General features: G+C 37.9%; 20 protein-coding genes and 3 pseudogenes across 45 annotated transcripts; 12 read left to right on the top strand and 11 right to left on the bottom strand.

Moving 5' to 3' along the window:
* Nucleotides 1-5,824: 5,824 nt before the first annotated feature.
* Nucleotides 5,825-27,894, top strand: LOC137288199 (glutathionyl-hydroquinone reductase YqjG-like). The gene is made up of 8 exons (XM_067820640.1): nt 5,825-6,045; nt 10,465-10,643; nt 11,585-11,657; nt 13,253-13,451; nt 24,861-24,954; nt 25,599-25,715; nt 25,997-26,113; nt 26,858-27,894. The coding sequence occupies exons 1-8, from the start codon at nt 5,928-5,930 to the stop codon at nt 26,951-26,953; spliced, it is 993 nt and encodes a 330-aa protein (XP_067676741.1). The 5' UTR covers nt 5,825-5,927; the 3' UTR covers nt 26,954-27,894.
* Nucleotides 27,619-33,962, bottom strand: LOC137288198 (protein DGCR6-like). The gene is made up of 5 exons (XM_067820638.1): nt 33,576-33,962; nt 33,050-33,199; nt 29,913-30,073; nt 29,494-29,600; nt 27,619-29,199 (listed from the first exon to the last, which is right to left on the bottom strand). The coding sequence occupies exons 2-5, from the start codon at nt 33,160-33,162 to the stop codon at nt 28,987-28,989; spliced, it is 594 nt and encodes a 197-aa protein (XP_067676739.1). The 5' UTR covers nt 33,163-33,199; nt 33,576-33,962; the 3' UTR covers nt 27,619-28,986.
* An 8,333-nt stretch (nt 33,963-42,295) lies between these two features.
* Nucleotides 42,296-59,762, bottom strand: LOC137287303 (glutathionyl-hydroquinone reductase YqjG-like). Its single transcript, XM_067819540.1, has 8 exons — nt 59,352-59,762; nt 54,095-54,273; nt 53,338-53,410; nt 50,446-50,644; nt 45,960-46,053; nt 45,392-45,508; nt 43,987-44,103; nt 42,296-43,466 (listed from the first exon to the last, which is right to left on the bottom strand). The coding sequence occupies exons 1-8, from the start codon at nt 59,545-59,547 to the stop codon at nt 43,371-43,373; spliced, it is 1,071 nt and encodes a 356-aa protein (XP_067675641.1). The 5' UTR covers nt 59,548-59,762; the 3' UTR covers nt 42,296-43,370.
* A 10,317-nt stretch (nt 59,763-70,079) lies between these two features.
* Nucleotides 70,080-94,799, top strand: LOC137288197 (uncharacterized). Its single transcript, XM_067820637.1, has 6 exons — nt 70,080-70,512; nt 83,613-83,692; nt 90,820-90,876; nt 91,159-91,259; nt 91,749-91,878; nt 92,807-94,799. The coding sequence occupies exons 1-6, from the start codon at nt 70,128-70,130 to the stop codon at nt 93,056-93,058; spliced, it is 1,005 nt and encodes a 334-aa protein (XP_067676738.1). The 5' UTR covers nt 70,080-70,127; the 3' UTR covers nt 93,059-94,799.
* Nucleotides 94,800-104,879: 10,080 nt separating this feature from the next.
* Nucleotides 104,880-123,128, bottom strand: LOC137287507 (5'-nucleotidase domain-containing protein 1-like). The gene is made up of 12 exons (XM_067819845.1): nt 122,753-123,128; nt 121,906-121,997; nt 120,373-120,444; nt 119,725-119,837; nt 119,209-119,291; nt 118,105-118,204; nt 116,998-117,172; nt 116,217-116,305; nt 115,110-115,228; nt 112,869-113,042; nt 112,332-112,503; nt 104,880-109,258 (listed from the first exon to the last, which is right to left on the bottom strand). The coding sequence occupies exons 1-12, from the start codon at nt 123,020-123,022 to the stop codon at nt 109,167-109,169; spliced, it is 1,551 nt and encodes a 516-aa protein (XP_067675946.1). The 5' UTR covers nt 123,023-123,128; the 3' UTR covers nt 104,880-109,166.
* A 1,436-nt stretch (nt 123,129-124,564) lies between these two features.
* Nucleotides 124,565-132,086, top strand: LOC137287629 (MLX-interacting protein-like). The gene is made up of 7 exons (XM_067820008.1): nt 124,565-124,779; nt 126,015-126,209; nt 126,650-126,740; nt 126,879-126,978; nt 128,063-128,183; nt 128,802-128,934; nt 129,798-132,086. The coding sequence occupies exons 1-7, from the start codon at nt 124,672-124,674 to the stop codon at nt 130,010-130,012; spliced, it is 963 nt and encodes a 320-aa protein (XP_067676109.1). The 5' UTR covers nt 124,565-124,671; the 3' UTR covers nt 130,013-132,086.
* Nucleotides 132,087-170,812: 38,726 nt separating this feature from the next.
* LOC137286976 (carbohydrate-responsive element-binding protein-like) lies at nt 170,813-176,103 on the top strand. Of its 2 annotated transcripts, none has more exons than XM_067819040.1 (7): nt 170,813-170,978; nt 171,828-172,121; nt 172,658-172,736; nt 172,880-172,979; nt 174,274-174,403; nt 174,628-174,757; nt 175,005-176,100. In XM_067819040.1, exons 1-7 carry the CDS (start codon nt 170,886-170,888, stop codon nt 175,109-175,111), a joined length of 933 nt encoding a protein of 310 aa, XP_067675141.1. In that variant the 5' UTR covers nt 170,813-170,885; the 3' UTR covers nt 175,112-176,100. The 2 variants fall into 2 exon arrangements, with proteins under 2 accessions (XP_067675141.1, XP_067675142.1); XM_067819041.1 differs by lacking the exon at nt 170,813-170,978 and adding an exon at nt 171,450-171,580 and having other exon boundaries at nt 175,005-176,103.
* Nucleotides 176,104-207,947: 31,844 nt separating this feature from the next.
* LOC137286794 (carbohydrate-responsive element-binding protein-like) lies at nt 207,948-216,946 on the top strand. Its single transcript, XM_067818793.1, has 7 exons — nt 207,948-208,512; nt 211,029-211,247; nt 211,402-211,495; nt 212,322-212,421; nt 214,041-214,164; nt 214,797-214,926; nt 215,306-216,946. Exons 1-7 carry the CDS (start codon nt 208,216-208,218, stop codon nt 215,425-215,427), a joined length of 1,086 nt encoding a protein of 361 aa, XP_067674894.1. The 5' UTR covers nt 207,948-208,215; the 3' UTR covers nt 215,428-216,946.
* Nucleotides 216,947-221,648: 4,702 nt separating this feature from the next.
* LOC137287312 (DDB1- and CUL4-associated factor 6-like) lies at nt 221,649-237,383 on the top strand. Its single transcript, XM_067819551.1, has 17 exons — nt 221,649-221,839; nt 222,990-223,051; nt 223,404-223,496; nt 224,115-224,192; nt 224,805-224,909; nt 227,292-227,405; nt 228,116-228,251; nt 228,339-228,496; nt 229,024-229,068; nt 229,557-229,710; nt 230,053-231,690; nt 232,070-232,214; nt 233,369-233,516; nt 234,204-234,360; nt 234,769-234,857; nt 235,190-235,298; nt 235,753-237,383. Exons 1-17 carry the CDS (start codon nt 221,770-221,772, stop codon nt 235,809-235,811), a joined length of 3,360 nt encoding a protein of 1,119 aa, XP_067675652.1. The 5' UTR covers nt 221,649-221,769; the 3' UTR covers nt 235,812-237,383.
* Nucleotides 237,384-245,223: 7,840 nt separating this feature from the next.
* On the bottom strand, nt 245,224-263,565 carry LOC137288200 (large ribosomal subunit protein uL23m-like). Its single transcript, XM_067820641.1, has 5 exons — nt 263,509-263,565; nt 260,292-260,441; nt 251,826-251,908; nt 247,141-247,217; nt 245,224-245,662 (listed from the first exon to the last, which is right to left on the bottom strand). Exons 1-5 carry the CDS (start codon nt 263,541-263,543, stop codon nt 245,507-245,509), a joined length of 501 nt encoding a protein of 166 aa, XP_067676742.1. The 5' UTR covers nt 263,544-263,565; the 3' UTR covers nt 245,224-245,506.
* LOC137288195 (protein starmaker-like) lies at nt 254,637-276,812 on the top strand. Of its 3 annotated transcripts, none has more exons than XM_067820631.1 (7): nt 254,637-255,217; nt 265,469-266,225; nt 267,390-267,872; nt 268,183-268,341; nt 268,820-268,896; nt 269,816-270,067; nt 271,393-271,466. In XM_067820631.1, the coding sequence occupies exons 1-7, from the start codon at nt 255,107-255,109 to the stop codon at nt 271,429-271,431; spliced, it is 1,878 nt and encodes a 625-aa protein (XP_067676732.1). In that variant the 5' UTR covers nt 254,637-255,106; the 3' UTR covers nt 271,432-271,466. The 3 variants fall into 3 exon arrangements, with proteins under 3 accessions (XP_067676732.1, XP_067676734.1, XP_067676733.1); XM_067820633.1 differs by lacking the exon at nt 254,637-255,217 and adding an exon at nt 263,583-263,627 and having other exon boundaries at nt 271,393-274,266; XM_067820632.1 differs by lacking the exon at nt 254,637-255,217 and adding an exon at nt 263,604-263,851 and having other exon boundaries at nt 271,393-276,812.
* Nucleotides 276,813-278,548: 1,736 nt separating this feature from the next.
* Nucleotides 278,549-280,025, bottom strand: LOC137286683 (alpha-1A adrenergic receptor-like). Its single transcript, XM_067818660.1, has one exon. The coding sequence runs from the start codon at nt 280,023-280,025 to the stop codon at nt 278,985-278,987; it is 1,041 nt and encodes a 346-aa protein (XP_067674761.1). The 3' UTR covers nt 278,549-278,984.
* Nucleotides 280,026-287,999: 7,974 nt separating this feature from the next.
* LOC137288196 (xaa-Arg dipeptidase-like) lies at nt 288,000-305,075 on the bottom strand. Of its 3 annotated transcripts, XM_067820636.1 has the most exons (8): nt 304,928-305,063; nt 304,448-304,527; nt 302,886-303,272; nt 302,526-302,674; nt 301,936-302,078; nt 301,205-301,359; nt 300,554-300,797; nt 288,000-289,620 (listed from the first exon to the last, which is right to left on the bottom strand). In XM_067820636.1, the coding sequence occupies exons 3-8, from the start codon at nt 303,252-303,254 to the stop codon at nt 289,472-289,474; spliced, it is 1,209 nt and encodes a 402-aa protein (XP_067676737.1). In that variant the 5' UTR covers nt 303,255-303,272; nt 304,448-304,527; nt 304,928-305,063; the 3' UTR covers nt 288,000-289,471. The 3 variants fall into 3 exon arrangements, with proteins under 3 accessions (XP_067676737.1, XP_067676736.1, XP_067676735.1); XM_067820635.1 differs by lacking the exon at nt 304,448-304,527 and having other exon boundaries at nt 304,976-305,075; XM_067820634.1 differs by lacking the exon at nt 304,448-304,527 and having other exon boundaries at nt 304,928-305,057.
* A 2,909-nt stretch (nt 305,076-307,984) lies between these two features.
* LOC137288194 (uncharacterized) lies at nt 307,985-315,474 on the top strand. 2 transcript variants are annotated; one of them, XM_067820629.1, is made up of 6 exons: nt 308,026-308,057; nt 310,512-310,583; nt 312,576-312,740; nt 313,306-313,370; nt 313,552-313,839; nt 314,173-315,474. In XM_067820629.1, exons 3-6 carry the CDS (start codon nt 312,642-312,644, stop codon nt 314,807-314,809), a joined length of 1,089 nt encoding a protein of 362 aa, XP_067676730.1. In that variant the 5' UTR covers nt 308,026-308,057; nt 310,512-310,583; nt 312,576-312,641; the 3' UTR covers nt 314,810-315,474. The 2 variants fall into 2 exon arrangements, with proteins under 2 accessions (XP_067676729.1, XP_067676730.1); XM_067820628.1 differs by lacking the exon at nt 310,512-310,583 and having other exon boundaries at nt 307,985-308,057.
* A 6,203-nt stretch (nt 315,475-321,677) lies between these two features.
* LOC137287435 (transcription factor E2F8-like) lies at nt 321,678-332,181 on the bottom strand. The gene is made up of 11 exons (XM_067819705.1): nt 331,954-332,181; nt 329,595-330,168; nt 329,078-329,157; nt 328,608-328,738; nt 328,321-328,444; nt 327,812-327,964; nt 327,146-327,289; nt 326,896-326,967; nt 326,530-326,610; nt 325,438-325,608; nt 321,678-324,972 (listed from the first exon to the last, which is right to left on the bottom strand). The coding sequence occupies exons 2-11, from the start codon at nt 330,164-330,166 to the stop codon at nt 323,519-323,521; spliced, it is 2,982 nt and encodes a 993-aa protein (XP_067675806.1). The 5' UTR covers nt 330,167-330,168; nt 331,954-332,181; the 3' UTR covers nt 321,678-323,518.
* Nucleotides 332,182-448,657: 116,476 nt separating this feature from the next.
* On the top strand, nt 448,658-963,593 carry LOC137288102 (neuron navigator 3-like). 17 transcript variants are annotated; one of them, XM_067820495.1, is made up of 31 exons: nt 448,658-450,384; nt 715,121-715,238; nt 743,422-743,474; nt 784,562-784,634; nt 792,295-792,520; nt 807,622-807,818; nt 845,908-848,362; nt 885,173-886,173; nt 887,392-887,451; nt 888,815-888,867; nt 889,499-889,522; nt 889,966-890,040; nt 890,800-890,829; nt 944,106-944,189; nt 945,764-945,793; nt 948,314-948,452; nt 949,956-950,107; nt 952,220-952,401; nt 952,769-952,916; nt 953,692-953,848; nt 954,589-954,692; nt 955,068-955,157; nt 955,489-955,582; nt 956,235-956,309; nt 956,719-956,890; nt 957,131-957,346; nt 958,039-958,110; nt 958,580-958,776; nt 959,135-959,253; nt 959,395-959,616; nt 960,143-963,593. In XM_067820495.1, the coding sequence occupies exons 1-31, from the start codon at nt 450,274-450,276 to the stop codon at nt 960,275-960,277; spliced, it is 6,864 nt and encodes a 2,287-aa protein (XP_067676596.1). In that variant the 5' UTR covers nt 448,658-450,273; the 3' UTR covers nt 960,278-963,593. The 17 variants fall into 17 exon arrangements, with proteins under 17 accessions (XP_067676596.1, XP_067676594.1, XP_067676584.1 ...); XM_067820493.1 differs by having other exon boundaries at nt 885,173-886,395; XM_067820483.1 differs by having other exon boundaries at nt 885,173-886,914; nt 948,314-948,428.
* An 8,552-nt stretch (nt 963,594-972,145) lies between these two features.
* LOC137288009 (toll-like receptor 4) lies at nt 972,146-974,604 on the bottom strand (annotated as a pseudogene).
* Nucleotides 974,605-1,020,013: 45,409 nt separating this feature from the next.
* Nucleotides 1,020,014-1,022,520, top strand: LOC137287533 (toll-like receptor 4; annotated as a pseudogene).
* LOC137287531 (toll-like receptor 4) lies at nt 1,020,029-1,036,207 on the top strand. Of its 3 annotated transcripts, none has more exons than XM_067819881.1 (3): nt 1,020,029-1,020,104; nt 1,030,362-1,030,482; nt 1,033,117-1,036,207. In XM_067819881.1, the coding sequence occupies exon 3, from the start codon at nt 1,033,122-1,033,124 to the stop codon at nt 1,035,582-1,035,584; it is 2,463 nt and encodes an 820-aa protein (XP_067675982.1). In that variant the 5' UTR covers nt 1,020,029-1,020,104; nt 1,030,362-1,030,482; nt 1,033,117-1,033,121; the 3' UTR covers nt 1,035,585-1,036,207. The 3 variants fall into 3 exon arrangements, with proteins under 3 accessions (XP_067675982.1, XP_067675983.1, XP_067675981.1); XM_067819882.1 differs by lacking the exon at nt 1,020,029-1,020,104 and adding an exon at nt 1,029,935-1,030,155 and having other exon boundaries at nt 1,030,370-1,030,482; XM_067819880.1 differs by lacking the exon at nt 1,020,029-1,020,104 and adding an exon at nt 1,029,935-1,030,155.
* An 8,690-nt stretch (nt 1,036,208-1,044,897) lies between these two features.
* LOC137287534 (uncharacterized) lies at nt 1,044,898-1,047,183 on the bottom strand (annotated as a pseudogene).
* A 23-nt stretch (nt 1,047,184-1,047,206) lies between these two features.
* Nucleotides 1,047,207-1,048,783, bottom strand: LOC137288008 (uncharacterized). Its single transcript, XM_067820369.1, has 3 exons — nt 1,048,102-1,048,783; nt 1,047,253-1,047,980; nt 1,047,207-1,047,215 (listed from the first exon to the last, which is right to left on the bottom strand). Exons 1-3 carry the CDS (start codon nt 1,048,781-1,048,783, stop codon nt 1,047,207-1,047,209), a joined length of 1,419 nt encoding a protein of 472 aa, XP_067676470.1.
* A 17,621-nt stretch (nt 1,048,784-1,066,404) lies between these two features.
* LOC137287532 (toll-like receptor 4) lies at nt 1,066,405-1,068,867 on the top strand. The gene has a single exon (XM_067819883.1). The coding sequence runs from the start codon at nt 1,066,405-1,066,407 to the stop codon at nt 1,068,865-1,068,867; it is 2,463 nt and encodes an 820-aa protein (XP_067675984.1).
* A 12,622-nt stretch (nt 1,068,868-1,081,489) lies between these two features.
* Nucleotides 1,081,490-1,123,055, bottom strand: LOC137288120 (multidrug resistance-associated protein 1-like). Of its 2 annotated transcripts, XM_067820516.1 has the most exons (31): nt 1,122,896-1,123,055; nt 1,122,187-1,122,260; nt 1,111,048-1,111,224; nt 1,108,180-1,108,311; nt 1,107,586-1,107,714; nt 1,106,875-1,106,991; nt 1,105,827-1,105,882; nt 1,104,797-1,104,937; nt 1,102,938-1,103,213; nt 1,102,220-1,102,397; nt 1,101,388-1,101,708; nt 1,100,383-1,100,520; nt 1,099,852-1,099,998; nt 1,098,794-1,098,878; nt 1,098,054-1,098,120; nt 1,097,752-1,097,878; nt 1,097,073-1,097,249; nt 1,096,664-1,096,831; nt 1,096,070-1,096,268; nt 1,094,826-1,094,934; nt 1,094,398-1,094,554; nt 1,089,770-1,090,004; nt 1,088,528-1,088,838; nt 1,087,658-1,087,857; nt 1,086,608-1,086,734; nt 1,086,048-1,086,149; nt 1,085,557-1,085,703; nt 1,085,017-1,085,175; nt 1,084,597-1,084,763; nt 1,083,031-1,083,225; nt 1,081,490-1,082,890 (listed from the first exon to the last, which is right to left on the bottom strand). In XM_067820516.1, the coding sequence occupies exons 2-31, from the start codon at nt 1,122,217-1,122,219 to the stop codon at nt 1,082,779-1,082,781; spliced, it is 4,689 nt and encodes a 1,562-aa protein (XP_067676617.1). In that variant the 5' UTR covers nt 1,122,220-1,122,260; nt 1,122,896-1,123,055; the 3' UTR covers nt 1,081,490-1,082,778. The 2 variants fall into 2 exon arrangements, with proteins under 2 accessions (XP_067676617.1, XP_067676618.1); XM_067820517.1 differs by lacking the exon at nt 1,085,557-1,085,703 and having other exon boundaries at nt 1,122,896-1,123,021.
* Nucleotides 1,123,056-1,128,286: the final 5,231 nt, after the last annotated feature.

Below are 1,128,286 nucleotides of genomic sequence, written 5' to 3'. Positions count from 1 at the left end.
GGCAAGTCTAGATTTCCTTAGCTCCTGGAAATAAATAAAGTCTCAATGCTCCATTTCATTATGTTATTTTTTGTTTGAACCCTTTTTCATTAAAATACGTTGATTTCGGAGACTAGTTATTAGTCTAGGATTTCTCCTGTCCCAGCCTGAACTAACTGTTGAAAAGTCAGAGCACAACTGTCTGTATCCAACACTTCTGGCCATGGATATACTGATCACATGTCTAATTCCCACGTATAGTGACCAAGTCAAGTTTCACAGATCCACACACGATGCTGGAACGTCCACCAAAGGCAGAAGTTGTTGGAGTGTTTCATACAGCAAATAATTTATTTCATTGCCTCCAAACTTTCAAACGTCTGTATGGTACATCACCAGACCTATGTATTCGTTACATTTAGTCCTCAGTGTTAGCATTGCCATGGTAAACACCAAGCCAAATATGCTCACTGGTGATGATCGCTCAGTAGAGGATGTTTTAAGACCTTTCTAGAGTGTTACCTGACTGTCCTTATAGGTTTCCAGACTGTTCTGAAAGAGACCTGGCGAAATGGTAACCAGTGGTGCTTAGAACAGTGCTTGTGGCAAATGGCTGTCACGGAGTGAGCGTCAATAGTGCCCTACCTACCCACATGATCTGACATCATCCTCTGCACTCCTGAACATTGATAATGCTTTACCTCTTTCGTTTACTGTATTTTCAAGCCAAACGACTGACAACAGTGTACTGGTAAACACATATAAGATGATCCACAACCTGACAAATGACCCCAATTTGCACACTTGGGAACGCCCCACAGAACGATCCACTTGAAACAAGAGGGAGACAGGTTGTCTGATAAATATCGAGAAGTTCATTTTCCCTGTGCGTTTCACGCATGAATTGTTATAGCACACTCGATTTGGGAACCAGGTACAATCCCAACAAATTGAATCAACGCAATATACTGAGCAAATATGTTTAGGACCACCGATCCATTTCACGAAGCAAATGACATTTTCCTGGGTTTATTTTAACAATATTGTTGCATATCTAAAATGCTTGTCAATGCCCAATCATCAATTTGTCTTCATCTTAACTAAAGGTTAGCGTGGAATATCAGTATCTTATGCCTGAAATTGCAGTCTTATCATTCGAAGGAATATGCGGTGTTGGTTTCATGTCACGGTTAGCATGTATTGCACGTGCATAATCGTCAAGCTACCTGTAGCAGCTAAGTGTACTCGCCCAATTCGTTGTACCGCCTCTCTTGTCACAAATGCGTTTAGTGCGCAGGATCATCTAATATGTGTCTAGCAGTAGTGGACATTCATTTCCCAACCAGTTGATATAAAGAACATACTGGAGTTACGCATTCCAATAATTTGCAATGTGATCATCTTCTTCGTACTATAGTGGCAAAAACAATGATTGTACTTTTAAAAACTCATAATACAGATCAAATACCAACCTGTGGCATGTGCACTACCAGGAAGTGTGAAATTTTATGGGTTTGCTTTTGAACATGATCCACAAGGTGTAAAACTTGCAATAATTTTTTAAATGAATATTATTATACATTAGTGGTTCTGTTAGCAGTGAATATATTTAGAGATGCTTAACTTTTTATTCAGGTGTATATGTTCAAAGTCTAGTCAGGTAAATGATGGCTGATGTATAATGAATGCTGTCATGGTATAATGACACACAGTCAGATTACAGGTGGTTCCAATTTCAGCTTGCTGATAAAAATTAAAAGAAAATTATATATGAACAGATATGTAGAATCTGAACCCCCACATTTTCTAATACATGTTGGTTAGACTTTAGAATCCACTCCAATCAAGGAGTCGTCATAGGGTAGTTTATCATAGTGTAACTGTATTATTTCATAAACACTATCTTCTATGGCCCTTTCATGACAATCAAAAGCAGAGAAGGTTGGAGTTAAAAGTATTCCAGAGGATTGGAATCTGGAAAAATCATCTGCAAATTGTTTGGGGGCAATGTTTTATGCCATTTATGGTGTTCCAATCATGAAATTGTTGAAAATTGTCTCAGCCACATGAACCTGTGAACTGAGTTGACTTCTTCAGTCCTGCTGATCCCAGAAGCAATCCTAGTATGATCCTTAAGATGAAAACAAGATGAAGCAAATTTTACATCAATATTTAATTTTATATCGAAAGAGATATTACCATGACCAAATATCACTGTCAACTTTACAAAACAACAGCTGTCTTTAAACACAAGGAACCTTGAAGTCTAAATCTGAACAGGTTCAACGTGAAACCAACAAAGAAATATCATATAATTGACTATTGTATTCAATGATTAACAGCAAAGTTGGTGAGTCTAGTTTTACACTGCACGCAGCAATATTCCAGCTATATACAGCAAAGTAATTTCAATGTCAGTTCACAACAGTGGCTGTTCGAAACAAACTAGCAGTGGAAATAGCAATAGTCAGTCATATAAATATTCAGCTTGACAGTAACAGTGCCCAATATTTTTAAGAAATGACAAGGCAGGGGTTAAAGAATGACCTTAAAACATCTGCTCATCTTCATTTAAAGAGATATGTAGGAGGTATGAATATTTATATCTGGGAAATGTTTGAACTATTTTGGATTAACCTATGAATTACACATAGCATCAACATTCCATGTTTGTGTGATACTTCACCAAGTACTAAAACATTGTAACAATGAACCATGTCTCCATGAGTTTTGAATAATACATGGGTCTTGGAAAACTCTGGGGTAGAGAATATTTGACCTGCAGGAGATGTATCACGAGTTTACAGTTCATCAGCTTTGTTCAGTGACAACATAAACATCCTTCATTAAATCAACAATAGATATATTCAGATGAATGGATGATAGGGTGACTATTGCTGGGGAACACCTACTGCGACAGTGATAATCTGTTGTACCATATTACTGATACCAATAGTCTATTGTGACCAACTATTGCAATAGTTTTGTTGCCTTTGAATTGTCTCATTTGAATTCATTTCCCAAATGAATGCATAGTCTACATGAAATATAAACAAGGTCAGGTAGTTCCAGTCTCTTTTAATAACTGACTAGGAACTTGAAATCCAGATGATGTAAATAGTTAAATCATGAACTCAGTGAAGCTCCAAATCTCCACCCAAAGATCCTATATTTATTAACAGATTTTATATTTATTAACAGATGTCAATTACTAAATTATTGATTGTCGCATTGGAGACTGGACAATTGCAACCCATAAAACTATCATTATAACCCTAAAAGATGACATACATGTGGCTCATATACACATGAAGTGCTCCACTGCACCAAAGGTCCAGCACTCCAAAGTAAAGACTTGGCAAGGTAAGTCTCAGCAGAGTGATTCAGATTCAGTAATGAATCCCAATGACAAGCACTACATAATATTCTCATCAGCATCGGATATCTGTGTAACATGACTGACTTCCAACAGCAGCACTGGGGATCCTGAAAGAGCTGAACTCACTCCAGCCAAGAAGTTAGAAAAAGGAGAAGGTAAATCAAACCAGCTTACTAGAAGTGCATCCTGAACACATTATCTTCCTCCATCAGCTCCACCATGATGTCCCCCAAGTCAAGAGTTCATAAGCAAGGACACTTCTCCGGAAGGCAGAAAAGCCCCAAAAGGGAGAAGCAGTAATCAGTGTCACAGGCTACCTCAATGAAATGTCCTCATCAGCATCTAATATTGGGTTAACCAGAAACCATAACTATATTATATGGTCTCTAGTTTAACATGGTCAACACCCACAAGCAGTACTGGGTTCCTGAAAGACCTGAACTCGCCCAGACCAGCTTACTACCTCTCATGGACACATCAGTTTCAGATCTGGCACCCTCTGACAACTCTTTCGTGTCAGGGTGTTATGCATCATTAACTTCAACTTGGTCTTTATAAACGTACAAGAACGTCCTACAAAGTGAAATCTGCACCCTCTAGATGGCAACTTCTGCAAGATTTTAGAGTTAACTTTTATTACTCAAACGCCAGATGCAGTGTCCTCGCCTTTAACTTGTTTAAAGCCTCTCTGAGAAATACATCCGTCATTTCTTGAACAACTAGCTTCAGACCTGATAGATGTGTTCAAGCAACCAGATGTGGATGTCCATTTCCCAGTAGTAGAAATTGTGTCTGAGATCTGGCTGGCAAACAGGAGTGACGATGGCGGTTTACAGCCTCAAGGCGAGAAAACATGTAAACTAATGCTGGGCCAGGCTTGGGTCAGTCTCAGCAGGGATACTCTACAACTCTATATAGGCTCCCTGGTTTCAGGCAGCAGACGATGTCATACATGATGTCATACATGTGCGTAGGAGCATGACGAGGCACACGTTACAGATGGTAAAGAAAGCAAGCGAGTGACCCATCCCTGTTGTAGATTATCCCTGATGAAACTGACCATGGAGTCTATATAGAGGGGGAGAAGAAACTCCTCGAAAAGCCGCTGAACGTTTGTCTCGGGATGTAACCAGTGTGGGCAATATGGTGGCAGCGTAGTGTTTAAGATTGAGCCCGGTTTATTTTCAACAGCTGATTAAGTTCGCTGAGTGTTGTAACAACTGAAATCTAACGTGTAGAAGATAGGTTAACTATTTTTCACTTCAGTTTAAGTCAAATGATTGGGATTTGTGTCCGTATGCGGACAGTAGATTTGTAGTAAAGTTCTGTTATAGCTCACTGGGTTCTATTCTCGATTCACCGCGCAGATAGACTAAATTGTGCCGATAAAAAATTCTTTCACACATTCGTTTAATTTTTAGAAGGAGAACAGACCTTTGGTTGATGCAAGTAATAGTGACAGTTTCATGACTTAAAAAATTGTTAGGGTGTAAATGAGGTGTGTGAAAAATATGACATTTCGCCATTGAAATGTTATACGCCGTTGTTTGAGTATTCCTAGTTACTTCCTCAAAAACATCTTTCACATACACCTTTAATTCTTATGAGGGGAATATACTATCAGGTGAAATGTGTTTGCAAGTAATAGTGATAGTTCCATAATCTAAAGCAAAATGTTAAGGTGTATTTGAGGTGTGAGAAAAATATGACATATTGCCGATCTGATCTGATTCGCCATTGATGCTTGAGGGTTATAGTTCCATAACTTTTTCTTTCTTTCTTGTTGATCTTATTATTTGACAAAACTGGAAAGGTGTTTTAGAACGCTTTGTGGGAATTTTGCACTTTATTTTTAAGGGCAGTGTGACAGTGTCAGTTAACATTTTGTTAATGTTCATTCCGCACATGCAATAAGATATCTGAATTAATTATGAACGTAAACAAAACTTTTCAAAGTAGATTTTTAAAAAGGACAGCTGATGTTAACACGTGTTCTCGCGATACTTTTGCGTACTTCAACATGTTTCGGGAGGGAAGGCCGCGATGTATCATTTATTCTTTCATTCATTCACATATGTATTTCATTCTTTTATTCTTTTTGCTTTATTTCGTCCATTCATTCACGTAATTCTTGCTCTTAATTCTTACTATAATTCATTCAATGTTAAATTCCGACTGATACAATAAACTGGCTGAAGTTCTGTTAAACCAGGGATAATCTACAACGTATATACTCTATATAGTCTCCTTGGTAAAACACAACTGAAGTTGCGCTGGGAACGAGCCAAGTCACTGTGTGCGTTGAAGCATGACGAGGCACACGTTAATTCATACAAATGGTAAAGAAAGCAAGCGAGTGACCTATCCCTGTTGTATAGTATCCCTGCTACAACCAAAGACGTCTTTGCTGCAACTTATTGACGTCTTTGCTCCTACTATACGGAAAAGGGCGATATTTCCCGAGTGCAGGAGTCAGGTATTTCGGCACGAAGCCGGAGATCGACGATCACCCTACAGTAGCGGTCGAAGTTGTGCTTGGAGAGGAAATTACACTTGTCATAATACGAAAATGAGCTCAAGTGGGAATGCAGCAAGTGACAGTAAGGTGACTGACTCGGTGAATACGTCAACAAACGTGAAGGGAGAGTTTGTCAGGAAAGAATCTGCTTTCAGGAATGTTGTAACAGGTAAGACTAAGAGACAGTGCCGGGACTCTGACACCTAGACTTGATGCAGTTGTGTTTGCTTACAATCCGATTCAAGAAAATTTTCGTCCCAATAATTTAAAGACATGCTCAGCCAAAACAATGAACTCTTCTACACCCACAATACTGTAGCTCTGTAGCTAACATCGTTATTAAATTATAAATTACATCTCTTGAAAAAAACTTACAGTGAAAACAAGTTGCTTCAAAGACCTCCATATATATGTATGGGTCAGTCTGTACATGAAACATCTGAGAGTATACTCGACAGAATAGTATTTCATACAATCTCAAAGATCTTGCACTCTTCCAAAACTGTGTGATTCTGACCAAAGTTGATATGTATATATGTATTCATTTCTGTTTTCAGTATCAAAATGTGATTAAACTGAAAGTAGTATCATGGCCTTTGTGATACTGTTTTATTAAAGGATTTGACCCATATACTCGCACTAATGACCAAAGTTTAGTTACTTATCATCAGTTTCTCGCATGTTCATTTGGAGTGATATAAATATTGTCAGAAGAATGAAGTTTAACAGGTGATAAATTCTGTGTATTTACAGCTGTATGCCCAGCACATGAAGTATATTCAGAGCACATCCAGTAGGCTTTGTGTCTGGACTAAATCAGATATGAAGTATGGGATTGTGCATGATAGTTGCAGCATTAACACTATGACAGCATGCTAAATATTTTTCAACATTATTTCAATAACTGTGCAGGTAGTTCCTGTTAATTTTAATTTCTAAATTGAACTGAGTAATGTCAAGACAAACGTGATTTCACATATATAGACGAATTGACATTTATGTCTGTAATGGACAATCAACACATACTCTTAATAATTACATAGTTACAGAACACAGGTACCCTAATCAAATACCATTGTAACGTGTTGTGTGGAAAATGTCAGCAAAATAAAGCTGACAGATAAACAGTGTCTTCTTTTGGGTCATGAACAGATAATTATATAACAGGCCAGGCATAATAGGTATTCTCTGATTCATACCAACTTCCACCCACTGCTTGTTGCCGTTCAAAGAACACAGACTTCAGCTGGCAAACAGAATGATGATCAATGAGCTGGTTTGGAGCAGTCACTGTATGGCAGGCTGTTTTTGTCTGGTGCAGCAATTAAGGTTATTACCTATGGTTATTATCTAAGCAAAGAAAACGAAATAATTATATATGTCAATGTCTTTATTGTTGACATCCATTGATCTTGCTTTTCTTATGGTTTCCACTTCCAAATGTCCTTCAAAGATTTGATCAGTAAGAATTCATCATCAGGGAACTGGATAATTTTGTTACCCATATCAAAGTAATACTTATAGTCTACAATGTCGAGAAAAAATGAATTTTTGAAAGGGATGGAGCAAAGGCAGTTTACAGGTCTTCTCAATCGAGATAAAACTATAAAATTCTTTCTTAAAGAAGTTGTTCATTCAAAACATTTGTCCTTATCTAAAAATATTGTAGCGTCCACATACATTGTTGTTCCGTATACAGGATGTTTCGCATCAACAGACACTGTTAACACATTTGTTACAGATTTCCAGTTTCGTATGAAACATTTTTGTAAATGTAGCTCAATTACAAAACTGTTTTGATTGTTAAGCAAGTCTAGCAAATAATGACTCATCAGTTTTTAAGGCAGTTTGAGTAAAAACCGGTTCAGAAAGAGCCTTACATCAAACAGATAAGAAATGGTGTCCTGGGGCTTTATAGCTGAAAGGATTTGTTAGTATTCCAGACAGCAGCTCGTGGCAGGCAAAATGGTTTTTGTTACATTTCACTCTTTTACACGCTATAGACCATGAGGTATTTTAAAAGGCATGCATTGCTATAATATAGAACTAAGCATTTATCTATGCCCTTCATTCATTGGTTTATCAGTGAAGTATAACACCCATAGCATCTTGAGAAGGTTGTGTTGTAGAATGGAGGATTTCATACTGACATTAGCTGAAGCCTGGGTCCTGGATACACTACTGAATTAATGGAAGAAGAAGAAGAGGAATAGTTTATTTAAGTGTCAAGCGATACACGCATTAGACACAATTTAGAATACCATAAAAAATCACCTGGAAAACTTGGGCCTGTATGACACTAATTGTCTTAAAATGTCCATGTAAAAGCACTGTACTAAAAGGTAATAATATACATGAGCAAATGAACACATTTTAGGTCACATTTTGAGTGAGTCTAACTTCAGACATATTTGTAATTAAAGCGGCGACAGAGTGATTAAGGTTTGGTTGTTTCATTAGAAATACAAGTTGATCCTAAAATTTTGATCTAAAGAAAAAGTGTGATTCCAAAGCAGGCTTCTTACAGCTGAGTATAAACGGCATGTTGTCAAAATATGAACCTCGTCTTCAATGACGTTAGAATTACCAAACTTCCAAACAGTTCTCAAAGGGATTTTAGGTTCTATGAAACGATCAGTCTCGATTTCTAAGGGGAGTGTGCCACTTCTAAATTTGGCTAGATAGCTACAGTGTACTCTGTCATTAAGTAATTTCACATAGGTCGCAATACAAAAAGCAGTTTTGTAGTGACGGTTCATCCTAAACTTACTAGAACAGGATTACCATTGTTACTACACAATAGCCTGATGATGTTACCATTGTTACTACACAATAGCCTGATGATGTTACCATTGTTACTACACAATAGCCTGATGATGTTACCATTGTTACTACACAATAGCCTGATGATATTACCATTGTTACTACACAATAGCCTGATGATGTTACCATTGTTACTACACAATAGCCTGATGATGTTACCATTGTTACTACACAATAGCCTGATGATGTTATCATTGTTACTACACAATAGCCTGATGATGTTACCATTGTTACTACACAATAGCCTGATGATGTTACCATTTTTACTACACAATAGCCTGATGATGTTACCATTGTTACTACACAATAGCCTGATGATGTTACCATTGCTACTACACAATAGCCTGATGATATTATCATTGTTACTACACAATAGCCTGATGATATTATCATTGCTGAGTGGTACTTACAGTTATGTTGGGTTTCTAATTAGAACATTCTATATGTAGGGATGGTAGTGGATAATTGATTCCTGGATTTTTGTTCTGCCAAGTGTCTTTTTTGTGTTATATGCCCTTACAATATGCCCCCAAATTCTACCCAGATTACCAGTAGACTTTCACTTTGTTTTTCACATAAAATCCTATTCTGATATCTTGAAAGTAATTTGACCATTAACAGTGAGACAGGATTGCAGGTTGATACTTTAGCATATGTCCTGCCATCGCACATCAACCGTATTCTACCATAACCTCACCAACCCTCACCCTATTTTAGCACAGTCTCACCCTGGCATAACCTCACCCCATTCTAGCATAGCCTCACCCTGGAATACCCTCATCCCATCCTAGCACAACATGGCCTAACCTCACCCCATTCTAGCATAGCCTCACCCTTGCATATCCTCATCCCATCCCAGCATACATGGCCTAACCTCACCCCATTCTAGCATAGCCTCACCCTGACATTCCCTCATCCCATCCTAGTATAACATGGCCTAACCTCACCCCATTCTAGCATAGCCTCACCCTGGAATACCCTCATCCCATCCTAGCACAACATGGCCTAACCTCACCCCATTCTAGCATAGCCTCACCCTTGCATATCCTCATCCCATCCCAGCATAACATGGCCTAACCTCACCCCATTCTAGCATAGCCTCACCCTGGCATTCCCTCATCCCATCCTAGTATAACATGGCCTAACCTCACCCCATTCTAGCATAGCCTCACCCTTGCATATCCTCATCCCATCCCAGCATAACATGGCCTAACCTCACCCCATTCTAGCATAGCCTCACCCTGGCATTCCCTCATCCCATCCTAGTATAACATGGCCTAACCTCACCCCATTCTAGCATAGCCTCACCCTGGAATACCCTCATCCCATCCTAGCACAACATGGCCTAACCTCACCCCATTCTAGCATAGCCTCACCCTTGCATGTCCTCATCCCATCATAGCATAACATGGCCTAACCTCACCCCATTCTAGCATAGCCTCACCCTGGCATTCCCTCATCCCATCCTAGTATAACATGGCCTAACCTCACCCCATTCTAGCATAGCCTCACCCTTGCATACCCTCATCCCATCCTAGCATAACATGGCCTAACCTCACCCTATTCTAGCACAGCCTCACTCCATCCCATTCAAACCCCATTCTACTCCAGCATATCCCATCAACTACCCCCTCATCCCATCCTAACATACCCCATCTAACACCACCTCATCCCATCCTAACATACCCCATCTAACACCACCTCATCCCATCTTATTATCCCAGCTAGTCCTGATGCTATGACACCATCTGGTCACTACTTTCAGCTGATGGATCAAGTGGATTTAAGGCAGAGTCCAACCGCTACCATCTGTATGTGTCCCTAGCATGTCCATGGGCCCACCGCACACTAATACTTCGTACACTCAAGGGGCTGGAAGATGCCATCTCGTACACCGTTGTGGATTGGCTTATGGAAGAGGGCGGATGGAAATTCACTGATGAGGTTTGGTGATGAAAATGTTTACATATTCTTAATTACTGAGGAAGACGATAATGTCATGCTTACTCATGTTGACTGACAATAACTTGTCTTGTTTCTCTTGAAGAAAGTTGAAAATATTTAAATTGTTGGATATGCAAAAAGTGTGTGCCATCAACCGGGTGTCATTAGACACAGACCAGATAGTTTTATGTTTTTAAGTGAACATATATGAAATGACAGGTGTAATCTGAGTGATGAGTGAGACAGATATAGATGAAATGTAATGCATAGAAGGAAAGGTGAAAAGTGGACTTTCGTATTCAGTTAGCTTCCTTGCCATAGGAAGATGAACATGATCTTACTGCAATACTCTGATGATAATAACAAAGGCTGGATGTATATAGTAATGAATTCTGCCCATCCAGAGACATTTTTCTTTAACCAATAACTTGAAAACTATTATTTGAATTACTTCTAATATAAGCTGGCAATCACCATACTTATCTATTGAAAAGGTACAGTGCAGAGGGGTTGTTTTTTACATTTTTAAGTTATCAAGAATTAACAAAAATTTCATCTCTTGAATAAAAAAAAGTTACCAATAATTTTACAATCATTAAATGGATTGTTTCTGATCTGGGTTATTGCTTCTTTGTTGTTTATCAAACAGATGCATTGTAAGGTTTGATATTGTTGTTGTATTTTTGAATAATAATTATTAATTGCTATTTAACAGGCATTTGACATCACATTCAGATGGGGTGGGGGGTGTGAGAGAAGGGGAGGGAGAGGGTGTTAGTGAGCCTTGCTCACATTTTTGCTTGTTTCTCCTTGTTCCTCGATTGTCTGTTGAAACGTAACTATTTTTCTCAATCATGCACTAACTGGCTTAACACTACTTCATGTGTGTATTGTTATTATTACCATGACCATGTCACATGACATCATGTGTTTGTTTTCAGAGGCCAGGATGTACACTTGACACACTGAACGGAGCCAGTTACCTGAGGGAAATCTACTTGAAAGTTGATCCAGGTAATTTGTTGTCAGAATTTGTTTGGAAGAGGTTTTTGCAATTTTTCCATGCCTGGCGTGAAGTGGCCTACATACAGAAGGCCAGACCAATTCTATATCTTGTTTTATGGATTTTTGTCCTCTGGAAACCTGAAGGCAGGCAGGAAAAAAATAAAATTTCCAATCAAAGAAATATTCTTTCTAAATACACAAAGTATTTTCCTTTTGGCAATTTATGAAGTGAATATGGGTAAAAAAACAACTTAAAAAGTATTTTCTTATAAGTTTACAATTTTAACCAGTAAAAACATTACTGGCTAGCGACCATTTTAAGGAGGTTTTTAATGATTTGGTTTTAACGATTTGTCTTGATGATAGATCAGCTATTCACCGATGTTTTCTGCTTGTTTACAGTTGCCAATCGTGTTTCTCCGAAACGCGGTTAACAGGAAGCGCGGTAGTGTAGATTATGTTTTCCCAACAACTGACAAGACCAGTTATCACCATTTCTGAATTTGTTGTTATTCATCTAATTTGACATAAAACCATGGTGTTTCAAACCTTGAGATATTGAATAAATTTCATCATTGTAATTTGTTTTAAGAAAGAATTAAAAGACCAAAACTCCCTCTTATTGTGGATGTTGACGGATATTGAATTAAGCGGATGGGAAAACGGAGATGTCACTGTGGGGCTGAACTTATCAAACTGGACATTTTGAGTAGTTGTTTGCAATTTTGGCAGTGAAAAAATAAAGGTGAAAATTGACAGTAATATTTTGTCAGTATCATCTGCATGGCATCTGTCAAGTCCATAAAATGGAGATGGAAAATTGGGTCAATTCAAAGTTAAGTGATTGAATGGGTATGATCAGACAATTAAAATCTGCACTGAACTGAATTGTCAAGTCATTAATTCACAACACAGCCTGGATGATTTTCATTCAATACTCATCGTTTATGAAATTTCATCTCAGCACACATACCCCGACATGTTTCGGTCTCTTCTTCCGAGGGATTCATATTTGTAACATCTACAACATAAAATTCTCACAGTAATTTTAACTCTTGTAACCTATCGTTTTTTGGATGTGTCAATGTGTGAAATACTGTGGAAGTACAAGTAGAGCTGTCTGCACAAGCGCTACAACCAGGTGTTGGTGAAAATTAGTATGCAGCGATAACTGGTCGCTAGCCAGTAGGATTTTATTTTTTGAGCGGGGAAAATTAATTTTTTATTTTTGTTCTTATTCTGGAAAAAATACGACAGGCAGATCCGTAAAACAAGAAATAAAATTGGTCTGGCCTAATGTAGAGGAGAAATGTAAAAGACAACGCTTACGTAAGAAGCATCCATAAAATCTGTGAAGAATCCATGTCAATACATGTACATTCTTCTCATTCATACTAAGTGGCTGGGTTCCAAAGAATGTTCGCTTCCACTGTGTTCATCTGATTGACAGTTATATTGAGAACTGCAACCTGTTTTTTGTATTAATATCATGATATCTAACAGTGGGTTGGCATTGTGTAATGGAACGTCTAAGAAGTGGTCCAGTTATCAGAGCATTATTCATGTTGCTGAATGGTTGGTTACTGACAACAACATTGTTACAGAATACCAAGGGAGATTCACAGTACCTGTCCTGTGGGACAAACAGACAAAGACAGTCGTCAACAATGAGTCCAGTGAGATTATCAGAATGTTCAACACAGAGTTCAATGCATTCTGTGAGACGCCTGAACAGCGGGAGCTGAACTTCTACCCAGCTGAACTGCAGGCAGCCATTGATGGTGTCAATGAATGGGTGTATCCGTGAGTAAAAATTTTCTTATGTTACCATGGTTACTCAGACACATTTGGTACACCTATGGTGTTGAGATGCTAAGGGGTTGGTGGGGTAGCTTTATTGTTGAGTGTTCATTCTTCTCCCCAGACATAGGTTCAAATCCCCAAATAAGAAAGTCTTGTGTCCCCGGATTTGGTTTACTGTGATATTGCTATGAATGACACATGTTTTGGGAGCAGTATTTATGCCATATGTCAGTGAAGCCTTGAAGTACATTCACATGCCTAAACCAGGGCTCCTGATTAAAAAAAAACATGCATGATATGGTAGGAAATAGGTTAGAAAACAGCAGGTACACATGGTCTTAGAATCATTTAGAGACATATTTATCTGAAAAAGTATTGTATTATTGTTTATTAAATTCTTTACACAAGAGTAGCGATGTTGTGGTGCATATATGGATCGCAACACAAAATTACGCCATTAAATTCCATTCATTACTCTAAATGTACTTTCAAGGTCTTCCAGTACTCCTATACTGGAAAAATACAGAGTACATACTCTGGAGCCCTGGCACTGGTGAGATGCTAAGGGGTCTGTAGGGTAGCTTTGTTGTTGAGTGTTATTCATTTCACCAAAGACTTGAGTTCAGATAAAGCCATTTTCTCGTGTTCCTCGACATGATATTGCTGGGATATCGCTTAGAGTAGAATCGCGAACAAGATTTAAGCATTATGTCAATGAAGCTTTGAAGTACAAGGCGACTCTGCTTGTTGTAAGAGGCGACTAACAGGATGGGGTTGTCAGGCTCACTGACTTGGTTACATTGGTTCCCAATAGCACAGATTGATGCTCATGATCACTGGATTGTCTGGTCCAGACTTAATTATTTCCAGACCGCCGCAATATATCTGGAATATTGTTGAGTGTGGCGTAAAACTACACTCACTCACTCACTTGAAGTATGCTCACTTGCCTAAACTAAGCCCTCAAACTTAATGATATATATCCTTTGTCTGTGTCTGTGTGAGAGCATGTGAGCTGACTAAGGGGTGGGAGTACTAGCCTAGTGGTTAAACTCGCCACATCTCTACATAGGTACAGTGTGTGAAGTCCAATTCTGGTGTACCCCGCTATGATTTTGCTGGAATATTGCTAAATGCGACATAAAACTCACTCACTCACTCACAGCTTGACTGATCTTATCATTGTACAACTTACTACCATTCTACTAGTAGTTGTCATGCTCTGGTTCAAACATAGTGAGTTTAGTTTTACGCCACACTGAACAAAATTTCATCTATATGGTGGCTATAATTAATTGAGTCTGGACCAGACAATGTAGTGATCAACAGCACGAGCATTGATCTGTGCAACTGGGATATGATATGTCAACCAAGTCAGTGGAAGTCGCGGTGGCTGAGCGGGCTAGGCAGCTGACTTTGTGTGCTGGCGACTAGGTGCCTGACTCTGAGGGTGCGGGTTCGAATCCCGGGTGGGAGTCAACTGAAAAAAGTAGTGGAAGTCGCGGTGGCTGAGCAGGCTAGACGGCTGACTTTGTGTGCTGGCGATTAGGTGCCTGACTCTGAGGGTGCGGGTTCGAATCCCGGATGGGACTCAACCGAAAAAAGTACTAGAATTAGTACTTTACTATGAAAGTGAAATCCCAAATATGACATATGTTACATTTGACCACTTTCTAAATGGCATCGTGTAATCAAGTCAGTGAGTCTGCCGACCCAATCTCTTTAGTATCCTGTTACGACAAGCACATTACTGAAGATCAATTCTAACCTGGATCTGCTCGAGTGTTTCAAACCCACATGGTTGTGGAATAATGTGACCTTTCTGAAGTTACACAACACTAGATTTCTTCCCATAGACTTCTTAAGCAATCTTATATATTTTTTTTTCAATCATTCAGACTTACAACAGCCATCCCGTGTACACATGGGTACAGCCTGGCCTTTAAACTGCAATGTTAACAAACACAAATTCTAGGTAACTTATCCTGTTCATTTTCCGAGCACAGGTAGCTGATCACTTCAAACCTAGTTGCTCACCAAATGTCACTCTGCACACACAGTGAGCAGAAGTCAAGCTGCTAAAAGGACAGCCCTAAATACTTAAAATTTTGGTCAGGTTTAATTACTAGATGGATGGGCTTTTAACATGTTGACTGCCTATCACAGGTATACTAGGAGTATCAATTCTGGTCAAATTGAGTTATCTCTCAACTCCTGTCCTTCTTTGTTACAACCAGGAGACAATTGCTTCTTGTGCCTGTTTGCCAACATGTGAAACTTGTTTTGAAAGACCACTGATATAGCTACAATATAACTCATAGTGGCAAGTACCACCAGAATTGGTACTGTGAGTATACTCATGGTGGCAGTCATCTGTCAAATTTCTCTATCTCCTCAGATGTTAACATACAGTTCTCGCATAGGCAGCATGTGATTCTGATTCAGTGTTCTCGAACCTCTGAGGGATATTCATAAAGGAAGATAACTTTCAAGTGTATGATACTCCTATCATGTCATTAATGTTTTTGAAGTTTATTCTGATGTGTAGATCACAGATCTATCTAGCGTGATCTGCAGGGAGACGTTTGTCATGTAATAATTTTATGTTTGTTTTTTAGTGATTTTAGTGTGATATGTCTTATGCATGATTATAAGAATTGCCATCTTTTTAATCTTATCGAAGTGTCCTAAAGTCACTATATCTTGAGCATAAGTCAAGAGATGCTGTGCTTGGGGGTTTATGTCCAGGGCCGTTTTAATGCTCCAAGGCTGACAGATTCATGCCAGTGTATTTTATGTTCCTGGTCAGATAGAGGACAGACATACTATGGAAACAAATGGAGAGCTAAGGCAGCATAAAAAAATAAATGTTTCTCAGGCACATTTTTTTCAAAAGTGACAAGGATGGTAGGACTTTATTTTTATTTTCAGATAGGATTTGCTAAGTGACAAGGGAAGAATACATATATTTTTTTTTTCTCTCAGAAATGCAGCTTGGAAAGTTAAGCCTGTGTTAATGAGTTGTAGATTCAGTCACACTCGTTCTTACAGAAACTCATTCTTAAGTGGACAAATGCATGATTGGGATGCTGCCAAGCCAAAATCTTTTTTAATGGCAATAAAAAATTATAACACTCTCAAAAAAAAGTGATGTGCTGATGCCTGAGAAACATTTCACTTTTTTATTTAGCCTAAGGTACCTGTGAGTTCGATGGTGAAAGAAACTTTGGAACTATAAGAGCAGCAATCTAAAACTCATTTTTAGTCAACATTATATCGTATTTGTCAAAGTAGAATGCAGACATTCTGACATATATTACTAGTATTAATACTCTTCTACAACAGTATTTACATCACGTTTTTTTCAGTGTTGCAAGATTTACAACAAACACGTAAAGCCACAATGTGTGTTAAAAATCACCATCGGAATCATATCTCACATCCTAATATGGATGTTTACAGAAAGAAACTATTTCATTGAATAAAGACCTAAATTTATTCATGATAATGTAAATTAAAAATATGCAACAAGGGACCTTGAAACACTGGTTTAAGGATAATGAAGATATAATTTGTATAACTAGTATTGCAGTATTCTGAGATTCAGGCACCCACACTGTGATATGTATTGTGACACATTCAGAACTTAAGTGTTTGACAGTGAGTGACTCTAATTGTGCATTGTATTTTCTATATTATAAGCCCCTGTATAGAACAATATTTTCTGGATAGACTGTTCGGGTTAACACAGACAGCTGTGTTTTTCACACAAGATACAGTAATTGGCATGCATGTTTTTCACACTCATATTCTGATCTACTTAATTTTAAAAAGTACCTTTACACAGCAGCATAAAAAAAGGAGTAAATTTTGAAATGATTCCGGACTGCCATGAACATTTCACATGCAAAAGATGTAGACTGCACATTTATAATTAATTTTCTGCACTCACTTGTAGAAAGCCTACTGTGAACATTCGGATAAAAACTTGTGTCATGAGTGCTATTTTTCGATACAATTTGTTGTACTGTTTTCAATCGGGACAGCAGTACAAGAGACTGTATCGAAATGTTGCCCTCACAAAATAAAGAAGTTGTTATCCATAAACTATTGTTCTAACTTCTAAAATGCCAAACAAATTATGAGCCCCTGAACCATTTTGTGATAACAGCAATCTCAAAATTTGTTTGTATAGTCAAGGATTCAATTTTTGTGTGTATACAATCTATAGTATCATGCTATGACATTTTGTCATTGAATTACAAAGGAAAACATTTTTTTGTAAATGAAAGTTTGTGTAGATTTTTATATAAACCTTAAAGAAAATCACAAAAACTTTGTATATTTTCTTTACCCTGTTCTCAGAAAAGATGTTGCAAAACATATTGTTTGAAAAGCATATTGTAATGTACCAGTACTGGTAACACCAAGCAGTTCTGTATTATTCATTATCAGTTATGTAAACACTGAATCTACATAAAAACAAAATAGAACTCTTTGATTGATGTAACCGTAGTGATGACAGCTGTCATCCTTTAGCTGGTTGGTACAGAGAGTCCACTAAATGACAGGGAACAGAATTTCAAAGAAGTTTAAGGATTGGTCCAATATTGGAAGAAACCATTATCCAAGGTATGTCAGGTATGGGTGCAGATCTAGGTGAAGTGACCTCTTAGAAAGAAAGAAGTCACCCAGTTGTGAAGCATTGACCTGTAAACAGGATGGAACAGTCCACTTCGCTGGCCATTATCCTACCAGGATATGAATTACAGATTGAAGTAGACTGCTCCTTGTGATAAATGCAGAATGTGTAGATTATCTGCGTTGCCTTTATTAATGTATGAATATTGGAGAAAAGCTAAGCTTATCTTGAGAGGCAGGTGTGCTGGTCTGAATGACAAAAAAAGCCTTGCAGCTGATTGTTCAGATGTTCCAACATGACCTCCCATGACAGGCTCTCAGATCTTGGTGTAGAGGGGGAAACTATGTCATCATCAGTAAAATACTGTAGTCGCTAGCGACCAGTTATCGCCATTTTAAAGTGGTTTTTAACTAGTTGCTCCATTATTTCTTAACAGAATGAAATAAAATTTGTCTTGGTGATAGATCAGCTATTCACAGATGTTTTCTGCTTGTTTACAATTGCCAATCGTGTTTCTTTGAAACGCAGTCAACAGCGAACCCTGTAGTGTATATTGTGCTTTCGCAACAAATATCGACACCAATTATCGCCATTTCTGATTTTTGTTTATGTCATTCACCTAATTTGACATAAACTTGGTAATAAAACTACTGTGTTTCAAACCTTGACAGACTGAAGAAATTTCAAAGAACAAAACTCACTCTCACTGTGAATGTTGACGGATGCTAATATAAACTGATGGGAATGTGGAGATGTCGCCGCTGGGTTGAACTTATGAAAGTTGACATTTCGAGTAGTAGTTTGCAATTTTCACAATGTTTGTTTTCTCGAGGAAAAACGAAAAGATGAAGGTGAAATTGGCAGTTATATCTTGTCAGTATCGTCTGCATTATATCTGTCGAGTCCATAAAACGGAGATGGAAATTTGGGTCAATTCAAACTTAGGTGATTGAGTGTTGGCATGGTAGGTATGATCAGACAAATTAAAATCTGCACTTTGTATAGACTGAATTGTCAAGTCATAGATTCACAACACAGCCTGGATGATTTTCATTCAATTCTCATTGTTTATGAAATTTCAAGTCAACGCACGAATGGTCACGTGACATCCCCCCGACATGTTTGGGTCTCATCTTCCGAATGATTCATGATGACCATTGTAACACATTTTTTTTGGACGTGTCAATGTGTGAAATACTACAAGTAAACAAGTAAAGCTGTCTGCACAAGCGTTACTAGCCAGTAGTGATGGCCACTAAGGCCATATATAAAAATATTCTTGTTTCTCATTACTGCCCAACCCAAACATTCGACCTGACCTCAAGATTTAAAACAATATTTTACACAGGAGAAAATGCAGCTTAGACTTTTTCACACTTTTAAGATTTTCTGTCAGAGAAAAGGCATTACTTTCCACAGAAATCAAAGGGTTTGGGTCATAATATAAAATATGATGTAAAACTAAAATCTGTCCAACCCATATTTTTTTAAAAAAGCGGTGAGAAACAGAAATATTTGAATATGCGACCCAATCACTCACTGAAAACAATGAAAACTGAATTTGAGCAACTAGCATGGATACTTTATTAGTAATTTTATGAGCAAGAAGTTAAAACAGACAGGTGCAGTTAGAAGTACTTGATGAAGGTGTTACGAAGAGTCCACTGAATGACAGGGGACACAAGTTGGAGGAAGTTTAAGGTGTTCAGTATTCAGGATTGGCCCAATGCTAAAAGGACCATTGTCCCGTAACCGTATGTTGGGCATGGGTGCATATCTAGGTGAAGTGATCTGGTCAAAATACAGACGTCACCTAGTTAACAGTAGGCTGTAAAGAGGATGGGACAGTCCACTTTTTTGGTGATTAATATATCCTACCACACATTAATCATAAACACAAGAAACTGAACATGCAAAGTTTGTCTGTGCAATGCAGTAGCTAGGCGGTTGGGAGAATATGGGACTGGGACTGTTGTGGTTCAGGGACTGTGAGACAGACAAGCCCTGTCCATCCTAGTATCTGCTTACCAAGAAACATTTGACTTTCCTGACAGCAACATTAGAATCTGTGTCAAAATGTCACCTTTCACAGTATAAAGGAGTTTTATGTCCATAAAATTATCATTATTCTTCAGCCGTTAAACAGTAGCCTGTTCATGGTTGCAGAAAAGTTTCGTGTGAGCTTATCAGCCATCTGTCCATGTTCAGTTCAGTACAACACAGGAGTGATTTCATGGGTTAATGACTCTTATGTCAGCATTTTAAACATATTTTATGTTGTTATCTTTCTATTTTTAAGAAAACATTCCATTCATTGACATGGAGTCTTCTGTTTGAGTTGTAGGGCTTTTTATCGTTAAATTTTATGATGATATATTATTATATTATTATAATTTAGGATATATTGCTCTGTAAAATGTTTTAAGTTCAGAGATAAGATATTAGTCTATCTTTGTGAGTTCCCATGTTTTTAAGAATGTGAGACTGGATATCTGTAGGATTCTTTATCAAACATGTTGAAGGTTGTTCAGAGTATTATCGCAGTGAAAATTGTAATCGTAGATTCAGTGATCATCCTGTCCATGAGTTAAGAAATGAAATACGAGCAAAAGAAATTTTTACAAGTTGTTTACACATCATGCTGATGTACTACCATAAAGTCATGTCTTAGTGGTTATATGTACTGTATGTAGTGCTAATATCTGTCATTGATTATATCATCCCTGATGTCACAAGCTCTGTTGATGTAACAGTAGTAATGATGTTGTTCTTAAATTGTTAGGAAGAGTCCACTGAGTGAAAGGGGACTGAAGTTTGAATAAATCTTAAATTTGATAGTTTCTCTCAGGATTAGTCCAATACTGGAAGAAACCACTCTCATTCACAATTAAGATTTGCCCACCTACATTTGCACCTACAGCTGACATACTTTGGTGACCAGTCAGAAATATATAAGTCACCGAGTTCTCAAGTTTATGGCTGTAAACAGGATGGAACAGTCCACTTTGTTGGCCATTATCCTACCAGGAAGTGAATCATTTATTAAAATGGACTCTTCCTTGTGATAAATGACATACAACATGAAGGCAACCTCTCACTAGAATTGTTTTTAACAGAAAATGCACTGCTCTTAGTTATTGTATTATATATTCCATATCACTGTTGTAGTTGTATGTGGCAATTGTAAGTCGTTGTTGATTATTATACAATGGCGCTGATGACATTCAGGGAACTATGGTGATTATCATTATAGTTTGGTGGGGAATTATTCTAATACTGTGGTATTATGAAATGATTATAATCATAGTGCCATGGTGATGTTAAGAATCATGCTTTTCTCTGGTGTAGTTAATTATCATAATACAATGATAATCATGATAATACCATAGTGGTGGTGAGAATCATAAATTATTATTATCAATATCATATGTGTTAATTTTAATTCCACTATATATGTTAATCTGAAAATCATTGTAGTGAAGTCATGACAATATATTCACATCAGGTGCTTTTAGAAGAAATGAACAGTGTGTTAAAATTTAAACTAATACTTTCTTATTATTTCCTGAAATTTACAAACATACCAATCCACCATAAAATGAACTCCATCTCACAAGGTTGAAGAAGAAACACAGATTTGTTATCCATAAGAAGGTTATAACACGGACTGTTCATCTACGCCCACAATATCTATCTCTTGAACAAATCACATCATCCTGCTTGTCATGTTACTACCACACAGCTCATCAGAGAGTACTACTACAAGTGCTATTTCTGTCCCTGAGACCTGCTACACAGCTAGGTCAGGTGACCTTCACAGAGTAGGTAAATAGGTCCCTGAAGAGCTGCAGACACAGACACCAATGGTCAGTGCAACATGTACTGTTAGCTGTCAGTGACCCAGGTCACCATGGGCTCAGTACAGGCCCAGTTCATGTTGAGTGCACCTGCCCTCTTCTACCATGACAAACCAGTGCAGCAGTTCCACAGACCGTTGACCTGTGTATGTTCCCAGGGGTGTGAAGCACTGCCTGCAGACATTCATGGCCACAAGGTCATGTAGAAGTCATACCATGGGTTCAATGAAACTGCCCCAGGACAGGCTGACACTTTTTCAGTTCAAAGAGGTCACAAGAAGAGCCAAATGGGGAATGAGAAATCAAGTACAGGCATCCTGCTCCCCCTATGTTGTAGTGGACTGTTCTAGTCACTGTTGTTTATCATGTACAATATTGTGTAGTGTGTGGGAGAGTCTATGTGAGGATGTAATAATACTTGGAAGAGTCTAATGATTGACAGCTATTGTTATGGTGACATATGACATTTCAACAGAAATCATGTGTAGATCTGTCTGAGAAATGATTCCGTTACTGATGACGTAAGATTGAAATCACAAGTGTGTTTAAAAGGTACCCAGCTGGTACTTCTTCAACACTGAATTAAAATTTACCCAGGCCTCCATTTCAATGCCAGGGGTGTTTTCTCAACAATGAATAATCACCTTGCTGCTATTGATAATTAACACAGGTCATGTATTGAAAAGTATGTTTACAGTGTAGAAACAGAGAGTGTGATTATTCATCCAGGATATCTTTTCAATACGTGGCCCAGGTTAATTTTCAGTAGCAATCAGGTGATTATTCAGTGTTGAAAAAAAAGACCCTTGGCATTAAAAATTGAGTCTGGGTATTAATTCAGTGTTGAAAAAGTACCTGCTGGGTACCTTTTCAATGTGGATATGCATTAAGTCTTACAGCGGATAATGAAGAATGGCAGAATATGGACCCCTGAAAATGTTAGAAAAAAAGATTATCTATTGTTTGGAATATCTGAAAACATCTGGAAACTTATAAAATCATTGATTAAGTTGTAGAAGTGTTTTGACACCCTCTTACAAAATTAATTAATTAGAATCTGTTTATTCTTAGTAACAAACATGAATCCTAAACGTGAGTATTAATGTTATAATGAAAACCTAAGTAAATGCATTCAAGTCCATGACATTACACCGTGACATGTTTACTGCTTCAATGGATTGTTTGACGTGATGATAATACAGTGTCTTGGTGTACGTGATTGTATTACTCTGTCATGGATGAATTGTTTGAAGTGATGATAATGCAGTGTCTCGGTGTACGTGATTGTATTACTCTGTCATGGATGGATTGTTTGACGTGATGATATTGCAGTGTCTCGGTGTACATGATTGTATTACTCTGTCATGGATGAATTGTTTGACGTGATGATATTGCAGTGTCTCGGTGTACATGATTGTATTACTCTGTCATGGATGGATTTTTTGACGTGATGGTAATACAGTGTCTCAGTGTACGTGATTGTATTACTCTGTCATGGATGAATTGTTTGAAGTGATGATAATGCAGTGTCTCGGTGTACGTGATTGTATTACTCTGTCATGGATGGATTGTTTGACGTGATGATATTGCAGTGTCTCGGTGTATGTGATTGTATTACTCTGTCATGGATGGATTGTTTGACGTGATGATATTGCAGTGTCTTGGTGTACGTGATTGTATTACTCTGTCATGGATGGATTGTTTGACATGATGATAATGCAGTGTCTCGGTATATTCCTTTTGTGAAAGCAGATGCCTGAATTTTATAGAAAATGAATATCATGTACTATTTATTTGTTATGCCTGTAATACACTTAGAACGAAATACATCATACAGTTCACTAAAAAAAACCACTTACCCTGTAGAATGTTTTGAATCTTTTACAAAGCATGAATGATGCTGTTATCTACAATTTTGGCCTATATTTATACTATGTACAGAAATTTATAATTTATAAATTGTCTATATTTATAAACCCCAGGACACCAGACAGTGTTTTGCGCACTCACTGAATATGTCAGTCTGAGTGTATTGTGGATGAAGGCCTCTCTACTGAAAACATACTGTCTGTCTTAAATGTTGGAAGGACCAGTGTTTAAGGAATGTGGCAAAAGTACACACACACGCATGCACGTATATATGCGCGCATGCACATGCATGCATGCATGCACACGCACACACACACACCTGTCTACCTGCATCACAGGAGGATTATGAGATGAAAGTCAGTGTTGTGCATATACTTACCATTTAAGGGAAACGTGCATGCTAATCTAGCAACTTAGTCAAAAAATCACAACTCACAATGTGTTAGGGTTAAATGTTGGCATTTCCACCTGTTATGCCTAATGCATAATTACCTTGGGTCCACTCATTGAGACAAGCATGACTTTTGACAAGAAAAGCCATGTTCAGTGTTAAGGTTTAGTTACACACTTTGAACTCGTACAGGCCATAGGTTAAACCAAGTATATTCCACTAATCAATTATGTATTGACTTGTTAATGGAAGACGGTATCCAGGCAAAGAGTCTTTATACCTGGCAGGCGGTACAATCTGAAATTGGGGCAGTGGGGTAGCCCAGTGGTCAAAGCGTTTGCTTGTCAGGCCAAAGACCCATGTTTGATTCTGCACATGGGTATAATGTGTGAAGCCTATTTTTGGTGTCCCCCTGCTGTGATATTGCTGGAATATTGCTAAAAGCATCATAAAACTGAACTTACTCCCTCCTTCTGAAATTACTAGCAACCAGTAATGTACGTGAGAGGTTTGTGAGGATTCTCACAGGTGTCAGTATTCATGAACTAGTAAGTCCTAAAGAAGCTTCAACATGGGGCTATGGTGTGAGGAAATCAGTTATGCAGATACTAGTTTCACTGTTATGAACTCTGACCTATTCCATGTTGCAGCCAGATCAACAATGGTGTCTACCGCTGTGGGTTTGCCAGGAGCCAAGAGGCATATGACAGTGCCATCACAGAACTCTTCCAGGGACTTGACCGAGTAAGATAAAGTCACAAGTAATTAGTGGATAAAGCTTCTGATTGTCTGAAGTGTATGATCAGAAGACTGATTCTTCAATATGTATGCTTGTGAGACAAACATGATGATCATAAGGCTTATTCTCCAGCATATGTGATTGTAAGACAGATTCCCTAACATGGATAATCTTAAGACAGATTCCCTAGCATGGACAATCGTAAGACATTCTCTAACAAGGACGATCGTAAGACTTACTCTCCAACATATATGATTATAAAACAGATTCTCTAACATGGATGATGATGACTTAAGACAGATTCACAAACATAGATGATCATAAGACTTATTTTCTAACATGGATGATGATGAGACTTAATCTCCAACATATATGATTGTAAACCAGATTCTCTAACATAAAATGATTGTAAGACTGATTCTGTAACATGGATGATCGTAAGACTTGCTCTCTAACATGGATGATAGTAAGACTTACTCTCTTACATGGATGATCATAAGACTTACTCTCTAACATGGATGATCATAAGACTTTCTCTCTAACATGGACGATCGTAACACTTACTCTCTATCATGGGCGATCATAAGACTTTCTCTCTAACATGGACGATCGTAAGATACACTCTAACATAATATACTTTGTGTGTCAGGCTGAAGAGATTCTCAGCAAACAGCGCTATTTGACAGGGAGTCGGGTCACAGAGGCAGACATCAGGCTGTTCACAACCCTTGTCAGGTTTGACAATGTCTACCACACACATTTCAAGGTAAAGATTCAACTGTCAAGTTGGAATGGTTTAACACCATCTTAAAGTTTGTCCATTTACTAAAGGGACACAATCCTTGAACCAAATAAAATATTTTTCATAATATGCTTAAGAACTGCTAGTTTCAGGAATGAACATTTTTTTTTTGACAAGTCAAAGGATTTTGCAGCTGATACTGAAATTAGTTACCAGTAACTGACAGGAAAAAAAGAATTCATGGAAACAAACTCACATTTGTGCAGATGTGTACACATGTAAGTGAAACAAACACTTTGTTTCAGTGTAACCGACGTCAGATTGTGGACTACCCCAACCTGTGGGGATACACCCAAGACCTGTACCAGCTCCCTGGGGTGGCAGCCACTGTCAACATGGAGCATATCATGAAACACTACTACGTGAGTACACCTGTGGAACACACCTGTCAGGTATTGCTGTACCTGCAGAGTATGCCTGTAAGATATACCCATAAGATACCTGTAAGATTTACCCATGCCGTCTATATCACACCTGTAAGATGTAAACAAAGGATACCTCTAAAATACAACTGTACAACACACAGGTAACAGTACAATGGAGTACACCTGTGCGGTATGACCATGGGATACCTTTAACTGTACAGCACACCTGTAGAGTCTAACAATCTGATATACTCCTACATCTGCACAGGACAACCGTAAGGTATACCCATAAGTTAAAGGGTAAAGATAGCTGAAAACTGCCTAGTGAATGCGTGATATGTATAATTAGTGTTCTGTAAACTGTAACATCATTGTCATGCTGCTACGTCATTGGCTGATCTGGAAGACAACATTACCTCAGCAAGAATCTGCATTTGGGAAGTTGTAAGACACAACAGCATGAGTAACTTGCTCAAAAGGAAAAACTAATACATTTTCCTTTAAACCTCTTTTCATTGTTTGATAGAATAGTATGTGATTCTATCTATAGTAAAGGTTGATACGCCATGGATATATATATTTGCATCCAGAACAATACAATTTACACAAACCCCCCTTTCTTGTTGTAATGAAAAGAAAAACAGTTAAATATTCAGAATATCCACCTGATATTCTCATCACAGTGACTCTGTAACCATTGTAACAAGTAGAAAAGTTTCTGTCATATATTTCTTTTTTCAGAAAAGCCACACATCTATCAACCCCTTTGGCATCGTCCCTGTTGGTCCACAACCAGACTTCACAGCACCCCATAACAGAGCCAGATTGTCAGCCTAGATGTCACATGTTCTTAAACAGGACCACGAGAACTAGAACAGTTGTGATGTTTGAAGGAGAACTACACTCAACTGACACAATGCACATGGCATTCTCATATTTTCGACCAAGAGGTCACAGCCCTGTATTATTTCTCAAAGTTTGTTTGTTGTTAACAGTCCCAACACTCAGTCTAATTTAGCCAAGACTGTCAGTTTAGATTTCTGACATAGTTCACAAAGAATTAATAGCACTGAGATTGTTCTCAACAGGTGTATTTCAATTCATATATACATGTACTAATATACAGTGGAAGCTGTCAAAACCGGCATCTGCCCAATCTGGCAAGTTGTCAACACTGGCACAAAATCTAAGGCCCATCCGTGCTTGAACATTTATCAATAGCTCTACAATCCAGCACATTATCTTAACTGGATTTCTTGAGTCCCAGTGAGTGCCCGTTTAAAAAGCCTTAACTTCCACTGTACTGGTATATTCTATTGGGTAGCCTAGTGTTTAAAGCGTTTATTCATTACACCTAAGGCCTGGGTTCAATTCCCCACATGAATACAATACGTGGGGCCAATTTTTCATGTCCCGTGCCGTAACATTGCTGGAATATTCTACTCACTCACTCACTCACTCTGTGAAAGAGAAAATGTATTTCACATATAAAGGAGATTATATTTTGCGCATATTAGTTTTATATCTTTTTTTTTTACATATAAATCAAGCATGTATGACTCATTTATATATTGGACGGTCTGATACCAGGATGCTACAAATGAAACACTTTTTGTTTTTTGTAGCTTGTTTTCTGTGTCTAGAATATACATGTATTTGATGTTGTTTGTTACATATGGCTCCGTTATGACGTATTAACAGTATGAAGCCAATGTTGAAAAAACATACATGTATATGTACATGTCAGCTTCCTTTCAAAATAAACACTTTTCAACATACTGTGAACCCATTTCTTATATTTCATAAAATGTTTTAGTATCGGTGCATTTATAAGCTATCTTGATTGCAGCAATAAAAGGTCGACTCACTGAACAAGACAAGCAAACCACAGAAGTGTCCACAGGGGAATGTTCAGATCTAATCTTGTTATGAATAGGTTTCAACCCAAACAAATATGTTACTTATTTGCATAGGTACACTGCTTTCAAAATGTTTTGTATTATGAACCTAGGAACAGTAAACGACAAACATATTTCACATCAAGCACTCATTCTTATATCTTTTCTTTTTGGTTTTAAGAAAATAACATTGAATGTCACAGAGTAATGATATATTTGAATCTTATTGTCATGATACATGAGAACATGGGGTGAAACATTTTCTTCCATGACCAGGTCTAACTGCATTGCTCGCTGTCCACTTCTCAGCTGACCCAAGCAATGAAGCTGATAGTGTAGTGTAGTTGTATTGTAGATCTAATCACAATGCACTTGTGGTGCATCTTCTATATTGCAGACATCAATTCCATTACGGTTTTTCATTGTGGTGTTAACAAAAACATAAAGATACTGTTCATCAGACACCCACAATGTCTCAGCTTTCATCAGTATGTCCTTTTGATAGTCAGTAATTCTTTCCCCAAGACCTATTCAAATAGGCTTTGATCAATTGTTGGTTTTGAAGAACTGACTAACTTGGCTGACATTAGATAACTGGTCTATTCTGATGTGGCTTTTTCATGGTAACGTCATCTGTCAACTGTCCCTGTACATACATTCTTTTGTGGTTAACCTCAGTTAAGCCTCCACACAGGAAATGGTTGTTTTAATGTTTTCAAGGATGAACACTGCAGAGTGAAGCACATATACATCTCCTTGCACCCAGTTCCAGACACAGTTCCAGAATAAGTTTCCAGCATAATCCTGGTGGCCTGTACATAACAGACTCTTAGCAAGACAAACCTACACTTGACATCAGGGGCAACAATCCACAGGAATGCTGCACCTTGACAGAGGTCAGGTCACTCAATACATCCATGAGATTGTCACTGGTCAGGTCCACTTCACTGACAAGAACAGGATACCAGTGTCTCAACACAGAGGAATATTCATCCGACTGAGTCTGAGGATGAACTCAAGCAGGTACATCTGAAGCCGGATCTCTTGACGGTTGTTGGTCACAAAGAATCCTGGGACTCCTGCTTTCTCCAACATCACCTGCTGGTCCATAACCTTCTGGTCAAGGTCAAGGATGACCTTCATGTCCTTCTTCTTCAACTCCTCATCACAGCGTTTGGTCATAGTCTGAATCAATGCAATACAAGGATTGAAGAACTAAAACCTACAACGTAATTTTGCCCCCAAAAGTACTGTTTGGCTAAGTATGTCCTTTCTCTCTACCTCAAAGCTACGACTGCTAAGTATTGTCCTTCCTTTCTACCACATGGATAATGCTGCTAGGTACAGTCACTCCGTTCTTCCTCAAGGCTAATGCTGCTAAGTTCTGTCCTTCCTTTCTACCTCAAAGCTACCACTGCTAAGTGCCATCCTTCCTGTCTACCTCTACGCTATGGCTGCAAATAGTTGAGACATACTTACCTCCAACTCCCGCTGGATCTGAGACTGGACCAGTGGAAGGTTGTGGGGCTTGGTCTGACATGACTGCAGCATCTCCTTATGTTTCTTCTGCATCTCGTGACGCTGAGCTTCAAACAACAGTCAATCAAAATCTTGAGCATTTCTGTTACACATGAAGTACTGGGACATCTCATGACAGTGCTTTTCAAAGGGAGGGTAAGCAAAAGGACATGAAACTTGCACATGAATATCAACAAAATTACATAGATATCATGTTATGGCTCTTGGTGAGGGTCTGAAAAAGTCACATTCCACACAAATGTTTAAGAAAATATACCCAGTGAAAGGTTGATTGCACAATGGTTTTAAGTCCGATTATGGCACACAACCCTCTCCCATTTGTTTTACAAGATACAGTGACGGTATGAACAGTCACCTACCCTTGTGTTCACTGCTGAGCTTTGATCTCTGATTGAAGAGGCTCTTCTCTTCCAGATGCTGCACCTCCTCCAGACTCCGTACAATCTCAAACACTGTCCCATCCAGCAGGGCATTGGCCAGACCAGACAGCAGGTCATAGGGCAGACGCTGCTGAAACTTCCTACAACAACAACGCTCAAACTATAATGTGCTTCCTACAACACAGGGCCCATTTCACAAAATGCTTGTAAGCCTAAGATCTCATAACTTTTTTTGTATAGATTGAACTTCCTATATTTATAGGAGGTTTGAATGCCATGAGGAAAGTTATGAGATCCCAGGCTTACAAGAGTTTCGTGAAATGATGCCCTGATATACTCATGAAGTTTTCTTGCTACCATATCCGTAAAATTAACTACATACTAAAATGACACAAAATGATTTCTTCTCTAAATATTGTTTAAAGTGAAATGTCATGGACAGTCATCCATGTTACTCAACATAGCCTACAGTCCACTTTGTTGGTCCTATCCAGTCAAGATACTGTTCATGGAGTGTTGGTTTCAGGAGAGCAGAAGCTTGGTAAATGTCTCGCTCTTCAGGTTATCTCCCTTGGTGCTTCATTGTTGATTGGTGTAATTAGTTGTTGAATGTTACCACTCATGGAGCTTTATCAATAATCCAAGATCAGTCATCCATCAATAATCAACTGTAATCATAAGCCCCACCACAAAACTCATGTGGGCAACAACGGGATGGAGTAGTAAATGGAACTGGCACCAAGAAATACCATGATCAACATGATTAAGGAAACTTCCTGTTGAGACACATGCACATTTGTGTGGTTTAGTTTGCAGTTTAACGAGTCAGGAAACGGCATTTGTTGTTTATGTCTTCATTTAATAAACATAACGATAAACATGAAATAATACACTCTCTAAACTTTAATTTGATGCTTCAGTTTTTATGAATATCAATTAGTCTCCCAAGCTCATCGAAAATAGCTGATGCACTCAGGATCAATTGACTGATCGATTATTCCAGGAACAGTGCTTGATTGTTTTACTGGTGTATTTAGTATGTTGAGCCAAAGTCAAGTTGCGCTGCTTTTATTGCAATAAATAGATGTTTTATTTAGGAGTTTACCCACTCAATAACTGACTTGCACCTGGTACAAATTAGACAAATAATTAGGGTGCACTTTGTAGCATTGGTTTGAACAGAGCACTAAATCGTGCCTAGAGTACCTATGCATTCAATGATTCATAAGCACTAAACAATGGCGTGAGTCTGTTTTGCTATTTAGCAGGTATCCAAGGAAGTCATGACCACAAAGAAATATATCTATGGCAATAAATCAAGCACAAGAATATGCAACTGAACACAAACATACTGTACACACTCATAATCGGATGACTAATATGGTCTTAGTTACATGGGAAAAGACTTGAAACAAAAATTTTCCATGTTAAGTAGTCTTGCATTGTACATCAGTATATCCAGTGTATGAAATAACGTCTGCCTGGCGGCCCGCTACTTGCGGGCTTACAACTTCATTGTATAGCCAGCCCTGTGGGCCAATCCATTTTCCATGTCTGTGGGTGATAATTTGAAAATAGTTTACAATCGTGGTAGTTAGACGATGTCTGTGTGTATAGTTCATGATCCAGGTTCCCTAAGTATTGGAAGGAATTATGGCAAATTTGAAGGAAATGCATCTCAAATGTAAACTAACGCAGCCCACTCACGAAACAATTGCAGTGATATCGGTAGTTTAGCGGTAATAACAGAAACATGACGCCCCTATCGGAAACAATGTAGGTAATACATGTACTTGAAACAAGATCTGCCATCTTTGGTGATTTCTCGGCTCAGTTCCGTGATTTGTCGGTCGCGTCCTGAAACACACACATCAAAACATGGCGTCACTGGAAGGAGCACCCGTCTCGGTGAGTTTTGTTTTTAGTTTCTACTATTTTCATTTTCAAAATTATTCATCTTTGACCACCTGTGTTGAATGCGTGTAGGTGTCGGAGCTATAAATTATGTTTTTAGGAAAAGATTGTCACTGCAAAAGAGCATCATATGTCATGCCACTGGAGGTTGTTTACATCTGAACATAGGAAGCATCCAGAGGCATGACTTATGAGTCATGATGCTCTTTTGCAGTGACAATCTTTGCTCATACCTACGCATTCAACACAGGTGGTCAAAGATGGATAATTATGAAAATGAAAACTTTAGAAACTAAAAACAAAACTCACCGAGACGGGTGCTCCTTCCAGTGATGCCATGTTTTGATGTGTGTGTTTCAGGACGCGACTGACAAATCACGGAATTGAGCCGAGAAATCTCCAAAGATGGCCGATCTTGTTTCTAGTATTACCGACATTGTTTCCGATAGGGGCATTGTCTTTCTATTATTACCGCTAAACTACCGATATCGCTGCAGTTGTTCACGAGTGGGCTGCGTTTGTTTACATTTGAGATGCAATTCATTCAAATTTGCCATAATTCCTTCCATTACTTAGGGTGGCCTGTGAATCCGAACTTTCAATCAAACCGAACCTTCCACAGATCAGTCTATCCTTTTATCTAAGACTAAACATGATTGGTCTAAAGAATGCTTTCAGAGACCAAGTCAGTTTTGCTGAATTTGCTGTTGCACATTTTCACTTCTCACAAGGAGAGTTACAAATCCCCTGTGCTAATTGCATGAATAACATGTAGAGACCATTCTTGCCTAGGTTACGGACCAATCTGATTTGCCTGTTAAAAAAATGTCTCATTCACATGGTAGTGACACTAAATGAATCAACAGGGACCACCAAGTTATGCTTTGTAAAATTTGCTTTTGCCTATGTTTAAGTTTACCTCATTATAAGTAATTCTTTGATAAGAGCATTTTAACACCTTGGTTACACTTTCACAGGGCCAGCAACATTTTTCAGTTATCAGTACAGTGGGCTTCCGGTTTTTTTTCAGGAGTTTCATACACTGATATCTTGTGCTCTGTATGATTTTTGCACCTCAGCTCTATGGCATGGATGCCTCAAATGCAAAACTAAACTTGTCACTTAGTTACATGGGTAAATATATAGCTCTAGATCTTGTTTTGTTCACAGTTAAATATTAGTGTGGTTCAAGAATATCTTACATGGGCAGCTCTCTGGCCATATTCTGCAGTTCACTGTTGAGGAGGTAGTGATTCTTCTGACGCTGTTCTTTGAGGGATTGATCATCACTGGATTGAGTATCCCCTGAATTCATTGTGCAGCATTCAAGTACAATCACCAGTGTAGAACAGCTGAAGATGGGATCACAGACTTTTACAACTCACATGAAATGTCAGTAAACATGCTTGCAGATGAAAATTGAGTTATAAATATGCCAGTGAGATAATAACATGACCTACGTAAAAACTGAAAAAACAAAACATCAAGCACATGAAAATACAGTTTGCAGTTGTTGATGTGCCATTGCCAAAACAAAGTGTCAATCATATATCTGGTTTGCATCTCTATTTGACCAAACATCCTACATTCACTGTAGGTTGGAGATTCTACTGCACCAATCCAGTAAGCATAATATGGGGGTAGAGACTGAGATATCTAACATTTTGAACATGGTTATGACATCAGTGTGGCTTATACTATAGTTATAATCTAATCAAATATACATACCGTCATAAAATACTGCCAACAGGATACAGGTCAGCAATTCCAACCCTGTTCTCCAAGTAAGGTTGAGTCGCCTCTTCGCAATCTTCTAGCTTCACTCGAATTATATAACACTAATGACGTCCTGTCAACAAAATAAACTAGATCCCCTGGCAAAATCACAACAGTCGATCGAAAACTGAACAATCGTAACTTTACCTCACTTCACACAAATCTGGTGGGCATTTTGGCATTGGAGTGTGCCTAGGTAAAGGTCAATACACTGTAAATAAAGAAAATTAGTTGTAGCGCCACAGTTATATTTGTTATATTTATTATATTCTTTTACCAGAGAGACACCACAATTACGTTCAAGATAAGGGAAACAACTCTGCTTAACGCGGAACTCCTGACAGTAGCATGCCAGTAAAACGCAGTTGTAAGTTTTGCAGTGCACTTTAACTGGTGCATAGCGAACTTACTGTTGTTATGTATACGTATTTGGTGAATGGACCTTCTTGGTTCATGTGCTACCACGATTTCAGTGCTGTTCATATCATTGTTTCACACTACATTGAATTCGAAATTATTAGCAATTAAGATAAACAATCCCGATACATAAAGCGAGGAAATGTCCCCATGGAAACACAATTACCAGAAATTTCTGAGAATGTGGCCCCACGATTTAGAAAATGGTCCCATTTCTTTAATAGCTAGTTGACCCGAAGATGGACCAGAGCAACTCTAGCCGAAACCTGAGAGTATATACTGTCGGTCCATGGCCTCAGGCTTAATCAACACAGCTCTCCTAAATGTTGATTCCCTCGACTATTCACAACACACATACCCCAATGCAAGAAAGACCTGTCATCGTGTTCGTCTAGATACTCGTTACCATACAGAGGAATTTTCTGGGGCGGCTTTAAAAAGTTGAATAACTTGGGTTCAATCCCGTTCAAAATGTTCAATACTGATTAAAATATGTCCAAACAAAGCAAGAGGAATTGCGAGACCCCAAAACGCTTGACGAGAACAACAGAAACAAACTGGCGTAAGACAGAGGATTCGTGATTGAGCACAAAGTGTTGAAGACCACTAGAGGCTTATTTTATGTCCTCTTACTTACCACTCGAGAGAAACATTGTAACTCTAATTCCATCTCGATTTTTTCATGATCTGTTGAGAGAAGAGCAAATGGAGTTCTAACGGGGCATGCCAAGACGCCATACCTGGCTACGCTCTCATTCAATATATGTTATATTTGGGATTACTCTTTCTTAGTGAAGTACAAATTCTTGCACTTTATATTACAACTCTCTACCTGTCCTTTATATTTCTAGGAGATGTATGTATCCAGAATCTTAATCGACGTGCTTTTGTCTGTGACCACTGTTGTCCATTTCAATGGAAAACACGCACTGGCACTAAGATGACATAATCCACCACAATTTAATTGAAAGGTACGTGGAGGTTACCAAAATCAACATTTCTTTAGTGAAGTTTTGGTGTCGAATATGAAGAAAATCTACAGAATGGTTCCTGGGATATCTTGTTGGCAAGCTTTATATGCAGGTTAACCTGCTGAAATCTTCAAAGTGTCGTCGTGGCCTTGTGAAGGTGACTCAAAGCTACTGAACCCTCCGTCTTTTCTAAATGAAGGAAGAAAATATGAGGAGAATCTAGAGAATCGTTCTTGAGATATCTCGCTGACTAGCTTAACATGCAGGTTAACCTGCTGAAATCTTTAAAGTGTCGTCATGACCTTGAAGATTACGTGACGGTGACCCAAAATGACTGAGCCCTACGCTTTCTGTAGAGTCCGTCCGAGTCAGAAACAGACCGATGAAATGCAAATTGTATCATTGTACATAACTGCCACATAAATATAAATAGTACACATGTTTATCATTTACTAATACCCAACAGCATCCTTTTGTGTGAGATGTTTTTGAGTATTTAAGTATTTCATTTAAAAATAGGAGTACACCCCACTCCTTGCAAGAAACGTTACGAACGCTTTAGTGACTTTTATGTAATACAGATGTTGTCAACCGACAACTTTGCTGAAATGTTGCACATCTTTGCGTGTGCGCACTTGCGCATGAATTTATTTTCATCTGTGAATTCCTAAGTTAATATTGACATATACCGTCCGATTCATCAAAGGTTTCAGGAAAGCATAAGAGATTCAACATCCCACAATGCACAGGCAACTGGGGTGCCTTTAACAGCTGAGACACTCAGGCCAAGTCTCAAGAATGATGCAAAACGACAACCTGAATATAAGGCTGACGATAGTCTGTGGAAACCAATGTTTTCATAATACTGCAGGTTCGTTAAAGCAGCTGTCGAGCAAATTAAACAACGCTCAAGTTTCATATACATGTATATGATGTGGTGAGTGAAGGATTATCAGTTACGCCAGAGAACGTCTGCACTTAAGTTGTGGTGCTAAATTCTAAAGGTGCTCCCTTTTTTCGAGATTAACATAAGCAGGTTAACTAAAAGCAAGAGGGCAACTAATCGCTTCATGTGCAGGGAAGCGTTATAAAATGTTATGACTTTGGTCTTTGGTCTCTTGGTGTTTATAGAAACATATGGTGGCGAAACTGCATGCACTGCTTCTGCTAATAAAGTACAATAATTAGTAACTGGAGGTAATACATGTGGTCGCTACATTAATCTGTATTGCCGTTTCACGCTGTTGGGGCCCCTTGCACGCCACAACGTGACAACAACATATACAGTGTTCCCAGAAATTATTGAGAAAATCTTTGTTTTTTTCTAATGATGCTAAGATTGGAAAAAGGGCTTTCACTATGCACTAAGCATACTAAATAAGGGAGACAACTCTTGAAGGGTTAGAAGGCAGCTCATTACGTCAAGAGTTATCTCCCTTGTCTGAGCAGACGGCTTCCTGTGTTGACGTGGCAAAATTTACAGCAAGAGAGAAAAGAAAGCTCATTCTAGATGATTTTGAAAGGGGTGAGGCTGATGCTAAAGTGTTAGCTTGTAGACATGGTATTCCTCTGTCTACAGTATACAGAACTTTGAAGAATATTCAAACAGGAACCGGGATAGAGCACAAAGCAGGGGCAGGTCGGCCTAGGAAATTCAGTGTTGTGGATCGCCGAAGACTTGGGCAGATTGTGAGTAGGGGCAAATTGAAAAGTGTTGAGAACATCAGAAATGAAATGATTAGCAGAGGAAGTCCTCAGGTATGCAATGAAACAGTTAGGCAGGAATTACAGAGACTTAATTGGGTGAAAAAACGTAGAATTCCCTCGCCGTTGATGAAAGATGCACAAAAGGAAAAACGTTTAAACTGGTGTCGGGCTCATGAAAATCAAGATTGGGATAATGTTTTCTTTTCGGATGAAAGTTCTGTTTGGCTTTTCCCTAATTGTGTGAAAATTTGGACCAAAGATACTGTCAAACCTATCTACCAGCGACCAAAACATAGCCCGAAGTTTCACATGTGGGGTGGCATATCGGCTCACGGAGTGACGCCATTGTGTGTTTTCACGGGAAACTTGACAAAAGAAAGATACGTTGACATTCTAAATGGTCACCTTCTTCCGACAGCACAAACATTGTATGAAGATGATTGGATTTTCCAGCATGATAATGACCCAAAACACACTGCGCGCTACACAAAACAGTGGTTGTCGGGTGAAAATGTTCAAGTTTTAGACTGGCCCAGTTACATCCCTGTCCTAAACCCAATTGAGAATGTGTGGGGAGTCATGAAGGACAGAATAAACCAAAAGGGACTGAGAAATATTGAAGATATGAAGGCCGAGGTGGTCCAATATTGGGATACCCTGTCACACGATTACCTATAAACTTTGATGGGTAGTGTGCCTAGGCGTATTCAGGCATGCATTGCTGAGCGAGGAGGTCTAACAAAATACTAAAACAAGACCGAGACTGTAAAAGGATGATGTTTTAACATGTTTATGTAAGTAAAACGCCAGAAGTTAATAAACGTAATGAGTTACATGACGCAACATGATTCTCAATAATTTCTGGGAATACTATACCCCCCCAAAAAGATATAATAAATTCTTAACAATAATAGGTATTATTTAAAAGTGTCTTCTTTCTTTTGAAAGTCATATCCGTTTGTGGTGACTTGCCGGGAGTGATTTACTGAGCGCGCCTGTTTAATGGAGTTTGAACGTGTTAAAGAAATGAGCACCTGTGTAGCAGGCACGGTTTAAAACTGTTGCACGTAAAGCGGCACGTTCCGTAGTGATCTCCCCTTCAGTAGATGGCGCTGAAGAAAATGCTGCGTGGAGGTCTTTTCGCGGACGTCTGGCGTCCTCAGGAGAACTACGCAGTTGCAATGTGAGACTAAATCTAGGGTCAGCGGGACCTGTATGATGTTGTGAATTTCCGTGAATATATGCTTCATATCTGCTTAATTTGTTTTTGTAGTTCAGTTGGAAATTTGCCTGTAAATGTGTAGTTCAGCAGAAAGGTTTTACGCTTGACTGAAAAGAGTCCACACAAACTGTTTCAGTTGAAACCAAGAGGTGTCAAGAAGTTTAACACTGAAGTATAAAGTTAATGAAAAATATTCACAGTTAAGGGATGTGTTCAGGTTTATATTTCTAGTTGTTTCTCTGCACCCAGCAAAATTTAGCTTCTTGACTAGATCTAGGTGATACCGCAGGCTAGCTTGTCGCATGGCACTATGGGTAGGAGGGTTCAACAGCTAATCTACAGATGGACACATTGATCATCTCTCTACGTATCTGTACGATGACAGTAAAAACAGTGACTACGCTAGTAATCATGACTAACCATGCCGCTTATCAGAGGCATGAGTTGCAAAGATTCTAACCAGGCGTTCTGTACTTGAAGTGAATCTTACATACGTTCCAATCAGGTCACATGCTTACTAAAATAACATGTCTCTCAAATATCAACAGTGTAACACGTCTGATTTGTGTGCAGTGTTTCACCCATAAAATCGAACAATTTACAGTGACAATAGGCATGTATTTGTCCTTCATCATGTGATAAAACATCATTAGCATGTTGAAGGTTGCATTTAAACTTTGTAGGTGCCTTTGCCTCTATTGAAGAGCACTTGATGATTGTTGAACCCTATTAATATATGGTTCCATTTTTCAGGACAGCCTTTAAATGTGATCAAATGAGAGAAAAAGGACAAACTGGACCAGTCCCTGCACCTCACACACTATGCTGCTCCAGATAGGCCCGCTTAGCATCTCCCAGAAGTTGCGGAGTGAGGAATATCTGCATCTGCCAGATTCAGCAACATCAGATATTGTCACAGACCGTCTCCTGAAAGATGGTTGTTGAGACAAGTTGCTTCTCATCAATGATGTTACTAGAACCACTGCACTGGCAACAATGGCAATGAATGTGGCACTTTGTGCCTGAGTATTTTGTTCAACTCACAGATCTGTTGTGAGTGGCAAAATACTGATGAAACAATTATGCCTTGAATCCTGTCAATACAACTTCCCATCAACGTAGGTGGCACCTAAAACTTTCTTGACATGGCTGTCAACCATTCATCTTCCAGCAGGATTCTGCAACAAGGCCAAGCTTTGCCAGCATCCTGGTCTTTGAAAACCCTCCCCATCGCATTCCCCAAAAGTCTTTGATTTTTAAAAATATAATATGACAGATACCTAAAAGGACATGATGATGAGTAAATAGATTTGTTCAAATTTAGTACTTGATCTTGAAAATACATATAACATCATGGTATCAACTTTCATATTTTCTTATACTTATTCTTATAGCCTTACAAACACTCTCCACAACATCCTACAAATAATAAGATAATATGACAAGTACGTACAGACATAAGAGATATATTCTCTCCTTCACTTAAAAACAAACCTACATAATATTATGTCATCTTTCATTTCTACTTATTTTTGTTCAGATAAGGCTTATTTTGCCTCATTGTCTAATAATATTAGCAAGGTAGGAAAGCATTTTGTTTGATAATGCTTGTACCTTGCAAATCTTGCCTTCCATGGTTATTTGGACTTGCTTCCTCTGCCCTGCAAAGGGTGGTGCCTCTGAGACAGTCTTCCATTATATCACTTGACATCACCAGCAGGAACAACTGCACGGACAACAATGGCAATGACTGTGTATGTAGGTGTGCCAGCGTGTTTTGATTGGAAAGCAGTCACATATCTACTCTGGTTAACAGCCAGAAACATTTCCTTGATTGACCAACTGGGGACATCGACTTGAACTTCTGGTTGGGTCTGACTGCCACATGCAGTATTAGGTCAACACATACTTTAGGGAAGAAACCCCAGAAGATCCACTTCCCATCAACGTTAGTGGTGCCTAAAACATCCTTGGTATGGCTGTCAACAACCATTCACCCTCCAGGAGGATTCTGCAGCAAGGCCAAGCTGCTGCCATCAAGGGTAATAATGGCATTCAGACAGTCCTGGGCATTGAAAACCCTCCTCATGGCATCCTCAAACAATCTTTGATCATAAAAAGAATATAAGAAATACTTACAGACATAAGTTGTTACCTTCTCATCTTACGTTAAACCACCACTATTAAATAAACATTGTATTTGATGTTAACATTTAGTGGACTATTTATTGAGAAATGATGAATAGCCAAGAAAGATAAGTTTACTTATTTACTTTGTGAAATTTAATAGCTACATTTCAGCCAAGATGACATGATATCTAACTTAATTGGCAGTTTGAAACTGTAAACAGAAATTCTCTAGTAGCCCACAGACAAGTAAGATACCATTATTTGATTGTCCGGTTCTTGGGATTTATTAACTCCTGACTATTTTTTGTGAGAAGTATTTGTTTCTTTCACAGATTCTTACTTATGCATTCCATTCAAATTCAATAAAGGTACATTATGTTGTTTGCATGGTTCTCCTATTAATGGTGTCCACTACCATTGTGAAAGGACCATTAAAGTTATAGTTTGAGAATATGTCTATTAATTTATGTTGAATGCAGTGAAATGTGTATGCACAATATGATAATTAGATGCAGAGGTGTAAAATACAGAGCAATTGTATTTCATCAGTTTCAATTTAGTATTCTTATTCAGTGATAATTACTCATCCCTGTGGTAGTAACCAGAATGTTTTGGAACGGATGTCTTTAGAAATGTCAGCTGTTGGCTTTCTTTTCAGACCAATACATTTTTCAGCATAACCTCCAAACATGTTTATTGTTTTTTATATCCATACAAGGGTTTTTTTTGTTGCCACACTCAGTAATTTTCAATCTATTTGAAGGCTGTCTGTAAATAAAGTCTGGTCCAAACCACTGATTGACTTGGACACTGACTTGCACAATATTGGGGGACTACGACATCTCTAGTAATGATATTTTGTTAAATTATAAGTACTGACATAATCAATACCAGCAGTTGAGTGACTGTGTTTGTATTGTCTAATTCATGTCACTCTCATAGAAATAAATGTTTTAATCATTGTTTATAGTTAGTTTGGTTAATCCAAATAAATTATACACAATATGCGTCTTAAAAGAGAAAAAACAACTTAACATGGTAATTTGTAGGAAACATGATTATTTGGATGAGGGAGGTGAATTAGGGTTTAAATACCAGCATGCATTTGTGTGTACTCGTACAGGTGTGAGGTCATATGCATACAGTTAAAGATGGATGTATTCAAGTATACTGATGCATAGCAATCCAGTCCTGGGTTTATAACCCTTACGCCAATTGCCAGCCATCTTTTAACATCATTTCATATGACCAAGACAAGTAAGCATACATACACTCCAGTGTGAAATTTTCTCAGAAGGAATGGAATTATTGCCTATACTGAAATGTATTATTTTTAGATAGGTTGGCAATGATATGGATGAAGTATGACCTGCTAAAATATCACATGAGTCACAAGGGATTGAAATGCAACACTTTCACTTTCAGTGACCACAACAAAATTGACTATATTTTCATAGGGCACAGCAGGGGGTGGGGGTGGGGGGGGGTGGGGGGGGCAACCTGTCTGGTGAATTCGTTTTGACAGTACTAAAAGTTTGTAGCAAGTATTATAATCAATCAGGATATGTCCCAACAGTTAAGTAATTTTGGAACCTTTTACTGATCTGTTGACCAACAACAACAAAGGTCTGCTCGATGGAAGTATGAGAAATGTTTCTAATTAAGAACTGGAATAAACCTTTCTGGAAGTTGTAAATGCATGGAAAAGGCAAGGACTTAGACAAGCATTCTGATTTCTGTATCATGAAAACAAACTTGGACTATAATGTTCAAATCAAACTACAATTCAGTCCATGCTGTTATACTGTTATTAGTGCATCCAGTTTTGTAAGTGTAGTGGCATCTACACCTGAAGGAAAGCACAATCACATGTCCTTTACTTAGACTTCTCAGTCATTATACATTTCTCAGTCATATCATGCAAATTTTGAAATAGTAAATAATGATCTATCCATTCATTGACACACTGATAAAATACCAATTATAAAAACACCAATATCCCTAACTTGTTTCGTCCATTATATCTCTATTCATTGAACCAGTGCAACGATTTTCACTTTGAAAAATATCCAATATGAGTACAAGAACAGGGTTTTATATTTGGAAAATCGTTTCTTTTAAAACCTGAATCAACAAGTCTCCGTCCTATCTGAATGATACACATTACTGTCTCAAACTGATGCACCAAGTAGTTTGTAAGAAGAATCACAAATAATCTTGTCAACTAGATGTGAAAAATCCTTTTATTCAGGATACCATTTTCCTATTTTTTAACATGACATTTACAATTTCAACAACCTGAACAAAATCTGTCCCATGAAAGATTTCAGTTTACTCTGGCCTCCATAAGTATTACCAATCACTGCAGTACAGCTGGAATATTGCTGAGTGTCTTGTAAACCTAAACTCAATCTCGTTCATGGTGACCAGTACCAGTTTCCCTTGGGTTTATATATCCAGCCAACTTATGTTGTTAAGTCACAAAAGTGTATTTTCTGTAATTTGTAATTATTGGGTCACAATGTTTAGAGTTTTGAGTGAGTTATTATTGGCCACATTTCGTATCACTGTAACAGTTAGTATTTAGCGACACACCTTTAAGGTAGCACTTTAGAGTTGCCTCCATTTGGTGTATTTTAACTGTATCTAAACACGAGGCTTATTGTAAAGGTTCCATACTTCGCTAGAATGCTCAAGAATCAGTGACTGTGTATATATAAGACTGGTTGTGTTGACGTACTCACAGAGACTTACACATGGACTAATACAAGTGTGTGTTGTGTCACCATTCAACCTACCTACATCTGTCTGCCTCTTCGTCAAGCGTGACCTACATCCAAGATCACTTGTGAATAATTTAGTAGAACTGTTTCTCACTCTCAAGCCAAGACATAGGTGAATTGATATCATATTTGTGACATATTTGTGACCCATTACTTTAGGTTTGACTTTAGGTTTCAGACTTGTCTGTGTTATATTTTGCTGGTTCTGGGGGGATTTCATGTAACTTTTGTCACGGCAAATTATTAACACATATGAATATATATGAATATATGGTGTATCCAAGTATGAATATACTCCAAAATATTATGTTCCTTTTAATGAGAAAGAAGCGTCTATCAGTACTAAATGCCATTAAGTGACTTCAAAATCTGTTCCTGGATTGTTGACTAATACGGTGCAGTAATGCCTTTGTGGAACACCTGAGAATCCTAGACTGATTGTCTGTGTGAAACCAGTCTGAATATAGTGACTGTCAAACATCAGAATTGTGTTGTGCTCCCTTGAACATCTGACAACCTAAGCTGATAGTCTGGCTCTGTCATGGGGGGCTGTGAAGTCTGGACGAGGACCAACAGGAACAATGCCAAAGGGGTTGAAAGTCTTGTGGCTTCCCTGAACGAAAAAAAAAATGTCAGAAACTTGACCCTACTTGCTGTAACTATGGTTACACAGACACCTTGTACACTTGAACATATTTGCACATTTTTGCGATTCTTTTTTATTGTAGAGCTCAAAACAAGACCAACCTATTTTCATGGATGTCAGAATTTGTTAACATTACCATGTTTTAATGTAATGATGACACTTACAGACCTGCACTATATCCAACAGGTACATCCCATGTTGTAACTTACATGTGTGCACCACAGGTATCTCACGGGTATGCACTACAGGTATCCTACATGTGTGTCCCATTTTGGAACTTAAGGTGTGCACTATAAGTATCTTACAGGTGCATCACATTTGCAACTTCAGGTGCACACAAAAGGTATGTTACAGGTGCATCCTATGCTGCAACTTAATGCTGTGCACTACTGGTATCCTACAGGTGCGTCCTATGTAGCAACTTACATTTATGTTCCACAATCATCCTATACGTGTATTTTACTTGTACACACTAAGATGTACTTACATAGTAGTGCTTCATGATATGCTCCATGTTGACAGTGGCTGCCACCCCTGGGAGCTGGTACAGGTCTCGGGTGTATCCCCACAGGTTTGGGTAGTTCACAATCTGACGTCGGTTACACTGAAACAAAGTGTTTGTTTTGGAGGGTTTCAACTTATGTACACACATCTGCATGCGTGAGTCAATTTTGTTTTGTTTTTTAAAAAAATGAAACAAATGTATGGTCCCAGAAATTGTTTTAAAAAATAATTAGGCTTTCCTCCTACAAAAGTTACACTCTAACAAGGAATTGTTTTGCTGAAAAATTTTAGGATGCTGTTTCTCATTAACAACTTGTCTCCACACAAGCTCCCATCAGAAATAACATAAGCAATGCAGATGTACAAGAACCCGAGCAGAGATAACATAAGCAATGAAGATAATTTATGTCTTTGAAAACTGATGAATTATAAAATACTAGTCAGGACAGTAAAATTTTCCTAGCCTTAGCTTTTGGAAATAGTCATGGTGCTTGGTGATAACCTTAGAAACACATCGGGTCAGCCAATGAGAATACAGAACTACTTTCACAATACAAATAACGAGTCTGATGAAGTGTTACTCATTAAAATGGAAAACAATGAGTGAAGTAGTCATTTCGTCATTTGTCCTTGTATTTGTGGATACTGTGATTTTCAGAGGCTCCAAACTGGAATGAATGTTTACCTTTTAGGAAAATATTTTCAAGCCCATGGAAAATCTCTTACTGACTTTCATAACATAATATAACATAACATAATTTCATCACAATCATTTGATTCTAATCAATGTTAAAAAACAGTACTGACAGTAAGTTGCAACATACAATGATGTAGTGTGACTGTATGAATATAATATGAAATGAAGATGAATAATTTTTGTACCAAATCAACATTCTATGGTAATGGTTACGTAATAAAAAATTCCTGCCACAAATATTTCTCTTTTCAATAGTGCCTATATCCATTGTTCGGTGGGGTGGAGGGGTAGCCTAGTGGTAAAAATGTGGCTTGTCATGCCAAAGACTTGGGTTCGATTCTCCACATGGGTACAATGTGCTAAGCACATTTCTGGTGTCCCCTTCCATGATATTGCTGGAATACTGTTAAAGGCAGCACAAAACCGTATCCACTCGACATATCCATTGTTCGATTATGCCATGCAAGCCAAAGCATCTTACAATTACAAAAATGACAGAAAAAAACAGTTTACATAACTGCTGCACTTGGTCTTATGAATTATGGCTGAAATATGTCACAAATGACATCACAAGTGTAAAAGATAACCTCATGATCAGTTCACAGATTTGCTATCACTATGAAGTATAATGATAGAAGCTATTCACCTCTTAACATATTTATTTTGTCTTGCTGTGAAGGTATATCTTTACCTTGAAATGTGTGTGGTAGACATTGTCAAACCTAACAAGGCTTGTGAACAGCCTGATGTCTGCCTCTGTGACCTGACTCCCTGTCAAGTAGCGCTGTTTGCTGAGAATCTCTTCAGCCTGACACAAAGTATATCATGTTACAGAATAAGTCTTACGATCATCCATGTTACAGAATAAGTCTTATGATCACCCATGTTACAGAATAAGTCTTACAACCATCCATGTTAGAGAATAAGTTTTACGATCATCCATGATAAGTCTAACGAAAGATTATTCTTAAAGTGTTTAATGTTGTTTTACATTTATGAAATATTCATTCGGTAGAATTATGTTTTAAAAAATATAATAACATCAGGTTTACTGATTTTGTTATCTCCTATGATAACTAACTCCATACATGATGAAAACCTAATTCCATGCATTTACAGACCATCCCCAAACAACACACTGAATGCTTGTACAGGTTGCTATGGACCTGTGATAACTTTGAATATCTGAAGGTGTAAAACAAATAATTAAATTGGAATGGCCTGTGTACTTCTTTAAAGCTCAACGTGTCCATTCTTACACGGTCTAGTCCCTGGAAGACTTCATTGATGGTATTGTCATATGCCCCCTGACTACGGGCAAATCCACAGCGGTAGACTCCATTGTTGATCTGTCTGCAACATCGAATAGGTCAGAGGTCATGACAGTGACACTGGTATCTGCATGCAGTGAGACCCCCAATATCCGGACACATTCAGGTTTGCATAAATCATCCAGATAACTGAATATCTGGATATCTTGATTTTTGTCCTCCAGCCTTTGTTGTTGATACGGTTTGGAGCATAGACTTATTGGTTAAAATCACCTCCAAAACAGCATGTTTGTTCACTCAAGTGTCATATAGGCCTACTCATCACCACCAATACCCTGCCGATTGATCATTACTCCGGATTAACAGACCTTGTCTCATGTCATGGACACTCATGCTTCACTTCACATGGTCAGTAGCAGATGAAAGCTTCGTATGGATAAGTGAGTCAATTTTGTGTTGATTTAGTGGGTTTGTTTGTGAAATTTACCGTCCACATGCAAAGACCAAATATTCATTATAGACAGTCACTTTTATAGCGTAAGATATTGTTTTTTAGGAGAAAGGAACAGAAGGTGAGGATTCCGGATCTTTGTGGTCCGGATATCTGGAGTCTCACTGTATATGCATTACCATTATTCCCCTTGGGACTTGTTGATATGTTTATTTAGCACTCACCTGTTTCCATTAATATTCACAACTGTAAGTGACATTACGATGGTCACATGTGGTTCATTTACATGACAGGCGGTGGGGTAGCCTAGTGGTTAAAGTGTTCACTCATCACACTCATGACCCACAAGTGCCCACTAGGGTACAAAGTGTGAAGCCCATTTCTGGTGTCCCCCACTGTGATATTGCTGGAATAACGCTAAAAGCAGCAGAAACTCCATATCACTCACTCAGAGACTCAAGCGGACACTCACTTGTTCATTTAACTGGTTCCTACAGGGTTGTAACGTGTAATTCCTACATATTTTGAACAACTGTTGAATTTTCTATAATATTCCCAAACTATTTATAGAGTTACAAGGGGATACCAAAAAATTCTTATTATCTCCATGAATTTATTGAGAAATTATGTTGCAAATTATAAGGTAACATCAGTACTCCTTATCTATTTAAAGGACCAGAAACTACTTACTTCACTTTCTATCTTCTGGTAGTAGATCCTAAACTTGAGTAACCTGATGCTTGCAGAAGATTGAGTCATGCAGCATTATCAATTTTTTGCAATTGACGGGTTGCACTGCCTGACAGAGTCAAGAGGAGCTGAAATCAGTTTACGGTGAAGACAGCCCACCTTATAATACTGTTGTAAGATGGAAAACGACAAGCCAAGCTGTGGACTCCATTTCCATGACATCAGTAAGGTCATTGATGAGACTGAGTGTTGGTTTTCCATGAAATTAGGGGGGTTATTAAGCGGTCTGCACAAGGTCAAGAAATGTAGGGAGAAATGTGTCAATCTGGATGGTGAATATGTTGAGAAGTCTTAAGGACAAGAAATCAAAATAAAGTTTCTACCCTGAAAACGTCTTGGTGTTAATTAGGACTTTTTGATTCCCCCTCATATAGATGGGGATATTCCAAATGGATATTCCAAAATAATTCTACTTAATATAGTAAGCAAATTAAGATTTGACTGTAAACTGCATTATGCAAAACAACATGCTCCATCTTCTATGTATTAGTAAGAAATTACCAATAAAATCCCAGCAGCTAAACATGAATTGATGCTGTAATGCAGTAAACAAGCCAGGTAATTGAAGCGCTGCTAGATTTTGTGACCAGTGTTTTCAAGCTTTTTTGTTCCTAAATTCACAGTATTTTCATTCAGGGATGGGATCAAAGGAAGTAAATGTCATTACAATCACATAGTCCGTCATTTCAGTTTTTCAGTTCACGCAGCAAAAAGGGAGTGTCGATGTTGATGCCAGTAATGAATAGTTGTTGTGAAAAATGTATAAAGTTATCAAAGGTCTGTACATGTGCATGGATAATGAATGAGTGAGTGAGTGAGTTTAGTTTTACGCCGCACTCAGCAATATTCCAGATATATGGCAGTGGTCTGTAAATAAAATAGTCTGGACCACACAATCCAGTGATCAGCAACATGAGCATCGATCTGCGCAGTTGGGAACCGATGACATGTCAACCAAGTCAGCGAGCCTGACCACCTGATCCCATAAGTCGCCTCTTACGACAAGCATAGTCGCCTTTTGTGGCAAGCATGGGTTGCTGAAGGCCTATTCTACCCTGGGACCTTCACGGGTCTCATGGATAATGAAAGTAATGTTAATGTAAATATCATGAATCTCAACATTTTGTTCATATTGTCTACAAACACATGATTTGTCAATAAACATAGGGTGTCCTGAGAGGCAGGTGTTCAAATGTATATTTTTAAAAGCCACCTGCAGTGACATTAAGAAAGTAACATGTCCTGACTAACTTTCCACTTACCCTGATTTTTATGTTATAATCATGATGATGACATTATGAACGAATAAATCAACATGGTATTTGATGGTAATGTTTACTGGACTATTTATCGTAAAGTGATAAATAGCCAAGAAAGATAACCATACTTTATTGTCATTGTGAAATTTAATAACTACATTTTGAGCAGATATGAAATGAAATCGATGTTTGTTTGCAGTTTGAAACTGTAAGCGGAAATTATCTAGTAGTCCATGGAGATACCATTATTTGATTGCCCGAAATGAAAACTGACTTGTCCTGGGCATCAGGCAATGGGATTTTTTAACCCCTGGGTACAACTCACACTTAACAAGTTTCATACATCAGAAGTTGGTCTGATATGCATGTTCACACCATAAAATATTTTACATGCAAAACAAATGTATACAACTAGTTGTACGATGTGAAAGACCCCAAGCAAGAAACAACAACACTACTACTGAATACACACCCAAAAAAATTAATAAAATCTAATGGCTCTGCTTCACATTAAACATTTGCTTGATTAGTCCAAATAATCACAGACAATGAGAAAGCTATTTCTCTCAGGAGATGTAAACAATTCAGAAGAGAAGTGGCCAGTAGGATGCCTGTAACACGGAATAGTCCACTTTCATCATATCCTGGCAGGATAATGGCCAACTATGTGGACTGTTCCTTATATCCTGTTTAAAGGCCATCACTTGAGAACTCGGTGACATCTCTCTGACAGGGCACTTAACCTACATCTGCATCCATACCTGAAATACCTTGTCTAATGGTTTCTTCCAAACTTGGACGAATCCTTGAACACATTAAAATCTTCAAACTTCTCTCCCCTATTATTCAGTGGACTCTTCCTAGCAGTTTAAGAATGACTTCATTACTATAGTTTGTTCAATGACTTCCTTGTCTCATCAACTTTTATTTTTAACTTAGCCAATTATAATGTAAGTGAGTATATAATTCCACTTTTAGAAATTCAAATTTCATGAATTAATCACACACTTAATATCACATGTTCACACTATATGGATCAAAGTTTATGTAACTAGATTAAGTACAGGGTCAAGGTGATTAGAACACAGATGAGCAAATCAACAACAGGAAGATCAGTAATGGTTTGCCTGCACATTTGCTTTCCTGCACATTTTAATTACATTAACTATGCAACACAAATAACCACCAAAATAATACAGACAGTGACACACTTTGTAATTGTTTCCTTAATTCAAATCAGGAACCAGTCATATGCACTAGAAGTCAACCAATACACAGTGTTCACATGCCCACATCAAAGGGTAGTTTCCACTGGCTGGAGAACCTGCTTGTCTTCAGTTGAAATTTCCACTGCACATATTATCGTTGTCAAGAGCAAAGTGTTTGCAGCTAAAAATTTCATCTCATTCACGGAATGTTATCACTATATTTGTGGATGAAATAATGCACTAATTAAGAAACAGGACAATTAAATAAACAGGAATTGGTAATTCAAAATTAGACAGCTTTGAACATGTAAATTTTTCACATTTATACACCATGCTCCCATGGAAAACACATTGTTCAAGTGTGATGTTAGTTAACAAGCTTTTCTAGTAAAAAGTACTTCCGGTGTCTGCTTGGTTTGTGTCAAAGACTTGATTCTAATCAGGGTCAACGTGGCTAAATGTTTGGTGTCTGGATTAGCCATTTTCATGTCATGATTCTTAGAGGTGGTGTAATCACACCCCCAACCAATATCTTTTACCATGTTAAGTATATTTCCAAAAATTATTTATTGTTCAATATTGTCTTCCTAGTCTATTTTAGAATGAAATAGTGCTTTTTGCATTGCTGTAAACAAATTATTCTCCTCAATTTATAGCTGCAAAAATCTCTCTATAAAGTGGTTCATAGTTAGCTGAATAAAGGAACACAACTCCCCATAGCTACTTGCAGTATTTCAGACCATTTGACACAAGTGCCTCCAACTTCGTCAGTGTAACCATGTTAGAAAGAAAAACGTTTCACTCACGGGTACACCCATTCGTTGATTTCATTAATGGCTGTCTGCAGTTCAGTTGGGTAGAAGTTCAGCTCCCGCTGTTCAGGCGTCTTACAGAATGCATTGAACTCTGTGTTGAACATTCTGATAATCTCGCTGGACTCATTGTTGACGATTGTCTTTGACTGTTTGTCCCACAAAACAGGTACTGTAATTCTCCCTGAGTATTCTGAAAGCACTGGCTACATTAGCATTTCTGCTTTCACATATGGAGTTGGTAAAATCAGAACAGTGGTCGCATCTGACTAGAGAACAAGATTGGTGATCATGTGGCAAGAGTAAATATAGTCTGATAGTTACAACACTTAGTCTATCTGGGCCCTAATTCCATATTAAAGCAATTACTGAAGATATGAACAAAATCTTTCATTAATACATAATAATAAATCTGCATTTATAATGTGCACAATCCAGACATATAAGCCTACTCAAGACGCAAGGGGGTTGTGTAAAGACAAATGTCTGGAAGTGATCACTGGATTTAAAAGTCACTATGATACTTGGAGAACATGTGGGTCTTCATTCTTGATTTGAAATTCTCAAAGGTTGGAAACAGTTCTAACTGTGGTGGAAGTGAGTTCCAGAGGATTAGGAACTTGGAGGAGATTGTCATCACTTACGTACTGGAATGTAGGGAGTCATGAGTACAGATAGATAGCCAGGACTGATGTTATGGAGGCATAGGTAGGTGATAAAGAAAAGCTTGAACTCTATTCTAGCTTTCACTGGCAACCAGTGGAGGTCCCTGAGCACTGGTGTCATATGCACGTCTTGATGTTCGTGTGAAGACCAGTGCGGCAAAATTTTGCAACACCTGTAGCTTAGATAGCAGCTTTCCACTGATGCCCTGAAGCAAACAGTTGCAGTAGTCTAGTTGTGATGTTATTTGACCATGGATGAGTACCTTTGCTGCTTCTGCAGTTATTAAGTGTCCAGTGTTGTTGATGGACTGGAGATGATAGTAACAGTTTTGACTGATATGGGTAAACAGTTTCTCCATGGAAAGGTATGAGTCCAGATATGCTCCCACATCTTTAAGGCTGTCACTGTTTCCGTATCTGCTCTCATGATGGATTGTTCTTCTACTGGTCAACTGTTGCTTAGTGCCGATCAGCATCACCTCTGTTCTTCCTCCATTCTGTTTCAGCTCATTTACTGTCATCCATGGCTCATTTGTTGCTGTACAATGAGCTATGTGGTGAAAAGACTCCTGAAGGTTCTTGAGTTTGAATTTGTCCATCATCTGTGTATCATCAGCAAATGGATGGTGAAGAAGCTTGAAGCGCTGGATGATGTTAGCCAGATTAACTGTATACAGCATGAAGGAAGCGTTGGATGATGTTAGCCAGATTAACTGTATACAGCATGAATGAAGCGTTGGATGATGTTAGCCAGATTAACTGTATACAGCATGAAGTGTATCAGACCTAAAACACATCCTTGTGGAACGCTACAGTGCTGGTGGACAAAATGTTATTTTTCATTACCGATGATAATTGCTTGTCTACAATAAAAAATCAAGTAGGATGAAAATCCCCTGTGGCAGTTACCACGGGATGCCAGATTCAACCCAAAGACAGCTTAGGAGAACTTCATGGTCGATGGTATGAAATGCTGCTGACAGATCGAGCATGACAAGGGAGACCATAAAGCCACAAAATCCAGTGCAGATGGCAGGTCACTGAAGTCATGTATCAGAGCAGTTTCAGTGCTGTAATGTTGGTGGTATGCAGACTGGAACTTGACAAGGATAGCACTGACAGACAGATGGACCTTTAGCCTGCTGTTAACAGCTCTTTCAAGTAGCTTGGATAAGAAGCAAACGTTGGACACAGATCTGAAGTTCTTATGGTCAATGCGATCCAAGTCAGGCTTTTGAATGGGAGGTCTCACAACTGCATGTTTCAAGTGAGAAGAAAGTATTCCAGATTCCTGGCTCATGTTGACAATCTCTGTTTCAACAGGAAGCAGCTGATCTAGTAGCTGCAGGAGAATCACTGTTGGGATCCGGTCAAGGTCCCGCATTGCAAGCTTGGAAACAGTTATGAGGTCCGAAATATCCTTAGAAGGGAATGGTTGAAAGTATTTTCAGCATGAATTGTCTTACAAGATCAACATGTATGGACTATGACTGTCATTCTAAAGATGCTATTATCAAAGCTATCAAACTCGAGTTTTGAAATTTGGCTGGTGCAGCTCTGTTCTTGTCATAGGCTGCACCTGGTGCAAGTTGGACAGCAATCTTTGAATTCAGCCCTGCATACTCTCTTGGAAATATTAAGACCATGCAATTGTTACCAACTGTTTTGTCGATTACAACATGTAACAAGTGACCTGTACCTTGAAAAAATGTGTGAATTAAAAACAAAAGCAAAAACGAAAGCTATCAAACTCTTCTTTGAGGCAGTCCCTATCTTTTTCTTTGTATTGACAATGCTATATAAATGCTATATCACAAATCTAAGGCCTCACAAGATCTCTGATATAAAAGTCACAGTGCATATTGGATGATTATTATCAAACTGGCATTGCAAGAAAAGTGTTGCCTTGTATTAGTACATAGGCATTTTAGGAATGCTTCTTTCATGATAGTTGTCTAAAATTTGCCTTTACCCATTTTGCCTTTACTCTCTTGTCAAGTTCAGTCTTATTGACACCAGGCCCCAATTTCTCAGGACAAAATTTTAAAATGAGTTTGACAATTTGAAACAGAATTTTCACCTCATTTACTGACAGTTTTAGATAAAGAGACCCAAACAACTTAAGTAATTTGAACTGATCCCTGAGGATTTAGTAAAAGTAACTTTCCATGCCAGTTTGTAAACCATATCAATTACAAAAATGACCTAAAATCTACACTACCTGGATCAGCCTTCAAGTAGATTTCCCTCAGGTAACTGGCTCCGTTCAGCGTGTCAAGTGTACATCCTGGCTTCTGTAAACAAACACATGATAGAGCTGTTGTCATGAGACATGGTTATGACGATGTTGGAGCCAGTGTCTACTGGATGCATGAAAGCAGTAATTTCTAATTGGGTTTCAGTTTAAGTAATAATCATGTCCGTCCTAACCAGGTGCTCTTCATTTTTATTGTGAATTTTATGAGATTTTAACATGTCAATTGAATGCCATGGGACATGTTAAATAACTATTTTCCATCTATCTCACTGGGTGTTCTGTATAGGCACTTAATGCACTGGGAATATACTTTTACAATGCCAGTGTAATGTTTACCAATAAAATAGCTATGGACAGAGGGTCTGTTTACAATATATTGTAGTATTGTATTACTATGTTTTCTAGTAAATCAATGAATGAGCAAAATGTCTGTCTTTCAACATATATTGAGCATAATCAAAGGCAGTTGTGTTTGTGTTTGCTAGGACATGTTTTTGTGAAAGAACACTTTAATGGAATTATCGTTATCTACATTCATAAAGTACACCATGGGGAGACAACCACGGTAAGCAGGTAACAATAATGAACATCACAATAAGTAACAGCTTCTCGCAAGTTTTATGAATCCATGTGAATTTGGGACTAAATCTGGACAGAACAAACACTAACAACACAGAAACACTCAAATTTTGCAGAATTTGAAAACATTTCATCGCCAAACCTCATCAGTGAATTTCCAACCACCATCTCCTAGAAACCAATCCACAACGGAGTAAGAGATGGCATCTTCCAGCCCCTTGAGTGTACGAAATATTAGGGTGCGGTGGGCCCATGGACATGCAAGGGACACGTACAGGTGGTAGCGGTTGGACTCTGCCTTAAATCCACTTGATCCATCAGCTGAAAGTAGTGACCATCTAGAGTTCTTATCACTACATTCTCCAGTTCGACAGGTAAGACTTGGGGTGGTGTGGTAAGGCTAGTACAAGTAAGATGAAATCAAAAAAGCTTGTATGAGGTGTCATGTATAGGAGAAAACACGCCTCCAAGGTTTTGGTAGACAATGTAAAACCGGAAGGGGAGGGATTTCCCGACCCCAATGGTTTTACATTGTGTACCAAAAACAAGGAGGAGTATTTTCTCTAACACATATACCATCAGTGATAGGTAATTACATTGTAGATGATCTTGTAGTGACAGTAATTACGAGTAGATATTTTAACCCTGCCACCTTTGACAGCCTGGTGGCCATGTGGTAGAGCTTCTGCCTGCAGATCTGACATCTCAGGTTCCAATCCCGATGGGAAAACATTTGTATTGTGAGCTTAACCTTGAATGATATTTTTCAATTGATTTCAAACACTCATGTATCATTTGAATTCTGTCTGGTCAAGATTTAGGGTGTTGTGACATATGCATGGGATGGTTAGGGCGGGGTGATGTATGTTCGGGGTAGTTAGGGTGTTGTGATATATGCTTGGGGTGGTTAGGGTGGGATGATGTATGCTAGTGGTGGTTAGGGTGGTGTAATGCTTGTTAGCTTAGGATGGTGTATGTCAGGGGTGGTAAAGGTAGGATGATGTATGTTAGTGGTGGTTAAGGTGTTGTGATATGTGCTTTTGGTGGTTAGGGTGCTGTGATGTATGTTAGTGGTGGTTAGGGTGTTGTGATATATGCTTGGGGTGGTTGGGGTGGTTGGGGTGGTTGGGGTGGTTAGGGTGGGATGATGTATGCTAGTGGTGGTTAGGGTGGTGTAATGCTTGTTAGCTTAGGATGGTGTATGTCAGGGGTGGTAAAGGTAGGATGATGTATGTTAGTGGTGGTTAAGGTGTTGTGATATGTGCTTTTGGTGGTTAGGGTGCTGTGATGTATGTTAGTGGTGGTTAGGGTGTTGTGATATATGCTTGGGGTGGTTAGGGCGGGTTGATGAATGTTAGGGTGTTGTGATATATGCTTGGGGTGGTTAGGGCGGGGTGATGTATGTTAGGGGAGGTTAGGGTAGGAGTGATGAAGGCCTGGAGTGGTTAGGATGGGGTGATATATGCTTGGGATGGTTAGGGCTATATGATGTATGTTGGTGGTGGTTATGGTGGTGTAATGAATGTTAGGGCTTATTAGCTTAGGGTGGTGTATGTCAGGGGTGGTAAAGGTAGGGTGATGTATATTAGTGGTGGTTAGGGTGTTGTGATATATGCTTGGGGTGGTTAGGGCGGGGTGATGTATGTTAGTGGTGGTTAGGGTGTTGTGATATATGCTTGGGGTGGTTAGGGTGGGATGATGTATGTCAGTGGTGGTTAGGGCAGGGTGATGTATGTTAGTGGTGGTTAGGGTGTTGTGATATATGCTTGGGATGGTTAGGGTGGGATGATGTATGTTAGTGGTGGTTAGGGCGGGGTGATGTATGTTAGTGGTGGTTAGGGTGGTGTAATGCTTGTTAGCTTAGGATGGTGTATGTCAGGGGTGGTAAAGGTAGGATGATGTATGTTAGTGGTGGTTAAGGTGTTGTGATATGTGCTTTTGGTGGTTAGGGTGCTGTGATGTATGTTAGTGGTGGTTAGGGTGTTGTGATATATGCTTGGGGTGGTTAGGGCGGGTTGATGAATGTTAGGGTGTTGTGATATATGCTTGGGGTGGTTAGGGCGGGGTGATGTATGTTAGGGGAGGTTAGGGTAGGAGTGATGAAGGCCTGGAGTGGTTAGGATGGGGTGATATATGCTTGGGATGGTTAGGGCTATATGATGTATGTTGGTGGTGGTTATGGTGGTGTAATGAATGTTAGGGCTTATTAGCTTAGGGTGGTGTATGTCAGGGGTGGTAAAGGTAGGGTGATGTATATTAGTGGTGGTTAGGGTGTTGTGATATATGCTTGGGGTGGTTAGGGCGGGGTGATGTATGTTAGTGGTGGTTAGGGTGTTGTGATATATGCTTGGGGTGGTTAGGGTGGGATGATGTATGTCAGTGGTGGTTAGGGCAGGGTGATGTATGTTAGTGGTGGTTAGGGTGTTGTGATATATGCTTGGGATGGTTAGGGTGGGATGATGTATGTTAGTGGTGGTTAGGGCGGGGTGATGTATGTTAGTGGTGGTTAGGGTGTTGTGATATATGCTTGGGGTGGTTAGGGCTATATGATGTATGTTGGTGGTGGTTATGGTGGTGTAATGAATGTTAGGGCTTATTAGCTTAGGGTGGTGTATGTCAGGGGTGGTAAAGGTAGGGTGATGTATATTAGTGGTGGGTAGGGTGTTGTGATATATGCTTGGGGTGGTTAGGGCGGGGTGATGTATGTTAGTGGTGGTTAGGGTGTTGTGATATATGCTTGGGGTGGTTAGGGTGGGATGATGTATGTTAGTGGTGGTTAGGGCAGGGTGATGTATATTAGTGGTGGGTAGGGTGTTGTGATATATGCTTGGGGTGGTTAGGGCAGGGTGATGTATGTTAGTGGTGGTTAGGGTGTTGTGATATATGCTTGGGGTGGTTAGGGTGGGATGATGTATGTTAGTGGTGGTTAGGGCAGGGTGATGTATGTTAGTGGTGGTTAGGGTGTTGTGATATATGCTTGGGGTGGTTAGGGTGGGGTGATGTGTGTTAGTGGTGGTTAGGGTGGTGTAATGAATGTTATGGCTTGTTAGCTTAGGCTGGTGTATGTCAGGGGTGGTAAAGGTAGGGTGATGTATGTTAGCGGTGGTTAGGGTGGGAGTGATGAAGGCCAGGGGTGGCTAGGATGGGGTGTTATATGCCAGGGATTGATAATGGTGCCAGTGATGTATGCCACTGGTGGTTAGGGCAGGATGATGTATGTTAGGGCCGGTTAGGGTGGTGCAATGTATGTTAGGGGTTGTTAGCTTAGGGTGTTGAATGTCAGGGGTGGTAAAGGTGGGGTAACATGTGCTAGGAATGATTAGGGATGGAATGATGTATGCCAGGGATAGTTTGGGTGGGGGTGATGTATGTTACGGCAGGGTGATGTATGTTACGGCAGGGTGATGTGTGCAGGGATAGTTTCGGTGGTGGTGATGTATGTTACGGCAGGGTGATGTATGTACGGCAGGGTGATGTGTGCAGGGATAGTTTGGGTGGTGGTGATGTATGTTACGGCAGGGTGATGTATGTTAGGGCAGGGTGATGTGTGCAGGGATAGTTTGGGTGGGGGTGATGTATGTTACGGCAGGGTGATGTATGTTACGGCAGGGTGATGTGTGCAGGGATAGTTTGGGTGGGGGTGATGTATGCTACGGCAGGGTGATGTGTGCAGGGATAGTTTGGGTGGGGGTGATGTATGTTACGGCAGGGTGATGTATGTTACGGCAGGGTGATGTGTGCAGGGATAGTTTGGGTGGGGGTGATGTATGTTACGGCAGGGTGATGTATGTCAGGGCAGGGTGATGTGTGCAGGGATAGTTTGGGTGGGGGTGATGTATGTTACGGCAGAGTGATGTATGTTGGCAGGGTGATGTGTGCAGGGGTGGTTAGGGTGGGGTGATGTATGTTACGGCAGGGTGATGTATGTTAGGGCAGGGTGATGTGTGCAGGGGTGGTTAGGGTGGGGTGATGTATGTTAGAGGTGGTTAGGGTGGGGTGATATCTGCCAAGAGTGGTTAGGGTTGGGTGGTGCATGCCAAGGGTGGTTAGGGTTGTGGTGATGTATGTTAGGGCAGGGTGATGTATGTTAGGTAGTAGTGATATGCTAAGGGTGTGAAGGTGTAGGTTACAGCAGGGTGATGTATGTTACAGCAGGGTGATGTATATTACAGTAGGGTGATGTATGTTACAGCAGGGTGATGTATGCTAGGGGTGTGATAGTGGGTGTGATGTATGATAGAGTTGGCTGGTGTATCCTAGGGGTATGAGGGTGGGTGTGATGTGTGTGTGTATGGTAGGGGTGTAAGGGTGGGGGTGATGTATGATAGGGGAGGGTGATGTATGTTAGGGTGTGGTGATGTATGCCAGGGGTGTGAGGGTGGGGAGTGATGTATGTTAGATAAGGTGGTGTATGCTAGGGGTGTGAGGGAGGGGTGTGACAACCAGTACGCCACTTTCATTTATATCAGAAAAGCGTTTACAAAACTGTTGTCATAGTCACAGCACACAATTACTGTAGCTGGGATCTGTTTAATGCTTGGCTGGTCCTGGCACAATGTTTCCTTGACGTGCCCTACACGTGGTTCACTTGATGCGCTCCAGATAACACCTAGCTGAAAATGCGCTGACTCATCCCTTGCAAGACTTGCTTTTCAGCACAACACTTACTGTATTGGTGACTTATCAGCCAACCTTAAATATATTCATCAGGAACTGCTGGCTTGTTACTTATCCATTGTTTATAAGTTTAATGTATATTAAATGGTCATAATTAAGAGTATTTCGGTCAATTCCTCTGTGTTAATAAAATATCATGACAGCCATCATATTGCTATTCTATCACATTACATGCTTAGAATTAAATACATACAGGTATGCTTATGGATGAGTTAACTCAGGTGAGAGCCATTGCATGTTTGCATGGACACTTCCAAACTATAACCAAAATGGGAATATTTGTTATCTGAATGTAAATAATAACTTCCAATAGTTTACAATTCAACTGTACGGTTTTTGTTTTTATAAAGTTGTGTTTTTAAAGCAGAATTAACAAACAGCTTTTGAGTAAGCAAACAGAACACAGTGTTTTCCTCCTCAGTGAAAACCATGCACGCACGCACGCACGCACACACACACACCTCGACATGTCATTGTTACCTGACATATCATTGTTGCGACAGATGTTATGCAATGAACATCAGTTATAAGTACTTCCATTCCGTTGAATATCACCTAGACTAACGTCAGCTACAGGTGTTGTGTATTAGGATGGGTGGATGTCCGGCCAGCATGTCCATGAAATAATCTGGCATAGATGAACATCACATATTGTAGTCAAATGACTTAAACATGAACGACGCCGAAGCAAGTCTAGGCGCAACCTGCATTTTGTTTCTCACCTGTAACAGTCTTCCTGAAAACAGATTGTTTCCGGACATACTCTCCTTTCTCATTTATTGACGACTTCCACGAGCCAATCACCTTGTTGTCACTTGCGTCTCTGCCACCTGAGCTCATCTTTGCAAGTAGTGTGACAGATAGTCGCCAAAGGGCAGCTTCGGGAATAGCCCTCAGCGTAATCGTTGATCCCCGCATTTATCCGTAAACTTACCGACTGTGAACGAAATATTCCCGAATGTTTCCGTATAACCAGAGCAGCCCCAAACATGCACATCATAATACTGTTGTCTTTGAAAGTACTGCACGGAGCACACGATTCATGAAAATGCACATTGGACACATGTTTTCTTCCCCCTGTGGGCATGTTAACCATAATCGGATACTAAGCAATACATGTAGTTTTGTCTACTGATATCATGAACTTGGCGTAAATAGCAGAACGGCGCCTCGTTGGGGGCGGGGTTCATTGACATTGTATATGCATGCAACTCCTTAAAAAATAATCACCATACAAATGGTTAAGTATGTTTGTTTATATTATAAAATAGTTGAAATAAAGCAGTGATAGTGAAATAAATGTCTAGACAGGGAACTAAAAAACAGCTGATCGAACGGTGTTCGAACTCTGGGCACAGCATGCATCACATTATGAGGTCATATCATTGTTGGCGCTACAGATTCTCGGCGGAGAGTTTGGTGGTTGCCGTGGCAACGAGTAATATTTTTTTTCCCACTTACTACATTTCTGAGAAGAGTGACACGGAAATCGTGTTAAAGTTATTGACCAATGAAATTTTACGAATTTTACATGAAGGTAGGATACAACTGCGTATATCGACTTCGCCTTTGATACAGTCTGGTGCACTCGCTGTCTGCTCAAGATTTTGTGTGTTGTATGATCGGGACATCCCCGTTTTTCCTTTTCTAATCAAACAAACAGTTGGGACTTTATTAACAAGGTTCTTCAAGTATTTAACTTTGGTCCTATACTTCGAAATTGGATTAAAAAACTCTTTCAGCGTAATAGCTGTAGTGCTACAGTTTTACCGGGTTCTTTGTCAAACTCCTTTTCTTTACGGATGCCGTCGAGGAGATCCAGCAGCGTTTTTCATATCTCTTGCTACTTGTATCCAGATATTGGCTATTGCAGTCAAATCTAATAAGACCATCAGTGATATTACCATAAAAGATATGAAATATCTCATCTTCCAAAACACAGACGATATGAATTTCACTTCAGATGGATCTGAACGAGTGCTGTAATGCCTAATTCATATCATTACAACATTTGTTATAGTCTCTGGACTAAATCTATACAGTGATAAAACACATACACCTCTTCGCCTGTTCAAAGAGCCATTCAATATCCTGGGGAATAATTCTTTCAACATTTAATCATTTAAAAGAAATGATCACGTTAAATTCGAACCGCAGTTTTAAAGAATTAGAAAAAAATATTATTCTGGTGGTCAAATAAATTCCTAACTTTGATGAGTAGATAAACGATAATTGAAACTCAATTTATACCCCTTCATACACACGTGATTATCGACCTCACTAATCCACCTTCAGGTTTGTTTATTTGTTTCCAACGCTTAAATAACATACTTTTTACGTTTATTTGGGGCGGGAAGAGCGATAAAATTTAAAGAAAAATGTTGATATACGACTACTGTAAGGGTGGCTTAAGAATGATGGATGTTGTATCTTTCTGTAAGTAAATGAAAAGCAGATGGATAATGAAATCACTGCCTTCAAAAGGGTTGTTGTATGTTAAGCATTTGAGACATTATCACCTTTCGGGTGACATTAATCTATTCTGCTTTCAAGTGGAAAAAAATAAAATGCTACACGCAAAAATATATTAAAAACATTTTTTGAAAAATGTTGTTTCATGCTGTGCATGTATCCATTCTAAAAATAATGAAAGTGTTGATGATTTAGCCAGCTACGTCTTCATTCTGTACCTTTTGTCGTTAACGTGTTGCCGTTGTCTCGTGGTTAATAAAAGGTGTGATATATGCCATGAAGGGCATTGTTTCGAACAATGGTGAATTATTGCAAGTCGTTTGATGCGCTTAAAAATGACACGGTCGGTTTAAACTAAATTTTCGCGTGCTGAATTTCTGAAATAGAGTCAGGAATTTTCAGTGTAAACTGATTCATCGAATAGTTAAATTAAGACATTTCTACTTAAGATTGGTATCAATGATAATAATGTCTGTACCCTCTGCAATATTGAAACAGAAACTTTAGAATATTTATTCGATTTATATGAAAAACAAAACACTTTCTTTATACACTTGTTGAATGCTATCCATACAAAATGATTGTAATCTAAATGCATGTATAAATGTTGTACATTTCCTGCTGAGGGACCGACCAGCAAGCCGTCTTGGGTAACCATTTTTTGTCATTATCAAGAAATATATATATATAAACAAAACAAAATACGACTTTTCTGAATAAAATATCAACCAACTTATATCCTGTGTCTATCTTTCTCCCTTCCCGTACCTCCTATCGTCGGTCTACTCCCATTTGTGAGACTTCCCAATTGTGAGAATTCCCAGTCGTGAGACTTACCAGCAACAGCCATTTTATTCCATAAAATCACATCAAAACATTGAACAAAGTCCAGTTTTGATAAAATTTGTAACTTTACAGTTATTAAGAATGAAAGTGGTGTCTGGGGACATTTAGTGCTGGGCGGTATAATATAATGTGGAGTACATCGCAGACGGATGATGTATATCTGTTACACCTTTCAGTTCCGTAACAACGTCCTGTTTCAGTAGGAAACCTATGGTTTGAAATTCTAAATTAAGTTAACCAGAGTCTATAGTAATAAGGTAAATGTAACAAATAAGTTCCTAAAAAATTCAAATGATACGCTATGCTTGACACGTGATAACAGTGGGACTTTGAAGAATACACATTGTACATGGTATTTTATCAGAGTCACGTGGACCAATCAAAACTCGACATTCTTACATGAGGCTAGATAAACCACTATAAAACATGGTATTTAATTTGTCGCTACAACATAATATTTGGTCCAGTTTGATATAATTCTTACATTTACGGATATACTGATGGGGTATCTACCTAATTCACCGTAAATGATAAAATCTGACTGGAGTAACTTTCATAATTTATACAAATGTATTTGTCAACCCTTTGTTCTTTTCGATCACCATTATATGACAGCAAGTACCGTCGACCATACACTTGATAATATATTACATATTTCTGTATCCGTTAATGTTCTTCATTGAAAACAATAAATGCTCTTCAACAAAGTCTTCAGCTTCAGTCTTCCTCATTAATGAACTATTCCTCCTGTGGGTACTCTTCAGCAACAGGACTGTTCCCACTTTCATGGTAGGGATGGTGGCAGCACCCCCTATATGCACTGAACCATTAATTAATGTGTCTCATAACTGGGAGTTCTCACAAACGGGATGACACCCCTTTCGTCAGCACATCGAAGTTCGCGGAAATCAACCGATCAAACAATTATATTTCCAGTAAGTTCTCAGACTAGCCAGTCTAGTGACTGAGATCACATGATATACTTTCAGAGGATATAGGGATATCATCTACCACCTGATTCTTAAATGATAGTAAATGGGAATATTTTGTGGATCATGTCACTTCCAGTAATAGGAAATGGGAATATTTTGTGGATCATGTCACTTCCAGTAATAGGAAATGGGAATATTTTGTGGATCATGTCACTTCCGGTAATAGGAAATGGGAATATTTTGTGGATCATGTCACTTCCGGTAATAGGAAATGGGAATATTTTGTGGATCATGTCACTTCCAGTAATAGGAAATGGGAATATTTTGTGGATCATGTCACTTCCGGTAATAGGAAATGGGAATATTTTGTGGATCATGTCACTTCCGGTAATAGGAAATGGGAATATTTTGTGGATCATGTCACTTCCAGTAATAGGAAATGGGAATATTTTGTGGATCATGTCACTTCCAGTAATAGGAAATGAGAATATTTTGTGGATCATGTCACTTCCAGCAATAGGAAATGAGAATATTTTGTGGATCATGTCACTTCCAGTAATAGGAAATGGGAATATTTTGTGGATCATGTCACTTCCAGTAATAGGAAATGGTTCCTTCATTAAATAGGAACTAACATCCTTTTTGATACTAATGGCTGTGTACTCTGGTTTTGGATAATGACACTTGTGGTTTATTAGGCAGTTCCTGACTTTACTAGAACTTTGAAGAAATATAAATGGTGTAGGTTCCATTGCAAAATTTATCTTTACTGATCACATCACCTGAGGTTTGAAGTGTTTATGCTGCTAGTCGGATGCTTTTCGAATGGAAGCAGCTAATGGGAGTAGTTTAGCTAGTTTAAGGATGCTCCCCTATGTCAAATATAGAACATCAGTGCTAAGAACACCCAATCTTGATTATCATGAAAAATACTTTCATCTGGTGCAAAGGGAAAATTGATGTGACAATAAACTGGAAATGGGCGGTGAACGTGTCCTGGCACCTGCCATTCATCGGTGGTCAAGCTGGTGTAAAATCGACCTAATATCCATATCATTTCTAGATTCATTACTGAAACTCTACACTCAAACTGATAATGGTTACTAGTAATTGCTTGTTTTGAATAAAGACCAATAAAACTAATAACTGCTTCTGTTTCAGTGGCTATTTAATCGGTTTAAATATTTAATCAGCAAATGATATGCCAGGTTCTACAAATCTTAAACCTGTTCAGAAGTTTGGTTCCATCAACGAAGTAAATAAAATGCTCCCTAAAATGTACAACTTTGTATTGTTCCTGCAAGGGGGAGTAATTCTAGCGATCAACCGCCTCATCCGACACCTGTCATAATATGACGTTATGTAACTGCTGGGTTAGACCATCTTCATAAATCGATTGTTCAATGGTTGTTGCAGAAATGGGGTGTTACAGAAATGATATTGTTACTGGAAAAAATAAGATTGTTATACACTTTATCATGATTATGCATTGCCCACATCCAGGTCCCTGACGAGTTGTAATGGATATAAACTGTTTGTAAACAATAAGGAGACGTACCATCATTTAGACACCTTCTATAGGTCGGCGTCATATGTGCGATGCATTGGTAAGCGTAATATTTTCTGGAGAAAATAAGTTCAGGATATTGTTTTTTAATGACTGATATTTTATCAGTGTGCCAATAAATAAATACATTATTCAAAATTTCAAACCTTATATGTATATATACGTAACTATTTTTGTCCCGTATATGAAACAAAAAGGATGCATTGTGTCTACAAAGGAGCTGACAACATGCAGTCTTACGTGATGTGGTTAAAGCGGCCGTAAAATCGTCCTCTCCACGTTTCGTTTTTCACAAGGTGTCTCAATTCTTTGCAGTACATGTTAATATCTACTAGTATCGCCAGATATATCTGAATCATGGAGGTACTTGACAATGCAGGGGAATGAAGATCACATGCAGGCTGCGAGAAACACCACACCAGTGTACCACTTGTACCCATGTTTGTACAAGTCCGAGGGTGTTACACAGACTTCGTGTCAAAATACTTAAGACGGAATTATGATATGGTTTATTACCCCAATATTTCATTCATAGCTAACCGAGGCTGCCCATTTCAGTCCGCCAGAAGCCATGGTATGATTATTTGGTACGCGGTGTTCCAGTTTCTTAATTGCAGAGAGTGACAGATTATAGTATATGTCCACGTATGGTTATAAAATCTGTATGTAAAAGCATAGTCCAGGCTATGTCATGACTTATAAGTTCTTAAATCGGGTACCAAGATGCTTAGAGAAGCGGTGGCACTTTCATTTCACGAGGGTATTCGGACGGGAAGGACTCTGACCAAGCTTCTCTTATTGTTGACAAATCGACCACGTGTCCATTTGGACGAGCAGCTATCCCATCTCCTTCAGTCATCGGCCAAATTCGACAGGTTGACGGACGGACTAATCTTTCGTCCATGACGACAATCAAAGGATTTATCATTACGTCGGTGTGAGCGCTGCTTTTCTAAGTTAATCCTTTGTATGGGGTTGAGAAACTGCAGTGGCAAATATTTGATGTCACTCATACGTTATGAATTTAATTCCAAACTATGTTAAGTATTTATCCTGTACAACACATCCAGGAGGTCACAAAGATGCACGATGACACCGTCAGTTTTTCGACAGGGCTTCATTGTGAAAGACACTACTTTGGGAATATCTTTGGGTTCGAGTATATTCTGACTAACGAGTTCCAAAGAAATTATAATGATAGATTTTTCAACAAAATCTACTTCCACATTGAAACACGTTTTCCAACGATGCTTGAGGGACATTATCATAGACTCCGGGAAGTATTCTCTTTGTTGCCCCAAACGTTCACCACTGCTGATGTCACATCGTCGAAATATGAACTTGCTAAAGCTTCCTTCACGTTCGGAAACAGATGGAACAAGCTCAAGGTTCGCATGCACAAAGCGACTTTAGCGCGAGTGTAATGTTAACTCCCATAATTTGACAAAGGCTTACGATTGTTGTAGCGCTAAGATGGTTTTGTGCAAGGAGAATAAAGAGGCGTTGAAGGAATTATACCGAAGGCACAATGTGAAACAATGTCATGGCCGATGGAAGAGAACACCCTTTCGCTGCTTAGTGTTAATGTCATCCCGTAATTGCCCACAGAGTGTAGCACCAATAATTGTCTTGCATTTCGTGAAGATGTCCCACGACGACTACATAGTCCTCTCCATCCTAGGTCAAGGAAACCTTCTAGTCTTCCTCAGAAGTGGTGAAACAACATGTCAGAATCAGCAGCTCGCATCCCATATCAAAGAAACTATGACCCTATGGTTTTCTTTAGTGGAGGTGAAAGAACCTGACTGAATCACTGCTCGTCATCCCTTATCAAGTACACTACGACCTTATGGTTTTCTTTAGTGCTGGTGCAAGAACCTGACTGAATCACTCCCATATCAAGGACACTATAACTCTTCCAGTCTTCTTCAGTGCTGGTGCTAGAACCTGACTGAATCACTCCCATACCAAGGACACTATAACTCTTCCAGTCTTCTTCAGTGCTGGTGCTAGAACCTGACTGAATCACTCCCATATCAAGGACACTATAACTCTTCCAGTCTTCTTCAGTGCTGGTGCTAGAACCTGACTGAATCACTCCCATACCAAGGACACTATAACTCTTCCAGTCTTCTTTAGTGCTGGTGCAAGAACCTGACTGAATCACTCCCATACCAAGGACACTATAACTCTTCCAGTCTCCTTTAGTGCTGGTGCAAGAACCTGACTGAATCACTCCCATACCAAGGACACTGTAACTCTTTCAGTCTTCTTCAGTGCTAGTGCAAGAACCTGACTGAATCACTCCCATACCAAGGACACTATAACTCTTCCAGTCTTCTTCAGTGCTGGTGCTAGAACCTGACTGAATCACTCCCATATTAAGGACACTATATCTCTTCCAGTCTTCGTTACAGGTGGTCAGGACCAGTCTGAATCAGCTGCTATCAGAGCCATGTTATCTCGAGACGTACGTTGTTCGTATTTGATGTAAAGTTGTCCACTGCGAAAGCTACAGCAATAATGGAATGCACGGTCCTTGCAAACACCCACTGAACCAACATGACGTTCAGGCATTCGCCAGAAGGTCTTCGACATATATCATCGATTCCCTTGGCGAGTCATACCAAAATCATAAAAAAAATCCCACCTGTTGTATTTTATGGGATTTTGTCGAAAAATGGTGAAAGAATATGTGCGTCCCTGACATTTCAAAAATAAAGTCAGCCATATATTCATCTTTTTATTTTACATCCATTGTTCCTCACGTGATCACAAGGTACGTTTGAAAGTATCTAGAACGGTTTTATTGACCTTTTATGAAGTGTACAAAACATCGTGCGACATTTTAAATGTCACGAGAACTGGAACATCATTTCGATTGCTCACTTGAAATATAAATAATAAAGGAAACTGATAACAGAGAACATTAGAAGATTGTTCGTTGTGAATTACGTTGGCGACGGGACGCACATGGCAATCATGGTTTATGCATAAACTTGTGCGAGTTGATGTGGTAGCCTAGTGGTTAGTGAAGACCCGGGTTCGACTCCAGACGTGGGTACAATGTGTGAAGCCTGTTTCTGGTGTCCCCGTCGTGACGTTGCTGGAACACTGCTAAAGGCGACGTAAGACTATACCTACTCATTATCATGAATGCTTGGTAAAGAATATGGCCACAAAGCACGTTATGAATTAAATAATGCATAATATATAAAGCTTATTGGTATTTTGGCCCTGGTTATGAAATCAACATTCTCGTTTTGTGTTTTTCTTTTTTGCTTTTTGTTGTTGTTTGTTGTTGTTTTTTGTTGGTTTTGTTTTTTTGGTTTATTTGTTTTATTTTCGTTTTCTTTTCTGTTTCAAAATAGGTTTTCATAGCAACTAAGTACATGTACACAAGTGCCTGCCTCAAGATAGAGACTTCAGCTATGCATTTGGGCTTTCACTTTGCCACAAAGATTGATGGTACCAACAAGGTACCGTGCTGGCATGTTATTGTCTTCTACCATAGTGAAACACACATAAACAACATATGATGAAGACGCTGACACTTGATCTGAGCATATAAAATATAACAGCCGGTTTATGGATGAGATATTACTATGTGGGGTTAAACAAAAAATACAAATTTTGTAGGTAATGTGAATACAAATGCCATTTAGAAAGTGATCAAATGTTAAATGTAGGATAATATGTTCGAAATTATAATCATTTTGAGAACAGATGATAAAGAGGAATTGATAAACAGTCATGCATAACCTGAACAGAGGGGTCAATCATCTGAGTCGCATTTTGCCTCAAACACATGAGCCTGAGACACCTAAGATCGGTAAATTTATGAATATTACGAATGACAAGGACAATAGATGGATGACATAAAGTCGTCATTGTGTCGCCAATAGCCGGCAGCAATGCTGTAGTCGACGCCTTGCGTAACGTTGGTAGTTACAGGCATACGTTCCTTATGTAATTGTAGCCGTGAGAGCGTCCGAGTGGAGCTGGACAGGGGTCATCGATATTCTCACACGGCGACTCCGACTCGTCTATCACGGGGATCACACAAGTTTATCTTTAGGTATTTTCACCTGCCATAAACATCGGCACCAGATCAACAGTTCTGAGAGACTATAGTCTGTTTCAATCTGCAGATTTTACCTGATCCTTGTGATACAGTGTATGGTGCGCGCTTTCGCACGTGCATGTGTGCGTGTGTAACAAATATGAATATATTTATTTAAATATATAAATATATTTATTTCATTTCATCGATCGATTCTCTGGCGGCTATAACTGTACTACACTCAATAAGGACAACCATATGTTGTCATATTTTTGGCTCCACATCTCCAACAGCACGAAAGCGGTCATATGAAAACTGGCTCCAATATTGATAAAGAAAACGTAGATTTTTCTCTCCTAATTTCCTATAAATCGTAAATTTATATGCTTTTGAACTAGTTTCTTTTTCATTTTAGTGCGTTGATGGACTCTCTTTGTTCCGGAATCAATATTTGAATACCCGTAGAAGAACGGAGACCAAGCTGACCTTTTTTCTGAGTTTTCAAGAGTGAAATAGCTCTGTCACAACGAGGCATAAAATTCAGCAATGGCTAGGACGATTCATGCAAGAAAACGTTTTATTTATTTTACGATGGAATGAAAAATGAAAATTCTGGTGGATGGAAGATGGGAAATACAGACAGGATGATGAAATGTAATCAGTGTTACTACTGTTATTGGTTGATGCACTATGTTTTCACTTTTACGACATGTGTCTCATGTCATCAGTAAATTTACGAGTTTATAATTCCACGACTGTCAGACTCAACCAACACACGTTTGTTCACCAGTGTAACATCACTGCCCTGTATTCTGAGTGTCGGCACGGGTCATCAGCGATGGACGATGTCATTTCTTCTGACATGTATCTCATCTATATGTATACTTGATTTCAGAAGTTTAGACTCACTAGTGTAAATGTATACTTACTTCAGGAAACTGTTCTAAACTAGATTTTGCAAAACATTCCATTCTCATTAAAGGTTTACTCATGAACTGATGTAGCGTTGAAAAGATTATTGTCATGAATTCAATAAATGATAAAAATCAATGAAAACTGGCTAATTCTTAACAAAACCTTGCATCAACACCCAGCTGTCCACATGCACGATATTTACACATGATTCTCAGAAATGTGATGCATGATCCTCGTGTGATTGATCTGCATAAAGTTTACAGTTGGTTCCCTCAGGTTCGCAGAGAAATCAATCATGGATGTAACCACATACATATATACATAACATATACTGTTTTAAGTGAGTCTACACTTGTGAAAGCCTACATCTATTCACCAAATAAGCTTCTAAATCAATAGGAAGATAAACACGGGCATATTTTGTAAAACCAAAACCCACGTACGTTATCATCTCACATAATTCAACATATCATGTAAATTTCCACGAAATAAACACGCTGGGGTCACAGTACCACAAACATAATTCTCTCGGTATCAACCGATACTTCAGAAGTTCTAACCTAAATTTCTACAGAAACACGACAATCAATACTCCTGGGAAGGCTTCAGAATGGACCCGTACCACGAGGGAGAAATGACGGACAGGATCACAATCCGATTATATTGGGATAACCGAAAAACAATCAATTACGACGGTCACAAAATGTCAGGGGGAACGTTTGCAAGGTGGGGAAAGTCTGGCACAGTTCAAGAACAGACCGTTTGGCGCGTGAAGTACTGCAAACTCACCGAAAGTGAGACTTGGGAAAGTGAAACGAACCATACCGAGGCTCTCGACGAAAACCGGATCTTGGCCGAACGCTGGGCTACATATAAACCGCGCGAGCTCGAGTCAGACAGTGAGTGTTGTGCGCGGGACAAGCCAAAGACAGTGACCCTAAACTATACCAAGATGGAAGGGCAGCAGAGCAAGAAACAGAACGATGAAGAAATCAGACAGCAAGTGCTTGCTGACGATGCTAAGAAGGATATTTCGGTGTACTTGAGTGTGGCCATTGCAACTGTAGCCGTCACTACGGCGTTTCTTGGTAAGACGATTCTTTACGATTTATGAGTTTTGTAAAGAAATTTCCTCAGCAATTGAACGATTATGTTTTTATTGTCAAAATGCGATTTATATTGAAACTAAAATGTCATGTAAGTGAATATTTAGACCACTGTCAAAAAAATAAAAAATAAATAAACAAAAAAACAAAACAAAACAAAAAACAAAAAAACCCAAAACAAACAAACAAAAACATAAAGTGTTTTACGAATTCTGTATTCTGTATTCATGACGTAAAACAAAACTTTGAAAAAGATTTATCAATATGAAGTACTCTGATGAAGTAGCTGTCTGTGTGAAACGTAAATTCGCGTAACATTTCCCGTTTCTTTGGGCTGCTAAGGATATCAGACCATGTTATTTTTTATGTATGTCGTTTCACACTGATTAAGCTCAAGTTAACGTTACTCCAAAGTTCTAGTGAACATTCAGCGAGGCCTTCTTAAAGAATTTTTGACTGAACACATTTCCTTGTATAAAAATACAAGCAGTGTATGTGCAACATGCTTTCGCATAACATAACCCATATCTGGCGGTGGTTTGGAATTGACTGTTTTCAGCCTTGTTTAATGAAACAAAACCAGTTATGGCTAATAATAAATAAACATTTACAAATTCGCTTTGACGTAGACAGATGCTAGACAAGAGATGGGGCTATTACAACCTGTCACCACGCCCTGCTCCTGTCAGAAACGGGCGTGCTTCACCTAAATATTCCTGTGCCCCCACATAGAGTGGCATTAAGTACTAACCAGTTGCATCTATGACACGAGATATTTTGGTATTTTATGGACTTATTTTTAGCCCTTTATACCTCAATCCGAGCTATTTTTGTACATTTATGACAACTCACATAAGACACTCTTTTCAAATGTCAAAAAAATGTTGACAAGACACAAATATTTGCATATCTGACTGGATTATTTATGTGCCGTTTTCATAATGATTAAACGTACGTCAGCCTCAGAGTTCTAGTGACCATTCAGCGACGTCCCTTTCAAAGCAAGTATTTTTGACCGTACACATTTCGAAATATTACATTACTGTAGGTCCTAGTCTATTACCCTCTTCTTAGTGCATTTTGTCTTGGCGATCTGGTAATAGTACGAATAATCAGATGGATGAAAATGAGAAAAATCATGTCTTCATTTTATCTTAGAGGATAATTTATCTTAGAGAACGTATCTGATTTTGTGAAACTAAATTTGTTTTTAGCCATATATTTTGACTGGTTTGGGAGAATATTGTTAAGTAATCAGCTCGACCCGTCTGTACAGAAGACAGTTTGTGTCAAGCCTTACGAAGTGCTGCGCAAACATGATTTTGGGTTGAAATGTTTCACTCATTGTCAGATCCATGTGGTGGACATCACACACACCGCGACTGCCGGGACACGTGTAGTCACCCCTTTTCAGCCTCCCTTGTCACATGACATTCTGTTGCCCTTGACAACAAACATATTACTTCTGAGCGCCTTTTGTCAAATGTCTATAGCATTATTTATTTATTGCATCTCAACGTCTTTTGTCAAAGGTGTATAGCAGATGACGTTTGCAGACTGTTGTCTCTGATTGTCCGATTTTGGATTGACTTATGTAACAGGCCACGTGCTGATGCCTTTACTCATTGGTAGCTATGGTCATTTAAAGCATTCTGCGAGAGGGGTGTTCTTTCGGAGAAATCGATAATTCTTGTATCGGTTTTCCGTATTTGCTCTGAAAGAGTCGGGGCTGTCCTGTGTATTCCGCTACCTACATCTACTCACACAGTCGAATACAACGAACTATGGGCGTGTGGGGTTCTTTGACATTTTCGGAAGAGTTTGCACTCACACTCAGAAATCATGAGTTTGTCTTCTGCGAATTTTCGTTTTTACTTTGTCATTTTGAAAATTAGTTATGCTAAGTTGTTCGTGCCATACTCTTGCTAACGCCCCTGGGCGTCTTCTTCATGCGTGCGCACATGAAATATGACCTCATGAAAGCCACCGATCTCTATGATTGACGTTTGGTGTCCAACGTGTTGTCATTATCGCACACTGACAATACATCACGTCACCTGGTGGACCTACTTTCTCAAATTAACACCTCGGGCTCGGACAATTAGTCAATCCCTCAGGTTATATGTATTTGAACAAGCGTACATTCACAGTGATCACACTCGATCGGGGCCATGCTATGAGGTACTTGTGCCCTTGTGGTGGAAACAGGTTAGTTGATTGTGAAACGTTAAGTCATCTGAAGGTAGATCTTTTGTTTCCAGCGTACATTGAGTCAAATATGTAAGTCCGACCCTGTCCTGTGCTGAACAACACACATCTAAAAGTTCGTAGAGGTTCCGGAGGCCTGCTGGTCTGCACATAAGTACACTGTGAACGCTATGTCGAAGCGTAGCGCAGAATACCTCCGGAACCAGGATGACATTCATGTTCGGTGCAATCGCGTGCCATGCCTGTATGGCAAGTACGAAAATAGTACATTGCGTAATGCTACAGTTCCGTTGGTACTGTGATAATATGCGGTTTAACGCACTCTCCCCGTTGTCACGTTCCCTACAAATACAATATGGCCGCCATAGTCAGCTGTGTTTGAGCATAACGTGGATAACGTGCTTGTTCCGCGTGACGACAGGTCAAACACTTTTTTTCAGTACACTGCCGGATCTACGGACAGCAAATTCATGACTGTGAAGTCTATTTTTTACCTTCACTAATTGAAAAAATAACTCTTTCAAATAGGCTCATACAATAGTGTTTGAGTGAATATTATTTTACGCTGCTCTATCACTCCTTGTATTCCGGCGTATCAAATTAACATGTAATCCCATTCAGTGTTTCTGAGACACATTGAAAACATGTTGTTTGACTCGCGTTGATATTCCGTTAAGAGAGTCTCTCTCTCTCTCTGTCTCACACACACATACACACACACTCTCTCACTCTCTCTCTCTCTCTCACACACACACACACACACACACACCTCTTGATAGGTAGACAAGAGCCATTCAGCCGAATAAAACCTGTAAATCATTATATCGCTAAAGTTGGTGCATGAGTCGGCTTTTATGCCGCAGTAAGCGAGCCTGAAGAAAGAGCAAAAACACTTTATTACGGTACCTACCCCATGAAGAGTACCTACCCCAAGTTAACGACAAGTAGATTCGCGTATGTGTCTTTGCACTTCCAAACTGCCTGCGGGCGTCACGTGATGTCATGGCGGCCAAATGCTGTTCATCAAGTTTGTCTCGTCATATATTTCCCTCAGTCTACAGTCTAGAATCATCTCGTTGTAGTACAAGCCTCACCTCATTTAGGTCCAGCACAAGACTAACATTCCAGGGGCAGTGGGAATAAAGGCTTTCCAAATATTAATACATTTTCTAGATATATACTGGACAAAAATAGTTGGAGATATATGTATATTTTGAAATAATGAATGATTTTTTATTCACTGATTCACAGATGAATTATTAAATATAGCCGTACCAATATCTATCCCAAACGTATTATTAACAATATATTATTCAGAGTAGGAAGCTACTGTTGACGCGCACAAAAATTCCTCAAAGGGTGTAACATTATTTTATCCTTTAGTTAATTTACAGCACTGTTCTGTATGGTGATATTGATCATTAACATGATAATGATATTTTTCTGTTTCTGTGTCCAGATATCTCAAGTTATTATTTCTGTCCTGTATTATTCACCTCATTGTGTCATTCTATAAATCAGCGTTGTCGTTTATGACCTTGCCATAAAGAATTTGGTGACCTTCATTTGACATTGAGGATATTACGTAGGCGTGATACATATTAATGAAGTCCACTGTTATAACAGCTAAAGGACTTACTTTGTTAAAGATAAAAGATACTTTGTTAAAGGTAAAAGAAACGATTTTTTAAAAAGGAGTACGAGTTTGATTTGATAATGTCTCCATTTCGCTTTGACCTTCGTACCGCTGGTTTTAGTGATATTAGGATGATTTACAAGTCATTGACCCTGTCTGTAAAGTATTTTTGCGAAACATCGTGCGTCTCTAAGTAACCCAGTGACAACTTAACATGTATAAACCTTATTCACTCAGTGATTCGGTTTATTTCTGGGGTACTTTAGCACAGTTTATGACACAATAACACTTATATGTACGAGTTGTCTGGGTGGTTTCTGGCACGTGACGTTTTGAGGGGGGTCATAAGTGACACGTTGATGTAGGGGAACGAGAGGGACTATAGCTTTATGCTGCTACTGACAATATTAACAATATCACAACTCGGGACACAGGTCATGTTTTTTCTTTGTTGGGAATGGAACTCCGACCAAACACCCAGCTTCCCAAACATCCCATGTTTTAAAATGTGTGCATGGGTTTTCATCTGGTTTACACTGCATTGTAGTCATATGCCATACACAACGCCGTACATCGACTTGAATCTTTGTGCTGGCCATGGTTTTATCAAACCCCGATTTTAACGATTAAAGCCACACTGACTACCAGGCACATTCGTATGAGGTGGATACAGTACTTTTCTTACAATTGGGCTTTGTGTATTGAGGGATTCATCATATTGTGCCAATAATTAAAGTGAACATGTTGTAGGATGGTGTCCCTTTTTAAAAATATGGCTTTTTGAATTCATCTGCGATGGAAAGTGACTATTCTCAACATATAACCATAACCCTCCTCGCCAGTCCCCATACACGTGGACTCACTACAAATCAAATTGATATTACCCAAGCGATCTCTTCTCTAAAGTTCACCTGCCTTTAAACACCCACTACTAAAAGTTTCAAAACTGCACTATTTATTTCCAAGCAAACTATACAGAGTCCCATCTTTGTGTGAAAGTCTGACACAAATTTCTCCTCACAACGTCAACAGAACTGATGTCGCGTTAGATGTGACTGGTTTATGACACCCCTGAACGCCGCACATGACGGAGCTGTCACGTGCGTTTTGTCACTACAAGAGCTTCCATTGTTGAAGAATTCAAAGAGCAAGTAATATGAGAAAAGTTTGCAGTGTTAGTCATTAATTTTCAACTAGACGGGTGAGTAGCAGGGATTGAATGTGTGGGATTTAAAACTGTGTCGGTTTACTTGATACGTCTCCCGCCTCGAGGGTTTAAAAGAAGGTTTAAATTCCTTTTCAGTTATAAACTAGAACTCTTGATCTAATAATAACAATCTGAAATGTTCTGAAATCAGGTCTTGAATATCCATGTACGTGCATGGCAGGAACTGAATACATATCACGGACACAACTGCATCTGAACTGACTGTAAAACACTGCTGAGACGTCTTTTTAGTCTGTGCAGGAATAGAAAAAAGTATGGTTGCACAATATATAACCTTTGTTTCTATCCATAAATATAAGCAATATTTAGCTGGGAGTAAACATAAAGCTTATCTTGAAAATTAAAGAGTTCAAGAATAAAATATTGCCCTAACGACGTCATATACTATTAGGTATTATGCTAGTACACATGCCTGCAAGTGCACTTATATTTATGCATCCTCACAATAGCGTAAAACAGCCTTCAGATTTCCTTGACAAATATGTCTATGTTTGGATTTATCGGACTAATGTCTGCTCACCTTACGTAACGGTGAAGAACAAAGACGTCGTTGACGTGGGATCACTATTTACACAATTAGACCTTCGGGCGTTACTGCGTTATGCCCGACATATTCCAATTCGGTGTTAAGCTCACATACGCTTAAGCAGTAGCATTCCAATTTGGGGCTTGTTTGCTTGTTTTTCAATTTGATTGACGTTTATTTGTAGTTTCGTCAAGCTGTGTTGATAAAAGATGGATTATGAAGTAGCTATGTTTTAACGTGGTATAGCCTCAGGCCGCGCTGTAATGACACATTGGTTTGGAACCCTGTCGGCAGAGTCTTCATTTTTTTACGTCACGATTTTAATGTATGTTCTTTCAGTATAAGGTTCTTCTTCTCAAGACTGAAAAAAGAACCCAAACACATCTTTACAATCGCATTTGCAATGCTAAACGATTATACTGTGGCTCATTTCTATTTGTTTCTATTTCTGATCGTATTTCAGAATGAAGATTTTTATGGATATCAACTTCTTTATGAGAGAACACAACGTTTCGGAGTTAATGCTTACTCCTTCATCAGGTGATTGAGAAAGGGATACAGAGGTGTATTTATATGTACAGGTAAAACAATAACAAAGTAACAAGTGGAATGAGTTAACGAAAGCTAGTATAAACAAGCACTGATAGGAAGCCGATAGTTAAGATAACAATGATGGAAGCCAATGGTAATGCATTACAGTTGATTGGATATGTTTGCATAACATGATTGGGGATAAGGATGGAAGCCAATGGTGATACATTACGCATGATAGGATGATGTACATAACACACGATAGGGGGTGAGCATGTTTACATGAGGGTTGGTGATGTACAAACACAAGTATGTACTCGGGTAGATAGGCTATACATGAATTACATAGATAGAATGTACACAGGTAGATGAGATTAATTTATCAATAAGTCCCAGGCACTTGGTAGGTACACTCCTTGGTCGCGGTTGATGGCTGGTTTCTGTCTCCGGATCTCGATGGCCTCTTGCAGTTTCCTTTGGCGCCAGTTGTTGTTGTTGGTAGATAGTATCCTAGTGTCCTCCCATCGAATTGAGTGTTCAGGGTTCTTGAGACCAATCAACACCAGAATGAAGGAACATCAGACCTCAGTCAGGAAACTCGACCAGAAATCGGCCATCTCTGAACACATTCTCAAGAACCCTGAACACTCAATTCGATGGGAGGACACTAGGATACTATCTACCAACAACAACAACTGGCGCCAAAGGAAACTGCAAGAGGCCATCGAGATCCGGAGACAGAAACCAGCCATCAACCGCGACCAAGGAGTGTACCTACCAAGTGCCTGGGACTTATTGATAAATTAATCTCATCTACCTGTGTACATTCTATCTATGTAATTCATGTATAGCCTATCTACCCGAGTACATACTTGTGTTTGTACATCACCAACCCTCATGTAAACATGCTCACCCCCTATCGTGTGTTATGTACATCATCCTATCATGCGTAATGTATCACCATTGGCTTCCATCCTTATCCCCAATCATGTTATGCAAACATATCCAATCAACTGTAATGCATTACCATTGGCTTCCATCATTGTTATCTTAACTATCGGCTTCCTATCAGTGCTTGTTTATACTAGCTTTCGTTAACTCATTCCACTTGTTACTTTGTTATTGTTTTACCTGTACATATAAATACACCTCTGTATCCCTTTCTCAATCACCTGATGAAGGAGTAAGCATTAACTCCGAAACGTTGTGTTCTCTCATAAAGAAGTTGATATCCATAAAAATCTTCATTCTTATGTATTTTCACTTCTAAATGACATTCAAAGACTTGATCGTATTTCGTAAATATTTGACATTCCTAAATGAACAGTGGACATCAGCAAATATAGGCTCCGGAACTCCGGAAAAGTATGACAGTTCTGTAAATGAAGATCATTTGAAGATTTATACCAGTATCTCATAGTGTGTCCCCATTTAGGCTATCAATGAAGGAACTCCCGAGGTGCCCCCGTTATCTGTGTTGGTCATTTCGATATTTTGGGCTCCGTTCCCCGAGATCTTAGCCCTGATTGTCGTAAGTCTATGTCAGAGCATGGGCGTTACGATCGTCTTAACGCAAAGATCGCTTTCAGGCCCTGGGTTGAAAGTAAATATAGTTCGATCTACTTATAGGGTTCTTTGATATGATCTTATCGACGCGACTTCTTACCCTGTAGGTTAACCGATAAGGCCAGTCATCGACGCTGCCATACTGGACATAATGCCCTTTGTTTACGTCACATTATCTGGGTCTGCCGCAGGAATGTTGTACAGTGGGGGTCAGTGATATAGACTGGTATCTGGGTCACACAATCTACTGGTCACTTCGTAATGATCAATCGAAATACTTGATACCTCAAGTCATCATGGGGAGGGTTTGTGGTCGTGTTTCACGACTGAGTTGTAGAGAGGCTGCTGATAGTCTTCGTTATGGATGGGATGTGTGGTGAGGTTGTCGTGAAAGTTTGTCAAGCTAGTCCCCAATGTCATAATATGGTGTATGTGTTGATGAACATGAGATGTGGCTTGTGTGGAGAACGTTACAATGTCACAAAAACATTGTACAAATGCATTGTACAAATACACAGAAACCTATAGGAGAAAAGTGACCGGCACATTGTAAGTTATTACAACGTTAATTGACTGAAAACAATGGCCATAGAAACCCTGCAAAACACAACAAGGATATCAGTACCACATACATCATCAAAAGATGATTTCTTTTTTGGTTTATTTTTAAAAAAAAACCATGAACCATCGTTTATACTTACTTCGCCAAAACTCTGCAAGCTTATGAAATACATCCTGCATATACCTTTTCTTGATTATTTTAATTACGCCATCATGACACATAGAAGTATGTGCCCTTCAGCCGTGCAGGTGATGTAGGAACAGGTGCTTTGCTTTCTGAAGATTTTAACTTTCCGATGATATGTTTATACGAAGTAACCGGGTATATAGCGTTCATTCCGTCTGGTGACAAATGTGTTAGATGGTTTTGTCCTAAGCATACCTCTTAAAGTTTATAAGCTAGGTTCACCAAACTTCACATGTTCATCATTTTGTGGGTTTTTATTGTTTCCATGGAAAAGACTTGGTGCAATATATGCAAATAAAGGTGTACATGGCAATACTATTATCTAAAATCTATATAAAGTTTAGTAGATTCAAGGAGAAAGTTTTGTGAGCTGCTGATCCATGTCACATCAATGACAGTCATTTCCATGTTTCCATGTTTCCATGCTGTGCTCACTTCCATACTTGTACCTGTCCTCGTGACCTAATGTGCTCCTTGACGGGGACAGACACATGATCCTTATAGTGCGTATTTCCTCACACATCCTAGTATTGCGAACTTTACTTCACAGACAGCAAACGCTTAACTCCATTTTGCTCCAAACAGCTGCACCTTGTTCTTTTCTGGTTATGTTGCTTATACGTTCATTCATATTTCTTTCAAGTTGTTTGTCTGTATTTAATAACAGAAAAGTTCATTTTGGAGATTGTTCAGATTTTGCCTATTATAATATTCAGTTAATGACCAGTCCAGTAAAAGCTTTGGGGAATCTCCTCCAAACTACCACATCCAGAATGTGCCCACACCTGTGGCATAAACTGTGTAGTTGTAATGTCACATGACCGCATGTTTTACATACATGTAATAAATCTTTTCCCGAACAATAACCCTCCAAGAAGGGCATTATGTCAAGCAAGGTCAAACAGGACATGTCGCCTTTCTGCTCCCCACACTGATGTCCCCGTTTCTTGCTCCAGGGTTCAGCCATGCTTCAGAGCTTGGGCAAAGACACTGTGGGCGTCTACAACCGCCCAGCGCGTGTACAGTACCTCGCTACTGATGTCTCCAGTGATTAATGGTTCTTGACTACTTGAAAGTATATTCTCCCACTGATATAAGGCCAGTTTAAATAATTCCCTGTTATGGAAATAGAGTCCATAAGTTCAAGGGGATCAGAAACTGCACATCACATAGGTCACGCAAAGCCAAATGTTTCCTGTTGATTTCAATAGTAACGTTATGTAGTCTTAAAATATAACCAGGTCATTAACAGCCAATAAATGTACATGTATGCACAGTACGGCAATTTAGCCACAGAAAGAACACACATTTTGACTGAGTTTCCAATTCTTCTTCCGAGCTCAGGACGTTGAACATACATCATGCATATACCAGTTCCGGACCAAATGTTACCCACTTGAAACTATCTCTGCACACATCCAACATACGTCTTTGTGTTAAAACAGACAGGATTAAATATGGAACAATGTGGTGAGTTTTAATTACAGGGGGGTCTACCCAAATACACTACACAAAATACCCGAGCACGGCTGTCTGCACTGAAGGCTACGAAACGTGTTTGTTAAGCTGCAGAATCTGTTTTGGCATAGTATAACTTTCGACAAGTGCATATATATATTTTTAAAATTGTCAAAACATTAAGTGTTGACCCATAATCTGATATTGCATCACATCACAGCTTTGTTGCATAACAAGAAAATGACATCATCCACTCGAACATAACTGAAAGTGTTTGTTGAAACCTTATTGCTGATAATGTAAGGTTCGAGTGTTTACCACTCATCAGCTGGAGTCGGGTATTCCCGCTTCTCTTCTCTGTTGCTTGTAGGGTATTTTCTAATTTGTCCCCAACAGATGATTTTGTAACAAGGTCTACTATTATTATACTCTGAATACTTCACATCTGAATGTGGTATCATGCCATTATTCATTGCAACCTTGCACATGTTAACGATTGTCATAGTGATATAGTCCTTGCTATAATAGTACTAAGATACTAAAGTCAGTTTCAGAAATGGGTGATCTTGAAACTAGGACCTTAGACAAAGACGTCAGTGTTCAGGGACAGATTATTCAATAAGAAAGCGGGGTGATATTGCTTGAAGCAATACTCCGTCAAGAAGGCCATTCACCTCTGCCTGATGGCCAGAATGAAGTATGGGTCATGCCCTCGACACAGTACCTTAAAGTATCATTCTTTGAAAATGATTTGAAATCTCTGGTTTATCTGTGTTAACCTGTCGTGTGGAAAGTATCAAAGAATGTCCGTATTCATATTCAACTGAACTTCTTAAATTAAATTCATTTCTTGGTACATGGTGATGTAATTTTCAATTGGTACAATATGGTACTGCGCTGTTTCCTCTGTTACAATATGTACTAAAATACATAATTATCTGAACGAAATAATATTAGTGGTCAAAATATTTAATTTTCATCTTTTTGTGGTTTTATTTCACCCAGCCATAAGGCTGTCGGTGTAAAAAATCAAACTTAGCGTGTGTATATGTATATATATAATGTGTGTGTGTGTGTGTGTGTGTGTGTGTGTGTGTGTGTGTGTGTGTGTGTGTGTGTGTGAGTGTGTGTGTGTGTGTGTGTGTGTGTGTGTGTGTGTGTGTGTGTGTGTGTGTGTGTGTGTGTGTGTGTGTGTGTATTGGACAGTCGCAGGGTTATACAGGTTGCTTTCTGGAACGGCAACTAAGAATGACTTGCATATACATTGACCCCATTTTATTTTTATATCGTTAACACCGTGCTTCATAACGACGCTCGCGAACAGGCCACGAAGAGTTTGTAGGCGCACACACTGACGTGTCTTGCTGTAGTCTCTGCACACGATTTAAAACCGCTGTCGTATATCACAGAAATGCCAAAATTAAAACATTTTTTTAATCTCTTCCCACCGAACGCATAATTTAACACAAATATGCAAACCAACGAGTTTCCTTTTAGTATTCCTTCGACCTCCATTTAAAGATTTTTAGGAAAAGAACCTAATCTAAAACAAAAGGAAAGAGTAAGACAGTGTTGCCAATGGCCGACTCTTTGTGTACGAACAGAACACGCATGAACAGCAAGGCTCACACCCCACGTTAAGCCTCCTTTCTCAAAGCACTAAGGTGATGGTAAGCCAGCAAGATAACCATAGTGCAGTGTTAAAGAATAGGAGTCAAGGCTAACCTTAGTAAAGTTTTCTTCGTGAAAGGCGCCCCTGGGCTTTACTTACTCCGGGATACTGTAATAACGTTATAGTGACCTAATTCCAGGGGAGACAACTGTCAGATGAAGACAAATAGTTTGAAAGAAAACGTGTGTTTGAGCGTGCTGAAGGCAAGGAATGTAGCCACAGGCTGCGATAAGAAGATTCCATACTAGCCTCAGTGGTGATGGGGATTGATTATTACTTGAAGTGTGTTTGGTTGACTTTTACCTGGATTTCAATGGCTTGGGGTGGTACAGTATACAGATAATATTGTTTACAAAGGTCATTATTGTTGTCAAACACTTTCTTGACTAAAGGTAATGAAAACAAGGGGTTTCACTCCGATGTTATCACCGATAGATGAGAGAATATTTTTTTTATTTGTCGTTTCTGTTTAGTAAGAGGGACAGGCGTCAGAAGAACTCCTCTCAGTGAATCCCGAGCAGAGTGAGTGAGTGGATGAGTTTAGTTTTTTGCCGCTTTTAGTATTAATCCATTAACTGCGCGGCTCCCCACGGCCCGGACTGGAGCGGTACTCACCGTGCAACAATGTGTTATGCTAATGAGAAAAAAAGAGCAAGTATCGTGGCATGGACCGACATTTGTAATATTGGTTGCTGAGACTGTGCCTACAACTATTCGACATGCTGCACCGTTCCCATCCATCATCTGATTATGCGAGTCGACTGGATACAACGCCATGTCCAGCGGCTCTGTACACGGGGGAGCGGGGAGTGATGGCTGGGTTAGAGGAGAACGTCCCATGAGGTTTATATAAGATATATTGGTTATGGGATTTAGATTAAATTATTATTTTTATATTTTATTGATTCTTGTAATGTTTGGAGGGGGATTCAATTACGGTCTGCAGCCTGGTGGCTGATGTATCTGAGTGTGCAGGCTGCATTTTGTACCGAGGGGATCTCAGGGCGGGTGAGTGGGTTGGTGCATTTTATGCATGGTCTTTTCAGAGATGCGATGTTAATCACATCAGAACATTTAATGAGCTATCAACAGAGACTAGTAGTTTGATACTGGGATGGCAATTTCAGAACTGACATAGTTCCTGCTTCTTTTATTTAGGGAGACTGTCCATTTGTTGTAAAGCGAGGGGGTAGGAGTGAAGGGTCAAAGGCAAAGTAACAGTCGTTTTATATGTTGAGGCATTTAAATCTGCCTTCGTCGGGGTCATGGAATAGCAGTATGGAGATTACTAACCGTCGGTCTGTAGATAGTCGAACCAGCTTCGAGACGAGCTGATAAGACAACGCTACAGAACTGAAGGAAATATTAAACCAAAAGATTTTGAGTAATATTCTTGTATACCGGAGATGTCCCAGCCTGTACGTTTCAGAAATACTCATTTTCAGATATATTCAAATAATTATTGCAAGAGGTGTACACATCCTAACGGCCATCAATTTGGTGTTTCAGGTACTGGGTCTGTGATCGTCCTCCGCACGCTAGTTCGGTACCGGCCGGAGATCGGAGGTTACTGGATGTCATGTATTCCGGTGAGTACCCCGCTATAGCGCACGAACCGAATCATAACGTGAATATGTTCATCTGTCGCCGTTAGTCAGCGGCAAAATACGTTAAAGTGTTGATCTCATGTCAGTATACTAGGAGTGAATAAGTTAGTGAAACGATGCTTCCAGCAGTGTTTATTTAATAAGGAGTTTCGGGAAAAATTTGAGAGCCAAATTTGAGGAATGTCCCAGTCTAAGTAAACTTAGTCTCAGTGTATTTCATTTCACTCCACCACTGAGTCTAACAAAACCTAGTAGGAGGTCGCGTCAGGTAACCTTTGAGCGACTTATAACCGTCCAATCAAACGCGAGACGGTTAAATAGATTTTACCAATCAAACAACGGCTACTATTTAGGGATCGGAGGGACTTTCAAAATATTCAGGTCACCAACACAGTTCTCTCCACAAATAAAAATCTGCATATAACACAGTTATTTCACCAGCTGTATATACGCTTTGGGGTTTCTGTTGACATGGTTACCATTAGCTAATATTTCCGCAAGATGACATCCTTGAATATTGCCAAAAACACTATTTTCAGCAACTGTTTACTCACCGTTGTCATGGTTGTAACGTGCGCCGTGTGCATCACCCGGAAGCGAGCGTACGCTAAATAGCATTCGGAATCGTTCGGATACGAACCTTTTCGAGATAAAAAGTTCAAAAGGTATGTGTGAATGTTCACTTTCGCGATTTGGTAAGCTGTGTTCTGATTGGTCAGTCTCAAAGGTTACCTGACGCGACCTCCTATAAGGTTTCGTTAGACTCGGTGGTGGAGTGTAACGAATGAGTGAGTGAGTGAGTGAGTGAGTTTTAGTTTAACGCCGCACTCAGCAATATTCCAGCTATATGGCGGCGGTCTGTAAATAATCGAGTCTGGACCAGACAATCCAGTGATCAACAACATGAGCATCGATCTGCGTAATTGGGAACCGATGACATGTGTCAACCAAGTCAGCGAGTCTGACCACCCGATCCCGTTAGTCGCCTCTTACGACAAGCTGAGTCGCCTGTTATGGCAAGCATGGGTTGCTGAAGGCCTATTCTACCCCGGGACCTTCACGGGTCGGAGTGTAACGAAAAGTACTGAGGATACGTTTACTTAGACCGAGGAAGGTCCTAGAATGTAACACTTGTTTAACAATGAAGTGCCAGGGGAATTACCGTAGTTATGACTCGATATTCTGAAATCTGATCCGACAGCCATCCAATTCTGGTGCAACCGTGCTGACATACCAAGGATTATGATCTGTGCAATCTTGGATTTGAACCCAAGACATGCTGGTCTCTGCAGTTAGTTTGTTAGCAATAGTCCTCATGGATCACGACATGGGACACAGAAAATGTGCTTCACGCACTGTACCTATATGAGAAATAAGCTCCGCAGTTTGAGGAGCGAACATCTTATCCACAACGCTACCCAGCGCCCCTCACTACACCCGAGTTACAAACACTGGTCACCCTCACTACACCCGAGTTACAAACACTGGTCACCCTCAGTACACCCGAGTTACAAACACTGGTCACCCTCACTACACCCGAGTTACAAACACTGGTCACCCCCTTTACAGCCGAGTTACAAACACTGGTCACCCACACTACAGCCGAGTTTCTAAAACTGCTCACCCACGCTGTGGTGGGGACTTGTACCACTATATAACGTCACGATTTCGGGAGTACTAGACCCACAAAGGCCGATTTGCAAGCCTGCTTAAAATAAAAGTATCCTTGTTCTAGTTTTGTTGATTGCTGTATAGACAGTATTCCCAGCTTGCCCCTGATTATTCATCTTGGCAGTTTTCGGTCCGTCATGCGGTATTTGTGTTCATGTGTTGATCGGCTTTGATGGCAGCAAGGGTGTTGGGACCGCTGTAGTCTATGTGCCGCCCCAGTCATTGAGCAGTAAATATCTATATATAATTGTGATTAAATTCACCGGAATGCCTTCTGTGGGTTGGGCGTATTCAACTACTGTATTGTGTAACGCTCGATGTTCATACATTGGAGTACACTCACTGTACTTATGGAGATGCCTACTTTGCACTGACGAGCAACAAATGCAATGACTTTTCATTGATTGATCTATATTCTGTCTTAGATACAAACAGGAGGGACTCTACCATACAGAAATAATCGGATTCATTTCCAAACATTGTGCAGCGTCAAAAGAAGCATTTACGTAGGCTTTGTCTGTTTACAACAGTTACTGTACGTATGATGTTTACAAAGTACAGATATGTACAGTCATGGTAGTTCAGGAAGTATACGAGTATCATATGAGTATTCAAACACAACAGTTAAAGGTTCGACATACGCTTATTCATGTTGTAACAGTTATTTTGTACTTTGTGAAGACCTTTCACACGGTCTTCAGCTGTATGTTTCATTCAGCCCCGTGCTATTGTGTCATCCCTCCTGTGCCCACCATGTCAAAGAAGACAGGAGGTGTCAGGTTGGAGCACGTTCTGGTCCTGAATCAAGGATCTGTCACCTGGCGGATATCAAACATGGCGGATTGGGAAGTACGGTTAACAGTGTAAAGGTTTAGAAAAGTCAGTTGAAAATATCTTTTTCAGTTTCCTTTATTTTGAGAAACGGTGATAAACAAAAGACAATTGCATTTATGTGTGTCGCACATAGCATTTGGTCTCTTCTTCCTTAGAGATCAAAGGAACCTAGCTACAATGGAGATATCTACGTATGTCATTTACGGAAAATGCCGAGGTGTGACGAGACCTGCTGTCTGTGTGCTTGTCATGTCGGACATCCTGGAAGTGTCACCGCCTCCATGACAGCATGACGAGGGACGGCGTGTACAGCAATGTAAGCAGTGTCCAGCTGATGTCAACCATTGTAGAGAGCACTGTTGAATAACAGAGAATAACCTCAAGCAGGAGGTATCGATATCGTCGCTTTTAATACAGGGCAATATACGTCACCCCACCCACATATCCCCTGTCATGTCACCTGTTGTAGACAACGCAGACCGGTGACCATGGCAACGCAGATATGATTTTATCACTCCGGCCCTACAACAGTCGGACATTAAGCCACAAGTTTCTCCAACTGTCAGGCTACAACTAAACCAAAACACTCGGGTGTTTTTATTCGGATGTGTGTTACATACGTATCTAAAGGAAAGATTCCGTGTATCTCAGAGTTAAAACCGGGGATAAATATGCATGAATAATGACAAAGGACGGTGACTGTCCTTAAACGCTATGGCTCCTTCGCATCATCTATAAATGGACTCATTGTCCGTATTATTTCTATTTCCTTCGTGTTAGAAATTGGGAGCTAGGTCACCTGATATTCTGGTCAGAATTATTATCTTATGGGAATTTGTTTTTGGCTGATCGATTCCTAGTTATAAAAATGTGTTAATTGTCATAAGCGGTATAAACCATGTGACCTGCTCGTTGGTCTGTGCACGTGTATTCATCTAAGAATCAGCAGCATGATGAATATATCCTGTAATACGTCTTTTGATGGGCATGTTACGACTTTAATACCGTCGTTTCATTCCGAGGCTCATGAATGCGCGTTCCTATGACACTGGTCCAAACAGGATCATTAACGCGCATGTTTATTATCTTCTCTAAGATAATGACAGAAAGCTGATTAATAGCGCTGTAATAGTGTCCCTGTTTGAAATCTCCGACATCTTCAGGCAGTGGGCGCCATCCCGCTGCCACAAGTTGGCTTAGGGCTAGGCTTGTCTTGTCTTGTCTCGTACAGCTGCTCGAGTGATACCTCAAGGCTGGAGGATCACTGTAACATGTGACATAAATTGTCAAATTGAAACCCATAGTTGTACATGATACTTGCGTTAAAAGTATGTTCATTTAGGACGTAAAACAATCGTGCAGGAGAGTTAGCTCTAGAATTCAGCGCCAGATGACTCTCTCGAAGACATGGCAAGGGCAGAAGTAACGTTTCGTATCGATTTCACGTATTTTAACCTGTCATATCCATTGGAATGACTTCCATGTTGAATATATTCCCGGTTTGAACTTCGTTATTGTGGACGTTGTTGTGTCGTTTGACCATCTTGGCAAACGCTCATATCATTCTCTAAAGTTGACACTAGTATGAGAGCGGCCATTGCAAGCATCCTGTGACATTTGTACATGAATGTATGTCACAAATGGTTTGCCAATATAGTGATTTCCTTTGAAAACAAGGGAGATGTGTGGTATTGCTTACATATATCTTGTGACTACAGAGAAAACTGCATGATGCTTTTGTATCATTATATATCGTTTTGTCTCCACACCCCCAACAGCTATTGGTGGGAAAGGTCCCGATCAATTAACCTTTATTAAATTGTTTCGTTACAGTTAGGGAAGGGGTAATATAAGGGTCTGTAAAATAAGAATACGATAATATTTAGCACTATCCCGGCACACCAAGACGTTTTTTGTTTGTTTGGGTTTTTTTTTACATCACTTGACAATCCGGCCAACAAGCCATCCTCCCCTCCCCATCCATCGTCTTGAATCTATTCTCCAGTCTCCGGAGCCATCTCTGCTACAAACTCACTGTACTCGGGAAAAACCGGCCGGTTTTCACCACCGGGGTAACCTACGATTCAGATCTGACACTTTATATGTCCGAGTCGTCTGTATGTTAGAGCGGTGTCCTCTGACAGTCAGGTGATATTGCCTGGGGGATAACGTCAGCGCCTGTCACGTGTAACGCCATTATTCACCCTTACATCACATGGTAAACCAAGGTGACACCAAGGAAGAAGACTGGTATATCACATGGACCCTCCACTAGTATACTTATATACACTTATATTGTGGACATTCATTTTTTTAATACATTTCATGCAATAACTTACAGTTACTGTTGATTTCACTATGCATTGTCAATGACAGTGGATTCAAACTGTGGCTTTGGGTAAGACTCGAGTGTGTCAAGTCAGTTGGGTGACGCCAATATCAATGTAGTACAGAAGAGGTTATACTAACACTTCTGTGTTTTTCTGGACCTGGGTCTCTATAAAGCGTCTGTTATAACGAAGAGTGTTTGCATTACTAACGCCGTTTTGATTTACATACCATAAAAATATGACATATAACCATGGGTATATGGTAGCGGTGTTTTATTGTTGTCGTGTCTCCAGCCAGTAGGGGTGTATACACATGATTGTATAGACCAGGCATGTCACATATACGACTGCTAGAAATAATTATATAGACCAGGCATGTCACATATACGACTGCTAGAAATAATTATATAGACCAGGCATGTCACATATACGACTGCTAGAAATACTGGCTGTGTCTAGCTTCCAGACACTCCCCCCCTACAGCTACCCCCCGCCCACCAATGTTGCGTAGTTAAATCTGAATGTTATAGATATGTTTTGTAACTTATGAGTTTGGTATAAGTTCGGAGGATAAATACAAATTACTTTAATTATAAAGTTAGGTTTCTCTTCTTGTCCTGTGAACAACACAGACATGTGTTGTCCTTTAAATATTTTGTATTTTAAATCGATGCACCGAAATAGAATAGGTATGGATGAGCGAATTCTGTTTCACGCCGAGGTGAGCTATATTCATTCATTCATTTTTTCTCTTTCTTTCTTCCTTTCTTTTATGGGTAGATATGCATTTTTGGATGGAATTTCTTGGGCAAAATGTCAGTGTTGGACGTTTGCTATATTGAGGCAAAGGGGGAATCCCATGACACCGAAAACCTGGATTTAATACGCACATGGGTACATCTGTGAAGCTACACAGTCATGTTACTAAAATGCGGCATAACTCAGTTTACTTGAACACGTTTACTGCACAAAATGGAAAACTTGGAAACACACTGGACACGATGTATTAACTACCCAATCTGTATCAAGTCCATCTCCTCTTGTCACGCTGGCGTCTATAGGTACAATACCTCTGTGTGATGTTTTAAATCGCCCGTCGGCGTCGTACATGACAAGGCTGATGCTGTTATTCACATTACACAAGTAGGAATTAGACAGCTGAGAACTGATGGCGGGTCTCATGACTCACTAAAAACACAACGTGACGTTTCTGTGGAGCGTGGCGTTTGTCTTCCTATTGAGTCTGCCATTTAATAGAGCAACGACTTCAACTTCTGGTTGTTAACTTCCATATGTATATGCTATGGATATGTGTATTTCACGTTACCACACGTGTAAGTCGCTGATTCGATAGTTTTCTCTTTCGCAATAACCTGTTATGTAACATTGATTGCATACATGTTCGTAAACATTACTGTTATACCATTGCTATTTAGATCAGGCATATTCTACTGCAGTTTTCTATTCTCTCTGTAGTAGCTTGTTTTGATGAAAAGTATGGATTTTCACATTCTCTTCCTACAGCGGTTACTCTTGTCATATCTTCCTGCGTTACGTTGGAAGATTTGACAAGACAATGAAAGTTTCAAACGACCCTTCATAGACCTACGTTGTTGTACTTTTTTCGTCTCTCATTTACTCTTATGAAACAGGGTTTGTTTTACTTTGAACAGCTATAAACATGTTCAACTGGAGAACAGATTGCAGGTTTACATGTCGGCACTCTTATGTGCGCATTGTTTAACGTTAATAGCTCCACAAACGCGAAGACATATTGAAATTAAGTTATATATAGATGAATACGATGGTTGCTGACCTATCTGCACACATGACACAGACGGCTTTCGGAGATATCCGGTTCAGTCTTATCGTCTGTACTAGCAAACTTCTAACGGGAGGGCGGTGGGGCACCTTAATGGTTAACCCGTTCTCTCCTTCCGCTGGACACCCGGGTTCGATTCCCCACATGGGCACAATGTGTAATGTCCATTTCTGGTGTCCCTTGCCGTGATATTGCTGGAATACTACTAAAAAGTGCGAAACCTACACACTCACTCGCTTTAACAGGCGCCATCGAGCGGTATTCATAGTCTGAAAGACCTAGGTAACTCTTGTTCTAAATACGTCATTATGAAAGTACCTCTCTGCATCGTGTTATCACTGAAAGTAAGGACGTATGCGCAGACAAAACCAGTGACTGCGAAAAGAAGACGATAATAGGTTCATATGCCTACCTCTATTTCCATAAACGTACAACTCATCGTTCCATTTCAGTTCATATTCCCGGGCGTGTCAGGAACGGCAGTTGCGTTCAAGCGCCACAGAACAGCAGTAAGTTTTAATTGCAAGATTGCACAAGTGCTATGCTTAGAATACATTACATCTCCTCGCTCATTAAAGTGAAAACAGTGAAGTATTGAACATCCTTTTGTCCTTAAGATACACACCGACTATCCGTATGGATAGGGTTGTAATTGTTCGAACAGAAGCACGGATTGGCTCTTAATTGGTGGGAATAGTAGTTGGAGGTGACATGGAAGTTAAATTTGCATGTGACACCCTTTTCCAATCAAACTTTAAAGATAATTCCTCAAATACTTGTCGCGTTTTCAGCTCTCCATCCACGTAGGCATCATGGTTATCGCGATGCTGGCGGGCGGCAGTTGCTATGGTTACTCCATTGAAACGGTTTATTTCGATAATGAAAACTGCACGTAAGTATCAGGAAATATTCGGACAGTCACTGAACCTCAGCTATAGAATAACTTGACGTGAATAGACGTTTAGCATACCAGCTGCTAACACAATGTACCAGTAGGTTCAGTTGTAATGGTTGTTGTTTCGGATTCAACACTACTTCCTGGTAAGGTTTTAATAGAAGTTACTGGTACATGTTGATATATGTTGCTGGTGCAACGTTCCCAGCTGAAGCTGCAGGTGTAACTGTAGTCTGTGGTACTGCCTCTGTAGTAGGAGCTGGTCCACTGTGCCAAGTAGTTATATATATTAGTACCTGGTAAGTGTTAATTGCAGGTGTTGTAAAGGGTAAAATTGTAAAAAGAATGGCTGGTTAGAAAATGATATTTTACAATATAGTAAAATGAACAGCATGGTCAAAGACAATATTTGCTAGCATTGTATGCCAAGACGAAGTATAGTTAATATGCATTGTGTGTTTAATGTCATGTTGTTTGTGGTTGCAGCGACATATACCGTATAGGTGCCTGTGACCGCCCTCCACTGCTCTTCATGCACTTGGCATCAGGAGGAGCAGCCACTGCCTTCAGCATCCTTGGTGTCTTCATGTCCCTGTGTGCCTGCGGCAGTGTTAGCGTGAGTCACCTTACATACAGTTTAATTGGGTGTCAGTCACATGTTACATACAGTTTAACAAGGTGTCAGTCCCATGTTACATTCAGTTTATCAAGGTGTCAGTCCCATGTTACATTCAGTTTATCAAGGTGTCAGTCACATGTTACATACAGTTTAACAAGGTGTCAGTCACGTTACATACAGTTTAACAGGGTGTCAGTCACGTTACATACAGTTTATCGGGGTGACAGTCACATGTTACACTTTAACAAGGTGTCAGCGTAAGTCCTATGGTGCATACAGTTCAACAGGGTGTCAGTTACATGTTACAGACAGTTTACCAAGGTGTCAGTCCCATGTTACATTCAGTTTGTCAAGGTGTCAGTCACATGTTACATACAGTTTAACAGGGTGTCAGTCACATGTTGCATAGAGTTTAACAAAGTTTCAGTCACATGTTACATACAGTTTAACAAGGTGTCAGCCACGTTACATACAGTTTAACAGTGTGTCAGTCACATCTTACACTTTAACAAGGTGTCAGCGTAAGTCCTATGGTGCATACAGTTCAACAGGGTGTCAGTTACATGTTACAGACAGTTTAACAAGGTGTCAGTCACATGTTACATACAGTTTAACAATGTGTCTGCGCAAGCCACATGTTGCACACAGTATAGCAAGGTGTAAACGTAAGTCACATGTTACATACAGTTTAACAGGAGTGAAGTATTGCCAGAGATTGAATGTTTTCAGCTGGGTATGTCATGGCCGATATGAACAATGTTATTCAACTGCCTCTGAATTGTAAATTTTCGCTTTTATACCTTGCAATGATCGATTATAAACAGATTTACTAGATTAAACACTTACTGTTCAAATAAACAAGGTGACGCACATGTTTGTTATACAATTCAGCCCACACTGATGTGGATATATCCACGGTTTTCAGAAAACCTACGCCAGAAGAGCCCATGAGAAAGAACTAGAGTCCCAGAAAGAGGCTGAGGCACAGCGACAGAAGGCGATTCAAGCTAAGAAGCAACACTTCACGTATACCCCTGCAATCACAACTGTCTCAGAGAAAACCCCCATCGGAAATGACATCATTATGCCTGCATCCAATGGCGTGAGCGTTGTGCCGGTTACTGCGGACTCAAATGAAACCAAGCAACCAGTATTGGACGATGTCACGAGGCTTTGAACGAAAAGTGTGAAAGTTGATATAACAGATGTGTATACTTAGCTTGACAACATCAAGCAAAACTCCGTTCTTCGTGGGTGTCTCCCGTGAAAACATATTTAGTCCAGATTTGTGATTCTCATTCTTGTGGTAACCGACGTGTTGATTTTATAAAGTGCAAGCGTGGACGTTGGGGGGCGTTTCCGGATTTTCAAACCACAGAATCTTAATTATCTATGTGAAGTTCTCCAATACCTGATTACAACATGCAGCATTGTAACACGGCCCCTTCACCCAGATCTTGATTCAGAAGACAACACAGTTTACCAAACCATTGAACGGTATATAGGATGCTAGGCTAAAGTTAGTGACTATTAGTTCCAAGTGTACGCAAGACTGATTCATAACATTCAAACTTCATTTCATTTCCCCGCTCAAACCAACGATGTCTATCAAAACTTTCCAGCAGTCAGCGGTTGCCATGTTATAACAGAATCATCTACACCAACATGAAATGGGCACCACCAACCAGCGCTGTGCTACAAGTTCAAAAGTTAAATAGACTCATGTACATATATAAACTCAGCTCAACGAAATAATTCCAATTTCCATAACTGATTTTCGAAATTCTATTCGACAGACTTGTTGTATTATCAGTCTGGGTGATGGAAATGTCTTTTTACGGTAGGTGTCCCAAATTACAACATGTGTCACTTCCAGTAGACGAGGAGATCCCTCATTCTGTACATAATTCCTTTACTTGTATTAATTATATTTGTTATTGATAATGCCTTTTATATACCCCGTACATGGCAGGTTTAATTTCTATTCCTCGCTTTAATACGAATTGCCATTATTACATGTCGATCCAACTAAAGCCCAGAACCTAAAACCCGGGATCAGAGCATTAAGAACATGAAATAACAAGATGGGTATTTAGGAAAAATATAGTATACATTATAATTGATTTAACATTGAGACCATGACTGAGATTATATTTGAATGGAAAATGTGCATATATATATATACATGGATAAGAAAATATAGCCAGACGTAAATAAATATATTTTGTTAGATACTGTCATTTTCTCTTCAGTCATTTTTTTTATCATTTATCATAATGCACATATCACTGAAGGCCAGAACAGTCTATTTTGCGTAAGTGGGGCCCCTCTGGCCCGACTCGGATTTCTTTTATACCTTTGGTCTGATTACCTATCGGTTTCAAACTGTTTTGTTTAATCATATCATACCATACCATACACAAGAGTAGTTGTGATAAATGTTCACGTAACAAATCAGGTTCACTACTTCAACCGTCCTTCGATCGACTATTGCCGACGATCTGCCGAATGACCAACCTCGTCATACATTCGGAACGTCTGGAGCTTTTCATGACTCGCTGTTGATCCGTGCACGCATATTCATTTGAACTGAGAGAAGTATTGAACCTTCTTCACAATGAAACTTCCTGGCTTGAAAATGTACAGCATTTACGCAGATTTACGTTTATATTTTCTGCAAATGCATTCTGGAGCATTTACTGAGGACACAAAATTAGATCTCAGACCTTTAGAACACACCACGCTGATCTTTGAGGTTCTCGTTTTACAGCATACGTATACTAGTAATCGAGTTCAGGAATGAATATATTGTTTAAAATGACAGCACGGGTGACAATGCGTTATATCTAGCGATGTTTACTTTCGTATTTGAAATGTTTGAGCATTGTTCAGTTTCGGAAATAAATTTGTAAATAAAATACCGTCGATCGTTATCCTTGCAACAACAGACTGCCTGCTGGCAACTGTAGATCTACTTGCAAATGTTTGCGGATCAGGAATACAAGACCAAGTCACTACTGAAGGTCGCGATGCTGTAAGGACGGGCAAACTGTACCGCTGCGTATCAGAGAGAAAAAGCGGCCAGTCTTCCTGTATGCTGGTCATTTTCACTTTGTTGCGCAGCCCTATTTGCGCTACAGTTTGCCTGTGCTGTAAGCAGCAGCTTGGTACCAACTGGTTCACGCCAAGCGGTTAAATCCACAGTGCAGCATTACATCCCCCACATCCGCTGATCATCAGCTCGAATCCCAGATTGTGATTCTTTCAAAAATAAGCAGGGTGTCTCTTTTGTTTTTTAACCAGCGCACAGCCAGCTCCACCGTGTCTCTTCCTACGCCCAAATTGACCGCTGTAATAAGTAGTTATCTAACTGAATATTGTCCAGAGCCGTGTAAACCAAAGTCGTCACTTGAGACACTGCAAACTGAACAAAACACCAAATAAATACCCTACACCCTTCAGTATGATTACACTGTACATCTTGTGGAACTGTGATCCCGACAAGTGCTCGCTCCACTTACAGTGCATTTATGATGGTAAACGGTTATAAATTTCATAGAGATACTGACGCAACAAGCATTAAGTGACAATAAACTTGCGGCAATAAAAATCCGTGCTTGGTGATATGGAATACATAACTTGACTACTATCAGTAAACAAGCTTGTGACCATCTAAGGCCCCGTTAGGATTGAGGGGGAAAATGGTGCCTAGCACCCAAAACTGGTTCAGGGTACATGGTCACCATTTGGAGAGAGTTCAGGCTCTGACTGAGTATGGTTTGACGCCGCCTTTAGCAATATTCCAGCAATATCACGGCGGGGGCACCAGAAATGGGCTTCACACATTGTACTCGAACCCAGGAATTCGGCGTGGTGAGCGAACGCTTTAACTAGCAGGCTACCCCACCGCCCCAGATGGCTTGAGACGATCCTCAAGATATCAGTCACAGCGTTATTGGGCCCAGGCTCGATTACTGATCACGTCAATATGTCTTAACCATTTCGAATATTACTGTTGTGGATATAGGAGTTTAACAACAAACGCACTCTCATATCACCAACGTGTACGGAGAAAGTATGCGCAAGTAACGCTTGTAAATCTAGAAACCTCTTCTTATTGGGTTGTCTGAGACATCTGTGAATAATTAATTTTGGATGGTAGTGATTTCAAAAACTCCCATCCGGTATCAAATCTCTCTTTCTTTCAAAAGTTGTGGAAATGTCTGTTAGTATTAGGCTCAAGGAACACTTGGACAATGATAACCTATTAGGCAAGCATCTGTCTGCATACTGACAATGTCATAGTACTGAAACAACTTTAGAACCAGTTACCGACGAGTTGAGACGGAATGTAGATGGAGACGACATAGTAACATTGGTCCTTGTAGACCTCTCCTAAGCATTTGGTACCATAGACCACAACATCCTTTTAAATCTGCTGAAATCACAGGATGGACTTGACGAAGTGTTGAAATGTATGCGTTCCTGTCTCTGTGACAGAGGGCAATGTGTAACGATAGGGAAAGATAGGTCTGACAACATTGTTCTAAAGCATGGAGTACCACAGAGATCTGTTGTTCCTTCTGTTTACTGCTCATGTTGCATCACATCAGTTGACAACATGTCGCATCATTCTTACGCAAATGACACCCAACTCCTCAAGAAGATACCACTGCGAAATCTAAGCCAGTCACTTTAAGAACTCACAAACTGCACAAAGGAAATAAAGGTCCTGGGTGATAACTCAAAGACACGAAGACTGGGGCACTCCTGGTAGAAACAAGTCACCAAATATCAAGATTTCCCTCTAAAGGTGTTACCATTGCCGATGGATTTGTTCCTGCAAGCTCATATGTCAAAGATCTAGGCACATACTTCGATACATCAATGGAAACACAGGTGAACAATATCTGTTAGACTTGATATTTTCAACCCCGCTCCATCAGCAACATCCGTCAATATCTTACAGCAGAAGCCACCAATGCCTTAGTCCAGGCGCTTGTGATTTCAAGGCTCGACTACTGCAACAGCTACAGACGCTGCAGAACTCGGCCGCGCGTATCATCAGCCGAATTCCCAAACATATATAGCCACGTCACATCTTTATTTATAAACGCAACACTACACCCTTATAAAGACAATAAGAGACTACAAAATCATCTGCTTGACCTACAAACCCTCACGATCTTCCTCACCCTTGTCTCTCTGACTTGCTAAACCATTTGCTCAAACAAACGCTGCCTTCGATCATCTAATCAAGAGCTTCTGTTTGTGTCAAACTTCAGGCTTAAACCTTTTGGAAACCGGACTTCATATGCAGCCCCTACGTTGTGGCACTCACTCCAATACATCTGCAAGTTTCCAAGAGCTTTGCCACATTAAAGTCAGGACTCAAAACATACCTGTTTTCAATGTGCTATTAGAAACAATATTTGAAACCTGTACATATTGGTGTATAAATGTCGGAGGCTCTTTTAATCTGTGTTTGTTACGCCTTGAGCACATCTACTGACGTGGAAAAGGCGCACAAAGAAATCTACAGTGATGATGATAATTAACGATGGTTCCGAGGTATGTTCCGACTGATTTCGACCCGTGAAGGTCCCGAGGTAGAATAAGCCTTCAGCCACCCATGCTTGTGTTACAACAGCTGGGTTGCTGTACTCGTATGTGAACACATAAGCCTCAACCCTTATTGGGGAGTGAAACATTCTTCTTTATTCCACGTGTATGTATATCTGACACAAAAAACACTCACTCTCCTCTCTTTTTCCGGAGTTTTCTCCCTTTTTGTACATCATAAAAAACGGAAAAGTAACATACTTAACCGAGCAAAACCCATGTACTGGTAAGAAACTCTTGACGGGTTCACTTACCCGTCACATCACTCTCCCCCTAATGAAAGGATTTGTGATTAACCAAAATTTAATAATAGGTCGGAAGTATGATACCAATCTAACAACAGTGCAGGGCCCTTGCACTAGTGTGAGATAAGTAGGACACTTAAAGCTTTACAGATCAAACATGCTGAATTATCGATGAAATGTTGTGAAATATCTAACTGAATGCAATGGATGTATCAATCGCCTTCATAAAGAATATGTGACACATGTAAGAAACTAAACTATATAGGTGAGATAAACTTCAAGTATGCATACAATGCAATGTCAAGATGATTAATACTGGATATTGAGCAAATATATAGTATAATAATAATACTGTTTAACTGAGTACTAGTAGATAGTGTTTGTTTCGAAGGAAGCAAACCGACTAGAAAAAACAATATATCAAATTCTATACCATACACTGCATAAGTAACCAGAATCATGATAGATGCATAGGTAACTAACAGAGTATAACATGATCAAATATTTACCAAATTGTTCACAACTGCAGTATTTCACAAGGGTTCATGATCAGTCCCTGTGGTCCAGTGAAACATATACAATGTTGAAATTGGCATTTGAATGCACCATCATTTTCGTGGTAAAGTCAGAAACCAGTAAAAAAAAATGGTTAAACATATTCAAAATACCATTCATTGGCTTTGTGTTTCCGAAAGGGAAACTGATTCTTCATTATTAGTCATGTGTTTCGAATTCTATTCATGATTCACATTTCAGTGCTGTCGTGAAACTAATGTCACAATGATAACATTAGAACTAGCATGAAAAACAACAATTGAATAACATAACACAATATTTGCACTAACACTGGTAACTAATTTGAAGGAATTATCAAGGTAACACTACAAATGGCTTCTGGAATTAACAGTTAACGACTATTTCTCTGCTTATTACACACGTTTACTTCCCAAACGATTACTTAGTTCAGCGTTACTGTTTACGCTGGCTTCTTCTATCTGTTCTTAGTTGAGAGTGGATGGAATTCACCATTTTCTGGCAGAGGTCACGGTGTTCAACATGTTCACAGGGACTTGTTCTGGGGGTTTGGCCTTCAAGGACATGATAAGATCCAGCATGGTTGATAGGGTTTGGTCCTGTTTGTTTACCTGTTCTTCTAACTTTCTCAGTTTAATTGAGCTCTGGTCCTGTGGGTTGCTGTTTCCCCCATAAGCGATGGATTCGGCTGCTATTCTAGCCGATTGGATGGCTGCTTGACATGTTGTGGGTTGTTGTTGGATTACAAATGTTCGTAAATGTGGCAAGAGGCCCCTTACAAAAATGCGCATCTTTTCATCGTCTGGTTTAGCCAGTGTGCTGCATTTGTTTTCAATGGCATTTATATAGTCTTCCAGAGGCTCACACTCCCCCATAACCCTTTCAAATAATTGCTTTTCAATTAACCACGGTTGTTGAGAACTCTTGAAATGTGTGATAAACCGATGGTACAATGCTTTTCTATTTTTCTTGTCCTCCTCGGACAGGGTTTTGAACCACTGGACTGCCCTCCCATCCAGCATGAGACGGAAAACATTCGGTGTATCAGTATCCGATAAGCGGGACAGTTGGCGCCATGCCTCGAATTTCTCCAACCAAAGTTCGGGGTCCTCAGAAACATCACCAGTGAAACAATGAGGTTTCAAGTTACCGACCCCAGAAAATGGCTTAGATGGTTTGACAGTTTCAAAGTCATCGTCACTAATTTCTTGATGTTTTGATTTCTTGGGCGGCATGGTTGGCAAAATGGCGGCGAACAAAGATACACAAGGCAATGGAAAGTTTACTCACATAAACAGATGGATTGAATGTCCTTCATACTGCAATTATCGGGATCATTAGCATCTCCACCATATATGTTACAGCTGGGTTGCTGTACTCGTATGTGAACACATAAGCCTCAACCCTTATTGGGGAGTGAAACATTCTTCTTTATTCCACGTGTATGTATATCTGACACAAAAAACACTCACTCTCCTCTCTTTTTCCGGAGTTTTCTCCCTTTTTGTACATCATAAAAAACGGAAAAGTAACATACTTAACCGAGCAAAACCCATGTACTGGTAAGAAACTCTTGACGGGTTCACTTACCCGTCACACTTGCCATAAAAGGCGACTAATGGGATCGAGTGGTCAGTCTTGCTGACTTGGTTGACACACGTCATCGGTTCCCAAATGTGCAGATTGATGTTCATGTTGTTGATCACTGGACTGTCTGGTCCAGACTCGATTATTTACAGACCGCCGCCATATAGCTGGAATATTGCTGAGTGCGGCGTAAAACTAAACTCACTCACTCCGACTGATTTCACAAATTACCTCCATTTTTGGAAAGGGACCAATTTCTGGTAGTTTCTACTGTTATTTTTCAATGTTAACGTCGCTATAAACGTTAGGCAAGCCCGTGTGATAAAACTAGTTCATCAACACACCACGGAGAACCAATCATGTTAAGTGATCCAAACAATGGTTGAGGACGTGCCGTTCTCACGTGTATAGCGCCTGTTACAGTGTGTGTGTGCCATTCACTAAGCTGGTTAACATGGGGATGTTTGCATAGAGGAACAGAAACACTTACTTTGATCTGAAAAGCACCTGCCGTGTGCGGGATGAGGCGCCGAGGTATCGGACGGGTAGATTTAGCACGTTTATATGTATGTATTGGTGGATGAAGATATCATGTCGGAAGCATTTCAACAGACGTGAAGAGGTTCTTCTCAAGTGTACACTTACAACATATAATTCACCTAATTATCTTCACATATTCTAGCGCCTGGATGTATTAAGCAGTTTGTCCAAATATACTACAAATAGAAAATATGGGAACACTCTGAAATCAAACTCTGACTCACAGAGTCCCTACTTAAACACAGTCCCTGTGTCATTTTTACTGTAAGGCAAACTTTTTACGTGCTTAATAGGTACTTCAAATGACATGTTAGAGCATGCAGTGAAGCAACTGACTGAATATTCGATGAGTATAGGTAAAATGAAACATTGTCAAAAACAGCGAAAGACATGGGTTCTGAAACACACCTCCACCATGTTTGATTCTAACACAACAACTTAGTGCATGTGGAAGACAAATTTCAAATGCACCAAAAGCCAATGAGGAACTGCCTAATACCATATAACGTGACCCGCGGACTTTGTTGAAAGGTAAGCCCGCCTCACGAGAGATGATGGCTTACTTTTCAATAATGTCCACTGATCATGTTATATAACTTATAACCCGATCGAATATATATTATTTAGATATAATGTCAGAATTTGGTATTCACTCATGAAATCATCTGGGGTGAAACTGGCAGCAGACGCCTGGCCTTGCACGCGTAACCGTCTTCAAAACAAGTAATAGTGCAAAGTTCCAGGACAGAGGGTCATTATATACGTTATTTTCCGAGGAAGCGAGATTGAGGGATATGACGAGAAACAGTGTACCCAGAGAACACTAGAGTGCGTCACTGTTGGTTTATAAATTCATATAAATAAAGGACAGTAACTGACACTGACTCTACTGCAAGTGCACTGAAACCACACAAATTCCTAAATAAACCCACTTGTTCGTTCAGGATTTACGACTTCCACTTGTGGAAGAAGGAATGTGGAAGTGTGGTGGGGATGGGGTGAGGTGGGGGTGGGGTGGTGCTCCATGGAGATCTTGGCTCCCTGTGCAGCTCTTGAAAGGAGAGGGCGTTCCATGCCCTGGCACTAGCGCACACGGAGCACGCGACCCGACAGTGTCAACTGTAATGCAATGTGATGGGTCTAAGAAACCCTTTACATTAATTGTTGGTTTCTACGAGTTGTGGGGAAGGGGGTCAGTTCACGTTATGGCTTTAACATGCGGTCACCGATTTGGTACTATTGTCTACATAGAGCAGTTGCTTGCTGAAATTTATGTTCACTTGTGGCATGAAAGCTGAAATTTGGCAAAGGCATAACGGCTCTTAATCATAAACAGGCAGGAAGCAACAGTTTTGGCAATTGCATCCAACTTTTTGGAGCAGAAATGAAAAAAAGATGTTTTGGATAATATTTTTTAGAAAATTTAGAAGACATTAACGACCTTAAGTCTTAAATTCAGAATGATTATGTGAATCAAATGGAAATCCTAACTTAAAGATAATTAATTAGCATACTTCGGCAGTACCTCGAGGATGTTACTCACTGCTCAAGTTACTGTTCACATTGTCGAACAGCTACATTTACACCGCCCATTGCGGTAGGCCTTGCATCAATTTTTGATAGGCTCTCCGCACCAGTTCTCTGGTGAATGGAAGGTGCAGATTGTTGAAGAAGAGCAAACATTCATGGAATCATATCTGACACAGATTCAAGGCACATCTTGTAATTTCCCTCACGCTGTGAGTGCAAGAATTTGAGGAAGAGCATTTCAAGTCTTCAGTATCCAGAAGCAAAACTGTGGAGATAGGTTCATCCATTCCTCTCGCAGATCATCAAATGAGAGTGTGTCTTCAGGTTCAGCAAGGAAGTCCCAGAAGGCTTTCTATTGCAAATGCCAGGGTGCAGCTACAGCAACTTGATGAGCCCACTGACATCTGGATACATGTGATTGTTTTTCATATGCAGAGGCCCTTCCTTCTGTTGTCACATTGGGGCTGTTGAGAACTGATGTCCACCCACATGTGTGTAACCAGTCTCCTAAGACTTCCAGAAAAGTCATCTCTATGTGAAGTTCGCTCATCAAAACAACAAACGTGTCTTCTCTATATACTTTTGGCCATGTCAAGTGAATCTTCTTTGCTAGTTCCAGAGGTGGTTGATCAACAGTAGACACAGGTATTTGCCCCTGATTTTGATTACATTCATGACATGCTGCTGGAGAATGAGCAGTGTCCCTAAATAAAGGCAGCATACCAGTGGCAGCTGGTGGACATGGAGTTGATGGTATCTTGTCTGCAAAGTAAGCTGACCAGGAAATGTTGACTTTCGTGTGTATTTGTCCACTGTTCAATAGCAAAGAAACTTTTTCAAGCTACTCTTTCTGTTCCAAATCAATGTCACCTGTTGATGTTATCTGTATTGCTCCATATAGTTAGATGGTAATGGTTTGTTGCTTGGAAAGTTGGCTGGTGCTATATTAGTGTATGATACAGGCAGTGGTGCAGTCTTCCTTGATTTCAAATTGACTTCTGGTAGATGGTGAAACTCTCTATCCAATCCAGGGTTCTGGTGAATGATATGATTTGTAAGAGACAAGGCAATGCCATGAAATGCTGTCTTTGCAAAAGTTGATTATAGGTTGTGATTTATGCTGTCAAAATCACCAGTTGTGAAAACAACTTTACGCTGAGATGGGGAAACAACTCTTGCTTCTCATATCCTGCAATCACCTGGTTTGCAAGGTTCGTTGACAGGTGTAAAACGCTGTCATAGGATACACACATGCCCCCTTCAAGGAGAATATCCTCCAAGCCTCGTTTCAGAGTTTTAGTTTGAATGTGAAGTCCCAAGTGCAGGCTGTTGAGAAATGGAGGATGTGGCTTCTGAGATACCTGCTGTATTATCCTTTTCACCTTGGAAGCAAGTACAACCAAGTATCATTTGTATGAGAGTCAATTGTGTCAATGGTCCTTGATGAGAACGACTTGGTTTCAATCGGTTTGCTGACATATCTGACTCTGAATAAATTGTGAAAATGACTCTTCTAATAATTTAGCTTCCCGCTTGGCAGTCACAACTTCGCTGTCTGAACTTTCATCTGATCTTTATTCTGACAACAAAGTATCACCAATGTTAAAGGAAACGAGTACATGTATACCTTTCTTATGTGAGTGCTTCCAGGCTATCTATGTCAGCAGGAAAAGCGTATTTCAGCCTGGAGGTATTAAGAGTTCTGTTATCACGAAGCTGCTGGAGTCTTCTTGTAAACAATTTCACAATGTCTGCCAACTTCAAACCTGAATTTGCCTCATATCTGTGTCCTTCTACGTATGAAATTATTTCTGCAAAATTCATTTAATATGGTGTTGTTTTGGCTCTCATGAATGATCTGTATTTTGTATGCAGATCTGTGTAGAAATGATTATCATACACAACATCAAGTGCAATTAAATAACCTGCAGATAATTTGCATATCGGCTTTCCATCCTGACGTTCATGAGCCATCAAACAAATGTTAGAATCAAATGTCATAGTTTGAGCCACAGGGTCATTACTGTCTGTTGGTAAGTCACAAAAGAAACACACAGATTTGTTATAACTGTGGACTGTGTCAGTGGTTAATTCATTTTCATTTTTAGAAGTATCTAAGCATATTATCAGCTTCTTTTTCACAAGTGTTGTTGGCAGATGTTCATTTTCCACTAATTTATGTACTATGCGACCAATTTGTTTGCAACAGGTGTAATAATAGGTGGTAAGCCTGTATGACTGCAGTATGTGATAAATTAATACATTTCACAAGATAATTAACCCTTATTCACTCATAAATACATCCCAAAACATGGAAAAAATTCATTTAAATTCCATGCAGAAAACACAAAAGGGAGGTCACTCTTGTGTTCATGTCCATGAAGGGAGGTAACAATCATGTGAAGGGGTTAAGCGTGAGAAAATGGTGATTTTTATGATCATTATCTTTAGAATACTATAGGCCACCCATGTGCAAAATATGAGCTTTCTTGTCCCCACCTATCAATTTGGTAAAAATATGTTTACCCAATAGATTTTGGGTTAATGACTAAATGCTTTAATTGGTTTGTTGTTTAACTCCATTTCAATAGAAAATGGATTAAAATGAAGTGTGCAGTCACAAGAGAGAGGAACAACTCACTCACCCCCATCCCATCCCACTTCTCAAACAGCTGTATCTGACTCTGTGTTTACTGCTACAAAAGAGCAAAACTATATCTAAAGTCAATTCTGAAGTGATCACTGGTAAATTGTGATCACTTGTCAACTGTTAGGACTCGGATGCAAACTCCTGGATCCCTCCTGATACTCCAGAGGAGATTGTGAGGTCACAATGTCCGCCAATCACGATATGGATCCAAAAGCAGTCTTGACCTCGGAGGCAAGATAGCGCTTCATAAACATATGCAAAAACATGTGGTAAAATAAACATACAAAACGTTTCTTTGTCTAAAACTGGTTTATTTCATTTAAATGCATCCACTAATGACCATATAAACATGTTACACATTTGATTGTTATCAGGGAAATATCCCAAATGCCCATTACTAGGATGAAAATCAGTCCCAGCCCACAAAAGATATCCAAGGCTGTATCAGTCAGGGTATTATTAGGGTATTGGTCTGTGTTTCTACAACCTGGAAAACTATTCACACCAGTAGACATGCTTGGTTAATTTTCCTCCCAGTTTTACATCACAGCTGCAAAGCAGATTACATTTGAGTGTCTTAAGCATTTCCTCTAATAAGGTCTCTCATAAGCACAATAGGTGTCTGTGTCTGTGCAGGTGTAGGTGTGCGCACCTGTGCGTTCATGTGTGCGTGCATGCATGCGTAAAGCAACTGTTTAAGAAATAATCCCCTCATTTCCAATAAGCACTGGGTCTGTTGACAAGTATACGCATATTAGAGGAAACACTCCCTGTCAACTTGGAAGCCAAGTTCAAGATTACAAAACATTTCCTGCTTATCATTAATGTCCAAAATCTAAATATTTGTTACCTGTTAATTTTAATCACTGATCAAATGTATAAGCACTCAGTGACCCAATGGATCCATGATGCAAACAGAGTGGTCATTCAAATGAGTTGTTTGCAAAAAATGCACCTAGCCAGAGTATAGGTGTGATAGGTGTTTGTAACGAAAGAGTCTGAACCAGACAAACCAGCGATTGAAATCATAAGCATTCATCATCACAACATAGATGTGAATACCATTCAAAATAAAAACATAAAATAGTCATACTGGCTAAGAAAATATCCATATCGCTTAACAGGATATTCTAACAACACTTTATATTTAAAGTCAAGTCAAGTCAAGTTAAAGTGTAGACTGCCAGAGCTAACACATTTACACATTAATGTTCTGTAGCAATAGTTTCCGAAAATCAGTATGTGAAAAAGGGGAATTTGAACAGGGTTGCTTTGTTCAATTTGTGAAATAATTATTTATATCCATGCTTTGAATAGTAATCAATATATTCAAAAACATTTACCACAAATACATTGATATAAAAAAAGGAAATGTACCAAACATAGTAATCACCTAGTGAGGATAGCAGACGACATATATGGTCTCTGACGATATGTATATTTTATTGCCCTTTTCTTCAGCAAAATAATAAAGCTTAACAAAAAAACATTGACTAAATATACAATTATTATAAATATACACCCTCTCCATGACGTGTCAATTTCTCTCCTGACAAATCAGCACTAGCAGTGGATAATGTTTCGTATTCCACTTGAAAACACTATGTTTTGAGACTCAAATATAACTACATTTACCTCACCTGAAGCCATATAATGGGTGATCTCTTTATTGCAAGGGATGATAACTCTCATTTTAAAATGATACAAGTGATGGTCTCTGCCTGAAGTGAATCACATGATATTTCCTAAATAATAATGGTGGATTCAGCACACCTACACAAACAGTCGGAATGAATGAGTGAGTGAGTTTGGTTTTATACCATAGAATTCTGTATTGTGTCCATGACAACAGCTGGTACAATGACAAGGATACATTACAGCAATGCCAAGAGATCAATGATGTGACCTTGACCATGCTGAGTGTTACTTCCTTCTTGAGCTCACCAGCTGTCCCATGCAAATAAGCTGCCTAATACAATCAACCATGTGGAAGGACAAAGTCAATTTAAAGAAGCAGCTTGGCAAGTTCAGGCAGACTTAAGGATGTGGTAATATTATCATTATAAACTATCCGTTTTTCAAGTATCCACGAATCGGACCACGATACAAGAAAAACAGCAGTGTGTGTGACATCTTGGCTCACTTGACAACAGATACCTCTGCATGCTTATATGGCTGAAATCTTTACATTACATAATAAGAAAAAATTCAGTGTCATACAAGCACCATTTGACATGTAGATATACATTTCCATCATCAATAGAAATGCATGTCAAGTTAAAAAAAAAAATCATTTTTTTTTTAATAGATCTGAGAATGAATTAATTATAAATTAAAGTAACACCTCTTATACATACAAACAGGGAACAAATGCAGTCTAAGTAAACTTAGTCTCAGCGTATTTCATTACACTCCACCAGTGAGTCTAATAAAACCTAGTAGAAGGTCGTGTCAGGTAACCTGTGAGCGATCAATGACCGTCCAATCAAACGCGAGATGGTTAAATAGATTTAACCAATCAGACAACAGCTACTATTTAGGGATTGGAGGGACTCTCAAAATATTCAGGTCACTGACACAGATCTCTCCACAAACAAAAATCTGCATAAAACACAGTTATTTGACCTGCAGTATATACGCTTTGGGGTTTCTGTTGACATGGTTACCATTAGCTAATATTTCCGCAAGATGACATCTTTGAATATTGCCAAAAACACTACTTTCAGCGACTGTTTACTAACCATTGTCAGCATATGCTAAATAGCATTCAGGATCGTTTGGGTACAAACCTTCTTGAGATAAAAAGGTCAAAAGGTATGTGCGAATGTCCACTTTCACGATTTGGTAAACTGTTCTGATTGGTCAATCTCAAAGGTTACCTGATGCGACCTCCCATAAGGTTTTGTTAGACTCAGTAGTGGAGTGTAATGAAAAGTACTGAGGATAAGTTTACTTAGACTGGGAACAAATGAAGGCGTATACATTAAATACACATCAATGAACAAATCACCCATACAATCACCGTCATTAACTTCCTAGTGGGTGAACCACTAACCTGCAAGATCGTCCTGACAGGGCACTGACGACCAGCAAAATACTTCCATTAAATTGTGTCTCATAGATAAGACGACCCCGTTCTACAGGCAGCTTTTTTTGGTCCTCAAAAGTCGGCTTATACATACTGTAATATACGGTACATATTAACCAGGTATCACTGATTCAGTGTGTATCAATGGCCAAACAATACAAAACTCATATTGTGGCACTGAAGGTTTGGTGTCTGACAAAACGACGAGTATAAAACACACATACTACGTAACTTTTGATAAGAAGTGAGAAAGTTATTTTTCAGGCATCACTCAACAGTATTCCTGAGCATTAATCTATGCAACTGAGAAACAATGATATGTTTCAACGAAGTCAGCGAACCTAATGTTAGTCGCCTCTTACGACAAGCATGGGTTACTGAAGATCAATTCTAATGTGGATCTTCACTGGCCTTGTGATAAGGATGATCGATTTCATCATGTATAAAAATATACAACACTGATATTGAGAATAATTTTTGTGTTTCATCAAAAGAAGTAAAATATGGGTATCAAAAGTGGAAAACTATTTTACACCTTAGTTTTCCCATAAAATGTGAAAAAGCAATACCTGATATAAAAGTATGTAATATTTGCAATATTGACTGCCATCACCTGCATGATGGGATGTTGAGGTAAACAGTTTGTAAGTAACATGACATATTACTTGCTCACATGTATATATGATAAATGCAGTGCTTCCCTCAAAAAACCCAAAGTGTCTATTACAAACTTGGATGCCTTAAACTTGCTTCATTATAAAACTGAATTATACAACAAACACTTCATGCCTTTCCATTATATTTTCAGGTGAGGGGAACTGAAAGTTTGTAAAAATAACATTCTTTACACAGCAAAAGAAATACATTTTGCACCATTTTAAGCATAAAACCATAACATCTGGATTAAAATAAGGACACAAACAGAACTTAAACACTGTATACACAGGTCCTCGTGTCTTTACGGGGATTAAATATTTTTTTAAAAATACATACAAATCTGAGAAAAATGTCAAAAACAATATGTTTTTAATCATTAATCCTTGCAAAAACATGAAGGCCTCTGTACATTGCTTCAAAATTAACTATGGATTGAGACCATTTCACATACCGGAACTGCTCTAGTGAAATGAGGCAAAGTTCCTCTATGCTATTTTAATATTTGTTTCAATTTTTCTAAATCGGAAAACCATCTCATTTACCCCTGAGAAAAAGATGTTGTGCATCTTCAGGGTTGATATTGCTGGCAAATCAACAACATGTGAATCCATTGCTGATCGACACTCATTGGAATACATGCTACTATCTGAAGATTCAGAGTGATGGTTTAGCACGTATTTGTCAATTCTGGTTGGAGATGAGCCAACAAGCAGGGTATTTGAGGTGTAAGTGGTATCAGATGACGATGGTGAAGATCAGTGGCTCTGTTCACCAGCTATATGAGGCTACATTAAGACTGATACCTGTTGTGTGTCAAGGGTTCTTCAGTTTGTCAAAGCAAGGATGCTGGTTTGCCAGGATGGAAGCCCTGGGTAGAGCCACTCTTGGCGCCGAAGGTTTCAAACTTGTGGCCCAGTGGCACTCCTGGAGATGAAGTTGGATGATATTGTAATGAGAATCTGTTATATATGTCTTCCCTCAAGTGAATATCAAATATATTTATCTTTCTTAAAATGCTGTTTTCATCCTTTTTGAATATATATTATGTTATATTTGCCATTCTGTTTACCTGAGACACAATTTATGTCTCTGTTTAAGCTGCGCTAAACTGGCAACAAAGGGTGTTACCTAGCAAATATGGCCAAAGATAAGTTGAATTTTAAGTGGCCGATGAAGGTCTGGGATGGAAGAGGTCTTCACCAACCCATAGTTGCCACAAAAGGCGACCACGCTTGTAAGAGGTGACTAATGGGATCAGGGGGTTAGGCACACTGACTTAGTTGAAATATTGGTTCCCAGTGGTGTATGTTAATGCTCATACTGTTGATCACTGGATTGTCTGGTCCACCATTATTTTACAATGAGTGAGTGAGTTTAGTATTATGCCACACTCAGCAATATTCTAGCTATATGGCAGCGGTCTGTAAATAATCGAGTCTGGACCAGACAATCCAGTGATCAACAACATGAGCATTGATCTGCTCAACTGGGCACCGATGACGTGTCAACCAAATCAGCGAGCCTGACCACCCGATCCCATTAGTCGCCTCTTATGACAAGCATAGTCGCCTTTAATGGCAAGCATGGGTTGCTGAAAGCCTATTCTCCCACAGGACCTTTACAGGTCCGTTTATTTATAGACCACATCCATATAGCTGGAACATTGCTGAGTGCCGCATAAAACTAAACTCTCTCACTCACTGAATTTCAAGCACCAAAACAAAGATGGGGGTTGCCTTATCTACAGGTGAAAAAATGACATTGTATTGCTTCTGGTGAATGCTTCTCGTGAATGAAAAAGAGCAGCTAACTTTGTCAGTGAAGACATCAAATGTACAATTAAACATCACAATATATAATCAAATATGTTTTCAGTTTTAATTTGTTTTTTCTGGGTACTGTATTATATGTAAGGTTTAAATGAGTGAGTGAGTGAGTGAGTTAGTTTAGTTTTATGTCGCTTTTAGCAGAATTCCAGCAATATCATGGCAGGAGACACCAGAATGGGCTTCACATATCATACCCATGTGGGGAATCGAACCCTGGTCTTCGGCATGACAAGCAGACATGCAAGGTTTAAGACTACCATGTGTATTATGTGCCACGGCAGCAGGGAATGTGGCTTTAAATGAATATGCCATGTCATCATTATGGGCCATGGCGGTTGGGAATGTGGCCTTAAATGAATATGCCATGTCATCATTATGGGCCATGGCGGCAGGGAATGTGGCCTTAAATGAATATGCCATGTCATCATTATGGGCCATGGCGGCAGGGAATGTGGCCTTAAATGAATATGCCATGTCATCATTATGGGCCATGGCGGCAGGGAATGTGGCCTTAAATGAATATGCCATGTCATCATTATGGGCCATGGCGGCAGGGAATGTGGCCTTAAATGAATATGCCATGTCATCATTATGGGCCATGGCGGCAGGGAATGTAGCCTTAAATGAATATGCCATGTCATCATTATGGGCCATGGCGGTTGGGAATGTGGCCTTAAATGAATATGCCATGTCATCATTATGGGCCATGGCGGCAGGGAATGTGGCCTTAAATGAATATGCCATGTCATCATTATGGGCCATGGCGGCAGGGAATGTGGCCTTAAATGAATATGCCATGTCATCATTATGGGCCATGGCGGCAGGGAATGTGGCCTTAAATGAATATGCCATGTCATCATTATGGGCCATGGCGGCAGGGAATGTAGCCTTAAATGAATATGCCATGTCATCATTATGGGCCATGGCGGTTGGGAATGTGGCCTTAAATGAATATGCCATGTCATCATTATGGGCCATGGCGGCAGGGAATGTAGCCTTAAATGAATATGCCATGTCATCATTATGGGCCATGGCGGTTGGGAATGTGGCCTTAAATGAATATGCCATGTCATCATTATGGGCCATGGCGGCAGGGAATGTGGCCTTAAATGAATATGCCATGTCATCATTATGGGCCATGGCGGCAGGGAATGTGGCCTTAAATGAATATGCCATGTCATCATTATGGGCCATGGCGGCAGGGAATGTGGCCTTAAATGAATATGCCACGTCAGCACAATGTGAATGAAGTTATTCATATTTGATGGACTTTCGCATTGATATTCAGTCGAACTTTTTAGAACATGGAAGATGATTTTATTAAGATGTAAAACTTTGTAACTGTTCCCACTGCTACTTGCTTTTTGTAATTGTACCTAATGTAAAATATAGTTGGTCTACCAGTATGAAAATGTGTGATTTCTCTTGCAAAGTATGGAGACTATTCTTGATCCACTCACATATACACTTGAGTGAGTGAGTGAGTGAGTGAGTTTAGTTTTACGCAGCTTTAATGCCACTTTGAGCAGTATTGTGAGTTTACTGCCACTTTGACCCATATTGTGCATGAGGTTACTGCCACTTTGAACAATATTGTGAGTTTACTGCCACTTCGAGCAGTACTGTGAGTGAGTTTCCTGCCAGTTTCACCTATATTGTGCATGAGTTTACTGCCACTTTGAGGAATATTGTGAGTGAGTTTACTGCCATTTTGAGCATTATGTGTGACTGAAATTAGACACTGCTTTAGCTGTGGTGCTGACCAACAATCAACCAATAATCACAGATTTCTGGCACATGAAAAGGGAGGCAACTCTGGACAGCAAATTGTGTCACCTTGCATAAGTGCACCACTAATTCCCTGAGAACTTATAAGGTCAAACCCAAATACACTATGTAGTATATCCATCACACAAAAGTTTACATTCATCATGCATGTGGTGGTATGTGGTTATGATGATTTTAAGGGGGAGTCACCCATTTTGTTAGTAGTTACGGGTGGGTAGGGGATAGTTAATTTTGTACATGACAAGCAGGGGATGTCACTTACTTCATACAAAGTTTTGCCATGAAGAGTCATATATTATGAACAGGTCCTTACATTCAAAATCATTATTTTCAAAACTTCTGGACCAGTAAATTGAAAAGAAATGAGAATCTTAACACACCTGCCAGGTACTCCAGACTGGGGACAGTGATGTCGCTGTACTGGCTGATGATGCTCCCCCAGAGAGTGTTCATGGCCTTGTTGGACACCTCCTCTGGACCATGGTACAGGAACGGTCCCCATACGTCGGAGATCAAGTACTCTGTTTCCTCATGGGTCACTAGAGAGCTATGCTGAATTGTAAGCAGACTCTGTCAGTTATTCCTTCCTGTATTGGGAACTTATAATAACATGTTGCATCCATTCACAGAACAAATGAGAATTAATGGGAAATATATAATGACAGACAGACGTTGAACACCACAAGCATTCCTGGAAAATGTTGAGATTCTCAGAATCTAAATGTTAACATCTGAACATCTGATATCAGCGATATTTACAGACTACAAACAGGATCCGTATTTACCTCTATCACTGGACATACAAATGATATACGGAATCTGTATTCACCTCTAACTCGGGACATACAGATGATATACAGGATCTGTATTCACCTCTATCCCTAGATACACAGGTTACATACAGGATCTGAATTTACCTCTATTCCTCGTCGCCTTTTCTTTTGTGACGGCTCATCGTCTTGTTGTACAGTTCCGTCATCACATGCATATCCCTCAGCGTCCATTTCCTCCAGAAGTAGAACAGTGTCCCAGTCTGCATACATCTTAGATGGAAAACAGTCAGCGCAGATGTTGTCTCCAAAATATACAATCTGAAAACAATAACCTTTTTAAACAATATGTGCAAACCTTCACAGCAAACAGCACTAAACAAAGAAAAAAGGGTCCATTCCTAACACGTTCCTGGTCTTTTGGGTAGGCTGAGAATGCTTCACTGCTGTAGTTTTCTACATGATTCACCAACTGACTCACCAGTGCTGACCTAAACCCTACAATCCTATATTCTGGAGGGAAAAACAGTTGACTATTGTATTAGGAGCCTTGACAGAACAGTTTGTTTAAAGGTCACATGCAACCAAAAAATCAACTATAATTAAAACACAATTATCACTTATTCATGACATATTATATACATTGCTGCTTGTTAAAAACAAATAAACAAAATTATAAGTGTACAATCACGATTCAAAAGTGCAATATTTTCTACTTGGGCTTACTTCCCTCGAGATGAAGCCCTCAGGAGACCTAACCTAGTCATAGCTGGTGGGGTGCACTCAAGTGTAACGACGGCTTCCAACTGGCTGGTTCATTTGCTGATACGTCGAGGGTTCATTGTATGTACAGAAAGATGATCCGTTTGATGGGCATTTTAGAAGTATGGTGAGCCACAGGAAAGTAGGATTCTTTATGGATAACAACTTCATTTATTGTATGTGATGTGCCATTTCAGTATGGATTCATATACCATTGTCAAACAAAATCATATAGACTAGAAGAACATATATAGTGATGTTGGGTTTGGAAAATACATGTTCTCTGAATTTGTGTTCAATCAAATCAAAAATTATCTCAGTAGAGATGGTGAACTGGAAACTGTCATCCGTCCAAGTATAAAGCAGGACTTGAAACTGACAAGAGTTTGCACCAGTTTCCGTCAGATCCAGTCATCCGGGAAAAATGTATGTAGTTTGTTTGCAACCCACGGGCATAAAAACATGTCATGTGTTCAAGTATCACACCTGCCTAATTACATAAGAGATTAGAATCAGATGCTTGAGTCATAAATCAATTTATTTTGTTTATGGCGTATTGCCTTACAGGCATTAAGTTCAAACTGCATGTCGTCAATGATTGAAGCTGTGTATTGCATATTGTCTTTAGCAGACAGGCAGACAGGCAGACAGACATATAGGTGTCAATAAACCAGACATTGAGCTTTCTCTGTGATAGAGACTGCTTACCACAATCAACAAGTGTTTTTATGTAACGAGTAGATTATTTACTTGTTTGTGTACACAACCAAGGTTAGACTACTGCTCTTGATGATCTCTTACTCCAGGCATTCATACTGTTTCAAGCTCCGTGAACTTATTCACTGCGCATGCGTTATGGGCACAGCACAGCTGTTGAAACCACTTTTTCCCCCCAGCGCTGGGGGAAATTTTGTAAATCATTTGAACTCTGATTCACGGGCTTTTTGTTCATTGTTTTTTTCTCAACTTTATAGTTTGAATTGGCATTTTTGATGATTTGTTTTGGTAAGTGCAAATGTAGAATTTGCAAAGTTGTGTTTTACGGTGCATGTGACCTTTAAGTTCTGTAGATTGATGTAAACATTTCACCTGACAAGCCCCTAAGACCTCACAATCACCACACACTCAATACCAATAATCTCAAATGTATATGAACTATGTTCAATTTGTACTTTTAAATTTAGGAAAGCAATTTTTCAGAAAGTAGTAAAGTTTGGGATGAAGCAGAGAAAATGATGTAGAATGGGATCAGAACCATTTCAACTGTCAAAACAATCATCGTAACTGTTGAGCTTTTCAAAAGTGAATCATTATTATTCTTTTCATCAAGCCCTAATTATTAAACACCACTTTAAACATTTTTTGGAATGTGTAACATAATCAGGTGTTCATTGCTAGGACATCAGCTTATACAAGGTTTAAAGTGGACTGAATATTTCACCACTAACCTAGCTTTGGAAATCATCATCCACAGCATGTGTGCATCACTTTAAAAACAACTTTTAAAAAACTCACAGTGTGTTCTGTTGACAACTTAATCTGTGTGAAAGAAGCATTTTAACAAATGAACATGAATAGTGCTTAAACGTTCTCAAGTGATGGTTCAAGGGAAGTAACAAAAAAAACCTTTGGATTGTCTTTTCCTGTCAGTGAGGCTATAAACTTTGTGAGCTCTTTATCATTGCCACGGTAATAGAAACCACCCCTTTTCAGATCTGTTGTTGGTTCCTTTACAGAGTGTTTTTCTGTAATATATCAAAATAAAAAATGTAGTTAAGTTTGGCATTAAGGCATGAAAGACTAGATCATACACATCCTCAATAATCTCCACTATACCCTGGTTGCATCTACGACTTGGCCTGATGATTTTATTACCTCCCTGATTGACTTTTTATCCAATCCTCAAAGCAATCTTAGTGTTATGACAGTCGTAACTCTCATACTTTAAAACAGACTTACAACTGTCATAACGCTACAGTCGTATTGGGGAATGAGACCCAGGTGTCTACACTGGGAATCTGAACAAACCAATCACAACCTACTTTCGCTTTTTAAATTATCTAACCAATTAAACTTGCCAACACCAAAGATACATAGGTACTCTGAAAGAGATATAAGGAGTTCTTGCATATATTTGTTTAAAGTTTTGGACCTGTCTGCATGATTTCCCCCCAAATCTGACCTGCACTGCAAACAAACCTTCGCAGCTGCAACCACTGTCTTTGTTGACACTGACAAGCTCTGTTGTAGTAGTAGCTTAGCTGATTGGCTGCTGTGAGAATGCACAGTCAGCAAAGGGAGGTAATAAAGTTATCGGGCTGAAGCGTATATGCATTCAGTGTATAGTGAAGACTTATCATATTGATATTGAGGATGGATCGTACACTACTTTAAGTAATGGATAATACACCTTTCATCACTTCGATTATTGCAAGGTGAGTCTGTATGGTTCGACTTCAATTTAAGTCATATTCCACAGCATGAGATAAGATACCATGTGCATGGCGCATTGATCAAACGGGATCAAACATGGGTTTGACGCATGATGAGTGAATATCACAACCACTACAACTACGCTGTCTAACTACTAGGCAGTCCAAACATGGCTGTTCATTATACATCCACTCAAGGCTGTTCAACATATACTGACATCATTACATCATTAAGGAGTTGCGGACAATCATACTAATCTTCAGTTACTAATGCTTCATCAACAAACACATGATTTCTTACCTATTCTTTGGAAAGCATGCCCCTCAGTGAAGAAAGAAGGTTTCCTTGCATAGAACATGTTGATGTCGAAATAGGATTCCCAGTCATCACTGTAATACAGAGGACACTTACAGGACTGAATCAACATCAATATGTCCTCCAAATATGACAACAGTTCTCAAGGTAGGGAAATTTCATAGTCCCTGTCCTGTCCCATACTGATATTTTACTTCAGTACATTCCCTTTTCATTGAATTATATTTCATAGTTTCCAGTGAAAATATGGTTTTAACTACAAATAGTTTCCTTTGTTTCCTAGGTCTTATCCTAGAACAGTTTCCAGTAGACAGTGGGGCTTACATTAGAATAGTTTCCACTAGACAATGGGTCTTATCCTTGAACAGTTTCCACTACACAGTGAGTCTTACCCTTGAACAGCTTCCACTAGATAGTAGGTCTTACAATAAAACAGTTTCCACTAGACACTGGGTCTAACCCAAGATTAGTTTTCAATGGACAGTGAGTCTTCCCCTAAAATAGTTTCCACAAGGCAGTAGGTCTTACCCTAGAATAGATTCAGGTAGACAGTGGGTCTTACCCAAGATTAGTTTTCAGTAGACAGCAGGTTTAATCCTAGACTAGTTTCCACAAGACAGTATGTCACAACCTCAAACAATTTCCACTAGACAGTAGGTCTTACCCTAGAATAGTTTCCACAAGACAGTAGGTCTTACCCTAGAATAGTTTCCAGTAGACAGTAGGTCTTACCCTAGAATAGTTTCCAGTAGACAGTGGGTCTTACCCTAGAATAGTTTCCAGTAGACAGGATCCAAAGTCAGAGAAGGAGCTTGTGAGGAGGAAGACACATTTGTTGTCCTGCTTCAGAGATCGCAGCCACCTCTTTATGTCTTCACTACATTTCTCAACATACTTGTGTGGATTTTTCTTTATAGCTGGGAAGAATCCTCCTGTTTCTACTGGAGAATAATGAAATGGATGCAAGAAAAAATATGCAGAAACTGTTTCAGGCCAATTACGTCATTTTGTATTAAAACATCCAGTTTGTCCGGACAACAGTTCAACATGTTTCAAAAGCTTGATGAGAAATCCTTCTTCATTGAAACAAGTCATGCTTTAAAACTTTAAGAAAACTCATATTTCTTTACCTGTCCTGTACTTTCTGTCATTGTAAATACAACAGGAAAATGAAGACTGTTCACAAGTACAACAGAGATATACAATTCATTAATGAAAACTTGTTAGAATGAAATACAGGGCCAATACTCAGTTATCTCCCTTGGACCTTTAGCATAATGTATGGGGAGCTTTCTCATCACAAATAAAGGTCCGCTATACCTTTATACATACACTGATAATAATTACATGAAAAATACTTGCTTTGCCACCTTCATCCAAAAACGATTTCTCATGTTATTCAGGCAAGCAAACAGTGGAGTTCCTATCCACAAGTGTCAAACCTAGTTTTGGGGACAACTTTGAAAGCAAGACACAGGCAGAATATGGAGATGAAGTAGGGTGAGGGTTATCGTCTCACTGAAGAATATTTCGCTCATATGAAGATGTGCATGCATCTGTATGTGTGGCTGCTTGTACTAGCCCAGACTTCAGCTGGTTTTATAGTGTCAGCTCATTGAGATACTATGATAGAGTTCAGCATGAATAACCCACCCAGACACATAGTACTGACTCAAGACCAACCAGTCTTTGTTGTACCCATTAATGCCGAGAGCCAGGCAACAAGTACCATATTTCAATGTCTTTTGGGTTGACACAAAAAGGGATCAATCCCACAACCATCTGCTCTCCGGGCAGGTGCACTAACCACTGCACCAAGGAGGCAGATCACACTGACAGCAACAGACACACAGAGTATATGGTAGATATTTACATGCAAAGTTGTGATATGTATATATGTGCACTAGTGAATCTAATACATCGCCCCAGATCCGGCTGTAGTCTATCTTGTCAGCAGATTTGGAGTCCTTCATCTGGAAAGTAGAATAGTATTAAGGTAAGCTACAAGTTCAAGAAATCTATTCTACTTCACACATGACCCTGTTAACTCCCAAAAGTGAGTGAGTGAGTGAGTGAGTGAGTGAGTGAGTGAGGTTTAATGCCACACTGTATCTTTCAGGTATATCATCTTAGGGAAGAAGTGACACAAATGATCCAAATTCTGTGATGATAAACCAAAGGTCGCAATCAGCACAAACCCACTATTATACATCCACACTGAAGTCATTTTAGTTTCCAAGGCCTTGGTCTGAGCTCCTGCCAACCTTTGCTCGCTTTGCTTGCATGTAGGAAGACTGGTCATTTTCTCTATGCTGCGCAACCCATTTTGCACTACAGTTTGCCTGTGCCCAGATAAATGACAACCCCATTTCACCTGACCCGACCCAGATAACTGACCACCCCATTTCATCTGACCTGACCCAGATAACTGACCACCCCATTTCATCTGACCCAACCCAGATAACTGACCACCCCATTTCATCTGACCCAACCCAGATAACTGACCACCCCATTTCATCTGACCTGACCCAGATAACTGACCACCCCATTTCACCTGACCTGGCCCAGATAACTGACTAGCCCATTTCACCTCACCGGACCCGACCCAGACAAATGACCAACCCCAATCATCTGACATGACCCAGTTATCCGACTGCCCCATTTCACCTGAGCTGACCCAATTACCTGACCAGCCCATTTCACCCCAACTGTCCTAGTCACCTGACCTAGTCACCTGACCTGACCCAGTTACCTGAATGCCTCACTTTACCTGGCCTGACTCAGTTATCTGACAATCCTATTTCACCTGACCTGACCCAGCTACCTTGCCAGTCTATTTCACCTCATCTGACCCAGTTACCTGACCAGCCCATTTCACCAAATACATGACCCAGTTATGTGATGGCCTCATTCCACCTGACTATTCACAAACTTAATCATAGGAATTCAAGTGAACACAAAAGAATCTGGGCCTCACCTTTTTGTCTTCGATGTCAATAATTCTTGCCATGGCAACAAGGCCTGGAGTGTCAAAGTAGTTCTCAAAGAAACGAAAAGTTGCTGAAAATACAACATAAAATACATCAATAATTGTGGCAGAGTTTGTCCTAGAAAAGTGTTACAGCAGCCTATCCTAAATAAACACACACAAAATCTCAGTGAATCCCTAGGCTACCCGTCTGCCCTTAGAAAGGTTTGTTAGTAATCAGCTGTTTTGTAATGACAGAATCTTTATGTTCTTGAGTTCAGTATCAGTATAAATCACAACACTGTTTCACAGATTCTCAGAAAGGTTGAAATTTTGGAGTCAGTTTCACCTAAACCAGACATTAGCTTAATGTGGAATGAAAGACTGAAGGAATGCAGGCTGCGGATGCCACATCAGTGAAATTCACATACAGGAGCATATATATGTCTGACCCTGGAGGCATAACTCTGTACAGCAAGCATACTCTTGATGATTTAACGTTATTCTCAACAACGTTCAACTCACTATTAGAGTTTTTAACTGTCTGTTTCACAGTGTCTGCATGTTTCCAGATCTGATCCTCTCCGTAGGATGCCTGTATCTCAGCTGTCTTCAGAGCCCTTGTTCCATGAGTAGCTCTGAAACAACATGCTTCATCTATCACAAACAATCCATTTACAGATTTACAGACCTTCCAGACTTCACAGGAATACTGGTGTTCCATAACAAACATTTAGAGTTCAGTTCATACCATGAAGTTAAGAAAAAGTCTGCTGCAGTCTGTTTGGTTGAAAATCCATGTTTACTACGCCAAAAAGAGCATTTTGTGTCATCATATTTTGGTTAGCACAAATCATTAACCATTCAAAATGACTTCATGATACTACTATACATGTCAGATATTCTCTCAAATAGTGACTTCTACAAAACGTGAATTATTCAATTTTATGCATTTTATGCTCCACCAACTGCTGTTCAGATGAGGCCTGGAACTTTGTCCCTTTAATGTAGAAAGATACTGACAGTAACAAAACATACAAGACAACGTAACTAGTTTTTGCAGTAATTAGTAGTCTTCCGACATTGAGGGTTAACATGATAATTCTATTTATCTCAAACTGATTTCTCACCCACAGGTGTGTAAGAAATGCACTCATATGTTTTAAAAATTACCGTAAAATCTTGCCATCATCTGCGGTTTTGAGTATATGTCCCTTCTCGATGTCCAGAAAGAGACCTTTGCATCTGAAAAACACAGAAAGGAACATGAGGAGGAGATAGTTTGTGAGTGAGAATGTTTTTGTACCACTGTCAGCAATATTCCAGCAGCATCACGGCAGGTGACACCAGACATGCGCTTCACACATTGTACAAATGTAGAGAATTGAACCCATTCAAAGTGACCAGCTAACGCTGTAGCTGCTAGGCTAGCGCACTGTCCTGCAGACAAGGATGACAACAAAAGGAGACGCTGAGGACCTGATAACAAGGGGATCAAAAGAATATGGGCAGATTACATGTGAGGGGAGATAATGTGTTAATGCACTTTAATGTTGCACTCCTATGTGACGATGTGCATGTGTATGTGTGGCTACTTGTACTTGCCCATACTAAAGGTGGTTATGTAGTGCAAGCTCACTGAGATACAGACTGCAAGTCAGTGAGTGACATTTAACAAACTGGGACACCAGCAATATTGTTGTACGGGACCCTGGAAATGAGCTTCACACTTTGTATCCATGTGAAGAAACAAACTCTGAGATTTCATAAGGTAAGCATCAGATGATAAGTAAAACATGGTAAGGAGATAAGCAAAATATAAAGAGGAGACAATAATTAGAACATAATGAGATGATAAGGAGATAATATACAGGACATAAGTAAGGTAAAGGTAAGGTAAGACATGGTAAGGAGATAAGCAAAACATAAAGAGGAGACAATAACTAGAACATCAGGAGATAATATAGAGGAAGAAAGTAAAGGTAAGGTAAAACATGGTAAGGAGATAAGCAAATCATAAAGAGGAGACAATAACTAGAACATAATGAGATGATAAGGAGATAATATAGAGGACATAAGTAAAGTAAAGGTAAGGAAAAACATGGTAAGGAAATGGCAAAACATAAAGAGGAGACAATAACTAGAACATAATGAGATAAGGAGGTAATATAGAGGACATAAGTGAAACATAATCCTGATATATAGAACATAAAGAGGACATGAAGAGAAGAACAGATGTACCACGGAAATTAGCACAACTGCAGTTTCACATTGTTAACACATTATTGTTTTTCATTTCCCAAACAAATATAAAAGTCATCTGTCTGCCTGTCAACTTTGGTGAACAAATATTGCACAGTTTTCAAAGTCAGTTCCAGAAACAACACCTCAGACAGCTGGACAGACTGTGTCCAACTTAATAGATTCCACTACCAGTGTTTGCATTAACACAGAAACAGGAGTTTTTCACACACAAAAAAATAATAAAACCATGCAAAATATATTTTGTGCGAGTGTTTTTGACACATAAATTCTGATCTACATAATTTTAAAAAGCACCTTAAAACTGTGGGGGTACTGAAAATTTCACACACAAAAGATTTGGTCTACATATTTATAATTATATTTCTGCGCGCACTCATACAAAACCTACCGCGATCACTGACTACAATACTGGGTATTCTCACGTGTATCTCTCATACTCACATAAACTCCTTGTACTTGAATAGGTCAGACTTGATGGAAGCGTCATAGCCTTTCTCCTCAACCAGGAAATCAGTTATACACTTGTATGACAGCTGGAAAATGATACAAAACTTAAATGGATGCATTAGGTTGCATAATAGGCACACACTTTTGAAAACAAGTTATGTGGTAGAAACAGATTACATATTTTTTCCAACCAAAATTATCATTAGATTTAAAAAGCAAATAACTTTTTCCTGACTGGATCTGTGGTCCGTCATGTGTGAAAAATGTCTTCTTAGAAATTAAAATTATCTAAACTTCAGCAATTTCCAAATTTTATTTTCAACATGATTTGCTTATTTTGATTATTTGTTATAGTTAAAGTCAGTACTGTATCATAATACATAAACAGGTGAGCTGACAAGTGTAAAATTGGCCATGTCTTAGATAATTCACAAAATTATCATAAAAACGTGAGTAACTTGTGAATTTCTATCTACAAACAAGACTTAGAATGATTAGAAACAAAACATATTTTGGTAGTATATATCCGAATATGCTATTGCTTATATCTTCGATTGATACCATCTGAGACCATGTAATAGATGGTCTCTGCTACCATATGTCTTTGATGAACATGGAACACATAGATAGATATATCTACATCATGATAATCGTCAAACATGATCATGACAAGTATTATTGTATATATATATATATTGTGTTTCATTTAATAAATGAAACTTATGGCACACTGATATAATTATAGTCACGTCTGAAGCATCTTAAGCGGCTGATTTTGTGGATTTTGAATCTATACGTTCAAATAAATCGAAACGCATCAGCAGCTGATCACAGTTCTCACATTGAACACTTCCACCAGTCTGTATTTCGCCAAAGTGTGATCCAGATCGAAACCGTAGGCATCGTAATCAGCCAGACAAACAGTGCTTGGATGACCCGTGCTCATTGTGCGTCTCTGCGCTGCAGTTGTCAATATCCGCGCTGCACTGTGCACGTGTTGGGTATTGTTGTTGAGCTGACCTTGCCGGGAGCGTGTGGTCACTGAAGTCCTAAGCGAGAGGCAACAGTTCTCTTTTATCCTACATCTGGAGAAACATCGTATAATAAACATTCAAGATTCTCCTCGTAAACTAAATATTTATTTTGTTTTAGAAGTTATGTAATAGCACTTCGATCTAAACATTCGGCAAGACACGACAGCTTTCGCCGCAATAAAAGGGAGATAAGCGCCCTCCTAAATTTGGGGCTTGCCGCTAAATAAGATTCAAACCGTGAACATGTATACTTCTCCATAATTGAGTGATCAGAGATCTCTTGCATTGCTCCAAGTCGTGAAACAGAACATTATTCCTAATCAACTGTAAGCATGCCACACTTTTTCACTGGCTGGAACCTTGGCATGTTAATGGTCCTTATCCTGTTTTTAATTCCCTATACATTAAGCGCGCGCGCGTTGGCTTGTATTATGAGCATGTGTGCACTACTGTCAACAAGGCAATTAACAAGTTTCAGTGACACCATTTCTTAATTTTGGAGCATGAGCTATCCTCCACTTTCCTCATGCGGTAACTCAATACAAACAGAGCATGTCAATAATTTGTACCGGTCCGTGTGTGTTTCATTAACACTAAACCACATTTTCGGATACCACATTATTTCACATATCTTGAAGACCTATTAATTATGTGATTACAACGCGCTTCACCTTTAAAGGCATTTTGTTTATTGGTGCATTCATCTAGTTTGGTGAAGGTATGTCTCACTTGAATAACGATACTGTTACCTGTTTCTTTTGGCCAATACTACTTGTTTTAGGGTCCTAGATTAGTGGAGCGGGATAATCCTCTACAGCAAAAGGTGCACTTTTTATGTTGTCCCCTGTGATATCTGCCCACCTGTGGTATTTAGTCATTGCGTTGTATGATCCTGTAAACCCAGAGTTAATGAAGCAGTTAAGCGTGATAATCCCCTACAACAAACGATGCTGGGTCAAACTAGATATTCATGAACTAGAGACAAGACCAAATGATTTGATCCATGGAGTTTTAATATAGATATGTCGTTATACAATTAAAATGAAATTAACACAGCAGGAACATAAACATGCACGAACAGAACGATAAGTTACCATGGAAATTGTCTGTCAGCACAATAGGTGCAGGATAAGAAGCGAGATAGTTGCAGTTTTTCACAAATCCGCCGAGGTTAAAATAGTGTTTATTATGTAAATCCCGAATGCACACATGCATTGTGATGGACGGCGAGGATGCACATACGTTGGTTGTTCCCTCATTTGGATCTGAACACGTAAACATAACCCAGAACCTCCAACCTGCATGGACTTAAAGAGGACAGCGTTGCTGGACAAGTACATTTGTTGTGGGCTATATACATATTTTCTCGGTGTGTATATATTCATATTCACGTACTATGGATCCATGGCCTTTCAATGTCGAGAATGTACTGTACTTGTTACAGGCATTACTTCATATCATATATGCAGTCCTCACATTGCCTTGACGTTCAAGAACAATCTAGCGTCCGGGCACACAGGCAGGTTTGCCTCATACTTTTGTTCTGCTTTGTCGAATTCCCCGCGCAAACATTTATTTGCATTGATTTGTTTACGTTTGAACAAATCACGTGGCGTTCTATAAATAGCACGGTCTCAGCGCAACATACACACACAGACAGCGGTGTCACAGACTGCCTGTTATTTTGAAGTAAAAAACAGGAAAAGTTGTGTTTTACGAACGCTCAATGCAACAAATGCTGTTACCCCAAGAGTTTGATGTTTCTGTCTCGGAGGGAGACTTCACACTCACCTGCCTTGACGTTCTGGATGTGGACTATTTCGATTCACTGCAGGTATTAACATGATGGATTATTTCTTAACAATAACAACCACCAAGGATTTTGAACCAAGTCTTATAATATATTTATATTTGGTGTTGAAATAGTTGTTTTATGTTTACTCAGAATATTTACTGTTGTGCAATATATAAACATTGTATGTGGGTATTTATAGTTGTAAATATGTTTAATTTAGAACCACGAGTGAATCATCGTCTACTGCAGAGTGACTGATTCAGTCATATTAGTTGTTATCCTCGTTTCACGTTTATAACTGTATGGGTAGTATATATTGTGTGAATGTGGATTGTCGTTTTGGTGGGAGTATGTCGGTATAGTTGTATTTGAAAAAATGCAATTCGTACTTCTTGATCACAAGGAAGAATGGCCTTCCTTGGATGCAGTAGTTTTCCGATAATTTTCCCAGGAAGGGGTTGAACTTTGTGGGATTTTCCGAAGGAACTATAAATAGAACTGACGTAGCAGTAAACTGTCAAAGTTGCTCGTGTAATTCCGGGTGTTCACGTAAATGTGCGATTGAGTTAATCGTATTAACTGGGTTCCGTCCCTTTGATCGACTGAAATTACTAATGTAGCACAGCGTACCAAAGCATACACTTGATCGACGATTGTTCATATTGATCACCGCTCGGCATTTTCCGCTGCCGAGCGGTTCGTTTACCACGTGACATCAATATTTATGTCAACACAGCGTAAACCCACGTACCGTAACAGTATTATATCGTCTGCCAAACAAGTGTGATGTGCTTGACCATGAGTTAGGGTTCTTTCTTTCATTTAATTAAAGCATATATTTTTATTCCGTAAATGCAAAACGTCCCGGTTGAATGGCTTTTGCATATATGCATGCTTGTCATGTCAAGTCGGAAACAAACCAGTTTCGAGAAATTTGATTCAAATTGTTCTTTTACTGATACCAATATGTCAGTGACAGCAGTAGCATAGGCGGATGGCGAGGGGTGCAGGTGCGCGCGTATGTGTGTGTGTGTGTGTGTGTGAGAGAGAGAGAGAGAGAGAGAGAGAGAGAGAGAGAGTTGGGGGGACCGATGTCTGGTCCAGATAGACTTTATTATTTATAGACACATGTAGACCACAGCTACTGAACGTGGCCTTAAACTAAACTAGCCCACTCAGAAGTCATAGACAGGCATCATTCAGCTGGAAATGTGCAGTGCGATGTTAAACTAAATCAAACACTATGATTCAATAATTTCATCACTCTTTTCCAGCCTTCTCCGGGTTCAAACTCATGCATACAGTCCTTCATAAGAGATATCTGCCAACAAGCGGCGTCACAGCAAACGGCCGTTGATGCCACTGATGTGTCTAAAGAGGTACCAAAAGAACACACAAATGGGAGAGTGCCACGTCATAGAAAAAATTCACACATCAAAGCTGAGAAAAAAAGACGGAAGAAAATCCATGTGAGCAATAATTCTTAGATTCATTTCCATATAAAAAAACGTTTCCTTGTTAATCTGATATGCATTATTGTATGTCACAAAAGTCTGACACTTCTTTAAATATATTGGTTACGAACATGCGCCTTTTATTCATTTTGTACTACATGTTTGGAACATACAACTTTTGTAATGTTCTCAACAATATTTCGCGTTGCACTTTAGTCTGCCGACCGAGTTGCCCGCAGTGTTTTTGTGCACTAGCATGACCAGGGACATCAGCAAGTTTCAAGGCAGCGATAGCCCAGTCTTACGTCACTACCTTGAGTGAAAAAGGAATATCACATATATCAGATATGAACGGAGGAAACTTCACTGTGCCCGAGGTCTTTCAAGAAAATACAAGTAGGCGGTCGGTTGAGCAAAAATAATGGATTCTTTATTATAAGTTTTTTTGTCTCTAGGAGCAGCTCCGCATGCTCCATGACTACGTTCCGGCACTGGCGCCGAACAAGAATGCCAAGAGACTGAGTGAACTAGAATCACTTGAAGAAAGTAAGTAAACACTAACTGTTCTCGCTCGTTACCTCGGTGCATGTGCACATTCTAGGTCGGGCATGTCATTTTTTTTCTATACATGTGAATACACGAATCTTATGACATATGTTCATGGTGTCGTCCCGAATATTTTAGCTGGAAAATATATTAAAGAGAAGAAGGTCCGCCATGACACTCGCAAGGACGAGATAGAGAAACTAAAACGGGAAAGAGAACACCTGAAAATGGATCTGAAGTGAGTATCGGTATTTGACTAAAATAAACGTCATCCCTACTTTCTCGCACGGCTCTTGACAAGTATTCTTTTCATTGATGAAAATTTGATCACCAAGAATTGAACCATGAATTGAAAAATTCCACTTGTCTTTTACAACATACATTTCCTCACGTACAATTAGACGGAGTTGTTTCCCTTGTTTTTCACATCTGTCCAAACATGTGCCGTAGCCGTGATTCTCTTGTCCAGTACAGCTGCAACTAGACATGTTCCTATCATTTAATAATTTTAGACTCACTGATGAGTCATTACACCAGTTTCTCTCTTCCACTCAATACTGGTACAATTCTGTGCTCCATGTTGCATAATTGTACAATATAAGGTGCCTCTTATACAGAGAAAATCATAGTCTACTGAAAGGAGCAAAGTCTGTCTAGATACGAATTAACAAGCAACATGTGAGTGAAGTAAAGTGATAACCAACTATAACACTGCTAATCATTATGTAATATCAGTCTGTCTGACAATGAGTTTGACCCACCAGAGTACATCTCACACATCTCGGCCATCATATACAGCTCGTTCAGGAATGGCCGGTTGGCATTGTCACGTGACCACTTGGCGCTGTATACTTTGGTAACTCAAACATAGTAGAGGTATCCTTTAATGGAAGCTGTGAATACTACTTACACGTCGTCTTTTAATGTGTCGACGATTTAACGAATACCTGTACAATCAGGGCCCCTTATCACAACAGTCTCGCAAGGCTACGATCCCGTAACTTTTCGCGCAGCATTCGTACCCCCTATATTACAGTATAGAAGCACAGGCAAACTGTAGCACAAATGGGGTTGCGCAGCATAGAGAATGTGACAAGTCTTCTTATATGCGAGCGAAGCGAGCAAAGGTTGGCAACGTACTTTCCTCGCTTCGGTTCGACAAATATTTTTCATGTCAAAATATCTCGGCGTAAATGTACAAATACTTATGATGCAACTCACTGACCAATGCCAAAACGGCGACATTTCAAACTACCAGTGTATTCATTTTCCCCCATAATGTCGTCTTGCAGTCATCCCGTGGATCTTGATCACTGTTTCAGCACATTCCAAGCTGCGCTTCCTTCTTCGGGGTTAAAGACGGACACCCATCACCAGTCAGTTCTTGACCGTTACGACGCATACTCACACCGGAAGTTCGCCGATACCTGGCACTACGGTCTTGTATCCTTGTTTACAATAGCAGCCATCGGTGTTTTAGCCAGGCAGCTTTGCTGTGGACATTTCACAGCCATAGAACCACTCTCTTTCAGTCAGACATACATTCTGTGAATATGCGTTAGTCTAAGATTGGTCTAAATTCAGACCTTGTCATTAATCTTTTTCAGTCGACCCGACTCGACTAGTTTAGGAATCATGAATATTCGAATGGATATCACGTAAGGTGCAATCCTAGCTATTGGCCGTCTAAGTTCTGACGAATGTTTCTTTCATTCTGTGGACAATTATTTTACCGCCGAATAAGATTTGTCGTTCGATGAAGGTTTTCAGAGGCTATCCGTCAGTTGGGACAGTAAGTGGTGTCACCATGGGCGAGATGTACACCTGTGCATTATTCATTGCAACAGAGTGTATGCCTCCTGTCAGTTATACAGTAATTCAGCCATAGGTCATTCCCTTAACTGCTGTTTTACTGCTAAATTGTCGAACGTCTTAATGCGCGCATGTACATAAAACTGATGGGTTAAGAATTTGGGTAATGTACGCAATACGCATGTTAGCTGCACCTGCGAGTTTATGGATGGTACTGCGGTGACATATAGCTCCTTAACAGCTTCAAAGTTTGATCGGATTGTAGGCAGGCAGCTTGCAGACTCGTACGTGGGGCAGACGAACACCAGCACGGCGGAGCCCTACATACAGAACCTGATGAAGTGGACTGGAACCTGCCTTACACTCACCAATCTCCGACCAGGTGATACCATCTTCGCGTGTACACACCTTTCACCTCCCACCTTTAGCAACGATCCCTTGTCTGATCACAACGTATAAAGTTGCATCTTTCAGGCGTCCCTGAGACACGTGGGCGTGTTTCCAAGTCCAAATTCACCTTGCTTATGTCTCGAGTTTTAGGGGTGGTGGAGTAGCCTAGTGGTTATTGCGTTCTCTCGTCGCGCTGAAGACCAGGGTTCGATTCTCCACGAGAACGGTGTGTGAATCCTATTTCGGTTGTCTCCCGTCGTGTTATTGACGGAATATTGAAGAGGTGGAATAGGCCCATACAGCCTCAGAAGAATTCCACACAACAAACCTGATCTTGTCCTTTTCAAAAAAAAGTCAGTGTATTTATTAAATCAAATGATATTGAATTTTCAGTCCCTTTTGACAGCAACGTGATTGGCAGCTTTCAGTAAAGCATGTTATGCGGTCCTCGCCCTTGAAATGTCTCGCTTGCATCCCAAGTACACTGCCGCTGGCTCCCTACTTTTCCCAGTGTCCTTGGTTTGGTACCTCCTGATCTCATGTCGCAGAACCGAAGAGTGATTCTCCACTGTTACCAGAGCTGTTGTTTCATTCTTGGTCATACAATGTGATGCTGTGTTTCCATATTCATAAAAAGCCTGGGCCTAGATTTTTCGAAGCTCTCTTAGCGCTAAGACAATCGTAAGTTAATGTTAATGTAAATATATGGCGCTTGCGACTATCTTAGCGTTAAAAGAGCTTACAAAATCTAGACCCTTACTGCGCCTGGACCACGCAGCCTCTCTCATGTTATATAATTAGATATTAAGGGGACACAGCATGACATGTTTTACACCTTACGACATTGTATTGCAGTGGTGATCTCCGGTCTCCGGAATGTGTCTGTAAACACAAGCATGTTGGTGAACCCAGCGGCTGTCAAGCAAGAACTTGCCCTCTCCATGCAAAAGAGTGTGTCCTCAACAGTAACTGCGGCGGCAATCACGTCAACGGTGACTACAGCTGTTCCAGCGTCTGCGGCTGCACCAACTACACCAACCACGTCAGCTTCGTGCACTCCATCATCATGACCTTGGGTTGCGGAGTGGGCGTAGCTTAGTTACCACGGTTACATACGTTAGATTCGCCGATGTAGGGAGGTGTTTATTGACATGTATTGATAGCGTTTGAGAATTAAGGGTCGTGCCAATATAGGCGTCATTATTTCCAGTCATTCGCATTTAGCACAAGTTTGTGACTTAACATGCACGCAGCGCAGCAATAAGTTGAAGTCTCTAAACTTCCATTCCACCACGTACCTTCAGAGCAGTGATCATGAGGACCTTTCATAACATCGTTCTCCAATTTCCAAGCTTGTTAATATTTTTCGATGTTTTCTGCGTAATATGAACATGTTTGAAACCACGAATAGCCCATTCACTGATAAATCGTTGTGGAACGTGTGCTACAGAAAACTACAAAAGTGCACCTACCTGTAAATACCGGTCGAGATCGTCATGTTTGGCTTGCCTTTGTATGTTTATGTTGTATTTAGAAAGGCTACCGTCATATCGGCGTTGACATCTTTATACACTTGTTTATGTTATGTATTTATGTGTGGCAAGGCGCAGAGTAGTACTCACCCCACTCACTGTAGTACTAGTTGCAGATGACACAATGTTGAATTATTCACAGTGTTAGTACGCCCATTTACAGCCTAACACAAAACATAACCGGTCTCCATTTTGTTTTGGTAGGGTGGGGTGGGGGCTTGTTGTTTATTTGTCTCTTCTTTCCATTTTGTTCTGTAATCCGGAAACCTCACCAAAGGTTTGTTGTTTTTAAGAAACGAACATCTGTATTTTCAGATATAAATTGTCAAGAAAACCTAACAGTTTACGATTATATCAAAATTGTTTGATATATTGGTGGTCTGTCAAAATATCTACGATTAACGAGTCTCAGAAGTACGAGGGGGTCAGTGCAATAAGATGTCGAATAGCGTCACAGGCTGGAGATGGTTTGTCTGGTAACACGAACATCTTCTTGTGTCTCTCCAGCTTCCAGGTTTGCTTCCGACATCTTCACTGTTTGACACTATACACAGTCACAATTGGATCTGTCGCATGGATTCGATTCATGGCATTTTCTTATAGGTACCCACAGAGTCTATCAGCATGGCAAGGAAACCACAACTGCGCGTCCATTTCTTGAGCCATGCGTTTTGACGGTATACTTGCAACGCCGCCCAAACGTTGACGTTAAAATGGTAGTGGTTCACTTTCATACAGACTTTCTCAATGACCATTTGCTTTGTGCTCCTCTACCCAGCCTACGTAGGTATCTTTACAGCCTTAAGCACTACTGCTGTACTTACCTACGTCAAAGAACCTTTTTGAACAGTAAGTACTATGTTCAGGTAAAATTATATCACAAGACTCTTTATATATGACGTCATACTCAAGTGTCAGGTTCACATACACACGCATACGCACACTCCACACCAAAAATGGTAAGCATAGACCAGTTGTATTTCTTGTTTTTCGGATTTTTGTTCTCTGAAAACCTAAAGGCAGGCGGGGAAAAATAGAATTAAAATTTCCAAAGTAACATTCCATCTAAATGTATTTTATTTTTGGCAATAGGGGTTAAAAAAAACAACCTATAAAGTATTTTCTTGTGAGTTTACATTCTCAACACATAAACATTAGGATTTTATTTTTTGAGCGGAGAAATTAATTTTTAATTTTTTTTCTTATTCTTGAAAACTTACGGCAGGCGGATCCGTGAAACAAGCAATACAATTGGTCTGGCCTAATGGGGAATATGTTTTGTAAATAGGGGGAAATAATTGATTTTGTTCAGTTATTGTAAAAATTCCCCTATTAGCAAGTTCTGAAACCAAATGAGGCAAACATGTGCTAGTTTAGAATACTTACATTCTTATGACTCATTTGCTAAAACAAAAAAAATATTTAGGGTGATTCTTCAAACATTAACCATTGTATATTTGTGTGTATATATATATATATATATGTTATAACAAAGCAGGAAGGGTGGACCCCACCTAACCACTCAAGTCTTGTCGCTGGTGTCGAGCGATCACTTTTTGCAAGTTGTATTGTGCAGTGTTGTCGAATAAACCAATACTTGTTTTAAGTTTCACTCGTGTTTTCTATTTCAGTCATAGCAATAATGGTTGAAAAGACTTTAAATCATTTCACTGTTTTCTACAAATATGTGCATACACAGATCCTTCAACAACAACAACAACAAAATAAAACAAAACCAATGATTTATTTACAAAAAAATATCTCCCATGGTTTATACAACATGTGACAACATGGGAAGACAATGAATTCTTTTCGGACCGGATGTACACAGAGAACACCTGAAAGTACACATTTTCACACTGACCTACCCAAACCACGGGTCTCCATTACTCACTCTCCGGGTTTGAACTGGTCCTATGCAACGAATGCTTGTCCTTTAAGACGACTAACGGGGTCAGGTGGTCAGTCTTGGTTAACACATGCCTGGTGTCCCAGTTGTGTGGATTGAGGGTCGTGCTGTTAATCACCCGACCCGTTAGTCGTAATTCTAACACGGATCTTCAAGGCACTGTGATGAGTGTTGACAAACAAACATGATGTGCGCAGATAATCATACCATTTTCAAAAACATGTTTCAGATACCGAAAAGCAATGTCTGGCAGTGGTATAGCATTGAAGTCAGGGCACATATGAATATAGAGGTTGCGAAAGTTAACGAGGATAACTGTTCTAGCAGTATCATTGTCTCCATCTTGAGTGCATACATGTATTGTTGGATGGTAAATAGCAAGTATTTGAAATACACACTCGGACCGCTGAAAACAATGTTTATTCCTATTGCAGGATAGTTAGCATCCCCAAACGCACTTGGGTTGTAATTTCTACATTTGTTATCCGTAATTTCTATGTGAACTAATACATTTAATAGCCTAAAATTTATAACGTACAATTTCTGATAACTTACTTTGCAATACAGGAAAATATTTAGAGCAGATGCGATCAAACTGCTTAAATACACAAAACATTTATCTAATACAATAACCAACACCCGTTACGCTCATGTTAATCTTTTTGAGTTCGCCATTACGTTTCAAAGACCTTTTCCTGGTGTCCTCGAAGTCGGCCATCATCCGAAACACAACAAGCACTGGCGAGTAGACATCCGTCGGCGACATCCTCGTCATGCGATGGGCGACCAGTGGCATATTCAGACAGCGTGTCTGATCTAGGCCGAGCTTCTCGTGGATGAACTGCCGGACTTGGTGAGTCACATCTACACCAGGTGCTTCCTCTATTCCGTGAAACACCAGTCGAAACCTCTCGTTTATGCTGTTGACTGCCGAGATGAACCGCCGCACACCATCCGCGCCCGCGCCACTGTCAGCCATGTCACCCTGTCCCCGACGTTCAGCCGCTACTTCCACAATTTTCTCCACCTTTGCCAGCCTGCTGTTAATGTTTCCCACCTCTGTTGTCAGTCTGTCCAGTTTATCGACTATCCCCGATTGAGCGCTCAGTACCTGAGACAACATTGCTCGCAGCTGTTGATTATCCCCCTCGGACGCCATCTTGGATCGTAGATACATGAAATCTGTTTACTGTGACTTAGAACTGAATGGGCACTTTCCCGCTTGTACAGCCGTCAGTCAGTGTAAACAGTCTGCCTCACAGTCGCCGAACCACATTATTTTACCTACCAGCTAGCCCTCCCTACCGTGCTAAAGCCCTAAATGATGCAAGTCTATATTTCTGCAGGTTACGGATCTCTCTCACCTCAATGGGCTTCGTTAAATGGGTTTAATTTGTTACCATCAAAACTATATACACAGTATGCTTTATGTATGGCGTACAGACACGTGTTGCACTGGTTAATCTACAGGCAGCATCGGGTAGGGCTACTTCAGACACCACCTGGATCCGCACTCACAGCGTTCACCGTAAAACCTCAAATACAATTTGAACTAATACTTTGAGAATCGGCTACATGTACATACGTTTCAGCAGTAATTTTAGGACATTTCTTTATAGATATGACACCGCTACCGCAGCACACACAAGGTTTGTAGGTTGTCTAATTACGTTGGTTATCAAAACTTTCTGCAGAAAAAATACTGATGTGAAATAGATTTCCAGTAACACTTACTTAAACAAAACATGTATAGTAAGTTTGATGATCAATTTATGCAAATTAGTGTACGCTCATTTCAGTACCGTAGATTACAATGACAGTACCGCTGGTTACATAGTTCATGGTCTTCAGTGGCATTATTAGTAAGATAATTCTCTGCCACGTACTTGCCACAACTATACTGGACACAAATAGTTAGGGATATGCGTAAATTTGGAAATTATTAATAATAATCTATTTATTCATTGACACACTGGTGAAATATCAATTACATATATACCAATATCCCTAACATTCTTTGTCCAGTATAGTTCTAGGCAAAGTCTTGGTTTAGAAGGAATTGTAAAATGCTTCAACATTAATCAGATTGAGTACAGTTGCTCTCAATAATGGTTCTAACTCCAAACTGGGGCATGCAAGGGTAACTATGCCCTTGACGGGTTCCAGTTTTTGACTCTTTGTCAATCTTTGGTTGTGACTGAAAGATGGTGGTGGGGTAGCCTTGAGGTCAAAGCGTGGATCATCACGCCGAAGACTCTGGTTCGATTCCCCACATGAGCATAATGTGAGAAACCCATTTCTGGTGACCTCCGACGTGATATCCCAGCTAGATTCACAGTTAACGTTGCCTCAGACACGAGTCCTTTTAAGATGGTCATCCCACTCCATGTCGTAATTGATGACATCATCCATGTAAGCCTCGACACGATCAAGGCCTGATGTGACATTGTTGACGAGTCTCTGGAATGTCGCTGGAGCGTTCTTCAGACCAAACGGCATCACCTTGTATTGATACAGTCCATCTGGTGTAGCGAATGCTGATATTTTCTTTGCATGGTCTGTAAGTGGAATGGGCCAGAAGCCCTTCAGTAAGTCAAACATACTTTAGTTATATACTTGGCTTGACCAATGCGATCAATGCAATTGTCCACTCTCGGAATAGGATACGAATCAGTTCGTGAGAGCGCATTGACAGCTTTCATGTCAGCACAGCAGCACCAACTACCTCCACTCTTCAGCACAAGAACACATGGGGAACTCCAAGGACTGTCACTGGGTTCAATAATGTCATTGTCCACCATGTATTTCACCTTTTTCCGAAGAATTTCATGCTTCACTGGATTCATCCAATAAGGGTGTTGTTTTACAGGCACAGCATCACCTACATCTATATCATGACTAACAACATCAGTTGGACCAGACACATCAGGAAATAAGTGAGAGAACTCATGAATCAAATCTAACATCTGAACTTTCTCCTCAGGGGATAAATGTGATAGTTTTTCATCAAGGTGAGCTAACACATCAGAATTTCTCAATTTTGGTGAAACATTATCACTAAGATTATCAAACTTCACATTGCTAACACAATCATCAATGTTGACAACATTTTCACAATTGTCTTTAGTACAATCAATAACTGGGGAGAGTGTGGCAATACAATTGACATGTTTGCTTCCTAACCTATCATGATATTTCTTAATCATGTTGATATGACAAAATCTCTTTTGTTTACGACGACCAGGCGTCAGGACGACATAGTCTGTGTCCCTAACCTTTTTGTCAACAACATATGGACCTTGATATCTTGCGCTCAGTGGCTGACCAGGAATGGGGAGCAAAACTAACACTTTCTCACCACAAGAAAAATGTCTCTCTTTTGATTTTCTGTCACAGTTAGCTCATTTTTTCTTGTGAAAATTTCAAGTTCCTTCTTGTCAACTCACTTGCTTTTAATAGTCTGTCCCTAAATGTAGACACATAATCTAAGAGATTGATCTCACGTCTAACATTGAGCCATTGTTTTTTACGTGTTTTAGTGGCCCACGCACAGTGTGGCCAAACACAAGCTCAAAACTTTCCTGAACTGACTCTTTGACAGCAAACAACAACAAATGCACAACCTCATCCCAATCTTTCTCTGTCTCAAAACAATAAGTCCTGATCATATTTCATCGAATTGATCAAGTTTGATGAATCCTCTCTAAAGCTCCCTGTGACTCTGGATGGTAAGCACTAGACTTATCTTGCTTAATACCTAACTGGTACATAGCTTGTTGAAACACCTGAGACATAAAATTTGAGCCCTGATCAAACTGAACAACATCTGGCAAACCAACTAAGGTGAAAAACTTGATCGAAGCCTTGACAATCACAGGAGCAATAATCCTACGAAGCGGAATTGCTTCAGGAAATCTGGTAGAAGCACACATGATTGTGAGTAAATACTGATTACCAGACTTAGTCTTAGGTAGAGGACCAACACAATCAACAATAACTCTACTGAAAGGTTCCTCAAAAGTCGGTACAGCTTTCAAGAGAGCGGAAGGAATTTTCTGATTTGGTTTTCCAACAATTTGGCATGCATGACAGGTCTTACAAAATTCAGCCCCATCTTGTCTCACACTGGGCCAAAAGAAATGTGCCCAAATTGTCTCACAAGTCTTGTTTACACTCAAATGACCTGCCATGGGACTTTCATGTGCCAATGAAAGTACATGTTTTCGAAATAATTTCAAAATAATTTAGGTACCACAGTTTGATGGTACAATTTCCATTCATCCTCCGCAGGAACATCCGGCGATCTATATTTCCTCATCAGAACACCATCCTTGTAGTAATAACAAACTGGAACCTTGCTAACGTCCTCAAAAGAAACAGCCTTACTAGCTAACTTCTGCACTTCAACATCCTCACCCTGTGCACTAATAAGCTGCTCTCTGGAAAGAACATGTTCACCATCTGACAAACTATCTGACTTATCAAGAAGTCCTGAAGAGCTACTACTCTCTGAAGATAAGTCCTCTGTCTCTACCTCACACAAAGAATGATCCATGAATGTACCTGACAAATCATAAATGGTATCATTCTTTCGACATTGAACGAGTTTCTGCACAAGAAGGAAAAATACCTGGAAATTCATCCTCCAACTTTTTTGTACTAACTGAACTCTCCAGCGAAACAATGACAAATGGATCAGCGCCAACATTAGCCCCCATAAGATCACTACCGATCAACAAATCGACATCCAGAACTGGGAGAGAGTCAAGAACACCAACTTTCACCTCACCTGAAATCAGATCTGAAGTCGAATTCACAAAATGGAGAGAAGCAGAAGAATTGCCACCTATACCCTTAAGCAAAACATCTGAGTTAGCTGAAGACTCATCAGAAAAAGGCAAAATATCCTTCAAAATCAGAGATTGAAGAGCTCCAATATCCCTCAAGATAATAAGGGGCCGTGGGGTAGAATTATCTCCCAAAAGTGACACAGAACCCTTATAAACAAAGAGCAAAAACTCCTTCCGAACTACAGAATGTGGTGACTTACTCTCACAAACAAAACTCTCCTCAGAACCACCTGAAAAGAAAGGCTTAGGTGCGATGGACACAAAAGCATTTGGACAACCTGTAGCCTGATTTCTAAACTGGAGTTTGTAACATGCAGACACCAAATGACCTGGCTTCTTACAATACGCACAAACAGGATCAGAATCACTGGTAGTCTTAGGCTTAGACTGAAAAGTATGTGACTGCTTGCCACTAGAATATGAACCTGTTCTAACACTGTTGCATAATAATACATAATTTGAACGTTCTTTCAAATTTGTTCTGTTTTGCTGGTTCACAGGGGGATTTCTTACATCGTTTGTCACGGTAAATCCTTAACCGTAACACTAATGAAACAATATTAACAATATCTGAACAACAATAAACCTTTCAGACTATCTTTGAAAATTCCCGAAAAGGGAAATTAAGGTGAAGTTTGTGTATCGTTGCTTTTTAAACTATGTTGCAGCTTTTTCGCTAATTCCCATTCAAACACAAATTTGCTGTTCTTATAAGTTCCATAAGGCACATAAGAAGGAAATATTCTTCTGAATGATGCATCCTTATCAATCAGTTTCAAATAACCATTACAGTGTTTAATGTTTGTTAATAACACTTTGGCATCTTAACTCTATGTGAAACACTCTTTTCATTTTTTAATGAGTAATTGACCTCACACAGGCCCTGCAACAGCACACTTTAGTGACATACGCAAGACATTACGCCGTTCTTGCTCTTTACACAACGAATTGAGAGAATAGTGATGACAGTAATTAACCCACTCCTCGTGAGTTTTGGGGCACCTGAGTGATGGCATTGAAGACCTCTGGTTAGAACTTGCAGATTGCACTAACTTCAACTCTGAAGTTGTACTGTAGACTTGCATAAGAATTACCAGTGGCTAGGAAGCAATTCAAGATGAGAGGTTAACTTCTCTACAAACTCTTGGAACAAGTCGGGGGAAAGTTTTAATTAACGTCTGAGCCTCTTATGGCAAAGCATGTCCCCGCTAGAACATAGTGAGTACCATATCGTTCACTATATGTAAAGAACACCCCACCAATGCTTGACCTGGACTTAAAGAAGTCGTACGACAGCGTGCCATTGCGCGACGATACGCACCATTTTTGGTCACGCATTCATGCGTACTATCTAGATTACACTCACTGCCGTGACTAATTGCGCGTCATTGAGGTGGCGAAATTCGTGCAAGTGTCATGGTTGCACAACCCTATATTAATTGTGACCACAGAAACAGCATGGTCGAAGGGAGGTAACTTGTGTCGACATATGACAGTTTGGGAAGTATTCAAGATAAAGGCATCTCTTTAAATGCCCAGCTCATGAAAAACCAAAGAAGAGTTCTTAACAAACACAATAACATTCTGCAAAATTCACCAAAGTTGTAGGCTACACATATTCTTGGGGTGGGAGTGCCACTGATTTTGTACATAAAACGGAATTATTGATTATTTATTTATATCCCCTTTTCACATTGTACACACTTTCCAATATAGATCATCTTCTCTAACCGTAAATTACGGTGGAATGTCAATAATCCTCATGAGCGAATACAGGTCTCAAATAAAGACACCATCTTACAAACCAAACTGGGGTGATGTCTTGTGGCGGCGACGGTAGCAGTAGTACAAGTGTCGTTTGGGAGCGGTTTCCAAGTGATAAAGAAATATCAGAGTTACCTCCCTTTAACCAACATTTGGCTGTGGTTTGCTGTCACTCAGAACTGTCAAGATATTTTCTACTTAATTTCTCCGAAAGTATAAAGGATAGTCAAAACATGCATTTTATTTTCTCTACTGGGATTTTGCTTCAAGTGTTGCATCACTACCTCCATCTAGTACGTAGTCATCGTGTCGGGTAGCTCCGAAGGCCATGACCGTTAACCCCAGCAACACTAAGATGAAAGCAATCACCCATCGTACTGCCGAATTTGACACCAAATGACACCTAACAAAGCACTGGGAAGGAGATCAACAGGGTTTGGTTGTCCATAACTCGGTGACTTGTCCCAGTTTCAAGACTAGGGAACAGCCATTATTTAACACTGACTATATAACGCCTACTCTTTTAATATACAAAGAGTTGATAGAAATACATGAGTCTTTTTCACACTCTTGTCACCCGCCGATGGTTCTCAGTTAGAACCGCTCCCTAGTAGCCAGGCTGCGACAATCTGTGATTAGAGGCGAGTAAATAGAACGGATTGTTAGGCTTCATTGGATGTGAATCGTTGCCCAGCATATCAATCACTGGTTTGTCTGGACCAGCCAGATAACAGTGTTTGTAGATCGCCGTGATAAAACAACAACCATTTACTCAGTAGTTAAGATGCAATACCGAAACAAAACTTTGACGTGTCCATGACACCCATGAACTTGTAAGCTCGTGTGTACTTTACATGGCTGCGGCTAAAAGATATCGCTGTGTATTTTGTGAGTCACCTTGTCAATGTGTACTTTGTTCATGTCAATTAATGGACATGTAGGATGTGAACCCAAAGATGTAAACCTCGGTGGCTATGAACATGTCTTATCATGACTGAGCGGCTTCTCAAGGGTACAGAATGGACACATTTTTACATTACGTCACTTCACTTAAATTTATTACCAAGCGATAACGGAGTCTCTGCTTCCTGTGGAGTTGCAGCATAGCTTTCCTAAACGCTTATTGTCAGTAAGTCGTGTTGTCGTATTATTTGTTGTCGAAACCGTATACCGTAGTCCCTCCAAAGATGCATTCAACCTCGAGGCGCAAATAGAAGACATTTGCCCTCTTAAGAGTCTGATGTACAAAACCACCATAACATATGTTGGTTAATCATAATCACAAAGTTTACAATACCGATTAGCTAGGCTCGGAATGTCTTACGAAATTAACTAATTTTCACTCTCTTTCTCAGTTTTAATGTTCTGTTTCTGAAATGCAAGTGAAAGTGCTTTATTTAATCAATGTAATCCATTTGAGCACGTATCTAAATATTTATTCAGCACGTATCCAAGTATTTATACAGCATGTATCCAAGTATTTATACTGCATATCTCCAAGTATTCATACAATATGTATCCAAGTATTTATACAGCATGTCTCCAAGTATTTACACAACATGTATCCAAATATTTATACAATATGTATCCAAGTATTTATACAACATGTATCCAAGTATTTATACAACATGTATCCAAGTATTTATACAGCATGTCGGAACCAAGAAATTGAATGTAGATGACTTTGACTGTGACAGGGTCCGTTATCGTGGCGTATCTCCCAAACGCAACATCCAATGACAATGGAATTTCGCATAATGCATGCCCAGCACGTGCTACACGTGCGTACAGAAGTTAACTCCTGTAAATGTACTGGAGAAGTCGCAATCACTAATGCAATAGAGATTGACACTTACTGACAGAAATGCCTCCGAGGCAGTATCTCGGTGAAGCAACAAAATGGAGAATTGTGGGAATGATAGAAGGGGGGACATCATTATGTGAAGTTGCCCGGTAGATGGGTAAATCAAGAAGTGTAATTTCACGCCTGTGGGATAAGTACCGTCAAACGGGTGGGGTTGCAACGAGACCTGGGCGTGGTAGACCAAAATGAACGACACCACGACAGGATCGTCTCATTACGTTAATTGCTCTACGCGATAGGTTTAAATCGGCCCCTGCCATCAATAGAGAATTCCGCACACTCGCTGGAAGACGCATTTCAACCTCAACCGTTAAAAACCGACTCTGTCAAGCTCGTCTGAAAGCAAGACGGCCTTTTAAGGGTGTCACCCTTTCAGCTCACCATAAACGCCAAAAATTGGCATGGGCTAGGCAGCATCAGGGACGGGCTATGCGCCACTGGCGTTACACCATGTTCTCTGATGAGTCAAGGTTTTGCCTACGATTCACAGATGGCAGAAAACGTTGTTGGCGTCGGAGCGGGGAGCGATATGCCAGAGCAGCAATTCTTGACCATGATCGATATGGAGGTGGTAGTGTCATGGTGTAGTGTGGGATTACACAAGACAGACGATCACATTTGGTCATCATTAGCGGAGCCATGACTGGTGAGCGATACGTTGACCAAATATTGCGTCCTGTTGTGGCTCCATTGGCTAGAGTTATCGGCCGAAACTTTGTATTCCAAGATGATAATGCCAGACCACATCGGGCCCGAATTGTCTCCGCATATCTCCGACAAGAAGGTATCCAGACATTGGACTGGCCCCCTAAGTCCCCAGACCTGTCCCCAACTGAACATCTCTGGGACGTCCTTGGTCGAATGGTGTACGCCAGGGACCCAGGACCCGCCAGCCTGGCCCAGCTTGGTGCAGCTCTCCAAGAGGAATGGCGGGCAATACCACGGGCAACCATCCGGAAATTGATTAACAGCATGCCATCAAGGTGCCGTGAATGTGTTGCCCAACATGGTGGACACACCAGATATTGAACTTGACGCCTAAAATTGATTTAGTGGATATTTAAAGCAGTTTTAAATTCGCTATTATTTCATTAGTTCCCTTATTTCTTGTCGGTAGTATATTTATACAACACGTATCCAAGTATTATACAACACATATCCAAGTAGTTATAAACACATATCTAGTAGTTATACAAAACTTATCCAAGTATTAAAAGAGCACGCATTCGTGTGTCAAAAGACCACATATATATGTATACTGAGTCAAAAAAGAAACTTCATTAACTTTCTTCAGGGCACCCTAAAAGAACAAGAGATGGTAAGATAGTTAAATTGTTATTATTTCAATGCTGAGATCTGTGTGATGTACTCGATACACTGACAGTCCCACAATTAGTTCCATTAGGCTACACCGCCGTTCCAAAATATGGGTATACAGAATGTCAAGTCACACGAATATATATTCGAAATTTCTCAGTTCAGTATTGTGCATTGCCGCCCCGCGCATTCACCACTGCCAAACACCGTCCCTCATCGACTGCCTGATGTTTGTGAACACGTGATTGGGAATTCTGTGCCATTGTTCTTGCAAGGCAGCGCCAAGTTCCTGCAATTTCTGAGGTTGGGTCCTTAAGACCACGAATTAAGCATTCTCCCAAGTGCATCCCAAACGTGTTCTATTGGGTTAAGGTCGGGGGACCTCGATGGCCAGTATATGACGTTGATTCCAGCGTTTTGGACATTTCTTGTCAACATCGCTGTATTCGGCCAAGCATTATCATGCTGGAACTGTAGACCTGGGCCATGAGCCGCCATGGAAGGAACGAGTTCAGGGGTGAGCACCTGGTCGCGGTAATTATAAGCAGCAGCTGTGAGGTTCCACGGATGACCAGAAGTCGGGAATGGTTGTTCCCACAGAAAGCACCCCACACCATGCAACTTCCGTCCCCGAATCTGTCAACTTCCTGTATACCCGCTCACGACGTCGTCTCCAGACTCTATGCCTGCCGTCCGTGAATCTGAGGGTAAACATGGATTCATCGCCAAAGACGACTCGATTCCAGTCTCTCTGGGTCCATCAGCGGTGACGTTGGGCCCACAGCAGACGATGACGTTGATGAAACGGCGTCAATATTGGTCCGCGACACGGACGTCGAGAATGAAGATTGGCAGCCCGCAACCGATTTCAAATGGTCAGTGAGGACAGCCGACCTCTAAACATCTCAGCCCTGGTTCGTGTAGCCGGCAGAAATCTGTCACGCAGGTGACGTAGGACGATTTGACGGTCTTCTGCTCGTAACGTCACACGTGGACGACCTGACCTTGGCGATCAGAAGTGGTGCCAGTTAGTTGTAGACGCCCTCGCGACGTCAATAACTGATCTTCCCGCTTGCAACATGCCAACGGCACGTTGCACATTTGACAATCGTGGCATTTAAAGTATCGTTACAACTGTGGTTCAAAAGTGTTTTTTTCAATTCTTGAGGCCAATGCAAACACGTGCAAATGAAGAAGAACTCGTGATCGACTGCAAGTGCAAAACCTGAATTGGCACTAACGAATGGATAGGTTTGAGTGGGTTTTGCTAACGTTCTTCTAGAGTCGAAAGATAGGGATCCCATTTCGGAGAAATCATCAGAGAAAAATTGTTCATTTTTTTAAAAAAAACTTCATTTTGTGACGTTTCTTTTTTGATTCAGTATATGTAGCTCGTATCCGAATAGATTCATAGAACACGCATTCATGTTTTGATGGAGCAGATATTTACATTACAACTATCCGAGTATTTGTCGAACACATATTTATATAGCAACTATCCGAGTATTTGTCGAACACATATTTATATAGCAACTATCCGAGTATTTGTCGAATACATATTTATATAGCACATATCCAACTATTCTTGTAGCACGCATTTATAAAGCGCGTATTTATAAAGCACGTATTCATGTGTTAAAAGAGCGCATATTTCTGTAGCACGTGTCCAGGTATTTATGTAGCGCATTATCAATACTGAACACATTTCGCTGTCCTGTCTCCTGGTGGCATTGTTGACAACGCACATATTCTTGTCAGAATATATATTAAGGGTTTTTTTCCGAAACGGAGAGAAAAATAAATGCATTACACAAAACAAATCTATTACGTGATAAGCCATATGGGCTGGGCGAAAAGAATTAATAAAGCTGTACAGGGTCTTTCATACAGACTACACTAAAGAAAAGTACTTTACGACTGCCGCAGGTCCATGTTAAAGTACTTGAGTTGTAACCGTCTTGGCGTTATATGGTCCTACCTCCTCCCTAGGTCGGCAAGTCCGACACTGTATTGTTCGTCAAGGTCTATGGGCACCTACAAAGGAGGATGAAACGGGTGACCTGTGGGGGAACTTTGACTGTCCATCAAAATGACGGATGAGAGAGTCCGAGACCCAGTCATGGCTAAGGTTTCAGGCTCCCCGAAAGAATTCGTGTCGATTCGGATTGTAAGATCTGTGCGAGAAAACAAAAGTGTACAAAAATAACGCTACAGAACCCCGCTATACCTTCCATAGTAACGCATACAGACCCTGGAGCAAATACTTCAATCTAGACCATGCAGTACCATAATGACTGGTAAGTGTAGGTCACTGCTGTTTCAAGGTCTGTACAAATGCTGAATTCAAGCGAGGACAATGAACATGAAGACATGAGGACAACATGTGCCTGGGAGGTTTTTTTTCATATATTAAATACGTTTGTTTAAAGGTCACATGCACCCAAAATATCAAACATAATTAAAACATAATTATCACTCATTCATGACATCTAATATACATTGCTCCTTGATAAAAAACAAATAAACAAAATTATAAGCGTACAATCGCGATTCAAAAGTGCAATATTTTGTACTTGGGCTTACTTCCCTCGAAACGAAGCCCTCGGGAGACCGAACCCAGTCAAAGCGGATGGCTGTGCACTCAAGGGTAACGACGACGACTTCCGATTAGCTGGTTCATTTGCTGATACGCTGAGGACTCATTGTGTGCACAGAAAGATGATCTGTTTGATGGGCCTTTCATAAGTATGGCTAGTCAGAAGAAAGTAAGATTCTTTATGGATAACAACTTCTTTTATTGTACTTGATGCATCGTTTCAGTATGGATTCATATACCGTTGTCAAGCAAAATCATTTACAGAGATGGTGAACTACTGGAAAGTGTCATTCGTCCTAGTACAAAGCAGGACTTGAAACTGACAAGAGTTTGCACCAGTTTCCGTCAAATCCAGTTATCTTAAAAAATGGCTGTAGTTTGTTTGCAACCCACAGACATAAACTTGTCATATGTACAAATATCACACCTGCCAAATTACGTAATGTGGCAGAGACTGGACTCGGGTGCACGAGTCATAAATCAATTTATTTTGTTTATGGCTTATAGCCTGATAGGTGTTAAGTTCAGATTGTGTGTGGTCAGTGATTGAAGCTGTCTATTGTACATTGTATATTGTCGTTAGCAGACAGGCAGACATATACAGGTGTCAATAAACCAGGGCCCGCTTGCACAGAGCAATCTTAGTTACAATCAATCTTAGGCCCCTACAATCAACTTTACAATCACCATACAATTGCCCTAATCCACTTGCACAAAGACGATCTTAAGACATCATGGATTTAAGATCGCGATCTTAATTAAGATCGAACTCTTCAACGTTGGACGTAGAAATTTCTTAAACTCCTGTCTACAGTTGTCTTCAAGTGCGCATAGCATGCAGCGCAAATACAACGTGGAACTGGTTACTGCACACAGATGACATTCCTTCTTTAATCGCACCTTCCAGATTTTTCATGACAACAAATATAAAAAAAAAAAATAAAAAAAAGAAAAACCCAAACAACCCCAACCCACAAATCTTTGAAGTAAATAATAACGTTGAAGGAAGCGATAACGTAGAAGGTAACATGTATAATCACTCGTACCTCAAGGGTTATTCTCTATTTTTTCTACATTCTAATTTTTTTATGAACTAAACATGTGATACTGCAACCACAGAAACATCATGTTTTATGCAAATACTGAAATACAAACAAATACATTAACAGATTGGGTCTTGAGTTATTGACCTAATAATCATGAAATTAAAAGATAACACATAAATAAAATTTCCTTATGACATAACACCTAAATGTACCATGATTTGCCAGTGACTGTCAGTTGAACATAGTTTGGCATCGATGTTATTTGGATTAAAATCCCATATATATCCCATAAGCATTAGATTTGTAAAGATATGAAAGTGTGACATGACTGTGGGAGTGTTTCTTGATAATTGGTTTTTCGCTTTGTTAAAAAAAAATCACATACCCTAGCTAGTGTATTTTTCCGTTTGAAAAATACTTGTATTATATTTAAAATACATAGATTAAAACTCTTGTCTCTCGTCAGATTCAATTTTTACAAGTAGAAAAAAACATAATTTTGTACGTTATCCAACTGTAGATTATTTCAATGATAAACTAAGACAAAATCATTAACCGAAAAGAAATATGTGGATATCTGTTCTGTCACTACAGAACATGCATTGTATTTGGGCATGGCAGATTTTAGGCAACGGCATAATCTACAAAGGGAAACCACTCCCATCTTGCATAAAAACTAAAATTAGCTGCCCTTGAGTTATTGAAAAGGTCATGGCCACTGCTAATCGCATGCAGACCCCTTTCGTTAGATCTACTATCCTTTCTTTGTTTATCAAAAAGGTATGGTGTTCATACTTTTCCCAACACTGAACCGGGTGAGAATTGTACTCTATGATATCGACTCGATAATGATGTTGTTCACTACCGCAAATAACGATATTTCTGACGTTAAATCGATGTTGCATTCTCTGTGTCGCTAAAGTGTCAAGGCGAATCATACAGTTTTATGCAATATGAAAGCAATCCCCAAACGTAGAGCTAATTATTTGCGTGAAATTGACACCAACTTGGACGCCATTTTGCTACTGACTACAATGATCTTAGCTCCTTACAATTGGTTCCGACCAATTGTAAGTTTTGATTGTAACTTACAATGATCTTAGCCTACAATCGCTTTGTGCAAGTGGATGGCGATTGTAGCCGAAGCCTAAGATCGCGATCTTAAGGATTTACAATAAATGTAGCTCTAAGATCGTTTTGTGCAAGTGGGCCCAGATATTGAGCTTTCCCTCAGAGGCCGCTTACTACAATCATCAAGGTTTTTTTTATGTAACGAGTAGATTATCTACTTGTTTGTGTACACAACCAAGGTTAGACTACTGCTCATGACCTCATACTGTTTCAAGCTCCGCGAACCTATTCACTGCGCATGAGTTATGGGCGCAGCGCCGCACAGCTGTTGAAACCAGTTTTTCCCCCAGCGCTGGGGGGAATTTAGTGAATCGTTTGAACTCCGATTTCGCGGGCTTTTTTTTCATCGCGTTTTTTTTCAACTTTATAGACTGAATTGGCACTTTTCATGATTTGTTTCGGTAAGTACATACCTAAAGGTATCAGAATCTGCAAAGTTGTGTTTTACGTTTCATGTGACCTTTAAAAATATGTTCATTTCAGAAACCAGATGTTATTATGTAGTGACTAGTGTTAATAGAGATAATAATATAATATAATTAATAATTTTCATTCCAAAAGCGCACATAAACGCCGAGATTAAAATGAATATCAGCACATGTCCTCGCATTTATATTGACTGAATCAGAGTGGGATGGTAAGCCTGGTGATATGGCTGATCGAGTAAATCCTTCAGTGAAGCAGGCCCGTGAAGGTCCCGGGGTAGAATAGCTTTTCAGCAACCTATGCTTGCCACAAAAGGCGACTTTACCTGTGGTGAGAGGCAACTAACGGGATCGGGTGGTCAGGCTTGCTGACTTGGTTGACACACGTCATCGGTTCCCAGTTGCGCAGATCGATGCTCATGTTGTTGAATACAGGATTGTATATAATGACAACACAAATGTCTGCCTATTGTCATTATGCAAAGTATCATTTATGTTGCTTTTTGTACATGGTCCGATGGCCTACAAATTGAATTAACTTCTTCTTCTTGTCTTCTTCCGGGATTGTCTGGTTAAGATTCGATTATTTACAGATAGCCGTCATATCGCTGGAAGGTTGCCGTGTGCCGCGTAAAACTGAACTCACTCACTCACTTCAGTAATGCATCAGCGAAACAGCTCACTGGATCGGTTATCAAAGACATCATTATGATCGCCTAGTGAATGTCGAAAAGGCAATATTTCTGTCGGCAACAGTTCATGTACATTTGGACAAATTCAAAGATTCTGTTCATCACTTTGATTATTTCTTTGATATTAGACTAAGATTTGAAGCCGAACGGAAAGTTCTATTTCCTACCTCAACCATTGATTATAATGGAATCAGTGATGCTCTTTCCTAAAATAGATTATTTTGGGGAGTCCATTCCCTGTATTCGCTGCGAACAGGCGCATCCCCAGGTGTACGAGAAAGCAGATAGTCGTGGGTTCAAGTCCCAGGCTAGCTTTTCTCTATTGTAACGCTACGAACTTCTTAAGCGTATTACTAACACATTGGCTACGATCAAAATTGAAAATTCCTTGAAATACGATCAGATTATGTGTTCAGTCAACTCTATGTTTGTGATCGTGAGTTTTACCAAAGGGCTAAAGGTTATAATAGCCATCTGCACCACTCGAGACATTCGTCCCACGCGAGCTGTCACTCAAAGATATATATATTTGACACACTGATCAAGGTCGAGCTGCCAACCCAACATCCTCAGGTATGACTGGGTATCATTCTTATAGCAATCCTCCAATTGTATATGAGTAGTTGTTGTACTGGGGCACAAGGAGGTGGAGATAAAGTGAAATATATCTCTGGCACCCTCCTAGGACGAATATGTGTTATCTTGAACCGCATTGTGCATTATCATTGGAACGCAATCTGGACAAGAGCAGGGGAGATAAAATTAGACATAAGCACATATTAAAGCTCCATTGTTCGCCAGGAGGCAATCGTATTACACACGCACACACGCACACACGCACACACGCACTCAAGCACTTTTCAGTAAAACTGTGATATATATATTGCACTTATGTAGATCGTAGTCATTCGGTATCATTCGGTATCATTCGGAGTTTTCTGTTTCCTTCACTATACCTCGACCGCCACAGAAATGTTGTTTGTGAAAAGTACGTTGGAGCAACGTGTAAAGCCATTTACAAAATAGTGTCCACTTGTGCCGTCCCAACTGACCCGTGGGTCGGCTACCAACAGTTATTCTGGCATGAACTGTAATTATTCGGAGCTAAACGGCTATAGAGTAACGTGGCTCTTGGATTGAGGTGAACCACATACAATACTATTACACGGGAGTTAATATAATAGTGCCTGAAATCAAGATGTCGTACGTGGAAAAACGGTCCACAAATGATAATCATAATGTTGAGTGATAAGTAGTCCAGAGACTTTCTTCATTTCTTCATTTCCGGAGACTTTCTTTCACATATTCTGGACTTGCACCATTCCTCTGTTCTAATACGGTCATATTTCGCGGTTCTCATAAAATCCCCTAGCGGCAAAAAATGGCAGCAGACTTATTTCCCTTTTTTTCTGTCCAATCAGAACACGTGTTACATTGACCTACATTCAACTTCACAAATGCAAGCAATGTGGATAAACAAATATGACATGACTGAGTTCTGTCTAGAAGAAACATTTGAGTATCGCGCTCGGGAAGAGGTTCTAGTTTTCACGATGCATCCGGAAATTACCGAGATCTTGCGAACGATCACTTTTGAAACAAGGTCGCTGATTGCACTACTAAATCTGATTGCCTCCAATCACGAGTCTTGAACACTTGCACCATGAAAGGGTCGTATTAGAACAGAGGTTACGTAGGAAGATACACAAGTAACCAATGTGGGAAGAGAATGGACTTGCATTTGCAAGGACAATAAATTTGTTAAGGGTCTGTATATATTCTACAAGAGAGGATTAACTGTGGTTTCACTATATAGTAGGTCTACACTTTCAGCTTAAGGTATATTTTCCAGAGTTGTTGAGGCCGCGTTTCGATATACAAAACGGAGGTATCAGAATATAAAATGAAGACTGACACACGATACTTTGTAAGCCAACCCAACATCATCATGGCGGCCCTTGTATCGGCTGAGCGTATAGGATTGTCTGTTTTTCATTGGCTGAAATCTGAATTAGAGTGTTGTAATTTGATTAACTGGGACAGTGATGTCTAAACTGGAGAATTTCGCCATGCGCGACCACAGGGTTTACGAAAAGCAAAGGGCAGTCTGTAATCTCAAGGTAGCATCCTTTCCCTAAGTGCTATTGCATCCTTAATTCGTCTGACAGAGTGGGAGGATCTCGTCCGGTAACCGAGCTGTTCACCCCGGCGACTGTTATATATGCAGCAGCATTGTTTCGGTAACGTCACGGCACACTCTACTATATATACCTAGAGCTCCATACGGCCAGCTAGCATGGTACGTTATGCTTTATATCATTTATGGCACCCATTTTCAGTCTTCAGTAACCCAATAAAACAGTCCCAGTCCCAGTTGTAGACTCAGTAAAGTGAATAAGCTCCAGGTGTGTGAAAAGACTAATTTACAGGGCTCATTCCGGGAAAAAAAATGAAAAACGTTTTTCAAGTTGATTTCAAGAATACTTGTCCTCATTTCACACAGAATGCATTATGTTTAAAAGCACTGAGTAACGACAGAAAGTAATTTAACACACAAAAATGTTCGATCTCATTTTCGATCATGAATCTAAAATTATTTTTACTATTAATATATATTTTTTTGTCTCCCCTTTGAGCACCGGATGGATGGGCGGATGAACGAACTCCGAACTCGATACTGTGTACGTCTATTCCCCCATTGAGGTATTTTTAGATAACTTATACCTTTGACTACAAGTACAACTTTCGTTTTCTTGTAAATCACTCTGTAAACACTTTACAATGACATACAGAACCTAGTAACTAGTTTGTCAAATGTAAATACAAATAGAAACCCTGTAGACCTATACAGACGCTAGTTTGTCTGTGTCGCTGTCTACGCCAAGTATCAGTCAATGTCAGAACTAAGACATTCCAACATTCCAGACACAATAGTGTAAGCTGAGCAGGGGGTCGAGACAACAGGACCAGACAAATGATACTCCTTGCCAGTATTAGCATAAAGATGGGGCCCAGTTGAAACTGCACGACAGCCCTACACGTTAGACTAGCTGCCGGGCGTAAAACATGAGACTATTTTGCACGCCATACAGGTTACAGTGTAACAACCAATAGGGCAATATAACATGAGTTAAAGGCAGGGACTAAGAGAAAAAACAATTAAGTAGATTATTTTATGCGGAATAGACTTAACGACTGTCAGGGGGTTTGTACGCCACCACCCGAATACTAAATCAAAAACTGATATGGGTAATAGAAATAATTACCAATTCGTGACAGAGAATGACAGATATTATCTTTCCCCTTCGTTATATTAATAATGTAATTGATATAACTCGGGAAAGATAATCTCTCAACTGTTTGTTGTTGTCTTAGTATTGTATTGTCTAACAGACGTCATGGAATATTGCTGGGGGTAGTGTTAATCAAACAGGCGGCTGGGCATCAAAGGGGACCACGTGTTTCTGAAAGGGTCATTTTATTCATACAAACATAACATTAAAAAACAGGGGTATCATCGTGAATTAGGTAGTCAAAAATAGAAATTAATGCCCTTCAAAGACCCTCACAACGACGCTTAGCATTGGTAAATTGAGTTTTGGTTCCCTGACATACACAGTCTAAGTAAACTTATCCTCAGTACTTTTCGTTACACTCCTCCACTGAGTCTAACAAAACCTTATGGGAGGCCGCGTCAGGTAACCTTTGAGATTGACCAATCAGAACACAGCTTACCAAATCGCGAAAGTGCACATTCACACATGCCTCTTGAACTTTTTATCTCGAAATGGTTCGTACCCGAACGATTCCGAATGTTATTTAGCGTACGCTCGCTTCCGGGTGATGCACACGACGTACATACAACCATGACAACGGTGAGTAAACAGTCGCCGAAAATAGTGTTTTTGGCAATATTCAAGGATGTTATCTTGCGGAAATATTAGCTGATGGCAACCATGTCAACAGAAACCCCAAAGCGTATATACTGCAGGTTAAATAACTGTGTTATATGCAGATTTTTGTTTGTGGAGAGATCTGTGTCAGTGGCCTGAATGTTTTGAAAGTCCCTCCGATCCCTAAATAGTAGCCGTTTTCTGATTGGTTAAATCTGTTTAACCATCTCGCGTTTGATTGGACGGTCATTGGTCGATCAAAGGTTACCTGACGCAACCTTCTACTAGGTTTTGTTAGACTCAGTGGTGGAGTGGAACGAAATACACTCAGACTAAGTTTACTTAGACTGCTGACATACACGTCATCGTATCTACACTGCGTACAGTAGTGCTAATGATGTTGATCACTGGATTATCTGGTGCAGATTCGATCATTTACAGACAGCCCACATGCACCCTTGGTGAGTGAGGCGTTCAACGACAAACAAAAGTATAGTTTCATTCGGACGTACTTCGCTTTGAACACGGATGATCGCCGTCAAGTGTTTCGCCGAGATATCCTTCATGCAAGTATAACACAACGTGAATAATACGCATACTGCAAAGGCAAGGACCCCTTTCCTTGCGGAGTGACACGGCTGGGCTTACGTTCTAACCTCTGTCACTAGCAAGGGCGACTACTTAATTGTAAACATGGAAAGTATATATTTGAATTTAGCGAAAACGCAACATGTTCTAATAGTTTGGGCACTACCGAGTCTTGTCTTAAAACAGGAGCAAAAACACTGAAGTCAGTGTGAAGAGAGGCTTGACCGATATCTATAAGCCAAAGCTTGTAAATTACGGAAATTTCCGAAAGGTGACGAATAAATCATTCGCAAGTACTTTTAGGACCTGGCCTTACCACTCGACCCGTTTCGTTTGTCCCGGAGTCCCACAGGTGTTACCTGAACACAGGGCGTCTTCCAGTTGAAACAGGGTTACACTCACCCAGGGAGCCTATATAACGATTGTAGATTATCCCTGACTCACCTTACGTCCAGAGAGTCAAGCCTCCCAACACCCCCTTTTTCTGATATGATCCAATGTTTTCATAACTAATTAATAACAAAGATCCATCGAATGCATTTTACCACTCCAAAATCAGGAATTCGACTGATCACTACGCGACCCATTCACCGTTGTCAACTTTTGTTTCCGAAAATTTCAAGCAGTTACTTGAAACAAAACAGTGCGGATTTCAAAAGCATGTTTGATTACGTGCTTGTCCAGTGCTTTTTGATAGTGTTCGGATGTCAGGTATAAAGACTGTGAGTCAATCATGTGTGCCGTTTTATACGTGAAAAAGTTAAAAGTTGGTGCGTGTTGTTGCCGTGTCTGGCGTTAGGCATAAAGGGAACACAACAAGCACCGCTGGGCTCGGAGTCAGCATGCAAAGCATCTCCAATCAAACAATGTTTTGTAGAATCGGTGACCAATCAAACAACGTTTTGTAGAATCGGTGACCAATCAAACAACGTTTTGTAGAATCGGTGACCAATCAAACAACGTTTTGTAGAATCGGTGACCAATCAAACAACGTTTTGTAGAATCGGTGACCAATCAAACAACGTTTTGTAGAATCGGTGACCAATCAAACAACGTTTTGTAGAATCGGTGTCTTGACACTCACGCCGCTCAGGCAATATTTGTTAGTCCACGCTCGATTATAAACCCTTGCGGCGTTAAACAGTATTCATGCACACGCACACGCACACGCACACGCACACGCACACACACACACACACACACGCACACGCATTCCATACACACAACAGTGTACAAAAACGTCTGCACATGCACCTCTTCGTAATCGGTAATTTTCAATTGCATGTTACGAACCCGGTCGTGCCTTGAAGGGTGCAGCTCAATAAGCGAGTGAGTGAGTGAGTGTTGAGATTTAAAGTGATATCGTGACTAAAGTGAGGTTCCTGTAAAGTCAGTGTGTCACGTGGTATGGTGGCAGTCTCGGTGTCGTGTTAAGAACCGATCATTTGGTATTTCAGATCAACTAGTTAGTTGGTTAGTTAGATAAAATGTCGACTATCGATACATAATCCCTGGGTTAACATCTAGCTGTGTGTTACAACCCTCTGTCCGGGTTGTATATCTCCACCCCAACCAAAGGGTTCTTACAATCTCCATTGACCCATCGCACACCAGCCAGTACCTCTCCAAAATGACCTCTCTGTGAGCTAACACTTCCACTGTGCCTCGGCTGCATTTGTTTTTATGGTTGTTGACAAAATACTTTAAAATAAGAATTAATATATTGCATAGTATAACGTACAAAAATAAATGAACAGATTTCTGTGGATAATATTGCCATCTCGAAAGATCTTCCCCAGCAGTGGCAGAATGTCATGTTTGAAAGTAGAAGGGACACGTATGTATTTGATAAGGACAAAATTTATGGAAGAACAATTTCTTTACACAGTTTCGATGCAGATTCTTATGGCTTGACAACGACACAAGGACACAAGAATCTATATGGAAACGTCGTTCCCCCTCAGTAAAGATGTTGTTCATGCATAAAGTTTGTCCGTCTCTGATTCACCAACTTCTAAACATGCCACTCAAAGAATTTATTTATTTATTTATTTATTTATTTATTTATTTATTTATTTATTTATTTATTTATTTATTTATTTATTTATTAAACATCATTTTTTATTATTTTGTAAAAAAAAGTTTTTTTTCTATTAACACTGTGGGGGAGTAGGTCTTGTCATGATCATGATCCAGACTAAATGCGCGGCTTTAGGAACAACCTTGTCTTATAGGTTGTCATAATTTAGAATGGCCCTATCTGATTTCCTCTCCTCTGATATATACGTGTATGTGTAATAGCTTCCTGGTACAACAGATGTAAATATGTTGATTATAACCTGTATTGCACGAGTATATATTTACTGGGGATATTCATTTACCTGGAATTCACGCTATGTGTCCATACAAAGACACAACAACACAACGACTTAGCTCTGTCACGCATGATGTGCTTGAAATGTAAACCCGTGCATGGAAAATACCGCGATCGTTTCACTCGTGGTACAGCAAATGACGTATTTACTCTCGTGTTTACATAACAGTAAATGAAATGATTTGCTATTGTGTATCGCTGGCCACAAAAAATGCGTCGTATACTCGGAGGAGTTCAGGGTAAACAGAAGTGATTTTAACAATGCAATGCTCGTGGTATAAACGTGACCCAGAATAAATAAAGAAGATAATTTTCTGTATATATGTTACAGTCAATATCTACAATCAGGCAGTGTGTATGATGACTGAATTAATCAGTCAATGTGTACATTGCCTAACGAGCCCAGTCATTGTGTACATTGCCTGATTAATTAATTATTGTACACATTGCCTGATTAATTAATTATTGTACACATTGACTGATTAATTAATTATTGTACACATTGATCGTTTAACAGGGATCATCCAGATGACGATGTTTATTCGTTAGAGTACTGTGGCCTCTCATGAATGTTTATAGTTGAGATTAGTTGAGGAGATGAGATTACCACAGGTTTCATTCTGTGATCACATAGAAGCCACATAAACTTTTTTTAATGCAGTAATGTTTATCTTTCAGAGTGCTGTGGCTTCATATAATGAGGTTATGTTTATAACTGACATTAGCTGAGAAATCTTGTTGAATATAATAATACATGTGTAGTTCTTTCATCACATGGAAGTCTTTTGATGAAGTCCTGGTAACTAATCCAATTGTTCTTGGAGTACAGGCTTCACATGCTGAACATTCTATAAAACGGAAAATTCTCAGTACCCTTCACAGTCACTCTGGTCACTCTATCATCATGGAGTCGCCATTTCGTGAGTAGCTCTTGACCAGGAGACAGTCTGATGCACAGTCAATTTTGCTGACTAAGGAAGAGTACTTCAGTTTGATAGAGGAAGTAAAGGTTGCATCAGTGGCTGAGAAGAAGACATTTCGCCAGTATTACATTCTTGGGAGGTATGAGATCTTACAGTGTGGTGACATTGAGAAGTTAATCAAAAAGAGAACATCAGAGTCTGCAGTAACTTATTTCACTCACATTGATGAGATGTTTGACATTATAAAACGTGCCCACATATCTACTGGTCATGGTGGTAGGGCAAAATGGCGAAAGCGTTAGTGAATGTCACACGTGAAGCTATTGAGTTATTCAAGTCCCTTCGCGTGGAGTGTCAAAAGAAGAGAAAACGAGTTACCACAAAAGGTGTAGTTGTGAAACCTATAGTATCCAAAGATTATTTCTCCCGTGGACAGGTGGACCTCGTGGACATACAGTCAATGGCCATTGGATCACATAGGTGGATTATGGTATATCAAGGCCACTTTACTAAATTCTGTGGGCTGCGTCCGCTCACCTCCAAACGTGCATGTGAGGTGGCACATCAAGTCATGGACATCTTCCTTGCCTCGTCAGCATCCCCGACAACATCAGCTGAGACCTCGTCAGCATCCCCGACAGCATCAACACAAGACACATTGCCTGACGCTCAGCATCTTGAGCTACAACATGCCAACATCATGTCATGTCGGAAAAGAGCTGCTGATGGTATTCTAACGCTGAGAGAATGATCAAGCCAGTCGTATAATCAATGTTGCTACTAACCCTGGAGACAATGTGACTGTCCCCCATTCCCATGGTTGATCGAGGAAAATGTGACCCACGCAACGTTATGGGCGTGGTTCTAGACAGAGATGAAGATGACATGTACAAGATCGGTGTGCAGGCAGGTGTCCTGAAAGGACGATATTCACGAAGTCAGTTTGACCTTTGCCCCCAGACACTTTACACTGACAGCCATGATGACATTTCCACACAGAAAGAAATCGGACTAGGACTAGCAGTCCAAATGTGGTGGACAATGTTATACAAGGTGTAACTGCTCCCAAAGTGGGAAACAGTGTGCCACAAATAAGTGTAAATGTTACAAGCCTCAACTGCCATACCATATATTGTTACTGATTATTATGTACCTGTTACCATGATTGTTTTCCATCAGAAGCATTTTCATGTGTTTGTGTATGTTGTGAAATAAATTTATTTTATCATTGATATTAGTCGTTTTAGTTTTAGTCAACGAGGCCACTTGAACAGAACCAGTCAATCTTCATAAGAAACCACAGTGCTCTAATGAATAAACATTATTAAGTTAAAAGAAGCCTATGCCATCACAGAATGAAACCTGTATTAATCTCGCCATCAGTCAATGTGTATAGTAATTAATTAATCAGGCAATGTACACAATGCCTGAAAATTTTAGGCAATGTACACAATGACTGAGCTTGATAGACAATGTACACATTGACTGTACACATTGCCTGATTGTAGACATTGACTGTAACATACACAACTTCTGCATTCTGTGAAAGCCGACATTAAATCACGACTTACTTGCCTATGACATTAGAATCTTTGCCGAAACGTCGCCTTTCACTGAATACAGAAGTTGTATATGCATAAAAGAATCATAATTCTTCATCACATCAACTTCTAAAATGTGTGTGTGGACTTTTCAAAGGCAATGGATTCACATAATTATGCGAGATATCTGAACGATCTGTCTTCCCCCGTGAGCAGGCATCGTCAACTACCTGGGGCAAGTTGACATGCTTCATAGCTTGTACTGTGAATACCGGAATACCTTCACATTTGGTTCTGTGTGACATTTTATGTTTTGAAATAATAATGTAATGAATGTAATGAATGTAATGAATGTTTGCATATTTTAACATAAAACCCATTTGGACTTTGGCCTTTAAATGTTTATGAAAGATGACTCGTCACTATTTGGCTCGAACAATGTAAAGCCCATGTCAGCTCAGCTCATATGATCCAGAATTTCACGTTTGACTTTGTTGCAATGCAGCGATGTCAGATGAATCTAAATGTTCATAACGAATAACGTTCCTTGAAAAATACGGAACGAAAACACATTTCACTATCAGAACAGACAGTCGGACATAGATATATATGCATACGACGTCTTGGGCCCTTATTCTCCAAACTTTCGTAGCCCTAAGAATTCGTAACTTTGATCGTAGCCAATGTGTTAAGAATGGACTTACGAAGTTCGTAAGGTTACGAACGTTTCGAGAATAGCCTGGCAGGACACCGGAAAGAACACAGTAAACCGAATTTGATATTTAAATGTATGAACGTAAACAAAACGTTCAGAGAACAAAACGCGGAGGTTCAAAGCACACCTTGTCTTAAAAGACCATGGAATAAACAGTTCTTGTTTGTAAACGTTTAACCACATGGAAGAGTCTGCTTTACTGTCATATTGGCCTTGGTAGTTTATTGTCAAGTGCCGTCATCAAGTAAGGAAGCTCGTTGAAGACTGTTGTCAAAATTAGGCTAGAGCAAGAGATGGGGAGACTGCAACGAATGGGCTTCAGTAACTCCAGTGTTTTTTCTTCAGACTGGATGACACCTAAAATTGTGTTGGTTTACGTATTCAAAATACACGATTCTGCTACAAATATATAGGATCACACCTCAGTGTTGCATACAGTCTGTAAGCAACTCCAGTCTATAAATGATATAACAACGTGCAGTTTCTTATCAGCAGCAACCTACGTGACGATGTCACAGTCCCATATACGTAATCTAAAACTTTATTGGACAGAAAGACTGTTTGATTTCATAATAACAAATATCAATACCATTTATATTCAATTCGACGTGTCTCTTAAACAACATATTATTCAATGCAATGCAACTCGACAAGCGGCAACAAGAACAATATTTCTAACAAGTATTTGCCACTGATGTGGCAATGCCCCCTGCCGCTAAAGAAGAATGAAATATCACGTTACCATAACTTAGGGACAAAGTGTCGTGCCAACATTGAAATCAATTTTAAGGTCATCCCAATCAACCGATATCTGCGTAATCATCCAGTGTGGGCTATCACCAAATTTGAAGACACTGGGTACAACAGTGCATGAGATATCAGGTTAACAAGAGTTTGAAAAATGGTCAAAGAGTCGTGGTGACCTTGAAGATTTGGTGAAGGTTAACCGACTCGACTGGTGTCGGCCTAATTCCCCAATGTTCGCTGTCACCAAATTTGAAAACACTGGATGCAACAGTTCAGGAGATATCCTTCAACAAGAGTCTAAAAGAGTGGCCGAAGAGTCAGTATGACCTTGAAGATAAAAGTCACCCAAATCGACTGGTGTCTGCGTAATCCCCCAATGTAGCCAGTCTCCATATTTGAAGACAATGGGTACAACAGTTCCTGAGATATCGCGTTAACAAGATTCGGGACGTACGTTGCGGTGGGGCACAATAACAGAAGAGGACAAGAGGTCATCAATATCCCCGCGATGGCAAAATATTCTTCAGTTAGATGTAAACTAGCTATAGCTGTCAAATGTTTTGACGTGTTCATAGCAGAGTGGAAGGAAAGAGATGAAAGATCTTCATGTTCTGCTCCGGAAAAAGAGCATTACCACCAATTTCAATTAAAGTCAAACTTGTTGCCATGGAAATGAAAAAAAAAAAATTATTCAGATATCCAAAACTACCAAAAGGCGCCTGTTCACCATCAAGTCCATCAATATGCCAAGTTTAGTGAAGAAATAGAGATCGGTTTTTAAAGTTCTGCTCCGGAAAAGACAAATGTGCAAAATGTGCTTTGCGAGTGATAAAATTACATGTGTTTGTACCTTTTGCATTATGGCCTATCGTTCCAGATATTGTTACCGGAAAATAGGAAGCGACTCGGTACAACTCACTACAGCACTCTGTCAAAATCGATAATGTTATCGATTGCTATACGAGATTTTGTCCACGAAGAGGACATGTTCGGATGATGCTCAGTGCACAGTATGATCAACAGGGAATACGCCCACTGACAACGCAATTGATCGTCAGCATGCGTGATCATGGATGGACTGGTTTTCCTGTATTAGTGCACTTGCGCTCATCGCTACACATAAAATAAAGAGGCGATGGGCAGGGCACCAGTCTTTGATCATAATCTTACAGTCCTCTACATACACGTGGGAACACGTTGATCCTTCAGCCTGAGGCGTGACAACTTGATGAGCACAACGTGATCAATGCGGTTTTGTCATAACTTCGGATCCGAATATAACATGAAGCCGCAAATCGAATTTTCTTTACTGTTTATCGCGATCAAATCATTCCAAATAGCATCTGTTGATACGATCGGAATAAATAACGGAACGGCTGTATGCTTTCCGTGTGTTTGATAACGGAAGCACGTGTGTGATTCCGCGAGTACATGGAATTAAACGATCGTAATGTTGTTTAGAAACAACGTTCAGATCTGTCACAACGTGTCATATCCTGTTGAGGTTCGCCGTTTTTCCAAATATACCAAGTACGCGCTATCAAGTATTTTATGCCATTCATGTTAACGAAGAGGTTTCGGGTTTTTAAGTCATCAATGTCTGTACCATAGCTCGATGGGATATTTACCTGATGGCACTTTCTAATCGCTGGTCACAATAAACATCACCGCAAACCACTAGCACACTATAATTCTTTGCCCATGGGTAGATTTTCGAAGATCCCAGTATGACGTTCACGTCGACCTGACCCGTCAGAAAACAAAGTGAAGTGACGACATATCCGCCTTCGGTCAACACAGGGTCAGACTGACCCTCTTTAGCACAGACGAATGTGTAATTCAGATAAACAACTGACCTTGCGGTTTGGTAAAAGCCCATGTCGCGTTAACATGGCTTATCTGCGTTTGACAGTATGTATGTTTCCAGAGTGCAGCATCCGTGACTCTGCCGTCCCTGGACACGAGGGCATGTGTGCATTGGATGTTTATTGGCTTTCTTCACCAGGTGTACGAGTCATCCAGTAATAGTTTAAAGGTTGTTTCTATAATCGTTTGGGTCGTTTTCGTTTGACAATTCGATAGAAGTATCGGGTTTTCATACTGGGATACCCGAATCCACATTTGCTTGTGGGTTTGGAAATACTTTTGTCCACTGATCCACACCGCGTTCGTAACGTTACGACCTGTCGTAACTCTGTAGTTTATCATAGACTTACGAATGTCGTAGCGCAACGAACATTTTGTGGATCGGGGCCAGGCGACATGGTCATATTTTACATTATCTTCCGTTACTTCCGTCACCTACGGTTATCCTACACCCACTCGAGTTATGTTCCGGAAACGAAGCCCACCCCTCCCATTAGACTAAGTCCAAAACGTTTCCATGGAAACCAAGAAAATTAAAAATGCCAAAAATCTGTAATTTGCAAAAGGTACAACCTTAGCTTCAGTTTGTTATATCTGTAATTTTGGTCTAAAAACATTGAACGGTTTTTGAGTTATGTTCCTTAAACAAAATTATTACGAACGGACAGATAGAAAGACGAGACGACGACTATACGGGAAAAGTAAGTGACAACAAAATCATATACACCCGCAACACAGCTTATTACAGGAGCTAGTAACACGCGCGTGAACGCACATGCACATGAACAGGCACGCGCGCGCGCGCACACACACACACACTTAACTAACTAACTTAAAACTATGTTACGAGAGTGTTTTCTGTAATTTGTATTATTATTGATTCAGTGAAAGTTACTATTGGGTCACAATATTAAGAAGTTTGAGTGATAATTATTACGGGTCACATTTCGTATCACTCTAATAGTGTCCCAAAGCGAGCTGAATTCGACGTTCTGGTGATTTCGACGATTGCATTGCTAGCGCTACATCGAGGAAGTACGTGCGCGATCGGAGTGCACAAACAGTTTCATCGGTAGGGCGAATGATCAGTTCCTGTCGTGAAACGTTTTATTGACAATTGAAATCAAGAAATTAAGTTATGTAAAGAGCAATTAAACAACAATATTATTTACCCTCGATCGTTAATACCACTTCAGATGCAAAATCAATTGCCTATATAACAAAACATAGCGAGCAAAATTCAACAACATCAGTCGTCTGCAAGTGACAGTTTATGTACGAAACAGGAAGCCACGTGATCAAAACACTCCCTCGCAGTGCGGAGGGAAAAGTATGGCGCACCGTCGAAAACACTTACAAAAATACCCGGATGTGACAAGCGACTGCAGTTTCGCCGATGCGATGTGAAAATGCTATTTTTGTTGGAAACACATGAAACTTTTTTGTGAAGTAGATGAATATACCTTTATCACTCAACGTTAGCAAAATCAACACTTAAAATGATATTAAGGATAAAATATACGTTTTTGTCTTATACCGTCGAAAACCCCTAACACTGGGATATTTACCGGCACGCCTTTTGAGGTAGCGCTTTAGAGTTGCCTCCCTGTAGGCGCTCTTCTGCACATGAGTTGTGTGTTGACTGTTGGTAAACAAGAAGCTGAACGAGAAAGTTCTAAGTTAATGGCGATGTGGTGGCTCAGTGCTCGAACGTTCAAGAATCTGTGATGTTGTGTTGACAACTCACACACTGACTTACAGTTATACAGAGTAATGCTGGAGTTGTGTCATCATTCAGCCTAGCTACATATGTCTGTCTGCCTCTTCGCCAACGTTCGACCTACGTTAAAGAAAGCTCGCTGTGAAAGATTTAGTAGAACTGTTTCTTAATGAAAACCAAGACTTTGATGAGTTGATATTATATTTGTGACCCATTACTTTAGATTTGACTCAGTAGCATTGTACTAGAAACCTCCATTGTGGATTGTTTTTTCTTGCTGTTTGACTGCTCAATACGCAATACTGAATGTATTAGACTTGACTGTGTTGTTTATTTGCTGGATCTAAGGGACATTCTTTTACCTTTTGTAACGGCAAATTATCAACCGTACCAAATAGAGAAATATAGAAAGCATAATTCTTATATTTGATGAACATATACATCATCAGACAAGCGGAACATGAACAGGTTTCACACAGATGAAAAAATATATATAATCTGCAAGTAATCTTATGTTACAGACGTAATAATGGAAGACATAAAAGTATTCGTCTTCTACAGCTGACTTGCAGAGGCGAATCCTTGGTGGTATGAATGACTGCCGAGCTCTTTTGTCCCTGTACGTAAGTAACTCGTGTAAGATGAGCTGACTGAGCGCTTCCATAATTATCCTCCTTACAGAATTACATTCGTTTCCTTGCTTTGTAAAAATCGAGTGACAAAAATTACCACTTTGGAGGATTTTTTTATCGAAAATGAACTATATACTGTGAGCGAGAGTGTAAAATTTTGTCTCTGTTTTCAGGAGGAATATTTCGCGTAACTGGGACAATGTGCCCTCGCAACAAATCGATTTGTCAAGATATTCATAATTCTCTACATGAATGTATTCTAGGTGAGTGTCAGATACATATTCAAACAAACACAATGTTGCGCAACAATCGTCAACAACCTGCCACTATGAAACGTTCTTTAGTTTTTGACGTAGGAGCTTAAAGGTAATGTATGTCCCTGTTTGATACAAGTCAGTGTCAAGTAAAATGGAATTACATTTACATCATACATGTATTAGTATCATACGATATCTCTGATGTAATGTGATTGGACTGAAAGGCTTTAAAGTGTAATATCGCAGTCCCCATGGCAACCACTGTGCACATGGCATTTGCATGAACAACCCAAGGTCAGTGGAGTCCATGCTTGGATAGGTAAACGTCCCGAACTCTTATAACCCTTTGGGGGCATTTTAGGATTATCTAGCCCTTGACACAAACAAACAAAAGGCTTATTTATGCGGGATGTATATTAATTTGAAACATCAGATAACAACGTTAAACAAAGGTTGCTCCAGTTTTCCGAAAATGGATATATATTCCATATGATAGGGCACCAGTTACCAACCCACGAAAGGGCAACGATTAGATAAACGTAGACTTGATTTGGATTCGAATATATTGGATTGGCTGTCAGTACGATTAGAAAACTAGCTCTGGCACTGTGAGAGATGACCTTTTCCTTTTGAAGGTACAGGGTGGTCGATATATCAAAACGTGCAATAAACAGCATTGGTTACTTCTGGAGTTTTAAAAAGAAGGGAAAAAATACTCATGTAATCCCAGATCATTTCTCACATGTACACTAGTACTGATATGTCAGGTCGTTCAGGAGGGCGAAAAACGTATGACTCAATCATGCCAAATTCAGTTTAAAAGTTTGCCCGATATAAATGATGACAACCCTCCTTCCTTTACATCTTTATAAAGACGGGAGTTTGTTGAAACGTCGACCACGACAAAGCAATAGTCATGTGTGAATTGTTCAAATAAGAAATATTTGAATCAACAACGCGGTGAAAAACAAGCATCTGTCTGAAGGGAGACGGTAAGCTTAGGCCTGCATAAATACAATCATTGCAAATATTTCATTTGAATATTTGCTGATGAAAACCGCTTCCACGAACGTGTCTAGTTATTGGCATACACCTACATACAAATGTAGCAAAAGCAAATTTCTTGTCACTTTTCATGGGTATGTTGTATACTCCATACATACTACATTTAATACTCCAGGTTGTTATCATTTAATTTGGTTTAATTCATTTACCAGATTTCAAATTTCTGAATTACTGACTAATTAATGCACCGAAAAATGACCCAAATATGTACATTCAAAGTTAAGATTCTAACATACCCACCAGCAGTTTGTGTACATATATACTGACAGTTGACATAAAATAGGGGGTTTTATTTAAATAAAAATTAGGAAATTTTCGTTTAGTGCTGTTTAGCCAGTACATTTCACTGTTATTTTAACATGAATTTCACATAGATCTAAATGTATTTTCAACTGAGAATCAAAACTACAAGGATCGATTCTTCAGCTCGTTCAACATGCCTCTGAGTTTATTAAGTTGGTGTAATAAGGGCACCGTTGGTGTAGGTGTTTAGCTGACTGGTGCAGCATATGTCTTTAATATCACAACTACTGTTTAGTTTGTAACATGATGCCACCTTCGTGTGTTGCACTTCAGCAACCCATGCTTGCCATAAAAGGCGACTATGCTTGTCGTAAGAGGCGACTAACGGGATCGAGTGGTCAGGCTCGCTGACTTGGTTGACACATGTCATCGGGTCCCAATTGCGCAGATCGATGCTCATGATGTTGATCACTGGATTGTCTGGTCCAGACTCGATTATTTACAGACCGCCGCCATATAGCTGGAATATTGCTGAGTGCGGCGTAAAACTAAACTCACTCACTCACTCACTCGTGTGTTGCAGCCATGAAATAGTGGTGTTATTCCTGATATAAACCACAGGCTACGGGTTGTGAGGTCAATATCTTTATTCCGTAGTGGAGACACTCTGTAACAGTAATCAGTCATTTTACTATATACATATGTAGTATATACATACATATATGTAACCTCCTTACACACACACACACACACACACACACACACACACACACACACACACACACACATATATATATACACACACACATATATATATATACACACACACACACATATATATACATATATATATATGTGCTAAAAGCATATCTGATGAACATATGACGTCATAACATCTCATGGACGTATGGCTTCTTATATGCCTAAACGTGTCTGAGTAACGTCTTCATAGACACTTAAGTAAGTAATGTACGTGTATAATATCATCTGAGCAATATGGCATAAATACTATCATTATTATTAAATGTGACATTTCACGTGGCATATCATGATGCAGACTGCATATACACACCTACCCTGTGGGTGACACGGGAACGTGTTAAAAGCACCCAGCAGTCGAGCAACAGCACGTGCAAGAACCGTACGTGAAATAAGACACACTGATCAGGTGTATGTCCACGAGACGATCCATAAAATAATACCTTTACACCTACATACATGTATATACATACTTGAAACTACCACCGTGGTGTTACCAACAAGATACAGAATTGACGAAACAGATCATTCTTACATCAAAGCATTTACTAACAAGATCTATAAGCCAGCCTATTGACAAAACATATAGGAAAACCAATCATACGCACATTCATACATGCAAAATAGCAGACTGTGTAAATATTTACATTAGATTTATCCTGAACATACTTATGCCTATATTATTCAATTATTTATATCACAGTTTAAATTGCTACGTATATATCAATTACAAATGTGTAATTACCAACCTATAATCAAATGTCAACCTTGTAAACAGTTCTCATGTGTGGTACAGTGTTGTGCATATCAGTAGTAGGAACATGGCGGGAAGAGGTATGTTTGCTGGAAAGCTGAGTCTGGGCTATTGTTAACACAACCGAAGACAATGACGTAACAATAAATCGACCCTTAAATAAACAATGAACCAGTATATGATAAAATGTTAAGAATGATAAAGAAGAAGTTGACATCCATAACGTTTTGTCTTATATATTAGAATACCAACTTCTAAATGAATCTCAAGAACCTCACAATGAACTGCACAGTTAAACTAAGACCAGATACAGCTGAACTGGCAACTTATTGTAAAGAATATAATGTAAAAGGAAATCTGTGGGACCACGAAAAACCTGAGCTATAATTAGAATCGTTAGTTATAAATTTAAGTACACAATATACAATCCCAGAATTGTTTTGTATCCCCAAAGGGAGTTAACTCTCCCACCAAGAGTAATGATTCCAATGGCTCTTCCTATCCACAAGCTGTATCATCAAAAACTGTCATCATCAAATGACAGCAACATATCGGCTTATTGAGATTAACACCATCGCGATTTTATCCTATTTTGATATCTAACCTGTTAGCGAGCCATTTTAACGTCGGTTCTATAATACTTCGTATTCCACTAACCCCTGCGTGTCAGCTGCATGGAGGTGGATGGGGAAATCCCACGGGGATGAAACCTCCTCACCACTTCAGTGAAAGCCCCTACCCAGGAAGTAGCACTTTCACTTTAAAACGCAGTAAACTGTCTACTCGTGCACCTGCTGACTGCGTTTTAGTAGTTTCGTTTCTCTGAGTTCTTCATTTGAATAATTTCATTAGCAAATCATTAGTTCAGTCATTATAAATATCTTGGTTCGCTGTTTGTATGACAAGACAGTTTTAAACGGGGATAACAGAATGCATAAGAAGAGGTATAGGGAGGTGCTTACGTTGAGTATACCATTCACAACTCATTTTCGCTTATTATCAAACCGATTATACTCGGCAACACAAACCATGCAGCCGTTTCGGACCTGTCAAGTTGTCTGTATGATTTCCTAAATATCTTAGTCGCACTGCGAACAAAACCTCTGCAGCTACGATCGCTATCTGATGACAACGGCAAGCTCGGTTTTAAGGCGGCTCAACTGATTGGCTACTTCGAGAAGTACAGAGCTAGCAAAGGGAGGTAATAAAATTATCGGCCGCCCGTAGATGCATCAGTGGTATAGAGGAGACTTATAGGAACGCATACCCTGGAGATATCGAGGGTGTGGAGATCTTAGAATGGGATCATTTTACAGGTTTTTATATTTATTCTCAGGAAAAAGATTGCCGTTAGAGGCTGACGCAAGACGCCACCAAAGACTACACATTGAGGAACGCTGGAAACATTATTTAAGTATCAGCAAGTCATATATTTTGATGACACACATTGCTGGACATGTCCAAAGCAGAGGACTGTATAACTATTATTCTCTTCAAACAAACCGAATGCCGAGATGTTGATTTATTGGTTTAGTGAGGGGTGGCAATAAAGTACCTACAGTACATGTGTTCATTTTCGGAGAACATATCTTTCTCCATGTCCCTCTACACAGACAGGGGAGGTCACCTCGGCAGAGCGGGTAAACAGGTCCAAAGTGAGATGTGAAAACATACAGCGCTTAGCATCAGCTGTGCTCGCACCCATTCGGGCCATGTCAAAACATAGATTACAGAACAGTCTCGTTTCCTGTTTACTGGTTTCCGTCCTATTGCGCATTTAAGTGCGATAACCAGTCCAGAAGTTTCACGCTAATTCATTTAACTGGATACATGAATATTAATCTGTATGATTTGATAAATCTAAGCACTTGTTTATTACCTTCGTACAGCGTGTTCTGTCGTACAGCGAGCTCTGAAAAACTTAAACCTGGAAATCGTGGAAATCTCGAAACGAGGCTCTGCCGCTTGAAAGGTTTGTCGATCTGGTACGGAATATATAGACTATCAATTAGATTAACTACACTGAATAAGCGTAAAAAACACATAATAGGTGTAACCAGTGAGACACATGCATTGTGAAATGTTTACGACCTCATCAAACAGGGGCGTTTTGTGATTTCTTAGTTAAGGTGTGCTGCATAAAACTCGAGATATAATATAGAAATACGGTGTTCTTAAAGTTTAAAACTAAAATTCATTTTTAAATACTATTATCTTATGAAACAAGGCATTGGAATTCCGTGTAACCAGAGTTGTCCGTGGCGTCTATTTTCACATTTACCAAGAAATTTCGGATCGACTGAAAAGTAGGTCACTGTTTGAATAGGTTAATGATACTCATGTTTCTGTGTGTTGTTTGAAGTTCGCTGACGGAGAATATTGCTTATCAATCAAAACTTCAGGGCTATCCAACTGTCGTTTCACACGTACATGGAGAGCTGAAATGGATTTGCAGCAACCTATCAAGCAACGTACACATTAAACATGACTTCACGAAATGCACGTGTGTTTCTTTCATGTCACCCTCTTTAAAATCGTCAACGCGACATTGCACAGTCCCGCCATATCATCCCATTTGCTAGGAGCCCTTGCAAGTCTAGATTAGCTTATCTGCTCAGGGACGTTTTAAGCACCAGATTAATGTTACTCCACTGACAGCTATAAATAACTGTTAGGAACGTTTATATAATGTGGGTAGGTGGGTGAGTAGAGGAGGCAACATATGGGCAGTGTGAGGGTCTGTACTGTTGTTTTCGCGCTATGCAAATATGTCTATTAGAAAAATTTATTTTGAACACAGATAAATGGGATCACGAAAATTGGTTGGCATAGCAACGTATCAAGGAGCAGAAAAGCCGCGATGACCTTGGAATTGAACGCTCGCCCTCGGTAAACCTGAAAGCCTCGGGAACGTTTTTCGCATGATTGACAATTGTCTGTCTGCTTGATACCACGATCACGTTTTAACAGCACAGTAAAATCCCCATGTTATGTAAATCGTATACGAAACACTGAATGTGTGCTAGTCCAGGTCGATAAAATTGTATTGAACAATCATTGCACTAAAATTCATATCAGGGTCAAAGTAATGATATATGGGACTGGTGATAAGGAAACTGAGTAGCGTCAGTTGACCATACGGGGGCTTGATGAACCCGCCGCGACCACAGCTACAGACAGCTACAGTCATGACCTTGTGGGTAAACAGTATATCTCACCTTGACAGCTTTCCCAACTAAACCAGTCCAATCCAGTTCGGTCGCAATGGTCGCCATTTTGCACCTCGTGTCCACATAAACAACCAAATGATACATTAAACAAAACGTTTATTAAATATACTTGTCAGTTGTTTGAAATACGATTGTTTAAATATCACAACAATGTACTCAAACATAAATACAGAACCCTGAATTTGGTTAGAAGCACACAGACGCCATTGCCTCTAACACTCCCCGAGTCTGTGTGACAAACAAATGTATAGATATATAAAAAAAAACCAAAGAATAAGCAAACCACGCTTGTACAATTGTTTGTAGGAAAAGGTGTTTTACAAGTAGAATGTAAATTTTAGCAAGCTCATCAACAGTTCTAGTCAAGTGTCTGTTTGAACTCAAATCACGGATAATTCTATATTACTTATTAACTGAAAGTAACTACAATTATAGAGAAAATGAAAATGTATTTATGATTAATAAATATAACTGTAAAATTCCAGCAATGGGTAACCATGAACGGGAGTGACGATATGACGACACTGTTACCACACCAGGTACAAAAGTTTGAACAAATACTGAAATGTTTGAACATTTATGTGGACAAATACGAAATGTTGAAATGAAATCTACAAGAACAACACAATGTATAAAATATTAATAACACTAGCCTTGTCCTATTTACATAAACACGGGTATTTCTAGAATTACCCCGCACTGCTTCAGACAGGCCTGATTTATATTATATATGTATATCAGTCTGTGTATGGGAACATTCGAATCAGCTCATACTGATCTCCAGACATTAAAGACAGTGGTGAATATAGGACAAACTACAAAAAAAATGTATAGTTGTATCAAGGGAACAAAATGGCGGATACGAAACTACCGCTGGCATACACACACAGTAATGCTATCTGCAAACTAAATAGTGTAAACAACTATCCTGCACATGCCATAATCTTCTAAACTAGCTGTCTGATGGCAAAACGTATTATTATTTGGCTAAACAACCATATATAAAAAACATGAACAGTATGTAAATGCAAGCTAATAATAGTGACGATCAATAATGACATCACTCTTCTTGTGGAAGAAGGCAAACATTTAATCTGAACCATGTCAGTGTAAATTCTTACAAAATCATCTTTTCAACAAGGGTGTACATAAATAAAACGCAATTTGTCAAATGACTTAATAGATTATAAAGTTAACTTCTCAATAAAATCCAGTTCTACCTAGGTGTTACCAGATGACTTCTTCCCGGTTTTACTATTCTTATTTTTATTTAAATGCATTTTTTATTTTTCACATTAATACTCACCTGAAACCTTAATTATTTTAGCATATTCAATCCGTCTGGAAATGTGTTGTCCAAACATGAAAGCGCCAGATGCTAAAAATAGATCACCGCGCGGTGCATTCTGGGACGTGGTATAAAAGGCAACTCTCCCGCCGACAGCCATACAGTCAATGGTGGACAGCCGTACAGAGAACTTTTTGAATAGACAATAGTAGAAATACAGGAATGCTTGCTGTTGAGTCTGGGGTGTGGGCCGCCTTTCTCAACCAGTCGGATCTAGATCTGACAACTTACATCAATCCACAGACTGACTGCCAGGTACGTATTTCCAATTATTCCATGAAAAATCACTTTTCTTCGGTCTGTTGTTAGGACTCCCGTGCGCGGAGTCGGATCGGAATTTCGCGACAATTTCTGACAGCGTAAACGTACGCGATTGTTTGGTATATGTTAACGGAACGCGTAGCGAAATGCGACAACTATTATTCCAGCAAAGCTTAGATTCTCAACAAGCTCAGAAAAACCGACTTTGTGAGCCTCGTACTACAAGACTCGTCAGTAACTCTTTGCCCGCTTCGAACTGCAGCTCGCCGTAAAAGTTTCTCGGTGATGGAACCTCTGCTTTTATACGCGTAAGTGCTCGATCATTGACGTCACACGGAGCTCAGGACCAATCGGAGCGCTCTGTTGGAGGTCACATGGCCTTGCCAAGCGCAGGCACGTGGGCTCTTTGGTCACGTGGTACAGAATCATGAGTGATATTTTTGTATAACGTACCAGGATATTTGCATATTTGTTTGGAAAGAAGCCAAGACTGATTTTCTGTTCGATTTCTGGTTGCATTACATGCAACGACTCAGTTGGATGTCAAATAAATGTCAGCATCGCACTCTTGGTGGATTATGATGTTAGCAAATCAAGTATGGATTATTTGTGCTCTGTTTACAGATATTCAATCATGCAACATCCTCTTTTACAAAAACACCCCAACTCTTTTTGGGTGGTGGGGTGATATATCCCGTCCCCATTTTCTAATACGCCACAGCGTTAAATTATTATCTTTATCGGTGGTATTTTACTTATATTTCTTTAATTGTTTTTGCGAGTGACTGGTTTCTTACTCCGCAGACTTCTTCTGAGTATTAGACATTTTGTTTCTGTTTCCAGAACACCCTGTTCCCAAAGACTCTGATCGATGAGCCATACCAGGACCTGTCTGTCGATGCTGTAGATGATCTACTGCGATCACTATCGGGGGACAGCGCCTCAACCCCACCCCCAAGTGAAAGCGATGTCCTCTTACCAGAGGAACCGTCGACAATAATCCCCACCCCTGTGTTTGATTCCACCCCTCCATCCACCCCTAAGCCTCAAGACGAGCCTAAGGAGGAAAACCTTGTACCCCGTCACAAGAGACCAGCCCATAAGCGAGCGGAGGTGAAGCGTCGTGGGAAGATAAAGGTAATTATTTGTCTTGTTGCGCATCTAAGCAATCAGTTTGGGTGGGTGGAGGTTACTATTACACATTTTGTAATTTAATTTAATACTTCTATTTCATTATTTAATAATTTATTTATTTATTTACCAGTGTGTGTGTGTGTGTGTGTGTGTGTGTGTGTGTGTGTGTGTGTGTGTGTGAGAGAGAACAATAGATCTACCGAATATGACTGCACGTTTGATAGCTTGTATCTGCACAGTGCTGCGGTAAATGAACTTTTGTGCACGTCCCAGGATAAATATCCACCGACAGCAGTTGTACCCATTTCTGCTTGTACCCGTAAACCGTTTGTAGTGCCTACTCCATCCATTATATTACGTATTTCGTTCATTGTCATTTTTAGGAACTTTAATATTTCCTCCGATTTTATCACTTTGATGCAGCTCGTTTGATTATCTCCAATGTTTGGAATGAAAGCAGTGTTGATATTGTACGAGACAGAAGGCGCTAAGAGTTGTCTCCCTTGTTTAACATTTTTGCCATTTTCTTATTTCTGCAGACCAACTTAGATGACCTCCGTGATCTTCTCCCTCCAATCCACAATCAACGGAAAAGCGAGTCGCTCATTCTGTCAAGAGGTAAGTTTCATTTTGTTATTCCTGACGTAATCCCCTGACTTATAATTTGGATCCTACTAACAGGATAGGGCGAAGCGTGCTTAAGACCAGTTGTTAGCGAGTGTGTTCGGTTGAGTATTCTGACTCCTCTCCCACTCTTGTAGCGGCTGACCATTGTCGCCAGTTGAAGGCCGAGAGAGCTCGCGTCGAGGAGGAGAAGTCGAAACTTCGCGCGGAGATAACCGCCTTGACAGCTGAGATTGAGTAAGTGTCATCATGCATGTCCCAAACCATGGCGTTCTCTTTCAGAGCCCAGACGCTGGACTGGCTACTTGCTTCTGACGAAAAAGGAAAGCTCCCTATTTCGTCAAGGGCAGGTAGCCATGTCTATCTGACGAAGGTGAGTGATGTTTGAGAACAATGAAACTAGGACAAACTGATAAAAATTATTGGCTTTTAAAATAGTTTCAACTAGTTACAATCTTTGTTTTGGGGTTGTTGTTTTTTGGGGGGTTCAGAAACATATTTAGAGTCGTTTCACCATAAAGCAGACCCGTGAAGGTCCCGGGGTAGAATAGGCCTTCAGCAACCCATGCTTGCCATAAAAGGTGACTCAGCTTGTCGTAAGAGGCGACTAACGGGATCGGGTGGTCAGGCTCGCTGACTTGGTTGACGCGTGTCATCGGTTCCCAATTGCGCAGATCGATGCTCATGTTGTTGATCACTGGATTGTCTGGTCCAGACTCGATTATTTACAGACCGCCGCCATATAGCTGGAATATTGCTGAGTGCGGCGTAAAACTAAACTCACTCACTCACTCACTCGTGTGTTGCAGCCATGAAATAGTGGTGTTATTCCTGATATAAACCACAGGCTACGGGTTGTGAGGTCAATATCTTTATAAACTCGTGTGTTGCAGCCATGAAATAGTGGTGTTATTCCTGATATAAACCACAGGCTACGGGTTGTGAGGTCAATATCTTTATTCCGTAGTGGAGACACTCTGTAACAGTAATCAGTCATTTTACTATATACATATGTATATGAGTTTATTAAGTTGGTGTAATAAGGGCACCGTTGGTGTAGGTGTTTAGCTGACTGGTGCAGCATATGTCTTTAATATCACAACTACTGTTTAGTTTGTAACATGATGCCACCTTCGTGTGTTGCACTTCAGCAACCCATGCTTGCCATAAAAGGCGACTATGCTTGTCGTAAGAGGCGACTAACGGGATCGAGTGGTCAGGCTCGCTGACTTGGTTGACACATGTCATCGGGTCCCAATTGCGCAGATCGATGCTCATGATGTTGATCACTGGATTGTCTGGTCCAGACTCGATTATTTACAGACCGCCGCCATATAGCTGTAATATTGCTGAGTGCGGCGTAAAACTAAACTCACTCACTCACTCACCATAAAGCATCTCTATTTGACCGGTAAGTATTATGATGTCAGTACAGCTGTATCAGACATAGCATTTGTATGTATGTATGTATCTTGATATTCTTGATGCCAATTTGTACATGCTAGTCATGTTCTTGACTTCTGTGTTACAGCTCGTTCCAAAAGGACCTTCCGGCAATGGGATTGAAGGCTGATGGTGTTACCGTCAAGACGAAGTCAATGGATAATATGTATAAAGCATACATTGAGGAGCGCACGAAGGGAAACTGGAAATTCTGGATTGTATCCTTCTCAAACGAAATGCACTTATAAAACACTATATTGACTATGTCTGATCAGTTCCTTGTTCCTTCGTTTTGCTCCTTATATATATTTTACTTTGTTCACACTCTGCTTTCACAAAATTTACTTTTGATAAACATAGGAAGATCTTACATTGGTAAAGAATCATGATTTTCAAGCAGAGAATCATATTTTGTAGGATTTGTTTCCTTAACCCAACGTAGTTCAGTTTCATGATGCGGCCGTTATTTGAGACTTACACGACCGGTGTGTCCACTTCAACCATTGAGTCCTTCCTGTCATCCGTCCGCCAGTGGACAGATGAGACCCTTGGACTCGCCAATCTCAGATCTGGTAGGTACACATTCTGTTATCGTTTTTCATGTAAACTAAACAAATTCTGTACTTCCATCACCTCCCCACCGGTATTCCAATTCTTCCTATTTTCACTATGTAACTTCGTCCCGGGTTTAAACATATTTTTCATTTCGATGTTGCACTTTTTGATATTAACGGCAACGCCGAAAGGCGATGTCATTGATATATTGTCTAAATAAGAGAGTATATACGTACATTTTAATGTTTGTTCATATTATTTCAGTGATAACACGTGGTGTTCTACGTGTCAGCAAAGAAACCAGCATACTTACAAAACCAGGGTCGCTCCAACAGGAAGCTGTTCAGTCAACTGAGAGCTCCATTTCATAGTATCATTCTTTCTCGAGACACTTCTCGAGAACTGTAAATACTAATTTACATGTAATTGTATCGTAAGGACTTCGAGAGGCAGCAAATACTCAAGTCATATTCTCACCACATCGCCCATCATTGTGTCATACAGAATCACAAAAACGCATTTAAACACCGAGACTCTTGCCGTATTTCATGCAGTGTTTTGTGTCACCCAGCCCGGTAATGTCACCCGGTTCTAGAGTTAGTTGTACAAATTGATGGATTTTACCGTCTCCTTTCTGAAAGGAAATTTGTTAATTTTGAGGAAAGCTATTTCTTCCAGTGATCATATCACATGGGTATGCGTCCAGGCAAATTCTCGCATGAACCTTTAAATGATTTTTAAATGCAGAGACATGTTCTGGCATGTTATCCTGATAAAAGATAGATTTTTTGGCAGTAAATATTACCATCTATTTTTAGATGTGTAAGCCAGTAGTCCAATCTCTGAGAGGTTGGAAATGGATAGGAGCACACATATTGGTATATTATAAATGTGTGTGTGTAACCTGTAAATACTCAAGTCTCGTGGATATTCAGAGTCAAGAAACTACATTGTCTTTAATCCCAAATGAATATTCTTTATATTCAAAGGTTTAAAATATATTTTTCAGATTTTATCAGTTAAGACATAAAGTAGTAATCGTATGTTTTCTTTTTTAAGAATTCATTTTAATAAATTGTATATTATTCGTAAGATGATTGCTTACATAACAAAGAATATTTTTATAGCCCCATGACAAGACCTTTAGAGACATGCCTGTTAATATTTTTGAGTGTCATGAAGTGATACTAGATATCGAAACACTGCTCAGCCTGGATGATTGGTGAGCGTTTTGTACCTGAACATTTGTAACGTTACAAGGACGAGAAAGCTTTAATGTTGTGTTGTATATCTGATGTACAGTGTTAATGTGTATTACTAGTCTGTTTGTCTGAATAAAGACAAGTAATCAAATTAAGAAGAATTTTCGTATTCAATTAGATTATATTTTTTCTGTCTGAAGTCGTTAAGCTACTGTAAGTAGCATTTGGAAATGTGCAAGACGTTGGCATGTAAAATGTTTTCAGGGTACCTGATACCAGAAACTGCATTTGGACATCATGAAAGACGGTGACATGTAAAGTACATACAGAGTACGAAGTGCCAGATACCAGAACCCATCTTGGAAAACTGGCCGGATCATATAATTATGCGGGATTTAACGTCGCCGTACGCTAGTTGTTAGACATGTACATAGTTTAGTGGGTGGCGTGTCGTCGACATCTCAGCGGTTTGATCCCCGGCGGCATGAAACGGTGGAACTTAATCTACTTGGCCGAGAGGGAATACTGCATGAGTGACCTGCTCGGCGTCAGTGTTTGATTCCGACTGGGGAATTCACATGCTTCTGTTCAATGTAGCATGGTATATCAGGCTAGAAGTGTGAAAACGGAAGTCATGATAAGCACACACGTGCATGCATTGTGGTCAGAATACATAAACGCAATAGTGCATTTCTTCGCACACATGCGTATGCAAGCACACACGTGCATGCATTGTGGTCAGAATACATAAACGCAATAGTGCATTTCTTCTCACCACACCTCACCTCAGCTACTCAGAAGGAGTATGGTTGTGCGTTTCCGAGGCTCCCTGTCCAGACTCGATTACCTGAAGGCCACCATAGCGACATGGCAGAAATGTTTAACAGCAGGCCACACTTTAGGACCACTGTAATTAGAAGAGTCATCTAGCTATTAACAACTGGACAGTTACTTATTTCCTGGTGTACACATGATCCTGTGTGTGCTTGACAAGACAACTCCCAATGTCTTCGTTTCCTCATGAGGTTCCTCTTCTTCATATGAATAAACTCGTATTCCAGCCAAGGCCTACATCGTCGAGCACACCTTGGTATAGTCCGAAATAGTCTAGTTATATGCTGGACTAGAGGTTCCTCAAGATTTTTCTTGGGACTCGAGCAGACCTACCATACAAACGGGGAATAAATCATCAAAACTGAACTCATATATACCAAAATGTGAACAAAAATCACCCAAATAGGAAAATAAATTTCCAAAACTGCAACTATATCCTCTAAAACCGAAACAAACGCTCTGCAACGGAAAACTAAACAAGTGAGTGAAGCACCTGCACATCAACTAACGGGGTGCTACGGAGTATTACTGTATAGGAGATTGTAGGAGGCGATGACATCGTGATATCGGTTATAATTACGTTAGATAACTCTTAATTGTTTATGTCTAGTTGACACAATATTTTGATTGTGTATATGTTTTGTGTATATGGGCCAAGGGCCTTCATACATAATAAAAAATCTTTGACTTTGACGAGGGGGCAGACAAGAATGGCATAGTGACGTCAATATAGTGTGGCGTATTGCACAAAAAGTGGCGGCGCCTTTGATCCTTCGTCGAATCGTCTTTGAAGCGGATGTATATATGTATGATACGCAAGCACATGGACAGTACATGTTGACACAAGTTTCTCATTACAAAAAGGCAAAAAAGGAAAAAATGTGTGATAAGTGATAATGGTTTTACGCCGTGTTTATCACTATTCCAGCAATGTCACGACGGGCGACACCAGAAATTATCCAGGCTACCCAATCACCCCTGAAGCATGAAGAGAAAGATACTCGAATCATGCAGAAACTGCTTATTAGACTAAAACATACCAGTGAAAGTATTTAGGCGAACCTTTCTATCCACATCTAAACATAGCCCAGTATTGCTCTGGTGGAGGGTCAAGGACGTAGTATTGTATCATCGTTTCCATATTTTCGTGATTTATGCTGATCGATTGAGCTGCGACTGTTCACTTGCATGTCCTGTCAATGACTCCACAGCCGTCATAAAAGATTTGTGAGTTTTGGACAAAAACATATGTACGACTTTACTGTGTATTACCTATCTACAAAAGGTGTAAATTAAAGGCTGCATCGGAACACGGTTCGGTGAGAGATTGAGCCCAGTCTACCAAGTGTTTCCGGTGCCTTAAGTGGTATAGGGGAATGTGATATCTTGATAAAGGGGCACAGGATCTCATGACTTACATCAGGGTTCTCTGAATGACTTCGATAATGCATCGGGGCTGTCGTGATGCGTCACCGGTCTAATACATATGTAGTCTTCGTCTGTTCTGATAAACGTACATGCGAACCGACAGTCCAGACTTCCCTTTGATTTCGGCTGTCATCGTACAGACAGCTGTTTAATGAACAACTTACAAAGCCGATAGTATTCCACGCTATTATACATTAATAATGTTATAATATACGTTAATAATGTTATAATGATCGTATTATTCATTTGTATAGCGCCCATTTCCAATGTAGCACTGCTCAAAAGTGATGAATTATTACCCCGGATAACCCATGCTGCCTGTGAGGCGCTAGAAGGTTATAGTCACATGAGTTTCCAAACGGGTACCCGTATTCTGCTGGATGAACAGGAGCAAATATGAACGAACTCTCCTGCCTAAGGTGGGACCACATGCACCACAGGTGCTTCAATGCAGGACAGGAACTCTCACAGGTCAAGCTACCAAACACGGTTACCCATCCAAGATTCTCCGTGCCAACGTTGCTTAAAGGTCACATGCAACGTAAAACACAACCTTGCAGATTCTGATACCTTTCGGTATGCTACACTAACCGAAAAAGCTCATAACAAATGCCAATTTAACCTATAAAGTTGAAAAAACCGCGATGAAGAAAATGCCCGCGAAATCGCGAGTTCAAACGATTCATTAATTTCCCCACCAACGCTGAGGGGAAAGTGGTTTCAACAGCTATGCTGCGTTGCACTCATAACGGATGCGCAGTGAATAGGTTCGTTAACCCTAGAACAAAATATTGCATTTTTGATTTGCGATGATACGGTTATAATTTGGTTATTTGGTTTGTTTAATCAGCAATGCATTTTATATATTAGGAATAAGTGACAAGAGAGTTTAATTATGTTTAATTTTTTATTACATGTGACCTTTAACTTCAACTGATTCGTGACCACACACAACACATTTATCATACCCCACCGAGTTGAACAAAAATGTATACTGGACTGGACATTTAAACATAGACAATTTTCATAGAAACAAACTATACCGTTTACATTTAAAAGCTTCAGTGAGAAGAAAGATTCAAGTTCTAGTTAAATCTAGACTTACTTCATTTTGGAGCTTTAGTTATGCATAAATGACTGGGTAGAAGGGAAAACAATGCGGTTCAGGGACTATGCGACAGACTAGAACGTGCTTCAAGATAGAAAGAATGGGCTCGCACTATAAATCATCACTAAGTTTCGTTAAATCACGTTCACAAATCATATAATCCCACGCGCGAGACGTTTTGCACACGGAGAAGAACATACGTAATTATATACAGTTAGCTAAGAACCCAAATGCCCATTTCCACATAATGCTTAGTGGACCTTTATCAACTTTCATGCATAAGGTTGATAAACACAAACACGTGTTGTAGGCGTGCTTTCCACTTTCGTCTGAATCTCTTGCTTTAGAACATAAAGAGTCTACCTTCATATGTGAACCTCACCCTTTTCAAGGGGATTCAATGGTGGTGATATACAATGTTTGCTAGAGTTTGGACAAGCCAACTACAGGTCTCTATTTTTATTTCGGAACCTGTAGTGTACAATTCAAGGGAGGTCACTCTGCCAAGGTAACCTCTTGATAGTAAAAAATATGAACACATGGAGGTAGCAGGCACTGATCTAGATGTTCCCGAAACATGTCATTTTATACCATGACAGGACTTCATAGGAATGTAAGTATGAAATCACGATCCTTGCACATTTTTCATTGACTAATTCTTGCTAATCAGGTGATGTAAATATCCAGTTTGATCGAAACACGTGTGATTGGCATTGAATACATGAGTGTTGCGCTAGTGATTGTCAGTCAATGTAACCGATAACACAGCTTTGAGGACCGAACATAATTTTGATCATAATTAGAAAATTGTATAATACGGTATCTAGATTTAGGTTTGAACGAGAGTACGACGTGGATATTGCCCACCGGCGTTTGATGCTGAAATTAGGTCGAGGGCTCAGTATTTCCGCAAAGCATATATTACATAATTCTTGGTTACGGGATCGAAGTACATACATACGTTACAGAATGCATTATTTAACACTGTGACAGCTTTTTCAGACTTTCCCAAACTGGTTTCATTAACAATTGTATGACAGGCAGGAAAGGATGTTTAACCAAAAGATGTACCATTGATGAACTGTGTAGACTTTGCTTGGTGTTGGGTATAACCAGGGAGCCTATATAGAGGGGAAGAAGAAACTCCTCGAAAAGCCGCTGAACGTATGTCTCGGGTGGTTACGTAACCAGTGGAGCCAATATGGTGGCAGCATAGTATTTAAGATTCAGTCCGGTTTTTTTCAACAGCTGATTAAGTTCGTTGAGTGTTGTAACAACTGAAATCCTACATGTAGAAGATAGCTTAACTATTTTGTCACTTCAGTTTAAGTTAAATAATTGGTATTTGTGTCCGTATTAGGACAGTAGATTTGTAGTAAAGTTTCAAGTTGGTAAGTTATAGCTCACTGGCTTCTATTCTCGATTCACCGCGAAGATAGACTAAACTGTGCCAATAAAAAAAGTGTTAGGGTGCAATTGAGGTGTGTGAAAAATATGACATTTCGCCATTGAAATGCTATACGCCGTTCTTTGAGTATTCCTAGTTACTTCCTCAAAAACATCTTTCACATACACCTTTAATTCATATGAGGGGAATATAGTATCAGGTGAAATGTGTTTGCAAGTAATAGTGATAGTTTCATAATCTAAAAAAGAATGTTAGGGTGTATTTGAGGTGTGTGAAAAATATGACATACTGCCGATCTGCTCATATTCGCCATTGATGCTTGAGGGTTATAGTTCCATAACTTCTTTCTTTCTTGTTGATCTTGAAAACTGGAAAGGTGTTTTAGAACGCTTTGTGAGAGTTTTACACTTTATTTCTTAGGGCAGTGTGACAGTGTCAGTTAACATTTTGTTAATGTCCTTTACATTCCCCACATGCAGTAAGCATGAATTATTAATGTAAACAAAAATGTTTCAAAGTAGATTTTTTTAAAAGGACAGCTGATGTTAACACATGTTCTCGCGATATTTTTGCGTTCTTTAACATGTTTTGGGATTGAAGGCCGCAGTGTATCATTTATCCTTTCATTCATTTACACATGTACTTGTTGCTTTTATTGTTTTTCTTTATTTCGTTGATTCATTCACATAATTCTTGCTCTTAATTCTTACTATAATGAATTAATTCATTCATTCATTGTAAAATTTCGACTGATACAATAAACTGACTGAAGTTCTGTTAAACCAGGGATATATACTCTGTATAGTCTCCCTGGTTAAACACAACTGAAGTTGCGGTGGGGACGAGCCACGTCATTGTGTGCGTTGGAGCATGACGAGTCACACGTTAATTAGTACAAATGGTAAAGAAAGCAAGCGAGTGACCTATCCCTGTTGTAGAGTATCCCTGGTATAACCGAACGTTCAAGATTTGATAGCATCTTACAAGCTTAACTGCAGTACGAATATGACAATGTGGAGTGATGCCACATTGAAACAACGACGTAATATACAATATCAAGTGTCCAGGGAAGAAATTTGATATAAAGCATGATATATGAACTTGCATGTATGAAACATGCATTTTCGATGGGTATATATTCAGATAATTATTTGAAAAAATTGTAAATAGTGTTGTAACTGAATAACAGTTGTCATAATGTATTTGTGGTTTATTCACAAAACAAAACTCACAGTTGTTTAAAATATTCAAAGTGACGTATTGACTTTGTTATATCGATTGACGTAAATGTCTTTACAAGTTACGCTGAACACCTGAAAGAGGATTTTGTCCAAACCTGGCAGGTTGTTATAAGTATGACGTTTGTAAATAACAATCCAGCACAAAGACAGACTCTGAGTAAAGGGTCAAGCATATTAGCTTTAGGGTGTTTCGGTGTCTATACATTGCATAGTGGTGATCATTGTTACTGGCTAGTGTCAGCCTATCAAGATATATAACACTGACGTGTACGCGCAGCTGAAGCGTGGTCGCCGAGTCATTTGGATCCCGGGTATCTGAATACCCTATCCGTACCCCCTTCACCTTGGCCGCTTCCTTCATATATCAAACTGTGTAGCCAATATTATGAAAAAAAGCCCGGTCTTCTAAATGACTGTTGCTAAAAACGTTGGGCAAGCCCTGAATACTATCAAAATAATATAGTTTTGCACCTATCGGGCTTACACGGAAAAAAACCACTTGCAACGCGCCTGGCTATATAAAGCAAACTACACGGCACACTTGAAATCAAGTGTTAGGGCAATCGCATAAGACTGAACTCACCTCCCTTCCATTGAAGAGATATTAATTAGTCTAAAGATGGATCCAAAACGTTCAAATATTTTTTTTCTAAAACGAAAGCATAAATGAATTTATACTTTCGAATATAAATTCTGACAGGTGATGTTTCTGTGTCTGACATAGATGACGTTGAATTCCTTCTACAGGTATAATATACATTAATTTATACTTCTGAATATAAATTATGACGAGTGATGTTTCAGGATACATGAGCAAGAGATGACGAATTTCATATTTATACAAGGACAAGCAGGGATAAAAGAACACTTGAGAAATGATTTACACTTTGTGTGAGGTCATTTGAATATGAAGCTCGACTCAGGCATTCGTCGGACTGTTGTCACTCTATAAACTCATACAAAATGAAAGTCAAATGTTACAGTTTTAACACGTGTTATACCTCGATGAATGTAGTTTCAGTCAGTACACGTGACTCGGCGCTTACAGTGACAGCCATGCTGTTGGCTTGACGCATTGTTCCCTTGTGGGGACTCGAACCCATGTCTTCAGCTTGAAGCAGTGAGCGATGTGATCACGTGGTTACCCAACACCCAGTTCCAGACATGCTGTTGACATCCTAGGTGTTTACTTAAAGAGTGTCTCCAATGTTTCGATGTACATGTATTTAGCAAGAAATTTTTAAGCATGCATTTGTTGTGGAAGCAGGCGCGACTGTCAATCGCTATGTGAGATCCTATTTCACTGAAATACTTCCTGCAGTCAGTTGGTGTCAGTCCTTCATAAACGGGTATTTTGTGACTGAGTTTAGCAAACAATTTGTACATTGTCTCCGTTATTTTACAAAATGACTAATATAAGATATTGATTGTTACATGTAGTTATTGTTTCACAGATATTGTGTGACAAGTCACTGGATTTGTTCTATTCCTTTTAAGCTATTAAGAAAAAACAATCAACGAATTTTGATGCGATGTTTAAAAATGCATTTCGCAGAAATGCATACAGAAAGGACGAGTATACAAATTCCCAACGCTGAGATAGAACGTGGTATTTAACACTGTGTAATGCCTTATATGAGTATATCTTACATAGGTCACACCCGCAATACGTAGTTTCCAGTTAGCTAGTCCTGGATATGTTTAGCTGAATTTATCTGTGGATTAAAAAATGGTTGGAGAATATATCTAGATTCCTCTCCGTGGTGAAATATAGAGTGTCTTGAAAAATATATGTTTACTCTCAAGGTGTGTAAACCTCAGGGGTGTGTACTTTGTGTTCAGATTCACTCAGTAAACTTATCAACTACGTAATGACATAGAGTGAGTGAATCAAGAAATATTTCTGATGGAAATTTTATTGTGCTTTTTTTTTTTTTTTTTTTTTTATTTATATGTTTTTTTACATTTTTGTTCTTGTGTGTTTGATTGTTTGGGGGTATTTTGGAGGTTTTGTAGGGGGTGGGGTAAGTGGTTGATGTTTTTGTTTTGTTTGTTTTGTTGAGTTTTTTTTTTTACACATATTAATTTAAGAAAAATCAACGATGGATATTTCGGTTACAATCGTAGAAACACGATTTTCAACTTTCATAGACAATCCATGACATGAAGACCAAAACTTATAAAAGCCGCCGATATTGCACTTCATTAGGACCTCTTAATTATGACAGAGTAATGTCTCATTCTGGAGAGCATGAAAAGGATTTTTGAATCTGCTTAAATAATGAGGATTTTGAAGATGACGATAATAATTTTGTGAGGGTCAATTTTTTATGTCTGCAAAACCAAGCAATGCTTTTCTTTTTGTTTATTTAACATTGATTGGAGTTTTCTGATTTAGCCAGATTTCTAGTTTTGGCCAGACATGATTAACGGTGCTGCAAGACCAGAATGTGTGATCAAGTGCCTCAATGTCGCCCAGGCAACAGGTGCATTTTGAATTATCTATATTATCTATATCTCTAACAACATTTCATTTGTCGGTAAGATGTGATGTTATATTCCATATTAGAACCACTGTAGTTTCCTGCCATTGGTACATGTAAATGGCATTTTGTAATAATTGTTCCAGTCACCGGATAAATCTTCGTTGTTTAAAATAGTTCCCATTTTTCACAATGTGCATGTTTGTGGTAACTTCTGACAATAATGTTCTGAAAAAAAACTTGTGTCTCCTTTGCATGCTCAAGGAGCTGATTACTATTTACAGGTAAAATTGGGTTGTGTATTTTGACAAAGTCCTAGAATCTTTGTTAAGAGTTTTCAAATTTAGTTACTGATCTAATGAGATCTGTAAGTGTTAGAAAATCAGCGTTCAGATTCAAATGTTTTACAAAGTTTCCAAAGCAGTATATATTGTTTACGTCAAGTAAATCGTGCATGTATTGTTATTTACGTCAGGTAAATCGTTGATACATCAGACTCTTTGTCAAACAAGTGTTTAAAAAAGACTGGTGAATCAAGATAACATTCACTTTGATGTTGGTTCAGTCGGTGGTATGTTGGTACAATGATAAAGCTGTTGTAAATGTTTTGTGAAACTTGGAATCAATTTTATGTGAATATATAAATTTCTGTTATAACGATGCATCATGTAGTACAAATGATTTTGAGTGGTACGACTTCATCTTGTTCAAAGCTCAGTGAATTCCTTCTCATAAATGAATTTGTTCCACCCCAGCCAAACAATCCGTGCCCCTAACACAGTGCAATGCCAAACAACATGTTACAAACAAAAGGTATTTATTATTTAGTTATGGTATTTTATGTGTTCGGTCTAATGTCAATCAATTATGTATGGGAAATATTGAGTGTAGAATATCATAGTGTATGTGAAGGTGCATGTGCAACCTATTTGTATCAGCTCTTGGCTGCTGCCACGCATGTCACCATATAGATCCACTGACTATCCACGGCAATTGTGTATTTTAGGGAAGCATAGAAGGGCCACGGTGATGTTTTTCAGTCTCATTCTCACCTACGTAGGCAGGGATTGGGAAAGAGAACTTTGTCAATGGGCCATTCTCAGGATTATTAGCCATTTTCTGAATTTAGAATGGGCCATGGCCCTTGCATGAATAATAAACTTCAAAATTCTTTTATTCTAACGTGCAAAATGGCCCACGTCCCCTGCCTTTCCCAATCCTTGCGTAGGAGATACTATCACCTATGTAGGACTTAATATATCCCACGTAAGACTTAGAATCCCCTACGTAAGACATAGAATATCCTTCGTAGGACTACGTATCTCCTACGTAGGACCTAGTATCTCCTACGTAGGACCTAGTATGTCCTACCTAGGAAATAATATCTCGTGCGCTGTACTTAATATCGCCTGTAGCAGATGATCCATAAATGTTAATACACGTTAATCTCAAATGGTCGACTTAAATCCCCTGACACGCAAACAATCTCCTGTTTTACTGTTTCAGTCATGTGTCAACTAAGTATTGCACAATACAGCCATGTGTTCAATTAATTGTTGCAAAGTACTGTCACATGTTGGACTGATTGTTATACTTTAATACTCTGCGCTAAATTTGCTCTGCTGTTTTGCATTTGCAGTTAGTTCACAGTTATATGTTGCTCCAGTTTGCTCCACTTTACTGTTATGCTTTTATTTTAGAGGTCGTTGCACATGAGTCATAATCTGAGCGCAGAGCAAACGTGTCTTAGACTATCGGCGGAAATCTATGCGTATTTATGTTTATACTTACGAGGGGATATAAAAAAAGTAGTGACCCCAACTATCTTCTTGATCTCCAATGTTTGTAAAGTTTCCATTTAACTGTGAAGGGATCATTAGCAGAGCTATATGCAAAGTTTCACATTTGTGGGTAATGTGACACATGAGAAATGATGTCATCACAACTCATTAGGGTATAACATTTGTAAAATAATTGCAGAAATGAAAACGATATGTCGTTTGGTACCTCTCGGGTTATGGTATATCCTCAGATACTATCATATAAATATATCCAGAATCGTATTGACTGTATTCCCGTCATAATCAACAACCAAAGATTTGGAATGCTTGATGTAGATTTAGACAGATTTTCTACGGGCACCCTCACTTCGATCTTTCACAAGCATTGTGTCCAGATGTTCAAGCTGGCATTGTTTACAGTATATTGGGATCTGACACTTGTGATTATTCAGTATTTAGATTAAACCCTTGTCATCTTGTATGAATAGTGGAGACATTAGAATCAGTCTTGTCCTTATGGTGAAGTCATCTGGAAGGGGTAGTCCGACAGCTAGTGTCTTTATACGGTTTGGGGATTGACTATTGAGCTTTAGGTTGCACAATCTCTCGCTCATTCTCTCTCTCTCTCTCTCTCCACACACACACACACACACATATACACACAAACATGTGTGTATATATATGTGTATGTGTATATATATATATATATATATATATGTGTGTGTGTGTGTGTGTGTGTGGAGAGAGAGAGAGAGAGAGAATGAGCGAGAGATTGTGCAACCTAAAGCTCAATAGTCAATCCCCAAACCGTATAAATCCCCTCTTTAGTATATACTACTTATATATGATATGATATGACATGAGATATGATATGATATGATATGATATGATTGCCCAAGAAGGGAATTTGTCTTGTGTTATAGGCGTTGGAATTACAACAATACATATATCCATTACAAACACATTACAAAACGAATAACATCAGTGACCAGGGATTGACTTGGGCCGCGATATCACGATTTTCTCGCACTAGTTGTTTTAAACTAAAGTCGCACTCAAATCTACCTGCAGCGATTTAAAATCGCACCCTGCTCACCTGTATGATAGGAAGTTTATAAATCTGTTTTACTGAGAAAGGATTTGTCGTTATTGTGTCCTGTCAAAGATATTCCCGTAGCTTTCTACCTATTTTTAATCTTCGAAACATAACTTCTGGTATGGAACATCGAACATCGTCACACAGTGCTGCACAGAATGAGCTGCGCTGAAAGGAGTATGGCAAACTCTGAACTTCGCAGTACTGTGTTGTTTATGCACAGTGCGACGGTGTACAGAGTTCGCATTCGGAAGTTGTGTTCTGCAACGTCACACAAAGGGCGGCTACTAACGAAACCATCTTATTCGATATTAAAATCTTTAAATTCTTAAAGACTACGAAAGAAAACGAAGAAACAACTTGACCGACTCATTTAAGTTGTAGTCATATTACGTGAAAAATATGATAAAAATAACTTTCATATTTATAAACAGTAAGATTAGTCCTTTCAACTGGTGTATGATATGCAGTAGCAATGATAATTTATAAGTTCATATTTTCTCTTGATAAACATAAACTTCATCTATGACCTCAGAGCTGCTAGTTGGCAGTATATGCCTCTGGTTGACTGATGTTGAAAGAGTCGCTGACCTTGATGACAACCAGAATGCAGACACCAATGGTGAGGCTAGTAGATCTACAGACTTTTAATTCATTGCAATTCAGGATTGCTTGACTTGAAATTGATTTTGACAATGTCTTATTTGTCTCATTTTCTATTTCTTCTGAACGATCATGATCAGTTAAATCTCATAAGATTTGAAAAAATCTCATGCTTTTGATCCCATGTGAGATTTTATCTCACATGTTTTCTGAGCCAGGTTTATCCCTGCAGTGACACTAGTTGACATGCTCTCACAGATCACAAAGAACAATCAACAGTGGGTAAAATGATTTAAAGTACGTTATAACATGACAGAATATGTTTTTCAATCAATCAATTTATATTTCGGTAATAGGGGCCATAGGCCCAGAGTACAAACAATATACGTTTTATTGTGGTGATGGTACAGGTAGTCATTCAAGCAGGTACATTGTCGAGCAGTAGTGGTTATAAACTGACATTATGATGGTACAAAAGATAACCCTCTTACATTGGGGAAGTTGCAACAATGTATAAGAGTTAGGTATAAGTTATAAGAGTTAGGTGCACTATTCTGAAAAAGAGCTTGATGTATAACTTTAATGCAGTATGCTCTAGAAAGGCGTGATGATTCATGAAAAGTATTATGTGTTTATATACATAAATAAGCACAAAGTTTTATAAAAGTTAGAAATCAACAAATTGAACTATACCAGCAGTAGGTAGACAAGATGTTATGCGAACTGCGATTGAGTTATCTCCCTTGCTTCAGGTGTTGCGGTACTTGTCTCCCAACTGATGCCTTAAATATGTATTCTGCTAATAATGGCTGGTTTTCGCACATTATGATGTGAATAAGCTTCCTTTCATTGCAGTGATAATGAGTACATTGCTTTTGGACATAGTCAAACAATACTTGCACACTCTCTCTCTAGTAATTCCTGACCACCTCCCTGCTTCAGCAACGAGATCATGATTTGTACATCTGAATCTGATTAGAGCTGTTCTGTATCTGTCTGTTCTCACTACACTTAAATACAGCTCCATTTCAAATGAAATTTTGTAGTGACAATAAAGAGATAACTTAGTGCTTTCTTTCATGAATGAAATGTGTTTTTTGTAAGGATTAAACGAATGCAAAGGAAAGGGATAAAGCTGGGCCTAGATTTCCGAAGCTCTCTTAGCGCTAAGGTAGTCTTAAGTGCCTCACATTAACATTAACTTACGACTATTTTAGCGCTAAAAGAGCTTCGAAATTCCAGGCCCTGGACATTAAAAAAATATAGGAATAAAGTACAATGTCTAACAATTTAAGAGTAGCACTGGATACGTAACAAACACATAAAACACAGTCAATAATACTAAGTATAACAAAAAGTACTTCCGTTTGTTTAAAATAACAGTGCTGCATAGTATAAATAAGTCGGTGGCTCTCTTTGTCCTGAAGCGGGGAATTTGATAGCGACGTCAAGAAGGAAGAAGTTCATATTCTAATGAAAGAGGTTCGAATCTGAACAAATTTTGAATGCTATGTTTCTGACTTGCCGCTGGTCTAAATATGTCATGTCCTCGAAGCTATGCCCACAAGTTAATTATTAGCCAACAAAATAATTCACTAGTCCGTAATTGAAATGTAGAAGAAATTAAGCAAAAGATAACAAAAAGTTAAAAGATTTTTTATTTGACAATAATCTTCCATGATTTAAAAGTTTAATAGCGTCTTGTAACTCAACAAGTCGGAGAAAGTGATATATTAAAAAAAAATAGCCCCATGAAAACTCACTAGTGAGTCAGTCTTTGGAGATTTACTGGCCAGACTGGATTTTTACAGGCCACGGGCGAGCAGGATACTGATTATTTTTCGCACACTGTCTTCAAGTCGTCAAAGATCACATTGTACTTTCATCAGATTTGGAAGAATTTTTGGCGGTTCAAAACTCCTGATATCCTGCGATGTATCATGTCGACTTAGTGAAGTGTATGACGTAGTCAAGCATGATTACACATGTATTTGTACTAACAGACATAATTTCATGTGTAAAATCAGGGTAAATTCATAATCTATGACGTGTATTAGCCAACTTCTGTTTGTGAAAACTGTAAATATCCAGGAGCTGTAAATATCTAGGAACTGTGAAAGAGAACTGTAAGTATCTAGGAACTGTAAAAATGAACTGTAAATATACAGGAACTGCAAAAATGAACTATAAATATCTAGGAACTGTAAAATTGAACTGTAAATATCTAGGAACTGTAAAAATGAACTTTAAATATCTAGGTACGGTAAAGATCAACTGTAAATACCTATAGGAACTGCAAAAATGAACTTTAAATATCTAGGAACTGTAAAAATTAACTGTAAATATCCAGGAAATGTAAAAATGAACTTTAAACATCTAGGTACTGTAAAGATCAATTGTAAATACATAGGAACTGCAAAAATATCTAGGAACTGTAAAAATGAACTGTAAATATCTAGGAACTGTAACAAGAGTCATCAGAAGATCATCATGTTTGAAAGGACAAATCATCTGAGAGTTACTTGATGGTTTTTTAGGGTAAGTTTGAATCGTTTCCATGGAAGTCATGAAAAATATAAATGCCATATATCTGTAAACAGCAAAACACACAACATCAACTTCTGTCTCATATATCTGCCAAGATCTGTTGAAAGATATGAAATGGTGCTCCGAAAGTTGTGCCTCGGAAACGACGCCAATCCCTCCACTTTGATACTAAGTCTGATTTTTTTCCATGGAAACCAGGAAAAATAAAAATGCCAAATCTTTGAAAATAGCAAAAGGCACCACTTTGTGGTCTGTCTTACATATCTGCCAAGTTTTGCTGAAAAATATTAAATAGAAACGAGGCCCATCGCTCCATTTTGAGATTGTCAGATTCGCTTGCAAGGAAAACGGGAAAATAATAAATCACAAAAATCTGTAAATAGCAAAGGGCGCCACTTTATGTTCTGCCTCACATATCTGATAAGTTTTGCTGAAAGATATTAAGAAGTTTTTGAGTTGTGCTCCGGAAACGAAGCCCATCCCACCATTTTGAGACAAAGTCCTAATTGTTTCCAATGAAACCCAGAAAAAGATAAATCACAAAAAAAACTGTAAATAGCAAAAGGCACCACTTTCGGGTGTTCCACACATATCTACCAAGGTTTTGCTGACACAAACGCAACGAAACACACCTCTCACTTTCAAGACCGAAACAATTCCATGCAAACCGAGAAAATAATAAATCACAAATACCTGTAAATAGCAAAATCACCACTTGGGGTCTGCCACACATATCTACAGAGTTTTGCTGACAGATATTAATAAGTTTTTGAATTGTGCTCCGGAAACGAAACACACCTCTCGCTTTTGAAACTAAGTCCGAAACATTTCCATGGAAACCAAGAAGATAATAAATCACAAAAACCTGCAAATAGCAAAAGGCACTATTTTGGGTTCCGACTGGTATATCTACCAAATTTTGCAGAAACGAAGCCCACCCCAACATTTGACTAAGACTAAAACGCTTCATGGGAAAACAACAACAAAATACAAATGCCAAAAATCTGTAAATAGCAAATGGCACAATCACAGGTTCAGATTATTATATCTATCAACTTTGGTCTAAAATATTGAAAGTTTTTTAGTTATGCTCCGGAAACAAAATGATTACGGATGGACGGATGGACGGACGGACAGAGGAGGCGTCGACTATATCCCCCGCATTACGTGCCGTGGGATAAAAATGAACTGAAAATACCGAGGAACTGTAAAAATGAACTGTAAGTATCTAGGAACTGTAAAAATGAACTGTAAGTATCTAGGAACTGCAAAAATGAACTGTAAATACCCAGGAACTGTGAAAGAGAACTGTAAGTATCTAGGAACTGCAAAAATGAACTGTAAATATCTAGGTACTGTAAAAATGAACTGTAAATACCTAGGAACTGTGAAAGAGAACTGTAAGTATCTAGGAACTGCAAAAATGAACTGTAAATATCTAGATACTGTAAAAATGAACTGTAAATACCTAGGAACTGTGAAAGAGAACTGTAAGTATCTAGGAACTGTAAAAATGAACTGTAAATACCTAGGAACTGTGAAAGAGAACTGTAAGTATCTAGGAACTGTAAAAATGAACTGTAAATATACAGGAACTGTGAATATGAACTGTAAATATCAAGGGACAGTAAAAATGAAACGATGCCTTGGCAAGATAAACAAAACGGTTTTGTGTCAACAAAAGCTCAATGGTGCATATAGGGGACATTTCTAATGCCTCTGCTATGTAAATATATGCAGTGTATAAGTGGACAAAATGTTAAGTAGACTTAGATTCGATGAAAGTAACATTTTAAAAATATATTAATCATCACATTATATTAATCACCACTTAGCAAAAGTTATTAACAGTAATTTCTTTACTTATATTCCATCAGACACATATTAAGCGAATTTTTTTTCTGGGAAAGACACGTTTCGCGAATTACTTAATGTAACACGGAACTGTTTCCATGTTCCTATTTGCACTGTGTCTTCACTTCAGACGGGTATGAGCTTGTGAATAGTGCATGAGTAACTGTGTGTTGGACGGACACACTACCACTACACACTCTCTGCCGCCCGCCCCCAGGTGGCGCCTTAAATGACAACAAAAGTCACTCATATCTACTCCACGTGTACGTATGTTAATTAGTTACACCTGGAAGACAATATGTGGAGCGTTCCTTTATACATAACACATGGGATGAATCACAATTTTTCAGTATCGTGTTCTAAAACAAAGACACGGTTTATCTGAGTCTTTCGCATAACTAATGTTTCTCTGCCCTGGCATAGCAAATGAACTTAAATATATAGAAATATAATATATTTTAAAATATAAGGTAATATACAATCGGTGGTTCTTAACATCTTTTGCAGTATGTAATATATGTGAGTCCTGATACATTAAAATGTACAGGAAAGCTCCGTTAATGTAAGTGGAAAGTATAGTGTATGACAAGCATATCATACATAAGGAAGCCAGCTGTAGAGTATTGTGTATGACAAGCATATCATACATAAGGAAGCCAGCTGTAGAGTATAGTGTATGACAAGCATATCATACATAAGGAAGCCAGCTGTAGAGTATAGTGTATGACAAGCATATCATACATAAGGAAGCCAGCTGTAGAGTATAGTGTATGACAAGCATATCATACATAAGGAAGCCAGCTGTAGAGTATTGTGTATGACAAGCATATCATACATAAGGAAGCCAGCTGTAGAGTATTGTGTATGACAAGCATATCATACATAAGGAAGCCAGCTGTAGAGTATTGTGTATGACAAGCATATCATACATAAGGAAGCCAGCTGTAGAGTATTGTGTATGACAAGCATATCATACATAAGGAAGCCAGCTGTAGAGTACAGTTTTAAAAAATGGATTTGACCACAGGTGGAAGATATTATTTAGGTTTGTCATTTAATCAAACTATACATCATTATTAGAATTTACTAAGGCGGAGTGAAAATGCCGACAGACCGTAAATCCTCAGTTACAGACATTATAGCATGCATCGGCATGGAATAATATTCACCATCAAACATCGGTGTATACCTGCTGGTGAGCTCTGGTCTGTTGTTTTCGTTGTTAGAAATTTCGTCCTTGCGCTACAAATTCTTAATAATGTGACCACGTTTTGAGCGTCCTCTGCAAAAGTGGACTAAAACCCCAGGCTTCATTGAGAACATAGTATATCAGCTTATAATCACGACAAACCGCGAACCCCTCACCATGTAGATATTTAACGAACGCTTCAAACAGAATGAAGGGGGAGGGGGGAGAGGGGGCTGAATCACTGAGTCAATGAGCATGCACTAAAACCGCCATGAACTACCAACGATTATAAATGGCCATGTTTTGAATGTAACATAGGAAGCACACGTTATACGTTGCCTTAGAATTTACATACTTTATGGTGTTATGTTTTGCCTTTACAGAATCTGATTGACATCATTTATACCAACACGATTCTACCTGAGTATCAGAGTTGATCTTCACTATTTAGTGTTTTCTCTGTTTCAATGATCTCAAAAGGTAGGAGGGACTCCGTTTCCGGAGCTTAACTCGAAAAACTTTCAATATTTTCCAACTATACTTAGCATATATAACAAACGATCCCGAAGTGGTGCCTTTTGCTGTTAGGTGTTCGCTGTTTTGTTGTTGTTGTTGTTGTTGTTTCATGATTTCCATGGAAACGACTTGTGCTTAGTCTAAAACAAATCAAGTTGGACTCTAAGTGACTGTCAGATTACTCGTTTGTTTGCTTTTGAAATTAAGGGAACCGGAGTTATTTGTCATATTCGGATTATTCTTGTGTTCGGTTCTCACTTTTTCGTATGGTCTCTACCCTTAGTGAGATGAACACCTCGGCATGCTTGCTATATGTCAGCTTGTCTGCCTCCGAGAGAAGGAAAGGGTTCTCAACTAGATTTGAGTGGTCAGAATATATATATCACTGTCGTAAACGATAGATCCTTCGAGAAACCCACAAGAACTGGCATGCATCAATATGAGGTTCGAACTCACGATTAGCGGATGTTGACATTGGCGATGAAAGTTGACCCGCACAGCGACACAGACCATTTCACTTTCAGTGCCTGTGACCACGAAATATCACCTTTCTTATGGAAGGCGTTCGCATTCAAGGGAGGTAATTCTTTCTGGCATGTGTCTGGTCATAGAGCAGAATACAACGTTCAGTATAAATATGAAAACAAAGTCACATTGGTTGTTCGATGTCATGACACGTACTTGATGAATGAGGCATTACTATTACCTGAACTAATTTTATGCAACCATTTGTGTAGTTTGCCCCAATACTCTCATTTACCCGTAAACTGAAGGCGAGAAACTATTTTGTCATGAGAAGCGTCTATGTACAATCAAGGGAGTTAACTCTGGCTGCCGCGTTAAAACTTACTGTCCGTTTTGTAACATCGGCAAGGAGAGTACAACATTACTTTGTACAATAACTAGTGAGGGGCCCGGGAACCAGGATGCAGTACTGGTTCCGCCACGTTTGACTTTAAACAGAATAGGGTTCCAGTACCCTGGTATCTTCCCATTATGGCAAATGTCACTACTGCCAATATGACTACTCCCATTTTTTCTACTCGTGAATATATACATAATGGAGAACGCCTATACTTAAAAATACACTGTACCGGTATAGCTAATTACTCGCAGTCATGCCACATATGTCATATTTGGGATTTCACTTTCTCAGTAAAGTACAAATTCTAGTACTTTTTCGGTTGAGTCCCATGCGGGATTCGAACCCGCACCCTCAGAGTCAGGCACCTAATCGCCAGCACACAAAGTCAGCCGCCCAGCCCGCTCAGCCACCGCGATTTCCAAGAAATGAAAGTCGGACAGCTGGTAGTCTAGGGTGCAGGTTCGAATCCCGGATGGGACTCAACCAAAAAAGTACTAGAATTTGTACTTTACTGAGAAAGTGAAATCCCAAATATGACATATGATGCATTTGACCACTTTCTAAATGGCATCGTGTAATCTTTACTCGCAGTTAGTCTACTCTTTCAAATAAACGCATTATGTTGACTCCCAAGGACTGCCCATATTTGAATCATTAGATGCTAAGTGAATCAAGGATCTTGTGATCGATCGTTCATTGTTTGTCTTGGTATTTCATATTCGGATTAATATCTTGTATATTTATAGCATGGATTGTCTGTTTTGAAGAATTGGACATAATCTGTCTATATTCGAACCCAAGCAAAGATCATCCCCGAACTTTGATAAAGGTACGGATAATCATCATACTTTACTTCTCTACTCGGCTTTTCAGTTATAGGAATGCAAATCATAACGTTCTAATTGTCACATTTATCAACAAGCATGTAAGACCCATTCATGGAGATTTTGTGCTAGCTGTGGCTCGTGTTCAGAAAGCAGAGTTTGTTGTTTCTCAGAGAAGAATGTCGATAGAAGCTGAATAAATCTGGTAATCTGACTGACTTCCGGAAGTGTGTCAATCCAAGATGTCGAAACATCTTGTCAACTCTGACTCATATTAAAGCGGACAGAAACCTACCACTGAGGATGACCAGATTCAAAAGGTCAATAGCACGATCCCTTTCAGCAAGTGTCAAGAATGTCTCATCTCCAGGTGCGGTTTCAAACAGGTTAACTGAACGGCGAAGGAATGTGGAAACGGTGCATGTGTGTTATCTTCCACCATCCAAGTTTATAAAATAACCATTGAAAGCCTCGTGAAAATGAAGAATGACAATTCAATTGTTTAAAATGAATATTGCCCCAAACTTTGGTTCGGATATTTACAGGGCGCTACATATAGTTCGAATATTGTTTTATTCTGTTTGAAACTTGTAACTTATAATTTAGGAAAGTCGGTAACATATTTAATTATGATAGGGATATGTGAAAGCTGAGTTTTAAAATACCAAACAATTATTTTTAGATAATTAATATGTATTCCCATTGTGTAGTTTACCGAGTGATTTCTGTTAAAGCACTGTCAGTTCAAATACCACGATGAGTGTTGAACAGATAAGATGCGTTACATAAGAGAGGGAATTACGTCAACTACATCACTAATCAATCTAAGCGTACGGCACCGAGTATGACTGACTGAGGGTTTACGATACTCTCGGCAGAGGCACAATATCTGTTCAGCGACTGTTTCCCTCAAGTCAATTTTGATGATGATTGTCATGATGACGATGATTATAAGAGATAGAAAGAGACCGAAGTTCACGGAAAGAAAAACAATAACTCAAAGAGATTTATCCTTACAACGAGTATGTATTAGACCAGAGACCATATACCGATGGTATATATGGTCTCTGATTAAACTGAGAAAAGCCGACTACAAATCTACCCTTCCACTAACTGGCAAGAGACTAACATCTTGGTTGCCAATGTTCACGATTGGAAATAGTAGAATCCATCAACATCTGGAGATTAACTCCAGAGATTACTAGTAATAGAGATTATACCTCCCAAGTGCCTGGAACCGCACCACAATCGCCTCTATTTTCACTTAACCATAGCTCTATATTACTTTGTTGAGTTCACATCTCCTTATCATCATTGTTCGTGTCAACTGGCTCTACCTGATCCCAATTAATCTGATCCCAATTCATCAGTTCGTTTTGATCTGTCCTCATTGAATGATTGTATGTACATCTCTGGCGTCCAATAAATCAGGTATACATATGGTGTCTACACCTGTTTCTAGTCACCTGAAGAAGGGACAAGAAATAGCCCAGAAACCCCGTGTTAAACAATAAAGAAGTTGCCATCCATGTGCTCGTCTTATGAACTTACATGCTTTTTATGCACAAAACATTTATCCCAAACCCCCAACACACGGAAACAAAATGTCTTACGTTCACCATTTCCCCACCATGAATATCTACCAACCAATAACCATACTTTCAAATAAACGGACAGGTTGTGTCCCTAAATGTTGAGCTGAATAGCACGTGGGCTGGTCCACAGTAATAAGTGCACCATCACTCAACAGTTATGGTTCGTCACGCCTTCTCAGCATATGGCGGGAAAAAGCGAGACTTTATGCGAAATATGGGCACAGCATGTTCCATGCAGCTTCCACAAGTGACCTGAGAAAGGCCACGTGTCTGTCACTGTAGTTTGGGGACAATTCATACAACACGTGATTCTTGGCGTTAAGGGATAAACGTTGCTTCGCGTAGAGAGTAAACAGTTTAGTCACTGTGCCTTTGGAGTGGGTTTACTCAGTGTATAGGGTCATCACGGAATAAAATTATATACACCTATTTAGACTTTTGAACAACATTTCACTGGTTTTGTATACATGCACGGATATTACACCGTGTTACAAGCAGTCGAGTATACTCCACAACGTTCGGTAAACACCATTATTCAATGCACTGTAATAATTACTAGAATGTTTTCACTAAACTGAGCCCCGTACGGTTCTGTTTGCAACTCACTGACTAAAAATATTCTTCTTAAAATCAGAATGTTGCCTGATTCAAAACATGTGTCATTATATCATTTAAAACTTGGATCTTTTTAAATAGGTACGGTTATCGAATTTAGATTTCATGTCTCTGGAAATCACGTGAGTACGTCACACGAGAACGTACATGTGCATGTGTGTTGGTACGTATCGCGTGTCGAGAGATAGTGTATTAGTTTAGCCTTCGTTTTCCGGAATCGGCTGATAGCAGCCAAAGTCACCAATGGGAGACCGAAACTGGCAAGGCTTATCGCATTTCTAGGCATTGAAAAGACCAAAATATGAATATTTAGAAAATCCTGTTTCCACAGAAATGAGATTTACGTAATGGAGGACTGCTACTATTAACAGTGGCTTGGTCGTATGACTTACACTAAATGGTAACTGTCGAGCAGATGAATCGTGGTGCTATGAAACGACTCAAGTAAGCAGATACTGCTTAAAATACCTGACGCAAGAGCAGATTAAGATCATTTTATTGAATGAAGATATTTATGTTTGCTTTTGAAAATCTGCACAGAAAGCAACGTGATCAAGTCCTTAAAGTGAACACACATATAACCTATATTTATAACCAGTCGTGTTTTGTAATAATGTCATGATGGAGTCGATAGACTTTAGTGAAGTCACCTGTCATGGAACATGACATCTAGTACTTGGGAGTGGTGTCCGTCTGCAAGCACTACCGTATCATGAGGGCTCAAAACTAATGAGAATGAAGATCTGAACATTAAACATTCGACACTCTATGTCAATCATTCAGATATTCGGGTTTCTTTTGGATTTCAGTATAGTAAGATTGAGGTACTAGCTCTTGGTTAAGAGCTAATGGAACCATGGGCGGATCCAGGAATTCTGAAAGGAGGGGGTTCGAACCCCCTGAACACATGCACGCACGCACCATTTGCTTCCCCAAATCTTCGTCCAAATAGGAAGTCAGATGGGGAGGGGTATAGTGGACAAAGTGAAGCCAAGGAGTGTTAATCCAGGTGTGGCTGATGTGGTTACAGCGGCGGCATGTAACAAGTAAGTGAGAGACCCAAGTGGGAGGGGGCCTTATTGGTAGTTTGTACAAGGATGAAGTGGGCAGCAATGATAATGAATTATCCTTGGTCACGGTTGATAGCTGGTCGGCTTCTTCTGATGTCTATGGTCTCTTGCAATTTCCTTTGCTGCCAGTTGCTGTTGTTGACAGGGCCTTGGTGGCTTCCCATATGATGGTATGGTCCTGGTTCTTGCTGATGTGTTCGGAAACAGCAGGTTTAAGGTCAAGTTTGTTGACGGATGCCTGATGTTCTTTCAATCTGGTGTTGAGGGGCCTAAGGGTTTCGCCGATGTATGTGTCACATGATTGGGTATGGAGCTACTGGTGCCTCTGCCGTTGGCGTGTAGGAGGGTTTTGATGGTCTTGTTGCATCTATGTTGGCTTTGTTTTTAACTAGTCGGGAGATCTGATGGCTGACAGGACCAAGATAGGGAATGGTGATCCTGATGGGTGATGAGGCAGCTTTGAATTTAGGTTTTGATAGTCTTGTTGATGATTCTAGAGACTAGGTGTGCAGGGTAACCATTGATGGAGGTGAAGGTGTCCCTAAGGTTGTCCAGTTCTTCGTTGATAGCATCGGGGTGGCAGATGGCATTGACACGTCTCGTGAGCGTTGCAATGATGGCTTGTTTTATCTTGGGATAGTGGCATGTGTTGTAATGGATGTACTAGTCTGTGTGAGTGGGCTTACGGTAAACAGAGGTCGTGAGTCCGTTTTCTGTATTTTGGAGGGACACATCCAGAAAGGGTAAGTGTTGATTTGCTTCTGGTTTCCATGGTGAACTGGATTCTTCGGTGCTGCGCATTTAGGTGATTTAGAAGGTCTGGGGGATCGTCCTGGGGGACTATGATGTTAAACGTGTCATCCACTTTCCTGTACCAACAAAGGGGTGTGAATGGTGCAGTTGAGACGGATGATTCTTCGAATGATGTCCTGAATATTTCGGTGATGAGTGGCAATATAGGTGATCCCATAGGTAGTCCACGTATTTGCTTGTAGATTTTGTCGTTAAATGTGAAGTAGGAGATGTCAAAGCAGCTTGCAGTGAGGCTGATTCTGCTGTCTATGGTGAGTGAGGTGTGTAGGTCGTCAGTTCTGGTCTGGAGCTTGTATCGGAGGATGTCTAGGGCTTCTTGTAGATGGATGTTCGTGAAGAGACCGATGACGTCATAGCTGGCCATGGTGCCTATGAGGTTGGTTTCCTTTAATAGTTTGACAAATGTTGAAGGGTCACTGATGAAGGATTTGCCATCTTTACCTATGGGGGCTAAGAGTCTGGAGAGGAATTGGGCAGTGTTATAGAAGGCGGATCAAACTAGTATTCTGGCTTTATGGGGATTCTTGTGGATCTTAATAGATTCTTATGGATCCTTTGAGGGTTGCAGCAGTTATCCGTGAAAGGGGACGATACACCAAATACTGATGTCACCATTACTGTTGGCGTAGGTTTGAACAGTGTACGTTGGACCACAGGCATTGTCCGTTTGACCATAGTTTTGGACATGACTATTGATAACGTTTTAGTACCCCATATGACCGTCAATAAATTACAACGAAAGTAGCAGCAGTGTTGGTAGCTGATGGATTGACACTTTAGAAATTATGACCATGTGTTTGGTTTCCATATCATGAATGACCAGTGTGTTGTGTTAAACACAATCCTATTGCATGACAATGGGTAGTGCTTAATTAATGCATGTGTATATAACGAGAAGGAGTCCTGAGACTTTCTTCATTTTCCTGAAGCTATGGAAATCTAGACTTGCCACATGTTCTGGACTTGTGTGGGTTTTCTTGAATATATTTGCTACAGGGTCTGGATGTCATATTACAGAAACGATACCAAAAATTCAGTCAGTCATTTTATTGGAGTAGCAACAATAGCAAGACACTGTGTAAATGAAGGAATGAAGTCCAAGTTGATTTTTGGTATAGTGTCGTTTGCCCGTTAGTTTATTACTATAATAACCAATCGGTCTATAACGTCCGATCAGCTGATGTCAGCAGGGCATATTACAGTTCAGAGACAATTAGCAACATGCCAGCTGAGAGAAAGACAGCGTAATGCAAAATGTGCATATGTATGAAGTAAGGCTTCAGTATACCGGGTTCCTTCCGCCATCTTTGAAAGCAAGCGAGTTTACTTAAGGTTGGGGTTAGGGTAAGGCTTAGTGTTAGGATTAGGGCTAAGGTGACGTGACACTAAACAATATGGCTGGTAGGTACTCGGTATTCTTGTTAGTGTTAGGGTTAGGGTGACGTGACACTAAACAATATGGCTGGTAGGTATCCGGTATTCTTGTTAGGGTAAGGGTTAGGGTAAGGTTTAGGGTTAGGGTGACGTGACACTAAACAATATGGCTGGTAGGTATTCGGTATTCTTGTTACGGTAAGGGTTAGGGTGACGTGACACTAAACAACATGACTGGTAGGTATCCGGTATTCTTGTTAGGGTAAGGGTTAGGGTTAGGGTTAGGGTGACGTGACACTAAACAATATGGCTGGTAGGTATTCGGTATTCTTGTTACGGTAAGGGTTAGGGTTAGGGTGACGTGACACTAAACAATATGGCTTGTAGGTATTCGGTATTCTTGTTACGGTAAGGGTTAGGGTTAGGGTGACGTGAAACTAAACAATATGGCTGGTAGGTATTCGGTATTCCGGTTAGGGTTAGGGTTAGGGTGACGTGAAACTAAACAATTTGGCTTGTAGGTATTCGGTATTCCGGTTAGGGTTAGGGTTAGGGTTAGGGTAAGGGTTAGGGTAAGGTTTAGGGTGAGGGTGACGTGACACTAAACAATATGGCTGGTAGGTATTCGGTATTCCTGTCACGGTAAGGGTTAGGGTTAGGGTGACGTGACACTAAACAATATGGCTGGTAGGTATTCGGTATTCTTGTTAGGATTAGGGTTAGGGTGACGTGAAACTAAACAATATGGCTTGTAGGTATTCGGTATTCCGGTTAGGGTTAGGGTAAGGGTTAGGGTAAGGTTTAGGGTTAGGGTGACGTGACACTAAACAATATGGCTGTTAGGTATTCGGTATTCCGGTTAGGATTAGGGTTAGGGTAAGGTTTAGGGTGACGTGACACTAAACAATGTGGCTGGTAGGTATCCGGTATTCTGGTTAGGTAAAGGGTCGGAGTTAGGGTGACGTGACACTATAGTATATGACCGGTAGGTATCCGGTATTCTGTTGGTGTACCGTATCCTCGCTTATCCATGTATATATTGAGATGTAATGGATGACCAGAAGCAAACTGTCTCTTTGTTGTCTCTCTTTCTGCCAAATAATCGGTGTTATTGTTGCTCTGATTACGTTGTCATCCATCTGCAATTTGGAAGAACAACCAACCTTCCTTAATTCAAAGTTTCGTGATCTATATATGACATGTTCATTTTTCAGAAGTGTTAGTAGTCACGGTGTACCATTAATCCACTCCAGATATTTGCTATTTTTTAAAAAGTAATTATGTTTGATAGTATGAGTGATGATCATTATAAACGGAAATGTAATTCTAAAAGATATTTTGAACAAGTTCGTGCATGAAGGAAAATCAAGTCAGCGGTGTTAGTACCTACGCCGAAACGTCGCACTCCCAGCGATATAGAAGGTGACCATCTACAGAACTTGCTTTTTCCTTTATCCTTACAAGTTCTAGAATGCCTCTCAAAGAAAAGGTCCCGTATACCTATTAAACAGCCCGATTAAAATGGACCATGTATTGTCATCTAGCCAAGACACACTGATACCGTACGTTCACTGCGACCAACCATGCGTGTTCTTGTGACGATACACGAGTGAAGCTCAACGGAATGCACAGCATCAACTGCAGTGCGTCGTATGCAGTGGGCCACTATCAGCTTGAAGTTCGCTGTGGAGATATCCTATCATGTCTGCCAACACATACTAGTATACGTACTCATAGGGGCCGGCTTGGGAGACTTTATCAACATAAGACATACACTCACATGCACTGCCAGAAATAAAGTTACCGAAAACATATGTCTGATAATCTAAAGTAAATATATGATTAATAATAAAAACAACAATACTCAAATGGAGACGAGAAGTTGCTTCATTTCTGAGCTGAGACAGTGTAGACTTGTAGACCTAATCCTTCCAGACTCGAGTTCGACAATGGGGACGACAGAAGATAAGATATTCCTGTCAGGTATGCAGGTGACTCCAATCTCCGCCCCACCTTCATGTTCTAGTTGAAATGATTGGCCAAGAAGTCAAACTTGCAAAGTTTATATTCAAAGATTTAAAAAGTACTATTGTTTACTTTGTTTCTTTGACTTGTTTTAAACCCACGACGATCTAAATACTTGTATTGTTTGTTTTGTTTATTGTGTTTTTGTTTTATTTTGTTTTTATTTTTGAAGGTTGAAAGATAATCTAATTTTGCCTGAATACTGTTGTTTTTTTTGGGGGGGGGTTTGGTTTTTTTTGTTTTTTTTATATCGAATGCACCGTAATAATGATGATCTCCACAGAGTGCAGTTTGAGTGATGCCTATGTTTGAATTACCAAGGGCGGGCACACATGAACACACGCACGGGGTTTATTTGACATCATCATTGAAAAACAAGACGAAGAACTGCTGTTGCTGTCATTAACCAAATGCACAGTCGTTATACAGTAGTCTCGGAGAGTTGTCGGGTGGGTGACCGTGGTCGACAGCAGCTTTGCTCATGACAGTTTGTCGTGATTCAGGCCCCGTTTCACAAAGCTCTCGTAAACCTGGGGTCCTGGCCCGCACTGTAACACATGTGGTGTCTCTTTGGACAAGTGACCTCAAAATATACCTCTGTTCACCAGCAGTGTGTGGGTACCCGCGAGAATGAGATTGTCTTGCTCCTTTAAACCTTCTAGGACTTGGTTGAATAGATAACCAGGAGGGTTATCTGGTTGAACCACCCCTTTCATCTTACATGGCCTGTTTATACTCCCGGGTTGAATTACCCCGTTTTATCTCACATCCCTGGCTAAACCACCCCTGTCATCTTACGTGGCCTGTTTATGCACCCTGGTTGAAGGCTTGGAAGTAGGCAAAGTAATGTGGTTCAGGGACTGTGAGACAGACTACAGTCACTCGTACTGAGTACATTGAGCGTTTTTAGTGTGGAAGTCATAAATCTGGTAATTAACCCATACATCTATCCGACTGTAGGTGTCACTTTACACAATGAGCCGACACGTTTATTCGGTCTCTGGGGAAACTGTACCTTGCCATACACTGTACACGTTCACATAGCCTTGCTCCAAGGCTGAACTGCATGCTAAACCCAGGGGTGAACAATAGTTTTCTATAATTTGGAGTGCAATTCTAGATACACGGACAGTACAAGCTATGGACGCCAGTTAGAGGGACATTGTGTTATTATTATGTATATTTAGGAATTACATCTACTTTGGAGAAATGAGTAAGGCTAATCATCACATTAATCTAGGGTTTCTTCAATCACACGCTAGTAGCGGTGGAGTCTGGGGTATAGCGTAGCGTTTACGATGTTTGTACATATACAATGGCGTCCATGCACATGTTGTGTGTACTGTACCTGACTTTTCCCCCAGTGCCATTCTAGCCTTGAAACCAAGGCTATGCTGAATGACAAGTCCAAAATGTAACGTATGTTATATTTGAAAAACGCGCTCTTGAACCATGTGCAGATTATAGAACTACTGTTGTGTTGAGTCTCAACTGGTAAGGCTTCCATGTTGTCGGAACCTATGAACCTGTCCATGAATGAGTGAAACTTCTATCTGTCTATCTGCTCCAAAACTGTGCTGAATATGCGACTCAGTGAGTTTACTTTTACGCCGCTTTTAGAAACATTCCAACAATATCATGGCGGGAGACACAGGCAACGGGCGTTAAACTGTGTTATTCCACATTTGTGTAGGTGTAGAAATTCTACCAGTCTAGCCTTGTAACAAGACTGTACTGAATGACATATCCATGAATAGGTAATGATTCTACCAGTCTAGCCTTGTAACAAGACTGTACTGAATGACATATCCATGGATAGGTAAGGATTTACCAGTCTAGCCTTGCAACAAGACTGTACTGAATGACATATCCATGGATAGGTAATGATTCTACCAGTCTAACCTTGCAACAAGACTGTACTGAATGACATATCCACGGATAGGTAATGATTCTACCAGTCTAACCTTGCAACAAGACTGTACTGAATGACACATCCAAGGAAGTGACATATCCATGGATAGGTAATGATTCTACCAGTCTAGCCTTGTAACAAGACTGTACTGAATGACATATCTATGGATAGGTAAGGATTTACCAGTCTAGCCTTGCAACAAGACTGTACTGAATGACATATCCATGGATAGGTAATGATTCTACCAGTCTAGCCTTGTAACAAGACTGTACTGAATGACAAATTCATGGATAGGTAATGATTCTACCAGTCTAGCCTTGCAACAAGACTGTACTGAATGACATATCCAAGGAAGTGACATATCCATGGATAGGTAATCATTCTACCAGTCTAGCCTTGTAACAAGACTGTACTGAATGACATATCTATGGATAGGTAATGATTCTACCAGTCTAGCCTTGCAACAAGACTGTGCTGAATGACATATCCATGGATAGGTAATGATTCTACCAGTCTAGCCTTGTAACAAGACTGTACTGAATGACATATCCATGGATAGGTAATGATTCTACCAGTCTAGCCTTGTAACAAGACTGTACTGAATGACACATCCATGGATAGGTAAGGATTCTACCAGTCTAGCCTTGTAACAAGACTGTACTGAATGACATATCCAAGGATAGGTAATGATTCTACCAGTCTAGCCTTGTAACAAGACTGTACTGACTGACAAAACCATGGATAGGTAATGATTCTACCAGTCTAGCCTTGTAACAAGACTATACTGAATGACATATCCATGGATAGTTAATGATTCTACCAGTCTAGCCTTGCAACAAGACTGTACTGAATGACATATCCATAGATAGGTAATGATTCTACCAGTCAAACCTTGCAACAAGACTGTACTGAATGACATATCCACGGATAGGTAATGATTCTACCAGTCTAGCCTTGCAACAAGACTGTACCGAATGACATATCCATGGATAGGTAATGATTCTACCAGTCTAGCCTTGTAACAAGACTGTACTGAATGACATATCCATGGATAGGTAATGATTCTACCAGTCTAGCATTGCAACAAGACTGTACTGAATGACATAACCATGGATAGGTAATGATTCTACCAGTCAAACCTTGCAACAAGATTGTACTGAATGACATAACCATGGATAGGTAATGATTCTACCAGTCTAGCATTGCAACAAGACTGTACTGAATGACATAACCATGGATAGGTAATGATTCTACCAGTCAAACCTTGCAACAAGATTGTACTGAATGACATAACCATGGATAGGTAATGATTCTACCAGTCTAGCATTGCAACAAGACTGTACTGAATGACATATCCACGGATAGGTAATGATTCTACCAGTCTAGCCTTGTAACAAGACTGTACTGACTGACATATCCATGGATAGGTAATGATTCTACCAGTCTAGCCTTGTAACAAGACTGTACTGAATGACATATCCATGGATAGGTAAGGATTTACCAGTCTAGCCTTGCAACAAGACTGTACTGAATGACATATCCATGGATAGGTAATGATTCTGCCAGTCTAGCCTTGCAACAAGACTGTACTGAATGACATATCCATGGATAGTTAATGATTCTACCAGTCTAGCCTTGCAACAAGACTGTACTGAATGACATATCCATAGATAGGTAATGATTCTACCAGTCAAACCTTGCAACAAGACTGTACTGAATGACATATCCACGGATAGGTAATGATTCTACCAGTCTAGCCTTGTAACAAGACTGTACCGAATGACATATCTATGGATAGGTAATGATTCTACCAGTCTAGCCTTGCAACAAGACTGTACTGAATAACATATCCATGGATAGGTAATGATTCTACCAGTCTAGCCTTGCAACAAGACTGTACTGAATGACATATCCATGGATAGGTAATGATTCTACCAGTCTAGCCTTTTAACAAGACTGTACTGAATGACATATCCATGGATAGGTAATGATTCTACCAGTCAAACCTTGCAACAAGACTGTACTGAATGACATATCCATGGATAGGTAATGATTCTACCAGTCTAGCCTTGCAACAAGATTGCACTGAATGACATATCCATGGATGTGTAGTAAATGTGATTGTATTGAGTAAATACGCAAATTTAAGGAAGCGCGTACTTCACGGGATCATCTTACTCGTAATATTTATGATCCAAAGTCATGATTCATGCACTGTAAGATACCATGCCGCACTTTGACATAGCGTATTTCATTAATGACGTGACCGAGGCAAGGTAACAACAAGTACAATAGCTGGTATGACACGACAGAAGATCGAATGACCAGACCACCATCGGCTCGGTCTGGCGTTGTTCTGGGTAACACTCATACCTTTCTGAACAGGTTTGCCTTCCTCGATCTGACAAGGTAACCATTCTAACAAAGAATAAAATGGAATAAACAATAACAATAAAAAACAAAGACATATATGTTGTACCTATAGGAATCAAGCATCTGATTTTCAGGGACGATTTTGGTCTTTTAATAAATAAAATTTCCCGAACTGTATTCTTTTGACGCTTATTTTAGGCAAAGGTACAAACAAAGGAAAGGTGGCGTCATTTTAAAAAAGCAAAAACATCAAACGTCATCAAACGGTCATTAAATGTATGATTTGCAAGTACACGTCATGCCAAGTATAAATAAATCATACTAATTTAACATATGGTCGACGGCCGGTTTCCACGTGTTCAAGTATTACTTCTGCTTACACGACAAAAATAACCCCACAATAGCCTCACACAGAGATGCATATCAGGCTTGCGGTTATTTTCACAACTTGAACCAATCCATGACGTGGATCACGCGTGGATGGGTGTTGCTTCACATACCGTCACATATACCTGTGACAATACTCTCGGTTAATCGACCGAGGCAATCATGGGTGATTTCCCGACTTCTCATCAGTGACGAGCCTCTGCACACGTGATGTATCGAGGCGGGCGCATGTGAATCAGGCTTTCAAAGCACGCCGTTATAAAACCGGGACGGGCTTGTTCGTCAAGTTCTTAGCCACAATCTCATTCGAAGAGAACAGACGTAATATAGCTATGGCTTTCAAAGGCGAAATCAAAATCATAGTGCAAGTGACATCAACTAAATTTATGTTGCCAGCCAGAGTGACTCGGACACATAGAACTATCCCAACCACGTTTTCTAAAACATGCCGTTCGGATGTGATCGGCGCTGGAGTTGAACGATTGAGACACGAAGCGATAGAGGGAAATGTAAGTCCCTGTAAGCGAAGTCGTAAAGCCAGAGCATTCCCGAAACGTCTTGGCAGTCATAAGAGGGATCCTAGGAAAATATGGTTGCAAAAACATCGTGATGAAATATCAAACGAGAAGGTAAGGGGATATTTGTTTTTCCGCAATATCACGTGATATCCTCTTAAGTCATGTGACCTAGCATGAGTGAACACATTTCAGATGTGGCGTAGCAACGGGTTTTGTAGTTTTGAAAGAATGAATGCACAGTTTCTTGTGTCGAGCTCGTACAGTTGCAAATGATTCGCAATAATTTAATAAAATCAAATTGCATATATGTACGTGTGTTCACATGTACGACTACGCATACACAGATAATACGTTCATAAAATGTAAATTTTGCCAGTTCTGCTAACTGATAGGTTTTCTCGGTTTCTTTAAGAAGTGTTAGTCAAGTCTTGATCCTCTTAATCTCTCGGAATACGTTTCTTGTAGAGATATTTCAATACTCGTCTGTAATTTATTTCCAAGGGAACTCGCGACCAATTCCTTCGTATGATATTCAAGACATAAAATATTGAACATTTTCACAGTCAGATAGTGACGTCATATAACACCCGGTGGTTGAGATGACGCTGCCACGTGAAAAATGACGTCATTCTCTGATTTCCTGTTGGGGAATAAAACTTTATTCAACTCAAATCTGCTTTGACACGCGTGTGATATTCGTAAACCTTGTCTAAGTATAATGTACCATTTCTGTGATCTATACACATCTACAATGTCCATTCGTCACCAGACATGTAAATGAATCCTGCTTGTGTCAACAGGTTTCTGTTGGACATAGATCTACATATATATGACTGAGGTTTATTTCATGGCTCCCTATACAGAGACAGTGACCGAGTTCCTTCTAACGTTGTTGTTATATCAGATATCCCAGGAGCGCAGGTTTTCTGAAATAACATATACGTGGTCGCCTCTTGCGACCCGAACCTTGTCGGTAAAGGAGAGCAATGCTCTGAAGGTGAAACTACAAAAAGTTTTTTACAGAGATTCCCTGGCTGGATATCAACATGCAGCGTTACAGGGAATTTACTGGGGAATATATTGGAGGTTGGACGGAAAGTAGGATTATATATGTTTTGATTCTATGCTCTCAGAATTTGGGATTAAATTGAAATCAAAATAGCTGTTTGATAAATATTTGTTGATGAGGACATAACTACAATCAATGGCAAGTCAACAATGAACATCTTGTTTTTGTATTACCTGTGATTGTTTACATCACATTTGACATTTGAATGCATGCAATGAAAAAAGAAGAATTTTATATCTTCATATTTTCCTGAAATAATGCATTTTCGTCGTTTGTATCCTTTTCCCCAGTTCCCGTTCTCCAACATGTGCCACCCCCACCCCCACCACACACACAGTCGAAGTTCTTGCCATGTGTCAGAGTATAAGTTCATTGTTGCAATATTTGTATTCCGTAATTCACATACCTTGACATTTGATCATCCCTTAATAGAAGGTCTCTGATATTACGATAACATTCTCAATGAACCGATACAACGGCTTTTGAATAAGGCGATGCATTGTGGGATATGACATAATGCCCACAAGTGAACGCAACTGTCAGTATTACAAGTAATACGCAGAGGCAGAATGTCGAATCCTCACAACACCACTGATTTTATGTGGCCTACACCGGAGGATGATTTTCTCAATTTTGGTGACGAGTTTTTAGGAATGTTACAGGTACGCCGTTTGGAATTCACCCGTTATATGCTCAATATTTGTATTGGTTTTCTGTTGTACCGCTTTGTTTTAACATTAATGCCAGCATATATGATTGTGTCAAGGTGATTAGCTATTTGCAGGGTTGTGTCAATTATTGATAACGTTTACCAGGAACTAGGTTTTATTGAGTTTTTTTTAATGGCGTTGATATACATCATTCACTGAATTAACTGACAGATTGTGTGAATATACGCACGTGGTATTGATTCCATGCCCTTTTGTGCCAACCAATGATTGAAGGAGACACACAGCCGCCAGCCAATCAATTGGCATCATGGTTGGGGCGTCGGGTATGCAGTGAAGCCAGAAAGAGCACGTGACAGAGTTTCCGTTTGCATATAGTGAAGCACTTTCAAATTCGTGATAAATGTGAAAGAGAAACTCTCTGAATATTTCAGTCTGATGATGGATACAATGAGGCTCGTTCGTAACTACCTTTTACTACCCGAACAGGTCCATAACACTTTCCAGTCACATATTTACAGATACCTGATGTTCTTAAACTGAAGGAATTATGTATACCTTTGTTTTGTATTTGAATATTTAAGTGTTTTGTATGATTCGTTTTAGAACTGTGTACTATACTTCTTGCCATCTTTATTGATCTGTTTTTATTGTTTGTGTTCAACGAACATACACGCTGTTGGTGTCAGGTTTCAAGGTCATTGACTTTTCAAGCTGTACACGCTGTTGGTGTCAGGTTTTCACTAAACAACATGCATACCAAAGGTTCAACAAAATAGTTAATTCAAGGCGTTTTCTGTCATCCAGAAGTTGAGTCGAGACGATACCTTTTCCAGACTTATATATAAATTTCAAAAAATTTAGATTAATCAGATTTGTTTTCATTACAGTTACAACCAGAATCAACTGCCGCACACCCGTTGTTTTCTGTTCCACCGTTACCAGAATTCGAATGTCCCGCTGGTTCTAGTCCCACCCCGCCGCCGCATGTACCCTCCAACAGCCCCGTGTCACCAACCCCCAGGGGTGGGAGGCCCGTCAATCCCGTCCCCCGCCATAAGAGGTCTTCTCATATTAACGCTGAGTACCGACGGAGAAATAAGATACAGGTACGGTTTAGAAGCAACATTTACCCACAGTAAAATAGTTACTCTATATTTTAAAGTTAATTATCACAATTTACATATAAGCACGTAGATGTACTTACACATCTATATATACTTGTATTTACCTATATTGTCGTCATTATGTTTTCAATTTCAGACGGGGTTTGAAACGTTGAGAGAATTGGTGCCTTCCCTCGCAGACGATAAAAACGTCTCAACCAAAGAAAGTAAATCCACAAAGTTGCACAAAGGTATTTATCTTTTCTTTTCATGTGTATCAATGTGTGATGGGCGATGTGATACCCACACAAAACCAGATTCGATTCCATTCTGGGAAATTTTGCACGGAATTCTGGAATTGGTCCCTCCAGATGGGAAGGCCGCCATTGCAGCCACGTGTGGCACTTGGAGGACCGGGTGGTCATATTTATTGACGTGGTTGACAAATGTCATCGTATCCCAGTTGTGTAGATCGATTTTTATGCTATAGATCACTGGCTTGTGTGGCTCAGACCTGATTATTAACAAATCGCCACCATATAGTTGGAATACTGCTCGATGGCGGTTTGTTAATACAACAACAAACCATAGCAACCACAAACAACCAGTGTCTGGGGTTCAGTGCCAGCCAGGCGTTGTTGTTGTTGTTGTTGCTGCTGCTGCTGTAGAACAGGAACACGAACGCCAACATTTAATTACTTGACTATACTTGCTCTCAGTGAACGCATTCTTCGTAAGCCCTGAAGCTGTCGGAGTTGGTCTGATATCGGCATAATTCCTCCCTGCCTTGTTACACGTACTCAGGGAAAGAAATCCTGTTACAACTATGCTAACCAATATCGTATTTTATACAACATCTGTGGAGGCTATTCAACTAAAGTTGTTGTATTGTGTACAGGATTAACAGAGACATTACCATTTCATCTTACCGGGTACCCATTCGCTGCTGCTTAAAAGACGACAGATTAGTGATAGTAATAGACATCAAGTGGTGTACTTTAACTGGTTTTATGTAGTATACGTGACGTTTGGCCTGTATTGATAAATATTTACTGAAGTCATTATTTTTCATTGAAGCTGCAGACCATGTTCGTGGGCTCAGGTTTGATCTGAAGAGTCAACAAGAGGAGCTACAAGCGCTCAGACAGGAAATAGCTGACTTGAACTCACAAATCCAGTAGGTGTAGTTTTCTTTGAACTGTTGAACTATTATGCCTAATTATGAGCTATTGTACTTTTGTACTTAACTTTTTACACACACCCCCACCCCCACCCCCACCCCCACCCCCACCCCCCCCACACACACACACCCGTCACTTAATCCCGGGAAGGGATATAGTCAACGCCTCGTCTGTTTTTCCGTCCGTCCGTATTCTTTATGTTTCCAGAGCATAACTAAGAAACCGTTCACTATCTTTAGACCAAACTTGATAGATATAATAATCTTAACGTATTGCTATTTACAGTGGTTTGGCTTTTTCTTTTCTTCTTTTTTCTTTCTTTTTTAAAATTTTTAAAAATATTTTTATTATTTTTATTATTTTTATTATTATTTATTTATTTATTATTATTTTTTTTTTTCAAAGGAACATTTTGGTGTTAGTCTAATGGAGGAGTGGGCTTCGTTTCCGGAGCAGAACTCAAAATCCGTTCTTTATTTTTCTTCAGAACTTGGTAGATATACCAATCAGAAGCTAAAATGGTGCCTTTTGCTAGTAACATGTTTTTGTGATTTCTTAGTTCCTCGGTTTCCATTGAAACGATTCAGGCTTTGTCTCAAAAGTGAGAGCTGTGTTTCATTTCCGGAGCACATCTACAAAACTCTCTGATATGTGTCAGCAAAACTTGGTAGATCCCAACGTGGTACCTTTTGCTATTTACAGGTTTTTGCGATTTATAATTTTCTGTTTCCATGGAAACGTTTCGGGGATGGAGGGATGGGCTTCGTTTCCGGAGCACAACTCAAAAGCTTCTAAATATCGTGCTGCAAAAATTGGCAGATATGTAGGGGAGACCCTAAAGTGGTGCTTTTTTGCTATTTACAAAGATTTGGCATTTTTATTTTTCCCGGTTTCCATGGAAACAATTCAGAGTTAGTCTCAAAATGGAGGGATTGGCGTCGTTTCTGGAGCAAAACTCGAAAACTATTTCATATCTTTCAACAGATCTTGGCAGATATATGAGACAGAAGTTGAAATTGTGCCTTTTGGTGCATGGATATATGGCATTTATATTTTTCATGACGTCCATGGAAATCAAACTTAATCTAAGAAAACATCAACTGTCAGATGATTTGTCATTTCAATTATGTGGGGACCAGGGAATAGATCTGTGTCATCTTGTTTGTATTAGTTCAGCATAGTTTTGTGTTATTTAAAGCCTCACTCTTCGCTCGTCACGCCGAAGACCCGGGTTCGATTCCCCACATGGGTACAATGTGTGAGGCCCATTTTATGGTGTCCCCCGCCGTGATGGAATATTGCTAAATACGGCGTAAAACCAAACTCACTCACTCACTCACTTTAAAGCCTCACTCGACATATATTGGACTGCGGTCCGTAAATAATCTGTAAACACTCCAGTGATTAACTTTATGGCCATGGGCCACCATGACATGTATCAGTCATTGATGATAACCACTCAGTGAATCACTTCTTACAAGTATTGGTGTAGCTCAGATGTTTAGGGACTGTTGCAGTGCAGTCAGTGTACATCAATTATTACCCCCAGTTGTCCTCTCAGTGTGTCTAGTTGTTCAGCTGGGTCCTGAGCTTATGAATTTGTTCTTGTTTCCAGGACGTTTCACCAACAACTTCCGGCCACGGGTATTGCGGTTGTTGAAAAGCCGCCATGTCGAATGGAAAACATGTTCAGAGATTATCTCAAGTCAAGAACGCAAGAAAACTGGAAGTTCTGGATTGTATCCTTTCACTGAAACGTGTCGCCTTGCCTACTATATACTATATACTATATACTATATACTATATACTATATACTATATACAATATAGAAAGGCATTTGTTTCGTGTAAGCCCTTTAGATAGTACCGCCAGTGGGTAGGTAGTCTTGACTGTTTGCCCAACCTCTATAGCTAAAAAGACGTGTAAGCCCAGGTTTTTTGTTAATGGTAGCTACACCCCTGGTTAGTGTTTTCCGCTTCCTGTTTCAAAGATGATATTTCAAGGAGAGATGGGATACGACGTCAAGAATAGTAGTTTTGAATTGTTTTACACCATGCATGGGAGTGTTCGAGTGTAATCGCGAGGTAATTAGCCTACACTAGTATTTGGGACTCTATCCATCAGATATTATATGCATTAACATACTTGTGTATAAGTTTCTCAACCCTACTCTGTACTTCACTTGCTTATTGGTGGCATTTAAACCTACTCCAATCCTAATTGTACGTTGTTCCCCCATATATGTCTTAAACTTATGTATACTGCAACTTCTTAACGCCTCTCAAAGAAGTTATTGGGGACACAGTTCATCAGCAGTTAGCGTGAGTATTTTAGTTAATGAAAGCAATATATTCTCCTTAACCAGTGACAGTTTAGTGTCATACTTCGCCCACTGTTTGAATCCTACACCCGGGTAGTGACGAGCGTCACCCCTTCTTCCTTCCTCCAGACCGTGCGCGACTGGGCACACGAAAATCTCACCCTCGTCAATCTCCGGCCATGTGAGTACCTACTTCAAAATATCGTATCTTGTTTTCTAGTTCTACCAGAAGACTCTTGGTGGATGATAATGACTCACGTCTCCATTTCATCGTGATAAATACCCGATCTTCACCCAAAGACTTCCAGATTACTATCATCATCCGCCATATTAGTAAATCACTGGGTTCCATTCAGCCAGCTTAGTCGCGGTTTTTTTTCCTCAGAATTTGTCTCTTAATTTGATTGGTAATCTGGTTGCAGCGTCATGTCGGTCTGGCCAGGTATCCATCTAAATAATATACTAGACTGGCTTGAGGGTGTTTTTTTTGTTTACCTAATACATGTAATTCCTTTTCAGTTGTTTTTCACATATCTATATTTAGACTGATCTTTTTCCAGGTGTCTTATCGGCACTGCGGCACATAAGCCTTAATTCTTGCATTCTCACGGAACCAGAAAAACTCCCCGAAGAAGCACCACAAAGAGTCAACGAAATGTTTCGGGAGAAATCCTCTCAGTAGTCAGACAAGAATTGTGTCTTGACAGTAGTTCTCTCCACAAGTCTTTCAATGGCGGCCAGAGTGAGACCCCGGCAGGTCACGGAGTTGTCACACACATCATTATTATCTATGTTCTTGATAATGAGACATTTTACTGACTTCCACGACACAATGGTTAACAAATGGGAACAAATGGCACAACGAAGTGGTTTTGTTCCGTCCCCTGTGCAGGAGTCCTCTAATAATTGTCCAACGCTTAACCAGTCACGGAAGAACTAGAGTGATCAAGAACAGGATTCTCATGTTCCTGCACATAGAATTGCATTGTGCGCAGACAATCAGTGTGTGAACAGCGGCCTCTACAATGGAACTGAACCAACGCTTATACACGCCTCTGAATGATAGAGTCACAGGCATCAGATCATAGAATAACTGGTTTGGGGCCATACTGATCTCGGGCCATATAATGATTGATCTTGGGCCATATAATGACTGATCTTGGCACATAGATTATCTTGGCCTGCTTGCACTAAGAGATCTTGGCGCAATGACTATCCAAAGCCTATATTGGAGAGTGGCAGTTACAATCATTGTAGCGCCAAGATCACTTTGTGCAAGTGGGCCTGATCCTAAGGCCATAGTCACTAGTCTTGGGCTATAGGATCACTGGTTTGGGGCTATAGGATCACTGGTCTTTGGCCACAGGTTCCGGTATCTTGGGCCATGTGATAACTGTTCATGGGCCACAGAATGACTGAACTCAAAGAAATTGTTACCGTTGTTCCTTGTCATGTCGTGATTGTCATACCTTGCATCACGACCGCCAGTGTACCCTTGCCTCAAGAAAATAAGTGCTGGGCATAGTTGTGAATACATTAGTTTTGTTACATGAAACCCAAGTTTAGCCTTTTTGTTTTGATCCATCTGTCTGCGATACCCGTGTACGTGTGAGCAAGAAAATCGGCTGGACGTCAGTCAGTTCGTGTCTGTGCTGGATCATGCTGGACATTGGTCTATGAACGCCCGGCGGCGCTTGTGCATACTACCTACCTAGCAGTTATATAGTTACAAGCAGCTACGTTCACCCCACCCGACGTGGTAAAACTGAAGTATTGTTTAGCTGCGTCAGTCAGAAGCCACTCTCGCCATCAGGTACAGTTATTCCGCATCGCCATAAATGTGTGCGATAGTGCCCAAATCTTTATTATGACTCGCTATGCTAATGGGTTAGTATTATTATTCACGACACTGATTGAATTCTTTCGATACCGGTGCTGATAACTACCATGCTATTTATACCCAGATGTTGGTTATACGTGTAAGGTCGGAATGTAAAACAACATAGTGACGCTTGGTACTAAGTGCTAACTTTGAACAGATTGCCTAATTTTGCGATGATGTGGGGTTTTTATTATGTCGTCATTTATTGTTTTACATATGTACATAATACTTCATGTCAATCACAAATCACTTACAGTGTCATATGTTAATTATTTATATTTTTTGTTGATGAAAAACAATAAATTGATGTGAGATTTTCCACTCGTTGTCCTGGTCTGTCCGACTGCCTCCGTGGTGTACTGGTTTGAGAGGAAGATTGCGGGTTCGGTCCTCGGTCGCGTTATACCAAAATACATTAAAATATGGCTCTCGGCATACAAAGACTGATCGGCTCCGAATCAGTATAACGTGTCTCAGTAGAGAATTCATGCTTAACTGCAGGATGGTATCTCAGTGAGCTAACACTATAAAACCATCCTAAATCTGGAATAGTATACAAGCAGCCACTCAGGGCACACGCATTCAGCGAATCACACGAGCGAAATATTATTAGTACGACGTTTAACCCCACCCCACCCCACCCCACCCCACCCCACCCCACCCCACCCCACCCCACCCCACCCCACCCCACCTCACCTCACCTCACCTCACCTCACCTCACCTCACCTCACCTCACCTCACCTCACCTCGAATGCAAACATGGCGTTCGTCACTACTCGGCCCTTCCCGTAACTTGATTGGATCACGAATGATTTCCGAAAAGACACCTGTAGTTGGTCACCAGTCAGAAAGATAAACATTATCATGGGTGTGGAGTAGGTGGGAGGAGGGGGCTTTCCTTGTCAAGGTTGTTTTGTTCCAGGCTGGTTGTAAATGTGTCCGTAACTTTGGAAGTTTATGATATTTGGTTCTGGTTTCTTAGGAACGTTAAGTATTCGTGCGGTCGACACTTCTGTATTTGATGGTTCTGTATTTGATACTTACTTGTCAAGAGTTATCGTCTTCTCTTGAGAGATATAAGCTTTTAGTGCCATGCAACAATCCGTCTCACCGAGTACCCCTGTACTGAACATGTTCGACCTACATTGAGATAGGAACCCACCTATAGTATAGCTGGCCATAGCTGGTGAGTCATCATTACTGAAATTCCCATAGGCTTTCATGTTAATTGACTCTTGCAAGATTAATTTAGCTTCGGTCGAACTGCTTTCAGTACTTATCTACCCGCTGGGAAATCACCCTAACCACACACACGTAATTTCCATTCATTTTAAGAAAACTATAACTGACGACTCAGTGCAAGATAGGTGGGCTTTTGCCACAATGGGTCGCGCGTTAATAAAGGGACCCGATTCCCACAGGAAGTCGACAACTACAAGACGTTCTTGTTCCTTTTATTCTTTTATATGTACAAAGTAAGAGTTTGTAACATTTTAGAAATATTTCACTTCCAGTTCCACTGTCCTTGATGTCTGCGGAGTAGATTAAAATCAAACATGTCCAACTACTGTACATAGACATTAGGGACCTTTCAGCGAAATATATGCATGATATTATTCATTAACAAAACACTTTCCGAAGAGGGTGGGTACGCTTAAATAAAACTGCATGATTGTGTGACCTTGTTGCCAAATGGTATCTCAACGTTCCTGAGACAAGTGACATGTGATAAGGTTAAATAAAAAGTGACATGCTTCTCGGGCATCGGTGTGTCACATTTGGCCTTTATAAGAATCTGAAGAGTGAATCTACAGCTCCTAAACACGTGGTAAACTTTCTGAGCTGTATTTCTGAGAGAGAAAAATATATTGTGTTCCTCCCTCGTCACTTTTTTTATGAAATTATTTTTTAAGTCTTACCGTCCTCGTCACTTTTGAAACAAATGCCTTCGAGAAACATTTAAGTTTTGTAATGTAGCCTAACACATGATGTGAAACCATAAATAAAACAATTGGCACTTCTCGGTAAGTTCTATAAAAGCCATTGCTTTGTCCATTCAAAAAACAACAGATCTGTATTCCCATTCGAACATCACTATTTTCAAAGAAGGGGACTTGCTTGGGCCTATAGTGTTCAAAGTTATTAATGCTAAGGACACAGACATACAGACCTTGACACAAATATATCCAAGATCGTCCACGTAATTCTAGATTCCTAATTCCACGTAAAGTCTAGATTTCCGTCTGAAAATGAAGAAAGTCTCAGGGCAGCTTTTCATTATTTTTCATTTTTTTTCATTTTTTTTAACTATCAACTTTTTTCTTAAAAATATGTCCATTTCAGAGAGTAAATGTTGGTAGTCTAAGAAAGGTCGGTAAACACACTAATAGAATGCCTAACGCGATATAACCGGATATTTAGTAGGACAACCGCGTAATAGCAGGGAGGTCAATTGTGACAGAACAAAGAGACCTAGATGTCCACAACTGACTGATAAGACAACACAATGGGTACAATCTTTGCACACATAGTCATTGTTATTATTATGAACACCATAGTTTGTTGACGATTTTATCCCCGCCTCGTTCGTCTGTCTGTGTGTCCGTAATCAGTTTGTTTCCGGCGCATAACTCAAAAACCGTTAAATATTTTGAGACCAAAATTGGTAGATAGAACAAACTGATCATAATGTTGTACCTTTGCTATTTGCAGATTTTTGGCATTTTATATTTCTGTGATTCCGTGGAACATTTTGGACTTAGTATAAAGGAAGGGGTGGACTTCGTTTCCGGAGCATAACTCAAAAAGCGTTCAGTACTCTCTCTCTCTCTTTCTCTTTCTCTCTCTCTCTCTCTCTCGTACACACACACTCACTTTCTCGCTCTCTCTTTCTCTCTCACTCTTTCTCTCTCTCTCTTTCTCTCTCTCACTCTTTCTTCTCACTCCCCTCTCACTCTCGTTCTCACTCTCACTCTCTCTCTCACTCTCTCTATATGCGACGCTTCTGGTAGATGCTGACACCGTTATTTGTCAAGCAAAAGATGAAATATGTCTTTCTCTGCTCACTGCTATATAATTAAGTATAGTTGAGTGAGTGAGTGAGTGAATGAGTATAGTAGTTTTGGCATTACACTGGCGAGTCCGCGATTCACTCAAAGTACTCATTCCCTTCAAGGGTTTTTGGTGTATAGCTGGGCTTGAGGTTATGTGTGCCGGATCACGATGATGGCCCGGGTTCGATTCCTATTTACAACAGTTTACAACACGTGCCATCCATTTCCTAGGCACCTTGCCTTAACATAGCTGGAATACTGGCAAAGGCTGCATAAAACCAAACTAACATATTTACTCTTAGGTTCACGCTCCACATGCATGAGAAACAGGTGCGCGACTGATGATTATTTGATTATTTTTAACCGAGAAGACGATTACTGAGCATGGAACGATTACTTCTCGATAAGGTGGTACAAAGTCAACATGATATACTTTGTTCACATGTCCAACCTGATGATAAATTTAATTCTTTTACCATCTTGCACCAAGTTTATCTTAGGCTCACGATAGCAAATTGTGACATTGTGTGGATGTTGACGGTAGTCACCTTGTTAGCTAGGCTGGAGTTTAAGGTCGTGTCAAGCATCATCACGAATAGTCCCAGTCTTCGACCATATCACCAACTGACGAGGTCATCCAATTTTAAGGTTAACCTGACACGCTGGCCCTTATGAATAACCGGTTTTTGAATTGTTGATACACATTTTTAAATATGTGTAAACTTGAAAAGACAAAAACAAAAAAAAACCCAAAAAAAACCCAACTGCACCTTCATTGTCTTTTCTTTTAGAGGTTTCAGTATGTTTTCCTACGTATGTCTTTTCTTGTAGAGGTTTCAGTATGTTTTCCTACGTATGTCTTTTCTTGTAGAGGTTTCAGTATGTTTTCCTACGTATGTCTTTTCTTGTAGAGGTTTCACTATGTTTTCCTACGTATGTCTTTTCTTGTAGAGGTTTCACTATGTTTTCCTACGTATGTCTTTTCTTGTAGAGGTTTCACTATGTTTTCCTACGTATGTCTTTTCTTGTAGAGGTTTCACTATGTTTTCCTACGTATGTGGCCATATTATATGAGGCATATGAAACCACTCTTTCTGTTGCAAATAACACGAACTTACTGTTTACGTAAATTTAATTTCGTGTCAGGTAAATTATAGCCCTGGTGAGTCGTCACGCCCAAGAACCGTGTTCAATTACCCCACATGGTGTGTGAGGCCCATTTCCAATGTCCCCACAGTGATAATTCGGGAATATTGCAAAAGGCGGCGTAATAACCAACTCACTCACTCATAAGTTTTCCATGGCCGCTGATTTTTCCTCACCAGACATACATTGGTAGTTGGTTGTAGGTTTACCTATCATGATGTGTTCCCTCGACGGTGTCATCCCTTTTACGAAACATCCCCGTTATATATTTGTATAATAATTTATATGCTCATGTATTTATGATCTGTTAATTGTTAAAACATAAGTAAAGTTTTGGTAGGTTTCCTTGTTTAAAAGCAAAGAGAACTTGAATGGTGAATATAACATGCTTTTGTTTACATATACAGAGATTATGGAATGTAAAAGGTACGCTGTCGCACTCTGGTTAATTTGAAACATTTTGTCTCTATTGTGAGGACGACAATGTCCCTTCAAAAACCATTTGGCATTCGACAAACCACCAAACATTGCTGAAGTAAGGGAAATCATCCACTGACATCCAGTTTACTGTCTTTGATAGAAGCGTCATAAAATGTTTGCTGTGCCAATTTGCAATAAAGCTTGTAAATTAATTTCTTATTTCCGCGGTTCCCTCTAAATATGTGTGTCGTCGGTAAATAATTTACACATACAAAACCATAAGTCTAGTCTGCGAGAGAATTTATTTGAATTCATGTTGCTTGTATAAAGATGTTTGGTAAAATTGCTAACAGTGGAACGAGGATTCTGGTTTTGGCAGAGTTACCCGCCCTTGATAATTTCCTCAAAATGGCTGCCGCTATGTTTTCATTTGGAATCTTTGGCTAACAAAAGAACTTGACCTTTTACTGCTCAGTTAGGAGAGATAGGGATATCAAGTCAGCTTCTGATAATTTCGGCTGGAATGTTTCCATCACTGCAGAGAAGACCATATGGATTTGAACCAAGAGCAAAACTCTACGACGTCGCAAGAGGTTTGGCGAAATTGACATTTCCCCTAAATAGGGTATCTGCGCGTTCGATCAGCTGATCGTGGCATCTTTTAACATTCAAGTTTGCAGTAGTAATATTAAGTTGATATGAAAGACTATTTAGTAACTAATTTAACATGATATATTTCGTGTGATTGTTAATCCTAGCTACAAGCAATATTTGCGGTGTTAGAATATGTTCCCTATTTGATATTTGACATTTGTTTACCTTTGTTGGTGCCTCGTCCCATGGGTAAATGTTGGAGGTTGCCAGTGACGTGTTATCTTATAGGCCTTTGAAATGCCAAGTACCATGCTCGCGCCAAAGTTGAGAATGGTGTTTATGATATCTACATCTATGTGGACATAGCAATGTTGTAATGTGGATATCAGTTTACAGAGAATTATCATCTAGATTTTGATAACACTTTGGACAGATTTTGAATGCTGAATCCACATTCATGATTTATGATATTTAGGGGGTGTCATCTTCATCAAGCTTAACCTCAGGAGACACCTATCCTGTATATTTGTTATTCACCAGGCTCAATGAAATACTGTTCTTGAGACATTAATCCTGTCCAAGAATTGCTGAAATATGTCAGATACAAATGCAATATTTACATCTGAAGGATGTCTGCTTTTTGGTACAGTATTTAGCTGTTTTAAGTTTGCGTTTATAATTTATGTTTGATTTATTTCAACATTGAAGAAGGAAGGGTGGGAGGGTGTTGTGCTGAACATTATTTTATTATCCAGTTATACACTGTACTGTAGAGATGATACACACTCGGACTCAGACAGGGAAATTACACAAAGTGTTGACAGATTTGCACAACTAAATTATTAGCATTTATCATTTAATTTCATTAATGATCTAACTACAAACTGAATGAGCATCATGATGCACATATTTATAATGTTCGTCGAAGACAAAGACATAGTTTTTACAGGTCAAGTTGTAATTTCTGGAGTGAAGGTGTAAGTATCTTCTCATTCATCAGGCCATATTTCCTGAAGTGGCATTTCTTCATAAACGCACAGTTCCAGGACATAACCCAACAATGTCGCAGTGAAACAATGTCTTTAACTGATAATATGATTTGATCTTCAGTTGAAAATGTCTGTTACATAATTTTTGGTATTTCCACAGGGAGTCGAGAATTCATCCAAAGACTGAAGTTGGACAGAAGACTAGAAGTTCACAGTGGATGTGTAAGTGTTCATATAAACAACAGGTCCCTGCTCCACAAAGAAGTCATAGCACTAAGAACTTAATATAGTCATTGCAATACAACTGCTTTGTGAAACAAGTCTTACATTCAAAATAAAATGAACATGACAAGGTTTCCAATTTTTACTTTTTGTCAAGCAGTGTCAGATCACATAGCGGCCCATCCCGATCACCAAATCAACTGGACTGACTACACCATCCTCTCAAAGAACCAATCAGACTTTACCAAAAGGAAAATAACTGAAGCAATCAACATCAAAAGATACCGACCATTTTAAATGTTGTTGAACTGTTATTGCTTGATTTATATATAATTTGCTTGCTTTGTTTCAGGTTAATACAATTTGTTGGAATGACCAGGGTCAATATCTCCTCTCTGGGTCAGATGACCAGCATCTTGTCATCACCAACCCCTTCACACAGAGGGTGAGATAAGTGGTGTACTCAACATGACCTTGGTGCTGCCACTGTTGTAGATCTATGTTGTTGTTTGGATGTTACAATCATTGCAGGGCTAAATTGTTTCGTTTAAGTGGACCGAGTGCTGTAACCTTGGTAACCTTGACAGTGAGGGTCCTGATCCACAACATGTTCATAATGGTCCTGAGTGATTGTCCTGACTGACTGTGCCAACTGATTGTCCTGACTGATTGTGCCAACTGATTGGCCTGACTGATTGTGCCAACTGATTGGCCTGACTGATTGTGCCGACTGATTGGCCTGACTGATTGGCATGACTTAATCTGTCTACCACTGGTCTGTGTGGTTAACGCGCCATTACTTGACATCTGTCTGTGACATTGAAGTCTCAGCCAAAAAAGCGCTTACTCACTTGTTTTATTGTGTTTATAGACACGTGATGCCAGAAAACAATATGTTTTACAAATATATGTATATAATAAGGAAATGGGAAAATATCATGAATGACTGATTCTGACAATAAACACCAAATCCATGAGATATCTTTTGATCTAATGCATAGATTGTTTTCTTTAAGTTTTGTTGTGTAGTTACTTATGGTTGTCTATTTGTTCTGTATTTCAGACGGTGGTATCTATACGATCAGGCCATAGATCTAACATTTTCAGTGCCAAATTCCTCCCCAACTCCAGGGACCGACATGTGAGTATTGCATGTAGTGTGTATCACTACTAACGGAATCACACAGAGTAGAAGGTCAGATTGTATCACCAGTTGCACCAAACCAAAAGACATTATAGGATTGCAATTGTTCATGCCCTGTCTGGAGTTTGACAGTAAGGGAATAAAGCAAGGGCTGCTTGACTCGATGTCATCAAACTGTGTCTGTATTCACATAAACTGCAACATGGTATCTCAGTAGGGGAGACCTCTAAATCTGTAAAAACAGATTTGTACAGGCAGTCACACAAATCTGTTGCTTTTATATCATGTACAGAAGTGAAATATTCTTGAAAATATTGAACCCATTTCAGTTTCTCATCTATGTATGACTGAGCATCCTTATACCCAGCTGATTGTGTCCCTGTACATTGACAGCATGGACTCATGGTTTCAGTCACTGGTGTGACTGGACTTGTTACAGTGCTGTGATGTAGGCAGAATATTGATGATCTCAGCTTAAGAGCATCTGCTAACTAGATCACTGAAAGTGAAACATGACTGAAACAATACCACAATCCCATGGATGCGTGACAGGTTTGATATCTGTTTGCATTTATCTTAGGAATGAATGATGCTTGTGTATGTTCCCAGGTGGTGTCCTGCTCTGGTGTTGGGAGAGTATTCTTTACTGAGGTGGACCGAGAGGACACGTATGGGAAGAACCGCTTCGACTGTCACAATGGAACCACATATGAGGTCAGTTCAGTGACCTTTACAGATTGTGATGTCACAAATGCCACTTTGATTTGGAGTCAGGAGGGTCAAAGGGCCTTTATCATTACATCAACTGATCCTGCCTAGATGTACTGGTGCAAAGTTCTGTCCATGTATTAGCATTGTGTATTGCATCAGGCTACGGTCAAGGGGAGATAATGTGAGATAAACTCCAGACAAAGACTGTAACAGCTGACTTTTATCAGGCAAGATGATAGAGACTAGACTAGAATATGTGTAGAGTTTGCCAAGTTTTGCCGTTTCTATTGTTCAAATATAAATGAAGTAACACTTTCAAACTCTTTTATGACATGTCATCTATTTCAAACTTTTCATTGTATGAGGCACTATGAATCACGAGATATTTTCTTTACCATGCTTACCACTTTCATTTGTTCTTCCTGAATAATGAAGGATCTGGCTGGGATTACTTGGCACTCATGTTGTACAGAACAGCTTTATCAATCATTTCTTCCCCAGTATTTTATTCTTTTGATCTAGCATTAATGATCATGATGATAGCCCTAATCACAAACCAATATTGTCTGAATGTAGTAATCATGACCTTTTGACCTGCAATGTAAATGGCCTCTGGAAGGTAGGGCCTGTTTTCCTTTAATATCATTTTGATAAATTTTGTGAAAATCTGTCATATATCAAAGAAATGTTGCAGAATACATCATATCATAGTACTCATGGCTTTAGTACATTTCCGATCTGCATGTCAGTATTAGGATAATGATAACATCTTTGTTTGTGAGGTATTTCTCTATTCAGCAGAGGACTGAGATACATTTGATAGGTACTTTGTGTTGGTTCAAACATTTGATAGGTACATTATGTTGGTTCAAACATTTGATAGGTACTTTATGTTGGTTCAAACATTTGATATGTACATTATGTTGGTTCAAACATTTGATAGGTACTTTATGTTGGTTCAAACTTTTGATAGGTACTTTATGTTGGTTCAAACATTTGATATGTACATTATGTTAGCACAAACATTTGATAGGTACTTTATGTTGGTTCAAACATTTGATATGTACATTATGTTGGTTCAAACATTTGATAGGTACTTTATGTTGGTTCAAACATTTGATGGGTACTTTTTGTTGGTTCAAACATTTGATGTGTACATTATGTTGGTTCAAACATTTGATAGGTACATTATGTTGGTTCAAACATTTGATAGGTACATTATGTTGGTTCAAACATTTGATATGTACATTATGTTGGTTCAAACATTTGATAGGTACTTTATGTTGGTTCAAACATTTGATAGGTACTTTATGTTGGTTCAAACATTTGATAGGTACTTTATGTTAGTTCAAACATTTGATAGGTACTTTATGTTGGTTCAAACATTTGATATGTACATTATGTTGGTTCAAACATTTGATAGGTACTTTATGTTGGTTCAAACATATGATAAGTACATTATGTTGGTTCAAACATATGATAGGTACATTATGTTGGTTCAAACATTTGATAGGTACTTTATGTTGGTTCAAACATTTGATATGTACATTATGTTAGCACAAACATTTGATAGGTACTTTATGTTGGTTCAAACATTTGATATGTACATTATGTTGGTTCAAACATTTGATAGGTACTTTATGTTGGTTCAAACATTTGATAGGTACATTATGTTGGTTCAAACATTTGATGTGTACATTATGTTGGTTCAAACATTTGATAGGTACATTATGTTGGTTCAAACATTTGATAGGTACATTATGTTTGTTCAAACATTTGATAGGTACATTATGTTGGTTCAAACATTTGATAGGTACTTTATGTTGGTTCAAACATTTGATGTGTACATTATGTTAGCACAAACATTTAACAGATATGTTATGTTAGTAAAACGTTTGATGGATACGTTATCATAGCACAAACATTTGAGTTTGGGTTTGGACATTAAGACTAAACAGATATGACTAAAAATATACCAGGGAGACGGCTTTCATTTGGATGAGAATCCAGTAATTGCAAGCCAAGAGCCCCTAGTCCATGGTCTGATTTACAGGTAATATATCAGATTGAAAAGACATCTTTGATTTCTTCAGTGACCAGAAGATATCTCAGGTGTAACTTATGTTATATTTGGAATTAGAATCAATCAATAAACATGATAAAAGTACAAGCACCCATATTTTAATCAGAAAGTGTTATCTCAAATATATTATGTGTTTAAATTTGACCACTTTCTAAGTGGCATAGTGTATTCATCTGGGATGTTGGTGGACAGAATAACATATATATGAAGGGTAGGCAGGTACACATTTAATAACAACGTTTCTGCTCTTCAGTTGGGACAGATCATGAGTGTGACAAAGTGAGATGTTTTGTTTTGTCCAGGTGATGGTGGTGCCGAACGAGGCGGCCACCTTCTTGACATGTGGTGAAGATGGCACTGTGCGGTGGTTCGACCTCCGCATGAAGACAAGCTGCAGCAAGGAAAGCTGTAAAGATGTGGGTCCTTAAATGAAACTTTTAATGTCCAGTTGCACCTGTAAATGTAAAAACATAGAGTGTTTGTCTTTTCAGCAAGAACTATTTACATCACGTCATAATTTTAAACAAGACTCTACATAAGGGCAAGCAGGTACAAACACATGACGTGTCTTTCAGGTCAAATAACAGGGGTGGATCCAGAAGTGGGGTGTGACCACCAACCCACCTTCTGCCTCAAAAAAACCCAAATTCCCAGAGGAGCATTTCCCCCTAACCTTTGGACTTCATGATTTATGTGCACCCCCATCTCAAATATCCAGTATCCGCTCCTGAAGAACAATGTGGGTTTTAATTCAGTTCTGTGCTTGTTTGGAAGTATACCAATACAATCATCCTCTCGCTTCAAGGGTGGTGGAGTAGCCTAGAGGTTATAACATTTGCGCATCACACTGAAGACCCGGATGTGGCGTTAAGCAATTTTCACTCACTCGGAAGACCTGGGTCCCATTCCCCACGCATTCATTGGGTACAATGCGTCAAAACCCATTTCTGGTGTCCCACAGTAATTTTGCTGGAATATTGCTAAAAGCATTGTAGAACCATACTCTCTCTCTCTCTCTTTCTCTCTCTTTTTCTCTCTCTCACTCATTCTTGCGTTAGAACAGCCTTATAACCTTCTTTAACCATTTTTTTTAGTTTTGTTCAATTTAAATGGTCTCTGGTTGCAGGATATCCTAATCAACTGTAAGCAGGCAGTTACCTCCCTTGCTGTTGATCCTGTTATTCCATACCACCTAGCAGTGGCTTGTTCCGACAGTTCTGTCCGAGTGTTTGACAGGAGAATGATGGGAACCAGAGCATCTGGTATGTAGAACGTAACACTTCTCACTTTCCAACAGTATATTGGTTAGCTTAGATGAAACAGCAGCTGAAGTGATATGTTTGTTTCAGGGAACTATACTGGCCGTGGTATAACAGGGATGATCTGTCGCTTCATGGCCCCACTAGAACACAAGGCATACCGCATCACGTCCCTGAACTACAGCCCCGCTGGTCATGACATCCTGGTTAGCTACTCCTCCGAGAACATCTACCTGTTCAGCACACAGGTAGGCATGACACATAAATATAAGAATTTAAGAATTGTTAATTTAAAAAGATGGGGGATTGTTCAATGTTTGTTGTTGTCCAGTTTTCAAGCACATGTTATGTGCATAATGTGTGATTATTAATATCCAAGATATGGAATCCATGGTTTGGTCATGGTCAAGGGGAGATAACTGTGAACAACTTAAACACATTTCAGATATCAGAACTAAAGGAGATGTAATTGGTGTCCTGGAGTCTCATGATTATGAGATATTTACAATAAAGATGATAGCACACTCATCAGCAGCATTCTGTTTGAAATGTCTGCATGTGAATCCGTTTAGTCTCAAACGGGGTGAGAGAGAGGATGTACCAGCCATGCATTGTCAGTAGTGATCATCAGTGCTAAACCAATGTTCACAGGGATATTTTTATCATTTCAAACAAAATTGACTGTCCAAAGTATGAGTATTGAGTTCAACTGAATGAGTATCACTGTCAGTGTGTCACTATAGTAGTAGTTCAGTTCTATCAATGTATTCCACAGGATGAGAGGAGGAGACAGGAGCTGTCCAAACTGGCGTCTGCTCAGGTAAAACATCATCATCATACACTTCACAAGCCTCATCCATCCTGTCACAATCTATGGGAATTTGGGATTAGATAGTGCTGGGTGTAGGAAATGGATTGATCAATTGTTTGGTGATTTGGCTTTTTAAATCATGTCTTATCATACTGTCTGAGGGGTTCTGTGATTTGCACTGCTGTCACCAGTATTTCACCCATATTCAGTACACACCCATCTTACAATGTCTGTAGGTATGCACAGATGGTTGAGGGGTGGTGGCATAGTCAAGTGGTTTGGTTAAACTATTCACTCATCATGCCAAAGACACAGGTTCGATTCCCCTTTTGGGCACAATGTATGAGCCCATTTCTGTTGTTCCCCATCATGATATTGCTGGAATTTTGCTAAAAGCGGCATATAATGTAACTCACAGAGGTTTGAGAAGCACAGCATATGCAAAAGGCATTATTGCTACAGGTCAAAATTATCCAGTCTACTTTCTGTCCTCTCAGGGTGATTCGTCAGCCTCAGGAGGCATGTCTGAGTCCACTTCAAGTGACACAACGAGCCGCCAGCCTCCCATCAAGAGGCTGAGACTGAGAGGAGACTGGTCAGACACAGGACCCAACGCCAGGCCGGAGAGGGAAAGGATACAGGATGAGACTGGTACAGAGTTATTCCCCCTAGGTCTTCACCAAGGGCAAGGTTGCATGTAGTATCATAATAAACATTTCACATTATCATTTTAGTGGCTTTATTGTTCACAGCTGAATTGTTGATAAAGTTCAATCTTTCTGATGGGACATACTCACATGAAATTGATGTATGTCATTCACTGCTGTCATTGCACATGAAGATTCAGTAATCAGTGCTTGTAGTAAGAAGCAGCTGATTGCCTCTTGCTCTGACTTACATTTCACATATAAATAAATTGATGCTCATGATGTTAATCATTGGCTTGTCTGGTTTCGATTTGATTATTTACTATAATGTTGCTTTTATTTGCAGGTCGTCAAAGTCCACATGCCACGCTCATGCAGAGGATGTCCGAGATGCTAACAAGGTGGTTGGATGGAACATTGAGAAACAGTGATGACGATCAGGCAGAAGGGGGACAGGAAGCAGGTCAAAGTCAACCATTGGAGGGTCAAGTTCAGCCAGGAATGTCAAGGTCACAGCAAGGTGAAGGACAGGCAGCTGAATCAACTGTGTCAGGGGCACAAGAAAGTAGTGATGGGGAATCTCTGTCTGTGTCCCAGGCAGGAGAAAGTGAAAGAGTGTCCTCTCAGAGTGTTTCCTCGTCAGGCCCTCTAGAAGTGAATACTTCCTCAAGGACTAATTCAGGTGTGGAGGGAGCCTCTGGGGGTGAGAGTGAGGAACTTGTTTCAAGAAAACCATCTTCTAGTCAAGAAAGCTGCCCTAGTATCCCAGATCTCATAGACTCTTCTGTAAAAGTGAGGCCAAAGCGTTTAAACAGTGTTGAGGAGTCGAGTACAACCAGCATGTACTCTAGTCCTAGCACTGACGAACCCATGTCCACTCCTTCAGAGAGGTCGTCATCCACAACAGATACCCTTTCTTCTTCAGTCAGGTCTGGTTCTTCAGCAGGGATTGAACCAGACAGGTCTTCAGGAGGGGCAGATGTTGATTCTAAAATATTTCGGAGAAGCTCAGACTGTGATCCGGCATCTCTGTCTTCCAAATCTGAATCCATGACAGCTGAGTTGAAGGAACAAGCAGAAGAAGAATCCAACTCCCAAGCAGTGAAGTGTGACTCCTCCAGTGTAGTTTCAGACTGTTCAAGCAAACAAACAGACCTCACATCTCAGTCTCATGCCACTACCAGGCAGCAAACACTAAGTGCAATACCCACCAATAGTCTTTCATCGACAAGGCAATCTGACAGTGACCACATTTCGGGGTCTGGAGTTCCCCCATCCGTCCAGACTCTCCTTGAACCTGTCATAAGCCTTCAGTATTCTAGCCAGGGAATGGCAGCCAGTACCATTCGTGTGGGATTTGCCCCATTTGATAGGCTGAGCACTGGAGAGTCAGCCATTACTCGACAAACAGGGGGAGATAACTATGGGAGCTCACCAGTCGAATCAGGGGCTGATAACTCTCAAGATGCTATAGATGCTACAGTATTAGAAGTTACCTCAACAATTCGTGATGAACTGAAAACCTCTTCTGAAGCAGAATCAAGAATAGATCTTGATGACTCTAGTTCTTCATCCTTAAACAAACAAGTGGAAGCAATGGAAATCGACCCATCCTCCCGAAATACCAGATCTGATATTACAGAAGTACCTCATGAGGATGATATCTCAAACACACAGTCGCTACTCCCGGAACTTGATCGCAGGTCTGTAGAGCGACAACACCAGGCTGAGGCAGCTGAATCTTCAGAGGTGCCAACCGAGACTGCAGCAGATGGGGCTTGTGCTGGGGAAGGCAGAGCTGACTCACAGGGTAAAGTTGGGAGTAAATCTGGGTCAGAGGATAAGGATGAGAGCAGCGGTAACCAGGATGTGGACTGTGGAGGGAGTGAGGAGATGGTCACCTACACGGAGAGTGAGAGTGGTGAGGACAGGCAGGGATCCGACAGGACGGAGCATTTGGAATCTGCAGGCAGGCAGCCAGCAGGTAGGGTGGAACACTAGTAGGAATGGTGGTCTGAGACGGTATCAGACAGGTGGGGCTGTCAGCATGGTCAAGCCATGAGGAGTGTCAGGCAATAAGGTGTGGTAGAATAGAGAGGGATGTCAGGAGGGCAGGGGTGGTAGACTGGTAGTAATAGTAGACAGATAGGGGTATCAAGCAGGTATGGGTTGTAGACCTGTGTTGTTGGGAGGCTGGTTACGTAGAGACAGGAAGTGTGGGTACATGATCAGTTTGAAAATATGTATGAAGATATCATGGATGCATAACCTTGAAAAACCATTAGTGTTCAACCATTAGTGAAAAGGTTTTTTTTTTCAGTAATAAGGCCATGCTCTAGTATCAATGGTTCTGTTTTTGGCAGTCGGTCGTGGTGGGTCAGCATCTGGCCGAGGTCAGCAAAGAAGCGGGTCACGGGAAGATGACTGGTTACACCTGGACTCCAGCAGCGAGGAGGATGACATTCACCCCCGACCCTACCCCAACAGGAGCAGAGCCAGGTTACTCAGGTACATCAGCTCAATACTCACTCGGTCAAGATATATTCAACATCAAGAGATTGAAATTAACATGGAGTAGGTTATGTTGAATTACTGTATGGAGAAAACCTTGGACAGATTTAAGTTGAGACAAGAGTGTAGACAAAGCCAAGACTTTGAGCAAGCTGAGACATGACTATAGACAAAGCCAAGGATATTTTAGAATTGAGATAAGATTATAGGCAAGCCAAGTATATATTCAAATTGAGATGAGAGAATAGACAAAGCCAAGAAAACATTCAAGTCAAGATGGAATATTGACAGAGCTACAATAGCAGTAGATTCAAGTTGAGGCAGATAGATTTTATGGAATATAGACAGAGTTTGGGTGCAGATATGGATACCCACAAAGGTCAGTTTTCACACAAACAGTTGAAACCCACATGAACTGGTAAGGTCCTGAAAATCTTAGAATAGTTTAGGTCCAAATGTGGAATTAGATCCTTCATTGACAGGTGTTTAGCATGTCTAGTGGACACACCTTTACACTACAAACAACAGCAGGTGCACATTTGGGCAATGAATGCACTCTTGTTTGGAACTGGTTGAAATCTCACAATTGATAATCGGATCATTACCAATGAGCAGTCATCGAAAAAGCTTGGTTGGCATCATGTTTCAGATTTTTCTTTTCAGGTTGTTATTGCAGATATGTATGATATGGTTGTCTGTTAATTTTTTCTTTTATTTTGAAACAATGCAAATTGCATTTGCAAATTTCACATCCTATGTAAATTGATGCAAGATCACAGATATGTCATGAACTTTCTTGAGTCTTCAAGAAATATTGTCATGCCTTTTCAGTAAGTGAAGTGAGTTTTTTTAATAATTAAACATGTTTTCAACCATGAACAACTTTTTAGATATGTTCCATCATCAAGCGTTTGAAATGGTGGTTCAAAAATTGTTTATGATCAATTGTGCAAAAATGTGATAGATTGCTTGGTCAATCTTCCATTATTTCAATTATTCAGAACACCACTAGCATTGCACCCCTTACAGAAAAATGTGAGAATATTAGATTGGATAGAGTTAGATACAATGGGATGGAGCTAGGACCAGTAGTGGTGTGTCCACCTACAGCTCATGGAAAGAAAGGTTCTCACAGATATTGTGTGTTGTAGAGACGATGATGAGCGTCACTTTGCTGCGCTGCGTCTACAGACAGCATATCGGAAAAGGCAGGAGGAGAAGGAACAACAGGAGATGAAGCATGTCTTCCAGCCCAAGACCAAGATAAAGTTCCGTGGACACAGAAACGCTAGAACAATGGTACTGCTTTCTCTGTTCAATCTAATGTGGAAGTGTCTAACACATATTTCATCCACAGGCTTTTCTATGTAGTTGTTTACAGATGTGTCCTAATCAGTTGCCTTCATCAGTTGATGCTGATGTAACTTTTGTTCAGTATATTGCTGGATGTTGTTGGAGCCTGTCAGTTTAATGGGACGAAATAAATGTCAACCTGTTAAAGTGCAGTGCAGAGTATTTACTGTGTCAGATTTTCTATGTTCTGTAGTTCTATTTACAGCTGTGATTGCTTTTCACTCTTTGTGAAATTTAACAGTGGCCAAAGAGTATATACAGGGTATTTGAATAGTTATTTATAACATTCAGGGGCGGTGGGATAGCCTAATGGTTAAAGTGTCCATCTGTCACACTGAAGACGTGGGTTTAATATGTGAAGCCCGTGGCTGATGTTCCCGCCATGATATGCTATATATTGCTAAAAGCAATGTTAAACAATATGCACAGGCTAAAGCTGTTCAACTTGTTAAAGTTCAGTTCCAAGTTCTTTTATCTATTGAGGGTTAGCGCAATAGGGAAACAAAGGTAAGTATGATTGTAATCTTCCCTTCTGTTGATTATGAATTCCACTCAAATCTTTAACTTGAAAGCACTTGGGGAACGTGTAGATGATTGGAGGGCTGCTATTTAATCTTACTGGTTTCCTTACAGATCAAGGAAGCCAACTTCTGGGGTGAAGACTTTGTGATGAGTGGGTCTGACTGTGGACACATATTTGTGTGGGACCGACACACATCAGCTCTGGTGATGCTCCTGGAGGCAGATCGCCATGTTGTCAACTGCTTGCAGCCTCATCCTTATGACCCAAGTATGTTATCATATTGTTAAGACATTGAGAAAAATTCATAAACAAAACAGGAATATTCTCATGCAAGTGAACGTGCCATCATTCTCTTGAGGTTACTTACGTCATTATGCATGTGTTCAGGATTCGTGATTGAATGCAATCCGATTTAGTTGTGCAGTCGGAGACGTTTCAAAACTGACCACTTGCAAGGCCTCGGTAATATGCTTAGGGAAAACTAAAACCTGTTCCCTTGTGCAATGTGCAAACATGTCTTCTAGAAGTCAGTCATGTAATGGCAGGTTAGCAGAATCTTCATCACCCTCATTGACAACCTACGGTCTGTAGGAAGAGAATGACTTGCCATATGATTTTTTCCTTTTTCACTCTGAGGTTCCTTTGGTAATATCTCACTGTTCTGTTTCTTCCAAGTTCTGGCATCAAGTGGAATAGACTATGATGTGAAGGTTTGGTCCCCAATGGAAACGGAGCCAGCATTTGATGAGGAGAAGGCTCATGAGGTACGGAATCATCCTTGAAACCATCAGATAATGTTTACAACTGCATTTTTCCATGGATTACACATCTGTGAAAAGTAAATACAGACATTTCTTTCTTTGAGCATGATCGTGCAGGATGTTTTGGATTAAGGCAGAAAGCGACAATCTAATCTTGACCTTGTTTGTCTTGGTTTCATATGAAGATTATTTTCTCTTGTCCACCACGAAATAGTTGGTGATTCACATAATGGATGTGCAGACCTTTCTATGCTGTTATTTATGCTTCTCAAAGAGGTGAAAGGAACCTGATGCTTTCAACAGCTAGCCTGTCATGAAAAATGTTCTTGTAACAGATCCAGAGACGAAATGAGATCATGCTGGAGGAGACACGAGACACCATCACCGTTCCAGCTGCATTCATGCTCCGTGTTTTAGCCTCTCTGAACCAGATCCGAGCAGGAGGTCAGTTCCAACATTTACTCAGGACAAACAGTACTTCATCTTACAAAATGTACAGTTTTGGAGCTTCATTGTAACTGTTCCAATTACCTACGCTTTGATCTGTTAGCAAGACTCCTTGTTGCTGGAACATTGCTAAAAGTGGCATAAAACCAAGCTCTTTCACTCACTCACTCACTCAATAAATCAGTGAGTCAGTCAGTCAGTCAGTCAATCACACACTTAAACTATTCACATGAGACTTACAAGATTTCATTATTTTTATAATGATAATAGAAACAATTGTATTGAATAAGTCCAGGTTCTGACTGTACTGGTCTAAATAAATACCAAAGTACTCCATGAACATCTGCAGTCTGTAGTCTGAAATTATCTGCTTTTTGTTTGTTGGTATTGTGTATACAGTTCCACTCAGTAAATATTCCATCGTTCAAGAATTAAACTTTTTTGGTTGCAGGAAACAGGGGAGGTAACCGCGATGCTGCTAACAGAGAGAGTTCAAGTGACAGTGATTAGACATTGAGCTGCCTCTTTTATTCAACAACAGGCAACACTCTCAAACAAATATTCCTGATACTCTGTTTCTCTTTTATCATTTCTTTTCCATCATATTTATTTCTTCCTACGAGAGCCTCTTCCAGAGTAGCATGGCCTCATTTTTATTGGAGGACATAATGTTGCCAAAATCATATTTCATCATTTTCATTCTAATTTTGTGTAAATATACTAAACAACTAAGATACACATCAGTCATCAACTGTTTGTCAGTTGGTTTACATGAAAAAAGTGACATTCTCTCAAAGGAACAAGAAATGGTGAATATTGATAATTAAACATCAGTGATAATGTGATGGACGATTTGCTTGACTGGCAGATCATTTGTGACATCAAATGAGTTTCACAACAGACCAGGGGCCCGTTTCACAAAATGCTTGCAGCATAAGATCTCGTAAGTTTTCTCGTAACCATTGTACCTCCTATACTGTAACACAGGAGCTATGGATGCTACAAGAAAAGTTACGAGATCTTAGGCTTACGAGAGTTTCGTGAAATGGACCCCAGGACTGCTCATATGTCACTCATAATGGAATGTTTCCGTCTCAGACTGTCAGCCCCCTTTTGATCTTGTGAACTGGACTCATGGACTGAAATTATAATCTGGTTTAGACAATGGTCCTGAAATATTTACTTGATGGTAAAGTTATGAAGTATTTAGATACTGTAGTGTTAGTCCGTACTATCAGACATCAGAAAAAAGTTATCTTTTGTTTTTGCAAGTGTTATAATGCTGATAATGTTTGAATGAAATTATCTCCGTGTCAAACTAAGGTCAAACATTTTCAGAAAGAAAATAATGGTTTGCGCTGAAATTGACTCTATGTCAATCTGAGACTGTTATTATTTAAACAGAAGGTATGTAGATATGTTTGCAAAATATGTTAAACTGTTATAGGATGTATATAAGATTATAAAGTTTTAAAGGTTTCAAGGTGAATGTGTTCAAGACGTTCATTGCATGCTCCTCTCAGTGCTTAAAACGTTGAAGTCACAGTAGACTTTGTGACTTCAGTGTAACTTGACTGTATCTTTTTCTTGATACGCAATATTATTGTAACGCAAATAATGACTAGGACAGTATGATCTCCACAAGTTGTGCAATAGGGAAACCATATAAGTGCATGACACCTACTTCCGAAATATGTAATGTGTGCAGACAGATGTTCGTATCCCGTAAGTGTCTTGGACTAGTATAGTCTGTATATAATGAAGAGTTGTATTGTTACTTTCAATTATTTTAAACTTTGTTACTGTTTTCATCAAAGAACAAATTCTTTCCAAGAGAAGTATAAAACTGTTTGTCATGAAACTTGGAGGTACTACTAATCATAGAGAATGTTGTAAGGATATCTCCTAGCCTTAGTGAACCATACCACATACAATTTTTCACTGGATCCCTACTGTTAAATTGGGCTTGATCATGTTCTGTAGTTTATCATTGACATGGTTGTCTGGTCTTACAATATCAATGACTTGGTTGTGTGGTCTTTCAGTATCAATGACATGGTTGTCTGGTCTTACAGTATCAATGAGTTGGTTGTCAGGTCTTACAATATCGATGACTTGGTTGTCTGGTCTTACAATATCGATGACTTGGTTGTCTGGTCTTACAATATCGATGACTTGGTTGTCTGGTCTTGCAGTATCGATGACTTGGTTGTCTGGTCTTCCAGTATCGAAGACTTGGTTGTCTGGTCTTACAATATCGATGACTGTCAGGTCTTACAATATTGATGACTTGGTTGTCTGGTCTTTCAGTATCAATGACATGGTTGTCTTGTCTTACAATATCGATGACTTGGTTGTCTGGTCTTACAATATTGATGACTTGGTTGTCTGGTCTTACAATATCGATGACTTGGTTGTCTGGTCTTACAATATCGATGACTGTCAGGTCTTACAATATTGATGACTTGGTTGTCTGGTCTTTCAGTATCAATGAGTTGGTTGTCAGGTCTTACAATATCGATGACTTGGTTGTCTGGTCTTACAATATCGATGACTTGGTTGTCTGGTCTTACAATATCGATGACTTGGTTGTCTGGTCTTGCAGTATCGATGACTTGGTTGTCTGGTCTTCCAGTATCGAAGACTTGGTTGTCTGGTCTTACAATATCGATGACTGTCAGGTCTTACAATATTGATGACTTGGTTGTCTGGTCTTTCAGTATCAATGACATGGTTGTCTTGTCTTACAATATCGATGACTTGGTTGTCTGGTCTTACAATATTGATGACTTGGTTGTCTGGTCTTACAATATCGATGACTTGGTTGTCTGGTCTTACAATATCGATGACTGTCAGGTCTTACAATATTGATGACTTGGTTGTCTGGTCTTTCAGTATCAATGACATGGTTGTCTGGTCTTACAATATCGATGACTTGGTTGTCTGGTCTTACAATATTGATGACTTGGTTGTCTGGTCTTACAATATCAATGACTTGGTTGTCTGGTCTTCCAGTATCGATGACTATTTGTCTGGTCTTACAATATCGATGACTGTCAGGTCTTACAATATTGATGACTTGGTTGTCTGGTCTTTCAGTATCAATGACATGGTTGTCTGGTCTTACAATATCGATGACTTGGTTGTCTGGTCTTACAATATTAATGACTTGGTTGTGTGGTCTTACAATATCGATGACTTGGTTGTCTGGTCTTGCAGTATCAATGACTTGGTTGTCTGGTCTTACAGTATCGATGACTTGGTTGACTGGTCTTGCAGTATCGATGACTTGGTTGTCTGGTCTTACAATATTGATGACTTGGTTGTCTGGTCTTGCAGCATCGATGACTTGGTTGTCTGGTCTTATATTATTGATGACTTGGTTGTCTGGTCTTACAATATCGATGACTGTCAGGTCTTACAATATTGATGACTTGGTTGTCTGGTCTTTCAGTATCAATGACATGGTTGTCTGGTCTTACAATATCGATGACTTGGTTGTCTGGTCTTACAATATTGATGACTTGGTTGTCTGGTCTTACAATATCGATGACTTGGTTGTCTGGTCTTCCAGTATCGATGACTATTTGTCTGGTCTTACAATATTGATGACTGTCAGGTCTTACAATATTGATGACTTGGTTGTCTGGTCTTACAATATTAATGACTTGGTTGTCTGGTCTTGCAGTATCAATGACTTGGTTGTCTGGTCTTACAGTATCGATGACTTGGTTGACTGGTCTTGCAGTATCGATGACTTGGTTGTCTGGTCTTACAATATTGATGACTTGGTTGTCTGGTCTTGCAGCATCGATGACTTGGTTGTCTGGTCTTATATTATTGATGACTTGGTTGTCTGGTCTTACAATATTGATAACTTGGTTGTCTGATCTTTCAGTATAGATGACTTGGTTGTCTGGTCTTACAATGTCAATGACTTGGTTGTCTGGTCGTACAATATTGATGACTTGGTTGTCTGGTCCAGCCTCAAAGTTTTGCAGTCTGACACTGTTTCAACATTGCTGAGTGCGGTATAAAGATGTGTAAACTGAGGTTTAGGCACTACATCATCAGTTTGACATACTTGAAACATTATACACTTCTTGAAGGTGAAATAAACACTAAGGCAGTAATTGGTGGCCACACTGTGTACATTATGCTGTGTTGCAAGATACTTTTGCAATAGGTATCATAGTTTCAGATGAAGTGTTAGGTAATAGACAAGGTGTTGTTGTGTGGAATATTTGCATATATCCTCATATTAATACTGCATGATTAGGTTAGCTATGTAATCATAATAATCCCCTATTGGTACAGTATCAAGTTAATTACACTGTAGGGTTTATGACAAAATTGGAATGTTATTTTGAAATAGGGATTGCCAAAATGTATAGTAATTGTATCTTGCAGTTTATTTGATGAAATGACTCTCAAGCTTTAAATGTCCAAGAAAAGGTGCTTAAATTAAAGTTATGAAAAGGTTTCTCCTCAGCTCCTTCTAGCCAATCAGGTTGCTAGGTTTGTATTTCCTCATAAGGTAGTATGGCAGCAAACTTAACAGGGATAGGTAATTCTTAAGTGAAAATCAGCACCATCGTCATGTTTCAATGGATTTTCAAAGATTTATTTTGATCCCCTTAGAAGCCAGTTGTTCACAAGCAATGTTTTCATTTCCTTCTAATTTCTGTTGTTTTAGAGATGGATTGTTCACATGACATATTCTTAATATTATCAGGAAAATAATACCCTATGTGGATTAGTGTCTGTTTATAATGTAGTCATTGTTATTTATGTTTCAACAGTGTGATATTATTTTTTATAGGTTTGACAACAGAATCAATTGCCTTATATTAGTTACTTGGTTAGATTGTTACAGTTTGTTTTGACCTTATATTTCTTGTTTCCTGAAAGTTACTGACTTCTGACAAAGGTACATCTGGAAGTACGTTGTGACTTTCTAAGGTGTTATGTACAGTGGGTGGGATTAAACTCAACATTTCATTAAATCAGTTAATATACGAGGGCTGGCTGAAAAGTTCTAAGCCTCACTGTGAAAAAAAGTTACAAAGTCCACGTTTGTAATTTATTTTTCTACACAGTCCCCTTCCAAGTTCACACACTTTCGCCAGCGATGCTGCAAGGCCCAAATCCCGGTCAGGAAGAAATCTTCTTCAGCTACCCTAAAAAAATCAGTCACAGCGGAAATGACGTCATCATTACTTGCAAAATGGCGACCGGCGAGTTCCTTTTTCATTTTGGGGAACAGGTGGAAGTCAGAAGGAGCCAAATCAGGTGAATAAGGAGGATGGTCAATGAGTTCAAAGCCACAATCGCGGATTGTTGACTTGGCTTTCTTCGGAGCTGGTGAATCAGGATGCTTCCACTGTTTTGACTGTAGTTTTGTTTCTGGTTGAAAGTGATGTATCCAGGTCTCATCCATGGTTACAAATCGTGCCACAAAATCATCAGGATCTGCTTCAGAACGACACAAATTGTCAAGGGACGTCTGGAACCTGACACGTTTCTGTTCTGCTGTCAAGAGCTTTGGCACCCATCTTGCAGAAACTTTAGTCATTCTTAATTCGTTGGTGATAATATGCTCAACCCTCTCATGAGAGATGCCCACTACACTAGCAATATGTCGAGTAGTCAATCATCAATCATCCATCAACATATGGAGCACTCGCATGATGTTTTCTGGAGTGGTTGCTGTTGAAGGCCTTCTTGAGCGTGGGTCATCATCAAGGCTTTGTCTGCCACGCTTAAATTCTGCAGCCCACTTCTTTACTGTGGAAAATGAAGGAGCATCATCACCTAGAGTGGAGACCATGTCAGCATGTATCTGTGTTGGGGACATCCCTTTCTTTTGCAAGTACTTGATGACTGCCCTGTATTCAGTTTTGTCCATTTCTGATGATTTCAGAGGGTAGGTTTACCAAAAGAGCTGTAGTTGAGATAAAACTATTAGTATGTTTGTAGTTCTTGTGTCTATGATTCACTAAATGATTGTCCTCATTGGTGGCAAACACCTGTCTCTACCTGGTGGGGAAAAACCACTCAGGCTGAGAACTTTTCAGCCAACCCTCGTACCTATAAGCCTGTCTCAGAGAAGACCTGGGGACACCTCCGCAACAGATTGTGTCAAGTGAGCTTTCTTGTCCAGCAGCCAGCTACACTCCTCAGACGGGAGTGAAGCATTCAGACCAGCATATCCGATTTCTGTATCTTGAAAAAGAAGCAGGTCTTCTAATTCCTATCCGGCAAATTGGGTATCCAACATATTCTTGTGGACATTCTACAGACCAGGTTGTTTCTGAGCTGTATGGCAAGATACTCCTAAGAAAGAGTACCATATAGAAATAATGGTGGCTCTCTGGGGTTCATGAATGCTACACAAATCAAAATTTCACAATTGAGATGGCTAAGAAACAACAAATTCATTGTTAAAATTAGACGAAATAAGTTTACTTAGAGTTCCCTTGATTCAACCTCCTATGCAGGTGCCCCTTCGTGCTTCATGCAGTTCGTAGCAAAACCAAAGACAAAGATCTGATTATTAGGAGCTTGCAGACTGCCATAAAAGTTCAACACTACCTTCATTGGTGAAGTTGACATGTAAAAAACAAGTCTGTATCTTACAAACAGGAATTCTAGTTACCAAATGCATTTACAATGACAGTTCGATCAAATCAGCTGATGTCATCATAGTTCATAGTCCATTATCATAGTTTCAAAAACACTTTTCATTTTTGTAAATGCAAAATGTATTTCAAAATGGAGATTTTGCTTTTGTGATGTATTAAATATGCCCATATTTATTGCCTTGAATTACAATGATACAGCTTACAATCATTGTTAGACCCAGAGGAGAGTCTTTCAGTTAGCGTTTCCGTGGAGTTTGGGATTATCCTTGGTATTTATTTTTGTAGATTTCTAATCTGTCTATGGAAAGATGTCAGCTCTGTAGTGTGTATCAACAGAATGTGTGTGGCAGGTGAAGATGAGGTCGAGAACATGAACTGTTGTAGTTTGATATTAGCCACACATAAAACAAACTTCAGTGGGTTATGTTTGAAATCAGGCATACGGTACAAGATTCATTATTATTGATGATCAGGGATTTATCTAGAATTTTTAGTCGAGTGTCCAATGCAGCATATTTGTAAAAGGGATGTATCTTTTCCAAAATTTGGAAACAAGTTCAAACTGAGATGTACATTTGACCTTGTTTCATTTGCAAAAATAAAAAAATATTACAGCTTGAATTAAAAGATTGGATTTGTGAGAAAAATTTGGCCTGCAAAAACACCTTGATAAGTAGAGAATCTCACCCAAGCGTCTACTGAGATCAAATATATCAGCATGAGTTGATAAAGTAACTAATATGTGAGGTGTGCCAAAGATATCGTTACCTTTATCAGTGAGTGTTGATATAATTGATATCAGTAGACACGAGGGTGAGATTTTATTTATCATCCAAAATCATTCTTCATTAGTTTTCAGTGAAAAAAGTATGTTTCTGAACACAGCACTGCCATTAGATTTGCATTGCAGTGATGTCATAGCATTTTGTCATCAATTTCATGATGTCATAGCATTGTCAGAGCATTGTGCAAAATCTACTTCCAAAACAATATCTCCTTGGAGATGTCATCTGATCTCATGCAAGTGATATCTCCTGTGGAACACAGTTTTGGATGATAAATCCCTGTGCACAGTGTTGATCCAAAAAATGTATACTTCTAGATCATTGAAGAGATGTTTCACATTGCAGCAATAACAAGAATGGGCAGGTTCCAGTGCTTAATATATCTAAAGATCCAGTTGGCGTTGCTTTTGAATCTTACAAGTGCTTGTCTATTCTGTTGTCAGCTCAAGAATCCTACAGTTTGAATGGTTCAGATGCCTTTGGCAGAAGTCGCATGATTGACACCAAAATTGTAGAATATGGGTGGAAGGCAAATAAATGGTTTGATCTTACTTGATATCAAATTTATTCTCTGAAATGGAGTTGTTTGTTAACTCTGAACAGAAATCAGTTATCATGTGTCAGAAAAGGGCAAAAGGAAAACAAAAATATTTGACAGAAGTGTTCAACAGCCAAACAATTTAAAAATTTTATGATGATGATACACCACAGATCTGTATTGAGGGACTGCAATAGGTCTCTGAAAGTATGTGATTAATGTCTCAGTTTTCCTTTTTAATGGAACATTATGTATCTAGGTTTGACCTCATCTTCAGCTATCCCAGCACGTGAAGCACAGTGGTGACAACTAGGACAATAACTGAAGACAGTACTGGCAACTGTCATGTGTAGGGTCCTTTTGTACATTATTTATTTTGTAAATATACGGTGATTTTATGCAAAATAAAACATTTGGTTTATGCATGAGACAGATGCTACATCATGAGCCGAATAATACCAGCTATTTTTGTGTGATAATGTTGATGACATTAAATAAACATTATGAAAGTCAACTGTGTTGTCATGTGGGAGCATTATCTTTTCTTACTTCTATGCCCTTACTAGTTGACATTCTTTCCTCCTACATAGTCAGTACTTCACAAGTGTTCTTCACTTCGTGAAGCCTGTGATAATTCATATTAGAACTGGTCTTCAGCAACCCATGCAAACAAGAGGCAACTGATGTGCTCGGTGCTGACTTGAAGACATATCATTGCATCCCAGTTGGATAGACTGGTGGTCAAAGTGTTGATCACTAGATTGTCTTTCACACTCGATTAGAGCAGACATGTTGCTAAGTCAATCCACTGCAGCGTTAAACAACAAACAAATCAATCTGTGGATACATATTGAACTTTGTGATAGTGTCATTGTCTTAACGACAGCCCGGTTCCAGCAACAGGGAAACACTGCACACAGGAAAAAGCACCCTGATAACATTGGCAATATTCCTCACACAACATATGCCTCTCTTTTGTCATCCACATTACTCCAGTGCCAAGGAACGGTAATGTCCATACTCAGATTGTGCAGGCACCAGATGCCTAAGATTTGTACCTGACCTCATCAATCAGCCTTCAGAAAAGACATAATTCAACATAGCTATGTATGCATGGTTGATGGAGGGACATAAGGTGTACAAAACAGTAAAGACTGACAATGTTTCACCCTCATCTGACATGCTTGTTGCATCTGTCAGCTTCTAAACCAAGGTATTCCACAAGCTAAGACAGAATATCTTGTCTCTGCCAGCTTCACTGTTCACTCCATCGTCAGGTCACTGCATTTTGGAATATCAGTAGTTACAGACTTTTTGTGGCAATTTGGCTTTTATACTCCAATATCTGTGTTTCTGGAGTTGTATATGTTGCTAGCTTGACACTTTAAAAAAGCAATGGTTCAATAACAGTTATGTTATCACTAACTTGAACCGCTATCTTACAAAGCTGAGAAGACACCTGTAGAGAAACCATGTAAGTATGAACCTGCAAGAGTTCATCTGGGCACTGTTGTATCAGAAGAGTTTTAATACCAATCATTTAATAACCATTGCATGCATATAAGATTTGTCTGCATCAAGATCTCCTTTCTATAAAGGGCAATGGGCTAGCCAAGTCATCAAAGCATTGGCTCATCATGTCAAAGGTATGAAGTCGATTGAAGCCCATTTCTTGCATAAAACCTCACTCACTCACTCACTCACTCACTCACTCACTCACTCACTCACTCACTCACTCACTCACTCACTCACTCACTCACTCACTCACTCACTCACTCACTCACTCACTCACTCACTCACTCACTCACTCACTCACCCACCCACCCACCCACCCACCCACCCACCCACCCACCAAGACTTTGTTACTTTGAAAAGAAGATATTTTGCTGTGGCTAAACCTGAAATTATTAAGATGAAGCCGCCAAGCTTGACTGTAAAGAACACCACCACCATTGCACTGTTTACAGAATGTATTATTTACATGAATGATAAATGCAGGAGACAAGATCAAGAGTACCTACTGCAAACATTTGAAACAAGCACCTGGCAATGAGCCAAGTCAACACATGAATGTCCAGCTAGTCTGTTGGATCTCAACCAAGCATTCAGTCCTGAGATAGGAGCCATTTGCAGCTCAGTTCTGGCCATCTGAACCTTATGATTGCAGGACAGATCACTCTCCAGTCACTACACAGCCATCTATAAATGCACATACACACACGGATTCGGTTCATGTTGTTATCTGAACCACGGGGGTAAACTGGTTCTGTCCCAGTACTTCCGCTGTTCTACTTCTTGGTCCCGTTTCGTCTTTTTGAATTCATCCACTTCTTTCTCAGTCGGAGGCTTTGAATCGACAAAGAGATCTGGGAACTCAAATGTGTAGCCATCTCCCTGTAAGAGACAAAATTAGGGCTAACTGTAAACCGAGCAAACAACAAGTTTCTTCACTTGTTCATTTGCCCGAGTGGGATAAAGGAATATGCACAATTTGTAAACGCACAAACCAACTTGAAGGAATATGCACCATTTTTTAATGCACAAAATTACTTTAAAAACTGAATACTGATACCTCCATCTGGAATGGAGTCCATTATCCTCTGAGAGAACTTCTACATTCACTATACAAAAACTGATAGAATCATTATTATTTTTCTGGATATATATTTGTCAGGATTCAAACCCACACTGTTGGACTAAGACACCTAATCGCCAGCACACAAAGTCAGCCGCCCAACCCAATCAGTCACCCCAACTTCCGTGGTTAGGCGAATGACTTTGTGTGCTGATGCTTAAGTCCCTGACTCTGACGTTGTGAGTTTGAATCCTGGAATGGACTCAACCCAACAAAAGTACAAGAATCTCTACTTTACTGACAAAGTGAAATTCCAAATGTAGCAAATATTTTTTATCCCCAATATATTCACGATCCCTACTTGTTCTTGTTCAGTACTTATAAATCAGTTTTGTCTGTCAGAAAAAGATAAAGATATCAACATCAAAAGAACAGCAGCAAATAAATGTCAAGCACCCACCAAAGTTGAGATAATGTAATTAAATTATCCCCTATCCAACTCTATTTAACACAAAGGAATACCATGGAATCACATGCAAGATCACTGTAAAGATGTCCCTTATAGGATACCAAGGATACAGATGGTAACAAAGGCCATCACTCCTCCCACTGGTCAGCCATACAAACAATGGAAGTGTAATTACAACTCTCAGGACAACAATGGGCTTGATGACAACACACTACTTAGCTCCAGCGCTAAAACACCACAACCAAAATGGCCTTGACTGGAACGCCCATCATTGTCTTGATAATGTGTAAGATATGTCTACCATTAGGAAGATCATAGTTGTGACTTGTGTGCAGCCTCTATCATGTCTATTGCACTTTTTAACATTGATAATAACCAGATCATGGGATGGCTTCATTCCTGGTTGTATTTAACATGTTTGGTGCCTGTTTAGGCATTTCAACCATGGAAACATGACAATACTGACATTACTTCTAGTTGTGACATGTTATATATGCACCATGTTACACAGCTTGATAGACAGTGTAGATGTTGACCCACACTGGTGATCTACGCAATAGGTTTTAGTCTGTAAAAATATGGCTAGTTAGAGAAATAGAAAACAAAATCAAGAACTTTTAGATTGTTTTGTTTTTCAAAACTGTATATGAATATATATGAATATGATGCAAGAATAACTGAAGCTTGTCCGTTTGTGAAACCTATTGTAACTTACAGCATACACAGCTAAAGCATATTCCATGTTTTTATGCTTTATTTATGCACTAAAGAAGTCAGTGTAAACCAGTCATCTCTAAGTCTGGTATAACTTGTAGTATCTTCACTCACCAGCTGTACATATGCTACCTTAGTGTCCTCCTCCCGAGCTACAACAGTGCCCTTGGATGGGTGCTTGATGTCCTCTCCTATAGTACAAGAAAACAACAGCCTTTATGGACAGATGACACACGCCTCTGCAATATATGTCGGATATTTCGCTGCGGTGTGGACACACAGTGGCTCATCAGGTGAGGAGAAAAACCCAGCACATCACACTATCATATATTCTTGGTACAAAACAAAAAATTTGGATATAAAAGAGGCAACAGCTGAGGATCAGGTTGTTTCAATGTGACCTTGCTGTCTGTAGGATTATGCTATCAGCCCTTGGTGAATGTATGATTAAGCTATCAACACCCTGGTGAAAGTATGTTCATGCTATTACTACCCTGGTGAATTTATGTTCATGCTATCAACCCTTCAGTGAATGTATGTTCATGCTACCACCCCCTGGTGAATGTATGTTCATGCGATCAACCCTTCAGTGAATGTATGTTCATGCTACAAACCCTTCAGTGAATGTATGTTCATGCTATCAACACCCTGGTGAATGTATGTTCATGCTATCAAGCCTTCAGTGAATGTATATTCAAGCTACCAACCCCTGGTGAATGTATATTCATGCTATCAACCACCCAGTGAATGTATTATTATGCTATCAAACCCTCATGATTGTATGTTCATACTGTCTATACCTTGTGAATGTTTGTTCATGCTATCAACCCCTGGATAAATGTATGATTATACTATCACCCCTCTGTGAATGTATGTTCATGCTATCAACTCCCTGATGAATGTATGATTATCCTATCAAAACCCTAGTGAATGTGTTCATACTATGAGCACCCTGATGGTTGTATGTTTCATACAATCAAACCCTCGGTGAATTTATGTGCATTCATGCTATCAACTTGCAAATGACTATATGTTTCATGCTATCAACCCCTGGTAACTGAATGTTCATGGTATGAACTCCCTGGTGACCATATGTTTATGGTGTTCAAGTGCCTAACCTGTTGGTTGTCTGACACAGGCTTGTAGCTGGAATATTGCTAATAAACATTTATTTTAATTAGGGTGTCTCAGCAGGGTAAACTAACACATGAAAACAGCACCTGTTGAGGTTATATACTCATTAAGGTGCACACAAGTAAGGCCAAGTGAGCACTACTTTCAGTGTTCACAAACAAGCATGATGGCTTCACCCATGACCCCTGACAATCATGTCCAAGTTCACCATACAGAATCTTCAGAAACTACAGGTAATTGTTGCAATCATAACAGTAGTCACAGACACTGAGAACAGTGCCCAAGAAGGACATAGTCGTTTTACAACACTTGGCAACTGAGAATGTAAGGGATCTGTTTCCATGTCTGTGCTGGTACACCCTGAAGCTTCATGCCTGACAAACCAAAAGAACCTGTCAGTATATGGTTTATTTATCCTCCATAGGCAAGAGAAATATTGTTGAGAATACAAACAGTGCATGCTATAAATATTGAATATGTAGTAAGATTGCAACACTGATGTTATCTACAGCTTGGCTTGAATTAATATTTATGTCATTTGAACTTATTTATCATCAAGGCTTTTAGACGTCAGCTGGGGCAATGGAAGTGTCTACACAGTGTCTGTCACAGACATTTCAACAAAGGACACCCTCTCACTGCAGTTTAGTTTGTAGTTTGGTGTGCATGAAGCAAACACTACACAAGGTGATGTTCTGACAGATAGTACAGATAATCCATGAAGTCTATGGGTCCACTGTTTGCTAGGGTGCACCACAGATTGTCCCTGATGTCGATGGGGTAGTCACAGGCAGTCATGATGTGGATCAGTGGATCCACGTACAAGAGGCCGCACCTGTCACATAGTATCACATCAAGGTATGCATCTTTGTAGGCGGAACACATCTTGATAAGGAATGAACAGCTGTTCTTGAAGATGGTGTCGATTTTATGTCCAAGCTGGATGCACAATTAGACTTGGGTGGATTTGGGAAAAGAGTGAAAGTTCACATCACTAGATATCGTGTGTGTCCATGCTGCAGTATCGTAAGATCTCACTTCTTTCTTGATGATCCTCTTCCAGAAACTATAGGTTGGAAAATGTCCAGTACTGATGTAATTATCAGCAGATTGTTGGAGTGAATTCTTCTGAAGTAATCTGTAAATGTCTGGTATAAATCCTTTTGCATCTGATGTGACTCTGATGGTATTGGAGCATCCTAGAGGTAAGTATGGGTGGAGTTGTTGATTCACTGTTATCATTTTCCCAAAGAATATCAGTTTCTTGGTGTCTATGTAAGCTTCATGTGGTTGGAGACCAAGCAAGCAACAAGACAGGTTCGGGTTCATCTTGAGAGATCCTGGATGCACTTAACGTGTCTAAAGAAACGGTCACTACGGTAAGTCTCAGGCTCATGTGAGTCATTATCCAAAAGTTTTTGCGATAAAGTCTTCTCTAGAAATATTGCTGACATTTCCATCAGTACATAACAAAATGTTAGGAACTCACGGCTTGCTGGTTCTGAGTGTACCTCCATTACTCTGTGTTGCTAGTTAAAAGTGTACCTCCATTACTCCGTCTTGCTGGTTTAGGGTGTACCTCCATTACCCTGCTGCTGGTTCAGAGTGTTCCTCCATTATTCTGTGTTGATGGCCAAATGTTTTGGTGTGTATAGAGAAAAGTGGAAGGAGAGTAATGAAAGGTTTTTAAAGTTCTGTTCCTGAAAGGAGCACAACACCAATTTCAGTCTCTGCCAAACTTGTTACCATGGAAACTATTTTATTCAGAATACCCAACAAACTACCAAAAGGCACACCATCAAATCATCAACCAAAAGCCTTGCAGGGGATAATATCAGATGCCATCAAACATATGTGACAAATCATGATTTTATATTTTCAAACTCAATGACACCACCACTCAGCAATTTCTTCCAGATAAATGTCTCTATTCCCTGACAAATAACATAAAGTGAATCCTCATGTTCATAATCTAGAACATATTGACTAGAATCTGATGTTTATACAACCCATTCTCTGCAGCAGTGTGTATTGTCCTGTATGTATTGTTGCAAGTCTTCATCAATGTTGAACTCACTGAGAGCTCATCACCTGTGACCACACAACCAGTGATTGCACTTTCTCCTGCCACTTAGATCAATACACCAGTTCCAGGTGAACCTGACCATCCTTCACCCACTTAGGTCCCAGCTCATAGTGAATTATACAAGGTATTGACCAAACTGGACTCGCTGCCATCCTTACATAACCAGCCATTGATTGGCTAACAGGCCCACTGATGCAGAGTGCCAGAACACAGGGCAAGGTGGTCTGAACGGCATCAGGTGGGCTTTTATTAAATGGTCTATATTTATGGTGATTCCATTTAGTGAAATTTGAGCATCTGTTTTTGTCCAAAACCTAGTGACAAACATTGGAATAAATGTGTACACTATGCTACGCTACACTACCCTACTAGATACATGTATTTGTATAGCGCCAATATCCAGTTGGTTCAACTCCTCAAGGATGCTTTGTTTTTTCCTCAATCATTGGATGTCCATCACAACAGCATATAGTATTTTCAATCTTAACTCCTTGGGGATCATACAACTCTTACAGCCTACCAGGCGCACCAAGTTAATGTGGCTTTCCCATCCTAACGAGGTACCCAATCACAGCTGGGTGGACTGGGACAGATAGTCACAGTACTTTGTCCATGTTTACTGTATGTTGCTGTACTCGCAACTAGGTGTTTGCATGTGCACTAGGGGTTGAGACAACTCTGAGAGAGTCTGCACACAAGGTTGACTCCAAGGTTTTTCACACACAATCACAGGTGGACTCAATCCCGGCACTTGCAAGCTTGCTGGATTAGTAGCCTGGTGCCTTAGACAGCTTACCCACCGCTCCCCCAAATGTTTTTAGTAACAAAGAAAGATAAAAAAAAAGGCTGGATCAGGCTAACCAGAGACAATATACTGGGGCGGCAGTTATTCTGAAGGCTGGCTTCACACATTGTACCCATGTGGGGAATCGAACTCAGGGTTTCAATGTGATGAGCAAATGCTGTAACCACTAAGCTAACACAACTCGCCTGAAATGATGAGTGATGACTACCTGAGACAGAACAGAGCTTTAAGGAAGTTAATTTTGAAAAGTACTGTAGAACATGATGCTCCAATGACACTATCGCTAATGTTACTTGGAAGTCCAATATGACTTCTCAATAGAATGAACACCTTTCAAACTTTTACTGATCAGTCAAAACCTTTTCAGTTATCAGTAACTTGTGTCTGTTTCTCTGATCTCTCTTTAACATTCCTACACCTTTCTATTCCTTCTTAACATGTATGAAACTAAAAAAGCATGTATGAAAATATTAGGGAACAGGTATTTTCATTTGGATAACCTGAAATGAATAACCCCTAATCCCTTTCACATATGTGAATAAAAAATGTTTAAATCAATCATATGCTCCACTGCATCATTGTGCACCACACCTATCACCACAGAGAGAAACTTTATCCACAAGACGCCTTATGTCTTGATAAAACTGCAAGCAGCAGGCCTCAGTAGACAAATGACATCTAATTTATCAAGATGAATTGTGGCATGCAAAACACTTTTCATCTCAACTTTGAGCTATTGTGTTCATGGGCTTACACTAAGTGAACTCGACTCACCTTGTTTGACTGCTGTTCTAACACACATCACGGGGACGTTGTAGATCTTTTCCAGGTACTGTTTGATGTCCAATATACTCATCCTGAAAAGCCCCAGAACAACTGATGTCATCAGATTATCTCACAACAAAAGAAAAGGACAAATAAACATCTCCCTGAAATAGTACAGCCCGTTGGGATCTGACCCGTTTTCTCATGTATCCCATCCCATGTAAGCATTATCTGCCTTCTGTAGTATGACACTGTTTACTGAGCATTCTTACACAGACAGACCATAACAATATAGGTCTTAGATTTTCAAAGCTCTCTTAGCACTAAGTGTGTGACACAATGTGTGAAGCCTATTTATGTTGAGTGATATTGCTGGAATATTGCTGGAATATTGCTGGAATATTGCTGGAATATTGCTAAAAGCAGCGTAAAACTACACCCACTCACTATGTTGGGAATGATTCCCTTTGGTTTATAGATGGGCATTTCAGACTGCTAATAAAGCACACAATGTAAAACTTTGTCCATAAATAGTGACTTTCCTCTTCATTTTATTCAATACAATGCATTTTTACCTACCTGACTTAAGAAAACAACTTGTCCTGTCTAATTTTCCACCTTGATTTTTATGACATAATCATGATGTATTTGATGTTAATGTTTAGTGGACTATTCACTGAGAAGAGATAAATAGCCAAAAAAGATAACTCTGCTTTATTATCATTGCAAAATTTAAAAGCTACATTTTGAGAAGATTTGAAATGAAATCTAAGTTTATTTGCAGTTTGAAACCGTAAGCAGAAATTATCTAGTAGCCCACTTACAAGTAGGATACCATAATTTGATTACTTGTCCCAGGCATCAGGTATTGAGATTTTTTAACCCCTGAACATGATTACGCATGGATTTGTGTGCATGTGTGGATGTGCTAATTAATACCAGTGGTCGGTAAAGTAATAGCATTTGAAATTGTGAGCAATGATATGAGCGCTGAGTCTCTCTAGTAGATGCACTGAGTGAGTGAGTGAGTGAGTGAGTTTAGTTTTACGCCGCACTCAGCAATATTCCAGCTATATGGCGGCGGTCTGTAAATAATCGAGTCTGAACCAGACTATCCACTGATCAACAACATGAGCATCCATCTGCACAATTGGGAACTGATGACATGTGTCAACCAAGTCAGCAAGCCTGACCACCCGATCCCGTTAGTCGCCTCTTACGACAAGCTGAATCGCCTTTTATGGCAAGCATGGGTTGCTGAAGGCCTATTCTACCCCAGGACCTTCACGGGTCAGATTCACCTCATACCACCTGCTTACTGGAGACTGGGAACTTCCATTCCTTTGTCAGTTAGGAAGCAGTGAAAGTAGATATATTCCTCCATTTAAAGGAAACTCACACTCATTCAGTTCTTTCACCCAACCAATCTCATACTCCAGCTGCTAAAGAATAAATATTTTTCGCAATATAGATGCTAATAAAGTATAAATAGTATTTTATTGTCAGTGTTAATTCAATCAGTGAACTGATCCATAAACATCAATGCTACCAGAGAAGGCAAAATAGCATCTATTCTTCTAATAACTGAATGTAAGATGGAAGCCCAATGTATTCCAGGGACACCAAGACAATGATTCTCTCATACTGCAACCTGACCCCCAGTTCCCATTACATACCTGATGAGCTTCCTACTTTGTTAACAAATTACCTGACTAGGTGTTAATGACTCCTTCATTGTTGCACCTGAGCTGCTAATGAATAGTACTAGTACTAGCAGTACTAAACTTAGCTCCTAATAACAACTCTCATTGGTTGTCTTATGCGCAAATCAGAGATCGATACACTGTCATCCATCATTATAAAACAGAAGGTAACGTAACACTGGAAAAAACTTCTGTTAGTACTGTGAGGATCAAGCAATAGCATCTAGATTGTGGAGAAAGCAAAATGGATTTCATGAAAAATGTGATAAAGGATTTTGGAAGGGCTCTTTTCCTAAGAAGAGTGTTTACTTAAGCCAAAAATTTCATTAATTTAAACATTAACATCTAATCTGGCACCAAAGCAAGTAAAAACTTGTCTTACTGTTTAATTATCCACCCAACAAATATTTTCAGTAATTATCAAGAAACAGTTTAAAAAGCAAGTTCTAAAACCCGTATTCGCAGTTTAGTTTCCAACGTTTCCAACATTTCCAACAAATCTCACAGCCCAATCCTTGTCCTGTGCAGTCAGTGAACATGATGCACCAGTAATGTATATGAATAATGTTTTGAGCTTAATTCACCAAGAGAACTTCAATTCCTATGTTATACAAGATTAATTTTCCTAGACAAATGGTGATGATACAGTCCATTTTATCTGTGCCTTCAAAAGCAGTGTTCATCAAACATGACAAAGATGCCAAACAAAACCCCTGACCATATTAACTGTTATGATAACATTTGGATTGAATTAGCTTGCCACCATTAACCACAGCCAAACAGCCTGGAGGTAAAACTAAGTTACATTCAAGTCCACACCCAAATCATACTGAACAATTGTAAACTGCCCTACTTAAAACAGTCAGACATTTGTCAGTATATACCATCAGCTGAACAGGCACCTCCGTGACTAGTTACGTCATAAGATGCATGATATTAATTCTGATACTCCTAGGCATGTAACAGATACGAAGTTAATTGCATGGAAGTCTTTCTCCGTGGTTTCATTTCCTCAAATCAAGACACAATGACGTGTGATAATTGGATTTCATTACTAATCCGAATCTAACACCAGCTGAACTAAACCTTCAGTTCCAACCTCACGAAATGGAGATCCTGGCATTCATGCAATACTTCTGTACCTTTAACTATGGAGAGGTCAGAATAAGGGCAGAGAACTCCCATCACCAATCAATGGTCAGAGCATGTGGCAAAACTCCATTACATAAGCCCAAACTGCCCAGTAATGTAATTACATAGCAGTCAGGGGATTATATCAGCTTGAATAGGTTATCACTAAAACTGGGATCGTGCGGAACACAAAGAAACTGTATGTCCAAGGCATGATAATTTGTGTCAATTTCTCCAACATGGTATTTTCCAGGGTGATGACCTGAACTGGCCGGAATCACTGGCACTGACACTGGCACTAAAAGTCGGTTAATTTTGCGGACACCTACAGGTATGGACATTACAAGTGCCGTCAACGAACATTACAGACAAAAGTAAAACGTATCTGGATTTGTCCAAGTGGTGTTGGATTCAGAGTTTGCATTTTCTTTGACTTGTCTGGATATTACTGTCACGATGGATCGAAGGAGGCTGACAATGATGAATGAAGATGCATCACGAAATCGAAGTCAGACAGTGGCTACATCCCAGAACAAGCATTACACAATGGTCATCAACTACAAGAAGGTAATGTTAAATGACAAATGTCTAGGATAAAAAACTAAGGATCTCTCTTAATGAAGATATATTCCTTTAAACAATGAACCATTAATCACCATTCCTTAAAGCCGAGGTTTGTTACTAACCAGTATACACTAGTTTCGTTTCACGAGCTTCATTAACAGTGAGATATTCTTTTAAGCTAAGGGTCGTTATTTACCATGAAACATTTCTTTCAAGTGAGAACCATAATTAACAATGATACATTCTTATAACCTTTGTCTTTGATAACCATGACATATTTCTTTCATACTGATGCTGAACTGGAACACTTTTGTAAATTTATATCTCAAGATATAAATCATGTCGAAGAGTAGACAATATCAAGATCACATCAGTTATAAATAGCTACTGTGACATATATGCTGATGTAACTTAGTTTTTTGACAAGCTAACTGAAAACTGACCAGATGTGTTTGCTAAACTTACATAAACTTATTGTAAAGTTAGCTGTGATCATAGCCATATTTGTGTTTAAATCAATTTAAATTTAGCTGGGTTCTCAAATATTTGTATGAAAGTGACAGTGATCAAAATCATAGTAGCAAGATTAAAATTAGTCACTGATGGCTGAAGCACGCTTTCAGAAACCCTGTAATTTTCTAGGACAAATACCTTTGTCAGTGTTTCTCATACCAAGCACATCAATCCACACATAAACATGCTTTCCTTTTTAACTAGTCAAACATGGAGAACAAGCAAATTAATATATCTCATTAACAGTCTGACTTAATGTGACAGGGAAGCACAAATTAAAATTGAGATCATGAATTTCAGTAAACTGATGGACACAAACATTAAGGATTACAAATGGTTCAGTATCTAGGTTACACAATTATCTATGCAACTGGCACATTTACAATAAATTACATTTCCACCCTTGCCTAGTGGCAGGTAAACATGTTAGGGTTTTCATCTTAGTCATGATGACTTGGAATTCTTCCACATGTAACCATAACAACACAAGTTACTACAACAAAATTAACAACCAGATGAAGTAACTGAAATACATGATGACTTCACATAGTTAACGTCCAGCTCTGCTTGTTCACAGTCATGTAGACATGAGTGAGCAATGAAGTGGAAGCTAAGTATAGGCCTAACTCAATACCAAGCTGTCATCACCAGAAATACTTACTCCAGGTATGGGTGTGGCATCTCACAGGTACTGTCACTAGTGTCAGCTATCAACAACATAACACTATCATACTGAGGAAAGACTAGGTTGTACAGGAAATATATGAATTAACCAACTAATTTGAATATATGAATTAACCAACTAATTTGAATAATATATCTGGCTGAACAGTGATATAATGAAAGCACTATATTCATAGGATGTGTATACTTTTCCTGCATATTTTGTAGTAAAGAAATATACAAATATTAAGATGATATACAGATTAAACCAACCCACGCTGAAACTAAAATCAAATAAAAATATTCACACAACTTTATTTTCTATGAAACGACAAAGTTACAAAACAAAACTCACAAACTGTAGTAGCTGCTACCTGCTTAAATAATGTTAGTCCAAATGTACTGCGTAAAGACTCCTGTATATACTGTACATTGTTCATCAGTTGATTGTATATTCATTCATACTGCACATTGAAAATTCATTGATATTATTTTCCTGAATGTTCTACATGTTGTAGTGACACATTCGTCAAAGGACAGGGAAGTTAGGGAAGGACACCAGAAACATACAGGTGCTGAGTCATGCTGCACCCAGTGCACAAACTAGAGCAACATATTTCAGATAACCACAGTGCGATGACAAATTACATATATTCTTCTGAACTCTGAAGAGGTACTCATGTACCTGTGGTTGACATAGGATCTCTATAAATCAATGGTTAAATAGGTGGATGGTTTTCTTGAGATAAGCCATAATACTATTAATAGAAAGACTGGGGCAAGGAAGTAACACATCAGCATACAGACAAGGCTAGACTTCTCAGTGATATATTGTATATTCCAAGGAGGTCGTTCCTCGATGTAGATACTTCCTCATAATCTCATTGTTATTTGAGGCAGGAATCATCATGGGTTTCTGGGATAGGTTTGGGAAACTGGATATATAAATAGCTCTCTTCATGATAAATGTCTACAGACCTAGGTGGAACAACTACATATCTAATGTTACTCCAGGTATATAAATAAATGTTACACATAGGAACAGGATTGAAAGATATCGTGATAAGCTCATTCAACAGACATGATCGCTGATACCACAAAGGTACTGTTCTCTTCAATATCTCAGTTACCATGGTTTTAAGACTCCTAAAGCAGGGCTCCAGATAAGGAATATATCAGTGTATGTATAGATAAAAAATATGCACGATACAGTAGGAAAAAAATCAGTAACCGTATCAGTTACGCACCACAGCAATGCTGTACCATCTTAGAATCATTTATAGATGCATTTATCTGAAAAAGTTTTGCTTTATTGCTTATTGATGTGTTTACGCAAGAGTAGCAATGTTGTGGTGCATATGTGAAACGAAACACAAGATTACTTACACGCCATTAAATTCCTTTCAGTACTCTAAATTTTCCCAGTACTCTTATATTGAAAAAATAAGGCGTACATACTCCTCATGTTGAAAACATTTCTGGAGCCCTGGTAAAGGATGAAGTATGTTGGCATCCTATTTTCAAACTTGAAGTAACTACTGAACACAAACATTTACAACACAAACTGATCATTCTAAAATCAGGTCAGCATCAAGTTAAATGCACTGTCTACTGTACGGGTTTTGTATTATAGCATAAAATCAAACAAAGATAAATTGGGGTCTGAAATTGAAATACTTCATAATACTTATAAACTGCATAAAATAAAAATATCACCAGTGAACTCTCATCTAATTGTAATTTATTCTATCCAAACAACAAATCATTTCATGTGCACTTCAAGTTTATAAGAAAAATACAATAATAAATATTTGATAGCAAACAGTAAATATCTGTGAAACTCATTCTGAAATGAATTCTATCTCAAATCAACAAAATATTTTCTTCACAGTTGTGTTCTGTAAACAATTTCGCATGCCAGACTTCCCAGTCCTTGATATACACTACAACACCATGTCCAGCCCTCCCTTATAGATGTACAAGCATTCTGATGGACATTTTGACTGAACAAGGTTAAGCTGTATGTAATGAAATAACCAAATACTTGTGAGTCTGCTCCCAATGTTGTTGCCAGCTCTTAAGCCACACTGAACAATTCTTCAAGCATGTAACACCCTCTCTAGAGTCATAAGCTTCAGCTTGAGGGATTTAGCATTCATAACAGGCTTAGGTAAATATCAGCTCGGGGGTCACTACTCATGGCTATTACTACTAGTCACTGGTCAGTGCTGTGACTCATACACTGACTGCATGAGGAACATGGACACAGACAGAAACCTGTCTAAACAGTGCTAGTTTGTTACTAAACATTTAGTCTGGAATAGAGTGTGGTCCTTAGACCTCTGATGTCACCATATGTACATGGATGACATAATTAACGATTCATATAAAAATAAATCTTTCATCTTGCCAAGACAGTGGTTCTGAGTTGTATACATCCAGCAGTAGCTGTATTCATATGTACATGGATGACAAGATATTTCTCTCTAATAATACAAAAAGTAGTTCTGAATAATGTTTACCTATTCATTGACAGAGGTATATTTACACTTTGATAAATGTGAAATCAACTCTTAAGGGCCTATGCTTTCAACAACACTACTTGTATTGTTACACATGTACAAATTACTACAATGCCTTTCTAGCATTTAATAGAACCAGTAAATTCAGGATGGAAATTTGCTCTGATGTTGACAGAAATCCCAGAATAGTCTGTTTCTACTGTATACAAGCTACAATGTGTATGTTTGATGAATGTTTGATGTCCGTTTGTCCTGTAATACTAACAGTACTTTAGATTGTTTTTGGCATCACCAGGTCACACCCTTGTCCTATAAATGTGTTAAACCTGAATCAAGTAGGCATGCCACAATAAATATCACTATCAGATCACAGATGAATGTCTTCATTAACACTGCCTTTGGTGGTAACGTCCACAGTACTTTTGCAACATTCCCATCAATGACAACAAAACAATTACATAATACATTACATCTATCATAAGTCAGATGAATACAACAATACACAGGAAAAATTCACTCACAGATGATGCACAAGAACAGCACTTAATCACAACCATTTATGAATATCACCACCACTGTTTAAAAACAACGCTTCAACTTTGTCTCTAAATTTGCAAAATGTTTCAGTGAAGTGTCTTAGCCATCCTAAGAGTTACTATATTATCTATCTGTACTATTTCCTAGTTTCACATTGTGCAATTCTAGAACTCTCTTTATCATCTAGGTCACAAGCATTACAGGAAAAACCAGATCATTGTACCACCTGTGGATTTACGACTTTCAGATGTATCTCTAACTGAACTCTGGCAGAATGGTTAACAACATCTTCATTGACTGCTGCATATTTTACATCGGTGCCAAAAGTGCCACCATTTTCATTCCTTACCTATGAGATGATGGAAGCAACAACAGCAAGTAGAAACCTAAGCTGTTCTACTGTTGGTGTGAAATATACTAATGATGCACTTCTGTAAAACGTGATAGGCCCATGTACATATATTAGTGAAATCCCCACAGTTGGGTCATGTCAAACCAGCATAACCAGTCTGATTACAACTTACACATAGCACGTCACAGACTAAAGTCTGTCAAACTGACCCTCAAACAAACATACCCCATGCTGCCTATGAAACTGTAGAATGTGTGGCAAGTTGAGATTAAAGACCAGATGTTAGTGTAATGGATGGACCAAGAAAGAGACAGTCAAACAAATACACAATTCCAAATGTGACAGCAAATCAAGAGGACCTAAGAACCACAGAAATTTCTCTAAGTGGGAACATACATATGTATGTCAACATTTCTCGACACAGGTTTATTGTTCGTAGGTTAACTCAGTGTGTCCTACTGATAACAAGACTTCATGAAAACTGACTTACTGTGGATGCACTTCAAATTGTGCTAGGTGTGGGGGTGTCTTCCGTTCTGGATTGATGAGCTTCATCCAGAACTGAGGCAGAAACACTCTATGCTGAGGGTTTCCTTTCCAATAAACAGGCGTCCGAGGAATGCGCCTCTTCCATAATGGTCTACAACAAGAAGTCATATCCTTATATACAGCAATCAAAATGATATTTTTTTCAAAAATGAGCAACTAGATGGAGAAGATAATATCTATTTATACTGTCTTATTTTATTTCTTTGGACGATTATTAATCTATATTAGTAAACCTGATTCAAACATATCACTTGACTTATTTATTTAACATTTTAGAAGTTGGTGAGGCAATTACAAAGCCTATGGTTAACAACTTCTTGTTTATTGCATAGAGCAACTTCACAGACCGAACACTGTATCATGCCTATGTAAGCAGGATGTATAGCGCAGTATGTTAACATATATAGAAATCCACTAAAAACTTGTAGTATAGTAAGATTACTTTCAACAAAAATTTAGGCAGCTGTAATGAGGCAATTTTAAGGGTTGCAAAATGATTGTTTGGGATTCAAATGCTTTTCATGTGAATTAACGCTACCATTCAAATGTAAATGAGCAGTATTATATTTACCTCACAACTGCTGTTTATAGGATGTTTTTACTACAAATGTGACTAGTGTTTTGCTTGTAAATGTAATTATCAGATTATGTCATAGGCAAATGATGACTACCACTACTGTTTAATCAACATGTACAAACACCCTAGCCACTCTTAATGCTGAATGTCACGAAAAGCACACAAAAATCTATTACACCATTGTATACTCTGATACATTTATGTTGAGATAATAATGCCCAGGTACCTTTCTGCAAACAGAAATGTACCCTAGCCTAAGTAAATGCACAGAATCGGACTTTAGCACGATGTATTTCTGCATCACAATGAGCTTTAACCAGTTTTTTGAAAGCATACATTTATCCCTGCCTGTCAACCCACAGAAAAATTCAACATGGCAGTGCATGTTCATCAGGAAAAACTACAGAACTATCTTCTGCTTTCAGTTGTAAAATATCAGACAATCAATTTCTCTACGGTATAACATTCCCTGTACTCTGTTTTACAGAAAATGTAAAGTCTTTCTTATCCTGGCTGTACAGAGTGGGGGTAACATACTTCAAGCTACCCAAGCTTTTTTAACTTTTGGATGTCTTAAAAGGGCTGTTTCCAAATCATTCCCACTAACAGCTGTCATAAGGTAAATGAACATAGGAAATGTCATCATCTTCTTGAACCCTCATACTTTTATACAAGCTCCATACTCATTTGCATTAAAATACAAAGTGAATACTCTGCAATGCAGTGAAAGAACTAAAAATCTGGCGATACGGAACAACAACAGAGTCAACACTAAGCGATTTCTGTTTCGGCCTGAGAAAAGTGGACTTGCTTGCTGTTTAGGGTACCAGGTGCATTTCTGTACATTTACTTTGACAAGGGTACATTTCTGTATGCAGAAAGGTACCTGAATCCAGTTTGTATCCTGTGTAGACACTCATGAAATTAAAAATTTGGGGTAAACTGCACTTTACGGGTCCCCGGAAGTGTACGTGACAGACATGCGCAGAAGCCATATTTACATCGAAGCGAGCACTAACGCTGACGCCATTTTTTGTTTACTCCGGCGAGTAACTGCCGCTGTTTTATGGCCTTGTTTGACCTATTAAATTACCTTTGGGTTATAATCGAGAATCAGCTCAAGACCTTCATTCGTCAACATTATTTTAGGGTCAGTATTATGTCATGGTATTGCCAATTGCAGTGTTTATTCATTTTTTAAGATAACGATACAATTTCCCAGTGCTAACCGAATGTACAATTTTTTTGCAATCTCATATTTCAACAGAATGGGGGGTTTTAGGGGGGCAGGTACCCCCCTACATTATTTTTACATATTACTTATCATTTCTTTTCTATTCCTAATAAACAAAAAGAGGTAAGTTTATTTGATGTCTAATATCAAAACGCTTCACTTACATTACAAGAACAAACCTCCGCTTGCATTAAATTTATCCGAATCCTGAACACCATTTTCTTTATTTTCAATTTAAATCATTAAAGTATGCATGGTTTTTTGGGGGGTCAAACGCACAGCGGATAAACGCAAGAAATGTTACAAAAGGATCATCAAAACAACGTAAATATTTTTACCTCACGATGAACTATCAAACAATCCTTTCGCAGTTCCATACCTGGGCAGGGACGCTTTCACCACTTTAGACGTACTCTCAGTTTTATTTGTGCACACACCATTCTCTGCATTCACAAATTCCCTACTATGATTTACTGTCGCATGCACATATCTCATCTCATTCAAGTTGTGGCATTCCTAGTAACCCACTACCTTATTTGGAACATTCGACACGTGCGTCCACATTTGACCAATCAGAGAAAAGGAACGTCATGAGGATTTCCCTTTGATTACTAACGACTGGATTAATGTTTTGGAGTATTACTAAAATTCGTGTTTAAAACTCTCGTCTTTCAGACGAGATTAATGTTTTGGAGTATTACTAAAATTCGTGTTTAAAACTCTCGTCTTTCAGACGAGATTAATGTTTTGGAGTATTACTAAAATTCGTGTTTAAAACTCTCGTCTTTCAGACGAAGTTTTAAACTAAACTTTTGCCAGTAAACACGAAAATGACCTCTAAATTCGTCTAAAATGCCTCCTAACGGAGATCAGCCCGCTCTCGCGTGCTTTTCTTATATATATGACGCGCTCGCGCCGAAGGCGCGTTCACGTTACTATAGAATACATTCTACTTCCGGGTGACTGCCGAAGGCAGGGACCCGTAAACTGCAGGTGTCCCAAAATTTGTTTGATTTGACTATGTAATCACGTTACACACTTCAATCGGTCGATGAAAAAGAATATTAAAGCATGTTAAAAACTTTCAGAAAAAAATAGAAAGATCTTTTGTTGTCCATCCATATATACGTGACGCAATACACGTATGTGATTGAGCCTGAAAGAGAACTCCGCGTGATACTAGCCTAATGTTAGTGTCATCACGTGCAACATTATCTATAGTTACCAAGCCCGGCAACAGTCATACTCTCGTTTATTGTCCAATCATTTGGGCAAATTACGTATCGGAAAGTCAGTTTGCTATTAATAGACTAAAAGAAGAAAATGAGTGTTGTTTTATTCACTTACATTAATCGACCAACCCCTCTTGTGGACGCCGCCATTTTGGGTTTCCGTTCTGGAGGTAAATAAGTTCCTAGGTGAAGGTCACATGTCATTTCCTGATTTAGAAGGGTTTCCCCCGTTATGTGAGTCACGACGTAGATTTATATATATTTTGAATGATGATTATCATGACGATGATGGCATTATATGTTGTCGCCAATTTAGTTCTAGTCTGATAGAAGATTGCGAGGAAAGGACTCAGTTAATGCATTTGAAATTATTATTTAATGAGTCAATAATGAGCAAAAATCTCTTGACCAGAGTTGTAGATGTTTAATCATCACTGACCACTGAATGATTGACACCGGTAAGGTTGTAACAGAGGGCTAGTTTGCTGTAATTGACTCTTATGCCTTTGACAGTTCTCTGTTATAATTCAACAAAATACACGTCCCATGAGCCTATGTATCTGAAATTCCATGTAAAATAATGTCTGTGGTGATTACCTGTATCAGTCCAATAATTAAGAAGAGTGTGTCTTCACTATTTGATTTTATAAATAAGGGTTACTATGAGAAAACTTTAGAACGGAGCTACAGAGATCCAAAATGGTTGTGAAGATCAGTATTTTTTATCATATTTTCATTCACCCAGATATATTTGATATATCAATATAACATTCTGTGTAACAAGAATAGAAACCAGTGTAAGCATAAACTACGGATGTAGAATATACATGATCTATTTCTTAGCTTTAGAGAGACCTGTTTTGTAATATAATATTGGTATGGATTTTATGATTTGAACTAATGTTATAGTAACTTTAATCTTAATCTAGAGGTTTGGTTAGATTTATTATCCTGAAATGTGAAGAATATCTTCATATGCATGAATAAAATTTAACCCAGCTGTCAGGCAGGTGATGTTTCCAATCTTGTGGAGCTGTATGGCATTTACTGGTGATATTGAAGGCACTTTTACCGTCAATAATGGAGGAACTTTGCTGGCAGTGTTGCAGGTTTCATCAAAAGTATTACCATATTATTTACCCTAGTACACAATATTATTTCTGTGACTATGTTTATAATTATTGTTTATCTGCTTCTCCAACTGTTTGGGTTAATGATTCATGAAAAGAATTAAGTCTTTTTGTGAGAGTTGACAAAGAATTTGAGTTTGTCAGTCATATCTGGAAAACAAGCAGTTGAATTAGTGTAACGAAATGCAATCACTGTAAAGAAGTTCAAATGACTTTGATGGGCATTGTTCTTGATTTGAAATACAATCAACAAAAGTAGAGAGTAAAGGGGTGCAGAACGAGGAGTGTGTTATTTACGTAATATTTGAGTGCTAGAATTGTTCAGTATTCCATATTTTAAATTTGATTCAAGTCATTTAAGCAGAACTAGATGCAACTGAGAGAACTAATATTTGTTTGGCTAAATAAAAAAAGTGAAATATTTCCCGGGCATTGGCGCGTCACTTTTATTCGTGCGCATGACATTTTTTTTATTGCCATTTGAAAAAAATAATTTTGACTTGGCCACATCCCGATCATCCATGTGTTAAATACAAGAATGAGTGTCTGTAAGAACGAGTGTCACTGATTCTACAACTCATTAACACATGCTAAATCTCCCAAGCTGTATTTCTGAGAGAGAAAAATAAAAATGTGTTCTTCCCGTGTCATTTCTTTTTTCTATCACAATTTGTTTAAAAGACCTACCACCCTCATCTTTTTTTAAAAAATGTGCGTGAGAAACATTTAGTTTCTTTTATGCAGCCTTACCATTCTAGTTTCAGTCTTATGCATAACTAATGTCTAAAGCAGGACCCCATTTGTCCAAGCTCCACCATTGTGCAGATCCAGAATTATGTTTGTGTTATTAGATTACAGAAATACTTTGTTCTTTTTTCATTTGACAGTGCAAAAAGAAAATGATTTGAATCATCCATTTCAGTGTTACTTCGTGTGTATTTGTAGGAAAAAAGACACAGAATGTCAGATCACAGTCATCGCCACACAAAACCCACAAGTGAGGAGGTGTACCAGGATGCCAAGAGAATCCTGGAAGAATACCTGAAGAGGAAGTTGAAGGACACAGAACCCAATCACTCGAAGTATGGCAGGAGTGAGAGCTACAAGGCTGCTTCAAAGGCAGGTGAAGACGAAGATGAAAACCAAGATGACTTGCATGGTTCTCGGAACGGTATTGGACGCTCTAAAACCATGCCTTCTAGTTTTAAAGTAGAAAAGGACTCACAAAACAAGAATAAAAAAGCAAACAAAAACATCAGTCATGAGTATTCATCCCCTGACACCGATTTGGATGAACCACATGATGATAGTTCCCATCAGCGAAAAAAGAAAAGCTTTTTTAAACGAGCCACGGAAAGATTAATGCATGCAATCCATCGAGACCGTAGATCTGGAGATGATGATGTAAATATTCATGAGTCAAAAGACAAAAGGAAGAAGATTAAACGAAAGAATAAAAAGGAAGTGCACGATTCACCTGATATGAACACTTCGCATGAGAAAAACACTCACATACATATTGATTCACACATATCATCTACCAGTGATCGGCGTGCTAAAGGTGACACTTTGGATATTCCAGATGATAAATCTTCTCATCATGACAGCCATTCATCCTCTTCTAGAAGAAATTCAGCAGGGAAAAAAATCCTTGATTCCATAAGAAAGTCTTTCAGGAAGTCCAAGAGGAGTAATATAACAGGTGTGCAAATATTCTGCTTCACAAGTATTATATATTTCTTGTCAAAAGGAATTACAGACCTGTACCACATTCTTGTTGTTGAAGCCGTACTAATTACGAACAATTTGGTCACATTGTTTTGTTACTTTGGAGATGGTGCTGTAGCCTAGTGGTTAAAGCATTCGATCATCATGCCGAAGACCAGAGTTGGATTCCCCGGACAGGATTAATGTGTGAAGCCCATTTCTTTTGTCCCCTGCTGTGATAGTGCTGGAATATTGCTAAAAGCTGTATAAAACCATGCTCACCACTTGTTTCTGTGTTGTTATGCTAGTAGTGTTGTTGATGGGTGCTCATTCTATCAACCATTGGTTTGTTTAGCCTTGATCATGATGTGATCCTTCACTGACTGCCCTGATGTAGGTCAAATATAGTCAGCTGGGTGCACCAGGATATTTTGTCACAGTGTATTTACTTCAGGTAAAATATTTTCAGAGAAACTTTTGGTGCACACATCTTCCTAAAGCAGGAGAGTAAAAACTTGTTGACTTTGCATAACTATAAAAATAATGTCACTGTAAATTTGACAGACACTGTTCTGACAATAGCAGCAACCATGTTATCAGAACCATGATTTTGTAAAATGTTCTGTGTTTGGACTGTCAATATTTGGCATATAGATAGATGATAGTTCCCAGCAAATGGCAAGTGGATTTGGTATCAGCTAGTGGACACACTTGTCCTAGGATTGGGTGAGTGAGTTTGGTTTTACACTGCTTTTAGCAATATTCCAGTAGTATCACATCAGGGGACACCAAAAGTGGGCTTCACATATTATACCCATCTGGAGAATCGAAGCCAGACCTTCGGTTAGATGAATGAACACTTTATCCACCACCACCTTGCCCCAGGAATATGGATATTCTCTGAAACCTAAAGAATAGATTATTTATTTCTTTATTCAGATTTGTGCACATTCTAGCATGCACAATGTGTCTGTTTGTTATATTTGTTGACATGCATCAGTCAATATGGTGAAAGGTTGAGATCATGGTGAGATTCTTTTCGACACTTTTTTAAATCTCAGAATGTGTTTACATGTCCGATTTACTAAATGATACTTTCAGCATCTGTTTAACAATGATAACAAGTATCATGGCTCTAAGACACCTATCTCTTCACCAGAATCAAAATCTGCAGAACCAGTAGATTCCAGTGAACGAGAGCGGTCCTACTCACGGAGCATCTCAACACCTGACAGAAACCTGGCAGCAGAGGGAGGTCATAGGTCAAGAAGCAGTTCCAAAACACCAGAACAAAAAGACAAGAAAGCTCATGGCCTCAAGCATGGAGACTCTGCAGGTCAGCGACAAAGGACTGATATTTTGGTATCGCAGAGTACAGATCACTCAGCACCAAGGACAATTCATGTTTATGGTGGCCATGTTGACAAAGGTTTATTTCCAAATTTGGCACCTCCAAATCCACCATCATCTGTTGAAGGTGCAGTAATTGAATCCAGTGTTGACATAGATCGGAAATATGTGACCATCGCCGATGATGGATTATTGGAGTGTCATGTGACTACACACTCCCATGAAAGGGTGAAGATTCTCCCACAAACATCTATTGAAATAGATGGCAGCGTGGGCCCACAAGATGAAACGGGTGAGAATCCGTCCAAATAGCTGCTTCCTGTACACAGGGTTTGAAACATGTTTGCAAATTAAAGTGTCACTATCATAGTTATAGTGGAAGTTGAAGGCAAAGTGACACGATCTTCGTAACGTGAGATAGTATTTGTTAGTGTGACAACATGATAATGAACTGAGGGACACACACAGTGATGACTTTGTATCAGCAATATATATGTGTGTAGAAAATCATATCGATGTGAACTATTTTTCATGGGTTTAGCCTCATGTGGTTACTAGTTTGGAACTGAACAGAAGTGTCAGCTAATGAAATGTCATTTCAGACGATGTTGACTCTCCGACTGACTCAACCGCTGACAAAGATGAGGCTATAGACAAGATTGTGAAGAAGCTGATAGAGATTGGTGACAACTTGTCATCTGAGAGTGAGTCTCATCGGTCACAAGAAGCAGAGGGTGCTGTAGGGGGCACTCCAGGCAGAGGTGAGGCTTTTGTCAGACTTTTTGTCTTTAGTGTGAAGCCCAACTTTTGGGGGACGACATGTTTCTAGTCAAGGGGTTCATTTTTTAATAAAAGTGAAATAAAAGGTACCCAAAAACGTACGTGATTAAGAAAAGTTGCCTGTCAGATGTTTGATGAACTGAGACATACATGTTGTTGGAGTGTTGTAAACTCTCTTCAGCTGCTTCTTTCAAAATAGTGACAAATATTCTAGACCTGCTAGGCTGTATTTTGTCATGAAGCTGAACTGTATTAGGTAATTAATATGATCACATTTGTAATAATTAATGAAATTGCACAAGGATTCTAACGTGATTTAATGTGAATATCAGCAAAATGCTTGTAACCAAACACATACATGCTCCCAAAGATCACTTAATTGTGTTCCATCCTGTAGTTTGTATGTGTACCTTGCCCAGTTATTTAGTGTGTCACTATGTGTGTTGTCAATGGTTACAGGAGATATCAGACTGTCAACACTAGAGCGACAGATACTGGAGTGCTTGAGGGAGGGAGGAGACCGGATGTCCCACAATGTGAGTATCCCAGCAACATGACTCCCCATGGCAACACAGATACAACAGTTCCACAGGAAACCACACTAATCTTCTAGCAACATGTCTCCCCACAGGATCACTGACACAAAAGGTCTTCACTACACCAAGCTTGTCTCCTAGCAACATGACACCCCACAGAATCACTGATACAACAGTTCCCCAGTAAGCCATGTTACATCACAGATACAACATGTCCTCATAACCCAAGCTTGTCTCCAAGCACCATGACGCCACACAGGGTCACAGATACAACAGGTACCCAGTAACCCGTGCTAGTCTCCTGGCAGCATAACACTTCACAGGGTCACAGATACAACAGGTACCCAGTAACCCATGCTAGTCTCCTAGCAGCATAACACTTCACAGGATCACAGATACAACAGTTTCCCAGTACCCCATGCTAGTCTCCTAGCAGCATAACACTTCACAGGATCACAGATACAACAGTTTCCCAGTACCCCATGCTAGTCTCCTAGCAGCATAACACTTCACAGGATCACAGATACAACAGTTTCCCAGTACCCCATGCTAGTCTCCCAGCAGCATAACACTTCACAGGATCACAGATACAACAGTTTCCCAGTACCCCATGCTAGTCTCCTAGCAGCATAACACTTCACAGGATCACAGATACAACAGTTTCCCAGTACCCCATGCTAGTCTCCTAGCAGCATAACACTTCACAGGATCATAGATACAACAGGTCCCTAGTAAGCCACGTTAGTCTCCTAGCAACATGACTCATCATCACAGGATCATAGATACAACAGGTACCCAGTAACCCACGCTATACACCCTATGTATACCCGATGTGCTATGTACATACATGTATATGACCTACTATATGTAGAACGTATAAGTGTGTATTTCTGAAAGCAAACTTTGCACATTTCTCTAGATTGAAGAGCATGCTAATGAATTCATCGATGGTGCAGTCAGGGAGACAGTGTATCAGAAGTTTTGTACAACGCTACGGCAGTCAGTAGGCGATGAAGTCAACTGGAACCAGATGGCGCTGGTGTTCCATGCTACAAAGAGTGCACTGAAGGTGGCAGGGGTAGGAAGCAAGATGGCTAACCAGCTGAAGGACCTGACACTGACGTATGTGACAGACAAATGCGCGTCTTGGATAGTGGACCAGGGAGGATGGGTAAGACTCGAAACGTTCATGTGCGTCCTGAGTGCAGTGGGGTAGACGAATGGTTAAAGCGTTACACCAAGGACCAGGCTTCGATTCCCCACATGGCTACAATGCATGAAGCCCATATCAGGTGTTCTTGGTGTGATATCGCTGGAATATTGGTAAAAGTGGTGTAAACCTAAACTCACTCACTCAGTCATTTGCATTTTCTCTCAGAGATTTGTCCAGGATTCTAAAATGTGTCCCTATTGGCAGATTGGGGGAAAATATATTCATTTTCTTCAAAACAGAACTTCTTTAAAAGATTAGATCCTAGTGAAATCAAAGGTATTTTCACATAGAGTCTCTGAATTTCTTCAGTGCAATAGGCAAACCAAAGCTTTAGAATTTCCTCCTGTTCTCTGGTCTTGTTTTCCATTAAATAAAAATTACCTCTACATAACCATAAAATGACTTCTTTTAAAATCAATTGGGAAGTGAATGATTCCAGTTTCATAATTATCAATGGTCTTCTCTGCAGACTTGGTGTCTGAGGTATAGATGAATCCTCATACAGATTTTAGAAAAGTTTTCTGTTTTCATTTATCTTGTATATGTTTTGCGCAGGACCTCCATTTTATCACATACTCCTGACTCTTCCATAAAATGCTTTATCATATTATCAAATGTGTGCCACATACTTGCAGTGCTTCTAGTCTGTTTCGGGCAATTTTTCCAGGCTATGAATTACCATCAACACACATTTTACCAGCACTTCAATAAGTTGTTGGTCTTGGCAACAACTACATATTATCTAACAACAATCTGCACTACCACATAACACATATTCAAAGACATTGTCGAGAACCAGTATGATGTCCTAAACACAGATGGAGGCACAGTTAAAGGGGCATAACTGTCTGTTGCCGGAGCCTTGAACACTGTACATTTGAAATTTCGAACAATAACATAGGTTTTGTATGTCTTGCAACATTGCATTCCATAATGTTGTTTTGTCATCAGTGACTATTACAACTAAATTTTGGTCTATTTTTGGCCAGAGGCAAGACATTCATTAATGCCCAGGTTCCATAGCACTAACATACTGGACAATATAAGCTAGGGATATTGGTATTTTTTATGATTGCTATTTCAGTGTGTCAGTTAATAAATAGATCATTATTCATAATTTCAAAATTTACACATATCCCTAAATATTTTTTGTCCAGTATTATATTACAGTCCATGACTTCATGAAATCAAAATCATCAAATGCAAGAAATTATATTAAGTAGTAGTAGTAGCAGCAGCAGCAGTATCTGATGTGTATTAATTTACTCTATTCTTTGTTTCAGGAAAGTATTGTTAGTGATAGCGATTCAGAGCTTGATTGAGAAAGGAACAGTTTCCATGGCAACAGATCTCTGGCTTTATATCTCTCTGGGAGTCACTGCAGCTTTGATGTACAGTCACCATTCCCAATGGCATCGGTCCTTCTGACAGACATTTCAGAGGCCAACATGGTCCGTAATGTGAATCATCTGTTTTTCCAATCTCATTAAAATCAGATGTCTTTCCTTCTGTATACTTGTATGCATCAAATCAGATGGGATCAGAGTTGCCTTTTACCGCTCAGTATGAATAAAACATGCCTGGATTCAAATCACCTTTCTAAAATAGTAGGACTTCAGTTCTTTTCTATATCAGTGCAGAATCTAAACATAAAACAACTCTCAGTGTACAAATAATTTGATAGGTTGTGCATAATGCTTTTTTTTTTGCTTATGCTGACAATAGGGAATCCTTAAAGCAGTTTAGATATGTAAAAATTCACCTGACACATCATCCCATAGAAGTGTGCTCCAATCCTCACAGCTGTTTGGCCATGTAGAAATTCACCTGATACATCCTCCTATAGACTGTGACATGTCTCCAATCTTCATTGTCATGTGAAATATCTGATTTTAATGAGATTGTTATAATTCATCAACACCTGCCTGATTTGTTTGTGAAATGTAATTGTGTTGTATTTGTCTCCATGCACTGGAATAATCATCTGGGCCCGTTTTTTTCAAAACTCTTTTAATCAGCCATTATCTTTTAACCAGCCGTTAAGTACATTTAACTGACTGTTGATTAAGAACACCCTCCTTTGATTCAGGAATTGTTAGTACATGAATATGTGGAGTAAGTAATGAGAATGATTCTGAATGGTCAGTGTATTGTTATATGTTTTATCATTTCATTCTGGGAAGCCAGAAGGAGTTAACCGGCAGTTAAGATAACTGGTCCCTGCAGAATATCAAATAAACAATTTTAACTTGTTCCTGAATCATCATGAAAGAATTTACTTCCCAGCAGAAATGATAACATTAATCACCAATATGTTTGTTTAATGTTGAAACTATTTTTCATGTGTAAATAGTTTTGTTTTCACAGATGGTTTTGCTATTTGCGTCTGCACAGGACATTGCAGTGATAATAATGACAATGGTTGTGGGAAGGGAATTAGGTTCATGCTGCTTGTTTTGGCTCGACAAGCTAGAAACAAAAAGGGTTAGGGCTAAAACAACTGCTTGGATACCTGGCAGAATTTGAGAATAATTTGAAGTCAAAGTGTCTGCTCATCACACTGAAGACCCGGGTTTGATTCCCTGGTACAATGTGTGAAGCCTATTTCTGGTGTCCTCCGGTATGATGTTGCTGGAATATTGCTAAAAGTAGCGTGAAAAAACATACTCACTCCAAATGAGGATGATGTCAGTTGGACGCAGGTAGTTTTTGACACTATGATCAAATAATGAAATGCTGACTGCTGTCTTACTTCGTTATGCATCAAAATGGAAATATTGTCTGTATGTTCCGTTTGGTATTGTAAGCTGTTAAGAAATCAATAGATACAAATCAAATTTATGTAATCACTGAACGTGTTTACATGATTAAGAGTATTGATGTTTTTGACTGACTTAAGTGTAGAAAATGTTTAAGAAAAAGATACAGTACTGTGAATCATGTACCTTATGCCCCCAAATAATGCAAGTGATGACACCCAGCCTAGAACATACAAAATCAATGCAAATACTCCTGTCTCTGACGACAGATACCATCATCCGGCTGACGATTTTTTTTTTAAAGTAGCACATGTATACCATTTATATGTATGCATTTAGCACTAAATAAGAATGTCTATTGAGAACTCTACTGAAAGATACATGTTATAGTTTGCAGTAGGTGTTACGTTTTAGGGGACTATATAATTCATTTGGGGCTGGGATAGAGACATTTGTGTGAAGACTGTATCATGTAGTTTTGATACATTTTGGCATCCTACCCACTCACACCATACATGTACCCATTCCCCTTCCCCCTTCGCATCTTACTTCACCCACGCCCTTCCTCTCGGGCATGTGCACATACACACCCTTATATTAATATAATGATTATTAATGCACAGTCCATTTATATGATGATGAACTCTGATAAATGTGGTGCATTGCTTTGTCAATGAAAACTAGTTTTACTGGCATTTTTCCCATTTCATGTACCTTCATGCCCTATGGTAGTTATATCGAAAGTATGAAGGATTTGACAGTTTAATATTACATTATTATTACTACCATTTGTGGGTGCCACTCGTTGTGTTTTGTGGAGGATTTCTATGATTAAAACTATGAAATCTTATGAAATTTGCTCATTGTTGATTATGTGATTTAGTTATATTTTTATAGATGATTGTTTTATATAATTTTTGATAATGTTTTTCTAGTATGGAGTGAAAATATGTAGATATTGCACCTTGTCTGTGATCAGCTATTCAGTCAGTCCACACAAAGTCCATATGTATTTAGGTCATCACGTTTTGTGAATATTGTATTTAAGATAAGATAATGAGAATTTTAGGAGGTAACTCAAAAAGGAGTTAACAAAATTAGATATTACCAATCAATAGTGACAACTTTTGGGGGGTTAGGTTCAGTGTATTTTTGTTTCAAACTCTTGATGTTACCATAAAACATTGCAATATGTAGTAATACCATATTCTATCAAATAAACAGCTAGTGATATACAGACATTTTGTGTTATAATCAAAAGTCTCTCGTCATGAATAGGTACTGTTTAGAAGTACAATACATTTTGTTTGAACTCAACAGCATTCATCCCCCTTTCCTAAATGATTTTCTCTCAATCAGTTATTTTCTATGTCAACAAAACATTCCTACTTAAAAAAATGAAAATCTGTTTACAAATGATTTTTCATGTTAACAAATGTTCCACTGTGGTGACATTTTAAAAACATATTGTATGTTAATGTATGTTTCTCTGTGTTAACATGTGAGTCAAAATGTTAACAAGTGATTCAAAGTGTTGACAAATGGACTGATTTGTTCTTTCATTCACAGTGTGTAAACACAATATGTAAACACCCTCAGAAACACAGTTTCATGCATCTTTTCTTTAAGTTCAACAGTCAAAGCTCAGTTTTTGAAAATAAATCTGCATGTCAGCCAGCAGAAATAACAAGAAAGAAAATAATACTCAGTAAGATCTGCATACAATAGTTATGAAAGTCTGAATACATCACATTGTTGTATTCATGCATGGCTATACAGAACATGTGGTAATCCTGGAAGTTTTCACAATGTGTGATATAAGTACATTAGTATGGATAATTTCAATAAGTAGGGCTTTCTCAGCCAAGTTCCACATTGTAAAGAGAGCATTTAGGTCTTAATTACATGCCATTAAAACAGAGTAATCATCTGAGCACCAAAAAAACTGACATGAAAAAGTCGGTTACCAATGCTTGTCATGAGAAATGGGATTTCTGGTGTGCCCCTCTGTGATATTGCTGGAATACGGCTAAAAGCGATGTACAACCCAACTCAATAACTCACCTGTATAGTATTCAAAGTGGTATTAAACAGAACATACTTGCTCTTGTTGGTGTATAGTGCAAGTTTAACATATTGGAAGGAGAAACAATATCAGATATTAACAATGAATTACATCACATATTTAACATTGTAATGTTTTTTATTTGTGCCTTGTGGAGATCTATAAAAATATATAAATTCCTACTTATGCAATTTTTATGTAATTTTTTAAAAACATTTTGTTTGATTTTTCTACTGAATGTACTGAAAGTTAATTCATATGCTATTTTTATTTTACCTTATGACCATTCTAAGCAAGAGGATTTAACTTTAGTGAATGGACTTAACCAAGAGAAATAATTATACGTTTGTTCTGATGTAAAACCAAGCCATGACATTTTGTAGATGATGTAGGTTCTGTTGAACTTTTCATTAGTTTATGTTGAAGTGTTGAAATGATCAAAGGTTATTACTAACATAACACAAGGTGGAGTATTTTTAGTTTTGTGATTATCACCACATCATGCGTAATATTGTGTCAGTATTTTATTGACATTGGCAGTGTGATGTCGCACTGAGATCTTGCACAAAATACAAAAATCATGATGCATGTCAAGTTTGTGTACGTTCTTTGAAGAATGATTATGTGGTAACGTATGTATGAATGACTTGTGTATGAAAAGTGCTTTGAATGTTTTTATTATTGACACAGCTGGTTGTGAATGTACATGCTGTGGCTAAAGGTGTTTGAGTGAGGGAACAGTCACCTTATACAGCTCAGCAGTTGCTAAGGTTAGCAGGAATCGTAATATTACAACAGCTAAAGGCCATCATTCTTAGCTCCACATTAGATCCAATTTCAAAATGTAGTAGGTTATTCTTCTGATTCAATGCCTGCATATCTGGTATGGACTGCATGAAAGAACAAAGTTGTTTACAAAACATTCAATGAAGTAGCAACATTTGTTTACAGATGCAAAATAGTTTATATGTTTTTGTATTGTTAGACAAAAAATATATTGTGGCAACTCCAAGACTTTGGTAAAGCACTTAGAGTGTTCATCCTTGGAGGAGTGATTTTTTTTTACAGAAATAAGTGTAAAATTAACAGAGCAACTTTTAAGCTGTAGTCAAAGTATTGTGCACATTACAAAATGTTTTCTGTATGTCTTTTCAATTGTTTCACGTATGAGGTTGCGCTGTTCTGTGACATCATGAACGCTGAAACAGTGTGATGTCATGTCACTCCAACTCAATCAGCTTTGAGAACTGCACTCATGTACTGGGGAGCATAAACAATATTGTGACCTGCTATTGTAAAATGAATTTTTCAAAATGATATGAATTTCATATTCTAGCCTCTTGACATAGAAATTATGTACTTTGCTCATATACACCATTGAGAAACAATATTGGATTTACACGATTGATAAAATTGAAATTATAACGCCAAGGATGTAACATAATGAGGAGAAAATAATTAAAATGTGACAATGGATTTGGAAGTGTTCCATCTGTATGGATATGTATTACTTTTTCTCATATGCATTGACATTGGTTAGTGGTACCCGCGCAAATTGGAATATCCCCTACTTTTTAATGCTATATTTGTATTTTATAGAAATTAGTTGTTCAAGCTTGGAATAAATGTGTCACTTGTATATGGACATTATTTTTTAAGAATATTTTAACAATGAATCAGATCATTTCAGTAGGAATTGTAATAATGTAGAGGAAGGAATATTGGAACAATGTGATTATGATGAGAATCCCTGTTGCTTGGGTGCTTGTGATCTGTAACTGGTGTTGATTGTCAGTGTGTCAGAGGCGTGTACATGTCAGTCTGTCTGGCCTGACACTAATTGAACTACATGTTGGAATAAACCTTGTTTTGAAACATTGGAACTTTTTATATTCGTCAGCTCAGGTTGCCACTGACCTGCAATCACACAACAATCATCAAAGTCAAAGTCCCGTTCACTGTCAACTATCAACACCTACTGCTTGACAAGATGAGCAACGACCTGACAAATGACCCAATATGCATATATGGGAACGCCCTCCAGAACATTCCATTTGAAACATGAGGGAAACAGGTTGTCGCCTAAATATTGAAAAGTTCAGTTTCCTCGTGCGAATCGTGGTTTGATTGTTATATCATACTACTACTGATTTAAAAGTATTACAAACGCTTTGCAACCATGTCTTTTCGTTCCATAAAAACGTTACGATTTGACTGCGTGTTTCGCCCCCTAAACCGCATGTCTTTCAGATTTTTTCGAAAACTTTCCTTTGAACCCTCATATTTAGAGTAGGCAGTTGCTTTTGTACTCCATACAAACCTGGTACAAATTGACGGACTGCACACTGGTCAAAATCATCAAGTTTGTGCTTGAAAGTTTTGGGTTTGCGCAACTTGTTGGGACTAATGAAAGTAGGCCTGCTCGCACCCCTATCACCTTCCGCTTTAATGCGTTTTAAAGTTGCCTTTGAAAAACCAGTAGCAAGGCTACTTTTTGAAATAGCGTCTGCTAAATCCCTTGCCTGAGAATGAACAATTCGCTTCCCTAACCTGGACTTGTTTACTAAAATGAAATCTGCAAACTCTCAAAAATTGACTCGCGTCGTGATGGGGTCTTGCTCAACTAAATCGCTCTACGAGACGCGGGTTAACAGTAGCGGTATTGATTTCACGCCACGGTCAGTATGTATTGCACGTGCTTAATCTACCTGTAGCACGCAAGTGTATTCGTCCAGATTACTTGCCGCGCCTGTTTGTCACAAACACGTTCACTGCGCTGGCTCATCTAATACTTCTCAAGCAGTAGTTGTCATGACAATAGTGCAGCATTTCTTAATGGGTGTAGACACGTCACTACATTCCTGTCTGTTGTGTTATGGGTATGAATTATTCCTTTTGCACTTGATTGTGTAGTCACACGAGTCACACTTTAATTCAGAAAAAGTGTTACAGGGATCAATGCAAATCAATTTCAGGAAGAGCAAGTGTCGTATGACAGAAAAAACTCAACATGGTTCCGTGTTGAAACATATTTCAACTTCTTGTACTGTATTGCAGAGAGACGTACGAGAGAGAGGGAGAGAGAGAGAGACAGAGACAGAGAGAGACGGTAGTCCAGATCACGTGTACACCTCTGTACCTCTGACGCTGGCACGTCATCCATGACTTCTGTTAATGGATGACGAATATTTTTAAGATACGTAATTTCAAGGTACTGACAAGTTCACGTACAAGGTGACCATTTGGATTTTTGTTTCTTTCATCAGGACAGAAATCGAAATGTTAACACACCAGCGTGTTGTCCATAGTTTTGGTCGCGGTGAGCTAACGGTTGATTGATTGGTGTGTCTATAAACTCATCATAGTTACTGCTGTCCGGGATTAGAAAACGTAGCGATGGACATGTTTGGAGTAGGGCGTTGCTTGACTTGACATGACCCAGTTCGAGGGGCTTCAGAATAAATTAGGTCGCGTGTCACGTTGTAGAAACCAGTAAACTAGGCTTTGATGATGACCTTTTTGTTGCATACAAAATATTTCTGTACACATTGTTCCCAAATGTGTTAAACGGAAGTTACATTTCATTTTACACCACGACTATTTATAACACACGCCTTTAATACAACGTCCAAACACTGACAAGCTTGCCGTTTCATCGACAACAGAATAACATTCGTATGGGGCAATATGAAAACGACTTTTGAAGAACAAAATATGCGAAGGGCCTAGACTGACACACCACTGTCTGTGAACACTTAACTTGTTTAGTCTGACGTACACATTACAAGTACCTATACCTTCATTTCATTTCTGTTTACACTGGATGACTGTGAACTGATTCTCAGCCCAATCTTAGCCTCCTGGGGAATATACTATCCACATGACCACAATTCCATCTGATCCTGCAGGCTATCCATACATTTCCGGGTTGACAAAGTCTGTTATTCAACTGCAAACAGTTATTACTCGAACAGATGGTGTTTTTAACAATTTCACAAACCATACTTCTGATAAGACTTGACAAATGACATTTAAAGAACGTCCAGCGTCACTATTCATCAGAACTGTTCGTTCGCTGAATGGTCGCCTGGCTGTTCAACGATATGTTTGTGGTTGAGCGGGGCATATCCCCGTCTCTCTCACGGAAGCAGGTGGCGGGTAATAGAATGACCTTGACCTCGTGTCGGAAGGCTTCGTAGACGGAGGAGTAGATGAGGACGTTCATGAAACTGTTACTGTTTGCCAGCCACAGAAACGCAAACTGGAGCTCCTTCGGGGTATGGATGCTGGGGTCAAAGGCAGACATTATTACTGATGCAGAGTACGGTCCCCAACACAGAAAGAACATCCCCGCAGTGATGCTGAGAATCTTGACAGCCTTCACGTCTCTCCTGGTTCGTTGGCTGGAACTTCCGACAGTCCCAAACCCTGATGTTTTGACCCTCCTCACTATATTGACTGTTGTGAATAGGATTATAGTTCCAGACAAACACGGAATCGCCATTCCAGTGATGATGCAAAACAGGGGGTACTCCCAGTATAGACCGCACATGCCCTCATTGAAACTGAACCTGTAGTAAATGAAGTCTTGTTTGGTAAAGATGACAGACGAGAAGGTCGCAATCGCAAGCACCCAACATGACGCCAGTCCAAAGTAGCATCTTCTGCTTGTTACAAGCGACGGGTAGTGCAGGGGTTTCATGAGAGCAATGTACCGGTCAATGCTCACGATTGAAAGACTCCATATTGACACAGTAACCGAGGTTCCATGCGTTACGCCGGCTATTTGGCACCACACGTGTCCGTACGGCCAGTAGCCCAGGACTGCGGACAGAACACACGGAGCACACGTCAGCAGACCCACAGACAAGTCAGCAACACTCAAGTTAGTCAGACACAGTTTGGAAATGTGAGGTATGGTCCTGGTTCTCCGGAGGATGATTATGTTGAGAATATTGGACGTAATCACAAAGAATGACACTGATAAGATTACGGGAGTTCGAATCCAAACTGAAACAGGGAAACCTTCTTGAACGAAACACATTCCTCCAGTGACATTCTTCAAGTCGGTTACTGTTACTCTGTCCCCCATCATTGACCACGAACACTAATGTTCCTTAATCAGCTAGAATCAAACAGTCTCCAGACAGCAGATCCGACACCAAACACACATCACGTGGTGTCAACTGTTCAGCTTCCTGTTGAATATGACCCGAACAGATAATTACAAACGGGCTCTTAATCCATTGGAGATGTGCGATTGGAAGTCTTTCTTGCAGATAATTAACTTCTTTGGGTACTAATCTTTAGAACTAATTACGGTATACTCTGTGTATCCACACAAAATCCTTTCTCTGCGATATCAGTTAGATGTATTTCAAACAAGCCTAAAACCAGCTTCTTTGTAGGAATTAAGAAGGATGGAGGTCTTTCCCGAGACAGGCAAATAGACATTAAACAGACATCGGGTTTTCTGGCATCAGTAATTCATGCCGGGATGGCAACAGGAAAATCGGTTTTCAGCTGAAACGTAATATTGTGCCTTCGAATAGGGTTCAGATAATTCACAAAACTGATCAGTTTGAAATAAAGTCGGCGAAAATCCGTGGATCCGGGTAAAGTTGCCTTCCCAGTTCGTGGTCCATATTGTTCATTTCAAAGCGAAGAAATGACAAGTTTAAAAAATGACGTTTTACCTAGTCTTTGGAAGTGTGATTTGATATCAAACCGCATGTATAACTCATTTTCACATAGTTACATATAAGGTCACAGGCAAAATAATATTGTTCATATGGAGGAGAGTTCAGTAGATTTAAAGATAAAACGTCAACCTGAATTATTCCATATAGGTAATTTACATTTCGAAGGTATCTGTATACACACAGCTTCACCGCTTTTTCAGTTCGCGTCCTTTCTGTGAAACCAGAAATGAGCCGGCTTTGGTTTTCTTCACACGGTCTCCATTATCCAGGCCGTCGTGAAATCAGAACTTCTCAGGTTTCAGATTCTCCAGGAAAGAATAATTACTGTCCGCACTCTGTATCTCTCTGCTCAAAATAATCATTATTTTTGTACATGAACAACAAATCTACCAAGACACTTAATTTAAAACCTGCATACTTTAATTCCACGTTCCCCATCCGTAAACACTTTCTGCCCTGATGTTGAATAGTTTCGCTGAAAGCTCGTGTGTAGGGAATGGTCCGGTAACATGAATTGTCAACAAATAAATGTATTATATGCAAACCAGCATGGATTTTTCACTTCTGTTGACATTATTGTCTCATCACGCACTTCAACTGTCCAGTGTCAACAGAATTATATTATATTTTATCAATCTTCACGGCATGGAATCCGCTTAATCACACAGTCAGCATTCATGGAAATGCACCAGTAGTCAAATTATGATGATGTTTATGCAACAAATTCAGTTGACGTTCATTTCCTTAATATCCAGTGAGTCGAATACTTGTTGGTAGAAGGAACGGTCTTTTCTTTTACAGTCTTTCAGAAAGTCTTTACGGACTGTTCATCAATTCTCACAGTAATATACATTACACACTGTCGAGACGTTCTGTTTCAAACCAGTCATTAGCGTTGTAGAATAATAAACACATGTAAAAAACTCTGTAACTGTCGAGGGATCACCCCAATCACACGACGCACAGTGAGCAAGGGTGTGTATGTACCGCTCCAGTATGTCACATGATGTGACTGGCGATTACCTCCGGTGGCCAATGACGTTGTGTGGTTTCACGAACTCCTACAGCTTAGGTATCACTAATGGCAGCCGTGACATATCGGGAACGCTTGTGCGTATAATGGTTGCTTGGTTCATTCTGGACAAACACCTCTTAGATACAAAAACAAAATAATCGACTCCAATAATCTGTTTCCCACCCTGTTTAATAGTGTCTGTATGTCGAGGAATATACTCCCCCGGACATCTGTTGCACTGTTTTGAAACCAGTTGTTTTCCGGCAGTGCGGACATGTCGTTGGATCACTTACGGTTTTTTTGGTATTGATACAATTTCGTTCTGAATGATTGTATTTCGTAGGAGACATAGCCTTTGTTACATAATTCATGAAAATGTATTTGGCACGGTATGTCCCTAAACCCCGATTACATTTTGTTTGATTATATTCTCGGTTACTTCAATTGAACAAACGTGTCTTCAACACTATCAGGGGTCTGTTATGTTGCGTTGTTATTAGAGGAAATAAACCGCACTCGCCAACAAGATTCAGCTGGGCCATAATCCAGCACGGCAGTGAGCCACTAGTCTGGTACACTTGCTTACTAATAACATATATTATTCACTTTGATATAGAAGAGAAGGATATTGAAATAATCACGTTTACTGCCAACCAGGGAGACACTGAGTGATATACCGTCTGGACTATGTATGGTAAATTGGACATTTAAAATACGATCGCCTCAGTGGACATGTAATGGAGGGGAACTGAGAGATTATCAACCGATTTATGTATCATCATACATATTTTACACAAGCATCAAAACGCCTTACATATTCATAACAATTATCTGTCAAAAGCAGAGATGATTGTGTATTATAAAGCAAAGATGATTGTGTATTTGATGTCATAATATCAAATATTAGCGTCAAAACCTTTCTCATACTCACATGAAATCATTGCAAAAATAGAAATCCACTATAAACCTCCGGCCACATCATACATTACAAACTGAGAATACTGCGTTTAAAGACAAGGCGAGCACATCCTGCACTATCGAAGCTTACATTACAAACACGTGCAAAGGTAAGTCCATGTTCACCTGAAACAACGCGGGAACACATTGCTAAACTCAAGTTAGTCCGGACCTCAGAAATCAGTGGCTTGTATAACAATTTTAGGTAAACGATTGACATGTCGCTGTATGTGTTTATCATGGAAAGTGCCATTGGAGCAGTATACGCAAATATATTCGCGAAAGTTTGGTATAAGTAGGAAGGCAGAATGATTCATTAAAATAAGAAACATGTTCATGATATAGTTGGACTCGAAAATAAGAAAGATTAGATGAAAACATACTCTGTTGTACGATTCTGACTATAGCAAAATAATGTGTTGATGAATATCTGTCGGTGAAAGCATAGTGTATTTTTACAAATGTGATGGTCACTGACGGGGTTGCTTCGCGTTCACTACGGGGCAAAGCATCTAAACATCCGATAAAGTAGACATTTGAAAATTACAATCCAGTGACTAACAACATGAGCATCGATCTACGCAATTGGGAACCGATGACATGTGTCAACCAGCGATCCCGTTAGTCGCCTCTTACGACAAGCATAGTCGCCTTTTATAGCATGCATGGGTTGGTTGCTGAAGGCCTATTCTACCCCGGGACCTTCACGGGTCACTTACATGAAAGAAGAACCACAGAAATGGTAAAGAGAAATATGGTTTCGGTAACATATATATATGCAGTTGATTTCATCACAAAATGCCAGGTGCGAGATTAAAAACGCTGCCATAAAAAACACAAGGGTAACACGTTAAAGCCCCCTTGTGACCTTGAAATGAAGGTCAAGGTCACAAAATCTGACCAGCACCTGTTTCATACTGTGATGAACCTAGGTACCAAATGTGCAAAGAATGAAGGCAACCGTTCTTCACTTATTCCATTTCGTACGTACGGACGGAGACTAATACTACTTCCCCGGGTTCGCGCTAAACGCGCGGCGGGGTATAGCTATATATTGATTACTGTGGTGAATAACAACATGTGTGCAAGTCTCAATAAGACCTTAAGACCGTATCAGGGGAACAATTAGTCAGTAACAATGGATATTAAATCGAAATTCATCGCGTTTACCCAGTCGTCCTTTCAATCAGTGAGATTAACATTAAGTAGAGATTGGAGGAACTACTCCAGCTACGTTCTCCCTATGTGTTATCGTATTGAAAAGGGCGAGACCCATGTTGTCATTAATGTTGTCATTGATATTCCTACCAGTGTTGGTCAATCGCTTGCATTTAACATCGTAAATATTTGAATTTACCAAGCCGCACCTAAACGTTTTCTTGCTATGGAAACTAATAGAAACCTGATGTAATACTGTTGCAGGTTGCGTTCACAGATGTTTACCCATGCTTAAATTTCACTTGACGAGTTACGACCCTCATTTCAAACTACATAACATTGGGATTTCCTCCAACAGATGAGGGGTACTCCGTGAATACTATGCAAACTGGTGTTAAACAAAACTCTCTTATGTGTTGCAAATATCTTATTTCAGGCGTTCGGGTCTTGACTCTCAGTGACCTCATGCAGTCATACAGTTTTCACTGCTATCCTGATAAGACCTATTTCATGGATTCTGGTCGATAGTGGTTTCTGTGGAGATAATATCTGTGAAGAGCCAAGTCAAAATAGGCATTCAGCAACCTATGCGTGTCGTAAGACAGGCCCGCTGACGTGGTTGACACAAGTCACTTTATCCCAATTGCTTAGATTGATGCTCATGCTCAGACCGCCACCATACAGCTGGCATATGGCATTGACGTGTTCGTGTATCCCTCGCCATCAGCATGTTCGTCCACAGAGACATGTCGTAGCGTCATCTTTTCAACAATAGTTGAGGTAATGGAGAAGTAAACGCAATGGTTTTCTTCTCCGGCCCATTCAAATAATTTAAACGGTAATGTTTCTATGTTTTCAGTGAACATATCGTCAGTTTACAACAAACGAGTGAAAAAAATGGCGTAGCTGGTTTGTGTCAATGGTCAGTTTGGTCTTACACAATGTGCCCTTGTTGGAAATCAAACCATGGTACTTGACGAGCCAAAGGTCTTCCTAGTTCCCCAATTGTTATGAAGGTTTTTCACGGTCTAGATCTTTTCTTGGGCGATGTTTGGTTTTTACACCGCTTAAAAGTGTGTCCCCCTGAAGCATGTTAAGTGAGAAAGTCCAAATAGTCTCATACGATTACTATTTTGGTTACACCCACAAGCACGATATGGTGCTGTCAAAACATGAAACATAATCAAACCCAAACCATAGGATCAATACTTAGAGTGAGTCTAAGAACATTACTCCCATAACATCACTGTCATAATTCCTGTAATTTGGATATACACGCTCAAAACTAATATCTGGATTTTCGAAGCTCTGTTATGATAGTCGTAATTTAGCGTTAATTCAGTGCTATGAGAGCTTCGAAAATCTAGGCCCATGGCCTCCTTTTACAAAGCACTAATGTGATCGCAAGTCATTAAGGTAACCTTAGTGCAATATACAAAAATGGAAGTTAATGTTAACCTTAGTAAAGCGTGCTTCGTGAAAGGAGCCTCAGATTTTTAACAGAGATCCTCTTCACTGGAAACTACACACACAACTAGTAACCAGTTATGAAGTTAATACCACAAAAAATACCACCGCCAGCCAGCATCTAGCCCTTATTGAGCATATACACGCAGAAATTCTCACTTCTTTCCTTACCAGGGGTAGCTGAAAGGGCAAGAGTGTGGGTGTTATTTCTGATGCAAAGAGTTGTCATTCTTTGAATAATTGACAATAATTCTTACGAATCGCCTTCCTCTCTCAGAATGCCGGACTGACACTGTTCTTCCTTTCGCTCTGATCTGAAGACCTACATCTACAGATCTGCCTATTCCAAATGATTCCTATCACTATGCAACGTTCTTCCACGGATACTCTACAACACAGAGCCCCTGTATCGGCTCCCTGGTTCTTCCTATGTTTTATGAACTTCCTTCTCCCGCATCAACGACTTTTCACCCGCTCCTATCGCGCTAACAGTAAGCTCTACTTTCCTCTCTGTCAAAATGCGCTAACACAAACGCCGAGAAAAAGTGTACTGATGATCAGAGATCATGGGTGGGTACCTATACCACCGTAGAAGTGCGGAAAGTAGTTCGAGAACTGGGTTATGTGGTCAGGCGTTTCTACTCTGCCTGGCACTTTTCCCAATTCAAGGTTTACGACCCCGACAATGCCGGAACAATGGGATAGTCGAGGGGTACGTCAACAACGTCTACAAACTGAAACAAGAAGCCAGCGTCTACCCTTCCAAATGCGTGATGGAGGTTAGCCTGCGTCATTTCGCCGAGGAAGTTTTCCGAAAGGAAGGAGTTTGTATGGTTCCCCGATAGACATCCTGCTATAAGTCTCTGCCTCTAAGAGGCGTGAGCATGTCGCTGGTAACAATAAAACATTCGATGTATACACAGTAGTAATAGTAGCCTGCATACCATCATGACTCAACAGCCGAACGACTGGGTGGGTAAGAACTCGGACGATATGTTCCAGATCAGCCCTTCGACACAGCATGGGTTCCTCCTCCTCCTCCTCCTCCTCCTCCAAACCACCAACCCCATAGCTCCAACCACAACCTCGCCCACCACATAAAAGATGCCTCACCGACCACGGCAGACCGAGGCAACAGCATCGCCGACAACGGAGAACAACCCAGCAACAACAAAGACAATCACCACCACCACCTCCAAAAAACAACAATGCCACCACTGCCCCCAAACTTCACCAACATAGCGAAAACCCACCCACCAAAACTACCACCACAACGACCATCCATGCATCACCCCCAAACTTAAAGGGAGTGAGGAAGCCCTTAAAAGAAGAAAAAGAAGAGAAAAAACGATGACGACAAGGAGCACAATGGCATAACAACCACTAGAAACAAATGATTGCACCCTCTTCTACGAATATAGGTATTCAAGAACATCGAGATGATGGAGAAGAAGAAACAACCATTGAACACAACGCTGAATTACAGAGGCTCGTTGTCGAGCTGATGGTAGCGACAACAGTCACAGGTGAAAAAGTGCATCCTAACGAAAAAAATAGACAAACGGGTATCACCGTCCCTTCACGAAGTGTTCAACGCAGTGTTCAGGTGTACTCCCTAAAGAAGCGACACCATGCAAGTCGATACACACGTGTCTCCACCCCTTTTATAAACAGCCTGTGCAGTAGAGAGAGAGAGAGAGAGAGAGAGAGACAGAGAGAGACACTGCATTGTCACCACCTGAGCCCCTTACAAACATGGCTGGCTATGGCGCACCCGAACAGGAACTGTAAGCAGACAGAACTCATTTCCTAGCAGGTAAAACCGCATTCATAAAACACATTGAAAACGATATCAACAGTCCGTGGCATACCTTGCTACAAAAATTACCAGACATCATAGTGAGTGAGTGACTGAGTTTAGAGACTCAGCATTATTCCAGCCATATGGCGGCGGTCGGTAAATAATTGAGTCCGGACCATAAAATCCAGTGACCAACAACATGAGCATCGATCTGCGCAAACGCGAACCAATGACGTTTCAACCAAGTCACCGAGTCGGACATCCCAATCCTGTTAGTCGCCTCTTACGACATGCATAGTCTACGACATGCATGGGTTGCTGAAGGCCTATTCTACCCCGGGACCTTCACGGGTCCACAACTCAGATGAAAAGAAGATATTGAAGCATGCACAGTAAAGAGCTGTGTGAAGCTCCGTGTGTCTTCATGGCCCAGGAATTCACCTAGTATAGGAGACTTGGTGGCACCACCTTGCCAGATGTTGTAATCTTGCTGTTGTAATCTTGAGATGATTCTATGCTCATCTCAGGTTTGGGGAACACAGTGTTCCAAGCCCTCCATTGCTGTAACATGGAGCTAAGGGTTAAGGATATACCCAGCCTAACATGATTTGCTGCATGCAAAACTGAAGATGGAGGAAACATTATATAGGCCTACTTATGACCACTAATATCCAGACCTTGTCTTGTGTCAAAACACAAAAACATGTGCTTCACTTCACACCAACAACGGTAGATCAAACAAGTCAATTTTGTGTTGATTCTCTCTCTCACTCACTCTCTCTCTCTCACACATGCACACATCAAAGAAGTAATAGAGGGAGAGAACTCTTAAGAATATTAGCTTTCTTGCATGCCTGAGGAAATGCAACTACTTGCAGCTCTACTTAATTTGACATACTCTAAATACAACCATAGTTCTTACAATACTTCATAGTTTCTTCTATGGAGAAAATTTGTCAAAACAAATGAGTGAAATATGTTTATTCCACAGTATATCAGGGTCTAACATGTCTGACACTCTTAATATTGCTATGTCCTGTTTTAATCTCCACTTCCAAGACCAGAGAACTATCGTAACTCTCATCTTTAACACTGACTTAAGCCACCCAAGTGATAATGTCAATAGTATACATATATATATGCTATGTAGGGTATACATACCCCACAAGTTACATTTCCAGTTAATAAATAAAAGTTAAAGATAAAACATCAAGATATATACATTTATCACCTTCCTGTCTTTCACCATTCTATGAATTCATTACATAAACAGTTTAGACTTAACAACTGACTATCAATATATTTTGCATTTATGAGGTATTTATTGTGGAGCAGAATCATGTTAAGTAAATTTCACAGATTTGGAAATCATGAAAAATACATTCATCATAATAACTTAACACACTGTTTATTGTATCACCACACACAAATTATATAAAATCAGTGAAATCATTCAAGGCAGCAATGCATCACAACAAAGCAAAAACAGCTTGCTCAGCAACACAAACACCAGAGACTCAAATGTAACATATGATACGAAGTGTAATCCCAAATATGTTACAATATCCTGTTTGATAAAGGTATCTACTTACACAATACACTATAAAATAAACATTTGCTGACATTAAGCTCAGATCTTTGAAGGGCATTTAGAAGTGGAATACGAAAGAAAAGCAACATTTATAGATGTCAACTTCTTCATTATGAATAATATGACCTTTTGGCGCATATACTAGCTCCTTCTTCAGGACCTGATGACGTTTTATTCACAATAAAGAAGTTGACATCCATCAAAGTTGCTTTTCTAATATTAAGCTCTTTTCCACACCAAGCTTATTTGTCCAAGAAGACACTGTGTGACAATCACAGGTGAAGTAATATCACCATCCAAATAGTAACAAAGTACAGTAGTTCATCACAAACATACAGGTGATCTGACCCCTGCATGTAGTAATCTCAAGCTATGAGAAAAAGGCTGTTGAATGCTGGACATAGTGAAACAGATTAAACAAAACCATGTTGTTTAATGGGTGTGTTTGATGAAAAAATCTTTGGATGGCACCTGGAGGTGATAACATAACAGGGAACATTTACAAGATGTCCACTGCTTAAATTCAAGGCACACAATTATTTAGGGTATACTCCATTTTTTTTACATGGAGTAAGATCATAAAAAGAGTGAAAACGTACTCCAAAATTTTCTGCTCCTTATATTGAAGGTCACATCTGGGAATTTACCCTGTCGTGATCCCAGGAATAACATTCTTACGGTAACAAAAGTGCATGTACAGTGTTACAGAATTAAGGAAATTTTTTATACAAGTGACACTTCCTCCTGCAAGTACTGAGGCCACACCACCATCCGTTCTTCTGCACATAGGGCCACACTAACTCCACAGATCATCTTGTTCCTTCTCCAAGAGATGAGGTTACTGACCCTACACAACAAGCTGTTCCTCTTTCTGAAGATCTAGCTGGAACTGTCCCTGTATCTGGGGTATCAGGTCCGGGTTTAGAAACAGGTCGATGACCGTCATAGCTAGAGCTTTCCCCACAGACAGTGTGTAGCCCTGTGCTTCCCCCTTCCCTGCTCGGGATAAACATCATGTCAGTACAATGTTGAACTAGTATAGCTGAACTGACATCATCTCAATTTACATTCAGTACACATATTTCATATTTCTTATATACTGAAATTAAATGTTGATTCGATTATGAAGTAATTTTCTGAATATAATAGATATTTTATACTTATCCTGACATATGCTTGTTATGCTTATCTCCTCCCTCTATGTGAAGATAGTGGAACACCTGAAATCCCTCAAATTTCCTTGTATTAAAAGCGGATGTACAATACATTCAATACCAGGAATCCCAGGTATAGTATTGGTATAGTATTGGGATTCCTGGTAGAGTATTGAGGTTTCTATATGGACATTTTTTTGTAAGTATAGTACATACTCAGAAACCTATACCACCCAAAAGAGACTTATCTTCGGAGGACATCCAAGAAATATGCTCCCTTCACAGTGTGGTCACTCCAGGCAATGTTAAAAAACGCTTCGGTATAGGATCCACAAGGCTGTACGAGATATGAAGAGAACATGATGTCTTGCCCACTGACAAGAAAGCCCCAAATCCAACCTTCGACCTTCGACCATCTTGCCCGCTATTGAGACACCTCCAAATCCAATGATCCAGGACTTCTACGATCATATGTGGAAGATTGAGACTCGTTCGGAGCAAAACACGAAGACAGTGTCAGCTCTTGTGAAGCAAAAAGGATTATTGTTGTCGGCTCGAGCAGAGCAAACAACGAACATGTTGGTCGATATCTTGTCTAAGCTGGACAAGGAAGAACTCCAAGAGGTAATGGAAGTTGAGGTGAATATAGAAGACATTGAGGAGGAACAAGAACAGGTCCTTTATGATATACAGGAAATTGGGCGGATGGTAGAATCAACCAAAAATTTTGTATTTTGTGGCCAAACAAGATGATTCACAGTTCGTGCACCCCATACACAAACAGGACGATGTGAAGAAGGAAATGCCTTCCAGGGACCCCTTCCACTTGAACTAAAATGTATGCACCTCGAACTACAAACGATGTATGTTTTTCATTAGCATGCATTTCAGACTACATAGCAATGTATGTTTTTCGTCTGCATGCACCTGCAACTCAAACTACAAACGATGTATATTTTTTGTTTGCATCCAGTCCTTGTAGAAAAAAAATATCAAGGGAGTGACTTGTATTTTTCATTCCCCCCAAGGTCTGGAACCAGCAACTCAACTCCTCTGTTGTCTTTCCTTCTTGAAATAGGTGATCAACATATTTTCCTGAGCCTACACAGAAATGATTCATTCACCAACCGTAAACATTCTATCCCGCCAAAGTCCCGAATTGTTTCTTGTATATTTTACCCGTAAACTGGAAATGTTTCCCCACTTGATGAATTAAGAATCAACAACAGTCTCTTCTTACCTTCATATTTAGCCACAGCAAAATTTGTGCATGTATAGTCTCCTTCTGGAGTCTCAGAAGCTTTTTCATGTTTACTACATGGTGGTGCTGCTACTTCCAGTAGTTTTGGTCCACCATAGTTCGGTAATTAGTTCATAATAATTTTATATGATCTTAAATCCCCCTGCTGGTTCTGTTTCCCCTGCTATTAACCGTAAAAAACATTGATCGTTCTTACACATACAAGGACTTGCTAATTTCTTAGTGAGCAATGTGTATCGTAAAGCCCACCTAAGGCAGTCATTACCTTATATATTCTCTATATTGTGAAATAACCATCTATTAGTATCTGTTTAGGAACCTCAAGGGGGAGGCGTTCCTTAGGTGTGCAGTCTATGTCTTTATTTTTCCATTAAACACATTTCATGCTTCTGATGCAGTGATCAATTGCACCACACTTACAAGATGAGTTGTCACCATCAAAGATTGGAGGGGGCTTTCAGTTATTGAGGCAGTCAGTGCCTCTGTTACGTCTATCATAGGGGGACCCCCCTGGAGAGTCTGAGAGTATAATTCGTAGTTTTCCTCCAGCTGGTTGAAATTTGTTTGGTTGGTAGAGGTGAACGAAATCAATTATTTCCCCGTTTTTTACAAACTCCTTGCAGACTTGTAAATAGTGTTCTAGAAATTGTTTAGGAATCTGGTATCGCTCGTAAAAGGTTTAGCCATGATCACTCCATGATTTGTTTCTCTCGATCAGAAAGAAATACAAATGGGACATCTACTATTTCTTCTAATTTTTCAGAATCCTGAGGTTTACGGATTTTCATATATCTAGATTGTGATATATCATATTTTTTCTTTGATTCTGGAACGGACAAATTATCTGATCTGATCTCAGCATAAGCTTCACGTGATAGTTTGGTTCAGGGCATTTTATACTATGTACCTATTATCATTTTAGTTGGAGGTACACTTTGCGCCGGGGGTTAACCATAGCATTGAAATATTTAGGGAGTCAATGGTACATAGTTTGCTATATCCATGTTAATCTTATCAACAGCCCAGCCAGAGCCTTTATTAGTGTAACATTTTAGTGTTTCTCGGATTTTTTCTAATGACTGGCCAATAGTATCTGGGTGTGATGCAACTTCCTGAAGTAAACGTTGTTATCCCATTCGCCTGTTGTTGGGGGGCACTCCACATAGAACAATGTGAGTGGGTCACTTTGGAGTGGTTGAATGGTTATAAAACATTCAAGTGAAGATTAAAGTGCCTTTATTGTGGTACAACTGCAAATTTGGCAGAATTACTCACCTCTGTAAATTTATATGTGGACGTTTTTTTGCAGATGAAAAGTGGTCGTATGAGGCATATAGGTGTGGGGGTACTTTTGGCTCTCCCTGCAAATTTGCAGGCAATTTGGCTCTGCGTCCCAGAACCCCCATTGTCTCTACTACTAGACACCTGATGAGTGGGTGAGTGAAACTAAGTGCCTCTGTGGAACTGTTAGTTGTTGTGTGACAACAAGTGGCCCAAACTGGTCATGCTAGTGATGTCCTCCGTGGCAATGTATTTGATTTCAAAAAGCAGCCCTCCATTATAGATGTTAGTGAGCTGTTTCCATGAACAGCAAGTGTCAGTGCCAAAGCTCTCACTTCGTGGGGGTTGGAAGTTCTCGGAAGTTTGAGTCCTGCTGCTTTGTAGGCCCTCAGTATCCCTACTATGATAGTGTTGCAGGATACTTCTGTTGATGTCTCAATAGATAGTGGGATGAATAGGCAGTTGAACTTTTGTCTCCTTGACTTAGTTCACAGAAGATATATTTTAAATGCTCTGACTGGGCATAATGACAAAGCCTGGGTATCATGTAGCCCAAGGACGGTCAATAATGCGGGGATGTGGAATTGTCATACCAGCTGTCTTGGCAGTTCATCACAGGCCTTTGGTGCGCAATCTCATAACGACTGGTGTCGAATCGTGTACGACTGAAGTCAAGAGCATGTATTTCTTCAGCACTTTCGTCAGCTTGACGCCAGTTATCCTGGTGATGACAGAGCTGGGTGTTGCTAAGTAGGTCAATAGTGTAGAACCTTTAAATCCACGTAGTTAACATAAGTAGTCCGCTACTTGGAGATGTTTGACTTTCATTGCAGTGAAGCCCTTCCACTTTGTGCATGTCTCAAATCCCATCCACTTATCGTCGTAGGAGTGACTTGGTCTATGTACAGCTAAGGTGTGTGGATGGACAAGTACGTTCTTCCATTCTGGTAGCCTCAGTAATGGATGTCCTTATTACTCGATAAGTCATGGAAACCTTTTTCTCCCTGGCCAGTAGGCACAACTAAAGTCAGTTGCATTGTCGTGTATTTTATCTTACCAATGACCTCCGGTAGTACGACCGGAGGCGAGAAAGCAAAAGCATTCATTCATTCACATGAGATGCTGAGAGCAACTGCTGCCCCTGGAAATGGAGATACAAATGTTGGTATCTGCTGAACTTGGCAGCCAATATACAAATGTTGGTATCTGCTGAACTTGGCAGCCAATATACAAATGTTGGTATCTGCTGAACTTGGCAGCCAATATACAAATGTTGGTATCTGCTGAACTTGGCAGCCAATATACAAATGTTGGTATCTGCTGAACTAGGCAGCCAATATACAAATGTTGGTATCTGCTGAACTTGGCAGCCAATATACAAATGTTGGTATCTGCTGAACTTGGCAGCCAATATACAAATGTTGGTATCTGCTGAACTTGGCAGCCAATATACAAATGTTGGTATCTGCTGAACTTGGCAGCCAATATACAAATGTTGGTATCTGCTGAACTAGGCAGCCAATATACAAATGTTGGTATCTGCTGAACTAGGCAGCCAATATACAAATGTTGGTATCTGCTGAACTTGGCAGCCAATATACAAATGTTGGTATCTGCTGAACTAGGCAGCCAATATACAAATGTTGGTATCTGCTGAACTTGGCAGCCAATATACAAATGTTGGTATCTGCTGAACTTGGCAGCCAATATACAAATGTTGGTATCTGCTGAACTAGGCAGCCAATATACAAATGTTGGTATCTGCTGAACTTGGCAGCCAATATACAAATGTTGGTATCTGCTGAACTTGGCAGCCAATATACAAATGTTGGTATCTGCTGAACTTGGCAGCCAATATACAAATGTTGGTATCTGCTGAACTAGGCAGCCAATATACAAATGTTGGTATCTGCTGAACTAGGCAGTCAATATACAAATGTTGGTATCTGCTGAACTTGGCAGCCAATATACAAATGTTGGTATCTGCTGAACTTGGCAGCCAATATACAAATGTTGGTATCTGCTGAACTTGGCAGCCAATATACAAATGTTGGTATCTGCTGAACTTGGCAGCCAATATACAAATGTTGGTATCTGCTGAACTTGGCAGCCAATATACAAATGTTGGTATCTGCTGAACTTGGCAGCCAATATACAAATGTTGGTATCTGCTGAACTTGGCAGCCAATATACAAATGTTGGTATCTGCTGAACTTGGCAGCCAATATACAAATGTTGGTATCTGCTGAACTTGGCAGCCAATATACAAATGTTGGTATCTGCTGAACTTGGCAGCCAATATACAAATGTTGGTATCTGCTGAACTAGGCAGCCAATATACAAATGTTGGTATCTGCTGAACTTGGCAGCCAATATACAAATGTTGGTATCTGCTGAACTTGGCAGCCAATATACAAATGTTGGTATCTGCTGAACTTGGCAGCCAATATACAAATGTTGGTATCTGCTGAACTAGGCAGCCAATATACAAATGTTGGTATCTGCTGAACTTGGCAGCCAATATACAAATGTTGGTATCTGCTGAACTAGGCAGCCAATATACAAATGTTGGTATCTGCTGAACTAGGCAGCCAATATACAAATGTTGGTATCTGCTGAACTTGGCAGCCAATATACAAATGTTGGTATCTGCTGAACTTGGCAGCCAATATACAAATGTTGGTATCTGCTGAACTTGGCAGCCAATATACAAATGTTGGTATCTGCTGAACTAGGCAGCCAATATACAAATGTTGGTATCTGCTGAACTTGGCAGCCAATATACAAATGTTGGTATCTGCTGAACTTGGCAGCCAATATACAAATGTTGGTATCTGCTGAACTTGGCAGCCAATATACAAATGTTGGTATCTGCTGAACTTGGCAGCCAATATACAAATGTTGGTATCTGCTGAACTTGGCAGCCAATATACAAATGTTGGTATCTGCTGAACTTGGCAGCCAATATACAAATGTTGGTATCTGCTGAACTTGGCAGCAAATAGGACTATTTGTGGTGATCCTAATGTCTGACTGATGAGTCGAAATGCCTCTTGATGTATCCACTCTGTTGTAGATGGTTATAATGGAAGCTGAAAGCTGTAGCAGCCTGTGAGAACATACTGACCCTTTCTTGTTTATGTAGAACACTACTGTGGAGTTGTCGGTGTGGACCATCAGTAGTCTATTCCTCAATGCAGACGACCATCGTCATACTGCATTGATTACAGCTTTCATCTCCTGGTGGTTGACATTCAGAGTGTGTTCGCTGCTCACCAAAATTCCTGCTGCGACCTCGTTGTCCAGGTGGGCACAGGTGACTGCTGTATGAAATAAGTCTGCAACATTGTAATGGGCTTAGTTGTAGTCTTTCCCTTCTGGTCAAATGCTGTGCTGAGGTAAGCAGACCGAGTAAATACTGCCACTGTTAAAGTGGTAACAGAGAGAGTAGAACATGCAGTATCATGGCTTGAATCTTGTCTCGACACTTTTGTGTTGGGAAGATTTTCCTTCCTGGAATGCAGAACTTGCGTCAGATTCAACTCTGACTTCATCAATCTTCCAGTAATGCAATACGCCATGTGCACCATGCTCGTTGCTACAGGAATGTTTCAGTCAGCTGAATATTCATGAAGACAGTTAGTGAGGTAGTACAAACAGGTATACACTTCATCTATCATAAAGATGTTGGTACCAGAATTGATTTGTCTTCAGATTGTCAACACTGTAAGTTGTGAGCAAGCTGTCCTCCATGTGAAGTCTATTTACAGCTGACTGGCTGCTGTTATGGTGAAAAATTTGCCATGAGAAAAGGTATAAGAAATCCCCTATGAACCCAAAAAAATACCAGAAACACTGACAAGTCTAAAATTTTCAATATTATGTATTGAGCAGACAGCAAGATACAATGATTCACAATAGAGGTTTCTAATACAATGCAACTAAGTCAAATCTAAAGTAATGGGTCACAAATATAATATCAGCTCACCAAACTCTTGGTTTTCAGTGAGAAACATATCTATGAAATCTTTCACTGTGAGCCGTCTTGGCTGTAGGTCAAGCTGTATGAAGAGGCAGACAGATCTAGGACAAATGATGACAACTCCAGTAAATCTGTGTGTGGTCAACACAGCAACCAGCACTGATACACAGTCACTGATTCTTGAGCATACCAGCAAAGTATGGAACCTTCACGATCGGCTAGTGTTTACACACCAAAGGGAGGCAACTCTAAAGTGCTACCTTAAAGGCGTGCTGCTAAAACAATGTTACTGTGATACGAAATGTGACCCATTATAACTATCACTCAAAACTCTAAACATTGTGACATAATAATAACTATAACTTAATCAATAACAATACAAATTACAGGAAACAGCCTCTTGTAACACTTCCGCAGCAGAACTGTCATATGTTGCTGCAGGCCTCCAAATAATTAATGTTGAATCTGCTGTTAGAAGACCTCTTTGCCTCGTGAAGACAATCAAATGCCGCTGTAGACTGCTATCTGGGTTGTAAATGAAAACTTTCCAACATTGAAAGGGTTGTTTACATCTGTAGACGACTTCCTGACACACGACCATTGGCCACATTAAGCACGGGGTGTTGTCTTTTGAGGACCAGTGAGATTGCACATGTGACGTCACTGGTGTTCCAGCAAAAAAAAGATCATCGCGAAATGCTTTCGGTGATTCCCCTCACAAGCTTTTGGGCTTGTCTGAACTTCACTGTTCAGCTTGTCCCACAGATACACGAATGAGCATGTGCATAGATGACTCAGAAAAAGCATGTGATAAGATCATCATATCCCCTTCAAAGTTCAAATCCTCTGGCTTCAAACTGCAAGCGTTGGTATGCAGATTCTGCATGCGTTGGTCTAGCTGAATAGTCTGCATGTATGCATGCGAGCTCCTGTGGAGAATGTAGATCTGTCTTCAATGGTGATGATGACATGTATCTGAAGCCGTAGCCTCATGAAGCATCCGTGGAACCCTTCTTGCTGAAGTGCTGAAGGTGCTAATGTACAATCGCCAAGTCAATTGTTTAGTAAATCTCCAAGTGTTGAACTACAGGATGTCTTAATGCTGATACATCACAGTATGACAACCCATTGATAAGTTGTCCGTACAGCCCATGGTGATGATCTTCGTGATCGAGTGTGTTCACACGATGAATCCTCTCCATCCGACAGAGCTACAGTAGTTGAACAGTGGTCGAACCGTAACGCAAGATGACTGTAGTAGACTACTGTAGATTCGCAGAAGATGTATCCGATGTGTATTCACTTCCAATGAAGAGGAAGAACGAAGACAGAGTCTCCGAAGAATGGGAGATGCTGACGACAAATGCTTGCCGCTGTAGCGGAATCCATGAGTGTGGGCACCATGCGAGTGGATGGAAGGTGCTTCATCAAAACTGCGTCGTGATGATACAGCCAACAGTGATGACTTCCGTGAACGGGAGCATGAATATGATGCATCCTCTTCATCCGATGGACCAAATGCAGTTGATGAACTGTCACGCAGGGCGACTGTAGCTGTAACTGAACACTGATGTTTCTGCTCTGCTTCAAAACAGCAAACCATTAGATTCATCTCCTGTTGATTGTAGATGATGAGGATGTCTGTGTAGAAAGTAGACTCTCTGAAGGTTGCAGTGTTGTTGTAGATATAGCTGATGAAGGTCTAGTAGACGCTGAACAGTGATCAGGAGTGCTGTACCTCAGGGAGTAGTAGTGGAAGTTTGTCATAGATCTGACATTTGTCAGGTGGGAAGGACATTGTAGAAGATGTTGTTTCAGTAACAATCGATTAGTTGAAGACTTGGTCTTAAATGACAACTTCAACTTCTTAGGTTGAGATGATCCCTATTCTGACGATGTCTTCTTCTGAGATCTAGACGACATCTTGTTGGCATCACGACCATGCCCCCAGGTCAAAACATGGTTTCTAGACTTGAGAGAGCCTATGTTGTTTGTACTTAGCGCACCTCTGGACAGTACATAAATATAAAGCAAAATCTGTACCAGGTAAATTCTTGCAAAGTTCATCGCAAACGGTGGAAGAACAAATAGATTTGCATAAAGGACATAATATATGCAGGTCAACCGCCAACAGCCATAACTTACAGTGGGATCACGATTTCATCAACTAAAAGTTGAAGAAAACATGCCCAAATCACTTGGAAAATACATATTTCAAGAATAATTACACACCATGACAATGATAAATACAGTATAAAAAAACAAATATGACACAATTTAGTTTAAAGGACCGAAAAAAAGGAAAACTTATCGCCATATCGAGACTCAAAGTGCATCCAACCATCCTTGCCGGGTGATGAAGGAGTGAGTGACAACCATGGCTGGTCATTGGTGGGAAAGGGAGGCTTCCGGTGGGTGAGTGTATTCTAAGTCCACTTCAAATGGAAGTGAATTTCAAGGGATTTCAAGTGTTCTACTATCTTCACATACAGAGAGGAGACAAACATAATAAACATCTGTCTGGATAGGGAAAAATTTGGAATTATACAGGACAAATATTATGGAGAACAACTTCTTGATTTTTTAAAAGAAAAAGAAAACAAGAAGTTGTTATTCATAAGATTTGTCTTGCATTAATTACTACACCAACTTCTCTTTGAAGAATCATATTTTGGAATTAATAAATAAATGGAATGAACCACAACAGAAAGCAGATTAGATTAACACACTGTATGAAAAATACTTCGATACTTGTATATTTGAAAAAGATAAAGTGAACTTAAACAAAAGCATGGTAGGAGGGGATGCATGGGATTCGCATGATGTGATAGCTGTCCCGAGTGATGAATCCATCATCTTCCAGAACAGTCCAACATGTTTTGGAGCAACTGTCCCTCCCTAGAGAGCAAATAATTTATTTCATGTCTGCCTGGTTCACTTTGTGAAATGGGCTCTTATTCTCAAAAACGTTCCTACTGCTTTTAACAATATAACAGTTCAGGGCAAAAGTGTGCTTTATTACACTATACATGGTGGTAGAGCAAACTGTATTTCTTTTCTAAGATGCCATATTTAATCATTTCTAAGCCTAATTTCAAATAAGCTATGGCAGAAAACAAACGACGGTGTCTGTGACCTAAATTAAGAATCCTTGCACAGGGCTAACTGATGTGCTGTTCTTTTGACGTGTCAGCCCCCTACGTTAAGACAAAGGTTACTAGAAAAACAAATGATGAACAGTTTGGTGAAGGTTTATGTTTGGGTTCAATATATTTTCTCCAGATCATTTTAATTACATCTGTGATTCTCTTAAACCATACAAGGCAATATGACTGTCTCATTTCTACTACCACCAATAGTTTAGATCAGTACTTTCAGCTGAAGTTGACATTCCACGATTACATTGTGCGAATGTAAACTTTGCAAAACATTACTGTGTAGAACATTTTATCCGTCGGAAAACATAAACGTAAGGTTTCAACCAGTGATGTTAGCTGTGTGATGCAACTGCAAACCAAGAAACGGGATGCGACAAGGCAGTTTACTGTGGGAGACGGTATGGGGCTATGGCAGCTGACATCCATCGTGACATCGGTTACATTGTGATGTAATGCAAAAAAGTTTGATTACAAGGGGGTGGACTGGAATGGCGCAGTGATGTAAACACATTGTGACGTAATGCAAAAAGTGCACATTATCGTCTGATAAAGTATTGTCGGCGCCTTTGATCTTTCAATTGACCTCAACATGTTTTGGAGCAACTGTCCCTCTCTAGAGAGCAGATAATATATTTCATGGTCTACATCGTCTGCCTGGTTCACTTTGTGAACTGGGCTCTTATTCTCAAAACGTTTATAGCCCTGAGACTTCTGAACTTTAATCGTAGCCAATGGGTCAAAAATGGGCTTAAGAAGTTTGAAGGGCTACAAAGATTTTGAAAATTGATAGCCGGGTGATGTTTTGAACATGGTGACCACAGTGGGGTACTGACTTAGTGAGTCCTTCAACAAACAACTTTAACAATGAACACGCTCACAACAAACTGACACCATAATAATATCAGTCATGAAGTAGTCTCAGTAATCTACATTTAGTTGACCCTTTGAGTTTATTAGATTTACTGCATTCTAAAGGCTTAGAAAACTATGAGTCTTTGATTTGCAGTTGATCAGGACAACAGGAAGTGTGATGCCTATTCATGTATGGTTGCTTAAATATATTCATATTTTCATGAGCAATATATTTGGGTACCTGCAGCCTTGGCAAAGTCTGCTGAGTGTCCACTGGCTGTTGTCCCAAAGTGGAACTTGGGGTGTATACTGGGTACAACATGCGACACATTGCCCATATCTGTTGAGCCTCCCTGCTTGGCAATCTTAGCAGGGTCTTGTTCAAACTGGATTCCAACTTGAACACCATTAGTTTCATACAGAGCTGCTAGGATATTGTTGCTCATCAGAGCTGAGTACGGTTTTTCATCAAACTGACACTCCACCTGGTGACAGGAAAAGAGTTTGAAAGAAGATCGTAAGCATCATGATCTGACAAAACAGGACTGTGACTAATTCCCATCTCTGTCAAATGAAGGAAAAAAAAGAACTTAGATTCCTTACTCCAGATTCTGGACTGAAAGGATCAATTGATCATGTATCTAACAGTCCTTATTCCTAATCAACTGTATAAATACTCTTCTCACACATTCAGTACGAACCTAGGAAAATCAGGGTTAGAATTATTAAGGGTCAACCTTAAATACTGTGTACAGAAACCCTCCACGCTACTATTAAAAGCACTTTGGAGGCCATTATCAGGGATCAGTCTTCATAATTTCCTTTCGTACCCAACAACAAATACTTAAGTGACATTTGGTAGCTGTCCAGTTGTGACTCATTAAGCACTCACTGTACATCCTGTGGCTTGAGCAGCTCCATGTACACACGCCTCAAACTTGGTTTTAAGGATGGCTAGTTCAGGGTCCGTGGGAGCCCTGATCATGTATTGCAGCTCTGTTAATTCAGGTATGATGTTTGGCTTGGCACCCCCATTTGAAATAACACCTAACATAGAAAACATAATGTACTTAGTTATGAAAGTTCAACAATAATATAATTAAACTCATTTATGGCAGCAACTGAATATTAAATTACATGCACATTAACATATAGGCAAATGATTGTTGATTCAAATAAATGTATTTGTTTGCTTCATGTAGCAATATTCCATCCATTATTACAGTTCTGTAAATGATCAACTCTGGGCCAGACAAACAAGTGGCTGATAGTATGAACACATATTCTAACAGACAATGACCTTGGTGAGTTCTTCCAACCAGCACAGGACACTGGTGACTCGCCACTAAAGTTGATATACATCCTCTACAGATTCAGGCCTTGCAATTTGGAAAAACTACACAAGCCAGGAATATTCTCATTCAGCCCTGGACTGAAAATAAGTTACCTCCCTTACTCTTACATTTGATTGTTCAGTAAAATGTTAAAGAAGATCAAGGGTAGACAAGTCACAAGAACACCTGGAATTAATGTGTATGTGTTTGTTTACCAAAATACAATCCCCACAGATATAAATGATGGCTTTTGCACAGATGATCATTTTAATCATTTTCATGTCTGTACCATGGATCCTCCAGGTCGGTTTGATCTGCTGCCTCAGACAGGAGATATTCTGGTAGCAGAGAACGGCAGCATCGAGGGCATTCACTCCATTCCAGGGGAAGCTTGCTGCATGAGAAGCTCGGCCTCGGAACCTAATTGTAGCTCTGAAGGAGAAACATCAGTGAAATGTAATTCTTGTTTGGATTATTGTACATTTTCATCACACAAGAGAGGAAGGTTCAGGATTTATCTAAGGCTATAAGCTTAGTGCCCATAGCAATTGAATATTTATATCATTCATGTTTTTTGTATATGCTGGTATTTTCTGATGATGAGTGGAAAAATATTTCGGCTTTTAATCAAGTACTACAGGACTCCAATGTATACTTTTGTGAAACAAATAAACACAGGTATGGCAGGTGATAAAAACAGAAATATTATCAGGACAATGGTTCACTTCCGAAAACAAAGTGACCTCATAACTGTGATAAAAGCATTCAACCAACCATGAAAAAAGGGTTCTAAATAAGATACTGTAAATGAAGCTCGGTCATAGTGAAAAGGGGACAAGAGGTATTATGTGTATGATACAATTTTTCAAGTCTACTCACTGATTCATTGCTACCATGACGGGCCTGGGAAGATTGCACTGGGACGGGTGTGCCATCATGGCCACATCCACATCACTAAAGGCCCCCGCTCGGATTAGGTCAACCTTGCCTCCCCCACCCTCCTCAGCAGGTGTACCCAACACAGTCAGCTGTGTAACAAGTACAACACAATGATCAGTCACATCTACAACAAAGGGTTGCCTCCCTTACACCAGCAACCCCCATTCTCTAGTTGACTGTCCAAAGATAATCTGACACTTTTGCATGAATCCAAAGATTCTATTACATCAAAAATGTGTGATGTATAATTTACAACTTAACTTCCTTCACATTCATAAAACTTTCCCTTATATTCCATGCCTTGCCAAGGGGTTTTCCACACGCCTCCATTGCCGCCTTGGCACCAAGAGCTGTGGCCACGCCCACCTCTGCAATCAGGTTGTGTCCACAAGCATGGCCTAGACCAGGTAGGGCATCATATTCACACAGCACTGCAATATTAGGACCCCCATTGTCATTACTTCCATGGGTTGCCTTGAAGGCGGTAGCAACCTTGAAGCTCCTTTCCACAACAAACCCATACTTCTCCAGCAGACATGTAAGAACCTCATGAGCATGGAATTCTTCAAAGTTTAGTTCTGGATTGTCATAAATTTCTTTGCTGAGGGCTTTGAGATCTAGACTGGCAGCATCAATCGCTCTGCAGGCAGTTGACTTTAGCTCTTCCATGATGGCAGCCTCAAAAAGCTATGGAAGAAAGATGTTGTCAAATTGAAGACTGAAGTATGACAGTTATGAACAAACTAATCCTGAATGTACATCAGCAGTGACACTATTGATGGTATAAACATTTCATACTGTTCATACAATGAGGGGAAACACTGAAAACAACTTGAGGATTTTCCTTAAATTAATATTTCAAACTGTTCCCAAGCTCAAGATCCATTCTTCCCAATTCTGAAATTCAATATGATTTATGTCATATCCAGAAAGTATGAAAGTTAGTGAGTTAAGGTTGATGCCACCTTTCACATGACGGGGACGCTTGAAGAGGTCTACACACATTGTACCAACGAGCATTTTAATCAAAGCCAATCCTTTGTTGAGATAAGCATCCATTGCAACCACTAATTATAAGCCACCCCACCAGTTATCTTCCCAAAAGACACACCTCCCAAAAGACAGACCACTTAAAACAACACATTTTAAGGTTGGGTGCATAAGACTTAATTAACCTGTATACTGGTGTCTCCAATTCTCACGGTACTTACGGATATCAGCTGAAAAAATAATACAAACGGTTCTTTTCGTATGTATGCCTGTGGTTTTTAAATGAAGAGATTCTCCCTTTAACATCTGCATCTATCGACTGCTTGATCCATCAGGTGTATCATCACACATGAGCTCGATGAAAAACTTTTCGAGGCGCCTCCCATTCTCATGGCATAACGAGAAAGTAACATTATTAGGTATAAAGAAGGGGAATCTTATCAGTAAGGGCGGGGAAAAGTTATGACTTTTCACTGCTGGCTACAACCCATGAATATTCGTTACATTCCAAAAATTTTATCATTCACAGACTTGGGCCACTTCCTAGTTACTGGCCAATGACGTAAACAACTGCTAAATATCATGCATCGGCTATCTTGGCAGAAAATACGTTTACTACGAGAATAGGAAACCCACGAGAGTAGGAGATGGCCCTATACCCTTGATAATAATGGTATGTGGCCTGATAAAACAGACATTAGGTATTAACCAGAGTTTTATTAATCCATGAAATGAATTATGGTTCTTACATTAGGGCATACTGCACTCATTTCATACCTAGACACATAACAGAAATCGACTACAAAGGCCAATAACAGAGACTTGTCACGTATGTCAGTCAATCCCAAATTTTCAACTGTTTGAATACATACGGTGCTCCGATTCAGTATTTTGATGCTGGGATATAAGTTTGGATTTCACTTCGACTTGTAATACGACCTCTCTTCTTCCTCTAAAAGAAATTCATGACAACAAGGTAGCCTAGTCTATAGTTCAGCAAGCTAAACGTCGTGTTCCTGCCAAGGCATACACCGACAGGCAGGAACACGACGTTTAGCTTGCTGAACTACCTAGTCTAGAATGTCCTGTAAGTCACGTTTGCACGTGACAATTCAAGTCCAAATCATAGACTTTCACTGGTTGTCTGCAAAACTGCGGTGAGTTTCAAGTATCAGATGACTATGTGTTTTCAATTCGACGGGTGATGTTCCTTTAGGGTGAGCAGTTGCATTGCAGCCAGTATCATAGAATATGACAATATTAATTGATTCAGGCCTTCAGGTCCCTCTTTTAAAAGCTTGGCACTAAATTTCAATTCAACGCTAACGCGTTGGGCTTTAAATGACATTTACCGGTCTTAAATCAACAGATAAAGGACCGCAAAAATGAAAATAGAATGCCTTTATCTCCTAATTTCAAAGTCGTAGGATAAAACATTATTCCACTTTGGATAGCGCTATCGCTGTGAGGATCTGTTCCAAGGGAGGTAACTCTAAAGATAACCATATGCTGTTGTCATCACAGAGGTGTGCCAGCAGTGGGATCGAGCCACAGGATTAGATCTTAGTGTCAATGAGGCCAGGGATAACATACAGTTGGTCCCAGAGTGCAGGGTGAAAAGTTCCATCCATGTACAGTGTGTTCACAACGTTGAGAAGCCTGAGCCGATCATTTGTTGCAAAACACAGGATTCTGTCTTCTTTGCTACCATCAACACATAGAAAAGGCTGTCGATCTGTTGTCTGCTTGAAGATGTCTGGACGATTGACATCAGCAAGAGCCCTGGGAAGTGGAGGCATGGTCTTCCTTCTCTGCTTGTACAGGCCACTCTTCATGGTGTGGAAGGAGGGAATGGCAGCAGCCTGTTGAACATCAGGCTAAGCTAATCCTTCGTTATAGATTTTCTGGGTGGGAGTTGTCTCGGCCTGGACTTTCTGACGTAGTGCGCTTGTAAACTTCAAGGCAGCCTGGTCTTCTGGAGGATGATTATATACTGGTTACGGACAAACTGTCCAACTGTGGTATATTCGCCTAGACAACCACCTTGTACACACTTCCAGTGTCCACATGTCAGGTGCCGGTTATTCAGCCTGTACATGTAGCCATCTAACAGAGTGCTGCTCACCTTCCTGCTGCCCACGTGTAGTACTCTACCTTCTTTGGATTCGCCATGATTTGAACCAAACTATGCAGAAGTCCCATCCTATTTCAACATGTTTCCTTCTCAAACTTACTCAGTACAAACTCTATTGCGTGCTAAACAGAAGTAATTAAATTGTTTTACATATATAGTTCCTGTTGAGAAAGATAGGCAAATCGTATTGAAAACAATCGAAAGGGATACATAAAGTACGACGTGTGCTGATATCATAGGATAATCTATGATAGGGAGCTTTCATAGTGTAAACAGGTTAAACTCATTAGGGTGGAAGTGACCACTTGTGTGCAGGAAAGCGTATCACTGCTACTCACCTGAACCAACATACTCCGTAGCTATTATTGCTAGTAGGTATTTGTCACTTTAGGCATGAAGAGACCTAACCGTCTGGACAGAACCCTCTGTGTGTACGTGAAAGAAAAGTGTTGTTGAACCGTTAGATTTTGTATCAATTTTATACGCATTTGCAAGCAGACAAATTGCAAATGTTTGAGTTGTGGGGATTTATTTTGCGTTGGCCTGAGGTTCAGAACAACTTACCTATACAACAGTTTACAAGAGTCAATTCAAGCTCTCATAAAATCACCAAGACGGGGCAACCTGTGTCGGAATTCCAGACGAGTGGAAACGAGAGAGACCGTCTCTGTGAATAACAACTTCTTTGTTTGACAACAGTACTTCTCCGAAAACATTCTCCCTGATACTCATTTCCCCCTAACCTATATGTCACCTTCATGATTAAGGTGCACTCATCCACCCATGCAGCGGTGCAAAACCTGTGTCGTAACCCACCAAATATTATTACAAGTTGTTCTCCGTAAAGTTGATCAATATTGTTTGTCCCAAATTCTAAAATGCCTCTCACAGAAGCGTGGATTGTTATACGTCATGCTGTCATGACACCTGAGGACAGCAATCACAAAGGTGTACTTACTTCAATTAAATATATTTAGAAAGAAGCAGAACGCGTTTCTTGTCCTCAGAAATATACATGAAACAGAACGCTTAGCTATCTTGGAATATTAACCCACAAGTCAAGGAAATGTCCGAAGAAAACTCTTTGAGTAGGTCAGTGTGAGATGTGACTGACATATAACGGGGATCTGAAAACCCCTTTACCTCACCATTTTACCATGGTACTGCGATCAGAGGGGCATTGTGGTTAAAGCGCTCCTTTGACACGCCGAAGCGCCGGGGTTGATCCCACATTGTTTCAACGTGGGAAGTCCGTTTCCTGTGTCCCCCTCTGTGATACTGATGCAGTATTACTAAAAGCGGCAAAAAAATAAACGCAGACATACGCTTTTGCTAATCGATCAGAGATCGACAACCCATTCGATTACATGGCTATCATTCATTTGGTTCTGTTACCTCAAAGATATGTTCTTGTACATATCAGCCTTCCGTATGTACCTTGAATCTGATATTTCCTTGTTAAAGAGGGGGGATTTGGCTTTGCTACATTGTACAAGTCGTTTTGTTTCGTACCTTAACATCTGTTCACGAATGACAATTTGTGTCAGCGACTATGAGTCTTGAACACGTATTAACAAATGTGCCGATTATATGTAATACATGCCATACGTTTGACATTTCCATTGAAAGGAATAAAATATTATGTGCATTATAACTGCTAAAGCTAGTAATTATTAAGCATACGCCTCAGCGAAACAGGTTATAATAGCGATTTCGCCCAGTGCATTTGAGCACGCATTATATGTCGTTGTACTTTTCGTACATTGATGTTGCAAATTACGATGTATGACGCTGTCGTAGTTGCTGTCAGTGTACACGTGTTCTTGTGTTGTCAGAATGTTGAAACTAATTGAATGAACTGCCAGCAAAATATTCAGCCGCGATATAATCAGATTTAAAACCTATCTCAAATTGCTATCAAATCTAGATTCCATTACATAATCTTCAAGGCAAAGGCCATGTCTTGTTCATAGATTTACATTCCATGTATCAAATGCTTTTGATCTCTACTATAGCCGGTAGGTGTTTACATAAAATCTCCACGACCCGATAAACTCTATTGTGTCTTTTTTGTCACAATTGTCTGCAACATATGCAACGTCCATTGATCTACATACAGCGTGTGGCGGGTGCCATTTATGATAACGGCATCTGTGACAAACGATACACAGTCGTCAGGTGAACAGCTCGCACGTGCAAACAAATCCCTTGAAATCGGCACCTTTTTTGTACAAATTGAAATCCAACAAAGATCACGGACTGTTGCTCGAACAAAGCCACCACGCCACCTGGTGTGAAAATTACACGTATCATGTGGTTCGCTTGAACGCTCAAAGAGATAATGACGTGTAAGTAACCGGTGCCTGTCCAGAATGGGTTTATTTATATCATTAAGTGAAATTGTTGTGTTTTGTGCGGATATACTTAAGGATCTACTTCTACTTCTGGATCAGTGATGAATTATTGTGACTTGGAAATGGTTTATGTGTATATGATTTTGTTATTAACACATTTGAATGACTACTACATGTATTTAGTCTGATTTGATGTGTCCCTGCGCTTATGTTTTAGTGGCAGGTTATCAAGGTTCATGGCTTTTGTCCAAATGACTTGTCTTTTGCACAATAAAGAAACATGCAGGTATTTATGTTTAATATGGCAAGGTGGCATTGTTAGACATAACACATTCAAGTACTATAGAAGTGTTGGTGATTTCACCCCCTTGATGATTAATGGTAAAACACAACATTGTCTGGACGTTAGTCTCGGAACTGTTAAGTCCGCCTCACAGACCCTGGGCCTAGATTTTCGAAGCTCTCTTAGCGCTAAGATAGTCGGAAGTTAATGTTAATGTATGACACTTACGATTATCTTAACGCTAAAAGAGCCTCTAAAATCTAGGCCCTGAACCTCATTATTATCGTGTCTGCCTAGTCCTCTCTGCTAAAGCCCTAAATGAAGCTAGACTAGACTCTAGACTTCCTCAGGCTCAACCTTCCTTATCACTGGGTCTCCTTATCAATATGGAAGGGAATGTTTAACAAATCTATATACACCAAAAGACTAAGCGTTAATCTAGTGAACTGTCCGTGGATACTGGTGAATTTGTGTTTCCATGACAATGAAATCTATAATGTAAATCACATGAACAATACAACCATTCAACCTGTGACTCACTATCACGACAATCTCTCCGACATATGAAATCGATGCAACTGAAATTTGTAATTAATACGTTAACATATACTGAACAACAAAAGAAACGAAACACTGTTAATTGCATTCTCTTCCCACAGAGGTTACTCGTATCATATCTTCCCACGTTACGTAGGAAGATATGACAGGAGTAACCTCTGTGGGAAGAGAATGTGTAAATTGTTAAGTTATTTTTTATGTTAAATTTATAAATATGAACATAAACACGAACGCTTACTATTATGAAATTTGATGTTTTTGTAACTTGCGTCTCTTTTGCTGTTATTCTATATTTTTAGTATATTAGTATATTATGGTATAGTTTAAGATACACAGAAATTAAATTGCCATATATCTTTACTGAGATCACTCGAGTGTAATATGAGAAATGTAAGTGTGTGTATGACATGAGCAACATCTGTGGTAGGTGTTCAACTACACACATATTTTCCAGCATTATGACGTGGTCTGTAAAAAGACGACCGGACAATGCAGTAATAAACATCGGGAACACATGTCTACACACAATTGGATACGATGATTAAGTAAGCGAGGCTGACGACTGTCCTGGATCGCCACTTATAACAAGCATTTCTTCACGGATGTGAATCTGGTTGAAACTGTGTAATCCATTCATGTTTGTGTGAAAAACATACCAGGCCACCCGCAAGGAAAACTTGTTTGTCTGTGTAGGTACACATTAACATGGTTGAAAGAAAAAAGAACAACCAAGTTAGCAGTAACTGTACGCATGTCCGTAGAAACTGCTAAAGTACATTATGGAAACCTTCACCCATAGGGCACCTGATTTACAAAAAATGCCGCTGTCGCTATTGTCATCGAACTCAAATATTACTGTGTGCGCTTAGACTTGTTATTTTTATACATGATCATAAGTGTTTGGAAAAAAATGTATATTCTGTAATACCATCATGAAAACTGTACAACCTTCCGTGCAAACCATCCTGCCATCTGATGTATTTATTTGTACCTCTGAAGTCGAACATCACTCCCTGAACGTAATAAACGTTCTTGTTCCGTTCAAGGGCAAAATAACAACAAAGCCAACATAAAATGTTCTATATGCAAAACATTTTGTGGAATCCCATTAGATATGATAACTGTTTATACGTATCATGATCTCATTTAGAACCGTACATAGTTTCTGTATTGTGAAACTGTTGCTAAATGTCCAGACCAGCACACGTTTATAAGTACTAGGCATGTGTTCGTTAACCACGTGCAGATTACGTCATGTGACTGTCTCAGACACGGCTCGTAATCATCTCCGGATGAGACAAGCACATTACGACGCCTGAAATGTACATAAGCATGATTGGATAAACCTTTGAAGTGGACAGCTTATCGTCCCTCCTGCCAAGCTTGAAATTGCTAATGATAATTTTCATGTTGCTGTAAAATGAGTACAAATAGACACAGACATTAATTTACCCGGCTAGTATTCCCAAGTACATGTAAGTGTTATCACACGCGTGAGGAAGGTTCATTATCACTGCCACCAAGATATTTAAAAACAAATACTGATGGTATAGAAATAAACTTCATATTTGAAGAAATTAAGTCAACACGATATTTTTGATCCCCAGAAGAAAAAATAATTGTCGAAGATCATCCACAATGCTGGGCTGGGATACTTGAAGATTGTGAAGTTTGGACGGGTAAAATAATTAGCATCCGATATTGCAACTGTTTGGTTCAAATCGTAGTATGGATTGAAGTTGCATGCATTCTCGTGTGAATTCGGTTCAGTGTGCGAAATAGTTTCCACATTTGGCTAGCCGATCAGGCTAGGTATGCCTGACAGTTACTAGTGTATTAAACACTTCATTAGCCCGAAATTTGAATGTTGACACGGGTTTCATAATTTAGCTGTCAATATAATGAACGTGTTTGTCAGTCCATAATCTTGAATGGTTTAAAAGTGTGTAATAACGTAACAAGTCGAGAAAGGAGAAAGTGATATATCTACAAAATGGAAATTCACTAGCCAATCGGGCTAGTGACTGTGCATATCTGCTGGTCCGACTTCATTTTTACTAGCCCTGGGCAAGGGGGTCGGTGGCTATTTCTCACACTGAATTCGTTTGCAAGAATTCTGTTTGACGGCGACACTCGATGTCACTGAGACAATGGCAAGTTTGGTCCACATTCCACAGTCGTACTTCCGGAGATGTAGAAATTAAGTGGTTTTCCCTGCGTGCCCGTAAATTCTGTTACTTATCACGACTAGCAGTGAGTAGATCCTTGTTCCTGCTCTACACCCCTCGAACCAGGGATAATCTACAACTCTATATTCTCTATAGTTTCCCTGCTCGAACTAAGCAATTTTAGCGTTACGACGTCTGTGTAAAATATGTCTGGTACGACTACCAGAGCGCCGAGAAAGGTTTGTATCAAATCGAGATGAATATTTCTAGAGAGTAGACAACAAACGTTTGTGGTGAGATGCACCGATGTCTCAGACTTAGGAGATAATTTTGACGTTTTTAAAAATGTATTTGTAACATATTGTCTCATCTGAACTCATCCAGATATTATTAATACGTGTACATTTTGTGATAATTATCCCCAAAGGCAAACGGAGTTTAAGGAAGACGCTTTCAGAAATACAACAGTTGTTTTGACATTGACTTTATTCAGTGAAATACAAGTGTATTCCACTATAATTTCTCGTTATATTTCTCAATCATTTGGGCATTTCAATGCATAATGAATATAGCTCGCTGTATATTATGATACAATTTTCACATAAAGTAACACTGAGAGATGTCAGTGTACATTGTTTTGTCTGGGAAAATAATAATGGGGTGTTGTACATTTATATATAGATTTTTTTTGTCTTGCGTAACGGAAGATAATAGTAATGCTGAAGTATCTGGGACGTGTAGTCTGTTTTCAAACAGAAACACCTTGCCAGGTAAAAAATACAGCGACCAAACTTCCTGACTGCATAGTAAGAATGAAGGTGGAGTATTCTACTTCAGCAAACATATCGTCACTGTTACATTGCGAGTTGTGTGTTTATCGACAATAATGTAAGTGCAAAACATCTGCAGGGGTAGATTTAAAAATGCCCCGATGCAGCTATGGATCTGGCTGTATATATTTCTCTCCCTGCTCTAATCACTTAAATGTATTCTTATTGGAGCATTCGCTCATACCGAGTTAGACATTCTGCATGAGTGTCCCCCGCCGTGGAAAGCAGCGTAAAACCATATTCATTTTGTACTCTTTTCTCCTCATTTAGTTTTAACAAACTTCGTCATCTTTAGGTTGTCTAAGTAACATCAAAACTACATGCAAAATGTAAAAGCGGTCACACCTGTTTGAATCGGCAAACAAACTCTCTATTTCGCATTGATTGGGAACAGTACAAATTCCCTGCTGTTGAAATTCTAGTTTTTGGAAGAAACAGGGAATTAGATAAAAGACTTTTCATATATCTGTTATTATTTATTAAATGATCAGGAAATGATATTTGTGCAAAGGAGGTCGTAACTAGCGTGCACTTAAGTTAGACTGACAACATTGTGTGATAAGTGCTCGTGGCACCGTCAGCTACCACTGTCGCTGTATTGAGTATCTCATAGTGACTCCCTCTGATTGGTTGTATCTTGTGACGTCACATGATTGTTGCCTTGTGTTCAAAGAGCGGGAGGTTCGATTACAAGCCAGCTGGAACGGATATCGACACTGCCAAAGCTTCTGTTGGGACAATGGCGAATAAGGTTCACATTCCACGGTCGTACTTTCGAAGACTTCGGAAGTGGTGTTCTCGACAAGCCAGGAGATTATGCTGCATATCTCGAGTTGCGGTATGTTTCACAATTTCTAGCTACTGTACTAATCTCCCGTCTCATCTACCCCCCCCCCACCCCACCCCCGCCCCCACTCCTAGATCTTCCAGTGTTAATATATTCTTTTCGGTGAAAGTTGTCATAAAGTTGTTTGCATGATATTGAATGGAGTCTCAAAGATGAGACAAATTTTCACCGCGGTTTACTGAGCCTGGTTTCTCCATTATTCAACGACGTTACGAGGCTATATGTCACCTGCCGCGTGCGAAAAAGCAGTAAAGTAGGCAGTGGTTGTGGTTAAAGGCTTGACTACGACGAGGAGATTGTCTGCTAGCAATGCTACAGGAAACAGTATATGTGGAGAGCATTTTTTCCTGCATACGTACCAGAAACAACCTTGCAAAGTGTTTGAACTCCAAGGTACCACACCTTGTTACCGGGTTGAGAATGAAATAAAAAAAAAGTGGTTGTCGTGGTATCTATTCAAGAACTCTTACGCGGTTAAATGTTTATACTGGCACAAGGGAAAGAGACAGAAGTAGTCGTGCTTGGTAACTGATGCCATGTGATAATTAAATTGCAGGTTGACCAGGACTACCATTACAAGGAGACACAGAGAAAAGAAATTCCCACAATCTCACAGAATGGGTAAGGCGATATATGCTACATAAGTATAGTCTTACTACATATAACTGATAAAGTTCGTGTTGCCATTCACTTTTTCCTGTTTTGGTTACATTGTGTTACTCCATGTAGGAACAATAAGATCTTCTTGCATTAAATGTTGATTTATACTTTGGACCGAGTTGTTTCTCTCTCTATTTTGAAGGTTACAAAAGCCATTCCTGGACTTAAAGAGCTTTCTTACCCCGACCCCAGAAGACTACAGCACATACCCTGGAGCTACTGTTTGTGGGTGTGGTACTCCGACTGGGGAACATCCTCTCGGCCCTTCAAGATCTGCCCAGGCAGCCCAGACTACCCAAAAACTCGCACCCACGTGCAGTCTGTCATGTACAGAGGTCACGGACAATGGGGAAGTGTCTGGTCAGCCTGAATGCAGATACTCCGTCCACGGACACTTCCACCAAGGTCATATTCCAGAAGTATGGAACCCGTAAGTAAACCGTGTCATATACATACACATAGACTAACAGCTAGTCTCTGAAATGAACATAACTTACTGAAAAAACGTTCATAGTGAAAAAAAAAAATTAATATAATGAAATGGAGCCCTGAGACTTTCTTCATTTTCAGAAGCTAAGGAAATCTAGACTTGCCACATTTTCTAGACTTGCATGGGCTTTATTGGATATATATGCTTCAGGGTCTGTACGACAGACTAACATACACACGAACATTACAGTAAATGAAAGGTTTTGTATTTGAGCACAATTTTGAAATTCAGCTTAAGTTTCTTCTTTGAAAAACTTGGTTTCTTTTCATTCAGATCAAGTCATCCAGGCACCCAGTGCACCTCGGTGGCATTGTCCGCTATCGTTGCCAGTGCAGTTGTCCCCGCCGGTCTGTGGACTCCAGCTACACTGGACGGAGTCCTCGTGATGGGCGACCGTCTCCATGACGCCATCCTCGGCACCCTGGGAAGCTGGGCTCCTCCCAGCAAACATCTGGCAGCAGATGAGATGTTGGAGGAACCTGAAGACTCCCAGTTGAGATGGCCAGTCCGGTGTAGTCGAGTCTGCGAGATCCAAGGACTTCTGTACCCTTGCAGCATGTACACGAACACCCTAAGGAGTCAGTTGACATGGGAATGGATGCCGGGCCAACCCCTGAGGGAGTTCGGAGATGCTGTGAGGAGGATGTTCAACGCACAGGACTGCCAGGGTGCCATTATTACCCTTGACGGCAGAAGCTCGGCCTTGCTGCAGAATCCTGCTGGCGGTTGGTTGGTTGTCGACAGCCATGCCAAGGATGTATTGGGTGTCGCTGACGTTGACGGGAAGTCGACTCTTCTGAGGTTTCCTTCCCTGAGTCACGTGGTGGCCTACTACAATGGTATGGCTGTAAGACCCACCCAGTATTCGTTGACAGGGTTCAAGGTCGAGCCGATGTCAGAAGGGGGATAATCACCCCAGCAGTATCCTCCCCCTGGCGTTTGAGTGGACTGCCACCAGGAGGTGCATTCTCGACGCAAGTTCTGCGCGGTGTTGCGACAGTATGCATGTTCAGGCTACAATAGCAGACTAATGGCGTCCTCACAAGACACGAGGCCATGACCCAGGGCACAGTTCGCTTCCCCAAACGGCCATACGACACTGACATCATGCAACAATTCTCCCCTTTGAAGGACTGAGAAAAGAAGTGTGATCCAGCCCTGAAGCAATATGTACCGTACAGTTTGGACTCTGCTGGACGAGAAGCATCCAAGGTTACAATAAACTATCCAACCCAGGCCTCATTCTGTAGTAGTGCCATAGAGACACAAACAGATCATAGCTAGTAGGTACTGTCTTAAAAAGTGTTGTCAAACTGACTGCATGCTAGGTCTGGTTGAGATGAGATCACTGCAACCGCACCAGTCAAAAATGTAAAACAAAAGCGAAAAAATATGATCGTTTATCTGCGTTACTCGTTATTTTATCGGTTACTGTTTAGTTTTATTGTGTATAAATTAATATTTATTACAATAAATACAATGTTTATTTGATTATTCTGTATATAAGTAAAACTAACTGCTTCTTAACTTGATACACAATGCATGTATATGCGAATAAAATATCGTTACAGATGATCCTTTGTGTTTTTTATTTGTTGTTTATGAACATAATGCTGCAGAGGAGACTGGTCCTTATATAGAAACAGGTTACAGACAAATCCTGCAGAAGAGACTGATTGTTACCTAGATCCAGGTTACAGGCACATGCTGCTAAGGAGATCGGATGTTATATAGATACAGGCTACAGACACATGCTGCAGAGGAGATCGGATGTTATATAGATACATGCTGCAGAGGAGATCGGATGTTATATAGATACAGGCTGCAGAGGAGATCGGATGTTATCTAGATACAGGTTACAGACACATGGGATGCTGTAACAGGTTGTTATAGATACATGTTGCAAATGCGGCAATGGAGAATGGTTGTTACCTAGATACAGGTTACAGACACATGCAGTATACAAATGCTTTATGTTCTCCATCATTCCGGACCCATATATCCTGCGCCAGTAAACAAACCTTGACCATCCCCTGAGGATAAACTACACCATTGTGCTAAACCAAGCAATCTATACAGCATAAGGGACGTAATACATGCCATATGCGTGACAGGTAACATTGTAATAAACGTGCCATGGTCACTGTTGTCTTATTAATGGGACTTGAACGTGGTATTGAAATAACCCGCTGGCGTTTAGTGATTGTCCACATTTCAAGTAGATCAGTGCGTACAAGGAAAGGCACTATATGAACGTTCGCAGGAAGAGACTTCTCTTGTCAGTTCAAAGCCAGAGGCGGTGCTAAATAGAATGGCTATGTACAAATGCACAAATAGAAACATTGTGTATTCATCGTGACTTTAATATGATACTTTTGTGTAGTTATTACAAGTGACCCATTTTAACCACGACATATAAGCCATGTTAATTATGTAAAGAATGCAGTTGTCTTAATTTATGAATTGTCTGAATTTGATTGTATCCCCTATCCCTTTCCCCCTCCCCTAACCTTTTACATATCCTGGATCCGCCCATGGATCTATACGTTTTAAGTTCTACCTAAGGTATTACGTGTGCTAGTTTTATTATGTAATTCCTGTAGGAGTTAAGAGATACTATCTGTGCCCATCTCCATCGCTCGTCTTGACTCACGTTCTTTCAAATGTGAGCAATCAAATGGGTTTAGTCTGTGCATGGTTTGAGAGAGCACTTTTCCATTCGCATCAATAAATGAGGGAAAACTCGACATGGCTCCTGTAAGCTTGCATTTAAGTCTTATTTCGAAACATGAAAACTTCGTTATTACCAAGAACAACCTATTCTTTTGGTTGCAATGCTGAAAATTAAAAACAACAAAAGTATTTTGAAAATGTTCATTAAGACGACATCCATTCACATGTGTGACATATAGGAACATCTCATCTTAAAGTGTCAACACTTCATTCAGTTACGAATTTTATAACTATTTTACTGATTTACTAGTATTGTAATCGGTTTTGAAAACTCAGTGCCATTTAGAAAGTATTCTAATGTAACGTGTTGTATTTATCACTACAATTTCTCAGTATATGAAAGTGTGGAAGGCTGAGGTAGCTGGCTTCTTGTGGTGGCGATTAGGTGCATGACTGAGGGTGCTGGTACCAAGTGGAACTCAACCAACAAAGGAACAAGAATCTGTACTCTACCGATAAAGTGTAATCCCAAATATAACATATGTTGTAATCGGTTCTATGCTCATTTTTGTGTTGTAAAACTTTCCTATTATCATCGCTGAATTCAGAATAACAAACAAAGAAGCTGTGCTTGTTATTTTGTAACCCAGATATGAGAGCATGTTGCGTATATACCTATAGTGGGAACTATTAAGCATGATATAAAATGTGCACATTCACCAAACAAGAGTGGGTCGATGCCATCTATGTAACCCCTACTGGACTTGCGAGCACGTACTATTTTGACGATGAAGACTGAACTTTAAAGTCAAGAACACGCGAACTTGAAATGTACTACGTATTTTAAGACTAGTTACAGTTCATAAAGTTAGACACATTGAGAAAGAGCGTATAGTGTCATGCTTATGGAAAACTTTTTAGTCACCACAGAAATCACAGAGCATAAATGTAAAAAGTTAACCCAAACACCGACACACTAAAGTATTTAATCAGGTTATCCAGAAACAGGACCATTCACTATCCACTGATCAGTTCGAGTATGCATTTTAGGTCTGCAATGGAAGGAAGCGTGAAAATGGACAATGTCTTAGAATCTCTCCATTTTGATCCAGGTTGACATGATGTCAAGGTAATGAGGGAGTTTAGTTTTACGTCGTAATCCGCAATATTCCAGTTATATGGCGGCAATCTGTAAATATTCGAAGCTAGACCAGACAATTCACACAATGGGCTTCGATCTGCGCAAATGGAACCGATGACACGTGTCAACCAAGACCACGAGCCTGGCCTCCCGATCCCGTTAGGCGCCTCTGACGACAAGCATAGTTGCCTGTTATGGCAAGTATGGGTTGCTGAAGACCTGTCCTACCCTGGATCTTCACGAACCGTCAAGGTATTTAGGTAGAAATGGTCGATATTATTCTGACTTTGCAAAAAATACACAATTTCGTGACTTTTTCAGTGGCATCATTATCCAATTATACATATTCACTCAAGTGGATCATTATTCCATCACAGTGAAGAATCCTGAATGCTGGTATTCAATACGTATTCTATAGTATCCATTGTTCATGGTATGAGATCAACCACCTCAAGGTCGAAATAATTCAATTTTGTAAAGACATGCAGATTACAACTTTAATCCCGATTAAAGATATAATACCCATTGGTTGCTCCTGAATTTCGTTCGTTCCAGCAGTAAGGGTCCCGCCTCCATTCACCCCTTCAACTAGGATTAGTGATAGACGCGCATAGAACGGGGTGTAATCTGCTCCAGTGCACGAGGATCACAACCGAAGGGACACACCAACAATAGGCTCTCGCATTAAGTGTCGGTCAGTCTCCTGGCGGTAAAATGGCCACAGATTGCAGTCATAGTCATACAAGCGTTTAAATATTGACCGGCGAGTAGTATTGGCATGCTTAGAATTTCCAAAGTCCAAATTGTTTTACTGTTCGAACCTTTTTTGTCACTCAGTTCCAGTAATGGTATTTCTTCACACGCACATATTCGGAGTGAGTGAGGTTAGTTTTACTTAGCTCTAACTAATATTTCAGGAGTATGGCGGAGGACACCAGACACCTTGTACCCATGTGGGGAATCAAGCCCAGGTCCTCGGCGTGACGAGCGAACACTTCAACCACTAGACTCCGTGTTCAAAGCATGTTGTAAGTCGACATACAAGGATTCGAGATACTCATTCTACTCATGTTATAGACCAACTAACAAAGGCACCGCGTTTTTCTCAAACTATTTTTGACGTTATTTTATGGTCCAAAACGAATAAATAAAACGCAAAACTTAATGTGGACTTTTATTCATTAACTGATCCATACGGATTCCATTCACCAACATCTCTATATTTATTCTGTAATTGCTACACATATCAACAAAAGTCCCCACACAAGTTTGGGGAACTTTAACTTTTCCCATTAATTTCGGTCACCTATACACAATAAAGGAGCTGTTTCAAGTATCTGTTTGCAGTACTGGGTTTAGTATTTGCCTTTTGTCAGGCACAGCGTCAGCTCAGTACAGAACGCCATTGTGGAGTTATAACCTTGGTTTCTTTCTGCTTGTATAGCAAGGTCGCCAGCTTTCCAGAAGTAGTTAAAGTGGACCCACGCCGTGGGAATGACCAAGAGTAACCGGCCGTATGTGTCCCCAACAATACTGTCGCCAGTAAAACCTGTGACCACTCTGGGAATTTATGGCCACTTTGAAAATGAGTGTTAAAAAGTGAACTGTCTGTTAGTGCAAAAAGCAACACAACAAATTGGTCCCTTAACAAATTTCATGCTTGAAACAACGCTCCCTGAAACATTTTTTAAAACTTGGCTTTCAGTGTTTCGATTTGTAATGAAGTATTCCCCTGATTCCACAAAACCAAATGTTCCCGGAACTAAACAACCGGTTTTTAACTGACCTTTCAGGAGGGTGTGTTAACGTGAAGTCGCTTCATGTCTGCTTGAACGTAAGCTCTTGTTGGGATTTCACGCTAATGTGAGAACACCATATGAAATTAACGCTTACGTGAAATATATATATATATATATATATATATATATATATATATATATATATATATATATATATATATATATATATAGGGCGTCATACTTGGACATTAGATACGAGTTGATACGCCATGTACAACAATGAAGGAAGTGAGTGTCACACACAGTGACATATACTAGTATATGTTTTAGTGACAAGTGTATCTGAATTTTGGGTTATGCCACAGTCCCGTGACGCTCTTAACACTAAAACTTTAATCACCGAAAAATAAAACTCAAACAATTCGTGGATCAGCGGATTACCAAAGTGCAATTTCGTCTATGAAACAATTCGTGATTACGCAACCCTTTTGTAAATCTGAATCGCACAACTGCTCCGCCACTACACCAATGTTTAAAGGCACTTCAAAACAGCTTCTTGTTCGTCCGTTTAACCTTACATAATGACAAAACAATACTGCAAATCCTAAAACCCCTTCTAAGCTTTATTCCCACATTTTCAAACAGGTGGTAAAACTCTCAAGTAAATCCGATTTACAAGTCCACGCAGGAATAACAGAGTTCATTCCGTAGGTTACAGCCCAGCTGTCTTTCCATACAATAGCGCAATTCCATCACCAACACTACCCCCTCCCTGACTCCATCATCAGTGATGTTCAATTAGTACGATTACAGAGAAGACCTCGCATTCAGTCTGTACCCCCAAGGTTGACTTTGAGTAAACCGATAGCCTCTGGCGGTCGTAACCTTTGTTAACTGCCAATATATGATGACTGGCCAGTTCGTCCCGTTGTCCCGCACGTGGTCGGCATGTCATAGATGATATCACACAGTCCATGTAGTTAAAATGAGCGGCTGTCGTCTGGTGTTACGTCACGAGTACCACGTGCCACTCTGCACGAGACGGGTGCGACAATACCATGATGTATTGAACCATGTTTTTCGTGGTCAGCTTGTATGCGTAGTTACTAGTAGTTTACGTAAATCAATAGAAAGAGTTGCTGGACTTCAGATGTGAAGAGATTGGTAAACTGGTCTCGTATTTTTAAAACCCTAACTGAAATCACAACACATATGGACCAAATATATGCAGTAGAGTTCACTAATGGAAGACTTGCGTATACCATTTTAAATTAATTCGTTCAGTCTCTTTTAAAATTGTAGAATAACATGCATTTATTCTATAGTTATATCAGCTATTGAAATTAGTATTTTGTTTCATAATCTTATACATGACATTAACATTCTAGAATATGGTGTTGACATGCATCTTAAAAAGTCTTTACCAATAAAGTCCTTCTTACAGTCCTAAAGTTTGATAGGGTCCCCAGATTAAAATGCCACTGAATCCTTCCCCTCCAAATATTACCAAGTATCACAAGCTGGTTTTCGAAAATTTTACGAAAAAGAATCTGTATTGACTCAATATTACTTCAATATTAAGAATATCAGAATTAAAACTATCTTGATAGTCTTAGGTAGTTATTTGGAAGTAATTTTAATAATCTTGCAAGTGCAGAACCAGAAAAGTAGTTACAAGGCTGTTATCCATAAACTTTCAGTCTTCACTACCTTAAAGATTCAAACACTCCAGCTATTGTCTGAAGCAATAGTCAAACTAATGAAAATCCAGTTTCTAATATATCTACTCCTCTGGAACAATTAAAAGATAGGTTCCAAGTAAATAAAAAGACAATAAAACAAGCTGACACTAGAAAACAAATACACTGAAATGATTGACAAGGGACTGGTGACAACTGAGTTTCACTGTTAAGTGTTGTTCAAGGAATGAGTTAGTGATAACACATTTCCAGTGCACTCTGTCCAACTCGGACTCTGTCTTTCTTGGATTGTTGTATAAACTGGACTGAACATACGGTGCAAACCTTCAGATATCTATATAAGACATTTCTGTCCATCTCCGACTGCTGTCTAAATCAGACTTTTTCAGTCGGTCCCAAGCTGGTCCGAACTAGACAGAGTGCACTGTAGTAGATTATGGTGATCAATCATGAATAATTTAAGAGCCAGGTTTTATGGTGTGTTTCATATTCTGTTGTATAAATGACAAAAGCACATTTTCCATATTTGATTACTTGTATTTTATTATACAATCTGTCTTGCAGAATATATACAATTGACTCTATACACAACAAACTCTCATTACAACCAAGTTCAATGTGGCACACAATGGAGAAAAATAAAATTTAACAATTGGTAACAACAGTACACAATGTACTATTATGACAATGTCACAGTGAAGAGTATTGTTGTGCATGAAATTGACACATTGAGCGAGCCACATTTGCCTTAGGTAAAGGCATTGCAATGAACATAAATATGAAATTGACATGAAAATATTTCATCAATATATTATAATCTGGCACGACTAGCATAACATAACACTGACTTGCTTGGGGGCAGGCACAAGGCCTGGAATAATGAACAAATATAATGAAGAAAAGAGTTTGTGGTTCAAATTAAATTACCCAAATTTTCTTTGTGCCAGCCTTAGAAAAATATTAATCTTAAAATATAAATACATAAATAAAACAATAATAAATAGTTCTTTTGTTAAGTCTACATTTTTGTAAGGGAAATCTTGTCTCTTGATAGACCAGAGTTATTTGTGATGAAAATCACAATTCTTTTCTAATTACCACTTTGCACTAAAGCATGATGTGTGAGCTCTTGTTGAGATGATGAAAATTCTGATATGCTGTTTTCACACGCTAATATAAAAAGAAGAAGAAAAAAAAAAATGCTGCCTTTTGGTGGTTAACTAAATCAATATGTCAAACAAATTTAAGAATCAGCTGCCTCTAATACCTGATAATAACAATAATAAAAAAACCCCAACAACCCAAAACCAAACCGCAGTTGTTTCAAAACCCCTACACAAATTATGCAGTTGCCCTTGTCAGTTCATTCAAAATGTTTCTATTACTAAAAATGCATTGCAGGCTATATTTAGTGTCTATAATTAGGAAAAGAAATTTTCAATTCATTACATATTACAAATACTAAATGTTTTTCTTGACCTCTACCATAATTGTCTGTTTGCACACATGGAAGCAGATTCTCAGCTATTTACTAACAGCGGAATGGCTTGGTAATGTACATGAGATCAAATAACAGTACCAAAGTAACAGTAAGTCTGGCAACAAAACAACTGTAAACACACGCATACTGGTTTCCCAAACAACCATTTGACACCATTCATTCTGTTAACAAGGTGGGTGTATTGATTAACAATGCAATAATCACATGTAAATGATCAACGTCAAATGTACCTTAACTGAAGTAATGACATGGCTGTGGAACAGGAACTAAAATAAACTAATGATTAAAAAAAAAATAAGAAAAACACACAAAAAAAATAACAAAAACAAAAAACCCAAAACAACCAAAACAAAACAAAACTGAAGTATGAATTCATGTAAAAAAATATATGACTTTGGAATACTGTTATTTGGAGTAAAAGAAAATTCAATACTTGCAAACTGATAAAAGTAAGCTGTGTCAACTCAACAATGCAGATTGATATGTAAAACACCAATTTGTAATGTTGGAAAACTACAAACACTGTCTGTCATACAACTGTTAACACACTGACATTTCTTGCTGTGCACCTAAGTTCAAATGATGTATGTGTCCACTGATTTATCACAGTACAATCTAGCGACTAAATGATCAGAATTTGATTAAATAACTGGAATAATTTACTAAACTACATTTCATCTAAAAATAAATGCATCTATATCTGCACCATATTAATATCAAAGCATCTTCCATGCCAAAACTAAAACTACAGCTTGCACTTTCACTGTCTAAAATACTATGGGGATAAATACTATTCCATCAATACAATTTCCAAGAAGGAAATATTTCAAATTAGTACGATTTCATTCACAATTTCACTAATTTTCTAGCACAGATCAGACAGGGACAATTTTCGTACTGCAGTTTTAGTGTCCTGTGCAAATGCTATTGGGGTAAATACTGATCCGTCTTTGTGGATTAAAGCAGTGCCTGCTGAGGTGGTTATTGGTTGTTCCGGGGGTATGATCATACGAACTTGTGGAGATTGAACTGGTGAGAATGTTTGTAATGGTGAAGATATTGCTGGTGATGGAATGGAAGCTGATGTGGCCTTGACCTGAGGTTGCATAACATGTACAGAGGTAAAGGTCATATTATGTTGAGCATGTGGGGTGGGCATGGTGAACATTGTAGGACTAGATGGGGTCAAGGGTGGGCTGAAGGTCACTGGTACCATGAAACCCATTGGCTGACCATTGGGCGTTACTGGTATTCCCCCAACAATCTGCAATGGCTGGGTTGGAGTAAAACCTTGAAGAGGAGGGGATTGTGGCAAGGATTTGGGGGAGACTTTTGCCATTTTGTCCTGACCATTTACTGGGACATGAAACACAGACACTGGTTGCTGATTGGGAAGTTGGATTGTTACACGCTGCATTGTAGGTAAAACGGTCTGAGCAGGTATGTGACATTTACTGTTTTCTCTTGGGGATAGCTTTCCACATGGAGAATCCTCATCATCAGCTAAAGGAGCTGCCAGTTCCAGTTCTGATGCTGTGATGCGTTTGAAGGTATCTGGAGTTGGTTTCCTTTGAACATTGCACATGGGAGGTGAGTTGCGGAATTCAGGAGCAAGATGAAGCGCCCTCCTATCTGCTGCAACCTTGCGTTTGGCACATCTTTGATTAATGGCATCCACTTCCCCATCAGGTGTGTGGGAGAAACTGTCTGATGAACTTGCTCCTGACTCTTCCTCTGTTGATGGTGGAGTTGGAATGGCTAAACGAATTCTTTTATCAACAGTATTAACATTCCTTACAGCTACATATGTCCGCTTGACGCCGCGGCGATCAGGTTGAGCCAGAGCTTGAGGAGTTGTTTCATTCATGGCTGCAAGGGTGCAGTCTGGAGATGATGACCTTTGCTCTAAGACTGTCATCTGAGGAGATTTATCTGTTGATGGTGTATTAGGAGAAGATTGAGTAGAAGCATCTTTAAGACTAGAAGTATCCTTCTCAATGGGCACTGGAACTTTGAGAGAACGTAACACAGCGTCAATCTGATCCCGTGTCAGTGGAATCATTGTTGGCTGTTTCATATTCTCAGATGGATTCAAGGGTTTTGTCCTGAATATGAAAGCATTAGCCTTGCCAGAACTTTTGGCTAGGCTTATTGTTTGTGGTGTAAGGGGAGTTCCTGGACTGGATTTATTCTTTTCTGAAGAATCTTGGACAATGGTCAGCTGTCCATCTTTCATGATAAGCAATGGTTTCTTCACTGTTATTGGCATGCTCTGAATCTTTTTCAACTCAGGATTTGGCAATGGATCTTCCAATGTTTCTGAAAACAGGAAACAAAGCCCATTAACATACTGATAAACTCACCTGTAATACATGCTGCATCACCAAATATTTGTATGCAATGGAAACAGGAGAGAGGTAAAAGTAATTTCTGTGAATAAACAAATGAATAATGAATAGACCTCTTTTGATTTCTCTCTCTCCAACCCCAAATAACATCAGAATATAATGGTCCTCCACATGGATTATTTCCCCTTGACTAAAAAAAACCAAAAAAAACAAACCAAAAAAAACAAAACAAAACAAAAAAAACAACAACAAAACAACGAAAAAAAACCCCCTCATTCCAACTGCTTGACTAAAAATTGGTTCTATGATGCTCTTACAGAGTATGTATTTGTGCTCAAAACAGGAAATGCATATTAATCAGGAAGCATGCTTGTACACATAAAATATCTCTTTGAATCATTGACAGAACTATTTCTCAGCCTCACAAAATACATACCATCAAAGTTGAGTTTTTTTACAGGACTAGAGGGTTCAGAAGAACATCCATATAACTTGGATCTTTCCTTCTCAGCAACTTGGCAGATTTGTTCGAAAGATGCATGGCGAGAAAAGCGACGAGGAGCATTGTCAGCCTCTTGCTTCAGTTTGCTGACTTTCGTTTTAGCTTCTGAGGAAAAAAAAAAAATAACACACATGATGCAATGATTCTCACACTGGTAAAAGTAGAACAGCTTTCTGAAAAAATGTCCTAAACAGTAAATATTGATACGAAGATTCCCATCTGATGTACACAAAATAAAAATAGCACAACTGACAGCCACCCTTTTAACTTGCTAAGTATGTATTTCTTAATACAGCATATAGCTTATCAGTTTTGTTACAATCACACATCTTACATACTTGATTTAAAATTTCAGTTTCCTTATTTGAAATATTACACCTTATTATCCATACCATTTACATAAATGTAAGTACATTTTCTGGTTTCTTTCACCCTGATATTTGCAACACAATATTCTGCAGAAAATTAGGGCTTAATTTGTTTGTGACGTACTAAACATAATGAATCATTATATTTTGTTTAAACAATGAAATGAGAGTATAGATTAAGTGATACAAATCCAAATCTATGTAATAACATTCACTAAGGTATACCTGCTGACATCAAGTTTTTGCAATAACAAATAGCATTGCTTTGGTGTATGGTTGTCTGACATTAGCAGTTTCCACCAATGGGTCACACCTTTAACTAACGGAACAAACCATCTGCAGCATTCTGCTAAAATTGTAGTACTTCACATGATACTGGTGGATACTTTTGTCTTTCTTTGCAAAAAACATGCCAAGACACTTCAGGAAATGATCAAAGGAAGTGTAAAATACAATTTTTGTGTAGAAATAAAGATAAAAGATAAAATAGATGCTTTGTAAATGTCAGAATTCAATTGCAGTATTTCCTATGCTGAATATATGAGATCAAACGTACATGCACCTATCCCACCTAAGTTCACAAACTGCTGTGGAATGTGACAAGCTACAGGCCATCAAGCAAGTGTCCTGTCTACTGCAGATATTTGATATTTCTTACCTGCTAAAGTTGCAACCACAGATGGATTCTGCATAGGAACACATGGATGAATGGGTCTGTACATATTTACAAGGTTGGCAACTGCAAAACAGAAAGTAGTTAAAATAAGAAAATATGTTATGCCGAAAACATAAAAATGCAAGAATTATTGATTTTGTGTTTATCAAAAAAATTCAAATCCTTCCATCAAGAATTTTTTTTTTTGCACAGTACAGCATGGGTGGATTTCAAAACTGATCCCTTACATGAAGGTTGAAAGCAGTTGGTTCATCTTTCAGAATTCTAGTGTCTGGCAAAACAACTTAATTCATAAGCATTACTAACTCAGACATATTGTAATGAATAAAATATTTGATGTGTATTTACCATTGGCATTTTTAACACAATCAAGCATAGAGTGACGAGAACTGGGACGATGACAGCCATCAGTGCAACAGTCTGAAAATAACAGATTGATTACTTTTGGGGAAAAACATGATTTTGATGAAAACATGTGACTGGGACACACTGTTCATACATTAGTAGAAACTGATGAACTCATTACTATGTAAAAGTGCCTATTGTATACGGGTACATGTAACTGAAATTTCTAAATACTATACAATCAGGTACTTACAGCCAACATCATTGACGTTATCAACATCAGGGCCGATGTATTTGAATGCTGGTTTACGACCTCTGATCTCTGTGACATGGACCTTACGAATAAGGTCAAGACTAGTGAGGATATTGGCAATGTCATACAGACGTCGGATCTTAGCTGGAAACAAAAAACAATGAATAAAGAAATGTATTGTACAAACAATTTACTCACACATAATCTTGACAGAAGCGAAGAAAGCTGGTATTGACAATTTTGTAAATGTTACCAATACTGGAGATTAAGGGTGCAATAATTTCACCCTGCAGGATTAGTATAAATTCCTTTCCTGTTAATACAAAGTGATGTATTTACAATTTACTGTTTACACAGAAGTTCTGATATGATAAACATTCTTTTTAAGACTAGTGGACAAGCAGAGATAGCAATAAATCATGAGAGCATATAGTTCCGTTTGCATATGTAGCAATCCGTCTGCTTTCAGCTGTTTGTTTTTTATTTATCTGTGTAATACAATGATTTAATATTCACTGAATCTAATAATTAACTGACTGTGGCCTAACAGACTACTGGTAAGGACAGTTTATAGGTAAAGACAAGGAATGATCCAAAATATAACAGTCCCAGAATGAACGCAAAATATTAAAACACTCTTTTGATGAACAATCCCAGATGTCTTACTTTTGAATTTGGCACTCTCTGTCCTGTCAATGAGGGGATCACCAATGAGTATTTTAGCTGAGAGATCCAGGTTGACGGTCTTTGGTTTAGAGACGAGGAACAGCATGAGAAACTTCTGACTCATGATGCCAAGGGATTTGTCTTTCCGGACTGCTGAAACAAGCATGATATATGACGCTACAGATTTAACACACTCGCCAGGAACAGATCCAGCCATATCCATGCTGAACTAATCTTTGGGCTTTTCTTTGTGTTCTAATGAAGTGAAAAGCAAAACCAAGATCAGTTGGATCATCAGAAAGTTTTGCACTGCACACATCCAAATAAAGTTGATTGAAAAGATTAACTTTATTTATATTTGTAATTTATTTAAATTTGTACACACATTGTATGACAAAAACATGATTTCTGGCAAAACCTTGTAATTCAATGGATATTTATCAGATCTTTTAATCATATAAAACTAATAGTAACCCATGATATTTAAACTGATAATAACTCTAACATACCTTTGTCGCCAATTTCAACTGGTAACTTCACTGTACAAGTTTCCCCATCTTGAAGTTCCCGGTTTAGTTCAAGTTCCTTCAGTTTATCCATCTGTTCAGCAAAACCTTCAGTCTCAGCCAGAGCCTAAAAACATGAACAATGAACATAACTATGATAATGGCTGTGACTTTATCATGCTAAAAATAAAAGACCTGTCACTGTCTAAACCTTATGCTGACATACATGTGTAAAGATATATATTATTTGAACAACTTTAACCATTTCAGAATGAAAACACAATACCTACCCTAAGTTTTGCAAGCGTTGTGACAAGGTTTGTCTTTCCATGCCATGCATATCTGTTCTTAGCCACTCTGCTGACAATTTCAACGCTCTCCAGAACATTTACGATGTCATAGATTCTCCTTCTCTCAACACCTGAAATACATGTGCAGTTGACATGTTACTGATTGAAAGTTCAAAAGTAAAGTTAAGGATATTTGGGCGTTATACAAGTATTTATCAAAATAGGATATGGAGGGGGATCTATTCCATGCAGGCTGTAGGAACCTACAAACAGACACACATAAAAATAAGATGTCCCTCATGTGATGTGATTGTCTAATTAATCCCATTCCTTGAAAGTATTAGATTATTCAATCATCATGTTTCACCACTATGTATACTCAACACGTTTGGATTGCTAACTAAAGAATATAAAAGGAAAATGCTTTGTCTTCGGCCATCTATATTTTTATTTGTGCAGACAGTACTTACTGAGTTCTTTGGCAACTTCATCCAGGCAGATTTCCAGGTTCTGTGAAGGATCAGGGTATTCTGGATACTTCTGCAGAAACCTGAAAAATCAGAAAGCATTGTTTCAGTGTTGTTGATTGTTAAACATCAGTGTTAAAAGGCAGGTGAAGAAGCAGCTAGAATTGGCAGTTTTTGCTAAATATCTCATTTCAAAATGCCTGTCTTAGATCAATGAGCTAGTTGGACTCCTTCTAACCTGATTTAGTATTTGCTAAGATGTCAAGTCTGAACCTCGGTGGGGCATTACTTCAGTCTGGTTGATTCACATGATATATTTTTAAAAGATTATTACAACTTTTAAACATTTTTCAAAAGTGGATAATTCATCACAACATTCCAATCATAAATAATAATTTGAATCCACAAATAAAAGGCTTCCTTGTACAATAGAGAGTCAGTATAAACACTAGGAAACAAGAATGTCACAGTGAAATATGTTCATACATTTATCAATAAGATACACTGCAGGTAATCTTACTTTTGACACAGAAGTCCAAGAGATTTTTCTTTTCTGGACCCAGTTGTGGGTTTGCCTGAGTCACTTTCTTGAGACGAACATAATATTTCATTGTCAAAGTCATTTGCATCTTGATTCGATTCTTCTGCTAAATGTTGAGCATTTTCCTCTTCTTTCAATTTACTCTGCATTTTTCTAATCTCAGGACTAACAGCACTAAACAGCATCTTTAGATTTGCTGTTGGGGTCAAGGGAGCCTCAGCCTCTTCTTTGGGCTTGGTAGGTGTGACAGGCTGACTGTTATTGTTTTGATCTATGTCAATATTTTCCATGGCATTGTCCACAGTAACGTCAGTATCTTCTAGTGGAATGCGAATTTTTGATCTTGGGGAAGCCACTCTCTTTGGACTGTTTTCATTTTCTTTGTTAATGGCGGATGGCCTGCCCTTATTGTGATCACAATACTTGACATCACTGCCGTGTGATTTCTGACTGAAAGGCATCATGTCAGATGCCATATCTTCATCACTTTCATCTTCTGTTATTGATGCCCTTAGTTTTGCGGACAGCAACTGTTTTGTTAAGCCTGCCATTTCTGCAACAGAAATATACAATGCTGGATTTCATTGTCTTAATACAAATATTTCCTCACTTGTATCAAGTTTACTAAACATTCATATTACATGACATGTTTGAATGAACTGTAAAGTTAATGAAAAGTCTGTTATGAAGTATGTGCCTTAAGTAAGAACTCATTAGACCTTTAATGAAATCAACGTGAGCTTTATGGATTTAGCTCTCAAAATAATCTGGTTTGTGAAGTTTCCTAAATAAATGAATAGACAGACTCCCACACAGTTTATAACAAGCTGAAGTGACCCTTGCTAAATTTTTAGTTTAAAATCAGTGATGTTATGGAACTATTTCCTTTAGCTTCTACAACAAACATGTTGAACAGATACTGAAATTACGATGTTAATTTAATTATAATCCATGCAATTCTCCAGATTCAATCTCTAGCAATAACAAAATCATTGTCAATAAGATATGTCCCAAGGATTCATTGTTTCCATGTGATATTAATCTCTAATAATAATTATCAAAAAAATTCAGACTGATCTTACATCTGGAGTGTGAAAGAAACATATGCCATGGCAAGTGCAACAGACTGTGAAATCAGTGATTAATAATAGTGAGGGACTTCTACACAAGGACTAAGGTCATAAATCTAATTATGCAATCTCTGCCAGTCATTTGCTTTGTAGACTACATTTTGATCGGACTGTAACTTGAAATTAATAAAAGAAACTTTGAACAAAGCAGGTTGTCAACAGGTGGTGAAGTGATCAAGCTCATGTTGACAACTGCCTGGCGCGCCCATTCTCCCGCTAAAATTCAAGGGTAAAATTATTCGAAATAATTTTACCACCTAAATAAAGCTAACGGAACAGATACTAATGAGTGATATAAAACATCTGGAGGCAGAAAAATTGATTTGGCAAACCGTGATAATATCTAATGCACAAAGAAATGTGAGACCAAGAGAAATCAGAGATCAAAACATTGTCCCAATTACCGGCGTCCTTGCCTAACTGTAAATAAATCCTGAAATCGACAACCGTTTCAGACTTCCGAAGGTTTACATGGAGATTAGACCTACCCAGACACTTAGTATCCAGCTACATAACATAGTTTAACCTAACTTACCGAGTAAAACTCCATACGACACCGGTTTGAGCGCCCAGACTCCGCGTTATTTTGGCTCGTCTGTACGATTTCTGCACGTTCGAAATTGGCGCGTGATAGTAACCCACAACGGGCCCTATCGGCCCGGAACGTGGATATGTAAAATGGCGGGGGTGTGCCAGCTTACAATTTGGAGTAAAAATTATTTCAAAATAGTTATAAATGACTGCAAAAGGTAAAAAATTCGACTGGAATAGCTTGCATATGCATTGAAATGACAATAAATTGATAGAACAGTCCTGAACTTACTAGAAATAGGTCATACGATGTTTGAACATGTCAATACCGGTCGCGAGCCAACTGGTGCAATATGAATTGTGGCTATTTTTGTACATATGTCAATTAAATTATTTAATCATAATAAGTAACTTATCACAAATAGGTATCATTGCAAATGTGACATATCGAGTGATAGTTTTTAATATTGTATTTGAAATAAATACACCCCTCTTTACGATCTAGAACATGGTTTTGTACCGTTGACAGTTGTGACATCAGCAACATCTAAACATAATGATTACTCGGTCTAAACGATTGAAAGGACAGGGTGGTATGACGGCATTAATAACACATTTTTGTTATGTTTAAGCAATTAACAACAGTAAGTAAATCTAAACTTGAATCATCAACACACCTTTGTTTTTGCAGTGAAATATCTCACTTGCCTGTGCACGACCTCGAACTAAACAGTCATATGTATTAGTGGACAGCCGTGGACTAAGATAATCCCTGAGTGTAGATCCCTTCCAAATTATTGCTTGTCCCTGCTTCTCCTGATGAAATATCCTAAAGTGCAGGGACTTGATTTGTCTTGTCACCTCCCTGGTAAAATAATTTTTGTGCGAAATCAATTCGAGCCACCACGAATATTTGGCGCGAGATAGTGCGTTTTTAGAATCTGTAAATCCGCCTACTTTTCATTGTCCAATCAAAGAAAGGCACCCCGCTTTGACTGACAGCGAGTGAAACAGTTATCCAATCATATCGCCTGACAACGTATGTCATAGGTCATACAATGAAAACATGTCCATGCGGAACATATGAGCGAATAACGTTATGTGTGACGCGAGGGAAAACATGTCTACACTAGCATTGTCACATGATCGTATGTATTTATGACTTTCAATAAGCAGATGATTAGCAGTTCTAAAGGGTAGCATAGCCAAGTGGTTCGCGCGCAAAATATTGCGGGAAAAGAAAGACATGATGGAAACACATGCTAAACTGGGCTGAGGCCAAATATAAACACAAAATTCCGTGACGTAGCAATCGGTGTTATTTTGGGTTTTCGCTCATGCCATGAGCGTATTGTAACAAAAACAGACGTAGTCGTATAGACGTGTAATAAATGTCATAGATGTATGAAATTTACCACAGGATAGTCTAATTACCACCTGATTAGGGTACAATAATCAGCGTCAATAATTTGCTGAAGGATTTTTAACAGAAAAATCTTTTAAAAACTTGAAATATATATATATATTTATTTAACTGGATTATGGTTTTTGAAAAAAAATCCACATAACAGTTAGGTGTGTTTTAATGAAGACTTCTCAAATTATGTAGTAACATCTACATGTGAAGAGTTCTCTAACTAAGCATTTGTAAATAAAACACCAACGCTCCCCAAAACACGCACAAATATGACAGCTCTAATGAACACGATCTGAATTGTTTAGGTTTACTGATCATGCAAAACACGCCTTCGTTGAGAAAATCAATTTTCATAATTTATGCGAGATCGCACTCAATGACTCAGAGGCCTCTACTACATGTGGGTTAGCAAGAGCCCAACGTGGATGTTGTGAATTTAGGATGTAGAGCGATCGAGGGATTTCCCTACAGTGAGAAGCATCGCCAGCATTGTACATGGGGCAAATATACCAGATGTGCATTTAGAGTCTACAGTTTGCTCTTTTTCTATTCAAGATTTGGATGTATGTGTCTGTATCGTGTGTTTATAGCGAAAATCTGCATTTGTGAGGTACCTGTTGTTTGTGCTGATTGGCGATCGGAGTTATGAAAACTCAAGTGGAGAATCGTCACCATGGCTCATTGTAAACAAAGCCAATCCTCGGGGGGTCACCCCCAGAAAACCCCCAGTTACAGTGTGGAAGAAACAATAAGGGTAAGTACCCCTTTGTTCATTGTTTACACCCGTACACATTGACTGGTTTTCACTCTCCGGGCGCTGTCACGCGTTTCGGTGGTTCTATGCCTGTTGCCGGAATTTCGACGCAACAGTTGTAAACACAACGTGCCAAAATCGTTCCAAAAACAGACAGTTTGCTAAGAAAACTGTGACATTGTGTTTTCTTTCCGTTGGATTTCTACGACAGTGTGACGTTTGTTATCAACGTTATAAACGGTCAGATTGACACTGGAATAGATGTCAACACATTATTGATTGCGCTGTACAGTCATTTAAAGGCAGGCACTGAATGACAGCAGACTGTTTTAGCGGTTGCTGTTTGTATTGAATAACAGTGATACCTGTATTGTTTATTTGTGCATACTAAAGAATTAACATGTCTTACATCCAAATTTAATGATGAAATAATCTGATAAAAAATATTAAAAATTATGTAATTATTAATTAGGGAATATTATTTAATGATGTTTCAGCTAATGCCTTAGTTAAAAAACATAAAACACATTTTTTATATAAATTTCCACATCCAAGAAAGACACTGATCAAACTATCATTAGGAATATACTCCTAAAGTTGAGAAATACCACATGCTAGTAAGTACAATCTGATTTTATGAGGGGACATTGTCATATTTTCTGTATGCCACAAGAATTGACTGTACCATGATCATAAGAAATATATAGTTGCAGTACCTAACAATACTTATAAAGAAACCTTACAGTGCTCTAACGCAACACAATGTCATTATTTTACAGGACTCTGATATTTCCAGAAGGAACTGGAACCTTGAAATTAATTATCAGATATCCCTTCGATCCCCCTGCTTTGTGGGTGAAGAAGAACACCGTTAGGATGTTTCATGTAGTGATAACCAGCCATGTATGATTATACATCTCGAGGTCCTGATCTATCGCAATTGAATTATGGATGAAAGCAACATTGATCACCCCTTTCCTGCATTCACACTTAATGATGCCAGTGACATTTTCACCAGATGAAGGTTACAGAATACAGTTTTAAAGTTCACCTGAATTATTTGGGTATTTGTGCAAGTGTAGAATCATTCTCAGTTGTGTGTAGGTGGTTGGTTTGCAATAGTTTGGCATGGCGTGGAGTGAGTGAGTGAGTTTTACCATACATTCAGTAATATTCCAATAATATGGTGGTGTGTGTAGGTGGTTGGGTTCTGTGAGTGTGACATGGGATGGCATCAGGATCATTGTCGCTTCATCATGTGTGTCAGGTGCCATGAGAGAATTTGATCATTCTCAGTTCATCATGTATGTAAGGTGGCATGAAAGAATTTGATCATTCTCTGTGTGTGTAAGGTTGGTTTCTGCTCACATGGTGTGGCTTGAGGGAATTTGATTATTCTCCAGTGATATGTGTGACTGCTGTCTGTTGAAATGGTGTGAGAGGTCTGTTGTGGTCAATCTCCGTTACGCTATCTGTGTGATCTTTCTATGTTATGTGTGTGTTGGTAGTGAGTTTCTGTTGGTGTGGGTTGACGTGGGGGAATGAGGTGATTCTGTGTTTATCATCAGCGTGTATTGGGGGGTGGGTGGGGAGGGTGGGGGTGGTTTCAGTCGGCGTGACATTTTGTTGCATGAAAGAATGGTGGACATTGTTCTCTTTATGTTTGCCTTATACATTTAATTACTGTCAGATAAGAGGCAACAAACAACTTAATCTCGTTAGGATCTATTAATAGACACATTTGGCGTCCAATGTGTAATGAAGTTATGTTAGTCTGATGTTGATAGACAAATCATTGTCACATGGTAATAATTCTGAGTCGGTAAAGCCTCCATTTATATATTTCCCTGCAGCACACAGTTTTGTTGTTTTATAACAGTGTGACATTATTTGATTATATCTATCTCTGATCTAAACTACCAATCTAGACTTGTTTTTGTTGATCAGTTCTGTTAGAATGTCACATCCCATCCTTTTTAGGCTTGCAAGCTGTTCTGCTGTAATTCTGCCGATGAGAAAATACATGTAGTATTTTGGTTCATGGAGCAGTTATATTTTTGGTGACTGATATTTTCTTTCTTTTTGCAATTATACAATGATGGTATTCATGCTGTCTCTACACTTTTGTAAATGAAATGCAAACATGAATTATGAAACGACGAAAATATGCCTTGTTTCATGATATATATATTGATGGCTTATCTCTATATGTTTGCTTCTTTTTTTCTTATCAGAATATAGAGTACATAGTCTTGGCATATAATGAAAGGACAAACAATTTCATTTTTGACAAATCGTGTTTATTTTGAGTACTCTGTAGTATGTTGTATCAGTGCATCGAACATTATCAGCTTTGTGAGCCATTGGTCTCACATGTTCTATAATGGGGCCCCAGTTGTGAATCATTGGGCCCCAACTATGGAAACAATATACCTTCCACTTTGTTGCATTACATACAGATTTGCGGTTTAATGAACTTGACACTGTGTCTTCCTGAGCGCACAAATAAAAGACAGAAGTGAAGTTGTCTTTAATCACTCAGACAGTAGAATCACATCATAATACACACCAGAGGGTGTGTTGTTTTAACTAATTATCATGTCAAGGTTGTAAAGTAATTAATGGCATTCAAGTGAGACTCTTTGTTTTTGTATGAGGACAATATTGTCTATTCCCGATGGATTTCTCCGTGAATTAACTGTAAATCTTCCTTAGAACACAACAATCAAGCTTTTAATTAGCAGTCACATTTGGTGAGCCTCTATGATGTGCATACTTGATGTAATTACCATGGATTTGTTGTTTTCACTGCAACCGATTTCTTTTCCCCTTAAGTTCAATCTTAGACAAATCTTATTTTAAAGGAACATAATTTTGTTATCATTTCACAATTTTGTTTTGAAGTACTCGGTATTGAGTTAATCTGGGCCAAGTTTTAGTACCTTTTTCCCTGTGTCATCAGTCATGTCTTTTAGCTACTTTATTTCAATGATCTGTTTAAATTTCAAATAATACATCGAAAAGGTATGGTTGATACCAGTTCTTTCTTCATTTGATAGTTCAAGCCCATAGTTAAAACACAAATGTTATTATCTATTTTCTAAGTACTCTCTTGGTTGGATATTGATCAGTGTTATGCCATTGTTGTCTGGCTTCAATTCCAAAGGTCACATCAAAAGATCTAAGGTTGCCATGTGTCATTCCTCCTCCCTGTTTCGTCCCTCCTCCATGGATATATTCACCCTTGTCCATTCTCGCTCTCAGTCTATTGAAATGTGCTATACCTTTCTCTGTTGATGTCCCCTGAAAGGGGATTATCACTCCTGAATCTAGATCCCGTCAATACAGTTAAGAGTGTATGTCCCAGGTAATGCGGATTAGGCTGTGAAAGGGCATGTCTGTCGTCAAAATTAGAAGATCCATCACTAGTGTGCTCTCTAAAGCATTTGCACCATTTTCAGGAAGACGTAGATGTCTCTGTACAGAAAACGTCAGTTTGAATTAAAAAGCATTTCCTCCAGTCTGTCTGCAATATTTGTGTTGTCTATTTCACAAAGGAATCTAATTCAGACACAGATAAAAGTATTGGCTGTCAGACAGATTCTCTATCCCATGATTCATTATGGCTTAGCCCGATAGTCAAGAAATAGACGCTTATCAGGTATGATGGACATGTCATCATTACATACAGCGATGGAGATATCTACACCTTTTGTTATGGTCTGTCTCAGAGGATGCAGTTTTATTTATCTGTATGTAGTATTTAATCCTCTAATCTGTATGTAGCTTGATGTAATAGTAATTTGATGAGGAAGTGAAGTGTTTACGTTAATGTCATGACCACAGAACACTATTTAGATGAGCACAAGGTATGAACTCATAGTTATTGCACGAAAGTTGATACATACATCTGAAATATTTGAAGTCCAACCTTGATTGCAAAAAGCGACAGAATAGATAATATTAAAGCATAGAACAGTTGTATTACAATATTAAAATCATTCGAGAATTACTCCAAGATTTAGACCCTAGCATGACCATTTCTGTGAGTTGCTTTAATCTCCTGTGAAGCAAAGTATATTTTGGTTCCAAATTCTTTAAAATGGAATTAGTAGTTGGAGATGAAATGATGAAGACGATGAAATATTTCTTTAATTGACTTGAAGGATACATGCATCCATAACCAAATGAACAGTTACATCACTGGTTTACATTAATTACTTTATCTTCTTTCATTAAGTCTTGTAATTATAATTGTTAAACAGTGGATTAAGTTAGAAAGACTGACATGGAACATACAGTGATGTTGCGACTTTTTAAGATATACTTGATCAATGCTGAAAAGTTTATCCTGTTGAAGCTGAAATGGAAGAAAGAAACATTGTTCAAGTTTTCCCTCAGAATGCATTTTGAATTCTCATGGTTCTGACTAACAACCACCCTTTTGAGTGAATATTTCTGCATCTGAAATGTTTTCAGCTGAAGTTTATTTTGGCAAGAAAGTTGAAATAACATTTCCAAACCCAACTCAAAATAAGTGGTGTTTGGAGTCTAAATTATAACAAGCATGTATTTGATCATATAGTTCTTTGTGATTGTTAGAGAAAATTCACGCCCTTCTCTGAGTGACTGTTCTCTTCCTTTCTAGACTGACAAGTGTCTGTGCATGACACAGAAAAGCATGCCTGTAACGGCAAATTCTGGTGTATGTGGAACTCTTTGATGTGATCCACGTTCTGATCAGGGTGTTCTGACTTGTCACTCAGTACAGCATGGAAATTCCACGGAGGAATCACATGTCAATATTATTGTTTATAAATGATATTTTTCTGTGATATAATCATGTTGATGGTTGTGCAATCGTTTTCTTTTCATTGAGTCAGGGGTTGATTATTGATGGTTTCTCACACATTTTTGATTTGGCATTGGAAAAAGAATATGTTTTATACTTTTCTGGTTATCAAATTACATCCTCTGAAGGATTGCGTTTATTTATGAAGAAAATAATACAATCATTTGTAGAGTTGTTAGCATCAGTGGGGAATATTGAGACCAAAAAGAAATTCATAATCATGGAGTTTTAAATCATTCAGAAGAGTGCATGTTTGTGACATCCAGTATACCTTGGTTCTGTAGTTTTAATCTACTTGAGGGATTTTGAAGTTTCCTTTTCATCCAATATTGTAAAAATGAACTGAAAATACAGTCAAATCTCGTTAATCTGACACCATCCGTTGCACAACAAATTATCAGATTAACAGGGATGTCAGACTAAAGAAATATATGAGACTAAGTTACCAGCAAAAGCTTTGGATAAAGCCAGCTGTTGGATAAATGGAGGTTTGATTAACAAGACCTGCCTGTATATCAGTTTGATATAATCAGCCAAATCCATTCACACTGAAAATGAACTGCACTGAAGCTTCAGAAAATGTGCATATGCTTCGTTTAATGTGATATCATTACAGTGATTTATCAGTACAAAATAAAATGATCTGGTACAGGGACTATGAGACAGACAATTTCTGTGAAAACGCTATCATTTTCTTTTGTTGTCTGGTGTTTGTGTAGTTTTGCCTCATTCATGAATACTCCAGGTGTATGATACTCATGATTAAAATGTTCTAGTCTGGACCAGACATACCATTGATTGGGGTTTTGATCGGTATCATAATCTGTTAAGGTACGATGATGTGCTATCAAGCACTTACTTCCCGATTGTATTTAGTTGCTTCTTGAGATAAGACCATGGAAATTCTATGCTAACCTGAACTCCATATGGGTACTAACTATCATCTAGATAGTGAGGATGTACTCATTGTAATCCCAAATGTTCAACAGTTATAATCCATGGTTTGTCAGTACCATTCAACAAATTACACAATTGTTCTCCATTAGTAGAACAATTAGTATGAACATGCACAAATGAACAAGCATGGAAAGCACCACTACACTGGATGGTCCATCTTGTTACATCTTTAATTGATTGTCTTAGAGATACAACCCACAAAAGAAATGTGAGGGGATGATGAACAGAAAGAAAACTTTTCAATCTTAGGCCAGACTTTTGTGGTTGTTGAGATTTTTATTGCAAATCACCTGTCAAACAATCAGCAACAAAATGTGATGTTAAGGATTTTCTATTGCCTTAAAGTTTGACATGAATCAAATGACCAGTTCAGGTTCTTGGTTGGTGTTCATCTTTATGTTATTTATGTGTGCGATAAGGTTATGTACTGTTCTCCTTTTTAGGCTTGGTTGTTTCATGTTTGAATAGAGTTTAACCTGTATTTCTCACTTTATATCTCAGGATACAAGTCCATGGCAGTCATATAGAAGTATATTTCTTAAACATTTCTGGCATAATTTTTTATTCTTGTATTTTTCAAAATTTTCAGCTTAAAAGGTTCTGAAAAACAACATAAAATGTGTAAGGTTGTTTTTTTGCTGTATGACTCCCCTAAATTATGCATTTGTCATCCTAACAAAAGCTTGACCATGTAACATAATAAACCTTTCCTTACTTATTCATGCTGATTTGATAATTTCCTTACCACTGAAGTCTCAATTTTGGTATAACTGTATTTGCATTCTATTAACTGTTAAATCATTTATTGATGTCAATTTAATTATTTCATTATCTGGATTCTTTTTGAATAACCCTAGCAGACACAAAGAGATAATTCCTTTCAGCCATTATATATATGTCTTCTTTTCACATCAGTTCAATTGGGCATTGCGATTCAGATCAGTAAACTTCATCAGCCAGCTGTGAAATTGACGCCCTTCAATCTATTGTCATCAATAGCCACAGTAACTGTCAACATTGTGCACATACAATACTGGACCTTTTGAAGTTAGAGGGATGATCCTTATTAACTGTCCAGCACTCTATTTTCGAGGATCCCAAGATTTGACTCCAACACCTTTTTATTGACCCCTTATTGTACCCTTGGGCAGTGATAACTGGTATCTTACAGTGTGTGTCAATTTTAGTGAAGACCCAGGTACTTACTTCCTTCAACTTACATAACTTGTGCTTCTCTCCCCATTCATTTTGTTCCTTTAAGACTGTTTATCTTTAGATGTCTATTTAGTGAACCCCTCTTTATCTTTCAGGATTTGAGTTGGCCAACAGGGTTTAGTTTGGCTGGGGAATAGGTACATTGAAACAAATTGATCTGCACTGCCAAATCCTGCTTGGTTACCAGTTGTCTGATGTCCAATGATAATTGTGAAGGGAAACTTTACGCTAACTAATTTATCATTATTAAGCACTGATTTTTCATAAAAAGAAAATTAATATTGTTAACATTTGTTGAGAAAACATTTAAAATATATGAAGACATAAATATGATAAGGTTACAATAATATGTCAGAATTAACAATGTGCAATGCTGCTTTTTGTTTATTTTTCATTTAATGAATTCCCTCCACACCTTTAGGCCAACTTTTGTGTTTGAAGTTATGTGAAATAAGGCTACAGCTGGAAATATGACCTGGATTTTAATGGTGACAAAAAAGCTGTTTCTCTTCAATTTAAAGTAATCATGTCATTTAAATCAATAAAACTAGTTCCCATCAAAGAATGTGGTTTAAAAGTGATTTTAGATCTAATGCATAGTTTTTAGAAAATTTAAACAAAAAAAGGATTCTTCACTAATGAATCTGGCAAAATTAACTAGATGGCTGTGAAATCCGCTTCTCATTGTGTGTTTCATTGTCACTCTGTGAGTTGATTTCATCTCTACAAACTGATCAAATTCTGCAACCAACCTTTGATGTATATAAGTACATAATTGTCTTTGCAATAAGGAACCAAAGCACAGTTAATGAGGCATTCTTAATTAGGGGATAATCTCTCGTTAAGACAGTTATGTTTGAATAACAGCAGCAAAGGTCCAGGACGGGGTAAGGATTTCGACCCCCACCCTGAGGCTGAGCTGGACCCCTGGGTCAGAGTCTGCCAAGAGGGGAGATATAAAGAATTTCATAGCCCCTGGCTGAGAGGCTGGTTGCCCATTGCAGTTTATTGTGTCATGTTGCAGCAGATGATTGCCGGTTATGCAATATAGACAAGGGTGGTCCAGCTGATGAAATGAACAATGATAAGAAATAGACAAACCAGATTGAGAAGAGATATGTTTCTGAGTGAGATGATAAGGCTAGACCAGGAAGTGAGAGATCATGGTCATCACTGAAATTTGGCATGTAGACTGGACATGTAATTGGTGTAATTACATTAAGATGTATAATGGAATTAGGCGTGAAATGTCAAAGGTTTATTGTGATAATTATGAATGTATGTATTTCTGGATGAGAGAGAGAGCTGTGTATGGTAACATTAGCATAATGGTGATGTAGATATACTTCAGAATGTACCCGTTATTTTAATCTAAAGGTTGTATAATACGGTAATCTATGAAGTAGTCACCATTGTTTCTCCAGAAGTGGAGAAAACTGACAAAATTTGACTGAAACATGGTTTCATAACTGAGGTCTAATTTGAGAACAGAATAATTGAGGCACAAATTGGATGTTTCCCAGTTTCTGTAGTCCTATTTGTGATAGCTCCATTTCTCCAAACAATCAAACAAATTCAAAATGAAGTAAATCTACAAGTGTTGCCAAAGAATATGCAACTGAGACCAGTATCGTAAAGACATTTTAGACAAGACACTCTAGTCTGGAAGAAACAAGTTACTGGTTCCATACATTGTTTGTGTTGTCCATCTATAAACAATTGAGCCTTGTCAAAACAAATGATTGATATTATGAACACTGGATCTTTCAATGGCGTTTAAAAGTAATACACATAAAGAAGAAAGTTTTAATGTATGTCAGTGTCTTTCATATGAGGAACACAACGTTTCGAAAAAATACCTTATTCCGTCATCAGATGAAGGAGTAAGGAGCCACCAGATGAAGGAGTAAGGAGTCACCAACAAGTAATGAATCACCAGATGGAGTAAGGAGCCACCAGATGAAGGAGTAAGGAGCCACCAACAAGTAATGCATCACCAGATGAAGGAGTAAGGAGCCACCAGATGAAGGAATAAGGATATACCCCAAACCATTGTGTTCCACATAATAAACAAGTTGACATCCATAAAAACTCTCTTGCTTATAATGAACATTGATGCACAACCAGCCAAGCAACCAAGCCTGACCACCAGATCCAGTTAGTTGGTCTGTCTTGCAGTATGTGTAGCTGAAGAGCTATACAAACCTAGAACCCCATACTGGGTATCCATAACATGATCAGTTTTCCTCTTTTTCAGTGCATGTAAATATATAGTAATTTCTTAATTTAGTTCCTTGAAGAAACTATGGCAAACCTGTTGTTCCGATGCACTGTTATAATTGTTTCAATGCATTCATACAGTTCATCAGTCTGTCATACACACCCTGAAGCAAATATTACCAAGAAAGGTCACACAAGTTTAGAAATTGTGGCAAGTCTAGATTTTCACAGCTTCTTCAGAAAATGAAGAAAGTCTCAGGGCTCCTTTTCATTTTATCTTAGTTTCTTTTACTATGAACTTTTTTCAGTATAATATGTTCATTTCAGAGGCCAGTTGTTAGTCTAACAGTTCATGTTCAGCTGATGAGTCAAATCTTGGTGAATGCTTTAAAGCACACACAAATATCAAAACAAAACTGTTTCAATTTATTGTGTATTTGATCTGATTTTGCTGCCAATTTGGTCATCAAAGCGCAACCTACTCAGATCAACATTGTATAGTGTTTAGAAGGTTTTTTCACAATAAGAATGAGAAATTGTAATTTTGGATCACCGAATAGAGTGATTTACCTGTTATCACAGATATGGTGTTTTCGTATCAGTAAATAGATGAGTGTATTAAACTGGCACCTGTTACTTCTGACCTTCAAAAGCCTGGGATATATTTAGCTCCCATGTAAATGTTAGTCATAATGAAACTGACATCTTGGTTTTGGATTGAAATCTGATCAATTTTTCATTTATTACGGAAATGATTTCATTTAGCACATCATTTGGCCTTCAAATTTATCTGTCATGGCACAGGTGAGAAATGCATCAGGTGTAATCACCAGCCTCAGCAGGTGCTTGTAACTCCTCGTGATTGACAGGTCATGATGACATGTGAAATGTGTGCCTGTTCTGGGTATTTCCTGCTTTTTGATTTACGACCAAATGGGGAAAACAGCTGCTGTGTCCATCAGTGGTGGACACAGACATTGGCTAGGCTGCTAATCTTGGTGAACAGTGGCCAGTGGTGGAGCACAGACATTGGCTAGACTGCTGGCCCTGCTAAACACTGGCAGTGGTAGAGCACAGACATTGGCTAGGCTGCTAGTCCCTGTGAACACTTTCCACACTGGTCAGCCTTTATCTTTATCTTCTCATGGTAGTTTCTCATGTGTGTAACTGGCTGTGAAAATCCGGAGTAGAATAGGTCTTAGCAACCATCCTTGCCACGAAAGGCGACTATTGTAAGAGGTAACAAACGGCACTGGGTGGTCAGGCTTGCTGACTTGGTTGACATGTCATCAGTTCCAAAGTGCTCAGATCAATGCTCATGCTGTTGATCACTGGTTTGTCTGGTCCAGACTTGATTATTTACAGACTGCCGCCATTTAGCTGGATTATTGCTGAGAGTGGCGTAAAATCAAACTCACTTTTTCACGTGTATAACTGATGGAAGTAGGTCATTGTTCTTGAATTCTTGAATCATTGGTCATTGAATTTGGCATCTGTAATCATGTTATGTAGATACACAGTATGGTATTATGAGATAGAAAATGAGTGATATAACACTTAGTACAGGCATTAAGCAAAGAGCAATTATGCATTACTTTCACAGGATTCTGAACAGGACTAATGTTTGGCATTACCAATTACAGTTCAAACAAAGAGTTAAAACTAGTATAGAAATTTGCTCGGAAGGCACTGAATAATTGGCAGATGTGAGCAATATTCCACCAATATCATGGTGGGGGACTCCAGAAACGGGTTCAACACATTGTAGGCATGTGGGGGATCAAACCATAGTCTTAGGTGATCAGCAAACATTTTAACCACAACTCTACCTCACCACTCCAGATTGGAAGTGACGTCTGCATGGTAAGTGTATGTAGACATGACAAGACTTGTGTCACATGGAGAATGATGATCGGAATAAGAATGGTCATGTCACATTTAATGCTTATAAACACTGACAATGCATCGACCCTGAAGACCTATGTTAGAATTGGTTTTCAACATCCCATGCATGTCGTAAGAGATGACCAACAGAAGTGGGCTGTCAGGTTCATTGACTTGGTTGACACATATCATTGCAATCCAGTTGCATAGATCTTAATGATCAGTATGTTGGTCACAGGATTGTCTGGTCCATACTTGATTATGAACAGACTGCTGCCATATAGCTGTAATATTACTGTGGGCAGCATTAAATAACAACCAAACAAACAAAAACACAACTGAAGACATATTGTAAACCGTAAAGCAGAACTGCAAATAATAACCTTGATCAAAGCAATGTTGGGATGAAAACAGTTTTGTTCAAAGTTCTACAAGTGCTGACAACATATTTGGGGCTTATCTTTGGAAATTTGTTCAATGAAATTAAAAGATATATGCTATTGAAACGTGTACATTTAATCTGTGTGTCATGGTACATCCATTATACATCATCAGATGGAACATGTGGTTAACAAAACAGCGACATCCCACTGTGCCCTGAAGGCATCTGGAACTAATATTGTGTCTGTGTCATAATGATATACAAAATGTAATTTGGTTAATAATCATTAGAAGTGCTCTAATGCATACCATTCCATTAACTCTTGTGTCACTGTGTTAAACACCCAGTGTGAGTTGGACCTGGTTATCTACCAGATTTGTTGGTACCATATCCATGTTTATAGGCTTAACTAGACATATAGCTAGTTCTAACATTAACATATTTTCCAGAAAAATGTTTTTGAATTAAAATAAAATACGATAAAAGAGAGAAGAGAGACTTACTTAATTTTCAGAAACAGTGGCTATCTAGACATGCCACACATTTTAGACTTGCCAGGGCTGTAGTGGGTAGATATATTTCTTTCTGGGTCTGTACGGCGCAGGTTTTACCTGTAGTGGGACCTGCATCCTCCTTCTCCCATGTCAAACTGACATCATGTCACTGAAATACTGTTAGAAGCATTGTAAAACCTAACTCACTCAATTACCCATTCACTTCCCAGTCTGGCGTTAAAATAACAGAACTCATTTAGAGTCATTATGTATGCATTTTACTGGCATATTAGAATCATGAAAAGAGTTTACAGGCATGCATGTAGTGCTGGTATAAAGATTATAGAGTTATAAAGTTATACCATGACAGTCAGGGTAACTACAGAATTTCTTTAGATCTGCATCTATGGGGATTGAACCACCAACCTTCCTTGGGTCAAGTTCTCTGTCCACTAAGTACATGTACTTGAGTAGATGTTTATATATGCATATCTTATACCACTTCCGTCTCTCTACAGCAGTAGACATTGTATACCATGCCAGTCTGGGTAACTACGGAATTTCTTTAGATCTGCATCTATGGGGATTGAACCACCGACCTTCCTTGGATCAAGTTCTCTGTCCAGTAAGTACATGTACTTGAGTAGATGTTTATATATGCATATCTTATACCACTTCCGTCTCTCTACTGCAGTAGACATTGTATACCATGACAGTCAGGGTAACTACGGAATTTCTTTAGATCTACATGTGTGGGGATTGAACCACCAACCTTGAGTGGTCAGGCAGAAAGTGTAGGTGTCTGAGTTTTGATCGCGGCTGGGTTTTATCTGTAGTTGAATGATGTGAAAGGTGTGTAAGCAGAGGTTGGGATAGGTTGAGTTTTATCAATGTGCCCTTTTAAAAGTCTGTAACTAAATGTCTTGGTGTCTTTTCAGTCAGCAATGGTCCAGCGTGTTGATAAACATGTATTTTGTTTATTTATACACATGACACCAAAATAAACTATTATTATTATTATCAAGATATATCTGTACACCAGTGTACACCTTAAAGTCTGTTCTGTAGTGAACATAACCAGCAGCTCTGACTCTGATTTTTGTTGTCTGGATATCAAATGATAACATGAACATGTATTGTGAAATAGTGTGTTTGCTCCTATCATCTACACAGCAACAGTGTTTGAGCACTTGCTTAATAACAGTGTTAGAAGCTACACAGAAACTTCCAACGTATTACAAGATGTAAATCATTAGGACTCTCCTTTTTGTTCAACACACCAATTTCTAAATGCCACTCAGAGAAGTTATTTGAGCAATGAAGATCAGTCTTGAGTGACTTTACTGATCAAAATTCCAAAATGGCATCAAACAAAACTCCCTCACTCACACATTGTAATGAAGAGAAGTATACCCAAGTCTCTGATATGACCTGAGAAACAGCTGAATAACAATGAGATCCTTAAGTTCTGCTTGGTTCTGAATCAGTTAGTTGGGGAAAAGTCATTTCACCTTATTGATGAACCTACAAATTTTTAAGTTCAAAAATACTTCGACACACTTGATCAATACATTCTGTATTGTTGCACATCATTTGACTAACATAATTATTTTGTTCATTATTTTTTATCTTCCTTATTCACACTTATTATGATTTGTGGTGTACAAGCATAATGTGACTATTGTTCATGTGATGATCACGTTTGATATAAAAACTCTGACTTTATCTGTTTAGGTGACTAATGCAAACACCAACTGAAAAGAAAACATACTGTTCAATGGAAAGAATGGGTTCTGAACAAAACAACCTTGACATAGTTACAGTTCTGTGGTATCCTTGATTTTCCTGTAATGTTTCAAATCCAAACAATCATGGCATTAGCGATATATAACATTTGTAACATATTCCTATTGGAATGTGTCAGCTGTGAGGCGGAGTGCGGTTTGTTACGTACCATCTGTGACAGGTGTAGGTAACATGGCTGACTATCAGCTGAGAATCGTCCCAGCCAGTCATTACTGAGTCATACACAACAGTATTGGTTTTTAATGATGCCATATTGTGATTCTGTTAATTCAAGATTGTAATTAGAAGTCAGTCTGTTGCCTCAATCATTGTGCACTGTGCTGTGAGACTAATGACCGTTATGGCTGCACCAGGTTCATACAAAATTCATTATCCCTAAATGAGGAATCTTTTTTTTAAATTTAGAGATGGTTTTTCATAATATTTGTTGATGTCAAAATATTGGTTATCAGTGTGTGGTGCAGTGGGGAAGCCTAATGATTACAGCATCCACTCGTCATGCAGAAAACCCAGGTTCTATTCCTCACTTGGGGACAATGTGTGAAGCCCATTTCTGATGTTCCCCACTTACACACTATGTAATTTACAAAAAAATTGTGCATACTCAGACACACCTTAAGAATGTATTTACACTGTACGACTATTTCAAAGATTTTAAATGAGACAGAGTTACATGAATGCTGGAATAATTTCATTATGTCTGAAGTCATGTACATATGTAATATGTACACTTGCCCTTTTTCTATATTTGGGACAGTGGCTTTCTTATGAATAAAAAATGTGATTCGACTCATAAGTTAATGACAATTATTTCTTCTGATCATAACACATTGAATAAGCAGCAAACTCATTTCTGGTTTTCATGACTGTTTTCACAATGACATATCGGTACATTTGAAAATGTCTTTATTGATTGGATCTCTTCTTTTATTTATTCTGGTGGGTCTGAGAGACAGGTTATCCTTATTATTGACCACAAATATCATGGCTCTGATGACCACTCATATATCATAGCTATGTTGCCCGTTCACATATATCATGGCTCTGATGACCACTCATATATCATAGCTATGTTGCCCGTTCACATATATCATGGCTGTTATAACTACAATTTAACTCTCTGATCTACTGTTTGTCCTGAAGAGGACAACCCTATCAGCAGCTGAATCAACAGCGCCATCCCTTCCAATATTCCAACTGTTGCTAAACCATCTCTTTCTTGACCTCTGTCCATTCCTTGACTTGGACCTCTGTGGTTTATGCTACTGTCCTAATTAATGCCTCTTCGGTGTGTCCAGAATGGTGAAGAGGAAATTTATGGCTAATTACCCACAGTGCTTCACCTCGTGGATCAGAGAGGTGACACACAAACATGGCATCCCTAGTGATGGACACTCACAGATGTTGGGATCTTCTTATCATGTGTTCCTGCTCAGAGACAGACCCTGAACTGAAGGAATAAGGCTGAAGGGGTCGTAGCTGGCACCGTAGCTGGCACCATAGCTGGCACCGTAGCTGGCACCGTAGCTGGCAGGAGTACTGCACATATGGGCACAGTCATAGTATTGTATAGGATGCATTTCATTCCATTATATAAGAACGGAGCATACACAATGATGAAAATATAATGCACAGTAGGGATCATTAGCGTAACCAGGCAAAAGAGAACTATAACATGAACTTGATTTGATTTTAGGTTGAGGAATATGAACTTGTCTTTCTTTTAGGGTACGTTTTGGTATTATGATTTTGGCTAGGGTACGTTTCTGTATACAAAAATGTAGATGTGTATGAAAGATGATTTATGATGAAGGATTTATGAATGATTTATGAAAGATGGGTTCACATTTGTGGGACCTCTGCCGATAACGGACCCTTCAGCTGTACAACTCAACAGTGATGGTTTCCTTTTGTATAAACTTTGTATGGTATGTGATTTCTCTGGCAGGAACTGATTATTGGCTACCACTGACTGAGATTGATAGGTTCATGGTTGGATTCAACAATGTCCGTCATCGAAGATGATTTTTAGCCAGTCACATCAATATTCCAACGTCTATGTACATTTTACTTAACTGATATATATATAGCGTAAGTGAAGCATCAATGAAGAATACACATGTTGTATCATAGTGTCACGGGTTGTACTCTTGATTTCGGCTTGCTATTAGAACTGTGTCTTTTATCTTATTAAATTCGGCTGATGTAATGTGGTAATAGTGTGGTGCTTCTTGATCTGTTTGTGATGGTTGTTCCCATGGGTCCAGCCATTAGTGGAGGGTCCTGACAGGCAGCCATTAGTCACTGGGTACTAAGATCAATATTGCCTTCAGCAATAGGAACTTGGTTTTTGATCATTTTTTAACTTTATTTTTTTCTCTTGGAATTAATGTTTTATGAAAAAGCTCAGACCAACCACTTATCATTTCCCTTGCATTATTTATAAAACTGGCCAAAAGAATGAGTCAATTTTAGTTTTTTGATGGTTTGCAATTTTTGCAATAGGAAGTAGATCAGGTTTTTATTACGGACTTGGGCCATCCTGCAGCTGGGTTTGTGTTTTGGAATTGTTTTATTCCAGTCAATAAGACACATCTGGATTCTCATAGCAGAATGTTCTAAACTGGAGACAACAGATCTGTGTCATGAGTGCTCAGAATGTTTGTTTGTTTGTTTGTTTGTTGTGTAACACTCCACTCAGCAATATCAAGGAAATGAAATTTTAATGTTTTCCTGTCTAGCTGACAAACTCCAACACTTCCCCATGTTCATCTTATCCCTGACCTTGTACTTTTCTCCCAATAATAAAGTTGCATTTGTTGTAGTTTTTTGTTAGATTCAGCATTATTCAGTGCTCAAACCATATTGTCTTCCTTTCAGTCCACTAACCCGTCTGTGAAGCTAAAGCCCACTTGATGCAAGGCAGAGTAGATCTTCCTCCAGCTTTGAATCTTCCATCTCACTGGGGCTCCTTTTCATTTTCAATGGAGTAATTTGTTTCTATCAATGTTGTATATTCTGAGAGACTGAGCATCAGAGATAGCTTGTGATTGCCAGGTGATTGTTCCAGGGTACCAGTGTGGCACTGTCAACCTCAACCTGTTGACCAGATGACCCATTTTACAGTAGGGGTAGCGTGTCAACCAGAATCGTGTCAAGCAGAATTGTGTCAAGCAGAATCGATGGCTGCATGATCATAGCAAGCATGTATGTCATTGATTCCAAATACAGTCTTCAGTAAAATCATGATCAAATTATGCTGTGATTGTCCTACATTGAATTATAGACCAAAATGAGCTTTTGACACTGTGGGGAAAAAATATGTCTTTCATATTTCATCTTTTTGACCTGTCCCCCCACCCTATAACACCCCTTCAGATTCTGTGAAAAACTACAAAAAGTAATATGCTGTTGTAGAACTATCATAATAAGTGGTATAACTGGATATGCTGTGACAGGACTAGGAGGTATTGCAGACTCACTCACTTGAACTCTAAAACCCATTACCTCACCCAACGGATACTTGCTCATTAAGCTGACATAAAGAATTCAGTCACCGGTCACAATGCATGAATGCTTCAAGAAACACAGGTATTTCAGCGAAGAACTTGTGTCCTGAACAATCTGTGCTTGTCACAAGGGACAACCCTTGAAAGTCAGGGTTAGAATTGGTCTTCAGCAACCGATGCTTGTTGAGTCAACAAACAGGATCAGGTGGTCATGCTTGCTGAATTGGTTGACACGTCATCATATCCCAGGTGCATAGACTGATGCTGATGCTGTTAATCACTGGATTGTCCAGTCCAGACCTGATTATAAAAAGAATTGCTGCATACAGCTGAAATTTTGCTGCGTGTGGTGTAAAACAAGAAACCGAAAGAAACCACAAGGGCCAACTACTTGAATGAAGATGGATCTTTGTCATCTAACCCAGCTGTGTAGGTTGGTGCTTGTGTTATGAATCACTGGTTCATCTGGTTCTGACTGAGGCCATCATTATATTGCTGTGATATTACTCCATGCAGGGTTTAACAGCAAATCCTTTCCCAAATAGTCAAAACAGTAATATATGTCCCCAAAGAATTTAAATTAGTCCTTCAATAGTAATATGAATAATTGCTGCTGTGTACATCCTGAACCAATTAAATCATTCTGTCCTTTTTAACCTGAATTTGTCTTCATGCAGAAAAATATATTTCAGTTCAGAGCTGCCATTTCATAATGCATAGAAGCCCATATATTCAGATCAAAAGCTTTGGGTGCAAAACTGTGAAGACTAAATCCAAAACAATATTGATATTTTATTTCCTTAGCATTTAACCTCAGGCCATAAATTGCCAGCCCAAAAGACAAGCTATTTAATTATTGTCCAAAGGGACTTTTGAGAAATGGCTTGATTAGTTCGCGAGGCTAGAAGAGGAAAATTCTGGATCTGGTTTTATTGCCTTCTGAAAGTGTCATGTTAGCGCCTGTGACTATTCTGTATTGAGATGCAATGGAAATCATTCACAACTGCTTCGGTCAGCTGAATGTGTTTTTCAGTTTTGTGGGTGGCACTTTTGATCTTGCCTTTGGAAAATATTTAAAAGGGGATTATTAACCCAAGAAAAACATAACGATTGACAAGAATAATCCTTGAATGATTAATCATGATGAGATGATATAAAAGGCTTAATTTGACAGAATGATGTGTTATTTAAGGACAAGTTGTGTTTAAATTGATGATTTACAAAGTAAAAATAGCTCTGATGTAGAAGAAAATGTGCCTCTGCATTTGATATGTGTGTATGTGCAGAGAAATTTATATGCTGGTCCTCAGGTGACCTTCAAAATATAAATGTGCAAAAATGAAATCATGAAGATGTTCAAATATAAATCAACAAGCTTGTAAATAGGATTGTAGCGATACATGGAACTGTTGATAGACTGCAACTATTTAGCCTCTGATGGTAGAAGCAAAAATCTATTGATGCATGGATAGTATGTGTGACTATCGAAAGTTCAGTAATTAACTTCCATTGATAAATACACAATGCAAAATATCGACAGTTACCAGATTTTTTTTTATTCACATTGATTTAGCATTCTCTGCCCCTGTTAATTGTTGAACAAACTTGATCTGGGTCTCAAGTTTCTTGCCGGATAGTAAAGAGACTGAAACTACTTCATATTGACTATACCTTCATTTTGGAAATGACTTCAACTGAGAAAATTCAAGGAGAGAAAAAACAATTGCAATAGTATTGCCGCACTCAGCAATATTACAGCTATATGGCGGCGGTCTGTAAATAATCGAGTCTGGACCAGACAATCCAGTGATCAACAACATGAGCATCGATCTGCGCAATTGGGAACCGATGACATGCGTCAACCAAGTCAGCGAGCCTGACCACCCAATCCCGTTAGTCGCCTCTTACGACAAGCTGAGTCGCCTTTTATGGCAAGCATGGGTTGCTGAAGGCCTTTTCTACCCCGGGACCTTCACGGGTTTGAGGATGAGGAGGACACAGAGCTGCTGACATGTCAGGGCCCTGTTTCACAAAGCTCTTGTGAGTCTAAATTTTCATAGCATCTGTACCTCCTACGTTGTAACTTTTCTAGTAGAATTCATATGCTTTTCTCATAGCATTCATACCTCCTGTACTGTAACATAGAGGTACGAATGCCACGAAAAAGTTATGAGATCGTAGGCTTGCGAGAGTGTTGTGAAACGGAGCCCTTCTCACAGCCGTGAAATGTGGTGCAGTCATAACGAAAAATAATTCATAATCATAGCATAAGTCTAAAGATGTCTTCTAAGGTCATTCTGAAATGTGCATGTAACTTATAGATTTAAGTTTGATGAATTTATAAAAAGAGTATGTTGAATTTCCCAAAGAGATTCTAGACTCAGCCTGAGACTGTATTCAAAATGATATGTTATATTCTGAAGACTAAGATATTTTGCAATTTCAAGATGTCACTGTAAGGCAGTGGTATCTTTGTGATCAGTATTTTGGAGGTGGGTAGGTTCAAGTCAGCAGGAAGAAAGGCTTCACCAAACAACTGCTGTGAACTGTGTATGTGTTTATCTATCAGTATGATATATGGTGCTATCACAGAGAGAACACCACTAGCATCTACCAAACTGGCTCAGGATCATTTACAGTTTTGACGCCTTCATCTCCAGGGCTCCTTCAAGGGAAGATCTTAGCAGAACTCTATCTACTTACGCTAGTATTGGCGCTAAGATCACTTTGTTGAACAGGCCTCCATGGTTAATTGAATTGTTAAAAGCAATAAACGAAACTTGATCTTGTAGAGACCTCTAGTCAAAGTGAGGTAATTTTGAAAGAGAAAGTATATCAAATTTTCGGACATTCATTTGTCAAAGCAGCGACACACTGTAGATTTCCCAAGACACTGCCTGTCACTGTGGCCAGATGTAAGGGAAATATAATTACTGCATGTCAGCCATGGACATACAGCAATATTCTGACACCCTTCCACCTTCAAGATTGAAAATATTAAGTGCTGTTCCATTACTGGTTTCAGTCTGGAAGAGAGAGGTGCGGGAGAGAGGAGGGGTGACTCAGTGTTACAGCTGATGTAGTTTATGGGGATTGTGAATGGTGACTACAATGTTAATTGGATGTCACGACTGACGTAGTTTATGTGGATTGTGAATGGTGACTAGAATGTTAATTGGATGTCACGACTGACATAGCTTATGTGGATTGTGAATGGTGACTAGAATGTTAATTGGATGGTCACAGTAGTTTATGTGGATTGTGAATGGTGACTAGAATGTTAATTGGATGTCACGATTGAGGTAGTTTATGTGGATTGTGAATGGTGACTAGAATGTTAATTGGATGTCACGACTGACATAGTTTATATGGATTGTGAATGGTGACTAGAATGTTAATTGGATATCACGACTGACGTAGTTTATATGGATTGTGAATGGTGACTACAATGTTAATTGGATGTCACGATTGACGTAGTTTATGTGGATTGTGAATGGTGACTAGAATGTTTATTGGATGTCACGACTGACATAGTTTATATGGATTGTGAATGGTGACTAGAATGTTAATTGGATGTCACGACTGACATAGTTTATATGGATTGTGAATGGTGACTACAATGTTAATTGGATGGTCACAGTAGTTTATATGGATAGTGAATGGTGACTAGAATGTTAATTGGATGGTCACAGTAGTTTATATGGATTGTGAATGGTGACTAGAATGTTAATTGGATGTCACGACTGACATAGTTTATATGGATTGTGAATGGTGACTACAATGTTAATTGGATGTCACGACTGACATAGTTTATGTGGATTGTGAATGGTGACTAGAATGTTAATTGGATGGTCACAGTAGTTTATGTGGATTGTGAATGGTGACTAGAATGTTAATTGGATGTCACGATTGAGGTAGTTTATGTGGATTGTGAATGGTGACTAGAATGTTAATTGGATGTCACAATTGACATAGTTTATGTGGATTGTGAATGGTGACTAGAATGTTAATTGGATGGTCACAGTAGTTTATATGGATTGTGAATGGTGACTAGAATGTTAATTGGATGGTCACAGTAGTTTATGTGGATTGTGAATGGTGACTAGAATGTTAATTGGATGGTCACAGTAGTTTATGTGGATTGTGAATGGTGACTAGAATGTTAATTGGATGGTCACAGTAGTTTATGTGGATTGTGAATGGTGACTAGAATGTTAATTGGATGTCACGACTGACATAGTTTATATGGATTGTGAATGGTGACTGGAATGTTAATTGGATGTCACGACTGACATAGTTTATATGGATTGTGAATGGTGACTACAATGTTAATTGGATGTCACGATTGACATAGTTTATGTGGATTGTGAATGGTGACTAGAATGTTAATTGGATGGTCACAGTAGTTTATGTGGATTGTGAATGGTGACTAGAATGTTAATTGGATGTCATGATTGAGGTAGTTTATGTGGATTGTGAATGGTGACTAGAATGTTAATTGGATGTCACAATTGACATAGTTTATGTGGATTGTGAATGGTCACTAGAATGTTGCTTGGATGGTCACAGTAGTTTATGTGGATTGTGAATGGTGACTAGAATGTTAACCGGATGTCACAATTGACGGAGCTTATTTGGATTGTGGATGGACAGTGATGGTCACAATGAACAGATGTTCAAGCTGTGGGCTGGCTGCTGTGGTGTGTCATCATACCCCAGTGATGATCACAGTGAACAGAGGTTCAAGCTGTGGGCTGGCTGCTGTGGTGTGTCATCATACCCCAGTGATGATCACAGTGAACAGAGGTTCAAGCTGTGGGCTGGCTGCTGTGGTGTGTCATCATACCCCAGTGATGACTCGGGGTCAATGTTCAACTGATCATCTGCTAATGTACCCTGCTATGCTGAGACAGTCTTCCGTAAGGAAGCTGTAAATCTGCTGAGTGTGACATAAGTGTTCAATCATTCAGAGTTGCATGAAAGACATATTATCTGTGGAAGGAAACATACTCACATTGTCCGATCTAGCCTATTTCATGCTGTTCTTTTCATATTGGCATGCAGATCACACACTGCTGTGCACTGGAGCAACATTAACCCTGCACATTCATGGCTTATCAATAATACATGCTTGTTTGACAGTGACAGTGAGCCAGGCTTCTTCAGGGATGTGTCCTATCGCCATATGAGAATTACTGCAAGTCTGACTGAGATCAGTACTGTCAGTGCTGTGGAATTCACACCAGGAACTTACATGTAGTACTTACAGATCTGTGACCAATGGGGGCATTGAGTTGTTCAGTGGTGAGAGTGTTGCGACATAACCAGCACTTTTGTACCAATCTGTGAAGATACGGGTTAGAATTGGTCTTCAGTAACCCCATCCTCGATATCTCCAGGGTATACATTCCGATAAGTCTCCACTATACCCTGGACGCATCTACGGCTCTGCCAGATAAATTTATTACCTCCCTTGACTGTCTTTTCATCCAGTCAGGTATCTACGCTGGGAAGTTGAGCGAACCAATCACAACTCACTTTCGTTTTTTGAATTATCTAACTGATTATACTTGGCAACAGAAACCATGCAGAGGTTCTCTGGAAGGTAGAAGGCGTTCTTGCATATGTTGTTTTTAAGTTTCGGACCTGTCAATTTGTTTGTATGATTTCCCTAAAATCTGGGACGCACTGTGGGCAAACCTTCGCAGTTGCGACCGCTACCTTTGTTGACACTGGCAAGCTCTGTTATAACGGCGGCCTAGCTGATTGGCTAGTGTGAGCCAGCAAAGGGAGGAGCCGTAGCAAAGGGAGAAGGCGGAGCCAGCAAAGGGAGGTAATAAATTTATCTGGCAGAACCGTAGATGCGTCCAGGGTATAGTGGAGACTTATCAGAACGTATACCCTGGAGATATCGAGGATGCAGTAACCCATGCTTGTCGTAAGAGGCAAGTAACTGTATCGGATGGTCATTCTGAAATTGTATTTCATTGGCTCAATACAGGTATGCTTATGCTGTTGATCTCTGGATTGTCTGGCCCTGATTATTTACAGACCGCCACCATATAGTTGCAGTATTGTTGAATATGGCTTTAAACAATGGACTAACTAACCTTAGTACAGGTTAATTAGCTGAAACATCCATCCACCCTTTACATCCTTCAACCCAACCAACCATCAAGTTACCACCTATCAACCCAACCAACCAGCTTTTTACCATCCATCTACCAAACCAAACAACTTCCATCAACCCAACCAACCAGCCATCTACCCAACCAAACACCTCCCATCAACCCAACCAACAATCCATCTACCCAACCAAACATCTTCCTACAACCATCAACCCAACTAACCATCTTTCTACCACCCATCCACCCAACAAAACATCATCTTACACCCATCCACCCAATCAATCATCTTGCCATCTGTCTAACTCGCCAAACTACCCTTTACCACCCATCGCCCTATTGTAACAGATGAAAGACTGATACAGGTTAGGTGTATTAGTACAGAAGAAAGTGTTTTACCTTTTCAGGTCAGAATTTACATAATTGTGTTAGTACTGTGCAGTAAAATCAATATGTGCAACCAAGCTTGCTGTTCTCTGCAGTTGAAAAGGCACATAGCAATAGATGATAGGTCCACAGTTTAATAATGCACAGAGGCATTATTAGTTCAAAAAGACTCACACAGCTACCACTACAGGAATAATTTCACTTTCACAGATGTCGAAGTTGTTTCCCCTGACGTGACATACATGGAGATCACAGGATTTAACTTCAGTGCCTTATTGCATAAGATTAGGATCGTTGAACTGTATCATCACATGCTATGAAAATAGTTCAAATTTTTTTTAATGCAACTTACTGTTCATAGTATCAATATTATGTTGCCAAAATCAAGTATTTGTGACAAGAAGTTCATACAATATGAAATTGATACAACATTGTTTTAAAACAGTGAACCCAATCTGAAAGAGTATCAACATACCAACAATGCTTCAGACAGGTATAGAAATGGCAGCCATGTTGCTTGCACTAAAAGAATGTGAAACTGGTAGTTCCATTTCACAATGAAATATGAAGCTAGTGAGTGTCCATCTTGCCAAATGTACAACTTTGACATGCTATTATGTCATGCAGTGTTTCAGATGCCATGTCTCTTGTGATCTTTGATCAGTGTCTCTGGCAATTTTTTAAATACCATAACACATCTTAAATTAATTGATCCCTCTGCATCTGTTTTGCTTTGAGGGCATGGATGGTTTAATTAACGAGGCAAACTTACAATTATACGCAAGAAAACTATCATTGATTATCTTGCAGCACTGGCTTGCAACACAAAGATTAGGGATTTGCGTGCAAGTGATTGTTCTGGAGTTGAAATGGAAGGTCGTCTGCTGAATGTTTCAAGGATGGTTCATTTGAAAATATTTTATCTTGGACGGATGATACAACCATCTGGCAAGAAATGAGTCTCAAGTTTGAAGACAGAAATCAATGTATTTGACCATATAATGTGAGATGTCATATCCTGTTGCTGGCTGGGTCCTGCCTCTGTAATGCAGTAATGTCATATGCTGCCTGAAGTCATTTAGCTGACGCACAGTTCGTTGCTGAGAATGTTATTTTATGGCATCATGGGGGTTAATGTAATTAATTTGGGAGAGAGTATAGGATATTGTTCAACTGTGACTCAAGAATTCTGTTTTTGTATGTCTGACTGATGACCTTTGTTGTCATGACAACATGGTGATGTCATTTTGTCCCCAGTGCCAGTCACTGGAAGATACTTTTTGTGGCACAAAAAGAATTGATTTGATTCAACCAGTTTTTCCATGGAAGATCAATAGATTTATGTTTTTATTAAACACAGTAGTGTTTATCTTTATATGTTCAAATATTTCTGGTACTTTGGTGTATCTGAATGATCTTTCTTCATATTTGTGATGCTTTACTTTTGCATAAAAAATGAGAACCTGTTTCTGTTATCTTGTCTTATCATTTTCAGTCATAATGCTCATTCTGCTGCTAAATTCATCCCAATCTCATATCCTTTGGCATTGCTTGATGGTGATGCTCAGGATTATATCTGTGGATGTGTGCCAATTCCATTAAAACAGAAATGGTTAAAGATAATATTCCTTTTCATATGAAAGAGGAAACATTAAAATGCTCACATAACTACCTCCTGATATGTCTATGAATGGCTCTGTCTGAGTAGATTGATTGTTGTGGATAATTCTCATTACCCATACTTAAAACACTATGATAGACTCTTGTCCAATGAGAATCCTTCATTCGAATCACATGACAGCCACAAGATGTGAAAGAGACATGTGTACCTGCAGAGACTGGTTTCTTGCAGTTTTTGAGCTGTAGTATCTTCATAATTTTCAGAGATGATGTGTTTAAAACTACTGGTCAGAATGAGTATATGTTTAAGGTCACATAAAGCTAACACAGAGTTGGAATATGTATTTCCATATTTAGAATCAGGGTCAAAGTTCCGCTCTCTGAATCTGTAAAGTCATTACCGTTAAACATTGAGAGTTAGACAGTATAGTGTTAGACCGCTAAGAGGAAATGTATGCCAGTCTTGAACATTTTGCACTAAGTTATTCCACATGATTGAATGAAAGAAAATTTACCCTAGCCAATATTAAGACACAGTTAATATTGGCTGGCAATATTATTTGACAATAAAATTCACAGCAACACATTAATGAAATATGTTTATTGTGCCTTTCACTTTCATGGATGAAACATATAAATGGACTTCCAAAATGTAACATTGCAAGAAAGCCTACAGAACAGGGAATTTCCTGATAGATGTATGTAGGTGTCTCTGATAATACATGTAACATGAAACACTTGGTACCTTTAACAGCACACACTGATTCATTCATCGCCAGGGGAGTGAAACTCATGTTCCTTCTGGCCAGAGTTCCATACCACCTGCAGCCACCATGTGATGATTCTTCACATACACAGTCCAATCAAGCCACTGCATGTTTTCCTTCTGTAATATCTGTGATAGAATGATTTACTGTTAGTGAGAAAGTATCTAAAAATTGTAAATACTAATTTGATTTGAATAGTCATTGAAACCTGTGTAGTACAATATCTACAGAACTATGTGAAACAATATGCAGTGTTCGCTGTTGGTTTTGTAAGAGTGCATGCAGAAATTAGGTTGCATATGTTTAGTACAAATCTTTTACGTGTGAAATGTTCATTACAATCAGGAATCATTTCAAACTGTCTTGGGTTGGGTTTTTTTATGTTTCAAGGGGCTTTTAAAATTAAGCATGTCAGAATCTGACAAAAGTGCATGCAGAATAATTTTGTGTGTTTTTATTATTTTTTGGTGTGAAAAAAATACAGGTTTCTGCATTAACATGAACACTGAGTATGATGGGCATATGAATATGATGGCATTTAGAAACAAGACTAATGTAGCATATGTTCACTGATCCATCCATCCACTCACTCACTCACTCACTCACTCACTCACTCACTCACTCACTCACTCACTCACTCACTCACTCACTCACTCACTCACAGATATGTCTCCACTCACAGCTACCAGTATTACAAGTGCCTCATCTTCATCCCTTGTCTTCCTGTCTGACAGATAAGAGAGTCATTAGCCCACCTTTATATGAGCCACTTGCCCCCAGCTTGGGAGGTCTGACACTGTCTTCATGTCAGCAGCTGTTGATAAGGTTGATTTGGATCCTGAAAGATACAGCATTTCAGCAGGCTTGTTGATGATGTCATTACACATGGATTGTTTTAGTTGGAATTTGTGTTGCTCATTGATAAAGCATCATTTAGATTTCATTGTTATAAAGTGTATGGGACAACTGCTACAGTTTCATAACTTTTGTTGAATGGAATCCTGAAAATATTCTCAACTTTTCACAATGCTATGATATGTCTTTATAAATATCCCTATTGTGTATTAGATGGATACAGTATTGTGTATTAGATGGATACAGCATTGTGTATTAGAAGGATACAGTATTGTGTAGTAGATGGATACAGTATTGTGTATTAGTAGGATACAGTATTGTGTATTAGATGGATACAGCATTGTGTATTAGAAGGATGCAGTATTGTGTATTAGAAGGATGTAGTGTTGTGTATTAGATGGATGCAGTATTATGTATTAGATGGTTGCAGTATTATGTATTAGATGGTTGCAGTATTGTGTATTAGATGGTTGCAGTATTGTGTATTAGATGGTTGCAGTATTGTGTATTAGATGGATGCAGTATTGTGTATTAGAAGGATGCAGTGTTGTGTATTAGATGGATACAGTGTTGTTGATTGACAGAGGTCAAGATTAAAATAACATTTTCATTTTGTTCATATTTTAGTAGAGTGAAACTGTGATCATGAACAGGTGTCATTAGTACTAGCATGTTAATCTTTCTCAATAACTTTCTTCATCTTGCTGTGTCTAAGAACAGTTGCATTCAAATAAAACTACCAGAATTGACAGTGGAAATGTTGACATTTCAAATAACATGTCTTCATCAAGTGTTCAATGTGTTGAATATTGAAATTTAAATCAATTGGCATTACAAATTGCCCAAAGCGCTTATTGGGATGAATATGGTAATTGATGGCAAATAGGCTGATTTGGTTTCTTTACGACCACGTATTGGTATCTGAAATGTTTTTGGTTAGTTTGCCCAGTAGCGTTCGTGGCTGTGATTCAAAGCCTGGATCTGGCTGTGTGTTGTCAATCTCATTGTCTTATTTCCCTCAGGGGATTGTGTCAACACATGCAACCTTTAATTTCATCTGTGAAAAAAAATGTTCCACTTTTTCCAGTGGTATCAAATTTCCCGATTATATGTGATGTATCGAAATGTTCCTGATAACATCAATAGCTGAGCAGCTTATAGGTTTTGACTTTATCATGTTGTATTCTGGTTTCTTGGTTTGATATACAGTCCGTTTGATTCTGTTTGAGACTGATGAATTGCTCACAAACAACTAACACAAAATCTAATAATTGCAACAAATGCAAACTTTTGCACAGCCACATGAAATCAACAGACCAACTCTGATGATGTGTCTCATAATTTGGGAAACCCGAATAAAAAAGTTGTTTAACAAACGATCATCATTTTCTTGTCACCTTTCACTATTTGGTATGAGATGGGGCCTCTTGCTGGTAGAACAGCCAGGTAATCAACAAGCTTGTATGTTTCTAGACCCATGAAGGCTTAGGGTAGAATAGGTCTTCAGCCAACCATCCTTGCTGTAAGAGGCAACTGAGCTTGTCATAAGAGGCGACTAACGGGATCAGGTGGTCAGGCTCACCAACATGGCTGGCACATCCATGTTCGATGTTCATGCTGTTGATCACTGGATTGTCTGGTTCAGACTCGATTATTTACTGACCACAGCCATATGGCTGAAATATTGCTGAGTGCAGCATATGTTCATATATCAGTTACACAGATCGATTCTCATAATTCTCATAATATGAATCATTATCCTATGCCTGCTGGTTCAGACCCTGAGATCCACAACTTTTCTCTCTGACTGACTGAGTTTAGTTTTACACTGTACTCAGCAATATTCAAGCTATATGGCAACAGTCTGTATAAGATTGGATCTGGGCCAGACAATCTAGGGATCAACAGCATGAACATCAGTCTAGACATTTGGAATACAATGACACGTATCAACTCAGTTAGCAAGCTTGACCACCAAATCCATATATTCATCTTTTACAACAAGCTTGGGTTCTAACCCAGATATTCACGGGTGACAACTTTTCTCAACCAAAAGTTTGATGGGTTTGGCTGGCCCTCAAGAAGAAGCTGACACTGTGATGTGCACCCCATGTTACGCGTTGTCTCCTGTATTCTGTAGCCAGCTGCATTACCCAAACATTTTTATATATAGTCGACACCTCGTCCATCTATCTGTAATCATTTTGTTTCCAGAGCATAACTCAGAAACCGTTCAATATTTTTAGACCAAACTTGATAGATATAGTAATCTCAGCCTATGGTTATACCTTTTGCTATTTACAGATTTTTGGCATTTATATTTTTTTTGTTTTTCCATGGAACATTTTGTATTAGTCTTATGGTGGGGTGGGCTTTGTTTCTGGAGCAGAACTCAAAAACTGTTCGATATTTTTCTGCAAAACTTGGTAGACATATCAGTCAGAAGTTGAAGTGGTGCCTTTTGCTATGTACAGGTTTTTGTAATTTATTATTTTCTCATTTTCCATGGAAACGTTTCGGACTTGGTATCAAAATCGAGGGATGGGCTTCGTTTCCGGAGCACAACTCATTCAATATTTGTCTGTAAAACTTGGCAGATATATCAATCTGAACATACAGTGGTGCCTTTTGGTATTTACAGGTTTTTGTGATTTATTATTTTCTCGGTTTCCATGGAAATGTTTCAGGCTTAGTCTCAAAAGTGACAGGTGTGTTTCGTTTCTGGAGCAGAACTCCAAAACCGTTCAATATTTTTCTGCAGAACTTGGTAGAAATATAAATCAGAACCTATAGTGGTGCCTTTTGCTATGTACAGGATCTTGTGATTTATAGTTTTCTCAGTTTCCATGGAAACGTTTTTGACTTACTCTCAAAAGTGAGGTGTGTGTTTGGTTTCCGGAGCAGAACTGAAAAACTTCTTAATATTTGTTGGTAAAACTTAGCAGATATGTGTTGGAGACCCCAAAGTGGTGCCTTTTGCTATGTACAGGTTTTTGTGATTTATTATTTTCTCGGTTTCCATAGAAACTTTTCAAACTTAGTCTCAAAATCGAGGGATGGGCTTCGTTTCCGGAGCAGAACAGTAAGAGGTGTGTTTCATTTCCAGAGGAGAACTGAAAAACTTCTTAATATCTGTTGGGTAAACTTGGCAGATATGTGTGGCATACCCCAAAATGGTGCCTTTTGGCTTTTAAAGGTTTTTGTGATGTATTTTTTTCTTGGCTTCCATGGAAACGTTTCAAACATGTAGGGGCCGGGTGGATATGTCATCTTCTGATGACTCTTGTTCCAGTTTCTCACATCGACCTGCTGACTTTGCAATTACTGTAAATGTCCGGCCAAGTCAAAAAACTATTTAACGAATCCTTTCCTTGACTTTTACACAATCCAAGCCTAACTCAGCCTCTTTAATCCATCAGTATATCCCCATCACATTTAACCAACGACTCCATCAAGCCAACGTGATTATCAGCATCCATAACGAGCTGCTATCAGTCTTGCTATTTACGTAGTCTGGTTTGCTTTGAAGTCTGGGCTGATGATTTTCTCCTCAGATGGCAAAGATGCTCTCTTGATGCTGTAACAGGGCAGAACACAATGTGTTACAAGTGAGAGAACCTGACACAAGGGCTTGTGTCCAAAATAAACCTTATGACATTGTGTGAAGACAATAATGACTTGCCGTAGACTTCAGGAATACTCATTAACTGAGACTGGGTTGATTTTTTCCTTGTAAAAAAGAAACGTTTGGAAATGTATGTTTAGAAAATATTCACCCTGATCTTTCTGAGTGCTGCTGGTTGTTCATACCACTGTAGATAGGAGTTAATTGTAGTGGCTCAAGGAACAGTGCATCATAACAGACCTTGTTGACTGATTGGATTGGATCTGCATTGTGTAAATTCTCTAAGATCAGCAAAGCTTTTAAAAATCATTTCGAAAGTAATAAACTGTGTATAGATGAATAAGATGAACGCTTCAATTTTATAGCTTGTATGATTTCAACAAAAATCTATGGGAACTGCCAATACTGGGTTGTTAACAGTAACAATAAAACACAATAAAACAGAAAGAATTTGTGAAATTCAGAATGAATTTGTGAAATTCAGAAAGAATTTGTGAAATTCAGAGATGGACAGAAGCTTTATCAGTGGTTTTTGGTGAGTCTTACACATGAACTTCTAGGCTTTTCTTAAGAAGCACTTTGTGCAAATAAAAACTGCATGTAATTACCCAAAATGAAGAAATTAATATCTTAATATGGATGAAGTGAGCATTTCGGAACCACAGATATGTAAATAGATTATTGGGTTAAGTCAACATTTTGCTTTGGCCTTGAACACTTAAAATGATATTAAACACAGCTGTCACTGTATCAGGTGAGCCACAGTGCCTAAAATAAAAGTACATTCCCAGAGAGTGATTACAGGACTAGAAGCACTAAACATCTGTCATATTCTGAAGTGACTCGACAGATAAAATTTTCACTGACTTGAAATATAGTATGACATTTTTTTGTGGTTGTATGAAAACTCTGGCTATACACAGGGCTTCAGCTAGACTAACAACTAGTCTCTGAAATTAACATATTTTACTGAAAAAAATACTCATAGTGATAAAAATTAATGTAATGAAATGGAGCCCTGTGACGTTCTTCATTTCCTGAAGCTAAGGAAATCTAGATTTGCCACGTTTTCTAGACTTGTGTAGGCTTTCTTGGATATATTTACTTTAGGGTCTATATGACAGATAGACTTCACCTTGAAATCTTGATAATGAGCTGTACATAAGTATCAGCTCTCCTCTGAATTTATTGTTTCATACTTTTCTGCTCTTTATGATCGATGATGATTTTGAATGTCTGGGATTTTATCGCTGTTCCCATTTCCGTATGTTGCCTCTCCTTCGCTGATTCATGCTCACAGTCATGTGACATGGTGCTTATTAGAACTGCCACATAATCAGGGGACATAACTATGTAGCCAGCATGTTAGTATACTTATCTGTAGTCAGGATGGCAGCCACAGACTGGCCAGGGCCATGCTCAAACAGTGAGGCATCCCACCATTTATTGTTGATATGCAAGGAATCTGATCCAGTATGTTATACTTTGGATTACACTTCCTTAGTGAAATACAGATTCTAGTTCTCTTGTTGGGTTGAGCCCCATCCAGGATTCACTCTCAGAGTCAGGCACCTAACTGCCAGCACGCAAAGTCAGATGTCTTACCCATTCAGCCACCATGACTTCCACAGAATCAGATCTGATCCTGGTTGGTGCACATCCCAAGACTTGAAGACAGCATGTGTGTTGATAGTCCTCCATAGTAAGATGCCCGTGAGCATGGTGCCTGATTGTAATGTTATGGACTGTTGGATCTCTCAAACATTCATCATGGTGTTTCACTGGAGGGACTAACGCATGATTGATTCAATGACACTAATTGTTTGACCTTCTACTTCTTGGGAGTTCTTGCAAAAATGTCGAACTGAAACCTCAACTTCAGGTTGTTATATTCTCCTAGGATTTATGCATATCTAGTCTGAAATCATATATCTTAAAAGCTTGCCTTATGATAATTTTTCTGATCAAGGATCATGATTGCAGTATTGACAGCAGATCACATGGAAACACATTTCTAATTTTTTTGTTTTATGTTTGTATTTTCAAATAAACTGTTACTTATATTAATATAATATTGTTACTTATCTTAACCACGGAAAACAAAAGCCATTATATTGATTTTACTTGAATGCAAAATTACACAGTAGTTTTAAGCCAGTTGTTAATGTGTTAAAAAGTTTATGAAGTAGCCTAAACTGGCCTTTATACTGAAAACTTGACAGCAGAGTTTGAACTGCAACAGGGAGATGCTTTTTCTCATCTATTTCACAAGTAATTCTTTGAAGGACTATCCTTTGTGAAGTTCAAATATTCTTGAGCACAGTTTCTTCTCATCTTCTTTCTGGGGTTAAGGCTCTGGACACACAGGCCGACTTGTACTTAACAGGTCATGTTTTTGTTCCAGACTTGAAAGACATGTTGTGTCAGTAATGTATTTTGTTGTCAAAGTAATCAATTTATTACCTTCTGAAGAAATGTTTTGATCATGGCAGACATCTGCCCACAAACCAATGCAAGAGGAAGAAGATGGATGCTGCCATGTTGGACTGTGATGTTATAAACCTGGTGCGGAGTGAATATACATAAATGCATAACAATCAGTGGCATATGATCAGCTCTATTGGAAATATGCACCTGTTGATTTCCAAGGCAACAGTATGTGATCATAGGGTAAATCAGTTGCCTTTATTCCAAGTTGATTCACTTAAGGGTGTCCTTCCTCAGTTGGGGCCATCTGCACAAAGTGATCTTAGCTCTACGTTGATTGTAGCTCCCATTCTCTTATACATTGTTAAACTGGCCCTAGTGCTGAGATTACTTTGTGCAAGTGGGCCGTAACAATGATTGTTACATAGAACTACAATGTCCATAACTTCCCCTCTTTCAGGAACCTGCAATAATTCTGTGTAACAATGATTGTTACATAGAACTACAATGTCCATAACTTCCCCTCTTACAGGAACCTGCAATAATTCTGTGTAACAATGATTGTTACATAGAACTACAATGTCCATAACTTCCCCTCTTACAGGAACCTGCAATAATTCTGTGTAACAATGATTGTTACATAGAACTACAATGTCCATAACTTCCCCTCTTTCAGGAACCTGCAATAATTCTGTGTAACAATGATTGTTACATAGAACTACAATGTCCATAACTTCCCCTCTTACAGGAACCTGCAATAATTCTGTGTAACAATGATTGCTACATAGAACTACAATGTCCATAACTTCCCCTCTTTCAGGAACCTGCAATAATTCTGTGTAACAATGATTGTTACATAGAACTACAATGTCCATAACTTCCCCTCTTACAGGAACCTGCAATAATTCTGTGTAACAATGATTGTTACATAGAACTACAATGTCCATAACTTCCCCTCTTTCAGGAACCTGCAATAATTCTGTGTAACAATGATTGTTACATAGAACTACAATGTCCATAACTTCCCCTCTTACAGGAACCTGCAATAATTCTGTGTAACAATGATTGTTACATAGAACTACAATGTCCATAACTTCCCCTCTTACAGGAACCTGCAATAATTCTGTGTAACAATGATTGTTACATAGAACTACAATGTCCATAACTTCCCCTCTTTCAGGAACCTGCAATAATTCTGTGTAACAATGATTGTTACATAGAACTACAATGTCCATAACTTCCCCTCTTTCAGGAACCTGCAATAATTCTGTGTAACAATGATTGTTACATAGAACTACAATGTCCATAACTTCCCCTCTTTCAGGAACCTGCAATAATTCTGTGTAACAATGATTGTTACATAGAACTACAATGTCCATAACTTCCCCTCTTACAGGAACCTGCAATAATTCTGTGTAACAATGATTGTTACATAGAACTACAATGTCCATAACTTCCCGTCTTACAGGAACCTGCAATAATTCTGTGTAACAATGATTGTTACATAGAACTACAATGTCCATAACTTCCCCTCTTTCAGGAACCTGCAATAATTCTGTGTAACAATGATTGTTACATAGAACTACAACATCCATAACTTCCCCTCTTTCAGGAACCTGCAATAATTCTGTGTAACAATGATTGTTACATAGAACTACAATGTCCATAACTTCCCGTCTTTCAGGAACCTGAAATAATTCTGTGTAACAATGATTGTTACATAGAACTACAATGTCCATAACTTCCCCTCTTTCAGGAACCTGCAATAATTCTGTGTAACAATGATTGTTACATAGAACTACAATGTCCATAACTTCCCCTCTTTCAGGAACCTGCAATAATTCTGTGTAACAATGATTGTTACATAGAACTACAATGTCCATAACTTCCCCTCTTACAGGAACCTGCAATAATTCTGTGTAACAATGATTGTTACATAGAACTACAATGTCCATAACTTCCCCTCTTTCAGGAACCTGCAATAATTCTGTGTAACAATGATTGTTACATAGAACTACAATGTCCATAACTTCCCCTCTTACAGCAACCTGCAATAATTCTGTGTAACAATGATTGTTACATAGAACTACAATGTCCATAACTTCCCGTCTTACAGGAACCTGCAATAATTCTGTGTAACAATGATTGTTACATAGAACTACAATGTCCATAACTTCCCCTCTTACAGGAACCTGCAATAATTCTGTGTAACAATGATTGTTACATAGAACTACAATGTCCATAACTTCCCCTCTTTCAGGAACCTGCAATAATTCTGTGTAACAATGATTGTTACATAGAACTACAACGTCCATAACTTCCCCTCTTACAGCAACCTGCAATAATTCTGTGTAACAATGATTGTTTCAAGAACTGATGTTCAACATTCTGTGATAAGGTGGCTTTTGTTGGTAAGATGTAAAGTATATCAATGAGGTAAAACGATTACTTTGTACTCTGGTTATATCACTGTATAGGTTATAAGTCTGTAATCAAAGCCTGGACTGAAAATGATACGCTCTTATCACTGGCTGTGGCATTTTTCAATATACACCGGCAAGTGTTTTCAATATACACCTGTGTATGTGTTTTCAGTAGACGCTGTTGCCTCAGAATCTGTTCCATAGCTATGAAACATGAGAGAAGTGACATGACGTAACATTCATGTGTTGACGTTGGCCCTTATTCTCGAAACGTTCATAGCCCTGAGAATTCTTAACATTGATCATAGCCAGTGTGTTAAGATTGGGCTTAAAAAGTTAGCAGGGCTACGATGGTTTCAAGAACAGCTAGTCTGGTCTTCATTGCCAAGTACTGCATGTCTATAAATTCAGTAGCAGTCGACTGTTCCTTTGTAAATATGGACAGTTTTAATCTACATACTCCTGTACATACCAGGTGCTCTGTTATTTTGTTGTTTTGTGCCATTTTCTACTTATGTAACAAAACATGATACCACACAGAATTTTATTCATCAAATCATGTTTTTAGTTTCAAAATGCAGTAAAACAACATACAAATTTGAAATTCTTTAAAGCATTTCAAAGTTGGTGACGTGGTGCAAGATAAAGGTTTTGGATAACAATGTCTATCTTTGTTTCTCACCATGTTTCTGGGCTCGATCTTTCCCTTTCTTCATGTGGATGGTGAAGAAAGGGCAAGGACTAGGCCATTTTGTCTTATATAGTCTGGTTCATAATTATTGAGAATTTTTCTTCTTACTTTGAGCTATCCTAACACCTCAACTGATTCACTGATACTTAAAACTAAGTAATGGTATAAGGGAGGTAACTCATCTTGGCCTACTGAGTATAGTACAATTAGAGTTACCTCCCCTGAATTTGTAGCAGACGTCATTTTCCTCAGCACTGTCAACAATGTCTGCTGAAGATAAAAGAAGGTTGATTTTTGAGTTGTGTAATCAAGGAACTGATGATGTAAATACACTGGCAGAGAGAACAGGAACTCCTCTTTCTACTGTGTATAGGATTAGGAGGAATTTTAAAGAGGGACAGGATTTTGGGCATCAGAAAGGAGCAGGGAGACCCAGAAAATTGGACTTCTCAGATCGCGTCCGGCTGGGAATTTTAGCGTCTAAAAAGCAAAGGGCAAGCATCTCCAACATCAGGTATGAAATGATAGAAAGGGGATCAACAGTTGTATCAAAATCTACAGTTAGAAGAAATTTGATTGATCTTGGATGGGAGAAAAAGACTGGAATTCTTTCTCCTCTCATGAAACAAGAACATAAAGACAGGCGTGTTGAGTGGTGTTTGGCACATGAAAACTTTGACTGGGAAAATGTCATTTTTACTGATGAAAGCTCAATATGGGTATATCCCAATAATGTGAAAATATTGACAAAGTCTGCGTCAGCACCGTTGTATCGACGACCTAAATACAGCCCAAAGTTTCATGTATGGGGAGGGATATCCTTATTAGGAACGACCCCACTGTGTGTGTTTGAGGGAAATCTGACAAGTCAACGCTACACTAACATATTAGATAATTTTCTGCTTCCAAGTGCACATGTGTTTTATGGAAATGACTGGATTTTGCAGCAAGATAATGATCCTAAACACACTGCAAAACATGCCAAGCAGTGGTTTCAGGAGAAAAATGTGACTGCATTACCATTTCCTGCATATAGTCCTGACTTAAATCCCATTGAGAACATTTGGGGGATGATGAAGGAATGTGTGAATCAAAAGGGGTTGACAAAAATTGAAGACATGAAGAGAGAAGTGGTCCGATACTGGGTCAGCATAACTCACAAGACACTAACCTCTCTGATAGGAAGTATGCCTACCCGTCTTAGACTGTGCCGTGAAGCTCAAGGAGACTTGATAAAATATTAAATTGTTACCTACACAACATGAAAAGGTCAGTTCACTTTCACAATACATTCAATTTTATCTGATTTGTTCTCGTTTAATAATATGAAATGCTTTAGCTATTCTCAATAATTTTGAACCATACTGTATTACATACAAGTATGTTAATACATTGTGTAGAAGTTGCTGATCAGTTGAAGCAATCTATATGATAGCTGAATATAAGATAATCTTGAAGACACAGAGTCTACTGCTAACATGAAACATACATATTCACAACTTGAACAAATGACTGCGACTGAGACAGACTGAAAGTATTATTCCTGTCAAACTTGCTCCATAGAGCTGGCACAGACATCTTGATGACACCCTGTTGTACACTTGAAAGAAAGGATGACACATTTCTACCATGCCTTGATAACAATGTATTGGACTTAACAGCACCTAGAATCACCGATATCAGTCTACTCCTTCAACTCATCCATTCACCATGAGACAGATTAATGTGCTTGTGCTTGACACCTAGCTCACTTGCGGTAGTTCATGGTGCTACACATCCAGCCTTGATTACCCAGGAAGTAGCAGCACAGATGGAAAGGTACCTTGAAATGTACAACAAGGTGTATGTTGTGTCTATGTAAAAGACAAATGATTGAAGCATCAGTATCTATTTCACCAGCAAGGTGATCAATCTCTTCCTTGTAGCAACCATGCTGGAGGGCACTGCAATGCCACCTTGGCTGACACAGTTATGCCAACAGGGTTCCTCAACACTTTGAAGTTGTTCTGCTCCAAGACAGTGATGAGTGGGTCTGAGGGGGGTCTACTCTGTTTGTCTCGCTGTCTCGCCTGGACTATTTCTAGACACTTGTTGATTGGGACCAATAGATTTAGCCTCATTTCTTGTAGGATTTTATTTTGGGATTTAACTTTTTGTAAATATTTTATGAAAATGATTAATTTTTCATGCATTTCAGCCAGTGTTCATTTCCAAATTAGTATACAGTGTTTGCTGTGTAAGATATCTATCTATGCTACTTTTGTGAAAGCCAACTTAGCCTTGAGTGCAGTCCAGAGTTTTTACATAACCTTCATCAAACCTGGTGATCTCAAGCACCCTTAGTGGTGAAATGAATAAAGAAACCAAACAACCAACCAAGAATAAACAGTGAAGAGAGAGCTTACATTCACTGAAAAAATATGCAGCTATACCTTGCAAGCAGTATTGCATTGCTTGTAACACCATTTGCATCTCCTTGCCAGTGCATTTCACAACATTATTTTTAAATTACATATAGTAAGTGATTTATTAATATGTTAGTCCAAATTTCTGCCTTAAGCATGTTAGAATCAGTGTTTTTTTACCTGTTTTGCATTCAGTACATATACATCTTTGTGTACGTGTGAAAGGAAAAACATAGTTAATTGCCTTCTCACCTGTTGACCTCATTTAGTTCATTGATATTGTTATTTCTATGTATACCTTGTAGAAACATATCATCATGTTTCTGTATTAACTCAATCTGCTTTAGTCAGTGTTCATCCAGCGAGGAGACAAGAAGTGGCCCTCAAACATCATTAGAAATAAAACACAAAGTTGTTAATTATAAGAAGGTTCATGTTTTCCTCATTCATGTTGTTCCTACAGCAAGATATGAGAGATGTTGCTCAGTTTAAAACCAGGTGCAGCCACTCTGTGACATAATGTTTGGCATTGCTACAGCAAGATATCTACTGATAGTTTTACACCAGGTTCACTGACACTGAGACGTAATGCCTTGTCTGTTGACCTCACACTAACACAAGGCAACTTGATTAAGCCATTTAGGAGGCCATGTCATGCATGCTTGTAGATGTCCTGGGAGAGAGTGATTACATGTACATTGCTGCTGTTACTGAACTGATGAAGCAGAGAGGTGACGGGGAAATAATTACATGAAAGCCCAAACATGTATCGGTCTGAGTATGTTTGGGAAACTGGTTTCACGTCTGAGTCTTTGGGTCTATGTCAGTGAAGGGCTGGACTGACCACTTACTGTCCAGTGTATGACACACATTGTACTGGTACTGTACCCCCTGGATGCAGGTTACAGCAGCCTGTATTGATTAGATACATGCTTCACAGTGTAATTATCTTTGAGTCCACGCAACCGGCCCCCTCCCCCTACCCCTATCTTTATGTGATACAAGGATGCTGATTCACTGCTGGATTCTTGAAATTATTGCCAAAGGTTTCCCTGAAGTGAACTTTGAAGTATTTCCACTGGTTGTCCAAAGGTTTACCCACTGGTTTGCTCTGAAGTCCACCTATTGGTTTGCTCTAAAGTTCACTCACTGCTTGCCCAAAAGTACACCCACTGCTTGCCCAAAAGTACACCCATCGCTTGCCCTGAAGTATTCACACTTGATGTTTGAAGTAATCCCACTGGTTCCCTCTGCAGTATTTCCACTGGCTGCCCTGAAGTCCATCAACTGTTTGTCCTGTAGTATTCCCATTTGTTGCCCTAAAGTCCACTCACTGGATGCCCTGAAGTAAACCCACTGGCTGCCCTGAAGTACACCTACTGGTTGCCCTGAAGTTTCCCACTGGATGTCCTGAAGTATTGCCACTGATTGCCATGATTTTCTCTGGAGTACCTTCTGAAATATCCAAACTCTTCCAAACATTTGTATAAAAACTCATCAGCTTTAGATGCTGTTAATGCTTGGACATTTTAAGGACATTTAAAAAGACTGATTGGGCAGATAGAGGTGTTGTCATGATAACTGATTAGGGACAACCTTTGTCTTAATTAACATTTAAGTTCTTGGGCTAATTTCCCGGTAGCAATGACATTTATTTGCTAGAATCACTTTACTTTCCATTTCACCAAGAGATGCTTGACAGACAGACAGATCAGATTACTTTGGTTCCTTAATCTGGTCCAGAGATGCAAAAGGCAATGTTCTCTTGCTTAACCTACCTTTGAAATTTACAATGGATGCATTATTATAAAACAGTGGAAAACACATGAAGATCAAGATCTGTATTATGTTTCTTGTAATACAGAAGTTGACCTGTATAAGTTGCCAGAAAACAATTTACATCATGCATAAATCAAGTGAAACACACACAAAAAGACAGATTTTTTTTTTTTTTTAGTGCTATGTTATCAGGAATTCATCAGACAGATAACCCAGTATTATTATATTATGGGCTGGTGGAGCCTAGATTACTGAGTAAGTATTGTCTTGTCTTCTTGTTAGTCAGTTTATATGAAATAGGTTGTAGTGTTTATTGACTTCTGCTGTAAGTATGCCTCCATCTTGGGTCACCAAAGCAACTGTGGAAACAATCTTTCTATTATGAAATCTGTGATAAAATCTTCTGTTCCTTAAAGACCAACAGCTGGCTCAAGGTGTAAGAATGCATGGCCAGCAATCTAATAAAACCCTCTTTCCTATCACAAGACATTGCATCATGAACAGGCAATATTTCATTATCTCCCTTGAATTAATCTCAATTGTCTATTTCTTCCAGCATGAAATTGATTGCAGTTCATCACGAGCATCTGTAATTATCAGCTTAGCTATTTTGTCGACCGTCTTGTTGGAAGGTTTTGATGGTAGATTTGAAGGAGACTGACCTAATTGATTGACATTATCTTGACATAATAACGAGGTGGAGATCGAACTAAAAAATCAATCACATGATCAGAATGAGATTCTTGACACAGATAAGAATTACACTGACTGTGATGAATGTGACAATTTGCACCAAGGTCAACTAGTCACTTGGCCTCTTCTTGCCTCCAAGCATGAAACAGATCATGGTTGCTTGACTAAAGTCTTCAGAATTAGACTCAAGAATAGGAACAATGTGTTGTACAATATGTTTGTGTTAATCTCAAGAGCAGCCTGTGCTGGAGGAGTTTCATGCACCAAGGTGATTGCATGTTAATCTACAGGCAAAATGTAGCGCAAATAGGGCTGCGCAGCATAGAGAATATGACAAGTCTTGCTATATGCAAGAGAAGTAAGCAATGGTTTCCAACATACTACCATCACTTTGGATTGAAAAATATTTTTTGTGTCCAAATAAAATATCGCCACCATCAAAGGTACACTCCCATTTCCTCACTTGCTTGTGTTCTCGGCTTAACTACCCCATTTTTAATAAGTACTCACATGAAATATGTTTTATTCAACATTCTAAGAGCCACCCGTGGTATTCTGATCATTCTTCGACTCTATTACCCCTGCCAGCTTCTTGTTGAATGGAGTGACGGAGCAAGAATAAGCAGAACTTAAAAAGAAATACCATATTGCCTAATTTTATCATGAATCTGTTGGAGTTTATTTGTCATTTCTGTCATTGCTGTTGTTAGAATTTTCATAACACTGATTCTGCATAAAAACACTTCTGGGGTAATGGGTGAATGAAGCAGGGGAGGTAATTGTAAGTAAGTACAATGCCTACTTCTGGTGTCACCTTACTGTGATCTTTCTGGACTGTTGCTACAAAAGAACGTAAAACCATACACATAGACACTGCCTTTGAAACTTGTTTTAGACCTATGCACCAAATATGTTGAGTATAGTGTGTTGATATCTCAGTCAGATGTGTATGCGTGCCAAGGAAGTACTATCAGCCATGCGACTGTTTTTGTTTTTTTTGGTGTGGCATCAGTACTTGGCACTTGGTAGTCATGCTTGCTGACTTGGCTGACACTTGTCATCAGTTTCCAACTGTACAGACTGATGCTCATGCTGATCTCTGGATTGTCTGGTGCAAATTATTTACAGACTGATGCCATATAGCTGGAATATTACTGAGTATGGCATAAAAATAACCTCACTCAGACACTCACTTTGGTAGTTCTTGCTTTGTCTGACATATCAGGACCTTTTTCCAAAACCAATTTGTCAATTACTTTCAACTTCTGTACCTCATGTTATCAAAAACTGGCTTTCATGGTTCCTAGGTAATGCTGTCCCAGTGATATCGAGTAAGATGTGCCTCAAGATACTACTGAATTGAAATATGGTTAACAATACCTTGCAGGTCATTGTGACATCATAGATATCCATGCTGTCACAATCAAATCAGTGGTTCATTTCATTCACTAAACAATCATTATTATATTTTACAATATCTCAGCATGGGTCAAGAACAGTTTATGTATCGTTTCCATTTTTATACTAGAAGAATGTTTAATGTCAATATATCTCGTTGTTATGAAACTTAAATATAGTCTCAAGATATCTCATAGTTTCAATTTAGATAGTGTTTTATATTTCTTGAACTATACGTTTTTGATAAGTACAGGAGTACTCACTCTTTCAGTACCATCTGTATATAACTTGGTGTTGGGGGTGAACTTATCAAAGATGATAGATAATTGTAATATAATAGTGTATGGAACATATGGTATAACATTTAATGAATAATTCATAAATTTCAGGATTTTGAAGGATTGTTTCCTAAGTCTATTATTTAGAAACATGAAGTTATTTATTATTCACATCTGAAAACACCTGCATAACAAACAATATAAATGATAGGAATTCTCTGTGAGAGATGTGTTGGTACTCTATGTTTACCCTACATTTATACAAACATTATGATGAAATTCAACTGAATGCAAAATTTATGGAAAATTTACCAGTATGTTGTAAAACATTTATAACTGTAATCCAAACTTATTTTAAAGCAAATTGTAGTTTCAGTATTTGTATGGATAGGTTTGTTTCAAACACACTGCTTCAGATGTAGATATTCTGCTGAATCCCAAAGATTATTATATGACCTTGTGTTCATACCAATGACCCAATGCTATCTTGATTAGTCTTATGGGATAAATGAAAGACATTTTTTAACACAGAGCACTGCGTATCTTTTAAAATATGTGCATTTGTTGTGAAAACATAATGGAATTGTAAATGTAAAATCTTCCAGAAATAATGTTGTTTGCATTTACTTAATACATCAGTAGATATATTAAGCCTTGCTAATCACAAGAAAACTGATTACCTCATTCCTGCTGAAGTATCATGTACATGTAATGACTTTACGATAATATAAGGAACTTAGGCTTTTTGCACACTCTTTTGAATGAAATTGATCACTGTAACAAAAGCACTTTTAATACATCATCGATAAAAACCCTGTGTAATTCCTGACTGACAAAAAGACTAATCTTCTGGTTCTGATAAAGGGTCTAATGATATAATTTGACTTGGACCTAGATAATGTATCCTCTGGTTTCCGGGCTCAATCCCTCATGAGTCATCGCCTGATATTGATTTGTTGATTACAAATGTGTATTGATTACATGCCGTTGATTGCATCATTGACAACGTAAATAACACTGTTGTGTATGGTATATTTCGTATCACCCAGTCCTCTATATAATAATGGCAAATTGTTGATTGACATACGTCAGTGATACATGATTAATGAAGGCAGAATGAAATGAACTTTAGAGTCAGATCTCTGGCCTGAAGATGATAGATCATAGGCTTGTTGCACACATCTTCAGATACAGACATTAACGGAACATATTCATTTATGAGGAAATGACCTAGTTATTTCTGATCACAAGTTGTATCTGTTTCGATCACATTCCAGATTGAGATGGGAATGTGGGTAGATAGTGTTCTGATTTCAGTGCCAGTTATTGAAACTCATTGGATGCATCAATGTCTGTTGAGGTTTAAAGCTCTTTAGGAGTATATCCATTTGGAAGCATTTAAATACAGTTCTGGGGCATTGGTCCTGTCCCCTTGCTGAAAGGTGTTGGGGTGATTGCTGTCAGGAAAAAAACACACTGGTTTTTCATGAACTGTTTTGAGAGGACTAAGCTCATCACTGATTTTAAGTGATCAGTTCATATGATTTTCACCTTTATTTATCATTCTACAACCACTGGAATCTATTTCCATGGCTATTGGAGACTGATTCCTCGCTGGGTTATTGGTTCATATTGTAACTGTATTAAAATAGAAGCTCTGCTAATTTTAATGTTTATGGATACGATGATTAGATATTTGACTAAAGCTGGTGGTGGCAGTGGCGGTAGTGGTGGTGGAGATGATGATGATGATGGCGATGATTGATGAAGATGAGTCATGAGTTAGCCTGCTGGAGCATCACAGAGAAAATGCCATCACATCTGACATAGCTACACACAACGATGCCAAAGAAGCTGTGCCTGCCTTCATGTTACACATGGCAAGAAGCAGAAGTAAGGTGTTAAGACATGGAATTACCATACAGGGGTGTAAGCATTACCAGCGCCATTTCCATTATAAATCAACAACATTAAAGGCCAAGAGAAATATCAAGTCATTACACAAATTCACATTTTTCTAAAGAATAGTTCACTTTTTTGTTGGAGAGGGGATCCAAATTATTCACACTTCTGATCTCCCAGTCATTCCTTGTGTGGCTGATGGACCATGTATTGATCCAAACATTAGACAGACAGTTCCAAGTTCAAAACAAACCTATTACACACACTGCTAGAGAGTCCCTGTGACTTAAGTTGAGCTAATTCACATCTTACAGCCTCCAGGATGTGACAGGTTTCTTGCTAACGAAGGAAATCTTCCAAAGATGTTGTGCAGGTATACGCTTATTCTGTTAATAAGAAGTTGGATGGGGTTTCTGCAGAGCGATGTGTAAGGTCTAAAATTTGAAAAGTGTGTTCATGCAGTCATTTTCACCTTGGATGTGTTAAGAGTGCAAAAATGGTGTTTTGAGCGAGATACAAGGTGTGAGGTTAAGTTAAGTGAATTTTGATGGTGTTAGGAACTGTTCTTCTTGCTGGTCAATGAGGTTTTTTAACTTTTGTGTAAAATCATCATGTCCTTTTGTAAATGTAAGTCTCCCAAACATTAACAATAAAAGTGCTAAAAGACAATTTGTACACAATAAGACCTTTAGTCATATGTTTCGAAACAATGTGTACATGTTACCTTAGATATTTCTTAGCAGTTCTATATGTAAGTTGTAGTTGATGCTTAAAGTTAGATTGCACTGTTCAAAATTTGTATGCTAATAAATACCATTTGGATTTGTTCACAGAATAAATTTGCTAGAGAGACTCTTTCAGTTAAATGAGGGATGACCATAGCAGGTGACACAGGATTTCGACATTAAATATTTGTATGGGCATGATGTTCTATGCTAGCATTTACAATCAGGGAGAATTGTTGATTGAAATTCATTGTCAGTGGATCCAGGCACAACTAAGGGAGACAACGTTTGTAAAATCAATGCAAAAAAACAAACAAATATCATCAAACAGTGTTCCCTTGTCATACCAGTGAGCAAGCAACTGAGTAAACTATAATATCAAATGAGGTCAATCCAGAAAAAGGTATGTGTTGGTCCATGCCTTAGTGAAATGAATCATGTTTTATAGAGACATATCTGTATCTATGATGTAAATTACATGTGTCTAAATGTAATTCCACGTACAGCACACTGACTGTTGCCTGCGTCAGTTTCCATTTCACATATCTAAGACTTTGAAAGCATAAATTTGCAACTCAGTTTCCAAATATTAATGTAACATGAATATAAATGGTCTTTCACATAACTATAAAATCCATGTGTTTGTATTCAGGAGAGTTGATTGCACATCTATAGAAATAATGACGGAAGCAAACAAAAGATTTAGACATGATTTATGAGACTTATCTGGAATGCAGAATAGAAGAGTGATGGTTAAAATGTGTAAGGGATCAATTCTACACACAAACATAATCTCAACTCACAGCCTCTCGAGAGAGGGGGAGCTTTCATAATTCTCAGGACAACCCCATACTTGCTTAAATTGTTGCGTCAAATTGCCACATGTCAATAATCAAAGCCCAATGGGGCTAAGCCCTGAGTTATAACGCCATCTAAATGACAAATTGAATCCTTGAATTGAGCGATGTGTAACGTTGCGAGTGGCTTCGTCAGTGTTAGAAGGGACTTTGTCCGTGTTGTAAGGGTCATGGATACTCTTCAGGATATGGAGGAAGTAAATGTGAAACTCATGCTGGATGCAAGCTCAGGCTCCAAAATAACTGAGACATGAAATGACTGTGGACAGGATGTTTCCAGTTTGTTATCTCATGACATAAATACAGTTAATAATAATCAGATACTATTTAGCTGCTTTCCCCCATCAGGAGATTTAAGTAAACTTTTGATCCTTCCTATATTAGATCTTAATGTAGTAACTAATGAAGGAAAACAAATCCTTGTGAGCGCCAATGAACTCGATATGTCTTAATGTTCTTTGAGTTACTAGACTGCAACCCCACACCTGCAACCAAGTCCATGTGTTTATTAACCCATTAGAGGTGAATCGTTCCTCTGCCTGCAACCAATGAAGGGAACCAAGTCTGTGTGTTTACTAACCCACTAGAGGTGATGTTCCCTGCCTGCAACCAATGAAAGTAACCAAGTCCATGTGTTTACTAACCCCACTAGAGGTGATGTTCCCCATCTGCAACCGATGAAGGGAACCAAGTCTGTGTGTTTAGTAACCCCATTAGAGGTGATGTTCCCCATCTGCAACCGATGAAGGGAACCAAGTCCATGTGTTTACTAACCCCACTAGAGGTGATGTTCCCCATCTGCAACCGATGAAGGGAACCAAGTCCATGTGTTTACTAACCCCATTAGAGGTGATGTTCCTCGTCTGCAACCTATGAAGGGAACCAAGTCCATGTGTTTACTAACCCACTAGAGGTGATGTTCCCCATCTGCAACCAATGAAGGGAACGAAGTCCATGTGTTTACTATCCCCACTAGAGGTGATGTTCCCCATCTGCAACCAATAAAGGGAACCAAGTTCATGTGTTTGCTAACCCACTAGAGGTGATGTTCCCCCAACTGAACCACATATAATATTTCAAGGTCAAGGGCTATTTCTCAGAAAATCCACATGATTTCTGGGACAATGGCCATGAAACTGTCTGTTGAGGTTTACTCACTGACTGCAGAATATGGTGAGACAATGAAATCACATTAATGAAGGTTTACAAGTGCTATGCTAGCATTTACAATCAGGGCAAATCATGGATTCAAATCCATAGTCAGTGGATCCAGACATAACTAAGGGAGGCAACTTTCATGCAATATGGGCCTGCCAGATAACCTTGTGTTCCTCATTTCTAAAATTGATACAAAATCAAATAAGGCTTTTTTGTTCAGTTTGTTTTACAAACTGTTTTCATAAAACCTGGTCTGTAAATGAGGTCATGGGTATAAAATTGTGTACATGCTATGCTCTATGAAATTGTACAGAGATCCAATTTGTTCAAGAAGTGTATTTAGTCCAGATGAAAAATCTGAAATCTCTTATTTGCCACTCAATCAGACAAGACAGCAGAAAACTTAATGTAGCAGCCCTGAGACGAATGATGACGATGACAAAGTGTGGCTGTCATGTAGGGCAACACGTTGCCATGTTGTCATGACTTGTTATGCAGTTCAGTTGTATTAGTTGAAACCCTAATGGTTAGACATCAGCTATTCACCATATACAGAACAAAAAGGAGTAGGGTCCATTGCTGTTGTTAGGGATATCTTTTGTGGTGATGACTGAGCACAGAAATTCATAAGAATAATCCCCAAAGTATTCCAATTCACACAAAAAAGAAAGGAAAACGTTCAGTATGTACAGACTTGAATCAGTTGAAGGAACACTTCTGAAACCTGTCCTTTGACAAAACTGAAATTGATATGCACAATATTGCGTGCACTTCACACCAGCTTTGTAAAACAGATATTGATTGCATGGCAATTTCCCACTGTGCATTTATATCTGAGGCATATAGTCTCTCCATTAGCAGCTAAATCTGTCAAACAGGTTATGATGTCACCCAGGTGTTTCAAGGTCATCCATACCAACATGGTCAAGGTCATGCTCATCACAATTGTGATTGAACTTTACTTTATATCGCCTCTTATGGCTGAAAATGTTTTTATTCTAGTCTTCAGTCTCTGGGACCTTGCTGTGTTTCATGGTGAACTGCATGTGCCTTTCTTCTCATGCTTATGTGACACATATTTTTCTCAAACAGCTTCACCCGATAAAAGATCTGGGATGTTCCAGGTTACAATATTGGCCTTAGTAACCCATGCCTGTCAAAAGAAGCAACTAACGGGATTGTGTGCTCAGGCTCACTGGCTTGACTGGCGCATGTCATCAGTTCCCAGTTGTGCAAATTGGTGCTCCTGCTGTTTGTCACGGGATCGAGTGGTCTAGACTAGATTTTTTTCACAGACCATATAGCTGGAAAATTGCTGAGTCCAGTGTAAAACTGAAGTCACTCATCTGATAATAAAGGAGAGTACTTTGATGATAAGCAGGAATATTATAAAAATCCTTAAAGTCATGGAAACCAAATCTGATCTTGGTCATTAAAAGTGTTTTCCCTGTGAAAATTAATACTGAAGTAAACACAGTATTTATGTTTGAAAATATTAGCTGTCTAACAGGGATAAAATAAAATTCAAAATGTTGTTCCTCACCATCCCCCATTGCTAGAGTGCCACTTCATGTTACATTTGCCAATAACCAGATTTAATCGGAATCGTCTGTTCTTTTGGACCCTCAGGAGGCAAGATAATTTTCTACTTGTTGATGCAAATTAATCTCTTAATATCCAGATCGAAATTAGCAGTAATTTTTACACAAAGTTGACACCCAAGTTGATTCAAGTTGAAGATAATTGACCATTGTTTGCTTTCCTGCCCTCCAAATTCTGTATTTGTTGAACACTCGTGAAGCAGTGGTCGGATGGCGTGTAGAATTAAAGGGCTCTTGCTCAGTGCGTGTCACCAGTGGACCTGTGGTCAATATCGGTGATTCATGGCATCATTTTAGAAAACAGATAAAAGAAAGAGGGAGGGAGGAAGAGAGGGAGTGAAAAATAAATTGGTTCGGCCAAAAGATGTGGAAAAAAATTTGACATGGTTTGATTTTTGCTTAGGTGATTAATGAGGACTCTACATGTCTGTACTTGTCCAGCTCTGTGTTTAATGCCTCTGTTACATGGTCTTTTTTGTTTATGCTGTTTTACAAGTGTTATATTACATTGTAATTTCTTGTCAATAGATTGTTTTTGTTTTTGTTTGTGTGTCAAATATGTGCTATTCATAACTTTTGAAGTCAGATTCATGAAAATGTTTTGTCATGTGTCTGTCTTTGTATGTCCAGCATCTATGGTTTTGCTATCCATGAATTTTGTATGTATTTTAATTCTTCTTGGAAATGGCTTTATGTGGTTAGCTGCAATTTTATGGTCATTTTTGTTACTATAAGGAGGTTTGAGTCTTTTTAAGGCATCAGAATTGCAACATGGCTGCCAAGTGGTCTTATTTCAAACCAAGAAACTTCAAATCTTCTTTCCTTGGACTAAAACTTAGATGAGATGTCACCAGATGTAGGAACTAATTTGTATAGCAGATTTGTTTGTATCGAATATCAAATATGCATTATAATTTCAAAACATCGTCCATAGAAAATTATAATACAGAAATTATCTATCAATATTTATGCAGAATACATATAACAGTAATGCCTACAATATTTTTGATTGGCTGTCTTTGTTTACATTGTAAACTACAGACAAATAGCCTTGTAAGTTTCATTGTAGTGGCACTTTTGTTCTTTATCGCTATAATTTTGGCAAGAAACTTTGTGTACGAAAAATACTGATAAAAACATGATTTATAAAATATTCAAGGTTATTTCTTAAAATAACATGTCAACACCTTGCAGGAATGTCAATTTCACATCCATTTCATTAGTGCCAAACTGAATCAAAAGTCAAGATGAGACCATCTTCAGTTGAAATGTAGCAAGTAAATATTTAATGGTGTATTTACAACCAAGTAACTCCTCTCATGAAACAACCTTTCCATCACAGATAATTTCAACCCTAAGTTAATTATTTTTGCCACTTCCAATAATGGTACCATTAGTATTGGAGGACGATGTTCATGAAGATGTTGAAGATAAATTGACATTGCTCATTACTATGATGTTTATGAGAGCTGTGGTGGTGTTAGAATGTCTTATAGCTGTATTTGCTACAGCAGACTGGAAATGCTTCATAAAACACTCTAAATGCTAGTAGCCAAACACAAGGACTTTGCTGTGCATGTTCCATGCATATAGTCTTGTGACAGCTGCTTGTTCATGACTCTGCATATACTTGTCTTTTGTAGAAGACCACATGTATGGTGATTAGGCCATACAGTTAAACCAGGAAAAACATATTTCTGATCTGACAGCATCATGATGTGTCACCAAATCCTTTACAGTCTCCTACAACATCTGACTGAGAGGCATTTTCAAGATTTTTTGTTGTTGGCAAACATTAGGAAGTAAGGCATCCAGCATAGGCACATTGTAGAATGTTCAGTTTCAGATTAGGGTGTCTTTACATCAGCTGATGTACACAGTCCAATCTTGTGATGGTTTGCATGTCCAAAGACCCGAAAAGCTGATGTCTGTAGAGCAGACTAAAACATTTACCACAATGATGTCTTAAATTGTATTGAGGAGCTAAAGTCCACTGCTTCAGATAGTTTACTATAGGAGCTCCAGATGGGGAATATTCCAAGAAGTCGTCACCAACACTGGGTTGACAATTTGTGCGAAATATATGTACCACAAAATTTATTTTATGAGTTGTACATGGCTGAGACTTCCATGATTTCTGCGTATATTTACCTACCTCAAACAAAGAATATATCTGTCTGATATAAGATTGATCGTACATTATTGTTTCTGCCTGATTTCCTTCATCACTGCTTATTGCTCGTAAGTTATTCTGTGAAGTGTCCAGCACCTCTTGTAGTGCACAATGGGAGAGGACAACACTGCACACCATCACATCACCTGGGCATCCCCACTGAGTGTGACTGGTCTCTGTCATCCATCATAGTGTGCTTCTTGTCAACGCTGTAACACCAGGCCTTCCATCAATGCTGTGCTATCTTTGTTGTCTGTATATACCAGGCCATCTTACAGATTATTTTCACAGACATTTCACAAACTTATTTTTTAAATATCTTGTAGTTAGGATTCTGCTGTAGGATATTAGGTGCACTCAGGGAAATTTGCCATTTATTTCTATCCCAGTGGAGACCTATCACTGTTTATTATACACAGAGCAGTGTTGCACATTGTGCAGTGATATCACGTGAGGATGAGGTTGTTTAAATAGAAGCTGAACATGTTGATGTACTCAGTGTTCTCTAGATGGATGGATGGATGGATGGATAGATGGATAGATAGGTGCCGTACATTGTCAAAAAACTGCATGCAGCTCAAAACTTACCATTGTTGTAGCCTCCATAAATTAGGAATGTTAATTGCAAAAATCACAAGCCAAAACCATTCATATAGAGTATATGCACTTGTACATTTGTCGTGTAGTTTTCCATCGTGGGATCAGGGCTGGTCGGGCAGCCCAGTGTTTACAGCATTCACTCATCACACTGAAGACCCATGTTCGATTCCACATATGGGTACAATATGCTGAACCCATTTCTGGTGATATCACCTCTGCCCTGATATTTCTGGAATATTGCTGGAACATTGCTGAAAGTGGTCTGACACTAAACTCTCCATTCACTCATTGTGGGATCGTAATGGTGCAGCTCATAATTTATGAGCAAACACATTTGTTGAGACAACATCAGAGCATATATTGCATCTAGTTTCATCCTTGAATTTCATGTTGCTAGTTACAACAGCCTACTTTTGGATCTAGAACAGACATTGTAAATCTACAGCAGACATTACAGATTCTGTAATAGACATCATCAATCACGCCATATCTGTTTGTCAAGGTTACAGATATATCAGAATTTTGATGAAATACCTCACTTTCTTAAGATACCTGTTTTTGTGAACTTTCTTAGGTATTTGACAAAACAAGGATAGTATTCCGGATGTTTTGTTTGAGATATTTTGTGAGAAGACAATAACTAAATCTGAGTATCTGTCAGTGAATTAAAGTGTTTTCACTGTTTGTTGAGCATGCAAAATCAGAAATATTCAAAAGATTTGCATGAAATCATTTTAATTCTGCTATGGCTTTGTACCAGTTGCTTCATCAACCAGCTAAGCTGTACTCCCACAGGTCACTCAGGTATTTGACAAGCAAGAACGATGCCCCATGACTGCCCTCTGTTCCTGGAGTCCCAATAGGTATTTGATAATGTGCATAATCCCCTAAACTAATGGGAATGGTTTCAAGCACTTACCAGCACTTTGGTAAGTGGAACCATTGGAAGAACTCCCTGAACAAACAACTTTTATTGACATTGATGATTAGCTTTCTAAGTGAATGTGATAATTTCTGTGTGGATTGTGCAGCTGTAATGATTTTCTACAAATGGACTGGAGCATATCTTCTGACTTGAACAACCAGAGCCCAAAACAAGAATCAAAAATGTTTGCGAAAAGGTTTAAAGTCCTTATTTTTTCATCATCTCTCTCAGACACTTCTATAAATATCTGATAAAATAACTGTAACTTCAAGATAATCTGTGATTAACTAAAAGTGACAAAACCTTTGCCATATTTACAAGAAAATTCCATCAAAAGGAGTATTAATTGTAAGAGTCAAACTGTATCATGAGCATGTTTATGAATTACCATCAAATAGTGACAATACCAGGTGTTCGTAAAAATACATACAACAGTCTCTGGCCATCATGAAGAAGACAGAACGTGGTACGACTTAACATCAGCCAGTCAGTTTACCTGAAGAAACATTTATTACTTCTGATGGTATTGACTGACCACAGTCCTTTATATCACTGTTAATGTTATATCGGGAATAGCATCTTAGCACTTATGGCTAACACAGGATTTAATAAATATCATATATGCAAATATGAGTAACCAGAGTCAGTGCAATATAGTGACATTCATAGTTCCAATTCCTTGGAAGATACTGCATTTTAGCTTTTCTAAAACTAATTAAAATTTGAAAGCTATACTCATTGTTGTGGAGATGAATATCATTACACTTTTGTGTGTCCATGTGTCAATTTCATATCAACTGGTCTTTTCTGGCCTGGTCCAGAATTTTATGGATATCAAAGGGCAGTTTTCTGTGACCATAGCTGATCATGATCAGTACATCATTGGTTTCATCTTCACCATGCTCCTCCATCACTTGTGAATACAAACGTTCAAAATGCTGTGGATGGTCACTATTTTGGGAAGCAATGAATCAAATTACGGTGCTGCTCAAACGAGACAAGTGATTGTTCTGGTAATCTGAGAGCTGATTACAGAGGTTAATTAACAAACATGGTGAGAGTGATGAATTGTATAACAGAGTTAGTTTCTTTTGACAAAGACAGACTTTCAAATTGAGGTCTTAGTGACATTTGTATGCATTACTGCTGGCTAGAGCAAAATTTTGCCACTAAGCGTTCCATGTTCCTACACGCTGTCACATTGCCTTCTTTACACAACTCATTCCCAAGACACTTATGCAAATACTGAGCTGAAGAGCTTTCACTTTTCTCTTCGACTATGATATAGACAAGCACAATATTTTTCACTGGACATTGTGAATGTATGAGAAGCCTTTGCATGCTCACCCTACATGTTGCTTAAATGTCAGGATATTTTAAAGGTGGAAGCACACTGTAGGTTTGAATCAAACATATTCTGATTTGATTAGGATCAGCTGGTCAGGTTCGAGGATTTGGTTCACACATGTCATTTGTTCCCAATTGCGCAGATCGATGCTCATGCTGTTGATCACTGGATTGTCTGGTTCAGACTCAATTATTTACAGACCGCTGCCATATAGCTGGAATATTGCTGAGTGCAGCGTAACACTAAACTCACTCATTCACTGATTTCATTAGCTTGTTACAAATAGACATATGTCACCATGACATGGCATCAGATTTATGTAATCATGACGTGATGGAGGAAAGTCAAATGTCATGTATTGGTACAATGGTGTGATGAATAGTAAAGCATAGCGAAGATGTCATTCGGGATCGGTGAAAACTTTAATGTAACTGTTTTCTACAGTTGCCGAGACATCAAGTAGACAATTGCTTGTGAGGTCATAGACATAGACACAGTATTCTTGGATACAAAAGGAACGTCATACAATGGTCAGTAAGTGTCAGTTACTGTCTCTATTCCGTGATGTAGGGCATGTTGTGGAAGGCTGTATAAGCAGAATACTTCTGCAGCAGCTGTCTACAAATATCATATGCAGAATAAAGTTTGTGAAATACTGATAAAACGAACCATAAGAAACAATCCTCATAACATGAACTTGGACACCTTTAACACCTTCTCAATGCATGAGAAATGTACATTCCACATCCAGCAGCTGTCTACAAATATCATATGCAGAATAAAGTTTGTGAAATACTGATAAAACGAACCATAAGAAACAATCCTCATAACATGAACTTGGACACCTTTAACACCTTCTCAATGCATGAGAAATGTACATTCCACATCCAGCAGCTGTCTACAAATATCATATGCAGAATAAAGTTTGTGAAATACTGATAAAACGAACCATAAGAAACAATCCTCATAACATGAACTTGGACACCTTTAGCACCTTCTCAATGCATGAGAAATGTACATTCCACATCCAGCAGCTGTCTACAAATATCATATGCAGAATAAAGTTTGTGAAATACTGATAAAACGAACCATAAGAAACAATCCTCATAACATGAACTTGGACACCTTTAGCACCTTCTTCAATGCATGAGAAACGGACATTCCACATTCTTGTCATTGCCACGAATTGCCTTGTTTGGTATAAGCCTGTCTGATTACCCTGTTGCTGAGCAAGTTCAAGAGCTAATACCTTTGTCATAGAAGCTACAAGCACCATAATTACCACCACCACTGCTGAGATATCAATACTTGCAGTGCAATCCCTACCAAGCTATCTGAAATGTACGCACGTCAATATCACTAACTTGCAAGCTGAAGTGTGGTCTTAGATTATTGAAGACTTGGGTTGTCGTTACCTTTACCTTTGATGTCGTTGTTGTTGTGGGTTTATAGCTCACCAGTCTGTTTATGTATCTTTTTATCCTATTGATTGTTTGGGTTGGCGACAAAAGATTTCGGTGAAAAGTTAATGGAATGGTTTATTGTCCAGATACTAATAGTTTACAGAGGAAGTGATGCATCAAATCTAATTGAAGGTAATACTAAACAGATCTGATGCATAGGGAATCATTGGTGTGGAACAGATTTTGATGGATGTTATGAAACTACTATTTTTTGTGTCAGTGAAAACTGTTTTAAATAATTAGTGTAGAATTTCAGTTTTTCAAATGCAGCAAGAAAACTTCTTATTTCAAGTTGGTCGGAAATTTAGAGCTTTTAGTGGCTGCAGGCAAAATGAAGACTACATGCAGTGTGAGCATCTGTGTAAATATTGAATACCTGAAAATGTGACGTGAATATGTTTATTGTTCTCTTGGACTCATCGACTAAATCGTGGACTTGGATGGTTGTGCAGAACCAAATATCTTGGTTTTCAAATATCTTACATTATGTATCATGCTGTTTTCAGGACATGAATTCAGAAAAGAAATGTCTGTTCTAGTTGAATAAATATACATTTATAATGATATTTGAACTGATGGATGACAGAGTGAGTGAGAGTGAGTGAGTGAGTGAGTGAGTGAGGTTTAACTAAAGTTTGACCAGTATTCCAATATTCCAGTTGTAATGGTGAAGCAGTGTGAAATGGGAAGAAGACTGTTATGATGCAGCTGTTAAACGTTGTCACTTGTAGATGTGCAAGAGCACACCAAACATGGATTCGAACCCAAACTCCACAGATGTCCTCAGCACACCTCTTTGTGGCACCTTGGATGACTTGGCCACCAATGTGTGAGTGAGTGACTGTCTGAGTTGAGTTTAGTTTTGTGCTGCTTTCATAAATATTCCAGCAATGTCATGGCAGGGGGCACCAGAAGTGGGCTTCACATTGTACCAATGTGGGGAACCCAACCCAAGTCTTTGGCTAAACAAGTGAATGTGTCAACCTCTAGGTTACCCCACTAGGTCACCAGTGACTATGGATGACATCAGTGTCCTGAAATCAATCATGTTAGCATTATGTCAGTGCTGGGAGATCAAACTGTATTTAATTATGATAGTAAGCATATGAATAAGAAACGACACTCAGCCTGTCTTCCACTATTGCTTCTTCTTCTAAGTGGTATTTTTGTCATTTATAAAATAAAAAAGGGAGAAAAATAACAAGGCTTTGTTTGAGACATGTTACAGTGACATTTTGGTTGTGATGTTGATTACTGGAACCCAGGTATCCATTTCCGAGTTTTCTGGATATTCTGAGACTCAACCTCAATATGGAAGGATAAACTTCTGTCAGGCACTAATACTGCAGTCAGCACTGACCTGTTTTCAAAGACCACATAATTGGAACAAAACCAGTGCCAAAATACAAAATCAAATAAACCCATTTTATATTTTCTTCACACGACATTAAAATCCTTAGAGACAAGGGAAGTTCCGACTATAGGGAAAGTAGATCTGGAAAATGCTTTTAGCTTTTAAGCTTGTTCCCACGTTACCTGTCAATTAGATTAAAATGAGATGAATATGCTGAAGTGTCGGTCCTAAATCTTGTCACAGCTCTTGAGTTTTGTAACGTCATTTGTTGCATATTGACCGTCTGCTAAAGTCTGCCCATGCCTCATTCTTTCCTCATAATCACAATTTGAAATGTGCACATAGATTGATTTTTGTCTTAGAAAAAGAAATGTTTTTGCAGTCAGTTGGAATTTTCATTTTGTTTAAATTAATTTTCTTGTTCCTTCCATTGCTTTGTTTTTGGTTAATGATATCTGTTTCTTAACAAATGGTTGTCATTTTGATTTATTTGTAAGATATCATATTTCATGTCCAAGATTGAAGCGCTAGTACCAAAATTAGATTGTGAAAATTCATATAAGTTATTTTTTAAGTGAGTGAGTGTGTGAGGGAGGGAGGGAAGGAGTGAGTGAGGGAGGGAGTGAGTCACACATTTTGCTGCCTTCTCCTCAGTTTCAGTTGCTCATATGACACAGAGGACATCAAAGATGCATCCTTACACTGACTCCATTTTTTACAGTGTTTGTTAATCCTTGGGTTCTAAATGTCAGGGAATTTCTTGATGTGTTTTTATTTTAACTATTTGCTAAAGTGTGTCTATGTATGTTCACATTGTGAATAATTTTGTTCACTTAAGACATATTAAAACTTTCAGTAACCCACATAGTAACACAATAATTGTAGTAATGATGATAATTATCACAGTTACCTGAGAGTCATGATGTCATGACAAATAATACTCTAAAGTTACTTCAAGTCAAGTTTGATAATATTTATGCCACATCGGCCATGATAATATATTTATCGAGCCTGTATCTGCCTATGCACATCTCAAATCTCCTGTATGATCAATACAGTCCTTACCTTTGAGTAAACAAGAATTATTCATTCAGTTTTTGCTGCAGTGAAAATTTGTATTTTGAAAACAACTGCAAACCTTTTTCAGAGTTTAAAGGGCATGTTTGGAACACATGTACCAGTATTGTGTGTAAATAAAAACGTCACTTGTGTGGATGTTATTAGTTCGAGCATGTTTTAAATAGCACAAAATATGCTCAGTAAATAAACTCCTCACATTTTCATGGAAACACTATGTAAAATATGAATTCTTGAAAGCACAAGTGAAATATTTGCTCCCTTTTAGTTTGACATGGGTGTCCTTCAAGAAAGCCAGTTTATAGTCCTGAAAACAATTATATTTGGATTTTTGTTCAAGAACTCTTTTAAAGTGCAATAAAGTTATCAGTGTTCAAAACAATTTTTGAAAGCTACAAGTCCTCAATTGGCATGACCTTGAAACAGAATATGCAAGTTCTTTTGATGATTCTATGAAAAAAAATAGTCTCTGAAAACAACTCACATCATAACAAACAAACAAAAAATTCCTAAATTATCTTCAGAAAATATGATAAATGGGAGACTTGAGATGTTCTCCGTATTCCAATACAGCATTCTAGATTTGCACATATTTCAGATTTGTATAGGCTGTTTTGGGTGTATTTGTTTCAGGGTCAGTGTGACTTCAGGTTACGTTGCTTTGCCTCTGTAGGATGAATGAAATGCAATTATATCTTTGTGTTTATCCACTGTTTTTGTTGCTGTAGCCTATGCATCATGTTGTTTGTGTACTCTCTTAATTTTTAATTGTTTATTGAGGTGTATTTTTTATTTGTTCAATTTCTGTTTTTCAGATGACTTGATCCTGCATGCTGTTTTGTGCCATCTTGCTGCATGACTGCATGATGTCTGCCAATCACCACACCCTCTTCTGTTACGTCCACTGACATTTTGTTATCTCCTATTTCTCCTGTCCTGCTGTTACTGGTCTCTGTAACCCTTGCCTGATACCTCTCATAGTTCAATATTTAAAACCATATTTCTTAGATTAAATACCAGTACAGGCCTCACCACCAGGTTGGGATCAAATGCCAAGCACCTGGTAAATGCCACATAGACATCTCTCCATTAGTATCTTTGAAATTCAATACTAAAAAATAATACAAGCAGGTTATTTATCAGGGAAATATGGTAGCCTAAGGTATGGCCGTGATGAATTCATTTGAGGCATATGAACCTTTTACCGTGAACAGTCATGCAGAATAGGATCAGCTGTGTGAAGGAGAAATATATGTAGGTATTCCTGAGTACGTCACCCAGTTCATAAAACATTAATGATACTCTACTTGATCCCTCCACTTTTTACCCATAAACCCTTGTAAATTTAGGATAGTAATACAGGGGTGCAATGTGGATGTCGTTGTCAAATTCGACATTGCACCCCAGATTCTTTATTGCACCCCTGCCGCTACGCTATGGTTTGTATCCCACCTCCAAGTTCTGTATCCCACATCTAAGGACCATATCCCACCTCCAAGTTCTGTATCCCACATCTAAGGACCATATCCCACCTCCAAGTTCTGTATCCCACATCTAAGGACCATATCCCACCTCCAAGTTCTGTGTCCCACATCTAAAGACCATATCCCACCTCCAAATTCTGTGTCCCACATCTAAGTACCACATCACACCTCCAACTGTAGTTCCTAGAATGTTCAGCTTTTGAAGGACATGGCTATGATTCTGTCTGTGCTTGTTGTTGTAGAAGATTCATTTGTTACCAGTTCTGCATGCATGGTGACTTTATATTTATGTCCAAGTTCTAATTTTGTGGGTGTGGGTGCAAAGACAATGCTGTACATTCCAAAGAGGATACCTGTCTTCACACTTACAAGTCACTTATGATTACATTTGTTTCTCTAACAATTGTTCCAGAACTTACATTTTACTGAATCATATATGAATACTAAAACATTGCTGTGTCAGGGGAATGTTACCTTAAAGAAAATTTGATGTTTTTACTCATTAGATCAATCCTTAACTGTTTTTGGCTTATGTGTCAATTTTGTCAGGACAGCTACACATATAAATTGTAAATAGAGAAAGCAATAGCAGCATTGCCTACTACTGTTTGCTTTTGTGTTAGATGAAACATTTGTTCTCTGGACAAAATATGTTAAAGAGTGATTATTTTATGGTACCAGTGTTCATTTTTCATGGTATCACCGAAAAACTGTAGTAAATGGTGGACTTGAACTGTTTATCAAATAAAGCCTGTAATAAAATGCAACATGTCAGTATCCAATGTGGTCACAAATTACAAAACACTTTTCACTGATGAAAAGAGGCTGTTTCTGAAAGCAGCTATAGCAACAGTATTCTACCCAGATAGATATTGACTTCTCGCAAAACATGTGTTCTATAATTAATGTTCATAAAGGTTAGGATACTTTTGATAAATTTGCTGCAAGCTTATTATTGTTTTAATACAAATCTATGTCTGACTTTTGTGTATCATCATGTTTTTCGGATAATGTTTAAAAAAAACTTGTAATGAATATAATAAACTTGGTACATAGAAATGATAAAACAAATTTTTGCCTCATACGACAAACCTAACATATTAAGGAATTAGATGAATGGCCATCCCTTTGCTGATTCAAGCAATCAGCATTTATGGAGGTCTGAAAATTACACTGCATTCAACTAAAATCCTCATTTTCAAAGCAGCCAGTGATTTCAAATGGTATCATTGAATAACATCATCCAAGACTCTATCTTCCAAATCATGACTCGCTGGCCTTTTTGTTGAAGTTGAATGCCATAGAGCTCTGAATCATCCTCGCCATGTGTCTCCCCTCTGTGCTAAACGGATTGTTGCAGTAATTGGTGTTTAAATCTCTGGAGTTTCAAATAGAGGAAGTCAGTGTTGTAGTGATAACTGGTCAATTTGTGTGGCAGCTGGGTCATTCAGACGCTGCAAAAACCTGCCTGAAATGTACAGGTGTCAGTTTCAGAGTTGAAGCAGTGTGGAAATCTCACTCCACTATGTTCATTCTGTAATGTACAAGTGTCAGTTTCAGTTTCCCTGTCACAGTCCCTGAACCATATTATTTCCCTTCTGCCTAACCCTCTCTGCAATACTTAAGCCCTTAATGAAGTAAGTTTATATTTCCCGGTTCAGGATGGTCTCCCTTGGGCTCCTTTTCAATTTAAATATGTTTATTTGTTACAATAAAAATCATATTTTCAGAGACTAATCTTTGGTCTAGTTTCAGTGTGAAGACTACTGATTTACAGATCAAAAGAGCTTAAACTTTTTTATATTGTTATGTGTTAATATGGAGTTGTTACTAGATACTGCATCTAGTATTGATGAGTTAAGTCTTTGATTCATAAAACATGAGGACATCTGTCAGATGAGTGTCTACAGCTTGGCCATATATCCTTCCCTGATCTTATTCAAACAATATCTGTAGTGTTCACAAGTTAAATTAAAAGTGAGGGATTGAAATGCAACTGTTAGATGCTAGATCATATTTCTATTTTAAAATTCATTTTTCATGTTTCTATCTCTTTACAGAGACAGTGTGACATTAGATAGGAACATGCTCTTTATATCTTTGTAAGGGAAAAACAAATCTCAGACATCAAACTGCAACATTCTGTTATCTGATGAAAATAGATTGATCAAAACAGATTAAAGAAACAAGCTTATGGTACTGTACAAAGTGGAATACCCCAGAACAATTGATCCTTCCACAGGCTGTCGAAGTTGGATATTTTTACTTTCATCTACTAGAGTTGATATCAGTAGACATGATGGTGAGATTCTATTTATAATCCAAAATTATTCTTCATTAGTTTCCAATGAATCTCTGAACACAGCATTAGATTTGCAGTGCAGCGATGTCATAGCATTGTGATGTCATCAAGTTCATGATGTTATAGCATTGTCAGAGCATTGAGCCAAATCTGTGAAAACAATATCTCCTAGGAGATATTGTCTGATCTCACTCAAGTGATATCTCCTGTGGGACACAGTTCTGTCCTGTTGGTATACCATCTCAGGGTCATGAGTCTGAATCTTCACCTTGATTGTTGTGTTGTAAGCCCCATGAGCAGGGGGTTTTCAATGCTGTATGCCCTTGAAGATCTTCAGAAACCTGCAGTTTTTTTTGTTTTTTTTTTCAATGCTGTATGCCCTTGAAGATCAGTGTTGGAGCTGATCTTCAGAAACCCTCAGGGCTTTTTAATGCTGCATGCCCATAAAGATCAGTGTTGGATCTGATCTTCCAAAACTTGCAGGGATATTTCAATGCTGCATACCGTTGAAGATTGGTGTGGAAGCTGATCTTCAGAAACAGCAGGGATTTTTTAAATGCGGCGTGCCCTTGACGATCAGTGTTGAAGATCAGAAACCTGTCGTGGTACTTGTTGAAAAAAGTGACTCTTGAATCCTTCTCTCTGTATGCCAATAATGATGACATTCACTACATTCTCTGGTCCAGACAGGCCTCTGTCTTATATGGCCTCTGGAATATTGCAGTATGTGGCATTGTGCCACAAACCAAAGTTTTGACAATTCACATGAAGCTGAAATACTGTGTTATAGTTCGCAAATGAAGCAAACTATGCTCTCAGACTCTTTGGTATTGATGGATCCACAAGCAATTGAGAAACGATGTCCTTGTTTGTGATGTCCACAGGTTCCTAGGTGATAATGCTCAGACAAATCCTTAGATTTTCTTGACGTGAGTGAGTGAGTGTGGTTTGAAGCAGATTTTAGCAATCTTCCAGCAATATCATGGTGGGGGACACCAGAAATGGGCTTCACACATTGTACCCACATGGGGAATCAAACCTGGGTCTTCTCTATGACAAGCCAACACTTCAACCACTGGGATAGCCCACCGCCCCTTTTGTTGGCATGAGGGAGTGTGGATTGGTAGAGGGTAGCCTAGCAGCCTAGCAGTTAATGTTAGCCCCTCACACTAGCAGCGTGTTCAATTCCTCACATGGGTACAATGTGTGAAGCTGTGATATAGCTGGAAAATTGCTAAATGCAGCTTAAACAATACTATCTCTCACTCTTGGATGATGGGTTTTCAGCAGTTCTCTAGCAACATTATAACTTTAAACAACTTGCTGTAGAAAATGAGTTTAGAATGAGAATGAGAGGCCTAAAAACATGTTGTGGTAATGTCGACATTTCCATTTTAACAAAGAAAATAGTCCATTCTTGTCAATTAATTAAAAAGTAATGATGTGTCAGTTTCAATTTGAGCTGTACATTTACAATGACCCTGTGACTTTGTTTTTCACTACAGAATGATTTCTGTAATGTAATTTGAAAAACCAATCAATCAGTTTCATCCTGTTTAAGGCAAGGCAGGTACACATTAATGAAATGAGTTGAATATATGAGAGATTAAAAAAACATAACTATCCAGAAGGAAATTGATGATCTTTTGCTTGAGCTGATTCTGTTAACCCTTTAATCAACATCCTGGGCTGAAGTATCACTGAAATGCTGCTGATGCGGCAGAATGAATGTTCAATCATTTATTCATCGTTCAACATACTTTTTCTGTTCTGATTTAATAATTTGGACAGATGAGCTCACTGTCTGACAAAGCTTGAAATATGAGATAATTCTCGAGGAGAAAAAAGGCATGAAGAAACCATGAATTTGGTTAAACTTGATACTACAGCACATACATTTCCCTTTCATATCTTCCACATACCCTACAGTTATGCCAAAAGAGGCAACTCTGAATAGCAAATTGTAGTATTTGAGATAATGATTTTGTTGTGGCATTAGATCAGCAATAAATCTTCATGTAAAGCAAGAAGAAGAAAAAAGTGTTAGTAAATACAAAAAAGGTGAAGGAGACATCAAACCCTACCTTGCCCATGTCAGTAAAAAAACCCACTTCTTTCTTCTGGTTGAAAATTTTAACTGAATGTAAACCAGCACAAAATGCTCATACATTTTAAAGTTCTGTTTTCTGTTCAGACTTAACGCCAGATTTAATATGACAACAGTACTGATGGAATAAAGTTTAATAAAATTATTCCTCATTTGTAATGATAATGAATACTTTGGATGTCTTAAACTGTTGACTAATGGTCTCACTATTGAAATTATTTTGTCCATGCGAATTGAAAAAAAACCAGTAATTTTTAAGAGTAAGTCACCAGTGCTTGTGATTTTCTACTGAACTGAACTGATTCTGGTTTGTAAGGATTAAGATAGACCTTCCATTTCATGCCCAGTTTGAGACATTTCCTGAGTCATTGTTTAAAAATCTCTATGAGGGTCATCAATAATTACATATGATAATGTGTCATCTGCAGATTGTAAAATATTGCTATCATTACTATCTGCAATGTATCTGTCGTAAACATCATATGTCCTAGTACTGAACCCTGGGGTACACCAGTGTGAGTGGTAAAGTTTAGTTTTATGCCATATTCTGCAATATTCCAGCTTTATGTTGGCTGTCTGAAAATTATCAAGCTTGGACCAGACAATCCAGAGATCAACAGTATCAACATCTTACTATGCAAGTGAGATGCAATGATATGTGTCAACGAAATAAGTGAGTCTGACCACCCATTCCTGTTACTTGCCTCTTGTGTCAAGCATGGATTCCCGAAGACCAATTCTACCCCACATCCTCAAAGGTCAACAGATTTAGAAGTGTGTTTATCAGTTGCTTCATGCTGGGTTCTATCTTTCTGTCTTCAGTTAACTTAGATTTAATCAAGTTATATTTCATTTGAAGACATTATTGTGTAATAGTAATGGCTTAATCGATTGAAAAATTGCTTGCAATATTTTTCAGCTACAGTTAACATTGAGAGACAGGTGATTAAATAAGTCATTGTTGTGTATTTTCAACCGCTCAGTTTTAAAATGTAAAACAATTTAAATTTGGCTTTGCGAGAATTTTCAAACGATGCTTTTGTGGTCAGTAAAGCCCCTAAATTTGTCTTGAAATGAGCATGTCTAAATCTCCTGGATTTACATTCGTTAACTGTACTCAGGAGGCATATGAATGTCACCATTTTACTGATGAACTGACAGCCTACCCTGACTTGTCAGAACCAATAGCTTCAGCCATTACTTGCACATATCACTGCAGCATTCCTGTTGAAAACACTTTGTTGTGCATTTTGTAATTGGCATTTTTTCAATTAAACTTTTCCTGATTTGAGTGACATCAATGTATTATATATTTCATGTTTTCACTGTTGGAGCATTAGTGGTATATAAAACATCAGTTAGTTTGCTACTTTCCATGTCAGCAAATCGGCAAAACAAAATATGTTGCTAGATTGTGCTATATGAGTGCACATTTGGCAAATACTGAGCCATGAGCTATTATTTGTGTATTTGTATATTCATAATAGATCATCCATGAAACACTGTTTATTGTATTAAGAATTGCCTTATGTTTTCTTATCAAAATAAACAACAGATGCTCTTGCAGACTACAATAGGCTTACCTGCTGTTTGATAAGTGGCAACAAGTCAAACGGTCAGCCGCTCAGGTGTGTAGCTACCAGAACACAATACTCCCCAGATTACATCAATTTCACCAGCTTATCAGAAATTAGCTAGAGAAAGAAAGAAATTATTTACCTGTTAAGATTTCTATTCAGGTCATGTTGGAGAGGGTAGGTGTGCGTTCAAGGCATTGTGTGTGTAGGTGACAAATTTCATGAGTGACAATGGACTAGTGTTGTCTTCAGGGGTAATGTTAGGTCATAGGCTTGTCAGGGGGCTGTCAATAGCTTGTCAATAGCTTGTCAATGTCAGGGAACCTTACTTCGCCTCTAGTTTCTTTTGACACATATGGTTTTCTTTCTAAAAATATTGGCAGCTTAATAGGTTTTGGGAAGATTTCCAGTGGCAGATGGGATGATTTTAAGAAAGTGGGTGTTTGTTTTGTGTTTTTTTTTAAGATTTTGCATGTTATTGCTTAAACAGTCTAAGACTTTACTTGTACCTCATGGAATCGTCTGTCACACTTGTTTGATAGCTATTGTACAGGAATTCAGGATATTATTTTGAAATGTGGTAAAAAATGTTCAATTTGTAGAATGAGAAGTATCATGGTCAGTTATTCTATCGTTGCACTGTACAGTTTTTTCATTACTTTGATTAGTAAAATAATCCAGCACAGAATAATCAACTGTTTCGCTTGCATACAATTTTGGAAGTTTTTGTTATTAGTTAAAATGATAAAAGCAAATGCAAAGCACTCAAACCATTATTAAGCTTAATGATTATATTCTGCAATGCACAAAACCGATTCCTTTGTAGACTCTCTGATTGGTTAAAATAATAAGGATGATAATGTGGCTATTTACATAGTACCTAACTTCACACCTGGTATGCTCATAGTGCTAACAGTGAATAAAGCATTAATGAAGTTAACTGATATAGAACTTTTTGTAGACAAACATTTTCAGATGAGACTTATGGTTTTCAAGGGTTGCAGACAGCCTTATTTCATCAGGGACGGATGGACATGTTGTGTTGTGTCCAGAAAACTCCACTTACATCTTGGTAAAAGTACATTCCAGGCCTGACTAAGGTACTAATGATGACTATATCTGCAATAGCCTGCATGAGACATTGCCCATGACATACATGTCTAAAGTGCTTCCAGCACCTACAAAACGAGCTAAGAGGGGACAAATTGCTCTCACATAAAATACAACTCACTTTTCTACAGCATACACAAATCAACCCTTTAAGAGTCTGCCTCACAGTATCTCCATCCATTATGTTCCATTCTACATAGCCCTTACTGTCGTGGATGTCTTCATTTTTTTCAGCTTTTGGATCTTCCACCTCGCAGGGGTTCTCTTTCAATTTATATGGAGTTTCTGTCTTAATGATATCATTTCAGATACTAAGTCTTCTATCTTGTCAGTACCTGGATTGCTTTTCTACAAAGCCTAGACATAGAGTAATTGAACAAAAATTTACATTCATCAAAAAAAGACGGATTGATCTTCAACCAGAAAATAACTCCCTTGTGAATAGTACTGTGAATAAACTGCGAAGCAGGAAGTTGATTATATGCTTTTTTCCCACCAACTACCAAGTGATGTTTTCAGACATAAAAAAGGGAGTAAAACCAGAAAGTTAAACATGTTTCAAGACAGCAACCTCTGCTTCAGCATTGATCAATGCCAAATTTCCGATCTCTGTCACGTCTTCTTCTTGAGGAAGACGATGCTTAACACATCCCCAAGTATTTGATCGTCTAATATACGACCAGTATCAACATCAAGCTCATTTTTGGATATTTATGTAAACAAACTGACATCAAGTTCACATAATAATCAGCATCAGTAATGATTCATCAATAGATCGTTGATTTCGCTCCTGCAGCAGAAGGATAACCATCAGTCGGACAAATCGCATCATCGTCAGGTTGTGATCAACAGTGCAGATGGTTATCAGCTGTTTCAAGTGATGGATGCATTAAACATTAACACTGCATCAAAAGAAAATGACTTGTATATAATCTTTTATTGCACATATTGATTTGCAATATTCTTAAGAGATAAGTGAGATCTGCGCATATCACTTTGATTATTATGCTTGTGAAAGGAACTATGTCAAAAATGAGGATTATGGGAATATTGGTCATATTGCTAACGGCTGATGGTTCTGATTGAAGAAGAGCCTTGACAGTATCTATTTAATGTGAATTGTCAATATTTTTCAACGATCCTCCTTGCAGAAAAGGTTTATCACTTGTTAAATCTTTTCTTATTTTTAAGGAATTAATATTACAAAACAGTGTCATTTGAATCAGATCACTGACACTGATAGATGCCTGTCTGCATTAATATCTTAGGATGTTTCAACAGAACATTTGTAGGCTGAACCCTGAGTTAACTTATCACCACCTAATCTAAAAGAAGACAGCATGAGTTTTTCAGCCAATCATTTATCATCTTTCTGAAGGAAAACAGCTTCATTCCTCCCCTGGGAAATTTGATTCATACAGATGTAAATGCACAAAAAACACAACATGTCGTTTGTCTTTTGGTGTTATTTATATATTTCAGGATTTATTTTCAGTTGATTTCTGTGCTGCTGTTACCTGATATACTGGTCTTAATGCCGTGCTCACTTGTACTGAGAACTTGTACTGCCATATGGCACTGTGGGATGGCCAGAAAGTTCCTCTCCAAAGTGTGAACCCCTGTAGAGGTGTCTTTAGATTAGAGAGATATCAGAGAGGTTTTATCTTAAGAAGACATCCAGACAGCTGGTTTGTAAAGGATGGAATATTTCAGACATCATAATACTGGATAAAACACAGTTTATAGATGACTGTCAGTTATATGTTCCAATGTGTTTCAACTTTTGGCACACAATATTAATATACAGTCAAACTGTGAAGAGTCGACTGCAGGCATCTTGAATATTTTGCATCACTCGAAGTACATGTCGGTCATGACCATCCCCTGTTATAGTCATCAGCATTTTATTTCTGGTTACACAGATTAATTACATAAATAAACACTTTGACTCCAGAAGGAAATTTGGTCCCATGAGATTCAAACAACTGCAATCTTGTAAACATAAGTCGAAGTCAGTCAGTGAGAAGTTAATTGGTAAAGCTAACTGATCCGATTAACAAACCAGCACAGCTAAGTTCAAAAGGCAGATTAGTGCCATGTTTATCTGTTGACTGCCAATAGATTTTCTTCATGGATTGTACATGTACATTATATTTCATTGTGCTAGTATTCAAATGAGTTTACATGTGTATATTATTTGCTTTCATTATCTATGTCACCTAATGTTTTGCTGTGCTATATTTTGAGACAATGTGCTGAATTTAGAAATTTTGTTCAATATTCGATCATCATTTTTTTCTACCATGATAGACATAAGTTGAATTTATTACTTGGTCCCCTGTGATTCGACTCATTCAGATTTGACTGTAATACCCATTAAATGTTTAGTCTTATTTCAAGCACTCACTATATATCATGATTGTATATATGGTTACATTGAAAATGAATTTCTCCACTAACTTGGGAAACCAACTGCAAACTTTATGCAGATGAATTGCAGGAGCATGCATCACATTGGTAGAAAGAACATGCAGATATCATGCAAGTGAACAACTGTGTTATGGTTTAAAGTTTTGTTAAGATTTTGCCAGTATTTACTGATTTTCATCATTTACTGAACTCATGACAATGCGCTTTTCAATGTTATGATTTTGTGTTACAATACTTCGGTTCATGTGTAAACTTGGCATTAAACAGGATGAAATATTTTGCAAAATGTAGTTTAGAACTCTGACTGAAGTAAGTTGCTATATTTGCACTAGTGAGTGTAAACATTTGGTGGGTAGTGCCTGTTGAAATTGTTGGAAGTGTCAATAAACCTATATGATTTATATGTTTCAGACGTTTCATTTTGTGTGAAATGTAATGTAAAATGTAGAAATGTAAAATCCCATACTGAAATTGTCAAAGCAAGTGTTTTCATGGTAAAAGCAAAACAAGTTTCAGAACTGAAATGTCAAATATTGTTAACAATGCAAATGAATAGTGGTCAAAGGGGAGACAATTTCACATGCATGTGTCACTCCAAACTATTTGACAAGTTACTTGAAGTGAATCTTAATTCATTGGTAATTTTAAACCAGTAATTGCATTGCCAGTAATCTGCTAACATAGAGAGAGAAAAAAATAAAACACTGTATAATGGGCTAAAACTGGTCGGTTTCCATTGATATATGTCGAGCATATGGATGACAACTTCTTCTTTATTGTGTAAAGTAATGTTCTATCAAAAGAAATAACCCTGAAATGTCCTGTTATACAGTAAAGAAGAAGTTGTCATCCATACACTTGTTTTACATATTCACCAGCTTCTAAATGCCTCTAAAGAATCTCAGGTGTCCTTTGAGGTGTAAAATGAAAGAAGCACCTGTAAAATATTCTCCTTAGCCCAGACCAGGAAGGAGGCAAGTGTCACAGCTTGTGGTGAACTCACCGTGTACTCGGGAACAGGAGGGGATTCCATGTGTTGTAGATGAGGTGAAACTGAGTGCAAGATTATTGAAGTTATACACCATATATATCTGCATGCATGAATCTGGTTTTATTGTGATTACCCACTATGGTCCCATATGGGACCTTTATATTTAGAGGACCATCACTGTCATCAATGCTTAGTCCTTTGAGGAGGAAAAACACTATTTCATGTCATGTAGTAAACATTCAAATAAAGACTCTCCTTATGTAACTCTCTGTCCTAAAAAATTAATAACTTTCAAAGCCTTACAACCACAGAAGAAAATACATCCCTGTCGAGAAATAATGAACCAAATACAATAAAAATAGTATGCTACCATATGTACAGCTTAAAACAAAACTAGAAGATCTGTAGATTGTTCTAGGCCATTATTTTACACCTTTGATATTCTGCTGCATTATATATCTTGTTTGTGTTGTGTATATATATATATCTATCTATATCTTAAAAACCATATGACACTTATATCGGGATTAGACATGAGGTTAAGTCCTTATGTGAAAGGACTGTCTCACAGAACTATTATGGATATACATTTTGTATGCTAAGCTATAGTGACATCCACCACTTGGCCTAAAAGATATCTTCACCATCTAGACAAAGGTTTGCTCAAAGCAAACATGTACTATTACAACATACAAATTACAGTTTCACTGTCTGCCATGACCCTCAAAGATTCATTAAAATGTTCTACAATTTCCATTCATGTCTGATCTTGATTCTCCTAGTGTAAATGATCATGTCTGTGAGCATCTCTTCTTCAGGGAACAACTCTGTCTGAAATGATAGGATTTACAGAGTTATGTCCCTTTGTCTGTGTGATCATGAAAGCCAGGATCAGAAGTTGATCTGCATTGTCTTGTTTAAGTTCCTATTTCTTCCTAAGCGCACCATCCCCAGTTCTCACAGCCTAGAGCACTAAGCCAACAAATAGCAGGGAAAATATGTAGTACAAGTCTGTTTCCATGTCGGGGTATCAGAAGGCATGTGTTGTGTCTTCATGTTGTGAAGACATGTCTACGCTTTAAAGGTTATCTGATAGAAATAAGCATGAACACTGACTACTCGTCTGATGTTTTGAGAGTGATTTTACTGCACAAACAAACTTCACGTAGTCTATTGTATGGTATGTACGTTTTTACCCTGAGCCAAAGCATGTGGTACGTAGGGAAGGAAGAAAGTTATCAATTCATATTATAAACTGAAATGTGGTAATGCACCTTTATATCTGATAGATTTACTTCCTCAGACTGTGAGTGACTCTACAACGTATGATCTTAGATACTCTGAACATTTTGTAAGCCCATCTTAAGCACTCATGTCAGTCTTTTATTCCATCAATTGCAGTATTATGGAATAATATTCCATTAGAAAAGCAAATGTTGCCATCAACAGAGACGTTTTAAATCATATTTGAAAAAGAAATACTGACCTGGCACCATCATATTTTTCTACAAGGATCTGCAAAGAAAATATTATTCATTTAAGATATCATGTAAGTGAATTGAATTGTGATTTATTTAATGTTGGCGTTGGGTCATATTCAAAATGTATGTGTGGCTATTTATGTGAAAATGTTTATCAGTTCATTCTTGAGTGTTTCCTGTATATTAAACACAGAAGGAAAATGTTTAACCTTTTAAAATCACATATAAGTGATGATGACATAAATTTACATTTATAACTAAGTGGCGGCAAGATCTTTTCATATACTCAAACTCATGCAATATTTAAAGCAGTTCAGTAGCACATATCAAATGGCAAGCATTTTTCTTGAATGATCTAAGCATTTTCATTTATGTAACTATCTCTGTACATAGGACTCTACCATTCCTGTACTATATTTCTTTCAGTATTCCAAGTATGTTGTTGTATATCTATCATGTAGTAAATACTTGTCCCTTATTCCTTTCTTCACAGAATAAATATGTTAAAATGAAAAAGCATGCTATTCAGCCTGTCAGCCAATCACAGTGTATAACATGTTGATAACTGTCTGACTTGTGGTACAGCTAGACAGGAGCCAGTTGTCCTCATGGAACATTATATGACAACCAATATGGAAGCAGAGGTGACTTTAATCATTCATTTTCACCAAGGCCTTCCACCCCATTATCCACCCTCCCCTTCAACCCCACTGTTCAGCTTCACCCTCAGCCCCACCATCCACTCTCCACTTCAGTGCCCACCCTCCTCCCATTCCCTCAAAACCACCATGCACCTTCACTCTCAACCCCACCATCCAACCTCCCCTTCAACCCCCACCCTCCTCCCTTTCCCTCACCCCCACCATGCACCTTCACTTTCAACCCCACCATCCACCCACTTCCCATTTTCACCCTTAACCTGTTAAGGGTGGATACCCTCCTCCCTTACCTCCCACTTTCACACTGAACTCTACTCATCCACCATCTTCCAGTCACCATGTCTAAGGCAGCACAACACCAGGCCCCTCCCCAGACACCCCATCCTGTGATACAGATATAAACACATTGTACGCTGTGTATGCTCAGTTTCCACCTCTCCCAAGTACCATCAGTCTCACCTTGCAATACAGGGAACAGCGTAGAGAAAACAAATGTTGTCTTCTCACCTTTGCAGCAAACTTTTTCAACAATAAACATGCAGGTATATTTTGCTACAATCTCACTCAATGTCAACAGTATCCTCCAAATCAGTCAATACAATCTTACCAACGGGCACTCGCCCGTCTAGGAAAGCAGTTCAGTCTCCCAGCCACAAAACACTGCAAATGTCAAAGCCTCCATCAGCGAACAAATGTTCTTCAGGTGCGATACGTGTGATTAACAATTTGCTTGCTGATTTCCATTTCACCAAACACCAAAGCAAATGAGTTCCTTCAAGTTAGGGTGGGGTTTTTGTAAAAGGAACGTTTCTTCCTGCTGTTTCATGTTTTTCTGTCTATGGATTCCTGTTAGTAAGGTTATTGGCTCAGACAAGTTCCTTACCCTTTACCATTCGTGTAATCATTCTCGGTGTGAATATTACCAGGAAGCCATATTAGTGTGCTCCTTCCTGCACCTTTTTCTGATGGAACTGATGATATTGATAACATAAATATCTGCACGTTTGAAAAGGACCCCCTGTAATTCTTCATTTGGGAGGTCTTTTTTCAATTGTTGTTTAAATTCAATTTGAAGCCATATTTGGAAGTATAAAATTCTCTGTATTCCAGACTGGTTATTCTTTGTTTGAAACATCCATGTACACTCAACTAAACAGCATTGCATAGGTGATGCACATTCTTTGAAAACTGAGGCTTTTTGCATGCAATAAGATATGGGTAGAAATTTAAACAATAAGGTATAAAGATTTAAAGCAGTAAACTTGCTTTTGATGTGGAATAATATTCGTGCTTATTTTGTAACAAAATATTACTGAATTCTGATAACATAGTTCACGTGAAGTTTGTCAGGCACAAAGGTGGTAAGGTGTGGTATTGTATAAATATCATAGCATTACCGTTTGGATTGTTCTTACAAAACAAATACTGAATTTATCAAAGCCATATGCTGTAACAACTGGATGTAGCTGCTGATGGCTAGACTAGGAATAGCATACCTTAGTTCCCCTGGAAAAAAATACAGAGTATGTTTTCATACTGCTTGCTCGTTATTGCTTTTTGTTTTCATAACTCAAAAGTGAAATCTCTGGTCCTGGGAGGCAGTGGTATTTTCATAATGATCTGTGATATTGATTTTATTTAATATTTTGTGTTTGCCTTGAATTTTGCCAGAGCTGAGATGAATTTTGTATATTTCTTAAAGTCTTCGGATACAAGGCTCAATTTCAAGAGATAAACAAAACATATAACAACTATTTTCTGGCTCTATGTTATGAGTGAGTGAGTGAATTTAGTTTTAGGAATATCCATGCAATGTCATGGTGGGGGACACAAGAAATGGGCTTCACACATTGTAACCATGTGGGGAATCAAACCCTGGTCATCAGCTTGACAAGCTAACACTTTAACCTCAAGGCTACCCCAAGTTCTTGGGTCTAATCTTTGATTCACATTTAACTTTTTTACCACATATTAAATCACTTAAAACTAAATGCCTGAAAGCACTTGACTTGTTGAAAGTTGTTTCAAATTCAAAATGGGGAGGGGATCAAGCTACCCTTCTCCATCTCTATCGATCACTAGTTCGTTCTAAACTTGATTATGGCTCAATCGTTTACGGGGGAGCCTGCAAAAGCAATCTTAAACTTCTTGATCCTGTCCATCATCAAGGTCTGAGACTTTGTCTTGGATCTTTTAGAACTTCACCTATTGACAGTCTCTATGTTGAGGCTGATGAACCTTCTCTTGAGCAGCGCCGTATAAAGTTAGCTTTACAATACATTACTAAATTATACTCTAATCATTCTAACCCTGCATATAACTGTGTTTTCAATCCCCTTTATGAGGATTTATACAACAAAAAGTCTTCTCTTGTCCCGCCTCTGGGACATAGAATTACACCTTTTCTTTCTGCTGCTGGGATTCAGCTGGAAAACATAGCTCCCTCCCGTCTTCTTTCTTCTACTCCCTGGCAGTTGGTCAGGCCTCAAGTAGACCTAACATTGACCACATTTAAAAAATCAGAGACTAATGAATTACAATATAAGCAAAAATATAATCAATTAAAACATAAATATAGCAATTATAAATCCTTATTTACAGATGGGTCCAAGGATGGTGGCGCTGTGGCTTGTGCCACTGTCATTGGATCCAGAACAATATCTTCTAGATTACCAGTTAGTAGTTCTATTTTCACAGCTGAAGCTAACGCCATATTAACAGCTCTCAAATATATTCAAAGACACCCTAAACGTAAACAATATATAATCTATTCAGACTCTCTTTCTTGTCTCCAGGCGATTAAAAATTTATCATGTAAACATCCACTTTTAATTGACATTATTGAATTGTATAATAATCTTGCTACTGGCCAATACGACATCGTCTTCTGTTGGTTACCCAGCCATGTAGGCATTTCAGGGAACACAATGGCCGATCTTGCTGCCAAGGCAGCACTCAACAAATCTGTGACACCGCTTCTTATTCCCTACAGTGATTACAAAGCTAACATTAGATCTTTTATCCGTGATCTGATGCAAAAGAAGTGGGACACCCAAGTGGGTATAAATAAATTACATGAGATAAAACCTTACATTGGTTATACCCACTTGGGTTGTCAATCCAGATTTGAAGAGGTCATACTACGACGATGTCGTATTGGCCACACTAGATATACTCATGCATACCTGTTGAAAGGTGAGGATCCTCGATTTTGCATCCCTTGTGATGAGAGAGTCACGGTCAAGCATATTCTGCTTGACTGTGTTGAATTCTCCATCACAAGGGATAAATATTTTACAGTTAAAACAATGAAGGATCTTTTTACCAGCATTAATTCTCATTTTATTATAGGTTTTTTAAAAGAAATTGATTTTTTGGGTGAATTTTGAATAGTATGTTTCTGTAAATAGATGTATTTTAATGATTGGTAGTTTGAATTAGTAACTTGAATTGTTGGTAGCTGTACCCTCAAAGGGGGTTGAAGTATTGTAAAATTATTGTCCTCCTGAGAGGGTACGTAAGTCCACAAACATTCACAGTAAATTTAAGTCTGCCAGGTTTTTAATCGTAGTATTCATGTTGTTTTAATTTTGGCTAACCTTTCGTACAATCGCCAGCAGCTGAGGGGATGATGTAAATCCAACTAGGGTCCATGCAGGTAGCAAAGGTACTGTAAGTCCCCATGGTCCCTAGTGTGGTGATCTACCTTCAGTTGTTGGCGATCTATAGTCTGTTTTAATTATGTATTGTCTAAATAGTGCTATTAGTTTTAACTTTCCATACTAGTTTTACTTAAAATTGTGATATGCTAGTTGTTTTACTGTCCTCCGTTGACAGATTTTTCCATATGCATATATTTAATTTAAATGTTCTCGTCACGATATGGCTGAGATATTGCCGATGTGACGTTAAACATTAACTCACTCACTCACTCACTACCCCATCACCCCCTAAACATAATGTGTGATATAAAAATAGTACATGATTTATGATATATAGAGTGGTATTAGTAGTATCGAGAATTGGCTGTTGTTATTGCAGGTATGTATAACATGCTGAAACTTCTTACTAGATAACTTGATATGTCATGAACTTCCTGGAGTCTTCAAGAAATATTCAGTCATGACATTCCAGTTAGGGAAGTCAGTTTTCTAAGAATTAAACAAGTTTTCAGGCCCTGACAACTTTGAAGATATGTTCCATACTTAGCCTGCATTTGTACATACAGAGTGGTACTTAGGCTATATTGATTTGTACAGAATGGTATTTAGGCTACATTTTTTGCATACAGATTTGTACCTAGGCTTTTTTTTTTTTTGCACAGATCGGTACTTAGCCTAAAGCTGTATATACAGAATAGTACTTAGGCTATAGGTGTCTGTACAGAGTGGTACTTATGCTATATTATGCTTTACAGAATTGTACTACAGCTGTGTATACAGAGTGGTGCTTAGGCTGTATTGTGCCTACAATGTGGTATTTAGGCTATATTTGTGTGTACAGACTGGCACTTGGGCTATGTTTGTGTATACATAGTGGTACTTAGGCTGTATTTGTGTGTACAGTCTGGCACTTGGGATATGTTTGTGTATACAGAGTGGTACTTAGGCTGTATTTGTGTGTACAGATTGGCACTTGGGCTATGTTTGTGTATACAGAGTGGTACTTATGCTGTATTTGTGTGTACAGAGTGTCACTTGGACTATCTTTGTGTATACAGAGTGGTACTTAGGCTGTATTTGTGTGTACAGACTGGCACTTGGGCCATGTTTGTGTATACAGAGTGGTACTTTGGCTACATGTTTGTGCACAGATTGCACTTAGGCTATATTTGTGTATACAGAGTGGTATTTAAGCTACATTAATGTCTACAGAATGGTAAAAGGGATACTTCTGTTCAGCTATGATGTATGGTCATGATGCTTATGATGTCACTGGATCGTCAGGTCCAGACTGATTATATACAGACCAACATTAAACAGGTGAAGAATTGTAGCAAATCTACTGAGATGTCGGAAATATCTTTATTTCTTCAGGAGTGGCATCTGCCTGAAAAATGTCATAGGGCACCATGATTATCCACAGCGTTATTTCGCCAGTCTGTTCTGATTGATATCTTTGACCTTCTAACTGCCTTAACTTTGTTTTGAACTTGATTCAAAAGTGCACATGAAGCTGATGAACTTGCAATTTAATAACACTGATGAGTCAGAGATATTGTGTGCTGACAACTGAAAGATACAGAGAGAGAGGTGTGCCCCAACATAAAGCTCTTGGGTGAGGCTGGTCCTGGCCAGCATCAGAATGGGGACTGGATGGCTGAGTGAGTGAGTGAATTTGGTGCTTACCCATCACACTTTAAACAGTTACAAAATCTGTTACAGCTCCAAAATCATTAACCTTCTATTTCAATACTCAGGTCAGCTTCTTTGCAATGACTGTCTGTCTCTAACATTTTTCAAGGTGTTATTATCATAACAAACTGTTCATATGCTGCAATTAACAAGAGCCACATGTTGAACAGCTGGTTACGTTTATGGATACTAAAGTTATTATAGGAAATGAACAAGGATGCATTTCATCATAACAAGACTTGATCCATTATGGCCTGAAAAGTAGTAGGCATAATTTTGATAGAAAAAATAATTCCTTGAAATTCTGAAGGTGGGGAATCTAGACTTGCTTCATATAGGTTTTTTTGGGGTGGGGTGGGGGCATTGCAAAAAACGCTGGGTGGAAGGGAAAATACTGTGGTTCAGGGACTGTGCTTACTGTCTTGAGATTTAATTTTGTCAAAACTTGGGTCTATTTAGCTGTTCAGTATCTAAGAGAGCTAGGTGTACAGTTGTCTCATGAAGTATATTTAGTTTCAAACATGATGAGATTTCACAGAAAATACAAAATTCACATCAAAAGTAGACAAGGTTTTTATTGCTGGGTGTGGCATGGAACAGAAAAAGATCCATGTATGATGCTGATGAGGATCTTAGATTAGAGCCAAACTAATTCAAGGATGTCCTGGTGCCAGCTGGTCTTTATGGAAGACTGCATAGTAACCACTGGTATCCTTGGTTACTGGTAATGGCCTTTACGAATAAAACGTTATGGCGTACATGTGAAAATATGCGAACAAAATTTGGTTTATATTATTCCAAAATAATTTTATCAAGATTACTTTGTCTGATGTCAATTAAGAACTTGTACTTTTAGGGGAGCGGTAGGTGTTGTGGTTCAGTCATGGAAGAAATATCTCTGGATTACCATTTCTTAGGATGAGTGATAAAAATATCCTTCACATGGGTGGTCACCTCAATCATTAACATCTGCGACAAATCGTACAGGATAGGCGATGATCATCATGTCATCATGCCAATCCCAGCATGCACTTCAGCATCAGTCTGACTCTTCACACAATGGAGACCAGATTGTGAGGAAGTTTACATCCACTGAAGATGACTGCAACTATAACACATGAATCACCATGATCGGGATGTGTTACTGACCTGCCTGGAAATTTCTGGGTGTATATTTTGGAAAATCCCCTGTGTATATTCCAGACAGCACCAAGTCATTAATGGACATATATAATCTTTCTGCTGATGTTCTTCTTATATGATGTACCCATCATTAGGGTGTCATTAGTTGTAGTGGGGAGTTTACAATCATAAGTGTTTGTTCTTTACACAAGCAGAAAGATAACACACACAAAACTTGCTGCAGTGTTTCGTCAAAGTATCGTTCTTAGACACAGCTTGCTCAGTACTAACTGTTTATCACGTTCACACAAGCAGCTAAGTATTGCAATTATTATGAACATCACATTAAACTCAGATGATATAACTGCATGTCATTCAAAGGTATTTGAATTGCAAACCAATCTTTTTAAGCTATTGTTTCCATGAGACAGAACAATTTTTACTTTTTCCATTAGTGCAAATAATCTGAATCTAGTTCCTTATTCACTGCTATCAGTGCATTGGAGAACACTGTCCAGTCACCTGACGAGACGAGTGTACTACATTACACTGGGCGGACCGTGGAGGAGGCGTTTATAATGTGTTTTATCATACAAAACAAAGGATGTAAGTGTTTGTGAGTCTCATGATCTATTCTCACTGCATATGGTGCTTTGAACATGAAACAGGCAAGGTTGTGACACAACATTAGGATGAAGTTTGCGAGCAACATGTGTTGTGCTGTCTTAGATGGTTCACTGAATCACTACAGCCGATAAAAACAAAACACACTCATCGACTTCTCCAACACTGAACTGCCACACCAGACTCTCTATATACATAACCATTTAGAGTGTCACTCACTCACTCACTCACACACTCACTCACTCACTCACTCACTCACTCACTCACTAATAGTGGTAGTACCAAGATCATTTGGCAAAGACACAGGGTGTATAGCTACAATGGAACTTGTGTACAATACTCAACCCTGTGCACTTATAAGAACCCATAAATCCATTGGTATATGACCAGATGGTGGCCAGATGAATACTTACATGTGTGGTCGGTACAGCAACGTGCAGTAAACTTGCACTGTGACTATCTGTCCCAGTCCACTCTGCTGTGAATGGGTACCTCGTTAGGATAGGAAAGCTGCAACAACTCAGGGCGAATAGTGACTGCTAGAGATATATGATCATCTGGGATTTGTGATTGGTAATACGATGTGCCATTGAGATTGACATCCAGCAATTGAGGGATAAAATACCACAGCAGGTAGCATGTACTCATTAAGATATGTGTGCTATATAAATATCCTATAATATAACATGAAAAAAGTAATGACAATGCTTTGCAGACAATTGTGACAATATCGATTACAATCAAATCACACCACTAATCTGTCTGCAGCAGAAGCTTATCAGCTGAATTTTTCACACTCAAATCTCTGGTTATTGCTATTCACAAATGTATGTTGAATATCTAGATGTATTGAAAAATGTTTAATACATTAATCTTTAATGTGTCAAAACACGCCTGTAAGATTCTCAGTATAAAATGGTTATAACAAAATGAAACATGCCAATTAATTTAGCTTGCTCTCCTGGTAGTTTGTTACATTCATCTAGAATATATGGTTAAAAACAAGTTCACAATATCCACCAGTTTGTGATATTCATGTTCATTCTAGTCAGTGAGTTGGGTTATACATTGCTTTTAGCAATATTCTGATAATATCATGACATTGGACACTGGAAATGAGCACATACATAGCACCCGTGTGGAGCATCCAGCCAAGGTCTTCCGTGTGACAAGTGAATGCCTTAACCACTACGTTTACTAGAGATATCATGGTATGTGGTGTCAACCTCTCAGGCTTGTATGATTCCTGGAACACTGGCTTTCAACATCCCAGACAAAATAATCTCTGTAGACTTTGTCTCATTATTAGCCTGTCAGGCAATCTGTGTTTGTTGAAATTCACCTGATAGACTTGATGGAAAACTCTAATTTATAATGATGCCTGAATGAAGTCTTCCCCAGGATGATTGTTCTTGAGCGGAGGTCTTCCTTCAGTACAAGTTCACAAGACACAACTGTTGATGAGGAAAATGGTTTAATGTCCAACTTGGTGATGAAGTTATCATGTCTCATCAATCATGGGTAAGTGGGTCTACAAACAGCTGCAACCTCTACAAGTCAAACACACTCCATGTCAGAAATATCAGGTCTTTCAGTGTCTTTGAGATGAAGACATCAGGGACAACTGACTGACTGTTAATGAGTTTGGAATCTGATCGCAGATCACATAACAGTCTATCAGTGAATCACTTAAATGAAAACACTTGAGCATGTTTTTTAAATTGTCATAAAGATATGGTTGACTTGAAAATCTCTACATTTTGAAGGCAAAGAAATGTAAACTTCTCCAAGAAAGGTAGACTTGCTCTGTAGTTTTCTAAGGCTTTTGTTTCATTCTGACATTATTCCTAGAAATAACGCTATATTATATAAAATATACAGACAATAATAAAATTAATGAAATCCAGGAGCCCACAATTCTCAGAATGTTTGGGCAATCTAGACTTTACCGGGGATTATACACTTGAGTTGGACTCCTTTTTATAATTTATATTTATGATTGTGGAACACAGGTACTTGAGGGTCTTTAGGACAGATGACCTTTATAGCAACATCCTCATGATTCTTACAAATATTGACAAGTACACAAATTATACAAACTATGCCAGTGTCCTAAACATTTGAAATATGACAACAGTGTAAGTTAGGCAGTGAAACCGCTTCACCACACCTGTGCATGACGGTCATTCACAACAAACAAATAGTTATCTTGCAAGAAGAAAACTTGCTGTCAAAGTGATGCCAGAGTTCAAGGAGTGGTGTTCCTTCAAGTATTCATGCTTGTCAGCTATTATGACCACCGGATCCACTCAAGTCAAGATGGGATACAACAAAATATATTATGAAGTCCCAATGGTGTAAGTGAATGACTCTTGATGCTGGTCAAGCTGTACCTTGTACACTGAAAACACTGGTTATAACTATTTCCAATGATATAATGGGGAAGAAAGACTGTGAATGAATGAATGAATGAATGAATGAATGAATGAATGAATGAATGAATGAATGAATGAATGAATGAATGAATGAATGAATGAATGAATGAATGAATGAATGAATGAATGAATGCTCCAGGCTGGCTTCCCTCAACAGTGATAGATCTCAGCTATTTCTGTTCCACATCCCAGACAGAGTAATCTTTGTAAACTTTGTTTCATTATCAGTCAGTCTGCAATTGTTGTGACTTACTTGACTTACTGACATGGAGAGCTTGGACATTTTGACCATTTAATCCACATTCATGTCACCATGGAATACAGACAGCCTACGGTTTGAAATGTAACTGCTGTTACTGATTTGCTTGTTTAGTTTGTTTTGTGTTTAATGTGGCACCTTGGCCAAATTCCAGGCCTAGTGGTAGGTAAAAATCTGAACCTGGTCCAGAATCTCCAGTGACTGACATCATGAGCACCCTTCCCTACATTTAGGATATGAATTAAGGCATGCATCAGCATACCTGACACCTGAAGTCATTTCATACAACAATTATATGATGATGAACACCAGTTCTAACCTAGGACTTCACAGGATTGATACATCCTATGTTTTCTGAGTCTAAAATAATGCCGTGTAAAACATCAAGAATGTTGTGTTAAACAAAAATTCACAACAATCAAGTTTCAAGAAAGATTTTGGTTCTAGCACTCCTTTGGAAAGAAACAGATATGTATTTTTGCTGTTAAAATGCTTTGTAAAAATACTGAATAAAACAGATCAGTTATATCTCTGCAAGACATTATTCTGAACAAATTGTATTGCATTTAGATGTTTTAGGACTGAAATATTATTCCTCTTTCACATCCTCTTTCAAATATGATTCGCATATGGAAATATTATCTCAGAATTTAATCTTGAAGAAATTACTTGATATACAAATTTTCAACCAACTGTTCAGATTGACATGCAGTTGCATAATGAAAGGATTAATCAGAGTCTCACAAGAGAAAATGTCATTAAGTGCATTTCAAAGGCCATTCCAGGAATGAGTTGCTTCGGCTGTGATTGATAATGTCAATTTTGTCCCAGTCCTCCTGCGTGTCCTCAGAATTATGTATTTGATCTTAAAAAAATGTAATGAAAACCATATTAAAAAAAAAAATTCATTCCAAATTGAATTTCAAAACATGATTTACACTTTCATTTAATATCATTCAAAATTGAATAACACTGACAGCATGAACTGAACTCAGACCTAATCTGAATTCAAACAGTGTTCACATGACTAACATAAAAAATATACATCACACAAAAATAACGATCTCAAACTGACGTTGATTGTTTGCACATGAAATTAAGCTCAGCATATCCAATGCTGCACAGGTGTGTGGCTAGGACTTCATCCACCCTCTGTTATTTCTGGTGAAGTTTTTGATTGGAAATGTCATCACATGCTTTTTCCGCCTCGTCTTTTATTCTAAACAGTTGGGATGAGCAAGGCAATGATCCATGCTCGACATTTGGTAAGTAAAAAGAGGAGGAATGGGTTTATTCTGTTCCCCTCACAGACAGTAGGTTTGAGGCAGGTGGAAGAGAAGAGTCGGCAGTGTTGAAGCTCTCCTGCAAGTTGTACGGGAGAGGTGGAAGTTTTAGAAGAGGATATTTTTTTCACTTGGATTCTCTTTTGCATGAATGGAAAGGCAACTTTGATGGCTTGGACCTGAATTTGAGGAGTTGGTGTTCTAAAAAGGGTTTAGAAAATATCAGTGTGGGGAATGAAAAAGTTAACAAGTACTTCTGTATGATTTTATCATAAGAGCACTGTGTTTGGGGATTTTTCTGTAGGAAATTAGAAAACACTTGAGTTGAAAATCTGCAAGCATGTGTTTGGATCATTGTGATTTTTAGCCTTTTAGCATTTTTGTAGTTGCTGAAACAGGAATATATCGACCTAGATATTTAAGTTTCAGTCAAACTCAAAGGTGTGTTTAATGATTTGGTGGAAATTCATTACCAGGATTTTTTAACTAGGAAGTGGTTTGATCAGTTTTACTTGTAATCAACGTGTCTGTGAGTGCTGTTGCACTGCGGGACTACTCTGTAGGATGTGCTTCAGTTGATGGAATCTTGCCAGATTTGTGAGTAAATTAATGATACTATCCTTTTATGTGAAAATAACCAATTTTGTTATATTTCACAGTCTCATTGAGAGGCTCACTGGGTGATTTTATTTGCATTTGAGGAAATTGACAACTTGTCCAAGTATCTTTGATTTATGAAGACTAATGCGGCTTCAAAAAGGAAGTTCAAAAACAACCATTTCTACTTTGTTTTTTATTAATTTACAGGAAATTCTTATCTTACTTTTCCAGAACTTGTTCCTCAAGTACCAAATTTAGGATTGTAGGTTTATTGATTGCAGTGTTAGCAGAGATTTCTTCTGGTTGTGGGAAGGGTTTTGTTGCGTCTGTTTTGTCAACTGAGCTTTGCAAAAAGCAACTCATCACCTACTCAGTAATTTAAGAATGTTTCATGTATGTTTTTATTCTTAGAATGAACTGAGATATCAAGGTTTGTGGGATCTCTGTTAGTAATTTTGACTCTGATTTTTTTGTTTTCAAATTGGGATTTGAACATTTTTACATTCCTTGAAGGGAGACAATTCTTTGTAGTTATTTGCCAAATGTTAATGTTCTGATGTATCCATTGTTTGAGGTGAGACATTATCTCTGTGTAATTAGATCTTAATCCACTGACAGACCAATTACATGATCAACTTAAAGTTATCAAACGGCTTTAGGGTTTTAATCAAATTTGCTCTTGCAACCATTTAGCCCAAGCCTATTTTCACTTTAAATATGTACAATTCTGAATTAATTTTCATTTTATAAGAAGTTTCATAAAGTAAGTTATACTTTAAGTTTTATAAATTAATTAGATAAAGTTTCTCAAGTCTTCTCATGTAAGCAGTGAGTGAATGAAATATTGTAATTTTCAGTCAGAATTAACCGTCAAAAAGTTGTGGACACTTGCCTAAGTTAAGTAAATCCCATATGCATTTTTATAATAGATAAACAGTTTATATCCTAACTTATTCTATTGAGTATTGATTTTAATGAAAACCAATCACATTCTTTACCATCTTTAAACAATTTTTAAATGTCTATCAGAAATGCACTGTTTTTTACTAATGAATGCAATATGAAAACACTTTCATAAATTGGGTGTGTATGAAACAGGATATTTTTCACATGGGGAAAAAAAGCAAGGGTCACAGTATAAGGGTTGAATTGTTTTGAGAAAATTTCTTTCAAACATTTGAATTCTGTATATTTGTAGGGTTACATATTTGTTGAATTTGTCATTAAAAGAGTTTAGGAGTTCAAATGGTTTGAGAAACCGTCAACATTAGTGTGGCTATTTTCAGAACTCACAGGAAGCTTAAAAATGGGATTTTGAGTCAGAAACAGCTTTTCCTTGGTCCTGGAGAATGAAGCAAGATGTTATTTCAAATTAGATGTATTTGATTGATACAGATAAATCACGCTGAAAGTGACCAGTGTACATTTCACTCCGATATCCCATCAGATCAGATACTTTGTAATCCATGGCATTAATTGCAACAAACTTTTCAAAATTCAACAAACTCAATGTGGAATTATGGATTAGATTTTTTCCTTCATATTTTCTTTCCACTACAACTGATTACGCCTTAACTGCATTTCACGGAAATGGATATCAGTGGCCTGTCGGCATGTGAAAAATCTGCAAGGAGGAGGAAGTGATATTGATGGCTAGTGCTGTAATTAACACCATGAATATGAGAGTCTGAAGTTGTTATTTTTGATATTTTGATAAACATCGCCACTTACATCTCAGTGTACAAGCATCACTCTGCGATTAAGTTCACTCAGGGCTGTGTGTAGACTCAACCAAGGACGTGCTCAGGATAACAATCAGCCTGGATTACAATTACGTGGTGATAACATAGAGTGCATTGTCCATGGACATCAGAAGAATTTATTAAACTCTGAATGTAGACCAGGGATCATACCTGTTGAAGTCAGGTTGTAGATTCATTACTTGGTGTGTTTCAAGACTGCAACATTTGTGTCGAAGAAGAGGTGGATTAACCATATACCATGATGAACGTGTTCCAGAAGGCAGCCATTCTTGCCAAACTGCAAGTTCGACTTAAAAATGTTCGCAAAAACAAAGAAGAAGCAGAGGTAAGGAAATATGAAATATTGGATGCCTCCAAACCTGAATTATTCTTACCTCCTTAAATCATTACCACCTTTTCTAATATTGTTATAACTATGAGTTATGGTATCATTTGAGATGACAACCACTACACTTTAGATTCAAACTCTTAACATCAATGCATGACTGAATTGAATCATGAAAGTATGAAGGCTTGCACACCTATCCTGTACACATTGACTAAGAATTTTGCATTAAAAGTGGAAACATTAAATTATATTTGAGATCTTGTGATCTTTGACTTTTTAAGAGACCTGTATATAAGAATAATTAGTGATGATCATCGCACCTGTTCAGAGGTTGATATACAAAAACAGCATTTGTTTGAAGTGAAACGCAGGTGCATAAATCAAACAGCCTTGAACATGAAGATGATTTTTATGATCTGCATCAACTTAAGTACATCCTTCAGCAACAGTTGCTGAAAGGTGTCTTGACTTTAAATGAAAATGATCACCAAGATGGTGTGATTAACGACAGAGTGATAACTGTATCTACTTAATGGGATAGGACTTAATGGGATGTTTATGTGAATACACCAAAGGGAATTTTACTTAACCTAGAAATTTGGTGAAGATAAAGTGACATCTTTGAGTGTCAAGTGGCATAATGAGATATAGGTGATTGGCATTCAGAGGGGCGGAAGCAAGTGTTCCTGGGTGAGGCTTCTTTAGAATCAAGGGTGGGGTTCAAGTTTCTGAATCAAAGTGAATTGTTGTGGTTTGGGCAGGAGTTTGGTTAATAATTGTTACAACTAACTAAAGGGAATGCAGGTTTCAACTTTGAGTCTTTTGTCATTGTATATTTTTCAGCTTGGGTTGTATTTGAGAATTATATCAACTACACACATCACTATTTTGTATGTTTAAAAAAAGATAATGTCAACCTGTCTTTTTTTTTGGGTATCAAGGGGAATAAATGCCTCTTCAGATAAAGTGTAGACATGGCCTAGATAGATTTCAGGGTATGGTACAGTAGCCACTATTGATATATAGCAAGCACTGATGTTACAGGTGTCTCTTGATGCCAGGATCTGCTGCTCAAAGGTTTAGATTCCATGTTGAACACTGATCAGCAATACACCCAAACTCGTGAGTGAGATGAAACAAGTAGAGGTCATAGAATCACAATATCTCCACATTTTAAACATCAAAGAGCTGCATGACTTCGAGGTTTGGTCCTCTACTTTTGTCTCCAGATAGGTCAAGGAATTGGTAAATGCTGGATCATCAATTCTGAATTGGATGGATACATTTTGTAAACTGATACACACATCATGTGCATCATGGTTGTGAAATTACATGGAGTTCTTTATCAAGATATGATAATCATATAAAGATGTCTCTAAGGCTGCTGCTGGCCATCTAGACTGCCCGTCTGCTGGACCACATATTTCTTGAGGATACTTAAATCCGGTCACCAGGTGTTTGTATTCACCAGGTTATATACACCAGCTATAACCAGCGAACAAAATGCTTTCACATGAACACTGGAAGCAGTATGTTGAAATGAAAAAGTATGTTTTAAATATCCTATGGAACAATGTATGCAGGGTGATGACAAATACAGTTTGGTGTGGTATAAATCTTGTATCACACTAGGTCACACTGACTGAACTGCTACAGGTGAACGTTGGATGGATGTGGTTTTTACTCTAGGTGTACCTACTGGCTAGGCCCGGGTTAGGGTTTGACCAATAGTTTGGTGTGGTATAAATCTTGTATCACCCTGGGTCACACTGACTGAACTGCTCCAGATGAACATCAGTTGAATGTCAGATGGATGTGGTATTTCACTCAAGGTGTACCTACTGGCTAGGCCTGGGTTAGGGGTAGACCAATAATCTGGTGTTCATCTGTTCAGTGAACGGACCTAACCTGGTGTAACTGTTTGATGGAATGACCCTGCCTGATTAGTGCACTCTGGAATCACTGCAGCTGCTGGCAGGGGATGTTCCATCTTGCTGAAGGATGGTAATTTATGTAAGATTATGGTGATATAAATGTCTTGTTTAACAATGTTATTCACAAGTAGATGATGATTTAATAAAAAGTAATTTTTCAATGAAATTCTTCAGATTCAACACTTAATAGTAGAGAGTGTGCATTGTTCATCTTCTGGCACTCTAGGTTCTACTTTACCTTTATCTGTCTCTGTGTTTTACCCATGTGAAATGAAGTGAACTGAGTTGTTAAAGTGCTTGCTTGTACTTCCAACAGCCTGCGTTTGATTCTTCACATAGGTAAAATGTGTAAAACCCATGTCTGTTATCCCCCTCATCCTTTCACTCATGTGATGTTGCCAGGATAAGTTAGAAAAAACACCAGATCTGCTCACTTGCTCAATGTGATTTCAGTTTAAGAGTAACAGGGTTACTTTCTAACATGTTGAGGTGAGCTACTGTACCTTTAAATATAAAATGACTGTTTTCACTTAAATGTATGACCTAAAGGTGATACAGAGTAAACATCTGCTTATTATAAACACAAGCACATATTTTACTGTATGATGAAATACTCTGTCAATATTCTAAGCTAGAGATGATTGTTGTGGGTATTTTCATGATATCTTGTGATCATGATCTATCACATTGACTTTTAAAAACTTATGCTTTATAAACTTTTGAGACCACTTGGTGATATAAATGTTTTATTACATACCGTGTTAGACAACTGTTAAAGATATTAATGTTTCTGACGTCAGAAAGGATTATGCAGCCTGTTAACATGTCAAATGTAACTGGTAACCATTTTGTATCCTGGCTTTGTAAACTATCACATGCAGCCCATAATATTAAACCTGTCAAATGTAGCATATTAAAAGTAATCTAACAAATGTAACCTTTTAATGGACATCATTCTCCTAGCCCCCCTTGCAAGTACCTCTAGTCCCTGTGACCTGGCTGTTTTGTTAGCTGTACTCTCTCCCCTGTAGCTGGATTTACTGGTTCATAAAGCAGCTGAAGCTTACTGTATGAAGTAGATGAGGTGTAGGTGAGCAAAGGAAGAGGTTGCCCAAGATGCCAACATTATATAACCTCTCAACTGTAACGTGCATGTAACATATGTGTAATCTAACAAATGTAACTAGTAGATAACTTTTCATATGTAATCTTTCAAGTGTAACTTATATGTAATCTATCATAGGAAATAAAAATGTAGCTTATAGATAATCTTTCATATGTAATCTATCAAAATGTAGCTTAAACATATTTAAATTATTAAAATGTAACATATCACCTGTCACCTGTGAAATGTAACCTGTCATATGCAACCATCATCTGGTTACCACTCTGCTAATGAATACATCTGTGTGTTCTTGGATAGATCAACAGATGTGACTCAGACGTACTCTAGTGGACTCATTCCTCAGAGTCTGTACCTCATATTTAGGCCAAATATTGCCAGTTGTGACCCTGACGTATTTGTGTTTGAAGATTACTTTAGAAACCCATTGAGAAATCCATTAGAGGAGATTTCCAACAGCTGGGAAAGTTTGCTCTTTGCATTTAGATCAAGATGTCATTGTATATTTCAGTGAAAGAGACACTTAGTCCTAGATAGGTAACATGTGGAGGTGATGACTTGGTTTCAAGGAAAGGAAATATTAATATTACTTAAGTTTGTTATGCTTGAACTGATATTATTGTGCTTTTGAATTGGGTTAATGAGTTTGGAATAGAAAAAAAGATTTGATTTGTTTGTTAATGTTTACGGAATTTGAATGAGAGAATGATGTTTTTCTACAAATATTGGATTTACTACAAAAGAGAAATATGCAGTTTATGTTGTGCTGACCCCTCCTCATTAAACTATCCAAACAGGATTCACAATAGAGATTCTTAGTTGAAACAAAGTGATATGGGGATATGGCAACAGTGAAATTGTGTTGCTTTGCCTACCACTGTGATGTCATCAGTTAGCATGACATCACAGTCAAATAGCATCAGTTCTTTCTGTAACTGAAGCTTGTAAGGTGTAGTTTTTACAATTAAAGCACTCCACTTTTTACAGTTTAAACATTAAAAATGTTGAAATGGATTTAGATGATAAATACCACCTTACTGTCATGTTCTTATACAGTCTATCAAATATATGAACACACTTTGAAAAACATTTATGAAACTCAATGGAAAACCTGAAATGTTAATCATTTATCAACTTGTGTTCATATATTTGGTATCAAAATACACACAGGTAAGACTGTAGATATATATGCTGATTATTGCTAAAGCTGCAATGATTACAAATCCATCATGGCAGATATATACATGATTATGAAATGTGTCATGGCCTTATGTCAGGTTTATACACTCCACATTTAAAGAATAAGCCAATCCGAAGTACATTCATAATCCAGATCAACTGGGTACATGGCATCCATATGAAAGTAATGCCATTCCATATGACTACACAGAGGCCAGTGTTACAGTCCCAGGCCTGGATTGTTTACAGCGCCTTGGAAATAGACCAGTGGAGATTGGCCCTCCCTTTGGCCGTGTTTGTATTCCATCAACAAGTCAGTGGAGGTCAATTAGTTTTCAACATTTTTTTAAAGTGAATTGGATAGCCGTGTACAACTGCAGTGATGTTTGGTGTGGGCTGTTGAAAGGAATTAAGTGTCAATTAGTGATAGATACCTGTCACTGACTATGATGTTGTTTAAGTCAAGAGGCTTGAAACCGGATATCTACAGCTGACCACAGGTGATTGACAGCTACTGATGCCAGAGAAGGACTGATATGTATCGGAGTGATTCTACACCTTAGCATTTGTCACTACTTTCACTTTCTTATGAGATGTATTTGTGAAACATCTCTTGAGTTTTATTGGTCAGAGAAAGACAAATTTCGTTAGTTTGAGTGTGAAATAGTTTCTGTGACCTTGTCTGTGATGTTGGTGCTGTGTTTAGATCAATTGGAATAGGTTAACTCTGGGATTTAATCTGTGCCTGTGTACAGATGACATCACCATCTTTCACTGAATGACATCAAATGCTTGCATTGTGCAGGGAACGTCTTGGATATACTGAGCTGGAAGGGTGAACGTATAGTACATTACAGACAAAGTGCAACAGCTTGGAATAAGTACCAAGTGTTTCTATTGGAAAAGAGGAAGATTTGTGTTTAAATATATTAATACCATACAGGAAAAACATTGTAGCCGTTGGAGAACAGAATGGCGCGCCAGGCAGATATAAGGAAGGTATGTTATGGAGCCTTAAGGTGGTGCTATATTTTAGAATCTATTTCCAATTGACTTTGAGATATGGGAAGTCGAGTGGTTCAGGCATTTGCATATCATGCCATGCTCAGGTTTGAATCCACACATTATATGTAAGTCCTCTTTGTATGCCATTACATTTACAGAATATTTAAAATGGGGCAACTCAATATTCTATCTCATAAATTAATTTCAGGATTTTTATTGTATTTGAAAATTAAACTTCAGTTCCATTTTTGGAATTATTGTTGCCCCATTTTGTTTTGAACTTCAGTGTCTGGTTTGGCATGTTTACCATGTATAGTGTAAAGAGAAACAAAGAACAGTTTGTTAAAGAACATTTTTCCCTTGCGTGTAGACAGTGTTTAGTGTTTTACATAAAACTGCTGTTTGTTACATGTCTGTAGTGATGAATAAGGGCCAAAACAGTAAGTTCTTATCGATAGTGTGATCTCTCTGTTGGCAGACAATGAAACATCCAAATTCACCTTTAATAGTTTCAGGGTGATGGAATAACACAGTGACTGAAGTGTGGGCTCATATTATTTGATATCCCTTTTTGATTCTCCACAGAAAAATGGCCTCTAATACTGCCGTTGCAGATTCAGACTCCTACTTGCTCAAACTGGAATGTTTGTGATGCATGAAAACTTAGTTGTTGCTGTTGTTGGATTTGTGGTATTTGTTGAACAAAGTCATGAGATTTAGATAGATTGACCCACATGCAGTCAAACAGACTAAAGTACTAAGCAATGTTGACCTATATATGTCTGCATAAAATAACTTCACTTGACCTGTATGTCTGATGTGTCACAATGTTCACTCAACTCCAGACAGACATCAAGAACAATACATGGTACCTTTGCATTTGATTTGCACAGGTATCTAAGGTAATAATTAATGGTTTATGTGAACATTTATAAACAATATATCATAAAATAACATTCTGGTGTCGGTTGGTGTGCAAAAAGTAGGTGATTCTAAATGTCAACTCCCAAATTTAATGTTGTCAAGTGTTCTATTATATCAGTTTAAAAAATATATCAAGAAAATGCAAAATTATTAATTGTACTTAGTACCAATCACTAATTACATATTCTATAATCAGTTCCATTGAATATTGATATTTCTACATGTTTACTTGTTACTCATTGCATCTGAAACTAAGTCTGCATGTTGTTTCCAGTTTTAGCGAGTTTAGTTTTACGCCGCACTCAGCAATATTCCAGCTATATGGCGGCATGTCGTTTCCAAAGTCCAGAGCTTTGAATTATTGAATACATTTTGTATACCTTTGTACTTATATCATTGTCTAACAGAGCATCAGCAATGTCTATAATTCAGTGAAGATGCACATTCCTCCTACATAAAAACTAAGTTTCATTGTTATTCTGATTCCAACATGTCTGCCAAGAAAGCCTGTAGGCTAAATTGCATGTCTCATCTGTTTGCATTGGAGGCAAAATAGCCTCTTAAGAATCAGAAAAAGGACATCTGACCACAGGAAATTGCCTCTCTCGCTCCAAGGAGTTGACTCACACCTGTAGCAGGTCGTCATAGCTGATTGGTTGGGAAGGATGAAGATTTTATGTTGACAGGGTGATGGATGAAGGGAGATAACTCCTGTCTTCTTGGTGGCAGACAGAGGTGATGTGCTGTGGTGTATCTGATCTCTTTGGAGAGATTTTATGGGTTGTTCTTGTTGAGGTAGTTGTGATATCAGATAAATCGATTTAATGTATGAGGGAGTGTGAGCAAGCGTGGTTTTACATCACTTCTAGCAACAATCCAGCAATATCACTGTTAGATACCCCCCAAAAATGGTCGTCACACATGTACCTATATTTGGAACTGAACCTGGGTTTTGGGTGTGATAAGCAAACACTTTAACCATGAGGCTTCCCCACCACCCTGAGTTAATGTATGAAATGTGGATGTTTGACAGAAGGTGTAGTTATACTGTATGTCCATTATTACAAATTCTTAGGTCAGTCTTGCAGAGAATTCCATTTGAGCATATTGCATGCATTAGAATACCATATAAAGGTAAATAACATACACTTGTAAGGAAGCAAACCTTCCAAAATCCATCAAATGTGTTCAGGGCAATTAATGATGTCACCCTGCCATGCTGTAGCTTGGATACAACTGACGTTGGTGGAAAACCTCACTCACTCACTCACTCACTCACTCACTCACTCACTCACTCACTCACTCACTCACTCACTCACTCACTCACTCACTCATGCAATGTTAAGGGTGAAGCTTGGAAGTCAACAAAACATTGTACAACAAAATTCTGGATATTTTTCACACAATTTCAAGCATTTGTTACCGCTCTTTCCTGCCTCCATGTACTATTTGTCATGAAACTGATAACAATAAATAAACAAGCATCAGACACTGTTATTCTCATTACTTCGAACCCATGAATATAAAATTTGACATGGGACAATATTTCATGATACAGCATGACAAGTGGTGACATTATCTGGTGACATGCTCTGGGGTCACCTCAAGAATAGGATTAGAACATTTATCAAGAAATATGGCCTCTTGTGCTGAATCATGTTTATGCAACAGTTGCGATTTTTCCCATTGTGAGGCTGCTGTGCTGAAATGACTTTCATGCAATCAGCAGCCATCATTTCAGGGTGCATCTCAGCAGTCATATGTTTTTTTAGGTATGAGTTACGTCAAAGCCACACTTCCTAAGAGGCACATGCACTTCAAGACAGGAGAACCTATCAAATGAAAGACTGGTTAGGACATGTCGGTTGCATTAATGAAGGAAATACGTTCTTTCTCAGCAGAGTGGTTAAAGATTACAGGAATGTCTTAGAAGGACAGGAAATGTCATTTTACAAGGAAGTGTAAAAACTATGAAAGGAAAGAAACTTACGGCATATTGTAAGAACCAAAGGCAATGCTAAAATAATATGCAGAGGCAATGTAATATTAAAAAACACACATGGGAAATGAAAAAGGGGAAATGGTGTAAAATGACTTCCCACTAGGGCATCTTCAGACATTAGTTAATCTGTGTAAACTTCTGATTCTGTATGGAGAGGAGACTCCATCAACATCCCATTCATCAGTGTTTTATGACCAACACCTTTGTTGCGTTGGTACAGATATTGTTAATTAATACATATTGATCTGGATCTTAGAACTATATACCTAGCAGCCACACCTCATGATAACTTCTGTGATGATGATGAGTGCTACTACTTCATTCTGCTACTGCTGCTGCTGCTGCTACTGCTGCTGCTGCCAATCTAAAAATTCCTTCCGATCAATGAAACTTGTTGATAAGGCCAGACCAGTTTTATCAGCTTTATTTCCTGTTTTACAAATCGCCTGTCATATTTTTTTTCAAGAATAAGAAAGAAAATAAGAATGAATATTCTCCACTCAAACATATAGTCCTAATGTTTTTACTGGCCAAATATGTAAAACTTACAAAAACTGTTTTCACATTTTTGGGGGGACCCCATATATATTCCTGAAATTGCAAAAAGTAAAATACTTTGAGTGTTTAGAAGGAATATTATATTACCCCGCCTTTTAGATTTTAAGAGGATAAAATTCCATAAAACAAAAAATAAAATCAGTCTGGCCTGAAAGTCATTCTTTGCTTTTAGAAATATAAAAATTATATAACAGTTTTGAAAATATTCGAAGTTTGGTAATTATACTTTATAAATAATTTCTTGATATATGTAAATGTGTTCAAATGTACATACAATAACCAAACAAAACAACCAAACAGAAGAAAACACAGATGTTTTACTGATATATTTTGGTATGAGATAGACAGATAGCCACATAACAATTATACTTACGTAAGAATGTTCTTGCTGCCAATCATACATGTAATATGTAATGATACAAAGTATGATGAAAAGATGAAATGATTCATATGCAGTATGCATGTATATGCTGATACTCAGCTGGTATTGATCCAATCACCTTCAGGGACATGGCCATTTCCTGATATACTACATGCAATATACACCACCTCTGTGGGAGACTGTAGAACTATAGGAAAGCATATCCATGCAATGGACAACAATGTAGCGATGATGTATATGCATTATGCACCACCTCCACAGGAGACTGTAAGACTATAACAAACCATATCCATGTGATAGACAACAGTGTAGCCATCCATATACAACAGATGCAATGTACTGATTCATCACAAGATTTCTTCTCATCTCAACATCAGAAGGATGTTAATCAGCTCCAATATCAAGAAGCAAAATTAATTATAGAGCCAAAAATACAGTTAAAAAATGAAATATACATGAAATGAACAAGCATCTATTTCAGGTATAGCAATGCTGTGTATAGTGATGTACATTGATTTAGTGTAATATAAGCCTGGACTGTGGTGTTTCATTAGCGTGATGCATGCCTTGATATCTTGGACATTAGCATCAGGATACAGCCGGCATTGTCAGGGCTGTAAGAAAGTAATTTGCTGCGGACATTCAATGCCATGCTCTGTATCCGGCAATGTGACAACAACACTTACCATTTTCAGAAAGGTTCCTGGAATTTTTACAATGGAATTTATACTGGAAACATTCCATCACCGAGTACTTTGGTGATCCTTGCTGCAATTTTTCAAGAAGAATCAAGAGTTACAATATACCTTCCCTCGTAACTAATGACAATTTTTATTGGAATTTATGAAGAGAAGCTGAGATTAGATATTCACTCCCTAAATATCTCCCTAAAGGTGAAATCAGATATCCAGATTAAACAAACATCTTTGATGTTTTGAATCCACTGATTTATGTTACAAGGGTTTAAGACTGGTTGAAGACTTGATCCTTAATGCTACTGTGAATAATCAGAATACACATCAGTCAGAAGAAAAAGGCTCATTGTTGTTTATCATGCGTATGTTTGATATATTTGGCATAGCAGTATCTAACAGTACTATACACACTTCATTAAGCCAGATGGTGCCTATGAGATATGATCTGAAATAACAGATGTCTGGATGAATGAAACATGGTTCTGTACATTCATAACAACAGGATGTTTGATAAATGAAGTCCTGATTGTCAGGGTTGCACTGTAGACGAATGAATGTATGGACAGATGAATAAGTGAACAAAGAAATGAATCAATGAAGAAACAAATGGACAAATGAACGAATGTGTTATTGATTGATATTGGCATGTGATGGTACCAATCTCTGAGAAGTGGTTCTGATTCATAGTTGTCTTAAAATATAAAACATGATTTGGTATATTCATAATAACAGGTTGGTTGATAAAAGGAGTCTGCAATATCAAGGTTGCTATGTAGACAAATTAATGAATGGATGGATGGACGGATGGATGGATGGATGGAATGAAGGAAAAAAGGATAATGGATGAAAGAATGGATGGATGAACAAACAAATTAATCAACAGAAGAATACACAAATGTTTTACTGATATATATTGGAGTGTGATAGACAGATACTCACATAACAAACTACTCCAAATAAATATTTACTTGACATGTGAAATGAACACTCCTTGCTTGTGTATCAGTGTATATTGATTCTGTGAGCCTCCTTAGCAGCCATTAGTGGATGTATATTTCCAGATACTGCCCATCACTATAAGTACATTGATGTACATTATGTACAAGGACCAGTTGTGGCAGCATCTAGAGGCTGTGGTGATAGGCTGGTGTGGTACAGGGAACTCACCATTTACGTCTTGATGTGAACGTGGGATAACTGATTTGTCGGTTGAAAATGAACATTGAAACAATAACTGAAAGGGGGAGCCAAACATAGATTTATTTTCATTTGATATTGTTTTCTCTGGCAACTGATTTTAAGCTCCCTAGTTCATGCTATTTTATGTAATATATTGAACTGCGTCTACCTTGTTCATCTGTATGTTGTCCATTTTGACTGTGTTGACAATTTTCAACTGACAGTGTTCACCAAATTGAACTATATGTTGATTAGGTTAAATTATGTAACAGATATATTCAACTGTGTAGACCAAATTCAGTAGTATATCATTCGACTGAGTTTGCCAAATTCAGCTGTATGTTGCCTATATTTAACTGTTTGAACCAAATTCATCTCAATCTTGACTATGTAGAGTTCTATATCAGCCATATTCAACTGTGTCGACCAATTCCAGTTGTGTGTTGACTATGTTGAGGTGCATGTCAGCATATTCAACAGTGTTTGTCAATTCCAGTTACGTGTTGACTATGTTGAGTTGTATGTCAGCCATATTCAACAGTGTTTATCAATTCCACGTGTGTGTTGACTATGTTGAGTTGTATGTCAGCCATATTCAACAGTGTTTATCAATTCCACGTGTGTGTTGACTATGTTGAGTTGTATGTCAGCCATATTCAACAGTGTTTATCAATTCCACGTGTGTGTTGACTATGTTGAGGTGCATGTCAGCATATTCAACAGTGTTTATCAATTCCACGTGTGTGTTGACTATGTTGAGTTGTATGTCAGCCATATTCAACAGTGTTTATCAATTCCACGTGTGTGTTGACTATGTTGAGTTGTATGTCAGCCATATTCAACAGTGTTTATCAATTCCACGTGTGTGTTGACTATGTTGAGTTGTATGTCAGCCATATTCAACAGTGTTTATCAATTCCACGTGTGTGTTGACTATGTTGAGTTGTATGTCAGCCATATTCAACAGTGTTTATCAATTACACGTGTGTGTTGACTATGTTGAGGTGCATGTCAGCATATTCAACAGTGTTTATCAATTCCACGTGTGTGTTGACTATGTTGAGTTGTATGTCAGCCATATTCAACAGTGTTTATCAATTCCATGTGTGTGTTGACTATGTTGAGGTGCATGTCAGCATATTCAACAGTGTTTATCAATTCCATTTGTGTGTTGACTATGTTGAGTTGTATGTCAGCATATTCAACAGTGTTTATCAATTCCACGTGTGTGTTGACTATGTTGAGTTGTATGTCAGCCATATTCAACAGTGTTTATCAATTCCACGTGTGTGTTGACTATGTTGAGTTGTATGTCAGCCATATTCAACAGTGTTTATCAATTCCACGTGTGTGTTGACTATGTTGAGGTGCATGTCAGCATATTCAACAGTGTTTATCAATTCCATGTGTGTGTTGACTATGTTGAGGTGCATGTCAGCATATTCAACAGTGTTTATCAATTCCACGTGTGTGTTGACTATGTTGAGTTGTATGTCAGCCATATTCAACAGTGTTTATCAATTCCACGTGTGTGTTGACTATAGTCAGATGTGTAACAGCTATGTTCAACTGTGCTGACCAGTTCCAGTTGTGGGTCAGCTATGGTTAGATGTATAACAGCTTCAGTTTTATTGACTATATTCAGTTATGTGTTGACAAAGTTAAATTGTACATATGGTGCTTAAGATGGCAGCAGTTATTCTTTGATGAGCATGTACCAGTTAGTTGTTAGTGGATACTCAGGATGCATGTATATTGATTTCAACTCATGTCTCGATGAGCACATTTCAAGTCTACTCCTGGCCCTTTCCTTCACTGTATGAATGTACATTTCTAGCTATCCAGGAAACCTTGTGTGTTTAGAACAAAGATGTTAAAATCCGCAAATCATGTGTCTCATGTGTGTGATTATTCAGTTGTATTTCTCTTATTTCCCATTGTATGAAACTGTTATTACATGATTTTTTTCCTTATCTTTTCAGGTAAGTGTTGTTAAACAATCATTTCCAGTCTGTGTTCCAGAATGTAAGTACCTCCTGCAGAACTCCAGTGTGTGTCTAGCTAGTCAATATTGAGGGGAGATTGTGAATCAAGACATTCAATTACTTTTTTCTGAAGTGTTCAAGCATTTATTATTCCATGTATCTTACAGAACTTGCTGTTTTGTGAGCAAATTCAATAAAAAAAAACACTTTATGAACACATACACATTTTAAACTATCTCTTCCACAGCAGACACAATAACTTTCAAGATTTGATTACACAATGCCATGTAGAATGTGGTCAAATGCAACATATGTCATATTTGGGATTTCACGTTCTCAGTAAGAAACATATTCTAGTACTTTTTTGGTTGAGTCCCATCTGGGATTCGAACCCGCACCTTCAGAGTCAGGCACCTAATCACCAGCACACAAAGTCAGCCACCTAACCCGCTCAGCCACCGCGACTTCTGGCGGGTTAGGTGGCTGACTTTGTGTGCTGGCGATTAGGTGCCTGACTCTGAGGGTGCGGGTTCGAATCCCAGATGGGACTCAACCAAAAAAAGTACTAGAATATGTTCTTTACTGAGAAAGTGAAATCCCAAATATGACATATGATTCCGATACAGGGCTGTTACGGCTATGTAATGTCTCAGCAATTAAACTTCCCGAACTCAGTGTCCTCACATAAGAACTACATCCCATAAGAACTACAGCTTAAAACAACACATGTTATGGTCCAGTGCACAGATTAACTACATACTGTCATCTGCCTCTGCTTAATGGATTTGGCCAAAAGAAAACATATTTGCCACTCATTAACATACATCTTTCATGCTCACATTAAATCCTAATACAAAATTATATGGATAATATATAGACATGTAGATAAAATATGTGTGTGTGAGACTTTATTTTATGGACTGATTTCAGAATAGAAGAATTTATAAGTATGGTTTTGTTTGGATTTCCATTTAGGACAGTTTGAATTGTATCCATGAACATAAAAATACATGTGATATCTGATGTTGGAATGATTAGGACAAATAGAAGAAGCAATGAGCGTTGGTAATATGACTTGTACATTTGCTCTCATGAATTTATTGATAATCTGTATTCAAAACTGCAAAAACATTTACCAATGAGGTTTACAGGTTTTTGTCCTCAGAAAACCTGAAGGCAGGACAGGGAATGTTAAAAATATAAGACATCGCCAGTCAAAGTAATATTCTTTTTAAATACTAAAAGTGATTAACTTTCGGCAGGTAATGAAGAGTATATGGGACACACAAAAAACAATGAAACAATAGTTATATGGTAAGTTTACATTTTGGGGCAGTAAAAAACATTAAGACTTTATCTTGTAGTTATGAAAATCATTTTTCTTATTCTTGAAAAATATACGACCATGGGATACATAAAAGAAGAAATAGAATTGGTCTGCCCTAAATTCAGCATGCCTTTACCTCTACTCCAATATACTATGCTTGGTTTGTTTTGATTTGTTTTGTTTTCTTTAGTGTATGAATACAAGGATATTCACTAACTAGAATGTACCTTCCTCTCTTAAGTCCTTCACTGTCTGGTTATTAGATTACCTTTACCACAACATAAGATACTGGCAAATTAGACTATAACAAGCTACTTTACTGTTGTAATCTTAAGCACATAGTTCTTCAGGGAGACCTGATGGGCTGTGCTATTTACATGCCATGGGGGTGCTTCTACTCATGTAATTAATCCCTAATTAATCCTTGTAGTTCATTTGTGATGTAGTTCAAATGAGATGTAGTTCTTGTGTGAGTAAACCCCAATCACCTGCCCACAGATATTGGCTACACTTGTTTCTCAAATTCACATGATTTTTAATCAGACCGTTCAGGGTTACATACTACCATGACAATAATTTAACCAACTAAAGGTTCACTTGAGAGAAGTTTGATATAAATCATTGAAAAAGTAGGGGATATTCCATTTTGAAAGCATAGCATTAGCCAGTGCCAGTGTATATAATGACAAATAGTATGTTTACATAAACATGAAACATTTCAAAAGGGATGGAATAAACTTTCGCATTTTCCCTTCATGTCTCTACTTCATCTGTTTCCCCCCCTTGGCTTCACCATTTGCGTTTGATCAATCTTGTAAATCTGACATCCCCTGCCTTTTTGAATGGTATGTTTTAAATTAACCTGCGCCTTGTTTTTTTAAAATTTTGGTGAGCACAGGGCCTGTACCTTCTGTGCTGTTTGGTCTTGGTAGAGTGCTGTCCTGGTGTCTGATCAAGAGAGTTTAATATCTGACGTCACCCGAATGTTGTTGTGGTTTTTCTATGTCTGAGGAGGTCACAGAGGTTCTGCAGGGCAGTTCTGTTGCCAGACACTTTGTAGAATGTTTCAGTTAATCAGAGGGGATGTGTTGTTAAGCAAGTATTAAGTATATTTGTGTCATCTTCATAGACAATATTCTGGTCAGGAGTCCCACCTAAAGAGATAACCACATGCTCTCTTGCTGCAATCACAATGCTGGAGCCATTATACAGGACTAATCCCTTTGATCTTCTAATCAGGTTGAACCTGATCATGTGATCAACTGTATCCCTTTCTGCTGTCTAGAGGACATCCACCTATTAGAACAGGACACGCCTCCTGCAGCCGCTCAGTCACAATAAATAGCTTTATGTTTCAATCTGAATACTGCAGACACTTTGAAATTCACAAATAATTATTCAACCTGGAGAAGGAGCAAGAAGGGCCCAGAAATGTTGTGTTATACAATAAATAAGATCTTGCCATCCATATACTTGTCACCAGCTTCTAAATGCCTCTAAACAATCAATTCCAAGAGGACCATTGTTTCAGCGTCCTATTCTTATGAGTGAGTGAGTTGAGTTTTACCCCACTTTTAGCAGTATTCCAACAATGTCACAACTTGGAACACCAGAAATGGATGTCACACGTCGACCATGTGGCGAGTCAAACCCATGTCTTTGGTGTGATGACCAAATCCTTTAACTAATCTACCCTACTGCACCCCCCACCCCACCCCCTATCCTTATAAACTGAGGATCACTTTTTTGAATGTCATTTAGAAGGTGGTGTGATGAACAAGGAGAGTTCTATGGATATATGCATTTGAGTATCGATATAGTATTCTGTGTAAACTGTGTCTCAGTTCCCTGACAGTTTGGAGTGTTGTTCATTATATCAACCACTTATTTGCTTGGCCCAGACTTATTATCATCCTGCTACTGTATGGTCTACATTTTATTCATTACATTATACTGATATCTGAATCCAGGTGTATTGTCAAACATATAACCACTTTTGTGAGTTTTCAGTAGTCACTGTTGATGGGTATTAGTCCCTGAATCACATAATTTTTCAACTGCTTAGCTTTCCTTGCAGTTCAGAAGTCTAAATGAAGCAAGTCTAGATTTGCAGAGCCTCCTTTTCAAGCTATAAAATGGTTTTTTTGGTTGCTATCAAATTATATATATTCAGGGACTAAGCATTACTCTAGGTGGGCTCTTGCACTAATGGATAGTGTCTCTCCAGGAAGTGGGAAGGAGTTTTAAAGATGGTATATGCCTGATGTTGGCATTAAAAGGATAGAACAAGGAATGGTTGGCTTAATATTGATATACCATGTCTGAGTGGGGGATTCATGATAAAACTGAAGCTTGGTTCTCGTTGGGCGAGCACTGTAAACACAGGAGTAGTATTGACTGTTATAGTCAGCCACACTCACAGACACAAAGCAACACACAGAGACAGACACACATAGACACACAGACAGACAGATATACATAACCACACACACAGTACCACACACACAGAGACAGACACACATAGACACACACAGAGACAGATATACATAACCACACACACAGTGCCACACACACAGACAGACACACATAGACACACACAGAGACAGATATACATAACCACACACACAGTACCACACACACAGAGCCAGACACACATAGACACACACACATATTAACATACAGAGACATGTAGCCACACACAGAAACATGTATACAAACACACAGTCACATACACAGACACACGTAGTAACGTACATACAGACACACGTAGCCACACACATAAACATGTATAGTAACATACACACACACAGAGTCACACACATGTACACAGACAGTAACACACACACAGATGCACATAGTAACATGCAGACAGACACACATCATAACATGCAAATATGCACACACAGACACATATAGCTGCACACACAGCTGCACACCAGTTAGCCACACATAACCACATACACACAGCCATACAAAAAGACATGCATTTATAGACACACACATGAACACACATACAAATGTGTAAACATCATCATCAATTGCTGTAATGATGATCAAACAACATGTTTATCCCCATTTCACCCTATATCTTGTCACAATTATTAATTCCACGAAACATTGAAATTAATGAACCATGAAACTATAGTTGCTGAAGTTTTTAAAACAGAGTGAAGTCTGCTGAAGCTGCAAGTCACCTCAATGATGACTCCTGCTGGTGACCAGTACTATAAGGTCAAGGCCAGCATGAATGTGAACCAATCATTGTACAACATTATAACATCAATGTCTGCACTTACAGTGATCTGTCATGACCTCAAGTCATATTAGGAGCAAGTATCTTTCAGATCAAACTTTACAGAACAATCACAACTATTTGTATATTAATTACAATCTTATCATCCAATGTTCAGTTGATGAGATTATGTCAAGCAGTGTTCCCTCATGTCAGTCCATCATGCACTTGCTGAGATCTTTATTTGTATCGGCCAGGAATGATAGATATTCTTACATGATTCATTGTGCAAGTCCCTTGGGGTTCGTACTGGAGATTATCAATACTTTATGTTATGAAGGAACTGGTAGTATTAATCAATTGCCATGAGACGTTAGTAATAAATAGCCATTCATGAATCATTCTGGTTTTCCTTGAGGCATCATAGTTCAAGAATGCTAATATTTCAGGGTAAAATGATATTTGCAAATATCTACATGTTCTGCAACTACAGGCACTCCCAGTGCCAATATTTGGTTGCCATAATATCGTTCCACATGAATATGTCCCAATAGCGTTATATAGCATAAGACACCAAATGGAGCTTAATCCAGGGGGATCATGGTGCCAAGACTTTGGCAGTCTTTTGCCATTATAGTAATACAGCTGTAAGCCAGTTTATGAAGATCCATACCATGTGCTTGATTAGGTTGTCCAATCATTAGCTGATTAGTTTGGTGGAACAAGAGGTGGTATGGTTCTGGAAGCTTCCAAAATAAACACTTTTACCTTCGATATGAGGCCAGTGATCAACTGTTTATCATTTTCTTAGGTTTTGAATAAAGGCCTTCTCTGCCTATACATGACAAATGGCATTCTTTGTATCTCATAGTGATTCTGTAGAATTGCATAACTAAACAATCCTCTAATGATTTGAAGTGTACACATGTTAATAGTGGTTGTCTCAGATTTAGGTCTGTTTCATCAATGCCAATTTGAATTTGGCGTTATTTATTATAATTATTTACACATTAGGATCAAACACCTTTCACGATTGAAGTGGGATGCACATTAAACAAACAATTTGTGGTTGAATTTTCCATGTGCTTCATGTTTCCATGGGAAAAAAGCTCTCCCATATATTTCTGATTAATGTTTTATATATCAAGATGTTTTGATCACAGTTGTTTTCACTACTTATGTATAAAACAAGTATAACTGTACCAGGTTGATACTATATTTATTCAGCCAGTTACGTAACAATGTGTACTTAACTACTGAACATATTAATATGATCAATTAAAGAGGTATTCATGCCTTCAAGACAATAACATGTCTGGTTACGTTAGCTCATTGTTGTGGAAGAGTTCAAGGGAATTTACAGAAGTACCCCAGTAAATAAAACAATATATTGCTGATTAATTGTTCAGATATTGAGAAGTTTTCATCATAGTTGCTTGCATCATTTGCACAGATTTAAGAAATTCAGGGTTGAGTTTCGCTAACACCTGTCAACATAATGATTTTCAGCAACCCATCTTTAAGGTATTATCGGCTGTATGGTGTTTACACCCAGTATGATCAGACTGGCTGATAATCAGCTAATGATAAATGCATTAATATTGAGTGTATTTCACTACTAATATCCTGAAATCTGAATCTTAAATGCATTCTCAATAAAATCAATGATCTATATAACTACACACCATTACATGTAAAAGACTTGTTAAAGAACGCCATATGAAAACATTTACTAAAGATTCATTTGATCCAAGGTGATACTTTTGTGAACATATTTAATGGTTCCTAAGAAACGGGTTTTGTAATAAAATTTTTTCACATTTTATCTTATGTTCTCTGCACATTGTAATAGCTAGCTCTATACCTGTCTCTAATGATTCATTAATAAAACACCAATTCTGTTAAGAAACTGATGGTGCCTACAAACTCATTAATTGCAACATTGACGTCTTAACTACTATCTAATGCATCCTGTCCTGGCTCGTTCATGTCACTAATTGCAAGTTCTGTGATACCATTTATGAGCCTGAATGAAACAGAAAGATTTATGACATCAGGGCCTATTTTATATCTCGGTGGATGGCTGTCTTGAATTTAAGATGTGTTGGCTTGAAGAATACAGTCCTCTAGCATGGAGTGAGGGAACAAGTATGGCTGTAATGTTTCACAATCTTCGGGGATGTCCCAGCCTATCATACATGGGCTTTACACCTTGTACCCTGATGGGGAATTGAACCTGGGTCTTTGGCATGACAAGTGAATGCTATAACTGCCAACTTGCACCAACTCTTCACTTTTTCACTCACTCACTTCATTCACTCACTCTTTCACTGACTCACTCCTTCACTCACTTTCTTCTTCACTCTTTCACTCACTCACTTTCTCACCCACTGACTCATTCAGTCCTTTACTCAGTGCCTCACACTCAATACTTCATTCCATCACTCACTTTCGTTCATTCACTCATCCACTCACTCCTTCATTCCTTCTTTTAGTCCTTCATTTCTTCACTCATTTAATTATTCACTTACTCCTTTACTCACTCACTTCATTCACTCTTTCACTGACTCACTCCTTTTCTCACTTTCTCCTTCACTCTTTCCCACTTTCACCCACTGACTCCATTCCATTACAGCTTCGCTCAATCCTTCATTCCTTCACTCACTCACTTTCATTCATTCACCCACCCTCTCACTCAGTCCTTAATTCCTTCACTGTCCTCAGTCTTTCACTCACACTCTCACTCACAGGAAAGCCTCAATGCCAACATAGAAATACGTTTGTAAGTTAAGTGCTGTTATGTGATAAATTATTAGTGTTGTTATTTGTTAGATATTGAAACAAGATCACCTTGTCCTTGAATGTTGCAGTAATGGTACCTAATGCTGAACTTAATCCATGCATACATTCTGGTTCATCTTATATCACTGTGCTACACACTTGTACTGTGCCACTAGTTATTTGTCTCTCACATAAGCACCTCAATTATATGGGTTTATTCTGGATGCTGTATGTTATAATTACTTACTTGGAACCCATTTATGGCTGTCATGTTATCGACCACTGTTTTTTCCTGGTCCATAATCACTTATTCAACAACAGCATCATATGGCTTTAAACTATCTGTAATAAACATACATTCCTACCTAGTACCCACCTACAGCTGATAGAATTCTGTATACAAAACTTATAGGTAAAAGTTCATACCGTATGCTATTATTCCAGAATAGCCATTTTTTCAATTATGAGTAGCTCTCACTGATCACCTCAAAATAACTGCGTTCTTTAATCAAGAGGAATTCCAAAAGGAATGGTAAAATGACATACTTTTTATCCAGTGATGGTTCTGCAGGATTGGCAAAATGGCCTCCAATTATTGTTCCAGAAATACCCCACTAAAATGTCACACTCTGAATTTCTTTGACCATTTTTTGTATTTCCATTGTAGTTTTTGTTCCAACTTCAAGCTGTTAACAAGTAAATATCACATCATAGGTAAGCAGCAAGTGTTGTAGCCGAAGCATTCCTCTGAATGTAATGAAGTGGTAACTAGGGCCTGTTTAGCGCCGTGTAATTAAGTGTTTATCTGGCGTACTTCCAGTCTGTTTTTGTACTGATTGTATTTCCTTTTCCGCTGCTTTCTGGCAGGAGAATATAGCAAATGTGAGTGTGAATCTGTGGAAGACTCTAAAAGACTGTAACAGCCCATGGGAATCAATCAAGCAGAATTTTCACCTGTGGGTGTAACATGTTGTTACAAAACAGATTCCAAATGTTCCAATATTTTTCTTACATTTTCCATCATTCCGGTGCATTATCCTCTACTGTTTGGAAACATTCTCCATCAGGGAAATATTTAGTCTGTTGTACAAACCCTGAAGCAAATATATCCAAGAGAGTACACACAAGTCTAGAACATGGCAAGTCTAGATCTCCACAGCATAAAATGAAGAAAGTCTGAGGGCTTCAGTTTATTGTATTAACAAATTTGATTTAAAGCTACCATTTTCTTTAAAATATGTTCATTTCAGAGACTAGCTGTTTGTTCAGGAAATACTGTGAAGGTTAGGTCATATGTAAAAGACTTTGAGATTTTTTTCTGTAGGAACCTGTACAAGTTTGTTATTTATATTTTCTTCACTCAAACAGGTGTTAGCATACACACATTCCCAAACATGTAGGTGTGGACACATGACTATACATACATGGAGACCAACACTTGGTAGTGTCTTTGAGATGTGGCTAAAAATTATGATTATGATAATTATCATATATGAGAATAATTAACAAGTCCACTTTTAAGAAGCAAGGTTGCCCTTCATGTTTGAAGAACATGGCATTGTAATCTTCACCAGTATACATTCACATTACATTCTAAACCTTCTGGAAAGTATGCAGCCAGATGGTATATAGTTTTAGAATGGGTGTCAGGTTGGATTAGGATTTTATTTTGTTTCCACCGTTTCTCCAAGTTGTTTCTTTTTAATATCTTCATTTTACACATATCCCAGAGAAATGACTCTGCAATTACTTTGGGGATCCTGTGAAACAGCAACAGAAATTTGATATATTTTTGTACATTTCTTATGTGTGATTCTGATTCTTTGATTTCTTTAACTGTTCAAATAATAATTTTTTATACAGGAGCTTCTATAAGAACCGGATTCAAATTTTTATATTCATGTATAATTTTCTTAAATTTGAGAAAATTTAATGAAAAAAAGGAGAATCACACATGTATTTATTGTTAACTTCATGTCGGAAAAGCAACTTTGATTATCTGCAAATGTTACACAATGTATATAACACTGCAAAGCTGACAAGCTTCCTGTGGGATGTCTGTAAACCCCTTTGTGACGCTAACAATGAAGGAATCTATATAGAACATTGCATGCAAGGTGCATTATGGGAGTCAGCTGCTTTGCACAACATGTGTGCAGTTCCTGGCTGTCGAACACATTGCATGCATACTTCCACTGCACATGTGCAGCTGCATGTTATAGGCATTTCAAAACAAACAGAATGTCATCATTGTAGCACACATTCAAGCAATAAGGATTTAATGCAGATCAGTGATGACAAGATTTCATGCACTTGTTCCCTATTCATGTGAATTCTACAACACTTGTGATGTTATTGATGATGCAGAGCTTGTAGGTTAATGAAACATGTTATAATGAGGGGAGTAAGGGAGTGTAAGAACAACAGCGTTTACGTCCAGAAATACATCAGTGAATCCTACCTGTTGCAGCTTGGCAAGTGTTCAGTTATCAGTTATGTTGTAGGCAAGTGTTTTCTGCAATGTTAATTGCTGTCCACAGGTTCTTTACACTTATCATGAAGACTGAGTTGTGTATGGTCGATATCAGGAAATATAACTAGAATAAATAGCACTGCATGCAACTTTATGGAGGACAAGTTCTTGTTTATTGCATAGGGTGACATTTTGATGTAGATTATTACACTTGATATCATGAAGTCATGCTCCGTCGATGTTAGTAAATAAGACTAGATTACGTAACAAAGCATACAGCTTTACTGATAATGTCTTGTTTATTGTCAAGAGTGATGTTTGATGTAGATTTTTAAGTTAAGATAGCCATATAACGCTGTGAAAATCTACGTGAAAATGTCGCTGTGTGCAATAAACAAAACGTTGTTAACAATGAAGTTACTTATTCACCAACTTCTGAAATGCTGATTAAACAATAAACCTAAATCAACTATATATTGTCTGATGATGAACCACAACAAATAATGTTATTGACGTATCCTGATTCTGTTCCTTTTGGCCATATTTGGGAACCACCTGTAGGGACTCCTGGATGGGAGATTTGTTCCCAGCAGTTGGGGATGATTCTGTTGGGGAAATTTATCTGCTGAGGGGTTAACGAAAGTTTAAAGAAAATAAGGGTTAAATGTTGGCTCATTGTGCAAATTAAACTGTTTGTTAATCATTCCAGCTTTTGAGAATTTCCTCGTCACGAATCTGCCAAAGTAAAATTTGATGGCCTCCGCTTAAATTCATAGAGCTATCGTGTCAATTAGGGTCCTGAGGACCAGCCCTGTTGATTTAGGAAATCCCAACCTGTTGAAATGAAATGAATCAATACTTGATGAATTAAAAAATAAAAAAATGTAATGCTCTGACTTAGTGTTTGCTAGCTCATAATTGGGTAGTCTTATGTCTGATTTCAGAAATCTCAGATTGTAGTTTATTGACGAAAGAAATACTGTCTAGAAGATGGTGACTGAACTGTGACATGCACTTCCACAAACATAGTTGTTGATGACAGACTGTGGACACTGTGGTGATGGTGACAGTGATGATGATGATGATGATGATGATGATGATGATGATGATGATGATGACAGTGAAGGTGATAATTTTGTTTTTTATGACACTCATGATGACGATGACAGTGGGGAATATATTCTGAATGTGTAAAGATATTATTCTGCTGTTGGCAGTATTACAGCTATGCAAATATTTGTATGATGAGAGAAAACTATAACACTTTCACAATCCTTCAAGTCAAATGTGGCTGACTAGAGACATTTACAGCTGTGCTGGACTTTAGGGTAGCCTTATGGTTAAAGTGTTCACTTGTCACACCAAAATCTGGGTTCAGTTTCCCTCATTAAATATCATTGTTTGTGTCCTTAGTTACATAAAAAAAAAGATTCGTGGCCTCACCCACTAAAAACAGTAAAGTCATCATTGGTCATACGATATCATTATAACCCTCACAAAAGATGCATTCTACAGACATTTGACATGTGATGAACTTGACAATAGATTACATAATCAATAAGAAATGGGCATATTTTTTTCCACTCTCAAATTATTTCTGTTGAAATGGACTTTAATTTGTCATAAAAAAATTCTCAAAATCGGTCTGGTGATTTGGACTTTGCATGCAGAGATGTCAACTTGCACGAAGAATCAATTTACCAAAACAAAAAAAAATTGGGCTAAGCTTATTGGATCCCGAAGAAATTGACTTTCTCATGTAATTTTGAGTAAGTTGAGTTCTGGGAGGGTTGTTCTAATTGATTTATCACAGATTCCATGTAAATGACTTGGAACTATTCAGGAAATCTTGAAAAACGACACAGCCAGGAAATCCCTAATCCAGGTGCTACAAGATGCAAATGAGATGAAATTTTGGTTCTATGCAACAAGGTTTTTTGTGGCCAAAGTGTCATATCTTTTAGGTATTTAAAGATAAATAATAACATTTATGCCAGATTGTCACATATGGTTAATAATTGCATGTCCCCAGGCTTGCTGCCTATTCTTCATCCAAAAACATGACAACCATTATAGGTTAAACCTGGCATTGAAGAGTTCTTTGTGCATCTGAGTTTCTTTCAGGACTGTCATTAACTGTTCAGTATGTCAGTTGTGGGAACAGTAGGTGCACAGATTGATACAAACAACCAATGTATACACATGACTTGGCCTTGCATGTAATTTTTAATTGGTGACTCATGATATCATTACTATTTCATTGTGATTCAAAAACATATTCATGATTATAAAAGTGTCGAAAGAATTTAAGCTAATAAAAAAACAACATGATTTAAAAGAAATACATCTTCAAAATGCCTTTTAAAAATGGTGGGCATGACACATCTTTTGTAAGAGCAAATATGCAAAGCCATGGCATATCATAAGGCTCATTTAACTTTCATACAGGTGAATTGTAGAAGGCAAAATGTTTCATTTTGACAAATGAATTTTGACACCATAGTAATGATAAAATATATATAGATTGTCTGTGGCTACTAAATTTAAATTTACATGGAATTCAAGGCACTAATAAGTTAATTTCAAGGTGAATGTAAACAGTAATTATGCTGTTTTTGTCTAGGGAGGGTTCAAAATTTCCAGGAGCAGTACCACAATGTCTGCTTCACTTCTTCACCCAATATCCAGTCATGACTTCATAAACATGACCTTGACCTTTAAGGTCAGACGCTCAGATGACCTTTGACCTTGAAAGGAATTTAGGATCTGTGAAATGGTCTCGGAAAGAAAGTAGGATTTATTCAGACAATCAATTTTTAAAGCCGTGGCATAAATCATTTACAGTAGTCATGATTGCGTGGATGCATGTCTGTGTTGCAGCTATTGCCAGGGGTTACTGCCACTTTAGCCCATAACCTATATGGCATACACTCACTAATGACCAGTCTGTTATCTCCAAAGTAAATGCTTAACATGCAAGCACCTCCTACAACCAAATTAACAAATTCAGCCATGGGTTCTGTGCTGTGGCCTAAGTGGATTGTGTGCTTTCACAGTATATGGAATATTGGATCAGGAATGATGGTTCCTTAAGTGCTGTCTTGGTACGACCAACTTGGTCGGTATGCTCTGATTTATATGGGCTCTGATGTTCTTCTGCTGATGGGTTTTCCCAAACAAGCATATTCTTGAGAGTGGAAAATGCTGAGTCAGATTATTCTCTATATTTTGTTATGAAAACCATTATGATAGTCCCAAATGGTCATGCCAACTTTTGTGCAGCTGGAAATGTCATTCAACATGTCACACATCTTCCCTGGGTTTCAGAGTATCATCTTGATGCTTTCTGTATCTTTTCAACGTCCTTCATCAATGATTCTGAAGGCACCGTCTTATTATAATTTGCAGGTACTTGTCAAGCAGTGTTAATGGTGAGTTTTGAGTCATTTTGAGTTATGCAGAGCACTATTAAACAAAGTGTAACAGATGTAAGCAATAAACTTATCACTGCCATTCAAAGCCCAACAGAATTTGATGTTGTATAGAACCACTGTCAAGCAAAGTCCAATGGAAATATCTCAAACAGAGGACTTTTCAAAACAGTCAAATGGAATTTTTACTGCTATAAAGGACAATGATGAAGAAAGTCAGAATCACCTGTCATAGGGAGTGCCTTGAGACAAGGTCCAATGTAATTAACAATTATACAAAACACTGGTAAACAAAGTCCAGCTGAATCACCTGTCATAGAGAGCACTTTGAGACAAAGTCCAGCTGAATTACCTGTCATAGAAAGCACCTTGAGACAAAGTCCACCTGAAAGACCTGTTGTAGAGAGCACCTTGAGACAAAGTCCAGCTGATTTACCTGTCATAGAGAGCACCTTGAGACAAAGTCCAGCTGAATTACCTCTCAAAGAGAGCACCTTGAGACAACCAACTGAATTACCTGTCATAGAGAGCACCTTGACACAAAGTCCAGCTGAATTACCTGTCATAGAGAGCACCTTGAGACAAAGTCCAGCTGAAATACCTGTCATAGAGAGCACTTTGAGACAAAGTCCAGTGTGGCTGACTCTTATACAGAACACTGGTAAAAAAAGTTCAATTTAATTAAAAATTATACAGAACACTGGTAAACAGTGTCAGACTGAACTACCTGTCATTGAGACCACCTTGAGGCAAAGTTCATTGTAGTTAACTATTGTACAGATCACCGGTAAAGAAAGTCCAACAGAATTACTTGTTAGAGACAGCACCTTGAGACAAAGTCCACAGTGGTTAACTGTTGTACAGATCACTGGTAAACAGTTAGTGTCTAGCAAAATTAACAGAAATGCCATGCCAAGCCCACCATGAATTCCAAAACAGACTATAGCATCAGTTGACTGCTGCCTGCAATCAGTTTCACATCACATAGACAAGAATTGTCATTTCATTCCAGAAAAAGAAATAAACAACGTTGCAGAGCTAATTCGCTGCAGCTGAGGAAAGTGTGCAGCAAGATATGTGCAGTTGTTTCAGTAATCGCAAGTCTGACATTTGTAACAAGAGTCAAAATGACTACCTTTATTTTCATGATTGTGTGGCCAAATTTAACTGCAACAATGGAGTTGAGAGCTCATTCTCAGATGTACTGTGAAATTACATTTGGGGGAGTAGCCTTGCAGCCTCTATTTATGCCAGAGATAATTAAATTGCTTAAACAACAAAATGGAAATGTTTGGTTATTTGAAACTGTTGCTTTTTCATTACACATCTGAGGCGCTTTAGGGCTACCTGGTTTTATTTAGGTAGAAGAATTGACCAATCTATCAGTTTGCTTCTCAATTCTTAATAAAACCCACTACTTAATAAATCATACATGCTTTCACATCACTTGAATTCTAACTGACATATACAAAATAATTTAGATATTTGTATAGAAAAAGTGAAAGCTTTGATTCAACTTGATATTCAAAGACTGAAACTTTAACTTACGGTAATGATAATTTCTTAACTTATGAAAATGATACTAAATGACATTAAGCCATCAGAATGTAAAAAGCAAATTAAACATCTGATTAAATATATGCTCTTTAGTTGTACAAATTTAAACTGACATTGCCTATATGAAGGATATTTTCTATTCATTAATGGCTTATTCGATTAGTTCCAGTATTTCTTTATACACAGCTGATTATTTAAATGCTGTTTCCTTCATATAACTGAAAGAGAGCTGAATACTTTGAAAGAGTGTACTGTCTAAATTTATCGTCTCAGGTGTGATATGTGAATATAATGTTATTATGAGACAAATCTACAAACAAATTCACCACATTATGCAAATATTCCAGTTAATTATCATAACCTAGCTTGGCCATGACATAAGCATTCAAATCAGTTTACATGTTACGTCATTGTGTTACACAAGTTCCTATGTACTGTCTGAACACCTTGGTATTGTTGTATGTGATATGTACACAATGGATGACAAGTATTGTTTCACTAACTCAGATAAGGCTGAGGTCAACATCAGCTTCCAGCTTTCCCACCGCAAATGAAAAATTATAGATTTGTCGTTACTAGAGAGGCCTTGTGAGGAGAGAGGTGGAATAGGCTTACTAGACGAGCATTTACCATTCATGGAATATATGCTACCCCTTCAGTGTATCTAGATGCACATTGAAATGAAAGCAGACTGATATTCTGGCACTTTTCTCGCAGCTTACTGCCAATCTCTAGAGAAATGATAGACATTTGTACCCCCACTATTCTCATCTAGAGTAATTTGACCATTCTCAGTGACTCCATTTAAAACATTGCGCATTTCTCAATTGCGAGCACACTCCCAGACATTATAAACATTCGCCATGCCATTACTTAGGTAAGCAGACGTCCACATTAACAATGGATAAGCATTTGGGGAATCGTGCCAAATGTATCATCCCAATGTCCGTGACTTACGCATGACACATTAACTATTGATCATGCTAACAGGACAACTTGCCAACATTTTGTATATGTGTTTATATAAGGTCTAATAGTAGCGCTATTTAAGAACATATGAACAGTTCATTGTTTGCGTCATTTTATGAATTTCAATTCAGTATCATGGAGATATTTAATTGTGATTGATGTGTTAAATAATCCTGAAGTTGATGAATACTGATAATAATGTATTTTTGTAGCCAACTACCAGACACGAACACTGGTACTGATGTTAAAGTTTGATAAGTCAAAACTGATATACAGTACTTTCAGATTGATCACTGGAAGAAAAATGGATAAAAAATGTTAAGCATAATATCCACAACACATTAGCAGAGTTTGTCATTAATGAACTTCCGCATTGCTGAAAAAAACCCCAACTTTTTCCTGCGTTGCCAAGGTGAACAAAATGACACCCACTTGTGTGCAGATAGTGAGATAGTCTTAGTTACACTAAAGTAGAGCTACCATTCTGCCTGTCCTATCCTCCCTTCCTTGCATCAGTCAATTGTTGCTGCTGAGCAGACGTAGCTAAACCTCCTGCTCTGCCCGTCTGCTAGGTGTTCAGAAGACAATTTGCCTGTCAGCTGTAAGCAGAGGCAGTGGTTGCAACTTGGTGGCAGCAGAGGAATGGCTGAATAAACAAACATGTGTAGTGGAGTAAGGTAGTAGCAGTCTGTTCCAAGTGATTGGAAAGTGTAGGTCTGCTTCCAACTGGAGGGCCGTCAGTCAGTAGGTCGGGACAGTGCTGAGACCAGGATATGCTGGAATGGATCAGTATACAAACATGTGTAACAGTGTACTCAGCTTGTGTGTAGATTGATTGGAAATATATACCTTTCGGCATATAGTACTGAAGAGATATCCCATCAAGAGAAGCGGAGAAGGTTTTTACAATAGAAGATCAAGTGATGGATTTTAGGGGTGTGCCTTCAGGGTTCATATAAAGGATGGAGGATTATTGTGTGGAACGCTATCATTGTTGATGACAGAGTTATGCAACAGCTGTCTGTTTTACCAAACTGGACCATAAGGACACCAATGTAGGTATCACATTATTTTGGTGGCAGAATGAGATAGCTTTGTAAAAGAACTAAATGTGTTTGTAAGATAATTGATTAAAGAGCAAATGAGGACTTAACATACATAAAAATAGCTATTGGATACATTCAGGGGATCTTATAAAATATTCATGTCAGTTATGTTTTCCAGATTGTTATGGTGTCATTTTGGAGACAATTCCATGGGATTTATTTAAAGGTTTTATTTAAAACTGACATGTCAGCAGCTGTTTTGATGAAACTACTCCAGACTCAGTCAAGTGAAATAAATAACCAAAGTGACATATGACCTGCTGCATGTTGATACGAAATATCTGAAATGGACGTGACATGTTATCACACACGTGTTTTATGTGAACCAGTCCTTGATATAAATGCCCCAAACAAATGTATTACACCATCTGTTCATTGAGACTGAAGAGTATATTTCTCTACCAGACCTGGATTGTTTGTCAATGGATTACCTATTCAGCAATGCCAATTTCAAAATCAATGCTGTCGGTTAGACAGACACATGTTGGATCCACTGAAATTGGCACCATTGGTAAATGGAAAAGTACTTCCTGTTTAATAGATAGTGAATAAGTTAATGATTGGCACACTACAAATGAACTGAAGGTTTTATTGAATAAGCACACGGTACAGACTTTCAGGAATTAACAAGCAGGTTACACCTTTGGCGCCTATGGAGTTATTTCAGAACTGAGTATATATAAAGCAAGTGGTTGGGTTGTTGAATATTCTGTAATGGTAAACAACTGCATGGCGTCCAGTCAACCTTACTCCAGGCTCTGATGAGGGATCTCTTCATATTGATGTGTCTACTGACATTTGTTATGCTAAGCCTTTCATATTATGAGGATGTTGTTACCAATAATGTATTTATATATGGAGGGGAACTGGCTAGTGGCTAATTGGCTAGTGGAGCACTTCTTTTGACCAGAGAATTATTGGAATCACTTATCAGTGGATACAAGCCATGCTTCAAGGATGTGAGACAGGACGGTGATTTCGGAGCAAATTATGGGAAAGAAGATTATGTTTTCAGATTATGGATTCAGCATTGGATTTGTACCAGAGTTTTTTCGAGCTTGTGGATTAGGTTAGGATTTGGATACGGATAATCTATCATCATGGCAACTGGCACTGTTGCCCCACCAAGGATGACAAGGATACCTGTTCCGGCCAGCAAGCAAGGTCACGGGTCATCATCATCTTTCATTCAGTCCAAGAATAGACTTATGGTAAGACTGCTTCTAAGTTTTTCAGTTAATGAATCAATGTTTGAGTATTTACAGGTTGGATATGAAAGATTAAAATTCACTCACTCACTCAAAGTGATGTGGGGGATATGTGGTTGGTGATAAATTAGAACATGGAAGTAACATTCTGATAATGAGTGAGTGAGTGAGTGAGTTGGGTTTTACGCTGCTTTCAACAATATTACAGCAATATCATGGTGGCAGATACCAGAAATGGGCTTCACAGATTGTACCTATGGGATACTGATAAAAATATATATTACTCAAAAGAAGTTAGGGACACCAGATTCTTATATAGTACTCATAGTACATAATCTGTTATGCCAACTTCTCTTGAGTTATACACTGTATGACCTTGATCTTTTCATGGCAAGGACCATTATTCTTGATAACTACCACAAGTTTCCTTAATTAGTGTCTCTTTACAATATTTCTGTTCTAAATTATTCTCAAATGAAGTATTCTGATTAATTTATGAAAAATGGTTGTGAAAACTAAGTCATTGAGTACATTTTGTAGGTAAAATGTATTAAGTTTATTTCTGTGATTAATTAGTTTTAGTTGATGTTCTTTTAATAAACAAACCACAAAGAATTAATTAATATTTTATTTCATACTTTAAATGTTTAATGGTAAAAACTGGTAAAACTTTACCTTTGACTTGTGTTTAATTCCCCATGTGGTACAATGTGTCAGTGATATTCTTGGTATCCCTGCCATGATAATTAAGTATGACTAAAAATAGGTTAATCCACATTCACTCACTCACTCATCTCTTCATATATATATGAGATATTTAAACACCTTTTATCAAATAATGAAGTGAAATAACACATGTTGAAATCTTATGCATAACATCTATTGATTTGCCCAACTCCATTTGAATTCATCATGATCACTGGTAATTCGAGCATTCACAGGTTTTGCTATGAACAAATACTTCATCAAATTGGAACAGCTGTGTGAACATTTTGTATGTTATTGATTAAAATCTGTGTTGATGAAACAAGATATTGATTTCAGGAGTTGTATTAGGTAGCTAAATTGAAATAGAAAAAAAACCAACAACGAATAAGTAAGGTGATTCCAACAAGGTCAGCTTGAAACTTCTTTATGGCCAGAAGAAGAACCACTGAAGAGATAAGTGTTTGATAGTAGGTGTCATCATCATCATCATCATCATCATCATCATCACCATCATCATCATCATCATCATCATCATCATCATCATCATCATCATCATCATCATCACCACCATCATCATCATCATCATCATCATCATCACCATCAGCATCATCATCAGCATCATCATCATCATCATCATCATCATCATCATCATCATCATCACCACCACCACCATCATCATCATCATCATCATCATCATCATCATCACCATCACCATCACCATCACCATCATCATCATCATCATCATCATCATCATCATCATCATCATCATCATCAGCATCATCATCATCAGCATCATCATCATCATCATCATCATCATCATCACCACCACCATCATCATCATCATCATCATCATCATCATCATCATCATCATCATCTTTCAGGATTGTTACCATGGGGATATATAGTTTGCAAAACAGTTTTATTTCATGATAAGATCAGAAATCCACAATATGATATCGTGCAACCATTTTTATCAAATGCCTATTGGTATTGTATGTTTGTTGATTCAGATCACGCTCAGAACATTCTGGATATATCATGGTGCCCCATTATAATTATGACAACTAAATCCTCACAAATTGGTGAATAATATTGTGAACACTTTGCAGAGGTCACCATGACACCCAATCAGACAAGTCTTCAAAGCATGGCCCTTCTCAATCCATTTGTGAAGACATTGGTTACTAGTTACCTGTTCTAACCTGGAATCCTACTGGCATGATTGTTTTTAACAAATATATGAAGCCCAGCCTGAGTAAGGTGTCCAGAATCAGTTTGGGCTGAAAGTAGCACACACCATATTTCATCACTTCATATACGTTTTGTTGGCTTAATTGGCCCAGTTAACTGAGGTTCCTGTCAATTGTGTCAGTGATTGTGTGATTCATAGTTTACCAAATAATGTATCCACATTATCACCATCTTCCTGGAGATCACCAGATTAACAACTCAAACCTGCATGACCTTGGGCTTGACTTTTATATCAGGATGACACACAGTAGCAATATACTGCACCAAGATCATGGATCACATTTAGTGCTGTGATATTGTGTTGAATATGGCAGAGAAGGTGGATTTGGAACATGTGGTTCAGAAATTTGTTCCATTGCCATGCCAGAACACAGTATGATCTGCAACCCATTCTTCAGAAGTTCTAATCACTCACTCAAAGATCAACTCATCCACAAAACCAAACAACATCTAATCACTCACTCACCAAAAAATCAACTTATCTTCAAAACCAAACAACCATCTAATCACTCACTCATCCAAAAATCAACTTATCCACAAAACCAAAAAACATCTAATCAATCACTCACTCATCCCAAAATATACTTATCTACAAAACCAAACAACTGTCTAATCACTCTCTCACCCAAACATCAACTCATCCACAAAAACAAACAACTTCTAATCACTCTCTAATCACCCCAAAATCAATTCATCCACAAGATCAAACAGCCTTCCACTAACTTGACCACAGTTTCACCCTCCTATGCTCATAAAGAAGCATAGTAATAGCAAGAATCATTCAGGAATTAATTAAGCTATTTATTCTATTGTATTAACATTACAATGTTTTAGCTTTGTGTATGACTTTGAGCTGAACCACATGCCCTTGACATGGAGGGTGATGCTTGCAGGGTATGGTCATTTGAAAGCAGTTTCTAATCACCACCACCATACAACACTTGACAATGTCCTGTTATTGCTATACATCATCTCATTGAACGTTCCCTGGCAGTTAACACAGCTCAACTATCAAGGGAATGGTAGGCAAGGGACGTCCATTATCAAGGTCACTGCAAGAAAAAAATGGCCATGATCAGATCCAGCATTTTCTATGTGAATTGCGTCATGACGCGATGAATGGATCGCTGAGATACCCATTGCCACGGACTAACAATTGCTTCCATGCTGAAACATGTGTTTTATAACAGGTTTCAATTTGGAAAACAATTGATGTGTTGTGTTTAACCATTATCTGATTAGAAATGAAACTATTGCAGACAGCATGTATCTATAATGGACACTTACTATGTAATAATGCATGGATACTTACGTTGTAATGCATTCATAGTAACCTTGTGCTATTTCCAGTGCTACTGTAATTCTTAGAACATTTTTGTCCATGTTACTACTAAAGTGTGTCCTCAAGACTTTTGTTTGTCTACTGAAGCATTAACAATACATGGAATTCCATATGATTCAGTTTGCATGTATTCATGTAGACATAAGAGGAAATATCAAGCATGGAAATATGTAAAGAACCAATATTAACCAACAGCATAGAACTCAGTGCTTAACCATCTCGACACAAATACTTTCCACAAGTATTCAGTCTTGGAAGTCTGGACAAACCCTCGTTTGCTAAAACTGCTTTTAAAGAATAAGGTTCAGGTAATTTTCAAGCTAATTTGTCTTGCACAGACATTTTTCTTGGCAGCTCTGTCAAAATCAGTGCCAAAGACTGGTAAACCACCAGACATTTTTCAAATACAGTTCCCCTGCATAAAAAGTTCACCACTAAATGCCAAATTTCCAACAATACTGCTCATTGCCTCAAGAAATCTTCCAAGCAGCATCAAATTGGCACCAGTTGTCTAACCGATTATTGCCTTGATTTTCTGGAACCAAAATATGGAACCTTTTGTTGCCAGGAACCCTATGGGAATATATTGGCAGTAGAAGACAAATAGGTAGGCTTCAAGAATACCAAGCTAATCCAATATTGATTGTGTTAATTAATGAGAAATGAGATAGTCGTCTTGTTGTTTTACTTTCGAGGCAGGGAGGACCAGAGGTGAAGCATGATTAGCCACTTGCTCTTGGGGGCAATGTCTTGTCCATTTCAGTTTGTCAGCTCCCTGTCAATACTGCGGGCTTGTAGATTTGTGAATGAATTATTGATTCAAGTCTGTTCCAGTAGCATTTTTCAAAACATGGCATCAAATATTCAAATTACTCCAACTACAGAATGTCTCAGATTATAGGATAGCACTGAAAATATTTAATGCAGGGTGAATGAAGACTTGACACATGCCAATTTTTGTCAGATTTGTCAGTGGTTGGTCATCACGTCCTTGTGCACAAGAATGAGGTACACTAACAGTTCATGATTTTGTTGGAATTAAATGAAAGGTGAATGTCTTCAGCTTGCATTTTTCTTTGGGTATTACATAATCATGTGTTTATGTTTAGGTTTATATAACAAGCGTGTGTTCATGAATCATTACCAGAGATGATACCAGGTATTCATGAAAACATATATTCTGGACTTCAAATGGAACAAACACATGCAAAAGCAAGTCAATGTTTTAGCAAAATAAAAATGGGGAAAATTTGACAAGTCAAAACAAGAATTGTTCATGACCTAATTTTTGCCACTGATGAGTCAAACTTAGAACTGTCTTCCACAAAACTTGCAGAAAGTACTGAGACCTTGAACAATTTGTGATCAATTTGCTGTGAAACATAAACAATTAAATACAGATGGACTTATTCAAAATGGAGTATAATAAATAGATTCATGAGTACTTCTTTTATCATCATCTGTTTCCTTTACTGTTTCTAAAAAAAATGGTAAAATGATACATTGCATTGAAATATATCAAAATCACAATAAATCATGAAATTTAGCATCACCCTGATAATTACATTGCTGTCAAAGTATCATTATTTCATGACATAATTATAAATTGCTTCAGTGTACTGTCAGTATGCCACTATTTCCTAGTCCTTCTGTTAGCGTCATGAGTAATGCTGAAAGTGTTCATTCATCAAACTGCCAACAGACTGGGGAATGCCAAATGTCAAGGCCACACGATTATCAGTCTCCATCTTCTGCCGAAACAGTTTCAGTGGAGTGTAAGAAGCAAAAGACCAATGAAAATTGTGATGTTGACATCAGGTGTTTTCAAGAAGGGTTAATGTGTGCTGCTTTACCCGTTGAAGCTTCATAAATTTAGCAAAAATATTACTGACATTCACTTGTGTTGTCTATGTAAAATAAGACTGTGTGAAGCCCATTCTTAGTGTCCTTTGAAATAATATGGCTTGAATATAATTAAAATCAGTGAAGGACCATACCTTTATGTAACAGCTCTTTGTATTGCCTGAAATGGAGCCAGATTTAGAGTGGCATTAAAACTACATTCAACATGGTGTTATGCTGAAGGTCACAATGGCCTTATAATGAGGGCACATTGTGTTACAATGAGGTCTGTCATTGTGTTGCTTCATTATAGTATTACTCTTTATTTATCTCTCTTTAACATAACTTAATTTGACAGTTTAACAATGAGTTTATTTCTGTTGTTTTGCACTGTGAATAATTTACACATGCATCACATGCTTGTTTGGCAAGTGTATTGTTTCATGGGGATGACCTAACATTAACACAGTGCACTCTGTCTGTGGACCGACTGAAAAGTCTGTATTAGACAGTGGTCTGAGCTACACAGAGATTTCCTATATCGATGCCTGAAGGTTTGGACCATAAGTTCATTCAGGTTTATACAATAATCTGTGAAAGACATAGTCCGGGTTTTAGAGAGTGCACTGTACATACATCATCAAATCAAAAGTTATATTCTGGAGTGTACAAGGAGATATACCAACTAAAACCAAAACACAACATACTACGAGAGTCTATGTGATAATGATTGTTTAATGTATGTCTCAAGAACACATGAACCAAAATTGGCCGATTTCTAGCAAAGATCCTGATGCCTATAAATCAAAAGTTTAAAGGTCTCCATTAGGCGCACCGCAAGGGAGCCAATGATTTGACATATGTTGCCTTGCTGGTTCAGGGGATCTTAAGGTATCAAATAGGACCACAATAATAGATTCCATCTTGCAAAGGTATTGCGATAGTACCGGCTGATCTTATGGTGACCCCAATTATTCCTGAACGGAGTATAGTTCGTGTATGTGTGTGTGTACAGACACCACCACCAGACTTGCAGGATCAATGGGCGCTTACCAAATATTGATTAACGCAAAGACAAGCAGGAAGGAGAGAGCGAGAGAACGAATTGAGAGAGGAAATGCTCCAAAAGGGTTTGGGCTTTTGTCGGAACTGCCTTTCCATTTCAACAGATGCAATTTGAGACACTGGTCTAATGAATGGCATGATAATGGCAGAACAACAAGGATTTGTTTGGTGACAAGTGCTGTCCAAACCACTGTCCTCTGTATGTATGGGAACTTGTTTAAGATGCACAATATAATATAAATATAAGTAAATGTAAGACATTTAATGAAGAATTATTTATCTTTTGCAGTGTTTTTATGAACAGTCATCACAGTTTGACAGTGATTCATGAACACCTTGACATTATGTTGTCAAGACATTCAAATGACTCTTCATTTGTAGAGATTCTTATGAATATGGATGGGTTTTTGATGCTATATTTATGAGAACCTATGTCTGATTTAGGAAACTTTAAGATCTCAGCACTGGATCAGACATCCACTAATATGAAACACAAGAATTAGATTGCTGTTAGCATAATGGTTTGTAAGAGCTTCCTCATTCGAACATTGTGTTTCACTGTCACCGTGATATGTGATACATTAAACACATGCCATTGGTTTCATCATTTCTCTATTGTCAGAGTATCTTTCCAGAGCAAGTATTTCAGGTCAAAAGAATTTGGTTAGGGAAACAACATCAATAATTTTATTTTTTTTTTAAGCTGCATAGCTAATGCATGATGCTAGATTGTATGGGTTTTTCATTTTGCCGGTTGTTATTCGACACCTTTCCATTCACAGTTACAGGATGTTTTACAGATTTTGTAATAAAATGAATGGAAAGCACAATTTATTAAGTTTGATTTTTTCCTCGAAGCCATGTAACAATTCAAACGCTTTCTAAACATTTTTCTCAGTGCTCTAATCCACCGGACTTGACAACAGTTTGTTATAAACATTAAAATAGGATTATTTTTTTTCTTCATTTGTTAAAATTTAAAACCACTTATTTATAATTTCCCTGCAAATTTCACCCTTGGTTGGAAGATGTTTAAGTGTGCTTTGAGCTGAAAACAATATTTTCTTGGCCTGATTAGTTATATGTTCTGACTTGGAGATTTATTAAAGGAATTTGAGTGGTTTACTTTTCTTGTCTAAAAACAAAACAGTGCAAGTAAAGAATAGTTTGCAGTAGACTAATGTTTAGTCTCTGAATTCACATAATGTGATAAAAACAAATAATTCCATTCAAACAGAAAAGGAGATGGGACATGCATGTATGCATGTGTCCTTGTATCAGTCCATCCATACGCACGCACGCACGCACGCACGCACGCACGCACCCACCCACCCACATACACACATACACACATACATACATACGTACATACCAGTGCAGTGTCTTTTGATATTATACATATCAGTGCAACTCAAGAAATTTAATGCTAATCACTTAATTATTTTCTTTTGAAAAATGTTGATATATTTGATGTAAACAAATGTAGTGATTATATTTAGTATCCCAAATCTTTCTCCTGGCTTTTTTAGTTTGCTAACTAGTAAATAGTTTCAGGACCATAAATAACCTGCTAAAAACCTTCAGTGGTGGAGCAATTATCAAGCATTTCAAAGCCAGTTTTGAAGTAAAACTTGTGTTCTTTACATATGTTATTATATGATAACGAAACATTAAGTACAAATATTTTGACCTATCACAATCCGTTCAACATGTCAGATTTTAAAAATCAATAAGAATGCAATTTCGTTGTTTTGACAAAAAAATAATTTTTTTGTTTAGTAGACCAATCAATGAATCAGGCTAGGAACTATTATCAAAATCATGTACAGCTGAACTTTAAAACTGCTGACAGTATAATATTAATAAATGATAAATAGCAATAGTGCCTTGGGAATCATTAAAACAGGCCCTCAACCTATAGTTCAGTTGATCAATCTCCCATTTGTCCATACCATTTGGTTGTACTGGATTGTGGGGAAACTGTTGCTAGGAATAATCACACCTAGCAAATATGTAGATAGACATGGCTTGAATAGGCTGATGGAGTAGACTATCTGGAAGAATTTACAGGAATTGATCAAGGAGAGCTGTATCTTGCCACGACATCCGAGTGCATGGCAGCCCGAGGGGATGTACTTTAACTGTTAGTTTTAAGATTTTACAGCCATCTTGGCATTATTTGGCCAAGATTATTTATAGTAAATAGTGTTTCAGTGGGATTTTTGCGTTTTCATGTGGGATTTTTCTGCATGCGAAATGACGTATTTGACATGGGGGCAGGCCTACACTGACATTTGGGTTGAGGAGGAAAACTTGAATAACTGATGATTTTATCACTAAAAACATGGCAGGTAGCAGCATCTGAAGAGGTTGCATGCATGTTCTAGTGTGCTGTAGTTATGTAATGATTACTCTACCATACATGATGTTGCTGAGCTATCATGGCGATCTTTCATCATGACCCAATCCTTGAACAAGAATGGAATATTTAATAGGTTATGGTGTGGTGATACACCTTTGCATAGTCAAGAATCCATGATGTTGTTTTCTTGTTGTTACATTACACCTGGGGTCTAAACAGCGATCAAACAGTAAGCCTTAGCTACTCTTCACTCACACAGTGTGAGATGACAGGGAGCCATGTTGTCACAGTCTGATGTACTACGAGAGTAGCAATGACAGATCCAGTTATCTCATTTTAAGACCATTATGTTGTAAATGTGGATTGTCTCAAGTGATATATCATTCAAATTAATTGATTCAGCTGAGGTTTGAATGCTGTTTTATGTAACTGTTTGGCTACATCATAGTGTTACAATAGGATGTGGGAGGAAAGCTGTGATGCAGATCTGAGACATTGACCACTTGGTTAATGTTTGTCAGTAACACATGCTTGTTGAATGAAGTGACAAACAGGAATGGGTGATCATGCTCACTGACTTGGTTGACACATGATCACATGCCAGTTATGTATGATGATCAAGATCACAATTGATCTTCAGTATCTTGAGTACAAGAATTGTGAAAATCTGGGTTAGAACTGATCTTCAGTATCTTGAGTACAAGAATTGTGAAAATCTGGGTTAGAACTGATCTTCAGTATCTTGAGTACAAGAATTGTGAAAATCTGGGTTAGAACTGATCTTCAGTATCTTGAGTACAAGAATTGTGAAAATCTGGGTTAGAACTGATCTTCAGTATCTTGAGTACAAGAATTGTGAAAATCTGGGTTAGAACTGATCTTCAGTATCTTGAGTACAAGAATTGTGAAAATCTGGGTTAGAACTGATCTTCAGTATCGCGACTAACGGGATCAAGGGGTCAGGCCCACTGACTTGGTTAGCATCCCTTTATATACCAACTGTGTAGATTGATGCTCATGCTGTTGATCACTGGATTGTCTTGTACAGACAAGATTGTTTACAGACTGCCACCATATGGCTGTATGTTTGCTGGGTGTAATGTAAAACAACAAACCAAATCAAACCCAGTAGATCGATGCACATGATGTTGATCAGTGGATTGTATGATTCAGGCTGAATTAGATACAAACTGCTGCCATAAATAGGAATGTTTCCGTTTGCAGAATTAAACAACAAACCAACAAAATACACAAAGCCAAGGGTATGAGTATGGTACTAACAAAACCAAAAATACTGAGAGTCAGTCTGGGATTAGAACCTCCATCATAGGTTCCTGTATTGACTAAGGGACACAACTCTGCAAGGCAAGTTTACACTGAAGATGATTCATTTACCCATTCCTGGGGTATATCAAGTTAATGGAATTTTGGGGCTGAATTTCACTGAAGTTTGTGTATGGATATATGTTTTTCAGAATCTTTGAATTGATAGTCAAAATAAATATTTGAATACATTTCAAAAAGTTCTCTTGAATGTTTTGCCATGGGAGAGAAAAAAGGTTTATTTGGCCATGTTGTTGTTCCATGAGCAGGATAGAAGCAATGCACTTAGGTGCAGGTGTCATGCGTTTGTTGAGCCAGATCGATCGTCTTTGGGGTGTTTTTATTACTGCAATCTGTTAACAGACTAGAGGGAAGAAACAGATCGCTGACTCCATAAACAAAATGCTAAAGGCCAGACCATCAATGATGCTGCATGAAAATAGATCTTGATCAGACTGACTTCAGGATTAAACTTAGCTAATCCCCTCATAGTAAGTTCTTCACCATTCTGACATCAATGAAGTGATGAAAAACCTGAGATGTAATATGATTTAATACTTTTATAGGACTTTTAGGACAGTGTGTGGGATTTTGATAATAATATTGAATTTCTAAAATTAAATACTGGTAATTATATTTGGCTGCTCTAGTTGATGTGGATATTTGTGTCATTCAGCTTGAATCTTGGTTAGTGCAGTGTTAACCTACTAGTTTCTCCTCCTGCATGGAGGTGACACAATCTGTACTAAAATATTGTTCAAAGTAGCATTAAAACAAACTATTCTGGCACCATCAGCGTGTTTCATTCAGGCTCTTTTAGTACTACATGGCAGTAAGCCATGCTGATAATGTAATATGATATGAAACATCACTTTTCTTCAAATTGTGTTTGATGTAAGTGGTATATCACAGGGGCGAATTACTCCAGCCCTTGAGTACATCACTTATCTTCAAATTGTGTTTGATGTAAGTGGTATATCACAGGGGCGAATTACTCCAGCCCTTGAGTACATCACTTATCTTCAAATTGTGTTTGATGTAAGTGGTATATCACAGGGGCGAATTACTCCAGCCCTTGAGTACATCACTTATCATCAAATTGTGTTTGATGTAAGTGGTATATCACAGGGGCGAATTACTCCAGCCCTTGAGTACATCACTTATCTTCAAATTGTGTTTGATGTAAGTGGTATATCACAGGGGCGAATTACTCCAGCCCTTGAGTACATCACTTATCTTCAAATTGTGTTTGATGTAAGTGGTATATCACAGGGGCGAATTACTCCAGCCCTTGAGTACATCACTTATCTTCAAATTGTGTTTGATGTAAGTGGTATATCACAGGGGCGAATTACTCCAGCCCTTGAGTACATCACTTATCTTCAAATTGTGTTTGATGTAAGTGGTATATCACAGGGGCGAATTACTCCAGCCCTTGAGTACATCACTTATCTTCAAATTGTGTTTGATGTAAGTGGTATATCACAGGGGCGAATTACTCCAGCCCTTGAGTACATCACTTATCTTCAAATTGTGTTTGATGTAAGTGGTATATCACAGGGGCGAATTACTCCAGCCCTTGAGTACATCACTTATCTTCAAATTGTGTTTGATGTAAGTGGTATATCACAGGGGCGAATTACTCCAGCCCTTGAGTACATCACTTATCTTCAAATTGTGTTTGATGTAAGTGGTATATCACAGGGGCGAATTACTCCAGCCCTTGAGTACATCACTTATCTTCAAATTGTGTTTGATGTAAGTGGTATATCACAGGGGCGAATTACTCCAGCCCTTGAGTACATCACTTATCTTCAAATTGTGTTTGATGTAAGTGGTATATCACAGGGGCGAATTACTCCAGCCCTTGAGTACATCACTTATCTTCAAATTGTGTTTGATGTAAGTGGTATATCACAGGGGCGAATTACTCCAGCCCTTGAGTACATCACTTATCTTCAAATTGTGTTTGATGTAAGTGGTATATCACAGGGGCGAATTACTCCAGCCCTTGAGTACATCACTTATCATCTGACTTGTTTTATTGATGATGGATGGTCATGGTTTAATTTTCCAGTTTTGATGTCCTGCCACAGAAAAATATCAACTATCATTTCAAACCCTTGTAATGAGCAAGTTCCTGATTTTCTGCCTGACTTCAAAGAAGGCAATCAACATGAAAGAATCCTCTCCCAATTTTTTACATCAAAATATAATGAAAATTAATTTCATGACTATTCTTCATGGTAACTAATCTTCAACTAGAGATAGTAGCCACAATGAATCTCCGTCCTTCTGTGCCTGGCCAGTGTTTAAATTCATTCAGTAGCATTTTAGTTTTGGGTTGGCACCATTTTAAAGGTTAAATTACTGTAACTGTTTTGCACAGGAAACTGGCCTATTTGATGTGAGGATAGACCAGTTTTAATGTGCTGATTTGTGGCCAATTTGAGATAGTTATGCTTAAATTGATTTCCTGAACAGAGTCACAAAAAAAGTCCAATTTCAGCGCCAACCATTTCGTAAAAACTAGAACACTGATAGGCTACAATCCTTTGAACTGTGGTGTAAAGAATTTGTGTGGATTTACTCAACATTTAAAGTCATTCTGACTACAAGTTTGATGTTTTACTGTGTGTGTTAATCAGGTTTCGTTTTAAAGGAGAGGGATGTAAATAAATTTACTGGATAAATGAGGTGCCAACAGGTCTAAGAAAAGTAATAGTCCTTTGTGTGGAAACATGTATATTTGTCGTTGTAAACAGTGCTGCTTAAGATGCTGCTATCATACTCAGCTGCATATGTCCTCCATCCTTTGTGGCTTGGGAGTACTGTTTGACCCTGGCAGTGTTTGATTTGTTTGGTGTACAAGCTGACTGTTTAAGCCAGGGTGGTTAAAATGGTTGATCATGTCCTTTGACAGCTGTGCTCTGACATTGTGGTCAGTCTCATACTATCAACCACTTATTTGCCTGCAAGAGATGTGACACATAGAGGATACTAAATGTAATACCATTTTTATTAAACAAGTAAATGATGTGGTATTAAACTCGTTTTCACTCATTTGATACTAAATTTTTCACAAGTTAAATGAAAATTGTATTTCACAGAAGGTCGTTTGGTGTTCTGTTTGTTACTCTCCAATTTAAGTTGATAGAACCTGTGGCTCTCAGCGTGATGACTTTCAGCTCTCTGCAAGTCAAACAAGGTCGAGTACCATTGTGACAGCAGCATTAGGATTGTGACATCATAACTGTGAACCATATGATGTCATAGGTCTAGTGGTATTTCACTAGTGTAATATTGGTGTAAAAGTATTACACTGCAGTATCTTCAACGGGTACGTAATAATTTACATTTTTCCATCACAGTTTTCTTTACCATTCTTCACTATAGCGTGCAAAGTTACTGTCTAATGCACCAACAGTCTTGTAAATTAAAATGGGTGCCAAGCCTGGCTGAAATGTTATAATTTACCTTGATGAATCAGATTGAGGACCATGAACTGCTTGGTTGCTTTCTTCCTCCCACCCTCCTTCCCTCCATCCCTCCCTCACCTCAAACTCACTCACTCACTCAACAGTAGCCCAAAAGACTGCCTCCATGGTGTACCTTGGTGTAGTGGTTAGAGCATCACCCTGGAGAGCAGAAGGTTGTGGGTTCGATCCACACCAATAGATGTTAAAATGTGGTACTTGTTGGTCCCTGCCTGGAGCATTCCTGCTTAACTTCTCATCTTAGTGAGCTAGCACTATAAAACCAGCTTAAGTTTGGGTTAGTACAAGCGGCCATACAAACACACATGCATTCATGTTATCATGTGAGCAGACTGATTTTAAGTCCAGCGTTAAACTCCATTTCACCTCACTTTACAGTATTCTGAAATCTGATTCTGTTTGTTTTGTCAACTATGAACGTCCAGACAATAGTGCTAAATCTGCTGAAAAGGATGCCAAGCTTCCACATAGGACTTTGTGTTCCACACTTCTGAAAGAGGGCTAATGAGTATTTCACCTGAGGCCTTCTGTTAAATACACAATGGGATCACAAGGTATTGTTTGGTTGTTGCTTAGTAACTGAATGACAGGTCAGTAACATCATATCTGAGATTCACTTGAACATCCTGGCTATAGCTGGACATTTTGGATAACTTCCTTACTGGTGTCAAGAGGTTCTGATGGGAAGAAAATATAGAACAACATTTGTGACAGAAACACACACTTAGTCACCATCTGATTAACCATTTAAAACTCTTCTTCCAAGACAGGGACTCTTCAAGACCTGTTTCAATGGTATTACCCCAAGGGATTCTGGGTAAAATACCAAAGGTCTCTACAACCCAAGAGGTTACAGGATCAGGTGACTAAATGAATCAGGTGACTTGGTTCACAGTGTTTCACTGTTCATGCACAGGTTGTCAATCACTTGAATGTCTGATTCAATCATTTACAGATGACTGTCACACAACATGCTGCCAAAAATAGACATCTAATCATATTACATTGTTTTTGTGTCTCAAATGCTGTCAGAATGTCTTAAAATGAAAAGATGACTGACTTACAGTAACAAATTATCAAAAATGCAAATTCAACTTATAAAGTTAAAAAATAACACGGTTAAAAAATATGGCAAAATCGGAGTTGAGGTAATAAGGGGTTTCAACGGCTGTGCTGTGCTGCTCACATAGCTCATGAACAGTCATTAGGTTTGTGGTTTCTGCAGCTTGAAGAGGATTGCAAGGATTATATGGTCATAAGCAGGAGTAGACTAATCTTGGTTATGTACACAAACAACAGCATGTCTAACCCACTCACTGCATAAAAATAAGCATGTTGACTTTTATAATCAACCACTGTCACACACAAACCTGAGTGTCTGTTTTATTGACATCTGTGTGCCAGCCTGCCCTCTATTAGTGACAGTATGGTATGCAGTACACAATTTCGATCTTTGACCATGTACCTATTTAACTTAACACCATCAGGCTATACACCATAAACAAAGAGCCATGAGTGTATCTGCAAATGAACCAGCCAATAAAACACTTTGTTACACTTAAGTGTATGCCCGCCTGTTCTTGCTGGGTTCAGTACCCCAGATGCTTCATTTTGAGGGTAATAAACCAAAGTATAAAGTATTGCACTTTTGATTTGCGACTGTACCCCTACTGTTTTGTTCATTTGTTTTCAAAATCAGCAGTGTATATTACATGTCGTGAATAAATGATACCTGTGTTTTAATTATGTTTATTTTTTGGGTTGCATCCAAGCTTTAAGCAAAATTGAAGCAATATCACAATGGGGGATACCCGAAATGGGCTTCACACACTGACCCAAGTGGGGAATCTTTGGCAACACGTGAGTGTGTGAGTGAGTGAGTGAGTGAGTGAGTGGGTGGGTGGGTGAGTGGGTGAGTGGGTGAGTGGGTGGGTTGGTGGGTGAGTGATTGGGTGGGTGAGTGAGTGAGTGAGTGAGTGAGTGAGTGAGTGAGTGTTTTACACTCTGCAATATTCCTGCTGTATGGCAGCGGTCTGTAAATATTTGAGTCTGGACCTGACAATCCAGTGAGCAACAGCTTGAGCACAAATGGGAACCTGTGACATGTGTCAACCAAGTCAGCGAACCTGACCACACGATCCCATTAATAGCCTCAAGTCGACAAGCAGAGTCGCCTTCTATGGCAAGCATGGATGGCTGAAGGCCTGTTCTATCCCAGACCTTCACGGGTATTGACCCTTGAAACACTAGGCAACCCCACTGAGCCTGTATCACAGTAGAACATGGCATCACATTCAAGGAATATTTATTGCTCAAAGCAGCAGTAAGAGCCAAGTTATCAACTCTCTCACCTTTACTGAAAACTTTCTACAAGTATGAGAAGATGTCCAAATCTCAAAGTTGAAATGGTTGTTATGTTTGACTTAATTTACAGGATATATCACTTATTATCGGTTTTCCCCACAATCCCTGTGTAATTGCTAATATCTACCATTGGGTATTTCAGTTATTATCAGTTTTCCCACAGTTCCTGTGTAACTGATAATTTCTGCCATTGGATATTTCAGTTATTATCATTTTTCCCGCAAGTCCCGTGTGATTACTAGTATCTACCATAGGACATTTCAGTTATAAGTGTTTCTGTATTTTAAAAATGTATCAATAATATCTGTCATATGAAATCAAGGTTATCAGTTTTGCAAATTTTCCATGTAATGACTAATATCTGCTTACCAGAGGATATCTCAGTTATCAGTTATTTGTGTGTGTTATATCTATTACTATCTCCCATGTGATATTGCAATGAGATTCAGTCTATTTACACAGAGGTGTGAAGTTACCCGAAAGTGTGAAAGTAAATGATCAATTCCATGTATGCCATGCAGGCCAAACAATCAGTTAATGATTGATTTCAGAAAGGAGCACTTTGTGGGACATTTAGAATTTCTAGGTTAATGGATTCCAATTACCTTGACATTTAAAGATTGAGGGCCCAGTAAGAACCTATCTGTTCATGCTCTGGAACCCTGGGTAAAAATGTATAATGTTTGTAAACATGACAGGCTTGTTTTACAAATGATATGTATGTATGAAAGTTAGTTTTATTTCTTCAGGGCTGCATATCATAATGGACAATGTCCATATGTAATGTTTGTAGCTCTCGTTCATCTTTCTTCTCAGTAGTTGCAAAGTGATGACATATTCATTACTGGTTTAGCATTCCCTTAGGCCAGAATAGAATATTTCTCTTTATTATTTCATCCAAGAAAAGGTCAGAGCAGAAAGTATTTGATTTCCTATGTTAATGTTTTAAAGACTACTTGAGGTATGTTAGGAGGTGAAAGAAATAACTTCTTATGGATATTTGGAAGCATGTAGCATGTTGTATATGTTTTGTTTCATCATTTAAAGACAGTTGGGCATGAGTTGTTATCGTCATTTGCTGTTGGTGGTGAGGAGGTTCAGATGAAAATTAAATAAAATATTTAATTATTAAATTAAGTGTGTTTTTACCAAATTTTGCCCATCGTTCACAATTGTGATCAATGCTTCATCATCATGGTTTCATTGATTTTTGTCTTATTTCCAGTTTCTGGGAGACTGAAACATATTTAAACATATGCCTTTCACATATGAACCCCATGGTAGACACCATTAATCTTCCAGGGATTCTGACAGTAATTCAGATTTCTTGTACCCAATGCTCTTAGCAAATGCCCATTGTTCCCAGACCATAGTGATCATGCTGTTAACCAATGTTTTTCCTGGTTTATTCTGCACCTGAATCTAGCCCAGTGGTTGAAGGGTAAGCTTGGTGTGTCCAAGGTTCATTTCAGAAGCTCATTCACAGTTTGTACCAAGCTATCACTTACTGCTTGAATATTGTACAAATTGGCATTAAGGTCACTTGCCCAAGTTCTAGCTAAACTGGGGTATCACAAATCTTCTATTCTGAATGTCCAGTAATCGCCATGTGTGCTAAGCATGTGATACCCTCTTTACTTGTTTTGTGCAAGAATTTGAGAAGACCTCCTACAGTGACTTTTGTTGACTGATGTTTCTGATGCCTTGATATTTAAATTTAAATGCATTTGTTATTACAACCTTTATAGTTAATCACATGTATGGGTTAATAATGAACAGATTATGCCTCAGCTAATCCAAGTACTTTACACATAGTTTCTAAATTCAATTTCTTTGATGTTTTTTACCTTAATGAGTACTAACTTTAAACTAAAGTGATATTGTGCATCCGGTTGAAATGCTCGATCATTTCACATGCTCATCCATTTTATGTACATTTCATCTGTAATCAATAGACACTTGGAGCTCCTTCATAGTTTTGAAGGGAACCACTAAGACTTAGGACACTGTTTAGTGTTAAATGTTGGCACTTAGATTGCAATTTCGCATAGCATGGATCATTGTACAGAGAACACCAGCACTACGAGCATAAACAGATCCAATTTCTTATGATATTGATTCCAATTTTTTGTTATGTTGTTGATGCTACTTTGTTGCTGCTGGCATCTTAAATTTCACAAGAATTTCATGCAATTGGATTGCATCCTTTTTAGTATTGATTTTCTGCAGGAATTTTGGAATATTAATACCACAAATATGAAAGTGAAAAAATGTAAATTTGCTGAAAGGGTTCAGTTCAAGACTCAGTGCAGTTGTCATTCAAATTTGAGTCAAGCTTAATCCAGTTGCTGTGATATTGCAGTTTGAAACCTGTTGTCTCTCTTGACGTTTGTATGCATGAAAAATGATTCAAATAAAAAATCATTAACATTTGAATTTCAAACTAGGTCATTTAATCTAATGCATTTTGAATTGATCTGAAACCTAAGGTGGCTTGCAAATCGTAAATGTCCAAAGGGCTTGTAAAACTACTTGTCCACAGTTATTAAGATTGATAATTAAATTACAGCTAATTTGTTGACTGTCAAATGAGGAACTTGGTTGTCTCACAAGTCTGTAATTTTGATGAGTTTTTATGTCCAACAGAAAACCTTAGAGTACAGTGAAAAGCTTGACTTTCTTTATTTCTGTAGAATCATGAGACAAGAGGGAATATGCAACTTTCAAAAATATCAAAAATATTACTCTGAAGGTTCAGAATATTTATGCATTTGTATCATTAAATGGTGACTCACTGGCAAAAACATAAATAATTCCACATATTCAAAGTGCAGAAATATATGGTAAATTTGAAGTCATTTGGAAAATATGGAAGTATATGAACAGAAGCAAAAACTCCAAAATCTCCAAGACGTGACTGGTAACTACTCAGCTCTTCTTCATACATGTTTGCTTGGGTCATCTTTATGGTGTGTCTTCAATCTCTTGGCTTAAATTGAGATTCTTTTGGACACATGTGGTATTTTACCTGTTTTGAATTTCATCAATATTGATGTCGAACCATTTTTGTCATATTTCATATGTGTCAGTGACATGATTGTTTGTGTAGAGTTCATCTGCAGGTATGTCAGGGTAATGAGGTAGCCTCGTGGTTATGGCATGTGCTGAGTACACTGAACACCTGGGTTTTATTACCCACATGGGCACAATGTGTGAAGCCCATTTGTCACGTACACCCCTGTGATATTGCTGGACTATTTGTAACGTAATAAAAACTTCTGATTTTGCCAAAAGACTCCTCCTTTTCACTGATATATGTTATAACCATTTGTAGAATCAAACCCAGTTCTTGGTCATGATTGAAACCAGTCAGACACCCAACAAGCCATTATATATGTGTTTCCTAAACAGCATTTGCTTTAGTCCTGTTCCCTTCACATCCGAACATTTATGTGAACTATTAATGCCATACATGACATTTATTTGGATAATTCAATGTCTAATTAAGGATACACCTTCCATTTTCCCTATTGAGGATGTATGGGGAGAGGTTGAACTCCATGCAGGAAGACACTTTCATTGTTTTTTAGATCATTAAAATATTGCAAACTCGCCGAGTTTGTCAGTTTTACTTTTTTGTCTAATATCAAAGAGAACAGCAAATTCTTTTATACTATCGCAGTGAATTTGTCATAGTGTGACAGGTCCATTTTTGAAACATGATCGTATAACTATTGAAATAAACTGGGTGTTCCTAAGTTCATTTTTATTGCCATTGTGGTGCTAAATAATAATTCACTCACTTACCCTAAATTCTTTTGAGTAGTATTTGACATTTGTGGAAAGATTTACTCTGGGGTTTGTGAGGGAATTTTATATAAGAAAGATGACCTTTAAACACATAGAAGAAAAATAAATTTTGGTCAATGAAACTTTAATTCATGTATTTAATAAAATTATAAAATGTTAAATTAAATGATTAATTATTATTGACAATTGCATTTTTTTTTCTTCAAACTGCCATGTGGGAATACACATTTAACAGACAAATGATAGATTCTCCTTGTACCAGTATTATAGCTTGTGTCGCTAATTATATGTCATTCTTTATTCAATTTTATGTAACCTTATGAAGCATCATGCACAGATCTAGTTTCCAGACAGTAATCGTGCATGACAGTCACCAGGGTTCATAGTGCTTCTTTCATTGACCTTTTTGTTAACATGTATCCCCTTGTAGCACTTGTCTTATCACTCAGGAAAAAACGTTACTTGCATATTTTTTTAAACTATTGAAAGTGTTTTATGTCAAACTGTTTAATTGCAGGGTATATGCTTGTTTTAATGTGAGGCTGAGCTTTGCCAGCGATTTCACTGTAAACCCTGTTGGAAACAGTGAAGGTAGTGTAGGGACTTTATTGTTGTTGATGTACAGTCCATTTGTCTACTGTGTCACTGTTACAGCCATTTCAATGTTTCACTACTAGTTGCAGGTCAGTATATGATACATTGTGCATTACCATACTTCAATGGCTTAGAGTAGTATCATTGTAAGACTTCACTGAATCACAAGATGGCTGACATGTTGCTGGCATGACCTAAAGTTTTACCTTTTACCTTACTCACTTCATGATCTAATACTTCAATGGCTTAGAGTAGTATCATTGTAAGACTTCACTGAATCACAAGATGGCTGACATGTTGCTGGCATGACCTAAAGTTTTACCTTTTACCTTACTCACTTCATGATCTAATACTTCAATGGCTTAGAGTAGTATCATTGTAAGACTTCACTGAATCACAAGATGGCTGACATGTCGCTGGTATGACCTAAAGTTTTACCTTTTACCTTACTCACTTCATGATCTAATACTTCAATGGCTTAGAGTAGTATCATTGTAAGACTTCACTGAATCACAAGATGGCTGACATGTTGCTGGTATGACCTAAAGTTTTACCTTTTACCTTACTCACTTCATGATCTAATACTTCAATGGCTTAGAGTAGTATCATTGTAAGACTTCACTGAATCACAAGATGGCTGACATGTCGCTGGTATGACCTAAAGTTTTACCTTTTACCTTACTCACTTCATGATCTAATACTTCAATGGCTTAGAGTAGTATCATTGTAAGACTTCACTGAATCACAAGATGGCTGACATGTCGCTGGTATGACCTAAAGTTTTACCTTTTACCTTACTCACTTCATGATCTAATACTTCAATGGCTTAGAGTAGTATCATTGTAAGACTTCACTGAATCACAAGATGGCTGACATGTCGCTGGTGTGACCTAAAGTTTTACCTTTTACCTTACTCACTTCATGATCTAATACTTCAATGGCTTAGAGTAGTATCATTGTAAGACTTCACTGAATCACAAGATGGCTGACATGTCGCTGGTGTGACCTAAAGTTTTAACTTTTACCTTACTCACTTCATAATCTAATACTTCAATGGCTTAGAGTAGTATCATTGTAAGACTTCACTGAATCACAAGATGGCTGACATGTTGCTGGCATGACCTAAAGTTTTACCTTTTACCTTACTCACTTCATGATCTAATACTTCAATGGCTTAGAAATGTATCATTGTAAGACTTCACTGAATCACAAGATGGCTGACATGTTGCTGGTGTGACCTAAAGTTTTACCTTTTACCTTACTCACTTCATGATATAGTGTAATTGTTTGTTTCTCTGTGCATGGGATCAATTCTATGAATGTACTTGAATGTAGTCAGACATGTGGGAAATAAGACATTGAAGAGATGTTCTAGCATTTGTTTTGTGTTTTTCTATTTGTGAAATTTATTAAAAATTATGAAATTATTTGTCCCTTCTGGTGTGCTACAGTGAATCTGTGTCAGTGTGTGGAGGCAGTAACCATTGTTAAACCTATTTCATGTCAAATGAAAATACTTGTTACCACATACTCCCATCTTCTGTGAAATGGACGATACAAAATTGCTTAATTAAAGGTGGTTAAAGTCTTTTTTATTTTCATACAAAATCTGAACAAAATTAGTCAAATGTGCAACTGTTAATGATATGCTATATTTTGAATCAAATAGTGATAATGCAAAGTGTTTATGGAAAGATGAGCACATCCACCCAACAAATGGCATCCATCACAAACACAAGGCAGGGCAAGGCAATTAACACATGAGAAATGCATATGAAGTGAGAACTAAAGACCGAAGCCCCTGAAGCCAATGTTTTATGTCCATCAAAGTGGATAGAGATTGGTGAGGCTCCCTGTGTGTCCATTACAGATGTTGGCTAGACAGGGCTTGACCTTAACATGTCTGGGCTCAGTGACAGTGTACTGCAGGTTCATGAATAGTGAATTGACACATCTATCACCACAGCAAAAGGGAATTAGCCTTCAGGGAGATGCATTAAACCAGTGTCCTTGAGTATATTCATGTTTCATACTGAGATAGGAATTTCTACTTGTCCAAAATACAGTTATGTGAAGAAAAAAGTGTGTTACATTTATGACTTTGGTGCCCCTATGTTTTTTTCTCATGGATAATAATGTTCCCAAATTATATCATGGTACAGATATCTTGTGATCCATCAAGTGGAGAGTTTCTCCGTCAATGTTGGTTATGGAAGATATGTGTACCTCAACACGAAGAATGTACAAATGATTCCTTTTTTTTTTTTTAAGTGATATGGTTTCTGGAGGAAATTGTTATACAATCCGGACTGATGTTGAATGGATGGTGGCTTCAGCCTTGATTGTATGTACACTTCTTATCTGTCATGACCAGTTGAACACTGGTAATTATCTATGTCTTGTCTGTTGCCGATGCTATTGCTATCAATCTCAAGCTATCCAATCTTTACACTGTCTGAAAGGAGTAGGTCTGTATTCAGCCCACTGATCATGTGATTTGAAGGTCCTTCTGATCTGGTCAGCAGTTCACTGATAGGGTCACTAGCATACCAATAACCATCGCTGTATTGGTCATGTCAGTCAGTTCAGTGACTTTTGTCTTGTGCCCAGCTTGGAGGGTATCTGCTTGTATAGGCTTGTATAGTAGAAAATCAGTAGTTCCATCCTTGGCTACGTGGGACCAAATGGTTAAAGATGGTAGTTGTTGTTATCCTACATGGTGCTTGGTATATTTACTGAATAAAGATCAGAACTGACCTGTTTCCTGGAGCTTTTTCACCCTGATCAAGGATATACTTGGACCTTTGTTTGTAAGGGATATGCAGTCAAGTCTCATTAATCCAACACTGTCTGTTGCATAACAAATTGTCGGATTAATGAGGATGTCAGACTAAATAATTGAGACCAAATTACTTTTATTCAATTTGTTACCAACAAAAGCATCAGATAAAGTCAGTTGTCAGTCAAACGCAGATTGGATTAACAAGACTTGACTGTACTATCCTTGTCAAAGATTCACTGTAACATATATACAGTCCTACCTTGGAACATAACTGGGCAATGTCTGTCAGAAGGATTCTGTCTCCCAGAACATTTGTCTATCTCAGACATGGCAGCAGATATATTTGAGACATGGCAGAAGTGAAACAAAATACATGTGTATTAAAAGAAAATTCTGTTTCAACAAGAATGATGCACTTTATTGTCCAGTAAGATAGTGGTTCCATTGTACTCATTTCCATATATTCAAAACAGCACCTCTAAGAACACCAGTGTAGGATGTGTGAACATTCAGCTACCATGATATGTGGGAAAGTGAGGACATCTTACACACTGATTTATACCATACACAGGCACAGCTCTGCCAAAGTAATGGACCCTATAACGGAGAGTGCAGATACATTTAACTAATTTACTTCCACTCATAGTGGCAACAGTTCAGGTCCTCTTCCAGGACGGAGGAGGATCTAAATGGGAGTTGTCTCATCAACACACTTAGCTTCTTGGTACCATTCTGGAATTGCTGATCAACATGTCGGTGTCTTGGTGAACACAATAACTATTCAACCATTTGTTGTCCTGATAGCACTGTTGGTGAACACAATAACTATTCAGCCATTTGGTGTCATGATAGCACTGTTGGTGAACACAATAACTATTCAGCCATTTGGTGTCATGATAACACTTGGTGAACACAATAACTATTCAGCCATTTGGTGTCATGATAGCACTGTTGGTGAACACAATAACTATTCAGCCATTTGGTGTCATGATAACACTGTTGGTGAACACAATAACTATTCAGCCATTTGGTGTCATGATAGCACTGTTGGTGAACACAATAACTATTCAGCCATTTGGTGTCATGATAACACTGTTGGTGAACACAATAACTATTCAGCCATTTGGTGTCATGATAGCACTGTTGGTGAACACAATAACTATTCAGCCATTTGGTGTCATGATAACACTGTTGGTGAACACAATAACTATTCAGCCATTTGGTGTCATGATAGCACTGTTGGTGAACACAATAACTATTCAGCCATTTGGTGTCATGATAGCACTGTTGGTCAACACAATAACTATTCAGCCATTTGGTGTCATGATAACACTGTTGGTCAACACAATAACTATTCAGCCATTTGGTGTGATGCTAATACTCTCTGTGAACACCATGACTAATCAGTTAGAAGTATTAAACAGCATAGTCAGTCAGTTGACATCAGTCTAACCATACTGAACTCACTAGTACAGAACAGTTTAAGATTAGTATCGAAATATGGTCCATCTTCAGCCGGTACTTGCCCTTGTCAACACCTTCAGTTACCCCTGATGCACACTGGCTTTCTGTAACAGTCTGTCAATGATCCAATCATGTTTTGGCTTAGTTCCACTAGTGATCGTAGCTCTACTAATACCACTGTAATATGAACCTTAAGGTGGGGAATTTAGAACAGCCATGGAGCCAAGACGAGAATGGACTCAGGAGCTATGACTATAAGGAAGGTACAAGTGTTATTTATGTTGCTATCACAATCACTTTGTGGAACATTCCCCTAATTCACCACAATCTGCCCCTCTGTCCTACTCACCTCTCTAGCTTATCCTTCCCAGACCAGGGAGTTTGGAAAGTTTCTAACCTATTCAATCTGTGACAGTTGATGGAGCACAAGCAATTACAGAGTTGACTTTGAGCCTGGAGACTGAGGTCACAGACAGTGCAGACTGTAATAATTCTAGCAGTTATGGTATTTATGAATGACGTGTAGTTTGAACTGTGGAATCCAGGATCAGAAGGTGGACACCTCTACCTACAGGTTGTATCTCTGTCGAGTGGCTGTTGAGATGGGTATGCTGCTTGTGGAATGGCTATCTGACCTGTTGCAATATACAAATAGCCTGTTCAGGACATTTTATAACATCAATGATTTGTGCAACACAGTCTGCAGCTAGACTGATCTGCTGACCCAGAAGGAACTATACTTCACAGATAGCTTCTGTGAAGTGCAAGCTGTGGAACAGTTCAATGAGTAATTGAACTTAACCAAGTTAAGCAGGGCAGAATGTTCTTGTGTTCTGGTGACCTAGACAGATCCATGCTGTAATTCACTTCTGTTATAGGACATCATTGCTGCAATTCTGTTTGATTTGCTGTGTGGTCACCACACTCAGACTCTTGTAATGTTCTGCTTTTCTGTTCAGAATTAGACTTACATAACAAAATGTTTGCTGCTACAATGACCACAAACACAGGATAAAGAAATGAATGGACATCACACCCACAATGTTCTGGTGTTCTGGTACAGACAGACAACAGTCTGGCTTCAGTAGCAATGAAGTTTCACTTCAGTGACCACACACCAATAAAGATCTATACACTTTATCTTTAGGATACCTAGACTGGTATTTCACTGACTTAACCAGAATCTGGCTTCTGTTCACTAAGTGTCCAACACACCCACACTGTTGTAGTGTTTAAGGTCCTTACACAGACCTAGACAGATCCTGACTCTCCAGATGGCTCTGTAACAAGCAGAAACAGCTACAACTACCACACACCTACACTTGTCACAGAGCTGTCAATGGAGCAAATAAATTAGATTCTGTCATTCATTGATCACATGAGAGGACAAGAGACACAGTTTCCACCACCCCGGGGCAATCTTGGAAGCCAGCAGAGCACTTCAAGCCATCACTGAAGGGGGTTGGCTTCATCAAGGAATATACTAGGGGATGTTAGAGCAGTGTGTTGAAAACAAGGATAGGTGACATGGTGAACAAGACTACCAAGATTTATGTTGGCAGTGAAGTGACCTGGATAGGCTTTGTTGACATATCTGAAAGCAAGATTGATGGTTAATCAGAGATATGTCACAATCACATTGGATGAGTGTGTGAAATCTGTTAAGGCTACAATCAGTAATATTTTGGTTTCATCTTGATGGTATACGACTAATAAAATCAGGGCAACACAAACTACTGATGTCACCAATGTTCTGTGCCCTCCAAGTACAACCAACAGGTCACTCTGCAATAGAATATACAAAAGGAACAGTTGGTCCAGGTTGATGTGACTGTCATGACTGACTATTTGATGAGGTGTATAGATGAAACACATTAATGTAGAATGTGTATAGAAGATTAGTAGAAATTACATTCCACAGGTGCAGGGAAGATGACAAGTTATGGATGGATTTTTTATTGATTTTTAAAATCATACCAGTTTCTTTTTTTTTCTGTTTGTAAGCCCTCCAGACTTAAACCTTAGCATTCTCAGCCTGGGTTGTTTGCTGACATTCTAGATTCTAGCTCTGCCTGAGATGCTACGAAAAGAAAACTTTCAACTGTCAGTGATGGGAATTAGGTGGACAAAATGGATGATGGCATCATGCTGCTATTACTTGATGTCCCAGATGATAAGCAAGCCACTGCTCAGGTCAGAAGACTTTGTGGTGAAACAAACCTGATTTCATTATAACACATTTCTTGCTCTTGTCCTTGTTGCCATGACAGTCGTATTTTCCCTGAAACGTCATGTTGAAACTTGATATAAAAGTCATTGAATCTGTTTCTGCATATTTTAAGGAACTAGAGTCACTGATGAATTTAAGCCTAAGTGTACTTTTGAAAGATTGATATAAATGGCTATCATTGTTATACAATGATGTGCTTAATTAGACTGTGTGATAACAAAATTATATGTCTGTTGTCTTTGTACACAGAATGTGTATCATGTTATGTTTGGAAAGCTATAATTTGTCATAAATATGCTTTGAATACACATTCTGCTGTATCCCATTACCAACAACTCCCATTGTGATGTCACTTTTGGCAGAAAGATGTGGGTGATATATAACATGTGACTGACATATTCATCATAACCGGGCTAGTTATTTTATAATGTGAACATCTGGCATCGATTGTCATGCAGTGGTGAAATATTGTGCCTGATTACTGAAAATTAAATAGTAATGTAAAAATAAATTGGAAATTGTATTTTTGTTTTCATTACTTGAAGACATTCGTCTAGGAAAACTAAACTGCTTACCTGGATTCTCATAATCATTGATATTACTGCTATTGGCAAGATTAGTGGCCCAGTAGATAAGTGGAATACCGTCTTTTATGGGAATGTGGTACAAAAAATTTACAAAAGAGTAATAATTCAACAGTGAGAAGAAGCATGACATTTTTTTTTTTTAATTTTCTGGGACTTATTATTTTTAATAGATAGTCCTAGCCCTGACTGAGTATCAGATAGTGGGATTGTCTCAGTATTTGATTCAAATTTGATTCAAAACTTCTGTATGTTTGTTGGCTGTGAGTACTCAGCGTGCGTGCGTGCGTGCGTGCGTGCGTGCGTGCGTGCGTATGCATATGTATATGTGTGTTTGTGCCTCTGTGCATGTTTGTGTGTGTGCATGAGTGCGTACGCATGCATACGTGTGTGTGCATGTGCTTGTGTGTCTGTGTGTGTTTTCACATGTGATTGTCTGTTTGTCTCTGTATTTTTATAGGCATAACAATTGTTACATCATGACTCAATAGGTGCTTCTGGGTATTTTTGGTTGCATAAATTAGCCAGATTATTAGATGTCAAACTGTGGAAAATAAGGCAATAATGAATGAATGGATATTTTTCATTCCATCCATTTGTTAACTGTACAAGGCATAATTATTCTGTGTTTCTGTTTGTAGCCATACCACTAGTGCTACATGCAGACTCAAGGGGAATTGAGTCTGGTGGAACTGGGGCTGAGACATTGGCAAAATAAATATATATATATATCAACAGAAAGTTACTGTTTTACTGATGAATGTGTTTGGTAAAAATTCTGTGAGCACAGGCTCTCAGAATTCCCCTGAAATATTGTTTGACTTTTACTGAGAAAAACTTTGATATACTTCAACATGATACGATTAATAAACCCCAGAGAGTTCCAGAACTCCTTAATTTGGTTCAAGGCAAACACCCAGCCTTCAGCTACCTGTTTAGATAATGTTTCCTGAGAACCAGATAAAGCATTATTCTTACAACCCATTAAGGGAAAGTCAGTTAGTGTTTATCTGTGTACTCAGCCTGGCATTCAAATGATGATAGTAACTATCTACTAGAGTTGCAGAGATAGAGTTTCCATGGCAGTCACTGGAATATCATGGTGCCAGCTGTATACTGCTGTGCTCCAAGAAATCAATACACAGTGACCATATAAGTCTTTTGGGATGACGTTGTTCGACGCTGGTCCAGACAAAGTGTTGTGCAATCCACACACGTAAGGTCAAGTATACATTATGGATGGTCAGTCGTACACTTGCGGGACCCACACTGGTCGATACACAGATTTCTGGTGCAGTTTTGGCCAGACGGTGCCATTTTGGCAGACTTTGAAGATTCCTGGGAATAAATTGGTTTGAGAAATGTTATTGTGGTTTATAGGTGTTGAAGAAGGCTGTAAGGAAAATGTACTAACTTGATTACAGGGGAGTTGTTCTCATGGCTGAAAGAAACACCATACTGAAGGCATGTGAAGTGGGATTAGCTGGTTAGTGAGTCAGTTGATTTTAATGCTGCGTTAAACCTATTTTACTTACATCGCCTTTATCCTCCTCAGGTGGGAAGTTGAAAGAGATGCTTGCCTCAGAAGTTTTCCTCTTGTAACGAATGAAAGAACAGATTGATATCTCATTGGTTGTTTTCTAGGTCTGTGGTACCATCATTCCAACTAATGAAAAATTGCATTAAATCAATTATTTCACTCCATAGAATTCACTCAAAGACCATTTTGACCTTAAAATAACAAAATGCTATCTTTATAACATTCATGCAGAAATGAGGACAAAAAACAATGATGCTATCTACTTACAACACATTTCTTTATAAAATTTCAAACACATTTACTATTTGCAAACATTTTATTCTTCAGAGGAATATATAACTATGCTATCAATGTACAACTTATATCACTTGATATATACAAAGAAATATACCATCTACATGAAACGTCTTCTTATATGTGAAGATGAAAATATGCTATTAACATGCCACTAACATTACTTTGTAATGTATGTAAAATAAATGTACTTATTTGAATACAGTTAAGTATTTTCATGAATGAACCAAATGGTTTAAGTAATGTTGCCAGGGAACGCACAGTGATCTCACTTTATCTCTTAATATCTTGTTTATATAACTTATATATTATTCATAGGTGACGTTGATTGGAAAGAATTATTACAGATGTGGACAGTATTGTTTTTAGTATTTATGGCCATACCGGAATTATGTACTCCACAGAAATCTATAAATCCAATTTGGATGATCAAGCTAATATGAATAAATAAGAGAAAATAAACAGAAATGTGCCCAGTCCTGCTGAAGAAACTCTTATCTGTTGAATATTTTAACCCAAGAGTGTATATGTCTTTCATTACTGGGTTATAACTGAGAATATCAATGGTATATTCTCTTTGTATTGTAATGAAATATTCATAGGAAATAAGTACCCCTGTAGTATTGATTGAGTTGATCAAGATGTGTTTTCATGTTTTTATCAGATATTTGTTTTTAGTTTTTTTGAATTTGGTATAAAGATTTTATAAAGAGGTTGCATTTACTTTTGTGGAACTTAGAGAAGTTAGAGAATGGAAATATGCAAATTGTGACAGGAGAAAATTGATTTATTGTTTCCGTGGAAAGATTTATGTTTTTTGGAAAGATGCCTCATGGTGCCATGTAACAACTGAGGATGAATTATTTCAGTTTTGCAATAACCAAAACATCAAATTATTAATCTAAATTGTAACTGGATCCCCTATCACACATGCTTAGCTTTTAAAAAATTGAATAATAACACGACTTGAGTTTTAAATAATCAATAATGCTAACTCAGCATTTTCCTTGTCCACATATTCATTGGATGCAGTAGACAACAGATTGTCTGGAGCTGTGACTCTGTTGTTATCATATTGGAAACTCTCATAAACATCTTAAATGAATAGGAAAACAGCTGCTATAGTCAAGACAGGGTTTTCTCAGATGATTTGGTTGTCATTGATGTGAGCACTGGTTGGTGGTATGGGCATCGCAATTTGCTAAGCAGTATGGTATTCAGAAGGATGAAAACTATGACCAAGGGTTCAACACCCCATTCACCCCTTTTTTGTTACCATGAAGATCTGGGTTAGAATTGATCTTCAGTAACCCATGCTTGTCACAAGAGCCGACTGACAGGATCGGATGGTCAGATGTGCTGACTTGGTTGACACATGTCATTGTATCCCAGTTGTGTAGATTGTTGCTCATACTCTTAATCACTGGATTGTCTGGCCTAATTATTTAAAAACTGTCTCCATATAGCTCTAATACTGATGACAGTGGTATTGAACAACCTGTGGTCTGTGTCCGATTAATGCTCCCACATACAGCTGGAATACAGATCAGCTTGGTGTTATACTCATGTCCCTTTCAGAATACTTCACACTGGGTAAGATTCTACACTGAGTCTCTCAGAGATTCAGGGTGAACAACAGGTTTTTGATGACGGCATACCCCTTGAGTGAGTGAGCGAGCTGCCCTGGACAGAATTTCTGAAATATAACATCCTGTCAATTTATGTAAGAGGAAAACCCCATACATTCTTGCACAAGTACTGCTTTGGAACCCATAGGGTTAGAATATGGCCCTCAGTAACCCATACTTGTTGTGTGATACCATTGAGGAAGAGGATGAAATATGAAGAATTACACCCCTCAAATATTGCTAAAGGCATGGTAAAACCAAACTCGCTTACTCACTCACTCACTGAAGCATTGCCTGACCTTTCTAACCTGTTTGTCTTGAATGAATTTGCCATTGGTCAGTCAAGATTGTTAACTGATGGGAAGACATGAAAATGTCAACACAAATCATCCTTGAAAGTTATAAGCATAATATAGAAGGAGTGGTACACTAAAGCACATGGTACTATTCATTCATCGTCAAACAAACTCATCATCATACGGCTAAATAATGTATGTCATGCCATCCTTCTTGGCTGATTGGTCTCCTCATCACAGTACATCTGTGAAACAATGCTTCTCCTGTAACCAAGGGGATGTCCATCCTATTTGTGCAGTAATGTTACAGTCTACTTTTGACATTTGACATACTAACAATGCAAGTTATTGGTCTTAGATTTTGTTGATATGGAATCACATAAAAGATGTGTTATTTCTCTCTACTGAAAAGTGATAAGAATAACAAGTCTTATCTACATGTTGATATGGTTATTTCGTCCAGCAGTTTTGAATGATATCTCTTGAGAGTTATCAACTAATAAATTACATTTGTTGCAGTTTTATGTGACTATTATGCTGTATTTTTCCAGCCGTTATGCAATAAGAGTATTGATTTGTGTCGCAGATATACAAATTGATATTTTGTTCTAAATGAAATGGGTTTTTTCATATGTTGTTGAAGTACTCAATACAGGCAACATAGAGGGTATAGGACTTCATGCAAACCATGGGTCTGAAGGTCAGCGAGTTCAGTTAAACAGTACTTTACATTCTGTAAATAATTTATCATTGTAAGCTGAGGAAACATTTGTGTGGGAGGTTAGATTTATTTCTAAATAATTGTAGTGACTATTCCATTAAAACCTGGTATAATCACTGTCCAACTAACAAACATGCATATGACATAGCTTTCATGGAGTCAAAAGTCAAGTTTGATCATAGAAATGGTTTTGGCGTTATGTTTGGTAACTCAGAGTATGAAATAGGTCATAGACAAAATTACACACGAGACTTCATGACATCCTGGCATTCATGTAGGGCATGCATGTCAACTTATTGTCTTATTTTGAAACTTAAGAGGCTATTCAGCTACCAAGATTTGAAGTGAAATAAAGAGATGCAGTTGAAGTGATGTAGATGCCATCCCTAGCCACCCAGAGATGACTAACAAGACTATACTCAGTAACTTGATTGCTTTCATTAAGTCCAAATGTGTGGATTGATGCTTTTGATATCAGTCACTGGTTTGTGAGGTCTAGACTTGAATATTACATCTTATAGATGACATCTTATAGATGTGGTATTTCCGGGCTGCAAGAACCCCAAACTAATGATGATCAGTAATAATCAGGTGTTTCCTTTGAGTAGTCTCTTATATATGGCTATGACCACCACAAATGTTGTTGCTGCTGCTGCTGCTGCTGCTGCTGCTGCTGCTGCTGATGATGATGATGATGATGATGATGTCTTAACCACAACAGCACCAATTGCTCAAGCTTTTAAGGACTGCTAATACATAATACCCTGCACAGCCTGAATATGCAACCATCTAACCATATTATTGAGCAAAGAGACTGCAGGTTGTTTTCATAACACTTTATCAATTTGTGCCCAGCATATCTGTGTACTTGTCTAGATTGATAAAGAACATTCAAGAGGGTTGATGTTATTTTCCATGAAATTTACTCAGGTGTCAAACATTGATTGATTGCAATGGACGATGAATGTTTTGCTGAGCTTGAAAAAGCAAACACCTTAATATTTCTCTTTGAATGCTGGTATGACACATAATAATGCTGCTACAAATTGATTATGTAATTATGGCCTAGAACTGTTCAATATTTTCTGGTGTATGTTTCGTTCCTAGAATCAGTTATTCTCTTTGACTGAATTTCGCAGAAAAATAATGTTAAATATCAATTTGGACTTCTTGTAAGTGGGAGTTCTGGGTTAATAGCCCACTCCACATCAGTACTGATTGAGTTACAAAAATATCAACTTTAATTAATTGTACATTAACACTGCATGTAATACTTATCTTTTGAATAAAATGTGGAAATGAAATTCTAGAGAGTTATATATCTATATTGTTTAAGCAGTCAGGACCAATTAAGTATAGGTATAGAATATGTAAGAACATTTTCTTGAATCTTCATATTAGCATGATACTATCATACATTTTGTACATTGAAGGGATGAAAATGTCAGCATCTTTAGGCTATTTTAACTATATAACCAATAACTGCATAACTATATGTGTCAAGGCTTAGAAACTAGTTTTACCATATAACTATATTAACTGCATGACTACATGCATCAAGGCCTAATATTAGTGTGATGTTATAGCTATATTAACTGCGTAATTAAGAATGTGTCTTGGCTTTAAGATTACTGTATAACTATTATTTACTGTATAACTGTTTGAACTGTGTGGTTTATGGAATTTCACATTAGTTTAACTATATTGACTATGTATCTGTATCTGCCTAGTCCAAGACAGGCCACAGAAATGTTATATCATGAGTAATTTCTGTGCAGTGACCTTGGCAAATGGCATCTGTATCCTTGGGCAACCTTAGATAAAAAGTAGACCCACACATCAGATTGTTGTCCTGAAGACCTGAGGCACTGTGCTGTTACTTCTGAGCATTTGAATCTCACATGTAATTGCTTTAGCACTGATTGTTTGTCTTCTTAATGTAAACTTCTGATGATGGCATTTTAATGTCTTCACAGTTTGTAAACATGTCTTGAAATCTGTAGTCAAGTCTTTACAACCTTTTATTTTGAATCTTGAAAAGGCCTTAAACATTGGTAAATTCCTAGAATTACTACCTACAGACATTTTCAGCAATTCCTGCAGTCCAAGAGTGACAGTGAATAATGAAATATCAGCGTTATAAGGTGTTGTCCTGCCATGGTGGTGTTCTGTGACAGATTGAAGCTGTTCAATTACCCTCATCACTGACCAGTTGCCCATGGGTACCCTCCATTACGGTCTCTTACTGGTCAGACGTTGCCATCTGACTTGATGACTGCAGGGTGACCACAGGTCAGGGCTCAATCAATGTAATACTAGGTTTCAACCAGTCTGCAATTAGTAATGAAATTGTGGTCTGTCTACGGCCAGGCATTAATCTATGTGATTTCCTCCTTGGAATTCCCTTGTGAACCGACATAGTGATTTATGTAGTGTTTGTGTTATGTCACACTTTTTCAGGCAATGAGTAGACACAACAAAGGGAAATATTTTCTCAAAAACATAAGAACTAGATCATAGAATGAATAAAATATTCATATGAATGGCTGAGTAATGTTTTTGAATATTGTTGGATAAAATTTGGAGTTTGTGATTTTAGTGTGACAGAAATTCCCTCAAGGGCTTGTAAATGAAATTCTGATTGATAACGATTGTGAAGAAAAAGTACAGATATGTGTTAATGTTTTCAGGAAGCGATAAACAAAAAAGGTCCCCAACTAACATATACAATTATGCACAATTTTAATAGAGAAATCAAGATTTCATAAACATACATCAAAGAAAACATCAAACATGTTTGGATTGTAAATATTATCTCACGGAAATGCTTAACAACCCAATTCATGCCAAAAATAAAGTCAAAATTTTAGTCCCTTGTCAGTGTTTATAGACTCAGATCTACTCCCCTTTGAACAGCAAAAGAAAATCATGGATATTTATAATGGCTGGAAATAGCTCTCAGGTCAGAGGAGGATCAAAGAGATTTGAGGGATTTCCGCCAGGTAATCTTGAATGATGACACATCAGAGTATGTCGTACATTTCAGGTAGTGGCTATCATAGTGATGGGCCAGTGCTGCAGGCAGTGGGGGGGGATCTTGTTATTATCGATGTAGAATCCCCCACATTATGGCTTATGTTGAAGATGTTCCCTGATGGTCAACTGTTGTAGATTTTCCTGTCAGATTTCACTTGATATTGCTGATACCCCATGTTACTTTAATGATGAATGACAAGGAATTTGTAGATAAAATTGTCACTTGCAAATTAACACTTGACTGATGGTAAGATTTGCCTGTTGCATTTTTCTTGCAGCTTGGGGTTGTATGCTTTATTTATGGTAACTGAGCTTTGTTTGTTGGGATTTGCAATGCAGATTTCCATGTCCTCGTGTTTGACTTTTCAGAATAAAATCTTTATTGTTTCATTTTGTTAGTAATCTATCTCACCTGTTTTGCTGACTCCTGGTGCTGTTATTGTAAGTTTAATTTGGAATTTCATTGAAATCTTGTAATTTTGCATTTCATCTTTATTCTGACTTCTTATCAACAGTGTTGTCATTTATTGATGAGGACGTTTTAAGGTTGGTCTTGTTTGGGTAAATCAGAGAAAGCACAAAATGTGAATGTGTTCTTTGTTGTTTTCTCCAGGAATTTGATTTTTCATCTAATGTGATTAAAACATTTAATAACTAAAAAGGCCTTGAAATTATGATCAGTGACTTATTGAAGATTTATTAATGTGTGGGATTTTTATTGTGACAGATATCTATGGAGACCTCAGATATGACATGTACCTCTCATGTATCTTTCATGTATCTTTCATGTACCTTTCATCTACCTTTCATCTACCTTTCATACCATTAAAATACCTTTCACAAGATGCTAACATAATGGTTCAAGTGTAGATTTGGTGTGTGAAGATTAATGTTTAATTCATGTCTATGAAAATTGTGTGACATTTAAAGTTTATCTTTCAATAATGAAGTTATACCTTGTACCCTGTATTTATAATGAAATCTAGAGTATATATTTAGAAGATACACACACTTGTTGAATGTAATAAGACTTTTCCTACATCAAAATGGCCTTTCCAGCTTAAAAGGGACAAGGATTTGTTTTTAGTTGTCATTTATGCATGCCTGCCCTGTAACTAGTGAATAATTGATGTCCAGGTCATCGAAGTCTTGTGACTTTTCACCCAGTTAAATTAATTTTTAACAAAATCATCATCAAGCATATGAATTTAATAATGTTTTACAGAGTATAAAATCCTGCTCACCCCACCGTTGTGTACAAAAGCCAAGAGACTTTTCAAATTTTCAGTTCATTAGAAATCGACATTTTGCACCGCAGGGGAGGGAGTTTTTTGTCAAGACTCGTCAACGCAATATCTCCTGCATGGCTGAGCTTGAATACATGGAAAAAGTGATTGTCATTTTCTGTCATAGGTTGAGTGAAAGCTCAGTTTCTTGCTGGAGAATGTATGGATGGAAGCGTTGGTTTTTAGGAAAGATGTGGTTGTCTCTGGTGTTCTTTATGGAATTCTGTATTGATTCCCTGAGATTGTGTTTGCAGGGTCGGCCACCCCTTCGAAAAGGGCCAGGACTTTGCTGTTAAGGACAGTGGAATTGATAGCTTTAATCAAATTTAACAACCCCCAATCATGGTGGCTTTAACACAGATGGCATGACCAATTTTCAAAAAGTGTTTATGAGGTTATATACTTGACATAGTTTATATTATTTTACAGTTTGCTTGATTAGAAATAGAAATTTAAGAGTATTGCTTTTCTTTTTTGAACTTTGTACAAATACCACTCAAAAGAAGTTAGAGAACAATGTTCACTGCTAATATTTCATTTGTCATTGCACCATGGGTTTTTAATATTTCATTTGTCATTGCACCATGGGTTTAACTGCTAGCCTTCAAAACATGGGTGTTTCTTAAATTCTTTTGAGAAGCATATATTGGGTTAGATATTTCTAATTCTACATGGAGTCCATTTGGATGGTTATTGCCTGCATATGTCCTTGCGGTGAAATAGAGAAGTTATTAATAGCTTCATGGTTCTGTTACTGTAACTTTGATTAATGTGGTCTATAAGATGTATGGCACAATAATCATTGTCTGTGATAGATACAGAGATGGATATTCGTGTAATGGAACTCTACTAATCAAAGTGTCATGCTATAGGGTATACATTTTCACATCTCTGTCAGATGAAATGGAACAGAAATTAGATACTCTGTATTGTTATCAGTGGAACATTTTACTTACAATATCATGGTAGTTTTTGTGTGGAGATGGACCCCTTAAGGTCCCAGGGTAGAAAAGGCCTTCGGCAACCCTTGCCATAAAAGGCAACTATGCTTGTCATACGAGGCGACGAACGGGATGAGGTGGTCAGCCTCTCTGGCTTGGTTGACACAATTATCATCTTTTCCCAATTGTACATATCGATGCTGATGCTGTTGATCACTGTGTTGTTTGGTCCAGGTTTGATTATTTACAGACTGCCACCATATAGCTGGAATATTGCTGATTACGTTTTAAAACTAAACTCACTCACTCTCTCAGTGAATTGTGTGGAGATGTCTTGAGGAAATTCCTCAGCTAAATAGTACTTTAATTATACACTCATACACTATCAGTCAGTAGAACAGCCAGAACTTATTAATTTAATATTTTTATTGATATATCATTACTGTTTCTTTTTGAATTTTGAAGTTTGTGATCAATGTTGAACCTGTTATATTCTTATATTTGGTTGTGTCATTCACTTAAAACTGATCTGAACTGTAATATACTGCCTCTATGGTGTAATGGTAAGAGCATTCACCGAGAGAGGTGAAGGTTCAATCCACGGCGCCATCTTACCAAAAGATGTTAAAACATGGTATTTGTTATTCCCTTCTTGGTGCCTGACATTAATGGGTCAAGCAAGGACTGGTCGGTTCGGAATGTGTCAAAGTAGAGCATTTGTGCCAGGATCTTGTAGTTATGGATTCAGACTTGTAACTTCAACCTGCTTACATTAATGGTTTCTCTAAGTAGTAACTATCAAATATCTACATATCTACTAGCATCCAATGAGCAATTAGTCAGGTGGACACTAGACACTTTAAAACTTTATTATTGTTATCATTAGTACATCAGTCTTAACTTTCTCAATCCTATCTTGTGTGATATAGCTGAAGTATTGTTGAAAATAGCATTAAACCTTGTTCCTGTTCTTGGACTGAAGAGTAATCAGATTTTCATTATTCATAAAACAACAAAATATTTTTAAAAAATACACAATTACTTCCTGACAATATTTGCAGTTTTCCCTTTCTGCAGTTGAAATGTGTGGCAAATCTTGACTAATGTATCTCGCACAGCAATAACAAGGAGTCCAGGCTGATGTGAATCCACCTAATTGCAATACTCTCCTAGACTCATTAAGGAGATAATGAGGCCATAATGGGTGTGTTGGGAGGTATTTCGGAAGCACATTAATGGCGCCTGAAAGCTCCTTACCTTTTGATGCAAAGAGTGATGTAGATTTCAAACAATCGTCATTGTTGTCCTTTGGAGAGATTACTGTTACAAGTGGCTGTAATCACCAAGGTGGCAGGATCCATGTATGTTCCTTGTCTATTTCACGTTGATTGCATCCTATAGGATATGCTCGGCTTACATGGGCTAAAGGACAGGAATGACAGCTTGAGATATCGTGTTAATTTTGTTGTCCTGTTGTGATCGGATGTGTTTTGGCATTAAGATTTTTATAAAAACTTCAGTTTAACACATTGCTGTAATGCTCTATCCTTGTCACATGTTGTCAGATCTAGAGAGCGGGAAGTGATGAAGTCCAATGAAACTGGTTGTAACAAATGAGTTGATGAAACTGACTTGACATCAGGTGTTTGTGGAATGGACAGCACATCCTTCTGTGGTGATTGTGCACATTATATTTGTAACAGGTTGTGATTTCATTCCTATAGTTGTCACAGGGACAGATGACATTGACAGAACACTTCCTGTTTTACAAAAAAATATTTTCAAAACCATAACGCCATGCTTGGCTCTCTGAGTGTGCATCTATGCGAACATTTGCTATATTTAATTAATTTAATTATGTAAACAGAATTAATGTCATTTCAAATCAGTCTCTATAGTTTTGTAGTTTTGCACAATGAAATATAGACATAAGGCTTCCTGGGCCTTTTTTTTTTTTAAAAATAATTTGAACAGGTTTTGCAAAATTGATGTTCTTTGATTTGCATGTCATGCATACAAACTATATTGAATTCATCATGTCATATGTTAGTGGACTTATATACAGATATTAATTAATTCTCTCTTGATGTTTTTATCCAGAAATTACTGATTTTAACAGTTTTTCCTGACTTTCATTGTCTGAACATGGAACGTTGTCAATACTGGGTGTCCCCATCTTGATTCTGTAAGACTATTGCTAAAAAGGTTTAAAACCACATTCAGTTACTATTAGGTTCAAAAGTGCAGCCATCGAGTGCAGCTATATTGATTTAGTCAAATACAGCAGGGCACCATTGTATACAGACACCTTACCGCTAAGATTACCTTAAATCTAAGTTCAGGTATGGGAGCTACGGTCACTTTGGCACTAAGATTGCCTTGAACATCAGCATCATGGTACTGGCAGGTGCTGATATTAAACCAGAACCACACACTGGTAGTTGTAGTGACTATTTGCATGTATACTGGCTGTTGGAGACGTGTGCTGCTTGTTGAAAAACTAGCTCTCCGTGGCAAGAATGCAGATAATGGCATACACAGTGTGTGGCACTACTACAAATCTATCAAGCAGCTAATAGCTTGGGCTGGTGCTGAAGGCAAAAAATGTTTCCAAACCCAGGAATATAACAGTAAAAGTTATGAAATGTGATGGGAATGTCTTGTCTCGAGAGTATGTATCCTTGTTCGAAGGACATTTAAACTGATATTTCATCTCATCTCTAAACATTCCTGTGATTTCCTTTTTGACAAGTCCTAAAATAATATATGCACATTGAAGAATGGGTATTTCTTTTTTTATAGCTGAATGATCTACACTTACTAAAATATCACAAACTTACTTTGGGTTTGAACAGAGGTTGTGGGTGGGAGTGAGAATTTTTCATAAACTATTCATATCCGTTTGTTGTTGTTGATGATATTATTTTTGTTATTGTTTGTTATCATTATTTTATTTCCTGGTTGTTGATTTCGGTTCGTCTTTAAGGGAAACTGAATGTTCAAGAGGATGTAGAGAATATGAACAAAGTTGCTTCCCATGGTTATGAAAGGATATGCTCATCCATATTTGGAATCCCAGAATATGTAAAGGTTGTTTTGGAATATTGTCAAGTGATGTATTAACAATCACTAGATTGTCTCGTCCAGACTTTATTTACAGTCTGCTGCCATTAGCTAGAATATATCTGAGTGCAACATAAAACAACGAACCAAACCATTAAACAATTAACAATACATACAACAATTAATAAGACAATAGCAATACCATGCCTGGGTTTCAGCATAGTCAGCAGTTTAAACACTGAAATACTATTGAGAACAGAGTTAGACATGATCACTCACTCATGAACTTACAACCTGGAGAGCAATAAAGGTCATGTTCTTCTTTGGATGAAAAATAAATTTAGTCCAGTAACAAAAACATTTAGCTTTGAAAGCGAAAAACACTTTTTATAAAGTTCAGTCACGTTAAATTCCTTGAAGCTGTAAGATGAACATTTCATCCCAGTATTCATCAATTCCTTTCGACATATGTAATATTGGCTTCCAGGTTCCTTTGGCGCAAGCCAATTGTGTAGTTCTTTGGCATCTTCAGAACTGTTGTTGATGTTTGCAGGATGGAAAACAGCATCCATCACAGATTACTGAAATTGAAAAAGTGAATTTGAGTTCCAGAGAGTTTCATTTCATGTTTTGCATGACAACATAGCGAACTTTTCAGGTTTTACATCTTCAACAAACGGCTGAAGCCTACAGGGATTCCTTGTGATTAAATTGTTTTTAGAAGCAGACATGGATTTGTTAATCTTTTCACTTCTATATCAAGGAAGACATTTTCTGTTTTACCTTGGGAGGGGGTATAAGAACATGGAAATTGTAAGGGTCACCTTTGGGAAAGAGGTATATTTAAACACTGGTTGTTCATTAAATGTTGAAAGAATGTTTTTCCAACATCTGCAAAAAAATGTGCATTGGGAGGTTAATTTTTATATAAGTTCGTCAATCCATTGGAAACGGTTACTTGGAAAAAAAAATCTAAAGAGTCCATTTGCTGTATTCATATTCTAACTATTCTTCTAAACATATATTGATGGCCTAGTCTTTGGCGCCACAGTTCTTTCAGCAGAGATGTGTACATGTTGGCTGTGACAGTTTGACTGTTCCTAGGCTACAATCCCTGATTTACCCAATCATGTTCCTTGGTTTGTTGTCATTTTATGCTTACAATTGGCTTGCACCAGGGCTTGCACACTGTTGATCAGTCTTTGCTTCTGCGACTCAAGAGTAACACTCTGTGATGTAACTGAAATACGCTAGAAAGCCATGATAAACTTCACTCCCTGATTTACAATGTGCAGCATTCAGTGTTGAAATGATATGTCTACACTTGAACCGCAGACCAATTCTAAGGAAGCAGTTTCCACATGGGCAACAATCAATCACCGTCAAACTGACAAGATTAGGATTTCATCATTGGCGAACGAGGGTCCATCCTCTGATTCACTAAGGTCTTACGGCTGTTAGGTATTATGTACTTCAGACCAGATATGTATCGGTATTGTACTAACACTTATATGGAGCAAAATATGTAGTTCATAATCGTTAAGATATTTTCACACCCATGTTGCAAACAGAGATGTGCATGACTATGTTGAAATAGAAGACAGCAAATGGTGGCCATTGTGATGAAACTGTTCCACTGATATACAATGTACACATGTCAGTTTCTTGCCGTCGAACTGTTGATTTCCCTGTGTTCTTCACATGACATATTACTTCAGGTGTAGATAGTTTTATACATTATCAGATCAGAGCTTTAGCATAAAAATAACTGTTAAGAGCTTACTCTAAGGTGTCTCTAGTATTTGATCTCTTGAAAGAATTGTGTCAAAAATGCATTTGATGAGTGTAGATGTCACTCATGATTTTCTTCCTCAATTATATTTGTTGTTTTTCTTCTACTGTTAGACATGAATGTCATTGCAAAAATGTTGTTGTATTTTAATAGATGGTTACAATAACAGGCAGTGATGTCTAAGAAGGTCTTTTTGGTTTTTTTTTATGATAAATCCCAGTTTGAATGTGAAAAATTGGAGAGGGAGGAAAAAATTTGAAACATTAGATCGTAAAGAACTTTGACTTTCTTATATTGTTGCCGTCATAGTTAGTGGAAGTATTTGTACCCTGAGAGGTGTATTGCAACTTGAATAAGTTGTGAGTGTTCAGGAACTTTTAAACCTACTCAGTTTAATGCAACATCACACTGTTGTTGTATAGTTTTCACTTGAAGTTATTGAGAAATAAGCAGAAATATATGAGCAGTGAAACCTATGCCACCTCGAAACATGTCTTTTATAGAGGTTGATTTTTAATTTAATTGCTTCAATCAAACTTTCACTTAGCTTTGACATGCTAATTTACATGAAATGTTTGAATATATAAATTATAAAATAGCCCCAGAACTGTTGATTGGTCAGGTTTGTTCATTCATAGACATGTGATTTTACATATCAGTTCATGAAGGTGAGCTTCAGTAGCCACAACTCTTAAATATTTAAAAATAATCCTTCAGACTAATGAGCATCTGGTGAATTAAGTGTTTACTGTCTTGTTATTGGATTATTTAAATTTGTTCTGAAATGAGCAGAGATATTCAGCCTTAACACATGTCTGATATATAAGCACACACTTGATTAATTCTGATCAGAAACATGCAGTACCACCTCTGACATGTACCAGTTCAGTGTCTCATTATCTGCTGGACCCAGGAAGCATCTGGTCCTCACTAACCTGGCCTCCACACCTGTTTATACATACAGCTATTGGAATCTTTGTGGCAGGCAGACGCTGTTAGCTGGCTTCGCAACAGGATATTATCGTTTTTAAATCTGACCTCATCCTGTCTGCTAGATTAATAAGAATGTGTGGGGGTGGCATATGTTGTTCAGTGGGTTGATGGATAGGGTTGATTTGTGGATGGATCTTTGGATGGGTGGATATGAGGCAGCACATTGTTGTTAATAGATGGAGGGGTTGATGGGATGAATTGGCTGGGTGGATTTATTAGGTCGATTGGTAGAGTGTGGGTGGATTGTGGATTGGTATGATGGATTGGAGGTGGGTGAGTGGATTGACAGGATGGATAGGTTGTGTTTCGGGGTAACGGAATCAGTTGCTTGTTGTTTCATGCGTTGGATTTGTTTTGGGTGAGTGGATTGACAGGATAGATTGGTGGTGGGTTGTAGTTTGACAGGAAGGATTGGTGGTGGATTGTAGTTTGACAGAAAGGATTGGTGGTGGGCTAGTAGTTTGACAGAAAGGATTGGTGATGGGATAGTAGTTTGACAAAAAGGATTGGTGGTGGGTTGTAGTTTGACATAAAGGATTGGTGGTGGGATAGTAGTTTGACAGAAAGGATTGGTGGTGAGATAGTAGTTTGACAGAAAGGATTGGTGGTGGGATAGTAGTTTGACAGAAAGGATTGGTGGTGGGATAGTAGTTTGACAGAAAGGATTGGTGGTGGATTAGTCAATTAACATGATGGATATTTGGTGGGTTGGTGGAATAGTTTGAAGGACAGATTAAAATACAGAATACATCATTTTGTAAAATGATCTTTTATAGAAGTATGGCCGGCTTTTAGTGAATTACTAAACAGCTCAGTCAGCAGCATGTGTAGGAGGCTGTTTGGCCATCACACTCACAGACACATGTTTTGGTAGACAAGCCTCTGGCGGAAGTTGGGATGGAGATAAATGAGGTATCTGTTTTACTGGTCTGTCAGCAGGCAGGATGTGGTGAAGCCCTGGGGGGTCAGGTGGGATACAGGTGTGCTCATTACCTAACTAGTTTCACACAGGTAGCAGAGAAACCTGAGAAGAGGATGCATCAAAAAGGAGCGAAAGAAAATCTCTCGCAGGAATGCATTTTTAGGAAGAACTCAAAATGTTTTTGATGTTTCTTGCAACATGGTGGATGAAAAGAATGTGGTATTTATTTTATGATTGATAATTAGCCACTTAAAACCCATTTTGAAAGATGTTGTGAGGATATAAAGAATTATATTCAATTCAAACATGATTGATGTTTTGCTGGCTACCTGTGAAATATGTCTAAGTTATCATGGTATTAAATTTGTACATTTCAGTGCATTTTCCCGATTCCCACATCAAACACTGAGGAAGTCATCATGATAATACCGTTAATTTTGCCATATGTATCACTCACTGCCTGAATGTGGAAAAACCCTTTCCTATTTAAAAATTCAGAATGTTATTTACAAATTTAAATAACTTTATTGCCCTATGAACAAGATACATGAAGGAAAACCAAAATAACCTGTTAGTTAAACAATCAATTTCACTCCAACGTCAGTTTCACTGAGATGTTAACAAGAAACAGATCAGAAACATGCTTAATATCAGGATCTTGTTTAACATTGCCATTGCTTTTGAACTATTTTAGTGCCATGGAAGGATATTTGTGGACACAAACTTCTTTCATGTGAGATATCTTGTACAACCTGTTGGCACCGCCGTGTTGGTTCATGTGGGATATGACTGTTCTTTCAAATGGAATCTGTTGGTGTCAAATAACGATCAATCTCATTCAATGTTTGCTGCAAATCTTTGTTCATTCTCTTGTCTTTGACTTTGATCACTTAGATTTACTTTATCCTGACTTAAGGTAATGTTAAATCATGACACTGAGATATCATAGCCTTGCAGTAGCATCTATGCTTGTTTTTTTTCTGTGATTCTTAACCATTGTTTTAGGCTTCAGGTCTGGGATAAGTATGGTTCTAAGGAGATGTGCTGGCTGTTATACCCAACCTTTACCAACAATGAGATTCTCAGACAAAATAATACAAGCCCCCATAGTCAGTTCTAAATTACATGTACATATCTCCTTACGCTGGTAAATTCATTCATACCTTTGTGCACTCATCAGTAAATGGGTACCAAGTAGGATGAGCTTATGATTTGACTCATTCTAGCACCACACAACACAGCACAGTTTGTTTACTCCCCAGGGAGCTGAGATGACAAATTCAGGAAACTATGCATGTTTTCAGCAGACAAATGGGTAGATTTGAATGGATCTACATTTATGTATCACTTGTATTATGATCCTTTGTGATCCTTTGTAGCAAGTATGTGATCTGTCACTGGTCTCTTTAGAATGTTACTGATACTATCAATGGCTTGCATTCTGCTTTTGTTTTAACCAGTTGAACTTCAGCCATTGTTGTAGAACATGTCCTATATCACTGGAGCATAGACGAAGCTTGGTTGTTACATCACTGACAACATACTACTATACTTCCTGAATGCTGAGAGATACTAGGGTGGCCTAGTGGATAGCACGTTTGCTCGTCATGCCGAAGACATAGGTTTGATTCTTAACATGAAAAACAATGTGTGAAGCCTATTTCTGATGTCCCACACCCTGATATTGCTGGAATATTGCTAAAAGTGGTGTAAAACTAAACTCGCTCTCTAACTCCTGACTCTTGTGTCTTTAAGAGTGTCAGTTAATTAGGAGTGCCAGGAACTGTTTAAAGATACAACGCACTGGTTATTGAATGGAATAGGCTTATTCCAAGTGTACATAATACAAAGAGTGATGACTGCAATTATTGAATAACTGGGACAACAGAACGAAAAAAATATCTTGGTCATTATGCAGGAGTAGCTTCCAGGAGGCCTAACAAGCCAATTCCTTCCTGCTCAGAGTCCCAGCTGTTGAAGTGGGAGAGATGTTAATTCCATTCTGAAATTGATCGCTCATCAGCTGATGAAATTCAGTTGAAATGTGATGAACCTTGGGTGAATGAAAATTCAGACAATTTTTTGATAAAAGATGACAGAATTCCTGTGCTAACCCAAATGATCTGCAGTGAAAGGATAACATTATTTTTTTAGTCATTGATGGCACTATAATTTATATTTTCCCCTCGCAGCCATATTTTTATCATTGGTGAGCATTGTTCCCGGCTGATAGGGGCAATTGATTGGACAAAAGGCAATGTCAGCTCTAGTCATGTGTAAACACATGTTGCACGGGTGATGTTTGACAAATGCTACTCAGGCAAATATTGAGAATTTGGTTCATTAGGACCAAATACACACAGAATGATCAAAATCTATGTTTAATTATAGATTTCTTCATTTCACTGTGGACGGAGATGTCAGTTTGCTTTCCCCATTTGATTTATCTGTAAATGGAAGAGAGAATTGTGGTTATGAAATCATTTCCCAATGATGTTGAAATACCTTGTGCAATCCATCAGATCTTCATTGTTTTCGTGACATGTAGAAATAGAGAGAGTGAGAACATGAAAGTATTTTGTTCCATTTATTGTAAGAAGAGTTGAAAAAAGGACATTTTAATTTGATCACAGTTTGATCTTTAGTCTCCATAAGTATATTAATTTTGCTGAGTTTTTAAAAAATAACATTTTTATGTTATGGTTTTGGCTTTCTCATCACCGGTATGCTGGAATTGATGAAATTTAGATGATGATTCTTGTGGTATCATAGTTTGGTCTTTCTCTCTTAAAATCTATTGAATTTGATGGGTTATAAAAAAGAACATTTTAGTGGGTCCCAGATTGCCCAGATTAGATTTGTCAGCTACCCAGGCTTGTGTGTTCCAGCAATGTTTAAAACATCGGAGACACATAGCACATTGGCTTTGTCACATATTAAGTGGACATGAAGGAATTTTATGGAAAGGACAACATCGTTTCTGAGTCAGTATAGGAAATGAAGGACACTTTTGGCTGGGAATGGTTTGCTTTTGATCATTTAGATAATCTACATTTTGTGTAAAAGGCAGTTTACTATTGTTTAAAGAAAAATGTATTTTATGTGTCATCATGCATAACATGATGATAGGGCAGTGGGGTAGCCTAGTGGTTCAAGACTTCATTCATCAAATTGTGATGTCCATTTCTGGTGTCCCCTGCCAGATATTACTGAGATATTGCTAAAAATGGTGTAAAACTAAGCTCACTTACCTGAATCACTGTCTGTGGTTCAGACCATCAATCACTGGTATGTAAGGCCTCGGTTCATACTGTACAGCCATGCTTTGGAATTGTGCCAACTGTAGCGTAAAACAGCATTCTTTTGCTTATATCCCTTACCACTGCATATCCTTTTTGAAAGAAATTGTGTGGGAAATGGGAGTAACCTCTGGGTCAGGATATACTTGTTATTTGTGTGAACACCTGGTGTCATTAATGGGTTTCGGTGATATATGCTTCTTAATATATGCTGGGGCAGTGGGGTAGCTTAGTGTTTAAAGCCTCTGCGCATCATGCTTAAGACCTGTGTTCTCTCCCCTACATGGGTACAGTATGTGAAGCCCCATTTCAATGTCCCTCGCTGTGATATGGCTGGAATATGACAAAAAGTGATATAAAACTCACATACTCACTCTAAACATATGCCCAATTTAGTCACTTATGTCAGATTATCGACATATTATTTTTACATTGATGTTATATATTGACTCTGCAAATGTTGGCGAACTCCTGCCAAAATGTCACAGTTACCAAATACATGTTTTATTTAAGTTGCTTGGGTTTACCTTTGAAATTTGGCCACTGACAAAAACAGACAATGTATTATTCATTATAATTATTGTCAGCTGTTTGATCTGGCTCAGAGTGATGCCTTACAAAACATGTGAACTGACGCCATTCAGCTTCTTGATCTGAGAACAAGTAACGTTTAGCCTCTGATCCCCGAAACACAGCCTATAGATGTATGCTGTGTGATTAGTTGCAGAGGGGGAAACTCTATTATTGACACCCTCAAAGTGAGGCAACTCTTTGGCTGCCATTTCAATCTGACTCTAAGGAATAACTTTTAGACTTACAAAGGAAATATTACTGTTGTTAGGTTCATGTAAGCAGTGATGATCTCTGTTGAGGTAGACCAGGATATGTATTAATGATTAGTTGTTACTTTGATAGAAATGTTGGTCAATGTTTGTCTATATGCTTAAAGATTATCCTCAGTCCAACATCAAGAAAAGTCTGCTTTCTGATGGTAATAAACATTTGGACCTTTCTATATTCTGAGGGCTTCTTATGTGTGAATTCAACTTAAACATATCTTCTCTGGTCAAGGTTATTCGAAGGCGTTGACAGTAAACTAGAGAGTTCCATACTGACCAAGATTCGCTCTCTTGTATTTGCTTGGTATTGAATCTTCAGCTTACAAGTAATTCAGTGTTATTTGAAAGTCCAACCAAGTAATATATTTGGTGTCAATATTTTAGCATGCCATTTGTGACTTCCGCCACACCCACAAAACTACTTTGTCCTGATTTTTTTGCTCATAATAGGAGACCAGCTTATGTTTATGTTCTTGCACTGTGATCAGTGATTTTGACTGGCAGAATTACGCCTCATGTACATCTGTTAATATGTTTATGCTGCCATACATGCAAAAACTGATGTCAAATTAATTGATGTATTCTGTAAACAGTTCCATGTTTACTGCTATAAATGCCCAAAATGATGTGATTTTCAGTTTATTGCATTGTGTAAACAGTTACAAGACATGTTTACTAGTGATTCTTGACAGGAAGTCAATCTTTACATATTCTTGGAAACATATGAAACAGACAGCTTGTGTATCAACATAATGGTTTGTTGCTATTTCTTTTCTGTTTCTGTTCACTCTGTTAATGTAGTATGGAATCGAAATACATGTCTCCTTATCTCTGATGTATTTGATTCGACATCAACAGTTTCCAGTGCTAGAAAATTATATTAATGATATTTTATTCTTTTTCAGGTAAGTGTTGTTAACTGTCGATTCCAGTGTCCCTGTTAGCCTGTGAGTACCAGGTGCATGCATGTCTCCAGTGTGTTTGACTGCTGTTGGTGTCACGAAGCAACTCTGACCCAGTCATAAATAGGCATTGCATTGATAAGGCCACACATTTGTACCATTCACTTATGCTACTCAAATCAAGTGAAAGATGACACACTGTTAGCTGATATCCATGTTAACAATCCATGACAGGTTAACTGCAGCCTTATGAAAAATATCACATATACTTTACCTTCTTTTCGTATTTCTAGTTATTTGCACAAAAAAAGCAACAACATAATTTTATTCACATTTTCGCATATCAGTCCACTAATATTAAAGGACTGTTAAATCTTTGAATGGCGTTTGAAACGGAATGTATGGTTGTCATCTTCTGTAGTCTACTAACTGCTTCAAAGTTTTAATTTAGTTGATGAAGATGTGAGAATATACTTCAGGTGTTGTGTTTGTCATGTTACAGAAGTTGATATCTGTAAATATCTCACCTTTAACAGGGAATATTTTATACACCAGTATGTAAAAGTAATAAAAGAAGTAATCTTTCCAAACTTCAGAAAGTTTAATAAGCTGCCTCATGACTGCTTCAAATGCAGATGTCATTAGTTCTATATAGCAATTACAGGTAATGTATACCACATATGGAAAATAAACTGTCTCTAAGATGTGTTAATTTATTGATGAGCACATTACTGTGTAAACAGTGGCAACTGTGACATAATTGTCACTTGCTTCATTTTGTGTCGTCATTCAGTTGGCACAGACTTAGATATTGTTGCCATTAATGTGCCCATTGGCACTTGTTGATTAAACTCTGACTGTGAAGCATGTGTTGGTTAAACTCTAACAGAAGCACTTGCTGGTTAAACTCTGACAGAAGCACTTGTTGGGTCTGACTGTAAAGCACTAATGTTGTCTGGTAGTTACACACAGGACATGCTGCAGGAATCCACAGCATCGATAAGTTGGCATAAATGGCGTCTCATCCACTTGTACCTTTCCAGCTTGACCTGTGGTAAGGGGAATGTGATCGGAATACTGATGTACGGTAATGTGCATGACACACTGCCCTGAACTGTATTTGTTACTTAGCTGTGTTCCAGGAAGGAGGGATCAGTTCAGGTTGATTATCTTTGGTGTCTTTACTGGAATGTTCATCTTGTCTTGATCTTGGTAGGACTGTGTACGTTGGCTTATATTTCGGGGAAGGGAGATGTCAGTGATAGGAAGGATGCTGACATGTTATGTCTAGACACTACGAGGATGGTGACATGTTATGTGTAGATACTACGAGGATGGTGACATGTTATGTATTGACACTATGAGGATGGTGACATGTTATGTATAGACACTATGAGGATGGTGACATGTTATGTATTGACACTACGAGGATGGTGACATGTTATTTATAGACACTACGAGGATGGTGACATGTTATGTATAGACACTACGAGGATGGTGACATGTTATGTATAGACACTACAAAGATGATGACATGTTATGTATTGACACTACAAGGATGGTGACATGTTATGTATAGACACTATGAGGATGGTGACATGTTATGTGTAGATACTACAAGGATGGTGACATGTTATGTATAGACACTACGAGGATGGTGACATGTTATGTATAGACACTACGAGGATGGTGACATGTTATGTCTAGACACTACGAGGATGGTGACATGTTATGTGCAGATACTACTAGGATGGTGACATGTTATGTCTAGACACTACGAGGATGGTGACATGTTATGTATAGACACTACGAGGATGGTGACATGTTATGTATAGACACTACGAGGATGGTGACATGTTATGTCTAGACACTATGAGGATGGTGACATGATATGTAAAGACACTACGAGGATGGTGACATGTTATGTATAGACACTACGAGGATGGTGACATGTTATGTCTAGACACTACGAGGATGGTGACATGTTATGTATAGACACTATGAGGATGATGACGTGTCCACTGTTGATGGTGACATGATATGTCTAGACACTACGAGGATGGTGACATGTTATGTATAGACACTACGAGGATGGTGACATGTTATGTATAGACACTACGAGGATGGTGACATGTTATGTATAGACACTACGAGGATGGTGACATGATATGTAAAGACACTACGAGGATGGTGACATCTTATGTATAGACACTACGAGGATGGTGACATGTTATGTATAGACACTACGAGGATGGTGACATGTTATGTATAGACACTACGAGGATGGTGACATGATATGTAAAGACACTACGAGGATGGTGACATGTTATGTCTAGACACTACGAGGATGGTGACATGTTATGTATAGACACTACGAGGATGGTGACATGTTATGTATAGACACTACAAAGATGATGACGTGTCCACTGTTGATTCTTTGACTTATGACATGATTTAGTGTAGGGATGTTGAAGAGAGAACTGGAACAGCTGTCACTGGCATGTTCAGTTAAAGCATAGAAGGAAAACTTGCACTATTTAAGTGTATGATTTGGAAGAATAGGAGTCACGTCACATCAAAAACATGCTGCATGCAGGTCTGAGATATCTATCAAAGAGCAAGGATACTTACGCATGTTCGTGGTAGGATATGTGATAAGATGGATAGATACACTTGTTCATGGGAGAATATGTGATAATATGAATAGATACACTTGTTCATAGTAGGGTGTGTGATGTGATGGATACACTTTTTCATGACAGTCTCAGAGCAGAATAGGTTCAAAGTTGCAGGGTAAGTTTTGTGATGTCAGGCATAAACTGGTTCTGTGATTTTCATACTTAAAGTGAGGTAGGTGAGCTTCTGTACTATTATGATCACTATCGCCTTGTTGTTTCTACTCTAGAAATTGTATTTTTCTACCAGTGATTATCTGGACTAAAATAGATATAGTAGTTTTGTTTATTTTACAGTTTAATATTAGTTTCTGTCTCTAAGCTATCCTTAAGGCCATACTTAGAAATCCATAGAAAAATAATAACTAGATGAAATGAATTTGGAATTTCAAATATGCAAATCATCATTTTCTGACATGCTTACAAAGCTTTTCTCAAGGACACAATTAGAAAATTGATTTTTCTGAAAAAATTATCGGATGCCTTCATCTCAGGATGGGAGCTCTCATTTCTGTATCTCTTCAGCCTAGCTTACAGTACTGATGAAGCAGAATGTGTGGGCCCAAATTGATTTTTCAATAAAACAAACAGCTTCTGATAATAACATGACCTTATTTTTTCTAATTGTAATGGGGAGCGTTGGTTTCACAATGTTTGAGAGCAAGATGGTGACAATTGGACAAGAAAAGGAATTAGTGGAATGAGTTAGAGCAGATGGTGTTGTGAACGTTAAATGGGAAATGACTAGGTGAAGTGATTTAAGAACCTCATATCTTCTTTAGATGGTCATCACAGCTTGGACATTGACTCATGTTGCTGTAGTACAATTATCTGTGAAAGCAGAGTGGTTGTGTCTCATACTGTTAATCTCTTTGGTGGAAAGATGACAGAATAATGAAAATAAACTCATGATAAAAGAACTGCCTGAGTGTTACCTCTAAAGGATGACTTTTCCAAGCATAACACTGATGACATCATCTCTTTGTATGGATATTGATCCAAACAAGCATGTTTATGTATGTATTCTATATAGACTCACAATATTCCTGTTTCTGTTATTTGAACATCAATAACAACATGCTGTTCATGCAGAGTCTGCCCTCACTATACGCATTCACATAGTGTGAGTAGTGCCATCATACAATAACTTTACCAGTGATAGCAGGGACATAGCATTCACACAGTTGGTGATATATGGACATTGATAGGAGGGACATAGCATTCACACAGTTTGTGATAGATGACATTGATAGGAGGGACATAGCATTCACACAGATGGTGATAGATGGACATTGATAGAAGGGACATAGCATTCACACAGATGGTGATAGATGGACATTGATAGAAGGGACATAGCATTCACACAGTTGGTGATAGATGGACATTGATAGAAGGGACATAGCATTCACACAGTTGGTGATAGATGGACACTGATAGGAGGGACATAGCATTCACACAGTTGGTGATAGATGACACTGATAGGAGGGACATAGCATTCACACAGATGGTGATAGATGGACATTGATAGAAGGGACATAGCATTCACACAGTTGGTGATAGATGGACACTGATAGGAGGGACATAGCATTCACACAGATGGTGATAGATGGACATTGATAGAAGGGACATAGCATTCACACAGTTGGTGATAGATGGACACTGATAGGAGGGACATAGCATTCACACAGATGGTGATAGATGGACATTGATAGAAGGGACATAGCATTCACACAGATGGTGATAGATGGACATTGATAGAAGGGACATAGCATTCACACAGTTGGTGATAGATGACATTGATAGGAGGGACATAGCATTGATAGAAGGGACATAGCATTCACACAGTTGGTGATAGATGACACTGATAGGAGGGACATAGCATTCACACAGATAGTGACAGATGGACACTGATAGGAGGGACATAGCATTCACACAGTTGGTGATAGATGACATTGATAGGAGGGACATAGCATTCACACAGATGGTGATAGATGGACATTGATAGAAGGGACATAGCATTCACACAGTTGGTGATAGATGGACACTGATAGGAGGGACATAGCATTCACACAGTTGGTGATATATGGACATTGATAGGAGGGACATAGCATTCACACAGTTTGTGATAGATGACATTGATAGGAGGGACATAGCATTCACACAGATGGTGATAGATGGACATTGATAGAAGGGACATAGCATTCACACAGATGGTGATAGATGGACATTGATAGAAGGGACATAGCATTCACACAGATGGTGATAGATGGACATTGATAGAAGGGACATAGCATTCACACAGTTGGTGATAGACATTGATAGATGGGATGTAGCATTCATGCAATTGGTGAAGGCATTAACTACAACGTGTGCATCTTTTGCACTATTAAACCAGTTAATTAACGAATTTTCCATTTTTGGCCCATGTTGAATATTGTATTCAATGTGTCACCATGCACATGGAGATACATGTATGAGTCCAGAGTATGCTGTAATAGAGCATAATTATTATAGACAAATCAAAAGTGTCCATTTAAATCCATTTGATCTGCAGAGCAAATTCTGAATTTATCCTTGCCTTGGATCATAAAATGACCATGTTTAGATTTCTAAATGGCTGAGAGAGTTACATGCATAATTTAGGCTGTATAGGGACATACAAAGAATCAACAAATGTTCATTCTGTTTGCCAATAATCATAAAAAAAATCTTGTATGTCACAGTAAAAGCTTGAAGATCTAAAGCATCTGCATTGAACTGTTATGCCTCCTTTAAAGATTTTCAACTCAAGCCAAGTACTTGGGCTCCAGCATGTTATGTACAAGTCATTTGCGATAACAAGCAGTGAGTGTCCTACCATGCCTATCTGATTCCTCATCAATTTCTCGATAAAAAGCGCAATGAACATATTCTGAAATGGATGAGTAGACATATATCATGCTAGACGCAATTGTAGTTTACTTGTAATTATCAATCGATACCTATTCCGACTTATTCTCAAATAATTAACATAGGGACATGGGGATATTGTTTGGGATTGTCATGATACGGACAATTAGAAAATAATCATCCGTGTTTAGTTTTGGATGCATGTTTTGCGCAATGTGTGACGCCAGTCGTCTGAATTGATATTGATAACAAGGTATTTTCGGATGATTGCCAGAAGCACTGCATTTCCAACAAATTGGTGACCACTTGGTGTGTAACTGTTCGTTTTAGAAGATAACGTAAAAAAATGGCAAGCCCCTTGAGGTTAATGTGGTGGTGGCTCATTGAATTTCTCTAATGGTTTAAGCTGGTATTTAACATCCTTTTTCTCGTGCATATTGTTTCAGATTGTGTGAGGTAATGACATTTAATCAGAGGATTATGAATGCTTAGGAAATCTGTCTACAAGCAAATTTTCCTGGCATTCATTATTTAAAGGAGTTCAATTTATGAGAATAAAACCTGCTGAAAATATCTGTTTAAACTGGCAAAACAGTTTTAAACTATAATTAATAAGATTTGAATGTTTACACTGTTTGTTCATTCATATTTTTTGCATTGTACGAAATATTACAGTTAAGCTTACTGGGGACATAAATTTCACTGATGCTGCCATGCACAGGAAGTCTCTTTCTGTTTAGACTTGACTGATGTAATCAAATATTTTAACAGCATATTTAAAACACTCCCCTCTATGGTGTGACTTGTTGATGGAACTGTTAGATGTTTAATTCATCATCCATCTCTCGCACATTGTACCCCCATGGGTTTGGGTTCAGGAGACCATATTGTGGATTGAGTGGTCAGACAGGTGACCTTGATAACCATGTGTCACTGTACTGGCTCAGTGTATTGCAGGAGGCCATATTGTGGATTGAGTGGTCAGACAGGTGACCTTGATAACCATGTGTGCCTGTACTGGATCAGTAAGAAAGATATGATACTTTACCGACAACAACTTTTTATATTATGATGCAGCATTCACAAGGGTGACAATAGAAGATAGAAATCTATACTGAAATGTCGGATCATAATATGATAAAGAAGTTGCCATTCATAAAGTACCGTCCGGGGGTAGAATGCCTTCAGCAACCCATGCTTGCCATAAAAGGCGACTCAGCTTGTCGTAAGAGGCGACTAACGGGATCAGGTGGTCAGACTCGCTGACTTGGTTGACACATGTCATCAGTTCCCAATTGCGCAGATCGATGCTCATGTTGTTGATCACTGGATTGTCTGGTCCAGACTCGATTATTTACAGACCGCCGCCATATAGCTGGAATATTGCTGAGTGCAGCGTAAAACTAAACTCACTCACTCACTCATAAAGTACCATACCTTTCTTATTATCGATCAACTTCTAAAATGCCAATCAAACAGATCATGTACCTGAACAGTCTGGATGACTTCTCACAATCATGGGATTGTCTTGACCAGATGATTATTTGCAGGCTACTGTCATTTAGCAGGAATATTGCAGAACGAAGCATTAGACAACAAACAAACTCTGCAGCTATGTGTAGAGCGCCAGCTAGGACTTGAGTTTGAAGTATATATGCTTTATTGTGACCACTGGTTATCTGGGCTGTTAGTATGGGATACATCCTCTTACTGCTCCCGTTCAGATCTATGAATAGCTCTACCCAACTGGCAACATGCATCTGTCTTACCTCACATATGAATGTTGTTCTCTGATTGGCTGAGCCCTCTTCAAATATTTTCAAACTTACAAACAAGTAACCTTTCTATCCACTCTGCTAGAATACTGAACACATATGGTACTTCATGGTAGTAATTCTTCATATTGAATAACATTGAATCATGTACGATGTACATAAATTACTTATGTTTTGCAAATGCAAATCGGTGGAAGGGAGATAACTCTAGGTCATTATTTTCTTGTCATCTGTAAAATCAAGCGATGGCTACAAGTTTTGTACCCATGCTTCCAACAATTAAAAATTAACATTTAGTTGTGTGGGCGCAGGGAGCAAAACCAAACATGGAGGGAGAATCAACCTATGTTCCCCTTATGACCAGTGAACTATAATACATATGATCAGGTGAGCTATGGAGAGGCTTAACATTTTCTTTTAATGCCAACATTTATATCAATAAGACATTTTCTAAAACAGATTTAAATAAAAACTTGTAATGGCAATGTTTTTGCGAAGATAGAAACAACAGATGCATTTATGGGTCAAACACCCTAAAGAGTTCGAACTGATCGAGCCGAACTCTCTCCTTGTCTGGTCGAGTCAAAGAAAACACCACTTGGACCTATATATCACTGGCATTACACTTAAAAGAAGTCTCAACCCAGAAACCCTTTTATTCACTCAAGCAAAATACACAGAAAGTCTGAACATAAAACTTGCTCTGCCTTAGACCATGTAGAGAAGCTTGTGAATGAGAATGAGAAGCTTCTTCCAATGTGTGGGTCATGGCCGGTTACTAAGGGGAGGAATTGCAATAGAGCGTTCAAAGACACACAGGTAATCAATTTCGCGTGTACATGCAGCTGTTTGTCAGAGAATTACGTTGTCATTGATTCGAGAGAATTCTCAGCAATGTGAGAAATGACCTTTAAGCCTCTTTTTGGATTTGCTATGGTCCTACAGCCAAACATCAATGGCAAAAAGTTCTAAGATTTCTGTCTTTGATTTTAGATTGCACTGAAATTGACATGAAAGAGACTTTTGATGGACATATATAGTACCACAGAGAACTACTATGTTGTCTTATTGATGAAATTAACAACATTCTCGCATCAAAATGTGAAGGATGAACATGGCTCTACACAAGAGATTGGTATATATAGTTTGTTGTCAGGAATGTGATATCTTAGATGATGTGAACATAAAAAGTACACTGTTATTGCTTGACGAAAATTGTGAGAATAAATAGCAATTTCTCATTTTCCCCTAGGAATGTTAAAATTGCTGCTCAGATAAATGTTTGGGGGCGAAAATGAATTAGGTATTGAATCTGATTTTTCAATTCAAGATTTGATACCATTAGAGAAATTCACTATCTAATCAATGAAATAATGTGTTGGATGAAATTTGGAAAATATGGTTTCTGAGATGTACATTTCATTGATGGAGGACTATAATAACACTGTGGATATTGACTTGACGGCAACATGGGCAATACTCATATTGTAAAGTACATTTGGGATTTGAAATATTGTAAAGGAAAAACACATGAAAGAGTGGACATATATCACTAAAAGAAAACCTTGTTATTTTATCTGTTTGCAACAAGATTTCATTTGCAAGAATAGATGACGAAATGGCTGTGATTAGATTGCTTGGCTGTGTACACGATATGTCTTTCTTTGATGAAATCGACATCAAAGAAAAATGCAATTTACTTGGAACATAAATAAACTTATATTTCATTTTAATCACATTTGACAAGAAGGTTGTTCAGTTAAGGGGAAGGATGTCATCACTGAATATGTTATTGTCATATGGTGACAATTTATTGAAAATTTTGGTCACAGTGGAATACTTCAGGAAAACCAAAGACGTCTTTGGGAAAACAATCCATCAGACACATAACAAAGATTGATCTACGTGGTAAGTGATGTTAACAAGAGACAGTAACAAAAGGACATGGCAAGATTACACTTCACTACTTGCAGTTATCTTTGAAATGGACCACAAATTTTGTTTTTAGCGACAGAGAATTTTCTAATAAGTGAAAAAGCTGTAATATAAGCACAAAACATCATTTTTCAATTATTCAGTGGGTCTAATGTCATAAGCAGTAATCTTGTGAGAATAGATAAAAATTTGTTCAAGTGTCAGTTTTTTTATGCCATTAACACACGTTCAATATGATTGCATTTTAAATGTTTACATCATTGTTGCCATAATAATAATAAGGTGTTTTTTGAGTACATGTATCTGTGTTCATCTGAGCGACACTTTCTCATGAATCATTGAGACAAACTCTTTGAATATCCTGTAAAGCTAACACTTCGGTTTAAATAATTGGACCAGTGATCGAACATTGTCTTTCATGCTTGTTTTTGCATAACATGCCTTTGAGTAAATTTTTCATTATCCTTGATCGTAAGTGATTTTTGTCTGCAGTTGTTGCTTTAGGTGGAAAACATGCTCATTGTTGCATCATCTTCAAAAGAATGGAAATCAGCTGATTTAATTTCTGAAATGGATGCTTGATCTCTAGAGACACTTAAGCTTCTCAATGACACTTCTTGAATGTTCAGACCTGGGATGAAGGGATTGCGGAAGGAATTCACTACTTGAAGGAATCGTTTATTTTAACTACTGTGATTATCTGTAATTCTGTTTGTTTAGAAGTGAGCTAGGTAATTATGGCTGCTTTGTAGTTTTCTTTATAATCGAAGAAACAAGATTGTAGGAATGTGTCCAACTCTGGGGTCACTGATGGTGCAGTACATGGATGGGCAGGTTGTTGGGAGGACCAAACTGTTCCAGTGTGATGAGCCGAGGTGTGAGAAGGGTGGGATGACTTTTTCAGATCAAATTGGGAACACAGAGAATGGGCTCTGTTCTCTGTACCAACATGGGAAAGACCTGATTGGCTGATTTTTTAATTTAAACATATGATGGGGCACTACAGGGGTGTAGAGGGTCACTATAAGTATATGATAGGACACTGAAAGGGTGTAGAGGGACACTATAAGGATATGATATCACACTAAATGGTGTAGAGGGGCACTAAAAGGATATGATATGACAGTAAAGGGTGTAGAGGGACACTATAAGGATATGATATCACACTAAAGGGTGTAGAGGGGCACTAAAAGGATATGATATGACAGTAAAGGGTGTAGAGGGACACTATAAGGATATGATATGACACTGAAAGGGTGTAGAGGGACACTATAAGGATATGATACAACACTACAAGGGTGTATAGGGACATTATAAGGATATGATACGACACTGTAAGGATGTACAGGGGACACTATAAGGATATGGTACAACACTACAAAGGTGTAGAAGGGACACTATATAGATATGATATGACACTACTATGTTGTAGAGGGGATGCTACGAGGATATAGAGGGACACTATAAGGATATGATCCGACACTACAAGGATGTACAGAGGACACTATTGGATGTACAGGGGACACTATAGGGATATGGCAGGACACTACAAAGGTGTAGAGGGGACGCTGTAAGGACATGACAGTACTCTAAATGGGGTGTAAAAGGGGACACTAGAATGATATTTCAGGACACTACAGGGGTGTAGAGGGGACGCTATAAGAATATGCAGGGGCCACTACAGGAATATTCTTGGGCTATATATGGTGTTGGAACACCATGGTTACAGACTATTTGTTCATCCACATTTAGATGGAGCAGTATATATTACTGTGGATAAATGGAAAGCTTAAGAAGGATGTGGCCATACATCACATCATATATGTAAAGATTCAGTCACATCCTGATGCATGATTTAAGAACATCATCTGGCAGACGGGTTGCACAAGCATCTGAATAAACTGATGTGAATGTACTGAATCAGTTTAGGAGAGCTAGGTTCACAAGCATACATGCTGCCATTAGGGAAACTTTAAACTTCTCCAAAGATCGTCCATTCCAAAATCCAAAAACATTTTGTTTCAGATCAATTGCTAATCATAAACATTGAAATCTGAATCAGACTGGAAGCAACAAGCTACATGATAAGGATAGTTAAGTGAATTCTTCAGATGCATAGTATTTCTTTGCGGGCATTGATCTGTTTCATGGAAAATCAGTTTTGTTTATTTTATTTTTTGGAAAGCCATATATCCCCTGTGAACTAGTTCTTGGATAAAATTCTTTTGATGTTTTCAAATGTCAAATTTATCTAACCCTTGCTTGATATAATATTGGGAGTTCTGATAACACTCACTGATTGAATTATCTATCGCACACTTCTCACCAGAAAACCGAATGGAGGCTTCATAATGAATTGAAATTCATCAAAACTGTGAGTAACATTTGATCAGCATTTAGTGAAAGAAATCCAGATTTGGTCAATCATGCACTGGTTTGAGTAAGAAATCTAAGCTAAAATCTTCCTGTTTTTGCTTGACATGGGAATTTCAATTTTGCAATTGACACCCTCCAGTACAAATCAATAAGATTTTTTAATCTTGAAGGAAAGTCAATCTTTCGTATTTGTTTAGAGCTCATTGGCCAAGATTGCTTCACCCTTGTTTAGTGTTTCCTAAGGCAGTACTGTTTGCTTGTTAGATACTCATATAACAGTTGATTCAAACATTAAGTGTCGATTTCAAGTAAAACAACATCTAAGCTTAAGTCATCCACTAAAGCTGTTTTATGCCATACCATTAACTGTTTTTGACAGATTTTTGTGAAAGTAAGATTCTGTTTTTGTATAAACTATACATGACTAACAACTTATCTTATCTATCCCTCTCACCATCATCAAATGTTATGTCATAACTTGCCCTTCTCACCTGATATTCAGTCCAGTTCCTTTGTGCCATACCGTCATGTTGTACATAGACCAGCCATTCTATGCATACTCCTCATGTGCTGCATTTCAAGTCCTCACTCCCGATGACCCGACCCCTCACATCCACCCTCAAACCACCAAACATTCACATCAAGCCTCTGTTCCTTATCCAGCACATCATATTCTCTAACCCATAGCACCTACAGCCTACACACCACCCTTCATATCACAACTTCAAACCATTAACTGCAATCACCCCATATTCCTTTATCCTCTGCTCCTTACATCTACTCCCTACCTTATATGTCCTCCCCCTACCCCCATCCCCTCACATTGTAACCCCTACCCCATATACACTACCCCATCATGTCAAACTCCTACCCCTCAAATCCTTTCCTCTACCCCAACACACCCTACCCTGTCACTTCCTACCTGTTCGGTCTTCCCCCTTTGAAAAAATGATAAGCACACTTTGACAATTGGTCAGTTCTTGTTCTGCTACATATTATGTGTCAACAATTTTCCAAAACAGTTTACATGTATGTTATTGAAGTGCAAGCACAGAATCAAAGAAAATAAACAAAAACATCACATTGTTATCCTACAGTATTTCCCACAATTGTCAGTGAGCATGCCATTGAACATTTCTCATACATACATCGTAGATAGTCAGTTATTGCAATGCCCATATCACATTTCTTACTATAGATGGCATCCCTTTGACTGAATTTGTCACTTAGAGCTCTAACTACTTTGATAGTAGCGCAGTATTTTCACAATGTATCTTCAGATCACATGTATGACTATAATGCTTAGTTTACGAGTGACATACATCATTTTCCAGTCATTTGATTTGAGAATTTGGATCATGCTTCTTCAGATTATCCTCGAACCAACCAAATTGTCATTGCCAACATAAAAAAAGTATAAGGGCAAGGGGGAGTTTTTTCGAATGGGAGGGGAAGAATCCCATGTACAAATAAACCCATACAATGGATATTTTTTAGTTGAGGTGACACATTCATTATCCAACTTTCACCTTGGGGTAGAAATTAGTCGCCATTATGGCGGCGACCCTGAATGACCTCTCCATCAGTATCCCCCATAGCCAATGATTCATCACACCTGAAGGAAGTTTCAGGCAGAATGGTGATGGTAGTACACCAAATGATTCATGACATGTTCACAAGGGGTCTGAAGGGTCACGCCCCTTGACTTAAAGAACGATGTCAAGATTACTCTGTTGTTGTTTGGGCCCTAGGGGCCTTTTTGAGGACTCTCTCGGGCCACTGATTCCTACTAGTGGGTCTTTTGAGAGCCCTAAATTGTTTTGTAACCCCCTTCAGGCCTCCCTTATGTTATGTGGAGATAGCCAAGAACGTCTTTGAAGAATTTTTCCAATGCTGATGCCATTTTAGTCCTCTGTTTGAACTTAGCTTGAAGTATGTGGACATATGGTGCTGTATTCGAAACAGGATTTAATTAATGTGTATTATTTCATCAACATGTTTTTCACTCAGCAGAAAGAGTGTGACAATGGTGGGTGATACAAACATCCTTAGATTTAAGATGTCTTATATGGCATGTCTGTTCATGTTTTATAGAGACAGACATCAAAGATAAATTAAAGTTCAGACACTTTCTTAAATAGGCATAAATTTGTTGTTTCTGTTGTGATATATGTTCTGGAGTGATAATTGTATGTGTCATAAAGGAACAAATAGGTGAGACATTTAATTTTAAGTGTGTTGAGCGATTCCAGTTTATGCATTTATAAACGTATAAGTATGCTCATTTATCAGTATTTTGCCAATACTCTGGGTCAATATGTTTATCTTTGTATGTATCAGCTTAAGGAAAGTTGTATTTTTTATGCATTAAGCATATCACAGGACAGTAGTAAAGTACCATGATTTACTGAAGAGAGTTGCATCCCTTTGGCCCTACCAGGATCCTACAATCTTTGGATAAAATCCATTCCTGCTATTATGTATGTAGGTTTCTTAGCTACATACCCTGATTCATCAAAGTAGTGACTAGCAAAGATCAACATGAATTTAGTATTTCCGCCATCATCAGTCTAGTAGACATAGTGGGATATAGATGGAAATGTGCTCTGGGAATAAAATTATTGTATTTGAGAGATGAGGGGAAAGAAACTTCTTAAGGCAAAAGGGTTAAGGGTTTGGGGGGGGGGTTTAAATAAATTTTTGTAATATTCTTTCTACTCCGTTGTTCAAAATGCTGAATTATGTGTCTTGAAGTGCAGATGAAAAATAATCTGCCAGTCTTCAACAAATTCCACTGGCCCCTTTCAGAATATCACCTGCATCCCAACTAATGATGAATGGAATATCTCCGTGAATTGACTGGAGATTGGACTTAAACTTTTCGGTAGAATACTTAACAAGGTCTGGTGTCTAGACTTTCTTAACGACTTTCCAAATACTTACACTGTTAACTTGAATTAATGCTCATCAAAATCCGGCCATTTATCGGAGTATCCCTGATGGTGATATGCCAGCCATGGGGATTTGTCACATGTTGACAGAAACAGTGTGATCGCTTCATTAAACTATGAAGCTGAGGAACATGAAGCCGGAGGAGAGTGTGTTTAACGATTATTATGCTTTCCACACAGCTATTTGATATTGTTGGTATTTGTAGTGGACCTGATATGCCTTCACACTTCTGTGGTGTGTTATGGAAAAGTTTTGAAGGTTTTAGTGATTTTGTTTAGTTTTCAAAATAATTTGGTTTTGTTAGTGAGGATACCTTTTTATTCAAAGTGTATAAATATGCAACAGTCTGATTTTGACTCAAACTAGCAAAACATGTGAACAGAGGCGTTCTTAACGTATGAATTATAAATAGTAAAACTGTTTCTTGTTTGTATTCCATTTTATATACTTCTTCTTTTTTTTTTTTCAAACTGTTTGTTTTGGAAACAGTAGGGACGTTTTGAGAGAAGTATTATGATTTGAATATCGTATTAGAACTTTGCTAGAATAAGCTAAAGGGTTTTCAGTTTCGTATTTGCCATAAAAAATATTTTGGTATGTAAAATATGGACAAAGGATATGGATGGATATTATCATGTGTACAATGAGTTACATTTGTTGTCAGTGATCTTACATTAGAAAATACATATACGATAATTGTTTCTAGGGCTGTAACGATTCACTAACATATTTGGTTAAATGAACAATATCCATGATTAATTTCAATTCCTTATTCACAACCATGAGAATAGAATATTCATGATTTGAACAGAAGAAGGAGCATTATGACCATATTTTAGTTTCTATGCAAGATGTGCGAAAAGGAACATATATAAGCCAGGCAGGATAAGAACCAACACTTACGTTGACAGTATTATTGTCGCAGGTCATTGTCAGGATAAATCAATGCTATCAACATGGTCAAAACATGTGAAATTATAATCAATAACTCACCCCACAGGCACTGACCGAGGAATACAGGAACTTACTCATTCAAGAACTCACCATACAGGGACTCACCCAGGAACTCAGGAACTTACTCATTCAATAAATCACTATTGAACTAAGGGTCTTGCCCAGGAACTTACTCATTACTAACTCACTCACTCAGGAACTAATTGTCTTGCCCAGGAATTTACTCATTCATTAACTCACTCAGGAACTTAGAGTCTCATCTGGGAACTTACTCATTCAATAACTCACCCACTCATAGACTCACTCAGGACCTGTGGAACGTACTCATTCAATAACTCACTCAGGAACTCGGTCTCATCCACGAACTTACTCATTCAATAACTCACCCACTCATGGACTCACTCTGGACCTCTGGAACGTACTCATTCAATAACTCACTCAGGAACTCGGTCTCATCCACGAACTTACTCATTCAATAACTCACCCACTCATGGACTCACTCAGGACCTCTGGAACGTACTCATTCAATAAATCACTCAGGAACTCGGTCTCATCCACGAACTTACTCATTCAATAACTCACCCACTCATGGACTCACTCAGGACCTCTGGAACATACTCATTCAATAACTCACTCAGGAACTCGGTCTCATCCACGAACTTACTCATTCAATAACTCACCCACTCATGGACTCACTCAGGACCTCTGGAACGTACTCATTCAATAACTCACTCAGGAACTCGGTCTCATCCACGAACTTACTCATTCAATAACTCACCCACTTACAAACTCAGGGCTTCACTCAGAAACTACTGTTGATTCATGTTGTCATCAAAGGCAATGCCAATTACAGTGTCAAGTTACATCTTTTGGGTTGGCAATGACAAATTGCCCAACAATGTTTAAGGATTAATCTCCAACATAACCACCGTTCCAGTTCCCTGACCTACCATAAATTATTCTGTCAAAAAACAACCGCTCACTTTTTAAAATAAAGATTCCAGTATACTACTCTATGAACCAGACATCGGAAAGGTGCCATTTACAAAGGGTCATCTATATATTATGCATAGCCATGTATCTATAGTATATTTTACACCCCATTCAACTCCTAATAGAATTAGATTCGTGTTTACTTGAGGATACAACTCCTGCAAGAGTGTAGAGGCAGGATACCCTCATTCACTAAGGGTATCATTTTGACTATTCATTTATGTTCCCTGTTCATCACAATTCAATGTTTGAAGAGACACCATTTTCTTAACAACTGACTGCAAGTCGATCTGCTTAGCCCGCAATAGATCGTGCCAATCACTGTCACTTGGACATGCATCCTACTGATCAATTTCACATCCCCTTCCCAGAGGCAAATGTGTTGGGATGGCCTTGTATTGCCTTTCTTTAATGGATAAATTCTGTTCTTTGACTTCTCAAATAATGGAAATCAGAAAGCTTTATTGACCAAGCTTGCATAAAGCCTTCAGTTTTAACTGATTTTGACAGCTTATATAGATCTTGTGAAATTTCAGACACTTGGCTTAGGGATGGTTTTCGATTGCTTAAGAAATCCATAGTCAGTGTTATCTGTTCTAAAGGATTCCTTGGAACTAGTTTTCCTCCCAGACATGTAGATTGCATCTTTGGTCATAAATCTAATAAAAGTGGGTTCCACTTGTCCGGTCTGAAATTTATGTGCTATTAACACATTGTCTAGTACACATTGTGGTCTATTCAGTGTGGCATATTGAATATATATCTTGAATATTTCCCAGTGCTGACAAACTAATTCTGAACTTTAGGATTCCCAATAGATATCTCCTGGAATGTTCATTTCTGTGCAGTCTGTGTTGTATGTGTTCATAGTCTTTTAGTCATTGAAGATGTATGGAAATCATGATTTATGCATTTATACTATGTGGGCATGTTTTGTAAAAGCAGTGACACTTTACCATAGCTTCTGTGTTCTTTAGGGGATAACTGTACTGTGTTTGATAAACTAGGGACATATACTGTTTTGGAAATGACAATGCCCAGAAAAACAGCATTAAACCAATGGCGTAGGGATACATTCAAAGATTTTAGTGAATTTGTTTTCAAATTGCAACTCTAAGTAAAAATATTCTCAGTACTTTTTGTTACACTCCACCACCGAATCTAACAAAACCTTATGCGTCAGGTAACCGTTAAGATTAACCAATTGGAACACAGCGTACCAAATCGCGAAAGTGCACATTCGCACATACCTTTTCAACTTTTTATCTCGAAAAGGTTCATATGCTATTTGGCTTACGCTCGCTTCCAGGTGATGCACACAGCTTGCGTACAACCATGACAATGGTGAGTAAACGGTCGCTGAAAATGGTATTTTGGGCAATATTGAAGGATGTCATCTTGCAGAAATATTAGCTAATGGTAACCATGTCAACAGAAACCCCAAAGCATATATACTGCAGGCCAAATAACTGTGTTATATGCAGATTTGTTTGTGGAGAGATCTGTGTCAGTGACCTGAATATTTTGAAAGTCCCTCCGATCCCTAAATAGTAGCGGTTGTTAGTTAAATCTATTTAACTGTCTCGCGTTTGATTGGATGGTCATTGGTCGCTCAAAGGTTACCTGACGTGACCTTCTGCTAGGTTTTGTTAGACTCAGTAGTGGAGTGTAACGAAACACACTGAGACTAAGTTGATTAAGGCTGAATTGCAACTGTATATGGATTATATGGTCAGAAATTTATAGCACTGATGGATCAGAACTTCTGTTGCACATAAAGCTGAACAATAATTTTTTGTTGTGTTTGACACTACCCAAACAATATTTCATCTCAGATGTGTGAAATAAACTGGTGAGTAATGCTATTTTTTCACTTATATGTTTTAGATTTGTAGATCTGAATGAAATTGTTTTACAAACATGGTGGCACATGTTTCACTGCAAAAATCTGTGATTCTAAATCAAAATGTTTGGCTGCAAGGTGGAGACTGTTTCAAAGATATCTGACACTTGCGTGTAAGCTCTTTGGTGTGATTGGCATGGAAATACGTCAGAGTTTGGCGTAGGGTACTCCAGTCCAGCTCTGATAAGAACACTGCTTTAATTTCACATCAGCTTTATTCAAGTCGGCAGGTGTTTTTGCAGAAATTCTGTTCCCAGTTGTCCTGCATGCCAGAAGGGCATTGTTTGAATAAGGAACAGCACTCTCCTCAGCTGACATCAGGTATAAATTATACCACTGTTTTTATTTGTGGTAGAACTTTTAATCTTTACAAGAACTCTTTAACACTGCTTAAAGGTGCATGATCAAAACTGGTTTCATTTTGTATAATCCAGTGTGGTGTTGCTATGAGTTTTCAGATTCTTTTAATTGCAAACCCACAGGACATTTTTCACATTTAATTCCATTTTGTGTTTGCTTTAATCTTTATCATCAACACCAATCCCCAGATTTAATATGATGGTAAGAGAACATCTGTCAAAGAAGCACACAGCCATTTTTGTGAGTCCTGTATGCTGGGTTTGTTTGTTTGTTGATTGTGGATCACTTCCATGCTCAGTCAAGGAAGGTGGGGCACCTTATTGCTAAAAGAGGCATAAAACTATAATCATATAGTTTTCAATCGTTTTCTTTTTTAGAAATCTGTATGCTGTAAAATATACTTCCTCATACAGGCTGGTTTTGGGCAGTTTGTGGATTGGGATAATTTTATGATGGTTTGAAAGGATAAATTTTAATAATATTTTTTTATTTTGACTATAGCGAAGCCTCATAAGTTTGGATGTACCTTTCTAAGTAATGTGTTCAAGGTGAAGAGGTATTTTGCCTCTCACTTGATGTGCATGTTCTTATGGACAGTGCACTGCCAACATACCAGGCGAGTTAGCCAACATACCAGGCGAGTTAGCCAACATACCAGGTGAGTTAGCCAACATACCAGGCGAGTTAGCCAACATACCAGGCGAGTTAGCCAACATACCAGGTGAGTTAGCCAACATACCAGGCGAGTTAGCCAACATACCAGGCGAGTTAGCCAACATACCAGGCGAGTTAGCCAACATACCAGGCGAGTTAGGCAACATACCAGGCGAGTTAGGCAACATACCAGGTGAGTTAGGCAACACCATTGAAACAAACTGAATCAGTAAAGGTTGTCATCAGCTTGATTTCATGGACTGTAGTTCTGATCCACACAGAAACATCTGGTGTCCTTTTAGGCAAGTTACTTTGGCTGAAATATTACTGGTCATCCAGCTGTGAAGGGGTACCTGGTAGGAGGAGACAATAATGCCACTGTTTACCTAGTAAATCACAGGGAAACAGACTTCTCTACATGTGGTTAGGTTTCCTCTCTGTTTTCTCTGTGGGAAATAAATAAGATATCACCTCAATGGACAAATGTTCCTGTAATTTTGTCCAGGTTTCTTCACAGGCTATGCTATATAAAGTTGGTGAAGAAACATGGAAAAATATACGGGAACATTTGTGCTTTCATGTGATCCCATATTTTTCCCTCAGTGTATATCGCTGGTGTCAAATACAACTGATGATAATAAACAATAAAAAAGGGTTACCTTGCCACTGTAAAACTTGCTAGAATCTCTAATTTTAGCACCATGGTGTCATCCTGATACTGCATGGTGAGTGCGATTGTTTTGTTAATTTGTCCAATTCCATCAAACAAGTAATTACATGTCAAACATGCCAGCAACCCAACTTAGGGAATGGCGCACTGGACACGTACACAACCTGGATTAGCAGTGCCAGAACATTATTAGCCCCATACGGTGAGAAGGGCTGACATCGAATCAAGGGAGATCTCTATTGCCGTACCGAGATGCTGGTTATTGGCTTGTTCTAGTTCAGTATGTCCTGCAGATTCACCAGAACATTTTAACATGTCCTTTCTCCTCACACCTTAAACTGATACTGTTACACCTTTGTACCATTAATCTATATCATAATGTTCTTCAAATGATACTCTTTAGACCAATGCTGTTTACTGGAAGATTCCAGATACTGAGGGTCTATGTGCTCATATCCTATATTCTGAATGTTGAACTGATACTCTTCATAGTATTTGTCTTTATACTGACTGTCATTATATTTGTTTTACTCTTCCTACTAAGTTTGTTTACAGTGATACTCTTAATAGTATTTGTCTTTATACTGACTGTCATTATATTTGTTTTACTCTTCCTACTAAGTTTGTTTACAGTGATACTCTTAATAGCGATGCGCTATATACTGATTATCAGTAGACTGACACACTTTATATTTATCTTCTATATAGTGGAGTATCCTCGTGGTTAGAACATTTGCTTGTCATGTTGAAGGCCTGGGAAGCCCATGTCTGTAGTCTTTTGACATGATATTGCTGGATTATTGATATAATAATCATAAAACCACTCACTCACTCACTCACTCACTCACTCCTTTTAGTAATTGTCATTGTACTGATACACGTTCTACTTTATTCTTTATGATACCAGTTACCTGTTACTGATGGCATTCTGTTATAACTGAAACTTTATTATGACTGAAGCATTCATGAAGGAATCAATAGTGACAGGTGTTGTTCTAACAATAGTGCTTTTAATTGCTGGGTTGGTGGTGATGAGGATAAAGCCAAGAACAGTTATGATAACACACAACTTGGAGTCCATTTGCTGCATCTACAGAACAGTCTGTGATTCTTTTAGCTCCAATTACCCAAACCAAACTCTTGGACCACCTGTTGTTTGCTGATTAATGTTTTGTGTTTTATAGTAGTGGAGGGAAACATTGCCTAGCAACAGGGAACTGCGTCGTCACCATCAAGTATCATTTTTGGGTGGACATATGATACTAATGCTGCTTTATATTTGTGCAGTGATATTTGTTAGGCAACTACTTAATAGTTGACACATGTACGTATTGATTTGCCATATTTCTTCCGCCATGTGTCCAAACTGATTTGTTGTAATATCGGAGAAAATTAGCTTTTTGAGAGACTGTGGATATATGTTACAGAATTATTTTCCATTTTCTTATCAGGACAAGGAAATAGATGACACGAATATGCAGTAAAATAGCAGGTCTGTCGACTAAGCTGGTGTAATTTGGTGTGAATGATGAAGAAAATTGGGATAATATGGATGTTTATAATCCATTTATGTAGAATTATCACCACATCACAGAGAAATATTTGCATTAGAAGCAGGTAACAGACTGTGTCCGAGACCCTCAGGTCGTGCAGTACACATGAAATATACTTCCTGTCTCCCTGGTCGGTATTCAAGTGGACATACATAGGTGATGTAGTTTGTGAACATAGTCAATGATGTCAGGTGTGGTTAGATTACATCAGTCTTAACCAACATAGTCAATGATGTCAGGTGTGGTTAGATTACATCAGTCCTAACCAACATAGTCGGTGGGGGACTTTGTGCAGGAAACATGTTATTCCATGGCTTTACATGTTGACATGGGATGAAAGCCTAAAGAAAAATAGGACAGTAGGGTAGCCTAGTGGTTGAAGTCTTTGCTTATCATGCCGAACACCATGGTTCAATTTCCTACATGGTTATAATGTGCAAAGCTGATTTCTTGCGTCCCCTGCCGTGATATTGGTTGAATATTGTAAAAGCGACATAAAACTTCACTCACTCATTCACTCACTCACTCACTCACTGAAGAGAAACAGGTCTAAACATTCAATTACTACTGCAGTGAAACCCATGAGCTTGGGGTATGGTGCTAACAAATCTAGAAGTATGGTGGAGGGAACTAGGATTCAAATTACACAAATACAGGATTCTGCTTTGCAAAAGGGATGCAACTCTGAGCAGCAAATGCCTGGATGACCCATTTGATGAAATAAATATGCTTCTCTGATACAGTTATCCAATTGGTAGGGTAGCCAAGTGGGTAAAGTGTTTGCTTGTCATGCCAAAGATCCAGTTTAATTCTCCACATGGGTACAAAGTATGAAACTCAGTTGTGGTGTCCCTGAGGTTATATTGCTGGAATTATGCAGGGTAAAAACAATACTCACTCACTGATACAATTATTCATGCTTAGTGTCATTATTAGGTCTGATTTTTTACAAACCTCCATTGTACCAAACACATACCAAAAGCGATAATATTTAGAAAGAACCCAGAGTCTGTTTGTTACATGCAACCATTACTGACCATATTTTCCTTCAATTTACATTTGTTGACGTAACAACCCAACTCCTTTTAGTTGTCTGGAAACATGTATGTGAAAGACACCGAACAGGTTAATTAGTCATGGCTGACTTTGGCATGGAGAAATGGACATACTCATTTGATAATATTGTTATGTGCCGGCACCTGATCTACAAGGATAATTGAGTTACGAAAGTTTAAATTGCTATAAGAAATGTTGAAACACACCAGGAAGCTTTTCTACATCAAACAGAGATGCGGACAAGATAGTTCAAAATAGAAATGAATTTTCCAGATGGAATTGAATTCTTAAAAGTATATTACCAATGGCAGACATTTTCAATTTCTGGATCCAATTAGAATACAAGGATGACCCAAAGTCCCTTCTGTTGGTTCGAGCATTTCTTTGAGTACCAGCGTCATCTCCAGGAGATTTTGAATCAACATGCCTTCAATATAGACCCCAATCTGTAGGAGTTTCCAGAAGAAATAGCAAACCAGCCAAGCTGAAAATAGTTGACTCTAAATTGAATCTTTCTGCATTGGTGCCCCTAACTGTCGGCTTTTTATGGAATCTATGTGCCATAATGCTGATGTGTGGGGAGAGCAGGGTGAAAACCAATTGATCAAGCCCTTGAGGTGACCAAGAGAGTCTTGATTTTACAGGTTCCAGATTTGACTTGCAGAAACTCTACCCTGACATTATTGGGTTTGGTGCCATCAAATCCAATATGTATATCAGTAACCGAATTTTCATGGTGCACTCAAGGCTTTGTTTAGTTTTTATTGAAGGAAAAGAGATTGATAAACCCATCTTGTTAGTCGGATTGGGGTCTTTTATAGCATTGAATATAGATCCTCCAGTACTAATGTTTGGGCCTGGTCACTTAGAGTTTATATAACATATTCATGTTGCCATTATCTTAGTAACTTATGTCTTTTGTAGTATACATATTCAATAATGTTCATGATCTACAGTGTATCATGCAATCATTCAATGATGGTTATCACAGTGTCAACTTTGTAAGCATCTACTATGGTTTTACTGCTCTCCAACACCATTGCTTCAGTGGACTGCAATAAATGCTGATTACTGTCCAACTGAAGGGTAATTGTTCTAGAGCATGTGTCACGACACGTGTGTTTATTTGTTCTGGAATTATCAATGGTTGGAACTATGTTTAGAAGGAAACATGAGTGTAAGTTAGAAACAACACTAGATGGTGGTAAAGATGTAAGTGAGTGAGTGAGTTTGAATTTATGCTGCTTTTGCCAATATTCCAATAGTATGGCAATGGGATGGGAGACAACAGAAATGGGATTCACAATTTGTTCTCTTTTGTGGAATTGAACCCAGCCATGATGAGCAAACACTTTAACCACTAGGCCACCCCACTGCCCCAATAGAATGTAAGTGATGGTGTCTTCCTTATTTGGTATTTGATGCAACAGGATGTGTAGGGGGATTGCATCATGAGGTCATGCTGCGAAAGTTTAGCTTTGCACAAAAGAATTAGTATCCAAAGCTTGAAATATTACACGCTTGGTGTAAAGTGGTATATCTTTGTGATAGGGTATAACCAGTCAAAATTGCATCCCAGTCCATCAGCAGTTGGGCTTGTGAAGGTTGAGACATGGAATTTGAGTAGTGCAATAATTTCCAATAGATTCTGCAGGAAAGACAATTATGACATGGGAATCAAACTTTCTACATCATTCTGACATTCACCTCTGATGACAAACATTTCATCCCTTGGTTTCATTGACACACTGAATCTCAATATTGTTCCTTCCAAACTGAAATAGGTGACGACTTGTGTATAAAAATAACAGTTGTAATTCTCTGATGTTGTATCAAGTCATCTTGAAATGTGGTCCAGAAATTTGAAGTAACTATGGCAACAGGGATTAGGGATTCTATGGGATCCTTTTGTTTTTCGTTCTATCTTTAATAATCCACTGGTCAGCACTGGAGGAGTAAGCTACACTGCTTCACTGTTCACACGTGTGACTGATCGTCCTAACTGATCCTTCTGACTGATTCTGTTGGATTGAGGTATAGGTTTAACATGATTTTAAGCATTGCTGTATGGCTTACAATCCTCCTTAAAGCATAAGTCAGCTACCCTCAGAATATGAACACAAGAACTGATTTTTTATCATACAAACCACTAAAGGACTGATTTGTCTGATTGAAATGTCCAAGTGCCATGTTTTATATGACATTTCAGTGTGCCTATCTGAAAAGTGAACTACAAAACCTAGTCTAACACAGAGACACATGTACAATTCCAGATATACCAAAAGCAAATGTAATGTTCCTTTCAAGGAGGTGACACCAGGTGTTTATATGAACTAGTGTTTTTGGACCCATCAAACTGAATTTCCTCAATGTGTTATTGCTCTGTGAGATGATGGCATGTTGCTATGGTAATGTGAAGGAAATGAAAGTCAACACTACAACCAATTCCTCAAGATTGCGGCCCATCTACACAGAGACTCATCTATGCTGAGACCAAGACAAAACCAAAGATATACAATTAAGGTTGGGACATTGAATGTCCATGTAACATATTGCAATGGACAATTCCTGAACCAAAAAGATCCATGGTTCTCTGTAGCTTGCCTGCCTCTCAGAAATCTGATTAACAGAGCAGTGTGTTACAGTAGATCTACTGACAATGTGAAATTTGGTGAAATTGATGCAATTACACGACAACGGACTGGGAAATAAGAAGTCTGCCATCATGATTAAACTTAGATAGAACCGTATGTTGATAGCAGGAAGACAAGCGATGTGGAGAAACATATCTTGAGGGTGTAATTTACTTGCCCACAGCACTAGATTAAATAATGACTGTTGTCAAGGAGCGCCACATCCTTCATATTGCATGATGGGAAGATGTAGGAAATAGGCGACTATTAATGAAACATATTCCATTGTCTATTATTCATGGCAATGCAATCTGTGCAATGTTTTTGAAATTAGTGAACAAGATTGGATACTTTGTCATATATGATAGACAAATGTGCCTTTCACATGTAGGCTTCGTGTCAGTTGTACATTTTGCAAGGCTTGCATGGTCGTCATGGACAATGTGTGAAATGCATTATCCATGTACATTTCACTGAGCATATAAGCAAGGGGTTCTGAAGTGGAGCTAACATGCAGGCAATTACAAATACATGACACAAAACAATATCCAGTTTCTGTTGCTGTGACTTTTCTCCTGAGACATCTATCCGAATTTGAGAATATTCAGTTGTTTGGGGAACCTTTTCTTTCAGCTTGGGATTTCTCAGGTTTCAATGTACATGTGGAACTTCCGATGATTAAATGGCAACATTACCTGGGAATTTCCATCCATTAGCCTTAATGCTATTTCTCACTTTTATTGGTTTTGTTTTATAGATATCAACTGACAAGGGTTCATTATTATATCATGTCACTTTCATGATTTGCTTGTATATTCTGTCAAACCTTTTGGTGTATATAGATATACAGGTCCCTGTTGTAGAATATTTAAACTGCAGTTGCTTTTGAGCACTTTAGCTAATGTACGCCACCATGGTATATGTAATGCTGGATTATTGCTGAAAGCAGCATAAAACTAAACTTACTCACTCACTCAGTTACTGTATCATTTTTGTGATGTATCATTCTTTGTAATCACAAATTGTGATCCCTAATTTCTGCCTTATAAAGACAGTCAGTGCTATTGGAAAACTTTTTAGCTGTAAGGATCATGTACATATACATGGACAGCAAACAGTACACAGCTGTCTTGATACTCTTTAATGTTGAATTTGTATGCCAGTATCCAGTGAAACGTTTCTTCTTTGCAGACAACTTTCTGTCACCAACAGTGTATTGATTGGAACTTAAGATATCCATGAATGAAAAATGAGTCTGAAACAGAACAAACCAATGTTATTTTGTATTTATGGTCAACAGTCTCTAGTCACAGTATTTCCATGTATTTTGAAATGTAGACAAAATGTCTTCTCTATTTCTGTATCTTGAAATAGGAAACACGACAAGAGTCTCTTATGTCAGCGTACATTGCCACTATGATCAATTTCATGTCCATTTCACGACAACAGCGCCATCTATGGACGAGTACTGTAAGTACTCTGTTGCATTGCTTCTGGGGAGTCTGCTCTCAAACCCTTCAAGTCCATTATGCTCATCTTCTCACAAGTGTGAATTTCCGTGCCGGCTGTATGTGAGACCAATGTGTATACACATGAGATTAATTGTCTCTTATCCATCTGTTGTTTTCTCAGATGTTGGGAGGGTTTAGTATTTGGGAGATGTATCAAACCAAATTGGAACCTGACTTGCTTGGATTCAGAATATTTCCAGTGGATTTCAAATCCATTCAAACACTTCATATCTCATGATGAGTATATAGATTACAATGAGAGAGTGAGTATGTAGATTACAATGAGAGAGTGAGTATGTACATTACAATGAGAGAGTGAGTATGTACATTACAATTAGAGAGTGAGTATGTAGATTACAATGAGAGAGTGAGTATGTAGATTACAATGAGAGAGTGAGTATGTAGATTACAATGAGAGAGTGAGTATGTAGATTACAATTAGAGAGTGAGTATGTAGATTACAATGAGAGAGTGAGTATGTAGATTACAATGAGAGTGAGTATGTAGATTACAATGAGGGAGTATGTAGATTACAATTAGAGAGTGAGTATGTAGATTACAATGAGAGAGTGAGTATGTAGATTACAATTAGAGAGTGAGTATATAGATTACAATGAGAGAGTGAGTATGTAGATTACAATGAGAGAGTGAGTATGTAGATTACAATGAGAGAGTGAGTATGTAGATTACAATGAGAGAGTGAGTATGTAGATTACAATTAGAGAGTGAGTATATAGATTACAATGAGAGAGTGAGTATATAGATTACAATGAGAGAGTGAGTATATAGATTACAATGAGAGAGTGAGTATGTAGATTACAATGAGAGAGTGAGTATATAGATTACAATGAGAGAGTGAGTATGTAGATTACAATGAGAGAGTGAGTATGTAGATTACAATTAGAGAGTGAGTATATAGATTACAATGAGAGAGTGAGTATGTAGATTACAATGAGAGAGTGAGTATATAGATTACAATGAGAGTGAGTATGTAGATTACAATGAGAGTGAGTATGTAGATTACAATGAGAGAGTGAGTATGTACATTACAATTAGAGAGTGAGTATGTAGATTACAATGAGAGAGTGAGTATGTACATTACAATGAGAGATTGAGTATGTAGATTACAATGAGAGTGAGTATGTAGATTACAATGAGAGAGTGAGTATGTAGATTACAATTAGAGAGTGAGTATGTAGATTACAATGAGAGAGTGAGTATGTAGATTACAATGAGAGGGAGTATGTAGATTACAATGAGGGAGTATGTAGATTACAATGAGAAAGTGAATATGTAGATTACAATGAGAGAGTGAGCATGTAGATTACAATGAGAGAGAGTGAGTATGTAGATTACAATGAGAGAGTGAGTATGTAGATTACAATGAGAGAGTGAGTATGTAGATTACAATGAGAGAATGAGTATGTACATTACAATGAGAGATTGAGTATGTAGATTACAATGAGAGAGTATGTAGATTACAATGAGAGAGTGAGTGTGTAGATTACAATTAGAGATTGAGTATGTAGATTACATTGAGAGAGTGAGTATGTAGATTACAATGAGAAAGTGAGGTGAGAAGGAGTATGATATGTAAGAAGACTGTTGACCACAGAATTAATACTTTCTTGGTTCCTTGTACCTCTCTATTGGCAGACACAGTATTTGCCTGTACTGTAGTCATACTTCCCATTAGATCCTAATATACAGTTCCCGTCAGATCCACCACACAATTCTCATCAGATACACCACACAATTCCCATTCTGTCCCTCTGTTTCAGTTCTAACCCCGTACTTCCCATTCGATCCTAATATACAGTTCCCGTCAGATCCACCACACAATTCCCATTCTGTCCCTCTATTTCAGGTCTAACCCCATGCTTCCCATTAGATCCTAATATACAGTTCCTGTCAGCTCCCACCACACAATTCCCATCAGATTCTACTACAGAATTCTGATCAGATGATGCCACACAATTCCCATCAGTACCTACCACACAATTCACATAAGTACCTATACACAATTCCCATCAGTTAGTACCACACAATTCTCATCAATACCTACCACACAATTCACATAAGTACCTACCACACAATTCCCATCAGTTAGTACCACACAATTCCCATCAGTTAGTACCACACAATTCCACAATTCCCATCAGTTAGTACCACACAATTCCCATCAGTACCTACCACACAAATCCCATCAGTTAGTACCACACAATTCCCATCAGTTAGTACCACACAATTCCCATCAGTTAGTACCACACAATTCCCATCAGTTAGTACCACACAATTCCCATTAGTACCTACCACACAATTCCCATCAGTTAGTACCACACAATTCCCATCAGTTAGTACCACACAATTCCCATCAGTTAGTACCACACAATTCCCATTAATACCTACCACACAATTCCCATTAATACCTACCACACAATTCCCATCAGTTAGTACCACACAATTCCCATCAGTTAGTACCACACAATTCCCATTAATACCTACCACACAATTCCCATCAGTTAGTACCACACAATTTCCATTAATACCTACCACACAATTCCCATCAGTACCTACCACACAATTCACATAAGTACCTACCACACAATTCCCATCAGTTAGTACCACACAATTCCCATCAGTACCTACCACACAATTCCCATTGGATTCTACCACACATGCATCATGGGTACTTTCAAGGAATTCATCGAAGGCTCAATGTGAAATTCAGTAAAATACTACATGCATGTAAAGAAACCATGGTTCCATCATGCCAACAAATATTATTTTATGGAGCAGCAAAGCATGGGCATGTAACAAATATTAATAATTAAAAAAAACACAGGTTGGAAGAGATTCTGATCCTGAGTATAAGAAAGATCAGACACTTTGATTACCACAAAAGTAATAAAAGCATGTGCATTAGTATGGAATAATGCTGACATTGTACAACTACGATGTGTTTTGTGAGTGATTTGTGTTGGGGCTTCATTTGATCAAAGCCTTACGACCAGCTTTATCCATGAAGATAAGCTGTTTGCTCTTTATGGAATGTTCAGTCTGGGAACATGATTAATATACCAAGGCTTCAAGTCAGGAGCTTTAATCAGACTCTCCAATGGGTATGCCATTTGATCCTGAAAAGACACACACACTGTTAACACAAGGCTTGAGAATTTTCAAGTGCTTAGCTAGTGATGAAATACTTTTTAGGTCAGGATGTGCATTGAGTTCTCACAAACCCTCTTTTTGTTCAATGTCTGATAACAGAAAGTTTTCTACGATCAATGGAATTTGTAATGAGATTGTCTCTCTGGACAATGCATCACTCAAAACGCAAAGCAATGTTATCAAATTTTTGTGGTGGATTTTATGATAACTGCAGGAATGTTGCTTTTGAAATAGATTCCATCTTTTGTTGTATTCTTGTATTAATGGGGGCTGTTTCATAGAAAGGCAAGTTGCTACATTGCCTGGCCCCTAATTGTGTATATTAGTCGGAATTCTTTTGTGAACATATCAATAGATCACTTGGATAAAAGATCAATACTCAAATGTACCTGTCATGTCTCATTAGACAGGAAAGACTGTTTCTGATGCTGTGGAAGAGCATGGTATGCCCTATTGGAGTAGGTGTTCTGGATGGAATTGAAAATTAATTTGTTTATTTTTTCATTGTCAATTCTTCTTTTTTTATTTCTGGCTGGGCATGTTTATGCATCTGTTTAGGTTTGACATGTTCTGTGGTGCTTAAACCATTCGATTGATTAAAGTGGCCCGAGTGGCCATGTGGTGTAAGGTGCCTATGATAGGCATAGAGAATTGGGTTTGAATCCAGTTGTTCTGGTTTTGACCCTTGGTCTGTCAACAACATGGCAATGCTTTTTGCAATGAAGGAACTCTGAGCTGACCAGAGTACTATTTTAGTGCTACAAGGCTATTTTAGTGCTAAGGTTGTGTTGCACAACAGCACCCAGACCTTGTTTGAGACTTGAGACTGAGCATCAGACAGAGCAACAACAAGTACCATTTTTTACCATCTTTTGATATGACCCAGTCATTTAGTGAGCCCTCCTTCTGTTTTGTTCTGGTATGCTTTGATATTACCCACCACCCATGTGATCAACTCTTATATCAACGTTACTTCAGCATTCTATCACATTAAACTGACTCACTCAGATGTAACTGAAATACTGTTCAAATTGGCCTAAACTTGATTCGCAAATTTTCAGGATTGCTCATTGACATTGTCGACATATGTGGCACCATGTCCTGCAGGCTAACAAGCTCTTAGGGGGCACCTGCCAAATATATGACGGAAGATGTTCAATCAAGATGAAAATATTGCATTCAGAGAAAAAAAGAAAATGTGTTTGCAAATGAGTTTGTCTTGGATTGGAAATAATTTTCGTTGTGGAAAATTGTTGAATAAATTTGTTTCGATCAATTTTCCATTTTGACTTAATGTGAGATTTGCCTTTATTTTTATATTTGTTGGACAAAAGCATAATTCATCATAGGAATAGTGATGTTTTTTACACTCATTTTAAATGTGTCAATATTGGATTGTGTCCGTGTTGAAGGGAGTAAAAATGTTTTAAAACAATAAACATATTCACCTATACAGGCTCCAGAAATGATTCATAATGAACTGGAAATGACCCTGACCTTGACCTTTCTGCAGACATGACCTTTTACCTTTGTATCAAGAATATGTGTTTTGCATGTGCAGAAATGGAGTGTGACATTGGAATGCTTCATTATATAATTAATTCATCGCCATATTTATTTCTAGAACATTATTTCATTACTGGTACAAAAGTTAAGTGCTGTGTGACATTTTCCTGAATGTCATTGATATATTTTACTTTGAGAAGTTTTAAAAATGAAGACGGCTGCCATACGACGTTATTCATACAAAATATTTTGGTCAAAGATGAGTTTATGAAATGAAGGTCCTGGACCTTATTTCTTTAAACAAACTTTAGTTTTTACTCAAATTTCAATTAAATTTTGACAATTTAAAACAGCTGAATTTCTAACTCAACTGCATTTTAAAAAACAAAAAGCCCAAGCAACTCAAGTACCCTATCTACTAAAGTTTAACTCTACTAAAGTTTAACTCTACAAAAGTTTAACTCTACTAAAGTTTAACTCTCAACTATGTTTTGGTTAAATACCCATTTCAGTTTATTATGGGATATACATTTTCCTGCATTGTCTAAAATTTCAAGAAATTGGGACTGGGTCTGGTGCATACAATAACTGGCTATTTGAATGGCAATGCATAGTAATATGAGGTTTTGACCTTGTTAAAGTAAAAATTGATCTTTCATAATGAATACCATCTTTCATATAACTGGCCATGTTGATATATTTGATATTGTTTTAATATATCTTCAAAACAATCAGTCTGAGCACCATAAGACATGATGTATGTATCAATGTCAATCTCAAACATTTTTCCATTCATTCCATAGTCTATAACATATTAATAATGAGAGATGCATTTTGACATTTTACAGTTATATTTAGTCATGGCATTATCCAGAGTAGATGCACCTTTCTTCCTCTAAACTCTACTGACCTTGCAGGAAAAAATTCCTTCATTGCGAAAAATCAATAATAGACTATTATCAGGAAGCATTGCAAACCTTCCTTTCAGCATGGATGGAATCCTCCCATTCTTCAGGCCATTTTTTGTGGATAATTACTAGTATGTCCCTGCATAAAATGAAGTCCTGGGCTCAATATGCTTGAAAGAAATTGAAAGTCAACAGAAAGGCACATGTCATTCGTGCAGCATCCACTTGATCCCATTTCTCTTGTATTTATGAAAATGGTAAAATCCATACAGAATTGGCGCCTTTGGCATTTGAAATTGTGCAGATAATGTTCTGTAGAGGGTTTTCTTGAAATTGGTAGGAAATGTGCATGGGAAAGTACTTTGTTAGATGGGAAAAGCTTTGGCATGTCAGATTTGTTGACAATTTAGAAATTGTCTCTGTAGTGAAACTGGACGTCTTTATGACGAGTTTCAATAGCACAATGTTGAAGTGTTAAACCAGGCATGGGAAATAAATATTATTGAAAATGACATTCATCTTTTTCACGTTTACGATAACAAAATATGAAACATGTGCAGGATAAAATAAAGCATTATTTCATGTCTCGTTTACCTCAAGGTTTAAAGTCCTGAATTAACAGTGTTATTGTTCGGACATGACCCCTCAGTTGTGGTTGAAAATGTAGAACCATCAGTGAGGGAAAAATTTGTTATCTTACAAAAAATCTTTATGCAAGAAATACCAGAAAGAATATGAGTAAGTGAGTTTCACGTAGGATTTTTTTGCAATGTTCCAGCAATATCATGTTTGGTGATATCAGAAGTAAGCTTCATACCTTTTTGCCATGTGGGAAATCGAACCTGGGTCATCAACCACTTGGCTACTCAAGTCTCCACAATAAATCTGAAAACATATTGCCTTTTATTGAACAATGAATGAATTGCTACAGGACACAAATTAGTCAGTGAGAGGAATACTATGTACAGTGTGTAAGACAAAACACCTTTCCACTTCTGTCATTATGGCTCACTTGGTTGGTGTGTTGGTTGGTTGTTGTGTTGGTTGTTGTGTTGGTTGGTTGATCGGTTGGTGGTTGGGTTGGTTGGTTGGTTACCTACACATTCAGCAATATTCCAGATAAATAATAAATCTGGACCAGACATTCTAGTGGTCCATAGCATGAGCATCTGTCTACACCAATGGGAGCGTGTGAGCATGACCACCCAATCCTGTTAGTTGCCTTTGATGACAAGGATGGTTGCAGAAGACCAATTCTGAATTGGATCTTCATTGGTGGGTTCACTAGGAATGAGTGGGTAGTAATACTATGCGTCACATGATGGTTTCCCAGTTTGATTCATGTTATTAAATTTTATTGTATAATTTCTGTTATTTTTTAAATTTTCAGAAGTCGACACAAGATGCATATTATAAGGTCAACTGTAAAACCTCTCAGCATGTTTCACCTCAAAGTACCGTCCATCTTGCACAAGGCTCCCAAGAGAGCGCCTGATAGCTTATACAATGCTCAAAAGTGCCAGTATACTTATACCTGAAAATATTCAGTCAATTAAGGCATGAGTCTGAAATATAAACAATGAAATGCACATTATGTGACAATAGTGTTATCCCCGATTTTCATTTCTCTGCAACTTTGTACCAATCAATCCACAGTACTCGGCAGTATTTTAAGCAGCCATTAGTTGGATTCAGTTCTGAAGAGAATTATGAACATGTATTTCTTAGGCATGAAATGTACAAAAGAATGAGAAAATGCTTTATAATGTGCCATGGAATCAAATCATATGCCTCAGAAGCACTTGTATTATTCAAGATATATAACTGTTATCTTTGTCTTCATTTGGAGAGTGGGTACAATGTGTGAAGCCCATTTTCTGGTGTCCCCCGCCGTGATATTGCTGGAATATTGCTAAAAGCGGCGTAAAACTTAACTCACTCACTCACTCACTCATTTTGAGAGAACTCTAGGTGTCTATAAGTATGAATGTGTGTTTTTAGTTGGCTTTTGAAGGTGTTAATAGGGATCTGTTGAAGGTTGCAGGAGCAATTACATAACCAGATATACCATGTGAGAAGAGTGACAGCTATGGGCACATGTTTCACATTTCTCTTATTGAAATTTACAGATTGGTACAACCTTTTGAAAGAAACTGGAAATGATCCTCCCTTTCATGTCTTTGAGAGGCTGCAAAATAATGAATTATTAAACATCTAAGAAGAAAATATTTGGTTTTCCCAAGAAAATAAAAGGAAACTACAAGAAATGGCTTTAGGGTTAGTAGAAAAAAATGTCTTCATGTCATAGCTTCAAGACACAAGACGGCACCTGGAACAAAACTATTCTGTAGTGCTGAATAGAAAATGGACAAGGTATAGTGAAGAAACATCCTTTGTTGCTACCTAAATACACATCAAGGCATTCACTGTGAGTTCTCAGCACCGAACCAGATTCTTTGTTGAAGGACAATGGCTGACTTTTTCACAGAAATATGTGTGACTTTCAGGCCCAAATCTTTTGTAGAAGAGTTAATGTGATTACTAAGGTGCCAACACCTTGGGGATGTGAGGATGGCAGTTTAGAAGATCATGATACTATAGGGAGATAATTAACATTCTGGCTTGCTGTGAAAGAGTGTTCAGAGTGAAGCTATGCAGTGTAGGGTTGCCTACATGATTGTGGAAGGCTTGGCTCTTTAACAGGCCGCTCAACTTTGATCTGCTATTGTGTGATTCGGTACCAACGGATGAATTGTGTTCAGTTGGCTTGAGATTTTAGAGACTTTAGAATTTCCATGACATACTCTGGATGCTGTTTTATATTACGTGATATTTATATATGCTTTGACACCTTCATACTGATTAAATATTGCTGGGTGTGGTTTTAGTACATGAACTCATTTGTATCCATTTTGGTTCATGTTTTGTACTCTGCATAATCCTGCTATCTAACAGGGGTCTGTAAATAATTACACCTGGGTCAGATAATGTGGTGACTCACGTCATGACCACCTATCTACATTATTATATGATTTCATTCATCAACAAAATCAGTGAATCTGAACACCAGGCCCTACTTGTCTCCTCTTACAAGCAAGAAGATGAATTCTCACATGAATCTTCTCTTCTGAGATATGATTGTTGAATATGCATAGAATGTTGAGATCAGCACTGGGAGTCATCAGTTGAGTGCTGTTACTAGAATCAAAGATGTGTGGTATCAAAACAGATATTCTGAAATTGACATTTTTTGGTTTACATTGTATAATTTTTTGTTGCATTTACAATTTCAAAATGTCTGTTTAGGTTACAGTGTGAAACAGCTGCAAAGTGCTTGGTGATTAGATTTGTTAAATCATGACATTACTCACATCAAAGTGCCTTTAATGTAAAAAGTATGAAAGGGATAGTAACAATTTTTTTTAAATTTGAAAATGAAAATCTTTGAAAATCCATATCACCAAAGATGGATCTTAAGGTGGCATCTTTTTCAATGGCTCATTAACTAAATTTGAATGTTTTCATCCAAATCTGAACTGATCTCTTAAAAATTCCATCAGTGTATCTTAACAAGTAACAGGGATAATGAAAGAATCTGAACAACTGTTACACAATTTCCTCTGTCGGAGGAAACCAATAGGACAGATTGATGAGCGATCGTAGAAACCGCTGGATTCGATAATGGGCAGAATTACGTGCCCATAGCTACTTATTATGGCTGTCATGGATGCAACTCTCTGCTGCATTCCTTAAGGATAGGGTGCATTAGTTTGGGTTCTTAGGATGCAGGCTGTGGCTCGCTGTTGTCAGTGCAAGCTGTCAGTTTGAATTGGAGAACCTGATGCAAATCAGACATGGAAAATCAGAATCGGAAATTGAAGGAATGCTAGGCTTCACAGAATTATGGGGTGCAGTGATTTTCTCTATTTTCTAATTTTCTCATGAACATTGCAAAATTTTCCTTCCATAACACTTCCCTACTTAGCCATCTATACATGCTTTATGACGTCTGCCAAATGTCGTCTGCTTGATAGTTACAAGGGATGCAGACGTTAACCTTTTTTCATTATCCATCAATTTTACTTGACATTTGCTAATGATTGTAAACACAAATTGGCCCTCTTGGACCATAATTAGATTGTGAAAAAGAAAGGAGAAAATGTTAAATAAGCCATCATGGTTTTTGAACATTGGTGTAAAGTACAGTGACTTATTGATCCAGGTTAGGTTGACACTATGGCCAAGAATATCTATGTTTTGAGCTGCTGAGTTGATGCAGAAGCGCCATGGGAAATGGAAAGGGTATAATGATGCAGAAAATAACTAGTGTCATCTTCAGCTTCAGAGTATATTGTGGGGGGGGCCATGTCCAGAACTCGATGAGCTTCAAGAATATGCTTAAGGTGATATTTGACAGATATGCAGTCAGTAAATTCATAGAGTAATGGAGATGTATTGCCCACAGGTGCACCAATGTAGGAAATGGATTAGGTTAAAGCAACAGAAAGAAAATACCATCTTGATCATGAAACGATCCACTCAAGATTCAAACTTATTTTCTGAGGAGGTTCTGCTCATAAAGTATCCTGACATCAGCTTGCTTGGAACTGATTAATTTTATAACCACCAAATACTTAATGAAATAAAATGAATGTATTTTAAAAAACTTTTTTTAACAAATTAAGATGCAGGCTCAGAGGTTTCCATGTTTGAAAAGAACCCCTTTAGGGTTAAAGTCTTTAGCATGAAAGAGATGTCAAAGCTGGTTACTACAGATCAAGGCATCTTGAAGCCATGTGGGGTCTAGTAGGGTATGTATCGATTGTTTTAATCGTCTAATATTTACATTACTTTAATACAGGCCTTTGGAATGGGAGGAAATATAACTATTGACTGCCGTGCTTCTGAAATCAATCTTGATAAAGAGTTAATAGCAGAAGAGACTATGTTTCAGTTAACTCCCTTCAATGCTGGTGAAAGTATTCTTCAATTTCTTGTACATGTTTGACATTCGCTGACCCTTTTTTGAACACCTGGTGTCAACACTGTTTCACTGTGGTCACACATAGTTGTGATGCTGTCAGAATTTGTCAACTGAGTAGCTGTTTCTGATGGATATTGAAGGATTTTGGTGTCCAGTTGAATACAATTGTAGATCTATGGTGATGTATTATTGGTACATTAAATTGGAATTTCTGAAGCATAACAAAACAAAATAATGGAATTTAAGAACAATGATGGCATAAGTGTTAGAAACAAATATATTTTTTATGCAGTATAGGCTCATGTATTGACTGGATAATTTCAAATCTACTAATTCAATATATATAGTTTTTGTAGATTTTAAGTGATTTTTCATTTCTAGATGGTTTCAGTGAACTTGATCAGGAATACCCCAAATGTTACACCATTTTAAATATTTGGTGTAGTTTCCAGTTGATTGTATTCTGAGGGGACCGAATCTGACACTTTCATATAACTCTGATTATTCTCAATGACCATTATAACTATCACTCTTGAAGATAATAGCATAGTAAATGCATTTTTTGTAGAAAGGTTCTACTGCAACGAAGAGAAAAACAGCTCCTTCTATACTAAAAGTGCTAAAAAGGGGTTAAAGAACACCCAATTATTTTTCATGTGGCTACAACTGATGATTCACATATTTTTTAAACATCTTTTGAGAAGTAATATGTATATTTATTAAATGACAAACATCTCACACTTGGAACAAAAGGAGCTTATGTTTTTTCCTCAACCTGCTAGCCCAAATAAACTTTAAAAATATTGAGCTCATGAAATTAATTTTGTTTTTTATCTCTACAGACCAAAGTTATTTGATTTTGAAGAATCCTTAAACCATACAATAAAGAAAGTGTGGCCTGCGGCAGTGGAATTTCATATTACACATGAAACAGGCATTGTTTCCATTTGATCACGCGTGATGGATGATACTTCCACAGCCGCACAGGGATTTGTTTTTATGAGGAAATCATTGTGCAGAGTTGCATATCTTAAGCATTCTTGAAACCTGTAATCATGGATACCAGTTGGGTAGGACATTGTTCTTTAGCAAAAAACATGTGTCAACACTGATTTTCAGCAGTCCATCCATATTGCTTTCCCACCTATTGTGCCCATAATGCAATATGTAACCTGTCTCTGTGGATGGTCAATACTGGGTATTCTTTGCACTGTCACACTTTTCTGCAACATCATGTCAACACCCAATGAACTCTGGCACACTTTCCTCTGACATCATGCTAACACCCAATGAACTCTGGCACACTTTCCTCTGACATCATACTAACACCCATTCAGCACTGGCACACTTTCGTCTGACATTATGCTAACACCCATTCAGCACTGGCACTCTCTGACATCATGCTAACACCCATTCAGTACTGGCACACTTTTCTCTGACAATATGCTAACACCCATTCAGCACTGGCACACTTTTCTCTGACATCATACTAACACCCATTCAGCACTGGCACACTTTTCTCTGACATCATGCTAACACCCATTCAGCACTGGCACACTTTCCTCTGACATCATGCTAACACCCATGTTATAACTGAAATAATATTCCAAATGGTGTTAAAACCTAACCTCTGTCTTCTAATGACTTGTGACTCATCCCTAAATTAGTACATGGTAGGAAGTGGAGATTATATGAAGTCTGATTCTAGCTGCATGTGGAAGCGAAGAATAACCTGAAGAAAGGGCTGTGTCTTGGGACTGGGAACAAGACATAAAACCAACTAGACGCCAATTCCTACAAGTGTTTATAACACTAGCACTTACAGCACTCTTATAGCACAGGAGAATTGTGAAAGGAAGTGGTACATCATAAGTTGTTCACTGGTAGTGAGGGGCACATGGGTTGATGTACCCTTGATGTTTGTTTATGTTCCCTGAGCCTGTATATGAAAATGAAGTGAGAACCCCTCCTTTTTCAAGACTGTGCACCCCCTCTCCCTTTCTGTATGAGCTCCTGGAAAGGGCTCTGTAGAAAGGAAAACAGTGTCGGTCACTTCAGACTCGTACCAGCTGAATGTAATGAAAAAGACAAATATGCATGTATTTGACTTTATGATCATTGGTCAGTCTTGGAACCATTTGCACAGCAAATTATGTTTGGAGCTGCAAAGTTGCCTATTTGTTTGTTGTTTAAATATTGCATATAAGCAATATTCCAGCTATGTTGCATCAGCAAGAAAAGGCAGTTCAGTTTGGACTTGACAAACTGTTGATTGATAATAAGAACAATAATCCCATCCTTTGTGGCATTTACCATATCAAATCACTGAGCCTGCCCAGACGCATTTAGTCACCTGTTACAACAACTATTGTTTGAATCCAAACATGGTTACAATGTGTAGTGTAAACCCCTTTTCTGGAATCCCCCATTGTGATATTATTGGAGAATTGCTAAAACCAAACTCACTCACTCACTCACTCACTACAGCCAGTTTATTCGGGACATAACACATAATTTACTCAGAAGAAAGAGACGTTTGAGTTACACTGTTGTGATCTAGTGTTTAAAACATGACTGCAATTTGTATTTGTAAGACTACCACTGTGGAATACGAGCTTCACGTTGCCAAGGTTTGGTCGGGTCTGTAACCTTCTAAAACCCTCAATGCATGTATCTTGAATCATGATGTATCGTGCTGTCACCTCTCATTCATCAAGCTGCTCATTGTTTAAACACCTCTGCTGCACTTTGAAATTGAACATTCTTTTACGTTTGCAAAATATATCTCAAGTAACCAAAGGCGAGGAAGGCGCTGTGAAGGGAGCTCATTCCTTCAGAATTTATGTCCCTTTGGCCACCTGAAGTAAGCCGAGGACAATGTCATGCCTGTGCATGATCCCAGGCGTGTGCTACTGTAGAGTTGATATGACAGTCATGGAGCTATAACACCACAACTGAGGATTACAGCTGTCGACACTACCACACCAGCTTGCTGTGCTTCAAGTGTCTTGTCCTGATTCCTTCAATTGCTTGAGACAGATCTGTTCCTTGGGTTGAGATGGATGGTTGACATTTTTCATTTTATCTTCAGTTAAATGTAGTGACCTTGACCTACTTGCTAGATGGGTGCTTTTGATTGGTTGAGGTCTGTTCCAAATATCAGCTCAGAGCTACTGTAGATTTCAGGCATTCCCTAATGAATAATAATACATATTCTTTAAATTTCTTACCCTTTACCTTCAACACAGATCAGCCACTTATGTCTCTTGCAGCAGAGTAATAAAACTGTTTGGAAATATAGCTTGCACCTGGAAGGAAATGCTGATTGTGTAGATTTTCCCCATTTCTCACACACAAACTTATTTACTCACTCACTTTTACATATCTGCTTGCCATATTTTTTCAAGACTAAAAAAATAAATAATAATAATTTTTACCTTCTTAAAAAAATAAAATTGCTCTTGTATCGGCCCAAATTGTAAACTTACAAGAACAAAATTGTAGATTTTTTTTGCCACATATGTACTCTGTAAGGTATAAGGAATATTACTTTGATTGGTGATCGTATCTTTATGTTTTTTCCCTTCTGTCTTTAGGTTTTCTGACGACGAAAATCTGTGAAACAAAAAAATAGAATTGGTCTGACCTTATTTGGTATTTTAAGTATACATAATACATGTTTAAGCATAATCTTCTGAAAGTACTACATGACATCAAAACGCTGATAGAACCTACAGACAGGAAAGTAAAACACAAACTGTTATTTTCTTAATGGCCACTTGTGTTTTCACTAATTGTGTTGAAGATGTGAAGATATGCCCGACACTACCAAGCATTTAGGACTGTGCAAGATGCTCAACACTTATACATGGCACTTTAACCTTATACTGTTACATTGTTCCGTTGCTGCACTGCAGTTTCCATGTTATTATGTGTATGTATGCCCACAAAGGTTCCATTATATATAATGCAACCTGTCAGAAGCTTTTTGAGGATGATATTTTTATGCTTTTTTTTATTTTCATGATGTGCCCATCATCATCAGCTTTGGACGTTACATGTGGAAGTACATCCATTAATCCCCCATCGTGTGTAGCATCTCAAGGATGCTCATTCAACTGAATGCATAAACATTCATGATTGTTTGATCTTTATGAAATATACACCAGCCCATCCACATCAATTTCAAGTGTACCATGTTTAATTCTACATGAGGAGAGTGACATTATTCTGGTTCATTTCATACGTGATCACCATAAACAATTTTCTGCCATTGTCCCCTTTACCTTCCCCGACTCTGGCTATAGTTGATTCTACATTGAAAAACAAGACCTGGAATCGATGTCCCTGCAGTCTTTGTTGTCTAGCGTGATGCAATGACATTCGTTAATTCTTGGACAAGGTCTGCATCTTGACTAGATTGTAACCATGGTGCAACGTCATCAAATTTAGGGGATCAAAGCTTTCATGTTGCTGGAGGGCTGGCTTTTTATGAATGTTTCATTGGTAATTAGCTGTAGTTTAGCCCAATTTGAAGCAATAAAGTCAAAATACGATCACTCAACTACTAAAACATAATGAATTCAGCTCTTGTCAGTCACTACATCCAGTTTGGTCGACATTTTGGAACCATTAATGCCTTCATGGCCTTGAGCAGGTCTAAGTTGGTACCAATCAGAGTTAAATGTTTTTTGTTAACATGATAAAAAGAAACTATATTTTATGTAGAGCATTGACTTCTCAAGGAACATCAGTTATAGATGTCTGTCAGACAACTCAAATTCTTGTACATCAGTTGTCCTTTTTATGACAATTTTTAAGTCAGTACATCGCTGATTGGAAGTGATGGAGCCAAGCACCATGAACTTAGTCATGACATATATGGTGTAATATATCTAACACAAAGTGAAATAATCCTACTCTAATTTCAGTCAGTGCATTGATTTCAGCCAAAGGGAATGACAATCTTCTATAATCATATTTACATTAATGCTTTCTTTTGTGATACTGTATCTCTGATAACGTCATCAGTTAAATATCACTGACATCAATATGTAAATATGCATGTTTTTATCCATATATTTAAAACATTTCCCACCTAAATAAGTGTATGCTAACAAACAGACATTATCTTTTCTATTGGAAATGAACATGTGGTTTGAATACTTGAAAGTTTAATTCTGTTAGTGTATATATAAAACTGGTGAATATGGTGATTTATCAATAATGATTGTTGTTTTGTGAATAAAGCACTGCAGTTAAAGCTCCTAAACACGGTTCACGCTGAAACCTTTTTTGTTGTAATATGGCAACTACTACTGATTCATTTGGATTTCATGATACCTATCTTTAAAGGACCTGAGCAATTTACATTGAGACCAGCAGACATGCTGAGTACGAGTGTGGTTGGTTTGAGTGATAAAGTCAAGTCTGATGGACTCATGTTGCTGCTTCAGCTCAGGTTCCATGAAGGTTTCTGGTGGGGAAGGTCGGGAATAGGTTGCGGTTTGGGTGATGTTGCTTCAAGAATGTTATGGATGTCCTCATCTTGGTTGCCAGTTATTACTTGTACAAATGAGTTATTTAGCATTTTATCTGTATTGATTTGCTTCCATGACAGTCAAAATGTGAATGATTATTTGAGGGGAGAAGATAAAGGTGAGGAAAGGTTATTTAATTTTCCTATTTCATGATGAATACAGTCTTTTATTGGTGTAAACCAAGAGAATAAATTTTTATTCAATGGAAGTATGACTAAAAATGTGCTGTATTTTATAAATGAATTCACCAGTTGGATTTTAGTCACTGTTTTTTTTTCCTTTTTTGTGCAACTTTGGAAAAGAAATATGCAGAAGATTTTATGACTTGCATGAACTTTTATCTAGATATAAATCTTATGACACTTTTGAATTACAAATGTTACAATATTCAAAAGCCTATTCCTCACTGCCAAAATCAAATACTTTAACTGAAGCAAGAAATTGTTTGTGAGAGAACACTATAATGAGAATCAAATGGGCACAGTGGTTGCTTAACATAGATATAATACAAATAGACAAAGCTATTTAGAAAGTGGTCAAATGTAGTATTTGTTATATTACAAATTCTACAAATTCTAACGCTTACAAATTCTAATACTTTTGGAAAATGTGTCTCATCTGTGATTTGAACCCACCCTCTCAGAGTCAGGCACCTAATCACCATCACACAAAGTCAATGATCTCACCCACCCAGCCACCATGGCTTCCACAAAAAGAGAAGTCAAACTACTGATAGTAATATCATTCACTTTGAATATCCCTGTGACAAGCATAAACTGCAACAACTCTCATTTCCAAAATTTATTAATACACAATCCTATTAAGAAAATAGTCACATGTGAGATATGTTGTATTTGGGATCATGCTTGAAATAAAGTATAGATTCTTGCATTTATTGTCCCATTCTGGGTTCGAACGTGTAGTTTTCGCCAGTTGGTTTCAGTTGACAATTCACTGTGCCAGTGAGGTTCCTCTTTCATCGATATTTGATATTTGCATATGGTCAGACATCAAAGCACTCCATCACTCCAGGTTTGTGTCCCACATGATAAAACTGACATATTGTAAGAGGGATGTAAAATCCAACTTGCTCACTGCAGGTGTGAGTGAGAAAATTATTTGATGCCCAAATATTCCTGCAATGTCGTGGCCTGCCTTGGACACACTGCTCTCCCATGGGGAATTTAACCCGTTCCTTCCATATGATGAGAGAATGCTTTAGCACTATCTACCCAACCACCCTCGCTTTAGGATGTCCAGAAATAAGTATGTTATGGTGAGATACACATTATGGTTGTGTGTATGGTAGAGCTGAGTTCAACATTTTATCCTATACTTCTAAGTATTTGAAGCTACTTTGGCTTCTAAAGGTTCTGTACAGACATTTGGATGAGGACGTCCATCAACAGAGTTATAACAAAGCTAACACCTATGGTAATAAAATCAACAATGGACATAAAATACTGTTTTATTTTCTTATTGTCAATAACCTTTTGTTCTCAGGTAAATAGTACCCAAAGTCTGAATTTGCTATTTGCAAGAGTATGCAATTTACTTGGAAGCAGTACATCCATAAAACATGAAGTGATGAGATCAAAGCCTAAAGTAAATTGGCAAATGAATGGTGGTAAAATGAAGCCTTGATTAGTCGACAGATATCACCAGATATGAAAGGAATAGTGCCTCAATATGGCCACAAGGTCAGTGCTATACTCTCCCCCATGGCGAATGTCTGCAGAGCTGAATGCATTGCCCAAACTAAGATCTATAGTGTTTGTGTACAACATTGTCCTGTCTACTGACATAAATCACAGGAGGTAATTGGCCTTACTGGATCTGGTCAACCCCTGGCCATAAATTGCAGATTATGAACTGTGATTTTATATCTGTAAGCTCCTCACATTGCCTCAGCCCCTGGATCTGTGTGGAGATTTGTGTAATTAAGGTGAAGGTCATATTCTACTTTAGTTGTAGTTTTGTGGTGAATGTATTCAAGAGTAATTACATGCTAGATGTAAATCTATTTCTGGTGTTTATCTATATCTGAAGATGTATTCTTGGTTATTCACTTACATGAACTAAAATAGACCCCTACAAATATATTCTTAGTTTTAATGCAAATCTGAAAATATATTTGTTGTGGTCATCGTGTGAATTATTTCTGATAAGATTCTGATATTTCTGATATTATGATGTGAATGTTACTTGATCGATACTTAGAACAGCAACTGTACATTGTGTGTCAGTGCTTCTAATGGGGGTGGCAGGGTTAAGTGTTGCATTCATCCAGGTTTGATTTGACACTCACTCACTCACTCACTCACTCACTCACTCACACTCACCAGAGAACAGGTTTATCTGACTTTTTGCAGTATTTCTGCAATATCCATACAGTTGCCTCTAGGAAATTCTTCCACCCATTGTACCCGTGTGGAGAATCAAACTCAGGCCTTTACCATGACAGGAGTACACTTTAGCCTCTAGACTTTTATGCCAGCTGAAACCAAACCTTCATGGCCAACATCCCACACCCCTTTGAATATCAGAATTCAGAATTTGTCACACACATGTATAATGACTTTATAAAATAATGATAAAGACATATAGCTTGAATTTTACTAAATTTGGCATGAAACTAAACTCATTCACTGAAAAAAAGCTGAAAAAAACCCAAGATCTATGTGTAAAGTTTGGTCAATGGTTATAGGGCATATATTTCTACAAACAGAAAAATGTTAACCGATAGTTCATGTTATGCTAAGAGACAACACTCGTGCTTTGATATGTTGGTGGGTTCCATCTGCTGCTTCTGTGGAAATAGTCCAGCCATGATTGGACATTTGATGACCATTGTCCTTAATGACCCAAAGGTCAGACAAAGTGATATTTGTTCCTCGTAAAGCCTGATTAAGTCCAGTGCATGAAGGTCCTATTGATTAGTGTGTTGTCCTACATAGATTGCCTCCTGATCCAGACAAAGAATTCTTGTCTCGGTGACATTGATGTATTTGTGCCAGGTGAAATGTACACAGGTTGTAAGTCAGAACAACACATTTACCTTTGTGATATGTGTTATGGAGGTTCTGATGTTGATAGCATCCCCCTTTATTGAAGAGGTGTATAGCCTTGACCTTACTGGATTGCTGACCCAACTTCTTCTTGACCATTTTAGTCAGTATGGTCATATGTTTGCTGTTACACACTGACCCGTCTCTCTGCCTCTGATCTGTAAGCAGTAAATAACACACTTGGATGAAATAGATGTCATTTGTAAGAAGTTGACTTTTGATGGGCTGATGGTAGAAAATCTTTTCTGAAGGTCACTGGGTGGGGTTTGAAGGTCATTGGTGTTTAGTAGACCAATAGTTGAAGCATTTAGTAGACATGTTTGGTTTTATTTCCAATTTAGCACTCTGGCTGTCCAGGTTGACGTCACTCTTAGTTTGTTTCTTTGATTGCTTGCTTTGTGATGAACTTGTCAGTGTTCACCTGCAGGATCCAGATGTTGCGTAGAGTAAGACAATCCAAGCTAAACAAGAAGATCCGAGGACAGTGACATCATGAACATCAATCAACACAACACAGAAATATTTACATTTTCATGCACCTCTCAACTGATGCACTTCGGCATTTCTTAATTAATATAGACTCATTTATGATTTTCCATTAGACTTGAGAATCTTTGTCTGGTGTGGTCATGACACTTATTTTCCTTCAAAGCTAAAACTGTCTGCTTGATATTGAAACTTTGCATGTGAAGGATGTTAAAACAGTTTCAGTGTAATTTATTTATTTAAATGGACAAGTTTCAAGTAATTTACAACTTGGCATTGTTGATTGTATGTGATAGCATCTTGTTTTCCTGACATGAATTATACATGTTAGCACTCTTCAAAAAATACAAAGGCTATTAAAATACTGAAAAGGCTATGAAGCTATCGCATTAATACTATTGTCTCCATGTTCTTACTGGATGGGTATGTACAAGGTACCAGGTACTCCCAGATTTGATTAAAGTGAAATTTTTAAATGACATAAACAAGGGTTGTGAGGCCCTTTAATGTTAGACCTGCTTTGAATGTATGGCTAGTTTTAGAGGAGATGGCATAGTCCAAATTACATAAAAGTTTTAGAGAATGACAGACACACATCACAGGAGTTTTGTAATTGATTGCAAAGTTCTATTTATCTCTGTTTGCTTCATTACTATACATACTCAAGGTTCTTATGGATTCAGAAAATGTTTTCTGAAACCTCTGTTTGTGGGACTTGACTGAAATAGTAATTTGGTGGACACAATGGATGTTGTTTGTGCCTGTAATCTCAGGTCACATGTTTTAGGTTTCTGATCTCAGGTCTCGGACTTATCTTACAGTCCCTAATGTCATCAAGTTGTCCAGTCATAGGTTCCAAGATGTCACTTCCAAAGTGTCATATCTCAATTATCAAATGCCAGGTTTTGTTGAAGAAAATGTCTCTGTCAAAATGCATGATTCAATATTCTAGTGTTAGTGGATGATATTGCAACCCAGTGTGCAATATCCTAACCTTACATCCCATCTGAGTACAACATTGGCATCGGATCGTATTGTGGCTTTGGGAATAATACACATTTATTGTGCAATCGATCATTGAGTGAGCACCAAGATATGACCTAATGTACCTTCTGTTGATGCTCATCCCCCTCATGTTCTGTGTCATTTAAAGAAATGAAAATATAGCGAGTCTATACTCTGTGAAAAAAACGCTAATTATCCAAAATGCCTTTTCTTGTGCAAACTTTGATGTTCTACCTGTTCTTTCCATCTTCTGAGCATTATATAACCAGTCATGTGGGTATAGGTGGGTCTTGTATTCTGCACCATTGGATCTATGTCAAAGTGAGCAGTATCTTCACTACTCGCACAGATGAAAGTTTCTGTAAGATCCAGATCTTGTTTCTTTTGAATAATGATATTTGTGTAAGGATGCTAGATGGTTTGATAGCAGAATTTTCTTCAGCTTTGTTGAGGGGAAAGACTTCATCTATGGTGTATGTTTTGTGCCAATGTCAGCATGACCAGAAGGTTGCTTTGACCTGGTCATCCCTGACTTTATACAGTGAACATATATAGAGTAAAAACAGATGTGTGGGATGTAACTCAGGGTATGTTTTTAAAACTTCACTTAGATTTATTGACAGTACAAAAAGGTTCGACTTACTTGGGCAGTAATTACATGGAACATGATCAACAGATGATTTTCAAGAGTTTTGAATGCCAGAAAATGATTGTAAACGGTAAAAATTATCATGAATTCTTGTTGGAGTTCTATTTTTGATTGAAATTTCCTTTGGCAAGCACAGATTGTTCAGGTTTTATTAATACCTTGAAGTTTTTACTGGCATTATTTTGATTGGGTATTTATGGATTTATTGTTTGGGTATAATTATGGATAATATTTCTGCAGGACATGTCTGATTGAACTTTCAAGAGGTCGTTTTTTCTTGTTTTGCAAGGCATGGATTGATTAATGATCAATGATTTCTCTGTCAAAGGTACACATTCCATTTGAGCCAATTGGAGTTAATTGATCCCTTGTATTTTTAACTGTGGCCATATCCTTCTTCAAAGAATGTTTAAGTTGCCATGTGTAGTGATAGAGTGGCCACATAACAATATCATGCACTGTATAATTAATGTATATTTGCACAAAGGAATCTTTTACAACTGGCCTTTTGAAATTTCGATTTTTAGGTGATTTGCAAATGGCTAAGAGTTGTTCAACTGATTTCAGTGTTATGACATGAATAGTTTTGCAGTCCTGTAAGACTTGCTTCTGTGCTACTTATCTGTAGGACTTGCTTCTGTGTGTACCTTGTGTGTTGGACTTGCTTTTGTATTACTTGAATGTTGGACATGCTTCTGTGTGTCACTTGACTGGTGGACTTGCTTCTGTGTCACTTGTCTGTTGGACTTGCTTCTGTGTCACTTGTCAGTTGGACTTGCTTCTGTGTCACTTCTTTGTTTGACAGCTTCACCCTACTAGACCACATTCTAGTCTACTAAGTCAATGAGCATAAGGTTCTTGGTTTCTGTTTGTTGGCCTAGAAGGATGTGTAAAAACAGTTTGGGGATACAAACCCAAATTTGTTCAATAAAACTGAAAATGCTTATAAAGCTTATAAAACCTGGTGCTGAATTAGTATGACACATTTACTTTTAAATCCAGCAGAGCAATTCTTCCTTCATGCAACACTGAACATTGATGAAACATATAGGGGATGTTATGAGTGCCTGTGTGATACTGTGTTCATGACATGAGTGCCTAAATGTTGGGATTCCCCAAGTGAGAGAGCGATATTTATATTAGGCACATGTGTTGTAAACATAGTATGTTATGGACATGAACATAATATTCTATTTGTTACCAAAGTTGTCAAATTGAGAAAAATACACCCAAATCTTCTTTCAAATATAGGCTGTCTACCCATCATTGGCGCATGTAGATCACAACGTCACAGAAGAAACGTGGTGTCAAGTATTGTTCATGATGTCATGTCACCAAAACAAAGCAGAACTTTTGTCTAATGCATTGTATGAAAAATATGAACCCCAATATTTTTGTCCTGTAGGTAATAATGTATACCATTGTCATGTCAGATTGCTTTGACCTTAAATTGTTTGATTTTATGGGCATAATAATGCCCAAAGCAAGACTTTGATTCACAGTTCAAAGCTGCTGAGGTTAGTATAACAAAAAGTTATGAAGAACAAGAAAATTATGCATGCAATGTACAGTAATTTAATCAATTCAGGGCAAGGAACTGACATGACTGTAGTTACCCTCTGTTCAGTTTCATCCAGGAGCTGTTGTAACATTTTACAAAATTCAAATTTTATCTAATTGAAATTTGAAAAACGTTTCATGGGATTGAAATCTGGAATTAGCGATGCCACCATGGATCTTTAAATGCAGGAACTGATAATTATCCAGATTCAAAGGTGACACCATTTGATTTCCCAATTGCTTAAGTGGAAACTGAGAGACTCACGGCAAAGAAGAGCCATCATATTGCCCAAGATGAACTCGGTGAAAAACTTCTTAAGCCATCGCTTTGGGTCAAGGTGACCTTGAAAGTAATTGGCTCAAGAAAATTCATCCTACCATTTATTTTGGACCATGCAAGTTCATTTGATTCTAATTTACTCTAATGAAAAGTATGTTGACGCTAGTTAAACAACGAAAATGCAAAAGTTTGACATTTTGAGTGTGAATAGTAAAAAAAATCAGACTCCTAAATTAATTTTTGTTTATTTTCCAAAAGACCTGTGAAGATCTGGGGAAGAATAGACCTTCAGCAACACATGTTTGCCATGAAAGGTGACTATACTTGTCATAAGAGGCAACTAACAGGATTGGGTGGTCAGACTCACTGACGTGGTTGACTCATGTCATCAGTTCCCAATTGCACAGATTGATGCTCATGCTGTTGATCACTGGATTGTCGGGTCCTGATTCAATTATTTACAGATATAGCTGGAATATTGCTGAGAGCAGCTTAAAACTAAACTCATTTTCAAGATGGGTAAAATGACATGTAGCAATATTATTAAGCTGGAATTGAGATATCTGTCAAATCACATGCAGTGAGTCAGTATGTGTATGATACACTGACTGGTGAACCCTGTTCTGAAACTACAATGGTTGTACAAATCAACTGTTAATGCTACTAGCCTTATGATGAAGTGCAAGGACTTCAAATCAATGAATCAGTTTTGTCCTGGCAAGGAGTGAATGGTGTTTTAATTGGCACTCAGCAATATTCAAACTAGACAATGGTTGAATGTTAACTCCCAAGCCTGTGCTAGTCAACAAACAAGAGGTTGATAGCATGACCAACCATGAGTGACCACCTATTACTGATTTTAGTTCAAGGAATTGCTGCATTGTCCACATAAAGAAGCCACCCTGAGGATTATATTTAAAATGCTCAGAAATCATTTTGAGGCTCTTTGAGATTATTTTTGTCTGAAACCAACACAGAGGCAGAATCAGTTATGATGGAGGTTGGGAAGCCTAATGGATAATGTATTTGCCTCCTCATGTGGAAGACCCAGGTTTGATTTCTCACATGAACAGATTATTATTACTAAAACTATTAAAAGGCTATTTCTGGTGATCTTGCTGCAGTATTCCTGGAATACTGCTGACAACAGCATAGAACCTATACTCACACACTTCACTGTTTAACTTGTTTGCTCTTTAATGAGATGCTTGGAATTCCTTCAACCAAAAAAAAAAAGATCAAGATTCATGAACTATGTACATTGTTTAGTATCTTACAAAATTTCTGCCTGTTCTACTAGACATCGCTACTGTACCAGATATTGGTCAACAAGGAACAGGTTCTTCTTTATGGATTTATCTTCTTCTATCTTCTATTTAATAAAGTATCCTAATTCTCTGATGCATGAGAATGTTCATATATCATTCCACCATTCATAAGATTTCTTGTCAGATCAATATTCCGTCTGGACCTGAATCAGTGTGTAATGGATACAATGTTAAAACTGATCTTTATATATGGACAGATTCCATGAAGAGTTTATGACATGGAGGTGATGATAAATCTCATATTTGATAAGATAAAGATAATAAGTACATTCAGGAAATTATACATAATCCTGGCCTACGCACAATCATGATTAACAAATAATAGGACATGCACTTTGTTTAAATCAAGATCTTGTCAGCATTTGTTGTCAGGGAAGCTGAATCATCGGTTTAGTCACTGACCATTTTGGATTTGTGGGAGATCATTCTGAGATTACATACGTTATTAATCTCAAGGACAAACAAATTTCCTTTTGAACATTTTATTTTGCAGTGCCTAGAGTAACCATATTATTTTTTATGTTAAACTTATTTTCACCAAAACGTTTATCATTTAATTTGAAATATCACGTGGTTGCTCCCCTTTTGGGTACTTACTTTTTCCTTTAAATGGTTATTTGTCAGGACAATAAAATATCATTGCAACACACCAAGAGGTCACCAATATGTTACAAGTTGCCAGGATATATAGAGACTTTGAACAGCTAGGTGTTGGGGTCGCTTGTAGCTGGGGACTGTACCAAGATCCAGGCTAGAATTCATTTTCAGCATCCCATGTTTGTCTTAAGTGACCACAAATGGAATAAAGTGGCCATACTCAATGATTTGTCATCATATCACATGTCATCCTATTTCAGTGGCATAAATAGATGTTTATGACATCTGCCATATAGATGATGCAAGTAGCTTGACCATGCAAATCCAGTTAGTTACTGGATGTAAGGACAGGTTTTAGCAACCTGACAGCTTCAGAACAAAAATAATCAGCAATGAAAGAGAATGTTATTACCAAAGTTGCCATGTCATTTTGTAGGACAGTAGAATTAGAGTCAAATTAATTTGCATGGAACAAATTAAGTTAAAGGAAAAATGTACATGAGTCAGTCATTTTCAATGTCACCTTGATCAGAAGTTTTACCATGGCTGGAGAAGTTTTCCAGAAAGTTTTATTGAATTTTGGTTACTTCATCATGTCGAAGTGACTTATTTCTTCTGAGTACAAGATTACCAAAATATGACATTCAGCATGATGATATATAAATCTTATTCAGGACAGAAGTAGTGTGGGTTTTTGAAGAGGTGTCACTGAAATGGGTTTTCTGAACTGGCTTTTGGTATACCATTCAAGCTCCACCACTGATGACTTATCCGAGTCGTTCCATCTGTGGAACAAATACCTAAAACATATTTCATCTTTGTTAACCTTTGGATCCAAACATTCACTTGCTGACATTGGTGGACACTCTAGTTCATATTTGTATAGCTGAGGTCCTGTATTTCACAATGTCAGTTCAACACTGGACAAACTGTGACCACAAATTCCAATGGAGGAAGTGTCAATTCTTGATTTGGTAATGTTAACAAATTATGGTAGCTTTCATTTTCTGCTTGCTCAAATCCAAATTTTAAGCTCACTAAAGAAAACAAATACAGAACGCCAATATTCCCTATGCAGTGCATCCTAGAGAGACACCATGACACTTCCATACAACAGCATACAGTGGAAGTACAAAACTCGCATCTGTCTAATCCAGTATGTTGGGAACACCGACGTAAAACCTAAGTTCTACCTGTGGCTTGTACATTTCTCATCAGCTCTATGATCTGGCACATTGTCTAAAACGGATTACTTTCATTCAGTCCCAATGAGTGCCAAATTAAGCTTCCACTTCCACTGTTTGTATATTATCTGCCATGGTATACTGCACCTCAATAATTTCCATTTTGGTTTATATTGATATTGAAGATGCTGATATCAGGTAATCATCCCTGTATGTGTCTCATGCTGAACATGAGGCCTCGATACTGATTCGCTGGTTGGAAAGTTCACCTGAAGCAATTTTCATATGTGAGACAGCTTTCAAAGAGACCTCATCAACTTCGGCCTGTTTGAAAATAGAAAAATGAATATTAAAGCTAATCTCAACCAGTATTGTGTTTCAGTCTTCATGTGAACTCTGTTGTTGTTGCTGTGATGTGTGAGTGGGAGTTGTCTTCAAAGGTCATCTATTTTCACAGGAGAAAATTGCAGTTTCTATTCTGCGTCATGGACATGACTCAAAACAGTGTCCATTTCTATCCCCATTGATTTCCTTTGTAAAGTGACAGGTTTAGCTGACTGCAGGTATTATTGCCTGTGTTTGCTTCAGGAAGAAGGGTGGCCTGACCTGTCAGAGAAGGGTTTTTATAAATGTTCAGTTGGTTGTTCTCAAATGATGATGATGATGATGGTGATGGTGTTGTTGATGATGGTGATGGTGATGGTGATGATGATGGTGATGATGATGATGATGATGATGATGATGATGATGATGATGATGGTGGTGGTGGTGGTGATGGTGATGGTGATGATGCATGTAGTTTGATGAGGATGATTATGATGTTACTGATAGACAATGATGATGCATGTTTATATATTGATGATTATGATGATCACAATAATAGTTCCAATGATAATGAGGAGGAGGAGGAGGATGAAGAAAGTGATGAAGGATCATGGGGATAATTTTGATGATAATGATAGTTATGATGATGATGAAGATTATGATGATACAATAATAGTTTGAAGAGGATAAGGAAATGAGGATGATACATGAAGTTTGAATATAGAACATTGTGATAACTGTTAAAATGAAACAACTCAGTAATTGAGGCATGAGATAAACTGTTCAGTAATAACCCTGAGAGGCATTCATGATTAAGTTTCCAGATAAAGTAAAGAAATCTCCAATCACATTACACTGCTAGAAGAACACTCCAAGGCTACTCAGCTAGTGACGAAAGCTCTTTCCAAAGTCTCTCAACAAACTTCAAACAAAATGCCAGTCTTTAAATAATTGTCAAAAGTTGAAAATGCATTTGGTGCTGACATATTCACATTGAGACTTTGTGCTTGCTGTGAATCATAATTACTTCAAAAGGCATTTTTAGCCTATGATTTTCAAATGAATGCTCTTATGAAAAACAACAAAGGAGAATATGGTCTGTGAAAAGAAACAACTTCTTGGCACCTTGTCAGGTTAGTTTAAAAGCTTCATAACTTCTCACCAGAAGCCATCTCACTTTGCGACATGGTAGCCAAGTGTTTAACAATGTAATACATGTTTTTACAAGGAGGATATTGTTCCAGGAAATTCCATATTCATTTGATTGTCGAGAACATGACAGTACCATATTTCACACTTAAGTTGGTGAAAATACTTCTGAAAAGAAAAAGTTTGCTCATATTTGGCATTTTTGTTGTATTTAATATGGAAGCTTTGCTATGGAATGAGTCACCATTTAGCAGAATTGAATCTTATGAAAAGTTCCAGTAGAGCACATGATATATCTATAGAATGTACAATGTTAGATTAAAAAAATATTTATTGAAATCATTATTTCAGATATTTTACACCAGTGAATGCTAAGCTGCTAAAGATATTTTAAATCCATAACGTATTGTATTAAGTCTTTTATTTTTTTATGATATTAATTTGGCTTGAAAACCTGTGTGACAAAGCCAACACTATAACAACACAATATCATTCTTCAATATACACACATTATCAGCTTTCAAACCTGAATGTTCTAGATTCACTGCCTGAATGTATGCATCACCTCTACTGCAGCTTGCAGATATAGTGTGTCTCACATAAGGCAATGAAACATGTATCACTGTAGGGGCTTAAACAAGATTATACATCACATAAACAAAAACACATCAAATTATAGGCTGAAACAGCATTTCAAGTTGGGTTTTTTTACTATCTATCCATTGGTTTTAAAAATACTACATGCTCCAGGTCCTTAGGAGTCAAAATGTGTTAATTATCTTACAAAAAAAACCCAGTCAAACCTCGAGTGAATGAGTGAGTTAATATTTAGCATCACATCGACAGTGTCTCGATCATGACAACTTGGTGTGAAATGTCAGTATAATGGAAATGGCCGAAAACATTCTCTGTAATTCCTACCAATGTTAAAACAAGATTTTTCTGACTGACTTTTTAATGTTATGAAAATAACGATGTTTTAATTGTTTCTTAATATAACATTAATCATGTTCATCTTTCTGTTTTCAGGTAAGTGATGATTTTATTCCTGTTTATTTGAGAAGATGAAGAGAGAAATATTAAACAGTTGGTGAGTAAAGGTGGATTGTTTTCTTCCAATATTTCAGTGGGATTGCTGAATGAGCTGTTAGATTGTACATGTTGACTGACGATGATTGACTGCTTATTCCGGGGCCATCTGTAGACATTAATTAACTAATTGCAGTTATCTCAAAAGTACCTCCAAATGTCTGGGGCCATTTATGGAAGAGTTATCCTTGGTGCTGTGATCCAATCCCATCTTGACACATTATCGTCCAGATTTGTCAGTACCACACCCTGCTCACTAAAGTGGTCAATTCCGAGACCTATAAACCTTCAGGCTCTTCTCCCACTAGAACTTGATGCTGGCATATAACCAGAAGAGACATGCATGTGTAACTAGATTATTGTTAGGAGTGCCTATAAGAGCAAACTCACTCACTCTCCAAATACCCCAGCGGAGAGATGCAACATTTATGTCGAACACATGTGTGCTGGACATCACAAGAAGTCATATATTAAATAATGACAAACCTAAAAAGCACTTGTAAATGTACTCATAAGAAATCTTTGCTAACATTACATTGACACTTCTTGCTTCATCAATGGTAGATGATACTACAAGTGTTTATGAAAATGTCAGCAAAATCTGCGCCACTCAGGGGCACCCGTCACAAACACATGCAAATGTAAGTCAGTTACAGATAAATCAATGTGAAGAACGTATTCAGCGTAGAATGGCCAAACGGGGCTAGCATAGCTTGATGCCTGGAGGGAGATTCGAGGGAAATAGCGAAAACTTTATATCGTGACATTGTCTGGAAAATGTAGAGTATTATCAGTCCAGTCCTGCATTGAATGTGGAAACTTTATTACATATTGTCAGGATAGTTATTTTGTGTTGTTTAGAGTTTCTTTCAGTGTTCAAAGATGCAGAATCTATAGCTAGTGGTAAATGTTAAAGGGTTGACTGGAGGTTTATTTAATGAGAAAATGTGTGAATTGTTTTCTTTTATTTTATGTATGCAAATTTGAGGGGATAAAGGCGTGTCTTGTTTGTTATTTACTGCTGCACACAGCCATAATCTACCTATATGGCGATGATTTGTAAATATTTTCATCTGGACCAGACAGTCTAGTGACCAACATAATGAGCATCATTCTATCAAAGACGACATATGTGAACAAAATCAGCAAGTCATCTCTTATGACAAGCATGGGTTGTTGAAGACCAATTCAAACCCCCCACCTTTACGAATGCTTGTCTAGAAAACAAGAAAATGATTATGGACCTGTGTTGGCAATGCCAGCCTAACTAACTGGCACAACCTTGAGTCATCTTTCAAACATATTCCATGCTTCTCAACACTACGTTCCTTTATTTCTTTTCATGAGTATATATGCATGTTGGTGATATTTGCTCTCTGTATTTGTGTAATACTCACATTAATGGGGCATTTCATGCTCTGATTTCTCGAAGCAAACTTAAACTTGCTTTCAAATTGAGTTTAACAGTTTGAAACAGATGAATTTTTAAATCAACTTGTATTTCTAAAATATATTTAAAAAATCCAAAACAACTCAAGTGACCTATCAACAATTCTTAAATCGCCTACTCTGTCTGAGTAAGATAATAATTTCAGTTTATTCTGGGTATATGTATTTTGCTCAGATTTTCTCATATGTGAATAGATATGGTAACTTAAGTCAAAACTCAGACTTATGTTTCTTTCAAGAAATCCTGGCCTGGTATCCCGTATGGCTTTTGGCCATGATAGGGGTCACATGGAGTGTGGTTCCACATGGTGATATTTGTACTTCTAGTGTCATCTTGTCCTGACCCCTATATTTAGGCTGGACATATCATTGTTGTAATGTCATATTGTTCTGTGGATTGAGGCCAATCATTGATAAATGATCAGTGCACAACAATCCTTGTAAGTCAGTGTGAGAGTATCAGAGTTAATCCCGAAAGCATGTTGGATAAGTAGGACTGAGCCAGTGTTACTGCCAGCTGAGTGTATAGATCAGTGACATGTAGCCAAGGTAATAATCATGAATGTGTCATGACTAAAGTCAGGGATTTGTCTATCATCACAGATTGATACAACCAATTGAATATTGTAATATGATCTTTCTGTTGTGGAATGCCATAGATCTTAAGGGAGTGGTCAGGTAATGTAGTCAAACTAAATATGCTTTATGGTTCAACTTCTTTATTATACAATCACAACGCAACATATGTCACATGGTGGAAGTCGCGGTGGCTGAGCGGGTTAGGTGGATGACTCTGTGTGCTGGCGATTAGGTGCCTGACTCTGAGGGTGCGGGTTCGAATCCCGGATGGGACTCAACCAAAAACAGTACTAGAATTTGTACTTTACTGAGAAAGTGAAATCCCAAATATGACATATGTTGCATTTGACCACTTTCTAAATGGCATCGTGTAATCATACAATCACAACGTTTCGAGACAGTTCCTAGTCTCTTCTTCAGGTGAAGTGAGGGTAAAACTAAAGGGTTGTAGTATATATACACATAACAGTAGACAGATAACAATGGGTATCAAGATATACAGGTTTCTATTAATTGATGTAGAGGCTTTGATTGATTGATGTACAGGCTTCAACTGATATACGTTGTGACCTTGTATAATAAAGAAGTTGAACCATAAAGCATATTTAGTTTGATTCCACCAACTTGTAAATGCCTTTGAAACAACTTATGTAATGTAGTGCTTAAAGTACTGGCTTGTCATGCCGAAGACCAGGTTTGACAAGCCAGTACTTGGGTACAATGTGTGAAATCCAGTTCTGGTGCCCCCGCCGTGATATTGTTGAAATATTCCTACAAGTGGTGTAAAACAATACTCACTCACTCATAGTTCTCACATGTTTCTGTTCATGCGATCCATCCATCACTCATCTTCATCTTTCACAGAAACAATATCCACAGATAAGAAGTCAAGAAATCAAGCCAGTTATTCTCAAGGAGAGTGCTGTTTTGTTGTGACCTGTGACGAATCAAAGTTCTAATAGAATAAACTTTTGTCAGGGTTGACAACTATGCCTTAAAGGATGTAAGTCAGACTGATTGAAGAATACAATATTTTCATCTGAAACAATGGCCATGCTCTATGGAAATAAATAGAATTAACATCAGAATTTCTACAAATTAAAACTTGCATGATATCTTTCAACCATCAACAGAATACCTTGGTATCAAAAGCAGAATAGCAGCAAGGTATAAGCAGAATGCCTATAGATTAAAAGCCAATTAGCAGTAAAGTATAATCTAATCAGAATACCTGTAGATCAAGAGAAGAATAGCAGTAGAATATAAGGAAAATAACTCTAGATCAAAAGCAGAATAGAAGCTGGGTAATAACAGAATACCTGTAGATCAAAAGTGTCTATCAGACAGGAGAATGGTGTGATGGTTGTTACACCATGCTTCCTTGTAATGTCTACTGTTTATTGGAATATTCATTGCTTCTGCAGAAAACTTAATGATCAGTTCCTACTGACACTTATGTCTCTAGTCTGCTTTTTGCACTGTTGAAATCAATTTAGAGTATTTGTTGTTAAAAAACTCAATCTTTTGTGCAGTAATACCTTCAGGTTTGGAAAATGTTGTCGTGAAAATTGCTAACCAGTTGTAAAATGGCAATTTACATCAGATTCATTGCATCACTTTTGTGAACATTGATATTGCCACCAATATAATCCCTGATCCTATAAAATAAAACTTAACAAGTCAAAAGGAAGACAGCATACTTGTAGCTCTTGCTGGCACTGCTGTTTATTTCAGTGTCAGTTTCATCTGTCAGGTTCACATCAATGTGGAGTTGACTTGGGAACATGTCTGTTTCACCATGAAACTAAATGGTTGATCATTCGGACCGAAAGGTTGATTACAAAAATCAAAGGTTTATTACTTTTTTGGAATATTGTTTGATTTAGGATTCTGGTTATTTGCAAATGTTCTTTTTCTGTCTTTACCACTTGCTAATCGGAGATATTTTCTCAGAGAGAAATGAGTTTAACGTTGATGAGATTGTTCAGTGTATTTGAGTCTGTCATGAACTGTGTTTCTTGCAAATATTAGATTTGGATTACAATCTGCTGCATTTGATTCAGTGAACTGGTACCAGGAAATTAATGCTCAAAGTGAAAAAAATTAAATATTCTAACATTGCAATAGTTTGATGTGAATCTGTAGTACTCATCTGGGACATAACATCATTTGGTAAAATTTACATCAATCATATTGTCTTTATAGGAAAACAGTGATGTGAACTCTAGGAATCAAAACAATTATGGCATTTGTTCATGGGCCAGTAATGACAGTATGTGAATTAATATTGAGAATGTTAATTGTGTCAAACGATATTGTTCTGTATTTTTGTATTTGTGCATTCTCCAGCTATGTTATTTATTATACTGTTTATGTTTTCCTTGAAGCAATACTGGCAAGGATCCAGCAATGTTGAGTTGACGCTGAAATGGGATTTTTCACTTCCTTCCAGCCAGTATAGTGCATTGCTTGTATGAGTGCTTTTTTAGAATTCCAAAAGTACAATAATGTCAAAATCAAAATGTTTCTCTGACACAGAGAGGTGATACACATGATTTCATGCATTTCTATGACACCACTGATGCCAATACATTTAGGCCAGGCAACATTGCTCTCTTTCTATATTGCAATGTCTGCAATGATTTTCAAAACCCTCATCTTGAAAAAATTAAATCAGGATGCATAAGAATCAACTGACAGTTGTCTTGCTTTCCTGTTCCTGAATTAATTCACAATTGAGTATTCTTCCTGAAACCTTGCACATGGCTGCTTTGTGGTAGAGAAATGGGTTTTTTTCATATTTAATTTTGAATTGAAATTTATGTGTGTGACATTTTTACAGAAACAACCAGAACTTAAAATCAATCGAAGGCTGCATCTGGAAGTGCTCTCAAAATGTTTCTGAAACTTTCTGATCATAAAGTATCTTTTATGGATGCTAAGCACATCCACATTTCTTCCATATTGCCATAACACTGTGTTCATAATTTTGTGTGCATCCCCAAAGCTCCATCCGGCAATATGCAATTCCTGATGGAGAACATAGTGAATGTCTTGTGGAAATTCATTCCTCTGATGGAGCCTGGTTCTTTTATGTCTTTGTGTTGCATAATCTTTATGATGCATGGATTTCTTTCAATGATGTATTGTAGTCAATCGATTTTTTGTGATAGTTATATTGGGAATTAAGTTATACGTCACACTGGGCATCTCTTGATGAATGTTAGGAAAATGTAACAGAATTAAGAAAAACTGGATTCACATCTATGAATAATGATTTGCTTACAAATTGTTTGCAGGTACTGTGTGGTTGACTTGACCTGACAATGCCAATTAGAAACAGAGAATTTAACATATGTTTTTTGCAGATAGACTTTCACTGTAATACTTTTGTTAGGGTGAGGTGAGGTGAGGTGAGATGAGGTGTGGTGTTTAACATCATACTTCAGAGTATTTTGCCCATGTATGAGTGTGTGTGGCTGCTTTTACTAGCCCAGACTTATGCTGGTTTTACAGTACTAGCTCACTGAGATACCATGCTGCAGATAAGCATGAATACCCCTCCTCAGACACATTATACACACTCTGAGCCAACTAGTCCTTGTATCAATTAATGCCGAGTACCAGACAGGGACCAACAACATCTTTTGATGTGGCATGGTCGGTGATCAAACCTGCAACCTTTAGCTCTGTGGGTAGACACTCTAACCACTACACCATGGAGGCAGTTGATAAACATTCACCTTGTTTATTATAATGAAAACAATTGTCCAATTCATGACACCATGACATTATAAGTTGTATACGGGTCGCTAAGGGACAGAAAACAAGTACCTCCAAGGGTAACTTGTTCCTTCTCATGCAACTTTCATTGAAAGGTAACAACATGCCAATACACAGAGCAGGGGTTGTATGTAAACACCCCCACCCTGCCAGGAGCTAAGTTCATATCATTGTCAATAATTATTATTATCAGTGCTGAGTCTAGCTTTGGTAGTTTGTAATCTTTATTTGATTTTTCTAATTGTTCTACTTGAAAATGTTAAGAAAAATATTCCTGTATCAAATGTCATTTCACAAAGACATAAGAGTCATAAAATGACACTAATAGCTTGAAAGTTGAAATTTGACATATACTTCGAATTATTATTATATTTTACTTATAAAATTTAACATTTTACATATGCTTACAATTTAATAAGAATAATTAAACCGGACTTAACAGTGCATATTTTTAAATTGTCATAATATTTCATTTAAATTTAAAGTTCAATTTAACACCACATAGTATTAACTGAGTGTAGCATTATGCTTGCAGTATTTGAATGACATTTGGAAGTCATACACATAAATGAAAGAGTTCATGGATGAATATACTTCAAACATTTGTCCCTAGCAATAAATAGTAGATGTCAATAAATTTCCTCCCTTACAAAGGGTTGCTCCCTTTGCCATTTGAGTTGTGTTTTCTGTGATATTGACAGATGCTCTTTTTCTGACAGATTCTGCTTGTTCCCTTTGTGCGGTATCAGGTAACCATGTAACTGACATCTGTTACGTGACAGTGTTTTCTAATCTCTGTGACTGTCATGTTAGGATCAGCCTACAGTGCTACTTATAACAGAAGACATGAAATCAAACTTGAGTGACATCACTGGCTATTTCAGTTGACTTTGAAAATAGCATTGTTACTGGTCTTTGCATGGCATTCAGTCGTGTAGCTTCAGCATTATATAGCTTCAATAACAAGACTCTCCTAAGGGAGTTGAGACACATATAATTACCCGATGGATCAGAATAAGAATCAGTGATTAAAGGTTGCAAAAACAGTGATAAACTGTTAAGAACCAAGTGCTGTATTATTATGAAACAAACAACAACAATTGGTTCTTTTTGTAAAAGTTATTTCTTTGCACATGTAGGAGAAGTGTAGTTCTCGTATGCTGAATTATTATCTGAAACGAGGATATCCATTCAAGATTTTTTTCCATTTGTGTGATCTTCTGTCTGTAAGATCTGGCTGGACAGCAGGAATAGCCATATCATGTTGCTGTCAGGAATAGATATGGTAGTATATCTATTTATGCATCTATTTTTCCCATGTATATTTAAAACATATTGTCTTGTTGATTAGCATACGTCTGTTTTGTGAGTTTCGTCTTGAAACTGATCAGGATTTCATACATAATTCAGACATCTTCCACTGTCTCACTTAATAAAACAAGTTACATTGTTGCTGCTGCAATGTGACTTGAAGAGTTGTCTCCCTTTTGGTATGCCAGGATGATATTATCATTGGTTTGAATCCCAGATTTGACTTGCAAATCTCAGATTAAGTTTCCAGGTAAGTGAGAGCACCATACATGTGCTCCTGGCTATTACCACAGACTTTCTACAAACATGGAACTATTAGCAACAGTGCTAAAACCAAAAAAACTGTTCAAAATAGTGTTAAAGCAAAATACTAATCTGCTTTCTTACTCACTCACTCACTCACTCACTCACACTTGCATGAATGATAGTGAGTGAGAGGATAAATGAGTGATCCAATAAATGGATGCATGAATGACTGACTGAGGAAGAGTTGGGTGTTATAAATCTCTTTATAACATAATTCAGTTTGAGGTTTGATATATCTTGATGAGGAAAAGTGTCTAGAAGTGTCTAGTTGCACATGTCCTGCTTTGGTCAATCCTGTAAGGTATACTGCTAACATACTTGGCATTGTACTGATCTTACTGATGAAAACTTAATGTGCAGATCCTTCTATATCTAAAGGACAAAACTTTGTACAGTAAAATGTAATGAATCTGGTGTCTTCAGCATGATCCCTGCACTTCTGTGAGAATCTCTTCATGGAACTCTTGTGTGTCAGCTCCAGTTTATAGAGTTACTCATGCTGGCATGAACTGAATTACAGATGACATTCCTGATTTCTGCAAACTTTCGCCATGTCTCCGGTGAGATGATTTTGATCGAAATGTACAAGAAATGTAGGAATTAGTCTTTAAGTGAAGTTAAACTGTTTTTTGTTTCTACTTTATGTGAGAAATTGTTAATCAGTTGTGACTGATCATTTGCTTCTTATTCTTATCTGATGTTCAGAATGTAGTGGGACAGTTTCTGTTCCCATTAGATGATTACAGCAAGTCACATTAGCTGCCAGGTGTCTTGTGTGAATTGACAGAGATAAGTAATTTTAAATGTACTTGCAATAAATCATCATGGAAAGGGGAAAGTGACATTGTTTCTAGCCCAAATGATTTCTGAAGAGATGAAATGTTTCTCTTTTGAGTTTTGAATCCAGTGAGATGCTGCCTGTTGCCATGGTCTAGACAAGAAAGTGAACCAAGATAGTGAAGGGTCAGTGAATCTTCTCACAATGTTATACCATTAGCTTTAATGATATATTCAGGGCTAGTGCACTTATATTGTACCTGCTGGTTTTCAGCATCAGTCCACTGACACCTGATGCCACAGTATTACATACTCACCAACATATAATGAGTGAGTGAGTATGGTTTTATCAATATTCCAGCAATATCAAAACACCTTAGAAATGGGCTTCACACATTGTACACATGTTGGGAATCAAACCAGAGTCTTTAACTTGATGAACTGATGCCTTCATGATTAGGCTGCTCTACCACTGACTGTGAGCAGATCCTTCCTTGATTTGTCCTTGTTAGGGAACATCTTTCTGTATGCGGTTCGCCTCCACCAACATTGATATGTATGAGTATTCCTAGTACTGAAATTGAAATGTTTTTCTGAAATCAAAGTTAAACTCTGTTCCCAGAAGGGACTAAAGATGAAGACCTTGGGTCAGTTTGTGAAACCCCTGGTTAGTCTTGTCTTATCAGATGGTGTTATAAGATGTGTGAAACTTTGCTCACTCATCAACTCAAGTGTAGATGATTTCCAGCTCTAAGTTGTCTCATTCTCCAGCTTCTGTGGTGCATCATACTTCAGTGAAACTCACACACACACACACGTGCGCACATGCACACAAACACACACACACGTACACACACATATGCATGAACACAAACACACATGCACATACACGCACACACGCATTCACACATGCACATCCACACACATATTTACACACACTATAATGCATACATGCACACCACACTGATACACATGCACACACAAACTCATGCACACTCACTTAAATATGCACACACACAGTCTGACAGACATTTACACATGCATACATGCACACACTCGTGCAAACACACTTTGGGACATACACACTGATGCACACATGCATGCACACACTGAAACACAAACACACTCTCTCTCTCTCATATTTATGCTTATGCAGAACAGACACACATACACACACATTCACACCGACAGAGTGACAAACATGTTAAGACCAGAAGTGTACATGATTATCCACCATTGTACCATCTGTCACTTAGTGAAATGGACTTGTAATTGACAAGAACTGACATGGAATTGTATGGTACCTGGCACTGCCACTGATGTTAACAGATCTGCCAGTAACGCCCAGCCAGTCCTGTCCTGTGCAGTGTTATGTGCAATCTACAACAAACAGGGTGATTGACAAGTGGGATGTACGTGTAATGAACCACTAGATTAATTTCCTAGTTGATTCACTGAGCCCACAACAAGCACTTATGAAATGTGACATGCTTCACGTGGTTGTGCATTACTAAGTAATGAAGAGAAATGGGGAACTGCACTGTGACAAGGTTTGGTCACGGTAATCAAGATGCATTATTAGGTGTTTTTGTACACTAATCATAATGCTAGACTTGTCTGTGTTGTGGCAGGAGCTTTAAACAGCTGAATGATATACCTGCAGAATCAGTATGTGGGGAATATACACCTGATATGACAATGCACCGAGTTGATGATAACTACTGACAGTGGTGTCGATTATGATGATGATGATGATGATGATGATGATGGTGGTACTGGTGGTGATGACAATGGTGATGTAACAATGACAATGGTGATGGTGACAATGACAAAGGTGACAGTGACAGTGACAATGGCAATGATGATGGTAATGATGACAATAGTGATGGTGACTGACAATGGTGGTGACAGTGATAATAGTGATGGTGACTGACAATGGTGGTGGTGACAGTGATAATAGTGATGGTGACTGACAATGGTGGTGGTGACAGTGACAATAGTGATGGTGACTGACAATGGTGGTGGTGACAGTGACAATAGTGATGGTGACTGACAATGGTGGTGGTGACAGTGACAATAGTGATGGTGACTTACAATGGTGGTGGTGACAGTGACAATAGTGATGGTGACTGACAATGGTGGTGGTGACAGTGACAATAGTGATGGTGACTGACAATGGTGGTGGTGACAGTGACAATAGTGATGGTGACTGACAATGGTGGTGGTGACAGTGACAATAGTGATGGTGACTGACAATGGTGGTGGTGACAGTGACAATAGTGATGGTGACTGACAATGGTGGTGGTGACAGTGACAATAGTGATGGTGACTGACAATGGTGGTGGTGACAGTGACAATAGTGATGGTGACTGACAATGGTGGTGGTGACAGTGACAATAGTGATGGTGACTGACAATGGTGGTGGTGACAGTGACAATAGTGATGGTGACTGACAATGGTGATGGTGACAGTGACAATAGTGATGGTGACTGACAATGGTGGTGGTGACAGTGACAATGTCAGGGATGATGATAATGGTGCTAACAGTGGTGATCACAACGGTGACAATGGCAATGACGGCAATGGTGATAGTGATGATAACAATGGTGGTGATGCCAATGGTGATGATTGTGACAGTGATGACAACATTGACAATTGATAAACTTTTTGAAAAATAGAAAAATCAATGTCAGAAATATACAATATGACGACCATCTTCACCATCACACATGTTTGTTTAACCATTTCTGTTTAAGCAAATAGTGATAGCACTGGTTGAGTGCATAGGCAAGCACCTGTGGAAGTGGCACTTTGCCATGCCTTTCACTTGTTAATTGCAATCAATAGTGATGCGTTGAATGTGTTATAGTCTCAGATATCTTGTCAGTAGCACACACATTGCACACTCACTGCAGCAGGCCACAAGTAGGTGTCTTTATAGGGGTTCCAGTATTGATCAACTAAAACAGTAACACACTCTGGTGAAGGTGTTAGGGAACTAGGTCATCTGAGTGTAGCTTTTTAAAGGATTTCCTATAATACCGAGTGTCTGTACCTTGGGGAAATTAATAGTGGTTATAATGTGTGATGCACCAAAGTGGTCCTATTGTTGGAATTTTTCTAAAAGTGGCATAATACCATACTCACCTAAAAATAACTGATAGTTTGTTGTATGTATATCTGAGAAACCCAGTACAGGTATCTGTAATATTGGTCAATTGATTTTCAGTTAATTGTGGTGTTCTAAATATTGAAATTAGCGTTTTATGACTTGTTCTACGTCTCAGTTAAATATTGGAGTGGATGATATGGACCATCACTAAAGCCAGTAGTCAGAATTTAAACTCTGAATCGTGCTCCTAGTTTGTCATAGCCATGCATTTATTTTGGCAGAATTGGTAAACATTAAAGGTCTGCATCACCTTTGACCTTTTCCTCACATGAAGATCACATTCATCTTTTGGTCACTTCAGAGACCAAGAATTCTGGGTTTGAATCCTGGGTTGCCTTGATGAAGCATTTAGGTCTGTCAGCGATATACAGGTTTCTGGGTTTCATGTCTAGGACCACCTTCACAGCAAGCCTTCTTCTCATATAGAGATAACTCTATAACTCAAAAGCTAGTTAGAAAAGAGGGGTTAAACACAGTCCATTCCCCCACTCATAGCGCACACAAATCAAAGAATAAATATATATATCATGTACTTAATGAAACATCCAAATACATGTTGTCTAATGTGTCAGTTTTGCACATATCAGTGAGGGTGAGTCACTGAGTGAGTGAGTTGTTTGCCCAGTTTCAGCAACATTTCAGCAACATCATGGCATGGGGAAACCAGAAATTGGCTTCACATATTGTACCCATGTGAGGAATTTAACTCAGTTCTTCAGTGTGATGAGAAAACGTTATAACCACCTGGCTACTCGACCAGAACAGAGACTTTTTCTGGACTAGACTGTACAGTGAAATCTCACCCTAGGTCCTAACCCCCTTTAACAAGTGACATACCTTTGTGCTGGTCCCTTACCACAGTTTACAAAGAGGTGATAGGGTAGCCTAGTGGTTAAAGCATTCACTTGTCACCCAGGTTCGATTCCCCACATGGGTACAATGAGTGAAGCCATTTCTGGTGTTCCGCGCCATGATACTGCTGGAGCCTTTCTAAAAGTGGTGTGAAACCTTACCTACCTACCTACCTACCCACCCACCCACCCACCCACCTTTCTACCTACCTACCTACCTACCTACCTAAGATGCAGCTACAAACACAGAAGTATTTGTTGAAGGTTAAATTGTTGTCTATTTAGGGATTAAGGGTGTACTTTTTCAGTTCATTGAGGTATGAATCAAACAGCCGGTAAGCAGCCGTATGAATCCCTGTATGTTGTTTCCTTCCTTCCTTCTGGGATTTGGGTGTCAAAGGCGGTGTGATCGTGAGTATGTATGAATATCGCTACAATGTCTTGTATGATACAGCTAACCCTAAAGGGAATCATCTGTACGTGTGATTCTCTGAATATCTGTTGAGGTAAAAGTAGTCCCATTGATGGCTGGGGCTATTTTTGTTTTGTGTACACTAAGCAGTAGATTCTATGACTAGTACAGCCATGTACATTAAGAAGTAGATTCTATGACTAGTACAGCCATGTACATTAAGAAGTAGATTCTACGACTAGTACAGCCAATCAGAATGCAGCAATCACAACAAATGTAAGGAATATTTGATTTTATGTGTTTTGGGTATCTTACACATATAATTTAACAGGATAAAACCCCCTCTGAGCATAGTAAAATCCTGTAGATTTTATTGCAAAAGTTATGCATCTCTTACATTTCAGAAATTTAGCTTCACCAGGATTAATGTTAAGTTTAAACCCATGAAATATAACATGAAAGAAAAGTGTAGCCTTTGCTGACAAGATGTGTAAAGCTGTTGGACACATAGATGAGGATTATACTGCCACTTCTTACACTTTCACATAAGTGTTTCAGGAAATTCCATCACTGTTTCCGACAAGGCATCCCCAGATAAAAAATGACAGTTACAGGTGTCCAGATAAGGCGCCTCGTTAGGAAAGTGTCTCTTGTACAATAATACATGGAAGCTTCTTCAAAGTTTCATGTATTTTCACATTACTTAGTGAAAGTAGTAAGTTTAACTTGAAGAAACAAAAGTCTGAAGATCTTAAGATCCTTAACAAAGATATAATTTCTTCAATACTGACAGGTTTCACACTGTCAATGGATCATCACGAGAATCTCTCACTCTTTTGTGTGTGTGTGTGTGTGTTTGTGTGTGTGTGTGTGTGTGTGCATGTATGTGTTTTCATTATACACCAAGCTATTAACAGCTATAGATTTTGTACAGATAAAGGAGGTTTTGACAAGAAAAGAATATCCTTATTCATCTTACATAAGATGAGTCAAGATATTTGAGTCAAGGTAAAACAATGAAATTCCACAAAAAAATGCAAAATGGAAAAATCAGATCCAGATTTGAGAGTTCATTTTGTGACTATCCTATTAAAAACATACAGTAGTTAATTTTGTGACAGTCCACTTAGTGTGAAGGTCTTGTTTCAGTGATGGAGAAAACATGTCAGAATGGTTATACAACAGAATTCATTTTCCTGTCATATATTTAAGATCATTATAATGTTTTGCTTACAGATCCATTAGGACATAAATACAAAGATGAAATTTTATCCTTTTCTGATGATGTTGACTTCAGTAGTATGAAAAAATTGATTTTAAAAATAAATTAACATTGGAAAACACTCAATAATTTTTTGTTGAAACATGGATTCAAAGCAAAGTATGACATGTACGTGAAGTGTCTGCTGCAAATTTTTAAGCTATATAATCAGATAAGAGTTACTGCCCTTTGATATGACATATCTGATTGCGCAAGGCCGGAAAATTGAGACATTCATTTGACTCCCAAGTTCAGTGAAGATTCTGATTTTTTTATAACATCAAACAAATTAATTTGGGGAAAAAATGCAATTTTCTTACAATTTTGTATTAAAAAAAAAAAATCACTTTTCAATGTTATTTTTTTTTTCAACCTGAAAAAAAAGACAGATGACAATCAGTTTTATCTGGCCTGGTTGTTATAATTTCAAAGGGGATGTAACAAAGGAATATGAAACACTGACAGGCACTTTGGGACAATGTTTATGCAAATTTTGTGTCATCATCCTTAACAAAGTGATTGTAATGTCTGAATCAAATTTTAATTTGAAATTTGCTGAACTGTGAACATTAAAACACTGAACGTCAGAATTAATGACCTATCATACAACAGCTCCCCAAAATATAGATCTAAATCTTTGATCTCTTTTGTATTGATTGTGATAGGACAATGTGAACACGGTAATTTCTGTGTTCATGCATCTTTACTCCATGTTGTGATACCAATTATAAAAAAACATGTGGCAATTCATAGCAATTTTTAGATTTCGATAAACACACATGATGTAAAAATAAAGATTGGATGTCATTACAAAATTGTTTCATTTGAGAGAGTTGTATGACAGAGAGATTCTTCCATGTACAAATTGATTTGTGATTTTTTAAATGTTACCACGTGATGATTAAGTAGTGCTAAATCATTCAACATTGAAATCCTGTCAATTGCAGAAATTAACAACTTGGCTATTGACAAAATTTATGCCGTCTCGGCACTTGGTGCTTGTTTCTGGATAGGAACATACTGGATACCACTTCGTGGTATTTGTTCTCTGATAAATCAACACCTTGACAGCATGAGTCAGTGTTTATTTAGTGATTTCCAATTTATCATTTTATTCCAGTTGTCAATATTTTGTTTTGTAAATTAATTTTACTGACTATATTATAGACACATGGCATGCTTTAAGCTATTTATCAATATTTGTTCATAATACCTTACAGATAAATGTTTGTTCTATTGATTCTTAGCATTATATTATAATGTTTACAAAATTAATGTTTTCTTATGTTTTAATGATTTGAATTAAAATGCTTGAACCTACCCAAACCAGGATATTCTGTTGAAAATGTTAATAAAATAGATATATAACATTTCCCTATTCTAAATCTTAGATACAAAAATATGGAAATAATGAAAATTGTGATCAGAAACTAAAATTACTAACAAATATCAGAATATCAGTAATTACCCCAAATGAATCCACATTGAAAGAAAAAAGTAATACTATTTTGCATTTTAAAAAAGATTGGTTATTCCAGCAGATTAATTGTGAATAATTATGACCTTACGACATAATTTATTTTGGAAATGACAGAAAGAAGTACTGAGTCATGCCCCGTACACTTAAGCCATATGGCCTGGAACATGGCTAACGTATAAAAAATCACACTTTCATTATTCAGAAATGTACATATAATTAAATTTCACCCCTGCTGTTTTGACATTGCACATTCATTGGTTGAAATTACATGTACAAAGGTGTCATTTTTATTGGCTAATAATTTCACAGATTTCATTCAATCTGTTCCTAGACATCGCCACCATGCATTTGAAATTGACATCCTGTGAACTGATTAAAAATGACAGATTTTGTTAGCTGGGGTTTTCTAGCATGCACCTTCATTGATGTGAGAAGACTCTGAAGGACTCTTTCTATTCACAGCCTTTTTTTTACTGCAAAAACTCGAAGATGGATTTTCCTCAATGCTCCTGCTGAATTTTCACATACTTGGCGATTATAACCTGCCATTTGGATGTGACACAAAAGAAATGACTATTTAATGTATTTACTTCAATTCATTATGAAAGATTTTGCAGCATAAATGTCTTCTAATGCATAGTTTTATTGCTTATCACATTTCATTCTTGGAATCGTTAATCAGAGTACATGACGCTGTTAGTGTAACTTTTGGTTTCATGTCGTCCTGCAAGGATCTTGTTTCTAAGAGTGCCAGTTTTAATCCTTTTGTTCTATTTCCAACTTTTTTCTTTTTGAAAAAGTCATTTTTACACCTTTAGCTAAGACTTAAATTACCCCAGTTTTGAATTTTCTTTAGTGATTTTGTCATGTTGAATATTGGTATCTATTTTTCATTTTGGATTCAGACCTATTTATTGGATAATTCCAATTTTGATTTGCTTGAATTTTTGTGTAGCAGTTCCGACATTTGATGATATGTTTAAAAAGGTACATTTAATGGAAAGCGCTTAAAGAATGACAGCTTTTTTTGCAGAAAGTTTTCATTAAAATGTAACCATAAAAAGAAATTGACCTATGAACTTGTGATACATGTAATAAATTTACATTCAAATAAACAAGTGATATTTTCAAGAAAAAACGCCTGACTTGTTGATGGCATATGATATTACTGGCACGTGTCTCGAGCCCTGAGTCTATGAATAAATGATTTATATGCTTGAGAGCGTATTAGGAACTGCATATTTAATACACAACACTGCTGCCATTTCCAAGAGAATTTACAAGGATTGTCCTGAGCTGATGTTATTATCATAGGTGATTGGTTTACGATGATTTCATGAGTGAGCAAGCTTGTAAGGGGCTGACTCATATCCAATTTCTTCCTTCATGGACTTGAGACAAGAACATGTTGATCAAGGGTCAGATAGCCTGTGGTCAAGAGGTAGTTTGACCTTAGGGAAGGCCTTATGGATGGGGTTGTGGAGTGAGTCAATTGTTTAGGTTGGGAATAATTAGACTTGCTGCATGGCTGTTCAGATTTTATACAAATCTAAGACAATTTGAATTCAGAGTTACAACATCTGAATGAGAGATACATGTCTTCAGGGATCAGAAAACTGTGGTATGTGTGGGTGTTTGAAGATGTTTGATGTCCCAGTGCATGTTTTACTGGACCTGGAGCTATTTTCATGTTTGTTCTGTAAAATATTGAAAAAACAACAAACATGCATCATCTTTGTTGAAAGAGATTTTGAAGCTGGACAACTCCAGTGAGGCCTCATTCAGGGCTTTAGTACTGCAGGAACAGCCTGGCAAAATGGAAAATATCACGGTTCAGAATCATTGAGGCAAACTATGCTCATCAAGTGTAGAAAATGACCTGTTTTTCTTTCACTAAAGAGTTTCTATAAGTGGTCAGCATAATGGGGGTGTGAGATCACAGTGTCATTAGTATAAGGTAATTGTGATTTCAGGGTGTCATTAGTATAAGGTAATTGTGATTTCAGGGTGTCATTAGTATAAGGTAATTGTGATTTCAGGGTGTCATTAGTATAAGGTAATTGTGATCTCAGTATGATATCAGGGTGTCACTAGTATGGGGTCATTGTGATCTGAGTGTGAGGTCAGGGTGTCCTCAGTGTGAGGTGAGGTCATTAGTATGAGGTCATTGTGATATCAGTGTGAGGTCAAGGTGTCATCAGTACAATGTCATCATCTCAGTATAAGGTCATTGTGTTGTTAGTACGAGATCTTTGCAAAGTTGGGTGAGGCCATGATGTTAGTATAAGGTCACTATGATATCAGGTGAGATCATGATATTAGTATGAGGTAACTGTGACCTCATAATGTTGTTAGTATGAAGTCATTGTCATTTCAGGGTGATGTCATGGTATTAGTATGAAGTCATTGTTATTTCAGGGTGATGTCATGGTATTAGTATGAAGTCATTGTTATTTCAGGGTGATGTCATGGTATTAGTATGAAGTCATTGTTATTTCAGGGTGATGTCATGGTATTAGTATGAAGTCATTGTCATTTCAGGGTGATGTCATGGTATTAGTATGAAGTCATTGTTATTTCAGGGTGATGTCATGGTATTAGTATGAAGTCATTGTCATTTCAGGGTGATGTCATGGTATTAGTATGAAGTCATTGTTATTTCAGGGTGATGTCATGGTATTAGTATGAAGTCATTGTTATTTCAGGGTGATGTCATGGTATTAGTATGAAGTCATTGTTATTTCAGGGTGATGTCATGGTATTAGTATGAAGTCATTGTCATTTCAGGGTGATGTCATGGTATTAGTATGAGGCCATTGTCTATCAGGTTGAGGTCATGATGTTGTTTGTATAGGGTAATTGTTATCACTGTGTGGGATTAGGATGTCATTAGTAAGAAATCATTGTTTTCTCAGTGTGAACTCAGAGTGTGTTCACACAAAGACATACACACACAAACACACAAGCAGTAAGTCATTCAAGAAAATACCCCACACAAGTATATACATATTGACTCATGCCTATTATCACAAAGACACAAACATGCATACATGCACACACACACGCATGCATGCATGCACTTGTTCATACGCATGCTCATACACCACACACATGCTCATACACACACATGCACACACATGCATGCACGCATGCTCACACTCACTGACACTGACACTCTCTTCCTTTCTTTCTCTCACTTCCTCTATCTCTCTCCACTCATCTGCTAATGGGTAAACCTTTTTCAATGATTCCATTAACCTTATTGTGTTGATTACTTAACACAATGGGGTCACATGATCATGGATACACATGGTGTGAATTTATAATCATTAAGCACCAAGTGAAACTTTCTTTTATCTGAGGTTTAGGGAAATGTCATTTGCATGAAGTAAAGGGGGAATGAAAGCAACTTGGATCCATTTGGTGATATTTTTTTATTGAAATTCATTATGGCTCATTTACAGGAAACTGGTGGCAATTATCATAATGTGTCCCAAGTCTACATACATGGACAGCAGAACAACTGGGTATCCATATCACTCTGATGACTGTAGGAACTGGTACACCCACTGCCTTAGCCAACTGACAGAATATGTTATATGTTATATATATATAAGAATAATGGCATTGAAAAGTTACACGCACACACGTTTCATTTTAGTATGGTTATCACAATCACAGTCACAATTAACACTGATCTGAGGTGTACACATAGTCTGTAGTATTGACTACCAGCTGTCAAACTTCCATTCTTGTGGAAGTTGGAATGGCTGAGTGGGTTAAATGGCTGACCTGGTCTGCTGGCCATTAGGTGCCTGACTTGTGGAGGCCATGGTGGAGACTCAATTCAACAAAAGTACTAGAATTTGAAAAAGTGTCATTTAATATATAACATAAGTTACATGAACATCACAGCTGTCTGCTTAGTTGTTACTTTTGCCCCTTGAAACAGATAAACAATCTGATAAACACAAGATCAAATTGAAAAGACAGCATGTGAATTATACACACCTTTATCTCTTTTCATTCACTTACTTTATTTATTTATATATTTTATGGCCACAGGATCAGGAGTGCATGCTATACTCAATGAATTGTAGTACTGTTTTTAGCTATAAAATATCAGAATTAATTTTAGGTGTCCAAAAAATATTGAATGTTGTACAGGGAACCTTTTCTTTAAATTTTAAAGGAGTTACCTCCCTTTCCATATTAATATACTGTATTCAGCAATTTTGGAAAATATTTCTCTTAAGCTGTCTAATTTTTCAACATATCCCATATTTTGGCAGTTTGCTGAAGGATCTGTTGTCCAAACACAGAGAAACTTAATGACCACAACAATGGTATCCTTTTTCAATTGTATTAAAGACACATCAAATGTGAAACAGAGTGAGTGAGTGAGTTTAGTTTTACACTGCACTCAGCAGTATTCCAGCTATATGGCAGCAGTCTGTAGATAATCATGCCTGAACTAGACAATCCAGTGATTAACAGCATGAGCACCCGTCGGCGTGATGACGTATCACCCAAGTCAACGACCACCTGATCCCTTTAGTTACTTCTTATGACAAGCATTGATTACTGAAGATCAAAATTTTAACCCAGACCTTCATGGGTTGTGTGAAGCAGAAGTAATTTCTTACGTTCTTTTAAACAAACTGTTTAATGTCATTGCAGAAACTAGCTGTTGAAAGTTTTGATTGATATAAATAAGAAAGTTTAAACCTAAATCATTAAATGCAGCTACAGTTTTCATGTTTCTTGTCCATATACACTCATGTATTTTGATGGTAGTATTTGGTAACATATCGTAACATGACCACTTAAGTCTGAAAGTCTGATCAAGACAAAAAGGACTGGTAATCATCGATGTGTCACAACACAGCTTAGTAATGTCCAATCATTACTTTAGTACTTCCTTCATGTCAAGACATGCCTCACATTTTGTACGTTGCCTTATTTCTTGCCATTGAGTATATGAATCATGGATATTGATCAGAGGATGTCCATCAGGCATTTCAAGCATCCAAAGCAAAATAGAAGAAACATGCACAAAAATGCACATCACAATGCTGGAAATGAGTTTATCTGTGTGCGGAAATTAGTACGCACCAACATGGATTCCAACATGGCTCCAATTGGTGTGTCACCACTTGCCTGTAATATAATTTTCACAATCTATTCACCCTGAGTGGTGTGGTTTTGTCTCAGTCCGGGGCTAGTTTGGGGAAAATCAATGCCGATTACATGGAATCTGGTGGTCATTGTGCAGGTGGACAATGGTGGACAACAAGATGTGTCGGGATGTAATAGATGATTTGAGGTCATTGGTCTGTATTTGACAATATGTAATTGGAGGCTGGCACTCTTTGTTTTAATTTTACTCTGATCTAAGGTGATATTTTTTGGCCATGTAGGCATCAAGATTGGTGTACATCTACAATCATACATGGAAAGCGAATCTTGTTAATTGCATTTGTATAACTGCCAAGATTAATGATAACAGTATATTTTCTCCCCTTTCATTTACTAGTTCACCCAACCTATATCCATATCAAGATAGGTAATATATATGTTCTTGCCTAAACAGTGATAAATAGTGATGTAGTTATGTATAGGTATTGTCTGAAAATATCTTCCACATGACTGATAATTATACCAGTACAACATACAGGCATATGGGGGATAGGTTTAATGAGAACAATATGCAAATCACAAATTGATCTTTCACAGATCTCTTGATTGCCAATTCTGTGAAGTATAATTATTTCAAGCATCACACATACGTTTGTCCGAGCATGCAGTTCATTAATTAATATATACCCTTGAAATATGTCATGTAACATGTCAATCAATGTTAATTTTACTTTGGCTATGCTAATACATATCACTAAATGCAGTCCTCTAATGTTCTGTATAATTACTAATGGTGTGCCCTCAAATCTAAAGCTCTGGTCTTTGTCCCTCTAAGGTGGCCATCTGTCGTATAATGATACCCTGTGTTGCGACACTTGCTATTGTCCCCTGTCTCCCCCTGGTACTACACCCCTTGCCCTTTTCTTTGACGCAATTCTATGATCCTCTATTGTCCCGCGCCATAAGGTGTTCATGGGATAGGAGCAGGGGTAGATCCAGGCGGTACCCTGGGGGATTAGATAATCTTATAATGATATTTTGGTGCACATGATCATCACAGTGTTGAAATTGACATCTCTGTTGGAAAACACAAAGACATTTTTTCAAATGTAAATTTAAATTACAACTATCAAATAAAATTGCTGGTTTGACATAAAGTTCAAAAGTAATTTTGTGAGTAAAATGTAATTTAAAAAAACAAACTTTTTTTTACAGAATTATGGCTATGTTTTTTTGCCTGTTCTCATAGAAACAAATAAAATATTTTATTACCTAACATCAACTTTCTCAAAAAAAACTAATTATCTTTTCTGTTAACATGCAATTTAATTGAAGATTTTTTAAATCAATGTTTTTAAGTCATGCAGTATTTAATTCAAAGGACACAATAACATATTCTTTCTTAGCCATGACAACAAAGTGCTTGTAGCCACATCTTAACATTCTTCAGCTGTGACAAATGACTAATAGGTCTCCTCAGTGGGGCCCGCCTAGAAACACTTGAACACAATGAAATAGCACTGTATGTACTGCAGCGTGTAGCTAGAATTGATGGATTAGATGACAAACTGTTTGTCCAACACTTTGTCTTAGTGGTCAAGTATTGTCAAAGTCATTGGTCAAACATTCTGATGACCGTTTAATGATTCCAGAACAATCTTGGTCCATATGGGATGTATATACCCCAAGAGCTTGATTCAATATCAGAGACACTGAATACATTATCGCAAGATGGTGTTGCAAAGAAAGGCACACCTTGCCCAACCATATTAACTTTTAGTTAACTAAGATAAGAAATATTCATCCTTTAATAAGGATGTTCCAGATTGGGGTTGAACAAACCCAGTTGTTTTGAACTGTTGTCATACAAATAGTATCTGATATTGCATTGGAACTTGCTTGGCTTCACGTAAAGTTTTGTAATAATTTTATCTTCCAATTTTGTAGCAAAATAGAACTTTCTGTAACCCCTGTCAATATGCTGAATAGTATATTTGTTGGTTCTGACTATGCTGCCATATTTATATTAAATGCAGCTTGATGACAGCTTGGAATTGTCGTTATTTTAAATTTACCAACTTCTAAAATGTCAGTTCAACCAGTTCATACATATACTCTTAATCTCTCAGGGTGGTATGATTTAGCTTGAATCATAAATTTGTCAATAACATTCTTGTGACCTTTGCCAAAAGATGGTCAAAACAATTCAAAGAGAGTAACAAAAGTCTTAACTGTTCGGAATTTTTGTGGTTGTCTGTCAGAGTTGTCACCTTTAGTTCTGCAGGATAATCTTACCAACATGCATTGTGGCAATGTGAAATATTTTTAGATTTGTACCTGTTAGTTGTATTTCACTATTACCTGTAGACTCTGGTAGAGTTTGATAACGCCTCAAGAAACCAAGGTCTGTCCACTTTTGGATTTTGATCATTGGTTTGTCAACTCGATACACATGTCTGCAATCACTGTGGTAACTGTTTATGACTTCAGTCGCTTCAGACTGTGTTCCCAAAGGACTCACCTGCATCAATTATCCAGGCCCCTCTTCATCTTTCAATGCTATACACAACATCTGGTATTGCCAGGGGTCAAATACTGTCAGTCATTGCAGTGGTGACCAAAGGTCCATTAAATCCCAATTATGATAATCCTAAAGATAGCTGAGCCCTAATAATGACCCCTACATGGACAGAAACAGCGGAAGTTCAGCTCAGGAAGGACAGTGGTCATTTGGTGTCAGATGAGATTGATCAGTTTTTGCATCTCTCATTAAGGATTTCTTCAGATTGAACATGGTGCGATGAGTATACCCACATGTGGCTCTTCTTGCAGTGACAGACAAGAACAAAGACCAGGAATGTTAGCCAATGGTCAAATCATCTGTCCAGTATTCTCGACCTATTTAAACCATCTGATGATCATGGCTCATTATTTCATTAGATCCTGTTTACAGATTTCTGTAGATTTCTCTAGCTACGATTATTGTCTGTTACCCTTACTAAACCCCTGTCTGTGCTTGGATGTCTTGGAAATTTGTGCCAAGATCAATCACCTGGGCACACTGACCACTGGTCAAGGAGGCCTGCTAGTGGTCGGAAGGCCTCTAGACAATTGCTTAATTGCTTAAGTAGATCCAACATGTCTGGTAATTTAAATGCTTGACACTTGTATGTGTTGACTTAGGTTGAGGCACTGAATGGATGTCCTATGGGAAGTGGTCAGTGCTGAATGAGATGCACACTGTCTGAGAATCTCAGATTAATTTCTGGCCATCTGTTGGGATTACACACTGAACGCATCAGACTTACATACAGTATCTCTATACAGATCTTCTATAGACAGCAGCAGGAGGGACCCCATTAACAAAGATGCCATACTTCTTTGAGCAGGGTGGCATCTCTAAGACATCCTATAATTGTTGTTTGAATTGCATAGTTGGCTTGTTTATGATTCTAGTTTGTCATATAGTAAACATCACAGACTTGAAACTTCAGACTTTCCTCTCCAGACAGCAGGATTATCAACTGTGACTAGTAACAGGATCATATGCCATGGCTTACTAAGCTGGTTGATTCATGACATCAATAAAGCTTTAGAATATTGTCACTGTTTTTATGTGAAACAGTGGCACAATGAATAGTGTGTATCTTATCCTAGTTCTGTATGTCAATACTTGGAATATCAACCAGTATATAGTCTGGTCCAGACAATTGACAGATGTCCAGAAAATAACTTAAATAATGACCTGTGGTAGTATGAGAAAGGGCGAAGTAAGCTCATGATGAGAGGCCTCAGAGGACATGGTCTGTTTGTATTGTGACAATGTACTGTTTCCTTGTTAACTTTTTCATAAATGATAGAATCAATAGATAAGAACAAATCTCCCAAATCGCTATCATCATCAATAGGTATTTCTTTTGAGCCACTTCATGTTTGTGTTCCACATGGTTTTCATCCATCGTAACCATTTACCCTCACAATGTAGACACAATATATGCATGATTATGTCTTTGATACACTATTATTTGACAATTTGTAGTAGACGTGGATAGGAATTTATACGATGATAGCGATAGTGTCATTTTGGTGTCTGTCTGTACATCAACATGATAATAAGTTCAAGTTGTTCTCAATAATTACATTGTGTGTATTTGAGCATCTGTCGGTGACTAAGGAATGTTCATCAAACAATACATTTACCATGGTATTGTAATCACCCCAGTGTGCTGTACTGCTTCAAAGACCAGGCAAACCAGTAGGTGATTACTGTTATTATTATTGTAGGATATTTATATAGCACACATATCCACACAATTGGTATATGCTTAAGGCGTTGGCATTTCTTTCCTTCAATCATTGTATTATTGTATTGTATTATTGTATTAACAATCTCAACTCCCTGGGGAACATACAACTCTAGTAGGAGACATAGCCACAGCACTTTATCCAAGTTTACTTAATGTTACTGGTCACTAGGTGTTTGTATATATTTATGTGGGCAGCAACTGGTCATATACCAATGGATTCATGGGTACTTCTGAGTGCCCAGGGTAGAGTAATGCACACAAGAGCATGATATTTTTTAATAACATATGTTTGGCATATGTGTCCACAATGTTTTAAATGTGATGACAATATTTCATTACAAATGTTCTTGCTCAACATTTCCGTAATGTAGTAAAAACATTTCAATGATATGTTGTGAAAACAGTTTCACTCATGTGATTGCATGACATATTTGAAAAACATTTGGAAAACATTTTACAAATATTTCTAGTATATGGGACAGTATTTGTATGATATCTCTGTAATGTGTCCACAATATTTCTAAAACGTGATTATTTATATTTCATTAAACATGTTCATGCTCAAATTTTCATCAATGTTTTAAAAACATTTCAATGACATGTCATGAAATAGTTTCAACCCTGTTATAGCATGATGTTTTTGAATAACACTTTGAAAACATTCCAATAACATTATGACTTGTTGTGAAACATTTTAATAATGTTCACAAAACATTTTTGATGAAAATGTTTTTGAAAAAAAATTTTTGAAACCTTATAAAAATTCTTTTAAAATGTTGGCTCCAAGGTTTGAGATCATACATGAGTTATTCGTTACTCTTCACGTTACTGTTAGCAGGCACTTAATCACTGTTCCATTATGTGGAGGATCCCATAGTAAATGTTTCTTTCTCAAGTTTGACCAAGTTATTTTATAATTGGGTCAAGTTACCAGTTCATGGTGACATTAGTCTTCCATACATATGCTGAAGCAAATATATCCAAGAAAGCTTACGCAAGTAAACAAAATGTAACAAGTCTAGATTTACAGTTTCAGGAAATGAAGAAAGTCTCAAGGCCCCTTTTCATTAAATTTTATTTCTTTCACTATGAACTTGTTTAATGTACAAGATGTTCATTTCAGAGACCAGTTGTTAGTCTATGGTGAGATGTCTCAATAGATAACAGTCAGACCTGAGATGTACAACAGTTTGAATAGGAAAGAATGTATGAGTCACGTTTTTGACCCAAGTATGCACTGAATACCATCAAGCTGCCCTAGTCTGTATTGTATTCATGTGACGCGAATGATCAGTCGGTGAAGGTGCGTCGTCATCATCATCATCATCATCATCATCATCATCATCATCATCATTCATCATTCATCATTCATCATTCATCATTCATCATCCATCATCTTCATCATCATTATCATTCATCATCATCACCTTCATCGTCATCGTCATCATCACCTCCATCTTTCAGATAGCATGAGCTTGTTTACATTTTTTTTTACCTTTGACAGCATAACTTTCTTACCTGATCCCCAAATGTTTATGGTTTTACATTTTCATTTAAAACAATTTTATCAGGTTTTATGACACAGATATTATCTCTAGATAAATGTACTTATGAAATATTAAAATAGAGATGAATATTAAACTTGCCATGATAGTGATAACATATGACAATAACAAAGAATACTCACAACATCAATCAACAGTTTGTAGTGTCTAGAGTCTTATGACATGCATGAATACTTCTGAGTTGGCTGTTGAACATCTACCTCAGGGTAGTCTGTCTGATAATTAAGGTTGTCCTATTTTAAAATATCTATCTAGAGTCTGGAGTCTTGACCAGAGCTGGGTAATTTAGACTTTCCCAAGGATTCTGGACGTGAGTTGGACTCCTTTTAAGATGTATTTTTCTTTGTGTATAAAGAACGACTAAAAGGTTTATCTTAATTCATGTAAAATACTTTCATTTCATTGGTCAGGGATCTGTTAGCAAGTTTACAGGTGGGTGACAGCTGAAAAAAATGTTACCTGCTGCCACGGTAACTGCCAAATTCTCCACCCAGAAGCTGTATTGCTAATAATAGTATGACGTCATAATATGACACATACAGTTCAGAGTTTGAAAACCATTCCATTAGCTGAGTTCAGTATGTACACATTTATTTTACCAACTCACACTGTTATATTTATACTATTTTAAATGTTGAATTGTTTGCCCACATAAACACAATTAACCATTTTTACAATTTTTAAATTTGACAGAATAAGTTTCACTGATTTTATAACTCCAGTTGAGACGCCATTTTGTTTACATGTCATGTAGTGGGTAGCGATCTTCAAAATAAAGTACAATGATATTTTGTACATTTAACATGGTGGTAAGATAAATTTATTGTGTGCTTCTCCCCCAGGTAATACCGTCTGATGTAGGCCTTTTTGTAACAGTGTCATCCCTTGTCTACCAGCTCAAGGGACACTGCCACAAGAGGCATACCCCTTTGGGTACATCAAATTGTATTACCCTCAAAAGAAGCATACAACTTATATTGTACGGTATGTTCTGAGGTGGTGTATCGCTCTACTAATGACACTAGATATTTTCTACGCCACTTCTCTGTATACCTGTCAGCTCTTGGCAATGTGTTGTCCCTTTATCAGGTGACTGGTGAATGGATACCAAATAGCTGGAAGACCCTCACTTTTGATCATTATACGTATCTTTATGAAAGATGAACTGACTGATGATACGAGACAAAGGAAACACTCACAAGCACAGTTAAAGATGTAGGTAAATGCTGATTGTTTATATCTGATTGATAGTAATTATTTCAAAATGGAAGCTTGTGTATATATCTCACATCAAAATCAACCATGATATGGCCTGTGGTGTAGCGTAGTGGTTGAAGCATTTGCTCATCACACCGAAGGCCCAGGTTCTATTCCCCATGCTGTAATACTGGTGGAATATCAGCATTTGCTAAAAGTGGCATGAAATACTCACACACAATGCTCAGTCATGGCACCATAATAAATATAATTTAAAATACAGCTTTACCGGTGAATTAATTTCAGTGAAGGATCCACAAGAATCCTTAAGGATTAGAAAACTATATTCTTGACACTGAAACCTTAACTAATCTGATTTGTTTTTGAAAACCTCCCCCAGACATCTAGGAGCTATCAATTTTCATCATTTACTGTTTAGAATCAGAATCTAAGCCTGGATTTCTGATGCCAAGATTTGCATTTCATTAACATATGATTCACTCTAAGGCAGCAGGGTCTCCCCAGGAAACAGTTTCCTGAACATAATTAAGTTTGATATTTTAGAAACTTAAAGTTTTAATCAAGTTTAGGCCTTTTTAGCCTGAGGATCATGTTTGATGTGGTGGATGACTGTGGTAGCTATAGTAGAATAGACACATTGTCAGGTCCTGACTCTGAGAGTGCCAAACATTGGTTTGACAAATTAGGCATGAACTTGTGGTGTAAATGTCAGGGGATGTTTGTCAGCTCAAAAGTCTAAATCTAAACCACAGCAGGTTTCTGTGACAGAGTCAATCATGGATGAAGTTCGATGATGCGTTAAGTATGTATGACTCAGTTGAATCTGCTACAGGGACGTAATAAGCAATCATTAGTATCAGGTAATTTGCCTTTGTGATCTGAACACCATGTAACAAGACTCATTTTTGTGACAACACAGAAAGGGCCTTTCAAAGAGATATTTACTCTTTTTATGGCAAAATTGACATGAAATCGACGGTCGGTCGTTTGTTTCGCCAATCAATTATTCAGGCTCACTTAAGGGGGAGGAGTTTCTTAGACCCGGCAGCTGGGCTCTTGACAAATACTGAGACCTTAATTGACAAACGAAATTAGTGGAATTGAACGTTGGCTGGCCGAAATGCATTCCAGTGTAGTCAGTGTCCACTGAGGGATCGGGAGGAGAGGCAAGTCATCTGTTGGCGGAATGACTGACAGGTCACCAACCCGACTGTTGCTTCTTGAATATCTCATAATGTGATTGTCCCCTGAAACGTAAAAATTGAAATGGACAAGAGATTAGATGAAATGGATTGTTGTTGGTGAAGGATTAGTGTCATATTTGGTCATCAACACAAGATATGACATTCATCTTCAGGTACTATGACAAGGAATAATTAGCAGAAAAAAAGGATTATATCCAGCTTTCACGTCAATATCCTCGTCAGTTTCATCATTGTGGGAAATTGATGTCCCTCATCAGGATCATAGGGAGGAGAAGGTGTCTTTTACTTTCAAACGGAACCTTACCAGACAGTCATTTCTGTATGGATTTGGGGTAGTGTTCAATTCATAGTCTGGTCTGATGGCACCTGGATGTGAAAGAGACAGCTGGAATATCATGTGTAATGTTTTGCTGATTGCTGTCATGGAATATGTTACCTGCCAGCAAGATTCTTGAAAGATGTCCACAAATCTTTGTTGACTGTTACTACTGCAGATTTCATCAAAGATGATACATTGATACAACATTCTGTGACACCTGACCAACAAAATGTTTTTACTGTTATTGGTACAGAGAGTCATTCAGGATGAAGCATTCTGTGACAAAGTGTCTTAAATTTCATCTGTTGTGGATTGGATGTCTGAGTTGGAGATGTCAATAGATGAAAGATCATCATTGTGGATGGCATGTAAATTTCCTTTAGAAGGGAATGAAAGTGGGAATTTCAGATGGCAGTATTCTTCTAATTTTAGAAAGAAATGGATATGGGATTCACTAACTTGTAAATCTATACATTGTGCTGTAAACAGTTCATGATTTCAGTGAATGTCTTACTTTGTCCATGAATTTTCTGTAATCATGAACAGTGGAATGTAACATACGTCATATTTAGGATTGCACTTTCTTAGTGGAAATGTGATAGCACTGAGATATAGTAATGTTTGAAAACCTCAGACATTATGAAACAAAGTCAAAACATTACTTTTTATTTGCATTTTACACTGATTAATATTAATCTACATTACATGACATGCTGAAAAATGGACTCTTTGAACCTTGAAATTACAACTGTGAAAATTAAACGGACAATTTTCTTCTTCTAGTAACAGAATTTGAGTCGGTCAAAAATCCTGTCTAAACGTAGTGACAACAAAAGCCTTGTTTTACTCTAACTTCAGTTGTTGGAGTTTGAACAGAATTTTGTAGAGGGATCTCAAAATATTCAAGATGTTAATACCAACAATCAAAAAAATGTTTCCTCACTAATACCTTTGGATAAAATGCATAAAATACTTTTTTGAAAGCCATAATACGTGAATGTGGTGTTACCATGTCAATATAACGCCGCCAACAGTTGCTGTACACAGACATTAATGGGGAAGAGATGTGATCCGAAAGGAAACTTGAGTGGCATTTTAGAAATAAACATTAGTTTTCCCTGAAGGTATTCAGAGTGAAAAAGACTGTTATTAGACACATAAAGAAATAAGATACCGCGATATTGCTCTCTGAAGGACGGTGTGACACAGATCAGTGAAATATATCGTCTGTGGTCAATGACAGGGAGGAAAACAGATCCATGTTGCGGGTGTTATGTACGCCTGACTGCCAGTCTCTTTATAACAGTCACAAAACATTTTGTTGGCGGTTCCTATGTGGGATATAAAAATGCTGATTCAAAATGCATTTAAAAGATTTTGTGCCCAGAGCTTTGAATAGGCTTCCTGGTGTTGATTTCAAGTGTTGAAATGTACGAGTCCATGACAGGGTTTCACTGCTAATGTGAACCAGTTGGTGAATACCTGTATGGTTAGTCACTGTGTTTTATTTCAATGAAGCCTGTGATTGTGAATTCGTGATTGTGAATTGAGGATTGTTCTTTACCCACAATTTGAACTGATACTTAACTGTCAATCAAAACTTTGATTGATTGCATCTGCATTGTTCTCTAATCTGGATTCTCATTGATCATCAATTTACAAGCAACTGAATCTGCAATTGACCAATGAAAGGTGACAATTGCTGTCAATCAGCATCTGAAATTGGTGCTCACATGTGTTCAAGTATTTGATGAATGTTATTAATACAGTTATACTGTGATTGAACTGAAGACCCAAATGCCTTCAAAGATTTGTTAAACAATATTTTTTGGGTTTCAGTTTCATTGCATAGAAGATTTAAATATTGAAAGAAATCACAATATAAAGGCGCTTCAAAGAATGGTGAAATTGATGACTCAGTGAGACTTAATGCACTTCAGATTGAGAAGGTAATGTGAACAGTTAAAAACGACTTTTTCAAAGACGTGAAGGTGTGAGGCAACATTGGGTTCACAAGTCACCGAAGCAATTACCGAAGTATTATGGAGACAGGATTGTTTTAGTCAGTGGAAGGGATTTTTAAACCCAGGACCTGTTACAGAATTTCCAAGGATTAAAAACTGTTGATCGTAGTATGATTGAGATTGGGGTCTAAATTAGAAAGACTGGGGACCGTGGACAGTTCATTTGTCTTCGCTGAGTCATAGCAGAGCTGTGAAATGGACATGTTCAAGGAAGGTCTTTGCAATACTGTTGAAGAAAATTAAATTATGTGATCATCGAAATGCGGATTATAGTATCAAGAGGAAAAGGCATGTAAAATCTCAACATTATATGGAATGTGGCTTTTGTTGAACAAGGATGAATTTTCTCATTTCAGATTTAATGTTTTCATTATTTTATAGAAAATATTTTCACAAAAATGCTGAAATACAATTAAATATGTAAAAGAAATATCAGGAATTATTGTTTTAAAAATGCAGCAAAAAATTGAAAAGGAATTTTTTCATAACTGGTTTTATACGTTTCCACCAATATTCATGACAGTATCAGAGTGCAACAGGGTTCAAGGGAGGTAACTCATGTTAACCTATTTCAGTTGAGTTTGTGTATGTGTTTGTGTATTCTACTTTCCTATGATACTGAATACATTGTGTCATTTGACGAAGAACAGAAATATATGGAAAGCATGAACATCAGAATGCTGTCTTTAGGACCTGTAATTTCTCTAAAGTGGGTTATCTGAGAGTATCACCAAGGACAAGTTTCATTGTGGATAAAGAAGAACTTGGATGTATGTAACCAGTGTTTAAACGTGACACAGAAAACTTCAACATGCATAAGTCCTTTGGATACAATGCTCATGCATCAGATCGAAGACCCGTTCTATCCAAAAAGGTGAGTTTTGAAGTTTGATTTAATGAACTGATTGCATTACCTTGGTTGACTTTCTCATAGCAGAATTGTGCAGTGTACTAGCAGTTTAACCGTTTAGTCATGTAATAGCTATAGCCGCCATTTGAAGAAAATCCTGGGGTTTAAGTCCATAGCTCAAATTTAAACACAAATGATATCCATTGAACAAATGTGTTGGCTTCAGTTCTATATGGCTTTGAAATTCAAATACCTAGGAACAATATCATAGCTTCTGAAAGACATTTGTAGATGAGAAATGAATAACAGATTGTTGTATGTAACACTGCATGGAATATCCTGTCATGAATCTGAATCATGTTGCAAAGAAATAAGTGTCATACATACACAAGGGTGGACTATAAATAAGAACCTGAGGGCTGACCTCAAAGAGTCACCAAGAGTGATTCTACAGGAATATTGTAGTGTCCAATAATCAAGGCAGGTTAATATATGTAGGTTGTTGATATTACCAAGTGTAATACTAATGTTGACTGGCTATTACAAGATAAATGTTCCACACAGATAATCTCTGTTGGTGCAGGAGGTTGACTTATGGTGTGAAGCAGTCAGTGCTTGTATCAGAAACTCAGAGTGAATCAGTACTGGTGTAGTAGGAGAATTAGTGCTGATCCAAGAAAGTTAGTACTTGTCAGGGAGAATCAATGCTGTGTAGGACAATAAAAACTGATTAGGGAGAGTCAGTACTGGCCTGAGAGATTCAGTACTGATAGAGTTAATACTTGTATAAGACAATCATAGTGGATCACAGAGAATCAATACTTGTTCAGGAAAATCACTACTGGACTGAGAGTATCCATACTTGTCAAGGAAAATAAGTATTGGTCCAGGAACCTCAGTACTGGGCTGAAAGAATCAATGATGATGTAGCTGAATAATCAGTACTGGGTTTAAAGAATCCTACTTGTCAAGGAGAATCAGGTCTGATCAAGGAGAATAAATACTGGTGAAGGAAAATCAATAGTTGTCAAATGTAATCAATACTAGTCCATGAAACTCAGTACTGGGCTGAAAAATATCAGTACTGGTGAAGGCTGAGAGAATGATTTCATGCCTCGCTCACCATCCTATCCAACCCCCAAATAATAGGCATTTTAAAATAAACATAGCAAAATATGGTTTTAACTGCATCATCCTGTCTGTTCTCATGGTCATGGAAATGCAGCTCAGCATCGTGCTTCTTGTCACTGAAGCAATCAATTATAATTATATTTTTTAAGTGACAAATGCTTTTAGTTTCTTGCAATGATAAATACTTCTCAGAAAATAAAGCTGACATCTTAAGCCAAAAATATTAATTTGTGAAAAGAAGACACAAGATCGATGTGCTAATAAAAATGACTGCTAAGCCAGTAAATAAATGCTTTGCAGCTTCTTTTAATTGGGATTAGAGCTCATCAGTAATCACTGATTTAAAATATGCAATGATTCATGGGAAATATGGCAAGGAAACACACTGAAATGAAGTGCATCAGATATGCGGTAGACATGCTAATTGGCGCCAGTAATCAATGGCCGTGTCAAATTTTGTAATGTGGAGGGAGCCAAAGAAAGGGAGCTGTTCTTTTGTGGAAAACCTACAGGGAGATGATGGCAAATGACATGTATTTCCCTGTGTAAATGAAATTAAACCAGGGATGAAGTTTCCCACTGGAGAAATTCAGGGATTTCACAGACTTTCTGGCGTATTCCATGTTTGCAATTTTCTAAGTGATCTGAGCCCTATGGAATGTCCCTAGCGCTGGAAACCTACACTTGTCTTGCATAATGAAGAATATGTTGTTATTGACATGAAATAAATCACTTTGATTTCAAACCCAAAACCAAGAGATTGTAATTTGGGCAGTGTAGCCAAATCTCTTATTTTTTTTCTTAAAAAGATGAGGATTAGTTTCTTCCATATCTCTCACATTTTCACCAAATAATTGTTCACATTTGTTCGTATAGAAAATCATAAATACAAATGATGGTTTATGAATTCTAGAATAATACAATTTCCAACATGTTTAAGGGATTGTTATTTGAGGGTCTGCATGTTATCATTGGGGTTATTGGGTAGCCTAGTGGTTAAAGCATTTGCAGGTCATGCTGAAGATCCGGGTTCTATTTTCCACATGGATACAATGTTATAAACCCATTTCTGGTGTCCCCCAGTGTGATATTGCTGTAATCTCACTCACTCACTCACTAATTTTTCACGTTTTCTTTTCAAAAGATAAGTCAAATGTGTTCATTGTGTTCTTTAAATGACAGTTGATAAGAACATATCTCAGTGGTTAATCTTGACACTGAATTTAATAATATATCACATTTCAGTCTGTGTTATCATGTTAATTTGTGGTGATGTCATATCTATCAGCTTTGTTGATTAAATCTCTAAACATAATTGTTATTATTAGATTTGGAAGAGCATGTTCCTCTTAACTGCATTACAAGCGAAGATTTTTCTTGTTCAGACAGGTTTAAAGGCAACTCAATAACAGCATGACTAAAAACTAATATAAACATTATTTCTCAAGCTAATAGCTTTACTTAATTTTATCCCCAAACTCAGCCACAAAGATGATATTAAAAACCCAAGCTACATTGGCAGGTGTTGTGGACATGGGGAATCATGACGTCTACCAATTTACACCAAGTTTTCATTGTTTACTTATTGAATAATTCACGCAGATTCGGTTAGAGAGAAATTGGAGCTATTTGCTCACAGGCATCATATTTCTCACAGGAGGCTGTATGTGATGAGCTGAGGTGGTGACTCCCTGAGGTCTTTGTCCCAGTCCAGTTGTCTCCTCTTGAGTAAATGGTCCACTGACTGATGAAGAGTGTTGGGCCACCTGTCAGTGTTGTGTGGTTGTGTAAGAGAGAATTGTAGAATAATCATAGTGATGATAGTGCTCCCTGATAGACATGGGATGGATGAACATGATTAAAGCAGAATTTTGTTATTTCTTCTTTTGCATATTTGATGTCAGTTCAAAAGATATTTTCATATTCATTAATGGCTTGATGATATGTGTTTAGTCTTTTAATTGATCCTTGAAGTTTCAAATGGAAATCTGTGAAAACAATCAAAATAAATGCTGGTGTGGTCTCAAGATGATTTTTGCTTGAGTTTTGTGAAGTCATTGAAGTATGATCCGTGACTAATTGAAGTTGAAACAGTCATACAGGTAGAAGAGGTCGAGAGAGAGGCAGAAGGCACAATTTGAAGATCGAAGGGTCTAAATGATCAGTGCATTTGTATTTTATCATGTGGGGGAATTGTCAACTCTTACTCTGTGGGGATGTTGAGGTGGACTGTGATATGATGTCAGGAACATAGTCACTATGCAGCTCTGTAGATTTAAACAAGCTGCCCCATACACATGTGTCACTGTGTTAGTGTAGGATTCCTGGATGGACACTATACCCCATTTTAGTTCACTTCAAGTGAACCACAGCCAGTGATATACGCTACAGGAAATCATATTAACTACAGACAGTGATATAAACTATAGTCAATAACGTTTTATTCAATAGCTCTTTAGCGGCATAATTATTTAAATAAGATGAGAAACAAACAAAAATAGATAAAATCTTTTGAACCTCAGTTGTACAGGGTCTCGCTCACACATAATGCTGTGTCTTAACATCAGTGGAAAGTATCCACTGGGCCAAATCACATAAAGGGGAGTAACTCCTCCAGTACTAGACATTGATCAATACACATTTCAGGATTTGGAATACCATGATGACATTTTCCTCAGATAATATGTTAGGAAGAGACAACATGATTTCAAAAGCATGTGTCGATATGATCATTAATTAACTGACAAAATCTCCATGATTATCTTTGAACAATTAAATACCCAATGCAGTTATAGATTTTCAGACTTATCCTCAGTCGAAGTGCTGCCTTTGTGAAACTGAACACTATATCTGTATGTGATCACAAATAACATGAAATGACCAGAATCGTATAAATGTGTTGCATCCAGAGGCATTATTTTGAAGCATCAGGGTTCAATAGAGAGCATGAATATGAGTTTACATGCAAGGAATTCCTGTCCTTGTTGCTTGATACAAACTAAGGATCTGCCTCAGTGGTTTAGTGGGTAGAGTGTCTGCCTGGACAGAGGAAAGTCAGTGGTTTGATTCTTTGACCATGACACATCAAAGGGAAATACTTGTTGTTACCCTGCCTGGTGCTCAGCTCTAAAGAAGTAAAACAAAACTTGGACTGTTATACTTTGTATGAGTAGGGTATTCGTGCTAAAATCTGATATCATCATAGGTAGTGTTGTATAACCAGAATAAGTTCAGAATAATATCAGCAGAACCCTTTTGATTTTAATGTTTATTTTGATGGGGTTTATTTTCATTACATGGGTATGTGAAAGTTTAACTGACAGTAAAATTGTATTCAAATATATTTAGAAACTATTTTGGAATACAATTTGGTTTGGCTGGTTGGCTGATAAAATTGTACTCAAATATATTTCAGAATATTTTGGAATACAATTTGGTTTGGCTGGTTGGCTGGTTGTCTGGTTGAGTGTTAACAGCTGAAGATGCATGTCCAGATTTGTTGAAGCACTCATATTGCTCTTTATTACCTACAAGAGAACATATAGGGGGTTCATATTTTTTATACAATGCCTGAGGGCAAAATATCACTTTGTCGTTACATGGTGATATCAATAGTGCTATGCCATCATGTTTCTTCAGTGACGTTGCATTCTACATGCGGTGGCATCATTTGTTTGAAAGTCTATTTGGCATTATATTCTACAATTTGATGACTTCGGTAATAAATAGAGTATGATATTTGTGCCCATGTCATACTATGTTAACAAAACTTGCGACTAAATATTGGTATATCCATCGCTGAGGAAATACCCAAATTTAGGCACTCGTGTCATAAACATAGGATGATATGTGCACTCATATAACATCCTCTGTATATGTTGGATTTTCTTGTCATCTTGGTTTTGTGCACATTAGTTATTATAACTGTTACAAACTCAGTACATATACTCAGAGATAAGTGTATGCCATTATCTATGTCTCAAGGAAATGGATCAGCGAGCAGGGCAGGTATTTCTGTAAGCGAAGGTCGACGAGTCTTTTTGCCCAATATGTTTATAAATGGGGAAAAAAAGATATTCAGTGATGATAAGTACAAGGTTTTATGAATCATATTTCATAACATATTTTCAGTTACGTTTTCAGATGATTGCACTCATGTCAAACAGGTATGAAAATATTGTGAAATGGAAACCTTTAAGATAATACACACCCAAGAATACATATAGATTTAGGATGTGAGGTAACGACACGACTGTTCCGCCACCAGGCACTTGGTGGTTCCATTCTTGGAACAAACTGGGCTACCTCTTCTATGGAATCGGTATAGGTTTAAACTATAAAGACTAAGTCTCAGTCTCTGAATATATATAATTTTGATAGAAACAAACAAATCCATTTCAGTTGAAAACGAGGCCCAGGGAGATCAGAGATACTGAACCTACAGAAATGTAGACCTTATTTAGAGCCTTAGCACTGCAGGGAAGGCTAGTCTGTAGGGAAAATAATGTGGTTCAGGGACTGTGAGACTCAGACGGGTCGGTATGTTGTGTAAGTTACTGTGTGATAAAGCCTACACATTCTCCAGAGACATTTGTGATGGAATTATACGTTTAATGGTGAGAAGATAAGTTTGTAGAAGTTTGTGGATGTCTGTTAAAGAAGGGCAGAAACTGTAGGATGGGGCTTGTGATCAGTGAAATGTTCTGTCAGATCAGCACAGGGTTCAAATTATAATATCAGTTTCAGTTTCAGACACAGTGTGTTCTGTCAGGGTAGTGGTTTAATCTACAGTTAAAGCATATGTCCAGTCTTATGTCCAGTGTTCAGTAATATATACACTTCAGTACTAAAGGTAAGATGAGATAAGATATTTTATTACACAGCATTCCATTAAGTAACAGTGGCAATATTCTGTAAACTACAAATGTAAACACCAAAGGCACAAATGAATGTTCTCTCAAGGCTCAGTCCAATTTTCAGTTTATTGTTCAGCGGAGGCAGTTATGATTCAGTCAAGGTTTGATCAATCTTCAGTTGAAAGTTTGGTCAAGTTTCAGTCAAACATTTTTTACCATGGTTTAGCCCAAGGTTAACTCCAAAGTTCTGTTCTCTATGAACTGCAAATTGTTTTCAGTCACAGTTTCAGTCCAAGGTTGTTCATTCATGGGTTTTATAGGGGGTGGTGGGGCAGGTTATAACCACTTGCTTGTCACTGAAGTCCCAGGTTTGATTCTCCAAATTTCTATTTCTGGGGTCCCATGCTGTGATATTTCTGGAATATTGCTAAAAGCAGGGTAAATCCCAACCCATTCACTCACTCATGGTGTCTATTTCAACATTTTACTCACATTAATTCAAAGACAACTCTTACAGAATAGCAATTATTTTTTGTTCAGTAATTCAAACAACAAAAGTCTTCACCTTTGAACTGCTAGTAACTGGAGATGTTAGTCAGAAATAGGTTCATTGATAACTGTAATACAGTTTTAAGCAGTTATAAATATCACACAAATAGAAAATCCCATTTTAGCAATTAGATTGCTTCTTAAAGGGGGATCTTGAGCGTAAAAAGCGAGACTGAACACACGTCTCTTTCTCTAAGATAAGCACTTCCTCTGTTAAACTGGTCTGAGTTTATTCTTGTTTGACTTGATAATGTGTGGACAGGTGGGGTGGGGAATGAATGGTATTTCATCAAGATTTTTTCTTTATTCATGTCTTAAGAAATAAGAAGATTTGAAAAGGAAATCTGTTCTGGCCTGTGTGCTGAAGTCTGTAATGCTATTTACTGAAGATGATAAGTTGCCTGTGGACAAACACATGTATGAGAGCAGCAGTGCTTATTACATTTGCCATGTGCTGATCACTAAAGAAGCCATATGGATTTCAAGGTCAAAGTTGGTGACCTCCATCTCCTTCTGGCAATTATTAATATCGTTTTAAACATGGAGGGCTGGTTTTAATTCTGTGCTATTCTCTTTAATAACCTTGTAGGTGGTCTGCATACATTAGATAATTGTTCCTAAATGACTTTTGCTGACAGCAGTATCTCATCACAAGATAATGACAGTGCTAGAGAAGAGACATAATTGTTCTCTTGGTAATTTATGATGAATGTACTTGTCTGGTCGGCACATGACAGATTCATGTATATTGTGTCATAGTGTGAATCCCACTTCATTGTGTTGAAATGTGGAAATGGTCAGGGGTCTGAATTCTGGAGGTTGAAGAAGATGATGAAAGGGAGGAGGAGGAGGATGACCTGGGCAATGATGAAGATGAATGTGAGAATGAAAATGACAATGGCTGCTGCTGCTGCTGCTGCTGCTGCTGCTGCTGCTGCTGCTGATGATGATGATGATCTTACAAAAATGAATATGTTGAACATGATTATGATATAATAACAAGTATGGTTATAATTATTTTGATGTGATGACAATGATGAAGAAGACGAAGGCAATGACACAAAATATATGTGATGACAGTGGCAATTATGAATATGCTAAATACAAATATGATGATACAATGACAATCATGATTACAATGATAGTAGTTTGATGAAAATGTGTGATGATGATGATGATGATGATGATGGCTAGTTTCATTTAAACTGGGTATGTTATTTTGTTTATGTTAATAAATTCGATTATATTTGAACTGTAATGATGACTGTTTATTGGACTAGAAAAGTGGACGTAACTCATTCATGACAAGAGAGAGAAGAAACCATGATCATGATGAAAAGTAAGAGAAAATATCTCATTGTGATAACTGTGTCCCCATCATGACAATCATATGTACACACATATGGATGGTAAGTCAAAAGCCAAAGTAAAAACAAGAGAACATTATCTTTGTCTGAGGTCATTAACATGTTGCATCTGTGTTTGCAATATTTTGATTTTGTGATTCATGGCTGAATCATGAATATGGCAAATTACATTATTGTCTAATGGTTTGCTCCAGTCTCTCCTGTTTTGTGTCACAATAATTTCCCAGACGCCAACATTATCTGTGCATTTAAGTCAGAACTGCAAACTATAAAAGCCACTTTCCCTGATTTGTCTCCCCTCCCAGACTCTTCTGTCTCAGGGGATATGCTGGAGACTGTTATTTCACAGCATTTCATAGGAGTTTGTAATTGTTTTTAATTCATTCTTTTTTTTTTGCAATTATTAACATCAATTTATTCGTTTTCTTTTCAATCCATTTGTGATGATATCTGTCCTTGTATTCATTGTACTGTAAATCAACTGAAGGACCTCACAGATCCATCTATTCATGGTCCAATCTTGTATCTACTCGTTATGGTTTCTTTCATTAGATTTCAGTCCTATCCATCCTTCCATCTGTTCCTTGTCCAATCTGTTATTTATGAATCTCTTTCCATCCACCAATACAATAATACCTTGTTTGATCAGATTTCCCTTGACATATCCAGTTTTACTTGACCAATCCATGGATCTGTCCATCATCCATCCATCAGTCCATTCATTTATCAGTCCATACATTACTTCACTGATCCAACAATACGTTCCTTGTTCCATCCTTCCATCCATCTTTACTGTTATCGATCCACTCATTCATTCTTTGATGTGCCCATTCATTTATTCATTAATCTACCCTTTATCATTCGTTTTGGAATTTTTTTTCAATCCTTCCCTCCCTTGATGTATTATTGGTCCATCCCTCTGTTATTTGGCACATTTATCTGTTTATTCCAAGTTGTGTGCACAGAGATATTCTGTTTCAAAAGATTCCAGTGTATGATCAAGAGGCAAGATATGGCCAATAACTTTGGGGAATTATTTGAGGACTGACATGTTTTTACTGTAACATGTATATTTATATTTATCTGGTAGATAGCCTTTACTTCTATATTAGCAGTTTCTGGTACAAGAGCAACAATTATTATGACCAATCTCTTTGCTTTGAATTAATGTCAGGAATGAATATTTTGTAAATTTGTCTAAGAAGCTCTAATGAAGGGGTGTTTGTTAAACATAAATAGATAGGGTTCATGCTTTGAACAAATCACTGACATGTTGGTGATGCATTTAGCGTGATATGGCTCATGTCTTGGCCTATCATTTCAACATGTTATCTCACAATTGGCATCAGATTGCAGAAAGACATCTGAAGACAGGTAATTTCTGTCACTGATATCAACACTGAAATCACCACTATTCTTTGACCTTTGACCTTGTTTTCACATGCTTTGTAAGAAGTCAAATTAAAACGAGAATGAATCATTGAATCTTTTGGAAGATTTTAAAAATGTTCTGTGAATTTACATTTAAGAATCATGGACTGTTGTACATGTGATCAACCACTAATATGCCCTGCTGGATTATTTACATGAAAAAATCTTGATGTAAATCTTGGTGTAAGACAATATTCATTCAGTCTTAATGAATATGAAAGTAGAATGCTCAACATTGCCATTTTATTTACTGGGAACTGTTTGGTACAACAGTCAGTGCTCCAGTTCTTGGCCCGTCGTATTCTACTACATTAACATGAAAGTTCAGATAGAGTCACTGAAAATATATTTGGAATTTTGTTTACTCATTTAAACCTAAGTCAACAGATGCAACCATTTATTGTAATTATATCATGCTTTGAAATATTTCCTTGCCTGATGGGTCATTGTGACACAACCAGTAAATGTTCAAGACAGTGGAAAATCTCACTTCCTCATTGGTGTAAAACATGGAACTGTTTCCGTAGCAACTTGAAAAATGCTGATTTTATCGTTCCTATGTAAACACAGTGTGCATGTTTTTAGTTTTAAGATGGAAGGTTATTGTCCTCACACTTTAAAAGAAATGTTTTCTTCCAACCATGAACATAAAGCATGCAGTATTTCATGGAGGAAAAATGGCTATCACTGTGAAAATATTTATTCCTCATCAGCTAAGAATCTGTTATTGAAGAAAGAGACAGCTATTTGCTTTTGTTTACTGATGAGAACACCAGAAAATTATCTCAAATTAGCTCCCTACGTGAATCTGAATTGAAGAAACATACATAATGAATAGGATTCTGTATGTTATTAAAAAACCAGCAGCTTGAGTAAATTTGATAAATGTTTCTGAGTTTATTTTTTTATGCATCTTCTTGCAGCAAAATTGTAATGTATCAGTTTCATGTGGAACCACTCAAGGAAAACCTGCCAGTGCATGGTCTTTGTGTGATAGGCTGTAAATCTGTGATAGAATCCAGGGGCATACCCCTTGGTTGTCAGAGGAGAGGATGGTTTTGATGGTTAACCCTGACTGGTTTTAAGTCACCATGCTCCCACATGTGTTTGTTGCTCGTCTTGTCAACATCCATTTTGTTTGACTCTTAACACAGATACTGCTAATAATCTTTGTACCTATATAGTTCAAGTTCCAGCTACACTACTTACAGGCAGGCCTATATTAGGATCAGCGTGCAATGTATTTTCATTTTCAACTCCCTGAGGAATGTACAGCTTAAGTTGCACATGAGGCACTAGAGGTCAACTGTCGCATTACCATCTTATCTTGCTGGTCACTCGTTCACTGATAGAAAACAGAGGGATACATATATTTTCAATAATCAGGTGTGACACATGGTTCAGTGTGGGGCAAACTCAGGAAGGTCTGGGTTAGAACATGTCTTCAGTGACTGACTGACTGACTAGATCATATGGTCAGTGTCATTTACTTGGTCGCCACATGTCATCATATCTCACTTGCATAGAATGATGTTAATCACTGGATCGGCTGGTCCGAACTCAGTTGTCTACAGACTGCCACTATTAGTCTGGAATATTCCTAAGTGAGTCATTTAACAATAAACCATCCAACCTACAGTAGTTTGAGGATCACAGCCCTGAAAACTCTAAGATGTACCTCATGTTATCCATTTCATTCATGCATCTGACTGTACTTTCTTTCACACCACTGCTTGACTTCACATGTGGCCTGTGGTGTGAACACCAGACTACATACTTGCATGGGACAGTTGGAATATATCTGATTGTAGGATGCATCAGCATTTGTCTGCTTGTAGATTTATAGACTTTGACATGGTGTTGTTGTTGTTTTTTTATCAACTTCCTGATTCCTTTAACCATTATTGTTTTTTGGGTACAAGTCAGAAACTTTTCTTCGATTCTTGACCCATTTGTTTGTTAGTGTGTGTCAATATATTATAATTAATGTATTACAATATACAATTTTGAAATTGGCACATTAAGTGGCATAGCAGTACAACTTGAAGCTAAAGTTAGAGAACATGTACTTTTCTACCAATCAGAAAGGTTGCTATGTATGGTATTTGAAATGTCAACAGAGAGGCTTTGGTACAATCAAGCATTGATATATGCCAAGTGATGTACACATAAGATAAGATAAATGATCAGTTATGATCAGATGGTTAACATTCCATCATGAAACAGGAGCAATATTCTATAAACAACAAATATGAATACAGGAGTTGCAAACATACAGAAATGCAGATACATAAATGATGTACATTGAAACAGTTTTACAAATCATATGTAGTTTGCACATTGCTCATGTAGACTGTGTATAGTTTACACATGTCATTGTATCCCAGTTGTGTAGGTAAATTCCATTTATCATGGGATTGTCTGGTCGAGACTGAATATTTACAGACTGCTGCCATATAGCTGGAATATTGCTGAGTGTGGTGTTAAACAAACAAACAAACAAAATAAACTCTTTAAAGAATGGCAAGGGAAGTGTGCAGATGGGGAAAGTGTGTATATGTGATGTGCATGTCTCAAAACTGAAAACAATATGTCAAATGCAACATGTCCTTTTCATCACTTAAAAACACATGACAGGCTCGTGCTGTGGATGGAAGTAATGTAAAACATATGGTTCTGTTTGGATGTATTTTTGATTTATGACCCATAATTACCTTCAACTCTCGCATACCCATGAGTGGAGTGTCTGAAACCACTTGGGTTTGAGAAACTGAAGCTGAGAATCCAGGAATGGTGCCATTAAAAAAATGAACATGGCCACCATGGCAGCTATGCTTAAATGCCATACTGAACCTTCTCCAGTTTTCCATTTTCAGGAAATTCTGAATACGTTAAATGTGTTTTATTGTGTGATACCATCAAAGGTTTACAAAATAGCAATGTCATTGACCTACACAGCATCATTCTTAAAACCTTACGAACATTACTAAGGAATGTTCTTAATGTTGACATGATGCAATTGTGCAAATGACAAACACTTGCTTTACTTCGATTAAGAACAGGTTTTAGAAAAGTCCTTCATCCAAGTCTGCTATGTTACCTTTATTGTTGCCATTGGTTCTTCACAGTAAACCAGGTTCATTTTCTACATGGGTACTATTTTGTAAGGCTTATGTTTTTGATACACTGCCTTAATATATCTTTAATAGTAGTAGAACTGGTGTTGAAAGACTTCGATGTTGGGTCTTGAATTCTCCATTGAATGCTAGAGAGCTATCCCTCTTTGTTATGTCATCAAACGTGGAGAGGGTTTGTACATTACCTTCCCTGAATCAGTTCAAGCATTTGCCATTCCATTTTGCAATGAGCCAGATTTAGTTCATAACCCAATAACACTCAATTTCTGTAATTAGATTAGAGAAAAACAATTTTAACTTTGCCCAGCAGCAAGTTTTCATTAAACCAAAGGAGGCAATATTCCTAGTGTGCCATTAAGTCACCACTTCTTATTCAGAAAAAAAAATATGTTAAATGTTGATATAATGCAAAGTTTCAAGGCCACTTTAGGTTTCAAGAGTTACAAAATTGCTTGCTCCAAGTCTATATTATATGATATAAAACCCCATTCATTTGGCTGCATTTATCTCAGTCAGAAATACTTGAATCGCATGATGCCCCATGAGATATTGTCAGAACCAAACAAATATCCATACCATCATCTAAATCAGGCACTCTTACCACCCAGTTGTTTGACCCCAGAGGTTGAAACTGTTTTGGACTTCCTGTTTCCTCATCCACCATTACAGTTCAGCTTAAATAGGTAAATTTTGGGATTATCCATTTATTCAGGGTGGGTTTCAGCACAATTTATTGGTTTGGGCATTTCTTTTTATTGTTTGCCCAGTTCTGAAAATATGATGTCAGTTTATCCAACAGGAGACAGCTGCATCCTTATCAGCAGTATCTCAGGGGTTTGGGATGCAGCCGAAATGTTAGAAACCAAACTAAACATTTTGGGGCCATACACTGTGTTTACTCTGAAGATCTTTGAGTGTGTTTGCATCACAAATAGGTGCATCTACCTAAAGCAAAGTGCATATGCATATGGTACAAGCGCAATCTGACAGATATCTTCAATATTAAATGGAACTATGACATATGAAGGTGTTTATTTCAATTATGTTGGACAGATATCCAATACACTGGCATTTTGGAAGGTGTCTATAGAATAATCAATGTCTTTGTGGGTTGAGCTGGGTGCACTTGTCATTCTAAGCAGTATTTATGTTTGAAATCAGTAATAATTGTCATTTATGTTTGATAATCTAATGAAATAATAATCTAAAAAAATATATAAATTTTTGTAATCTTCACATGGTGTATTTTATTTCAAAATGATGATTCTATAAAAACAAAGAAACTGATAGTATCATGTCAATGTATGATTATTAAATCATAATTCACTAAATTCAGAAAATGCTATAAATTGAAGAAAGGAAATTAATTTTTTGTTTCATATATTACATTATTTGAAAATGTAATTATATTAACTGTTACAAAAACAAAATGAATGTTTTCAGAATAAATGTAATAATGTTGCTTGAAACATTTAGTCAAATTTTAAAATAACCACAACATAGGTGAAAAATATATCAAGCTTCAAAACAAGTTCCCATCATCACTTTCTCTTCAAAATGTAATGTGCAGTATTTTAAAAAAACTTGTAGTGTATTCTCAAGACATATGTATTGCATATCTACCCCACAAGATGCAACCGTTGTACAACTGCACAGTGCTTAAGAGATATGCAACATTTGCACGTCATCTCGTTTTCAAAGGAAGGCGGAGGTGATACAAGAGTGATAGTGTTCAGTTTCACGTTTATCTGTTCTTGTTCATTTTTACCCAAACCTTGGAGGTGTAGTGTGGCATGTAGTATCTCTGTGTTCTAACATACCCCCATGACCTGATAATGTAGCACGAGATTGAAAAAATTATAAAGTTCTTCATAATGACATTATAATTCCCGTCATATGTGACATGAGATCAACTTGTGAGTGAGTATTGTTTTAGGCCACTTTTAGCAATATTCTAGCAATACTGGGGCAGAGGACCAGAGAAATGGGCTTTACACACTATACCCATGTGGGAAATCGAACTGGGGTGTTCAGCATGACTAACCCACCACCCCTTAGAAGCTGGGTAATGACAATGTAGTACTTGCAGGGATTACAACTTCTGTATCTATATGCTTTGGTACAGATACTGCTGTCAAGCTATGTATACACATATCAATGTGAGACAGATATTAAAGAAGAGATTCATGCAAATACCACTTTATCATGGACACTAACTGATCATGTACTTATCCTGTTATGGCGTGTTTAAACTGTAATCATGAGTTGCTCCCCTTAGGTGTCAGGATCTGCTTGTGCGTGGTTCAAATTCAGGTTTAGGGACAGCTGTGCCTGCACAGGATAAACTGCTTTGTTCAAGAATGTTTACTGACACCAAGACAAACAAAATCATGTTTTGCATATTATATTTCCTTGCTGAAAAACACCATATGTAGTTCAACTTAAGATTAATGTGAGATCACATCTGTAAAGAGTTTAAATGTCCACAGATGATATTAAAAGTCTGTATGGAAACAATTTAAACTGTTTCACAGATTAAAGAGATTTCATTGAAACCCTTAAAACTGATTGCACTGTGTTGCATTTTGTGTTCATGCAAATTCACTTTATTGCTTAAATGTTTTCACTTTTATTTTTTTTACAGGTAAGTGCATCTTTAATTGATAACCTGAAACTGAATGAGATAGGCTGATGTAAGAATAAATAACAACACAAGGTAAGGTTGTGCATGTTTTGCTTGGTTTATAGAACAAACATTAATCAGAATGTCAATATACAGTCAATAGTAATTATTGCTTTGATAATAAAACTAATCTTAAGGATATTTAAATGATTTAAGACACAAATTCTTGTTATTTATTTGTTATTTTACCATTCCAAGTGGAACTTTAAGATGATTACAAATATTTTGGGGGATACAGATATATTTAGGTTTAAATTTGACATTATATTTCACAATAAAAATTCATATACAAAACAAAGAAAATGGTGTGAATGCAGTTTGTGCACACAGTAGCAGGAGGTGCATCTGTAGAAGAGACTGCACATTTCGTCATCCAGACCACAGTGACATCCCGTTATGTCATGATAACCATACACAGACATATGATGCACTTGTGAAATACACCTCACTGAACCTCAAGGCAAAACACAACAATGCCAATCCAAGGTGAAAGAGACATTACTTACAGTGTTCTTTGTGTGCTGATTACCTTAAAAAGGAGATTTAGCATGACACAGGTATTAAAGAAGTTGTCAGAAGCTTCAACACTGATGGCAAGATAGCACTTGAAAAGGGTGATAGCAGACAAAAGCTGTGATTAATCATAGTATATTTGAGAAGAAAATATATCTTACCTTTGTTAAAAATATTTAAGCAATGTGTTGTCTTAGACATGCATTTAGAAAAATTCAATTTGAGGTTAAATAGTCAACACAATGTGGAACAAACTTACTGAAATGTAATTGTTGCCATGATGTATGTGAAATATACAATACCAATTAGATATAAGAATGCATAAAAATGCGTCACACAGAAACATGATAAAGATATTTGGGTCATCTCAATGAAATATAAGTGTCAGCATGACATGTCTGAAATATACATTACCGTAGCTATTGATAGCATTAGAATATATGGAAATGCGTCTCACAGAAACATGATATAAACACTTGGGTCATCTTTCTGAAATATAAGTGTCAGCATGACACATGTGAAATATACATTACCATAGCTATTGATAACATTTGAATGCAAGGAAATGCATCACACGTTGAAACAGATGACACAATTACATGGGTCATCTTACTGAAATATAGGTGTCAGCATGACATACATGAAATATACACCACTTATGCTGTTGCGAACATTAAGAATACAAGGAAATACACCACATCAGTGGAAAAGACGACTCCAATACTCAAGTCATCTGGCAGTAATGTACATTTTGTGACGACATGTGAAATACACAATAACATAGCCACAGATATCTTGTATACAAGAAAGCATGGAAACAACATTCCAAAACCTAACACACAACAAAAATGTATTCTATGGAAAGAATCAGTGATAGGTGAAAAAGTACCATGTACATCACACAAGGGGACCTCCCATACTGGTTTGACCATCATATGTCCAGATGTGACCTTGAGAACAAGATGCTTGTCTTTCACATGTCCATTGTTATGCCTCTTGCAATAAGTAGCCATTGCCTCAAGTTCATGCAGAAGATAGCTATATAGTCCAGGCTGTATGGGAACCCCAACTATTGTTTATTTTGATGTTCCAAATGCTCTCCTCAGCCATTGGTAATTGCCTCCACACAGGCAGTGGCATATTCCCTGAATGTCCGGCTGATGAGCAATGTACATGCAATGTACTCTCTGCCACCCTTGTGTATTTCATGTTATATATATCAGTTGTATAAACTGAGGGAATAAGGAGGCAATCTACCCTGAGTAATGATTCATGAATCTTTAATCCCAAATATACAATACTGGTGAAACAGAAGTGTTAGGTCTGTGGTCAGAGTTATGTCCCTTAGTAGTGTTAGGATCTGCTAGTCCTGGTTGAGATCCCGAGTGCTCACCTATTTAAATTTTTTTTACTGATTTATCAAAAGATAAAGCATTAATCTTTCAAGTGGTATTAATCACTGAGAATTACAATGTAGTTATAATGAGAACAACATTAAGCAAATAAATCTTGACAGAACGGAACATTGGCCTAAAGGGGAATATGAGAGAATTTCAATAATTTGTTGTGTGAAAGATAAAGTTATCAAAAACGTATATCCAAAACTTCAAGTACAAATTATCAATATTTATGTCTTAATCAGGAAAACAGTTTCTGTTATCTCAGCTTCGGCCATTATGCATATTCCGCTGAAAGTCACGTGACCTTTCCATTCGTGATGTCAAATGTGACTAGCTTCCAAAGACCAATTGCTCCAGTAATATAAGTTGTGTTGTTTCTGTCGTTGTAACAAATGGTACAATAGTTTATTCAGTTGCCAGGGGATGCATGGAATCATCAAACAATAAAAAGAGCCACCATTTAATCCGTTTTCCAAGTATAAAGACAGATTTAGGCAAGAGAAATATTCCGATCATTCTGAGTCAGGAGCCCATACTTTCAACACCAGTTGACATCTAAATGCCCTCATCACAGTCACACTATATTAAAGTACAATGAAAACACCTCTGTGTGTTTGAACTGCAATACCATCATTTATGTAATTCATCTGTTTAAACAGATTAATTAGTGCTTCATGAATAAAGTTTATATATCACAATTGGCACCTTAACAATATAACTGAACTGATGAAACTGATTATTCGACAGTTGTTTACGAAAAGAGAAATGTTATCCAAAGATGTCCCTCTTAGATAAACATTTCTAATGCATTTATCTTGTAAAAGAGGTTATTCTTGTATAACTACATTTATTATAATTGTTAGCCACCATTTCAACAAATATCTGTATTCAGCAAATATCTATGCTATGGTAGCTGTATCGTGGGCGTGAGCCCCCCTTAAGAAATAAACACAATCTGATGAACTTACTAGGCTGTGTTCCCGAATTTTCCGATGTTGACATCAAGTGGTCAAGATGTTAAAATTGTAAGGATTTGTTCTGTGTCTAGATTATTAAGCATATTACCTTCACAGATGAATGTAAAACCAGTCAAATAAGGCCGCGTTGGGCTGGTGTGGTAGATACGTGCACGTTTCTACTCAAAGATGTGTTATGAAGTTTTGGTTTAAAATATTAAGAATGGAATCACACCGCCTTCCTCACCAGTGTTATCTATTCCTATAAAAGCTTGATGAAAATGGTAAGCATACATGGGTTTCAGATATCTGCCACATATTTTTCACAACTGGTGTTTCATGTTTGGATAGAGCAAGATGCAGGAAAAATACAAATGTGTAACAGCACTTTTGCATGAAGAATCCACGATGTATGTTCCCAATTTTGGCATGACTCTCTTTGTACATCCACAATTTTAAGGAATTACTCGACTTTAATATTACAGCCTGAAAATAAACCTTACAGTACTAAGTGATAACACCTTGATTCGTGCATTCTGTAAATTACCTATTGCATTGCCTTAGGTTAAAGTTAATTTATTGAGAACATTGTACTAATGAAAGCATTCCTGTATGCACTATGTATGTATGTTGTAATAATCTAGGAGTTCTTGAAGATGAGTACCATGTATTATTTATATGTGAAAGGTATGCGCATCTCGGAACAAAATAATTACATAGTATCAATTTCAAAAGTCTGTTCTCGGTACATAAAATATCCAAACCATAACTTCTGTCGCTATTTTCATGAAACATGTGTTTTCCTTTTTGTGAAGTTCTACATATGTTCTTCCTGTCACATATTATGGCTATGTCGTCACAATCAATTGTACTTTGGGTCACATGACCAAACTAGGAAATGAATATATTGAATTGAAATGAATCAAATTGGTGCCTCCGTTTCGATGTATTCTTCTTCTTCATCTTCACTGGAAGTTTCTGCTGCACGATGTAAAACCAGCTGGTATTGGGTATACCACCAAAGAGGATGCCACCGGCTATAGTCACTTTTGACGTCATGTCACATGACTCCGCCTCTGCTCATTAACTGTCAGGTGTTTCCGAAATAAGCGGAAATTTGAGGTCGTTTTTCACGTTTTGATTGTGATTTTACAAACTTTTTGAGACATTTTGATATGGAAAGTGATCTTTAGGATGCCCTTTTCCATATATCAAAAAATAGTTTTACATTAGTATTCTCCTTTAAAAAGAAACATACTGCACTTTAAAGCATATGTTTTTTTCCCCATTTAACAAAAGAACATAGATGTAAGAATGATGGTCATGTTAATACTGAAACTAGAATGGTCCTGGTACTCTTTTGGTAGAGAGAAACATTTCCTGTTCTATGGTACCTGCATATCATGTGTTTGTTTACATTGACTGTGAGCCAACTATTGTAGACACCAAAACAGCGACTAATGTAGTTTTCTGTAAGGAAGAGGTTAGTGTATTAAGCAAGCCCTGAACCTTTCACACAAACATGATTTTGATCTCTGCGAGACCACTGTGATACTTAGGCTTGTTTATCAGGGTGTTATTGTACAAAACAACTTTAGGGCAAAGTCTATAGTTAGGTATGGAAGTTACGATCACTTTGGGGCTAAGATCACTTTGTGCAACTGCACCCTGATGTATCGCAGCATCATTAGGTGTCTGAGTAATCTGAAAAGAGGAGACTTCGTATACTTTGATACATTATGAACAAATACGGTTTGTGAACAGTCTCAATTCCATGTAAGTTAAAAGCCTAGGTTCTCAAAACAAACTGAAGTGTATTTTTCACTGAAGTTACAGTTTGTACTCAGTTTTGAGAAGATGGATTTCCCAGAAGAAGCTGAACATAATATTGAATTTATTCTTAGTAGACAGTCTTAGATTTGGTACATAGGTTACTTGAGTTGGTTTGGCTTTTGGTCTTAGGAATTAGAAACTCAGCTGTTCTTATTTGTCAGACTTAATGGTAAATTTTAGTTCAAAATGGATATTGGATCCAAGTGATATAAGTTTGAAATGAAATAGGTATGGTCAAAATGCATCATTCCACATATATATGTACATCCCAGACCAACAAGTACATACCCTTTCAGGCGATTTGGAAACCAAGTGCTTAAAGCATTGGCTCATCACACTAAACACCCAGGGCCTAGATTTTCGAATCTCTGTAAGCACTAAGATAGTCGTAAGTTGATGTTAATGCCCTTAGAGCAATCTTAGCGTGAAGAGAGCTTTGAAAATCTAGGCCCAGGTTCAATTCCCCTCATGGGTACAGTGTGTGAGCCTAATTTCTGGTATCGCCCGCTGTGATATCGCTGGAATATTGCTGCATGTGGCATTATAATTAATTGCTCGCTCGCTCACTCACTCACTAACTCACTCACTCACTCACTCACTCACTCACTCACTCACTCACTCACTCACTCACTCACTCACTCACTCACTCACTCACTCACTCACTCACTCACACAAACACACACACACACACACAAACACTCACTCACCGGCATACAGTGACCAGGATTTACTGATCCCACAGACCCCCACACACACCCACACACACCCACACACATATGCATTTCCATCATCAATTACTTGAGTCCAAGGTAAGACATCAGGTAGACATCCACTTGAGAGTTAGACTCTGTGTTTTGTAGTCTGAGGGTTGTGACATTTGATGGGGGGTACTTGTCAGTTTCCACATGGGCTGATGTCTACCAAGAGTATCCCATCTAACCCCAACACCTGCACTCTGTGTGCACTGACTCTAGCCAGAGATACACATGGTATGTATTCACTATAATTACATCAGGTGTTTCTTTAACATGACCATTACAACATAAGCTGCTAGGTAGATAGCAGCTGACATCAAGTCATGTCAGTCTCTATGGAAAACTAACAATTTCAACTTGCATTTTTTGTATGTGTTAACTCACACTTTCGAATGACAGGAAGAAATTACAAATTTTAATGCATTTGTATCATCATTTGTATTTTTCTTTTCAAAATATCATTGTCATAGTAAATGTATGTATCGAAAACCATCATTTCAAAATATGTTTATTTTATGGAAATAGGGAAAGAGCTTCCTATTTTATTCATATATATATAAGGCAAGAAGCTTTTTTTTTCCATGTGTTGTTGGGTGAACTATATACGGTCCTTTTAAAATATCAGGTGGTCTTTATACAACAGCTGGGTATAAATAAAATCATGTTTTAACCTCAATTTCAAAAACTTCCTACAAAGGTCTCCTTGTGATGAACATCACTGATAACCATGACAGGCCATCATATCAACCATGCACTATCAAATTCAAAAGGAAATTTACACCCACTGTGTCAAAATTGAAACTTTCAAAAACACCTCCAAGATATAGACTCAGTTTTGGTGTCCTGATCACACCAAAACACATAAATATTTGTCAAAATGTACCATATTTCCATCCATCAGTAATAACCATGTTGGGATGTTCACACAGCGATATCAACACTTGAACCAAACTCAGGGATCAGTGAAACTAAGGGAGAAAATGGAAGAAAATGTCTGCCTTTATCATTTATCATAATAATCTATGATACATACACACCTGTGTGTCGCCTGTGTAAAGATGAGTTTTGAGACAAGTCAGATTTATCGTTTTTTCGCATCATGATAATCAACGTGCATGTAATGTGTCACTGATGTTGATTTCAGATTTGTAATAAACATCTTCTGCTACTGATAGTGAGGTCTTTTATTTCTCATCTGCAGTTCCTTGAAACTTACAAAGATTAAAGCCAGTTTCTTAGCTGGTGGGCTGTTATCTCAGTGAAAAAAAATGTTTTGAAAAATAACAGGTACATTTCCTTTCTGGGATGTTTCTATACATTGGTATCCAGTTTCTAAAATATTTATGTGAAAAATACAAATTTGAAGATAATTAAGGTTGTTCCTCAGGAATGATGGTTATCAGCTAAAAGCTTTCACTTGAAACTTGTGTGACCTTTTTAATGGTAGAGTAAAATAGCAATAATGAAACAGATATGAAGTTCATCATGGCATTGATGCTATTAGTGCTTCAGTTTGATAATGATGATGATGATAACGATGATGATGACAATGACGATGGTAATGACAACGACGACAATGGTGATGATGATGATGATGATGATGATGATGATGATGATGATGGTGGTGGTGGTGGTGGTGGTGGTGGTGGTGGTGATGATGGTGGTGGTGGTGGTGGTGGTGGTGGTGGTGGTGGTGATGATGATGGTGGTGGTGGTGGTGGTGGTGGTGGTGGTGGTGATGATGATGATGATGATGATGATGATGATGATGGTGGTGGTGGTGGTGGTGGTGGTGGTGGTGGTGGTGGTGATGATGATGATGATGATGGTGGTGGTGGTGGTGGTGGTGGTGGTGGTGGTGGTGGTGGTGATGATGATGATGGTGATGATGGTGGTGGTGGTGGTGGTGGTGGTGGTGATGATGATGATGATGATGGTGGTGGTGGTGGTGGTGGTGGTGGTGGTGGTGATGATGATGATGATGATGATGGTGGTGGTGGTGGTGGTGGTGGTGGTGGTGGTGGTGGTGGTGGTGGTGGTGATGATGATGATGATGATGATGATGATGATGATGATGATGATGATAGTGAGTTGAAGTTTTTACACAGGGTAGTACCTTTTCAACGGGTTAAGTCTGTTGGATACTTCTATTTATATGTAGTTTACAATGTTAGTTAATTTCAGATAAGCGTAACATACCTTATCTCAGTGAGTATCTTATCTCTATGCTTTTTCCAACTTTAAGTTATCTTAAATCTGAAACATCATTAACTTCTCAAACTCTATTTATTTTAAAGGTTGTTTAGGTTGTTTCTTTAAGTGTTATAGCTTTGCATCCGAATCCTATTTTAACATCCTTCTGAACTTATAAGTTGACTTTGATCATCAGAGTATATGTTACATGTACATACAAGAGTTGAATTATGGAAAGATAAAACAAATTATTACTTTTTCTAGTTTGTTATCAAACAAACCAAAAAACTGCAAAAATTGAATTGAAACAGTTAAATATTTTATTCATTAATCGGTCTGTGGAATATTAATAACACCTTCAACTGAATGCAAAAACATGATATGTATTAATAAAAAAAATCTGGCATAGTATTTCAAGATTTGCTTAATATATATGACGTAGAAACTGAATTAAAATTTCAATCTCCCTCCTTTAGGGGTTTCACTTGTGTTTTTTCATTTATCTCAAGATCGTTTGATTGATTGGATGACACTGTTTTGGCTTGAATTTGACATTTTAGACACCCTTTGACCTTTGAGAAATATTCTAAGGTTTATTTCATGTATTGCAGGTCAGAACCAATTTCCTCTTGGGTTTTGACTGAAGGCTGCTGTGATTTTACAATCATTTCAAGTACATTTTGAAAGATAAGAGAACAATGAAATGGAACTTGACAAATCTCTTCCAGTGGGTCAAGACATTTCATTTTCCTTGACAAACAATTAATAAAAATGTTGAGAGGATTTTAATTGAGTCTGCATCATTGATTTGGTTTCAACTTGGGTATTTTGTCATTGATTTTAATTTGTCTGTGCTATTTACATGCAATGTGATAGTTCGGCTTGGTGATAGGAAAGCTGTAATTTTTCTATCCATCTTGTTTGAAGTTTGTATTTCAGAACATGATAGAATGTTTTGTGTTAGTTTTATTAGCTTTTTTCATTACAACATTACCCAAAACATTACTACTGGATTTAAAGAGATATGAAAATGATATGAATGGATTACTATAAATCAGTGGTGACACCAGGTGTTCTCAAGAAGGAAAGTTTCTTTTCCTCACAAGTAATAGTCAGCCTTCTGGTGACATGTTTTATTTTTAAGCAGTTTTAACAACATTTGTTCTCAGTTCTGGTTAAAGAACATTTTTCTGTATTGTGTAATTTTCAGGAAATACATGCTTAATAAATTCTGTTCCCTTTGTTGTAGGGGACAGTAGGTTAGCCCCGTGCTTGAAGTGTTTGCTCATTATGGTGAAAAGCCAGGTTCGATTCCCAACATAGAATTAATGTGTAAGGCCCATTTCTGGCGTCCCCCACCACAATATTGCAGGAATATTGCTAAAAAAAGCACTGTGAAACCTAACTCACTCACTCCTTTGCTAAAAGATTAAAAAAAATAAATATTTCAGAATTAATGACTTGAAGGTAATTGTACCAGGATAGTGATCACACAGAAGTGTGCTAGGAATACTTCACATGTGTTTTGTAGGGTGGACTGCAAGGCTGAATATGCAACATAATAGTGATGTGATCTTTGAAAATGTGTTTTCAGAGCCATTGAGCACTGATATGATTAATTCAGGACACACTTCAAACAAACACTATCCAAGAAATGCCACAGACTTCTCCTCAAGTGAGTGACATTTGGGAAGATATAAGGGACAGGTCTTGAGATCATTGATGGGCTGAGTCTGTGTTCTTCCAGCTGGCACAAGATGTTCTTGGAACACCTTTCATGTGTTTCAAGCTAGAACAACAAGTTGAAGGTCATAGGTCGTATACATGTTCGCTAAAGATAAAAGAATTGAAAAGAGTGAAGATGCAGTTGTGCATTTCACACATGTGGTCATGCTGACAGGCTGAAGGCATTAACTGACCTTGATTCTCAGGGACTGTGTCAAGAATGTTTATTTGAAATTTGTTCCTGTAATATACCTTTGGAAAAAAATAACAGTGCACACTTTAAGGTAGTCTGTCTCACTGTCCCTGAACCACATTATTTTCCCTACAGCCTAGCCCTCCCTGCAGTGTTAAAGCCTGGAATGATGCCAGTCTAGATTTCAACAGGATCAGGGTCTCTGGTCTCCCTTGGTCTACTTTTATATTTATATGTGTTTATTTGTTGCAATGAAAATCAAATGTTCTCAGTCTGACTGTAAGTGTTTGTGTTGAAATATTCTTTTTGGATGTTTTTTATTTTACATCCTCAAAGTTCGGTTGACCTGTCCAAATATTTGGCGTCATCCATACTCTCAGATGTCTCTCAGATGTGTCTCCTCAAGTTATGACTTGGGAACATTGCTTTGGTAGTGTGACCTTGTGCAGTGCCCCTTGAACTTTGACTAGTGAAAAGTTATGATACCATTTCACAACATACGATGTACTCTGTTGTATAGACACTGAAACCAATGTACCAAATACAGCTCATTCAAGTTTAGAATATGTGACATGTCTAGATTTCTGCAGTTTTCTGAAAATGAATTATGTATAAAGTCTCTGGGCTCTTTTTTGTTGTTTTTATGTGTAACTGTATTTTCAGTCAAATATATTCATTTATCAGACTGATAATTATGAACTATTTAATGCTGTAGAGACTGGTATATTTATTTCACCAACAGATATTTCTATCTCTCTGCCAATTCCGTTGAAGTCCTAGTAAATGAAGTTATTGTTGACATGACTTCAGTGTTCGTTGTTGTATTTGCATCAAAATATAACAAAAATACTGATGTATGACACAGACTCTTGTCTCTACAATCAAAATATTACAATTTGATTTCTTGTCTTTCACGTTTTTATCATTTGATTCTAAATGCCTTCATAAATAAGAAATGTGAAATTGATATTGATAAACCTGACATGACACACATCACTGTCATAGTTGACCCATTCTCCTCCATCAACCACACTGATCATAACAAAGCTGTCCTGAATTACGATCGATTTGTAGGCTATATTCCATGTTAAATGCATCATGATAACACCAGCCATTTTTAGGATGTGGTGTTTGAATATCCATCACTGGAGCTAAGCTGGTGTATTTAGATATTCAGCATTACGTGCGGAAAAGATCAAATGCTTTTCAAAAGATATCTCATCTTTTCTCTATTATGCATTGAGTAGTACAAACTATCAATGTGACATCAGTGTAGCCATACATTGTGATGTGTTTTATTACACTGGCTATTCTGTTGACTGCTTTGTTGTCATGGTGATTCTGCATATAAATGATGGTTGCTAGGAAACCCCAAAATATACAGGAATTATAAGGATAGGAGTCGATTTTCTGTCTAAATGGACCATTACTTGTGAATTTTTATTCTCAAGAATTCATGTTTGGATTGATAATAAAATCTGCAGCATAGTTTTTCAAGAATTGAGTAACTTGCATGTTTCATGTGAAATATTGTAACTTTCAAGAAAAAGAGTGGTACATATTTTTTTATGTCTGTTACTTTAAAATGTGCATACAAGGACACTCAGTCTTTAAGACTGATTAAATTTGTAATAATCTGATAAGCTCAATACCAAAAATAGAGGACCCTGTTCTTTTTAAAGTAATATGGAAATAAAAATCAATATTTGTACTGAAATCCTGTGATAAACTCAATTTTGTTATTTAGAATTTGCATAAACTTAATCTAAATCAGCATAGAAATTGGCTTGTTAAAGAAAAAATGAAGTATTAAGATAAAGACACACAACACCCCATCTTGGAAATGAAAATGAAATGAAGCATGATTAAACCTGCCTGGAACATTGGGGATCACACTGAAGTTGAAGTTTGCTTAAATGTACATAAATGTGTATTATGCTTTCAATTTTATTAAATTTAAAGTTAATTTATGAACGTTAGAGTTGAACTGCAACTTTCCACCAAATAAAATGGAGGATTGAAAAATGTTCTGTGTTCTATATTAACCTAATTTTTGTGGTGTTGATTTGGTGAAAGAAGGGATATTTTCTCCAGACAGAACTTGGTGACATTGTTTTGAATTTTAATGTGAAATTACTCATGGCTTCATTGCTATGGTAACATCCTTTGTGTACAATTCATAAGAATCTGTATTCAGAACAATGATACATGTATACAGTCCTGCTGAACTGTTTATGTTTAGTTATTGTAATGAAGATAAACAGATTCTAAATGAAGATAAGACAGCTTTAAAATATTAAAAATATAACATAGGCATCATACACAAGCTTTTACCTTGTTGAGAATTGTCTCCCTTTGATGAACGTGTGACTTTTGATCACAGGTTTAAATCCAATATTTGCACAGCATTTACTTCAGGTTTATCCCTACAGATTTTAGCAAGGTGAACTACATGATTGTGTCACTGTGTGGAGCTTTCTTCATCATCAAGCTGATAAACAATTCAAAAACTTCCTCAATAAACTAAGTATACCTTTGTGTCCAACATTTACACTGTTTGAAGGTGTTTTTCATGATCTTGCAGAAGATGAGCTTTTAGCTGGTTAAAGGTAAAACAGAAAGAATATCTGATATAAATATATGATATAAAAACAAATTACATAATATTACCTGACCTCATGTTTGTGGAATTTCAGAATTGTTTTAGAAAGTTCTGTCAAGCTGATTTAGCATGAAAGGAATAAGGGAATGATGCAGCCCATTGGTTCTGTGTAAATAGTAACAGAGTCACACATGTGGGATGAAATATCCATTAAGATGTCTGCATTTGTCATGTTTTGTTGTTTAAGGAGGAATTTGAGAAAACATATCGTGTTTAGACTCAGCTATGAAAATTTTTAACCATAATATAAAATCTAAAAATGAGCAGACCAAGTTTAGATCAAGTTTTAAAAATACAGGGTAACATGTTTTCCTTGGATTTCTTCAAATAAAAATGTTAAAGAAATAAACAGGTTCTAAAATAAGGTTAGTATAAACAGCTCTATGAAGACATCATCATCCTGCTGATGCTGTGCTTAATGGTGATATAGGGTGGAATGCCGCCAACTGACACACAGCTTAAATGAATGCTATAAACATCACTTTAGTCAGTTTGAATTGGAATTTAGGCTGAATCACAAGGCTACAAATAAAGGTTTAGTGAAATATTCAAATTCTTCAGAATATATTGACAGATGCTATTTTCTGAGTCAGTTCCACCACCTATCAATTAATTTACTTCCGTACTCCCTTATTTCTATGAGTGACTTTAGGTTGCTTTGAGTGATGTTTGAGGTCATCATGAGGGACTGACTTTAATCACATTATGACCATGATGGGAATAGAACCAGGACCTTTAGCATGTATAGTGAATGTGTTAACACCGAGGTTAACCCGACAGTATAATTTCTATGATGGTGAATATGGGTATGATAATACTGATATTGATTTGAATTGTGATAATAAAGATAATTATTTTCAAACTTTTAACTATATTGTATTTGACATGTATGTTTTCCATTTATTTAATCTATTGTTTACAATACAGGGCTTTAGCTTTTCTTTAATGAACTTTTTTACGTATTAAAGAAAATTTTAAATATTTTGACAAACATAGGGAAACTGTTACAGATGTTTTTATTCATCCATGTGTCTCTAACATGAATATATTTTTGAGTGTTTGGACCTTTTCTTCATTATAGATAGGCCTATCAAATGTTTTGAATACATTTACAATCCAATGAAAACTTTAAAAAATCTAAACACACTTCTAAAACAGTAAAGCCCTTGTTAAGATTTTAGAACCTTTGCCTGTTCCTCTTTACCCTGTTATAGGAAACACAAATAGCACACTGTTCCACAATAGCTGTATCCATGATATTCACCAGACACCTTCCTTTATTCATCATTGAGCTGAGGATACACTGACCAGCAAATACCCTGGATCATCAGTACATAGCAGCTTCAAGTTTTACATATTCCAGATTCGGACAGGCTGGTCTCGGAGGGCTCCGAACAATATGGTACCAGCGATCCAATTAATTAACCCCTTGCCGACTGTAGCCTCTTTCTGGCTGGAGGCCAATCCTGGCTCGATGCCAGTCAGTACAGCTGTGTTTTGGCTCTACTTCTTCTCTGTCTGATCGGCTAGAAGCCATGTGTGTAGAGGGCTTGTGCTAAGAGTTCCAAAGACTCAATTACTCAGAGATCGGTGAATCACGCTGTTTCACAATATAGTTCGTCTTCAACAGTTGTCTGTCAAACTTTCTGACCTACACACAAACTTTCTGTGCATACAGTGTGTAACTGATGACACTCTCCTGTGAAACTGATGAGTTGTCATTTTCAGGATATTGTGGAATTTACACGTTTTCAAGATTGTGGATTTTCAGTGGATGTATATATCTTACTTTGTGTTTCTAGATGAAACTGTGAGAGAATTAACTTTAAGATTTGAATTCTTTGACATGGTGATTGTTAACGGATTCAGAGATCTCATGGTCAGAGAATGTTTTATCTTGTAGAGTTCCTGTGTATATTTTGATGTTGTGAAACAACTGTGATTGCTGTGAATATTTATAAATTTAAATTATTTAACTTATTATATAATCACCATGGTCTTGGAGTACATTGTCACAGTCTGGGATAGTGAAGAACCCAAGACATACACATCCGAGGTAGGTACTTTATGTTTTTTAATGTAAAAAAATGTATATTTTAAAACCAACATTCAAACTTTATTCGCAAGTTCATGGATTGTTATTCATTTAGAGAATAAAATATCCATGGTGTAGTTGAACCACAATATGTTTATGGTTTTAAAAAACTCATTTTAACAGGAAGATGAGTCAGCTGATATTTGAAGATTATTTTTTTTAAATCCATTCACACACACAGATTATCAGGTTACTTTCAGCTGAAAGTTGTGATAATGGTATCATAAAATGTGCATGTTTATCTAAACAAGGCTCAAATTCCACTTAAAAAAATGCCAGTAGCTCACTTCAGAGAAAATGCAAGGCTGTCTTGTGGAAACTGATAAAACTATATTGATTATAACAGTTGTCAAGACAATAGTACCACTGAGTGTTAGAACTGAGTTCTACGTTGTGTATATTTCCATATAAATAGGATGGAGCATAGATGATACTGAATGACCTAACAGCTCATATATAACAAGGCACACCTTGTTCTAGGTCTACCAATAACAGGAGGTCGCTTGTCTGTAGCATGTACGTTTCCAAATGTCAATTACATTGTGAAATCAATGACTAAACAGATGATGGGCTTCAAAGGCTTGGATAATGAAAGCATGAATGGGGTTGATGCTGTTTTGCAAAGTTTCGGCTGAAGCCTGATTTGTATTGTGATAACAATCATTCTACTTCCAAAGCTATTTTGTGTAACCAAATCTCACAGCAGGAACTTTTTTAATTGAAATGTTTTTCTACAATACAAGGTGATACATTATTCATTACAAAAAGTTATAAGTTAGGTTATACAACCTTTGGACAATATCATGCAGTGTTCTATATGTTTGGGTTTGATTCTTGCTCTCATGACTTTGTTGGAGGAGAAAGTTGAACATATTGCCTTGATGTATCGGAGGTGCAGATAGCAAGTATCTGCATTGTCACAATCTGGACCCTGTTCCTCAAAGTGCTCATAGCGCTAAGATGATCATAAATCCCATTCTTTAACATGGACTGATAACTATCATAGCGCTGCGATCGTTTTGAGGAAGGAGGCCCTGATTGTTGCTCATGCTATTGACCACTAAATTTACTCCTCAAGTTTGGATGACTAACAGTCTGCTTTACATACCTAGCACCATGGTGATGAAAATAATGAAGGAATGCTTGAGTTTTCCTCTGATGATTTATTTGTGTCTCTCACTCAGTATGTTGTAGATTGCATCATGAAAGACTCATATGGTTACTTTCATTGTCACAGTGCTCTTTTGGCCAGGCATAGTGGCCATCATAGATAGTCACTATTATAACATAAGAGATTGGGGGGTTTGTCCATGAAAATTAACTGGAAAGGAGTTTTCTGAATATCTGGCATCAAGGTATCCAAGGTTTTGATGGATTTACTTTGCTTTAGCAATATGCTCTACAGAAGAGTATGTTTGTGTGAATATTCAACATAATTACCCCATTTTTATGCTAATAAAAACTGATACAATTATACTGTTTGTCCACAATTGGTAATGTTTCATTTTAAAATGTCAGTGACTTGTCAGCTGTTCTTCAGATGGTGAGTTAATTATGAAACAGACCCTGCCAGGAAATGATGGAGTGAGGATAATTATATTAATGCCATCGTGACTTGAATCTGGGATAGATGTAATCATATGCTAAAAGCATTTGTCAGTGAAATGTACGAGCTTATGTTTCAGTATAATGTTATATTCCAGTCGCATTTACACCTTCATTTTGCAGCGACATACAAAACTGTTTACTCAGCAGTTAAGTGACAAATGGGCCTGGGTTTCACAGGTGATAATATCAAAGCTATTGTACTTCAGATGTTGATTGTATCGAGGTATTTATAACATATAGTACCCATGAAGACCCAGGTTAGAATTGATGTTCATTAACTCATGCTTGTCTTCTGTGTATTTGAAAAACTGACAGATCAGTGTTTAAAAGTCAATCCTGGTTGACATTAGAGTCTATTACTAAGATCTTACACCAACACATGTGGTACATGTGCTCTGGCAGGCATTTATGACTATCAGAAGAGCTACAGACACAGTTGACATTACAAAACATTAGCCCCATAAAATACACCAGTGTTTTGTGTGATTACACCTGTTGGTGTTGTGTTTGTACAGATGGTCATTAACATGTCGATTGTGGCCCAAAATATCAAGGTACCACCCTATCTCCCACACCTGGCAATAAAAGAGGATATTGACATCACCCTTGTTCATTTCAGTCAATCAGCACCCACCTTGACATTTATCTCACAGTCAGAAAATAAAACAACAGCTTGCACCCGTATCAATATGGAACTGACGTGCTATAAACTCTAAACATCAGGATACTCAACATACTATATTCCCCCTTTTCATTTGATTGGAAATTTTAGGCAGTCCTGCAGTTTTTGACAGTATGATATTTTGTCACTGATATTGTTCACATGGACGCATGTTTTACACGCATATCATGGTCCTTGCCATTTGCATTCTCTCCAAGCTTGTTCCAGGAACTGTGTCCATATGTTGACTAGAGAGGTGTATGTCAGTGTGACTGGAGCATCTCTGATGTCTGTCTTTAAGGGCACCCACAACTCCAGCTGGATGAAATGTTTGTAAAAGTAGTTTTTGAGGTAGAAAGTGCACAGCAGATACCCATCAATGTCTGGAGTTGTGTACACAGGGCTACAACAGTCAAGGCCTTTTCAGTATAGCTCTGAAGTGATATATGTTTTACAGTGTAGAATTTATTATACAAGACGCAATGATGGGACAAGGTACAGGCATGCTCCTGCACATGGTACATTCGACACAATTCAATAGACAAGGACAATCCTCCTCAAAATGGTGACAGGTATGCTCCTTGGTTCCAGTTCTCATCGTCATTCTGGTTCCATTGCCGGTTCCAGTCATGATTTCGGTACCAAGTCAGTTTTTGGTTCTGATCCTGGTTTGGTATAAAGGCAGTTGTTTGTATGAGTTAGGTGTCAGATGTTGGTTCCAGTCCTGATTTGGGGGCAAAGTCAGTTGTTGGTTCTGATGCAGGTTCTAATGCTGATATGAGCTCAAAGGTTGGTGATGGTTCAGGTTGTTACCCTGGTCCTAGTTCCACTGGTTCCCATGCCTGATCTGGTTCCCATGCTTGAGCTGACTCAGTTACCACCATGCTCTGTGTTGTTTCCCAAATACATCAAACTGGATATGTGTGAAAACTCCAGATTCCCTCCAGATAAGATTTTGTTTTTGTACAGCATATTGCTCTTGTATGTTTCATCGTTATGCAACTCGGTAAATACTCAAGACATATGGTATTTACTCTTGCAAGAGTACAGATTTTAATGAATTATGAACCTCTGTTTGAAAGCATGTTTGCATTACATACAATTCACATAATTCAGATAATTTTCATTTCTTGCTCCAAGATTACCATCCCCAGGATTTTTTATCTGAGATTATTTTTTAAATAAACACAAAAAAATGTAATCATAAAAAATGTCTTGTACCAGTGTATATAATCCCATTAATATCATAAGCACCATCTATATTACAGAAACCTGTGTCTGTCAAAGTGTCAGTTTCACTTGGAATCCCTATTTCCTTCCTTGCTGTGCATATTACATCTTATTTACTGCAGAAGGGAAATATATTTCAGCGTAAATTTGACTGTATCAGCTGCATATCCTGGTATATATCACTGTTTTCAGAAGGGGTCCAGCTGAAGATTAACACCATAATTGATGTCAGGACTATTTAAACAGTCCACTATATATCAGTCATTTCTTGAACTAACTTAACAACAGGTGGAAATGAAAACATGCTTTAATGTCAAATTTGCCATGAATCTTCTCGTTATTGATAAAACAGCATCTTGCTGCTGACTGTGTTAATTTCACTACCAAACTTCACATATTGCCATGTTTAGCGACTGTTCCCATGTACATTTCACTTCCTATTTTTCAAGTACTTGATGGCTGCAAATGTAACTGCAGTCTATTGCCCACCACGTATATTGCAGTGGTGCAGTACCTTCCTGTAGTTGATAGCCTGTTGATATCAGCCGTTACAGCCTGGGAGTGTCTCTTATCAGTGCCATGCTGCTCGTCTATTATCACATGCCTGGTGTATATGAACATGTGATATTGTGATGTATTTCGGAGATAGGCTGGTGTTTTTCATCACATCAGGTGTTATCTCTGACATGGTGTATATACCTGCATCTAAATTTCACCTAGTCCATTTAATTTAAAAAACACCAGAGTTAAATAAGCCAGATTTGTAATGGTTCTTGAACACTATGAATATACCCTGTCACAATCTCAGTGTGTGTTTTGTTTCCATGATGTTTAATTGATGTGTTTTATTAAGGTTTAATGATTTCAACTGTATTACAGTTAGCACAGCATGTCAGTCTAGACAGAATAAAAAGTCACAGTGTTTGCTTGGCGAACAGATCCCATGGCCATTCTGTGATCGAAAAGATGGTTCTTGTTGCTGCCCTGACTGGATTTTAGCACAGAGGGGATTGACTGAGTACACGTACAGTGTCCAAGAGGGGTATCCATGTGAAAGAGCAGCATGGTATTTTCATAGTCTAGCACTATAAGACTAGTACAAGGATTAGTAGAAGCATGACAATGCTGAAATGGTTTAATAATCTTCACCAATAATCTTGAATATCATATGGCCTCACCCAGTCTCACCTTACATCACCTGGCATCCCTCACCTCGCCTTACCTCAATTTCAACAACTGTGAAACCTGTACCATGTTACCATGGAAACCCATCCTTGTGGATGATTTACCATTTGTAACATCCTTCCAATGATTATTACAACATTTTTATTATCTGACACATTAGTATAACTGGTTTACACCATATGGGCCATGAACATGCTGATGTTTTTCGTAATAATGAAAAATATTGCTTATTCCTCTGCTGAATGAATGATCAGATTACAGCATAATGGATCATTATGAGGATCACCACAGTAGACATAATAAAGAAAATTGTTCATCTCTTCTCATTGTCAAATTTTATATATTTAGTGAATAAATGTTTCTTATTTCTAAAACCCTAAAAGGCACAAAATCTAATAAATATCTGTTTATCATGCAGATTCGTTAATACACTCCATCCCAACAGCTGCCTTGGAAAGAACATATGTAAGTTAAAACCAACCAGCTGCTAACAATCAAAACTCAAGCTGTTTTATTTCAAACTTTTTAAGTTTTACTAAGGTGTGTGTAATCTTTCATCATTGCCAACTTGCACTTGGAGGTAGATTGGTCTTACTGAATGAACTCTGATTGTTCCTCTATGAAAAGTGATGAAATGAGTTCTCCATCTTGATATCATGATCAATTTCCTTGTCAGTCTAGACTGCAGCGATTACTCACGTCAATCTTTGATTGGCAGGATTAGGTTGTCTTTGATTAACAGGCTATTGATGAGTGAAGGAATGAAATGTGTGTCAGTGATGCCAACCATTTGTGCAGAAAGTGGCTGATTACCAATATTACACATGAAAAGCCATCTTGGCTCGGACAGACAGACAGTAAGTAGAGGGCAGCTCAGGGTTATTATGATATGAATTTTAAAACTAAGCTTATTTGAAATGTGTATGGGCCAAGCAGGATAGCCGGTTGCATTTACAAACACAAAGCTCCTGGTTTTAATCACCTGTAGCATCTATAACACATACAAATGCAAGTTTGTTTTCCCATGACACATGGGCAAACACTAAAGGTCAAATAGGAATTTGCAATGGACTTAATTCATTTTGTCTTGATCTGTCAAAGTTTGAGATATACCAAGTATTACTTGTTGATTGTCATCTTGACTGGTTTTGAGAGACTGAAATACTAGAATTGATCAAATTTGATCAAAATAGCCTCAAATAGTGAAATATGTATCTGTGATACATTTATCAATAGTTGATTGTACAAACCAACAGTTACAGATTTCTATGTTTCTTGGTGCAAGAATTGATTTTTCTTATCATCCACAGGAGTGCAGGACTGCGTCATATAACATGATATTACCCTTTGAAACATTATTGCTGATTCATACTGATTTGATAAACTAGGTCCAGTCTCTGACCTGCTGGCAAATATCATGAATATTCATGGTCGAAAAGGTGAAGCTGCTCATGATGGTTTTGTCCATAAATATTCATGAATGTTATTCAAAGTCCTGTATCCCTTTACAGTTTTGAAAGAAAGTTCACACTTTATTCGAAAAATTACTTTTCTTGACATCAGTGTGTGAAAACAAAGAGCTAAGGATGTGCCCCAGGAGGTGGTCTGACCAAACAGATGTTATAGGTCAAGTTCCAATACATGGTTTGGTCAAGTCTAAGGGTCCTTGGTTCCATGTTTAGACAAAGTATCCATCAAAATTTAATGTTAGTTCTACAGCACCTTGACAGTACATATGGTATTATGTACCAAGGTAACAGACACAAATATATAACATATTACATCATCAGTGTATAATGTCATATATTCCATAAATGTGATTGTTCATTAGATGGAATTGATCATCATCAGTATGAAGCTGCCATAGTAGTTGTGGACGTGTTAACTGGATTGGCTTTACAGGACATCTAAACTTCTAAACTTATCTGTCTCAAATACTCATGTATCTCTTCATCTACATTTACGTATAGCTAATGAGTGCATGTACATTTTTTCAGAACATGAATTAACATTCCAAGAATACTTGTAGGTATTGTGGTTGATAGCCTAGAGGTTAAAGGATTTGTTTGTCTTGTGTTAAGGCAGCGTTTTAATCATTGGACATATTCAAATTCATACAATGGAGATTTGTTCTGATTATTGTCACTTTTTTCCATTTGTCATTAATTTCTTTAACTGTTTAGATGCTGTATGATGAAGTGGAACTTTAACTGTTTAGATGCTGTATGATGAAGAAGAATCTTGACTGTTTAGAAGTTGTATTATGAAGAGGAACTTTAACTGTTTAGAAGTTTTATGATGAAGAGGAAAAAACTATGGATTGACAACTTCTTTATTGCAAAGGATGTGATGTTTCGGTGAAGAAGGTAACGCTGTCATCATCTTCAAGTTCACTTGCTTGATAACAGTGTTAGCATCTACACTGAAACATTGCATCTATTGCAATAAAGAAGTTGTCAATCCATAAAATTTGTTCCTCTTCAATATTCTATCAAGCCAAAGCCAAGTTACATGCTGTTTGTTATGGCAATGTTTTTACTGCAATGTTTTAATCATTCAGGCATTATACTTAAATAATTTGGTGCAGAAATGAAAATGAATTTGGAGTGGTATAAAACCCATTTTCAAAAGCCTTCAATTTCTTTTATTCCAAGTGTCTTAACACTCCAAATGGTCTTTGTTTTGTGACTTTCCATTGTAACCTTAGCTTTACACTCGTTTTAACAAATGTTGTCAATGTTCTTACCATAATATACTCTGTTCCATGGGTGTTATAGTGATCAGAAGCAGCTGTTTTCAGAGCATTTCAAACTGTGATAGGAACACTAGGCTGGATTGGGAGATCTTTAATGCAAAATCCTGATTCGCAAACACTATGGCTGACTAGAGTCATAACTCATCACAGTGTCCAAACATTGTTGTAACAGATATGGTTGTAATTAAACAGAGCTGAAAAACTACTTGTCTGTTACTAGAAGGATATTGATGTCTCATGTTAATTTCACGTTAATTACAATCTTGTGGTTGTAAATGAAATGTAGGTTTGTGTGACTGACTTGCAAATAGTAGTGTTGAATGGTGTCAGTTTGAATTTCATGTTATCATGAAATTAATCATTTTTTGTTACTTTTTGTAATATTCAGGAAATTTACATGCTTTCATAAGAGATGAAATGGATGGATTATCAAACTATCGTATTTCAGATGTTTGCAGTTCAATTCATGAAACTGATGAGTCAGAAACTTGTAACTGAAATCAATGTATCACTTTCTGAAAGTTTAGGTTTCAATGCATTGATTTAGGATTTTGCAAACACTGAAATACCAATAAACTACAATCTGAATATTGCATTTTCTAAGCATTTATCAATGTTGATATGGATGATAAAATTTCATCTTTCACCTGTGAAATAAAGCCTTGATTTATCCAGCAGCAAGATAAGAAATCATTACTTTTATCATTTTTATCACACTCATCAAATTCCTCACCAGATGTACATGATTTAAAAAATGTGAAAAAAACAGTAAAAAATGAAGTTCTAATCAATGAAGTATGTATCATATGTGTGACACATGCAACAACATGGTTTTAGATACTGCAGGAATGGCTAACATCTGTTAAGTCACATTTGGTTAGGTGCAGCTGATACAGACAACTATCAGGTGGGGTAATTACAAACATTCCTGCACATCAAGATCGTTTTTACTCAACTTCAAGAGAAGTACTAACTGTTAGATGTTCTTTGGAAGGGAATCATTTATTCAAGAAGATCGTTGAGCTAATTACTCTGCCTCAGGTTTTACCCCCACACAAATGAATTTTATGAAAACAATGTCTTGTGGATACACACTGACACTAGAAAATGTATCGCCCCTCAGGAGAAGTCATTCTGGGGTATGTCATGAAGCTCTGACAACAAACAATTATTTGCGTCAAACAACCTCCAACCCTCCTTTGAGAATATCAGTTTTGATACCTGGTCCCTTACATATGTTAGATTAAATAGTTTTCCTATATGAATGTTCTTCTTTGATATCACAGAAATGTTTTTTATGAGTCATATTTGATGCAGCAGTTTTTAATGATGTTTTAAATTAAACCTTTTTGCCTGAAACCACAAAGTTGACACAGGAAAAGGACAAAACAAGCCAAATATGACCTCCAATGAAATGTAGTAAGGTCATATTCAGTATAAAAGCTGTGTACAAGTCAGGGAAATGACTTTTGAAGTCAGCCAGAAATAGCGCCAAGAATTATGTTCCGTTTATGTCAGAATCCAAGCGGAACATGTTACTTGTTCTGTCTTTAACCTACATTCAACCGTGTAATTACAGAGCTATAAAGTTCAGTCTACATCATTTAGAACTGTCAGGTAGTGCTTGCTTAACATCTATCATCACAGAAAAGTGGTATATTTTCCAAGTTTACATGACTGTGGCTCTTTCTTCTTTCATGCTGTCTTCCCATAGCTGAAATACCATCAACATAATTACAAAGAAATCACCACTTGTTTTTTCCTTAGAAATCCACAATCCTATTCCTCTAACAACATTCTCTGACTCCTCTCAGTCATGGACTATATACACAATAGTGTGACTCCTTTTGCCGTTCTTTGATGCTAGTGTTTACTGGGAAGTTGTAAAGAACGTCTTTGATACCATGCCAAAATGTCTCTTTCATGGTTTGTACTTATTTTCAGAACTTGTAAGTAAGGAGAAGGCCTATGTTTTTAGACAGCCAAAGAAAACAGACTAGATCGGATAATTTGTGGATTTTCCATTAGGCTTGTGAAAAGAAGCCTCTGTGATAACTTGGATGTCATTTTGGAAATTTTCGGTGATTTTCATTCGATGCTTTAGTATTGATGTCAGTGTGTTGATGGGTTAATCATAAGTTGTTGATGAGGCTGATAGGTTTTGCTTCAAGACATACAAAATTGATGTTCCAAGAATATAAGGGGATGATTGCATTTGATTGGATATTTACACCTGTCAATCATCTCTTCTGGATTAGATGGAACTTGCTGTCCTGATTTAGAAGGATCAACACTGATTGTAGGTTGAGATTGGTTGTCCAGCTGAACTGATGAAAGATTTTATCATTTTGATTGCTTTTTCCTTTGTTCTATGTCACATAATGTACTCATGTCAGACTGAAAAGGTTTTCCAATGGCTTCACTGAAGTTGTATGTTTTGGTTCCAGGGTTGAATTCAGAATCAAAGTTAACAATTTCCAAGAAATGTAATCATTGTTGGTTTGTGTGATAGATATAAATCTTCTTGATTCATATGGATGCTAATCGCAACCGACTGTTTCATTCTATTTATGTAATGGTAGGATAAACTTGGTGTCATGCTGTCAGACTTTCATGTAAGTAAGTGCAGTAATCTTGAAGAATCAAACATCTTTTATTGCACAAAATAACCTCTAATGTCAGCAAAATGACTCTTTAATATCTTCTAGTAAATATTGGTGAAAATGTCAAAATACTGTAAAGTACAAAGGAAAAAGGATTAAATCCCATGTCATCTGACACCACTTTGCCCAGGGATGTTGCCCCAATGTTGTTTAGATGGAACTACCCTATTCTCAATGCCCAACAGATGCTGTACTATGTCCATTGAACTCCCATCACTCTTCCTATCAAATGCCACCCACCATCTCCATAGACCAACATGGTTGCCAGTGCCCCGAGGAAGGCACCAGAAGGGCCATAACTGCCGCAGTACCTTGCCCAAGAACTGTTCATCCAGGTGATATCCCAACAGCCCTTCCTCCCATCTTGAACACCTGGTGTCTCATTGTCCTGCCATCATTAGTTTATGTTGGTGAGGCAGAGGGTCCATCTTCCTCCTTAGAATTTCATCATTGTCATGGTGTTGACCCCTTAACTGGCTTCTTGTAAAGTGTCATTCACTGCAAGGATTTGGTTAGATTCTGTAGACATTAATAACTCACTGAAAGCATTTATTTGAGTTTTATTCTTGTCAGCACTATTTTTCCTAACTGATGACTCTTGGTGTGCAAGGAGCTTGCTGACTCGCCCTTTTTGAGTGGTATCATTGCTTAATTACATTAGAATTTGTATATTTTCCTCAAGGGACATAAGAGCATTTTCATTGAACCATCGTAAAATAATGTCCTACTTGGTTGGGACAATGAAAAATACTGATAGTTCACAATTTCTGATAATTATTCTTGTTGACTGTTGTCATGCCAAATATATCAATAATTACGAGAAGTTATGACAGAAGACAATACACATAGCAGTGTTGTTGGTAGCTACCTTCTGATCATAAGAGTACAGGCCAGGGGCCCGTTTCACGAAACTCTCGTAAGCCTAAGATCTCGTAACTTTTCTCGTAGCATCCGTAGCTCCTTTGTTACAGTATAGGAGGTACAATGGCTACGAGAAAACTTACGAGATCTTAGGCTACGAGCGTTTTGTGAAACGGGCCCCAGGTAGTTTTTGTTGTATGGAGGGCTAAGATGAAAATCTCATTATAGCCTAAGTATTTGTATTGTTGTAAGAACATATGCTTATTGATGTCAAGGTTTTGTTATTAATGCCCAGTGTTAAAAAGGAAAAAGGAAAAGGCTCACTGTTCCTGAACATCTGGTGTCAAAATTGATTGTGACGATTTACACGTGGTGTATGATATTGTTGGAATTGAACAGTGGGCTCTGCTATCAACCAAGATTTCTTATGATTTTTCAAATGATTTTGTTGTTTCTATTCACCCAGTGGTTTCATGTAGAAAACAGAACCTGTATATGTTGTGACAAGACATTGCTGTACCCCATTGTAGGTAACTGATATTTGATTATCTCCCTTTGACATGATGTAGCAACTGACTTCACAGTAATTGAAGTATTTGATACAAGATAGTTGTAATTCCTGCACATGTCCAACTCCTACCCACAGCACTGCTGCTCCCTGTACCAGTGATAAGGAAAAGGGGAATGTCATGTGTGCAATGTCTGTGATTGACATGCAGTGTATGATGTTAATTAACAAGTCAATGAGTTGGGCAACAACATTACAAAGATCAGGGATCACACTCAAAGATGAACCTGTCCCTGGCTGTCAGTTATTATTTTGGGCTTTCAAGTCCTTCACAGGCAAATATTTGATAATGTAAATTGGGAACTGTAATTGTTCTCTGACTGAAATTGACGTGATTTAGAAAATTGATAAAATCCTATTATTAATAGGTCAGAAGTTACAATCATTTTTTCCTTGTCAATTAGAATGCCAAATACATTAAATAATTAGGCAGCTGTCCTTCATGATAAATTTATTGTTATGAAATTTCTGATATTTATTGAATAATGAAATATGCACAATTGTAAATGACATGCAACTGATACTAATGCCTTTAGTTGTGCTGTCAGTCATATCAAAACCTGGGTGGTGATAACAAGAGAAGACCAGGCTTTGTTGTGTGGAGCTATCATTATGTGAAATTAACATGCTGATGATCAATTATCTGTGTTTTGTCTCGGTGGACACTGAGTGATATCAACATGCAATGTGCAAGGAAATGAACGTGACATAGGTTGCATTTTTGACTGGCTGTAAAGTGAAGGGATAGGTATATGTTACATGTCTTGTCATCTCATGGAAACATCCATGCTGGTCCATGCGTGTCAAGTGATTTGTGCAGCGGTTGTTGACAAGAAGATTTGCTTTTTCACATGAACTGATTAAAGATGACATTTTATCATTCACTTAGAGTGTTTATGGATCGTAATGAGCATGATAGTTTTTTGTTTTTGCCCTTAGAGACTTAGGGGGGGTTGGGTAGACTCAAAGAATTCATTTAAGCAGCATGCCGAAGGCCCAATTTGGTACAATTTCCCACATAGGTACGTACAATGTATGAAGCCCATTTCTGATGTCTCCTGCCATGATATAGCTGGAACATCGCAAAAAAATAGTGTAAAACCATGCTTGCTCACTCACTCACTCACTCACTCACTCACCCACCCACAAGTGACAATCACTTGACTATCATTTTGAAACAGAGCTCATAGGCTGATTTACATTCCTTAGCTGTGTCAGGATTTGCTGGTTAGAGCTTTTTAATGCAAGATTACCCAAAGTTTTTACCTTTGTCTAACTCTTGCTTGTGGAATATTTTAGATAGCCTATAGGGATGGTTACTTTAGACCTTGACCTGCTTCAAGATGAATTGTATCAAGTAGCTGCTTGTGCTGGACAAAGAGATGATGAACCTCTTCAAAACTGAACCAAGGACAAGTGACAAGGTGGTTAGGAAATCATGAAGTCTGTATTGGTACAGGAACCAGAATGTGAAAATACTGCACACTGCCATGAATCCCTCCAAATGTTCGCTGATTGTATTTTTGTATGTTTGGGAAGCTCCCAGGCAACAGGTCTAAAGTGCTGGTCCTCATCTGTAGTTGCAGTCAGTTGTTCTAGTGCAACAAAACCTTGGCATGCTTTTAAAGCTTTAAGAAGAAGCACAGCTTTCTGAAGTATCAGGTTTAGGATTGAAAAAGGGACTTGTTGAACCATCTCATCATGAATAAAAAAGTTTGTAACTTATGTGTTGAATGCACAGTTTGAATAACAGGTTTGAAGCTATTTATCTCTGGCACAGGCGATAGAATCTCCTCGGCTGCCATGACTTCCCTGTGTTTCTATTAAAACAGCAGATAACAGAACAGGATTTTTATATTTTAGAGGAAGTATTCAAGGACCTAGTGTTCCACTCTTCATTAGAACACAATTTCTTTTGACTTGTCACAACTTTAAGTCATGAAGGAATTAAATTGGACTCAGCATGTGTTAGCAAAATAGTCAGTCTCAGATTCTTTAAACTTGGTCTTTTAAGTTGACGCTGGTATGTCTTGTTTGCTTATTAAGTTCTTTGTTTGTTGACATTTATTGTTGTGTTGGCTTAAGGTAGGCATCTAAATTACCAACTACATCACCTTGTTTTCTTATTATGTCTGTCATCAAATCTCATTGAAGCACATGAGTGCTCATTATTTTCAAGGGACAATGTTTTTAAGGCAGTATCTTACTCTGCACCTCATACATTCTGCTTATGATCTGATCCAAATCCTTAGTCATGAACCCAGAAAAAAGTATCTTCTACAACTTGAAATATGAGGTTTTCGATCCCTTTATGAAGATAATACTGACAATCTTGTTACTGTGAGCTGTGTGACTCTCTGTGCACTGTTCTGTAAACTGTGAGTTTAGTGCTTTGTACAATGAGTGCTGGGTTGTTCTATAGGATGTGAACTGTAAAATATGTGCTGTCCAAAGTGGACTGGGGGCTGTGAGCTGTGAGAGTGATGTGTGCTGTTAGCTGCTAAATGTGTAATGTCTCTAATGAGCTGGCTGCTGTTACCTAATGGTGCTTCTGTAAGGTGTAAGCTGTTAAATATATGCTGCCTATACTGAGCTGTGGACTGTGAGCTGTGTTCTGCATTCTGTGAGAGTGATGTGTACTGTTAGCTGTGAAATGTGTGCTGTCTGAATTGTGCTGTCTGTTCTGTGAGCTGCTGGCTGTCTAAAGTGGGCTATCTGCTGTTCTGTGATCTATCTTCTATTCTGTTTGCTGTTTTGAGAGATCTGTTTGCTGTTTTGAGAGATCTGTCTGCTGTCTAAAGTGAGTTGTGTGCTGTTCTATGAGCTGTCTGCGGTTCTGTTAACTCTGTGCTGAGAGCTGTCTGCTGTTCTGTTAGCTGTGAACTGTCTGCTGTTCTGTGATCTGTTGAATGTGTGCCGTGTACAGCAATCCCTGTGCTTTGATCTCTAAGCTATGTACACTTTGATGAGGACTGAGAGCTGTGGACTCCTGCCCTGAGACATGTGCTGCCTACTGTGAGTTTTGTGCTGTTTACTGTGAGATGCAGTGCCATGTGAGATAGGCAGACCAGGATATATACTGAAACCAGCAGACTGATGACCCCAGGAAGTCACATCTTCATGGGCACATTGTGTGAATGAAGTTCTCCAGTTTGGCAGTCTAATCATTCACGGTCAGCAATTCCAGCTAGTGGGACCACTAACAGTCATGCCAATGGCTCTCCCCACTGATGTCTCCACTGTGATGACCCCAGGGGCATATTATAGCACCATTATTGTGGCACCTCTTGAGGTCTTATGGCTTAGGACAGACATAAAATTAATCACTTTACCAAGAGATACTGATTACTAATCACCAATTTGTCGGCATTATAATAAAGTCTTCTCCTGAAAGCAAATACGCTCTCGCTTCTTCTGGTTTTGAAAGGGTTTGTAATCCTTTTTGTGCTCTAACATATACATTTTTATCCCCCCTCCTCCTCCTTCCCCCCCCCCCTGCAAAACTTGTAACATACATGAGTCAGAACCTAAAGTAGTGCCTTTTGCTATTTACAGGTTTTTGTGATGTATTATTTTCTTTGTTTCCTTGGAATTGTTTCAGACTTCATATCAAAATTGAGGGATGAACTTCGTTTCCGGAGGACAACTCAAAAACTTCTAAATATCTTTCTGCAAAATTTAGGACATATGTAGGGGAGACCCTAAAGTGGTGCCTTTTACTATTTACAGATTTGGGTGATTGATCATTTTCCTGGTTTCCATGAAAACGATTCTGACTTAGTCTCAAAATGGACAGATGGGCTTCATTTGCAGAGCACAACTCAAAAACTATTCAATATCTTACAGCAAAACTTGGCAGATATTTGAGGCAGTCCACAAAGTGGTGCCTTTTGCTATTTACAATGTTTTGGCATTTTTATTTTTGCTGTTTTCCATGGAAACAATTCTGAATTGGTCTCAAAATGGAGGGATAGGATTTATTTCCAGAGCACAACTTGAAAACCATTTGATATCTTTCAACAGATCTTGGCATATATATGAGACAAATCTTGAAGTGCCTTTTGCTGTTTACAGATATATGGCATTTATATTTTTCATGACTTTCATGGAAGTGATTCAAACTTAATGTAAGAAAACATCAAGTAACTGTCAGATGATTTATCCTTTCATCTATGTGGGGGCCGGGGAATATGTCATGATGACTCTTGTTTTTCTATTCTATCACTGGAAGTCAATATCTGTCATTATGTATTTGTTTTTTTAATTTCGTTTATTCTTTTGTTCGTTTCACTTGTTTCATGTATGTGATGAGTGATTGTCAATAACTGAGTCTGAAACAGACAATCCAGTGATTGACATCATGTACATTAATGCTCCACTTAGTCTCCTCATACAACACTGTGTAAGTGAAATCAGGAATTGGGGACATTACAAACAATGAGAATGAACAAATACAGTTGAATGACCTTAAGAGTAACCATTCATAGTACCACGACAAAGGAGTAGTAAGAAATCCAAATATTTTTATAGTGCAAACAGCAGCTCTAGACCAACAACCAAAATCACTGAAAGCATTTTTTCTCCTTCTCAGACTGTGTAGATAGACAGTTTTCTTGAAATGTACAAGCAAAGTTAATGGTTTGGCATTGGATGCAGCCTATTTGCAGCAGATATCCAGACCACTCTGTAATGGACATATGTGCCTTAATGAAGAGGTTGTACATTTCATAAAGACAGATTTCCAGCTCGGCAGTTTTCGTTTAAACTGTGTTAGGAGGACATTTAAAAATGATTAGCTCTGTCCCAATATCTGACACCCCAAGATAGGCGTGTATTTCACTCACTGTCTGTCAACACATGGTGAAATTGAGCGCTGTGAAATAACAACATGGAGAGAATCCCTCATCTGATAATCACGTCAATAGCAACTTCAGACCAGACCTTGATGTCTCACTCATTTAAAACAGTTTAATTTTTAAAATTTTTAAAATACATGTATTCTGACTCAAAGTTAGTGTGTTGCATGTGATATAATGCTTAAATATTTTTGGTAAATAATTTAAAGTAGTCATCATGATGTTGAAATGAGAAAGGCAAATGTTAGAAATTATGAAACCCATGTGTCATTTTGTCGGGGATTTTTTCAGTTGCATTATTCTTTTAGCAAACTAAAACTAATAAGCGGTTTGCATGTAAATCTTTCAAATATTTTATGCGACAAAATTGAAAATATTTTGATAAAATATTTTTGACATTTTTAACAAAACTTAAGGACAGCATTTACTAATTTATTTGGGATAAAATATGTAAGGAACAATATAATATGAAAAACAAGCTAAAAGTAAGTTTAATTAACATGTATATGTGTACATCCATCAGTACGTTCATGTGTACATTCATGTGTACATTCATGTGTACATTCATGTGTACATCCGTCAGTACATTAATGTGTACGTCCATCAGTACATTCATGTGTACATTCATGTGAACATTCATGTGTACATCCACCAGTACATTAATGTGTGTACATCCATCAGTACATTAATGTGTACATCTGACACTACATTCATGTGTACATCAATCAGTACATTCATGTGTACATTCATGTGTACATCAATTAGTGTATTCATGTGTGCATCCATCAGTGTATTCATGTGTACATCCATCAGTGTATTCATGTGTGCATCCATCAGTGTATTCATGTGTACATCCATCAGTGTATTCGTGTGTGCATCCATCAGTGTATTCGTGTGTACATCCATCAGTGTATTCATGTGTACATCCATCAGTGTATTCGTGTGTGCATCCATCAGTGTATTCATGTGTACATCCATCAGTGTATTCATGTGTACATCCATCAGTGTATTCATGTGTACATCCATCAGTGTATTCATGTGTACATCCATCAGTGTATTCGTGTGTGCATCCATCAATGTATTCATGTATACATCCATCAGTGTATTCATGTGTACATCCATCAGTGTATTCGTGTGTGCATCCATCAGTGTATTCATGTGTACATCCATCAGTGTATTCATGTGTACATCCATCAGTGTATTCATGTGTACATCCATCAGTGTATTCATGTGTACATCCATCAGTGTATTCATGTGTACATCCATCAGTGTATTCATGTGTACATCCATCAGTACATGTACATTCACGTGTAGATACATCATTGCATTCAAGTGTACATCCATGTGTATTCCATGTATACATAAATCCATGTGTACATACATATTTACATCCATATGTGGAAGTCATTTAATGATAAGAGTCGTACAGATGAATCAATGTGTAACTGCAGCACAATAGACTGGTTGTCAAGACTGACATGTGAATGTGACGAACATATATATATATATATAACATCATCTCAAGTTTTCTTTCAACCTCTGGAAGAAACAAGGTCTTTTCTTTCAGCTTAATGTGAAGAACACAAAGATTTGAAGATAGAGTATGTTAAATTCTTATTTTGTTTCAATTAAAAACAAAATAAGCTTTGTGAAGATTCTAAAGACATTGTCAATTGAAGACTTCAGAGAAACATTAAGGTGCTCTAAGAGGCATGTACATCTGAACAATCTCATCAGGGTTAATAAAACATAACGATTTTCCACTGATTATGTGAAAGTAACTGTTACAAACAATGTATAGTAATGTAGGATAAAATACACTGGTTCTACTGAAAGAAAACAATTTGCAAGATTTGCTGTTGTCTCTGGAAGAGCTCTTTTATCCAATCTGAGTTCCAGATATTTGTGTATCTTGATGTTTGTCGATGTCAGGTTAACCTGATATAAATGTGGGCTTATCTTTGTTTTTCCAGCTTGTATCCTTTCTCATAAAACAAAAAACTGTTTGTCTTTGTTAGTAAAATAAATGAAACAAATGTCACACTGTTTCAAAACCTGCCAGTATTAATTTCCTTCTGAATGTTTGGAAATATCAAAAAGCTGCAACAAACAAGACATGGATTGAAACAGGGTTATGCAGAAAACACAATTGGAAATAATCAGAATCAAATCAGATCCAGACATGAAACCTTCAGATCATGATTCTTTACAGATGCAACTGGTTTGGATCTGGGTAAACGTAGTATGGAGATATTCTTAACGCAACCGTTTTAGCCAGTGCATGGCAAAACTGCCCCCTGATCCCATCTGCATGTTTGTATAAGCACTGTCTGGTGAATCAAATGTTAGAGACTGACTTATAGGAATCAGCTGTCCTGGGTACAAATGGATCAGCTGCACAATGGTGGAAAAAGTAAAGAAATGTAAAGGTGTTTTGCATGTCAAAGATATATGTATATATACACAATGGGTTAGCTCAACTTTCAGCTCATCAGTTTTACATTTATATTTTTTGTCAGCATGTTCAACTGTATTACTGGTGTTCTTGAGTGCGGAAGGGTTAGGAGAGCAAGTTCTCCATGACATGTTCTCCTATCTAATGTCACTGTCAGGGAATTACATGTGTTGATTATTCAGCAAAACATACACACTGCTATAAAAGGCAAAGTTACACGGGAAAATATATGTATGAATATCTACAAATTTGTGACACCAGGTGTTTGTAAAAATGGTTCACTGAAATGTTAGATAAGATAAGGTATTTATTGAATAGCATGAATAGCATTCCATCAAGAAACAGTGTCAATTTTCTGTAAACTGGAAATATAAACACAAAAGTTACAAAAACACATAGATGATACGTGTGATAATAGTGTTTCCTCCAGACCACAAAAAGGGCAGGGTGAAGTTTCTATAGAAAAGGGCACCCTAGTTTGAAAAGGGCACAAACCACAATAATAACCAAAACAAAATAATCAGATTGAACCTCATGTATAATTAACCTACAGTCTCCTTTGCTTTTTTCTCATGAAGTTTTTCACAACAGCTTCCAAGTCAGAGTCATTGCGACTGTCAGTGTTAATTCTGATCATAAGATGCTTGTTACAGTTGCTGATTTTCAGTCTTTTCTTGTGCTCTGTCACAACTAGCAAGTACTGGGCAGGGAGTAGTAAAAAGGGGCAGGGCGCCAGAAGAAAAGGGCAGGGCACAGCACCCGCCTAAAACACTCTGGAGGAAACACTATATAACAATTTCACAAATGTGGTCAAATCTGAGAGCATTTTACATGATTGATGAAGTTTAACATTGTTGCCTTTCATGCATAATGTTCAATTTAAATGTTGCGAAGATATTTCCAAATGATAATAGATAAACATGACAACATCTCTTTCACATCAACAAGAAATCTTTCACAGAGTTAATTGTGTGGTTGAGTTTATATCTTGAGCATGTGTTTATGAATCAGCTGTTAGTAAAAGGTGAGTGTGTTTTTCACATAGGTAACATTGTCATGAACATGTGCACACCGTAGTCAGGTGTTTATTTGGAAACATTCAGACAACTCATGACAAATTCCTACAAAAATCAGAATCCATTGTACAGTTGTGCCTTTATCATAAGCATGCGTGTATGAATCACTCTTAGATATTGTTGATACCAGTTGTTTATAAAAAAAAGTGAGTTTAGCCTGCCACACCAAAGTACTCCCAGTATAGTGTTCGGACATTTTAGTTAAGTTTACCTAAACAACACATTTCCTAACATTTTTCAGAAACAAATTGTGATCTAAAAAAAACATTAATTAGAACAACCTGACCCTTTATTGTTGAAATATTTGAAATGTTCATTTTGTGGAAAACAATAGTGTTTTCACTTGTGGTCGAAATCCTTAGGTGGAAGATTTCAGAAAATGTTGAGCATGTCATGCTAAAGGTTCTTGGAGCCATGCCGCCATTCTCTACATGTCAAGGCCAGCTTGGTTGGTGTACTGCAGTGTTTGCTTAATGTCTGGCATTAGTTCCAGGCAAAATAAAACACATGGCCCAACGTTTATATTGCTGGCCAAAGACACTGCTTGTTCCATTATGTGTTTTTGAATTAAACATTGTTACCAAACATTTTAGAAATATGCTGAAAAACACTCTTTTAGTGAAAAGTACAATTTCCTTTTCTGAACTGATAAAATGCTTAAAATTAGTAATGTGAAATATGTTTCGCTGTGATTTTAATTCATATCTATTCTTTTAAATAAGTTTTCAAATTAAAATGATAAGACAGATGTACATTTTGGGGCTTCATTTTTTAGTGTTTAAATCTGATCCCAGTAATATTCCAGCAACTAGATGGTTTCATGTCAGTAACAGATTGAGGAAGAGAGAGACAGGGTGCTACTGTACAAAGTGACCATAAAACTAAGGTGACCGTAACTCTCATACCGGAACATAGACTTAAGGCACTCTTAGCGTCAAGGTTGTTTTGTGCAATGACACACAGTGATTGATATCATGAGCAATTTCCTATACTGTGTGAGTGCATTGAAACATGATCAACCAAGGTATTGAGCGACCAAGCAATCCATTTTGTCAACTCGAACTGGAACCCATAATGACATGGCACATCTTCTGAAAGGATGTTTTGTTGTTTGTTTGTTTGTTTTTTTCAGATTGGTATAACTTATCCATACATATTTAAAAGTCAGTATATCGATATGAACAAATCTTACACAGCAGAGACTGAAATGTATTGCAGTCAATGTTTGTTTATAAATATATATTCCTATATGTTTGTAACTACTCTGTTTATATTTGTAGTTTATAGAGTATTGCTACTGTTTCTTGATGGAACGCTATGCAATAAATACCTTACCTTACCTTACCTTACCTTACCTTACCTTACCTTACCTTACCTTACCTTACCTTACCTTACCTTACCTTACCTTACCTTACCTTACCTTACCTTACCTTACCTTACCTTACCTTACCTTACCTTACCTTACCTTACCTTACCTTACCTTACCCTACCCTACCTTACCTTACCTTACCTTACCTATAGGCATTCATGGTTAATCTTGAATCATAGTTCCTTAGGATTTTAGTTGTAATACATATTTAAATATGATCATATGAAACATCAGTGTTACAGAACATCCTGTCTTTACTGTCCTCCGGAACAGACTCCTGTTAATGTAAAGGTCAAAATAACTGTCAATATCATCAAATGGACCATTCAAAATCAGTGATGACATCAACCACTACCCAATGTAATCTGTCTTTGATTATTTCCATGTAGAATTATGCGTGGATTCAGAGATACCTTCTAACCATACTTTGTTGCCAGAAGGCATAAATTATAGAACTTGAGCTTTTTGTAAGGCTGCAAATTATTTCTTCTTTAGATATCTTTCAAATAACCATTTCCTGCTGATGAAAATGGAAGTTTTAAAATAAAGTTCAGAATAAAAAGATGTACCTATCTGAACCTTCTCAAATTATGTAATTATCATTTTCTGAATATAAATAAAAAGATAATGTTGGTTATCACTCACTTATTTTGGCAGCAGACTGTTAAGAAACGAATTTTGTTTATGTCTTGAGTTTGAAATGAACATAATCTAACTTAAGTTAAGTCTTGAAAAGATATTAGAGGAATGTGACATGATTTGGTATAAATTTTTCCAGAAAAATGAATTTAATATGCTTCCTTTTCATGTATGTAAAATAACTAGCAAGCTCTGTCACACTAAATTTCCCCTGTTTATTGCAAGCATGCTAAAATTACAAGCTTTTCTCCATAAAGACTTTGATGCCAGCAAAGCCTGTGATGGATGAAATGCCCGTCTATGCTGTAGATTTGGCTAGTAGAGACAGATGTTCCTCTGTGTGTAACCAGATTTGGCAAATCTGTTAGTTTTGAAACATGAGAGATTTGATGATTTTGTAATTGTCAACATGTGTATGGTTTATTTTGACTATATGTGTGAAGAAAATTAGAGGTGGGCTGAATTATTGAAGTTGTAAAATAGCACAGGGGCAATGTGTGGCTTTATATCCATAATCTCCTGTGCAGCTGTCGAAAAGAGATTGTTGTATATTTCAGATAAGAAGTACCTTTAAAGAATCAAATGTATATCACATGGACCAGTAATGCGTTGTTGATTGAAGAATTTGAACATTTGATCATAATGTCTCGGAGACATAACTACTTGATTTGAAACACACACACTGTGATGCTTACATTTTGAATGTTAAATGTCATGTTATGAAATAAAGAATGTGTTTGTGGCAGACAGAGACATTTGGGTAATTGTTTCTTGTGATCTTCATATGAAACATACAGACACAGTTTTCATGTTTGAAATGTTTATATCAAAAACCAATTTGAAATATATCAGTTTGATAGCAGCTCTTTTGATCCATCACAGTTAAATACACAGATAATGTTTCTAGTGAAATATGTGGAGGATATAACTGTTTTTTTGTTCAAAGGAGCCAAAACTTTCACAAAATCTTGTACACCAATACAGAGCATGGCAAAGTCCTTATGCCATATATTTAGGTACAGTGTTATCATGTAATAATTCCACATCTGTGAAATGCACACACTCAATTCTCATCTGTTTCATATAAAACACACAGGATGCAATGCTTTTCTGTTTCACATGAAATAAATGTCAAAGACTTCGTAGAGGAGTACTGAAAGTGATTGTATCGGTGTTTGTTGGGCTTCAGGAAAGATATAGCTAAAAACAAGACTACTTTAGCTCAGCTGATCAACCAGGAAATGTTCCTTTCTCCCTGATTTAGAATTCCAAACATTATATCATTTCTATCAGACATTTGGTCTCACTTGGTGCCAAATATGTCCCGACAGTGAAATATTCCTTTCATGCTGTTGCAGCTTGTAAATTGTACACACGCTTTTGGTGCATGATTAATAAAAGCTTTTCACATGATTGACAAAAAAAGAGAAGAATCCTCTGAGAGTGATAGGTTGTTTTTCAGTGAGTGCTTGATCTCTGAGAGGATTTATGAATTATTCTTTTCTTATTTCATTTTCATTGATTTACAGTGAGGAGAGCCAGTGAGATGAAAGATGTCGGGTCAGATGCTAGGCAGGAAGGGCATCTTGGTGCCAACATGAAAACATGTTTAAATTGATTGCTCTCTTTTAAATGTATATGTTCCACTCTTAAAAAATTAGAGACATTTTCTTGACTAATGATGATCTGTCATGGCCACTGACTAGTTATTGAATTCAAGCTCAGTAATAAAGTCTGTTCAAAATAATATCCCCAAATTGTCAGTAAATGTTTTGGAAATATTTCAGTTTCATCTACAACTGAATGATATTGGCAAGTTGTAGACATGTTCATTAATACTTCACATGCGAAATGACCAGATCATTCAAACTGAAATATTGACAAAGCTAAGGTGACATTAAACTGTCAAAGTTTTTTTTTTAAACCAGGAAAATGTGGTGCTCCAACAATTGGAAGCAAATTTTTACCATTGTGACCAATTGAAATTCTTCCCATCAAAACTGACATGAAGCAAATTTAACCATAATGAACTTATTTCTTGGTGATGTGATTCCATTTTGAATTAGAGGACAATTCTCATGGGTCACATTTGGAGCACAAAACTCATCTCAACAATAGTACTGGAACTAAAGCACCATTGCTCATAGTGGGGATGATTCACCATTTAGTCCAAGTCTGGATCAGACCATTAGAGCTGTTGATCAAAGCAATTATCCCCTAACTATCTTTATGCTGCCATAATTCACAGGTGAATCCTAGTGGCCATTTTGTAATTTCCAGTTCCCAGTCTTTATTGGCCTGACAGTTGTGTCAATATGAGGAATGCCAATTTCAACAGGAAGGATCCATTTGAAATTATCCAAACCAGACCTTGGCTTGATGAGGATGGACTAGTCTCTCTTACAGGCCCCTGAGCTTATATTTAACAACACAATCACCCCAAATACACCCTTACTTCCTTTCACCATCAGCCTATACTATTCTGTCCATCTCAGACTTATACACAGATCTTTCTTTGCTCATTCAGCTACACTAAAGACATTAGAGTTCTTTTATTCTCAGGATTTCTAAAATTTCAAGCATTGTCTGACTTCTGTTGGAAAGGCTGAAATTGTTACTGTTTGAAATACAGCCTTTGATAGATTATAATGATAATAAGAAAGTACAATGAGATAAGTGTGAGTAGAAATGAGTATTTTTTGTGGTTTCAAGCATTTCTTAAGGTATTTAGAATTTGAATTTACATTTCATGTGAAGTTGCTTGCTTCATGATTTTATTTTGCCGCAGTTACAAAAATCCACAGCTTACTGTATAACAACTGACAATCTTCCCAAAAGACACTTCAATTTGGGAAGATATTTCAAAGTTGTTGTATAAGATTGTTCTTGGTTTTGCTAGACACACTTCTGAGACATTATATAACATACAGATTAGGTTTATGAAAAATTGGTTTGGGAAATTTTAAATTTTGAGTTCTTTAAACATACTGTATGTTTGTTTGTTTTATAAGTGTATTAGCATTCATGTCCTTGAAGTTAACAAAAATAGATTCATGTAAAGAGATGGCTCTGACGTATTTTATATTATGTGAAGTATCTACACAACATCTGTTGGCATCTGTTGACTGTAGCTTGGAACTTCTCTTTAAGAGTTTATTTCCTGTATTTTGGAGGAGGGTCTGTATGGAAAACCAGTTACACAGATACTTCTAAACCAACTGAAGGAATTGGTAAAAACATTGAAGCAGCAGCTTTAAGAAGAACAATATATTAAAGAAGGTTTTTAGATAGCATGTCAACAGTTCTTTTGTTAAAGAACAGCAACATAACACAAGATTAAGAGTTTCCTGGGACCTGATCTGGGAGAAAAATGTTGAAACCTTTGAGAATACAGCTTTGTGACAAAGTATAGCCTCTCCTTACTTGACTTTGAAACTCTATACATTTTATGTCATTTTTTGTTTAAAAAGGTCACAATGTTAGTTATAAACTTTTTCAGAATTTAGATCTGTCCCTTTCTGATAACCCCAGCTTTTTATACAAATTAACTTTCCTGTGAGAACAGTATGTGGGAGTATTCATTGAAATAAATGTTTACGTCCATGTGAAGTTTGTCATTGTTGTTGCAGAAGATATGAGGTGGGAGGGGTGGTTGTGTCAAAATTTATTGTATAACTAACGTGTCTTTTTCATGCGGATGTACACATTTTGTTTTTGTAGATAACACAGGGATGTTGTACTGAGCATGGGAGTCAGGAGGAGTGTTATTGAAAGTGTAGAAAAATTGTTTCAGAGATTGGATGATGGTGGATGGGGGAAAGGGAGATTCACACAGGTGGTCCAGTAGGTTAAGCAGAAGCTTATGTTGGGTTTGGTGAAATGAGTTTGAGTCCCCATGTGTGTACAATGTGTGAGAGTGATACTGTGGAGGTAGGGTGCTACTTATTCATGGTTTGTTGGTATGAAACCCAGCTTCTCGATGTATTTAGTGTCTGTCATGGTTTGTTGGTATGAAACCCAGCTTCTCAATGTATTTAGAGTCTGTCATGGTTTGTTGGTATGAAACCCAGCTTCTCGATGTATTTAGAGTCTGTCATGGTTTGTTAGCATCATGACAAAAACTTTTTTTTTTGCCAAAGTTTGAAACGGCCATGATTTTGGTTAAACGTGCATTTGCAAAACTGTGTGAAATATGCATGGTGCAAAAACAATGAATGATGACTGAAAAAAATACAAATGTGGTTAAATATGATTCATATTGTACAGAAGCAAATATGATTCATACAGACATGGATCCAATATGTGAAGCCCATATCCTCTGTTGTGATTTTGCTGGAATAGTGCTAAAAGTGATGTCAAACCATACTCACTCACAAGAACAGGAAAGTATGATTTATATTGTGCTACATGTATGACAATACGGTTGATATTGTCCTAAAGCAGGGGAATAGATGTCATATTGCGCTAAAGCAGGGACAAATGATTGATATAACACTAAAGCAGGTAAATATGATTGATAGTATGCTAAAGCAGAGAGATATGATTGATATTGTGATGAAGCAGGGAAATTAATCTAAGCGTTGCTGAAGATGTGGACTCATAGGCTGACACAGAAATATTAAGACTGTGCTAAAACAGTGAAATACTAGTATATCAGATATGTGACCAGGAAGTTGGCATGGTTGTAAAACATTTGAAGAAATTCTGGAATAAGATAACGATACAGTGTTAAATAGTGACACTGAATCATCCCCAAACCTTCAGTGTGATGAGTGAACACCTTGTCCCGGTGGCTACACAACTACCATAAAGTCTCGGGGATCGATATCTGTATAGCTGAGTCCATCTTAGAGGTTTTCAAACAAATTTGTAATGATATTCACAACCATTTAATATTTACAACATACATCATCCAGACATGAATATGCAGGATAACATAAGTTGATATTAGCATTTGCTAAACTAGTACGTTCACTTCACACCTATTTTCTTCGGTTTTGAGAAGCTCTTCTAAAAATTAATCTAAAGGGTCTGTGACTTGATAAACTGTGGATTTAATATAAAGGTATCACTGCCTGCTTAGCTAAATGACTTGACTGGTTTATGTGGCACTTAAGTAGGTGACTGTGAATTAATTGCATTTTTTCTGCTCTTTGTTGAAGTGAGCACAGTCTTCTGATAAGAGTATGTACTGGAAGTCATTCTCTATGGTATAAGTGACTTGTAGATATTTTAATCAGGTGGAACTATTACTAGATTCCCTTGGAGGAACTGAAACCATTTAATGCATTATGCATGTGTTGCTTCAAATGGCATGGGACCATTTCATATGTTGTACATTACGCTATGAACATGCGTCATTTTCACTTTCTGGTACATTTCATTTTAAATGGAAAAATAATGCATTCTAGACTGAAAAAAAGAACATGCTAGTGCAAAAGGTGCAGTTGTTTATCTATTTACTGGCCATGTGGTTAGTTGTCATGACAATGAATATGTAAATCTCCAGAAAAGTAATATGGTCGATGAAGAAATTTAAGAACAGAAGTCAGACAGCTAGTTTAATGGTTAAAGCATTAGCTCATCACTCTGAAGATAATGTTTGTAACATTACAAGATCTCTGTACTCTATTATAATCTTGCAAGTTCAGTAGTGTTTTACAGACATTTGTGGACTGGCACCCTGGATTTGATTCCTTACATTGGTACAACACGTGTTGGGCTTTTCGATGAATCCAATCATAATAATATTACAGGGACAGGGATGAAAAATGTTCATTGAAAATTTGTTTTTGCACACTTTTTCATTATATGGCCTTGACACAGTCTTATGCAAGTGACCTTGCCAATATGACAGTCCATAAGCTAGATATGAGCAAACCTTTGAGAACTCTAGTTTCCCCAGTTTTCCTTGATTCAGCTGTGACCTTGACTTCACCTAACCTTAACCCAGCAATGACCTGGTCTTGACTTGGCCTTGACCTAGCCTTGACCTTTAGTCCTCTACTCACTTTTGCATGACCTACCTGTAATTTTGTGCCATATTGTCTGAAGAATGCAGAGATGCCAACCTCTATGATTTTATCGTGGTTGCTACAAATATTAACAAAATGATTCCACTAGAAATCCTATGAGTTTAAATAAAATGCATTAAAATTCAGATATATAGTCAAAAAAACATATATTTTCAACGATTAAATACCTTTTTGGACTTCACGTACCTTCCTTTCATCAAATTTAATGACATATTTGAACTGGAATGATTGCAAGTAACAAACGTAATTTTAGAGAAGCTGATTTCAACACCGTTTGCGATTTGACACATTTAGTACCAGTGGAAATAATTTAGCCATGTCACTGTAATATCATTCATGATTTTGTTTTATTTAATTGACTTCTAATTTTATGTTCAAACTACTAATTTTGACCCTTGAAACTACTATTTGCAAAACTTTGGGGATGGCATCTCTGAGAATGCAGGTGTGAGACATCAATTTTGTAGTCTGCTTTGTTTGACCTAGGCCCAATGTCTGAAAAGCCCAAATGATTCACTTGTAATATTCTGACAGCTATGAAAAACAAGCCTCTGGGTTTGGCAAAATGTCAAATGCATCCGACTTTTAAACCTATTGTAATGTTTTCCCCATTGTGATTGATTTTCCAGCCTTAGTTCCATGTGTATGTGTGTTGTCAGATTGCATTACTGCTCCTATCAGACACCACTATGTAGATTTCTGGCCATCAATGTGCTTGTATGTAGATTTCACACACCCTCTGAATCGTAATGCCAAATACTGATCGTAATGAATCATGGAAATGTGGATTTCAAGTCAATATTGCCCACTCATGTCTATTTCAGCCTGACATGAATATTGACATGTACATTTCAGAACAAAACAGATACAAACATAAGATATCAGTTTCTGCTAATCACACTGGGATATCTAGTGCGTCATGATATATAATCCCCTGGTTCTGAGTGGTCAGTTTTGACAGCGTGGAAATGAATAGTCATGCAAGAATTAAGTGATGATAGACTCAGTGACCTGTGGGCAAGGTTGACAATCTCAATGTCATCTTGTCATGATATTGGAGGACAAGATTAATTTTTTAAACATTACCATATTTGACAGTACACAAATCACACATCCATCAGTGTAATTAATGCTGTTTCATTGATGATTGTCCAAGTGTCCTTCATGTTGATACACATAGGGGTAGAACAAACATTATCACATGTTAAGGTCACAAGTGTCAGTTCACTATAGGTCAGTATTGATTTTGACAGGACTGTTTTACTGTTGTATGTCTCTGTTGGTCAAGGTAATGTCAAAGTTACCATGCTTCCGGCTATGATGTGACTTATGAAGATCTGGGTTAACTGGTCTTCAGTATCCCATGCTTGTTTTAAAAGGTGAATGACAGGATCGGGTTGTCAGGATCGCGGACACTGGGTTGACACGTGTCATCATATGTCAATTGTGTAGATCAATGCTCATGATGTTGATCATGAGCTTTTCTGGTCTAGACTTGAGTTTGGCCTCACATAACATACAAAGAAACTGTCTATGATGTCTTGGTCAGAAGGGCCCATCTTGCATTTGAAATCGAAATGTAACTTGAAGCTCTTATTGTGTGTGATATCATCACTGAATGGGTAACCAGTGTCATGTCAACTTGGTGAATTATAAATGTGTTTTCCTGTTAATGCAGTTTACTATAAATATGGCAGTCAAGCTAACTGACAATTTGGTGAATGAATACATGAAATACATGAAATACATGAAGGAGTACATGAGTACATGAAGGAGGGAGGGAAGGAAGAAGAGAATGACTGTTAACTATCATGGTGAATATGTCCCTGTGCAGGCTGAGAATCTGCAAATTATGAATACAATTCTGTGCATAGTAACTGACAAAGGAAAAATGTCTTTTAAGAACATGTTTGTAAGATATGACCTATAGTTATGTTTTTAAACTCAAATCATGAAGGAATTTCCACCAGTTTCAGTTATCAATTTAAATGTGATGTGATTAAAAACCCATTTGGCAAATATTTAGAAAAAAACATTTAATATTTCGAATGACTCTGCACAGTCAACAGTTCCTCAAATATATGTACTTTCATGTCACTGCATGTGAGGAAATCCCTCAAGACGTTTCATCAAATGGGTTGTTTTTCAATTCTTTATTTAGAATCAATTTTATGATGGAAAACTGTTAAATATTTTTAAAATAACACTGATGGTCCATTTTGCCCCCTGTTGCATTCATGTATGCAGTCTTGTGCTGCACTGTTGTGACATTTTAATGAGTTTGGCTTGAATATGAATCACATGATGGAACAGGATTACCTCCCTTTCATCAGTCCCATCACGATGTTAGCTCTGAATTGCATTATTGGTAGTGTAACTTAATTCTCCCATTAATGGCTGACTCATTGGGATGGGCCTCTAATGACAGTAGCATTGCTAGTGGTTTTACTGGTACCGGTAATGACATGAGCTGTCTTTTACAGTTAATACATGGCTTGTTGTTGCACCAGTCGCTGTCTTTGTATTTGGTGTTGTTGCAGAAGTAGCTTGAGTTTTTGTAATATAGTTGATGTACACATATCAATAGCATTTGTAACAGTAAAAGTAGTAGTTACAGCTGTGGCCGTGGTTGTTTTGGTGGTAGGTGTAGTGGTTGTAGTAGTAGACGCAATTGTGGCAGCAGAATTAATATAGTGGTAGTGGTAGTAGTAGTAGGAGCAGCAGCAGCAGCAGCAGCAGCAGCAGCAGCAGCAGTAGCAGCAGTACTAGTTAATGGTAGTAGTGGTGGTGGAGGTGGTAGTGGTGGTGTTGTTGTTGGTGGTGGGGTGGTCTTCCTGTAGGAGTAACAAGAGTACATTTTTGTGGTATTGGAATGAGTATCAGCATTGTGTGAGTGAGTGAGTGAGTGAGTGAGTGAGTGAGTGAGTGAGTGAGTGAGTGAGTGAGTGAGTGAGTGAGTGAGTGAGTGAGTGAGTGAGTGAGTGAGTGAGTCTTGACCAGACAATCCAGTCACCACTAGCACAAACTTCAATCTATGCAATTTGGATACGACATGTATGTCAAGCAAGTCAGCACTTGACCACCTGATCCGTGCTTCTTACAACAAGCATGGGTCACTGAAGATCAGTAAGTATCTTCACAGGTTGTTGGTAGTAGTAACAATAGGAGTACATGTACCTGTAATGTAATGCCATATTTGATGGAATAATGGTGAAACGTGTAAGACTTGCGAATGAGTCAATTCTGACTGAACAAGTAACATGTGGGCTCCACATACAGTATGGCTGTAGCCAATGTTGCTGCTTGCTCTCAGGGATTATACAAAATTGATGAACTTCACAAGCATATCTTAATTTGAATTGACATATCACTTGTTTGATTTAGAAATAAAACATTGCATTGGTTATCAGTTCAACACATGATGAAAATACAGGTTTTTGTCCCAATCCACATTATCTTGGTTGAACTTTTGTGAATTATTTCAAATAGTTTTTTGGTTGTTATTTTTCAGCCTCTTTAGTTCTGGTCAATCTGATGTTCAACTCATGCAGATGCAATACATTTGCTGCATTAAAATTCAATTAGTCATTTTATTAATTCTATAGATTGGTTCCAGAGATACCTGCACAGCCAATTTCTAATCAATGCTATCTTAGTGTAGCTGTAAGCATGACTGATGAAATTCTCATTCTATTCATCAAGCTTTGTCATGTGATTAGCTCATCAAGGGAGATTACTCTCATGGGAAGGTTATCGGGAATGTTTATCACAATGGCCGATGTTAAACACAGTGATTACTGTCAAGCACATTAAGATATATGGTCATGTCTGAAGACATGTTATAGTGATCTGGTACAATAATAAACCAGGTTATAGTTTATGACCTCCTGAAATAAGGATGAATTACATTATCCAGATAAACAGAGTTATCACAAGACCTTCTGACAAATATATCTCATCATATTGAAATATGATTTATTTTGTTCATTTTCATTGATTTAAAACATTTCAAGATTTTTTCATCTGAATTATAAGTCAAGGCTAGTTCAAGTAGCCACAAACACACGAACACACGAACACACATACGGACACAGACTCTGAGTGAGTGAGTGAGTGAGTGAGTGAGTGAGTGAGTGAGTGAGTGAGTGAGTGAGTGAGTGAGTGAGTGAGTGAGTGAGTGAGCGAGTTTATTCTTATGCTTTCAGCAATGTGACAGCAGCAGGCACCAGAAATGGCACAGACATGCAGAGAATCACATGTGAATGGAAATTGCAAACTTGAAGCATTGTATCATTGAAAATTGAAAACATACTGAAATGTGTGATAAGGATGAGCGCACACAACATCACACTGAAGATAATGTTCAGATAATGAAGATATGAACAGATAACATTTTTACTTCATGTTTTTTGTGTCACCTACAAACTGTTGTTTCTGCAAAGGAAAAACATCCTCAAAGAGTTACAAATGACTGGCTTTGCTTGGTGTAACTTATTTTAATTTACAAGGAACTACAGACACAGACTAAACCTGCAGACAATCATTAACTTACCAAAGACATTCTGTTTGTTTTGTTTATGTCTATTTTGATGGGGGCAGTGGTTAAAGTGCTTGCCTGTCGTGCTGAAAACCTGGGCTTGATTCCATAGGGTGGAGCCCATTTCTGTTGCCTTGCTGTGATATTGCTGGAATAGTGTTCAAAACTGCTCAAAACTAAACTTCAAAATAAACTCACCCACTCAATCTAGTTTTGTGCTACACTGAGCATGACTACAAATATGTATGCAAAAATCTTGCCAGGCAAACCAGTAACTGAAATCTGGCACAAGATCTCTTGATGACAGGATACAGTGACAGGGTTCCAACCAGAAATGATTATTGTTTCATTCAGTCCTATCGTTTATCATGTTAGTTTTCATACTAGAATTCCCATTGTCTGGATGTCAGGTTAGCTGCCTGTTTCATAGTAATTTTATGAGAGCTTCTGTCAGACAACCACAAATAACTTCTTTCCTCCATTACCTTTCCCAAGAGTGAGTAAAATCATTTCATGAAAATGTGTTACCAAAATTACTCTGTACTGGTACTGCTGCAATGAAAACTGTCTTGGAATTTACACATATTGTTGATTTCCTTAAGTATTTATTCTTTTCAAGATTCATAAAAGACTTGAGACTGGCAAAATTTTATATCCAGGTAGAGTTTGTCTATAATTGGACTCTTTACCCCCTGTACTATAAATTAATATCAGAATCAGCTTCAGACAATACCTTGTGACATTTGGTGTCTCTCTGGATAGAGAACACCTGTTTTTGTCCAATGATGTTATGTTATTTACACCACTGCAATGTTACATTGACCTGGGCAAATTGTACTGAACTTGTCTATCCTGTGGGATGCATCTGTATGTGACAATGTCCAGTTACAATATTGGCATCGAGTTTGGTACTATTTTCATTTAGTCTGTTACCTTTAATGATTTTAAATACTCAGTCATATAAAGTTGACATGGAGACGTAAAACATTTCCTCGTGAAGAACTGGGTTAGAATCAGCTTTCAGTAAGAAGTATAAGACGTGCAAATAAACTAACACATCACTGACTATCAACAAACTAAATCGTATTTCCACAGGAGATGTGATATATTGGTCCGAAGGTGTTGTGATAACTCTGTTATCTGGATAACATAATTAATTCTGCATTGTCGTCATTGTTACATCGTGCTGACCTTTAAATCTGTGTTTGATTAAAGTTGTTATTTGTAGAAACAGATGCCTTTCTGGGTTGACGTTCTTGTCTTCAACTGGTACTACCAGCCTAATAATTAAATCACAATACTATCTACTGGACTAGCACCCATAGCTGATTTTGACATCCCACAGCTCAGGGACAAAAAATGTTTTCCAGAAAGTCACTCTTCTCCAGATGCATAGAATATTATTGAATGATTTGTGGAATACAATTCTCAGTAAGTGTTTTATTCTTGTCTTCTATGAAGGAATGAATTGATAAAGGTGTGTAAGTTATTTATGGAACTTCAAGCTGTTGCACAGAATTGTGTCCCCTTGGCCGTGCAGGAACCAGGACTTTGGGTTTGACTGGTGCAGATAATGGTTATGGTTTGTGATACAAAACTTAGGTTTGTCACAACAATGGTAAACAGCCAAGACTTCACTACCGGCTTTCCTGACACATTAAAATGGGAATTTTGATGGATTGTTCCAAAGAGTGGTTTAACACCACACTTACTCATTCCTTCCTTCCTTCCTCACTCACTCACTCACTCATGCACTCACTCACTCATGCACTCACTCATGCACTCACTCATGCACTCACTCATTCACTCACTCATGCTCTCAGACACTTGCTCACATTTGTTAGTGAACTTATAAACATCATTTTAAAGAACATCAAATGAACCATAAAAGGATAATTTTTTAGACACAAAACACAAGAAAAAACAAGATGAGAACATCATTCAGATGTGGAGAAAAGCTCGTAAAGTGTCTTTCACAACCAGACCGGGATAAATATGATATTCTTAGCTTGTGAAATTTCCCCCCACTGAGCAATTAACATGAGATTGGGGCATAATCATCAGGTAAGGAGGGAAGAAATTACTTCCGTTTGAAAAGGGTTGGTACCACAAACAGATGTTGGGAATTATATACCCTTGGCTGGGGAGTTCTACAGGTGATGGACGGGCACAGGAGAAGGGATTTTTTTGTACATGAAGTACTGAAATTAATGGGGTTTGGTATTTGCAGGAGGGTGAGGGTACTCTAAGAAAAGAGGAATCACAGCATCTTTGACATACCAGTAGGTAGTACTGGCTGCCTGATGATGTCGGGTTGGATGTTTGGGGGGATACGTTTGTTTGTAGATGATGTTTAGTGAAGACGATGAGGGTTAGGGAAGGATGTTATGTTTTTGTCCTGCAAACAGAAAACATATCCGTTCACTAACTTGTCAAAGTATGAGAAGTTGTTCCTGGCAGACGTGCTTCCTGAAATTACTTAGACTTACTTACTCTCCTACAGATCCCATTACTGAGTCATTATTGTCAACGATTAGAAGTTAACATCAGATTTTACCCACAACATATGTTCAGGTTTATTTTTTACATGTTGTCTTTTGTATGAAATTTTCAGAGGCTTATGAACTTTGATGATTTCTGTATGATACTGTTTGTAAAAAAGTAATCGTCTGTTGGTTAAATATATATTTTTATGAGTTGAAGGTTTCATCTTACAGAGCTCTTTGAGTCTCACTGTGAACTTCCATTGATAGAATATCAATTTTGACTTTGATGAATGTGATTGATTCCACTGAAATTCAAAATACCCATTGCAACTATATGTGGAATATTTTCTGTACTTAAAGGCACACTCCATGTACTCATGTACTGCCATTTAGATAGCTTACTAGACTAACAAGTAGTCTCTGAAATGAACGTATTTTACTGAAGAAAACGTTCATAGTGAAAAAAAATATAATATACTGAAATGGAGACCCTGAAGCTAAGGAGATATAGGCTTGCCACATTTTTTAGACTTGCGTGGGCTTTCTTGGATATATTTACTTCAGGGTCAATACGACAGACTAGTAGCTTACATACAGCTTTTAGAAATAAGATAACATAGATATTGCATAGCATTCCATGAAGGAACATTGGCAATATTCTAAAAAAGTACAAATATAACATGTATATTAATGTAACGAAAGACAAACTAATGTCTTGGTGTCACCATCAAACTGGGCTCAGTCTACATAAAGTTGTACAGCCTATAAATACAAAATAATACACAAGTGAAACAGTTGTCTGTCATAAAGCAAATACATCAGTCAAAGCCCTCACAAGTCTAGAAAATGTGGCAAGTCTAGATTTCCACAGCTTCGGGAAATGAGATAGACTTTAATATACATGTCATTATATATTGTTGTTTTACTGTGAACTGTGAAATATGTTCATTTCAGAGACTAGTTTTTAGTCTAGTTAAAGTGGTTTTCAGTCTTAGTTCTCTGCTCCATCTGACATATCAGTGACAAAGAGTTTGACAATGAGGGAGGTCTGTCTTTATATAGCAAAGGTCTGTGATGGTTCATCAGAAGTATTTTGTGTCTGTGCATGCTGACATGCTGTACAGCTTACCTCTCAAATCTGGAGTCAGGTGACTCTCTTGGAGCATGCAACTTTGTTTTTGAATATTTTTGTTGTGGGTATTTCAGCTAGAGGTGCTTGTGCATGAATCTGTCTGCTCCTTTAATGGATGTCTGAAAGAAAAGCTTTCCCAGAAATTTCTTTGATGTGAAAGACAAATCTTTGTTGTTTCATGCATACCATCCTTCAATATATTCTTGAAGTGGGTACCAGAAAGGGTTTGGTTGTCATGGCAATAGGATGCATGTCATTGAACGTATGTCCAGAGGTATCATTGTGTGTAGTTTGAGCTTTTCACCTTGTTCAGTTTTGTCCCATTTGTAGCGGTATGCTGGTGATGATGAACTGTTAAATGATAAATCATTAATATAACTTTAATCATTGTGATGAACAGTACATGATTATTGTGTTGAAGTAGATGACATTTCTGTGGTGATGATAGAGGAAGGAATTAATGATGTGAAATTCGGCATATCACATCAATGTGCGATTCAAGCTGCTTTTAGCAATGATGATGATGATGAAAAAGAAGATGATGATTTTAACATGTTCCTTGAAACACCAGACCAGATGTATAACCTGATATGTGCTGTTTCTGCAATTTTCAAGTTTTCTTTTGAGGGAAGAGGTATTTTCTATCTCTGAAGGTCAAGGTGACACTGAAAAGAATTTGCCACTTTTATTGATATTTTACCAGCTTCCAATACTCCTTACAAAAATCTGCATAGCACAATGGATAAAACCCACAAATCCTTCCTTCCCTGATCAACATTCTTGATAACTGGATTAGCTTGTATGTGCAGGAAATATCACCTTGACCTTACACACCAACAGTTCACGCGGGTCCAAGGTTTAGACCCATTAAGAAACATCACCATAACCGACATAACGTCTATGGAAATCCAGAGAGACCTCTTGGTAATTGAAGAACATCAAAATGGGTCTTTGCCAGAAGCAAAACACTTGTAATGGTTTTTTCCCTTCCCCTTCCTCAGACGTTGTGATCCCTTCCATTAGATGGTTCAGCGCCAATGGTTTCCTTCCAACATGCTAGAAAGCAGGTTCTCCGATTAAATTCTAATTTGGGAGGAATTGTGTGTTAGCAGAGGCAGACTTCTTGAATCAGTCTCAATTGTAGAAGGGAGATTTCTGATCAAGGTGTTTGTTGCTAAAATTGAATAAAATGTTGGCAAGACATTTCGGTGAATATCTTAAGTGAAATATGTCTTAGGCATTTGCCAGGCATTTATAATTTAGGAACTTTGCTGTGGTGATTATAGTCTTGTAATTGTTTCAGACAGATTCAGGTTTTGTTTGTGAATCAGCTAGTTTATGTCTCCATGTTGGGTGTTCTTATTTAAAGCATTTGCTATGCTGGAATAAATATGTCAGCATTTTGGCTGGCAATGCTCTGGATTGATTCATGTTGAAATATTTCTTTTTTGGATACATATATGGTTTAGGAGATTTACCTCTGTTTCAAATTTTGTGGTACGTTATTATTTGAATTCCTGGAATAAGGTATTTAATGATAGGAATCTAAATGTATTGCATGTTTGGTTTAAGTGACCATGTAAATATGAGAGCAACAGATAAGAACTTAGTGATCAGCTTTGTCTTAGTCTCCTTATCTTCAGAGCAGCCCTCTGCCAGGAATAACACTTCCAACTGATATCTAACAACAGAAATTCCACAGACTAAGGAACCATGCTGATAGCTTCAGTGCTCACCATTATTCATATGTTCCATGGGTGACTGAGTGAATATTGTTCACTGACACAGTCAGCAATATTTTCCTTTAGTTTTGCCCTACATCTTGTTTTGTGATGCTTATCTGTCATCTCATTAAAGGAATATTCATAACTGGAGAATTATGTTATTTATTTTAAAGATGCAGTTTTGTTGGTTAGTAGTCTTTTCCATATGGTTTGTTCAATGTTAAGGTGTTGCAGGGTTCAGAGCTTTGAAATAGGGAGATTGAAATAAGTTAGAAAGTCAGTTGTCAGAGTGACTCATGCAACTCAGTGCATGTGTATTAGGAAACATTAAAGCTCTTACACACATTTCTGCAATTTAGACAGAGTGAATGAATTTGGTTTTATACCACACTCAGCAATATTCCAGCTATATGCCGGCAGTCTGTAAGTAATCGAGTCTTTCACCAGACAATCCAGTGATCATCAGCATGAACATCGATCTGTGCATTTGGAGACTTTTTGAGAAAAAAACAACAAAAAAACAGGAACAGACTTAATCGTTGAGTCTGGGCCAGGCAGTTAATTTGTTGGTCTCAACTTTACCTCTGGTTCATTAATGAGCCAGGCCGCTGATGATACTTTCACCCATCAATTTAGGGGAGGTAAGGTAGCCTAGTGGTTAAAGTGTTTGCTCTTCATGTTGATTCCCATGTGGTCAAAAGTAGGATTGTACAACAGACTTGGATACAATGTGTGAAGCCCATTCCTGATGTCAGTTTGTTTGAATAGGTGTAACAGGCAAGGACGTTTGAGTTCGAATCCCACTGTGGTCTGATTGTGTGTCAAGCACTGTCCCCACCCTTGTCTTTTTAAACAGAGTGAGAAATGTCTGAAACATGCACCAATTTGGACGTTCTTCCCACATAAGCCTGAAATACAGTGCTAGAACTGAAATACTGTTAAAAAGTAGTGTTAAACCAAACTCACTCACTCACTGTACACCACAAATTTATGTTGCCATGGACATTTATGACTGAATGATACAACAGTAATCTAATAAGTAAAATATAGAAATGTTGACACATCATTTCTACTTTTTTTTTCAGTACAAATAGTTGATAACTTGTTCAATTTAAATAAATTTTTAAATATATCTTTTAAGGCCCCTCTGTTGCTTAAGTTTGTATGTCTTCCTATAATGTCCCTGGTGTGTGTAAAAGTCCCAACATTGTATTGTATTGATATATACCAGGCTATGTATCAGTATAAATACATTATCATCAGATATGAAGTAATTGTGAGTTACAATGAGGTCTGGTTCGGAGGAGTGATAGTCACTGAAGCTTGGTTGTGCAATAACAACATCAAACACCGAGATACCTCAGGAGCTCACCTCCTACTGACATGCTGCAGAGAGTTTATCTACCACAGATTAGGAATCAGACCTGTTTGGGAACAAGATAACACAGGACTTGGTAGGAGCACAATCCTGAGGGAAGAGCAACCGTGGCACTTAGATTGAAAAGCTTCATGAAACATGTCTTTTAAAAAGATGCAGTGTTATTTGAACATTTTTGACAGGAAGACTTTGTAAAAGTATTCTTGCTTTTCCAAATTTATCAGTGTAAATGATAAAATAAGTTGTAGTCTAACGAAATGGAACAAGAATGTTTACTTGTAATCATGTATTTCAAAATAATTCCACCAAATTTGTATCTTGTTAATTTTAATGTTTTTTTTCTTCCGTTGTTGTTATTGTTGTTGTAATGTTTGCTATCTATTCATTTGTGGAGATTTAAGGTATTTTAGGGTATTTTATAGCTGCAGAGATACAACTTCATGTTCACATAGATAACACATGTCCTAGTTGCCCAGTCCTGGAATAGACCCCAGGTCCATTTGTTATGAAAATTTCAAAGTTTACAATACTTTGGCAGGACATTTCATAACTTCTTTAAACTTAAGACCTATCTGTTCTTGCTTTCATAACGCAATAAAAGTCAATTTTATAAGTTTGCTTTGACAAATTACTATTCTAATGAATTGTGTCCACCACAAGAATTATTATCAAAGAGTAATTCAGTTGTGAATTAAGTCCTATAGCATCAAGATGACGCAGTCAGCACAACTATATCAGCTGGTGTAGATTATGTTTGTTCTTTATTGATGCCAATGAGATTCAGTTATGGTGAGTTCACACCTCACACACTTGAAATATGTAGGTTGCTCTATAATGATAAGGAATGATTAAACACAGAGACACTGGGAGGATTAAGATGCCAGATTGATTTCAAGATTGTGTGTAATTGAAAACCTCATCAAAAACAAAGTCTTTGATCTGTGTTCGTCTGCTGCACTCATTAACCCTTAAACTAAAGATGTTTATCTTTTGGAAACTTCCTGAAAGAAATGAACCCTGCACCACTGTCACAGATTTAGATTGGTTCTTCTGAAAATTGGTCTTCATCAGCAGAATGCCAGACAATTGAGATTGATGTGCAAGTAATGTCAAATTTGTATGCAAGTTCAGACCTCCTTAGCAAATAATATTGTTGACAACATTAATCTGTGCACTCATTAACCAGAATGATGATACGTTATGCCACACAACCGATACCATTGATTATCTTTCAATCTGCTGGAATCAGACACTATGTTGCTCAATGTTGCATACAATGAAAGGTCAGGCAGATTCTCTATGTAACAGATTGCTGTGTGTCTATGTTTATATGTTCTCTGTCATAGACACATTGGCACAACATCCCATCTTTGATGCAGACTTCAAAGAGTTTTGAGGTTATGGATATTACACCTCCAGTTTCATGTGCTTATACAGGAATCATAAGAGAACATGTGGCACTACTGGGGAGCATGTAATTTCTGTGAAACTGCCAGATTATGTAACATTCAGCATTTCCAATTGAAAACAAGTTCTATTTTTGACAGTTTTATTTGAAACCATTTTCTGTTGATGTTTTTTCAGGCAGAAATCTAAATCCTTCTTTATTGCATTCATATTATCTACTTACCTCAGTGGTTAGGGAATTGGGATTGGTTCAGCCTCATAAAGTAACTGATCTCTTGAACTTCTGTGTCATCATAAATGGATTGATAAATAGGTTTCATAATGCTCAGAACGACCTTCTTGGATCTTGCTGAGTGAGTGAGTAACATTTTCCTCAGCAATATTCCAGCTATATGGTGACAGGCCAATATTCTAATACAGACCTTCATGGATTTGATGATCTTAATTATTGCTCACACTATCAGCTATCACTATTGGTTTGTCTGATTAAAGGGATGCATGCTCCTTGCATCTCCTCAAACATCTATATTAACAAACCACAGTGCCAAACTGATTGTAAAATGTATGTCAGCAGTGTTGATAATACACCAAACCATACTGACAAAGGTGCAGTAAAATGATCACCCAATGTGGGTGACATGCACAAATATATGTATGAACGCATTCATGGTTATTAGACTAATGCTTGATGGTCATTTAGAAGTTGTAAGGTAACATGACATCGTACGGTATGGATTTACAGCTTCTTTAAATGTGTACAACATGACTTCCTGAGCTACTTCTTGCCCCTTGATCAGCTGACAATAAACTTGGATCACCAGAAAATAAATGTTAACTCACTCACTTAATTACTGTTTGACATAATGTCAGCTACAGATCTTATGGTGACTGAGATTAATTTTTATTACGTCGGATGTTATTATTGTGCAGTTATTGTGTGATTGTCATCTAATTTTCGCTTTTGTTTTTCAGGTAAGTGCCCCAGGTTCATATACTGTTTGTATCTTCAACTGTGAGTATTCATGATGTATGTTTGTTTTCCACAATATGGCTGACAATCATGGGACTGCTCTGTTGCATTACACAAGCTAAAGTGTATGTGGTATTTGTTGCCTTGTATCAAATAACCAACAAGAATGACCAGCTGTTGCAGTTTAGAAATGACAGAATACTTGGATTTGTTTCTGGTATCTCAACAATGCAATGATATACATTGATTTTACCACATATGTCACTAACATGTTAGAGTGACCTCCCATTACCCATTGTGTCTAATCCAGACTAAAATTGGAATCAGGGTCTAGATTTTCTTAGCACTAAGATAGTTGTAAGGGCCACACATTAACATCAACATACGACTATCTTAGTGGTAAGAGGGCTTTGAAAATCTAGACCCAGGTGGTCACAATGTGTACAGTCTAGATTTATGTTCGCACTATCAACCATGGCTTCATCTTGCTCATCCAGGCTTGGCTATAACTGGAGAGTAAAACAATGTTCAATCATTCCGGATTACCTCATATAGAATGTATGTGTGACATCATTCCTGATATCAAGGGTTGTTGTTCATGAAATCCACCACTAGGTGGCTGATTCATATTTCAGGCTAGAATGTACACATCATTCAAATACTCACCCTTTCACAGTCTTCTACAAGATGTTTTACCACTTATTTGGCTTGTTATCCCAATGGAATTTAATCATGATCTGGTTATGTATTCATGTGTGAAAGAATATATATACATATACAGGTAAGTAACAAATATTGATAGATCCCTTAGTCAGCAATGTTTAGGCTATATAATGTCAGCAAGCAAATATTGATAGATCCCTTAGTCAGCAGTACTTAGGCTACATAATGTCAGCTTGTGTATAACCAAGTTAGATAAAACAAACTAGTGATTGATAACATGAGAAACAGTCAGAATACAGTTACACATGACTGTGTCAAAGAGCCTGGTCACAAGGGGAAGGTCACTGCTCCCATGCTTCAACCTGGACATATGAAAATAATAGATTTTACGTCCAGGAAAAGAAGCTTGCAAAGATGCACTAGACACCCTTTGAATATATTGTTCAACATAAGGTATATACTATTAACCTTTCATAGTTTCAAATAAAGGGACAAACATATTTGTTTATTCAATAAAACAACAAACATTAATCAGATGCCTCTACAAGCATGTCAGACAGATATATTAGTCCAATGAAGGCATAAGTATATCATCCAAAGCATTGTATTCTTCATAATAAGGATGTTAACATCCATAATATTCCCTCCCTTATATTAGTTGAAACAAACACTGATTAATCACTTAAAAGGAAATATGATAAAAATTTCAAAACCAGGTTTGAGTAGGAGCATTTGGGATAAACATCTAAACAGATAAACACATCTTTTAGACATTTCAAAAGGTCATTTAAGTTTGAAAAAGCAAATTAGAACTTGAATTGTTTATATTTTCGATAGGCGGCACAAGACGTATCAACAGAGGTGCATCAACATCACTGAGTATTTCTGTCAAGGAGGATTATTGGTTTCAGAGCAATAGGACATTGTTAACTTGACTGATAAGGTGATTTAAAGATAATGCAGTAACAGACATTACATCTCTGACACTGCTCAGTGCATGACTTATCATGTCGCCATGTCAGGCAGTGCTTGTCATCATTACCATCATGCAGGGATGTACAGGTCTCTTTATCTCATACCACCATTCATAGTTACAACCCTCTTGAAGACTTAAACAAGTCTGTGAAACAATACTTACTGGTTTATATGAGAATTTGAAGCATATATAAACAACAAGTTGTACCAATAGAAGACTAGTGTAACTTGCTTGCTAATCAGTCAAGACTTGCCTAATATGGTATTTGGATATTGTCAGTTGTATGCTTCTCTAGAATGTGATACAGTGTAACGTACACCTGTTTGTAGCAGTATCACCATAGCGAGCAGGTGTGGAATGGCACTGCCACAGAAAGGTGAAGATAACACCATTTAACCTGAGGGAAAAGTTTACAATGTGTTTATATTACCGCCATGTTAAATCTACAAATTATCATTTTATTTTGTTTTGAGGATCGATAAACCCACTAGCGACTATTTGAAATTTAAACAAAATGGTGTCTTCCTCTCGACTGGATTCTTAAAATCAAGGAAACATATTCCAACAAGCTTAAAACTGCTATGAAAATGGTTAATTATGTTTAGATTGAGTGTGCAAATGATTTAGTGGATAGAATAGTGGAAATAAAGAAATGAAAGTTACTAAAATAAATCTCTACACACTGAACTAAAAAGCAGCTTATCAAATGGTTTTCGAACAGCATGCGTCATATTATGACAGCATACAATTGTTAGCTACAGAGCTTCTCAAAGGAGAGTTTGGCAGTTACCATGGTAATCGGTAATATTTTTTCTAGTTGCCACCCTCCTGGGAGGGGGACCTGGAAGTTAAAGCATCATTGACCAATGAAATTAAAGTGTTTTACATGGGTATAAGATAAAATTACAATACATTTATGGACTTCCTGTTCAGTACAGCCTTAAAGAAAAGCTAACCATTTGTATACATTACAGAAGATTTACATGGGAACCTGCATGTTCTGATAACCACTGAAAGTGTCCAGAGCAGTCATGTCAAGACCAGAACCATAGCATCTGGTTTTCGTTATGAAACATATGTGATAAAAATATATAACCTTTCAGATACGAAGAACACATTGTAAATGTCAATCATTATACAATGTATTACAACTGTCAGGAACTGGTTGGGCTTCCACAAGCAGAAAACAGACATTATAAGGAAATGCGGTGTTGGCTGATTCTGTATTTATGTCTCCTTGATGTCAGTTTGGAATGCATCTGTAGCAGGATGCCAATATTGCTTCTACAGCTATTTATTAAATTGTCATGAATCCTTTGTATAATATATATATACATGGGAGTAAAGCCAGAAGCTTTACTTCCATAAACCGTGTATTAAGGTAATACTTCTTATCAAATAATTCTTCGGAATAGTTCATTTATTCCCAAGAATTTGTCAACCAGAGTTTAGCATGTTAAAACATTGTTTTACCATGGTATTCAGTGATACAATGAGGTAAACCATTGTGCTTAAGTATGACTAATGTGCCCATTTTGTATGGGTAATTGCCTGGGGCTCCTTTCATGAAGCAACCTTTACTAAGGTTAACCTTAACTCCCATTCTTTAACACTGCGCTAAGGTTACCTTAGTGACTTATGACCACCTTATTTCTGGATCTGAGATTTGCTATGCTCAGGGTTTACCAATCTGGTCAGGATGTAGGACCAGTATTACTTCAGCTTTCCTTGTGTATCAGTGGGACACATTTCAAACACACTGTACATATACTGAACATCATTGAAAACGCACCACCTGTAAATTTTGAAATAAGGCAATAGAATCTTTTGGAAATGGAAAATTAATGGTGGGAATTTTGATAATAACACACTAGATCGTAAATAACGCTCTACAGTAAAAAACAGATCGTTCGAACACATCATCGAACACATCACATGAAAACAACAAAATTCATGCACATCACACACGAAGGGCACAAACTGCATGCAGAAAGCATGCTGTTCAGGGGTATAAATGACCTTCGGCACAAAACCGTTCTCATTTTCGCAGTACTTTCATAAGTAAAGTTTTTTCGCCATGCCAAGATTGTCACCAGAGGAACGAGAACAGGCCTTGGGTATTTTGCAGGTCGGCGCTTCAAGCAGAAACATTGCACGACGATTTGGGTGTCATCATTCGACCATTCTGAGGCTTGCTAACAGATACCAACAAACAGGAACCAGCAGGGACCGGCAACGCCCAGGTCAGGCACGTGTTACCACCCCTCGTCAAGATCGAGACATTGTACGGCGCCATATTCGGGATCGAACCTTGCCCGCTGCCAGAACCGCCAACGCTGTCCAGGGTCGACGTGGTTTGATCAGCGCTTCCACCGTCCGACGCCGTCTCCGTGCGGCAGGGTTACGTTGTCGACGCCCTTACGTTGGACCCATCCTGACTGACAGGCATCGCCGTGAACGCCGACAATGGGCTGAACAGCATCGTGTGTGGTTGTTACGACGTTGGCATGGTGTGGTGTTCTCCGACGAGTCGCGTTTTCACTTGCGAAATGCTGACGGGCGTCTACGGGTATGGCGTCGACGGGGTGAACGTTATCATCAGGATTGTGTTGTGCAAACCGATATGTGGGGTGGAGGCAGCATTATGGTGTGGGGAGGGATAAGTTATCACCACAGAACCGCTCTGATTGTTTGTCGTGGCAGAGTGAATGCCGTTTACTACCGTGACAACATTCTTCAGAACAACGTCGTTCCCTTCTTTCACAGCATCAAGATCTGCACACATTTCAACATGACAATGCACGAGCCCACACTGCACGTGTTTCGATACAGTATCTGGCTAACAGCAACATTCCTCTACTTCATTGGCCTGCATTGTCACCAGATTTGTCACCCATCGAACACTTGTGGGATTACATCGGCCAACGCCTCGCACGTCGTCCGCAGATCAACAACCTTGGGGAACTCGACAATGCCTTGCAGCAAGAGTGGAATGCAGTGCCTCAGGACTTTATTCAGAGGCTTATCCGTTCAATGAGGAGACGTTGCACAGCTTGTGTTGCTGCTAACGGGGGTCATACACGCTCCTGACTTTCCATTTTGACCCCATCTTTATTTCATTGTCAGCTGCATTAAATCTTCACTGTTTTGCTTGATTGTTTTTTGCTTCTTTTCTTTATCAAACATTGGTCTACACAAATATGTAAAATTTACATAGATTGCTCACTTCTGCTCTTAGAAATCCACAATTTTAGGGGTGGTGCGTTTTCAATGATGTTCAGTATATTTATAATGCTTCATACTTGTGAAATTATGTCCCTTATCATACTTCTATCAACTGTTTATAGGCATCAGAAATTTGTTTTAATGGTCTTCGGTGTGAGATGATGAACTCATGGTTTCAAAGAGACTGTAATGTCTTCAGTCTGTGTTATTCCATGGTTGTTGCTTACATTTTACCGACTTACTGTGATCCTAATGAAATACTGTTCAAAGTGGCATGAAACTACTTGATCCTTCACCCATCATACACAGCTTGCCTCTCTGTCACTCATTCCATCAATTAATCTTCAAAGGAGCTATATGATCTGAAAGGTTCATACATGCTGAACTTTAGACCATCAATATCAGTTATTCTGTTAGACGGAATCAAACTGGAGTGCTACTATCCTCTGTTAAAACAAGATTCTGTATCTAAAACAGCACTCTGACAGAATCCTTTTAGATCTGTCTACAGCATGTATGTAACCCTTGTCAAGCACCTGCTTGGGGTGATTAATTTGAAATAAATTGATTTCATATCATAGGTCCAGGGCTACTGGTGAAACACCATACTTTCTCTTCATGTTGACTGGTGCCTCTTAGAAATGTACAGTTTCTTTACAAATCTATTTTCATTCAACAACACATGCGTACCAATTCAGGCCAGAAATATTCACCTCTTTGATCTCTAAGACTAAGAAAACTCTTTCGGAGGTGACTCTCTTTGATATTCTTGAAGTACAGGCAAATATTTTGACAGATTAAAGTTCGCTGGAGTCCAAAGTGTTTTAGAAGTACACCCTTTGTTGAAGAAATGTATAAGATGTATTTTGTTCATGAGTTTGGAAACAGGAACAAAACTGGTTTAGTATACATGTGGTTCAGCTTAATCAGTAAGGCTCTCTGGCTTGCTGCCTGCATCAGAGTAATTACTGGCACTCCAGCATCATTTTCATGACACCAGCAAGCTGCTACTCTCTGTAATAGTGGTATCACTTAAAACTAGAAACATAAATATCATAACATATCTGAGTGTAAAACGAAATTGTTTGCCTTTTTGACAAATAGTGATTTTTTTGGGAAAATCTGAACCTAAAGCTCATTGGTGTATAAAAGCTTCATTAAAATGTCATATTTCATGATCTGCAAACTATTGTGTTTGCTTTCACCCCAGCTATTTATGTTCTTTGAGAGATAACTGTTTCAAGATATTTTATTCACTGTGTTCTAATGTTGCTGCCATTCCTAGTGTGTAATTATTTTGCAAGGTAATTTCTATTCATATTTTGATCTGCATTCAAAAAATCAAATAATTTGTATTTCCTTATTTGTGGGAACCAACCGACAGAATCTTCCCTCCTTTCTCTGTCAATTTTGAAAACAGTCAGGAGAGGCAGACTTACCTACATTATGTACTGGACTGAGAAACGCCATAAGATGTCATTATAGATCAGTGCTGTCTTTATGGGTGACTCATTTGTACTGCTTCAGGTTATCTTCTAATTCAGTTCACTTCCTTTGCTCAGCATGTCATTGGGTTCCTTGGATGAAAATCATAATCACTTACACACTTCTCACTCACTCACTCACTCTCACTCACTCACTCACTCACTCACTCATTTGTTCTGTGTAAAGAAATACCTATTTGTAATTAGTCATTATTGTATACAGCAATTAGATTTTGATGTGGCTTTTCACATTTGATTCAGTGACTTAAAATATTCACATCTGTATATTTACAAATGACATTTCCCCATGGAGGACATATAAGTTTGATCAAGCTGATACCTACAATGGCTGTATATTGTCTGCAACACTCATCTGCCTCAAGGCTTCTCTTAATCTTCATCTGGAGATCTACCTGTCAGTTCTCCATGTCCAAATCTTCAACAAGAACAGTGGGCTTGACCGAAACAGGGAGCTATCTAGAATCTGGTCAGTTCCTGGAAAAGTCATCATGTTGTGATGAGTGATGGATACATGGTATGAACTGAGCAGAGATGGAATACCTTTCAGTAACTGAACTCAAACAGTATCGGTGTTTAAAAAGCTGAACATTGTGTGGCCAGGTGATCCCAGTGGTAAGACTATCTCTTGTTGGAGTCTGACAGTTAGTAGAGAGAGGATTGATTACCCATTACTCCTGTGTAGTGGTGCACATGCAGCATTGGTACGTTGCAGACGCATACCTTACAGACTATGCTTAGCAGACGCCAGTTTGGGTCCGTTGAATAAGTTTACCTGGAGAACAGTCTGGATAAGTTTTGAAGAAAACTTGTGTCTTTCAACATTACAAGTCTATTTTGGATGGTAGATGCTACTTTCCAGACTCTTATAATTTGGACAGGCATCTGTTCGGATTCAGTGACTTCTTTTGCCTCGTGTACCTTCAAGGAAACTTGGGAGAAACTTTCTTTCAGTATTTTTTGTCCATGTTTGACATAAGATGCATACCTTGCAAACTAAATGTGACAGAAGTCTGTATGGATTCAGATGTGAAGCTTCATGGAGATGTGAGTGAACGGTTTGAAGAAATACTCGGTGTTTCACTTGTCTGAGAGTGAGTTATCAGACCTATTAACTAGACATTGCACATTTGGCAAACTTGGCAAACTTTCCTTAGAGCAAACATAATTTTTGATTCATATGGAGATTTTTTAGACACATTTCAGAGTTGCTGAAGACTTAGCAGCAGATTTTGTTTATGTATGCCAAATAGCAACAGGCCTTATGACTGAGTGGCCATGTTTTTCTGACCTTCTTGAGAAATTGTTTGTATGGGTTATCAGGATATTTCTGCATGTTGGAATCCTCTAACAGCAGTTCACTTCTGAATATACGTCATTCACCAGATGTGTGAGCATATGCATTAGTCAAGATTACCTGTACTATGAAAACAGTGTGTCAGGAGGCGTTGGCTGAAGATGCTTTCAGGCCTACTTATACTAGATCTGATCGTGGATTAATGGAATGAACACATAACGCTGTGGAAATACAAAGCAGAAACCCTTTTAAGTTCTAAACATTACAAATATAATATTGGTAGTAAAAGATTATAGAAGATAGGTAATATAACATGATCATGTTTAAAGTGATGAGGAAACAATTGATGATGTCAGTTGCAAAACTTTAATAATTGAATAGGAGGGAAAGTTACTTGAAATATGTCCCAGTGTTGGCCCTGCTTCATGTTCATGATTAGATTATGCAGACAAGGCAGTGATTTGTGCAAGGCATACCTTCATGTGGAGATTTATATGTAAAGAATTCAAACTAAGTGCCAAACATCTTCACAACTTTTTAAAAGCTTGATATTGTAAATGTGGAGTTTTTCTGACTCTGTGCCAAATAATTGCTATAACTATTTCTATTCATTTCTGGAAACTGTTGCTTGGTGCTGTCCTAATCAACAACTATCTGAGATATTGTTGTAATGTATGGAACTAAGACTTCACTTCATCTACGGATCTATGAGTGGGAATATTTTTCATCACATGCTACGTCCATCAAATCAACTGTCTCTCCATCACATGAGGTAGACATATATAAACATTTCATGAATGGTACTGATATTTGTGTGAATGTGTGAACACCTCTCTAAATTAGTGCTGAAGAAAAATTACATCAACATTGACTCATAATCCCATTCATAGGCTATGCAGTGGTTAATACTGTTAAGCATATTTTTCTTATAAAAATCCCAGTTTCTTGCCTATGAGAACATTCTCGCCCAAGTGTTTACTGCATAAATATGAAGTATTTATTTGGTGAATGAAGGTCAGTGTTCACCTCATGGTCATAACAGTGCCCATTCGAAATCTGTAACAGACATTAGCAGTTAGTATATACAACAACTCCAGAAGCTGTGGGGCTATTGTCTGACCACAACACAAACAGACTGAAAAGACATCACAAAAACCTGCAAGTCATTGAATTGAACATATAAGAAAATAGTACAGTTGTGTGGGATGGTTACTATGTGTATAAACATAACACCAGCAGCAGACGGCTCTACCTGTGCGAAAACGTGAAAACCGTAACCAGGGAACTCTCTAACATATGGAAGGAGAGAAACTGACTGTCTTGGTGAACATCTGGCATCATAGTTGCTTGTTGGAGGAGGAGAACAGATCAGGAACAAGATGAAAGTAAAAATAGCGTACAATCAGAAGGTAGTAGAAGATGTACACGTCTGCTTTTTTCTGCTCACAAGTGCAGTGGATCAGTTACCTGGATTATACTCTGTAAAAATTCACTGAATTATGTTGGATTCTTGCTACTCTTACTGAATTATGGAGGAACTTGTGAAGAATGCCCTGGTAAGTTACGTCTTCTGATATTTACCTGTTGGACATTTTACAGCATTTGCTCAGTAGGTGCCTCATTATTTGGATAAGATGTGCATTCATGTTTGGGAGTAGAAATAGGAAATGTTCTGATGGTATCACAAGGTCACTGTATATTATTATCTGTGGTATCTAAATGTTATTAAAGTATAAAAATTAGTATTTATTTTTATAGTTTGTTGATGTAAACAGTTTTTAACTTTTGAGAGAGTTTTTAAAGCTAGTGACATGCTTGGAATAGACATTTGTGAATATAGATTTCAGTGCATTGTATAATAGAAAGGAGGTACTGGAGGAACAGATATATGCAAAAAAGCAGATGGCACAGGCCTGTTTGAGGTGAATCTTTGCCTACCCCAGAAATATTTCAAAGGAGAAGAAACATTTGTAGAAACCATGTGTAAGTGAAGAGATGTGTGTGTTGTGTTTACCTGTCTAATACTGATTACAAGGCCCCAGAGGCCCCCTCTGGTGGCAGATAAACCTGCCTTGCCTATCAACCATGTCTTGTGTATAAAACAAATACTGCAAAATGTCTCAGTTAGTATATTGTGCTTTTTAACATTTCACCTGCAATTTCTATGTATCTTCTTTGGGAGTTCATTCCATTTTGTTGAATTTGTTATTTGATGGTTCTTTGGCATTTGAACATCAATGGAGGCATCCAGCAGGTAAATATTGCATACAGAGACTTTACTGATACTTTACTGAGACTTTACTGAGAGACTGATGCTGGTATAGTAGCCCTGGCTGTCCAAGTTGTAACTCGGATTTGGTGAAAGCACATGGCCTGGCACAGTCCCTTAACCACAATACCCCACTTCCAAGCCCTCCCTGCAGTGCTAAAGCTTTAAATTAAGCAAGTCTAGATTTCCTCAGGGTCTGAATCTCTGGACTCCCTGCGGCTCCTTTTCAATTTATATGTGTTAGTTTGTTACTATAAAAATTCTATATATTCATAGACAAAGTATCAGTCAAATGTCCTCCAAACACCAACGTCACTATCTTGTTCCACAGAGTTCCTTACAAGATGCATGCAATGTATTTGAGGTTGAAAGGGATCATGGTGATTACTAATGAAGAGGGTGTGGAACATTAGTATGAAACCCTCCCCTACTTACTCCTGACAGGCAACTTTGCCCATCAATCATCTCTTAAACCCTTCACATCTGAGGGTTTCAACAGTGCTGGATATTGTTGTCATGGTGACACTTTAATCACATTTTCATGAGCTTGTATACACTATCAGATGTATCATCTGAGCCTGTATGTTATTGTCCAAGGGTTTTCCAGGTTAGAATAGAAGCCCAGAATACAATAGTACTGTGGGTTGTAAGTGGAACTACATGGATCTGATGGTAGTCTTGGAGACTTGCATTCTGTGACATGGCATGCTGACTATGTTGATTGTTGCTCCCAGTCACACTCATTGGATCATCTGGTTCAGACATTTTTTTGTAAATCTTTTTATAAATTTCTGACTTGATTATGAACAGGCTACAGTGATATTACTGAATAATTGATTACTGAGGTGTAAAACAACATTTACCCTCACGCTCTTGTCACCTACCGGTACCCTCACCCATTGCCTCTTGCACTATTCTATCATTTGTACAAGAATGGTATGCCCAGTAGATATTCAGTATTTTCTGGCCATAATTTAAACAAAAAATGCTTTGTTTATAGTGCAATACTTAAGTAATACTATTCACCCTATATAATGTCCAAAACTGCCAGTAACCAAGCTTTAACTTAAACCTGAGTATCATTAAGATTATTTAAATGGTTGACCTGAAAGTCATATCTGACATTCAAGAGTTTGGCATTATCAAGATAATATGGCAAAAAAGTATTACTTAGTAATCACTGTAGTCTCAGTCATAGCATGCACATAAAGCTATCAGTAGCACCATTTAACTCATGTCTCCCAGATGGAGGAACTCTGTCATTTCTTCTGTTCATTCCTTCCGGGGATTATTCATTGCTAATAAACAGTCTGCACAAGAAGGATCAGTGAGGTATATTTCACTCAGATCAGTAGCAGTTCGGGGACTTATTTTATGTTGATTAAAAGATGCAAGTAAGAAAAGTCACAAAAGATTGATTATCCAGTAAAAGCGCCATGAAACAGTACAGGCAGTTTGTCTTTCATATTGAGAAGAATAACTTTTTTACTACTTTGAGGATAGTTTCACCAGAGGGCATGTTGATATCATGTTCAGTTCATATCAGATACCTCAAGGTATCCTGTTCCAGGGTGGGGAGTGTTATCAATTTGGATGGTGATATTACCATGGAGGTAGCTGCAGGATTCAGCAGGATCGAGGAAAGAAACCGCAGGAGTTAATTGCAAAAAAATTATGTTTTATTGGCTGCCATGGATCTTGAAATTGATGTGGTGGGTGAATGAGTTCATCAATTTGTGTTAATATCATGTTCTTGTACTCTACCTTGATAATTCATCTGGCTGATGCCATGGGGAGTGAGCTGTTTGAGAATGGGAAGTGTTCAGGTTTATGGTAATGAAGGGGTTCAGTGAATGGCAATATTCCAGCTATTTCACAGTGTATTCCAGCAGTATGGCCTGTAGGTAATAATCGACCGTGTCTGGTCCTGGCAAAATGTTTCAAGGTTAGGTGGTTCATTTCTTTTTGGTTAGTTTTCAGTATTTTTGTTTTGCTTTCAAGACAATCAGTTATTATTTTTAAATGGACATGTTTAGATTTCCTCCAATGTTCCTCGGCTGCACTCAGAAATTTCCCAGCTTGTGACTTTTTCAGACAGGCATGTTTCACTGAACTCTCCTCTGTCGACATTGTGTAAAAAGTTGCATAAAGCGTGTCATATGCATTTCATATTTTGGAAATCTTCTCAGCTGAAACTAATCTGAATGATGCTTCATGTAAAACTGATCTTGTTTGTACTAAGAGAGACATTATAATTTCTTTTCCGTTCAGTTATTTTTAATGTCAGCTGATTCTCAAACCATCATCAACAAAGTTAAGTTCTTGATAAGCTTACATTTTGCTGGGATGCTGACAGCAACATCAAACAGCAAGCCATATGCTATATCACACAGGTATTCTAGGGTAACATATGTCTTTAGTCTGCTGGAGGAACAGATAATCCCCAGATTATTAGATGTAATTTATTTTGATCTTTAGACCAAGAAAGACTTAAAACAAGATAGTTGTGATAAGCTTAGGCTTCCTACATCCATCTTGGATGGAGGATGAGGTGGTGAGTTTGACCTGGATGATTTTATGCATCCTGTCACGGTGCCATTGTTGCTCATGCTATCAACCTTGCTTTCTGATTTCCAGGTTTGATTGATCATGGCTGCCTTGAAATATCCATTTGTGTTGAACACTTCCACACTATTAGACAAAATTTCACTCAAGCTCTTACACATTTTCTCACACCAACTCTCATACAAGCTCCATTTCACAAGGCACCTTTCAGCAAATAATTAATTTCAATGCAGAGCATATAATTGGTGATGTGGATAAAGTGATTTATGTTAGAATAATGTACGTGCTGAAAGTGGGCATACAGTCATGTGTGTCTGTCTCAGGGAATTCCCAGTAATGGACTTGTGGCAGGAGAACAATCGATTCTACAAAGTCAAGCAGTTTCTGAATATGTTGTGGGTGGACAGACTCGACTGTATACAATTGCATCATCACTGGAAGGGATTAGTGGGGATTTTGAGATTATATAGTGAAAGTTGAAGGTTTCACTGGTGAAGGATTGGTTGCTGTGTAGATAAAGGTTGCCTGGAAGTGAAAACGTGAGGACTGGACATAATGCTGAGGATTTAGATGTCTTAGCAATATGTGCACTTGTGACATGTAGATGTAAATAATACTGATATCATCATCCTCTCACCCACTCATCCACTCACTCATCCACTCACCCGCTCACCTGCTCAACTACTCACTCATCCGCTCACCCACTCACCCGCTCATCTGCTCACCCACTCACTCACTCACCTACTCACTTATTCCAAACACAGATTGCTCCTATGTCCTTTTGAACAAATTATTTTTTTCATCCTTTGGAATATTGACCACAACTGCTAATGACATTCTTTCTCGTATCCAACCAAGACTGTTTATTTTCCTCCTATGAAAAAGTTTTAATTTTAGCTCCAGAAGTGAAGGTGACACTGAGCCATTTTATGGGCACCATGAGCATGACACTTCTTAGCCAGACTTCTTTGTCATGGTCTGATATTTTGGAACACTTTGTCTCTTCAGCCCTTATGTCATACAATAATTACTGCACTGCTAGCATCTGTTGTATTGCTACTCTTAAAATGTCCAGACATCTTGGAATACCGTTATTTACAAATGGCGCCAGAGTTCCAGCCTTGCATGTGCTGGACCATTATGTGAGCTGTTTTTTTATTGATCGTGTTCCTTTGTCAATTTCGATGACAAAACAAATAAACTGTTTAAACATTGCAGGATAATTGTTGGGAATAGCAGATATGTTTCTTGTTTGAATCTGCCAAAATGTAGCTTCATGCTCAATTACACTCAGTGATAACAGTGCACATACATAAAACAATTCTTTGCGTGTTTGTCTGTCATAGTTCAAAAGAGACAGTGGTGATATTTTTCACAAATATTGATTTTTTTTTGTCATATTTATTGGAATCACTCTACTTTAATGATTGAAGGCGTGAAGATAGCAATCTTGGAAATTATTACTTGACTTTTCCTGTTCATGCAATTTTGGTTTTTATGCTGATGAAATATTCATGGCAGCAAGTAGGGCTGAACACTGACATAGCTGAAGGACATCGGAACTGTCGGAAATGGAAGTATATTATTCATAGGAAAAATTCTGATTGAGTGCTTTGTATGCTTTATGGAAGAAGTGTTCATAGAAGCTTTAGTTTTGCAGACAGAACATTTCTATCAAGGTAGTACAGCAAGTCATTGGTAGAGTTGCCTCCCTTATGAATACCTGAATCATAGGTTCAAGTCTGTTTCTTGGCTTGTTTGTACCACATGTGTGAATCATGGGTTCAAGTCCATGAACATCTGTGTGTTTGTGTGTTTGGACATACCACACTTATGTCCTTGTTGGTTTCACCAGTATGGTAAACATCTTTGACCTATATCATTTCGTGGTTTTCTCCAAGATCAATATGGCAGAATGATTATTGACGAGATAAAGTTGATGGAATATAGCTGTCATACTGTACAAAGCAGCATTTAGCCAACTCCTTCAGTCTTTGACAATTTAAGGCCAAGGGCTGTTGAGAACATCTTTCTTAATAACCATTCATGATATTCGTGGAATATTGCTATAAGTGGCGTGAAACCAAACTCACTTGCTTACTCACTCATTCACTTAATAGCCATGCTTTGATAGCGGGTAACATTGTTACTGTGTATTGATGTGCTGTTGTTCAAGAAACTGATAAAAGGATGTTATTCATTAATAAGCATTACTGCTATTTGGAAAGACTAATGACAGTCATACATTCATTGTGATGTTACAGGAGAGTCTGGGTATCATAATACTTTTGACATTATTTAAGTTTTTCTTTATACTAGGTTCCAAACTTGGCATTCTGGGAGCAATTTCAATTTTTTAGTATTGTTGGGATGTGAGAACAAGCAAAATAAAGAATACGAAACGTTTGACCTCTGGACGCGAATGACCTCTAAGTATGACACACAAGAAAGGATGTTAGGAACCAATAATGAATTGTGTTGAACTGAAGCCAATGACAGTTGTGGCAGCATCTCTGTTCATGAAACGCCATGGAGGCTGCAGCTTCCCATCAACCTCCTGGTGTACTCACAGTGCTATGTACGAGCTATGGACGTGTAATGTACGCCAGGTGTGAAGGAGGCCGAAATTGCTTCAGGAAGTATGGCAGTGTGGAAGTCAATAAGTAGGAAAATGGTAGCAAAGGAAGTGCAGTTAGAAAACAGTCAACCTCAAGAAGGAGGAAATGAACTAGTATCTTTGGTAATGGAATTCTGTGTGATGTATTTTGTATTTGGGATGAATAATGAGATAATGAAGACTGCACACTTGACAAAATGTGAGTGAAAAAGCCAGTCATCATTACGTGATATAACTGTGTCTGTATCAGTGGTTGTGTGAACAGGTCACATGTTATTACTAGGAAATGGATAAATGTTGCCAGTGACCACTCTCTTTCCCAGAGAAGCTGTTATCCAAGTACCTCTGATTAATGTAACAAAATGCCTTCCATGTTTTATTTATACATATTCCATTCAACAAATTACATTTGTTTTTCATTAGTATTGTTCAACATTTTCGGAAAATCATATGGTTTAACATAGTTAACCTTAATTGAGGAAATTAAAAAAAAAACCCATTAAACTATCCTTTATTTACATTGGTTGAATAGATCCACAAGCTGTCGCTGAAGTTTTCGGAGATTTATCACTCCTATACTACATTATGATGCAGTGGAGATACATCACTCAGTGATCCCGTCACTCACTCACTGGCTCAGTGATCCACTCACTCACTCACCCACCCATTCACTCAAGCACCAACCTATCAATCACTTCCACCACTCTCAATTACTCACTCGTTCACGTAAGCTCCAACTCACCGATCAGTTACAACACTCATTCATTCACTCATCTAAACACCAACCCACTGATCAATTCCAGAAAGCACTCACTCACTCACTCACTCACTCACTCACCTGGGTTACCTATTGGATTCAGCACTCAAGCATTTTCTATTAAAATATGATCATCCTTCAAAACGCTCTTACATAACGCACTTTCTGATGTATGTTTGTTATTTCATACTTCAATTTTAAATCCCTAATTTCCAAAGAAAATATCTTTTCAGCATCCCTAAGACCTAAAATCTGAAAGAATCACTTCAGCACCCATCCATTTGACAAACATAATTCCTGCACCCATTTTTAGCCCAAGCAGATGTACCTCACAAAACACCAGTGAAAAGAACCGTGCCCATCTGCACCTTTACGTACATTTCCTAATCAATTTCAGATCACATTTCAAGAAAAGATTATGGCAAAGCACACTTTAGTTGCTTTTGTGGTAAAGTTTTGTTTCTTTTTGTGGTATATACAGAGCCTAGTTATCTGAGATTTAGGACAGCAGAAAATGTGGAGATTGTACTCCCCTAGGACTAGTCTCGCATCGCATATGTCCCTCTTGGGTGCAGTCATGGATGGATCACTAATATGGCGGAAACTACCTGATTGCTGGGACTGGCATGTATATCAACTGCATGTTTAATTGGAGGAGCTGATTTATGAATGGATGTTGATTTGGATCACTGATGTTTTACAGTCCACAGGAATTGATTAATTGACATTAAGATACCTTGTATTGTTTGAAAATGATTGTTTTGAATTATGTAATGGTGTTTGCTGGCTAAGTTGGATGATACTTCATGATCAGGCTCGTTGATCATTAGTAATTATCACTGGATCATTGATCATTAGTAATTATCGCTGGATCATTGATCATTATTATCAAATTAGTGATTATCACTGAAGACTGGTGCCAGAACCTTTTGAGTGAGTGAGTGAGTTTAGTTTAACTCTGCTTAAAGCAATATTCTGCTATTGGAATGTGTGCTATTCAATTTATAACATAAATAAGGTAGGTAGGTGAGTATTTCTGAAAGATGTTTATGTAGCACATGCTTTTTGCCAAAACATTGTGTGGTATCATTTGATTATACTGAACATTCATGAAATATTTGTATGTATGCTGCAAACCATGAAATTAATACCACAAGGCAATGTTACAATGAAACAAAATGCAAACAGTGTTTTCTAATGTTAAAAAAAACAAATGAGACATGCACATGAAATGTTCTTGAGTGGGTGAGTATGGTTTTATCCCACTTACAGCAATATTGTAGCAAAGTCGTGGTTTATGACATCAGAAGTGTGCTTCACACATTGTACCCATATTGGGAATTGAACCTACGTTTCCAGCATGATCAGCAAACTCTTTACCCCACCACCCTTAGGCTATGATGACAGAGCCGACTCTATGTAAAACTCGGTTCACTCACTCACTCTGACTGCCCTGATTTCTGACCAGTGGAGTGTGCAGTTCATGTAGTGGAGGTTGTGGGAATGAGGAGTGTTACCAGGTGTAAATAGGCCATGACAAGTCACAATAACTGTTGCTCCACTTCCAAGTAATTACTCTGTCATGTTGAAACTGGTTGATTGAGAGCATCATTAGCGAGGAAGTGATGAGATGGAACTCGATGATGGAGGAAACTATGGCCAGCTACAGCAACGGATGTTCTGATGATGGGTAGGATGCGTGAACAGCTAGCATCAGCTGTAGCTCACCCGTACTCACAGACAAGATGGGCATATTGCCATCATATTGTGGTGCCATTCTTGTGATGTTATTTAGATGATGATTTTATGCCACACTTTGTAATATTCAAGGTATATGGTGACCAATGTCTGTCTGTTCATCTATCAAGTTTTTAACTTGTCCTTGGTCATTAGTTAGACCAGAGACCATACAATAATGATTATGATGTCTCTAGATAGACTTGTGCTGAAAATACTTAACTTCTGGATGAAAAAAAGGCTAGTGGTGAACAGGTGCCTTTGGATGATTTGGATTCAGCAGAAACAGTACACAGCATTAATTTTTTTCACATGACTATGGTTTCCAGTGGCAATGATCTAAAATTGGGCTATAAGCTGTTAAACAAATTACTGCAGACCAGGCTGGTGTTATCATCTGATGACTCTTGTTTGAAGGGGGTAGAGATTATTTGTCATCATTCAAATCAGTGTGAAAAACAAAATAATAGATCATTTGTATCCTTGACCTGTCAAACATATCTATTTAAAAACTACAACAAATTGTTGTATTTCAGAATACATTATGTCCCGTAAAATTCTGTGATACACCATATTATGTATGGAGGAAGATTATTTTCTTGTTTAAATGACATGCTGCTTTATTTGTTTCTGAGGTTTCTTTAAAATAATTATAAAAACAGTTGAAAATAATTTTTTGCTGCAAGATCTGGTTGTGAAATCATTAGTTTTAGATTTACTTGTCACTGTGCTGGTGTACTTGTGACAGCATGAGGCCCCAAGCCATCAAGTGAACAAAAAAGTAACAAATCATTTTAAAACACTCTTTGGGAGTGAATAATATGTGATTTTCTCTTCTCGTCCCCTTTGGCTATTCACCTGCAAATGAACAAACCAGGAGTACAGATGGGGAAAGAGTTAATTTTTTGAATGAACTTTAAACTGGAGTTGAATGTTTGTGGGACCTGTCGTTCAGCATGTTTGTTATATTAGTTTGTGTGTTTGGACAACTGAGGTGTGGGTGAGCAGGGAGGGAGGGAGGGGAGGGGGCAAGGAGCAGGAGGAGACATCCCAGGGGGGGGTGCATGATGGATATACCAGATGAAGCAGATGGTGCAGCCTGAGACTTTAGGGAGGGGGCTAAGAGACAAATACTCCTCCATTGGGGGAGATAGTGGAAAGACCATTGTGGGAGTTGATCATGATTTGGGGAAGGGTTGAAGGGGAGGGCATATTTACAGAGGGTTACACTTTGTATAGAGGAGTGAGTTGGAGAATATACTTCTTCATAGGGTGGAGCACAAGGGTGGGATATGTTGGGTATGTTGGAAAAGTGTTGTGGGTGCAATGGTTGGTGTAGACAAGGTGACATCTTATGTTCCTATATGAACAGAGTGGAGAACATTTCTAGGTTGTAAGAAGGTTGGTGAATTACATATAGTCTGGAAACCGATGTGAAAAGTGAGCCCAATGTAGAGTACCTGGCAAGTCTAGATTACTCATTTTGAAATACAAAAAGTCTTTGAACTCTTTTTTATTATGTTTTTGAATGTTGTAAAGCAAGTGTATTTTCTGTCCAATTCCAGAAATGAGGTGTTGTCTAAGTTACACACTGCTTCAATAGACTGGTAATAGGGTCATAGAGTTTAAGGAATATTTATATACATGGGGAGAATTACATGAGATAAGGTGGAAGTATGTGAAGTCATGGAGTGTAAGCTTAAGGTGACAAAGCTTATGAGAGCACCAGCAGAAGGCATCACTGGAATGTATGAAGTGAGAATAGATGGCCACCGATGACATAGGGTCTTCCACAACAGTGTTAATAATCACCTAGTACTACCTCTTTCCAACAAGTCGACCCAGGAAAATGCTCAGACATATATATCCAGGAGTGGCTTGCTAACCCCACATGAGACAAGTTTACAACTCTAACCGTAAATGCACCTGTGTTTTTGTCTTGTCTGGTTGTGGCGCCACAACAATAGATCCAAGATAAGTCACTTTTATAGTCAGTTGCAGGAGGATAGTATCATAAAGTAGTCTGTAGCAGTGAGAACAGATAAACAACTTTGAACTTACTGCTTGTGATTGAAAAAATCAAAGATGAGTTTTGTGTACAAGACCCTGAATCAAACAAATTCAAGTCTTCCAAGAATGTCTATAGGACACTCACAATTCTACATGTCTTCAGTTTCTGGAAATTAAGAGATTACCCAAACAGTTTGAATATGAGATATTTGTGATAGCAAATACATTCTCTTTATCATAAATTATCAGTTTGTGAGAAAATTTAATCTACTTATCCAAATGATCAGTAATCCTCAAATATTTTCACTAGACTGTCGAAATAGGTCATCTTGATTTTGAAAAACAATTACTTATCATAATAAAAGTTACATACTCTGAAGACAGAGCAGTAGACATCTTTATTTTCTCCAACAATTCAGTTAACTGAGCCTACCAGTCAGATAGTTGAAGGAAAGTAGTACCTCTTCTTGCCTCTGCAGAACTTTAGAGAGCACTGATGGTTTCTATGGCAATTTCTTTATAGCCTCTGTAGAGTATACTGTGCTAAAGACTGACTATTGTTACAGTCAGTTGTAGGACAATAGTATGTGGATGTAGATCAGCCCTGTGGGGATACTGAGACAGTGATTACTGGAGATAGATAGAGGAAGCATCTGGGAAACACTGGACGCCCTGTGTGGAGTTTTCACAAAAGCAGCTGGCAGGTGAATGGCACAGAAAGGGAAGGAAGTTGATATAGTCTGTTCCTGAAAACTAATTAAAACTGGGGGATTGCAACTGAGCTGGCATGAATTTCAGAGAAGAAAATTATTGATACATTCCCATGTTCTAAGTACAGATTGTCTGATGTGCAAATTATCAGAAGCAATTTGATAGGATATAGAGGTTTGTTGTGTTCAACATGTCTATATGTTATGTCACAACTGAATTCAGTTAATGTATTAATGTTGATAGAAGTACAGTATTGTCAGTATGGTCTCTGGTATTGTCCATAATTCACTCACTTCATAGTACAATGTATACAGAAGGTGTCTATACATGCACAACATTCAAGATGTCTATACAAGCATGACATTGCACATTTGTCAGTCACTATGTAGTACAATGTATACAGTTATTTTATTGAATTACAGTACAAAGTACATTGGAAAAGTCTTCAGAAATACACAATGATGTTCCCTTATGAACCTCATTTCAAAGGACCGTATATACAAATACAGTGTTAGAAGTACAGCTTTATCCAGAACATCCCCCACACCAAAGTACAATGTACGTATTATAGAAGTACATCTGTGTACAGACCATTAAACAACAAAGTACAATGTATTCAAGAACAGTGTATAGCAGTACAACATTGTTCAGAACATTACACCAGAAAGTACAATGTATTCAAGAACAGTGTATAGCAGTACAACATTGTTCAGAACATTATACCAGAAAGTACAATGTATTCAAGAACAGTGTATAGCAGTACAACATTGTTCAGAACATTACACCAGAAAGTACAATGTATTCAAGAACAGTGTATAGCAGTACAACATTGTTCAGAACATTATACCAGAAAGTACAATGTATTCAAGAACAGTGTATAGCAGTACAACATTGTTCAGAACATTACACCAGAAAGTACAATGTATTCAAGAACAGTGTATAGCAGTACAACATTGTTCAGAACATTACACCAGAAAGTACAATGCATATGGAAATAGTTTAAATAAGTACACCTGTACAGAACATTGCACAACAAAGTACAGTGTATATAGAAACAATGTAAAGACGTAAGGCTTTGTACAGAACATTGCACAACAAAGTATACTGAAACAGCCTATAGGAGTACAACATTGCACAGGGCATAATACAACAAATTATGCAGTATGCAAGAACAGCCTATAAAAGTACAACTGTACAACTTTGTACAGAATATTATACAACAAAGTACACAGTATACAGGAACAGCATATATAAGTACAACTTTGTACAGAACATTATACAACAAAGTACACAGTATACAGGAACAGCATATATAAGTACAGCTTTGTACAGAACTTAGTACAACCAAAGTACACAGTATACAGGAACAGCATATATAAGTACAACTTCATATTTAACAACAAAGTACACAGTATACAGGAACAGCATATATAAGTACAACTTCGTACAGAACAACAAAGTAAAGAGTATATAGAAACAGCCTATGGAAGTACAGTAGTCATGTACACCAACTCCACAGCATCCAGATCTGTCTGTTTATTTGTTATTTTACCCTCCCATGTGAACACATGTATTCTGTTAGATCTGACAGGTGACGCAGGCATAAAACAGTCTATAATCTTTTCTGAAGAATCACACAGTCTCTGTGCATGCCTCGCAGAATCCTACAGGGATGAAAGAGCATCAACATATTTGCCATGACTGACTTTCTCCATAGAAATCAATTGATATAGTTTTTCTTCTGAATGTAACAGGAATGAGTAAATGGACAGACATAAACTCTGTGGCTATATTTCATGATAAGATGAATAAGGTATCAAAATAGTGTTTTCATGTTGTAGAACTGTGCTTTTTGTGAAAGAAATGTGTTATCAAGACACCATCTCAGCAACTGACAATGTATGCCTACTCACTCACTCCAGCATATCGTGACAACCATTCTATTCACAATATTTAAACTGTCTCAGTTTTCATCCAATAAAAACAACAAAATTTCATATGCTGTGTGTTGGTTTGAATATATTAGTATCTACAAGTAAATATGTGAGTCTTGTGGTGGGGTTTGAACCACAGATATTCTGATCATTCGTTGGGCTCCTTGTCAATATGCTTAAATGGATATCCCTGAGTGTTATGGATGTGACTTGGGTTATTGCATGCCATTGTGCCCCCAAAGCATGGAGAATTTGTTCATGCTGTCAATCACAGGATTATGTAGAATATTTCTCCATACACTGTTGAACAAGCAGTCACATGTACAGGGTGAAGTTATATACTGAGATAATGAAACATGTATAGAAGCATCATCACATATCATTGAGGGGTGGTAGGGTAGCCTAGTAATTAAAGCATACACTTGTCACGCTGAAGGCATGGGTTAAATTCCCCACAGGGGTACAATGTGTGAAGTCCATTTTTGGCATCCTCAGATTGGATGTTGTTGGAATATTGCCGAAAGTAGCATAAACCCACTCACTCACTCACTCACTCACTCACTCACTCACTCACTCACTCACTCACTCACTCACTCACTCACTCACTCACTCACTCACTCACTCACTCACTCATTGATTTAGGATCATATTACATCATTGATGAAGGCTTATTGACAATCATCAATAAAACCTCTTTGTATTTCTTTAGAAATCTTTGTTGTAGCATTTTTACAAATCATTCATAGGCTTCATAGCAAAATCATTAAAAGTCACTGGTGAACATTCAGTTTTTGTTAAGTATCGTTTATTTGTTGCTGTTGTATACAGTTTTGGTGACAAAATTCTAATATATGTAAACAAGTAATCTTCAGTATCTATTTTGTTACATTAGAAGATTAGACTTTTCTCTTAGATGCTTAAAACCTACATTTTATGTGTTTTTTTATTGAAGGCTTTTCGACTGTCTAATGAAAAATCAATAAGTAAACTTGATATTTCATGACTTTTTGTACAGTTGAGTTGTAGAAATGTCAGCTTGTATATCAATTATCCTCCAATTTCAACAAGTCTAGTGATGCAGCAAACAAATGAGTCTCTTCACCATCATCAATGAAGAGTTCCTAGGAGTAGTCGGCAATGATCCCCACCTTTAATGCTCGTTAGAATCAGTAGGTGATGAACATGCAGTCACAGAGCCTTTGATCTCCAAGAAAAAGTTGGCACATAAATTGAAATTTCTTTTGCATTTGTCCAACCAGGGTTGCAGCAGTCAATGAAAAACAGAGCATCACATTTTGTGTGATCACATATATTTTTTAGGCACTGACATTTCAGTTTTATGTAGTCTTCATACTATCTTATCAAAGTTTTCAATTAAAGTATTTTTATATGGAACCTTTTTCTCTTTCAAAATAAACTAAAGAAAAATCTTCATCTGAAAAGAAGGGTTGTGTTAAAAGTTCTGCTACATTTTGTTGCATTTCATCCATAGATGAAGTGCTTGTCAAGCAGGTATGGAAATTGATTTTGTCACTTTTAATTGACTTTTTCACTCAGATTGACTCTGAGTGGCCTTTCTTCCCAGTCGGCGATGTCCAGCCAACTTAATGGTGCACTTGGCTTCAGACATTGCCAGTATGTCTCAATCATGTACCTTGTATCTCACATCGATCACTAGTCATATATTTGACCTTTCTCAAAAACTGTAGAAGTATTCATTGATCTTATTATCAAACAATAACACCAACTAGACTCTCAATGGCAAGAGTTCTGAGTATTTCAGTTGGTATTTCCGTTCCAAGGAAATTGATTCCAGCGTGTCGTCATTGCCAGAGTGCTTGTTAGGGGTGTGAAGATTGCTTCAGTCCTGATGGTGAATCCAAGTCATCAATATTGTTTTGTCTGGGTACAAGTCTTGATTCTGCTGTTTTCAAAACAGATTTTTAATTCATCCCACACCTAATAAATCTCTTTCTGTGGATGCATAATTTTATGCCTGATTGATCTGCATGAATCATTGAACAAAGATGGTATTCCCAATTTCATTTAGTTTTCTGTAGTTGGAGAAATTTTGAAGTTGATTTGGATTTTATTTCCATTAAGTGCATTTTTCCTGTTAGAAGCTGACTCAGTTTCTATGGTGATAATATTTCAAAGATTAGATGCATGTTGATGTTTATTGAGATTAAAAAAGATACTCTTTGATCAACCACTGTTTTTTAGGATATAAATACGATCAAACTATTGGAATGACCTGTATTCTTCATACCCTGGTTCATGATCACTTCTAAAATGTATTTTATTTTTAAATTACACTAGTTGTTTTTACAGTTCTTGTATCCCCTTTCAGCTGCTAAAATATATCATTTATTTATATGGAAAGGAGCTTGGAGAATTGTTTACATTTACATGTTTTGGTTTTTTGATAATGAACTTATCAAAGAGAATTTATTGGCACACTACAGATTAAGATATTGCTGATGAAATTATCTCAGTGCATACCTATACATATAATAATAAAAACAACTTGATTTTTAAGTGAGTAAGGTTTAGTTTGATGCTGCTGCAGATCTAAATGATTTGCATGAGGTGTGAAGAATGTCAGTCATTTGCAGGTGTGAAGAATGTCAGTCATTTGCAGGTGTGAAGAATGTCAGTCATTTGCAGGTGTGAAGAATGTCAGTTATTTGCAGGTGTGAAGAATGTCAGTTATTTGCACTTTTATAATGATGTTCATACAATAATTCCACTTGATAATTTAGCCTTTCCAAGGACAAACAATAGTTCCTGTCCTAGCTTCATGAAAAAAACAGTTTCTATAAAAGATTACAATTTTATTATCTTAACCAATGCCAGTCAGTGCAAACCAGAAAAACTGTTGCAGTTTAAAACATTTTAATTAACATCTTACCTTTCATGTCAGCACCCATGAACACAAATAACAAATGAAAGTCTCTGGTCCACTTGGTGTTCTCTCACCTGAACTGCTCACATCAACAATTTCTAAGCTACTTTGAACAGTTTGAGCGAAAGATTATATTAGCATAATGTTTGTGCTGCTTTAAAATGATTAGTCTCTGTTTTGTTCGTGAAAGTGAATCACAGTTCCCTAAGAGCAGGTCTGATTTAATGCACTGTAATAGACATTGATTTGTAAAAAGCTTTCAGAAAACAATTCCCATACAGTTTAGAATGGTTTTATATTTTGGATTCCTACTGTATGTAGACATCAAGTGCACAAGACCCAGATTGGGTTGGTGAAAATATTGTAATACCATGGTATCCCCACCACCAAACACTATCCAACACTCACTCAATCTTACCAATTCTCAATTCTTTTGAATTTGAACTGTCTTATAAACTTGTACTTAACTGTGTATAAAAATAATGACTTCATATTTACATACTTGAGGGAATATGAAATAGGAACTGGTTGAATAAACAATCTCTCAGTTATTTCTCATGTTTTTTCACCAGTACCCCTCAGCTGCTTGCTACTCACCGACAAGATTGTCCATTGAAGAAACCGATTCATCATTGATCTTTATTATAATTTAAGCATTGCTAGCTGTTTCTTCAGACAACAAACAGACAATAGCATTTGCACAAAAACTGTGAGACTGGAGCATGCTGTCTTTCAAGTAAGACATGCTCACTGTTATCCATTTTTGTAATTTTTTTATCAAAGTGTTTTGCATTTTTTACCCTATGGAATTCTTGACAGCAGATACTCACGTGTGATTTTGCTAGGTCACTGAAGTTTTGTAAATATAACAGAGGATAGTAAACAAACACACCTGAGCATATGGTAAGGCACTTATGTGCTACATCCTTGTAGACAGGTTCTTTGATGTGATCCTGTGAGGACAGATGTGTCCATTTTGGTTCCTTCAGAAGTCAATGTTGATGTTGATGTTGAAGGTGATGTTGATGTTATTTCTGGGCAGTATCTCTCACTGATGAGGAATGTCTTATGTCTTGTTAACCCACAGTTAAGCACTAGATCTTTTTTTTATAATTTGTTCAGGCAGAAAGTTGTTTAGACAGGATGTGAAGGTTTTTCTAGTTCCCCATCCCTACTCCATCCAAAAAGTCATCTGTTATGCACTTTGCAATTAGGGACTGAAATTATACACAATTCCATTGTTGGAATAGTGAGTGAGTGAGCTTAGTTTTATCCAACACTAAGCAATATTCCAGATGTATGGTGATGGTCTGTAAATAAATGATTCTAAACCAGACAATCCAGTGCGTCAACAGCATGAGCATCTATCTGTGCAATCGGGAACTGATGACATGTGTCAACCAAGTCAGCGAGCCTCACCACCTGATCCCTTTAGTCGCCTTGTACGATAAGCATGGCTTACTGAAGGCCAATATTTCAACCCTGAACTTCATGGGTCAGAATAATGAGTGAGTGAGTATGGTTTTATGCCACTTTTAGCACTATTCAAGCTTTGTTTCACTTTGTACCCATATGAGGAATCACACCTGTGTCCTCAGCATGATCAGTGGACACTTTAACCATTAGACTACCCCACTAGCCCCATTGTTAGAATAAGATTTGCCTTCAGGTCAGTCAATAAGAGTTCCCTTCCCTTTGTTAAGGGATAACGTTCTGCACCAGTCATTGGTTTTGTCATTCTAGCTAAAATCACCATTGAACGGAGAGATATCCCATCCAGCTAAGAGGTAACTTTCTACATTTAAAATAAAATCTTTCCTGGGTGAAATAATGACAGGTCAGTGTACACAAGTTGTTAAATCATTTGCTTGTTTCATTGACATGCAGCTGGGTAGTGTGTGAAGTAGACCTGTGTCAAATGTTGTTAGTGGAACATCGCTGAATATGCTGACCACATCTCATGCAGTCATTCATGATGTAATTTGTTAACTCATTCATGTTCCCTTTAACGATTTTCATGTGACATAATGTAATGTTTGATCAGTGTAAATATTTCAGATAAAGTTGTCTGTGTAAGTTCAGACAAGAAGTCTTCAATGATACTCAACAATGCTAAGTTTTCGATAACTATTCTGTGAAAAGTTATTGGGTGTAGATGTAACTCAACAAGATTGATGAACTGTGTAAATCATGTTCAATTTGTAATCCCTGAACTGCCCATGTATTTGGTCAATTAACTGGCGGGTTTTGGAACTGTTCTCTGTAGATACTGATAGCTACCAATGCTTTTAGTGACATTGCCAGGATTGATCACATGGATTGCAGGGCATGTTTGTCATAATTAAAGGCGGAGCTGTCGGCAAACTGGCGCCAATGGTTCCCACCTGGCATAGCCTTATGTAACCAATCAGGAACCTAGCCCTTACTGACTGGCTCACTGACCTCGTCTTGTGGTCAAGTCAGTCCCACGATACAATGCTATTGTTCTGTTTCCAAGTGTTGAAAGAAAGCCAAGTGATGTATGAGAACAATGCATAGATAGTATGTTCATATCATTTCAGCAGCAGACAGAATGTCTTTAACACCTTTTCAAACTTCAAGACCACTTCAGCATTATTTCATCAGTATTTAACAACATCTTTAGCATCATTTTAGACATAGCATATCAAGACTACTTTGTCCTTGTTTAATAGTTTATTAAGACAGCTTTGATGTTTCTGCCTTTTGTCATCTTGATCAGCATGCTTTGGTGTTACTCAGTGGATACTTCTCACTGCTTAGCAGGACAACCCACACAAACATTGGTTGGGAAGGTACTTTAGGGAAGAGGCAACCTAGAGGTCAAAGTGTTTCCTCTTTATACCTCTGGATTTACTTTGCTGCCTAAGATTAATATCTGGTTCGCATTTCACATAGTTTTATGGAATTTTTTTTTTAAACTGTGTTCAAAACATGTACTCAGTCAGTCATGCTTGAAACCAGTCATTTATCATGGATGGTTAGTGATTGTGGTAGTTGCTTTGACAGTCAGGTTGACACAGGCCTGATGAACTGGGTTGAAGCTGGTCTTCAGCAACCAGTACTTGTTGTAAAGGGTGACTCAGAAGAGTCACAGCTTCTGCTCTTGAAATGTCCCAAGGAATATAAATGATGAGATGGGGAATGTCACTTAAGATGTGAACCAGTTTATTGCCTGTCAATGATCAAGACTACAACATCAAAAAATGTTGCACATCCAACATAGTCACAGGCATGGAAGACATGTGATTTGGCAGGTAGCCAGATGTGGGTGACACTTACACCTTTCTACATATGGACAGTAGAGAAGCAGCTTTCTGGTGAAGTAAAAGGGAAATGGAAGTTTGTGTAGTTTGATGTTCTTGACAACCATAACTGAATTATCAGACACCAGATTGCTAGAATATTGCTGAGTGCAATGTTGAAAAACATACATTTATCTAGTATTTGTTTTGACTTGTTTTGAGGACAAGCTCCAAGTCATCTTGGGAAAAATATTAATGCTTACCAGAGAGGATTCAAGAAGTATGCTAGACTGTTAAGTTTAATAAAGACATTTAATGCTTGAAATCCTCTGTGTTAAGTCTTACTTATGATCATATCTCAAAGCCAAATTGGGGACCATTCAAGACTGACCTTCTGTCCAGTAAGATGTAATATTTCCATAGAGGTGGGAGTTTAATAATGAAGATGATTGGTGACTGTGCCAGAGATGAGGGATGCGTAACACGGGAGGAGGACACAAGTCTGACAGACTACAGAAGCAGTAATGAAGCTTGTAGATAAAGGGGACAGTTACCTTTGTCTGTCTGAATGTAGACTGTCTGGTTGTCCAGCAGCGAGTTGTCCAGCTCAAGTTTCTTCAGTTCCCTCAGCTCTGTTTATCCCTATCATAAGAAGGTAGTCCAGAAGGGTTGGGGAGGATTTTATGTTAGCTCATAAAAGTGAAGTAAAGTTAGATGGTCTGATTTAGGACCAAATGTTTCATTTTGTTTGACTGGGCTGAACATATGATAAGGTTTTTAAAGTGCTTGACCTATGGCATTAAGGAGACAGAACATGGATGGTCACAACAGTGTGTTGCCTCAAATTTGTATTGAATTGGGTACAATGTGATGTCAGCATACCTGTGAGGACACACACAAACAAGCACATACTAACATTACATATGCACAAAAACCTACACCTAACTAAATAAGTGCTATATTCATGAATGTCACTTTGATCTGACCACATTTCACCTGATAAACGAAACCACTATAGGCAGATGTTAATGATACATGTATCTGTGAAAAGTTTAGCATATACTGCCTCACTAATGGTACCAAACACCTGCAAAGCCATGTCAGTTGTTCACTAAGAAACACTGTTATATTGGATACAGGTCAATAAGGTAATTTAATCTGCCTCTTTCTCCTGATACATGTATATCAAAGATGAAAATGCCATCCACATATCATAGTATTCCCCAGTATTATCTAGTATTCCCTACTATTCTTAGTATTGCTTAGGTTTCTCCTGTATTCTTTCATATTCTCTAGTATTCCCCAGTATTATCTAGTATTCCCTACTATTCTTAGTATTGCTTAGGTTTCTCCTGTATTCTTTCATATTCTCTAGTATTCCCCAGTATTATCTAGTATTCCCTACTATTCTTAGTATTGCTTAGGTTTCTCCTGTATTCTTTCATATTCTCTAGTATTCCCCAGTATTATCTAGTATTCCCTACTATTCTTAGTACTGCTTAGGTTTCTCCTGTATTCTTTCATATTCTCTAGTATTCCCCAGTATTATCTAGTATTCCCTACTATTCTTAGTATTGCTTAGGTTTCTCCTGTATTCTTTCATATTCTCTAGTATTCCCAAGTAATATCTAGTATTGACTAGTATTTTATAGTTTTGTTTCGTATTATTTAGTATAACATAGTATTCTCTAGTATTCAATAGTATTGTCTGGTACTATCCAGTATTCTTTAGTATTCTCTAATATTTTGGTCAAAATCTCATGATGGCTGCAGTGTTGGCTGGCCAGGTGACTCAGGTGGCATGTAAGTAGCCCAGCGTTAATTATTCATTTGTCTTTCACAGTGGTTTGTCTCACCACTGTTGTCAGACATGGCCAGTACTGACATTGACACATGAGGTCCAGTCAAAGGTGATCTTGCTTCAACATACAAATGCTATTAACTTGCTAGCCAGCGATCAGTCCTGGATTAACAGAGTGTCCATTTGTCACCATCATCTACCTCGGATGATAAAAAAAAATAAAGATGCTTTTAAAGGTTAAGGGGGGTATTTCAGATTTGGTTTCATTGACATTTTGTATTTTGCCAAGACATTTGATGATTGTGACAGTTTATTTATTTCACATTCAGACTTTACAATAAGATTTCATGTTTCCAGATTGGCTTCCAGAGGATCTTTCTACCACTTACACTTGCTTCCTCTATTTTTACACCTAGGGCACTGGTTTCTAGTGTGGCTAACCAGAGCAACTTTGAGGAGTAGATTTGGATAATTAATAGAATCCCATGCATGTGTCTTTGAATGTGAAACATATCAACACTCATTGATTCAAGTTAAAGTTTCTCAGCAAACTTCAAAGTTTCACAATTTTTTGCACAAACTTTTGAGTCTTTAATACACACTGATCAATGTTTCTTTCTTGAGGAATAGCAAGTTCTAGTATTTGCAATATTCTTTTATTATTAGTTTTGTGGACAACAGTCTCTGAACCTATTAGACTAGGTATATTCACTTGAAATGCTTCCTACAAGTCACCTCCCTGGGGAGATAGCACAAAGCTTGCATTCCATTTGTGTTGTCAGCAGAAGTTTCCGTTATATTGAAATCTACTTATATTGTCTTGTGGGAATCGTAAATTCTGTCTTGCTCATTTCTTGTCAGTGCGTACCCATCAGAACTAAACTATCTCCTTGTCACCAGAAGCAGTTTCATTGTACACTGGCAAAAAGCAGTGCGATGTTTGAATGGAATATGTCAAAAAGAATTATCCTGAAAGAATGCTGAAACAAGCTTTTTGCATTTGCTGTGTCAGCACCTTTTGGAATTCATTTCTTTTTCTGTAAAAGTGACTATATATGAATCTTATTTGTCATGTAATTAAACATTGGTAGTCCACTAGACCGATTTTTTAAAATTGGAATGAAGTTCCAGAATTGCCCCAGGAATGATTCTCAGCTTGCCAGCTTTATACAAGTGTGTGTGGGTTTGGCTGTGGTAATAATTATACGAGAACTGCATCTCTTTAAGTGTTGCCATCTTATAACGCTAACATGTTACATTGACCCAAGTCACTCACTCACTCTCATCAAATGTGCGATTGGTTGTCCACCATGACAGTAAAATGGGAAATGTTGTATCTGTTTGTATTACTGCCCCCTGAAGAGAGAAATACAACTATACTGTACTACTGTGATTTCATATTATTATGAAAGAGGACAACAACTCATTTAATTGGCCACTTATCTTTAATTATCTTGTTATGAAGCTGAAGATCTTTAATCCCTGTATACTGTTTATATCAGAACATCTGTAAGTTGAACAAAATTCCCTCTATGAACACTCTGTATATCCCTAAGAGGTGTTGAACAGAATAAGTTCTGCAAGTTTGCCATGCTGCACGTGTTCAGTCTTGATCTTGCAGTTTTGTTCTCCCTAATTCATTTTAGATATTGATCCATTGTTCTCCAGATGAAGTAAGATAAACGATAGTTTGATTCTGTTACGCACTGGTTCAGTCCATGAAGGGGGAGTTTGATGCAAGTTGTTGTTGCGCTGAACTTTCTGTAGATACTCACTTGTTTTAACATTTTATTTATCACTATTGTGTGCTTTTGTATTTTTACAAAAATACCTGAAAACATATGTCTTTGTTATTAAAAAAAAGATAATGTCCACTTATAAGGACGCTAGAAAAACAACCATAACATACCGTCCTCTCACATGATATCAAGTAAAATAACATTGAGAAAATTCCAAAACAATGACAATAAAACAAAGTAAACAAAACAAAATTAGAACAAATATGTAACAATATTCAAATTTCATAAAAATAAAGCTGCATTAAATTGTTCTTTAAAGAGATTTATGGAACCAAGCCGATACTTAATCATGAAGATAGGGAGGAAGGAAACTTTTGAAGGTCAACCATGTATTTTGTTGTGGCCACAGTAGACAGAGGTTATTAGATTATGTCGTGCGTTATCGTTATTGGATCTGAACAATATCCCCATCGGAGGTGGATTAGAAGAAAAAATTCTGAAGCTGCTCACTCAAGCTTACATCACACTCAAGGGAGATATTTTCTCATATTCCCTATCTATAAAATCCTGCATGATATTGTCATTTCTGAATGACGCATTGTGGGCTTTACAGACAGTCAAGTATGTGTGCAGTCTCCAAGGCCGATGTTGCTCCTTTACCATTTTTCTGTGGAAGTTGCTTTCTCATTTTCATAGTTTAGCTTTGAGTGAGATGTTCATATCTTTCTTATTCTTAACTTCAAGAACTTTGCCATAGATAGACTTGTAACATCTGTGCTTGGTTTTCTTCGTAAAACATTGATCATATTGTAGAAATGGCCAATTCATTTTGTTGCTGTATTGTATCTTTGTTGTATTCAGCTAGTTGGCTGTTTAGTCAGTTCTTCTTCCAGGAAGATCAGATTCAGATCTGAATCTGATATTCAAGGAAGTATGGGAATGCCATGTTAGGTACTACTGATCGCTTTATTTCTTATACAGAGTTTCCACCCTAAACACTGACAGGATTTGCCTGTAATAGTTTGCTACCAGTCATTATATCAGCTTGTCAATTTGACAATCAGTTTGACTGAATGGGTGAAGTAATAAGATGATCTGTCTGATTGCAATATCTTCAATATCATAGTCAATCTTCGTCAGTTTGACTGTATCATGATCAGTAAAACTGTGATAAATGATCTTAGTCTTACAAAGTAGGTATAAGTCAGTTATTGTGTCACTGATGTTAACTTACGAAGTAGGTATAAGTCAGTTATTGTGTCATTGATGTTAACTTACGAAGTAGGTATAAGTCAGTTATTGTGTCATTGATGTTAACTTACGAAGTAGGTATGAGTCAGTTATTGTGTCAATGATGTTAACTTACGAAGTAGGTATGAGTCAGTTATTGTGTCATTGATGTTAACTTACGAAGTAGGTATGAGTCAGTTATTGTGTCATTGATGTTAACTTACGAAGTAGGTATGAGTCAGTTATTGTGTCACTGATGTTAACTTACGAAGTAGGTATGAGTCAGTTATTGTGTCACTGATGTTAACTTATGAAGTAGGTATAAGTCAGTTATTGTGTCATTGATGTTAACTGATGAAGTAGGTATAAATCAGTGATTGTGTCATTGATGTTAACTTACATTCTTCTTCATTTGGCAAGATATGTGGATGCTGGGATTTTATTAAATAAGTTACCACATAAAATAAACATGACAAAATGTTTTACATTATCATAAGAATTCACTGTTGAAGGAAGAGTCAATTGTACATGCAGACTACTTCATGAAAGTATTTCGGGATCTCAAATAGTGATGATATCTGGTGTTTGCAAAGGGTGAACTAAGGTTCCACCCATTACAAACACATGCAAAGGCAAGTGAATTTTCCACCTAGAATACCTGGAAGTCAAAATAGGAATTGATCAGACATCAGATCAGTGATTGTAATTCCCACACCTTAATATAAATGTACAGTGAAATCTGCCTAACACAGCACCCCATGGGTCCAAAATAAAATGCCAGATTAGACAGACTACCGGATCAGACAGTGGTGAATAGACATGTGTCGCATTAGATGTTTTAATGATCAGAATATCATTATGAAATGGCACAACCCAAATTGTTTGCTGTTTATGACAGTGTGCCAGATTAGACAGGTGCCGATGTTGGCAGGTTTCAGTTTACGAAACATGCAACACTAAGGCTGTTAGTGGCAGAGATAAACACAGCAATGCCATTGTACAAAGTGAACTTGGTGCTGAGGTGACAGTGGCTCCCATACTGTAACATGGACATTTCCATAGATGCAGCACAAAGTTTGTTGGAGACCTGGGCTTTCAGGTATTTTTATTTGGCAGAGATAGTTAGAGCAATGGTTTGATTTATGCTTACTTGTGATATACAGCCAAATCTGAGTAATGGTAGATGTTTCACAGTGTCATTATCACATAACTAGTGAGTACAATTATCACGATTATCACTCTTCCAAACAATCCATTTCAGAACAGTTTAAACTTAGAGTTATTGTGTTACGATTATTATATCTACAGTCATGCTGAGAGACGATATCCAGTAGGATCTTAAGGAGTGATGTCACACCAGGTTACAAGAACTGCACTATCTATCAGACATATAATCTGCTTTCAGCATGGGTTGTGAACTGTTCAAGTGTGATATGATGTCAGTTCTGATGATAATACTTATCCATCTGAGAAGATGAGATAATCAATTATTGTTTAAATTTGTCACTTCTGATAACAATATGAATTCAATTTGAGACTTTGAATTTAATTACTTTTTTGTGTACAGAAGATAGCTTTATACAATGAACAGCAGGTATTTGTTGGTAACATTGGAGAAGAGTAGGTCATCTCAGGTGATTACAGTTGAATCCCCATCCACAGATAAATAGGATTGAAATACAACTATGGTAGTGTAACCTGAAATGGTGTCTGAAGCAGTGAAAAGGATTTCATCAAAGGTCATATCCTTGAGCTTACATCCTGCTCAAGAAAACATTCTGACTGAAATTTGTTCTTTGCAATCTTGAAAGTGAATAGGTTACCAGAAATGGTGGAATTGATATCTTTCATTTGTTAGACATATTGGATTCAATGTGTCATTTCTTTGTGTTTGTCATATTTGTTTGAGTGAGTGATTGTTGTTTTATGCCTATCAACTTTTTTCTTTGTATAAAGGCAATAAATGAGCTGGGTCTATTTGAGCCAGTCGCTGATAGTTTAAGTAATGTTTTCATGGTGCTGGGTCAAGGTGACATGCAGTGTGCATGGACATACAACCAATTCCTGTATTTGTTGGTATCGGTTGGTACTGGTTCCGAGAAACCATTCACCTAGTATGAACATTAAGTGCTTATGTTAATTTAAAAAAAAAAATATTACAATTATCACCATCATTTCAGCACTTATCACTTGTACTTTGAAAGAATTTTGTCGTCATTATTCAAAAACCATTTACTTTTGTAATGCAAGCAACTCAAAACTTAAAAGTATAGGTCCAGAAATTATGTTTCTTAATTTAAATACAGATGCATCTTTTGCTGCTGAGATACTATGTTCACTCTCTCTCTGTCTCACTCTCTCTCACTCACTCACTCTCACTCACTCACTCACTCACTGGGTGATTATCATAAATATCACGAGTCAAAATAAATCACAGCTTGAATCTACTGTGCTATGTAGGAAATAATGCTCAGAGTTCACAGTTAGCTACATGCATCATTCACTATTCACTATTGCATGTTACACATCTGACCTCAGGCAGGTTATAGGGAAATGAGGGTCTTTGTGGGGATAATCACATAATTACTCATACAACTGAATATCAGTATCATAGCAAGGTGAGCTTAAGTATCTGAAATCAATACATGGCAAAATGTTTGGGAAGACTTAAAATGAAAATCTGAATATTTCAGTTTCCCTTGTTTCAAATATGTGCATAGGTGCTTAGAAATATTGAAAGAATAGGAAAGTAATGGTTCCACAGTTGCTTGTGCATCTGTCACATGAAATATGAACATTTCTTTAGAATGCAAGAGTTACATAACGTATGATAACTTGTGACATTTTATTATTTCTCCCCAGAGAAGTTAGCGTAAAGTATAATGTCTCATATGCTAAAACAAATTCCTTTCTGACAAATGCCTAATGAATTATTTCTTCACAGTCTTTTATTGCATCCTGCTTCTTATGTGACATTATTGTCTTCATACATAATTCTGTGTACCAACTCTATAGCTTTTAATGGCAAAAAGCTGGATTGTCATTTAGAATTGCTCATGATGCTGACAGCAGTGTATCACTTAAATAAAGGTTACAATGGATTGATTGATTGACCAACGTATTTATTTATTTATTTATTTATTTATTTATTTATTTATTTATTTATTTATTTATTTATTTATTTATTTATTTATTTATTTATTTATTTATTTTGAAGGCAATAATGTTATGATTATGTTTCTTATATTGTTGTACAATCTGTACCTGAAAAGAAACATAAAGTTGGTAAGACCAGTATGTCTGATTATTAATGAACAAAATGGTAAACAACCAAAAATAATATAGCATTGTGCATTAGAAGAGGTGAACATAGATTTAACAAATTTCTCATCATAGCAGACCATAGCACTCCATACAGTGACATGCTTGCCAAACAGTGCTAGCCTTACCAAACTGTGACATGCTTGCCAAACAATGACCTGCGTACTGAAGGTGAGGAATATGCCGTTAATCAATACACTGATTGGTGAGCAGGTAACAAGCACCTGCCCTAATCAGCTGATACATGGGATTGGGCACCTGGGCTGTCTGGCAGTGAATGTTGTATTGGGAGAAAAAGGGAAGGTGGGACAGGAACATACTGACAATGACTGGTCATCAGGGAACACTTAATTAAGGTGCTTATTGGTCAAAGATGGTATTTTCTGTTATTGAGTATCCAGACCAATAAGAAATTTAATTAAAGCTTTCGTTGTAAAAGCAAGGCGTATTGATTTTGAGCTCACTTTGTGTTCTAGCGTCAAGCTTTATCCAGTTTGGTGTGAGTGTCATTGTTGTACTAAAGTACATCCAGGTGTGCCTTGTCCCCATATTGTGATATGATGTTTCTTTTAGACATGTGTTTTAAAAAGATCATTGCAAGGCTACATATGGACTAACAACTAATCTCTGAAATGAAGATATTTTACAGAAAAATGCTCGAAGTAAAATAAATAACGTATAATGAAAAGAAGACCTGACACTTTCTTCATTTTCAGAAGTTGTGGAAATCTAAACTTGCCACATTTCCTAGACTTGCCTGGGTTTTCATGAATATATTTGCTTCAGGGTCTGTACGACGGACTAGTATACATAGTTCATTTGAGTGACTGGTAAACCAATGAAAATAACTGCATATTGTAAAGAGCTTCTGTATGTTTCCAGTTATTTATTGTATTGCAAACTACATAGTGGAAAGTTGATGCTATGGTATGAAGATCTATTAACTGTTCAACCTGGTTTGTCTAGGTTATTGGTTTCTTGAGGTTTAGCTTTACTGAAATACATAGGTGACAATCACCTTTGTGTGTCTGTTATATTACCACAAGACCTTTCACATCACAGAATCCTTCTGCATAAAAAAATCATTCTGTGATGTAGACTTCCTTCTGCATGAGATAAATCCTTCTGATCATAGAAATCCTTCTTATTGCATTGTGTATCATATAGTTCCGTCTGTGTCGGAAACAATTCTTCAACATGGAAATCTGCTGAAAATTAATCCTTCTGCATCATATAAACCTTCTAAACCAACCCCTCTTCCATCAAATCCTTCTCCTGTCACAGAAATGTATTTTTATGAGTTGTGTCATCTGAAGTGTGACAGGTACAAGATATCATCAACACACTTGACGCATCGATGTAATTTCTGGATCATTCCCACTTGATAGACATGATTCCCAGACAATAGTATCGATTTCTGTATCATTACTAAGCTAAAAGAATCAATCAGACATTATCTCGCACTCGTGATGTAGACGCTTGGTTGGCTGCAGTGGAGTAACTTCCCCTGATTGTCATGCAATGAATTATGATGGGATCGGAAGGGAGAAACAATGTCTTGAGCAGTCATAGGAATTTCATTCATGTACATTGCAGACAGACATTGACGCCCTCGGGAAATATGATTAGACACTTAATGATCTAGAAGTGTACTGAAGCATATTTTGACATCCTGATGTTATATCACACAACATTATGTTCTCTTGACAAGAGAGATTCTGTGTCATCAGAGGTATCAATTCAAAATTACACACCTCTGATTTCCTACTGTTCAGGTTTAAGACCTTTTTGCAGGTGTTTTAAGAAGGGTACTTTGAATTTCATTCTGAAATTCATTTTCAGTTTGATAAAAGCTCTTGAAGACATTCTTTGCAACCTGATGATGGCATACATTAAATGTTCACAGATATGTCCAATGGGGATCTATGGTGTCAAGTTGTTTGTTCTGATGCTTTCTTCATGTGACAGGCAATGAAAATGGTCATATGTCCAGCCTCAGTGACCTGATCATAGTCAGATATTGTGAGCCATGCTCACACTTTCAATCACCAGTTTGCCTGGTCAAGAGATTGTTATTTACAGCAGATCCTTTGCTAAATGTTAACCATCAAACTAAGATGATAATAAACTCCTTATTGCTAATTCAGAATAAGGCCTGATTGATCTGATACCATTTAGTCTCTTTGTTAACAATGTCTTTCTATGGTAACCATTGCTTTTTAAATGTAAGGCATTATTTCTGAAAGATACATTCTGCATAATCCAACCACAAGAGGTCACTATGCAAAGGAATTGTTTTGCTAAAAATATAATTTGATGATTATTATTCGCTGACCAGAGTGCTATTAGTAATGAAACTACCTCTGGATCCCAAACAAAAAGTGAAAAATTAGTTATTTTTGTTCTTTCAAAATATTATGCATATATTTTCTTCTTTTTTTTTCATGCCATGCATATTCATTGTTCTTGGAATAAATGTCTTGTAATACAGTGTTCTCTTGCTTTGAGGTTCTCACTATGACACATTAACAAAACTTGTTCCTCCAAACTGAACAGCACAAAGCTCTTGGTGATGATTCATTTCAGTAACCATCATGACTAATTATATTTTTTAAAATTAGTTTTTTAGTTTGAATTAATTACCTGAAATGCATGCACACTTAACAAACATCAAAACAAAAAGTTTACAAAATATTTAAATGTATCACATTTTCATTTAAATTAAAATCTTTAAATAATTAACTTGTGAAATTTGACCAAGAAGCATGAATTTGGACAGAAGTGTCATTTCCTCGATGAAATAGATGACAGCATTCAGATCAGGAATCAATACAGCCTCACACTTGAGTGAAATAAAACCAATTAATTATTCAGCCATATTCTGTAAAACTGAAATGTACAAGGTGTTGTCATCGTCACAGTATCTAGTATATTAGCAAGCTACCTGTGTGTGGCCTGCAGCTAATGAACGGTGTATTAAATACATATTGATCCATTTCTTGGCTGAGAGAGAGAGAGGCACTGGTCGTCGAGCATTTGACAAAACCAACTGAAGAGGCAATGGCTCAAATTGAAATCAATTTTTAACGTTGTTTGGACGCATGGTCATTGTGGGTCATGTGACACGCTTTTTGTTCCATGGCATGGTCCAGAGTGAACGCACATGGAGAACAAGCGATGCATGAATTTCAGGCAGATCAGCAAAAATCCACTGTTATTCGTTGATAACCGTGCCGGCATTCTCTGTGCGCCGGCTGGCGATACTGACGCATGTGGCTTTGTGTAGGAATTGCAATTGACGACTGATGTTGCAAATATGCAGGGTGGTGTCTGCAGTGATGTTGTTTACAGTGATGTTGGTGTAATAGCAGTGCATGACGATGTGCATTTCATGATCAGGATGTAATCAACATTTCCGATGGCCGTTCTGTTATTCATGGATGTTATGTCAACGTAATCTCTATCAGCTATTGACGTGTTGTACATTTCATGGTGCTGTACACAGTGGCTACTCTGTGTTTGCATCTTTTACACTCAGTGGATGGTGTGCCACATGTACCTTTCACTTCTTGGGCTGTATGTTATATACTGATGTTCATACCATGTTCTCAGGTGATTGACACTTGAGTATTTCAGTGCTTCCTGTTATCAAACTGCTGAATGACAGGCTGCAAGTGTTAATTCCACTGTTCATATCAGCTATAGGACTTTCACAGTCACTTACTCTACTATCTACCATTTTCTGGGATAATACATTCCATTCTTGATGATATAGGAACTGATGTGCAAGATACACCTTGGAGAACACCCTGGGATGAACCATTGTCAATTTCAGACAACAGCTGGACTAAGTGACAATAGTGACCTTTGACCAGTTTTGTCTGGTGAAAAACAGTTTCAGTTTGTGATTGACAGGAGGATTCTTAGATTACAGAATGTTCATTTGATGGGCTGCAACATGATTCATGAAACCATTTCCTGTTTCCTATAGTTACATTCACAACGGTAGCATTAGTTTTAATCTGTAATGATCTAGTCTGGACATATTGAACTGGAAATGTAAATTTGACTGACAGTACAAGAAGGATCTCTATATTCTGCAGAATTTTATATCATGTCTGTGTTTGTGTGGATTTGAAATGTAAATGTTCATTTAAACAGGTTTTGTCCCAGATGAACTTGTTTCTATTTGACATAAGCTTCCCAGTCATTTAGTCTATGGCTCTAATGAAAGCTTGTAGTTTCCTTTGTGTCATTGATGTAAAGAGTGCATTGTTCTGTTGACCTGTAATCCATGATTGATAGAATTTTTTAAGCGACAATTACCGGTTTAACATCAGGGAATAGGTTTCAGTTAAAAAAAAACATATGTTGAGGGATTGGCAATTTGCGAAGAACCAACACACTTCCAGTAATTGACGAAGTCTGAGACAATAGTTCTGAAGCAGTTCCAGAGATACCTTCCATTGGGAGACTAGAATTCAATACCGTCTCTCAGTGTGGATTGTGTACAGGATTGTTTCTGAGGATTGTTTTCTGAATTGTACAAACAATTTGTGTTCCATGTCAAGTTCTTTGGATAGACCTGTGGCATTTTCATAGATGGTTGCTCATGCTGATTTAAAAAAAACTTGTACTTGTGTTTGAGAGGTTTGCTTTTTTTTTAAACTGTGAAAATTAATTTTCAATGATATTCATCAAAGAAAATTTCATTGAACTATGCAGTGAATTGTTCCAGTATCAGTGTTTTCCTTGAGAATAATTACATTTTATAAAAGCAAGACTTTATCATTTTGTGACAGGATTCTTGGACAACATTTCTATGGATCTTGCAGAATTCTTTTATTCTCAGATTGTGTAACTAGTTTTCATATTTATGGAAAAATCAATTTGACTCTGCAGCAGGATAAGATAATATTTGAAAGGATTCTTCAAGAGGATGGCAAAACACATTTTATTGGGTTTGATGTGAATACCGATAAGGAATTAGCTGAATTGTTCAAGTATATAAGGATATACACAGGATTGTTGCGTGGAAACCTGCCAGGAAAGCAAGATGGATAACAAGTTAACAGGCACCAATATGATAACCATTGGTGGAGATCAGCTACATGGGATGTTTAATGACAGGTTCAAGTCCAAGGTAGGAATATGGTAGATCCATACTGGTTTACTGATGTCTCCTTACTCTGACATACTTCTCCATCTTGATTTATTTCCCACATTGACTTATGCTTCATATTGATCTTGACTTGTGCTCCATTTTGACTTATGCTCCATCATGACATATGCATGCTCCTTCTGGACTTATGCTCCATCTTGACTTATGCATGCTTCTTCTGGACTTATGCTCCATCTTGACTTATGCATGCTCCTTCTGGACTTATGCTCCATCTTGACTTATGCATGCTCCTTCTGGACTTATGCTCCATCTTGACTTATGCATGCTCCTTCTGGACTTATGCTCCATCTTGACTTATGCATGCTTCTTCTGGACTTATGCTCCATCTTGACTTATGCATGCTTCTTCTGGACTTATGCTCCATCTTGACTTATGCATGCTTCTTCTGGACTTATGCTCCATCTTGACTTATGCATGCTCCTTCTGGACTTATGCTCCATCTTGACTTATGCATGCTCCTTCTGGACTTATGCTCCATCTTGACTTATGCATGCTCCTTTTGGACTTATGCTCCATCTTGACATATGCATGCTCCTTCTGGACTTATGCTCCATCTTGACTTATGCATGCTCCTTCTGGACTTATGCTCCATCTTGACTCATGCATGCTCCTTCTGGACTTATGCTCCATCTTGACTTATGCATGCTCCTTCTGGACTTATGCTCCATCTTGACTTATGCATGCTCCTTCTGGACTTATGCTCCATCTTGACTTATGCATGCTCCTTCTGGACTTATGCTCCATCTTGACTTATGCATGCTCCTTCTGGACTTATGCTCCATCTTGACTTGTGATATTAAATGATATTCTATGCTGGCTTACACTCCATATTTACTTATGCTCAATGTTGACTTTAGCTCCACATTGCCTTATACTATATACTGACTTACACTCCATATCTCAAGGTATGCTCAGTGTTGACTTATGCTCCATATTGACTTATACTATATACTGACTTACACTTCATCTCTAAGTATGCTCAGTGTTGACTTATGCTCCATATTGACTTATACTATATACTGACTTACACTTCATCTCTAAGTATGCTCAGTGTTGACTTATGCTCCATATTGACTTATATTATATACTGACTTGCACTCCATCTCTAAGTATGCTCAGTGTTGACTTATGCTCCATATTGACTTATACTATATACTGACTTGCACTCCATCTCTAAGTATGCTCAGTGTTGACTTATGCCCCTTATTGACTTATACTATATACTGACTTGCACTCCATCTCTAAGTATGCTCAGTGTTGACTTATGCTCCATATTGACTTAAACGCCATCGTGAATAATGTTCCATATTTACGTATACTCCATCTTGACTTACACTCTATACTGACTTATGCACAGTGTTGACTTATGCTTCATATTGACTTATGTACCATATTGACTTATGCTTCATATTGACTGACGTGCCATCTCAACTTCTGCACCATTTTGGAATAATTTATTGAATGGGAAGAATACACTTTTGTGAGCACTCACTGTGTCTGTTAAAGCTTATTATTTGAGTTAGAATTATACTGGTAGTAAAAACTTGAATATATGAAGTGATTGTAGCCAAGCAGTGTTATTCGAGAGAATAAAACAGACCCCAAAACACTATCTCTTCGAGTCATGAAGTGACTTTTCCCAAAGTGTGTGATAAGAAATAAATGATACCAGAACAAAACAACTCCAAAGTTCCACATGTTTATTCATGAACTAACCAAATCAGTAGCTATTATTAAAGAGTGTGTAGTAAAACATTAATGGACATTTGTTTGCTATCAGAATCAGTGTATTTCTTATCCAAAGGAGTGTGGTAAAACCATTTATCATCCCAAACTCTATTCCACTGGAGATATTGCTTGTGTGAGATAAAAAATATCAACTTGGAGATATATTGTTTTGGCATTAGATTTTGTATAATGCCCTAACATTTCTATGACATCATGAACCTAATGATGTCACAATGCCTCGACATCACTGCACTGCAAGTCTAAGGCAGTACTGTGTTCAGAGATGTACATTTTTCATTGAAAACTAATTAAAAGTGATTTTGAATGACAAATAGAATCTCACCCTCATGTCCTCTGATATCAACACTCACAGATGAAAGTAAACCAATTGCAGGAAAGCCTGGGATATTTGTATTCATGTTGATATAGCTGATACATATGTCAGTAGACATGACATTATCTATAAATGACCCTAGAATAAAAGAAACCCCAATACATATATGTCCAGTCATGGTCAAGGGGTGTGGTAAATAGATAAGTAACTCACAAACAAATGTACCAGCTGGATAAAACAGCATAGAATAGTCCTCGATTCTTATCCAAAGGAGTGTCCTGTGTTTGAATAACAATTGATTGCTTTGTTGAGGTCAAGTGTATTCAGCATCCCATGTTCAATCTGTCTGTTTTAATGTGTATGGTGTTTTATATCAATTATCAATTCTGCATCCTTGTGATGGGCCTCACAGCTGTGGCATCAGAACTACCTGCATCCCTGCTTGAGTGACCTGACAGTGGGATAGGGAGGATGTAGCCGGATAGCAGTAGCATATAGCAGTGAATATACCAGACAGTCAGGAATGTCATGCTGACCTGGCAGGTGCTTCCCTGCCCTTGTCAGACCACTGGCTTAATACTTGCTGTTGTTCATGCATTTTTATTACCCTAATTTCCATAAACAACAGTGCAACATGCTGTTGTTAATCTGGAGGCATTACCAAGTCCATCATGGTGGATATTTTTATGATGAAAATTTTAAACTTTGAGGAGGTCGTATTCCCAATGCTGATGTTTTCCGGGGTCCAAAATGCTACCTAAAACATGTAATTAAAGCAGCTGTTATCCTGTAATCTGTAATGGATGTGCAAGTAAGGGTTTATATGCCCTTGTGGATTTATCATTGGATCAATGGTCATGGGAAAATCAATGGAGTGGAGGCTGAGATATACCTGATTTGAAGGATTACGATCAGCCTGGCTGTGTTTGACAAAGGATCAAGTCATAATTTTTATTTGTGACGAGTTAAAGAGTTAGATCATCATTGCAAATGATTACTATGTCTTGAATATCCTCAGAAAGATGGTGTATATATCACAACATGGTGCATACACATGTCTCAAGGCTCATTCTTTATCCGTATGTAATCTGTAACAGTGTATACATGTATTTGCTTGGTAATTTATGTCTAGAGATGATATGCCATTGTCCAAAACTATGACAAGTCAATGGTGACGAAAAGGAGTTATATAAAACTTAGTGTCAAGATTGAGAAGTGTGTCAGAAACAATACCTGTGAAGGTCTGGGGTAGAAAAGGCCCTCAGCAACCCAAACTTGCCTAAGAAGGTGGCTATGCTTGTCGTAAGAGGCAACTAACTTGACATATTCAGATCGATGCTCATGCTGTTTATCACTGAATTGTCTGGACTCGATTCCAGACTCAATTATTTACAGACTACTGCCACATGGGTGAAATATCGCTGAGTGCGGCATAAAACTGGATTTTTGGATTGTGAGTCCCTTACTCTTATACTGATGGACAACATTTGTATACTAGGATTGCAAAGGTCCTAACATCTGGTATTAGCAGCTGAGGTACACAATTTTACACAGCGACTTGACCCCTTGTTTACTGAGTGACATTTTCTTGATGGTGTTCAAACCCAGTCTGTTCCCTAGTGCATCAGATGTGGTGGGGTAGCCTACTGGTTACAGCACTCTCTCATCACACTGAGGTGTGGGTTCAATTCCCAACATGGGTACAATTTGTGAAGTCCATTTCTCGTGTCCCCTACTGGAATATTGCTAGAAGCGACATAAAATTCTACTCCCTCACTCACTCACTCACTCCTTGTAGACCACATATCTACAGTAGATTAAGAAACAAACACTTTGTTGGAGCATACTGATGTAATGACATCAGGTGTTCAGGTTGTTGTGCAACTTTTCTTCTGTATCTAGGAATATTGGAGTAATCTGTCTACACTGTATTTATGAAATAAGATCTTTCTTGTGACATTGTGTGTTACAGTTGACAGCCAGTGCAGGTGGACATGTGAATCTTGAGGAACAATTATCAACCTTAATACCTGAAAAACTATAACACGAGTGAGATGTTGGTTGCTTCTAGTTTAATGGGCATTAGAAATTTTGTCATTGTGTAGGTGGAGCAGAAAATAACTTTTAAACTTTGATGAGTTCACTGCTTGCAGTTTAACATGAGGGGATTTGGCAATGTAATATTTCTTCTAATTTTTTATTTCACTTTTTGAAAGATATGGAACAACATTAGTAGTATAAGTTGTTATTTGCTATTTGGTTATATTTGTGAAGTCATTCATATTCTTTTTTAGGGTTGTTTTCATTAAAGAAATTATTTTTTGAAAAAATAATTGCAAGACTGACTCTACCAAAGATTTTATATGCAAAATCATGATGATTCATATACGTGGCAGTTATGTTTTTTTGTTGGCAAAACATGATGTGCTGCAGACTTGACATGTGTCTAGAACATATTTTTAAGAATAGATGTTTACTGTATTGACATCAAAGCACACTTTCAAAGTGTTGATAGTAATTTTCAAGTATAGATAATTTGTAAAGTTGAGGCTGGTTTTCTGCTGATGTCTTTGTGGACAGGTCATGATGAACGGGTTAAATTGCTGAGGCATACCACTAATTAGAGTTTAATCAAGTGCAGGTCCCTGCCACGCAGTTAATGCAGATCGCCCAAACACCAGGTTAAGTGTGAGTCACTAAGTAGGAGCTGGCCCCTAATATCCAATAACGTTACCGTAAATCATTCAAGACCATTTCTGTCATGACATGACTAGAGACTGGTTGATATCACTGTAACAGTAGCGTATCAATGAGTGAGTGAGTTTAAAATTTCATGGTCATAGAGTATGTAACAAATGCGTATATGGATTTAGCATCTTTCAACAATATCATCATAAATGGTTATAATGGTTAAAAAACTATTAATTCACATATTTATACATCCAGATGTTGGCCTTGTACTGGGATGACATACAGTCATATCTCAGTGACTTTTCTGACTGTCATGACTTTTTTCTATGACTGTTGTTTCTGCATCTGTTATTGTGGTCAATCCCATTGGTTAAAACATAGTACAGATGAAAACTGGAAATGATGAAGTTTTTGTATCCTGATGAGCTTGGCCTGTGAGGTAGCCCTGTGGTTAAAGCACAAGCAGTCTTAGGTTCTATTCCCACATGGTTGCAGTGAAACAGCAGGGATGAGTGAAAAATACAGTTCACCTCACTCACTCATCATCATCAACCTACCTAGTTATTTTTCAAAATGAAACAGGATTACCAAAACCTATGGATTAGTGCCACTTGTTTATCACAGTATTGAAAGTAGTGTTTTGTAAAGTTTGATGGCATTTTCATATGTCATAAATATAGTTATCAGTAAACTATGTCTGACATTTACATAACATCAGAAGGAACACTCTGCGCCATATCAAACATATATACATGTTATATTTTTGTGAGTGTCCATAACAGAATTATATTGACCTTGAATCAAGGTATGTCACTAGATATGACTTTATTCAATGTGATATCAATCATCTGGAGCAAAATTTAGTTTCTCTATGATCTTATTGCCATTTTTAACAATGTCAGAAATAGATCTAGACCGCATAGTTAGTAATCTGCTGTAGCAGAATTCAGTTTTCATTTACTTTATTGCCATTGTTAGCAATATCAAAAACGTGATTAGACATTACTTTTGATATAATTACAAAAAATATTGTTTGAAATCTGTTCAAATTAAGACAACTAATTTGATCAAATGACTTTAGTCTTAATTGAAAGTTGACAACTGACTGGAACCGTTTGCAATGCATTGTTTGATCAGGCATATTTCTCCCCTAAATGTCTTTGTTTGAGAAATGCCTGATTTTTTTAATCAAAAGCTGACTCACTAATCTCTAAAAGCTGAGGTCATTTAGAGGAATGTTCCCCAAACCATGGTCCTATTTTCAACATCATAATCAATATTCAAATCTTAATTGCCAGATAATGATGATATGCATTGATTTCTAACTGGCCATCATACAAACTGCATGAGTGATTAAGAACTTTTGTTATATTTGTGAAAAGAATTTCCAATTCACTTTTGTAATGAGTGTTTTATGCTAAAATTCTTTTGAGAAGTTAAGCGCATGAAATGGTTTGGAAACATAGTTTCACTTGCTTTTAGTCAAATTTGAAAACATTTGTGAAACTATTATGTTTAGCTCACCTTGTCTCAGTTGATGTGAGCATATCAGTTTCTTTGTCCATCCTCATCTTTCCATACCTGCGAAGATCCGGGGAAGAATAGGTACTCAGCTACTAATGCTTGCCGCAAAAGTCAGCTATGCCTGTCATAAGAGGCGACTAACAGGATTGGGTGGTCAGTCTAGCTGACTTAATTGACACATGTTATGGGTTCCCAGTTGTGCAGATCATTGCTTATGCTGTTGATCACTGGATTGTCCAGACTTGATTATTTACAAACTGCTGCCATATAGCTGGAGTATTGCTTAATGAGGTGTAAAACTAAACTCACTCACTTACTTTAGACTTCCAAAAATACCTGTGTATTTTACAGATTTTGTGGAATATATTTGTGCAGTCTAAGTAAACTTATCCTCGGTACTTTTCGTTACACTTCACCACTGAGTCTAACAAAACCTTATGGGAGGTCCCGTCAGGTAACCTTTGAGATTGACCAAATCAGAACACAGCTTACCCAATCGTGAAAGTGCACATTCACACATTCCTTATGAACTTTTAATCTCGAAAAGGTTGTACTCAAACGATTCCAAATGCTATTTAGAATACGATCGCTTCCGGGTGATGTACACGGCGTGCATACTGCCATGACAACGGTGAGTAAACAGTCGCTGAAAATAGTGTTTTTGACAATATTCAAGGATGTTAATTTGTGGAAAAATTAGCTAATGTCAACAGAAACCCCAAAGCCTATATACTGCAGGTCAAATAACTGTGTTATATGCTGATTTTTGTTTGTGGAGAGATCTGTGTCGGTGACCTGAATATTTTGAAACTCCCTCCGATCCCTATATAGTAGCCGTTGTCTGATTGGTTAAATCTGTTTAACCGTCTCGCATTTGATTGGAAGGTCATTGTTGCTCAAAGGTTACCTGACACTACCTTCTACTAGGTTTTGTTAGACTCAGTGGTGGCGTGTAACGAAATACACTGAGACTAAGTTAACTTAGACTGATATTGGTGGAAAGTATACGTTGCTTCTTGTTTTGCACAGCCTTCATTTCCATCTTTTTTCAATTGCTAGAAAAAAGAAAGGCATTAAATTCCTAGTGTTCAGTGATGAAAAACAAAGAACTATTCCAAAATATGTGCTCCCTGTGAATTGTGTTATGTTACCAAATTCTGGTTAGCTACAGTACCCAATTTATTGGTCTTGCCCTCAAAACAAAATGGCTAATAGTATCAAAATGGTAATTAGATGGCCCCAATGTCTACCAAACATGAGTAATATTTATGGCTACCAAGAAATTAGGAACAGTGTCATGTATTGCAGCTTGTTGCTTGTAGAAGATGATGAAGGTCCCTCTACCTGTTCTGTGATTGTGGCCATGACATGGGTATTATGAGAATTTATTACCAGGACTTTTAACACCTGGTGTCCCTACTGATCCATTCACATAATTTTCATGACTATTCACCATGGAATCTATTCTGGCACATAATTTAGACTGATTATGCTCTTGCATTGACACTCTATATTTGATCTGGTTTGTGTAGACGTTCAGAAGAGTTTATACAAATAATTTCACATAAATAACAAAAGAGTCAAATTTTTGTTTCAGGACCTTATGATAACTGTTAACTGTATGTTGTTGATAATTTCTTATTAATTTATGTAATAAATAATTTTTATGTCAAATACCTTTATTAACTTTTCCTGTTGTTTACTCTCTCCTCAGTAGAAAGACCAACTTTAAGAATACTATTGATAAAAAACCTCAAAATGTTTTTAGAAGTTCAAAAGGTCAATTCGTCCTTAGAATCATGTCTTCCACAAGAAATAAAACCATTAACCTTGTGTCCAAATATTGACCAAGGACATGAAAGAATGTGAAGGGCTGACAAAGATTTTTTAAATGCTTGATCCCCTAGTGTGATTTCAGGTCAACCATGGGGAATCTCACCAGCACTGGAATGGAGAGATAGGATGTCTCAGAACTCTGTATTGCCCTATGGAACATTGATCAATAATCTAGAGCCTCGTGTCATCAAATATTTAGAATATTAGCAGATTCCTTCAATGGAGGACTGTATAATGAAATAGACAACTGTAACCGATCTTGAATCTAAGTGGTGTATGAACTAGTTGTTCAGTTGGTTTGATGTTAGTGGTGTCTAATTGTTCTCTGTCGGGATGCTTTTTGCTGGAGCATGCGGGTCACAATATTTCATTTCTATCAATAATAACAATCCACAGAAATATTGATGTGGATGACGTATGATGTATTAAAGAAGGAGGTGTTTGTTATCATGAAAAGGAAAGTTAGCTGAGGATTTTTTGCTGACATGTTTGATGTGGCATCTTCTAACCCAAAAATGTATCATGAACAGAAAACTAGCAAATAATGATGATTCTATTTGCATAACATCTCACTGTCACTATTTTACTTTGCAAAACACCCTACAACTTTATGTTTGGCTTCCACTGAGAGGAGAGTGATCAGGTGACCAGATTAGGGTAATTTCATTGGTTAGATGCCATTGCACCCTGATGATACATTGCTCATTAGCCCTGGTTTTTATTTTTGTGGTCAGTATTTCTTTTTTATAGTCTGCTCTCATATCTGAAATATTGCTGAATGTAGGCATTAAACAACATACAAAAGCACAGTTCACTTATGCACAAGCTGTAATGGTGGACAGGCAAGATGTGGGCTTCATACTCTTCCAGATGAAGACATGTAGAGAGAATACTTTAATTATTGAGCCATAGAGTGGTTTGTGCAGAGGCTTATAGTGTCCCCAAAAAATCCCACCATAGAGTCCAAGTCAGTGTTGGTCCCAGCGATCATATATTTCATGTAAGATCCAGCTGAAATGAAGATTACATGGTTACACTGGATTGTTGCTCTTACTATCAACCACTACTTTGTCTGACAAGCATCTTTCATGTGAAATAGCAGGAACAGTGTTGACTTTGGACGCAACAATCTCCACTGTCACTCACTCTCTCTAGAATGTGGGAACGTGTTTCATGCATTTGATTAACCAAGAACTCTAAGTTTAAGAATGAAGAAAGCTTCAAATTTACTTTTTGGACCAAATGAATCATTCATCTTCCCACCACCAGGTTCAGCTTGCTAAAAGGGATCTTAGTATCAGTAATTCCTAGACATTAACAAAGACTTGCAATAGTTTAAGTATTAAGACTATTTTGTGTATGTACAATGGTCAGTATCTTTCCAGTTGAATGGAACATTTGAAATTTGGTATTGTACAGCGACTGACATTTTGTCCATGAGATGGCGTCTGTTCCTTTCCTGTGCTTGTATATGTCCTTTTTGACCAATCTCCCAGGGCAATTACCAAGTTATATCATTAGTCAGGGTTAATTACTGGTAATGGTCACTGACAAGCTGAAGAACAACTCAGGAGGGGAAACTGTCGGATTCCGTCTGTGGGAAATAATGGCGCCTGGTTTGAATATCTGAATGCTTCAATATTTGATCACATTATTTAAGGCCTTCTAGTCAGACCAGAGGCTGATTGGTCCATTGGGAGGATAATTGGACCAGAATATTCACACTTTCGAAGAAAGAGGATTTGTGGGTCGTCATGAGGGAATTTCAGTGCACCATAATGTTTGAATTTCAGGATTTGGTAATGGAAAACCAGTTTTCATTAGAGTTGTTTTGGTGTTTTAACTTTCAGAAAACATGCATGGGTTTACTTGGTTTTAATGGTTTTATGCAGCATTGAGCAACTTTCAACAGGGAAAACTTTAAAAACCTTTGGCATCACCTTTCTTTAGTGTTCATATATTATGAGTGTTTATGTATTTTTGTTAAGTATTGAAAACATTAGCTAAAAAGTGTGTATGTATAACATATACACAAGCATCTGTGAGTGAGTGAGTGAGTATGGTTTTATATCACTTTTATCAATATTGCATCAATATCACAGTGGGAATCAAACCCATGCCTTCAGCATGACAACCGGATGCTTTAACCATTAATCGACCCCACCGTCCCATAATCTGTTGAAATAGTTGTGCAGGCTTATTGTAGTGTGTAGTCACATGTACTTGGTTATACGGGACGCTAAGATACAGAATAAAATATTATAGTAGTCAGCTGATGATATCTTGAAATTTGCATAAATGTTTTTCAATGTTGAGGATGAATGAAGATCAAATATTCATTTGAGGCTATGTCCTTCGCCACGAAGGTCAGATACTCTGAGAGAATGCATCTTCATTGCGTGCTGACCCAAGGACATCTTGACTCCTGTCTACATAGACATGTGTTAATAGCATGATATGTCACAGCTGGGCGATATTGACATTTATAACATGCGGTCAATGACACAATGCGTCTGTAGCAGATGTTGCTGAAATGGATTTCTAGTGTTGGGTATGGAATGTTCGGTATCTCAGTAGTGATTGATTCCTGTGAGACATCTGTTGTATATTTCAATATCAACAATATTTTGACTCACACAGTAGCAACTGTCCTGTGGACTGTGCTCACTAATAGTCCTGAAGATGTCCCTGTTTTATATGTATATGTTCTGGGAACTCTTGAAAGATTTATGCAAATGTTTACTTGAATTAACTTTTTGTCATCTTTAAATTGCATATGCCTTTTTCAGGTTCTTACTGTTGACAAAAATGGTTAAATTCTTTGATTTGGGTGAAGATGTTTGCAGCAGATTGTAGAGGCACATGCCTTTTTCAAGTTCATAGTTACAGATAATTGCACTTTGAGGAATAAAATTATGGTCAAATTCTTTGGTATTTGTGAGTCCTCCTGCAGCAATGATGCAGGAGCTGATGCTATGCCTAGACTTACATATATTCAGGCCATTGTGAGGAAGCTCGATTAGCTTGACCATGGCAGACAACAAACATTCACTCACTCACTAAATGATTAGAAGTTTTGGCAGTCTATAGAGATGTTGATATGATATTTTGGTTAATTTTTGCAGTAACTGAAATATTTTTACATTACAGGCATATTCATTATTTTTCATTCCGTGGAAGCACTGTCCACCAGATTATGTGTGCTTTCAAACATCATGCAGAGATTAAAGATATGTATAGTGTAATTCCCTGCATGGTGATAAATGCTTTCCTAATTCAGTGGCAGTTTCTCAAAATATTTTCATATGGATGTGTAGTAGCTTCAGTCGATTGAAGACACTTTGCATGTTAACATTGTGATTCCACAATGTTCTTCAGTTTTGCCACCTCTGTGACTGAAAACATCTCAACCAGTCCAATGTCTTGATTCCAGTCTGAAGTGTATAATTACCACAGTTTGGCGAACGTATCTGATGGAAAGCAGAAACTCACTCATGAATATGCATATGAAAATACAAGTTTAGTTTCATGAGGTCATGGCAATTTGATGAAACTTGTATCTTGTTTATGTAGGTCTAATGCATAGCACAGACAGGCCCAATTATTTTTCTGCACACAAATTTATGAGTCTTCTTCACTTTCAATTTGGCCAGGATTCTTTGTAATCAAGACTAGGAAGAGTTGTGTCCCTTGGTTTGTGGTATTGGGTTTGATGATGGGTAAAAACTCCTTCACCAATGTTTTATTTTTGCACTATTTTTTCCTAATGTTAAAAAAAACCTGTTTCATATATGAGTGAAAATATGATAAGGATATGATCCTGTGTGATTGGTATTATCCACAAAGTATGTGATGCACAAAGTACATGATATTCCAGACATAAACTCTGGAAAAGACCATGCTGTCTGCTTGAAATATAACTGTGCAGAAATAAACTAGCAGATATGTTAGAAAGTTATATCCGATTTATGTTACTACTTTAAAAAATAATGAGCATTAACAAAAGATAAAAATGTAGTAAAAATTTCATTATCTCTACTTACATCTGTAAAGAGCCACTTAATAGTATACAACATGTGTTAGACAGACAGCCAGGTGATATAAACTGTATGATATATATCACAGAATGAGTGAAATGTTTATGCAATAGACAAGTTCTGATAGTATACACATCATATAAAAGATACTGAACAAGAAAACAGACAAATTATTTGTTGGGGTTTGAATGTTAGATACACAGGGAGATCTGGTTCCATTTGTGACTATTCAAAGTTCTTGCTAGCATCATGGCTTCATAGATCTAGATAAGTTACCTTTTACATTATTTGAGTTTTCATTGTATGTACATGGTTGTCATTGATGTATTTATTAGCCAATCATAACATGTTTTACAAAAAGTTCTTAATGTGGTATATATTCTTCCAAAAAAAGGAGGGCAACTGTACTTTCAATGTACGATTGTCGAAATTGGGAGATATATTGGACTGAATCAATGTTAATACAATACTAATGGATGTTTTGAGAATGCATCACCACATGCATTTAATTCAAAGTAAAGCTGTTCGTTCAGTTATCCCCCTTGTTAGGTGGCTGGAGTATGATATGAAAACTTCAGGTTTACAATTTTCCATCAGTTGTGTGTGATTTGACTCTGAAAAAAATGACCATGCACAGATGCAAGAAAATTATAGGAAAAAAATGGTCTACACTGATTTATCGACTTGCCTAAAAATGTCAAGATTCATAATGACACCCCATGCATGTGTAGGAGGCTCCCACAATATGCACATGCTTCCCATACATTGTGTTTGCGAGTGATGATAGATTGAAATGATGCTGCATACACAAGATGAATGCCATTGTAATGCTTCTCAACAGGTTTTCTTTCTACCAGATTTCAAAGTTCAGGTTCCCCTACTTTTTTTGGAAGTGCATGAAACATTACTATACACCTGGAAATTAATCAAGCAACACCCCAATTTTTTCTATTGGAGCAACTTTGAAGTGTTCTGACAATCAAAATATGCCGGGTTGATATAGTTTGACACTTTTTTATTCAACAGACGATCTCTGACAAACAACTTAAAGGGAAAAAGTATCAAGACTTTGCTTTATTGCAACGAAATCCAAATTCTTAAAACTGTCTTAAATTCATGAAAAAATGGACACAATTTACTATTCATCCACAGACGTTGTTGTCAGGTGTATTAACACAAATGTCACATGGAAAGAAAGAACAGTCATCTGAGAGTCTGCACACCGACTTTCATCAATATCTAGTGTGTCCTCCCTGCGCACGCACCACCGATTCCAGACACCTCCTCATTCCTTGGATGAGTCTCCGGATCTGATTCTGGGGGATCCTGTTCCACTCCTCATGCAGGGCAGCCGTCAATTCGTTGAGATTATGGACTGGTGGGTCTCTCTGCCTCACACGACGGCCAATAAAGTCCCACAAATGTTCAATGGGGTTGAGGTCAGGGCTCATGGCAGGCCATGGAATTCTGTCAATTGCATTTTGCCGCAAAAAATCATTTACAGCATGCGCCCTGTGAGGTCTAGCATTGTCGTCCATAAATATGGGTCTCGTTGCCAGAGGATGGTTCTCAAAATGAGGTACCACAGCCCTGTCAAGAACCTCCTGTTGGTAACGAACACCGTTAAGGTTGCCACGGATGGTAATGATATCCAACTTGCAGTTCATGGAAATGCACCCCCATACCATAACGGAACCTCCCCCAAAGGCCACAGTCTCCTGGATGTTCCGTGGAGCCATTGCTGTGTTCCTCTGCCTCCAGACCCGAGTACGACCGTCCACCATGTGCAGCAAGAACCGGCTCTCATCTGAGAAATGGACCTTCCTCCAAGAGGCAATGTTCCAGTGCAAACGGTCATTACACCAGGCCAGTCGGGCTGCCTTATGGGCTGGAGACAGTCTGGGTCGCTTGATTGGCCTCCTTGCCCGGTATCCTGCAGCTTTCAGACGATTCCGAACAGTCCTGTTCGAGATGGGTCTCCCTGGAAGCCACTCCTGTCTCAACCGAGAGCTCGAGTCGAAGGACCTGCGCCGTACAAGTCTCAGTAAAGCTCTGTCCTCCCGGACTGTGGTCTTCCTGGGTCTTCCTGGTCTAGGCAGGTCTTTAACTTCATTAGTGGCCCGGTATTTTTTCAAAAGTTTTGAAATTATGGAATGATGTCGTCCGATTTGAGTCCCGATTTGTCTTAGAGACATACCAGCATTCCTCATGCCGATTATTTGCCAACGAGTGGCCTCTGATAATTTCCTACGTGCCATGACATTGAAATGAATGAAAAACCGAATGCAATCGACAACCTGCGCTTGTAAACACCCCAGGGAAAAAGTGCATTTTTCGAAAGTTGAGGTTAAAGCAATGCACGTGCGCTGTGCAAGCTTCACGCGCGTCATATCAACCCATGAAAAGCTCATGCTGTATGTCAATACATCAAAATTGAATAATCAATCATCAAAATTACTTCGTTAAACTTTGTTAAGTTTTTATGTGTCTTTGAATTTGGTGTTGCTTAATTAATTTCCATATGTATATATTCACTGTAGTACAATTCTTGGAGATGTGATGTCTGCATTTGTTCAACAAATAGATAAATATTATTTAGTCCACTCACAGTACCATCATATAGCTGTGTGGGACAGCAACATGCTTCAGTCAAATCCATAAACAAAAAAGGGAGAAAGATCTGGCCTTACAAGGTTTCACTCTGAGTAAGAATCATGGTAATCACAATTTCTACCATAGTGACAACCCGTTGGAACATAAGAATGAATGAGTGAGTGAGTGAGTTCGGTTTTACGCTGCACTCAGCAATATTCCAGCCATATGGCGGCGGTCTGTAAATAATCGAGTCTGGACCAGACAATCCACTGATCAACAACATGAGCATCAATCTGCGCATTTGGGAACCGATGACATGTGCCAACCAAGTCAGCAAGCCTGACCAACCGATCCCGTTAGTCGCCTCTTATGACAAGCACAGTTGCCTTTAATGGCAAGCATGGGTTGCTGAAGGCCTATTTCTTCCCCCCCCCCCCCCCCCCCCCCCGGGACCTTCATAGGTATAAGAATGAGCTTGGTCATCTGTGGTAATCAAGAGGTCACCTATGTTAAGTGGTCCTATGTCACTGCCTGTCTGTGCACACGGATAATGATGGCAATACCACTATCTGGCTGAGATATGTTTTTGAAAGGAAGTATCTTGTATTTTCACTGATTGTGGTGCCATTCATCATTATTTGTTTTAGCTTGCCATTTTATACCAGATGGAATTATTCTGTAGTATCCACATCTGTCCTGACACTGATGCTGTTTATTCCAGATCTACACAGATTGGGCCAACCATTATCTGGAGAAGGCCCGCAATAAGCGGTTTATTGCCGATCTACAGCAAGACATCACAGACGGGGTGTTGCTGGCAGACGTCATCGAAGCAGTCAGTAAGTATAAAACCATCTTTGTCCTTTCATCTCAGAACATTGGCTTGATGCTGTGGTAACAGTTGTTTAGTATCAAGCATAGATGTAAACATCCAAATGTAAGTCAGTGTCATTTATGCCTCTGTGTCTTCATCATAAATCAACCAGATATTAATTACTCAAGCACCAAAATTTTATGTGGGAGTCTTACTGTTCGATGAGTATTCTTGAAGTTGTTGGTCGAGTCAGCCATGAAACATACGACTTGATATTTCAGTGTCGAGCCTTACTCTGTTATTCAGTTAAACGTTGTTTAATAGAATATACACCCAGTTGTATCCTTTGTTATTACCTTACCTTGAGGGGTAAGTGAGTTTTCTATCTCCTTCAAGATAGCTATAGTTATATATAGTCTGGTTCATAATTATTGAGAATTTTTCTTCTTACTTTGAGCTATCCTAACACCTCAACTGATTCACTGATAGTTAAAACTAAGTAATGGTATAAGGGAGGTAACTCATCTTGGCCTACTGAGTATAGTACAATTAGAGTTACCTCCCCTGAATTTGTAGCAGACGTCATTTTCCTCAGCACTGTCAACAATGTCTGCTGAAGATAAAAGAAGGTTGATTTTTGAGTTGTGTAATCAAGGAATAAATGATGTAAATACATTGGCAGAGAGAACAGGAACTCCTCTTTCTACTGTGTATAGGATTAGGAAGAATTTTAAAGAGGGAAAGGACTTTGGGCACCAGAAAGGAGCAGGGAGACCCAGAAAATTGGACTTCTCAGATCGCGTCCGGCTGGGAATTTTAGCGTCTAAAAAGCAAAGGGCAAGCATCTCCAACATCAGGTATGAAATGATAGAAAGGGGATCAACAGTTGTATCAAAATCTACTGTTAGAAGAAATTTGATTGATCTTGGATGGGAGAAAAAGACTGGAATTCCTTCTCCTCTCATGAAACAAGAACATAAAGACAGGCGTGTTGAGTGGTGTTTGGCACATGAAAACTTTGACTGGGAAAATGTGATTTTTACTGATGAAAGCTCAATATGGGTATGTCCCAATAATGTGAAAATATGGACAAAGTCTGCGTCAGGACCGTTGTATCGACGACCTAAATACAGCCCAAAGTTTCATGTATGGGGAGGGATATCCTTATTAGGAACGACCCCGCTGTGTGTGTTTGAGGGAAATCTGACAAGTCAACGCTACACTAACATATTAGATAATTTTCTCCTTCCAAGTGCACATGTGTTTTATGGAAATGACTAGATTTTGCAGTAAGATAATGATCCTAAACACACCGCAAAACATGCCAAGCAGTGGTTTCAGGAGAAAAATGTGACTGCATTACCATTTCCTGCATATAGTCCTGACTTAAATCCCATTGAGAACATTTGGGGGATGATGAAAGAATGTGTGAATCAAAAGGGGTTGACAAAAATTGAAGACATGAAGAGAGAAGTGGTCCGATACTGGGACAGCATAACTCACGAGACACTAACCTCTCTGATAGGAAGTATGCCTACCCGTCTTAGACTGTGCCGTGAAGCTCAAGGAGACTTGATAAAATATTAAATTGTTACCTACACAACATGAAAAGGTCAGTTCACTTTCACAATACATTCACTTTTATCTGATTTGTTCTCGTTTAATAATATGAAATGCTTTAGCTATTCTCAATAATTTTGAACCATACTGTAACAGCACCTGTGGCTGCATGGTTCTGTAGGTTTTCTGGTGCAAGCCCATGGTGGTCAAAGGTTCAGTATAGCATAGAAATCCAACTCAGACACCATGAGCCATCTGAATTTTATCTGCTTTGTGGGGAATACAAGGCAGGGTAACAATAATTAGCATTCTTTATATATTTTGATATGAGAGGTCCAGATCAAACCATGAACCTTCTGCTGTCTGACACTCTACCCTCAAAACCAAAGAGGTGTCTCCACATAAACAGATGTGAAAATATTCTGCATATCAAATGTATTCTTTGAGCAATGTTTACAACTACGATCATTTTTTTTTTTTTTCATTTTTTTTTTCTGAGTCCCTTATACAGAAAATAACCAAAGAAACTGGCCAATGGTAATAGATATTTTTGTGTATACTATTTCCACAATACACTAGAGAATCTTAAGGACAGGATGCTGTATAAGGGAAGGTGGCATTGCCCAGTGGTTAAATGTCCATCACACTGAGGACCCAGGTTGATTCTCCATGTGGGTGCAGTGTCGTGATATTCGTGGAATATTGCTAAAATGGCATAAAACTAAATTCAGTCCCTCACCCATGCTATACATCAACCCCTATCATGTGGTTTGGTTCACATCACATCTAATGTAGTATCTGCACTCAAGCCTTTTCAATACTCAATCAAACTCTGAAATGTATTCTTGGTTGATATGAAATCATATTTTGCAGATCCTGATTTTGTTCATCCAACACCAAACTTTTGCTCATGGTGTCTCTTCTTTAACACCTAAATACTCAAATGAAGGCTGAGACAGGCTAAAGCAAAAATGAGAAGTGTACTCTGTGAAGTGGCTGTAAAATCTTTATTGCATTGTGTTTCCTGCTTAACCAAAGATTTTGTCTTGAATTCATGTGATAATTCTGACTATCAAATGTATATACTGAATAATTTATTATGTAATGAAAGCCATAATATTTCCATATATGGTTGCACCCATTACATCGGATTTTAGCTTGCCTCTATACATGTATTGTAGAGTTCACTCTGGCTTGGTAAAACTATTTCAACAGAAACAAACCTTCATTTGAATGATTTAATTGTCAACCTGACATGAGAAGACATCTAAAGGGACATAACTCCAACACCCTTAACCGGAAACAAATAATGGCAAATTTGAACATCATTTGACTATTTGAAATACAGTGCATTTCTTACTTAGCTGGTTTAAGGATTTGATCCTAGCTCCTTGACTTTTACCTAGCATATGTCAATATAAGCAAGCTGTAAAATTCGAAACATTTAAAACTGAAAATAAGCACATAAGAAAACCCTAACAGTTTTTTTTTTTTCAGAAATGTGTTAACAGATGCATGTAAATGATGTTTCAGGTTTGAATAAATGGTTAAGAATGAGAAATAGATAGGCATATTGTATATTGAAAGCTAACGATGTATTGACACTGTTAACAGAGAGAAGATAAATGTAACCATACAGATACATAGACTATAATGTTTAGAATATACAACCTTCCAGAAATATGCATTGCAGCAGTACTTGTGCCTGAGTCATATGTCTCTGGTGGTTACTAGTATTTCACTTGTTTATGTCAGTCAAATATTGCAGGTCAGACTTTGTATATGAGTCAGAGGTCAACAGAGTGAGTAAGTGAGTTTAGATTTACGCTGCTCTCAACAATATTACAGCTATATGGAGGCTGTCTGTAAATAATTGAGTCTGGTCCAGACAATCCAGTGATCAACACCATGAGCATCGATCTGCACTTCTGGAAACCGATAATGTGTGTCAACCAAGTCAGCAAGCCTGACCATCCAATCCTGTTAGTTGCCTCTTATGACAAGCAAAGTCACCTTTTATTGCAAGCATGGGTTGCTGAAGGCCTATTCTACCTTGGACGTTAACGGGTCATCACATGAGTGATTGAATGAGCTGGGCAAGTGAGTGAGTGAGTGAGTAATGCTTCTCACCATTTTAGCAAATTTGCATTTATTTTGCAAACACTCATTTTGTCAAATACTTTGCCAACAAGAAAAACTGACCCATGAAGGTCTCGTTAGAATATTGATCTTTAGTAACCCATGCTTGTTGTGAGAGGTGACGAACGGGATGAGATGGTCTGGACTTTGTTGACACATGTCATCAGTTCCCAGTTGCGCAGATTGATGCTCATGCTGTTGATCACTGGATTGTGTGGTCCAGACTCAATTATTTACAGACTGCATTTCATATCTGCTCATAATGAAGCTATTAAAGTTCGCAATAATAATAAAGTAGAGCTAGTAGAGAGTGAAATTATCACTCTTTGATAAATAGTCCAGTAAACATTAACATAATGCATTGTGTCATAAAATCAGGGCAAGTGGAAAATTAGTCAGGACAAGTTACTTCCTTGAAGTCACATGCTCTGTGGCAAGTGTCTTTTCGAAATATTTTTGATCCCCTCTTGTAAAACAGCCATAACTCTGACACAATGTTCATTACATTTGATAAGTAGAGGTATATTTGGTCTATATACGAGGTTTGTTAGTGTGTCTGGCTTGTTTATATATCCCAGTACTGCATACAACTATACAACACCAAGCTTGTATTGTACAGCTCTGATTTCAGCTTCTGATAGTTCTAATCTGTCTAGACTGGAATACCACAAGGAAGACCTTTGATGGTGTTGTAAATTTCACATCCTAAACATCAGAGTTCTAGTTATCTGGGGGATATCCTCCTGCATTGCTCAGAAGGTTCTCACTCTACCTTACACCTCCGCATGAGCAGATCACAATATGCTTCATGTGAAACAATATGCAGATAGCTTTTTGCTGTCCTGTGAAACTGACGACAATTTTGTCAATTTCAAAGTAGCTGCCAGCTGTATCAATGATTTATCAGGCACACTTGCTTATATTCCAGACAACCACATGTTATTGACCTTTTCTGGAGGCTGATAATCAACTTTGCTTCACAGGATTTTCTCTCATGAGACAAAATCTCTAAAAAACTGTGTAACTCAGCCAGGAAGTAAGCCTCCATTTGACACCTAACTGATTGTCTGTCTGTCTAGAATTTCAGGCCTCTTCACAAAAATTGACAAGAATGGTTTGGAAATAAAGTTTGTAAAATGAGAATTAAAAAACTTGAGTTGTATGGACTGATGACTCTGTCATATTTTTTTAAGCTCAATTTTCAATCAGATAAGAGTCCTAGATTTTATCACTGATATCCTTATTACGGAGATATCCAGAGATGAAACAGCTCAAAAACAGCCCCAGTTCATGCCTCGCACATGTGGGTGATAAATACCATGATCTTGTACACCATAAAACATAAAAATGCACAATTACATGTAGAAATGTGCAAGTTTTTCTTCATTTTTATTTTCTATCTGTCTCACTGTAATATATAGCTGTGTCAAAGGTTTCAACTAAACAGAATGTTTTTCTTAGTATAGAGGTGATGACAGAAAGGGGTTCAGTGTCTACTCTCAAGACACAAGGGCGTAAGCATGCAGTTGATGAAGATGATATGAAGATTTCACATACGCTTTCCGACATAGTGCATATTTCACACATGGCAAAACATACATCCAAACTGAAAACTTAAATATGCTGATAATATTTACATGTATACTTATATATATATAACACCAAACAAACATGTAACAGATTTTTTATTTGAATAATTGTTGGGGAAAGTAATGATTATTGTGTGTTTCTAGACAGACTGATAAAAATGTTTTGGGAAGTACTTGTGTTATCTCATGAGATATACTTGTTCAGGTTTTATGAGGTTTTACCAAATCAGTCAGAGGTGAATTCTTCATGCAACTGATAAAAGCTGACTAAAATGGTTCTCAAGGGCATGCTGGGATAGAATTGGTCCCTTGCAGTGTATCCTGGTTGTGAAAGGAAAGATATTAGGCCAGGTGATCAGACTCTGTTAATTGTCATCATACCTGCGACATGGATCATTGATCCTAAAACCGAGAATGTCCAGATGATTTACCTGTTGTCATGTGCAGTTTTATAACAACAAACAAGTAGAATGAAACATTGATGAACATGGCCGTGGAGACTCTCTGGTTTACTTGAATGTATGAATTGTTTCTCAAGGTTTCAGTCACTAGGTTGTCTTTATTTGAAACAATATATTTTCTTTCAAACAATATTCTTCAAAGCAGCATGATAACATGTAAATCATTAAATTTATTTAACCCCTAGAGTGATGATATTTATTTAGTCAAAAACATGTACATTTCAAGAGATCTCATGTAAGTTTCAGGTTAAAATTAGATCATACACGTTTGAAGTAGTAATGTAACACAAAGCTGTCATAGTCCTTTCAAAACAAAGGCATCAACAATGATTAGTATTGTTGCAAGGCCAGGAAAACATCACCCTCTTTAGAAAGTTCTTCGCAAGGTGAAGATTTTATGGTGTTTGCAAGGCTTTGTGATCAGTGAAATGAGGATGAGTCACCACGAACATCATAGCACTGTCACCTTTTCCTTTCATGTATGTTTCTCTACTGATTTTAGTGTTTCAAGTTCGCTTAAAATGTACATGACATTGACGTCTTAAGGACAGGTTCACGGTTTGAGAAAATTAAGCAGTTAGCTTTTTAAAAACTCTGGAAGGCTGAATTGGTCTTTAGAGCTAACCAAGACATTAAGGAACGAATTTGAACATTTATAGGAGTGGGTAGATATCTGACGTGGAGCGTATACAGCTTGTACGAATTGTACAAATACAGAAAAAGCTGAAATGCAAACTAAAAGGATTGTAGACAGTATATCATGTCATGATTTAATGGAAATTACATCTTTACCTAAAGGTGAGGGAAATCAGTATGGAACTTTTCAATCATTTCTTTTCAAATCCTGTGTTGTTTTTGCCTTTTATCCATGACATGACATGTTGACGTGTTGTATATCATACTAGAAAATATACTCATAGAAACAACTATCTACAGCGCCATGTTGCCAATGGTGATGGATTCATGCTGTGCAATCAGGAACAAGACCCAAGTCTGTTTAGTCAGTAGTATTACTTTATTTGCTACCTTTAATCAAGTGGTAAACATGTCAGTTGTGCAGGTGATCGTCTTTGTAATGCAGCTGCCAGCTGTACCGAAACTGTATCCCAGTAAGCTGGGGGTTTTGAAAGTGAGTGAGTGAGTGAGTTTGGTTTTATGCCGCTTTTAGCAGTATTCCAGCGACGACGGGGGACACTAGAAATTGGGCCTCACACATTGTTCCCATGTGGGGAATCGAACCCAGGTCTTCATTGTGACATTTTGAAAGAGGACATTCAGACTAGTGGTTGCTAATATGAGCATCAGTATGTGACATTATGATATAAATCCACATAGTTATCTTAATCACACACTGTAGCTATCAGTTCTGATGTGGGTGTTCATGGGAGACAACCTATAACAAAACTCCCACAAGCACTGGGTACTTTAGCATCCGCTCTGCTACATGAATACCTGAGGCTCTTAGTTAATGAAGTCAAAAATGTACATTTGGAAATGTCTGACTTTGAATAGTTTTAATTTGACAGATGCAGCTGAGGTTGGAGGCAATGCAAAATTTGAGTCTTGTCACATTCTAGCTGGTCTGGAACACCATGACCTTACTATTAATCATCTGAAATGAACAGACACAAAAAAACAGACAGAAGGGTCTATTTTGGTAAGAGGGTGTACAGGGCTTTGAAGACAGTGCTATGTACACATGCATTATGTTAAAGATGCTGTTCACAGTCTACTGACAAACTAGGCCCTGATATTGTGTTTAAGCTGTTTGTGACATTGATATACCATGTACACTCAGCACATGCTTGTTTCTAATTTATTAAACCTATTTGGAGACCATCCTCAACACACTGAAAAACTTCCCGACTCATAGTGACATGGGTCATCAGAGGAGACAATGTTTTGTATTTAGTAATTATTTTGAAATTGTATCTATAATGTGTACCATGACGTATTGTATTAGGATCCTTTGGTGATTAGATGGCAGTTAGATTACTGGGCACTAACACTGAGATCCTTGGGTTCTCTGTTGTGATCCTTCATAATATAATCCTTTCGATCTAGTGGTAAGATGATCTGTGTGACCTAGTTAAGATGATCTGTGTGTCCTGGGTAAGATGATCTGTGTGATGTAGGTAAAGTGATATGTGTGATCTTGGTAAAGTGATCTGTGTGATCTGGGTAAGATGATCTGTGTGATCTTGGTAAAGTGATCTGTGTGATCTGGGTAAGATGATCTGTGTGATCTAGGTAAAGTGATCTGTGTGATCTGGGTAAGATGATCTGTGTGATCTAGGTAAAGTGATCTGTGTGATCTGGGTAAGATGATCTGTGTGATCTAGGTAAAGTGATCTGTGTGATCTGGGTAAGATGATCTGTGTGATCTAGGTAAAGTGATCTGTGTGATCTGGGTAAGATGATCTGTGTGATCTTGGTAAAGTGATCTGTGTGATCTGGGTAAGATGATCTGTGTGATCTAGGTAAAGTGATCTGTGTGATCTGGGTAAGATGATCTGTGTGATCTAGGTAAAGTGATCTGTGTGATCTGGGTAAGATGATCTGTGTGATCTAGGTAAAGTGATCTGTGTGATCTGGGTAAGATGATCTGTGTGATCTTGGTAAAGTGATCTGTGTGATCTGGGTAAGATGATCTGTGTGATCTAGGTAAAGTGATCTGTGTGATCTGGGTAAGATGATCTGTGTGATCTAGGTAAAGTGATCTGTGTGATCTGGGTAAGATGATCTGTGTGATCTAGGTAAAGTGATCTGTGTGATCTGGGTAAGATGATCTGTGTGATCTAGGTAAAGTGATCTGTGTGATCTGGGTAAGATGATCTGTGTGATCTGGGTAAGATGATCTGTGTGTCCTGGGTAAGATGGTCTGTGTGACCTAGTTAAGATGATCTGTGTGTCATGGGTAAGATGATCTGTGTGACCTAGTTAAGATGATCTGTGTGACCTGGGTAAGATGATCTGTGTGTCCTGGGTAAGATGATCTGTGTGACCTGGGTAAGATGATCTGTGTGATCTTGGTAAAGTGATCAGTGTGATCTGGGTAAGATGATCTGTGTGATCTATGTGATCCATGATGTGATGTTAAGATCCATGTCAAATATTATTAGCCTTTACAAAACCTATTTTGAACAATTTATCAAGCTGTGAGACAACAATTTCCCTTTTTATCGATCACAAAAAATCATGATCGCCAATCAAAATGATTCTGATCAAAGGACACCATGCCACAAATTACAGCTCCATTGAACCAATTATTGACATTCTGCGACATCTTGTGTCAGGATTATTTGCAAGCCAAGGGGCAATAATATCCACTTCCTAAAACAAACTGGATGAACTAGTTTACCTTTTGAATCTACGATGTTCCATCTGTGCTGTGTAATTGTTCAATATTTATACATAATGATGTATAGCAAGTAACATCATATTTCATTCATTTTGGTCAGTATCAAAATATGACTTGTCATTATTCAGGAAGAAGAGAGCATATTTACATGGATCTTTGTACAGCAGATTTGAGCATTGGTTCAAGACAGTCCTGTGTTGTTGATCTTTTATGTTGAACTGATCATAATTTTGTGAAATTGTGTCAGAGAATTTCAAGAATTCGGTGCAGAAGTGTAGTCTTGAATATTCTCAGAAACAAATTCTGTTTGATGTTAAAGGAGACATAGCTGGGAAAATTGTACAGTTGATCACTGAAGATCATAGATAACACCAGGTGGTCATTTTAATTTGGTTAAAGATGGACCCCCATCGACTTTGAATTTTAAACATTGCTAAATTAATTACATGGGAATTTCGATTCTGATGACCATTTTTTATAGAGGAAATGACAGCATGCACTGACAATTGTAGTTTGAAAGAACTTGGTGGTCCTTCATGTTTTTCAGTATTAAATTACTGTTCTTTGAAACATTTTCTTAATGTTTTGCTTGCATAGAATCGGGTAATCTTGATCTTGAGCACTGAAGATATGCAGGTTCTCTGTTAAATTTAAGTCAACTGTGTGGCATCTTTAATATGACAGTGGCAATATCTCACGGAGGGCATTAATGTACCAGAATGCTCACACCCACCAAGTCGTGAAATCTGATGATGTTGCAAATCGTTAAAAAGACTCATACAATTTTCCTATCTGTAAAACAGGGTTCCATTAACTCCAAGTATGCAAAAACATAGTCGTGAAGTCAGATAATCACCTTCTGAAAATGTCAATGTGGATCTCAATGGCATTGAAAAATACGCAAGAACAGAATCATCCTGTTGAGGCTTGATAAGGAAACCTTGGGCGACATTTCTTCTCGTGACATGGAATAACTTAAAAAAGTTTCTCTATGAGCAAATCGGGCCAGGGGACATTGACAAGCTCAAGATATATTTTCTTTTAATTTGGTAAAGTGTTTGGAAGGAAATAAATAACACTTTGACATCTTAAATATTTTGGGGTTTTTTTAGTTGTTGGACAAGATGTGAGGCATAGATAATTGGTGTGTAAAACAGAAACATATATCAATGAGGAAACGAAGGAAACAGAAGAATACAGGAAGAAAGTGTTTATACTGATTGTGCTGTGCCAGCTCATTGTGACTGGAAGATCAAATAAAGGACTTTTAGAGAAAGTAAAAGATCTTGTTAGGTCGGAATAATATTGTTGCCAAGCAGATATGAATTGGTTTTGTAAGGAAACATTTTTCTGTAGCTCAGAAATAAATGAAAGGATTTTGAAGTGATACTTTCAGATAATTGATATCCTTGTTTGGGACTGAGGAACTTACATAACCTTTATGATGAGTTTCAGAGCATGAGTTTCAGATGTTTGATAGTCCAATGAATTGAGAAAACCTTTAGAATCTCTTTTTTAAGAAAAAGACTTATGTTGAAAACAGGATATTTTTCTTAATTTTTTACTAGCTTACCATTATCAGCTCTGCCCCTGTTTTCAGGCCCTCGTCCCTGGTCCAAGACATGACCTTAGCGTTAAGATGATTGTAACATTCATGACAATTAAGATGACATCACTCCCATAAATGAACACACTTAGCACATAGATGCTTGTGTCATAACACACTTAGCATTGGGATGTTGATAACATCCATACTTAAAGAGCATTATAACACACTTAATTAGCATTAAGATCTTCATAAGTGCCATACTTTAAGAGTATTACAACACACTTAGCATTAGGATGTTCATAACTGCCAGACTTTAAGTGTATTACAACACACAACACACTTAGCATTAGGATGTTCATAACTGCCAGACTTTAAGTGTATTACAGCACACAACACACTAAGCATTAGGATGTTCATAACTGCCAGACTTTAAGAGTATTACAACACACTTAGCATTAGAATGTTCATAACATCCAGACTTTAAGAGTATTACAACACACTTAGCATTAGGATGTTCATAACTGCCAGACTTTAAGTGTATTACAACACACAACACACTTAGCATTAGGATGTTCATAACTGCCAGACTTTAAGAGTATTACAACACACTTAGCATTAGGATGTTCATAACACCCATACTTTAAGAGTACTACAACACACATAGCATTAGGATGTTCATAACTGCCAGACTTTAAGTGTATTACAACACACTTAGCATTAGGATGTTCATAACACCCATACTTTAAGAGTATTACAATACACTTAGCATTAGGATGGTCATAACTGCCAGACTTTAAGAGTATTACAACACACTTAGCATTAGGATGTTCATAACTGCCAGACTTTAAGAGTATTACTATACACTTAGCATTAGGATGTTCATAACATCTTCATAACTGCCATACTTTAAGAGTATTACAACACACTTAGCATTTGGATGTTCATAACTGCCATATTTTAAGGGACAACATTCATCATTTCTCCATGAAGCTAATCCAAGTGTTGTAAAAGTAAGTTTCTTTCGATCAAGACTTTGATTCAGATTTAGATTGTTGCATTGAAGGCATTTAAGTCCTAAAACATAATGAGATTTCTCTTTTGTTTTTATTGTTTTTGATGTATTCTATTTGTTTCAATTGTTTAGAAAGACTGTTAATTTTACTTGTAATAATTGGGGGCAATGTGGTAGTCTAATGGTTAAAGTATTCACTTTTCATGCTGAAGACCCGAGTTTGATTCCTTACATGGGAACAATGTGTGAAGCCCTTTTCTGAGGTCCCTCACTGTGATGTTGCGGGGGAATATTGCATAAAGTGGCATAAAACCAACTCAGTCACTCACATATTCTGGACTCACCCATAGAACATTGAGGGCAATAATGTTTTGTAATGAACTTCTCTCTATCACAAAACAACAGGTGTTGGGAAAATTATCCAGGGGTTGTCCTCACTTTTCACAAGGTGAAAGGTCAGATATTTTCTCATCACTCAAAGCTGACTCCTGCCATCTTTCCAATCACAGCCAAAAATATTTACTTGTCAGGAAAGACAAACGTTTTTTGTAAGTTTCTGTAAGCAGATCTGAGAACAGTTGTGCTGGTAACTGATATACAAAACTCAGCCGTCAGTTTCAATCATTGTTTGTGGGGAAGAATGTGCCATTCACCTGAAGTCTTTCTTTTCTATTACTTCAAAACTAAAGAATTCAGTAGTTTGACAGCTTTCAGAGTGTTATGGTATTTCAGTGAGTTAGTTCTCATGGTGACTGAATATTTCACTTAATGGATTCATTGTCGTTTTATCTTTCAATGAAATTTGCTCTTTATCTTTAAGCGATATAAGTTTCTTTGCTGGTTTGATCCTTCAGTGATGTATTCTGTTAGTAGTTTGATCCTTCAGTAAATTCATCTATTTTAGTAGGTTGATCGTTTAGTAACATAAGCTTCTGTGGTGTTTGGATTTGGATTTCTCTCTAGTACATCTGTTCTGTTCCCTATGAGGTTGAATGCCAGATTTAACAGTTTTTCAGTGGTTGAATCCCAACCTCACTGCAGCTGTAATGTAAAGGCTCCAGGAGGTAATCTGGTGGGAGGGACCCTCATTAGGTCAAATACCCACAATATCATTCCATGTATCAAGAAGATGGTTGATAAAGCCATTATTATTCTCCTCTCCATTAATTAAGGAATGCAAGATCATATTTTCAGAGGAGCCAAGCAACACACTCATAAACAATCAAGGTTTTAATCATGGAGCAATGTTCTTGTGGTTCTGGCCATAATCCAGAATTCACAAAATGCCCCAAATATGACCTACCAATAAAACTATCAAGTAATTTTACTCAGAGCAATAAACTGCTTGGATGAACAAACACTTGCAATAAAACACACCTCGCTGGCTCCTTAAACTGTATCCAGTCTGTACTGAGGCTGTGTTCCTGATAAAAATGACTGTCAAATGAATGATTTGAATTTGCACTAGGGTTAAATACTTCAGCTTCTCATGAGACATGATTGCTCTGTGATAACAGCTCAGTAGAAGCGTTTTCATGTAATGTTTTGATAAAGCTTGCATTTGAAGCCAACATACTCAGTGCCTAAAGTTGCCCTAAGCCATTAAACAAAATCTACTGGTGATGCGTAAGCATCATCACGATCATGTAATTTCAGATTTTGAACAATTTGGCAAAATACTTTTGCAGAAAATTGAGAATTAATAAATCAAGTGATTCCAAATGTCTTTAAAGGAAAAAGCATGATGAGAATGTGTTCCAAAGAGACATCTAATTGTATTTTTATCTCTGTTTGGGCATTTTCTAATTTGAATAATTTTCCAAAATTTGTTTAATATTGATGACATAGTTTCATAATTAACAGCTCTATATTTGTGATATTGTTTCATGTATAATTTTTGGCTGTTTTGAAGTTTAACCCTTGACTGACAACTGAACTAAGCATGTAAGTTGTCATCAAAGGAAGAGTCAACCCTTTGGAAATAATCAGTGTTACCCCAAAAAGAATATTTCCTACTGTAACTCTCGTTTGTGTGTGCCAGTTTTATCCTGGTTCATTTTGATCTTGATGCCATGAGTGTTAAAATAAATTAAATTACTCATTCAATTTCTTGTCTTAAATATTTAGATAAGATAAGATAAGATAAGATAAGATCATTTATAATATTTATGTATTTATAATACAGTTTCCTGGAATTAAGCTAAATTAACCATATTTTACATGTTTTGATATGTATTTACTCAGCTTAAATATTAATCTTGTTCCTGTTCAAACACCATTTCCTTCATGATTTTGACAGTATATTTATAAAACTAATTAATGTTTATATGGCTTAACTTTGGCTTGAGAAAAACTGTGCATACTTGAGTAACACTTTCACATAGAAATCATTCCTTGGCTCTCAGAATAACAAAGATTTACCCATAAATCAGCAAGAGGTCACCATTTTGTTGTTTTAACTTTTCTTTCCATGTTGAAACATCTCCATCTTTATTTCATTGTAGGTTCTTTTCACCTTTGTATTTGCCTATGATACTGGAGTTAGGCAAGGAGCTCTTTCATCTCATATTTTCTTTCCTTTTTTTGTGGATAATGATAAGAAAACCTTTCCTTTGGTCAATAGGACATTGACAAATGAATGGCTGAATGTTTATTTTACTTGTTACACATATTGATATTTTTTGTTATCATATATATTTCAGCCATCAAAATATATCAGACATGTTTTAACAACTGTCTTGCATACAGTGTACACTCAAGTTCCAAAATCTGATATTTCACATGAATGCACCTACTGCTTGTTCAAATGTATGAGTAATTTAACTGAATTATTACCTTTTTCTGATCAGTTATTTGTTCTTGTTAAAATATTTGTAATTGGTAATTGTTCAGAACTTAAAAAGCATTTTGTGAGTGTAACATATCTTTGCCATCATATATCTTCGCTGTGTTGAAGGTCTCTTTAGCCTCTCAAATGACAAAACCATTCTTGTAGTATTAAGTAAACAAGACACAGTATGATCCTGAGTGTTAATAAGCAAGTATTAATCTATCACTTTCAGATAGAGATGTTACTAAGTGTTCCCAAATGATGAGCATATTCTACATCACTGTGTAGAGTGGTCACAAGCACATACAAAGGCAAGGCAATTGTTCAAACTGGTCTCTCAACCGAGATCTCTTTTCATCATAGTAAAGGTTTTTATGCTGAAACACAAATACTTTAATGTTTAATATTGGTAGTATATCTATTGTTAGGCAGCATTTGGAGCAAGATTGGTTACTTAGAAATCATTGTAAGTATGTGTTGTCTTTTGTCTTCCAACATTCTGTGAAAAACATTTGGAACTGAATATTTCTTGTAATCATTGTCTGAAAGTTTCAGTTCAAAGTTTTCTTTCAAAACGTTCTGGAGTAAATGGAGTGAAACACTGGATATGCAAGGGTGAATGTGTCCTATTTCAGAACAATATTCAATATGCATGGACTTGAAAAAAAATAAGAAAACCACTCTGTGCAAAATGGCATCATATAAGAAATCAAAAAGTGGGCATCAGGAAAGAGCTTATTTTTTTCTTTTAAGTGATATTCCACTCTTTTGTTGTTGCCACAGTGATTTACATGATATATCATTGGTTGCTATTTTCACGCATGGTCAAACATATTTCATGCAGAAAGGACAGATTTGTGACTGAACGATATAATTTCCTGCAAAAAGTTGCAGTGTGCAGTGGAGTGTGCTTCTGCTGAAAATGAGACACTTTTTTGAGTCATTTTCATAGAATTGTTACTAGAAGTAGTCGAGATAAATGGATCCCTAATGAATCATTTGCATGCATTATGTGATAATTTACAGTGTGTCATGTGTCATGTTTATGATATAATGAAATACAATCAAACTAAGTCTGAAATGGACCATTCATCTGTTGAGTTTTATATTTTTAAAAGTGCATGATTATTGATTAAAAGTTAAATTTTTATATGACTCAGAAGAACATTTCAATAACTTTTGATGTAATTAAGAAAAAAAGAAGCCAGTTATGTTTGCTATTGATGAAATTTGTTGTGAAAAAATAATCTCAACAACCTTTAGAGTCATTAGACAGAGGAAAAAGGGAATATTTTCCATCAAAACCTTTTTCATATTTGATTGAAATATAATAATAGAATTAATCTCATGTTACATTGACATTAGTCTATATTCAGCCATGAAAAGAATTCAGAAATGAGACATTTCCTGGAAGTAATGAGAGATCGTTGTGAAATAGGTTGTGTTTTGCTCAAAAAGATTTTTGCCTGAGTTACTGAAAATGCAATGAAATTGTTCAAGTGGTTAAAATGTCCCGGAGATATTTGAAAATATAAAAGCCTGGTTTTGTTTCATGACTGAGTTGATAACTGAGAAAAAGCTCATGTGAGTGATTTCTGTATATGCCAGTCAACAACATTACTCCAGCTAACACACATGAATGTATTCATAAATGAGTCAGTTCTGGTTATCCAGTGGTTGACACAATGTCAGGACACAATGACACCATCGTCAAGGTCACGCAGTGTACCCTGCTCGCCTCACTGGTATTACAACAAGTAAGCTGTATGGAATTCTGAGTCACACTTGGTCCCCAGTGTTTCATGGTTATAATGTCAGACTCTGCTGTGTGCAGTGGATAGAGTATCTGGGAACAGGAAGATCGATGGGTTGATCCCCGGTTGAATCATGCGAAAATATGGTATTTGTTGTTACCCTGGCTGGAACCCATTTCAAGGGGATAAAACAAGGACTTGTGGGCCCAGTCAGGACACTGTTCAATCAGGCTCTGTAGTTTGGTTGCTAATGAGTGAGTGAGTTTTGTTTTTCGCCACACTCAGCAATATTCCATCTATATGGTGGTGGTCTGTAAATAATTGTGTCTTCACCAGACAATCCAGTGATCAACATCACAAGCATCGATCTATGCAATTGGGAACCAATGACATGTGTCAACCAAGTTAGTGAACATGACCAACTGATCCCGTTAGTCACCTGTTATGTCAAGCATAATAGCCTTTTGTGGCAAGCATTGGCTGCTGAAGGCCTATTCTCTCTGGATCTTCATAGGTTGCTAATGTGTGCTCTTACTCTGATGATAAACATAAGAGATCGGAATTCAGCCGATGGTTTGCCTGGTCCAGGGTTAACTGTATGCATCTGATATAGCTTGAATATTGCTAATATGTGCAATATTCACATACTATAGCCCTCCGGGGCACTGCTCTGCAACTGAAGCACAAGGATGTCCTGATGTATATCGTAGACCTACAGGAAGAATCAGGCTACAAACTATGTATGAGTGTTGTATTCAACATTCACTGGATTTATGTATAACTGAATTGGTTCATGTTCTACTCATACGACTGAAGGATTGATTCAGTCTTGTCAAGTAGTACCTGAATATGTTTGGTAAATAAATGACAAAAACAAAGCTGTGAGGTTGTAGGTCTTAGGTTTGTATGAGGAATAGGGAAATCTTACCCTGTGCAGTGGAGAATGCAAACTTGACTACCTTGATTCTTGTCATAAGATGTACAATATTTTGTAGAAGCTGTGAACGTTTCTTCCATGAATATCTTTATTCTGAATATAGTGGTATTTCTGTTGGTTTAATTGGTATATGCTTGTTATAATTCTTTCTTTTGGATAATGGTGATTAAAGTACATAAAGACTCAGTTATCAGTTAACCTTTTGCTGATGAATGAGTGAGTGAGATTTTTTTACGCTGCCTGTAGCAACATTCCATCAATATCACAGCATGGGACACCAGAAATGGGCTTCACTCACTCTACCCATGTTGGGAATTGAAACAAGTCATCAGTGTGGCAAGTTAATGTTTTAACCACCATAGTGCTCTCGGACATTTTAAACTATATTTTGGCTGTTGACAGCAGACCATGTACTCACTTGACATGAAATGCATGTGCTACCTACAGGCACAAGGGGTCATCTCAAAGACATTTTTATGCCCATCTGTTGATAACATTTATGTTGAGATGTGTAAAATGATGATACACATAGAAAAAATTAAATCAGTCATCGTATGGAATGTCTCAAAATATATGGGGGGCATGACCACCAGAAGATCACCCGGACTGGATATTATTTTTAAATTCTTTTGACATGCCGTTTACTTCCTCAGTTAAATTTCCCTAAAGGATCATCTTATCTTAGCTGATATCTCCCAGCCTGACTCCCCAACCACCCCAACCACCATCCGCGACACCCATCCTGCTTTTGCTTTTGAGATGTCCCCTCCTACCTGTTTCTTTTTACAGTAGTAGTAAGACTCCATGACAACTGCATCCTTTATCGTTTCTGTGTCACCGTTATAATTTTTTACGTCATTTTGCATTTTTAATGGAGCTTATTTCAAGTTTAAGCTTAATTTCATAATGGGTATTTAAAAAGTGTTCTTTGTAATGCAATATCATGTAACACAAATTTGCATAAAGCTATGGTCTGTTCCAAAAAAGTCACTTTAGATTTGGAAAAAGGAAACACATTGCTCTTTTGTGCACTGATCTCTCCTTAGTAATGTCCCTTTTCTACATTACCTATATCAATACTTCAGGACTGTAATTTAGACTGAGAACTGAGGAGGTTGAAACTTAGTTTAACAGATATTTCACTCTCACATAATAGCTACATAAACTGTAGATATCAAAGCAGGAAAAACAAAATTCTAAATGCTGACAGTACTTTAGGAAAAAAACAACCACTTGAGAATGGGCCTAATTCTGGTCAGATCATGTAAATGAATTTATGCATAGAACTGCCTGTTCCTGGAAATCCAGGCCAGGGAATTTACACACAAATATTGATTGCTATAATTATCAAAAAACATATTGGGCTGCATTGTTGTCAATTTCAAAACATGGTAAACAAAATTGAATAACTGTAATTTGAAGGAATGAAAATTTATCACCATTATGAAAATTTGACTTCATATTCATAGATCAGAAATGGGATAAAAAATAACTTAACTGTACTTTATATTATATTTGATTCATGTTTTTTTTCTTCTAAATTCAATTTCTTTAAGGGAACATTTTGAAAAATTTGTTTGCCATATGGTTATCCAGAAGACAATGTCAGAATTGTTTTAGTCGATATCCATTTTGATCCATTCCCCGCTGGAAGAGTCAATGTTGTATCCACAAATATTACAAAGATTTGTGATCCAAATTTTGATGGAACCATTGTGCTGAAATCGGATCATGTCCAGAATGGCTAAGACAGCATGCAATGTCACAGAACTGAGTTCAAATCAAACTGATTTCTTGGAATTAATTTTAATAAGGTGGCTGGTGTCATGAATGCACCATGACTCATGACGCTGTGTTTTACAATTAATGTGGTTTTTCTTTGTCACAATGTCTTTACAAGCAAAATATTTGCATTTTTTAAAGATGAGGACATTTCTTTATCCCTATGATGTTCTTTAATATTGTTTCAGTTTTCTATTTCCAATTGACAAAAATACTTTTTAATTTCTCTGGCTCCAAATATGCCTGAATCTGACTGTGTGGTGTTTGAATAAATTTCATTAAATGAAATATTAGGAAATGTTTTGGTATTATTTCCATAATGTATTGGAATATCATCTCATATTTGCCTTTCATGCATTGAAGAAATTGTCGATATTGCACAGAGAATTACTTTGATTGCAGATAATGTCTGATTTTATTATAAACACACAGAGAGAATTTCAGTTAACAGCTGGTTTGAAGTATTTCACATGGAATTCATGCTGATCTTATTACTGTCAAAAGTACTCACAATATATGAATATTCCTCGATTGACTGACTTAAATTACATATCAAGCTTGCATTTCAATCTTGCATTGTAATGATTTTATATTTAGTTATTTTCAAGGGTATAAATATTGACAGTTGTTTGGGAACCATGTTATAAGGTCAGAGTTACCTGCTTTTGGTATATTTTGTTGGAATTGTCTCCCTTTGTTCTTTTGAATGGTATCTATGGTGACACACAATTTAGAGGTTCAGAGATAAGCATGCTTAGTCTTCTTGTTGGCATTTTCATGAACGCAATCGTCAGTCCTGAGGTAATGAAATCTTTATTTCAGTGGGTGTGGGGAATGATCAGTGCTTAAGGCATATAAAAATATAACATCAATGATAAAAATCATTTAATATCGGTTTAGCACACTAAAATCGCAATGTCATCAGATTGTAATTGATTTTCAGTGCTGTGTGAAACATCATGTATTTATACTGGATAAGATACTTTCAACTTAGATATTTCTTGCGGTGGTGTGATGATATAAAAGAAAACAATGTACTCTTGATTGTTCTCCTTATGAGAATCGCCTTTAGACTGGAAGCCTAAGTATAACAAAATCAATGCTGCTTTCCCATCAACTTTATATTATTATACCTTCTGGCAGTTCGTCAGCTTAAACTTAAATGTCAAGAATTAAGATCCATTTAAGGAACGTTTCTTGCATAAATATTTACACATCCTTATCACATACGCTCAAATCTAATGCATTGCTTTTTTCACCGACAAATTGGTAGCTGACTTTTGCCATTGGCTATCGCAGGAACTTAATTTGGGGCCATCTTTGATAAATTTTGTTCTTAATGTAGTTTTTACACAGCGGAAAGTTTGTGATAGTATCTAAGGGACCTTTTTATTTATTTCACAACAATTTTCTGTGTTAGTTTGATGATTTCATTTTGATAAGACTTTATCTACTGAACACACATTTGTTCAGTCTGGAATAGTGATGAATTTTGTTTTAAAGAGTATTACGTTTGTTTTGGTAGAGTAATGATTAAAAGTTGGAGGTTAGCACTGTTTGTTTCCGTTAACTTCTGGTTCAAGAGTATGTCAGTGAAATATGTTAAATCATTACTGGTGACATGAAGCAGAGCTGTGAATGCTATACAGACTTTATGTTTTTACAACAGCTTTGGTTGTCATTAGTTGATGACAGTTACAGCTTTAAAACAAGATATTTTTAATTAATCCTGTAAGGCTAGATATGCTGATTTTCATAACACAATGCATCTTTTGTGAGTGTGTCTGACAAATTCATTTGATTCTAATGAATAATAATTATTTAAGGGGGACCATTTTATGATATACAGTCTTTGTTTTCTCAACAAGGACATCAGATCTTTAGTCCATTATGAAAACATTTTAAGAAGTGCTGTTTGTGAGTAAAGAAACTGTTTAACGTGACTCAATAAAATGTTTTAATCTCCCTGTCCATCTTCAGAGTTTTCCGCTGCCATGTAGCTGGTATATTGCTGAGTGTGGTGTAAAACTGACCTCACTCTCTCAAGCACTCACTCACTCACTCAGTACAATTACATTATTCTAACAATAGTCTCTGAATATATATGATTTTATGATAGTGAAACGAGCCCCAGTGAGATGAGAGATTCTGAACCTGAGGAAATATACATTTGCATTTAGGATTTTAACATAGCAGGGAGGGCTAGGGTGTAGGGAAAATAATGTGGTTCTGGGACTGTGAGACAGGCTAGATGCACATCATGGTGCATGATAAGGTTGGAGTTCAGTCTCCTATGAAAACATAGTTTCCCTGATATTGCTTAGATATTGGTAAAACTGTTGTAAAACAATACTCCCTCACATCACTGGTTTCACTGATATTGCTTAGATGTTCGTAAAACTGGTGTAAAACGATGCTCCCTCACATCACTAGTTTCACTGACATTGCTTAGATATTGGTAAAACTGTTGTAAAACAATACTCCCTCACATCACTGGTTTCACTGATATTGCTTAGATGTTCGTAAAACTGTTGTAAAACAATACTCCCTCACATCACTAGTTTCACTGACATTGCTTAGATATTGGTAAAACTGTTGTAAAACAATACTCCCTCACATCACTGGTTTCCCTGATATTGCTTAGATATTGGTAAAACTGGTGTAAAACAATGCTCCCTCACATCACTGTTTGATATAGATTGTATAGATTCAGGATGGAATAGCTGCCTATAGTCTTGTGCTTTAGGTGTAGTGCTAATATTGCCAACTTTATTGTAATACAGCATTGCCAAGAACATCGGTTAGGAACACCAGGACCCTAATCAGGGAATCCCTAATCCCTTAATCCATGTAATCACCTTAATCACCCTATCAAGTAATTGCCAATAACTAGCCACTGATCCCCCTCATCAGATTCAAACTGGTACCCCGATAATCACTTTATAGCTCATCCCTGTGGATTAAATAAATGTATGCCAATAATCCGGAAAGCAATTTACTTTTGATTGTCATTTATTTTCTTTAAAACTCAAGTAAATTACCCATGAAGATGTGAGTTGGAATGGCCTTCAGGAACCATTCTTGTCAAATTAGACGACTAATGGGATTGAGTGGTCAAGCTTGCTGACTTGGTTGACACATTTCATTGGTTCCCAATTGCATAGATTGGTGCTCATTATGATCACTGGATTGTCTGGTCCAGACTTCTGCCACCATACAGCTGGAATAATGCTGAGAGTGGCATTAAACAGCAAACAAACAAAATAAAACATTGCAAAATTTGTTGATGCATATACATTTGTATCTGTCTTTGTTATGGAGTCCTCTTTACACATATTGTAAATATGTCACTCAAAAGAAATTGAACACTCATATGACTTTGGTTAATTGGTCAAGGAATTTCAGACTGCCTACAGACATATAAGAATTCAGGTGTTCTTTAACTTTAGTTGATGTAATGTGTACCTCAAGAAGAATAAGCGTGTATATCTTGACATAGCAATCTTCTGAAATGCTACAAATGAAAAACTTATATAAAATATATTGATTTCACAAATATCAACTAATACAACATAGATATATCTATCTAGTATTTCAAGTATGTTGAAATAGAGTTCCAGAAGATGTGTTTATACAACTCCAAAAAGTCTGATTTCTTGTACATGTATATTGATTTGCGAAATGTCAGCGCACCCAGCATTTGACCCAGATAAGTAGGCTACTCAAGTACAATGGTGTTCATCTATCTTCTAAGAGTTTACCATTTCATAACACAGGAAATTGAGTTACTTCAAAAGAAAATCGATCTCTTCTAAGATGGCGAGCCATTTGTTGTGATATATAGAGATCAGTTTTGGATCAGTTTCAATATTGGATCCAATGACTATCTTTACAGGGTTTCGTTCAAGCTGAGCACTTGCGCATGTAATTTTTTTCCACGGAATCCCATTAAATTCTCTTTGAGGAAAGTCTAGACATGGTAATTGGCCTACATCAGAATTCTTTGAATCTGCAATTACCACTTTAGTGCACCATGTATGTTTGGGGTATAGTAAAAATTGATAGGTGTGGGCTCGAGTGATGGGATCCGTGTCAGGAAGGAGGTAGATATATTCTGATCACAATCTCAGGTCTTTATGGATAGGGTTTGAAGCATTCTGATTTATTCCTCACATAAGTACAACGTGTGAAGATATTATTAATACATATTATTAAAACATATATAAAACAACTTGTTTTACAAATAGTGAATGTTTTCTAAACAATTTTCAAACAATTTGTCCCCACTTTTGAAGTCTGTTTCAGTTGTTTCTAAATAAAAAGGTACAAATATGCTTGTGTGAGGTAATGTTATTAGCTTAGTATGGAACTTAAAAGATTCTTATTTCCATGGAAATAGGTGCAGTGAGATGAAGTAATATGTGATGTTATGTTCAAGGTTATACATGTGCATGCACATGAAAGTTAGTTTGCCTTGCTTGTGGAATGTGAGCTGAATGGAACAGGGATAGGAGGCCACCAAGTGTAACACATTTGTGAATGTGAGTCATTGTAACTGATAGTTACTGCTCAAGATGGTCCATTTTCCAAATGTCACAGATCTGGTCCCATGGTTTTACTGACTCTTCGCAGTTTGCTGAATTTGGTATATATATGATTTCATAAGCATATAATTCCTTCTGTGGGAGGAACTCCTGTATATGTTATACTGCTGACGAGCAAAACATTCACATGCTGTTGTAGGATATGGAAACTGAGCAAAATTTATACATTTACTAATTCAGTTTGTTTTTGATTGGTTGATGAAATCACCAGGAAATAAACATACCTAGAAAAATGAGATGGTTATTATTCATGACACAAACAAATAATCCCTGAAAAAAATATTGAATTATTGATAAAATTATAATGTAGAAGAGTGGTATCATCTGCATCTTATTATCATCATCATTTGCATCTAATTATCATCTGCATCTTATCATTATCAATTGTCTGTCATTATCATTATAACCTTCATATTATTAGGTATTATCTGTGTCTCATTATCATTATCATCTGCATGTTATCATTGTCTGCATTTATCATCTCATCATTGTCATCTGCATATTATCATCATATTAATCTCATTGTCATTATCATATGATTATCATTTGCACATCATTATCATTATCATTTACGTTTCATTCTCATTATCATTATCATTATCATTTGCATCTCATTGTCATTATCATCTGTGTCTCAATATCATTGTCATATGCATCCCATTAGTTTGTCTACATTACATATACAGTCAGTTTACCACAGCCCTTCAATATTATCATGCACATGTAGAGGCAAGGAAGGATAACAGACTCTGGATGCACAAGTCCGGGCAGTTCCGGAGAAGGTTCTGACAATGTTAAGCCAGAGGTAATCAGTTTGACATGGCACCATTATCTGCATTAGAACCATAGATTGCTGTAATATTTCAGCTTCCAAATGCTTTCTCCTAGAAGTTACGTACTATGAGGCAGTTGTGTTTGGATGACTCTGGTTTTCATAATCAATATTTAATCTAGGTTGAAACATTTTGTTTTTCAAATCTCAAGGATTGGAAATACATCTGTTGTTACCAATTAAAGATTTCTAACATTATTCTTTTTAACAAATTGCCAAAATGTTGCCCCCCATGAGTCAAAGTGAGTATGCCTCAAATATCAATTATGGTCATGAATCACAGATTATCAAATTAAAGGCATTGACATGAAAAGCAGCCTTTAAAAATATAATGAGTCCTCGTGAGAACAGTTTTCAGGCCTTAAAATTTCTTGGAGGTATTTTCCAAAAAGTTTTACCCCACCAGGAATACAATGATGAACCCAGGGCTTCTACTGTTGCGTCTCTGGGGATCCTGCATGGTCCTCTTGCCCCGGATGAAGATGCAGATAGACGCAATGTGAACCCTCTTATTTAGGCCCTCAAAGCCATGTTGTCAAAAGAAGTGAAGTGTTTCTTTGCTACATGAGCGTATAACACAATGCTAATTGTCAGGTCTTTTGTGGCAGAGGGAGGTCACGTGATGTAAAAAGTGCCATTGAATCATGATTTTTCCTGATTTTTCTTTTGTTCTGTTACTGAGAACATGATTATGTTGTGTAAAATGTGAACTTGGCGAAAGAATCAATCATCTATGATTACTGTTTAAGTTCAGGGTTTGTAAGCATGTGATTACAAGTTTTTTTTGGTGTTTTATTTCTGATATGAGTCGACTTGCTGGTCCATTGGATCAAATTTAGAGCTCTTAAGATTGTACGGATTGAGAATGTCTGACTGTAATGGCAGGTTTGTGTGTGAAAGTCACAAGATAGGTCATTCCATGCAGGAGATAGGAGTTAAAACTGAATTGATAGGAATTGTTCATGATACATTATGAAAAAGATGATGCCGTGGAAAACATGTTTTTTATTTGATTCCACTATATCCAGTTGGGAATGTTCCAAAAGACATTTGAGCTTTTTTTTGTGACTCCATTGAACATTAAACTTCAGTTACTGCACTTTTTTTGAGGTTCATTTTCAAATTCCCAAATGCAGAAGTTGAACACCAAATGAGATAGAAATATGTATGAAGCAATAATGTTCCTGTTACTTTGCACTATATTTTTCACACACACACAAAAATGCATTAGATATATATTTAATTTTGACACATATTTAATTTATACATTTTTCTGGTAAAATATCAAAAACATCAAGAGATTAACCAGTCTTGATTATCACAGAAACAAATTGCACAGGGTGTAGAAAACAAACAGTAAAAATAATATGAATCAAAATGAAAATCATTGTGGACACCAGGTGGTCATGACTAGGGTTTCCTGTTAGAGCACCTGACATTCTTATAGTTTGTATAATGAAGCAAGGACATGCTATGCTATACATACATACATACAGATACATACATACATACATACATACATACATACATACATACATACATACATACATACATACATACATACAGACATACAGACATACACACACACACACACATACACACACACACACATACATGCACCACGCACGCACGCACGCACGCACGCACGCACGCACGCACGCACGCACGCACGCACGCACGCACGCACGCACGCACGCACGCACGCACGCGCGCACGCACGCACGTGCGCACGCACGTGCGCACATACATACATACATATACCAAAGTAGGTACATACTAAGTTACACATGCATTCATTTCAACATTACATATTCATGTTGTGTTGTTGTACTGACAGTAATCAGTCCAGTGTCAATTTCAATGATGTGAGCATACCTCATTACTACTGTTACAATTTGTTTCCTCTTATCTTAAATTATGCATTTCCAAGAGGTCAGTATGTCTCCTTTCCATGCTTTTCTGTTTTGTCTCAAAATAAACCTATCAATATGTAGTGGAGTGATATGGCTGAATTATTTCTGACTATAACATGAAATCCCATTTTCTCTCTTACGCATCATGTCAGGAATTCTATTTTATTGATGTTTGTATTTTAAGTAGAGGTTGCAATGCTGAATAGCCACAAATTGTATAGCCGGCTGGTACATGTGACAAAATGTTGGGTGATTCATCAAATAATTTTATTGCTTTTTGTGCAGTAAATAATAATACATGGATTAACCTGGGATTAGCAGTTTTGAAAGTTTCATGTCAATGACACATTCACATAGATCACTTTCCTCGGTGCCATTGTCAACATGTCATCAAGTGTTGCTATCATGTAATAAACGTGGTCATGAGGACATCGGTTTTGTCAGTTGAGGCACATCTGGTGGAGTGTACATAGAACTTGATGATGCCTGATCATGTAACTGGTTGTGCTTGCTTGTAGTAAACAGAAGGGTAATTTGACCATGACAGGAGACATTGGTGCCGGCATTGGTAGGTTCCTGAAGCATGGCAATAGTACCAGACACTGGTGTCCTATGTGTGACTCATGAACTAATGCAAATAATATTGATGTAATTTCACCACTTTAGCTCATATTTCATCATTATTATCATTCTTTGTCCGGGTGAGGTTGAAGACCTCTGTTGATTTATGAGCATGATGAATGTTTGGACAGTCTTTTTTTCCAAATGCATTGTTTGGCTAGACTGATGACATTTATTCTTGTGCTTCATTTTCATTTGTTTTTTTCATGCTGATCTAGTAGCGTTTCTGCCTTGTCATTCTGATTTTAAAAATTCATAAGTGATTATGTGTTTCTGAATATTTTTCTGCTGTTCTGTTTGATTTATCATGAGACATGTTATATCATGAAACATGATGATGATCATGATGATGAAACACCATCATCATCATCATCATCATCATCATTATTTGTCTTGAAATTAAGCTGAAACTGAAGAGTATAAGTACATGATAATATAATACTTTATGCAATCAATCACATGTAATTAAGCAGTTTATTCAAGAAACAAAGTTTGCAGGGGCATGAATAGACTTGCACAAGTTAATTAATGATTTATAGTTTAAATTAACGGTCTGAAAGAAACAACACAGAAATATCAGGACTTGGGCAGAATTAGTATACATCCATGGGATGAGCATTTAGTACAGTCTTGGAGCAAGGTCATTGTTCAAACGTATGTAGAATATTTTCTTTTTATAGACAGTGCAACTCACTTTGAAAATTATTCTCATTATGTGCTTTCTCTTTTCAATTAACTATTTTGGGTTAGAAAAAGTCTGCAGCTCAGGTCAGCATCTGTGACAGCATCCTGCTTCAACAGCATGGATTGTGAATGACAATATCAGTCAGTGGATTATCTGGTCTAGACTTGTGAACTTACAGTCCATAGAAGTGCAGCTGTCACATTGCCTTAGACAACAAAATGTGATACAGATGACAAGGAAGTTATGACAGGGAAGAACTTTGTGGTGTTACTGGAGATTTGTTCTCTAGCAATACTGTTTCAGAATGATTTAGTATGGTTGGAATACAAGATATCAAAAAATAGATAAGTAATATTTTTAGCATTTCATCTGAGGAGACTTGTTGTCTGCCATTAATGGTTTGTAGCAGTAATATTATAACAGTTTATCTAACAAACTGTTTTATGTTACATGCAAGGGAAAGCAGTTGTCAAACATTGATACATTTTGTTATTGCATTTCATATGACATGCATGCTATTGAGCTGCCGTGCAAATATAGGAGACATACATGCAAGTAAAATTTCATTTTCTTTTGCAGCCAATGAAAAGATCAAAGACATTAAGACAAAACCAAAGAATTCTGCTCAAATGGTAAGTCTTTTTTTCCCACTTTCCCAATATGCTTCAGAACATGGATGTTTTCTTTCAGGAATCAGTTGTGCAGAACATATGGCCTCAGAGAATTTCACACATTTTGATGGAATAAGCTTTCAGGGCCTTAAAAGTCTAAGATGAGATTTCTTCAGGACAAGGATTTTAAACATGGGCTATCTTAGCACTCTCAAGATAATAGAGCTTATCAAAGTATGCATGGTGCTTTTGCCATGGTAAATATATGAAAGTATGATTAAAGTGCCAAACTGGCACCAGTCCCTGGTGTACACATTAGCATTACGGGAGGAGACTAGTACCACAACTATGACATGCCATTGTTGAAAAATGGTTGTAGTTCTCGAATGGTGCCAGTTGTTTGGTTGTATTACAAGATGTTGCATAATTTAGTAATTATTGAGTCTGAATGCTTTGACAGTTTCATATTTAATGTTATTAATAAATATCTGCAAAGGGGCATTAACCAATAAGTGCCATCTAAGCCAGAGGTCATTTTTTTTGACATGGCAAGTCACAAGGTCGAGAAACACCAGTACAGGTTATGCAAATGCCACATGTCCAACACCATTTAATTAAATGGACACGTTCTGCATAATCCTCTGTGTCAGCTAATATTAGTGGTGTCCCTTATTGTGGGCTGGTATTGGATTAAGTGGATCTGATGCTGTCAAGTAAAACTGACAGAGCGGTAACTGACACACAACTTGGATGACTTGAATGCAGAAGTTGACATCAGAAATGATGTCATATTTTTAGCCACCAGACCAGAGGGCTAAAAAGACATTTTATCTAAGTGAACAGGTCTGTCTTCCAGACCACACAAACATCTGAAATATGAACTCACCATTATCTTCCACTCGAGTTAGAAATTACACCAATGCTGCCAGCCTTTAGCAAGCTTAAGCTGTTGGAGAAATGAATCATAATATCCTTAAACAATTACATTTAGTGAATATGGACTATTAAAGCATCTTCCTGGTTAAATTACCAATATCCAGGAAGCATCCTACAAATGATCATGTATACTGATGAAAAATAATTAGGGAACATATAAATATAGCATCAACATTATTTCATATGAATGGATAGATCCAGGGGGATATCTATCTCTTCCTATATCAGATCATTTGAGTGTCAGTATTAATGTCCTGTTCTTTTTATCACTTGTGTAAAATCTATACAAAATTTTCATCAAGATCAATGCACCTTATCTTGACATTAAAATGAAAATGTATGCAACATATATACTTCTTATATACTTTATATATACTTCCATGTTGTCTTTTTCGATCAAGTAGCACATCAATCATGAATTTGCCAAACGTAATTTGAGCATATTAAACAATATACTCTTTATCATATTTAACACATTAAACGGAGGAACTATATTATTGCATTTTTAATTCTAATATAAGTTGTTTAGGTCCTGATTTGACATTTTCAAATCTTTCAAACAGACAATTAATAGTTTTGAAGCAGTTTTACAAACATATTGTACATAAATGATATATGGCTATACCAGCTCAAGGAATGGATATGTTTGGCTGACAGGGTGGTATATAAGATGAATTATACCATGTTAGTGACATGAAAAATGTGACATTTTCCTGTAACAGTCCATGTCAAATATGCTGAAGACACTGGAAGTTAGCCAAACTAACAAACCAAATTATCATCCTAAATTTGGTATCATTTAAAGTGTTTATATTGTGACAATGAGAAATGTGAGCAAAATGTCATTTCTGTTGTAAAATTGTTATCGTCCCCCTGCATGTAATGCGGGGGGATATAGTCGACGCCTTGTCTGTCCGTCCATCTATCTGTCCCTCCATCTGTAATCATTTTGTTTCTTGAGGATAACTCAGAAACCGTTCAATATTTTTAGACCAAACTTGATAGATATAATAATCCCAGCCTATGGTTGTGCCTTTTGCTATTTACAGATTTTTGACAATTATATTTGTTTTGCTTTTCCATGAAACATTTTGGTGTTAGTCTTGTGGTGGGGTGGGCTTCGTTTCTGGAGCAGAACTCAAAAACCGTTGCTTATTTTTCTGCAAAACTTGGTAGATATATCAATCAGAACATGATGTGGTGCCTTTTGCTATGTACAGGTTCTTGTGATTTATTAGTTTCTTGGTTTCCATGGACACGTTTCGGATCTAGTCTCAAAAGTGAGAGGTGTGTTTCGTTTCCGGAGCAGAACTCAAAAACCGTTAAATATTTGTCTGTAAAACTCGGTAGATATATCAGTCAGAACCTGAAGTGGTGGTTTTTGCTATTTACAGGTTTTCTGATTTATCATTTTTTCGGTTTCCATGGAAACGTTTTGGACTTAGTCTCAAAATTGAGGGATGGGCTTTGTTTCTGGAGCAGAACTCAAAAACTGTTGAGTACTTTTCTGCAAAACTAAGAGATTAAGTAACTGTCAGATGATTTGTCCTTTCAAATATGTGGGAGCCGGGGGGATATGTCATCTTCTGATGACTCTTGTCATTGTACTTTTTGCAGGTGTTCAACCAAAATTCATCATTTACATCTCCCATATTCTGTGTTGGATGAAAATGGTTTAAATGGAATTTCCGAAAAACATTTGTCAAAAATGATAAAGTTTCATATTTCCTTATCTTTTCATCTTTGTGGTAATAAATGTCCAGGAATTGTATTTGCTGTAAATTTATGTTTTTAACGTTTGCTTCTAAGGGATATTTTTCTGCAAATGCCATCAAAAGATTAATATGTCACAATGATATATTCTACCTTGCATTTTATTGTTTACTGGTATAAAAACTGCATCATATGAAAATGATTTAAACAAGCATCCCACTGCATTGTGACTATGATATATAGCATCACTGATTAGGTGCGTGCAGATTTGATGAAGATAAGCAGAAATAACTGCTAAGATATTATGTTATTAATAACCTAACTATAATGATTATGAAAATGTTTATTATACAGATATGTGACCTACTCCTGAATGTGGAAGTAAAACAAACATAACATCTCTAAGATTCTTCCCCTTTCAAACTCTTGTGCATTTCTAGTGCAGAAATGATTAGACATTAACTCTGATTCTGAATTAACTAGAAATATGAAAAGTGGGTTTATTCCCAGGCAGATTTTAAGTAAACATCATCTGTACTCTAATAATCATCAAAGAAAAAGCTAGGGGTTTCAAAACCAGTACAAGTATAGCTATCACATAAAACATAAAAAGAACATCATAATTGTTACTTTTGACCAACAGGAAAGGGAGATAATTGCACATGTGTTCTCCATCAGCGATAGTTTATACACTAAAATCAAAGTTAAATGTTGAACTCCAAACCGCAAGTGTCTTGTGAGAGTTTTTACATATGTTTTGGCAATGATTTCTTCATTAGCTAATGGGTATTTTATTTAAAAGTAAAACATCATGATGACTTCAGCAGATATTTTGTCAGTTAGCAGGTTGTAAATATTCAGATATGGTTCGTCCTCACTTCCGGAATAAGTGGATTTTATGTGTGAGATTTCACAGCTGACCAAATTAAAATAGTTTGAGAAATTTAAATGTGAATTTTTTTGTGTTTATTCTTTAAGTTGTCATTTTATTTACTTTATGTAAGTATGAATATGAAATTATGTTTTTTTTATTAGATGAATATTTAGTTTGAATTATAATTGTGCAGTCACAGTTTAAAAGTCTTGTCACTTTGATTATTTCAGAAGTCTGAAAAACATCCGTTTTACCAAAGTTTCCCAGTGTTTAGGTTCTTGAAGTGAAATGAAGCTCCCTGGCCCCACTGCCAGTAGAAATTAATACCCAATTTCCTTTGCAATCAATAACCCCTCCCTGACAGAATGGTTTGCCCTAATGCACCCTCCCCCTCCAAGTTGAAATGGAACATGCTGGGTTGCCAATGAAAACCATCGGCTTTGAAGACAGAAAAGAATGGCGAGGAAACAAATTTATCTGTGTGAAACTCATGGGTCATCAAGAAATTCTCCCCCCACATATGTAGTGTGCAGATGTGTGTTTAGATACTTATCTGCATAGGTATTCTCATCACAGCGCATGTGCATGTGTGTTGAGAGTGTGGAACCAGTCTTGTGTCAAGTTTGCAGGAGTACACGTGCAGTTTGTTTTGCCTACTTGGGATTGTTTGGGGACTGGAGTTAATTTGAACAAGTTTGGATTATTTTAAAGGATTTTTCTGGTTGAGATTTATATTTTTAGGTGAGTATTGTTTTACATGTAATATTCAAGCATCTGTGATTCAGATGTGTAGAAATGGTAAGGGTTTCATTTAAGTTATGTCATTTATTTTGTGAATTTTCTGAATTACCTCAGTTACTTTACTGAAGAAATTCTTTAGAACATTGATTGTTTTCTTCACTTTATTTGTTTCTGATCAGTTCATGGTTTATAATTCATTCATTCGGTCCAAGACAAAAACATATTCAAGATCATGCTAAAAAGAATGGGAAAGTTGAAAGTGGTAACACACCTCAGTTCCATCGCTACCATAGTGTCCATGTTTACAGAGACAATATACAAGACTGTGCCTGTAACAGAACACCAGCCACTGTTCCCACTGGGGGAATAGCTAAGGGTGGAGCCAGCCAGCTACAGAAGCAGAGGGTTGTGCAGGAGGGGAGAGTTGCAGGGGATAAGATGGGATACAATGGGGAACAAGTGTATGGGGGTTAATGCAGACATCAGGAAGCTGAAGAGACTGAGGTGAGCTGTTGTCTTGAGCTAAGTGGTTGGGATTGTTGATGTAAGAAAAGTTGATGAGATACTTGAGGCTAGTTAACAAGATGATGCCAGGAACTGGTTGATCAGGGCTTTTGATTGTGGTCTATGGGATGTTAAAAACTTTTTCTTTTAAATATGCCTGCTTGTTCGATGACATGAGTGTGCAGAGGGGGATATTATAGAGGCAAATTGTATGTAGATAGTCAAAAGATCAGATAAACTGCATATCTGTGTAAAATATGCATTGAAAGATAATTGTTGCATACCAATTATACATTTAAAATGTAAGGTACACAAAAAGTTTAAAATATATGCTTATGGAATATGTTTGTAAAAGTCGCTTACAGAATGAAAAAGACTTTGATTGCTATGAAGTTGTACTGTAAGTATAGGACAAGTGTTATACTGCCAGAATGGGATGGGTGAGTTTTGTATGAAATCATTACAGATTTAAGTTGGTTTTGATTAGTTATCACATAAGGCAGTACATGCATGCTAGTAAACCTACTCACAGACATATACTCAGGTGAGCAAAATCACTGACATAATCACATATTTGAAAGCAGTAGGTAACGCAAAATGAAATGCCCACTCGACATTCATAATACCCACTCCAGCAAATACAGTTGTTACAATACCCACATGAGTGAAATCTGATCTGGAGCTCTAGGTACTTGAAGTTCCTTGTTCCGGTGATTGGAACTAGGTAAGCTGGTATGGATGGGTATGAGACATTTAGGGTGAGGTGATGGTGCATTGCTGTGTGAGATAGAATTGTGTAGGATTGGCATTAGAATGCTGAAAAATGGGCAGTTGAGAGTATAAATGAGAGAGAAGCTTTCAGAAGTAAAATATGGCAGTGTTGAAGAAGTGGAAGTTCATAAATAATATGAAGACACTGTGACAAAGTTTGGGCATTGGGTTGAGAATGGATTGAAAACAGGCAAACTTTACAAGGCTGTGGTGATGTTTGATATCGTTATGGTAGTTTTGATTGTAATAAATAAGCCCTTATAAATTGAAGAGGAGACCCAGGGAGGCCCAAGATTCAGAGCTTCACCTGGATAAAGCTATACTTGCTTCATTTAGGGATTTAACATTGCTGGAGGAGCTAGACTGTAGGGAAAATAACATGGTTGAGGGACTTTGAGACAGACTACTGAGACCAATACTAGTACAGAATTACCCCCAAACCAGCAGTACAACTATTGAATGTCAAGAAACTGCCAATGTATCTGCTATCATGTGAAATCCCCAGCAAGTAGGTAAATCAACACAGATTTCATAATGGTGTGTTACATAAACCTGGAAATGCCTACTAGGTAATCTGAAAGCAGATCTGGTTCTAGACCCTTTGAAACAGATGAGTGTCAATCAAAGAATTATGGCCTATCATTTGGCACTCAGTTGTCAAAGGCGGGGCCCACCTGGACCTAATTTGTTTGAAACTTGAGTCATACTTTTCTCATCTCATGCTGAGATCAGAAGTGTCAGTAGATTACTGGCTTCCTCACCAATTTAAAATCGGAAAGTCATGTTTACTTTTAATTCAGGATTTAACTTGTTGATTCATGGACAGTAATAAAAAGGATAGACTGAAATGGTTGTATGTCGAAGTTGTTTTCCGTTCCAGATTGCTTAATTCATTTTGCCATGAAAAAAAGTATAAAGAAGCTTAATATGTTATTCAGGTTTATAATGTGTTTTGCAGCCAGTCTGGCAGATATATGTGGTATTACATGGCAAAAACAGTCTACAAATAACAAACACATTGTGGATATAATTTATGCATGCTTTCATAGTTGATTGATATTATGCATGGTTGAAGTTATCAGCATAAATTGATATATGCAAATTTTGAATTGATGAGTCATAAAGGCCTCAAATTATTGCTCGTCAGTTTCTCACATTTAGTGTCAGCTGGCCTGTCTCCTCAGACACTGAGGACATGATTATTTAATGTGATATTTTCATTCAGCGATTTCTTTGATCATTGTCTGTTTAAACAAAAAGTCATCAAGATTGAAGTCATTTTGCAGTTAAGTCTTTATGCTCACCTGACTAAATCTCATTATTACACCTGTCAGTCATTGAAGTGAACCATGCAGTTTAAGTCATAATGGGTACCAATTCTTAAAAAAATCTATAATGCGACATGCATGTTGAATATGACATAATATATCACATTCTTATCAAATGATATCACGTGCAGAAGGACAACAATGTAAATTTTGTTCATTGATGATATCATTGTCTTGCTGTGGCACTAACTCTCCCAGTGGATATTATGGGTACCGTTTGGATGACAACAGGTTTATGATGCCGACCGAAATTTATTACTATTGATTTGTGATTGACTGAAATTAACCTCTTTTAGCAAGAGACCTGTGGATACCTCCAGTGTTGTCACTGGCGTTTTTGCCCTGAGATTTGATCAGGCATGATGTTAGGATGCAGTGTGGGTGGTCCAGACTGTAGGTGTCAGAGGATATTACTTTATCATAAAAAATATACACTGTTGAGAGATTTATATTTTGGTTTGGCCATGATGAATTGATTCTGAGATGGCGATGATGAGAAATAGATGTGCTGAGGCTGAGGTATACAGACTTACAATACAATGTGAAGAATGCAATAGATTCTGAATACATGATATGTTACTGTGCATAAAAACTACTTATTCATTCATTATACATCATTTTACAGCTAGTTCTTGTGCCTTCATCAGGTAAATGATAAAATTCTAATCCTTTTCAAGCACTACTATGGACTGTTGTTAGCATCGTATTCTTATGACTACACCACAAGAATTCTTGAGATTAATGTATTTTGTTTTTATTTATTGGAAAGGAAATAAGAGATATGGCAATTTTTTAGGTTGGTACAAAAATATTTAAAGGAAAACACTAGATTATGTGAATAAGTAGAATGTGTTGGTGGGTCTGGTTGGAGTCGTGTATGCCTTAACCCAGTGGATGTATTCTGTTTGGAGGATAGATTACTTAAGTTATTTGGAATTTTATTATTTTAAAATGTAATTGAGTTATAAATTCATCTGTTTCAGATTGTCAAATTCAGATTGAACACTGAGTAAAGACTTAACATTTTTTGGAGAAATTGGAGCCAGAATGTATTGCTATAAGATAAGACAAGATATTTTTATTGCATAGCATTCCACGAAGAAGCAGCAACAATGCTAGTATTCTGTAGACTACAGATATAAACACTGTAGGTACAAAGATTTAGACATACAGATATATGTGGTGTAAATCTTCACTTATTAAGTTGTGTTTGGTTTGGCAGAAATTACCCTTTGTATATCCCTTTCTTAAACCAAAATGCCTGTATTATTAAATTTATCTAACTTCCCCCAAGGAAGTTTGAAAGTGTTCCATGCCTGTCACTCCTTTGGAATGAACCATGCTGTTTCTATTGATATGAATTAAATCTTTGCTGAAAGCATGCTATAAAATGATATATTCATGTCACATGAACTGACTATATCTATTGACATATTTAACTAAATTATGCTTGAGGAGTAATGTCAGTACTAAAATGCGCAATAATGAGTTCTGAACTGAAAACAATGGTTAAATGGTAGGGGTGTCAGTTAATACAGGTACATGAAATGCATTGCAGGTGATTTAGTATGATCAGCTTTGGCTTTGATATATAGATGGATAAGTGACAAAGAAAGTTACCAACCTTTATTCAGTTTGGTCCTTGTAAATATTATTAAATCTTAAATGTGCCACTGCACTTCTTTCTCTTCTTAAAGTGATGTTTACTGTGACTGATATACAACAGAAACTTGTCATTCTTAGCTTCATTTTCACAAATCTCTAGTAAGCCTAAGTTTTTTTAAGTAACATTTACATGCCCTATGTTACAGAATAATCCTATAGTACATCCTGTCTTACAGTATAGGAGGTACGAGAAAAGAGATCTTAGTCTTACGAGAGTTTTTTGAAACATGGCCATGATTCTATACTTCTGATACTATTTATGTTGAGGTCAGCAGGTTTGTAACCCATTCAAAAACAAACGTGAGGCCTTGTTAGTTTTTGTGGTTGCCATCAGCTGTAGAATTTTGTTTATGGAAAATAAATATATTGCTTTTGTGCCAATTGAGATTGAAGACATTAAAACAGTGTGTCTGAAATAGTTGTATGTGATGTGGTCTTCTTGCCATTTTTGGTTGCCTGCTTTGGAATCATTTAGTCAGTCAATTACACTAATATCTGGTCAAATATTTTTTGAAAAAAAAAGTTTTTAAATTATCATTTTCTAACTGCAGTAATCTAGACTTGCCTAGACTTAACATGTCCTTCATCAGATATATTGGCTCAGCTTCAGCATGACAAACTACCAATCAGTAATATGTATGATATAATAGCAAATTTTGATTTAACAATGTATCTTTTTTTACACTGTTGTAAATTATAAAGAATATCTCATATAAATGTCATGATCTTCCACATGGTTTTTATGGCCACTGTGCCATTGATGAGGTGAATACATTGTCTTATTAGTCAGTTTCCTAGTGAGTTCCTTTTTAAAACCATTTAGCCAAGAGTTGGTATCCTTCCTCAGCAGACAGTGATTTCTGTACAAAATAACAACTTGCATGCAATAAAAATCAATCATGTCATTATGTTTCAGTTTGAGTGCAATTTAATACTTAATCCCTGCTGTTATCCTTTCAAAATGGAAAACATCAAATTTGAAAATTTCTTCACCTTTTTTCATCTTTTCACCTGTAATAGAGATTACCTGTCTCATTTCTGGTTTCAAACAACCAGTTTTTGCTCTAATCAGTTCTGTATGCCAGATTTGCATTAAAATCTCATAAGGTGTCTCAGGGATACTTTTTAAGAGCAAGTATTAATTGACTCAATCATCATGGTTGTGTCATTGAGATAGGAACGGAATAGTATTGATTTCTTGTATGTACAAAGGGGAGGTAATTTATAGTCTTTGTTTTCACTGAAATTCAGATTGCACCTGAAGTTGAATTGTGTACTTGATCAAGTCTTATTTGAGTTTGAAAATTGAATTAATTTTCTAGAACTATCATTTATTTTTTAATTTGAATTTCATTTGAATTAATGCAGTTTATTCTGATGGATGAATTGGAATTGATATTTTTAGGATGAGTGGTATGGATTTTCAGTTAAAAGATCATGAAAGATAATTGTTTTTTCTCCTAGGCAAATGTCAAGGGTGTGAAATCATTCCTTTCTTTCAGCGTCAGTGTTAGTGTTAACAAATGATAATGTCGGAATGTACTGTTCAATAACAAATTGTTATATCTGTAACTATGGTGTATTAATGAGAAATGATGGGGAGTACATGCAGAATAATAATGGTATTTATTGTATGAATTTTGTGATGATTATAAGTGTTATAAAGACAATGTTGATGATGATGATGATGATGATGATGATGATGATGATGATGATGATGATGATGATGATTTTGCAATATTCTTTCCATCGGTCACATCAGATGTATGAATCACAGCAATGTAAATATGGTCAATATCAGTTGTATCCCTCTGGTCAATATTGGCTACCCTTCTCCGGCCAATCAGTGGTCAGCCTTGCCATGTGGTCTTGTGTGAACACAGCATGTGCCACCAGCAGCTTTATTCCCCAGATGAGTGATAGTAACCAATTTGTTGAAGTGGGATATAAATTGATAGTCGAAGAAAGGAATTGATCCATGATTTGTGTGTTTACTTTTCAACATTTGCTCCCTCAAGTGACTCTTATGGCCTCATAAGTTCTTTTGTTGGAAACAGGCATTGTGGGTTTGTCATGGGGAGGGAGTTGTTCATTTCAGGAAGTGGAGAATATGGAAATATGGAAGTGCATCTGTTTGTGCTAGCCAGGGCTAAGCTGAAGATAGGGGTAATGGGTTATGGTGATAGTAGTCGAGAACGGAGTTGTTTTTGTGTTTCTAGGGAGAGACATGTCAATTGTCCTAACTTAGCTTTTTCCATGGCTTAAAAGGACAAAATGTAGACAGAAATGTTTATCATGATCTTGAGACTAAATGTATGTTAAGAAAATAAAGAAACATCAAAGACTGATTTTTTTTGTCAGGTTAAGCAATGAAGTTTTCCATCCTTAAAAAAAGAATACATGCAAATTGTGGGTATTTATATTGTTTCCTTGGAAGAAAATGAAAGTAAGAAAATGCCAGTTATTGCTATTTTTCGTGTGAAATAAATTAAGATTTATAAAATATATACTGAACAGCAAAAGAAATCCAACTTTCTGCTTTTGTAAAGGTTTTAAATGGAAGACATAAAAGTGAACACTTAGGAAATAAACATACTCCTCAGGTTCGGTTTTAGATCAGGTTTAGAGCTATTACAATTTCATTATATACCCCTGAGTTTCCAACACTGTATGCTTATCTCTGTTCTACCATAACCATGTTATAAAAATTTAGAAACAATACATACTGTGTTGGAAAATCAGAGGTACAGAACATGATTATATACCTCTGAATGACTTTGACCAGCCAATCACAGTTCAGTATTTACCCAGTAGAATTACTTTTATGAGATTTCATTTCTTTACAAATTTATTTTTGCTGAGTATAGATTTGAACCATAAATATAAAAGTTAAATTAATTATGTGTTACTTTAAGAAGTATTAATCAGAAACTAAAAATCTATACCATGAATGGTTAACATTAATAATTAGGAGATGAACATATGGTGTTGGAAAATCAGAGGTCTATAACAAAATTATAGTAGCTCTAAATTTGATTTAAAGATGAACACATAGGGTGAGGTTTTAAGTGACAAATTTAGAACTAATAAAATCAGGAAAATGAGAGGTATATAATGTGATTTTATACCTCTGAATGACTAAATTCATCAGTCAGTCACAATTCAGTATTTACTGAAGTCAAAGCAGAATATCCTTCTATAAGCACTAGAGAAATGAAAGACATACCGTGGTAGAACATGTTACATGTATCTAATACAGTATGTAGGATACCTACACTTGTATGAATCTTGCCCTGTTAAATGGAACAATTGATATGGAACACAAGGGCGTGATTGCTCACACAGAGCTTATATCATGTCCAGGTTGAAGAGAATGAAGAATTAACATTGAAGTACTCCATGTAAAGTTTTGTTGACTGTGCATGACAATGCAAAATGAACACCAACAATGTGTTCCTGTGTTCTCTTTTGTCAATTTCTGTATGCAAAGAAATGATGAAGAAATGGGCTATCTTTATATGTGAACAGACCACCCACAAAGTAAGATAGAAAGGAGAGGTCTATTGTCATATATTGCGCTGTTGATGTGGGTCATCGCACCACACATTCAGCAACAATGTATGAACAATGAAAATTGTCCACACTATCTTTTTCTCAGTGCCAGAGGATTAAGACAAAATGATCACTGTAGCATTAAACTATGTTGACATGATAATCAAAACTGTTATAGATTTCATCTAAAGTTAAACAGAGAAATTTGTTCCGGTGCATTTTCGTCATTTTCTAAGACAGCTATTATCTCTAGTGTTAAGGAGGTGGCAAATGGACGTTCAGATGATCGAATCTGTAAGTAAATAATCCATTTCTATGGTGCGTTTGGTATGAAAAAGAATTCATCAGCATTAGTGTCGAAGATTGAAAATGAAATAGACAATCTGATTTGATGGGTGTGAAATGAAATGCACATCAAACATAGTGTATGGCATTTTATCAATTGTGTCATTATCCCAAGGATATTGACAAGAGCTCTTGCCTCTCTCAGTAATGATTCTTTACAAAAGATAAAATCATTTTATAGATACAGCTGTGTGTATGATATTGACTGGTGTTGTACATTTCAGTGGAAGCATTACATGTCAACCTTATGTTGTCACATGATTAGATTGTCACATACTGTCACATATTGCCACAGATTGTCACATATTGCCACAAATGTCAGTGTGTATATTATGTGCCTTAAAGCACTGGAGGATGATGCATAACTATTTCAGTTACTTTCTTGTTTTGTCTAGTTGTAGGTTTGAATCCAAGTTTTGTCGTGATTATGGTACAATTGCAAGTCACATGTGCAATATTTTGTACTTGGAGTTACTACCCTTGAAACAAAGCAGCTGGGAGAACAAACCCAATCAGAGCAGTTAGGGTGTGCATGTAAGTGTAATGAACACTTTTCAATGGCTGCTTCATTTGCCAAATGGCTCAGGGCTCTTTGTGTATGGTGTTGATAGCCTGGTAGTTGTTAAGTTCAAATTCAATGTCGTCAGTGATTGAAGTTCTGTATTGCATATTGTCATTAGCAGACAGGCAGGGAGACACATAGGTGTCAATAAAACAGTTTGTGACAGAGAGGGGTTATCACAATCAACATATTTTTTTTTGTATGTAACGAGTAGATTATTTGGTATTTATTATTTGTGTACATAACCAAGATTAGACCACTCATGTTCACAACCTTATAATCCAGGCTTCCCGGTTCAAGCTGTGTGAATTTTCTCACTGCGCATGCATTATATGTTCAGAACAGCACAGCTGTTGAAACCACTTTTCACCAAATTAGTGAATAGTTTGAAATCTGATTTGATAGGATTGTTTTCATCGAGTTATTTTTCAACTTCAGAAGTCAAACTTGCATTTTTTTATAATTTGTTACTGAAGTTCATACCAAAAGGTATCAGAATCTGCAAAATTGTGATTTAGATTGCGTTGAAGCTTTAAATTACTAAACATATGTGACTACTTTGCTTCCACAGTAGTCACACATTGTGATTGTTTAATAAATTAAATTATAATGTCACCACTAGCGAAAGAGTAATCTCGGTTACCCTCAAAACAGACAGATTTAGACAATACAACACCTGATAGGGCGCGAAATACCACTCACTCACTCACTCACTCACTCACTCACTCATGCAGAGTCTGTTAGGTTATGATAGAAACTTATTGCAATAACTCTGTTTGAGTTGAAAATAAACCTGAGTAAAATGGCTGCATTACAACTTGAGGAAAGTGTAGGCTTAATGTAGTTAGGAATGTTCCCTGAGAAAGGGATGGGCGGAAGGGATGATCATACGGGTCATTGACTGTGAGACAGAGCACTCCCTAAACATTGTAGAAGCTGTGTGTTTCGCTAGCCTGGCACAAGTTTCTCAGGCAGTGATTGTTTGTTGTAGTCATAATTCCCAGATGATGTGAATAATATGAACAAGTTGTTACCAATGAAAGACTGGTGTCCTTACTGTTGCCTTATGCATCATAAGGGCAGAAAAACCCACACGATCACCATACAGACACTTAGTCTCTGAAAGTAGGTACATTTGATTGTAACAAATAAATCCAGTTTGATTGAAAAGGAGCCCCAAGGAGATCAGAGATTCAGGTCCTGAACCTGATGAAGTCTAGACTTGCTTCATTTAGTGCCTTAGGACTGCAGGGAGGGCTAGGCTGTAGGGAAAATAATACAGTTCAGGGACTGTGAGACAGACTAACTCACCATTCAATGCAGATGTTGCTCAAGTCTTGTGTTTGTATCTAGTCCTGTTTTTTATCTGTTCATGTCACTTTACATCTTGCCCTCTCAATCTGTTGCATCACCTAAATGAGAGTAAAGGCTGAAGAAAGGAATCATGGCAGGTCATTTGGAATCACATGCTTTGGATAAACTTTAAACATTAAAGAATTGACACTAATGATGTACAAATCATTCTTCTGTGAGATGTATCATTTCAGCTCATTAACATAATGTTGTTCTGTTGCATGAATGTGTCGCTTAAATTCATCGAGTCATTCACCATGTTCGAGTACATCCTTCATCAAGAAGACAAATTGTGCACCTTGCAACATAAAATGAAATCAACATGGACTTTGACATATCATGTGTAAAAGTTGTTTTAACTGATTGAGAAAATATGCAAATACTTACACATAAATACCGAGTCAGCCACAAGGATGCTCGTATTTTCCTTTAAAAACATGTCAATTGCATTGAAAGAGGCACAGGACGAGGATTTTAATGATGGTAAATTTCAAATACAGGATTATGTTTCATTATCCAGCTCTTGGCAAGACAGAGGTTTGTTCGGTGCACTGTTTCTTCCCATAAATCCCCAACTTCTCTATCAGCTTAATTAGGACCCCTACTGTTAGGTCAAATGAGGGGTTAGTTGGGATGGAGGTTTACACCCAAACCCCCATTAAGGGCCACTGGGGATGACATGTGTAGTTATTTATGAAGGTTAGGGAGACCTGGAAGCTCTCAACAGATGCACACTCAAGATCTGACAGTAGACATTTTGACAACTTCCAGAAATATATATATATACAAGTTTACCAAAATGTTATAAGTATACTATTTAAGCTGAGAATGTAGACTAGCATCCCATGACACATTTTAACAATCCCCCAAATCAAACTTGAATATGAATCTTGATTTTTACTCCATATATATTTCACTGATTTCATTTCATAATCTATAATCTGTTAAATATTTGACAAGATGATCTTTGACGTCTAAAGGATGAATGAGTTGGATTTCTTGCCTCTTAGAAAGGTATGCTATTTGTATTACTGCTCCATCATTGCTGTGGAAGGAAAACCCAAGTAAAGCCTGTCTGTGACTTGCGCCACTCTGGTGAGACCTGTCAGCATGATGATGGTGCTGACAGATCCCAAAACATGCCAGGATTCAAACCCACAATCACACCTTTCTGATATCCTCATTGGAATGGAGTAATACTTACTTAATATTGGGGTCTTAGACTAAGCCCAGTCTCTGAATACATATAATTTTGAAACCAAATAAACCCATCAAAATTGAAAAGGGCCATAATTAGATGGGAGATTCAGATCTGATCTTGAGGAAATCTAGACATTCTTCTGTTAGGCCGTAAGTATGGGGTTAGGTAGGATTGATAATTAATGTAATGTAGGAACATAATGTGCTTCAGGGAGTCTAAGACAGACTGCTTGGTTCATAACACAGACGTTTTCACTTTACATCAAGGTTTTTGCTAAAACTTTTAGATATATTAGACCTGTGCTGAATTTTCTGATTTGGGTCGAGATTACCGTGTTATGAGATCAAAATAGCAAATCCAGTCTTTGGATGCCAAAGAAGACAAGCAATATTGTATATTGTATGCTTCAGTGAAGTGTAGCCATTTTCTGAGTATATATATTGTCCATTGTCCATGCTGTAGTACTACAGGTGCCAGAGAGACATGGAATGTAGTATTCTTGGCCTCCAGCTGTGGACATTTTCATTTAAGCATCTGATGGAATACCTATTTCCCAGCTCAAATGCTTTCAAATGTCCAATGTTATTGATGCCAAATTTAAACATACTTCTCTCACTGAAAGTGCCCATGTAAACACTGAGAGCTCTCAAAAACTAAACTTAGACACCTACAGATTATTAAAGGCAGACTTGAACTTATGGAGTACCTGGAGCAATAGAATGTAAGAATCATAGATTAGATAAAAATAAATTAAGACCAAGTCACCACAGTCTGGTGAGGCAAATACACAATTTGGCTGCCAACCAGAGAATATGCAAAATCTGTTCATCTATAAAATGTTAAAAGATTAGATAGACTGTCTATCCTATGTGATGAATGCTGAGACTGTTACCTCTTCTGACACTAAATTTATTTGCTAGACATTCTTGCAACCATTTTGAATCATTGCAGAGAGCCAATATGTTACAAAATCCAGCCTTACAAGTTTATGAAATAATCTAGATATTATATTACTTTGACACAATGATGCCATCATCAAAGGATCCCCAACAAACATGTCTGAAGACTTCAAAGTCATTGCTAATATTCACGCAAACAGTGTTGATACTGAGTCACATTGATTAAATGATTTCTGACTTTCAAGGATTCCATGTTGACAGCATCAGACAGTAACTCTACATATTATCAAATTTCTTACAGTCAATACCCACATGCAACAATACAGTTTATGTGAAAGATGGCAAAAAGTAGAATTTGTTCAATACTGTAATCAATGTAATGAAAACAGTTGTGGAGAAAAGAATGCAAAAAACTTCAGAATTCTTGTGTGTCGATCAACACTGCTCCAGACTGAGAGTAAGCAAAGCTCCATTAAAAAAAGACTTTTTGGCCCATGGAGAGACTACAGTTGTTGACTCAGGCAGGATTAGGGAATGATGACCTTTTGTGTTAAAACAAGACATGCTTGCCTTTGCATCTTGTTAAAGAATGTCCCTCAAATGTGAAATAAGCTATTTTATTGTAATCTTGGACATCTAAGATAACCGATATTCCATTCTGGTCAAATTTTTTAAATTATTGGTGACATGAGTAATGGCACATGACCCATGCTCATTTATTAGCTGTCTCAGCCAATCAGAAACAGTTGCTTAATTTTGTGCTGTTTTCATGAGATGCTGCCTGTAGACAACAACTAATGGTCATAACTGAATTGCAATTCGAAACTGAATCCAAAATAGGGGTAAATTTTAGATTTTGTAGGTTTGCCTGAAGTGTGATATTGCTGTTTGAAAATGAGTCCAGTTTTGTTTTGACAAAAGGGGTGCATAGAAGCTCTTTTTCCTTTTGTATTCCTTTCAGAATAGCCACTAAATAGATTGAAGATAATATTTAAAAAAAGCGTGAATTAATGTAGTTCTAATTCTAATCCAGTTTAGGTTGTGTATACTCTTTATTATCTTGTAGAATTGTTCAGCAAATATGATGTCAGATAGGTGAAAACCTCAATGCTGTTTCAGTGACATTTTGAAGCTTATGAAAAGATTTCCCAAATTCTGATCTGTGTAGTTGGTAGCCAAATTCTTCAAAATGTGATGCATGTGGCCATCATGATAATGCAAACTAGTAGTACAATACCATGTTATAGACTGACTGATTAATGATTAAGTGTACTGTTGATTGATATTGGGAATGAACATGTAAAGAATGGTGATAACACTCCGACAATTAGGTCAACCTAAGGTCACATTTCACAGAAGGGAATCAATATAAGTTTGAAAAGCTGATATTTGACTTCATATGGAAACTGTTAACATTGGGTTAATCAAACTGATTTAAGTATGTGAGTTGTCAGGAAGTTATTTTTAAATATTAAACCACAGCCGCTTTTGATTCTACAACTGATAAGCTAATAACAACAAATGTTTTGAATAATGCCGTATCAGTGGGAAGATTTTTTATATATGTTCATTTTCTTGTGATATTTGTTTATATTTCTAGTTTATAGAATATTGCTTCTCTTTCTCCACAGAATGATAGGCAATAAATATCTTATCTTATCTTTTTTTTCACTTTTTTTTTTGAAAGAAATAGACATATATTTTCACCTAAAGGCCATTTAATGTATCAGTCCCCCCACAATATCTTAAGATTCTTTATGGTTAGCACAATATAATCATTTGTCAGAAGAAGAAGACTATATAACCATTTGGGCTGTCACATTTTCAAGCCAAAGGTGTCAGAAATTTGGAGATTTTATCACTTGATAGGAAGTCTTAAACCTCTCTGAACGATATTTCTTTTCAGTTGAACGATTTTATTCTTGAAAATTTGATTGCTTATTGCTTAAAAGCCCTGGGATTCGATTCCCCATATGAAGAAAAATTACAAACATATGAGGCCAATTTCTGGTGTATTCCACCATGATATTGCTGGAATAATGCTTAAAGTGATGTAGGACTAATTTCACTCACCTACTCTTGAAAATTTGGTACAGTTGATTATGTGTTCCAGTTATGATAGGGAAATACAGTGGAAGCTGTCTAAACCAGCACTCATTGGGATTGAAGAATTAATCCAGTTTAGACAACATGATGGATTGTAGAGCTCATGATAAAAGTACAAGCCACAGATAGGACTTAGATTTCATGCTGGTGTTGACAACTTGCTGGATTGGACAGATTGCCTCACAAGCATTTTACTGACTTCATTTAGGGAGACACATTTCTGGTTAAAATGCTTAAAGATACACGGATTATTACCATGGACTACTGCCATGACAGATTAGCTGTAGTGATATAAAATACTGTCGTGCTCATTAATATTTGTGAGTAGTATAGTTTATTGATGTTGTTGTGCATTATTCATTTGTAAACCAGGTATGATAAAGAACAGGTCAATGGAAAAAACATGCTCTTGGATACTGGATCACACTTGCAGACAATGAGTCATGTGTATTTCTGTAACAGTGAGATACATTGTACTGTTGGAAAGGGTTGGCTGATCTTTGGAGTATATGGATATCTTATATTTGACAACTTTTAGGCTAAATCTTACTGAAACATAAATTTTAAATGCATGGATTAGTTTAATATTTTTCTTCCTCTGTCTTTTGTTGAATAATTGACTTAAATTTGCACATGTTTGTGATGTGTGGCACAGAAAGGCAGGACGCTCATACCTGTTCTGGAACTTCTGGTACCATCATTTGTTGATAGAGATTCATAAAGATTTGTTCATTATATTTGGAGGTCTAATGGACTCTGCTTTGGCAAATGTTTCATATGGTCTTTTGAAAGTTTTTTTGGGTCCAACGCGTCCAATTTTTTTTTATGCTAAACTCTGGTTTGGGGTTAAATGTTGAAGTCACATACTGATAAGCTTTGAAAAAAACCCACCAGGAATATGCTTAAAACTTAATTCAAGGAGTATTTATTGAGTGAAAACTTTTGTGCATTGTGACATGTTTTATGACAGATGTTGTTCATTTTGCATGTACGTATCATCTGTTGCAGTGTATGCCTTTGAATTAATAACAGCATCTTTGACAGCTGATCAGTCAATGCACTCATGGCATCTATCGAGTGATCCTGATTTCAGCCTTGTCACAGATGTGCATAGAACCATGTCTTTGTTACTGTCTAAAGCACAAGCTTTTGAAGCAGATCTTGATAATGATAGCATACAGTTGCAAGAGAACTATTGAAATTCAATCACAGATCAATGGCATTTGTGTAACACTACATCACAAAGAGTGTTCAGGAAAGTAGCTTCCTGTCTCTGGTGTTGGATAGTTGGGATTTAGTTTGTGAGTGAATATTTCTTATACTTTGCACGTTTTAAACATTTGAAATATTTTCAAAATAGATAGTGTGTGATGCTTTTTTGGATTTGTATTGTTTGTTTTTTAAATTGTTTAAAGCTTGGGAAATATCTCCTCATGTGTATGTCATAATGATGTATGTGAAGTTAAGATAATATTTATTGCAGAAAATATATGTATGAATATATGTGTATGTATCAAAATGACCTCATTAATAATATAGCACTATATTAGAATTCTACATCTCAATCCTTTGTCAACACTTTTCTTTTTTATTTTGATTAAAATCTTGATGAAAAATAATGCCTCTTAAACAGGTCATATTTCAGTGTTAGAAAGTACCATATTAGATTTGGAATATAATGTCTTGACATAAATGGTAAAAAATGTTTGATTTAAAAAATATCATTACAACTAATAAACCTTCTCTTTGATATTCCAACTCTAATTTAGAACTCCCAACAATCGTTGATTTAAAGAATGTTCTATTGTAATTTGATACCCTTTTCCCTTTAAGTTGCTGTCAATTTCCAATTGTTTTAGATTCCCATAAGCTCTTGATTAAATAACATTAAAGGACACCCAGTATCCTGCTTGTGTGAGAAAGAATAGGACTGTCTTGAAGCAGATGCATGATTGATGGCTGCGTAATGCACATGCAAAATATGTGTGATATCATCACACACATCACTGACATCAAAGGAACAAGGTCGTCACTCACACTGCAACCTTCAGGTTCAACTCTGTTCAAAACATAGCACAATATTTTATTTCAAAGAAATTATAAAGTCAGAAGACATCTGTTTTTCGTTCTTGAACTGGACTTAGCAGCGCTTGATATTGGAGACACGATTTTTATAAATTCAGTGAAAATCTGCAGAAAGGGACATACGGCTGTATTCTATCAAATTTAAAAATATTGTTGAGTTCTGAAACCATATATGATGAATGAATGAAATAGGAGTGCATTGTGGTGGTTGACGTTTGCTCAAAGCACTTTCTACAGCACATATATGTATATTCTAAACCAAGTAGAAGCAGAAGACATTATTCATGTTTTGCCCAGAACCTGTTCCCAAAACACGGAATCTTAATGAAAGTCCTGTGTCATTTCCAGGATAAGTTATTTGCCTATTTATTTACTTCTTATCCACAATATGAATATGCTAAAGCAGATGACATCGCTATACTTATTTAGCTTCCTTCAATTACAAAGAGAACCATAGGTCAGGGGTTTACTGCTTGGAAGGTTACCGGTATGCTTCTTATTCCAAAAGGCTGACAAAACCAAGTTGATGAAGCACAAAGAAAAACAAGCAAAAACATAGATGACATTTTATTGCAATATGATGGAACAAAACCCAGACTAGAAGAACAATTATAACTATAACAATGTTTTGAGCAAAATGTTTGGAAAAACATCTGGATCTATGTTTTTACGAGACATCATGCTGCAGAATAACCAGTCTCTGTCGTCAAACAACAGTTTCCATCAGGCGCAAAAGGCAAAATAGTGAAAGAAGATTTATGAATAGATTCCTGACAATCATCAAAGAGAAACAAAATGGAAGCAAAATTGTAAAAAGAAGAAACCAAATATGTTAAGAGTTATGGAGGATACATCTTGTGGCAAATTCCTAAGAAATCAGTGTACAGATCATTTTACGATGCACCAAAACCCTCAGTAAACAAAGTACAGGTAATTTTATGATTTAACAAAAGAGCAAGTATTCCTTTAATAAAATGCAAAATTGACCAATATACAGGCCATTTTATGATTAAACATGCTCAATTTATAAGAAACTACCAAGTAAACAAAAAGACAGATCTTTTTGTAATGTGACCTCTATGGTAACGAAATGCCGAAATGCCACAGAGCAGACTATGCTCTTCCTCCAAATGGAAATCAAGACAGAGACTAACTGTTTTGTGATGAGAAAGTACTTGTATTCCAGTGTTGTGTCTGGTAAAATTCCAAATTTGGTAACCAAAAGGAAGAAAATGGTAAAGAGATGCCATGGATTGTTGAAATGGATCATTTCAGGAAATACCTCAGGCCCACCAAGATAAACAAGCCACAAACTTAAGGGAAAGGTGATATAAAACTCGTATTATACCAATAAAATACATCTGTGTTTGTTTTCCATTGGTTGCACAGCATCCTCTGGGAGTGAGTAATTCAGTTTATCTGATCTTGTGGGACTCCATTCCCTAGAAAGATGACCGTATTGGGCTTTCCGATCAATTGGAGGAAATTGCTCGAGAAAAGATAATCCTATGAAGATCTTTTTCATCGTTTTCCTTCTGCACTCAAGACAAATTTCATCCTCCATGCTGGCCTCAGAATGCTTATGAAACTTGTAATCATCTTCCTTAATTCTGTTTGTTTTAAGAAATATTTTCAAATCGAGTATTCTCATATATTTCAGCATATTTTTGGAAGTATTTGCCGAAATATATATGCACTGTATCAGTATTTCAAGTATTTTGAACTGAACAATAACAGCTGCATTTAAATTTCAATACATAGCCTCTGTTCACCCATCAGAAAATGGGTACCTGATGGATAAGTCATATAACTCTAACCCTCTTGCATGGCAGCTTGGGTTATCCAGGGTAACAATGAACTGTGGAACTCTCTGGAATGTTGGTGTGGAGTTTAGTGCAGTATGCGAATCCATATTATTATTACATATCATGAATACTTGTAATTGTTGGGAAAAAGTTGTATGTCATGGTTAATGCTATATTGTGCATAAAAATCATAAATGATTAAAGTTTTTATCTTCTTTCATATTATCTGGAAAAAAATAAGGTTACTTTGTTGGACAAATATGTTCTCTAAAGTTGAGAACATGACATTGATAATATTCAAAAACAGCTTCATATCTTTCAAGATGACTTGTCTGTTGTAAGTACTGGTTGCATTTTTTATGGCTTTGTTTTGGAGGAAAGCATTTATTGTAGAGGTTATATTATCTGGGCATTATTTAAAAAAATGAATGCCTGAGGCCTGAAATAGATTGTGGCATGAGAGATTGTCTCACTCATGGGAAACATCTGCTGGCAGCTTTTGGAAAAAATATGTAAACCAGTTTTTCATCTGGAAGTAATCCATTTAGCAGATATTTTGAAAGTAATACTAATCAATTTCACAATTGGAGGAGACTGTTATTATGCTGTGATGAGTAATAAATCCCAACAAAGTCGTAGATGGCAACAAAATAGCGATAGACACAGATTGAACATGACAGTTTCAAAGAAAGTTTGATATGTGGTGGGTTACAAGAATCATTACTGCTGCTCAATATGACACTTACTTCTCATGTACAGGAGGCTATGTCTAGTTGGTATGTACTGTCATAAATAATTTCATTGACTAGTGGAGAACATGTGGTATTGTGAATGATGGCCAGGTTTGGTGGCATCATAATACCATTAACATGAGGTATTTCTTCATGGGTTAATGTTAGTGTTTTCTGTACTGCACTATCCTTTCCGTAATCATATTGTATATATAGAAACAACAAACACCATGAGGGAATTGGTAAATGCCATTCAAATACTAAAAAGATTAACATGGTCTGAAGACATCTCTGTTAAAAGTCCATTGTATTATTTCAATACACAGTATTCATGTGTTTATGAGTTGCTTTCAAACAATGACAACACCTGGTGTTCACACAAAGGTAAGGAGATCCTGCACCACTGCAAACACATGCAAAGGCAGATAAATTTTTTCATTGACATAACCCAGGAACATACTAAACTTGACAACATAAGGAACTGCATGATTCATCACGTTTAGAAATGACTTCTATGGGTACCAAAAGTGTTGTCTTCACTAGCTTATATGTCGCGTAATATACCGTGAATCATTTTGAAGCAGTTATTAACATGACAATTGGTGTGATGATGATGAATGGCAACAATGACAGTGCTCTTGTGAGGATGCCTGCTACTGTTGATATGGTGGTGACAGTGGTTATATGAGGACAGCAGTTCTTCAGACACTTATGTTGTTGTTGGTGATGATTATTTCCAGGGGAAGATGATAATTTAGAGATCATTATGAAACTTCTGCAGGTGAAAAGAAATTCATCATAGCAATGATTATGAAAATGGGAGTAGCAAAACCATTTCCACAAAATGGCCAAATCTCTGCTTGAAGCAGAGGCTATTGTACAATGGCGATGAGGATGATGATTGTGATTATGTTGATATTGATTATTATGGCAACAATGCTGCCTGAAGCCACGCTGCTGGTGAAGATCCCAGAAAAGATTATGATAACAATGCATCAGTGATGAGGAAGATTCAAATTCAAATAATATTTACACAAATGAGAAAATGTACAGCAGCAGTTAATAAAATCGTAATAACAAACAAAACAGGCTATAGAACCAATCCACACATGCCACTCCAAGCAGTGAAAGAACTGACAGACAAGGAGATACCCCCACGGGATTACTACACCAGACAATATTGTCCGTAAACAATAGCAAACCAAACCAAACACAACAACGCCCAACAAGAGCATGCATCATGTTGAGGTGCCAGTCTCATCAGACGTCTGACATACTGCTGGGGAGACAGCAGGAGAGTTAAATCACTTGTCTCCCATCTCCTTAATCAAGCCTCTGGCCTCCCCTGACACAGATCAGTATGTCAGCTTACTGAGCTGGAACTCTACTAGATGTACACTGCTCCATGGCTATTGTGATTCCTCATCAACCTCTGGCAAGGAATATTTGAAGTTGATCTGTCTGTTGTAGAGCGTTCTCATTTCTGATGCAGACCTTTTTTACTCTGTTTCCTTTCATGTGACAGAGGCAGGATTATGAATATCGGTGGGCTTGAACCTTTTTGATTTCAGGTTTTGAGATGATAGCAGAATTCTACTTTTAACAACCACATCAATAGCCTCACCCACACCCTCACCTGCACCCACACCCACACCCACACCCACACCCACACCCAAACCCACACCTGCACCCACACCCAAACCCACACCTGCACCCAAACCCGAACCCACACCTGCACCCAAACCCACACCTGCACCCACACTGCACCCCACACCCTGCACCCACACTGCACCAGCACTCGCAATCCACACCCACTTGCAGTGTAATTATGACCTGTCAGTGTGTTCTTTTTCAGGTCTTACCAGAAAGGTACTCTTGATCTTAGCAAAAAGCCATACATCAATTTAGATTTTCACAATTTTTGTAGAAAAATAAAAATAAGCACCAGAAGTCTAAAAATATGTAAAAGCCTTTAAAATTCACTTTGCCAGCTCGTATGTCGTAAAGAGTGGTTTTGATGATTGTTTCTTACATTGCCCATGATTAACAAATCGAAAACCTGTTCTTCCCAGAAAACGTCTACATCTGCTGAATTCCGAACAGTGTCCTAATGAAATGGTGTACCTATCCATTTAATTTGGGAAGATTAAAACCACAAAAGACTTGAAATCCTGTTATCTGGTGAACTTGGGTGCACAATCATCTCATTTAGACACAGAGCGAAATGATTCCTTTCACATGCTTACAACTTTCTAGGATTGTTAATGGTTCATCTTTTATGTCACATCTATTTCTGACCCACCAATGAATAGTGCAGAGAGGCATGCAAGGGGCACAGTAAGGATTTCCCATGCATCATGCATACCTCATGTTAAAAAGAAGCAATCACTGTCTGTCTCCACAAAAAGGAGGGTTCCAACAGAAGTAATCAGCTGTGAGGCACACATGAAGAAGATGCAATGATCCTCAACACAGATGTTATTACACAAACTGAAGAGAAACCAGGGAAAATCTCTCATCGTATAATCTGAAGATTTATTTCTTAATTAAAAACACATCAACCCTGTAGGTATTCAGAATTAATGCTCTTTTAGTAGACTTTACTTTCTACAGTTTTAGAACATATTTTCATGAATTGTCAAATATGAGCTTGATGGCAGTGTTAAACATAAAACTTGAGATAGTTCATGGTTTTTATTTCAGTTGTGAATATATACTATTTTTTATCACAAGTCTGATGGATTTGATTTAGGTAAATGCTTGATTTCATTTATAAGGGTAAGGTTTTGTGTAGGTCAACCCATTAAAGCAGCTGGTGTATATGGAACATTGGAATCTAGCCAAAGAACAAATCATGCTAAGTGGGGTGTTTGTTTGTGTTCCTACTTCTGAAAGTTTCATCAAGTAAATATTGTGAGTGAATTCCCTCACTGTAGTTCTTGGCAGACTGAGATCCTGAAGAGGTCATCTTTGTTTCTGAACAGAATATTGCCAGCTATTTGATACCACCATCGTGTCTCATTTGAGGAAGGACGTTTATTGTGTTTTTTACATCATGCATACCATAGTTCATATTTATTTGTTCACACTTTTTTGGCACATATGTAAACTGTCAATTGTAATTGGTGAATGAAGGGCTTCAAACAATGAAGGAAGTGTGCTTGAACAAATGAGTCTCCTCTGTTTTAAAAGAAGTTAAAATTGTTTGAGTCCTATTGAAAACGAAAAAAATGTGCCTCTTTAAAAACATTCATGCATTGTCAGTTAAGGTACATGCTTCACATGTGAAGCATCTTTTTTTCAGTCACGAGCTTGTTAAATATTCGTGTTATTTGGGATACAATTTGTATTAAGAAAAAATCAGATGAGTTACAAACATATGCTGTCATATATGTCTTGTTTCTGGATCAGTTGTTGATGGAAAGGCTTTGCTTTTCAAAAGATGCCTTCGAAGAACTTGCTCATGCAAGAAATAATGAAGCCATGGTATTTTGCCCTTCAAATAACAAGAAAGACACAGTTAAATCATAACTAATGTAAAATTGCAACCAGTTTTAGAAGAAAAAAAAGATCAAGATTTTCCTTTTAAAAGGTGTCCCTGCATTTGTAGCAGTCAACTTCCACATGTTTGGTGTTCAAAGATGTTATGCCATTCTGGTGTTAAAGTGTTCTTTCAAGCATATCTTCAGATCCTGAGCATGAAATTTGACAAATAATTGCACTCTCCCTTTCACTTCCAAGCCTTTGGTGAAATTAGCAAGTGAAATTAACACCACCAGCAGCTGGGATAGACTGATATTGATTGGAAAAAAAAGGTGAAATGGATTTGTTAAGTCATTATTAGCAAAACAGCTACTACAAAAGCATATTGTATTTGAAAAAAACAACTACTTCCTTAATTAGATATCGTTTTTCAAACCATAACCACATGAAAAGAGCTTAACTGAAGCTGGTGGCATTATTAGTTGTTTGTTCAGTTTGTGCTCCTCATTGCATTTGATATCGTATCAAACAAAATGGAAACGTTTGACATCGGATAAAAATTACAACATTTTCCTGCAGAAAATGTAGAATCAAATAGAAGCAGATTTGTTTTATGTTCATATTTGGGACAAACTCCTAAGAAAACCGTCAGTATTTTATGAACTGATTTTAAACTTATACACCCAAACTAAATTAATAAAATTACCAAAAATATAGTTATATAAGTCAGAACAAAATATAGTAAGTGTCTTGAAATCAGGATATTAAACTGATATTTCTGAGACAGTGACTCATAGTGGAAACCCAATCCTTGATTCTGTGATAATGAATAAAGCATGGAAAAGAACTTACTGGATATTTATAAACTTCCAAACCTTTTTCACTTTAAGAAAAAAACACTTTTACATTTCTTAAATATTTAATGCCTGAAGGAAGGGACTAAATGTACTAAATGACCTGTCATGGTTCCGAACGTTACCAGGGAAACTATTGCCAGACGAAATTGTTTGTTTAAATGAGGATTAACAATGCCAGCAGGAACAAAAAGGAAATTTCCTTTACAATGTACGAGATCATTAGTTAGTGGATTTGTCAAATGCATGTGGTAAATCCCTCACCAAGAGTGATGACAAGTTGAAATATACATAGCACAGACAGATGGGGAACTGCAATACATTATGAAGGCCATGTAAAAAGTCTGCCTATTGTCTAAAAGTTCAAATTCTGTTTTGCTTGACTGATATGAATTGCAGTTTGATTGCCTTTGCCTTTTTAAAAATTTATTTTGGGTCTTGTCTTCAACTGAGTACAATATTATCTAAGTGAGTTTAGTACATGGGTTGTGATTTATTTATGTTTGATGCAAACAGATTTTGTTCTAAATTCCTAAAAATATAACTGAATGTGTGTGACTACTTCCCTATGTCTTGTACATGTATTTGTATTCTCAGTTTCAGTGAGAAGTGATGTGAGAACCCGCCCATAGAGCAGGACATGCAAAACTTTTTTATGAATATGTGGTGTAATCTCTGATTTTAGAATGTCATGTTTACTGCTCATTTTTAAGCCTGTTTGACTGTTTTGTAAAATTTGTAAAAGACAGGTAAAAAACAGAACCAAATTGTATACTTGTAGTTGTCATCTTCCATATGTAAATGCCATCTTCATGTTTTTTTCTGTCACTATTTCTGTAACCACAGTTGGTCTTCATGACATGTGGGAAGCCAAGTGACTACAGTGTACATTTGTCACGACGGAGACCCAGGTTCAGTTCCCCACATGGGTACAATGTGTATTTCAAAGTCCACTTCTGTGATCCCCCATAGTGATGATATTGCTAAAAGTGGCGTAAAACCAAACACACCCACTCACTCATTATGACATGTGCATATATATATTGCAAATCTTCTTGCACACCTGGGCCTAGATTTTCAAAGCTGTCTTAGAGCTAAGACAGTCGCATGTGCCATACATTAACGTTAGCTTATGGCTATCTTAGCACTAAGAGAGCCTTGAAAATATAGACCCTGGGTATCATCCATCACATAGGTACAACATTTAGCAAAAACTTAAAACAGAAACAAGTTTTTATCTTATGTGTTTTATTTAATTTGCAGTCATTATTTGTCTTATTTTGTCACTGTCATGAACCAGATTTGCAAAATTTAGTAGAACCAAGGCAAGACTTATAAAATACTAGCTGTTATCAGAGAGTTTACTATGGAAAATTACTGTTTTCAGAAAGGTGTCGCATCAATCAAAGATACATGCAAAGGCAGGTCAATTGTCTATTTGTATCAACAGGAAGATGTGGTGTGAACGAACTTTGCTGATGCTTGTTCAAATTTCATTTTCTTCAGTACATGGAACAATAAGGGGAGATAACTAATGTTCACTTACACAGTAGATCATTGTCATATGTTTGTTTAAAAGGGCATGAAGATAACAAGCATGATCTTCTGGTTGCTTAACTTGACAGCTGGTCAGTGTTGTAGTATTTTGTCAGTAGCTACCGAGAATCCCTTTCAGCAGAGAGATGCTCTAAGACTTTTACTTTAGCTACTGCTCTTCATTAATTATACAAAGCAGAAAATTGTTCAATTCAGAGGCAATATACTGAATATGAGTTGGGTGATCATGTTGTTAAAGGTCACATGCAACGTAAAACACAACTTTGCAGATTCTGGTACCTTTTCGGTATGTACTTACCGAAACAAATCATCAAAAATGCCAATTCAACCTATAAAGTTGAAAAAAACGCGATGAAAAAAAAGCCCGCGAAATCGGAGTTCAAACGTTTCACTAAATTCCCCCCAGCGCTGGGGGGAAAACTGGTTTCAACAGCTGTGCTGCGCTGCGTCCATGACGCATGCGCTGTGAATAGGTTCGCGGAGCTTGAAACAGCATGCATGCCCAGCGTCTGAGGTCATGAGCAGGAGTCTAATCTTGGTTGTGTACACAAACAAGTAAATAATCTACTCGTTACGTAAAACAACTTGTTGATTGTGGTAAGCAGTCACTGTCACAGAGAAAGCTCAGTGTCTGGTTTATTTACACCTATATGTCTGTCTGCCTGTCTGCTAAAGACAACATGCAATACACAGCTTCAATCATTGACCACGTGCAATTTGAACTTAACACCTATCAGACAATACGACATAAAGAAAATAAGTTGATTTATGACTCGTGCACCCGAGTCCCGTGTCTGCCACATTATGTAATTAGGCACGTGTGATACACATGACATGTTTTTATGTCTGTGGGTTGCAAACAAACTACATTCATTTTTTCGGATGACTGGATCTGAAGGAAACTGGTGCAAACTCTTGTCAGTTTTAAGTCCTGCTTTGTACTTGGACGAATGACAGATTCCAGCCACGCAGTAGTTTACCACCTCTACTGACATGATTTTTATTGGATCGAGCACAAATTCAGAGAACATGTATTTTCCAAACCCAACATCTCTATATACGTTCTTAATGGATAACGACTTCTTTTCGTGTATATGATTTTGTTTGACAACAGTATATGAATCCATACTGAAACGACGCAACAAGCACACAAAAAGAAGTTGTTATCCATAAAGAATCTTACTTTCTTGTGACTGGCTATACTTCTAAAATGCCAATCCAAAAGATCATCTTTCTGTACACACAATGAACCCTCAGCATATCAGCAAATGAAACAGCCAATCGGAAGCCGTTGTTACACTTGAGTGCATATCCACCAGCTGTGACTGGGTTCGGTCTCCCGAGGGCTTCGTTTCGGGGGAAGTAAGCCCAAGTACAAAATATTGCACTTTTGAATCGCGATTTTACGTTTATAATTGTGTTTATTTGCTTTTTTAAAAGCAGAAATGTATATTATATGTCATGAATAAGTGATAAATGTGCGAGCAGAAGTCTAGAACAATTGGCCACTGACACACGTGCATACTGCATGGTCAGTACTAAATCTTGAACTTAAAATCAAACACTTTATCACCTCACCTAGGCAAAGGTGTATTGTTTCTGTTTGAGATAAGATAATATATTTGTTGCATAGCATTCAATCAAGAAAAAGTAGCAATATTCTATAAACTACAAATATGAACGCTTATATATAAACCCTGTTAAAACTCAAACCTATGCCCATATTAAACATAGTCTACTGTCTTCCTCATCCGTCTTCCAGATCAATGTACCTATCATGTAGTATCTTGTATATAGCTGATCTGAAAATCTGTCCACACCTTGCCCTCCTATAGTAATTAGCCTGGAGAGTCAGCCCATGTGGTTCCCATTGCACTCATTGAGATAGCTGTAGCACCAGATGCGAGCTGCTGAGGTGTGTTTATCACACACACAAGATTCTGACCCAAGTCAGCACCACTACCTATTGTCTATCCATCTTACTTTAGGAGCCCTTTTTCTGGATTTCTACCCACCTATTGATCTTCACGGAAATTACTTGAAGAACTTTGGTTCCTGGTAATGTATTTCATTGTAGTCTTTTAATGTCACTAATGTTCAGATTTAGAGGATTATCTGTTTCATTGCACATGTGAACTGCTTAAATCATGTGTTGGGGCTTTGGGAGCCACTTCTCAGAAATGCAGGGGGTATATTTGATGAGAAAACATGGTAATATCTTATCATCTTACATGGAAATTTTACAGTAATTATGGAATTACATGTATGTATTTACCCTATAAAGGTATTAAAAATAATTTAAAAATTGAGTAAAAAAGTGGAGAAGTAACCTTTCCTGTTAATTGCTTGTTCACAGAATTATTGAAGAGTCTTTTTCTGTTGAATGAAGTTATATGTAATCTTTAGGTATGTCTTATTATTGGACAAAAAGAGTAAAACTGAGCTTTGAGAAATATGTGTAGAATCATGTTTTATGAAGAGAAGCACATTGCCTTACATTATTTACCATGGAATTATTAAGTTTCCTTTATATTTTTCTAAGCTTTGTTATTATTTTCACATAATTGGTTGTTTCATCATGAAAAAGGCTCAGACACAATGATGCTTGTCATGGAAACATCTTAGAACTGTCAGTGTTAATCAGATTATGGTAACACAGGAATACCCAGATATTGCCATTGTTTCTTCTTCATTTCATTAAGATGATTATAATCTCTAGATTTGGAAGCAAGAATATCTGGAATGTTGTACCCTGTTAGATAGATGGCAGAACTATGATATTTCTATGAATGCCTTCCATCTGAGAAATATTGGTGATCATTAAAATGGTTATACATTTGGTGAAACACAGTCTCTAGGCTATCATAGAGACTCCCCCGAGCAGATTTGGTTTGGAAATGACTTTCTTTTGTTGTTTCTGCTTTGGCTAAAAATTTGATTTTCTAACTAAAGGAACAGCTGAGAAACTGACAACTTTACGAAACCATTATGAATTACAGACTTTGAAAAAAAGCCTCAGGCGATTTACTTTTCCCTGTGTGGTTTCTGACCCTTATAAAGAACGAGATTGCATGAAACAGTTTTGTTCTTGAAAAAAGTGTGAAAAGAAATTATAGGTTGTGTGCTTTTCTGTATTCCGGCAACTCCTAGCAATTTCAATTATGGTTTCACTTCAGCATACCCTGTCCTTTACTATCATGCTGGATGAACAAAATGTTCAGGCCATATCCGGAGTATTTCAGGAATAAATTGGGAACATTCTGTTTGCTAATGCTTATTGATGAGTCATAAGGTTATGACAGTTGTCACAATTCAGCATCTTTTCTGACTCCTGCTACAGCTAAACGATGTCTGCTAAAGTGTGGTCTTCTCTCAAAGAGCAAATTTGATTAAGTAGCAGACGTGACCTCTTCTGGGTGTCATTTTGAAGGGGGAATCTTCAATATTCTGTTAGGGTATAGATATGTAATGCAGATTTGTATTTCATTGAGTCTAATTTGGGCTTTCAGCCCAGGGAAGCACAATTTTGGACACTTTATTGATTAGGGACCCATGAAACTGGCATATATGTAGTGTCAGGACAAAGTCAATAATTTCTCTCTCTGATGACTAATACAGTGTTTCTCTGTCCAACTGAAGCCATTCAGATTTTGATTAGAAAACTGATGCAAATTTAAAGAAAGCATCGTTTTCAGATTTACCATTTCTCGGAAATAACCTTGTCAAAATGGGCACCCTGGTTTGCCACAGACAAAACATAATGAATTGTTAATGAAATTAGTCTGTTCAGCTTAATAATCCAAATGAGACTTACTAGCCAGGGAATAGTCTTGGCACTCCTAGCTGGGTCAGGGTGTGTCATCCTGTGATTACACACTTACAGTGGTGTAAGCAATAGGTGTAATTGGTAGACAGTGTCCTTTGCGTTCCGATGACAGCATGATGGAATATGAGGTCAGGTTCACGACACAAGCATAATGGTTTAAGACTGAAATATTAGATTTATATTCAGGATATTGATCATTTGCTACTGTTTTCCTCACAGACGGTCCTCATGTAGTTACATCTGAAAATATACACAAGGAAAAGAATCACTTACACTCTCTACTGTATGTTTACTAAACAACCTTTATGCCACATTGATTCCTAAATGTAACAGTCCACCTTTTTCACTCTGTTGATGAGAAACTTAGTCCAGTGGAGGGTTAGTTTGAGCAAGGGCAGATACCTCTTGCATGAACTCATTGATAATCTTAATTTTTAATGATATTTTCTAGACACACCGAAGTTATTAATTGCCCCCTCACCTCCAAATTAATAACATGACAAATAGGAATATGAATTTATTCACAGTTATTGCTTTTCAAGATTCACATTTACTAGTACTATATACATGTACTGTCCTTGCTATGATATAAGCTACACAGATGCAAGATAAAGTACAAAGACTTCTCACTGACTCACCGATCCATTGTGCATGTTATTCTTTTCCAATGTAAAATATCAATAGAAAAGAAAAAGGTATTCCAGAGAAGTGCATTACTCATGATGCCATCTGACATTTCTTTTGGTCAATGATATTCAGCACCACAAACTTAGCACATGTACCTGCGTTGCTCACACGTGTATAACATAACCTTACATAACCCAGTATAACCATATGTAACATGTCCGTACTTTGCATGCAGTCGACATCTGCTCTGGTTTCTGTGCTTCAGTCGTTCCACCCAGACGTTTGTCGATACCTCCAAGACTTCCATCAGCAATTGGTATATCTCCATTAATATTATCTTTACCGACAAGGAGGATTTTTTCGTCTGTATTACCCCTTTGCAATACATAAGTCTATGATAAGACGACAACACGTGTTATGGCAAGAAAATTGAGGAGACTGATCTGTCATTAGCTTCCTATTTACCTAACAACTTGTTTTGTCTGAAATAGACATCTCATACAGTCTGTGTGTAGATTGCATATCTTATCTAACTCATTGTCTGGTGCAGTGACACAGATGTCATTTTGGACATAAGGACTGATCATTGTTAATGACAGCTGATGTGGCAATGTGGATTTTGGTCAGCTTTCACAGGATTTCAGGTCTCAGTAAGCTTATATCTTTACAGAGTTCATATCATGGTGTATTACTGTATTTGGCGGTGATATATATGTACATTCCTTTCTGACAGATGCATGATTAACCTACTTCATAAGGCCTGAAATTTTGATGCATTGAAGCTTTAATGCTTTCAAAATTTTAAATGATAAATGTGTAGTCATGAAATCTGTGTCGTGATATTAGAATTTGATTTCATATTTAAGGTGATGTTTTGTATAGAAGAAATAAAACTGCAATCATCTGCCAGCAGAGGACTAGAATTCATCTTGTATTTACAATGTGCAGGTGTGGTTGTTTAGAGATAGTGCCTCACATTTAAGTACCCAGTAATGCGCATACTCTGAATTATTTAACATTAAATAGATAAAACTGTTAACCACAAATGTTAAAATGTAGATTTGTTGGTAATCTGTGGTACAGACCCAGAAATATATATAGCCTATGTTGCCCATGCAAGTCTGGAATTTGTGGCAAGTTTAAATTTCCAAAGTTCTGAAAACAAGAAAGTCTCTTGGTTCTTCTTCTCGTATTTTATTCTTACTTTACAACCTGTGCTTTTTTTGTAATATTTCATCATTTCAAAGACTTGCTGTTAGTCTAATTTATGATCCATTGAACTTTTAATATCCAACAATGAAATGCCTTTGAATTGCCGACAAAATACTGCACTTGAAATCTACATCTTGGTATTTTTTTGTGTTGAAAAATGTTTTTCATGTTATGATCCTGTCAGTTAAAACATAAATAGCCTATTTTAGTCACTAATTCCTGTGCCCAGGAGCAGAGGTTAAAGGTTATCTGACAGTTGACTAGAGTGTATACAGAAGCAGTAAACATGAGCCAGTTATTTGTTTTTTTCCTGAAACCTACATATGGAACTATTTTTTATGAGAGCCAGCAGAAGAAGATGTAATTTGTTTTTGCTGATTGATGAAAGGTTTTGGTGTTTTTTCCATTTTCTGCTGATCATACTTGTCATCAAATAATGGGAAGCCTCATTTTTTTTCTTTTTTTTTCATTATAGTGCATAAGTCATAGTTGGAAACTGACGTGACATATAGCATGTATATTGCTGAAATGTACAATCTGTTTTTAAAGAGTTGTGGTCGGCTGTTTGCAATTGGGTCTGTTTGCAATTGACATACCTGGGGATGAGATATACTAGAAAACTGATACAGGAGAAATAGTTTGTCATGGTTGTGTTAAACCATCAAAATGGTAGCAGTCATTTCTTCTGTACAAAGTGAAATCTGTAATAAATAATTTTCAAAAACAATATTTGAGAATTAAATTTATGGAATATTAGTGCAAGTATGAGTGGATATCTTCTGATTGTGATCTCTATACAAGGTTAACAATTACAGCCAGTTGTCAGGAAAACATTTAGAAAGCTGCCAAGAAGACAGTATCATCTTATGGCAGGGTGTCCAAATGTGAATATTGTTATGCTGTGACTGCTTTTATGAGAATATATAACGAAGAATAAGTCATAGATCATGTAAATTGCTTGCCTTGGCAATGTTTGTTATCTGAAACAACTGGAGCCTAGTAAGCTATGTCATTTCTCATATCCAGTGACAAGAAAACATGTGCCTAATATTTATCAGTTGTCAAGACAGTAGCATCACAGACTTTACAGAATGATAAAGTTTTGCTGATTGTGTCACTTGCATTGCATATGTGTTTTGCAGGTCTTTTTTAGCATGCTGTCATTGGGTAAATTTTTCTTATCAATTTATCAAATATTAAAATTGTCCTACATTTCATTGGAACTCACTTTGTCAAATGGTTCCTATAAATAGTTTATGGCAATAACCTTGATGTATGTAGTTACGTCAGTAAAACAATGAATGTTTGTTGAGGTAATGATCTTAGGATCAGTAGGGTAATTCCATTTCTGCTTTCTGGAAAAAGGGAAGACTTGCAATCAACTAGATTTTGCACTTAGTGACATACAATTAATTACATTCAGTTTTTCTGTTTGTCTCTGACCCTTAAAGAAGTTTTAATCTCATTTGATCTTTGCCACTGAATGCAAACAAAAGTAACTTGACGTTGCTCAAGAAAATGAACAGGGTCAAATTGGGACCCTTTCCTAGGAGGAAATTGAGTTTCCTCGTTGACGGCTTTTGGGAAGAAGATTAAAGAAATTGAAACTGAAAACAAGCATCAAGGGAGAGTGGAGGGGGGTATTCAGAGACTGTCTTTCATACAGACAAATTTCTGCTACTGATACTGGAAGTTGTCTTTTTTATGTAGTCATATATACCACTGCCATTGGTGCCTGTTCTGTTCTGATGATAAGATTTGGAGCCATTTGTTGGAAACTCTAGTGGGGGATTCTAAAATTACAGAATTCTAACAGCTCCATCGAGAATGTTTTTTAAATGCAAGGTCTAATCCCTATGCACATTAAGACTTTAAGAAAAAAATAATTAACGAAACTTTTAGCAAAAGTTTGTTTTTATGTCAGCACTTGGAATATACTTTGAGGTACAGCAAATGGAGCTTCAGCAGGAACTATTAAACTTGAAAAAAAAAGATGACATTCTTAAAGGAAATATTTTCAACTTACACAGAAGTTTCAGCTATGGCTACTTGTCCACAAAGAAAGCTGTACAGTATATCCAACATAAGTGAAAGAAAGTAAATCTTATTCACAGTTAAGTGTCAAAATGAATGGAATTGCATATTGTAAACACATTTAACAACATTCTTTGGCTTGTGAAAGATGACGATGATTTGAGTCTTTTTATGTGGCACAGTTGAGAGTTTCCATGGCTGTAACGTGGTATCGATATTAAGTGCAACATGGTGTTTCATTGAGCAAGCATTATGAAACTGGCATAAATCTGGATCACCTCATGCTTGCACTTTGTGGAATAAGTGCAAATACTCTTTTATGCCTTGTGACAACCGTTTCAGCTGGAGTACCTATGAGGGATACATAAGAGTACTTGGGATGTATTCCTCCATGGGATACATAAGGGTACCTGGTATATATTGCCATGTGGGATACAGAGGGGTATCCTCTATGGGATACAGAAGGGTACCTGGGGTATGTTCCTCTGTGTGATACAGAAGGGTTCCTGGGATATATAGTCTTATGTGTGATACAGAAGGTTCCTAGATATATTCCTCTGTGGGATACAGAATGGTACTTGAGATGTAAACCTTTGTGGGATACAGAAGGATACCTGGGATAAATTCCTCCATAAGTCATGGAGGGGTGCCTGAAATGTATTCGTCTGGGGGATACAGAAGGATCCGTGGGATATATTCCTCTGTTTGATACAGAAAGGTATTGGGGATGTATTCCTCTGTGGGATACGGAAGGACACTTAACATATATTTCTCTGTAGGTCTAGGAAGGGTATCTGTGTGATACAGAAAGGTACCTGGGATACAGAAGGATGCATGGGATATAACCTACTGTGGGATACAGGATGGTACCTGGAATATATTACTTTGTGGGTCTTGGAAGGGTACCAGGGATATATTCCTCTGTGGGTCTTGAAAGGGTACCTGGGATATATTCCCTGTGGGTACTGGAAGGGTACCTGGGATATATTCCTCTATGGAATACAGATGGGTACCTGAGATATGTCTTGCATGGAAGATTTTGCAGACCAGCAGCAGAATCTATGTTTGTATTATGTTGCTGTATGTTACTAACAAGTTGTATTGCATACAGTGACACTTTCACTGCTGGTATTGTTATTGTAGTGCATATAAGGAAATTAACTGAAATGCATACCACTTTTCTATTCAGTGTATATGTCACTGCTGTTGAGCCCTAACTGCAGCTTCTGTGAGGATCAGACAGGAAATATCATACATGTGATAATCACATGACAATTCCTTTTCAATTTTCTGAAAATCTCATGTATCTGTCACTCAGAGCAGGAACGCTTTATGAAGTCTCTTAAACACTCTGAAACAAAGCTGGTCCTGATGATCTTTTCAGTATTTCAGTGTCAAGTAGATTATCTACTTGGTAGCTATTCATGCTAATGACATGTTTACATCATCTTGTTTAGTAATGCAAGGACTGTCTGGTTAGCATGGAATAATCATGTGGAGTAGTCATGTCTCATGTTAATGAATAGATAAGGATGTGGATGTTGGCTTCTCTCAGTGGTTAGTGATGCGTCACCTCATTGTTAGTTAATCAAGAAATCTGAAAGAGTTCTGAGAAGTATTTTGGGGAACCTGAATGGTATTGGAATTGTATTTTGTCAATAAGATCAATGGTTGTCGAAACTGCAAAGGTTAGTTTGTGTAAGAAGATATCAAGTTTGCAATGTAATTTGGTACGTTGAATAGATTGTCCCAGTTTTAACTTTGTGAGCAGAGACGTACAGGTCAGGTCATTTCTACAGAATCCAGTAGTTGTGTCATTTTTCATAGAGGAAACAGAGTGCTATGGAGAGTTGCTTCCCTTAGATGTACCAGAAACCATCATTGGGCACGTTTGTCAGTAGTGTATACTGACTTGTGGATTTCAGGAAACTGTTATATGCTAAAGATGTACATGAATCAAAAATATGTTCTATAAAGTGCAGTCTCAGTGTTGTTCATTACACTCTTCCTGCTCAGTAGAAGAATGTAACAAACAATACTGAGACTTGAGTTTACTTAGACTGTATACAGTGGGAACAAATGCACACCAGTTAAAAGAACGTATACGAAACACAAAATTATTTATCATTTTTTTACCCTCCCATACCTCCCAGTTTTGTTCCGTTTCACAAAATGTCCAACATGTGTCCTCCATGTTTGCATTATGTATCATTTTGATATCACAGTGAATTGGGATTTCAGATGCAAATAGTTTCACTTGGTGCATGCATGCACGCACACACATGCACTGTTGATTGAACCTATGTCTTCGGCATGACAAATAAACACTTTCACCACTAGACCACTCCACCTCCACTGAATGGTTAGGATTAATGGGTGATGGGTGGTGTGTGGTATGAACAGTTGGAAAGGAGTGAGTGATTGAGTGAGTAATTGAGTGAATGAGTGAGTGAGTTTAGTTTTACACTGCATGCAGCAATATTCTAGCTATATAGTGTCAGTTTGTATATGATCTGGGCCAGACCATCCAATGATCAGCATCTTGAACACAATCTCTGCAATTGGGATGAACACCCTTAAATGAAGCAAGTCTAGATTTCCCCGTGTACAGATTATGAATCCCTGGTGTCCCTTTGGATCTTTTTCAGCTGAAATGGCTTTATTTGTTGCAATAAAAATTGGATGTATTATGAGATGTAACCATTAGTCTAGAGTCTTTGTAGCAAGTCTAGAATTTATTGCCAGGCACTACATGATTAAAAATATTTGCAAATTCTGGTATGCAAACCATTGTTATTGTGGGAGAGATGATTCTATCCAGAGTCTATTTTTTAAAGCCGTTTATGTATATCATTTGTGAGAAATCATCCCAGAGCAAGTCTACATGGTGACTCTTCTCTATGACAATTGCTGATCTGATGAAAAATCACACAATTTGATTTGTATAGGATTGGTGCTTAGGCTACACTGTAGAGCCGAGTTGTGTTTCTTGTGAACAGACAAACCAACTGACAGAATGATAAATTAAGGTTTCACTGGAACAAGGATAATCTTTGGGCCTGTCTGTGCAGCGCTTTGATTTTATTCAGTATTCTTAAAAGAAATATACAATGTTATTCAATGAAAAACATTAGAAATTATGTTGCATTTCTTGAAGGTGAAACTTACCATTTAAAAATTAAAAGGATTAAATTCTGTAAATCAGATTTATGTGAAAGTATATGTGTCATGCATAAATTTAAGGTCAACTTATTGTGGTAGATGAAAACATAACGCCTGGACAGTTCTAGTCATTTGTTATCTTGAAAATGTTTCTTCATGCAGCTTACAGGCACAATCTGCTTCAGTGTTATGTTAATCTGCCATAATACTGAAACAAAGAAAATAGTTTAATTTGTGCAGCATGGTGACAAAAGAAAAACACATATTCGACATGTGCACTGATTTACTTAGGCAAAATATTTACTGATTTTCAAGTATATCTTGTGAAATATAATCTCCATGAAAGACCTGCCATTCAAATAATTTTTTTATGCAAAAACTTATCAGACAATTTTCCTGACAAAAGTGCGTTTCATGTGTTTGCTGAAATGAATGTGATATGAATGATTACTACCAGTAGCTCCTGTGTGAAATTGCTGTCAGACTATTCATTTCCCAACTGCACATAATTTGTGAAATCTGTGACATCATCATCTTGGCTTACACAATTCATCAATAACTCTCTGAATAATTGACAAATGTTTGGATGAGAGTAGACTTTGTTCAGTATATGTATGTCCTCACATGGCACAGAAACCCTTTCAGCTCGGCAGAAACTGATTACAACAATGATAAAATGTATTAAAAGGGTTTCTCTTATGAGGCTCTGACCTGTGTGACATCAGCTGAAATAAATCACTCTTGAAACATGTGGATATTTGAAATGTACAAAGACAGCCTGTCATGGTGATTAGGATCTGAGTCCATGAGCTCCTGTTTATCTGATTGAGACTATGCAATGGAAGCAATACATATAATACCTGTTGATTTCATTGATACTTGTTGATTTTGATGGAGTTTGTTCTGAAGTTGCCTTGGGAAACTTCATACATTTTCATTCTTGTTTCATGGCTGAAATTAGATTCAAGACTAAATAATGTCATTTTTTGTTGTATATTTTTGTTTCACACATGTATTCATTCTAAACACGCAGAATTTTGTTCATTGTCAAATTTTCAAGTGTAATGCAGTAAAATATGTTTTTATTCAGGTATATGCAAAAGTCAAGTCTATGTATATTGTACTATATATTGTTCATGTCCATTAAGCTTTATTAACTGAAGTTGAATTTCTTTATTCCAGGTGGAAAATATCAATACCTGTTTGACCTTTTTGGCCAGTCTTGGAGTCAGTGTAGAAGGACTTAGTGCTAAAGGTAAGAGGTGTCATTTTTATCCCCCACACCATGTTTTGCAGGCCAGGTGTTAAAATGTGCTCTGTCCGTCCATGTGTATGTGCGAGTGTGCGAGCGTGCATGTGTGCATGTGCGAGCGTGTATGTGTACGTGTGCGTGTGCGTGTGCGTGTGCGTGTGTGTGTGTGTGTGCACATTTTATTTTTCCGGACCAGAACTTCAAAACCGTTCATTATATCTTCACTAAATTTGGCACATAGATAGATCTGGTGGTGTATGGGTGCCTATTGGTAGTTTTGGATTTCTGAACAAAATATATTTCTGTATTTCCATGGCAACAAGTTTTACTGGATTTGGTGGTAGTGTACATTTCCAGAGTAGAACTGTAACACCTTTCAAGATATCTTCACCAAACTTGTCATATAGATTTGTCTGGTGGTGTACAGGTGCCTTTTGGTAGTTTTGGATTTCTGAATAAAACATGTTTCTGTATTTCCATGGCAACTAGTTTGAGTTTGACTAGATTTGGTGGGTGTGCTCATTTCTGGAGCAGAACTGTAAAACTGCTCACTATTTCAAAACCAAGCTTTATACATAGGTAGGTCAGGTGGTGTACTGGTGACTTTTGGTAGTTTTCTTTCACTCATAGCTGACTAGTAACCAATTACTAAATGCCAATTATCTTTATGTTAGTAAATCAACATTGAGATGATTTGCTTAAAGATGAAGGTTTGCCAGAAACCAGTTCTAAATAAAAGCAAACAGTAATCCTGATCTACACAGGGTAAGTAGATGATATGCAAACCTGTCAGAGAGGGCCTTCAATCATTCTTGTCTTGCAGGTACAATCAGTCTTCTAGAAACTTCTGAACCTTCTCAAATGATGTATTTTCTGCCAGTGTCCTGGGAAATATGACTCCAAGTAATTAGCTGTCAAGGTCAATACCCAGACCCAATATTTTATGAGCACCTCATTCGTTTGCTGCCACTTACAATCATTGGAAATATACTCATGAAATCTGCTGCTGAATAGCAAACAACAAATGGTTTTCTCAAGTGAGGGAGTGAGGTAGTCTGTCAATCAAGATAACAAATTAAGGAGACCAACTAAAGTCCAAAATGATTAGGCCTGTCTACTGTCTACTGTGACTCAGCTCCCAAAGTTGACAATTGTTTGGGACTCTATTTATTTAAGTTGTCGATATACATATTTTCAAATAAGATTTTCAATGTCAGTCTGGCATTTAGTCAAATTTGTTTAATGCTGCTGGCAACATTGTATCAGCATTTTGCAACAGCATTCCGAACTTGCTGTCTTGGTTAGGGAACCTTGTTAGAACATGCTGTCTTGGTGAGGGAACCTTGTTAGAACATGCTGTCTTGTTGAGGGAACCTTGTTAGAACATGCTGTCTTGTTAAGGGAACCTTGTTAGAACGTGCTGTCTTGGTAAGGAAACCTTGTTAGAACATGCTGCCTTGGTTAGGGAACCTTGTTAGAACATGCTGTTTTGGTTAGGGAACCTTGTTAGAACTTGCTTTCTTGGTTAGGGAAGCTTGTTAGAACTTGCTGTCTTGGTTAGGGAACCTTGTTAGAATGTGCTGTCTTGGTTAGTTAACCTTGTTAGAACATGCTGTCTTGGTGAGGGAACCTTGTTAGAACATGCTGTCTTGGTAAGGGAACCTTGTTAGAACTTGCTGTCTTGGTTAGGGAAGTTTGTTAGAACTTGCTGTCTTGACTCGAAGCTCGTTAGAACATGCTGTATGGTTAGGGAACCTTGTTGTTGAATAATGTAATGAAACGGAGCCCTGAGATTTTCTTCATTTTCAGACCTGAAGCTAAGGAAATCTAGACTTGCCACATTTTCTGGACTTAGGTGGGCTTTCTCGGATATATGTGCTTCAGACTAACACAATCACTATAGTTCACTGAAAATTAAGCTTTTCAATAACATTCAGCATGGTATGCTGTTTAAATTCTTTAAATTCATTTGCCTTGCATAGTGTAGGTGTATGTTTTGAACAGCATTTATAATCATTGTAAACAAATTGAAAGCTGAAACATTTTACTACTTGAGGAAAGATCTTCCTCTCAGTCTGTGCATTTTCATCAGACATCAAAGTTGTTTTTGTTTTATGCTTTCCCTGCAAATCTACAAATTCCAAACAATCATGATTCACATTTTTATGTGTGTATATGTTCCAGAGATAAACACTACAAAAACATTTAATTACTACCTGGAGAAACGCAGTTGTATATCATGCTACACCATTATTCTTTTCATGTTGACTGATGTCCTTTTTGTCCTGCTGTGATCTGGTCCATGTTTTTATTTTCAGATGATAACTGTGTTTGGATTTGAAGCTCAGTATTCATAATTACTTCTGTAGTGACAATATCTCACAGTTTCAAACATTTCAAATATATATATATATACATACATAAATAAGGTGCATGTTCTTAAGAAGCATCAGTGATATATGACTCCTGAGATTTAGAGTTTCACATATTTTTTCAGAAATGCAGCATTTATTCAACAGGAGTGTCAGTGATATCTAAGTGTTTCAAGAGTTTCAAATATTCAAATCAGCCTGACTGAGGGTTGTGAATACAAAAGTGTTTGAAACAGAACCCCAATGTGATCTATGTCCTGCAAGCGACCTGGAGCTACACAGGATTTGTATTGTCCTGCACCAAGCTAGGTGCATATTATCACTTCCTGAGCAACTCAAGTCCCTGGGGCCTTGTGAAATTGACGATATTAAGTCGTAGGGCCACGTCACTGAGTACAATAGCCTCTTGTCGTGTGTCCCTTAATATTTCACAAACAGGATGATGCTAGATGGAACAGATTGTCTGTCGTCATCACCTGCATCCTTACAACTGAGATTTTCATGTTCATGGATGCGTTATAAATTTCATGGTGAAACTGATCATTTCTTTTCATAAGTCATTGCAATCGACAACTGTTTGAAGTTGATTTTCATAATTTTACTATCAGATTTAAAAATTGGAAAAGTTTGTGGAATTTGGTTCATTGTTTTTGTTGATATTCTTGTGGATTATGTTTGCTTGAAGAGTTTGTGAAGAGGTCCTTCAAAGCAGGTTGGTTGTTTTTGTTGACTTGAGGACAACTATATCTGACACTCATTGAATTATGCTTATAACTGCAATTGAATTAAATTGAATCACATGCTGTGTCAGAAATGATGATTCTACTATGACATGCACTGATGCAAGTTTGAGACATGTATTATAATACAGTGTTAGAACCCTAAGAAGTTTGCCTTATATATGCACATCTGAGTGGTTGAACATATGATTAAAGGTTATAAATTTGTAGCAGAAATCGAGAAATGTGTTTGTTTGAGCTTAAAACAATAAATGCATTTAAAGTAGAATGGTATCCTTCAGGCTGAGTTAAATATATTTGTTTTGTCAGAATCTGAGAGCATATTACATAGGAAATATATAATCCTGGGCTAGCCTAATGATTAAAGTGTCCACTCCTCACGCCGAAGACCCAGGTGATATCACACATGGGCACAATGTGTGAACCCCATTCTGGTGTCCCCTACGGTGATATTGCTGGAATATTGCTAAAAGCAACATAAAACCCACCTTACGCACTTACTGATTAAAAAATTCTTATTTTTTCTAGCTTTCAGCATTAACATTATACTGTGTCTAAAGTGGCTTAAAACCATACTCACTCACCCTCTTCCTAGTGTCAAGGATCCATGTGATTTGTTGGTGACGAGCTTCGCATTAAGACAACTGACACCTCATTTCAGGAAATGTACAAGATTCTTGGGGATATAAATACTTAGAGAGATTTAATTGATTCAAATAATGTTTACAGCATTGAGATTTGACAGCACTAAGTAAGTCAAGTGGAAGAGATGATGTTTCACACTAGTGAATAAATAAACGCTTTGCTTGTGCTCATGGCTATAGCACTGTCATCTTCACTGAAATGTACAAGTCTTTATTTCATGCTTGAGGAAATATATATGATACTCTGTATCTGTGCTGACATTGTTTTGTTCTTGTGTTGTTTTTCTCACCTTAGCAAAAGGTATCTGTCATCTTATGTGTTTTATGGTGAGTATTGTAGCTCACCTTGACTATCGTCAGTAGGAACATGTGGCATATTTTGTAGAACAGCTTGGATGATTTGACAAAGTTTTGTCTTTTCGTGGACTTTTATTAAATGAGATTTCAGCAAAAAATGAAACATGCATTTAGGTTCCTCTTGAACCATAAATATGATCAAATTTGATCAACTTTTGAATTAATGGTCCCATTGTCAGGAAGGTTGGAGAATGCAAGTTAATAACAGCACATATGCCAGGCATGGAACCACGAGTAATTTAAAAGTTTTTCTTCTGAAAATTTAAGGGGATAAAAATTTCAAATTCAAGTCATTTTGATGAATGGTGTCTAGACAAGGGGCCCTTAATGAATCAATAATGTAGTTGTTATACGAGATTTGTGTCCGCCTGAAGCTGGGGAATAAACCCTTGTGATCGCTCAAAGCAGTGGAGATGAAATTGAGTGAAATAGAATCTGATCAAGTAGAAGTCAGATGGGAAATATACACCAGATATTACTGTCCTCATTTGACATTCTTAATGAGATTGGCCCAATGACCAGATTCGCTGTATGTATATGTACGACATTTTGCAGAAATGTATGACGTTCTTGTCATTTTGGATTCTGTGTAATTCTTGGTGAACTGAAACTGCCAAGTCACTGACTAATCTACTGAGGTAAGATTTACAATTTGATTCCATAATTAGGGGTTTATGGAAGATGTCTTTTTGGCCCTTTGAACAATAGCATATTGACAAGTGAAGGACCTGCCCAAGATGTCCCAATGCGTAGTCAGCACCAAAGTGGAAGATGGGAAGAGCTTTCCTATGATAATGGAAAAGGTTCTGTCACTGTTTCAGAAAAATTTCATTATGCTTGATTTTTACAAGAACTATGACAGGTATACTTCAATAGATTGCATTTGTCAGACATTTTGTTCAAACATTGGCATGCCATCTTGAGAGATATTTAACAGAATTGTCTGTTTTCCAGTGACTGAACTTAATGCATTCTATTTGTGCCAACGCATCTTTGTCATTTCAACATTGGCGCCAATTAGCTGAGTTCTCAAAACACATTGCTTTGGCAAATAATTGCAATATGAAACCATGACAGTCTTCAATTGCAAACTTTTTAATAATTTATGACTAATGTCCACATTTCGACCTCCTGCATTTTTGCACAATTAAAGCCATTACTATGTTGATTGTATCAGGAATTTTTTTTAGATTTGTTTAACAAGCTTCCTTGGTAATAATTTAACATTGATATAACAATGCACCGTGTAACTGTTAACAATCATTCCAAACACTTGTCAATAGTGTCTAGGTGTCCAGTTGCACAGATCGACGTCTCATGGCTTTGTCATGGTTAGTTTTGTTTACTTCACATTGGAATGATTAAGTCATGTTTAATTGTCCTGCAAACCAAGTATGCAAGTTTGTACATGATGAATTTGGTTAGACTCCAGTTTCATGTGGCTCAAGAATGTTCTCCTGGAGATTATTATGCGACAGGAATATGCCTATTCAAACAAGCCAGTGAGTGTGTTTGTTGTAACATAACTGTGTACGGTTGTATCAAGATGGTGCCAGCATGAGGTGGGATTACAGCAATATGAGATGGGATTACAGCAATATGAGGTGGGATTACAGCAATATGAGGTGGGATTACAGCAATGTGGGATTACAGCAATATGAGATGGGATTACAGCAATATGAGGTGAGATTACAGCAACATGAAAAGCAATAATAACAGCAATACGAGTTGGGATAACAGCAATAGATGGTGGGATAACAGTAATAGGAAGTGGAATAACATCAATATGAAGTGGGTTAACAACATTATTAAGTGGGACAACAGCAATATGTGATGAGATAGAAGCAATATGAAGTGGAATAACATCAATATGATGAAGGATAACTGCTGTATGTGGTGGTTTAACAGCAATATGAAGTTGATAACAGCAATATGATGTGAGATGGCAGCAATATGAGGTGGGAGAACAGCAGTGCATGGTGGGATATCAGGATTGTGAGGTGGGATAACAACAGCAATATGAAGTGGGATAACACCGAAATATGCTGCAGCTTAGACACAGGTGTGGTGCTGACTTCTTGTTGATGCTATGTTTCATTGAGGAATAGAAATACAGTGCCTGTTCTGGTTCTGAGAAGATGGTATGCATCTCCCACATTAAACTAACAGCAATGGACTGTAATATCTTGCGTAATATACCCTACTCTTGGGTAAACTGCTGCCTTATAGGTGGAATGTTGCTGAGTATGGCATAAACCTAAACTCATTCACTCTTGGGGAAATGATTTGGGAAATACATATACTGATGTTGAAGATACTGTGTGTAGTCTAGAACTATGTCAGGTCACTTCAGGTAAACAAATGAAAGGTGACAAAGTGTGTGATTGAAAGAAACACATGAAATTTGCGACATATCGTTGTTACACAGATTGTGTTACAGGGTAAATAGTATTTCCTGACTATCAGGCACTGGTTCAGATACAGAGATTGATATTGATGTGGCTAGTTGTTTTGTAAACTGAGACAAACAGGAATCAGCTGTCCACGCAGTGTCAGCTATAGTGTTTGTTAGGTAAAAAAACACAATGTTATCTTTAAAATACAGTGATTGTATTAAACTCTTTGAGAAACTATTTGTGAAACTATTTGTGAAACTAGAATATTCTAAGTATTTTGTGTTGTGATTTGTAATTGAAATTCTGTTTAAGGCTGTGTTGAACTTAAGTCAGTAATTATACAGTCTCAGCTCTACATGGGATCAAGTTCAGCTGATTTGTCCTTCCAGTCTCTAATTGATTATTGATACGTTTACTGTGGTGATTGCTTGCAGGATTATTTCTTCTGACTAATTGGCATCCCAAACCAGTTTCCTTTACTACACCTCTGGGCTTTCAGGTTTCAGTGGGTCATAAATAACCTATTCTTGTTTTGGTTGTCAGACATCAATGACTACATTATACCATGTTTTGCATTTTTTAATCAGTGTGATTTCCAGCTGTTGCTACATAAGTTATGACTTACTTGGCACTATGGTACCCTTTCCCAGACTTCACTGTTTTCTGACATGCTTGACACTGTGGTACCATTTCCCAGATATCACTGTATTAATTATGACTAGATTGGCACTGTGGTACCTATACAGTTTCCCCGATACCAATACATAAATAGTTACTCGTTTGGCACTTTGGTTCCAGAACAGATTTCAAATATCCTCATATAAGTTTGACTTTGTGGTACTGATGTGCATAGTACAGAGGACCCAGAAGGAACTTGATATTTGAGTTATGTGTGGTACTTGGTACATGTTCAGCATCATGGCGCCAGTTGTGGCACCATGGTTTTAAGACCTATGGTCACATTAAGAGCATACATCTGACACACAGACCATGGATGAGGGTTTTGGTTTCATCTGTTCTTTCTAATAAAGATTCGATTTCCACTCCTTTATGTAGTAAATTACACCTTACCAGAGCAGATCCCATGGGTGAAACAAGGCAGCCACTAAAATGGCAAGTATGAAAATAACTAAAATCTTGGCCTTTCATTCCAGATATCAAAGATGGCAACCTCAAGGCAATTCTAGGGTTGTTCTTCAGTTTGTCAAGGTTCAAACAGCAGCAGAAGACACAGCAACAAACGACAAAGCCTCCAGAACAGGCAAAGGATCCCCCATCCACACCGCAGCTTTCACATCCGGGCATCGCCGTAGTCGACGGAGCCCCAAACTCCGGAGGGAGAACAACACCTCAGGTTAATGGAGGGGAGATGCTATCAAGGTTAGATTTGATTGGCCGAAATGTTGCATGTCACATTTAGATTGGATTTTGATAGATTTCAGTGTTGGTCATTTTGTTTTGAACAATGTTAAAAATTCACATCAGGGATTGTGTGTGAAAATGTCTTTTTCGTGATTTTTGTCTTCTGTTTTTGTTTATTTTTTATCTCCAAAGAGCATTTTGTATTCAGCACAAATTAGTGGATTGACCTTTAAATTGTTGGTAAATATAGTCTATGAGAGATATAGACAAGTCTGCTCTTTTACATTTGAACATGTCTGATAATTTCCCTCTTCAAGTTGTCCCAAAGTGTCCCCATCTTTCGAATTGCTCCCCATCCCCAGCATTGTGGAGACGTGTGTTGGGAGGCAGATTTACAAGTGCTGGTTACAAACCGGTTTTAATTATATATGTGTACATGTTACTGAAAAACAGACAATTATCTGTGACTGTAAACTGACTGTATCCCACAATGAATACACAGTGACATTTATAAAGTGGTCAGATGTAACTTATGTTATAGATGGGATTACACATTCTCAGCAAAGTGCAAACCTGAGGCTATTTTGTTTCGAGCACTTCCTGAACCCACTCTCTCAGAGTGAGTGTGCAAATCATCAGCATGGTGATCGCTGTCACTGAGGCTGATCTGAATGGCATCTGTCACTGGACAATTTGTGACCATTGATGACCACTTATGACCATTGATGACCACTGATGACTGTTGATGACTGTTGAAGTGTTCCTTGGTATCGGCCAAGATTAATTTGTAAAAAACTTAAAGGAAATTGCATTTGTACTTTCCAAGAAAGTTAATGAAATGGTTGACTTTTTGGGCTAGCCCAGTGGTTAAGGCATTCGCTCGTCATGCTGAAGATCTGGGTTCAATTCCCCACATGGGTACAATGTGTGAATCCCATTTCTGGTGTCCCATGTCATGATATTGCTGTAATATTGCTAAAGGAGGTGTAAAACCATGCTCACTTACTAGACATATGTGCTTGCACTGTATGTGCTCTGTTTCTTTAGGTAAAACAACCTGTTCTTCTGTTTGGATAAACCAGGTAAAAGGAATGGAATTTGGTCCGAAAGGTTATGCATAAGCTCCATGTATGTTCATGATCTTATCTCAGTAGTAATGGTAATAAATAGCTAAAATGGTAAATATCAGCTTTCAGCTTGCAAAATGCAGACATCTTCAGGTATTACTGGTACACTAGACATCTTAGGTATTACTGGTGCACAAGTCCAAAGGCAGGTGACCCAGCTATCTCAGTGAGGGAACTTCTTTCAGTGGGAATTTTGTAGAGACCTTTTATGCTTGTCCTACTGTATTGATTTGGGGTTGAAATTGAAGCACAGTCATAGTATGTAGATGGTCATGATTGGCAGAAATGCGCAAAAGAAATGAAACACATTCAGGGAACTCTGTAGTTTGAAAGGTAAGAAGTACAGTGATTGACAGTTTCATATAACAAGCTATTTACTCCCAGTATAGTTGATTTCACTCATAAGAGATGAAAAGGAACCTTCCTATTGGCCTGGGAGCTATATACGTGGTATCTTGATTGTGTGTGTAAACTGAGAAAGCCACTCATTTAAGTGGCTAGGATGCTTTTAAAGGGAGATAACTATTTTAGCTTGTCAGGCTTTTTAGAATATATCTTGTCAACTTTGGTTTGGAAATTGTTGTTGTTCTTGTATGATTGAAAGATATGTTTTTATGGCTGTTTTCATGTACATATATATCTTTTAAAGCATCATGGTTATATATCTTAGTTTTACATGTTGCATATAAAATGGTGGGTATTAAAAACACAGACAGATTAGTGCACATGGTTTATTTATCCACACCCTCTTGCATAAAGTCCTCATAAATATAATATAAAAAAATCTTGTACCAGCAGTATTTTAAGAGAGACATGGTGGGTTTCATTATCCCTGACATAGATTTGTGATTTCATTAGGGAAAAGCGATGATCCCTGAGAGGGCCTGGCAGATGAAGTATGGTTACAATGACGGAAGGTGACAAACTACGGATGTTTAGTGTGGCTGTAAAAACATCCACCGATGTAGATTTCCTAAATGTGGGATAAGTTAAGCATGACAAGTCTGGCTGACCTTTGATGGTGGTAGTGATTCGTGAGCTGTGTTACACAGGTATTTGTGTGTCAGAGTTACACTTTAATGTTTAATGCAGTAAGTGCAGTAGAGTCTTGACCAGACAACTACTAGTAATTAGACAAATGGTACAGTGATTTCATACCAATGAAAGACTGGATCCTCCTCCTCCTCCTCATCATCATCACCACTGACAACATCATCATTATTCTCTCCAGTTTTAATCTTGACCTAATTATTAATAAATTTGATAACTGAAAGTTATTAATTCATTTAATTTGATGGAGATGCTGGTACATTTGTTTTATAAAACCGACATCTTTTTGTATTATTTAATTAAAATAATCATATTAAACCAGCAAGATTCCTAAGTATGAGCTCATTGTACCTAATTTAAGTTTCTTTGGGAGATAATAAGATTTTCTTAAAAACACATTAGGATGAAAACCCTTGTGAAATTGACAATATTTTGAAATGGGCAACACCAGCTGTCAAATTGAATAAGCTTATGTTATTAATCATCTAACCTTATCAAATACGCCTCCTGCAGGGCTAAGAGTACTTTTGGTAAATTTAGATTAATTATGATTTCCTTTGAGTTCATCCAACAGCTGTTTTATGTTAATCTGTTGTGAGGCATACATCTCTCTGCGCTTGTGATTTCGAGCAAGTAGATTAGTAGAGCATCAAATTCCTCAGAACAGTTCTTGCTGAACTTGCGCTTGTGGGGTACACCTTAATGGAAATCATAATAGTAACAGTTTTCATCACTGGGTGGTCTGCAAACCTTTTTGAAAAGTTGCATTTTTAGATTTTGGAGCATTCATTTTTTAACAAATTTTGTGGATAACGAGTTCTTTTATTTCATGAGTGCAACATTTTAGTACAGATTCCTGCGTGACTATAGTACAAAAATCTGTATTGAAATGTGAAATTAAATAAAAGAAATTATTATCCATAGAATTAGTTTAATATAGTTTGATTGATGTTATTATTTAACTTACTAATCTGATTTTAAAACATTCTATTTTAATCTATTAGAAAATTAATAAACGTAATTTATGTAAGTAGTCCCGTTGTAAACATTGAGAGGGCAGAATCAGGAAGAAGCTCTGGTGGGTTTTTGCAGCACTGATGATGTGAACTTATATTCATACTTTCCACCACAGGTTTGCCTGACTCTGTTATTTATAAGCAGGAGATACACAGCTATAATATTGCACGTGTTCTTCTTGACACTTGGCATAGATCTTATATAAATATCTTGAAGTGAAAATAAATGAAATTTAAAATTAAAACAAAAACCTTGTACTAATGCTGCGATGCAGTTTTCATGTATCCCCCAAATTGTGCTTTTCGTTATGAAGCAGCTACATTGGTATCCCTTTCAATAAGTGTGAAAATGCTCCTCCATTTTTTCATGCTCAGCCATTTCAGTGTCTTTGTCCGTAGTGAGAATCACTTTAACAGTAGACTGAGTTGAACTAAATTGATGGGAAGATGTCACGATTCCTTAAATAACTACAACTACCACTAGAGGGCACTTTTAGCGTTGTCTGCATGTGCAATATTGCGTATAATTACCGCCTCGATACTGGTTGGAGCTGTGCTGGTTCTGCTGAGAACCTTGCCAGAGCCTAACCAAACTGCCAAAAATCAATACAAAAGATGCTAGAGCAGACGACAAAACACCACTCTGTGCTGCAACGAAGTAGGTCAAAATTAGACGAAATAAAATAAATGTTGATTGGACACTGCTGTGGAAGGCAGGTCTTTTAACTAATCGGTGAATATTTGGAATCTGTTGGTATAGCAACTAACGACCTTGACCTTTATTTGTTGGGTTAAGGTCGGAGCCAATGTGATGATTGTGCCTGGACTGGTTTAGAAGAAACATTGTTGGATGATTCATACTTCTCAATTATTATGTTTGGCCTCCCACATTCAGTAAGATGGCTCTTCCAGGGAAAATTGATTGTGATTTCCAATCATGATGCAAAGGCATCGACGACTGGCACAAGCCTAGACGCTACTCTTGATCATCTGTTGTCGTGGTGTTACTCCGTTAATCTGTTTAAGATTTGGTTATAACATGACAACCACCCTTTCTTTGTGGATTCTGCTCAACTGACTCTAGCAGTATTTTTAGCACACATGGAATTGTTTTCAAATTTTGAAATTTACATATGTAAATTTCAATTTGTGTGAAATTGATTGGAGTCAATTTGTACTGTTGACATGATTGATGGCTATGGACATTGTTAAGTTTTAAAGATGCAGTGCATTTGGAAATATGATTGAAAATCTAATTATAAATGATAAATCTATATGATCAGCATCATTATGGTGACAGCTTTGGAAAAGTGACATTGATGGACTCAAAGTGATCCTTTCACATTTGTGGATTGGAGATTTACTGGAGTTGCAGACAGCAACTGCACTGATCTTTCAGGGGTACATTTTAAGCTGGGATTTCCCTGGACGTGGTTGGATGGGATGTCAATTACACCAAATGGACATTTTAGACCTGGATTAAACTGGATCATTGTGATTTTCAACCAGACATTGAAACAAATGCCACAGGGTTAACTGTTGATAATTAATTTCTTGCAATGGACATGTAAATTTGCAATGTAAATTTGACAGATATCACAGAAGATGTTAAACAGGTCGTCAGACACTTAAATTGGAGATGATAAATTCCAGGAAATGGACAATATTAAAACACTGGCCAGGTTTCAGCATGTATTTACTGTGAATTGATCTTGGATTTACTGTTATCCTACTGGACTGTGGATCGGAGGAATCAAAGAGTGTTTAGTAAATTATCCCTGTCGTTGATGTCGTCAGCTGATGAGTTGTTAACACACCAGTAGCAGCCTCAGCTGTATGTTTCAGACTCCAGCTGATTTCCTCACATGGAACATGTTACTGTTTATGATGAATTTACGAGGAATTTTTCCACATGGTGCAATAAACATCCGTTGTAAGTGGCTGGACCTGGCCTGATACACAAATGGACCACAAAGTTCACAAGCTGATCTAATTGAGGAAGGCAAGCCCTCATGGGAGTGAAAATCATTTGTGAGAAAAAAATGATGAGTAAATTTGACAAGGAATCTTCCTAGTATCTCTGTTGATGAAATTTGGTAGACGTGTCTCTTTTCAATGCCCCCTGTTGCCAAATAAGAGTAAATGCTGGCAATACTTGCAGGGGTTTTCATGGAATCAGTTGATGATGACCGACCAGTAGCTGTTGGGTAGGTCGGTGTTTAAATTTGTTAATTGATACCGAGGCCAACTTCATCAACTTCAAGCTGTTTGCTACATCAGCAGCAACAGCATCAGCAGGTCACAACATCATCAGCATCACCAGGTGAGGAGTGTTTGACATGAATCATCGTCAGAGTCAGGATGTATGTGTGCAGATGGTGATGGTTTTGAAGAAGATGGTGTGCTAGGAATTATTGTGAATGGATTTGTTTGTGGGAAAACAGTGCATTGTACAAAACAGTTGTGCTTGTTTCAAGGAACCTGTAAGAGCATTTCGATGTGTTTGACAGACCTTGATGTTTTGTGCCTATCAAGATCATCCTGGACCATTTTGTGTTTCTGATGTAGCTTGTGAGATGTGAATTTCAAACAGGCAATTCATTTATAAACCTGGATTTCATTTACTTGCATGGACCATACATTTGGATGTTGTGCACAAACTTACAGCATACATTTGGATGTTGTGCACAAACTTACAGCATACATTTGGATATTGTGCACAAACTTACAGCAACATATGGATAATTGCATTTCAGGGGGATAGCAATAAACAATGGTCCCCTATGGAATAATGTCTCTGACCGGGTATATTGACTTTTTTATGGAGTAATTCATTTCACCGGGAGTGAAATTGACAAGTTGGTGTATTGTGACTGATTCTTTGTGTTGTATTTCCTCACGGACTAATTTCACAGTTTTTACAATATTCTGAAAGGGACAGGTGGAATTCATTTTCTGATCTGACTCATGCAAATCTGGTGTTCCTGGTGTTCCAGTGATCTTCATGTAATGAGTATTTGAACATTTGCAGGTGATGTGTGGATAACACACACTGTATAAAGGCGTTGTACCTTCTCAAGAATTCTACAAATGAGATATGTCAAGACAGTTAAATATCCCCCTTCTTGATTCAATGGGGCTTCCACCTTGACTCGGTTAGGGGAACAAAATACTCATAAGTGGACTCCTTGCACAGAGTTTTCAAGCATGGATGTTGGGGTTGTCATGGAGTTTTTCTTCCAGTTATTTTCATAAGAACAATCTTAACTTTACTTGAGAGAGGTGAGTTGCAACTTTCACACTTTCTTGTGATATGATATATATATGTATTGAAATTCTGCTATTTAACTTTTTGTGTTATCAAAAATCCTCTTTTGTTTTCTGATTACTTTTAATGATAGCAACATGTGAGAAGATCTGTACAGTGTGTGGGCTGGGATGACAGATGAGTCCATACTCACTACCCTGTTTCCACCCACATTACCTAGTACCACCTGCATGTCTGCTGTAGATCTCAAGAGTTGATAGATAATTTCTGAACATGAACAAGTGAAGTTTTATATTTGCTCAAGCAAAAAATGCTTGCATAGTTAGAAACAAATGCAAATATAGGTAATATGTAATATAACCATGGAATTTTTGATGTTTAACATTGTATCACATGACTATCCAGGGGTCCTGGTGCTCTCCTGGTAAGCAGGTGGGACTCAGGACCCACCCAATCTATGGACCTGAGTAACCCATTCTAGACGTAGCAATCTGTACCAAAAACTGTTGATTATTTTAGCCTGAGTATTTTCAGTAGATTGTAGTGTTAATATGTAAGCTTTTATTAGCAATGAGTATTTGACCAAAAGGTTTACTTGACTGAGGCCACAGTCTGGAGACTAAAGTCACAAACCTTGTCTTAGTTTCTTTGCCTTATGAGTCAGTGTCTAAGTTCATGTAGCACCTCACATATTACACTGTTTGGACAATCCACTGCTGTAAAATCGTTTGTGAAAAATGGTCAAAGACTTTTAATGAAAGCCTTTACTTTATGGATTCATTACTTATGTGAATGCTGCAGGTTATACAAAATTGTATATGGTTGGTTAGTAATGACAGGCAGAATGACATGTTGTTGAGGGATTCTTCTGGCAAGAAAACACTGTGACAAGATAAAAATAATGTAAGTTTGCTTCATACTAAATTTACAGGACAGTAGATTAAGTCTTAGCACACTTGGCTGAGAATAACAAGCTTGTGGCAAGATGAGAGATTATTAATGCTGGTGTATTGATGACAGGAGTGACACTATGACTAGTATATGAATGTCAACATGGTACACATTTGATGACCCCACAACACCTGGTGTCTTGGTACAGGGCGTGAGTGTGAACTGCTGTATCTGATGACCCCACAACACTTGGTGTCTTGGTACAGGGCGTGAGTGTGAACTGCTGTATCTGATGACCCCACAACACTTGGTGTCTTGGTACAGGGCGTGAGTGTGAACTGCTGTATCTGATGACCCCACAACACTTGGTGTCTTGGTACAGGGCGTGAGTGTGAACTGCTGTATCTGATGACCCCACAACACTTGGTGTCTTGGTACAGGGCGTGAGTGTGAACTGCTGTATCTGATGACCCCACAACACTTGGTGTCTTGGTACAGGGCGTGAGTGTGAACTGCTGTATCTGATGATCCCACAACACTTGGTGTCTTGGTACAGGGTGTGAGTGTGAACTGCTGTATCTGATGACCCCACAACACTTGGTGTCTTGGTACAGGGCGTGAGTGTGAACTGCTGTATCTGATGACCCCACAACACTTGGTGTCTTGGTACAGGGCGTGAGTGTGAACTGCTGTATCTGATGACCCCACAACACTTGGTGTCTTGGTACAGGGCGTGAGTGTGAACTGCTGTATCTGATGACCCCACAACACTTGGTGTCTTGGTACAGGGCGTGAGTGTGAACTGCTGTATCTGATGACCCCACAACACTTGGTGTCTTGGTACAGGGTGTGAGTGTGAACTGCTGTATCTGATGACCCCACAACACTTGGTGTCTTGGTACAGGGCGTGAGTGTGAACTGCTGTATCTGATGACCCCACAACACTTGGTGTCTTGGTACAGGGCGTGAGTGTGAACTGCTGTATCTGATGACCCCACAACACTTGGTGTCTTGGTACAGGGCGTGAGTGTGAACTGCTGTATCTGATGATCCCACAACACTTGGTGTCTTGGTACAGGGCGTGAGTGTGAACTGCTGTATCTGATGACCCCACAACACTTGGTGTCTTGGTACAGGGCGTGAGTGTGAACTGCTGTATCTGATGACCCCACAACACTTGGTGTCTTGGTACAGGGCGTGAGTGTGAACTGCTGTATCTGATGATCCCACAACACTTGGTGTCTTGGTACAGGGTGTGAGTGTGAACTGCTGTATCTGATGACCCCACAACACTTGGTGTCTTGGTACAGGGTGTGAGTGTGAACTGCTGTATCTGATGACCCCACAACACTTGGTGTCTTGGTACAGGGTGTGAGTGTGAACTGCTGTATCTGATGTAATTCCACATTATGTGACTGTGCTCCAGTCTCAAATATTGCTGATCTAACTTGCTGCCTAAAGACACTCTACAACAACATACTGGTTCACATATTGCTAAAGGTGGCCAAGACTAAACTCACTCTCTCAATGCTCAATTCATATCATTGTGTATTCGTGTACTTGTTTACTAAATTTTTTTAACAAAATGCTGAAACACAGACATTGCCAACCCCCTCACTATACTGCCAGTGTTGTACTGTTTACTGCCACAACATAAAGCTGATCAACACAGGCTTTATAACGAGATATGTCTGTGCCCATCAAGGTGCACACAGAAAAGCCATCTGATACCTGCCCGGAGCTATGTAGGATATAAGGAGTCTGTCTGCCTCCCCCTGACTGGGTTGTGAATCCTGCATGTATTGTTTGGCTATTGGGGGGCATTCCTTCATGAATGCAGGAATTACACTGAGATCCAACCTGTCCACAAACTCATCAAAGTGCCCGCATCTGATATACTGCCATGTCTTCTTTGCTCCTTAAAAGAAGTTCAGGACACCTATTATATAATACTTAGACTGTCTCACAGTCCCTGGACATATTTTCCCCTTCCATCCAGCCTTTCCTGTCATGCAACAGCTCAAATGAAGCAAGTCTAGATTTTCCACAGGTTCAGGTTCAGAAGTGAGTGATTGGGTTGAGGTTTTAAGCGCTTTGATCAATATTTCACAGCAGGGGACAGCAGAAATGGGCTTCACACAATGTACCCTTGTGGATAATCAGTGTGATGACAAACACTTTAACCACCTCATTACTCTACTGTCATGATGATGTTCCTGCTGAATCCTGCTGAAGGGTGGTTAAAAAACATGATGACTGTAAGTATGAAAGACACTTCTACCTGAATAAGCATGACAAGCAGATTTGCTGACTGATGTATCCAGGGATTTCTGGTGATATGAATTAATGTGAAGGGAAGTATTATTCATACTCAAATCACTGAGGAATCTTCATGTAATAAATAATAATATTCATGTCCCCATTTCCCCAAAATGATCGTAACCCTAAGACGATCACAACTCCCATACTTAATATGTAGGCTTATGACAGTCTATGTTAAAGTATAGGAGTTATAATCATCTTAGTGGTAAGATCATTTGGAGGAACACGGCCCTTGCACTCATCTCCATACCTAATGGGCTTGCTCTAAGTGCATACAACAGTTCAAGTCAGTTTTAATATGTCCAATGGCGATAGGTCACATGAGTGTCTCAGATCATAAGGAAGAGAGTTCCAAAGTACAGTTCGTGCTGAAAATACAGAATATATTTAAGGAAAGTTTGTTACATATGCTTTTCACAGTCATTGAACTATTCAAAGTAATTCAGACCTTTTCAATTTGGACTTGCGCCAACTTTTGATGTGACTTTTCCTCTTGAAACTTTCACTCTATTTTTATAGGATTGCCGGTATTGAAAAACCTGATTTTATTTCCGGATCTTGTAGTTTTATGTGCTTGAACATAATTGGGGATTATTTCGGTGCAAAATACACTATTCAGCTTCAGTTGTGTTTTTGTCATGATACTGTCCTTGATGAAAGCGGGTGAAATTGATAAGCAACTTGTTCATTTCACACAGCATATTACATTGCAGAAGCTATCTGAAATCTCAAATAGCATATGTTGATACTATCTATATTAGGAAACAGACATGAAGTCGCCTTTTGCTTTTGTTGCGGAATACATCTTACATGAAATTGACAAAAAATGTTGGAATTGCTTTTCTTTGGTGTTAAAGTTTGAAATTAACATTCCTGCTTTGAGTTTTGACATCAATGAGCATATTCCATATGCACTGTTGCGTACCAGAGCTTTTGGTTTTTGAGGCTTTTAGCATGTTATTGTTTTGAATTAGTTTGACCTTGCGTCAATTTCAAGACGGTTGAAATGTATGACATCATTTTCAACAGACAACCTGCAGCAACACCATTGATCTTTCTTTAGTCTCAGGGGATGAGTGCTTCACGTTTGACATTTTCCATTTCTCAGAATAATTTGCTTGCCTTTGGTGCTTGTATGTCCACAGCGATTAAGAAACAAGATGGAAGGATATTGAGAGTGGCAATTGTCCAGGGATTGGACCAGTTTGAAAATACTCCAAGCTCTAAGACGATATGAATCTCATGTGTGCCAACAAAAATATTAAAAAATTCAATTTGGAACTTAATTATCCTCTGAGGGCATATGTTCTTTGACCTGATAGGTATTTTAGTTGTGAACAGTTTATGACACATTTTATTTTGTAGGCAAAAGGAACAGTTTTGGAAATCAACTGTCTATTTTAACAGTACTTTTCCTTGATCGGGTAGCCTACAGGTTAATGACCTTTAACATTTTCATGAAATATATTCTACATGGATTTTTCAAGAGGGTTTGTGTTTGTCATCAAAGACATATTTGCAGTTATGATTCAGAATATTGGTTGAAACTGTAGTTCATTTTTCTACAGAGTGGGATAATCTCATTTAAATAATATGAGTTTTTGTGCACAAGAGGAAACATCAATTTGCCATGAAATTGTTCCTGGATTACTAACAGTCTGTGTGCATCCTCAGATCTCAAGATCAAGCATTGTCCAAATCCACTCCCTCACCTTGAGGTAAATCCACCATGTAGTGATCAAAATGGTTAGAGGCAAAAGCGGTTCCGGTGAAACGGATAAGGATTTCATCATTTTGTTTCCATTAGCAATAAAGGAAAACTTCCTGCTAGAGAATGCTTGTGAAGAGGCTTGTCACTGTAGAGGAACATTGTGTAGATTTCATCACGTTGTGTATTGGACAGCTATCACTGTGTGTGACTAAGTGTGAATTTTAATGGTTGAAAGAGAATCACAAATGAGCAGAGGGTTTCCATGCCAAGGGAGATAACTCTTGCTGGCTTGACAGCAGACAATGAGTAAGATTCCTGTAAAATAACAATGTGATGAAGCTGTTATTAGTTATATTTTAACACCAAAATTATTAACAGGTTTCATAATGATGTCTGAAAGTTGCATTATAACAGCAATTTTTACTTTCTACCAATCTGTACTTGATACCAGCTTAAAAAATTGTAATGAGGTTATCCCATTAAAGAAACATGAGTTGGTGTTAAGCACTGCTGTCATATGCTATGTATGTTCATTTTATCAGAGATATATCAACCATTTCTCTTAAATATCCAGAATATGATAAGGCATGCAGGATCATTGAGTATGTCTTCATGAGTTAGGAAACTGCCCTTGAAATTGTTTATTGCATGATATGAGCACCTATCCCAGGATTACCAAGCAAATTCTTACTTATCAGAGTATCAGTGTCATATGTTCTGTCATGACATATATGTAACTGTTTACCAGATCTATACTTCAATACTGGATGGTCAAATATTCAGTGCTGGCCCTAACCGTTCCAGAACTCTTGTTACAGTTAGTTCCAATACCATCTGTACATATGTCCCAGCACTAAATGTGCAAATGTTCCAGCACAGTCTGTACAAATTATTTAGTACTCTCTGTACAATTGGTCCAATACCATCTGTACAGATGTCCCAGCACTAAATGTACAATTAGTTCCAATACCATCTGTACACATGTCTCAGCGGTAAATGTACAGTTGTTCCAATACAGACTATATACAGTTGATTACTCTACAATTGTTCCAGTACTAACTATATATTCATCAGCTTAACAACATGTCATCTGCACATTACACCCTACCACCAACATCAATTATAGATTTCGTTTTAAATCATCTTTTGTATGAACTGTTTTCAAAACCTATAAAATAACTTACAAAACATTATCAGATGTTCTTTTACCTGCACACCAAGCCATTGTAAATTTTCACCAGACAGCCATCACTTCCAGACAGGCTCTGACCTCTCACACTATGAAAAGTATTATGACGACATGGTGTCTGCTTTTGAGGTGGACATAGCTGTTATAACAGCTGAACAAAGCTTGTCAATTACATTTCATTGCAACTCATGTCTAACAATGTAGACAGTGGTGGTAGACAGCTGACTGCATTCACCACACCAGATGGGGAATATGTATTGTGTTAGCGAGACACCAGTATTAGGGCATGTCTACATCCAACTCTCTGCGGTGGTATATGTACACTAGGATGTGCTCTCTGGGAGGAAGCTATAGGTATAAGTGGTAGGTGCTCCAGGATGTGCTCTGAAGGAACTATACTCAATGACAAAATAAAAATAAGAAAAGAGTAACCTATAGGTACACTAAGATGTATTGCTGGGCAAAAACTATACTCAAGGACAAAAACAAGTAATGAGTGTGTATGGGTTGTAGGTACTCCAGGATGTACTTGTTGATAAGAAACTGCACTCTGTGATGCAAATAAGGCAATACATGTAAAGATTAGCAGATATTTCACACCACAACCTGTATGTAGCTTGAAGATGGCCTTCTATTATCTGACTGATGTTCCATATGATGCTACAGTGAGAATGTAACTGATGACTTTTTACGTATGACATGGTCATATTCAGATATATCAGAGGGATGTGAAATTTGCTTTGCTTTATGTTGTTGTTTGTTGTTTACTGCTACACATAGCAATATGTAGAATGACAAATGGAAAAAAACACTGTTTGCAAACTGGTTTGATGTCATCATTTTAAAAACAGTTTCAGAAATACATATATGATTTTGTGAATTTAGTGATAGTGTGAGGAACAAAGAATGTACATATCAGTGATGAAGTTGTACAGATTCATAGTTTTTAAGGTGCTGAATATAAAATCACCTTCGACATTAAGCATGGATACTGAAAACCGGATGCAAATAACAATACTTAAAAACACTTCAACCATGAAATGCAGGAAATGTGTTCTAACTGAACTTATTGACAACAAGGTAGAGGATATATCATCATTTATGAAAGATAACAGGCACAGGCTATGTCAAATATATCAAGTGCTAGCTCTCAAGTTTTATTGGTACTAATGTGATAAATAAAAAATGTTTATACATGAAACATGTAAGTACAGTGCTAAATCACTTGCACTAGATGATAACAAGTCATGGGTTAATTTGTCATCCCGCTAAAGACTTGAGACCCTTGTCTTGCCTTGTCTACTAGGCACTTTCATCAATGTAAATGGGTTCCATGAACTCCAGGAAATTTCTGGTAATCCAGTTAAATGAAGAAATTGGCTTTGTGGTGATTTTGGAATGTATACTTATTGCATGAATATTTGATGATGTTCCATTGTTTCAACACAGTGCACAACAAGCTGAGGAACTGACTGCTGGCTATTTCATGCAGTCTTGGAGTAGTGCTACTATTTGCTTTACGTTGCTTTGGCCATAGGTAGCTAATTTATTAGCTAATTTATTATCTATTTCTGGAAATATGAATAAATACTTGCCTCCAAAGCTCCGGAGAATCACATTTTGGAGATGTTAAGGTTTCTTTAATAACTATAGGTGTGTGCTAAACTTGTTCAGACTTTTTATTTGTGTCTAATTGCCTAAACCTCCTCGCTCAAGGAACTAAAATAGAATTGAAATAATTTCAGAATGCAGATGTGCTGTTAAATAAGTTTTACTTGCATGAGTCATGGTTTGGGCTTGTCTTTAGTTTTCTTTTTGTTTTTAATGATGGTGGTACGTCTTTGGCAAAAAAGGTATCAATAGGTTAAAAATAAATAGGAAAATGTGAAGTCTTGAATTATGAACAGTATGGTTCATTGACTGGTGACTGAATGTCAGGAGACTTGACTGTTTTATGTCACACACTGCAATGTTCCAGCTTTATGGTAGACATCTGTAAAAAAAAAAAATCAAGTCTGGACCAGACAATCCAGTGATGAATGTTAAGAGAGAGCTGCTTTCTGGTAGCTGTTAGTTTAGCCAGAAAACTGTTATTTACATAGCAAAATTATTGTAGATTGGCATGATAGATTAATATTTCTTTGTTTTGAGCTTTCGTCATGGGTGAATATGACTTAATGCCACCTTTGGCAATATTTTAACAATATCATAATGGTAGACACCAGAAATGGGTTTCATAGATTGTAGCCATGTGTCGAATTTGCATCAATGCTTTATCCACTAGACTACCAGACCGCAGCTTGATGCTTAGGCAACATACCCTAATGTGTACATTGTTGCATATACCATGACCACTCTGGTTGTTTGGGTAGCTAACTGGTTCAAGTTTTCATTTTAACTCTGGCAAGTTTTATTCCGAACATACTTTCCAGTCAGAGAATCCCTCATGGTGTCATGATCTAACTGGAATATTGCTAGAAATATGTAAGATTATAAGATTATGTGTTCAACTTGATCTAATGTCTCTTTTTCTATTTCTTTTCAGACTTCCATCACCTTTTAAGCATAGCAACAAGAACCCCAGCTCTATAAGTAACCTTTCTACCTCTAAGGATAGCTCCAATAGCAACTCCAACCTCAACCAATCTCGGGGGAAGCCGACGCTTCATGGGGCCAACTCCACGTCGAATGATAAAGTGCGGTCACATCTCAATCAACAGAATAACAATAACAATTTGCAAGGTAAGAAATTACTTCATGATCAGCATGAACTCTTTGATCCTCAGATGTATTTTTTTCAGAAATCATGTTTGGCACATTGAATGGAGAACTCTTTGTTCTTACTTGGAGGTTTTGTCTAACTGTAATTACGTTTTTGTTGATGATGGATGATAAATCTTCAGATTTACAATTTTGCATTGTTTGTGTGTTGTTGTTGTTGTCAACATAGGTTGTTTACGGTCAAGGTTATCTCAGTTAAACATTCAAGAAATACCTCATTCATAGTTTCATATCGATGTTCTGTATCCAGTTTCACAGGTGAGATATCGTTTAATGACAATTATCCCATCACTCAAACAAGTATTTTGATTAGTCACAATCACTCGTATGCTACTTTTCAATCTCACAATAAACGAACCCAAATTATAGTGAACATTGATGGTATAATTTATTTTATTCTTCATTAAACCCCATTTGTACCTATTTCTCAGTAATACAGATCATATTAAACCTGAAAGGATTACATAATATACACACCATGTATATATATTGTGTATATACAGACAAGCTGAAATAAAAAATGATATATATTTGCTAACTTTGCAGATTTTTTACTGTATGCAGAAATAATAGTATTTATGTACATAGCTATTCAGCTAATTGTATCCCAGCGTGTCTGTCATATTACGGTATATGATTTTCCTGTGTAAAGTACTTGTGCCCTTCGATGTCTTCCCTTCATAGCCAGGCTTCCTTCACCTTGCATACAAACATCAGTCTAGGTTGTTCACCTGCCTTCAAGATAAGAGGATTAGATCATAGAAACCAAACAATTATCTGTAACGCAAAAAATAGAAAGTAGCCAAAAATAATTGATTGTTTAAGTACTTTCCACCCCCTGGCAAGCCACCTACAGCCCTTAGTGTCTGTCATCAGTATTACACTTAATCATAGATTCACGCAATATTTGCTTGTAGATTTCGTGTCTAGACATTGGATAGTATGTATTCTTTTTAAATCAGAGCTGTCCTGTCAAGTAAAACAGCATACTTGCTCTTAGAAGATCAGGGCATAAAGACTTTTAAAGATCACTACGACATTGGATCAAATTATTTCTTATTGATTTCTGTTGTGGATCGTAAGACCTCTCTCGAGAGGGTTTGAAATAGATCATACTGAGCCATATCACATGAGTGGGAAATGTACTGGTTGTTTTGATACAAGGTACTGTCCTCTTAGGAATGTAATAACTGAAGAAAGTCTTGACATTTCATTAAGCTACCATGCGTCAAATTTTTATTACTAATGCACCCGTTAGTATTCCTTGGAATTCTGTGGAGAAATTGAAACGTAATGCTATAAGAGTCACAGGAGGACATGACAGTATGCCTTGACATTAGAAAGTCACTGTAATATCATTCATAATGATTATGTAATGTCGTCTTAAATAGTCTGTGTCTCAAATATATTCTAATACGACATTGTTTTGATTCTGGTGTTTTGGATAACTGATTCAGTTTCCAGCTTTAGGTGATCGTTGAAATGCATTCATGTTGTTATGAGATAGACAAGGTTATTTTCAACAAGGTTGATTTCAACCCAGAACGTTTCATGTAGTGTAGCAACAGTGGTGGAAGGAAAATAGAGTATTTCTGTGGAAATCATGACACATACTGCGTACACATAGCCACTGATTGAATTTATTTTTGTTTGTTGACATTCACTATCCCAAATGTTGTTATTACCCACTGAACAAGTTTTACATTTAGTCATGAGACTACATAAGTGAGAAAATATGTTTTTAAAGTTGAAATTAAATTGCAAGAAAACTTCATCAGCTCAAATTGAAAGTGAACTGAATTTTCTCAGCATTTCAAATACCTTTCCATATTATGCAACAAAGCAGTTTACAAGGACCAGTGGTGCTCAGTGAATAAAATTACTTCTTTAGATGACTAAATTTCAATTGGTTGAAATGAATGCTTATTCAGTGCATTGAAATGGGACTGCCTATATAAGCGTGGGTATAGATTTATAGATCACAAAGGTTATGGGAATCCTCGTGAAAAGTATCACCACAACCTGTATTTCATAAAAAAATGTACATATTTATGACACAAGTTTGAAAAGAGATGGAGAAACCCACAAAGGCATCCTTCGCACAGTTTATTTTTCCAGTCATACTCATAAAGCCAGAGTAATTTTGTAAGGTAGATCTCACTCACTCAGCCATATTAGACATGTATTCTCTTGTTTTTTTCTTCTGCTTGATTTGTTGTCTCAGCATTAATTCAACCATGAAACATTTCTCAGGGGTGGTGGTAATGGGTCTGACATATTGTGGATAGGCATGCCTATTTGGAACTAATTTGAAATATTTTATATATAATGAGCTACCTTCACCTGCATATTCACGTAGATTGTTGTACCAAACACAAAACATGGATTCAAAAGGTAGGTGTTTTATGAGGTTGTGATTTGAAATTTTTGATTATGAAAGAAGTGTAAATAAATTGAAAGTGATATACCGTGTACCATATACCTTGGGAACTCTGAAATTGAATATGTCCCCATATTTGTTTTGCTCGCAGGATGAATCAGGGATTTGGTGGTAAATATTCCTCATCAATAATACCAAATCTCGCTCTAGTATGTCCTAAAGTCAGCTATACTTATATGAATCATTCAAGGTTAAAAGTGTTGACTTCATGAGTTAGCACATGAGAGGGAGAATCCATTGATCAAAATCATATTTCAAGCATTTGCATGGCCACAAGGTCTTGTGAACCACATCATGGTTTAATGTCACCCAAGCAATATCACTTGTGGGGTCTATTTGTTATGATAAATATTATTATTATTATATATTGGCGTGGCCTAGTATTTAAAGTGTTGGCTCGTCATGCTGAAGACCCGGGTTTGATTCCCACAAGTAGTCACTGTGTGGAGCCCATTTCTGCTGTACCTGTCTTGATGTTGCTGGAATATTGCTAAAAACAGTGTAGAACTATACTCAGTCAGTCAGGATTTCAGTGGGAATACTTTGAACTGGGTTATCAAGGCTTCATTGTATGGGGTAAATGAACCTCAGTTTAAGCAGACAAGAATGCAAGAAAGCAAGAAATGATTGCCCGATATAGTTTCTTTCACAGATTACTGCATATGACCACAGACATGCATAATTTTGAGGACAAAAAAAAACTGTAAAGGGGTTGTTTGCTATCTAAAGGTTACACTCATTTATCTGGTGGTAAGAAAATGACATTGGATATCAAACAACAACATACCCACCCCCTTCCATTTAGATCTGATCTTCCATCCTTGGCCACCCTTTCAGCTCTCAGAAGTACAAAATCACATTGGCGCCTTTGTAGAATGATTTCAATCTAACTGTTTCACTCTGATTAACATCTTGGTGTAGGGAAAGTTTTGTCAGTCTTGCCTGGGTGTTGTGTGGAGTTATGTCCCTTTATTGCAGGAAAAGGCTTGTTGAGATCATTCAGAAAAGTGCTGAATAAATAGACCCTTTGTCTGTTCTTGTCAGATAATGAGAATGTTTTCCTCATCTGGTGATACAACATCACTGACTGCACAACCCATGAAAATACCCACTTACTCAGGTCAGCTGATGAGATAAGCATGTTTTCGACAAGAAACTAGAAATATAGTCTGTATATTCTTCATTCTCGATTATGAAGAACCCATACCAGCCATTGAGTGGAACTCTGTAGCCTGGGGCCTCTCTGTTCATTAATAAACAAATGCTCTTGTCTGTCCCCCACAAAATTATTTTGTTAAATCCAATTACTCTTCGTACTCAACGTTGTACATGTATCCTATCAGACAATTAACTAGACAACACGGAAAATGCTCCTTACTGTTCCCCTGAATACGAAGATTGGAGGAATTATTTTCAAAAGACATGTTTGTGTGTTCGAAACCTGATGAATGTTTGATATTATACATTTGTTTTCATACAACATGAAGCTCAGTATCTGGAGGGTAGCCCTGTGGAGAAAGTATTTGATCATTGCAAGGTCAGAGTTTGATTTCCATGTGCTTAAAACTGATGGAGTATATCTACAATAGGTGCATAACTGTACCCATCACCATTGTGAAATTATATCTATACACATGATGTTCATTTCCTGCCTTTGATTTCACATTTTGATCATTAATATAGTCATGACAGAAAATTCATCGTTCAACTAACAGAGAATCATGTAAGCAAATACTCTTACAAATGGTCTATGAAATCTGTTATTACACAATAAAAAGTCAATTCCCATCACTGTCTTGAGAGGTTGAAAAAATTAGTCAAGATTTGCTCTCTATAAACTAAAATGCTTAGTTTTTGACTCATTTATTCAACAGTCATGATGCTCAGAAACTACTAAAGTTATTTCACTGATTTTATCTAGTTATTCTGTATTTATTTTAGGTCACCAAATGTTACCAAATAATTAAATCAAACTGGTAAATGACTTCTAGCTTTTTCTGGGGTTCATTTTGTAGCCAAAATATCACAAAAGTTTCACATGATCACATATATCCCTCTTACTTCTTTTTTGTGTCTGTTATTTACAATTATTCTCATGAATCTGCACAGTTTCTCACATTCTATAAAATAAATATAAACACCTGGTAAACAAATCCATTATGCACTGTGTATCCCCTGAAAGTCAACCATGGAATCTAAAACATAGTACAACTATGGGTCAGAGATTTTATCGGATATTTTGTCAGTCTCTCTTCCCACTGAGTCTTTTCATAGCCCTTTGTGCAGCTGAAAAAGACTCCATTGAATGAGTGATTCTGTGACTTGTGAGGATAGCTGCAGTGCTAGCTCAGCCTTATAATCGTTTCGCCTAGCATAGATTTTCGAGGCAAGATTAGCCCACACTAATGGAGTTAGTATAAGGGTGTGTATAATTAAGTCAGCAACTAGCAGCGTGGCTGATGTCAGGTTTGCGATTGGTTTCGAGATGTTGGTGTCAGCAATCATGTAGGCCAATGTGGGAGTCACGTGTCACAGTTTGGAATAACCATGGAGTCTATTGTTAAGTCATGGTAGGTGAAATATTTCTCTTAGTCCATGTCACTGTATATTCAGCATGCTACTTGTTAGTTCAACAATGGTATTTCACTACTGCTGACATATTTAGACGTCTTTGTTTTTCAGGTTCAAATTTCATAAAACATTAATTGATAGATGTGAAGTGCCTGAGAAATTGAATATATTATCTTCTTTTTATTGCAGAATGTAAAATATTTCGTGATGTTATCATGAATTTTTGTGAAATACACTCAGAATTGTTCGAGTTCTATAATTTCTGTCTTTTGCAATAATTTAAGAAATTGAATTTTAATGATAGAAATAAAGACAGCTTCTAAACACCTCACACAAAAAGATACAGATCAATATTTCATGCTCTGAAAAAAAGGACTGATCATAAAATATGACAAGCCCTATGAAGCCCCAGCTATCCAGATGGCTCAGTCAAGCTGAAATCTAAGCCAGCAGTTGTGGACTTTATTGTCATAAGATTGACCTGTGTTTTATGATCAGGAGATTCTACATAATTAACATGGATGCCCCCACCTGGAGGTCATATACATGTCATAGATGACCGGTTCCATGTCATTACATGGAGTCTAGTTGCAGGGAATAACCAGTAGAACTTTTGTTTGGCACAGAATTAATGGACCAAGTGGACATTAAAATCCTAACATCATTTGCACTGGATTAGACACACTTCTGGAGCATCATTATCATATTACAGAGAAAAGGCTAACTGTGTTCAACACAACACAAACTTTGATTCACCAGTACAAAATATGATCTCCCCACACATAATATAATCATATATGATCTGATCAATACCATTCTCTGTTTGAGCAGAATGTCATTGTGTTAATATATCTATGATTAAATATGGATGTAAACTTGTCCTTTGTCTTTATCAGGTTATTTAGAATATTGACAAAATGGATCTACAAGATCAGTAGTCACTCATGTGTTCATATGATAATAACTATTTTCAAAGTTTACATACAAGAAGCTTAGGGACATAAGGGTCGATTTGATGTTCGATTACAGAAATGTAGTTTGGAAAGTATGCACCTACAATGAAATGTAATCCAAATGGAACTCTGAAAAATGATTGATGTCAGGTTGAGGCAATTTTGACTTGCCTGATCATTTTGTAACTTATAATTTTCAGTTAAATTTATAATTTACTCCCATAGGCCTAGTGGACAGACTTGAAAACACTTGTACTGGTTCTTGCTTGATGAATGAAATATGCTGCTCTGTACATCCATCAAATACTTCATACAAGGGATGGTAGGTTAGCCCAGAGGTTAAGCATTTACACTGAAGGCCTGAGTTTGATTCCCATGAATGGTTACAATGTCTGAAGCCCATTTCTGGTGCCCCTCTCTGTTATCTTGCTGTAATATTGCTAGAAGCAGTGTAAGCTTAACTCACTAACTGTCTACTTAATACATTTCTTTAAGATATTCATTTTCGTGTATCCAACTGTGAGTATACAATGGTATGGCTGACGGGCCAATATATTTTCCTTTATTTAAAAAATCTGAATATTTTAACCAGTATAAATTGTATTGAAGAAGTGGGAGTATAGCATGTTATAGTTTGATATCTTGAAGATAAAGTATCTTCTAGCAGCAAATAGTTGTTTAAGTAATGTGATATTATTAGTCCACCTGCAGTCCAAGACTGAAGTCTGTCTGAAATAGACTTTACGTTATCGTCATCAACTAAATGTAGAAATGTAAATATACCATTGTACACATCAACACCACATTAGAAACCTTATCTCCTGCTAATGGCTGTTGCAGAAACAGAAGGATCTCTTGTCTGTGTGACATCGTAATGGTCAGCCTCCTTGAGCAGCTTGTGAGAGGCACCATCCAGGAATCTGGACATTGGTCAGACTTCCTATCCTGTGATCATGGTCACTGTAATCTGTGTGTGGTCAGTTTGATGGATGGACATGATCAGACATGGCCTAAAGGTCATCTGGTAGAACCATTAATGTGCATAGTCAAAGGAGATGCGGAATTTACTCTCCACAATGTCTGGCATTGCTGTGTTGATCCAGATACTTGAAAGACAACAGACCATCAAAGTCAACAAAGTGTTCAAAGCATTTCTAAGCCTATAATAAACTATACAGTATCCTAGTGATATGACCGCTTTGAAGACTGAGATCCTGGTGCATATTTTTTTCCTGAGATTTAAAGGGAGTCTTCCTCAAGTACAAAAATAATTGTAAGATTAATATCACTTCAAATTAATCTTGCTGTGATTTATGTAAGTGTCTGCAATATATGGTGGCTAGAATTGTCTCAAGTAACTTATATGTGAGGTGAGGATTTTTGGCCATATGGAAATGTTAATCGTGGATATCTCCTTTTCTGGGGTTCAAATCCTAGCATGGAATGCATACAATTCAGCACTGTACAGAAAATAATGAATTTAATCTAAGCTTAACAAATCACGAAATCTTTCTTCTAAAAAGCAAACTCAACTGTTGCAAGTGTGATGTAAGTGTACAGGAGGGATGACTATCTCAGAATTAGAATCGGCTGTGGAAAGGTATTTACAATGGTTGAGTAAGTGATATCATTTACTGGGTCTTTAAGCAGCATTTCAAGTATGCCACCATGATCAGGCTTTAATGATGTTTGCCAATTCTGTAAGCAAAGGGAAAGAGTAGCTAAGAATATGACAAAGCAAAATAATAAGAGGAGTGAAACATAGATTCAGCAAATGACTGAGGGGTGTTGTATCCAAGGGACATAACTCCCACACATTTGCTGAGGCCACAGTCTTATTGGAGGTGAATACTGGGTTCCACTGTTGTCACATATTGAACATAGGATTATGATAGTCTTGTCTTCTATAATAATTCCCCGGTAAATCCATCGGCACATTTTCTACCCTTGAATGATTTGTGATTGTTCTGATTACTATTGTGTTGATGTATATAGTTCCTGCTGAAAGAAAGTCTTGTTAATCTGACACCGTCCGTTGTACAGCAGACTGTTGGATTAATGAGGATGTCTTACTAAATACATGAGAATAAGTTACGTTTGTTCAATTTGTTACTAACAAAAGTGTCAGATAAAGCCGATTGTCGGATAAATGGAAGTCGGATTAATGAGACCTGACTGTAATTAATGCTGAGTTGAGAAAGGGGCAGTTGCTGGTTCAAGATATGCTTGACTATCCATCACTGTATGATGCTTGTGATGTTTTACTAGTCAGAAATTTCTGATATAAGTATGGGGTTTGAGGCATGGTTGAGTTTAGTTCAAATGCTGACCTTCACTGGTCAGGTCATGGAACTGTCCTTTGGGAAGATCTCTTGTAATTAGAAGTAGCAGGACAAATTAAATCAACTTGGGGATCTTGGTGACCAGTGTCCTGAGTGATAATTATTTGGTGTGTTGTCACTTTTGCAGTTGAGACTAGCCCAACAAATTAACATGGGCACTGACCAAATTAAATTGAATTTCAATTGCTGATGCACTTGTTCAATTGGAATAATCATTGATACACAACTGGCAGGATACAGACTCTCAGATTCACAAATCAGATGCTCATTTTGGCCATCTGTATGTCCAGTGGTCTTGGTAGCCAACGGTCAGTCTGATTGCTTGACAGAGACAAGGGATTGTTTCAGGGAGCTTTGGGGCATATTTATCTCATGAAGGGATCTCAGTTGCCCATGTTGTTAAGCTGTCGTGTTTCGAGGGCAATTTGGTCCAAACAGTGTTCCATCTGTGTGTTCCTCTCAGGAATGACAGACTGTTGTGTGAGTTCAGAAGGATAGATGAAAATGACTTTATGGAAACAAATCACAAATACTTTATTTGGTAGAACTGTAGCCCTGTGATTGGATGTAATAATGCTCTGCCAAGGAAGTGATATAAAACTTCACAAAAATTACCCAGGATTTTGATTCAGCTTACCCATTTGGAGTGGGAATCTGGAATCCAGCAGACAATATTTTGAAATAAGTATGAATCAAGCTGATCAGTGAATAATATCAAAGGTTCATTGTAAGGACTTGGATCCATTTTCTGAATCCTCTGACAGGTAATGTGGCAGATGTAAGGACCCCCTGGTCTGTGATCAGAGAGCAAGTTTGTCAAGGTTAAATGAGATTAGAAACTCTAATCTGTTTGTTCACCCATGTAGAACCACAGATGAAGACTTTATTGCTTTTCAAGATGGTTAAATGTTTACACAGTCAGTCCAATAGATTTGTTTCAAGTTGTCTCCTGTAAAACTGATAAAATGTAAAATCTTCTGACATATATGTCATATCGTCAGACATCCAATTTTTTGCCGCATCAGTTGGGAGCCATCATTTGGAAAACAATTATACTTATCTGATCTCAATTTCATCCAGCACTGATGACAAGTTCTGATACAAAGGTAGCAGACGTATTGCCCCAAACATGGCTGACATGTTAAATTGATTGGTTTGTCACAGGATTTCCTGAATAATTAGATTGATTTTCCTTTGAGGCTGACCATCAAATAAAGTTTAGTTTTTCAAATAGGTATGTGGGAAATTGCCACTGCACTTGATCACCATTGTCTTGTGCTGTTTTTCATGATCGTTTTAGGTCAAACAGATATTGGTTTATTAGATCTAACATGTTTTAGTTAAACAAGATTTGTTTGATCATTTACACTGATGACTTTATCTACCTGCATATTTCGGTTTGTGTCACTTCCTGGTGAATTCTGTATATGTGTGGCGCAATGTTTGCTGGTTTGCTGGAATAAAGGTGTCAGTTTTCAAAGACGGTTACTGAATATTCTAATCGACAAGTATGAAGATGCCTAGATCAGAGTAACCCAGTTGTTGGTGCCAACATGAACTGAATACCAGACTGATATTTACTATAACACAAACATAATTGATCATTATTGTAGATTGTGGTTTTTATAGATTGACAAGTTAATATATATTGTAAACCAAGTGCTTGTTTTGTGATTTTATTCCTGGCTAAAACAGAAAGTCAAAGAGACTAATTTTGAAATTGTTTATTTTAATCTTACTTGCTAAAAAATCTTTAAAAGTCACAAAGTGGTACATATAGTCAAACATTCAATGCTTGAGGATAAACTGTATTAATACCTGCCTAAACAGATTCAACAGATTTGGTTGAATTTGGCAAAATTATATAAAAATTGTATGAATGTGTTGCAGAAATTCAACGATGACACCAGGTGTTTGTGAAAGGTCACAGGTAAACACAAAAATAGAAAGAGAAAGAGACTTACTTTTGACTTTTAGAATAAAATAGAAACTCTAAAGAAGTTGTCAATGACAAAATAAATCTGAGATCCATTGCTGATGCCAGTGGACTGGGACACATCAAAGCTGTATTACAGTATGTACAGTGCACTTGCACTTACTGTGTACTTTGAACATATATAATTCTGATACAAGCTTTCAATTATTGAAAATGAAAGGGAGACCCAATGAGACAGGTGGTTTCTGTGGAAAAGACAGACTTGCTTCACTTAGGAAAATAGCATTACAACAAGGGGGACTGATGGGAATAAGATGCAGTACAGGGACTGTAAGGCAGACTTAGACTTGCACAAGTTTCTAAGGAAACGATTAGTATTTTAAATGAAAATTTGTAAAGAAAAATATGAATAACAGGCATTCATTGACCACTTATGTAGACTTGCCTCTCTAAATGCGAGAACGACTATATATCCATGGGTTTAGGACTCTGTACAGCCTTGCAGCAAGGCTAAGACAGACTGTATCTGTAGTATTGTTAGTGGTTTCCACTCATCATAGTCTTCATTCACCAAAACAAATAAACTGATGACCTGATCAGACTCTTGACCCTGGTGACCAGGCCATCAGTGACCACAAGGGGTTTGCTGTTGATGCTAGTTAGCAGACTGAAAGGTGATAATGTACTAAGTTATTCCCATCTTGAAAGCCTTAGTACACACTTGAGTGAAAATCTATTAACAGATTGACTATATAATTTTCACCTAAATCTGAAATGGGAAGTTGCTGTGTTTCACATAAACTTGTTCAAACAAAGACGAGATGGTGAAAGGAAATACAAAAATATGAATGTCAGAAGGGCCTTTCAATGAATTTCACTTTTATATAAACCACATGTTGAGAATTATTAATAGTGCTGAACTTGGCTAATGTGATGGCTTTCCATTACCCGTCTCTGGATGCTGTTTGTTCACACTGAATCATGAAGTGAATTGTTGTTTCGTTAATTGAAATTTTCGCCAGTTAAATTTTGCTGAAATGGCTGAGAACCATGCTATAATCGGAGTGGTTAAACAGTACTATTCAGACCTGATACGGCTGAACAAATGATTTCTTCTGTTACATCTGTCACAGTATTAACTAGGCTGAAAATTTAACAAAAGGATTCTTCTTTACAAAACTGTGAAATAAAGATTCCTTGAAATTTTCAATTAATCATGGTACTAAACTAACCCCACGCAGAGGACTTATGCATAACGACAGAGCTTTTGTTGAAGTAGCCTTTGTCTTCGTCCTCCCTTAACACATGAGTCTGTGGGAGGGTGTTGGAAACTACAGCAGCTTAAAGCTAGGGTTGTAGACTTGAGTGGACAGTAGCCGAGTGGGGTCCAGCTGGCTGGGTGGGGGACTCGGAGGACTGACTGTTTGGGTTATGGCTGGTGCAGTGTGCTGGTTGGCAGATACTAATGGTCACATGATGGGCAGTTAGGAGCTTGGAAGTGCTCCATTGTCCATGCGTTTATTGTCCAGATTGGATTATCCTTGCACACTTGGTCACTGATTTGTGGATACATCCATGGATGTAAGTTTTGTTGTTGTTCTTTAGGATTTGATGGTTATGAATGGCTGTGACATTTGATAATATTTCCAGTCTCTGATGTTTTGTCCAGTATGTCCAGATTGTACAGGCTGTGGACAGCAGGCCAGGCATTAATTAATGATTTGATACACATTTGATAATTTCAGATAATTGTTCATGTTCAGTTTTCTTTTTGTATTTCTAAGGTCAAACCTCCTAGTTGAGTGGTTTGTCCTGGGTGAATGTAATTATACATTAGTACATCTGATGATTGTTTTCTTTGTAGTCTGTCTCTTCTGTAATGTTGCATTTATCCATGTGTCTCTCATTATGTCTTTCCAATAGCTTCCTTGCAGAGAATGTATCTTCTGAATTTACAAGCCTGTCAAGTTGATATGTCAGCTGTCATTTATTTGTCTAATATGCCGAGAAAGTAACATACATGCTCCAAATGTTTGACCTAACTACACAAGACCACAAGATACTTAATCATGTTTCCTTTCTGGTCTCATTTAGATATGGATCAACCTCACAGATTTATAGATCCAATTACCCTAATTTATCATGTAACGTTAAACAGAATTAGGTGATTTCTTCATTCATTTTGTCTTTGTTTTCAATTTAATAGTTGCTCTAAAACCATAGATCATCAATATCTCAAGCCTTCAAACTGCAGTGAGACATAAATCAAGAGAGATGAAACAAGGTTCATATCAGTGCTGAGCTTGTGAGATCATAGATGTTACGATTGCAACTAAGTATCTTTTAAGCTTGAAATTTGATTCTTTGGTTGTCAGAATCTTGGATCATTCATTATTTTGTCTGTATTTCTTAACTCATACCATTTTTATTCAGATAGTTTAACCACAGTTTCATCCATCTTTATTTATTCCTTTTTGACTGGTCAGAATAAGGATAATTCCTTTTCTCTTTCCAATATCAGTTAGGCCAGACACCAATTTCCTTTCCAAAGCAGACGGTCAAACTTTCCTCCTTCTTAGATTAGAACCAGAAGTCACTCAGCATACGGTGGTCAAGAGACGAAGGAAGGGGTCATTTTCATTGATTAGGGTCAATAAGTAATTAACCTGGTTCCAACTTTCAAATGTCAGGGATCATCTGAAGACACTTTATCCTCTTACATCAACATTTGTCAAAGAAACGATAATGTTCGAATGTAACCTAAGTACATGATAAATCCTTTGTTAACCCTTGATGTTAAGTGTTGGACATAAATCTTTCATTGAATTAGCAGAAATGTATTACATTATACAGGTTTAATAGAATAGAATAGCAGACATTGCCAGCTTTTATCAAAGATCAAAGCATACATCAGGATATATGTTGCACAATGTTTGTATTTTAACAGCATAAAGGGTTAAACATTCACAGAACAATGTGTCTGCTTTGATAAAGCAACAAGGCAAGGAGACCCTTGGAAACATCTTTTGAGGTAGAATTTCAAAGAAAGTGTCAGTAAGATGTGTCTTGAGTTCCTACAGAGAGACAATCAAAAGAAATGATGGAAAAATACTTGTTAAGGAATAAAACCCTAGATCGGTCAGTCTGTTTGCAAAGCTGTTAATCTTTGAAGAGAAGTATTCTACCATCATTGCTGTTTGTTTGTTCTGAGCGTGGAACGTCATGATGGATCATACAGTAATTATTCAAGAGGGACACAATCTTTTCGGTCAAATATGTTTGAGTTTGACCTTTCTTAAGCTGCTATAAAGGAACAGTTGAAACTCCCAGGATTTGGTATTTTCCTAAGACGAGCTGAAGGGTATCCTTGGGGAGTGATAGTCTATTACCTTACTCAAGGAACTTCCCTAGGGGCTGATAAACCACTTTTGGTAAATACAAAAAAGATCACAGACACTAAAATGCAGCAACAAAACTCTATTTTTGAAGAACTCAGAGACGTGAGTGGATACAGTGAAATCCTTTGCTCTCAGTTGCTGTTGTGAAAGTGTCTAGTTTTATGGCCTTGTCTAGGAGATGGAAGTGCCTGAATCTGCTTGTGTAATCATCTACTCTTGTAGCTAATGTAACAAGAACACAATCAGCACTACATGGACTGATGCACAACATGGCCTTGATTGAAGACTAGTAATGAATGTAGAACATTACTCTACCACAATGGACTTGCAGAAGTAGGATTTCTTGCAGACACATTTGGTCATTATTGGTCGTATCTTTCAGTAGGTGTTGTGGTTTCGTTTGTTTGTTTTTGTTTTTTTTCTAGTTTCTTAGTTATTTGGCTGGTATTGGAAGGAATGATCAGGAAGAAGATATGTATCGCATGTCTTTCCATGAAGGAAGAGGGGCAATATTCTGTATTCAAAGTGTATTGCTTGAATGATTGCCATAGTGGACAAAACCAGTGATATAATCTTAACAGCTTGTTGGGGGAACAAATGTGACAGTGTGTACTTAAACAGTAAACACACATCTGTCTGTGCTGTTTCAGACTATCTATGTTCATTATCCCTTATAACATCAGGGAAATAGGAATCATCAAATTCATCCTGGGTCAAGTGGAGGTCAAGAGAAATTAAATGAGCTGTTGACAGCTGTCAGTCAAATGTGTTATACAGGTGAACATGATATGTACATCTCTTAAGATTTATGGAGGTAACTCTTAGCACACAAACATGTGTATAGTCCACTCTGCTAATATATTTGAACAGGCTTCTTTGATTGAAGTGGGGCCCTTGGTCAAGCTGTGACTACTGAATGTGGGTCAGTAATTGGACATTTACTTTGGTAATTGACATTTCTTGATAAAACAGATGATTCTGTTTCATTTTGGTCAGTATTTCATTAATTTTCTGTGGATTGTGGTATTGAGTATGATTCACAGTTTCTATGAAAGTTGCTGAGGGTTTGGTTTAATGTTTCCTCTTGGGATCAGTGACCAGATGGTCTTAATAGTTGAGGGATGGACTGTCATACTGCTTCCCTGTGTGGATTTCACAACTGTTTCACAGTGTTGCTTGCAATCAGATGGGAATTGGGTGGTCAAAATGGCTGAGTAGGATGGAATATCATATTGCTCCTTTTATGGAAGGACTGAAGGATCAGATCAGAAGGATTGACTCACAATATATCCTGTTGTTAAAAGGGAATCAAGTGGTCAGAATGGCTGGGTAAGGTGGGCAATATCCCAGTAATATTCTACAAATATTGCTGTGAAACATGTCAACAGTAAATCAGTCATTTGTTCATTTAACATTAAATTTGATATTCCTGGTGTTTATTTCAAACAGAGGAGACTTTAGGTGAGAATGTGTTACCAACTCCCAATGCTTGTCTTGCAAGGCGTGCAGATTATGTTAATTATGTCAGCTTATCTTGACATCACTATTGCTCTGCTTGTCAGATTTACATACTGCCTTTACAAAGCTGTAGTACTGTTGAGTGGAACACACAGGAAATCATCAGTCTAAGAGAGGTAACTTAGAAGTCAGAAACTTCAACAACTTTTTTTATTTTCATCTGTACTGTTCTTTTTTCCAGTAAATGAATTTATTGTGCAAATTTGGCTCATACAAGGGGCTCGCATTATACTGCATCTACTATCAGGAGTATTTTATGCTCAGCAACATCTACAACAACATTTTGAACTGTTATCAATATTAGCGGGATTCAGATACTCCACAATTTATTAATAGTGTTATCTTGATAACAATATAGATATAAGTGTTTGGTTGATAATGTCACTAGGGCAGATCAGGCTGTGTCAGTTTGAAATGCCAATCTATTTAAAACATATATTAATATTGCTGTCTAGTCAAGTGCATTTGTGTTGATGCCAATGTTTTGATCAAAGGAAGTGATCAGTTAGAGTGTCTGCTTCATGTACATTATAATAAACAAACAAAACAGTTGATAACTGGGCGATTAGGCAGAGAACAGCTGATATTTGAAGCAGATATGTTGACTTCAAACTGGTATGAAAACTGAAATGAACTTACAGTTGACCAAAGAGGTGGGTATGTGGGTTTTGTAATTATTAATTTTGGGCGTATGTATCAGGAAATGAGAGCTTGTTGATATCAAGTTACAGTGACAGGTCTAATGATAGCCAGAAATGTACTCTTAAATGAGCCTGTGTCTGAGGTTATTGAGTAAAAACATTTGTGTTCTGTATAGAGTCTCAGTGCTCCAAAAGTTTATCGCATAGGGTCAATTATTTGTATTATTTGTTTCTATGTAACCAATTATTGTGATCTGAACTGGTATTATGTCCTTTCTCAGTAAGTACATATTCTGGTACTTTTGTAAGGTTGAAGATTACATGTTACATTGTCAAACAGCATTGTGTATTCATAATCTATTAATAATTTTCTAAGAGACACATGCAAGTCTTACCTATGACCTTGCACCAAAACTGTACCGAACGACCTATTCATAGATATGCATAGTATTTCTATCCAAATAATTAAATCTAGTCAAGCCAACAGTAAAGTCCTGAATTCTTTCAGGGGGCAGCCATCTCTTTTTATATATAAAATCTGTGAATTGATATTTAATCAAATCATTCATTCTTTACAGACTTGTGCAAGTGTAGCTTACTGAAAGCCCCTGAAATAAAGTTATTTATAAGGTTATATGAAAATAATTATGTACAGGGACCCTCCAGCATTAAGGAGACCTGAAGTTTGAGAAGTGCAGAGAATAAGTGGAATGTAGACAGATCAGTGCTGAGAAGATTGGTAAATTGGGAATGATTGTTTTATTACATATGTGTTCCAGGTCTGTAAGGGAGACTACTCTGTAGCTCATCATATTAATACTGTGTAGAAAAATATTGAATGCATCAATCTTCAAAATTGCCATTTGAATGTTTACACATTTTGTGCTATATTTCATACAGATGAAATATCTTTTGAACCAGATAAACATTTTTACATGGAATCAATCTTTTTTGTCCATAGATGTTTAATATCCATAGAATATTATATCATATAATATGATAATAGTTTCTTTGAAGAGTTTTTTTTTTTATCTGTATAGAATAATTATTAGGTTTTTTGAACATCTTTCACAGAATTTTATCAGTTCAATTCATTTCTTGTAAACTTATGGCTGGAAAACATCTCAGAGATTAATTTGTAACCTCAGTGACAAACTGGCCTGGATATCTTGTGCTTCTTTCAACTTAAAAATGAAGAAAGCGGGTTATTAGGTCAATGTTTAAAAATCTCTTTGAGGAACCTTATTGAAATCTTTTGTCACATATTTCGTTTAATTTTCATTGTTTAGCAGCACCATTTCTTTGATATAACAGACTTAATTAGAAGCTAGAAATTGATGATGGGATTTTCAAAGGAAATTCTCATTTTCCTAATTAGCACAGTTCTCCCGTGTTGAGGCATTTCTTGATCGCCAGACAATGCCCAACTTGGCAGGGTTTCTGTCTAGTAATTTCTTTGTCCCATGAGTGGTTTAAATTCTGTGGGGTCTTGATACCAAACATAATTGACAGAATGGTTTCCCAAACCGTCCTGGCATTTGCCAGGGCAATATTTCAAAGTGGAATAAGTTAAATTAGTAACAATAGTCCAGTGTGATAATACCTATGGTATATGAATACTAAGAGAGTTATATAATTGTTTAATGTTTTTAATATCTTGTTATTAGTTTGATTTCTATACTGTTCAATATGTTTTGAAAATACTTTTGTGTTTTCATGTTGTAATAATCATAGTATAAGTTCTAGATGTTTTTTTGGGTGTTTTTGTGTCTTGAGAAAATGCCCATATGGCATTGTGGAAAATTAAATATCATGACCTTTTTGGGGATCATCTGTGACTCCACTTTGTAATGAATGTGTTGTGTGTTATCTGACCCATAGGAAGGCTCCAATTGGGTGATAATAGCCAAATTATAGTGTGTTCCTTGGCGATGTTAATTGAATCCTGAAAGGGCCGAGTATAAAACAGTCCCTGGATGGTCAACACAAAGACATGCTCGTGCCTAATGCAGAATAATAACCACTTCGGACACCATCCCATCCCCAAATCACAAACTGGTCATCAAACCCCCCATGTGGTCAGTGTAGCCTTGCAGGACATAGGTCAGTCCATTCTGATCTATCGATGGGATATTAGCCATGAGCCATGATGAAGCCTATTGACTCATATGAGACATGGTATCGCCCTTATTACATTAGATTGAAGAACGATCTCTGAAATGGACTCTAGTAGATTTTGGCCAAGTCATTGTACTGACTGAATATGTCAGTATCCTGTCTGGTTACAGACGAAATGGGCATCAGTTGACTTTCCTAGATCTAATGCATTAGGTAAATCTCCTGGATTTCTTCTCCTCTTGCAAACAGTTGGCTGGATGTGACTACATGGCAGCAGTGTTGGAGACGATTCAGACTGCATTGCTCTTCTGAAGTTGTGAATTTCAGTTTTGTCTCCATGGATTTGTGCCAAATTCAGACATTGACAGAATAATTTACTTACAAATCATGTCATGACATACATATCAGATGGGCCGTAATGAGATCAGTCATTGACGTCGTTCCATCGCAGGCCGCTGGACTCGTATTGTGCCTGGATGTGTGTTTTTTGTGTTTCCCAGACATGTTGATTTCACCCCCTCCGTACACTGACATCTGAACTCACATAAAATGTCTGTGTTCATGAAGCTGAATAAGGAACGGAGAGAAAATGTTTATTTCAGTTTTTGCAAGATCAATGCATATATGCTGCTTTGTGTAGAGTCCAAATGTTTTAAACAAACTCCAACTGGTATCGACCTGCTTAATGATTGATGCATCTATGACTCAGCTGACATTGACTAAGGAAGGATGAATTGTAATTACAAATTTGACGTTTTATTTCTTTAAAAAAAATAGTTTTGAAAAACCTGCAAGATTAAAGTTCAGCATTATGGAGTTTTGCCAAGAACACAAGCCAGAAAAATGGCAGCTGGAAGTCCCTGAAGATGGGTGTTCTACAGGGCTGTATGTGGATGTCCAGTGCAGTTGTCAGATATACAGCTTGAAACAGCAGATGGAGAGCAACAAATGAGCTAGCACAAAGAGGCAGGATACAATTGTGAATTTTGATCTATTTGGAGTGTGCAGAATACTCAGCATCATTTCAAATGCTTTAGTGCATTGATTCTGATTTTCCAATGAATTAAACAGTGTACAATGGATCATTACTGGTATGTACACTGGATCATGACTGAGTGTAAAGTGGATCTCTACAAACATGTACAGTGAATCATTCATTTCTGACTTGCACAGTGGATCATCACTGATTGTCCAGTGAAATGAACAGTGGATCATAATGATTGACTAGTAAAATGTTCATTGGATCATTAGTGAAATGTTGTGGATTATAACTGGTTGTTCAGTGAAATACACAGTGGATCACAAGTGATTGTTCAGCAAAGTACACAGTGGATCATAACCAATTGTGCCGTGAAGTACATAGTGGATCATAACTGATTGTTCTGTGATGTACACAGAGCTTCATAACTGATTGTCCAGTGAAGTACACAGAGGATCATAAATGATTGTTCAGTGAAGTCCACAGAGGATCATAACTGATTGTCCAATGAAGCAGAGCATACTATAGTGATTTCTTCAAGCAGCCTGTGGATTACTGGGTCTTTCAATATGTTTCTGAAACGATTCTGTAAGAGATAATAAACTAATTTTTGTTTAGAAAATTAGTAAATCCCATCTTCCCTAAAGATGTCTGAAATATTTTAGTATTTATTGAATTAAAGATGATATTTAGACTAGGTTGCAGTTTTTGATAAATATCAATAAACTGTGTGGTGCCATTTTGATTGATATTTTCCAGTTTAATGAAACACAGCTATGGCTTTGGTTAAGTATAGACATGTGCCATCAGGACAAGGTGTCCGCAGTAACGGGGCTCAACAAGAAAATGTTTCAGCTTCAATACATGTAATCATCATTGTTTTCTGTGAAGGACAAGCTTTGAAGGACATGCTTTGAAGGACATGCTTTGCAAAATGTGAACCTTTAGCTTGAATATACACTGCTACATCTTGTCCTTTATCTAATGTCTTGAGGTTGAACTTTCAAGCACTTCATGTTTGCCTTACAATGATGCCCCATGCATGTGGGACTTGTTCGTTTTGAAATGTGTCACTCATCTTTCTCAGAGTGGTCAATACCATCTAATGAATATTCATGATCTGAGGATAGTCATCTGTTTGCCTCTGAATCATAATGGTTTTATAGACAATCACTCTAATTAATGATTTCTGTGTTTAACAAAGCCTGCAGCTAATTACTTGCACATGTCACATGGGAAAAGGTGCTCTCAGTTATTTCAGAGATATTCGTTCTGTTCAGTGATCAGGTTTCAGTATTATATTTTTATCAGTTTATCTCATTTTCATAGGATAACCAAGGATGTATTAGGAATTTCAGTGTATCAGTAGTGGAATTTTCTATGGTTGTAATAATTGTTGATGAATGTTAACTTGAGGTGTAATTGTGTTAACGCTCTATCCACTGATAGTTGATTGGTCATGTACTGAGAGCTGTATTGGATGCTTGGCTATAATGTTCTGGTTGTGATCAATGACTTCTTTTAATGTTTAAATGGGTTTTTTGTGTTTTTGCATCCGTATATGATGAAGATGACTAATTTTGATGATGCTTGTGACATTACAGTAATGATTCCCAGTTTTAACAGTCATGATAATTTTGACTACTGAAGACAATGACAGTGATGATGATGATGATGATGATGATGATGATGATGATGATGATGATGATGATGATGATGATGACAAGGAGGATGATCTTCTTTCATAACTGTGCTGTCATACATAAGTAATGTTGCGGTCTTTGAACATTTTCAATTAAAAATATAATTTCAGATTCCCATGACCTCATGATGACTGTAAAAGCAGCCATGTCTAGATAAACTAAGATTCACATGATTGGAAGTCCTTTTGATTAAATTGCTACTGAAAGTTCTTTATCCAAACAACTCTTTGCTAAAAGTATATTTATTCTCCTGTTCATCAAAAACATGCCATCTCTCTTGCTAGAAGGAGGTTACTGAAACCATTGGCGCTAAAGTTGATCTTTAAGTTCTATATCAGACAGACCAATCTCAAATAGGAAGCAATTTCTTTAAAGTCATGGATCCTTATTGATTCTTGCAGTCATCTTTTACAGGATGGTGAAGATCATTAGAAGGTTATTAGTCCCATTTTAGTTGTACATGGCTAACTCAACTGAAATAATGAACCCTCCCTATCCTTCAAATTATTGCCTTGTCACTTGTCTGAAATTGACCGTCCTTTGGTGATTTTAGTTGCAGTCGAGGATTTGGTAAGTGATCCTGAAAATGTGTTTCCCATCTTGGGGTTTGATTATTTGAATTTTCCCATCTCTTTTAATACCTAGGGTAGGTAGAAGTGTGTGTATGCAAAATCACATATGTAATGTGAACTTTAAAGATCTAATATTATGTTTGAATATCTTCTTTTGATTTAACTTCATATAATTGACTTTAGTTCAAATTTTGCTTTATTTTCTCAAAGCGTATAAATGGGTTTGATGAAATCATGTATCATTAGATGTCTAATTGATTCAGCTGAAATATCTCATTACACAAAACTTAACACATGTTATGTATTAATGAGGATCTTTTCCTCCAAATGTCCTCCTTCTACCTCGTTCTGTAATATTTCATTTGTAAAATGCTATTACCAGCTTACAAGTGACGTCTCGACTCAATATTGTGCTTTTTTAATAACATTTTTCTGCCTGTAAGTGATGTTTTTGGTTGATAGTTGTCACAGTGTGCAGTGCTGTCATGGCCGACTCAGCGAATCCATATATCTCTCTGTCTGCCATTCTCTACACACTGCCTGCAGGGCTGAAACCATTCCTAAAAACATGTTATTAGGAAGACTGTTTTTTTCTTCATGAAATTTAAAGGTTAAGGCTAAGAAATTTGAAACTTGATTCATGTCACCAGATATGGCTGATATATATATATAGACACACACACACACACACACACACACATATACATACATACATACATATGGCACACTTTGCTTTGAACTTTGAAAAATGTCTATGGAGAAAATGATCTTACCTCTGTTTTGTTAGATGTTGGAACTTAAAGTGAAATGTGCATTGGGCTAATTATTTAACAATAACTCCATTGCTTAGAAGCTAGATTTAAGAAAAATGAACTAGGTATTTCAGTAAATAGAAGTGATAAAATCATTTCCACATCTGTAAGAAATCTCAGCTGACAGCATAGTCATTTGTGCAATTATGAACGTATGTGCGTGCGTGTCTGCATCCATGCATGCATCCATGCATCCATCCATACATCCATACATACATACATACATACATACATACATACATACATACATACATACATACATACATACATACATACATACATACATACATACATACATATGGCAAGTATTTAAAAAAAAAAAAAATTCTCATTGTTTTATGTCATATCGACAGCACTGAACTCCCAAACTATATTAATGATTAAGTTAATGGGCAAGTATTAAAAAAATTCATAATTCTCATTGTTTTATGTCATGTCAACCACATCAAACCCCCAAAGTAGATTGCTGATTAAGTTACTGGGCAAGTGGTGAATGGTTTGCTCACAGCAGACTGATGTTTGAATGCTACCATACTACTGCAGTAGAGCTGAGCATCAATAATAGTGTGTAGAGGAGCATCAGTTAGACGGGTACAAAAAGCCAACGCCATTACTATCCTGCTGCACGAAAATCGAAAAACAAACAACACTTCAAGCATATTGGCCTTCGTCTGATAGAATTCGAAAGTCTATGAAACCGTTACCTAGGGGATACAGATTGATTTTCAATTTTTTTACTGAGTTCTGGTGGCATATTGGGTTGAAGCGGTGATAGAAATTCTGACCAGATTCTGTTATTAGACTGCCGCAGCCAGACAGCGGCATCACAATAATACGAGAATTAAGGCAAAAAAATAGACCTGCTGTTAAACCCTAGGTAGTATTCTAGGCTGTGATGGTCACTTAAATTTCTAGAGTTCATATTTTGAATGTAAGCTCAGATGGAAATGTCATGTTTGTCCATTGAAGCTAATCAGAGATTTGTTTTTGATGAAATTTAACATGCATTTTGTCAAATATTAGGATTTCATGATGTTTTTTTTTATTTTCAAATTCGTCATTTGTAACCCTAGACTAAATATAATGGATTAATTTAGAATCATCAGTTTCGAACCCGAGGATGAGGCAGACTTTATACATTCAGTTTCTCCATCAATATTTGTTCATGTTGCTGGTATTTGCTCTATACTTGCAGTGTGGGTTGAGTCAGTGTGCTAGCATTTCAGTATACAGAAAATCTTTTAGCAAGGTTTTTTGAAAGATATTATTTTTTTTGTTATGTCAATATAAAAATGTCTTAATAATTGTAGCTGTGATTTATGGATGAAGCCTAGTTCATAGATGAATATGTGTGGAAAGATAATATTCTTTAATTTGTCTGAATTTTGAGGAAAGTGGTGAGAAGCATTAGTTTCATTTCACAGTTCGAGATTTATCTCAATGATTGATTTTGCTTACATAATATCAGTAATGGTGAATTTACTCTGGATCAGTGGACTGAAAAACATTAGATATAAAAGTTTTAGAAACCTTTCAAACTTTTTTTTAGCAAATATCTTTCTTCACCCTAATGCCGTTATTTCCCGATTCAAATTATGTTTTTAACAAGACCTACACTTCTGAGTAAAATCAAATTATCTAATCAATCCTATTCCCTTTCTTTTAATTTCTTAGAGTATGGCCCAGGCAGCAGCTGATGGTATTAAACTGAGCTGTCTCTGTGTGTACCGTAATTCCTGTAAAGGAGTATGTCTGCACCCTATACCAAAATATTGATGTATTCATACTTGTATTGCAACATATGGCCTTACATTGAATAGGTATCAAAATAATTGTGTTTGTTAAAAATTGCATATTTATTAATCTAATCAAACATAATGCTCTGAGTAGAACAAAATGAAATAAAGTGTTTAAATATTTTTATTTAAAATTATCACTAAAGGCCAGATTTCATTTTTATGTAGTATTCATATACAACTGATGACAGTATGCCTGATTGTTTATATTGCTAAATCAAAGCTTTCCTCAAGGCCATGCCAGGACCGAGGAAGTAATGTATTTAGAAAGAATTCAGTGTTTTCAATTTCTTTTGAGCGTTTGTGCTTTAAGAAAAATTCAATAACATTTTGATGTTTACCACACCAGTATTTAACTAAGAAATCCTCAAATAGAACAGTTGAAAATATATTCACAAAGAATTTAATTCAATATCTATATCTACATGAATACTTCACCTAGTATCTGAATAACAGAAAGCAATAAGTTCTGTGATGCCTGCAAGACTCATTGAGACATTTCTGCTTACTGTTATTATTTTTCCTATTGTCATGGAGTAGGAACATTCGATACAGTTACTATGGTAACAATTTCCGTTGTCTGGTCCTGTCCACTGTGCCTTGACCAATGGTCTTCAGAAATCTTACAACTACCTAGATGAATCTGATTCAGAAGAAGTCTGTCAAATAAATTATGAAACAGACATTGGTGTACCACATTCTGTCTGGCCATGTAATTAGCTGTGTGGTGACCAGCAGTGACCTTGTCATAAATAGACATTGCTATTTCTACAGAAGACTCTGCTTTACCAACTGAGTGTTCTAACTATGGCTGGCTTACAAAGTGCAATATATTGGTGTAGATGGTGTATGAAGGGTTGATAATTATGTAAGTTGTGAAAAAGAGCATTTATCTGCTTCTTAAGTGTCTGTGAAGGTACATATATATCTTGTGTATTTTCTTGGTTTTATTGAAGTTGTTAGTATGAGTTTCATGCAAAATAACAAAATATTAAAAAATATAGTTGGTTCAAAACATCTGCTAATAATTTCCAAGTGTAATGAAAATTTAATCACGCTTCCTTTTAAAATAGTTAATTTTCATTTTTAAAAAATGCCTACATTTTCCAATTACAGTGTTAGGTTTAAGTGTCAAACTGTTAAAGTTGTTTTTTAAAAAATCTATTTCAAGTTCCATATTAATTGAAATGAGCAATTGCTTGTTTTCTGTGCTTCCTGCACCCTAGACAATTTAATTCTCATGTTCGTTTCAAGAAATTTAACAAAGGACCCAAATTTCCAATCGCAGCAAAGGCAACAAGGATATTGATATTTGATTATAAAAGTTTAATTTGTCTTTGGACCCTCAAGAAAAGCTTTCACTTGAAAGGGGACTCAAATTTGTCGAGGTCAGAGGTTACAGTGACCCCCTTAGGGTCGACCTGACCTCTTTAAGGATGCATGGCCTACCGTTGCAGGAAAGGCTTTGGTTCAAAGCAAGACACTGACAACACATCAAATTATTGTAATGTACGAGGGATACTGGGGAATAGTGAGAGATTGCTCAACAAAGAACATAAATTTGGCGGAGAAATGATTGATAAGGGAGACTATTTTAGATTTCCACAAAATCAGAGAAATGTGATTGTATTGTTGTTTGTCTGTTGGAATGGAACTGTCATGAACATAACCCAGAAAGGTTTTGCCTTGAACTTGAAACTGCTCTGTATTGGCTGACAAACAAATCAGGTGTTCAATGAAATGCTTTTTCATTGTCAGGAATTCTTCGACAATTACATAATAATAGAACTCAACCAATGTTGTCATCATGTTACAGTTTCAAATGCATTATGTGAACTTAAAGGGTTACATTCTGATGAATTATGAGCAGGTCTATCTGTGTGCCTATGAAAGGTTCCTTGTTAGACTGTTTCTATATAAATGCTGTTCTATAATCCATGTACATCAAAACCCCATTACTCTAGATCTTCTTGTTCTCGAAATACCATTAAGTTAAATCTTGATTCTTATTCATCAAAAACTAGTTGGATCATTATGACTTGTCAAGATTAATTAGCTTTATCTTACATTACTCATCGACTCATCGATAATGGGTCAATGATGGAAAGTGTTTATGAATCTCATACAGAGGTAGTGGTGAGCTCATTGTATCTACTGAAGGGAATTTAGTTTGAAACACAGTATATGAGAGACCTGCTCTTGATCCTGTGTATATTTCTGTGGAACTTGATAGACAGGTCATCAAGAGCTGTCATGAAGATGTCAGACTGTATTTAGCCCCATGTCCATATCGTTATCTTGTCTTTGTCAGGGAGATCAGGGACCTATCAGATAAAATCTCATTAGTTGGAGATGAATTCATACACGGATCTGAGAAGCTCCTGGATTAGTGTTAAGTCTGTTACTTGTTGGAGAGGGGTCATGTTCTGGAACTGACTCATATTTGAAGTGAAGCCATGTGCATCCAGAAAAATGCTGAAATATTTGGTAGTGTGATATTTGTGAGTCTTGAACTCAGATACAGCATGGTTGTCTGGTGCTCCGATGCTGATGTTGGTTGTCTTGTATTCCAATGCTGAGCTTGGTTGTCTTGTACTCAGATACTGTACTTAATTGTCTTGAACTCAGATGCTGTGCTTAGATGTCTTGTACTCAGATGCTGTACTTGGTTGTCTTGTATTCAGATGCTGTACTTGGTTGTCTTGTCCTCAGATGCTGAACTTGATTGCTTTGATGCTTTAGTGAAGTATTGTGATAAGGATTGGAGAGTTTAGATGATTGGATATGTATTCTGATGGTAATGGGTCATAGTGTGCTGATTATTGGTCATGTACTGATAGTGGTTGTCATATACTCTTATAATCACAGCTCCTGTGCTATTATGTTGATTGGTCTTTTTATCATGGAATGATAATTTCTATGAACACTCATTATTCCATGATAATGGAATAATAATTCACGAGACACTTCATTATTCTATGAAATTTTGCTCAGATGATAATTGGTCTTGCAGTATTATGATGATTGGCTTTGAACTGTGATGGTTTTAAGTCCTGCACTCTGAAAGCTGGCAATGCATCATGGTCAGACTAGGTAGTGCATGTAGGGTTGTCTGCTCCATAGACATGGTTCTGAATGTCATCAGTTGACTGACTGACCAACTGACTGACCGCCACTCACTCACTCACTCACACTCACTCACTCACTCACTCACTCACTCACTCACTCACTCACTCACTCACTCACTCACTCACTCACTCACTCACTCACTCACTCACTCACTCACACACTCACTCACTCACTCACTCACTCACTCACACTCACTCACTCACTCACTCACTCACTCACTTCTAGCGAAACAAATGTGAATTAAACTCTTTCAAGGTTTACAATATATCTTAAATGACTACTTTTTATTCACTAACTCACACATCAACTGATGTTTTACTGGAATGGCATCACCTGACATTTCGTATCCTGTCCAGGTTCACCACCACAAACATGAGCATGTAGGTTATGGCCAGGATCTGTTTCGTGTGCTTATGACACTGTGTACACTGTCTTTCAATGTATCTCGGTAGAACATGCTGCAATCATGTACCGACCCTATCATGTACCTCCTGACACTGGACTTCATTTCCCTAGCTTAAACAATGTATGTCTGCAGCAGATTAAGCTACTTCACTGAATTCTTGGGATTAGTTTGTGGGAAAATATTTTTCAAACTTATTTAATAAGTACTTGAGAGAAAATCCTTATAATCAATACAAGAAATATATGCTAAAACCAGAGTCCATTGAGAAAAATATCAAATGCATTTAAAAAAATAACTGTTAAGTAGATTCAGAAGTTTTCTCTGCTTATAATTATAAGAAGAAATTGAGATGCTTTCATTTCATGCAATGACATTTTTTTAACCAGCTTTAACATGTATTTTGACAGTTAAATCCATCACTTTCTTTGATGTCTTGGAAGAGATTGATGATAATAGCATACATTGTCATCCTGAAACAATGATGGTATATTTCATGTGCTGTCTATTTCAAATGAACACAATCAGTTCTTACATCACACTTCCATATTATACAATCTACGTATGAAACTATGCCATATTAAACTCTTTTCATGAATAATTACTTTTTTAAACTTTATTGTCATAACTATTCATCATTGTCAAAATGAACAAACATGCTGCAAATTTTGAAATGAATTATGATGCTTATTTCACATTTGCATAGTACCATGTCAGTTTCAGTTCGCACTTGCACATGTCTATCACCCAGGAGAACATTCAGGGTAATGATAAGAAGGTCATTCAGTGCACATGCGGGACTGGTGACTGAAATTAGCCTACAGCTGAGTGACTTGAAGTTGCTGTTGTATCCATGCATAGATCCAGAATTGTGTTCAAGTAGTTTTTGAGGACAGATTTATTAAATAATTGTTTCTGGAAATATGTACATAAAAATACCTGGATTTAGAGGGCAGTATAATTACGTTCTTGATAATTAAAGTATTGATTTCAAATTTATCACTGCATCATCCTACTATCATTGTACTACTGATGTTTGTGCCTATTGTACCTTACTTCAGGTGAATTTATATGTTCATGGCATAATGGTGATGAACATTAGGAATATATCCTTTTAAGGAAACAATGACAGCAGGTGTTCATGAGAAGGGTAAACATGTCTAGCTCTAGTGGTATAAAACATCATTCTGCTGTCTGAGGCTGCACCATGTCTGCTACTGCTTTGGGCTATAACTACAGAACTCAGGTCATCCACTGTCAATGTCTGGTGCAGTGATCGCTGTCACTGGGTATGATGCAAGGGATATGAAATACATTTTTTGTGACCTGGTTTGACAAGCAATTTGGGATGTGGCTGTGATGCTGTTTGTGTTTGTAACAATGCATAACATGCTGTATGTAGAGACATTTGGTGCGGGGTGATGGTGACCAGTACTTATCTTGTATACAACATGTAACCAGTGCCACTAAGTCTAGTTACCCCCTTCTGAAGACAATGACACACTCATCATCAGCCTGTATATATAGAGAGAGAGATGTATCCAGATCTTGTCGGAAGAATGGACAAGCAGGATTAAAATATCTTGACACGCAATATATGTGTCATGTCTTTGTACTCTGCCAGGTCTAAATGATGAAGGCTTGGTCTAATTGATGAAGGCTCATGTCTGGTTCAAGTCATAAGGAGTCCAACTTAGTCAAACTGATCTTTGTAGTGATGATGAGAGTAGATTAAAGAATATGCTGGATGTCATAATCTCTTTAAAAATAGGCCAGGATCCTGGCATAAATTTACTGAGTGACATTCAGTGTACAAGCTGTAGATGTGAATGAGAAGGGATTAAGTTATCAGATCAAGCTTGAAACTTCTAAGAAACATTATATAGACATTGCACTTGGAGTATTGCATTCCTAACATGGCATCAGTGATGATGTCATTGATGATGACAGCATCAGTACTTCAATACAACTATCAGGTGTTAAATAAAGCATATATATTTCAAAGGACATAGGCATGTCAATTTCAGTCCTATCTGTGTTTGGGTAATGGTTAGTGCTTGAGTACAAATCAGGCTTAGATAATTATAATTAACATCTGTTGTTTTTTTTCTTTTCTTTTTCTTTTTTTTTAATTTTTTAGATTTAAACCTGCCTAACTTTTGACAACATTTAAGGATCTTTTATCAGTTGATTTTTTAGAATGACTCTAAGAAAATATTGATACAGTGATGGTAATGTAAAGCTTACTGATTTCACTGTATTGGAAGACATCTGTGATACAACATTAGGAGAATTTTGTACTTCTGAGTATGTAAAGACTTGTTAAATAAACACTACTGGTATTGACATAGTCCATAGCAGATGGAAATAGAACTGGTACAGCAACCAGACAGTATAAAGGAAAATATTAAAAATATGCTTGTAGACTAGTGTGAATCATCGTTACATTGCATTTCACTGTTGTAAGAATGTTTAAAAAATGTATGTCTCCCCAGGGTTGTATGCTAAATATCACTGAAAGTGATTTGAATGTTTGGCAAGAGACAACACAGAAGCCCCAAGGGCCCAGACAGGTATAATATACGTGAAGAAGTCTCTAACATGTACTATATTCCTGTCAACAAGTGCAGGTTTTGGTGACCACCTACCTTACTTGGAGTTGATTTATTTGGATGTGTTAGCAGTAGGAGGTGATACCAAAGTGCTTGCTCCACCTATGCATTGTTAAGGTGTAATGTATTGTTGTAAGGATTAAGGAGATTATTGTTTGGACTGATAAGTAAGCGTAGACATATACTTGTCTGCTGGGTGATACTTGAGCAGGTTATGGTCAGTCAAGTGCTGTAATGCCTGTGCTGTAGTCACCTTTCTTTCTTGGATTTGTTGTTGTGTGTAGAGTGATAAAAACAGGAAAATGTGAGAGACGGGGATCAACGAGGTATTTATAGTGGTGTGTGATCATCATTTGGAATTCTTATCATTGTTGGAAGTAGTTTGTAAATTTTGATGGGTTGATTTTGATATTGCCTATGGTCTTGGACGAAGTTGGAATTCTGTGTTGGATATTTCCTCATCTGTGGAGTGGTATAATGTCACATGGTCATGTAAAATGGATAACTGTCAGTGTCATTGATACTGACATGCTACTCAGTGTGATATAAGTCTGTGTTAAAGGTGAATGGTTATCAGTTTCAAATTATATGTAACTGATGTCTGTGAAACCAGTGGTTCTTACTGCAGTGGACAAGACTTTCACATGACATGGACGATCTTATGGAGTCCCGTTAACTCTGGAGCAGTCCACGCTGTGGTATATCTACAGGATCACCTGCTCAGTTATATTTTTTGTGAAAAACAGGTTCTTATTTTTCCCGAGGAAGGAAAAACTTGAATGTAAAACAGGTGTTTTAATCACAGCAGCTGTTTGCTGTCGTGGAATAGTTTTTCAGAACATATATTTATATATATCTGTGTTTTTGTGAATGAAATATATGTACATTCACATCCCTGTGAAAATGTCTTGCAATCAGCACCGGAAATATTCGAAAATTGCTAGATACACAGAATTGGTAGACAAAAAGTTGATTAAACAAAGCAGTGAGTCTGATCTCCAGACTGAAAAGGACAAACATCAACAAGGTGAGTCTACTGGAAAAGTACATTTGTCTTAGTTAACATGCTCATAATATAAATATGATTCAACTGTATGATAATGAATCATATTGACTTGTTTTCATAATTATGTTCAGTAGATTAGTTTGCTCTAGTCAAATATTGGTGGATGATATTTTTATGAAAATGTGGGAGGAGAAGTAAATTATTCTCAGAAATTGACCTCTCAAATATATCAAGGTGGTTTCCTTCCAATGTTCCCTGATGGTGGTTTATATTTGTAGGAATGCAAACATTATCCTGTCTTTCTGCACTGACCAGTGCTTTATTTCTGAGCCTATAGGACAGCCTAGATGAAACACTAGCAGGGCTATGTTTACATTAAGGAGCAGCCACTGATGATAAGGTTAGGAATATAAGTACAAGTTTACCCTCTGGATGAGATGCCAGCCTACAGTCTGTAGATTGGTGGACACAGACAATGTCTACTGTGTCATAGAGCACTGATTGTGTTATAGCTTCAGTTGTTACATGTCCCCAGCCAATGCTTGCCATGTGTAGATATGTGTCACACTGAAACAAACCAGAGTCAATATCAGAACAGGTGTTTTGCCCTGGGTTGTTATATCATTCATTACCATTTCATCATAGAGCACAGTGAGATTTAGCCTTGAAAGTAGCATCCATCATATCTGCTATTAATGTTATCTGCACTCGTTCATTTCAACCAATACACTTGACATCACCATCGGCCCTGAAGGTGAAGCCATTATGCCCTGATAGAAGAGACCTGTTTAGACATTGAATCAAGCAGTAGTACAGATAAAAGGGCTATCACATCAGGCAGAGGGAATCAGTCGGCTAGTGCTCCCTAATCCCTGATTGCAGTCACAAAGGCACTAACTGGGCAGGGGGTGAAATGTAGTGGCTATTGACAACAGAATGGGTTAGGTACAACACTACACGTAGTGACGTTGCTGAAATAGACAAGCTACTTACACCAGGACCAGTATGTCTGGTTCTCGGTTTCCTGACATGCAGGCATGAGGTAGGATTGGTCTTTTTGTGTCATTTCAGATACATGCTTACTTGTTTGTGACTGACATAAATTTGTCTGGTTTAATTGTATGATGTGTAGGGGAGAAGATGTGAGATTCATAGATTTGATGATGATGATGATGATGATGATGATGATGATGATGATGATGATGATTGTGATGATTATTCTGATGGGATATTACTTATTATTACAAGGACAATCATTACTGCTCAATACAGAAATGTGATGCCAGTAAAAATAAAACAACTGATGATGATGATGATGATGATGAGTCTAGTTTATGTGGAAGGATGTATAAGAGAGAAGATTCGAGATCATATATTTATAACTTCATGATGATTATGACAACAATCTATATATCATATAGATATACAAGCTCTCCTTCAGCTTGTCATTTTTATTCAGTGGAACAAAATGCTCAAATGAGCATATCCTTTATATTTCATTCTGCTCAAAACCAAGCACAACAAATCAAGGAGTAGAATCTCTCCTTATCACGCAACTGTTACAGCTGACTCCCCCATCACAATCCCCCCTAAACATCCCCCTCTCCCTACTGATTGCCAGCCAATGAGCCACAACCCCCACCTTTATTTCGTCTGTGTCGCCTTTGTAGCTGGAGAAGGACACCTGAATCTTGAAAGCCTGTCGTGTCAAAGTGTGAAATCAGCATGATATGTACACAGTCTCAGACCGGTAGCACACGGACGCCCCACCTCTTGTGTTGCATTTTGCCGAGTCTTGCCAAATAGGAAATGAGGGGATACGGTCACTGTGACAAGGCCTTTGTCGAGCGTGTTTGTGTTTTTATTCATGATCGGAAATGTAGATCCAAGGAAATTGGTGACAATGTAACAAAGGTAGGATAAATATTGTGCTTACTTGATGATTTTGTGGTAATCATTGGATACTGGTAGCATTTCAGGTCAGTCAGTCTTTTGTCTGGATGGTGGTTTTAAGTTTCAGTTCATCTTCATTGTTGATTATCTTTTGTGTACATCTGTGACCATTATGCAGTGTATTCTCATAACAACATATGCTTATGTAGCTTGTCAGTGATTAGTATGTTTGGTGCATGTACACATGTGTGTTGTTGTGTTGTATCAGGCCTGTTTCATTGATGCACACCTTGAATGGAGTATAATAGATTATGATAAAACACATTATTATTGTTTTTAGCCAAAATTGATAATTCTAGCAATGTTTTGTTGTGCTCAGGTATTCTTTGTGATTCTGTTTCGGTGTTCCAAAATTGTTTGCTTCAGGATAGGTCCATGTCAGTACAGATACAATCAGGCGCAATGTGGAACAAGATGGTGCTGACTCAACAATAACCATCCGTCAGCCGTTCACATTCTCTCATATATAATGTCCACCCATTTTGGGCCACCCATCTGTCATCACCATCTCAAACCACCCATCTAATGCCACCCAATTGCACCCATTGTCATCACCATCTCACACCACCTACATGTATCTTTCATCACCCATCTCACACTACTTATCTGACACCGCCATCTCACATCACCCATTTGTCATCGGACATTTCACACCAACCACCTATCATCACCCATCTGACACCACCCATCATGTGTCATCCATCTGTCATCACCACCTCACACAAACCATCTGTCATCCCATCTCACACCACCCATCTCACATTGCCCATCTGTCATCACCATATCACACCACCCATCTGTCACATCCCACACATTCCGTCTGTCATCACCTTCTTTCACAACCCATCTGTCATCACCCATATCACACTGTCTATCTGTCATCATCTCACACCACCCATCTGTCATCACCATCTCCCACCATTGATCTGTCATCACCCATTTCACACTGCCTATCTGTCATCACCATCTCACACCACCCATATTTCATCACCCATCTGATGCTATCCACCCATTCATCCCCCATCCTTGCCCATCAATATCCACAGCATCCCATCTAGACCTTTTAAACACAAGATACTATTCCACATACTGTTCAACATCAATATCTAGGCCCTCAAGGGAAGAAGCAATATTAAGGAAATGCTTGGATTATGTTAAAGATCAGACCTGTATGTCCTGGTATGAAATATTAACTCTGTCTTAACATGACAGTTAGAAGACAGCTATTTAGAGTGCATCGTAATCTATCACAAGTGCTTGGTCTTGAGAGCAATCGATACATTTATTGCATTAATGCTTCATATATTCCAATGTTGTCATCAACGTCTTGCAGACAAGGCTTTTCAGATCAAGTGTCTCCTTGTATATTTAATGAATGAACAGATGGAGCCGAGAACGTCTCAGCTAGATAGGAATATTTTTTTTAGCATTTCTGATTGATTGACCAGAGTGTAAGACCATGTTATAATTCATGAGATTCAAAGGTGGTTTAATTGTTTGACTGAAAATTTAGCATATTCTGACAAAAGTGGTAAAATCAGGCATACTGTTTGCTTATTGAAGGATTAGAACTGAATAGGTTTCAGGATTAATCATTGCTTACCATGTAGAGCAGTGGGAGTAGCCTATTGGTTAGAACATTCACTCACCTTGCTGAAGACCGGGTTTGATTCCTCACATGGGTAAAATGTGTAAAGTGCATTTCTGATGGAATATTGCTTTATAGCTTATGAACAAATGTGCTGACTCACTTCTAAAACTAAAGTCACCCACTGACTAATTGTCATTGTGGTTTTCCCCTGTGTTGAATGTCTGAGACATACTACTAGTACAGTAGGCTTCCATCCCTCATGATCATGGACCTGACTCAATGACCTGATTGGAATACTGAGGAGAGATCCCTATAACATAACTCTATCGGCCATTGATTATACTGTTTGATGAAGTTGGTGATTATTAGATTTAATAAACTGAATTTATTAGAATAGTGTTTAAATTCATCGGTAGGCTGGACCATAGTTTTGCATTTAGGAAATTGTGGAATTGTTTAGCAGAAACATTATTACATAGTGGACAGAGAGGCTACTGTAGGATTACATTTTGAAGGTCCTGGATAAGTGATGAGTGAAAGAGCATATGTTATTTTTGTGCTAAAAAATGTTTAAATGTTTTGAATTACTCAAAAGTACCGGTGCTACTGTCACAGGTTGGAATAGGCAGAAGTTAAGGCCCAGCATTTATTGACACGAATGATTAATATGGTGTGTAGAATGTTTCCCAAGTCAATGACTCTGTGTTATCTCAATCAATATAGCCATGCAATAACTCAGTTCAGTTTGATATTTGATAAAACAGACTGCAATAAACGCAAAAATTACAGGGTGTCAAGTTTCATCGTTAGGGATTGCAGGTGGGAAATGTTTCATCATCATCATAATTTAATGCCTAGTCATTATCAGTTACACCTGTAATTAACACAGGTAACATATATCCAGAACTGATAAAGTGCCATGCATGTCTATGAAATGTACATGACGTATGCACTTGCTTATTTCAGTAGAAGTTGCCACTTTTATGGTTGATTATGTTGTCAAATCACCTTGCATTAAGTTCCGTGCTTCATTCCACTGATCATTAAACCAGACCTAGTGTTATTTCCCATCAGCTGTTATCTTTGTGGGGTAAAATGGGAGTTTATGGGGTTATTGTGATTGATTTGCGTATTGACACAAGCATATATGAATATTTAGGAAAAGGTCATGTGTTTGCGTCACATGTTGCATGGCAAGAATGTTCAAGGTAATAGGATATTTTTACTGGCTTTGACTGAAAATGTACCTTTTGTCAGTGGTTAATGAAAAAGTCTGACATTTCAATCCATACATCAGTCAAATGTCAACATTTGACAAGACGTGTATTTCAGGCTTCAGTTTCTGCTGACATACATACAATGCTAGGTAATTATGAGTTGAGCTGGCTCATGTTCGGGGCTTACGCGTATAGACTGAGTATTGCAATGTATGTGGTGCTGAGATACTGCTTTGTGAACACAGTGATGTTAATGAACTTGTGAACTCTCTCTGACCTGCTTATAAGGTGTGATTTTTGCATAGTCCTTTTTTGAGTAGGCCAAAAAAGGTTTTATGACGTTTTTTAAAATCAATTCCTGAAGAATGGTTTTGTTTTTATCAGTTCAAATATCTAAATGATATATGCATTATGAACATTATGGTTTGATATAATATAAATTAAAAATATGTACAAGTTTTTTTTTCATATTAAGAAAATTGGGATGAAAGCAAATACGATTTGTATCATTTGACTGAGAAAAAAAGGTTTTGTAGATGAATTGTAAAACCCTAATAACACTGACCCCAGAAACCAACAGCTGTCAGCAGCTGGGACAGTTATCTTGTCCCTTTCATGTTGTGTGTTCAGGAAACTGACACCTACCTGTCGCATTGACAAAAAGTGATGTTGATGATTGGACAACTGTAGAAAAGGCTTATCACTTTAAGGGGGTAATTCTGCCCCAAACATGCATCAAGTGGCTAATTACAAGGCTTTGAGCTCCTTCACTCTTGTGTAAAGAGATCTGCTATCAACGAATTGTCAAAGGGGAATGTGCTCAGTACAGAGGGCAGGTGGGGCTGTCAACTCTGACAGACAGAAATCAGCTGAATTGAGGACGTTGATCAGGAAGTAGAACAACAGACAGTTCTGCTTTCATGTGTTTGTTGATAAAAATAACATTCCAGGTCATTGAATGATGAAGAAAGAAATGTTTTTCTATCTGTGATTTGTGAATATATAAAGTACTGTAGTTTGGATTCACTAACCGTGAATAGCTGCAAAATTGCTGATGCATTTATTACTCAATCAGCTCATTTAGTTTCTGATCTCTTTCAGAAAAGTTACCAGATTTAAATGTCAAAACATATTGAGATATGTGTTGTCATACAATAACATATAATAACTGAGAGTAGCATGACATATGCTAATACAAACATGAATAATGGCTTAGGGCAATTTAGATCCTCTAGATTTGTTTGAAGTTGTATATATGATGGCAGATTGTTTCTATGCCATCTAATCTGTTTGTAAACAGAAGGCTATTTTTTCTGGGTTGTTCGGCTTTGAATTTTCCTGGCTTGCATTTAGCTTGTGCATTATTTCGTGCAGTGTGTGACAAAACATCAATACAGAGAGAGAGTCTGTCCATGTATAGAACCTCATCCTCATTGTTTCTCTGCCCCCATGACATCTTCAAGTTCAATACAAAACATCCAAATGACCTAGTATGACATTCTATATTTATCATATACTCTCTTTTCATTAATCAGTTGTAATGAACTTTGGAGAAAGAAGAACTGACAGGTGATCAATATGGAATCTGGGGTGCAATACGGAATTTGACCATGCCATCTGTATAGCACCCCAGTATTACTATCCAAAGTTTACATGGCTATATAATAGAAGTGGTGGATTTATTGTCTCGTGGTCTTCTCATACCTTCTTTGTCTTAAGCTGTTTATCAGGCACCTACCAGGCACCAGTACAGTGTCTTCATGCTTGATAAAAGGATTGTGATAGTCCAGTGGTTCTGGTGTTCACTTGTCATGATGAAAGTTGGTTCTAGTCCAAACATGGTAGTCTGAAGGCTGTACTTTGAAGCTTCTCATAATGCTATGATATGTTTAAGTGTGTTACAGGTCTCAACATGGATTATAAAATGGGTTTTTGTTTACTGTATCAAGAATGAATGAATCATTTTGAATTTCTTTTGATATTTATATTCTCACAATCTTTTGTCTTTATTCATATGATGAAAATAGAATACACATGTAGTTGGTCAGCATTCATGTTTGATTATTTATATTAATTTTGATGTCAGCTAGGCCTAGAAGCTCTCTTAGTGCTAAGATAGTCATAAGTTAATGCTTATGTATGGCACTTACGACTATCACTTATCACTAAGACAGCTTCTAAAATCTGGGCCCTGTCATGCGTTTCATGGCTTTTTAATGTCAGTGTTTGTTAACATATTTCAATATGACTGCTTTTTTTTATTTTCAGTGCTAAATACTGTTTGAAATTTTGTTTTCATGTTGCTTCAAATGATCCCAAAGTCTTACTGCTGATGTTAAAAATATCCTTTTATGTTCCAGGTTCCAATTTGGTGAGTCCGAAGAATAACAATAACAACTCGGTGTCCCATCGAGCTACTTCGCCAAGTAGTGCATCCCAATCTGGTATTCCTACGCCAGGTGGGCGGTCCTTAGGACGACCCACCCCAACTGCAGAAAAGCAGTCAAATAGGACGAGTGCAAGCTCCACCAGTTCCACATCCTCAACGAAGAGCAATCCTTCTAAACCTAGTGGAAATAACAAGAACTCTATGTTGGACAAATTTAAATTTTTCAATTCTAAAGAAAAAGAAAAAGGAAAAAGTGGCGTAGTAAAAAGTGCTTCCAAAACTAGTAATACTAGTACGACAAGTACAAGTTCACGGAGTGACACAGATTCTAAGACATCATCATACAGTGCACGGAGCTCCAGCTCCACAGATGCAGGAGCTAGTAGCAGTACTACAAATGGCTCAAGCAGCCCCAAACTCCCGGCAAAGACCGGGAAAAAGTCCTTGGCTCGTGCATTCAGCACGAAACGTGATAATGCTAATACTCTAGCCCCTGACAGTAATATAAATGTAGGCAAACGCAACACACCCTCACCTTCATCACAGAATCGGACTCCTTCACCCAATCCCTCAGCACGGAATTCACCAGTTCCTGTTCGGAAAACAGAAGGCAAGGGTGTTAAGACAGAAAAGGGGCCTCCGAGGGAGAGTCAGCCCAGCCCACCTACTTCAAAAAAGGGGACAAAAATTGGCAGCTTAATTCCAAAGTCTTCATCCTCCCAATCAGCAAAGTCCTCAAAGTCATCAGGGTCATCACAAATTCCTGCTCCAAGTTCGGGCATTCCAAAATCTGCCTCAGGGAAATCCTCAAAATCAAGTAAAGAGGAACGTAAGAATGGTTCCTCCTCGTCTTCTTCATCACAACACAGCAAATCCCTCTATGCCAGCCTCCCTGGAATGAATGCTCATAAGACTCTATCTTCCAGCTCATCAAAGGTGCAGAGTCCAGTGTCCACCCCTGAGGGTAGTTACCCCAGCCTGTCCAGCATCCCGGTAAGTCAGATGAGTCTCAATCAAATGCAACAGCGACAACAGCAGATGGAGAATCTAGACCAACAACAGCTGCAGCAACAGCAGATTCTGATGCAGAGGGAACATCATCCAAGGGTGAATCTTCAAGAACAGCAAATCCGTCAGGAACAGATACGACAAGAACAGATTCGGCAGGAGCACATACGACAGGAGAATGAGAGATATGATCAGATGAGGCAAGAACAGATTAGGAAGAATGAACAGAGCCGGACAACAGAGCATAGCTCTCCCAGTATTACAGTTCCAAGAGCAACTGCTCATGTGATGGCTGAGATTACTATACCACCCAAGTCGAGTCATGGTAGTCAAATAGGTCATCTATCAACCTTCAAAGGAGGGGATCGGTCACCAAGGAGTCAGATGGTAAGTCCAAGTCCTAGTGGTTCGGTGACCTTGACCCAGACTGTCAATGTTGTCAAACCCACGTGTGCCATGGCACCAACGACAAGGTCAGTGACAAAGGCTGATGGGAATACACAAACTAATTTGTCTGTGTTGCAAAGGACGATAACACCAACCAAATATCTGACTGAATCCATGAAGGAAAATAGTAGTAATAGCATCCATTCTTCATCTTCTTCACAAGTGGGAACTCCTGATCAGGTGTTGAGTGACTCTACTCCTTCCAGTCAAAGTGGTCACTCATCTTGTGATAGCATAGTGATGAAATCACCAGCCTCAGAACTTCTTGCCGCACATGACCGAGCGACTACAAACTCTCCTAAACTAGGAGTGAAAATGCTAAATTCTCATCTTGGCAAGCCTGCAAACAATATTGCAATTGTACAGCCTCGGCATGGTGAAAAGGTTGAAACAACTTTTGACACTGAAGTGCGAACTGAAACCATAAATAAGCATTCTCTAGGAAAGGAAACTACATTTTCTGAAAAAGAAACCACCTTTGTTGATGATGCTGGTGAGACGATGGACATCAAACCGATGCCACCTATAATGCGTGCACTGCCTTATGGGTATTTCCGTGGCTACTCTGGCTACTCAGGACTGTCTTCCAGTCGCAACTTCCACATACCAGGGATTTCAGTACCCCAGACAACCATGTATGCAGCAAGTACGCCCAGTAGGCTCGGGGTCAATCGGCCCCTGTTTGATCATGGAAAATACTACTCGGGGCAAATCAAGAGGACTAATTCAAACTGTCCCAGTGTGTCAGACACTGACTATGGATCTGATATTGACACATATGATTATGTCTCAGGATATATGTCTGATGGCGATATACTGAAAAGCAACCGAGGAGAAGAATGGGCAAGTGGGTATCTGAGTGAAGGTGGAGCCTCACTCTATGCACGACGTCTACAACAACGCTTCCGTGAAGGCATGCAGGCAGTTCGGGAGTGTATGCAGAAGAGCAGTGGACTTGTGGACGATGATAGGTAAGACTAAATTATTTACATCATGCATAATAGATAAGTATATTTATACCTACTTCAATGGAAGGACATAATGAGTGGTTTCAAGCATATACAGATTTCAGTAGACCAGTATATGCACAGATGTCATACAGGTAAGATGGAGACTTTAGAAAAGGAACTTATTCAGGTGAGGGAACTAATTCAACTGAGGGAACTTATTCAAGTGAGGTAACTAATTCAACTGAGGGAACTTGTTCAAGTGATACAACACAGTTATTTTTCCATTTTATGATATTTCTGTTCAAAGTGTTTTCTTATGTTATTATTTCTTGAGGGGGATATAATCAGCTTGTGAAAAATCAGTTTATTATTTTAACACATTTGTAGTTCTATCACTTTTTGTCTCAACTCTTGTCTCAAATGTCACGCATAATGCATAAATCTGCAGCGTTTCAAGGTTGGATATATTTATTTGATAGTAAGCATTCTAATGTGCTTGATATCATGTCTTATATTGTGTAGATTGATTACCATGTTGGTATTTGAAATGGTGTTTACTTCTTAAATTGTTAAATAGATTATCAAACCAATCAGTTTAAACAGTTGCCAGAAATATTTGTTAGAAGCTATATTAACTGAAGTGTACTAAAATCCTTATTTTGGGTAATGAAACTTCTACAAGGGAGGAAACTCTTGAGTCTCTTGTAGCCTGTTAAGCTCAACCTCAGATTTTACTGCCTGAAGGGGAATAAAATATCCCTCTATTCTGACACCATGTTCTGACTGAACAACATAACAAAGGAAGACATACATTTCCTGTTTCTGAATGATCAAGTATCATTTTTTTTAAGCGTTTGAGTGAAGAGCTACAAACAAACAGATGCAAGTCTACATTATGTTCTTCAAAATAACCTATACTACCACTTTGCTTAATTAAGGTGTGAATAGAATATGACATCTAATAAGCAATGAAATGAAACGCACTAGAAGATGGAGGTCTAGTGAGATAAATATTCTTGAACAACTTTTCTGACTTATTTTAAACCATGAAATTCAAAAAAAGAATTCTTTGCTTCAGTTTAGATTAATAATATCAGAATTGTGTACATTTTTTGTTTCATGTTTGCATGAGGGCAAAATCAACCTTTGGCAAAATTACATATGGTGCATGGTATTGTTAAAGCAAACATTGCTGGCTGATGGCAGTCGTTTTGAATAGTTTGAGAGCAGGTGTTGTAGTATGGTGAAAAAGGTTCTCACTCAGCCAGTCATTATTGATGGGTCATAATGCTGGGTCATTATGACACAGTCATTTTAAAAACCTGAATCTATTCAAATTTATTCAATCCTAAGTGAGGGCTACTTTTTCACACTTAATATTATACTTGAAACTAGCAAAAAATAATTTGAGGAATTATTAAGTGTATTTAGTTGTGTCTGACATTTACAAATATTATTTGTACTATTAAACAGTTCTTTTGAAACATATTTACAGAGTATTTTGAAGCATATTTTAATTTCAGTGAGCTTGTTAAAGAATTTCTTTGTCTTTGTCTCATAGAAGAAATGCTAATCAACTTAAATGTCTCCTAGCAGTTCCTTCAAGCTTTCAGGCAAGGCCTGTGATATTTGGCACTGAATTCTGATCGATTTTAACAGTAATTAACATTTTAAATTACATTTCTCAACACTATCATTGGAACATTTTCTGTAGTCAGTTGGATTAAAAATTAACAATTGCTTTTGGCACAGCCTCTAATGGAAGAAATGACAAATCTTATAATAAGAAAACCTCATTTAATGTTTTTAATTATTTGGGGAGAAAGTCACATGTGAATTCTTATGAATAACATTTTGAGGAGAGTAAAAAGTAACTTTTAGAAAATACATTTTAAAACATGTTTTTCATAGTGCTTTGTTATTTTTATTTTACTTTTCAAATTTTAAATTCTATCAAATTCTGTTGATGTCTTTTTATGTTTTTGAGTTGTACTATATTTGACTGTACTAAAATATATTTATTGTTTAGGGATTGCATAGTGTATGTTTTAGAACCATTATTTGCTAATGAAGGCGTCAAGGCTTTTTCTCCTAAGGTCATCATGGCCAAAAATGTCCTTTTATGGTGATAATTAGACTTCATCTTGAATATTGTCTTTTGAGACAGCTGTGGAACAGGGGAGATAACTCATGAGTTATTGATGCACTAGCGATGAGAAAACAAAGACACATTATTTTTAGACAGGGATACATCAAAATTTGAATTAGGAAGTCTGAAAAAAATGGTCCAGATGTAATCTAAAATTATTTACAAATTTTCTGGAGAATGGTTGCACAAATTTGGTAATAAATTGTTCCATGCTTAATTCAGCAATGCCAACACATCCATGATTCATTCTGCACTGAATCATATTTTAATTGGCCAAGGCCAGACTTTTCACCCAACCTGATACTCAACCTAGTGCTAACTATTATTGCCAAAGTTGATTACGGGAAAATGCAAGGAAACAGCAGTGGTATATTGCCTCTAATTAATTTCGTAATGGATTTCGAGCGCCTTCACTGCCAGTATCATGCAAGTGAATTACCTATTACTGTTGAAAAATATCACTCATAGTTTTCATAATTACAGTCTTGCATAGGTAGGAGAGAAAATGAGACATGAATACAAAAAATCTGTCACTCTTGACAGAAGACAAACAAAAAATTCCTTTCATCTCTGATCGATCTGCACGTCAGCTGGTTATCTTTTATGGTCAATTAAGCGTGCAAAGAAAAGCTGTCTTGTGTTGCCTAGCAACAAATTTGCAAAAATTATGCTCAAGAGTGCATACATAAAATACATCTCTTTGCTTTAACAATTGCCACAGTTACAAGTGAAGAAGTTTCATTTATTCTAAAGGAGGTATTATTTTTTGTGATGAAAGTTTAAATGAGATTATTTAGATAAGATTTTTTTAATGGATGGAGGTTGTAGGCCTTACTTACTTTCAGCAGTAGAGAGTTATTCAAGGGAGACTATTTGAACCTTTGAATGTACTGTCACTGAAGTATTTACTTTCTGTTTGTATGGATCTGTTTTGTCATCTTTACTGAATGTTGAAAAGGACTTGCCAACAGGACTATGACATCCTTGTAAATGTAACTTAGATTATGTTGTTAAAATTAAGATGTTATTTATGATTTTCTTAAGTCTTTGTGCTTCAGGTAATATATCATGATCAAATAGATATTGAGGAGTCAAATACACATTACAACTGGAGAATCAATGAAAATGTGTGTTTGATTTCAATAATTAAAATGGTTGCTATGATGATATAGATTATATTTCTGTGAGGGTCTAACAAATAAATCAGATCATCCCATTGTAACATGATAAGGGAGATGGTATTTTCTCTGTGAGATAATATTCAATGACAATTTAAGAATCTAGAGTGTGTTTTAACACAACCTTGAACACAATTGCAAAGATTCCATGGTGTATCCAGTGATATAGAGACTCACATAGACTATTTACACATTCATACATCCTAAAGTGCAGGCCTGTGAAGACTGTAACATGAAACATGTTATTTTATGCAACAATGATACAAAAGAAATTATGACTGAAAAGTTTTTAAAGGAGTCTTTCAAAGTGCTGAAAATCATTGTATGTGACTTGCTAGGTGCCATGTCTTGGTTCTTGCTTTTTGGAAGAAACACCTCACCAGTAAACGTTCTTCTTAAGAATGTGTTCCATACATTGAAAAGAATATTGTGGCACTGAAGCATCCAATGGGACTATGACATGTGTTTGTTTGGTTAGCATGGGAAGGACTGGAAACCATGAAAAGTATCTCTTGTATCATTCTGGGTTTTTGTTAATTTGGCACACGTTTTAGATATACTTGGTACAAGTAAGGTGCATTGGGTACCTTAGCTTAAATCCTGGGAGAAGCTTTGTATTTGAACATAGGGAGAAAGCATGAAGTGACTGATCTTTGACGTAAACCATAAGTATATACCCTTGGAACATTACTGGCAACTTAACTCACTTGGTAATCATAGGGTTGAGATTCAGACGATCTAATCTTGTTTATTTACTTGTGACAATGATAGTTCATACATTACTTCATGGAAAGGATCCTATACTATCTCGGTCAGAGACTTGGGCAGTACCGGTTATGGTGACTCCCTAAGGAAGCAGACGTCTTCTGACATTTCATCAGGTTAAGTGGTTAACAAGTACGTACTGCAAAGTCTTCTAGATTTTATGGCTAACCAGTTTTCAGTATTACTCTGATGTATGTAGTAACAGTTTCCTTGATATCTTCTTTTATATCTAAAAAAATGTTCAATTTGCAAAAACATCTTCTTTTACTTGTAAAGGATGACATGGTATCAGTTTAGTTGTCCGGTACTGTTTAAATGATAACAGATCAAAGGTGTATCCTCTTCTGTTACAGAGTTAATGCACAATCTTGTAATGGGAAGTGATTTAGCAATGATAGGAATATGTGTTCTGTAATTCTTGACCGCTCGTGTATGTATTTGGTCAGAAGGTAGATTATACTTCTTTCATCCTCTTGACTTCTAGCAACTGTTTCTCAGAGTTAAGTCATGGAGTACATTCACAGAGTAATCTGTGCTTCTGATATCTACTAATTTGGGATAGAAATTTGACACAGCTATCCGATCTTTAGTGTGATAGAGAAAGTACATCAAGGGAGGTAAGTTTGAAGGATTTTGTTTATGAACGTTCATTGTAGAATGGAAGTAATTGGATTAAGGAAGGTTCTTCTAAAATGGTTAACCTGACATTCCATTGACCTTTTTCTAATAGATACTATCAGAGTCTTGGTTTCTGGTTATAAAGGTATAAATGCCATTTGGCAGTGATCCAAGATTGACAAACATTCCGGGCAGGTGGCCCTGGTGTTTTTATCACAGAACAAGAATTACAGGCGTTAATGAAAAAACATAAAAAGAAACATCTTTGGATTCTTTGTGGCTGAATATGTAGCGAACACCTCCCTGATGTCTGTCAGTATCGGATTTACATAACCACCTGTTTATCAGTCGATCTAGTCTGACAAACTCTGCAGAAAGTTACTTGTTATTGGCATGGCACCTTTTTTTGTTCTTAAGATAAACGAGATGCAATATTCTTGACCTTTAAAGCTGTCAGACAGACATTTGTTCTTTAATGTGAGGTTTGAGCATAAAAACTAAGTGGTCTGCAACAAGATTGTATTAGGGCAGTATTTATTGGACTTGTGCACAGGGTATTTATTGGACTTGTACATTATTTTAAGTGTGGAATGTTTAGTTGATCTGTTTGTCAGTGAATGGGACAATTTGTTGCTGGGAACCATATATTGCAACCAAGAAAAAGTCAGGGGCTGATATGGCTTGGTGCAAATAGTTTCAGCTATGCAGTTACCCAAGGTCTAATCTAATATGAAATGAGTCTGCCATTGGCCCATGATAAGTCTGATTTGATATTTGTTGCCTGAAAAATAAAGCCACCTTTTATTACTTTTTATTTTTATGATTGGATTCAAAACGGGAGCACGACTTCTACATATTCCAAGTACTTATGACTTTACAACTGTTTCAACCTTTTTTTGGGTTCTATCAACATTATTTCAAAGCATACACATTCACTGTTATCTTTTAGACATTTTCAAAATTATATTTGTTTAATTTCAAACTTAAAAGATGATAAAAATTTCAAAAGGAAAGGTAGAAACTATATTTTATCATCTTTAGATTATCAACATTTTTAGAATAAAATCTGTAGAACCCCAGAGGAGGGTTTAAGATTGTTATTTTCTTATGCTGACATTTAGGATGAGCTATAAAAAGTCAGTGATTAGTAGATGTACACGTGGGAAGCAAATTTGCAGTGCTAAGCAGATGTTCAAACTTAGTGCATGTGTGTCAGGTCTGACGAGATTCCAGTGCCTCAGAAATTAGGCTTTTAACGAGAAAAGATTCTCATGTACTGCTTGTCTGACAGCAGGAAGCTTGTTCGTTGTGCCTGCCAAAAAATTAGTGAAATGTACACTATATAGTCAATCTGGAACAACAATCATTACTCAGAAATCTTGTAAAATTTTATGTAGAGATTGTTTGAAATAACTTGACTTTCGTGTCTATTTTGTTGCATTCAGAGTTTACTCTAGTGTCAAATGAGATATGGACTTTGCAAACACATAGAATAGATGTTTCGATTGTAGGGTATGGTTGGTTCTTCTGAAAATAAGAAAAACATGTATTTAGAATTACAGGAATCTTGCATAAAAGTGTGAGAAAAGTGTGGACGTTCAGGTAATAACATCTGTCTTTGCATTGTCAACACTTGTTAGTGTGTTCTTCTATCCCTGCCAACCCAACACCCCTACTGGAATAATGCTTTAGTCCCGATTCCCTTCAAAGAAAGAGATTTCACCACTTTCTCTGGTACCGAGATCACTATCTAGGTTATGGGTCATCAAAATATACTTCAACCTTTACAGCGCATGTAAACACTTTCTACCACAAATAACACCATGGACAGGGATTTCTGTTATTTGATAACCCAGAATGATGGTATAATCCAAAACATCACTGTGCTATGAGCGTGAAATGATATACTCATCAAGGTGTGGGGATATATCGTTCATGACCTTCACACAGAGTTCACTCAGGTTTTGTCTACAGGTCTGCAGAATCGGTAAGTGGTTCTCTAGCTGTTTCGGTTATCTTTGTTTTTCTTTATGGCAAAACTTTGTTAACTGTGATGTAAAGTTTTGTCACAGTTGAAATTACAAGAGATTGTAGAATTATTTTGGGGGTGATGTGCAGTGTCAATGTTGCTGCATTTCAGGAGTCTTGTATGGTAGTACGTACGCTTGGTACAATAGGAAACTGGTTCATTGATACCATGCACATCCTGCACATCAGATGTCTTGCAGCCAAGTCACAACTGATGACTATATGGCACTTTAGAAATTAGCATTTACTTCAGCTGACATGAATGATGTCTTCTCTTTAGTATATTATTCCTTTTTAATTTGCAGTGGGGAATTCACATAAACATTGCTTGCTGAAAGTATATGCTTTACTTTCTAAGCATCAAGATGTTTCTTAATCTTATCGTTTCAAAGAAAACGTTTAAATAACATTCTGTTGTAGCAGGGTGGACACGGTAGTTAAATTGTTTTCATATTCACTGAAGGTCTGAGTTTGATTACTTACATGGGTATAATATGTGGACCCCACTTCTGGTGTTGTATGCCAAAAATAACATAAAACAATACTCACTCTCATGCTTTGCCAGTAGAATAATTCAGAACAGTCAAGCTTTAGCGTACAGTGAGATGCCCAGCTAAAGCATGCAATTTTTATGTTTCCAACAGAATCCCATTCTGTTTGTCATGGAATTTTCTTAGCATACTTAGACACAGAACAAGATAGAACATAGATGGAACATGGGTTGAGACAAAAAAAAAATGTCTTCATTACCGTGGTAACATGTTGGCCTGGCCCCCCAGGAACTGCCATTAAACCAAACCGTGTAGCCCCATACTGTCATTCACAATTGGAACAAGGTATATTTATGCCACATTTCTCAGCAGATTGATGTAACCTCAAGGATTGGTGGTAATGGCAACCAGCTTGGAGGCCATTAGGCTGGCACAGGGAGGGGGTTGATTGTGGATAACAAGCACAGGGACATTTCCCTCAATAGTGGTGATAGGGGCTGATGATATATACTAGCACCAAGGATGGCACTGATGATGAGAGTGAGTCTCTGGCAGGGATGTGATGTCATCCTTTGAATGGGGTGGGGAAGTGTGACAGGTGCTAGTTTCATATACTAGAACTAAGGGTGATACTGATGATGAGTGAAGGGACTGGAGGGAAAGTGCATGATGCCACACAATACCTTCCTTCTAAACCCCTCCTTATGGTGGGACACAACCCTCTGATACACCAGGATCCTCCAAGGGAAGGTTTAAATCGCAGGTTCAACTTTGTTATGAACTTTGGTTTGCCTGCACCAAACCTTACTCATATGATTCACCCAAACAGTAGAAGAGCATTATTTCCTGTAAAATTCAGAAATAAATAGGGGGTATTCCATTTTGCAATCATACCACTAGCCAATGTCAATGCATATGAGAAAAAGTAATATATATCCATACAGATTAAATATTTCCAAAGGAATGGAATAAATTGTCACATTTTCTTTTAATATATATATATATATATTAATTTCCCTTCTTCATCTGTTTCCTTGGCTTCATCCTTTGCACTTTATCAATCTCGTAAATTCAATATCCCCTACTTTTAGTTAACGGTATATGTTACTCCATCATGAGGACAACGTGCAGGATGTAACTGAAATACTGTTTTATACAACTCATTCTCTAGAGCTCCATCCATTCCTTGCAGTGATGTTACTGCATCAGATGCACAGTCCCGGCAGTAACACAGCTGCTGGGTAAAAAGGAAGTCCTGTTCTGGGAGATGGGGGGAGGCAATTACGTCAACTGTCACTGTAACAAGTAAATGTCAAGACTCCCTGATGGAAGCCCAGGGGTTGGGCAATAATCGGTTGAGGAAGGATGATCTTGTTAGTCCTCCAAAGTATCAGAGATGTCAGGTGGAAGCTTCGGAATGTGCTTGAGATGCTGAACACACATATATGTTTGCTTACTTTGGGGAAACATCATGATAATTAGCTTGGGGATGGTGGATTGTTACAGTGTTTTCATGTTGTCATTGTCAGAATAATTGTCATTTCTGACACCCTGTATACAAGTGGATGTAATCTGGCCTCAGGTAATCATCACCATCTGTGTCAGTGTCACAGACTGAAGCTTCTGCCACATCTACATCATGAATTATCAACACCTATTTATCAGCGCTAGTTTCAGTTAATGATAATTTAAGGTAACCAATTCCTATCTACAGACAGGTAAATATATTTTGCAAACCTGACGTAGTGTTTGGCAGTAAATTGTTTGCAGAAGGCGAGTAATGTTGATCTTGTACCTTTAGAATTGAATAATGACGTCTTGATGTTTTTTTTGATAAACATTTTTTGTATCCTTTTGATTATCTTTTACACTGTTTTTGTTCTTAAATAAACCTTGATAAATTATGTTGTGATACTTTTGATCCTGGAAGCCTTTCAGTGGCTCAGTGTTAAAGCACAAAATCTAAACTCTTAGAAGCATCAGGGATGGGATTATTAGCTTGGCTATTAAAATATATATCTGTCACATTCACTGTTTTTACCAACTATCCCCCACATTCCGACTACCCTCAACCACTTTTCCACTACCCTATACACGTCAACTATTTCCAATATTTTGCTGCTTTGTCTACTATGCCTCACCCTCTGTTCATTACCAACACAAACCCCTGTCCCCTCACACACATAACCAACCCCACCCCATCTTTTTTCCACTACCCTCCTCATGTTGCCTCTACCCCCACTGCTGACCTCCCTGTACCCTGTACCCTCTGTCTACAGCACTCCTCAGTTGTCTGACAGCCTGACCTGACAGTAAGCATCTGTCATCAGATGCAGGTATTGTGCCGGTTGCAGCCTCACTGAGGTATTTCCTGTTCTTTACATCTACTGTGGCAAGACTGTTTTCATTTCGACAAAGTAACTGTAGCATGTGCTCTTGACATAAAGATCTTTCTTGAGGATGTTTACTTTGTAATAGACTGTGTACAAGCTCACTTTGGGAATAAAACAAAAAAAATAATAGAGCAAAGGGATTGTCAGCTAACCCTGCAATTCACCTTTAAATATGTCATTCATGGTGATGTCACTTTCATGACAACAAACTCCACTGGGAAGGTCAGCAAAGCCAGGGTTATAATTTGGTTATAATTTTATAGTGTGTGCCTTGCCTCCTGCACAGACAGACAGTGAGAAAGAATGAGAGAGAGAGACTCACGCATACCATCACCAGCATCATTGATAAATATCATGACTATTTTTTTGTTCAGGTTGTCATTATTGGGCAGGGTACAGATGTGGGACTAGACTTGCACAAGTGTCTAGAGTAAAAATTAAGAGTCTAAATGATAATTTATTAGAAATAATAGACTGGGGTACTGTCTTCGTATGTAGACTTGCCTTTTGAAAGAATAGAATGACTGTAAATCCATGAGCTCAGCATTCAGTACAGCCTTGGAGCAAGGTTGGGAATAAACATATAACATAACATGTGTACATGTAATAAATGTTCATTTACAGGATTCTTTATCTGTATGTAATGTAATCAGTGCTAAGTTGGGTCTATACAACTTCCTGCTTAACCTGGATACTTTGTGAACAGAAATATTGAGTGTGAAGCGTCACCCAAAATAGGCATTTGTGATCCCATTCATTTACCAATTCTTCTGTTATCAATTTTATTCATCTAGTATTTTCACTGCTGTTATCTCTCCCTCACATGTCTCCTGTCATTCCTTCATTGTCTGAGATAAAGCACTGAGTACTGCCTCAGCACATTTGCATTATCAGTCATCCATTTTCATTCATTCATCCATCTCTACCTCCCACCTTCCTTCCTCCATCTCTCGCTCCAGAGGAGAGTTATGTCATCTCATTGTCCCTGAATATCAACTAAACAGTTCTGCTGGTCCCAGTGTTCTACATTATTGATCTCACTGTGAGTTGAGGGGAGCCAGGCAGCTGTGGACTCCATCTTCTGTCATAGATTGTTTGGAAATGTTTGGGTTTTCCCCTCTGCTATAATGGAACAGTCCAAGTGCGATGACAGATTTGCATAGATTAATTTAGAGTCTTCATTCACAACAAAGGGCATGAGCCAGCCGGGGCTAGCCTGGCAAAAATGGTCATGTGGACTTAGATTTTAATAATGGCTGCTAGTAGTTGCCACAGAGTGTCTGGCAGGCTTGACTATGGATTATTGTGGCTAGGGAGAGCTGGAACTCTTGGCTTGTGGACTTGCTGTTGAGGCAGGCCTCTGATTCTGGATCTATGCACTTACATGTGTAGTAGTGAACAGGCTATGTATACCATTCCAGAAAGTGTTGGGTATTCCCGTACCGGGAAAACGGGAAAGATGAGGACAAATGGTGCATTTCTACGAACATTTGACTCAAAACGACAATATGCCAATCCACAGCAAGGAGTTAAATTCTCTCCAAGGTAGGCTTGTTGAAATCAGTTAAAGCTAAACATGTCCATGTCAGTCTGAAACTGCTATACACTGGTGTTGGTTTGTTTACATTTCACAAGATTACTCCACAACTCCTGTCAGGATATTGACATGAAACTGACAAGATACAAATGCATGTTACATATATGTAAACACATATGTATGTCATTTGTTACAACATGAACAAAAATATTTTTAAATTATTGATAATATTGGTGGTTTGTAACACTAAAATGATGTTCTGAATATTATCTCGATATATATCCTTGAGAAGCGTGGCTATATATTACTAGGCTTGGTCTGGTATTGATGTGACACATGTCACTTGTAACGGCTTGAAGTGTAGATTTATGTATGTGTGTGACACATGGGATATTTACGTTGCTTCCTCTTTTAATACCATCTCTCTATCCAATAGCTCACTGAGTGTTAATTCATTCATATTTTCCTTTCTCAGTGTATTTTTAGTTATTTATCCTTTAAATAGAATCATTCACATACTCTTCACCTCATCAGTTTTGTTCGATCATTGCTATTGTTTATGTTTATTCGTTCTGACACTCATGCATGTTTACTAATTTCATTACTGATTTCTATAACAGCCTCTCAAACTAATGATTAAACAGTCAATTTTATATAAAATCTTTTTCACAATTCAGAAATGTCTTTTTCATTGATAATCATTATATTTACTATGCTGTTGTTTTCTGTAATCTATGGAAGTCATTTTCACACACACAAAAAATTTAATCAAAATCATATCAAGTATAAAATATTCAAATTATAAACATGATGAGATTTAAGTTTTTAAAAATGTGTTGTCGAAGATTTGGACAGATGGTTCACAATCACATCAAAGATATTCAAATAATGTCTCGTTGTCTGTGTGTCGTCATTTCGAGGTCAGAGGTATCGGCATGTGTAGTATCAATCATTTGGATTATGCAAATGTGAGATGTCAACCCACAACAAAGTCTCATGCCCAAAGGTTTATCGAAAATCATAAATCGTGAAATTCCATTTCTATAATTATCAACCAAGCAAAGCCAAATAGACGCAGGATCTTTGTTACTTTATGCTAATAGTCATAGGAATGAATCTTTTTTGATCTTCATCAAACGGACCTTGTTAATGAGGCAGACATTGTAGTGACGCGCATGGACTTCACCCTTCAGTTTCCATGGTTTTTGTCAAGTTCACTCCTGTTTATTGTGGAAAAAATCAATAATTGTGTATTGTGAGGAAAAATTAGCTTTGTGTGTCTGTAATCAAGAATAGTTGGTCTTTTGTCCTGGGGAAGTGACCAGTGCAGCTCTTCGCTGCAGTGTCCAACTGATGGCAAGCTTTGTGTTGTTATTGTCAACGATGTGTAAACAGAACCAATTTTGGTATTAATATGACCAAAATCTGTTAAAGGAACCGAGGTTGCAATGTCCTTTTCCCTGAGGGAACATCTGGTTGGTCATCTTGACCTGTTTTCGAGAGACTTTTTTTTCAACTTGATGTCAGGACAGTGTACAAAGTGACAGAAAAAGTATTCAGCTTTTCAGACCTCAGCAGAAACTGATCAGAAAGAAAATCAATCAAGACTAACTCTGAGGGCAGAAAGTTTTAGTTTGTAATTAAGGTTCTTGAACAGTATTAATGTGCTAGTACATGCATGGAACATTATTTTTTAAGGGTTTTTTTTTTCATTTGTTTTCGGTAACAAAAATATATTGGCAAATGTCTATTGCAAAATTGTTTACAGCATATAAAACAGGATTTTGTGCATTTGGTTCCTGACATCATTCAGGCAGTTATAATTATCCTCAAATCTCTGTAAAAGTATAGTTTAAATTCAAATAATGGTTGTGTGGAAACTATCATGTTAACAGCCATGTGGTTTTCCTGAGCAACTGCCGCTAGTAGATTTCATTCTGAAGCTATATCTACCAGATGATGAAATGTATTGTTGTCAGTGCACTCATATGTACAACCCTATGTGATCATTCACTCACACAAAAATACAGGATACTGCTGTAAGTGAACAAAATAACCATACATATATATATTGTTTTTCAAATTTTCAAATAAATGTACCAGATATACATATTTGTCATTAATATATAGACGAAATGTTATCAAGTGTTATCAATATCATAGTGATTTGCAGTATATGGCTTAATGTGGAATTTATATTCATGCAAAAAAAGAGGGCTCATAAGATTTGTATGGTAGTATGTATATTGGAGACACAGAAGTAAAAATGAATTTATCATTTATTATCTTTAAACCCCTAAATGAATAAATTCTGACACTAAACATTGAAACAGAAACATTCACAATTATTCTCATCCCGATAATGTCATTTATTGGCTTGCCTGTGTCAGTTGAAACTTATATATGTGGCCCAGGGGTGCATTTGATCTAATGATTGGCAGGTAATTGACTCAAATGTGCAGCTCAAGGATGGTCTTAAAGATTTGGATTAAACATTGTTTCATCAGAGATTTATGTTTGCAGCATTTGGATTTGAGCACTTTTTTCACCTTAAATATTGAAAGGGGCTGAGAATATTTTCGGCATAAATTGTATTTTTGTGCCTCTTGGACAAATTGTTTAATGATGAAGATTAAGATTGCAATGTTGTATTTAATGGTGGCATCGACAAGGCATTGCTGCTGCTGTTTTTTCTGCAGTAGATAAGGATTACACTTACAACATATATTTATTTAATAATGATGTTGATGATGATGGTCATAATGATGATGATGTTTTTTTTTATATGAAAACTGCAGACAAGTATATAAACTAGGATACCATTCAATAATTGAATGGTGTAAACCATATGTTATATGTCATATACATTCATGATGATGATGATGATGATGATGATGATGCTGATATTGGCAGCTCTTCTCAGGTGGCATTAATTAATGATACCAATTTACAGACAGACTATGAATTTCTAAAGCACACATATCAATATCATCTCAAAGTGTTCATTTATTTCTGAAGAAGAAAGTAGAAATTAAGACCACAATCCCTCATCCATTTCAATGGCAACATACATCAGTGTTGCATATTTCTGAAATAGACATTCCAATAAGTATCAGTCATCATTTATGACTCAGTCTGATGTGCACCTATGTGAGAGTAGAGAGAGACAATTGATTGTCTAGGTAGGCCAGCAAACTGGATAAGGAAATACATTGTCACTGCTACAATGTGATTAAATATTTATTGTAGCTCAAAAGTTTTTCTCTAATCTATTTCAACTCTATTGCCTGGAGAATAAGATTAACCACCTGATTTTTTTCAATATGATTGCAAATATATATGTCATTGACGATGTTAAACAGAAACTATATACAGGTTCAAATATACTTATTCCAATAGTTTGTGTAATTTTTTATTTGTCTATTTAAATTACTATTATGATTATTCTTGTGCATTTTTAAAACTCAGTAACATGAATTCTTTACAGTATCAAATTACAACATATCATCAATCAGAAATGATTGAAATTAGACAATTGTTAGCTTCTTTCTTCATTCCATGTAGTGTCATTTGCTGGGGAATTGATAGTGATACTAACGAATCTTTCTTTGTGGATTGAAGTGGTTTTATCAGCCATGGCCCTTTCTTTGTAAAAAATTGTGTTTACTCACAGAAAGAAAAGTGTAGCCCTGACAATTTCAATCAATGCACATGCATTGCATGTCACATCAAAGAAAGCTCCTTGAAGAATGGACCCCAGGCTCAGACCCAAACAGTGTCTGAATGATGATAAACGATCAGTTTGAATGGAAGAAGTGAACGATTAAGCTTCTCAAAAAGGAGGTTCTGTCATTTGGGTCCAAGTTCAAGGTCCTTTTGAGTCACAGTTGAGTTGAAACAAAGGCTTTACTTAAATGAGAATATTGACAAATTCAAAAGTTTGTGTGTTTAATTTTCACAATGCCGTACTATTTGTTTCCACCATTCAGATGCATTGTTTGTGGATCTATTATTTATGTCAAAATGAGAGATTTCTCTTGTGTATTGAGGAAAAAACATTCCCATTGCATGACGTCATTGTTCTTTTGTCCTCTGAAATAGATGAATTTCACAATTGAATACACTTAGTGCAAACCATTTGTAAGTTATTTATTATTTTGCTAATTTCTTTTGTGTGAAAGAGTCAACTTCAAGACACAGATCAAAATGGAAACAGTTGCTTCAAATTATTCAGCATCAGATGATTAAAACATTGCAAGAAGGTTTTATGCTAAACCAATCAGTGATCAGTTGATGACATTTTATCTGAACTGCCCTGACTTTTATTCATTCGTGTCACAAAATACCTCTATAATTAAATTTTCTGAAGTGTAACATAGAGCAAGGGTTATATGAAGCATACTGGCCCCCCTTGGAGACGCAAGTGTCTTCCTATTTTAACAATTTCAGTCATTAATAAATTCAGTAATCATTTCACATGCAATGATGCAATGCAGACTGGCCACTTTGTCCAGGCATCAATTAGGAAGCATGTTTGGTGCAGTTTGCTCTTGGGTTCAGAATTCAGAGAGATTGATTATTTAAGTATCAGACCGACATTTTAAAACTGACACTTCTCATGATTGTAAGTATTAAATAATCTTTCTTTTTTATTTCATTGTTACAGAAATGCTGTTATTTGTTTTATTCAGCAACTGCATATTAGAAGTACTTCTTAACCCTAATACATTATCATGCATATCATTGTGTTTGTACCTTTGGTTAAGTTTAAAATTTATTTTTTGTTTTTGGTGAAGATAAATTTGGAATATTTTACTTTTATAAACCCCTTTCAGTTTCATTTGCATGTCCTAGTTGATATTACATCTGTAATGATAGTACTTCCGGGGATGATTGAGTGAGAGTTTGAGGTAGAGATTGAGCCTGAAGCAATACTCAGGCTATACTATGGGGACACTGGGGAAGAACTGAATGCATCATAGCAAGTAGGGGACAGCAATGGACATTGATGGGACAGGCTTACTACAGTTGGATTCCACTGTAGAACTGAACCAAAGTTGGCAATGGTTTCTGTAGATTTGTGTGGGTCTTATTTCACTGCATGCACAATAATCTGATCAGTATGAATCTACACTGCATGATTCATCTTAAAGATCGTTGATGGGTCAACCTGCATTTGTTTTTCACCAAGGTAGTAGAAGATGTTCCTTAGTTCCACCATTTAGCTGACACATGTGAACTTAGCCCTCCAGCATATCTGCATTGAAGTTAATGAAAACCAAAAGTTATTGAAATTAAAACATTTTAGCCAGTGTAGGTACCTGTGTCAGGTTGAGTGAAAACAGATTGTGTAATAGAATATTTATTAGGCTATAAGTTCCTTTAGAACTTAATGAAATGTATAATGACCTGTCAAAATCATCATTCAATTTGGGCAACTCTGCCTGATACATATGTATGATGAAACTGATGTACTGTTGAACTCACTCACTCACTCACTCACTCACTCACTCACTCACTCACTCACTCACTCACTCACTCAGTTCACTCAGTAATAATTGAAATCTCTTTCAGCTCCATCATCTTTTTCAAACATTCCTCCCTTCTATCTGCCTCAAACCATCATATACTTAATCTCACATACTTCGTATACAACCTGCATAGTCTCTAATGAGTCTGCAACCAAATCAAGTCCTTCTAAACAGGAAACAAGCACAACTTTTCGTCTTTCTTGTATTTTATTCTCAGCTCTCCATTTTTCTGATTAGCCAAGGAAATCAATATCATTGCTATGGCTTTCCACTTTCAGTTTACTTGTGAACTGAAGTGATACCTCATCACGTATAAATCCACACTTACCACAATTGCTTATATTGTTCAAAGATTCTCCATTTACTTTTATTCAGTGACATTTGAAGTCTGTCTGAAGAACATTTGATGAGAAACCTTTCCATAATCTTTCAAATGCCTCTGAGATGATTTCGGTTCAATACTGAAAATTGACTGATCTTAGAGTTTGTCCAGGAGCCATCAGGAGATTGAGACATGATGTCATTTCAGTAATCCTGCTGTCTAGCTTCTCAATGACCTATTTGTATGTCTTTTTATTTAAATTTAAATTGGAATTAGAAGATTGAAGACACTTCACCTACCCCTTAGTTTGTCAATATTGGTTTGAGAAGGGTTCTTAGAGGACTGTAGAAATCAATTTCAAAAGTAAATTAATGCCTGTTGAGCAAAGTTTTGAACTGCAACATATTGACATTTTAATGATTGAAAACCTTCACACGTGTAAAAATCTGGTGACTGCAATGAAGTGTTTGACTTTCAACTGAAGTCATCAATTGATTCGAAACAGAATATGAGATAATTAATTGGTACAGTTTACACAGTTATAGAACACTAAAGTGTCACATTGACAGAAATACTAGATACCATTACTTCACCATTACTGGAACTACATCATCAGGTGCCTGATCCAAAGGTGTTTATAGTGTTTTTTAGCCAGTTACAGAGAGGTGCAAGTGTCTGAGAGAAACAATGCTTTGTGAATCTGGTCAGAAGGGCTGTTAATTTTATTCCTGACAGTTACTGACCATATTCTCGTCTAGTAATTTCTACTGGATTTAATAATATCCACTGAAACTGGCACCTATGATGAACAAAGTCCTTACCAAATATTATACATGGTATTATGGTTAACATGCTACAGGTAAAATCTGTAACAAATTAATTAGGAATCTTTGGTTCCTTGTCAGTTATCTTATTTTCCACCATCATGAATCTATTCTGAAATTTATAATGAAGACAAGGACAAAATCACAACCATAACAGTATCAGTTTTGTCACTGAGAATTATTCCCCATGATGATCCAGACCTATCAGTTTTGTCTCTGTGAATTATTTCCTTTGATGAACCAGATCCATCAGTTTTGTCACTGAGAATTATTGCCCTTGGTGATCCGGACCTATCACTTTTGTCACTGAGAATTATTCCCCTTGATGAACCAGACCCATCAGTTTTGTCACTGAGAATTATTCCCCTTGATGAACCAGACCCATCAGTTTTGTCACTAAGAATTATTTCCTTGATGACCCAGGCCTATCAGTTTTGTCCCTGAGAATTATTCCCCTTGATGAACCAGACCCATCAGTTTTGTCACTGAGAATTATTCCCCTTGATGAACCAGACCCATCAGTTTTGTCACTGAGAATTATTCCCCTTGACGAACCAGACCCATCACTTTTGTCACTGAGGATTAGGTGGAGGGTAGTAGTGTCGGATTGGTGCAAGTGCTGTGTGCAACAGATGTGAGTTGTTTATGTACTTAGATGTCTGTATGTCTTTCTGGAAGATGCCTTGTTCTACAGAATATGTATCATGGAAAGTAAACATTCTTTCATATACAGACAATTACTTATATACAGTGCATCAATCTCAGGACTGAAGTGTCTATCAGGGAGTATATCCAAGTTCTTCAATAGTGCTTCTATTACCCCAGGGTTTGTCCAGATCGATGCGAGCAGCCACATGCACTCATACATGTATGTTGCGATATAAGTGCAGTAATCTTGAATTGGGCATTAAACTGCACTTCACCTTTCTCAGCTCATCAGTGTCTTTTCAGCCTTGGGTACATTCAGAATTGGAAAGATGCTTTTAAAGCAAAAGTTGCAAAAGACAGCTATCAGTATATATAAAGATGGAATTAGATGGAAAATATATCCATTATGAATGATTTATGATCCATAATTTATGACCTTGTATAACTGACCTGAACTGTTTAACAACCATGCAGTTTCATTTTCATGATCACTCAAATGTCAAAAGTCAAGCCGATAACATAATGAGAATGTATGAAATCCATTCTGCAGACAAGCATGCTGAACATGACTAGGTCTCGATCTAAAAAAGGACCTTGTCCATTTCAGAATGAGGAGGCACTTAGTTTGCCCCCCTCAACACTGACAATACCTCGCCAAGCTCATCTCGAGACGGGCTCACCCTCTAGTGTCTCATTAGCTAATGGAGGATATATGCATGGACATGGCCATTACATCTGCTCCAGTAGTCCTAGGTCACTTACTCTTGTAAGTTTCAGCTTCAGATTACCAGTATAATGGACAGGAACCAGTGAGGTGAAGAGCCATGCAAAATTCACAATGTGGAAGCGTAATCAATTTCATACTGCTTCTCGTTTATTTCATTTGGTTTAAATGGTACATTGGTTTGATATGCTGGAATGCATACCATTGTGAGTCTGGAGGCTGTTAATTGGTGAACTTTTGTGTAGTATTTCCTCAGGTGGGACATGGGAGGGGATATGTTGCATTAGCTTGTGCTGTTGGTCATGTAGATATATGTAGGGGTAACATAGGGACAAACTTGCCTGCTTTCTGCTTGGTTTTGTAAATTAGAGTATTGTTATGGCAAAAATCAATGTCTCTATGACTTTAAATAATGTGGGGTATGACATGTGTATTGATTTTCACATTTATAAAGAAATGTACAAAAATATTGTTGCTGCATTTTTCAACCTCAGAATTAAAGACAGCTGCTTTCTCCACTCCAGTAATTGTGCTCTACTTTACATCCTTATATTTTTACGTTATACTTCAAACAATTCTTTCACAGCCTCATATTTTCCTGTTTATATACCTACTGATGTCATTTCATCCTAATAGCTAGTATATTTGTTTTTGTCACATGGGTTCAAGTTGTGAAGATTCCTTAGAAATCTCTGCTGAAAACAGAGCTGATAGTTTAACCTGGTGTGTATTAAATGTAAGTTGATGGAACAACATACCTAACAGTTCAGTAAGTGTATACATTTTTACACTGCTTTCAACATCAATAATGTTTCAGAAATATCACAGAAAACATACACAAAAATAGACTTAACATGTTTGGAATAAACCTACAAATGTTCCAGGCTCTAGAACTGCTGCGGAAAACCAATCTGAGCTATCATCCACTACCATAATATGATACCGATATGAGAGAACACCTTTTGAGTTGATATAGCTAGACTATTGATAAAAGTAGCGTAAAAGTGAACAAAGGCATCATACCAATTGAAGTGATGACCTGAACATTGAATAATTTTTACCAAAGTGCCAAGTAACTAAATGATGGCATGCATCATAATTATGAACCATTGTAGGTGAATTAAAAATAGTGTGTACATAGAAAAATTGTGACTGAGATTCCAAGTATCTAAATAATGGCACATGTCTTGATTATGTAGTATTGTAGGTGACTTAAGAATGACCTGAACATTGAAGAAATGAGCCCGGGATGCCAAGTATCTTGAGCCCTGTACATTCTTTGTCTCCTGCTGCTACCTATTGATCAGCTGATCCAGAAATGTACAAGCTGATCAATATCAAGTGAACCTGAAGCTTTGATATGAAACATATTACACCCGAGTTATTTTCCCAGATCACTTATTGATGGATGAAATTGATAAGTGCTGGTGATGTATTTGTATCCTGAAACTGGGGGATATTTCAGGCCTAAATAAACATATGTGTTGTGTACGACACTCCAGAGCAGTGTAACCCTTGGGATGATTGACAGCTGAATGATATGACTCATCTTGCAGTAGCAGCAGGATGTTGGCCAATTCATTTCAATGCCATGTATATTTCATGTTTCCTGTAGATTTCCGCAATCTGCATATGACCCATGTTATCTGATTAGCAGGTTTGTTGTGTTTTGATAGCTGAGGCTGGAACTTGAAATGTGTGTGAAATTATCAAAATAACAAATCTGTTTTGTTTCCTGCATATAATATGGCCACAAATTGCTGAAATTATGCCAACAATTCAGTGTTTTTTTCTAAGGGTTTGTTTTTTTAAAGGACATATGAACAGAATATTTCAAAACATTAGCTTGTGTGTGCTTGTTGAACAAACCTTTCTTTTGTTTAGTGGATTAAACACAGGAAGGTATTCAGTTTTGTCGATGGACAACAGTGATCAGCCCTTGAATGCAAAACAAAGAATAACACAACATGTAGTAATGTTTACCTGATAAGCATTATAGCCGTGTATGCCATACATATTAATAAATATTTGCTGAATGAAATATGACATTTATTAAGATCATTATTTTGGTACTCAACCTTCCAAGGTGTTTCTGATAGCTTGTGTTACGATCCTCCTCCATGACAGATGCATACTTAAATAAGCTGCAGGCATTTCTAAGTATGTAGGTTGGTTGGGCTTTTTGTTTCCATAAAACAACATGGCTGACATTTACCTTGGCTTTGTCATAAGTTAACATTCTTCCAAACTCAGCCAGATTCTGTCATGATGAAAGGCAGCTGTAGATTTGCAGACTGTACGTATATTAGTCTTTTATGTGAACAGCTCTCTCTTAAAATGTAAGCTAATAATCATTTCATTTGGGACATATGCAAGTTTTAAGTTTTGCTAATGAATATTTTTGTAACACTCCAATTCCTGGTGATAAAAGATTCAGCTTCAAACAAACAGTGACGATGATGGTTTTTGAATGATGAGATAAAACCTTGTCAACTCCTTACTTCAAATGTTAGATACATGTGTTACAGTGAGTATATCTGACCGTGTGAACTCTGAGGTGTGAAATATGGGGATTATTGCCCCTAATGATTGTGGTAATGGCTACTATTGATATATCCAAGACTGGAATCAATTACATGTGAAATGCAGTGAGAAACTGTATGCTGAATCAGTGAGCCGTGCAATCAACTAATTGATGCTTTTAGTCACAGAAGCAACTGTGATAATAACGATAGCTTCATACCATTTGAGAATGTGGGACCTGTTGAGAGCTATTTCAGAGTAACATGGAATTGAGTTAAAGTGATGCACTGTGTTGTTGGATTTTGTACTCTGAGTTTAGTGTTTTCATCATGTTTAGCAATGTTCCAGTAATGTGACTGGTGTACAACATGTACCACATTTTGAGATTTGAACCATGAGGCTTAATAAATGTTTTCATGATGTAGTTGTTAATACTATTTCTTAAAGATTTTATACAAACATAACAAGAACCATTTCCATAATATTAGAATAGAATATGGAAAACATAGGAAGTGATCGTGATGTGCTACATTTTGTTATGCAATGAACCACTAAAACTTGTTTGTAATGTTCAGATTAAAATCTGTATGGTGTCATATAACAACACCGTGATTGAACTAATATGAAAAAATAGAGTAACAAAATATCAACAAAAATAAATAGTCTTCAAAATTAACATCATTTAAGATCTGGGTATAGATTTTCAAAGCTCTCTTTGCACTAAATTAGTGACATAAATGACATGCATTAACACTGACTTATGACTATCTTAGTGCTAAGAGAGGCCCAGGGCCAGGTGTTTCAAAGCATATTCCACCAAGAATCCTCCAGATCCCACTCCCCAGATGCCCAACCTATAAGCTATAAAGTATGTAAGCACACATCAAATATGCCTGGTTGCCTCTGTTTTGGGCATTTGGCATTTTCTGGTAGAGCATATGATTCCTGCAACAATAACACATGGTGTGGTCAGCCATATCTTGTCCGTGGCACATGTGGTGTCTCATCCGGACATCCAAGATGGAGACTAGTAGGTCTCTATGATAGACCTTGATATTTGGATAAAAACACCAATAATGAAAATACTTCAGAAGTTCTTGTATTCTTGTATTGTCACCAGAAAGCAATATCATCTTCTCTAGTATTTTTTGAAGGTAGTAACATCTTTTACATTTGGGAGATATTTCAGTACATGAGATCATATCAGTTCCATATCATAATGTCTAAGTTGCTGTTTTCAGAGAGAAGGTGTTTGGATTGTTTCTTCTATTATTATTTTGTCTGTTATATTTATGTAGATGATAGTGACATAAATATTTTATTAAATGAATGTTTGAGATTACTTTCATGCCAGGGTACTGGTCTATGGTGCCACCATTATCAGCAAGGTTTCTTCCCAACAAATGACATACTTAGAAATCAATAAAATGCATTAAAAGTTCTTAAAGTTGATAAACTGGAAAGATCTAAAAGTATGTGCAAAGGCCTTGAATTAATCATACCATGTTGTGATATCAGATTTCTGATGGCCACAATACATAATTCATATCTGGCCATTCTGCTGTTGTATTCAAATAGCAGTGTACACTACGGAAGATCAAAGCAAAGTAACAAGTGTTGTGTGATGGTGTTATGTGCAGCCCATTTCCTGTTGAAATGGTTATCCTTGTAGATTTCCCCACTGCTGAAACAGACAAACATCCTCCATGACTCCCCTGATGTAGTTAATATGTCAAAACAAAGCTTCTCTCAATATCATGTTTACTGGTAGTTCTGGATTCACTGTCATGTCCCCTATCTATGAAGCAGAGCAGTAAATGAGATTATTTTTGTCCCAGCTGATTATGTTTGTTCGCAGAACATGCTGATACAGAGATCCTATTGGCAGACAACTAGGTGGCTGAATGTGTACAGATTTCAAGTGCTTTTATATTGATTCAGTAATTAACTTAAAGGGATTTGAGGAGATGTCAGCCCACAGGAATTATGGCAGAGACGTTTCTGTATTAGTTTCATGTGACAAAGTTACACAAGGAGAAATAAGCATAGCTTTCAGACCTGTACAAGCAATTCAGATTCTTTTAATCCTACGGGCATTATCAGTTTCAAGAGCAAAGGTAGCGATGCACTTTCATTTTATTGATATGAAAAGTATATTTCATTTGAATGTCTGAGTTTGGTGTAATGAACAAAAATAGGTTGACTGTAAATGTAAGATCTTTTCTGTTTTATCATTAAAATCTACACCAACTTATTGCCTGAAATGTTTGAAAAATATTGTTGATCCACAAGTGTCTTTGTTTTTGAAATGCATGCAAAAGATCATTCAAAATTTTATTCTTGTCTATTTTGTATTGCTTTGACACAATTTTAAGTTGGAATTATATACAGAAATAATCTTTTGTAATAAAATATGAGTATGAGAGACAGAATTGAAGAACATCAAATCCATCCATTACACCACTTGACCAGCTTGCTGGCTCCACCACTTAACCCTCTTTTTGGCTCCACCACTTAACCTTCTTTTTAGCTCCACCACTTGGCTCATTTATAAGATCTACCTCTTGACCCTGAGCACTTGACCCATTTAATGGTTAGACCACTGGATCCATTCAACCAAATCCAGCACTCAACCTATCTACTGGATTGCTTGGTGAAGTACTCAATACTGTATGATATTCAGAGGCTCTGAAACATGGTGGCAATTTCTGAGCTAATATTCTAATCTATTTCTCACATGGCTTCAGGCACAATCTCTGAACTAACTAAATATACAATGGCTTGAAAAAACAGTCATAGATCTTGGGGCACCTTGTAGCAATGTGAAACTCTTCCAGAATGAGCACACATAAAATAAATTTACCACCAAATTTTGGAGGCCCAAAAAAACATTAGGTAAACACTGTTGTGTGGTTGGCAGCTGCTGATATAAATCTAAACCTTGTAGGACTGACTAATGATGGATCAAACAGAGCTTGGGTACAGCTATCAGCTCATCACAAGATGTTAATGTTTTTGTACTAGGTTTATGCCAACTTTGCATAATGACTTCTTTTCCCTTGCTTGTGATTATGTGCTGGTATAAGGGTCTGGAAAGTACAAATGCTTTGCAGGTACAGGTACAAACTCGTAGGACCACATACATACATACTAAGATGTTGAACCTGTTCTAGTCCACTTGGCTACATTAAATGATATGCATTAAATTATATGTTTTCATATTACATTTTCATGATGCTTTTATAAAGAAGATGAGATTTTTATGATAGTTAGACTTGGGCATTTGTGGTAAGGATGATGTTGAATTTCAAAAATTGAAAAACGTACAAATGATGTTTTATTTACACAGCTTGATAGGATAACCTTGACCCGGAAAAGGTCAATGGCAAGCAGCTTCTTAAAGCAACATGTTTTCGTCTGCAAACTCTTGGGAAACTTAAATGAGCTTTTTTTTTTTTTTTTTTTTTCTCTCTTGATAAAAAATGGTTCATGTGTGAATGATTTAGTGATTCTGCAACATGTTAAGACAGCTCTAATATAGAAAGGATCAAAATGGTGCACAGATTGAAGAAGTATCATGCAGGTGGTGCTATGTGTTTTTCTCTGTTTTTTTTTTATGGTCATACATGCATGGCGCCATGCTGACCAGACTCTACTTGATGAAATAATTTTGGAGAAAGTTCTTTCATCTGGTGCCTTACTGATTAATGGTGTTCCATTTTCACACCTTTATACACTAAATTATCTGAAAATTGTCGGAAATTTGAAATTTATATTTTAACAGATTGGGTTTTTTGGCCATATTTCTTCCAACATTATACACCACTCCGATTAACTCACAGTAAATGTGTACATGATATATTTAACCCAACTACACCGAGATGTCAACGACCGATGCATCTTTTGCTGCTGTTAATGATGATGCATGATAGTTCTAAAATCAATCCCCTAAGACCTGTGAATGATGGGTAATCTATGTGTCTGCCAGAAATTGGTCCATTACCAGAAAGCAGTCTAATGTTGCAAACATTCATGAGGGTAGTATAGGACAAGGTGTTTGCTATCTGGGATAGATCTGCCAGTTGCCAAGATGTCAAAGGAGCATACTGTAAATCTCACTCACGCCAGTTGTCTCTAGACCTATTGCATGAGATGTGGGGATAAGGGGAATGCATCATTGTAGATTTCATGGTGATATCTGATCCAGGTTAAAATTGGATCTGTTGATTGAGATTTATAGACCATCTGAGGTCAGTGTGGGAGCATATGGGTATGGTTTACAATATCTACTTTTGAAAAGTGGATATGGGAGAGTTTGATGTAGCCTGCCATGTAAGTTTATGCCAAACAATACAAAGGCCTCAGGGAGAGTCTGATCCATTTCAAGTCACTGGCATCAATTGATCACAGTCGTTGAAAGTCATTTTAGTTAACAGTTACATTCCAATTGGTTGCCTTGTAACTAAGCATAAAAAAAAACACCCTTTTCCTTTTTCTGCTGAATCTGATCAAATTTATATCTGTTTCCTCTGATGATGTTTTGTTAGTTTAATTATAGATTATTATTAAAGGTCTTACATAGTAGAAAATCAAAGTCCACATTTAAAGAATTCATATATCAAAATTTTATAAACAGCAGCGTTACTGCTTTTTCAATGGACCCAGCAGTTTCTCATGAACTCTTAGAAACCATTGGACAATTGGACATTGGACAAAGCACAGAGCCACATGTGTTCGTGGTAAAAGAAGTAGAGGAAAATAATTTCTTTTTGTGGGAGGAATTCCAATGCGTCCATGAGGATGAATTTATTAGATTAAAGGGAGATAATCTGCAAGGTTACCAATTTTGTATGAATAATAAGCCATGAGCACACCTTTGGGTTTAATTTTCCAATGGAACTACTTCCGATAAAAAGTCTTGACATAGTTAATCTTATGTATGGATATCGATTTTCTCCAATGTTTTTTTTGGTCAATTTTGCCATTTTAGCCATTTTAAGGAAAAGGCCATCCGATGAAATCCTTTTGAAGTATGCATGTTTCCTTAATACGAATTGACTCTTGCAGTTGTTTTGTTTAAGTTATCTTAAAAAGATTAATTTCCTCCCATGAACATGTTTTTGATTTAATTGAACTCAGTTTGATGTAATACCAATTGAGTGTAGCCATAGGTTCAAACAAGGATGAAAGAAGCAAATTTTTACTTCAGCCAACATAGAAAAGAAAACATATGAAAATTTTATGAGAAGTGAACTTCACCAAATCTAATTAAATTCATACGACATATTCTATAGTTTGGGCTTCTCTTAGAAAAGGGTCTGTTTCAGTCCATTCTTGTCAATATCCTTCAGGAATGTGTGACATCAATATAACAACATGTGTCAACAACAGAACAACAGAACAAAAGATAGGTATAGATTTATGAGTGAATTTGTCAATATCAGTTAGGTACGTAGGCCTTTCTGGAAAGTATTGATGAGAACAGAACTTATCCATACTGGCACTGACTACATGCTGAGATTTCACAAAAGATCAGGAACAAGAAATATTGAAGATATGTCATTTTAACTCTTAATGATACATTGCCATTGTCCTACTCCTCTAAACAAAGGTCATGGTCAGGTTCATTCCCGTAAGCTGTGATGCAGAGTGTGAAATCCATCACTTCCAGGATTTGAGATCATATATAGCAGTAGCTAGTGAATATGACCTCATTGCTTCATGTATTATTGATGTGCATATGTGTAGATTTCAAAGGTTAATGAAATGTACATGGATACAGTGTGAAGGTTAGCTGGATGTGCTGCACGTTATATTGATGGCACAAGGTAACCTCATACTAAAAAATATGAAGAGAGAAAGAATCAAAATGGAATTATCGGAAAAGTTAACAGGTCTGATGCAGAGAGTTCTTTTATAAAAATTGTGTTTTACACATTATCAGAAAATTGTAAGATTTGTAAAATAGTTTGTTTAGGCATTGCATTTTGCAAAACACAATGATCTAAGTAGAAATATTTAAATACTCACCGCGTAATGTAATTTGCTTTCAAGGGTGTTAGTGTTGATTATGTAAAGTACATTTATAATATTGGCAGGCCATTCAATTACTTTATCAAGGTTTATGTTTAGTGAAGAGCAGAATGTAGGCCAGAAACATACACACTTGTACATATATCACCCAAGACCAGAAATATGTTGACATATATGTGTACATATACAACACAAGGCCAGAAATATGTTAACACATATATGTACATATATCACCCAAGACCAGAAATATGTTGACATATATGTGTACATATACAACACAAGGGTTAACACATATATGTACATATATCACCCAAGACCAGAAATATGTTGACATATATGTGTACATATACAACACGAGGCCAGAAATATGTTAACAGATATATGTACATATATCACGCAAGACCAGAAATATGTTGACATATATGTGTACATATACAACACAAGGCCAGAAATATGTTGACGCATATATGTACATATATCACGCAAGACCAGAAATATGTTGACACATATATGTACATATATCACACAAGGCCAGAAATATGTTCACACATATGTGTACATACACAACACAAGGCCAGAAATATGTTCACACATATGTGTACATACACAACACAAGGCCAGAAATATGTTCACACATATGTGTACATACACAACACAAGGCCAGAAATATGTTCACACATATATGTACATACACAACACAAGGCCGGAAATATGTTGACACATATGTGTACATATACAACACATGGTCAGAAACATGTTGATGCATAGTATATACATATATCACATAGACCAGATATATGCTGACACATAATATGTACATATATCATGCAAGACCAGAAATATGTTGACACATATATGTACATATATCACACAAGACCAGAAATATGTTGACACATATATGTACATATACAACACATGGTCAGAAACATGTTGATGCATAGTATATACATATATCACATAGACCAGATATATGCTGACACATAATATGTACATATATCATGCAAGACCAGAAATATGTTGACACATATATGTACATATATCACACAAGACCAGAAATATGTTGACGCATATATGTACATATACAACACATGGTCAGAAACATGTTGATGCATAGTATATACATATATCACATAGACCAGATATATGCTGACACATAATATGTACATATATCATGCAAGGCCAGAAATATGTTCACACATATACTGCAATACAGTATGTAGAAATGGTATTCATTATTTTAGTGATATAAGAACACACTTTATGGCAGTCATGTAATTCTTCAGTTGAGGCCAGTGTTGCATCAGTGTAATGGTGAACAGTAATGGTTTAGAGTCATGCATATAAACAATGGCCATTTGCATGTTTGTATGACGATGAATATACTCTACACAGCATTCCATTAAGGTTTTTTTCATTATCTGTAATAGCTGATTTGATTATACAATTCAGTAATAATTTTCACTTTTTTTATATTTTAAAACTGAATATGAAATTGTGTTTTTTGTTCTAAATATTGATTAGTGTCTGTGAAAATATTTGTTAAAAATTAGAATTGTTTCAACATAGTCAATATTTTCCTCTCTGCAGTGTAACTGACATTTTTTTAAGCTTGAATGAGTCCTTACATGAGACAGGATTAATGACATATATTACATCAAAGTGTATATTGAAATCGACAAGCACCAGATGCTCTAACTCTGAGGTGTGTTCAACAAGTTGTTCGCAATGCAACACGCCCTGTTCCAATCTACTCAGCACAGCATTACAAGCTAATGGCTTTCAGAAAGGATTCTTTGATTTCTTACCAATGCTCTGACGATTGGTTCAGAGCGTGAGACGAGAGGTGATTGTCTATCGATTTGGACACGTGAAAGCATGGACCTTTTTCCTGGTTCAATTGACAAATGAATTGCTGTGCAGCCCTACACAGATTTCAGACCATTCAGCTTGAAGTAATAGATGTTTCTCTCTCAATAGACCATGAAAAGCATCCCTTTTGGACCCAAATTCAACGAAAATGGGGAAAATGTGTTGTCCAGGCAAAATTGTTGGAATTTTTTGGTGGCATGAATCGATGGCTAATGGTCAATTGATTTTCATCTGGGGCTTGACATGTGCTGTCTTGCATGTGAAATACTCGTTTTGTTATGCCTCTAACCATTTTTGCCAGCTGGGCTTGCGATTATTACAATGCTATCATTTCAACCCTGTGCTTATGAGGGCCGGAAAAACAAATAGTCTTGGTTCAATTTCCTCAAATCAGCATTCTTAAGACTTTCATTGGTGGGTCTGTTTTGTTGAATTTTTTCCTTCGTCCCATTTTTCTAATCCAACAAGATGATCAATTGATGACTTCTGAAGAAGCATGTCACAAACGTCCGTGTTTAGTGATTCTAAGAGAGTGCTTTGCTGTGAACCTGTGCAAATTTGTGGAAATTTAACCAGTCATCTGTTTTTAGATATCCAAACTGACCAGTCCTTTTGATTTCGTGAAGGCTTTTCAACTACCTTTATTCTTTCTCAATGATTTTAATTTATCAATCATCAATCAAAATAAAAACTCCCTTTCAGAAACTTGTCCTAGATCCTTAAAATGCTCCCCCAACTGCAGCAACACAATTCACCTGGTACGATGGGAATAGCGTTCTCTCAAATTGTGATCATTTTAAACAATATTTTGATGTTAAATGTGATCATCATGTTGCTCTGACTCAGCAACTGAAAAGGAAAAATGGTATTAAAAGATGTATGATGAAAACTTGACCTTCTAAGGTGCCTGTGACCTTGTAGGTTTTGAATATTGTTCTTTGCTACAGTAATGTTACTGCTTGGTTGGGTGAAGGGCTGGCCCACTGATCTTATGTGCTTTAATCTGCCTCGCAGAGTTACATCCCATGTGTACACCAGAAACCTATGATACATAATTCTAACATTGGTTTGCACTGATTATGTTTCTAGGTTTGTGAGCATGATATCTGTGCTAGTGGGTTTCCTCAGAGCGGTAATCAGTTGAGACCTGCAACACTTTGGCCAGGGATGGCTTCATCAAGCTGATGTGATGTCATATCAGTTGAATACTGTTCCACTTAGCTTTGGCTAGTAGACAACTCTACTAAACTATGACTCATGAAAGGATCATATTGATTTTGGAAAGTATTTATGATACAGTTGGCTAAAGAAATATTTAGTGTCTGTCTGCGTGGTCTGATAGAGCCTAAGCTTACTATAATGGCCTTGGAAAACAACCTGATGGTTCACAGGATTCAGGCATCAAATTGTCAGTTTGCAGAGTATAAGGACCATTGTTTGATGGACAGCTGCTGTGGAAGTGTGGACAGTTTGAATTCATATTTATGCATCTAGCTGACAGGAAATATGAATATATTGTTTTTCTTTCTTTCATGTTTTTTTTTATGTGAGCTCCTTTACTTAGAGATGAATGATTATGTACATTTTTTAGTCATTTATGAGAAGCAGAAATAAATGTTTGTATTTATTGGTTCAGTTTCTGATGGCTTACCTACATACTTATTAATTATTAATGTTTAGGTTTCCCAGAAATGATTCAAGGACCAAAAGCTGAAGGTAATGCCTGAATGGATATAGTGTAAATCTTCACATCAATGTATCCGCAAACCCAAATGTCAATCAGTATTTGTCCTGAGAAGTTACTCAAATAGGGGTTCTTGTGTGTTGGTCTAGTGTGTGATCTGTACTGTGTTTTAACATTCCTCAATGGTAAGGATACATTCCCATGCTAACGAACACTGGTTTACTGTACAGATTTGGACATTTATTGGTAGTTGTGTTCATGATATCAACCATTGCTGAAGGTCACTGCAAGCACCCTGCTGATGTTTAATCTTACACTACAATTTATAAACCCTGTTTCCCTGACAACTATTGTTAGATCAGCATCAATATACAGTTTGAAGATTTTATGTACAAATTCCTTAATCAAATGTAGGCCAGTCAGAATGATGTTTTTGGAAGAGTTTCACCCTTATATTTGTGTGTAGAATTCTGTATTTTGCTAGTAAGTAAGGCTAGTTTTGCCACTCTAGTTAATGTATATTGAGAATACCAAATTCTTTAACTGGGAAAGATCTACATAAAGGTTATGACAGACTTAATGATATATAAGTGCCATTTTTGGCACATGAGTGACAGAATAGCTAAATAATTAAATATTGTAGAAAGTTGACATTCATGTTTAGTGGAGCATGCCTGAACTGGAATTAACTCTATCAATTTTACCCTACATACGACAATGTGGAGCCTTTATCAAGTGCAACAAATCTCATATAACATTGTTATAACATAACTGTATTTAATTCGGTTTGATTTTCGGCATCTCAGAACCAGGCTCTTCCAGTTTAAAATCTTGCAGGGGAAAAGATCATTTCTGACCTCACTATAATGTATAAAATATGTAGGACGATTCTATGAACTGTCATATTTTTGACTTGCTTGTACATATGATAAGCCTTTAGTGACTACATATTGACCCTAGAATCCTTCAAGGCGAGGAAACAGAGCAGTTTGAAAAATCAATGATTCCCTGTTCTGACTCACCGCTTGTTCTAAATATATATCGTTAATATAGTATGATGTCATTGTTTAGGATGTGAAGGCTGTTAGGAGGATGTGTTGACGATCTCTCATTGATTTCCCTACCTTAGCATTAAGGATCTGATTGAAGCTGATGACTTATTCTTCCCAGTATCAGTATATTGGAAATCATCTGTGATCGTGGCACAGTCTTGTCTAACTCAATATGGCTTGATCAATTCTATGGCCATGTTGTATTTGTGGGTGTATATTTCATGTTGATAACAGAAGTACTTTAAATTCTGGCAATTGGTCATATTCCTTAGAGGTTACTTGTGTTGATTTCATTTTCTGATAATTTTTGGGGTCCAGATTTTGGAATTGTGTAAGAAACTGTTTTTGTGGTGAGCAGACTATTATGGAAATGGATTAACTCATTTTGGGGGAGTGTGGGGAGATGTTTTTATCTTTTCTTCCTAGTGAATGATTTTTATGTAACATTTGAACAGAAATTTCAAAATTAGTCAGTTTAAATGCTTTTGAGTGTTAGATTTGATTTGAGTGTGTAGTTAGTGTGATAAGTGGTGATGAGGTTGACTGAATCTTGTTTTATTGTACATTTCAAAAAGAATAGCATGAATCTTTAAAAGATTTACATGCATAATAGAGAGAAGAGGTTTTGAGTGTGATGAAATTGCACTGTTTTCCTGGGAACTTCATGAGCTGATCAGTTCTCAAGAGAATTGGCTGTTCAAGTTGACTAAAGCAGTCAAGCAGTATAGGACTTTACGTCTTTTGTTTAGTTACTTTTCATCATCATCATCATCATCATCATCATCATCATCATCATCATCATCATCATCATCATCATCATCATCCGCATCTAAAAACCATGTTCAAGGCTATAACCTTTATACTCATCATTATATCTTTAAATCATTCATTGTTGTTTATTGCAATCATCTTCACTGATATTGTCAGTGTTAACATTATCAAGCACAACCATACAGCCAAAAACCAGCTCAGGGCATTAATACATAGATCCTGATTACTTCTTCTGAACAAGATGTTTTTGCCACATCAGTCTCTGTTTGAACTTGTCAGTAGAAACTTATGGGTCCAGAATAAACAGTGTCTACAATATGTAGACACATCAGCTTAATTTGGCTGCCGTCATGCAATAGACTAACATTTAGTCCCTGTATATGTATATTTTTGATAGCAATAAGTAAAACCAATTAAATTTAAAAGGAGCCCAAGTGAGTTAAGAAGTTCTGTGTAAATTTGCTTCATTTAAGTCTCTATCAGTGAGGGCTGAAGCTTTATCAGTGAGGGAAAATATTGGTAATGAAAATGTGGGGAATTCAGGCCATATAAAGAAGTAATAACTATCCAAAAGCTGTAACTGAAACAATTAGGGCAGACATTACATCCAGTAAACGACACAGACAGGTCTCCCTTATCACATATTCTGATAGTAAACACTGACTATCTTAGGGTGTGGGAGGTCAGTGAACAGTGTCATATCAAGTACTTATGTCAACAGCCTCTACTTCAAGTTGTCACTTTCAAATTTATTCCACATGTCAGTTTAAAGCATTATGTCAATCAAATAGATTTGAAAGTAATATTTTCAGATTTTGAAAGAAATTTGTAATGTAGTTTAGACTTTTTGGGTGTGTAATGTTTATACTGATAAATACACGATAGATAATGTACGTGAGGAAATGCACAATGCTATTGAAGTAGTTATTGATAAAGACAATAGGTGTTTGTATTGAAATAACTGCTGCTAGAAGGAAAGTGAAGCTACAGATGGCAAGGAACGTTGCCCGCAGGTTTGTAGTAGGCTGTTTCTGTCAGTCTTTCACCACTGAATATGTAATATCTTCTTATGATCTTCAAATGATTGACACAGTAATTAGGAAATATGATTATGCCATATGGCTATCTTGAACCTAATCCTTGTTATAGGTCATTTTGTCATTTATTCTGTCATATTGATTAATATGAACAAATGTGCATCAAGGAAGAACATAGTTTTCTGTTATATTAGGATTGTATATTTCTGTATAATTTGTGTGGAATATATCAACCTTTATTAGTACAGTAATGAAGAAACTGATTTAAACCTATGATTTGCAAGAGGAAGAAAGTACATATGTACTGTCCCTTCATGAATTTTTTAAAAAGGGAAACACTATACAGAAAAGATGATGATGATGATGATGATGATGTAGATGTATCAAGGCATCCCATCTGGACATATGTTTACAACAACATCAATGTCTCTGCAAAATGAAAAGCCATATCACAAAGATCATCACATTTTTTTCAACATCTGCATGCATGCTTGCACAGCTGTGTAATTTTTCCTTGATCGTTCATAAATGAAGTGTAGGGTCAGTCATGCTTGTCCATTTCATTGTATTTCATTTCAATAGACCTGATACTGACATGTGTCCTGTGTGAAGATGTTATTGATTGACTCATTCATTAAACTGGTGTCTAATTTCTCAACACCTGTTGCACATTTATGGGTCATACCAGAGGTTCATCTATATATTTAGTATGTCTAGTTTCCATATCATTTAATTAAGAAGTGGCAGGTTCACCCAGTGGTTAAAGCATTTGCTCATCATGCCGAAGACCCAGGTTCGAATCCAATGTGTGAAGCCCATTCCTGGTGTCCACCACTGTTATATTGCTTGAATATTGCTAAAAGCAGTGTAAAACTATATGCATTCACTCATTCAATTAAGATCAAATTCAGTTCATATACTTGAAATTACTCGCAGTTAACAATCAGGTTTCTCAATTATCTTCATGTACCTTTTTCTTATGTGTATGAATTATGTTTATGTCATAAAAAGAAATATATTTCTGATGTCAGGAAATCTGGCTCAAAGTTTAACAGTTTCCTAAATACTGAGTGATTTCTTGGCAAAATGCCAAGTATACCATGCCTTTTTATGCTTAAGTTGTAACCTTGATAAATATTAATCTCTAAGAGGCTTGAAAGGTTATATATTTATCAGAGCAATCTTCTTCGGAAAAACGCTATTTCTTGAATATGGTATGGTTTATGTATTCAGAATTTTAGTGATGGTTGCAAATTTTCAGAGATCCCCAATTTGTTTGAATTTTTTCAATTATTCAGCAGTAGCATGATTGATAGCACTTTACTTCAGACTTTTGGAATTAAAATGATTAATTCTGAAGAACTGTGCATTCATGATTGGTGCTGTGGTTTTGCTTACAAGCCTTGCAGAGAACATTTTGGTCTACTTAAAACTAGAAACTGATAGGCATATTCTGTTGTGAAACCTGTATTGATTTTCAGGAATGACTTGAACCCTGATGACTGATGGATTAGGTTTGCCCTACATAACTGACATTATTTATAACCTGGCAGTTCGAAAACTGATTTCTATAACAATGGAATCAAAAATTGCTTAATATCCTGATTTGAAAAGGAAATTTGAATTTTCCAGTGAGGGTATCTTAGTAAACAGAGGGACAATTAAATTTTGAGAAATTTGTATGTTTTCAATCAATCTATTTTCGGCAGGAGAACCAGTGTATTTTGAACTGAGATGCATTTATATTAATGCAAAAAGTTTCTTCAATAGTGTAGAACCTCTTTGATCTGAATAAATAAAATTCAGTAAAAACCGTGTAAGCATGTAATCACTGATATAAAGTTATTTTAATCAGTTTTGTTATTACTTGGATGCTAAAATTCAAAATGTATAATGTTCAGAATAACAAGGTTCTGTTGTTCAGTTTATGAAAATGTGATATATGTTTATGTTTATGTCATAATTAACCTGGAAATCCTTGCAGTTATTTGCATCATTTATGTGAACACCTGGAATACAAAAATATTTACGTCCAATAACTACCTTGTCTTTAGATATTACAGTTCATGTTACAGTGTTTACCTGACAACTACCTGAATGTTGTTATATATTACAAATGACACAACAATATTTTCCTTACATATAGACTGACAACTAGTCTTTGAAGTGAACATATTGTACAAATAAATGTAAAAAGTGAAAAAAAAGGAATATATTGAAAGGAGACTTTCTTTATTTTACACTTGACATAACAGTATTTTTATGACAACTATGTGAATGTTGTTACATATTACATACATCACTACTACCTGAATGTTCCTATGTGTAACATTGGATATAACAGTAGTTTCCTCACAACTACCTGAATGTTGTTATATATTTCACTCGACATAAAAAAAGGTGACTATGCTTGTCGTAAGAGTTGACTAACAGGATCGGGTGGTCAGGCTCGCTGACTTGGTTGACACATGTCATTGGTTCCCAATTGCGCAGATCGATGCTCATGTTGTTGGTCACTGGATTGTCTGGTCCAGACTTGATTATTTACAGACCGCCGCCATATAGCTGGAATATTGCTGAGTGTGGCGTAAAACTAAGCTCACTTACTCACTCACTATTTTCCTGACAAATATCTGTATGTCTCTATGTTTCAGCTTTGACGACAGCAGCTCAATCAGCAGCGGGGACATCAGTGACACTATTGCTGAGATTAGCACTGATGAGAATCTGACTGGTTCATCACAAGGTGCACTGTCGGACACAAACCCTTACAGCAGCTTGAAAAGAACCCCTAAAGATCTCACGCGTGGCTTCTCAAATGGAGGGGGAACATCTCAAGTGCAGGGCAAGAGGGTTCCAAATTTGGGAACAAGTGCTTTTATGGGAAGTGACTACAATAGTGATTCTGGACATATAGGTTGGAGGAAGTACTCTCTGCCTCAGAACAGCAAACTGTTGAGTAGTGACCCCAGTGATTATGCATACCCCTACAGCAACGGGTATGATCATAGCCAATGGCGCCGAACAGATTCATCATCTGGGTATGGTTCGTTGAGGAAATTATCCAACGCCAGCCAGCCTGAGTTTGGTTACCGAGGGGAACATGTGTCATATGCTGAAAGTGAAAAGGGCACCTGCTCTACAAGTCCTTCAACTAAACGTGACTGTGAAACTAACACGGATAATTCGCACTTGCTAGAAACAAGCATGAAACGAATGCAGAATGCAAGGGGAGCTAACTGTGGCTCAGGGGGCAGTAGCAATAGCTTTGGTTACCGCAGACCGCTAAGTAACGCTAGTAACTCCTCTATCGGTAGTAACAAGAGCTCGAGTTCTAAAGGTTCAGCAACTGTAGGTAGTCGGCTGGCTAAGCATGGCGTGGATGCTAGTCCCATGTCCAAATCTGCCAATGAAATGCCTCCAAGTAATATCCCCCGGCCTGGAAGTGCGGCTTCTAGAACAAACATGAAAGACAGTGACATGGGTCCCGAAGCTTACTGCAGCAGCACCCTGGAGAGGGAGAGGAAAAAGAAAAATGGTATAAGTGCAAGTAAATCCACTAGTTCGGCACAAACTGAACGAGACTTCCAATCCAATACTCTTGGACGGCGACGGTTGTTCGGCAGCAAAAACAGCCTGAGTAAAACACCTCAAGGTGAAAATGGAAATCTCTGCAGTAGTACGATCATATCTAATCCTCATGCTACATACAGCAGCAAATCCGAGTCTTCTTCTCCGTCTCATGGTGGCAAAAATACAAGCCATTACGTTAACCTGCAGCAGCTTCAAGCAACAGCCGCTCAGCAGAACGTGCTGCAGTCTAACCCCAACTATATAGCCTTGGAATATTCTAGCCCTCGCAACTCCGGCTCTAATGGTACTTGGTTAAAATCTGCAAATGGTCACTTAATGCACGTTTCTGACACGGAAGAATCTCTATCTTCTGCTGCTTCCAGTATTCAAGCACAAATTCAGCAAGCACGTGCTTTAAGCGGTGCAAGTGCACGTATTCTCGCACACCAACGAGACTCTGTGCATGGGGGTGGAGTCGGTGGTGGGGGAGGGGGTGGGGGTGGCCTCAGACGTTCCAACAGCATCAAGTCCACCCAGTCTGACTGTGTATATTCCAGTAGCACCCAACACTCTGCTTGCGACGATCTTCCTCGCACCAACTCTTTCTCTCAACTGCCGAGTCCGAACTCGCAACAACCATCTTCGCCCACTCCTAGTTGTGCCTCCCAATCCTCTCGCTTTACATATCCTATGATGTACTCTCCTAACATGCTTAGTTCCAACAACACTCAGCACAACATGGTGCGGTCAAGTACCCAGTCCAGTCTTCCGTACTCGGGACTTGCTTTGTCCAAATTGAGCAAACAAGACGAGGAAGGAAGTCGTAAGTGTGCTTTCAGTAGTTCTTTAGCAAGCTTTAGTTTAGTGAGTAGGCCTGCGCTCAGGTTCGCTTTGCTTATGTACTCCTTTATGGTGTTTATATGTTATAGATCAACTGCACAATAGCCACAAATAATACTTTAAACTATCTCTTTTCTAAATTGTTCAATTGTTTAATGAATTTAATGAAAATTTAAATTTAGTTAAGAACTATTGATGAACATCTCACATGAAAATGTGAAAAAATTAAGTTAATGTTAAAGTTGTAAATGTCATGTAACCAGAAGTCATTCTGTGTAATTTTATTCCAGATTGTATTTATATTCTGGGTTGTTTAAATTTTCTTTCTAACATAAAATAGAAATAAAATAAAAGCTTGCAACTATAGGTATTATTTGTGGCAAAGTAGGTGTAGACTTGTTATATAAATCAGATGTAAAGTGTAAACTTTCATTTACGCAAATATATATTTTATTATCAGGTCTGTCAAAATCTTCAACTTTGGATTATGCGTATCTGAGTGATTATGCATATTCAAGCGGTAAGTGGTCAAAGGGAGGTAACTCCTGTTGTACTCTCTTCAAGAGTTTTGAAGTTGTATGTTGTCAACTTTGATTACATGAAGACACACTTCTACCTCCTATTTGTCAGCAGTGAATTTCAGACCATATTTGTACACAAAACTCATTGTTTGTAATTACTTATTTATACAATGAAATGTAGTTCATATTCAGCATTTTGTGGCAGCTAACAGACAGTTGTTCTGAGGAAAAAATGAAAGAAATTGAAATAGAGCTTGTATCAACTATCACTCAAACAATGCAGCTGACCAATCAGAAAATCGTAAATGATACACAATCCTTGCTTTTGTACAGTCTGTATGAATTTTATCCAAATTTTCGATGTTTTAAGTAAATATTCAGCAATGTCGTTCAGCAACATTAGGATCTTCAGAAGTGTAACAAGACTCATCGTCAAAAGAGGGCATATCATTATAATTAAATACTCTACTTGTAGTCACTAATTTGTATTTTTAGTGAGAATTTAAGGTTTACTCTGTATACCAGTTATACGGAAGGTTGAAAGCTTCTGAAAATGGTTTTGAAGAGTACAGTGATTGGTTTTGTTTACTCGTGGGAAATATGCTTCACAATGTCACAACTTTTCTTTATCCAAGTACAATTTCTGTGATCAGTGACCTTTTCATATGTCTGAATACCATCGAAAAATCTTTCCTTAACCTCACCCCAAACAATACTGTTGTCATAAGACTAAAGCTTTTGTTTGGGCCATTATAATTCATGATTTAGTTGAATGGTATTCAGATATGGCCATTTTGATTTGAATTGAACATTACAAAGAGAGCACACATATTGACATTTTCATTTTTATATATGTTGTTAATGATTCTCTCACGATAATTCAAATGTGGGACAAATTGTTTCAAAGTTTTGTGCTTTTGACTTGAAACTTTCTTATAAGCACATAGAAATATTGATACATGCTGTCTTAAGGCTTTCAGTGAATGGAAAATATTTGTGCTCTCTTTCTTCGTTATTTGTTACTACAGTTTTTACTTCCTTTCTAATTCTACATTTTATTTCCAGCTTTAATTGTTTGTTTGCTTATGCAGTTGAGAATTTTTACCCATTTCACTCTTACTTTAAATGTTATGTCAGCTGCAAGTTAGAAATGCATTAATTAAAACATATTTACTCTTCAGCCAAGTAGTTGCTTGTAACATATAGTAAACACAATATTTTTTCAATGTATCTTCAATTCAAATTGATTTATTTTTTCATAATATTTTCATTACCTGTTGGCTATAATGAATATATCAGCCTTTACTATTCTGTAGAATTTATTTGAACAATTTCCACCAATCAGAACTTTCATCTTTTCAGTCCATGGATCCAATCTGTCACTTGTGTCTACATCATCGTCAGTGTATTCATCGGTAAGAATTGCTGCACTTAAAAAATAGAAGTTGATTTAACACAATTCCATTGTGTTTATGACGAGTGTGAATATCAGTCTTGTTCCACGTCACATATTGCTTGATATACTGATTTAGTCAGCTGTTCAACTGGTAGAGTTGCTTCCCTTGGATCTGCCAGAGTCCTGATCCATCAGCTGACACATCACTGAAATATTGTTTTTTGTAAAAGAAAGCACTTGTGTACTAACTCCTGAAAAGGATGAATAATATATATAATCCAGAGAAAATGGTATAAGTATGAATCAAATTATATATTAAAATAGATGTGAACTCTGTCTGATGGTGACTTTTAGTGTAAGGGGCAAAGCAAATCTTCAGCCATAGCTATCATGGGTACAGACGTTCAATGATTATCCTGAATTTGTGGACACTATGCACTTGTTGTCCAACATTATATGGGCAGTGGGTGATCTAGTGATTAAGGCGTTCACTCCCTACATGGGCCCAATGTGTGAAGCCCATTTCTGGTGTCCCCTGCCATGATATTGCTGGAATATTGCTGAAAGTGGCATCACACTAACCTCACTCTCACTCATTGTATGCATGAATATTAAGATTTATTTTAAACATATTTGTGCTTTTGTTACAGGCTGAAGAAAAGCAACAAGCCGAGGTAAGTGAATGAAGCTTCTGTTAAAATATCTATCATATCTATCTTTAAGTTTTCAAAGTCTTTTTTAAGTCATGCTTCATTGTCTAACTGCAAAGGATATCTTTTCCCCACAAATATTTAACATTATGAATATTTTATGGACGTTCAAATTAAAAAAAAAAATTCACAAAAACACCCAACTATTTTTGATGAGTATGTATTATAATCTGGATTAAGATTTTGTTTTATCTAATTTCAGTTCATTGGTTTTCTATTATCACAGGCATATTATTCATCTTGTTTTCCACAACCTTTAACAACCAGATCACTTTTAATTTTTATCTTGTCATATGACCCAGAATTTTGTTTATGAGTATTTTTTTTTGTTTTCAAATCAGCTTAAATTGCAAACATTTTTTGAGAAAGTCTGACCATATGTTAAGTTTAGTGTAATTGTTTTGTAGGTTCGCAAATTGCAACGAGAACTTGTATCCGCACAGGATAAAGTGCTTACACTACAAACGCAACTGAACACCAACGTAAGTCAGAAACAGTGTGTTTTCATCAGTATTCCTTGCACAAAATTTCATACTAACTCTTACGAATAGAATTTGGATGAAACCCCTATTCCTGTTTCATGAACATGTTTGAACTGACACTGTACATGGCAAGTGGCATCCCATGACGATATAGGAAGTCAGGCATATCATTAATATGTCATTATAATTCTCAGCATCACTGTCATCCTCATAATCATCATCTTCTTTGTAGTGTGTTAGGAATGCATGTATTTAGAATAGGAAGTTCAAAATTCAGACATATTTGTACCACAACAACATAATTGGCTGTTCATCAGATTGACATTTGTTTTGGTGTTCTCTGAAATTTTGTATTAAAAGGACCAGATTAACATCATATGTGTTTTGCCTGTATTTTGAAACGTAAATCTGAAGAGCAATTGATAAATTTGTTGTGGCCTAATAATTTTGTTTTGATTTAGTGAGTTAATTTTTAAACTATATTTTAAGCTCCTGTTCTTAAAGAAAATCTGAAAAAATGAAATAATATTGCATATTTTTAGTATTTAAATGCATAAATAACTTTTTTTTCACTTTTTGAAAGTAATAACGTTTAAAGATTGTAATTATGTAACAATTTTCATTTTATAAGTGTTTCTTAAGAGCAATGTAGAGAACAGAAAAATAATTATCAAAGTATTCTTGAAACTCTTTTTGAAAAAAGTATACCAAAGAAAGTTGTTTTCTTTCATACATACTCTTCCAATCATCTATCAACAGAGAGCTGATACAATATTCTACAAAAATCAGGTAAGAAGGCCACACACCTAATCTGCCATATATCCTCTAGCACATCTGCAAGGCAAAATAGCCTCAACAGCTTTGTGAATATTTTAGTACGCTTCAATCACTTTCTAAGTAAGAGTTACTTCCCTTGATGCACTGTGATGAGATTGACAAAACTTTCAGGGAGTCAGTGTATGTTGAGAGTCCAAGCTTTTCATATTTTACTTTTAGACTTTTAAATTTCATTCTAAACTTTATTCTTATATCAAATGTGTTGTGACGGTTTTGGGATTTGTGATGGTACATGTATTACATCCACCCTGTGCATAGCCTTGTATTTTACCCCATGCATGCGTTTATTATACCCATTGTTTTCAGGATTTTAAGGTGTTTCATTTTTGTGATCTTCAATGTACAGTGTATATTACATGTTATTGTTGATTCTGTGTAAATGTACTGATGTCTTTTTCACATTTGTTGTATGTATGTATGTAACATCTTGTGACCAACGCCATCGTCAGGGTATTGTGTGTATGGATTCAGAATTTGATCCATAAGATAATGCTATATTTGCTGTTATTTATCTCACATGAAATCATCATGCAATCAATTTTCCTTGTGAACAGGTAAGGTAATGAGGCGTTTTGAAGATGTAATCTGTAACGTACCAAACAGTCTGTAATCAAATGCATTGTTGAAGTTTAACGAGGTTTTCATGATACCAGTTTTGATATTGACGTCAGATATGCACTTCACTCAAGGCATCAAGTGCGATCTGCACACTTTATCTTCAGTTGTTAATGACTTTATCTGAATATAGTAGTCTTACAGGAATATTTAGCTCCTAAGGTGTACAAATACAACATGAATGTTGTTTCTTAAGAAACATGCAAACACCAGAACTATCATCCTGTCGGTTTCATTTTGATGTGAATATACGATATTGGTGATAGACATCTGTGACTGATTTCAAAGAATGTTAAGGAAGCATGACGTAGGATTGGGTTTACTTGTCTGTTGTATGGTATCGCGTACATTTCTTCTGGTCATGTTCCATCTTGCTGTTCTACATTGCCTGAAGTTGCTGATTGATATTGATGAGTACAGGAGAGCAACTTGAGCTGAACATCACACACTGTACCAAATGAGGTCTTATCATACTCTTACCAATCTTTGAAATGTCTTCCCACAGTACTTTGTGGTGTATGTAGAAAAGGACAACCTTGTTGGCAGGTCTGAAGTGTAAACCTGGACATTTAACAGAATGACATAACCAAGCATTACTTATGTGACTTTCCAGAGAGAATTTATACTGGAATTTTCTTCTTAAAAATATATACTTAAGTAAAGTACTTTCAGCTCTGCTTTTGAACATATTTTTTAAGTTTCTATTTTAAACAGGTCGTTTTTCCTGGTCATTGCTCAGTTGTCTGCTCATTTTGTCACGGTTTGATAACAGCTGAAATTGAAGTGTGAAAGGGTAGACTTCTTCATGAGTATGCACTCCAACAACATTGATTTCACCTGTTGGACCTGGGGGTGATATCAGTAACTATCAAGTTACCGTTCTCACATCACAGATTTGAATGATGACATTTCTGTTACCACTGGTGCTGTGATGTTTAAACCTTGAGGGTGCAGAGATGAGGTTGAAAGTGGACAGGGGAAGCTAAAGACAACCTCTTGGCCAGTGGTCAGTGTAGACAGATGTTGTTTCCATTGGAAATGAGCCTCACCTCTTTACCCTGGAACTGGAGCTTATTGCCTTTTGCTTTTACTGACCTCTGGGTGGTCATGCACTGACATCAAGTGTTTCCTTTAGTAACTAACTATATTTTGGAACCTGGGCTTGAAGAATGCCTCTGAGAATTGAGCTGGTTCCTAGATGGTGATTTCACATTCCTGTGTATGGTTTTACCTACATCTATTAGCACGATAGCTTATCATGGGAGATTTCAGGGCAGGCTAGAGCAGTAGGGTTGGTGAACATTGCCAGCTTTATGAGTGAAGCCCAGAGATGATAACGAACTGTGAAACAACTTCCGATGCTACTGGGCACAAATCCTCAGCTTTAAATTCAGTGATGTGTTTTACCAAACATTGGCAAGTGAAATTTCGCTGGTTAGATTTGTGATGTGTTTGTGACTCCGTTGCCATAACAACAGTGAAAATGGAGAGATGGTCCATGTATCAGATGCGAGCTAATGACTGGTACATTCGAAACAATCACCATTACTATGACAAAAAGGTTAGTACACTTACTTCAATAATTTTATATAATCTGTAGCTATGCTGTAGTTCTTTTTTTCACAATTGATGGCTGAACACCTTTTTTCACTCATGTTTTACATGAGCCCATGGGAATAAGTGAAAATAACTGATAAAGAACTCAACTGGAATTTATTTCTTGTTCCTATCATCATCTGTTTGCTCATTGCAAATCTTGGATGTGTATTTCACATTTATCAGATAACAACCAAGATTAGCAAATACATAAATTGTTGTCGATGTCTGCAGGTGTTGACAACCCTTTAGTAATGGTACCTGTTCAATGCATTATCTTGTACTGTGGTATACTCCTGCCTATGTACCAAAGTTAACTATGTACATAAATACATGCATATTTCTTTAGGACTTCAACTTCAGAATGGATGTCTAGTTATGTTTTGGTGGCAGCTGCAGTTAAGATTTCAATTTCCCAAGCAAACCTTTAAACAGATATTTCCCTTTGTTACTTTAACTTTATGACTTAACTTCTTTTGGAGTGGTTGCCTTACAAATATCCCTGCTTCTCTCATCTCATTTAGCTGGACTCGTGGCCCAATCGTATGTTCTTAATGATCCACTCTCACTGTAACAGACCCAATGTCATGACTGCCCCAACAACTTCAATCCAACCCCCTTAATCCCAGCTGTACCCTAACAGTCCTACCCCCCTACTGTATCTTAAGAGTCCATGACAGATCCACTTTCACCATAACAGTCCCCACTGTACCCTAACAGTCCTAGTCCCTACTGTATCTTAACAGTCCATGACAGATCCACTTTCACTATAACAGTCCCCACTGTACCCTAACAGCCCTACTCCCCTACTGTAGCTTAACAGTCCATGACAGACCCACTTTCACTATAACAGGGCCCACTGTACCCTAACAGTCCTACCCCCCTACTGTATCTTAAGAGTCCATGACAGACCCACTTTCACCATAACAGTCCCCACTGTACCCTAACAGCCCTACTCCCCTACTGTAGCTTAACAGTCCATGACAGATCCACTTTCACTATAACAGTCCCCACTGTACCCTAACAGCCCTACTCCTCTACTGTAGCTTAACAGTCCATGACAGACCCACTTTCACTATAACAGTCCCCACTGTACCCTAACAGTCCTACTCCCTACTGTATCTTAACAGTCCATGACAGATCCACTTTCACTATAACAGTCCCCACTGTACCCTAACAGTCCTACTCCCTACTGTAGCTTAACAGTCCATGACAGACCCACTTTCACTATAACAGTCCCCACTGTACTCTAACAGTCTTACTCCCTACTGTAGCTTAACAGTCCATGGCAGACCCACTTTCACTATAACAGTCCCCATTGTACCCTAACAGTCTTACTCCCTACTGTATTTTAACAGTCCATGACAGATCCACCTTCAGTATGACAGTCCTCACCCCCTCCATGACAGCCCCATTCTACCATTTTATTCCCACCCTCCAATTTAAGATCTCCACTATTTCTACATGTCCATGGTAATACTGAGATACCATGAATAGGGTTAAAAATGTAGCAGGCCAAATTTGTGGTTCTGCACTCTTGATCAACTTTAAAAGACAAAGGGTTTTTCCAGATATAGAAAAAAATAACCTTGTCATGTTTCTAGTTCTTGCCCAATGCACAAAACGAATGTGTAGATTGCATAAATATTGACAAGATGTTGGCAAACATGTTAAACAAAGTCGTATCAGACAGCCAGATGTCACTGTAGCTGGCTAAGGTTGTATTGCCTACAAAGGGTCAATATTTCCACAGTACACATTTTCCAGGAATGCAGGAAAAAGGGGGCTACATTTATCACCTTTCAGATTATTTTGTTTACATCATGTACATTTCCACGTAAGGATGCTATTTTCATGTGATGAAAAGCTTTCCTGGTGATAGGTTTTGGGAGTGATCCAAGTGTTCCAAGATAAGTTTGAGTTTTCGATATCGTTTCTCTAAACAAATGTGATTTCTAGGCACTATAGATTTCTTTAATAGTTGATAGCAGTTGAAATGGACCTGAAACTGACAATGTGTGGTGGGGAAAGAAGTCGTCAGTTTTTGTTGGAGAACTCCTCCGTGGGTTTATCATATAGTTTAAACAAACTTTGATTAGGAAATGTTCACAGAAACATTCCATGGCCTGTGACAAATGGATAGCGAAATTCACTTTGAAATAAGATCTATACTGATAGAAAATTTGTACTCCTGTCTAGAAAAACATTTAACAACTGACTTTGAAGATTGGATTGTTTTTTATCTACAATCCAGTGTAATTGTTTGGAAGTACAATGGGTGAATTTTTTTTGAGAATTACATTGCTTTTTTTCTTGCCATGCAGGTTGTGTTTGTTTGGCGTTGGTGAAGAACTGTATACTCTGCACCATTATAATGCAGTGTCAGTCTTCTTCCAGACTTTTGCAAAAGAATATGTTTGTTTCTAGAATAGTTTCAAGTACCTGATTAGAGAGGTTCTCATGTACACAGATGTTCTAATTGACACTCGTAGACTATGCATGCATGCATGGTGCAGAGTATACAGTTCTTCACCATACATATGTACTCATGCACAGACAGACAGACAGACAGACAGACAGACAGAGCCACAATGAGAGAGAGAGAGAGACACACACACACAAACACTATCATTATCTATATTACTTAATAAATTTATCTGAACATTAATTGTATATTTATCATTAGCTACCCACCCTATAACAAGTTGAGTGAATGCAGCCTCTTCAAATAAATAAACAGATGATTATGTAAACAGGGAGCCTGTCCAGGGGAAGAAGGCTTTGCTTGTATTTCAATCCCTTTCTACCATTTTGTTGATATTTGGATGTAAAAATAAACACTGATAGTGGGGGGCAAGTTATGTGATTTGTCAAAGAGGGTGATAATTTCACAAGTGCGACCAGAGGGAATACTCACAGGATTAATAGGGAAGAATGTTAAATTCATTATCCATATGTTGGGATGAGTGCAGATTTAGTCCAGTTAGGATCTCTGTATTAGAGAGATTGGTATTAGAGAACTTTCTGACAGGACAGAATCAAGATCTGTTGAGGACAGTATTGTCAGTTTTCAGACAAGATTGAATTAAGGTCAGTTAATTACAGTAACAGTGTGATTTGGTGGAATAGATATAATCTGGAAATGTCATTGCAATCAACTAGCCAGACTCTGTGGAGGGATTTATGTTGACATATGATAGTTGTCCTGTAAATGAATGTGTTTATCTTTGTGAAACAAGTACACAATGACCTCCAGATGTTGGACTGATGTGTTCTGTTACCCTTCTGTAAAAATACTTCACCTTCCTTTGTGATGGAACAAACCAGTTTACTGGCACACGTCTTCAACCCTGTTACACTGTCATTATGCAGTTCACCTTTATGTCATTTTGCAGTTTAAACATATATGCAGTTTGCATATATATTTAATGTCATAGTTGGGATAGATTCAGTTGAATGTCATTGCAGATGGTTCCAAGTCAACTTGTTATTGTTATGCCATGTATGTGTCTGGTACTGTACCATAGGACTCTTTCAGTGTCTTGTTTCAGATAAAAGTAATGGCATAATGTAGACAGATTCAATGTCATGTTTCAGATAAGCTTAAAGGCATAATGTAGACAGATTCAATGTCATGTTTCAGATAAGCTTAAAGGCATAATGTAGACATATTCAATGTCATGTTTCAGATAAGCTTAATGGCATAATGTAGACAGATTCAATGTCATGTTACAGATAAGCTCAATGGCATAATGTAGACAGATCTTGCTGTTCCATTGGCATTTATCTAATGTCATAATGGGGATGCATTCATGGGCCTTTTGCTCTTCTAATGTCATATTCATGGTCTCATAGCAGACACAGATGTCTTCAAGGTCACTTTGTGGACATATTCATTGTAACGTATTTGATGCCATCTTCTGGACATATTCAGCATAATCTTGCTTTGATAAGTTCAATGTCATGATAAGGACAGATTCAATGTTACTTTGCAAAGAGATTCAAAAGCTCATTGCACACTGCCAGTAGAAGCCATCATCCATGGCAACCGCTGTCAATGCAAGCACATTTGCTTCAAGATGCCAACACCTTCAACCTGAAGGCATATCAATTAAAACTTAAAAAGATTTCTCAAAGTTCAGTGTCATCATACATCTTAAAATAACCACGTTTAAAAGCTTGTTCATCAGCAGGCCCATAATTAAGTTCTCACTAAACAAGAAAAAAGTGACTGGGATACTTTTTAACAAAAACTTGTGAAAAAGGAGGAAATATACTTCCAACTTCATTTAATGATGATGCAAAAATCAGACTTCTATGTTCACAGACCCACACTGCTTGATTGACAGGTCAACACATACGAAAACAAATACCTGTTTCTGCAAGCAATACCTCCTCAGATGTTGTACTTGGTGTTAAAGATACACTGAGTTCACTGTCAATGATATGCTGTGTTCATTGATGAGAATAAACCTGGCCCATTGTTTCAACACAGAGAGGATGATTGCAGAATGAATAGGTGTGGAGAGTTGGCTAGGTTGGTTTATGGCTTGTAATACGGGAGGAATAATATTCTGTATTTCTCCTTAGGGACATTGAAGGTATTTATTGGCGGTGATTTCTGACAACTTAAACCTTTAACACTTCTCAGGTCTATTTCTGACAACTTAACACTTCTCAGGTCTATTTCTGGGAAAGATGAATGTATTTCCAGAAAAATTAACAATTTATTATTTTTACCAACCACAAGAGATATATTTGCAATTTTCAAATTTGAACCTAACGTCAGACTTCAACACATTGTAACATATCTGCTACATGGAATTAAAACCAGTTTCTATAATAAGATCCAGTGTATTCCCAGACCATGTGTACAAATCTGCATAACTCCTAATCCAAAACGCTGGGAGGTATGGTGATGCCAAATGTTATTACACACCTAATCAATTTCATGTACTAGATCCCAACTTCCTCGCTCATATCATTTTGGTTGTTAATGTCTTTCCAATTTTAGCCCTGTGCTAGGTCTGTTTCAGTGTGTTTCTGATAGCTGTGATTGGTGTTTATTACACAGTTTCATCCCCTCTTCCTCTTCCAAGCAACTTCCTTTGGTGTAAAAAATCACCAATGAAGTTCTGATAAAATCAGCTGTGATGAATTTCATCTCTGCCATTTATTTTTCTTCTTCAAATGGTAGGTATTATCTAAGAGATAGTGATTCTTTCCTGATACGAGAGAAAACTGAAAACATAATATTTTTAGTGTTTCCTATGATGTCAGAAATAACTATTTTAATATTTTATGGAGGAATTATATCATGTTTTGGTCGTACAACAGTTTACAGAAAATTGTAGTAAAAAGATCCATATTAAAAATGAGTGAAAACCAGATTTGACATATGAAACAACTTGGAATTAGCGTGAAAATTTAAGAAATGAATGAAAGGATGTATACATAAATCACAGATTTGTGTTTAACACTGTAAATACTGGAGAGCATATGATGTCTTTTTCTGAAAGTAAGAAAAAAACAACTACTGCAACCTTCAGTGTTATAAAATATTTAAAATTTGAATTTTGAAAACATGATGACAACTTTATAAACTTTCAGCCAAAAAAGCTGTTCTTGTGCAAGTCTGTGTTTATCCTGCATATCCTGCTATCTGTCTGAGCTTGGCGTGTGCTACACCTTATCTTGTCAAAACCCTGTCAGACCCAACTTGCCACAAGCCATGGTTCATCTCAGGTCAGGGGAGATAACTCTGGAATCACATCAAGGATCACGTGATCCTCTGAGGTCATCATGTAACAGGACACGTAACCTTGAAGTCTTTTTCTTTGGCGGTGTCTGGTCAAAATTTATTGCTCTTTTTATTCTGTTTTATTGCTCATTTATGTACACAATTAAATTCTATTACCATCAAGAGAGCAGATTGTGAAAGTTTTACATTGTTTTTGCTGATATTTTTGATACCGATCCATGTCTTGAATTTTGCTGGAAATTCCTAAACGAAAATTCATGGATTTATAATTTGAAGACTGATGTTAATTGAAGTGTGGTAGTTCAGGATTTGCAGTGTTTATAACTTGCTGATTACTTCTGCTTTTGAAGTGCACATAAATGTTCCTTGATCTCAATTTAGTGTACAGATTTGTCAGAAATGTTGTGTTAAGAGCCTTGAGGGTTGTGGAGTACTTAGCAGAGCTAATCTTTACATAAATGCGTCATATTTCATTATTGTGCACCTTCTGCAATATAGCAGTTATTCCCTCCCTTCACCTGGTGGCCTATAGGTTTAACAAGATTATCTGCATGTGTCTGGGACGATTCATTCCAAGGATATATGCCAGGAAGGAGGTTTTAATTGAGTCTGCTGGAACGTCAATCGTTTTCATCTTAATCATTATTTCTGGGAAAGACTTTAGGAATGCTGCCGTAGCAGTTATTCAATTTTGGTGCAGATGTGATGAGTGAAAAAAATGGCAAAAACTGTCCATTTGAATTTTTTTGCCAATTATTACCAAAGTGTAATGAAAGACAAAAAGGTGTTCTCAAGGCGCCTCCAATACCCTGTGCTAATTATGTGGTCATCAAATATGTCGGTCTTATGTCCTATTTGGATATCAACTTGTGAAACTATGTATGAATTCCACCTGCAGATATCAGTATCGCAGTTCTTTAAACAAATACCGTTGGATCTTGTTAAAAATAGAAGCACCCATGGTGATAAAAACATGGACAGTATTTATCCTTGAAGCACCAGAGGTTGTCTTGGAATGGCTGATTTTCCATTGGATACTTAGTCTGTAGGAAAACGGTTTATTTATCTTTGGCCAAGTTCGCAGATGTTTGAACATAATAAGCCCGATTTTGTGTTTTTGCTCCTCACTTTGTTCTTTTTATAGAAACTTGACAGGTGCATTTTTGTACACGTTATCATGCTTTGATTGGATTTTTTAAGGCCATGTTTAATCAGTACCTTTCTGGTTTGAGATGATGGTTTATCACTGATGTGATAGAGTCTGATATAATCCAGTGTACCAAGTATGTAGGTTATGTGGTACCATAGAGATAGCATATTCATGTCAAATTTCTTATTTGTGGTATATGTCATAATTCATATTTCATTTTGAAAAACAATTTTGTCAAATTTGGTTCAAAGGACTGATACCTGTTTGATATAAATGGCACTGGTTGTGGAAATGATTTCAGTTTCCAAGTCACTTGTTTTTGCTGTTTAATTTAGCATACTTGTATATGTTTATTTTGTTTGATAACAAGAATTTTAAGATCGATTTAAACCAGTGTGAAATTAAAACTGAGAACACACATTGAATTCTTACAGAAGAAAGCACAGCATTTGATTTCTCTTCTGTTTCATCTGATGAAGGATGACAAGAATGTAAGAGAAACATGAGAAATTATTTACCAGTCTAATGCTGCTGATGTTCGAGATGCAGATGCTGAGTTGGATACCTGTTGAAAGGGAATCTTTACATTTGTTGGATAAGGATATCTTTGTTAAAAGATGATGGAGGTCTGGTGTGATTATGCTGATACTTAGATATTATCACATCAGGACCACCCAGTGGGACTATTTTGGAACCAATCAACCATTTTCCAGTTATTTTGCTGAAAGTAAGTATTTTATGAAAGTCCTAACACAGGGAATATGTTACCAAGATATGGTGGAGCAAATGCTGTTTCTAAATATAGCATTTATAGTAACTGATTAGATATCTGTGAAAGTCATGAGTGCTTCATTTTTTAATACAGTTTGTTTTCCTGAAATGCTGATTTCCAAATGCCATTCAGAATGTCCATTACTTCAAACTTGATTAAGTCATCCAAGCTGTGATCTGAATTCCAGGAATTCTGGTGCCATAAAAAGCATTCATGGATCAATGGTAACCTGCCTTTAAACACAAACAGTCATGCTACTAAAACATTCTTCAAGGGCTTGTCAACAGAATCCGTCCTTCCTTGAGTTGCCAGGAATAAATTATTTAGCAGCTGTTTCGGAATCAGTTAAAAAGCTTTAAACTGTCAAGAAATAAATCTGAAATAGATTTGATGAATATATACTCTGATAATGGCCAATGACAAAATGTGTTTATTTAGTGTGTGCATTATCATGTGATGACTGCATACATTTTGAATGTGGATTATGTCTGACAATTTGATGTTTGATTTTGAGACGAGAAAACGTCATACTGAGTTGAAGATTTTGTGTGTTTTTTTCTTGAGTTTGATTCTTTTTCTGACATGGATCTAAAAAATGTAAGGAATTTTATTAATTTTAGATTAGCTGCATTTACTTCTTTTCAAAAGATGGTATTAAATTAAACTTGATACTTAAAAATTTTATGATCAATTTAATATAAGTCTGCTTTAGAAATAATTTAATTTCTCTGTCAATTATGTGGGTATATCTTTAAGCTATAAGCACTTGATGAGGGGTCAGATAAGGTGTGAGGACTTTTTAGATTAACCGAGAAATTATAGGATCAAAATATCTGTTGCTTATATTAGACTTCAGAATTTAAAAGAACAAGATCATGACTCTATATAAGCTCATATTACATTGTGTGCATCTTTCTATATAACAATGCACCTTAACTCAATGCATATGACTTTGTAATACGATGTGAACCTACAAACAAATGTTTTGTAGAACTGGTATGGCAAGTGTATGGTATCTATTTTGGTTTCCTTTATGTTCTTTTAGCTTTAAATGTATAGCAGACATAATAAGAACTTTATTATGCCTGTCAGTGTCTGTGGAATCAGTAAGCAATAAAGACAAATGCTATGTAAATTTTAGTCTCAGCAGTAGCTATTCCCTCAATGACATGGAGTCCCGTGATTTTCTGTTTGAACACAGACTGTCTTACATTGAAAGAACTTTTATCTATGTAATGGCCAAACCTCCATGGGGGATTATTGTTATAAAACAGTACATATGTACTCTGTAGACATGATGGCTGAGAAATGAAATACCTCACTATCAGTATTGGGCCTGGTGATTATTTTCTTAGTTTTGTGCAACATGTTTTCTTTGTCGTTTCCCGATGCAATGTCTACGATTCAGCATAATGTCCCCCTCTCTGTTATTTTCTTAATAAATGTTCCTTTCAGTTCTGACAGAGCTTGTGTTTTCTTTTTGGAGACAAGAACTGCATGATAATGTTAATCAGCTGATAACTAGCTGACAGATGTCTTTAACTGTCAAAGAAATGTACATGTATTTATTTCATTCTTTGTCCTTATCTTGTTGGGTATTTTAATGTTGCATTCATTAACATCATTTAAGAATGTGGGCTGATGTACAAAAAATGAATGTGTCGAAATCAGGATTTTCAAAAATGTCCTAATTTGTTTATTTACAGTTGTCAGTGTCAACATTTACGTGGAAGCAGGGTGTTTGGAACTGTAAATAGATTCTTTATACAAGACATGTATATGTAAAGGAGTAGCTGGGCTGAAAAAGTACTGTTAAAGGGAATTAGCAATGTTTCAAAGCAGATGAATATGTTTAAGTGCACATGCCAGAAGTAAAGCGTGCATATCCAACATAAGACACACTGTGTCTTGGTAGATTGGCAACATGTGGAGATTTTAGGGATCAACCCTGTCTCACATGTGGTATCTGCTCAGAGATGGCACTTTGTTCAAATATACCTCTGTTAGTTAAAGGGTACCAAGTAGGATGAAAAGTCAACATGACTCTCCACATACAGTGAAGGTTATGTTCTTCAAAGGATAATGAAATAGTGTGTCCACTCATCTAGTCTGTCGCACTGACCCAGAAGCAAATATATCAAAGACCACACAAGTCTAGAAAATGTGGCAAGTCTAGATTTCCACAGCATCAGGAAATGAAGAAAGTCTTGTGGCTCCTTTTCGTTATTTTTAATTTAATTTATTTTGGTACTATGAACTTTATATACTTTATGTACTATTTCTGTAAAATACGTTCATTTCAGTTGTTACTGACCCACTGATCCAATGTCCAGGGTTATATTGGAGAGCCTTGAGTGTTCATCAGGGTGTACAGCAACCCTCAGCTCTTTCTGAAGCTGAAGTTATAGGCTGCAAATTAATTGTAGTTCAGTATGACATATTTTAGACATCCCCTAAATAGAAAGCATTGGGTGTATTTTGCTTGTCGTGCATTTCTATATTTACAAATTGTATTTGGAAATATAACTGAAAAAAGGAGTAAAAATATGTAGAAAAGGGTGAGTGAAACTGATTAACCTTACAGGTAATAACTTTCAGTTTCTGTATCATATTTTTCAGGGTTGTTTCTTTATGAGAAAATACTTTTAATGTGAAAAGTATTATTTCATAGCAGCAGGAAAACAACAAAAGGATACGTAAGTTTTATTCGTATTTTTGACTTTTGAGATATTACTTTTTATGATTTAATGTTACTTTGAAGAAAAATCAGTTGACCTTTGCGCTAGAAGAAATGTAAACATACTTTACCTCTGAATATGAAACCTTACTTCATTAAAGCTTTGGTTATGTATGTATGTTTGGTCAAGAGTGACAACAGACAATACATTTATAGCTTTATATTTTAAAAACAGGCATTAGCTAGAATTAATGGATATAACCTGTGAAATCTATCAACATTCTCGAGTCACTTTACCCTGTTTTTACCATTTCTTACGCAGAGTTATATGACCTGTGAGCGTTTTTCACTAAGTGTACGACATGTCCTGGAAACCCTATCACAGATTTGGTGTGGCGTTTTGCACTTGAAATAGTGCCATTATCTTCTTGATGGATGGAACACGCCTACCAGAGCAACAACTAGATATACATGGATTCTTGGGCTAAAAAACAATGGCTTTTCAGACAGATCTTGAAAGGAAAATCCACCACAGTCTGTTTTCAAAATAGTTTTTATAGTCTTGGACATATTTTTAGGATCGCCTGGGGTGTTTTTTGGCTGTTATTTGTACATTGTGTCTACCTGTTGATTGGATTACCTACAGGTGTGATCTGATGCACGGATAAAGTGATAGCTGGATAGCTCTTTTTTTTTTTTTAATCAGATTATGTCTTCCTTTCTGTGATAGTTGTTTCAGCTTTCTCATATCGAATCTGGTCAGATACCAACTACTATGTGTTTCACTCTTACCTGTGACCCCTCCCATATCAACCATCCTGCCCCCATTGTCGCATCCTCAGATTTCTGAATACCTACCCCTTCTAGTAACTACTTTTAAGGGTAAGGGTATCACTTTTGCAAGCGTACCCAGATACCCCACAACCTCTACTGTGCCCAGTCCATCTTCTTCCAACCCTTCAGAGCCCATCCTTCTGATATCCATTTTCTGACCCACCACAACCCATCTCAATTCCTGCCACCATCATCAGTTATCTCTCCCCTCGGTTCCTTCAGTTCCCAGAACCCCCTCAATTCAGTACAATGTCATGCACCTCACATCCACCAATTAAGCCTTGATAGTGTTTAGCTAAGGGATTTCAAAGCCTCTAATTTGGATAGTTAAGACCACTCTCAATTTATCCTCATCATTAAGCTGTCTTGCATTGATAGCGGACAATCCAGGCAAGATAATTCAAGGTGGTATGGAGACCCTCTGATACCCTACTTGGCAAACAGTCTTCAGTCTTGGGATTAGCTTTGTTGTAGATCTGAAATTAAGATAGGATACTTAAGTTAACTAATTATGAACATCAAGAGGGCTCTGAAATTTCTTTTGGGGGGCGGTCAGAAGATGCCCCTGGTGATATAGGGTTGAACTCGTAGGGAGAATTTTGTAAGGTCATTAATTTTTTCTGTGATTTTGACAAGGCTGATATAGTACAGACTTAGTTTAGAAGAAATTTAATTAATTCAACACAAAAACATATTTGTCATCTTCACAGATCAGAAGATAACTCTGAGGGTTAAGTTTGAGGTCAGCCTGTCTGGAAATTAAACATGAAAGTGCTATCTTTCCTATGCTTAGAAGTGTTATAAATTTAAGTCAAATGTGTTCTTTGTTGCTGTCAGTTTCTTCCAGTGGTATAATATATACACCAGTGTAATATCATTACAATGTAATCTTTAGGATGGTAGGGGGCCTTTTATATCTAGTAATGGTTAAAACTTTGTGCATGGAATTAGGCTTAAGGTGTTCCCTAGCTTCCACTAGTTACGTTTCACCTTTTGTTGGTGCTACTTGTGGTCAACTAATCATCATGAAAGACCTGCATATAGGGGATACATCACTCACTCACTCACTCACTCACTGAATTGAAATGAAACAGTAAGTTGTGTTGACATATTTCATGTCATGACATAGTGGTGATACACTACCATGATGTTGATAGTGTTTCATACCAAGTAACAAGCGTGACACGCAATAGATGATGCAATAGTATTTCTGCATTGTAAGCATTCTTGCACCGAACATGTAACCAACAGCTTTGTTTATCCACATGCATTGAGCACAAGAGCTGTTTACCCATCTTCTGGTTTCTTACTTTATAACAAGGCAATGTACGCCCAAAAACAATAAACAACCAGTCCATTGCACAACACCCAGACAAACCACTGACATTCCATTCCTGATATTTAGCAGTACCACATCTGAAACAAGTTTGAAACATTGTGTATCTCATCTTGGTCTGATGGTTCCCTCAACCACAGACTTAACCATTATTGCTGACGCTGAAGGGCTGGGATACTGTACACAGACTCAGAGAGATGCTTCACTTCACCTGATATGTACAACTTGACTGACATGCATGTCTATAGCACTCGTCATTGTGTAACAGCTACACAAAGCTAAGGAGGTGTACCTTTGTGTTGCAATGGTTGTAGTGGCGATGATGGTGGCCCAGTCATTGAGAAAGGATGAGGATGTGTGTGGATTCCCATCAAGCAGAGATTTGAGAAAAGAATCTGTAGATGTATATTGGCGTGTTTGTGACTGAAATGATTTCTGTTTCACGGATAAGTGATACTGATTGGAAATTTCCCTTTTTATCTCTTCTTTCAAGGATCTGGTTTCTGTTTATAGAATACTGGGTTGTTTTTGATAAAGACTAGACAGATGATTGACTGTGATTGATCATGTCAGTTGCAGTTGTTTAGACGTAAATTTCTTTTGTTGATTTTATATATCAAAGAAAGAAATCGTAAGAGTCATCAGTGTGAAAATATATTATTTGTTGTAAACTTCAGTAAATTTTATTCCATTAAAATTGTTTTGGAACTTCTTCCCAACAGAAAAGGACAGATTTTAAGTCAGACATGATTGAAGAAAATTGTTGACATGAATTTATTTATTATGATCATTGTGTGAAATACAATTTGGAACTGTTCAGTTCCAGACTTTGTGATGGAAGAGCGCTGTTGTTAGTCATCAATGTGTGAATGTGTGAATTTGATTTAAACAGGTTTCACATACTTTAAAAGCTAATGAAATCAGCTCAGTTTGAGTACATTTCGCTTCAAATTTGCAAATGTAATTCTTTCCGCCACACAAAAACTTTATGAAGAAATGTCAGCCGTTATAATCTCGTTCAGCAAAATTTAATACATATGTGTACAGCTGGAACATATTGATTCAATTTTCAGGTTAACATTTTGACTCAGTTTGAAATTTAATGATATGCTATTAAAGAAACATCTTTGAAGAGTATGCTATATGCAGAGTGGAATGACACGTCACTGGCAGGCTACGCCAGGATTGCTGTGTCATTTGGGAAACCAGATCTAAGTAGATTGCACGTTTTGACAGTTTCTTCTCTTATGAATTATGCATGACTGATGGTGCTGTTGACTTATGTATGGCACAGATAACATTGTGCATTATGATACAGTCTGACCGTGACATGATAATAGAATGTTCCCCTGAGACACCCAGTCATTGTCTCTCAGCCCGCAAAGTGATATCGAGTCCAGCACTAAAATGCTTTTCATATTCCAGGGGTCCAACGTTGGTAGTACCTAGTCCCATATCTGACTTGTGATCTTCGTTTTCTTTGTATAATTACAGGCAGTATGGAAAATCAGTGTCGTCAATTTGAATAAATGTCAATTATAGTAATATGCTTCTGGGTGCTTTGAAAGGGTCTCATCATCATTTGGGGTTTGTTAGTGATATTTGAGTATGTTATGTTGATTTTATTGTTTGTTTGACATGCTGGTAATTTATTTAGTCTGTGTTTGGGTAAATGGTTTAAATGTGGTTTAGATTTGGTTTTGTTGATATCATTTATGGTGTGAGTTACGTTTTTATTGTCATAAAACAAAGGTCCTTGGAACTAATTGATGAGCACATGTCAAAATATGACATCTGATTCACAGATTAACTTACAATATAGAAAACAGACCCAGCTGTTAAAATCATTAAAACTGACAATGTTCTTATCTCCAGAATCATATATCAATCCATCACTTTAGCAAGTATAGCTGTTTTAATTTCATTTACAGAAAAAGCTTGGTTTCAAATTCTCATCATGAAAATGTAAATTTTTTTAAAGTGTTGTTATTGTAATGCATAAAAATAGATATCGATGTCTTTCTCGTGCATACAGGCAGACAACTTGACCTTCTATCCTGGTGGCACACCATTAAAAAATTCTCAAGAGAGGGTTGCTTTCACGCTTGAGATGGAATAAGCTTCGAGTGTCTCACTCATGAAATGATTGAATGTCACGTGGGCCAATTACCTTGTACCTCACAGCGATTTCTGTCTGTAGGAGGGTCTTGTCCCACATTTTGATTTCTTGTCTCACTGTTGATTAATTTTAATTGATTTTATATTGCTAGATATTACTCTTGCTGTCTTATACCATGTAAAATGATACAAATGTTAATGATATGCTATTGTTAGGTTACTTTTTTATGATCATTATTACATTTTTAACACTATTTTGCATATTACTCCTAGTGAAGTCTGTTTTGGTGAATTAAGTTAAGGTTATTCTTTGGCATTGATATTGTATTGACAAACTGCAGCACTCCACTATTTACAGGGTTTTGGGCTACCTATATAGGGTAATAGTTTTGAATGTTCATGGGCATGTCATCTATAGTGTAGGGATCAGTTATGTCCCTTTGGCATATCAGGAAACTGTGATCATGGATTCAAATTCCATGTTTGCTCTGGCCTGACCATGATGAATGATGGATGACTGAAACGTTTTGACCTAGTTCAACATAATACCCCTTGAGGTCCACATGTTGGAGGAGTACCTGGGTACGACATTGTTTTATCCTGGAAGTGTAAAAGGCCTTGACAGCAGAAGCACTATTGACATTATTCCATAATATTGCTGACAGTTCCCTCTGGTAATCTAGGGACAGGTTGAAATGTGACCATGTCAAATATTGGTGAATATGGACGATGTCAGTGTCAGTTCAAAACCACTGTGACCAATTACAGAATGGACGGGCAAAGTTTCTGTTGTTCTACACTGTTTATTAACACTTGATGCACCATCAAAGCGTGGTGATATTTATGTAGGACCTTGCTCTTTGCTGGTCTGGGAAACGTGTTCAACCAGTTGGAGAAGTCAACTACTGATGACACAGCAGTATATAGAGTTACATGATAACCATGTGACGATGATGACGATGATGATGACGATGACGATGATGATGATGATGAAAAAGATGACCTATACTGAGTGACAGACTTGTGTATCACATGATCTTATGATAGGGTGACTTGTTACTACATAACTCGATCACCCCTCCTGTATATCTTGGAAGTCATTCAGTAAATGTTAAACTGGCAAACAGGCTTGTGCTAGGGTACATAGACCTGGAAGAACATTACACCTTTAACCCTGATATTCCTATCCAGTTGCCCGAGCAGGTTAATTTATTACATGCCAGGAATGGCCTAGTCTATAAGAGGAGCAAGTCCACTAAGATTCCTATAGAAACTCCAAAAACTAACACCATCACACTACCAGGTGAATGAACAGACTGCTCTCTTCAGAGGAGTTGATGTTTCCACTACTTTGACTGTTGTTTAGTCTTGGGCTGATAGTGGTGAACACAAGTCCAATCCATGGTTACAAATCGCTTTACAAAACAAGCTGGGTCTGTTTCAAAATGATGTGAATTCTCAAATTAAGTTATAAACCCTGAGTTTTTCTGATGAAGAGTATGTCTTGCTGGAGCCTTTGTCATGCCTTGTTCCTTCACCACAGTGTTCTCATGCTTGGTTTACTGGCTGTGAGTCATCTGACATCAGTATGTTCTGCCGTAGCAGCAGGTGGTGGCCTTTCTGATCTTGGATCGTCTTAGAATCTGTCTGTTCCCTTCCTGTACTCCACTGCACACGTAACTGTGAGAAAGAAAGGATTATCACCCCCTAAATTTGACACAGTGAATATATGGCCACTATGGTGCCAACACAAATAAAGGGTGGTATATTGATTTATATTCATCCAGAGAAAACAGGTATAAGTTCAGAGCTTTTCATGCAGAGGCTGACCAAGTCTAGGCAGTCTTTAGGTGATTCAGTAGGAAAATATTTGGCTAGCAGATTGTTCTGAGACTGTATCAGACCTTAAGATTAAGTTGAAAAAATATACTTTAAAAATATTCCCGGATTCTCATCACCAAAGAAATACAGCTAAATATCACCATAATGTCCTTACATTCAATGAGTTAAATGTGAAGAAATGTAATTGGCTCAATGACATCTGCTAATGTTTTCCTTACAAGTGATTTAAAGAAACCTGCAGTCATGTAAACAGGTGAAACCAGGATACGTATCATAATTAACTTGATAAAGAATAAAAAAACCCTGAGAGTTGAGAGTAGTATGGTACCCAAGTTGACATTTAAACTCTCTCCAGTTTATCAAAAAATGAACAACTTGGGAATAAATAATTGCAAAAATACTTGCTCTCTGCCTTAAAACCTATGCCAGGATAGTGTAGAAAAAAAAGAAGGAAATCTAGTAGATAAATTTGTAATCTTTGTCAAGTAGGTTTCTTCCCTGTGTGCTGAGTGATGGGATTTTTGTTTGGGTCAAAGAGTTTGTGTTGTAATCTTATCAGTATTCCTGGGCAGATTCTTTGGGAAAAAGTGAATTTACCAGTGCAGAGGCTGTTGATTTAGAAATCAGCAATATCGGTACATTGACATTTACAGTCAGTGAGAGAAAATTCAGAAGAAACTTCAGATTTATGATGATGTACTTTTTCTTTCTTCTTGTGTTCCTTATGTATTCACATGTATAGTACAGGTAATGGTTAATTTACTTGAACTTGTGTTCCTTATGTATTCACATGTATAGTACAGGTAATGGTTAATTTACTTGAACTTGTGTTCCTTATGTATTCACATGTATAGTACAGGTAATGGTTAATTTACTTGAACTTGTGTTCCTTATGTATTCACATGTATAGTACAGGTAATGGTTAATTTACTTGAACTTGTGTTCCTTATGTATTCACATGTATAGTACAGGTAATGGTTAATTTACTTGAACTTGTGTTCCTTATGTATTCACATGTATAGTACAGGTAATGGTTAATTTACTTGAACTTGTGTTCCTTATGTATTCACATGTATAGTACAGGTAATGGTTAATTTACTTGAACTTGTGTTCCTTATGTATTCACATGTATAGTACAGGTAATGGTTAATTTACTTGAACTTGTGTTCCTTATGTATTCACATGTATAGTACAGGTAATGGTTAATTTACTTGAACTTGTGTTCCTTATGTATTCACATGTATAGTACAGGTAATGGTTAATTTACTTGAACTTGTGTTGTTTTGAGAAGTTTAAAAAAACATACATTTCACTTCTTGCTTTCTTGAGTGATATATACGTGTACCTTTGGCGCCATTAAGATTTAGCTTACTGTGAAGGAACATTGTATCTTAGCTACTGTTCTTGCCATCTACTGCTGTTATTTCTCACTGCAGAACTACAAACTTAAGGTGTAAAGGGAGTGCAGTTGTTGATTGCAGTAGCGTCACTGTTATGTTTTGTCAACAACAGCATGAAGTCAGTTTCATGGATAAACTCTGTGTAGGGCAAAAACTGTACAGCTGTCTAACAGTATTTTTAGACTTCTTTCATATTTAGCTGGCATCCAAAAGCTATTTCATGTAGAGGGTTGTGTACCACCTTTTGATGTAGCAGTGCTGGGCTATCTTGTTTCATGTATTTATTCATGAATAGCTCCTGTGAAATTGACATCCCTGTAGAGAGGTCAGTGTAAGCCACAACTGTGCAGTGAAATAAAATATATGATATTTTTGGAAAGGGATTGAAATAGATAATTTGAGCTAAATTTGGTGTTTGTGAAATGACTAAATTAAATTTATGAGCTGTGAACTTTAACAATTACTTTCACTATTACTTTTTATGTTTATGGGAGCAGATTTTGTCGAAATATATGTCTTAATCATTTTCTCAGGTCAGGGCTGAAATTGGTGTTCTTGATTTCTCAGACAATATGTCTTTGATGTGCTTTCTTTGCATTATAATGGGAACAGGTTCATTGTGTCACATAGTCATTAAGTGATATTTAGCAGTTTCCATCCTGAATAGGGAGATGAATTGCATAGTTCTTTGGGCATTCATTCAAGATCTGTGTTTGATTCTCAAAAAGGGTACAAGATGTGAATTCAGGATGCAGCACGATTTTGCTGAAGTATTGCTGAAAGTAACATAAAACACTCACTCACTCACTGACTAGAACGTAGAAGAAATATGTGATATGTGATATGAAGATATCTCAAGCCCTCCCACAATGTCCGTATTGAGAGCACAATTCGTCCTTAAAAAGTCATCAGTAGTTGTCGAGTGTGTTTGCATAAGGTACAACCTTGAGACATGACAGATGACCACAACTGACCAGTCATCAGCACCATTCTCAAGGGACTGCTTATAACCAATGACCAATGAAAGCGTTTGTGACATGACCATTACTCTCTAATAACTGCCACTGATTCCACTTGCGTCTCAAGACACTTTCATGACCTTTCTGATAATGTCTGGTAAGAGACTATACCTGAAATACTATCCACCTTGTGTGTTTTTTGGCAGGGAGTTATGACGATGTGTTGTGCTTCCAGATAACTGTTATCCCATGTTAGTACCAACCATCTGAACCCTTCCTTTCTGAGAGTCATTCCTGGCAGGGCAATTCGCAGGGGCTGGTGAAGTTCCTGGTCTGAGCTGATTATGCCAATAAGACCCACCATTTGTAAACTGACGATGTTGTATGCCTGGAATGTTGGTAATGGGTGTTATTTGTGCTTAGTGTTAAAGATTACATATGCCATGTCATGTGTTGGAAATACTTTTTTTTGGTAGATTAGCTGAAACATTTTCGATCTCATGTGATTCCATTATTGTTAAGGTGCAGAAAAATTCTAAATAATTGGTAAAATGTCTTGTATTACTATTCACATTTGTTAAAAACATTTATTCATCTGATCTTTTTATTTCAGAAATCTCTTTTAAAAAACATACACCATTGCAAACAACTGATTAGATATATGGAAGTATATATTCTATTTGCAGCAACATTCTTTCAGCTGTTTTTCATCAAGGAATACATTGCTTATATATTTCTTTAGTTGCCTCGTAGCACAAGCCTTTCTATTTCATTAATGTAAAAATATTCAGTGCAGTGGTGTTCTCATGTTTAACCATTACCATGCTATCTATTATTCCATGTATTTCACAAGGATCCAGCCCAGTCAGGTCATTCATAGAATTGTACATGGATCATACATAGCCCGGCCATAGCAGGGTCATTGCTTGTTCCTAGCTTTGTTTACCAAGTACATTGCCCTGCTTGTCATGTATATGACACTTGTGCGTCAGAGGCTATCCCTCAATGAGCTTGGCTTCATCTTCATCACTGATGCCATGAATTCTGACAGCATGGCCAATGGCTATCTCTTGACCAGGGCTTGTTTATGGCCAAGGAAAGCTATTTGTCTTGCTTGTTTTGAGACCATGCATACTTAGTTAGTACATTTTAGATTAGCTATCTGCAGGTGGATTTTTGGACTAAGACATGATATCTGTTGAATGTTTTCCTGGTACTATTTGTTTTTATACCTTGGACAGGAGGTACACAAAATACAAATCAATTTCATGGACCGACATTTCTCTTTCATCTTATCTTTCTCATCTATCTTTGTTGATGCAGAGTATTTCTTCTGGCTAGTGATGATTTTGTTTTTCTTTGTAGTTGTAAATACTTCAGTCACTGGTGAATTCTTGGCTCATTAGGTGTGAAATGTTATAAAACACCCTTGAAAAACGGTCCTGTTCCTATAGAGGAATACATGTTCACGATGGTAATGATGAGATTAAGTTTGTTCACCCTCAGCAGTGTTTACACTATTATCAACAGCAGTACATCACTTCAAAATGATCATAGGTTCTTGTTTGAATGAAGTCGTTTTTCCCTGCATTTTTACAACATTTGAGATATAAAGAACTGATTTTTTGAAAATGGCACTAATTGCTGTTGAAAGACTGACATTTGTATCAACAATGGTTAGTTCTTGTATCATGTACTGTGATACATGGGCAGCAAGAGCGTACCATTTGTCAAGTCTCAGACTTCTCCTGTAGGCTTTGACAGAATGATGAGTGTTGCAGGCACTCAAGGGGTAAATATAGACCTGTACATTGCAGAAATGGCCCATTCTGACCAATGATACCATCAGTGCATATTTCGCATTGTTTGTAATGGACAAGAAACACGTTTTGGTTCATCAATAATGTTGTACCTGTAGGCATACTGAACCAAAGTTACATTTTAGCCACTGGCGCCAAGGGTTTTTGGTTTGTATGTCATATAGTGTATACATCAGTGTATGTCATAGAGTGCTCTTGTTTATCTGTACCTCTGTTAACAGATCAGTCTTGGCAGCACACCAAAGCTTACCTAGATATATAGGTTAAAAAGTTTGAAATGGTTCTTTAACCTGGTGTGTGCCATGGTTGTTTATTTCAATTGTCATACAACACACTGATGCTAATTTCAACTTGCTACCACTGATAAGGTACCTGTAACCATTAGTGCCATGGTTTCTCAGCTGGTGAGAGGTTTACAAGAAACTATTTTTGCAATGTTCCAAAATCTGAATAAATTCTTACATTTGACAAAAGAAAAATGTGTGTACAAAACATCAGAAAAAAACATTTTAAAAAGTACTGAGCTGAATATTGAATTGAAATACTTCTAAAAGGAAACTGAAATATATATCATGCATATTTCATTCCAGTACTATGTCTATTTCAAGCTTTGACATGTAATTAGGAAGAGAATATCTATGAAGCAGTCCTGATCTGCCAAAGCTGCGGCACTAAATTCTTGTTCCAATGAAAGAGAGGTATTTAGACAGTAGACTAGCGATCAGAGGAATGTAGATATGTATAGGTGGGAAGGTACAGCTGTGGGAAACAAAGGAAGAAATTGATACAGTGCTAGATATGTCTACCTACAAGGATGGGCCAAATGCCGCTAAGGTTATTCTGGGCATAGCGGTCAGTGTAAGTTTATATGGATGTAAGTGTAACTAGTGGTTAGGATTATGCTAGTTTACACAAAACTGTAGCTGATGGTAGGGACTTTTGGAATGCATTTTCTGCAGTCAAAGTCAATCATGGATGGAAAAATAACTAATTGTAATAACTGAGTAATTGGAATAATTGACAGAGATCCATTCTAAGGAATATATTTTGTGAGGTATTTATGGTATTTAAGTATTCATCTGTGTCCAACTTTGACGAGTTTTTACAAATAATGTTTTATTTGCTTTATCAAGTCAGTGATGTAGTTTCTTTACCCTGCCAGAAAATTGTGGTTTATTGTGAGTTATGCTTTGACCTGTGAAATATGTTTTACTGTGAGATATTCTTGGCCCTGTGAGGTTTTTCAGTGTGAAGGTAAATTTCACAATTATGTGTGAGCTCCACAACACGCATCACCAGCCCTGTTGTTACAAAGTCTTGCTGTCACAGCGGAGTCTAGTGGTCAGTTCAGTCATATCAACCCTTTCCTGCTGACTCTTGGACTGTTTGCCTGCAGCGATTGGAACCAGGATTCCAGCCTTGGTAGAGTTCCTGATGGCATATTGATTCCAAGTTTAGTTTGAGGAACAAGATTTTCAGGTCTGCTACCCAGAAATGGGACTAGTAATGAATGTCTGCAAGTAATTCCACCATTTCTGGGCCCATTTCAAGACTTATGTCTGCAATTTTAGCACCAGAAGCTGGCTTAGGAACTCTTGAATGGTGAAATTAAAGAGAATTAGTTGTAAGAAGATTGACATATTGACTTTTGGTTGTGCTAAAAGTTATCTGTGATTGAAATTTTGACACTTAGTTCAGATCAGTAACATTAGGGTCAGAAATTTCTGACAATGAGAAATTGGCCACAATAACAGTAGTAAGTGGGTATTTAGTTGTCTGGCCTGAAAATAAGTACTGATGTAGTAAACAATCTTATTACTTCATCACCAGTTTGAATGTGGTTTGGCAATTCTCATGTGTTTTGCTAATAAAATAATCTATTCAAAGTATTTCTTAAATATGACGGGAAATTGAATTATATTTGATATGATTATTGAAAGCAAGAATTTCCTCATTTTCTTTAATCTACCATGTAGAAAATGATAGTGTCATTTAAATATTCATTCAGCAAGACGTGGCCATATACATTTCATGGTATGGTGCTGTCCAACGAAGACATCATTGAAATGGACATGCCAGGAACTAAATGCAGTCGAAGAAAGACATTAATATGGAGATAAATCTCTATCAAGAGTACTAAAATCTTTATGATTGACAAGTATGATAAGACAGGGGGATTACATTGTGAGAGGGGGTGGGGGTATCAGTCAGGGAATGGGTTCCTGACAATTATGATCTTGCTCATTTATTCATCCAAGAGAATAAACTGCCAGGTCCAGGACATTAGAGCTCCTACCTATTTCTTATCTTACTTCTCCATCCAGCTATCTTCTGTCACACATCCCTACCAACTTCTGTTCAGCCTTGAAAAGCCAGCTGTGCCTTCATTTAACTGTTATCTTTCAATCTTGTTAAAGAAATTTATGAAAAAAGTTGTAACTATCCCAACAAAATATATTTATGTGGTATCTTGTTTCGAAGGCAAATGTTTTTTGTTCTGATGAACATACATGTTTACATGTTCTTCTTGAAAAAGAATTTTGTAAAGAAGTATCACAGCAATCATTGACTTCACGAGAGTTAGGACTGAACACAAGATAAAGATCTTGATGTGACCATGGGGAGGATAGAACCTTACTGCCAAAATGATCAGGAACCTTATCAAGTTGAACCAAAATGATTTTTACTTAAGGTAAATTTGAGTTTGGTAGATAACTGCTCTTTATCTCTCCATATTAGGGCAACAGAATGATGTTTAGATTTACCTAGTGGAATATTTTTAATATTTTAACAAGTCCTTACTTTTGTCATATTTTTAAACCTCCAGGGTAACATATTGTGCGCATTCCTGTAGCCTTGTAGCCTTGCAGTGATACACAAATAAAGGTGAACTTAAAGCTGGAAAATTTCAAGAAAGTGTGTAGAATCAATGAAAGAAAAAGAAATCAAAATCTAGTTCTGGTTAATGTAATAACAATTACACAGTTTGAAAGACATCAAGCCAGAAATAGATACAGAAGGTTTGTTTGTGTGAACATTTTGTGGCATAATAAAACATTTTGCTTGTTAGACTGACATAAACAGTCAATATTTTATCACTGGAATATATTTAATAATTGTGTAGGTTGGAGGAGCTGAAACTATTGATCATGAATAAGGGTGGTAAGGATATTGTAACATAGCCTTGACCCAATTTTTAAAATGGAAATGGATGTCAGTGCTAGTGAAACTGACTACAGTAATCCTAATACATATTTTTATTGGATTACACTTTCTCTATAATCCTTCCTGGTTACATAAATGTCTCATGACCCAGTGCTACTTGACAGAAATTTACCACAATCGATGTGGTCAATTTCATATTTGCCAGTTGTTGTCCCAACGCACTGGAAATACCGCCCTCTCTTCTTGAATAATGGGCTTGTGTTATTCTGGCCTTGATTGTGTGATTCCCATCTGATCTTGTCTGTTTCCCAATCATCCCTAGTTGGCAGCTACCATGCCCATCGGGAAGCCATTAAAGTGCCATGTACGGAGTTATGTTGCACTTTGACCCTGGTCTATTTCACTGTATCAATGTGCAGTTTTGACATTTCCTCTTATTTAGATGCTTCAATTGTTAAACAATCAACATACAATTCTGATATCAGACATTGAGGAAAGAGTGCCAAAACCAGCAACATTTTGTGTGAATTTAACCATGCTAGACTCCATCAAATTGACAGAGGGGTGTTGTCAGTTTGGTGGTTAATGCTCTTGACACCTTGTTGATGTGAAATCTACATGATGCATCTGGTAATAGACCATGGTATGCACATGTTAATGCAGATTAATTTACTTTCTGTGTGTGTTGCAAACTCGCATCAATTCAAATTCCTGACAGAGAATGTTTCCTGGTTTTGGGAACCAAATGTTTGGATGCGGTGATCATCAGAATGAAAGAATGCATTGTGCGGAAGGAAGATTGTGCAAATGTTTGGAACTTTTTTCTCATCCTTTCTGATAAATCACTGGATCTCATCAAAGACAAGCATCCCACTTACCACCGACTTGACTGGACCATGTTGATTCTCAGATCATGTTTAGAATACTTGCCTTACAAGTCATTAATACATTGCTGCAGATATTGACATCATTGGATGCTCAAAATGGCAGATTTTCAGAACAGATCCAGGTCTTGAATGCTGATCTGAGATGAATACAGTTGTGGTTGAAGTTGGAAGAAACACATTGCTTGTAGACATCCTGAATCTATGTTCATGTTGGATGATACCAATATGTACTTGGTGAATTTTAGAATTGGCAATATAATTAAGAATTTGATGGGATTTTAACTCTGGCCATTTGTTGAAGAGAGCGATTTTACATGCAGTCTTATCGTCTGTGGCTTTTCAAGTCACGCCCTGTGTCAACTGGTTGAATAAGAGACAGGCTATTTATATCAGGCAAACTGGGCAACACAAAGACTGATATGGGGGAATTGCCAAAGTGTTTCTTCCATTTCCAGGAGTCTGAAGATTATGGTAAGCATGAATTCTTGTAATGCCAAATATTTGCAGGTGCTGTAGAGTTTAAATTCCACACACTTTTTAGTTTGGTTTCATGTTGGATGTCAGTGTTTAATTGATGTTGTTTGTGTCGACAATGAGAAACATGTTTCAAGATACCACTATGGTAAATATAAGCAAGTGGCTGGCTGGATTTATTGTGTATGAAATTATCAATCTGATTTTGCAAATGATAAGTTTTGAATGTTGTCTGATATTGATAACTCATAGTGACAAACTGTTATGAAGTATTTCCTTAGCTTTGTACATGAAATAACATCTCTGACCGAGACTTGTAAACAAGATCTAGTAAAAGTGCATTGACCTGTGAATTTGTCATTGAAATTTACGATTTGAAATAAATTGTATAGTAGCATCAATGATGCTTAATTGCTCAGTGTATTTGGTTTGTTAATTGATTTCTTATCATAATTCCCAAAATCATTCGATCAAATTGTATCTGGCTGCTAGGTATCATTTTATTGTTACCTAGACAACCAGGTGACATGTGTGACACAGACATCACTCCATGTCTGGAGTAAATCAGCAGATATCTGAAGTAGGGGCAAGTGGCATGGCCATATGGCAGACATTTCAAGGGGAGGGGCAAGGAAGGGTTCTGAGAGAGACTTGATGGGGCTGGATGTGGCGGCAGTGGTGAGTTGATACCTCCCATCCCTGTGAATAGAGTCATGGCAGGGAATTAGTCAGTTTGAAAAAATTAATTTGCTATTGACTTGAAATTAGCATTTAGTCTTTAGTTCTCATGAAGTGTATTGTACCCCAATGACATAAAACAAACATATTTATTGAGCAGCTTTTCACATTAACTCACTTGATTTTGTTATTTTTCAATGTGTATTTTGTTCACACATAAATGTGTACATCATCTGTAGTGTATTTTGTGAAGGGATACATTCATATCTCCTGAGATGTACATCAAAACAAACATTTAGCTGAGGCAGCATATTTCTCACAAGAGCTTGACTCGTCCAGATCCTGGTGTTGATCTACCTCAACCCTGGCATGTATACATTTCTCATCTGAAGTGCAAATGGATGACCTGTCCATTCCCAGGTGGTGACCACTGACTGAAATTCAATCTGCTTTTCATGAGTGCCCTTTGGCCACACCATTGGTCAGCAGGGTGAAATATGCAAGGATGGGGGCCTCAAGATGGCACTATTTTCTTTAGAGTCGGCCACCAGGATCAAGACCTGGGATAAGTTTGTAGATACTCTGTTGAGATTTGGAGATTGGCTCTAGTGCTTCTGATGTTTTTTGTGATAATATTTTGCAGACAAGATTCTTAGATTTTAAGTATTCCTGGTGTGGATGAATGAGACACCCTGATAGGATCGCTTCAGATTACGTCATATGTGAAATTGATGTGATGTACATTTCATGTGGGTGTCAGTCAGGTAATTCCTGGCAGGTATCAGATTGAGTTAAGATAGAGACAGTGCAGTATGAATAGACCCCCCACCAACCAGTGTGGTAATGACCCACTAATTGACAGTGGCTATACAGCCAGACATTGATTCCAAATTTGGCATAATAGCAACACAGGTTCAAATGAAACCAAATCTTTAAATAAATTCTGGGGTTATTTGGATACTGTATGGATCCATTGCTTTGTGTGCCTTTATCATCATGCATCACTTGCATCAAGTTCATGCAAGCAATCCATTAAGATCCTGATTAGAACTGGCCTTCAGCCACCCATGCTTGTCCTAAAAGGGGGCTAACGGGATTGAATAGTAAGGCTTGCTTACTTGGCTGACTTGTGTCATCATATCCCAGTTGTGGAGAAAGATGTTCATGCTGTCGATCACTGGATTGTCTTAATTATTTGCAAACTTCATATAACTTGAATATCAATAAAAGCTGCATTAAAGAATAACTGCAACTTTATTGTGAACTAAGGAATGAACATATGTTTGCTTCAGTGTCACATGCATAACGGTTATCTTAGATGTAAGGCTGCTATGTTACAGATCATTGTCTGCATCCACAAAGCCTTCATATCGTTACGATGTTCATAAGCCTATGATAATGTATAGAGTTGTGACAGGTCGTAACGTTATGAACACTTTGTGGATCGGCACCCTGAATTCAAGTGTTGTCAAACCATGTAGGTGTAAACTTGCTTCTGTCATACCGATGTGTTATCAGGATACCTAAGAAAGCTTACATCAGTGTTGACCTGGTATCATGATAACTGTTCAGTTCAGGTCCAGAAAGACAAAAACTGATACATAATCTGATTCAGTGTAGGTCAATGATAACATCAGGCTTATGCTTATGCTGATATGGGGTATCATTGTAACTATACAGATTAGGTCCATGATAACAAAAGCTTGCACCTACACTTTTGAGGTATATTGATGTCAATTCAGTTGAGGTTAATGATAACAGAAAGCCTACACCTATACCTCTACTATTATGATAACTCATCAGTTCAGGTTATCAGGTTATATTTGTGTATAGCCTGCTGTTATCATTTACCTGAGCTTAAAAGCTGGTGAGTGAATGGAAGCCATACTTAAGATGTATGGAGCCAATTTCACAGCAACAGAAAAATAATGTCTTGATTTGTCAAACCAATGGTTGATATCATGACCAAAATGTTTGTTTGTGTACAGCTACATGCATTGTAAAACCAGATTCAAATTTCTGTTTAGTGTAATATATAAACAGGATCTAAAGAGTATAAACATTAACAAGATGAATTTTCAGTAGAGATGACCTGTAACACCAACTGACCAGTTATTCAACAAAACATTCGCCATCACACAGCATGGAACCAGACTGACCTAAAAGGTCCAAGACAATGGTTTTATATCATATATTTAGAAAATGCTGTAAGGCTTGCTATGAGCACAATTATCAATATACGTGGGCTGTGATGAAACGGTTGTCTTTATTTGTTTGGCACTATCACAAGGCTATCCATTGTGGAGCTGTTATCCAGTTTAGTTAGACCCAGGTCCCAGAGGGTATCCAAACCAGCTCTGCTGCCACTGTATGGCATCAAACCAAGTTACCATACTAATTGATATTTCTGGCATACCCCGAGGAATTGGTAACATCATAAAGCAAGCTTCACTAAGATGTGCATCATAATTTTTGTTTACATGGTAAAATTATATTTGGAGTTATTTGGCTCTGTTAATTGTATGTTAACAGTTCTGATTTTTGTATTTGTAATAAAGCACTTGATCAAATATTTCTGAATAGAGGAATAATCTAAAACTAAGGTAAACCACATCTGGAGGATATAATTGGCAATTGTCAAGACATTTGTGAAATTCTGAATTTACAGCCAACCATTATCATAGTGGATGTGGTATAAAAGTGTACTTTGATTCTGCAATGCTTTCTTTTGTTGACAGGATTATTGATCAAAACACAATGCAAGATTTTTAATTAAGTTTTATTTGAAAATTCTGTGACTTCAAGGAATCTGTCCATGGGTTTGACAGATTTAAGAATGTAATTCCTCGTTTGAGAAATAGTTTCAATGGTTATTGTCAGTTGAAGTGGCGTTTGACTGCTGATTTCCCTCTGGTAGAGATTTCATTGCTTTATATGATATTACATTACGAAATGAACATGTCAAAATTAGATGGATCTGACACATGGATGCTAAATAACACAAGCTAATTATCTGTGGATGCCTTCAAGCCATTTCCCCATCACAGTAGTGATCTTCATGTTTCTTTATAGGCAGTCAATTAGGTCAATGTCCAACAAAAAAATTACCTTGAATTTGATTTACTTTGGTAAAATTTTAAAGCAAATTTTAACGTGACAGCAGCCTTTGCGAGTGACAAAATTAACAATTAACTGATAACTGCCACATCAACATACATGCTTGTTGTTAAACACTTCTTTTGCCAATTATCCCAGCTATGATGTTGCTTGCAAATACAGTGGAAGCTGTCTAAACCGGCACTCACTGGGACTGAAGGAATAATCCGGTTTAGGCAAGGTGCTGGATTGTAGAGCTGATGGAAAATGTACAAGCCTTGGATGGGGCTGAAATTGTATGTCACTGTTGACAGCTTGCCAGATTGGACAGATGCCGGTTTTGACAGCTTCCACTGTAATGCGTTGACAAGACGATCTCCAAATATGCAATATGGTTGTTAGCATTATTGTCATCAGAAGCGCATGCCACAGCAGTATAAGCATCCTCATCAGTTTCACCATGATGTTGCTAAAAGTCTAATGTTTGATGTATATTTGCAGCCGGAAGTAACAGAACAAAAACCTTCAACATCAGAGGCTAATCAGTCCTGTAACCTTCTCAAACAGATTCCATTGGTGTAACAGGCAAAATATTTGTGAACGTTATATGAATGAGTTGAAGAAAGTTGTGGCAACACCAGGTGTCGTTTACTTGTTTGAGGTATTTGGCAATTGTTTACAATGGCATGCTTTTCAGTAAAACATGATATGACATGACGTTTGCAAAATGTATGTTGGCCCTGTGGTACCTGGTTAGTAAAAATTCAACAGGACCACTAAATGATAAGTTTGCAGTGGTCCTGGTGGCTAGTGATTTTTAAATTGGGACCAATGATGTACAGACAGGACGACTAATTATCGTCCAGTCACTGTGGTCTTATGGGAAATGTTGAAATGTTTTTTTTGTGGATATGTGTCTTGCTATTGTGGAACATGACAATAGATTTGATGAGTAGCAGCTACATTGTGACACATTATCAGTGTAATCTCAGGAAGAATTATTGAGGAATATAATCCGTAATATGACAATGATCATTGCAACATGTTCATTTCCAGCATCAGAGAAATGTAATCCCCCAAATTACCATCAGCTGATCAACCAGGAAGCTTATCAGTAGAAATCGACATGATATATATGACAATAGCACCATTTATCAGTCAGTACAGAGAGCTAACAAGCAGTGAATTGTGATGTAGAACTGGCCTTAAGTGTGGGTGTAATTGATGCTCTCAGAGGACTGATTAGCTTTAATCACACTGTTAATGCAACAGTCCAGTTCGTCAGTCCTCAACTCATTGGTCAGTTGATTGGTCAGCTGATTGTATCAGTTGGATGAGTGGAGTGTTTGTGGGTAATGGGCTTGGTGGAATGGACATGCACGGATGAAATTAACAACTCATGTTTGGAGAAGAATCATATTGACATTCCTGTGTTGACAGAGATCTTGCTAATGGAGTTGACACATTGAAGAATTAAATGCCATGTTTTGCTTTGTTTCCTTGGTTTGAAAACAGCTGAGTAAATTCAGATTTCCTGGAAACTAAGAATTAGTATTGAACTCTTGGCTTTTCAGAAGGAGCGTGGAAGATATGTGGTCTTCAAACAAATGATTGTGCATATTGTTTTACAATTTTGAACTGAGAAGTTCTTCATTTGAATATTGTACCATGGTTTGGATCATGAGAAACAGTGCGACATCAGAGGCAAAGTGGTCCAGCTTACTTGTGAAATAAACATTGACTTTTTGCATTTAGGGAATCAACTAGGACCATTTGCTATATACAGGAGATTGATGAAGGAAAGCCAATGTTCATGGGCCCAGTACATGAAATTTGCGTGTGGAAGACAGACATTGTCATGTAGATGTTAGTCAGTGAAATTGACGTGATTCAGGAAATTGATGAGAAACCATCAAAATGAAGGTAGTGTGTCTTTCCTGATTCTGATGAAGTATTGTCGCAACAGGTTGTCATAGGAACCACCCTGTCTGGTTCCATCAATCACATTGGGGCTGTTCATTTCCTTTGTGCTGAAAACAGATTTCTGTGGGAATTAGTTGAATTTGGAACAAAATGAAGGAACTGGATTGTCTGCTGGATGTAGCAGTGCATACGTCATACATTGGAGGTGGAAGATTGATGATTATCTTCAGCTGAGAGATTGGACTATTACTGTATTGCAAGATATCATTGATAAAGATTTTTTTGTGGGTTGTGCCCATTTTAAAATACTAGTAGATGCACCTTGCCTCTAATATGAATCCTTCCACATATGCTGAGTTTATTGACAAATTAATACTCATTATAAAAGAAAAATGCAACTGATTGTGACAAGATGTCAAGAGGGATGTAATTTCACATATTTCATAAGGAAATGAACATAACAATAACATTCTGGAAGGTTATATCAATACCTTGCACTGAAATTGACAAGTGTACTAGACATTCAAACTGACAGCATAGGTGTTGATTTTGACATTTTGACTGTTCCTCCAGTGTAAGTACAAGCACACCATGATACTGACATGGTTTAAAGTGAAGAGATCACCAGCTTGTGTTGGTGTACCATGTAATGTACATGCATGTCCATGAGATAGACATGGCTTGTACGTAACAAAGCTTGCGTCGAGAGGAAATTGACAAGAATCCGGCCATGAATTCTATCTGCAACTGTTCTTCAGAACAAAATTGAAACTTTAAAAAAATAGGCGCTTTGATAAAGTCAAGTAAACTTGCATATGCTGAGGGTTTGGGAGGTGTTTTTAATGAAGTTCCTGTATGCAAATTTTCAAGCAGGTTTTATTTGTGTCTGAAAGCTGCTTGATCGATTCAGATCAGAAACAACTATTCATGTATCATCATTTAGAAAGATATTGACAAGATTCCACTGCAGTTATTCTGACTGTCCAACACTGGTTGAGACCAATCAAGGCAGGATTGGTTGTTCAGTATTCATGTATACATCACAGCCTATTTTCAGAGCAAATTCCATGATATAGCTACAGCTGGGATATGTGTACATTTCATTGATATGAACATGCCTTCTTGTACAAAGCGCAATCTACACATGCAGGAAGAGCACTGACTGGCCGGATATGCTTATCTTCAAGAGTCAGATTAGAAAGTTGCCAAAAGATAGCCCTTGATACAAGAAAGTAGCCAAGAGGTAGCCTCTGTACAATAAAATAGCCCTGTATAGAAACTGTGGTACCAGCTGGAGTACAGTAGAGTAAAGCAAAAGGTGATTGTCTTAGGGTGTGGGAAAATTCTAGATGGAAATTATGCTTCTTCTTAATGACATAAAATCAGTGTCTTGTAAAATCAGTGTTTTGTAAAATCAGTGTTTTGTACTATCAGAGTTTTGTAAAATCAGTGTTTTGTAAAATGGTTGTGTTTTGAGCTGTTTCTTGAGGAGAACTGTCAAGAGTTCTCGTAACTTCATCATCTGACTTATAGTTAGTGCAGCATGTTTGGAAATCAAGAATTAATTATCTGGCATACTGGAGCCTGTTAAGAGTTCTTGGATGAAGAATTTTCCTGCATACATTCCTGACTGATGAAAATATGCTCACATTTATTTCAATGAAAATGTGCTTGTCATGTGCTTCCATAAACTGGAATTGTCAGCCATGCTTTTTTTCAATGTTTGTTTAAGCTTTGCTGAGTGTGTCAATGAACCTGATATTTAGGGAATAATTCTGTTACAAAATTAAATCCAATGTAATATTGATTTAGTATCAAATGAAACTGAACAGATGTGATTAAACTAAACAATTAGAAATACACACGCAAAATCCCCCATCAGAAAGCAAATGAGGTATTAATTCCGTATTTACGACCACCAAAGTATTAACAACTAGTGATAAATTATCTGTAGTTTGGGATTGGATAACGTTATAGAAAAGCATTAGGCCTGAAAACAATAGGAGAGCAAACGAAGGTGATACTGACGTGCTATGTACGCTGATAAGGGAATCAAAGACCACGTTACAAACTACCAGTAGTGCACTGAGCCAGTGGCATTTAACTAACCTAGGCGATATCGAGTGATATTGGCATTGCTGGTGCCAGTCATGGACAGCAGGAACAACAGAGTGCTATAGGCTTTGTCCTGTTTATGTTTTGCCAGCTGGAAGGAGATTATATCAAGAGATATACACTCAAGTTGCCTGAAATTGACTTGCTTTGTGAGAGCTATTGACCAATACTGGATGTATGTTGTGTGAAGTTGACTTGATTTGGAGATCAGCTGTTAACGGTTCACAAGCCAAGAAAACAAAGGTGGAGAAGTTTCTGAGAGGAAAGTCAGTGAATGTTTGACTAGACTCTTCATCTTTTGATGGACTTAATGTTTTGATGACTTTTACTGCTTTGCAAATATACAGTGTGTTTCCAGACTTGAAATTGACATTTACGTGTGTCAAACAGAAATGTATGTCAGAATGTGTACTTGGCTGCAATAGACATATGGATGTATCTGTCAGATTCATCAAGAGCACAATATCTCATTAAGCAAGCACAACCGATGGAGATTTCACCTGGACAGTGGTTCATTTAGCATTTACAATTCATTGTTATGATTATGTAATCACAACACTCCCTGTGGGTGTCCTTGTGTGGAATGTAACCTCACCGACAGAGTTTGTACGGGGCAAAACATGCACTAGAGCTGTGAAGTGCATTGTGTCCCAGAACACATGAACAACCTCTCCCAAGTCAGGTGGATTCCCTTTTAGAGGTACATGTGGCAATAACTGCTTAATACATCTCTACACAAGGGAATCATATTCTAAAGCATTCTCATAATTGTGTGCAGTGTACTTTTATTGCCAATCTCTTTCCTGGAAGAGTGCCATTTAACAGGCTCCTGTAAGTTGCTGTTTCACCAACCTACACAGAACAGGACTTCTATCTCTACCTCAGCTGAAAGATTTGTTATCTGTGAAAAAGTGATGTTATGTACAATGAACTCTCTGCTCTTCTGTTTTAAGAACTCATTAATGTCATAGATTTCAACATTTTCTTCAACCTGTCTTCAAACTGAGGTTTTTGGAAGAAGATGACTTTGTGATGTATGATTAGAGTGGATTTCAGATGTAAGTGATCGATTTCAAGTTTCAAGTTGTGTATTTCAATTCAACACCTAGTGAAGCTGACAGCAAAGAGTTGTAGATAAACATGGCAGTGTGTGCCTGACTATCCATATCACGCATATCACTAATCTTGACTCATACTGATTTATTTCACATGGACCCAAAGTTTATGTGAAGATAATAGAACTATTTTCTTTTTGTGGAAAAATACAGATGGGAATAACAGGTGTAATCTGACAGGAAAAACGCTGATAATCCTGTTATAACTCTTTCCACCTATATGCCAAGATGGTCTTCGGAAGAAGACACCTCTTTAGTTTAAAAGATTAAAACTTAAACTCCTCACTCAGAGATAAGAGTTAAGTGTGTATGATAGAGTACTTGGGTTCATTGTGAGATAACTGTGTCAGTTCGACTCTACCAAACTGGATGTTTCATTTCCTGTGGCAGAAATCACAGAAAAGTCAAAATTGACTTAATCACATCACTGCATACAAACTGGGACAAACTCAGATGAAGGCAGCCTGACTACTCACCATCACAATCTTTTTCATCAATACTTGATCTAAATGATGCATATAACAGCGTACAAAATACCAGATTAAGCCTGCTGTGACAAAATCTAGGAAGTTCATCCTTATCACGATTCTTTTCATGACAGCAGTTATTCAAGCCATTGTGATTTTCTCGAGTCATCAGAAAGTGAGAATCTGTTTTCTTTAATCGCCTCCAACCCCTCTCTGTCGAGGCGTCGCTGTTCTAGCTGGTATCAAAAACACTTTGAGGTGTTCTATGGTTCAGCTCCAACTGAACGCGCCAGTGAACAAAATGTTGTAACAGCACCACCAACACATGGGAAAGAGGGGAGAGTTTTTTTCTTCCTGACTCTGCTTTCTCTCAGCAAGGGGCTTGGTACACAGAGAGCCTCAGCTTAGAGTAATGCCTGTCAAAATATAATTCTGTCAGCGTAAACTAGCTCTCAGATAACCACATAACCTCAGCTATATCTACTGTGTGATTGGTATATCGTCACTATATTGGAGAGTATTCCATGGAGAATGAGCAACACGGATGGAGAAACTCTTCACTAAGACTACTGTATGAAGACAGATAACAGTTCTCTTGCATGTGTTCTGGGGCTTTATTTGGATATTGGAACCTGAATTTCAATGTTACAACATGGAACTTGACTTGTCTGGTTGTAATTGACTGTGTTATGTGTGGAAGACTTCGAGTTGACCAGGAATTGCATATATTCTCTACAGCTTTGTGCTGCTCTCCTACAGTGCTGTGAACTTGCAGTGTGTCTGTTTACTATAGGGCTACATCACTGCTCACACAGACGATGATATAAATAAAGCTGTTGACATTTCCATGAAATATTTCAATATGGACATCTGGATTTGAAAGTTTGTGTACTGCACTTTTGTTTATCTGGAGTGAAAATGACATTGACAGGTCTCATCATGGGCTTTATAACCATTTCCGATAGAGACATCGCTGATTTCATATAGCTGGTTCACCTATCATAGTCTGCAAAGGGTAATTAAACCTTTGCAACTGGTAGCTGATTATATGTCTGCAAATTCCAAATCACCAAAAATTCCACATTCCAAAACTTTCGGAGGAAAAATGTCGGAGAAAGCAGACTTCGAATCTCTCTACGACTCTGAGTACACCGACTGGTCAGATAGTTATCTGGTTTGTATATTTCGTTTATTGATTTTTTTATTTATATAAATGTTGCTGTCAATAATGACTGGTTTATATTGCCTGTGTATATGATCTATTATTCACAGCAGTTGTCATGACATCAGTTGTTTAACATCACTATATAGGATACATGTGTTCATGTGCACATGCACATGCTATGGTCATGAGATAGTTTGAGTGTTATATCATGAAGTCATTGAGAACTGTTCCTCATTTTTGTTTGATTTTGTGTCATTTTGTAAACATGAGGAACTGATGTTCTTGTTTTTCATTTATCATGTCCAACGTCATTAATTCCAAAGTATTTCCCCCCAAGACACTGAAGAGTTCCAAAACTCCAGGTTTATTATAGATTTTGGATTGGCAACTTTTTACTTGAGTGAAATTGTGCTTGTCAGTTTCATACACAGCAAAATACATCCTTACTGCATGCACCTCTGAAGTTCACTAGTACTCTAAATGTAACTTGACTGGCCTTCAACATTATCAAAATATGTCAATGATTTGACAGTGTAGGTTGTATTTCAGCCTCAACAATACAAGAAGCTGATTTGTGTTGTAGACCTTAGTTGAGTATTATCATTAAGTTGCAATTTCCCATCACCCGTGAACCTGACACTCATTTTACTCTGTAGATAATTAACTACTTATCTTCTGTAAAGAATAAAAACCTACATTACCATAAAACATTGTTTATCCCAATAAGACCTTGTAAACAGGCACCCCAGGGCCAGTAAAGTCACCTTTAGCATTCATGGCCACAAAGATGCAACATTCATCCTTGGTGTTGTAGATTTCATTATCTTGTTCTCCTTGTTATTGTGAAATCAGAGCCAAGTGAAATATACGCTTGTCAATTTCATAAACAATTCCACCCACCACACAGAGTCTCTTCATCATACATTTCATACTCCGATCAAAGGCTGTGGATCGTCTTTCAATGGGCTGTTTACACTGTTTCATTACAAAGTCTTCAAGCACTGTGAAAATAAACAAAGAAATTGACTTTTTGTGTTAAGCATGTTTTGAGAGAACTTGGGTATAGCAGCTATACAAGATTCTTAGCGTTCCAATTCTTTTCCATTACAGGTTTCTACACCTGTTTTCTTTTATAAGGGATAAAAAAATACATTTTGTTTGGACAGGAGTCTGAGAATGTTGTTTGAAAGTACCCAAGCTAGTCGCTCTGAAGACTTTGTTCCATACATTAACATGAATAATATTCAGTTATTCACAGTGCAGATGGCTCTGCCGTAAATAATCATTGATGAATGAGATGTATTGTATTATAGGCCTTGTGTTTGTGCATGGGATTTCCCTTGTTTATGCTTTTGAGAATATACATTTTATCAGCAGTTCATTTCATATCTTACATTTTATAGATGCTAACTCCTGTGTTTGACAGTTAATGAGACTGGGGTATGTTTGTTTATTATCATTATTATATCTATATCAGTGTCATGCCCAGTTATATAGCTACCTGTTCACTTAAGGACTTTAACGACATGCAGAAACTATTACCAAAAATATGTTGTAAAAAGACTTGAATTCTTGAGAGCTACGAAGAATATTTGATGATGAAACACTATCAAACCTTTAGATGGGAATGAAATCAACATGCCAGAAGTATCTTTATCCCTCAATCAATCATATGTCAAACTTTTCCCAGAAACTGAAGCCTGTTGAAAAAATCAGCATGGAAATGAAACCAGATATTTTTTAAAGAGAAATTTTATCATGGACCAAAAGTATGTTTAAACGGCAAGTCCAGTCCTAATCCATCTCTTAAACTGTTGAAAAAAAATGGCAAGATCATAAAGCCAGATATAAATTTCATAGAGTGTCAGCTGCCAATCTTGTTGAGTGTCAATTTCAAAGAACCTGTGCTATAAACACGATCATAACATCATTCTGGTGAGAGTTGTTAGAAGGTGCTTGCCAGAGTTGCTGGTCTGGCTTGACTAGAGGTGTAAAGGTGCGAGATATGTGGATAATAACAAGAACCACTCGTCAGAATGTGTTGTCAATAACGCTCGTACATTACCTGATGTTTGGGCAACCTTACTGCAGGTGGAGGATGGGGAGGAATCCGTTTCATCCCGGGATGTGTTGACTTTGTACAACTTGTCACTTTCTGTTATCACTCCTGATACAGTTACTTTCTGCTGAAGCTCCTTTGTAGATCTTGTGGATAAGCCCTGGGACAAACCATGAAGAAAATGGTTTTAGACTGGGATATTTTTTAAATGTATGACTCATTATTCATGACTTGGCATTAGTCCAGGTGTAGTACAACCTAGTTAATTAAGAAGATTGTCCCATAAATCAGTTGCTTGATAAGGTACATTTGTATTAACATGCTTTATGCACTTCAAAGGAAGCTGGTCCTGAAAGGAATGTTAACATTGTTAGCTAGGTCTGGTCTACAGTTAATGTGGACGGTTCCAGCATTAGTTTCATCGCTTTGTGACTGGATGCCTGGGACAGGGCCCAGATTGGGAAAGGCCTTCACTTAAAGGTTGTCAAGTTTTAGGGGTGTAAGATATTGCCATGTTTCTAATTATGATGTCAAGTTGGAAATTAGGAATTAGTGGGGGATGACTTTGAACAGTGTTTCAGTTGTGTCACAGTATGTCATCTTGGGAGAGACACCTGACACTATGACGTTCTAAGATGTGCACTTTTCTGGTGAAACCTGTGGACATGGTGTTGAGGAACATGGTTAGAGAGAATTTGGGATTTAATCTCATAATCATAATCACGATAAGAAGTTTGTACCAGCTGTACTTTGCCACTTGTGACCCCTCAAATTAAGTGAACTCCTCTTGGGCTCCTTTGGAAGTGTTATGAGTAGCTACCTTTGAATGAAAAAATGTTATACAATGTAGCTGAAAACATTACTCTTTCTTTCTGTTCAATGGATAATTACAAACAAATTATGAAGTTCAGTGTTAGGAGTGTGACTGTGTGAGCTATCAACATTGTTACGTATGGGGATGTGTAGCCTTGAATATGTGTTCCCTTATTTCATCCCATGAGTATATATATTTTCCTTGTGGAAGCAGAATTTGTCTCTCAGCTTGACAAAGAGTTCCGTGTATTTATTAAGTCAGTATGCACATAAAGTTAATTTGCAAAGAAAAACTTCAATTTGCAGGTTCATCTGACATGGCATGGTAACAATAAGTCTGATTTTATATTCATGGCTATGGAAATTGTTAAAACAAATCAATATAGGTTTGAGGTTGTCGAGTACCCTGAAACACTAAGCCTATCCTTGTACTATGTATGTATCAGTGATGCTGGTGTTTGAGAACATCGATAACTGGCATTCTGCTTCCGTGTTGCATGGTATTGGGACATTTCATGCTTGTTTTATCCTGGAAATCACAAAGGGAGTGATATTTGCCATTGAAGCTTGTTGCGTTAGTTATATTCATCAGTGACACGTCTGTACTGATACTGTGGCCGTGTAGTGACGGTTCACGATGGTGCACATGTTGGATATTGCCTGTTATGCTAGTAGGGATATATGTAGTTGATGTCTTGATGCTGGGCACAGAGATTGTTAGACCCTGAAAATATATGATTTTGACAGTAACAAATAAATCCAATTATACTGTAACCTAGGAGCCCAAGTGAGACTTGCTTCATTTAGGGTTTTAGCATTGCAGGGAGGGCTTGGTGGGAGGGATAATCATGTGGTATAGTACTGACACAGCCTTGGATGCTGAGTAGGCAGGTTTTTGTGTATTAATAACATTAGATAAAATAGGTTATGATTAGTGTAACATTTCAAATCTAGGATGTACTTTCCAGTAGTAATATGTCTCCTCCAAGATACACATTTCAGCTGTAAGATACACATTTCAGCTGTAAGATACACATTTCACATTTCAGCTGTAAGATACACATTTCAGCTGTAAGATACACATTTCAGCTGTAAGATACACATTTCACATTTCAGCTGTAAGATACACATTTCAGCTGTAAGATACACATTTCACATTTCAGCTGTAAGATACACATTTCACATTTCAGCTGTAAGATACACATTTCAGCTGTAAGATACACATTTCACATTTCAGCTGTAAGATACACATTTCAGCTGTAAGATACACATTTCAGCTGTGAGATACACATTTCAGCTGTGAGATACACATTTCAGCTGTAAGATACACATTTCAGCTTTCTCATGTACTTTCAGGTGGGATGTACTTTTTAGCTCATTATGAGTGTGCATGTACATGCCATCTCAAAGGCAAACAATCCAGGGATAGGAATTACATTGTAGGTTTTGGGGATGAACATTTCAGTATATAGATGTACTTTTCAGCTTTTAAATGAACATCTCACCTTGATGTATATTTTAGCTTGAAAATGAAGATCTTATCTTGATGTATATTTTGGTTGTACAATTACTTTTCAACTTAAACGATTGGACAGAAGGGGAGAATTTAGTTGAAAAGGGTGCTGACAAGTATGTTAAAATATGATTCAATATTCATCAGAATGACTGACCTCTGGTTCCACAGAGACTAGACACGATCTTCTTCTTGTTACAGTTAATGAATATGCCATGAGGATATTGATGATATGTACATAGTCTTTGCATATGTCAGTATCTCTATTCACATTGCTGTTGACAAGCACATGTCATTGACTTGCACCTTTTGTGTTTTGTCAAACAGGGTTCAATAAGGGTCAATATCTGGCCTGTCTATGATTAGTCATGTCTGAAATTATTTACCCCTGTGAAAATGAAATTCTCAGGGGATGGTGCACATTTCAGTGTCTGTGAAACAGACAAGTTGCCCCAGGCTGTGCCCAGTCTAAGTCATACTGGGACTTTATTGAAATGAATGGGGATTTTCATTTGAGTTGGTGTTTGGTGAACAAGGTCTGGTCTGTCATATTTCATGGCTCTTTGAGTCAAATTCTTGTCAGTATTACAGCTATTTCTACTTTGTAATTCTTTGCAGTAATTAATGTTGTTGGGGAGGGCATGAAAGCGTCTCCTTTGCTGAACCGCCTGGTGTGAAATTGATTACGAAGAATTGAAGGTTTGATCTTTACATGAGCAACATAGCTTTCATTGAAATGATCTGCATTTCATAAAACAGAAATCCTGACAGGGCTTGACATGTTAATTTCATATCAAACCACGAGGCACAAAAACACCCAGGAAAGAATGGATGACTGTTTTGTAATTACAAGGCAATGATTTGTATAATTATGGCTTTGAAATTATTTGATGATAAATGATACCTTGAAGATAGAAATGACAAAGAAAACTGCAGTCTAAAATGTAATGATTTAACCACTCTGTGATTATCCAAGTCAAAGACTACATAAAAAATTTAAATTTTGGTACTTTCTAGCAAAAAATGTGACACATAAGCACCTAATTGTTGCAGTAATTTAGCAATAATTTTCCTATCCTACCATATGTATTCTGTCAGGATGCTGTAGCATGGGACATGACTAATTATAGGTTAATTTGATTGATTGAAATGAGAATGAGTCTAACGCAGGACACTGTAAGGAAAGGAGCAACTCTGACACTCAGTGATATTGACATGATCTACAGCACAGGTTGAATGAATCATCGTCACTCAGGTGACCCAGGAGAAGCAACATGAGCCATGTTACTGAGTCAGACATGTAGTGAAAAAGGTACAAACACACCTGACATTAACATCAGATATCAACAACTTGCCAATCAAGGGGAAATAGACAACAGTTCAAGATGATCATGGAGGATGGTGTTTTCAGGCTGCAGGTAATGTGCTGATACATGTTTGGTGACAGATTGGGGAACTCCTTAGCTCTCATTTCAATCAATGACCTTTCATTGTTGTAAATGTTCTGTTGATGTGGTTACAGGCATTGTTGTGCAAATAGGTGATTTCATTTCAAGAACTGATTGGCTGTATGGTTTTATTAAGAATTTTGTTTGCTGTTTTTTAATTGTTCATGCACATTTAGAAGTTTTTTTTATCAGGTTATACTTTCTGGATCATAATGTTTATGACTTGTAATTAGTATCAACAGAAGTTTGTTGTGAATTCTCTTAGAACTAAGTAATTAATATTGCTTAGAAAAACGACAAAGTTAATAATGCTAAATTCTGCTGTTGTCAATTGAAATTGAATTGCTGATGTAAAAATTGTGTTTTTACATAAAAAAATCAATTCCTTTATTAGTTGTGAAATCCATTTTCTCAGGCTTGTAACCATCTAACAGAGGTTAGAAAATCCACTTTCTTTGTTGAAGAGGATGAGGGCCTTAGCTGTCTTTGTTTCAGTAACCAAGGCAGATTTAAAATATTCAGTTACAACTTAAGTCAAGAAACTGATGCACTCTGCCGCAGGGTTTTCAATATACCTCCCCACGAAGTCCCTAGTTTCTCCAAACAGATTTTTACCAGCATTTATTCTATGTATTTTTTGTAATTGGATAACGCTGACACATGGGGCCAGAGTGTTTCTTTGAACAGTGTTCTCGGGAGAGCAGGCTTATGCCCTTGCTTGTCATATAACATGCTGAAGATTTGTGATGCTGCAGTTTCAGAGTTTGTAGAGCAAATTAAACTACAGTCTTTACAAAAGTGCAGCTGCAATGCTATCAGGAGAATATTGTGTCATAAAATTTAATCTTGTTTGAAATACTCAGAGGGTTTATGGGAAGTGAATTTGTCATAATTTTGAAAGAAAGTTATTGAATTAGATCCCACTATGTTTGTTTGAAGTTTTTTTAGTTTTCCCATAGACTTTTAATGTTTTGTTTGTCATTTTTGTTGTACAAAGTCAGTGCTAAATGGTACCTGCTGTGATGTATAGAGTTTGAGTTTTATCATGACTGAACATTTGAGATGTACATGTAAACTCACTGATTGCAAATTGATTTGTGAGTGACATCTGTCAAAAACAATAATGAAGCACCTGTATCTTGTAAGTTTCATCTACATTAGGTGGCATTTGCAGAAAAAAAGAAAAAATTATTTGAGAGGGTTTTTTTAGGTTCACCCTAAGGTTTGTTAAAAAAGTTTTAAAAGATTTCATATATGTTTCAGCAGAATATTTTATAAAATCTCCTGAGACGAATGTTTAAAATTAATGACATATAAGGATTCCAGGAACCAGTTTTTGAAGCAGGATAATGGCCTCAACGTGTGTTTTGAGATCTGTTGGTTGTCTGTGTTGTGTTTGTGTAGACAGCAGACTCACTCATTTCATTCTGTGACATGTTATGTCAATAACAGTTATATGCACCAGTTATGCACATGGCAGAACTAATCACAACCAGCTGGATGGGTTATTTACACCTCAGTAAGAAATATCAAAGTTATTTCACCTGGTGACACTGTTCTATCTGTATTGTTGCAAAAACATAATTCTGCAGCATTCTTGGAATATGTTACAATGTATATTTAAATTCCCTCGCCAAGTGGAATAGATGGTATGAATATTGTTGGGAAGTTTTTAGATCTCATTTTGGGGCTTCACATCTGTAAAATCCTTGTTAAATTTGAAAAAGATATAAAAAAAATTATCAAAGCCCAGGTTGGAAATCATGTTTTGTATGGAGTAATTTTGTAAATTTGTTGAACAGTTTAAGGAAACATGTTTTAGGTTATTTTCATTACTGACAATGTGTTTAGGTCACAAAGGTTGTCTATTTCTGAAACTAACATCATTTTATCAATTTCATCTCATGTAAAAAGCAACCAATATGAAAAGATATCTTGTTGATAGCTAAAAAGGCTGTGATACTCCATGAAATTTTTAATGTTAGCTCCCTTGATGATTTAAGCTACATTAGGCTGTCATTCTGCCATTTATTAAATAGGTTTAATTTGTTAAAAGCCCAAGATTTTTAAGTGTCTTTCACATGATATTGACATAAATTCATTGCTTAGACAAAAGCTTTGAATTGGAGAAAATGAATCAAATTTTTCAAAACATGATCATTTGTGTAAAATTGATACAAATATAATATTGAATTTCACGTTATTTTACAAAATGTTGATTTACTGAACCAGGGTCCTGTATAAAATATTAAATCAATTTTTAAATCATTACACACCCAAAGGATTTACACTTAAGGTTTAAGATTATGATAACAAACTTAAAAGTTGTAAATAGATTTTACCATGTGGATTGTATTTGCATGATGAACGTCCATCATGAGACCTGGTCTGTTTCAGTTGTGAAAACAAATATTGTTTACACATGTTGAACTTGTTAATCGCCATTTACACTGTTTGATTTGTTTGATAGTCATACATCAAGGCTGCTGAGTACACTCTGCACAGATGGCAGAATTAATGATAACATTCTGCTCTTGTTAATGTATGCATTTAATATTCCTAGTTGAATACACCTCTTGTATGATCTAATCATATGGCAGCGTGGTTTATAATATCAGGTTATTATACTGTTTTCTGAAATTTTCGTTATCTGTAATACTTATTTACACTTCAACAGACTTGATAAATCAACATTGCTATTTCAGACAGGGTTGTAATCATGTATAAACAGTCAAACGTCAGAGCTTTGGAATTTTTGCACACAGATTTGATCGATCTATGTGATGAATGGTACTTTTTATGTGACATGATTTGAAGTTAATAAATTGAAGCTTAACAGTAATAAAAACATTTAGATATGAAAATGAACACAATCTATTGAATTATTTGGACAATAATATTAATGTTCTTCCAATTAAGGCCACCTGATGTAGTGGGGTATATTTAAGTATAAAGAATTGAAATAACACTTGTTATCAACATAAATTCTTAGAAGTTGTTTTGTAGAGGATGGTTCCAGCTCTGTAGCATGATGGATTTTAGGATTGGTTAGGAATCATGGACCTGTCACAAGCGGCATGGTTGTCAAGCTGCTAAAGTGCGTCCAATATTGCAGTTCTGAAAAGTCAAACATTTTGTTCAATTACTGGCTGCATTTCTCAAAGCCTTCTCGTGTTCTCAGCAGACAGTATTCATCGCTTGAAAGCTTTGGGACATGAGACCCATTTCACAAACACTTTCTGATCATGGAGGTGTGAATTACCCCATGTCAGGTTCATGTTTAGGCTTCAATAACAGGTTTAGAAATCATGATGGTTCCTATCTATATGTTTCCATGGCAACTGGTTAGAACTATGCTGAATTAATTTAGATAGGCCAGATTGGGCTCCAAGTCTGCCTGGGTATTTGACTGAATGGCAGTTTCGTTTGATGAAAGCTTGAACTGATACAGAGTTGGACCAATAGACAGATATACAACTTGATTTGGTTCTGGTGGAAATTGGAAAATAAATGGTTTGTCTGTGTTGTCCATTTGGATGTGTGAATGATTACAAAGTGGTGCCTCAATGCTATATAGGTATTATTTCTGGTGGAGAACTCACTTAGGTCAGTGTCAACAGAGTTGCTCTTTTCAAGCTTCTATGAAGCAATAATGCGAATGAGAATCATACGTCTCTTTACCAAGTTGTTGGTAAAGTTATTTATGGAACATTGCAGAATGAGTCACAATCAAGTCTTCAGTTCCTAAATCATCTACTTCAAAGTGTCAGAGTTTTTAGGAGATGAGGAATCCTTACAAAAAATGTTTTCTTCTTTTATTTGAATTTCTGCATTAATCTTGTCTTGCACAGTTTGATTCAGTCTTATAACCATATGTAAAGGTTATTATGATTACATGTCAAATAACTTTCACATTGTTCTACATATTTCACTTGTAAGAAGTACAGTATTTCATACAAGGATGATATTTGATGATTTTTCTGAAAGGATCACTGTGCAATTGCAAATGTAATTTCACTTATTAAGATCTATCTTTGACAAGTAACTAGCATATCATTCTGAACAATATATTGATATCCAAATTAGTCATGGGAAATGTTTCAATATGGCACCTCATAGTGTAGCACTGTCCCCCTTTAAGATATTCTCGGAACTTAATTGATTCTTCTGCAACTCAGTGCAATGAGTTACTGAAATAGTATCAACTTGCAATAAAAAATCAGTTATTGACAGATCAATTCATAAAGATTCATTTTGGCATTTAATTAATCATACAATCATCCCTGAACTGTCAAATTCCTATTGTGATTTGCCACTTATCTGCTGGAATTGTACTGCTATGCACACACTGCCAGTTGATATCAAATATGAGGTCAATGATGTGGATATTCTGCGAATACTTTGTTGATCTGGTGACAGTTTTGCCTTTCCTGTGCTGCTTTGATCAGATCTTATGGCTAGGTAGACCAATAAATGTCACCTCTGTTCCTTCAACTCCACAAGTGATGGGGAAACTATACGTGCCAAGAGCGTCATAACCTCATATCTAATGATTTCCATTTACATAGTGTTTGTGATGTGAGTCTGTGGACCAAATAATGGCAGAACTATATAGATTCATCATCTTTGTCTGATCTTGGTTTTCTTCTCATAATCTGCAATAGTTTAAGTTAGGATAGGCACAGTGTTAAAGTTCCAGCCCTGATCCACAAACCAAGTGCGTTGCTTTTACTGTTTGATCTCCTTCCTTGTATGTACTTACTGCTATCTCGATATATGCATTAAGTAAAGTGACTGTAGTGCTTTGTCAGATGTCTTGCTTTATGAAAAAAGTTAAAGGCAATAAGGTCAGAGAGTATTGTTTTAGGATGAATTATCCCCCTTGAATTCCCAGTTTGGGGACACACATGGGCATCACACATTGTACCCATGTGGGTAATTTAACCTAGACCGTTTATTTAAGGAGGGAAGGCTTTCATAACTAGAGTACCAATCCACCTCAACCGTTAACAAGTACTGCAAAGTGAATTATGTCATTTGGTGCTGTACCTTACCAAACCATAGTGCATTTCAGAGGTGAATCAGGAACTTGGTTGATTTTTACTTCCAATTTGTTGTGATGACATGCCTTGATGTTCTGCCTTACCTTATCTTTTTGTGTCAGACATCTTGCATTGAACTATATACAGAATGTATGATTTGTCAAAGTGTTCATCTATGATCAATGGTTTTATCAGGACCTTCCAAAGTCTTTGTAATGAACAGTTGTGCGTGAAGAAGTGTGTTGAGATATCTCAGTGTAACACTCCCATATTCACAAAACATGTCAGTGATGTATATACACTGACATTTAATCTTAGAAATGTCTCTTCAAAAATATAAATCAATAAAACAGAACCTAAAATCCAAATAGATCCCAGAAGAATAGTTAATTTCCAGAGCAATCAAGGCTAAAACATTTTTATAGACTTGAGTTAGATTCATATTGAAACTATTTGCCAGATTCTGGCAGACAGACTACTACATCGACACTGAACGGTTTATCAACAGGCTTTGTCCAAAATGTTGATTCCACTGTCTGTCTGAGACTATGTTGACTCTGTAAAGCAATACCGCCGCTGGTGCCATTATATACCACTATGTATTGAGTAATAGGATTAGGTTCTGTGGGCCAATAAACATGGACAGTCGATTTGCTGTAGGAGAGTGTTTGGCTTCAGTATCAGGAGACAAAGGTAGACCACCTGAGTAGACTGAACCCAGGAGGGTATGTGAGAAGGAGAAGAATGGGTGAGGAGAGGTTGTTTTTGTAAGGTGTTGTATCTCTGTATGTGTTTCTTAAGCTATTTAAATGTCACTTTTCTTCATCTAATGGATTATTGTGATCTTGATCAACAAAATCAGATCTTTGCTGTAACATGATATCTTGCTTTATTAATAACTGAAGACACATTCCTTGGCTGCATGTGATCGTGAGCCAGTCAGGTTTTGGCTTTTTCAAACATTTTATTCCATTTCAACTCCGTTTTGATTTTTTATTTGTGCAGATACAACCTTACCCAGCATGCATATTTTCTGGATGTCATCTTGCTCAAACATAATTTGAAGTATGACACATTTGGACCAATTATATTTCTGCTACCATTACATTTTTCAAATGTGGGCTATGCTGGTTTGATATCTTTGGTCACCAACTAAAAATTTTAAAGCCATGACAATGAATGACTGATTGTATGTATACCTGAAGTAGTGTCTTACAGAGGTACTGACAAATCTTCACGCTGAGAGGTGTCTCATCAGAGTATACAATTTGATGCTAACGAGACTGGCAAATATGTATGTTGATTACACTGAACTGATGGCATTAGCGATGTGGTTGTATAAATGAAGAACACTGCGAAGAAGATACAAAGACATGGCTATGGAAAATTGATGTTAGAGGACATAGTGGTGCTAGGTGTATTGTAGAGCTGTTTAACTTTTAGAATGTATTAAGTAATTAGTGCATAGAATATCATTCAAAGTGGTTTCAATGTTGCATTATTAACACTTATAATAAGAATGTATGGTCATGATCAACCATTAGGCCTCACTACCCCAGTGGTGATGTTGGGTTCAAACATGTTTTGATCAAGTTAGGCTGCTTAGAAGTATGTAACGATAGTGATCAGTTCATGGGGTTTGGTGATATGATACTGGTTGATCATATGTTGTTCACAGTATCATTCACTGGCTTGTATGGTCCAGAATGTGTACAAGTGCCCATCTTATATCAATAATATGTCTGTGTCACAGAAAAAAAACAACAAACACCCTCAACCTACAAACTTTTAAATTTAATGCTTGAATTATACATTACTATCGATGAATTATGTAAGTGCATGTATAACATGGATGTTTTAGCACAGCTGTTACTCCCCAGTAACAGTTCAGCCAGCAACTGGCCTTGAGGAAGTATATTTATAGCAGACAAACAGGTACTTATATGTTTGCATTGAGACAAATAAAATAAAAAATGCAATGGAAACAAAATCTACAAACCAAGTAAAACAACTCAGATTAACATTAACAGGTGCTTGCTGTAATCATGCCATGATAAAACAGACCACCATATATCCATCATGGAGGAGAAGGTTATGAAATTTGAACTTTGTGCAAAATTCTGTTAAAAATTATATATACCAAAAGGTTAAACTGCTACTGTGATGGTGCATGTGAGATGTTATTACTCTTTGTGTAAGGTGTCTCGACTAGAATTACCAATTCAGGCCACTTATGAACAGGGGATATCAGTTGGTTTGATAGTTGCCACTAAATATGCCCCAATATTTCCAGCCAGGATGGGCAGTAAACAAGTTCCTAATCATTAAGGGTTGAAGAGGCAGAGTTCATTACCTCACCATCTGTCAAGCAGTAGGAACGAGTGTTTTGATAGTGGAGATAGATAGGAGAGAAAGGGGATGTGATTACTCTAATATATGAGTAGGCTGTAGCACCAACTAGATGCATTCTCTGCCCCTTTGTGGAGCACTTGTTAAAGGTGCTGATCCAAATTTTTCATGCCACAAATGCTTTTGTTCTTGAGAATTTTTCGCTCAGGTGAGAAAGTAAATTAACTGATTATAGAAGATTTTTGCAACATTTACAAGTATTTCTAATGCAAGTTGGTCTGAAACTTTGTGATGAAGTCATCAAATATGTATTTTTAAATAATTGTATTGTTTTGTTTTTTTTCTATTTGTAACGACTGTTTTTGAAAGAGTTACATGATAAAGAGCTCAGATTAAGTTGTCAGTGATATTTATTCTTCAGGTACCTAAAGTTGAAATTGATTTGTGCAAGAAAGCTAATGCTATATGTTGAAACAAATTCTACTTTATGTTTTTCTGTCCAAGTGAGGAAAAAAAATGAAGATTGAACAAATGACTATGGAAATTACTGATGTGAGCAGTACATTTTTTGCAAGTCAAAGATGGCCAATTGTCTGTTCTTATCTGGAAAACAGCTACGCATAATCATAGTCATTGCATTGTCTTGAATTCAAGATGGCCTACTTGATTCTGACAGCAGTATGTTTTTGTTGCTGGAATCGAAGACTTCTCACAGACTGAGCAGCATGTTTTTGTTTAGCTTGTTTGGGATCGCAACGTTTGGTCTTTTTTCTGACCGAAAGGTCGACAATTTGATCATTTGGGAGTGTTGTTGCATGTGGTCTCAGATGCCAGAAGTGCTGGTAAGAAGAAAGCGGCCATCTTTAAGCTGTGTCAATACCTATGTAGGTTATGCTTTTGATGGTGGGGAGAGTTCTTCCTGCACTCTAAGACCACCACCACCATGGCTACCTGTAGGGTAGATGAGGAATCGTGGCAAATTAAATCCTTATATTTCCTGTATTCTTAATTTTTCTTGGCCTTCTTTAACATAAAAGGGGCATGAGGGTTTGAAGTTAGCCTGGCCGACCTACTGAACAGCAGGCTGTGAATGTTTAGGGTTCAGTGTTTTAGGACTGTGTTTGAAAGTGAAAGGATGGAGGCCTCCCTGCTGGTGTAATCACTTCATAAATATTCTTCAAAGGCAGCTAATTCTGTGTTTAAGAATATGATGTGAGAGAATATTGTGTTATGGACATGGTGGTAATGCAATAACGGGATGAGGTAGTTGGTGCCCTCATGGGACTGCTTTGAGGAAATACCAAACACAGCAAATGGCATTTGGAAATATTTGTCCATACTGTTTCCTCTCCACCTGCCAATGTATTCTTCAGACATGCTGGAAATATGTTCATGACTTATATACACATCGTTGTCAAATGGAGATCACAGTGTTAGTCTCTGGTTGGTGTATGAATGGTATTGGCTTTCAGCATGTTGGTTTATCACCTGGTTCATAAATGTTTCAAACCGATCAAAAGAAAGTCTAAAATTAAAATTAAAAAAGGATATTTTTAAGAAATATGGAAAATGAAATGATAACGTGTCATATACAGTTGTGTATATTGGACTTTCATGTTCTTATTACTGGAACAATTTCACCAAAGTCATGGTGGAAAGACATTTTTCTGAAAATTTAAATTTTAAATTTGAAAGCTTAGAGTTGATCTCACTTTAACTGGGGATGCTTCAAGTGTTTTTCAGTTATATCCAGATTTATTCTACTGTTCCTTATTCTGTTATTGTCTTTCTTGGTGCATCATGGGAAGTGACACTTGTTGCCATCAGAAATTCGTGGGCTTGGCTCAGCTGTGTTGACAGCTATATACAACATGTGTAGTTGTTAATTTCAAAGGAATAGATGTTAATCAGCTGATGCTCTTAAACAATGTGGAAACACTCAGTGCTTTACAACTGCATTGCTCTTTGGAAATCTTCATGCTTGACATATTTATTTATATATTTGGCTGTATATTTATGAGTTTTATTGTTCATTACAGGCCCATGTGGTGGCAGCGTTTGAGCAGAGTCTGTCTAACATGACATCACGTCTCCAGATGTTAACATCAACTGCTGAACAAAAGGTGAGATGTGTGCAGTGATCGTGCATTTCAAGAATAGTTTATAAAGGAACTGATTCCAGAAATTAAACCAGGGTGCCTTTACCTTTGCTTATCTTGTGTCTGTAATTGTATGCATATTTTGAATTAATTTTAAAGGGATATTTCTTTCCTTAATAATGGCTGGCATGCCTTTATTTCCTGATTTTGTGATTGTAAATAAATGTTGTATGCAAGTTTAACTGAAAGGATTATGTGTTCTAGAAACTGCTTTTACTTTCTTGATTGTGTGACAGTACTTATATGATGTAGTTAGGATACGTTTAATGAGTATGTTTGAAGAACTGTGGTTGCCTTCTACTTTGTGGTGCAGTAAATGAAGTTTGTATTAGGGTAAAATTGAAGGATGATGTGTTTCAAGAAGTTAGAACATTTTGTCGTTACTAAACCATTGCTTTTATTCATCCAGTTATATTTTCATAATGAAAATAGTATCTACAATGAATCAGAAACAAAATCTATCACAGCATGCATGTTTTGATTAGATTAGAAGCAAACACTTTCATCAGAATTAAATTATAAAAGAGGAAACATCAGTAAATCACTTCCACAAAATCCCTTGTGGAACAATGGATAGTTTGAAAAACTTGAGAGGTATTTGTTAATGGAACAATGTTATTTGAAAGTTGTACAAGTAAAGTTAGCTTCAAAGAAATATATTAGCATTCACTTACTATGTTTTCTTCACATTTACATGATGTATATATCTTGAAACAAATTGTATACCATTATATGAGATAAGTACATCTGTTTAGTTTCTAACTAAATTTCAAAGTTAATTTTCAGATTGCCTTCATCTTAAAACATTAGTGAGAAGAGGTTGAAGTTGATTAGGAAATCCAACTTATCATTGTAAAATTAAGGTGTCTTTTGTTACATAGTGAAGAAAAACCTTGTGAATTCAAAATCAATTAATGCTGATTTTCAACAAAAAATGACTTCTAAAGAGAACAAAGCCCTTTGAACAATCCAATAAGGTCGTTTGGTGAAGTAAACCAGGTAAACTAAACACTTGCCAGGCAACTATTTAGAGAGCTGGGTGATTTATTTTTTTGTGGAAGAACTGAAATAAAACTTGATCTAGCCATCGGAATTTGGAAGTGTTAAAAAAAACAGGACTCCAAGTGAACTGTTTAGCTTCCAGGGAAACATATCAAACATGACTTGGATGGGTTTCAGCAGGGAAGGCAGACATTGTTCAGGAATTGATCACCTCATCATTCTTATTTATAAAACGTTTTTCGTATATTTGAGTAAAACATTTCATTGAACTGATACTTTCAACTGCTAATGTGTATTTTTCAATGTCAAGAATGTTTTTCAACAGTGTACTTTATTTTAGGTTCGTTTGAAAGGTTACAGAAAGAATTTGAGGAAATAGTGTCCGTTTAAAAACGTAGATAAAAAAATGTTTGTCTCAGAATTTCATATCAGTTTCTATGTAATGGATTCAGACTGCCTTCATATTACTAATGGAATTTGAAAAATGTTTCAAAGAAAACCAGAATTTTAAATTATTCATGAAATTTTACAACCAGGTGGTGCGGCCTTCTCAGGAAAATATTCAGGTAATTTCAAAAAAATATTCTAATGATATTTTTCAGTACATTTTAAATACCAACATACCTTTTTTAAAATACGTTTTATTTTCATTTTGTAAAATAATGCATCATTTTTGTAAACTTCAGCATGATATTTCTGTTGAAATTTGAAAAGCTGGCACCAAACTTTTCAAAGTTTGTTGTTGAATATTTATAGACAGTGATTAGTATAAATTGCTGTGTTAATTATCTAAGTGATTGATGTTGATTGTGCAGATGTTTGCCAAATACATGTCAAACTTTTTGAATGTTGATGTTTGACAGAAATGATATTAGTCAGCAAATTCCATCTAATGGTGTCTGATAGAGCCGACTCTTCAAATGTTTCGTTACATATGCCTGCAATGCTTGTATGTTTTGTCATGTGCTTCAGATCATATACAAATGTGTGGGGCATGGAAATAGACATTTTGTGTTGGCTAACTGTAATTCACATGAGACTTGTTACATCGCATTCCATATCACTGGTGCAGATTTTGTGTACCTAAGCATTCATCTCTTGACGAACCACCCAACAGAATATATCGTTGGCAGATCATACTGTTTGACCTTTTTATTAACGAGAATAGGTTAAACAGAATTGACGAGATCGTCTATTGCATCCACGTGGTTGTGTTATTTCAGCAGTTGGAGAATCTCATCATGGAGTACCCAATTTCATCCTGTAGAACAAAGTGGAGATTTCATAAAGCACGTCAAAATGATACTTGAGGGATTTTCAAATGATAAGCAGATCATCGATGATGCTCTTTACCTGGAATGCCAAATGTTTTTGGAAAATGTAATGCCAGAACTGAAAGAACCATCCAAAAAACAGATGGTCCTACGTCCTTTTGATAAAGAAAATAGTCTGTTTGATGTATAAAAATTATCTCCAGTCTACACTGCCTTGACTTGGACATTTTGTTTATTGACATGGGTTAAAAAAGAACATATTGATGCATTATTTTTGGCAAGAAAGCTGTCTTGTGGAGAGTTGGATAGATGGGAGGGCCCTTGCTTGTGGGTATGGCACAACAAAACAGACTGTATAACGTGAAAAAACATATTTAAATGTGTTAGGGATGATGGGTTTACTGCTTGTAAAAATATTTTCACAAGGATTGTTGGTACTTTGCATTTTTTAAAATGATCCTTGCTTATTTTCTAGTTGCAAATATTTGCTTTGATATATCAAATTGTTGGTTGTGTTTTATAACTTATTTTGACCTTTAAATATTAAGTAGTAGAATGTTTACAAAATACAGTTATATTTTTTGTCAGGAAGCTACAACAAACAGTCAGACTGATGAATTGTTTTAAGGTGTCAGAAACTTGTCGTAAAGCACATAGTTCAAAATGTTTTTAATGCAATAAGACCATAGAGAGTTCAATGTATTTCAGTGCAAATCGGGCTTTAGTCAGACATCAGTGAATCGCATTGTTAATGTAGTTTCTAAAACTTTAAACTGAAGATTATTACAATAGGGGAAGAATGATACACTGTGAGGAATCATCACCATCATCATCATCATCATCATCATCATCATCATCATCATCATCATCAGGGATAACTGATTATGTTGGCACTCCCTTTGTTACTCTTAAATCTTAGTAAAGAGCGTATTACTTACCAATAATTACATGACCTCAGACACACAGGATATACTATGCATGAAAAACTCTCTTTTTCTAATAGTAATTCTTCAAACAAATTGTTTATGTTACCAAATCAGACTATTACAGAGTTTCATTCACGTAAGCACTTTTTCACAAAATCTAATTTCTTGAAAATCATCATCCTTGTAAAAAGTATGGAGTCACACTGCACAAACAATTCTGTCTCATACCATAAATTTATGGATGATGTATACATTTGGAGATATTTTGGATTTGACACGGGTATTGAAATAGTAGATTGCAGGCTTGAAAAAAAGGATGTTTGGGCTATTGGTAAACCATGAGAGGCTGTATGCAATTTATGTTTGTATCAGAGGCTTAAAAATTCCAGTTTGGAAGTTGTGTAACTGAATCCTTGTGTTTCTTCATTTGAGATAAGACACAGAGCTGAATGGATAAATTTAGAAAAGCGGGGATTTTATCTTCTGTTATGAAATACTGCTACCATGACTCACATCACAACATGTTTGCTAATCAACACTCATCAGAAATCAAAAGAGCTAAAGGGAGATAAATCTGACTTGGGTGATAACTGGCAGCCATATTTGAAATTAAAGAATCATGTGATGAGGATTTCTCGATATTTTCACAGATGTAAACTGCAATTTTTTTTACATGTAGTGGCAGGGTGTGGTATCATTCTGCTGATACCATCATCTGCGTTTGAATGGCATTAAAAAATATCCTTACAGGCTGAGGCACTAGAAGCAAGTGTTATGGTTCAGAGGTTAAATCTATGCATGCAAATATATTCACATTTGTAAAAATTATTGAACTGAATTTAAATTATTATCAGTGGTAATGGGATTATGTTTATTGTTCTTTCAGGATTCTGAGTTGAATGAGTTGCGGCAAACAATTGAGGCCCTGAAACGCCAGAGTGGGCTCAGCATCCAGGAAAATCTTGTCAGTCCAAATGTTGGGCGTCGACACACCTCACCTGGTATGGGCCCTAAAGACATTCATGGTAGGGATAGGTAGTGTTTAGGTACTGTAGCTCACTGTGGAGTTCATGTTTTAGATACCTGGTTACCCTATGTTCTTGAGCATCTGTACCTCTTGTTGACGTAGCTTAGCTGTTTGTATTAACTCAAATGTTCTAATTCTACATGAGTATACTATGTGGAACCAGCTTTGATTATTTGGTTAAAAAGTTTATCAAAATACCATCAAACACAATTTCTGGTAACAGTATGTGCATGATTTGTGATTTTGAGTTGTAGCTAAGAAGGATATTTTGAAAGAATATTCATTAAAGACTAGTTGTTTCTTATTATTCTAACTTAAACAATGATGCACAAATGTTCTTTGTAAGCATTTGAGATACAGTGACTATCATGGAGGAAGTAAACAAATTTTGTGACTGAAAGACTGAAAGACATCATTGATTTGTCTCTGTAGTGAAGAAAATTGTAACCCATGCCAGCAACTGAAAAAGGAACCTGTTTTATTCTTGATATTTGTGGGTGGTATCTTATTTAACATAGAACATCTGTGCAATATGTTTCATTCCTAATTTTGCGATCATCTTTAATTGTACCCCATACTAGTTTAGTTTTAGTGATTAACCATACAAAGCCAACCTGCACCATGTCCAGTTTTACATTATGTGAGGCTGAAGAGGATTGGATTACCACACATTGGATGTAACAAATTATAAACAGAACTGATTTTGAAAGCTGATGAATTACGAGTTAAACATGCACATTTCAAACCTAAACTTCCCCATACTGCCCTCCAGTGAAAACATCTGGCTCATCTTTAATGCTCCACCTTGTGTGGTATTTCTGGAATTAACAAAATTTCCTTTTTGCTTAAGTGCATGTGGAAATTTGCTGCCTAGATATTTAGTCATCAGGTAAATATTATCGCCTATTACTGTCAGTACTGCAGTAAATCTTGGTTAAGATACTACTTGTGGCACAACTTGTCTGGAATAAAGCCAATAATCATATCAGCTTGATCAGAATTTTTGCAGCTGAGATGATATTTTCTTTCTTGAAATAGAAAACTGAAGGAGAAATGTATCTCTTTAGATGATAAATGGTAGACTAATAAGATTATACCAACAAATAACGTCTGAGCTTTTCCCAGCTATAAGAAACTGGGTGAAGCCAGGATAACATAGGGTCAACAGATGAGACATGTCTGAGAAAACAGTTGCTGTCATGGATATGATTCTTTTGTGTGCATGCTATATGAAATTATTTGTACTGATTAATAAATAATAACATTAATTTATTGGACTGAAGATTTTAATTGATCCAGAGTTAATTAATTTTGCTTGTTAGAAGCATTACCATATCATTAATATGTGCAAAACTTTTTATATCTCAAGGGAGAGAAAGAAGGACAGAAAAGTGTCTTTTCAGATAATATAAGTGCATATGCTTTTAGAATAGTGTGATGTTTTAAATTGTAGTCATGTTAAAAACTTCAAAGGCATTAAGTGCGGACAATTTGTTTGAAGGTGAAGGCGGTCGTATTGTTCGTCAGATGTCATCAGACAGTATGTCCAGCATCAATAGTTTATCGAGTGCTTGCAGCGTTGCCAGTCAACAGTCTGCCGCCACTGATGGGGACATTGGTAAAAACTCCAAGAAAAATAAAAAGAAGGGATGGGTGAGTGCTCACTGTTTATATTCAGACTTAAGATGTTGGACATTGAACTTTGGACGCCCTTGTAGTAAAATTTGTGAAACAGATGCTCTGAATACATTTGTTTCCAGAAGGATGAGATGCACAGTAGCCATGTCTGATGGACGAAAGACCAGACAAGCTATTCTCAAAACATTTGTAATCCTACAAATGTCTTAGGCCCATTCTTAACACGTTGGTTACAATAAAAGTTAAGAATTGTTAGGAGAATGAGCGTTTCAGGAAATAAGGGTTCAGGACTGTTTTACTTTAAGGATATCTTGTTAAGTGATAGAATATCAATTTGATTCACATTTATGAACTGGAGTTGTTTTTTTTCAGCAGTTTAAGTGTATTTTGTATTTACACATTATTATCACAACTTTTTCAGGCAATGTAGATTTTGAAGACGACTCACAATATATATATTTTCTTTGAAGAAAGTTTGATGTTTAGAGACCAGAAGACTCTGCTTTTAGTTAAGATCTCTTATGATTATTGGTTTTGTTGTTGGCAATTTTTATTTATTGTACAGAAAAAATGCAAAGTTTCTTAAGGTCATATTGAACAGGTTGCCTATTACTAGAAATACATTAATAGGAGTTATCATTCAGTACAGCCTTGGAGCAAGGCTAATTAGACAGAGAAATGTACATTTACAAGATCTTACCATTGATATCTTTATTTCTAGACTTTGGGACCTTATTATGCATAGTTGTGTAAGCGTACAGTACAAATGGTATGAAGACAACAGTTATATCCACTGTCAACTTCAGCAACAACACTGATATTTGTGATATATAGCACATCATGAGTCACGGCAGTGCCACTTCCCTTCAGTGCACACTGCTTTCCTGAAACATGTTGTGTCTGCACTGTTCTGTTTACTGTCTTTTTTAGAACAATTAGTTGGTATGTTTTATTGGCAATATTTTTCAAAAGGTTCTGGTAGCTTTTCCAGATGTGTACTCAGGGTGTAAATAATGTGGGATTTCATGGTTAAATACACCCAGTGCTTCCATCAGATTTACAGTGATTATTTCTGAATCTTACTCCATGCCGTGGGGTCAGCAGGTGTAGTGAATTCTATGCTCTATGACACTGCAATATACTGCAAAATCAGTAAGAATGGGATGGTTGTTTATTGCAGGCGTCTTACCTTTAACACCCAGCTGATTACTCATGTCATGCTTAGATGAAAATGTCGGTGATCTCAAGTTTGTGTGTTTGTTTATGTTATTGGTGTTTATTTATGTTTTGGAGACAATTTGATATATATTTTGCACTGCATCAAAGCTGTGATATTTTTATTATTGTTTCCTGATCATGTAATATATTGAATGATCCATGTTGCCCATATCATGTCTATTTCGCACCATGGCTCATCTGCTTGGGTAATTAGTTTCATATCCCTGCAAGACTAATAATTTTGTGATGTTTTTTTTCTTTGGGATTAGTTTCATCTCATAAAGTATAAATCCAGACATTTACCCTTGCATCTATTGACTTTAAAATCACATCTTAAAATTGAATTTTTTTCTGGAATGTTAATTTCAAAGCCCAGGCACTGACCCCATTGACAGGTGTGGGAAAATTTGGATTACATTTCAGTAAAAACTGCGTTTTAGGTATAAAACATCTGAGTTGATGGATGTTAGATACTGCCGTCTTTTTGTCACTTTCCGACTTGTCAGTGCAGGCTGTTACAGCTCTCAGCTGTTCTTTCATCATTGCCCTTGAACATATCAATGTGGCGGTATACATGTCGACCATGGTGTACATTGCATCTGAAATGGATGACATTTATGCTGCGTGATAATCCTTGTAACTAAGGATTCACACATGCTTTGCCTTCTGAAGTGTAACTGGATTCCTGCCTGACATGGTAATGGCTTTGTGTCGATCATTTACTGCCAGGATTCCTATGGAATGTCCTCAAAAACATTTCATTTTAATCAGCCTCTTGTGGCTTGATCCTGAATTGGCAAATTACCAAGTTTATGTCTATATTTATAACTGATATCTGCAGATTCCTATTCCACAGAATATTCTATGAGTGGTGAAAACTGAATGTTAATTCTGACATGTCTTTTTCAGCTACGAAGTTCATTTAGTAAAGCATTCTCCCGGAAGAAGAACAAGCATGGCTCCATATCTGATGTGGAGCCTGATACTGCAAGTCTTCGCTCCAATGCTTCTGCACCGAATTCTCCACTCCTGCAGATGACGCATGTTCCTAATGGTTCTGGAGTCATGAAGGGGTCTCACAGCTCTGGGGCGTGAGTACATGTTTATCTATCTTCTGATAATGTTTCTTTTCAGGTCTTTTTGAGATACTCTTGATGTAAGATACACATTTGGGTATTAATATGAATGGTATGGAAAGTTCTTTTAGTTTAATTATGCCATTTTAAAAAAATTATTATTTTGGAGAAATCAAAGAATTAAACCAAAATGATAGCTGTTCTTCTAATTTTGAATACATTATTTATGCCAAATATATTGTTTCCAGTAATCATGAATTGTACAGGTCACTTTGAAATTATATAATGGTGAAATTAAGTCACAGAAATTCAATTTTCATTTGCTTTTTTGTTGTATACTTGCATACTTTTTCTACAGTTGCCGACAATGTATGATTTTCAGACTGTGTGAAACAGATGACCATGCGTCTGTGAATGAATTAAAGAATCTGTTACGAGAAAAAGACATGAAACTGACTGACATTCGACTAGAAGCCCTCTCTTCAGCGCATCAGCTGGAACAGCTTAGAGAGACAATGAACAAAATGAAGGTATGCATAAGAAAATATTGAAAAATTCTTTTGGATTTAATATGCTATTTTTTTGCCGTTTCCCATAGGGCCAGACCAATTTTATTTCTTGTTTTACATGTCCACCGTGCATATTGTTTAAAAAATAGCAAAAAAATAAATATTAATTTTTCTTGCACAACAATAATATCCCAATGTTTTGTTGGTAAAAAATCTAAACTTACAAGAAATATTTTTGATATTGTTTTTTGCCTTATATACACTTCATAAAATGCCTAAAATACTTTTAGGACTTAAAGAAATATTATTGTTCATTTTCCCTCCTGCCTTTAGGTTTTCTGAGGACAAATATCCATAAAACAAGAAATATAGTTGGTCTGGCCTAGAAAAAGATATTTTCTTGTCTGTTGTCTTTGTTTACATTGTGGCATGTATGACCTCATATCTGCCCATCCTTGACAGCTGCGTGTGCACCGATCTGCAGCAACCCTTTCCTATATCCTGTAATTAGCCATTACGGAACAAAACTAACAAGTACATTTGCTTTTTACTCGTATGACCTCATTAAGGTATTATGTTGAGGTCACTCGTATCAAACTCAGTTTTAAACAATCATACTCATTAATTTTGTCCCTATAGATTGCATGTTAAGCTTTAATCTTTTGTTTCAACAAGTTTGTGTTCTAATTGATCTAATTATCTTGATATGTGAGAAAAGGTTTTATGAAAATGTGTTCATGAAATATGAGTACTAGACATTTATTCTATTAGGTTAATGGAAAAAATTATATTACAGAGTGAAATGGGACATTTGAAAGCTGACAACGACCGACTTCAGCGCCTAGCTACCTCGTCCCGAACACTCAATATCTCCCAGAGCTCCCTGGCTCATACCCGTGCCAGTAATGACTCTCTGGACCGGTCTCTCAGCCTCACTGATCAGAGTAGTCTAGGTAAAGTCTATCTCCAACACTCCCTCGTGGGGAGCGGGGATGCTGAGGCAGTGTCAGTCCCCAGTAATCTGTGTGTGTAGTGAGTGTCTACAGAGTTAAGATAGTGGCCCAGATGATAGTGTGTAATCATGGCCATGTATGGATTCAAGGTCATGTAGATTACCTTGTTATTTTCATTCTAAAGTGTTATAAATTGGAATGTAAATGAAAATTCCTGAAAGTGCTCTATGACTTATGTCAGTTAAATGTTAGTTTTGGAAGAAACAGTCTGATGATAACATTGAAAAACAAAACATTCTTATCCAAATTGCTTGGATTTATGCTCATGATGTTGAGCTCACTGGATTGTCTGGTCCTGTCTCAGTTATTTATAGATCTAGTTGAACAACACACAAACGAACAAACAAAACCTAAGGTAATACCCACCATGAGTGTTTATTGGTAAATGTATTCTATAATAAGCAATAACTGTATTGTTGTGCCATTTCATTTAAACGAAATCTTTGATTCTTACACGATACCTCTCCATGTGATGATGTCAGGACATTTTCATAAATGCTCCTCTCACATGAACTGTAAACCTTGACCTCTGAAGGTGAATTGATGTCTTTATGCAGAGATATCATGAGAGAGTGAATGATCTCATTTCAATAAGTTGTCATAATCCTGAAATGAACAATGATAGTTTATTGTCAGTTATTGTAAATGCTGTTCATCATTTTAATGTCTTTGCTTTGTAGACATGCTATTGGCAGAAACAGCCGCAAATGACCGAGAAGGGAAACGTGTGACAATCACTGTGTATCTCGGCTCGAACCCAGACCCAACAAGGATCGGCATTGAGGTAAACAATAGATATAGTTTCCATGTTCTAGTTTGTTTACAGAATCATTCACACATTAGAAAAGATATGTCTAAATGTATTCAGTAGATAAGACAAGAAGTATATGGATTAAACAGACATTGCAGTTATTGAGCTTAAGAGTCATTTCTAAATGATCATTTGCATATTGGATCAATTACTTATTGGCTAGAGATACCAAGTTTATCAGATCAGTTTATGTCATCAGTAACACAATGAAGTATTTGACACCCCTCAATACTTAGCTGCCTTAAAGTGGATACTTTCACTTTTCTTTCTTAACACATATTTCCGTTATTTGATGATTTGCCTCCAAATAAAATGTAATTATCAAGTTTCTACTGATCTTTGTGACAGAGACCAGCGGAGGTGCTGATTGGTTCCCTGTCTGTCAGTGGCAAGACCAAGTGGGACATCCTGGATAATATTGTCAGAAAAATATTTAAGGTAGAGACATTGATGAATGTCCAATGTTCATTACAACTGGCCATGACCAAGGTGTCATTTCATAATACTTACAATAACAGCTATATATATAAGTTAGTAACAACTTTTTCACAATATATGGATAGTAGCTTTGAGTTTGGTCAGTGGAAGTTTCTTTATCGTAAAAATCAGGCCAAGTTTGTTAATTACTGATGTCTTTGTTCTCTTTTCAACTTTTCATTTAAAATATGTACCAAATATGTTGTGTTGATAATCATGGACTTTGTGACATGTTGCAAATCTTATAGCATCATCCAAACAAACTGTAATGTAACGTATGTTTTATTTATAGGAATACGTGTTACGAGTGGATCCCGTCACCAACCTAGGTCTGAGTGCTGAGAGTGTCTTCTCCTATCATATTGGCGACATCACAAGGACCAAAGGTGTGTTTATTGACAGTAAAACAAACACAAGAACAAAGTATAACACTAGTGGCTTTTCGTTAAAACTATAGGAAGGAGTGAATTGTAATATGTCTTTCATTTTGTATTGTTTATATTCATGGAGTTTGGAGATCTTTAGCCCAGTTGACATTAGCCCATCAGACCGATTGTCATGGTTTGATTTGCATAATGTTTGTGAATATTGATGTGATATATCACAGTTTTTGAGTCAGTCATGAGTCAGTCTCACTGAGTGAGAGGGTGAACTTGTCTTTATTTGGTTTTTGGCAGTGTATGAAATAAGATCCTCCTGACTGCCCAAGATGGTCTAAATTTACAGCTAGCCATCCCAAAATTTACCAGATATGTTCCATACATATGATAACTACCATTGGATTGTCTAGTCTGGTTTTGAAGTCATAAGCCCTGATGTCTGGCTGGGTTTTTGCCTGATTTCATACACTCCTTTTAGCAATATTCTAGCAATATCTTTGTTGGGGACACCAGTATAGCCTTCACATAATGTACCCATCTGGGGAATGGAACTTGGCCATTGGTGTACCTAATGCTTTATCCATTATGCTACCCCACTTCCACAAGTCAGATGACAAGCCATCATGTTACGCTTCTATAATGTGTATTCTGTCCACAGATGCCGATCTACCTGAGCTGCTACCTGTTGGATACCTGGTTGGAGATACAATGCAGATCAGCATATGTCTTAAAGGTAAGCAAGGTAGCAGAAATATGAGAATAACATTCAAGGAGAACTATCATACCCAACATCAGTAAGCAGTAGAAGAATAGAAACAGTTGTACATGGAGGTACACATTCAAATAGCTGCAATATTGATAAGTGAAATTCATTTAATCAGCTGCAATTAAGGTGATGTCTCATACAAAGGAACACTATAACAAAACAAACGGTTTGAACAACTTTTTCAATAAATTCATAATTTTAACGGATGGTTCACATGATTCACCAGATGGTTTTAGTAGGTTTTTGATGGTTTGGGAGAAATTGAAACATGAGGGAATGTGGTAAATATGAAACACTGTAATATTTCATGGCGAGCAATATTCTACTTGCTAGATATTCTGACTGGCAGAACAATATAAATGTTGTACATCTTCAGGTACGAAGCAGATAAGTGTGGACTCCCTTGCCTTTGAATCAATGATCCCCAAGACGATCATCCAGCGATATGTGTCCCTCCTTATTGAACATCGCAGGATAATTCTCTGTGGCCCCAGTGGTACGGGGAAAACCTACCTGGCTCAGAAACTGGCTGAACATTTGGTCCTCAGGTGAGTTTGTGTTGCATTAACATGAGGGTTTTGTAAACAAAATGGTGGAACATGATCAAGGGGAGATAATTTTATGGAAGGTACTATCATGTTGTGGGTGCCTCTTAAATGTAAGGGATGGAACATGATCAGGTGTGATATGGTCCTGCCAAGTTTTATATATAAAACATTGATAAAAACAAGTACTAAATTATCATATGGTATGAGTTTCATTTACATATTTTTGTACTTGTAATGTAGATCTGGCCGGGAACTGACAGCTGGGTCAGTGGCCACATTCAATGTTGACCACAAGTCTTCGAAGGACCTTCGCCAGTACTTGTCAAATATCGCAGAGCAGTGCGAGAACACAAACGTGAATGAGCTGCCGACTGTCATAATTCTCGACAACCTGCACCATGTGGGCTCCCTTGGTGAGGTCTTCAATGGCTTCCTCAGTGTCAAGTACCAGAAATGGTAAGTCCAGATCACCTTAGCACTGTGAATGCTTTGTGAAACTGTCCAGGGTCATGGTCCACAAAGTGTTGTAGTCTGTTGTAACTCTATAACGTATCATAGACTTACGAATGTCATAGTGCTACAAGTTCTTTGTGGATTGGGAATCTGGCCTTCAGTATCTCATGCTTGAAACATTAAAAGGGTCAGGTGGTTAGGCCTACTGATGGTTAAATGCATGGCATCATAGTGCAACTACATATTTGATGCTTTTGACAGCAGTCATGGATTTTTTTATACATGCTTATTATGAACTTGAAACATCTACCAGAAGGAGGCTTTAACTAAAGTTCTGCTACTCTGATAGTACTTTCATTAAGCCATCCTTCTTGGTTCCCATTATACAACAAGGTATTGTTGAATAAAGCACCTTGGCATAAGTGTGTTGCTATCAGAACTAAACCTAAGCCCATCAATGAGATGGACCTCCAAGCTACATGCATACAGGTGGACATTGCTATGTTAATGTAACAGACATATTTGGAAACTTCACTTTAAAGTCAGAGTTAACATGCTTTGGAATTCACAGATAATTCACAGATTTCACAGAGTTTGCTTACTTGGCTCATGGTTGTATTCATTTCGTATTTTGGATGCTTGAGAATTCTGTGAATAATAGTCAGAAACATATTCTTATGATTTGTGTCTTTCAGCCCCTACATCATTGGGACGATGAACCAGGCAACAAACGCTGCCACAAACCTCCAGCTTCACCACAACTTCAGGTCTGTATCCCTGCACATATGCAAGCTGATTACCATGGTTATCACTCTCACTCAGTATCTTTGCATTCTTTCTGGAGGTTGCACCTTACAGTGTAACGAATTGAATTGAGAAGATTGTCACCTTTCTGATATCAAATGTTATTCATCATTCTGTCACTCACTAGCCGGAGAACTGGTGATATTTATATAATGAAAAACTAACCAACATTGTGTCGTTGTGCAAAAGATTTAAGACAGGGACATAGTAAATATTTTAAGTATTTTGAAGTGCTGTGTGGTATGTAAATATATTTTAGTGAATTCAAACTTGATAAGTGCAAATTGTATTTTGAATCACCCTTTTCTTATGGCAAACTAGTGCTCACATAATGTAATCATTCAGCCATGAACTAGTATTATATATACAGTGCCTTACCTTACATGTACCTTACAACTTATTACATACAAAATCAATGTATCTCTCTGTCAGGTGGGTGTTGTGCGCCAATCATATGGAGCCAGTGAAGGGGTTCCTGGGGCGATACCTTCGCCGTAAGCTGGTGGAGGCTGAGGTCAGGACAGGGATGAGGAATAATGATCTCAACAAGATCATCGACTGGGTTCCAAAAGTGTGGGCACACATCAACAAATTCCTGGAGACACACAGCTCCTCGGATGTCACAATTGGTGAGTAATGGTGTATGTTACTGCTGAAGGGGAGATAACTACTTTAAAAGTAAAGACTGTGACATAAAACATGATTCACTCAGTGTTCATGTGAGTGGTCTTGATCCAGGATTTCTAGCTTCTATTTGTCATGGATTTGAATCCCAGTCTTGTCCTGAGTTTGATGTGTGAGTCAGCACCAGACATATGTTCATGATTTCATTAACACTGGAATCATCTGTGACCTGTGTGGGTTGGGGCTTTCCTCTGAAATCATTTAAATCTTTCCAAGAGCATTGTCAGATTCTGTGAACTCTCAAGTGTTCTATGTTAAATGTGGGATGTGATCATCAAGTCTGACTGTATCCTTATGTTCCAGGTCCAAGACTGTTCCTGTCTTGTCCGATGGACATCTCTGGATCCCAGGTGTGGTTCACGGATCTGTGGAACTACTCATTAGTACCCTACATGCTGGAAGCTGTCCGGGAGGGACTACAGGTATACACTCATAACAGTCAGTCTGTAGATCAGAGCTTTAGCACAATGACATTTGCCTTTTGGGTTCTTCAGTGGAAGACAACTGACTCAAATGCATTATCAAATAATTTATGTTATTGAATTCTGTTTTGTTTTTTGCAGGTGTATGGGAAGAGGGCTCCATGGGAAGATCCGACAGACTGGGTGATAGAGTCCTACCCTTGGAGCGGCGGAAGCAACAATGATAAGGATAAGTCGTTGTTACGGATACGGCCGGAAGATGTTGGATATGATTCCCAGACAGCACAGGTCTCTGTGAGTGGGAACAAGTCAAAGACGAAGACAGTCAGCAGCACATCAGAGGGGGACCCGGGAGACCCCCTGGTAGGTAGCTTCATTAGTGACTTCTACATTACAATAGGTATCATGGGGTAGCCAAGTGGTTAAAGTGTTCGCTTGTCATGCTGAAGACTTGGGTTCAGCTCTCCACATGGGTACAACATGTGAAGCCCATTTCTTCTGTGCCCTGACAGGATATTGCTGGAATATTGCAGAAAGTGACATAAAACTAAACTCACTCACTCAAGGCAATTAAAAATTTCATTTCTGCACAGTGTAAATGTTTTTCATTAACTGATGGTATAGGCCTACACAGTACTAGTCTGCCATTCAGACCTGAAACAAATATTTCCAAGAAAGTCCAGTCGGATCTAGAAAATGTGACAAGTCTAGATTTCCACAGCTTCAGGAAATGAAAATGTAGAAAGTCTCAGGGCTCCTTTTCATTATGTTTTATTTATTGTTCTAGGAGCGTTTCTTTCCTGCAAAATATGTTCATTTCAATGACGAGTTGTTAATCTAACAAAGTACCAAGAGCTGTGATTAAATGGGAACATGTTTCTTGTTTCAGGTGAATATGTTAATGAGACTGCAAGAGGCTGCCAGCTACTCCAGTCCACAGAGTAACGATAGCGATTCCACCAGCCTTGACAGCCATAGCAGTATACAGGAGTTCTCCAGTTCTAGTGTCGAGTCAACACTTTGAGTTATCTCCCTTTGACTAGAAGACTTTCAAGCAAATACTGTACAGATTTGGATTTTCTTGCTTGGAAATACGATTGTGTGAGACAATGACTGAGAGTTATCTCCCCCGATGAACGTTCTTTGTGAACCAGAATTTGATTATCTGTGTATTTATCATGGAGTAGTTAGAGAGGTACTTGACAGCTTTGGAATTCAAAGGCTGGAAGTTGTGCTAAATGGAAGCATTACTATCCTTTATGATGCATAGCAATATAAAGTATCAGCCCCAGGGTTCACATTCTGCCAAAAGGTATCGTGATCATGTGCCATAAAAATGTTCATTTTAATACCTGTATCATTGATTTCATTTTTGACAGATCTGATAAGTGAACCCTTTTAATGAACCACAAGATTCTCATGTAGCGAACTTTTAATAAGATGAAAAGGATTACAGCACTGGAGTTCCGCCACCCTTCTAGATCATGTTAGAAAACCTCTTCAACACCTGTAACTATGCAAGTTGAGGCCCCGATGCCATTGTTTCGATTTTATAACCATTTTAGAAGTGTAATGGCAACCTTGAAGATGTGTCTGTCAGATACAGCCATGTGACCTGCCTGTCTCCTGCTTTTACTGGATGCTTGTCATGCATAGTGTGCATTGGCTGACAAAGATGGATGTCTGACTGACATCTTATGCATTTTGATTTGTGCCTTCAAGGAAGAAAGTGCTTACAGTGTGAACCAATGCTCCACGAACTCAAAAGTAACAGTGCTAGAACTTTGTGAAACTGATCTGAGAATGCTGTGACAAGACAAATTTTGCTTTATGCCTGAATTATACAATATTTGTGTATTACAGTGCTATTACTGTTATGGACTGTGTCAAGTTTATTTGACAGCTTGTTGATATGGTTGAATTGACTATGTGTGGTATATTGTACTACTGGAAGATCGCCAACTACATAATGGGAGGGACTGTAATTAGATCATGTTAATTACTCAAAGATGGATGCTGATTACGTATATACAAGAAACAGCTGATGTATTTACCTCCTTTATGTTTGCTCATCCTGGAATGGACACCCTCACATGCATTATGATGCATGTGCATGATGAGACTTCCAAAGTGCCAAGCTGAAAATCTTGGTTATACCCTGTGTTGCTTTTTGTGTATGATAAAGGTGTACATTGCTTGTCATTGATGTTTTGTAGGTATGACACAGTTGTAGCTATCATGTTCAAGTGTATATTTTTGTAATTTGCACATTACTTGCGTGCTAACGTTGTGTTTGCTGTGACTAGGGTGTTATTGTATGGTTTGACTTCCATAGCTTGAAACTGACATACAAACATTTCAGTCAATCAATATATTTTCGAAATAATTTTTTCATAAGTATCTTCTCATATATAAATAATATATTTGTTTATTTCTTGAGAAAGAATTTGCATCTCCAGCAAATGCTTAAAAGAAATAAAAGTTAAGTACCCTGCGTATCAAAAATTCAAGTTGTATGTTAATTTCAAGCATGGTGTGAGAAGGCTTCATTCAGGGTTGTGAGAGAATGCTCCTAGCAGCGTAAGCAGGTCGTCTGATTTACAAGGCTGTGGCTAAGTGCTGTAGGCATGCAGAGCTAGAGTTACCTCCCTTTGCTTAGTGCATGGCGGTTTTTGAATCATATTAATGTGCCAAATGTTGATTTCATGTCATTTCAAAACCATTTCATTTCGTATTTTTTTTATTTGTTTTGTTTAACAAAGCTTCAGATGTAAAATCAAAAGACAGGTCAAAGTTAAATGAATTTTTAAGATACACGGATGAGATCAGAAAATCTCTTGCAGTATGTTTTGCTCTATTTCTACTTCCAGGTAGACATAATACTCAAAACATCATTGAATAAAAATCATTATCTCAGGGAAGTAGTTGTTATAATAAGAAAATGTATTTTTGTCAAGCCTTGTGGCTGTTCTTACTTGTTATTTCATTAAATTTGACCTGTTTCTTGTGAATTTACATCTTGTTATTTTACGCCCTCTTGTATTGTAGGCTTCTGACAATGATGAAGCTGAGTGTTGTTTTCGGCTGCTTGATGATTGTCATCAATCAATGTCTGTTATATTAACAGTGTGTGTCACATTAACATCAGGTATATAGACAAGTTGCAGGTTTGACAACTAACATGTGGAATAATGTTACTACCATGGATGAAATTAAGGGATGCAAGAAGAGTCTACATCATCTGTGAACATTTTGAACTAAGGTCATGACAATTAAGGCCTTATGCTCATTATAAACAAGCATTTTGTAATATACAGACAGCAAGCAGAGTTTATAAAGGGGGATATAAGATATCAAGCTTTTAACCAAAATTTATATCATTGATATGCTTGGATATAAATAATTTATAGCTGATTTCCATTTAGGTACAAGTTAACTAGCTTAACTAATCCTGCTTCATCCTCCACTAATGTGCAATGTATATTGGGAATAGATTATGAAATATTTATTATTTACATGTATTTATTATTATTTTGTACCCATGTTGAAGAAGTTGTTGAGGCACTGAACGGATGCTGACCTATATCATACATGTTCCCTCTTGTGCAGTTCTTAAACTTTATGACGCTAGCATCATAAAATTTGAGTTTTAAACAATTTTAGCATAAATGGACAATAAACTAGTTTGTCTTTTTATACATGTGAATTTAGAAAAATATTTGAAAATATTTACTTCATTATGAGTATTGAAAAAGGTTTGTTAATTTTGATCAAAGTAAAAGTCATACTAGTTTTTAGTGTACTTTGTTTTAATTTGTCAGTCAGATTAAACAAACTTGCTCAGAGTGATTGCCAGGCCATTTATTTAGAGGAAACTGAATAACAATGACACAATGACACCATATCCTTGAATGACATAAGCTTGTCATTATCTGTCATGCACGTCATTGTTGTAGCCTGTCATGCCATGTCATGCTTTGCGGTGTTGTCACTAGCAATGGTATTTATAACCAGTGCACAGTGTTAAATGGATGGACTGATCATCCAGCGTATGTTTCTAGTCAGACCCTTGTTGTCTCTGTACAGAATTTGTAAATGATATCACATCTAAGTTATGTACCAATCATAGTGGCGTCATACGATGTCATCATAATTGATGTAAATAGCATCACCATGTGTTTATGCATGTGCGTCTATCGGTGGATTCTTGGATGGGCCGAGAACAACTGCTGGTAGAAAATCTCTTGAAAAATTGTCATTAGATGAGAAGTTTTCCTCTTTGAAAACTTTAGAATTGCTATGTCTAATGGTTGAATAAAGTTTTCTATTCTATACATTAATGGCATTTGTCTGTGTGATTTGTTTGAAAATGTATCAGTGCTAAGAAAGACACTTATGCTGTGTGATTTATGGAATAAAGTGATTCATGATGGCTAGATGGAATTAGTATGGATTGGAGGTTTCATTACAGGATGTTACCTGTGACTGAGTTGTGTTGATGCCATCTTGAAAACTATTTCATGGAATGCTGAAATTATGTATGTTGCTTAGCCTCTGTGGTTGAATCATTGATTGGTTTGTTGTTTAACGTGGCTGCCCTCAACAGTATTCCAGTTATGTAGTAGTGAAATCAGGGCTATATGTAGGGTGCTGATGAACCAATCTTGGATAGAACCATGAAACTCTTTGTTGTGACAAGTGAAGTTGAGAAATCTGCAAATTTGGCTGATCAATATTGTCATAAGGTCTGCAAGTTAGATGGTGTGTGTGACTGAGTGAGTGAAAGAATCAGCAATATTTAGTTTTATCACAACAGGTAACAATAAATTTGATGCAGCAAGCATGCAGCAAGCAAGTAGCAAGCAAGGGATTATCCCTTTCTACCTTTAGACACACAACAAAGACACCAATGACAATGTGAGGGAACTCACGATTTATGCAGTCTGTATGTGTCAATGATCAGGCAAATCATACATTGTTACTTCAACACAGTCATTCTAATGTCAAGAATGAGGGAACTCACGATGAACGATTGTGAAGGATCACCTCCAAAGAGTCTTCAGAGTGTAGGATCATTTATGTATCCGGAACACGTAATGATTAGGACCAATAACACAAAACATTGTCTGGAGCTATTACACAATGAATACTGTCTTGGACCAATAACACAAAAAACATTGTTTTAGAGCTATGACACAGTGAATGCTGTCAAGGACAATATCACAAAAACATTGTTTAGAGCTATGACACAATGAATACTGCCTTGGACCAGTAACATAAAAACATGGTTTAGAGCTATGACACAATGAATAGTGCCTTGGACCAGTAACATAAAAACATGGTTTAGAGCTATGACACAATGAATAGTGCCTAGGACCAGTATGATAAAACATGGTTTAGAACTATGACACGATGAATAGTGCCTAGGACCAGTATGATAAAACATGGTTTAGAACTATGACACAGTGAATACTGTCTAGGACCAGTAACATGAAATCATTGTTTAGAGCTACGACACAATGAATACTGTCTAGGACCAGTAATGCAAAAACATTGTTTAGAGCTATGACACAGTGAATACTGCCTAGGACCAGTAATGCAAAAACATTGTTTAGAGCTATGACACAGTGAATACTGCCTAGGACCTGTAACATAAAATGTTTTAGGATCATTGACACACTCAACAATTTAATACTGTCTAGAAGCAACAACAACAAATAATGTCGAGGAGCAATGTCACAATGAATGCTGTCTAGGAGCAGTGAGACAATAAATACGGTCTAGTAGCAATAACACAATAATACTATCTAGTAGCAATAACACAATAATACTATCTAGCAGCAATAACACAATAAAACTATCTAGTAGCAATAACACAATAATACGGTCTAGTAGCAATAACACAATAATACGGTCTAGTAGCAATAACACAATAATACGGTCTAGTAGCAATAACACAAAAATACTATCTAGTAGCAATAACACAATAATACGGTCTAGTAGCAATAACACAATAATACGGTCTAGTAGCAATAACACAATAATACTATCTAGTAGCAATAACACAATAAGACTATCTAGTAGCAATAACACAATAATACTATCTAGTAGCAATAACACAATAATACGGTCTAGTAGCAAAAACACAACAATACGGTCTAGTAGCAATAACACAATAACACTATCTAGTAGCAATAACACAACAATACGGTCTAGTAGCAATAACACAATAATACTATCTAGTAGCAATAACACAATAATACTATCTAGTAGCAATAACACAATAATACTATCTAGTAGCAATAACACAATAATACGGTCTAGTAGCAATAACACAATAATACTATCTAGTAGCAATAACACAATAATACGGTCTAGTAGCAATAACACAACAATACGGTCTAGTAGCAATAACACAACAATACTTTCTAGTAGCAATAACACAATAATACGGTCTAGTAGCAATAACACAATAATACGGTCTAGTAGCAATAACACAACAATACTGTCTAGTAGCAATAACACAATAATACGGTCTAGTAGCAATAACACAATAATACGGTCTAGTAGCAATAACACAACAATACGGTCTAGTAGCAATAACACAATAATACGGTCTAGTAGCAATAACACAATAATACGGTCTAGTAGCAATAACACAACAATACTATCTAGTAGCAATAACACAATAATACTATCTAGTAGCAATAACACAATAATACTATCTAGTAGCAATAACACAATAATACGGTCTAGTAGCAATAACACAACAATACGGTCTAGTAGCAATAACACAATAATACTATCTAGTAGCAATAACACAATAATACTATCTAGTAGCAATAACACAATGATGCTATCTAGCAGCAATAACACAATAATACTATCTAGTAGCAATAACACAATAATACTATCTAGTAGCAATAACACAATAATACTATCTAGTAGCAATAACACAATAATACGGTCTAGTAGCAATAACACAATAATACTGTCTAGTAGCAATAACACAATAACACGGTCTAGTAGCAATAACACAATAATACTATCTAGTATCAATAACACAATAATACTATCTAGTAGCAATAACACAATAATACTATCTAGTAGCAATAACACAATAATACGGTCTAGTAGCAAAAACACAACAATACGGTCTAGTAGCAATAACACAATAACACTATCTAGTAGCAATAACACAATAATACGGTCTAGTAGCAATAACACAATAATACTATCTAGTAGCAATAACACAATAATACGGTCTAGTAGCAATAACACAATAATACTGTCTAGTAGCAATAACACAACAATACTATCTAGTAGCAATAACACAATAATACGGTCTAGTAGCAATAACACAATAATACGGTCTAGTAGCAATAACACAACAATACTTTCTAGTAGCAATAACACAATAATACGGTCTAGTAGCAATAACACAATAATACGGTCTAGTAGCAATAACACAATAATACTATCTAGTAGCAATAACACAATAATACTATCTAGCAGCAATAACACAATAACACTATCTAGTAGCAACAACACAATAATACGGTCTAGTAGCAATAACACAATAATACGGTCTAGTAGCAATAACACAATAATACGGTCTAGTAGCAATAACACAAAAATACTATCTAGTAGCAATAACACAATAATACGGTCTAGTAGCAATAACACAATAATACGGTCTAGTAGCAATAACACAATAATACTATCTAGTAGCAATAACACAATAAGACTATCTAGTAGCAATAACACAATAATACTATCTAGTAGCAATAACACAATAATACGGTCTAGTAGCAAAAACACAACAATACGGTCTAGTAGCAATAACACAATAACACTATCTAGTAGCAATAACACAACAATACGGTCTAGTAGCAATAACACAATAATACTATCTAGTAGCAATAACACAATAATACTATCTAGTAGCAATAACACAATAATACTATCTAGTAGCAATAACACAATAATACGGTCTAGTAGCAATAACACAATAATACTATCTAGTAGCAATAACACAATAATACGGTCTAGTAGCAATAACACAATAATACGGTCTAGTAGCAATAACACAACAATACTTTCTAGCAGCAATAACACAATAATACGGTCTAGTAGCAATAACACAATAATACGGTCTAGTAGCAATAACACAATAATACGGTCTAGTAGCAATAACACAATAATACGGTCTAGTAGCAATAACACAACAATACGGTCTAGTAGCAATAACACAATAATACGGTCTAGTAGCAATAACACAATAATACGGTCTAGTAGCAATAACACAATAATACGGTCTAGTAGCAATAACACAACAATACTATCTAGTAGCAATAACACAATAATACTATCTAGTAGCAATAACACAATAATACTATCTAGTAGCAATAACACAATAATACGGTCTAGTAGCAATAACACAATAATACGGTCTAGTAGCAATAACACAACAATACGGTCTAGTAGCAATAACACAATAATACTATCTAGTAGCAATAACACAATGATGCTATCTAGTAGCAATAACACAATAATACTATCTAGTAGCAATAACACAATAATACTATCTAGTAGCAATAACACAATAATACTATCTAGTAGCAATAACACAATAATACGGTCTAGTAGCAATAACACAATAATACTGTCTAGTAGCAATAACACAATAACACGGTCTAGTAGCAATAACACAATAATACTATCTAGTATCAATAACACAATAATACTATCTAGTAGCAATAACACAATAATACTATCTAGTAGCAATAACACAATAATACGGTCTAGTAGCAAAAACACAACAATACGGTCTAGTAGCAATAACACAATAACACTATCTAGTAGCAATAACACAATAATACGGTCTAGTAGCAATAACACAATAATACTATCTAGTAGCAATAACACAATAATACGGTCTAGTAGCAATAACACAATAATACTATCTAGTAGCAATAACACAATAATACGGTCTAGTAGCAATAACACAATAATACTATCTAGTAGCAATAACACAATAATACGGTCTAGTAGCAATAACACAATAATACTGTCTAGTAGCAATAACACAACAATACTATCTAGTAGCAATAACACAATAATACGGTCTAGTAGCAATAACACAATAATACGGTCTAGTAGCAATAACACAATAATACTATCTAGTAGCAATAACACAATGATGCTATCTAGTAGCAATAACACAATAATGCTATCTAGTAGCAATAACACAATAATACTATCTAGTAGCAATAACACAATAATACGGTCTAGTAGCAATAACACAATAATACGGTCTAGTAGCAATAACACAACAATACTATCTAGTAGCAATAAGACAATAATACTATCTAGTAGCAATAACACAATAATACTATCTAGTAGCAATAACACAAAAATACTATCTAGTAGCAATAACACAATAATACGGTCTAGTAGCAATAACACAAAAATACTATCTAGTAGCAATAACACAATAATACGGTCTAGTAGCAATAACACAACAATACGGTCTAGTAGCAATAACACAATAATACTATCTAGTAGCAATAACACAACAATACGGTCTAGTAGCAATAACACAATAATACGGTCTAGTAGCAATAACACAACAATACGGTCTAGTAGCAATAACACAATAATACTATCTAGTAGCAATAACACAATAATACTATCTAGTAGCAATAACACAATAATACTATCTAGTAGCAATAACACAATAATACTATCTAGTAGCAATAACACTACAATACGGTCTAGTAGCAATAACACAATAATACTATCTAGTAGCAATAACACAATAATACGGTCTAGTAGCAATAACACAATAATACTATCTAGTAGCAATAACACAACAATACTATCTAGTAGCAATAACACAATAATACGGTCTAGTAGCAATAAGACAATAATACTATCTAGTAGCAATAACACAATAATACTATCTAGTAGCAATAACACAAAAATACTATCTAGTAGCAATAACACAATAATACGGTCTAGTAGCAATAACACAACAATACTATCTAGTAGCAATAACACAATAATACGGTCTAATAGCAATAACACAATAATACTATCTAGTAGCAATAACACAATAATACGGTCTAGTAGCAATAACACAACAATACGGTCTAGTAGCAATAACACAACAATACTTTCTAGTAGCAATAACACAATAATACGGTCTAGTAGCAATAACACAATAATACGGTCTAGTAGCAATAACACAACAATACTGTCTAGTAGCAATAACACAATAATACGGTCTAGTAGCAATAACACAATAATACGGTCTAGTAGCAATAACACAACAATACGGTCTAGTAGCAATAACACAATAATACTATCTAGTAGCAATAACACAACAATACTATCTAGTAGCAATAACACAATAATACTATCTAGTAGCAATAACACAACAATACGGTCTAGTAGCAATAACACAATAATACTATCTAGTAGCAATAACACAATAAATACCGCCCTGTAGCAAGGTCACAATAAATGGTGTCTAGGAACAACGACACAACAAATGATGTCTAGTAGTAATGACACAATAGATACGGTGTAGTAGCAATGACACAATAAATACTGTTTATTAGGAATGACAATAAGAGTAAGAATGACTAGTAGCAATGACACAATAAATACTGTGTATTAGCAATGACAAGAAGCGTTACTAGTAGCAATGGCACAATAAATACTGTCTAGGAGCAGTGACACACAAAAACTATCTAGTAGTAATAACATAATAAATAATGATTTGGAGCAATGACACAATAAATGTCTGGTAGCAATGATGCAATAAGTACTGTCTAGTAGCAATGACAATGAAAAATGCCCAGTACCAATGACATAACATACGGTCTAGGAGCAATCTGTCTTGTGGTAATGACACAATAAATAATGTCTTGGAGCAATGGCACAATATATGTCGGGTAGCAATGACACAGTAAATACTGTCTAGTAGCAATCACAAAAAATGACTAATCGCAATGACGCAATAAGTACTGTCTAGTAGTAATGACACACACAAAAATCTGTCTAGTAGTAATGACACAATAAATTATGTCTTGGAGCAATGACACAATAAATATCTGGCAGCAAGAATACGAGGCAATAAGAAATGAAGTGACAGGATACGTTTTTTGTCAACATGGATGGTTACACTTGTTCAAAGAAGTATTCATGAATATATATTGTTTTTTCTTTAATTTTTGACAGATGCTTTGTAATTTATAAAAAAATATTTATTAAGTATGGATTTAGTTATTGTTTATTGAAAAATAAAAAAAATATATATATCCGATAAATAATAATATGAAATATATACATAAACTTTAGCAAGGGATTATCCTTTTCTACCGTTAGACACACAACAAAGTGACCGATGACAATGTGCATGGAAAATATATTCAACAAAGTGACATGCATGTTTGTGCATGAAAACAAACTCCAAATTCCAAACCAGTATACATGAACAGTGCTGTACATATGTACATCTATAGCTGATAATGATTGATTGTGGGAAACAATCGGTTTCTCAGCGTTGGGTCACTGTAACCATGGAAATAAATGTTGGCTTATAATAATGAAAGGAAAATTAATGTTTTTCAAAATTTGTTTAGTCACTTTTACACTTCACAGATTTTATTTACCCAGCTCTAGACTGATAATGACTGACAGATATCAGAATCGCCATTTCTTGGAACACTAAACACGACGTCTTCTGTGAAAGGAAACAAATAGAAGTCTTTCAATAACTAAATCAAATGGAATCAATACTTTGACAACGACCGAAGTCCTACTTCATCTAGTACGATGAACATAAGCGATGTAATTGTTGAAGCTGTTTGAATAAATAGAGATTTTTAACCGCAGAAAATGACTGGCATAAAGGACAAGGGTGAACAATGTATCAATGGATCACCTAAAATAACTGATTGTGTTTTCAAAGTTTGTTATTTTTGGTTGTTGTTGTACACTCAGCAACTTGTACGGTAGGGGTCTATCACTAATCCAGTCGGGGCCTTTCATCAGCAGCACCAGCGTCGATCTACGCAACTGGGATACGATGACATGTGATAACGAAGTCAGCGAACCTGACCACCCGATGCCATTAGTTGTCACTTACGACAAGATTGGGTTGCTGAAGTCTAACCCGGATCCTCACGGTTCGTGTTGTTTGCGAAAACATATACTTTACCATTGGTAACCGTCACTCAGACTCAATTTGAAAAAAGTTCACACGAAGGCGCGCGTATTGAGAAATGTTGGTACAAAATCAGACATAAAAACGATACATGTGAAGTTAACTTAACGTTAATGTACAACGTAAACTTCAGTATTTTGGGGATGATCCATTTAGTTTTTAAGTCCTGTTTCCTGAATGGTTTTGGACATATGAGAACACGCTTACTGTTGTCATTACTAAACTAAGCTAAAACCTTTCGCCATATTAGTGTCCAGACGTTTTTCTCAGAGCTTTCAACAAAGTCCCGTTCCCGCCCTGATAATCCTCTACTCGAATAATTATGAATTTTGTTTTGTCCTTCTGCTGTTGTCACAGATTTCAATCGCCCAGTAACTGTTAAAGACTGACAATGATGGGCAGATATGTTCACAATCATCCAGTTCACGCACTGTTATGAAATGTTGGTCCAAATTCAAACATGATAAACATAAAAACCAAAGTATAACAATAATTTAATGATAGCTGTACAGCTGAAATATTTTATATCTAAGATGAAGTATTTTATCATCCTAATATAGCTTTCATCTCCTTTGTTGTCATTGTTTTAGATTGCATCACAAAGTTGGCTACTGCCATCATCAGCGTCTTATCAAAAACTTGATAACTTTCATCATGTTAGACCCCAGCAGTTTTTCTGAGATCCTTCCACAGATTCCCGTCCCCATCTCGATAGTCCTCTACACGTAATATGCAATCCTCCTCCACCACATTCAGTAGACGCTCAGGCAGGTCCTCTACCTGAACGGGGCCAACAAGTAGCACAATGATCCGGTTAGGAATCAGATCCGTTACAGAGTAAAGGGCTGCATCAATGGTAAATTGTGACCACTGTGAAAGATCTTGAAGGAAGTCCTCAGAAATCACCAGAACAGACTTCCAGCTGTACGTGATACCACAAATAATACCATCGGCGATAGGAACACCTGGAAGAACATCCCGATCCTTCAGAAACAGACGGGTTGGGTGATTACACAGTTCCATTTCTGGTCGTACTTTCCTATAGACGAAAGGAATGCCAGCCTCAAAATACGCGACAAAGAAGGTGAAATCAAAATCTTTGGGTGTTAAATATTGGATGCCCAATCCAAAGAGTTTCAGCAAAGCATTACGATATCGCACTGGATTATTGGAGATTACGTATACTACAATAATTGAAGTAAACATTACAACCATGAATGTAACTGTGATACTAAGCATCATTTTCCCTGTACAGTAGCGAAACAGTCTTTCATGATGCTTGGCCACATCAACAGTCCCTGTCATTGTGCCATTATCCAGAATGCAAGGGAAGTTCCTGTCAGTCTCGTAAATGACAGGTGTATCCACCAACCAAAGAATGAAGTCCAGATTTTCACAGCTACACGAAAAGGTGTTCCCTTTGAGAATAATTTTCAGGTTGTTCTTTTCGAATGACAAATCGAGTTCGATCTCGTGACTTTGTCCAACTGTCCAATAAGATTGAAGGACATGTCTATAAGGATAAGATGTGGATAATCAATGGTTTGAATGGGAATGGTGTCAAACTCATTGTGAGATAGATTTAGATGAATGATTGTATTTGAAATTGGACGAAGAGGTATGTGAGTGAGTTCATTCATCGAAGCATCCAAATATCGTACAGAGTTTAGAGGACTGAATACATTGTCGTCTGTGAAAGACTTAGGGGAAAATTGTAACTTGCAATTTCGCAATGATAAGTGAGTTGCGTTTTCAAATGAGTGAAAATTAAACACACTGTTAAACTTGTTGCCTGATAAATCAACATTATGAACATTTTCTAAACCTCTCAACTGCGTTAAACCAAACAACAAGTTAGAAGCCAGCAGGACAGTTTCAAGATTGTGGGTGTTTAGAAATACAATTTCTTGGACGGTGTGTGAACCTCCTGATATGTCAGTTATACCAAAATGTCTGAGTTTAGGAGGTAGTGTGACGGTTACTATATTGTTTTTACTTAATGTTTCATAACTTTGTTTCCTTGGAAAGTCACCGTCTATTCTCTGCTGGCTGCTATCGAAATATTCAAGTTGTGAAAATCGGACAATGAAAAATAGAACACCAAGATCCCCAGCAAAATAGTTTTCAGACGCGTCAAGAACTTTCAAACAACTTTCAAACGGATCTTTGTAGATTGACGCAAATTCGACCAAATATAAGCGATTATCTCTCAAAGATACTTCAGTGACACATATTTTGTTCAGATAACGCATACTTTCTTTAGTTAGGGCTCTATCTACAAGTTCTTTTTCATGTTGCACTTCGTGCTCGTATGTAGCATTAAACGAAATTCTGGTCATGTTCCGATTTACGAAGGGATGGAGAAGATGTAAAGCGTTGTGGTTTCCTATGTGATTGTGGTTTAGTTCCAGCTCTTTTATAAACATTAGAGGCTCTAGAACGCCTGGCTCACAGTATTTTATCCTACAATGATTTAAAACCAAAACCTCAAGCTTCGTTTCATTTAAACTCTGAAATGTTTCATTTCTTAATTTTTCTATGGAACATTCTCCTTCATATAGAAACCTGGAGTCCATCTGGAGTACTTTCAGTCTTTCTAGTTTGGAGAATCCTGGACCAAACAAAGGATCAGGAACTGAGTCGATATACAGACTGTGGAGCTTGACGAGAGGAGGAAACACCCAATCCGGATATGAACTCATTTCAGTCTTTTCAAGATTTAGAGTTTGCAAACTCATAAGGTCAAGAAACACGTCGTTTGGGAAAGACACTTTGTCGGATCGTAATTTGTTCCGAGCAAGGAGAAGTTTGGTGAGATTAAACAGGCCCCTGAAAGCCTCTGGTTCCAACTTTGACAATGGGTTCATGTTGATATTAAGATAGCTGAGATTTCCAAACTTGTCAAATGTGTTATTTTTAAGAACTGTCAGATAATTGTCACTGATATCCAAGGCTGTAATATTTTCCGGAAGGCAGTCTGGAACTTCTTTAAGGTTTCTTCCAGTACAATCAGCAAACAAACCTCCACATTGTATGTGACAGTCACAATTCTGTTGATGTCCTTGTGTGGCAGAGTCAACTTTGTATATAGTTACTGCTGTAAATATAATAAACATGTGAATCTTTTAAAGTATCTTGTCATGGTATTATTTTGATGAGATATACTATCTCATTAAATAGCCTAAATCTACCTAAATTTATCAGTTATTTTACCTTCAACATTTTATATCCTAACCCTAGCTCTCTAAACACCAATCTAGTCTCAATGTAATCTATTTCAGTAATACTCATTTGCACTGCATGCTTTTCTCCTGTCAATCCCTCTTAAAGCATGTCCTTTGCTCAGGCTAGTGTGTAAGTTCTATTGTTCTGTGTTCATCCAAGCATGTAAGGTATCATGGTATTTAAAGTTTAAGTTGATCTAGTTTTATGTCAGTATCTTATGTGGTCAGCGTCAGACAGGTTGTGATTTTTTGGGATCGAGATCATGGTGATCTGGACTGTGTTTCATATATGAAGGTTAGTAATGCCTAGTCTTGTATATATTTCTTGTGGTTTGCTATGTGTGTTTCATAGTTGGTGGTTGCATTGGCTATTGTTTATAGTATTGTTGATATCTCAACATTCACTCTTCATTATGTGTAAATAGTTTAAATGATGGTAACTCACAGTACAGTGAGTTGTGTAATTGTTATGTTACATAATTACCTATATTATCGCATCACATGCAATTATTAGTTTCTATTTCACGTAAGTATAGTCTCAATAATCTTCTCATCTTCCTACTATGTTGAAACATAATTGCCTTTAGTACCCTCGGCCTTACAATAAAATGAATGCTTGTATAGATGTATGTGCGAATGTGTGGTTAGATGTGGTTGTTTGTATTTTTACCATATTTGCTATTTTAATAGTTTGTTATACATATTACTATCTACACATGGCATTTATTCATCCTACAGATAATGTGGACAGGATGACGTAGGTGTGTCAAGTTGGCAATAGCACAGGTGTCACCAACCTGGTATGTTTTCATTGTTTAAAGTACATTCTTTTTCGTATATTCTAATGTCTACAATAAGTATAATGTTTACATTATCAGACTCGTGTAATGTAATTAATGTATTATAATGGTGCTAATCATATGAATATCAGAAGTTGTCATGGTAATGCATATATGTTTAGCAATATATGTGCATGTGTGTGTTTGCATTTAGTATTTGTGAATATGTAGTAAGTATGTAGTAATGAGATTTGTTTTTACCATATTTCAGGCTAAATCGTCTTTATTACAATTATGTAATAAAATATCCACCTCCTCACACCCCAGTGGCTTTGTGGTTTTGTCCGCATCCTAACGCTACTACATCTTGGAGCCCCCAGTGAGGAAGTTGGACAGGACACTGCCATAGACGACGGACCTACGTCTACCACAGATGATGAAGTAATGACCACAATAACCATGGGCAATGATGACACCACCCACGACCCATGATCATCGTTCAGTGAATACACACTGTTGGAAACTGTTTGCCTGTTGACATGTGTGTCTGTGTGTATATATGGACACTTGCGTGATCACACATATGGACACTTGTGTGACCAAACAAATGGACACTTGCATGACCCTGACCTCCTCGTGTAGTTCGGCCAACTGCACTTCATACATTGAATATTATTTTCAAGATGTTATCCTAACTGAAGTAACATTGGGTACCCTTTAGTATATTGCTCCGGAGCTAGTATATCTTATCACTAAGGTGTTTACTTTCTAATGTGAATTTATGGTGCTGTCTTTAGTTAAGTATTAGTTAAGATTAGTTCATGTACTTAGCTGGATAACATAATTATTAGTATTACTTACACATCCGCGCTATACAACCACGTTGTGTCTGTGTGTATGAATGTGTATTAGTAGTGTTAAGTAGTTAGTAAAATAATTATTTATGTTCGTAATCACTACTTAGTTTAGTTAACTTTAGTAGTGTATCCTAATAAACCTGTATGTTTAGGTTATATTAGTTAGTTCATAGTTTAGTATACTGGTTCCCTTTGTGGTACAGTTGTAGGGTTTGTGTTGTGTTCATTCATTCCTTTGGTTATTTCATTCAGGTAACTAGGGGTTGTTATCTCATTGTCTGCTTCTTATATCTTCATTTGGTATTGCCTGGAATCATTCATCATGTAGCATACCATATACCGGTATATAAACCTCCTGCGTGTGTAGCCCTGCACATATTTACCTGATTTAATTTATCATCTAAACACAAATCAAAGTAAACATGTAACTTATACTCCTTAAGTTAATATTTCATACCACTGACGTAATTAAATATGAACAGTCCCTAAGCCTTATATATATTTAGGGTATCATTGATGGCTTCACCGTAAGCTCTACGTTGTAAGCCGTGATACAAACTCTGCGCATATTTCATGCAGCACGTGTTGCATGTTGTATTTTCCGCGAATTTTTCTCACCAAGTTCCTGCGTCTTATATTATTTAGTTGTTTGTCATTTGTGTACTTTATTTTTTCAACATGGCTGAATCGGGAATGTCAGAAGAGGAGGTGAAACAACTTGTTTCATCACTGAAGAAGTTGGATTTAAGACCCAAAGCTGATACACCTCAGGATCTCTTAGCTTGGATCTCATCGGTTAGCAAGTCGACTGAGGAAGCTAAACCATCGATTCCACCTACAGTTACGCTGGCTAAGACGCCACAGCTTCCTTATTTTTCAGGGGATAGGAAAGGGGACGTCGACTTCGACCAATGGAAGCATGAATACACATGTCTTTGCACAAGATATTCGGAGCAAGATGTCGTGGACGCCGTACACAAATCACTTCGTGGGAAGGCAGCAAGGGTCGCCATGCACATTGATAAGGATGCCCCGTTGAATTCCCTCATCACCAAGCTGGACAGTGTTTTCGGGATGGTGCACACAGAACACAACATCATGGCCGAGTTCTATACTGCTAGACAAGGAGAAGAGGAATCAGTTGCCGATTGGGCATGCAGACTTGAGGACATCTTGGATCAAGCCATCATGTTAGGAAAGGTGAAGACAGGAGAAAGGGATGTCTTGCTTCACGACACTTTGTGGACAGGGCTTCGCTTGGACCTGAAGGACATGTCAAGCCATAGATATGACCAGGGAGGAACACTGGAAGCCTTTCTCAAGTACCTGCAACAACTGGAACAGGATCTGCGACAGAGGCAACCAACAGCGAGGAGACCTGCAACTAGCAAGTCATCTGTAACCAAGGAGCAGTCGGAACTACAAGAGATCAAGGGCATGCTCAAGTCGATGACAGCTGAGATTAACAAACTCAAGGAACAAGTCAAGAGCAACGAGAGGCCTCAAGTCAAGGAACATCGTCAAGGTAACCAATGGAATCATCATGATCAAGGTCAGGAGGATGGATACTTGCCACCCAGAAACTGGACACGCCAACCAAGGTCAAGAGGGAACAAGCCTTTCTGTCAAGGTCATGGACGAGGCAATCCTACAGGACGAGGAGATCCAGGATGGTTTCAAGGACCTCAGACCATGGATGACATACCTAGATGTTTCCGATGTGGACAGCCAGGTCACATTCAGCGTGGATGTCGTGCACCACTTCCGGGCCAGGGAAACTTGCAGAGGCCTATGGGGAGGGGCGGACCATGGGCCTAGGATACAAAGTCAATTCCCATCAACAGTTAGTGTCCGAGTTGGTTGGCGAGCCAACTGAAACCAACATACTTGTCAACGGGATCAAGACGAAGGCTTTACTTGACACTGGATCTACGATCTCATCTATAGCTGAGGCATTTTATCGACAGAACTTTCCTGATGTTCCCCTGGAACCGCTGAAGCAGCTTCTCCATGTCGAGTGCGCGGATGGAGAGCTTCTACAGTACAGTGGTGTCATTGTTGTCGATATAGAGGGTTCTGGAAATGCATCTACCAAGATACAGAGTATGCTGCTTGTTGTACCAGACAGCCAGTACAACAAGACAGTACCTATCACACTCGGAACCAACATCTTGTCCATATACCTCAACCAGTGCCAGGACAAGTTTGGACCAAGGTTTCTCCAGAAAGCCAATCTCCATTCACCGTGGTACTTGGCCTTCAGGAGTATGGTGATTAGGGAGAAGGAACTAGCCAGGAGGAACTTCTCCATCGGTAAAGTCAGGAGCCACGAGCCAACTGGTAAGATAGTGCCTGCCAACTCGGAGATTCATATCTCAGGTTACATTGACCAGCCCCTACCGTATCACGCTACTCACGTCATAGTTCAGCCTACTACTGGATCACAGATACCAGATGACCTTGACATCACGCCCACACTTGTTTCATATGATGGAAGCGGTCAAAAGCTCTATGTGGATGTACATGTATCTAACCTCACTACAAGAGCCATCAGCATTCCTAGCCGTGCTATACTCTGTGAATTGCAAGTCGTCAAGTTGGAGGATGTACCACGCCCTACTTCTAATCAGGACTCTAGTGTACTGGACCTCATGGACTTTAAAGAGTCAGCCGTCTCAAATGAGGAGCTAGCACATGGAAGACAAGTCATCACTGACTACTTGGACATCTTCTCTACTGGCGACACAGACTTGGGACACACAGAATCAGTTAGACACAGGATTGACCTCAAGGATGACATACCATTCAAGCAACGTTATCGGCGCATACCACCTGCCATGTATGAAGAAGTCAAGAAGCACCTTAACCAACTTCTACTCTGTGGCGTCATCAGGCGCTCACGTTCTCCATGGTCATCCAACGTTGTCCTGGTTAGGAAGAAGACAGGGAAATTACGTCTATGTGTGGACTTTCGCCAGTTGAAGCAACAAACCATTAAAGACAACTATGCCATTCCAAGGATTGAGGAGATGTTTGAAGCGCTTGCAGGATCTCGGTATTACTCTACGCTGGATATGAAGTCCGGGGATCACCAAGTGGAAATTGAGGAAACTCACAAGGAGAGAACCGCTTTTACAGTTGGACCACTAGGTTTCTATGAGTACAATAGGATGCCCTTCGGACTTTGTAACAGCCCAGCTACCTACCAACGGCTCATGAACGAGTGTTTTGAGGGACTTCACCTGAAAATCTGCCTCATCTACTTGGACGACATTATCATCTTTTCATCATCATTTGGAGAGCATCTGGATAGACTGAAGCAGGTATTTCAGCGAATTAGAGAAACTGGCCTCAAGCTCTCACCAGACAAGTGTTCGTTCTTCAAGAAGAAAATCAAGTTCCTTGGCCACATCGTTTCAGAAGAAGGTATCATGGCAGATCAAGAAAAGGTTGAGAGAATACTGAATTGGCCACGACCATCAAGTCCAACAGCAGTACGACAGTTTCTTGGTTTCGCTGGATACTATCGAAAATATGTCAAGGACTTTGCCAAGATAGCCAAGCCACTTTCAGCCCTCATGTCCCATGGAAAGTAAAAAAAGTCGAAGAAGCTACCAGAGGAACCATGGCATTGGGGGGAGGAACAGGAACAAGCTTTCAATCATCTGAAGGAAATGCTAACCTCACCACCAGTCCTAGGTTACCCTAACTATGGGACACCGTTTGAACTTCATACAGATGCCAGCAGTAAGGGAATCGGCGCTGTACTCTATCAGGAGCAGGATGGCATCAAGAAGGTAATAAGTTATGCCAGTCGAGGACTAGGGAAATCTGAAAGAAACTACTCAGCACATCGTCTGGAATTTCTTGCACTCAAGTGGGCCATATGTGAGAAGTTCCATGACTACCTGTATGGAGCGAAATTTACACTTCTAATGGACAACAACCCGCTGACTTATGTCCTCATAAGTGCCAAGTTGGATGCGACAGGCCACCGATGGCTAGCAGCACTTGGATCCTACGACTTTGACATATTCTATAGACCAGGGTTGAAGAACACAGACGCAGATACTTTGTCAAGGCTACCAGAATACCAGAAGCTTTCCTCAGAACAGCTATCCATGGACACAGTCAAGGCAATCTGTGGAGTCGTTCATACCCAACCCTACGTGGAATCCCTCTGCCTCTCAGCAGCACCGGTCGATGAAGAGATATGTTCCAAGTCAACCGACCTGAAAGGAATGTCTGATAGGGACTGGCGCATGGCCCAAGCTGAAGACTCTACCCTTAAGCCATGGATCCAAGCTGTTAGGATGAAGAGGAAACCACACAGACAGGAAGTTCCAAGCACGAGGGTCAACACATCGATATTCAGGTCCTTCAAATCACTTGTACTTGACAGAGGAATTCTACATCGGCGAATCAATATGGATGGAGAGACAAAATTGCAACTCGTACTTCCATCAAGGTTCATCCAGGGAGCATTGCAAGGCCTTCACAATGACGTTGCACACCCAGGACGTGATAGAACACTCTCATTACTCAGGGACCGTTTCTACTGGCCAGGGATGCAAACTGACACTGAAGACTGGATACGAACCTGCAACAGATGCTTGAGGAGGAAGACACCAACCAACATCTGAGCTCCGTTAGTTTCCATAACAACCTCACAGCCTTTAGAGTTAGTCTGCATGGACTTCCTTACGCTGGAAACGTCAAAGGGTGGATTCCAGCACATCTTAGTGATCACAGATCACTTCACAAAGTATGCTTTGGCTGTTCCTACAAAGAATACAACTGCCAAGACTACAGCAGAAGCATTTTATAAGCACTTTGTGATGCACTATGGTATGCCATTGAGGATCCACAGTGACCAGGGAGCCAATTTCATGAGCAGGATGATGAAGGAGCTCTGTTCTACCCTTGGAATCTCCCAATCAAGGACTACTCCCTACCATCCTATGGGAAACGGTATGACTGAGCGCTTCAACAGGACTTTGCTCAGTATGCTGGGAACCCTTAAGCCAGAACAGAAGCAAGACTGGAAATCATTTGTTGCGCCTCTCGTCCATGCATATAATGCCACAAGACATGAGTCAACGGGCTACTCCCCTTTTTATCTCATGTTTGGAAGGGAACCCAGACTACCAATTGATCTTGCCTTTGGAATAGAACTAAATAGGGAGCATAGTAGTTTGACCACCTACGTCCAGGCTCTAAGGGCAAGACTGGAAGAATCCTACAAAATAGCAACAAGAGCATCTAAGCAATCCCAGGAGAATCAGAAGGCGGGATATGATGTAAAGGTTAGGGGAGCTACTCTACGGCCTGGAGAACGTGTTCTGGTGAAGATCCTAGCTTTTGATGGCAAACACAAACTTTCTGATAAATGGGAAGAGTACCCGTACACCGTTGTTTCTCAGCCTAACATGGACATTCCAGTGTTTGTTGTGAAGAAGGAACGAGGAGAAGGAAGGTCTCGGACCCTACATCGGAATTTGCTCCTACCCATCGGATCTTTGCCAGACGACCCTCAGGAGATCAGACCCGAGCCACCTAAACCAAAGCCAAGAAAGAGGACTGCCAGGACTGTGACAGAGCCAACAGAAACTAATGTGTCAGAGGCGGATGAAGTAAGGTCAATCACAAGCCTTCTAGTAGAATTTCCTACAGAGCCTGATGCTTTCACAGTTGTCACTGCTGAATCTGTGGAAGAGGATTCCATCTCCCAGTTGGATGGTGACGACCAGAAGTCTGAGGAGGTGGGCAGCGCATCTTCTGATGGTGACGACCATCAGTCAGGGACTGGGAATGATCCCGGCATAGAGGATGTATCTGTCAAGGAAGAAGTGCTTGAGGATAACGCGGAACCAGTGTTTGAGACGAATCCAGAGGACCTAACAGGAGAAGCCAGACCTCCTGACTTGCCACCAGTCCGACCCAGACCTATGCCTAAACCACCACCAAGGACATCACGTCGTCAGAGGAGACCACCGGAATGGCAGCGCTCAGGGGATTACGTCATGAGGCAGACGACATTCAACGACTGGGATGACAGATCTGACTTAGTACAGCGCTTGGCCTCAGCAGGTGTCTTCGAGCAATTTGGTGGTGCGATGTCACAGTTTGTTGTAAACCTTCTTCACTCAAGTAAATGACGAGGACGCCATTTGTGTGGAGGGGGAAGTATGTGGCAGAGTCAACTTTGTATATAGTTACTGCTGTAAATGTGAATCTTTTAAAGTATCTTGTCATGGTATTATTTTGACGAGATATACTATCTCATTAAATAGCCTAAATCTACCTAAATTTATCAGTTATTTTACCTTCAACATTTTATATCCTAACCCTAGCTCTCTAAACACCAATCTAGTCTCAATGTAATCTATTTCAGTAATACTCATTTGCACTGCATGCTTTTCTCCTGTCAATCCCTCTTAAAGCATGTCCTTTGCTCAGGCTAGTGTGTAAGTTCTATTGTTCTGTGTTCATCCAAGCATGTAAGGTATCATGGTATTTAAAGTTTAAGTTGATCTAGTTTTATGTCAGTATCTTATGTGGTCAGCGTCAGACAGGTTGTGATTTTTTGGGATCGAGATCATGGTGATCTGGACTGTGTTTCATATATGAAGGTTAGTAATGCCTAGTCTTGTATATATTTCTTGTGGTTTGCTATGTGTGTTTCATAGTTGGTGGTTGCATTGGCTATTGTTTATAGTATTGTTGATATCTCAACATTCACTCTTCATTATGTGTAAATAGTTTAAATGATGGTAACTCACAGTACAGTGAGTTGTGTAATTGTTATGTTACATAATTACCTATATTATCGCATCACATGCAATTATTAGTTTCTATTTCACGTAAGTATAGTCTCAATAATCTTCTCATCTTCCTACTATGTTGAAACATAATTGCCTTTAGTACCCTCGGCCTTACAATAAAATGAATGCTTGTATAGATGTATGTGCGAATGTGTGGTTAGATGTGGTTGTTTGTATTTTTACCATATTTGCTATTTTAATAGTTTGTTATACATATTACTATCTACACATGGCATTTATTCATCCTACAGATAATGTGGACAGGATGACGTAGGTGTGTCAAGTTGGCAATAGCACAGGTGTCACCAACCTGGTATGTTTTCATTGTTTAAAGTACATTCTTTTTCGTATATTCTAATGTCTACAATAAGTATAATGTTTACATTATCAGACTCGTGTAATGTAATTAATGTATTATAATGGTGCTAATCATATGAATATCAGAAGTTGTCATGGTAATGCATATATGTTTAGCAATATATGCGCATGTGTGTGTTTGCATTTAGTATTTGTGAATATGTAGTAAGTATGTAGTAATGAGATTTGTTTTTACCATATTTCAGGCTAAATCGTCTTTATTACAATTATGTAATAAAATATCCACCTCCTCACACCCCAGTGGCTTTGTGGTTTTGTCCGCATCCTAACGCTACTACATCTTGGAGCCCCCAGTGAGGAAGTTGGACAGGACACTGCTATAGACGACGGACCTACGTCTACCACAGATGATGAAGTAATGACCACAATAACCATGGGCAATGATGACACCACCCACGACCCATGATCATCGTTCAGTGAATACACACTGTTGGAAACTGTTTGCCTGTTGACATGTGTGTCTGTGTGTATATATGGACACTTGCGTGATCACACATATGGACACTTGTGTGACCAAACAAATGGACACTTGCATGACCCTGACCTCCTCGTGAAGTTCGGCCAACTGCACTTCATACATTGAATATTATTTTCAAGATGTTATCCTAACTGAAGTAACATTGGGTACCCTTTAGTATATTGCTCCGGAGCTAGTATATCTTATCACTAAGGTGTTTACTTTCTAATGTGAATTTATGGTGCTGTCTTTAGTTAAGTAGTAGTTAAGATTAGTTCATGTACTTAGCTGGATAACTTAATTATTAGTATTACTTACACATCCGCGCTATACAACCACGTTGTGTCTGTGTGTATGAATGTGTATTAGTAGTGTTAAGTAGTTAGTAAAATAATTATTTATGTTCGTAATCACTACTTAGTTTAGTTAACTTTAGTAGTGTATCCTAATAAACCTGTATGTTTAGGTTATATTAGTTAGTTCATAGTCTAGTATACTGGTTCCCTTTGTGGTACAGTTGTAGGGTTTGTGTTGTGTTCATTCATTCCTTTGGTTATTTCATTCAGGTAACTAGGGGTTGTTATCTCATTGTCTGCTTCTTATATCTTCATTTGGTATTGCCTGGAATCATTCATCATGTAGCATACCATATACCGGTATATAAACCTCCTGCGTGTGTAGCCCTGCACATATTTACCTGATTTAATTTATCATCTAAACACAAATCAAAGTAAACATGTAACTTATACTCCTTAAGTTAATATTTCATACCACTGACGTAATTACATATGAACAGTCCCTAAGCCTTATATATATTTAGGGTATCATTGATGGCTTCACCGTAAGCTCTACGTTGTAAGCCGTGATACAAACTCTGCGCATATTTCATGCAGCACGTGTTGCATGTTGTATTTTCCGCGAATTTTTCTCACCAAGTTCCTGCGTCTTATATTATTTAGTTGTTTGTCATTTGTGTACTTTATTTTCTCAACATGGCTGAATCGGGAATGTCAGAAGAGGAGGTGAAACAACTTGTTTCATCACTGAAGAAGTTGGATTTAAGACCCATACACCTCAGGATCTCTTAGCTTGGATCTCATCGGTTAGCAAGTCGACTGAGGATTCTACTTACAGTTACGTTGGCTAAGACGCCACAGCTTCCTTATTTTTCAGGGGATAGGAAAGGGGACGTCGACTTCGACCAATGGAAGCATGAATACACATGTCTTTGCACAAGATATTCGGAGCAAGATGTCGTGGACGCCGTACACAAATCACTTTGTGGGAAGGCAGCAAGGGTCGCCATGCACATTGATAAGGATGCCCCGTTGAATTCCCTCATCACCAAGCTGGACAGTGTTTTCGGGATGGTGCACACAGAACACAACATCATGGCCGAGTTCTATACTGCTAGACAAGGAGAAGAGGAATCAGTTGCCGATTGGGCATGCAGACTTGAGGACATCTTGGATCAAGCCATCATGTTAGGAAAGGTGAAGACAGGAGAAAGGGATGTCTTGCTTCACGACACTTTGTGGACAGGGCTTCGCTTGGACCTGAAGGACATGTCAAGCCATAGATATGACCAGGGAGGAACACTGGAAGCCTTTCTCACGTACCTGCGACAACTGGAACAGGATCTGCGACAGAGGCAACCAACAGCGAGGAGACCTGCAACTAGCAAGTCATCTGTAACCAAGGAGCAGTCGGAACTACAAGAGATCAAGGGCATGCTCAAGTCGATGACAGCTGAGATTAACAAACTCAAGGAACAAGTCAAGAGCAACGAGAGGCCTCAAGTCAAGGAACATCGTCAAGGTAACCAATGGAATCATCATGATCAAGGTCAGGAGGATGGATACTTGCCACCCAGAAACTGGACACGCCAACCAAGGTCAAGAGGTAACAAGCCTTTCTGTCAAGGTCATGGACGAGGCAGTCCTACAGGACGAGGAGATCCAGGATGGTTTCAAGGACCTCAGACCATGGATGACATACCTAGATGTTTCCGATGTGGACAGCCAGGTCACATTCAGCGTGGATGTCGTGCACCACTTCCGGGCCAGGGAAACTTGCAGAGGCCTATGGGGAGGGGCGGACCATGGGCCTAGGATACAAAGTCAATTCCCATCAACAGTTAGTGTCCGAGTTGGTTGGCGAGCCAACTGAAACCAACATACTTGTCAACGGGATCAAGACGAAGGCTTTACTTGACACTGGATCTACGATCTCATCTATAGCTGAGGCATTTTATCGACAGAACTTTCCTGATGTTCCCCTGGAACCGCTGAAGCAGCTTCTCCATGTCGAGTGCGCGGATGGAGAGCTTCTACAGTACAGTGGTGTCATTGTTGTCGATATAGAGGGTTCTGGAAATGCATCTACCAAGATACAGAGTATGCTGCTTGTTGTACCAGACAGCCAGTACAACAAGACAGTACCTATCACACTCGGAACCAACATCTTGTCCATATACCTCAACCAGTGCCAGGACAAGTTTGGACCAAGGTTTCTCCAGAAAGCCAATCTCCATTCACCGTGGTACTTGGCCTTCAGGAGTATGGTGATTAGGGAGAAGGAACTAGCCAGGAGGAACTTCTCCATCGGTAAAGTCAGGAGCCACGAGCCAACTGGTAAGATAGTGCCTGCCAACTCGGAGATTCATATCTCAGGTTACATTGACCAGCCCCTACCGTATCACGCTACTCACGTCATAGTTCAGCCTACTACTGGATCACAGATACCAGATGACCTTGACATCACGCCCACACTTGTTTCATATGATGGAAGCGGTCAAAAGCTCTATGTGGATGTACATGTATCTAACCTCACTACAAGAGCCATCAGCATTCCTAGCCGTGCTATACTCTGTGAATTGCAAGTCGTCAAGTTGGAGGATGTACCACGCCCTACTTCTAATCAGGACTCTAGTGTACTGGACCTCATGGACTTTAAAGAGTCAGCCGTCTCAAATGAGGAGCTAGCACATGGAAGACAAGTCATCACTGACTACTTGGACATCTTCTCTACTGGCGACACAGACTTGGGACACACAGAATCAGTTAGACACAGGATTGACCTCAAGGATGACATACCATTCAAGCAACGTTATCGGCGCATACCACCTGCCATGTATGAAGAAGTCAAGAAGCACCTTAACCAACTTCTACTCTGTGGCGTCATCAGGCGCTCACGTTCTCCATGGTCGTCCAACGTTGTCCTGGTTAGGAAGAAGACAGGGAAATTACGTCTATGTGTGGACTTTCGCCAGTTGAAGCAACAAACCATTAAAGACAACTATGCCATTCCAAGGATTGAGGAGATGTTTGAAGCGCTTGCAGGATCTCGGTATTACTCTACGCTGGATATGAAGTCCGGGTATCACCAAGTGGAAATTGAGGAAACTCACAAGGAGAGAACCGCTTTTACAGTTGGACCACTAGGTTTCTATGAGTACAATAGGATGCCCTTCGGACTTTGTAACAGCCCAGCTACCTACCAACGGCTCATGAACGAGTGTTTTGAGGGACTTCACCTGAAAATCTGCCTCATCTACTTGGACGACATTATCATCTTTTCATCATCATTTGGAGAGCATCTGGATAGACTGAAGCAGGTATTTCAGCGAATTAGAGAAACTGGCCTCAAGCTCTCACCAGACAAGTGTTCGTTCTTCAAAAAGAAAATCAAGTTCCTTGGCCACATCGTTTCAGAAGAAGGTATCATGGCAGATCCAGAAAAGGTTGAGAGAATACTGAATTGGCCACGACCATCAAGTCCAACAGCAGTACGACAGTTTCTTGGTTTCGCTGGATACTATCGAAAATATGTCAAGGACTTTGCCAAGATAGCCAAGCCACTTTCAGCCCTCATGTCCCATGGAAAGTAAAAAAAGTCGAAGAAGCTACCAGAGGAACCATGGCATTGGGGGGAGGAACAGGAACAAGCTTTCAATCATCTGAAGGAAATGCTAACCTCACCACCAGTCCTAGGTTACCCTAACTATGGGACACCGTTTGAACTTCATACAGATGCCAGCAGTAAGGGAATCGGCGCTGTACTCTATCAGGAGCAGGATGGCATCAAGAAGGTAATAAGTTATGCCAGTCGAGGACTAGGGAAATCTGAAAGAAACTACTCAGCACATCGTCTGGAATTTCTTGCACTCAAGTGGGCCATATGTGAGAAGTTCCATGACTACCTGTATGGAGCGAAATTTACACTTCTAACGGACAACAACCCGCTGACTTATGTCCTCATAAGTGCCAAGTTGGATGCGACAGGCCACCGATGGCTAGCAGCACTTGGATCCTACGACTTTGACATATTCTATAGACCAGGGTTGAAGAACACAGACGCAGATACTTTGTCAAGGCTACCAGAATACCAGAAGCTTTCCTCAGAACAGCTATCCATGGACACAGTCAAGGCAATCTGTGGAGTCGTTCATACCCAACCCTACGTGGAATCCCTCTGCCTCTCAGCAGCACCGGTCGATGAAGAGATATGTTCCAAGTCAACCGACCTGAAAGGAATGTCTGATAGGGACTGGCGCATGGCCCAAGCTGAAGACTCTACCCTTAAGCCATGGATCCAAGCTGTTAGGATGAAGAGGAAACCACACAGACAGGAAGTTCCAAGCACGAGGGTCAACACATCGATATTCAGGTCCTTCAAATCACTTGTACTTGACAGAGGAATTCTACATCGGCGAATCAATATGGATGGAGAGACAAAATTGCAACTCGTACTTCCATCAAGGTTCATCCAGGGAGCATTGCAAGGCCTTCACAATGACGTTGGACACCCAGGACGTGATAGAACACTCTCATTACTCAGGGACCGTTTCTACTGGCCAGGGATGCAAACTGACACTGAAGACTGGATACGAACCTGCAACAGATGCTTGAGGAGGAAGACACCAACCAACATCCGAGCTCCGTTAGTTTCCATCACAACCTCACAGCCTTTAGAGTTAGTCTGCATGGACTTCCTTACGCTGGAAACGTCAAAGGGTGGATTCCAGCACATCTTAGTGATCACAGACCACTTCACAAAGTATGCTTTGGCTGTTCCTACAAAGAATACAACTGCCAAGACTACAGCAGAAGCATTTTATAAGCACTTTGTGATGCACTATGGTATGCCATTGAGGATCCACAGTGACCAGGGAGCCAATTTCATGAGCAGGATGATGAAGGAGCTCTGTTCTACCCTTGGAATCTCCCAATCAAGGACTACTCCCTACCATCCTATGGGAAACGGTATGACTGAGCGCTTCAACAGGACTTTGCTCAGTATGCTGGGAACCCTTAAGCCAGAACAGAAGCAAGACTGGAAATCATTTGTTGCGCCTCTCGTCCATGCATATAATGCCACAAGACATGAGTCAACGGGCTACTCCCCTTTTTATCTCATGTTTGGAAGGGAACCCAGACTACCAATTGATCTTGCCTTTGGAATAGAACTAAATAGGGAGCATAGTAGTTTGACCACCTACGTCCAGGCTCTAAGGGCAAGACTGGAAGAATCCTACAAAATAGCAACAAGAGCATCTAAGCAATCCCAGGAGAATCAGAAGGCGGGATATGATGTAAAGGTTAGGGGAGCTACTCTACGGCCTGGAGAACGTGTTCTGGTGAAGATCCTAGCTTTTGATGGCAAACACAAACTTTCTGATAAATGGGAACAGTACCCGTACACCGTTGTTTCTCAGCCTAACATGGACATTCCAGTGTTTGTTGTGAAGAAGGAACGAGGAGAAGGAAGGTCTCGGACCCTACATCGGAATTTGCTCCTACCCATCGGATCTTTGCCAGACGACCCTCAGGAGATCAGACCCGAGCCACCTAAACCAAAGCCAAGAAAGAGGACTGCCAGGACTGTGACAGAGCCAACAGAAACTAATGTGTCAGAGGCGGATGAAGTAAGGTCAATCACAAGCCTTCTAGTAGAATTTCCTACAGAGCCTGATGCTTTCACAGTTGTCACTGCTGAATCTGTGGAAGAGGATTCCATCTCCCAGTTGGATGGTGACGACCAGAAGTCTGAGGAGGTGGGCAGCGCATCTTCTGATGGTGACGACCATCAGTCAGGGACTGGGAATGATCCCGGCATAGAGGATGTATCTGTCAAGGAAGAAGTGCTTGAGGATAACGCGGAACCAGTGTTTGAGACGAATCCAGAGGACCTAACAGGAGAAGCCAGACCTCCTGACTTGCCACCAGTCCGACCCAGACCTATGCCTAAACCACCACCAAGGACATCACGTCGTCAGAGGAGACCACCGGAATGGCAGCGCTCAGGGGATTACGTCATGAGGCAGACGACATTCAACGACTGGGATGACAGATCTGACTTAGTACAGCGCTTGGCCTCAGCAGGTGTCTTCGAGCAATTTGGTGGTGCGATGTCACAGTTTGTTGTAAACCTTCTTCACTCAAGTAAATGACGAGGACGCCATTTGTTTGGAGGGGGAAGTATGTGGCAGAGTCAACTTTGTATATAGTTACTGCTGTAAATATAATAAACATGTGAATCTTTTAAAGTATCTTGTCATGGTATTATTTTGATGAGATATACTATCTCATTAAATAGCCTAAATCTACCTAAATTTATCAGTTATTTTACCTTCAACATTTTATATCCTAACCCTAGCTCTCTAAACACCAATCTAGTCTCAATGTAATCTATTTCAGTAATACTCATTTGCACTGCATGCTTTTCTCCTGTCAATCCCTCTTAAAGCATGTCCTTTGCTCAGGCTAGTGTGTAAGTTCTATTGTTCTGTGTTCATCCAAGCATGTAAGGTATCATGGTATTTAAAGTTTAAGTTGATCTAGTTTTATGTCAGTATCTTATGTGGTCAGCGTCAGACAGGTTGTGATTTTTTGGGATCGAGATCATGGTGATCTGGACTGTGTTTCATATATGAAGGTTAGTAATGCCTAGTCTTGTATATATTTCTTGTGGTTTGCTATGTGTGTTTCATAGTTGGTGGTTGCATTGGCTATTGTTTATAGTATTGTTGATATCTCAACATTCACTCTTCATTATGTGTAAATAGTTTAAATGATGGTAACTCACAGTACAGTGAGTTGTGTAATTGTTATGTTACATAATTACCTATATTATCGCATCACATGCAATTATTAGTTTCTATTTCACGTAAGTATAGTCTCAATAATCTTCTCATCTTCCTACTATGTTGAAACATAATTGCCTTTAGTACCCTCGGCCTTACAATAAAATGAATGCTTGTATAGATGTATGTGCGAATGTGTGGTTAGATGTGGTTGTTTGTATTTTTACCATATTTGCTATTTTAATAGTTTGTTATACATATTACTATCTACACATGGCATTTATTCATCCTACAGATAATGTGGACAGGATGACGTAGGTGTGTCAAGTTGGCAATAGCACAGGTGTCACCAACCTGGTATGTTTTCATTGTTTAAAGTACATTCTTTTTGGTATATTCTAATGTCTACAATAAGTATAATGTTTACATTATCAGACTCGTGTAATGTAATCAATGTATTATAATGGTGCTAATCATATGAATATCAGGAGTTGTCATGGTAATGCATATATGTTTAGCAATATATGCGCATGTGTGTGTTTGCATTTAGTATTTGTGAATATGTAGTAAGTATGTAGTAATGAGATTTGTTTTTATCATATTTCAGGCTAAATCGTCTTTATTACAATTATGTAATAAAATATCCACCTCCTCACACCCCAGTGGCTTTGTGGTTTTGTCCGCATCCTAACGCTACTACACTTGGCACAATTTAACTCTGAGCAAAAGAAGGAGTGCTCTCAGCATTATGTCTGAAACAACAACAAAAATGCATGAATGTGGCTCATCCGTTATACATTACTGTAGTAAAATTAGAACAACGTTTCATAGTGTAAGTGCCATTAGAAGTCCAACAAATTATAATATCAGCAAAATAAATAAAAGTATGTATTTGATATTGAATGGTTTGATTTGGTCGCTCTTTAACGCCACCCAGCAAAATTCCAACTCTACCTCCGCTTTCTGTAAATAAAAATCTGGAGAAGACAATCTAATCATCAACAGCATGAGCATCGATCAATGCAATTAGTATACCATGACATGTCAGCGTGACTAACCACCAGATCCCGCCAGTCGCCACATGCGACAACCGCGGGTTGCTAAAGACAATTTAAAATTTCTAACCCGGCATCGATAATTAACAAATACGAGGACAAGTGACAACATTTTAGGAGCGAGGTTTGTATGTTTGTTGTGTCCTGGAGTATAGTGTTACATTCAGGATGGGATATGGAAAGAACTGCAGGGAACTACAACCCTTTCCACTATCGGGGTTGGAGAATCTTGTCTTCCATCTACCAATCTCACATCACCTCAAATGAATTCAGGTACTGTGCGATCATTCTTACCTTGGATTCTCAGCTTAGTCATATTTTCGAAACTTGATCATGGTTCCGTGAGGTTTTTCCTTTGTCTTTATTGCTACCACCACTGAATTTGTACTATTCTTCCTTTCAACTGTACTGACAGTGTGATGCTTTAGTACTGTGACCTGGTTCTGACTTGCGCTACGTACTTGACTGTCGGATACCCAGAAGACACGTTTTGGTATAAAACAATAATTGTTCGAAAACTGAGTTGGAAACTGGTTCATTGCGTCAAAACACTATTAGTGCACTCTTTCAATTCTCTAATAGATTCAGGGGGGTCTTCCGTATTGGTTTTGCAATGTTCAACATTTATCAAAACAAAATCTCTGATTCCAAAATATTTACTGGTTGTCGTACAGATCAAGTGTCGTCACTAAATGCTTCATCCATGATGTTATTTACATGGATCCGAAAAATGCCAGAAAGCGATGATGATGTTCATCAGTGAAGATGAAGACAAAGGATGCTTGATAACAGTGTTAGAATCTACACCGCAACGTCGCATCCATTGCAAGAAAGAAGTTGTCGATCCATAAGTCTTCATCCTCATCATACCAACTTCTAAATGCCACTGAAAGAAGTTCATCATCAATGGTAGGTCTAAAATTATATTTGGCGGGGTAAACACTTACCTCTCGCCTCTCGATGTATTGGATAGACTCCAGAAAAACTTTATCCGTTGAATGGATTGTGAGGTCACTAAAACGAACATTTGTTTTGAGTGTGTCTCAGATACACTGCGTAACTGAGATGTATCAACCAGGATGGCGGTATCTTCAGAACCGTATTTTATCAGAAGTGAGGTATTTTAGGGCGATTCATCGCTTCATGCGATCCTTTGCCATGCCTTTCAAACCTTTAAGCGGTTTCTGCACGCTTCACATAGAGAAAGGTTATAATCCAGTTCCTGCTCAGGACACATATCGACCAACTGCAATTCACCCCTCAACATGTACGACGTTGACTTTAATGCCAAAGATGATTTCACACGGAAAAATCATATTTTCCTGGTCGAACCCTTTGCAAATGCGACATTTTCTGACAACTGACAGGATAGATTAATAGAGGATACTAAACGACCTTCCGTGTAATACCAGTTTCATTAATGAGTGAATGATTTGGTTAATCTTGTATATCGGTCTTGGACATTTATTTCAGTACAGCGCTTTATAAATGCGGACATAAACAGAGAAAAATCACCGAAGTCTTGATTTATCCACACATATGAAAAACCTGTTGTTCGTAATAATGTATGTACATAGGAGACCCAATTCTGGGTACTATTCTCATGATGTTGCTTTAGCATTTGATAGCACGCTGCTGGATCGTGAAGGGTGTAAACTAATTAACCGACACCGATATCTAATACAATTACAGTAATATCTAACACACAGGTTGTATTTGCCAGTATACCCTAAAACAGTTATAGCAGAAGATTTCAAGCTGATTGATAAATATTTCTTGATGGACCTATTCTATTGAATCTCTGAAGTAATAACCCCAAACTTCACTGCCATATAAGGCTATAGGAGCTATTTTAGTATAAATAATATTCATAATAGTTTTAAAGCCAATATTTGGATAGTTATGAAGCAAACAGTAAATCGGAAAACATGCACGTTGTACTTGTAAAGCTATTTTTTTCACAACTTTTAGACCAAATTAAACGAGATGAAAAAAATGACACCCAGGTATTTATAGTATGTTGTAGCGACTATTTCCTTTCCCGCTCAATATCATTTTTCTGAACTTCTTAAGTACCCTCCATTTCTAAAATTTGCGAGTGTGCAACCAAGACTACATACTCTGCATACAATAGTATTTTCATCACCTCAATGCAGACATTTACAAATATACCATTCCTACTTCTTTAATCAAGTTCTTTAACAAGCTGAATTAGGAAAAAAGATAAACAGAAGCGGACTGAGCATACAGCCCTGTCTAACTCCAGCGGAAGTGTTGAACGACTGAGTTCTGAATTGACGTGATCGAATACAGGACAACACGTTAGAATACATAGTTTCCAACACCTTACAGAACTTCCCATGGACGCCGTTTTTCCACAGAAGGTGCAATTTCTTCCTGTTTACAAAATCAAAAGCATTTTTTGAAATCAATGAAAGCCGCGAAGAAGCAGTGTTTAGGTTTTCTCAAGTACTTTGCACAAGAGCAGTCCATGAAAATGGTATTTCACGGAAACGAGTTTAACGTTCTGTTTATTACTTTCAACACAAATTGATAAAAACTGCGGCTACAGTTTGAAGACTCACAGTGTTCCTAGAGTCAAACAAGGTCCAGTACCACTGCGGCATTAGCACTGTGACGTCACAACTCTGAACTCATACATCTAGCGGTATTACACTAGTGTATTACTGCAGTTTATTATCCATACAGTTAAAACATAACCGAGTACATAAAAATCATATGTTGCACATGTGTAATAAACCCTAAAACAAATTTCATTGGTCGGTTATCGGACCATGACCTCATTGGAATGTGCAGCTACTTTTTTCATTCTTAACGTTTTTACTACAAATTTACTACGAATGTTCAGTCTCGCTAAGTACTACGAGAACAAACCTATGAAATGCTATGAAATATAAAACGATACAAACACTTTTTCACACACCGTGTTTATTGATATGAGATTTCAAGAAAAGGTAAACATAAACTCGGCTCGATAAAGACAAGTGGAGCACACGTCACTGGCGACAAACGGCTAACTAATCACAATGCCCGCAAACATTTGATTCAGAAATTGCAAGACAATAACGTAGCTTCAACGCAAATCATGCAAGTGTCTGGTTATAAAAAAATGTACAGAGTGTGAACAATTATACACGCCTTTCTGATGCACAACACCGGGGAAGTGGGAAATCTGTTGTCTCCGACCGGAAAATCAGCCTGCCATGTTTCCACGCTGTTTCCATGTCGCGCGTCTTCAATCGTTCCGTCATCGACAGTTTGTCCGAAATAAATCTAACATCCCAATGCATGTCGTACACAAACACAAGCAAAGCCTTGTCTAGTGATGTTGTTCACACTATCTTTGGAGGTCCAATATACAGGGGTACAGTCCACATCAAAACTGACAAGTCTTTTATGGCACTGAGTGAGACCCTGCCGTTACAAACCGTCGCCGTGTTGCTCGCTCTCCTCTCAGTCACTCTTCTGACAACGAATAACTTTCCCACTAACAGTGTTTCCAGTTCTACAATTCTTACAGTTACTTAAGTTGATAAAGATTAAATTTCAATTCAAAATGTGTTTGTATTTTTTGTCTTCGTGCAAGAGTAGCTAGTCAATATGTCGCGCTCTTTTCTTGGTAGCATTACACAGGGAGTTTACGTCCATAGTGCCGTATCACTGTATTCTTACGCGACCTTGACCTTTACGTTTAGCGACATCAGCTGATTTCGTGTTACGTGGAGTTGTTTAGAAGTAAAAAGTTAGACACAAATTGATAATAAAGAAATTAACACACTCGCGAGTGTGTCATATTGTTTTTACGAAACTCGTGTCAGAAAATTCCACTCGTTTCGTAAAAACAATAAGACACACTCGCTCGTGTATTAATCTCTATATCTTCCACGGGCGAGTAATAAGCCAATTTACTTGATGGAAGAGTGGTTGACCAGCTTATGGAAGGACAGGTGTGTAGTATTTTGGGATGCAGATTAGAAACAATTGGAATGCCAGTCTATAGAAACGTAGGACAGAGTACAAAGGCAGACCAAAGACAAAGCACTGAACCCTCGAAATAATGTCTAACCGACAAATACATATCCTGTGTCTACCCTGTTTCTAACACAATATATTTATTTCCTTGTGAAACAGGGCGATGGGGTGAGTTTTCTGGTTACAGCGTCACTCCCAAGACTCGGGTTCGATGTCCCATTGTAAGTACAAAGTGTTAAGCACACGCGGTGATATTGCACGAATATTGGGAAAATACGGAATCTCATAGGTTTCGTGAACGCGCCAACAGAGTTGGACAAGATCTTAATGTCAGTGTTGATGTTATTGATGGTTCTTTACGACCGGGTGGAGCGGTGCGGAGCGGAGTGGAGTGGAGTGGAGTGGAGTGGAGTGGAGCGCTGAGCAGTGGAGATTAGTGGAGCGGAGTGGAGTGGAGAGTCTACCAAGTGAAGCGCCATATCAAATCGGCAAAGGTTCAGTTTTTTTAAGAGAATGCTCTCTGGACGATCACTGCAGTGAACCTATGTAGAGTTGCTGATACTCTTCAAAGGAAGTCGGGGAACCTGACGTTTCAGTTTGGATAGGAAGTGTAAAGTACAGACATCTTATGAACGCACCACCAGTTCCCTGTGTTACCGCTCGTAAACATAACGCATGATATGCACGTGCACAACGCAGTAACCCCATACACGTGCATAGGGTCCCATTCTTGATTTTGACGATTTTTCAAGAACATTAGTTTTGACACTCATCTTGCATCACACATTTGTTAGTGTTTGTTTCTAGTCGTTTGTTTTTAAAATGAAACGCATGCAAATTACATGCCATACACCAATTATCTTTCAAAAGCGACTACATTCCAAATAGCTATGGTTGTAAGGAAGTGCAAATGGTGATGCCTTCTCAAAACATTTAATATTATCATATCAACATTGATTGACTCCGATAAATTTCCTAAATATTTTTTAATCGTAAATAAAAAAACTGAAGTTCCCCTACTATTTTTTTGAAGAGTATATTCGCTGATCTGAAGTCGGCCAGCCTGTAAAGTGAAACAGAAGACTCTCTGTTTGCTGCTCAAGACCTGGCAACTACTTACGGATTGCCAGGATCCTCCGTACCTTCTTTGATATATTTAATTACCTTAATCTGTAGATGATAATAATGGACTTATATGATGTACTCCTTTTTGTGGTGAACCTAAGTAAGGAATAGTTTATATTCCCAGACTTAGACTTATATCACCAAATTAGGGCTAACCCCACGAGGAACGTTATCCTTTATCTCTGCACCCTCCCCCTCGAGGATCTTTTCAATTTACACGGGTTAGTTTCTTACTATTTCAATTTATATGGGTTAGTTTCTTACCATCAAAATTATATACATTCCGAGGCTAAGCATTAGTCTAATTAACTGTCTGTATGTCCATAAATGTTCAACAAACGCTGTCGCTGTAAGGTTGGACCGGCCAGATGAGTGCACCTAGGGGATTACAATCTGTCAGACAGACCCTGAAACCCAAAGGCCACCCCAGCAAGTCAAAATTACTACAGCCGACTGAAAATAATCTTTCATTTGTAATATATTTTATAGCGAGAATGTAGGAATCAGTTCTTCTGTAATATGTGCTCATTTCAGAGACTACGTGTACATGTCAGTCTGAGGCTTAGGGGACGGAAGGTGATAGACATGCCCCCGCCCTTACTGGAGTCCACCACTACACCCACATGTATCAGCTGTGGCGAACAATACATATTTTCTTCACTGTCGCTAACTCAGGCCCCCCTAAGTAATTGAAGGAATTACAGCAAATTTGAAGGAACTGCATCTCAAATGTAAACAAACGCAGCCCACTCGCGAAACAATTGCAGCGACATCGGTAGTTTAGCGGTAATAACAGAAACACATCGGCCCTATCGGTAATACTGGAAACATGCTCGGCCATCTTCGGAGATTTTTCGGTCGCGAGCGGAAACTCACGCAGCAAAACATGGCGTCGTTGGAAGAAACACCCGTCTCGGTGATTTGTGTTTTTAGTTCCTACTATTACATTTTTATACTTATCCATCTTTGACCACCCGTGTCGAATGCGTTTAGGTATGAAGTGTTGTCGGGACAATAGCTTATGTTTTTTAGGAAAGTCGTGCCGATGATTACGAACATCATGAACGTGCGCCATGGTAAAGTTCATGAGCCATAATTTTTCTTTCAAAACCTAACATCTCTATATACATTCTTCATGGATAACAACTTCTTTTACTGTATATGACTTTTTTGTTTGACAACAGTATATGAATCCATACTGAAACGATGCATCAAGTACACAAAAAGAAGTTGTTATCCATAAAAAATCTTTCTTGTGACTCGCCATACTTCTAAAATGCCCATCACACAGATCATCTTTCTGTACACATAATGAACCCTCAGCATATCAGCAAATGAAACAGCCAATCGGAAGCCGTCGTTACACTTGAGTGCAGATCCACCCCTACGACTCAGTTCGGTCTCCCGAGGGCTTCGTTTTGGGGAAGTAAGCCCAAGTACGAAATATTGCACTTTTGAATCGCGATTGTACGCTTATAATTTGGTTTGTTAAAAGCAGCAATGTATATTATGTGTGAAGAACAAGTGATAAATGTGTCTTAATTACGTTTGATTTTTTGGTTGCATATGACCTTTAATGATGCTGTACCTTTCTTTTTAATTGACTCTACATTATACACGAATCATTAGTCCTATGCACGTGGAATAAAGCATGCAAACCCAACAGTTTATGGAGTTTCAATATTTCCTTTGTACAGATGACAGTAAATTGCATTTCAAATTTGTGATCAATTTCTGATTGTACTGGGTCCAAAGTTCTTACTTTCAGAGGTTTTTAACTATTTCTATTGGTCATACACCTTTGACCAGAAATGGAACCTAGCCTTTAACACCTACAGTTTATGGAATTTTGAAGATGGTCATTACAGTAAACAGCATTTCATACTTGTGAAGTTGTGACTCTACCTAATCAATAGTTCAAATGTTCAGAGATTTTTAACTATTTTATTCGTCACATGACCGTCACCACAAATGGAATAACGCCTTTAAAATCTACAGTTTAGGGAATTTGGAGAGGTTCTCTGGGCTGATGATACCAAATTGCATTGCAAACTGGTGATTAACTTCTCAATGTACTTGCTCAGTACTTTTATTTTTTAGAGATTTTTAACAATTTACAAATGACCGTCCTCATACATGCAGACCTCGACTTCCCAATGCAACCCATGATCGGTACGTGACATATTCAAAATTGTCTCACCCTATATTAAATTTTGAGTTATAAATATCAGGACGCAAGGGTTTTGAAAAATCAAGATTACCTGCCACAGACACGTGGTACTTGTGAAACAGTCTGACGACACATCTGTCTTTGTTTCCGTTTTCATATACCAGTATTTCCTTCGGTGTAGTTTTTCTCTCTTCGTCTCTCGTTTTGACTACCTGAGTGAGTGAGTGAGTGAGTTTAGTTTTACGCCGCACTCAGCAATATTACAGCTATATGGCGGCGGTCTGTAAATAATCGAGTCGGGACCAGACAATCCAGTGATCAACAACATGAGCATCGATCTGCGCAATTGGGAACCGATGGCATGCGTCAACCAAGTCAGCGAGCCTGACCACCCGATCCCGTTAGTCGCCTCTTACGACAAGCTGAGTCGCCTTTTATGGCAAGCATGGGTTGCTGAAGGCCTATTCTACCCCGGGACCTTCACGGGTCGTTTTGACTACCTGCTACCATCACTTGCCATCGAAAATGTGACAAAACACCACGTGATTCTCTGGTTTATGCACACGCTTCACGTGCATAACGTGCGCTGGTTGGGAAAGGGGGAGGTCACCTTGAGCTACCAGCGTTGCATGACGAAGCCATGTTTTTCGATTACCCAAAAATACTGAAAAATACATATGAAAAAGTGATATTCGACTTCTAAGCTAGATAAACCATTTTCCCTCGGGTTTTAGGAGATTTTAAACCTACACGTATCTTCCTACACGTGTCTCCCTGGGAAGTGTCTTCGTCGAGCGAATGCCATTTGACGCCACATTCTGCAAAATACCAGACAAACCACGGTGGACTGACACTTGACGTGCAAGGGGTGGATGTGCGTGCGTGCGTGCGTGCGTGCGTGCGTGCGTGGACACCTTTTACCGAGCCACAGACACGCCTTTAGCGTGCATTTGGTATTCTAAAGGCAAGGTTTAGGTGAGTTTGAACTCCGTAACAGAATCAGAATTTTCATCAGCACTTGCAAAGTATATTATTATCATCATCATTTATCCCCCTGTTGCCACAACATTGTGTAAGATTTGACTTGTATGATAATGTTTTAGGAGTTTGTACAAGTCTATGCCTATGGTTCAGCCCAGACGGGTGCTCTGTGATAATTATGGCATGTTTTAAACTCCATAATTACTGCATCACTAAGGGAGTGCAGGTACCATCAGGAGATGCACTTCTAGAGGCAGATGTGGAGACTAACGCCCCACCCACACCCTGGCAGTGTGTAGATGGCAACACCGCTAGACAGAACCTTGTTGACGAAAGATTTTCATGAAATGTACGTAGAAGCAACTCCACTGTATGTCAGATAACATCAAATTTAATAACGCTAAAAATATCTTGTTCCAGCTTTGAAACAAAGTGAACAACATGAAGTTACGAGGCATAAAAATCATAAAACAGTTTGATGATTTGTATTGTTCCATGGCACAATGCAGATAAATTAGTACAAAAGGTAATACAAGCACAAAAAGTTTCAATACATATTTACAAAATTTCAAATGGACAGATTGAATAGAATTACAGTAATATGTGCCTCTGACCCATACCCTGATATTATACAATCAAAAATCTTCAATAGATCTGTACAATTAATGCTGGCAACTTTCCTTTGGAATTTTTTTAAAAGGGAATACTGCGCCATTAGTTTGTGATCCAAGACAATTGCAAGATGTAGCTTTACTACAAGTTACAGAAAAAAGATATAAGCAATACATTTCTTATGAGTATAATTTTATTGTGTTGTTATTGTCATGAAATTTGATTAACACGAACTTGCAAGTATGATGTGATAAATATGAAATGTTTTCAAATATATTCTGTTGATTAAAGATTGCTTTCTGTCGCTTTACTATTTACGGTTTCTTTGTGCATTTCAATAGCGATTGATGGCTGCTGTACTGATGATGATACCACAGGGAGACTATTCACTGTAAGTCCGGATTCTGAAAAATATACAGTATAAATATATTTTAATTTCTTAAAACCATATAGTTTATGCAGTTATTTCATGAATTTTTATGATATGTAAGAACACAACTGGGTACAATTCATCGCTTTTTATGTATTATTTTAATAATCGATCACAAATCCAACCTTGTCCTCCAGGTCAGACAAACCAACTGGTGCTGGACCCCCGCCTGTCTTGCAGCTCTGACGCCGCACATCAATGGCCTTCTTCACCTGGAGTCTGACAAATGGAATCATTTTTAATTTACCGGCAATGTAAATACAGCATACATTTAATTATCAACTTATTTCCAAGTGTTCTAGTAATCAAATTTTTGCAGTTGTTGATGCACTTTACACATTCTTATTGCTGTGATAGCTAGCAGCACTGTTATTAAAGTTATATCTCATTACACTGTATGTAAATATTTCTTAACATTACTGAAAATTGCATTTTCAAATAGAATTAAACCAAAAGTACTAGTGCTAATTATTTTTATATTAATATATGGTCATAAAACATATTTCGGTCTTTTGGGAAACGACAGTATGGGTGTTTTGTCATTTGCCATTGTTGCCACCTACAGTTAAATCAAAATTATTCACCCTCCCACTTCAGTCATGATAATCTTAAAAAAACCTGTTCAAATCAATGAAAGCATGGCAGTTCATTTAATTTACAGTTCTCTCCTGTGTTTGTTTCTTACAATATTTAAAAACTAAATCATCACAGACAATAACTACTGTATCCGCAATATATACTGAACCGCAAAAGAAACGCAAGTCGGTTTTCAAATAACCATACACTGTTATCTTGGGTACTCAAACTTAATTGAATGAGTGAGTTTAGTTTTACGCCGCACTCAGCAATATTCCAGCTATGTGGCGGCGGTCTGTAAATAATCGAGTCTGGACCTGACAGTCCAGTGACCAACAACATGAGCATCGATCTGCGCAATTGGGAACCGATGACATGTGTCAACCAAGTCAGCGAGCCTGACCACCCGATCCCGTTAGTCGCCTCTTACGACAAGCACAGTCGCCTTTTATGGCAAGCATGGGTTGCTGAAGGCCTATTCTACCCCGGGACCTTCACGGGTCTAAACTTAATTGAAAAAAACCCCAGGCACATGATTGTTGATGAAATGGTTCATGATTTCCGATGGAAAATTCATCTGTTAACAAATAATTCAAGTGTAAGCACAGCACCCATAAACAGTAAAAACGACAAAACAGTCTCGTAATCAGTAACGTGTGTGACCGCCATTGCTGTCGACACAGGCAGTACAGCGACGTCTCATCGAGTCAACAAGTCTCTGGAAGAAGGCTTGTGGCAGTTGATTCCATTCCCTTGTCACCCGTGCTTCCAAATCTCAGGTTTTGAGGTGGACCAGCTGTGTGCATTCTTCTTCCAATTTCGTCCCACACATGTTCGATCGGTGCCGTATCGGGGGATAGAGAGGGGCCAGAGCAGCACAGGAATGTTGTTTGCTCTCAGAAAGTCCATGGAGACCCGTGCCGTGTGAGGACGAGCATTGTCTTGCTGGAAGATTTGGAGCGGACGCTGTGCTTGGAAAAGGGGTACAACGTGTTGTTGGGAAACTTGATCTCTGTAAACGCCAGCAGTCACACGTTGACGAAACACATGCAGAGGTGTTCTGTAGTGGTAGCTGAAGCCTCCCCAGACCATCAGACTTCCTCCGCCCTAGCGGTCAGCCTCCACAACGCAGCAGTTGGCGTAACGTTCCTTACGTCGTCTCCATAAACGTACTCGACCGTCGGCGTGAGACATGTTGAACCTGGATTCGTCAGAAAACAACACTTGCTGCCATTGTTGACGTCACCATCGTTGATGTTGTCTGGCCCACTGCAAGCGTTGTTGGCGGTGACGTTGCGTCAAAATCGGCCCGACGTAAGAACGTCGACATCTGATCCCTGCTGCCCTCAGTCGACAACGAACGGTGTCTGCAGAGATGTGGTGACCTTGGATGGTTGAAGCCGTCTGCGTCGCTTTGCTGTCGGTTACGAAGGTGAGTAACCCGGATGTGCCGATCTTGAGCCGACGTTGTTACTCTCGGCCGTCCAGATTTTGGTCAGTCCTGAACATTTCTCGTCTGTTGATGCCTTGCCGAGGGCCTTGTGATTGTCGCAATGTGACACTGGAAGTGCCTGGCGACCGCAGTTGCTGTGGATCCGGCCTGCAACATCTCAATGGCGATCCCTCTTTGCTGCTGAGTTAGACGTGGCATCTTTTCTCATTTGGTAATGTGCGATGTTTCTGAATGGCGTACCTTATAAAGGGCCCATCAAGCACGAAAAGCACACGTTTTGTGAGCAGCGCGAAAATTTCATGCAAAAAGCAAAAATGCATCACTAAGGTCGCGTTTGGGCAATTTCACCAAGAAAAAACGGAAACATTAAAGTCATCATGGGGACCGTTGTTTGATAATAGTTTAATATGCTTCACTGAGAATATTTGCAATAAAATGAACTTGCGTTTCTTTTGCGGTTCATCATGTCTTATTGCATTTTTGGGCAAAACTCAATTCAACACAGCTTTGAATTGGTTATTGATACAAAGGAACTCAGATAATTACTCACATATAATCGTTCCATTTCTTCCGTATTTGGGCCTGACCTCTGGGCGGATGAACAGGCATTTAGTCTTGAAGAACACCTAAACTCAATTTTTTTGGTACTCTTTTCACCACTGCATATGAAAGATTTCTGGTTAGTCAAACGGAATACCATTTTTTTTTTAAAACAACGTGTGTTTAATTAATACCAAGCGCACAAAAGTTGCTAAAAAGCCGTCTACTTCTCTCGCCCGCAAAGGAAACCACGGACAGGTTAACTCTGTCGCCAGAGCCCTACAGTGACGTCATAAAAGGAACGATTTTCAGTTATTTGTATAGAAAATGTGTAGGAAGCTCGTCATTTTGCAGATTTCTCGATGACACCAAAGACATGCCGAATTGTTGCGTTGCCGTCAATTGTTCCTTGGGTTCGGGTGATGGTGTCACTATGCGCAGATTTCCACCGGACCCCGTAGTTTGTGCTTAAATTGGTTGTTTGTGTGTGCGAAGCGAGCGTTGTGGAAGCCTGTGGTATATACTAAATTTGATGGTTCGCCCCCTACCACGCTTCCAGGATAGAAAATGGAGTTCAAGTTGCATCGAGTTTATAAAATCAAGACTGCTTACTACACATTGCTGACCAAAAGGAGTTGCATGAATAGAACATGAGATTATGGTTTGTTTTCATCAAGTTAGAAAATCCAAAGTACTTCTTATAGTAGTTTAATGTGTATTTGAATCATGGCCAGGAGGATTTTGCATGACAACTTGTAACATGACGACCTCTTCCACGGAAGCAAGGTGGGGGTCGAAGTGACATTAATATTGCCTAATGTACATCAATAAAATACATATCTTACTACCAGTAGAAAGTAATTGTCCTTTTCTAAGTCGGTGAAAACAAACTTAAATAGCATTCATCCCAAGACAGAAAAATGTTTGAAAATTGTGAAGTCACGGACACTGAAGTCCATTTGATTTATTGAGATTATGGTTTGTTTTCATCAAGTTACAAATTCAAAACTACTTTCTGCTGGTAGTTAAATATGTATTTGAATCATTACCAAAAGGATTTTGCATGCCACAACCTGTAACATAACCTAAGCGAGGTCGATGTCGAAGTGAAAATACTGCGCGATAAATTTCTACACCTAAATTTACTTGGGTTGTAACGTCCTCTCACCGGTATGTAATCATACTTGTATGCATTTTGAAAGTCTACTTGAGCTCAGAGCGCGGGGACAGGACGCTACATGCGACATTATGTACGGACATGTCTCGTACCTTTGCTCAACATCGTGCATGCACATGCCATACACCGTCAGAAGCGCATTGAAACGCTCTTGCAAATGAATATAAGATATAAAGAATCGCATCAGGTATGTGCACATAAGAAATTATTAGCCAACGGAACATGCGCTGATAGTGTTGGCGACGCACAGAACATGCGCCATGATGAGCAGACGTCTGCAGCTTGACATGCCCTTGCACATGGGCATGTTATACATCGTTACAAGTGCATTTGAAATGACAGAGCGCAGAATGGATATAGAATATATAGCTGAAAAAGACATAACATATTAGATATATAATTAATTGTATAATTGAACAAAGCATTATGAAATACGCTTTTGTGGAACCACCCAACGAAACTTTTAAGATCTATTTGTATTAACCAGCACTCACCACGTGTAGGTTGCTCTTAAAAGAGTGCCATTTTGGTTTTCCTGCACCATTCCCACAAGAGCAAGTTCGAAAAGCAAACCCCTTTACTGCTGTATAAACCTAATGGGTCGAAAGTGACACTAGGTTATGGAATTACAGGCTATAACCTACTACTTCTATCGTATAGGCTTGATTACTTTCCGGTCTATTTTCACCCTTCCCTCCCCCTACCTTCCACGATGTACTTATTTCTTACATTCTGGACTTTATGACCTTCCCTTTACCTTTGCCTGCCAACTCGAGGCCATTGTTTCCCACTTCAGTGCCGTCTACACTTCTGAAGAAAGGCGATTTATCCGGTTGACCATCTTCAGATATGTCACCACGTACATATTGGCGCTAATCCCTGAACATGTCGTAGTCCTCTTTGCACAGGCTTAGGCTGACCAGGGAGCTCATGGACGTCTTGTGGTCCATGAAAGAAATTTGGTATATCCCGGCTATACACCGTGCCTTCTTGAAATCAGCCAACATCATACACGACGCCACTAAAGGTCTTTGGGCATGTCCAAGTTGAATTATCCCACAAGACAAGTACCGCATCACCAGGCGCTGATCGTCATCAGATGGAAGTTGATCTGCCTTGGCCCGGTCCAGGATGTCCCTCGCCTCCCGTCTGGTTGCAGGATCAGTGTACCCCTTTTCATCTCTGAATTCTGTAACAGATTTACGTGCCTCTTGGCGTTATACTGGCTACTGACACCTGTATATGAACAATGTGTAGCACTTGTAAACCTACGCAAAATTATAGAAAACCCTTAGTGACATTTTAACATATGTTTGACCGTAAACTGAGAAAGGATTTGACAGCTGACATGTAATTTTTAATACCACCTGCAGAAACCCCATTTTGTGAAAGGACCGTGTAAAAATAATGAATTTCATCTACTCGCTACAAACCATATTACTGTTTGGGAAAACATGTTTTTGGGTGTGATAAAACAACTTAGAAACGCGGTGACATGTGTCACCAGCATTACGCCCTGCTTTTTTATGAGTGAGTTTAGTTTTACGCGGCACTCAGCAATATTCCAGCTATATGGCGACGGTCTGTAAATAATCGAGTCTGGACCAGAGAGTCCAGTGATCAACAACATGACCATCGATCAGCGCAATTGGGAACCGATGACATGTGCCAACCAAGTCAGCGAGCCTGACCACCCGATCCCGTTAGTCGTCTCTTACGACAAGCACAGTCTCCTTTTTATGGCAAGCATGGGTTTTTTAAGGCGTATTCTAAGAATAGTGGTTAAATATTGATGTAGTGGGTTTACTTTCAGGAAACCTATCGTATAAGCCAGAGTTAGTTAGATTAGCTCTGAGTTGTGTTTGTAATTATACCGAATACCACTTCTGGTAGACCCAGTTAAACTAGCACTGGTACTCGACGTTGGGTTATTCGTTGAAGGAGAGGCTGCAGGTGCGTCCTCTCCTTGAACTGTGTGGCCAAAGTGTTTAAGTACCCTGTTGTAATCAGGGATTTGATTTTTGTTTCCACTGTATGTGCCACAAAATGCCAATAGAGCCGACATTGACAAGATGTGAAGCGGTATTAGTCCAAGGCCAACTGCTAGAAAAGTGCCTATCTTTTAGGATCTCTCAGCAGCAGTAAACGTGTCATTCAGTAATTAGTATGACACTTCCCACCCTCCAAAAATTCTTGTTGATGTGGAACTAGCTACAGGAGGTATCAGGTTACTAAAAGCTAACTGGGTTCAGTCCACTGTTGAAACAGTGTCCACATGTTCATAAAGAAACTGCTTGAGAATCTATCACATTGTCTAATGTGACTAGCACTGGTGTTCACCATGGTCAAGATGTGCAGTATGGGCAATAAGGCTAGGTGTATCATATTACCTGATTTTCATGATATCTCTGCATTTGGCCTAGGAGTAGTATTGGACTCGCTACGGCGGCGATTTTGGGCGTGTATGGCGTGTAGAGCTGCAATAGAACTGTCAGGATAACGGTGTTTTAAATGTGCGACGCCTTTGTAATATGTTTAACACAAATGACCGATACGTTTGTGGAAGGCATACTGTACTATACTGCTTGAACACTTACTTTTTGGGAGTAAATGGGCGCTACAGAAGAGGGTCTGGATGTCACAGTCTTGGACAAATTAAGAAATACACTGGCTTGCACACTTTCTGGGCGTCAGTCTACTTGTATATTTGGGCGCCAGCCTGTATATTTGAGGCACGTCGTTATATAATGGAACGTATATTCGAATGCACATTATACCTTGGCAGATCCGCATTTTCCATGTATTACCGACTCATTTACATCGTGGATTTCGGATGGCGGATATTGAAATAACAGCTGACGAAAGATGCGCACCCGATCTGACTTCACCCACCACAGACACAAATGCACTTACACAATGACGTGGAATCGTAATTTCAAGGGCTTTCCAGTGCATTGTAAATGTTCCATTTAGGATAAAGGATATTGAAATAGTCGCTGACAAAGATGCGCGCCGGATCCCCGCTTTTACCAACCACACGCACAAGTACATAATGACGCGCATTCCCTGATTATCTGACGTGCCTCGAATGCACATTATAACTTGGCAGAACCGCACTTTGAAGTACTTTCCGATGCATTTTAAACATTAAATTTTTGATGATGGATCGTGAAAATATAGCTGCCGTAACACTGACATGAGACACGCGCCAGATCCCCGACTGCTTTACCCGCAATGAGCGCAAGTGCAGTTGCATAATGACGCGCATTGCCTGACTCAAACGCGACTCGAATGCACATTACCCCTTGGCAGAACCACAACAGTAAAAGTTTATATATTAAGACTACAGGTATTGCTTTTATGACTTTATTCCAATCTATTGCGGGGCGGTGGGGTAGCCTAGTGGTTAAAGCGTTCGCTCGTCACGCCGAAGACCAGGGTTCGATTCCCCACATGGGTACAATGTGTGAGGCCCATTTTCTGGTGTCCCCCCGCCGTGATATCGCTGGAATATTGCTAAAAGCGGCGTAAAACCCAACTCGCTCACTCACTCCAATCTATTGCAACTTTAGCTTTGTCAAGTATATTGATTCCCGTGTAGCTCGACTATCTAAAGTGGCATTTTCCAAAATCCCGTATGAATGATCTTGCAAATGCTTTATAGTTGTAAATATTAACGACGCCGGTATAGCCGATGTACAGATTCATCTAACTTCCGCCAATCTATATCACCTCCGGTGTTTGTTGCATTTCGCACATTAATACCTATATAGCTCCACCACTAAATGCGCAGCATTTGTGTTTTATACATTGTCTAAAACACGCCTTAAATGGCTTTCAAACGCAGTACAGAAATGTATTTTCTGAGGTGAGTCGTAAGACAGGTTGCCATTACATCATGACCGAATGATGGTGGCGTGATGATTGCAGTGATATAGGAGAATTGAAGTTCAATAAAATTACACAAACCATCATGTCGGAGATTCAATCTGGATTGGTTACCAGGGGCAGCATCAGATTCACGTATGTGTTTTTGGAGAGAGCGTTTCCTCGGGTTTCCAACAATGTATAACATGCATAGATATGACAAAGTAAAAGGCTTCCAAAATAACAATGGCGCGAGCGACTTCCACCGTAAGCTGGGTGGAAGAAAATCACACACCCTAAAATCACAGGAACCTTAATTGCTCGGGTATAAATTTGCCAAAAAACAAACGGAAAGATTCTCCGTGAGGCGCCAGGGTCCCGCTATCCAACGACATGCAGCATGCGCGTGTAAGGTGGCGAATGCATTTCCCATGGGAGCCGTACTGAAACAGGTGATACAATCTGGGTGGAGATTAGCAGTCTTCTGTTGCCAGGCGTTTGAATGTTAGTCTGAGCAAGATACCATGACTTGAACCTCGTTGCAACCTAACAAGTATAACAAATGACCGTCCTCATACATGCAGACCTCGACTTCCCATCGTTACGTGACATATTCAAAATTGTCTCACCCTATATTAAATTTTTAGTTATCATAAATATCAGCACGCAAGGGTTTTGAAAAATCAAGATTACCTGCCACAGACACGTGGTACTTGTGAAACAGTCTGACGACACATCTGTCTTTGTTTCCGTTTTCATATACCAGTATTTCCTTCGGTGTAGTTTTTCTCTCTTCGTCTCTCGTTTTGACTACCTGCTACCATCACTTGCCATCGAAAATGTGACAAAACACCACGTGATTCTCTGGTTTATGCACACGCTTCACGTGCATAACGTGCGCTGGTTGGGAAAGGGGGAGGTCACCCTGAGCTACCAGCGTTGTATGACGAAGCCATATGTTTTTCGATTATCCAAAATACTGAAAAATACATTTTGAAAAGTGATGTTCGACTTATAAGCTAGATAAACCATTTTCCCTCGGGTTTTTAGGAGATTTTAAACCTACACGTGTCTTCCTACACGTGTCTCCCTGGGAAGTGTCTTCGTCGAGCGAATGCCATTTGACGCCACATTCTGCAAAATACCAGACAAACCACGGTGGACTGACACTTGACGTGCAAGGGGTGGATGTGCGTGCGTGCGTGCGTGCGTGCGTGCGTGCGTGCGTGCGTGCGTGCGTGCGTTGACACCTTTTACCGAGCCACAGACACGCCTTTAGCGTGCATTTGGTATTCTAAAGGCAAGGTTTAGGTGAGTTTGAACTCCGTAACAGAATCAGAATTTTCATCAGCACTTGCAAAGTAAATTATCATCATCATTTATCCCCCTGTTGCCACAACATTGTGTAAGATTTGACTTGTATGATAATGTTTTAGGAGTTTGTACAAGTCGATGCCTATGGTTCAGCCCAGACGGGTGCTCTGTGATAATTATGGCATGTTTTAAACTCCATAATTACTGCATCACTAAGGGAGTGCAGGTACCATCAGGAGATGCACTTCTAGAGGCAGATGTGGAGACTAACGCCCCACCCACACCCTGGCAGTGTGTAGATGGCAACACCGCTAGACAGAACCTTGTTGACGAAAGATTTTCATGAAATGTACGTAGAAGCAACTCCACTGTATGTCAGATAACATCAAATTTAATAACGCTAAAAATATCTTGTTCCAGCTTTGAAACAAAGTGAACAACATGAAGTTACGAGGCATAAAAATCATAAAACAGTTTGATGATTTGTATTGTTCCATGGCACAATGCAGATAAATTAGTACAAAAGGTAATACAAGCACAACAAGTTTCAATACATATTTACAAAATTTCAAATGGACAGATTGAATAGAATTACAGTAATATGTGCCTCTGACCCATACCCTGATATCATACAATCAAAAATCTTCAATAAATCTGTACAATTAATGCTGGCAACTTTCCTTTGGAATTTTTTTAAAAGGGAATACTGCGCCATTAGTTTGTGATCCAAGACAATTGCAAGATGTAGCCTTACTCTAAGATAACTAAACTCACTCACTCACTCACCAATGAGAGTATCAACGTGTTTCATGGCATAAAGTCCCCAGAAAGATTTTCTAATACTTAGGTAACAAACTTGTTTACAATTCAGGAAGGAAATTTATAACTGAAGAAACAGTTTTGTATTCTGGTATGGTAATTAAATTCATTTTAAATTCAAATTTCACTCTTTCCAGGCCGAGTCTTTCTCATTCAACCTTAAGTCGCTGTTCTGAGATATCCAGGATTTTCCTTTGTACCTCAAGAAGGACCTTCAGAATTTCAGTCTTTTCTTTTTGACCGTTAATTAAGGACGTCAGCCACGCCTGGCTGAGCTTCTCTTTCTGTAGAAAAGGTAATAATGTCATAATTGCGGTTTGTTTTATTGTTGTATGCAATAAAAGTATTAGGTTTAAAATTGTCATTTGCTATATCTACCAGAATCTGAATTAAGGCTGAGAGGGGTCTACATTTACTACTTGGGTAAATGGCTCTGGTAATATAGTAAATTTTTCATCAGGGCCACAATCAGTTCCCGTCCGTCCGAAAATTTATTTAAGTCTAGTAATTTTTCTGGCTTTTAAGAACATGTCCTTCCTACCTGATTTTCTTGGCTAATGCATATGTTTATTCCTACAACGGAGTTCCGTTGCTGCAAAAAATATCAGTATTGTTAAGTTACAGTAAAAAGGAGATATAACCAATACATTTCTTATGAGTATAATTTTATTGTGTTGGTATTGTAATGAAATTAGATTAACATGAACTTGCAAGTATGATGTGATAAATATGAAATGTTTTCAAATATATTCTGTAGGTTAAAGATTGCTTTCTGTCATTTTACCATTTACGGTTTCATTGTGCCCTTTCAATTTCAGACTCGTGAAGGTCCCGGGGTAGAATAGGCCTTCAGCAACCCATGCTTGCCATAAAAGGCGACTATGCTTGTCGTAAGAGGCGACTAACGGGATCGGGTGGTCAGACTCGCTGACTTGGTTGACACATGTAATCGGTTCCCAATTGCGCAGATCGATGGTCATGTTGTTGATCACTGGATTGTCTGGTCCAGACTCGATTATTTACAGACCGCCGCCATATAGCTGGAATATTGCTGAGTGCGGCGTAAAACTAAACTCACTCACTCACTTTCAATTTCAGGTTATTCGGCCTCCTGCTCTGTTGATGGCTGGTGTACTGATGATGATACCACAGGGAGACTATTCACTGTAAGTCCGGATTCTGAAAAATATACAGTATAAATATATTTTAATTTCTTAAAACCATATAGTTTATGCAGTTATTACATGAATTTTTATGATATGCTTGACATGTTTCCAAATCTAGAATGAATGATACAACGTTTTACTAATTTGAACTATGTAAGAAGACACCTGGGTACAATTCATCGCTTTTTATGTATTATTTTAATAATCGATCACAAATCCAACCTTGTCCTCCAGGTCAGACAAACCAACTGGTGCTGGACCCCCGCCTGTCTTGCAGCTCTGACGCCGCACATCAATGGCCTTCTTCACCTGGATTCTGACAAATGGAATAATTTTTAATTTACCGGCAATGTAAATACAGCATACATTTAATTATCAACTTATTTCCAAGTGTTCTAGTAATCAAATGTTTGCAGTTGTTGATGCACTTTACGACACATTCTTATTGCTGTGATAGCTAGCAGCACTGTTATTAAAGTTATATCTCATTACACTGTATGTAAATATTTCTTAACATTACTGAAAATTGCATTTTCAAACAGAATTAAACCAAAAGTGCTAATTATTTTTATATTAATTTATGGTCATAATAGGACCGAACAATATACCCTGGCGCGTTTTAACTTCGTCGGCAATCAAACTGATCTATAAAGGAGAAATGTTTGATTGCCGAATACACTTCCGCATGACGGACAGCTCGGACATTGACATTAATTCTTGTCGTCTGCAGGCGCGAGCAGGGGACTTAGGGACGCTTCCATTACTCCTGCGCTGTAGAGTTCAGCCTTACGGCTAAGGTTGGTGTCTGAGTTAAGGCTACCCTAAGGTTGTTTTGTGCAACGGGCGTATCTTTATCTTAAGGTGATCGTAACTCTAACCTTAGTGCTTAAGGTTGATCTTAGCTAAGGTTGTTTTGAACAACGGGACACTGAACAGCAGCTTGAACCAACAGTGCCACATATACCCGACAGTCTTTACACAGGCCTAATTATAAAGGACACGCTCACCGGAAAGTCAGCGGAATAGGAAAATATCGATAATATGGTGAAAATAACAGACTGAAAGGTATGGTCTGAAATGTGCTTGGTGGCAGTATGGTCTGAAATGTGCTTGGTGGCAGTTTCTTCTTGCTAGTATTTAGAGCAGTGAAATTATTAAATGCTCATGGATCAATTAATAAAGTTTTCCCTTATGTTTGTCAAAGGTTGAGAAATGGGATGGGTGCTTCTAACTATATATAAAAAGTGGCTGGTGTCATTACACTGAGTTCACACTGAGTTACATAATCATCTAATTTTCATCATTGACGGTGTATATGTATAATAAAGCACTCCTCCTCGGAGTGCTGAGAGTGCCGGGAGTGCTCCTATGGCTGGGAAAGTAAGCAGCCCTTCACCATCTGGTGGAGAGAAGTAAGACTTCGAGCACTCACGGTCTTACTTCTCCCCACCCTCCGGCCTCGGATCTTAACCTCGGAGTCGTGCTTTATGATGTGGTTTCTGATAAAGTCACAATTCAAGCACATGCTTTAAAAGTTTACATGGTATTATTTTTAATTCCTCTTTCTTTGCGACTATGAAATATTATGGTTAAACCTGTGGAGACCCGAGTTGGAATCGGTCTTCAGCAACCCAGCAACCCAGGATCAATTCTAACCCGAACCTTCAAGGGTAGAGTATATGAAAACGTTAGATCAAAATATTCTACTCCACTTTTGACAAGGATTACCATCCCCTGAGACCCGTGAAGGTTCGGGGTAGAGAAGGCCTTCAGCAACCCATGCTTGCTATAAAAGGAGACTGTGCTTGTCGTAAGCGACAAACGGGATCGGGTGGTCTGGCTCGCTGACTTGGTTGGCAAAGGTCATCGATTTCCAGTTGAACAGCTCGGTGCTCATGCTGTTGATCACTGGATTGTCTGGTCTAGACTCTAATGTTTACAGACCACAGTCATATAGCTGGAATATTGCTGAGTGAGGCGTAAAAATAAACACACCATTCACACCACAAACACATCACACCATTCTCAGACACAGACGTCATTCTTTTACATGTCAAAATGTATATTGAGATAGTATGATGTATGTGACTGTTACTCCATTCCACATTTGATTAGACACAGAACCAAGTCGAAGTGTTGTGGACAAGTGTTATCTTGCGCTGCAGCCCAACTTCCTACTGACACTGTAGGGTGAGAAGGCACAAAACAGCAACCCGGTTGTGACAGACAATTAGCTGCATGACTCTGGGATTGCAGGTTACAATTACAGATTATGACAATGGGTCATACTTTATACTTCAAATCAGAAACATTGAAAGTACTTGGAGCAATAGCGTCAATAAATGAGACCTGGTAATACGACAATCATAAACAAAACATTCACCCTTATGACAGTGGTGGCGTTGTGGTCCTATGCACAGAGCTCAGGTCAAAATAACTTATAGTTGAGCTCGGACAGACCTCGGATGGGTGACCTTGTTCGACTCCGTGAAAGGTTCTAATTCTGCCTCACAACGAACCACATGTGATACATGTCGTCTCACCTTAGGAAGATGTGTTTGTTCAAAAATGCCTCACCGAGCAGAAAATGGGTACCCGCTTGAATAAAGTCATGTGACTATTACCTTCTAACGCCTGGCTGCCTGTGTTATCCCGTGTTATCCTGTGTATCCAGGGTAATAAGAGTGAGATTTTGATCAAGTGTCTCGAGCAGTCACTTGCTGTTTGTTGACTGTACGCTATAGAAGATGACTTAATATTCTGATGCTATATACGGATATCAAATGTTGATTATTACAATATGTCAGACCACCAAAGACCAAAGACATGTGATGTCAGTGTAGCCCACGAGGTTGTGGTACTTCACAGATTCTTCTACTGCTAGACACATATTAGATGATCCTGCGCGCTAAACGCATTTGTGACAAGAGAGGTGTTACAACGAATTGGGCGAGTACACTTGGCTGCTACAGATAGCTTGACGATTATGCACGTGCAATACATGCTAACCGTGACATGAAATAAACGCCGCACATTCCTTCGAATGATAAGACTGCAATTTCAGGCATAAGTTACTGATATTCCACGCTAACCTTTAGTTAAGACGAAGACAAATAGATGATTGGGGGCATTGACAAGCATTTTAGATATTCAACAATTTTGTTTTAAAAAAAACCCAAAAAACAGGAAAATGTCATTTGCTTCGTGAAATGGATCGGTGGTCCTAAACATATTTGCTCAGTATATTGTGTTGATTCAATTCGTTGGGATTGTACCTGTTCCCGACCCGTGAAGGTCCCGGGGTAGAATAGGCCTTCAGCAACCCATGCTTGCCATAAAAGGTGACTATGCTTGTCGTAAGAGGCGACTAACGGGATCGGGTGGTCAGACTCGCTGACTTGGTTGGCACATGTCATCGGTTCCCAATTGCGCAGATCGATGCTCATGTTGTTGATCACTGGATTGTCTGGTTCAGACTCGATTATTTACAGACCGTCGCCATATAGCTGGAATATTGCTGAGTGCGACGTAAAACTAAACTCACTCACTCACTGTACCTGTTCCCAAATCGAGTGTGCTATACCAATTTATGCGTGAAACGCACGGGGAAAATGAACTTCTCGATATTTATCAGACAACCTGTCTCCTCCTTGTTTCAAGTGGATCGTTCTGTGGGGCGTTCCCAGGTATGCAAATTGGGGTCATTTGTCAGGTCGTGGATAGTCTTATATGTGTTAACCAGTAAGTATAAACACACCACTTCACAGCACTAATCTAATTCAACCGGACCTTTTACACAGTGAAAATAAGATATCATTTAACAGTACTTACTAGATAATAAAACATTTGTACTTAAATATAAGTGGTGAGAGGGCATTAATACTTTAAACAAAGTGTGTGAATGGACAGGGTGATATAATATAGTATGATATACACAAAATGATTACAAATAATGATAAGTGTAACGTGTGACTAACCATGAAAATGAGTTATATATCTTGGGAGGAGGTTGCGGAAGTTTATGTCTCATGATCCCCCTTCCCACCGACCCCAACCAACACCCCCCACTCAACAGCCCTCAGTTCTATGAGATAAGAGACACGGTTATTACTGAAAGGGATATAATCAATAACACTGACTTCTACATATCTAGATCGTTCACGAGCCATATCAACCAACTGACACCCCTGTATGACATGAACTGGTATACGGCTTTTTCTACATACTGTTGTGGCCGTGAAATCATCACAGGTAGGCAATTCATTTCACTTAACGATACCAGCTTTTCAGTCACAAACCCAAGGGACATATTGTTTTTAAATATCAGGAAAAAAGGGAGTTTGAAAGGGATGTATATGGTCGTATATTGCTGCCTTGACCCAGTCAGTTTTCGGCCAATGGAGCGTGAGTGCAAATGTGCTCCAAACGTTTATTGCTTTCACCAGCAATAGCGACAGGTGAACGAGTTAAAATTTAAAGTCGCACGGGCATTATTAGTTACAGGCCCCCCTAAGTAATTGAAGGAATTACAGCAAATTTGAAGGAATTGCATCTCAAATGTAAACAAACGCAGCCCACTCGCGAAACAATTGCAGCGATATCGGTAGTTTAGCGGTAATAACAGAAACACATCGGCCCTATCGGAAGCAATGTCGGTAATACTGGAAACACGCTCGGCCATCTTCGGAGATTTTCCGGTCGCGAGCGGAAACTCACGCAGCAAAACATGGCGTCGTTGGAAGAAACACCCGTCTCGGTGAGTTGTGTTTTTAGTTCCTACTATTACATTTTTATACTTATCCATCTTTGACCACCCGTGTTGAATGCGTTTAGGTATGATGTGTTGTCGGGGGAATAGCTTATGTTTTTAGGAAAAGATAGTCATTCTAGAAGAGTGTCACAAGTCATGCCCCTGGAGGTTGTTTACATCTCAACATCGAAGTCGTGCCGATGATGACGAACGTTTTACACTTTATTGATATTTTCCCAAACATCCCCATTTTCACAAACATGTAACCTTCTGATGTCTTAAGAGTCACATGTACATGTGGTACCTTTGATAAACTGTACTAAAGGTGTCCTGAATACAGTGCTTCTCATGATGTATAAACACACCTATATTTCAAGTTTATAGTTATAGAACATGACACATAACCCAAGCATTGATCACCAAACACCAAATTCAGTTCCAACACTGGGAAAGCGTGCAAACAACCCACCACTCTGCTGAAAGAGTGTGTATGGTTTTACTTCACTTTTAGCAATATTTCAGCAATATCACGATGTAGAACACCGGACTTGGGTCTCATGATGAGCAAACAATTTATAACCAGCCATGCTGAAGGAGTAGAATTCATGCTCTCAAATTTTCTTTGGGTACATGCTCACCCAGACTGCTTAGAGGAAACAAAATAGGCTCAGTGCTGATGAAAATGTATATACTTTATATATTCTCTGGTTTTATGAATTTACTGGAATCACTGACTGATGAAAATAAACTGTAATTATGACTTGACAACAACAACACTCCATTTTCCTGTCAAACTCTTTCATACAACGATACATAACCGATACAGTGTAATCAATGTACAGTGGTAAACATGTGCAAGGAGTGCTTTCATTGATTTTGTCCATGCCAATGCTGGGGGCCACTTAGTAGACTTACTTTGGCGTCATAAAAACCATCATCACCCCGCCCCAGTGGTAAATTATCAACGGTCCCTTACATAATTACGATCGATTTTCTAACAAACATTGGGACATGTCTATATTTTCCGTAGTATTGAGATGGTAGTTGGGGTGAAATACACTCCCACTGCACGCTTTTCAACTTGACACGACTCAGCAGAAGTAAATACTCTTCCGTGTTCAATTGAGAAGTTGTGCGTAGGAAACGCGTACGACCCGGTCACATAAGCTCCGCCCACTCATGCTTATTTATGTGGACTGAAGACCTGTCGGGGTTTAAGGGCTCAATACGCACATAAGAAACCTTTTATTTTCTCAGGGTTTTTGGTTTGGTTAAATCAAACAGTTGACAATGTTCCATCAAGAGGGCTTAATCTCACGTCGATTGAGGTTTTTGATGGTGTTGATTGCCAGGTCTCCATGTAAACGTGTTACTAATTGTTTGCTCAGTATTCTAGACGTTGATAAGTAAAAACTCTGAGGGATGATTTATTGTCTAACTTGTCTATAGAAATTTGTGAAGGGAGGTAAGGGATCTTCACCTGAATTGTTATAAACTCAATTGTACCTATCACCTCGACACTAAAATGGCGCAATTAACGACATGTTGCTTTAAACACTATCATTTAGATCATAACAAAGTCAGCATAATATCACACCTGGTGCAGAGTGTCCGGTAACTATATCCCTGTAGAAACTGGTCGGTGGTACACAGGTGCTTTTGCATATGTTTGTGACGAGAGCAACCGGTGGAATATTTTCATGTGTCATCCTAACCGAGCCATGTCATTATAGGTGTTTACATCACTTGACCGTGCTCACTCAACGTAAACAAGCAGGTACTCATGTTTTGAGGAATGCAGTTGTAATACTGGTTCTGGGGATAGGGTCTGAGACGCCACGCCCTTAAGGAGATTGGATACATATATTTCACTCTGGATACTCCAGATACTTTATGTACATGGTCAAACATGCAGCTGGTTAGGAAGACATAGACCTTGAAACAACAGGTACGTAATTATCAGCTAAGTATCAGATAATGATAAACAATAGCCAGCTCACTGTGTTTGGTCGAATTTATAGTTATCCGAATATTAGAGACCATGTATGAAATGGGGTAAGGTTCTGTCTTTACTCATTGTTTGTTTCGAGTGTATTCCACTGTTTCTGTTGAGAATCAGGTGCGGTGTTATACATTGTGTGAGAGTGTTCCGAGTATATTCCACTGTTTCTGTTGAGAATACGGTGCGGTGTTATACATTTTGTGAGAGTGTTCCGAGTGTATTCCATTGTTCTGTTGAGAATCAGGTGCGGTGTTATACATTGTGTGAGAGTGTTTCAAGCGTAGTCAACTATTTCTGTTGAGAATAAGGTGCGGTGTTATACATTGTGTGAGAGTGTTCCGAGTGTATTCCATTGTTCTGTTGAGAGTCAGGTGCGGTGTTATACATTGTGTGAGAGTGTTTCGAGTGTATTCCACTGTTTCTGTTGAGAATAAGGTGCGGTGTTATACATTGTGTGAGAGTGTTTCGAGTGTAATCCACTGTTTCTGTTGAGAATCAGGTGCGATGTTATACATTGTGTGAGAGTGTTTCGAGTGTATTTCCACTGTTTCTGTTGAGAATAAGGTGCGGTGTATACATTGTGTGAGAGTGTTTCGAGTGTATTCCACTGTTTCTGTTGAGAATAAGGTGCGGTGTTATACATTGTGTGAGAGTGTCTTACACATTGTATTACACCGTTGGTGACACATGTATCGATCCCCAAAGTGTCATGTAGTGACACACATATCAATCTGACAAGTGTTATACAGTGACACACATCAAACTGCCAAGTGTTACACATCTGTATATACAAGATTGTGCCACTGAATAATTTGTTTATGTATTGGGAATTCTAAATGTTGTATAACGATGAGCTATTCTCATGAGCAAGTACGTTTTTGTTTCAGACACAATGTTGAGGATTCATCTTGTGTCGCTGACATTTACATTCTGCCAAGGAAATGAACAGACTTGTGCCTTGCATTTTGACATGCAATATGGAGGTATGTTTGCTGATTGTACTGGAAGAAAACTTCAACAAGTTCCATATTACCTTCCAGTAAATATAACAGCATTGGATATCAGTGAAAATGATCTGACAGTTCTTAAAAATAAGACTTTCTACAGGTACAGGAAGCTCATCTTTCTGAATATCAACATGAACCCATTGTCAAAGTTGGAACCAGAGGCTTTCAGAGGCCTGTTTAATCTCACCATACTTCTCATTGCTCGGAACAAATTACCATCTGACAATGTGTCTTTCCCAAACGACGTGTTTCGTGACCTTATGAGTTTGCAAACTCTAAACCTTGAAAAGACTGAAATGAGCTCATATCCGGATTGGGTGTTTCCTCCTCTCGTCAAGCTCCACAGTCTGTATATCGACTCAGTTCCTGATCCTATGTTTGGTCCAGGATTCTCCAAACTAGAAAGTCTGAAATTACTCCAGATGGACTCAAGGTTTCTATATGAAGGAGAATGTTCCATAGAAAAATTAAGAAATGAAACATTTCAAAGTTTAAATGAAACAAAGCTTGAGGTTTTGATTTTAAATGAATGTAGCAACTTAGGTAACTCTGAATCAGACGTTCTAGAGCCACTAATGTTTCTCAAAGAGTTGGAACTAACTCACAACCACATAGGAAACCACAACGCTTTATATATTCTCCATCCCTTCGTAAATCGGAACATGACCAGAATTTGGTTCAATGGTACATACAAGCACGAAATGCACGATGAAAAAGACCTTGTGGATAAAAGCGTGCCTAAAGAAAGTATGCGTTATCTGAATAAAATATGTGTGACTGAATTATCTTTAAGAAATAACCAATTATACTTAATCGAATATGCAGCAATCTACAAAGATCCGTTTAAAAGCTGTTTGAAAGTTTTTGATGTGTCTGACAACTAATTTGTTGGGGATCCTGTTGCACTATATTTCCTTTTCCGATTTTCTAAACTTGAATATTTCGATGGTAGCCAGCAGAGAATAGCTGGTGACTTTGCAAGACAAGAAAGTGAGGAAACATTAAGTAACAACATAACTATAACGGTGACTTTGCCTCCTAAAATCAGTTATTTCGGTTTAACCGCTATAGCAGGAGCTTCAAGCATCATCCAAGAAATTGTATTTCAAAACACACACAATCTTGAAACTGTCCTGCTGGCTTCTAACTCGGTTGTTGGTTTGAAGCGCGTTGGGGGTTTAGAAAATGTTCACAATGTTGATTTATCAGGAAACAAGTTTGACAATGTGTTTGATTTGCACTCATTTGTAAACGCGACGCATTTGCCATTACGAAATTGCAAGTTACATTTTGCCCATGAATCCTTTACTGAGCATAGTGTATTCAGTCCTTTGAAATCCATACAATATTTGGATGTTTCAATGAATGGACTCAATGACATACCTCTCCATCCAGTCTCAAATACAATCATTCATCTAAATATATCTCACAATGAGTTTGACACCATTCCCATTGAAACCATTGATTATCCACATCTTATCCTTATAGACATGTCCTTCAATCTTATTGGACAGTTGGATAAAGGCACAAGGTCCAACCTCGATTTGTCATTTGAAAAGAACAACTTGAAAGTTATTCTCCAAGGGAACACCTTCTCGTGTAGACTTCATTCTTTGGTTGGTGGATACACCTGTCATATACGAGACTGACGGGAACTTCCCTTGCATTCTGGATAATGGCACAATGACAGGGACTGTTGATGTGGCCCATTATCATGACGGTTTGTTTCGCTACTGTACAGGGAAACTGATGCTTAGTATCACAGTTACATTTATGTTTGTAATGTTTACTTTAATTATTGCAGCCTACTTAGTCTCCAATAATCCAGTGCGATATCGTAATGCTTTGCTGAAACTCTTTGGACTGGGCATCCAATATTTAACACCTAAAGATTTTGATTTCACCTTGTATATCGGATATTTTGATGCTGACACTCCACTTGTCTATCAGAAACTACGACATGCATTAGAACTGTGTAACCATCCTGTGCGTCTGTTTCTGAAGGATCGGGATGTTCTTCCAGGTGTTCCTATCGCCGACGGTATTATTTGAGGTATCACGTACAGTTGGAAGTCTGTTCTGGTGATCTCAGATGACTTCCTTCAAGATCTTTCACAGTGGTCACAATTTACTATTGATGCAACCCTTTACTCTGTAACGGATTTGATTCCTAACCGGATCATTGTGCTTCTTGTTGGCCCCGTTCAGGTGGAGGACCCACCTGAGCGTCTACTGAATGTAGTGGAAGAAGATTGCATATTACGCATAGAGGACTACCAAGATGGGGACGAGACTCTGTGGAAGAATTTGAGAACAACTGCTGGAGTCTAAGGTGATGAAAGTTATCAAGTTTTTAATAAGACGACGACGATGATGATAATAGCCATAGTTGATGATGAGAAAGACTGTTGGAATCTAAAGGGATGAAATTCAGATATTGGATTACAATAACACGTGATATTTTTTTTACATACAAGGCTGCAATAACTGCTCTTCCAGTGAGAAACTGTTGAAAGTCCCAAAATACAACTCAAAGTCAGCAGGGCAGCGCTCTTTCAAATACAGTGCACCCTCAGTTTGGAATGCTCTTCCAAATGAACTCCGCAATTCCCTTTCTCTAAGTTCAGTGAAGACTGGTTTAAAAACATTCATACTTAAACAGGCTTTTCCTTAATATGTCCTTTTCCATCCAATTTTTGTGAGAGAAATGCGCAAAGATTCCTTTCAGAGATTAGCGCCATATAAAAGCTATCCATTATTATGTTTTACAGATTAGGATAGAATGCAGCAGAGAGGAATCGGGTGATCCTTGCACAGTCAGGCTGGTAAAGCTCATCATCAGCTCAGGGCCCTCGCCCCCTCTTCACGCAGCCCAGACAGCGAATGGGATTCTCCCAGGAAACACTGCCTAGTCGAACCCTCCAAGAACTTTTCGGAGAATATGAAGGCTCCCCAACACTGCAGCCTTCTGCATTACCCAGATTGTCAGTAGGGCTGTGCTCCCGGTGGAGAACCCGGGCACTCTTCTGATCTGCGCCAAGAAACAAAACCAAAGGCACCGAGAACAAAGGGGAGCCTGATGACAGTGTACTTGGGATGCAAGCGAGACCTTTTAAAGGCGAGGTCCGCATATTTATCATGCTTTTGCTGAATCTTGCCAATCACGTTGCTGTCAAAAGGGAAAATTCAATGATATAAATAATTTATTGGTCTTATCAAAAAGGACAAAATCAGGTTTGTTGGCTTGAATTCGTCTCAGGCTGTATATTGGCCTATTCCAGAGAAGTTTGAAAGCATCATTTTCCAGGACGCCCTGGACATGTTCAGGGTCGTACCATGGATGGACCTCGGGACCAAAGCCACAGGCATGGCGGAGACGATAATAAAAGCAACGAGCTATGCCACCATGTCTTTTAACATATGCGGTTTGTGCCAAGGAAGGGCATCCACTGACAAGGTGTTGGACAGTCTCTGTGAATTCACTGCAAAGACCACATTTCATGTTAACATTTTGATTAAGAATCTGGAGATTCTGGCGATTGCGAGTGTGAAGTGACTGGTCCTGAGCAGCAAAAAGGAAGCCCTCAGTTTCACATTTGAGACTAGCCGATTTCATCCAGGCGCAGGAGTCAGTTGGATTGCTGTTCTGTTCCACACGCTGCATGTGCACATAATGCAATGGCTTCTCAGACAGCTTCTCCACAAAGGACCGACTCTGGGCAGATTTGGTAAAGGACTTCACCTGGTTTACTCCCATCGCTGTACCGTCCAGCAGTACATCACCGTGAACAAAATCAGCTTCAAATTTCAGATAGTGTCCAATAACCTTGGCACGCTTAAAATAAATGTGGAATTCCTTGCTTTCATCGTGAATCTTGACGTGCATCACCAGAGGATCATCCGATAAATACATATGTGCAAAAGTACACAACAAAATTCTGTCATGAAGAGCTTCCACATTAATCAAACCCCGACCTCCTAAATTGATTGGCATATGTAAACGATTAAGAGGAACGGGGGTGGTGTGCTCTGTTATCGGACATGATCCTTCTGGTTAGGCGGTCAAGCCTCTGGATGTCTTGTTTGGTCCAATCAACTACTCCAAAGGAATAGGAGAGGACTGGCACAGCAAAAGTATTGGTGGCTTTGATCTTGTTTCGAGCATTTAGCTCTGAGCTCCAGTTATTCTTCAAACGAGATTTATACTATTATGATATATGTATATGTAAAGAGTTTGTATACTTTGTGTATATAAACGTTTACGTTCTGCTGTAGATGATGAAAGTTATCAAGTTTTTAGTATGCCGCCAAGGCCCGTAGGTAGCTTATAATGTTTTACAAATTATTTTTAGTGAATCAAAGTATTGACATAATATTTTCAGCAGACACATCTGATCACCGCAGCCCTGCAATCCACACAGTAACTGAAACTTGCAGAAGGACAAAATATATTTCATGATTATTGTGAACATTCATTCTCATTTCCACGAGTATTTACCTACATATCTGATTATAGTGATCTGCGTCTTGAGATTACTGTTGATTTATAATATCAGTTGACAGAAAGTAACCGTTTGTTGATGAAAGGTTTGTGACAGTGGATTTCGAAGCCTTCCAAAGTTTTCTTTTTGTGAAATTGTGATATTTGGTGGATAAGATTTCGAATTTGTCAAACTTGATTTTATGTGTAGGGGATTTCTTTTGGTGGTTGGAGAGTGCTGATTTTACTGTCTGCTTTAGTTGTTCAGGGTTTATGTTCTGTTCTGTCAAATTAATTGTGAATGTGATGTGTCTTATATATAGATCCGAGTTTTCTGCCGAGATCGTCCATGCTATACTTGTTTACATCAGTGACCAGTAACTAGAAAGTGGCCCAAATCGGCGAATGATCCAAATTTTGCAATGTAACAAATATTAGTGCGTTCTTATCAACTTTGACAAATGATAAATTTTCCCCACCCTTTCAGGCAGGATTTCGCGTCCTTACACTTCAAATTGTTACCTCCTCGTGATGACGCAAGAATGGCCTTGTTTTTCACCGAGCTCAAGACCGGTAAAACACCTGATGGATCACATGATAGATGTTGATGTTAGAGGACAGGTCTTTCAATTCAAAAACACACATTAATACGACAAGAACTGTTTGTATTACTTTTTCAACCGATATCCGTAAGAATAGGAAACGCCAGTATAGGTGCAAGCTCTCGTCCTGTTGATGTCTGCATAAAATAACGTAAAACCTCAACAGTCAAAGCACACAGCACACCTGCCTTCCCAGGTTACCAACAGAACCGTTTCGAAGCCATCGAAATCTACCGCCACTATCCTTTGATCAACAGCGACCAAAGATACCACATACCGTCGGCCTGTGAAGAACTGATCAGACTATGCACACTATCAAAACACCCTGTCAGTTTCTCGTTACACCCTAATTCTGCCTTCTTTATTGGCCTACTTCCCAAATGGCCTCTCCCAGTGATGTTCCAGTTGTTATTCAATTGCATGTTGTTAGTAATGTGAATCTACTGTTCATTTGGTTGTTTTCATTTTTTGTTTGATAAGGGTGTAAGACACTACATCGAAGAGCTTTTCATCCACAAAGTTGTGTTTCATGTTTCACACATTAATTCTCGAGTGATGATGCAATATAAAAAGAGGTTAACGTTGTCATCAATGAAGTTATCTGTTTCATTTTGCACACATAAATTCTTGAGTGATTATTGGTTCCGTTTGCAATAAAACCGTCGGTGTAAATCTTGTTACAGATCTGTTTACACACGGCTACCCGGTTTTTGATTGACCACTTGGCATACGTGATAAACGTGTAATGCGTTCGGTTCGAGACTGAGATTGGAATCAATTGCATCTTAAATTACAAAAATAGTGGGTTTATTTTCTAAATCTGATTCAATCCATCGATCTATAATTTTTGGTGTTGGTCTTTTGGTGACTTGAGTTGCGTCTTTTACAAGGATCTGAAACTGTCTCTAATGTCACTAGAAACAACGATGGGGTAGGATAGTGGTTAAAGCGTTCGTTCGTCACACCGAAGACTCGGGTTCTATTCCTTAATGTGTGAAGCCCATTTTTGGTTTATCTTGTGTTAGCTCCGCCAACTTTGATAACATGCCTGACCCTAGATTTTCGAAGCTGTCTCAGCACTAACGCTAATGTAAGTTAACGTTAATGTATAGCACACACGACTATCTCAGCGCTAACGCTAATGCAAGTTAACGTTAATGTATAGCACTTACGACTGTCTCAGCGCTAACGCTAATGTAAGTTAACGTTAATGTATAGCACTTACGACTATCTCAGCGCTAACGCTAATGTAAGCTAACGTTAATGTATAGCACTTACGACTGTCTCAGCGCTAATGCTAATGCAAGTTAACGTTAATGTATAGCACTTACGACTATCTCAGCGCTAACGCTAATGCAAGTTAACGTTAATGTATAGCACTTACGACTATCTCAGCGCTTAGCAAAAACCGGGACCCTGAACTTCCTTCTTATTTACATATACCATTTTTGATGGAAGATTGTGCCAAAACACCAGTAGCACTGAAGGGTCTCTTAGGGCGTACCTGCGGCACGTAATATCCTACGAATGGTCTATAGAGTTGTGATCTGGACGGCTGACCGGCCATGGTAGGGTGCTACCGTTACTAGTATGAAATCATTTCGCAATTCTTATTTTCCTGTGTAAATGTTCAGTTGTTTCTATTCCTTTAATTGCTGCCATGGAATCTGATAACTGTTTCATGGCCATGTTTATCTACCCCCTGACAGTAAATAAACCCTCACCTTTTTAAGATGCCAGCGAATAACAGAGGCATGTTTGCTGTCGTATTTGTTTACAATATCTCTTTATTAAGATATGATATGATATATGAGTCAAGGTCGGTAACTTCCTTGTACAAAGTGGGTTAAGTTAAACCAGTCAAGCGTAGCGGTATGGCCTCCGTTGGGGTTTGTTTAACAAAGACCGAACGCTCCATCATTGTCCCATTGTGAAATGCAGTGTAGTCGTGCAGTGACACTGTCTGTGTCATATCAATTTTCACGGCAGCATTACGTTCATTTGAAACAACTTCCTCATTGTTACAGGTCAAACAACTTCTTCACACACAACTATGTGATTCTGATTAAAGCTGTAGCTAGTACCATTTGAACGGGGCAGTGTTAAGGTAGGCAAAGGGACCCCATCTGTCTGTTATGAACTCAATTGTACCCTTCACCTTGACACAAATAGTGTGAAATTAATTAATCAGGATCGTATAGATCACAACGAAATCAGCATAAACTGAGTTAATAACGCCCTTCGAATTTCCCTTTGACCTATTCGTAAAAAATCTAACACAATGTTTGTTTTGTTTGAAACCTTTTTGACAGGTTTAGTTAATCAGGATCGTGTAGATCATACACAATGTTTGTTTTGACAGATATATGCATGTGAAGGGTAATCAAGTACCATCCATTTTTCTGATGGAAAGACTTTTCTGAAACTGTTCGTCTTTTTGTATTTAAGTATTTTATTTGCATGTTCACTATCTTGGTCTCCCCATGTTAATAACGAGTCTTGCAAGTTAGGAAAATTGCGATCCTTATAAATTCGAAGAAGCTGAACTTGTACGTATGTTTTGCTGTAATCGGTTTTTACATGTCAAGCGGTCGACGTCGAACCATGTAGTTAAGGGAGAATATGGCCGTTGTCCAATGAATAAAACTGTTTAATACTGGAGTAAAATGTTTGTAAATGAATGCCATAATAGGTTACTTTTATATTATAGACTGTGTGAATTGAGAATGGTAAAAACAAACTGGGCATCAAAAATGCAAGATATTCCTTACTATTTTTTGATCTAGTTTGATGTGGGAATAGCAGCAACATTCATGTAGTATTGATCAATTCGTATCAAACCTTATTTTTAGACTAAGAGCAAGTTATGAACATGAATGGCACTCATCGCTTGCAACGGTCCTAAATTTTCACTTAGAGATTCACTCCTTTGCCAATAACATCAGATTTCGTTTTGTACATTTTAGGAAAAGAGATTGAAAGATTTGTGTAGTTTTATTCTTGTATATATTAATCACACTCTTGAAGAACCATGCAAATTCATTCCACAAATCCCTGATGTCAATGTTTTTTATACTGTAAATACGACATATGTAACTTCTGGGAGATGGCCGATCCATTTCATTTTTGAATAAAATGTGTTTAAAACAAAACAGTTTTGAAATAATGATTGCTGTGATGGTTTGAACCAGCACTGTCACTACTACGGTAGAAACACCTCGCTCGGATAACACGGACATCTGGATTTTCAGCATTCGGAATCCTTTGACATTCGTTGCGAGGGGCCTGTGTCTATTCTTGCAGATTTTGAACGGGAGGATCTGTAACTTATGTCCTTATGACAGTCCCTGGGTGTTTCATGGGGTTCATGTTGGGTCTTCTGGGGTGCAATGGTAATGTTTGGATTGCGTTGTACTACAAATTTGTTATGACCGCTGGAGAGCGATGAGTCCTATACTTTCTCATCCCCGAAAGGGGTGGTTCTGAAAATGTTACACCAGTGATCTCCAGTACTGTTAAAGTTGGCCCAAAGCGTTATAATGAGATAAAACTTGCAGTCAAACAAATCCCCACACCATCACCAAGCCACAAACAAATGGTACGGCCGCATGAAACATCTTCTGGTTCATCTTCATCTATTGCTGAGTGCGGCTTACTGCAATTGGCTTACACAGGGAGAAAGCTAGAAGTAATGCACTTCTTAGACCTGTACCCAGTGGGTGAATCCCGTGTTCATTTGTATGGTATTAACAAACCTGGAAACAATCGGGATGACCAATTCCTACTATGCCGCTTATACATCCCCTACACAGGCGTCGGTACCAAAACCAGTATCATAACCACTGCGCAAATGTAGATCGTCAAGCAATGCCATTCCCGTCAAGACCGGAAGATGGAGCAATCCACTGAAGTCATGAATATGGTGCATTTTATCCTGCTTAAAATCATGTATGCAAGCTAGTCTCTTGACCCATGCGGTTTGTTTAGACAAAGATACGAAAGTCGGAAATGTCCATTGACGGTGAGTTGCAATTGTTTGACCATATAGGTTAGTGGATATTGTAGATCGACTGACACATGTGCTGTATCAATGTACTAGTAGTTACAGCTTTCCCCTGTAAACCTCTGTTGAAGCCATAATGGAGAGTGCAGGGTTAAATCACTTATGCTGGCACAAAGCAGTGGACGCACTTAAGTGGAACTACTCTGATAGACCAGTATTATGAAGATTGGAGACGAGACACGACCTCTTCTTCAAACAGCGTCAACAGCTTGTCCAGCGTGACCTGATCAAGTTGATACAAATGCATTGCGTGACTATGTCACAACTGGTTAGATCTAGTATTGTGAAAGGGTGCACCTTTGTCAGTTGATTGTCGACATGCCCGAACAGCCGAGACGTGGTTGCCGTTTGACGTGTCAGCATCCTGAAATGGTCAAAAAGAAGACACAGACAGCCCAGTGTTTCCGATGTGTGCATCTGTTTAAAGAAGTTATCTCGACCTGCGCTTATGCCACCGACCTCCCAGGCTCAGTAGCTGGGGTCAAGCTGAACGTACTGAAGTGTTCTACGTTTAAGCAGTCAATGAACCATACCCTCATAACTGCCTGTGAATATTAGCTTAATGTTAACCAGATTACTAGGTATTGATTATCTCCCCATAAACAGGTCGATGGTAAAGGGTTGTCTTCGCACATGTTTGTGAGGAGTGCAGCTGATGGCGTATCACCATGGGTCACATAATCCTAACCGAGCTACATCATATAACGCTTGACTGTGCTAACTCAACCAAAGCCAGCAGGTATTTAGAGGAACGAATCGGTGTTAATGTTGCTGAGGATAGGGTGGGAGACGCCATACGTATCAGTAAGGCTGATGGTCTCACTCTGGATACCCCGGGTGTTACACATACCGGTTAGGAGGACATAGACCTTGAAACAACAGGTGAGATAAGTATTAGATGCTTTGGTCAAAAGAAACATAAACAGTAGTCAACTCACTGCGTTTGTGCAAATTTATAGTTACACGAATATCAAAGACACACTGAAATGGGGTCAGGACGTATCGTAACGCACTGTGTGACAATGTTTTAAATGTATTTCATTGTTCGTGTTGACAATAAGATGTTTGTGCTATACATTGCATGACAGTGTTTCAGTGACCCGAATCGGAGAAACCAGGCCAGTTAGGAGAGGAGGCTGATGGTGTCACTCTGTGTGATTCTGGACGTTTTATGTAGTGGTTAGGAGGACACAGGCCTTGAAGCAAGAGGTGAGATAAGTACTTGATGCTTTGGTAAAGAGAAACATAAACAATAGCCAACTCCTTGAGTTTGTGCTAATGTAATTATACGGATATCAAAGACCATGTATGAAATGGGGTTAGGATGTACAGCATACCGGCATAAGTATTCGGAAAGTCCTGTGACGTAATTTTAATATGGTGTTAAGTCGCGCCGTAATTTCGAGGCACTGCAAAACCTACGTCGTCTAACACCATGTAAGTTTGACAGTTGTTGGTATGTCACGTGAGCCTCACGTGGACAAAGTTGTGACGTCACTTGTCGTCTGCTTCGTCGTATAAATAAGTTTGTTTATACATACCTAATTAAATTTAGCAATACAAAAAGTCAATGAGTCGAAATGGCACGTAATGACCGCCATGTTGATTTTCCGAATACTTATGGTGGAATACTGTATCTTGCTGACATTTGGGCGCGGTGTTCTTCATTGTGTGTTAGTGTTACAAATACATTCCACTGTTTCTACTGAGAGTAAGGCGCGGCGTTATACACTGAACCGCTAAATAGCGCCACTCCCTTTTTGAAATTGATACCAACGGAAAGAATTTCAAATGTGACATGTTTGATCAGCAATACTGTTGCGAGTGTGTATTTTCTGTATATTTTGTTATTAATTAAGTAGTAATTATTATTGGGTCACAACATTTAATGTTTTGAATAATAATTATGATGGGTCACATTTCGTTAAGAAAATGGTGAACACTTTTAGGATTCTGGTAGCAGGTTTTCCGGAAAAAAATCAGATTATCTGCCCTTGACCTATGTCCTGACTTCCGGGAGATTATACGAGGGCATTCCACGTGAGTGGCTATGGTCGTATGTGTTCGAAATTTCGGAAAATGACTGAACACACACACACACACACACGCACACACACACACAGACACACAGAGTGAGTTTGCTATATTATATTTTGTGACCCATTTTGCCTTAGACCTCATTTGTATTGTATTTGAAATCGGTGTTGTGAAATTTGTGACTTTGTATAACTTGCTCGCTTGCTTAGACCTAATAATACAATATTTCAATGTTTTAGACTTGTCTTTGTTCTGTTTTGGTGGTTCACGGGAGATGTCTTACATCGTTTATCATGACAAATTCTTAACCGTAACAATACTTAAAGACGAATTTCAGACAAATATAAGTCGGAATGAGGTCAGATGGCACGACAGTGCGATCCGAAAGTCAATAACGTGTATGGCCTCATTGAGCGTTGACAACTGCGTTGCATCGTCTGTATACGGAGTGGTTGAGACCATGGGAAGATGCGCAAGGCTCACCACCAATGTTTTTCCCGGACACAATCATTAGCGTCGTCGCCACACTCTCACTCTGCCATCAGCAGTTGAGACGCAATACCGGTAGGAGAAACTACAGTTTTGTTTCTCCTGGTGACGCCAATTCCGATGGTTTGTGGCCCACTGGAGACGAGTACGACGATTTCGAACTGTGCATCGGACTCTGGTAAGGCCTGCGACGTCTGACTTTCTCTGCCTCAAACGCTTCAGCACTGTGTCAGCGCTGATTGGTCTGGTGATTGCCAATGGTTGTAGCAATCTTTCAGGTGATGACAGACAATCTGCTGATTTTGAATTAACTTGTCACGGGCAGGTAATTCATTTCCGTTGTGCCTCCAGTGGCTTGGACTCGTTACTGCAGGTGATATATTGTTCGAAGATGAACAGAAAAAGTATTCGCAACATTTCTTGCAGTCTGGCCAGCATTCAGTCTTCACAAAATTTAGTCTCTGTTCCCTTGATAATCGTTGCATGGTGCTGCTGTCGGACAGTGAATGATTCGGAGCATGTTGTTTGGCTCTTCTTATAGGGATGACACCTCGTGATGTACGTGCTTGTCATTTTCATGAAATGCGCACAAAAAACCTCGTCCCGTCATTTCTTTAGTAACTGCGTTTTGACGAGATGTTTTTTGTAGCGAATACAGAATCTGAATCCAATTTTTCTTGAACATTGACTACGAACCATGTCTAGCTAACATATTAAAAGTGAGAAATACTTAAAATTAAGAGACGGACCACATCTGGCAAAAGGTTTGATAGGGTGACGCTTCTTTTTCGGTTCAGTATAGCTTTTGTGACAACATGTCTGATGTATTCCACTGCTTCTGTTGACATTCACTAGGGTATGGTGTCATACATCATGTATTGTGTTTCAAGTCTTTCATACCATTGGTGTCACGTGGATAGGCCTCCCAAGTGTTATGTTGAGACACCTACATCGAACTTTTTGATTGCCTTTTTATCTTTCGAATGCTTCATGCGTGTTGGTTCGTAACCTGTATCCAGAAATCAGTCCGTATCCCAGCAGGCACAAGCACAAGCACACGCACACGCACACATACACACACACGTGTACACATACATATATTAGGGATGTGCATCAAACCAACGTAGTACCACTGCCTCGTCAATTTCACTGGATACTGGTTATAACGTTGGAGAAAGCATTGGTCCACACCAAAACAATTACCAGTTGAATGAATCAACAATGCATAAGAGAATGCATCAGAATCACATAGGATTGTAATGTTAACAAAATACTGCATCACAATGAGCGATTCCCGTGTACGTTTTGTTGTTTCAGACACAATGCTGAGGATTCTTCTTGTGTCGCTGACATTTACATTCTGCCATGGAAATGAACAGACTTGTGCCTTGCATTTTGATATGCAATATGGAGGTTTGTTTGCTGACTGTACTGGAAGAAAACTTCAACAAGTTCCAGACTACCTTCCAGAAAATATAACAGCATTGGATATCAGTGAAAATGATCTGACAGTTCTTACAAATAAAACTTTCTACAGGTACAGGAAGCTCATCTTTCTGAATATCAACATGAACCCATTGTCAAAGTTGGAACCAGAGGCTTTCAGAGGCCTGTTTAATCTCACCAAACTTCTCCTTGCTCGGAACAAATTACGATCCGACAATGTGTCTTTCCCAAACGACGTGTTTCGTGACCTTATGAGTTTGCAAACTCTAAACCTTGAAAAGACTGAAATGAGCTCATATCCGGATTGGGTGTTTCCTCCTCTCGTCAAGCTCCATAGTCTGTATATTGACTCAGTTTCTGATCCTATGTTTGGTCCAGGATTCTCCAAACTAGAAAGTCTGAAATTACTCCAGATGGACTCAAGGTTTATGTATGGAGGAGGATGTTCCATAGAAAAATTAAGAAATGAAACATTTCAAAGTTTAAATGAAACAAAGCTTGAGGTTTTGGTTTTAAATCACTGTAGCGACTTAGATAACTCTGCATTAGGCGTTCTAGAGCCACTAATGTTTCTCAAAGAGTTGGAACTAACTCACAACCACATAGGAAACCACAACGCTTTATATCTTCTCCATCCCTTCGTAAATCGGAACATGACCAGAATTTGGTTCAATGGTACATACAGGTACAAAATGCATGATGAAAAAGACCTTGTGGATAAAAGCCTGACTAAAGAAAGTATGCGTTATCTGAACAAAATATGTGTGACTGAATTATCTTTAAGAAATAACCAATTATACTTAATCGAATATGCAGCAGTCTACAAAGATCCGTTTGAGAGTTGTTTGAAAGTTCTTGATGTGTCTGACAACTATTTTGTTGGGGATGCTGGTGCACTATTTTTCTTTTTCCGATTTTCTAACCTTGAATATTTTGATTGTAGCCGGCAGGGAATAGTTGGTGACTTTCCAAGGCAACAAAGTTATGAAACATTAAGTAACAACATAACTATAACGGTGACTTTGCCTCCTAAAATCAGATATTTCGGTTTAACCGCTATAGCAGGAGCTTCAAACATCATCCAAGAAATTGTATTTCAAAACACACACAATCTTGAAACTGTTCTGCTGGCTTCTGACTTGGTTCTTGGTTTGAAGCGCGTTGGGGGTTTAGAGAATGTTCACAATGTTGATTTATCAGGAAACAAGTTTGACAATGTGTTTGATTTTGAATCATTTGGAAACGCGACGCATTTGTCATTACGAAATTGCAAGTTACAATTTGCCCATGAATCCTTTACTGAGCATAGTGTATTCAGTCCTTTGAAATCCATACAATATTTGGATGTTTCAATGAATGGACTCAATGACATACCTCTCCATCCAGTCTCAAATACAATCATTCATCTAAATCTATCTCGCAATGAGTTTGACACCATTCCCATTGAAACCATTGATTATCCACATCTTATCCTTATAGACATGTCCTTCAATCTTATTGGACAGTTGGATAAAGGCACAAGGTCCAACCTCGATTTGTCATTTGAAAAGAACAACCTGAAACTTATTCTCAAAGGAAACACCTTTTCGTGTAGCTGTGAAAATCTGGACTTCATTCTTTGGTTGGTGGATACACCTGTCATTTACGAGACTGACAGGAACTTCCCTTGTATTCTGGATAATGGCACAATGACAGGGACTGTTGATGTGGCCAAGCATCATGAAAGACTGTTTCGCTACTGTACAGGGAAAATGATGCTTAGTATCACAGTTACATTTATGTTTGTAATGTTTACTTTAATTATTGTAGTATACATAGTCTCCAATAATCCAGTGCGATATCGTAACTCTTTGCTGAAACTCTTTGGACTAGGCATCCAATATTTAACACCTAAAGATTTTGATTTCACCTTGTATATCGGATATTTTGATGCTGATATTCCACTTGTCTATCAGAAACTACGACATGCATTAGAACTGTGTAATCATCCTGTGCGTCTGTTTCTGAAGGATCGGGATGTTCTTCCAGGTGTTCCTATCGCCGACGGTATTATTTGCGGTATCACGTACAGTTGGAAGTCTGTTCTGGTGATTTCTGACGACTTTCTTCAAGATCTTTCACAGTGGTCACAATTTACCATTGATGCAGCCCTTTACTCTGTAACGGATTTGATTCCTAACCGGATCATTGTGCTTCTTGTTGGCCCCGTACAGGTGGAGGACCTACCTGAACGTCTACTGAATGTAGTGGAAGAAGATTGCATATTACGCATAGAGGACTACCAGAGTGACATAGACTGTAATCTGTGGAAGGATTTGAGAAAAACTGCTGGAGTCTAATGCGATGAAAGTTATCAAGTTTTTAATAGGCCGCCAAGATCGTAGGTACCTTAGAATGTTTTACAGATTATTTTTAGTGAATCAAAGTATTGACATAACAGTATTTTCAGCAGACAGATCTGATCACCGCAGCCCTGCAGTGCACACAGTAACTGAAATCTGTGACAAGGACTAGATAAATTTCATAATCATTTTAAACGTTCATTTCTATTTCCATGTTTATTGACCGACATTTCATCTAACTCATGAAGGGGATCCACGTGCACGTCTTTAGATTACCGTTGATTTATGATGTCAGTTGAAAGGCAGCAACCGTAAACCTCAACAGCCAAAGCAGACATCACATCTACCCTCTCAGACTACCAACACAAATAAAATCAGTCTCCACAAATCTTTGATGAACAGCGACGAAGGACACGACATACCATCGACCAATGAAGAATTAATCAAACTATAGACACTAGCAAGGCATCGTGTTAGAACTTAACACCCCCTGCTTTATTGGACTCGTCCCGAAATGGCATTTCGAAGGGATGTAGCAGTTGTTATTCAATTACGTGTAGTTGTTTATATGCTGTTCGTCAAAACATATGTATATCTGCAATAAACAAGAGCTTGTCATCCACAAACTTGTATGTTTCATCTTTCACACAGATCTGTTTCCACAGTGAAGGCACCCACCCTCATCTTGCAACGATCACACGGCATGCGTAATAAACGTTTCAAGTGTTCAGTTCTTGACCGAGATCGGAAGTGTCTATTCTACCTCAGATTACAGAAATAGTGGGTTTATTATCTAAATCTATTTCTACGCCTCGATCTAGCAAGTGGCTTTCCTCTTTTGGTGACAGGAGTTCCGTCTTTTACTAAGCTCATAATCGGCCTCTGCTGCCACTGGAAACAGGACGATGGGGTGGCTTATTGGGTAAATCGCTCTTCGTGCCCGCAGCCCAGAGTCCGAAAATTGCCCTTGACTACACACTCCAGTATCCTTTTCTGCTACTGTTGGTTAAAATCGTGCGTCAAGGTCGGTAACTGCCTTGCACAAAATAGGTTAAGTGGGCCTGGCATGCGTAGCGGTATGGCCTCCGTTTTGGCTTGTTTAACAAAGACTGAATTGTTCACATGCATCCGAACACTCAGTCCTTGTCCCATTGTGTGCTACACCTATATCTGAACAGCATTATTTTCCCCGTATATTCCACTGTAGCTATGCAGTATGTATGTATGAGGCCCATTAAGTGGTGACCTGATATAGTAGGGCATATGAAACGTAGCGGTATGGCCTCTGTGGTGGCCTGTTAAGCAAAGACTGAATTGTTCACATGCATCCGAACACTCCATCCCTATCCCATTGTGAAATGCACTTATTTCTCAAAATCATTTTCTTCAGCGTATGGAGGGCCTCCATTGTAGCCGTGCAGTGACAATGAATCCGCACACGTACACGCACACGCACACGCACATGCACACGTATACGCACACAGACACACAAAGAGTTGTTTTATCATGCACATGAGTACTTTATGAGTATTGTAGGCTCAGAACCTTTTTGACATTCCCTCGCGCCCATCGCTGAAGACCAGGAGGAAGGAAATATCCTTGAACGTGACGTTCAACTCATTTAACCTCTCTGATGTCCTGCTTATCCACCGGAACAAAACATCGGCTTTGACGGGCGCTTTGACACCGCGTCTCATTGGCTGCCGTTATCACAGAGCAGGTAGTATGAGAAACCTGTTTTCTCTCCTTAGATGCCTAGCAATACATCGCATATTATTGTATGACATTGTTACAGGTCACACAACTTCCCCATACACAGCTATGTAGTCCTGATTAAAGCTGTAGCCATTATCATGTGAAGGTATCATGCTACGATAAGCCGGGAAACGTCGTAAAATAAACTCAAGAAGTTGCAATCCATAAAATTTGTCCTGCATTGCTTTAATAATGTTCAGTGGTGGGGTGTCTCATTTATTCTGATATGTGGCCACTCGATTGTGTTTACAAGAAAAGCACTTTGAATTATTACATCATAAAATATATACCACATCATAAAATATATAATAAATATGTCTAAAAGCAATTGAACCTCATAACTAATCACTGTGTATTTGTTTGAACAATATCAGGGATAATGATAAATAGCATATATTCATTTTGTTAATTTCATTGTTCACATCATACATTATTTCAGCATAATATCCATGCAGCTTTCACAGAGTGGTCATTGTAGTACAATTATCATCACTCTTAAACAATATAACAACAGTCAAGGTGTGGCCATTTCTGCGTGCAGCTATCCAAGTGAATACAAATTACGACACAGGCATGTTATCTACTGGAAATGGAGCACCGTGTGCATTTCGCCAACAACACAACCATAAACAATGTCGTCGTTTAACATTTCATATTAAAGAACATTCATTCAAGAACAGCTGCATGCGGATAAAAAAACAAAAAGGCTTCTTTACAGTCATATGGACACATGTGTCACACGGGGTCTGACTGTCCAGAATGTAAGCACGCCAGAATATGACATATCACAAGAATTGAACAGAGGTGCCCTAAGATCTCATGTGGCACCAAGGACAAACACATGTTAATACCAAAACAATTCTAACCACACGTTCTTGTATTCCTAACGCCCAGTATTGGAAGCAGGCCCGTGCCAGGGTCATTGACGTTAAACTAGCAATGTTAACTAACAACAAATGGTGATTCCCTATTTATGTTATCTCTTCATCTTGAAATGAACGTTGAAACAAAGAAATTCCAAACCCAGTGGCAGTTGAAGAGATGCGTCAATCACCATATGTTAGGAGGTCTAATCTTCCCCATTACCGCCCGTCGTTATCAGACAGTATGAAATTTATTCTATCCTGTACCTCTGCTATCATAGTCATACATAGTTTAAATGTATCAAGATATTAAATATGTCCCAAAACATTTACTTGTCTAACTGTATCTAGATTTGCGAATCTAATGCCATTCTTTGTTAGTGTGCATTTGTCAAGAGATATTTGTTCATACCTAGATGGATACTGTAAACAGAATACAAAAGAAAAGCCTTCCACAAGCTGAAATATGAAATATGCACAAAGGGCCTGGTAGTTTGGTAATTAGACTAAAATTAGAAGGTTGGAATGGAGTCCGAGTCACCGAGGCTACAAACGTGATTATGTCGTTGTGAGTAGTTGTGAATTGTGTTCAACATATGATAGGACGTATTTTTGTCATTTGTTCAACAGTATGACATAACGCAGAGCATGCACTGACATCGTTACCTCACAGAAGAAACAGTACTTCACCTTAGTCAGTATGCCAACATACATTTCTGGTATTGACTGGATATCGTCAGTCATAATCATGTTTTTTTCTGGTGGTACCCCAACTGAGAAATATAACATGTACATTCAGTTTACATAGACTGTGTGACGTAAATACTAAATGAGGAGAAACAGACGCAATTTCAGTGGAAATTGAAAACTGAAAGATTGTTGTAAAATTTGATCATATCCTCTTCGCCATCCTGCAAGAGTTTGTATAAATAATTTGTTGCTGGGTAATTAGACATTATGTGTAAAAATAAATTCGTTCACTGAAGACTGGGGAAATAAATGAATTCGAATTCTGATGACCCTTACTATATTTGAAATGTTTAAATTTGTGCCGAAAAAGGCGGATATATTTTCACAGATAAAAAGATCCACCATCAGTTGCATATTGCTGAATTGTTCTATTTCTATTGTTAAACAAATTTTAATCAAAAAGTAAAACCACGGAAAAGTATGAGTACAATTAATGAACTTACTAAATATGATGTCGCTAAGTAATTAACAGTTGGGTATAGTTTCTTTGCTCCTCATTATATCATAGCAGTGTCACCATGAGGGTATTCGGTGTCTGTTAATGCATTTGGATCAACCATATTAGACTGTTGTAATAGTTTGTATTGCACGTCGAAAATGAGAGCTTATTAAATATGCATAAGTATACAAAAGTTGTTGAAACTCACTAACAACAAAGCGGATCAGTGTTAATCTTTTAGTTGATCATGAACTGATCATGTACTGGACAAAATAAGGTAGGGGTATTTTTATTTTTATGATTGATATTTTATCAGTGTGTCCATGAATAAACAGATCATGATCCAAAATTTCAAAATTTGCATATATGCCTAACTAATTGTGTCCAGTATATATGGAAAGACAAATACTTCAAGGTATGGAAACTGACCAGTACCTCCACTTTGACTCTAATCACCCTCTCAGGACTAAAAGAGGCGATATCTCCACCCTCACCCGCCGTGCTGTAAACCTATCCTCTCTCTCCCCCCTAAACCTGAACTAAATCACCTCAGGCACGTCTTTACCCAACTCGACAACTACCCCACTAAACTTGTTGACCGCATCACCAACTCCACTATGAACCGCGCACCTAAACCCAAAACTACCGAGTCTGACTCAGCTCCTGTTCGCATCTCACTTCCCTACATTGGCAAAACATCACACCACATTAGCCGTCTACTCAAGCAACAAGCAGGCATCGACACATACTTCACCACAGCCACACCCATCACAACCATCATCAGGGCAAATGGTAGGAAACATCCCACAACAAAACAAGAGCCTAGGGGTGTGGTATACAACATCAGCTACAACTGTGGCAGCAACTACATTGGGGAAACATCCAGACCACTAATCATTCGTATCAAAGAACACAAAACATCAACAAACAAAGCAGACAAAAAGTCAGCCATTTCGGAACACATCACCAAATTTCCTGACCACAAAATCAATTGGGACACTATCAAAACACTCTCCAACAGCAAACATGATTAGAAGCAGAGAAAATTTGCAGAAGCTATTCACATTCGCACACACAACCCTTCCATAAACAGGGATCAGGGTATATTTCTACCTAGCCAATTCGACACTTTAATCAACAAATATTAATCTCTGGCTCCCGTCACTAATCCTCTATTAATTGGTCCTCTTAACGATGTAATCCCCCACCCCACCCAGAGAGAGTCTTGGCTTGTCGTAAGAGGCGACTAACGGGATCGGGTGGTCAGACTAGCTGACTTGGTTGACACATGTCATCGGTTCCCCATTGCGCAGATCGATGCTCATGTTGTTGATCACTGGATTGTCTGGTTCAGACTCGATTATTTACAGACCGTCGCCATATAGCTGGAATATTGCTAAGTGCGACGTAAAACTAAACTCACTCACTCACTCACTCGCCCAACAACAAGCACTAGTCAGGAAAACATTGACAGAGTGCATAGACTTGTGATGGAAAATAGTCGAATCACACTCCACGAGTTAGAGGAGACCACAGGCATTTCACAAGGATCCATCGAGACAATTCTTCATGAACATCTCGTCATGTCTAAGGTGTACGCAAGATGGGTGCCAAGAATGCTTACAGATGAAATGAAGCAAACAAGGGTCACCATAAGCAACTCCATGCTAACCAGATACAACCACAATCCAGAAGATTTTCACTTTAGGCTAGTAACCTGTGATGAAACCTGGATCCACCACTATGATCCTGAGAGCAAACAAGAATCCATGGAATGGAAACATGTCACTTCTCCCAGGACCAAAAAGTTCAAAGCCTCCAGATCAGTGCAGAAGGTAATGGGACAGTCTTCTGGGATAGCAAAGGCGTCATCCACATAGATTACTTACCAAAAGGAAGAACAATGAATGGGAAATATTACGCTAACTTTTGAGACAAGTGCGACAGGCAATCAAGGAGAAGCGTCGGGGCAAGATCAGATGTGGTGTTCTTCTATATCAAGACAATGCTCCAGTACACACCTCTCGCGTTGCAGCCGCTGCTGTCCTGGAATCCGGGTACGAAATCTTGCCGCATTCCCCCTACTCTCCAGACCTGGCACCAAGTGATTACCATCTGTTCCCAAATCTCAAGAAACACTGGCGTGGTCGTAGATTTCAGGATGATAATGAGCTTATTGCTGCTACTGAGGCTTGGTTTGAGGACCAAAATGGCGCCTGGCAGAAAAGATGGAACAAGTGTCTTGACTCACAAGGGGACTTATGTTGAAAAATATATGTGGTTCATAACAATATTTTGTGTTTTTCTATGTAAGGCTCAAAACGTATTGACATCCCCTCGTATTCTGTGTCAAATGTATCGCATTTTAGCGTTATCTTGACGCAGAGGGGATAGACCTGCTCGTTTTATTTATCCCTCTGTTAATTATCTTTAAGCAAGGAAAATGAGCCCAAACAACACTAAGCCTTAGTCTTATGGTCCACGTACAGGGAAAGAACGATGGTTCTGTATTGAGGATTTATGGCTACTCGAGATACCCCAGAGGAGTCAACTGAGTTCATACAGAGAGTGAAGCTAAGGTAATATATCATTTGTACAACTCCATATCTGTCATTAACAATTACGATGAAAGCTTCGTGACATCTACAGCAATGAATGACGAAGTGTACAATGATACGTGAGCCGAATGACGAAGTGTGGAATGATACCAGAGTCGAATGACGGAGTGTAGAACGATACAGTGAGCCAAATGACGAAGTGTACAGTGATACCTGAGGCCAATGATGGAGTGTAGAATGATACCTGTACGAATGACGCAGTGTACAGTGATACCTGAATTGAATGACGGAGTGTACAAAGGTACCTGAGCCGAATGAGGAAGTGTACAATGATAAGCGAGCCGAATGACGAAGTGTACAATGGTAACAGGCCTTGGACACACGTCCTGATATCCACTAAATCCTGTAACTAAGGTTTCATTGTCCATTACTTGAAGGCAGTCATTCATAAATGTCACTGTACAGCTCCAAAAGATTGCGTTGTCCGCACATGAGTTTTTATACTCGATCGACAATCGGTGAATTTGAAAAAATATTGTTACATTGTTTCCTTACTCTTTGACTGACATCACAATCAAACTGGTAAGCTTAAGATACCAGGATATTGCTTTTCCAGTCTCACTAAAACGTGAAACATATTCAGACTGAGTGAGTATCGATTTATGCCGCTATTCCCAATATTCCAGCAACCTCCTTGGCGGCCACACCTCATATTCGCTTCACACATCATCCCTTGCTTTGCGATAATAAACACTATCTGTGTGAATGTTTCATGCTTAGTGCATCTGTTACACAACCATCTGTAAAAACCTGGAACACAGAAACCAGTGACTGCAGTTATGATCATATCTACGTCATCCGTTATGGTTACCTGCTATCACTGGCATGGGCATACAAGGGTATAGGGTATATAGGGTGCTGAATGAGGTGTTAAGGGATGTGTATGTACTAGGGGAATATGGGATGCTGGAAGTGCGACGGAATGAAAGATGTTGGATGGGGTATGTTGGGTCGGACTCAGGGGATGTTGGATGGGGTATGATGGGTTGGAATGAGGGATATTAAATGGGGTATGATGGGTTGGAATGAGGGATGTTAAATGGGGTATGATGGGTTGGAATGAGGGATATTAAATGGGGTATGTTGGGTTGGAATGAGGGATGTTGAATGGGGTATGTTGGGTCGGAATTAGGTGATGTTGGACGGGGTATGATGGGTTGGAATGAGGGATATTAAATGGGGTATGATGGGTTGGAATGAGGGATGTTAAATGGGGTATGATGGGTTGGAATGAGGGATATTAAATGGGGTATGTTGGGTTGGAATGAGGGATGTTGAATGGGGTATGTTGGGTCGGAATTAGGTGATGTTGGACGGGGTATGTTGGGTTGGAATGAGGGATGTCGGATGGGGTATGTTGGGTCGGAATGAGGGATGTTGGGAAGGGTGGACAGACTGCTATGATTATTGTAGAACTTCCATTTCACAGACACGTTACTACGGGGAAACATTCAGGAACACTTTCATCTCCATTTGTCTTTCTATCCAACAACGGGAATCAGCCGCACACGGCGGTTTCGGTACACGGCGGTTTCGGTACACGGAGGGTTCGGAGTGTGTCACGAACCCGAAGTATCCCGTGCGCGGCGGGATGTGCGTGCAATCCGGGACGGTAGCTACCTGTCGAACTGGTGAAAAAGTGGTCCACAGCTGCCTGAGACTAATGAAGTTCTCCAGCCCCCACATTCCACTCTAACAGACACCACAACAAATTATATCAACACAGGGCTCGCTGTGCGCTACACGGCCAAGAGATTTATTACAATCATCATGATGATGATGATCATCATCATCGTCACCGTCATCGTCGTCGCAGTGCGCCACACGACCGGAATTATTACTACAATAATCATCATCATCAACATCAACATCATCAACATCAACATCATCAACATCAACATCATCAACATCAACATCAACATCATCATCATCATCATTACCCACAATAAACTTATACCCTGAATGTTAACAAGTCACAGTTACACAATGCTGAAGCCCGACACGTAAAACCAGAGATTAACTTTTTGAAGAAAAACTCTGGAACCGTGTTCCCTCTACGATGCAGCAGCATATGACTGGAGGGTTTACAGTAACTGAGTAGAATCAAACATATATACACATTTCATAACTAAATATAGAGATACACAAAATATATATGTGTTGAGACAACCCAACCTTAATACAAGTTCAAACATGCCATATTGATAAACCCAACTTTAATACAATGTCAAAGATGCCACATCAATATCAGAGCAGTCTTATATCGGCTCTTCAGCCCTTGTTACACATGCCGTTCAATCACAACCTAGTATTATAACGGCTCTTCAGCCCGTGAATTGCATTCAATCAAAGCGAAGTATCACAGCTCTCTTCAGCCTTAGAAACTCGTGATGTAACGGTTTTCTCCAACTAGGACGTGACACGCATTAATTATCAACTCAGTATTATGATGCCTCCACAGCCTAAAGTAAGTAATAATTTCATTCACTCTCAACATACTGCTCTCTAGCTTTTTACAGAGAAAAATACATAAATTGCATAGACGCAGTATTATAATGTCTCTTCAGCACCTGTCCAAATTCATGTTGTCAGGAAACTAAATACACATGCATAACTGACGCCAAGTATTCTCATGGCTCTTCAGTCAACAGGAAACACATCCTTGCAACACCGAAATTATGTTATTCACACAATTATGTAAATGTTACAAATTTATAAAATTTGTCAATTCGAAAAACCAACTGACCGTAGCTGCACGTGAAGCGAGAATGACGTACTCGGCTTACACTACCTTTTTATACCCATATTGCAGCGCCATCTACCAATCAACACAACTACCCTGTCCAGAAATACATACCCTGGAGAAAGCAATTTCCTTCTCATTCATTCTTCAACCGAAGGAAATAACATTTCTCCAGCCCCCACATTCCACTCTAACAGACAACACAACACATTATATCAACACAGGGCTCGCTGTGCGCTACACGGCCAAGAGAATCAAAGAAAGTCAGAGCCCGAGAGAGAGGGAAACCTTTAGCCTGTTTTCTAAACTATCCTTGATGTATCCATCTTTAGCTTTGTCACTTCGCCAGCGTCCGTGTCTCTTGAACATCCTATCTGGAACTCCATTGTTAGCTGCTGCAGTAGTCCCACCACTACGCAAAATGTGTAGTCCATATTTCTTAATGTTGTCAACAAAAGGACTGAAAGCTTCTAAAAATAATTCCCTCAACCTACTATATGACATAGGCGTATTATCTTTTCTTAGTCTATAACCACTGGCACATTTAGACACATTCCTGAATATAAAGCAATCAGAATTAAGATCAATTTTGGCCTGAACCAAATACCTTTCCAAACGACTTACCGGACACAATTTTGTATTAGTCCGACCAATACCTAGCCAGGCACCATCTCTATAAATATCTGTGTTGGATTGCTCAATAAACAACATCATATGAGACTGATAAAATACAATATCAGCTCGAGTAATATTCAATAATTCAGCCGATCTAAGAAATCCTTCATAGCCAAGTAAACAAATTGCTAATATTCTCAAATCCATTAGAGAATCACTATGACCTCTTGCATCATACAATTGTTCTAAAACAGCCGCTGTAACTGGTTCTTTCTTAACCACTTTTCGAGCAAGATTTCTCTTTGCAGCTTCAACAACATTTTTAACTAAACCATTCTCTGTTGGACTGACCAAGCCAACACTGCAATGAGCATGTCTCAAGCCATAATAAATATTCAAAACAGGAGACACTGAATCACTTTCTTGCACAATGGACAACAAATATATTGCACAATGCTAATGAGAAATAGGCAGCGCATCGGCCATATTATTATTCCTTGCCCACCTTTTCCATGCAGCATAAGCCATACTATACTTCTTGGTTGTGGAATCAGCTCTTGCATGAGATATCAAATCAGGCAGTTCATATGCGAGATCCCGAACATGAGAAGGGAGACAACCAATCTCATCTTCATAAACGTCATGAAACACACCTGTAACAGGGACATCAACATTAACGAAAATCAAGCAACAGTGCTGACATGTTAAAATCTAAATCGTGTTCACCAAACAGACCTCCCCTTATCCTACTAGCAACATATGCTTCTCTTGACCTTGGCAGATATATGCAATCTTTCACTTGTGGTATGTATTGAGATTGTGAACACAATATTGGCCAGAAATTAGACGACTTCCACTCTGGAACAACAAGCGTGCCAACAGCCTTACATTCAGCCATATATCCAATAACCCTGGGTATCAAACACACAGGGGGGGGGGGGGGGGACAACCCAGTTCATGACTCCTCTCCAACTCACAGTGAAGCAATCTACAGCCGAACACCCTGGATTGCTATAACGGGGGTTAAAAGTAGTCAGCTTCGCAATGTAGTATGAAGCACATCGATCAACCTGGTGTGGTCCCCATTTCTTGTCAATACTCTGAAACACAGCTTCGCTAATCCCCCAGTCGTCATGATCCTCCAGTCGACTGAGAAAATCAGCTTCTTCATTTTCATTGCGAGGGATCCACTGGATTTGCAAATCTATGTTGTTGTCAAAACAAAATTGAAAACTTGCAACGCAATAGATTGCAGATTTGATTTCATGCTACCTCTTTCAACTATGTTAACCACATTTTGATAATCAGTGAACCACTTGACCCTTTCATGTCTTAAACCTGATGCTAAACTGTTCAAAACCATGTTCACTGCTTGAAGTTCACGCCATGTGGAACTATAACCACGCTCTTCTTCAGACCACTGGCCATGTGACACCACCTTGTTCACATCTACACAATAACCGCCATACCCCATATCACTAGCATCTGAATACACTAACTTCCTCATACCTGCTGATTGAATCAAACGTCTTGACACATAACGCCAAATGTTGTCCAGCCAAAACTGTAACTGATGCTTACTGCAGTCGGTGAGTCTTATTTTATTCCTCCAAGACCTAGCAGTAACAATATCCATACTCAAAGATCTAGTCATTAATTGAGCAAGGCCACCAAGCACTAATTTCATAGAAATGATCTGCCCTACAACAGAAGCTACACTCCTCACTGGTACCAGACTCGAACTAAGACTCTGTACATGACGTATAGTAGGGACAAGCTTGTCAATTTTCCTGTTAGGCACACTCAATGACATTGTTGTAGTATCAATGCTAAAGCCTAACCACTCTAAAGATTGTGAGGGAGACCACAAGGACTTTTCTACCTTTGGTACAAAACCAGGGGCAATAATATCTTCTTTGACTGTAGAACCTATAGCAAGTGTATGCATATTCGAATCTTCTGATAATATGCCATCATCCAAAAAAGTGACAAGTCTGTAACCTTCTGCCCGTGATTTCCTCACAAGCTGTCTCGTAACCTTAGTAAATACGTATGGTGTCGAAGTCAGGCCAAATGGCAACACCAGAAATTTGTAGAAATGTATCCTACCAGTACTATCTGGCCAAGCAAAACCAAGCAACTCTGTATGAGACGAGGAAATGTCAAAGTGGTGATATGCCGAATGTATGTCAAATTTAACTGAATAGTCATTCTGACGTATATAGAATAAAGCCGTTCTCCAATAATCATATTTCATACTAGACTTTAAAACATAATCATTCACTTTCGACAGATCCAAAATCAAACGTTTTTTGCCTGAGGACTGCACTGATACAGAAAGAGGGTTGGCGACAACAGGAGGCGTGTCGCATTCACAAATCATTTTTTTCTTCTTCAGTTCATCAATAGCTTTTGTCACAAAACTTGCGTACCGTATTGCCGACTGGTTGTTTCTGGAAAACATATTAGGAGGTCTGGTTAAAAAAGGAATTTTATAGCCATTTTCAATGATATCTAGTACAAATTTTGAGGAACCAATAGATTTCCAAAATGCAAAACAGCTTTTAAGCCGGCCCTTAACCAAAATCTCCGACATTCCCTGTTCATATTCTGCATAGTTTTCAGTAAGACTTTCAGTATAAACATCACCGACAGCATTTGAACATTCGTGAAAAGTACACTTAACTGATAAGTCCTGTCTCTGCTCACTAGGCCGACTGGCCTGCTGTACTTCCGGTTTGTGTTCCTTGACTTCCGCCACAGGTATAGGGGCAGTCTCTCCGGAAGTGGGTAAACTCGCCACAGGCAAAACATGCTCCTGAACGCTGACCCCTGGTACGAAAGGGCTGGTTAACTGACTGGATATGCTGAGGACCGTTAGAAACACTAGCCAGTTGCTGCACTGGTCGAGTAACCGTTGAAGTCCTGCGAGGTGCTCTACTTGCATACGGGGCGTATCTTCCACGCTTCTGTCGCAATTTCCTGACAGCTCTACTGTTTGCACGGAAAATTGCCCGATCATCGTCAGAATTGTCGGCAAGTTCATTAGAAACATATTGCCTCACTGTCTCCCAGCCGCCTTCAGAAGAATCCGCAATCCTGATAGGTTTGTTTCTCAGTTTTAAACGTTCAATTTCTGATCTGATCATGGCCTCAGCATCTTCCAGCATCTGGTTGTGAACAGATGCGATCGCATGTTGTAAGCTCTGAATAGTCTCTTCATTAAAATTGTACTGGATTTTGTTACCTTCCTTCGACCAAACATAGTCCTTGTCAGATTTAAGTTTCTTGAGATCAGTTGTAGTTTGACTGAATTCCTCTCTAAGGGCCGATATCTTGATCTCCAGAGCATCATGAAGCTCTCGCTGATTTGTCTCCAAGTTTTTCAAAATGGTGTCAATCTTCGCCTCCATTGTCAATTCGAAAAACCAACTGACCGTAGCTGCACGTGAAGCGAGAATGACGTACTCCCGACTTACACTACCTTTTTATACCCATATTGCAGCGCCATCTACCAATCAACACAACTACCCTGTCCAGAGTTACATACCCTGGAGAAAGCAATTTCCTTCTCATTCATTCTTCAACCGAAGGAAATAACATGGTTAATTAGTCAATAATTCAAAGTTGTAACACCAATCCTGGTAAACCTACCCACTGTAGGCGACAACAGGCACATGCTGGAACCCTAAGAGAGCGCAAAACCCTTTGTAATAAGTAGGTAGAGAGCGAATTTTAAAGACTGAGACAAAATGGCCTGTCGTCGCCAATCTCTAAAAAAGGAATGACGTGACCTGTGGGGGTCGCGACCCAGCAATGTACAGGGCCGTCTCTCTTCTCTATGGTTTAAGCAGAGAGCGCATCGGAGAGCGCTAAGGCAGTTGCTGGCTTTCAGCTATGATAAGTATGTAAGAAATAGACTTAGTCATTTCACGAAGTGACTGATTTCACGATCTGATGTGAGGTTCTAGGTCAAACATGAATCTCCTACCTCGTAACACACTGAATATTCCGTCTATGTAAACACAATGTTGCACAACCACTGACAGACAACACGACATCATTATTGCTATCATTACACCATAAATATTGTGACAGTTTTAACATCTGGAGGACGCGTTGTTAACAGACGGGGGCTTGTCGAATAAGCATGTAGTCAAAGGTTGGATCTTGTAACACCTTTTTACAGTAAATGCGTAGTGATTTGCCTCCTTAATGATGTTTACAGTACGCGAGAATGTTTAACGTCATCGATAATGAGGCAGCAGCATGCGTGAGTTTGTCTTTACGTCGCATTCAGCACTACTCAAGCACTATCACGACATGGGAAACTAGGAATGGGCTTCACACATTGCACCGTGTTGGGAAGCGACCCTTGGATGTGACGAGCGAACGCTTAACCCACGAGTCTACCCGCCGCTGCTGCTGCTGCATGGGTTCATGATAATGCTATAAAGGATCATATGCATACCTATAATTCACACTGAAGCAATGTCAAATCGCTGCAGTATTACCACGGTCTATGCATTTTAATTTAGTATGTACTCGATGTCATTCCCAGCTCCCCGGGAATTATACCAGTCGCGTTTCGGTGGATGGTGGGCTGATCTTGAAAACTTAGCAAGGCACTTGAACTGAACAACCACCTCGAGTGACATTGGCCATTCACCTGGCAGCATATAGGTCTGATCACATAAGACACACTGATCGTATCACCGGAACGTCGGCGCTATAGTAACATACCGATCATCTAGTTGAAATCACATATTGAAAGGCATGCTTAGGACCGTCGGACCATCGATGATAGCATTTATCCTGGGAATATTAAAAGTACTAACAGAATACCAGTTTTGAGAGATGAACATTTTTCTCCGAGACGCTATAGTCTGTGGTGAACATGCATAAGCTGAGTATCATCCGTGATCCTGAGTCCGTGATGTCATAACAGTGTATCCTGAGTCCGTGATGTCATAACAGTGTATCCTGATCCCGTGATGTCATAACAGTGTATCCTGAGTCCGTGATGTCCTAACAGTGTATCCTGAGTCCGTGATGTCCTAACAGTGTATCCTGAGTCCGTGATGTCCTAACAGTGTACACAGAAAATTCATTCATCTTCATAAAAACCTTCATAGACCCCTAAATCTACTACATCAATAATATTGATATGCTCAGAATGTTCATATCGTGCGTCTGAGCAGAGTGAGAGAACGACCAGTCTCACACTACCCTTCTGTAAACTCTCTCTCCCTGTCTCTCTCTCTCTCTCTCTCTCTCTCTCCCCCCATTCTCTCTCTCCCATGTTTTTATGTTCTGTACAAAATGTAATGAAATTTAGCAAAAGTACTTGCCACAGTTGAATGCCATAGCTCATTGCGATCAAAGCATAATAAATGTATTGCACTATAAAGATCCAAACGTTATTAATTCAGTTGCTCTGTCTTTGAAATACCTGTTTAAAACTATTACATGAAATGAACACGTGGCCTTGTAAATTGTGTTTCTGTCTATTGTATTGTATTGCAGGCCCACATTACTGAATAAATGTGTCCGTCTGTCTGTTTGTCTGAAATACACTGACCCAAAAAAGAAACGCATAGCTGAAATCTCATTTTAAAGTAGATTTTTTCGGAAAATATGGAATGGAATGACAATTAATGTAAATATTAAGTGTTTTTATAGTCAATACAACCAAAACAGACAAACAAACACAACCTCTGGTGATTATTCGCCACACCACAGCACCTTGAAAACGCTTTGTATAATCTGCACGTGGGAAAATCTGAAAGCATTATGCACGTGCAAATGCAGGATCTCAATCTTGATTATGATGGCTATAAAAGGGGACAGGTCCTGTTGCGATTCATTCTTCGAATTTCTTTCTATGCGACGCGAAAAATGCCAAGGTTAAATGAAGAAAACAGAAATAGAGCCATTGGACGTCTGGAAGCTGGGGAAAGTCAGTCATCAGTTGCCAGACGTCTGAATGTGAGGCAGAGCACGATTTCCCGTCTCTGGCAACGATACACGCAACACAACTCGACCAGAGACCGTCCAAGGAGTGGGAGACCAAGGGTGACAACTCCAGCACAAGACCGCTACATCCGGGTGCTTCATCTGCGTAATCGGGCCGTCACTGCTACGTATACCGCTGATCACGTTCCTGGGCTGCGTAGAGTCTCTCCACAAACCATCAGGAATCGCCTAAGAGAGCATGGAATTCGACCTATGCGACCTCATGCAGGACCTGTTCTGCATCCCCATCACCGTCGTGCACGTCTTCAGTGGTGCAGGAACGTTCGGGCATGGAACCTCTTGAATTGGAGGAGGATCTGGTTCAGCGATGAGTCACGTTTTCTGCTGTACAGACATGATGGAAGGATGCGTGTTTACAGACGTCGAAATGAGAGATATGCTCGACAGTGCGTTCGTGAGGTCAACAGACACGGTGGTGGAGGTGTAATGATGTGGGGAGGCATATCTATGAACGGCAGGACACAGTTGGTGCATGTGCAAGGGAATCTCAATGCTGTACGCTACCGGGATGAAATTCTGAACCGTCATGTTGTTCCTACAATTGACGCTAGAAGGGAAATTTTCCAGCACGACAATGCAAGACCGCACACAGCACGCATTACCACGGATTTCCTTGCCAACAACAACATTACAGTTCTTCCATGGCCCTCAAAATCGCCGGATTTGAACCCAATTGAACATTTATGGGACCAATTGGGTAAACGGTTACGACGTCGACAGCCGCAGCCACAGACACGTCTACAGTTGGTGAATGCGTTGCGAGATGAGTGGAGAAGAATCCCACAAAGGCGGATACGACGTCTTATACAGTCAATGCCCAGGCGATGCAGAGCAGTGATTGATGCCCGTGGTGGTCACACCAGATACTGACTTTCTCACTATGCCATGGAAAATAGAGACGCTTAATACCACTGTGAATGATTGTATATGTCTTGACACACATTTGTTAATACCCGTGTGAATTATCATTGCTCAAGTTCCATTACTTTTTGTGCAATTTAAGCTAATAAATCATCTCTCATAACATTGAATTTTCACCTATGCGTTTCTTTTTTGGGCCAGTGTATAAGTGGTGAGAGGGCATTCTTATAACATGTTTTTCATGAACAGGGTGATATATGCTATGATATACATTACACGTAATGATACGTGCAACGTGTGTGATAACCATGAAAATGATTTATATTCCTTTGGAAGAACCTGTATAAGTCTATGTCTCATGGACCCCCTCCCCCATCGACTCCTTCCTGATCCACCCCATCTCATCGACCCCCAACCAAACACACCCGGTTCTATGAGATAAGGGACACAGGCAGTATTTCTGGAGAGGTGTAACCAATGAAATTGAGTCACCCGTGTCTAGGTCGTTTACGTATCATATCAACCAATAGACACACTTGTCTGAAGTGAACAGGTACATGGCTGTTTCTTCACACTGGGCGTAAATTCATGACAGGTAGGTTTGCCGATAGACAGTTCATTCAATTTAACGATACCAACTTTTTAGTCAATAACCCGAGGGACATATTGTTTTTATATATCAAGAAAAAAAAGAGATTTGAAGGGATATACACGGTCGTGTATTGTTGTTATTGTCTCGGTTCTCGGCCAATGCAATGCATGTCTGCTCTGAAACGTTTTTTGCTTTCATCGGCAATGGCGACAGGTGAACGAGTTAAAGCTTACTGCCGCATTGGTATTATTTCATCTTGAAGTAGTGTTGGTCCGATTAATTAAATTAATCGAAGACTGGTCGCAGTGACCAAAACGACCAAGCAATCGATCACATTTTCTCATAATCGGACACAAACGATTTTCGAACTACTAGATTGTGGAACACTTGACTATGGAACATGTCTTCGAAGTTCTCAGGACCTGGAAACATGTTTTATCCTCAGAATACTCTCCTCGCTTACTGAAAAGTCATGACTGAAATTTCATGAAGACTCCAGGAGGTTTATGCTCATGATTTATCGGTCATCACTTTAAAGGAGTATGTTGCATGATGTTATACTTATGTGCAATAACAACCTGAATAGGAAAATCTGGAAAGTGTCGTTAACCCTTTTTTATTGATGATTCTTTGTTGGTAATGAAGCAATCACCAGTTATGAGATTTCAACCAGTTCCCAACACTAGAAGGAAGGCGGGCGTAAAAGAGGATAAGCATTCTTTTTAAAAATAATTTCATTATTTTTGTTCATTTATACATAGTTGCACATTTATATCATTGGGTATATAAACGAAAGGTGACAAGATGACGAGAAGTTAGTAAATTGGTTAAGATTGGTTACTGTGTATTTCGTAAAGTAATAAAAGCATGTTAGTTCTTCCTGGATCATTTCAAAATTTATTGTTTTTCCTTTAAGGCCTGTTTTGAAAGAAAGATTGTCTGTATGTTTTTATTGAAAGATTTATTGGTTGAAGGTTGTATAGCAGACAGCCAAGAAGTATATCATTCCTGTTTCATGTATAAATCGACTTTCCGGTTGACCCATTGTTCAAAAAGGGTACAGATGGAACTCACATGGTCACATGGTACTAAAACAGATGATCAACTGTTTCGCGTTGGTTATTACAATAACCACATATATTGCCGTCTGTGTATCCCATTTTAAAAAAAAGTAAGGAGTTTGTTGGTAATATATGGGTAAGAATTTGACATTAAGACCATTGGCGTTTAGACATTTGCAGACATTTAGTTGGAATCATGTTATATTTTTGTCTTTAAGGTTCCAATATTTTTACCCCAAATATTAATTCCCATTTTGAAAAAATGTTGATTTTGTACTCACCGAGTTTGTATAAGAGTTTGATTGTAATATCGCTTTCCTTATATTTTTTAATAGATATATGATATTACATTGCATAAAAGGACGTTCAGAATTTGTTTCAAAATTTGGACAACACACTCTACGACAATATGTTTTGGCAAATGCTAACACGCTGTTGAACTCTAGAGATTTATCATTAATGTCATAACGTTGTTTGAACTCTTCAAAGGCAAGGAAATCAAAGATCATTTATGAAATGCATTCCTTTTTTTTGCCATTGCTTGGATGAGAGAGGTCTTTGACCAATTGTAGTGTCATCGTTCAGCGAAATGCTTTTGGATGATATATTACTTTCAAACATAGTTCAAAATAGGAACTATCGGCATTTTCTTTGTATGGACATGAGTTCTTTCGTTTTTTGTCTTCCAAATATGTTTTAGAATATTCTTTTGCAGGTTTAGTTCAAACAATTGCTTTGATTTTGCTGAAGTGTTCATCTGAGAGGGTTCTAACATCGAATGGGGAGGGTCTGGTAATGCTGGAAACAGGTGATTTAACGTAGGTAATATGAATGCTTTAAGGATAATATTTCTTCAGAAAGCTGTCATGTTTCTTAGTGACCATACAAACATTGTTATTTCACATGTTCTTGACTTATCTTTGAAAATCAATTCAATCATTTGGATTAGGTCAGTGTCAGTTGTTATACCAAGAAGGTCAAAAGGTTTGCTGGCTCCAGTTTAATTTTTTATTTGGGAACATAGTGTCATCCTTGATCTTTTCTTGACTCACCAAAAGATAAAAAGGTGTGTTGTGTTAATTGTTAACAGTATCGCATGACTGATGTTTTGTCAAAATGCGGCACTTATATTCCCTCGTATTTCACGTAACTGCATTACAGTGAGGTATTCTTCACATTGGCTTACAATGTGTATCTATATATATGGCCTAATGTTTTACATGTTTCATGTGGAGTTCCAAATGTAGATCAGTTATCCTAATTTGATAATCTTTATTTTTAATGATTTGATGTATGTCTGGTCGCTCTCCTATTAAAACATTATTTCAGTAAATGTACTAGGAGAAAACTGAACTGTTTTGGGTGAAAAAAGACTTGATCACATCAGAACACGGATCCTACAGCGATGCTGAAACCTTCTATTCTTTCACATCTTATTTTTTAAAAAAAATAAACCTTACCATAAATACATGAGAAACGCGTATGTATTTTTATGATATGTGGACGCCCATTTCATGGAAGACAAAATTAACTGGCCACAGAAAGTAATGGAAGTACGTATTTCAGCTGGGACAAAGGTGAAAAATGACTGAACAATGTCGACGTTTAACTCATTTGAAAGTTGATTTTAGCTTTTACTTTAGGTAATAACTGGTACCGATGGATGTGGCGTGCAAGGTGCCCGTCTGTCAGTAAGGGAGCACAATCTAAGGGAAGCCACTCTCATCAAAGTCGTGAAATTAACTGCTCTTGAATTGCTATAAGGTCACGGTCGATTATTCAAATGTTTATCGACATGCCTCAACAAACACGTTCCTGATGAAAAAGGAAGATGTTACGTGGATTAATGTTTGGAATTTATTGTCTAATTTATTAAACCCATTCCGAAATTCCTTGAAACAGTCGACGTGTTTTTCAGCAGGCCACGTTTCCAGAGTGACACCAAGTGTTGTTTTCTATCAGTGGATGAAGCAAGTTTTGTGGGAGTTTAACAGATCCCTCATCTGTGGGAGGAGGGTTGGTTCTGTGACTGCTATCCCCAACAGGAGTGGATACCAGGACTGACCTTGCTACACTGGAGTTAAGATTACCAGCTATGTTTTCTCCTTTCTTATTTTCCACTCACAGGAACCTGCCTATCAGTGAGAATTGGGGAAAGGCATAAGGAATTCCCTGGTTCCAATTCACTAGAAACGCATCTGTTGATAGTGCAAGGGGGTCTGGTCTCCAGCTGCAGAATGGCTTCATTTGGAAAGTGGGTCTGGATGCAAAAAGGACCATTGAGAAGGGATTCAGTATCTGGCTGCACTGAGCAAAGATGACTGGATTGAGCATCCAATCGCTCGAGTTGTTGAAGTGGCGAGACTCCCAATCCGCATGAATGTTCTCTATCCCTGGCCGATAGACCCCTGTTAGGAACAGACGGCTCTGGAGATAGAAATCACATATCTGTTTTGTGACTTTGTCTCCCCGAATCGGTGCACATAAGCCATGGCTGTGTGACTGTCGACCTGCACCACAATGGATTGATCTTTCATCCCCTTGCAAAAGGTCAAGAGTGCCAGATGAATTGCCTTCAGTTCTAGAACATTGATCTCTGGCCGTGTATTGCTCCCCATCCCTTCTTTGATGCATCCGTCTGGAGAATTACATCTGGATGAGCTGCCATGGTCGGCTTCCCGTTGAAATTGTGGAGGTTGGACATCCACCACTTCAGTTCCTCCAGGCAATCTGAAGTCAGGGTCATCATTGACTCGTAACTCTGGGAATACAAAAGCTCCCTGCTGGAATGCATCTGCAGGTAACGACAATGCAGTTGAGCTGATTGCTCTCATTGAAGCTGACAGTTTCCCTGTCAGACTGTGTTGACTTTCCCACCATGTGCCGACAGGTTGCTACAACGTTCTCTACCTTCTCCTCTGGTAAGATCAAGGTGCGATCCACTGTGTCCATCTGAAACCCCAGGAAAGTGATCGAAGTGATTTCTTCCAGTTTATGACAAAGCCTAGGGACTGGAGAAGAAACACGAGGGTGTCCCGGTGTCGATCCAGATGGGCCGGTTATTCCGCGATACACAAGATATCATCCAGGTATATAATCAAGCAGATACCCGCTCGCCAAGCCAAACTGGACGAAGAAGTTTTGTAAATGCCCTTGGAGTTGGGGCAAGTCCAAATGGCATGCATCGGAGCTGATACAGAACACACTTCCAAGAGAAGCGGAGTAGCTTTTTCATGTGGGGTGCCATTAGGACGCTGAAGTACGCATCCTTTAGATCCAACTTGCACAGGTAGTCCCTTTTGCGGATCAAGTTCCTTAGCAGGTGTAGTCCTTCCAACTTGAAGTGTATGTAAGGAATGTGAGAATTCAGGGCCTTGAGATTTATGATTAGCCTTCTCCCCCATCCTTCTTGGCAACAATGAACACAGGACTAAGAAACCGATCCGGTTCCATTGAAGGGGACTGGGGAACAACCTCTATCACGTTTGCAAAGCATTGATTGGACTTCCTGACTCAAGGCCATCTCTCTTGTGAAGTTTTAGTTTTGGTTGAAACACACAGTTCTGAATAGGTTTTCTTATAAAATGTTCCAGACGACCCCCTATAAGGGATTCCTTGTGGAACAAAAGATCCAAGTTTAACTTTTGAAAAGCCGGGATAACCTGTAGATGTAACATGGAGGAAGGAGGAGCATCCAGGGAACATGCTGACATTTGACCCACCTGGTATGAGAGAATCTGCGAGACCCAGCGGGTTTACCGACTCTCTCTCTACCTCTGGAAGAGTTGCCTCTGAAACCTCTGTTGAAGGAGGGCTTGATGTGGAATGTGCCACCAGAAGGTTCACTTCCTCCTGAGGGCATTTCCTGTAAGGGCTGTCTACCAGTGTGTCTCTGGTGTCTGAAAGTAGGTCTGCGAGCTGAAAGTTTCTCAGCATCAAATATCAGTTTGGCTTTGGTCTTACGTCTGACCTCCTTAAGCATGATGTCATATTGTAATTCACAGAGACATTGGCCTGACCGATAAGACAGATAGTTTTCTCTACCAATTCCAACAGTTCAGAAATATCTAATTCGGCAGGAGATTCACCCTTGCGGATCTTGTGAAGATTATGCCACAAGTGACATAATGGCCCCATATGGAATGCAGAATTCGCTTCTGAATAAATTGAAAAGACTTTCCCTTTGCTGCAAAGAAATCATCTAAATAGGGATCAAGAGAAGGTGTCTGCAGACATTCCTCTGAAGGGATAGGGTAATCCTCCAGAATATTCTCCTCTAGTTCGGAGTCCTGGCAGAAGGCAGTGAATTTTTTCTGAGTCTGTCGAGAGAGATGATGCGGGAGACTCCATTCTGATGGGTCTTGAGCATCGGCCAACGAGAACGGGACGCAATCATCAACATGGTCACTAGCCACATGCTTAGACGGAACGATCCCCTCATCCCCATTCTGAATTGTAGCAGGGTCAGCGTAAGCTTCATCCGAGCAATCATCACTAGAGATGATAGAGTCTGAGTCAGAGTCAGAGTCAGGCTCAAAGTCAGAGGCGGAAGCCACATGTGCGTATATTCGTGCACGTTTGTGCTGTTTTGGATGGCTATCCGCCCCCGAACCTTGCTTGTTGCCCGACCCCGATGGTTGGTCAAGACCATCCACGTGGTCCTTCGACATGACCTTGCCTGCAGATTTATGTGCCTCTGCGGGCACATTTTTCTGCTCGGATAAAGCATCTGGGTCTTGTATAGACCCTTTGATGGAAGAATATTGACTATTGGCTATTCTACAGAAGGGAAAATTTCAAAACTTAGTTAAGGACTAACTCACACGTCTATTCAATAACGGCCATGATGAAGAAGGGTTTATAGGTAATTCGCCTCGCGAGATCTCGCATAGCGAGACTTCGTTAGCTTTAAATATGTCCTACTTCTGGATATCACGATGAAGATACACGATCACATCTACTATGTTTATGACGTGAAATCCATGACGGTACAGTCCATATATGACTAACAAGACTTTACACTATGGTTTGGAACTACGTAATGTACTGAAATAGACACGGTGCTATATTTAGAATAGGGTATCCCAGTTTTGAACTATCCTTGTTGGCTTAGCGCTCTCATCGTTAATATACGCGCCACGTTTAAAGGGGCACTGATGCGGAGCGAATAATGTTTCTCGCCAACGGTCTAATCACGGAACCAAACTGCAAATTGGTCAGCGCCCGCTCCTTCGACCGTGACGGACAAAGGAACTGGGCTCCTGTCCATATTAGCAAAATTTCTTCACCCAAAAGAGTCAGGAGGCCGGATGCCCATCATATGCCATTATTTAAAAATATCCATGGTATTCCTAGTCTGATCGTAACAAAATATCCCAGCAGTGTAGTTTTTTTCGGATGCTTGGATGGAAAAGTTACTCAATTTGATCCTATTTCTGTGTTTTAACCTCGATATTCAATCATGTTACATGAAAATATGATGTCTACAGGCACGTAGCAAGCCATTTGTTTCACTCCGGAAGATCGCAAAGCTTCATATTTAGGTAATTCTGAGTGTTGGTTCAGCTGTGATAGCAAATATCATACGTAAAGTTTGGTAGCTATGGTAGCTACAATGGTTTATTATTTATGATAATAAAAACACACAGTTGATTTATTTGAATTCGTAAACAATAAACGATGACTTTGCCTTTGGTAGAGAAATCTGAAAATTTTCTTACGTAAAAAAAACCCCCCTTATTTCACCTATTTACCCAAGTACACAGCAAATGCCTGTATGTATTACTTATGTAACGAAATTCCGTTGGTATCCTCAAAACAGTTTCGGCCCATAAGTGTTTTCAGGCTGCATGCCACACAGAGATTACATCTTCCTTGCTGTAACTCGCGTTTGATGGTGTAAAGCTACACGTGTTATTTGTCATCATTCTCTGGATGGTCAATTAATGAATTTATAACAGGTATAATTAGTCGTAACACCATTCAGGTTACTCAACAAAGGGTTCCCATTTGGCATTTCTCCTGTCTGGAGTAAATACTCAACATTATAAATTAAGGTCTGTAATGGCAAATGTATTGTATGTTATGTAATATGTGCATGTAAGTGATGCAAGAGGGTTTATCAGCTGAGTTACAAAAACAAACATCGATCAAAGGATTAACCGATAACACACTGATTGATTAATTAATTTTTGTCAAAAGGTAGTGTGTGTAGATGACTACACCCTGTCGTAAAGTGCGATTGTAAAAACAACATCCTCCCTTCAAAGAATTAACCACCCTTGCGTTGATTGATTGATTGCTCATTATTGGTTAACTATATTACTTAGAATAGCGGACATCATACAGTTAGTTGCCAGGTGTGCTATCTTGGGTGACCAGTGATAGGTTTATCAGGTTTTCACCAACGAAAGACGTGAAACGATGTGTCACTTTTTCGCAAATTAGACAGTTGTGTAAGACACGCGACACAGAGCAGGATTATTTACCAGCTGCAGATGAATGGAATACGATTTCTTTTACGTGGATATTGATACATTCCTGAACAAGGTAGTAGCCTGACATTGTTGCTATAAAACTAGTCTGTTTTACATTCATTATTTGCATTTTGTTTTAATTTATTTTTTGCAGCATTCGGCAGAATCGATATGACAGAAAACACACACTTGATCGCGTATGTGTGTGAAATACGATCCACATTGGCAATCTATACAATGTACAAATGTTGCTGTTATGTTATAAATTTACTATGGGTATAAGCAGATCGTGTGTTCTTTTATTAGTTTTCAAAAACATACAAATATGACAATAAACTAATTAGGGTTATGAGACAAAATATAGAGACGTACATTGGTTTCGGTATTTTTCCGTCCTAATAGTTTTTATACCATTTCTACCACTGGCAGATGATTAATCTTCAAAGTGTTTCATTTGTTTTCATAATACATTTGTAATGAAGTTGATCTGTCTATAATTAAACTATCAGTTCCACATACGGACTGCGCAGCAGAGGTCACGAACCAGTCACGAATTCTGGGATATCATCCGGGTACTCACTGGAGAAAAACAATAACAAAAGTTTACACCAGTCCACGGAAATTGCTCCGCATCAGTGCCCCTTTAAGAATGCAATGCCCGTTGCTGGTTTTTTCGTTAATTTTCTTCTCTGCGTCTTTTGATATATATTGTATTGACCAGACGATCGTTCTTCCGGAAGAGGACGTTTCACTTTGAAGGCATGCGCATGAACGTTGCTGTCGCGATGGGGCACTTGGAAAAAACAATGCGAAAATGGAATTTTCCTCGGTAATAGCCGCTTGTTCGGTAATACCCGACACCGCTCTAGAACGGTTTTAGTTGATGTCATGAGTTCTACCAGTCGTTCTGAGGCTGGAATGACTTCTTCAAATGATGTTTCTGAACTTGCGGTAAGTCACTAATATCAATTTAATAACCAAAACGTTCACGTGGAAAACAATGTTGAAACGTGCTATTTGCAATATCTGTAGGCTTTGGATGTACCCCAATGGCATATTTTTTGATTACTTGGGCTACAAAGCCATGGGTTGGAGAGAGCAAGGTGAACACGTCTACCTCCTGTCTCTGACCAGAGACCATATTATATGGTCTCTGCTCTGACTGAATAAAATAGTTAAAATATTTTGGAATAAAACAGGGCGTTATACAATCTTGCCTAGTCTGTCGTACAGACCCTGAAGTATATACATGTATATCCAAGAAAGCCCACGCAAGTCTAGAAAATGTGGCAAGTCTAGATTGCCATAGCTTCTGAACATGAAGAAAGTCTCAGGGCTCCATTTCATTATATTATTTGTTTTCACTATGAACGTTTTTGCAGTAAAATATGTTCATTTCAGAGACTAGCTGTTAGTCTAAATCTTGCTGTACCATTCCGTGTGGGTATGTAGCCTGAAAATTGTTCACTTCCGGGCACATGTCCTAAATTCATGCGAGAATAGATGGCTAAAGTTTTACAAGCTTCAAATGTGAAACAAATACCGGGTTAGTGATACGTGTGCGTGCGTCCGTGCGTGTGTGTGTGTGTGTGTGTGTGTGTGAGAGAGAGAGAGAGAGAGAGAGAGAGAGGGAGAGAGAAGAGAGAAGAGAGAAGAGAGAAGAGAGAAAGAGAGAGATACTTATGGACATATCAGACTCGGGCTCCTATGAGTATAGGCTCCCACACACAACACTCGCATCGAACTCACTGCAAGCCCTTCCTCACATTACATCATATTACAGATTAAGATAATCAAATGCAATAAAGCGGGTTCGGGTGACCCTAGCACAGTTAGGATGGTTAGGCTAATCATCCACTCAGACCATTTGCTGACTGTACTCGCAGCCCGTGTGCGGACGTCTCCCATGAAATACCGGCTATTCGATCCCGACAAGAACTTATTTTAAAGTTTGAATCGAACGTGGCGCTGTTGTGTTTTAGCACCATTGCTTTTGGCTGTTTTTGACAATGTTTTATTTCACTCAAACTCTACGAATATCGTATCAGTTGCTTCACTACAAGTTTCATCATGTCGTTCAAAGTGGCTACAGAAAAAGTTGCACACAATCTCAGTGTATGAATGACCTCGCCAGGTTTAAGTTTGAACATGCAGTTTGTTTCCTTTGTAGTATATTTACATATTAACGCAACATGACACATTCACGGTTATTAGCTGTAAGTGACCGGTCTTGTGCAGCAAACAGAAAACCATTTGTTTTACTTTCAGGCTAGCCGACTTCACCCCATCGCATGGCTCATCAGGACTGCTTTTCTCAACCTGCTGTACATAAGCTCACCGCAGTGGTTATTCAGAGAACCCTCCCTTGAAAAACTGAGCCTTTCCGATCTGACATGGCACTTCACTTGGTGGACATTCCATTCCACTCCACCCCGCTCCATTCCACTCTCTGCCATCAAGCAGTTATGAATCATCAACAACGTCAACACTGACAATGAGGTCATGTCCAACTCGCTTAGCTCGTTTACGAAACGTATGGGCTTCCTTGAATACATCAGTCCTGACATGCTTCACAAGTGTGAGTTTTACGCCTCTTTTATCAATGTTCCAGCAATATCAAGGCACAGGACAATAGAAGTAGGCTTCACACGCTGTACCCATGTGGGGAATCGAGCCCGTATCTGCGGCGTGACGAGCGAACGCACTAACCACTGGGCTACCCCATCGCCTCTGCTTCACAAGAGCATCATCGGAGAAATGTATAAGTGTAAAAGTGAAGAATAATATTCTCTCTTGAAGAGCCTCTACGTTAAAAACGTCCTTCCATTAAATTCAATAGATGTAGACGATTGTGAGAAGGGCGTGGGTGGTAGAACCTATTGTTTGAAGTCATTCGTTGTGTCAGAAACAGGGTGGGTACAGCATAAATTGTGGCTTAGACAGCGTCATGCTGCGTCTTTTGTCTGGGTTTGTATGCTACCCAGATATATATATGTATGGCATTCTAAAGTTCGTCTCTAATCTGCATCCCAAAGTGCATACAGCCTTGTCCTTCCATGAAATGGTCAACAACTCCTCCACCATGTCACGTAGCTGGTTCATTTTCCTTCTATCTTGTGTTACGTTTAAATATTTGCCATGACAAAAGGCATAAGAAATCCCCTCAGAACTAGCAAAATATAACACAGACGAGTCAAAAAAATATTCAGTATTATGTATTAAGCAGAGAGCAAGATCCAATGATTCACAATAGAGGCTTCTAATACAGTGCAACTGAGTCAAAGCTAAAGTAATGGGTCACAAATATAATATCAGCTCACCAAAGTCTTGGTTTGAGAGTGAGAAACAGTTATACTGAATGTTACACGGCGAGCGGTGTCTTTGATGTAGGTCGCTGTTGACAATCAGATGAAGAGGCAGACAGATGATGAGAGGCCGAATGATGACAACTCCAGTAAATCCGCGTGTGTGTGCGTGCGCGCGTGTGTGTGTGTGTGTGTGTGTGTGTGTGTGCCACCGCATCGCCATGAACGTACTCGTTCGACCTCGTGTTTACCAACATTCGAAATGTGTACTCGTAAGCAGAAGAGCACCTAGAGGGAGGCAACTCTAAAGCGGTACCTCAAAAGGCTTGCTGGTAAAATACTATTACTATGATACAAAACGTGACCTATAATAACTATCACTCAAAACTCTAAACATTGTGACCCAGTAATAACTATCACTCAAAACTCTAAACATTGTGACCCAGTAATAACTATCACTCAAAACTCTAAACATTGTGACCCAGTAATAACTATCACTCAAAACTCTAAACATTGTGACCCAATAATAACTATCACTCAAAACTCTAAACATTGTGACCCAGTAATAACTATCACTCAAAACTCTAAACATTGTGACCCAATAATAACTATCACTCAAAACTCTAAACATTGTGACCCAATAATAACTGTCACTCAATAACATTGTGACCCAATAATAACTATCACTCAAAACTCTAAACATTGTGACCCAATAATAACTATCACTCAAAACTCTAAACATTGTGACCTATAATAATTATCACTCAAAACTCTAAACATTGTGACCCAGTAATAACTATCACTCAAAACTCTAAACATTGTGAACCAATAATAACTATCACTCAAAACTCTAAACATTGTGACCCAATAATAACTATCACTCAAAACTCTAAATATTGTGACCCAGTAATAACTATCACTCAAAACTCTAAATATTGTGACCCAGTAATAACTATCACTCAAAACTCTAAACATTGTGACCCAGTAATAACTATCACTCAAAACTCTAAACATTGTGACCCAGTAATAACTATCACTCAAAACTCTAAACATTGTGACCCAGTAATAATTATCACTCAAAACTCTAAACATTGTGACCCAGTAATAACTATCACTCAAAACTCTAAACATTGTGAACCAATAATAACTATCACTCAAAACTCTAAACATTGTGACCCAATAATAACTATCACTCAAAACTCTAAACATTGTGACCCAATAATAACTGTCACTCAAAACTCTAAACATTGTGACCCAATAATAACTATCACTCAAAACTCTAAACATTGTGACCCAGTAATAACTATCACTCAAAACTCTAAACATTGTGACCCAGTAATAACTATCACTCAAAACTCTAAACATTGTGACCCAATAATAACTATCACGTAATTAATAATAATACAAATTACAGAAAATACACTTGTCACTTATCAGCATTTGCAAAGGAGAACATGATTTTTCAGCGTGAAATAATCCTTGGCACTGAAGGTCATCCGTGTAAAGTCCTCAGTAGGAGCTGGATGATAATCTTTTTCTTTGTAAAGCGAGCAGAAGAAGATTAAAGGATCGAGAGTTGGCATGGAAAATTGCCCGGTGAATTGCCCTGAAATACTGCTTGCCGGCCCAGGTGAACTGTAATAAAGACACGAAAGAAGCAAATACAATTTTCCTATAAACAATCCAACACAGTTACGGAGGTCAGTGTTTGCCCTTTCAAATATAATTGTAGAAAAGACAATGAACCTGATCATCGCTTTCAGGCACTTTTCAGCTCCATGTAAATAATATCATTGGGGAGCAGCATGGCGACGCTATATCTGTAAGACAGCCAGTAAGTATTTTGTATTTAGACAAAATGTTGCGATAATTATTTAACTTTGCACCACAAAGACCCCATGTATCTATTAGAGAACTGAAAGAATGAAGTAACGTAAAGTTTGTCACATTGAAACAGTTTCCAATACAATTTTCGAACTATTACTTTTATACAAAAAAGTGTTTCGTGAATTAAAAGGAAGAGTACTCCAAACGTAGTGATAATAGCAATGAAGACAAAGACAGTAAAGACCTCGCTGTACCATGATCAAGTTTCCATAATATGCCAAGACCGAGAATCCAGGATATAAATGATCTCTGCAAGACAAGAGTCAGCTCCCCTTAATACTAAGTCAGAAAAGAAAAAAGACTCCTGAGGATTCTCCACCCTACTACATAGTGGACAGGTCCAGAGGGTTGTAGTTCCCTGCAGTAGCTTCTTGTCTACAAACATCACACCAACGTCATTTGTCGTTTCTTGGTAATTTTCGTGTCCTACCCGTGGATATTCCCGTTAGAATTTGCAGTTGGTCTCAGCAACCCATGCTTGTCGTGGGAGGCGAGTTTGGTCAGGCTCACTGATTTGGCTGACGCTGAACATGGTATCCCAAGTCGATAGATCGATTCTCATGCTGTTCATCATTGAATTGTCTGGTCCAGACTCGGTTATTTACAGATGGCCTCTAGAACTCTGGAATATTGCTCAGTGTGGCATTAAACAACAACCAAACCAAATCAATCAATATCAAAAACATACTCAGCACTCCATGGATTTGTTGGTATTATAATAAACTATATAATTTCTCATATTATAAATCTAATTGTAATACAATAATGTATTACGATGAGAGATATCCATGAATTTTTGTTGTTGTTTCAGACATAATGCTGAGAACACTCCTTGTTTTGCTGACAGTAAAACTGAGCCAAGGAAATGAACAGATTTGTGACTTGCATTTTGAGCGGCAAAATGGAAGTCTGTTTGCTGATTGTTCTAGACGAAAACTTCTGCAGGTTCCAGACTACCTTCCGGAAAATATAACAGCCTTGGATATCAGTGAAAATGATCTGACAGTTCTTAAAAATAACGCATTTGACAAGTTTGGAAATCTCATCTACCTTAATATCAACATGAACCCATTGTCAAAGTTGGAACCAGAGGCTTTCAGGGGCCTGTTTAATCTCACCAAACTTCTCCTTGCTCGGAACAAATTACAATCCAGTCGTAGCTGTTTCCCTAACAACGTGTTTCGTGACCTTGTGAGTTTGCAAACTCTAAATCTTGAAAAGACTGGGATGGATTCATATCCGGATTGGGTGTTTCCTCCTCTCGTCAAGCTCCGCAGTCTGTTTATCGACTCAGTTCCTGATCCTGTGTTTGGTCCAGGATTCTCCAAACTAGCAAGTCTGAAATTACTCCAGATGGACTCAAGGTTTATGTATGGAGGAGGATGTTCCATAGAAAAATTGAAAAATGAAACATTTCAGAGTTTAAATGAAACAAAGCTTGAGGTCTTGGTTTTAAATCACTGTAGCAACTTACATTATTGTGAGCCAGGCGTTTTAGAGCCACTAATGTCTCTAACCGAGTTGGAACTAACTCACAATCAAATAGGAAACCACAACGCTTTACATCTTCTCTATCCCTTCGTAAATCGGAACATGAGAAAAATTTGGTTTAATGGGACATTCAAGTACGAAGTGCAACATGAAAAAGAACTTGTTGATAGAGCCCTAACTAAAGAAAGTACGCGTTATCTGAACAAAATATGTGTCACTGAAGTATCTGTGAGAGAAAACCGCTTATACTTGGTCGAATTGGCATCAATCTACAAAGATCCGTTTGAAAGTTGTTTGAAAGTTCTTGATGCGTCTGAAAACTATTTTGCTGGGGATCTTGGAGTACTACTTTTCATTGCCAGATTATCCAACCTTGAATATCTCGATTGCAGCCTGCAGAGAATAGACGGTGACTTTCCAAGGAAACGAAGTTTTGAAACATTAAGTGAAAACAATATAGTAAGTGTCACATTGCCTCCTAAACTTAGATATTTCGGCATAACTGATATATCGGGAGCTACACACACCGTCCAAGAAATTGTATTCCTAAACACCCACAATCTTGAAACTGTCCTGCTAGCTTCTAACTCGTTATTTGGTTTAACTCGCTTGAGGGGTTTGGAAAATGTTAGCAACGTTGATTTATCAGGGAACAAATTTGATAGTGAGTTTAATTTTCACTCATTTGAAAACGCAACACACTTATCATTGCGAAATTGCAAGTTACAGTTTTCCCCTTCATCTTTCACGAACAATAATGTATTCAGTCCTCTGAAATCTGTACGGTATTTGGATGTTTCATTGAATGAACTCACTGATATACCTCTTAGTCCAATTTCAAATACAATCATTCATCTAAATCTATCTCACAATGAGTTTGACACCATTCCCATTGAAACCATTGATTATCCACATCTTATCCTTATAGACATGTCCTTCAATCTGATTGGACAGTTGGATAAAGCCACAAGGGCCAACCTCGATTTGTCATTTGAAAAGAACAACCTGAAACTTATTCTCAAAGGGAACACATTTTCGTGTAGTTGTGAAAATCTGGACTTCACTCTTTGGTTGGTGGATACACCTGTCATTTACGAGACTGACAGGAACTTCCCTTGCATTCTGGATAATGGCACAATGACAGGGACTGTTGATGTGGCCAAGCATCATGAAAGACTGTTTCGCTACTGTACAGGGAAAATGATGCTTAGTATCACAGTTACAATCATGGTTGTAATGTTTACTTCAATTATTGTAGTATACGTAGTCTCCAATAATCCAGTGCGATATCGTAATGCTTTGCTGAAACTCTTTGGATTGGGCATCCAATATTTAACACCCAAAGATTTTGATTTCACCTTGTATATCGGATATTTTGATGCTGATATTCCACTTGTCTATCAGAAACTGCGACATGCATTAGAACTGTGTAACCACCCTGTGCGTCTGTTTCTGAAGGATCGGGATGTTCTTCCAGGTGTTCCTATTGCCGACGGTATTATTTGCGGTATCACGTACAGCTGGAAGTCTGTTCTGGTGATTTCTGATGACTTTCTTCAAGATCTTTCACAGTGGTCACAATTTACCATTGATGCAGCCCTTTACTCTGTAACGGATTTGATTCCTAACCGGATCATTGTGCTTCTTGTTGGCCCGGTTCAGGTGGAGGACCTGCCTGAGCGTCTACTGAACGTGGTGGAAGAGGATTGCATATTAAGTGTAGAGGATTACCAGGGTGACGAAGACTGTAATCTGTGGAAGGATTTGAGAAAAACTGCTGGAGTGTAAAGTAAGACACAGTAATGACAAAAGCAAGAGTGTTCTAATAATTCCAGAAGCATTCAGGAAACAAGAGTTGAAAACTAAATGCATCATGACAAAGAATGTTATGGATTTACAACTTCTTTAATATAGACAACACGACCTGGGCTACTCATTTCCCGTTTCGTTAGGTGAATGACAGAATAATTATGATTTCGAGCAAAATATATAGTATGTACAGAAAGCCAGTGAGATGGTATTACAGACTGAAATTACAGAGGTTAATGAGATTAAGTGATAAGGAATGGATTGAGACGTACCGTGCCCCATGAGATGAAGTGGTATGTTTATTCGATGTTTTACAGAGTGTTAAAACAATGAAAATGATTCGATATACATGATAGGATTGATTTGAAGACTTTTATGTGAATAGTGACAGGAAAACACATATATGAAAACACACATCAGTGGATGTATTGTGATTAAGGGGAACACGGGAAAAAAGCTTGTACAATGATAGCTTATCATTCTGTGCACCGCGCATTCGGTAGGAAACCACCCTGATCCCTGTTAATGAAAAACACATCAAAATATTAAAGACGTTGTAAATCCATGATACCATTCGTCGTCATGTTACCTTCCAACTTCAAAAATGCCTTTCAAGCATCTGGACTAAATGCATCATCCCAGAAATATACAAGTCGCGCACCCATAACCTACTATCACTGTCATGTCTTTATATCTACGTGTATATATCCGAGTTTGCACCAGCATTTCCTAACAGTACGTGCGCAATCGTATGTTTTCAGATGGTAAAGTATTTTTGCAAACAACACGGACCGTGAGGATCCGGGTTAGACTTCAGCAACCCAGGTTTGTTGTAAGAGGCAACTAACGGCATCGAGTGGTCAGACTCGCTGTCCATACATTTTCCTCCTGTTTGTCTTTTACGCCAATCATTTTCTGCGGTTAAAAATCTATATATATATGTAAAAAACTTCAACAATTACTTAAGTTATGTTTAGTGTTGTACATGAAACAGGAACGCATTGTTAAACTAGAGGTCTAAATGTGTTAATTGCATTTGATTTAGTAATTGAAAGAATTTTCTTCGTTCCTCACAGACGATGTCATGTTTAGTGTTCCAAGAAATGGCCATTCTAAAAGTGTCTGTCAATTGTTGTCAGTCTGGAACTAGGTAAATCAAAATGTGTGACTAAGCCACTTTGATAATTTTCAGAAATATTCATTTTCTTTTCACTATAACAAGCCAACATTTTTTACTTTGCTTACAGTAACCCACCTCTTAGAAACTTTTTGTTTCCCATATCTAATCTTTATCAGCTATAGATGTACATGTGTATAACAATGTTCCTGTGTGTTGGTTTGCGGTTCTTTGTTTTCATGCACAAAGTGCACGTCATTTCGCTGAGTATATTTTCCATGTTCATTGTCATGAAAATAATCCTTTGCAGTAGTTTATTCTGATTGAAGTGCCCTGTCATATTATCATTTATCAGATGCATGTTACATTTTTGTTTTTTAAAGAATACGTAACAACCATATTCATTATTATAACATCTTTTTGCATAAAGCACAAAAAAATCAATGAAACAATGAAAAATGAATAAATCTTGGAATATCTGTCACCAAACATATTGCAATGTTATCATTTAGGTTCATGGGTCTCAGTGTCTGTTATGCAAAACGCCTGTACTATGAACTGTAACATGCGGTGCCTTATATCACACACACACACGCACGCACGCACGCACACGCGCATATCTATGAATGCCGGTTTGGGGAATATCTCAGCAATATGGAAGGTGATGAAACACTGTTCATTTGAAAGATTCAGAGGTCGATTGAGGCTAAATATTGTTTGGGGCTAATTCTTTTATTTACAATTTACTTGAATAGTAATTAGAAAGTATCTGCTTCTCAGTATAGAGTTTGGAGGTTACGGTGATATGTGTTCCTTTTGTCACCATTTTGAGTGTGGTGACACGAAAACTTGTTACTTTTACATGAAGGTAAGATAAAATCGGATTTTTTTTTTATCTTATACAGGCGGTGAGGTAGCTGAGTGGCCGAAGCGTTCGGTTGTTACACTGGGGACTGTGGTTCGATTCCCATATCTCCATATCTCCGTACGATGCTCCATATCTGATGTCCCCCGACGCGACATTGCTTAGAAATGGCTAAACCGAGTGTAGTAACAAATTTAGTTACCGGACAGCCAGATTCCTCTTTTACACTACACTCAGATGATAGCCTTCAATTACCCGTTCTCAGATTACACCAATTACATCTTCGTTATTCTTAGTATCAACCACTGGGTTCCGTGTCTTTATTCTGACAATAGGGCTAGAAATAACCGCGTAACGTAATACATTGCACAGCTAGTGATATAGGCACCGTTGTAATGCGATTTGTAGGAGTTCGGAGTTCCAGCTGTTGTTGTTGTCTTGTTTTAGCCTCTTCAGTATGACTGAAGCTGACATAACTTTACGTAAACACATTTACATTGCAATAACTTAATACTACTATATTTATTGTTAGAAACGCGGAAGTCTATATACATCGTATGTATATTTTTGTCAGAGTTACTTCAGGTTTGTGAATTCACGCCAGTGTATTTTTCACACCATTAGCTTCTTTACTTCATTCCAGTGTTATAGTGACGTAATGTAGGAATGACGTCACACTTGAAGGAGATCTTCGCTGACAAAATGTTTACATAATTTGACAGTTGTGGTTTTCTGAGATTATGAAAAGAGCATGTTTCTTACGTAAAGGTCAATGGACAGTGAAATAAAGTTTAATACAGTATTTGCAGCCCTGGCATGTTGGTTTTCCGAATCACCGTCCGAGCTGGAGCCAGATTTAAGATGTAGGATACTGGATGCTTTGTGCATCACGAAATCAAGCATTGTCTTCATCCGCTTCAACAATTACAGTTTCAATCTCCAAATATATGTATCTTAATCGACTACTCGAGTACATGTTATTAACAATCAAGGTTTGGTGTCAGTCATATTTATAACGTCGTCTTGACGTAGATGAGTTCTTCGGAATATTAGACGTTAGATATTAGAATGGTTTCATTTCTTATTTCAGTTAACTATGTCTAAACAAATAAACATAAACTAAACATGACTAAGCCTTCCCGCGTACCGCCCACGGACAGAACTACAATGGTCTTACATTAAGGCTATTATTGCTAGTCGAAGCACCCAAGACATGTCAACCGAGTTCATACAGAGAGTGAAGCAAAGGTAATATAATATCGGTCCCCACAAATCCCTACTTACATACAACCTACTCCCATGTTTGTCATGGACTAGCGTACTGTGGACATTGAGTGCGATTGTCAAGCCTCTATATACCGTTTGTCAAAACCCTATTTACAAGGAAAAGTATTGTCCTCAGTGTAACTGATGTTTCACTGGAGGCCTGTCATGCAATCTGCAGCCGAGTGACAGTGCACAACGATGCCTGGCCTTGACGTCACGTCTTGGTACTCAGTAAATCCTCTGATTACAGTTTCATTGTCCATTACTTGTAGGCAGTCATTCATAAATGCAATTGTACAGCTCCAAACTGTATCACTGGAAATATTGATATCAAGGTTGGGTGTTCCGCACACGAGCTGTCCTCCTTTGTGAATCTCTCGATTGACGGTTGGTGTTATTTAAGTGTACTTTTTGTGTTTACTGATTTCCTTACGTTTAGTTCGGGCAGCAGTCGGAACTGGTAACTAAGAGAATACTAGGATACTGCTTTTCCAGTCTCATGAAAACGTAAACGTAAATTAGAAGTACGTGTACTAAGCATGCATATTGTCGCAAACTGACCCTCAGATGGCCTTACAAGAGGTGCCGATGATGGGCACTGATGTGAAGTAATGCCTTGTGTGGAATGGGATGCGAAGGATTTGGGATGCAGATTGAGGGATGCAGAGTGTTGTGTGTGGAATTTTGGATGTAGTTTTGGGGGTGATGGGTGTGAGATGCGGAGTGAAATGTGAGGCGTCCAAGATAGGGGAAGTGAGATATTGGATGCGGGAGCCCAAATGTTTGGTGCAGGTTGTGTCTGTCTTGGACGCCACTGTCGAATGGAGTTAGGGGGTGGGGAGAACGAATGCGGTCGATGTAGAAGACAAGAGTGAGTGAGTGAGTGAGTGAGTTTAGTTTTACGCCTTTTTTTACCAATATTCCAGCAATATCTTTGCGGGGGACGCCAGAAATGGATTTCACACATTGTACCTATATGGGGAATCGAACCCGAGTGGTTGGTGTGACCAGCGAACGCTTCAACCACTAGGTTACACAACCGTCACTCTACGTACAAGACGCATGGTGCAGGATACCGGGCGTAGGATGTTGGATGTGGTGTGTGGAATGAGATATTTTGGATTATGTATTGGGAATGTGATGTGATAAATGGATGCTGAGAACAAGACTTCACTACTGCACATAGTTGAGATACATACAACTGAACAAATATGCAACTCTATTACTTCACTAATAAGAGACTGTAACAACGATATTGTCTTCACTCCCTGTCCTTCCACTCTAATAATACTTAACAGGCACAACCAAATACAGATTACAACTTAACTCTCATCATCAGGGCGCCCAAGTACATGCTTTGATTACACTTTATCAGTCATAATTATTATCGGAAACCAATAAAAAGCTATGTCGCTACTCACGATAACAATGCAGACCCTTCTCGGCAATATTCTTTAATCAAAGAGCGTCAGCAAGTCACTTTCAATACCTCGACACAAATATTTTCGTATTTTCCTCACTCGCATTGTATTTTCTCCAAAGCCGTACTATTGATCAACCGTGTTTACCAAGCCTTATCCGAGCTCAATCCCCCAAACATATCGCTTTTACTTCAATCCAAAGATCATGGGGTTCATTTATTCTGGACCTATCAGATGTGATAGTTTATCTAATCCCTCTCAGCTGCTTTCCACCCGAGCCAGTCCGTCACAGACAACAGGGGTGCTACTTACCCTCCCCGTGTGTCTCTTGTTGACATTCCCCTCCTGGGTTGTTGGGGACATCTGACCCACACTGCTGTTTGATTTTTAAAGCTTTCAAATTTAGGAGCCTCTGGCTGGATTATCCTGCCACCCCATGAGAGTGTCTCACTGCTGGTGTTATATATGACCTTTGTTTTGAAGTTGTTTTTGTACCCGTAGATCTAACTGTGACTCCATTCATTTTTGAACGTCGTTAAGGGAACATTGTATTGTTTCTTGTGCTTGGTACTTGGCGGTTTGACGTTCTTTCGTGGATTTATAGTTGACGCCAAATATATGCGTTTACAACATTTATATCTCACGATCAACTGGGAGGATGATTGAATGGATATTCGAATACATATTCTGTTGTCTGGATTATCATTTGTTCGTTTAAAGAAGAAATTCTATTCGAGGGATTTACACTTTCTACAAGTCTAACTATCTGTACCGGTGATTTACACTGAAGGCAGCAATGGAACCTAAACGTCCAAACCCACCACCTGGACCGTCGAGTTCTGGTGGGAGGTTCCTCCAGGGAGTTTGGATGAGCAAATGCGAGGGAGGACGCATTGAACGTCTCACAAAGTGGTCTGAGGGACAGAAGGAACAGAGGTTAGGAAATCTCGATAAGCAGGAACACAGCAGAATGGTAAAGATGAACTTGATGAAGCTGGAAGTGCGCGATGAACTCACAGCTTTGAGGAAGAGTAGACGAACACCCACGTTGGTCCCAACGTCTCCCACACACGAGACAGCACCTCCTAACATTTACCGGCGACAGGGTAGAACTCGAGAAACATCTAAAAGTTCTTCACGAAATCATGCAAGGAGTCAGGAGGTTGATTTTCAAAATCTGGGAAAGAAACACCTTCATGGTGCCAAACACTTAGATGGGTCTCTGTCTCCCAAGGGTTCTCGAAGTATTAATGGAGAGACTTGTGGCGGTGTTATAACATCAGGTACAGTGTTGGATGCACAGCTGACCAAACTGTCCCTAGCTGCTAAACCAGATGTACACGAGGGCGAATCTCACACGAAAGGTCATGAAAATGACCTTAGTTACTCTGGGAATGACATTAATGGCATTCAGCATGATCCACTGTCACCTCTTCCGTCAAAGGATCCTGAAACAAATTCAGTGCCGAGATCTAAATTTGTCAGGAAAATAGGTAGAGTGGAGCTAGACAAAGAGACTGTGAGGAGTTTGATTGCAAAGAGTGGACAGGACGGACTGATATGATGATAATATTGATAGCAGGATCAGTAGACTGGTGCGCTACTGAGGGGAGACAGTTTGGGTCACTTTCAGGAACACTTTCAGTTTGACGTTAGTATGTGTATATGTATCTGTCATGTTGTTACGTCCTTCATCATGTTGATAGTATTATCTCCCGTTATCCACGAAGGATCCGGTAAGTGTTAATGTATATCTGTTCGTTATATGTGTTTACACCACACATAATGTGTTTCTAAGAGTACTCAAAACTGGGTATTCTTTTCACTGATATTTTGTATATGATTCGGGTGGACGTTTCTGCCAGTGGTATGAAGTCCCTAAGATTCACCATTAGTTCAGTACCATGTTTACGAATGCCGAGTGACCTACAGTGTTTGGTACGATTTGTCTCCTAATTTGTTGTAAAACACATCTATTTCCCAAACGTTGTTAGGTATAAGCAGAAACATTTTGAGTTTCTACGTCGCCGATATGTAGTAAAAAATAAATGTGCAGTAAACTTGGACAAAGTACTGTGACTGTGTGTCCCAGTCCGCCCAACTGTGAAATGGGTACCTCGTTAGGATAAGAATACCACAACAAAAATCGGTGCGCGTAATGGCAGCAAGAGTCGTATACTCCCCAGGGAGTTGAGACTGACATCCAATGATCGAAGGAACCATATACCAGCGCCTTGAGCAAGCACTAGGTGCATGGATATGTGCGCTATATAACTATCCTGTATTTATAAAAAAGTAATAGTAATAACCCTAGTGGCTGTTTCGTTCTATCGGTCACTTGATAGCCTTGGCTTTTGAGTGGCAAACAGGCGCGTAGCAAATCAGTTTTTGCGTGTAAGCCCGACATGTTGCAAAGTTTTATACTTAGATAGTATTGAGGGCCTGCTCAACTTTAATAGATAAAATCTATAATGGCCGCTGGGAAAAGGATGACACTGCAAGGCTGGAGATACCCGGTAGGACGGGCAGGGGTTAAAAAATCCCATCGCCCAACGCCCGGTACAAGTCGGTTTTCATTTCGGGCAAACATATAATTGTATCTTAGAGTCCGTGGGTTACTAGATAATTTCTGTTTGCGGTTTCAAACAGCAAATAAACTTGTGTTTCATTTCATATCTGCTCAAAATGTAGCTATTAAATTTAACTGTGACAATAAAGTAGCGTTATCTTTCTTTACAATTTATCCTTTCTCCATAAATAATCCACTAAACACTAACATCAAATATCATGTTGATTTTATCTTTCATAATTACGTCATCATTATTATGTCATAAAAATCAGGGCAAGTGGAAAATTACTGTGACTTTAAGAAAGTGTCTTGTCTTGCGGCAAGTGGCTTCGAAAAAGGTTTTGACACTCCTGCAGCTGGGCAGGGTATGCTTTCCCTCTTCGCGAACACCTGGTGACATCACTAATTTTCAGGTGTTCATTCACATAATTTCCACAGATACTTTTCCCTTTACACCACACGTAATTAGCTTCTGAAGAGAGTCACGTTCTTTCATCAACGACGTTCTATATAATATTCATCTTGTCGAGGTAGAGAGGACACGTACATATCGTTGCACCATTATAACGCACAACAAACGCGTATATAAGCCGATATTATTAGTAATGTTATAATTTGGATTTGTTCAAGCACATTTTGACAATGTTTATATGTTTTCACAATCAATGCTACAATACAGTATCAAACCTCAGGAAAAGAATTTTGGATCTAGTCGAATGGCGGAAACGTAATTGTTTCACCAATATACTTCCCAACGAAAGTTTAAACTCACTAACACACTCACAATGTTGATTGTATATACTATTCACCCTTTGTCAAGGGTCAGATCATTGATTCAACAGAAAACTGTGATGTGGAGTCAATCTCAGCATGGATCCACGTTTTCAGTATGCCACTACATCTCGTGGATTCCCCAGCCGCTATTGACAGGTGTTGTGAACTCATCAATGACCCATACCATGATCTGCAAAATGGTTCGTTGGGGCCACGAGAACCATGTCTATGGCTGCTTATGTACCAAGTGATTTTTTTCCAAATGATGTGTGGCCATATAATTATTTATCCAGTTTTGAATGGATACAATTTCAAAACCTTATGCATATTAATTGCACGAGGATCATTGACCAAATTGCTGAAAAGCACATGCAGATATCATGCATGTGAACAGCTGCGGGTGTAAAATCTTGTGAAGAATTCGCCAATTTTCACTTAGTTTTTGAGTTCTTGAACTCATGACAAAAATCTTTTCAACGGTACGAATGTGTTTTACAATACATAGGTTCATGTGTAAACAGTGCCTTTATACAGTATTAGAACATTTTGAAAAGAATAGTTTAGAACAGTTGCCTGAAGTAAGTGGCTAGTTTTACACTACTGAGTGTAAACCTTTGATGGAAAGTATATATTGTGAACCGGTGAGTGTCGGGCCGGTAACCCTTGTCTGTCTGTCCTGGCCCGTATTACTGAGGGTGTAGATTAAGCATGAATCTCTACCCAATATCGCACTCAATGTCTCCGCGGTGTAGCTGAACGTCTTACACCAACATGACATTTATATGACTATCATTACGTCTTTATATATATCATAAATATTGCGGCAGTGCCAACAAATTCAGTGGACGCGACCCAGACACTTTATATACCGTTGCGTGGAAAACGGGTACTTGTCGAATAAATGTGTAGTCAAATGCTTCATCTTGTTCAGCTTTCTTCAAGCCTATTGCAAAATGAAAAATGAAAATATATCGTAATGATACTGATAGTGGTTGCTGAAAATATCAAATGTGCATATTTATAACACTCTAGGTTCACTCAGTAAAACAGTTTCAAAGCGTTATGGTATTATCACTATCTCTGTGTCACCGTACTCACGACTCCCAGCTCTCGGGGAAGTAAAGAGAGTGAATGTTCTTTGACGGCGCAGTCCACGTTGGGTTTGCGGATGGTTCCCCCAACGTTGGGTTGATAAATTGATAAATATACAACCCATCACGAGTTTAGACTCACTTAAAACACTCACTATATGTTATGAATATGCAATAATCACACGATACCTCTGGGACAGTCATATCACTGTGTGTCCGCCATCAAGTTTCTAATTGTACTGATTTCGTGCTATATTTAATTATAATATTAAGTATTCATCTTTCAGAACGGTCAGTGTGGTTATTGCCTCCCTCTTCAAAGACAAAATGTTTGACACGTAAATCAGTTTCAACAACATATTATGGTCTGTATGGCCCCGTTTGATAACACCGCCTGTATCAGTATTATATGCTTTCGATATCGGCCCGGTGGCGAAACGATTGGTCAAACAGAACTTCTGTTAGATACGGATTCGGACATGTATGACTTTGTCCCCCTATTTATGAACGTGTGTGTGTGCGTGCGTGCGTGCGTGCGTGCGTGATATATCACTTCCCCACTAGCGTGGGGGAACCATCCGCAAACCTTATGAAGATGCTTAATAGCATGTACAAATATTGATATTGTGAATATAAACAGCAGCGTTTGGGCGTAATTTTTTGGCTGCGTTTTATCATTTATTGAACTCCTAACAACGGTCTTTGTCAATGACACGAATGAATTTGTTTAACAATACACCAGTTCATGTGTAAAACAGTAACTTCAAACTGTTGAGAACATTCGGCAAAAAATAGTTTAGAACAGATGACTTGAGTGAGTGAGTTTAGTTTTACGCTGCACTCAGCAATATTCAAGCCATATGGCGGCGGTCTGTAAATAATCGAGTCTGGACCAGACAATCCAATGATCAACAACATGAGCATCGATCTGCGCCATTGGGAACCGATGACATGTGTCAACCAAGTCAGCGAGCCTGACCACCCGATCCCATTAGTCGCCTCTTACGACAAGCATAGTCGCCCTTTATGGCAAGCATGGGTTGCTGAAGGTCTGTTCTACCCTGGAACCTTCACGGGTCGATGACTGAAGAGAGTGGCTACATGTACACTATTAGTCTAGACTTTCGATGGGTGGTATACTAAAACAAAGCTCTACAATAAGCACATTCAAAATCTGAGTAACAACCGCGACTAACATCACCATACCCATTGATTGCAGTTTGTCTGTCTGGCTGGCTCTGTCTCTGTGCAATTTCAGACTGAAATATGATTTTTAAACGTTTGACGTGTAATACTTGTATCAGATATACATGAACCAAGCAACGACCGATTGGTGTGCATATACAACACCAGAAAAACAACCCGCAATGCTCCTGGATGTCTTGGCATATGATGTATGTGATTGGTGTTGGAAAATCTGGTCCCTACTCGAACGGTCAGATACGTAACAGGTTGTGGGATAAATACCGATCTCACATTTGGTTGCCGGCAGTGTCTGCATACTTGTCCTAAGGAGGTATTAATAAAGTATTCCTATATATCCCTGGAATATATGCTAGTGAGATACCTACAGAGTGTGTGACTTTGGTATTGAAGTTGCAACCAAGGGGGTAGAGCGTATTTGCTTCTCGCCTAAGACTCATGTTCGATTCCAAATATGGGCTCCACATGTAAAAGCACGCCGTTTTACAACTCATGATTACTCAATCCGGTCGTGAGATGTAATGGAAAAAATCGGAAATATGTGAAGGAAGGTAAATTTTCAAGAGGATGTAAAGTGGACACAAGAGTCATGTGCTTAGTAGTGCACAAGAACTTCCAGCTTCTTACAGGTACACTCCTTTGATCTCCTGTTCGGCTGAACAAATGAACAGTTTTATGTAAACCCTTCAGAACAACTGCTAAATTGACCTTGTTCTAGACATGTGTTGTATGTGATGTTACTATGGTAACTAGAGCAACAGGTAATCTGATGGCACATACGTATGCTGAATGTATAATGAATAAAACCACATAGCTAACTTTGCTCCCTGTGTGGGTAGTACAATGAACAGGTATTTCGAGTATTTGCTCGATAAAAACTGTTATCAGAGCGTAATAAACAACAATATTGCCCCCGTAAGCTGTGTTACGGGTAAGAGTCATACAAATGTTTGTTCTGCTATATGTGTTACTGCATTCCACAATTGACTAGATGCAGAACGAAGTTGAAGTGCTGTGGAGAAGTGGTATGTTGTGCTGTGCGTGAAGCGGGAGACCCAGTCTAACTTCCTTATGACACTGTATGGTGAGAAGGGCAGAAAATACCACGTGACAGCCACCCGACTGTCATTAACAGTGAACTGCATGACACATAAATAGCCCATTGTCAAACAGTTCGTGCTGGGGACCTGACGGTGGGCGTGCTGCTCAGGGATCTAAGCAGATTACGGATTAGAGTCGGACAATGAGTAATATTTTACTCTTCAAATGATTAACACAATGAAAGCACAGGGCACAACAGCACAAATACACCGGTTAATGGAAAAGGTATTTTTACATACAATCATAAGATTTATAACCACACTTCAGACAGACATGTTTATGTCGATACACAATTGCTAAGATGAAAAGTGTGAACTTACATGAGTCGGTGAATTTAGTTTTACGCCGCACTCAGCAATATTCCAGCAATATGGCGGCGGTCCGTAAATAATAGTGGTTGGACCAGACAATCCACTGATCAACAGTTCTACATAATTGGGATACGATGACTTGTGTCAACTAAGTGAGCAAGTCTAACCACCCGATCCCATTAGTCGTCGCTTACAAGCGTGGGTCACAAAAGACCAATTCTAACTCTCTTCACGGGTGTGTACTTCAAATGATGACTACAATCACATCCGTAACCACACGGAAAATACACACTATTTTGCCATTTAACATTAGAAACATCACTATGTTTATAAAGACATTCATCTGGGATAAACGTCCAATCCATCATTCTAACGTTACTCTATACAGCGACATAAACTGAGATATTGCAAAACATGCAAATTGTTAATCCTACTAGTGAACAGATTTTCTAACTTACATATTATATATATGGCCAGGGGATCTAATTGTTCAGCTGAAAGGGAAAGACAGACTAACATGTTGAGATGTTTTGAATTTATTAATATTTTTGTGTTGTTTTTTCTACTGGCATCACACCACAGGCGAGTGGTGTGATTGTTGTCATAACTTAATGTATATGTCAGACAACTGACAAGTTGTGTGACTGGTTTTTCAACTGAATGTCTATATTCCACCATACACCAATTGGGTGACTTGTGTCTTACCTGAGTATGCTCCCAGTTTCATTGGGACAGGTTGGTTTTGTTTTAAAAGGAATATTTGAAAACAAATTCAGAATACATACTGTCATCATAGATGATTCTTTGTCTTCCACAGCAACTTAAATTACATTTCCACTCCTTAAGGTCATGGAATATCAATATAACAAAACATGATCAGGTCTCATTGTGATATAATGTACTTTTTATTGTAAATATACTGAATATGTATATGATAAATATGGTTTTAACACCTCCTTCGAAGAGATAGAGTTATAACAATGAGTCTATATATAGCACCAACAGTAAATCTGTCAAGACTGACCTTGTAATATTCTGTTACCCTGCTGACAACCTTGCAGCACATTTCACATACCATTCAACACTTTCTCCACAGGTTAATTATTTCCACAATACTATTCCAAACAAGTGCCCTTACTGCATCATCTTGAAACCCACATTACCTTTCACATCCTTGACGATAATTTTCTACTGGAAGTTCCTATTAGTATGTGTAAACACATAATGCATACACTGCAAGTTTCAGACAGCCAATATAAGTATTACAAAATAAATATGTAATGAGATTCTAAAAGGAACAAAGTGCTGGTCGAGGATGCTCACTAACAGATCTGATTCCTCTGGACATATTTTCCCACAAAAAAGGTTTACACAATATTACCAGGGACTATAGAAACTTGATGGTCAAACCCAAGAAAAGCAAGTGCGATATTTCCTTAGGTGCAGTAGATGCCTTTTTCACACAAAACCAAAAACTGTGTGTAACTGTCCCCATTCTCTATATAGTTCTCTATATATCTGGGTCTCACCAACACTAATCTTGGGTTACATTTCACTGGTTCTCATAATTTCAAATTACCAACTTAATTTGCTTCACTACCCCGTTTTAATGAACCTAACCAAATACACCATACAAACCAACAAAACCAGTGTTTGGATTAACGTCATGGTGTCCCAATGGCTATGACAGAGTTTGCAAGATTGAAAGGATGTCCATAATTTTGAAAAACATATTTTATGCATATAATTCATATATGCAATGGCAAATTTCTGCATGGTGTCAGCTGTCAAAGCTGACAATTCTGTATGAAACACACTCCATGGTAGACGGGGGCGGATACACCTTTTTGAGAATTGGGTGGGTGGGTGTGTACACTATGGAGAAATGGCTGGGTGGACACTTCATTTTCACCCGAGTTTCAATGGTCATATAACAAAATTTCAGCATCCCTTGCATTCCTAGTCTGGAACCGCCTGTGGTAGATATTGTTTGTCCTGTATCCCTGGTGGCGAGTTATCATGTCTGCTGTGCATCTTTGTGGTTGTCCTTTGTACTTGGCAGTGTGTCATGTACATCTTTGGTGGGAGACATTGATGTGTGATTGATGCCACTGTTTGTCCTGCATCTTTGGTTTGTCCTGCATCTTTGGTAGTTACATCTCATGAACATCACTATGTGAGTCCTGCATCCTTGGCCATCTTGAAGAAGATACTGTTTGGTTGCTGCAGCAGATTCTCTGGAGTGTCATACTCTGCTATACAACCTTGTTCCAGCACCAGAATCCTGTAAAGATGTACAGGATATCAAGAGGTTCATTACTTAAAATGTTTGAACGTATCTACAACCAAGTGACATCTTCCAAGATGACCTTACATTAGTTTAGTATCATGGCAAGAGAAACACATATAAGAAAATATGCTCACCTGTCATAGTCCATGACTGTGTTGAGTCTGTGGGCGATGGTCATCACGGTGCAGTCCTTAAACTCTGTCCTGATGGTCTGCTGGATCAGGTCGTCCGTTTCCATGTCAACGGCTGCTGTAGCTTCATCCAGGACCAGAATCTTGGTGTTCCTCAGTAATGTTCTTGCCAGACATACTAGCTGTCTCTGTCCAACACTGGAAACGCAATACTGATAGTGGTAAATATACCACATAAAAGAGTGCTCTTCTCCACTAGCATCAAGATGTGATGAAGAGTGAGTGAGCGAGTGAGTGATTTTAGTTTTACGCAGGACTCAGGAATATTCCAGCTATATGGTGACAGTCTGTGTGTAATCAAGTCTGAACCAGACAATCCAGTGACCAACATCATGAGCATCGATTTGTACCATTGGGAACTGATGACATGTGTCAATCAAGTCAGCGAGTCTGACCACCTGATCCCATTAGTCGCCTCTTACGACAAGCATAGTTGTCTTTTGTGGCAAGCATCGGTTGATGAAGGCCTTTTCTACCCCGGGACCTTCGCAAGAGATTCAGCGAGTACTGTTTGATGCTTCTTTCAGCAAAATTCAAGCAATATCACAGTGGGGTGGGGGAGGGGACACCAGAAATGGGCTTCACACATTGCACCCATTGGAGGACTCACATCCTGATCCTCGGTGTGATGGAGACATGTTTGTAAGACATAGACCCCTTCCATCTTGTATGAAGCTGACAGTAACAAACACGGCCAACAATCCGATTTGTCAAAACATTCCAGAATGAATGCTATATATTGTCGAAGGACACTCACACATTCTCAGCAAAAGAAAGAAGGAAGAAGGTATCTGTTTTTCAATTGCTACATATATTACATTGTAAATTGATTTGTATAATGGGTCACAGTTGTGCTTTGCATTTGTTTATTTCTGTACAATCTAACACTGTGGAGTCTCTTACACCTTGATAATCATGTACCATCTCTGTGGTGTAGTGGGGATAGCCTCTGTCCTTTTCCATCCCTCTCATTTTGTAGCAACAATCTACAGACAACATCACTGGGAAATATATGGTATTAAACCATGGTTTGCATTTTTAAGCATTGTGAGGCAACAATCTATTGCATTTTTGAGCATTGTGAGGCAACAATCTACAAGCTCCATCACTGGGCATTGCATGGCAACAATCTATTGGGCATTGTTTGGCATCATATAGCACCATGCATCAAATATCTGCACCACTGTGATATTCCACAGACATTCCTAAGATCAAGCACAGTGTCTCAAAAACCGTCAAAGCGCAGATGGCTGCGATCTGTAAATAGTCAAGTCTGAACCAGACGATCCAGTGATCAACAGCATGAGCATCGATCTGCACAACTGGAAACCAATGATACATGCCATTAAAGTCAGTGAGCCTGACCACCCAATCATGTTAGTTGCCGCTACTGACAAGCATAGGTAACTGAAGGCCAACATTCTATCCTGGACCTTCACAGGCAAACCTTGCATGAACAACTATGATGAGGAAATGATACCATGGTTACAGAGATGCACATATTCTGACCTGAAGTTCTCTCCCTCCTCCCCACACTCATGGTAAATAGTGTCTGGGAAGGTCTGTATGAACTGCTTCAGGTGAGCCTGATCCAGGACCGTCCACAGCTCTGCATCACTGTACTCATTGAACGGGTCAAGATTGGAGCGGAGACTCCCTGTGAAGATCACTGGATCCTGAAATTAGATAGAAAAAGTATATATGGATAACAACTGCTTTAATTCAAGAGTGTGACGAAAGAAAGAAGAAAGAAATCACTAAGTGAAAAGTGAAAAATCCAATGTGGCATCAAAACTCCCACGATATTTCCAGCAGCGACTTCAGACAAAATATTGTTCTTGATTCAGAAATGACAAATACCCCAAAGGACAAAAAATTTCATTGGAATAAAAATGTTCAATTTATGCATAATGTTAAAAAATATCTTACCTGAGGGAGTATGGTGAGTTTGCCTCTGAGATCATGAAGTCCAAGAGAGCTGATGCTCACTCCATCTATGATTATCTCCCCTGCTGCAGCCTCAATCAGTCGGAACAGTGACAGAGTCAGAGATGACTTCCCAGCACCTGTCCTGCCCACAATGCCCACCTGGAATACAAGGATGTTAGGATCAAACACAGTCTATGATTATCTCCCCTACCACAATCAGAAATACACAAGGATGTTACGAAAACACTATCTGTGGGTATCTACCTTCTCTGAGTCTGGAATTCCCCAAGTCTCTAATATTAGCATCGTAGTTATGTTGAAGGCTTGATTATCCTAGAGTGTTATATGAAATCCTGCATGTGGAAACTGTCTATTAGAAACAGTTAAATTTTGTTAGGTTGATCATGTGTGGAATGTCCATCACTGTTAACATGAAACGCCTCATCTGACAGACTCATAAATATTCATATATCTAGTTTTGTAAAAACTGTATCAGCCTTGAGAACATATTTACACAATGTTAGCAAGCTTTCAACCAACCTTCTCTCCAGGACTGACAGAAAAACTGATGTCCTTGAGGATGAGATCTAGTCCGGGTCGATAACGAGTGCTATAGTTTTTGAAGGTCACAGCACCAACATGAGGCCAGTTGGATGGAGGCCTTGTTTCTTCAATGCATGCTGGAGCCTGGGCAGTCATATCACCATACACGTAAGAATTGGACTGATTCTGAGATCCTATATCCTGACTCTGGTAGCTCTAACCAAGAGTTCAGGTCAATGTTTGCAGCTTATTCTTGAGATTGGATGAGTAAAATTAAACAAAAATATTGTTTTAAGGATACATCTAAACACTTCACAAGTACCATGCCATGTTTATATGAGACCAATATCATTCTGATCTCCAAGCAAATGATCTATCCACATGACGTTGTTGAGGATGTCACATGACAGGTCATGCAAGCGTAACTTAATGATGCCTTTAACACAATGATGTTCAGATTCCAACATATGTCTCTTGAAGTAGTTTACCTCCTGCTTGAGCTGGGTGTACTCCTGTATCCTCTCCACCGACACTATCATCGTCTCCACCTCAGACGTTAGACGTGTCAGGAATGTTAGGACGCCCAGAACCTACGTAATTGACATCAAATAACAGATAACCAGGGTTAATATGATCTGGACTTTAGTACAAATCTTAGAGCAGACAGCAACAAATCTTACAGAACATTAATAATAACGTTGATGGCGATATTGTTGTGCCACAGCAGTTCTAAAGTTAAAATATACAAACAAAACACTTAATATTAATGGATATATTAATGAAAAGATTGAAAATGGACACCATGTATAGATACACAGGTATGACTTGCTCCACATGTCTGAACAGCTTTCAATGTACCAGCCATTGCAAAGATCTAACCTGGATGTGTAACAGGTAAGCAGAATAAACATAAAATGTACTTTAAGTGGGTTGAGTGAGTGAGTGAGCAAGCAAGTGTGTGACTTTGACCACTAGGCTACACCTCTGTCCTCTGCCTACTGAGAAATGATAGGGTTGCCTTGACGACGTGATAAAAACTGCAACTGACCTCTGTGGCATATGACAGCGAGAGTCCAACAACTCCTCCTGTCACTGAGTTCCGAGTGGCCACTGACAGCACGGATGCCAGCAGGACGATAATTGACCCCAAGAATTCCATACGCACACCGACCCATCTGGTCATGAGGTTTAAAGATTTCAGTAAACAGTAAAGAAGCATTGAAGAAATATTATTGGTTCTATGTATTAAAAACAAGAAACATTTTCTTTTCCATTTGTTTCAATGTTTCAGAACTCATGATCAAGTTTGCCATGTGAAAAAACCACTTGGTTTTTGGCACTCTGAATTGTTTGCTCAAAGGTATTCCAAGACTGGGACTGGAAAAACGTGAGAACATGCTAAAACCCACCCTATCTGGCCACAAAGACCTTTCACAAAGTCCTGTGTGTGGCAAGCCAATCAGATTTGACTGTAATGACAAAAGGAGACATACCTAACCCAACATGAGGCAATCATATTTGGATTCCCTGTATTCAATGAGTTAGTGAGTTGAGTTTTATGCCATACTCAGGAATATTCGAGCTATATGGCAGTGATCTGTAAATAATCAAGTCTGGACCAGACATTCTAGTGATCAACAACATGAGCATCAATCTATGCAAATGGAACCAATATTGTGTCAACCATGTCAGCGAGCCTGACCACCCGATTCCATTAGTCACTTCTTGCGACAAGCTGAGTCACCTTTTATAGCATGCGTTGTTGAAGGCTTATTCTATCCTATATCTTCATGGTTCACCTGTATTATGTAAATGTATGCATACATAGGTGAGTGAGTATGGGTTAACGCTGCTTCCAGATATTCCAGCAGTATCATGGCAGGGAACACAAGAAATGGGCGTCACACACTGTACCTATGTAGGGAATCAAACTCAGACCTTCGGCATGACAAGTGAATACATTAACCACTAGGCTACCTATCACCCAGTTTGTATAGAAAGTAATACATGAAGTGTGAGCAGATAACTACAAAGAATAACATGTCCTAAGGTCACATTGGTTCTTCTAGATATCACAAGCTTGACTACAATGTCTGACCTGCTAGCTGCAATGCCGCTGTAGAGGAATCGATTGTTTGTGTCCACCTTTGCCTCGGACTCCAGGATGAACCTGTCCTGGGCCTTGTATGCTCTGATGACACTCACTCCAGACAGTGTCTCGCTGAACTGACTGAAGATTGGGGATCTTGTCTTAGACTCGAGTCGCTTCAGCTGTCTGGATGTCGTCACGTAAAATCTCTGCAAGCAGTGTTTTCATACACCATTAACACATTGTAAATGATCTCATGATTCTGTTTTGATGATCCAAGAAGTTAAAATCCAAGTTTCCCCCTGATATACAGAGAGAAGGTAAGGCTACCTATTTCAACACTATACTAGTATATTTTCAGCTTCAGATGGTTCACCCAAATGGTTCAGAGGAGCATGGTGCTTGGGGCTTCTCAGAATTTTCCACAGGGGTAGGGGCAAGCAAACGACTCTTTGGTTCACCTCTACTCCAGATTTCCCCAAAACAAGTGACAGTCCTGGGCCTGGATTTTTTAAGTTCTCTTAGCGCTAGGACAGTTGTAAGTAAATGTTAATGTGTGGCACTTATGACTATCTTAGCACTAAGACAGCTTCAAAAATCTAGGCCCAGTAGTCCCACAAAGACCTAGATTTTCCTCAGACAATCAAGAGGTCTGTGGTCTCAAACTGGAAAAGAAAAGGGTAACAGCTTAGCCAGTCACGAAATGTTCATAGCCCTACAAACTTCTTAAACCTATTCCTAAAACATTGGCTACGATCAAAGTTAAGTATTCTTATGAACATTTCAAGAATAAGTGCCCAGGTCTGATTTGGCTTCATGCTTCCCCCATACAAGCAAACTGTCAAATCCTCCACAGATTTCCCTAGGAGTGTAACCCACCTGGATAAACACATACAGGATGAAGAGAGGAACAAGCGGTGCAAGGAATATGGGAGTGCTGTAACTAATGATGATGACTGTTGCAATAAACCGGGCAGCTAAATCAGTCCAGATCTCGATAGTGATTTGCAGCTGGTTGTCCATGACATCACAGTCCTGGGAGAACCTGTTCACGATGCGGCCTATGGGGGTGGTGTCAAAGAAGGACATGGGTACTCGGAGGACATTGGTGAGCATCTTGTGATGAAGGATGCGTGAGGCATACACAGAACGGATGTGAATTAGGAAAGCATAGCCAAGGACAAACAGACCTGTGAATAGACAAAAGTATTGTAAGAAGACACAAGAAATGCACTTCACACATTGAAACCATGGTGTTCATGACAATGACTATGCATGAGCCCTCTGATTTTAGGTTAATATGAGGACATAAGTCAGCATTTGTTACCTAATGTACTAGATTATCATCTTTTTAGGTGGAATATTGTTTAAATATAGAAAAAAATGAAATTTGCTGAATGTTGCTGATTAACATGAACTCACTGTAATTCATAAACCTTTAGCAACAATGTTATATCAGTTTCAGTCTGAGACTGCTTGATGCTTTTAAATACAAATTAATTCCAACATGGCCACTCATCATGTGCATCTGTCTCATAATTACCATTGAAACAAATCAAATCAAAATGCTAAAGTTCTATCTTTGACAGTACTCTATAGTTCAAATGTATGTTTGATGTTTTAGGTCATACCTACCCTGAAATGCACCAGCTAGAGCCACCCTTTAAAGTACAAACAGTTATACCCACACTCTAATGCACCGGTCACACCCACCCTGAAAAGCACCAAACAGTAACACCCACCCTGTAATGCATCAAACAGTTACACCCACCCTGTAATGCATCAAACAGTTACACCCACCCTGTAATGTACCAAACAGCTATACTCACACTGTAATGCACCAAACAGTTACACCCACCCTCTAATGCACCAAACAGTTACAGGAACCCTGTAATGCACCAAACAGTTATACCCACCCCGTAATGCACTAAACTGTTACACCAACCCAGTAGAGGACCAAACAGTTATACCACTCTCTGTAATGCACCAAACAGTTACAGCCACCATGTAATGCCCCAAACATTTATACCCACTCTGTAAAGGACCAAACAGTTATACCACCCCCTGTAATGCACCAAACAGTTACACCCACCCTGCAATGGACCAAACAGTCATACCCACCCTGTAAGGCACCAAACAGGCCATATATCCCCATGTAGTAGTCATTGCGCTGTCTCCTCTCAGTGCTGTTGGGTAGGAGGCTGGTGTTGCCAAGAGTGACATCGTCTGTCCACCGACTCAGCCAGATCTGGCCCGATACCTGGAAGGCTTCGTACAACACGTACATAGACATGGCTAACACCACATGCCAGACACCTAGCGCCTTGAAGTAGCTCAGGTACACTTGTAATTTCACCTGCAATTTAAAATAGGAAAGCACCATTATCTCATGGTGACAGTTGGTATACATAACAAATATTTACATTTTCAGTAAAAATGCACAGGTCCAGTCTACATAGGTTCTAATTGCATCATGTTGACACAAATACACCTACTAACTAGTCTTGATTTTCTGGTTTCTGATTTTCTGTTTCTAGTTTCTGATTTACCTGGAATTTTAAAAAAGAAATTTTCACAGAAAGAGCTACAAAATTAATATAAACAGATTATGAAAAGAAATAGAAATATGAGTAAGAGATTTGCACTTGATTCAGAACTTGATAAAAAATAAAAAAGGTCTGCAGCAGTGATGACCAGAGTTATTCCCCATAGGTATGTTCCACATTTCCTCCACCAGAGGAGGTGTTAGTAAAGATCCAGCTAAGATGGCATTTGCTAGGAGAGGGCACAGTAGCTTTGAGATTTTGAGAACACAAATGAGAAGTGTGTTATCTCATCAATACCCTTTTTGAAGAAAAAGGGTAAGCCAGAGTGTCTAAAATGAGATGGTCAGTGAAACTGCTAAGCATTTACACTGTGTGGCTCTGTGACACACATTTTCAGTCAACTAAATATGCAGATCTATTTATTACAAATAATGTAATCTCAGATTATATGTTTGTGCTGTAATGCCTGTGTTGTGTTATAGGTTCACTGAAAACTCTTGACATATATCTAGAAAACAGTTATGGTTAATGAGATGTTTTACAGTGTTTCATATGATTAGAAATGAATGAATGTTTCTTGAATGTCTGAAAAACCATCATTCAAGGATTTGTGGCCAAATCCCTCACACCTACTAACTAAGGGTCACATGCAACGTAAAACACAACTTTGCAGATTCTGATACCTTTCAGTATGCACTTGCCGAAATAAATCATCAAAAATGCCAAATCAACTTATAGTTGAAAAAAAAAAGCAGCGATGAAAAAAAGGCCAGTGAAATCGGAGTTCAAATGATTCACTAAATTTCCCCCAGTGCTGGGTGAAAATGTGGTTTTAACAGCTGTGCTGCGCTGCGCCCATAACGCATGCGCAGTGAATATGTTCACGAAGCTTGAAACAGTAAGCATGCCCGGAGTATGAGGTTGTGAGCAGTAGTCTTACCTTGGTTGTGTACACAAACAAGTAAATAATCTACTCGCTACATAAAAAAGGCTAGCTGATTGTGGAAGCAGCCTCTACCACAGAGGAAGCTCAATGTCTGGTTTATTGACACCTATATGTCTGCCTGTCTGCTTAGGACAATATGCAATAGACTGCTTCAATCACTGACCACATGCAATTTGAACTGAACACCTATCAGGCTAGGCGCCATAAATAAGATAAATTGATTTATGACTCGTGCACCTGAGTGCTATCTCTGCCACATTATGTAATTAGGCAGGTGTGATACTTGTACACATGACATGTTTTTATGTCTGTGGGTTGCAAACAAACTACATCCTTTTTTCTCGGATGACTGGATCTGACGGAAACTGGTGCAATCTCTGTCTGTTTCAAGTCCTGCTTTGTACATGGACAAATAATAGTTTCCAGCCATCTCTACTGAGATGATTTTTGATTGGATTGAACGCAAATTCAGACAAAATGTATTTACAAAACCCAATATCTCTATATACATTCTTTATGGATAACAATTTCTTCTAGTGTATATGATTTTGTTTGAAAATGATATACAAATCCATACTGAAACGATGCATCAAGTACAATAAATATAGTTGTTATGCATGAAGAATCTTACTTTCTTGCTACTCACCATACTTCTAAAAGGCCCATCAAACAGATCACCTTTCTGTACACACAATGAGCCGTAAGCGTATCAGCAAATGAACCAGCCAATTGGAAGCCGTCGTTACATTTGAGTGCACACCCACCTGCTTGACTGAGTTCAGTCTTCCGAGGGCTTTGTTTCGAGGGAAGTAAGCCCAAACTCAAAATATTCCACATTTGAATCGCAATTGTACGCTTATGATTTTGTTCGTGTTTTACAAGCAGCAATGCATATTATATATCATGAAAAAACTGTGTTTTAACTTTGTTTGATTTTTGGGTTGCATGTGACCTTTGAGTGTGTTCTGTAGTAGTTAGTATTCTATGCTATTCTTGTTTGAATCTGGGAAAGTTTAAATGTCTGTCCTAGTGTAATGTATTTTCACCTGCAGTGTATGCTGCAGTTTTGCCTACTTAGCTTGAGCTCATGTCAGTCTAAAACTTGAAGAGGTCATCCCAGAAGCCATTACCATAAACATTTAGATTTACACATTTAAATGAGAATTTTATGCCCAGAAACATTTTTTTACGTTTGAATGCTGAAAACTGTAGCCCACAAATCCATAAAGACAGTGTACATCCCCAGCCATACACTATCTATCTCCAGATTTCATTATCTATTAGGACCTTTTTTTAAATCATTGACATAGCTGTGTTGCTGACAACTAAGAGTGCTCCTCTAATCAACACAGGCTTGAGATGCAACAATTCCACTGAATCAGTGCCTGAATCAGTTTTGATGAACATCTGACTACAATAGAATGACCACAACGAAAATCATATCTTCCTATTATATCTTTCATAAGACATGCTATTGCAGAATATCGCATGTTTGGGGTCATTATAAAAGGAATGAACGTTGTTCCAATGAGTGGTTACCTCCATGCATGTTCTAAGCCTTCTGAAGCATTTAGGAGTTAGGACTGTCTTGATGCAAAAAATACATGGCAAAACTTGTAACTGCAGTTACCCATTTGTGCACTGTGTGAGAGACATACAATTCTGTATCATATGCTCTGAAAAGTACACAACATTTCTTAAAGAATGCAAATGTATTCACATTTCAGGGCAGCTATAAATCTAGCCTCGCGTAATCAATGTTCGCGCATCTAACACGTTTAGGCACAATATGCAAATTAACAAGGCACATGAAAATCAAGAATTATACAAACCTTCATGAATATAAATTGTTCCTAAAAACATACATTTCAGCATTTGACACATCGCTATTGTAGCGGGACAAAGCCATCACCTACATGAAAGTATCAAAGTCAAATGTGCACAAGGACATCAATATTCATGATAGCTAAAATCCGGACAAACAATGTCGTTCTACATGCCTTTGGAGACATTTACTGAATAGACACAAGCATTTGTTCGCTATTCACTGATTAGTACTATTTCATTTGGTCATAAAAAGTCATATTAACTGCTTTTACTTTGTAACTTTTCATGAAAATTTGTTGTAAAGTTATAAGGATTATTTTTCCCGGACAACACCCAACCTTCTGGGGTCATGACCTTTTAGCATTACCCTTTACCATGATGTCATGGATGAAAACTATTTTTTAGGGATTAATTTCATCTTGATGTTTTTGCATCAGTGCAGAAGAGTAAAAATATGTTTGCTGGGAAACTTTGGATAATAAACTCTACTTTGAAGTTTGTGATTTCCGAATTGTGACAGCAGGAAGAAGAAGACGACTTCTTGTTTACAAACACGAAATCTTACGTCACACTTTTATGTGTAGCGACCATGTAAATCCAGAAGTGATAGGTGCACGAAAATAGATGTCCATGAATTTACATTACGCCAGGATATATATTTTATGCATAATAAATGGAAGAGTACAAACAGTTGAAATAGAGGTAGAGAACAGTATCAAAGTAGCTGCAACACTGATGGCTACTTTCTCTGCTGCAATACTTTGGGCTACCTTCTTTGCTGCAATACTGTGGGTTACTCTCTGTTACAATACTGTGGGCGCCTCTGCTGCAAACTGTGGGTTACTCTCTCTGTTGCAATACTGAGGGAGACTTTCTCTGCTGCAATACTGTGGGCTACTTTCTCTGCAGCAAACTGTGGGCTACTCTCTCTGTTGCAATACTGTGGGCTACTATTTCTGCTGCAAGAACTATCCCTGATGTAGTGAATGTGGCTACTACCTAAGCCGAGACATCTGTTGGGTATTATCCCTGATGTAGTGAATGTGGCTACTACCTAAGCCGAGACAACTGTTGGGTATTATCCCTGATGTAGTGAATATGGCTACTACCTAAACCGAGACAACTGTCGGGTATTATCCCTGATGTAGTGAATGTGGCTACTACCTAAGCTGAGACAACTGTTGGGTATTATCCCTGACGTAGTGAATGTGGCTACTACCTAAGCTGAGACAACTGTTGGGTATTATCCCTGATGTAGTGAATGTGGCTACTACCTAAGCTGAGACATCTGTTGGATATTATCCCTGATGTAATGAATGTGGCTACAATCTATGTTGAAGCAAATGATGGGTAGTATCTTCTTTGCTGCAACTGTGGGATATTCCATTGCATTTCTGATGCATTGAGTGTGAAGCACATTCTGCACCTACCGTGCCAACTTCGACCTCCTCCTCCTCAATGAGTTGATCTACTCTGGCCGCATTGCCTGGTACGACATCTACCTTATCACCATGCTTCTTTCTTCGTCTAAGTGACACCTGGAGGGTAGGGTCTGCTGACTGTCCATCACTGAGCATTGATGACTGTCTGTCATCAACAAGGAGAGTTTGATCTTTAGCAGGTGCTTGTACAGGTTGGCAAAAGCAACATTTTATATTTGACTAAGACACCAGGGAAAAGTATTATTAGAAGCTATTTTTGAGAACTAGTTATCTGTTACTATATACAGCAAATCGTTTCCAAACTGAGATTTCGTGAAATTTAAATACACTGAGGAACAGAATATCAACTTCCAGTCATCCCTTTTATGGATACCAGTGATGGTTCCTGTTTGGCAGGTAACAATTCACTGACCCACCTCCTTATTCTCCTCATGATGTGACCCCTCATCATCTCATCCCCTGATGTTTCAGTCTCAGATGGTACAGATGTGATTCGCTCCAACATACCCTTCCTGATCGCTTGGGCTGGAACATATATGCCACTTGTCTTATTCTGCTTCAAATCATATAATAGTATCATCTGAATTTTCACTTTCAAATTTGACAAAGACCTTGCAGGACAGACATCAAGACTTTCACTTGCCACTGCAGAATGTAGTCTCAGGCTAATAGATACCATCCCCAAAAGCATGGGTATAGTCCTGCAAACCAAGAGTAATCCATTCAGTCTGGGATGTGAACACATAAGTTTACTCCACACAAGGCACTCTGAGCCCTTGTCATGAAAGGAAACAGGTCTTTCAGACGTTCTCAATATATGATGTCCATATCACCTCGATCAGAAGACTAACTCCAATCTATCTGTCTCAGTAACTCTGTAGGCAATGGTAGATTACTGCTTGCGCTCATATATATTTGTTTTCTGACTGAGATAAGCATCTACATAATCATACACAGTCATGTAGCTCATTGTATCTTTGCTGGAATGTTTTCAAGCAAACTGAACGCTTGTTTACTCACTGTCTGATTCAAGACTGGTAGTACTTCTGGACAACAGTTCCCAACTATTGGTCTATGTCTCAGATCATAAATAAATTGAATTGAGTAAAACCTACAGAAAGTGACAACACAGTAAACATTTTATCCTTCTTCAAGTAGAATTAGCTACAAACTCTGAGAACAAATGATATAATGTTTGTACAAATCATCTGGACAGGTCGCAAAAAGCATACAAATTTCTAAGGTATCTCTCTTGATTCAACTATGGCCATGCAGCTCAATTGCTAATTTACTCCTTTCATGATAAAGCTGGACAGATCACAGTTGAGCAATTCATACATACTCTGTATCATATGATACGCCACTGTGGCCATCTTGGTCTATGTATGTCAGTTTCAGTGACAAGCATGTGATGGTGCCCTTTAATCTCAACATGGTGACAACAAATCTGAACACTTGCCAGTAAAAGTTCTGTCCGTACCACCAACCCCAATCAAACACCAAAGTTACAAACTGACATGCATACCTGACCCTAAATATACATTCAATAAACTGAAAAAGGTATAACAAACAATCAGTGAACTTGTTTCAGTGTTGGAATATTACACCGGGGACGGGGGAATATTCTATGTAAACGCGGGGGGTACATCGGAACTCTTGCCTTCATCTTCCTCATCCTCCCCATCACTGTCTTCATCATTGTGCTGGGTGAGATAGGTAGTCAGGAACTGGGCAAAAGCACCATTGTGAATCATGAGCTCCTCATATGTACCAATCTCAGAGATCTGGCCATTGGTCAGAACAATTATTGTGTCCACTTGTGGCAGCCAGTGCACTCCATGGGTAACCAGGATTCGTGTCTGCCAGATAAAAAACACTCATGTTTAATCTGGTTTCCACTGATCATGTATAATTTAATGGATGTACTGTAAGCAAAAGCATTGTGCAGTTTGGTTGCCAACTATACATGGAGTAATGGAATTTGAGTGCTTCTAGTATTGAAACGGGTAATACATGTACTTGCATGTATTTTGATTGATTGAATCCCGTGCAATGGAGCAATTCTCTGCTTTTCATATATTTCCATATTTGGTTCCAATAGAGTGATGTAATGTTTAACATCGAAATGATGCTTGTTCAGTGCAGTGTTTATTTAGTTTGCCTAGACTTTGTCAAACAAACATTAACAGTAAAATATGTGTAGTGTACCAAAATTTCATGAATAAACAGACAGGCCCATCTTTTGCTGTAGTACCTTTGACTTTAACAACCCATCATGTCCTACAAGGTGCTGGAAGATGTGTTTGCCAACATGACTGTCAACGGCACTGAGAGGATCATCTAGAAGATAGATGTCAGCATCGCTGTACACTGCTCTGGCTAGAGACACTCTCTGCTTCTGTCCTCCGCTCAAGTTGATGCCCTGGTGACAAGATAGGAAACAAGAAGAATATCAATTTGTGGAAATATAGTTCCTCCATGAAAAGTAACTCATTTGAACACTTCTGAAATATATAAGCAATGAACTTGGTAAATTAACTGCTTTCTGAATATATTCAGACAAGAACTGAGAAATAATCCAGACGTGTCTAGGACAGGGCCAGTTTGTTTTGTCAGGAATGACTGGATCAAACACTGTACTTCTTCTAGTGAAATGTGTTTACCTTTTCTCCTATTTCTGTTTGGTCTCCTCCTGATAATATTTCAAGATCCTTGTTTAAAGCACAGGCACTGACCACTTTGTCATACAGCTTTTCATCCATTGGCTTCCCAAAGAGGATGTTGTTCTGCAGGGTTTCGTTCTGGATCCAAGCTTGTTGAGGAACATAGGCTATACTTCCCTTGTAACATGCAGAAAAAAACTCATCTGATTGGAAATACATGTATTCAAAGAACTTTAGTCAGACCTTCCACTGCATTTTGAATGAAATAAAGTATTTGCTTTCCTAAAAAAACCCTAAAATATTGCTCTCCTTCACCATTAAGGACTTCAGACTGATATCTTCAACACATAAACATTTGTTCAGTTCCTAAATCATCACTGCTCAAAAGGAAGGAGTGAATTACTTCAAATTTCAATACCAGTATGTATATATTTTCCAGCAGCTAATTTATCATACTGAGCTTGACAAAGAGGAAATGGCGCCACCACACCTGAGTGATGTCCCTCAAATTGTTATCAGTAAAGATAAATGAACCTTAAACATCCCTACATGCCAAACCCCCATGCTGACAAATCCTTCCATATTTCATGACCCCTCTTCCCTTTAAACCCCCATCCCAATACCCACCTTACTCTCAAACCAGCATCTACCCAACAAACAGTCTTCAGGTGTAACATACCTTCATGTTGACGAATCCCTCCATCTTTTCCATCTCACCCAGCATAGCAGACACCAGGGATGACTTTCCCGCCCCCACCTGACCCACCACTGCCACTAAGCTGCCTTCAGGAATGTTGAGGTTGATTCTTTGAAAATGAGACAAAATAAAGCCTCTGATTTCTCAATTTACATTAAAGTGTAAACATTCTGATCCTCAATCCACAACCTGTTCACGTATGACAATTATATATATATGTAAATGTTTAAAAGTTACAAGTCTACTTTTATCTTGATGAAATAACAATCATGTGTGTGTTTTACTTTTGCAGCGAAGGCTCCAGCTCAGGTTCCCAGGCAAAAGATGCATTCTCCATAGTAACAGCATCATCTGTGAAAGATTGAACAATGTCCTTACAAGAAAAATGACTTTACACCTAGCTTATCTGATACACAAAACATTTCAACTTTACAACAGCATACAGAGGTTCCAGAAGAGCTATCCACAATGAGTGGGTATGTCAAGGACATGCCACACGTAAATGTGCAAATTCCTGGTTCATGTTGTGACAGCTTCTTAAAGGCTACAATGACGTTGTATATATACTCCCCCCACAAAGTGTCAGATACCATGATGTGGTCATAAATGAAGAGTGAGTGAGTGAACGAGTGAGTGAGTGAGAGAGTGAGAGAGTGAGAGAGTGAGTTTAGTTTAGTTTTACGCCATACTCAGCAATATTCCAGCTATATGCGGGCAGTCTGTAAATAAGTGAGTCTGGACCAGACAATCCAGTGATGCACAGCATGAGCATCAATCTGCAGAACTGGGAACCAATGATGTGTCACTCAAGTCAGTGAGCCTGAACACCCGATTCTGTTAGTTGCCTCTTACGACAAGTATATTCCCTTACATAGCAAGCATGGGTTGTTGAAGGCCTATTCTACCCAAGATCTTCATGTGTCCATAAAACACACTGAAAGTGTAATCCCAAATATAACATATGCTATTTGATACAATTCAGTTTTGTGGTGAATTATAATGGCGTTCATACAGCCAAACTCACCAAAGTGCTGACTGTGTGATATGCTTGATTCATCTAGGTCATCATGCCTCAGAAACTTGCTAATCCGCTCAAGGGATACTTTGGCCTGGAAAAAAACCCAATGTGTTCTGACATTTCGTTAGTTCTTTCATACACAGAACACACAGAAAATATTGTACAGGATCTGTCGGCTCCATGGAGTGGACTGGCTTAACTCCTGGCATAAGCAGTCATATGTCTCACCAGCTGTCTCAAGGGTGCAAAACCAGTCACATGTCTCACCATTCTCTCAAGCGGGCACAACCAGTCACATGTCACACTGGCTTCTCAAGGTGCACAACCAGTCACATGTCTCTTTGTTCTCTCAAGCGGGCACAACCAGTCACATGTCACACTGACTTCTCAAGGTGCATAACCAGTCACATGTCTCTTTGTTCTCTCAAGGTGTACAACCAGTCACATGTCACACTGACTTCTCAAGGTGCACAACCAGTCACATGTCTCTTTGTTCTCTCAAGCGGGCACAACCAGTCACATGTCACACTGACTTCTCAAGGTGCACAACCAGTCACATGTCTCTTTGTTCTCTCAAGGTGTACAACCAGTCACATGTCTCTTTGTTCTCTCAAGGTGTACAACCAGTCACATGTCTCTTTGTTCTCTCAAGGTGTACAACCAGTCACATGTCTCTTTGTTCTCTCAAGGTGTACAACCAGTCACATGTCTCTTTGTTCTCTCAAGGTATACAACCAGTCACATGTCTCACTGCATGAGTATTGATTAACATTAACAGCAATATCATAGTGGGGCACACCAGAAATGGGCTTAAGAAATTGTACCTCTATGAGGAAATCGAACCTGGGTCTTCAGCATGTTAAGCAAATGCTTTACCACTAGGCTACCCTACTGCCCCTCATGTCTCACTGGCTTCTTGTGGATACACAACCTCAAGGATACAAGTGGATGAATCTGGTGATTGCAAAACCAAGGACTATGAATAACTGAACTCTCATGAATCTGTTATAAGTGACATGTTAAAGTGTTACACAAGTTGCATCCTACAAACGTTTGAAACTTACTCGAACAATATCTGTAGCAACCATGGGAACTAGATTTATGGCCACCCTGAAGACGTTGAAGTAGGTTATTGCCACGAATGTTGTTTTAGCATCCAGGTAGTGAGATGGCGAGATGAACACGTATGTGACTAGTGTCGCCAAGGCAACCTGGAAGAGAAAAGAGTGAGTGAGTCAGTTTAGCTTAATGCTACTTTTGCAATATTCCACAATATCACAGAGGAAACACCAGAAATGGTCTTAACACAGTACCCATGTAGGGAATCGAGTCTGGGTCTTTGGCCTGACAAGCGAACACTTTAACAATTAGGGTACCCCATTGCCCTTGAAGAGAAAAGATTAAAGGAGGACACTGGAGGTGGTTCACCAGTAGCTTATTACAGCATTTGACAAAATCATTTTAGCTAGTTTTATCAGCAGAGAGGTTGTTTTTGGGGCCATGTAACTTATTCTGACAATAATAGTGAAAGTAGTTAGTGCATTCTTTTTAGTATGTTCCACAAATTTTCAGTACAACAACCAATGAATACTCACAAAATATGGTGATGCTGTCCATGAGAAGGTAACAGCAGAGAAGTACAGAGCGATTTTCCACAAGAAGTGAATCTCCATGTTACGTATTTTTTCAATCTTTCCTTTGAAAGATTCCTCCCATGCATACAGCTTCAGAACCTAAAAAGATAAAAAAAAAAGATGGAAAAAAGACAGTAAATTTCAGGTTTCTTGGTGTTTCAATATGAATAACGATAGTCATTCCGTTGGTATTGTCAGTGTTGAGGTACTTGAAAATATTCATATGTTAATTTGGTGTGAGAAATAAAGGCTTGTCTTGGTGGAAAAAACAGATGAAACATGTAATGTTACAGTCTAACATTGGTGAAGATGAGGTTAAAAAATCAGTGCATGAATGTAAAATATTTAAGAACTGACGTCACAAATAATTCTCTCTTTGAGACTCAAATGGAACAACAGCAACACAAAACCAGTCTGGAAATCTTAAAGTCATGGAAATTTATGTAATAACCGTTGTAAACCAAAAGTCAAGTTATTGAGCATTTGAAACATGGGAATATTTCATTTGAAACCTCTGGCTAATGCCATCAGTTCCAAATGTATAACACACGGAATTCAGAACAAAATAAAATACAAAGACAGAGTGCAGTCTGACCAATGACAGTGACCAAGATGAAGATTGTCATATTGTCACATGACGAAACCAATTATATTTCTTGTTTCACAGATTTTTGTCCTCAGAAAACTTACAGGCGAGAGAGAAAAAAAATAATCACCAGTCACAGTAATATCCCTTCGAAGTACTAAAAGTATGTCTATGGCGATTTATGGATTGTATATGAGGCAAAATACAATCTAGAAAACATTTTCTTATAAGTTTTCTTGGACAATAAAAACATTAGGATTTTTTTTCTTATTCTTAAAAAAAATATGACCAGAGGATCCATAAAACAAGATATAAAATTGGTCTAATGATAACTGCACTATTGGCAGGGGCCATATTCCATGTGATCTGTTTGCTCTCACTTTGATCCCGTTGAGCACCTCACTGATCGACCGCAGTCGTTTGTCCTTGCTTCCCATCATGCCTTCCTGCAGACTGTTCATTTTGGCTAGGATAAAGGCATTGAATGGCATCATAAGCAGAATAATGCCAAGCCCCGCAAACATAGCATAGCCAACTGTCTGGTAGAGGAAGATGAGCGCCAGGATGATCTGGAGTGGGCTGGACCACAGAGAAAACAGGTATGTCATCAGAATGTTGATGTTGTTGGCGTCTACTGACATCAGGTTGACGATCTCACCAACCGTAGAGTCCTTCTTGGCTTGGTTGTTCATTGTTAAAGACTGAAAGAATTTGGGGTGGATGTGATGTTAAGTCAATAGGTAATATTCCAGCTTTATTTTTTAAACAGCCACGTCAGAAACACCTTACAGCATGAGACGCAATTCAGTACAGCATGAGAAGTCAAACAATGTAACCATTATATCCTGTTCTCTAGGAATCTATTCCGCTCTAAATTAGAAGAAAGATTTGTATACATGGTCTCATGATAGTCATAGTGGGGTTGTTTAATGATGCACTCTGCAATATTCCAACTATATGACAGTGTGTCAACCAAGTCTAATTCAACAACAATACAATACAATGATAAATATCGATATAATTTGTTTTAAGTTCGATAAATAGACATAACTTGTTTTTAAGTTTTCTGTGTTCTCCTACTAAATCATTCATTTATCAGTGCCACTGTATTCACTTCAGTGGAACTATCCAATACAATACTGTCATGGGTCAAATTTGCTGTTTTCTATTGTTTCAGTACAGTGTGGAAACAGATCATTGACCGTGACATACCTTCCTGAAGATAACCGATATAAGAACTGCTCGTATCTTCATTCCATATATAAATGCATCATATGTGACTCTCTGTAGGATCAGGGACTGGATCTCCGATGAGACAAACAGGGCGACAGACAGGACATAACCCTTCCATGCTGGGATACTTGAGTCTTCAATGAAGCTTACCAACTCTCTGTAGAGACAGAACTCACAGGTAACATGATACATGACCTTTATGTGTGCATTCATGTTGGTGTGTAACTGACAACACTCTCTGTGATTACAGATCTCTCAGGGTATGTAAGAGACAGAATTAACCAATACCCCAGTAAGTTATGTGATTTTGGATCTTTCTGTGTGTTAGTGCCTGCATGCAATTGTGTGTGAGAGACAGAAGTCCCAGAATTACCCACTCTGTGACATAGATCTGTGTGTGTTTTGGAGACAGTAGTCAAAGAAACATGTTCTATGCAAACAGAGACATGAAATATGCAAGCACTTCCTAAAAACTTGGGATCAAATGTTATATACAACTTTTAAGACATTACAAATTAAAAAAGGTATGTTAACTTTACAATTATAATAGTGTATACATTTACCACATTTGCAAGAGTTAATTTAAGTTGTTTTACTCTGAATAATATTACCCACATAGTTTATATTTCACATGAACACTCATAATTGCTACAAGATTGTAAACTGCAGACACAGCTATAGGTCTCAGTAAACTTACCCCAGAATCTGTGGTGTAAACACAAGGAGTAAATCATAAATTAGTTTGGGGAAGTGGCTGATTAGAACTGGAATGCCAAATGTTTTCACCAGGGCCCACAAAAGAGATGGGTATTTGTTGGTCTCCTTTGATGGTGGAGATACATGTCCCTCTGTGTCTGCCTTCTTAGAGTCGATATTGTGTGACAGGAGTGGCGTTGTCTCATCTAATGAGTGATGGTTGGTGAAACGGACATAGGTGTTGCTTGTCTGAAAACCTTTCTGCTTCTTAGTTTTCCTGTTAAATACGAAATTAATGTGAAAATATTAGTGTTAATATTTTTCATACGATGCCCTTCGGCCGAATATCTCCATTGCCATGGTGATGCAATGCCATGATCAATGATATGACATCACATTTCATCTGTGATGATGTGTTCTACATACATACATATATTTTACTCAGTTAGATGATTTCAGTAATAAACAGAATATAATATTCATGTCCATATCATACCATGTTTATGACATCGGTGCCAAAATACTGACACATTTCTCGCTCAGGAAATATGATAATTTAGGCAATCATTGCATAAACATGGTATGACATGGGCACGGACATAATGTCCTCTACGGGCACGGACATAATGCCCTCTATGGGCACAGACATAATGTCCTCTATATCTCACCTTGAAACACACTATTTCCTGCCAATTCTCAGATCAAATCATGACAAACATTTTAGATGAACCATTGACAAATTGACATAGTGAGGATGTTTTTTACAGTGTCTGTGGATGATGACACAACAGTATACAAAAAGGGGTAAAACATTGGCTCTTTTACTTTTTAGCTAGCCATTTATCATTAATTGGCCAAGAGCTAATTGGCCAGTGGTTAAACTGCACAGTGTGTCAAATGGTGACCTTAACCTTTGAGCAACGTAGCTGCTTACAAGGACTAAGGTTAAATAACATCTGAATATTTAAAAAAAAATCTCTACTATCTACCAAAATATTTCCCAGAGCAGTGTGGAATAAGTCCATTGTAGGACAGCGTTGAATCATCTGTCATATTCAAGAGACAATATGATTCCAAGTACTCATTTAACAATTAATAATACATTACCATGCCCTTAAGTGCTGTGCCATCATTCTTTAATAAACATCAAGTCTGATACCTTTGGAGGTATCTATGACACGCAGATAATTCTAACTTACAAACAGATCTATGCTTCGACTAATCATAAAAAAAGTGCTATATCACAGACATTTATGCTGAATGCAGAATAATATTTGAGAAAGTGTTAGCACACAATCAGTGTTTTGATTTTGGACTAAATTAACCAAAAATGAAAAAAAATTCAAACCAGTGTCTCATCCAAGACAAGGTATTGGCCAAGTTTAATGATAAATGAATCAATAAAATGTCAGCATATCCACATATTTTTCAGAATTTTCTTGTGACCTTGACCTTTTCTGGAAATTACCTGTTTATGAGTTACTTACAAGCATGATCAGACATTGTACTTTTGATTTAACCCAAAATGTGCAGAAAAATGCACAACCCATTAAACACCTGTTCCACTCCATGGACACCAAAAATATGGAGAGTTGAAAGAGTTTAAAATTACCTTCAAGACTATTTTATTTGCAATGTGTATCTATAGCTGCTCATATTCACGATTTAACCTGGCAATATGGTACTAGCCCACTAAGATGGTTAGTTTAGGTAGCCAAATGACACACATTATGATGACTTAGCCCTTGTTTCAATCCATTGTTAAGTACCAGGCTAGGTAGCAACAAGCAACGTCATGCTAATCTTTTAGTAGATGATAGGAAAGGATGGTATGTGCATGTATCACTTCTTTCAGCTTACCTTTTAGATGCTTTAAATTCTTCACTCACTTGATGCCAGTTGGGAAGGAAAGGCTCCATTAGATTTCTACAGGTAGCATCTGGATGAAGATCATACACATCTTTCTCCTTCAGAGGATTCTTGTAGCCATTTATAACAAGTCTGAAACAAACAAATACAATTTCTTGGCATACCTTTCCTTCATATATCTGTTGATGATTAGGTATAGTTTTAGGTCACTTTTAGCAATATTGCACAAAAATCACGACTAGGGACAACAAAAATAGGCTTCTCAAATATCCCAGGCAGGGAATCAGACATGATCCTTTGGTGTGATGAGCGAATGCTTTATCCGCTCCCTTACCTTCATGATTGAGTAAGTGCATGAATTTAAGTGAAAATTAATCCATTATTTCTTGTTTTTATTTTCTGATGGTCTCAGGACCATTAATATCAATAAAATATTGAGTTTCAAAAAGACATACATAAAACTGACCGAGTTTGTATGATTTTATGCCTTTTTGAACAGAAAGGGCAATAAATGCGGTGGAATATTATAAGTTGTTCACTGGTCGCGATGGGGCCATGGGCTCATGTACCTCGAGGTTTGTTTATGTTCAACAGGGCTCGGGGAACATAAACAAACCTCGAGGGTACATGAGCTCATGGACCCCTCGCAACCAGTGAACAACGTATTTATCTTACCGAACACTTGAATTTTAATTTTGAACTGTTTGAAGCACTTCTGTCGAATGCAAGGCGAATTGCCATTTTGCAGACGACACAAGGTAAATAGATTTAGAATTATCTCCCTTCCATCAATTTTCAATTGCAAAACATCGGTAATTTCCGTGCTTGATGCATGATTCAATGTTATTCAAGATAAAAAATACTACCATGAAGCACCAGAAGAGTTCGGAATTCCCAGCGATGTACATTGAAAATAATACATTGTCTGTAAGTGGGATACATTGAAAATAATAGAATAGCGCTTAGCCAGTCAGAAAGCGACATTTGGGTGCGAGGTAAGATAAGACACATTGGTACCCACCGCGCTGTCCACTCATACAGAAACCTTGATAAGAAAGAGGCATCTACCTCTGGAGACTGGAAGACAAGAAATATTCTCTAATCAAATATGAACAACACAAATATTTCAACAGTACATTGTACATGTGTTGTAAACATACACTGGACAAAATAAGTTAGGGATATTGGTATTTTAACGATTGATATTTCACAAGTGTGTCAGTGACTAGATGGATTCAAACTCATAATTTCAAAATTCACACATATCCCTAACTATTTTCGTCCAGTATATTATTTCATCGTCAGTTTAGAGATATGTTGGTTTTCATTCAATGACTAATTAGTACTGTACATACAATAAATAAGGGGACTGAAGAAATGATACTAAAGGTATAATTTCAATTAAAGCCTATTAAATTCATTTCAGGTGTGAAAATCAATATCTGATCTTGGTAAATTACTTCAAATTCAGTAATTAAACAATTAATTTAGAGTGAATGAATGAGTGAGTGTAGTTTTACGCCACACTCAGCAATATTCCAGCTATAAGGCGGCGGCCTGTAAATAATTGAGTCTAGACCAGACAATCCAGTGATCAACAACATGAGCATCGATCTGCGCCATTGGGAACCGATGACATGTGTCAACCAAGTCAGTGAGTCTGACCACCCGATCCCATTAGTTGCCTCTTACAACAAGCATAGCCGCCTTTTATGGCAAGCATGGGTTGCTGAAGGCCTATTCTACCCTGGGACCTTCACTAGTCAATTAATTTAGAACATCTTACAATGTAATGGTAGAATTGTTGGTTAATGCAAGAACAAGGCATGACATGCTGACTAACAATATGTAATGAAGACTTCAAAGTTCTAAGTGAAGAGATACCGATCCTGGAACGAAATAGAACCTCATAAACAACTGCCAATTGCAACAGAAAGCATTCGTTGACAACATTCTGAGCTAAACATCAGGTGTACAACCAACATGGATCTCACTGGAATCAATATACTGGTACATCAATTCATATCTTATCTCAAGGAATTGTTTTTAAAGACTGCCCAGTATCTTACTGTTGCTGTGTAGGTTTTCCCCCTCTTCTCTGCAAATGAGTGTAGAACTAGTTGTACTATAAGGAGTAAATAGTAGCAGTAGAACATGGTGCACTTCAGGATACCAGTTGAACATGTCTGAAATGAGGGTTATTCACAACATACAGTACAGAACTGGGTGTACTGCAACATTTCTTGAGCAAGTCATGACAAACAAATATGGCCAAGTCTACAATGGTTCAAAGAAATAAAAGGACATTTTCAACATTACTTTACTCATTATTTTCAGAAAATACATAAATACAAACGGAAAAATTGAACTTATCTTGCATAATTTGTCCCTAGGATATAAGTAATTCTTTTGAGATTTTTTATCAGACAATTAAACCCACCATTATGTACACAAAAATCCATTTTAAACAAATTCCACCTTGCTCATTAGATTATGTGAATGACCTTGGGGATCCAAAAATTCAAGTCAGCAACATATGACTACTTTGAGAGGCATTTTTAAAGTCATATAGGTGAAGGAAAATCGAGTTCTGGAGATAGTCAACTTCTTTATTGCAAAGAGTGTGACATTTTAGTGTAGAAATGGTGATAACGATGTTTGTACCTTAGTAACACCACAACATAACACTCAGTGCAATAAAGAAGTTGACTATCCATAAAACTTGGTTTTCTTTAACACATAACAAGTTAATTCTTTTTGGAGAAGAGCTCAGTACCTACCTTTTGTATGATGATGTGGTAGAAGGGGATGATCCCGGAGAGGACCAGGAACAGCCACAGGAAGAACTGCACGCCTGATGTGATGAAACCCTTCCTTCTCTCCAGTACACACAGGCCACTGGACAACAGCTGCAGTCAACAGCACAGCAATGTAAACACCGAAGTAGAACAGCATTGGCACATCATGTGGATGACTAGCAGATTCCAAATTTATCACATCAAGAGATTATATTGCATTTCATCAGTGAGGTGTTTTCCTGCTATCAGTAAATACTTTTGGACTGGACAAACTGATTTCTTGCTGACAAGAATGGGCAATGGTGGCCCAGTGACATTTAAGATGCTGCAGTTTGCTTTGCACAGTTGCTTCCTTTGGCATGTCCCAAATCTATAATTGTGGATATTAATTTTGGTTTAGAACGTATGGCAAAACTGTTCTTCTGGTTTTTATTAAACCTACAAATTTTTGAGAACATTTAGACTTCAGCCTCACATATTCAGCAGCTATGTGAAACAGATTCGAAACCAACTCACTTACTGAAAATTAGTTTTGTTAATATTACTTGACATAAATAATTCCTGTGTTCTACTTACAAATGTGAAGATGAGGATGATCGGTGAGAGTATGTCAGCAGTGAAATATGTTGGAGACCGGTTGTCATGGTGACGACTGAGAACTTGTATCATGTTGACAAGTGTGGTCACAATCAACAGACAATTTGTGAACTACAAGTAAACAACAAATATGATAAAAGACATAAAACAGAGGTGTAAGATAGAATCCCCTTTCTTGATTTGGTTCTGAGTGACCTTAGTCAAATGATGGAAATCATGTAGCCATTTTTCATGTAATGCAATAAAATGGTGAAGAGGTAGATATTCACCTTGTATTTCACTGTAGTCAATAGGAAAACAGTATTGACCTGACAATTGCCTAACAATGCTTAATACTATCAATATTGATAAGTACCATGCCTTGTATAGTCTGCATGAAGTACTGTATCACCTTGTACCATGCTTGAAACAATGTCTGCAGCATGAATAATCACTTAGTTGTCATGTCACCTCAATAGAATGAATTTCATCTATTTGTACCATGCTTGAAACAATGTCTGCAGCATGAACAATCACTTAGTTGTCATGTCACCTCAATAGAATGAATTTCATCTATTTGTACCATGCTTGAAACGATGTCTATAGCATGAACAATCACTTAGTTGTCATGTCACCTCAATAGAATGAATTTCATCTATTTGTACCATGCTTGAAACAATGTCTATAGCATGAACAATCACTTAGTTGTCATGTCACCTCAATAGAATGAATTTCATCTATTTGTACCATGCTTGAAACAATGTCTATAGCATGAACAATCACTTAGTTGTCATGTCACCTCAATAGAATGAATTTCATCTATTTGTACCATGCTTGAAACAATGTCTATAGCATGAACAATCACTTAGTTGTCATGTCACCTCAATAGAATGAATTTCATCTTTTTGTATCATTTTTGAAACAATGTCTATAGCATGAACAATCACTTAGTTGTCATGTCACCTCAATAGAATGAATTTCATCTATTTGTACCATGCTTGAAACAATGTCTGCAGCATGAATAATCACTTAGTTGTCATGTCACCTTCAATAGAATGAATTTCATCTATTTGTACCATGCTTGAAACAATGTCTGCAGCATGAACAATCACTTAGTTGTCATGTCACCTCAATAGAATGAATTTCATATTTTTGTACCATGCTTGAAACAATGTCTATAGCATGAACAATCACTTAGTTGTCATGTCACCTCAATAGAATGAATTTCATCTATTTGTACCATGCTTGAAACAATGTCTGCAGCATGAACAATCACTTAGTTGTCATGTCACCTCAATAGAATGAATTTCATCTATTTGTACCATGCTTGAAACAATGTCTATAGCATGAACAATCACTTAGTTGTCATGTCACCTCAATAGAATGAATTTCATCTATTTGTACCATGCTTGAAACAATGTCTGCAGCATGAACAATCACTTAGTTGTCATGTCACCTCAATAGAATGAATTTCATCTATTTGTACCATGCTTGAAACAATGTCTATAGCATGAACAATCACTTAGTTGTCATGTCACCTCAATAGAATGAATTTCATCTATTTGTACCATGCTTGAAACAATGTCTATAGCATGAACAATCACTTAGTTGTCATGTCACCTCAATAGAATGAATTTCATCTTTTTGTATCATTTTTGAAACAATGTCTATAGCATGAACAATCACTTAGTTGTCATGTCACCTCAATAGAATGAATTTCATCTATTTGTACCATGCTTGAAACAATGTCTATAGCATGAACAATCACTTAGTTGTCATGTCACCTCAATAGAATGAATTTCATCTATTTGTACCATGCTTGAAACAATGTCTGCAGCATGAACAATCACTTAGTTGTCATGTCACCTCAATAGAATGAATTTCATCTATTTGTACCATGCTTGAAACAATGTCTATAGCATGAACAATCACTTAGTTGTCATGTCACCTCAACAGAATGAATTTCATCTTTTTGTATCATTCTTGAAACAATGTCTGCAGCATGAACAATCACTTAGTTGTCATGTCACCTCAATAGAATGAATTTCATCTATTTGTACCATGCTTGAAACAATGTCTATAGCATGAACAATCACTTAGTTGTCATGTCACCTCAATAGAATGAATTTCATCTATTTGTACCATGCTTGAAACAATGTCTGCAGCATGAACAATCACTTAGTTGTCATGTCACCTCAATAGAATGAATTTCATCTATTTGTACCATGCTTGAAACAATGTCTGCAGCATGAACAATCACTTAGTTGTCATGTCACCTCAATAGAATGAATTTCATCTTTTTGTATCATTCTTGAAACAATGTCTGCAGCATGAACAATCACTTAGTTGTCATGTCACCTCAATAGAATGAATTTCATCTTTTTGTATCATTTTTGAAACAATGTCTATAGCATGAACAATCACTTACTTGTCATGTCACCTCAATAGAATGAATTTCATCTTTTTGTATCATTTTTGAAACAATGTCTATAGCATGAACAATCACTTAGTTGTCATGTCACCTCAATAGAATGAATTTCATCTATTTGTATCATGCTTGAAACAATGTCTATAGCATGAACAATCACTTAGCCAGTTACAAACTCTATAGTATGAATATCACTTTGTACTATGTCTGTGAAGTGAAAACAGTGAAATTCTCTGAATATCACTAAGTATGGAGCTTTTTACTGAGAATATCAAACTTTTATCAAAATGTTAAATATTCAATAATATATGGGGATATATCTATCACATAAATTATTTTATTGTTTCTTAACCTATACATACTCAATAGCTATGTATTTATTATAGGAAAATCACAAAACAGGTAATGACACATGCATGAAATTGAGCTGCAAAACTTACCAACTTCCCTAGGAACAAATGGCTTAAATTGATGATATCATTGCTTTGCAGTGTGAGGTAGTACACATAGAATGGTGACAACAGCCACAGCCAGCCACAAGGCAACCATACAAGGAGCGTGTCTTGGAAGCAGCTGGTGAACTCGGGCCAAGTGTTGTACCATGTTAGATTTGTATCCTGGAACAGAAGAACATTTAATCATGTGACAGGTGGTTTCTAATGTCCTCAACATCTACTGATCACAGAAAGGTATTTAGGCAGAACTGAGTGAGTGAGTTGATATTTAATGTTACATCGGCAATATTGCAGCCATATTGTGACGCGAACATACGTGACATATAAAAACCTGTCGATGAAGGAAAGTAAAACCACTAGACTATCACAGTTAGTATTAAAACTAGCGTGGAAATTTATAAAAATATAATAGTATCACTATTTGGACAGTACAATATAAAAAGAGGCCATGTATCGCCAACAACAGAGTGTAGATCACCATACTAGGGACCACGGGGACTTACAGTACCTCTGCTACCTGCATGGTTCCTAGCTGGATTTACACCATCCCTTCAACTGCTGGCGACTGTATGCAAGATTAGCCACAAATTAAAATGACACATACTCTACGACTGAAAAAGTGGAAGATTAAATCTAACCTCAACTGTTTTGGAACTTACATACCCTCTCAGGAGGACAATAATTTTACAGTACTTCAACCCCCTTCGAGGATACAGCCACTAACAATCTTAGTGCCTAATTCAACTTCCAATCAAAATATTTATCAATATCAAGTCATGTAACAAATCCAATTCTTTTAAAAACGCAATGATTAAATGAGCACTAACATTATTAAACAGATCCTTCATAGTTTGTGATTCAAAACAGGTATCCCTTATGGAATATTCAACACAGTCAAGCAAAACATGCTTGACTGTGATTCTTTCATCACAAGGGATGCAGAACAGAGGATCCTAACCTTTCAATAAGTATTCATGAGTATATCTTGTATGGCCAATACAACGTCGTCGCATAATGACCTCTACAAATCTGAACTGACAGCCCAAGTAGGTGAAACCAATATACGCTTTTATTTCATGTAATTTATTTATAAATACTTGGGTGTCCCACTTCTTTTGCATCAGATCACAGATGTACGTTCTAATGCTAGCTTTGTAATCAGAGGGAGCTATGTTTTCCAGCTCAATGCTGGCCGAAGGAAGAAAGGGTTTAATTCTATGCCCTAGAGGTGGAACAAGAGAGATGACATTTTGTTATATAAATCCTCATAAAGTGGATTGAACACAGTTGTATGCAGGGTTAGATTCATTAGAGTATAATTTAGTAATTATTGTAAGGATAATTTTATATGACCTTGTGTAAGAGATGGTTCATCGGCCTCAACATAAAGATTGTCAACAGGTGAAGTTCTGAAAGATCCTAGACAAAGTCTTAAACCATTGCGGGGGACAGAATCAAGAAGTTTATGGTTGCTTTTACAGGCTCCACCATATACAATGGAGCCACAGTCAAGTTTTGAATGGACCAGTGATCGATATAGGCGTAAGAGGGTAGTGTGATCCCCTCCCCACTTTGAGTTGGAAACAACCTTCAACAAATCTAGTGCCTTCAGGCATTTAGCTTCCAGGGATTTGATATGGGGTAAGAAGGTTAAATGAGAATCAAAACTTAAACCCAAGAACTTGGCCTCCTTTACAACATTGATGGGAGTGCCATTTAAAGATAGTTCATGGTCCTTATGCAGCTTATATTTTATACAAAATGTACACAGTTTGGGACTGAGTATGCATATTTTTACGACAAGAAATATTTAAATCATCCACAAAAAGTGATCCGTCAATGAAATCGCTTAAAACCTTGGATAAACTGTTGATCTTAATACTAAATAAAGTGACGGACAAAATACTGCCCTGTGGAACACACTGATCCTGATTATAATGGTCAGACAGCATTGAACCCACTTGCACTTGAAACTGTCAGTCAATTAAAAACTGTGATATAAAATGAGGCAAACAACCTCTCAACCAAACATATGTAAATCCTTTAAAATGCCATGCTTCCAGGTGGTATCCTAAGCTTTCTCAAGATCAAAGAATATCAATACAGCATGTTGTTTATTTACTATAGAATTTTTGACAAAGGATTCTAAACGTACCAAATGATCAATGGTACTTCTATTCCTCTGAAAACGACATTGATTATTTGTAATGAGGTTATTGGTTTCCAGATACCAAATTAATCTGTTATTTACCATTCGCTCCATGGTTTTACAGACACAGCTGGTTAAAGATATTGGTCTGTAATTGGCAGGATCAGAATGATCCTTACCTGAGGTTTGGGTATAGGGATTACAATGGCATAACGCCATGAAGGAGGAATGTTTCCAGATGTCCGTATTTTGTCAAATATATCTAAAAGTGTGACAAGACATGATTCAGGCAAGTGTTTCAGCAGCTGATAATGAATATTGTCATAACCTGCTGCTGTGTCATGAGCTTGCTCAAGAGTAGTATATAGCTCATGTAATGAGAACACTTCATTATAGTCTTCACCGTTATCTGATTCAAAATTGAGTTTAGTCTTCTCCTGTAGTTGCGGATATCTCTGAAACTCAGGGACTTAATTTGCCGTTGAAGAATTTTTGGCAAGAGTTTCACCAATTTTATTTGCAATTTGACATTTGTCAGTAATTAAATTATCACCATCTTTGAGATGGTGAACGGCAGATTTTGAAAATTTGCCTTTAATTCTTTGAAGATACAGTTCCTCCAAGATTGTCGCTTAATTACTTTGCCTTTGCATTCAGTATTTTAAATGTTTAGGTTATTGACAGTTGGGTGATGGCAGAAACATTTCTCTGCCTTTTTCCTTGCTTTTCTAGCATTTTTACAGTCTGTCGTAAACCATGGCTTTTGTACATGTGGAGTTGTAGAGGATCTTGGTATGCACTCATCTGCAATTACATTTAAAACGTCAGAAAATACCTGAATAGGATCAGCAATATCACTGAAACATTCGGGTTTTAGTTTGGATGTGCATTTAGTTTGAAATAAGGACCAGTCCGCCTTGGAAAAATGCCATCTTGTATAAGATGAAGAATCAGTTGGAGAAGATTCAGATAATATCGTTGGAAAGTGATCACTTCCACAGAGATCCTTGTGAACTGACCAATCAAATTCGTTAAGTAAATTAGAGTCTGCAAGAGACAAATCTAGAGAAGAGTAGGTGCCGTTTGCAGGATGCAGATAAGTGCTTGAATCATGCCTGCAATGCCATATATCCCCTTATAAATAATAAATGGGTTCAACTTGAGTGGAGTCTTGTCAACAGTATCAAGAAAAAAAGAAACGTGGCCAATTCTCTGTTACAGTGGATTCATTCTCTTCATTGTCATTGTCGAGTTGACGTTTGGTCTTTTTTGAGGGAGTCTGGTAGGCCATACTGAGCTTATAATTGTTTTGTCATCCGAGCTCCCCACCCACCACGGAGTATCACAAGGACAATGCCATAAACAAACGGATCTCCAGCTTTCAGCACCAAGGATACCCGGATGATATACTCCAGCAGAAAAATTAAAAGTATAATTATTCCACCAGACTGGCCCATGAGCCATCGCCTTCTGGGCATAAGACCCTAGGCAAAGTTTATGAAAAATGTGTCACGCAATGAAATCTTTTTCTATGAATAAGGGTCCCAGACTATATTTTCAAAAAGTCAAGTAAACAGGTTGTGCAATCATATAAAATCTATGCACAGGGCTTGGCATGACCTGCTGATAGGTTGAAACAGGCCAATTCAACCACCTGTCTAGGTGAAGTAAGGGTCGAAGTGGTGTGTTCGGCAAATGGAACGCAGTAAAAGCCCAATTGCCCTCAACCACCAGGATCCCGTCCTACACTGACACAGGACGCAACCCACGGCAAACAGGTTGCCCAATTTGGTCGCCTCTTATGACCAGCAATGGGGTGCTGTGGACACATTCTGTCCCGGGTCCACAGGGGCGAAGAGCAATTAGCGCTATCCAGCACCCACCATGAGCAGGTGGCTCTTCACGGTTGCCTAGGCAGAACTGGCAGGTGTTGATATTTTCTGTGATAAAAAGGAACTAAAAATTACCAAACAGGTATTAGAGATGCTCCTAATTCAGGTTTGTAGTTGTATTATTGGTAATGCATTGTGTGCACTCAATTTCATTTTCAACCCCATGGCCAGTGTATAACCCAAGATGCCAGTTTGACTCTAGATGGTTTAAGCTATCATATTGCCATATTGTCATTCTGAGATGCTTTACTAATAGATCAAGTGTCAGTAAGTTTAGTTGTATGCTGCACTCAGCAATAATCCAGCTATATGGCGGCGGTCTGTAAGTAATCGAGTCTGGACCAGACAATCCAGTGATCAACAACATGAGCATCGATCTGCGCAACTGGGAACCTATGATGTGTGTCAACCAAGTCAGTGAGCCTGACCACCTGATCCCGTTAGTTACGTCTTATGACAAGCACAGTCACCTTTACAAGCATGGGTTGCTGAAGGCCTATTCTACCCCGGGACCTTACAAGTCCACACAAGTGAATGCTTTGTCACTGGGAGCTTCATCTCTCCCATCTTCCAGATCATCTGGTCATCTTCTAGATTTTCTCCAGTTTGATGAACTCCTATGTCATTTGTTTGAAATATCAAACTTAAGAAATTACCGCCATGTCTCCTCCTTTCATGTAGTGGAGGACTTATTGTATGTGGTTTGAAGGCATGCCCTTCATTGACCATCCACACTGATCACTCCCACTGTCTGGAAGGATTCATTTTATATAACAGGGACAAAACCAGTTCTGGTAGCATATCCACCAGGGATTAAGGCCTGGTGCATCAGGCATAGATGTGTCCTGAAACCTCCCAAACAAGCCATGACTGGCACCACGCCACTTGGTCTTGTCATCTAGACATCTTCACCTGGGTGTCATCCATCCATGCCTCAGGTTGAACTGCCACAATCACCCTTGCACTCTGTTATGTTGTTTCTATTGAAAATCATCATTGCTTTGACTTTGATTCCATCATGCATGCATACAAGAAACAAGGTACGTGTTTTTCATTTTCATTTGTTTTCAATGATATTCTCCTAGTCCCTTTGATATCCACTGTCTTGGATCCAAGCATGTCAAAACTCAAGGTTGTTACGCTTGTATTCCCAATTTGTGATTGTTTGTAGTTGACGCTTATCATTTTTCATCACTAAGGCATGGAATAAGTGCACTTTCGATATGATAAGTATCTTCTCTCTCAGTGCGAGATTCCATTTAGATTTATGTTCTATACTGTCTCTGCCAAATACTTTCAATTATATACATAGGGAAATGTGGACAGTTCTTACCCTTATTATTTACACATATCAACACTGCTGATAGTTTGTGTAGGACAACCAAAGACACTCAACCACTTGTTCATTCACTTGCACGACCACAAACTTGATTGTTTACATTCAGTTTCAGATTTCTCATGTGGAGAACATACACTACTCAAATTCTGCAAAGGATTAAATGACGGATTCAACAGAAAAAAATCATGTGGGGTTGAATTTGATTTAAATACCTAAGCTTATAGTAAGCACGGATTCTAGGCTTCAGTATGTCATAGCATCTTGTGGATCCCATGCCTCGTTCCATGATTTGCAAAATGGTTGATTGGTGCCATGAAAACCATTTATACTTGGAAAAGCAGAAACAAATTCACAGAATTCAAAATGGAAGGTGGATAACCTGGTAGGTAAAGTCTTTGCTGGTCACTGTGGACTGGGTTTGATTCCCCACATGGGTACAAGCTGTGGATCCCATTTCTAGTTTCTCAAGCTAAAATGCCAAAATGTAAAAATCATATATGTACACTCTCAAAAATTACACAGAAAACTTAAGACGTAAAGACTCCCATCCTTTGTAAAATAGGGAGCAGTTATCCAGTTGTGGCAGTGTCCTCCTGTGATCAAGATGACGCTCCTGGTTAAGCCTGTTGTTGTCAAGTATTCAACAAATGTGCTTACCTCTTTGATAATTACATGGCAAATCTAAATCTGTATCACATCATAAACATTATGTAACATCAATCAGAAGTTGGTATCAAGCAACCTGTTCATGTTTGCAAACAGAGGTTTCATTTACCTTGATTATATGGACATTGGCTTGCCTGACCATCTCAAGTGTCAACCAATACTTCCAGATGATGCAGGTCACGGCTTTAAGATGTCTCGTGAGGTCAAATATTATGTTAACAACTTGAAAATGGCTTAACTACTTAAAAGGCTCCTTATTTAAAGGCCTTGACGTCCACATGCCGGTCTCCAAACATGCCAGTCTCCAAACATGCCAGTCTCCAAACATGCCGGTCTCCAAACATGCCGGTCTCCAAACATGCCAGTCTCCAAACATGCCGGTCTCCAAACATGCCGGTCTCCAAACATGCCAGTCTCCAAACATGCCGGTCTCCAAACATGCCAGTCTCCAAACATGCCACATACATACTAGACCTCATAATACTTGTATGTAAAATTCCGTTCTGGAGTTTTCTTCAACATGAATTTCACACTCATGTCTATAGTGCCAATTTTCCCAGCTCTTTCTTAATACAAATCATTCATTCTGACCCAGAATCCATTTAGTGAGTGAGTGAGTTGTGTTTTACGCCGCACTCAGCAATATTCCAGCTATATGGCGGCGGTCTGTAAATAATTGAGTCTGGACCAGACAATCCAGTGATCAACAACATGAGTATCGATCTGCGCAATTGGGAACCGATGACATGTGTCAACCAAGTCAGCGAGCCTGGCCACCCTATCCCGTTAGTCGCCTCTTACGACAAGCTGAGTCGCCTTCTATGGCAAGCATGGGTTGCTGAAGGCCTATTCTACCCCAGGACCTTCTCAGGTCCAGAATCCATTTAAGTTAAGCTAAATCAGCAATAGTTATAAAGTATGCTGGCCCCAGGTTCCTGTGTTTATAGTGACACACACTGTAAGTCTTAATCAGAAAAGAAAAGTTTGCTTGTCACTACAGCCATGTCAGACAAGTGAACGTTTTAACCACTAGGCTACCACACCACACATTCCCCTCCCTGGGAACCAGTGGACCCAATAATACTACCAGGTTTTAGGTAAAATTATAGTGCATTAATATACATATAGAGTTAACATAACATATAGAGTTAACATAACATAGAGTTGACAGATTCTCCTTTGTTAATGAATTCTTCTGCTATGACTAGATACATGTTATCCAGTGTGTACTTTTGGGGATTGACATGGAGAGAGTTTAGATTTGCGCTGCACTAAGCAATATTCCAGCTATGTGCTGGCAGTCTGTAGATAATCAAATCTGGACCAGACAATCCAGTGATCAACACAAATAGGAACTGATGACAACTGTGCCAACCAAGTCAGCAAGTCTGACCACCTGGTCATGTTAGTAGCATCTTACGACAAGCTTAGTTGCCTTTCATGGCAAGTACGGGTTGCTGAAGACCTATTGTACCCTGGATCTTCATGGGTTGATGGACTTGGAATAATTACACCCCTGTTTACCTGACCATAACTGGGACAAGAGCAACTAAACTAAAGCGTGAAGTGGATCAGTGCATACCATCATATCGAGAGAATGGGGAGGTATGTTCGCTTGAAATGAGGGGTAGTTATCGGAGTGTGTGAATCAGTGTGACACCTGACTGACCTCACACCTATACATTTGTACGACACCAAGGTCAGTCTTTCCCTCGTGTGAATTGAAAGGATGTTTCTTTCATTGTGGCCAAGGTGAATGAGTGAGTGAGTGAGTGAGTGAGTGAGTGAGTGAGTGAGTGAGTGAGTGAGTTTAGTTTTACGTGGCACTCAGCAATATTCCCACTACATGATGGTGGTCTATAAATAATTGAGTCTGGGCCAGACAATCCAGTGATTGACAACATGAGCATCGATCCAATGATGTCTTGCTGAAGGCCTGTTCTACCCTGGGACCTTCACGGGTCTGTCTGGAAGAATGTTTGCATGGCACTGCCGCTAGCGTCTGTTCATCTTGTGAGTGATATTTGTGGCAAACTTTAGAGCAAGCTACCAATGGTCAAAATGTTGAACATTTCACAGACTATATGACAACGTTTTGGGTGGAAGGAAACCATGGACAATGTTTGTGGAACCGTTATAACACAGTGGGGCCACGTACCACTAACCATGTGGAAGGCTGGCACCAAAAGCTTAGCCTTCAAACAGCTGACTCATATCCGAACATTTTAAAATTCTTCGCCTTTACAGAAAATGAGCAGGCATACTGCAGCTTTGAGTTGTGGTTCCAAACCTCCTCGTAAGTGGAGATATCGTCTGATGCATGGACAATGCCTTGTGAGTGTACCAGCGACAATATGTCAGCAGAGATAAAAGTATTATGTAATATCTTGATTCAGTATCACATTTAACCACCCCTAGTGATCTAGAATTAATGTATAAGTGAATAGTATGCAATATGTGCAATATTTGCATGTAACTGTATTCATAAGTACCATGCAATATGAAAAATTAATTAGCATGTGCAGTAAATGTATGCATGTAAAAGTGCTCATGAAGTATGTAAAATAATTGTAATTGTGTGTGAGTGCTATGCAATATATGCAATATGAAAACTGAAACAACTATATGCATCCATAAATAAAAAAGTATGAAGAATAAGATTGTTTTCCATTTTGTACTTATAGTCATCATTAAATACTGGGTGACCAAATATCACAGACCAACAGGGGAGCAAAATATAAAGTCCACCTTTTGTTCTCAGGGATTATCATGCTCCACCGATCTAGAACCTTAAGGTGCAGAGCAAGTGGGAAGACCCTCAGTAATATATTTCAGTGTGTGAATCAGTGTGACACTTGACTGACACCTACACATTTGTATGAATGTTTGACTTGACTGGTGTGTGACTTGGTTTAAACATATTTATTTCCAAAAGAGGAATTAGATTGGTAAACAAGCAGTATATTGCTTATGTGAACCGCTCTGAAATACAAATAACTGAAAGATATAACAGTTTTGAGAAGAAAAGCATACTATTAACAAACAATAAACAACGCTTTCTGAAAATATAACAATAATATTAACTTATTAATACAGCTGCTTATACCATTAGAACCATTTGCGTTGGAAAATACTTCAAAGTAATGAGTGAGTGAGTTAATATTTAACGTCACATCGGCAATATTGCAGCCATATCGTGAAAAACTTTATAGTAAGTGTGTGACTTCATACCATAAGGTGAAATACATATGCCATATATCAAGGGCAGTTATATATTCCGGTGTTTGACCTGAATCACTATGTGTTATCATGACCGGTTTGCAAGGTATATCACCAAGTTAGTGTCATGTTTGTCTAATCCAAATATTTATGTTGCTAAGATACGGCTGGAACATAAATGAATGTTGTTTAAGCCAACAATCATTTACTTCCAGTGGTGACACCTGCAAGTAAGCATACATCCTAACATACTGTATAATAAAGTAGACAACTGAGAAAAGGGGGAGTTTATAAAAACCTTAATGAGACAAAATTGGTTGTCATTCATTGTGAACACACCATTTTCTAAATTAGTTACCAGTAATACACAATTATATGCTGCTTCCTAGCAGCTAGCTCCTGTAAAGCAATGATTACTAACAGAAGATCTGTTTCTTAAGGTTTGGAGCAAATATTAAATATTATGGTTTCATACTCTTGTGAACATTGCCATTTAATTTTCTATTAATTATGATTTGACTATCATATATACATATTTTTAACCAAAACCCATCAGAGAGTTCTATAACAAGTTATTGTCTGAACATTAATAATCAATGAAATACTCAACATTCTTTTCTTATGCCCAGGGAAAATAAATGAAGATTTTCAATCACAAAGTACCAAATAATTCTTTTCATTTTCATTTATGTCATAATAAAAACTGTGTGAATGCCTGATTCGTATGTTAACATTCACTATCATCTCTACACAGCCCATGTTCAAGGTACCTATTTGTGGTATTCTCTGACTTTCCTATTTGTCTTGGATATAAAGTCAAGTTCCTGATGTACACAAACTTTGATCTTGATCTGTCTACGTATGTGGTCACAAGACACTATATGTTTGCCTATGTCAACAAGAATTATATACGATGCTTTTTGCTGATAACGCCACCAGTATATCTAGGACAATGACACTTTGATATTAAATAGTTTTACATTATTTACACATTGAATATATTGTTACAATATCTCTAAATTCAAGAAATTAAAACAAGAATATAACAGTGCTTTTGTGCAATTTGCATGACTGAGCATAGACGTTAGAATCCATGACAGATCCAAACAGGAGTACAGACATGTACACTTACAACACCAGAATACTATCGGGTCACTCTACAAACTAATTTCCTTGTGACTACTTATTCTGCACCATACACCATCTCGTGACCAGCAATAGGTTTACCCTTGCCCACACCTTGCCTGCCATTATACAGACTGAGTTCCTTCTGCATGTCACTATTTCAGTAGGTACAATGCTGTATATACTTCAATGCCTTACATCTCTTTATAAATGCACATGCATACACTCTACAATGCACCCACAGTGGGCTGCACATTATACCGTAACGCTTTCAAGGACAACCCTGTTTATCCATATGGCCAACATAAAGATAATAAGCTAACATACACGTAAACACCTGTATTGCACAAAGACATAACATGCTTCCCACAGATAAATACTGATAATAATGCACATGTTAACACTGATGATAAACATTAACATTGCTAATAAACATGCACAATAATGATGTTATTCCGCACATGAACACTGCTACAAAATTAACACATAATATCACTACTTTTGCAGACTGAAAAATAAAACCTAATGTTTGATCTATACAGCATGGATCATTCATCTTTTAACTTGCACAATGGGAGCTCAAACAACTGCAAAAAGTGTGACATTTAGTTATGGGATCCTAACAAGATCTTAAGTTGGATGCTGAAATCAATAATATTTTATCAAAATCACGACAACAGATGTGATATCAGTTGAGATGTGGCATGTATTAAAATGAAGACAACTGAACTTACCCAGAAAGGCTCTCCATGACAGAACCCCTCCATCCTGGTGAGTGGCTGACTAGCTGACTAGCTCCCCACTTGCTCTGTACAACAGAACATATGGACATTCACATCATTCTGGCGAAGGGGAGACAACTGCAGAAGGTAAGACATTCTAAACGGAAAGTGTTGGTAGGATTTCATTCAGTTGTAGGTATGACCCAAATTCTGCAAGATAGTTTATCTCTACACATGTCAACGCTGTTTAACATGATGTGGTGCAATGCGTGACTTTTAAATCACGTTCTTACCCACACCTGAGTTCCCTCCCAGATCTACGTTCCTACACTGATAAAATGGAAGTGAATAGGATGTAGCAGACCATATAATAGATCTATTATATGGTCTGTGGATGTACTCTAAACGCCTTGTGCCAGAGACTACTGGGGCGGTGGGGCAGCTTAGTGGTTAAAGCTCCCGCTCGTCATGACCCGGGGTCGATTCCACTCACGGGTACAATATATGTGACGCCTGTTTCTGGTGTTCCCCGCTGTGATATTGCTGGAATATTGCTACAAGCAGCGCAAAACTAAAGTCGCTCGCACCATATGGTCTCTGCTTTCCGAAAAAGACACTAAATAAATAAAGGCGAGTCTTTTGGTTTTGCCAGAATGACTCGCTATATGTTATCGATTTAAATACTTCCAACTGTAATGAATCGATACATTTGAGAACACACCATTTGGGTATAACTGTAAATTTGATACAAGAACGGTAGCAAAGCTCCATTGCTTTCAAATTTCGGAACTGGACTCGCTGAACATCCTTTGTGTTTGCAGCTTTGTCGCAGGAGCTTGCTGAATTCGGTGTCCCACGGTAAGAAAACATCTGACGGATTTGCATGGGATTCACGAGCGTGCACTGCGTTGTGCGTGAAGCTTGCTTATGTTGTGTAACTGTGACACCTTGCTCACCTAACCGTAACACAGCAAAGATGTGTTTGGTGAAGAATGAATAGCTAGTAATAAAAATATAGGAAAATTAAACTTGATTATGTTATCTTAATCTCTCTAGCTCCCTCCCTCTCTTATCAGTAGATCGCTCACCCTGGACCAATGATGGGGCGTCTTGAGACGACAACAATTTGTAACTTTATCTCCATGTGTCTTACTTAAAGGGGCACTGATGCGGAGCAATTTCCGTGGACTGGTTGTTTCTTTTGTCATTGCTTTTCTCCCGTGAGTGTCCGGATGATATCCCAGAATGCGTGACTGGTTCGTGATCTCTGCTGCACTAAACATATGCGCAATATTGATAGTTTATGTGTAGACTGATCAACAAAGATGAAGTCATTTTACTTCATTATTATGAAAACAAATGAAACATCTGCCAGTGGTATGAGAAAACGTTAGGACCGCAAAATAACGAAGTCAGCGTACGTCTTTATATTTAGTCCTATAAAACCTAATTAGTTCCTTGTCACATTTGTATGCATTTTGAAAGTTAATAGACAAACCCACACGGTCTGCTTATACTTATGGTGAATTTCTAACATGATTTTAATATCTAAACATTGTATAGATTGCCAATGTGAATCATATTTCATAAACACCCCATGCGCGAGGTAGTGCATGTTTTCTGTAATGCAGATTCTGCTGAATGTTTCAAGAAATAAATTAAAACATAATGCAAATACTAAAATTAAGACAGACGAAAATTATAGCAACAATGTCAGGCTATTACCTCGTTCAGGAATATCTGCGGCTGGTAAATAATCCTGCTCTATGTCTTGTGTCTTTCAACAGTCTAACATGCGAAAAAGTGACACATCGTTTAAGAATTTGTCACACTGGTGTATACATAATCTCATTGCTCACCCAGGACAGCACACCTGGCAACTAACTGTGTGATGTCCGCAATTAGCCAGCCAATAATGAGCAATCAATGAGCCAACTCTTTAAAGTTAATTCTTTGTAGGAAGGGTGTTGTTTTCACACTCTTACTTTACAACAAGATGTGGTCAATATCGATTAGTAACTCTACACTCATAAACATTGTCTTTTTGACAATCCGTTGTGGAAGCAATTGATCAATCAGTGTGTTATCGGTTAATCTTTTGGTCGATGTTTGTTTTTGTAACTCAGGTGATCACGTACATGCACATATTACATAACATGCAATACATTTACCACTACAGACCTTAATTTATAATGTTCAGCATTTACGCGACAGGAGAAATGCCAAATGGGAACCTTTGTCGAATTTTAGTGGATTTTACCACTAATTATACCCGTTATAAATTAACTGACCATCAAGTGAATGATGACAAATAACACGTGTAGGCTTATACCACCAAACGCGGGTTACAACAAGGAAGATGTAATCTGTGTTGTATGCAGCCTGAAAACATTTTTTTGACCGAAACTGTTTTGAGGATACCAATACATATAGGCATTTGGTGTGTACCTGGGTAAATGGGTACAATCAGTTGTTTTACGTAAGAAAAGTTTCAGATTTCTCTACCAATGGCAAAGTCGTTGTTATTAGTTTACGAATTCAGATAAATCAACTGTGTGTTTTTATTATCATAGATAAAAAACCAGAGTCGTAGCTACCACAATTTACGTATGATGTTTGCTATGACAGCTGGGCCAACCTTCAAAATGTCTAAATATAAAGCTTTGCAATCTTTCGGACTTATATGAAAGAAATGGCTTGCTACGTGCACGTAGACATCATATTTTCACACGACATGATTAAATATCGAGGTAAAAAACACAAAAATAGGATCAAACTGGATCAGTCACCATACCATCCAGGCATCAGAAAAAAATACACTGCTGGGATATGTTGTTACAATCAGACAAGGAATACCACGGACATTTTTAAATAAGGGCATGTTATGGGCATCCGGCCTCCTCACTGTTTAGGGTGAAGAAATTCTGCTGATGTGGACAGGAGCCCAGTCCCCGTGTGCGTCACGGTCGAGGGAGCGGGTGTTGACCGATTTGCAGCTTGGTTTCGTAATTAGACCGTTGGCAAGAAACATTATTCGCTCCGCATCAGTGCCCCTTTAAGTATGTAAGGACAGGTAAGCCGTAATCACTCTGGCACAAATTGATTAAATACTTTTTTTCAGGATGGTAACACTTATTGTTGCTGCATTTATTCTAATTTTATGCTAAAATTCTCACATCCACAAAATATTGCAAAACCAAGAGGTGTCCTTAATTGTACGCACGTAACTGTAAAAAGATCTGTTGCGCATTTAGTGAAGAAAACATATTTAAAGAAGGAATACAAAGTAACTAATAACAAAATGAATAAATAAATAAGATAAATAAATAAGATAAGAAATTGCTGGTCGAACCTTAGACATCTGGTAAACGTTGAATCAACCTACAGGCTTAGACGTTGACATGGTTACTTTGAATAAACGTCTAAACGACGCAGCTGTACGTTTAAACCAGATTTTAACCACACCACGACGTCTAATTGACGTCCTGTGCCTGCTGGGTTGGGACTCTATACTGAAATAACTTGTGGGTCAATGGAAATGACATCAAGTGTCATTTCAATGCCGTTGTGAATTAGTTTCACCCATGTTGTAGCATGACATATTTTAATAACATTTTGAGAACATTTCAGAAGCATGTTACGTATTGTTTTTAGAAGTTTAGACATTTTTTTCTATGATTTGGCATATGTGTCCACAATGTTTGTAAAATGTGATGACAATATTTCATTACACATGTTCTTGCACAACATTTCTGCAACGTATTAAAAACATTTCAATGACATGTTATGAAATAGTTTCACTCATGTTATAACATGACGTATTTGAAAAAGAAAAACATTTGGAGAACATTTTAAAAATATGTCTAGTATATTAGACAGTATTTGTATGATATCTCTTTAATGTGTCCACAATGTTTTCAGAAAGTGATTATTATATTTCACAAAACATGTTCGTGCACAACGTTTTAAAAACATTTCAATGGCATATTATGGAATAGTTCAACCATGTTATAGCATGATGTTTTTGAATGACACTTTAAAAACATTTCAATAACACTATGACTTGTTGTGAAACATTTTAATAACGTCCTCAAAACATTTTGATGAAAATGTTTTTGAAAAACCTTTTTGAAACCTTATGAAAATGTTTGGAAAATGGCTAAATTATATTATATTATATTATATTATATTATATTATATTATATTATATTATATTATATTATATTATATTTGTAAATGCAAGATTGCCTGTTTCAATATTCCATTAAATTTTATGTGTTAACATAGTTTAAAGGTCAGACTTAATCTTAAACTCAAGTTTACTAAATCTACCACAGATTCTTCTCATACCTTCAATCAAAAGGAAAAGTTCAAAAGCACAAAAGTATCTGAGGTCACTGACAGTCAAGGAGCTTGATGGTGCAGAGTACAGTATAGTCAGGTTTGTTCAGCAGACTCAATACAAAGCAGAACTTGCTTCCCTTGTCAGTTCATGTGAACGAGGCCGAGTACATGTTAGTCTCCCTAGAAGCCATGTTTCTTCTTTGATTATTCAAGACATGCATCACAGTTTGGGACATGCAGGAGCTAATCATGTCTTGTCTTCTCTGAGAAAAAGGTACTGGATTACAAGTGTTATACTCAGCACAGCAGTTAGAAGCGTCTTGAGTAAATGTGTCACATGTAGAAGATTCAAGATGCCAACCAGTGTACAGCAGGTGTCTGAACTACCAGCAAATCGGGAAAATCCAGCTGCTTTTTTCACATTCATTGGTGTTGAAGTTTTTGGCCAGCACATAGTGAAAGAAGGTAGAAAAAGTGTTAAACGGTACGGTGCTCTTTTGGCGTTTCTAGGTAGCAGAGCTGTCCATCTAGAAATTGCTAATTCTTAGGACACAGATTCTTTTATCAATGCTCTTCGCAGATTTATTGCTCTTAGGGGACCAGTGAAAGACATTGTATGTGACAATGGTACAAACTTCAGAAGTGGTGCAAAAGAACTGAGTCAGTCTTTGCTTGCTATGGATCAATCAAAACTGGCTTCATGTTTTCTTCAGAAAGGTATCACTTGGAAGTGTAATCCCCCAGGTGCGAGTCACGTGGGCGGGGTTTGGGAAAGAATGGTGACAAATCACTTGCTCATGTTAAAGTCAAGCATATTCATTCATCCTCCTTGAGATTTCAAGCAAGATGTATGATATGTATACACGCTGGAGAAAAATTCAGCATCTTGCTAACGCTTTCTGGTCACGCTGGAGAAAGGAGTATCTTGTGAATCTACAACAGCGACAGAAGTGGAACATCCTAAACGTAATTATCAGCTGGATGACATTGTGTTGTTGAAAGATGAGTGACTGCCCAGAAGTGCGTGGTCTTTTGGTCGCATCGTCGGAACTGAGCCTGACAAAGTGGTATTGTCCGGAAAGTAACAGTAAAAACCAAAGGCTCTGAGCTTCACAAGCTTGTTCTACTTCCTCCATCAAAGTCATTTCATTAACTTTGTATATTGCATTTCAGAATTTGTTAAACACACCGGGTGTTCAATATTCCATTAAAGTTTATGTTACATTGTTTAAAGTTTAAACTTAATCTTTAACTCAAGTTTACGAAAACTTTCAATTCAAATATCTTAACTCGTTGGTTTAATGGTTACGGCTGTGGATTTTGTAAGCCTAAACGTGCAGGTTCAAAACCCACTTGTACCAGCCAAAACTTTTGTAACTAATTTAGCTAACATTCATAATGTATTTAAATTAGCCTCGTTTCCAGCACCAGTTTATCACATGACATCCCTCAGGAAGCACATGGTCTGAAAAAGCATGCACTTCAGTCTGTGCCTGACCACCATGCGGGGAAAGATGCTCACCTCACTGTCTGCTAATTACTGCATGCTAAGGAACAAATGTAAGTTACTTTGAACTCATATCACTTCTACCTTTATTCCTGTATTGGTTGTAGTAATAATGAGTTATATAAGATTACTGGTAAACAATTCTTGATAAGTTTAATGAAATGCTGTTCAAATGTGTGATCAACCAAATGTCTTTGTACAATTTCACAGTCTAAGTAAACTTATCCTCAGTACTTTTCGTTACACTCCCCTACTGAGTCT

The sequence above is a fragment of the Haliotis asinina genome, chromosome 6, assembly GCF_037392515.1.
Source record: "Haliotis asinina isolate JCU_RB_2024 chromosome 6, JCU_Hal_asi_v2, whole genome shotgun sequence".
In the NCBI taxonomy this organism is placed as follows: domain Eukaryota; kingdom Metazoa; phylum Mollusca; class Gastropoda; order Lepetellida; family Haliotidae; genus Haliotis; species Haliotis asinina.
Note: the sequence above shows the minus strand (reverse complement) of the source record. Positions and strands in the feature narration are given on the sequence as shown.

What these genes read in the sequence shown, in the direction of transcription:
- LOC137288199 (XM_067820640.1), top strand. Translation starts at nt 5,928, where the DNA reads ATGAGCTCAAGTGGGAATGCAGCAAGTGACAGTAAGGTGACTGACTCG. An exon ending in GATGGAAATTCACTGATGAG is followed by an intron (nt 10,644 to 11,584) that starts GTTTGGTGATGA and finishes GTTTGTTTTCAG; the next exon opens with AGGCCAGGATGTACACTTGA. An exon ending in TCTACCACACACATTTCAAG is followed by an intron (nt 25,716 to 25,996) that starts GTAAAGATTCAA and finishes ACTTTGTTTCAG; the next exon opens with TGTAACCGACGTCAGATTGT.
- LOC137288198 (XM_067820638.1), bottom strand. Translation starts at nt 33,162, where the DNA reads ATGAATTCAGGGGATACTCAATCCAGTGATGATCAATCCCTCAAAGAA. An exon ending in ATGGCCAGAGAGCTGCCCAT is followed by an intron (nt 30,074 to 33,049) that starts GTAAGATATTCT and finishes TTGTTGTTGTAG; the next exon opens with GAAGTTTCAGCAGCGTCTGC. An exon ending in GCTCAGCAGTGAACACAAGG is followed by an intron (nt 29,601 to 29,912) that starts GTAGGTGACTGT and finishes TGTTGTTTGAAG; the next exon opens with CTCAGCGTCACGAGATGCAG.
- LOC137287303 (XM_067819540.1), bottom strand. Translation starts at nt 59,547, where the DNA reads ATGCGGGGATCAACGATTACGCTGAGGGCTATTCCCGAAGCTGCCCTT. An exon ending in TTTCAGGAAGACTGTTACAG is followed by an intron (nt 54,274 to 59,351) that starts GTGAGAAACAAA and finishes CACTACTTTCAG; the next exon opens with CTGATGGATCAAGTGGATTT. An exon ending in TCTTCCAGGGACTAGACCGT is followed by an intron (nt 45,509 to 45,959) that starts GTAAGAATGGAC and finishes ACTTTGTGTCAG; the next exon opens with GCTGAAGAGATTCTCAGCAA.
- LOC137288197 (XM_067820637.1), top strand. Translation starts at nt 70,128, where the DNA reads ATGTCAGGGGGAACGTTTGCAAGGTGGGGAAAGTCTGGCACAGTTCAA. An exon ending in ACTGGATGTCATGTATTCCG is followed by an intron (nt 83,693 to 90,819) that starts GTGAGTACCCCG and finishes GTTCCATTTCAG; the next exon opens with TTCATATTCCCGGGCGTGTC. An exon ending in TCAAGCGCCACAGAACAGCA is followed by an intron (nt 90,877 to 91,158) that starts GTAAGTTTTAAT and finishes TCGCGTTTTCAG; the next exon opens with CTCTCCATCCACGTAGGCAT.
- LOC137287507 (XM_067819845.1), bottom strand. Translation starts at nt 123,022, where the DNA reads ATGTTTATTATACGATGTTTCTCCAGATGTAGGATAAAAGAGAACTGT. An exon ending in TTGACATCGAAGACAAAAAG is followed by an intron (nt 118,205 to 119,208) that starts GTGAGGCCCAGA and finishes TCTACTTTCCAG; the next exon opens with ATGAAGGACTCCAAATCTGC. An exon ending in CAGGAAAAGACAATCCAAAG is followed by an intron (nt 113,043 to 115,109) that starts GTTTTTTTTGTT and finishes TATTGTTTTCAG; the next exon opens with ATTGTATATTTTGGAGACAA.
- LOC137287629 (XM_067820008.1), top strand. Translation starts at nt 124,672, where the DNA reads ATGCAACAAATGCTGTTACCCCAAGAGTTTGATGTTTCTGTCTCGGAG. An exon ending in AAAGACGGAAGAAAATCCAT is followed by an intron (nt 126,210 to 126,649) that starts GTGAGCAATAAT and finishes TTTTGTCTCTAG; the next exon opens with GAGCAGCTCCGCATGCTCCA. An exon ending in ATACCTGGCACTACGGTCTT is followed by an intron (nt 128,184 to 128,801) that starts GTATCCTTGTTT and finishes ACAGCTTCAAAG; the next exon opens with TTTGATCGGATTGTAGGCAG.
- LOC137286976 (XM_067819040.1), top strand. Translation starts at nt 170,886, where the DNA reads ATGCTTGCTGTTGAGTCTGGGGTGTGGGCCGCCTTTCTCAACCAGTCG. An exon ending in GTCGCTCATTCTGTCAAGAG is followed by an intron (nt 172,737 to 172,879) that starts GTAAGTTTCATT and finishes CCACTCTTGTAG; the next exon opens with CGGCTGACCATTGTCGCCAG. An exon ending in GCCTTGACAGCTGAGATTGA is followed by an intron (nt 172,980 to 174,273) that starts GTAAGTGTCATC and finishes TCTGTGTTACAG; the next exon opens with CTCGTTCCAAAAGGACCTTC.
- LOC137286794 (XM_067818793.1), top strand. Translation starts at nt 208,216, where the DNA reads ATGGCTTTCAAAGGCGAAATCAAAATCATAGTGCAAGTGACATCAACT. An exon ending in GACGGAGAAATAAGATACAG is followed by an intron (nt 211,248 to 211,401) that starts GTACGGTTTAGA and finishes TTTCAATTTCAG; the next exon opens with ACGGGGTTTGAAACGTTGAG. An exon ending in ATCCACAAAGTTGCACAAAG is followed by an intron (nt 211,496 to 212,321) that starts GTATTTATCTTT and finishes TTTTCATTGAAG; the next exon opens with CTGCAGACCATGTTCGTGGG.
- LOC137287312 (XM_067819551.1), top strand. Translation starts at nt 221,770, where the DNA reads ATGTTTCCATCACTGCAGAGAAGACCATATGGATTTGAACCAAGAGCA. An exon ending in CCAACTCCAGGGACCGACAT is followed by an intron (nt 224,193 to 224,804) that starts GTGAGTATTGCA and finishes GTATGTTCCCAG; the next exon opens with GTGGTGTCCTGCTCTGGTGT. An exon ending in GCCTCATCCTTATGACCCAA is followed by an intron (nt 234,361 to 234,768) that starts GTATGTTATCAT and finishes GTTTCTTCCAAG; the next exon opens with TTCTGGCATCAAGTGGAATA.
- LOC137288195 (XM_067820631.1), top strand. Translation starts at nt 255,107, where the DNA reads ATGGATCGAAGGAGGCTGACAATGATGAATGAAGATGCATCACGAAAT. An exon ending in AGGGGGCACTCCAGGCAGAG is followed by an intron (nt 268,342 to 268,819) that starts GTGAGGCTTTTG and finishes CAATGGTTACAG; the next exon opens with GAGATATCAGACTGTCAACA. An exon ending in GAGACCGGATGTCCCACAAT is followed by an intron (nt 268,897 to 269,815) that starts GTGAGTATCCCA and finishes ACATTTCTCTAG; the next exon opens with ATTGAAGAGCATGCTAATGA.
- LOC137288200 (XM_067820641.1), bottom strand. Translation starts at nt 263,543, where the DNA reads ATGGCGGCGTCCACAAGAGGGGTTGGTCGATTAAT. An exon ending in AGAGGGGTTGGTCGATTAAT is followed by an intron (nt 260,442 to 263,508) that starts GTAAGTGAATAA and finishes TTCTTGTTGTAG; the next exon opens with ACCATTATGGAAGAGGCGCA. An exon ending in CAATTTGAAGTGCATCCACA is followed by an intron (nt 251,909 to 260,291) that starts GTAAGTCAGTTT and finishes GGGGCTTTTCAG; the next exon opens with GATGAGTATATTGGACATCA.
- LOC137286683 (XM_067818660.1), bottom strand. Translation starts at nt 280,025, where the DNA reads ATGGGGGACAGAGTAACAGTAACCGACTTGAAGAATGTCACTGGAGGA.
- LOC137288196 (XM_067820635.1), bottom strand. Translation starts at nt 303,254, where the DNA reads ATGGAAGAGCTAAAGTCAACTGCCTGCAGAGCGATTGATGCTGCCAGT. An exon ending in GTGGAAAACCCCTTGGCAAG is followed by an intron (nt 302,675 to 302,885) that starts GCATGGAATATA and finishes CTTGTTACACAG; the next exon opens with CTGACTGTGTTGGGTACACC. An exon ending in CTCAAGCCACAGGATGTACA is followed by an intron (nt 300,798 to 301,204) that starts GTGAGTGCTTAA and finishes TCCTGTCACCAG; the next exon opens with GTGGAGTGTCAGTTTGATGA.
- LOC137288194 (XM_067820628.1), top strand. Translation starts at nt 312,642, where the DNA reads ATGGCGAATAAGGTTCACATTCCACGGTCGTACTTTCGAAGACTTCGG. An exon ending in GCTGCATATCTCGAGTTGCG is followed by an intron (nt 312,741 to 313,305) that starts GTATGTTTCACA and finishes ATTAAATTGCAG; the next exon opens with GTTGACCAGGACTACCATTA. An exon ending in CCCACAATCTCACAGAATGG is followed by an intron (nt 313,371 to 313,551) that starts GTAAGGCGATAT and finishes TCTATTTTGAAG; the next exon opens with GTTACAAAAGCCATTCCTGG.
- LOC137287435 (XM_067819705.1), bottom strand. Translation starts at nt 330,166, where the DNA reads ATGGCAGGCTTAACAAAACAGTTGCTGTCCGCAAAACTAAGGGCATCA. An exon ending in CAACGCTTGCAAAACTTAGG is followed by an intron (nt 328,445 to 328,607) that starts GTAGGTATTGTG and finishes TCATGTTTTTAG; the next exon opens with GCTCTGGCTGAGACTGAAGG. An exon ending in TAACGTCAATGATGTTGGCT is followed by an intron (nt 326,968 to 327,145) that starts GTAAGTACCTGA and finishes TGTTATTTTCAG; the next exon opens with ACTGTTGCACTGATGGCTGT.
- LOC137288102 (XM_067820481.1), top strand. Translation starts at nt 450,274, where the DNA reads ATGGCAACTGGCACTGTTGCCCCACCAAGGATGACAAGGATACCTGTT. An exon ending in CAAAGAATTCTGCTCAAATG is followed by an intron (nt 743,475 to 784,561) that starts GTAAGTCTTTTT and finishes TCTTTATTCCAG; the next exon opens with GTGGAAAATATCAATACCTG. An exon ending in AGAAGGACTTAGTGCTAAAG is followed by an intron (nt 784,635 to 792,294) that starts GTAAGAGGTGTC and finishes CTTTCATTCCAG; the next exon opens with ATATCAAAGATGGCAACCTC.
- LOC137287531 (XM_067819881.1), top strand. Translation starts at nt 1,033,122, where the DNA reads ATGCTGAGGATTCTTCTTGTGTCGCTGACATTTACATTCTGCCATGGA.
- LOC137288008 (XM_067820369.1), bottom strand. Translation starts at nt 1,048,783, where the DNA reads ATGGAGGCGAAGATTGACACCATTTTGAAAAACTTGGAGACAAATCAG. An exon ending in TCAAGGAACACAAACCGGAA is followed by an intron (nt 1,047,981 to 1,048,101) that starts GTACAGCAGGCC and finishes AAAACTATGCAG; the next exon opens with AATATGAACAGGGAATGTCG.
- LOC137287532 (XM_067819883.1), top strand. Translation starts at nt 1,066,405, where the DNA reads ATGCTGAGAACACTCCTTGTTTTGCTGACAGTAAAACTGAGCCAAGGA.
- LOC137288120 (XM_067820516.1), bottom strand. Translation starts at nt 1,122,219, where the DNA reads ATGGAGGGGTTCTGTCATGGAGAGCCTTTCTGG. An exon ending in ACACCCAGCTCAAGCAGGAG is followed by an intron (nt 1,085,704 to 1,086,047) that starts GTAAACTACTTC and finishes ATGACTGCCCAG; the next exon opens with GCTCCAGCATGCATTGAAGA. An exon ending in ACAGTCATGGACTATGACAG is followed by an intron (nt 1,082,891 to 1,083,030) that starts GTGAGCATATTT and finishes ACATCTTTACAG; the next exon opens with GATTCTGGTGCTGGAACAAG.